The 836,000-nt window shown below is 45.0% G+C and overlaps 24 protein-coding genes, 1 long non-coding RNA gene, 22 other non-coding genes and 3 pseudogenes across 57 annotated transcripts; 30 read left to right on the forward strand and 20 right to left on the reverse strand.

Annotated features, from left to right (window-relative positions):
- Positions 1-17,676: 17,676 nt before the first annotated feature.
- On the forward strand, positions 17,677-17,748 carry trnaq-uug (transfer RNA glutamine (anticodon UUG)). Its single transcript has one exon. It is a non-coding gene; the product is annotated as a tRNA-Gln (tRNA).
- Positions 17,749-18,231: 483 nt separating this feature from the next.
- On the reverse strand, positions 18,232-18,435 carry LOC144485309 (U2 spliceosomal RNA; annotated as a pseudogene).
- A 5,468-nt stretch (positions 18,436-23,903) lies between these two features.
- Positions 23,904-23,975, forward strand: trnae-uuc (transfer RNA glutamic acid (anticodon UUC)). The gene has a single exon. It is a non-coding gene; the product is annotated as a tRNA-Glu (tRNA).
- A 3,976-nt stretch (positions 23,976-27,951) lies between these two features.
- trnai-uau (transfer RNA isoleucine (anticodon UAU)) lies at positions 27,952-28,046 on the reverse strand. The gene is made up of 2 exons: positions 28,009-28,046; positions 27,952-27,987 (listed from the first exon to the last, which is right to left on the reverse strand). It is a non-coding gene; the product is annotated as a tRNA-Ile (tRNA).
- A 12,538-nt stretch (positions 28,047-40,584) lies between these two features.
- On the forward strand, positions 40,585-40,666 carry trnal-uag (transfer RNA leucine (anticodon UAG)). Its single transcript has one exon. It is a non-coding gene; the product is annotated as a tRNA-Leu (tRNA).
- Positions 40,667-42,231: 1,565 nt separating this feature from the next.
- On the forward strand, positions 42,232-42,303 carry trnae-uuc (transfer RNA glutamic acid (anticodon UUC)). The gene has a single exon. It is a non-coding gene; the product is annotated as a tRNA-Glu (tRNA).
- Positions 42,304-49,475: 7,172 nt separating this feature from the next.
- Positions 49,476-49,549, forward strand: trnan-guu (transfer RNA asparagine (anticodon GUU)). Its single transcript has one exon. It is a non-coding gene; the product is annotated as a tRNA-Asn (tRNA).
- Positions 49,550-58,253: 8,704 nt separating this feature from the next.
- Positions 58,254-58,328, forward strand: trnak-uuu (transfer RNA lysine (anticodon UUU)). Its single transcript has one exon. It is a non-coding gene; the product is annotated as a tRNA-Lys (tRNA).
- Positions 58,329-108,957: 50,629 nt separating this feature from the next.
- On the forward strand, positions 108,958-109,031 carry trnan-auu (transfer RNA asparagine (anticodon AUU)). Its single transcript has one exon. It is a non-coding gene; the product is annotated as a tRNA-Asn (tRNA).
- A 5,428-nt stretch (positions 109,032-114,459) lies between these two features.
- Positions 114,460-114,531, reverse strand: trnac-gca (transfer RNA cysteine (anticodon GCA)). Its single transcript has one exon. It is a non-coding gene; the product is annotated as a tRNA-Cys (tRNA).
- A 6,106-nt stretch (positions 114,532-120,637) lies between these two features.
- On the reverse strand, positions 120,638-120,710 carry trnak-cuu (transfer RNA lysine (anticodon CUU)). Its single transcript has one exon. It is a non-coding gene; the product is annotated as a tRNA-Lys (tRNA).
- A 15,779-nt stretch (positions 120,711-136,489) lies between these two features.
- trnac-gca (transfer RNA cysteine (anticodon GCA)) lies at positions 136,490-136,561 on the reverse strand. The gene has a single exon. It is a non-coding gene; the product is annotated as a tRNA-Cys (tRNA).
- A 5,696-nt stretch (positions 136,562-142,257) lies between these two features.
- Positions 142,258-142,330, reverse strand: trnak-cuu (transfer RNA lysine (anticodon CUU)). Its single transcript has one exon. It is a non-coding gene; the product is annotated as a tRNA-Lys (tRNA).
- A 3,930-nt stretch (positions 142,331-146,260) lies between these two features.
- On the forward strand, positions 146,261-146,333 carry trnat-ugu (transfer RNA threonine (anticodon UGU)). The gene has a single exon. It is a non-coding gene; the product is annotated as a tRNA-Thr (tRNA).
- Positions 146,334-147,585: 1,252 nt separating this feature from the next.
- Positions 147,586-147,659, forward strand: trnan-auu (transfer RNA asparagine (anticodon AUU)). Its single transcript has one exon. It is a non-coding gene; the product is annotated as a tRNA-Asn (tRNA).
- A 9,301-nt stretch (positions 147,660-156,960) lies between these two features.
- On the forward strand, positions 156,961-157,042 carry trnal-uag (transfer RNA leucine (anticodon UAG)). Its single transcript has one exon. It is a non-coding gene; the product is annotated as a tRNA-Leu (tRNA).
- Positions 157,043-164,792: 7,750 nt separating this feature from the next.
- trnav-aac (transfer RNA valine (anticodon AAC)) lies at positions 164,793-164,865 on the forward strand. The gene has a single exon. It is a non-coding gene; the product is annotated as a tRNA-Val (tRNA).
- A 1,389-nt stretch (positions 164,866-166,254) lies between these two features.
- On the forward strand, positions 166,255-166,327 carry trnav-aac (transfer RNA valine (anticodon AAC)). The gene has a single exon. It is a non-coding gene; the product is annotated as a tRNA-Val (tRNA).
- A 2,570-nt stretch (positions 166,328-168,897) lies between these two features.
- On the forward strand, positions 168,898-168,970 carry trnav-aac (transfer RNA valine (anticodon AAC)). Its single transcript has one exon. It is a non-coding gene; the product is annotated as a tRNA-Val (tRNA).
- A 1,148-nt stretch (positions 168,971-170,118) lies between these two features.
- Positions 170,119-170,191, forward strand: trnav-aac (transfer RNA valine (anticodon AAC)). The gene has a single exon. It is a non-coding gene; the product is annotated as a tRNA-Val (tRNA).
- A 1,390-nt stretch (positions 170,192-171,581) lies between these two features.
- On the forward strand, positions 171,582-171,654 carry trnav-aac (transfer RNA valine (anticodon AAC)). The gene has a single exon. It is a non-coding gene; the product is annotated as a tRNA-Val (tRNA).
- Positions 171,655-173,029: 1,375 nt separating this feature from the next.
- On the forward strand, positions 173,030-173,102 carry trnav-aac (transfer RNA valine (anticodon AAC)). Its single transcript has one exon. It is a non-coding gene; the product is annotated as a tRNA-Val (tRNA).
- Positions 173,103-178,358: 5,256 nt separating this feature from the next.
- Positions 178,359-178,431, forward strand: trnav-cac (transfer RNA valine (anticodon CAC)). Its single transcript has one exon. It is a non-coding gene; the product is annotated as a tRNA-Val (tRNA).
- Positions 178,432-182,401: 3,970 nt separating this feature from the next.
- Positions 182,402-643,845, forward strand: LOC144485303 (uncharacterized). Its single transcript, XR_013496157.1, has 3 exons — positions 182,402-182,485; positions 183,139-183,250; positions 643,732-643,845. It is a non-coding gene; the product is annotated as an uncharacterized LOC144485303 (long non-coding RNA).
- On the reverse strand, positions 183,903-191,951 carry LOC144485299 (uncharacterized). Its single transcript, XM_078203510.1, has 3 exons — positions 191,908-191,951; positions 190,501-190,605; positions 183,903-186,287 (listed from the first exon to the last, which is right to left on the reverse strand). Exon 3 carries the CDS (start codon positions 185,943-185,945, stop codon positions 185,103-185,105), a length of 843 nt encoding a protein of 280 aa, XP_078059636.1. The 5' UTR covers positions 185,946-186,287; positions 190,501-190,605; positions 191,908-191,951; the 3' UTR covers positions 183,903-185,102.
- Positions 194,444-261,466, reverse strand: LOC144485280 (uncharacterized). The gene is made up of 6 exons (XM_078203488.1): positions 261,450-261,466; positions 257,852-258,512; positions 252,848-253,239; positions 242,905-243,324; positions 222,645-222,737; positions 194,444-194,516 (listed from the first exon to the last, which is right to left on the reverse strand). Exons 1-6 carry the CDS (start codon positions 261,464-261,466, stop codon positions 194,444-194,446), a joined length of 1,656 nt encoding a protein of 551 aa, XP_078059614.1.
- Positions 202,020-266,643, forward strand: LOC144485283 (uncharacterized; annotated as a pseudogene).
- LOC144485284 (uncharacterized) lies at positions 209,570-492,848 on the forward strand. Its single transcript, XM_078203491.1, is given in 9 exon segments — positions 209,570-209,612; positions 210,169-210,272; positions 416,036-416,965; positions 433,867-434,118; positions 445,232-445,735; positions 457,818-458,391; positions 474,720-474,944; positions 486,339-486,724; positions 492,035-492,848. Coding segments are annotated over 7 exon segments (3,312 nt in total). The 5' UTR covers positions 209,570-209,612; positions 210,169-210,272; positions 416,036-416,369; the 3' UTR covers positions 492,810-492,848.
- On the forward strand, positions 245,527-247,454 carry LOC144485295 (uncharacterized). The gene has a single exon (XM_078203504.1). The coding sequence runs from the start codon at positions 245,875-245,877 to the stop codon at positions 246,796-246,798; it is 924 nt and encodes a 307-aa protein (XP_078059630.1). The 5' UTR covers positions 245,527-245,874; the 3' UTR covers positions 246,799-247,454.
- On the forward strand, positions 260,938-262,869 carry LOC144485289 (uncharacterized). Its single transcript, XM_078203496.1, has 2 exons — positions 260,938-261,111; positions 261,730-262,869. The coding sequence occupies exon 2, from the start codon at positions 261,839-261,841 to the stop codon at positions 262,274-262,276; it is 438 nt and encodes a 145-aa protein (XP_078059622.1). The 5' UTR covers positions 260,938-261,111; positions 261,730-261,838; the 3' UTR covers positions 262,277-262,869.
- On the reverse strand, positions 298,467-301,812 carry LOC144485300 (uncharacterized). The gene is made up of 2 exons (XM_078203511.1): positions 301,759-301,812; positions 298,467-300,235 (listed from the first exon to the last, which is right to left on the reverse strand). Exon 2 carries the CDS (start codon positions 299,904-299,906, stop codon positions 299,148-299,150), a length of 759 nt encoding a protein of 252 aa, XP_078059637.1. The 5' UTR covers positions 299,907-300,235; positions 301,759-301,812; the 3' UTR covers positions 298,467-299,147.
- LOC144485302 (uncharacterized) lies at positions 313,383-318,876 on the reverse strand. Its single transcript, XM_078203514.1, has 2 exons — positions 318,664-318,876; positions 313,383-316,665 (listed from the first exon to the last, which is right to left on the reverse strand). The coding sequence occupies exon 2, from the start codon at positions 316,552-316,554 to the stop codon at positions 315,970-315,972; it is 585 nt and encodes a 194-aa protein (XP_078059640.1). The 5' UTR covers positions 316,555-316,665; positions 318,664-318,876; the 3' UTR covers positions 313,383-315,969.
- LOC144485296 (uncharacterized) lies at positions 331,736-337,343 on the forward strand. Its single transcript, XM_078203505.1, has 2 exons — positions 331,736-331,821; positions 334,358-337,343. The coding sequence occupies exons 1-2, from the start codon at positions 331,795-331,797 to the stop codon at positions 335,228-335,230; spliced, it is 900 nt and encodes a 299-aa protein (XP_078059631.1). The 5' UTR covers positions 331,736-331,794; the 3' UTR covers positions 335,231-337,343.
- LOC144485305 (uncharacterized) lies at positions 345,838-351,916 on the reverse strand. The gene is made up of 2 exons (XM_078203515.1): positions 351,786-351,916; positions 345,838-350,165 (listed from the first exon to the last, which is right to left on the reverse strand). The coding sequence occupies exon 2, from the start codon at positions 349,862-349,864 to the stop codon at positions 348,851-348,853; it is 1,014 nt and encodes a 337-aa protein (XP_078059641.1). The 5' UTR covers positions 349,865-350,165; positions 351,786-351,916; the 3' UTR covers positions 345,838-348,850.
- LOC144485306 (uncharacterized) lies at positions 348,431-348,811 on the reverse strand. Its single transcript, XM_078203516.1, has one exon. The coding sequence runs from the start codon at positions 348,809-348,811 to the stop codon at positions 348,431-348,433; it is 381 nt and encodes a 126-aa protein (XP_078059642.1).
- LOC144485290 (uncharacterized) lies at positions 361,219-669,333 on the reverse strand. Of its 3 annotated transcripts, XM_078203497.1 has the most exons (4): positions 381,351-381,459; positions 378,580-379,876; positions 376,772-376,773; positions 361,219-365,946 (listed from the first exon to the last, which is right to left on the reverse strand). In XM_078203497.1, the coding sequence occupies exons 2-4, from the start codon at positions 379,768-379,770 to the stop codon at positions 363,999-364,001; spliced, it is 3,141 nt and encodes a 1,046-aa protein (XP_078059623.1). In that variant the 5' UTR covers positions 379,771-379,876; positions 381,351-381,459; the 3' UTR covers positions 361,219-363,998. The 3 variants fall into 3 exon arrangements, with proteins under 3 accessions (XP_078059623.1, XP_078059625.1, XP_078059624.1); XM_078203499.1 differs by lacking the exons at positions 376,772-376,773; positions 378,580-379,876; positions 381,351-381,459 and adding an exon at positions 669,288-669,333 and having other exon boundaries at positions 361,219-366,374; XM_078203498.1 differs by lacking the exons at positions 376,772-376,773; positions 378,580-379,876; positions 381,351-381,459 and adding an exon at positions 370,957-371,130 and having other exon boundaries at positions 361,219-366,374.
- Positions 392,799-398,729, reverse strand: LOC144485278 (uncharacterized). Of its 3 annotated transcripts, none has more exons than XM_078203485.1 (2): positions 398,552-398,729; positions 392,799-396,583 (listed from the first exon to the last, which is right to left on the reverse strand). In XM_078203485.1, exon 2 carries the CDS (start codon positions 396,247-396,249, stop codon positions 395,548-395,550), a length of 702 nt encoding a protein of 233 aa, XP_078059611.1. In that variant the 5' UTR covers positions 396,250-396,583; positions 398,552-398,729; the 3' UTR covers positions 392,799-395,547. The 3 variants fall into 3 exon arrangements, with proteins under 3 accessions (XP_078059611.1, XP_078059612.1, XP_078059613.1); XM_078203486.1 differs by lacking the exon at positions 398,552-398,729 and adding an exon at positions 397,770-397,826; XM_078203487.1 differs by lacking the exon at positions 398,552-398,729 and adding an exon at positions 397,656-397,674.
- LOC144485308 (uncharacterized) lies at positions 398,950-404,782 on the forward strand. Of its 2 annotated transcripts, none has more exons than XM_078203519.1 (2): positions 398,950-399,101; positions 400,347-404,172. In XM_078203519.1, the coding sequence occupies exon 2, from the start codon at positions 400,815-400,817 to the stop codon at positions 401,961-401,963; it is 1,149 nt and encodes a 382-aa protein (XP_078059645.1). In that variant the 5' UTR covers positions 398,950-399,101; positions 400,347-400,814; the 3' UTR covers positions 401,964-404,172. The 2 variants fall into 2 exon arrangements, with proteins under 2 accessions (XP_078059645.1, XP_078059646.1); XM_078203520.1 differs by having other exon boundaries at positions 398,959-399,041; positions 400,347-404,782.
- Positions 427,154-432,045, reverse strand: LOC144485301 (uncharacterized). 2 transcript variants are annotated; one of them, XM_078203513.1, is made up of 2 exons: positions 431,923-432,045; positions 427,154-428,571 (listed from the first exon to the last, which is right to left on the reverse strand). In XM_078203513.1, the coding sequence occupies exon 2, from the start codon at positions 428,218-428,220 to the stop codon at positions 427,546-427,548; it is 675 nt and encodes a 224-aa protein (XP_078059639.1). In that variant the 5' UTR covers positions 428,221-428,571; positions 431,923-432,045; the 3' UTR covers positions 427,154-427,545. The 2 variants fall into 2 exon arrangements, with proteins under 2 accessions (XP_078059639.1, XP_078059638.1); XM_078203512.1 differs by lacking the exon at positions 431,923-432,045 and adding an exon at positions 431,216-431,543.
- LOC144485293 (uncharacterized) lies at positions 453,378-566,730 on the reverse strand. The gene is made up of 2 exons (XM_078203503.1): positions 566,219-566,730; positions 453,378-455,292 (listed from the first exon to the last, which is right to left on the reverse strand). Exon 2 carries the CDS (start codon positions 454,831-454,833, stop codon positions 453,910-453,912), a length of 924 nt encoding a protein of 307 aa, XP_078059629.1. The 5' UTR covers positions 454,834-455,292; positions 566,219-566,730; the 3' UTR covers positions 453,378-453,909.
- Positions 495,924-504,327, forward strand: LOC144485292 (uncharacterized). The gene is made up of 3 exons (XM_078203502.1): positions 495,924-495,968; positions 497,202-497,317; positions 501,582-504,327. The coding sequence occupies exon 3, from the start codon at positions 501,941-501,943 to the stop codon at positions 502,949-502,951; it is 1,011 nt and encodes a 336-aa protein (XP_078059628.1). The 5' UTR covers positions 495,924-495,968; positions 497,202-497,317; positions 501,582-501,940; the 3' UTR covers positions 502,952-504,327.
- Positions 506,268-511,049, reverse strand: LOC144485298 (uncharacterized). 2 transcript variants are annotated; one of them, XM_078203508.1, is made up of 2 exons: positions 510,936-511,049; positions 506,268-508,482 (listed from the first exon to the last, which is right to left on the reverse strand). In XM_078203508.1, the coding sequence occupies exon 2, from the start codon at positions 508,128-508,130 to the stop codon at positions 507,288-507,290; it is 843 nt and encodes a 280-aa protein (XP_078059634.1). In that variant the 5' UTR covers positions 508,131-508,482; positions 510,936-511,049; the 3' UTR covers positions 506,268-507,287. The 2 variants fall into 2 exon arrangements, with proteins under 2 accessions (XP_078059634.1, XP_078059635.1); XM_078203509.1 differs by lacking the exon at positions 510,936-511,049 and adding an exon at positions 510,357-510,463 and having other exon boundaries at positions 506,274-508,482.
- Positions 510,110-524,806, forward strand: LOC144485285 (uncharacterized). Its single transcript, XM_078203492.1, has 4 exons — positions 510,110-510,196; positions 513,735-514,173; positions 514,285-514,406; positions 524,795-524,806. The coding sequence occupies exons 1-4, from the start codon at positions 510,110-510,112 to the stop codon at positions 524,804-524,806; spliced, it is 660 nt and encodes a 219-aa protein (XP_078059618.1).
- LOC144485297 (uncharacterized) lies at positions 553,436-560,593 on the reverse strand. 2 transcript variants are annotated; one of them, XR_013496156.1, is made up of 3 exons: positions 560,458-560,593; positions 557,227-559,179; positions 553,436-553,565 (listed from the first exon to the last, which is right to left on the reverse strand). XR_013496156.1 is itself a non-coding variant. In XM_078203506.1 (2 exons), exon 2 carries the CDS (start codon positions 558,851-558,853, stop codon positions 558,011-558,013), a length of 843 nt encoding a protein of 280 aa, XP_078059632.1. In that variant the 5' UTR covers positions 558,854-559,179; positions 560,458-560,593; the 3' UTR covers positions 556,573-558,010. The 2 variants fall into 2 exon arrangements, 1 of the variants encoding a protein (XP_078059632.1); XM_078203506.1 differs by lacking the exon at positions 553,436-553,565 and having other exon boundaries at positions 556,573-559,179.
- Positions 562,747-566,719, reverse strand: LOC144485291 (uncharacterized). 2 transcript variants are annotated; one of them, XM_078203500.1, is made up of 3 exons: positions 566,615-566,688; positions 564,635-566,094; positions 562,747-563,077 (listed from the first exon to the last, which is right to left on the reverse strand). In XM_078203500.1, exons 2-3 carry the CDS (start codon positions 565,734-565,736, stop codon positions 562,959-562,961), a joined length of 1,221 nt encoding a protein of 406 aa, XP_078059626.1. In that variant the 5' UTR covers positions 565,737-566,094; positions 566,615-566,688; the 3' UTR covers positions 562,747-562,958. The 2 variants fall into 2 exon arrangements, with proteins under 2 accessions (XP_078059626.1, XP_078059627.1); XM_078203501.1 differs by lacking the exon at positions 562,747-563,077 and having other exon boundaries at positions 564,519-566,094; positions 566,260-566,719.
- Positions 566,856-570,253, forward strand: LOC144485282 (uncharacterized). Its single transcript, XM_078203490.1, has 3 exons — positions 566,856-566,932; positions 567,704-567,796; positions 568,722-570,253. Exon 3 carries the CDS (start codon positions 569,073-569,075, stop codon positions 570,249-570,251), a length of 1,179 nt encoding a protein of 392 aa, XP_078059616.1. The 5' UTR covers positions 566,856-566,932; positions 567,704-567,796; positions 568,722-569,072; the 3' UTR covers positions 570,252-570,253.
- Positions 589,055-613,019, forward strand: LOC144485287 (uncharacterized). Its single transcript, XM_078203493.1, has 2 exons — positions 589,055-590,202; positions 612,233-613,019. The coding sequence occupies exons 1-2, from the start codon at positions 589,055-589,057 to the stop codon at positions 612,876-612,878; spliced, it is 1,794 nt and encodes a 597-aa protein (XP_078059619.1). The 3' UTR covers positions 612,879-613,019.
- LOC144485288 (uncharacterized) lies at positions 624,814-627,345 on the forward strand. The gene is made up of 2 exons (XM_078203494.1): positions 624,814-625,812; positions 627,286-627,345. The coding sequence occupies exons 1-2, from the start codon at positions 624,814-624,816 to the stop codon at positions 627,343-627,345; spliced, it is 1,059 nt and encodes a 352-aa protein (XP_078059620.1).
- LOC144485307 (uncharacterized) lies at positions 644,879-645,871 on the reverse strand. Its single transcript, XM_078203517.1, has one exon. The coding sequence runs from the start codon at positions 645,869-645,871 to the stop codon at positions 644,879-644,881; it is 993 nt and encodes a 330-aa protein (XP_078059643.1).
- A 145,364-nt stretch (positions 669,334-814,697) lies between the features above and the next one.
- On the forward strand, positions 814,698-828,722 carry LOC144485281 (Ig heavy chain C region-like; annotated as a pseudogene). The gene is made up of 7 exons (XR_013496155.1): positions 814,698-814,810; positions 814,943-815,261; positions 816,491-816,531; positions 825,003-825,308; positions 826,274-826,583; positions 827,497-827,805; positions 828,301-828,722. The product of XR_013496155.1 is annotated as an Ig heavy chain C region-like (transcript).
- Positions 828,723-836,000: the final 7,278 nt, after the last annotated feature.

Consider the following 836,000-nt stretch of genomic DNA (forward strand, 5'->3'; position numbering starts at 1 on the left):
TTTCCTTTTCTTCATGTTGAGCTCCTGTTTTCTCTTTTTGGTGTCTGTTACAGTTGTACATATATTGGGCAGCTCAGAGCACACGTGCTCTGTTCTCAATATGAAAATCAATTGTTATGTTCCCTTCTGTGAACTTTAAAAAAACGTTTCTGTAAAATGTTCTCTGAATTTTTAAAGTAAATCTTGAATAAAAAATGAATAAATCATCACTTTGCCAAACTCCTTTCCCCATCAGGCAAAATGGATATCCATCCTTGTGTCCAATCTGCGCTTCAAACCAAATCTCTCAGAGTAAAATATAATTCTCTTCCCCACTGCACGAGGCACGCTTTCCAAGTATAAGGATCTCCCACACCGCAACACAGTCCTGTGCAATCTCTCAGGGAGAAGTGGAACATTGAGGCACATAATTCGAACAAATGCCACCAGAGGGCGTTTCAGCTTTACTCGAGTTTCAGCATTGGGATATTGACTCGCTCTCAGTGAATATATGCCAGATACATACTTTCATACCTAACATAAATGGACATTAATGATTGCAACCCAGTTCAATGCAACCAAAATTAGCTACTTGAATAGGCATCTACGGAACTATGGCCAAAAGTTCCTCAGCAACAGCACTGGTCGGCAGCTCAGTCTCGATATTGACATTCTCAATTAAACATTCGCCTTTAAAGCATTTTCAACATTGAGAGCAGAACGGTAGAATACACTGGAGTGTTTTACCTATAGTGACGTGTGATGCGACAATGACCATGCTCCAATGTCGGCTGCAGGTTCCTACAGTCAATGCTTTTCCATTTTTTCAAATCTACTTGCCTGAATATCATAGAAACATCGGATCCCTACAGTGCAGAAGGAGGCAATTTGGCCCATTGAACCTACACCGACTCCCCGACAACAATCCCACTCAGGCCCTATCCCCGGAAGCCCACATATTCAGCCCGCTAATCCCCCTAACCTACACACACATCTTGCGACACTAAGGGGCAAGTGAGCTTGGCCAATCCACCTAACCTGCACATCTTTGGAGTTTGGGATGAAACAGCAGCACCGGGAGGAACTTTCTATTACTGGAAAAGCTAGATGTGCTACGCATCCTCTTTCACCATATTAATAGTCCCGAGAGACCACAGCAGTTTAAGAACCTGCACACCCCCTCTCCTTCTCAAGGGTAATTAGGAATGGAGTTGAAATCGAGACTTCCCAGTAACGCTAACATTACTTCATGTATTAATAATAATTAAAGCCCGTGAGAGGAATTTCACTGCAGTCATGGTTATCACTACGCTGATAGTGGAGCAAAATCCATGAAAACAAAGTGACAAACTCATTCAAAAATTATTTACTTTCTTTAGTACAATTAAGGTGAAGGTGTTCCTTCCCCAACTCTGGTGGATAATTCGGGAAGCATTTTCTCTGCAAGAATAGTGACTGTAATGCAGCTCGGGGTGATTCTCTTTGCTATCTGCCGGCCTCACAGCACCAATGGAAAAGCAAGGAAGTGAGGTGAGTACAGCCTGAGACACGGCAGCAGATTATTGAGGGCGGGGTTTAGAACGGGTGGCTAAATATCCAACCCCTTCCCCTTTCACAGAGCGGACAGAGACAATGCGGCTGCTCAGCATCTGGGTTGTGTGGGGAATATTTCTGGCAGGTAAATGTGGATGCGTTCTTTCATTCCCCAAGCTTGATTGGAATCAAATTTCAACCAGCCACCGGTCTATACTTTTCCTGATTAATTTATTATATTCCAGATCTGAGTCATGGAGATTCTGTCACTCAGCCGCTGCCCTCAGATGTTAAGGCAGAAGGAGCAGCGCTCATATTCACCTGTAACTATGAAACTACACAGAGAAACTATGCATTACACTGGTAGCGGCAACTCCCAGGAAACCATCCCGAGTTTATAGTGTGGAGAAGTACATACAACAGTGAAGATAAAGCAGATTTTGCCAAAAGCCGTTTCTCTATCGAGCTTCAGACATCGACTAAATTCACCAGTTTAACTGTTTCGGATCTGCAGCTGACTGATGTCGCCGTGTATTACTGCGCTTTCCAGCTATCACAGTGATGGAAAGCAGTCTCACCCCTGCACAAAAACTGCCTTTGGATTGTTGGTGCGAGCTCTGTTCTGTTGAGCGTTAAGTAGGACTGCGGTTGTTGCAGTGCAGCGGCGCTCACAGGCGCTCAGATACACACCGAGAGGAAACCAAATTAACCCCGGATCAAACTGTCACCCAACAGTTAGCAGGAGAGACTGAGAAAATGAAATGCAGAACTGCAGTGGAACAGAGAAACTTCACATAATCATAACTGAAGCCACCCGTTATAATCCCCGCCCTCAATGATCCGACGTCCTGTGTGAGCTGGATGTCAGTGAAAGGAAACACCTCGATCTGTGCTGCAGCCAATGTCCTGGTGGGAGACAGCGTTCTGCTGTGTGGGTTGGTTTGTTAATGATCATCAGAAAACCAATAGTTAAAGGAAAAGGGGAAACAAGATTAGCCTCAGGAGACACCCTGAAGCACAAGCAGCTCATTCTCAATTCTCAGTTACTACTTTGTGGAACAAGTTGGTTGCAGATACGCTGTTTCTGATCCAGTAACACGCACTGATTAAATATAGCTCTGAACAGACCAGTTGTAAGCTGCTGGACAGTGAGGGAGGAGATGATAAATGGTTGTTTCATAGGCGGGCAGGTGGGGAACGGGTAGTAAAGGAGACAAAAAGCACATTAAAATATCATGAGCGCATTTATGACGTTTAACTTCTGTATAAAGGCGACTTGTAATCAACTAATGTAATAAGTCCACTTGTGGCCATGTGAACAGACAAATTCGGAGCTGGAGTAGGCAACCGTGCCACCTCGAGACTGCCCGACATTTGATAAGATCCTGGCGGATTGAATTGTGACATCTCTATTTCCATGTCTCCCCTGTACACTCTGACTCCCTGGTCATTCAATAATCGACCTCACCCCGTCCTAATTGTTTTCAATGAACTTGCCACCACTGATTTCTGGGGAAGGGGATATCACAGACCAAATAACATCATGGTGACAAAAAGGCATAATCTCATCATTTCTGAGGGGACCTTGAGGAGTTTATTAACATTATCTCCCAAGTTTTTGTCCCTGTCACAAAGGAAACATCGTTTTAGTTTGGAATTAACCTCTGCACATTCTATACTGACCCAGCGATGATAACGGAAAAACCGTATAATTCCAGGAATGAATGATACGGATTTTTTCTGTTTTATTCAAATAGGTTATGTATTTTTAAAATATCTTTAACACTATGCTATATTACTCTGCACACAACTGGCCTTGACAGGCCGGAAGGAGATTTATTGGAATGGTATTTGTGATCAGGGAGCTCTCCAAATTTGGTCAGCTCAAACAGTGTAAAACTGATAGCAATTCCGCACCACTCGAGGTCACTGGGGGACGAGACACCAAAACTTTCTCCAAAACAAACCATTTTAAAATTAATTTGACCGAGTGTGGGATTCGTTGCTGAGTCCACAATTTATTGTATTCCCTAATTGCTTTTCAAATGGTGGTGATGATGTTGGGGCTGCCCTCTTCCAGGCCAGCTGATATCAAGAAAACCAAACTCAGCTGTGAGTTCAAACTGCAGTTTCACTATCTTGCGATTAAACTAATACAATATCACCATCTGGTGGTGACTTGCACTTACGGCAGGCGCTGGCCTCTGTGAGTCTCGGGGAAGTTCAGTCACTGGATGGCTGGAACTGGCATCCGGTTGATGAAGTGCCAATATGGAATAACATTGTTCATTCCCTTTTGCAAACTTTCATTCCTAAATTGGAATGGAAGTTTGCAACATGTGCTCGGGTGGTGCATTCGCCTATTTGTCACCAGGCACTGTATAAGAATTTTGTGACCCATTCATAGAACATAGAACATAGAACATTACAGCGCAGAACAGGCCCTTCGGCCCACGATGTTGCACCGACCAGTAAAAAAAAAAAACACTGTGACCCTCCAACCTAAACCAATTTCTTTTCGTCCATGACTCTATCTACGGCTCTCTTAAACGCCCCCAAACTAGGCGCATTTACAACTGATGCTGGCAGGGCATTCCAATCCCTCACCACTCTCTGGGTAAAGAACCTACCCCTGACATCGGTCCTATAACTACCCCCCCTCAATTTAAAGCCATGCCCCCTCGTGCTGGATTTCTCCATCAGAGGAAAAAGGCTATCACTATCCACCCTATCTAAACCTCTAATCATCTAATATGTTTCAATAAGATCCCCTCTTAGCCGCCGCCTTTCCAGCGAAAACAATCCCAAATCCCTCAGCCTCTCCTCATAGGATCTCCCCTCCATACCAGGCAACATCCTGGTAAACCTCCTCTGCACCCTCTCCAAAGCCTCCACATCCTTCCTGTAATGTGGGGACCAGAACTGCACACAGTACTCCAAGTGCGGCCGCACCAGAGTTGTGTACAGTTGCAACATAACGCTACGACTCCTAAATTCAATCCCCCTACCAATAAACGCCAAGACACCATATGCCTTCTTAACAACCTTATCTACTTGATTCCCAACTTTCAGGGATCTATGTACACATACACCTAGATCCCTCTGCTCCTCCACACTATTCAAAGTCCTCCCGTTAGCCCTATACTCAACACATCTGTTATTCCTACCAAAGTGAATTACCTCACACTTCTCCGCATTAAACTCCATCCGCCACCTCTCGGCCCAACATTGCAACCTGTCTAAGTCTTCCTGCAAACTACGACACCCTTCCTCACTGTCTACCACACCACCGACTTTGGTGTCATCAGCAAATTTGCTAATCCACCCAACTATACCCTCATCCAGGTCATTAATAAATATTACAAACAGCAGTGGCCCCAAAACAGATCCCTGAGGTACACCTCTCCTCATAGGATCTCCCCTCCATACCAGGCAACATCCTGGTAAACCTCCTCTGCACCCTCTCCAAAGCCTCCACATCCTTCCTGTAATGTGGGGACCAGAATGTATCTCCCGTGTACGTATGTGTACATAGATCCCTGAAAGTTGGGAATCAAGTAGATAAGGTTGTTAAGAAGGCATATGGTGTCTTGGCGTTTATTGGTAGGGGGATTGAATTTAGGAGTCGTAGCGTTATGTTGCAACTGTACACAACTCTGGTGCGGCCGCACTTGGAGTACTGTGTGCAGTTCTGGTCCCCACATTACAGGAAGGATGTGGAGGCTTTGGAGAGGGTGCAGAGGAGGTTTACCAGGATGTTGCCTGGTATGGAGGGGAGATTCCCCATGGGAGATATTGTCTGGAGTTGCAGTTCGGGATTATTGTGTACATTAATATTTAAAATAAATATTATTGAAGATATATGGCACGGGAGATACGTTTCAAGATCTACCGGACAGATGTTCTTGCTGTTTTGCGCAAAGGAAATAAAACTGTTATTTTTAATGTTGCCGGGATGCTTCTCTCTGACACCGCCGTGTATCACTGTGCCACGGAGCCCACACTGCTGCAGAGATAGAGCGGATCCCAGACAATAACCCCACACATGGGAGTTCCAGTTAGGTACCACTAGATGGCGGTCTTACGCTGGTAAACATAATCAATAATTCACTCTCCATGTGAGTCACAGGGAACTTCCCAAGAGGTCAGAAAAAAAACACAATCTCAACAAGAGGTGAGCAACATTTGAGGAGTTATATTAGTTTATTTTAACTTGCATTTGTGCTATCGCCGATCTTCTTAAATCTATTCCATTTAGCTCAGTTGTTGCCCTTGGATGCAGTTTCCGTGTCTCTAATATTGAACAACTCAATCCCCCTCTCCCCTGACAGGTTTCTGAAGTCTATTACCGCGGCCTGGTCACTGGGTTTATTTGATCCGAGAGATGTACTGCTTCCGAGAAAGTGTATACACAATGAAGAAATTTCACAATGAAGTGACTGTGATCTTTTAAATAGACATTGAGCACAGAATTTCCCCAATGACCAGTGACCTTCAGAATGTTTCCTCAATGATGCTTGTTACTATAAAGCAACCAAGAATTTGCAGCTGCCAATTAACAGAGCAGGGTTTCATCCCCGCAACCCCATCCGGAAAAGTGCACCCGTTCCCCTATCGAGATGCTGAAATCAGCTCGGCTCGAGGGATTTCCTTTCGATATCAGCCAGCTCATAACTGAGAGATCTCACAGACTCATAGAGACACAATGATTGAAGTGGCAGGATACTGGAAACACTTGGGCTGATCACAGGTTAATGAGCAATCTTGCATAACTGACAGTCACATTATGGCTGCATCTGCCCGCGATTCTGAGCAACCCGCAGCAGACAGGGTTTTCAACCTATAGTTAAAGACAGTTTTTGTGCAGCAGTCAGACTGCTTTCCATCACTGTGAGTTTCAGCGAGAGCGCAGTAGTACAAGGCAGTGTCAGTCAGCTGCAGACCCGAGATGGTCAAACTGGTGAATTTACTCGATGCCTGAAGTTCTCCAGAGAAGCGGCTTTCAGCAAAATCTGCTACATCTTCACCAAACAATGAGTTCTTCCCCACTGTAACACAGGGTGTTGCCGGTACCAGTGTAAATTGTAGTTGCTCATTGTAGTATCAAAGGTACAGTTTAAAGTCACCGTTTCTCCTTCTGTCTGTTATTCTGAGGACAGCGACTGAGTAACAGAATCTCCATGACCCAGATCTGAAAAACATGTTCGAACGAAAACAGATCAGAACAACTGAATACGTAAAATTCAGTTCAAAAACAAATTTGTAAAATTAAAGTAAATATGAAATGCGTTTGGTCCATAATTACCTGTCAGGAATGTTCCCGCACAATCCAGAAGCTGAGTAGCAGCATCGTTGTTGTCTGCTCTGTAAAAGTGGAGTTGGATATTTGAAGACACCCTTTCCAAACTTCACCCTGTATATTTTGCTGTCGTGTCTCGGAATGCTCTCACTGCATTTCCCTGTATCCGCTGTGGTGCTGTAGGGTTGGTAGCTGGTGAGCTGACTGCCAGTGAATGGATTCACCCCGTGCTAGCTTCAGTCAGAGTTCCGATCGGACGAAATAGTTTCCTAGTTAGACACGTGGGAAGAGATTTGTAACCGGAAACATGGGGTCACTGATGGGGTTTATTTATTCCGGCTTCAATTCTTCATCTCTGATTCCAGTAGAATCGATGCCAGTGAATGTGGGCGGATAAAACCCGAGTCTCAACTTCTTTGATCAGTTCGACAGATAGACGCCTCAGTTGGATACGAAGCAGGCGTTTGACTCCTTGTAAATTCTTCCGAATATTAAACCCAGGTCCTGGTTCTAATCTGAACTCCCTGGACAACTGCTTCAGCAGAAATTTCATATGATCTGAAAAATGCTTCGAATTTACAGACTCTCTTTGCTGAGTTTCGCTCTGACATGCACTGGAGTGACTGGAGCAGATGAGGTGATGCAGCTTCCTCGGTGGAAATGTTGTGAGTGAAGGGGGAACCGTATCCATGAACTGCACCACGCCCACTACATTTAGCAACGCATATTGGTACAGACAGTCCCCGAATCAGCCACCCCAGTACCTGGTGATGGCCAGAACAGAAACCGATTAACGCGAGAGGATCACTGCCGCAATCGGCGGAGGCAGCAAATTCAGCGCCCTGACTGTGAGAGACACCAAAGTTATAGACACTGCCACCTATCTCTGCGCCGTGAGCCACAGTTTGACAAACATAGGGTGAGCCCATACAAAAACATGCACAGACTGCGAGAGCAACTCTGCTGAGTCCGGAGTATCGGCAGAGTGAATGGAATTATAAAAAGTCCATTAACAAAGGAAATGAGCGCAACACAAAATAAAATATAGAATCTAATTGTTAAAATTCCGTCAGAAATGAAGATAGATGAGAACAGAGATGGAGAAGAAAAAAGAAGGACGATGTAAACCACAATGAGCGAGCAGCAAATTGAAATAGAAACGTTCAATCTTCATCGGAGAAATGGACAGAAAATGAGGGAACTATCGAAAGGGAAATTGAAGACACTGAAAAGCATTAATAAACGGGTTGAAGATCAGATTAAATCATAAATAAAAGTCGAACATAGAACAGTACAGCACAGAACAGGCCCTTCGGTCCACGATGTTGTGCCGAGCTTTATCTGAAACCAAGATCAAGTTATCCCACTCCCTATCATCCTGGTGTGCTCCATGTGCCAATCCAATAACCGCTTAAATGTTCCCAAAGTGTCTGACTCCACTATCACTGCAGGGAGTCCATTCCACACTCCAACCACTCTCTGCGTAAAGAACCTACCTCTGATATCCTTCCTATGTCTCCCACCATGAACCCTATAGCTATGCCCCTTTGTAATAGCTCCATCCACCCGAGGAAATAGTCTTTGAACGTTCACTCTATCTATCCCCTTCATCATTTTATAAACATCTATGAAGTCTCCCCTCAGCCTCCCCCGCTCCAGAGAGAACAGCCCCAGCTCCCTCAACCTTTCCTCATAAGAGCTACCCTCCAAGCCAGGCAGCATCCTGGTAAATCTCCTCTGCACACTTTCCAGCGCTTCCACATCCTTCTTATAGTGAGGTGACCAGAACTGCACACAATATTCCAAATGTGGTCTTACCAAGGTCCTGTACAGTTGCAGCATAACCCCACGGCTCTTAAACTCCAACCCCATGTTAATAAATGCTAACACACTATCGGTCTTCTTCACAGCTCTATCCACTTGAGTGGCAACCTTTAGAGATCTGTGAATATGGACCCCAAGATCTCTCTGTTCCTCCACAGTCTTCAGAGCCCTAACTTTGACCCTGTAATCCACATTTAAATTAGTCCTACCAAAATGAATCACCTCACATTTATCAGGGTTAAACTCCATTTGCCATTTTTCAGCCCAGCTTTGCATCCTATCTATGTCTCTTTGCAGCCTACAACAGCCCTCCACCTCATCCACTCCTCCCACTAATCTTGGTGTCATCAGCAAATTTACTGATCCAGTCCTCAGCCCCCTCCTTTAAGTCATTAATAAAAATCATAAAGAGCAGAGGACCAAGCACTGATCCCTGTGGCACTCCGCTAGCAACCTGCCTCCAGTCCGAAAATATTCTATCCACCACCACCCTCTGTCTTCGATCAGATAGCCAGTTTCCTATCCAATCGGCCAATTTTCCCTCTATCCCACACCTCCTTACTTTCATCATAAGCCGACTATGGGGGGCCTTATCAAACGCCTTACTAAAATCCATGTATATGACATCAACTGCCCTACCTTCATCAACACACTTAGTTACCTCCTCAAAAAATTCAATCAAATTTGTGAGGCACGACTTGCCCTTCACGAATCCGTGCTGACTATCCCCGATTAATCCGCATCTTTCTAAATGGTCGTAAATCCTATCCCTAAGGATCTTTTCCATCAATTTACGAACCACCGAAGTAAGACTAACCGGTCTATAATTACCAGGGTCATTTCTATTCCCTTTCTTAAACAGAGGAACAACATTCGCCACTCTCCAGTCCTCTGGCACCATCCCCGTGGGCAGTGAGGACCCAAAGATCAAAGCCAAAGGCTCTGCATTCTCATCCCTTGCCTCCCAAAGAATCCTAGGATATATTTCATCAGGCCCAGGGGACTTATCGAACTTCAGTTTATTCAAAACTGCCAGTATATCCTCCCTCCGAACATCCCTCCGATTTTTTTGATGACTTAGAGGAGGAGGCTGAAGGATGGATCAGTAAATTTGCTGATGACACCAAGATTGGTGGAGTAGTGGATGAGGTGGAGGGCTGTTGTAGGCTGCAAAGAGACATAGATAGGATGCAAAGCTGGGCTGAAAAATGGCAAATGGAGTTTAACCCTGATAAATGTGAGGTGATTCATTTTGGTAGGACTAATTTAAATGTGGATTACAGGGTCAAAGGCAGGGTTCTGAAGACTGTGGAGGAACAGAGACATCTTGGGGTTCATATCCACAGATCTCTAAAGGTTGCCACTCAAGTGGATAGAGCTGTGAAGAAGGCCTATAGTGTGTTAGCTTTTATGAACAGGGGGTTGGGGTTTAAGAGCCGTGGGGTTATGCTGCAACTGTACAGGACCTTGGTGAGACCACATTTGGAGTATTGTGTGCAGTTCTGGTCGCCTCACTATCGGAAGGATGTGGAAGCGCTGGAGAGAGTGCAGAGGAGATTTACCAGGATGCTGCCTGGTTTGGAGGGTAGGTCTTATGAGGAAAGGTTGCGGGAGCTAGGGCTGTTCTCTGGAGCGGAGCAGGCTGAGGGGAGACTTAATAGAGGTTTATAAAATGATGAAGGGGATAGATAGAGTGAACGTTCAAAGACTATTTCCTCGGGTGGATGGAGCTATTACAAGGGGGGCATAACAATAGGGTTCGTGGTGGGAGATGCAGGAAGGATATCAGAGGTAGGTTCTTTACGCAGAGAGTGGTTGGGGTGTGGAATGGACTGCCTGCAGTGATAGTGGAGTCAGACACTTTAGGAACATTTAAGCGGTTATTGGATAGGCACATGGAGCACATCAGCATGATAGGGAGTGGGATAGCTTGATCTTTGTTTCAGATAAAACTCGGCACAACATCGTGGGCTGAAGGGCCTGTTCTGTGCTGTACTGTTCTATGTTCTATGTTCTATCTATTTCCTCCAGCCTATTAGCCTGTAACACCTTCTCTTCCTCAAACACATGACCCCTCTCCTTGGTGAACACTGAAGAAAAGTATTCATTCATCACCTCGCCTATCCCTACTGACTAGCATGTGTTTTTTTCTTTAACATTTCTAATATTTACTTGCTATTTAAATCGTTGAATGTTCTGAAACATGTCACTGAAAGACCGACCACAGCAAGTTGCCCGACCGGTAAATTTTGGCTTTACTCATTATCCCGACTAGGGGATTTCACATTCACTTCATTGCAGTATTAATGTCACCTTTCTTGTGACAATGATCAATAAACTTTAAAATAATAAACGGAGAAAAAGCTACCGATGGCATTGAACAGATACAGCACCTGAGGTTTATTAACAAGGCCGCAGTATTCAGAACACAAGGGGACACGTGTAAGCCTGCACACATCATTGTTCAGAACGCAGTTCAAATACTTCGATCCGTGTAGTGACTTTTCGTTCCTTTGGCGTTAATCTCAGTGACAGTGTGGAAGAGTTACTGGGAAAGATGAAGTGGGGATGAGAGAGAGAGCACCACATTAAGCGGAGGCTCGTCAATCGATTCGTGTTAACCTCAGAGACAGTGTGTAAGAAAGACTGGGAAGGATACAGTGGGGATGAGAGAGCACAGTGCTCAGCGGAAAGTAATCGGAAAATATCTACTCCTCAACGTCTTTACTCCAGGATCAGTGTAGCAACCCTTTTGGACAGAGAATTAAACATTCCCACTGATTTCTGTGTTAATAACGTTTCTAACATCACCACAGCGACTACAGTACAAATGAGTTTCCTTGGGTTAGAAAGTGCTTTGGGATATCTGGAGTCTGTAAAAGGCTGTCAATAAATATATTTCCTTCTGTTTACGAGTCAAATTTCTTTCTAGAGATTAACTTCATTGTCCATATGCTTCCACGGTCCCAGTAAAGTTTATTTTTAATTTCATTTTCTTTAGTTCAGTCCGTTTGTCTCCCGTATTGGGTATTGAATGTTCACCACCTCCTCTGATTTCCCGGGTTCTGTCTGCAGTCTATTCAGAAATTCTTTCCACTCCAGAGGACATCGGCAGTCTGGCAGTAATAAGAATCCGGGAATTTACCGAAGAGACACTGTAGTGCTCAAGGAATGCTGCACCGTCAGAGCTGCCAGCCTCTCGATGACCTGTGAAATCTTCCGTCTTTCCTCTCAGGTGGAGGTGCCGTATCACATGTTCACTGTTTCCAAGAAGAGTCGGAGAAATGTCCTGCTTGATATCTGTTCACCAATCACAATTACTGAAACAGTCAGAAAGCTGCAATATTATTGAATGAAATGACACGCTGATGCCAGATTGGCTGCCGTGTTTCCCACAGTGACAGGGAAACAGTTTGGGACATCAAACTCTAGAAATATTCTAATGCCCATTCTCTAAACTGCCCCCATTGTTTTAGTTTGGTAATATATTTAATAATAAAAAAGTGTATTGGAATTAAAATTTTAAGATGCCAACAAGACTCACTCTGATCACAACGTTTGTCTAATGCTCTGTTATGTTGAGTGAGGCTCTGACAATTTTGTACAGGTTCAGCCCAGCTGTGAGTTCTGTGGGTCTCAGTGCGCAGTAATACACCACGGAGTCTGCCAGCTCTGTTTTAGACACCTTCAGCTCCGCAGAAAAACGGCACTCTGAAGATCTGTCTGTGTTCCCGGTGTATTTATTTGTCTGCACTAGATACTCCATGGACCCGCTGGGATACTGACGGTACCAGAATAGATAAATGTGGTTGCTTGACGTTGTATAATTACAGAACAACCTAACATCATCTCCTTCAGTGACGGTGACTGCAGCCGGTGGCTGTGTAACAGAATCTTCTCGGGAATGTCCTGTAAGGGTACAAATAAATATTAACTTACACAATGCGACTTGTCTGTTTCCGCCCAGAATCTGCCCGCCATGTTGAACAACAAAGTCATAAAGTCACGACAGTGCAGAAGGAGGCCATTCGACTTATCGAGTCTGCACTGACAACAATCTTACGGAGGCCCTATCCCCGTACCTCCACATATTTACCCTGCTAATCCATCTAACCTACGTATCCCAGGGCACAAAGGGTCTCAAACTCTCAAACTTAGCATGGCCAATGCAACTAACCCGCACATCTTTGGAATGGGAGGAAACCAGAGCACCCGGAGGAAACTCACGCAGACACGGGAAGAACGTGCAAACTCCACACAGACAGTGACCTAAACCGTGAATCGAACCCAGTTTCCTGGAGCTGTGAGGAAGCAATGCTAACCACTGTGTCACCGTACCGCCCACAATAATAACCTCAAAGACAAATCAGACAACTGAACGGAAATATATTTTTCACAGTATATTCGCTGGAACGGGAAGGTGCTTGTGGTGATCGAATAAAACTTCCATCATAAACATTCCACACTTACTAACGAGATCAGTTCCTCTGTAACTGTAACAGGAACTGCTCACTCTCTGTGTTTTAAAGTCTGGCGTTTGCAAAGACATTCACTGGCACCAGAGGAGTTTGAATCTCAGCCCAACTCTTCCTCTCTCATTCCTTGGGGTAAATGTGCCAACTCCCAACAAACAGTGTTCTGTTTTGAGACCAGCGAGATCCGAATGACTTTTCGAAATTGGGATCAATCCATTTCCCCGATCACCCACCCCTCGCCCCTTGCATTGAGCCCATTGAGCTCAACAGAATATAATGTGTGGTAAAGATGTGAAGCACAGAATTGAATAACTTGTGAACCTACCGGTTAAAAGAGCTGACGCTGTGAGGAATAAGTACAGCGTAACAGGAGACATGTTTGACGGGAGCTCGGACGGATTTGACCAGAGCTGGTTGAAGCTGAAATTGTTTGCGGCAAGAAATGGGTAGAAGTTGAGTCACATCCTGGCTCCTGCTGATTGGTTCATTGCCAACAACGTCATCACGTGGCATCCAATCGACTCAAGCTCCTGTTTTCCTGAATTCAACCAATAATTTCACAGCTCCTTTATCTCCAGTTAATTCTATTGGTGGAGGGACGAAAGGGACAAAGTGAATTTCTTTATCGCACGACAGGGAATTTGACAGGAATTGAAAGGATTTTTGGCCGTTTAACCCTTCCAATCACTCGGGTGAAGATAACGGAAGGAAACAGCGTTTGATTTTTCAGTACCTGTGCCTGAGGTCCCAATTAAATTAGCTTCTCTCTAACGATGAAATATCTCCACAGCCGTAAGCTGCAGCCCGGGAGTCATGAGGGATTGGAATAGAACAGTGTGTTAAATAGATAAACGCCACATTGTAAATGAAATAAATGATTGAAGGGAGTGGATTGTGTGTTTGATGCATATGCGCAGAATGGGCATGTGTGTTCAACGCACGGGCTCAGTGATGTTGGAGTGAGATGTTATTTAGAAATATTTATAGGTTTCTTCCTTTAAAAATAACAATGTTTACAATAACTTAATATTAACTAACAGAGCCACAGGCTTCCACCAAAAATTGATGTTTGCATTTAAACCTATTTGATTCAATATACTGGTCAAACCTTCTTTCACAGCATCTTCCGAAACCGCAATCTCTAACAACTGTGGTGATTGCGCCAAATCCTAATCACTGGACTACCAGGAAACTGCCTCCAAGGTTTTTAATCGAAACTACGCATGCTAACTTGGCGCTTTGCTTCTATTCCAACATTTACTTTTTGTACACCAGGGACAAGTCTGTCTGACAAGTGCCCCTTCATATAAACACATTTACTGCGGATGCTGGAATCTGAAACAAGAACAGAAAATGCTGGAAAATCTTAACAGGTCTGAAAGCACCTGCGAAGAGAGAATAGACTGAACGTTCACTGTCTGGATGACCCTTCGTTAGAGCTGAAGACAAATAAATTTGGACGAGATTTATACTGTAATGCTGAGGGATATGGGTGTTGGGTGGATGACCAAGGTGTCACATATAAATAAATAAAAAACAAAGGGAATTAATCATGGCTACGATGGCAGCCCATTTAGAGATCAGAATGTGTAAATGGCAGGGCAAAGAATATGTAAGAGACGGCCCGAGTGGGGTGGAGGGAGAGGGGGCAACAAGATCGAAAGTGAGATTTTAAATAAACAATGCAAAACATGGAAATTAATATATATAAGCAATATAAAATAATAAAAATATATAAATAAGATGGAATTTAACAAAACAAAATACATGGAAACGGGGTGAAGATGGAGGAGAGGTGTTCTGAAGTTGTTGAGCTGGGGATCCACACTGATTTTAGATGGCGATCTAATCCAGTGTGATCTAATCCAACTCCATTGATTCTGTTCACTGCCAATACTGGCTTGATAGCAATGACTTCTGCTGGTGGCATTGATGGGAAGTCGAAGACACTAAGATGCATGGAATGAAGCTTGTGTTCCTTTACATCTGCAAGAAACAGGAAAAGTGTTTTTGTTAATATGTCGAATGATGCAGAGGATGAAATGAAAATGGGGACTGGGACAGCGTTGAGAGAGAGTAAGATGGTGTTGCTGGAGACAGATGTCGAGTGTCTTCGTGTGGTGGCGCATGGAATAGCTTGTGTTCCTTTATGTCTGCAAAAAACAGGAAAGGTTTTTTGTTAAGACCGTCGAATGATGTGTATGATGATGCCACCACCAAACACATCTGCCCTTCACTCCTTCTGTCAACATTCCACAGAGACCGTTCCCTCTGGGATAACCTGGTCCACTCTTCCACTATTCGGAACACCTCCCCCGTCACCTTCCATTGCTGTTGCAGAAGGTGTCACATCTGTCCATTTACCTATTCTATGCTCACCACCCGAAGTCCAAAACATACATTCCAGGTTAAGCAGCGTTTCACTTGCACCTCTTTCAATTTGGTGTATTGTATTTGCTGCTCCCAATGTGGTCTCCTCTATATCAGAGTGGGTGATTGCTTTGCTGAGCACTTTCTTTATGTGCGCAATCAGGATTCTGACTTTCTGGTTCCTTTCCACTTTAACATACGATCCTGCTCTCATGCCCACATGTCTATCCTTAGCTTGGTGCAATGTTCCAGTGAAGCTCAACGCAAATTGGAGGAACAGCATCTCATCTTCTGGCAAGGCACTTTACAGCTTTCCGGTCTCAACATCGAATTCAACAACTTCAGATAATTTGCTCTACCCCATCTCGTCCCCCTTTGTTTTCACTCTATTTTATTTAATTTTTTACTGTTCTCTAACTTTTATTTCTTTATTGTCTTTCTTCATTTTTCTTCCTACTGTCCCCCTACTTCATCCCCCTCCCCTTATCTTCTTCCACCCCCCACCACTTCCCCTTTTCAACATTCTACCTCTGTCCCATCCCACCGATCACCCCGCCACCACAGCCGCCCACCCCCCCCCCCACCCCCCCCAACATTTTCATCTGATACAGCTTGCAGCTTCTCTGCCATTTAGCCATCTACACCCTTTATTCTCTCTGTGGATAGCTATTAGCAGTATTTACCCCTGGTTTCTATAGCTATGACTCATCCTTCGTTCCCATCCCCCTGCAGCATAAATATCTCCCATTTTGTATGCATTTTACCTTTGACAAAGGGTCATCTGGAATCGAAACGTCAGCTCTTTTCTCTCCTTACAGATGCTGCCAGACCTGCTAAGATTTTCCAGCGTTTTATCTTTTGGTCGAAGGCACTAAATTTAGGATAGCGATATTTGTAGAGGAGTGGATCAAATCCCTCCACTGTCAGATTTTCACTTATATTACTATAAGCGTTGTGAACATCTTTGGTCAAAGATGTGATTCCTAAAATTAAATGCAGTAGAATGCATCATCATTCATTTTGATTAGAGGAACCAGCAGATAGAATGTAAAGTGAGCAACTGACCGGCTTGTCGAATGAGCGTGGTTGCTCCACCAGTAAGCTGAAACTACTCCATGCACATGGACTGTTTCTGTCGTGTAGTGGTTAGCACGTTTGCTCCACACGCTGAAAATCCACCTTTCGAGACCAGCCAGGAGCGTTTCCAACCGGTTTTATTTCAAATTGATTCAAATTTCGGAACTATCTCGTTTCTCACGAAACATTAATTAAGCTGTTGAGTTCCTGCGGCATTGAAGACGGGAATCACTCAATAATTAGATTAAAAGGGAAAGTTTGTGATGAAGAGCATAACAGAATGGATTGACTGACACAAGGAATGATGGACCAGGTGAACATTGGTTGGTTCTCATTATTTTTAAACTTTGCTGCTTTCCTGGATGAACTCCAGCTCTCCATTCCTCGGCAGTAAGTAACCATTCGACTGGAGACTGGCAATTATTGAGCAAGAGTGTGTATGTGTGTGTGTGTGTGCGTGTGTGTTTTGCGAGAAAGTCCTCGTGTCGTACGTCAGAGTGCGACCGTTTCCATGGTGTCATGCTTAGCAATCTGAACTTTCGCCGTCCCAACTCAGGCTTATATTGGGACAGATGAGTGAGTGAATGGCACCCGTAGGTGGACCCCCTGCAAAATATATATTCAATTGGTAACATCTTTTGAAATGATTAATCCTCATTTTATTTCATTTCATGTCAAACAGGGTGACACATCCGTGTATCTAATTTTTTAAAAATCTCAACCCTTTAACGACGTAAGGAGATAAAGTGTAGTCAAAGAAAACTAATCCAAATTGAACGAGAAAAAAAGACGCTGAAGTTAATGCAAATCATTTTTACCAGAACATTTAATCCATCCATCCATCCATCCATCCATCCATTTTTACCAGAATTTTTTACCACAGTCAGGTTTATAACAGTTCGATACCAGCATTGCTCTTTGCACGTGGTGAGCTACATGAAATTTAATGCAGTTGAAGACAGCTTACTCATTTTTTTTCAGGAGGAACCAACAAGGGTAATGTAAATATGAATTGCTGTGGGTAATTGATGGGCTTGTGCAATGGGACTGATATTGCTCCCGGCTGTCCAAATTGGCACAAATATTGAGCGACCATTTGCAGCTCGTTGTCGTGTGGTGGGTTCCGTGGTGTAATGGTGAGCACTCTGGACTTTGAATCCAGCGATCCGAGTTCAAATCTCGGCGGGACCTTGTTTCAATTTGCAAATGCAGATTGTTAAAAAATACTTTTTCAATTCTATCAAATCAAGTCCAATTCATGGTCTCAACAAGTTGAGAAATTTCCGATCCAAGCTGACAAGACAAGGCCTTCACTCCTGTCTTGCGCCTGACCTACATGAGCCAAGCTGATTGGAGTAGGTGCAGACTCACCTCCTCCAAGGCCTTTGCATCTTAGCCAAAAGGCCGATATGCCGCTTTTAAAAATTGCTTCAAATGAAGCTTAAATGTAACCTAATGACCAAGCGCAGCATCCGATCCATACTACACTTGATTTTAGCCAAAGGGCCGAGAAGCCTTTTGCAAGTACAGATTTTTTTTTTGATTTTTTTAACATACTTTTCCAATTCAATCAAATCAAGTCCAATTCAGAGTCTCAACAAGTTGAGACATTTCCGATCCAGGCTGGCAAGACAGGGCAAGCGACCATTTACCCTGTCCTGGGCCCGATCTACATGAGCCAAGCTGATTGGAGGAGGGAAAGCAATTCCTCCTCCAAGACTTCATCTCTTTTGCATCTGAGCCAAAAGGCCGAGATACCGCTTTTAAAAATTGCTTCATATGAAACATATGAAGCTTCAATGTAACCTAATGACCTCAACCAAGTGCAGCATCCAATCCATACTACACTTGATCTTAGCCAAAAGGCCGAGAAGCCTTTTGCAAGTCCAGATGATTGATATGCTGAAGGGCATTTTGTTTAAATTTGTTACAAAGCACGAATCGAGAAGGCAATTTACCAGCCAGTTCAACGACTATCACAATGCACATTGCTGAACGTCTGGCACCAGATGCCTGCAACGTCAATGCTTTTCATATTTTCGCTACTCTTTAACTCCTCCGTTGAAAGAGGGAAGCAATTGGTGTCGTACAAGAATAAATTGACTGGAGTTCGGCAAGTGCGTGCGTGCGTAAGTGCGCGCGCGTGTGTGTGTGTCTGCGTGGTGGTAGAAAAGTCTCCTGTCTTCGATCAGAGTGCTGCCAATTCTAAGGTGTAACGCACTCTGGCCTCTCGCTCCGACTTCTTGATTAAATTGGGACAGGTGAGTAACTGAATGCCACATGTAGGTGGACCCCTTGCCCACTATGGCTTCCCTGCCTTTCAGCGCTGTGTATTCATGAGCAATTGTCCTCTGGGGCTGATGCAATGACGCCAGGAGAGTCATTCGCTGCATCATCTGCAATGTGACTGCGGTGGAATTTGCTGAAATTTCCCTGTGTTTAGATTACCACTTTTTGCGAATTTAAAATGAAATGCCCTTCAGCAAACCCAACATCGCTGCAAATAGCAGCTGGATGCTCTGTTGTAGGATCTCTGGTCTAATGGTGAGCATCTGAATCCAGCGAACCGAATTTAAATTTAGGTGGATCCTTGCTCTTCTTTGCCATTGTTGAGGAATGATTTGTTGAAGGACCTTTTGTTTAAATTCCTCACAAAGCAGGCATTGGGGGGACAATTTGTCAGCCAGTTCAACTTCTATTACACTGCACATTGCTGAGCCACTGGCGACAGGTGCCTGCATCAACAATGTTTTTTAAAAAATCTTTCACTACTCGTTAACTCCTCTGTTGAAAGAAAAGAACATTTGGTGTTACACACCAACAACCATTCGACTGGAGACTGGCAATTATTGAGCAAGCGTATGTGTGTATCTGTGTGTGTGTGCGTGTGTTTGTGTGTGTGTGCCTGTGTTTATGTGTGTGTGCGTGTGTGTGCGTGTGTGCGTGTGCGCGTGTGTGTATGTCTTTTGGGAGAAAGGCCGAATGTCAAAGGTCAGAGTGCTGTCGTTTCCATGGTGTGACTCTTCGCAATCCGGACTCTCGCCATCCCACCTCTTGTTTAAATTAGGACATATGAGTGAGTGAATGGCACCCCGAGGTGGACCCCCTCCAAAATATATATTGAATTAGGAACATATTTTGAAATGACTAATCCTCATTTTGTATTATTTCATGTCAAACAGGGTGACGCATCGTTGTATCTTATTATTAATTAAAACCTTAACCCTTTAACTACGTAAGGAGGCAAAGTTCAGTTAAAGAAAACTAATCCAAATGGAATTAGAAAAAAACTACACTGGCGTTACGGCAAATCCCACCTCAAAACAGAAAATATTGGAAACACTTTCTAGGTCAAGCAGCGTCTATGGAAATGGAAACAGAGTGAATGTCACTGACGTCGATCCAAACTGGAAGACATTAGAGATTTAATGGTTTACGAGCAAATGCAGAGCGAAGAAAAATACAGGGAGAAAACTCTATTTAGGACCTTGTGATAGGATGTAAGGCTGGAGTGATTGAATGACATTGCAGATGATTGTTGTTCCCACAGACACAATCTCCCGGATCCTCGTTCAAATCTCACGCAAAATGAGAAGAAAACTTCCCGCTGAATTAAGCACAAACTCTTCGAATGCCGGGGAAGTAGAGATAGTTTTAACTCAGAAAGCAGAAACCGTGAGATTAATAGGGCGGCAGGGTGGCACGCTGGTTCGCACTGCTTCATCACAGCGACACTGACCCGTGTTCGATTCCCGGCTTGACTCACTGCCCATGTGGAGTTTGCACGTTCTCCCCGTGAATGCGTGGGTTTCCTCCCACAGTCTGAAAGACGTGCTGGTTAGGTGCACTGACCCGAAAAGGCACTGGAGTGTGGCGACTGGGGAATTTCACAGTAAATTGTTGTTACTCAAACCAGGTGGGGAAACAGCGTCTCAGCATGCCCGAAGTCAAACTGTCGCCCCATTTTCAGTTGTTTTAATCAGCTCACCTCTCAATTTTCTAATCTAACGAGAGAACAGTCTCATCCCACTGCATCACTCCTCCCAGAACAACTGCCTCATTATAGGATTAAATGCAGTGAACCTTTGTTCAACATCGATAGCGAGAGAATAGAGGGAGCAAAGAGCAAAAGGGGGAACAGTGATCGATGCACAGACAGAGAGACTGAAAGAGTGAAAGAGTCTGAGACAGGTTTTCAGCAACAGAGAGGGACAGAGAGTGAGGCAGACACTCACAACCCAATATACAAACAACAACTCTCTGAACCCACAAGCATGGGATGCTCTGATTGGGTGAATAAGAATTAAGAGAATGTCCGCAAAAATTGTCACTTTTTGAAAATGTCGAGATTCTCTGTGAGTGTGCTGTGCTAACAGAAGCCTTGCAGTCAGTGCTCGGGTTATCAAGTCCTACCCCATGTGAACCAATTCCAACATATCACGGGAAATAAACAAACAGAATCCGCTCCTTGTCCATTTCGGAACAAAGGCTTGCCCACAATTTGAACCCGGGACCACTCGCACGTTTGCAGATTTTAACATCCAAAGCGAGAATCACACCCCTAGTCCATCAAGCCATCTCTCAAATCGCATGTCAACTAAATGTATTTTCACTGCCATGTAAAAGCGGATCCGACATCTGCACTGAAATGTGTTGAGGTTGGAAAAACTCAGGAAGTTAGCCGGCGTGTGTGCATATGGAAACAAAGTTAAACCTTCACCTCCATGACCTTTCATTAACATTGGGAATGTTTAGAAATAGAAGAAGTTTTAAAAAAGTGAAATCTAGCAGGGAGGAAACATAACAACATCTGGTAGCGTGGAAGCCAGGAGAAAATAAATGAGGGAAACAGAGAATGACAGAATGATTACACCACAGAATGAGACGATTACAACGTTACTTGCACGACTCACATGTGTTGTGGGTGTAGGGGAAGCAGAGGACGTACTGTACATATACTTCAACAGAACTGCAGTGATGAGGTTGGTGGGCTTGAAAATTGAACGTTACACATCGAATCATAGGAACATGGGAATTGGAAGCAGATGCAGGCAAATTCAGCCCTTTGGTCCTGCTCCACCATTCAATCAGATCATTGTTGACCTCTCCTTGATCTGAAATCCACCTCCCCACCTGTTCTCCATATCCTTTAATGGATTTTTCTTTACCAGAACTAAATCTATCCTTTCTTGAAATCATTGAACGATTCAGATTCGACCGCGCTATGGAACAGCGAGTTCCACCAATTCACCACCCTCTGCGAGCAGTAGTTCCCCCTCATCTCAGTTTTCAATGTACCGGCTCTCAAACTATAGAAGTGATCTCTTGTTCGACATTGCCCCATAGGAAGAAACGTTTCGTCTACCTTTGCTCTATCAATCCATTTAGAGTTTTATATACCTCGATCAGATTCTCCTTCATCCTTCTAAACTTCAGCAGCTTGTGGGATTATTTCACCTCACCCTCAATTCCATGTCCCAACGAATTCAATCCGTGTTGTCATCAGCTGAAGGAGGCATTTATGTTCTATCCAAACAGAACATTTTGAAGGAGAAACATGTCACAAGTGAAAAAGATCTGAGATAGAAATAATGAGCAAGGTTCATAAGTTAAGTCAGTTTAAAAAACACAGTTCACTAGTTTCCCTGGTAGTTCAGTGTTTGTGTTCAACATTCCCCCAGGGATAACTTGTTTCAATTCCCGCTGAGGAAAATAAGACTATTTGCTCTCAGCAAACCATCAATAATGATCTGATTTACTCTCCGATCGAATACAGGTCTACTAGAATAAGCCGAGTGAGGTTTGCAAGTTTATATCAGAGCTGGAAATTTCACATGTGCAACAGTTCAAGAATAAATACAGAAAGAGAAGGAAAGTGTAAGGCAGCAAACTACGAACGGTTGAGACGTTTTTGCAAGGTAAAATCTGTCTGGTAATGGGTCAGATTTTACTGTTTACAGTGACACTGAATTATGAAACTGTTCCCTCACCCTGCATTGAAAAGCATTTGGAAATATTTCTGTCCGGTTCCGAACAGTCGGAAGCAAAAGTGATAAATGCAGTGGAGTGTCCGTTGTATGTTATCATTGGATGAGCACATCACTGGTGTTGAACCACAAGTTGCCATTTTGCAGGAGAAAGCTGTTTGTGGCGAAACTGGTCTGGCGTGAAAACAAAAGCAGCGTGGATAATTTAAATTCTAAAACACGCTGTGAGCTGGTGGTTAGAGTTTGACTTTTTCGCTGCTGTTTAGATTACTGGTCTGGAACTGAAGATTTATTGCCACCATCCAAACTCTGAAAACAAATGTGAGTTATTGCCTGGATGAACACATAAAACATAATATGATCCTTAAGTGCAGACTCTGTGCAAATTCAACAGGAGGTTCCGTTGTCATTTCTGGCAGGAAATTGGGAAGAGACGAGCTTAAGGACAGTTTAAATGATGCCGGCCCTTCACTGCAGCTCATTGTGTCTCTGACGTGAGATGATTTCTGTTTGTTTCGCAGTTCAGACTTACCTGAATCAGTGAAGGAGCAGGCTCCTTCCTCCTGATGGCCTTTCCAAGGTCCATTGGGTTTAATGAATTTCGGTAACATTATCATTAAATAACATGATCGCGATGCGTTGCAACGTGGTAGCGCGGCCGAGCGGTCTAAGGCGCTGGATTAAGGCTTCAGTCTCTACGGAGGCGTGGGTTCGAATCCCACTGCTGCGAGCATGGATTTGGCCTAACAGCTCAGTTTGAATACAGGAGTGTGTGCCGTGTCGTTTTTGTCAGGAACAACGAGCAGACACATGACCAACTGAAAAAGTTGCTGGGGTGAAGCAGCGTGTGTGCAAGTGGCTCCTTTCGAGAGCATGCACAGGCTGAATTTCTGACTGCGGAGTCAGAAGACCTGTTGAGATGTTCCAGCATTGTCTGTTTTTGTTTCAGATTCCAGCATCCGCAGTATTTTGCTTTTACCGCCACCATTTACATTCCGTTTTTTTTGTCTATCACAACTTTGTCAACTCTTACGCACGGCTCCCACCCTCACCCCCCGTATCTCCCACACTTAAAGTGTAAATCTCGTCCTCCTTTACTGTCTTCATCTTTGATGACTGACCATACAGATTTGAAATGTTGGCTCTATTCTCTCTCCAGAGATGCCGTCATGCCTGTTGAGATTTTACAGCATTTTAAGTTTTTCTTTTAAGTTCCAGCATCTGCAGTAATTTGCTGTTCGCTGAAGGAATCATTGGTGTTCTATCTGAACATGAGGGTTTTTTTTTCCGACAATCCTTTCTTGAGTATTTGAAAAACGCTACAATGTACCAGTCAGATGAAAGCATTTGCTCCCATCTTCCCTGGTGGTCTAGTGGTTAGGATTTGGCGCTTTCATCGCCGCGGCCCGGGTTCGATTCCCGGTCAGGGAATGTTGATTTTATAGCTGCCGCCCAGCACATGATTAAGGAGGGGCTGAAATTACTTCCTGATCGATGACAGAAGTGATCATTGTGCCAGTTTGAGCTCCCTGGAGAAACAAAATAAACCCATTTGCACAATCCCGTCAATTGTCCCCGGCAATTTATGTTTACATCCTCCCTTGCTTTATATCACAGAACATCCGTTTTGTTCTTTTCACAGGTTGATTCATGGCGTTACCATCAGAAAATGTTGGAAATACTCGGCAGGTCAGTTAATGTTCCGTGGCAAATGCGTGATTATTTCTGAAAGCTGAGTTACTCTGAAATTGAAAACATTTGGAAATGTTTCTGTAAAGGTGAAATACTGCTCATGCTGGAACCTGAAACACAAAAAAACATACTTGAAAATCTCAGCAGGTCTGACAGCATCTGTGAAGAGAGAACAGAGCCAATGTGTCGAATCAGGAAATCTGATGAAGGGTCATCCAGATTTGAAACGTTTGTTTCCTCACAGAGGTTGTCAATCCTGCTGAGATTTTCCACCATTTTCTATTCCTGTTTAATAAGTTTCTGCTCAGGATTGAACCAGGAAATTTGCATGTGTACGGCGACCGTGATAAGTACCACACTACAGAAACGCTGCGATGCAATGATGTAAGGAAACTGGCTCCACAAACACGTCAATTACCGACAGCAATTTATATTTGCATTGTGTCTGCTCGTACCTCCTGTTAAAATGTTTAACGATACAATCTCCTGCGTAGAATTCGTGTGATAACATGCACGACCTACCTTGCATTAAATTGATCTTTCTCTACACCCAAACTATGACTGTAACAGTACGTTCTGCACTCTCTCGTTTCCTTCTCGATGAATGATATGCTTTGGCTGTGTAGCGCACAAGAAAAATACTTTCCGCTGTATGCTAATGCATGTGACAATAATCAATCAAATTTACTCCATGAAGTTAATTAATTGAACATTTAGCAGTGATGGGCTTCGATCACGCGCTTTAACTAACGCGACTGCCTTGAATTCAGGACCTGAGACTTCAATGCTGTCAGCAGAATCCATTGGTACCGGAACTGATATTGACAGTGAACAGAATCAATGAAAGAAAACTGGACGACATGTCCCATTGAGCCTCCTCCACGACAGAAATAAGGCAGATCCGCAACCTCAACCCCAATTTCCCAGCTTATACCAATAAGGTCTTCATTCCCTTAGATTCCAAAATCACTCCAACTCAACCTTCAATATCCTCAGCGACTGAGGATCCACGTACCTCTGGGCAGCTGCACAATTCTAAAGATACACAAGCGTTTGGGAGAAGAAATGTCTCCTTACCTCAGTCATAAATGGCTGGCACCTGACCCAGAGAATGTAGGTCCAGAGTGCCTGACCAAGACACTTGTCGCCATTCTAACCCACTTATCCTCACACATTTACCATGGCTCATCCATCTGACCGACATCAACTGCACCGCGAGTGAGAGAGTGAAAGCAGAAATATGACTGTGGCGATTTTACTGAGCGCATTTTCTTTCCAATAATTGGAAAAAAAAATATTTTGTTGGATCCATATTCAGTTCATATTCAACAACGAAATACAATCTGGGAATTTTCAAGCAGTAAATTTCGATCATGTTCGACCCTGTTTCGAATCGGACAGTCTATCCTATATGATAAGCCTCACACTATAGAAACTCTGCTCATGACCAATGTGACCGGCCTAGGATATCAAACCGGGCAGTCTGATTGCTATTTAGAACCTTGCGTGGGTCCTTAATTATACTGGCTGCTTTGCCGAGGCAGCGGGAAGAGCCAATGGATGGGAGGCAAGTTTGCGTGATGATCTGAGCTACGTTCACGACCCTTTGTAGTTCCTTGCGGTCCAGGGTAGAGCAGGAGCCATACCAAAATGTGATACAACCAGAAAGAATGCTTTCTATGGTGCATCTGCAAACGTAGGTGAGAGTCGTAGCTGACATGCCAAATTTCCTTAGTCTTCTGAGAAAGTAGAGGCGTTGTTTGGCTTTCTTAACTATAGTGTCAGCATGGGGCGACCAGGACAGGTTGTTAGTGATCTGGAGACCTAAAAACTTGAAGCTCTCGACCCTTTCTACTTCGTCTCCGTTGATGTAGACAGGGGCAATTTCTCCTCTACGCTTCCTGAGGTCGAGGACAATCTCATTCGTTTTGTTGACATTGAGGGAGAAATTATTGTCGCCGGGCCAATTTCACCAGCTTCTCTATCTCATTCTTGTACTCTGTCTCCTCATTATCTGATATCAGACCCACTATGGTGGTGTCGCCAGCCAACTTGAAAATCGAATTGGAGGGGAATTTGGCCACACAGTCATGGATATATCAGGACTGTAGGAGGGGGCTGAGAACACGACCTGGTGGGGCACCAGTGTTGAGGATGACCGTGGAGGAGGTGCTGTTGTCTATCCTTACTGATAGTGTCCTGTGGGTTAGGAAGTTCAGGATCCAGTCGCAGAGGGAAGGGCCGAGGTCAAGGCCATGGAGTTTGGAGATGCGTTTCGTCGGAATAAGGCTGAGCTGTAGTCAATAAATAGGAGTCTGAAATAGGCGTCTTTGTTATCTCGGTGTGCCAGGGTTGAGTGCAGGGCCAGGGAGATGGTGTCTGCTGTGGACCTGTTGCGGCGGTAGACGAACTGTAGTGGACCCAGGCAGCCCTGGAGGCTGGAATTGACTCGTGCTATGACTAGCCTTCGAAGCACTTCATAATGATGGATGTCAGAGCCACCAGACGGTATTCATTAAGGCACGCTGCTTGGATTTTCTTTGGTACTGGGATGATGGTTGTCTTCTTGAAGCAGAAGTAAAGAGTGGTTGAAGATGTCTGCGAATACCCCCGCCAGCTGATCCACGCAGGATCTGAGTTCACGTCCGGGTACCCCATCCGGGCCAGTCGCTTTCAGTGGGTTGAACTTCGAGAAAGCTGCCCCGACATCTGCAATGATGACCTCTGGTACAGTTTCATCCAAGGCTCCCAGGGTGGAGGGAACGCATCGTTTCTGTCATGTACTGATTACACATTCACCGAACCAAAGATTCCCTGTTGGAAAGCGGGCGGAAGTATACTTTTAACCTCAGAGTGAGGAAATGAGCAATAATTCACGTTTATTGCTGAATATTAACTGAATACTGTATCTTATACTGTGTTACACTTCCCCTTCCCCTTCACAGTTCCGTATTCAAACCCCACAGAACATTTTTCGCAGACTCTCCTTTCCAACTCTGAATGGTCAGAAAGCTTCCCTCAAATCTGCACAGTCCGGCTGATTGCTTTTGATTTGTTTGTGATTATTAAAGGCGAAGCCACGTTTCAGATGGAGAAACAAACCCAACAATGATTCTCTCTTCTCCGGCTCCACATTGGAGACAGGGACAAGCAGCAGGATTTTAACCCGCACTCTCCAATCACCCGCTGACAGCAGAAAGGCGCGACTGCAGATGCACCTGTACGTTGTTTTAAACTCAGAGTGAATATTTATTGTTGAAAATTAACTGAATAGAGTATTTTACACTGCATGTTACATTTCCCCATCCATCTGTACACACACAAACGCAATATTTTTCACTGACTCCCGTTTCCATCTCTGACGGTTCAGAAAGCTTCTCCCAAACCTGCACATTCCGGATCTTCCTTTCGTTCGTTGAACAGAAGCACCGCTGATCAACATTTATTGCCCATCCCCAGTTGAGGGACAACCACTTTGCTGTGGCTCTGGAGTCACGCGTTGGCCAGACCATCTAACAGCAGCAGATTTCCTTCCCCAACAGACATTAGTGAATCATGATTTTTAGCAACAACAGATGTTGTTTCAGGGTCATCAGTGGATTTTTATTCCAATCTTATTTATTGTATTCAAACTCCACCAGCTGTCCTGGCCGTCCCCAGAATCTCAGCTGGTCGAGGGATCACACCACTGGACGATCGTCTCACCTAAAACAACTGCTCTAGGTGAGGCTCGAACTCACAACCTCGGCATAGCCCGCTGGCTGCACTGCTGTATAAGTACCGCGCGCTAACCGATTGCGCCACTGGAGCACGGCGCGTTGCTCATTTGTGACAGATTATGAAAGGCTGCAGCAGCGTTATCGCCGTTAATAACAGTTATTCGAGACCACATTTCAGACAGGGAAACAAATCCATCGCTGATTTTTTTCCCCCGGCTCCACAGTGAGTGAGACAGGGAGAAGCAGCAGGATTTGACCTCGCAGTATCCAATCGCCAGCAGAAAGCGGCGATTGCAGCTTGAATCAGCGGGTTACTGCCCATCCCTGGGACACAAGGTCCAATTCCGTTCAAACCTCCCCATAAACCGAACACAAGCTCGGCAAAACGCAAATAGATCATGTCCGGCTCACTGAACCTTCGAGTAGCATTTACACAACACCTGAGTGATTCACAAACAAAATTCACACCAACTTTCCAGAACTTTTCATTGAAATATTCCTCCATTTGGTTGAAAAACTGAGTGTTTTGGATCTGGAAATAAGCACCATGGGATTTGTGTTACGCAGTGACTTGTTTCCCATGGTTAGCCTTCAGGTTTGCAATTCCATTTGTGTTATATATTGAAGCGAATCTTACGTCAAAATTAGGAGAAAACAAGGGAAATATTAACTCTTGGAACAAATCGTGAGGGAAATGGATCAAAATATTTGGAAGGAAGTGCAGCTGTGAATGGTGTTATTGATGATTGAGTGGAAAGCATTGGATCGTTGGGGTACTGGTTTTCAGTTCCCTTCCCTCCTGTTGAATTCCTCCCTGTGATAAGAGACATGGATTCATTTTACCTGCACGTTCATAGGAGAAAGGGAATAACCAACACGCTACAGCAGTGCTGCGGGATCAACGGAACTAAAGAGACTTGTATAGAATTGTAAACAGTGCGGTCATGCTGCAGTTCTGGAACAGGCTTTGCAGAAATAGAATTGTGGTCATTGACACACTAGTTTAGAATACATTTAACAGTTGTTACTGCAGTCTCTGTGGCACAATTGGTCAGCGCGTTCGACTGTTATTCGTAAAGGTTGCTGGTTCGAGGCCATCCAAAGGCGGAGTTTTACTATTTTCTCACCATCAGCATTCACAGGCAAACAGTTGCGTGTTGGCAATGAGTTTGTGGGCGTCAATAAAAATAGTTTTCAATTGTTACCGGCTGTACTGTTATCTGGTGTTACCAACATTATTCAATGACGATTGACTTCAAACATATTACATACAACATTATATACATGCTTCTATTATTCCATTAAACTTAAAAATTACAATCGAAACATGAACTTGTGGCCGAGCATTTGTTCCAATTCCATATCCCTGCTTCCATTCATTCCTGGATAGATCATAAATCTGTCTAAGCCAGAGTGAAATATGTTCAATGATGGAGCATCAGAACCCTCGAGCTAGAGAATTCCAAAGATTCACGAGCCTTTGAGTGAAGAATATTCTCCTCATCGCAATCCTAAATCATCAGCGCCTTATCCTGAGATTGTGCTCCCGTGTTTTAGATTCCCGGATCAGGAAAAAATAATGCCTCAGCTTTTCAATGGTACCTATTCTTTCTCGTTATAGCTGTTGAGATTTTCCAGCATGTTCTGTTTTTGATTCAGATTCCAACATCGTCAGATTTTGCTTTTATTCTGTCTAAAATGCGGGGATCCAAACTGCGCACACTATTCCAAATGTGGTCTCAACAAAACCCTGAATTACTGTAGCAAGACTTCAAACACTTCAAAACTTAACTCCGTGCTCAAGGCTGGAAGAAGAGCGTGACAGTGGATAATTCGCACTGTGTGCATTCCTGCAATCAGGAACTGGATCAGGAAGATGAGATACAAAGAACAAAGAGCAATACAGCACAGGAACAGGCCCTTCGGCCCTCCAAGCCCGTGCCACTCCCTGGTCCAAACCACACCATTCTTTTGTATCCCTCCATTCCCACTCCGTTCATATGGCTATCTAGATAAGTCTTAAACGTTCCCAGTCTGTCCGCCTCCACCACCTTGCCTGGCAGCGCATTCCAGGCCCCCACCACCCTCTGTGTAAAATATGTCCTTCTGATATCTGTGTGAAACCGCGCGCCCTTCACCTTGAACCTATGACCCCTCGTGAACGTCACCACCGACCTGGGGAAAAGTTTCCCACCGTTCACCCTATCTATGCCTTTCATAATTTTATACACCTCTATTAAGTCTCCCCTCATCCTCCGTCTTTCCAGGGAGAACAACCCCAGTTTACCCAATCTCTCCTCATAACTAAGCCCCTCCATACCAGGCAACATCCTGGTAAACCTCCTCTGTACTCTCTCCAAAGCCTCCACGTCTTTCTGGTAGTGTGGCGACCAGAACTGGACGCAGTATTCCAAATGCAGCCGAACCAACGTTCTATACATCTGCAACATCAGACCCCAACTTTTATACTCTATGCCCCGTCCTATCAATGCCATATGCCTTCTTCACCACCTTCTCCACCTGTGACGTCACCTTCAAGCATCTGTGGACTTGCACACCCAGGTCCCTCTGCGTATCTACACCCTTTATTGTTCTGCCATTTATCGTATAGCTCCTCCCTACAGTATTTCTACCAAAATGCATCACTTCGCATTGATCAGGATTGAACTCCATCTGCCATTTCTTTGCCCAAATTTCCAGCCTATCTATGTCCTTCTGTAGCCTCTGACAATGCTCCTCACTATCTGCAAGACCTGCCAATTTTGTGTCGTCCGCAAACTTACTGATCACCCCAGTTACACCTTCTTCCAGATCGTTTATATAAATCACAAACAGCAGAGGTCCCAATACAGAGCCCTGCGGAACACCACTAGTCAGAGGCCTCCAGCCGGAAAAAGACCCTTCCACTACCACCCTCTGTCTTTTGTGACCAAGCCAGTTCTCCACCCATCTCGCCACCTCCTCCTTTATCCCATGAGATCCAACCTTTTTCACCAGCCTACAATGAGGGACTTTGTCAAACGCTTTACTAAAGTCCATATAGACGACATCCACGGCCCTTCCCTCGTCAACTATTCTAGTCACTGCGCCTCTTTGTACTGTCATCTCTAAACTCCATCTCCTCTCAATGCCGTGTGTCATACATTCGCTTTCCCTGCTTTCCAGTTAATGCTCGGGTCACCAACTGTCTGTATCTGTATCAAGCAGCTAATTGACCCTGGGAGCTGGATAGCCAGAGGGAGCTGGATGTGAGGCAGCGACAGAAACAGGAAGAGACGCGACATGATAGTGTTTCATAAATGATTTGTGTCAGTTTCTCTCCATGATGAATGCCTGCCGTGTGTTAACTTGTAAGCTTCACAGAAGCCACAGTGATGAGGTTGGTGGGTTTTGGAAATTGAAAGTGTCACATGAGCAACTATTTCACCTCATTGTCGATTTCACGTTCCAGCTAACAGGAACCACTGTTTTCATTGGCTGATGCTGTCACTTGTGTTCGATCTCAGCATAACAATTTAAAAGAGAAACTTGTTTTTGGTGAATAAAAAGTCTGAAATAAAAATAGAAGGCAGTTGGTTCATGGCTAAATTAGTTGTTTAAAAAACTTGTATCAAATTCCCTAATGGCTGGGATTCGGCGCTTTCACCGCCGTGGCCTGGGTTTGATCACCGGTCAGAGAATCTCGACTTATTGCGGTGTAACAACTCTGCGTTACTTCGTGGTCAGCACCAGCTCTGTCGGAATCAGTGTTAGGGATATTTTCTCTTCTGCGTCTAAATTGGAAATGTCGCAGGTAAAGAACAAAAAAAAAGAGAGCGATTGGCTGCAAAGCGCTGACGATAGAAATGCTGATTCGGTTAAGATCTGGTTATTAATGGAGTAAATTTTATCATTTCTACTGACACAAATATCTCGCAATTCCGTGTACAAATGTCGGGCGCTCAATGACAAGAAAAACTTTAATTGAATTCAACAGTAAACTCTCCGACCTCCAGAGAAGTGGAGGCAGTTTTCACTCAGAAAGCAGTAACTAAGAGATCAACAGCGCGGGATGGAGAGAGACTCAGTTTGAGCGGTGACACTGCGGGAGGAATGGAGAACTGTAGTTCACCCAGAAAAGCAGCAAAGTTCAAAAACAATGGCGCTCAACGTGGGGCTGGAACCCACGGTCCGTTTTCGGTGATAAATTAATGTTGTTCTGCAGAAGTACCACAAGATGGTTCATCACAGGTTGATACCAACACTGCTCTTTGAATGCAATAAAATTGAATGCAGTAGAAAGGGCGGCACGGTGGCACAGCCGATGCCTCACAGCACCAGGGAGTCAGGTTAAATTTATCGGGTCACTGTCTGTGCGGAGTTTGCACATTCGCCCAGTGTCTGCGGGTGCTCCGGTTTCCTTTCTAAGGATGTGTAGGTTAGGTTGATTGGTCATGCTAAATTGACCCTGGTGTCAGCTGGATTAGCAGGGTAAATATGTGGGTTTACGGGAATGTGCCGAACGGCCTCCTTCTGTACTGCAGGGATTCTCCGAGAATATATCATTATTCATTTTGACTGGAGGAACCAAAAGAGGCAATGCAAAATAAAAGTGCTGTGGGTAATCGACGGGATTGTGGAATGGGACGGATTTTTCTCTCTGCTGTTGAAACTGGCAGCAATATCACACGTTTTCGATCAGGAAGTAATTCCAACTGATCTTAAATCATGTGCTGCAAGAAAACAATAAATCTTCATTCTCTGACCGGGAATCGAACCCGGGTCAAGACAACAAAACCGCCGAATCCGAACCACGAGGGAAACCACCTGCACGAATGTTAATCTAACCTATCCATGCGAACGTGGCGCTTTGCATCGCTGTTAGCATTTTTTTGCAAATCAGAAACAAGTCTGTCTGTCAAGTGCCTCTTGATAAAAACACATTTACTGCGGATGCTGGAATCTGAAACAAGAACAGAAAATGCTGAAAAATCTCAACAGGTCTGAAAGCACCTGCGAAGAGAGAATAAAGCTAACGTTCAAAGTCTGGATGCCGCTTCGTCGGGGCTGAAGACAAAAAAGTTTGGACGAGATTTATACTGTAATGATGAGGGATATGGGTGTGGGGTGGGTGACAAAGGTGTCACATATAAATACAAAACCAAAGGGAATTTAAATGGTAGTGACAATGGATAAGAAGGGTGCTGCTGGCTGCCTATTAAGAGATCAGAATGTGGAAATGGCAGGACAAAGGAAATGTAAGAGATGGCCCGAGTGGGGAGGAGGGAGAGGGGGCAACAAGATGGAAAGTGAGATTTTAAATTGACAATGCAAAAAAAGGATATTAAAACATAAATATATGTATAAAAGAAGAAAGAAAATAATAAAAAAAAAAATAAGATAAAATGAAATAAAACAAAAGAGAGGGAAATGAGGTGAAGATGGAGAAGAGGAGATGCTCTGAAATTGTTGAACACAATATTAAATCCGGAACACAGTCAGTGCCGAATCGGGAAATCGGGTGATGTTCCTCCAGTTTGCATTGAAGTGCCTCTTGATGCCTTTGTTTATTGCCCCTTCCGTCACATTACTGATGATCAAGAGTAGACTGGTGGTAATTGGCAGCGTTGGATTTGACCTGATTTTTGTAAATCGGACAATATTGGGCAAATTGTATCATTGGCGGTTAGTTGCTAATGTTGTAACTGAGGAACAGCTTAGCTAAGGTGGCCGCAAGTTCTGAAGCGCAATTCTTCAGCACCATTGCCAGAATATTTTTCAGGGCCAGAGAATTTGCTCCTTCCAATGCCTTCAAGTTTTTTTTCCTGAAATCATATGGAAGAGTGAAGTGTATCTGTTCCATTCGGTATCTACCCACTCTGGCTCTTTCTCTCTATAGATCTGCCTCAGTCCTTTCCTCTCTCAGTCTAACTATCCATTTCCCTCTTTTGTTTTTGTTCCTCCTATTCTCACCCTGTCTGGGTGGAATCAAGTTTAATTGAATTGAATCCTGAAATTAGGCGGTTGTTGAGCTGGGGTTGATTTTAATGGCGGAGGAGACTCAAAGGGACATGTGATCTAATCCAACTCCATTGATTCTGTTCACTGCCAATACTAGTTCTGACAGCAATGACTTCTGTTGGTGTCGTTGATAGGAAGTTTAAGGCACTAAATTTAGGATCGCGACATTTGTGGAGGAGTGTGATCAAATTCTCCCAATGTCAGATTTCACTTAAATTACTTTAAACGTTACGAACTTTGATCAAACATGTGATTATTAAAGTTGAATGCAGTAGAATGCGTCATCATTCATTTTGATTAGATAAACCAGCAGAGAGAATATAAAGTGACCAACTGACGGGGCTTGTGGAACGAGTTTAATTGCTCCACAAGTAAACCGGATCTGCTTCAAGTCATGCATCACAAAGTTTCTGTAGTGCAGTGGTTACCACGTTTGCGTCACACGCGTCAAAGTCCCCGGGTCAAGACCGAGCAAAAACATTTCTAAATGGGTTCATTTCAAATGATTCGGATTGATTCTTGTTTTTCACGAAACATTGATTGAGCTGTTGAGGTCTTGTGGCATTTAAGATGGGAATCACTCAGTAAAGAGATTAAAAGGGAAGGTCTGTGATAGACAGCATAACAGGTTGGATTAACTGACACAAGGAATGATGGACAAGGGCAACATTGGGTGGTTCCCATTATTTTTGCTGCTTTTATGGGTGAACTCCAGCTCTCCATTCCTTCGGCAATTTCACCGCTCAAACTGATACTTTCTCCATCCCGCTTTGTTAATCCCACAGTTACTTCTTTCTGAACGAAAACTGCTTGCAATCAATCGAAGTCAAATAGTTTTGTGCTTCATTTAGGGAGAAGTTTTCTTATCATTTAGCCCGATATTTTTATCCAGAAATGAGTGAAACTTGTGCCAATGCAAACGGTTAAATCTGACACATTACCACCATCTCCATCGTCAGCGCTTTTCATCCTATCTCTGTCCTTCACTATCTGTGCTGTTTTTGCCCTTTTGTCCATGTGACATTTCCAACTCGGAAGCAAAACTACAAACCTCTCTCCACCGTTTCTGGCAGAGCTGCTTTGGACCAGGAAGTATTACGGTTTGCTTATCAAAAACATTAAATCTTAGTGCATCGAAGCCAGCCTGTAACCCCGAAAGTACCGAACACGAGCCACTAGACGAGCAGGATGTAATTTTCCTGATTCTCGCAGTCACGGATTACAGGAATGTGCATAGTGCCAATTATACACAGTCACCCACTCCTTCCAGTCTGTTAAGATATGACATTGTTCATATTTTCACACGAGCTTCCAGTGTGACCAAAGCAGAGCTGTAACAAGCTGATGTTGTTCAGAATTTTTACCACACTCAGGTTTATAACATTTCGATGCCAACATTCCTCGAACGTGGTGCGCTACAGTGAAATTTAATGCAGTTCAAGGTAGCTTACTCCTTTTTTTCAGGAGAAATCAGCAAGGGCAAAGTAAATATGAATTGCTGTGGGTTTTTGATGGGATTGTGCATTGGGGCTGATATTTCTCTCTGCTGTTCAAATTGGCACAGGTATTGAACGACCATTTTCAGCCTGCAGTCGTGTGTGGGGTTCCTTGGTGTAATGGTGAGCACTCCAGCAATTCGAGTTCAAAACTCGGAGAAGCCTTGCTTTAATTTGCAAATGGAGATGGTTGATTTGCTGAATGACATTTTGTTTAAAGTTCTCACGAAGTACGAATCGAGAGGACAATTTGTCAGCCAGTTCAACTGCTATTACAATGCACATTGCTGAGCCTCTGGTGCCAGGTGCCTGCAACATCAGTGTTTTTCATCGTTTCGCTGCTCTTTAACTCCCCTGTTGAAAAAAAGAAGCAGTTGGTGTCACACTATAACAATTTGACTGGATTCTGGCAATTATTGAGCAAGTGTGTGTGCGTGTGTGCGTGTGTGTGTGCGGAGGTGTGCCTGTGTGTCTTTGTGCATGCGTGTGTGAGAGAGAGAGAGTGTGTAGGTGTGTGTGTGTGTGTGTGTGTGTGTTTTCGGATAAAAGTCTTCCGTCAGAATGCTGTTGATTCAATGGGTGACGGATCACACTCTGGCCTCTCGCCTCCTAACTTTTGTTTAAATTGAGACAGGTAACAGTGTGAATTACACCTCTAGGTGGACACAAAGTCCACTGTAGCTTCCCCGACTCTCAGCGCTTTGTATTCTTGAGCAATCGTTTTCTGGGGCTGATGCAATGACGCCAAGAGAGTCATTCGCTGCAACAACTGCAACTTGCACATTGCTGAGTCTCTGGCGAAAGATCCCTGCATCAGCAATGTATGTTTCTTTTCATCTTTCGCTGCTTTTCAAATCATCTGTTGAAAGAAAGGAGCAGTTGGTGTCACACAACAACAACAATTCGACTGGAGATTGGCAATTACTGCGCAAGTGTGTGTGTGTGTGTGTGTGTGTGTGTGTGTGTGCGTGCGTGTGTTTTGGGAGAAAGACCTAGTGTCATAGGTCAGAGTGCTATCATTTCCATGGCGTAAAGCTTCGCAATTTGGACTCTCGCCGTCCCACGTCTTGTTTAAATTGGGACAGATGAGTGAGTGAATGGCACACGTAGGTGGATCCCCGAAAAAATATATATTGAATTAGTAACATCTTTTGAAATGATTAATCCTCATTATGTTTCATTTCATGTCAAACAGTGTGACACATCCTTGTATCTTATTATTTAAAACCTCAGCCCTTTGACGATGTAAACAGGTCAAGTTCAGTCAAAGAAAACGAATCCACATTGAACTAGAAAAAAAGACACTGAAGTTACTGCAAACCCCACCTCAAAACAGAAAATATTGGAAACAGCAGGTCAAACAGCGTCTATGGTGAGGGAAATAGAATGAATGGTTCGGGTCGCTGACGTTTTATCCAAACTGGAAGAAGTTAGATGTTTAATGGTTTACGAGCAAATACAGAGTGAGGGAAAATAGAGGGCGAGAACTCTATTTATGATCTTGTGATAGGATGTAAGGCTGGAGTGATTGAAGGACAATGAGGATGATTATTGTTCCCACTGACATAATCTTCCAGATCTTGCTTTAAAGCTTGCGCAAAATGAAAAGAAATTTGCTCTCTGAGTTAAGGACTAAACTCTTCGACTGCCCGGGCAGCAGAGATAGCTTTAACTCAGGAAGCAGTGACGGTGAGATTAGTAGGGCGGCATGGTGGGACAGTGGTCTGCACTGCTGCCTCACAGGGACTGGGACCCGAGTTGGATTCCCAGTTTGGGTAACTATCTGCGTGGAGTTTGCACGTTCTTCCAGTGGCTGCGTGGGTTTTCTCCCACAGTCGGAAAGATGTGCTGGTGAGGTGCATTGAACCGAGTGGGCGCTGGAGTGTGGCGGGACGGTGAATTTCATAGTAAATTGCAGTGTTAATGTAAGCCTTACTTGTGACTAATAAAACAAAGCGGGATGGAGAAAGACTCAGTTTGAACGGTGACACTGCCAAGACTTCACCAACGAAAGCAGCAAACACAGCATAGCCCAGGGTGGGGCTCGAACCCACGACCCTGAGCTTAAGAGTCTCATACTCCACCAACTGACCTCGAGGGACACATATCAGAACTGGCACTTAATATTCTAAAATGCGTGGAGACAAATATGGCTTTGCCATCTGGTGTCTCAGCTTGTTCTGATTACAATGTTTACAATTAAGCAACCTACAGAATGCTTGAGGTTAGAATGCATTCCTCGCTATCATCAATAATTTCAGTCACACCTTCCACTTCTTAGTTTCACCTCCTTCCAAAAATTGCAAACTTCTCTTACACCTTTCACCTTAACATTTTTGATGTAAATACTCAAAACAGGTGGGGAAACAGCGTCTCAGTCTGTCCGAAGTCAAACTGCCGCCCAATTTTCAGACTTTTCAATCTAATTAAGTGAATGTCCGCAAGGATTGTCACCTTTTGAAAATGTCTGGATTCTCTGTGAGTGTGTCGTGCGCACAAAAGCATTGCAGTGTGTGCTCAGGTTCTCAAATCATATCCCATGTGAACCAATGCCGCCATGACACGGGAATAAAACCAACAAAATCCACGACCTACCCATTACAAAACAAGGATTTGAACCCGGGACCTCCAGCAAGCTTGTGGATTTTAACACCCAAAGTGAGAACATCCCTAGACCAACAAGCCATCGTTAAAAAAGTGCATCAATTAAATATATATTCTATTGCCATCTAAAAGCGGATCAGACATGTGCACTGAAATGTGGCAATGTTGGAAAAACTCAGGAAGTCAGATAGCGTCTGTGCACAGGGAAACAAAGATAAACTTTCACCTCCATGACCTTTCATTAACATTGGGAATGTTTAGAGATGTTGGAAGTTTAAAACAAATGAAATCCTGCAGGGAGGAAACATAACAACATCTGGTAGGGTGGAAGCCTGGACAAAATGAATGAGGGAAACAGAGAATGACAGAATGATTACACCACAGAATTAGACGATTACAAAGTTATTTGCACGACTCACATGCGTTGTGGGTGAAGGGGAACCAGAGGACGTACTGTACATATATTTCAACAGAACCACAGTGATGAGGTTGGTGGGCTTGAAAATTGATCGTTACGCCAAGAAACATAGGAATTGGGAGCAGATGCAGTAAAATGCAGCCCTTTGGTCCTGCTCCGCCATTCAATCAGATCATGGTTGACCTCTCTTTGATCTGAAATTTATCTCCCCACCGGTTCTCTATACCCCTTTGATGCGTTTTTCTACATCAGAAATATATCTATCCCTTCTTGAAATCATTCAATGATTCAGGCTCCACCGCGCTATGGGGCAGCGACTTCCATCAATTCACCACCCTTTGCGAGAAGTTGTTCTTCCCCATTTCAGTTTTAAATCCACGGGCTTTCAAACTATACACGTGACCTCTTGTTCTTGATTGCCCCATAAGAAGAAGCTTTTGGTCTACCTTTTCTTTATCAATCCATTTAGAATTTTATATACCTCTATCAGATCCCCTCCTCATCCTTCTAAACTTTAGCATTTTGTGGGACCATTTCACCTCACTGTCAATTCCATGACCCAGAGAACTGAATCCGTGTTGTCATTGGCTGAAGGAGGCAATTATGTTCCATCCAAACAGGATATTTTGAAGGAGAAACGTGTCACAAGTGAAAAAAGATCTGAGAGGAAAATAATGAGCAAAGGGACATGTGTGAAGTCAGTTTGAAAAACACAGTTCACGGTTTCCATGGTAGTCCAGTGGCTCATGTTCAACACTCTCCTTGTGATGTCTGGTTTCAATTCCCGCTTTGAAAAAGAAGACTATTTGCTCTCAGTAAACCATTAATAATGATCTGATTTACTCTCTGATCGAAAGCAGATCTACTAGAATCAGCCGAGTGAGGTTTGCAAGTTTATATCAGAGCTGGAAGTTTCACATGTGCAACAGTTCAAGAACAAACACAGAAAGAGGAGGAAAGTGATAGGCTGCAAAAAATTTAGGAAGGGCATAGATAGGGTGAACAGTGGGAAGCATTTTTCCCAGGTCGGAGGTGACGAACACAAGGGGTCACGGGTTCAAGGTGAGGGGGGCAAGGTTCAACACAGATGTCAGGGGGACGTATTTTACACAGATGGTGATGGGGGCATGGAATGCACTGCCAAGCAAGGTGATTGAGGCGGACACGCTGGGATCGTTTAAAACTTATCTAGATAGCCACATGAACAGGCTGGGAATAGAGGGATACAAACAAATGGTCTCGTTGAGCACATGAGTGGCGCAGGCTTGGAGGGCCGAAGGGCCTGTTCCTGTGCTGGAGGCTTGGAGGGCCGAAGGGCCTGTTCCTGTGCTGTATTGTTCTTTGTTCTTTGTACCAACGATTGAGATGTTGTTGCAAGGTAAAATCTGTCTGGTCGTGAGCCAGATTTTACAGTTTATATTGACACTGAATTATGAAACTTTTTCCTCACTCTGCATTGAAAAGCTTTTGGAAATATTTCTGTCCGGTTTCGAACCGTCGGAAGCGAAAGTGATAATTGCACTGGAGTGTTTGTTATATGTTGTCATTGGCTGAACACATCACTGGCGTTGAAAGAGAGGGCGCCATTTTGCAGGAGAAAGCTGTTTGTGGCGAAAGTGGCATGAAAATTAAAGTAACAAAAGCAGCGTGGATAAATTAAATTCTACAACACGCTGTAAGCTGCTGGCCTGGTGATTAGAGTTTGACTCCTTCGCTGCTGTTTCGGTTACTGGTCTGGAATTGAAGATATATTGCTCTCATCCAAACTGTGAAAACTGTGTGTAATTTCCTGGATGAAGATATAAAACATAATCTCGCCTCGTGCCCTGAAGTGCAGACTCTGTGCAAATTCAACAGGAGGTTCTCTTGTCATTTCTGGCAGGAAATTAGGAAGAGACGAGCTTAAGGACAGTTTAAATGATGCCGGCCCTTCACTGCAGCTCATTGTGTTTCTGACGTGAGATGATTTCTGTTTGTCACGCAGTTCAGGCTTACCTGAATCAGAGAAGCAATCGGCTCATGCCTCCTGATGGCCGTTCCCACCTCCATTGCTTTTAATGAATTTCAGTAACATTATCATTAAATAACATGATTGCGATGCACTGTAACATGGTAGCGTGGCCGAGCGGTCTAAAGCGCTGGATTTAGGCTCCAGTCTCTATGGGGGCGTGGGTTCGAATCCCACCGCTGCCAAAATGGGTTTGAGTTTTGGTCCTTGCAGCTGCAGTCCAACAGCTCAGATTCAATCCCATGAGTGTTTGTGGTGTCGTTTTCGTTATGAACAACGAGCAGAGACATTACCAACTTTAAAAAGTTGCTGGGGTAAAGCAGCGTGTGTGCAAGTGGCTCCTTTCGAGAGTACACACAGGCTGAATTTCTGACTGCCGAGTTCAACAACCTGATGAAGGAGCAGCGCTCCGAAAGCTCGTAATTCCAAATAAGCCTGTTTGACTTCAGCTGGTGTTGTGAGAATTCTTTCTGTACCCACCCAGTCCAAAGACGGCATCTCCATATCATGATGTAAACAACATGATTACAAACAGTGAGACTTTATTCCCGGCCCAGGAATTCAGGTGATGGATTTGAATTTTCTAACTGAAGTTCAAATCCTGTCATGTATGCTTCCCATCATTCTGACCAGATATTTACAGAATTAACCTGGCTCCTGTGATAACCACCGCACTATAGAAACACGGAGATGGCCTCAGGTCAAGCAGATCCGGTTTACTGGAGAACAACAAGACTGGCTCCAGAAGCTCATCTTTTGACCACAGCAATTGATATTACATTGCCTCTGCGTGTTCCTCCTGTCAAAATGAATAATGATACTTCCTACTGTATTAAAGTTTCGTAATAACATGTTCGAGAAAAAGTATTCATGACGTTTAAAGCAAATCAACTGAACACCTGAAATTTGTGGCATTTGACCACTTTCCCCCACAAATGCTATTGCCTCGAATTCAATGCCTCAGAACATTCACCAACGCTTTTAGCGGAAGTGATGGCTGTCAGATCTGGTGCTGCAGGGACTGGAATTAATGGAGTGGGATAGGCTCACATGTCCCATGGAATCTCTTCCACAATTTAAGGAGATTATGACGAATCCCAGGACTCAACACCAATTTCCAACCCTATCATGATGGCCCTTCATTCCCTTAGGTTCCAAAATTATCTCCATCTGAAACTTCAATATCCTCATTAACTGAGGATCCACAGACCTCTGGCGAAGCGTCATCCAGACTCGAAACTTTGGCTCTTTTCTCTCTCCGTAGATGCTGCCAGACCTACTGAGATGTTCCAGCATTTTCTGTTTTTGTTTCAGTTTCCAGCATCCTCAGTATTTTGCTTTTCCTGCCCCGATTTACATTCCGTTTGTTTTTTTCTATCACAACTTTGTCAACTCTTACCCACTGCTCAAACCTTCACCACCACCGCCCCCGCCTCCCCGCCCCCACCCCCGCATCTCCCATACTTAAAGTATAAATGTCGTCCTCTTTTCCTGTCTTCAGCTTTGATGACTGACCATGCAGATTTGAAATGTTGGCTCTATTCTCTCTCCAGAGATGCCGTCATGCCTGTTGAGATTTTCCAGCATTTTAAGTTTTTCTTTTAAGTTCCAGCATCTGCAGTAATTTGCTGTTGGCTGAAGGAATCATTCGTGTTCCATCAAAACATGAGGGTTTTTTTCCCCAAACCTTTCTCGAGTATTTAAAACACGCTGCAATGTATCGGTCAGATTAAACCGCTTGCTCGCATCTTCCCTGGTGGTCCAGTGGTGAGGATTTGGCGCTTTCACCGCCGCGGCCCGGGTTCGATTCCCGGTCAGGGAATGTAGAGTTTAAAGCTGCCGACCAGCACATGATTTAGGAGGGGCTGAAATTACTTCCTGATCGAAAACAGGAGTGATCATTGTGCCATTTTGAGCTCCCTGGAGAAACAAAATAAACCCACTTGCACAATCCCGTCAATTGTCCCCGGCAATTTATGTTCACGTTCCCCTTGCTGGTTCCTCCTGTCAAAATGAATAATAATGCATTCTACCCCACTGAAGCTCACCACATTCACAGATCATTCGTAACCTCTGCGTCTTCTGTAGCTTCTTGTGGTAAATCTGCTGAACAACATCAGAGATTTGTATCTCATTGGTCATCATTACTGTCTCCATTGCTTCATTCAAGGTCACTGTCGCTACAGACATCGTCACGCAGTCATTCTACCTTCTGCAGCAAATGATATACTCTTCCTCTGCTTTCAGATACTTTCACCTCCAGAAACTGATTACATGCTAAGTAAAATGTTCTGTTTAGTTGACAGTTTATCATCAATCCCGGGCCTTGGCGGTGAAAGGACTGACTCTGAACGACTTGACCACCCGGCCTCCGCCATCACCAGCTAAATGTTGCCTTATCCATCACTCCTTGTTTCATTGAATTATCCTGCCTTGCTTTATATCACAGAACATCCGTTTTGTTCTTTTCACAGGTTGATTCATGGCGTTACCATCAGAAAATGTTGGAAATACTCGGCAGGTCAGTTAATGTTTCGTGGCAAATGCGTCATTGTTTCTGAAACCTGAATTACTCTGAAATTGAAAACATTTGGAAATGTTTCTGCAAAGGTGAAATACTGCTCATGCTGGAACCTGAAACACAAAAAAAAAATACTTGAAAATCTCAGCAGGTCTGGCAGCATCTATGAAGAGAGAACAGAGCCAGTGTGTCGAATCAGGAAATCTGATGAAGGGTCATCCAGATTTGAAACCTTTGTTTCCTCACAGAGGCTGTCAATCCTGCTGCGAATTTCCACCATTTTCTATTCCTCTCTAATAAGTTTCTGCTCAGGATTGAACCAGGAAACTTACATGTGTACGGCGACCGTGATAAGTACAACACGACAGAAATGCTGCGATGCAATGATGTAAGGAAACTGGCTCCACAAAGACGTCAATTACCTACAGCAATTTATATTTGCATTCTGTCTGCTGGTACCTCCTGTTAAAATGTTTAACGATGCAATCTACTGCGTAGAATTCGTGTGATAACATGCACGACCTACCTTGCATTAAATTGATCTTTCTCTACACCCAAACTATGACTGTAACAGTACATTCTGCACTCTCTCGTTTCCTTCTCGATGAATGATATGCTTTGGCTGTGTAGCGCGCAAGAAAAATACTTTCCACTGTATGCTAATGCATGTGACAATAATAAATCAAATCAAAGTTACTCCAGGAAGTTAATTAATTGAACATTTAGCAGTGATGGGCTTCGATCACGCACCTTAACTAATGCTGCTACCCTGAATTCAGGTCCTGAGACTTCAATGCTGTCAGCAGAATCCATTGGTACCGGATCTGATATTGACAGTGAACAGAATCAATGAAAGAAAACTGGATTACATGTCCCATTGAGCCTCCTCCACGACAGAAACAAGGCAGATCCGCAACCTCAACCCCAATTTTCCAGCTTATCCCAATAGGTTTTCCTTCCCTTAGATTCCAAAATCACTCCAACTCAACCTTCAATATCCTCATCGACTGAGGATCCACGCACCTCTGGGCAGCTGCACAATTCTAAAGATACACAAGCCTTTGGGAGAAGAAATGTCTCCTTACCTCAGTCATAAATGGCTGACACATGATCCAGAGAATGTAGGTCCAGAGTGCCTGACCGAGACATATGTCGCCATTCTAACCCACTTACCCTCACACATTTACCATGGCTCATCCATCTGACCGACATCAACTGCACCGTGAGTGAGACAGTGAAAGCCGAAATATGACTGTGGCGATTTTACTGAGCGCATTTTCTTTCCAATAATTGTTAAAAAAACAAATTAATATTTTCTGGATCCATTTTCAGTTCATATTCAACAACGAAATACAATCTGGGAACTTTCAAGCAGTAAATTTCGATCATGTTCGACCCTGTTTCGAATCGGAGAGCCTATCCTATCTGATAAGCCTCACATTATAGAAACTCTGCTCATGGCCAATGTGACCGGCGGAGGATATCAAACCGTGCAGTCTGATTGCAAAATAGAACCTTGCGTGGGTCCTTAATTATGCTGGCTGCTTTGCCGAGGCAGCGGGAAGTGTAGACAGAGCCAATGGATGGGAGGCAAATTTGCGTGATGAACTGAGCTACGTACACGACACTTTGTAGTTCCTTGCGGTCCCGGGCAGAGCAGGAGCCATACCAAGATGTGATACAACCAGAAAGAATGCTTTCTATGGTGCATCTGCAAACGTAAGTGAGAGTCCGAGCTGAGATGTCAAATTTCCTTAGTCTTCTGAGAAAGTAAAGGCGTTGTTTGGCTTTCTTAACTATAGTGTCAGCATGGGGCGACCAGGACAGGTTGTTGGTGATCTGGAGACCTAAAAACATGAAGCTCTCCACCCTTTCTACTTCGTCTCCGTTGATGTAGACAGGGTCAATTTCTCCTCTGCGCTTCCTGAGGTCGATGACAACCTCATTCGTTTTGTTGACATTGAGGGAGAGATTATTGTCGCCGCGCCAATTTCACCAGATTCTCTATCTCATTCTTGTACTCTGTCTCATCATTGTTTGAGATCAGACTCACTACGGTGGTGTCTTCAGCAAACTTGAAAATCGAATAGGAGGGGAACTTGGCCACACAGTCATGAGTATATCAGGAGTGTAGTAGGGGGTGAGAACACAGCCTTGTGGGGCACCGGTGTTGAGGATGATTGCGGAGGAGGTGCTGTTGCCTATCCTTACTGATTGTGTGCTGTGGGTTAGGAAGTTCAGGATCCAGTCGCAGAGGGAGGAGCCGAGGTCCAGGCCATGGAGTTTGGAGATGAGTTTCGTCGGAATAAGGCTGAGCAGTAGTCAATAAATAGGAGTCTGACATAGGCGTCTTTGTTATCTCGGTGTGCCAGGGTTGAGTGCAGGGCCAGGGAAATTGTGTCTGCTGTGGACCTGTTGCGGCGGTAGACGAACTGTAGTGGATCCAGGCAGTCCTGGAGGCGGGAATTGCTTCGTGCTATGACTAGCCTTTCGAAGCACTTCATAATGATGGAAGTCAGAGCCACCAGACGGTATTCATTAAGGCACGCTGCTTGGATTTTCTTTGGTACTGGGATGATGGTTGTCTTCTTGAAGCAGAAGTAAAGAGTGGTTGAAGATGTCTGCGAATACCCCCGCCAGCTGATCCACGCAGGATCTGAGTTCACATCTGGGTACCCCATCCGGGCCAGTCGCTTTCCGTGGGTTGAACTTCGAGAAAGCTGCTCCGACATCTGCAATGATGACCTCAGATACAGTTTCATCCAAGGCTCCCAGGTTGGAGGGAACGCATCGTTTCTGTCATGTATTGATTACCACATTCACCTAATCAAAGATTCCCTGTTGGAAAGCGGGCGGAAGTATACTTTTAACCTCAGAGTGAGGAAACGTGCAATAATTCACGTTTATTGCTGAATATTAACTGAATATTGTACCTTATACTGTGTTACACTTCCCCTTCCCCTTCACAGTTCTGTATTCAAACCCGACAGAACATTTTTCACAGACTCTCCTTTCCAACTCTGAATGTTCAGAAAGCTTCCCTCAAACCTGCACAGTCCGGCTGATTGCTGTTGATTTGTTTGTGATTATTAACGGCTCCTGCAGCACCACTTCCGTGAATAACAGTCACGCGTAGCCACGTTTCAGATGGGGAAACAAACCCAACAATGATTCTTTCTTTTCCGGCTTCACATTGAGTGAGACAGGGACAAGCAGCAGGATTTTAACCCGCACTCTCCAATCACCCGCTGACAGCAGAAAGGCGCGACTGCAGATGCACCTGTACGTTGTTTTGAACTCAGAGTGAGAATTTATTGTTGAAAATTAACTCAACAGAGTATTTTACACTGCATGTTACATTTCCCCATCCATCTGTGCACATACAAACGCAATATTTTTCACTGACTCCCGTTTCCAACTCTGACGGTTCAGAAAGCTTCTCCCAAACCTGCACATTCCCGATCTTCCTTTCGTTCGTTGAACAGAAGCACCGCTGATCAACATTTATTGCCCATCCCAGTTGAGGGGCAACCACTTTGTTGTGGCTGTGGAGTCATGTGTTGGCCAGACCATCTAACAACAGCAGATTTCCTTCCCCAACAGACATTAGTGAATCATGATTTTTAGCAACAACGGATGTTGTTTCAGGGTAATCAGTTATTCCAACCTGATTTATTGTATTCAAACTCCACCAGCTGTCCTGGCCGTCCCCAGAATATCAGCTGGTCGAGGGATCACACCACTGGACGATGGTCTCACCTAGAACATAGAACATAGAACATTACAGCGCAGTACAGGCCCTTCGGCCCTCGATGTTGCGCCGACCAGTGGTATACCAATCTAATGCCCCTCTAATCTACACTATTCCAATATCATCCATATGTTTATCCAATAACCATTTGAATGTTCTTAATGTTGACGAGTCCACTACTGCTGCAGGCAGGGCATTCCACGCCCTTACTCCTCTCTGAGTAAATAACCTACCTCTAACATCTGTCCTATATCTCTCGCCCCTCAATTTAAAGCTATGTCCCCTCGTGCTCGCCAACACCATCCGAGGAAAAAGGCTCTCACTATCCACCCTATCTAATCTTCTGATCATCTTGTATGCCTCTATTAAGTCACCTCTTAACCTTTTTCTCTCTCACGAAAACAACCTCAAGCCTTTCAGCCTTTCCTCATACGAGTTTCCCACCATACCAGGCAACATCCTGGTAAATCTCCTCTGCACCCTTTCCAACACTTCCACATCTTTACTATAATACGGCGACCCGAACTGTACGCAATAATCCAAATGCGGCCGCACCAGAATTCTGTACAGTTGCAGCATGACCTCCTGGCTCCGAAACTCAGTCCCTCTACCAATAAAAGCTAACACACCGTACGCCTTCTTAACAATCCTATCAACCTGGGTGCCAACTTTCAGGGATCTATGCACATGGACACCCAGATCCCTCTGTTCATCCACACTACCAAGTATCTTACCATTAGCCCAGTACTCTGTATTCCTGTTACTCCTTCCAAAATGAATCACCTCACACTTTTCGCATTAAACTCCATTTGCCACCTCTCAGCCCAGCTCTGCAGCTTATCTATGTCCCTCTGTAACCTGCCACTTCCCTCCGCACTGTCTACAACTCCACCGACTTTAGTGTCATCCGCAAATTTACTAATCCATCCTTCCACGCCCTTATCTAGGTCATTAATAAAAATGACAAACAGCAGTGGCCCCAAAACAGATCCTTGCGGTACACCACTAGTAACTGAACTCCAGGATGAATATTTCCCATCAACCACCACCCTTTGTTTTCTTACAGCTAGCCAATTCCTGATCCAAACCACTAAATCACCCACAATCCCATGTGTCCGTATTTTTTGCAAAAGCTTACCATGGGGAACCTTATCAAACGCTTTGCTGAAATCCATATACACCACATCAACCGCTTTACCCTCATCCATCTCTTTGGTCACCTTCTCATATAACTCAATGAGGTTTGTGAGGCACGACCTACTCTTCACAAAACCGTGCTGACTATCCCTAATCAAATTATTCCTTTCTAGGTGATTATAAATCCTGTTTCTTATAATCCTTTCCAATACTTTGCCCACAACAGAAGTAAAGCTCGCTGGTCTATAATTACCAGGGTTGTCCCTACTCCCCTTCTTGAACAAGGGGACAACATTTGCTATCCTCCAGTCTTCTGGCACTGTTCCTGTAGACAATTACGACACGAAGGTCAAAGCCAAAGGCTCTGCAATCTCCTCTCTAGCCTCCCAGGGAATCCGAGGATGAATCCCATCCGGCCCAGGGGACTTATCTATTCTTACCCTTTCCAGAATTGCTAACACCTCCTCTTTATGAACATCAATCCCATCCAGTCCAACAGCCTGCATCGCAGTACTCCCCTCAACAACACTGTCCTAAAACCTAAAACACCTGCTCTAGGTGAGGCTTGAATTCACAACCTCGGCATAGCCCGCTGGCTGCAATGCTGTATAAGTACCGTGCGCTAACCGATTGCGCCACTGGAGCACTGCGTTTTGCTCATTTGTGACAGATTATTAAAGGCTGCAGCAGCGTTACCTCCGTTAATAACAGTTATTCAAGACCACATTTCAGAAAGGGAAACAAATCCATCGCTGATTTTTTCCCCCGGCTCCACAGTGAGTGAGACAGGGAGAAGCAGCAGGATTTGACCTCGCAGTCTCCAATCGCCAGCAGAAAGTGGCGATTGCAGCTTCAGTCAGTGGGTTACTGCCCATTCCTGGGACACAAGGTCCAATTCCGTTCAAACCTCCCCATAAACCGAACACAAGCTCAGCAAAACGCAAATAGATCATGTCCGGCTCACTGAACCTTCGAGTAGCATTTACACAACACCCGAGTGATTCACAAACAAAATTCACACCAACTTTCCAAAACTTTTCATTGAAAAATTCCTCCATTTGGTTGAAAAACCGAGTGTTGTGGATCTGGAAATAAGCACCATGGGATTTGTGTTACGCAGTGAGTTGTTTCCCATGGTTAGCCCTCAGGTTTGCAATTCCATTTGTGTGACATATTGAAGCGAATCTTGCATCAAAATTAGGAGAAAACAAGGGAAATATTAAATCTTGGAACAAATCGTGAGGGAAATGGATCAAAATATTTGGAAGGAGGTGCAGCTGAGAATGGTGTTATTGATGATTGAGTGGAAAGTATTGGATCGCTGGGCTCCCGGTTTTCAGTTCCCTTCCCTCCTGTTGAATTCCTCCCTGTGATAAGAGACATGGATTCATTTTACCTGCGCGTTCATAGGAGAAAGGGAATAACCAACACACTACAGCAGTGCTGCGGGATCAACGGAACTAAAGAGACTTGTATAGAATTGTAAACAGTGCGGTCATGCTGCAGTTCTGGAACAGGCTTTGCAGAAATAGAATTGTGGTCATTGACACAGTAGTTTAGAATACATTTAACAGTTGTTACTGCAGTCTCTGTGGCACAATTGGTCAGCGCGTTCGACTGTTAACCGAAAGGTTGCTGGTTCGAGACCACCCAGGGACGGAGTTTTACTATTTTCTCACCATCAGCATTCACAGGCAAACTGTTGCGTGTTGGCAATGAGTTTGTGGGCGTCAATAAAAATAGTTTTCAATTGTTACCGGCTGTACTGTTTTCTGGTGTTACCAACATTATTCAATGACGATTGACTTCAAACATATTACATACAACATTATATACATGCTTCCATTATTCCATTAAACTTAAAAATTACAATCGAAACATGGACTTGTGGCTGAGCATTTGTTCCAATTCCATATCCCTACTTCCATTCATTCCTGGATAGATCATAAATTTGTCGAACCCAGAGTGAAATGTGTTCAATGATGGAGCATCAGAACCCTCTGGCTCGAGAATTCCGAAGATTCACGAGGCTTTGAGTGAAGCAAATTCTCCTCATCGCACTCCTAAATCATCAGCGCCTGATCCTGAGATTGTGCTCCCGTGTTTTAGATTCCTGGATCAGGAAAAAATAATGCCTCAGCTTTTCAGTGGTACCTATTCTTTCTCGTGAAAGCTGTTGAGATTTTCCAGCATTTTCAGTTTTTGATTCAGATTACAGCATCATCAGATTTTGCTTTTATTCTGTCAATAATAAATCAAATCAAATGAAATCAAATCAGAGTCTAGAGTGCTCACGGTCGCACCACAGAATCAGGAACACGGCCGCCAGTTGCAAACATTCGCTCAAGGCATTTGGTTTCCTGTTCTAATGGTGAGCACTCTGCACTCTGGATCCAGCGATCCGAACTCCAATCTCGTCGGAACCTTGCTTTGCTTTGCTTAAACCGCTGATTGATTTGCTGGGGGATATTTCGTTTAAACTTTTCACAAAGCATGAATCGATAGGACAATTTGACAGCAGTTCAACTTCAATTGCTGTGCACATTGCTGAGAAAGTGCGTGTGTATGTGTGTGTGCGTGAGAGAGTGAGACAGCCCTGAGAAAAAGGCCTGCTGCTCTAAGCCAGCGGCTGTCGGTTCCATGGTGAAATGGTCCGCTCTCTGGACTATGAAACAAGGAAACTGGGTTCTGGTCTCGGTGGAGCCACTGTTCCCATCGTTCTAACTCTTATTTAAAATTGGGACAGATGACTTAGTGAATGATTCAGGTTGGGGGAACTCCTGTCCTCTGTGCATTTTCTGGCACACTGGTTAGCACTGCTGCCTCACAATGTCAGGAATCTTGATTCAATTCTGGCCTTGGGTCACTGTCTGTGTGGAGTTTGCACATTCTCCCCGTGTCTGCGTGTGTGGAAGGAAGATGAACACCCGGCGCGCAATCCGAAGATGTGCGGGTAGGTTAATTGGCCATAATACATTGCCCATAGTGTCAGAGGGACTATCAGGGTAAGTATATGAGGTTATGGGGATAGGACCAGGGCGCCATCGTTTTCAGTGCAGGCTCGATGCGCCAAATGGCTTCCTTCTTCACTGCAGAGATTCTATGATTTTGCCGCTCAGCATTTTGTCTTCTTGAACAATCGTCCTCTGGGGCTGATGCAATGGCGCCAGGAGAATAATTCGTTGCGTCGTCTGCAATGTGATTGTGGTGGAATTTGCTGAAATTATCTCAGAGTATAAAATTCCATTTTCTGAGAAAATGTTAAGTAAAATGTCCTTCAGCAAACCAATCATCTGCTTTTGCAACGGAAAGGAATTTTTATCCAGATCTGAACTGGGATTACTGCATCCAGAGTCCAGAGTGCTCAGCATTGCACCACAGAACAAGGAGCACAGCCGCCAGTTGCAAATGGTCACCCAAGGAATGTGACCTGTTTCATTCAATGTGGCAGCAACAGCAAGTGGGTCAAATGCGTTGAGTGACTATTTGCAGCTGTCTGCTGTGTTCTAGGTTCTCTGGTCTAATGGTGAGCATCTGAATATAGCGAACAGCGTTTAAATTTAGGCGGATCCTTGCTCTTCTTTGCCATTGGTGAGGATTGATTTGTTGAAGAACCTTTTGTTTAAATTTCTCACAAAGTAGGAATCAGGAGAGCAATTTGTCAGACAGGTCAGCTGCTGTTACAATGCACATTGCTGAGCTTCTGGCGACAGATGCTTACATCAGCAATGTTCTTTTCATTTTTTCGCTACTCTTTAACTCCTCTTTTGAAAGAAAGGAGCGGTTGGTGTCACATAATAACTTTTCGTCTGGAAAATGGCAATTACTGAGCAACTGTGTGTGTGTGTGTGTGTGTATGTGTGTGTGTGTGTGTGTGTGTGCGTGTGTTTTGGGAGAAAGGCCTCATGACTTAGGTCAGAGTGTTGTCTGTTCCATGGTGTAACACTTATCACTCTAGACTCTCGCCGTCCCACCTCTTGTTTAAATTCGGACAAATGAGTGAGTGAATATCACCTTAGGTTGACCCCCTGCAAAATATTTATTGACTTAGTAACATATTTTGAAATGATTAATCCTCATTTTGTTTCATTTCATGTCAACCAAGGTGACACATGCTTGTATCTTATTATTTAAAATCTCAGCCCCTTAACTATTTACACAGGTAAAGTACAGTCGAAACAAACTGATCCGCACTGCACCAAAAGAAAGTTACTGCAGTTCCTGCAAATCGCACCTCAAAACAGAATATGTTGGCAACACTCAGCAGGTCAAACAGCGTCTATTGAGAAAGAAATAGAGTGTCTGTTTCGGATCGCTGACCCTTTATCCAAACTGGAAGAGTTTAGAGATTTAATGGTTTACTAACAAATACAAAGTAAAGGGATATACAGAGCGAGAGGAGGAAAGGTCAAACAACCTTTTTTTGGATGTAAGGCTGAAGTGATTAAATGGCAATCGGGATTATTGTTTCCACTGACACAAGCTCCCAGATCTGGGTTCAAATTTCGCGCAAAATCAGAAGAAACCTTCTCGCTGAATTAAGCACTAAACACTACGACTTCCTGGGAAGCCAAAGATTACTTTAACTCAGAAAGCAGTAACTGTGGGATTAATACAGCGGGATGGAGAAAGACTGAGTTTGAGCGGTGGCACTGCCGGACGAATGGAGAGCTGGAGTTTACCCAGGAAAGGGACAAGTTTTAAAATAACAACGCCCAACGTGGGGCTCGACCCTGAGATTAAGAGTCTCATGCTCTACCGCCTGAGCGAGCTGGCACATGTCGCCGTCACTCCATATCCAAAAATGCGTGGAGGCAAATAAAGCGTTTCCATCTGGTGTCTCAGCTTGTTCTGATTCCAAAGTTTACAATTAATCAATCTACCGAATCCCTGAGGTGACAATGCATTCCTCTCAATCATGAATAACTTCATTCACATCTTCCACTTCTTAGCTTCACCTCCTTCCAATCATTGCTAACTCCTCTTACATCATTCACCTTAATATTTTTGATCTAAATGCTCCAACCACGTGGGGAAACAGCGTTTCAGTGTGTCCGAAGTCAAACTTTCTCGCCACTTTCAGACTTTTTAAAAATCCATTCACCTCTCATTATTCTAATCTGCAGAGAAAACAATCTCATCGCACTGAATCTCTCCTCCCAGCACAGCCACACCATCACATGAATCAATCCAGTGAACCTTGATTGAACACAGACAGCGAGAGAATCGAGGGACCACAAACCAAAAGAGAGAACCGTGATCGATGCACTGACAGAGAGAAAGAGAGTGAAAAGTCTGAGACAGGTATCCAGCAACAAAAAGAGACAGAGAGGGACAGAGAGTGGGGTAGACAACCAGAACCCAACATACACACAACAGCTGTCTGAATCCTGAAGAATGCAGTCATCTGAATTGGTGAATAATGATTAAGTGAATGTCTGAAAGCATAGTCACCTTTTGAAAATGTCTTGATTCTTTGAGAGTGTGTTGTGCTGACAGAATCCCTGCATTGTCTGTTCAGGTTTTCAAATCATCCCCCATGTAAACCAATCCTGCCACGTGCACTGGAAATAGACTAACAAAATTCTCGTCTTGTCCAATGCGAAACAACAGCTCAATTGCCCAGGATGTGAATAGGGACCTCACGCAAGCTTGCAGATTTTAGCACCCACAGCGGGAATCATACCGTTAGACCAAAAGACATTCGTGGAAGATGCAAGTCAACTAAATATATTTTCATTGACATCCAAAGCGCATCACACATCTGCACTGAAAGATGATCATGCTGGAAAAATCTCAGGAAGTAATACAAAGTGTGCACAGGGAAACAAAGCTCATCTTTCGCCTCCGTGACTTTTCATTAACACTGGGAATCGTTTGAAAGGTAGGAAGTTTAAAAGAAGTGAAATCCAGCAGGGACAAAACATATCTGAGCTGTTAGAATTCAGCCAAAAGGACCAAAACTTAAATCGAGCCTGGCAGCGGTGGAATTTGAACTCTCCACAGAAACTGGATGCGTTAATCCACGGCCTTTGACCGCTCAGACACGCTACCACAATGATAGATATACTAATCAAGCAATTTACTATATTCTTACTGAAATACATTGGAAGCAATGGAATTGGGAAAGGCCGTCAGGAACTTGCACCTTCACTGATTCAACTCACCCTGAACTGTTCGAAAAACAGAAATCATCTCCAGTCAGAAACACCATAAGCTGCAATAAAGGGCCGGCACGATTTAAACGGTGCTTACCCTCGTCTGCTTCCCAAGCTCCTGACAGAAATGAAAATAAAACTTCCTGTTGAATTTGCTCAGGGCCTTCACTTCGGGACACGTGGTGATTTTGTGTGTCAGATGTTCCACCAGGCAATAACTGACATCTGTTTTCACGGTTTGGATGAGAGCAATAAATCTTCATTTTCTGACCTGCAGTCAAAACGTCAGCGAAAGTGTCAATCTCTAACCCCCAGGACAGCAGCTTACAATGTGTTTTAGAATTTGCTTTATCCACGCTGCATTTGTTATTTTTATTTTATGGGGATAGGGACTGGATGGGATTGTGGTCGGTGGAGACTCGGTGGGCTGAATGGCCTCTTTCTGTGCTGCAGGGTTTCTAAGATTTCTGGTTCAATACAGTGATGTGTTCAGCCAATAACAGCACACATCTAACACTTCACTGCAGTTAACGCTTTCGCTTCCGACGGTTGGAAACCAGACGTAAACCTTTCCAAACGCTTTTCATTGCAGAGTGAGGGAAAATTTCATAATTCACTTGCAATGTAATCGGTAAAATCTGACCAATTATAATCCAGATTTTATCTTGCATCACCATTTCTATTCTTCGCGCTTGACAGACCATCACTGCCCTTCTCTTTCTCTGTTTGTTCTTGAACTGTTACACGTGTTCTGATGTAAACTTGAATCCTCACTGAGCAGATTCTAGTAGATCTGCTTTCGATCAAAGAGTAAATCATCTTATTTTAATCGTTTGCTAACAACAATGACGCTTCTCTTCCTGAGCGAGAATTGAAACCAAATATCACTGGGGGAGTGCTGAACACAAACCACAGGACGACCAGGGTAACCGGTGAACTGAGTTTTCCGACCTATACCCCATCGCTTATTATTTTCATCCCTGATAGTTTTCATTAGAGACAAGATTCTCCGTCAAAGTGTCCCATTTGGATGGAACATAGATGCTTCCTTCAGCCAATGAGAGCACCAATTGAGCTCGCTGGGACATGAAATCGACAGGGAGTGAAATCGTCCCACAAGATGCTGAAGTGATCGAGGTATATAAAATTTTAAAAGGGATTGATAGAATAAACGTAGACCAAATGGTTCTTCTTATTGGGCAATCGAGAACAAGAGATCCCATGTTTATAAAAGCAAAATACTGCGTTTTCTAGAATCTGAGAAAACAAACCCAGGAAAAGCTGGAAAACCTCAGATGTACTGACACATCTGTGGGGAAAGGATAGAACCAAATTTTCGAGTCTGGATGACATTTTGTCAGAGCTACTGTCACATGCATAGGTTGAGAGGCAGTAGATGCATTACTGAGTTGTTGACGAACTACTTATCGCTGACGGTCGTGGATTTGTGGAACTTGCTGCCCCATAGCATGGTGGAGTCCGAATCATTAAAAGGTTTCAAGAAAGAGAACAGGTGGGGACGTGGATTTGAGACCAAGGAGAGATCAGCCAGGAGCAGGCTCGAAGAGCTGAATTTGCCTACTTCTGATCTTATTTCCTCTGGTCTTAAGTGTAATTTTCAATTTTCAAAACCCACAACCACATCAATGTGGCAGGTGTGCAATCTATGTACAGCACGCCCACAGGTTCCCCTTTATCCACAGCACTTGTGAGTCCTGTAAAGAACTTCGGACTGGCCTCAATCTGTGGTGTAATCACGTTGTGGTTTTTTGTTTCTCCCATTTAATCTCTCCTGACGTCCACCTCATCAGCTGTTGTTATGTTTCCTCCCTCATGGATATCACTTGATGAAAACTTCCTACATTTCTAACCATTTCCAGTTTAAATTAAACGTCATGGAGATGATATTTCATCTTTGTTTCCCTGTGTGCACACACGGCCTGACTTCCTGCGTTTTTTCAGCCCTTTGACCTTGCACAGCAGATGTCTGATCAGTTTTGGATGGCAATGAGAATGTAATGCCTAACCGGCGTTCCTCTCGGTGGCCCGCAGTACTTGTGGTATAATTCTCCCTTTGAGTAGTAAGATCCACAAAGTTGCAAGACGTCTCGGGTTCAAGTCCGAATTCTTAATTGGCCTGCTCATCCGGCAGGCCAAGCCATGGATTTGTTAGTTTGTTTTCCGTGCACACGGCAGGATTGGTTTCCATGGGGTTTGGTTTGAGAACCTGAAGACACGCTGCAGGGATTCTACCAACATAGCATGCTCAAAAATAAATCAAGACATCTTCAAAAGACGCTTGTGAATATTAATTTTACACCTATTCGTCAATTCAGAGGAACCCATGCTTATGGGTTCAGAAGGCTGCTGCGTGTATAGTCTTGATTTGGAGCTGCTGGCGTTGAATTGGTGTGGGCACAGTACGAAGTCTCAGAACATCAGGATAAAGCCAACAGTTCTTTTTTCAAAGAAAACAAGTTTTCAGAGCGCTGCGTCTTCATCACCGAAGTGGTATGTATTGGGGTGTCACGGTGGCAGGGTGGTTAACATTGCTGCTTCAGAAACCAGAGACACGCAATTGATTCCCCACAAGGGTAACTGTCTCTTTGAAGTTTGCAAGTTCTCCCCATGTTTGCGTGTGCTATTTCTGGCCGATCCAGTTCCCTTCCACAGTCAAAAGCTTTGTTGGTTTGGTGCATTGGTCACGTTAAATTGCCCCTTAGAGTCTTGCTCCTGTAAATTCATGGGGTTATGTGGATGATGTCTGTGTGGGATTTTGCTCGATGCAGACTCGATTGGCTGAATGGCGTCCTTCTGCACTGCAGCAATTCTATAGTATTATTCATGGGTTGTTGATGTCTGGTCTATCTCTCGTTGTCGTTCTATACCAGTATCAGTTTCTTTCAGTCTCTGTCTGTGCATCGATCACCGCTTGCTCTTTGCTCCTTCTATTCTCTCGCTGTCTGTGTGCAACCAAGGTCCTCTGGGTTGATTTCTGTTGTGAGGCTGTTCTCCTGGGCGGAGGGATCCAGTTGGATGAGTATGTTCTCTCTGTAGTTTAGAATGAGAAGTGATCACAATGAAAAGTCTGAAATTGGGAGACAGTTTGACAGTGTACATGCTGTGTGGCTTCACCTGCTGGCTGGAGTATTTTGAACAAGAATATTAAGTTGAAAGATGTAAGAGGAGTTTGCAATGTTTGGAAGGACATGAATCTAAGACGTGGCAGATGACAATGATGTTAATGATTATTGAGAGGAATGAATTGTAGCCTTCGGGAATCTCTAGGTCAATTACAGTCATAGAGATTTACAGCATGGAAACAGGCCGTTCGGCCCAGCTTATCCATGCCGCTCTTTTTTTAAACCCCTAAACTAGTCCCAATTGCCTGCATTTGGCCCATATCCCTCTATACACATCTTACCCATGTAGCTGTCCAAATGCTTTTCAAAATACAAAATTGTACCCGCCTCTACTACTACCTCTGGCAGTTTGTTCCAGACACTCACCACCCTCTATGTGAAAAAAATGGCCCCCTGGATCCTTTTGTATCTCTCACCTTAAATCTATGCCCTCGAGTTTTCGACTCCGTTTCCTTTGGGAAAAGATGTTGACTATCTCGCTGATCTGTGCCCCTCATTATTTTATAGACCTTTATAAGATCACTCCTCAGCCTTCTACGCTGCAGGAAAAAAAGACTCAGTCTATCCAACCTCTCCTTTATAACTCAACCCATCATGTCCCGGTAGCATCCTAGTAAATCTCTTCTACACTCTTTCTAGTTTAATAATATCCTTTCTATAATAGGGTGACTAGAACTGCACACAGTATTTCACGTGTGGCCTTACCAATGTCTTATACAACTTCAACAGGACGTCCCAACTCCTGTATTCAATGCTCTGACCAATGAAAGCAAGCATGCTGAGTGCCTTCTTCACCACTCTGTCCACCGGTAACTCCACTTTCAAGGAGCTATGAACCTGTACCCCTTAGATCTCTTTGTTCCTTAACTCTCCCCAAAGCCCTACCCTTAACTGAGTAAGTACTGCCCTGGTTCGATCTACCAAAATACATCACCTCGCATTTATCTAAATTAAACTCCATTTTTTGATTCAGAATAAACTTTGTAATCAGAATGAGCTGATGGGGAATAAACACATATTTGTCTCCACAGATTTTGGGATGTGGAATACTAACTATTCAACGTTCCTGGCTAGCTCAGTCGGTAGCGCATGAGACTTTTGATTTCAGGGTCGTGGGTTCGAGCCCCACGTTGAGCTCAGCTGTTTTTGAACTTTGCCCCTTCCCTGAGTGAACTCCAATGTTTCCAATCCTCTGGAGGTGTCACCGCTCAAACTGAGTCTATTTGAATCCCACTTTTTAAAGCTCAACGTTAATGGTTTATGACTGAAAACTGCCTCCAATTCACTGGAAGGCGAGGAGTTTAGTGCATAATTCAGCGAGAAGTTTTCTTCTCATTTAGCCTGAGATATGAATCCAGATCTGGGAGATTGCGTCAGTGTAAACATTAATCATCCCCATTGACATTCAATCACTCCAGCCTTACATCCTTTCGCAAGACCGTTTGTTCTTTCCTCCTCCCCCTCTCTATTTTCCTTGACTTTGTATTTGTTTGTAAATCATTAAAACACTAAATTCTTCCAGTTTGGAGAAACGGTCAGCGACCTGAAACAATCATTCCGTTTCCCTCTCCATAGACGCTGTTTGACCTTTTGAGTATTTCGAACATTTTCTGTTATGAGGTGGGAGTTGCAGCAACTGCAGTAGGTTGTTTTTGAGTCACAGTACATCAGTTTTCTCTGACTGAACCCTACCTGTTTAAGTAGTTAAAGGACTGAAGGTTTAAAGAATAAGGCACCAGGATACGTCCTCCTGTTTGACATGAAATGAAACAAAATGAGAGTAAATCATTTCATAAAATATTGCCAATGCAATATATATTTCATTGTCAAGGCCAGCACTTGTTGGCCATTCCTATTTCCCCTTCAACTGAATATTTTGCTGGGGCATTTCATACCATATTTAGCAGGCATAGAGTCATAGAATCACAGAGCTTTACAACATGGAAACAGGCTCTTCGGCCCAACATGTCCATGCCACCCTTTTATTTAATGATTAAGCGAGTCCCAATTGCCCCCGTTTGGCCCATACCCCTCAATAGCCATCTTATCCATGTAACTGACAAAATTGTACCCTCCTCTACTCCTACCTCTGGCAGCTTGTTCCAGACACTCACCATCCTCTGTGTGAAATATATGCCCCTCTGGAACCCTTTGTATCTCTCCCATCTCACTTTAAAACTATGCCCCCTAGTTTTAGACTCCGCTACCTTTGGAAAAATATATTGACTATCGAGCTGATCTGTGCCCTTCATTCTTTTATAGACCTCTAGAAGATCACCCCTAAGCCTCCTACGCTCCAGAGAAAAAAGTCAAAGTCTATCCAGCCACTCCTTGTAACTGAAACCATCAAGTCCCGGTAGCATTCTCGCAAATCTTTTCTGCACTGTTTCTAGTTTAATAATGTCCTTTCTATAATAGCGTGACCGGAACTGTACTCAGTATTCCAAGTGTGGCCTTACTTGTCTTGTACAACTTCAAGAAGACGTCTCAACTCCTGTATTCAATGTTCCGACCAATGAAACCAAGCATGCCGAATACACACTTCACCACTCTGTCGACATGTGACTCAACATTTGAATGAGATTTACCCTTAGATCTCTTTGTTCCAGAGCACTCCCCAACGCCCTACCATTAACTGAGTAAGTCCTGCCCTGGTACGATCTACCAAAATGCATCACCTCACACATTTTCTGAAGTAAACTCCATCTACCATTCGTCGGGCCAGTGGCACAATTGATCAACATCCCGCTGCAATCCAAGGTAACCTTCTTTTCTGTCCACTAAGTCACCCATCTAGGTGTCATCTGCAAGCTTACAAACTATGCCTCCTAAATTCTCATCCAAATCATTAATATAAATAACAAATAACAGTGGATCCAACACTGATCCCTGAGACGCATCGCTGATCACAGGCCTTCAGTTTGAAAAACAACCTTCTTCAACCACCCTCTGTGTTCTGTCGTCAAGCCAATTTTGTACCTATTTGGTTACCTCACCCTGGATGCCGTGAGAATGAACCTTATGCAACAACCTAGCATGTGATATCTTGTCAAAGGCCTTGCTAAAGTCCATGTAGTCAACATCAACTGCATTTTCCTCGTGTGCCTTCTTGGTTACCCCTTCAAAAAACTCCATCAAATTTGTGAGAAATGATTTTCCACTCACAATGCCATGCTGAGTCTCCCTAATCAGTCCTTGCCTCTCTAAATGTCTATAGATCCTATCTCTCAGAATGCCTTCTAACAACTAACCCACTACAGATATGAGGCTCATCGGCCTGTAGTTCCCAGGCTGTTCCTTGCAGCCCATTTTAAACAAATGCACAACATTTGCATTCCTCCAATCGTTTGGAACCTCACATGTTGCTGTCCATGATTCAAATATCTCTGATGTGGAGATGCCGGCGTTGGACTGGGGTAAGAAGTCTCACAACGCCAGGTTAAAGTCCAACAGGTTTATTTGGTAGCAAATACCATAAGCTTTCGGAGCACAGCTCCTTCGTCAGATGGAGTGGTTATCTGTTCTCAAACAGTGCAAACAGACACAGAAATCAAATTACAGAATACTGATTAGAATGCAAATCTCTACAGCCAGCCAGGTCTTAAATGTACAGACAATGTGGGTGGAGGGAGCATTCAACACAGGTTAAAGAGATGTGTATTGTCTCCAGACAGAACAGCTAGTGAAATTCTGCAAGCCCAGGAGGCAAGCTGTGGGGGTTACTGATAATGTGACATAAATCCAACATCCCAGTTTAGGCCGTCCTCATGTGTGCGGAACTTGGCTATCAGTTTCTGCTCAGCGACTCTGCGCTGTCGTGTGTCGTGAAGGCCGCCTTGGAGAACGCTTATTTGGTAGCAACGGGCATTCAGCCTTGGATCTTCAGGTAAGAGTTGGGCGGCACGGTAGGACAGCGGTTAGCACTGCTGCTTCACAGCTCCAGGGTCCCAGGTTCGATTCCCGGCTCGGGTCACTGTCTGTGTGGAGTTTGTACATTCTCCTCGTGTCTGCGTGGGTTTCCTCCGGGTGCTCCGGTTTCCTCTCACAGTCCAAAGATGTGCGGGTTAGGTTGATTGGCCAGGTGAAAAATTGTCCCTTAGAGTCCTGAGATGCGTAGGTTAGAGGGATTAGCAGGTAAATATGTGGGGGTAGGGCCTGGGTGGGATTGTGGTCGGTGCAGACTCGATGGGCCGACTGGCCTCCCTCTGCACTGTCGGGTTTCTATGATTTCTGTCGTATTTTAGGTGGTTGGGGGGAGGTAGTTGTTGAGGTGGTGTGTATTGGGGGAAGGGGAGGTTCGGTTGGGGTTTATGTATTTCTGTGCGTTTGGGATGGATCTTAAGGTAATACGTGCGCTGGAGAGATTTTTGTGGGTTTCCTGGCTGGGGAGGTTTTGTGTCCTTTGCTGAGTCAGACTCTGATTTTTTCCGGGGGGCGGGGGGTGGGGCGGTGGGGGCGGGGGGTGAGGGGGGAGGTTGGTAGTTGCAGGTGGTTACTGAGGGGAGCTCAGAAGGCGGGGAGAAACATTCCTGGGGCTTTCCTGATCGGGAAATTGGGGGGTATGTTGTGGATTGAAGGGTGGTTTGTTTTCTTCCCACGTCTTGACACTTTCGCTTCCCCTTTGTGTCTGCAAGAGTGGGCGGGGTGAGCGGGCTCCCGGACCTGTTGCGATGGAGTTACCTTTTATTTGTGAGTGTTTTATGTTGTGGTGGGCAGGATGGTGTTGTGTGGATTCGGGTAGTCTCTGCCGGATTGGTGTGAAGGCATAGTTTGGCAGAGCGAAGGAGTCTAGGGACATCCTCGTTTATTTGAATGGTTTTTGAGTTTGGCATGAGGCAAGAACTTCCGGCAGTACAAAAATGACTTCTTTGACCAGTTAGTTACTTCTTGATTAGTATCCAATAGGCTTACATTAACGATGCAATTAAGTTACTGTGAAAGGGTACACTGAGGGATAATTTATCACGGACAATCCACATAAAATACATATCTTTGGAGTGTGGGAGGAAACCTGAGCACCTGGAGGAAACCCACGCAAACACGGGGAGAACGTGCGAACTCCGCACAGTGTTCCAAGTCAAGAGTTTAGCCCGGTCTTTGACGCTGTGAGGCAGCAGTGCCTACCGCTGTGTCACTGTCCCGGCCCATAAATTAATGATTTCACATGTATTTTATTATTTTAAAGTGATCCAGTGGGTTCGTTTTTGCCCTTGTTCGGCGAGTTTCTTTTGTCAGTGATAGTGTGTTACACTGTGTCCAGAGTTGTTTCCATTGTTCAAGGTGATTCAGGGAATATAGACATCCGCCTGTTTAAGGGAGTGCCCTTTTCTTAGTTGGACGAGTCATCCTGTGTCCAGCTTTCTCCTATTGTTTCCGGTGATCGAATACTTAATGATTTGCATTTTTCCGAGACCTGCCCGTGGATTGTACAGAGTCGCGATGTGGCCAGTGTGTCCTCCATTTTATACCTTGCTTGAAAAAATGCAGATTTATATTTTGGTTTAGTGGTTTACCCTTCTCCAAGTGGATTATTTCGACCCTTCTAACAGGTCCCGATGTGTTTTGGATTACCTCCATTGATTAAGGTGAACCTATATCAATCCACGGACCGTGTCCAGGACACCGTCCAAGAGTCTTTATTTTTGTGTGGATGGAGAAGATTCACTCACCCTAGGGCTGCAGGGATCGAGACCAGATTAAGCTGAGGTTCATTTAGCTCCCATTCGTCTCACTTCCAAGGCTGGCTGTGAATAGCGTCTGGCCATTCTTACCTTTCCTCTCCAGTCCCAACTGGGGTTTAATCTTGCTTATTTAGTTTTCATCCCGACCGGTTTCGCTGCTTCCTTACGCTTCATCAAGAGCAGGGAGAGTTGTTCTCACAGTCCTGTCTGCTTTTCGTCGCCGTTTTCGGATAGTGTTTCGTCCAGCAGTTTTGGGGTGAGTGAGTATTCTGTGTTCAGCTCGTGTTCCTTGCTACCTCTGCGGGTAAAGGAAGTTTCCCCTCTCGACCTGTCCTATATATGGGCTTAAATATCGCCCCTTCTTGTCCTCGAGTGACAGGAAGCTGTTGCAACTCATTGGTTCTCTGTGGGTTTGGAATTCGCCCCCTTCCATTCATTGACTGCAAGGGAAACGGTGTGCTGTGTTCTCAGTTTTGTGTTCCCTCAATCTATGGTTCTGGGGTTCGGGCGGGTTGAGGATTTTTTTTCTTGAGTGGGCGGGTGTTTGGTTTCGAATCTCTGTTGTCCCCTTATGTACTGTGTGGTACCCCTTTTAATCTTTTGGTTCCTGGGTCAGTCCTTGCGTGCCATTGCTGGTGTTTGTGGAGGAGGGATTCTCCTTTTTTCCCCTGTGATATTTTATGCCGGTGGTGGGCTTTTGGTCTCTTTTTGGAGGTTTTGACAGTTTCTGGCGGTGGATAAGTCTTCAGGTGTGGTTGCCTATCGTCCTTGTATAGGTTCTGTTCAGGGGGTAAGGGGGAGAAGCTTCTTCCTGTTTCTTCTTATTGATTCGTGAGGGGGGAAGTGGGAGAGTCGAGGTGGACAAGGCAGAGGGTTGTTGGGGCGTTTTTGGTAATGGTGTAGGGCTTGGGTAGAAGGGTTTTATTTATGGGGCAGGGTTTTTTTGACGGTTTTGGGTACGTGTAGTGTTATGGGGGGCGGGTTGGGAGCTTGGGGAAGTGCGTGGAATCATCTGGGTGGTGTTGGGTTCTGGGGGATGCAATGAATCTTTTTGTCTGTTGGTTCGGGAGAGGTTAGTCTCTGTCCACGAGGTTGTTTGCTTCTTAAATGGGTTTTTTTTTTGTTTTGTTCTGGATTCTTTCCATTCCCATTTTTCAATCATAGAAATCATAGAAACCCTACAGTGCAGAAGGAGGCCATTCGGCCCATCGAGTCTGCACCGACCACAATCCCACCCAGGCCCTACCCCCACATATTTACCCGCTAATCCCACTAACCTACGCATCTCAGGACTCTTAAGGGGCAATTTTTGTTTAACCTCCCCCACATATTTTACCCGCTAATCCCTCTAGCCTACACATCCCAGGACGCTGAGGGGCAATTTTTTTAACCTGGCCAATCAACCTAACCCACACATCTTTGGACTGTGGGAGGAAACCGGAGCACCCGGAGGAAACCCACGCAGACACGAGGAGAATGTGCAAACTCCACACAGACAGTGACCCGAGCCGAGAATCGAACCCGGGACCCTGGAGCTGTGAAGCAGCAGTGCTAAACACTGTGCTACCGTGCCGCCCCATTTTTCAATGTCCGTAATCTTATTTTTTCATTGGCTTTATGTCACCGAGGGTTAGGGTTAATGTGAGGGTTAGTTAGTTTGCTAGGGTTGGGTTTAGTTTTAGTGATAAGGTTGGGGTTAGGGTTAGGGTTAAAATGTGCAAACTCCACACAGACAAAAACCCAAGGCCGGAATTGGACCCGGCGCTATGAGGCAACAATGCTAACCACTGTGCCACCTTGCCGTTGTTGAAATAATCTGTTTGTTCTCTGAAATTTAATTAATGAGAAAGATCAGGAAATCTAATTGTATCCCGAGAGCCTGACATGTGGTATAAATATGACAATTTTCAATGTAGTGCAGACTGCGTTTTGCGCTTCTAGAAGAAATGCATGGAATACCAAAAGGTCTGCTGTTTGCCATTTATTATCCAGTCATAGCAGCTATCGGAGTTTCAGGTAAAATATCTCAGTTATTTCGTAGCTGCCAAAAAAATATTGATTGGTTGCATCAATTCCCCCAATTTATCACCACCTTATCTCGACAGCACCAAGTTCCTCCTCTGATTGAAAGGGATATATGTTTCCCCGTCAAAGTTCTATTTTCTGCCCTTTAACTTATTCATCGAAAGTGTCCTGTTTCTACTTCTGCAGACAATTCCTTATTTGGCATTATAATTTATTCTATTCCCTGACATAATTTTTCGATGTTCATTCCATAAATTCTACAAATGTAACGGTATAATTTTACATTTTTCTCACCGTAGTTTCTTCACACTAAATACATGGTTTCACCGTGTTAACCTTATACAACCGTGCTGTGACAGGTACCATTTCATCAGTTGGTAATATAACTTGTCTCATTCACCAGTAACATCTGTCAGTGGAAGTTTGATTGTATTATTCATTCTGATAGATTTACCGTTCTGTTATAATGGTTAAAACAATTCAGTTTTGTTATTTATAAAGTTGTGTGTTATTATAATAGTTGTGTTGGCGTTGACAATATTCCTCTGGGCGAATTTTCAAACTGAGCAGCAGAGGGGCACTGTGGTTGGCAGTGCTGCCTCACAGCACAAGGAACAGGGGCTCAATTCCAGATCTGGGTTGTTGCCTGAGTGGAGTTCGCACATTCTTCTTGTGTGTGCGTGGATTTCCTCCAGGTGCTCGAGTTACATCCCAGAAACCAAATCTGTGCAAGTTATGTAGATTTGCTTGTATAGAAGCACCTTAATACCCAAGGATGTGTAGGTTAGTTGGATTAGCAATGGTAAATGCGCGGGATTACAGGGACAGGACGGAGAGAAGGCTTGGGTGGGATGTTCTGACCGAAGTAAGAAAAGACTCCATTGGTTGGATGGCCTCCTACTTAACTGTCGGGATTCTAATTCATGGTTTTATGCGATCACAGTACAAATTGAGTCCTTGTGTGTTATTTGAACAGTTGGTGATGCTGAATTATTAAACTGCTGTCACATTATTAACGTGAATCTATTCTGCTGCTGAAGTTGAAATTAGTGAAACAATCCCATAGATGGTGTATTATTTGAAAACACTGAATCTTCGAAGAACACCAGAATTAATGTACTAAATGCATCCAAGAGATTAATCAGGCAGGGATATGTAGAGAACTTATACAATGCGAACAGTTATCCTTTGATGAATGTTTGTTATTTATCCCCAACTCACAACAGCCTGTGCCTGCTTCCAGTGCCAAACACTCATTGGCTCAGCACGGGATTCCTATTTCACATTTACTGCAGCTTCTGCTGTCTTAGAACCCAGCATTGTTTCAAATTGTTCTGTTTTCCGTAATGAGTCAACCAACATAACTGGTCAAATCTCTCGTATTTAGAGTATTGTTTTATATATCACCGGATATTTCAGATGATTATCAGGGATACAATTCAGTCTTGGTGCTGCTTCCCAAATCTCCTCCACAAATTCAGACAACTGCTAATAATTGTCGGTTTATTTGCCTTTGTTTGAAGATTTATTCGAGAAAATTCACTGCAAATTTTTCCAAAAGTAAATAATTTTGCTGTCATTTATGGAGCCATATTTAATACCCATTGGCCTATAATCCGTGACCTTATTAACTTCCACACTTAATATTGGCTATTTTCCAATTTACCTTCTCCAATATTTTTTAATTACTTGTTTTCATGTCATTGTATTGTGCATTTAATGCTTCAGTGCTGGTTTTGATGTGCTTTCCATTTCGCATTATTCCTCTGTCAGGTCTCATTAAAGATAGTCATTTTCGTTAACATTCCTTATTATTAATAAAAATATTAGTATTAAGCAGAAACAATTGTCCCTGAGATCAGGTATCAATTTTGCACATATCACGCAGAATGCAATATCATGAATTGTTTGGTTGTGATGAACTTTCCACTGCTCATGCTTTCTCATGCACATATTCTCACAATCTCTTTCCCTCTATTGCAGCGAACACAGCAGTGATTACGATCCTCGCTCGAAGAAGTTGTGGCCTCTCCAGATGTATCACGTATTACCTGCTGTCGATAGCGGTGGCGGATCTCCTGCTCATAACATCTGCTGTAATATTGAACCGGATTGCTGGAATATTTTTTCCATCCAGTTTCTTGTCTGTCACACCAGTTTGCAGTTTCCGTACAGCCCTAAATTCTGCCGCCATGGACTGCTCTGTCTGGTTAACCGTCGCTTTCACGTTTGATAGATTTGTGGCTATTTGTTGCCAGAAGCTCAAAGTTAAATATTGTAATGGAAATGTGGCGATGTGGGTCATTGGAATCGTGTCCACACTGACCTGTGTAAAAAATGTCTCTGTGTACTTTATTTATGAGCCCATGTACATAATTAGCAATGTACCCTGGCTCTGCAAGGTAAAGTTAATATTTTATACATCCCCTTTCTGGGCTGCTCATGACTTGATGCGTTGCATTGTAACCCCTATCCTTCCCTTCATTTTGATTTTGCTGCTGAATGCTCTTACGGTAAGACACATTCTAGTGGGCAATAGAGCCCGCAGGAGACTCCGGGCCCACTGCAATGGAAAGAATCAGAGTGACCCAGAGGTGGACAAGCGGAAAAAGTCTATTGTTTTACTCTTCACCATTTCAGGAAATTTCATCCTGTTATACCTGTTATTTTTTATAACTATCATCTATGTCCGAATTGTGAAAGTTACTTATTTCTCAGGTTCTGGTTTCAGTGATGCATTTAATCTTGAGGAAACTGGATATATGCTTCTGTTTTTGTGTTCCTGCATTAACCCATTGATTTATGCTGGGACCCAGAGTAAAATCAGAGCCGAGTTAAAGAATTTGGTGACATATCCACTGAAACAATTTGTTATTTTTTTAAAATTTTGCGCATAGGGTGGACTAATGTTAATGTCATTTATTCTCAGTCAGTGAAATGTTCCTTTCCGTCCGTTCATTCCTCCGTCTGTGCTTCTCTCTTTCCCCAACCATTCATCCGTCCGTCCGTTGGTGCATCCATCCATCCATCCGCCCACCCGCCCGTCCATCCGTCCGTCCGTCCGTCCCTCCATCCATCCATCCATCCATCCATCCATCCATCCATCCATCCATCCATCCATCCATCCATCCATCCATCCATCCATCCATCCATCCATCTCTCCAACCATCTATCTATTCATCTCTCTCTCTCTCTCTCTCTTTCTCGCTCGACCTCGCTACCTATCTATTTGTCTGTCACAGTTCAACATTATCGAGTGAAAGTGTACAAATTTTTCAGAGGAGAGATAGCCTTTAAAAGCAATGCAGTGTTTTGGGTAGTGGTGTGGCGTGCTTCTGGTGAATTAAGACTTCCTGTTCTGTGCCTGCGAGGGAAGTATCACTTTGGCAAGAGTGTACTGCAGTGATGGATGTTTTACAACCTTAATCCAATTTAGGAATAGGTTCTGGTAGATTTGTGCTCTGATGATACATTGGAGGGTTCAGGCTGGGAGTAGGACATTCAAGTGCCCTATGTGCCTGAAGGAATTCACCAAGTTCTCATCATTCTCAGGAGCCATGGTGTTCACACAGACGAGAGGATAGCTGCCATTCGTTTGTCCCCAGTTTCATGTGACAAAAATACCTTTCACATTGGTGTTCAGTCCTTCATAGGCACCATGTGCCCAAGTATGCCCTGCATACAATAAAGAGGACAAATCCAAGCCGGTCAATTATGGGCCCATTTGACTACCCTCAAGCATCATTGCAGTGATGGAAGGTCTCTTCAACAGCGCTATCAAAGTGTAATTGGTCAGCAATAACGAGCTCAGTGACTGTCAGTTTGCATTCAGTCATGTTCACTCATCTCGTTATAGCCTTGGTTCAAAGATGGAGAATAAAGCTGAAATTCAGAGTTGAGGTGGAAGTGTCTTCATAACCGACAGCATTTGATCGAGTGTGGAATCAAGTAGCACTCTCAAAATTGGAGTCAATCGGAATCAGGGGAAAACTCTCCCCTCGTTTGGGCCACACTTAGCACAAACTAAAATGATTGTTGTGTTTGAAGGTCAATCTTCTCAATTCAAGTAGACCACAGTATCAGTGTATCGTTACGAGAGAAGGAGAGTATTGGGCCCATCGTGTTTGCACCGGCTCCCCAAATCACTTCATAACTTATTGCCATTCTCCTGCCTTTTCCCCGCATCACTGCACACTGTTTCAAATAATCATGCAATGGCATCTTGAATGCTTCGATCAAAACTGCCTTCTCCACACTTTCAGACTCTGTATTCCAGACCAAAAACATTAATGTGTGTGAAAAATAACTCACCTCTGATTTCCTTATTTTGCAAATCATTTTAGTCCGTGCCCTCTTGTTCTTGATAGTTCTACACATGGGACCAGCATCTCCTTATCTACTCTTCCCAGGCCCCTCATGATTTTGTACATCTCCGTCAACTACTAAAGTATTAATTTTTTAAAAACTTATAAAAGTCCTAAGGACGTTTGTTTTTTACCATCAGTATCATTTCATGTCCCCTTTGCTCTCTTCATTTAAGTTTGGTCTTGCGCATTCTATACTCCTTCAGGTCTTCAATTATCTTGTGCCCTCGATGTCTTCCACAAGCCTCCCTTTTACTCTTAATTCCTCCATATGGTATATTCCTCCATATGCAGGATTCACTCGATTAAAATTTCCCATCGCTTTACTCTTTTGGAACATGTTAATCCTGAAGTCTCCCTGTTTCCATTATCAACACTGTTCCGCCACAGATTTACATAAATGTGCCTGCTCCGAGTCTATTCTGATTAAAATCGGAATAGACTCGGGTCTGAACTGATCTGATTAAAATCACTTTGATTTCCGGCCAATACCTGTCCTTCCCCACAAGAATATTGAATCTATCTGAGTTGTGATTGCTGTCTGCCAAATGCTCCCCCGCTAATACTTCAATCACATGCCTGGGGTCCGTACCTGAAAGTAATTACAGGACCTTCTATGGCCTGGTTTAATGCGTCCACGGGAAGCATTTTGAGGAGAGTTATGTTCGCTCTCAACCTTGAACACCATAACTTTGAACACCTTAACGTTGGGTAAGCTGAAATCCCCCACTATTCCTGACGTATTTCTTTTACACTTCTCGGACAATTGCCTACAAATCTGCACTTATACTTTTCTCAGTCTGATAGAATCATAAAATCCCTACAGTGCAGAAGGATTTCATCAGTCCATCAAGTCTGCATTGACTCTCGGAAGCGGCGTGGCACCCAAACCCCCTCCCCTGCAGCTAATCACCATAACATCACACATTTGTCCTGCGTAATCCAGCTAAACTACGCATGTTTGCACACTAAGGAACAACGTTGCATGATCAATCTGCACAACTCTGGACTGTGTGAGGAAACTGCAACATCGGGAGCAAGCCGTTGCAAACACAGGAGGACGTAAAATCTCCACACAGACTGTCACCCAATTTAACCTGGTTCCCTGGCGCTATGAGGCATCAATGCTAATCACTGGGCCATCGTACCGTCCTCTAAAATGGCTTTGTAAGCCTTATAACATGTCATCTCTCCTTACTGCTGGAAACGATTTCCTGATGCCCCTCCACTTTCACCACCTTCCTCAAATGTTGATCTTCCTACCCTACCCCTCTCTCAATCATGTCACAGTGACATCAATGATAGCAGACCCCCATGTTTTAATTTCAGCCTCCACTCATCTGCTTTGTTCGTGTACGTCAGAGTCCATGTGTTAAAATAAATACAATCCAATCTTGCCAAATTCCCTTCTGCATTAACGGGAAATTCTATATCTTCCTCACTGAATCGTTTCGTTTTCTAAATTAGGCAATATCTCCCGCAAAACCTTCTCTCGCGGTTCCACTTTCCTACCAGGTTAATTTAAACTCTCCTCAACAGCATGAGCCGGTGCATGAGCAAACCTCCTTGCAAAGACGTTGGTTCCATTTCATTTCAGCTCCTTCAGCCTTGCTCCGGATGCACCGTTCCCAGAGGTGGTCCCAATGTCCCAGAGGTCTAAAATCGTCCTTTCTGAATCAAGTCTGTAGCCATGGATTTGACTGACCTTTTTATTTCTAAATTCACTAACATGTGGTACCGGAATTAATCCAAAAATTGCTACCGTATTTCTGCTTGTACGACCTCACCACTTTTTGCACTATTATCACTGCTACCAGTATGTACCATGCTTTCTGTCTGTTTGCCCTCCAGTTTCAGAATGCTCTGCAGCCGTCTATCTCTGGTATATGGGAGGAAACATATCATCCTGAAGTCTTTTTTGGGGTCCCAACGAAGCTTGTCTGCGACCCTTACAATTGAATTTCCTACAGCTAGAGCACTGCCCTACTACTTCCTCTCCCCTGTTGTGGAGAAGACGCACCCTTGGTGCCATGGAGTTGGCTGCCACTGATTTCCCCTACAAATCATTTTCCCAAACGTATTCAAAACGTTGTACCTGTTAGAAAAGGGGCTAGCTTTAGGGGACTTCTGCACTACTTGCTTTCCTTCAGTCTGCCTGGTGGGCATACATGTCTTTCATGTGTGTTACATCTTCACCTGCGCTGTGAACACTTCACTGAACGTGCTATCCATGACTTGCTTTAGAAGCACGGATACTCCACAGTGAATCCACCATCAGCTCCAGCTGCGAAATCCGGTTAGACAATAGATGCATTTAGACGCGCTTCCTGCCAAAACAATTGTGGAAAATTTGTACTGTAGTCAAGACAAATAATTCTGAAAGGGATTGGTGCAGAATCATGCATTGGATTCCCTGTTAAAGGTGGAGTGGAAGCTTTGTTCGAAACTGTCATTTGGAAAGCCTTGTCTAGATATCGAAAAACAAAGAGCTAAGGGAAAACATTACGATGAGAAAACATTTTAAAACGGGTTTTCTGGGAGAGAAGCTTGAAAGCTCTCATGTGACAATCATTTGGGGCATTCAGAGGAGAAAAACTCAAGCTTTAACTTGCTCCCAGACCGGAGACTGTGTATTTTACAACAGTCGATCTCTGTAATTCAAGAGAATTTGTGGTAGTGAGAACATTGTAGCTTCAGATGATCATTGTAATCCGTCTTACTCATGAAATCTCTGTGCATTTATAAACTAAGAGGGGAATAAATTGACATTGTCCATCAATCCAACTTTTCACGTTTAATATAGTTTCCTTGTTAAAACTAATTCCTGGTACTGTGATACTGCTCCTCCACGTTTTATGGACAAAAAGAGTAAAACTTACGATATTTGAGCAATGGTTCCTTTCTGGGATCTGGCCATCCAGTTATGCCATCAACTCGCATCATAACAAACCGAACAAAACAAACATTTTACCTTCCTTTCCATTGCAAGAGATCTCAAGTTTCAGCAACTTGTTGCTCCCAACACTGCTCAAAAATCTTCGCCTCTTTCTCTTCTCTGCGAGGAGAATCTTTTTCTGGATTCTCGTGCCTTTTCATCGACCGTTTTAAATTTCCCAACTCACCCCGACAGCTTTCTTTTGAAAAACTGCCTCAGTTTCATTACTTTAGGACCCTGCCTCAGTGCCCATCGATCATCGCTGATTGAACTGAGGGTGGTGTGGAAAAGCCGCTGTGAAATGTAGCAAACGTGATGAAGATTCAGACCTTAAGTACAGCCCGCAATCTGCTTAGACCACTCGTTGCTTTAATATCCTGTCCAGGACTCAGAACACACCTAGAATAGGATGGTAAAGAGAACACAATGTTGTTTCAATCCCCCAAGGCGTGCATTCTTTCTGAGAAAAGATGTGTTTGAGACAGCAGTCCCATTTCGGTTGTAACCCATTGTAATGATGCCTTACTTATATCAAATGATAACCCATCAGCCCCTGCCCCCTCCCTCACCGCCTTCCTGTTGTGAGGAAATTACATTACACCAACTTAGCATTAGCCACGGGCATGGAAACAAATAAGTTATGATCGTTATTGTCAGCTTCATCTCAGCTACATTGGGACATATGCCAATGAGTATTTTATTTGAAGGATAAATCAAGTTTTGGTAGCATTGTGTAAATGTTGCCAAATGCTAGCCACGGTGGCAGAGTGGTTAGCCCTGTTACCTCACAGCACCAGGCACCGGGATCGATTCCCAGCTGGGTCACTGCCTGTGTGGAGTTTCCACATTCTCCTCGTGGCTGCGTGTGATTCCTTTGTGTGCTTCGGTTTCCTCCCACAGTCCAAAGATATGCTGATTATGTTGATTGGTCATGCTAAATTGACACTTAGTGTCAGGGGGATTAGCAGGGTAAATAGGAGGGGTTATAGGGTTAGGGCTTGAGTGGGATTGTTGTTGGTGCATACTTGATGGGCCGAATGGCTTTCTCCTTCGCTGTATGATTCTACGTTCAAACAGCCGCTAAATATTTTCACAGTGTCAGAGAATCACAGAGAGTACACTAGCCCAATTCGTTCTCCCAGTTTGGACGTGCTTGTGGCGTTTGCTCGTCTCAATAGGTGAGGAGAATTGGTTTGAGGGGATGCAAATTATTCTTATCAACAAAAAGCTCTTTTGTCAGACCGCAGTAGGGAGAGGGAGAATTCGGCAGAGTGCAAATCATCATCCGCTTCAGGAATTAGAGGTCAATAAGAGGATGTAAAGCATACTTTGTGCTGTGGAAAACCAGTCAGGGATAGTGTGCTGACCACTCTCCTGCGACGATAGGTGATGAGTGTGGTTTGTATCAACTTGAAGTAAATGCACAACAGCTGAGATTGCTCTCTACACAGCCAATAACGTAATACACTGTGCAGACAAAAAAAATGAGGGGGTTGAATAAGCATGAAAAGACAGTGATAGATAAACTATCACTTTTGAAACCGCTCAATTAGCAAGGGGCACCTTGTGTTTGAAAGGACGGCAGAAAGCTGGGTTTGTACAGCGGATCGATCATGGCACAATGGTATTGAAGGATTGGTAGCTCTCCTCTGTTTACTGAACAAGCACGATCCGATGACGACTGTATTTCCAACAACACACAAGTTTGATATCAACAGGAAAAGTAATTCATCCATATACATCAGCATTCAGTGCCTCCACATTTTACTCACAGTGGCAGCAGTGTGCAGCATCTGCAATTTCCATTGCAGCCATCTAAAATGTCCCCATGGACAGCACCATTCAATTTTGTGCCTTCTGTATTTTCGAAGGACAAGACATCCCCTTACCTCCATTCTTTGCTTTCTGTTAGTTAACCAATCCTCTGTCCATGCTAATACATTACCCGTAACACTGTGCACCTTTATCTTCTGTAGCAGTCTTTGATGCAGCACCTTGTCAAATGCCTTCTGGAAATCCAGATACACCACATCCACAGGTTCCCCATTGTCACTGCACATGTAATATTCGCAAAGAATTCCACCAAATTAGTCAAACATGGCCTGCCCTTTATGAACCCATGCTGCGTCTTACCAATGGGACAATTTATATCCAGATGTCTCGCTATTTCTTCCTTCATGATAGATTCAAGCATTTCCCCGACTACAGACGTTAAGCTAACTGGCCTATAGTTGCCTGCGGTTTGTATACCTCCTTTTTTAAACAGCAGCGTCACATTTGTTGTTTGTTTTCCAATCTGCGGGAAGCACCACAGAGTCCAGCGAATTTTGGTAAATTACCACGAGGGCATTTGCTATTTCTTCCGTCATCTCTTTTAGTCCCCTAGGATGCATTTCATCAGGACCAGGAGACTTGTCTACCTTGAGCCCCATTAACTTGCCCAACACAACCTCTTTCGCGAGAATGATAGCTTCTAGTTTCTCACCTGCCATAGCCTTCCTGTCATCAATTTTTGGCATGTTATTTGTGTCTTCCACTATGAAGACCGACACAAAGTACCTCAGCCGTTTTCTCATTTCCAGTTATTACATCCCCCTTCTCGTCCTCTAAAGGACAAACTTTTACTTTAGCAACTGTTTTTCGTTTCATATATTTGTGGAAACTTTTGCGATCTGTTTTTATATCCTGAGCGAGCTTACTCTCATAATCCATCTTACCTTTCTTTATAGCTTTTTTCGTGGCTTTCTGCTGACCTTTAAAGATTTCCCAATTCGCACTAATCTTTGCCACTTTATATGTATTTTCTTTCAATTTGACACTGTAGCGGGATCCCTCTTTTTAACTCCACTGGGCTTATTTTAGGTTGGGTTCTCCGTCACCCAAACCCCACCAATGCCCGAGTGATTCTCTCTCTTGCCGATGAAACAATGGCCACCTTGCGTCTACTTCACTAGAGTAGCGCTCCCAAGAGAGAGAAAAGGAAACTGCTGCCTATCCACTACCTGGCAGCCTTTCCTGAGTGGGCGGTTTCGAAGCGCCCAGGGTACCCTCAGTTCTAGACTCCGGAATTATGGTAAGGAATATTTATATTGTGACTTAGTCAGAGATCATTGGTGAGAAATTGAAAAGATCAAAACGGACTCCAACGGAAGTCAAAGATATATATATATATATATATATATATTTATTAAAACATCAAGGTCAAAGGTCGCCAAACACCAGGAAAACAACACACCATGCCTTATGCTCTATAAGACTATAAGCTATGGAAGGAATACTAAGACGGACACCTCGAAATTCTTACTTTATACAAGTTTACCAGTGTCTTAAACTATGAAAGGTGCATGCAAAAGCCCCCCCACTTTCCCCAAAGCCTCATCCACTATGATGATCTCGGGAACTTCGCGAATTACCAGGGGATACTCACAATCCTAGTTTAAATTGCTCAGTGGCTTCAGCCTGCGTACTGGAGGCGACCGAGTGGAGAGTGCTGTCATGCTGGTCCGAAGAGAAAAGAGAGAGAGATGGCCGACGTGACCATCCTTTTATATTGTAAACTTGAATTCTTTTTCCAGCCAACTCCGCCCCCCTTCCAACCGGCAGTTTCCACAGACAAAGGCTTGCTCGCTATTTGCAGCTGTGATCTTACAGTCCATAGAGACCAGATGGTCCCATCCCAGGTGATAGGTCCCTTGCTGTCCTGTATTGTTCCATCGGAGATCGTTTAATTGTTTTCCCATTAGGGAAATGGGCTTCTCCTCGCTCTGGGACAAGGCCATTATCACCTGTATTGAGTCCAGACCAGATGCATTGTCTTGCTGCCGGCCTAGTCTGGTGATGTCGTGAGGTTCTTTTTGTGCTGCTGATAACCGAATCAGCAGTCTGTCTGGTTTCTGGCTGCTTGCAATTTTTGGACTGGGCCCCTTCACACACACACACACAGGCTGGCTGGGCTCACTGACCAGGTCAAGTCCTGCAGTCAAGTGTAGCTACTTTCACAGTTCTTTAGGGTTCAAGTCCTTTTCCAAGCTCATAAAAAAGGCCTGAGTTGCCCGAAAAACTTACAGTGTGGATTGGCACAGGCTGTTCTCTGGTAAGGATGTAAATGGAAAGTGGGAGGCCTTCAAAGGAGAAATTTTGAGAGTGCAGAGTTTGTATGTTCCTGTCAGGATTAAAGGCAAAGTAAATCGGAATAAGGAACCTTGGTTCTCGAGGGAGATTGTAACACTGATTAAGAGGAAGAGAGAGTTGTATGAAATTTACAGTCAGCAAGGAACAGATCAGATGCTCGAGGAGTATAAAAAGTGCAAGATGCTACTTTAGAGGGAAATCAGGAGGGCTAAAAGAAGACATGAGGTTGCTTTGGCAGACAGAGTGAAGGAAAATCCAAAGAGCTTCTATAGGTATGTTAGGAGCAAAAGGATAGTGAGGGATGAAATTGGTCCTCTTGACGACCAGAGTGGTAGACTGTGTATGGAACCAAAAGAGATGGGGGAGATACTAAATGGTTTTTTTGCATCCGTATTTACTGAGGAAACGGGCATGGAGTCCATGGAAATAGGGCAAACAGGTAGGGAGGTCATGGAACCTGTACAGTTTAAAGGGGAGGAGGTGCTCGCTGTCTTGAGGCAAAACAGAGTGGATAAATCCCCAGGAAAAGACAGGGTATTCCCACGGACCTTGAGGGAAGCTAGTGTTGAACTTGCAGGGGCCCTGGCAGACATATTTAAAATGTCAGTATTCACTGGGGAGGTGCCGGATGATTGGAGGGTGGCTCATGTTGTTCCGTTGTTTAAAAAAGTTTCCAAAAGAAATCCGGGAAATTATAAGCCAGTATGTTTGACGTCGGTGGTGGGCAAGTTATTGGAAGGTGTGATAAGGGATAGGATCTACAAATATTTGGATAGACAGGGACTTATTAGGGAGAGTCAACATGGCTTTGTGTGTGGTAGGTCATGCTTGACCAATCTATTAGAGTTTTCCGAGGAGGTTACCAGGAAAGTGGATGAAGGGAAGGCGGTGGATGTTGTCGACCTGGATTTCAGCAAGGCCTTTGACAAGGTCCCTCATGGGATGTTAGTTAGGAAGGTTCAGTCGCTGGGTATACATGGGGAGGTAGTAAATTGGATTAGACACTGGCTCAATGGAAGAATGATGTGGAGATGCCGGCTTTGGACTGGGGTAAGCACAGTAAGAAGTCTCACAACACCAGGTTAAAGTCCAACAGGTTTATTTGGTAGCAAATACCATAAGCTTTCGGAGCAATGCTCCTTCGTCAGATAAAATCTGATGAAGGAGCATTGCTCCGAAAGCTTATGGTATTTGCTACCAAATAAACCTGTTGGACTTCAACCTGGTGTTGTGAGACTTCTTACTGTCAATGGAAGAAGCCAGAGAGTGGTTGTGGAGGATTGCTTCTCCGAGTGGAGGTCTGTGACTAGTGGTGTGCCGCAGCGATCGGTGTTGGGTCCATTGTTGTTTGTCATCTATATCAATGAACTGGACAATAATGTGGTAAATTGGATAGGTTTGCTGATGATACAAAGATTGGAGGTGTAGTGGACAGTGAGGAAGGTTTTCAAAGTTTGCAGAGGGATTTGGACCAACTCGAAAAATGAGCTGAAAAATGGCAAATGGAATTTAACGCAGACAAGTGTGAGATATTGCACTTTGGAAGGACAAACCAAAGTAGAACGTACAGGATAAATGGTAGGACTCTGAAGAGTGCAGTTGAACAGAGGGATCTGGGAATCCAGGTACAGAATTCCCTAAAAGTGACGTCACAGGTGGATAGAGTCGTAAAGAGTGCCTTTGGTACTCGGTGCCTTTATAAATCGGAGTATCGAGTATAAAAGTTGGAGTGTTATGGTAAGGTTATATAAGGCATTGGTGAGGCCGAATTTGGAGTATTGTGTACAGTTTTGGTCACCTAGTTACAGGAAGGATGTAAATAAGGTTGAAAGAGTGCAGAGAAGGTTCACAAGGATGTTGCTGGGACTTGAGAAGCTGAGTTCCAGAGAGAGATTGAATAGGTTGGGACTTTATTCCCTGGAGCGTAGAAGATTGAGGGGAGATTTGATAGAGGTGTATAAGATTTTGATGGGGATACATAGAGTGAATGCAAGCAGGCTTTTTCCGCTGAGGCTAGGGGGGGGGGGCGGGGGGGAGGGGAAACCAGAGGGCATGGGTTAAGGGTGAAAGGAGAAAAGTTTAAAGCGAATATTAGGGGGGGGGGGCTTCTTCACGCCGGATAAAGTGGTCAATGCGGGGGTCACTTTTAACATTTAAGAAAAACTTGGACGGGTTCATGGATGAGAGGGGTGTGGAGGGATATGGTCCAAGTGCAGGTCAGTGGGACGAGGCAAAAAATGGTTCGGCACAGACAAGAAGGGCCAAAAGGCCTGTTTCTGAGCTGTAATTTTCTATGTTTCTATGGTTCTATGGACTGGTGGTTATACTAGATTATGGGAGTTACCTGTCTGCATTTTGTGCTGAAAGCAACCGTCCTAACCTGACGTTTCCTACACAAAATAGTAACTGGCACAACTAATGAAATGCTCATTGAAAATAACCTTCCTGAGCTGTGACAACATTGAATGCACAGGCAGAGAATTAAACAAATTTACAGCATAGAATAATGCCATTCCTCACATTGTGATCAGACCAGTCAATCGACTTCAATAATGTATGTTTACACTCTCATAGCAATTAGGAATAAAGGGTGTGCATGGTCACGATGCAAACTGAAGATGAACAGTAATCAGAAGCGAGAACGTTTCCCTCATTGTGAAGGAAATTATACCATTCAAGCTGAGAGTTGCAATGGAAGGTGAGTAGCAGTGTCATTTGTGAGGTGATGGCATTGCTAATGAAGAGAGTGTAGCACCAGTGTTTCCTTTTTCTCAATGTTCACTTTCACCTCTGAAAATGTCCATTGAGCGTTCATAGCCACAGTTATTTAGGGATAAATGGTTTGAATTGATACTGAAGCCTCTTCTAATTTGACATTAGAACATTGTCAATGACTTTTAAAACATTTCATTTCAACTCTGTGGTAGCAGCTGCGCTCATGTGCCTCCACCAATTAGCACCAATTAAATTAAAACAAACTAATTATTTCCCTGGAGCCTGACATCATGTTGAAATATAAGGATTTTTGAGGGGAGTCGAGAGTACGATAAGAATTCTGAAGAAAATGCATGAGTCTGCAAAGGGTCTGGTGTATGCCATTTACTATCCTGTTCTTGCAGCTATCGGAGTTCCAGGTAAAGTGATGAAAATCGTTACGAGTTACAGGAAAGATCCTTAAAAGGTCTAGTGTTCTCATTCATTTTTCAACCTTTTCCTTTGTAATGTTACTTTGTGCACCGGTCCAGAAGAAAGTTTAACAACTTTAATAGGATTTATTTTTCATTCTAACCAATATAGCTTCTTCCATTTCACTGAATCAGCTTCTCCTCTTTAACGACATTAATTTTGCATGTTAACTAACTCTTTTCCCCATTCATGAGTATAGGTTTTCCCCTTTAGCAATGCCATCACCTCACAAATGACACTGCTACTCACCTTCCGTTGCAACTCTCAGCTTGAATGGTATAATTTGTGTTCTTTTCAATTATAATTACTTGCATCTCTGTACATGGTGTCCCCAATTTGTGTCTACTCTTGCATTGTGTAAATTAAGATCAATTACGTCGTGACACTACGATGACATATTCTTCATAATATAATTATTGGAGCATAAACACTAACATAATTACTTTACTAACATTTGGAGCAATTAGAGATATACTGCATTTTTTAGACTGAATGTGGTGATTTGTCAGGACTCTTTGAATATAAAATAATTGTGCTATTGGCACTGGCTATCTGTTTTTCACAAATGACTCAAAGATTAAATAGTTAAAGTCTGAATATTTCACATCCCAATTTAAATAACATAGACTTTCAGTACTGTTAGGGCGGGAAGTCCAGAAAATTGACCCAAGGACAGTGAATGAACGGCGATATAATTCAAAGTCAGGATAGTGAGTGGCACGGACGGGTGTTCATGTATCTGCTGGCCTTGTCCTTCTAGGTGGTATTGCACTTGCCTTTGAACAGCGCTGTGGTGAATTCCTTCAGTGCATCTTTTAGATGAAACATAAGACTGCCACAGTTCAACGGTAATGAAAGGTGTGAATTTATGAATGGGGTGACAATCAAGCAGACTGCTGTCTTCTCGATTGTCTCAAGTGCCTTAAGCGTTGCTGGAGCTGCAGTTCTCCTGGCAAGTGCACAGCGTTCCATCATACGCCTGACGTACCCATCTGCTTTGCATCCATGAGCATGCTGCAGGAGTCAGAAGATGACAACTCGCTGCAAGATACTTAGGTTCCAGGATGGTTGGTGATGATGAGGTCGGGTATGCTTTTCCTTCTGTTTGGTTCCCTCACCACATGACACAGTCACGGTCAAAGCTATGTCCTTTTGGACCCGGCCAGCTCGGTCTGTGATTGTACTACCAAGCCATTCTTACTGACGGATATTGAAGTCCCTATTCCGGCGTGCATTCTACACCTTTTGCACCCTCAATGCTTCCTCCAAGAGGGTTCGCCATGAAGCAGTCCTGATCAGCTGATGGGAGCGTGGCGGCGGTACGTCGTAATTGGTATGATGTTTACGTCCTCATGTTTTACTTATAGAATATAGAACAAAGAGCATTACGGTGCAGTACAGGCCCTTCGGAACTCAATGTTGCGCCGACCTGAGAAACCAATGTAAAGCCCAATTAACCTACACTATTCCAATATCATCCATACGTTTATCCAATGACCATTTAAATGCCCCTAATGATGGCGAGTCCACTACTGTTGCAGGCAGGGCATTCCACGCCCTTACTACTCTCTGAGTAAAGAACCTACCTCTGACATCTGTCCTATATTCATCACCCCTCAATTTAAAGCTATGTCCCCTCGTGCTAGCCATCAGCATTCGAGGAAAAAGGCTCCTACTGTCCAAACTATCTAATCTTCTGGTCATGACTTGATGCCATGTTGATGCTGGAGGTGTGCTTTTGGCTATATCCTGATGGTGGAAGAGGATATACCCAGGAAGGCTAATGGTGGTCGCTGAGACCAGATCTGTAACACATTATTCCGCGAGTATCACCATGCCAGGCTAATGTACTTGTAACAATTTTGTCAGAAGTCCTGAGTTACATAGGGGGATTTTGCAAAGCTGGGTTTGTCGTTTCTGGTGCTTACTGATGCTGGGTGGACACTCTGTTTAATACGAATTCGGAGTTTGATGCATTTGTCTTGTTGGGATTAAAACGTGCATTACTTGACACATGTGGATTATTCGTCCCGTTGAAATACCACTCCGCCACCAATTTCCCTCGAGAAGTATCACTTGTGCATTACTATAATCTCCAGCAACAGGGAATTAAATAATGAAGGGGTGACCATCACGTCCTGAACATTGACCTTTGAAATCACTTAAAAGGCCAATTAATTGAACAAGATGGTGGCACAATGCCAGTGGTTCAAGGTAAATTAATGATCTTTAATAAATAATGGTATTGCAATCAAATTTACATTCGAAGTAAAAACCTTTTGTGATGTGTTGCTTTCTCGGTGGTATCTCCCGTACCCATTCATTTTATATGAATTCAATTTTCAATATTAAACTAATTGATCATTTATCCTGTGACAGAGCACAATACTGAGGAGGGTTGCGTTGACGGAGGTACTTCTTTCCAAAAATGAGACATCAGTTGCTTTGAGTGTTTTGGTTCACGTCCACAACTGGAATCCTCTGTGACTTCTGAAGAAAAGCAAGAAATTATCTCCATGTCCTCCTCGAGCACCCTCTGCAAAGGCAGAAATCATTCCCTGCATTCGTTTCTTCGCTTTTCAACCATTTTCGTTGCCAGATTGTCCAACAGTAAAAGTCCTTTTTTTGAAGTAAATGATTTGATAAAAGAGCTTTAGATCTTCAGAATTATAAATTTAGTTCTCAACTGATTTTTTTTCCTGCATTCTTATTAGCTTACACTTTTATTGTTGAATGTTGTATTTCTTACTGTTGGCTCGGTGGCACAGTGGTTAGTACTGCTGCGTCAGTCACCCGGGTTCGATTCCTGGCTTGGGTCACTGTTCGTGTGAGTTTGCACGTTCTCCCTTTTCAATGTGGATTTCCTTTGCGTGCTCTGGTTTCCTCCCACAGTCCAAGGTGTGCAGGTTTTGTGAATTGGCCATGTTAAATTCTCCCTCAGCTGGAGTGTGACGACGAGGGGATTTTCACAGCACCTTCATCGAAGTGTGAATATAAGTCTGCTTGTGACGAGTAAATATACTTTACTTTTTTTGAACTTTATTTTTAATGCCTTGAATATCTTATACGATTGGTGAAGTTATTTGTTTTCTCTTTTCCAGTTCTCCCACATTTGGTTTAATCGTTTTATTTTGCTTTCCTCGTCTGGTTTACGTTATATTGCAACATTGTACTGGCCGATTTTATTTACCATATTTTTAATGTGAATGATTTCATTAAAAACAGAAACAAGTGCCAGCAACACTTGCTTTCTTGCTATCGTGCGCCAAATGTATAAAATTCACAGGAGGTTTGCAGATATAGACAATTATTTGAGCATTTCTCGTTCTAGACGTCAAAGGTTAGCACACCTCCCACTTTCTCTCATTGCTTCTATATCTGTGTCCTTGTTGCAGCGAACTTGTCAGTGATTGTGATCCTGTCCCGAGAGAGATGCGGACTTTCCAGATGTATCACTTACTACCTGCTATCCATGGCGGTGATGGATTTGCTCATCATGGTTACCGCTGTGATATTAAACCGGATTGCTGGAATGTATTTCCCAGTTAGTTTCTTGATCATCACGCCAGTGTGCAGTTTCAGGTCTGTCATAAACTATGCAGTCATAGACAGTTCGGTTTGGTTAACAGTCGCATTCACCTTCGATCGATTTGTGGCAATTTGTTGCCAGAAGCTGAAAACAAATTATTGTAACGTGAAGACGGCAGGGCGTGTGATAGGCATTGTTTGTACCCTGAGCTGTTTGAAAAATACCTTCCTATATTTTATTTATGAACCATTGTACACAATTAACAACACACCCTGGTTCTGTAGCATTAAATTAATATTTTATACGTCACGTGCATGGGCCGCATATGACTGGATTCACCACATTTTAACGCCTTGTCTTCCATTCATTCTGATTTTACTGCTCAATGCTCTGACTGTCAGGTACATAGTAGCGGCCAACAGAGCGCGCAGGAGACTCCGGACCAAGAACAATGGAGAGAATCAGAGTGACCCAGAGATGGAGAAGCGGAGAAAATCCATTGTTTTACTCTTTGCCATATCTGGTAGTTTCATCCTGCTGTATTTATTAGTTTTTGTAACATTCCTCTATGTGCGGATTGCAAACGTTAGTTACTGCGCAGGTACAACCTTCAGTGAATCAAATTCTGTTCTTGACGAAAGCGGATTCATGCTTCAGTTACTGAGCTCCTGCATCAATCCCTTTATTTATGCTGGAACTCAGAATAAATTCAGAGAGGAGTTAGTTAATGCAGCAAAATATCCAGTGAGTATAATATTAATGTTATTTAGCCGTTAACAACGGTACGATCTGCTGCATATTGTACATTAGAATCGACCATTTGCTCTGATTGATTATGTCATGCAAAACTTCCCCTCACAGAAGCATATACACTCTCTTTGAGATCCATAAACAGGCTGTCAATTCAGTTATATCTACATAACCCGTGTAATAATGGCACGGCATTTTTACTGAAACCTACGTGGGACTAAGCTATCCTCGATCTTGTCCTATGTAATGAGGGAGGAATAGTTAACGATCATTCCTTTCATTATCCTTTCTTCCCCTTTGGTTCCCCTTAATCCCTTTTTCTCAATTTTACCTCTCTCCCAGCCAGCTCCCACCCCCCCCCCCCCCTCCAAATCTCCATCTGTCACAGATTACCCTCTGATTTCAGCTTCCCTGTTGTTTGGCCACTCACAAATTCTATTCTCTCTATGGACTGCCATTCAGAGCCTTCCCCCTTGTTTTTGTGGCTATGGCTCATCTTACATCCTTTCACCCTACAGTATAAATATCTCCTACTTCCCACATTTTTTAACAAGATATGTCAGATCTTTTCTCTCCTTACAGACGCGAGCCAGACCTGCTGAGATTTTCCAGCATTTTCGAATTTGGTTTCAGATTCCAGCATCCATAGTAAATTGTTTTTATCCCATAATAAATGATCTTACGGTGATGGATCGTCGCGGTAGGAGAGGTCACAGTATGATTCAATTTAAATTATAGATGGTGCATGAGAGTCTCAAATCCAATACCCGTATCTCGTGCTTAAACAAAGGATACTACAATGGGATGAGGGACGAGTTGTCTATGGTAGACTGGAAGCAAAAACTTTGTGGAGGTACAATTGAAGAACAGTGGAGGACTTTCAAAGTGATTTGTTTTTACAGTGCTCAGCAAAAGTTTCTAGCAGCGATAAGGAAGTACCGCAGAAAAAAATATAATCAGCCATGGACGTCTCAGGAATTAAAGAGGGGAACAAATTGAAAGGAAATGCACACAAAGTGGCAAATCTTTGTGGAAAACTAGAGGATTGGGAAATCTTTAAAGGTCAACAGAATGCCACGAAAAAAAGCTATAAATAAAATTAAGATACATCATGAGAGTGAGAGTGAAAATAAAAAAAACAACGGATAGCAAATGTTTTCCAAGTATACAAAACTGAAAAGATTGGCGAGGGTAAACATTGGTCTTTTAGAGGATGAGAAAGGGGATTTAATAATGCCCAAATAATGTCCAAAGATGTGTGGGTTAGGTTGACTGGCTATGCTAAAATTGCCCCTTAGTGTCCTGAGATGCGTGGATTAGTGGGTAGGGCCTGGGTGGGATTGTGGTCGGTGCAGACTCGATGGGCCGAATGGCCTCTTTCTGTACTGTAGGGTTTCTATGATTCTCTGATTCTATGAAATGACCGCGGCATTGATCAGGCATTTTGTGTCGGTCGTCACAGTGGAAGACACAAAAAACATGCCAAAAATTGATGGAGGCAATGTGAGGTGAGGACCTCGGAAGGATCATCATCGCTGAAGAAGTAGTGTTGGGCAAGTTAAATACAGGCACAAAAGTCTCCAGACGCTGATTAAATGCATCACAGGGTATTAAAAGAAATGGCGGGGCAACGAGCAAATGCACTGATGGTAATTTAACAAATTCGCTGGAAACTGGGGCGGTTCGTGTAGATTGGAAAACAGCAAATGTGACACCGCGGTTTCGAAAATGAGGTAGACAAATGGTGGGTGACAATAGGCCGGTTAGCTTAACTTAATTTCTGGGGAAAATGTTTGAATCAATCATCAAGGAAGAAATAACGAGACATCTGAATATGAATTGCCCCATTGGGAAGACACAGCATGGGTTCATGCAAGGCAGGTCATGTTTAACAGAGTTACTGGAATTTTCTGAGGACATTGCGAGCGCGGGTTACAATGGGGAACCGGTGGATGTGGTGTGTTTGGATTTCCAGAAGGCATTAGACAAAGAGGCGCACAAAAGTTTGATGCTTGAGATAAAGGTGCACGGCGCCATGGAGAATGTATTAGCATGGATGGAGATTGGTTAATTAAGAAGAAACAAATAGTGGGGGTAAATTGTTGTTCTTCTGGTTGACGATCAGTGAATCGTGCTGTACTGAACGGATCAGTTCTGGGACGACAATTGTTTACAATGTACATAGAATGATTTGGAGTTGTGGATCAAATGTAGTGTGTCAAAGTTCGCAGATGATACTAAGATGAGTGGCAGAGCAATTTGTGCAGAGGACACTGAAAGTGTGCAAAGGGATTGTAGGTAGTTTAACGGAGTGGGTAAGTGTCTAGCAGTAACTTCGAGGTCATCCATTACGGTATTAAGGGGTGGCACGGTAGCACAGTGGTTAGCACTGCTGCTTCATAGCTCCAGGGTGCTGGGTTCAATTCCCGGCTTGGGTCACAGTCTGTGTGGAGTTTGCACATTCTCCTCGTGTCTGCGTGGCTTCCCTCCGGGTGATCCAGTTTCCCCCCACAGTCCAAAGATGTGCGGGTTAGGTTGATTGACCATGCCAAAATTGCCCCTTGGTGTCCTGAGATGGGTAGTTTAGAGGTATAAGCGGGTAAATGTGTAGGGATAAGGGAGTAGGGCCTGGGTGGGATGCGGTCGGTGCAGACTCGATGGGCCAAATGGCCTCTTTCTGCACTGTAGGGTTTCTATGATTCCATGGTAGGAATAACAGCAAAATGGGCTATTACTTAAATTGTAAAAATTGCAGCATGCTGCTGTGCATCGGGACCTGGGCATCCTTGCGCATGGATCGCAGAACATGGTTGGCAGGCAAATTGAATGTTGTCTTTCATTGCTAAAAAAAGGAGGTTATGTTTCACCTGTTTCAGGTGCTGGTAAGGCCACAAATGGAGTATTGTGTACAGTTTTGGTCTCCATTGATGTAATTAAAATCTAAGGCATTGTTTATTTCTTTCTTGATTTAACTCAGCCACTTTAACTACTTTTTGTTTGAAGAAATGTTTCCTCATTTCAATCCTAAATAATGTGGACCATTTTCTGAGACTGTCCCCTGGTTCTTAATTCTCCTACCAAGGATATCATCCTTTCTGAATCTAAATCCATCACGTCTTGCTCCATGGATTTCGTTTGTCTCATGCTCAAAAGTGACCCGTGAATGAGACAAGCAAGACCTTGCCTTTACCGGCATATTTTGGTTAAAATCTCTGGATCTCCTGTCCAGATGCTTCATAATTTTTCCACCGCTATGCCTTTCCCTACAACACCCTGAACTATACAGTAACTGTACAGACTGTGGTTCCCTGACATACTTTGGCAAGATGCTTCACGAAAAAGGAATAATAAACACATTTTAATTTTCCTACTTGATTGGAACCTCTGCAGAATAAATTATTTCTCATAGATTGCTGAAAGAGACCCAGCTTGTTTCCAAGATCCTTGAATTATATCTGGGCCCAGGATTGATTCAATTGAATTTGTACAACCATTTCGCAAATGTGATGCTGGTAACGCAATAACAATTGTCGGCTGAAAATCGCTGGAATCTAAATTCCAGATCATAGGTTTATTCTAACTGTTCCCACTTTGTTAGAATAGGAAACAAAAAGATGCGCAATTGCATCTTGTCTCACAACAATTCTTATTGCTTCACTGGATCCGGTTTTCATACTTGGATGAATAGAACATAAGAACATAAGAAATAGGAGCAGGAGTAGTCCATCTAGCCCCTCGAGCCTGCCCCGCCATTCAATAAGATCATGGCTGATCTGAAGTGGATCAGTTCCACTTGCCCGCCTGATCCCCATAACCCCTAATTCCGTTACCGGTCAGGAATCCATCTATCCGTGATTTAAACATATTCAACGAGGTAGCGTTCACCACTTCAGTGGGCAGAGAATTCCAGAGAGTCACCACCCTCTGAGAGAAGAGGTTCCTCCTCAACTCTGTCCTAAACTGAGCCCCCTTTATTTTGAGGCTGTGCCCTCTAGTTCTAGCTTCCTTTCTCAGTGGAAAGAGTCTCTCGATCTCCACCCTATCCAGTCCTTTCATTACCTTATAGGTCTCCATAAGATCCCCCCTCAGCCTTCTAAATTCCAACGAGTACACATCCAATCTGCTCAGTCTCTCCTCATAATCAACACCCCTCATCTCTGGTATCAACCTGGTGAACCGTCGCTGCACTCCCTCCAAGGCCAATATATCCTTCTGCAAATAAGGGGACCAATACTGCACACAGTATTCCAGCTGCGGCCTCACCAATGACCTGTACAGATGCAGCAAGACATCTCTGCTTTTATATTCTATCCCCCTTGCGATATACGCCAACATCCCATTTACCTTCTTGATCACCTGTTGCACCTGCAGACTGGGTTTTTAAATAAAATAATTCATTTATTAGTTGAAACTACCATATATGTATCGTGGCATTCTCTTCTCTTGTCTTAATTTACTGGATTATGTTCATTATTATCAAAAAGCATCGTTGGTTATCTTGGTATATATTTCAATACACGTTTCACGTCCTTTACTGACTGCATCTCCTATTATTGCCGTCAGAAAACGTGGGGCGAATCCTTCAAGTTCATTTTTTTTCCATCAATGCAGAATACACACGTCAATATATAAAAATAAAGGCCGTATGGAGTGCAGGTGCCTTTTAAGAAAAAAAAAAGTTAATCGATCATGAGTGACAACTGCATAATTAACTGGACATTGTCAACTATTCATTGATTTATGTTGCAAATATTTTAAACCCTTACATTGATTTCATACAATGCTTCAGAAGTTGTGTGTGCATCCATAACAATAGAAATCCTATAACTGTCGCTTCAAAGCTTCATTGCTACACGAATTAAGTGGGTGCAAAGTGGTTTTAGAATGTTCACGGTACAGACATAGCTAGTTTGGTTGGAATGCATCCTCAGATAATGAAATATTGCTTGTCTATTCACAAAAGACTTGAACCACATTGTGCCCGGAGCTGATGATTTGCGCCAAGAAACTTTCAGCCAATGATCAATACAATAGGAGCAAATCAATCTCCCCATGATTTCGGGCGGCATGGTGGCACCATGGTCAGTTATGCCGCCTCACAGTGCCAGGGACCCGTGTTCAATTACGGCATGGGGTCGCTGTCTGTGTGAAGTTTGCATATTCTCCCCGTGTCTGCGTGGATTTCCTCTGGTTTCCTCTCACAGTCCAAAGATGTGTAGGTTGAGTTGCTTTGCCATGCTGAATTGCACCTTCACGTCAGGCGGAATGGCAGTGTAAATACCTGGGGATATGGAGATAGGGCCTTGTTGGGAATGTTGTCGGTGCAGGCATGATGGGCCCAGTGGCCTGCAGCTGGGCTGCAGGGATTCCATTATTATCTCCTATGATTCTATGTTCAATGGCATTAACATTAACCATGGTTGTATCAGATATCTGATGCTGAACAGCACTAGCTGCAGACGGTCAAAGTAAACAGACACATGGGGACAAAACTGCTGGCAATTCATCCTTCATGGCTGACTTGAATGTCCTTTCTTTTCAGTCACTCAAGGTCAAAATCCGGAAACTTATTTCCAAACACCATCGTCAGTGCACCAAAACCATATCGAATCCAGTCTTCCAAGAAGTTGGCTCTCTACGAGTTGCTAGGCACTATTAATGATTGGCAGCAAAACCCATGACAGAATTATTAAATTATGCCTTTGCGAGATAATGAAGAAAACACATTTCAGGAAGTATTACTGTGTTATACTGTGAAGCAAGATCATGGAGCGATTATACATATATTTGTGTGTGACTCATTTAATTAATCTGAATACATTTCGGCTAAAATTTTTAAATAATAAAAATAACGAAGTGTAAGAAACATATATTGGAAGTGGCGATGACCAAGCTAAGATATCAGAAGAATGCAGAGTTGGATCATCATCTTAGCACCAATGGCTTAAGATGGCGTCAAGTTCTTCAGAGCTACAAATTTACGCTGATGTGCTGGGGTCATCCTTCATTGAGACGCGGGAAATGTTTTTGAGACTATGCTGCCGATTCGTCTTTTTTTTAATTTCCAGGACCGTGTCCATAATGTCCATAACTGTATTGGACATGACTGCAGAGATTATGATGTTGATCTGTCAAGTAAATTTGCATGTTTGTGTGATTGGCAGAGGCGATCACCAATCAAAATATGGTTGTGGTCGTCCCTGGTAGAGCGAGTGGACCTGGCAGTTGTTCGAGATGTTTGCCTGATTGGCACAGTAAGTTTGCTTGACCGTAATTTGGAAGATTTAGGTGACTGGCACAAGGAGATCACCTATCTGCCCATTATAATGGTGTACACCTGGGCAGGATGTTCAGCTGTTATTAAATTTGAATGCTTTTTTTTCTGGTCCAGCAAGATGTCTTGGAATAAATTGGAATGTTTTTTTCTCTCAGTTACAGAATGAACAACTGTCAGTCGGTTGTGATATATTTCTCAGTGACATCGGAATTCCAATCGCTATGAAATTATTCTAGTAACCAATCTAGTGGAGGAATATCGTCCGTCAGTAAGGTAGGATTTTTGTATCCCTGGCAACGATAGGATTACCTGCCAAATAATTGTGATGTGTATCTGTCTACCAGTGTAGGATTATTTGTCAATAAATTGGGATGTTTGTGACTCTGGTTTAAGAATGTTTCTTTTCGTGAACTAGAATGTGTGTTTATGTGTCTGGTACAAAAAGGTATAAACTTGCCAAAAAGCAGTTAAAAACAGACATCGTGCAAACAATCTTTATTCCCCACGTATAAAGCAACTCAGCGTTCCTGTGCAATCTACAAATGATTTCGTATATATTGCTTTCATTATTTAAACAATTTACCGATTATAACTCAGCGAATTGTCAACAGACGTTTCAACTGCTCTCTAAATTTGCTCTGCGTTATTGCATAAATAAATGGATTCGTGCAGCAGCTTCACATCTGAAGCATGTTTCCACTTTCATTAAAAATAAACTTATGGTTGCTAAATCCATTTATTTTATAATTCTTTATAAATCGATGACAAAATAACTGCACAACATACGTCATCCACAATAGGATGAAACTACCCGAGATAGCAAATAGTAAAATGATGGACTTTCTCCTGCTTTCCATCTCTTTGTCATTCCTATTTTCTCCACTGACGTGGGTTCGGAGTCTTTTTCTTGATCTGCATGCAGCCAGAATGTATCTGACAGTGAGGAAATTGAACAGAAGAATCAGAAAGAATGGGAGAGAGGGAGTTATAAAGCGGTTGAACCAATCAAATGCTGTCTATAACTGTGAAGTATAACGTACATCCTTCTGTTTGCAATACCAGGGGATATAGCCAACTATATATATCTGCATAAAGTAACAGGGGACGTTACGTAAAACACCCAACGTGCACACTGATCCAATAACCACCGTTGCTGGTGCAATATTTTGTTTTAAGTTTCTGGCAACGTGTTGCCACAAATCGATCAAAAGTGAAAGAGACTGTAAACCATATAGAACTGTCCCTTGCTGAATATATTAGAGCAATGCTGAGACTGCAGACAGGAGTAATAGACAATAAACTACCGAGGAAATAAATTGCAGGAATACGGTTCATTATCACAGCAGTGATAATGGCCAGGGGATCTGTCACTGCCATGAAGACTCGGTATCGTGAGATACATCTGGCGAAACCACATCCTCCTCGGGAGATGACCACAATCGCCACCAAATTAACTGTAAGAAAGAGAGAGAAATGGTAATCAATAGAAACAGTTAGTAACCATATATTATGGAGAGACCTTCTGAGATGTTACTGCATAACGACGATTAAAATTGAATAAACATAAAATGCGGCTGCGGGAATCTGAAACAGTGCAGAGGATTCTGGAAGAACTCAATAGGTCTGATAGCATCCGAAGGATTAGAAAGAGGATTTAATATTTCCAGTCCATTTGACTCCTCCTCAGAACAAAAGAGAGGGCGAATGAGCTAGATACTAAACTGCAACTTGGAGAGATTGCAACACATTTTAGGAACATTGAAAACAAAAGACAGAGGAATGGGGAAATTAAAGGTTTTGCACTGAGACAGCAAAGTATGGGATATTGAACAAAAAGAGTGGTTTAAGATGCATTTAATTTTGTTAAAGTTAATGTCGAGTCCTAAGGCGTGTGATAAGTGTCAATGGATAATGAGGTGCCGTTCTTCCAGCTTGCACAAGGATTCACTAAATTATTGCAGCTGACCCAGGCTGGACATGTGAGAGTGAGAACAAGCTCGAAAGACAAAATGTCTTGCAAAGTAAATTGCCTGGGAAAACTAACAGGAGTTAGGCATCATGGAGAACTGGGCCAAGGTGTTACGGAGCTCGTTGTCCATTGGAATGCAGAGACGGGGCAAGGGAATATCTGTGATCGGCCTAAAGGGAAGATGAGGTGCTGTTCCTCCAGCTTACACTCGGCTTCACTGGATCCTGGGCGCTCAGTCTATATCAGTTAAAGGCCAGAAGACCAGAGAACAATGCCGCGACCCTTTCAGCAGGTGCTATCATAAGGGCAACTTTGGATCCAAGAGAACGAGTGCAGGAAGTCCAGAAGGAGACATTTTAATGTGGGTGTGAGGGACGGGAAAATTGAGCCAGCCAGTGCCGCTCCGGCAGTTTTCAATGAAAGGATGAAGAGCAGAGAGGAGGACAGAGGGTGGGTTGCAAGTAATGGGAGAAGAATGACGACGCGTGAAAGTATCAGTCGAACCAGGAAAAGAAAACTCCTGCCCAAGGAATAGAGAACGGATATTGGGGTAATGGAAGAAGAGTTCAGCATAATATAGAGCTCGAAATCTTTTGAGGTGAGGAGGGAACGGGATTAACTAAGTATTGTTCTAAGTGCAAAACGTTCTGCCACAGTGACGGGAAGGAGAGAGGGTAGAATGAATTCTTGACAACGGACGGTATTAGAAATAATCATGGGTTCAGAGGAGCGGGAAAGTATGATAGCTCCGGATGCTTGTTGCTTTCAGTAAGTTGTTGGTAATTGCATTTAATCAGAACTGAAATCAAGAGAAAGACGTTGCTTATTAATGCATCAGATGAGATGGAGAATGAGATTTAAGAGGGGGTAAGGATAGCTTTGAGAAAATGTGAGTCAGTGAGCTGGAGAGAGAGAGGGCGCAAGGATGCATGTTACTGATTGTGGGTCTCAGAATGCAGCGACAGCATCATTCCGACGTTCCTTGCATATGCTCGGGATCGAATTAAATGTCAAACCAGATGGACGAGGTCAATGAAGCCCTTCTATTCCTCTCATCCTTTATCCCATCCTTGTTATTAGAAATGCTAGAATTTGACACCGTTATCAAAACCGAGTTGACAAAGACTGAGCAGAACTCTTGAATGCAAAATACTAATCAAAATCATTGGGAACCGAACCACGTTAAATTGTGGAAATTGCAATATGTTCAAAGGATTTAACTTCGTTGATTAAATTAAGAGCGCAAATAAGTGGTACGGTTTGATTTCAGATAATAAATTGAAAGGTCTAAGAAAAGTCCAAATCTGTAGCATTTTGGACGACTGAACTTGAAACTAATTGTAAAAATAAATTAGGGTTTTGGAAGCCTGTATTGACGTGACTCGATCTGTGACCAGTATTCAATCTAATTATCTTTTAAATTGCATTAATTTACCAACAGTCAGCCTTCATGAGCAAGGTTCAACACAGACCATTGACCCAATTAACCAGCCACTCGTGGATGGCAGAATGGAGTAAAGAGGAATACTGTTCTCACCCGAAGGAGATGCCGCATGTTCTACAGTGTAATTCTGTTCTGTGTTTGCTTTGCAATCACGTAACAGAGCCATGGATTTAATCAATTGAGATCAGACGTAATTCCATCACTTCAGAGTACTCGTTCTATTTGAAAATAACACAACCCGCAAACTCAGTATCGTGCAATCCCAATCTCACTATGGGAGCTCAACTCAAATTGAAGGAATAGAGTATAGAACGTTTGCACTCTGATTAAAATTCCAGAGTGCCACAGCGAAAAACAAGAGTATACAGAGGAGCACATTGTTAGTCCTTGCACGGAAATTCATGCAAAAGCGTAGTAAACAAAATCAAAGTTCACTGGTGCAAATGGGGCCAGTTGAATACCACAAAGTGATCCTTCTGGATTGAATTCAGATCTATGGTTCGATAATTAATGAGTTTTTAAAACTGAGCTTTTTGACCCTATACAAATAAATAGAACTTTCATAAGAAAGAGAAAAGCAATTTCTGCTCAGAATCTTTCCATCTTCAACGAGTTTTTGAGCAGCCCACGCGAATTAGAAAAAATAAATCTAAGGACAGTGTTCAGCTGGGGAGAAGGACATGCATTTCATGTGATACAGCAGAGAAGGCCACACCTAACACAACCCACGCACGCTACAATGCAGAAGGATAAGAGCCGCAGGTACCTGGAACCACCACCGTCCGGAGGTTCCCCTTCAAGACACTGACCATCCTAACTAGTAATGTATCGTCGTCCCTTCACTGTCAATATCCGGAAATTACCTCCATAATAGCAGAGGGGCAATAAATTAGCTCACCTTCCAATGGGCATCTAGGGATGAGAAATACCGGCTGACTCATCCAGCGAAGACTACATCCGACAAATGAATATTATAATAAATAAACCGAGTGTGGTCGGCACGGTGGAATAGTGATACGTACTGCTGCCTCACAGCGCCTGGGTTCAATTTCGGCCTGGCGTCACTGTCTGTGTGGAGTTTGCACGTTCTCCCCGTGTTGCATGGCTTCCCTCCACGTGCTCCGGTTTCCTCCCACAGCCTGAAGATGTACGGGTTAGGCTGTTTCGGAAGCTGAATTGACCCTAATGTCAGGGGGAGTAGCAGAGTAAATATGTGGGGTTATGGGAACAGCGTCTGGGTGGGATTGTGGTCGATAGGCCGAATGGCCTCCTTCTGCACTGTAGGGGTTCTATCATTCAATGATTCAGTGTGACAAGTATGGGACCAATAACGGAAGAAGTACAGGTGCAGGAGGAGTGACCACATGAACGAAATGGATAAGAATAACATTGAGATATAAACCGATATCCTGAGGTTAGATTCGGAATGTATGGTAGAAGCCGTGAGATGTAAACCAGTGAAATGGAATTGTAACTCCTGATGAATGCTGATTTCGAACAGATTCTCATTAGATCGAGAATTGTTTTTCGGTTGCGCACGAAATTTCACATCCAGTTAGCTGGACTGCAAATTTCCTTCATAAATCTTGTTATTTGGCAATAAGATCTATTCACAAGTTTATTCATGAGAGAAAATCAATAATGCAATGAAGGTGACTTGGAAAATCTTACTTTGTTTCGTGATTTAATCGAAACAAGTAGGGATTAAGTTTCAAATTATTTTAAGGCAGGTCAGACACACTTCTGGAAACCAAATTAAACTTTGAATGTGTTACTTCATATGGAGGGAAGAAGGACATAGGAAAATCACGAGAAAAGGCAATTAAATTAATTCACCACTCCCTTTAGTTTCTGATTAGTTGCTCAATTCTTGGGTGAAATAAAACTATTTCCTCCGCCCTTTGAATTGGTCGAAATTACCTGGAGATATTTCTGTGTGATGGTGGACCAGGTTTCGAATAAATTATTAGGTGTTTTGCATTCTACACAACATTTCAAATGACAATGCTCAGACTTTGCTGAGCACCAATGAGTACATTGCTAGGGAAAAGAAACAGTACTTGCGCATTCGCTCCAACACCTGGATTTCTATTCAATCAAATTAATATCTGACATCATAACCCTGTATATATGCCCCAGATACCCAATTGTAATGAAATCGCCCGCTGGTATCAATCAATGTTTCTTTTCGCCGCCTATCAGCTAGGATGTTATGTTATCAAAGCCTGCAATCTGGAATGAAATAAAATGTTTTTCTCCCATATGCACGCCAATTACCTTGAACCAATGAAAGCTGATGATTCGCCTCATTGATAATTATTATTTCCAATGGTTCAATCGAAACCTCATAACTGGACATATTACAATTTCATCTCGAAAAACCAACCTGGATTAAAGTTTATAGTTTTTATTTCCATAAATCTGTGATAATTCCTGTAACGATTATTCATTCTGTCAAAATTCCAGAGCGTTATTGTTATTGTTATTGTTATTGTTCACGAGGGAACAGGCTATTCTGGACTTAGTGTTATGTAATGAGCCAGACGTGATAAAAGATCTTAAAGTAAGGGAACACTTAGGAAGCAGTGATCATAATATGGTAGAATTCAGTCTGCAATTTGAAAGAAGGAAGGCAGAATCAGATGTGAAGGTTCTACAGTTAAATAAAGGTAATTACAGGCGCATGAGGGAGGAACTGACAAAAATCGACTGGAAGCAGAGCCTAGTGGGAAAGACAGTAGAACAGCAATGGCAGGAGTTTCTGGGAGTAATTGAGGACACAGTGCAGAGGTTCATCCCAAACAAAAGAAAGGTTATCAGAGGGGGGATTAGGCAGCCATGGCTGACAAAGGAAGTCAGGGAATGCATCAAGGCAAAAGAGAGATCCTATAATGTGGCAAAGAGTAGTGCGAAGTCAGAAGATTGGGAAGGCTATAAAAACAAACAGAGGATAACAAAGAGAGAAATAAGGAAGGAGAGGATAAAATATGAAGGTAGGCTAGCCAGTAACATTAGGAATGATAGTAAAAGTTTCTTTAAATACATTAAAAACAAACGGGAGGCAAAAGTAGACATTGGGCCGCTCCAAAATGACGCTGGTAATCTAGTGATGGGAGACAAGGAAATAGCTGAGGAACGTAATAAGTACTTTGCGTCAGTCTTCACAGTAGAAGACATGAGTAATATCCCAACAATTGAGGAAAGTCAGGGGGCAGAGTTGAATATGGTTGCCATCACAAAGGAGAAAGTGCTAGAGAAACTAAAAGGTCTGAAAATTGATAAATCTCCGGGCCCAGATGGGCTACATCCTAGAGTTCTAAAGGAGATAGCTGAAGAAATAGTGGAGGCGTTAGTTATGATCTTTCAAAAGTCACTGGAGTCAGGGAAATTCCCAGGGGATTGGAAAATCGCTGTTGTAACCCCACTGTTCAAGAAGGGAACAAGAAAAAAGATGGAAAATTATAGGCCAATTAACCTAACCTCAGTTGTTGGCAAAATTCTAGAATCCATCGTTAAGGATGAGATTTCTAAATTCTTGGAAGTGTAGGGTCGGATTAGGAAAAGTCAGCATGGATTTAGTAAGGGGAGGTCGTGCCTGACAAACCTGTTAGAGTTCTTTGAAGAGATAACAAATAGGTTAGACCAAGGAGAGCCAATGGATGTTATCTATCTTGACTTCCAAAAGGCCTTTGACAAGGTGCCTCACGGGAGACTGCTGAGTAAAATAAGGGCCCATGGTATTCGAGGCAAGGTACTAACATGGATTGACGATTGGCTGTCAGACAGAAGGCAGAGAGTTGGGATAAAAGGTTCTTTCTCAGAATGGCAACCGGTGACAAGTGGTGTCCCGCAGGGTTCAGTGTTGGGGCCACAGCTGTTCTCTTTATATATTAACGATCTAGATGACGGGACTGGGGGCATTCTGGCCAAGTTTGCCGATGATACAAAGATAGGTGGAGGGGCAGGTAGTATTGAGGAGGTGGGGAGGCTGCAGAAAGATTTAGACAGTTTAGGAGAGTGGTCCAAGAAGTGGCTGATGAAATTCAACGTGGGCAAGTGCGAGGTCTTGCACTTTGGAAAAAAGAATAGAGGCATGGACTATTTTCTAAACGGTGACAAAATTCATAATGCTAAAGTGCAAAGGGACTTGGGAGTCCTAGTCTAGGATTCTCTAAAGGTAAACTTGCAGGTTGAGTCCGTAATTAAGAAAGCAAATGTAATGTTGTCATTTATCTCAAGAGGCTTGGAGTACAAAAGCAGGGATGTACTTCTGAGGCTTTATAAAGCACTGGTTAGGCCCCATTTGGAGTACTGTGAGCAATTTTGGGCCCAACACCTCAGGAAGGACATACTGGCACTGGAGCGGGTCCAGCGGAGATTCACACGGATGATCCCAGGAATGGTAGGCCTGACATACGATGAACGTCTGAGGATCGTGGGATTATATTCATTGGAGTTTAGGAGGTTGAGGGGAGATCTAATAGAAACTTACAAGATAATGAACGGCTTAGATAGGATGGACGTAGGGAAGTTGTTTCCATTAGCAGGGGAGACGAGGACGCGGGGGCACAGCCTTAGAATAAAAGGGAGTCACTTTAGAACAGAGATGAGGAGAAATTTCTTCAGCCAGAGAGTGGTAGGTCTGTGGAATTCATTGCCACAGAGGGCTGTGGAGGCCGAGACGTTGAGCGTCTTCAAGACAGAAATTGATAAATTCTTGATTTCTCGAGGAATTAAGGGCTATGGGGAGAGAGCGGGTAAATGGAGTTGAAATCAACCATGATTGAATGGTGGAGTGGACTCGATGGGCCGAATGGCCTTACTTCCGCTCCTATGTCTTATGGTCTTATGGTCTAATTTAAGTTTCTGGCCTCAATGTTATTTTATCCTATTCCTCTGCATCATCACTAGTCCATTGATTAATTTCACAGAAATGATTTTGATCAATACATAGTTTCTATCTCCAACAAATTAGAACCACCGTTTAAAGAACATATTCGGCAGAATTTAATCGTTTAAGTTCTGGTATCCACTAGTTTCTATGCAATGCACGACTTCCAGCAGCAGATATCCTTCTGAGCATGTTTGCTCAGATCTTAGTACAGCATTCCAGACGGGTTCTAACAACTGTTTCACAGACTATAGTCGAACTTCAATCCTTCTGCAAAAAAAGGATTCCTTTACATAATGTATTGTTTTGAATGGGTTAATAAAAAAAACATTGTCAACACTTTACATGGGACAGTGATGACTGCCAATGCAGCGTAGAAAACAGCATATGCAGGATCTCTTGGTGGGGTATGCATTTTATGTGAGCAATCGAGATGATTCTATGTACCCATTTTTATGTATGTTGCCACCAGAGACACAATTAAATTATCTCATCGTTGATGTTCATTGCATTAATTGAACAATACCATTCGGCTACATCACCATTTTTTGACATTTACAGTAATTAATCAAATTGATTGGATTACGGCAACTTCAATGTTAGTTTCATTTATTGAACACATTGAGATCATTACAAAGGAAATAAAAGAATTTATTTCAATCATTGCTACCATTATTTTCTCCTTTCAGTGTTAGTTCAGTGAAAAGGATAAAAATGCATTTTCTGAACGTTATGGCAAAGTTGTATGCCATTAGGGAGATAAATAATTCCCCTACATTGAATTTAAGTGAAGCTAAAAAATGAACAACTAAGTTGCTGCGCCGTCGCCAACTATTCTGACATAACAGTTGGAGACATAACAACGGACCTATCCATTCATCGCACCAACCATGTGGGAATCACTGTTAATATTGGCAAATCTATCCAACCGATTCGCTCAGTAATAACTTAACATGGTAGAGAAACATAGGAAACAAGAGGAGTAGGCCATTCAGCACTTCGAACTAGCTGCACCATTCAGTGCGACCAAAGTTGATGCTGTGTCCCAAGACCCACTTCCAACTCTCCAGATCCTTTGCACACACTTTCACAACGTGACGAGCACCCAACTGCACTCCCTCCTCCATTACAAATTGAGTGAATGTTTCATCCCATGCACAGCACAGCCAGACCACATAGAAGAGGATGGAAATGCAATAGGTCATTCTGAGACTGTTCCACGTCGACGCTCTCCTCCATGGTATGCCACGGATTACGATCAAGCACAGCCAATGAATCGTCCAGTTATCTAAAAGCTCGCACTCAGTCAGCTGCTGAATAAGGAATTTGCGAGACAGTGAGAGGAGGAAAGGTGAAGAGAAACCATAAATATGAAACTTATTTGCTCCGTCACATTCCACGGATCAGTCCTGATCACCACAGTGACAAGCCTGGGCTGGGGTTTGTTTTAAAGAGGGCGAAGGCAGAAAAAGCTTCAAGCTGCATATCCCCATGAATAGGTTGATTTGAGTGAGCAACGCACAGTAAGAACAAAAAAAAAGCAAAGAGCAAACAAAAGTACAGCACACGAACAGGCCCTTCGGCTCTCCAAGCCTGTGTCGATCATGATGTCCTAACTAAACTAAATAAAACATTTCTGCCCTTACTCGCCCTGATCCAGCTATTCCTTTCCTATTCATGCATTCATCCCGATGCGTATTAAATGTCACTAATAAGCCTGCCATTCCTACCTCCTCTGGCAGCGCGTTCCAGGCACCCACCACACTGCTTTAAAAACGTACCCCGCACATCTCCCTTAAACATTATCCATCACACTTTGAACCTGTGCCCCCTTGTAATTGACACTTACACCATCGGAAAAAGTATCTGACTAAGCACAACGTGTCTGTCTCTCATAATGCTCACGGTCAGAAGTCTCACAACACCAGGTGAAAGTCCAACAGGTTTATTTAGCATTACGAGCTTTTGGAGCGCTGCTCCCTCATCAGGTGAGTGGAGAGTTCGGTTCACAAACAAGGCACACATAAACAAAGACTGAAATGCAATATAATGGTTGGAATGCGAGTCTTTACAGGTTAACAAGTCTTTACAAGTACAGACAATGCGAATGGAGAGAGGGATAATCACAGGTTAAAAGATGTAAATTGTCTCAAGCCAGGACAGTTAGTCGGATTTTGCAAGCCCAGGCCAAATGGTGCAGGTTACAAGTAGTGTGACATGAACCCAAGATCCCGATTGAGGCCGTCCTCATGCGTGCGGAACTTGGCTATCAGTTTCTGCTCGATAATTCTGCGTTGTCGTGTGTCTTGAAGGCCGGCTTGGACAATGCTTACCCGAAGATTGGAGGCTGATTGCCCTTGACCGCTGAGGTGTCCCCCGACAAGAAGGGAACACTCGTGTCTGGTGATTGTCGAGCGGTGTCTGTTCATCCGTTGTCGTAGCGTCTGCATGGTCTCGCCGATGTACCACGCCTCGGGACATTCTTTCTTGCAGCGTATGATAGACAATGTTGGCCAAGTCGAATGAGTATGTACCGTGTACCTGATGGATGGTGTTCTCACCTTTGATGGTGGCATCCGTGTCGATGATCCGGCACGTCTTGCAGAGGTTGCTGTGGCAGTGTTGTGTGTTGTCGTGGTCGTTGTTCTCCTGAAGACTGGGTATTTTGCTGTTCACAAGGATCTGTTTGAGTTTGCTCAGTTGCTTGAAGACAGGTAGTGGGGGTGTGGGGATGAACTTGGTGAGATATTCATCTTGAGTGGACATTCAGCCGACGGTATACATAAGATACATGACATTTTCTACCTTTGGACTCACGTCGAAGTATCACTGAAACAACTACATGATGACATCAACACTTTCCATCCCACCATCATGAACTACTCTCCAAAATCGATTGCATTCTTGGGCACACGCATCTCCATCACCTCAGCAATTCTCTGTACCGCAAGCCCACGGATCACCACACGATGCTCCACTTGTCCAGCTTCCAGCCTAAACACGTTAATGAAGCCATCCTCTACGGAAAAGCCCTCCGTATGCATAGGACCTGCTCAGATGGGGAGTAACAAAACAGACACCTACAGACGCTGAAAGATACCCTTGTAAGAACGGGATATGGTGCTTGACTCATGGATCAACAGTTCCCATGCACCACTGCGAAAAACAGCACCGACCCCCTCAGAATACAAACACAGGACACGACTGGCAGTGTGTACTTCGTCGTCCAGTACTTCCCCGAAGCGGAGAAACTACGACAGCTTCTTTAAAGCCTTCAATATAACATCGATGATGACGAACATCTCCCCAAGGCCATCCCCACACCCCCACTACTTGCCTTCAAACAACCGCGCAACCTCAAACAGACCATTGTTTGCAACAAAATTACCCAGCCTTCAGGAGAACAGTGACCATGACACCATACAACCCTGCCACAGCAGGCTCTGCAAGACGTGCCGGATTATCAACACGGATGCCACCATCACACGTGAGAAAACCGCCGACCAAGTACACTGTACATGCTCATGCGACGCGGCCAAAATTGTCTACCTCATACACTGCAGGAAAGGATATCGCGAGGCATGGTATATCAGCGAGACCATGCAGACGCTACGACATTGGATGAACAGGCTCCGCGAGACAAACACCAGGCAGGAGTGTCCCCCTTCTTGTCAGGGAGCACTTCAGCAGTCAAGGCCATTCAGCCTCCAGGTAAGCGTTCTCCATGGCGGCCTTTAAGACACACGACAACACAGAATTACTGAGCAGAAACTGATAAACAAGTTCCGCACGCATGAGAACGGCCTCAACCGGGCGTTTAAGTTCATGTCACGCTACGTGGAACCTCCACCATTTGGCCTGGCTGGCAAAATCCTACTAACTGTCCTGGCTTGAGACAATTCACACCTCCTTCACCTGTGATTGTTCCTCTCTTCACTCGCATTTTCTGTACCTGTAAAGACTTGATCAGCTGTTAAGACTCACATTCCAATCATTACCTTGCAATTGAGTCTGTCTATATATGCCGTGTTTGTGACCCCAGTTCTCCACTCACCTGACGAAGGAGCAGCGCTCCGAAAGCTCGTGACTCCAAGTAAACCTGTTGGAATTTAACCTGGTGTTGTGAGACATCGGATTGTGCCCACTCCAGTACAACGCCGGCATCTCCACATCATATGCTTATCTCGCAAAGGGGACAAAGCTGTTCGCAGTATTCCAGGTGTGGTCAAATTAGTGCACCTATATAATTTTAATAACACGTTCTTATGTTTATATTAATTTCCTTTTGAAAACAAAGAATGACATTCCACTTGTCTTCCCTATTATCTGCTGAACTTGCTTCCTATTCTTTTATGATTCATGCACGAGGGCCCGCAAACCTCTCTGTGCCGCAGTTTTCTGCTGCTTTTTTTCCATTTATATGATTGTCCGCTTCTTTCTTCCGACCAAAGTGCATGGTTTCAGAATTTCTGATGTAATACTCCAACTGCCAAGTTTTTACACACTAACCTAAACTATCTTTATCCCTCTGTAGAAGGATGAAAGTGTAGAAGCCTTTCAGCAAAGCCTTTGACAAGATCCCTCATGGGAGACCATAACACCATAATATAATGGAGCAGAATTTGGTCATTCGGCCCACCGAGATTGCGATCGTGGCTGATATGATTCTCATCCACATTCTTCTGACTTCTCCCCATAACACTTGATCCCCTTATTGAGCAAGAGCCTACTTATCTCTGTCTTAAAAGCACTCAATGACGTGGCCTTCACAGCATCTGTGCCAATGAGTTCCACAGATACACCACCTTCTGGCTGAAGAAAATCCTCCTCATCTCAGTTTAAAAGGAGGCGTCATTTCACTCTCACGTTGTGCCCCCGAGTTATCATCTCTCCCATGAGTAGAAACATCCTCTCCACGTCCACTCTATATAGGCCTCTCAGTATTCTGTAAGTTTCAATTAGATCCCCCCTCATCCTTCTCAATTCTATCAACTATAGAACTATTCTCCTCAACCGCCACCCATATGAAAAACTTTTCATTCCTGGGCTGAGGGAGTGCGGGGGCTGATTGTGGCATATAAGTTTGAGGTTCATGGACAGGGTGAAGGGAAAGCGGCTCTTCCCCTTTGTTGAGATGTTAATCACGAGCGGGCATAGTTTTAAGCTAAGGGGCTAGAGATTCGGCAAGTATTTTTTTTCCACGAAGAGGTTGGGGGAATATGCAGTACAGCGCCTGGGAAGGTATTGGAGGCCGGAAAAGTTACAAATTTTAAAAAGTATCTGGATGAACACTTGAAAAATCATAGCATTCAAGGATATGGGACACGTGCTAGAAAATGGGATTAGCGGGATGTTCGTGGCAGTTATTGTTGTTGTACACTCGATGGGCCAAACCGTCTCTACTGCGCTGTACGACTCTATGACTAAGCACAGTTCACAGTGAGGAGAAAGGCAACATGTCCTCTGTCAGTGACCAACGCCTCTGCTGATAATCCGACCTATCAAGGAAAAAAAGGCACAACCAAACTGAGGAGATACTGTGATAATGGGGGGATTGCGGGAAGGGATTCAAGCAACATAAAGTAAGAGACAAATGAATGGGGAAAGAAGCGCGAATGAAAATAAGACAGATTAATATATCAAATGTTGAACTCAATTTTGATTTCTCCTGGCTTTAACGTGTCCCCTTTTCATTTGGTAATAAAGTATTACATTTCTCTTTCAGTTCAGATGAAAGGTCACCTGATCGTCTGTTTCTCTCTTCACAGAGCCAAGTCTCATCTGCTGGGGACATGAGATTCACAGTTTTCCATTCCAGTCTGGTGTGGATTTATAATGAGAAGCTCCTTTAATTGAGAAAAATAAATGCATTTAGGATTCTGACTTGAAACAAAATAAGCTGCACTCGTGAGTGAGAGAAACATTTTCAGATTTGATGATGTCAGTCAAACCGAGTTTAAAGAGTTAGGACGTTGTATTTGCATATTTTCAATCCACCAGAGCTATTCCTGCATCGAGGGAATTATACACTATTGAAACCAATATATTGGTAACCATTCCAATTTCGATTCAGTTACAAACCGACCCCCTTGCACAGGTCCTGCTGTCTCCCAGAACAGTTCCAGAGTTCTGGAAGTCTGAAGTCCTCACTCCTGCAGCTATGCTCCAGACGTGCATTCTTCTGAAGTAACCATCTATTTCTATACGCACTGACACGTGGCACCGGAGTAATCCAGAGATTACGAACTTCTGTTTTTTTAAAATTTGATCTACTTCTTGGCTCCCTGAACTCTGCTTGCAGGATTTCCTCGCTTGTTCTATTATTTAGTTGAAATCAATACTTACCACGGTTTCTGTATGCCATCTCCACCCCCTCCCCCCTCCCCTACCCTCTCCACCTTCAGAAAAAGTTGCAGCCGTTTACTGACATTCTCACTAGGGAGGCAGCACACCATCCCAGAAATGTTAAGTCTTTTCTCCTTAGAATTGAATCCCTCCCTCTATAGCAATGCCATTTTCCTCCTCCCCTATTGTGCAGCAGACCCATGCATGTTGCCACGACGTTGACTTTCACTGCTTTCCCCGGCACAGTGAGCCCCCCTCCCGCTCCACCGCGAAAGAATCAGTAGAGCAGCCCCCCCGCCCCCTTCCCCCACCACCGCCCCCCCCTCCCCCGCCGCGAAAGAAACAGTAGCCAAAACGTTATATCTGCCAGATGACCACAGGCCAGTCCTGAACTACCTTCCTTCCTCTACTCCGCCTCGTGGTCACCCATGGGCTTTCTGCCTTTTCAACCTTCACCTGCGGCGTGGTCACTTTCGGAACGTGTTATCGACGACTTGCTCAGCTATGGGGATGCCCCACATTGAATCTCCTCAGCCTCATCTTCGAAATGTGGTTAGCCAGTTGCTACGTTTGGACACACTCCCTGAACACCTGGTCACTAGTGACACCTGAAACTTGCACTGTTGCCATATCGAACAGTCGTAGGTGCAAGCTCTCCTGCCATGACTACCCTAAGTCCATCCCTCTCGCCCCCAACCGCTCCACGCCCGCCTCCACCCCCCTCCAACCCCCCCCCCCCCCCAACCCCGCCCAATCTCTCTCTTTCACACACACACACACACACACACACACACACATACGCACACACACACACACACACACAGCCGCAGCAACGCACCAATTGGCTGCCTGGACACGTCAGAAAAGTTAGCTGGCAATCGCAGTTTGCATGTTGTGTATGGGATTCATGGTCATGTTCTGGTAAATGCGGTAAGAGGACGCATCAAATTGAGTGAATGTGCAGCGTACATTTCCATACAGTATAGAATCTGGACGTAATATTCAGCACAAACACTCCTTCTGATCCTCATTGTGACTACCGGCCCAGAACAATATCCGGCAAACTGTTACTTTTGCTCATGATCCTTCAAACGAGTGAGTATTTCGGGCGATTATCACCGTTTTATTTCATTGATGTTTTTTCGATTTTCCTCTAATATGTATTCCCCTCATTGGAGAGGTCTGGCTCCTCAAGTTTTGCCCTTGGACCAATGAATGCCCCGAGTCCATTTAATGGAAAATCAAACTGAACTATCTCAGTCAGAACGGCCGGTCTGGGGGAGGGGTTTTGCTTCCCCGAGAAGAGCAGCCTTGGCTGATGAATAAACCCAGAAGAAAATTGCAATGTTTATAGCCTGGGGCCAGTTCGCAAAGGAAATAAATCTCTGAACATTCCTCCATTTTAATTTGACTCACGGAATGCAGTCCATCGCTAAATTTCATTAGATTAGTGAATAAGAGCCTGCGTTATTATTTGTATATCTGTCTAAGTGTGTTTTTTCCGTGTGTGTGTATATATGTATGTGTGTCTGTCTGTGCATATGTTTTTGGCTGTGTTTCTGCGCGTGCCTGACTCTGTGTGGATGTCTGTGTGTCTTTGTTTGTGTCCCTGCGTTTTGTGAGTTTCTGTGCGTAACTGCACCTGTTTTTGTCTGTAGGAGGGAACCTATGTGGCGAAAGAGAGAATATATTTTTGTGATTGTCTGTGACAGACAGAGAGAGAAAATGTGTGTATTTTTGACTGTAAGAGTGTATGCGTTCGAAAGAGAGAAATATTGTGCTCAAAACGTATTTCATTTTATATCAAAAACACATCTAAAAGTTATGTTTGTCACGTTCTGGTTTTTTTTCCAGCGCAGAGCCAGCTGGAGAAACTTTTCCAAAAGCCCATAGTAGTAGCAGTGAGTGAAGGGGGTATTGTGGTGTTGTCCTGTCACTACCCCACCACATACACAGCAGCTTACCTATATTGGTACGTAGAGTACTCGGGATAGGCCTTCAGTACATGCTGGTCAGACATACTGCTGGTAATGAAGAGAACGCGCCTACATTTGGAAAGCGGTTTTCTGCTGTACAGGATAAAATGAACACAAACATCCTTTTGAACATCACAGACACTCAGACTTCTGACTCAGCCGTGTATTACTGCGCGGCGATGAAGCACCATGTTACATAGAGCCTTAACACTCGTACAAAAACTAACAGTTCCGGGTGATGTGTGACATTACACGCTCTTTCGGAGAATGTGCGCAGACGCGATGGGCCAATTGGCCATCATTTGCACTGCAGGGATTGCATGCATTCCATGGATCCCTAATTGTCTTGAAAGTAAATGGCTTGCTAATGGGTTGAGGGAGCAGTGTAGAGTCAATCAGGAGTCGCATGTCGGTCAGGTTAAGGAAAGATGGCGATGTCCTCGCCCGACGCCCTGAAGGACATTGCTGAGTAAATTAATTTTCCATGTCAAACGATGAAAATTCACGATCACCATTATTGATATTAATTTTCAATCACAGACTGTGTTAATTTAACGTTTACCAGTTTCAAATGTTAGAATTGAATCAATTGGTGTGGAAGATTAACATGGCCCTCTGACTAATGCGCGGAGTGACATTGTCACATGCCCACTGTCTCCTCGATAAGGGAAGTTATTTTCGAGACATTGCAACAGTGACTGCATTGCGAAAGTACCAGATTGGCTGTCACATGCTTTAGGATAACTCGTGGTGCTGAAATGTATTTGTTTCCAGTTTCCAATTCTCCAAAATTGATAAGCTTTTAATGATTTATCTGAGGAATTTGCTGCAGATAATGAACACTATAAAGCGCTAAAAGTTTTTCTTCGTCTCGAAAGCTGACGTCACACGAAGTGTTGGTGTTTCATATGCCCTGTTAAAACATTTCCCCTTCTCTGTTCTGATTTTGATTCGTCTACTTTATGTTTCAATTGCTTCAAATGGAATTAGATAATCTGATCATCAGAATGAATTTAGGAGCGGAAATCTGTGGTCTCAGTAGCATTTGCAGTAGCTGAATAGTTTTCCATGAATCATCTTCAGCAGAGAATTACACATCCTTACACTCGGTCACTGTTTCTATCAGGAGTTACATGGAGATGGGAAACTACCGTTAGAACCGGAAGTGCACATGTATCTGACTGAGGTCACTGGGACCGCAACAGCCAATCTCAGGTTATGACAGCAGCGAGAAGCTCCGCCTCCCGACCTCGCTTTATAATAACGTTAGCGGTTAAACTGACAACGGTGCATTTTTTTTTCCTCAAGGAATCTTCATTCGGGTAAAGGTGACAGAGTGAGCATTTCATTCATTGGAAGACTGATTTTGCAAGTTATGGTCACAGCGAGGACGTAAGGTAAAAAAAAACTCTGCTGAACAAGTGCTAACTGAAAGTTTAGCAGAATTGTCCATAAGTCAAACTAGAAACTTATAAATCCCTTTGAATGTGTGTAATATTAATCCCGGATTCTAAAAATCCTGCATGAACTAAACATTGATGAAAGATCCGTTATTTATAATATATTCCCTGCAAGTTATCAATGTGTGTCACATTCTGTGTTCGCTATGACGTACATACGACGTCAGTGAACTTCAATATATTGCTGTTAAACAAAAGGAATTCGAGTTTTCAGCAGTGTCAGTGATTACTGTGCCTTCACACACACTCAGTGTGTGAATCGCGGCATTGTGCATTGATATCATTGAATGATAAATGTTACTTCCTTCTGAATATCATTATCCCGTTTGAAATTTCAATCTTTGCAGTTTGTGCATTTGGATCAGTTACTGTCCAATTGTCAGGAGACTGGTGGCTGTACCCTACGCCAAACACAGAATGTCATGACATATGAGCGGGAACAGGAGACACCGAGCCTCAATACTGGTAGAACCAGCGGTGACATATTGTCAGTGTCTGCAGGTTTCTAAGTAAATAGGCGTAAAGACAAACAACAATGTGGTTATTCGGTATCTGTGCAATGTTTGGAGCGTTTATTACAGGTAATTAATTTGAGTGCAATTTTGAACTAAACGTGAACAGTACTTGGGGTAAAACGTGAACACTGTGGGGTAAAATAGTAAAATCTACATGTTTAGATTTGTAAACGATACCATCATTTGGTCTTTCTATGTCAGGTTTCGTGAAAATTGCATTGGCGTCGAATTTGCAGCCAACACGCCGTCACCCTGATTAAGGATGCCATGTTGATCATTATTGTGTCAGTCGCTGTGGCACAATTGGTTAGCGCGTTCGGCTATTAACCGGAACGTTGGTGGTTCGAGTCCATTCAGGGACGGTGGTTTCACTTTTTTTTCTCTCCATCTGCTTTCATTGTCTCTTGGGTTTTGAGTGTCACTGAGTCCTTGGGCAACACTAAAAAAAACTTGTCGTATGTTTCTGTCTCTGCTGTTAGCCGACGTTAATTTATTGAACAGTTATCTCTAACATATTATTGGTAACAATTTATATATTTCAAATATTATTAAACTCAATAACTGAACTCGAAACTTTAACCCATGTTTGATCTTGGGTTGCCATTATCCTGCACACGCCCCTTCTTTCTCAGATAGATCAGGAATTTGTCTATCCCAACCTGAAATGTGTTCAACGAGGGAAATACACAGCAAGTCGGCAATAATCAGTGGAATGAGGACGGAGTTAAACTTTCACCAGAATGCTGTTTTTATAATTGCAAAGTCCTGAGATTGAGAGCAGATAATTCACATTTGAGTTTCTTTGAGAGCTGAATGCCTGCCGTGTTTTACATGGTAAGTTTCACAGGATCAGCAACGATGAGATTGGTGGGTTTTGGAAATTTGAAGTTACACGTGAATAGCTTGTGGGACTATTTCATTTATCGTTGCCGTCTTGCGGTGTGTTTTATGTTCTGGCAAAACCTGTATTTATAATACATGCATCAGCAGGTTTTGCAGAATCTTTGGACACGCATCAAATTTTAAACACTTCCATGCGTCACCTGTGTTCCTGAAGTATACTGATTATTGAGTTCAAAAAAACTGACAAAACCTTTTCAAAGCAGCTGTCCCATCGCTAAGTGTTATTAAATATTAAGGCATCACATTATTTCACAGCCATGTGGCACTTACACTTCCCCAATGCTTGAATAATATTCGGCAACTGCAGTCACGGAGAAAGAGATAAAATTCGGGGCAAATGTTACTTTCTGAATCTTATGTTAGATCAATGACTCTGCCACTTGGCTAAGATTTTCAACAGAATTAAAATTCTACAAAACAAGGATTTACATTGCAATCTGACTGCACTGTTTGATATTCTCGGCTGGTCACATTGGTCATGAGCAGCGTTTCTGGATTGGAGGAGTTAACATGTTCATTTCATAAACGATGGGCTCCTCGATTCAAAATAAGGTGGAGACATAATCGAAATTAATATTTTTAAATTTTTTTCCCTGATTCTAGATCGTTGTTGCATATGAACTGGATTGGAGCAGACAAAATGTTAATTTGTTCTTCACCATTTATTTAAAAAATGCCCTCAGCAAAGTCGCCACTGACATACTGTTGCTTTTCTACTTCCACTGTCACACTCACGGTGCAGCTGATGTAGGCTAGATGGATTTGCCATGGCATGTGAGTGACGTTACGGTTATACGGTGACAAAAAGTCCCTCAGTAAGGTACTCTGGGCTAATATTCTCTGGATGATGTTTCAGCTATTTATGAATGAGGTACGGAGACATTTTTTCACTCAAAGTCTTGTGAATCTTTGGAATTCTTTGATTTATTTTCACATGTATTAGCATACAGTGAAAGGTATTGTTTCTTGCGCGCTTTACAGAGAAAGCATACCGTTCATAGAGAAGGGAATGAGAGAGTGCAGAATGTCGTGTTCCAATCAAAGCTAGATTGTAAGAAATTGATGAAAGCATTGTTGGAGACTTTAAAATAGTTCGAATGAAGTTTTAGAAGCATAGAACGAGAGTGAAGGATAGAATTAGAAGGTATGCAGGGCACAGCTTGCAAGAAATAGCCTCGCTCGGGCGCCACCTTGCATCAATTCTGTAGCCGCACAGAGGTCTGTGGATCTTCAGTTGATGAAGACATTGAAGGTTGAGGTGGAGAGTTGTTGGAATCTAATTGAATGAAGGGCAATCGGGATAAACTGGGAAATTGGGGTTGAGGCTATGGATCTGCCTTGATTCAATCGTGGAGGAGGTTCAATGGGACATGTGAACCAATTCTACTCCATTGATTCTATTCACTGGCAACACCAGATACGGCATCAATAGGTTCTGTTGGTACCATTGATGAGTTCAGGGCAGTAATGATGTGGAGTTGCCGGCGTTGGACTGGGGTAAGCACAGTAAGTAGTCTCACAACACCAGGTTAAAATCCAACAGGTTTATTTGGTAGCACAAGCTTTCGGAGCACTGCCCGTTCAGCACATGAGTCACCTGATAAAGGGACAGTATTCCGAATGCTCGTGCTACCAAATAAACCTGTTGGACTTACAGGACAGTAATATTAGTTGAAGCGTGAGATCGAATCTCACCACTGCTATATGTCCAGTTAATTATTTTTGCGAAATACCTTTGTTATCACACTAATTCCATGCAACTCAAATGTAAATTATTGTTGGCAATTGACGGGTTTGTGGAACCAGTTTCCTTGAATCATTGCATCGCAATGTTTCTGTGGTGTAGTGGTTGTCACATTCGCCTTATACGCGAAAGGTCCCCGGTTTGATTCGGGCAGAAATACTTTCATCATAAAGAGAAAAGGTTGCAAGATCTAAACTGACCTGACAGCATCTGTGGAGAGAGAATAGAACCAACATTTTATGTCTGGATGACCCTTCGTCAGAGCTCCGGACTCGAAATGTTGGCTCTATTCTCTCTCTACAGATGCTGTCAGACCTTCTGAGATTTTCCAGCATTTTTTTTATTTTTATTTCAGGTTCCAGCAGTATTTTGCCCTCACACAAAAATTTCCAAATGCTTTTAATCTCAAAGGATTCGACTATTGGAATTAGTTGCGCGTTTATCACGACGAAATGAACTGACTTACTGAGTTTTCCCAGTATTTTCTGATTGCAAAGTCAGGAATCACTCAGTGAAAGGAACAAAACGAATTTCTGTGATAGATCAGAAGGCATGATGAATTTCATGACACCGGGAATGGTAGGCAAGGCAACATTGAGCCAGTGGTAGTACTGCCTGTGTGGTCTAGTGGTTCAGAGTCAATGTTTCCACCGTTATGCCCCGGAATTGATGACAAACTGTTAACTAAACAGAGCACTTTGCTCAGCACGTACTCAATTTCTGGAGTTGAAAGTATCTGAAAATAAAGGAAGTAGACATAATTTGCTTCAGTTGGTTACAAGATGTTGGAATGACTGTGTGACAATGTCAGTAACGAACGTGACCTGAAATGAAGCAGTGAAGACAGAGATGGTTATTAACGAATTTCAAATCTCTGATATCAGGTTTCCTGGCGTCCCGTGGTTAGGATTCGGCGCCATCTTCCGCGTTGCATTGCCAGGCAAGGAGTGAATAACTTCTTATTTAACTCTTCATTTACCGACTTGTCCAACATTATACCCGATGTGCTCCAACCACTGAGATGAATTGTATCAGAGCTGGAAAAATCAGAGATGTAACAACAGCAATAAACTCTGAAGAAGAATGAGATGGCAGACATTTATTACAAAAACAACTGACACACATGTCAAATTCTTCCTCTTTCAAATCGCATCGATTAATTCCTTGTTCTCCACCTCGGATATTTCCACATCCATCAAATATCGCCCACCTGAAAATTCAACCTCTTCTTCGCTCCACTGATGATGATACACGAACTCCGCACTCGGCGCAGGAATTGGCTCCATAGCTCAGTGGTTGGAGCACATCGGGTATAATGTTGGACAATTGAAAGGTTTTTTTATTAGTGGCACAGTTAAGCTTACATTAATACTGTAATGAAGTTACTGTGACAATTCCCTCGTCGGCAGAACCGGCACATTCTCGGGTAAATTGACAGCGAATTTAGCATGGCAAATGCACCTAACCAGCACATCTTTCACTCTGTGGGAGTAAGAAGGAGCCCCAGCAGGAAACCCACGCAGCACGGGGAAAACATGCAGACTCTGCACAGACAGTAACCAATGCCGGGAATCAAATCCGGGTCCCTGGCGCTGTGAGGCAGCAGTGCCATCATGTTGCCCAAAAAGATATTCTCTTGTTCATAAACGGAGAAAGAGCAGACAATGTTTGGAAAGATGACTTAGTTCTGTCTTAATTCATTAAAAATGGGCGTCGCTGGCTGGCCAGCATTTATTGCCCATCCTGGTTGCCCTGGGACAGTTTGGAGTCAACCACTTTGCTGCAGCTCTGGAATCAATGTCGGCCAGGCCGGATAAAGGACGGCAGATTTCCTTCCCTAAAGCACATTACCGAACTCCATGTTTATTTTTCTGACAATCGACAATGGTTTCATGGTCATCAGTAGATTCTTAATTCCAGATAGTTTTAATTGAATACAAAGTGCACAACGTGCCGTGGCAGGATTCAAAAGCGGGGCCCCGTAAAATTAAATGAGTTTCTGGATAAATAATCTCGCGATAATACCACAAGGCCACCGTCCTTCCTAATATAAGCGTTTATCTTGAGAGATTTGGGTGTGTTTGTACAAGGAACGCAGGAAGATAGCGTGGTGGTGCAGCAAACAATAGGAAGGGAAATGACATTTTGGTCTTTATTGCCAACAGATTGCTGTATAAGAATAAAAACACCAACCTGTTGGGAGCAAGTGTGAAATATTCGGTGCAGTTCTGATATCCACAATGCTTTTTTCAGAAAAAGGCTACCCTTCCATTGGAGACGGTCCACTTGGTAGGTTCCTGTGATGAGAGAGTTCTCCTGGGAATTGAGGCTGTGTAAATTGGGCTGAAATTCCCTGGAGTTTGGAAGACTGAGAGGCAATCGTATTGAACCTACAGAATACTGAGAGATTGTTTCCCAGTCTCAGATGAGGACTCATCGGAGAACTGACACACAACCACATCCAAGCAAGACTCTAATTCTTAACTTTAATTGCATATTTGAAATGATTATATATTATACCATGTGATGTGTATGATATGAATATTCATTAAATAAATAACGTTGACAACACCTGACAACAGTCGAGCGGCAACACTTGAGAAATATTTTTATTGTTGCCTCGGTTCACAAGCCGGAACTGCGCGACAGTGAATGCTTATGGGGAAAATGAAAGTACAACCACCGCCTCTGGATGGTACTGAGCCACCAACCATTTGCTTAAAGTCGAACGCAATAACGAATTCCGCCACTGAGATGAAGACACACTATATTAGGGTGTCAGCGAGTGCTGTATATATCCAACCCCAATTCTCTTTATAAAAACATAGTCGAGAACTCCAACATGACCACATCGTTTACAATACTATGCAAGCCCCTTTGACGACTTCATTCCCCACAGTGTTGCAGCGATTTAGTGGTTTCCCGGTTCTCCCAACATGGGAAAGAGCCGTTTGACAGAGCAGAAAGGGACAAACTGTTTCCACTGACGATTGTCAGTAACCAAATAATAGGGATTGAAGGTAATTTATGAAAGACCGATTTGTATTTGTGTGACGCCTTTCAGGGTTGGTGGACGTCACAATGCGCTTTGCAGCCAAAGAAAAACAGTCACAACTGAAATTAAGTTAACAATTAGACAAGGAAGGGGGCACTCGGATTTGAACCGAGGACCGTTTGATCTGCAGTCAAACGCTCTACCACTGAGCTATGCCCCCTCAGCTGCAAGCTAGTACTCGGGATCCAGCATAGTCTTATTAAGTGGTGGAGGGGGTTCCAGTGGTCAGACTGCATCCCGCTTTGTCTCAGAGTTTCTGAGTGAAGTCGGAGAGCTTAGCGTTTAAGTTAGCGAGATGCTTTCTTGTGATTTGGCTGAGATTTGGATCCAGGTCTAGGAGGTGTTTGTGTCAATCTAATCGATACAATCTACCCCATTGTCATACAGATTTGACCTTGTATCCCCATCTCGATTGGCAGCCTATCATTGTCCTTCACTATCTGTGTTTGTTCTTGAACTGTTGCCCATGTGACATTTCCAATTCGGACAGAAATATAGATCTAACTCCACTGCTTCGGACAGAGCTGTATTCGATCAGGAAACAACTCAGGTTTGTGAAATAGATTAGCAAAAACTTTAAATCTTGGCATATCGAAGCCGACCTATGACCCTGAAAGCGCCAAATCCTAAGCACTGGACCACCAGGGTTTCATTCTCCTGGTTCTCCCATAGACTGGATACAGGAATATGCACAGTGCCAATTATTCACAGTCGCATTCTCCTTCCAGTCATGTGCACGTTGTTCAAAGAACAAAGAACAAAGAACAATACAGCACAGGAACAGGCCCTTCGGCCCCCCAAGCCCGCGCCGCTCCCCGGTCCAGGATTGATTCCTGAATCCAGGATCCCCGCCCACTTTTCCAGCCTATCTACATACCAATATCCTATCCACCGAGCTGTCCCTCACAGCTACGATGCTTTGTTCATTACAACCTATTAACTTACCCCCACCCCCCCATTCCAGACCATGTGATCTCCAGGGAGAGGCGAAAACCCAGAGTGAAAAACCCCAGGGCCAATATGGGGAAAAATAAAATCTGGGAAATTCCTCTCCGACCCCCTGAGGCGATCGAAACGAGTCCAGGAGATCACAATGGCTCTGATCGGAAAATGCTTCCCAACCCGTCATTTCCACTTCCACGAACACCATATGAATTCCCTGCCCCCGAGACAGGTTCCCAACTATCCGCAGTCTCGCTCTGTACTGGCACCAGCAAGATGATCATAGAATGAAGCCTTGAAACGAGAAACAAGGAACAATTAGCCCGCGCCGCTCCCTGGTCCAAACTAGACCACTCTTTTGTATCCCTCCATTCCCACTCCGTTCATATAGCTGTCTAGATAAGTCTTAAACGTTCCCAGTGTGTCCGCCTCCACCACCTTGCCCGGCAACACATTCCAGGCCCCCACGACCCTCTGTGTGAAATATGTCCTTCTGATATCTGTGTTAAACCTCCCCCCCTTCACCTTGAACCTATGACCCCTCGTGAACGTCACCACCGACCCGGGGAAAAGCTTCCCACCGTTCACCCTATCTATGCCTTTCATAATTTTATACACCTCTATTAAGTCTCCCCTCATCCTCCGTCTTTCCAAGGAGAACAACCCCAGTTTCCCCAATCTCTCCTCATAACCAAGCCCCTCCATACCAGGCAACATCCTGGTAAACCTCCTCTGTACTCTCTCCAAAGCCTCCACGTCCTTCTGGTAGTGTGGCGACCAGAACTGGACGCAGTATTCCAAATGCGGCCGAACCAACGTTCTATACATCTGCAACATCAGACCCCAACTTTTATACTCTATGCCCCGTCCTATAAAGGCAAGCATGCCATATGCCTTCTTCACCACCTTCTCCACCTGTGACGTCACCTTCAATGATCTGTGGACTTGCACACCCAGGTCCCTCTGCGTCTCTACACCCTTTATGGTTCTTCCATTTATCGTGTAGCTCCTCCCTACATTATTCCCACCAAAATGCATCACTTCGCATTTATCAGGATTGAACTCCATCTGCCATTTCCTTGCCCAAATTTCCAGCCTATCTATATCCTTCTGTAGCCTCTGACAATGTTCCTCACTATCTGCAAGTCCTGCCAGTTTTGTGTCGTCCGCAAACTTACTGATCACCCCAGTTACTCCTTCTTCCAGATCATTTATATAAATCACAAACAGCAGAGGTCCCAATACAGAGCCCTGCGGTACACCACTAGTCACAGGCCTCCAGCCGGAAAAAGACCCTTCCACTACCACCCTCTGTCTTCTATGACCAAGCCAGTTCTCCACCCATCTAGCCACCTCCCCCTTTATCCCATGGGATCCAACCTTTTTCACTAGCCTACCATGAGGGACTTTGTCAAACGCTTTACTAAAGTCCATATAGACAACATCCACGGCCCTTCCTTCGTCAACCATTTTGGTCACTTCTTCAAAAAACACCACCAGGTTCGTGAGGCATGACCTCCCTCTCACAAAACCATGTTGACTATCGTTAATGAGTTTATTCCTTTCTAAATGCGCATACATCCTATCTTTAAGAATCTTCTCCAACAACTTCCCCACCACGGACGTCAAGCTCACCGGCCTATAATTACCCGGGTTATCCTTCCTACCCTTCTTAAATAACGGGACCACATTGGCTATCCTCCAATCCTCTGGGACCTCACCTGTGTCCAGTGACGAGACAAAGATTTGCGTCAGAGGCCCAACGATTTCACCTCTCGTCTCCCTGAGCAGCCTTGGATAGATTCCATCAGGCCCTGGGGATTTGTCAGTCTTTATATTCTCTAACAAACCTAACACTTCCTCCTTTGGAATGGAGATTTTCTCCAACGGTTCAACACTCCCCTCCGAGACACTCCCAGTCAACACATCCCTCTCCTTAGTGAATACCGACGCAAAGTATTCATTTAGGATCTCCCCTACTTCTTTGGGCTCCAAGCATAAGTCCCCACTTTTGTCCCTGAGAGGTCCGATTTTTTCCCTAACAACCCTTTTGTTCCTAACGTATGAATAAAATGCCTTGGGATTCTCCTTAATCCTGTCTGCCAAGAACATTTCGTGACCCCTTTTTGCTCTTCTAATTCCCCGTTTGAGTATTTTCCTACTTTCATTATACTCCTCCAGAGCTCCCTCCGTTTTTAGCTGCTTGGACCTAACATACGCCTCTCTTTTCCTTTTGACCAGTCCCTCAATTTCCCTGGTTATCCACGGTTCTCTAATCCTACCCTTCCTATCCTTCTTTTTTACAGGCACATGAGCTGTAAAATCACAGTTCAGCTGTGAAATTATTCATCTTTTCACATCAGCTTCCAGTGTGATGAAAGCAGAGCAGTGATAAGCTGATGTTTTTCAACAGATTTACCACAATAAGGTTTATAACAAACATTACTCTTTGAATGTGGTGAGCCACAGTGAAATTTAATGCAGTAGAAAGTAACTCACTCATTCTGACAGTAGGTGCCAGCAATTGCAATGTAAATATGATGTCGAGATACCGGGTTGGACTGGGGTGGGCACAATAATAAGTCTCACAGCACATTGTTAAAGTCCAACAGGTTCATTTGCTCCAATAATAAAATCAATTTGCTTTATTTTATCAGCGCCCCGAAAGCTTCTGACTCCAAATAGACCTGGTGTTGTAAGACTTCCTAATGTAAATATGAATTGTTGTGGGCAATTGACAGGATTGTGGAATGGGGCAGATTTTTCCTTCTTCCTGTTCAACCTGCCACAAGTATCGCTCCCGTTTTTGACCAGGAAGCAATACCCACTCTCCTTAATTCATCTGTTACACGAGAGCAATGAATCATCATTCCCTAACCGCGAATCGAATCCAGACCATGGCAGTGAAAACAGCGAATTTTATCAACGAAACCAACACGGAAATTGAGGTGACCTGAGCATTATTGAGCAATTAGAACATAGAACATAGAACATAGAAAGCCACAGCACAAACAGGCCCTTCGGCCCACAGGTTGCGCCGATCACATCCCCACCTCTAGGCCTATCTATAGCCCTCAATCCCATTAAATCCCATGTACTCATCCAGAAGTCTCTTAAAAGACCCCAACGAGTTTGCCTCCACCACCACCGACGTCAGCCGATTCCACTCACCCACCACCCTCTGAGTGAAAAACTTACCCCTGACATCTCCTCTGTACCTACCCCCCAGCACCTTAAACCTGTGTCCTCTCGTAGCAACCATTTCAGCCCTTGGAAATAGCCTCTGAGAGTCTACCCTATCCAGACCTCTCAACATCTTGTAAACCTCTATCAGGTCACCTCTCATCCTTCGTCTCTCCAGGGAGAAGAGACCAAGCTCCCTCAACCTATCCTCATAAGGCATGCCCCCCAATCCAGGCAACATCCTTGTAAATCTCCTCTGCACCCTTTCAATGGCTTCAACATCTTTCCTGTAATGAGGTGACCAGAACTGCGCGCAGTACTCCAAGTGGGGTCTAACCAGGGTCCTATAAAGCTGCAGCATTATCTCCCGACTCCTAAACTCAATCCCTCGATTAATGAAGGCCAGTACGCCGTACGCCTTCTTGACCGCATCCTCCACCTGCGAGGCCGATTTAAGAGTCCTATGGACCCGGACCCCAAGGTCCTTCTGATCCTCTACACTGCTAAGAATGGTACCCTTCATATTATATTGCTGCTTCATCCCATTGGATCTGCCAAAATGGATCACCACACACTTATCCGGGTTGAAGTCCATTAAATTCCACCATCTGGCATGGCGGGATTGTGTGCTTGTGTGTGCGTGCGTGATTTCGGAGAAAGGTCACGTGCTCCAGGGTAATCCTTGATGAATGAAGCCACCAACATCTTTATCGCTGAGCGTTTTGTGTTCTTGAGCAATCGGCCTCTGGAGCTGAGGCAATGAGGCCAGGAGAGTAACTCATTGCACCGTCCGCAATGTGATTGCGGGGCGATTTGCTGAAAGCTGTTAATTTTATAAAAATAATCTTTTTGCGAATTGTAAATGAAATGCCCTTCAGTACCCGGTAAGAATTCGCACAACACCAGGTTAAAGTGCAACAGGTTTGTTTGAAATCACGAGCTTTCGGAGCGCAGCTCCTTCATCACTCACGCTGAGGATTCACCACATTTTTCTGTCTTTGAATGAAAGCAATAGATATCTCGTCAATTCCCCTGTATCCTGAGTGGACGACACTGATTTCCACAGTACACTGCTTTAAATGTTTGTTTTCAATGTGACATTAGGTGGTTTGATTCCATGTGAAGCATTTAAACTTACACTCTTCCGGGAAGATTGTGACATAGTGGTAAAATCAGTGGAGTTTGAATCCTGTGGCTCAGGCTCACAGGTCACGATCCCACCGCAGTCTACAACTGAAACGGAATTGAAAGCTAGTCTCAGTAATGAAGCTTTGTTTTCTGATTGTCATGAAAACACATCTTGCAGAAGGAAATCTGCCATCCTTCTCCTTTCTGGCCTCTGTGGGACTCCAGAGGAAAGGCAATGTGATTGACTCTTAACTGCCCTCTGAAATGGCCCAGCAAAATACTCAGTTCAGAGGGAAATAGGGATGGACAACAAATGCTGGCATTGACAATGAAATATATATTGCATTGGCAGCATTTTAAGAAATGATTAATTCTCATTTTGTTTCATTTCATGTGAAACAGGGTGATATATTCCAGTGTCCTATTATTTAAAACCTCAGCCTTTCAGCTGTTCAAACAGGTAATATTCAGTCAGAGAAAAGTGGTCCACTGTGATCCAAAACTAGGAATTGTAGTTGCTGCGAATCCCACCTCAAAACAGAAAATGTTGGAAGGACTCATCGGCTTCAACAGCTTCTGTGGAGAGGGAAAGAGAGTGAATGATTCAGGTTGCTGACCTTTGACCCTAACTGGAAAAAAGTAGTGATTTAATGGTTTACAAACAAGTACAGAGTCAAGAAAAATAGAGAGGGAGAGGAGGAAAGAACAAACGGTTTTTTGATCGGATGGAAGGCTGGAGTGATTCAATTACAGTGAAGCTGATTATTGTTCCTACTGACACAATCTCGCAGATCTGGGTTTATATCTCATAATAAATGAGATCAAAACCTCTCGCTGAGTTCAGCGCTAAACTCCCCGCCTTCCATTGAACTGGAGGCAGTTTTCAGTCACAAACCCACAACTGTGTGATAAACAACGCAGAAAGGAGAAAGACTCAGTTTGAGCGGTGACACGTCTGGAGGAATGGAGATCTGGAATTCACCCAGGAATGAGGGAAAGTTTAAAAACAATGTCGCCCAACGTGGGGCTCGAACCCACGACCCTGAGATTAAGAGTCTCATGCTCTACCGACTGAGCTAGCCGGGCACATGGAGCAAGCTGCTTTCCATAACAAATATGGTTTTTCCATCTGGTGTCTCAGCTTGTTCTGATTTCAAAGTTTGCAATGAATCTACTGACATAATCCCCAAAGTTCCTCTCCATTCCTAACATTACTCACATCTTGCAATTCTTCGCTTCGCCTCTCCCAAATATTCCAACCTCCTCTAACATCATTCACCTTATTTTTCTTTGTTCTTAATAATTTAGTCAGGGGTGGAGGGAACTCAACATTTGCACTGTCAAACGGTTTCCCAGTTTCAGACTTTTCAGTAAGATCACCTCTGATAATTCTAAACTCCAGAGCGAACAGACTCATCCCACTGATTCTCTCCTTGCAGGAGAAACGCAGAAATCAATCCAGTGAACCTCGGTTACACACAGACAGCGAAATAATGGACAGAGCAAGGAGCAAAAGATGTCAACGCAATAAAAACATAGTCAGAGAGTCTGAGGGAGATATATAGAGACATGAAAAATAGAAATAGCGAATGTGGTACACTTCCACAACCCACGAATGAATAACAATAATTACACAGCTAGCTGTCTCAACCAACAAACATGGGGTCCTCTAAACTGGTGAACAGCGATAAAGTGAATGGCCACAAGCATATTAACAATGAAAATATTTCCATTGACATCCAAAGCTGCTCAGACTTCTGCAGTGAAAGGTGAAAATGCTGGAAAAACTCAGAAAGCCAGACAGCTTGTGTGCACAGGAAAACAAATCTTATATTTTAGCTCCATAACCTTTCATTGGGAATAACTGGGAATTTTTAGAAATGTAGGAAGTTTTAAACAAGTGTTATCCAGCCGCATAGCAAGAGGGTTTGAGGCCTCTTGCGGGTGTAAATCAGGAGAGATTAAATGAGGGAAAGAATGAATTTTAAAGAAATTATACCACAGAATGGGGCCATTCCTAAGCCCCTTACAGGACTCAGTTGTGGTGTGGATGAAGGGGAACCTGTGGATGTAATGTACGTAGATTACATTGGAGCCACAGTGATGAGTTGGTGGGTTTTGAAAATTGAAATTTGCACTTAGGAACATAGAATTCGGAGCAGAAGTGGGCAAATTCAGCGCTTCGAGCCTGAACCGTCATGCAATCAGTTCATGACTGATCTCTCCCTGTTCTCAAATCCACCTCCCTACCTGTTCCAATATCCCCTCATCCCTTTAATTATCAGGAATATATCTGTCTCTTTCTTGAAATCATTTAATGATTCAGACTCAACCGCGCTATACGGCAATGCATTCCACAAATTCACGACCCTTAGTGAAAAGCAGTTCCTCCTCATCTCAGTTTTAAATCTACCACCTCTCAACCTGTACATTTGACATGGTGTTCCCGATTGCGCATAAGAAAAAAGATTTTACTTTCTTTAATACTATTAAGAATTTTATAAAGCACGATCACTTCAGCATCTTGTGGGAGTATTTCACCTCACTGTCGATTTCATGTCCCAGCAAGCACAATCGGTGTTGTCATTAGCTGAAGCAGTCACTTATGTTCCCTCCAAACTGGACACATTCAGGGATACATGGAAAGTCATTTTGAAACACACAGTTCACCCATGACCCTGGGAGTCCAGTGGGTTGTATTCTGTACTCCCCAGTGTTGTTTGTTTTCAATTCCCGCTCAGGAAACGATTATTTATAGCTCTCGGCAAACTATTAAAAAATAGCCTGATTTACTATCTGATCGAAAGCAGATCTACTAATATCAGCCGAGTGAATTTTGCAAGTTGACATCACAGCTGGAAATGTCACATGTGCAACAGGTCAAAAACACAGTTGCAAGAAAGACAGTGATCGGCTGGAAAGCGCTGACAACAGAGATGGTGATGTGAGGTAACATTTGGATGGTAAATTGATCAGATTTTGGCGTTCACACTGAATTATTCAACTTGTCCCTCAATCTGCAACGAAAATATTTGGAAAAGGTTCTCTCCAGTTTCGAACAGTCGGAAGTGAAATTAGTAACTGTAAGTGGAATGTCTGTTGTATGTTGTCACTGATTGAATGTATCACTCGGCTGGTAACAGAAAGTGCCATTTTGCTACAGAGACTTGCTTGTGGTGAATGTAGTCTGGCCTGGCGCGAAAAATAAAGCAATACATGCAGTGTGTGTAAAGCAAGTTGTAAAACAGGCAACAAGCTGCTGATCTGGTGGTTAGAGTCTGACACTTTCACTGCTGTTTGGATTGGTGGTCAGGTAATGGAGATTTGTTGCTCTCATCCAAACCGTAAAAACAAATGTCAGTTATTGCCTGGTGGAACATATAAAACACAATGTCGCCTCGTGTCCTGAAGTGAAGACTGCGCAAATTCAACAGGACGTTTTTTTTTGTCATTTCTGGCAGGATATTGGGAACCAGACAAGGTTAAGGGCAGGTTAAATGGTGCTGGTCCTTCACTGCAACTCATTCTGTTTCTGACTGGATGTGATTCCTGTTTGTTACACAGTTCAGGATAAATTGATTCAGTGAAGGAGCAGGCTCAAGCCAACTGATGGACTGTCGCAGCTCCTTTGCTGCTAATTTCAATAACAATACCAATAAAGGACGCAGCTGCTTACGTGGTAACGTAGCCGAGTAATTTCAGCCAGTGGTTGAAAGTCCAATTTCGACGGAGTTGTCGGTTCGACTGCAGCCACTGCCAGAATGGGTTTGAGTTTTGGTCCCTGCAGTTGAAGTCCAGCATTTCAGATTGAATGCAAGAATTTGTGTTGTGTCGTTTTTGGCATGAAGAAAGAGGAGCGACAGAGCAATGTAAACAGTTGTTGAGGTAAAGGAACGAGTGTGGAAGGAGTGGAGCAAATTATCGTGGATTCTGGTATCGGAAACAAAAAGAGAAAATGCTGGAAAATCTCACCAGCATCTGTAAGGAGTGAAGAAAGCTGACATTTCGAGTCCAGATGACCCTTTGTCAAAGCTGGGAGGAGTGGAGCTGCTCCGATGGAGAATACAAACGGGAACACCGGTTGAATGGCTGTCTGTCGAAATAAACAGCAGGATTGCAAACATTGAGACTGCAGTCCCGGCCCAGGGGATGTATTGGGATTTTCAAACTGAGGTTCAAATCCTGACGTGCGCTTCCCGTCATTCCTCATTGTGACTTTTTTTAAAATTGAAAGTTATTGGAAATGAAGCAATGGGTGCAGCTATGATTAACTCCTGCAAAATTGTCACATCAGCGTCACTGAGGGTCCAGTGATCAGCGTCGGCGCCGTGACGCGGTTTCGTTTCCCAGTCACGGAGTGAATAAATTTTTGTTCATTTCTTCATTTAATAAAAACAGCGTCCGTGAAGGGAACAACAAGCTAAATCTTCCAGCTGGATGAACTTGTGTCAGAGCTGGAAAAATCAGAGATGTAACATTGACGATAAACTCTGAAGAAGAACCACATGACACAAACAACATACATGTCAAGTACATACACAATACACATGTCAAATCATGTCACTTTCAACTTCTGTCTTTTAACTTCCGGCTCTCCATCTCAGACATTTCCACATTCATCAAAAATCTCCGTCCTCAAACCCCATCCTGGTCCTCGATCCACGGATAATGCTGCACTTAGTGGCAGTTCCTTATAGCATTTGGCTCCATAGCTCAGTGGTTAGAGCACTGGTCTTGTAAACCAGGGGTCTTGAGTTCAGTTTTTGCTGGAGCCAATGGGCACAGTTTAGCTGACAGATGCTGCAGGAAAGGGTTAAACAGTCTGAAAATCAAACGAGAGAGCTTTGATAAGTGGAAGCTCAGATCGGGTGTAATTTTGGAAAGCGAATAGATATGTCCTTCTTCGTAAAAAAATAGAAAGAGCAGGACATATTTGAAGAGCTAAAAAAGAGTGTCGATATTGAGAATAGAATAGATGCGTTTGTACAAGGAATGCATAAAGCTGGCATGTCGGTGCAGGCAATGATTGGAAGGAAAATTGCATTTTAGTCTTTATTGACGGCAGACTGGAGTCCAAGTATAACGAGGTGTTGCTGCAGTTGCACAGGGTTTTGTTGCGACCACATGTTGAATATTCTGCGCAGATATGATATTCACATTTAATAAAGCATTTATTTGCATTGGAAACGGTGCAGATAAGGTTCAGCAGATGATCACTGGGATGAGGGAGTTGTATGATGAGAGGCTGAGTAAATTTTGCTGAAAGTCTCTGGAGTTTGGAAGAATGAGAGGCGATTTCATTAAACCTACACAAGTCTGATTGGGTTTGAGAGGGTGGAGACTGAGAGATTTCTTCTGCTTGTCGGGAAATCTAACCCACGGCAGTACAGTCTCAGGAAAATGGGCTGATCATTTCGGCCTAAGATAAGGAGAAATTACTTCACTGAAATGGTTGTGAATCTTTGAAATTCTTTATGCCAGACAGTTATGGAAGCTCCATCATCGAATACATTTAAGGTTGGGACAGACAGGTTTCTGGCCTCTCGGGGAATTCAGGGATATGGGGAGCTGGTGAAAAACTGAGTTGTACCCCAAGATCAGCCATCACGGTACTGAATTTCGGGAACACGCTCGATGGACCGAGTGGTCTACTCCTGCTCCGATTTATTGTGTTCATGTGGATGATCAAGCTAGTAATTCATGTTAAAATAAAAACAGAAAGTGCTGGAAGTTCTCAGCAGGTACTGCAGCAAATGTGAATCGGACAGAGAGTTAAGGTTCTGAGTCTAATATGGCTCTTTTTAAACTAGCAACTGAGTGTGAGTTACAACAATTAGCACAATATCGAGACAGGGAATTGAATTGAATCCAGGCAGTGAAAGCCCTGAATTTCAACTCCTGTATTATTTCTGCAGTAAACTTGTTCTGGAAACTTACCTGCCAATTGAAAGTGTGGAGGTTTGAGAGCACCCCGAGCCAAATGGACTCCCGCTATTCCTGTTTCTGCTTATATTCCCGACACAGATTTACTTTGTTCCCTTCTGTAACAGTGAAATATTGTCCAAACTTTGTCAGTCTTGCTGTTATTCAGTAAATTACCATACTGTTATGATACAGAGGCTCATCCCCTTTATCTCACATCGTAATCTGGAAAAAATTATTTGTGACACTGCGAACTGTTTTTTATAAACGTTCAGAGGCTTATTAATGATAAAAATTCCTGTCACTCACTTTGAGTGAATAATCAACAAGCTATTTTATTCAAATAACCAAGAACATTAAGTAAACAAGTCAAACATGTTAATTAAGGTACGGTTCGACTGAAATGCTGTTCAAATAATACTAGGAACATTCATTACCAATACTGTAATAACAGAATTTCAGTCACTCTCAAAGAAATTATACAAACAGCCTCGATGGGATTCAGAAGATTTTGGAGTTCTGCAGTAGTTGTGCGATCTGGAAGGTCTTTCTAACTCCGTATCCTTCGGTTAGATAGTTTTCTTAAGCGAATTTTAATCTGTCAGGGGTGGAGAACTGCTGCAGAAGCAAATGTTTTTTTGACTGGCTGCCCTGGCCTCTGGAGATGGTCATCCAAGATATTATCGAGCGATGGCTGTTCCTCTGGCCTTTTTTTTACCTGATGTGGAGATGCCGACGTTGGACTGGGGTAAACACACTGAGAGTTTTAACAATACCAGGTTAAAGTCCAACAGGCTTATTTGGTAGCAAATGCCATTAGCTTTCGGAGCGCTGCCCCTTCGTCAGATGGAGTGGATATCTGCTCGCAAACAAGGCACACAGAGACAGAAAATCAAGTTACAGAATACTGATTAGAATGCCAATCCTGACAGCCAACCAGGTCTTAAAGATACAGACAATGTGAGTGGAGGGAGCATTAGGCACAGGTTAAAGAAATGTGTATTGTCTCCAGACAGGAGAGCCAGTGAGATTCTGCAAGTCCAGGAGGCAAGCTGCGGGGGTTACCGAAAGTGTGACATGAATCCAATATCCCGGTTGAGGCCGTCCTCTTGTGTGCGGAATTTGGCTATCCATTTCTGCTCAGCGACTCTGCGCTGTCGTATGTCGTGAAGGCCGCCTTGGAGAACGCTTACCCGGAGAACAGAGGCTGAATGCCCGTGACCGCTGAAGTGCTCCCCCACAGGAAAAGAACAGTCTTGCCTGGTGATTGTCGAGCGGTGTTCATTCATCCGTTGTAGTAGCGTTTGCATGGTTTCCCCAATGTACCATGCCTCGGGACATCCTTTCCTGCAGCTTATCAGGTAGACAACGTTGACCGAGTTGCAAGAGTAGGTACCGTGTACCTGATAGATACTGTTCTCACGTGCGATGATGGCATCCGTGTCGATGATCTGGCACGTCTTACAGAGGTTGCTGTGGCAGGGTTGTGTGGTGTCATGGTCACTGTTCTCCTGAAGGCTGGGTAGTTTGCTGCGGACAATAGACTGTTTGAGGTTGTGCGGTTGTTTGAAGGCAAGAAGTGGGGGTGTGGGGATGGCCGTGGCGAGATGTTCGTCTTCACCAATGACATGTGAAGGCTCCGGAGGAGATGCCGTAGCTTCTCCGCTCCGGGGAAGTACTGGACGACGAAGGGTACTCTGTGCACCGTGTCCCATGTTTGTCTTCTGAGGAGGTCGGTGCGGTTTTTCGCTGTGGCGCGTCGGAACTGTCGATCGATGAGTCGAGCGCCATATCCTGTTCTTATGAGGGCATCTTTCAGCGTCTGGAGGTGTCTGTTGCGATCCTCCTCATCAGAGCAGATCCTGTGTGTACGGAGGGCTTGTCCGTATGGGATGGCGGCACGGTAGCACAGTGCTTAGCACTGCTGCTTCACAGCTCCAGCGACCTGGGTTCGATTCCCGGCTTGGGTCACTGTCTGTGTGGAGTTTGCACATTCTCCTCGCGTCTGCGTGGGTTTCCTCCGGGTGCTCTGGTTTCCTCCCACAGTCCAAAGATATGCGGGTTATGTTGATTGGCCTTGTTAAAAATTGTCCTTAGTGTCCTGAGATGCATAGGTTAGAGGGATTAGTGGGTAAATATGTAGGGATATGGGGGTAGGGCCTGGGTGGGATTGTGGTCGGTGCAGACTCGATGGGCCGAATGGCCTCTTTCTGTACTGTAGGGTTTCTTTCTATGATTAACGTGTTTAGGGTGGAAGCTGGAGAAGTGGAGCATCGTGAGGTTATCCGTGGGCTTGCGGTGCAGTGATTTGCTGAGGTGACCGTCCTTAATGGAGATGCGTGTGTCCAAGAATGCAACCAATTCTGGAGAGTAGTCCATGGTGAGTCTGATGGTGGGATGGAACTTGTTGATGTCATCATATAGTTGTTTTAGTGATTGTTCACCACGAGTCCAAAGGAAGAAAATGTCATCGATGTATCTAGTGTATCGCATCGATTGAAGGCACTGTGCGGTGAAGTCGGCTTGGTCGAACCTGTGCATGAAGAGGTTGGCATATTGAGGTGCGAATTTGGCCCCCACGGCTGTTCGGTGTGTCTGGATGAAGAACTGGTTGTTGAAGGTGAAGACTTTGTGGTCCAGGATGAAGCGGATGAGTTGTAAAATTGCATCTGGAAACTGGCAGTTTTCGGCGTTGAGTACTGAGGCCGTTGCAGCAATGCCATCATCGTGGGGGATGCTGGTGTAGAGTGCCGAGACATACATTGTGACGAGGAGTGCTCCTGGTTCAACTGCTCCATGTGTGTTGAGTTTCTGTAGGAAGACCGTCGTGTCGCGACAAAAGCTGGGGGTTCTTTGTACCATGGGTTTCAGGATGCCCTCGACATAGCCAGAGAGGTTCTCGCACAGGGTCCCATTGCCCGATACGATGGGACGGCCGGGTGTTTTTACCTTGTGTATCTTTGGGAGGCAGTAGTGATCTCCAACGCGGGGAGTACGTGGGATGAGAGCACGGAGGGTGCTCTGAAGGCCCGGATCAAAGGTTTTGATCGGAGTGCTGAGTTGACGGGTGTGTTCTTTAGTCGGATCTGTGGGTAACTGTCTGTAGTGTTCCTCGTTGTTCAGTTGTCGGTACACCTCTTTGCAGTAATCCCTTCTGTTCAGTATGACGATGGCCTCTGAGTGCGGAATTGTCTCCTCAACACAGTCCTAAATAGTTGACACACCATCCGGATAATGTGAGCCCAGTTCAAAGCACTCCAGACTCCAGCAAGAGGCGGGGGAGGAGTGGGGGTGGGGGGTGGAGGGGGTGTTGCGGGGTTGAGGGGTGGGGGAGAGCGGCGGTGGAAACAATCTCTCAGCATGTACACTGTCAAACAGTCTCGCCTTTCCAGACTTTTCAATGGGATCACTTTTCATTATTCCATACCCCAGGGAGAACATGGTAACAGCAATGAATCTCTCCTCCAAGGGCAACTGCCTCATCACAACAATCAATCCAGTGAATCTTGGTTACACAAACAGCGCGAGAATAGAGGGAAATAAGAGCAAAGTATGGAAAGTTGATAGAGGCACAAAGAGAGACTGAGACAGTGAAAGAGACTGACGTCGATACACAGAAACAAAGAGACAGATATAGACAGTGAGTGGGGGTGTCAGCCACATCTCATGCATGAATAACAATGTAGACAAAGCCAGCGGCCGGAGTCCACAAGCATTGGGTCCTCTGAATCGTTGACGAGGGACAAAGAGAATGTTCAAAAGCAGAGTCAACTTTTGAAAACACCTCGAATTGCTTGAGAGGCAATTTCACAAACCGAACCGTGAATCAACTCATCCTGCTCTGTCCACGGCAAAGAAATGAGCAAGACTTTGCCATTGCTAACAACAACGGGGCTTGTCTGGGATTTGAACCCAGGGCCTCTCGCAAACTGGCAAATCACAACACCCAAAGCGAGAATCATACCCCTAGACCAACGAGCCCGAATCTGATCTCACAGCTGCAATGGAAGTTGGAAGCGCTGGAAAAACTCAGGAAGCCAGGCAGCATGTGCACACAGGGAAAGGAATCTCCTCTTACACCTGCATAACTTTTCTTTTCAACTGGTAAAGGTTGGAGATGTAGGAAGTTTTAAACAAGTGAAATCCAGGAGGTAGAAAGCATAACAACAGGAAACAGCTCTGATAAGGAACAATTCAGGAGAGATAAATGAACAAGTACTGTGTCGTCCATGGCCTGAGAGTGAGGAAAGCAGAGTATCACAGAATGTCTGTACCGCAGCATGAGACCATTCACAAGATATTTGAAGCAGTCACGTGTCCTGTGGATAATAGGGAGCCGGTGGGTGTACTGTACAGTGATTACACAGGAGTTGCAGTGATGAGGTTGGTGGATTTTGGAAATTGAGAGGAACACATCAGCAGCTTGTGTGACTACTTCACCTCATTGCCACTTTTATACGGCAGCGAAAAGTAATCGTTGTTGCCACTGCATGAAGGACTAACTTATGTTCAACCTGAACAGAACACTTTGAAAGAGAGACTTGCCTCTGGTGGAAATAGATCTGAGATGGAAATAATGAAATATAAAATGAAGTAAATTAGATTAAACATCCAACGTATTAGAAATATTGGGACGTCCAACCTATTAGAAATATTGGGTTTACAGTAAGTGACGTGAACTGATGCTGTGATCGCAGATATAGATTTACCTCGCAACTTTCAGCCTTTGGCCATCTTCTGTACATTTACCAAGAAGATTTATAAAGTAAGTAAATAGAGTTTGTGATGGTTAAAAAAAACGCGTTCACACCCTTGGTGTACGTAAGCACAGTGACGCACACAGAGGAGCAAACATAAGTATAGACCACGCGAGACAGAGGACTAACGAGCGACAAAACGGGAGCTGAGCAGAAAGGGAATATAGCTTAGGGATAGAGCATTTGACTGCAGGTCACGACGTTTCTGCATTCAAATCGAATGCCTGCTTCCGCGCTTAATTGATTTTTTTTTCAATTAAAACTGCCCTTCATTGACTGGAAAGTGCTTTGTGACGTCCGCAGGTCGGGATAGGTTCTATATAAATGCAATTATTTCATGATCTTCATTCCAAGTCCTCTGTTACTGAGCCCAGTCAGTGGGAACAGTCTGTCCCTCCCTGCTCTTTCAAACGGGCCTTTCCCATGTTAGGAGAAGGGATTAACCATTACACCACAACAACACTGTGGGGTAAAATAATAAAATATACATGTTCAGATTTGTAAACGATGCCATCATTTGGTCCTTCTGTGTCAGGTTTGGTGAAAATTGAATTGGCGTCTAACCTGCAGCCAACACGCTGTCACCCTGATTTAGGATGCCTTGTAGGTTCCAATTGTGTCAGTCTCTGTGGCGCAATTGGCTAGCGCGTTCGGCTGTTAAACGAAAGGTTGATGGTTCGAGACCATCCAGGAACGGCGTTTTCAGTTTTTTTTCCACTCCATCTGCTTTCATTGTCTCTCGGTTTTTGAGTGTCACTGAGTCCTTGGGCAACACGAAAAAAAACTTATCGTGTGTTTCTGCCTCTATTGTTAGCCGACGTTAGTTTATTGAACATTTCTCTCTGACATATTATTTGTAACAATTTATATATTTCAAAATTATTAAACTCAATAACTAAACTCGAAACTTTAACCTATGTTTGATCTTGGGTTTCCATTTTCCTGCCCATTCCTCTTCTTTCTCAGATAGATCAGGAATCGGTCTGTCCCAACCTGAAATGTGTTCAATGAGGGAAATACACAGCAAGTCGGCAAAGATCAGTGGAATGAGGACTGAGTTAAACTTTCACCAGAATGCTGCTTTTATAATTGAAAAGTCCTGAGATTGAGAGCAGAGAGTTCACATTTGAGGCGTTTCAGTTCTTTGAGAGATGAATGCCTGCCGTGTTTTACAAGGTACGTTTTCACAGGATCAGTAATGATGAGGTTGGTGGGTTTTGGAAATTGAAAGTTACACGTGAACAGCTTGTGGGACGATTTCATTTATCATTGCCGTCTTGCCGTTTTATGTTCTGATAAGACCTGTATTTATAATACAAACATGAGATGGTGGAAATTCTCAGCAGGTTTGGCAGAATCTGTGCACACGCATCAAATTTTAAACACTTCCATGTGTCACCTGTGTTCCTGAAGTATACTGATCCTTGTGTTCAAAAAAAGTTGTTAAAAACTTTTCAAAGCAGCTGCCCCATCTCTAAGTGTTATTAAATATCAAGGAATCACATTATCTCAAAGCCATGTGGCATTTACACTCCCCCAATGCTTGAATAATATTCTGCAACTGCATTCATGGAGAAAGAGATAAAATTCGGGACAAATGTTATTTTCTGAATCTTATGTTAGATCAATGACTCTGCCACATGGCTAAGGTTTGCAACCGAATTATATTTCAACAAAACAAGGATTTAAATTGCAATCAGACTGCACGGTTTGATATTCTCGGCCGGTCACATTGGTCATGAGCAGAGTTTCTGGATTGTAGGAGTTAACATGTTCATTTCATATACGATTAGTTCCCCGATTCAAAATAAGGTCGAAACATTATCGAAATTAATATTTTTTTGAATTTTCCCCGATTCTTGGTCGCTGTTGCATATGAACTGGATTGGAGCAGACAAAATGTAAATTTGTTCTTCACCATTTATTGAAAAAGAATACCCTCAGCAAAGTCGCCGCTGGCATACTGTTGCTTTTCTGCTTCCACTGTCACACTCACGATGCAGCTGATGCAGGCTAGATGGATTAGCCATGGCAAATGAGTGATGTTCCGGTTCGACAGTGGCAAAAGTGCCTCAGCAAGGTACTCTGGGCTTACATTTTCTGGTTAATGTTCAGCCATTCATGACTGAGATATGGAGATATTTCTTCACTCCAAGGCTTGTGAATCTTTGGAATTATTTGACTTATTATTGTCACATGTATTAGCATACAATAAAAAGCATTGTTTCTTGCGCGCTGTACAGACAAAGCATACCGTTCATAGAGAAGGAAACGAGAGAGTGCAGAGTGTAGTGTTACAGTCATAGCCGGGATGCTAGAAATTGAATTGAAGCATTGTGAGAGAGTTTAAAAGAGTTAGAATGAAGTTTTAGAAGCATAGGACGAGAGTAAAAGATAGAGTTAGAAGGTATGCTGGGCACAGCTTCCAAGAGTTCGCCTCGCTCGGACGCCATCTTGCATCAATTCTGTAGCGGCACAGAGGTCTGTGAATCTTCAGTTGATGAAGACTTTGAAGGTTGAGGTGGAGAGTTGTTGGAATCTAAGTGAATGAAGGGCTGTTGGTATAAACTGGGAAATTGGGATTGAGGCTGTGGATCTGCCTTGATTCAGTCATGGAGGAGGCTCAATGGTTCATGTGACCCAATTCTACTCCATTGATGCTGTTCATTGGCAATACCAGATACGGCATCAATAGGTTCTGCTGGTACCATTGATGAGCTCAGGGCAGTAATGATGTGGAGTTTCCGGCGCTGGACTGGGGTAGGCACAGTAAATAATCTCACAGCACCAGGTTAAAGTCCAACAGGTTTATTTGGTAGCACAAGCTTTCGGAGCACGCCTCTTCATCACGTGAGTCACCTGATTCGGACAGTGCTCCGAAAGTTCGTGCTACCAAATAAACCTGTTGGACTTTAACCTGGTGCTGTGAGAGAACTGACTGGGCAGTGATAGTAGTTGAAGCGTGTGATCGAATCTCATCACCGCTATATGTCCAGTTCCTTAACTTTATGAAATACCTTTGTTATCACACAAATTCCAATGGAACGCAAATGTAAATTATTGTTTGCAATTGATGGGTTTGTGGAACCAGTTTCTTTGAATCATTGCATCGCAATGTTTCTGTGGTGTAGTGGTTGTCACATTCGCCTTACACACGAAAGATCCCTGGTTTGATCGCGGCAGAAATACTTTCATCATAAACAGAAAAGGTTGGAAGGTCTAAAGAGACATGACAGCATCTGTGGAGAGAGGAAAGAGCCAAACTTTCAAGTCTGGATGACCCTTCGTCAGAGCTCCGGACTCGAAACGATGGCTCTATTCTCTCTCGACAGCTGCTGTCAGACCTGCTAAGATTTTCCAGCATTTTTCTATTTTTGTTTCAGGTTCCAGCATCCGCAGTATTTTGCCTGCACAAAAAAAACAAAAGCTTTTAATTTCAGAGGGATTCGACTACTGGAATTATTTGCGCGTTTGTCACTAAACATGAACTGACCGACTGAGTATTCCCAGTATTTTCTGATTGTAAAGTCAGGAATCACTCAGCGAAAGGGGAAAAAAAAGGATTTTTGTGATAGGGCACAAAGCAGGATGGATTACGTGACACCATGAATGGTGGAAAAGACAACATCGAGGAAGTGATGGTGGAGCCTGGGTGGTCTAGTGGTTCAGAGTCAATGTTTCCATAGCTATGACCCGGAATTGATGATAAACTGTTAACTAAACAGAGCACTTTGCTCAGCACGGACTGAATTTCTGGAGATGAAAGTATCTGAACATAAAGGAAGAAGGCATAATTTGCTTCAGTTGGTCATAAGATGTTAGAATGACTGTGTGACAATGTCAGTAGCGAAAGTGACTTGAAATGAAGCGGTGGAGACAGAGATGGTTATCAAAGAATTTCAAATCTCTAATATTAGCTTTCCTGGCATGCCGTGGTCAGGTTTCATTGCCATGTTCCACGTTGGAGTACCAGGCAAGTAGCGAATAACTTCTTATTTAACTCTTCATTAAACGAAAGCACGCCTCACAGTGTCTGTTAAGGGAGAAACAAGATCAATCTTCAGCTGTATGAATTGTATTAGAGCCGGAAAAATCAGAGATGTAACAATAACAAACTCTGAAGAAGAATGACACGGCAGACATTTATCACAAAAACAACTGACACACATGTCAAATTCTTCCTCTTTCAAGTCTCATCGATTGACTCCTTGTTCTTCACCTCGGATATTTCCACTTCCATCAAATATCACCCACCTGAAAATTCAATCTCTTCTTCGCTCCACTGATGATGATACACCAACTCCACGCTGGGCGCAGGAATTGGCTCCATAGCTCAGTGGTTGCATCAGTTGGACAGTTTAAAGTTTATTTATTAGTGCCACAATTAAGCTTACATTAACACCGCAATGAGGTTTCTGTGACAATTACGTCATCGGCAGAACCGGCACCTTCTCGGGTAAATTGACAGCTAATTTAGCATGGCCAATGTACCTAACCAGCACATTTTTCACTCTGTGGGAATAAGAAGGGGCACCCGCAGGAAACCCACGCAACAGGGGGAAAGCATGCAGACTCTGCACAGACAGTAACCAATGCCGGGAATTGAAACCGGGCCCCTGGCGCTGTGAGGCATCAGTGCCACCATGTTGCCCAGAAAGATCTTATCTTGTTCATAAACGGAGAAAGAGCAGACAATGTTTGTAAAGGTGACCTAGTTCTTTTTTAATTGATTAGAAATGGGTGTCGCTGCCGGCCAGCATTTATTGCCCATCCTGGTTGCCCTGGGACAGTTAGGATCAAACACTTTGCTGCAGCTCTGGAATCAATGTAGGCCAAGACGGATAAGGGACGGCAGATTTCCTTCCCTAAAGCACATTACCGAACTCAATGTTTGTTTTTCCGACAATCGACAATGGTTTCATGGTCATCAGTAGATTCTTAATTCCAGATAGTTTTTATTGAAAAACAATTCTACAACGTGCCGTGGCAGGATTCAAAAGCGGGGCCCCATAAAATTGGATGAGTTTCTGGATAAATAATCTCGCGATAATATCACCAGGCCATCGTCTTTCCTAATATAAGCGTTTGTCTTGAGAGATTTGGGTGTGTTTGTACAAGGAACGCAGGAAGATAGCATGGTGGTGCAGCAAACAATAGGAAGGGAATAGCATGTTGGTTTTTATTGCCAACAGATTGCTGTACAAGAATAAAAACACCAATTTACATTTATACAGGGTTTTTTTGGGAGCAAGTGTGAAATATTGGGTGCAGTTCTGATATCCACAATGCTTTTTATTTTAGAAAAAGGCTATCCTTCCAATGGAGACGGTCCACTGGGTAGGTTCCTGTGATGAGAGAGTTCTCCTGGGATGAGAGGCTGTGTAAATTGGGCTGAAATTCCCTGGAGTTTAGAAGACTGAGAGACAATTTTATTGAACCTACAGAATACTGAGAGATTGTTTCCCAGTCTCAGATGAGGACTCACCGGAGAACTGACACACAAACACATCCAGCCAAGACTCTAATTCTTAACTTTAATTGCATATTTGAAATGAATATATATTATACCTTGTGATATGGATGATATGAATATTCATGAAATAAATAATGTTGACAACACCTGACAACAGTCGAGCGGCAACACTTGAGAAATATTTTTATTGTTGCCTCGGTTCACAAGCCGGAACAGCGCGACAATGAATGCTTATGGGGAAAATAAAAGTACAACCACCGCCTCTGGATGGTACTGAGCCACCAAACATTTGCTTAAAGTCGAACGCAATAACGAATTCCGCAATTAAGACGAAGGCACATATATTAGGGTGTCAACGAGTGCTGTTATATATCCAACCCCAATTCTCTTTTTTAAAAACATAGTCGAGAACTACAACATGACCACATCGTTTACAATACTATGCAAACCCCTTTGACTACTTTACCCCCCACAGTGTTGCAGCGATTTAGGGGTTTCCCGCTTCTCCCAACATGGGAAAGGGCCATTTGATAGAGCAGAAAGAGACAAACTGTTTCTATTGACGATTGTCAGTAACCAAAAATTGGGACTGAAGGTACTTTATGAAAGACAGAATTGTATTTCTGTGACGCCTTTCCCGGTTGGTGGACGTCACAATGCGCTTTGCAGCCAAAGAAAGAGAGTCACAATTGGAACTAAGACAAAGATAAGGAAGGGGGCACTCGGATTTGAACCGAGGGCCGTTTGATCTGCAGTCAAACGCTCTACCACTGAGCTACACCCCCTCAGCTGTGAACTGATGCTCGGGATCTAGCATAGTCTTATTAAGTGGTGGAGGGGGTTCCAGTGGTCAGACTGCATCACGCTTTGTCTCAGAGTTACTGGTTTCTGAGTGAAGTCGGAGAGCTCAGCGTTTAAGTGAGCGAGATGTTTTCTTGTGATTTGGCTGAGATTTGGATCCAGGTCTGGGAGATGTTTGTGTCAATCTAACCGATAAAATCAACTCCATTGTCATGCAGATTTGACCTTGTATCCCCATCTCTATTGGCAGCGCTTTGCAGCCTATCACTGTCCTTCACTATCTGTGTTTGTTCTTGAACTGTTGCCCATGTGCCATTTCCAATTCGGACACAAATATAGATCTAACTCCACTGCTTCTGACAGAGCTGTTTTCGACCAGGAAACGACTCAGGTTTGTTAAATGGATTGTAAAAAACTTTAAATCCTGGCATATCGAAGCCGATATATGACCCTGAAAGCGCCAAATCCTAAGCACTGGACCACCAGGATTTCATTCTCCTGGTTCTCCCATAGACTGGATACAGGAATATGCACAGTGCCAATTATTCACAGTCGCATTCTCCTTCCTGTCTTGTGCACGTTGTTCAGCTTTGAAATTATTCATCTTTTCACATTAGCTTCCAGTGTGATGAAAGCAGAGCAGTGATAAGCTGAAGTTTTTCAACAGATTTACCACAATAAGGTTTATAACAAACATTACTCTTTGAATGTGGTGAGCTACAATGAAATTTAATGCAGTAGAAGGTAAGTCACTCATTCTGACAGTAGGTACCAGCAACTGCAATGTAAATATGATGTCGAGATACGGGGTTGGACTGGGGTGGGCACAATAAGAAGTCTCACAGCATCATGTTAAAGTCCAACAGGTTCATTTGCTCCGTTAATAAAATCAATTTGCTTCATTTTATCAGCGCCCCGAAAGCTCCTGACTCCAAATAGACTTGGTGTTGTAAGACTTCCGAATGTAAATATGAATTGTTGTGGGTAATTGACAGGATTGTGAAATGGGGTAGATGTTTCCTTCTTCCTGTTCAACCTGCCAGAAGTATCGCTCCTGTTTTCGACCAGGAAGTAATACCCACTCTCCTTAATTCATGTGTTGCACGAGAGCAATGAATCATCATTCCCTGACCGGGGATCGAACACAGACCATTGCAGTGAAAGCAACAAATTCTATCAACGAAACCAACACGGAAATTGAGGTGATCTGAGCATTATTGAGCAATTGTGGGCGTGTGTGATTTGGGAGAAAGGTCACGTGCTCTAGGGTAATCCTTGATGAATGAAGCCACCAACATATATATCGCTGAGCTTTTTGTGTTCTTGAGAAATCGTCCTCTGGGGCTGATGTAATGAGGCCAGGAGAGTAACTCACTGCACCGTCTGCAATGTGATTGTGGTGCGATTTGCTGAAAGCTGTTAATTTTATAAAAATAATCTTTTTGCGAATTGTAAATGAAATGCCCTTCAGTACCCGGTAAGAATTCGCACAACACCAGGTTAAAGTGCAACAGGTTTGTTTGTAATCACGAGCTTTCGGAGCACAGCTCCTTCATCGCTCACGCTGAGGATTCACCACATTTTTCTGTCTTTGAATGAAAGCAATAGATATCTCGTCAATTCCCCGGTATCCTGAGTGTACGACACTGATTTCAACAGTACACTGCTTTCAATGTTTGTTTTCAAAGTGAAATTAAGTGGTTTGATTCCAGGTGAAGGATTTAAACTTACACTCTTCCGGGAAGATGGTGACATAGTGGTAAAATGAGTGGAGTATGAATCCTGTGGCCCAGGCTCACAGGTCACGAACCCACCGCAGCCTAGAACTGAAACGGAAGTGAAAGCTAGTCTCAGTAATGAAGCTTTGTTTTCTGATTGTCATGAAAACACATCTTGCAGAAGGAAATCTGTCATCCTTCTCCTTTCTGGCCTCCGTGGGACTCCAGAGGAAAGGCAATGTGATAGACTCTTAACTGCCCTCAGAAATGGCCCAGCAAAATACTCAGTTCAGAGGGAAATAGGGATGGACAACAACTGCTGGCATTGACAATGGAATATATATTGCATTCGCAGCATTTTAAGAAATGATTAAATGTCATTTTGTTTCATTTCATATCAAACAGGGTGACATATTCTGGTGTCTTATTATTTAAAACCTCAGCTTTTCAACTGTTCAAACAGGTAAGATTCAGTCAGAGAAAAGTGAACCACTGTGATCCAAAACTAGGAATTGTAGTTGGTGCGAATCCCACCTCAAAACAGAAAATGTTGGAAGCACTCATCGGCTTCAACAGCTTCTGTGGAGAGGGAAAGAGAATGAATGATTCAGGTTGCTGACCTTTGACCCTAACTGGAAAAAAGTAGTGATTTAATGGCTTAGTCCAGAAGTCAGTGAGGGTGGTGAGGTATTGGGGAAGGTATCAGGGTCAAGGGTGGGTACCGGTAGACAGGAAGGTGGGTTCAAGTGTGTCTACATCAATGCAAGGAGCATCCGGAACAAGGTAGATGAACTTGGGGGCGTGGATTGGTACTTGGGACTACGATGTTGTGGCCATTACGGAGACGTGGGTAGAACAAGGACAGGAATGGTTGTTGGACGTTCCGGGGTATCGATGTTTCACTAAATGTAGGGAAGCTGGTAAAAGAGGTGGAGGAGTGGCATTGTTAATCAAGGATAGTTTAACGGCTGCGGAAAGGCACTTCGAGGGGGATCTGAACACTGAGGTAATATGGGCTGAGGTTAGAAATAGGAAAGGAGCGGTCACGTTGTTAGGAGTTTACTATAGGCCCCCAAATAGTAATAGAGATGTGGAGGAAGAAATTGCTAAGCAGATTATGGATATGTGTGGGGGTCACAGGGTAGTTGTCATGGGGGACTTTAACTTTCCAAATATTGATTGGAACCTTGGTAGGTCAAATAGTTCGGATGGGGCAGTTTTTGTGCAGTGTGTGCAGGAGGGTTTCCTGACACAATATGTGGATAGGCCGACAAGAGGTGAGGCCACATTGGATTTGGTACTGGGAAATGAACCGGGCCAAGTGTTAGATTTGGTTGTGGGAGAGCACTTTGGAGATAGTGACCACAATTCGGTGTCTTTTGTTATTGCAATGGAGAGGGATAGGGCCGTACGGCAGGGCAAGGTTTACAATTGGGGGAGAGGGAATTATGATGCGATTAGGCAAGAATTAGGGGGCATACGTTGGGAACAGAAACTGTCAGAGAAAGGAACTAATGAAAAGTGGAACTTTTTCAAGGAACAAATACTGGATGTCCTTGATAGGTATGTCCCTGTCAGGCAGGGAGGAAATGGCCGAGTGAGGGAACCATGGTTCACGAAAGAGGTAAAATGTCTTGTGAAAAGGAAGAGGGAAGCTTATGTAGGGATGAGGAAACAAGGTTCAGATGGCTCGATTGAGGGTTACAAGCTAGCAAGGAATGAGCTGAAAAAGGGGCTTAGAAAAGCTAGGAGGGAACACGAGAAGTCCTTGGTGGGTCGGATCAAGGAAAACCCCAAGGCTTTTTACTCTTATGTGAGGAATAAAAGAATGACCAGGGTGAGGTTAGGGCCGGTCAAGGACAGTAGTGGGCACTTGTGTATGGAGTCAGTAGAGATAGGCGAGGTGATGAATGAATACTTTTCTTCAGTGTTCACCAAGGAGAGGGGCCATGTTTTTGAGGAAGAGAAGGTGTTACAGGCTAATAGGCTGGATGAAATAGATGTTCGGAGGGAGGATGTCCTGGCAGTTTTGAATAAACTGAAGGTCGATAAGTCCCCTGGGCCTGATGAAATGTATCCTAGGATTCTTTGGGAGGCAAGGGATGAGATTGCAGAGCCTTTGGCTTGGATCTTTGGGTCCTCGCTGTCCACGGGGATGGTGCCAGAGGACTGGAGAATGACGAATGTTGTTCCTCTGTTTAAGAAAGGGAATAGAAATGACCCTGGTAATTATAGACCGGTTAGTCTTACTTCGGTGGTTGGTAAATTGATGGAAAAGGTCCTTAGAGATTGGATTTACGAACATTTAGAAAGATGCGGATTAATCCGGGATAGTCAGCACGGATTCGTGAAGGGCAAGTCGTGCCTCACAAATTTGATTGAATTTTTTGAGGAGGTAGCTAAGTGTGTTGATGAAGGTAGGGCAGTTGATGTCATATACATGGATTTTAGTAAGGCGTTTGATAAGGTCCCCCATGGTCGGCTTATGATGAAAGTGAGGAGGTGTGGGATAGAGGGATAGTTAGCCAATTGGATAGGTAACTGGCTGTCTGATCGAAGACAGAGGGTGGTGGTCGATGGAAAATTTTCGGATTGGAGGCAGGTTGCTAGCGGAGGGCCGCAGGGATCAGTGCTTGGTCCTCTGCTCTTTGTGATTTTTATTAATGACTTAGAGGAGGGGGCTGAAGGGTGGATCAGTAAATTTGCTGATGACACCAAGATTGGTGGAGTAGTGGATGAGGTGGAGGGCTGTTGTAGGCTGCAAAGAGACATAGATAGGATGCAAAGCTGGGCTGAAAAATGGCAAATGGAGTTTAACTCTGATAAATGTGAGGTGATTCATTTTGGGAGGCCTAATTTAAATGTGGATTACAGGGTCAAAGGTAGGGTTCTGAAGACTGTGGAGGAACAGAGAGATCTTGGAGTTCATATCCACATTTCTCTAAAGGTTGCCACTCAATTGGATAGAGCTGTGAATAAGGCCTATAGTGTGTTAGCTTTTATTAACAGGGGATTGGAGTTTAAGAGCCGTGGGGTTATGCTGCAACTGTACAGGACCTTGGTGAGACCACATTTGGAATATTGTGTGCAGTTCTGGTCACCTCACTATAAGAAGGATGTGAAAGCGCTGGGAAGAGTGCAGAGGAGATTTACCAGTATGCTGCCTGGTTTGGAGGGTAGGTCTTATGCGAAAGGTTGAGGGAGCTAGGGCTGTTCTCTCTGGAGCGGAGGAGACTGAGGGGAGACTTAATAGAGGTTTATAAAATGATGAATGGGATAGATAGAGTGAACGTTCAAAGACTATTTCCTCGGGTGGATGGAGCTATTACAAGGGGGCATAACCATAGGGTTCGTGGTGGGAGATACAGGAAGGATATCAGAGGTAGGTTCTTTACGCAGAGAGTGGTTGGGGTATGGAATGGACTGCCTGCAGTGATAGTGCAGTCAGACACTTTAGGAACATTTAAGCGGTTATTGGATAGGTACATGGAGCACACCAGGATGATAGGGAGTGGGATAGCTTGATCTTGGTTTCAGATAAAGCTCGGCACAACATCGTGGGCCAAAGGGCCTGTTCTGAGCTGTACTGTTCTATGTTCTATGTTCTAAACAAGTACAGAGTCAAGGAAAATAGAGAGGAAGAGGAGGAAAGAACAAGCGGTCTTTTGATCGGATGGAAGGCTGGAGTGATTGAATTACACTGAAGCTGATTATTGTTCCCACTGACACAATCTCGCTGATCTGGGTTTAAATCTCATAATAAATGAGATCAAAACCTCTCGCTGAGTTCAGGGCTAAACTCCCCGCCTTCCAGTGAACTGGAGGCAGTTTTCAGTCAGAAACCCACAACTGTGAGATAAACAACGCAGAAAGGAGAAAGACTCAGTTTGAGCGGTGACACTTCTGGAGGAATGGAGATCTGGAATTCACCCAGGAATGAGGAAAAGTTTAAAAATCAATGTCGCCCAACGTGGGGCTCGAACTCACGACCCTGAGATTAAGAGTCTCATGCTCTACCGACTGAGCTAGCCGGGCACATGCACTCCAAATCATTTCCATAACCTAAAATGCATGGAGACAAATACGGGTTTTCCATCTGGTGTCTTCAGCATGTTCTGATTTCAAAGTTTACAATGAATCCACCGACAGAATCCCCAAATTTCCTATCCATTCCTCTGAATCATTAATTACATTATTCACATCTTCCAATTCTTAGCTTCACCTATCCCAAATATTCCAAACTCCTCTTCCATCATTCTCCTTATTTTTCTTTGTTCTTAATAATTTAGCCGGGGTGGAGGGAACTCAACATTTACACTGTCAAACTGTTTCCCCGTTTCAGACTTTTCAATGAGATCACCTCTGATTATTCTTAACTCCAGAGCGAACAGACTCATCCCACTGATTCTCTCCTCGCAAGAGAAACGCATAAATCAATCCAGTGAACCTCGGTTACACACAGACAGCGAAATAATGGACAGAGCAAGGATCAAAAGATGTCAACGTAATAAAAACATCGTCAGTGAGTCTGAGGGAAATATATAGAGACAATGAAAAACAGAAATAGCGAGTGGGGAAGACTTCCACAACCCACGAATGAATAACAATAATCACACAGCCAGCTGTCTCTACCAACAAACGTGGGGTCCTCTAAACTGGTGAACAGAGATAAAGTGAATGGCCACAAGCATATTCACCTTTAATGTCTTGATTTTCTTGTGTGAGTGTTGTGTTGATAGATTGCCTGCACTGTGTGCCCAGGTTCTCAAACCAAATCCCACGTAAACCAATCCCAACGTTTGCACTGAAAATACATTTACAAAACCTATGACTTGTCCAATACGAAACAACAGCTGATTGAGGGATCGAGTCCGGCATGTGAACCCGAGAACGCTCACACGTTTGTAGATGTTTATTCCCCAGGCCCGAGTAATACCCCTCGTCCAACGAGCAGCTGCTGAGGATGTTGTTCAATGAAAAGATTTCCACTGACATCCAAAGCTGCTCAGATTTCTGCAGTGAAAGGTGAAAATGCTGGAAAAACTCAGAAAGCCAGACAGCTTGTGTGCACAGGAAAACAAATCTTATATTTTAGCTCCATAACCTTTCATTGGGAACAACTGGGAATTTTTAGAAATGTCGGAAGTTTTAAACAAGTGTTATCCAGCAGCATAACAAGAGGGTTTGAGGCCTCTTGCCGGGTGTAAATCAGGAGAGATTAAATGAGGGAAACAAAGAAATTTAAAGTAATTGAATCACAGAATGGGGCCTTTCCTCAGTCCCTTACAGGACTCAGTTGTGTTGTGGATGAAGGGGAACCTGTGAATGTAATGTGCGTAGATTACATTGGAGCCACAGTGATGAGTTGGTGCGTTTGAAAAATTGAAATTTACACTTAGGAACATAGAATTAGGAGCAGAAGTGGGCAAATTCAGCGCTTCGAGCCTGAACCATCATGCAATCAGTTCATGACTGATCTCTCCCTGTTCTCAAATCCACCTCCCTACCTGTTCCAATATCCCCTCATCCCTTTAATTATCAGGAATATGTCTGTCTCTTTCTTGAAATCATTTAATGCTTCAGACTCAACCGTGCTATGCGGTAATGCATTCCACAAATTCACGACCCTCGGTGAGAAGCTCCTCATCTCAATTTTAAATCTACCACCTCTCAACCTATACATTTGACATGGTGTTCCCGATTGCGCATAAGAAAAAAGATTTCACTTTCTTCAATCCTATTTAGAATTTTATATACCACGATCACTTCAGCATCTTGTGGGACTATTTGACCTCACTGTCGATTTCATATCACAGCAAACACAATCAGTGTTGTCATTCGCTGAAGCAGTCACTTATGTTCCATCCAAACTGGACACATTAAGGGATATATGGTAAGTCATTTTGAAAAACACAGTTCACCCGTGGCCCTGGGAGTCCAGTGGGTTGTATTCAGTAGTCCCCAGTGTTGTTTGTTTTCAATTCCCGCTTCGAGAACGATTATTTATAGCTGTCAGCAAACTATTGAAAAATAACGTGATTTACTATCTGATCGAAAGTAGATCTACTAATATGAGCCGAGCGAGTTTTGCAAGTCTACATCACAGCTGGAAACGTCACATGTGCAACAGGTCAAGAACAAACACAGTAGCAGAAAGATAGTGATAGGCTGCAAAGGGCTGACAATTGAGATGGTGATGTAAGGTAACATTTGGATGGTAAAAAGGTCAGATTTTGGCGTTCACACTGAATTATTCAACTTTTCCCTCACTCTGCAACGAAAATATTTGGAAATGGTTCTGTCTCGTTTCAAACAGTCGGAAGTGGAATTATTAATTGTAAGTGGAATGTCTGTTGTATGTTGTCACTGATTGAATGTATCACTGGGGTGGAAACAGAAGTGCCATATTGCAACAGAGACTTGCTTGTGGTGAATGTAGTCTGGCCTGGCGCGAAAAATAAAGCAACACATGCAGTGTGTGTAAAGCAAGTTGTAAAACAGGCTACAAGCAGCTGGTCTGGTGGTCAGAGTCTGACACTTTCACTGCTGTTTGGATTGGTGGTCAGGTAATGGAGATTTGTTGCTCTCATCCAAACCGTAAAAACAAATGTCAGTTATTGCCTGGTGGAACATATAAAACACAATCTCGCCTCGTGTCCTGAAGTGAAGACTGAGCAAATTCAACAGGAGGTTTTTTCTTGTCATTTCTGGCAGGATGTTGGGTACCAGACAAGGTTAAGGGCAGTTTAAATGGTGCTGGTCCTTCACTGCGGCTCATTCTGATTCTGACTGGATGTGATTCCTGCTTGTTCCAGAGTTCAGGATAAATTGATTCAGTGAAGGAGCAGGCTCAAGCCAACTGATGGACTGTCGCAGCTCCAGTGCTGCTAATTTCAATAACAATACCAGTAAAGGACACAACTGCTGACATGGTAACGTAGCCGAGTAATCTAAGCCAGTGGCTGAAGGTCCAGTCTTTACGGAGTTGTTGCGTTCGACTGCAGCTACTGCCAGAATGGGTTTGAGTTTTGGTCCCTGCAGCTGAAGTCCAGCATTTCAGATTGAATGCAAGAGTTTGTGCCGTGTCGTTTTTGGCATGAAGAAAGAGGAGGGACAGAGCAATGTAAACAGTTGTTGAGGTAAAGGAACGAGTGTGGAAGGACTGGAGCAAATTATCGTGGATTCTGGAATCGGAAACAAAAAGAGAAAATGTTGGAAAATCTCACCAGGTCTGGCAGCATCTGTAAGGAGTGAAGAAAGCTGACATTTCGAGTCCAGATGACCCTTTGTCAAAGCTGGGAGGAGTGGAGCTTCTCCGATGGAGAATACAAACGGGAACAGCGGTTGAATGGCTGTCTGTCGAATTAAACAGCAGGATTGCAAACATTGAGACTGCAGTCCGCCCAGGGGATGGATTGGGATTTTCTAACTGAGGTTCAAATCCTGTCATGTGCGCTTCCCGTCATTCCTCATTGTGACTTTCTTTTATAAGAAAGTTATTGGAAATGAAGCAATGGGTGCAGAGATGATCAACTCACTCCATATTTGTCACATCAGCGTCACTGAGGGTCCAGTGATCAGCGTCGGCACCGTGACGCGGTTTCGATTCCCAGTCACGGAGTGAATAAATTTTTGTTCATTTCTTCATTCAATAAAAACAGCGTCCGTGAAGGGAACAACAAGCTAAATCTTCCAGCTGGATGAACTTGTATCAGAGCTGCAAAAATCAGAGATGTAACATTAACGATAAACTCTGAAGAAGAACCACATGACACACACAACATACATGTCAAGTACATGCAGAATACACATGTCAAATCATGTCACTTTCAACTTCTGTCTTTTAACTTCCGGCTCTCCACCTCAGACATTTCCACATTCATCAAAAATCTCCGTCCTCAAACCCCATCCTGGTCCTCAATCCACGGATAATGCTGCACTTAGTGGCAGTTCTTTGTAGCATTTGGCTCCATAGCTCAGTGGTTAGAGCACTGGTCTTGTAAACCAGCGGTCGCGAGTTCAATTCTCGCTGGAGCCTACGGGCAAAGTTTAGCTGGTAGAAGCTGTCGGAAAGGGGAAGAGAGTCTCAAAGTCAAACAAGAGATAAGTCGAGGTTCAGATCGTGTGTGATTTTGGAAAGCGAATAGATATGTCCTTCTTCGTATAAAAATCGAAAGAGCAGGACATATTTGAAGAGCGAAAAAAGGTTCGTGTCGATATTGAGAATAGAATAGATGCGTTTGTACAAGGAATGCATAAAGCTGGCATGTTGGTGCAGGCATTGACTGGAAGGAAACTTGCATTTTAGTCTTTATTGACGGCAGATTGGAGTCCAAGTATAACGAGGTGTTGCTGCAGTTGCACAGGGTTTTGTTGAGACCACATGTTGAATATTCTGTGCAGATATGATATTCACATTTAATAAAGGGTTTATTTGCATTGGAAACGGTGCACATAAGGTTCAGCAGATGATCCCTGGGATGAGGGAGTTGTCGTATGATGAGAGGCTGAGTAAATTGGGCTGAAAGTCTCTGGAGTTTGGAGGAATGAGAGGCGATTTCATTAAACCTACACAAGTCTGATTGGGTTTGACAGGGTGGAGGCTGAGAGATTTCTTCTGCTTGTCGGGAAATCTAACCCACGGCAGTACAGTCTCAGGAAAATGGGCTGATCATTTCGGCCTAAGATAAGGCGAAATTACTTCACTGAAATAGTTGTGAATCTTTGAAATTCCCTATGCCAGACAGTTATGGAAGCTCCATCATCGAATACATTTAAGGTTGGGATAGACAGGTTTCTGGCCTCTCGGGGAATTCAGGGATATGGGGAGCTGGTGAAAAACTGAGTTGTACCCCAACATCAGCCATAACAAGCTTTTTTATTCAAATAACCAAGAACTTTAAGTAAACAAGTAAAACATGTTAATTAAGGTACTGCCCTTCATTGACTGGAAAGTGCTTTGTGACGTCCGCTGGTCGGGATAGGTTCTATATAAATGCAAATATTTCATGATCTTCAATCCTAGTCCTCTGTTACTGAGCCCAGTCAGTGGGAACAGTCTGTCCCTCCCTGCTCTATCAAACGGCCGTTTTCCATGTTAGAAGGGATGAACCATTACACCACAACAACACTGTGGGGTAAAATAATAAAATATACATGTTTAGATTTGTAAACGATGCCATCATTTGGTCTTTCTGTGTCAGGTTTGGTGAAAATTGAATTGGCGTCTAACTTGCAGCCAACACGCTGTCACCCTGATTTAGGATGCCATGTAAGCTTCAGTTGCGTCAGTCTATGTGGCGCAATTGGTTAGCGCGTTCGGCTATTAACCGAAAGGTTGATGGTTCGAGACCATCCAGGGACGGGGCTTTCACTTTTTATTCCTCTCCATCTGCTTTCATTGTCTCTCGGTTTTTGAGTGTCACTGAGTCCTTGGGCAACACTAAAAAAACCCTATCGTGTGTTTCTGCCTCTACTGTTAGCCGACGTTAGTTTATTGAACATTTATTTCCAACATCTTATTCGTAACAATTTATATATTTCAAATATTATTAAACTCAATAACTGAACTCGAAACTTTAACCCATGTTTGATCTTGGGTTTCCATTTTCCTGCACACTCCCCTTCTTTCTCAGATTTCTCAGGAATCCGTCTGTCGCAACCTGAAATGTGTTCAATCAGGAAAATACACAGCAAGTCGGCAAAGATCAGTGGAATGAGGACTGAGTTAAACTTTCACCAGAATGCTGTTTTTATAATTGCAAAGTCCTGAGATTTAGAGCAGATAGTTCACATGGAAAAGGGCTGTTTGATAGAGCAGATAGGGACACACTGTTTCCACTGACGAGGGTCAGTAACCAAAGCATTGGGATTAAAGATAATTAATGAAAGACCGACTTGTATTTATGTCGCGCCTTTCCCGGTTGCTGGACGTCACAAAGCGCTGTGCAGCCAATGGAAGACAGTTCCAATTGAAAAAAAAGTATCAGCTCGACAAGGAAAAGTGCATTCCGATTTGAACCGAGGACCCTTTAGATCTGCAGTCAAATGCGCTACCGCTGAGCTACACCCCCTCAGTCGCAAGCTGGTTCACGGGATCCAGCATATTCTTATTAAGTGTGGAGGGGGATCGAGTGGTCAGACTGCATCCCGCTTTGTCTCAGAGTTACTGGTTTCTGAGTGAAGTCGGAAAGCTTAGTGTTTAAGTTAGCGAGATGTTTTCTTGTCATTTGGCTGAGATTTGGATCCAGGTCGAGGAGATATTTGTGTCAACCTAATCGATAATATCTACCCCATTGTCATACAGATTTGTATCCCCATCTCTATTGGCAGCGCTTTGCAGCCTATCACGGTCTTTCACTATCTGTGTTTATTCTTAAACTGTTGCCCGTGTGACATTTCCAATTCAGACACAGAATTATAGATCTAACTGCACTGCTTCTGACAGAGCTGTTTTCGATCAGGAAGCAATTCAGGTTTGTTGAACGGATTATGAAAAACTTTAAATCTTAGCATATCGAAGCCGATCTATGACTCTGAAAGCGCCGAATCCTAACCACTGGACCACCAGAATTTCATCTTCCTGATTCTCCCAGAAACTGAGTACAGGAATATGCACAGTGCCAATTACTCACGGTTGCACTCACCTTCCAATCTTGTGCACGTTGTTCAGCTTTGAAGTTGTTCATATTTTCACATTAGCTTCCAGTGTGATGAAAGCGGAGCTGTGATAAGCTGAATCGTTTCAACAGATTTACTACATTAAGGTTTATAACAAACATTACTCTTTGAATGTGGTGAGCTACAGTGAAATTTAATGCAGCAGAAGGTAACTCACTCATTTTGACAGGGGGTGCCAGCAATTGCAATGTAAATGTGATGTCGAGATACGGACGTTGGACTGGGATGGGCACAATAAGAAGACTCACAGCATCATGTTATAGTCCAACTGGTTCAATTGCTCCGATAATAAAATAAATTTGCTTCATTTTATTAACGCCCCAAAAGCTCTTGATTCCAAATCGATCCGGTGTTGTGAGACTTCTTAATGTAAATATTAATTGTTGTGGGTAATTGACAGGATTGTGGATTGGGGCAGATTTTTCCTCCCTGCTGTTCAACCTGCCACAAGTATCGCTCCCGTTTTGGATCAGGAAGTAATACCCACTCTCCTTAATTCATGTGGTGCACGAGAGCAATGAATCATCATTCCCTGACCGGGAATTGAACCCAGACGATGGCGCTGAAGGCGGCGAATTCGAACGACTAGACCAACAAGGAAATTGAGGTGGCCGGAGCATTATTGAGCAAGTGTGCGTGCGTGGGTGTGTGCGTGTGGTTTAGGAGAAAGGTATCGTGCTCTCGGTCAATCGCTGATGAATGAAGCCGTCGACCTCTTTATCGCTGAGCTTTTTGTGTTCTTGAGCAATCGTCCTCTGGAGCTGATGCAATGAGGCCAGGAGAGTAACTCACTGCACCGTTTGCAATGTGATTGCGGTGCGATTTGCTGAAAGCTGTTAATTTTATAAAAATCATCTTTTTGCGAATTGTAAATCAAATGCCCTTCAGTGCCCGGTAAGAATTCTCACCAGCTAAAAGTGCAACAGATTTATTTGGAATCTCTAGCTTTCGGAGCGCAGCTCCTTCATCACTCACACTGAGCATTCACCACATTTTTCTGTCTTTGAATGAACGCAATCGATATCTCATCAATTCCCCGGTATCCTGAGTCGCTGACACTGATTTCCACAGTACACTGCTTTAAATCTTATTTTTTCAATGTGAAATTAAGCGGTTTGTTCCATGTGAAGGATTTACACTTATACCCTTCGGGGATGATGGTGACGTAGTGGTAAAATCAGTGGAGTATGGGTCCTGTGGCCCAGGCTCACAGGTCCCGATCCCACCACAATCTAGAACTGAAACGGAAGTGAAAGCTCGTCTCATTAATGAAGCTTGTTTTCTGATTGTCATGAAAACTCATCTGGACCTTTTGCAGAAGGAAATCTGCCATCCTTCACCTTTCTGGTATCATTGGACTCCAAACCCAAGGCAATGTGATTGACTCTTAACTGCCCTCTGAAATGGCCCAGCAAAATACTCAGTTCAGTGGGAAATAGGGGTGAATAACAAATGCTGGCATTGACAATGAAATATATATTGCATTCGCAGCATTTTATGAAATGATTAATTCTCATTTTGTTTCATTTCATGTCAAATAGGGTGACATATTCTGGTGTCTCATTATTTAAAACCGCAGCCCTTTAACTGTTCAAACAGGTAAGATTCAGTCAGAGAAAAGTGATCCACTGTGATCCCAAACAAGGTATTGTAGTTGCTGCAAATCCCACCTCAAGACAGAAAATCTTAGAAGCACGCATCAACTTCAACAGCTTCTGTGGAGAGGGAAAGAGAGTGAATGATTCAGGTTGCTGATCTTTGACCCTAACTGGAAGAAATTGGTGATTTAATGGTTTACAAACACTCACAGAATCAAGGAAAATAGAAAGGGAGAGGAGGAAAGAACCGATGGCCTTTTGATAGGATGGAAGGCTGGAGTGATTGAATTACAATGGAGATGATTATTGTTCCCACTGACACAATCGCGCCGATCTGGTTTTGAATCTCACAATAAATGAGAACAAAACCTCTCGCTGAGTTCAGCGCTAAACTCCCCGCCTTCCAGTGAACAGGAGGCAGTTTTCAGTCACAAACCCACAACTGTGAGATAAACAACGTCGAAAGGAGAAAGACTCAGTTTGAGCGGTGACACTTCTGGAGGAACGAAGATCGGGAATTCACCCAAGAATGGGGAAAATGACTCCCAACGTGAGGCTCGAACCCACAGTCCTGTCATTAAGAGTCATATGCTCTACCGACTGAGCTCGCCAAGCACATGGATCAGGTTGGTTTCCATAACCTAAAATGTATGGAGACAAAAATTGTTTTTCCAACTGGTGTCGATGCTTGCTCTGATTTCAAAGTTTACAATGAATCGACCTACAGAATCCTCAAGGTTCCTATCCCTTCCTCTCAATCATCAATTACATCATTCACATCTTGCAATGCTCAGCTTCACCTCTCCCAAACATTCCAAAATCCTCTTAAACAATTCACCTTTTTTTTTGTTCATAATAAACTAGCCAGGGTTGGGGGGAACAGCCTCTCAGCATGTACACTGTCAAACTGTTTCCCAGTTTCAGACTTTTCAATAAGATCACCTCTGATTATTCTAAACTCCAGAGCGAACAGACTCATCCCACTGAATCTCTGCTACCAGGAGAAACGCAGAAATCAATTCAGTGAAGCTCGGATGCACAGAGACAGCGAATGAATGAAGACAGCAAGGATCAAAATCGGTCAACGTAATAAAAACACAGTCAGAGATACTGACAGATTCTGAGGGAGATATATAGAGACAATGAAAAACAGGAATAGCGAGTGGGGTACACATCCACAACTCATGAATGAATAACAATATACACACAGCCAGCTGCCTGAACCAACAAACATGGGGTCCTTTAAACTGGTGACCAGAGATCAAGTGAGTGGCCACAAGTATATTCACCTTTTAATGTCTTGATTTAATTGTGTGAGTGTTGTGTTGATAGATTGCCTGCACTGTGTGCTCAGGTTCTCAAACCATATCCCACGTAAACCAATCCCACCGCTTGCACTGCAAATACATTTACAAAACCTTTGAATTGTCCAATACGAAACGACAGCTGAATGAGAGCTCTCGCTCGGCCTTTGAACCCGGGATATCTCGCAAGTTGATGATGTCAACATCCTCAGCCCGAATCATACCCTTCGGCTGGGGAAGTTGTGCAATGAAAATATTTCCATTGCCATTCAAAGCTGCACAGATTTCTGCAGTGAAAGGTGAAAATGCTGGAAAAACTCAGGAAGTCAGACAGCTTGTGTACATAGGAAAACAAATCTCATATTTTAGCTCCATAATCTTTGTTTACTACGGGGCATGGTAAGAAATGTAGGAAGTTTTAAACAAGTGTTATCCAGCAGCATAACAAGAGGGGAGAACTCTGGCCGGGTGTAAATCAGGAGAGCTTAACTGAGGGAAACAAAGAATTTTAAAGTAATTACACCACAGAATGGGGCCATTCCCAAGTCCTTTACAGGACGCAGTTGTGTTGTGGATGAAGGGGAACCTGTGGATGTAATGTACGTAGATTACATTGGAGCCACAGTGATGAGTTGGTGGGTTTTGAAAATTGAAAGTTACACTTAGGAAATAGAATTAGGAGCAGAAGTGGGCAAATTCAGTGCTTCGAGCCTGAACCATCATGCAATCAGTTCATGACTGGTCTCAAATCCACCTCCCTATCTGTTCCAATATCCCCTCATCCCTTTTATTATTAGGAATATATCTGTCCCCTCCTTGAAAACACTTAAAGATTCAGACTCCACCGCGCTATGGGGAAATGCATTCCACAAATTCACGACCCTCTGCGAGAAGTAGTTCCTCCTCATCTCAGTTTTAAATCGACCGCCTCTCAACCTATATATTTGACCTGTTGTTCTCCATTGCCCCATGAGAAGAAACATTTCGTCAACGTTCAATCTATCAATTATTTTTAGAATTTTATATACCCCGATCACTTCAGCATGTTGTGGGACTATTTTACCTCACTTTCGGTTTCAATTTAAACTGCCCAGCGAACTCATTCGATGTTATCATTAGCTGAAGCAGTCCATGTTCCATCCAAACTGGACATATTAAGAGGTGTATGGTAAGTCAATTTGAAAAACACATTTCACCCGTGACCCTGAATGTCCAGTGGGTTGTGTTCAGCACGACCCCAGTGTTGTTTGGTTTCAATTCCCGCTCAGGAAACGATTATATTTTGCTCTCGGCAAACTATTAAAAATAAAAGCAGATCTCCTAATATCAACCGAGTGAGGTTTGCATGTCTACATCACAGCTGGAAAGGTCACATTTGCAACAGGTCAAGAACAAATATAGTAGCAGAAAGACAGTGATAGGCTGCAAAGCGCTGACGATAGAGATGGTGATGTCAGCTAACATATGGATGGTAAATCGGTCAGATTTTAGCGTTCACACTGAATTATTAAACCTTTCCCTCACTCTGCAACGACAATATTTGAAAAGGTTTCTGTCCAGTTTTGAACCGTCGGAAGCGAAAGTAATAACTGTGCGTGGAATGTCTGTTGTCTGTTGTAATGGACCCAATACATCACTGTGGTGCATACAGAAGGTGCCATTTTGCGGTAGAGACTTGCTTGTGGTGAATGTGATCTGGCGCGAAAATTAAAATAACAAAAGCAGCGTGGATAAGGAAAAACTGTAAAATAGGCTAGTCAGACTCGTCAAGAATAACGAGGTGCTTCTGCTGTTGCACGGGGTTAGTTGAGACCACATGTTGAATATTCTCTGCAGATGTGACAGTCAATTTTAAAAAGGGACGTGCTTGCATTGGAAACGGTAAAGAGAAGATTCACCAGATTGCTCCCTGGGGTGAGGGAGTTGTCCTGTGATGAAAATCTCTGGAGTTTAGAAGAATAAGAGGCGATCTCAGTAAACCTACACAGCTCTGATTAGGTTTGATGGGATGGAGGCTGAGAGATAGCTTTTTTTTCTGTTGGTCGGGGAATCTAACCCACTGTGGCACAGATAAGGGGCTGATCATTTCGGGCTAAGATAAGGAGAAATTACTTTCCTCAAAGGGCTGAGAATCTTTGGCATTCTCTGTACCTGACAGTTATGTATGCCCCATCATCGAGCACATTTAAGGTTGGATAAACAGGTTTCTGGTCTCTTGGGGAATTCAGGGATATGGGGAGATTCTGGAAAAACTGAGTTGTAGCCCAAGATCAATCAAGATGGTATTGAATAGCGGAACAGTCCCGATGGACTGAGTGGTCTGCTTCTTCTCCTATTATTCATGATATAATAAAAGCAGAAAGTGCTGAAAGATCTCAACAGGACTTGCAACAAATGTGGAGCAAGATATAGAATTAAGTTTCCGAGTCCAATATGACTCTTTGCAAACCAGTAACTGATTGCGAGTTACAGCAATTAGCACAGCATCGAGAATGGGAATTGAATTGGATCCAGGCAGTGAAACGCTGAATTTAAACTGCCGCAGGATTTCTGTTGGAAAATTGTTCAGGAAAGTTGCTGCAACTGAAAGGGAGGAGGTTTGAGAGCATTCTGCGCCAAATCGACCTCCTCTATTACTGTTTCAACTTATGTTCCCAATATTGATATACTTTGTGTCCTTCTGCATCAGGGAAATACTGTCCAAACTTTGCCAGTCTTGCTGATATTCACTAAGTTGTCATACAAATCGATCGATGAATATTCATTTCAATTAAAACGAGGTATATTAGATCATGCTGCTGTATATTTCCAACCTATTAGAAATCTGGGACTCACAGTAACTGATAGAAATTGATGCTGTAGTTGTAGATATAGAACTGGAACGCACCATCACACCGAGTGAATCCACTGTCTGTTTAAATGTTGATCAGTGAAAATTTCAATCATCCACTGCTGTGTAACACACGGCCACTGAGTCAATATGCAACAGCCAGTCAAAAAAAGCCTGTATCAGTCAATCTTTCTCGCAACTTTCAAACATGTTGTTATTCTCTGTACCATTTGCCTTGAGGTATATGAATAAGTGAACGCAGTTTGTGATGGTAAAAAAATGTGTTCACCCCTTCTGGGAACTGAATCACATTGGTGCACAGAGGAACACATACAGACACAGAGAGTCACAGAGGGCTGACGAGACACAAACATCCTTAGATCAAGGATGTCACCAACTGGGTTCAGTTTTCTTCCATTTCTGGCTGGGGTTCTGATGAATTCTAGCTGATGAACAGAAATGAAGGAATGCGAAGTGAAGTAGGAAAAACAGATGGGAATATTTGAAAGATTTTGATTCCATTGAACGAATAATTAATTCTGCAGTCACCTAAAGGAATGAATGCTGAGCAGTGCATTGGGTGAGATTCAAATCTCTGTGAGTTAACAATAATTTCAAATGCCGCTTGGCCATCGCTGCAACCGGTGTCAATGTGTCCATTGAATCATTGAATAGTGACAGCAACAAAAGTGAACATTCTGTTCCAGAAGGTCACGCTGCACCTTTCATCCCTGCTTTTTCTTCCTTACAAAATGCCATTTGCTGAAAAGACAAACGAGCTGCACTTTTTGGCAGTGGTGGGATTTGAACCCACAGAAATTCAGATATTGAAGCTTAAATTTAGTAATTAAGACCATGCGGGGCTCCACTAACAATCGAAGGTAACTATTGCTCGGAGTAATGCCGGCAACGGGTTAGAATATAATTGAGATTTTGGATGGAACATTTCGCCCCTCAAGCCCCTCACAATATTTTGGAATCATAGCCAAGCTGTTGTTTTCCATCTGTTACATTTCCGACTTTTCCAGCTTTGATGAAAGATCCAGCTGCAAGATTAGCTTTGTTTCTCACTCCACAGACGCTGCCAGGTCTGGTTCCATTCAATGAGGGATTGCATTTCACGGTGTCAGTTCACACAGCAATACAACCGAATTACTCTCTGGCTGGGAACTCAATCCTGTCCACAGTGATGAAAGTGCCGAATCCAAACCACTGGTCCAGCAGGGAAGCTGACAGTGACTTTCCCAATCAGCGGATCATCGTCATTTTAGCCATTATCTTCCTCCTCTTCCGTCATACAATCGACAGGTTCCTCATTTTTAAAAAAATACGCTGTTTATTTCCACATTTGTCACCTGCCATCGAGTCCATGGTCGTGAAAACGATGACTTTGCACCATTGGAACACCCGAGTTCCGCCATCACCAGCTCAATGCTCCTTTGTCCATCAGTCCTTGTGTCAAATAATACATCCTCCTTTGTTTTCTGTGCCGATCCTTACCGTCTGTCCTTTTTAAGGAGTGACCCCTGACTTCACAATGAGAAAATGCATGGGAAACCCATCAGACTAATTAAAATGTGCAAATATATGAATAAAATAACTTTTCCCTCAGTCTGCAATGAAAATGATTTGGAAAAGAAAATCTGCCCAGTTTCATACCGTGGGAGGCGGACGCGATAACTGTCGTAGAATTATTCCTGTAATTGGCTGAACACTTCTCTGAAGCGGAAGGTGCCATTTTGCAGGAGAAGTTCGTGGTGCAAGTGGTCTGGCGTGGAAATTGAAATAACAAAAGGATCGTGGGCAAAGCAAATTGCAAAACACGCTGCAACCTGTTGGTCTGGTGGTTAGAATTTGAAACTTTCACTGCTGTTTTGATTGCAGGTCAGGAAATGAAGATTTATTGCTCTCCTCCAAGCCGTGAAAACAAATATCAGTTATTTCCCGGCAGAACGCACAAATCCCAGTCTCGCCTTGTGTCCTGTCCTTTCTCAAGTGAAGACCCTGAGCAAATTCAACAGGAAGCCATATTGTCCTTTCTGGGAGCTAGACGAGGTTAAGGACAGTTTAAATGGAGCCGGCCCTTCACTGCAGCTCATTGTGTTTCTGGCTGGAGATGAGTTTTGTTTGCTACGCATTTCAGGATCATCTGATTCGGTTACGATTTAGTCAGGGCCCATCCCAACTCCACGGATTTTGATATATTTCAGTATTAATGCAATGAAATTACATGATTATCAAGTCTTGCCGCGTGGTAGCGTGGCCGAGCGGTCTAAGGCACTGGATTTAGGCTCCAGTCTTTCTCGAGGCGTGGGTTCGAATCCCACCGCTGCCAGAGTTGACGGAAGTTTTTGTCCTTGGAGCTGAAGTCCAACAGCTCGGGTTGAACGGAGGAATCTGAGCGGTGTCGTTTTTGACAGACGGCCTTGTAAGAACAGGATATTGCGCTTGACTCATGGATGGACAGTTCCGACACGCCACAGCAAAAAAGCGCACCGACCTCCTCAGAAGACAAGTACGGGACACGGCCGTCAGAGTGCCCTTCCTCCTCCAGTACGTCCCCAGAGTGCAGAAGCCAAGACATCTTCGGAGTGGAGAAACTATGACATCTTCTTCGGAGCCTTCAGCGTACAATCGATGAAGACGAATATCACGCGAAGGCCATCTCCACGCCCCCACTACTTGCCTTCAAAAAACAGAGCAACCTCAAACAGACCATTGTTCGCAGAAAACTACCCAGCCTGCAAGAGAACAGCGACCAGGACACCACACAACCCTGCCACGGCAACCTCTGCAACATGTGTTGGATCATCGACCCGGATGCCACCATCACACGTGAGAACAGAATCCACCAGCGAGACGATACATACACATGCAACTCGGCCAACGTTGTCTACCTCATACGCTGCAGGAAAGGATATCCCGAAGCATGGTACATCGCCGAGACTATGCAGACGCTACGACAACAGAAGAATGGACACCGCTCGACAATCACCCGGTAAGAGTATTCCCTTCCTGTCGGGGAACGCTTAAGCAGTCAAGGGCATTCAACCACCGATCTTCAGGTAAGCGTTCTTCAAGGCGGCATCCAAGACGCACGACAACGCAGAATCGCTGAGCAGAAACTGATAACCAATTTCCATACACGAGAACGGCCTCAACCGGGACCTTGGGTTCATGTCACACGACTTGTCACCCTCACCATTTGGCCTGGGCTTGCAATATCCTACCAACTGGCCTGGCTTGAGCCAATTCACACCGCTTTAACCTGTCATTGTCCCCCTCTCCACTCGCATTGTCTGTACCTGTAAAGACTTGATTCACTGTTAAGACACGCATTCCAACCATTGTTTTGCAATTGAGTCTGTGTCTTTCTATGCCCTGTTTCTAAACCCAACTCTCCACTCACCTGATGAAGGAGCAGTACTCCGCAAGCTCGTGCTACCAGGTAAACTGATTGGACTTTAACCTGGTGTTGTGAGGCTTCTTACTGTGAGGGAGATCAACAATGATTTTACTGAATGGCGGAACAGGCCCTAATGAAGGAGCAAATGGTCCATTGCAACACCTCTTCCCTATTCTCTGATGTTCTTCTGTTCAGCTCATTGTTTTGAGAACAGATTCAAATGGTTCCTGCTCCTCTCTCTGACGTCATGAATTGGAGAATGAAGACACTCGGAGCTGATTGGGTGAAATGTAGGATAAAGGAGCTGTGAGCTGATTGGGTGTCTCCTGCTGGAAAGGAATGAACCTCTCACCATTGGGGCCGGATATTACTCAACATCTTCTGAACTCGGAACTGAAACAATTGAGTTTTAATTCATTGAGTTCCCTGAGACATTTGCTGGAGGAACGCTTTTTTAAGTTGGAAGTACAAGTTAAGTTGATACATCAGGTTGAAAGTAACGAATGTGCTCTTGTATTAAGTGGCATGGGTTCTCAATCTAACCATGTGAACCTGCAGCAACACAGTGGAGTTGAGCATTGTCGGCAGGCCGAATGGGGGCGATATGCTGTCATTTGTTTCTGTAGTGTAGTGTTTGTAAAGGATCCCGGTCCGAAGCCGGCAGAAGAATATATTAAGATTTTTCATGTCGGGTGAGAGAAATCTGAATGATTTCAGTTTGTTGCTGAACATTATCCGAATCTCGATTCATATTATCTTGACGTCGGCCTCAAATTCTTCCTGTAAAATAAATGCTGAATATTTTGGCGCACTGACAGGAAAGACATGTTTCTATTTTGACAACATGCGCACATTAGCATTTCGTTCAGTATACAACAGGATTTAATGGGTTAATAGGTGCAGACTAACATAGTTAATCACCATCTGAAACATGTCTAATGGGAGTGTGTGCTCAAAAAGAAACTGCACGTGGACATTGTCAGCTGTTCCTGAAGTGTAGTTGTTCTCTCATTCGCCTCACACGCGAAAAGTCCCCGGTTCGAAACCAGGCAGAAACACTGTTGGATCGTTGTCATTAAGCATGAGCGAAGTCTGCATGATGTAAGTTCACAGCTCAGCCTCATGCGAATCCGATGTCACGGTCATGTTATATTGGCTTTGATCTCGGCCTCAAAAGCATTTAGGAAAGTCAGAAATGCTGTCTTTGAGGACGCAGGGAATAAAGAACTCCATTGTTTGTACATATTCGCAACTCGTGCAGTCCACAAATTAATTTAATGGGTTTAGAGGTGCAGACTGACGTAGTTAATCACCATCTGAAATATATCGAATAGTATTGTGTGCTCATAAAGACAGACACAATTGAAATTGTAACTGAACTGGAGGAAATGGGCACATTTCACAGAAGCACCTTTTTAAAATTGCTCTTCACAGTAAAGAAATAACTAAAGCCACTCAGACAAAATGTGGAAATCGAGATTCAGTGCGGACCTCCTGGACTTCCGATAGATGGACGAGATTTAGGCGCCAGAATACTTCACACACAGAATAAAGAGGATTCAAGTACATTTTATTTTCTTTAAGGGATGAATGTGGTCAATCTCAAATAAACATCATGGCATGTGCGTTACCCAGTGACTCTATTTCTTTTGTTGGTCAGCCATGTTTGCAAGACAATGTTGTATATTTCAGAGATATTCAATTCAGAATGAGGCCATCTGTGTTAAATAAACGTATTGAAATTAAATGTTGAATAACTACTAATATTTGAAATAACTGTTTGAAATTATTTGACGGAAGATGAGAATGATGTATTAATGAATGAACAGAAACCATTCCTGCCTGAGCCATTTGCCAGACGAACGCTTTTTAATTTTGAAGTTCAAGATAAGTTGAGATATCAGGTTGAAAGTAACGGATTTGTTCTTCTATGAAGTGACATGGAACCTCAATGTGACCATGAGAACCTGCAGCAACACAATGTAGTTCAACATTGTAGTCAGGCCAATTGGCAGTGCGGCGCATTCTCTTGTTTCTGCAGTGTAGTGGTTATCACATTGGCCCAACAGGTAAAAGATCACCGCTTCAGAACCGGGCAGAACATTCATCAGCTTTCCCATGCAGGGTGAGGGAAATCTGTGTGATTTCAGATCGTTGCTGAACACCATCCAAATCTGGATGTGACAGCCATATTATCTTTGCTCTGAGCTCGGCCTCAAATATTTTCAGTAAAATAAGAAATGCTGATTGTTTTGACGCACTGACAGGAAATTTTCGATTCAGACAGCGTGCACATATTAGCATCTCTTTCAGCCCACAAATGACTTTCATGGGTTTATATGTGCAGACTAATATAGCTAATCACCATCTGAATCATGTCTAATTGCAGTGTGTGCTCAAAAAGAGAGACACAAGTGATTGTGTAAGCGAATGAGAGGAAATGGCGCAGATTTCCGACAACATTTTTTTTTTAAATCGTTCTTCATAAGAAAGAAATAGGAAACAGCACTCAGTCAGATGAGGAAATCGAGACTCAGTGCGGATCAATTGGACTTTCCTAAAGATGGCCGAAATTTATGTGCCTGAATGTTTCACGCCCATTTTAAAAAGGCTCAAATGCAACTAACAGATGCCTTTTCAATCTCTACCATTGAAATGGAGTTGATTTTGTTTCACAGCAGACGATGATCAATGTCAAAATTGCGATCTGCCTTACCCAGTGAGTCGCTTCCTTCTGTTGGTCAGTTATGTGTGCAATTCAGTGATATTCAAGTTCAGAGATATTCAATTCAGAATGAAGACATATGTGTTAAATAATGCATTGATACTAAATACTGAAACAAACACTGAGTACAACTGTACAATGAGCTTTGCTAAAGTGTCTCCTGGATTCGAAACGTCCGCCCTTTTCACTCCTTACAGGTGCTGTCAAACATTGTGAGATTTTGCAGCATTTTCTCTTTTCTCATCCGCAGTAATTTGCTTTCATTACTGAGTACAATTGGTTGAGATTATTCGAAGAAAGATGAAAATGATGCATTAATGAATGGGCAGAAATCATTACTCCCTTAGATATTTGCGAGACGAACGATTTTAAATTTTGATGTTCTGGATCAGTCGTAAAATCAGATTGAAAGCAACGATGATCTTCCTGAATTCAGTGACATGGGCTCTCAGTCTAACCATCGGAACCTGCAGCAACACAGCGTAGTTGAACATTGCAGATAGACAGATTTGCTCTAGCATACTTCGAGCTGTTTCTGTAGTGTAGTGGTTATCACGTTCGCCGAACACGCGAAATGTCCCCGGCTCGAATCGAGACAGAATCATTCATGAAGCTTTCCCATGTCGGGTGAGGGAAAATTGCTTGATTTCAGTTCGTTGCTCAACATCATCCGAACCTCGATGTGAAAGGCATGTTCTCATTGCTCTGACATCACCCTCAAATGCTTTCTGTGAAACAAGAAGCACATTCTTTTTGACGCACTGAGAGGAATGTTCAATTTTGACACCGAGCACATATTCGCACCTCGTTCAGCCTACAACAGAATTTAATGGGTTTATCGGTGTAGACTAATATGGTTAATCACCATCTGAAATATCTGATAGTAGTGTGTGCTCAAAAAGACAGATACAAGTGATAATGTAAGTGAACGAGAGGAAATGGCGCACATTTCACAGGAGAATCCTTTTAAAAATCGTTTTTCATCATGAAGAAACAGGAAACGCCACACAGACAGATGAGGGAATCGAGACTCGGGGGGGGGGGTGGGGGGTGGGGGGGGGGGGCGGTGGAGGGTGGGGGGGATCTACTGGACTTTCCTGTCAAGGGCCGGAATTTATGCGCCTGAATGTTTCACGCCCATGATAAAAAAGGCTCCAGGGTCACTATCAGATAATTCTTAAATCTCTTCCATTTCCATCGAGTTGACTTTTTCAAAAAGCTGACTATGTTCAATCCTAAAATTGTGATCTGTATTACCCGGTGACTCGATTCATTTTGTTGGTCAGTTATGTTTGCAATTCAGTGATGTTCAATTCCAGAGATATTCAATTCATAATGAAGACATATGTGTGAAATAATGCATTGATACTAAACACTGAAACAAATACTGAGTACAATTGCACAATGAGCTTCGACAAAATGTCATCTGGACTCGAAACGTCAGCTCTTTTCACTCCTTATAGATACTGCCAATCCTTGTGAGACTTACCATAAGTTTCGCTTTTCGTTTCCGATTCCAGCATCCGCAGTAATTTGCTTCTTTACTGAGTACAATTGATTGAGATTATTCAAAAGGAAGATGCGAATGATGAAATAATGAATGGGGAGAAATTATTCCTCCCTTAGATATTTGCGAGACGAACGCTTTTAAGTTTTGATGTACGGGATAAGTCGTACAATCAGATTGAAAGGAACGGTTATCTTCCTGAATTCAGTGACATGGACTCTCAGTCTCACCATCGGAACCTGCAGCAACACAGCGTAGTTGAACATTGCAGACAAGCAGATTTGCTCCAGCGTGTTTCGAGCTGTTTCTGTAGTGGAGTGGTTATCGCGTTCGCCGAACACGCGCAAAGCCCCCGGCCCGAAACCGAACAGAAATGTTCATTAAGCTTTCTCATGTCGGGTAAAGATAAATAGCTTGATTACAGTTTGTTGCTCAACATTATCCGAATTTCGATGTGAAAGGCATGTTATCATTGCCCTGACATCACCCTCAAATGCTTTCTGTGAAATAAGAAGCACATTTTTTTTTGGCGCACTGAGAGGAATGTTCGATTTTGACGCCGAGCACATATTCGCATCTCGTTCAGTCTACAACAAAATTAAATGAGTTGATAGATGCAGACTACTATGGTTTACCACCATCTGAAATATCTAACAGGAGTGTGTGCTCAAAAAGACAGATACAAGTGATGCTGTAAGTGAACTAGAGGAAATGGCACACATTTCACAGAATATCTATTTTTAAATCGTTTTTCATCACTGAGAAACAGGAAAAGCCACTCAGACAGATGAGGGAATCGAGACTCTGTGCGGATCGACTGGACATTCCGGTAAAGGTCTGGAAGTTATGCGCCTGAATGTTTCACGCCCATAATAAAAAAGGGTCAACTGTCACGAACAGATCATTCTTGATTTTTCTCCATTTAAATGGAGTTGACTTTGTTTAAAAGCTGACGATATTCAACCTAAAAATTACGATCTGTATTACCCTGAGATTCGCTTCGTTCTGTTGGGCAGTTATGTTTGCAATTCAGTGATGTTCAATTTCTGAGATATTCAATTCATAATAAAGAACAAAGAACAATACAGCACAGGAACAGGCCCTTCGGAGCTCCAAGCCCGCGCCGCTCCCTGGTGCAAACTAGACCATTCTTTTGTATCCCTCCATTCCCACTCCGTTCATGTGGCTATCTCGATAAGTCTTAAACGTTCCCAGTGTGTCCGCCTCCACCACCTTGCCCGGCAGGGCATTCCAGGCCCCTACCACCCTCTGTGTAAAATGCGCCCTTCAGATATCCGTGTTAAAACTCCACCCGCCCCCACCCTCCTCACCTTGAACCGATGACCCCTCGTGAACGTCACCACCGACCTGGGAAAAAGCTTCCCACCGTTCACCATATCTATGCCTTTCATAATGTTGTACAAAAGGGCTGCACTGTAGCACAGTGGTCAGCACTGCTGCTTCACAGCTCTAGGGTCCCGGGTTCAATTCCCGGCTCGGGTCACTGTCTGTGTGGAGTTTGCACATTCTCCTCGTGTCTGCGTGGGTTTCCTCCGGGTGCTCCGGTTTCCTCCCACAGTCCAAAGATGCGCGGGTTAGGTTGATTGGCCAGGTTTTTAAAAAATGCTCCTTAGAGTCCTGGGATGCGTAGGTTAGAGGGATTAGTGGGTAAAAATATGTGGGGGAAGGGCCTGGGTGGGATTGTGCAGACACGATGGGCTGAATGGCCTCCTTCTGAACTGTAGGGTTTCTATGATTCTATGACCTCTATTAGGTCACCCCTCATGCTCCGTCTTTCCAGTGAGAACAACCCCAGTTTACCCAATCTCTCCTCATAACTAAGCCCTTCCATACCAAGCAACATCCTGGTAAACCTCCTCTGCACTCTCTCTACAGCGTCCACGCCCTACTGGTAGTGTGGCGACCAGAACTGGGCGCAGTATTCCAAATACGGCCGAATCAACGTTCTATACAACTGCAACATCAGATCCCAACTTTATGAAGACATAAGTGTTAAATAATGCATTGAAACTAAAAAGTGAAACAATTGTACAATGACCTTTGAAAACGTTTCATCTGGACTCGAAACATCCGCCCTTTTCACTCCTTACAGGTGCTGCCAGACATTGGGAGATTTTGCAGCATTTTCTCTTTTGTCATCCGCAGTAATTTGCTTTTCTTACTGAGTACAATTGATTGAGATGATTCGAAGAAACATGAAAATGATGCATTAACGAATGGGCAGAAATCATTGCTCCCTTAGATATTTGCCAGAAGAACGGTTTTGAATTTTGATGTTCGGGATAAGTCGCACAATCAGATTGAAAGTGACGGTTATCTTCCTGAATTCAGTGACATGGGCTCTCAGTCTCACCATCGGAACCTGCAGCAACACAGCGTAGTTGAACATTGCAGACAGGCAGATTTGCTCCGCGGCTATTCAAGCTGTTTCTGTAGGGTAGTGGTTATCACGTTCGCCTAACACGCGAAAGGTCCCTGGTTCGAAACCAGGCAGAAACATTCATTAAGCTTCCTCATGTCGTGGAAGGGAAAATTGCTTGTTTTCAGTTCGTTGCTCATCATTATCCGAGCCTCGATGTGAAAAGAATGTTATCATTAAGCTGTTTCTGTGGTGTCGTGGTTATCACATTCGCCGAACACGTGGAAAGTCACCGGTTCGAAACCAGGCAGAAACATAGGGTAGCACAGTGGCACAGCAGTTAAGACTGCTGCCTCAAGACGCCAGGGTCCCAGGTTCGATTCCCATTTTGGATCACTGTCTGCGCGGAGTCTGCATCTTCTCCCCGTGTCTGCATGGGTTTTCTCCAGGTGCTCCGGTTTCCTCCCACAGTCTGAAAGACATGCTGGCATCACCCTCAAATGCTTTCTGTGAAATAAGAAACGTTTTTTTTGACGCACTGACAGGAAATTTCGATTTTGACACCAGCACTTTTTCGCATCTCGTTCAGTCTACAGCAGAATTTAATGGGTTTATAGGTGCAGACTAATATGGTTAATCACCATCTGAAATATCTGACAGTAGTGTGTGCTCAAAAAGACAGATACAAGTCATACTGCAAGTGAACTCGAGGAAATGACGCACATTTCACACAAGATCTATTTTTAAATCGTTTTTCATCACTGAGAAACAGGAAAAGCCACTCAGACAGATGAGGGAATCGAGACTCAGTGCGGATCTACTGGACTTTCCGGTAAAGGTCCGGAAGTTATGCGCCTAAATGTTTCAGGCCCATAATTAAAAGGCTCAAGTGTCACGAACAGATAATTCTTGATTTTTCTCCATTTAAATGCAGTTGACTTTGTTTAAAAGCTGACGATAGTCAATCTCAAATTTGCGATCTGTATTTCCCGGTGATTCGATTCGTTCTGTTGGGCAGTTTTGTTTGCAATTCAGTGATGTTCAATTTCAGAGATATTCAATTCATAATGAAGACATATATGTTAAATAACGCATTGATATTAAATATTGAAACAAATACTGTGTACAATTGTACAATAAGCTTTGATAAAGTGTCATCTGGACTCGAAACATCCGCCCTTTTCATTCCTTACAGGTGCTGCCAGACATTGGGAGATTTTGCAGCATTTTCTCTTTTGTCATCCGCAGTAATTTGCTTTTATTACTGAGTACAATTGACTGAGATGATTCGAAGAAAGATGAAGATGATGCATTAACGAATGAGCAGAAATCATTGCTCCCTTAGATATTTGCCAGAAGAACGGTTTTGAATTTTGATGTTCGGGACAAGTCGTACAATCAGATTGAAAGTAACGGTTATCTTCCTGAATTCAGTGACATGGGCTCTCAGTCTCACCATCGGAACCTGCAGCATCACAGCGTAGTTGAACATTGCAGACAGGCAGATTTGCTCCAGTGCAGTTACAGCTGTTTCTGTAGTGTAGTGGTTATCACATTCGCCTAACACGCGAAAGGTCCCTGGTTCGAAACCAGGCAGAAACGCTCATTGAGCTTCCTCATGTCGCGTAAGGGAAAATTGATTGATTTTTGTTTGTTCCGAATCATTATCCGAGCCTCGATGTTAACGGCATGTTATCATTGCTCTGACGTCACCCTCAATTGCTTTCTGTGAAATAAGAAACGCTTTTTTTTGACGCACTGACAGGAAAGTTCGATTTTGACACCGAACACTTATTCGCATCTCGTTCAGTCTACAACAGAATTTAATGGGTTTATAGGTGCAGACTAATATGGTTAATCGCCATCTGAAATATCTGACAGTAGTGTGTGCTCAAAAAGACAGATACAAGTAAGTGAACTCGAGGAAATGGAGCACATTTCACAGAAGAATCTTTTAAAAATCGTTTTCATCACTGAGAAATAGGAAAAGCCACTCAGACAGATGAGGGAATCGAGACTCAGTGCGGATCTACTGGACTTTCCTGTAATCGGCCGGAATTTATGCGCCTGAATGTTTCACGCCCGTAATAAAAAAGGCTCAACTGTCACGAACAGATCATTCTTGATTCTCCTCCATTTAAATGCAGTTGACTTTGTTTAAAAGCTGACCAGAGTCAATCTCAAATTTGCGATCTGTATTACCCGGTGGTTCGCTTCGTCCTGTTGGTCAATAATGTTTGCAATTCAGTGATGCTCAGTTTCAGAGATATTCAATTCATAATGAAGACATATGTGTTAAATAATGCATCGATATTAAATATTGAAACAAATACTGTGTACAATTGGACAATAAAGTGCCATCTGGATTCGAAACATCCGCCCTTTTCACTCCTTACAGGTGCTGCCAGACATTGGGAGATTTTGCAGCATTTTCTCTTTTGTCATCCGCAGTAATTTGCTTTTATTACTGAGTACAATTGACTGAGATGATTGGAAGAAAAATGAAAATGATGCATTAACGAATGGGCAGAAATCATTGCTCCCTCAGATATTTGCCAGAAGAACGGTTTTGAATTTTGATGTTCGGGTTAAGTCGCACAATCAGATTGAAAGTGACGGTTATCTTCCTGAATTCAGTGACAATGGGCTCTCCGTCTAACCATCGGAACCTGCAGCAACACAGCGTAGTTGAACATTGCAGACAGGCAGATTTGCTCCACTGCTATTCATGCTGTTTCTGTAGTGTAGTGGTTATCACGTTCGCCTAACACGCAAAAGGTCCCCGATTCGAAGCAGGGCAGAAGCATTCATTAAGCTTCCTCATGTCGTGGAAGGGAAAATTGCTTGTTTTCAGTTCGTTGCTCATCATTATCCGAGCCTCGATGTGAAAGGCACGTGATCATTAAGCTCTTTCTGTGGTGTAGTGCTTATCACATTCGCCTAACACGTGGAAAGTCGCCGGTTCGAAACCAGGCAGAAACATAGAGTGGCACAGCAGTTAAGACTGCTGCCTCAAGGCGCCAGGGTCCCAGGTTCGATTCCCAGTTTCGATCGCTGTCTGCGTGGAGTCTGCATCTTCTCCCCGTGTCTGCATGGGTTTCCTCCGGGTACGCCGGTCTCCTCCCACAGTCTGAAAGATATGCTGGCATCACCCTCAAATGCTTTCTGTGAAATAAGAAACGCTTTTTTTGACGCACTGACAGGAAATTTCGATTTTGACACCGAGCACTTATTCGCATCTCGTTCAGTCTACAGCAGAACTTAATGGGTTTATAGGTGCAGACTAATATGGTTAATCACCATCTGAAATGTCTGACAGTCGTGTGTGCTCAAAAAGACAGATACAAGTCATACTGCAAGTGGACTAGAGGAAATGCCGCACATTTCACACAAGACCTATTTTTAAATCTTTTTTCATCACTGAGAAACAGGAAAAGCCACTCAGACAGATGAGGGAATCATGGTCAGTGCGGATCTACTGGACTTTCCGGTAAAGGTCCGGAAGTTATGCGCCTAAATGTTTCAGGCCCATAATTAAAAAGGCTCAAGTGTCACGAACAGATAATTCTTGATTTTTCTCCATTTAAATGCAGTTGACTTTGTTTAAAAGCTGACGAAAGTCAATCTCAAATTTGCGATCTGTATTACCGGTGACTCGATTCGTTCTGTTGGGCAGTTTTGTTTGCAATTCAGTGATGTTCAATTTCATAATGAAGACATATGTGTTAAATAACGCATTGATATTAAATATTGAAACAAATACTGAATACAATTGTACAATAAGCTTTGATAAAGTGTCATCTGGACTCGAAACGTCCGCCCTTTTCACTCCTTACAGGTGCTGCCAGACATTGGGAGATTTTGCAGCATTTTCTCTTTTCTCATCCGCAGTAATTTGCTTTTATTACTGAGTACAATTGATTGAGATGATTCGAAAAAAGATGAAGATGATGCATTAACGAATGAGCAGAAATCATTGCTCCCTTAGATATTTGCCAGAAGAACGGTTTTGAATTTTGATGTTCGGGACAAGTCGTACAATCAGATTGAAAGTAACGGTTATCTTCCTGAATTCAGTGACATGGGCTCTCAGTCTCACCATCGGAACCTGCAGCATCACAGCGTAGTTGAACATTGCAGACAGGCAGATTTGCTCCAGTGCAGTTACAGCTGTTTCTGTAGTGTAGTGGTTATCACATTCGCCTAACATGTGAATGGTCCCTGGTTCGAAACCAGGCAGAAACACTCATTGAGCTTCCTCATGTCGCGTAAGGGAAAATTGATTGATTTTTGTTTGTTCCTAATCATTATCCGAGCCTCCTGTTAACGGCATGTTATCATTGCTCTGACGTCACCCTCAAATGCTTTCTGTGAAATAAGAAACGCTTTTTTTTGACGCACTGACAGGAAAGTTCGATTTTGACACCGAACACTTATTCGCATCTCGTTCAGTCTACAACAGAATTTAATGGGTTTATAGGTGCAGACTAATATGGTTAATCGCCATCTGAAATATCTGACAGTAGTGTGTGCTCAAAAAGACAGATACAAGTCATACTGTAAGTGAACTCGAGGAAATGGCGCACATTTCACAGAAGAATTTTTTTAAAATCGTTTTCATCACTGAGAAATAGGAAAAGCCACTCAGACAGATGAGGGAATCGAGACTCAGTGCGGATCTACTGGACTTTCCTGTAATCGGCCGGAATTTATGCGCCTGAATGTTTCACGCCCCTAATAAAAAAGGCTCAACTGTCACGAACATATCATTCTTGATTCTCCTCCATTTAAATGCAGTTGACTTTGTTGAAAAGCTGACCAGAGTCAATCTCAAATTTGCGATCTGTATTACCCGGTGATTCGCTTCGTCCTGTTGGTCAGTTATGTTTGCAATTCAGTGATGTTCAGTTTCAGAGATATTCAATTCATAATGAAGACATATGTGTTAAATAAGGCATGGATATTAAATATTGAAAGAAATACTGTGTACAATTGTACAATGAGCTTTGATAAAGTGCCATCTGGATTCGAAACGTCCGCCCTTTTCACTCCTTACAGGTGCTGCCAGACATTGGGAGATTTTGCAGCATTTTCTCTTTTGTCATCCGCAGTAATTTGCTTTTATTACTGAGTACAATTGATTGAGATGATTCAAAGAAAGATGAAGATGATGCATTAACGAATGGGCAGAAATCATTGCTCCCTTAGATATTTGCCAGAAGAACGGTTTTGAATTTTGATGTTCGGGATAAGTCGCACAATCAGATTGAAAGTGACGGTTATCTTCCTGAATTCAGTGACAATGGGCTCTCAGTCTAACCATCGGAACCTGCAGCAACACAGCGTAGTTGAACATTGCAGACAGGCAGATTTGCTCCACTGCTATGCAAGCTGTTTCTGTAGTGTAGTGGTTATCACGTTCGCCTAACACGCGAAAGGTCCCTGGTTCGAAACCAGGCAGAAACATTCATTAAGCTTCCTCATGTCGTGGAAGGGAAAATTGCTTGTGTTCAGTTCGTTGCTCATCATTATCCGAGCCTCGATGTGAAAGGCATGTTATCATTCAGCTGTTTCCGTGGTGTCGTGGTTATCACATTCGCCTGACACGTGGAAAGTCACCGGTTCGAAACCAGGCAGAAACATAGGGTAGCACAGTGGCACATCAGTTAAGACTGCTGCCTCAAGGCGCCAGGGTCCCAGGTTCGATTCCCAGTTTGGATCACTGTCTGCGCGGAGTCTGCATCTTCTCCCCGTGTCTGCATGGGTTTCCTCCGGGTGCGCCGGTCTCCTCCCACAGTCTGAAAGACATGCTGGCATCACCCTCAAATGCTTTCTGTGAAATAAGAAACGTTTTTTTTGACGCACTGATAGGAAATTTCGATTTTGACACCAGCACTTATTCGCATCTCGTTCAGTCTACAGCAGAATTTCATGGGTTTATAGGTGCAGACTAATATGGTTAATCACCATCTGAAATATCTGATAGTAGTGTGTGCTCAAAAAGACAGATACAAGTCATACTGCAAGTGAACTCGAGGAAATGACGCACATTTCACACAAGATCTATTTTTAAATCGTTTTTCATCACTGAGAAACAGGAAAAGCCACTCAGACAGATGAGAGAATCGAGGCTCAGTGCGGATCTACTGGACTTTCCGGTAAAGGTCCGGAAGTTATGCGCCTAAATGTTTCAGGCCCATAATTAAAAGGCTCAAGTGTCACGAACAGATAATTCTTGATTTTTCTCCATTTAAATGCAGTTGACTTTGTTTAAAAGCTGACGATAGTCAATCTCAAATTTGCGATCTGTATTTCCCGGTGATTCGATTCGTTCTGTTGGGCAGTTTTGTTTGCAATTCAGTGATGTTCAATTTCAGAGATATTCAATTCATAATGAAGACATATATGTTAAATAACGCATTGATATTAAATATTGAAACAAATACTGTGTACAATTGTACAATAAGCTTTGATAAAGTGTCATCTGGACTCGAAACGTCCGCCCTTTTCATTCCTTACAGGTGCTGCCAGACATTGGGAGATTTTGCAGCATTTTCTCTTTTCTCATCCGCAGTAATTTGCTTTTATTACTGAGTACAATTGATTGAGATGATTCGAAGAAAAATGAAAATGATGCATTAACGAATGGGCAGAAATCATTGCTCCCTTAGATATTTGCCAGAAGAACGGTTTTGAATTTTGATGTTCGGGATAAGTCGCAGAATCAGATTGAAAGTAACGGTTATCTTCCTGAATTCAGTGACAATGGGCTCTCAGTCTAACCATCGGAATCTGCAGCAACACAGCGTAGTTGGACATTGCAGACAGGCAGATTAGCTCCACTACTGTCCACGCTGTTTCTGTAGTGTAGTGGTTATCACGTTCGTCTAACACGCGAAAGGTCCCTGGTTCGAAACCAGGCAGAAACATCCATTAAGCTTCCTCATGTCGTGGAAGTGAAAATTGCTTGTTTTCAGTTCGTTGCTCACCATTATCCGAGCCTCGATGTGAAAGGCATGTTATCATTAAGCTGTTTCTGTGGTGTCGTGGTTATCACATTCGCCTAACACGTGGAAAGTCGCCGGTTCGAAACCAGGCCGAAACATAGGGTAGCACAGTGGCACAGCAGTTAAGACTGCTGCCTCAAGGCGCCAGGGTCCCAGGTTCGATTCCCAGTTTGGATCACTGTCTGCGCGGAGTCTGCATCTTCTCCCCGTGTCTGCATGGGTTTCCTCCGGGTGCGCCGGTCTCCTCCCACAGTCTGAAACCCTCAAATGCTTTCTGTGAAATAAGAAACGTTTTTTTTGACGCACTGACAGGAAATTTCGATTTTGACACCAGCACTTTTTCGCATCTCGTTCAGTCTACAGCAGAATTTAATGGGTTTATAGGTGCAGACTAATATGGTTAATCAGCATCTGAAATATCTGACAGTAGTGTGTGCTCAAAAAGACAGATACAAGTCATACTGCAAGTGAACTAGAGGAAATGACGCACATTTCACACAAGATCTATTTTTAAATCGTTTTTCATCACTGAGAAACAGGAAAAGCCACTCAGACAGATGAGGGAATCGAGGCTCAGTGCGGATCTCCTGGACTTTCCGGTAAAGGTCCGGAAGTTATGCGCCTAAATGTTTCAGGCCCATAATTAAAAGGCTCAAGTGTCACGAACAGATAATTCTTGATTTTTCTCCATTTAAATGCAGTTGACTTTGTTTAAAAGCTGACGATAGTCAATCTCAAATTTGCGATCTGTATTTCCCGGTGATTCGATTCGTTCTGTTGGGCAGTTTTGTTTGCAATTCAGTGATGTTCAATTTCAGAGATATTCAATTCATAATGAAGACATATATGTTAAATAACGCATTGATATTAAATATTGAAACAAATACTGTGTACAATTGTACAATAAGCTTTGATAAAGTGTCATCTGGACTCGAAACGTCCGCCCTTTTCATTCCTTACAGGTGCTGCCAGACATTGGGAGATTTTGCAGCATTTTCTCTTTTCTCATCCGCAGTAATTTGCTTTTATTACTGAGTACAATTGATTGAGATGATTCGAAGAAAGATGAAGATGATGCATTAACGAATGGGCAGAAATCATTGCTCCCTTAGATATTTGCCAGAAGAACGGTTTTGAATTTTGATGTTCGGGATAAGTCGCACAATCAGATTGAAAGTGACGGTTATCTTCCTGAATTCAGTGACAATGGGCTCTCAGTCTCACCATCGGAACCTGCAGCATCACAGCGTAGTTGAACATTGCAGACAGGCAGATTTGCTCCAGTGCAATTACAGCTGTTTCTGTAGTGTAGTGGTTATCACATTCGCCTAACACGCGAAAGGTCCGTGTTTCGAAACCAGGCAGAAACACTCATTGAGCTTCCTCATGTCGCGTAAGGGAAAATTGATTGATTTTTGTTTGTTCCTAATCATTATACGAGCCTCGATGTTAACGGCATGTTATCATTGCTCTGACGTCACCCTCAAATGCTTTCTGTGAAATAAGAAACGCTTTTTTTTTGACGCACTGACAGGAAATTTCGATTTTGACACCAGCACTTATTCGCGTCTCGTTCAGTCTACAGCAGAATTTAATGGGTTTATAGGTGCAGACTAATATGGTTAATCAGCATCTGAAATATCTGACAGTAGTGTGTGCTCAAAAAGACAGATACAAGTCATACTGTAAGTGAACTCGAGGAAATGGCGCACATTTCACACAAGATCTATTTTTAAATCGTTTTTCATCACTGAGAAACAGGAAGAACCACTCAGACAGATGAGGGAATCGTGGCTCAGTGCGGATCTACTGGACTTTCCGGTAAAGGTCCGGAAGTTATGCGCCTAAATGTTTCAGGCCCATAATTAAAAAGGCTCAAGTGTCACGAACAGATAATTCTTGATTTTTCTCCATTTAAATGCATTTGACTTTGTTTAAAAGCTGACGAAAGTCAATCTCAAATTTGCGATCTGTATTTCCCGGTGATTCGATTCGTTCTGCTGGGCAGTTTTGTTTGCAATTCAGTGATGTTCAATTTCAGAGATATTCAATTCATAATGAAGACATATGTGTTAAATAACGCATTGATATTAAATATTGAAACAAATACTGAGTACAATTGTACAATAAGCTTTGATAAAGTGTCATCTGGACTCGAATCGTCCGCCCTTTTCATTCCTTACAGGTGCTGCCAGACATTGGGAGATTTTGCAAGTAACGGTTATCTTCCTGAATTCAGTGACATGGGCTCTCAGTCTCACCATCGGAACCTGCAGCAACACAGCGTAGTTGAACATTGCAGACCGGCAGACTTGGTCCCCATGGCTGTTCCGTGTGTCTGGATGAAGAACTGGTTGTTGAAGGTGAAGACATTGTGGTCCAGGATGAAGCGGATGAGTTGTAAAATTGCCTCATAAGAACAGCATATGGCGCTCGACTCATCGATCAACAGTTCCGACCCGGCACAGCAAAAAACCGCACCGACCTCCTCAGAAGACAAACACAGGACATGGTGGACAGATTACCCTTCGTCGTCCAGTACTTCCCCGGAGCGAAGAAGCTACGGCATCTCCTCCAGAGCCTTCAACATGTCATTGATGAAGACGAACATCTCGGCAAGGCCATCCGCACACCCCCACTTCTTGCCTTCAAACAACCGCGCAACCTCAAACAGACCATTGTCCACAGCAAACTACCCAGCCTTCAGGAGAACAGTGACCACGACACCACACACCCTGCCACAGCAACCTCTGCAAGACGTGCCGGATCATCGACACGGATGCCATCATCTCACGTGAGAACACCATCCACCAGGTACACGGTACCTACTCTTGCAACTCGGCCAATGTTGTCTACCTGATACGCTGCAGGAAAGGATGTCCCGAGGCATGGTACATTGGGGAAACCATGCAGACGCTCCGACAACGGGTGAATGAACACCGCTCGACAATCAACAGGCAAGACTGTTCTCTTCCTGTTGGGGAGCACTTCAGCAGTAACGGGCATTCAGCCTCTGATCTTCAGGTAAGCGTTCTCCAAGGTGGCCTTCACGACACACAACAGCGCAGAGTCACTGAGCAGAAACTGATAGCCAAGTTCCGCACACATGAGGACGGCCTAAACCGGGATGTTGGATTTATGTCACATTATCAGTAACCCCCACAGCTTACCTCCTGGACTTGCGGGCTGTCCTGTCTGGAGACAATACACATCTCTTTAACCTGTGTTTAATGCTTCCTCCACCCACATTGTCTGTATCTTTAAGATCTGGTTGGCTGTAGGGATTCGCATTCTAATCAGTATTCTGTAACTTGATTTTGTATCTCTGTGCCCTGTTTGAGAGCACATTTCCACTCCATCTGACGAAGGAGCAGCACTCCGAAAGCTAATGGTATTTGCTACCAAATAAACCTGCTGGACTTTAACCTGGTGTTGTTAAAACTCTTACTGTAATCAGGACAATAACCAGAGACAGACAGCAGCCCCATAGTTCCAGTCTGAACACCAGGAACAGAGATAGTGACCAATGTCTGCATAACACCTGGAAATGGAGAAGTTGAAACAGTCAGTGGACTGTTATGAGGTCTCTCCGCCCATTTTTACATTTTCAAACATTCGCTTCCTCGAGAAGGGAATCGTGATTTTTCATAAGTGATCAGAGAGCGCTCTCCCGTGGACAGCAATGCCGCACATTGGAAACAGATACACACACGGCCACCTGCAAAGACTGACACATATCCAGGTAATGGAATCATAGAATCATAGAATTTGTACAGTACAGAAAAATGCCATTCGGCCCACCGATATGTACCGATCGCAAGCCTCCCAGGCCCTATTCCCGTAACCTCATACATTTACTCTGCCAATCCCCCTGACACTAGGGTCAATTTAGCATGGCCAATCAAACTAACCTGCACATCTTTGGACCGTGGGAGGAAACCGGAGCACCCAAGGAAACCCACGCAGACACAGGGAAAGCAGATACACACACGGCCACGTGCAAAGACCAACACGTGTAAGGATATATAACCACATAGATATATGCCCAGACACTGACATCAATTCTAACGTCCCTCGTTATAAATCCAGAATTATTCTGTAGATTTCTGACACATTAGTTTGAGTTGCTAACTATGAAAATACATGAATAACTCCAACTCCGTGTTCACTAGAAGCCTCGTATACCGCACAGAATCAACAAAAGCATAGACACAGGGACAAGTAAACACAGTGATCGATTCTCAAACTGATCGACTCAAACATAGACACACAGACAATCACTGAGGAAGATAAACAAACAGATTAACACAGCCACTGACACACTCAAGAGAAGTGCACTCATTGACAATGTCAAAAACCCACTAGCTCCAGAGTAACTTTCTGAACTGGAATTCCCTGGGGTCATGTCAGTGCGGCAATATCATGTTAGATATTCATTGCGATGGAACTGTCCATTTTAACAACAGGAACTGCCAGAAATCTATTTCTCATCAATGGTGATCATTAATTGATGACTCAACAGTGGACACATTTGGAGAATAAGCAATAATGGGTGTATTTATTTTTACAGCCAAACACATTCTGGATGTGTCCATATCATGTTTAAAGTTTATTTACTAATGTCACCAGTAGGATTACGTTAATACGGCAATGAAGTTACTGTGAAAATCCTCTAGTCGCCATACTCCGCCGCCTGTTCAGGTACACTAAGGGAGAAATGTAGCATGGCAATGCACCTAACCAGCACGTCTTTCAGACTGTGGGAGGAAACTGGAGCAAATCCACACAGACACAGGAAGAACGTGCAAACTCCACTCAGACCCAAGCCAGGAATCGAACCCGAGTCCCTGGCGCTGTGAGGCAGCAGTGTGCCATTGTGCCACCATAGAATCATAGAAACCCTACAGTACAGAAAGAGGCCATTCGACCCATCGAGTCTGTACCGACCACAATCCCACCCAGGCCCTACCCCCATATCCAACCCACTAATCCCTCTAACCTACGCATCTCAGGACACTAAGAGGCAACTTTAGCATGGCCAATCAACCTAACCCGCACATCTTTGGACTGTGCCACCCCGTGTGCAGTCGGTGTAGGTAAGACAGATTCCCCACCCATTCTCGAGGTTGCCAGATCGGATGTTCGGGACACAGGAGGACAACACAAGGAGACTGCTTCAGGTATAGGTGATTCATTCTCCTCTGTTATATTCCATACTCTGTGGAAAGTTGTGGAGTTAATATTATATATAAATAAGAAATAATGAGGAGATGCTTTATCCGATTAAACCCGTTTTGTAAATTCGATTTGAAATCAAGTGCATAAATGAATATATGCTTACATTGAAAACTATATTGGGAAGCTATATCCAATACTTCATGCCATTGGGTCAGTGAAACGTTGTTACCTAACGCAAACTGTACATGGATTCCACAGAAACTCCTTCTTCAAATGGGGATTGGACAATGACTTGAAAGGGAGAAAAATCAGCTTCATGGAATGAGAGGAGGAAATTGAAATGAGAACAAAGAACAGTGCAGCACAGGAACAGGCCCTTCGGCCCACCAAGCCCGCACCGACGCGTCAGTTTGGTAGCTCGTCATAAAATAATTGGCATAGGCATGGTGGGTCGAAGGGACTCTTATTGTTCTCTGCCATTGCCAACCATTTTCAATCATTACAACAATCTGAAGTCCCTCTCTGCTTCAAGAAGACGACCATCATCCCGGTACCTAAGAAACATCAAGCAGCATGCCTTAATAACTATCGGCCGGTGGCTCTGACATCCATCATTATGAAGTGCTTTGAAAGGTTTGTCATGGCACGAATCAATTCCAGCCTCCCGGACGACCTGGATCCACTACAGTTGCCTACCGCCGCAACAGGTCCACAGCAGACAGAATTTCCCTGGCCTTGCACTCAACCCTGGATCACCGAGACAACAAGGACAGACTCCTATTTATTGACTACAGCTCAGACTTCAACAAGTAAAGAATGAGGGAAAACCACTCAGACAGTTGAGGAAATCGAGAATCTGTGTGGATCTACTGGACTTTCCTACAGCTGAACAGGATTTAGATGCCTGAGTGCTTCACACACAGAATAAAGAGGGATCAAGTATAACAACAGATCATTCTTAAATCTATTCCCTTTAAAGATATTTGATTTTGTTCAAAAGCTGATTGTGGTCAATCTCAATGAAGCACCGTGACATGTGTATTACCCAGTGACTCGATTCCTTTTGTTGGTCAGTCATGTTTGCAATTCAATGTTGCCTATTTCGGAGATATTTCATTCAGAATGAGGAGATATGTAATTAATAAAAATATATTAATATTAAACATTGAACAGCGAACAAATATTGGATAGAACTGGTTGAAATTATTCGAAGGAAGATGAGAATGATGCATTCATGATTGAGCAGAAACCATTGCTCCCTTAGATATTTACCGGACGACCGCTTATAAAGGTTGAAGTTCAAGATGAGTTGAGAAATCAGGTTGAAAGAAACGGTTTTTGTTTTGTATTAAGTGACATGGGCTCTCAGTTTTACCATTGGAGCCTGCAGCAACACAGTCGAGTTGAACATTGTGATCATGCCAATTGGTGGCACTATGCTGTCAATTGTTTCTGTAGTGTAGTGGTTATCACGTTCGCCTCACACGCAAAAGGTCCCCGGTTCAAAACCTGGCAGAAGCTTTTATTGAAATTATTCATTTAGTATGAGGGAAGTTTTGCATGGTTTCAGTTGTTGCTGAACATGATCTGAATCTCGATGTTGCAGCCATGTTATCTTTGGTCTGACCTCGGCCTCAAATGCTCTCAGCAAAATCAGAAATGCTGTATTTTAAGACGCAATGAGGAAATAAATGTTTGTACTTTGACACCGTGCGCATATTAGCAACTTGTTCAGTCCATAACAGAATTTAATGGATTTATAAATGCAGACTCACATAGTTAATCACCATCTGAAACATGTGTAATAGCAGTGTGTGCTCATAAACACAGACAGAAGTGAAAGTGTAACTGAACTAGAGGAAATGGCGCACATTTCCCGGAAGCATATTTTTAAAATTGTTCTTCATAATAAAGAAATGGGAAAAAAATCACTCAGGCAGATGAGTAAATCGAAACTCAGTGTAGATCTGCTGGACTTTTCTATAGATGAATGGGATTTAGGCGCCAGAATGTTTCACACGCAGAATAAAGAGGGATGAAGTATAACCAGCAGATCATTATTAAATCTTTTTCCTTGAAAGATATTTGATATTGTTTAAAAGCTGACTGTCTCAAATAAGCACCATGGGGTGTGTATTACCCAGTGACTCGATTTCTTTTATTGGTCAGTCATGTTTGCAATGCAATGTTGCATATTCCTGAGATATTCAACTCAGAATGAAGATGCATGTATTAAATACATGTATTCATATTTAATATTGAATAACGAAACAAATATTGAGTAACTAGCCAACGTTTCGAGTTTGGATGACCCTTCATCAGAGCTAAGGGCAAAGAAAATCAGACAAGATTTATATTATGAGGGTGGAAGGGGGGTGCTGTAATTGGACAAAGGGAATGAAAAGGAGATTGTAGAAGGCTGAGAGAGGTGTGAAAAGTGTTAATCAGAATGGTAGAGCAGAGGTACAGATGGTTTGCCCTGAATGGAGGGGGGTTGGTGGGGGGGAGGAGGGGGGGGGGGCGGTTGGTCGGGGGGGGGGGGCGGGCGCGGGCGAGAAGAAGAGCAGGAATGAAGAAGTTGAAAAATGGAAGTGACAAAGAAGTATGATAAAATGGATGAATGAGATGAAAAGAAGAAACAAAATGAAATAAAATAAATGGAAATGGGGTGAAGGTGGAGGGGAGAGTCATGCTCTGAAGTTGTTGAACTCAATGTTCAGTCTGGAAGGCTGTAAAGTGCCCAATCGGAAGATGAGGTTCTGTTCCTCCAATTTGCATTGGGGTTCACTAGAACATTGGAAAAGGCCAAGGACGGACATGCGGGCAGGAGAGCAGGGTGGTGTGTTGAAGGGGCAAGTGACAGGAAGCTCTGGATCCTGCTTGCGGACAGACTGAAGGTGTTCAACAAAGCGGTCACCCAATTTGTGTTTGGTCTCTCCGATGTAGAGTAGACTGGATTGGGAGCAGCGAATTGAATAGACCAGGTTGAAGAAGGTGCATGTGAAGCACTGCTTCACCTGAAAGGGCGTTTAGGACCCGGGAGGTGAACAGGGAGGAGGTAAAGTGGCAGGTGTTGCACCTTCTACTATTGCATGGGAAGGTGCCATGGGTAGGGGATAGGAGTTTGGGTGGGATGGAGGAGTGGACCAGGGTATCCCAGAGAGGACGATCCTTGTGGAATGCTGGTGGTGGAGTGGGGGGGGTGGGGGGGGGGGGTAAAGGGAAGATGTGTTGGGTATGGCATCATGCTGGAATTGGCAGCAATGGCAGAGGATGATCCTTTGAATGTGGAGGCTGGTCAGGTGAAAAGTGAAGACAAGGGGAACCCTGTCCTGGTTCTGGGAGGGAGGGGAGGGAGTGGGAGCAGTGGCTGGGGGATGGGTCGGACATGGTCAAGAGCCCTGTCAACAACAGTGGGTGGAAAACCTCAACTGTTGAAGAAGAAAGACATATCTGCAACGCTATTTAGGAAAGTGGCATCATCAGAACAGATGCGGCGGAGGCGAAAGAATGAAGAGAATGGGATGGAGTCCTTTCAGGATGTGGGGTGTGAAGAACTGCAGTCAAGATAGTTGTGGGAGTTGGTGGGCTTGTAATAGATACTGGTGGATAGTCTAACCATGAGAACCTGCAGCAACACAGCAGAGTTGAACCTTGCAGACAAGTCGATTGGCTACACTGAACTGCTGGTAGTTTCTGAATTGTAGTGGTTATCATGTTTGCCTAATGCGTGAGAAGTCCCTGGTTCAAAACCAGCTAGAAACTTTAGCATTTCAGGAAGTATGCATGATTTTGGTTATTTGCTGAACATTATCCAATTCTCGATGTTGCCATATTATGTTTGTTTTGACCTCGGTCTCAAATGCTTTCAGGAAAATCAGAAATGCTGCATTTTTAGATTTAGTTGCAGGAAAGAGATGTTGGTATTTTGACACCGTGCATATATGAGCAACTTGTTCGATGCATGGGTTTATAGATGTAGACCAACGTTGTTAATCACCATCTGAAACATGTCTAATAGTAGTGTGTGCTCATAAAGACAGACACAAGTGATACTGTAACTGAACTAGAGGAATTGGTGCACATTGCACAGACACACCTTTTTAAAATCGGTTTTCAGAATAAAGACATACAGAAAACCATTCATGCTGATGAGGAAATCAAGGCTCAGTGCAGATCTACTGGACATTCCTATAGATGGGCGGCACGGGCGGCACGGTAGCACAGTGGTTAGCACTGCTGCTTCACAGCTCCAGGGTCCTGGGTTCGATTTCTGGCTCGGGTCACTGTCTGTGTGGAGTTTGCACATTCTCCTCGTGTCTGCGTGGGTTTCCTCCGGGTGCTCCGGTTTCCTCCCACAGTCCAAAGATGTGCGGGTTAGGTTGATTGGCCAGGTTAAAAAAAATTGCCCCTTAGAGTCCTGGGATGTGTAGGTTAGAGGGATTAGCGGGTAAAATATGTGGGGGTAGGTCCTGGGTGGGATTGTGGTCGGTGCAGACTCGATGGGCCGAATGGGTTTCTATGATTTCTATGAATGGGATTTAGGCACCAGAATATTTCACACCCAGAATAAACTAACTGGTCATTCTTAAATCTCTTCCCATTAAAGATATTTGATTTTGTTTATAAACTGGTTGTGGTCAATCTCAAATGAGCATCATGGGGTGTGCATTAACCAGTGACTCGATCTGTTTTGTTGGTCAGTCATATTTGCAATTCAATGCTGCATATGTCAGAGATATTCAATTCAGAATCAGGAGATGCAGAATAAATAAATGTATTGATGTTAAATGTTGAATAATGAAACAAATACCTAGTAAAATAGATTGAGAATGATGCATTTGCCACAGTGGTTCATTTTCAGTTTTTGTTTCAGATTCCAGCATTCACAGATTTTTGCTTTTATTTATTCGCTCTGACCTGAACCTCAAAATTCATTCAGGGCGATCGGAAATACTGGATTTTCATGAGAAGAAAAAGGTGGTGTGTGGGAGGAAACAGGAGCACCTGGAGAACGTGCAGACTCCGCACAGACAGTCACCCAAGCCGAGAAACGAACCTGAGTCCCTGGTGCTGTAATGGCTGTCGAAAGAGAGAATGCGACAGCCATTCGCAGTATTTTCCCCTGGTTTCTGTGGCTATAGCTCATCTTTCATTCCCTCACCCTGCAGTATAAATATCTCCCACTTTCTATGTCTTTTTGCTTTGACAAAAGGTCATCTGGACTCAATATTGCAAATATCTCTGACATTAAGTGATGTCCATCTTTGTGCGGGGCAAATGTTCTCCATTTGGACAGAAGGTGGAGAGTCGGAACAGATGCGCCCCTGACAAAGATGGCGTCGATGTGGGGCGGGACTTTAGGCGGTGCCCGCAGAACGCTCAGGCGGTTGGGCTCGCACATGCGCATTGCAGCGGGAGTGTTTGGTTGACGGAAGCGCGCGGCTTCTTCTCTTGATCTGAATCAGATTTGAAAGGGGGGACGGTTAACGATCGGCGGCGTTACCATGGCTGCAGGGGTGGGACTTGTCAACCGCGCGCGCTGGCACAAGCGGACCCTGAGTGGCACCAGCAGGTGCGGAGGCCGCCCGGGGGAGCCGGGGTCTCGAGTAAGCGGCAAGCCGGGCCGGCCCGCCTCTCCTGAGGGGACGCCACCGCACACTGACCCGGGAACATGGCACCAACCCAAAACTTCCCAACCCCGGGTTTTTCACGCCTCTTTTACCCCTCACCGAGCTCTTCAGCACAAAGCAGCCCCTCAAATCCCCCAGAAACCACTCAGACCCCACTTGGCATCTTTTCCCCAGGTCATGACCCTGAGATGCCCTTTTGGTTTCAGCCCCTCCACCTGATCAGGTGCCAACTGCGGTGGTGGTTGGAGGAACAATTGCTCGTTTCCAGGGCCGGGTGCTGAACTGGATCTCTCTCAATGTCCCGCAGTGTTTGTTTTCAAGACACAATTTGGTACATGTGGTGATATGTCGCTTTGTCCCTAAATGGAGGGCAAGTGGATTGGCACCCTGATTATCAATTGACACTCATCCACTTCTGCCATCCTCCATTCCCGTGGCAGTTCAGTGGACACAACGGCAGTGTGTGTCCGAGGTTTGCCCAAGCTTTAGTTCATGCTGGCACTATTGTCACCACATTGGGATCCTCAACAGAGAGACTCCCTCTTTAAAGAAGGTCCTGAAAGGGTGACCAATTTGTGTTTTCTGTTTCTCATAGGAGCCGTGGTCAACAGTGTGGCCAGAGAGACTCCATGTACCCAGTCGCATATTCAGACAAACAGCTACTGGACATCTGCATCCAAGAAACAGACCGGATCCTGGTTGAGAAAGTAAGTTGGATTTGAATGTGCCTTTAGTGTGTGACTGACAACGCCCCTGGTTTGTCCATGGTGGTAAAGCACCTTGGTGAACCACAGCAGCCTGTGTGATAAAGGGTTAATCATCATCCTTACTTCCAGGCCTGGGTATAAGATCAGCATATGGCCTCCCCTAACCTGCCCCCTTTACTGATACCCTGCTCACTTTCTGTTTTCATCGCCTTGGGCCCATTGAAACAGCTGCCCATGAATCTGTTCATCATGTACATGGCTGGCAACACCAGCTCCATCCTCCTTATCATGATGTGTGCATGATGGCCTGGAGACCCATACAGGCCTTGATGTCCATGTCAGCAAGTGAGTATTGTATTGAATCTACAGCTCAGAAACAGCTCTGAACCGGCATCACTTGAGCAGCTTAGAATAGAGTGCTGAGAGTTGGGTAATTAAGGGAGTCAGGGAAGGAAGGAAAAGAGGTGCTGTTGTGCTTTCTAACTTTCCCAGCCTTTAGGAAGTGATCTTACTCTTCCACAGGAGAAGAAGCTAGATTTTTGGTGAGTATCTGCTAAGTGACTGAGATTTATTCTGTTCCTAAGGATCAAAATAGTATAGCAACAGGTGGTAAGGTTAATAAACTACTTAAAAACAAAAATAAATTATCATTGGATAAAAGAAATAGTTTATTCGTACACATTCAAGCTGCAACATTTGAGAGTTCCTGGGTGTCAGTTTGATCCAGGGCAAACAGGCATAGAGGTTTACAGCATGGAAACAGACAGAAAAAAAACAGACAGGAAACAGACCAATGAAATTTTTAAAAAATTTAAAATTGACAAACAGAAATCATCATCATCATCGAACTCATTCTGAGTAAATATTCTCACCAGGTCCTCTGTTGGGGCCCTGCTAAGCAGCTTTAATGGTCGGTCATTGCAGAAACAGCAGTCCCAGGAATGTGGTCAAGATAGTCCAGTCCCATAATTCCTCACATTCAATCTACAGTCCTTCAATTATAACAGAATATGTGGCTGTCTGTAGCTGCCTCGGCCACGATCAGCGCCAACACTGCCTTCCTGAACTGATACAATGCCTGAGATGTAAGTACACTCATAGTGCTGTTGGGGAGGGATTTCCAGCTACACATTCCAAACTTTCACGAGATTATAGGTGGATACCAGATTGATATATTCCATTCAACCACTCTCAAGGTGAGTTATTCCAATTCCTTTATTGTCCAGGACAATATATTCACAATATCTTTAAAACAGAAATTAAACATTCCCATTTGATTTCAGGTATTAACATATTCTGTTAGTTTGTTCTTTATTGTCGATATCAGGCTGGGGTTGTTCCTCTTGGAGCAAAGGAGGTTGAGGGGAGATTTGATAGAGGTGGACAAGATTCTGACAGGTTTAGATAAGGTGGACAAAGAAAAGCTGTTCCCATTAGCTGATGGGACAAGGACGAGGGGATTTATGGTTTTGGGCCAGAGATGCAGGGGGGATGTGAGGAAGAATATTTTGATGCAGTGAATGGTAATGACCTGGAACTCGCTGCCTACGAGGGTGGAGGAAGTGGAGTCAATAAACAATTACAAAGGAAATTGGATGGACATTTGAGGGGGTTTCAAACAGAAATAATGACTCTTAACTTCCTAACACCCTGTCACTCTGTGATCCGTGTGAAATTTGAAACCGGGTATTCGCAACAAGACTCAAAGAGCATCAGTCCACTGGAAGTAAAGTCATGAGACCGGCCAGTCCAGCAGAAAGAAACCCTCCGACCCTCCCACTGTGAGACTGAACAAAATGTCCTGGATGTAATTGAAAGCAGAAACAATAACAGCAGAATCCAACCCCTAGAATCACTCGTGAACTCGTTGGTGTCTCAGCAGGGCGGATGAAAGACTGAATCTCTTCTCACACACAGAGCAGGTGAACGGCTTCTCCCCAGTGTGAACTCGCTGGTGTGTCCGCAGGTTGGATAATCGAGTGAATCTCTTCTCACACTGAGAGCAGGTGAATGGCCTCTCCCCAGTGTGAACTCGCTGGTGTCTCAGCAGGCTGGATGAATCACAGAATCCCTTCCCACACTGAGAACAGATGAACTGCCTCTCCCCAGTGTGAACGCGCCGGTGTCTCTGCAGGTGGGATGACCGAGTGAATCCCTTCCCACACTGAGAGCAGGTGAACGGCCTCTCCCCAGTATGAACGCATGCATGTGCCCGCAGGTCAGATGACCAAATGAATCCCTCCCCACACTGAGAGCAGGTGAATGGTCTCTCCCCAGTGTGAACTCGCTGGTGTGTCCGCAGGTCGGATGACCGAGTGAATCCCTTCCCACACACAGTGCAGGTGAACGGCCTCTCCCCAGTGTGAAATCGCCGGTGTGTGCGCAAGGTGGATAAATGACTGAATCCCTCCCCACACTGAGAGCAGGTGAACGGCCTCTCCCCAGTGTGAACTCGCTCGTGTGCCCGCAGGTCGGATGACCGAGTGAATCCCTTCCCACACTGAGAACACGTGAATGGTCTCTCCCCAGTGTGAACCCGCTGGTGTGACTGCAGGCTGGATGACTGAGTGAATCCCTCCCCACACTGAGAGCAGGTGAATGGTCTCTCCCCAGTGTGGCTGCGCCGATGAGCTTCCAGCTCTGATGGGTATCTGTAGCTCTTCCCACAGTCCCCACATTTCCATGATTTCTCCATGGTGCAGGTGTCCTTGCCACTCTCTTGGGTGGACAATCAGTTGAAGCCTCACACAGAACACGTGTCGTCTCTCCCCGCTGTGAATGGTGTGATATTTATTCAGGCTGTGTAACTGGTTAAAGCTCTTTAGTCAGTGCATTGGAACACTCTCACTCGAGTGTGGCAGTGTGTTGCTGCTTTTCCAGTCACACTGACATTTCAAATCTTTTCAAATCAAGAGACCGGACAACCATTTCTCCTTCTAGATTCAAAGGCCGATGATATTCAACTCCCATGGAATATGACTCTGTCAGATCTGACGTGACGTTTGAGATTTCGGTCTGTGATTCCTCTTTCAATATCCTGTAAAACAAGTTTACAAAAGTCATCAGTGTCAGTACAGGATAGAAATTCAGAACAGACAATTCTCGTTTCTATGGAACATTCTTTCCTATTTCAGTCCCAAAAAGCTGTAAATCTCCATCCCACACACTCTCCCTCCATTCTCACTCTGCTGTATCTAATATTCACCCTCCCAATTCTCCTGAAGGTGCTGATTGAGGCTGATTGACAGATCCATGCTCACTGCTTCCTGTCCTGGACACAGAGACCATGACAAATAGGAGCTGCAGTCGGCCATTTGGCCCATCGAGCCTTTTAAACTATTCAATGAGATAATTCGTTCATCTACCTCAGCATCATTCTCCCCACACTAAACCCATATCCCTTGATATCTTCAATATCTAGAAACCAATCAATCTCTCTCTTGAAAATAGTTGATGACTGAGGCTTCACTGTCCTCAGGGGTTGAGAATTCCAAAGCTTTACCACATCCTTGAGTGAAGAAATCCCCTCACATATTAGCTTTTTCTCCATCTTCTTGTCTGTTCCCCATAACCCTTGACACCCTTGTCAGTCAAAGATCTGTCTAACTGGAATATATTCAATGATCCTCAGCTTCCACTGGTCCCTGTGGAACAGAAATCCAAAAGACCAACAGCCCTCTGAGGGCAGAGACGTCTGGAAATATATAACGTAGCTACAGTTCCATATTACAAGATATTCAGAACGGTTGAGATTTCTGCCTGTGATTCCTCGTTCAAAATCCTGTGAAATAAGTTTGCAAAAGTCATCACAGTCAGTATAGGATAGAAATTCAGAGCAGACAATTCTAGTTTCTATGGAACATTCTTTCCTACTTCATTCCCAAAAAGTTGTAAATCTCCATCCATATCTATGGATCCTATTTAAAAAGGAAAGTGGATGGGCACTTGAAGGAAATAAACTTTCAGGAGAATGGGATATAGAGTGGGAATGGGACTGGAATGTTATACAGAGAGTCAGCATGGACTCGAGTTACCAAATGGATTCCTTCTGTGCTGTAATGACTTTATGACTGGAAATGTATAACATCGCTACAGGATTATATTACAATGCAAGAAATAATAATAAATATATTTTATACAGCAACATAATTATCTAATCTGGGTACCATATAATAACACTGGACATATCTCTGTCCTATATTAATTTACTGTCCCCTTAAATGTCAGCCATCTCCTGCCCTTTAATTGTGAACATGAGGAAAGAGACCGTCCTTTTAGACAGAAAGAAGATTAACGTTTCAGGGTGGGCAGAATGAATTACAGGGAATAAAAATGTTTCAGATTTTGTTGGTCAATATAAGCTCAGAAGTGGAAGGGAAATGATCTCCAGTGGAAGAGAAACAATTCCTTTCTAAAATGGTAAATCAGCAGTGAACAGAGTTGTGAAGTGGGAAAAACCTCATCAAGACATAGCTTGCGGAAATAATAGTTAAAATACACCCATTATTAGAGGCAGAGGAAGGTAGACAATGTCAGAGAGCTGATCAGGGAGGGCAGAGGTGAAACAGAGAAATGGATGGCCGTTTAAAAATTCATAAAAAGCATGGTTGGCAAGTTTGCAGACGATACTAAATTAGGAGGTATTGCTGATAGTGAAGAAGGTTATCAAAAATTACAGGGAGATCTTGATCAGTTGATCGGTTAGGGAAGTGGGCTGATGATTGGCAAATGGATTTCAGTACAGATAATACAGAGTACAGAGGCACAACCTCAGGCTAAAGGGACGATCCTTTAAAACAGAGATAAGGAGGAATTTCTTCAGCCAGAGAGTGGTGGATTTGTGGAACTCTTTGCCGCAGAAGGCTGTGGAGGCCAGGTCACTGACTATCTTTAAGACAGAGATAGATAGGTTCTTGATTAATAAGGGGATCAGGGGTGATGGGAAGAAGGCAGGAGAATGGGGATGAAAAAAATATCAGCCATGATTGGTTGGCGGAGCAGACCTGACGGGACAAGTGGCCTAATTCTGCTCCTATGTCTTATGGTCTTCAGTGTGAGTGTTGCATTTTGGAAAGTCAAACCAGGGTAGGACTTACACAGTAAATGGTAAGGCCCTGGGGAGTGTTGAGGAACAGAGGAACCCAGGAGTACAAGGACATAGTTTGTTGAAAGTGGCGGCACAGGTAGACAGAGTGGTGAAGAAGGCATTTAGCACACTGGCCTTCATCAGTCAGGGCACTGAGTATAGGAGTTGGGACATTATGTTATAGTTGTATAAGTCGTTGGTGAGGCTGCACTTGGAGTATTGTGTACAGTTTTTGTAACCCTGTTATAGGAAAAACATTGATAAACTGGAAAGAGTGAAAAGAAGATTTATGAGGATGTTGCCGGGACTAATGGGCCTGAGTGATCGCGAGAGGTTGAACAGGTGAGGGCTTTATTCCTTCGAACGTAGGAGAATATGGGGGTGACCATATTGAGGTGTATTAAATAATGAGGGGCATAGATTGGATGAACCCACATTGTCTTTTTGCCAGGGTCGGGGAATTGAAAACTCGAGGGCATAGGTTTAAGGTGAGAGGGGAAAGATTAAAAGGGACCAGAGGGGCAACGTCTTCATGCAGAGGGTGATGTGTACATGGAATGAGCTGCCAGAGAAAGTGGTTGAGGCAGGTTCAAACAGCAGGTTTAAACATTTAAAAAGCATTTGGAGAAGTGCATGGTAACGAGTGGCGTGCCGCAGGGATCGGTACTGGGGCCTCAACTATTTACCATTTATATAGACGATCTGGAGGAGGGGACTGAGTGTAGGGTAACAAAGTTTGCAGACGACACAAAGATAAGTGGAAAAGTGAATCATTTGGAGGGCGTAGAAGGTCTGCAGAGAGATTTGGACAGGCTGAGTGAGTGGGCGAGGATCTGGCAGATGGAGTATAATGTTAACAAATGGGAGGTTATTCACTTTGGAAGAAATAATAGCAAATTGGATTATTATCTAAATGGAAAGAAATTACAACATGCTGCTGTGCAGAGGGACCTGGGGGTCCTTGTGCATGAGACCCAAAGACCCAGTCTGCAGGTGCAACAGGTGATCAAGAAGGCAAATGAGATGTTGGCCTATATCGCGAGGGGGATAGAATATAAAAGCAGAGATGTCTTGCTGCATCTGTACAGGGCATTGGTGAGGCCACAGCTGGAATACTGTGTGCAGTATTGGTCCCCTTATTCGTGGAAGGATATATTGGCCTTGGAGGGAGTGCAGAGAAGGTTCACCAGGATGATACTAGAGATGAGGGGTGTTGATTATGAGGAGAGACTGAGCAGATTGGGTTGATATTCGTTGGAATTTAGAAGGCTGAGGGGGGATCTTATTGAGACCTATAAGATAATGAAGGGGCTGGATAGGGTAGAGATGGAGAGATTCTTTCCACTTAGAAAGGAAACTAGAACTAGAGGGCACAGCCTCAAAATAAAGGGGGGTCAGTTTAGGACAGAGTTGAGGAGGAACTTCTTCTCTCAGAGGGTGGTGAATCTCTGGAATTCTCTGCCCACTGAAGTGGTGGATACCTCGTTGAATATGTTTAAATCATGGATAGATGGACTCCTGATCGGTAAGGGAATTAGGGGTTATGGGGATCAGGCGGGTACGTGGAGCTGATCCACTTCAGATCAGCCATGATCTTATTGAATGGCGGGGCAGGCTCGAGGGGCTAGATGGCCTACTCCTGCTCCTATTTCTTATGTTCTTATGTACATGAATTGGAAAGGATGAGAGGGATATGAGCCAAACATGGGCAATTGGGACAAGCTGGGAGGGCACCATGGTTGGCATGGATCAGTTGGGCCCAAGGGCCTGTTTCCGTGCTGTATTGCTCTATGACTCTATGTGTTGGCTGCATCAGCATCTATTGCCCATAACTCTTTGTCCTTGAACTGAGTGGCTTGCATTGCTGGGGGATGTGGTAATTTCCTTCTTTAAAGGACATTATTAAATCAGATGGATTTTTACAACAATTGTCATCAATGGACTTCTAATTCTAGATTTTTACTGAATTCAAATTTCAACATTTGCCAACGTGAGATTCGAACCCAGGGTTCACAGTGCATTGCCCTGGATCCCTGTATTATTAATCCAATGACACTATCGCTGTACCATTACCTCCCCATCCATGGGGAAGGAGTCATAATAGCCCGAGATCCATGGAATCAGAGCATGCTCTAAATTTAAATTAATGCTCACTAACACTCACCCCAAAACAATTTCACTGTTTTCACATTTTAAAATCTGCTGCAGCTGAAAAGATCTCAGAGAGATTGGTGTCCGGGAAAAATGTTGCAATCTTCAAATCTTGTCCCTGTAAATGAGGAAAGTTATCGGTGTAATTCAAGGTTAGAAATTCAAGACAGACAAACATTTCTTTTGGTCTGAATTTGCTGTGTGTAAATCTTTCCCTTCTAACCCCCTGTAAAAGGAGTTTCCAAAATCCATCAGCATCTGTCCAGGACAGAAATTCAAAACATTCACTCCTCCTTTAACCTGGCACAGAATTACTTTAGCTGGGACAAAATTGCAGTGGAGGCAGTTCAGGGAAGATCCAGTTGGTTGATTCCTGAAATGAGGAGTTTTAGCTTTCAGGTTGAGCAGCTTGGACCTGTACTCTTTGGAGTTTTGAAGACTGAGAAGTAATCTGAATGAAACATCTGGGAATTTAAGGGCGACAAGGTGGCTAGCACTGCTGCCTCACAGTGCCAGGGTCCCAGGTTCAATTCCGGCCTTGGGCCACTGTCTGTGTGGAGTTTGCACATTCTCCCCATGTCTGCATGGGTTTCCTCCGGGTGCTCTGGTTTCCTCCCACAGTCCAAAGATGTGCGGGTTAGGTGGATTGGCCATGCTAAATTGACCCTAGTGTCAGGGGGATTAGCAGGGTAAATGCATGGGGTTGTGGGGATGGGGCCTGGGTGGGATTGTGATCGGTACAGACTCGATGGGCCGAATGGCCTCCTTCTGCACTGTAGGGATTCTATGATTCATATGATATAAGGTGCTTGACAAGGTAGATGCTGAGAGGATGTTTCCTCTGGTGTGGAAATCAAGTAAAAATAAAGGATCTCAAATTTAAGATGAAGAGAGATCTTTTCTCTCAGCGGGTTGTTGATCTTTGGAACTCTGTCTTCACCAGTGAGGATTGGAGGCAGGTCATTGAATATATTCAAAGCTGAGGTTTTGATCCACAAGAAAGTCAAGGGTATGGACGGGGTGGGGGAGCAAAGTAGACATGATCTTATTGAATGATGCAGCAGGCTCGATGGGCCGAATGACGGGCTCCTGTTCCGAATTCTTATTCCGATGTTCTTGGATAGCTGCGCATGCGCCCTGCCACCTATTGTCCCTCTGAAGATAGAGGTTCTGAACCTGCCCCTTAAGCCACGCCCATTATGACCCGTCAGACAGCAGCGCATGCGCCCTCCGTCTCCGCTGAAACAAGATGGCGGCCGACAACTGGGGCCTGTTCCCGGGATAAAAGCCTGGGAGCTGTAAACCCGGGACCTGCAGGGTCTTATTCGGGTCTTGCAGCCTACAGCGGATGTTTGGAAGCCATAGCTCCCTCCCTACCCCGACTCCCGGCTCCATTTCTCCCGCAACCCCACCGACTCACCCGCAGAAAAACGTGCCAACTCCCGGACTCGCAAGACTCCGAGCAAAGTGACACTGCGCACGCTCCAGATATAACACTGCGCCTGCGCATTAGGCTCCTGTGGAATGAATAGGACACTTTCAAACCCGCAGGGGCACCTGGGAATTAACGACGTCATTGTCAAAGACGATAATAGAATATTATCTTGTGCAATTAAGATCAATCAATTTTTAAAAATGCATTCCTCGGAATTTGTGCGCTGATATTCTCTACTTCTAAAATTGATTTAAACCAGTGCTCTCCTGTGGGAATACCCCGAGTTTTTAAACGTTTTTCCACTAGTTTCCCTCTCTGCTCCCCTGAAGGTACTTACACTGGTTGGCTAAATCCCACAGAGACTAGTTTCTTTCACTTTCTTTCTCCCGATGCTGAATATTCTGTTTTATAGAATGATACATCACAGATGGAAACCATTTGGCTCATCCTGCCCAGTCGGGCTGTCTTTAAGATCTATCCAATTAAACCCACAGCCCTGCTGGCAGAGTGAGAACACTATCTATATACTGCAGCTATGCAGCAGGTGAATGGAAAATGTTTTCCAGTTGCATACCTTTCAGGCACACTCACCCCTAGAAAAATAAATTAGCCTGTGTACGAAGAACAAAGAAAATTACAGCACAGGAACAGACCCTTCGGCCCTCCAAGCCTGCACCGACCATACTGCCCGACTGAACTAAAACCCCCTACCCTTCTGGGGACCCTATCCCTCTATTCCCATCTCATTCATGTACTTTTCAAGACGCCCCTTAAAAGTCACTACCGTATCTGCTTCCACTACCTCCCCCAGCAATGAGTTCCAGGCACCCACCACTCTCTGTGTAAAAAGTCTGCCTCGTACATCTCTTTTAAACTTTACCCCTCGCACCTTAAACCTATTCCCCTGAGTAATTGACACTTCCACTCTGGGAAAAAGCTTCTGACTATCCACTCTGTCCATGCCTCTCATAATCTTGTAGACTTCTATCAGGTCTCCCCTCAACCTCCGTCGCTCCAGTGAGAACAAACCAAGTTTTTCCAACCTCTCCTCATAGCTAATGTCCTCCATACCAGGCAACATCCTGGTCAATCTTTTCTGTACCCTCTGCAAAGCCTCCACATCCTTCTGGAAGTGTGGCGACCAGAATTAAACACTATATTCTAAGTGCGGCCTAACTAAGGTTCTATAAATCTGCAACATGACTTGCCAATTTTTAAACTCAATACCCTGGCCGATGAAGGCAAGCATGTCGTATGTCTTCTTGATGACCTTCTCCACCTGTATTTCCACTTTCAGTGACCTGTGTACCTGTACACCCAGATCCCTTTGCCTATCAATACTCCTATGGGTTCTGCCATTTACTGCATATTTCCTATCTGTATTAGACCTTCCAAAATGCATTACCTCACATTTGTCCGGATTAAACTCCATCTGCCATCTCTCCGCCCAAGTCTCCAACTGATCTATATCCTGCTGAATCCTCTGATGGTCCTCATCGCTATCTAACAAACCCCAGACAGTGAACATTATCCCCCAGACCCAAATATAAAGCGGTGAACATTCTCCCTCCAGAACTGAATATAAAACAGTGAACATTCATCCCCAGACCCGAATATAAAACAGTGAACATTATCCCCCAGACCCAAATATAAAGCAACATTATTGCCCCAGACCCAAATATAAAACAGTGAACATTATCCCCCCCAGACCCGAATATAAAACAGTGAACATTATCCCCCCCAGACCCGAATATAAAACAGTGAACATTAACCCCACCCCCCCCCCCCCCCCCCCCACTTGAATACAAAATTGTCCTGATGGATTCAGACAGCATTATCACAATATTCCAAATGTGTTTTTTTCCAGGAATAGATTCAGCGACTGCATCACTCGAGGCCAGAGATACTCTCCTCAAACTCGGCTCATGTGAGGAATCCCTCCAATGAGGCTCAGGAATGCTGCAACCAGAGTCACGTGACCACCAAGTGTGTAACTGACCAAACTACCGCAACGTTGAAGGTGTGTTTCAGTGTGAAATGATTTGCTTCACCTGTTGCTTCAGATTTGAGAGAAAATGTCCCTTTCTGGGGTAATTTGACCTTGACCCAGGCACTTTTCAGATCTGAAAGTGATGGCCTTTAGCACAATCACAAGGCTGCACAATACAGAGGGAACACTAATCTGTTTCATTCTGCAACTCTGTCGTGTTTACACGAGTAATACTTTCCACTAATTAGCTGCCAGCACCAGAAAGGCATTCAGCCTCCCACACAAATGAGCAAGACTGGGTATGAATATCTTTGCCAGTGCAGTGCCGGGTACAAGGCTGTACATCCCAGTGAGTGGCTGATAGAATAAAACAGCATGTTCCTCGATTTCTCATAATATGTCGTTATTTTTTTCAGCAGCCCACACTCACAAAACCAAAAATACAATGTTAACTGTGATTACAGGTTGGGCAGCACTTGCTGAACAATCCTGAGTGTGCCAATAGCTGCACTCAGAATCAATTGAAGATAATCAGTTGAGTTCATAATACGGCTCAGTTATAGTTGCGAGAAGCACCTTACATTTATACCCAGCGATCCTTTCCCTGCAAAGAAAAGGAGAATTTTCATCCTCAGTGTGAATTCGCTGGTGTAACAGCAGGTGGGGTGAGGTAGTGAATCCTTTCCCACACACAGAACAGATGAATGGCCTCTCTCCAATGTGACTGTATCTATGGTTTTCCAGCAAGTATGGATAATTGAATTCTTTACCACAATCATCACATTTCCATGGTTTCTCCATTTTCCCAGCCCCAATGTGACCGTGTCAATGGGTTTCCAACCGGAATGGATAATTGAATCCTTTACCACAATCCTCACATTTTCACGGTTTGTCCATGGTGCTGGTGTCCTTCTGTCTCTCCAGGTTGGATGATTAGTTGAAGCCTCATCCACATACAGACCATGTGTATGGTTTCTCTCCACTGTGAATGGTGTGGTGTTTTTCAGGCTGTGTAACTGGTTAAAGCTCTATTCACAGTCAGTTCACTGGAGCACTCTCACTTGGGTGTGTGTGTCTCAGTTCTTTTTCTGTCACATTGAATTTTGAAATTTTCTTCCACTGACAAAACAGGGAACTATTTCTCCCTCCACTGTCAAAATCAATCATAAGCAATCACTGTCAAAAGCAGGTCATGATGAATCGAATGTCTGTGAATCCTCTTCTAGTTCCCTGCAAAAAGAGTTTTAAAAAGTACTTCAGAACTGACAATTTCAGTTTCCACAAAACATTTCTCCATCTCATTTATCTTGAGCTGTGATCCCCATCCCACACACTCTCTCTTGTCCCTGAGCTGAAATCAAACTCATTGCCCCATCTCCACCCTGAGCCCAGCTCCCTCTCCCTCCAGCTGGATTCAGTCCTCCAGACCATGTGCAGATTGAGAGTACAATCAAGGAGTCAATTATTTTCCTTCCAAGTCAGGGGACGTGCAGCCCCACTGACTCTGTTGTTAACACAATAGGCACATGTGCTCTGCTCACCAATGAAACACCACGGTGACCATTAACATGGGCCTGTTCCTAGGAAAGGCTCCATTTTATTTGTGCCACAGCATCAGGGGAATTACCTCCTGCACAGGCACAAAGGTATCATCAGTCACAGAAAATAATTGCAGCTGGTGTCTCAAACCTCATTTTACCATTTGCTCCCAGACATTCTCAATTCAATTTTGAAATGTGAACTGAAATCTGGCATTATGTGGTAAATTAAAACACATTTTAATGGTCATTTTCAGAATGACTATTCCCGAGAATTAATTCCCAAGTCAGTGAATTAAAATTCTCATCAGCAATGCAGGTGGCACAGTGGTTAGCACTGCTGCCTCACAGCTCCAGGGACCTGGGTTCGATTCCCAATATGGGTCACTCTCCGTGTGGAGTCTGCCCGTTTTCCCCATGTCTGCGTGGGTTTTCTCCAGATGCTCCGGTTTCCTCCCATCATCCAAAGATGTGCCAGTTAGGTGCATTGGCTATGCTAAATTGCCCCTTAGTGTCCTGGGATGAGTCGGTTAGAGGGATTAGCAGGTGACATATGTGGGGTTCCTGGAATAGGGCCTTTGTGGGATTGTTGTCGGTGCAGACTTGGCCTAATAACTTCCTTCAGCACTGTAGGGATTCTATGAAATACTTTGGGAGAATTGCTATTTTAATGGGTATTTTCACAAATTCTATAAAATGATTTTTCAAAACAAATTAATATTTTCTTCAACAGATGATTAATAAATAAAAGTATTTAATAAAACAACCACCCAGTGTGGGGTTCAGGATTCTAACTCAGGGTTTCTGAGCTCCAGGAACCACGAACTGAACCAGCCGGGAATGGTCTCCACAAAACTCCCCCAACTCCCTCCCGGGGAAAAGCTGCAAACCCGGGAGCTGCAGCTTTTTACTGGGGGTGTTGGGGCCTCCAGCGGGTGTTTGTGAATCCTCCCCGCCCGCCTCCCAGGGTTTCCTTCCTTCCTTCCCAGAGATCAGAGTCCTCATTGATTTGAGGCCAAAGTGTAACCTCTTATTTATTGTCCCCCTCCCCCATCCTCTGATGTGAACCATCCTCCAGTGGCTGAGCCAGGATGGGGCCGTTAACCTGGGCCTGTTCCCGGGAGGGAGGGAGGGAGAAGCCCCGCAGCTGCAAACCAGGGAGCTGACAATGATTCTGAAGGGTTTGCGGATCCACAAAGTGTTTCCAAATCCTCCCAGCCACCGCCTAACGCTGACTCCGCTTCTCCGGGACAAACAAGCGCCAAGGACAGCAATGACAGTGCGCATGCTCCACATCACAATGCCCGGGGACTGATTGACGGCAGCTCCGGACCAATAGGAAGAGGGGGCGGGACTGGAGGACCGAGCGGGAGCGGCTGGTCCTCCAACCAATCGGAGTGAATGAGGGGCGGGACCTGAAGCATGCGCAGTGCGGGTAATGGCGACGGATGGCCGGTTTTATCTTGGAAGCGAGATCAGTACGAGGTAGAGGGCGGCGCGCGGGGAATGATAAATGTGGCGGGTGGGTGGAGAGGCTTTGTAAACATGTTGTTCAAACCCAAACCCCGGAAATGAACTTCCCGGTTCCCCCGCTTTGTACCAAATGGAGCGGCAGCTTGTAGTGTTAGACCCGGGCTGACTGCCGCCATTGAGGCTGCATGTGGGAGGCCGGCAGGGATTGTGATCGGAGAGTGAAGCCCTGACGTCACAATGGAATGGGTGAGAGTGTGACGTCACAATGGAATGGGTGGGAATGTGACGTCACAATGGAATGGGTGAGAGTGTGACATCACAATGGAATGGGTGAGGGTGTGATGTCACAATGGAATGGGTGAGGGTGTGACGTCACAATGGAATGGGTGAGAGTGTGACGTCACAATGGAATGGGTGAGGGTGTGATGTCACAATGGAATGGGTGAGGGTGTGATGTCACAATGGAATGGGTGAGGGTTCCAGATGAGCTGAGACTGGGCTGGAGTCGGGCGATGGCACTGACATGTGGCCCGGTGGCACAGTGGTTAGTGCAGCTGCCTAACAGCGCCAGGGACCCGGGTTCAATTCCAGCCTCAGGTCGCTGTCTGTGCAGAGTTTCTACATTCTCCCCGTGTCTGTGTGGGTTTCCTCCGGGTGTTCAGGTTTCCTTCCACAGTCCAAAGATGTGCCGGTTAGACAGATTGGCCATGATAAATTGCCACTTGGTATCGGGGAATTAACAGGTAAATATGTGGATAGGGCCTGGATGGGATTGTTGTCGGTGCAGGCTCGATGGGCTGAATGGCCTCCTCCTACACTGTATTTTATTATTCATTATTATTAATTAATTGCAATTCTGATTTCCAGCTGTTTCTGAGTTTTAACTGTATCCTCTATTGTGAACACCGAGGCAAAATACTTGTTCAATTCATCTCCCAGCTCCTTATTTTTCATTATCAATTCCTGGACTCACTTTCTATTAGACAGTTAAGAAATGAGGTGGAGCAAGTGACTGAAGTGTCAGTATTGGGAGCACCAATAGTTTCAAAATAGTTCTTGAAAAAGATAGGACAGGTCCACAGGTCAAGGCCCTAAACTGGAGCAGGGCCACTTTTGTGGGCATTAGGCAGGATCGAGCAGATGTCGATTAGGTGAATTTGTTTGAAGGGAAAGGAATGACTGGCAAATGGGAGGTTTTAAAAGTGTGATATCAAGAGTCCAGGGGCAGTATATTCCTGTTAAGATGCAGGGAAAGAATGGTAAATTTAGGGATCTCTGGCAGACAAGGGACATTGAGGCTCTGGTCAGGTAAAAGAAGGAAGCATACATTGGGTTTAGGAATCGGGGACAAATGAATCACTCTGACTATAAAAAGTATAAGAAAATACTGAAGAGGGAAATCAGGAGGACAAAATGAGGGTATGATATGGATCTGGCAGGTAAGATTAAAGAAAATTCCAAGATGTTCTATAGCTATATTAAGAGTAAAAGGGTGGCCAGAGAGAGAATAGATCCCCTTAAAAATCAGTATGGCCATCTGTGTGTGGAGCTACAGGAGATGGGTGAGATTTTTAATGAATACTTCTCCTCTGTGTTTACTGCGGAGAGCACCATGGGTGCGAAAGAAATAAGGGAAACAAGTGATGATGTCTTGGGCACACGCATGTTACTTGGGAGGAGGTATCTGCAGCCTTATAAAAGGAAATTACTGCGGATGCTGGAATCTGAAACCAAGAGAGAAAATGCTGGAAAATCTCAGCAGGTCTGGCAGCATCTGTAAGGAGAGAAAAGAGCTGATGTTTCTTGTCTAGATGACCCTTTGTCAAAGCTCTGAAACATCAGTTCTTTTCTCTCCATACAGATGCTGCCAGACCTGCTGAGAATGGGGAGAGAGTGTGTGGGATGGAGATTTACAGCTTTTGGGGAATGAGAGAGGAAAGAATGTTCCATAAAAATTGTCTGTTCTGAATTTCTATCCTGTACTGAACTGATGACTTTTGGAAACTCATTTTACAGGATATTGAAAAAGGAATCACAGGCTGAAATCTCAAACGTCACGTCTCGATCTGACAGAGTCATATTCCTTGGGACCTCAATATCATCGGACTTTGAATCCAGAAGGAGAAATGATTGTCCCAGTCTGTCGATTTGAAAAGATTTGAAATGTCAGTGTGAGTGAAAAAGCATCGACACACTGCCACACTTGAGTGAGAGTGTTCCAATGCACTGACTAAAGAGCTTTAACCAGTTACACAGTCTGAATAAATATCACACCATTCACAGCGGGTAGAGACTGTAATCTTGTTCTGTGTGTGGACGAAGTTTCAACGAATTGTCCACCCAAGAGAGAGGCAAGGACACCTGCACCATGGAGAAACCATGGAAATGTGTGGACTGTGGAAAGGGATACAGAGCCCCATCAGAGCTGGAAGCTCATCGGCGCATCCACACCGGGGAGAGACCATTCACCTGCTCTCAATGTGGGAAGGGATTCATTCAGTTATCCGACCTGCAGTCACACCAGCGAGTTCACACTGGGGAGAGACCATTCACCTGCTCTCAATGTGGGAAGGGATTCATTCAGTTATCCGACCTGCAGAGACACCAGCGAGTTCACACTGGGGAGAAACCATTTACCTGCTCTCACTGTGGGAAGGGGTTCACTCAGTTATCCAACCTGCAGAGACACCAGCGAGTTCACACTGGAGAGAGGTCATTCACCTGCTCTCAGTGTGGGAAGGGATTCACTCGGTTATCCCTTCTGCAGACACACCAGCAAGTTCACACTGGGGAAAGACCATTCACCTGCTCTCAGTGTGGGAAGGGATTCACTCGGTTATCCCTTCTGCAGACACACCAGCAAGTTCACACTGGGGAGAGACCATTCACCTGCTCTCAGTGTGGGAAGGGATTCACTCGGGTATCCAACCTGCGGGCACACCAGCGAGTTCACACTGGGGAGAGGCCATTCACCTGCTCCCAGTGTGGGAAGGGATTCACTCAGTTATCCAGCCTGCTGACACACCAGCGAGTTCACACTGGGGAGTGGCCATTCACCTGCTCTCAGTGTGGGAAGGGATTCCCTCAGTTATCCAGCCTGCTGACACACCAGCGAGTTCACACTGGGGAGAGGCCGTTCACCTGCTCTCAGTGTGAGAAGGGATTCACTCAGTTATCCAACTTGCAGACACACCAGCGAATTCACACTGTAGAGAAACCATTCACCTGCTCTCAGTGTGGAAAGGGATTCACTCGGTCATCCGACCTGCGGAGACACGAGCAAGTTCACACTGGGGAGAGGCCATTCACCTGCTCTGTGTGTGGGAAGGGTTTCAGCGTTTCATCCCGGCTGCTGAGACATCAACAAGTTCACGAGTGATGACAGTGGTTGGATTCTGCTGTTATTGTTTCTGCTGTCAGTTGCATCCAGGACTGCATTTTGTTCATTCTCACAGTTGGTCAATGGGAAGGGTCAGAGGGTTTCTTTGTGCTGGACTGGCTGGTCTCAGCCTCCAGTGGGCTGATCCTATTTGTGTCTTTTTGCGAATACCTGGTTTCAAATGTCACAAGGATCACAGAGTGACAGGGTGTTAGGACGTTTAGAGATATTTAGTCAGAAGAAAACAGAGGTTGGCAGTGCAAAGGTACATTTCTGAATGGAGGGCTGTGACAAGTGACATTCCTCAGGGATCAGTGCTGGGACTTTTGCTGTTTGTAATATATATAAATGATTTGGAGGAAAATGTAACTGGTTTGATTGGTAAGTTTGTGGATGACACAAAGGTTGGTGGAATTGCGGATAGCGATGGGGACTGGCAAAGGATACAGCAGGATATAGATCAGTTGGAGACTTGGGCGGAGAGATGGCAGATGAAGTTTAATCTGGACAAATGTGAGGTAATGCATTTTGGAAGGTCTAATACAGATGGGAAATATACAGTAAATGGAGAACCCTTCAGAGTATTCATAGGCAGAGGGATCTGGGTGTACAGGTGCACAGGTTATTGAAAGTGGCAATGAGGTGGAGAAGATAATCAAGAAGGCATACGGCATGCTTGCCTTCATCGGCCGGGGCATTGAGTTTTTGGAAGTTTACAAACAGGATCACAAGAATGCTTAAGTAATTAATTTTAGTTACTGTTGTTGTAAAGCACATGCTAAGTTTCTCTGTTTGTGTATGGATGATATTTGTGTGTTGAATGCTTCAAGCTTTGAGGTTTTCTGTCTGTGATTTAAATCAAACAGATTTTTAACAAAGGAAGTGTGATCAATAAAACTTTTTTTGTTCAGAAGTTATGAACCTGGAGCCATGTTTACTGGCCAGAGATAGGATTCCAGGATATTTTACTGAACATGTGGGAATTTTAATCCGGATAAAACTCACTCATGAGAGAATGAGAGTTTTAATTTGTAATGGTTATTTAAAATTTGACACATGTGAAATGATTCTGACCAATCCTGTGTTGGATTGATCTTGGGTTAAACTTCCTGTCAGGTCCAAAGATTTATTCCTGACGCAAGTAACACAAAGAAAGGGAAAATTCTGGAATTGGATACTGAAGAAAAGAGTTTAAAAAGAGAGATTATTAAATAGAAATGTTCCCAGACCATGTGGTCATTAGATTAAAACAAAGGAAGGGTGCTGACGTCCATTTGAGAACTTTTAATCCACCCCATTTCTAACTAAGGGAGTCTTTGTACAAAGAAAGCCCAAGAAAGACCCCCCCAAGGGGGGTCTGGAAAGTATCATGATGGGGGCACCTGTCCATGAGATGATCACAAAGCTCCATAATGCCCAGATACTAATTTTATTGAACCTATAATGTATGTAATCTATCACCATTCTGATTGGATTGTGTCCAGCCGGGATGGGCTGAGTAACTGGATAAGAATTGATGATATTCTTTGTTGGGTGGAGTTGCACATGGTCAGCCCCTGTGGCTTCTCCTCGCTGGCGTAACTCAATAAACTGTTTGTCGATTGAATCAGGCACAACACACTGGGTACATTCCCACTTCATCCTTGGGAGTGGCCTGATAGGCCATGGTCCAGACTAAATGTGGCCTTTGAGGGGTCGTTGTAAATGTGCATTGAAAATGGTTGGAAGCACAGATCACCAGGAAATGGGTCCACCTTTGCCAGTTGACTCTGCTGTGGGAGTGGAAGAGGAATGTTCATGTACAGATTCTCAAACTCCCTCTTCACCTCCCATTCCAGAAACACCATTACAAGATTTACCAGTGGTATTGTACAGGTCGCAATGAAACCACAAAGCTCCTGACAGACTTCCGTATTGTTAAAGACATTACTTTGTTGTATTTCTGTCCTGATGGGGGATTGAAATTTAAGGAGAGGAGAAGTGTTCCAGAGTGTTCTTCTCAACCTCTCTCCCTTCAGAGCAAATGCGGGCTTTAGGCGGGGTTTCAGTCTGCAAGTCCAGGCTGGTTCCAATGCTCCTGTTTCCTTTTGTTTGCCAATGATTTTTAAACTTTGTTATTTATTTATATAAAGAACATCCTGCTTTTAACAACACATTTGACTACCTTATTTGTGGAATGAAGTTCCCACAATTGTAAAGCAGGAGATTAGTTAAATGGACAGCCTGAATTGAGAGACAATTGAAGAATAAATGATTCATTAATACAGTTGTTAGGCTGGAAATGTAAATTTGAACACAAAAGTTTATAACGTTTAGAATTATAAAGATATAAAGAATGTTTAAAATTCTGTGGGAATTATAAAATGTTACCTTCTGGCAGCAACAGAATAGAAAAAAACAGATAACAAGACTTGTTAGCGTGGCACGGTGCCACAATGGTTAGCACTGCTGCGTCACAGTGCCAGTGACCTGGACTCGATTCCCGGCTTGGGTGACTATGTGGAGTCAGCACGTTCTCCCCGTGTCTGCGTGGGTTTCCTCCGGGTGCTCCAGTTTCCTCCCACAGTCCGAAAGACGTGCTGGTTAGGTGCATTAGCCATGCTAAATTCTCAATCAGTGTAACCGATCAGACGCCAGAGTGTGGCAACTAAGGGATTTTCACAGTAACTTCATTGCAGTGTTAACGTAAGCCTACTGGTGACACTAATAAATAAACTTTAATACTTTCTTAACCTTGACTGGAGGGAATGAATCGTCTCCTGTTCAAGATGTCTCAACATTGAATGACTGATGTTAACCAATTATTGGTCGACACTCAGGCTACCCCAAGCTAAGAGATATCGTTTGAGAGAAAGAATTGTCTTAAAATTCAGACAATGTGTGTAACTAGCTAAAAACCAAACCAGTTTCATTATTGACAAGTTATAGACCAATTGGCTAATTCCCAACAATTGGCTGAGCTGGGCTTTCTACATTTTGAAAGTATAAAAAAGGGGATTCAAGAAACCAATTTGAGCGAAGTTTTTAAAAGTTTAAGGCTTTTTAAAGTTTATTTATTCATGTCACACATTCACACTGCAATGAAGTTACTCTGAAAAGCCCCCAGTCACCACACTCTGGCGCCTGTTCGGGTAAACTGAGGGAGAATTTAGCATGCTCAATGTACCTAACCAGCAAGTCGTTCGGTCTGTGGGAGAAATCCACACAGACTGGGGGAGAATATGCCGATTCTGCACAGACAGTGACCCAAGCCGGGTCCCAGGCGCTGTGAGGCGGCAGTGCTAACCACTGTGCCCTTCAGAGAGGTGTTGAAAGCTGTTGATTTTACAAGTTATCCATGTTTTCAGAGCGGTCACTTTTTGTCCTGGTCTGAGAAAGATGGAGAAAAGTCTGTTCAATTGTTCAAGTTAAGCTTTCTCCTTTTACTGTTAATAGATTCTTTGCTTTTTTTATCCTTCTCTCTTGTTACATTTTTAATCGTTAATAAACTTCCCGAATTCACCATTTAAAGTGTTCTTTCTTGCCATTTGGTTAAGTCACTGGAACCTGGTGTGATTTATGATTAGGGAGGTTATTGTAAACAAGTGAACCTTATAAATCTTCGTTTAAATAAATCAATGTTTTTACAAATGGAATGCTATCCTTTATTACGAGGGAAATTGAACATAGGAAAGAGGATGTTATGCTTCAGTTATGATGTGGAGATGCTGACGTTGGAGTGGGGTAAACACAGTAAGAAGTCTCACAACACCAGGTTAAAGTCCAACAAGTTTATTTGGCAGCAAAAGCCACTTGCTTTTGGAGTGCTGCTCCTTCATCAGGTGAGTGGGAGTTCTGTTCACAAACAGGGCACAAAGACTCAGGGATTTTCACAGTAACTTCACTGCAGTGTTAATGTAAGCCTACTTGTGACACTAGTAAATAAACCTTAAAACTTTAGTTAGATGGGCAGAACAGTGGCAAGTGGAATTCAACCCTGAAAAGTTTAGGTAATTTTTGGAGGACGAGCAAGGTAACGGAATGCACAATGAATGGTCAGATCCTAGGAAGTACAGAGGATCAGAGGGACCTTGGTGTGCATGTCCATAGATCTCTGAAGACATTAGGACAGTTACATAAGGTGGTTCAGAAGTCACATGGAATACTTGCCTTTATTAACCAAGGCATTGAATATATGGCTGTAGAGATTCACATTCTAATCAGTATTCTGTAACTTGATTTTGTGCCTCTGTATGCCCTGTTTGAGAGCAGATATCCACTCCATCTGACGAAGGAGCAGCACTCTGAAAGCTAATGGCATTTGCTACCAAATAAACCTGTTGGACTTTAACCTGGTGTTGTTAAAACTCTTACTGTGTTTACCCCAGTCCAACGCCGGCATCTTCACATCATTGAATATAAGGGCAGGGAGGTTATGATGGAGCTGTATAAAACACTGGATAGGCCACAGCTGGAGTACTGTGTGCAGTTCTGGTCGCCACACTATAGGAAGGATGTAATTGCACTTGGGAAGGTGCAGAGGAAATTCCCCAGGGTGTTGGCTGGGCTGGAGTGTTTCAGCTATGAGGAGAGGCTGGATAGGCTGGCATTCTTTTTCTTGGAGCAGGGAAGGGTGAGGGGGACCTGATTGAGGTGTATAACATTTTGAGGGGCACAGATAGGGGGGACAGGAAGGAACTTTTCTCTTTAGTTGAGGGGTCAATAACCAGGGGCATGGATTTAATTTCAGGAGCAGGAGGTTTATAGGAGAAGTGAGGAGAAATCTTTTGACCCAGAGGGTGGTGAGAATCTGGAACTCAGTGCCTGAAAGAGTAGTAGAGGTGGGAACCTTCACAACATTTAAGAAGAATTTAGTTAAGCTTTTGAAATGCCATAGCGTACAAGGTTACGCACACAGAGTGGAAAATGGGATTGGAATAGAACAGTCCTTGATGGCCAGCACAAACACGATGGGCCGAAGGGCCTCTTTCCATGCTGTAAAACTCTATGATCACCCACGTTGGCAGCAAGTTCAATATCATCATCAGTCACAACCCCCTGTATCTTCACTCACTGAAACAATCCATTTAAAACATTTTTAGTCGAGGAATGTAGCCATATTTCTGTTAGGCTGCAGCCTGCATGGAGATTTCCAGCTGTGTGTGTCCAGAACAGGAAGCAGTGAGCATGGATCTGTCAATCAGCCTCAATCAGCACCTTCAGGAGAATTGGGAGGGTGAATATTAGATACAGCAGAGTGAGAATGGAGGGAGAGTGAGTGGGATGGAGATTCACAGCTTTTGGAGAATGAGAGAGGAAAGAATGTTCCAGAGGAACTAGAATTGTTCTGAATTTCTATCCTGTACTGACACTGATCACTTCTGTAAACTCCTTTTACAGGATATTGGAAGGGGAGGATTTACAGACAGAAATCTCAAACCTAATGTCACATCAATATCTGACATCCTCACTCAATTCATCGGGATCTGAATATATCGATCTTTGATTCTCGAAGGAGAAATATTTTCCTGTTCTGTCTGCTTCAAAAACTTTAATCATTTGTGTGACTGGAAAAGCACCAAGGCACTGATACACCCGACTGAGAGCATTCCAGTGCACTGAGAGTGGTAAGAGCTTTAACCAGTTACACTGTCTGAAAATACATCGCAGCATTCACAGCGGGGAGACTGTACCCGTGTTCTTTGTGAGATTTAGCTGATTGTTTAACCTGGAGAGTCACAAGGACACCCGCACCATGGAGAAACCGTGGAAATGTGGGGACTGTGGGAAGGGATTCATATCCCCATCTCAGCTGGAAGCTCATCGGCGCAGTCACACTGGGGAGAGACCATTCACTTGCTGTGTCTGTGGCAAGGGATTCAGTCAGTTATCGAATCTGCGGACACACCAGCAAGTTCACACTGGGGAGAGGCCTTTCACCTGCTCTCACTGTGGGGAGGGATTCACTCGGTTATCCAGCCTGCAGACACATCAGCAAGTTCATTCTGGCGAGAGACTGTTCACCTGCTCTCAGTGTGGGAAGAGATTCACTCAGACATCCCACTTACGAAAACACCAGCGAGTTCACACTGGGGAGAGACTGTTCACCTGCTCTCAGTGTGGGGACGATTCACTCAGTCATCCGCCCTGCGGAGACACCAACGAGTTCACACTGGGGAGAAGCTGTTCAGTTGCTCTCAGTGTCTAAAGGGATTCACTCAATTATCCCACCTGCAGACACATCAGCAAGTTCACACTGGGGAGAGGCCGTTCACCTGCTCTCAGTGTGGAAAGGGGTTCACTCAGTCATCCACCCTGAGGAGACACCAGCGAGTTCACACTGGGCAGAGACCATTCACCTGCTCTCAGTGTGGGAAGGGATTCACTCAGTCATCCACCCTGCTGAGACACCAGCGAGTTCACACTGGGCAGAGACCATTCACCTGCTCTCAGTGTGGGAAGAGTTTCAGAACTTCATCCGCCCTGCTGAGACACCAACCAATTCACAAGTGATTCCAGAGGTTGGATTCTGCTGACATTGTTTCTGCTTTCAATTACATCCAGGACTGCATTTTGTTCATTCTCACAGTTGGTCAATGGGGAGGGTCGGAGGGTTTCTTTCTGCTGGACTGGCCGGTCTCATGACTTTGCCTCCAGTGGGCTGAGTCTTGTTGCGAATACCTGGTTTCAAATTTCACACGGATCACAGAGTGACAGGGTGTTAGGAAGTTAAGACATGTTCAGTCAGCATTTCTATTTGAAGCACCGCCTAAATGCCAATCGAATTTCCTTTGCAATAGTTTGTTGTTTCCACTTCCTCCACGCTCGTAGGCAGCGAGTTCCAGAACATTACCATTCGCTGCATCAAAATATTCTTCCTCACATCCCCCCCCCCCTGCATCTCTGACCCAAAACCATAAATCTGTGTCCCCCTCGTCCTTGTCCCGTCAGCTAATGGGAACAGCTTTTCTTTGTCCAACTTATCTCAACCTGTCAGAATTTTGTCCACCTATATCAAATCTCCCCCTCAACCTCCTTTGCTCCATGGAGAACCCCAGCCTGACATTGACAATAAAGAACAAACTAGTGACAGTCTGGAATGTGTAGCTGGAAAACCCTCCCTAACAGCACTGTGGGTGTACTTACACCTCAGGCATTGTAGTAGTTCAAGAAGGCAGTGTTGGGGTTGACCATGGCTGAGGCAGATCCATACAGCCACATATTCTGTTATAATTGAAGGACTGCAGATTGAATGTGAGGCATTATGGGACTGGACTATCTTGACCACATTCCTGTGACTGCTCAGTTTCTGCAATCACGGACCATTAAAGCTGCTTAGCAGGGCCCCGATAGAGGACGTGGTGAGAATATTTACTCAGAATGAGTTAGAATTAAACTTATTCCAGAACACTGGCTGGTGTTCAGCAGCTGATATACCCGAATTTGTAAAAAGAGAGTCTGACCAATCAACAAACCACGGTAGGTAGTCGGTTAAGAAGTGAAGAAGCGTTCTCAGGCATTGTTTAAATTATTTTATCATAAATTTGTGATGAGAACTGTGAGGGACTTGTGACCCAATAGTCGGTGAGGTGACGGTATACTCCAAGTAGCACTGGACTGAAAAGCAGACCTCTGAGAGTCGATTCTAATGGTTATAATCCTACCCAAGCATGGTCAGTGAAAAATCAGAGCTCAAGTGGGGACCGGACAGGTCTCTTACCTGCCATTTGGAAACTAAAAAGAAGAAACATATTGATAAAATAATTAGAGAATAGAGCCAACGTTTCAAGTCTGAATGACACTTCGTAAGAGCTCTTATGAAGGGACATCTAGACTCGAAATATTGGCTCTATTCTCTCTCCACAGATGCTATCAGACCCGCTGAGATTTTCCAGCATTTTCTGGGGGGTTTTTCAGATTCCAGCATCCACAGTATTTCACTTTTATGAGAAAATGATTCGGTCTGATTGGAATCCCCACGACCCTCTCGCATTGTTCTGACTCTACCAGCTGGGCTGTGGAATTAATTGGATAGATCTTCCAGAGAGCCAGCAGAGACATAATGGGCCAAATGATTTCTATTTATGCTGTATCATTCTCTAAAAGAGTGAATATTCAGTATCAGGGACAGAGAGAAGAACCAGTGACTGTGCGATTGAACCCAGCCAGAATCAGCACCATAAAGGGAGGAGTGAGAGGGAAACGGTGTAAAAGCTTTGAAACATTACATGGTCCTGCAGCAGAACTTTGAGAAATGGAGCACAGCAATGTACCAATTCTCAATAATTCATTAATTTACCTCAAATGCTAACAATGTTATTTTGAATTAACTGTATGAGGTTTCAATGGCGGTTATTACCCAGCATTCACTGCGGGTGTGAAAGTGCCCTATTCACTCCACAGGAGTCCAGTGCGCAGGCGCAGCGCTGTATCTGGGGCATGCGCAGTGCCACTTTGCTCGGAGCCCTGCGAGTGCTGGGGACGCTTATTTCAAGGGGTGAGAATCGGTGGGGCGGAGGGAGGAATGGAACCGGGAGCCAGGGTGGGCAGGGAGCAGAGGCTTCACAAACATCTGCTGCAGGCCGCAAGGCCTGAATTAGAGCCTTCTGGTCCCGGGTTTGCAGCTCCGGGGATTTTATCCGAGGATCAGGCCCAGTGCCGTAGCCGCCATTTTTGTTTAGCGGGGAGCAGAGCGCATGCGCGGCCAGTGGGCGGAGCTTCAGGATTTGGGTGACCAGGAGAGACAATGTTTGAGTCATTGACTGACAGGCCGGGTTAATGGATGCTGCCTTTCCCGGGGGAAGGTGCTGCAGGGGGAATGTGCGGCCATTGGAATAACAGAATAAAAACATGATCAAAATTAGGAGCAGGAGGGGGCATCTAGACCCATCGAGGCTGCTCCGCCATTCAGTAAACACATGACTTAACTCAATTTTCCTCCAGCCCCAACCTCTCTATCTCATCACTCCCTGGTCGGTAAAATGGTATATAACACACCTTTGAATATACTCAATGAGCCGGCCTCTACTGTTCAATGAGGGAGAGAGTTTCACAGCTTACTGAACTTCTGAGAGAAGCAATTTCTCCTCATCTCTGTCTTAGAAACTTATTTTTAAATTGTTCTCGCAGTTCCAGATTCCCTGTTGAGGGGTAAACCCTTTCAGCGTTGACTCTGTCAAGCACCTTCAGAATCTCATATGTTTCAGTAAGATCACATCTCATTTATTTAAAATCCAATGAGCATAGATGCACCCTGCCTAACCTTTCCTCATAAAACAGACCCCTTCATGCCCAAAATCAGCGAGTGAACATTGTCTGAATTGCTTCCAATGTAAGTATATTCCATCTTAAGTAATCTTATGCTAGAAAACAGGAGGGGAGAATGTTATGGATTTATATTCAGGACTGACAAATGACTGTTGGAGGTGACACAGTGGTTAGCACTTCTGTCTCATAGCGCCAGAGACCCGGTTCAATTCCAGCCTCGGGTGATTGTCTGTATGGAGTTTGCACATTCTCCCTCTGTCCATGTGGGTTTCCTCTGGGTGCTCTGGTTTCCTCCCACATTCCAAAGATGTGCAGGTTAGGTTGATCGATAGTGCTAAATTGTCCCTTTGTGTCCCAAGATGAGGGGGAAGGAAAGGGGAGGATTAGTGATGTACGTACATCAGGTTACAGGGATAGGGTCTGAGTAAAGGTGCTGTTAGAAACTTGGTGCAGACTCAATGGCCTAAAAGGCCTCCTTCTGCACTGCAGAAATTCTGTGATTTTGGAATCTCCTTGGTTCGAAGAAGAGGATTTTCAAGCAATCTCAAACCCCCAAAAAATGTGTATCTCTTAATTTCAAGCCACAATTAACACATGACTCTTGTAATCTCCTTTTGCAGGGAGTTAGAATATTTGAAGATTGCAATTCTTCTCTGATTCCAGTGCTTCTGACATCTTTCCAGCCGCAGGTTTCAAATTAGAAAACACTGAAATTGTTTCAGAGGTGAGTATTGTTGAACATTTACCTATAATTTTGAATTTTCCTGCTGTGCTCTGTTATCTGTACTCTGGTTCCACGTCTCTGGGGCTGGTGTGACTCCATTACTGTGGATCTGAATCCATGTCCATCCATTGCTTTGTTTCACCTCTGCCCTCCCTGATCACCTCTCTGTCATTGTCGGTTCAGAGAAGGATCTGCAGGCTAATACCTGGGATGAAGGCGTTGTTTTGTGAGATAAGTTTGGGCCTGTACTGACTGGAGTTTAGAGGTGATCATTGTATTGACATCAGATTGTGAGGTAGTGATTAGTGTAGATGAAGAGAGGATGTTTCCAATGTTGGGGATTCTAGAATTAGTCGGCAGATTGTCAAAATAAAGGGTCCCCCATTTCTGATGGTGAGGAGGAGAAATGTCTTCCCTCAGAGGGCCGTTAGTCTTTGCAATTCTCTTCCCCAGAGAGCAGTGGAAGCTGCATCATTGAATATACTCAAAACACAGAGATTTTTGATTGAAAAGGGAGTCAAGGGTGACAGGAAGAAAAGTGGAGTTCAGATCACAATCAGATCAGCCATGATCTTGATGGGGAGACGATGGCCTTGTGGTATTATTGCTGGACTATTCATTCAGAAACTCAGCGAATGTTCTGGGGACCCGGGTTTGAATCCTGTCATAGAATCATAGAAATCCTACAGTACAGAAGGAGGCCATTCAGCCCATCGAGTCTGCACCGACAATCCCACCCCACAACAGCTGGTGGAATTTGAATTCAATTAAAAATATCTGGAATTAAGAAATTACTGATGACCATGAAACCCTTGTCAATTGTCGGAAAAACCTATCTGGTTCACAAATGTCCTTTAGGGAATGAAATCTGCCATCCTTAACTGGTCTGGCCGACATGTGACTCCAAAGCCAGAACAATGTGGTTGACTTTCAACTGCCCTCCAAGGGCAACTAGGGATGGGTAATAAATGCTGGCCAGCCAGCAACATCCATGTCCCATAAATGAATTTTAAAAATTCAATTGAACAGCTTGGTGGGCTGAATTTCTAACTATTTCTTATGATCTGTCAGGAACATGAAATGGTGAGTGTCGATCAGCATTAATTAGCACCTTCAGGAGAATTGGGTGGTGTTGTATATTAAAGTTTAAAGTTTATTTAATAGTCACAAGTAAGGCTTATATTAACACTGCAATGAAGTTAGTGTGAAATTCCCCTAGTTGTCACACTCCGGCACCTGTTCGGGTCAATGCACCGAACCAGCACGTCTTTCAGAATGAGGGAGGAAACTCATGCAGACACGGGGAGAACGTGCAAACTCCACACAGACAGTGACCCAAGCCGGAAGTCGAACCCGGGTCCCTGGCACTGTGAGGCAGCAGTGCTAACCACTGTGCTACCGTGCTGCAGAATGCTAAATGGAATGAGAGAGAGAGTGTATGTGTGAGGGGCGTGGGTGGAGATTTAAAGAATGTTCCATAGAAACTACAATTGTCTGTTTTGAATTTCTATCATGTGCTGACAGTGATGATTTTATTGGAAGGAGAGGTTTTGAAAATGGAAATCTCAAAAGAGTCACTTGATTCATAAGGACGTGAAAATCATCAGCCTTTTTAACATCAGTGTGAGTGGAAAAGCACTGAGATTCTCACACCCGTATCAGAGTGTTCCAGCGCACTGATTGTGGAGAGACACAAGGACTCAGACACCATGGAGAAACCATGGAAATGTGGAGACTGTGGGAAGGGATTCAGAGCCCCATCTGAGGTGGAATCTCATCGACGCAGTCACACCGGGGAGAGACCGTTCATATGCTGCACTTGTGGGAAGGGAACCAATCATTCATCGAATCTGCTGAGACACCAGCGAATTCACACTGAGGAGAGGCTAGTCACCTGCTCACAGTGTGGGAAGGGATTCAGAGATTCATTCACCCTGGCGGGGGGGGGGGTGAGTTTCCAGTGCAGATGGGAACCTGAATCCTTTCCCACAGTCCCCACATTTACACAATTTCTCCATGGTGTGGGTGTCCTTGTGACTCTCCAGGCTTGACAATCAGTTCAGTTACAACATAACATGGGTGCAGTCTCTCTGCTGCAATGTATTTTCAGGCTGTTTAACTGGTTAAAGTTCTTTCCACAGTCACTCAGGTGTGTGCATGTTTCAGTGTGTGTGTGTCTCGGTGCTTTTCCAGTCACACTGCTGTTTAAAATCTCCTGAAGCAGACAGAGCAGAGAAACATTTCCATTCTAGATTCAAAGGTCGATGATATTCAGGTCCCAATGAACTGAGTGACTATGTTAGATTTTGATGTGAAGTTTGGTTTGATATTTGTCTTTAAATCTTCACCTTCTGATATCCTGCAAAAGGAATTTACAAAATTCATCAATGTCAGCACAGGATAGAAATTCAGAACAGACAGTTCTAGTTTCTCTGGAACATTCTTTCCTCTCTCATTCCCCAAAAGCTGTGAATCTCCATCCCACACACTCTCCCTCCATTCTCACTCTGCTGTATCTAATATTCACCCTCCCAATTCTCCTGAAGGTGCTGATTGAGGCTGATTGACAGATCCACGCTCACTGCTTCCTGTCCTGGGCACAGAGAGCTGGAAATCTCCATGCAGGCTGCCAGACAGATAAATGTCTACATTACTGGAGTAACAATGTGTGGAATGTACAGACCGAATTCACTTCATTCCCTTCAGTTGCTGCACGTCCCCAATTTCCCCCAGAATGAGAAAAGAAATGGAAAGGGGGAAACATTGATTTCCTCCCAGATGTTCTGATCGATAAGGGAATTAGGGGATATGGGGAGCAGGCGGGTAAGTGGAACTGATTCGCTTCAGATCAGCCATGATCTTGTTGAATGACGGGGCAGGCTCGAAGGGCCAGATGGCCTACTCCTGCTCCTATTTCTTATGTTCTTGTGTTCTTATGTTGCCCAGAGGAGGAAGTTTCACTCTGAAGCTCATTGGACAACTTCCGCATTGTGACATCACAATGGAGACCTGCCTGAATCAGCCAATAGGAATCAGTCTCTTCCGCGATGACTAGTTCTGGAAGTTCTGGAAGACGAGAGTGTGGCTCATGTTGTTCCGCTGTTTAAGAAGGGCTGCAAAGAGAAGCCTGGTAATTACAGGCTGGTGAACCTGACAACAGTGGCGGGTAAGTTACTGGAGAGGATTCTGATCAACCTTTGGATAATCAAGGTCCGGTTAGGGAGAGTTGTCAGAGATCCTGGGTACCGGCAACTTTAGGCACTCTTAGTCGACTTGAGTACAAACAGCACTGGACACCAGGCATAATCCAATGTGGGGCTTTTAATGACTTGTGCACAAGGAGAAACCCTTGTGTCCCGCAAGTGGTTCTGATGTTACAGAAAAATAACCCAGGTCATCCTCTGATCGGGGGGGCTGGTGGGAGGAGGGGGCGGGACCCAGGTCATCCTCTGATCGGGGGGGGGGGGGGGGGGGGAGTGGTGGGAGGAGGGGGCGGGACCCAGGTCATCCTCTGATCGGTGGGAGGAGTGGGTGGGAGGAGGGGGCGGGACCCAGGTCATCCTCTGATCGGTGGGAGGAGTGGGTGGGAGGAGGGGGCGGGACCCAGGTCATCCTCTGATCGGTGGGAGGAGTGGGTGGGAGGAGGGGGCAGGACCCAGGTCATCCTCTGACGTGCTATGTTAACAAAATCAACAGTTACTAACCGAAATATAAAGCATCATGTGGTTTAGCTGACTTGACCATATTCCTATAGTTATTCAGTCATTAAAGACACAGTCATGAAGCATTAAACTTGCCTCGCAGGGCCCCTTGTATCAACACACAGGCAGCTGCTTTGTGAGACTGCGAGCAGCACAGACAGAATGTCCTGAGAAGAGAGATTCATTGTGAAGGCTCAGGGATGGTTGATAAGATGTAAGAATTCTATGATTCCTCTCTCATCCCCAAAGCTGTGAATCTCCATCCCACACACTCTCCCTCCATTCTCACTCTGCTGTATCTAATATTCACCCTCCCAATTCTCCTGAAGGTGCTGATTGAGGCTGATTGACAGATCCATGCTCACTGCTTCCTGTCCACCACACACAAATCATAAGAAACAGGAGCTGCAGTTGGCCATTCAGCCCATCGAACTGCCTCAACCATTCATTGAGAATTGGCTGATCTATCGCAGCATCATTTCCCACACTATCCCCCAGATAGAGAGAGAATAGAGCCAATGTTTCGAGTCTGGAGAGAGGAAAGAATGTTCCATAGAAACTAGAATTGTGTGTTCTGAATTTCTATCCTGCACTGACACTGATGATCTCTGTAAACTTGTTTTACAGGATACTGAAAGAGGAATCACAGGCCGAAATCTCAAACGTCACATCTCGATCTGACAGAGTCACATTCCTTGGGACCTGAATATCATCGGCCTTTGAATCAAGGAGAAATGGTTGTCCGGTCTGATGACTTGAAAAGATTTCAAACATCAGTGTGACTGGAAAAGAGCCAACACGCTGCCACACTGGAGTGAGAGTGTTCCAGTGCACTGAGCTTGAACCAGTTACACAGCCTGAATAAATATCACCATTCACAGCGGGGGGAGACTGTTCTGTGTGTGGGCGAGTCTTCAACTGAAGAGAGAGGAAAAGACACCTGCACCATGGAGAAACCATGGAAATGTGGGGACTGTGGGAAGAGATACAAATACCCATCTGAGCTGGAAGCTCATTGGCGCAGCCACACGGGGGAGAGACCATTTACTTGCTCTCAGTGTGGGAAGGGATTCAGTCAACCATCCCACCTGCAGACACACCAGCGAATTCACACTGGGGAGGGGCCCTTCACCTGCTGTCAGTGTGGGAAGGGATTCACTCAGTTATCCAGCCTGCAGAGACACCAGCGAGTTCATACTGGGGAGAGACCATTCACCTGCTCTCAGTGTGAGAAGGGATTCACTCGGTTATCCAACCTGCAGAGACACCAGCGAGTTCACACTGGGGAGAGGCCATTCACCTGCCCTCAGTGTGGGAAGGGATTCACTGATTTATCCACCCTGCAGACACACCAGCGAGTTCACACTGGGGAGAGGCCGTTCACCTGCTGTCAGTGTGGGAAGGGATTCACTCGGTTATCCACCCTGCGGATACACCAGCGAGTTCATACTGGAGAGAGACCGTTCACCTGCTCTCAGTGTGGGAAAGGATTCATTGATTTATCCACCCTGCGGAGACACCAGCGAGTTCACTCTGGGGAGAGGCCGTTCACCTGCTGTCAGTGTGGGGAGGGATTCACTCGGTTATCCACCCTGCGGATACACCAGCGAGTTCACACTGGGGAGAGACCGTTCACCTGCTCTCAGTGTGGGAAAGGATTCATTGATTTATCCGTCCTGCGGAGACACCAGCGAGTTCACACTGGGGAGAGGCCATTCAACTGCTCTCAGTGTGGGAAGGGGTTCAGTCAATTATCTGACCTGCAGCGACACCAGCGCATTCACACTGGGGAGAGGCCATTCACCTGCTCTCAGTGTGGGAAGGGGTTCAGTCAGTTATCCAGCCTGCGGAGACACCAGCGCATTCACACAGGGGAGAGGTCATTCACCTGCTCTTAGTGTGGGAAGGGATTCACTCAGTTGTCCAGCCTGCAGAGACACCAGCGAGTTCACACTGGGGAGAGGCCGTTCACCTGCTCTCAGTGTGGGAAGGGTTTCAGAGTTTCATCCCACCTGCTGAGACACCAACAAGTTCACGAGTGATTCCAGGGGTTGGATTCTGCTGTTATTGTTTCTGCTCTCAATTACATCCAGGACTGCATTTTGTTCATTCTCACAGTTGGTCAATGGGGAGGGTCGGAGGGTTTCTTTCTGCTGGACTGGCTGGTCTCATGACTTTGCCTCCAGTGGGCTGATTCTCTTTGAGTCTTGTTGCGAATACATGGTTTCAAATTTCACAAGGATCACAGAGTGACCGGGTGTTAGGAAGTTCAGAGATATTTAGTCAGCATTTCTGTTTGAAACCTCCCAAATGTCCATCCAATTTCCTTTGTAATTGTTTATTGTCTCCACTTCCTCCACCCTCGTAGGCAGCAAGTTCCAGGTCATTACCATTCGCTGCATCAAAATATTCTTCCTCACATCCCCCCTTCCTCTCTGACCCAAAACCATAAATCTGTGTCCCCCTCGTCCTTGTCCCGTCAGCTAATGGGAACAGCTTTTCTTTGTCCACCTTATCTAAACCTGTCAGAATCTTGTCCACCTCTATCAAATCTCCCCTCAACCTCCTTTGCTCCAAGAGGAACAACCCCAGCCTGACATCGACAATAAAGAACAAACTAACAGAATATGTTAAAACCTGAAATCAAATGGGAATGTTTAATTTCTGTTTTAAAGATATTGTGAAGATATTGTCCTGGACAATAAAGGAATTGGAATAACTCACCTTGGGTGTGGTTGAATGGAATATATCAATCTGGTATCCACCTACATTCTCCCTCCCTCATGGCACTGTGGATGTACCTACACCTCAAGCATTGTAGCAGTTCAGGAAGGCAGTGTTGGGGTTGACCATGGCCGAGGCAGCTACATACAGCCACATATTCTGTTATAATTGAAGGACTGCAGATTGAATGTGAGGCATTATAGGACTGGACTATCTTGACCACATTCCTGTGACTGCTCAGTTTCTGCAATCACGGACCATTAAAGCTGCTTAGCAGGGCCCCAACAGAGGACCTGGTGAGAATATTTATTCACAATGAATTAGAATTAAACTTATTCCAGGACCGGCTGGTGTTCAGCGGCTGAGATTCCTGAATCTGTAAAAAGGGGGTCTGACCAATCAACAAACAGTGGAAGGTAGTTGGTTAAGAAGTTAAAAAGCGTTCTGAACCATTGCTTAACCTATCATCAATTTGTGATAAGAACTGTGAGGGACTTGTGACCCGATATTTGGTGACGTGATGGTCGACTCCCAAGTAACACTGGATTAAAAAGCAGACCTCTGAGACTAGATTCTAACAGTTATAATCCTATCCAAGCATGGCCAGTGAAAAATCAGAGCTCGAGTGGGGACCGGACAGGTCTCTTACCTGCCATTTGGAAACTAAGAACAAGAAGCTTATAGATGAAATGATTAGAGAATAGAAACAATGTTTTGATTCTGGATGACACTTTGTAAGAAGCTCATCCAGACTCAAAACATTGACTCTATTCTCTCTCCAAAGATGCTGCCAGACCTGCTGAGATCTTCCAGCATTTTCTGTTTTCATTTCAGATTCCAGCATCCGCAGTATTTTACTTTTATGATAATTTGATTCGGTCTGATTGGAATCCCCACGACCCTCCCACAAAACAGAGGGAGCAGTGGCAAAAGGAGAAAAAGGATAAGGATGATAAAGTCTGGGTTCTGATTCTCCGAGCCCATGTCAAATTAACAAAATGAGTGAACCAGTTTATAAAGAACACAAGTTACCCATCCCTAACAATAACTGATCAAATTAAAATAATTTGGTTGATGAATATAACAAAAAAAATTAATGGGTGAAGTTTAAAATCAAGTTTGTTTTGTTAGGGAAGTTTTTTAAACTTGTGTAAAGTGTCAAGTTTTTGCTGCTCAGTCCCCACCCCTTTAGGTTCTGTAGAAAAGTTAACCCTTTCAACAGACAGTTGATTTGTTTTTAAATTGCCCGAAAACTCGTGTCTATTTTAGTTTATAATTGAAGATTTATGGGAATTGGCTAAGATGGTCTTTTGACATTTTTAAAGTATAAAAAAGTGATCTTGAGAAGCCAATTTGGTAGAGAGAGGTGGAGGGAGAGATGTTTACAGAGAGACGTTGAGAGCTGTTGGTTTTACAAGTTATCCACGTTTTCGGAGCCGTCACTTCATGTCCTGGTCTGAGAGGGATGGAGAGAAGTCTGTTCAATTGTTAAAGTTAAGGTTTCTGTAATAATTGTTAATCGACACTTTGCTTTTCATCTCTCTGACTTGTTACATTTTTAATGGTTAACAAACTTTCTGATTTCACCATTTAAAGCATTATTTCTTGCCATATGGTTAAGTCGCTGGAACCTGGTGTGATTTACGATTAGGGAGGTTATTGCAAACAAGAGAACCCCCATAAACCTTCATTCAAATAAATCAAAGTTCTTACAAATGGAATGCAATCCTTTATTATGAGAGAAATTGAACATGGAAGTAAAGATATTATGCTTCAGTTACAGTAAGAAGTCTCACAACACCAGGTTAAAGTCCAGCAGGTTTATTTGGTAGCACAAGCCACTAGCTTTTGAAGCGTTGCTCCTTCATCAGGTGAGTGGGAGTTATGTTCACAAACAGGGCATATAAAGACACAAACTCAATTTACAAAATAATGGTTGGAATGCGAGTCCAGGCAAGTCATGGGTTCATATCACACTATCTGTAACCCCCAAGATCCCAGTTGAGGCTGTCTCATGTGTGCGGAACTTGGCTATCAGTCTCTGCTCAGCGACTCTGCGTTGTCGTGTGTCGCGAAGGCCGCCTTGGAGAATGCTTACCCGAAGATCAGAGGCCGAATGCCTGTGACCACTGAAGTGTTCCCCAACAGGAAGAGAACACTCTTGCCTGGTGTGAACATTTGGGGAACACTTCAGCAGCCTCTGATCTTCGGGTAAGCGTTCTCCAAGGCGGCCTTTGCGACACACGACAACGCAGAGTCGCTGAGCAGAGACTGATAGCCAAGTTCCACACAGGAGGACGGCCTCAACTGGGATCTTGGGTTCATATCACACTTTCTGTAACCCCCATGACTTGCCTGGGCTTGCAAAATCTCACTAACTGTCCTGTCTGGAGACAATACACATCTCTTTAACCTGTGCTTAACTCTCTCTCCACTCACATTGTCTGTACCTTTAAGACTTGATTACCTGTCAAGACTCGCATTCCAACCATTATTCTGTAAATTGAGTCTGTGTCTTTATATGCCCTGTTTGTGAACAGAACTCCCACTCACCTGACGAAGGGGCAGCGCTCCGAAAGCTAGTGTCTTGTGCTACCAAATACACCTGTTGGACTTTAACCTGGTGTTGTGAGACTTCTTACTGTGTTTACCCCAGTCCAACGCCGGCATCTCCACATCATGCTTCAGTTATGCAGGGCGTTGCTGAGACTGCATCTTGAACACTCGGTGCAGCTTTGTCTCCTATTTAAGAAATGATACAAATGCATTGAACGTGGTTCAGAGGAGGTTTAATGGATTGCTTTCTAATTCTTGACCCTCACAGGATAAATTTGTCTGATTTTCTTTGTCTTCAGCTCTGAAAAAGGGTCATCCTGACTTGAAATGTTGTCTCTATTCTCTCTCTACAGATGCTGTCAGACTTGCTGAGATTGTCCAGCATTTTCTGTTTCTGTTTCAGATTCCAGCAACAGCAGAATTTTGCCTTTATACTAATTCTTGTTGGATCAGGGAATCAAAAGTATCAGGTGTAGAACGAGAATGTGGAACTCAACACAAACAGATCAGCCATGATCTAAATAAATGGTGGAGCAGATTCAAAGGGCCAAATGGCCAACTTCTGCTCCGATGTTGAATGTTGGTCACAAATTCCTGAGAATTATGAAATAAGACTGGAAGACTTATGCTGAGCAGAAACTGATAGCCAAGTTCCGCACACATGAGGACGGCCTCAACCGGGATCTTGGGTTCATGTCACACTATCGGTAACCCCCCACAGCTTGCCTGGACCTACAGAATCTCACTGGCTGTCCTGTCTGGAGACAATACACATTTCTTTAACCTGTGCTTAATGCTCTCTCCACTCACCTTGTCTGTATCTTTAAGACTTGATTAGCTGTAAAGATTCACATTCTGATCAGCATTCTGTAACTTGAGTTTGTGTCTCTGTGTGCCCTGTTTGAGAGCAGATATCCATTCCATCTGACGAAGGAGCAGCGCTCTGAAAGCTAATGGCATTTGCTACCAAATAAACCTGTTGGACTTTAACCTGGTGTTGTTAAAACTCTTACTCTGCTCTTTCCCCACAGCCCTGCAAATTCTTCCCTTTCAAGTCTTTTCCCTTTGGAAAGATTCTATTGAATCTGCTTTCAGGCAGATCAGAACAACTCGCTGTGTCAAACAAAATAAAATCTCATCTCCTCCTCTGGCTCCTTTGCCAATTACCTTAGAGGGATTCACTTTCTGTTAAAGAGCCTGCCAACCCCTCTCACCCACTTTCCGTAAAGTGCATCAATCTCAGCAGGAAAAGTCCAGAACAATCAAATATTTTTATTGATAAAAGTTTATTAATGAAACAGAACATGGTTAAAAACAAACAGAAAATGACTTGAGGATCAAAGACAACCAGAGTAAAAGGATGTTCACAATGTTCTGGACCCAAATGGTTTCTCTTTAATTCCTCTGTAGCCTGTTCCCTGCCCTCTTTGTGGAACACCTCCGCTCAGCCCACAATCCAATCCCTGACCTTCCGCTTGCCATTAGAATTCACCACCTTGCTCTCACGCTCACATTTCTGTCCTCGGCCTGCTGCAATGTTCCGGAGAAGCCCAACACAAGCTGGACAAACAGCCCCTCATCTTCCGATGAGGCACTTTACAGCCTTCTGGACTCAACATTGAGTTCAACAACTTCACACCCTGAACTCTCTCCTACATTTTAATTTGTTTTTATTTGCTGAGTCAGCCTGCATCTTGTTTTCATGTTTTTTTGCTTCCACAGTAAGAAGTTTAACAACACCAGGTTAAAGTCCAGACAGAGCTGTCCTTTATTCTGCCATTCACACTTACTCTGGACCAATGCTTTGTTTCTTTCCAACAACCATTACCTCTCCCTTTGCCTTTTGTTCCCGGACATTTTTGTCATTTAATCTCACCCACCCTCTAACCAATCCCTGACTTTCCCTTTTGTTCTCCCTGACCCTCCCCCCTTTCTCACCAGCATCAAACCCATCACATTTCTCCCTCTCTTTCGTTCTGAAGTAGAGTTACATTGGACGTGAAACATTAACTCTGTTTCTCTCTCCACAGATGCTGCCAGACCTGCTGTGTTTTTCCAGTTCTTTCTGCATTTATTTTAGATCTATCTGTAGCGGTAGAAAAAACACTATTTGCTATTGAGGATAAAATTATTGTCCTCCATCAGCTTTTCATAGAAATCATAGAAACCCTACAGTGCAGAAGGAGGCCATTTGGCCCATCGAGTCTGCACCGACCACAATCCCACCCAGGCCCTACCCCCACATATTTACCCGCTAATCCCTCTAACCTACGCATTTTAGGATTCTAAGGGGCAATTTTTAACCTGGCCAATCAACCTAACCCGCACATCTTTGGACTGTGGGAGGAAACCGGAGCACCCGGAGGAAACCCACGCAGACACGAGAAGAACGTGCAAACTCCACACAGACAGTGACCCGAGCCGGGAATCGAACCCGGGACCCTGGAGCTGTGAAGCAGCAGTGCTAACCACTGCGCTACTGTGCCGCCGATCTTTTGTGGATCATTTCAGTGGAAATGTGCTCTCCCAGGCTCAAAAAGCATCAGCCCACTGGAAGCAAAGTTGTGAGACCGGCCAGTTCAGCAGAAAGAAACCCTCCAACCCTCCCACTTCACCTACTGTCAGAATAAACAAAGTTCATTCTTGGATGTGATTAACAGCAGAATCCAATCCCTGTCATCACTGGTGAACTCGCTGGTGTGCCCGCAGGTAGGATAACTGAGTGAATCCCTTCCCACAGTCAGAGCAGGTGAATGGCCTCTCGAGAAAGTGAACTCGCTGGTGTACCCGCAGGTCGGATGAGCTTCTAAACCTCTTTGAGCAGTGTGCACAGCTGAACGGTCTGTCCTCAGTGTGAATGCGCTGGTGGGAGGTCAGTTCCCGAGAGCTTTTGAAGGCACTCCCACAGTCAGAGCATTTAAAGGGTCTCTCCTGGATATGAGTGAGATTGTGACTCAATAGGTGGGAGAACTGAGTGAATCCCTTCCCACACACAGAGCAGGTGAACGGCTTCTCCCCAGTGTGAACTCGCTGGTGTCGCAGCAGGGTGGATGACTGAGTGAATCCCTTCCCACACACCAAACAGGTGAGTGGTCTCTCTCCAGTGTGAACCCACTGGTGGACCTGCAGGCTGAATGACCATTTAAATCTCTTTGAGCAGTGAGAACAGCTGAACGGTCTCTCCTCAGTGTGAATGCGCTGGTGGATCATCAGTTCCTGAGAGCTTCTGAAGCCGCTCCCACAGTCAGAGCATTTAAACGGTCTCTCATTGGTGTGCATGAGATTATGTCTTTGCAAGCTGGGTAACTGAGTGAATCCCTTCCCACACACAGAACAGGTGAATGGCCTCTCCCCAGTGTGAACTCGCTGGTGTCTCCGCAGGTCGGATGACTGGGTGAATCCCTTTCCACACATGGAACAACTGAACTGCCTCTCCCCAGTGTGAATTCGCTGGTGTCTCCGCAGGTTAGAAAACCGTCTAAACCTTTTTGTGCAGTGAGAGCAGCTGAACGGTCTCTCCTCAGTGTGAATGCGCTGGTGGGTCACCAGTTCTCCAGAGCTATTGCAGCCACTCCCACAGTCAGAGCATTTAAAGGGTCTCTCATTGCTGTGAGTTAGATTGTGACACAGCAGGTGGGAAGACTGAGTGAATCCCTTCCCACACACGGAGCAGGTGAACGGTCTCTCCCCGGTATGACTGCGTCGATGAATTTCCAGCTGAGATGGGAATCTGAATCCCTTCCCACAGTCCCCACATTTCCAAGGTTTCTCCATGGTGCGGGTGTCCCTGTAACTCTCCAGTTGAAGCCTCTTCCACACACAGAACACGGTAGCAGCCTCTCCCTGCTGTGAATGCTGTGATGTATTTTCAGGCTGTGTAACTGGTTAAAGCTCTTTCGTGATGTGGAGATGCCGGCGTTGGACTGGGGTAAACACAGTAAGAAGTCCAACAGGTTTATTTGGTAGCAAAAGCCACACAAGCTTTCGAAGCTCTAAGCCCCTTCTTCAGGTGAGTGGGAATTCTGTTCACAAACAGAGTTTATAAAGACACAGACTCAATTTGCATGAATAATGGTTGGAATGCGAATACTTACAACTAATCAAGTCTTTAAGAAACAAAACAATGGGAGTGGAGAGAGCATCAAGACAGGCTAAAAAGATGTGTATTGTCTCCAGACAAGACAGCCAGTGAAACTCTGCAGGTCCACGCAACTGTGGGCGTTACAAATAGTGTGACATGAACCCAATATCCCGGTTGAGGCCGTCCACGTGTGTGCGGAACTTGGCTATCAGTTTCTGCTCAGCGACTGCGCTGTCGTGTGTCGCGAAGGCCGCCTTGGAGAACGCTTACCCGAATATCAGAGGCCGAATGCCCGTGACCGCTGAAGTGCTCCCCAACAGGAAGAGAACAGTCTTGCCTGGTGATTGTCGAGCGGTGTTCATTCATCCGTTGTCGCAGCGTCTGCATAGTTTCCCCAATGTACCATGCCTCGGGACATCCTTTCTTGCAGCGTATCAGGTAGACAACGTTGGCCGAGTTGCAAGAGTATGTACCGTGTACCTGGTGGATGGTGTTCTCACGTGAGATGATGGCATCTGTGTCGATGATCCGGCACGTCTTGCAGAGGTTGCTGTGGCAGGGTTGTGTGGTGTCTTGGTCACTGTTCTCCTGAAGGCTGGGTAGTTTGCTGCGGACAATGGTCTTTGAGGTTGTGCGGTTGTTTGAAGGCAAGAAGTGGGGGTGTGGGGATGGCCTTGGCGAGATGTTCGTCTTCATCAATGACATGTTGAAGGCTCCGGAGGAGATGCCGTAGCTTCTCCGCTCCGGGGAAGTACTGGACAACGAAGGGTACTCTGTCCACTGTGTCCCGTGTTTGTCTTCTGAGGAGGTCGGTGCGGTTTTGTCCGATCAAATATTAAGGATAAGTAGACAGTTAATGTACAGAGGGATCTTGGGGTTCAAGTCCAGAGCTCCCTGAAATTGGCCACACAAATATTTAGTCGGTAAAGAAGGCATATGGCATGCTTGCCTTTATTGAGTACAAGAGTCAGCGTGCCATGTTGCAGCTTTATAAAACTTTGTTTGGGCCGCACTTAGAATATTGCGTTCAATTCTGGTCGCCACATTACAGAAAGGATGCAGAGGCTTTGATGAGGGTGCAGAGAGGTTTACCATCTGACGAAGGGACAGCGCTCCGAAAGCTAATGGCATTTGCTACCAAATAAACCTGTTGGACTTTAACCTGGTGTTGTTAAAACTCTTACTGTGTTCTTCCATTGAGCCAATGTCTGATCCAATTTACTACCTCTCCATGTATACCTAGCGACTGAACCTTCCTAACTAACCTCCCATGCGGGACCTTGTCAAAGGCCTTACTGAAGTCCATGTAGACCACAACCACTGCCTTCCCTTCATCCGCTTTCCTGGTAACCTCAGAAAACTCTAATAGATTGGTTAAACATGACCTACCACGCACAAAGCCATGTTGACTCTCCCTAATAAGTCCCTGTCTATCCAAATATTTGTAGATCCTATCTCTTAGTACTCCTTCCAATAATTTACCTACTACTGACGTCAAACTTACCAGCCTATAATTTTCTGCATTACTTTTTGAGCCTTTTTTAAACAACGGAACAACATGAGCTATCCTCCAATCATCCGGCACCTTACCCGTGGATACCGACATTTTAAATATGTCTGCCAGGGCCCCTGCAATTTCAACACTAGTCTCCTTCAAGGTCCGAGGGAATACCCTGTCCGGTCCTGGGGATATATCTACTCTGATTTGCCTCAAGACAGCAAGCACCTCCTCCCCTTTAATCTGTATAGGTTCCATGACCTCCCTACTTGTTTGCCTTATTTCCATAGACTCCATGCCAGTTTCCTTAGTAAATACGGATGCAAAAAACATGGTGGGCTGAAGGGTCTGTTCCTGTGCTGTACTGTTCCACGTTCTATTTGTGATCTCCATTTAGAAAAAGGAAATAGAGGCACTGGAGAAGGGGCAAGAAAGATTCACAAGAATAATCCCAGAACTGTCATCACTTGTGAACTCACTGGTGTTTCACCAAGTTTGCTGACTGAGTGAATCCCTTCCCAGTCAGAGCAGGTGACCAGCCTCTGCCTGGTGTGAACTCACTGGTGGGACATTAGTTCCCGAGAGCTTTTGAAGCCACGCCCACATTTAAAGGGTCTCTCCTGGGTGTGATGATGTTGTGTCTGGGCAGGCTGGATAACTGAGTAAATCCTTTCGCACACACCAAGCAGGTGAATGGTTTCTCCCCGGTGTGAACTCACTGGTGTTTCAGCAGTGTTGATGATATTCTAAACCTCCTTGAACAGTGAGAGCAGCTGAACGGCCTCTCCCCGGTGTGAATGTGCTCGGGGATCATCAGTTCCTGAGAGCTTCTGAAGCCGGCCTCTCAGGCAGAGCATTTAAAGGGGCTCTCCTTGGAGTGAGTGGCTTTGTGGTTCCTCAGGCTGGATGACTGAGTGAATCCCTTCCCACACACAGAGCAAGGGAATGGTCTCTCCCCAGTGTGAACTCGCTGGTGTGTCCGCAGGTTGGATGACGTTCTAAACCTCTTTGTGCAGTGAGAGCAGCTGAACGGTCTCTCCTCAGTGTGAATGCGCTGGTGGATCATCAGTTCCTGAGAGCTTTTGAATCCGCTCCCACAGTCAGAGCATTTAAACGGTCTTTCATTGGTGTGAGTGAGATTGTGTGCGCGCAAGTTCGATGAATGATTGAATCCCTTCCCACACACACAGCAGGTGAACGGTCTCTCCCCAGTGTGAACTCGCTGGTGTCTCCAGAGGTTGAATGATGTTCTAAACCTCTTTGAGCAGTGAGAGCAGGTGAATGGTCTCTCCTCAGTGTGAATGCGCTGGTGGGACCCCAGTTCTCCAGAGGTTTTGAATCCGCTCCCACAGTCAGAGCATTTAAAGGGTCTCTCATTGCTGTGAGTGACTTTGTGTTTCAGCAAGCTGGATGAATGAGTGAATCCCTTCCCACACACAGAGCAGGTGAATGGTCTTTCCCCGGTGTGAACTCGCTGGTGTGTCCGCAGGTTGGATGATGTTCTAAACTGCTTTGAGCAGTGAGAGCAGCTGAACGGTCTCTCTTCAGTGTGAGTGCGCTGGTGGGATACCAGTTCACCAGAGCTTTTGAATCCTTTTCCACAGTCAGAGCATTTAAAGAGTCTCTCATTGGTGTGAGTGAGATTGTGTCTGAGCAGGTGGAATGACTGAGTGAATCCCTTCCCACACACAGAGCAGGTGAATGGTCTCTCCCCAGTGTGAACTCGCTGATGTTCCCACAGACTGGATGACGTTTTAAATCTCTTTGAGCAGTGAGAGCAGCTGAACGGTCTCTCCTCAGTGTGAATGCGCTGGTGGGACACCAGTTCTCCAGAGCTTTTGAATCCGCTCCCACAGTCAGAGCATTTAAACGGTCTCTCATTGGTGTGAGTGAGATGGTGTGTGCGCAGGTTTGATGAAACAGTGAAACCCTTCCCACACACAGGGCAGCTGAATGGTCTCTCCCCGGTGTGAATGCGTCGATGAGTTTCCAGTGCAGATGGATATCTGAATCCTTTTACACAGTCCCCACATTTCCACGGTTTCTCCATGGTGTGGATGTCCTTGTGACTCTCCAGGTTAAACAATCAGTTAAATCTCACACAGAACACGGGTACAGTCTCTCCCCGCTGTGAATGCTGCGATGTATTTTCAGGCTGTGTAACTGGTTAAAGCTCTTTCCACACTCAGTGCACTGGAACACTCTCACTCGGGTGTGTGTATCTCAGTGCATTTCTAGTCACATCGATGTTTACAATCTTTTGAAGCCAAGAGGCCAAACAAACATTTCTCCTGCTAGATTCAAATCTTCAGGTCCCAAGAAGTCGAGTCACTCTGTCAGATCTCGATGTGATGTTGGAGATTTCTGTCTGATTTCTCCTTGTCTAATATCCTGTAAGTCAATTTAGAAAAAACATCACAATTCAGAATACGATCGAAATTCAAATCTACATTTCTAGTTTCTATGGAGCATTCATTAAAGACACAGTCATGGAGCATTAAACCTGCCCAGCAGGGCCTCCCGTATCAGCACACAGGCAGCTGCTTTGTGAGACTGCCAGCAGTACAGACAAGTCAGAGATAAGGGTGTCCTCAGAAGTGGGATTCATTGTGAAAGCTCAGGGACGGTTGATAAGATGTAGCAATTCCATGATTCTAATGAATGTTCTTTCCTCTCTCATTCCCCAAAAGCCGTAAATCTCCATCCCACACACTCTCCCTCCATTCTCACTCTGCTGTATCTAATATTCACCCTCCCAATTCTCCTGAAGGTGCTGATTGAGGCTGATTGACAGATCCATGCTCACTGCTTCCTGTCCAGCACAGAAATCAGAACAAATAGGAGCTGCAGTCAGCATTCGGCCCATCGAGTCTGCTCAACCATTCATTGAGATTATTGGTTGATCTACCTCTGCATTATTTTCCCCACACTGTCCCCCATATCCATCGATATCTTCAATATCGAGAAACCTATCAATCCCTCTCTTGAAAATTCTTGATGACTGAGGCTCTCTAGTCCTCTGGGGTAGAGAATCCAAAACATCACCACATCCTTGAGTGAAGAAATCCTCATCTGAGCTTTCTCTCCATTTTCCAGCCTGTTCCCAATAATTATTGACTCCCTTGTCATTCAAAAACTGTCTAACTCATCCTTGAATATATTCAATCCCTCCACTGGTCCCTATGGAAGAGAAATCTAGATACTAACAATTCTCTGAGGGAAGAGATTGTTGGAAATATATAATATAGCTGCAGTCCAAAATTACACAGCCAGGTATAACAAGTGTATTTTATTACAGGGCTATAAATAATATATCTAATCTGTACCATATAACAACAGGGGAGTGGATAGCCTCGCGGTATTATCGCTAGACTATTAATCCAGAAACTTAGCTGATGTTCTGGGGGACCCGGTTCAAATCCTGCCACGGCAGATGGTGCAATTTGAATTTAAAAACAAAATCTAGAATTAAGAATCTACTGATGACCATGAAACCATTGTCGATTGACCAAAAAAACCCATCTGGTTCATTAATGTGCTTCAGAGAAGGAAATCTGCCGTCCTTACCCAGTCTGGCCTACATGTGACTCCAGAGCCACAGCAATGTGGTTGACTCTCACCCAGCTTCTGAAATGGCCCAGCAAGCCATTCAGTTCAAGGGCAATTAGGGATGGGCAATAAATGCTGGCCCAGTTTGCAATGCCCGTGTCCCAAGGATGAATTTTTAAAACCCCAACATCAGACACGTCTCTGTCCTATATTAGTTTACTGTCCCCTTTAATATATTTCAGAAATTAGATGGGCACATGAAGGAAATAAACTTGCAGGGGAAAGGGAATATAGAAAGGGAATAGGACTGACTGGATTGTTCTACAGAGAGTCGGCATGGATTCAAGTTACTGAATGGACTCCTTCTGTGCTGTAATGACTCAATGAGTGAAAATATATAACATTGCTTCAGTGTTACATTACAAGATGAGAAATAATAATAAATGTACTTTGTTACAGAACCATAAATAATATATCAAATCTACAATATAACAACACTAGGCATATCTCTGTCCTATATTAATTTATTGTTCTCTTAAATGTCAGCCATCTCCTGGGGAAACCAGCCCTTTAATTGTGAACATTCGGAAAGGGACCATCCTTTTAGCCAGACAAATCAATGTGTCAAGCTGAGGGAGCAAAGGATGTCAATGTCTTTAAGAGAGAGAGAGAAAGAGACCTGGGCCAACCTTTCCAGAGTCTGCAGCCTCCCTGGATTCACTTCCTTTCCCTTCAGTTGCTGCAAGTCCCCAATTTCCCCCAGAATGAGAAAAGAAATGGAAAGGGGGATAAAAGAAAGTGTTTTACTCACAGATGTGGGAGACAGAAGGAAGTTTGAGTCTGTCTGAAGCTCAATCTTCATTCGGCGAGAACAGCAGCAGCAGCTTTGCGGGTGAACAAGCTCATTGTCTGGTTTCCGCATTCAGACAATGGGGGCTCTGGTTGGCTGCAGGAGAAAGGTACTTCCGGTCCTCCAACTCTTCCCATTGGTCAACACCTCTGCGTGCTGGTGGGAAGGGGGGGCAGCCCTCCGCAGATGCGCAGCTGCCCCTCTCCCTTGGACATGCGCCGTCCTGGGCCGGGGGAGATCACCGAGCGGCTTCTCGCTCTGGCCGGAGCCGCCAGCCGGTTGCCTGGAAACCTTGGCTCGAGGAGGTGCAGGGGGAGGGAACAATGGGTGGGGGCGGGGTTCCCGCGTCCGCTCGCCCGGGCCTGCGCATTGGAACCCCAGGACGTCGTGGCGGAGCAGGCCGATGTCTATTGGCTGATTCAGGCTCGGATCTATCGTGGCGTCACAATGCGGAAGTTGTCCAATGAGCTTCAGAGTGAAACTTCCTCCTCTGCACCATCTGGGAGGAAATCAATGTTTCCCCCTTTCCATTTCTTTTCTCATTCTGGGGGAAATTGGGGACTTGCAGCAACTGAAGGGAAAGGAAGTGAATCCAGGGAATGTGCAGACTCTGGAAAGATTGGCCCAGGTTTCTCTCTCTCTTAAACCAGAAAATGATCCATTTCTGCCCACTGTTTGCTGTGAGCCAATCTTCTATCCACGCCAATATGTTATCCCCGCAGCATGAATTTTTATTTGCTGCAATAACCTTTGATGTGGCACCTCATCAAATGTCTTCTGGAAATCTGAGTACAGCGCATCCACCGGTTTCCCTTTATCCAATTCCCGATGCGGAATTTTAGAAAATTGAACAACACATCAACTATCTCACTCTGTTAAGACCCGAGAATGAAGCCCAGCAGGACCCGAGGACTCATCAGCCCACAGCTCCAACAGTTTGCTGAGGACCACTTCCCTGGGAATTGTGCTTTTTCAGAGTTCATCCCACACTTCTGTTTTCTGATTTCCAGCTGTTTCTGAGTTTTAACTGTATCCTCTATTGTGAACACCGAGGCAAAATACTTGTTCAATTCATCTCCCAGCTCCTTATTTTTCATCATCAATTCCTGGACTCACTTTCTATTAGACAGTTAAGAAATGAGGTGGAGCAAGTGACTGAAGTGTCAGTCAGGGAGCACGATTGGGAGCACCAATAGTTTCAAAATAGTTCTGGAAAAAGATAGGACAGGTCCACAGGTCAAGGCCCTAAACTGGAGCAGGGCCACTTTTGTGGGCATTAGGCAGGATCTAGCAGATGTCGATTAGGTGAGTTTGTTTGAAGGGAAAGGAATGAATGGCAAATGGGAGGTTTTAAAAGTGTGATATCAAGAGTCCAGGGACAGTATATTCCTGTTAAGATGAAGGGAAAGAATGGTAAATTTAGGGATCTCTGGCAGACAAGGGACATTGAGGCTCTGGTCAGGTAAAAGAAGGAAGCATACATTGGGTTTAGGCAATCGGGGACAAGTGAATCACTCTGACTATAAAAAGTGTAAGAAAATACTGAAGAGGGAAATCAGGAGGACAAAATGAGGGTCTGATATAGATCTGGCTGGTAAGATTAAAGAAAATTCCAAGAGGTTCTATAGCTATATTAAGAGAAAAAGGGTGGCTAGAGAGAGAATAGATCCCCTTAAAAATCAGTCTGGCCATCTGTGTGTGGAGCCACAGGAGATGGGTGAGATTTCTAATGAATACTTCTCCTCTGTGTTTACTGCGGAGAGCACCATGGGTGCGAAAGAAATAAGGGAAACAAGTGGTGATGTCTTGGGCACACGCATATTACTTGGGAGGAGGTATCTGCAGCCTTATAAAAGCAAATTACTGCAGATGCTGGAATCTGAAACCAAGAGAGAAAATGCTGGAAAATCTCAGCAGGTCTGGCAGCATCTGTAAGGAGAGAAAAGAGCTGATGTTTCTTGTCTAGATGACCCTTTGTCAAAGCTCAGAAACATCAGTTCTTTTCTCTCCATCCAGATGCTGCCAGACCTGCTGAGAATGGGGAGAGAGTGTGTGGTATGGAGATTTCCAGCTTTTGGGGAATGAGAGAGGAAAGAATGTTCCATAGAAATTGTCTGTTCTGAATTTCTATCCTGTACTGACACTGATGACTTTTGTAAACTCATTTTCCAGGATATTGAAAGAGGAATCACAGGCCGAAATCTCAAACGTCACGTCTAGACGTGACAGAGTCATATTCCTTGGGACCTCAATATCATCGGACTTTGAATCCAGAAGGAGAAATGATTGTCCAGTCTGTCGATTTGAAAAGATTTGAAATGTCAGTGTGAGTGAAAAAGCATCAACACTCTGCCACACTCGAGTGAGAGTGTTCCAATGCACTGACTAAAGAGCTTTAACCAGTTACACAGTCTGAATAAATATCACAACATTCACAGCGGGTAGAGACTGTAATCTTGTTCTGTGTGTGGACGAAGTTTCAACTAATTGTCCACCCAAGAGAGAGGCAAAGACACCTGCATCATGGAGAAACCATGGAAATGTGCGGACTGTGGGAAGGGATACAGAGCCCCATGTCTGCTGGAAGCTCATCGGCGCAGCCACACTGGGGAGAAGATGTTCATCTGCTCTCGGTGTGAGAAGGGATTTAATCAGTTCTCCAGCTTACGGATTCACCAACGAGTTCACACTGGGGAGAGACCATTCACCTGCGCTCAATGTGGGAAGGGATTCACTCAGTCATCCCACCTGCAGTCACACCAGCGAGTTCACACTGGAGAGAGGCCGTTCACCTGCTTTCAGTGTGGGAAGGGATTCACTCAGTTATCAAGCCTGCAGACACACCAGCGAGTTTACACTGGGGAGAGGCCGTTCACTTGCTCTCAGTGTGGGAAGGGATTCACTCAGCCATCCGAGCTGCAGGCACACCAGCGAGTTCACACTGGAGAGTGGCCATACACCTGCTCTCAGTGTGGGAAGGGATTCACTCGGTCATCTGACCTGTGGACACACCAGCGAGTTCACACTGGGGAGAGGCCATACACCTGCTCTCAGTGTGGGAAGGGTTTCAGCGTTTCATCCCGGCTGCTAAGACACCAGCAAGTTCACAAGTGATTCCAGGGGTTGGATTCTGCTGTTATTGTTTCTGCTCTCAGTTGCATCCAGGATTGCATTTTGTTCATTCTCACAGTTGGTCAATGGGAAGGGTCAGAGGGTTTCTTTGTGCTGGACTGACTGGTCTCAGCCTCCAGTGGGCTGATGCTCTTTGAGTCTTTTTGCGAATACCTGGTTTCAAATGTGACAAGGATCACAGAGTGACAGGGTGTGAGGAAGTTTAGAGATATTTAGAGGAAAACAGAGGTTGGCATTGCAAAGGTACATTTCTGAATGGAGGGCTGTGACAAGTGACATTCCTCAGCGATCAGTGCTGGGACTTTTGCTGTTTGTAACATATATATAAATGATTTGGAGGAAAATGTAACTGGTTTGATTGGTAAGTTTGTGGACGACACAAAGATTGGTGGAATTGTGGATAGCGATGGGGACCGGCAGAGGATACAGCAGGATATAGATCAGTTGGAGACTTGGTCGGAGAGATGGCAGATGGAGTTTAATTCAGACAAATGTGAGGTAATGCATTTTGGAAGGTCTAATACAGATGGGAAATATACAGTTATCGGCAGAACCCTTAAGAGTATTCATAGGCAGAGGGATCTGGGTGTACAGGTACACAGGTCCATTGAAAGTGGCAATGAAGATGGAGAAGATAATCAAGAAGGCATACGGCATGCTTGCCTTCATCGGCCGGGGCATTGAGTTTAAAAATTGGCAAGTCAGGTTGCAGCTTTATGGAACCTTAGTTAGGCCGCACTTGGAATCTCGTGTTCAATTCCGGTCACCACACTACCAGAAGGATGTGGAGGCTTTGGAGAGGGTACGGAAAATATTTATCAGGATGTTGCCTGGTGTGGAGGGCATTAGCTATGAGGAGAGGTTGGAGGAACATGGTTTGTTCTCACTGGAGTGACGGAGGTTGAGGGGGGGTGACCTGATAGAAGTCTACAAGATTATGAGGGGCATGGACAGAGTGGATAATCAGAAGCTTTTTCCCAGGGTGGAAGAGTCAATTATGAGGGGCATAGGTTTAAGGTGTGAGGGGCATAGGTTTAAGGTGCGAGGGGCAAGGTTTAAAGGAGATGTACAAGGCAGGTTTTTTTACACAGAGGGTGGTGGGTGCCTGGAACTCGTTGCCGGGGAAGGTAGTGGAAGCAGATACGATAGTGACTTTTAAGATGTGTCTTGACAAATATATGAATAGCATAGGAATAGAGGGATATGGTCCCCGGAAAGGTAGGGGTTTTAGTTCAGACGGGCAGCATGGTTGCTATAGGCTTGGAGGGCCGAAGGGCTTGTTTCTGTGCTGTAATTCTCTTTGTTCTTCGTTCTGTTTGGAACATCCCAAATGCCCATCCAATTTCCTTTTTAATTGTTTATTGTCTCCACTTCCTCCACCCTCGTAGGCAGCGAGTTTCAGGTCATTACCATTCGCTGCATCAGAATATTCTTCCTCACATCTATCCCCCCACCCCCTCCCACCCCCACTCCTCCCCTTGCATCTCTGACCCAAAACAAGAAATCTGTGTCCCCCCTCGTCCTTGTCCCATCAGCTAATGGGAACAGCTTTTCTTTGTCCACTTTATCTAAACCTGTCAGAATCTTGTCCACCTCTATCAAATCTCCCCTCAACCTCCTTTGCTCCAAGGAAAACAACCCCAGCCTGACATCGACAATAAAGAACAAACTAACAGAATATGTTCCCCCTTTCCATTTCTTTTCTCATTCTGCTGGAAATTGGGGACTTGCAGCAACTGAAGGGAAAGGAAGTGAATCCAGTGCATATATTCCACACAGTTTTAGTCCAGTCATATGGACATTTATCTGTCTGGCAGCCTGCATTGAGATTTTCAGCTGTGTGTGTCCAGGACAGGAAGCAGTGAGCATGGATCTGTCAATCAGCCTCAATCAGCACCTTCAGGAGAATTGGGAGGGTGAATATTAGATACAGCAGAGGGAGAATGGAGGGAGAGTGTGTGGGATGGAGATTTACAGCTTTTGGGCAATGAGAGGGGAAAGAATGTTCCATAGAAACTGGAATTGGCTGTTCTGAATTTCTAACCTGTGCTGACAGTGATGACTTTTGTAAATTCTTTTTGCAGCATATGAGAAGGTGAGGATTTACAGGCAGAAATCTCAAACTAAACGTCACTCTATTCATTGGGACCTGAATGCTATTGGCCTTTGAATCTAGAAGGAGAAATGTTTCTCTGTCCTGTCTGCTTCAGAAGGTTTTGAACATCAGTGTGACTGGACAGACACACACACACCTGACTGAGAGTGTTCGAGTGCACAGACTGAAGAAAGAGCTTTAACCAGTGACACAACTGAAAAAAGCATCTCAACATTCTCAGCAGGGAGAACATCATTGCTGTGTTCTGTGTCAGACCTAATTGATGGTCTAACCTGGAGAGTCACAAGGACACCCGCACCACGGAGAAACTGTGGAAATGTGGGGACTGTGGGAAAGGATTCAGTTTCCCATCTCACCTGGAAACTCATCGACGCAGTCACACTGGTGAGAGACCATTCGCCTGCTTGGTGTGTGGGAAAGGATTTATGCAGTTATCCAATCTGTCAAAACACAAAGTCACTCACAGCAATGAGAGACCCTTTAAATGCTCTGACTGTGGAAGTAGTTTCAAAAGCTCTCGGGAATTGATGATCCACCAGCGGATTCACACTGGGGAGAGACCGTTCAGCTGCTCTCACTGCACAAAGACATTTAGAACGTTATCTCACCTGCGGGAGCACCAGCGGGTTCACACCAGGGAGAGACCGTTCACCTGCTCTGTGTGTGGGAAGGGATTCACTCATTCATCCAGCCTGCTGAGTCACAATCTCACTCACACCCAGGAGAGACCCTTTAAATGCTCTGAATGTGGAAGTAGTTTCAAACGTTCTGGGGATCTGATGATCCACCAGCGCACTCACACTGAGGAGAGACCATTCAGCTGCTCTCTGCACAAAGAGATTTAGATCATCATCCAACCTGCAGGAACACCAGCGAGTTCACACTGGGGAGAGACCGTTCACCTGCTGTGTGTGTGGGAAGGGATTCACTCAGTCATCCAGCCTGCGGAGACACCAGCGAGTTCACAAGTGATGACAGGGGTTGGATTCTGCTGTTATTGCTGCTGTTAATCACATCCAGGACTGAACCATGTTCATTCTGACAGTTGGTGAAGTGGGAGGGTCGGAGGGTTTCTTTCTGCTGGACTGGCCGGTCGCACAACTTTGCTTCCAGTGGGCTGATGCTCTTTGAGCCTGGGAGAGCACATTTCCACTGAAATGATCCACGAAAGCTGATGAAGGACATTTATTTTATCCTGGACAGTAAATAGTGTTTTTCCCCCCACTACAGGTAGATCTGAAATAAATACAGAAAGAACTGGAAAAACGCAGCAGCTCTGGCAGCATCTGTGGAGAGAGAAACAGAGTTAACATTTCACACTACTGGATGGGAGTCAATCTAGTAAACCTCCTCTGAACTGCTTCCATGGTATTTATAAAATGGGGCAGCACGGCAGCAAAGTGGTTAGCACTGCTGCCTCACAACGCCAGGGACCCAGGTTCAATTCCTGGGTCCCTGGTCCGATTCACTATCTGTGTGGAGTTTGGAAATTCTCCCCGTGTCTGCGTGGGTTTCCTGCGGGTGCTCCAGTTTGCTCCCATGGTCCAAAGATGTGCGGGTTAGGTTGATTGGCCGTGCTAAATTGACCCTTGCGTGAGGGGGATTAGCAGGGTAAATGCGTGGGATTATGGGAATAGGGCCTGGGTGGGATGCTGTTTGGTACAGACTCAATGGGCAGAACGGCCTCTGTCTGTACTGCAGGGATCCTACGATCCTTTGTTTAATTGGAGACAAAACTGCACCCAGTGTTCAAGATGCAGTTTCAGCAACGCCCTGTCTCACTGAAGCAGAACATCTTTATTTCTCTGTTCAATTTCTCTCAGAATAAAGGATAGCATTCCATTTGTGAGAACTTTGATTTATTTGAACTAAGATTTATGGGGTTCTCCTGTTTACAATAACTCCATAACTGTAAATCACACCAGGTTCCAGTGACTTAACCATGTGGCTCGAAAGAATACTTTAAACGGTGATTCAGTAAGTTTATTAACCATTAAAAATGTAACAAGTCAGAAATATAAAAAAGCAAAGTATCAATTAACAGTAAAAGGAGAAAGTTTAGCTTTAACAATTGAACATATGAACTTATGAAAGGTTATGGGGAGAAGCAGGAACATGGGGATGAGGAGCATATCAGCCATGATAGAATGACGGAGCAGACTCGAAGGGCCGAATGGTCTAATTCTGCTCCTATATCTTATGAACAGACTTTCTCCATCCTTCTCAGACCAGGACATGAAGTGATGGCTCCAAAAACATGGATAACTTGTAAAATCAACAGCTCCCAACACCTCGGTAGGGCACAGTGGTTTGCGCTGCTGCCTCACAGCACCAGGGCCTGGGTTCGACTCCCGGCTTGGGTCATAGTCTGCATGTTCTCCCCATGTCAGCATGGGTTTCCTCCGGGTCCTCCGGTTTCCTCCCACAGTCCAAAAGACGTGCTGGTTAGGTGCACTGGTCGTGCTAAATTCTCCCTCAGTGTATCCGAACAGGCGCCCGAGTGTGGCGACTCGGGGATTTTCAGAGTAACTTCATTGCAGTGTTAATGTAAGCCGACTTGTGACACTAATAAATGAAGTTCCTGGGAAAATCCCCGAGTCACCGCACTCTGGCATCTGTTCGGGTACACTGAGGGAGAATTTAGCATGGTCAATGCACCTAACCAGCACATCTTTCGGACTGTGGGAGGAAACCAGAGCACCCGGAAGAAAACCAGGCAGACACGGGAACAACGTGCAAAGTCCACAGAGTCGCCCAAGCCGGGAATCAAACCCAGGTCCCTGGCGCTGTGAGGCAGCAGTGCTAACCAGTGTGCCACCAGGCCATCCTAACAAGTCTTTTTTTCTATTCTGTTGGCATCAGAAGGCAATATCTTATAATTCCCACAGCATTTTAACCATTCTTATTATGTTTATAATTCTAAAAGTTAAGAACTTTTGTGTTCAAATTTACATTTCCATCCTAACATCTGTATTAATGAAGCATTTATTCTTTAATTGTCTCTCAATTCAGGCTGTTCATTTAACTAATCTCCTGCTTTACAATTGTGGGAACTTCAGTCCACAAATAAGGTAGTCAAATGCATTGTGAAAAGCAGGATGTTCTTTATATAAATAAATAACAAAGTTTAAAGCTCATTGGCAAACAAAAGGAAACAGGAGCATTGGAACCAGCCTGGACTTGCAGACTGAAACCCCGCCCAAAGCCCGCACGTGCTCAGAGGGGAGAAAGGTTGAGAAGAACACTCTGTAACACTTCTCCTCCCCTTAAATTTCAATCCCCCATCAGGACAGAAATACAACAAAGTAATGTCTTTAACAATACGGAAGTCTGTCAGGAGCTTTGTGGTTGCATTGCGACCTGTACAATACCACTGGTAAATCTTGTAATGGTGTTTCTGGAATGGGAGGTGAAGAGGGAGTTTGAGAATCTGTACATGAACATTCCTCTTCCACTCCCACAGCAGAGTCAACTGGCAAAGCTGGAACCATTTCCTGGTGAACATCCACAGCAGCATGACCCTCTGCCATGTTCTCAGTAATGGTTGCTGACTCTGAAACTGTTCTGACTCGGGGTCACACCGCAAGCGAATATGGTCTTGGTGTCTGCGAACAACTCTTCCGTTTTACAGTCTCACCACCCAAGATACTGGACCACTTTGGTTTAAAATTATTCCCGGTAACCACCTTTGGTTACTCCCAAAGTTTCTGATGTAAACCTGATCACCCGGTTTGAACTGCCTCTCTTTGGCGTGGCAGTCGTGTCCCTCCTTCTGCTTCTCTTGTCTCCTGCTCACTTTTGTTCTGAAATCTGGATGAAGCAGATCCAGATGAGACTTCAACCTTCGACCAAAAAATTCCACAGGAGAGTCCGGTTGTGGATTGTGGTGTGATGCGAAACTGGAACAAAAATCTTGAGAGCTTGTTCCTAAAGTATCGCCTGCCATTCTTTTCAATCCCTCCTTCAAACTTTGAACAGCTCTTTCTGCGAGACCATTTGTACAGTAAGAAGTTTAACAACACCAGGTTAAAGTCCAACAGGTTCATTTGTTAGCAAATGCCACGAGCTAACAAATGCATTTGCTAACAAATAAGCCTATTGGACTTTAACCTGTTGTTGTTAAACTTCTTACTGTGTTTACCCCAGTCCAACGCCAGCATCTCCACATCATGAAGACCATTTGTAGCCAGATGAAATGGTGCAGTACGCACATGGCGTAGACCATTCCTTTACAGGAATTCCTGAAACACCTCACTTGTAAACAGAGTGTCGTTATCTGAAACAAGCCAATCTGGTAACCCAGGGCAAGTGAAAATTTGACAGAGCTTCTCTGTTGTCACAGGAGCTGGAATATTACTCATGATCTGTGCTTCCAACCATTTTGAATGCACATTTACAATGACCAAACACATGTGATTCATGAAAGGCCCCCCAAAGGCCACATTTAGTCTGGACCACGGCCTATCAGGCCACTCCCAAGGATGAAGTGGTAATGTACCCAGTGTGTTGTGCCTGATTCAATCGACAAACAGTTTATTGAGCTAGGCCAGCGGGGAGAAGCCACAGGGGCTGACCATGTGCAACTCCATCCAACACAGAATATCATCAATTCTTATCCAGTTACTCAGCTCATCCTGGCTGGACACAATCCAATCAGAATGGTGATAGATTACATACATTATAGGTTCAATAAAATTAGTATCTGGGCATCATGGGGCTTTGTGATGGACAGGTGCCCTCATCATGATGCTTTCCAAACCCCCCCTTCGGGGGGGGTCTTTCTTGGGTTTTCTTTGTACACAGACTCCCTTAGTTAGAAATGGGGTGGATTAAAAGTTCTCAAATGGACGTCAGCACCCTTCCTTTGTTTTAATCGAATGACCACATGGTCTGGGAATCATTTCTATTTAATGCTCTCTCTTTTTAAACTCTTTCCTTCAGTATCCAATTCCAGAATTTTCCTTTTCTTTGTGTTACTTGCGTTAGGAATAAATCTTTGGACCTGACAGGAAGTTTAACCCAAGATCAATCCAACACAGGATTGGTCAGAATCATTTCACATGTGTCAAATTTTAAATAACCATTACAAATTAAAACTCTCATTCTCACATGGGTGAATTGTATCCGGATTAAAATTCCCACATGTTTCATAAAATATCCTGGAATCCTGTCTCTGGCCAGTAAAAATGGCTCCAGGTTCATAACTTCTGAACAAAAAAAGGTTTTATTAATCACACTTCCTTTTTTAAAAATCTGTTTGATTTAAATCACAGACAGAAAACCTCAAAGCTTGAAGCATTCATCCCACAAATATCATCCACACACAAACAGAGAAACTTAGCATGTGCTTTACAACAACAATAACCAAAATTAATTACTGAAGTGTTCTTGTGATTCTGTTTTTAAACTTCCAAAAATGCCTTTAATTAAAGACTCAAGGTGAGGTTAATTCCCCAGAAAGATAAACCTTAACAAATGTAGCCCAAAACAATGATAAAACATATCTACAAACATCCACAGAAAACAAACAAAACACACAGATTCTCACAGCTCGTAAATTTCAAACAATGAATCTTCAGCATTCTCTCTCGCAGCTGTAGCTTCTTAAAGCGACAGAGCACTACAAGCTCACAACTCCTTGATTAAAATAAGATACAAGATCCTTCATTATAACTGAACCTTTTTAAAGCCAACCGACAAGGACTGATTTTAGAGGCAACATCTTTGTTGATTTAAAATCCCAAACACGTTATAGCCAAACACCGGCAAAATCTTTGTTCTTTATCTGGGGATAAAATTCTCAGTTATTCCAAATTCCTCCAGGCGATGCTTAATATTTCCGCATTTAACTTATTCCCAGAAATCCTCAATTATAAACTAAAATAGACACGTGTTTCCGGGCAGTCACAGGAATGTGGTCAAGATAGTCCAGTCCCACAATGCCTCACATTCAATCTGCAGTCCTTCAATTATAACAGAATATGTGGCTGTATGTAGCTGCCTCGGCCATGGTCAACCCCAACACTGCCTTCCTGAACTGCTACAATGCCTGAGGTGTAAGTACACCCACAGTGCTGTTAGGGAGGGATTTCCAGCTACACATTCCAGACTTTCACTAGACTGCAGGTGGATATCAGATTGATATATTCCATTCAACCACACCCAAGGTGAGTTATTCCAATTCCGTTATTGTCCAGGACAATATATTCACAATATCTTTAAAACAGAAATTAAACATTCCCATTTGATTTCAGGTATTAACATATTCTGTTGGTTTGTTCTTTATTGTCAATGTCAGACTGGGGTTATTTTCCTTGGAGCAAAGGAGGTTGAGGGGAGATTTGATAGAGGTGGACAAGATTCTGACAGGTTTAGATAAGGTGGACAAAGAAAAGCTGTTCCCAATAGCTGATGGGACAAGACGAGGGGGACACAGATTTCTTGTTTTGGGTCAGAGATGCAAGAGGGGGAGTGGGGAGGGGGAGTGTGGGGGGGGGGGGGGGAGATGTGAGGAAGAATATTCTGATGCAGCGAATGGTAATGACCTGGAACTTGTTGCCTACGAGGGTGGAGGAAGTGGAGACAATAAACAATTAAAAAGGAAATTGGATGGGCATTTGGGATGTTCCAAACAGAACGAAGAACAAAGAAAATTACAGCACAGAAACAAGCCCTTTGGCCCTCCAAGCCTATAGCAACCATTCTGCCCGTCTGAACTAAAACCCCCTACCTTTCTGGGGACCATATCCCTCTATTCCTATGCTATTCATATATTTGTCAAGACACATCTTAAAGTCACTATCGTATCTGCTTCCACTACCTTCCCCGGCAACGAGTTCCAGGCACCCACCACCCTCTGTGTAAAAAACCTGCCTTGTACATCTCCTTTAAACCTTGCCCCTCGCACCTTAAACCTGTGTCCCCTAGTAACTGACTCTTCCACCCTGGGAAAAAGCTTCTGAATATCCACTCTGTCTTGTAGACTTCTATCAGGTCTCCCCTCAACCTCCGTCATTCCAGTGAGAACAAACCATGTTCCTCCAACCTCTCCTCATAGCTAATGCCCTCCACACCAGGCAACATCCTGATAAATATTTTCCGTACCCTCTCCAAAGCCTCCACATCCTTCTGGTAGTGTGGTGACCAGAACTGAACACTAGATTCCAAGTGCGGTCAAACTAAGTTTCTATAAAGCTGCAACATGACTTACCAATTTTTAAACTCAATGCCCCCACCCGATAAAGGCAAGCATGCCGTATGCCTTCTTGACTATCTTCTCCACCTGCGTTGCCACTTTCAATGACCTGTGTACCTGGACACCCAGATCCCTCTGCCTATGAATACTCTTAAGGGTTCTGCCATTTGCTGTATATTTCCCACCTGTATTTGACCTTCCAAAATTCATTACCTCACATTTGTCCGGATTAAACTTCATCTGCCATCTCTCCGCCCAAGTCTCCAACTGATCTATATCCTGCTGTATCCTCTGCCGGTCCCCATCGCTATCCGCAATTCTACCAACCTTTGTGTCATCCACAAACTTACCAATCAAACCAGTTACATTTTCCTCCAAATCATTTATATATATTACAAACAGCAAAGGTCGCAGCACTGATCCCTGAGGAATGTCACTTGTCACAGCCCTCCATTCAGAAATGTACCTTTGCACTGCCAACCTCTGTTTTCTTCTGACTAAATATCTCTGAACTTCCTAACACCCTGTCACTCTGTGATCCTTGTGACATTTGAAACCAGGTATTCACAAAAAGACTGAAAGAGCATCAGCCCACTGGAGGCTGAGACCGGCCAGTCCAGCACAAAGAAACCCTCTGACCCTCCCCATTGACCAACTGTGAGAAGGAACAAAATGCAGTCCTGGATGTAATTGAGAGCAGAAACAATAACAGCAGAATCCAACTCCTGTCATCACTCATGAACTTGCTGATGTCTCAGCAGCCGGGATGAAACTCTGAATCCCTTCCCACACTGAGAGCCGGTGAACGGCCTCTCTGCAGTGTGAACTCGCTGGTGTGCCCGCAGGCTGGATGACTGAGTGAATCCCTTCCCACACTGAGAGCAGGTGAATGGTCTCTCCCCAGTGTGAACTCGCTGGTGTGCCTGCAGGTGGAATAACCGAGTGAATCCCTTCCCACACTGAGAGCAAGTGAATGGCCTCTCCCCAGTGTGAACTTGCTGGTGTCTCTGCAGGTTGGATGACTGAGTGAATCCCTTCCCACACTGAGAGCAGGTGAAGGGCCTCTCCCCAGTGTGAACTCGCTGGTGTGCCCACAGCTCGGATGACTGGGTGAATCCCTTTCCACACTGAGAGCAGGTGAATGGCCTCTCCCCAGTGTGAAGTCGCTGGTGAGCCCGCAAATTGGATAACTGAGTGAATCCCTTCCCACACTGAGAGCAGGTGAAGGGCCTTTCCCCAGTGTGAACTCGCTGGTGTCTCTGCAGGGTGGATAAACAAGTGAATCCCTCCCCACACTGAGAGCAGGTGAACGGCCTCTCCCCAGTGTGAACTCGCTCGTGTGTCCGCAGGTTGGATGAACAAGTGAATCCCTCCCCACACTGAGAGCAGGTGAATGGCCTCTCCCCAGTGTGAACTCGCTTGTGTGTCCGCAGGGTAGATAACTGAATGAATCCCTTCCCACGCTGAGAGCAAGTGAATGGCCTCACCCCAGTGTGAACTCGCTGGTGTGTCTGCAGGTGGGATGACTGCGTGAATCCCTTCCGACATTCAGAGCAGGTGAATGGCCTCTCCCCAGTGTGAACTCGCTCGTGTGTCCGCAGGCTGGATAACTGAATGAATCCCTTCTCACACTGAGAGCAGGTGAATGGCCTCTCCCCAGTGTGGCTGCGCCGATGAGCTGCCAGCAGAGATGGGGCTCTGTATCTCTTCCCACAGTCCACACATTTCCATGGTTTCGCCATGGTGCGGGTGTCCTTACCTCTCTCTTGGGTGGACAATTAGTTGAAACTTCGTCCACACACAGAACAAGATTACAGTCTCCACCCGCTGTGAATGGTGTGATATTTATTCAGGCTGTGTAACTGGTTAAAGATCTTTCGTCAGTGCATTGGAACACACTCACTCGAGTGTAGCAGTGTGTTGATGCTTTTTCACTCACACTGACATTTCAAATCTTTTCAAATCGACAGACTGGACAATCATTTCTCCTTCTGGATTCAAAGTCCGATGATATTGAGGTCCCAAGGAATAAGACTCTGTCAGATCGAGACGTGACGTTTGAGATTTCAGCCTGTGATTCCTCTTTCAATATCCTGTAAAATGAGTTTCCAAAAGTCATCAGTGTCAGTACAGGATAGAAATTCAGAACAGACAATTTCTATGGAACATTCTTTCCTCTCTCATTCCCCAAAAGCTGTAAATCTCCATCCCACACACTCTCTCCCCATTCTCAGCAGGTCTGGCAGCATCTGTATGGAGAGAAAAGAACTGATGTTTCAGAGCTTTGACAAAGGGTCATCGAGACAAGAAACATCAGCTCTTTTCTCTCCTTACAGATGCTGCCAGACCTGCTGAGATTTTCCAGCATTTTCTCTCTTGGTTTCAGATTCCAGCATCCGCAGTAATTTGCTTTTATAAGGCTGCAGATACCTCCTCCCAAGTAACATGCGTGTGCCCAAGACATCACCACTTGTTTCCCTTATTTCTTTCGCACCCATGGTGCTCTCCGCAGTAAACACAGAGAAGTATTCATTAGAAATCTCACCCATCTCCTGTGGCTCCACACACAGATGGCCATACTGATTTTTAAGGGGATCTATTCTCTCTCTAGCCACCCTTTTACTCTTAATATAGCTATAGAACCTCTTGGAATTTTCTTTAATCTTACCTGCCAGATCCATATCAGACCCTCTTTTTGTCCTCCTGATTTCCCTCTTCAGTATTTTCTTACACTTTTTATAGTCAGAGTGATTCACTTGTCCCCGATTGCCTAAACCCAATGTATGCTTCCTTCTTTTACCTGACCAGAGCCTCAATGTCCCTTGTCTGCCAGAGATCCCTAAATTTACCATTCTTTCCCTTCATCTTAACAGGAATATACTGCCCCTGGTCTCTTGATATCACACTTTTAAAACCTCCCATTTGCCAGTCATTCCTTTCCCTTCATTGATCTCGCTTCCAAACTAAAACCGGCCGTCTGCCATTACCCGCACTGATGTGGAGATGCCGGCGTTGGACTGGGGTAAACACAGCAACAAGTCAAACAACACCAGGTTAAAGTCCAACAGGGTTATTTGGTTCACCCGCACTGCGCATGCTTCAGGTCCCGCCCCTCATTCACTCCGATTGGTTGGAGACCAGCCACTCCCACTCGGTCCTCCAGTCCCACCCCCTCTTCCTATTGGTCCGGAGCTGCCGTCAATCAGTCCCCGGGCATTGTGATGTGGAGCATGCGCAGTGTCATTGCTGTCCTTGGCGCTTGTTTGTCCCGGAGAAGCGGAGTCAGCGTTAGGCGGTGGCTGGGAGGATTTGGAAACACTTTGTGGATCCGCAAACCCTTCAGAATCATTGTCAGCTCCCTGGTTTGCAGCTGCGGGGCTTCTCCCTCCCTCCCTCCCGGGAACAGGCCCAGGTTAACGGCCCCATCCTGGCTCAGCCACTGGAGGATGGTTCACATCAGAGGATGGGGGAGGGGGACAATAAATAAGAGGTTACACTTTGGCCTCAAATCAATGAGGACTCTGATCTCTGGGAAGGAAGGAAACCCTGGGAGGTGGGCGGGGAGGATTCACAAACACCCGCTGGAGGCCCCAACACCCCCATCAGACCCATTGGTTTTATTGTCAGTCTGCAGACAGGAGCTGGAGAACTGAACCCAGACAGAGGAGAGGGAGGGAGAAAACTGGGAGTGGAGGAAAGAGATGGTGAGATGGGTTTGGATTTCAGCCCAGGGAGGAGGTTATGTGGGACAGGGATTTACAGATTTGGGGGAATGACAGAGGAAGAAATGTTCCAGAGAATTAGAATTGCCTGTTCAAAATTTCTCTCCTGGACTGACAGTGATTAATTTTGTAAACTCCTTTTACAGGTGAGGTGAAGAAACATCACATCAAAATCAGACAGAGTCTCGATTCACTTGGACTTAAATATCCTCAGACTTTGAACGTGGAAGGAGAAATGTTTGTCTTCTGTCTGGAGGAGAAGATTTCAAACATCAGTGTGACTGAAAAAGCACCAAGATACACGCACACCCGAGTGAGAGTGTTTCAGTGAGTTGACTGTGGAAAGAGCTTTATCCAGTTACGCAGACTTAAAAAACATCACACCATTCACAGCGAGGAGAAACTGTACACGTGTTCTGTGTGTGGATGAGGCTTCAACTGATCGTTTAACCTGGAGAAACATAAGGACACCAGTATCATGGAGAAACCGTGGAAATGTGGGGACTGTGGGAAAGGATTCAGTTACCCTTCCCTGCTGGAAAATCATCGGCGCAGTCACACTGGTGAGAGACCGTTCACCTGTTCTGTCTGTGGGGAGGGATTCATTCAGTCATCTGGCCTTTGGTCTCACCAGAGAATTCACACTGAGGAAAAGCCATTCACGTGCACCTCCTGTGGGAAGAGGTTCAGGCATTCTTCAGCACTCACTGTGCACCAACGCAGTCACACTGGGGAGAGACCATTCATCTGCTCCGACTGTGGGAAGGGATTCACTCAGTCATTCCACCTGCTGTCACACCAGCGAGTTCATACTGGGGAGAGGCCGTTCACCTGCTCCAACTGTGGGAAGGGATTCACTGGGTCATCCCACTTACTGTCACATCAGCGAGTTCACATTGAGGAGAAGCCATTCAGCTGCACTGACTGTGGACGGAGTTTCAGACAGGCATCCTCCCTCGTTGCACACCAGCGAATTCACACTGGGGAGAGACCGTTTACTTGCTTTGTGTGTGGCAAGGGATTCACAGTTTTACCCACCCTACTGAGACACCAGAAAATTCACACTGAAGAGAAGCCATTCAGCTGCACTGACTGTGGAAAGGATTTCAGGCAGTCATCCAACCTCACTGCTCACCGACGCACTCACACTGCAGAAAGACCATTCACATGCTCCGTGTGTGGGAAGGGATTCAATCGGTCATCCAACCTCTCTGCTCACCAGCGAGTTCACACAGGGGAGAGGCCATTCACTTGCTCCGTGTGTGGGAAGGGATTTGCAAAGTCTTTCACCCTGCTGGCTCACCAACGCACTCACGCTAAGAGGCCATTCAACTGCTCTGTGTGTGGGAAGGGATTCACTCAGTCACAATGGCTCCTGAGACATCAACAAGTTCACAAGTGACTGCAGGGGTTGGATTTTGCTGTTTTTGCTGCTGTTCAGTATTGACAGTCTGACAATATTTTATTTCTGCTGATGTTAACAAATCCTATAACTAGCTGGAATTTAATATTCTGGAAGTGTCACTGATTTTCAGGGCTGCAATGCCACTTTTTAAAAGCACCACCAATGATCTTCCCCCTTAATTGAAGAACTCTCAACAGGAACCTGTTTAGAATAAAGTTAAGAACTTTTGCTTCAATTCTAATTTGATCTTTGGGCAAAATCTACAATTCATTCTCTGAAAGATCCATCTGCAGGGCACAAAGTATTTATTTTCAATGCTTGTATTGAGATTTTCTGGAAAGCTACTCTTTGATTTTTAAGGGCTATTTTTTTGGTTTCCAGGGGATCGTTTTCCATTCTCAGTAACTCCTTTATTAGTGATGCAGTCACGTAGTAACATTACCTTTTGTGTTTCTGTTAGTTTACTTCTTTGAATAAGATAGCACAAATACTGAAGACTGTGTATATATTAAATCTTTTAAATTGGAATCTATGAATGATATTTTTTGTTAACTTATTTTAAAAATACTCCCATACTCTCTTTCCAAAATGAGAATTCTAACTATTTGACACAAGGTAACTGAATCAGATGTTTATTGGTTCAGACGGTGGAGCAGGAAAAATCTCTCCCGATTCTGATCTTCATTGTGTGTGGATTTACATTGATAACCCATCAATAACCTCACTAAACCAGCTGAGATCAGCTCTGACCGGGGATTCTGTATGTTTTCTGTGAACGTTAAACTGCAAATAAAAGCAGTTTAGAATATGAACCTGGATGAATGTATCTCAATTTCTAACGTGACGACCCAAGTGATTGTAAGTACGTTCACAATATCTGTTTACTCAAATTCCTGAGCTGTAAACCTCACCTTCTGAGATATATAAAAATAATCGAGACTTGTTCAGCAGAATGGGGAAAGCTCTGCCGATGGTTGGCTCATTCCTTTTGAGGCTCACACTGCTATGAAACTAGTTCTGTAGCAGGAAGACACAACTCCTCCACACGTCACTGATAGGCTGCTGAGTCTTTTCTCAAAATAGGTGGCAAAGCTGTTCCTCCAGTTTGAGACTCTGTCTCTGCAGATGTAGCAACATTGGGAGAGACAGAATCTGTGGTTGGAGGAGATGGTCCTCACAGTTTCTGTCTCTCCCATGTACAGAATGATTTATTTTCTTCCAGTAGTTCCTCCCAAGACAGAATTTCTGCGGGCCTTTTGGCAAGTCATGTTGCAGCTTTATAGAACCTCAGTTCGGCCCCACTTGGAATATAGTGTTCAATTCTGGTCGCCACACTACCAGAAAGATGTGGAGGCTTTGGAGAGGGTGGAGAGGGTACAGAAAAGATCTACCAGAATGTTGCCTGGCATGGAGGGCATTAGCTATGAGGAGAGGTTGGAGAAACTTGGCTTGTTCTCACTGGAACGACGCAGGTTGAGGGCGATCTGACAGAAGTCTACAAGATTGTGAGGGGCTTGGGCAAAGTGGATAGAAGCTTTTTCCCAGTGTAGAAGAATCAATTACTCGGGGGCATAGGTTTAAGGTGCGAGGTGCAAGGTTTAAAGGAGATGTACGAGGCAGATTTTTTACCCAGAGAGTGGTGGGTGCCTGGAACTCGCTGCCAGGGGAGGTAGTGGAAGCAGATACAATCGTGACTTTTAAGGGGCATCTTGACAAATACATGAATAGGGTGTGAATGGAGGGATATGGTCCCCAGAAGGGTAGGGGGTTTCAGTTCAGTTAGGCAGCGTGGTTGGTGCAGGCTTGGAGGGCTAAAGGGGGTGTTCCTGTGCTGTAATTTTCTTTGTTTTCTTTTGAGAGTGAATTCACCATCCACAGCCGTTCATTTTGAACCCTGGTTTGAAATATTCTCACTCTGGGTTTAAGGCTTCCTGGCGTAATACACAGATTTAGATCTTACCACCAAACACCAATTCATATCCTCATCCCAGTCCCAGAATTAAATGTGGTTGTCCAAACTGGAAAACATATATAATTTGACTCTTTTTAAACCTGATTCACCACACCCTGCCACACTAACTACAAGAGATTGTGTTTGGGACCAGTTGTTCCATTGAAGTCTGTGTTGTTCTCAATGATGACAGTTTTAACCTCTCCATAACCTGTCCTAACCCTTCTGCCCTCCAGGGGGCTCGGTTTTTCTGATGGTGACATTCCCTGTTTACCCAGTCAGCCCTTGAATTGTTTGTGAATCCAGTCACATGTCGGTTAGACTGGATCAGGGCGGCAGATTTCCTTCCTTAAAGGGCATGAGAGAACCAGATGTGTTTTTACAACAATTAATTCATGCTCATCAATATTTTTATTGAAACGTGGTGGGATTCAAACCCAGGTCCCAAAATCATTATAATAAATAGAGAAAATGCTGGATAAACTCAGCAGGTCTGTTCTTTTCAGAACTCCAGCATCTGCTGGATTTTGCTTCACCTCCAAATCATTCCCCTGGATTACTCCTGCTCTGGCTCTAATTCCAGTCAGCTCAGACAACAAAAACAGGTTTCACAAAATCACAAACATTTAAAAAAAGAGGAAGACAAAAGGCAGGTAACTATAGGCCGGTTAGCTTAACTTCTGTCGGAGGGAAAATGCTTGGATCTATCATCAGGGAAAAAATAGCGAGACATCTGGATATAAATTGTCCCATTGGTAAGACGCAGCATGGGTTCATGAAGGGAAGGTCATGTTTGACTAATTTGGTGGAATTCTTTGAGAACATTACATGTGCAGTGGACAATGGGGAACCTGTGGATGTGGTGTATCTGGATTTCCAGAAGGCATTTGACAAGGTGCCGCACCAAAGACTGCTACATAAGATAAAGGTGCACAGTGTTACGGGTAATATATTAGCATGGATAGAGGATTGGTTAACTAACAGAAAGCAAAGGGTGGGGGTAAATGGGTGTTTTTCTGGTTGGCGATCAGTGACCAGTGGTGTGCCTCAGGGATCAGTGTTGGGACCGCAATTGTTTACGATTTACATCGATGATTTGGAGTTGGGGACCAAGTGTAGTGTTTCAAAATTCGCAGATGACACGAAGAGCAAAGTGTGCAGAGGACGCTGAAAGTCTGCAAAGGGATATAGATAATCTATGTGAGTGGGCGAGGGTCTGGCAGATGGAGTACAATGTTGGTAAATGTGAGGTCATCCATTTTGGTAGGAATAACAGCAAAATGGACTGTTATTTAAATGGTAAAAAATTGCAGCATGCTGCTGTGCAGAGGGACCTGGGTGTCCTTGTGCAGGAATCTCAAGGAGTTGGTTTGCAGGTGCAGCAGGTAATTAAGAAGGCAAATGGAATTTTGTCCTTCATTGCTAGAGGGATGGAGTTTAAAAACAGCGAGATTATGTTGCAGCTGTATAAGGTGCTGGTGAGGCCACACCTGGAGTACTGTGTACAGTTTTGGTCTCCTTACTTGAGAAATGATATACTGGCACTGGAGGGGGTGCAGAGGAGATTCACGAGGTTGATTCCGGAGTTGAGAGGGTTGGCTTATGAGGAGAAACTGAATAGACTGGGGCTATACTCATTGGACTTCAGAAGAATGAGGGGAGATCTTATAGAAACATATAAGATTATGAAGGGAATAGATAAGATAGAGGCAGGGAAGTTGTTTCCACTGGCGGGTGAAACTAGAACTTGGGGGCATAGCCTCAAAATAAGGGAAAGCAGATTTAGGACTGAGTTGAGGAGGAACTTCTTCACACAAAGGGTTGTGAATCTGTGGAATTCCCCGCCCAGTGAAGCAGTTGGGGCTACCTCATTGAATGTTTTTAAGGCAAGGATAGATAAATTATTAAACAGTAAAGGAATTAAGGGCTATGGTGAGCGGGCGTGTAAGTGGAGCTGAGTCCACAAAAAGATCAGCCATGAGGGCTCGAGGGGCCAGATGGCCTACTCCTGCTCCTAGTTCTTATGTTCTTCCCACAATCCCCACATTTCCATGGTATCTACCTGTGACTGCAAATTATGTTCCAAAAGGCCAGATGATTGGTTGAAGCTTTCACCACACCTGACTAAACCTCTGACTAACCTGCCTAAAACTGAGGATAAAGTATTGGTGTCTGTAAGGGCTAAAACAATACCCTTGGCTTCCTTGGAGATCTGTGGCACCAAGTTCAAAACTCTTCATGAATCATCCTCTTGGCCTCTAGCTTGTCAACTGCCCATGAGAATCTTATATGTTTCAGAATGTTCACTACTCATTCTTCCAAACCCAATGAGTATAGGTGCAACCCTTCCCCAAAAGATGAGTTGGATTCTGCGGCATCACTTGCCCCGAGGTCAAAGGCCCTTTGTGTGGTCCACCCCCCGGCCTGCTACGATTCCTATGGTGGGTGGGATGGGAGAATTCTCCCCTACACCTTCACAACCTTTCCTCAAAAGACAACACCTTCATCTTAGGAATGGGCCTGGTGAACTTTCTCTGAACTCATTCCAATGAAAGCATGTCATTCCATAAGTAGGGAGACCAGAACCGTAGACAGTATTCCAGCTGCTATCTCAGCAATGTCCTGTGTAGGTGCAGCAAGTTCCCTTTTTCAAACTCTACCCCCTTGCAGTAAAGTCCAACACTCCATTTGCCTTCTTCTTTACTTGCTGTACCTTCATCCTATTTTTTCACGATTCATGTACAAGGACACCCAGATTCCTCTCTACGGCAGTATTCTTCAGTTTCTGTATATTTATAAATTGTTTGTTTCTCTATTCTTCCTGCCAAAGTGGAAAAGCTCCCACTTTCCCGCACTATACTCCATCTGCCATTTTTCTGTCCATTCAGGTAACTTATTTGTGTCCCTTACAGATTTTTTGTAATAACCTCACAGCTTGCTTTTCTACCTATCTTTGTATCATCAATTCTGGCTTCATCCAAGTCATTGATCAAGGTGGCTGTTTTTCTCTCTCTCAGTTGTGGGTGATATTTCTCTCTATTCTCCTGGAAACTGAATGAATCTTGTTCCAAACTGGGTTCAATATCAGACATTTCAGGGAGTCAGGAATCATTCGCCCCTGAACCTACACTGGTAAAACCCCAGGCAGTTCCTCAGTAAGGGTTTTTCTGGTTCCTCACCATATATTAGTCAGGAGACTGAAACCCAGCTTTTTTACAGTCCACTCCTGGAGGTCCCACTCCCTGAGCCGACAACATTCAGCAGTGTCAGTGCTGAAGTTTCACAGTGGGAGTGATTCCCAGAGTAACTGTCAATCAGATCACCATTGATGTCCAGGTTTGTGTATTTTTAGTTATCCTGATGTCTAACACACACACATCAATAAAACAGGGAATTCCTGCAAACAAACTGCAGCTTCTTCTCTGTCTGGACAGACAATGTTTGTTGAATAATTGTCCCAGCGGTTAACAGGCTCCTGTGAACTCATCCAACTCGTATTTTAATACTGACTTTAACAAATATATATTAAATAGGTTTATTTTAAATAAGTTAAAACCAGCCTTAAAATGGTAGATATAGTATAATAACCATGGTACTTTTCAGACTGGAAACTTTAACCTGCTGTTTCACTTTGATTTAGGAGCAGATCCCAGTTTTACACCAATCTCTGATTCATGTATCCAGCATTCACCGTCATTCTAAAAACAGAAGTTGCTGCAAAATCTCAGTAAGTCTGACAGAATCTGTAAAGACAGGAACAATTAATGTTTCCAGTTGAATGTGACTCTTCTTCAGTGTCAAAACATTAGATCTGTTTCTCTCTCCAGAGATGCTGTCAGACCTGCTGAGTTTTTACAGCACTTCTTGTTTTTATTTACGAGTTCAGGACTCAGACAAGACAATCCACAATACAAATCTTACAACTGGGCTCGGGTTTATTAACATCAGCAGAAACAGAGACCAATGAAAATGGTTGGGACCTCGATGTGATTAACAGCAAAATCCAGTCCTTGCAGTCACTCGTGAACCTGATGGTGTTTCAGCAGGTGAGGTGACTGAGTGAATCCCTTCCCACACACGGAGCAGGTGAATGGCCTGTCCCCAGTGTGAATTCGCTGGTGTGCCTGCAAGTTGGATGACTGAGCGAATCCCTTCCCACACTGAGAGCAGGTGAATGGCCTCTCCCCAGTGTGAACTGGCTGGTGTCTCAGCAGGCTGGATGAATCACCGAATCCCTTCCCACACTGAGAGCAGGTGAACGGTCTCTCCCCAGTATGAATGCGCTCGTGTGCCCGCAGGCTGGATGACCGAGTGAATCCCTTCCCACACTGAGAGCAGGTGAATGGCCTCTCCCCAGTGTGAACTCGCTGGTGTGTCTGCAGGCTGGATGACCGAGTGAATCCCTTCCCACACTGAGAGCAGGTGAATGGCCTCTCCCCAGTGTGGTTGCGCCGATGTGCTTCCAGCTGTGATGGGGCTCTGTATCTCTTCCCACAGTCCCCACATTTCCATGGTTTCTCCATGGTGCAGGTGTCCTTGCCTCTCTCTTGGGTGGACAATCAGTTGAAGCCTCGTCCACACACAGAACACGGGTACCGTCTCTACCCGCTGTGAATGGTGTGGTATTTATTCAGGCTGTGTAACTGGTTAAAGCTCTTTAGTCAGTGCACTAGAACACTCTCACTCGAGTGTGGCAATGTGTTGGTGCTTTTCCAGTCACACTGATGTTTGAAATCTTTTCAAATCAACAGACTGGACAATCATTTCTCCTTCTAGATTCAAAGTCCGATGATATTCAGCTCCCAAGGAATATGACTCTGTCAGATCTGACGTGATGTTTGAGATTTCGGCCTGTGATTCCTCTTTCAATATCCTGTAAAACAAGTTTACAAAAGTCATCAGTGTCAGTACAGGATAGAAATTCAGAACAGACAATTCTAGTTTCTATGGAACATTCTTTCCTCTCTCATTTCCCTAGAGCTGTAAATCTCCATCCCACACACATTCCCTCCATTCTCACTCTGCTGTATCTAATATTCACCCTCCCAATTCTCCTGAAGGTGCTGATTGAGGCTGATTGACAGATCCATGCTCACTGCTTCCTGTCCTGGACACAGAGACCATAACAAATTGGAGCTGCAGTCGGCCATTTGGCTCATCGAGCCTTTTAAACTATTCAATGAGATAATTCGTTCATCTACCTCAGCATCATTCTCCCCACACTAAACCCATATCCCTTGATCTCCTCAATATCGAGAAACCAATCAATCAAACTCTTGAAAATAGTTGATGACTGAGGCTTCACTGTCCTCAGGGGTTGAGAATTCCAAATCTTTACCACATCCTTGAGTGAAGAAATCCCCCCACATCTTAGCTTTTGCTCCATCTTCTTGTCTGTTCCCCATAACCTTTGACACTCTTGTCAGTCAAAAATCTGTCTAACTGGAATATATTCAATGATCCTCAGCCTCCACTGGTCCCTGTGGAAGAGAAATCCAAAAGACTAACAGTCCTCTGAGGGAAGAGATGTCTGGAAAGATATAACGTAGCTACAGTTCCATATTACAAGATATTCAGATCCCAAGGAATATGACTCTGTCTCGATGTGACAGTTGAGATTTTTGCCTGTGATTCCTCGTTCAAAATCTTGTGAAATGAGTTTGCAAAAGTCATCACAGTTAATATAGGATAGAAATTCAGAGCAGACAATTCTAGTTTCTATGGAACATTCTTTCCTATTTCATTCCCAAAAAGTTGTAAATCTCCATCCATATCAATGGATTCTCATCTGGTGTTGTGAGACTTCTTACTGTGCTTACCCAGTCCAACGCCGGCATCTCCACACTCTGAGTGGAAACAGAGAGAAGTAGGAGAGGCCGGAGGTGAGGAGAGAGATTTTATTCATCAACAACTCAACAGGAACTTTGACAGAATTTCCAAACCCTGTGAACACCATCAGCTCCAAGTTCCTCTCCAACCCACACACCATCCTGACTTGTCTGACATCCAGTACTGAAACAACAGAAATTTATTTCATTTAAATACTGGGAAGACTGAACCCATTGTGTTCAGTCCCCACTACAAACTCCACTCCCTCACCAACAACTTTATCTCTCCTCCTGGCAACTGTCTGAGGCTGAACCAGGCTGTTCACAACCAGGGTGAAATAGTTCATCTCAAGATGAGCTTCCAGCCACATGTCCACATCATCATCAAGACCACCTTCATTCATAGAAGCATTAATAGTAATTAATTTAAAGTAATGAATAATAAAATACAGTGTAGAAGGAGGCCATTCAGCCCATCGAGCCTGCACCGACAACAATCCCTATCCAAGCCCTATCCACATATTTACCTGTTAATTCCCCCTGATACCAAGTGGCAATTTATCATGGCCAATCCGTCTAACCGGCACATCTTTGGACTGTGGGAGGAAACCGGAACACCCAGAGGAAACCCACACAGACACGGGGAGAATGTAGAAACTCTGCACAGACAGCGACCCGAGGCTGGAATCGAACCCGGGTCCCTGGCGCTGTTAGGCAGCTGCACTAACCACTGTGCCATCGGGTCACATGTCAGTGCCATCGCCCGACTCCAGCCCTGTCTCAGCTCATCAGGAACCCTCACCCATTCCATTGTGACGTCACACCCTCACCCATTCCATTGTGACATCACACTCTCACCCATTCCATTGTGACGTCACACGCTCACCCATTCCATTGTGACGTCAGGGCTTCCCTCTCCGATCACAATCCCTGCCGGCCTCCCACATGCAGCCTCAATGGCGGCAGTCAGCCCGGGTCTAACACTACAAGCTGCCGCTCCATTGGGTACAAAGGGGGGAACCGGGAAGTTCATTTCCGGGGTTTGGGTTTGAACAACATGTTTACAATGGTTTAGATAAGGTGGACAAAGAAAAGCTGTTCCCATTAGCTGATGGGACAAGGACGAGGGGGGACACAGATTTCTTGTTTTGGGTCAGGGATGCAAGGGGGTGATGGAGGGGTATGGGGGGGGAGATGTGAGGAAGAATATTCTGATGCAGCGAATGTTAATGACCTGGAACTCGCTGCCTATGAGGGTGGAGGAAGTGGAGACAATAAACAATTAAAAAGGAAATTGGATGGGCATTTGGGATGTTCCAAACAGAACGAAGAACAAAGAAAATTACAGCACAGAAACAAGCCCTTTGGCCCTCCAAGCCTGGAGCAACCATGCTGCCCGTCTGAACTAAAACCCCCTACCCTTCCGGGGACCATATCCCTCTATTAACAGGGGGTTGGAGTTTAAGAGCCGTGGGGTTATGCTGCAACTGTACAGGACCTTGGTGAGACCACATTTGGAATATTGTGTGCAGTTCTGGTCAACTCACTATAAGAAGGATGTGGAAGCGCTGGAAAGAGTGCAGAGGAGATTTACCAGGATGCTGCCTGGTTTGGAGGGTAGGTCTTATGAGGAAAGGTTGAGCGAGCTAGGGCTGTTCTCTCTGGAGCGGAGGAGGCTGAGGGGAGACTTAATAGAGGTTTATAAAATGATGAAGGGGATAGATAGAGTGAACGTTCAAAGACTATTTCCTCGGGTGGATGGAGCTATTACAAGGGGGCATAACTATAGGGTTCATGGTGCGAGATATAGGAAGGATATCAGAGGTAGGTTCTTTACGCAGAGAGTGGTTGGGCTGTGGAATGGACTGCCTGCAGTGATAGTGGAGTCAGACACTTTAGGAACATTTAAGCGGTTATTGGATAGGCACATGGAGCACACCAGGATGATAGGGAGTGGGATAGCTTGATCTTGGTTTCAGATAAAGCTCGGCACAACATTGTGGGCCGAAGGGCCTGTTCTGTGCTGTACTGTTCTACTATTCCTATGCTATTCATATATTTGTCAAGATACATCTTAAAAGTCACTATCGTATCTGTTTACACTATCTTCCCCGGCAACGGGTTCCAGGCACTCACCACCCTCTGTGTAAAAAACCTGCCTTGTACATCTCCTTTAAACCTTGCCCCGCGCACCTTAAACCAATGCCCCTAGTAATTGACTCTTCCACCCCGGGAAAAAGCTTCTGATTATCCACTCTGTCCATGCCCCTCATAATCTTGTGGACTTCTTTCAGGTCGCCCCCCCCCCCCCCCCCCAACCTCTGTTGTTCCAGTGAGAACAAACCAAGTTTCTCCAACCTCTCCTCATAGCTAATGCCCTCCACACCAGGCAACATCCTGATAAATATTTTCCGTACCCTCTCCAAAGCCTCCACATCCTTCTGGTAGTGTGGTGACCAGAATTGAACACTAGATTCCAAGTGCGGTCCAACTAAGGTTCTATAAAGCTGCAACATGACTTACCAATTTTTAAACTCAATGCCCCGGCCGATGAAGGCAAGCATGCCATATGCCTTCTTGACTATCTTCTCCACCTGCATTGCCACTTTCAATGACCTGTGTACCTGTACACCTAGATCCCTCTGCCTATGAATACTCTTAAGGGTTCTGCCATTTACTGTATATTTCCCATCTGTATTAGACCTTCCAAAATGCATTACCTCACATTTGTCCGGATTAAACTTCATCGGCCATCTCTCCGCCCAAGTCTCCAACTGATCTATATCCTGCTGTATCCTCTGCCGGTCCCCATCGTTATCCGCAATTCCACCAACCTTTGTGTCGTCCACAAACTTACCAATCAAACCAGTTACATTTTCCTCCAAATCATTTATATATATTACAAACAGCAAAAGTCCCAGCACTGATCGCTGAGGAATGTCACTTGTCACAGCCCTCCATTCAGAAATGTACCTTTGCACTGCCAACCTCTGTTTTCTTCTGACTAAATATCTCTAAACTTCCTAACACCCTGTCACTCTGTGATCCTTGTGACATTTGAAACCAGGTATTCGCAAAAAGACTCAAAGAGCATCAGCCCACTGGAGGCTGAGACCGGCCAGTCCAGCACAAAGAAACCCTCTGACCCTCCCCATTGACCAACTGTGAGAATGAACAAAATGCAGTCCTGGATGTAATTGAGAGCAGAAACAATAACAGCAGAATCCAACCCCTCGTGCACTTGCTGGTGTCTCAGCAGCCGGGATGAAACTCTGAAACCCTTCCCACACTGAGAGCAGGTGAACGGTCTCTCCCCAGTGTGGACTCGCTGGTGAGTCTGCAAGTCAGATGACTGAGCGAATCCCTTTCCACACTGAGAGCAGATGAATGGTTTCTCCCCAGTGTGAACTCGCTGGTGTCTCTGCAGGTGGGTTAACAGAGTGAATCCCTTCCCACACTGAGAGCAGGTGAACGGCCTCTCCCCTGTGTGACGTAGCTGGTGTCTCTGCAGGTCGGCTGACTGAGTGAATTCTTGCCCACACTGAGAGCAGGTGAACGGTCTCTCCCCAGTGTGAAGTCGTTCGTGTGTCCGCAGGGTGGATGACTGAGTGAATCCCTTCCCACACTGACAACAGTTGAATGGCCTCTCTCCAGTGTGAATGCATTGGTGTCTCTGCAGGTGCGATGACCGAGTGAATCCCTTCCCACACTGAGAGCAGGTGAATGGCCTCTCCCCAGTGTGAACTCGCTGGTGTCTCTGCAGGTGGGATGACCGAGTGAATCCCTTCCCACACTGAGAGCAGGTAAATGGCCTCTCCCCAGTGTGAACTCGCTGGTGTCTCTGCAGGTCAGATAACTGACTGAATCCCTTCCCACATTGAGAGCAGGTGAATGGCCTCTCCCCAATGTGAACTCGCTGGTGTATCTGTAAACTGGGTAAATGATTAAATCCCTTCTCACACTGAGAGCAGATGAATGGCCTCTCCCCAGTGTGGCTGCGCCGATGAGCTTCCAGCTTAGATGGGGCTCTGTATCCCTTCCCACAGTCCACACATTTCCATGGTTTCTCCATGGTGCAGGTGTCCTTACGTCTCTCTTGAGTGGACAATTCGTTGAAACTTCGTCCACACACAGAACAAGATTACAGTCTCTCCCCGCTGTGAATGGTGTGATATTTATTCAGACTGTGTAATTGGTTAAAGCTCTTTAGTCAGTGCATTGGAACACTCTCACTCGAGTGTGGCAGTGTGTTGATGCTTTTTCACTCACTGACATTTCAAATCTTTTCAAATCGACAGACTGGACAATCATTTCTCCTTCTGGATTCAAAATCCGATGATATTGAGGTCCCAAGGAATATGACTCTGTCAGATCGAGACGTGACGTTTGAGATTTCGGCCTGTGATTCCTCTTTCAATATCCTGTAAAATGAGTTTCCAAAAGTCATCAGTGTCAATACAGGATAGAAATTCAGAACAGACAATTTCTATGGAACATTCTTTCCTCTCTCATTCCCCAAAAGCTGGAAATCTCCATCCCACACACTCTCTCCCCATTCTCAGCAGGTCTGGCAGCATCTGTATGGAGAGAAAAGAACTGATGTTTCAGAGCTTTGACAAAGGGTCATCTAGACAAGAAACATCAGCTCTTTTCTCTCCTTACAGATGCTGCCAGACCTGCTGAGATTTTCCAGCATTTTCTCTCTTGGTTTCAGATTCCAGCATCCGCAGTAATTTGCTTTTATAAGGCTGCAGATACCTCCTCCCAAGTAACATGCGTGTGCCCAAGACATCACCACTTGTTTCCCTTATTTCTTTAGCACCCATGGTGCTCTCCGCAGTAAACACAGAGGAGAAGTATTCATTAAAAATCTCACCCATCTCCTGTGGCTCCACACACAGATGGCCATACTGATTTTTAAGGTGATCTATTCTCTCTCTAGCCACCCTTTTACTCTTAATATAGCTATGGAACCTCTTGGAATTTTCTGTAATCTTACCTGCCAGATCCATATCATACCCTCTTTTTGTCCTCCTGATTTCCCTCTTCAGTATTTTCTTACACTTTTTATAGTCAGAGTGATTCACTTGTCCCCAATTGCCTAAACCCAATGTCTGCTTCCTTCTTTTACCTGACCAGAGCCTCAATGTCCCTTGTCTGCCAGAGATCCCTAAATTTACCATTCTTTCCCTTCATCTTAACAGGAATATACTGCCCCTGGACTCTTGATATCACACTTTTAAAACCTCCCATTTGCCAGTCATTCCTTTCCCTTCAAACAAACTCACCGAATCGACATCTGCTCGATCCTGCCTAATGCCCACAAAAGTGGCCCTGCTCCTGTTTAGGGCCTTGACCTGTGGACCTGTCCCATCTTTTTCCAGAACTATTTTGAAACTATTGGTGCTCCCAATAGTGCTCCCTGACTGACATTTCAGTCACTTGCTCGACCTCATTTCTTAACTGTCTAATAGAAAGTGAGTCCAGGAATTGATGATGAAAAATAAGGAGCTGGGAGATGAATTGAACAAGTATTTTGCCTCGGTGTTCACAATAGAGGACACAGTTAAAACTCAGAAACAGCTGGAAATCAGAAAACAGAAGTGTGGGATGAACTCTGAAAAAGCACAATTCCCAGGGAAGTAGTCCTCAGCAAACTGTTGGAGCTGTGGGCTGATGAGTCCTCGGGTCCTGCTGGGCTTCATTCTCGGGTCTTAACAGAGTGAGATAGTTGATGTGTTGTTCAATTTTCTAAAATTCCCCATTGGGAATTGGATAAAGGGAAACCGGTGGATGCGCTGTACTCAGATTTCCAGAAGACATTTGATGAGGTGCCACATCAAAGGTTATTGCAGCAAATAAAAATTCATGCTGCGGGGATAACATATTGGCGTGGATAGAAGATTGGCTAACAGCAAACAGTGGGCAGAAATGGATCATTTTCTGGTTTAAGAGAGAGAGAGAGACCTGGGCCAACCTTTCCAGAGTCTGCAGCCTCCCTGGATTCACTTCCTTTCCCTTCAGTTGCTGCAAGTCCCCAATTTCCCCCAGAATGAGAGAAGAAATGGAAAGGTGGAGAAAACAAAGTGTTTTACTCACAGATGTTGATGTTGTTCAATTTTCTAAAGTTCCCCATCGGGAATTGGATAAAGGGAAACCGTCCGTCGCCATTACCCGCACTGCGCATGCTTCAGGTCCCGCCCCTCATTCACTCCGATTGGCTGGAGGACCAGCCGCTCCGGCTCGGTCCTCCAGCCCCGCCCCCTCTTCCTATTGGTCCGGAGCTGCCGTCAATCAGTGCCCGGGCATTGTGATGTGGAGCATGCGCAGTGTCATTGCTGTCCTTGGCGCTTGTTTGTCCCGGAGAAGCGGAGTCAGCGTTAGGCGGTGGCTGGGAGGATTTGGAAACACTTTGTGGATCCGCAAACCCTTCAGAATCATTGTCAGCTCCCTGGTTGAATCTTAAATTCCCTCTGATATGGCACAGCAAGCCACTCAGTTATACCCAACTGGTACAAAGTTACTAAAAAGGTATGGAAATGGGCAGACCAGGCATAGGCCTTGGCACGGGAAAGAAAATAAATATTTGAACCTGGTTGTAAACAGCCTGCTTCAGCACCAGAGTGGGATGGTGTCAGTGTCCACGGGGTGGAGTTTGTAGCACGGACTGAAGACAATCCTTTCATGTTTCTCACTCTTTAAATGGAGGAAACTTCTCCTCATCCAGGACAGGATCTCAGTCCAGTCGCGATGCTGTGTGACTTTGAGGTGATGATGTTCACATTCACCTGTGAACCTGGTCTTTCTAAATGGTGGAGGTTGAGGGTTTGGGAGTTTCTGTCTGGTTGTAGATGTATCCTTTCCTTCACCTCTTCTCCTCCCACATCTCTTTATCCCGCCCATCCGCTGCCTCTTCACCTTGAAGCTCTGGTCTTGTATACGTTCAGACTGGCTCAAAGGTTCCCTTCCCTGAAGGACATTAGTGAACCAATTGGGTTTTTATGACAATCCATCAGTTTTCTTGGTCTCTTTTTCCCAGTGCCGGCCCCACAAATTACCAGATTCATTCAGCTCCATTTCACAACCTGCCTTTGTGTTTTTGTGGGTTCTCTCTCACTCCCTTTTTTCTTTTTTAAATCAATTTCACAGCATATTCAAAGGTGAGGATTTGCAGTCGGAAAACTGAAACCAAACATCACATCAGGATCTGACAGAGTCGCCCAATTTATCGTAATATGCATATCATTGGATTTTGAACATGGAAGGAAAAAGCACCGCTCACAGTGGGGAGAAACTGTACACGTGTTCCGTGTGTGGACCAGGATTCAGCCATTTATCTGGCCTGTCAAAACATAAATGCAGTCACAATGGAGAGAAATTGTGGAAATGTGAGTATTGTGGCAAGGGATTCAGTTCCCCATCAGAGCTGGAAATTCATCGACGGTGTCACACTGGGGAGAGACCGTTCACCTGCTCCGAGTGTGGGAAAGGATTCACTCAGTTGTCCCACCTGGTGAGACACCAGCGAATTCACACTGGAGAGAGACCATTCACCTGCTCTGTGTGCAAGGTGGGATTCACTCAGTCAGCCCACCTGGTGTCACACCAGCGAGTTCATACGGGAGAGAGACCGTTCACCTGCTCCGAGTGCAAAATGGGATTCACTCAGTCAACCCACCTGGTGACACACCAGTGAGTTCACACTGGGGAGAGACCATTCACCTGCTCCGAGTGTGGGAAGAAATTCAGCCGGTCGTTTCACCTCCTGATTCATCAGTGAATTCACTCTGGAGAGAGACCATTCACCTGCTCTGAGTGTGAGAAGGCTTTCATTACATCAACAGAACTGTTGACACACCAACGGATTCACACTGAGGATAACCCGTTCACCTGCTCCAAATGTGGGAAGGAATTCGCTAACTCTTCTAACCTGATCTGCCATCAACGGATTTACACTGACGAGAGACATTTTAAATGCCCAGACTGTGGAAAGTGCTTTAAAAGTTTTGGGAACTTGATGACCCATCAACGGGCTCACACTCGAGTCCGTTCAGATGCTTTCACTGTGGGACTGAGTTCAGACAATCATCTCTTCTCACTGTAAACCAGCAAGTTCACACTGGGGAGAAACCATTCATCTGCTTCAAGAGTGGGAAAGGATTCAATCAGTCATCCAACGTGCTGACACACCAGCCAGATTGGAGTTTGCTGTTAATCACATCCAGAACTGAACTATATTTATTGGGCTCTGATGTTAACCATATCCAGAGCAGATTATAAAAAAATTTTAAAATCAACTTTGCTTTAATTTTTGAATGACTTGAATGCTTGAAACCTGTCTTAGAATTCTCTTCATTAACTGGACCATCAATGTGAGGGGAATTAGCATCTTCTGTAATTCCAGAACCAAGAGACACTGATTACCCAGGGATGTTGTTCTGTAATTTACACTATCCCCCAGCAGGGCTCTTCACCCAGGCTGACAAGAGGCAGCTCCGTGTTAGTGATTTGTCATTGCTGCTGTTCCAAATGTTGTTCAATGTAGACTCAAGTTTAGAGAAAGGAGTGGAAATGGGTCCTCAGAACTGCTCACTGTCCCTGGAGGGTAATGGTTACTTGTATTTCTCAAACATTGTGGTTTGTAAAGACACTGTTATTTCATCTCCAGTATTAGTCAGAATGGGCTGTATTCTCCACATGATCCGGCTGGAATTATCTGTGTGGGTCTGTGTCTATGAATGAAGATGTCTGTCTGGGTGTGGGTGTGTGTCTATGAATGAAGATATCTGTCTGGGTGTGGGTGTGTGTCTATGAATGAAGATGTCTGTCTGGGTGTGGGTGTGTGTCTATGAATGAAGATGTCTGTCTGGGTGTGGGTGTGTGTCTATGAATGAAGATGTCTGTCTGGGTGTGGGTGTGTGTCTATGAATGAAGATGTCTGTCTGGGTGTGGGTGTGTCTCTATGTTTGCCCATGTCTGTGTAAGAGACAGGGAGAGACAGTGTGTTTGGATCTCTGTGTTTGGATATCTTTATGTGCTGCTCCGTCTTAGATGGTTCCTCTCAAAGCTTCCTCTCCGGGTGATTTGAATAGAATCATTCAGAGATTCTTCATCCTGGGTGAATCCACAGGCTGACCATGTGCTGTGTAAAACCTGACATCCACACCACCAGACCCCACTTTTCCTGGAACAACATCAAGTGTTTGCTGCTTTCCTGATCCTTCCTTTTCCCTCCCTTCTCAATTATATCACTTCTCATGATTCTGAATTTCAGAGAGGACAGACTCATCCCACTGAATGTCCTCCAAGGACAACCGCCTCATCTCAGGAATCAATCCAATGAAATTTAGTTGCACAAAGACAGTGAGCAGATAGAACAAAGACCAAAAGAGGGAAATAGATAGAGACACAGAGACTGTTCGAGTGAAAGAGACTGAGCGAGAGTTACAGTCATAGTCATACAGTGCAGAAAACACCCTTCGACCCACAGAGTCTGCACCAACAATAGCTACCACTAAACCCCATGCTAATCCTATTTTCCAGCACTTGTCCCATATCCTTATCTGAATGCTATAATATTTCAAGTGCTCATCCAAATACTTTTTAAAGGTTGTTAAGTTTCCAGCCTCCACTACCTTCCCAGGCAGTTTATTACAGATTCCCACCACCCTCTGATTTTTTTTTCTCAACTCTCCTCTGACTCTCTTGCCAGGCACCCTAAAACTATGTCCCCTCATGATTGACCCCTCAACCAAGGGTTCTACTCACCCGGTCCATATCCTTCATAATCTTATTCACCAGTCATGTCCCCCTCAGCCTTCTCTGCTCTAAACACTCCAAACCTATCCAGTCTCCTTATAGCTCAAATGTTCCATCCCAGGCAACATCCTGGTGAATCTCCTCTGTACCCCCTCCAGTGCAATCACATCCTTCCTGGAGTGAGGTGACTAGAACTGCACATGGTACTCCAGCTGTGGCCTAACCAACATTCTGTACACCTCCAACATTATCTCCTTGTTCTTATACTGTATGCCACGACTGATAAAAGCAAGTGTCTCATGTGCCTTCTTATCCTATTCACCTGCTCTGTTACCTTAAGTGAATAAGTACCCCAAGATCCATCTGCTCCTCTGATTTTACCTCGTGTCCTTCCATTCATTCATTATTTCTTTGTCTTGTTACTTCTTCCAAAGAGCATCACTTCGCACTTATCAAGATTAAATACCATATTTTTTTATTAATTTGTGGGACATGGGCGTCGCTAGTTGGCCATCCCGAGTTGCCCTTAAGAAGGTGGTGGTGAGCTACCTTCTTGCATCGCTGCAGCTCGTATGCTGTGGGTTTACCTACAATGTGGTTAGGGAGGGAATTCCAGGATTTTGACCCAGTGACTGTGACGGAATGGTGATATATTTTGAAATCTACCACTGTTCTGCCCATGTGACCAACCCAACTATGTCGTGCTGCAACGTACGGCAGAATGGGGTAGACTCTAAAAGGACCCTGGGTCTCTGGAATGCTCGTCCAGTGACAATCCCACCACGCACATTGGTAGATGTATCAATTGGTTTAATAATTTTATATAGTAACCCTATAGTTCTGATTGTAATTGGATGATAAAATACAATTTTGTGATGAACATTGTCTCCTTCCTATGGCGGTGCTCTTACCCAGCATTCGCAGCGAGAGAGAATGTGCCGTATTGTCACAATATCAGCCGCTTGCGCAGGCGCAGTACCTGATTCCGCGTGGAGCATGCGCTGTGCGGATTCGGACTGGCCCATGCGCAGTGTGGGTGCTGGAGCTGCAGGGAGGCGGGGAAGTGGGTGCAGAGGCTTCAGAAACAGCCAGTGGAGGAGGCCTCAAACCCAGAATAAGAAACCCCCGGGCCCGAGTTTGCACCGACCCGGGGGGTAATTGCAGCAGCTCTAAAATCGGGGAGGTGGTGGTGACATCAGTGACACAGCCTAATGTTCTGGGGACGGGTTCAAATCCCATCATGGAGCTGGGGGGGATTTAATTAGAATTCATAAAATGCTGGAAAATCTGGAATATAATTTCACTTGAGTAACCATTACAGCTGTGAACAATTTAAAAAACCCATCCTGTTTATTCATGGGAATCTGCTGTCTCTCCATAGACTTGTCAACATGCGATTCAGTCTCTAACTGCCCTCCTCAGGGGCAGGAAATAAATGCTGGTCTTGGCAATGAAACCCACATCACATGAAATAGTGAAGGAGAAACACTGATAGACTTGGGTTAATGGCTGTCATCTTTCTCGGGGGCAGGACACAGGCACGGTTATCACTGTCCCTGTGAGAAAATGTGAATTTCTATCCTGGACTGACATTGATAGATTTTGGAGTCTCCTTTTCCAGAGGGTGAGAAGGGGAGGATTTACACACAGTAAACTCAAACCAAGAGAAATATTTGCTTCAATTTTTAACTTTGGACTTTTTTTTTACAGGATATTAGAAGTGCAGGAGTGGAAGGGAGAAAACTCAAACCAAACGTCGCATCAGGATCTGACGCTATCGCCTAAATTATTGTAATCTGAATATCATTGGGTTTTGAACATGGAAGGGGAAAGCACGGTTAACAGTGGAGAGAAACCATACACGTGTTCTGTGTGTGGACGAACATTCAGCCGATCATCTGGCCTGTTGAAACATAAATGCAGTCACAACAGGGAGAAACAATGGAAATGTGGAGACTGTGGGAAGAGATTCAGATTCCCATCTGAACTGAAAACCCATCGACACAATCACACTGGAGAGAGACCATTCACCTGCTCTGAGTGTGGGAAGGGATTCACTACCTCATCCATCTTGCTGACACACCGGCGAGTTCACACTGGGGAGAGACCGTTCACCTGCTCCAAGTGTGGGATGGGATTCACTTGTTCATCCCACCTGCTGAAACACCGGTGGGTTCACACTGGGGAGAGGCCATTCAACTGTCATGAGTGTGGGAAGGGATTCGCTACCTCATCAATCCTGCTGACACACCAGAGAGTTCACACGAGAGAGAGACCATTCAGATGCTCTGATTGTGGGAAGGGATTCCCTACCTCTTCTATCCTGCTGAAACACCAGCGAGTTCACACTGGAGAGAGGCCGTTCACCTGCTCTGATTGTGGGAAGGGATTCACTGATTCATCCGACCTGCTGAAACACCAGAGAATTCATAATGGGGAGAGGCCATTTATCTGCTCCGAGTGTGGGAAGAGATTCACTCAATCATTCAACCTCCTAAAACACCAGCGAGGTCACACTGGGGAGAGGCCGTTCACCTGCTCTGAGTGTGGGAGGGGCTTCAGTCAGTCATTCATCTTGTTAAAACACCAGCGAGTTCACACTGGGGAGAGGCCATTCACTTGCTCTAGTTGTGGGAAGGGATTTATTGATTCATCCACCCTGCAGAGACACCAGCGAGTTCACACCGGGGAGAGACCATTCACCTGCTCTGATTGTGGTAAGAGATTCAGTCAATCATCCAACCTGGTAAAGCACCAGCGAATTCACACTGGGGACAGGCCATTCACCTGCTCCGTGTGTGGGAAGGGATTCACTCAGTCACCTCACCTGCTGAAACACCAGCGTGTTCACGAGTGACTGCAAGGACTGGATTTTGCTCTTAATCACATCAAGGTCCTGACTATTTTCATTGGTGTCTGTTTCTGCTGATAAATCCGAGCCCGGTTGGAAGGTTTATATTTTGGGTGGAACTCAAATACACAAGCTTTATGTTCAACACAATGTGATGAATGCTTTTAATACCTCAAACATGTTAGTTCCATTTGAAGGGCTTCCCCCTCTCCTGTCTCCTCCATCCTCACCTCCAACAAGTGTGAGGAGCTCATGGAGCTTCTTTGTCACCAAGATTGAGACAATCTGACCAGCTGCCTCTGCTCCTTCCCTCTCTTCCATTCGCCCACCGGGCCAAACTGTCTTTAAATTTCCTTCTGGCCTGACTCTTGAACTCATAAATACAAACAGGAAGTGCTGTAAAAACACAGCGGGTCTGACAGCACCTCTGGCGAGAGAAACAGATTTAATGTTTTGGGAGGCACGGGAGCACAGTGGTTAGCACTGCTGCTTCACAGCGCCAGGGACCTAGATTTGATTCCCGGCTCGGGTCACTGTCTGTGTGGAGTTTGCACATTCTCCCCGTGTCTGCGTGGGTTTCCTCCAGGTGCTCCGGTTTCCTCCCACATTCTGAAAGACGTGCTGGTTAGGCGCATTGACCCGAACAGCTTGTCTGGACTTGCAGAATCTCACTGGCTGTCCTGTCTGGAGACAATACACATCTCTTTAACGTGTGCTTAATGCTCCCTCCATTCACATTGTTTGTACCTTTAAGACTTGATTATCTGTAAAGACTGCATTCCAATCATTATTCTGTAAATTGAGTTTGTGTCTCTGTATGCCCTGTTTGTGAGCATTTCTCCACTCCACCTGACGAAGGGGCAGCGCTCCAAAAGCTAGTGGCATTTGCGACCAAATAAACCTGTTGGACTTTAACCTGGTGTTGTTAAACTTCTTACTGTCTTTACCCCAGTCAACGCCGGCATCTCCACATCATGGATTCAGTTCTCCAGCTCCTGTCTGCAGACTGACAATAAAACCAATGGGTCTGATGGGGGTGTTGGGGCCTCCAGCGGGTGTTTGTGAACCCTCCCCGCCCACCTCCCAGGGTTTCCTTCCTTCCCAGAGATCAGAGTCCTCATTGATTTGAGGCCAAAGTGTAACCTCTTATTTATTGTCCCCCTCCCCCATCCTCTGATGTGAACCATCCTCCAGTGGCTGAGCCAGGATGGGGCCGTTAACCTGGGCCTGTTCCCGGGAGGGAGGGAGAAGCCCCGCAGCTGCAAACCAGGGAGCTGACAATGATTCTGAAGGGTTTGCGGATCCACAAAGTGTTTCCAAATCCTCCCAGCCACCGCCTAACGCTGACTCCGCTTCTCCGGGACAAACAAGCGCCAAGGACAGCAATGACACTGCGCATGCTCCACATTACAATGCCCGGGGATTGATTGACGGCAGCTCCGGACCAATAGGAAGAGGGGGCGGGGCTGGTCCCCCAACCAATCGTAGTGAATGAGGGGCGGGACTGGAGGACCGAGCGGGAGCGGCTGGTCCTCCAGCCAATCGCACTGAATGAGGGCCCGGACCAATAGGAAGAGTTCCCTATTCTTTGCATGGGAGAGATGCACATGCGCAGTAAGGAACGGCGTTCGCAGTGTAGGTGACAGCGACTGGAGAGAAGTTCCTGTGTCTCATCAGCAGCCGGTAAGGATGCAGAAACATAGAGGGAGCAATGGAAGCGGCGGATGGACGTAGAAGGTTTCTAAATATCTGGTGAAGGCCTCAAACCTCGAATATGAGCCCGTAGGTCCCGTGTTTGCAGCTTCAGGTCTTTTTCCCGAGACGAAGCTCAGGTTAACGGCCGCCATCTTGATCCAGCGGGGAGCAGAGCGCACGCGCTGGTGTCTTGATGACGCAACCGTGAGTGGGCGGGTCTTGTGTTTCTGCTCCCACCGGGTCCTAATGCACCCATCGGGTCCAAATGCATATCAACAATGAGCAATAGATTTTCAAACAGCTTCACCCACTCCCAGGCTGCACCTCACGTTTGCAGCCGAGAGAAGTTGATGGGTCATGTCAAAAATTAGAACCAGAGGGTTAAGTTGATTGGCCAGGTTAAAAAAAATTGTCCCTTAGAGTCCTGGGATGCGTAGGTTAGAGGGATTAGCGGGTAAAATATGTGGGGGTAGGGCCTGGGTGGGATTGTGGTCAGTGCAGACTCGATGGGCCGAATGGCCTCCTTCTGCACTGTAGGGTTTCTATGTTTCTATGTACACATTCAGTGTGAGAGGTTGCATCCCAGAGAACTTACATGAAGCGGTTACACGGCTTTTGTACTCGTTGGAGTTTAGAAGGTTGAGGAGGAATATACTTATAGGATATGGCGAGGCCTGGACAGAGTGGACGTGGAGAGGATGTTTCCACAAGTAGATAAAACTAGAACCAGAGGGCACAACCTCAGACTAAAGGGATGATCCTTTAAAACAGAGATGAGGAGGAATTTCTTCAGCCAGAGAGTGGTCAATCTGTGGAACTCTGTTGCAGAAGGCTGTGGAGGCCAGGTCATTGAGTGTCTGTAAGATAGAGATAGATAGGTTGTTGATTAATAAGCAGATCAGGGGTTATGGGGAAAAGGTAGGAGAATGGGGATGAGAAAAATATCAGCCATGATTGAATGGTGGAGCAGACTCGATGGGCTGAGTGGCCCAATTCTGCTCCTATGTCTTATAGTCTTTTGGTTACACTTCAGCCCCAGGCTCCTCATGTTTACATAGAAGCGGAAGTAGATCATTCAGCTCTTTGAGCATTCCCTGCCATTCATTATAGTCATGGCTGATCCTCAAATTCAATACCCTAATCCCACCCCCCACCCCATAATATCCCTTTAGCCCCAAGAGATATATCTCATTGAAATCAGGCTCTACTTCCACTTTTGAGGAACGGAGATCCAAAGAGTCACAACCCACTGAGAGAAAAACATCTCATCTCTGTCTCTATGGGCAGCACTGTTTTTTAAACAGTGACCCCGCGATTCTCTGATAAGAGTACATGGAGCGTAATAGGATGGAGGGTTATAGGTAGGTCTAGAAGGTAGGGATGTGTTCAGCACAACTTGTGGGCCGAAGGGCCTGTTTGTGCTGTAGTTTTTCTATGTTTCTATGTTTCTAAGAGTAAACAACAATTCTGACAAATTTTTAGAAGGTATTTTGAGACAGGATCTACAGGCATTTAGAGACACAAGGACTGATTAGAGATAGTCATTTGAGTGACATTTAGAGACAGCATGGCTTTGGAGTGGAAAATCATATTTCACAAATTTGATTGAGTTTTTTGAAGGAGTAACCAAGAAGGTAGATGAGGGCAGTGCAGTTGATATTCTCTACATGACCTTTAGCAAGGCCTTTGACAAGATACCACATGGTAAGTTGTTGCATAAGGTTAAATCTCACAGGATCCAGGGTGAGGTAGCCAAATAGGTACAAAATTGGCTTGATGACAGAAAAAGTCTCACAACACCAGGTTAAAGTCCAACAGGTTTATTTGGTAGCACAAGCCACAAGCTTTCAGAGCGCTGCCCCTTCATGACAGAAGATAGAGGGTGGTTGTAGAGGATTGTTTTTCAAACTAGAGGACTGTGACCAGCGGTGTGCCTCAGGGATTGGTGTTGGGACCACTGTTATTTATCATTTATATTAATGATGTGGATGAGAATTTAGTAGGCATAGTTAGTAAGTTTGCAGATGACACCAGGATTTGTGGCATAGTGGACAGTGAAGAAGGTTATCTCGGATTGCAACGGGATCTTGATCAATTGGGCCAGTGGGCTAACGAATGGCAGATGGGGTTTAATTTAGATAAATGCGAGGTGATGCATTTTGGTAGATTGAACCAGGGCAGGACTCACTCAGTTAATGGTAGCGCATTGTTTTTTTTACTCTCCCCAAAGAGATCTATGGGTACAGGTTCATAGCTCCTTGAAAGTGAGTCACAGGTGGACAGAGTGGTGAAGAAGGCATTCGACGTGCTTGGTTTCATTGGTCAGAACATTGAATACAGGAGTTGGGACGTCTTGTTGAAGTTGTACAAGACATTGGTAAGAATACACTTGGAATACTGTGTGCAGTTCTGGTCACCCTATTATAGAAAGGATGTTATTAAATTAGAAAGAGTGCAGAAAAGATTACTAGGATGCTAAAGGGACTTGATGGTTATAAGGAGAGACTGATAGACTGGGACTTTTTTTTCTGGAGCGCAGGAGGTATTAGAACATAGAACATAGAACATTACAGCGCAGAACAGGCCCTTCGGCCCACGATGTTGCACCGACCAGTTAAAAAAAAAAACTGTATTGGGGTGATCTTGTAGAGGTCTATAAAATAATGAGGGGAATAGATCAGCGAGATAGTCAATATCTTTTTGCAAAGGTAGGGGAGTTTAAAACTAGAGGGCATAGATTTCAGGTGAGAGGGGAGAGATACAAGGGTCCAGAGGGGCAATATTTTCATACAGAGGGTGGTGAGTGTCTTGAACAAACTGCTAGAGGTAGTAGTAGAGGCGGGTACAATTTTGTCTTTTGAAAAGCATTTAGAAAGTTACATGGGTAAGATGGGTACAGAGGGATATGGGCCAAACACGGGCAATTGGGACTAGCTTAGGGATTAAAAAAAGGGACAGCATGGACAATTTGTGCCAAAGGGCCTGTTTCCATGCTGTAAACCTCTATGACTCCTCTCCACATCCGAGACCTTTCAGGATCTGAAGGGTTTAAATGAAGTTGCCTCTTACTCTTTTAAACTCGAGCAGCAGCTAAACTCGAGCAAAGACTGTCTCACTGCTCCTCATCAGACTATCCACCTATTCCAGGTGTTCGTCTACTAAACCTACTATGAACATCTAATGCACTTATATTTTTCCTTAAATAAGGAAATCGATAATGTACACATTGCTCCAGATACAACTGAAACATAACCTCACTGCTTTTACTCCATTCCCCTCATAACAAATAATAGCTTTCTGAATTACTTGTACCTGGATTTTCGATCGTGATGAATTTTGGATAGTTTTTTTTACGGGGGGTTAGAAAGGGAGGATTTACACACAACAAGCTCAAACCGAGAGAAAATGTTGTCTCTTCTGATATGGGCTTTCTGAATGGGATAAGTAGGTAGATGTGAATGGAATGTTTCCACTTGTTGGTTTTTCCATGACTGGGAACCATGAACAGACAACAAATAAATCAGACAAGAAAATAGGAGATGTTTCTTTCTTCAGACAGTTGTTAGAATATGGAACTCACTGCGACTGGAAGTGGTTGACACAAATACTTTAGATGCTTTCAAAAGGAAAATATTTGAGCCTATGAGAGAAAAGGGATTGGAAAAATCAACTGAAAAGCTGAGATGTGGTGATCAGAATGAGAGGAGACTCATGTGGAGTATAAACTCCAGTACAGACTCGATAAACCAAATGACCTGTTTGTGTATTGTCACAGACAGAACAAACAATTCTCCTTCCCTGTTCAAAGACAATAGAGTAAGAAGTCTCACAACACCAGGTTAAAGTCCAACAGGTTTATTTGGTAGCAAATACCATAAGCTTTCGGAGCGCTGCTCCTTCGTCGGATGGAGTGGAAATGTGCTCACAACACATGGAGAGCACATTTTCACTCCATCTGACGAAGGAGCAGCGCTCCGAAAGCTTATGGTATTTGCTACCAAATAAACCTGTTGGACTTTAACCTGGTGTTGTGAGACTTCTTACTGTGTTCACCCAAGTCCAACGCCGGCATCTCCACATCAAAGACAAGAGAACATAGAACATTACAGCGCAGTACAGGCCCTTCGGCCCTCGATGTTGCGCCGACCTGTGAAACCAATCTAAAGCCCATCTAACCTACACTATTCCAATATCATCCATATGTTTATTCGATGACCATTTAAATGCCCTTAATGTTGGCAAGTCCACTACTGCTGCAGGCAGGGCATTCTACGCCCTTACTACTCTCTGAGTAAAGAACCTACCTCTGACATCTGTCCTATATCTCTCACCCCTCAATTTAAAGCTATGTCCCCTTATGCTAGACATCACCATCTGAGGAAAAAGGCTCTCACTATCCACCCTATCTAATCCTCTGATCATCTTGTATGCCTCTATTAAGTCACTTCTTAACTTTCTTCTCTCTAACGAAAACAACCTCGAGTCCCTCAGCCTTTCCTCATAAGACCTTCCCACCATACCAGGCAATATCCTAGTAAATCTCCCCTGCACCCTTTCCAATGCTTCCACATCCTCCCTATAATGCGGTGATATGCCAACCTTCTGATACACCAGCAACTCCATACAGGAGATCGACCGTTCACCTGCTCTGAATGTGGGAAGGGATTCACCCGTTCATACAACCTTCTGACACACCAGCAGGTTCACAATGAGGAGAGGCCATTCACTTGCTCCGTGTGTGGGAAGTGATTCACTCTTTCACCTCACCTATTGAACCACCAGCGAGTTCACACTGGGGAGAGGCCGTTCACCTGTAATGTCTGTGGAAAGGGATTTATTCAGTCATCCCACCTGCTAACACACCGGCGAGTTCACAAGGGACTGCCAGGTTTGGATTCTACACTTATCGATGCTGTTAATCATATCCAGGTCTGAATCATCTTCACTCTGACTTTTTTCTTCTGTTGAGGTTTGATATTCTGAATAAATGTGAAATAGACATTTGATTGAATCATTGTTGTAGATTTTTGTCTTTTCCATTTGAGTGTTTAACGTCACCAGGCTGGAGCTCAGAAAGGGCAATCTGAGGGAGGATCATACAGTAGGAACAGAACTTCATTCTTGACCCATTCCTTCAGGGTCTCGCTGAGAGGGTCACACAGCACTTTGGTCTTTTTCGTCACTTTTCACTGACAGCTAAGTCCCCGTGTGGGTGAATCCTGAGGTGTGTAAGAAATGTGTCCCAGTCGTTCTTTTCCATGGTTCAGAGCTCCTGGACACGGAACAGAAGCTCCTTTACAACTGTGTTTAGAGTCAGGAAGAACAATGGTGAATGCTGGAAACGTGCTGTCAAAGATTGGTGTAAAACTGGGATCTATTCCTGACTGAGAGTGAAACGGCAGGTTTAGGTTTTCAAGCTAAAAATGAAAAAAAGTCTAAAACATTTTAATGTGTGTGTGTGTCAGTCCTGGTTTATTGACCAGAAACTGGCTTAAAATAAATTGGTTGAAGTCTGCATTAAAGTAGCAGCTGGAGACGTTCAAAGGAGCCTGTTAACTGCTGGGACAATTAGACAACAATTTGATTCCCAGACAGAGAAGGAGCTGCAGTGTGTGTCCAAGAATTCTCAGTTTTGTTGATGTGTGCTTCCCATACACTATCCTTTTAAATAAACCTCACTCCTATCAGCCTTTAACCATTATAAACAGAACAGAGAGAAGCTGAGCAGCAACAGAGCCCTGACTGACCATTTAAGAATGAGTGATGTATTCAGCTGAAGTTTCCTGTTGGTAGTTTTCTGGGTGATCTCCTTATTTTGATCATTCGCAGTGACCCCTGGGTGTGAACCTGCTCTCCTCTCTTTCAGACATTCACTCACTTAACATCTCCTCTCTCTCAGAAACTCAATCACTTAACATCTCTCATCTCTCTCACACTCACTGAATGTCTCTCTCTCTCTCCAGGCATTCACTCACACTTACCTTCCACCTCTCTTATACTCTAACCTCGCTCCTCTCTCACATTCACTTAACCTCTCTCCTCTCAGATACTGTGTTCATCACTTAATGTCTCTCTATCTTTCTTTCAAACACTCACTCATTTAACCTTCTTATTTCAGATCTGCTCAAACTTATTCATTGTTTTCTCTCTCTCGTTACCTCTCTCTGAAAAAGCACAAACAAACTTCATCTCTCTTCGCTGTCTGAGAAAACATCTAATTGATGGAGATTCAATCCTCTCTGTTTCTCTCTCCCACTTCCTCTGACAGGCCCTGACTCACTTTAAATCTCCTCTTTTCTAATAACCCTCTTTGGGAAAACTCATTTGTTCTCTAATTCCTCCTCAGTTCTCCCAGTGATGACCCTCAAGTCCATCTCCCAATTCAGTGAATGTGTTAAAAGTCCAAATAATCTCCTTTCTTTATTGTTTAAAATGGGAATGGAGCTGAATGTAATGCTGAGACTGGCAGCAATCTGTGTGGTTGTTCTTGATGCTGTCAGAGTGAATTCACCCTCACAGGAAGGAAGACTGTTCACGGTGATAACGTCAAACTGTTTCATTCTCAGGTATCACAACTTCCTGTTTCTCTGCTGCCGGTTCCAAATCTCATTTCTGAGCAGAAAATAAATCCAGGGACCACAATCTGGTGAGAACATCTGTCAATGTGACCTATATCTGTCCACAGAGTTAGGGCAGAGTCACACAGGTCACATTGTGGTGACATTTACAAATGAGCCTGTTATTTCTGTTCAGAGTTTCCATTCGCAGATATAACCAGCTGTGTCTGTGGATCAGTTACTGAGTTCCCTCTGTTCCCTGTAGCTGGGAACTGACAGCCTGCTCCCTTATATTTTATATCATTCTCTCTGTATTGCTTGTTTCCTCTATTTCTCAGCTTTTATCTTTGACCTTCCTCATCTTTCTGCTTTTTAAAATCTTCCTCAATTTTTCTCTCAGTCTTTCCGTCTCTCTCTTCCTCTGTAACTTTCTCAGGCTCTGTGTGTTCCTATTTAATCGACATGTTCAAAATCATGAAGAGTTTCTGATTGATTATAGAAGGAAAAACAGGGAGAGAAGCAGAAAAACCCAGCAGATCCGGCGGCATCTGTTCAGAGAGGAACAGTTAACATTTTGAGTCCTTATAATTCTTCAGGGCAGGAAAAACATGGGTTATCCATCTTAGATTAGGGAATGTGATGGGGCGATTTAATAGAGATGTTTCAAATGACAAATGATTTATGATAGTTTCTCTCCATTGACACTATCTCCCAGGAGCAGGAAGTCTGTCGATGGAGAGAATCTATTTCCCAGGTGCAGGAGGGTCTGTAAGCAGAGGATACAGAGATTTAATATAATTGACAACAGAACTGGAGGGGGTGATAAGGAGAATTTTTAACACAATAACTGGATATGATCTGGAATGCACAAACTGACAGGTGCTAGAAGCAGGTTTAATAGTAACTTTCGAAGGGAATTGGATAAATACTTGCAGAAGGTAAATTGGCAGAGTTATGGTCAATAGGATTAATTGGACAGTTCACTCATCTTTGTGACATTCTGAATGTTTCTCTCCTGAGGTCTTAATATTTGATCTTTTCAGTCACAATGTGTCTCAAACAGAAGATTAAACCATTGGGTTTGATGAGCTGTCAGATCTGTTTCCTGTGTGTAACTTGAGAACTGCAGATAACCATGAGAAGGAACTGATTATTTTCAGTTCCTCTAACAGATACACCTCAGATATCAGAAATCCCTGGAGTTCCCCATGTCCTCATTATTCTCCCCTTGAGTATAACAGCTCTCAGTCAGGCCGAGTCAGTCGCATGTGTCTCTGTCATGATGTTTCCACTTGTATTTTATCCCTCACCTCCCAGTGACACTCACCATAACACAGACACCTTAAAATATCATTGTTCCCTTACACTTTGTCCTCCTATTATAATCAAATGTTTGTTGGGGCTCTTGTCTCCCTTAATGTCAGATTATCTGCAGTTAAAATGACCTCAGAGACACTGAAACCGACCTCAGTGATTATTATACCAGACTCCAATCAGCCCCAGGAGCTGCAGTTGTAAAATACAGCAGAATTGGAATAACAGACAGGTTCTTGTCTGATACTGACAGTGGCAGAGTAACACACACTGGAATCTAAACACATTATATCAATGGACCATGACTCACTCACACTATCAAATGAAACCTAAACTTTGGTTCTGGTGCACGAGATACTGACTGTATTACCATTCCATTGGATCCAATGCTGTGTTCACTAACATACTGCAACGTGACGCTTATTATTTGAACAAACATTGTATTTGTTACACTCAGAGTAAGTCAGTGTTTGCTGTGTTGTCTCTGTGCTCCATCCCCACTCTGATTGTATTGGAGCCTGTGTGTGTCATTGTTACACTCAGAGTAAGTCAGTGTTTGCTGTGTTGTCTCTGTGCTCCATCCCCACTCTGATTGTATTGGAGCCTGTGTGTGTCATTGTTACACTCAGAGTAAGTCAGTGTTTGCTGTGTTGTCTCTGTGCTCCATCCCCACTCTGATTGTATTGGAGCCTGTGTGTGTCATTGTTACACTCAGAGTAAGTCAGTGTTTGCTGTGTTGTCTCTGTGCTCCATCCCCACTCTGATTGTATTGGAGCCTGTGTGTGTCATTGTTACACTCAGAGTAAGTCAGTGTTTGCTGTGTTGTCTCTGTGCTCCATCCCCACTCTGATTGTATTGGAGCCTGTGTGTGTCATTGTCACACTGAGACTCTGTCACTGTGGTTATTGGACAAACAGCAAGTCACCGTCACAATGACCAGCTGATTGACGGCAGCGCGGACCAATGGGAAGAGGGTGCAGTGCTGGCGGACCGATCTGGTGTGGTCGGTCCTCCAACCAATAGACGCGAATGAGGGGCGGAGCCAGCTTTGACTTGAGCATGCGCAGTGTGAGTAATGGCGATGGAGGCGGCTTTTGTTTTGGGCTCGGAAATCTGTTCGAGGTGATTGGCGGTACGGAGAGAGCAATGGATCGCCCAGGTGGGTGGAAACGCTGCGTAAGCATGTTGTGTTAGCCGCAAACCGCGGAAGAGTGCTTCCCGGACCCAGTTTGTACCGAGCAGGGCTTGCAGCTCCTCATGTTCGTCCGGGGTTAACGTTCGCCATCTTTATTGGGGGCAATATGCAGCAGTGCGCACGTGCGGCCGCCATGTTTGTAGAGGGCAATGTCAATGAGTGGGAGGAGCTTGTTCCCCAGTGTTCAGAATGGAGACAACTTGTCCATCAAACTGCATCAACCCTCTGAGTCCCAATGTCTTATTGATGAGGCAGAGCGGTGGCAGAGAAGGAAAAAGAAAGGGAAAGTAAAACAGAAAATGCTGGAAAATCTCAGCAGATTTGATAGCATAGAACATAACAGCGCAGTACAGGCCCTTCAGCCCTCGATGTTGCGCCGACCTGTGAAACCACTCTAAAGCCCATCTAATCTACACTATTCCAATACCATCCATATGTTTATCCAATGACCATTTAAATGCCCTTAATGTTGGCGAGTCCACTACTGCTGCAGGCAGGGAATTCCACACCCTTACTACTCTCTGAGTAAAGAACCTACCTCTGACATCTGTCCTATATCTATCACCCCTCAATTTAAAGCTATGTCCCCTCGTGCTAGCTATCACCATCCGAGGAAAAAGGCTCTCACTGTCCACCCTATCTAATCCTCTGATCATCTTGTACGCCTCTATTAAGTCACCTCTTAACCTTCTTCTCTCTAATGAAAAATTACACCATAGATAAGTAAGCCCCACCAACGCCTCTACTTTCTCAGAAGACTAAGGAAATTCGGCATGTCCACTACGACTCTCACCAACCTTTACGGCTCCCGGGTCAAGGTCAGGGTCGGAGGATAAACATTCTCTCCACCCCCGCGCCCCCCCTCCCCCCGTCCCCGCACGCCCCCAAAGATCTGCACTCAGTGGGGAGTGAGAATAGAACCAACGTTTCGAGACTGGACGACCCATAGCCAGAGCTTGTACACGCGTAAACAGAGCATGTAAACTTCAACACCCTCCACGTACCCTTGTACACCTCTATCAATCTACTTTGCTCCAAGGAGAACAACCCCAAGTTATCCAGCCTAACATTGTAACTATAATTCCTCATCCCTGGAACCATTTTGATAAATCTCCTCTGCACCCTGTCAAGGAGCCTCGCATCCTCCATAATGTGTGGTGATCACTGGTTTGCACAGACCCAGGTATTCTGTGTTCCTGTCTGTGATCTCATCGCATACTTACAATTGCACAGTGACATCACCCCCGCTCCCCGGGGATTTCCTCAACTGGGAGATTTTTCTCTGATGCCAACGCATCTTTCCAGCTGCAGGCTCCAGCAGGAGATTTTAATATTAAAATCAGTTAAATTCTTTCAGAAGTGAGTGTTTGTGACCATTCACGGGCGCGGGTTCTCGTCATAAACCAGCTGGTCGCCTCCATGCTGTGGTACCAGCTGGTCCCTTAGACCCCTCCCCCTGGCTTTGTCGCCAATATCCAGAGAACCCTCCTGCGGTTCTTCTGGGACAATCGACTGCACTAGGTCCCTGCTGCGGTTCTGCATCTCCCGCTTGAGGAGGGCGGACAAGGTCTGGTGTGCCTCCGCACTCAGATAGCGACCTTCCGCTTCCAGGCCCTGCAGAGGTACCTTTACGTTGAGCCCCCTCCACGATGGTGTGCAATGGCGACGTATTTCTTCCGCCAGTGGCACGGCCTCAATTATGACGTACAGCTCCTGCATATCAATCTGGGGCGCGTTTCGACCTCCTTGCAGGAGCTCCCCGTCTTTTACAAGGACCTCCTCACTGTCTGGAACACGGTCGCCTCGCGACGCAGCTCTCCCCCGTCAGGAGTAGCGGCTCTTGTGCGAGAGCCGCTGCTCAGGAATCTGCTCCTCCAGCCATATGACTTCAGGTGGCTGGCGGAGAGGGGGGCTGTGGACGCCGGGGTGACCAGAGTCGGGGACGTGCTCGATGGCGGAGGGGCGGGCTGGATGAGCCCCCACGTGCTGGCTGAGCGCGTGGGGATGACCGTCCGGCACGCGGCCAAAGCCATCCTAGACCTTAGGACGGTCGTGCTCGGCCCCGAAAGTGCACGCAAACTCGAGGCTGCGCAGGCGTGCGGTGGGATCCCGCCCGAGCGTTCCCCTGTTCGGACAGAATTCCACATTGGCCCAAAACTTCAACCCTCCTCCTCGGGTCAGGTGCCCCACAGCCTGAGCCGCCTCGTCGAAATGTCCTCCGTGCCTTTTCCTACCGCGCGGAGGCATTTCCTGTGCGGGCTGCTGCTGCACACCCTCCACTACTGCCTCCTCGGATACACCTTGGCGGGCCTTGTTTCCGTAGAGGTCCCTCTACGGAGGGATTGCCCCAATTACATCGGGGACCTGGGGTGAAGGGTGATGCATGCAGCAGTTCCGCACAACCGTAGGATTCACTGGTTCACGGGCTATGAAGACTGCCCTTTCTGTGGCCTTGTGAAGTCCGTGGACCATGTCTATGTTTTGTGTCTTAGGTTGCACTTTCTTTTTGTTGGGGTCGGGATGGCGACCTCCTTGTGAACCTGCTCCTGGGCCTGGCGAAACGCGCCATTTACCGGTCCAGGCAGCGGGCGATCGAGGGGGCCGTCCATCCTGACTGTCTTCCCCTCTACCGCGGCTACGTTCACGGCCAGGTGTCCCTGGAGAGGGAGCATGCGGTGTCCACGGGCGAGGTTGACGCTTTCCGCGCCCGCTGGGCACCGCAGGGGTTGGGGTGCATTATTGACCCTAATAATCACATTTTAATTTGATGTTTTTAAGTTTCCTTTGTACTTTGATTTCTGTTCGGGCTGTTCCCCCTCCTTTTTGGGGAGCTGCCCCTTTTACTTTGTCCTGACTTAATCTGAGTTTGTTTATTTGTTTTGACCTAAAAGAGGCCAACATCTGTGAGTAAAACACTTTCTTTTCTCCCCCTTTCCATTTCTTTTCTCATTTTGGGGGGAAATTGGGGACTTGCAGCAACTGAAGGGAAAGGAAGGGAAAGGAAGTGAATCCAGGGAGGCTGCAGACTCTGGAAAGGTTGGCCCAGGTTTCCCTCTCTCTCTCTCTTAAAGACATTGATATAGAAACATAGAAGATAGGAGCAGGAGGAGGCCATTTGGCCCTTTGAGCCTGCTCCGCCATTCATTACGATCATGGCTGATCATCCAACTCAGTCACCTAATCCTGCTTTTTCCCCATAACCTGTGATCCCATTCACCCCAAGTGCTTTATCCAGCCGCCTCTTGAATACATTCAATGTTTTGGCATCGACTACTTCCTGTGGTAATAACTTCCACAGGGTGACCACTCTTTGGGTGAAGAAATGTCTACTCACCTCCGTCCTAAATGGTCTGCCCTGAATCCTCAGACTGTGACCCCCGGTTCTGGACTCCATCGGGAACATCCTCCCTGCATCTATCCTGTCTCGACCTGTTAGAATTTTATAAGTCTCTTTGAGATTCCCCCCTCATTCATCTGAACTCCAATGAAAACAATCCTAACCTCGTCAGTCTCTCCTCATACATCAGTCCCGCGATTCCCTGAATCAGCCTGGTGAACATCCTTTGCTCCCTCAGCTTGACACATTTATTTGTCTGTCTAAAAGGATGGTCTTTTTCCTCATGTTCACATTAAAGGGCAGCTTTCCCCAGGAGATGGCTGACATTTAAGGGGACAGTACATTAATATAGGACAGAGATATGTCTAGTGTTATTATATGGTACCCAGATTAGATATATTCTTTATGTTCCTGGAATAAAATACATTTATTATTATTTCTTGCATTACAATATAATGCTGTAGCGATGTTATACATTTCCAGTCATAAAGTTATTACAGCACAGAAGGAATCCATTCGGTAACTCGAGTCCATGCTGACTCTCTGTATAATATTCCAGTAAGAAGTTTAACAACACCAGGTTAAAGTCCAACAGGTTTATTTGGTAGCAAAAGCCACACCATGCTACCAAATAAACCTGTTGGACTTTAACCTGGTGTTGTTAAACTTCTTACTGTGTTTACCCCAGTCCAACGCCGGCATCTCCACATCATAATATTCCAGTCCCATTCCCACTCGATATCCCCATTCTCCTGAAAGTTTATTTCCTTCAAGTGCCCATCCACTTTCATTTGTAAATAGAATCCATAGATATGGATGGAGATTTACAACTTTTTGGGAATGAAATAGGAAAGAATGTTCCAGAGAAACTAGAATTGTCTGCTCTGAATTTCTATCCTATACTGACTGTGATGACTTTTGCAAACTCATTTCACAGGATATTGAATGAGGAATCACAGGCAAAAATCTCAACTGTCACATCTAGACAGAGTCATATTCCTTGGGATTTGAATATCTTGTAATATGGAACTGTAGCTACGTTATATATTTCCAGACATCTCTTCCCTCAGAGGGACACCTGCATCATGGAGAAACCATGGAAATGTGCGGACTGTGGCAAGAGATACAGATACCCATCTCAGCTGGAAGCTCATCGGCGCAGCCACACTGGGCAGAGGCCGTTCATCTGCTCTCAGTGTGGGAAGGGATTCACTGAGTCATCCAGCCTGCAGAAACACCAGCGAGTTCACACTGGGGAGAGGCCATTCACGTGTTCTCAGTGTGGGGAGGGATTCACTCGATCTTCCGACCTGCCGGTCCATGAGCGCATTCACACTGGGGAGAGGCCGTTCACCTGCTCTCAGTGTGGGAAGAGATTCACTCAGTCTTCCAACCTGCGGAAACACCAACGAGTTCACACTGGGGAGAGGCCGTTCACCTGCTCTCAGTGTGGGAAGGGATTCTGTGATTCATCCCACCTGCAGATACACCAGCGATTTCACACTGGGGAGAGGCCATTCACCTGCTCTCAGTGTGGGAAGGGATTCTGTGATTCATCCAGCCTGCTGACACACCAGCGAATTCACACTGGGGAGAGGCCGTTCACCTGCTCTGTGTGAGAAGAGATTCAGTCTTTCATCCCACCTGCTGAGACACCAAAAGTTCACGAGTGATTCCAGGGGTTGGATTCTGCTGTTATTGTTTCTGCTCTCAATTACATCCAGGACTGCATTTTGTTCATTCTCACAGTTGGTCAATGGGGAGGGTCGGAGGGTTTCTTCCTGCTGGACTGGCCGGTCTCATGACTTTGCCTCCAGTGGGCTGATGGTCTTTGAGTCTTGTTGCGAATACCTGGTTTCACCTTTCACAGGGATCACAGAGTGACAGGGTGTGAGGAAGTTCAGAGCCACTATTCCTGTTTGAAACCCCCTCAAATGCCCATCCAATTTCCTTTGAAATTGTTTATTGTCTCCACTTCCTCCACCCTCGTAGGCAGCGAGTTCCAGGTCATTACCATTCGCTGCATCAAAATATTCTTCCTCACGTCCCCCCCGCATCTCTGATCCAAAACCATAAATCTGTGTCCCCCTCGTCCTTGTCCCTTCAGCTAATGGGAACAGCTTTTCTTTGTCCACCTTATCTAAACCTGTCAGAATCTTGTCCACCTCTATCAAATCTCCCCTCAACCTCCTTTTCTCCAAGAGGAACAACCCCAGCCTGACATTGACAATAAAGAAGAAACTAACAGAATATGTTACTGTCTGAAATGAAATGGGAATGTTTAATTTCTGTTTTAAAGATATTGTAAATATATTGTCCTGGACAATAAAGGAATTGGAATAACTCACCTTGGGTGTGGTTGAATGGAATATATCAATCTGATATCCACCAACAGTTAGTGAAAGTCTGGAATGTGTAGCTGGAAATCCCTCCCTAACAGCACTGTGGGTGTACTTACACCTCAGGCATTGTAGCAGTTCAAGAAGGCAGTGTTGGGGGTTGACCACGGCCGAGGCAGCTACATACAGCCACATATTCTGTTATAATTGAAGGACTGCAGATTGAATGTGAGGCATTATGGGACTGGACTATCTTGAAAACATTCCTGGGACTGCTCAGTTTCTGCAATCACGGACCATTAAAGCTGCGCAGCAGGGCCCCAACAGGGGACCTGGTGAGAATATTTACTCAGAGTGAGTTAGAATTAAACTGGGGCGGCACTGTGGCACAGTGGTTAGCACTGCTGCCTCACAGCGCCAGCGACCTGGGTTTGATTTCCTGCTTGGGTCACTGTCTGTGTGGAGTTTGCACATTCTTCCCGTGTCTGTGTAGGTTTCCTCCGGGTGCTCTGGTTTCCTCCCACAGTACAAAGAAGTGCGGGTTAGGTGGATTGGCCATGCTAAATTGCCCCATCGTGTCAGGGGGACTAGCTATGGTAAATGCATGGGGTTATGGGTATAGGGTCGGTGGGATTGTGATTGGTGCAGACTTGATGGGCTGAATGGCCTCCTTCTGCACTGTAGAGATTCTATGAGATTATTGCAGGACCGGCTGGTGTTCAGCAGCTGAGATCCTGGAATCTGTGAAAATGGGGTCTGACTAATCAACAAACGGGGGTAGGAAGCTGACTAAGAAGTGAAGCGTTTTCAGGCATGTTTAAATTATGTTATCATAAATTTGTGATAAGAACTGTGAGGGACTTGTGACCTGATAGTCGGTGAAGTGACGGTATACTCCAAGTAGCACTGGACTGAAAAGCGGATCTCTGAGAGTAGATTCTAATGGTTATAATCCAACCCAAGCATGGCCAGTGAAAAATCAGAGCTCGAGTGGGGACTGGACAGATTTCTTACCTGTCTTTTGGAAACTAATAACAAGAAGCTTATCAATAAAATGATTTGAGAATAGAGCCAACATTTTGAGTCGAGGTGACACTTCATAGGAGCTCTCATGAAGGGTCATCCAGACTTGAAACGTTGGCTCTATTCTCTCCCTACAGATGCTGTCAGATCTGCTGGGATTTTCCAGCATTTTCTGTTTTTGTTTTACTTTTATAATAAATGATTCGGTCTGATTGGAATCCCCACGATCCTCCCGCAAAACAGAGAGAAAGTGGTGACAAAAGGAGAAAAAGGATATGGATGATAGAGTCTGGGTTCTGATTCTCCGAGCCCATGTAGAATTAACAAAATGAGTGAACCAGTTTATAAAGAACAGAAATTACCCATCCCTAACAAAAAACTGATCAAATTAAAATAGGTTGAGAATATAACAAAGACTAGATGTTGGCTGTAAAATCAGGCCTTGGAAGTTGGCTAAAAAAAGTTTAAGTTATAATGAAGGGGAATGAAGACTCTTGTATCTTATTTTAATCAAGGAGTTGTGAGCTTAGACCATAAGACAAAGGAGCAGAATTAGGCCACTCGGCCCATTGAGTCTTCTGCACTATTCAATCATGGCTGATATTTTTCTCATCCCCATTCTCCTGCCTTTTCCCCATAACCCCTGATCCCCTTATTAATCAAGAACCTATCTATCTCTGTCTTACAGACACTCAATGAACTGACCTTCACAGCCTTCTGCAGCAAAGAGTTCCACAGATTCACCACTCTCTGGCCGAAGAAATTCCTCCTCATCTCTGTTTGAAAGGATCATCCCTTTAGCCTGAGGTTGTGCCCTCTGGTTCTAGTTTTTCCGACTAAGTTTCAATAAGATTCCCCCTCATCCTTCTAAACTCCAATGAGTACAGACCCAGAGTCCTCAACCATTCTTCATACGACCAGCTCTTCGTTCCAGAGATCATTCTTGTGAACCTCCTCCAGACCCTTTCCAAGACCTGCATATCGTTCCTTAGGTGTGGGGCTCAAACTGCTCACAATACTCCAAATGGGGTCTGACCAGAGCCTTATACAGTCTCAGAAGTACATCGCTGCTCTTGTATTCTAGCCCTCTTGACATGAATGCGAACATTGCATTTGCCTTCCTAACTGCCAACTAAACCTGCACGTTAGCCTTAAGAGAATCTCGAACAATGACTCCCAAGTCCCTTTGTTCTTCTGATTTCTGAAACATTTCCCCATTTAGGAAATAGTCTATGCCTCCATTCCTCCTACCCAAGTGCATAATCTCACACTTTTCCACATTGTATTCCATCTGCCACTTCTTTGCCCACTCTCCTAGCCCATCGAAACCCTTCTGCAGCCCCCCTGCTCCCTCAATACTCCCTGTCCCTCTACATATCTTTGAATCATTTGCAAACTTAGCAACAGTGCCTTCAGTTCCATCTTCCAAATCATTAATGTATATTGTGAAACGTTTGTAGTGCTCTGTCGCTTTAAGAAGCTATAGCTGCGAGAGAGAATGCTGAGGATTCATTGTTTGAAATTTACGAGCTGTGAGAACCTGTGTGTTTCATTTGTTTTATGTGGATGTTTGTAGATGTGTTTTATCATTGTTTTGGGCTACATTTGTTAAGGTTTATCTTTCTGGGGAATTAATCTTATCTTGAGTCTTTAATTAAAGGCATTTCTGGAAGTTTAGAAACAGAACCACAAGAACGCTTAAGGAATTAATTTCAGTTATTGTTGTAAAACACATGCTAAGTTTCTCTGTTTGTGTGTGGATGATATTTGTGGGTTGAATGCTTCAAGCTTTCAGGTTTTCTGTCTGTGATTTAAATCAAACAGATTTAAATAAAGAACGTGTAATTAATGAAGCTTTTTTTCACAAAAGTTGTGAACCGAGAGCCACATTTACTGGCCGGAGACATGATTCCAGGATACTTTGCTAAACTTGTGGGAATTTTAATCCAGATTCAACCTCACACATGTGAGTATGAGAGAGTTTTAATTGTAATGGTTATTTAAAATTTGGGACATGTGAAATAATTCTGACCATTCCTGTGTTCATTGAATCATAGAATCCCTCCAGTGCAGAAGGGACCATTCGGACCATCGAGTCTGCACCATCTCTCTAACAGAGCACCTTACCCAGGCCCACTCCCCTGCCCTATCCCTGTAATCTCACACATTTACCATGACTAACCTATCTAACCCACACAGCTTGGGATACTAAGAGGGAATTCAATATTGCAAATCCACTGAACCTGGGCATCTTTGGTCTGTGGGTGGAAACTGGAGCACCCGGAGGAAGCCCACGCAGACACAGGGAGAACATGCAAACTCCACACAGACACTCACCCAAGGCTGGAATTAAATGGGTCCCTGGCGCTGTGAGGCAGCAGTGCTAACCACTGTGCCACCATGTCACCCTATAGTTGAGGCCAAAACATTGTCTGATTTCAAGAAGATATGAGATATACTCTTGGGGCTAACGGGATCAAGGGATATGGGAGGCGGGCGGGCGGTGGGGGGGTGGAATCAGGAAATTGAATTCGATGATCAGCCATGATGAAGATGAGTGGTGGAACAGGCTCAAGGGGCCGAATGGCCTTCTCCTGCTTCTAGTTTCTATGTATCTCTCCACTGGGCCAGCATTCCATCCAGTGGCACAGTGGTTCGCACTGCTGCCTCAAAAAAGCAAATACAACAATGGCTTTGGCATCTGCTACAATGTGACTGACAGTTTGACAACGGAGTCAAGGGCATCAGGAGCAAAAGATACCCTGGGAGGTGGAGAAGAATGTGATGGAGATTACGAGCGGGTCCTTGATAGGTTTTCTAAAGAGATTCAGAAAGGAAACAGCGAGTTGGAAAAAGTCCAGAATAAATTAATTTACAGTTACATTGGAAACCTGTTGCCTCACAGCTGAGTACAAAATATAAAGAGTTGAGGGAACTGGTGGATAAGCTGCAGAATGGAGCTGATTGCTGGCAGGAGAGCACGTCTGACCTGGACAATCAGTTACATTGGGAACAGGGGGCAGATGATAGGGTGAGTGGAGCTCAGAAAAATCTACTGCTGTTCGGCCAAACCCTGGAACAAGATATTGATTTACAGTCAGAAAATATCAGATCAAGTGAAGAGTTAGAAAATGCCATGGGGACTTTAAGGAAGTTAATTCAGCCACAAAGTGACACCTCCCCTGAAGCAGACCTCTCCGTGTTCAGCTAAAATCAAACAACCTGAGACACAAATCAGTCACCAGTGAGAAGATGTTGTTTTCTCCAAAATCAGGGCCACTGAAAGCACTCCTCCCTCTCCTCTGCCTCTCCTGTGTGATAAGGGAATGCCGGTGTGTGAGGTTAGCCATGACTTCTGCACCATCATGATCCACAACCCTTACTCCAAGTTGGTTTGCCCAGTTGAAGGAATTCTTAAAGCAGCGTGTTTTTTGCAAGTATCATAGATTCGAAGACTGAGTTTGGAAAGGGAATAGCAATTAATATAATTTGAACTGCCGTGTGTTTCTGTTTGAAATAAATTCAGACTGTACTAAAATGTGAAAGGAATGTATTTGGGTTTGAAATTAAGTTGTTCAAGGTTAGAATTGTGAAGGCCAATTTGCTCCCAAAACACAAAGATAAGGCTGCAGTTTGGCAGCAAACCAGTTCCAACTTTCCAAAACATTTGATTTAAAATTGTTGAGATTTGGTTAACAACATATTTCACAAAGTATTTCTTTCAACTTTGATTAAGTAGCAAATATTGGAAATTGGCATTTACAAAAAAGACAGACAAACGAGATGAAATTTGAGCAAAATTGAAGAAAATAACACAAGAGAAGTTTTTTAAATTATGTAAGTTGATGCAATTGCCAAGTTTCCTCTGCCCACTCCCCGCCTCTCTCGGTTCCACAGAGAAGTTAACCCTTTCAGCAGACAGTTGATTTTTATAAATCTCCACACAGCCTTTGTTTTTTAATGTAACCTATGATTGGACATATTAACTCACTGGGATCTTGGCCAGAGCCAGATGGATTGTTTGTGTTTTTTAAAGAGGTGACGATGTTTTCCAGCTCTGAGTGAAGGCAACAGTTTTGAGAATTAAAGCAGAGAATAAGAGAGTTTACGTTTCAGAAAACCACCAAGCCTGCTTAGGATATTGGAATTGATAAACATCTGACGTGAGTTGCTATTTCAAGCATTGAAAATGGAAATCACCTGTTGTTTAAGGGAAAGAACAAAGTTGAAAATGCCTGGAATCATTCACAAATTTGGGGCAGCACGGTGGCACAATGGTTCGCACTGCTGCCTCACAGTAAGAAGTTTAACAACACCAGGTTAAAGTCCAACAGGTTTATTTGGTAGCAAAAGCCACACAAGCTTTCGAGGCTCTGAGCCCCTTCTTCAGGTGAGTGGGAATTCTGTTCACAAACAGAACTTATAAGACACAGACTCAATTTACATGAATAATGGTTGAAATGCGAATACTTACAACTAATCCAGTCTTTAAGAAACAAAACAATGGGAGTGGAGAGAGCATCAAGACAGGCTAAAAAGATGTGTATTGTCTCCAGACAAGACAGCCAGTGAAACTCTGCAGGTCCACGCAACTGTGGGAGTTACAAATAGTGTGACATAAATTCTGATTCTAGGATCGCATGATAAAGACTCAGGAGGAAAAAAGCAGAAATATTTATGTGAAATAGTGTGACATAAACCCAATATCCCGGTTGAGGCCGTCCTTGTGTGTGCGGAACCTGGCTATCAGTTTCTGCTCCGCGACTCTGCGCTGTCGTGTGTCGTGAAGGCCGCCTTGGAGAACGCTTACCCGAATATCAGAGGCCGAATGCCCGTGACCGCTGAAGTGCTCCCCAACAGGAAGAGAACAGTCTTGCCTGGTGATTGTCGAGCGGTGTTCATTCATCCGTTGTCGCAGCGTCTGCATAGTTTCCCCAATGTACCATGCCTCGGGACATCCTTTCTTGCAGCGTATCAGGTAGACAACGTTGGCCGAGTTGCAAGAGTATGTACCGTGTACCTGGTGGATGGTGTTCTCACGTGAGATGATGGCATCTGTGTCGATGATCCGGCACGTCTTGCAGAGGTTGCTGTGGCAGGGTTGTGTGGTGTCTTGGTCACTGTTCTCCTGAAGGCTGGGTTGTTTGCTGCGGACAATGGTCTGTTTGAGGTTGTGCGGTTGTTTGAAGGCAAGAAGTGGGGGTGTGGGGATGGCCTTGGCGAGATGTTCGTCTTCATCACAGTGCCAGGGACCCGGTTCGATTCCTGACTTGGGTCACTGTCTGGGCGGAGTCTGCACGTTCTCCCTGTGTCTGCGTGGATTTACTCTGGGTGCTCCAGTTTCCTCCCACAGTCGAAAAGACGTGTTGGTTAGGTGCATTGGCCATGCTAAATTCTCCCGCAGTGTGCCAGAGCAGGCGCCGGAGTGTGGCGACTAAGGGATTTTCGCAGTAACTTCATTGCAGTGTGAATGTAAGCCTACTTGTGACAAATGAATAAACTTTGACTTCAGATATTCTTAAAGTTTTTAAAGTTTATTTATTAGTGTCACAACTAGACTTACACTGCAATGAAGTTACTGTGAAATGTTTGGTTTCTTTTTTAAACAGGTGATGACGGTTTCACTCACAAACAATCCGAGTGAAGGCCGCAGTTTTGAGAATTAAAGCAGAGAATAAAAGACTTTACCTTTCAGAAAGCCAACAAGCCTGCTTTTGATATTGGAATTGATAAATATCTGACATGAGTTGCTATTCCAAGCATTTAAAATGGAAATTACCTGGTGTTTAAGGGAAAGAACCAAATTGATAATGCCTGGAATCAAACAGAAATGTTCGGTTTCTGTTAAAAGATATTATGAGAATACTTCATGATTTATTTGACTCCAAAGATTCTCCAGAACTCCTGAAAGTGTAGTTTAAAGCAATCCATACATTTGGGTGTTTATGAAAATTTGAGTGAAAGGGAAGTCGAGATGAGATGAATGAGGTGACAGTTTTCTCTTGGAGATATTTGTTTCTTTGTCTACGAACGAGTTGAGAGAACTGAATTTGATAATCTGGCCACCATCTGACATTGGGACTGTACAGGAGGAAATAAGCAAATACATTGAGATGAAGAACCCCTTTGACTCTGACTTTTGACTTTCTTCTGAAGATTCTGACAGAATTATTTAATGGTGCTTCTTTTGTAAGAAAGTGGAATCCAGGATGATGAAACTGATTGGTAAAAAACACAGCACAATCCCAAAAGACCTGATAAACCTTCCACAAATGTAAAACAATGATTTGTTGGAGAGGGAAAAGAGATGCCAACAAGCATGACAAAAGTACCCTGTCTGGTTAAAAATAAAATGAGAGGCAACGTTTAACAGGGAGGGACATGTGTGAAGATGGCTTATGAGCGTGAGACTCCAACAGAGGGTTAAAGAAGGAGTTGGAACACCGATGTGAGATTGCAGAGGTGGTTTGCAAATTGTGAAGGAACTGACATCCGACAGTACACAGTGGAACTGCACTGAAGAATAAAGGGTGGCATGGTGGCACAGTGGTTAGCACTGCTGCCTCACAGCGCCAAGGACTCGGGTTCAATTCTGGCCTTGGGTGACTGTCTGTGTGGAGTTTGCACATTTTCCCCATGTCTATGTGGGTTTCGTCCGGGTGCTCCAGTTTCTTCCCTCAGTCCAAGATTGGCAGGTTAGGTTGATTGGCCATAGTAAATTGTCCCTTCATGTCAGCGGAACGAGCAGGGTAAATAAGTGGTGTTATGGGGATAGGGCCTGATGGGATTGTGGTCTGGGGAAATGCTTAGGAAATCAGAAGCACAAAGGGACTTGTAAGTTCTGGTTCAGGACTCTCTTAAGGTTAACATGTAGGTTCAGTTGACAGTTTGGAAGGCAAATGCAATGTTAGCATTCATGTCGAGAGGGCTAGAATACAAGAGCAGGGATGTACTTCTGAGGCTATCTAAGGCTCTGGTCAGACTCCATTTGGAGTATTGTGAGCAGTTTTGGGCCCCTTATCTAAGGAAGCATGTGCTGGCCTTGGAAGGGGTCCAGAGGAGGTTCACAAGAATGATCCCTGGAATGAAGAGCTTGTCATATGAGGAACGGTTGAGGACTCTGGGTTTGTACTCATTGGAGTTTGGAAGGATGAGGGGGGGGGGATCTAATTGAAACTTACAGAATATTGAGAGGCCTGGAGAGAGTGGACGTGGAGAGGATGTTTCCACTAGTGGGAGAGTCGAGAACTCGAGGGCACAACCTCAGAGTGAAGGGATGATCATTTAAAACAGATGAGGAGGAATTTCTTCAGCCAGAGTGGTGAATCTTTGGAAGGAGAGCTGTGGAGACCAGGTCATTGAGTGTCTTTAAGACAGAGATAGGCAGGTTCTTGATTAATAGCTGGATCAAGGGTTACGGGGAGAAGGCAGGAGAATGGGGACAAGAATCAGATCAGCCATGATTGAATGGCAGAGCAGATTCGATGGGCCAAATGGCCTAATTCTGCTCCTATATCTTATGATCTTATGATTACATTAGAACGGTCTGGGTATTCTGTATCTGAGACCATCAATATAATTTCTCCCATTGATCACTGGTTTTTAATAAAGTTTTACCTTGATACTGTGACATTGGTTTCCGGAGTATAATTGCCACCTTGTCGGAGAAACCCGCTAACAAATGGTGTGGAAGGGGTTCTGGGTTAATTAGCAGAATGACAGGCAGAGTCTGAGGTTTAGCAACAGCTGGGGAGGAAAGAGTTACAGGGATTCCCTGTACTGCCAGGGGTGGTGGTGGAGGCAGATACAATAGGGGCTTTTAGATAAGCACATGAATTTGTAAGGAATAGAGGAATATGGACCAAGAGCAGGCAGAAGGGATTAGTTTAATTTGGCATCATGTTTAATGCAACATGGTGAGCTGAAGGGTCTGTTCCTGTGCTGTGCTGTTCTACGTTCTATTTGTGATCTCCATTTAGAAAAAGGAAATAGAGGCACTGGAGAAGGGGCAAGAAAGATTCTCAAGAATAATCCCAGAACTGTAATCACTTGTGAACTCACTGGTGTTTCACCAAGTTTGCTGACTGAGTGAATCACAGTCAGAGCAGGTGACCAGCCTCTGCCCAGTGTGAACTCACTGAAGTACCCATGGGTTGGATGACTCAGTGAATCCCTTCCCACACTGAGAGCAGCTCCCCAGTGTGAACTCGCTGGTGTTTCAGCAGTGCTGAAAATATTCTAAATCTCTTTGAGCAGTGAGAGCAGCTGAACGGTCTCTCCTCAGTGTGAACGCACTGTTGGGACATCAGCTCTCCAGAGCTTTTGAAGCCACTTCCACAGTCAGAGCATTTGAAAGACCTCAGATTGGTGTGAGTGACTTTGTGTCTGAGCAGGCTGGATGACTGAGTGAATCCCTTCCCACACAAAGAGCAGGTGAATGGTCTCTCCCGAGTGTGAACTCGCTGGTGGGACACCAGTTCTCCAGAGCTTTTGAATCTGCTCCCACAGTCAGAGCATTTAAAGGGTCTCTTATTGGTGTGAGTGAGATTATGACTCAGCAGGTGGGATAACTGAGTGAATCCCTTCCCACAGTCAGAACAGGTGAATGGTCTCTCCCCAGTGTGAACTCGCTGGTGTCTCTGCAGATTGGATGAGCTTTTAAACCTCTTTCTGCAGTGAGAGCAGCTGAACGGTTTCTCCTCAGTGTGACACCTGGTGGGACACTGGTTCTCCAGAGGTTTTGAAGCCAATGCTACAGTCAGAGCATTTAAACGATCCCTCATTGGTGTGAGTGAGATTGTGACTCTGCAGGCTGGATAACTGAGTGAATCCCTTCCCGCACACAGAGCAGGTGAATGGCCGCTCCCCAGTGTGACTGTGTCGATGAGATTCCAGCTGTGATGGGACCCTGAATCGCCTCCCACAGTCCCCACATTTCCACGGTTTCCCCCTGGTGCGGGTGTTCTTGTGACTCTCCAGGTTCAACAATCAGTTAAATCTCACACAGAACACGGGTACAGTCTCTCCCCGCTGTGAATGCTGCGGTGTATTTTCAGGCTGTGTAACTGGTTAAATCTCTTCCCACACAGTACACTGGAACACACTCACTCGGGTGTATCTGTGTCTCAGTGATTTTTCAGTTACATTTATGTTAAAAAAAATTCTGAAGCAGACAGAACAGAAAAAGATTTCTCCTTTTAGATTCAAAGGCCAATGATATTCAGGTCCTGATCAAATGAATAACTCTGTCAGGTCTTGATGTGTTGTTTGATTTGAGATTTCTGCCTGTAAATCCTCACCTTCTGCAAATCTATCCTGCAAAAGGAGTTTATAAGATTCATCAGTATTAGTACAGGATAGAAATTCAGAACAGACAATTCTAGTTTCTATGGAACATTCTTTCCTCTCTCATTCCCCAAAAGCTGTAAATCTCCATCCCACACACTCTCCCTCCATTCTCACTCTGCTGTATCTAATATTCACCCTACCAATTCTTCAAAAGGTGCTGATTCAGGCTGATTGACAGATCCATGCTCACTGCTTCCTGTCCTGGATGTGGAGATGTCGGTGTTGGACTGGGGGAGACACGGTAAGAAGTTTCACAACACCAGGTTAAAGTCCAACAGGTTTATTAGTAGCAGGAACTTTCGGAGCACTGCTCCTTCATCAGCTGTGTGCAGGATTTGGTTCGCAAGCAGGGCACATATAGACACAAACTCCATTATAAGATAATGGTTGGAATGCGAGTCTTAACAGGTAATCAAGTCTTTCCAGGTACAATGTGAGTGGAGAGAGGGTTAAGCACAGGTTAAAGAGGTGTGAATTGTCTCAATGTTGTCTCAATTGTCTCACGTTGTTTGTATCTTAAAGACTTGATTAGCTGTAAGTATTCGCATTCCAACCATTATTCATGTAAATTGAGTCTGTGTCTTTATATGCCCTGTTTGTGAACAGAATTCCCACTCACCTGAAGATGGGGCTTGGAGCTCCGAAAGCTTGTGTGGCTTTTGCGACCAAATAAACCTGTTGGACTTTAACCTGGTGTTGTTAAACTTCTTACTGAATTGTCTCAAGCCAGGACAGTTAGTGAGATTTTGCAAGCCCAGCAAGTTGTGGGGGTTACAGATAGTATGACATGAACCCAAGATCCTGGTTGAGACCGTCCTCGTGTGTGCGGAACTTGGCTATCAGTTTCTGCTCAGCGATTCTGCGTTGTCGTGAGTCTTGAAGGCCGCCTTGGAGAACATTTACCCGAAGATCAAGGGCATTCAGCCTCTGATCTTCGGGTAAGTGTTCGCCAAGGCGTTTTATAGTTTAGTTTTGATTGTTTATTAATTAGTGTCACAAGGAGGCTTACATTAACACTGCAATTAAGTCACTTGAAAATCATGAAAAAAGTGCAAACAATCTATGAAGTTACTGAGAGAGTCGGTATGGACTCGAGTTGTCCAATGGACTCCTTCTGTGCTGTAATGACTCTATAACTGGAAATATATAATGTAGCTACAGTACAATATGACAAGATTGGAATGATAAATGCATTTATTGCAGGACCAGGAATAAACCTGGCTGATATAACAACACTGGACATATCTCTGTCCTATATTAATTTACTGTCCCCTTAAATGTCAGCCATCTCCTGGGGAAAGCAGCCCTTCAATTGTGAACATTAGGAAAGAGACCATCCTTTTAGCCAGACAAATAGATGTGTCAAGCTGAGGGAGCAATGGATGTCAATGTCTTTAAGAGAGAGAGACCTGGGCCAACCTTTCCGGAGTCTGCACCCTCCCTGGATTCACTTCCTTCCTTCAGTTGCTGCAAGTCCCCAATTTCCCCCAGAATGAGAAAAGAAATGGAAAGGGGGAGAAAAGAAAATGTTTTACTCTCAGATGTTGGTTTCTTTTTGTTTATTACAAATACGTTAATGCAAAACAGTTACAAATACACAGAACAAATGTGAAAAAATACATTACCAATGGCTAACGCCATCCATTTATCAGTTACTATCTTCCATTTCGGAAGGGTTCATCGTCAATTACAGTTTTCCAGGGCATTGCCCTCAAAATACACCTCCATTTACAAATCATAATCTACAAATCTACAAACATTAACACAACACTACAACTGTACACAACAAAAAAATAAACACTGAAGCATAAGGGCACCGTCCCCTGGGTTTTTCCCCTGCCGGGGGATGCAACCCTCCAGAGGTACTCAGGTCCGGGGGTTCCACCTGACGGATGTTCGACTGGAGGCGGGGGGACAGGAAAACCACCCCGAACCTACTCAATCCGGACTGCCTTCCGGATTTTCGGCTGGGGCGGTGGGAAAAGCTCTCCGGGATACTCAATTCGGCCTGCCTTCCCAATTTTTCTCCCGGAGAACAAAACCCCCCCGGTGTTACCCCTCTGGGTGCCCCGGACACTTTCCCCAACTGGATGTCACACCCCCCGGGGGTCACTCTATCCAGGGGGGGGATACCCCCCAGGCCACAAACAATGCAAAGATTTTCCGTTGGTTAGTACAAACACGATATTACAAAACAATTACAAATGAACAAAGAACAAATCTGAAAAATACATTACCGATGGCTAACACCATCCATTTATCAATTACTACCTTCCATTTCGGAAGGGTTCATCATCAATTACAGTTTTCCAGGGCATTGCCCTCAAAATACGCCTCCATTTACAAATCATAATCTACAAATCTACAAACATTAACACAACACTACAACTATACACAAACAAAAAATAAACACTGAAGCATAAGGGCACCGTCCCCTGGGTTTGTCCACCTGCCGGGGGATGCAACCCTCCAGTGGTACTCATATCCGGGGGTTACACCTTACGGATGTTCAACCGGAGGGGGGAAATGGGGAAACCACCCCGAACCTACTCAATCCGGAATCCCTTCCGGAATTTCAGCCGGGGCGGTGGGAGAGTCTCTCCAGGGTACTCAGTTCGGGCCTGCCTTCCCAATTTTTCTCCCGGAGAATAAAATCCCTCTGGTGTTACTATATCCGGGGCTTCACCACCCAGAACTTTCCCCAAGCGGATGTCACACCCCCCGGGGGTGACTTTATCCAGGGGGGGATGCCCCCCAGGCCACAAATAACGCAAGAAAATAGACGGGGGCCGGAACAAACCACCAACTATCATAACAGGAAAACCACATATTACAATAACAAACAATCCATGAACAACCATACAATTGTGAAACATTTCGGAGGCATCGCCTTCCAGAGCTTCGCCCATCAACATTCCACCGTCCGAAGTCGACAACGCTCAACTACAGTCCTCCAAAGTCCACCACTCCGGGCCAGAACTTCCAAAATCACACCCACTGGGGCTGCACCATCTGGGGTCACACCTTCCGCGGCTGAACCTTCCGAAACCATAGTTCCCAAATGGCTCCTCCCTGGTTTGGGTCTTCCGAGATTGCATCCACCCGGGCCACACCTTTCAAGGCACAGGAATCCCAGCGAGAGCAGCATTCAACAAGCCCCAGCCGAAACAAAAAGTTCTTGCACAAGTCACGAACCCAAGCACTTGAAACAGAAACTTCACGCCGACCAAGGCGTTCCTCCCAGCGGCCACATTTCCAAAAGCTCACCGCAAGGCGCGCATTAAGCCCGCCTTGAACTCCTTATCCTCTGCCTGCCCGCCCCCTGCCTGGAGCACACTATACTGGCCAACACGCAAAGCGAACGGCCAATATGGCGGACTGGCTGGACAATCCAATCTTTCCCACTCACAGATGTTGGCGACAGGAGGGAGTTTCAGTCCGTCTGAAGCGCAATCTTCATTCACGCAAAGCCGGCGCTCTGATGAGCTGGAGAACCAGAGTCCTTTCGGTCCTCCAACTCTTCCTATGAGTGAACACCTCAGAAGGGCAGGGGATGGACTCTCCCCTGGACATGCGCCTCTCCCTTGGACAGCCGCCGTCCTTGGCCGGGGGGAGGGGGAGATCACTGAGCGGCTTCTCGCTCTGGCCGGAGCTGTCAGCCGGTTGCCTGGAAACCTTGGCTCGATGTGGTGTCGGCGTAGGGGGAACAATGGGTGGGGGCGGGGCTCCCGGGTCCGCGCGCCCGGGCCTGCGCACTGGAACCCGGAGAGGTCACCGTGGAGCAGAGTGATTCCTATTGGCTAATTCAAGGATGGCTCCACTGTGATGTCACAAAGGGGAAGTTGGCCAATGATGATGTAATTTAAACAATGCCTGAGATCACTTCACTTCTTGGTCAGACCCCCTTTTCAGTCCAGTGCTACTTGGAGTTTACCGTCAATTCAACAACTATTGGGTTACAAGTCCCTCACAGTTCTGATCACAAATTTATGATAAAATAATTTAAACAATGCATGAGAACGCTTCTTAACTAACTACCTACCACTAATTAATAAACAACCCCCTTTTTACAGATTCAGGAATCTCAGCCACTGAACACCAGCCGGTGCTGGAATAAGTTTAATTCTAACTCATTCTGAGTAAATATTCTCACCTGGTCCTCTGTCGGAGCCCTGCTAAGCAGTTTTAATGGTTCATGATTGCAGAAACTGAGCAGTCACAGGAACGTGGTCAAGATAGTCCAGTCCCATAATGCCTCGCATTTAATCTGCAGTCCTTCAGTTATAACAGAATATGTGGCCTCGGCCACGATCAGCGCCAACACTGCCTTCCTGAACTGCTATAATGCCGAAGGTGTAAGTACACCCACAATGCTGTTAGGGAGGGGTTTCCAGCTACACATTCCACACTTCCTCTAGACTGTGGGTGGATGCGAGATTGATACATTTCATTCAACTGCACCCAAGCTGAGTTATTCAAATCCCTTTATTGTACGGGACAATATATTCATGATTTCTTTAAAACAGAAATTAAACATTTCCATTTGATTTCAGGTATTAACATATTCTGTTAGTTTGTTCTTTATTGTCAATGTCAGGCTAGGGTTGTTCCTCTTGGAGCAAAGGAGGTTGAGGGGAGATTTGATAGAGGTGGACAAGATTCTGACAGGTTTAGATAAGGTGGACAAAGAAAAGCTGTTCCCATTAGCTGACGGGACAAGGATGAGGGGGTCACAGATTTATGGTTTTGGGTCAGAGAGGAAGGGGGGGATGTGAGGAAGAATATTTTGATGGAGTGAATGGTAATGACCTGAAACTCGCTGCCTACGAGGGTGGAGGAAGTGGAGACAATAAACAATTACAAAGGAAATTGGATGGGCATTTGGGTTGTTTCAAACAGAAATGCTGACTAAATATCTCTGAACTTCCTCACACCCTGTCACTCTGTGATCCGTGTGAAATTTGAAACCAGGTATTCACAACAAGACTCGAAGAGCATCAGCCCACGGGAGGCAAAGTCATGAGACCGGCCAGTCCAGCAGAAAGAAACCCTCCGACCCTCCCCATTGACCAACTGTGAGAATGAACAATATGCAGTCCTGGATGTAATTGAGAGCAGAAACAATAACAGCAGAATCCAACCTCTGGAATCACTCGTGAGCGTTTTGGTGTCTCAGCAGGTGGGATGAAGCTCTGAACCCCTTCCCACACTGAGAGCAGGTGAATGGTCTCTCCCCTGTGTGAACTCGCTGGTGTGTCTGCAGGCTGGGTAACCGAGTGAATCCCTTCTCACACTGAGAGCAGGTGAATGGCCTCTCCCCAGTGTGAAGTCGCTGGTGCGTCTGCAGGTTGGATAACTGAGTGAATCCCTTCCCACACTGAGAGCAGGTGAATGGTCTCTCCCCAGTGTGAACTCGCTGGTGTTTCTGCAGGTTAGCTAATTGACTGAACCCCTTCTCACACTGAGAGCAGGTGAACGGTCTCTCCCCAGTGTGAACTCGCTGGTGTGTCCGCAGGGTGGATAAATCAGTGAATCCCTTCTCACACTGAGAGCAGGTGAATGGCCTCTCCCCAGTGTGAAGTCGCTGGTGCGTCTGCAGGTTGGATAACCGAGTGAATCCCTTCCCACACTGAGAGCAGGTGAATGGTCTCTCCCCAGTGTGAACTCGCTGGTGTTTCTGCAGGTTAGCTAATTGACTGAACCCCTTCTCACACTGAGAGCAGGTGAACGGTCTCTCCCCAGTGTGAACTCGCTGGTGTGTCCGCAGGGTGGATAAATCAGTGAATCCCTTCTCACACTGAGAGCAGGTGAATGGTCTCTCCCCAGTGTGGCTGCGCCGATGAACTTCCAGCTGAGATGGGTATCTGTACCTCTTCCCACAGTCCCCACATTTCCATGGTTTCTCCATGGTGCAGGTGTCCTTTCCTCTCTCTTCAGTTGAAGACTCGTCCACACACAGAACAGTCCCCCCACCCCCGCTGTGAATGGTGTGATATTTATTCAGGCTGTGTAACTGGTTCAAGCTCAGTGCACTGGAACACTCTCACTCCAGTGTGGCAGCGTGTTGGCACTTTTCCAGTCACACTGATGTTTGAAATCTTTTCAAGTCACCAGACCGGACAATCATTTCTCCTCAAAGATTCAAAGGCCGATGATATTCAGGTCCCAAGGAATATGACTCTGTCAGATCTAGATGTGACGTTTGAGATTTCAGCCTGTGATTCCTCTTTCGATACCCTGTAAAAGGAGTTTACAGAAGTCATCAGTGTCAGTGCAGCATAGAAATTTAGAACACACAATTCAAGTTTCTATTGAACATTCCTTCCTCTCTGCAGACTCGAAACGTTGGCTCTATTCTCTCTCTATCTGGGGGATAGCGTGGGAAATGATGCTGCGGTAGATCAGCCAATTCTCAATGAATGGTTGAGGCAGTTCGATGGGCTGAATGGCCAACTGCAGCTCCTGTTTCTTATGATTTGTGTGTGGTGGACAGAAAGCAGTGAGCATGGATCTGTCAATCAGCCTCAATCAGCACCTTCAGGAGAATTGGGAGGGTGAATATTAGATACAGCAGAGTGAGAATGGAGGGAGAGTGTGTGGGATGGAGATTCACAGCTTTTGGGGAACGAGAGAGGAAAGAATGTTCATTAAAATAATGGAATTCCTACATCTTATCAACCGTCCCTGAGCCTTCACAATGAATCTCTCTTCTCAGGACACTCTTATCTCTGAGTTGTCTGTGCTGCCAGCAGTCTCACAAAGCAGCTGCCTTTGCGCTGATATGAGAGGCCCTGCGAGGCAAGTTTAATGCTCCATGGCTGTGTGTTTACCATTCTTTCCCTTCATCTGAGCAGGAATATACTTCGCCTGGACTCTTGGTATCACACTTTTAAAAGCCTCCCATTAGCCAGTCATTCCTTTCTCTTCAAACAGACTCACATAATCAACATCTGCTAGATCCTGCCTAATGCCCACAACATTGGCCCTGCTCCAGTTTAGGGCCTTAACCTGTGGATCACTCCTATCTTTTTCCAGAACTATTTTAAAACTAATAGTGTTCTGGTCACTGGACACAAAGTGCTCTCCGACTGTCACTTCATTCACTTGCCCTACTTCATTTCTTAAGAGTCTTATAGAAAGTGAGTCCAGCAATTAAAAATGAAAAATAAGGAGCTGGGAAATTAATTGAACAAGTATTTTGCCTCGGTCTTCACAATAGAGGATACAGTTAAAACTCAGAAACAGCTGGAAATCAGAAAACAGAAGTGTGGGATGAACTCTGAAAAATCACAATTCCCAGGGAAGTGGTCCTCAGCAAACTGTTGGAGCTGTGGGCTGATGAGTCCTCGGGTCCTGCTGGGCTTCATTCTCGGGTCTTAACAGAGTGAGATCGTTGATGTGTTGTTTAATTTTCTAAAATTCCCCATCGGGAATTGGATAAATGGAATCAGTGGATGTGCTGTACTTAGATTTCCAGAAGACATTTGATGAGGTGAAACATTAAAGATTATTGCAGCAAATAAAAATTCATGCTGTGGGGATAACATATTGGCGTGGATAGAAAATTGACTAACAGCAAACAGTGGGCAGAAATGGATCATTTTCTGGTTTGAGAGAGAGAGAGAAACCTGGGCCAACCTTTCCAGAGTCTGCAGCCTCCCTGGATTCACTTCCTTTCCCTTCAGTTGCTGCAAGTCCCCAATTTCCCCCAGAATGAGAAAAGAAATGGAAAAGGGGAGAAAAGAAAGTGTTTTACTCACAGATGTTGCACAGAGGAAGTTTCAGTCTGTCTGAAGCTCAAACTTCCTTCACACAAAGCCCGCGTTCTGATTGGCTGGAAGACCAGAGTCCTTCCGGTCCTCCAACTCTTCCCATTGGTCAGCCCCTCAGCATCAAGGTCAGGGGGTGGGATCTCCGCCGGGCGGACCCGGGAGCCCCGCCCCTACCCATTGTTCCCCTCCCCCTGCACCTCCTCGAGCCAAGGTTTCCAGGCAACCGGCTGGCGGCTCCGGACAGAGCGAGAAGCCGCTCGGTGATCGCCCCCTTCTCCCGGCCCGGGACTGCGCATGTCCAAGGGAGAGGGGAAGCTGCGCATGTGCGGGGGTGCTCCCGCTGACCTGCATGCTGACGGGTTCACCAATGAACTATTCCTTTCTTAACTTTCTGGAAGCCGATTGTCTTCGAACATTCAAAAACCATTTAAACTGCCTTTTTACTCAGCACTTGCTAAAATACTGATTAAAAAACACAAAACTCACAGCTTGGACTCAAATACTACCCAGTGCAAGGAACTCGTCTACTTTGTCAGAAGACTAAGGAAATTTGGCATGTCAGCTACGACTCTCACCAACTTTTACAGATGCTCCATATCACAGCTTGGTCTGGCTCCTGCTCTGCCCAAGACCACAAGGAACTACCAAAGGTCGTGAATGTAGCCCAATACACCACACAAACCAGCCTCCCATCCATTGACTCTGTCTACACTTCCCGCTGCCTCGGCAAAGCAGCCAGCATAATTAAGCACCCCACGCACCCCAGACATTCTCTCTTCCACTTTCTTCCGTTGGGAAAAAGATACAAAAGTCTGAGGTCACGAACCAACAGAACAGATTTTTTCCTGCTGCTGTCAGACTTTTGAATTGACTTCCCTTGCATTAAGTTGATCTTTCTCTACACCCAAGCTATGACTGTAACACTACATTCTGCACTCTCTCATTTCCTTCTCTATGAATGGTATGTTTTGTCTGTTTAGCGCACAAGAAACAAAACTTTTCACTGTATGTTAATACATGTGACGATAGTAAATCAAATCAAACCAAAAAGGCAAATTGATCAGGCTCCCTGCCGATAGGCTTTTGTTCCAATATTTCTGAGTTCCTGACTTGGGGACCTTTCTTTGTGCTTTGGTTGTTCCTGCAGGTCAACACTTGCAAATCTCCTTTATCTTCTTCTGCTCGGGGTCTCGCTGGCTGAGATGTGCTTTCAGTCACATATTCACAGAACATGCGCTGTTACAGATTAATGATCTGGAAGATGGAATGAGGGCATAATTGCTAAATTTAATTTGATTTGATTTTGTTTTGATTTGATTTATTATTGTCACATGTATTAGCATACAGTGAAAAGTACTGTTTCTTGTGCGCTATACACACAAAGCATACCGTACATAGAGAAAGAAATGAGAGAGTGCAGAATGTAGTGTTACAGTCATAGCTAGGGTATAGAGAAAGAGCAACTTAATGCAAGATAAGTCCATTCAAAAGTCTGATGGCAGCAGGGAAGAAGCTGTACTTGAGTCGGTTGGTACGTGACCTCAGGCTTTTGCATCATTTTCGCAACAGAAGAAGGTGGAAGAGAGAATGTCCGGGGTGCGTGGGGTCCTTAATTATGCTGGCTGCTTTGCCTAGGCAGCGGGAAATGTAGACAGTCAATGGATGGGAGGTTGGTTTACATGATGGATTGGGCTACACTACGACCTCTTGTAGTTCCTTGTGGTCTTGGGCAGAGCAGGAGTCATATCAAGCTATGATACAACCAGAAAGAATGCTTTCTGTGGTGCATCTGTAAAAATTGGTGAGAGTCATAGCTGACATGCCAAATTTCCTCAGTCTTCTGAGAAAGTAGAGGCATTTGTGGGCTTTCTTAACTATAGTGTCAGCATTGGGGGACCAGGACAGGTTGTTCGTGATCTGGGCACCTAAAAACTTGAAGGTCTTGACCCTTTCTAAATTTGCGGATGATACAAAGATATGTAGAGGGACTGGTAGTGTTGAGGAAGTCGGGAATGACTTGGACAGGCTCGGCAAATGGGCAAAGAAGTGCTAGATGGAATATAATGTGGGGAAGTGTGAGGTTATGCACTTTGGTCGGAAGAATAAAGGCGTAGACTATTTTCCAAATGGTGAAAGGCTTCGGAAATCTCAAGCACAAAGGGACTTGGGAGCCCTGGTTCTGGACTCTCTTAAGGTTAACATGCAGGTTCAGTTGGCAGTTATGAAGGCAAATTCAATGCTAGCATTCATTTCTAGAGGGCTAGAAAACAAGAGCAGGGGTGTACTGCTGAGGCGGTATCAGGCTCTGATCAGACCCCATGTGGAATATTGTGAGCAGTTTTGGGCCCCATCCTAAGGAAGGATGTGCTGGCCTTGGAGGGGGTCCAGAGGAGGTTCACAGGAATGATCCCAGGAATGAAGGGTTTGTCATATGAGGAGCAGTTGAGGAGTCTGGGTCTATAGTCGATGGAGTTCAGAAGGATATGGGGGGATCTAATTGAAACTTACAGAATACTGAGAGACCGAGATAGAATGGACGTGGAGAGGATGTTTCCACTAGTGGGACAGACTAGAACTCGAGGTCACAACCTCAGAGTGAAGGGACGCTCCTTTAAAACTGAGATGAGGTGGAATTTCTTGAGAGGAGGGTGGCGAATGTGAAACTCATTGCCACAGAGGGCTGTGGAGGCCAGGTCATTAAGTGTCTTTAAGACAGAGATGGATAGGTTCTTGATCAATAAGGGGAACAAAGGTTATGGGGAGAAGGCAGCAGAATGGGGATGAGAATCATATCAGCCATGATTGAATGGCAAAGCAGACTCGATGGGCCAAATGGCCTAATTCTGCTCTGATATCTTATGGTCTCATTGATCACTATCTTTTAGTCACAAAGGCTGAGGGAGTCATGCCTCTCTCAGGGGGTGGCATTTCTCTCAGGAGCACAACACACAAGGGTCTATGTTCACTCAATGTCTGTTCGAGGCAGAGTGACTGCCCCCAATCAATGATCTCCTGTGTCCATTCCTCAGTGCAGAACCCCTTCAGCCTGATCCTCCCACTGTACTCAGCCTGATACAGAGTTAGCTCTTCTAACCATCAGCCTTTGCTGTTGTCTTCATTTGCTTTATGGTTACACATCAGGTTGTACTCTCTTTAGATCAGTCAGGAATTAGGGTCACGAATGCGGCCATCCGCCCCATTAAGTCCATGCTGGTTCCCTGTGAATCAAACCATTGTGTTCCTAACTAGACCATCCGTTTGTATCCCTCTATTCCCAGTCTGTTCATGTGGCTATCTAGATAAGTCTTAAATGATCCTAGCGTGTCTGCCTCAACCACCTTGCTTGGTAGTGCATTCCAGGCCCCCACCACCCTCTGTGTAAAATACGTCCCCCGCATATCTGTATTGAACCTTGCCCCCCTTACCTTGAACTTGTGACCCCTTGTGTTTGTCATTTCTGACCTGGGAAAAAGCTTCCAACTGTTCACCCTATCTATGCCCTTCATAATTTTGTAAACTTCTATTAGGCCGCCCCTCAGCCTCCGTCTTTCCAGGGAGAACAACCCTAGTTTACTCAATCTCTCCTCATACCTAATACGCTCCATACCAGGCAACATCCTGGTAAACCTTTTCTGCACTCTCTCCAAGCTTCCATGTCCTTCTGGTAATGTGGCGACCAGAACTGGATGCAGTATTCCAAATGTGGCCTAACCAACATTCTATATAACTGCAACATCATATGCCAACTTTTATACTCTATGCCCCGTCCAAAAAAGGCAAGCATGCCATATGCCTTCTTCACCACCTTTTCCACCTGTGCTGTCACCTTTAAGGATCTGTGGACTTGCACACCCAGATCCCTCTGTGTGTCTATACTCCTGACGGTTCTGCCATTTATTGTATAGCTCCTCCCTGTATTAGATCTACCAAAATGCGTCACTTCGCATTTATCTGGATTAAATTCCATCTGCCATTTCTCCGCCCAATTTTCCAGCCTATCTATATCCTGCTGTATTCTCTGAGAATGTCCATCACTATCCACAACTCCAGCAATCTTTGTGTCGTCCGCAAACTTACGAATCAGACTTGCTACATCTTCTTCCAAATCATTTATATATATCACAAACAGCAGAAGTCCCAGTACAGAGCCCTGCGGAACACCACTAGTCACAGACCTCCAATCAGAAAAAGACTCCTCCACTGCTACCCTCTGTCTTCTGTGGCCAAGCCAGTTCTGTACCCATCGAGCTATTTTCGTTTATAATTGAGGATTTCTGGGAATAAGTTAAATGCGTAAATATTAAGCAAAACCTGGAGGAATTTGGAATAACTGAGAATTTTATCCCCAGATAAAGCACGAAGATTTTGCCGGTGTTTAGGTGTAACGTGTTTGGGATTTTAAATCAACAAAGATGTTGCCTCTAAAATCAGTCCTTGTAAGTTGGCTTAAAAAAGGTTAAGTTATCATGAAGGATCTTGGATCTTATTTTAATCAAGGAGTTGTGAATTTGTAGTGCTCTGTCGCTTTAAGAAGCTCGAGCTGCGAGAGAGAATGCTGAGGATTCATTGTTTGAAATTTACGAGCTGTGAGAATCTGTGTGTTTTGTTTGTTTTATGTGGATGTTTGTAGATGTGTTTTATTCTTGTTTTGGGCTACATTTGTTAAGGTTTATCTTTCTGGAGAATTAACCTTACCTTGAGTCTTTAATTAAAGGCATTTCTGGAAGTTTAAAAACAGGATCACAAGACGCTTAAGTAATTAATTTTGGTTATTGTTGTTGTAAAGCACATGCTATGTTTCTCTGTTTGTGTATGGATGATATTTGTGGGTTGAACGCTTCAAGCTTTGAGGTTTTCTGTCTGTGAATTAAATCAAACAGATTTTTAAAAAAGGAAGTGTGATCAATAAAACTTTTTTTGTTCAGAAGTTATGAACCTGGAGCCATATTTACTGGCCAGAGACAGGATTCCAGGATATTTTACTAAACATGTGGGAATTTTAATCCGGATACAATTCACCCATGTGAGAATGAGAGTTTGAATTTGTAATAGTTATTTAAAATTTGACACATGTGAAATGATTCTGACCAATCCTGTGTTGGATTGATCTTAGGTTAAACTTCCTGTCCGGTCCAAAGATTTATTCCTGACGCAAGTAACACAAAGAAAAGGAAAATTCTGGAATTGGATACTGAAAAGAGTTTAAAAAGAGCGATTATTAAATAGAAATGTTCCCAGACCATGTGGTCATTAGATTAAAACAAAGGAAGGGTGCTGACATCCATTTGAGAACTTTTAATCCACCCCATTTCTAACTAAGGGAGTCTATGTACAAAGAAAGCACAAGAAAGACCCCCCAAGGGGGGGTCTGGAAAGCATCATGATGGGGGCACCTGTCCATGAGATGATCACAAAGCCCCATAATGCCCAGATACTACTTTTATTGAACCTATAATGTATGTAATCTACCACCATTCTGATTGGATTGTGTCCAGCCGGGATGGGCTGAGTTACTGGATAAGAATTGATGATATTCTTTGTTGGGTGGAGTTGTACATGGTCAGCCCCTGTGGCTTCTCCCCACTGGCGTAACTCAATAAACTGTTGGTCGATTGAATCAGGCCCAACACACTGGGTACATTACCACTTCATCCTCGGGAGTGGCCTGATAGGCCGTGGTCCAGACTAAATGTGGCCTTTGGGGGGGCCTTTCAAGAATCATATGTGTTTGGTCGTTGTAAATGTGCATTCAAAATGGTTGGAAGCACAGATCATGAGTAATATTCCAGCTCCTGTGACAATAGAGAAGCTCTGTCAAATTTTCACAAGCCCTGGGTTACCAGATTGGTTTGTTTCAGATAACGACACTCTGTTTACAAGAGAGGTGTTTCAGGAATTCCTGTAAAAGAATGGTCTACGCCATGTGCGTACTGCACCGTTTCATCTGGCTACAAATGGTCTTTATGATGTGGAGATACCAGCGTTGGGCTGGGGTAAACACAGTAAGAAGTTTAACAACACCAGGTTACAGTCCAACAGGTTTATTAGTTAGCAAATGCATTTGTTACTAGTGGCATTTGCTAACAAATAAACCTGTTGGACTTTAACCTGGTGTTGTTAAACTTCTTACTGTACAAATGGTCGAGCAGAAAGAGCTGTTCAAACTCTGAAGGAGCGATTGAAGAGAATGGCAGGCGATACTTTAAGAACAAGCTCTCAAGATTTTTGTCCCAGTTTCGCATCACACCACAATCCACAACCGGACTCTCTCCTGCGGAATTTTTCGGTAGAAGGTCGAAGTCTCATCTGGATCTGCTTCATCCAGATCTCAGAGCAAAAGTGAGCAGGAGACAAGAGAAGCAGAAGGAGGGACACGACTATCGCGCCAAAGAGAGGCAGTTCAAACCGGGTGATCAGGTTCACATCAGCAACTTTGGGAGTAACCAAAGGTGGTTACCGGGAATAATTTTAAACCAAAGTGGTCCAGTATCTTCATAGAAATCATAGAAACCCTACAGTACAGAAAGAGGCCATTCGGCCCATCGAGTCTGCACCGACCACAATCCCACCCAGGCCCTACCCCCATATCCCTACATATTTTACCCACTAATCCCTCTAATCTACACATCCCAGGACACTAAGGGCAATTTTAGCATGGCCAATCAACCTAACCCGCACATCTTTGGACTGTGGGAGGAAACCGGAGCACCCGGAGGAAACCCACGCAGACACGAGGAGAATGTGCAAAATCCACACAGACAGTGACCCAAGCCGGGAATCGAACCCAGGTCCCTGGAGCTGTGAAGCAGCAGTGCTAACCACTGTGCTACCGTGCCGCCCACTGCTACCGTGCCGCCCACTTGGGTGGTGAGACTGTAAAACGGAAGAGTTGTTCGCAGACACCAAGACCATATTCGCTTGCGGTGTGACCCCGAGTCAGGAACAGTTTCAGAGTCAGCAACCATTACTGAGAACATGGCAGAGGGTCATGCTGCTGTGGATGTTCACCAGGAAGTGGTTCCAGCTTTGCCAGTTGACTCTGCTGTGGGAGTGGAAGAGGAATGTTCATGTACAGATTCTCAAACTACCTCTTCACCTCCCATTCCAGAAACACCATTACAAGATTTACCAGTGGTATTGTACAGGTCGCAATGCAACCACAAAGCTCCTGACAGACTTCCGTATTGTTAAAGACATTACTTTGTTGTATTTCTGTCCTGATGGGGGATTGAAATTTAAGGGGAGGAGAAGTGTTACAGAGTGTTCTTCTCAACCTCTCTCCCTTCTGAGCACGTGCGGGCTTTGGGCGGGGTTTCAGTCTGCAAGTCCAGGCTGGTTCCAATGCCCCTGTTTCCTTTTGTTTACCAATGATTTTTAAACTTTGTTTTTTTTATATAAAGAACATCCTGCTTTTAACAACACATTCGACTACATTATTTGTGGACTGAAGTTCCCACAATGGGAAAGCAATGGCCAATGCACCTAAGCAGCATGTCTTTCGAACTGTGGGAGGAAACCCACACAGACGGGGAGAACGTGCAGATTGGGTAATATTGCTGGAAGTTGAAATTGAATAGTTAACCAATCACACTTGTATAGGTCTTAACTGTTAGCTTAAGTTCATTGCAAGTGAGGGGAAGAATATAGCTTAAAATGTTTGTAAGAGCAAAACGGGACCATCCCAGGTTCCTGGTGCTGTGAGACAGCAGTGCTAACCACTGTGCCCTACAGAGAGGTGTTGGGAGCTGTTGATTTTACAAGTTATCCACCTTTTCAGAGCCATGACTTCATGTCCTGATCTGAGAGGGATGGAGAGAAGTCTGTTCAATTGTTCAAGCTAAGCTTTCTCCTTTCACTGTGAATCAATACTTTGCTTTTTTATCTTTCTCACTTGTTATATTTTTAATGGTTAATAAACTTTCTGAATTCATCATTTAAAGTGTTCTTTCTTACCATATGGTGAAGTCACTGGAACCTGGGTGATTTATGATTAGGGAGGTAATTGCAAACAAGTGAATTTCATAAATCTTCATACAAATAAATCAACATTCTCACAAATGGAATGCTATCCTTTATTCTGAGAGAAATTGAACAGAGAAGTAAAGATATTATGCTTCAGTTATACAGGGCGTTGCTGAAACTGCATCTTGAACACTGGGTGCAGTTTTTGCCTCCAATTAAACAAAGGATCGTAGAATCCCTACAGTACAGAAGGAGGCTATTCAGCCCATTGAGTCTGTACTGAACATAATCCCACCCAGGTCATATTCCCATGTCCCCACACATTTACCCTGCTCGTCCCCCTGACACTAGGTTCAATTTAGCATGGCCAATCAACCTAACCTGCACACCTTTGGACTGTGGGAGGAAACAAGAGCACCCGGAGGAAACCGACGCAGACACGGGGAGAAAGTGCAAACTCCACACAGACAGTGACCCAGGGCCGGAATTGAACCCGGGTCCCTGGCACTGTGAGGCCGACGGTAGCAATGATGTGGGGATGCCAGCGTTGGACTGGGGTAAACACAGTAAGAAGTCTCACAACACCAGGTTTAAGTCCAACAGGTTTATTTGATAGCACAAGCCACTAGCTTTTGGAGTGCTGCCCCTTCATCAGGTGAGTGAAGGGGCTGATGAAGGCTCACCTGATGAAGGTGCAGTGCTCTGAAAGCTTGTGGCCTGTGCTACCAAATAAACCTGTTGGACTTTAACCTGGTGTTGTGAGACTTCTTACTGTGAGGCAGCAGTGCTAAACACTGTGCCACCGTGCTGCCCCATTTTATAAATGCCTTAGAAGCGGTTCAGAGGAGGTTTACGAGATTGATTTCCAATCTAGTAATGTGAAACATTAACTCTGTTTCTCTCTCCACAGATGCTGCCAGAACTGCTGCGTTTTTCCAGTACTTTCTGTATTATTTTAGATCGATCTGTAATGGTAGGAAAATCACTATTTACATCCAGCATAAAATAAATGTCCTTCATCAGCTTTTCTGGATCATTTCAGTGGAAATGTGCTCTCCTAGGCTCAAAAAGCCTGGAAGCAAAGTCGTGTGACTGGCCAGTCCAGCAGAAATAAACCCTCTGACCCTCCCACTTGATCAACTGTCAGAATGAACATGGTTCAGTCCTGGATGTGATCAACAGCAGCAATAACAGCAGAATCCAACTCCTGTCATCACTTGTGAACTCGCTAGTGTCTCAGCAGGCTGGATGACTGAGTGAATCCTTTCCCACACACAGAGCAGGTGAATGGTTTCTCCCCAGTGTGAACTCGCTGGTGTTCCTGAAGGTTGGATGGCGTTCTAAACCTCTTTGTGCAGTGAGAGCAGCTGAACAGTCTCACCTCATTATGAATGCGCTGGTGGATAACCAGATCCCGAGAACCTTTGGAACCACTGCCACAGCCAGAGCATTTAAAGGGTCTCTCCTGGGTGTGAGTGAGATTGTGACTCAGTAGGCTGGATGAATGAGTGAATGCCTTCCCACACACAGAGCAGGTGAATGGTCTCTCATTGGTGTAAATGCGCTGGTGGATAATCAGTTCCCAAGAGCTTTTGAAACCATTTCCACAGTCAGAGCATTTAAAGGGTTTCTCATTGCTGTGAGTGACTTTGTGTTTCGACAGGTTGGATAACTGCATAAATCCTTTCCCACACACCAAGCAGGTGAATGGTCTCTCTCCAGTGTGAGCGCGCTAGTGTCTCTGCAGATCGGGTAAATGAGCGAATCCGTTCCCACACTCAAAGCAGATGAACGCTCTTTCTCCAGTGTGAACCAACCGATGTCGCTGCAGATGATATAACCGAGTGAATCCCTTCCCACACACACAACGGGCCCGATTTTACCGAACCTTTGCACCCGTTTTCGGGCACGAAATGGCGGTAAAGTTGGGCGTCGGGGCTATGCCGCGATCCGCACCCGATTCCGAGCGGATCGCGCCTTTACCAACGGCCGATTCAGGCGCCGTTCTGGTGCGCGCTCAAATCGGCCGGTGCGATGATTTAAATGCATTTGCATGCATTTAAATCGACTTAATGAAGCGCGCGCCCAACTTTACCATCGATTCCCCCTTTACCAGCGTTCGGCCCAATTCGCGTCCACGCCTTTACCAACCTGATAAATAAAAGTCCAACTTGTACTTTTATTCGGCAGGGGAATCGCCGAGGCCCACCCTTCGTGGACACCCCCTCTAACCACCCCGGCAGAGCACCCCCCCACTCCCCCCCACCTGGGATCCGACCCCTCTGGGAGGCAGGTCCTCGCAGCAGAGCACACCCCTAACCTACCTCGATTGTGGTCTCCCTCCACCATCCTTCCCACTCACCTTCAGTCCTTCGACAGCCTGCAGCACATTCCTGGACACTGACTTCGAGCCACGGCTGAAGTGACCGGGCTTCACTCAGGTCCGCTGGCGTCTGCCGGAGAGGGGGGGAGGGCGGGCCCAGTTGGAACTCTGGTGGGGGGGGGGGTGGGATGAGGAGAGGGGCGGGCCCACATTGCCCTCTTGGTGGTGGGGGGGAGGTGGGAGGGGAGGGGGTGTGACTTATCCTCTGGGTGGTGGGGGGGGTGGAGGGGGTGTGACGTCTCATCCTCTGGTCGGGGGGTTCCGCTGCGTGTCTGCGGCCAATCCCTCCTGGCACCATCACTGGTACACTACCAGCCACAGCAATCTCTCCCACTCTCTCGCACCTGCAGGGAAGAGTAATCTGTGGCTGGTAGTGTCCCAGTGATGGTACACACACCGTCTCCCCTCCTCCCCCCCCCCCCCCCCCCCCGCCCCCCCCAGGGTATGAGACATCACACACCCTCCCCTCCCAACCCCCAGGGGATGATAAGTCACACCCCCTCCCCTCCTCCCCCGCCACCCCCCCCCCCCCCACCCCCCCACCAACCAGAGGATGAACAGCAGAGGGGCTCTCTCCACTCTCTGCTTTTTTTTTCACGCCCGGGCGCGTTCTGTCAGATTTTTTGTTCGGAGCTCCTATTGTTCCGGCAGCGCTAAGCCCCGCCCACTGGACCAGCACCAGAAAAAAGCGTATGTGCACGCTGGAGCGCGGCCTCCGGGCTCGGATCTATTTGACGTCCGCACCCGGCACTTAGTCTCTAAATGGTAAAATCGGGCCCAACAGGTGTACACGGCTTCTCTCCAGTGTGAATACGTTGATGAGTTTGCAGCTCAGAGGGGGTTTTGCAACCCTTCCCACAGTCCCCACATTTCCACGGTTTCTCCATGTTGCAGGTGTCCTTGTGTTGCTCCAGGTTTGACCATCAGTTGAAGATTATGGTGCCCTGCTGTGATGGTGCAATATTGTTTACGGCCGTGTAACTGGGAAGCTCTTTCCTCAGTCAACAGGAAAATCCCAGTTGATTTTGTGTGCGTGTGTCAGTCCTGTTCCAGTCACACTGATGTTTGGACAAAAAACATTTGTGTGTGTGGTATACAGACCACCAAATTAATGGTAATGTTGGGAAAAGCATCAGACAGGAAATCAGAGATGCATGTGTAAAAAAAATATCTGTGATTAGAGGTGACTTTAATCTGCATATAGATTGGGTGATCAAATTAATCACATTACAATAGAGGAGGAATGTTTGGAGTGGTTTTCTGGACCAATACCTTTGAGGGACTAAGGGAGCATGCCATCTTGAACTGGGTATTGTGCAATGAGAAAGGATTGACAATCTAGTTGTGAGAGAACCCTTGGGGATGAGCGACCATAATATGATAGAATTCTTTGTCAAGGTGAATAATGATGTAGTTGATTCTGACACCAGAGTCCTGAATTTCAGTAAAGGTAACTATAATGGATTGAGGCATGGATTGGCTATGATGGACTGGGAAACATGACTGAAAGGAAGGACAGTGGACAGACAATGTTAAAGTTTATTTATTAGACACAAGCAAGGCTGACATTAACACTGCAATGAAGTTACTGTGAAATTCCCCTAGTCGCCACACTCCGGCGCCTGTTCGGGTCAATGTATCTAACAACACGTCTTTCAAAATGTGGGAGGAAACCGGAGCACCCGGAGGAAACCCACGCGGACACGGGGAGAACATGCAAACTCCACAGAGACAGTGACCCAAGCCAGGAATCGAACCCGGCAGCATTGCGAACCACTATGCCACCGTGCCACCCACGGTAGGCATTTAAGGAACAAGTAGGTGAACTCAAAGCTGTTTACTCCTATTTGGCACAAGAGTGGAAAAGGAACTGTAGCCAAACCATTGCTTCCAAGGGAAATTAGAGAGAGCATTAGATTCCAAGAAGAAGCATAAAAATTGGCAAGAAAAAGCAAAAGACCTGAGGATTGGGAGCAGTTTAAAATACAGCAAAGGAGGACCAAGGAATTGATTCAGAAGGAGAAATTAGAATATGAAAGTAAGCTAGTGGAGAACATAAAAACTGAGTGTAAAAGGTTCTATAGGTATGTAAAGAGAAAAAGGTTGACAAAACGAATGTAGGCCCTTTACAGTCAGAAACAGGAGAATTCATAACGGGGAATAAAGAAGTGGCTGAGGAACTAAATTCGTACTTTGCTTCTGAATTCACAAAGGAATATCCCATGATTCAAAAAGGGAGGAAGCGAGAAAGTGGGGAACTATAGACTACTGAACCTCATGTAGGTAGTAGGGAAGTTGCTAGGGTCAGCATAACCAAAGTCTTATACAGCTGCAACATGTTTTTCCAATTCTTATATACTCAGCGTCTCGACCGATTTAAGGCCAGCATGCGATTCGCCCTCTTGACCACCTTGTCCACCTGAGTTGCCACGTTCAGCGTACTGTGGATCTGCACACTTAGATCCCTCTGTACGCCAACATTTCTAAGGACTCTAGCATTTACTGTATACTTTCCTTCTGCAGTAGACCTTCCAAATTACATCACCTCACGTTTGTCTGTGTTAAATTCCATCTGCCATCTTTTGGTTCAGGTCTCCAGGCAATTTATATCCTGCTGTATCCTCTGACAAATGGTATGTTGGCCTTCATAGCAACAGGATTTGAGTACAGGAATAGGGATGTTTTACTGAAATTATACAGGGCATTGGTGAGGCCACATCTGGACTATTGTGTGCAGTTTGGTGTCCTTATCTGAGGAAGGATGTCCTTGCTATAGAGGGAGCACAGTGAAGGTTTACCCGGCTGATTCCTAGGATGGCAGATCTGTCATAAGAGGAGAGACTAAGTCAGTTAGGATTGTATAAATTGGAATTTAGAAGAGTGAGAGGGGATCTCATTGAAACTTATAAAATTCTAACTGGATTAAGTTTCAAGTTTATTTATTAGTGTCACAAGTCAGCTTACATTAACACTGCAATGAAGTTACTGTTAAAATTCTCTAGTCGCCACACTCTGTCGCCTGTTCGGGTACACTGAAGGAGAATATAGCACGGCCAATTCACCTAACCAGCACATCTTTTGGACTGTGGGAGGAAACCGGAGCACCCGGAGGAAACCCACGCAGACACGGGGAAAATGTGCAAACTCCGCAAAGACAGTGACCCAAGCCAGGAATCAAACCCGGGTCCCTGGCGCTGTCATGTAGCAGTGCTAACCACTGTGCCACCAGGGTAGATTCAGAAAGAATGTCCCCAATGCTGGGGGAATCCAGAACTAGGGGTCATAGTTTGAGGATAAGGGGTCAACCATTCAGGACCCAAAGAGTGGTGAATGTGTGGAATTCACTACCACAGAGGCAAAACTGTTAGAGTCATAGAGGTTAACAGTATGCAAACAGGCCCTTCGGCCCAACTTGTCCATGCCGCCCCCTTTTGTTTAACCACTGATCCAGTCCCAATTGCCTGCGTTTGGCCCACATCCCGCTATAGCCATCTAACCCATGTAATTGTCTAAACGCTTTTTAAAAGACAAAATTGCACCCGCCCCTACTACTACCTGTTGTATGATTTCAGGAAGGAAGTAGATTTGGCTCTTGGGGCTAAAGGTATCAAGGGATATGGATGAGGAGGGGTGGGGGAGAAGAGGCAGGATCAGGATATTGATTTTGATGATCAGCCATGATAATAATGAGTGGTGGAGCAGGCTTGAAGGGCCGAATGGCCTATTCCTGATTCTATTTTCTATGCATGTTTCTATGTAACAGAGCTGGGGTTATTTTTCAATTCAGCAGAAATAGACTCAAATGAATGTGGTTCAGTCTGAATATGAGAAGCAGCAAAATCCAATCACAATAATTACTTATGAATTCGCTGATGTGTCAGCAGAGTGGATGACTGACTGAATCCCTTCCCACACACACAGCAGATAAATGGCTTCTCTCCAGTGTGAATTCGTTGGTGTCTCAGCAGATTAGCTGAGTGAGTGAATCCCTTCCCACACTGGGAACAGGCGAATGGCCTCTCCCCAGTGTGAACTCGCTGGTGTTTTGCGAGGTTGGATGACTCCTTGAATTTCTTCCCACACACAGAGCAGGTGAATGGTCTGGCCTCAGTGTGAATTCGCCGGTGTTTTGCGAGGTTGGCTGACTGACTGAATCTCTTCCCACACTGGAAGCAAGTGAACGGCCTCTCCCCAGTGTGAACTCGCTTGTGTAATGCTAGGTTGAATGACTGATTGAATCCCTTCCCGCACACACAGCAGCTGAATGGTCTCTCCTCAGTGTGAATCCTTTGGTGTATACGCAAGCTGGATGACTGAATGAATCCCCTCCCGCATCGGGAGCAGGTGAATGGCCTCTCCCCAGTGTGACTGCGTCGATGAGTTTCCAGCTGCGATGGGTATTTGAATCCCTTCCCACAGTCCTCACATTTCCATGCCATCTCCTTGTTGTGACTGTAATTATGTTCCGAAAGGCTGGATGATTGGTTGAAGACTTGTCCACACACAACACGTGTACAGTTTCTCTCCACTGCGAATGGCGCTGTTTTCTTCTATATTCAAAACACAATGATATTCAGGTTACAATAACTTGGCCAACTCCATCAGGTTCTGATACCACGTTTGGTTTGCGTTTCCCCACTGCAAATCCTCCTCTTCTAAATCAAACTGATTTAAAACAGCAAAAAGGGAGTGAGAGAGAACCCACAAAAACACAAAGGCAAGTTGTGAAATTGAGCTGAATGAATCTGGTATTTTGTGGGACGGAGTGAGGGAAAGATAAACATAAAAGCTGCTGAATTGTCATAAAAACCCAACTGAGTCACTAATGTCCTTCAGGGAAGGGTATGTGTCACCTGGGTCTACACAAGAATCTGGGCACTGTGTGAGGTGACAGAGAGAAGTGGGAGAGGCAGTGGCGAAGAAGAGGGATTTCAAACATCTATAACTCGACGGGAACTTTGACAGAATCTCCCAAACTCTCAATCTCCATCACCTATAAGGACCAAGGTAGCAGGTAGATGTGAACACCATCACCTCCAAGTTCGCTTCTAACTCACACACCATTCTGGCTTGTCTGACATCCAGTACTAAAAGAACAGAAATTTCTTCCATATAAATACTGGGAAGACTGAACCCATTGAGTTCAGTTCCCACTACAAATTCCACTCTCTCACCAGCAAATCTACCCCTCTTCCTAGCAACTGTCTTGGGGTGAAATATTTCACCCCAAGATGAGCTTCCAGCCACATATCATCATCAAGACTGCCTATTTGTGACATGAAACTCAGGAGAATGAGGATATAGAGGGAGAATGAAACTGACTGAATTGCTCTACAGAGAGTTGCTATGGATTTGAGTTGCCAAATGGATTCTTTCCATGCTGTAATGTTTGCATCACTGAAAATATATATGACTGTAACACTACATACTCTACCTCTCCTTTCCTTTTCTATGTACAGTATGCTTTGCCTGTATAGTACGCAAAAAACAATACTTTTCATTGTACACTAATCCAAGAATAGAATCCCTACAGTGCAGAAGGAGGCCATTCGGCCACCGAGTCTGTATCAACCACAATCCCACCCAGGCCCTATTCCCGCAACCCCACATATTTACCCTGCTAATCCCCCGACACTATGATCAATTTATTATGGCCAATCAACCTAACCCACACATCTTTGGAACCAAAAGAGAAAATGCTGGAAAATCTCGGCAGGTCTGGCAGCATCTGTAAGGAGAGAAAAGAGATGACATTTCGAGTCCAGATGACCTTTTGTCAAAGCTAAAAAGCATAGAAAGTGGGAGATATTTATACGCAGGGTGAGGGAATGAAAGATGAGTCATAGCCACAGAAACTCCTTTGCTTCCCCTTTCCTTAAATATTACCTCTCTCCCACCCATTCTTCACCCCCCCCCCCATCCCCCCACATCTTCATCTGTCACAGCTTACCCTCTGATTTCAGCTTCTCTGCCATTAGGCCATTCACACCCTTTATTCTCTCTATGGACTGCCATTAGCAGCCTTTTCCCCTGGTTTCTGTGGCTATGACTCATCTTTCAGTCCCTCACCCTGCAGCATAAATATCTCCCACTTTCTCTGCCTTTTAGCTTTGACAAAGGGTCATCTGGACTCGAACCGTCAGCTCTTTTCTCTCCTTACAGATGCTGCCAGACCTGCTGAGATTTTCCAGCATTTTCTCTTTTGGTTTCAGATTCCAGCATCTGCAGTAATTTGCTTTTATCCGCACATTTTTGGACAAGGGACAATAATAAATCGAATCAAATAGGTAACATTGACAAAGTGCTATATATTCCAAGACAAGAAATAGGGAATCATAAATAACATAGTATATAACATATAACTACGTTAAACATATCTCTGTCCCATACTAATTTACTGTTCATTTAAATATTAGCCCTCTCCTGGGAAACTCCCCCTTTAATTGTGAACATTGGGTAAGAGCTATCCTATTATCCAGATAAATAAATCTGTCAAACTTAGGGAGTTAAAGGTTGTCAATGTCTTTGAGAGAGAAAGAAAAAGATACCTGGGCCTCGTCCTGCTCCTAATTCTGGTGTCCGTCTGTAACCTTTCCAGAGTCTGCAGCCTCCCTGGATTCACTTCCTTTCCCTTCAGTTGCTGCAAGTCCCCAATTTCCCCCAGAATGAGAAAAGAAATGGAAAGGGGGAAATATTGATTTCCTCCCAGATGTTGGCCCAGAGGTTTCACTCTGAAGCTTGTTGGCCAACTTCCGCGTTGTGACGTCACAATGGAGCCCTGCCTGAAGCAGCCAATAGGAATCAATCTGCTCCACGGTGACGTCCTGATGTTCCAGTGCGCAGGCTCGGACGCTGTCGCCTCTCCACCCCCTCCCCCCGGATAGAGATCCATTGATGCCCCTCCTCCGAGGTCTGGCCAATCGGGAGCCCTGGCAGACCGGAAGGACTCTTGTACTCCAGCCAATCAGTGGGTGGGCTTTGTGACATAGGAGGTTGAGCTTCACACAGACTGAACCTTCTTCCTGTGTCCCACATCTGTGAGTAAAACAGTTTGTTTGTGTTGCAGATAAAGAACAGGCAGGGTGTGAGAGGTTTTCAGGAGGGAAGGGAAGAGTTCAATGAACAGTGAAGCTGTGAGTGGGAGATGGGGAGGGAGTCTGAGCAGCTGGAAAAAGGAGAACAAAAAGGCTGATTGGGAGAATCTACCAGTGAGAGATCCAGAGGCTGTGACTCCTGGGGCTGCCTGTGGAAATGGGCTGTAGGGAAAGAGTCCAGTCCAACCTCCTGTAAAGGGAAAGGAGCTGAACCTATACCTGGGAAATTTAGAGAGTTGTGGGACTCTGTAACTAGAATTAGAGCCAAATATGTGGAGGGGGGAAATGTTTGATTTTATTTGATTTGATTTATTATTGTCACATGTATTAACATACATGTTTTTTGCACGTTATCCAGACAAAGCATACCGTTCATAGAGAAGGAAACAAGAGAGTGCAGAATGTAGTGTTACAGTTATAGCTAGGGTATAGAGAAAGATCAACTTCATGCAAGGTAGGTCCATTCAAAAGTCTGACAGCAGCAGGGACAAAGCTGTTCTTGTGTCAGTTGGTACGTGACCTCAGACTTTTGTATATTTTTCCCTATGGAAGAAGGTGGAAGAGAGAATGTCCGGGGTGCGTGGGGTTCTTAATTATGCTGGCTGCTTTGCCACGGCAGCGAGAAGTGTAATCAGAGTCATAGAAATCATAGAAACCCGACAGCACAGAAAGAGGCCATTCGGCCCATCGAGTCTGCACCGACCACAATCCCACCCAGGCCCTACCCCCATATCCCTACATATTTTACCCACTAATCCCTCTAATCTACGCATCCCAGGACACTAAGGGGCAATTTTAGCATGGCCAATCAACCTAACCCGCACATCTTTAGACTGTGGGAGGAAACCAGAGCACCCAGAGGAAACCCACGCAGACACGAGGAGAATGTGCAAACTCCACACAGACAGTGACCCAAGCCGGGAATCGAACCCAGGTCCCTGGAGCTGTGAAGCAGCAGTGCTAACCACTGTGCTACCGTGAGTCAATGGATGGGAGGCTGGTTTGTGATGCTTGTAAATATTTGTAAACATTTGTAAATCTTTGTGATTTTGTGGAACCTGTTGTTATTGTCTGAACTATTTAAAGTCAAATTTATCCTGTCTGTTCAAGTACCATTGTCTGTGAATGCATGCTTCATTTATGTTGATTTTAGTTTGGTTATTGCAGTAAAAGTATGAAGTTAATGAAACCTTATTCTTTGGTTTATTCCATTGGGATTGTCTGGGAAATTGTTTATTTGAAGATTATCAGTCTCTATGGAGATCATAACAGAGGTGTTTCTAGTTTTGTTATTGTACATGTTAGATGTATTATTTTTGGTGCTGTAGTAAAGTATTTATTTTTTATTTCTATTCTTGGAATATAGTAATATAGTTGTGTTATACATTTCCAGTCAGTGAGACATTGCAGCACAAAAAGAGTCCATTTGGCAACTCGAGTCCATGTCAACTCTCCATAGAACAACCAGTGGGTCCCATTCCCCCTCTGTATCACTGTCCTACAGGTTTATTTCTTTTGAATGACCAACATCATTTGAAATCATGGGTTCTCTCTGCTTCCACCATCCGCATGTGGGGTGAATTCCAGTTTATGACCACTTGAAGTCCAAACAAACATTCAACACATATTCCCTACCTCTCTCTAATAAAGTAATATAGCACTTTTACACAAATGATAGTCCAGTTCTATATGAATATAAGGGATATATTGGTGAACAGCTTGCCTGAAGATTGTCAGGTCTTTGTGTCCTGGAGCATGAACCAGCAGCTTCAGCAGAATCGGGAGGGTGAAGATTCGGTGCAGAATGTGTGGGACAGAAATTTACAACTTTTCAGGAATAAAAGAATAGAAAATAGTTTAATTGAATCGAGAATTGTCCATCCTGAATTTTTTTTCTATGTGTACGGTGTTGACTTTTGTAAACTTCTTTCACAGGATATTAGAAGGGGAGGATTTACAGGACAGAAATATCAAAACAAAACATTACGTTCAGATCTGACAGTCACTCGATTAATCACAACGTGAATATCATTGGCCTTTGACTCTAGAAGGAGAATTATTTGGGTTTGTTTCTGTCTGTGGGAAAAGATTGAACATTAGTGTGACTGGAAAAGCACTGAGAAGTACAAACCTGAGTGTGTGTTCAGGTTACACAGCCTGAAAAGCATTGCCCCATTTACATTGAGAGGGAGTGTACATCTGTTCTCAGTGAGGACGAGGCTTCAACTGATTGTCAAACCTGGAGGGACAGACGGCCTCCCGCATCAGGGAGAAACAGTGGAAATGTGGGGACTGCGGAAATAGATTCAAAGCACCGTGTGAGCTGGAGATTCATCGACGCAGTCACACTGGGGAGAAGCCATTCACCTGCCCTGATTGTGGGAAGGGATTCTCTCAGTTATCCAACCTGCTGACACATCAGAAAATTCACACTGGGGAGAGGCCATTCACCTGCTCTGAATGTGGGAAGGGTTTCGCTGATTCATCTCGTCTTCTGACACACGGACGCATTCACACGGGGGAGAGGCCTTTCACCTGCATTGAGTGTGGGAAGGGGTTCGGAGATTCATCCAGCCTCCGGAGACACAAGCGAGTTCACACTGGGGAGAGGTCATTCCCTTGCTCAGTGTGTGGGAAGGGATTCACTCTTTCATCCAACCTGCGGAGACACCAGCGAATACACGCCAGGGAGAAGCTGTTCAGCTGCTCAGAGTGTGGGAAGGGATTCAGTGATTCCTCTGCTCTGCAGAAGCACCAGAGAGTTCACACTGGGCAGAGGCCGTACACCTGCTCTGACTGTGGGAAGGGATTCACTCGGTCATCTCACCTGCTGATACATCAGCGAGTCCACACCGGGGAGAGGCCGTTCACCTGCACCGTGTGTGGGAAAGGATTCAGTGCATCATCTACCCTGCAGAACCACCAGGCAGTTCACACTGGGGAGAGGTCATTCACCTGCTCCGTGTGTGGGAAGGGATTCACTCAGTTATCAACCTTGCTGCGACACCAGGCAGTTCACACTGGAGAGAGGCCATTCCCCTGCTCTGTGTGTGGGAAGGGATTTACTAGGTCCACTAGTCTGCTGACACACCAGCGAATTCACTCTGGAGAGAGACCGTTCAGTTGCACTGAGTGTGGGAAGGGATTCACTGATTCCTCCAGCCTCTGGAAACACCGGCAAGTTCACACCGGGGAGAGGCCATTCATCTGCTGTGTGTGTGGGAAGGGATTCACTGAGTCGTCCAGTCTGCGGACACACCGTCGAGTTCACACCGGAGAGAAGCCTTTCACCTGCTCTGAATGTGGGAAGGGATTTGCTGATCCTTCCAGCCTGCGGAAACACAAGCAAGTTCACACGGAGGAGAGAGGCTGTTCACCTGCTCTGAGTGTAGGAAAGGATTCACTGAGTCATCCAACCTGCTGAGACATTATGGCAGTCACACCGATTAGAGACCTTTTAAATACTCTGCCTGTGGGCGTTAATTGTATAATTTGGGGTTAAATATATACAAGCAGTGGACATTGATTAGATGTTTACATGAGCACATATAGACACTTACTGACAGAGCATGGAATGGTATTAGGAGTTATATACCAGTAATGTTTCACTCTGTGAATAAATCTATACCAAGTAAAGATTGGAACCAGTTTCCTCCTTCACCATAAGACGGTCAGGATTATAACGTGGTGACAGAGAATGTTTAAAAATACATGAAGTTTCCAATCTGAATGTTTTAGAAGGAATAATGATAGCTTTGATAAAAATCAAAGGGAAAGATGCAAATTATCTTAAAACTACACAGACAATTTGTTCACACTTTTTGCCAAAGATTAAAAGTCTTGCTTCAAGATGCAGGAGCAGTTGATGAAGAGTATCTGAGACTCATACAAGAGACTAGTGCAAAGTGTACAATGTATAAAAATTATTGGAGGATGTCATCACATCCCAACAGTGAACCTTCCCTTGGCCCTTGGGGCTGGAGCTGTGGCACCAGCTCAGTTTCTGAATGATGAGTTTTGAGACGTGTGTGAAAACATGAACATTCTGGTCAGGAACACGGCAGCTGAAAGCCCTTTCAGTGATGGACTCTGTGAAAGGAATCACACGGTGATCGATGAAATGCTGCAGGAAATCTCAGCTGATCAGCCAAACTGCAAGTTGATAGCTGCACCGGCCTGGACGATTCATGTAAAGAATTCACTTCAGGTGGTTGGAGAGTATAATCCCTGTTAATTGGTCTGTGGGAAAAATTCCAAATGACCCTCTGTGCTGGGGATAGTCCTCCTGATTTAGAAGGGATGACAATTAGTACAATTTTTATTCATTTATTGTCTGATTGTTTCACTGGTGCTCGAGCTAAGAAATTATTGTAGATCCTCGATGAGGGGTGTCTTATAGTGTAATACTTTGTACAAAATAAAGACCATCATGTTTTTATTTTTCAAATTGTTTTGAAATATTGTGTGTTGTTATAATTCGGGTCGAGAACATTAACGTTCAGTGAGAAATCCAAACACCCATCACAAGATTCCAGGTTTTTAAACAAAATCAAACTTTACTGAATATAAACAGAATATTAAAAACCAGCTCGATGAATCATATTTTGTAAAGATTTATGCTGTAAACTCAGTTCTGACTCAAAACATGAACTCTGTTTTCACTCTCTACAGATGCTGCCAGACCTGCTGAGATTTTGCAGCATTTTTCCTTTTTTGTACTTTTTAAACCCTTACTCCTCGACAAGAATGCCCTTATACTTAATATCTTGAATGTACATTCACTTCTGTTCCTGGGACAAATCCCAAAGGTATGTCAAAGCTCCCAGAATTAACTTTAATTCTCCTCAGTATTCCAGCTATTCTCCAGGCTCCAAGATTTCATGAGGATCCTTCTATTAGCTTTTGGCTAAACAACTCTCCAACTTTCCTTTGTGATTTCAAAATTGACTCAAAACATGGACTTCTCAATCCAAGCATGGGCTTTACTGCCTTCTTGCTGAGAGATTGATACAATAGGAACACCCATGGTTCCTAATGACCTCCTCGGCTCCCGGTCCCACAGCTGGTTCACAGCTCCCGCTCCCACAGCTGGTTCACAGCTCCCGCTCCCACAGCTGGTTCACAGCTCCCGCTCCCACAGCTGGTTCACAGCTCCCGGTCCCACAGCTCCCAAGCTAACTGCAGACTGCCTGCTTTCTGTGAAAAACATCAAGAAATCCAACCCACACCATCCTGAATCACTTATCCTCATGGTACCAGACCAGGAGGGATGTCCAAAAGATGTTTAAATTAATTAACTTTTAGTTTCAGAACCAAACCTTTTTTCTTGAGGTCTGCGTGAAGAATTCCCCTCTCGAACAAAGACAGGAAAAACAGTTGTCAGACCCAATGTCTCCAGCTAAAAGAGCCCAGCTGCCGTGTTACACTTGTTCTTACCCTTCGAGCTTTGACTTCTCAAACCAATATGGGCCACACCTTGTGACTGCAAATTCCCTCAGGGTGTTTTTATCAGATTCTGAAACCAGGTTTTCCAGTTGTTACATTTTTTTAAAAATCCAAAATTAATATTTCTGAAACACATGAATTATTAAACTAGATCTTCACAACATATTCCCAGGAAGAAATGAAAATGTATCACTCTATAATATCCCAATTAGAATATTACAATGTAAAGCATACTGTATATCTTAACAACAGTCATGATCTAATCGAATTGTGGAGCCGGCTCAAAGGGCCAAATGGCCAACTCCTGTTCCTAAATCCACTGTTTTCCTCTGTTGATCTATCTTATAACCTGCAATAGACATAATAATCCCTCCATTGTCCACTTCACATTCACAAGTCCAGCTTGGTAACAGCACACTGCTGGGTTCCATGTCCAGGAATCTCACTCCACTGAAGATGGAAAATATTATTGCTTGTAGTGTTTTCTGAAAGTTTTCTTCTTTCAATAATTATAGTAATTTTTACTAATTATAGTTTCTTCTGCAAGAGGACAGTCCTCATTGCTGTTCAGTTGTGGATTTCCAATTCTGAAAACAGTCTGTTCAGAGTTCACATTTTGAACTTCACTTTCTTCCATGTTTGTAGCTCCTCCATTGTTTAAATCCAGAGAGAATATTCCAGTCAATTCCACATTGAAATGTCTTCTTCTTGCTCTGTTGTAGCTGCAGCTTCATTTTTAACTCCACTTCCCAGACTCAAACATTCTGGATTCTCTTTTGGAGAGAGCAAGTTCAAAATGGCTTCTTTCTGTTCCTTCATTGGACAAAATCTTCTTTAGCCACTTTAAGAATGTTGTTAAAATGCTTTTTATGTTAAGCAAAAAGGTCTGATATTCTTGTTTGGAGCATTTTGGATCTTGGACTTCAGAAATCGGGGAATTGAGAACAGAAGCAGGGAATTTATTCTGATAGTTTCTAAAGCTCTGGTGAGGCCACAACAGAATACTGAGCCCAGTTCTGGTCACCACACTTTAGGAAGGATGTGAGGGTCCTTGAGAGAATCGAGAGGAGATTTACCCCACAATGGTTCCAGAGATGAGGAAGATGACGCGAATGTGGAACTTGCTACCAGTGAGTGGTTGAGGTGAACAGCATGAATACATTGAAGGGGAAGCTAGATACATAAATGAGGGAGAAAGGAATAGAAGGATATGCTGAGGGGGGGAGATGAAGAGGGGGGTGGGTGGAGGCTCATGTGGAGCATAAATACTGACACAGACCAATTGGGCCGACTGGCCTGGCCCTGTGCTGTAGACTCACTGGAACAGAGACAAATGTATTTATTTTAGATTTACCTCGTGTTTGTGGATCATCTCACTAAAATGTGCACTCCCAAATTCAAACAGCATCGACCCACTGGCAGCAAAGCCATGAGGTTGGTCAGTCCAGCAGAAAGAAACCCTCCAACCCTCTCACTTCAGCAACTGTCAGAATGAACATGGTTCAGTCCTGGATGTGATCAACAGCAGCAAGAACAGCAGAATCCAACTCCTGTAATCACTTGTGAATTCGCTGGTGTCTTAGCAGGTGAGACGACCGTTTAAATCTATTCCCACAGTCAGAGCAGCTGAACGGCCTCTCCCCAGTGTGAACTCGCTGGTGTGTGAGCAGATTGGAGATCTGAGTAAATCCCTTCCCACAGTCAGAGCAGGTGAAGGGTGTCTCCCCAGTGTGAACTCGCTGGTGTGCCAGCAGGGTGGAGGAATGACTGAAACCCTTCCCGCACACAGGGTGACTCCCCAGTGTGAACTCGCTGGTGTATTAGCAGTTGGGATGATGTTCTAAATCTCTTCACGCAGTAAGAGCAGCTGAACGGTCTGTCCTCAGTGTGAATGCGCTGGTGGCCCATCAGAGTCTGAGAGCTTTTGAAGCTACGCTCACAGTCAGAGCATTTAAATGGTCTCTCATTCGTGTGGGTGACACGGTGTGTCTGCAGGGTGGATGAATGACTGAATCCCTTCCCACACACACAGCAGGTGAACGGCCTCTCCCCAGAGTGAACTCGCTGGTGCCTCCACAGGGTGGAACGATCACTGAATCCTTTCCCACAGTCTGAGCAGGCGAAAGGTCTCTCCCCGGTATGAACTCGCTGGTGCGTCAGCAGGCTGGATAACTGAGTGAATCCTTTCTCACACACAGAGCAGGTGAACGGCCTCTCCCCAGAGTGAACTCGCTGGTGTCTCAGCAGGGTGGTTGATATACTGAATCCCTTCCTACACACGGAGCAGGTGAACGGCCTCTCCCCAGTATGAATTCGCCAGTGTGTCCAGTGCAGATGGGCACTGGAATCCCTTCCCACAGTCCCCACACTTCCATGGTGTCTCCATGGTGCCAGTGTCCTTTTGATAATCAGTCGATTCCACATCCAAGTACAGAACACGTGTACAGTTTCTCCTCGCTGTGAATGGGGTGACGTTTTTCAGGCTGTGTTACTGGTTGAAGCTCTTTCCACAGTCAGTTCACTGGAACACTCTCACTCAGGTGTGTGGGGTCTCCATTCTTGTCCAGTCACACTGATGTTTGAAATCTTTTCCCACAGACAGAACAAACAAACATTTCTTCTCATACATTCAAACGGCAATTATATTCAGGTCCTGATGAATCCAGTGACTTTGTAACATCTTGTTGTGACGTTTGGTGTGAGATTTCAGTCTGTAAATTCTCTCCTTCTAATATCCTGTTTATAGAAGTTATCAGTGTAAGTACAGGACTGAAATTCAAAACAGACCATTCTAGTTTCCATGGAATATTCTTTGTTTTCTCATTCCCTAAAGTTGTAAATCTCCATCCCACACACCCTCCCCCCATTGTCATACTGCTGTACCTCATACACACCCTCCCAATTCTCCTGAAGGTGCTGATTCAGGCTGATTGACAGACCCATGCTCCTGTCCAGTACAAAGAGACCTGAAAATCTTCATGCAGGCGGCTACCCAATGTCCACATTACTAAACATATCATTGATCAGCAATAGAAAGGAGATGTGAGGACCAATTTTATTCACGAGTGGTCACGACCTGACCTCACTGCTTCTGTGCATGGTGGAATCAGAAATGATCAATGATTTGAAAAATAAATCAGATAGGTGTGAAGGAATTAAAAAGGGAACAGAGTTATGGAGGGGAAATGGGACTGAGTGGATTGATGTACAGAGAGTCAGCATGGACTTCTTCCAACTACCACTGGAATATATACAAAATTTCAGGCAATGTAGTGGAAGACACACCCTGTCTACATCAACGGTGACAAAGTGGAAATGGTTGAGAGCTCAAGTTTCTCGGTGTTCAGATCACAACAACCTGTCCTGGTCCCTCGAAACTGCTGCTTTAGTTAAGAAAGCCCACCAACGCCTCGACCTTCTCAGGAGGCTAAGGAAATTTGACATGCCAACATATCAGCTACGACTCTCACCAATTTTTACAGGGACACCACAAAAAGCATCCCATCCAGCTGTATCACAGCTTGGTATTGCTGCTGCTCTGACCAAGAGCGCAAGAAGCTACAAGGGGTGCGAATGTGGCCCAGTCCATCACGCAAATCAGCCTCTTATCCATTGACACTGTCTACATTTCCTATTGCCTCAGAAAAGCAGCCAGCATAATCAAGGACCCCACGTATCCTGGACATTCTCTTTTCTCTCTTCTTCCGTCGGGAAAAAGATACAAAAGTCTGAGGTCACACACCAACTGACTCAAGAACAGGTTCTTCCCTGCTGCCACCAGACTTTTACAAACAAAGAACAAAGAAAATTACAGCACAGGAACAGGCCCTTCGACCTTTCAAGCCTGCACCGACCATGCTGCCCAACTGAACTAAAACCCCCTACCCTTCCGGGAACCATATCCCTCCATTCCCATCCTATTCATGTATTTGTCAAGATGCCCCTTAAAAGTCACTGTCATATCTGCTTCCACTATCTCCCCCGGCAGCAAGTTCCAGGCACCCACCACCCTCTGTGTAAAAAACCTGCCTCATACATCTCCATTAAACCTTGCCCCTCACACATTAAACTTGTGTCCCCTAGTAAGTGACTCTTCCATCCTGGGAAAAACTTTCTGATATCCACTCTGTCCATGCGGCATGGTAGCATAGTGGTTAGCACCACTGCTTCACAGCTCCAGGGACCCGGGTTCGATTCCCGGCTTTGGTTACTGTCTGTGTGGAGTTTGCACATTCTCCTCGTGTCTGCGTGGGTTTCCTCCCACAGTCCAAAGATGTGCAGGTTAGGTTGATTGGCCGTGCTAAAATTGCCCCTTAGTGTCCCAAGATGCGTAGGTTAGAGGGATTAATGGGTAAATATGTAGGGATGTGGGGGTAGGGCCTGGGTGGGATTGTGGTTGATGCAGACTCGATGGGCCAAATGGCCTCTTTCTGCACTGTTGGGTTTCTATGATTCTGCGCCCCTCATAATCTTGTAGACTTCTGTCAGGTCGCCCCTCAACCTCCATCGTTCCAGTGAGAACAAACCAAGTTTCTCCAACCTCTCCTCATAACTAGTGCCCTCCATACCAGGCAACATCCTGGTAAATCTTTTCTGTACCCTCTCCAAAGCCTCCTCCTTTTGAATGGACCTACCTCATATTAAGCTGATCTTTCTCTTCACCCTTTCTGTAACTGTCACACTATATTCTGCACTCTCTCCTTTCCTACTCCCCTATGTACTCTATGAACAGTATGCTTTGTCTGTATACCGCGCAAGAAACAATACTTTTCACTGTATCCCAATACATGTGACAATAATAAATCAAATCAAACCCATTGCTGCATTTCCTTCCTGAAGCCACATTTGTCCACTGGGGCCTGGCCCCGGGAGAAAGCGCTGCAGCTGCCGTTGTGTTGGGTGTAGAGGCGGTGCCGCTAGTTCCTTATTGGGGGTGTTGAAGCCTCCACTGGGTGTGTGGAGCCTCCCCTCCCACCCACCCACTGCCCCTAACGCTGCCTCCGCTTATCCGCCTCCTTCCCGCCTGAAGATCAGACAAACAAGCGCCTGTTCCTGGACATGAGCCGCACTGCGCATGCCCAACGTCACAATGCCCGGGGACTGATTGACGGCGGCTCCGGGCCAATAGGGAAAGGGGGCGGGGCTGGAGGACTGAGCGGGAGAGGCTGGTCCTCCAACCAGAGTGAATAGGGGAGGGGTCTGAAGCATGCGCAGTGTGGGTAATGGCGGCGGACGGACGGTTTTAACTTGGAGCCGAGATCAGTTCAAGGTAGAGAACGGCGCGCAGGGAGCGATGAATGTGGTGGGTGGGTGGAGAGGCTTCGTAAACATGTTGTTCAAATCCAAACTTCGGAAAATAACTTCTCGGGCGTCCTGTTGGTACCAAATTGGAGGCAACTTGTCGTGTTGGGCCTGGGCTGACGGCCGCCAATCTGTCGTTGGCAATGTCCATCAGTGCGCATGTGCGGCCGGCATCTTTGTCAGGGGCGAAGTGTCGCAGCGGGCAGGCGCGGAAGCCATATTTGTAGGGGGCAGTAGGGCGCAGGAGCGGCGACCTTTGTGACCTGAACCCCCTGCAGTACATGTGGTGTAGGTACATCCACACTGCTGGTAGGGAGGGAATTCCAGCATTTTGTCCCAGCGACTGCGAAGGAATTGCGATGTATTTCCAAGTCAGGATGGTGAGTGACTTGGAGGGGAGTTTGCAGCTGGTGGTGTTCCCATGCCTCTGTTGCCTTTGTCCTTTTAGATGGAAGTGGTTGTGTGTTTGGAAGGTGCTGTCTAAGGACCTTTGGTGAATTCTTGCAGTGCGTCTTGTAGATAGTACACACGGCTGCCACTGAGCTTCGGTGAGAGGAACTTGTTCCCCATTGTTCAGAATGGAGACAACTTGTCCTTCAAACTGCATAAACCCTGTAAGGATGAAGAATAAGTATGGCAAGTTTTGGGACCCTTGGATAACAAGTGATATTGTGAGCTGAGTCAAAGAGAAAAAGGAAGCATTTGTCAAGGCTAGGAGGCTGGGAACACACAAAGCAAGTGTGGAATATAAAGAAATTAGAAAGAAACTTAAGCAAGGAGTGAGGAGGGATAAAAGGGGTCATGAAAAATCATTGGCCAGCAGGATTAAGGAAAATTCCAAGGCTTTTTATACATATATAAAGAGCAAGAGGGTAGCCAGGGAGAGGGTTGGCCCACTCAAGGACAAGGGAGGGAATCTATGCATGGAGCCAGAGGAAATGGGCGAGGTATTAAATTAGTACTTTGCGTCAGTATTCACCAAAGAGAAGGACTTGGTGGGTGATGAATCCGGGAAAGGGTGTGTAGATTGTTTGAGTCATGTTGAGATCAAGAAGGAGGTGGTATTGGGACTCTTGAGTCCCCAGGGCCTGATGGGATATACCCCAAAATACTGAGAGAAGCAAGGGAGGAAATTGCTGGGACCTTGAGAGAAATCTTTGTATCCTCACTGGCTACAGGGGAGGTCCCAGCGGATTGGAGAATAGCCAATGTTGTTCCTTTGTTTAAGAAGGGTAGCAAGAATAATCCAGGTAATTACAGGCCGGTGAGCCTTACATCAGTGGTAGGGAAATTATTGGAGAGGATTCTTCAAGATAGGATTTACTCCCACTTGGAAATAAGTGGACTTATTAGCAAGAGGCAACCTGGTTTTGTGAAGGGGAGGTCAGGTCTCTCTAACTTGATCGGGTTTTTCGAGGAAGTGACGAAGATGATTAATGAGGGTAGGGCAGTGGATGTTGTCTACATGGAGTTCAGAAAGGCCTTTGACAAGGTCCCTCATGGCAGACTGGTGCAGAAAGTGAAGTCACATGGGATCAGAGTGAGCTGGCAAGGTGGATACAGAACTGGCTTGGTCATAGATGACAGAGGGTAGCAGTGGAAGGGTGCATTTCTGAATGGAGGGCTGTGACAAGTAGCGTTCATCGGGGATCAGTGCTGGGACCTTTGCTGTTCATATATATATATATATATATATATGATTTAGAAGAAAATGTAACTGGTTTGATTAGTAAGTTTGCGGATGACACAAAGTTTGGTGGATTTGTGGATTGCGATGAGGACCATCAGAGGATACAGCAGAATATAGATCGGTCGGAGACTTGGGCGGACAGATGGCAGATGGAGTTTAATCCGGACAAATGTGAGGTAATGCATTTTGGAAAGTTTAATAAAGATAGGAAATGTACAGTAAATGGCAGAACCCTTAAGAGTATCGATAGGCAGAGGGATCTGGGTGTACAGGTACACAGGTCACTGAAAGTGGCAACGCATGTGGAGAAGGTAGTCAAGAAGACATGCGGCATGCGTATGTCTTCATCGACCGGGGCATTGAGTTTTAAAAATTGGCAAGTCATGTTGCAGCTTTATAGAACCTTAGTTAGGCAGCACTTGGAATCTAGTGTTCAATTCTGGTCGCCACACTACCCGAAGGGTGTGGAGGTTTTGGAGAGGGTACAGAAAAGATTTACCAGGATGTTGCCTGGTGTGGAGGGCATTAGCTACGAGGAGAGGTTGGAGAAACTTGGTTTTGTTCTCAATGGAACGACAGAGGTTGAGGAGTGACCTGATAGAAGTCGACAAGATTGAGGGGCATGGACAGAGTGGATAGTCAGAAGCTTTTTCTCAAGGTGGAAGAGTCAAATACTGGGGGGCACAGGTTTACGGTGTGAGGGGCAAGGTTTAAAGGAGATGTACGATGCAAGGTTTTTACAGAGGGTGGTGGGTGCCTGGAACTTGCTGCCGGGGGAGGTAATGGAAGCAGATACGATAGTGAGTTTTAAGGGGCATCTGGATAAATACATGAATAGGATGGGAATAGAGGGATATGATCCCCGGAAGGATAAGGGATTTTAGTTCAGTTGGGCAGCATGGTCGGTGCAGGCTTGGAGGGCCAAAGGGCCTGTTCCTGTGCAGTATTTTTCTTTGTTCTTTGCTCTCTGAGTCCCACTGTCTTATTGATCAGACAGAGCGGTGGCAGCGCAGGAAAGAAAAGGAAACAAATCCTGCTCTCCGAATCCCACTCCCTCATGGAATGTCCTAGCATCATAGAATTCCTACAGAGCAGAAGGAGGCCATTTGGCCATCGAGGCTGCATCAACTACAATCCCATCAAGGACCTATCCCCATAACCCCATACATTTACCCTGGCTAGTCCCCCTGACAGTAAGGGACAATTTAGCATGGCCAATCCACCTAATCCGGACATCTTTTTGGCTAAGTATTTATAGATCTGTGGGTTTGTTCAGTCACATGAAGAACCATGGTGAAACTCACGACCCTAAGTAGACGCGAGCATCACGGTGGCACAGTGGTTAGCACTTCTGCCTCACAGTGCCAGGGATCCAGTTTCCGTTCCTGGCTTGGGTGACTTAAGTTAATTTATTTATTAGTGTCACAAGTAAGCTTACTTTAACACTGCAAATTAATTACTGTGAAATTCTGTGGAGTTCATACGTTCTCCTCGCATCTGTGTGGGTTTCCTCCGGGTGCTCCAGTTTCCCCCCCACAGTCCGAAGATGTGCAGGTTAGGTGGATTGACCATGATAAATTTCCCCTTAGTTTCCCAAGATGTGGAGATAAGGGGACTTGGCTAAGATAAATCTGTGAGGCTACGGGGATAGCTCATAGAATCATAGAGGTTTACAGCATGGAAACAGGCCCTTCGGCCCAATTTGTCCATGCCGCCCTTTTTTTAAAAACCCCTAAGCCAGTCCCAATTGCCTGCATTTGGCCCATATCCCTCTATACCCATCTTACCCATGGAACTGTCTAAACGCTTTTTAAAAGACAAAATTGTACCCGCCTCTACTACTACCTCTGGCAGCTAGTTCCAGACACTCACCACCCTCTGCGTGAAAAAATTGCCCCTCTGGACCCTTTTGTATCTCTCCCCTCTCACCTTTAACCTATGCCCTCTCGTTTTAGATTCCCCTACCTTTGGGAAAAGATATTATCGATCTAGCTGATCTATGCCCCTCATTATTTTATAGACCTCTATAAGACCACCCTTCTGCTTCCTACGCTCCAGAGAAAAAAGTCCCAGTCTATCCAGCCTCTCCTTCTAACTCAAACCACCAAGTCCCGTTAGCATCCAAGTAAATCATTCTTCCTAGTTTAATAATATCCTTTCTATAATAGGGTGACCAGAACTGTACACAGTATTCCAAGTGTGGGCCTTACCAATGTCTTGAGTGGGCAAGAGGGCCTGGGTAAAGTACTCTGTCAGAGAGTCAGTGTCGACTCAATGGGTCGAATGGCCTCCTCCTGCACTGTAGGGATTCGATGATGATAAATATCATCCTCAAATTGAGGGACTGTTGACAATGACGACAATCAAGGCGCAACAGGGAGTTAGTGTGGATATCCTGGTCTTAGGAGAATCTGTTAAAATCCTGGTTTATTTGTACAAATATAAAATCCCTCTCCTCTGTTCTGCTCCCAAATCCTCTCTCACTTTCCTCCCCTCAAAGAGGACAGAGTCTTGTGAAGACCCAGACTGTGTGGCAGCTTCCCTTCCCTGAAGAACATCAGTGAGTCAGTTGTGTTTTATATGACAATCCAGCAGTTTTTATGGTCACTCTTTCCCAGTGCCGGCCCCACAAATTACTGCATTCATTCAGCTCCATTTCACAACCTGTTTTTGTGGGTTCTCTCTCACTCACTCTTTTCTGTTTTAAATCAGTTTTATAGGGTCTTCAAAGGGGAAGGTTTGTATTCGGGAGACGGGAAACCAAACATCACATCAGGATCTGACAAAGTTGCCCAAGTTATTGTAATTGAATATCATCGAGTATTGAACATGGAAGGAAAAAGCACCGTTCAGAGTGGGGAGAAACCATACACCTGTTCTGTGTGTGGACGAGGCTTCAGTCGATCCTCAGGCTTGTCGCAACATAAATGTCTTCACACTTGGAAGGAGTCATTTTGTTCCCCATCTGAGCTGGAAATCCATCAACGCACTAACGCTGAGAAACCTTTCACTTGCTCCGAGTGTGGGAAGGGATTCAGTGATTTATCCAGCCTGCTGAGACACCGGCGAGTTCACACTGGGGAGAGGCCATTCAGCTGTACTGTGTGTGGGAAAGGATTCAATGATTTATCCAACCTGTTGAAGCACCAGCGAGTTCACGCTTTGGAGAAACCATTCACCTGCCCCAAGTGTGGGAAAGGATTCACTGATTCATCCAACATGTTGAGACATCAGCGAGTTCACGCAGACAAGAGACCATTTAAATGTCAGGAGTGTGGGAAGGGCTTTAAAGGTTCTGAGGATCTGATGTGCCATCAGCGAGTTCACTCTGACGAGAGACCTTTCCAATGTCTGGACTGTGGGAAGTGTTATAAAAGACGCTGGGATCTGATTTGCCATCAGCGAGTTCACTCTGACGAGATACCGTTCAGGTGCTCCAGCTGTGGGGCTGGGTTCAGGCAGTCATCTGAACTCACTGTACACCAGCGCACTCACACCAAGAAAAGACCATTCACCTGCTCCGAATGTGGAAAGGGATTCACTCGGTCATCCTACCTGCTGAGACACCAGCAACTTCATGTGTAACTACAGTGACTGGATTTTGCTGTGAATCACATCCAGGACTGAACCGTGTTCATTGGGTCTGTTTCTGCTCCTATTTCTAAACTCCAGCCCAGTTACAGGGGCTAATATTTTTGCTTTGAAAAAATAGTTTGTGTAAAGTACACTGTGCTGAATCTTTTTAATAGCTGTTAGAAGTTAGTTCCTTTTAAAATTCTCACCCCCTCCCCTGTCTCCTCCATCCTCACCTCCAACAACAAGTGTGAGGAGCTCAAAGCTTTTTGTCACTAAGATTGAGGCAATCTGATCAGCTGCCTCTGCTGCTTCCCTCTCACACTCGGCCAAACTGTCCTCCACTAAGTCTGGAACTCGCATCTTTTTCCAGTTTCCCTCCCATCTCTCCCTTATGTCCTGTCAGACCTCAGCTTGTCCATGACATTCCCCCCCCCTTCCCCCACCCCCCACTATGTTCCATTGACCTTATTCCTACGAAGCTGTTGACCATTCACCTCCTCCATATTAATCAATACTCTTTACAGTTCTCATTCTCTTCTAGTCCTCGCCTTCTCACCTTTAAATCCATTGTCACCACACACTCTGAAAAAACAATCTTTGACCTCCTCTCCAACCTCCTTTTCCTCTCCAAACCCCCTGAACTAGGTGTCCCCTGAGGATCTACCCTTGGCCCCTCCTATTTCCCATCTACAAGCTGCCACTAGGTGACATCATCCAAAAGCACCGTGTTGGTTTTCACCTGTACACTGACAACACCCAGCTTGACCTCACCCCCATCCCCCTCCATTCCTCCACTGTTACTAAATTAACAAACTGCTTATCCCACGTACACTACTGGATGAGCAGAAATTCCTTCCAGTTAAAAATTGGGAAGATCAGTCACCACTACAATTCCCTAACTACTGAGTCCATCCCTCTCCCTGGGAACTGTCTGAGGCTGAACCACATTCTTCACAATCTCCGTGCCAGATTTGATGTCAAGATGAGTTTCTGACCACATTTCCACCCCATCACTGATCCCAGATATTTCAATCTCCATAATGTCGCCTGTCTCCACCCCACCTGCTGCTGAAACCCTCATCCATACCCGTGTTACCCTTAAACTGGATGATTCCAATCCATTCCTGACCAGCCTCTCTCACTCACCCCAACCCCCACATTAAACATGTCTTTTTTATTCATTTGTGGACCGTGGGCATCGCTGGCTGGCCAGCAATAATTGACCATCCCTAATTGGCCCTGGAGGGCAGGTGAGTGTCAACCACATTGCTGTGGGTCTGGAGTCACATGTAGGCCAGACCAGGTAAGGACAGCAGATTTCCTTCCCTAAAGGACGTTAGTGAACCAGATGGGTTTTTCCGACAATCGACAATAGTTTCATGGTCATCAGTAGATTCTTAATTCCAGATATTTTTTATTGAATTAAAATTCCACCACCTGCAGTGGCAGGATTCGAACCGGGGTCCCCAGAACATTGACAATAGTCTAGCGACAATACCACCAGCCCATCGCCTCCCCACATTTGTGATTATCCAAAACTCTGCTGCCTGTGTGCTGTTCACCATCACATCCTGTGCTCACTGAACTACATCGGGTCCACATCAGGTAATGCATTGATTTTAACATTTGCATCCTTGTTTTCAAATCCCTCCACGGCCTGTCCTTCCCAATCTCTAATCTCCAATAACACACCCTCTGAGATATCTGTGCTCTTCTCATTCTGGCCACTTGATCATCTCTGATTTTAATTACTCCACCATTCATAGCTGTGTCCTGGTGTGAAGTTCTGAAATTCCCTCCCTAAACCTCTCCGCCCCTCCATTCCCTCCCTCCTGATTAAAGATTCTCATTAAAATCTCCCACTCCTATCAAGCTTTGGACAGTATGTGGGGTTGTTGAGCTCTCCTGAGCTGAGATTGGAGCTGATTGAGCTGTGGGCCTGTAGTGGACCTCGAAGAACCGCTGTCTGGAATCTTTCCTCTCAATTCACTGACTCCCAGTGTGACTCAGTATTTTGTTACAAAATTCCTCTGAAGCACCTTGGGACGTTTTATTACATTAAACCTGTTCTATAAATACAAGTTGTTGTTGATCCCAGCAGTCAGTTTGTACACAGTAAGATTCCACAAACAGCAATCAGTCCAACTGATCAATCCATGGTGATGTTAGTTAAAACACAAATGTTGGTCCCACTGCACGGTGGCACAGTGGTTAGCAGCGCCAGGGACCTGGGTTCAATTCCAGCCTCAGGTCACTGTCTATGAGGAGTTTGCACATTCTCTCCGTGTCTATGTGGGTTTCCTCCGGGTGCTCGGTTTCCTCCCACAGTCCATAGGTTGATTGGCCATGCTAAATTGACCCTTAGTGTCAGGGGATTTGCAGAGTGGGGTTACGGGGATAGGGTCTGGGTGGGATTGTGGTTGGTGCAGACTCAATAGGCTGAATGGCCTCCTTCTGCACTGTAGGGATTCTACGATTCTATACAGCAGGGGAACTCCCCTGTGGACTGTGTGTTGAGTTGTCGAGCGCTCTTGAGCTGAGACTGGAGCTGATTGAACTGTTGGGCCTGTTGTGGATCTTGAAGATCCGCTGTCTGGAATCTTTCCTCTCGATTCACTGACGCCCAGCTGAAATTGTTCCTGATCAGTCAATTAATTAACTCTGAAATCAATCCCTATTTAATCTTTGAAGCAAAATCTACAATCTTAAATCAGCTGTGAAAGAGAAATAAATTTCTTGTGTTCATTTAGAACCTTTCAGAACATCCCAAAGTGATTCATATTCAATGGTGAATTCTGGAAGGACGAATGTGGAGAGGCAGAATAAACTAAATGGGACAACTTTAAACAGAATGCAGGAACACTGTGACCTGGGAGTGGATGTACACAAATGCTTGACTGCGACAGGACAAGTTGATCAAGCTGTTTAAATATGAAACTAATGGAGTCCTCGGTTTATTAATGGAGACATGGATTACGAAAGCAAGGCAGTCATTGTGAATCTTTATAAATCAAGGATTAATCCTCAGCTGAAATAGTGTTAAATTCTGAGTTCTAAATTTCACTTTGGGAAAGATGTCAACGCTTTGAGAGGGTGCAGGGAAAATTTCCCAGAATAGTATCAGGGATGTGGGATTTCAGTTCTGTGGAGAGACTGAAGAAGCTGGGATTGTTCTCTTTAGAGCTGAGAAGGTTAAGGAGTGATTTAATAGAGATGTGGACACTTCTGAGGAGTTTTCATCGACACAGGAAGAAACTGTATCCATTGGCAGGATGGTTGGTAACTGCAGAACACAACTTTAAAATAATCAGCAAAAAATCCAGGATGGAGATATGGAAACGCAGAATGCACTCAGCTGCCATGGCAACAAACACTCCATTTGTTGGTTCGGGGGGTTGAGTGGAACTTTCCAGTTTGAAGTGTCATCATTCATTGTTTTGTACATTAGGCCACATCTACAAACCTCACTCACACTTCCAATGAAGAGGAACAAATGTGGATGGATGGATCACTTTGAGAAGCTCTCTGCTGTCTGTGATTTTTCCCTCTCAAATGCCCTTTATATAAATCAAATTTCTGTGAGTTTTTTGTCACTCACTCAATTGTCCATCAGTCAGGGGCAGATATTCAAGGTAATCCCTGCTATTTCCATTGTCCATTAAGTCATTTTGTGGCTCATCACTTGCTCGGACATCCTGTTTAATCTTTACTCAGACAGTTGGTTTACATGTGGGTTTTGAGAACTCCTGAACCCCATCAAGTTTGTCTTGTTTCAGGTTCTGTGCCAGTGACATGTCCTTGGCAGATATAATAGGCCGACACTGTCCTATGTTTGTCGACCCAGGAAGCTTTCCTGATAAGAAAGAGATATTCCTATAATATTCAATACATTGCTAAATATTTTATCACACAGTGATTCCTTACAGATCTCCCCACCTTGAGAAGGAAATAAAAGCAAAATACTGCAGACGCTGGAATCTGAAACAGAAACAGAAAATGCTGGAAAATTCCAACACTTCTGACAGCATCTGTGGAGAGAGAATAGAGCCAATGTTTCGAGTCTGACTGACTCCCTGCCTCAAAACATTGGCTATATTCTCGCTCCACAGATGCTGTCAGACTTATTGAGATTTTCCCATTTTCTATTTTTGAAAAGGAATATCTTACTGAATTCTCACTAATTTCTTACTAACCTCACTATTTCTAAACTATGAGCTTGTTTTCCTCATTTTTTGATGACATCCCATGGATAACATAGTAAACCTACTTGAATGATCAGAATCAGCAACACAAACCCTTCAGCTGCCATTAAGAATAACTATAAAACCTTTTCCAGTAAATGTGATAACGATCAACTTTGATTCATCCTCCCCACCGTGCAGGTCATCTCACACAACTTTAAATTATTGACATGTTGTCAATACATCTGGTTCAAACAAAACTTCATGCACGGACTTTAAATATTCTCCAGCTCCCTGTTCATCTGCATCCACCTTGTGGATATTTTCTAACGGATACTGGACCCTCTTCAACTTAATTTCACCTTTCTGAACTGGTTTAGAAATCCAATTATATAGGATTTACTCGTAATCCCCATCACCACCTTCTCCAATCCCCAGGATATCTCTCAGCCCCGGCCTGTCAGACTTTCTCTGTCAGATTATCTATCAGTCATTCCCTGTAATGAGGCAGTGCCATTGTATAGTCCTGGCTTCACTTAGGAACTTCTCCATTCATGTTTAACGAAGACTGATCCCACTCCGAACTTGTAAGATTTAGCTCCGCAAATCACAGATTCCCCAAAAAGGGTGTTGAGCTCAGAAGTGATTTGAAGTATTTCATTGAGAAGCAACAGTTTGAATATGATGCAGAAGCCAAATAAACAGGAAAAACCCACAAACTGGCAGGTAAAAATGGTTTACCAGTCCCAGAGAGAGTGCTGGTCTCTGTAGCTGGTGGCTGCAGTCTCCTCTGAATGGTTTACTGGTGTGAACCAGAGTGTGGGTATTGGGCTGAAGGCAGTACGGATCACTTCAAAATCCCTTTGCTCTCAAGAGCCTGTTTTAAACTTCACACAGGCAGCTGGTTTATGTACGGGTCATGAGATCCGATTGTATCAGGGTTATAAATCTCTTGTTTCAGGGTCTCGCGACATTGTCCTTGGCAGAGATAACAAGCCTGTCCTGTGTTTCAAAAACAGAAAATGCTGGAAAATTTCAGCTGGTCTGACAGCATCTGGAGGGAGAAAAATAGAGCCGATGTTTTGAGTCTGGATGACCCTTCGTCAGAGCTGCGATGGAAGCTTTCTTCATAAGACAGAGAGTGAGCTACTTCTATAATCCAGAATATTCTGAAAATTTTATAAAGTTATTAGATAACAATTTCTTACAGTCCGTTACTTGGATTGAACTTGTCTCCACTCCCGGGCTGAGGGGAATTCTGTACCAGACGGGAGGGGTAACATTTGGGATCTCTCGATTCTCCACCAATTTCCATTCCCCTTCTTTCTGGTGGATAATGGAGGTGTGACTGTGTGTAATGTGCAGATCAGTAAGAATTGTCAGCAAGGATTAATCAGCATTTTAATTGGAGATGTTAATCAGTGGAACCTCTCAGACACTGAATTGTAAAGTTTGTACCGAAGATCAATTTGGGATTGAAGTAAGAAGTTCAGAATCCTGTTCGTAAATTAATTTCTGATGCGAGTTGCTGAATTATGGGGAAAGGTCGCAGACAGAGGTTCTTAAAGGGACACTGCAGCCCAGAGAACGCAATCAGCTCTAGATCCAGAATATTAAACTCCAGCCTAGTTACTGAGTATAAACAAACTCCAGCTGTCAGAATGAAAGGGCCTGGTTGTCATTAACAGCAGCAATAACAGCAGAATCCAATCCCTGGTGAACTCACTGGTGTTTCAGCAGCTGAGATGAATCAATGAATCCCTTCCCACACTCGGAGCAGCTGAACGGCCTCTCCCCAGTGTGAACACGCTGATGTAATGCTAAGTTGGATGACTGAGTGAAATCCTTCCCACACATGGAGCAGTTGAAGGGTCTCTCCCCAGTGTGGGTGTGTCAATCTATTTCCAGTTTGGATGGGCAAGTGAATGCTTTCCCACAGTCGCCACATTTCCACGGTTTCTCCGTGGTGTCGGTGTCATCATGTCACTCCAGGTTGATGATCAGTTGAAGCCTCGTCCACACACACAACATGTGTACAGCTTCTCCCCTCTGTGAACAATGTGATGTTTTTTCAGGCTGTGTAACTGTTTAAAGCTCTTTCCACAGTCAGTTCACTGGAACACTCTCACTCGGGTGTGTGTGTGTCTCGGTGATTTTCCAATCCCATTGATTTATGAAATCTTTTCCCACAGACAGAACAGATAAACATTTTTCCTTCCACATTCAAAGACCAATGATATTCAGCTCCTGATGAATCGAGTGACTCTCAGATTTTGACATGATGTTTGTTCTGACTTTTCTGTCTGGAACTCCTCTCACTCTCACCCCCTGTAAAAGGAGTTTACAGAAGTTATCAGTGTAAATAGAGGACAGAAATTCAGAGCAGACAATTCTAGTTTCTGTGGAAGCTTTCAAGGGAACAGAGGAATTAGGAGCAGAAGTTGGTAAACTCAGCTCTTCGAGCTGCTCCGCCATTCAATCAGATCATGGCTGATCTCTCCCTGGTCTCAAATCCACCTCCCCACCTGTTTATACTCCAGATTCTTTACAATAAATACCAACATCCCATTTGCCTTTTTTATGACATGCTGCACCTGCAGACCGACTTTCTGTGATTCATGAACATAGACACCCAGATCCCTCTGCCTGGACACATTTTGAATCTGCTTTCCATTTAGATAATTAGCCTTTCCATTTTTTTCTGTCAGTGGATAACCTCACACCTATCCACACTAAACTCCATCTGCCAAACTTTTGCCCATTCTCCTAACCTATCTATATCCATCTGTGGAATCTTTATATCCTCTTCACTGACTGCTTTCCCACCTATTTTAGTGTCATCCGCAAATTTTGCTGTGTTACACTCTGTCCCTGGTTGCAGATCATTTATATCGATTGTCGAGTTGAGGTCTGAAGACTGACCCCTGCAGCACCCCATTAGTTACATTTTGCCAGCCAGAGAAGGACCCATTTATCCCGACCCTCTGCTTTCTGTCAGTGAGCCAATCCTCAATCCAATCTAGTGCAATACCCCCAATCCCCTGCGATCTCAACTTCTGGATCGGTCTTTTATGTGGCACCTTGTCAAACGACTTCTGGAAGTCTATATATACCACATCCACAGGTTCCCCACTATCCACCTTGCTGGTTATATCCTCAAAGAATTCAAGCAAGTTTGTCAAACATGACTTACCCTGAATAAAACCATGCTGACAATGGATTGAGCTTTGACGTTCCAAATGCTCATTCATCTCCTCCTTAACGATTGATTCCAGCAACTTCCTCACTACAGAGGTCAAGCGAACTGGCCTTTGCTTTCCTACTTTTTTCCCTCTCCCTTTTTGAATAAAGGCATCACATTAGCGTGTTTCCAATCCACCGAGACCTTACCAGAAACCAAGGAATTTTAAAATATCACAACTAATGCATCCACTATCTCTGCTGCCACCTCCTTTAATACCCGAGGGTGCAGGCCATCAGGCCCCAGAGACTTATCTGCCTTTAATCCTTTTAGTTTATTCAACACTGTCTCCCTAGTGATGGTTATTGTACCAAGTTCCTCTACATTAACGATAGTTTTTGGAAAATCTTCATGATTCTCTACCATGAAGACAGAGGCAAAATATTGGTTTGTGTCTCTGCCATCTCTGTGTTCCCCATCATCAGTATTGTCCTCTAAAGGACCAACATTTACTTTAGCTATTCTCTTCCTCTTTGTATACTTATAGTTCCCCCATATATACTTCCCCAGATCTGTAACTGTGTCCCACACACTCCTGTCCCTCTCTGCTCATTGCTCCAGATTCAGTCTGATTCTCTCTCCTCCTGTCCTTAAACTGGTGACTCAGGCTGTTGGTCCATTCCTTCACTCTCATCCCAACAAATTATGCAGCTCACAACAACAAATCAACTTTAATGACTTTATTACTGATTTTAAATATCCAGAAATAATCACCTTTTCTCAGTTGGGCCTTTGCTCCAGGTTATGATTCCACAACAATGAAGAGAGAGGATTCGCTGGTTGGCTGGAGAGCCGAGAGGGAGCAGCTGGAGGACCAAGCGGGAGCGGCTGGTCCTCCAACCAACTAGAGTGAATGAGGGGCGGGCTGGAGGACCGAGAGGGAGCGGAGTGCCCCCTCCAGTCCTGCTCCAGAATCTGTGGAATCTTGTGCCTTTATTCACTTGTTAGACTCATAGAATCCCTAGAGGAGGCCATTCAGCCCATCGAGTCTGCACCGACCACAATCTCACCCAGGCTCTATCCCCATAACCCATGCATTTACCCTAGCTAGTCCCCCTGACACTAAGGGGCAATTTAGCATGTCCAATCCACCTAACCAGCACACCTTTGGGCTGTGGGACAAAACCGGAGCACCCGGGGGAAACCCACACAGACACAGGGAGAATGCGCAAACTCCACACAGACAGTCACCCAAGCCGGGAATCGAACTTGGGGCCCCTGGTGCTGAGGCAGCAGTGCTGACCACTGTGCCACCGTGCCACTTGTCAAGTGTCTTGAATCGCAACCATTATTTCAATCAAAGTGTTTATTGTCCCTAACTGGATCTCCCCTCACATCCCGGGGTCTGGTCAAGGATCGTAACAATAAATAAGGGGGTGAAAATTTATCGGGGTGGGTGGGTATATGGAGTTGAGGTTACAATCAGATCAGACATTATCTTATTGAATGGTAGGCCAGACTCAAGGGGCCAAGTAGCTGACTCCTCCTAATTCCTATATCTGCATGTATGTTCACTAATGTCCTTTAGGGAAGGAAATCTGCCGTCCTTACCTGGTCTGGCCTACATGTGACACCAAAGCCACAGCAATGTGGTTGTTTCTTAAATGCCCACCAAGGGCAACTAGGGATGGGCAATAAATGCTGGCCAGCCAACGACGACCATATCCCACAAATGAATAAAAAAATGTTGCAATGATAGCCATGCAGTTGATATCAATGTATTTATATTGTTTTTTTTTCTTATTTAAGGAGGGGGGGGGGGGTGTTTAAAATTTCAGATTTATTCTGTAGACAGCCAGTGTGACTGGAAAACATTTAGCTTCAGGGTGTAAAAGCAAGTTGGAACAAAAGGTCCAGTGGTTAGGTCAGAGCTTCCTTCTCCCCAGGTCTGTTCTAACAAACTGTGTCCATCTGAGCTACATTTATACAAACTCACTCACTCAGTAAGTGATCAGATTTCACTGAACTACAACAACAACTTATATTAATGTAGTGCTTTTCACATAAAATATCCTAAGCAGTTACACAGGAACAAAAGGACATATTGCGTCAGATGATCCAAAGAGATTGGTTATAAGGAGAGTCTTTAGGGAGGAAAGTGAAGTGGAAAGGTGGAGAGGTTGAGGGAGGAAATTCCAGAGCTTAGGGTCCAGGCAGCTGAAGGCACGGCCACCAATGGTGGAGTGATTTAAATCATGGGTGAAGGACAACTGGGAAAGGACATCTGGGAACGGGGCTCCATGTGTGTGGCCCCATAGCCCAGGCTCAAGGCTCTAATCTGAACTTTGGGACAGAGTTTGACTGTCCCTGGTCTCACAGAAAAACAATTCCCCCGATAAACATCTTGTAAGATCTGTGTTTATTGATACCATAAAAAGTTGGGGCCAGTCCAGTCCTCCTGTGTACAGGATGGGATTGATTTTAACAGATTTAAACTCCTCTGGATCTCAGTGTTACAACTTGAATATCTTTCGGTTAAAAATGAAAATAAATAAATATTGGAAAAGTGAACAGAACAAAAATGGGGAAACAGACACAACCCCCTTCATGTTCACTGAACATTCCTTCACCCACTCATCCACCCAGTGGCTCCCAGCCGGATCGACAATCAGCACAAAGCCAGAGAGAGGGGGAGCTGGTCCTCGGGATGTAACAATGGACAAGGGCTGGAAGTTTACAGTTTATGGTCATGACCTGCTTGGAGGCAAGTCAGAGCCGTGCTTGAAGCTCCATGGAGGCAGCCACTTTCTCCATGATAGACAGTCTCTGGAACCTCCACCAGCCCCACAACCTCCGAGCTCCCTGCCCTCCTCCAATTAGGGAAGAAGGTGACTCAGTGGTAACGTCTTTGATTTGATTTATTATTATCACCTGTATTGGGATACTGTGAAAAGTATTGTTTCTTTCACAACATACAGACAAAAAACATACTGTTCATAGAGTACATCAGGGAGAAGGAAAGGAGAATGTGCAGTAAATAGTGTTAAAGTCATAGCTAGGGTGAAGAGAAAGATCAGCTTAATGCAAGATAGGTCCATTCAAGAGTCTGATGGCAGCAGACAAGGTGTTCTTGAGTCGGTTGGTACGTGATCTCAGACTTGAATGCTTTCTATGGTGCATCTGTAAAAGTTGGTGAGAGTCATGGCAGACATGCCGTATTTCCTCGGCATCATTAAGTCTCACAATACCAGGTTAAAGTCCAACAGGTTTATTTGGTAGCACAAGCTTTCAGAGCGCAGCCCCTTCCTCAGGTGAGTGAAGAATTGGGTTCACAAACAGGGCATATACAGACACAAACTCAATTACAAGATAATGGTTGGAATGTGAGTCTTAACAGGTAATCAAGTCTTTACAGGTGCAGACAATGCGAGTGGAGAGAGGGTTAAGCACAGGTTAAAGAGGTGTGAATTGTCTCAAGCCAGGACAGTTAGTGAGATTTTGAGACCATGCAGACGCTACAACAATGGATGAAAAGACACCGCTCGACAATCACCAGGCAGGAGTGTACTCTTCCTGTCGGGGAACACTCACAGGCATTCAGCCTCTGATCTTCGGGTAAGCGTTCTCCAAGGCGGCCTTCAAGACACACGATAATGCAGAATCTCCGAGCAGAAACTGATAGCCAAGTTCCGCACACACGAGGACGGCCTCAACTGGGATCTTGGGTCCATGTCACACTATCTGTAATCCCCACGACTTGCCTGGGCTTGCCGAGTCTGCATTCTCTGGTGTTTCAAAGAATGAAAGGTGATCTCATTGAAACTTACAAAATATTTAAAGGGATAGACAGGGGAGGTGCAGATGAGATGTTTTCCCTGGGGAGTCGAGAACCAGGAGACACAATTTCCAAATAAAGGGGAATCCACTTAGGTCCAGTCTCAGGGGAGATATTTATTTTTTAAAAGTTCATTATTACTGTCACAAGTAGGCCTACATTAACACTGAAATGAAGTTACTGTGAAAATCTCCTCACTGCCACACTCCGCACCTGTTCGGGTTCACTCAGAGGGTTGTGAATCTTTGAAATTCTCTACCCCAGAGGGCTGTGGAAGTTCAGTCATTGAGTGTTTTTAAAGCAGAGATTGATAGATTTCTAAATACCAATATCACAAAGGGATATGGGGATAGTGTGGGGGAAAAGGCCTTGAAGTGGATGTTCAGCCCTGATTGGATTGAATGGTCGAGCAGGCTCGATGGGCTGAATGGCCAGCTCCTGCTCCTATGTTCCAATGATACAAAGATAGGCAGGAGAGTAAGTCGTGAAGAGGTGGTAAGGAGATACAAAGTGATGCAGAAAAGTGAGTGGGAAAAGATATGGTAAATGGAATATAGTGCGGGAAAATGTGAAATTGTCAAATTTGGCTGAGAGAATAAAAGATTTATTATCTAAATGGTGAGAAATTGCAGAGCTCTGAGATTCAGAGGAATCTGGGTGTCCAAGAGTATCCTTTATAATAGATAGTAGCATTTTCCCTCCTACTGAGGGAAAACAGTTTAAGGCTAACAGGTCTGTGGTTCCCATTTTCTCTCTCTCCCCTTAAACAGTGGGGTTACATTTTCCATCTTCCAATCTGCAGCAACCATTCCAGAATCTATAGAATTTGGAAAGATGACCACCAGTGTATCCACTATCTCCACAGACACATTGTTTGGTTTCTCTGCCATTTTCCTATTTCCTATTATAAACTCTCCTGTGTCCGCCTGGAATGGACCCACATTTGTCTTTGTGAATCTTTTCCTTTTCACATACCGATAGGAGCTTTTTCAATCAGTTTTTATGTTTCGCTCGTTTGCACTCATATTCAATTTTCTCTTTCTTTATCAGTTTCTTGGTCCTTCTTTGTTGAATTCTAAAACAAGTTCCCAATCCTTGGCCTTATGAATATTTTGGCCACTTTGAGTCTCTTCCACGGATCTAATTGAATCTTTAACTTTTCTTGTAAGCCATAGTTGCTTCACTTTTCCCATTGGATTTTTGTTCCTTAAAGGAATCTATATTTGTTATATATATGTGAAATGAAAGTGGTCAAAGTCCCAGAGGACCACAGACTGATCTCCGCTTTGAGAGAGAGCTGACCGGTGGTGGTTTAACCTGAGGGTCACCACACATCAAATGAGGGACAAGGTTGAGAAGGTGGGGCATTTGTGTGTAACCTCAGCCAGTACGGGAGTTGAACCTGCACTGTTGGTACCACTCCACACCACAAACAAGCCATCCAGCCAACTGAGCTAACTGACCCTCTCATCAACATATAATAATCCCTGAAATATTAGCTATTACCTGTCTCCTATTATACCTTTTGATGCAGTTTCCCAATCCATCTCAGATACAGGATCTCATATATTAGTTTTCTTCTGTGAGAAACATCCCGATAAATTAAACAAAAGAACCATATAAGTACCACAGCCCATCTCCATGGCAATGTCACATACTTCAGTGGGGTTCCAAACAGAATTACGAATGAAATATCTTTGAACTGACAAACGTGCTTCACTCTTGTGATCCTTGTGAAATTTGAAGACAAGAAATGTGCTCTCCCAGGCTCAAAGATCATCAGCCCACTGGAGGCAAAGCCGTGAGTCCGGCCAGTCCAGCAGAAAGAAACCCTCTGACTCTCCCCGTTGACCAACTGAGAGAATGAACAAAATGCAGTCCTGGACATAAGTGAGAGCAGAAACAATAACAGCAGAATCCAAACCCTGGAATCACTTGTGAACTCGCTGGTGTCTCAGCAGATGGAATGAGTAAGCAATTCCATTCCCACGTTGAGAGCAGGTGAACGACCCCTACTCTGTGTGAACTCGCCAGTGTTTCTGCAGGGAGGATGAATCACTGAATATCTTCCCACATTGAGAGCAGGTGAACGGTTTCTCTCCAGTGTGGATTTGCTGGTGTGTCTGCAGTTTGAAAAGCCAAGAGAAGACCTTCCCACAGTGAGAGCAGGTGAATGGTCTCTCCCCAGTGTGGATTCGCTGGTGTATCTGCAGGTTGGATAACTGACTGAATCCCTTCCCACATTGAAAGCAGGTGAATGGCCTCTCCCCAGTGTGAATGCGCTGGTGTATTTGCAGAGCGGATGAATCACTGAATCCCTTCCCACACTGAGAGCAGGTGAATGGCCTCTCCCCAGTGTGAACCCGCTGATGTCTCAATAGATTGGCTGACATGGTGAATCCCTTCCCACACACGGAGCAGGTGAATGGCCTCTACCCAGTGTGAACTCTCTGGTGTGTCAGCAGCTGGGATGAGAGAGGGAATCTCTTCCCACACTGGGAGCAGATAAATGGCTTCTGCCCAGTATGAACTTGCTGGTGTCTCTGCAGGGTTGATGGATCAGTGAATCCCTTCCCACACACAGAGCAGGTGAACGGCCTCTCCCCGCTGTGAACTCGTCGGTGTCTCCGCAGATGGGATGAATCACTGAACCGCTTCCCACATTGAGGGCAGGTGAATGGCCTCTCCCCAGTGTGAACTCGCTGGTGTACCCGCAGGTGGGATGAATAACTGAATCCCTTTCCACACTGAGAGCAGGTGAACGGTTTCTCCCCGGTGTGAACTCGCTGGTGTATCAGCAGGGAGGATGACTGAGTGAATCCCTCCCCACACTGAGAGCAGGTGAACGGTTTTTCCCCGGTGTGAACTTGCTGGTGTATCCGCAGGTGGGATGACTGAGTGAATCCCTCCCCACACTGAGAGCAGGTGAACGGTTTTTCCCCGGTGTGAACTTGCTGGTGTATCCGCAGGTGGGATGACTGAGTGAATCCCTCCCCACACTGAGAACAGGTGAACGGTTTCTCCCCGGTGTGAACTCGCTTGTGGGACTGTAGGAAGGATAGCCGAGTGAATCCCTCCCCACACTCAGCGCACGTGAATGGCCTCTCTCCAGTGTGAACTCGCTGGTGTGTCTGCAGGTGGGATGACTGAGTGAATCCCTTCCCACACTGAGAGCAGATGAATGGTCTCTCTCCAGTGTGAACTCTCTTGTGGCACTGTAGGAAGGATAGCCGAGTGAATCCCTTCCCACACTGAGAGCAGGTGAATGGCCTCTCTCCAGTGTGAACTCGCTGGTGTGTCAGCAGGTGGGATGACTGAGTGGATCCCTTCCCACACTGAGAGCAGGTGAATGGCTTCTCCCCAGTGTGAATGCGCTGATGGATTTCCAGTTGTGACGAAAACCTGAATTCCTTCCCACAGTCCCCACATTTCCATGGTTTCTCCATGGTGCTGGTGTCCTTGTGTCTCTCCAGGTTGGACGATCAGTTGCAGCTTCATCCACACACAGAACACAGGTACAGTTGCTCTTTTTTGTGAATGGTGTGATATCTCTTCAGGCTGTGTCACTGGTTCAAGCTCTTTCCACAGTCAGTTCACTGGAACACTCTCACTCAGGTGTGTGTGTGTCTCGGTGCTTTTCCAATCACACTGATGTTTGAAATCTTTTAAAGCCGACAGATCGTGACTCTGTCAGATCGAGATGTGACATTTGAGATTTCTGTCTGTGATTCCTCCTCTTCTGATATCCTTTAAAAACAATTTACAAAAAACATCACAGTCAGAACAGACAATTCTCGCTTCTATGGGAACATCCTTTCCTCTGTCATTAATGAAAATCTGTAAATCTCCATCCCACACATTGTCCCTCCATTCTCACGCTGCCGGATCTAACATTCAGCCACCCAACACTCCTGATGGTGCTGATTCAGGATGAATGACAGATCCATGCTCACTGCTTCCTGTCCTGGACAGCGAGGTCAGAACAAATAGAGTTGTCCTGTCTCGAGAGACTAAATAGTCTGGGTCTGTGTTCCTTGGAGTTTAGAAGAGTGAGGATGACTTTATTCAAACATATAATTTGATTTGATTCATTATTGTCGCACGTATTAACAAACAGTGAAAAGTATTGTTTCTTGCGCACTATACAGACAAAGCATACCATTCATAGAGAAGGAAGCAAGAGAGTGCAGAATGTAGTGTTACAGTCATAGCTCGGGTGTAGAGAAAGAGCAACTTAATGCAAGGTAAGTCCATTCAAAAGTCTGACAGCAGCAGGCCCCTTTCTGCACTGTAGGGTTTCTATGAAATGCCTTTTTATGGTAGATGCCCTCAGACTTTTGTATCTTTTTCCCGACGGAAGAAGGTGGAAGAGAGAATGTCCGGGGTGTGTGGGGTCCTTGATTATGCTGGCTGCTTCGCCAAGGCAGTGGGAAGTGTAGACAGAGTCAATGGATGGGGGGCCCTGGTTTGCGTGATGGATTGGGCTACATTCACGACATTTTGTAGTTCCTTGCGGTCTTGGGCAGAGCAGGAGCCACATTAAAACTGTGATACAACCAGAAAGAATGCTTGCTATGGTGCATCTGTAAATCTGTATAAGATCCTGAGGGAGCTTGATAGAGTAGATGGTGAGATATTTTCACGAGAGGAAGAGAACACGCTACAAGGGGCGGCATGGTAGCACAGTGGTTAGCACTGCTGCTTCACAGCTCCAGGGACCTGGGTTCAATTCCCGGCTTGGGTCACTGTCTGTGTGGAGTTTGCACATTCTCCTCGTGTCTGCGTGGGTTTCCTCCGGGTGCTCCGGTTTCCTCCCACAGTCCAAAGATGTGCAGGTTAGGTTGATTGGCCATGCTAAAATTGCCCCTTAGTGTCCTGGGATGCGTAGATTAGAGGGATTAGCGGGTAAATATGTAGGGATATGGGGGTAGGGCCTGGGTGGGATTGTGGTCGGTGCAGACTCGATGGGCCAAATAGCCTCTTTCTGTACTGTAGGGTTTCTATGTTTCTATGAAGTTAAAGGGCCAGTCATTTAAAACTGAGGTGCGGAGAAATTTCTTCTCGCTGAGGGTGGTGAATCTCTGGAATTCTCTGCTCCAAAGGATGGTAGAGGCTGAATCATTAGAAATATTTAAAATGGAGGTGGATAAATATTTGATAGATTGAGGAATAGAGGGCGATGGGGAAATGGCTCACAAAAGGAGGCCGGCATCGATCAGCCAGGATTGTTCTGAATGGCAGGGTCGCTTGAAGGGCCTGGTGGCCTCTCCTGCTTCTATTTCTTGTGATCAGTTGCTGCAAGTCCCCAATTTCCCCCAGAATGAGAAAAGAAATGGAAAGGGGGAGAAAAGAAAGTGTTTTACTCACAGATGTTGGCCTCTTTTAAGGTCAAACCAAATAAACAAACAGGAGGAAGTTTCAGTCAGTCTGAAGCGCAATCTTCTTTCACACAAAGCCCGTCCTGTGATTGGCTGGAGGACCAGAGTCCTTCCGGTCCTCCAATTCTTCCCATTGGTCAACACCTCAGCGTGAAGGTCAGGGGGCGGGCTCTCCCCTGCACATGCGCAGTTTCCCCTCTCCCTCAGGGCCGGGTGCCTGGAAACCTTGGCTCGAGGAGGTGCCGGGGGAGGGGGGTACAAAGGGTGGGGTCGGGGCTCCCATGTCCGGGCGTCCGGGCCTGCGCACTGGGATCCAAGGATGTTGGCGCGGAGCAGAGTGATTGCTGTTGGATTGAGTCGTCACAATGACTCAGAGGGGCGTTCCCAGCACGCAGTGTCCCATTGGCAGCAATATCACTGGTTACAGAAGCAGCACACTGCGGATTGGACACCAGCTCAGCGCGGCTGGCGGTCAAAGCCCCGCCCACCCCCACGTGGGCTCGGGTTCCGCCCCTTATTGTCTACATGCGGCAGATTGACCAATGGCAATGCGTGGAGGACCGGATCAGCCCTGGTCCTCCAGCCAGTCAGAGTCCGGGCCTTGTGTCAATGGCTGCACGAATGTTCCTCCATTGTTTGTCCAACAAACTGCTGCTCATCCTCCTCCTCTCTCTGAACAAAGATTGAGCTTCAGATAGATTCAATCTTCCTCCTGTCTCCAACCTCTGTGAGTGGGAAAGATTGGATTGTCCAGCCAGTCCACCATATTGGCCGTTCGCTTTGCGTGTTGGCCAGTATGGTGTGCTCCAGGCAGGGGGCGGGCAGAGGATAAGGAGTTCAAGGCGGGCTTAATGCGCGCCTTGCGGTGAGCTTTTGGAAATGTGGCCGCTGGGAGGAACGCCTTGGTCGGCGTGAAGTTTCTGTTCCAAGTGCTTGGGTTCGTGACTTGTGCAAGAACTTTTTGTTTCGGCTGGGGCTTGTTGAATGCTGCTCTCGCTGGGATTCCTGTGCCTTGAAAGGCGTGGCCCGGGTGGATGCAGTCTCGGAGGGCCCAAGCCAGGGAGGAGCCATTTGGGAACTATGGTTTCGGAAGGTTCAGCCGCGGAGGGTGTGACCCCAGACGGTGCAGCCCCAGTGAGTGTGATTTTGGAAGATCTGGCCCGGAGTGGTGGACTTTGGAGGACTGTAGTTGAGCGTTGTCGACTTCGGACGGTGGAATGTTGATGGGCGAAGCTCTGGAAGGCGATGCCTCCGAAATGTTTCACAATTGTATGGTTGTTCATGGATTGTTTGTTATTGTAATATGTGGTTTTCCTGTTATGATAGTTGGTGGTTTGTTCCGGCCCCCGTCTATTTTCTTGCGTTATTTGTGGCCTGGGGGGCATCCCCCCCCTGGATAAAGTCACCCCCGGGGGGTGTGACATCCACTTGGGGAAAGTTCTGGGTGGTGAAGCCCCGGACATAGTAACACCAGAGGGATTTTTATTCTCCGGGAGAAAAATTGGGAAGGCAGGCCCGAACTGAGTACCCTGGAGAGACTCTCCCACCGCCCCGGCTGAAATTCCGGAAGGGATTCCGGATTGAGTAGGCGGGGTGGTTTCCCCCATTTCCCCCCTCCGGCTGAACATCCGTAAGGTGTAACCCCCGGATGTGAGTACCACTGGAGGGTTGCATCCCCCGGCAGGTGGACAAACCCAGGGGACGGTGCCCTTATGCTTCAGTGTTTATTTTTTTTGTTGTGTACAGTTGTAGTGTTGTGTTAATGTTTGTAGATTTGTAGATTATGATTTGTAAATGGAGGTGTATTTTGAGGGCAATGCCCTGGAAAACTGTAATTGACGATGAACCCTTCCGAAATGGAAGGTAGTAACTGATAAATGGATGGCGTTTAGCCATTGGTAATGTATTTTTTTCACATTTGTTCTTTGTGTATTTGTAATTGTTTTGTATTAACGTATTTGTAATAAACAAAAAGAAACCAACAGTGTTGTTGTGTGTGTTAGCAGCATTGAATTTGCTGCTGCAAATCATCAACATTTCTTTGCATGTGAAAGCACTGGTTGAAAGAACTGAGCAGTTTTCTCTGCCCTGTGCATTGGTGGTTCAGTGGTAGAATTCTTGCCTGTCATGCGGGAGGCCTGGGTTCGATTCCCGAACAAGGCAAAGCCACTTCTTTTACCTTAAAAGAGGCCAACATCTGTGAGTAAAACACTTTCTTTTCTCCCCCTTTCCATTTATTTTCTCATTCTGGGGAAAATTGGGGACTTGCAGCAACTGAAGGGAAAGGAAGTGAATCCAGTCTGTACATTCCACACATTGTTAGTCCAGTCAGATAGACATATATCTGTCTGGCAGCCTGCATGGAGATTTCTAGCTCTCTGTGTCCAGGGCAGGAAGCAGTGAGCATGGATCTGTCAATCAGCCTCAATCAGCACCTTCAGGAGAATTGGGAGGGTGAATATTAGATACAGCAGAGTGAGAATGGAGGGAGAGTGTGTGGGATGGAGATTTACAGCTTTTGGGGAATGAGAGAGGAAGAATGTTCCATAGAAACTGGAATTGTCTGTTCTGAATTTCTATCCTGTGCTGACATTGATGAATTTTTCAAACTCGTTTCAGGATATGAGGAGGTGAGGATTGACAGACCAAAATCTTGAAACAAACATCACATCAGCATCCGACACCCTCACTCAATTCATCCGGACCTGAATATTATCGGCCTTTGAATCTAGAAGGAGAAATGTTTCCCTGTTCTGTCTGCGTCAACAGGCCTTTAATATCAATGTGACTGGAAAAGTACCAAGGCACAGATACACCCGAGTGAGAGTGTTCCAGTGAACTGAGTGTGGAAAGAGCTTTAACCAGTTACACAGCCTGAAAATACATCGCAGCATTCACAGCAGGGAGAGACTGTACCCACATTCTGTGTGAGATTTAACTGATTGTTTAACCTGGAGAGTCACAAGGACACCCGCATCATGGAGAAACCGTGGAAATGTGGGGACTGTGGGAAGAGATACAGAGCCCCCTGTGACCTGGAAATTCATCGACGTATTCACACTGGGGAGAGGCCATTCATCTGCTCTGTGTGTGGGCAGAGATTCACTCGGTTATATCATCTGCAGCGACATCGGCTGGTTCACACTGGAGAAAGAGCGTTCATGTGCTTTGAGTGTGGGAACGGATTCGCTCATTTACCCGATCTGCAGAAACACCAGCGCGTTCACACTGGAGAGAGACCATTCATCTGCTTGGTGTGTGGGAAAGGATTTATGCAGTTATCCAATCTGTCAAAACACAAAGTCACTCACAGCAATGAGAGACCCTTTAAATGCTCTGACTGTGGGCGTGATTTCAAAAGCTCTCGGGAACTGATGATTCACCAGCGCATTCACACTGGGGAGAGACCATTCAGCTGCTCTCACTGCTCAAAGAGATTTAGAACATCATCCCACCTGCGGATACACCAGCGAATTCACACTGGGGAGAGACCGTTCACCTGCTCTGTGTGTGGGAAGGGATTCACTCAGTCATCCAGCCTGCTGAACCACAATCTCACTCACACCAATGAGAGACCCTTTAAATGTTCTGACTGTGGAAGTGGTTTCAAAAGCTCTCGGGAACTGATGATTCACCAGCGCATTCACACTGAGGAGAGACCGTTCAGCTGCTCTCACTGCACAAAGAGATTTAGAACATCATCCCACCTGCGGCAACACCAGTGAGTTCACACTGGGGAGAGACCGTTCACTTGCTGTGCGTGTGGGAAGGGATTCACTCAGTCATCCAGCCTGCGGAGACGCCAGCAAGTTCACAAGTGATGACGGGTTGGATTCTGCTGTTATTCCTGCCATTAATCACATTCAGGACTGAACCATGTTTATTCTTATAGTTGGTGAAGTGGAAGGGTAGGAGAGATTCTTTCTGCTGGACTGGCCGATCGCTCGACTTTGCTTCCAGTGGGCTGATGCTCTTTGAGCCTGGGAGAGCACATTTCCACTGAAATGATCCACAAAAGCTGATGAAGGACATTTATTTTATCCTGGATAGTAAATAGTGTTTTTCCCCCCACTACAGGTAGATCTGAAATAAATACAGAAAGAACTGGAAAAACGCAGCAGGTCTGGCAGCATCTGTGGAGAGAGAAACAGAGTTAACATTTCACACTGCTGGATTGGGAATCGATCTAGGAAACCTCCTCTGAACTGCTTCCATGGTATTTATAAAATGGGACAGCACGGCAGCACAGTGGTTAGCACTGCTGCATCATAACACCAGGGACCCAGGTTCAATTCCAGCCTGGGTCACTGTCTGTGTGGAGTTTGCACGTTCTCCCCATGTCTGTGTGGGTTTCATCCGGGTGCTCCGGTTTCCTCCCACAGTCCAAAGATGTGCGGGTTAGGTGGATTGGCTATGCTAAATTGACCCTTGTGTCAGGGGGATTAGCAGGGTAAATGTGTGGGGTTATGGGAATAGGGCCTGGGTGGGATGCTGTTTGGTACAGACTCAATGGACAGAACGGCCTCTGTCTGTACTGCAGGGATCCTACGATCCTTTGTTTAATTGGAGACAAAACTGCACCCGGTGTTCAAGATGCAGTTTCAGCAACGCCCTGTATAACTGAAGCAGAACATCTTTACTTCAATGTTCAATTTCTCTCGTAATAAAGGATAGCATTCCATTTGTGAGAATGGTGATTTATTTGAACTAAGACTTATGAGATTCTCTTGTTTACAATAACTCCATAACTGTAAATCACACCAGGTTCCAGTGACTTAACCATGTGGCTCGAAAGAATACTTTAAATGGTGAATTCAGGAAGTTTATTAACCATTAAAAATGTAACAAGTTAGAAAGATAAAAAAGGAAAGTATCGATTAACAGTAAAAGGAGAAAGCTCAGCTTTAACAATTGAATGTATGAACTTATGAAATGTTATGGGGAGAAGCAGGAACTAGGGATGAGGAGCATATCAGCCATGATCGAATGATTCGATGGGCCGAATGGCCTAATTCTGCTCCAAGATCTTATGAACAGATTTCTCTCTATCCTTTTCAGACCAGGACATGAAGTGATGGCTCCGAAACCATGGATAACTTGTAAAATCAACAGCTCCCAACACCTCTCTGTAGGGCACAGTGGTTTGCGCTGCTGCCTCACAGCGCCAGGGACCTGGGTTCGACTCCCGGCTTGGGTCACAGTATGCACATTCTCCCCGTGTCTGCGTGGGTTTCCTTCGGGTGCTCTGGTTTCCTCCCACAGTCCGAAAGACATGCTGGTTTTCAGAGTAACTTCAATGCAGTGTTAATGTAAGCCGACTTGTGACACTAATAAATGAAGTTCCGGGGAAAATCCCCGAGTCACCACACTCTGGCATCTGTTTGGGTTACACTGAGGGAGAATTTAGCATGGTCAATGCACCTAACCAGCACATCTTTTGGACTGTGGGAGGAAACCAGAGCACCCGGAAGAAAACCCGGCAGACACGGGAACAACGTGCAAAGTCCACAGAGTCACCCAAGCCGGGAATCAAACCCAGGTCCCTGGCGCTGAGGCAGCAGTGCTAACCAGTGTGCCACCGGGCCACCCTAACAAGTCTTGTTATGTTTTTTTCCATTCTGTTGGCATCAGAAGGCAATATCTTATAATTCCCACAGCATTTTAACCATTCTTATTATGTTTATAATTCTAAAAGTTAAGAACTTTTGTGTTCAAATTTACATTTCTAGCCTAACATCTGTATTAATGAATCATTTATTCTTTAATTGTTTTACAGTTCAAGCTGTCCATTTAACTAATCTGGCTGTTTTACAATTGTGGGAACTTCAGTCCACAAATAAGGTAGTCAAATGCATTGTTAAAAGCAGGATGTTCTTTATATAAATTAAAGACAAAGTTTAAAAAACAGTGGTAAACAAAAGGGAACAGGAGCATTGGAACCAGCCTGGACTTGCAGACTGAAACCCCACCCAAAGTCCGCACGTGCACAGAAGGGAGAGAGGTTGAGAAGATCACTCTGTAACACTTCTCCTCCCCTTAAATTTCAATCCCCCATCAGGACAGAAATACAACAAAGTAATGTCTTTAACAATACGGAAGTCTGTCAGGAGCTTTGTGGTTGCATTGCGACCTGTACAATACCACTGGTAAATCTTGTAATGGTGTTTCTGGAATGGGAGGTGAAGAGGGAGTTTGAGAATCTGTACATGAACATTCCTCTTCCACTCCCACAGCAGAGTCAACTGGCAAAGCTGGACCCATTTCCTGGTGAACATCCACAGCAGCATGACCCTCTGCCATGTTCTCAGTAATGGTTGCTGACTCTGAAACTGTTCCTGACTCAGGGTCACACCGCAAGCGAATATGGTCTTGGTGTCTGCGAACAACTCTTCCGTTTTACAGTCTCACCACCCAAGATACTGGACCACTTTGGTTTAAAATTATTCCCGGTAACCACCTTTGGTTACTCCCAAAGTTTCTGATGTAAACCTGATCACCCGGTTTGAACTGCCTCTCTTTGGCGTGGTAGTCGTGTCCCTCCTTCTGCTTCTCTTGTCTCCTGCTCACTTTTGCTCTGAGATCTGGATGAAGCAGATCCAGATGAGACTTGAACCTTCTACCTAAAAATTCCGCAGGAGAGAGTCCGGTTGTGGCTTGTGGTGTGATGCGAAACTGGAACAAAAATCTTGAGAGCTTGTTCTTAAAGTATCGCCTGCCATTCTCTTCAATCCCTCCTTCAGAGTTTGAACAGCTCTTTCTGCTCGCCCATTTGTACAGTAAGAAGTTTAACAACACCAGGTTAAAGTCCAACAGGTTTATTTGTTAGCAAATGCCACGAGCGAACAAATGCATTTGCGAAGAAATAAACCTGTTGGACTTTAACCTGGTGTTGTTAAAACTCTTACTGTGTTTACCCCAGTCCGACGCCGGCATCTCCACATCATGCAGACCATTTGTAGCCAGACGAAACGGTGCAGTACGCACATGGCGTAGACCATTCCTTTACAGGAATTCCTGAAACACCTCACTTATTAACAGAGTGTCGTTATCTGAAACAAGCCAATCTGGTAACCCAGGGCTTGTGAAAATTTGACAGAGCTTCTCTATTGTCACAGGAGCTGGAATATTACTCATGATCTGTGCTTCCAACCATTTTGAATGCACATTTACAACGACCAAACACATGTGATTCATGAAAGGCCCCCCCAAAGGCCACATTTAGTCTGGACCACGGCCGATCAGGCCACTCCCAAGGATGAAGTGGTAATGTACCCAGTGTGTTGTGCCTGATTCAATCGACAAACAGTTTATTGAGTTACGCCAGCGAGGAGAAGCCACAGGGGCTGACCATGTGCAACTCCACCCAACACAGAATATCATCAATTCTTATCCAGTTACTCAGCCCATCCCGGCTGGACACGATCCAATCAGAATGGTGATAGATTACATACATTATAGGTTCAATAAAATTAGTATCTGGGCATTATGGGGCTTTGTGATCATCTCATGGACAGGTGCCCCCATCATGATGCTTTCCAGACCCCCCTTGGGGGGGTCTTTCTTGGGCTTTCTTTGTACATAGACTCCCTTAGTTAGAAATGGGGTGGATTAAAAGTTCTCAAATGGACGTCAGCACTCTTCCTTTGTTTTAATCTAATGACCACGTGGTCTGGCAACATTTCTATTTAATAATCTCTCTTTTTAAACTCTTTTCTTCAGTATCCAATTCCAGAATTTTCCTTTTCTTTGTGTTACTTGCGTCAGGAATAAATCTTTGGACCTGACAGGAAGTTTAACCCAAGATCAATCCAACACAGGATTGGTCAGAATCATTTCACATGTGTCAAATTTTAAATAATCATTACAAATTAAAACTCTCATTCTCACATGGGTGAATTGTATCTGGATTAAAATTCCCACATGTTTAGTAAAATATACTGGAATCCTGTCTCTGGCCAGTAAATATGGCTCCAGGTTCATAACTTCTGAACAAAAAAAGGTTTTATTGATCACACTTCCTTTTTTAAAAATCTGTTTGATTTAAATCACAGACAGAAAACCTCAAAGCTTGAAGCGTTCATCCCACAAATATCATCCACACACAGAGAAACTTAACATGTGCTTTACAACAACAATAACCAAAATTAATTACTTAAGCATTCTTGTGATCCTGTTTTTAAACTTCCAAAAATGCCTTTAATTAAAGACTCACGGTAAGGTTAATTCTCCAGAAAGATAAACCTGAACAAATGTAGCCCAAAACAATGATAAAACACATCTACAAACATCCACATAAAACAAACAAAACACGCAGATTCTCACAGCTCATAAATTTCAAACAATGAATCCTCAGCATTCTCTCTCGCAGCTGGAGCTTCTTAAAGCGACAGAGCACTACAAGCTCACAACTCCTTGATTAAAATAAGATCCAAGATCCTTCATGATAACTTCACCTTTTTTAAGCTAACCTACAATGACTGATTTTAGAGGCAACATCTTGTCTTTGGTGATTTAAAATCCCAAACACATTACCACCAGCAAAATCTTTGTTCTTTATCTGGGGATAAAACTCTCAGTTATTCCAAATTCCTCCAGGCTATGCTTAATATTTCCACAATTAACTTATTCCCAGAAATCCTCAATTATAAACTAAAACAGACACATGAATTTCCGGGCAGTCACAGGAATATGGTCAAGATAGTCCAGTCCCACAATGCCTCACATTCAATCTGCAGTCCTTCAATTATAACAGAATATGTGGCTGTATGTAGCTGCCTTGGCCATGGTCAACCCCAAGGGTGCCTTCTTGAACTGTTGCAATGCCTAAGGTGTACGTACACCCACAGTGCTGTTAGGAAGGGACTTCCAGTTACTGAGAGAGACAAGAGATGAAATTGCTGGGCCTCTAACAGAAATCTTTGTTTCTTCATTGGACACAGGTGAGGTCCCAGAGGATTGGAGAATAGCAAATGTGGTCCCGTTATTTAAGAAGGGTAGCAAGGATAACCCGGGTAATTATAGGCCAATGAGCTTGACGTCCGTGGTAGGGAAATTGTTGGAGAAGATTCTTAGAGATAGGATCTGTACACATTTAGAACTGAATAATCTCATTAGCGATAGACAACATGGTTTTGTGCGAGGGAGGTCATGCCTCACAAATTTGGTTGAGATTTTTGAGGAGGTGACAAAAAGGACTGACGAGGGAAGGGCCGTGGATGTCGTCTGCATGGATTTTAGTAAAGCATTTGACAAGGTCCCTCATGGCAGGCTGGTGCAAAAGGTTAAATCTCACGGGATCAAAGGCAAACTAGCGAGATGGGTACAGAACTGGCTTGGCCATAGAAGACAGAGGGTAGCAGTGGAGGGGTCTTTTTCTGATTGGAGGTCTGTGACTAGTGGTGTTCCACAGGGCTGTGTACTGGGACCTCTGCTGTTTGTGATATATATAAATGATTTGGAAGAAGATGTAGCAGGTCTGATTAGTAAGTTTGCGGACGACACAAAGATTGCTGGAGTTGCGGATAGTGATGAACATTGTCAGAGAATTCATCAGGATGTAGATAGGCTGGAAAATTGGACGGAGAAATGGCAGATGGAATTTAATCGAGATAAATGCGAAGTGATGCATTTTAGTAGATCTAATGCAGGGGGAGCTATACAATAAATGGCAGAACCATCAGGAGTATAGACACGCAGAGGGATCTCGATGTGCAAGTCCACAGAACCTTAAAGGTGGCAACACAGGTGGAAAGGGGGGTGAAGAAGGCATATGGCATGCTTGCTATTATTGGATGGGGCATAGAGTATAAAAGTTGGCACATGATGTTGCAGTTATATAGAACATTGGTTCGGCCACATTTGGAATACTGCGTCCAGTTCCAGTCGCCACACGACCAGAAGGACGTGGAGGCTTTGGAGAGTGTGCAGAAAAGGTTTACCAGGATGTTGCCTGGTATGGAGGGTATTAGCTATGAGGAGAGATTGAGTAAACTAGGGTTGTTCTCCCTGGAAAGACAGAGGTTGAGGGGCGGTCTAATAGAAGTTTATAAAATTATGAAGGGCATAGATAGGGTGAACAGTTGGAAGCTTTTTCCCAGGTCAGAAATGACAAACACAAGGGGTCACAAGTTCAAGGTAAGGGGGGCAAGGTTCAGTACAGATATGCGGGGGACGTATTTTACACAGAGGGTGGTGGGGGCCTGGAATGCACTACCAAGCAAGGTGGTTGAGGCAGACATGCTAGGATCATTTAAGACTTATCTCGATAGCCACATGAACAGACTGGGAATAGAGGGATACAAACGGATGGTCCAGTTAGGAGCGCATGATCAGTGCAGGCTTGGAGGGCCGAAGGGCCTGTTCCTGTGCTGTATTGTTCTTTGTACATATTCCAGACTTTCACTAGACTGTAGGTGGATATCAGATTGATATATTTCATTCAACCACACCCAAGGTGAGTTATTCCAATTCCTTTATTATCCAGGACAATATATTCACAATATCTTTAAAACAGAAGTTAAACATTCCCATTTGATTTCAGACAGTAACATATTCTGTTAGTTTGTTCTTTATTGTCAATGTCAGGCTGGGGTTGTTCTCCTTGGAGCAAAGGAGGTTGAGGGGAGATTTGATAGAGGTGGACAAGATTCTGACAGGTTTAGATAAGGTGGACAAAGAAAAGCTGTTCCTATTAGCTGATGGGACAAGGACGAGGGGGACACAGATTTCTTGTTTTGGGTCAGAGATGCAAGGGACGGGGCGGGGCGGGGGGGGGGATGTGAGGAAGAATATTCTGATGCAGCGAATGGTAATGACCTGAAACTCGCTGCCTACGAGGGTGGAGGAAGTGGAGAAAATAAACAATTAAAAAGGAAATTGGATGGACATCTGGGATGTTCCAAACAGAACAAAGAAAATTACAGCACAGAAACAAGCTCTTTGGCCCTCCAAGCCTGTAGCAACCATGCTGCCCGTCTGAACTAAAACCCCCTACCTTTCCGGGGACCATATCCCTCTGTTCCTATGCTATTCATATATTTGTCAAGACACATCTTAAAAGTCACTATCGTATCTGCTTCCACTACCTTCCCCGGCAACGAGTTCCAGGCACCCACCACCCTCTGTGTAAAAAACCTGCCTTGTACATCTCCTTTAAACCTTGCCCCTCGCACCTTAAACCTGTCTCCCTAGTAATTGACTCTTCCACCCTGGGAAAAAGCTTCTGATTATCCACTCTGTCCATGACCCTCAGAATCTTGGAGACTTCTATCAGGTCGCCCCTCAACCTCCATTGCTCCAGTGAGAACAAACCAAGTTTCTCCAACCTCTCCTCATAGCTAATGCCCTCCACACCAGGCAACATCCTGGTAAATCTTTTCCGTACCCTCTCCAAAGCCCCCACTTCCTTCTGGTAGTGTGGTGACCAGAATTGAACACGAGGTTCCAAGTGCGGTCTAACTAAGGTTCAATAAAGCTGCAACATGACTTGCCAATTTTTAAACTCAATGCCCCGGCCGATGAAGGCAAGCATGCCATATGCCTTCTTGATTATCTTCTCCACCTCATTGCCACTTTCAATAACCTGTGCACCTGTACACCCAGATCCCTCTACCTATGAATACTCTTAAGGGTTCTGCATTTACTGTATATTTCCCATCTGTATTAGACCTTCCAAAATGCATTACCTCACATTTGTCCGGATTAAACTTCATCTGCCATCTCTCCGCCCAAGTCTCCAACTGATCTATATCCTGCTGTATCCTCTGCCGGTCCCCATTGCTATCTGCAATTCCACCAACCTTTGTGTCGTCCACAAACTTACCAATCAAACCAGTTACATTTTCCTCCAAATCATTTATATATATTACAAACAGCAAAAGTCCCAGCACTGATCCCTGAGGAATGTCACTTGTCACAGCCCTCCATTCAGAAATGTACCTTTGCACTGCCAACTTCTGTTTTCTTCTGACTAAATATCTCTAAACTTCCTGACACCCTGTCACTCTGTGATCCTTATGACATTTGAAACCAGCTATTCGCAAAAAGACTCAAAGAGCATCAGGCCACTGGAGGCTGAGACCAGCCAGTCCAGCACAAAGAAACCCTCTGACCCTTCCCATTGACCAACTGTGAGAATGAACAAAATGCAGTCCTGGAGGCAACTGAGAGCAGAAACAATAACAGCAGAATCCAACCCCTGTCATCACTCATGAACTTGCTGGTGTCTCAGCAGCTCGGATGAAACTCTGAATCCCTTCCCACATACAGAGCAGGTGAACGGCCTCTCCCCAGTGTGAACTCGCTGGTGTCTCTGCAGGTCGGCTGACTGAGTGAATTCTTGCCCACACTGAGAGCAGGTGAACGGCGTCTCCCCTGTGTGAACTCGCTTGTGTGTTTGCAGGTTGGATAGCTGAGTGAATCCCTTCCCACACACACAGCAGGTAAACGGCCTCTCCCCAGTGTGAACTCGCTGGTGTGTCCGCAGGCTGGATAACTGAGTGAATCCCTGCCCACACTGAGAGCAGATGAATGGCCTCTCTCCAGTGTGAACTCGCTGGTGTGCCCGCAGGTCGGATGACCGAGTGAATCCCTTCCCACACTGACAGCAGGTGAACGGCCTCTCCCCAGTGTGAACTCGCTGGTGTGACCGCAGGCTGGATAACTGAGTGAATCCGTTTCCACACTGAGAGCAGGTGAATGGCCTCTCCCCAGTGTGAACTCGCTGGTGTGTCTGCAGATTGGATGACCGAGTGAATCCCTTCCCACACTGAGAGCAGGTGAATGGGGATTTCTCCCCAGTGTGAACTCGCTGGTGTGTCTGCAGGTGGGATGACAGAGTGAATCCCTTTCTACACTGAGAGCAGGTGAACGGTCTCTCCCCAGTGTGAACTCGCTGGTGTGTCTGCAGATTGGATGGCCGAGTGAATCCCTTCCCACACTGAGAGCAGGTGAATGGGGGTGTCTCCCCAGTGTGAACTCGCTGGTGTGCCTGCAGGTCGGATGACCGAGTGAATCCCTTCCCACACTGAGAGCAGGTGAACGGCCTCTCCCCAGTGTGAACTCGCTGGTGTGTCTGCAGGTTGGATAACTGAGTAAATCCCTTCCCACACTGAGAGCAGGTGAATGGCCTCTCCCCAGTGTGAACTCGCTGGTGTGCCCGCAGGTTGGATACCTGAGTGAATCCCTTCCCACACTGAGAGCAGGTGAATGGCCTCTCCCCAGTGTGAACTCGCTGGTGTCTCTGGAGGCTGGATAACTGAATGAATCCCTTCCCACACTGAGAGCAGGTAAATGGCCTCTCCCCAGTGTGAACTCGCTGGTGTTTCTGCAGGGTGGATGACTGAGTGAATCCCTCCCCACACTGAGAGCAGGTGAATGGTCTCTCCCCAGTGTGAACTCGCTGGTGTGTCCGCAGGCTGGATAAATGAGTGAATCCCTTCCCACATTGAGAGCAGGTGAATGGCCTCTCCCCAGTGTGAACTCGCTGGTGTGTCTGCAGGTGGGATAACTGAGTAAATCCCTTCCCACATTGAGAGCAGGTGAATGGTCTCTCCCCGGTGTGAACTCGCTGGTGTGTCAGCAGGCTGGATGACTGAGTGAATCCCTTCCCACACTGCGAGCAGGTGAATGGCCTCTCTCCAGTGTGAACTCGCTGGTGTGTCTGCAGGTGGGATGACTGAGTGAATCCCTTCCCACACTGCGAGCAGGTGAATGGCCTCTCTCCAGTATGAACTCGCTGGTGCGTCTGCAGGTGGGATGACTGAGTGAATCCCTTCCCACACTGCGAGCAGGTGAATGGCCTCTCTCCAGTGTGAACTCGCTGGTGTGACTGCAGGCTGGATAAATGAGTGAATTCCTTCCCACACTGAGAGCAGGTGAACGGCCTCTCTCCAGTGTGAACTCGCTGGTGTATCTGCAGGCTGGATAACCGAGTGAATCCCTTCCCACACTGAGAGCAGGTAAATGGCCTCTCTCCAGTGTGAACTCGCTGGTGTGTCTGCAGGTGAGATGACTGAGTGAATCCCTCCCCACACTGAGAGCAGGTGAATGGCCTCTCTCCAGTGTGAACTCGCTGGTGTCTCTGCAGGCTGGAAACCTGACTGAATCCCTTCCCACACGGAGAGCAGATGAACGGCCTCTCTCCAGTGTGGCTGCGCCGATGAGTTTCCAGCTCTGATGGGGTTCCGTATCCCTTCCAACAGTCCGCACATTTCCATGGTTTCTCCATGGTGCAGGTGTCCTTACCTCTCTCTTGAGTGGACAATTAGTTGAAACTTCATCCACACACAGAACAAGATTACAGTCTCTACCTGCTGTGAATGGTGTGATATTTATTCAGACTGTGTAACTGGTTAAAGCTCTTTAGTCAGTGCATTGGAACACTCTCACTCGAGTGTGGCAGTGTGTTGATGCATTTTCACTCACACTGACATTTCAAATCTTTTCAAATCGACAGACTGGACAATCATTTCTCCTTCTGGATTCAAAGTCCGATGATATTGAGGTCCCAAGGAATATGACTCTGTCAGATCGAGACGTGGCGTTTGAGATTTCAGCCTGTGATTCCTCTTTCAATGTCCTGTAAAATGAGTTTACAAAAGTCATCAGTGTCAGTACAGGATAGAAATTCAGAACAGACAATTTCATTGGAACATTCTTTCCTCTCTCATTCCCCAAAAGCTGAAAAGAGAGAGAGACCTGGGCCAACCTTTCCAGAGTCTGCACCTTCCCTGGATTCACTTCCTTTCCCTTCAGTTGCTGCAAGTCCCTAATTTCCCCAGAATGAGAAAAGAAATGGAAAGGGGGTTGAAAAGAAAGTGTTTCACTCACAAATGTTGGCCTCTTTTAAGGGTAGGAAGTTTGAGTCTGTCTGAAGATCAATCTTCATTCACACAAAGTCCACGCTCTGATTAGCTGGAAGACCGGAGTCCTTCCGGTCCTCCAACTCTTCCCATTGGTCAACACCTCAGCATGAAGATCAGAGGGTGGGTTCTCCCCCGCACATGCGCAGCTTCCCCTCTCCCTCGCACATGCGCAGTCCCGGGCCGGGGGGAGGGGGAGCTCACCGAGCGGCTTCTCGCTCTGGCCAGGGCCGTCAGCCGGTGCCTGGAAACCTTGGCTCGATGTGGTGTTGGGGGAGGGGAACAATGGGTGGGGGCGGGGCTCCCGGGTCCGCGCGCCCGGGCCTGCGCACTGGAACCCGGAGACATCACCGCGGAGCAGAGTGATTCCTATTGGCTGATTCAGGGAGGACTCTATCGTGGCGTCACAATGCGCAAGTTGTCCAATGAGCTTCAGAGTGAAACTTCCTCCTCTGGGCAACATCTGGGAGGAAATCAATGTTTCCCCCTTTCCATTTCTTTTCTCATTCTGGGGGAAATTGGGGACTTGCAGCAACTGTAGGGAATGAAGTGAATTTGGTCTGTATATTCCACACATTTTTACTCCAGTAATGTAGACATTTATCTGTCTGGCAGCCTGCATGGAGATTTTCAGCTCTCTGCGTCCAGGACAGGAAGCAGTGAGCATGGATCTGTCAATCACACATGAGGACGGCCTCAACCAGGATCTTGGGTTCATGTCACACTATCTGTAACCCCCACGACTTGCCTGGGCTTGCAAAATCTCACCCACTGTCCTGGCTGGAGACAATACACATCACTTTAACCTGTGCTTAACCCTCTCTCCACTCACATTGTCTGTGCCTTTAAGACTCGATTACCTGTAAATTCGCATTCGAACCATTATCTTGTAAATTGAGTTTGTGTCTTTATATGCCCTGTTTGTGAACAGAACTCCCACTCACCTGATGAAGGGGCAGCGCTCCGAAAGCCTGTGGCTTATGCTACTAAATTAACCTGTTGGATTTTAACCTGGTGTTGTGAGATTACTTACTGTGCTTACCCCAGTCCAACGCCGGCATCTCCACACTCTGAGTGGAAACAGAGACAAGGAGGAGAGGCCGGAGGTGAGGAGAGAGATTTTATACATCTACAACTCAACAGGAACTTTGACAGAATTTCCAAACCCTGTGAACACCATCAGCTCCAAGTTCCTCTCCAACCCACACACCATCCTGACTTGTCTGACATCCAGTACTGAAAGAACAGAAATTTATTTCATTTAAATACTGGGAAGACTGAACCCATTGTGTTCAGTCCCCACTACAAACTCCACTCCCTCGCCAACAACTTTATCTCTCCTCCTGGCAACTGTCTGAGGCTGAACCAGGCTGTTCACAACCAGGATGAAATAGTGCATCCCAACATGAGCTTCCAGCCACATGTCACATCATCATCAAGACCACTTTCATTCATAGAAGCATTAATAGTAATTAATTAATAATAATGAATAATAAAGTACAGTGTAGAAGGAGGCCATTCAGCCCATCGAGCCTGCACCGACAACAATCCCATCCAGGCCCTATCCACATATTTACCTGTTAATCCCCCTGATACCAAGTGGCAATTTATCATGGCCAATCCGTCTAACCGGCACATCTTTGGACTGTGGAAGGAAACCGGAACACCCGGAGGAAACCCACACAGACACAGAGAGAATGTAGAAACTCTGCACAGACAGCGACCCGAGGCTGGAATTGAACCCGGGTCCCTGGCGCTGTTAGGCAGCTGCACTAACCACTGTGCCACCGGGCCACATGTCAGTGCCATCGCCCGACTCCAGCCCAGTCTCAGCTCATCTGGAACCCTCACCCATTCCATTGTGACGTCACACTCTGACCCATTCCATTGTGACGTCACACTCCCACCCATTCCATTGTGACGTTATGGCTTCACTCTCCGATCACAATCCCTGCCGGCCTCCCACATAAGAACATAAGAAATAGGAGCAGGAGTAGGCCATCTAGCCCCTCGAGCCTGCCCCGCCATTCAATAAGATCATGGCTGATCTGACGTGGATCAGTACCACTTACCCGCCTGATCCCCATAACCCTTAATTCCCTTACCGATCAGGAATCCATCCATCCGCGCTTTAAACATATTCAGCGAGGTAGCCTCCACCACCTCAGTGGGCAGAGAATTCCAGAGATTCACCACCCTCTGGGAGAAGAAGTTCCTCCTCAACTCTGTCTTAAACCGACCCCCCTTTATTTTGAGGCTGTGTCCTCTAGTTTTAACTTCCTTACTAAGTGTAAAGAATCTCTCCGCCTCCACCCTATCCAGCCCCCGCATTATCTTATAAGTCTCCATAAGATCCCCCCTCATCCTTCTAAACTCCAACGAGTACAAACCCAATCTCCTCAGCCTCTCCTCATAATCCAAACCCCTCATCTCCGGTATCAACCTGGTGAACCTTCTCTGCACTCCCTCCAATGCCAATATATCCTTCCTCATATAAGGGGACCAATACTGCACACAGTATTCCAGCTGCGGCCTCACCAATGCCCTGTACAGGTGCATCAAGACATCCCTGCTTTTATATTCTATCCCCTTCGCAATATAGGCCAACATCCCATTTGCCTTCTTGATCACCTGTTGTACCTGCAGACTGGGCTTTTGCGTCTCATGCACAAGGACCCCCAGGTCCCTTTGCACGGTAGCATGTTTTAATTTGTTTCCATTAAGATAGTAATCCCATTTGTTATTATTTCCTCCAAAGTGTATAACCTCGCATTTCTCAACGTTATACTCCATTTGCCATATCCTCGCCCACTCACTCAGCCTGTCCAAATCTCTCTGCAGATCTTCTCCGTCCTCCACACGATTCACTTTTCCACTTATCTTTGTGTCGTCTGCAAACTTCGTTACCCTACACTCCGTCCCCTCCTCCAGATCATCTATATAAATGGTAAATAGTTGCGGCCCGAGTACCGATCCCTGCGGCACGCCACTAGTTACCTTCCTCCAACCGGAAAAACACCCATTTATTCCGACTCTTTGCTTCCTGTCGGATAGCCAGTCCCCAATCCACTTTAACACACTACCCCCAACTCCGTGTGCCCTAATCTTCTTCAGTAGCCTTTTATGGGGCACCTTATCAAACGCCTTTTGGAAATCCAAAAACACCGCATCCACCGGTTCTCCTCCATCAACCGCCCTAGTCACATCTTCATAAAAATCCAACATGTTCGTCAAGCACGACTTTCCCCTCATGAATCCATGCTGCGTCTGATTGATCGAACCATTTCTATCCAGATGCCCTGCTATCTCCTCTTTAATAATGGATTCCAGCATTTTCCCTACTACAGACGTTAAGCTGACCGGCCTATAGTTACCCGCCTTTTGTCTCCTTCCTTTTTTAAACAGCGGCGTAACATTAGCCGTTTTCCAATCAACCGGCACTACCCCAGAATGCAACGAGTTTTGATAAATAATCACTAACGCATCCACTATTACCTCTGACATTTCTTTCAATACCCTGGGATGCATTCCATCCGGACCCGGGGACTTGTCCACCTTCAGTCCCATTAGTCTACCCAGCACTGCCTCTCTGGTTACATTAATTGTATTAAGTATTTCTCCTGCTGCCAACCCTCTATCGTTAATATTTGGCAAACTATTTGTGTCCTCCACCGTGAAGACCGACACAAAAAACTTATTTAAAGACTCAGCCATATCCTCATTTCCCACTATTAACTCCCCCTTCTCGTCCTCCAAGGGTCCAACATTCACTCTAGCCACTCTATTCCTTTTTATATATTTATAAAAACTTTTACTATCATTTTTTATATTAATTGCTAGCCTAGCTTCATAGTCTATCCTTCCTTTCTTTATCGCTTTCTTAGTCTCTCTTTGTTGTTTCTTAAATTTTTCCCAATCACTTGTTTCTCCACTATTTTTGGCCACTCTGTACGCAGCTGTTTTTATTTTAATACTCTCCTTTATTTCCTTCGTTATCCACGGCTGGTTCTCCCTTTTCTTACAATCCTTGTTTTTTGCTGGAATATATTTTTGCTGAGAACTGAAAAGGATCTCCTTAAAAATCCTCCACTGTTCCTCAGCTATCCTACCTGCCAGCCTGCTCTCCCAGTCTACCTTAGCCAATTCATCCCTCATCCTATCATATTTCCCTCTGTTCAAACAGAGGACACTGGTTTGGGACCAAACTTTCTCCTCTTCCATCTGAATCAGAAATTCGACCATATTGTGGTCACTAGACCCAAGAGGGTCCTTCACAATAAGATCCTTAATTCTACCTACCTCGTTACACAATACCAGATCCAAAATAGCTCGTTCCCTCGTCGGTTCCGTAACATGCTGTTCAAGGAAACTATCCCGACAGCATTCTAAGAACTCTTCCTCCATTCACATGCAGCCTCAATGGCGGCAGTCAGCCCGGGTCTAACACTACAAGCTGCCGCTCCATTTGGTACAAAGGGGGGGACCGGGAAGTTCATTTCCGGGGTTTGGGTTTGAACAACATGTTTACAAAGCCTCTCCACCCACCCGCCACATTTATCATTCCCCGCGCGCCGCCCTCTACCTCGTATTGATCTCGCTTCCGAGTTAAAACCATCCGTCTGTCCGTCGCCATTACCCGCACTGCGCATGCTTCAGGTCCCGCCCCTCATTCACTCTGATTGGTTGGAGGACCAGCCGCTCCCGCTCAGTCCTCCAGCCCCGGCCCCTTTTCCTATTGGTCCGGAGCTGCCGTCAATCAGCCCCTGGGCATTGTGATGTGGAGCATGCGCAGTGTCATTGCTGTCCTTGGCGCTTGTTTGTCCCGGAGAAGCGGAGTCAGCGTTAGGCGGTGGCTGGGAGGATTTGGAAACACTTTGTGGATCCGCAAACCCTTCAGAATCATTGTCAGCTCCCTGGTTTGCAGCTGCGGGGCTTCTCCCTCCCTCCCTCCCGGGAACAGGCCCAGGTTAACGGCCCCATCCTGGCTCAGCCACTGGAGGATGGTTCACATCAGAGGATGGGGGAGGGGGACAATAAATAAGAGGTTACACTTTGGCCTCAAATCAATGAGGACTCTGATCTCTGGGAAGGAAGGAAACCCTGGGAGGTGGGCGGGGAGGATTCACAAACACCCGCTGGAGGCCCCAACACCCCCAGTAAAAAGCTGCAGCTCCCTGCAGTGACCAGGAGAGAAAATAATTGATTTTATTTTCACTCTGTACAAAAGAGAACTGAACCCAGCCAGAATAGAGGGTGGGAGAAAAGATTTGTGAAGATATTTCACACTGGGTTTGCCAGGCTGACCAACTCTCTCAGAGAAAATGAAAGGACATCCTTCATGAGTCTGTCGGAGCAGGTGAGCAGTATTGTGTGCGGTGCTGCTGGAACTGTGTGGGTGGACAGGGGCTGGTTGGCAGCCAGAACAGTTGGAAGAGGGTGCTGCACACATCCATCTTATGGGTGAAACAGCGCCCATACACCATGCAGCCTGGCACAGTGGAGTCAAACACCCGCTGGAGGCCCATTGAAATATGAGCTGGTTGGTCAGTGTGGGAGTTGGTTGCAGGACAGGGAGGAGGGAAAGTGTTCAGGATGAGGATTTACTGCTGCACAGGAACAAGTGAGGAAACGATGTTCCACAGAACATAGTTTCAAATTCCAGCATCCGCAGTAATTTGCTTTGATTCCAAATAAACTTATTGGACTTTAACCTGGTGTTCTGAGACTTCTTACTATGCAAACTCCACAGAGACAGTCACCCACCGCTGGAATCGAACCCAGACTCAGTGAGGCAGCAGTGCTAACCACTGTGCCACAGTGAAGGGAGTTTGCCGCAAATTTCGGGTGATAACAATGGGCTGGATGTTGCTCAGAATGTGGAGCACTGCAGCAAAGTACAGAGAGACAGAGACGGAGCAGCAAACTGGACTGAGAAATGGAGTCTGCAGACTGGAACTGGCAGCATGAGGAGAGGTTATTTAGTCTAACACTCACAGCAATCTACAACCCACCCCCATTACCGAGACAGTGAGACAGAGATTACAAACACTCACCAACACAGCTCCACTGAAACGTCCGAGGAAAAAGAGGGAACCTGTGGCAGTTCCTGTCCTGAAATAGCCCCAGGACTGTCACTCAAACCCCCAACCCGGCCCAGTTCACAGCTCAGCCTCTCAGCTTGCAGCTTCCTACACCTTGAGCCAACCCTGTCCAGGTGTGGGAGGGATGTGGAACCACAGAGTGGGGGGAGGGGTGACCACCTGCTGTGCCCCAAATAGTTTCTCCTTCCCCTCCCCCTTGGCTCTCTAAGGTCTGAATGTGGATGTGTTGATGGACATTGCAGAGCCTCACTGAGCTTATCCTGGGTCACCCCCTCCCCCTGGGTTCAGTGTGTTCAGTTCGCTGCTTCTTTCCCTGCTGAACCTTCAGTTAATCAAAAACAGAAAGTGCTGGAAAACCTCAGCAGGTCTGATCGCATCTGTGATCATCCAGACTGGAAGCATTAACTCCATTCTCTCTCCACAGATGCTGTCAGACCTGCTGAGATTTTCCAGCATTTTCTGTTTCTGTTTCAGATTCCAGCGTCCGCAGTATTTTGCTTTTATCTTCATTTAAACAAGCATTCTTTGACGGCCTTTACCCTCCGTGCTCCTTTCCAGAGCTTCCCACCTTCTGCTATTGTCCCTGACTCCCACATTAACTGTCATTCCTTCCCTTTATCCCGCTCGAAACTCAGGCTCAGAGTTTTAGCGCCATCTCCCCCTCCCCCAGCCTCCACATCCCAACACCCGGAATCTCTAACCCAGCGGTTCCAGTTTGTCTGGTTTGAGTTCAGATTTGCCGCAGCACCGACAGGATTTCACTTCAAACCAGCCGGAACTGACTGCTCACAAATCCCTAAATGTTTCTCCAGCAGCCCGGGCTTGTTAATGTTGTTTAAAGTCAGCGCCCAAATGCAGTTACTTTCCTCAGTTTAAAAAACTTCTCCGTTTAATCCAAAGTATTATTCGCACCAGACATAAACACAAAATTGTGAACGTTACCCCCCCGCCCCCAACTCCCCCGCCCCCCCCCCCCTCCTCTCCCCCCCGCCCCCCCAACGAGACCCGAGCTGGGGTGTCCTGCGTAAGAGACATCTGTTTCGGGTGTGACAATTCTTCCACATTCTCTGGTTGACATAAAACGGAAAACGCTGGAAATTGCCCCCATTACCGAGACAGTGAGACAGAGATTACAAACACTCGCCAACACAGCTCCAGTGAAATGTCCCAGGGAAAAGGGGGAATCTGTGGCTGTTCCTGTCCTGATATCGCCCCAGGACTGTCACTCAAAACCTCAACGCCGCCCAGTTCACAGCAAATTGCTGCTTTTGTCAAAAGGGTCACTTGGACTCGAAACCTCAGCTCTTTTTGTCTCCTTACAGATGCTGCCAGACCTGCTGAGATTTTCCAGCGTTTTCTCTTTTGGCTGGAAATACTCAACAAGTCAGACAGCCTCTGTGGAGAGAGAAACAGACTGAATGTGACCTGTCATCGGAACTGGGAAATATATTATTATTTCTCGCAACTGAAAGAGACACTTTACAGCCTTCAGAACAAAACTGAGCTCAACAATTTTACACCACAATCTCTCCCCCCATTGTGTTCTGCGTTTCGTTGCTGCTTTTTTCACCTCATTTTTCACCTCATTTCCCTCTTGTTTACTTTACATTCAGACTATCGCTAACCGGCTATTCACACCTCATCCAGAACATTTTTTGTGTCTTTACTTGTCCCATTACCACTCGCTTTGGTCTTGGGCCGTGAAACATTTTGTCAGTTTGCAGATCTTTCATTTTGTTCTCCTCCACCTCCCTCTCTCAATTGATCATAGGTCAGGTTTGACAAAGGGTCATCTGGACTCGAAACGTCAGCACGTTTCTCTCCTGACAGATGCTGCCAGATCTGCTGAGATTTTCCAGCATTTTCTCTTTTGGTTTCAGATTCCAGCATTCACAGTAATTTGCTTTTATCTTGATTTTCTTTGTGTGGCTCTGGAGAGCGCATTGGACTTGAGACATTAGGGACAGAGAGAACTAGATTTTTCTCTCTCTCTCAGAGGGTCTTTGGTCTGTGGAATTCTCTTCCCCAGAGAGCAGTGGGGACAGAGTCATTGAATATTTTTAAGGCTGAATAAATGGATTCCTGATTGACAAGAGAGTCAGAGGATTTGGGGGGAGACAGAAACGTGGAGTTCTGACCTCAATCAGATCAGTCGAGATCTTGTCAAATGCTGCAGCAGAGGGGCCCAATGGTCCACTGCTGCTCCTCATTCATATGGATGTTTGGCTGTATGTTTCACTCTGTTTCTGCCTTCATAGAAGCTGCTGGGCCTGTTGACTATTTGTGGCATTGACTGCTTTATTTCAGATTTTAAGACTCTGTAACATGTCACTGTGTAATCCAACAATTAATCCAGTTCTCCTGGATTACTGCACTGTGGCATAGTGCTTAGCACCGCTGCCTCACAGCGCCAGGGACCCGGGTTCAATTCAAGTTTCAGGTCACTGTCTGTGTTCAGTTTGCACATTCTCCCCGTGTCTGTGTGGGTTCCCTCTGGATGCTCCAGTTTCCTCCCACAGATCAAAGATGGGCGGGTTATGTGGATTGGCCATGCTAAATTGCCCCTTAGTGTCAGGGGGACTAGCTAGGGTAAATGCATGGCGTTAAGGGGATCGGGCCTGGATAGGATTGTGGTCATGCAGACTCGATGGGCCGAATGGCCACCTTCTCCACTGTTGGATTCTATGATTCTAGTTAGAAATCTCACAACACCAGGTTAAAATCCAACAGGTTTATTTGGTATCACGAGCTTTTGGAGCGCTGCTCCTTCATCAGGTGAGTCAATCGTCTATGATTCTAGATACAGACAAACTCACAGATGTATAAATACATTCACAGACACGCATATATGATTTCAAGAAGTAATTAGATATCGCTCATGGGGCTAAAGGGATCAAGGGATATGGGAGGAAGGGGGGAATCAGGATATTGAATTCGATGGTCAGCCATGATCAAAATGAATGGTGGGGCAGGCTCGGAGGGCCGAATGGCCTACTCCTGCTTCTTGTTTCTATCTTTCTGCACTCACGCGCACACGCACCCACACACACACTGAGACCACCTGCTGGGCACCAAAATAATAACAGAAGCAAATCTGAAACTCAGTGTGTGGGTTTTATTGTGAAATGAGATAATGTATAAATATATCCCCATAGCTCCGGGTGGGAGTGGAATTGATGATTTCTTGACTGTCTGTCTGCACTGCTGCCTCACAGTGCCAGGAACTCGGTTCAATTCCTGGCTTGGGTCACTGTCTGTGTGGAGTCTGCACGTTCTCCCCGTGTCTGTGTGGGTTTCCTCCGGGTGCTCTGGTTTCCTCCCACAGTCTGAAAGATGCGCTGTTTAGGTGCATTGACCTGAACAGGTGCCGGACTGTGGCGACTCGGGGAATTTCACAGTAACTTCATTGCAGTGTTAATGTAAGCCTTACTTGTGACTAATAAATAAATTTAACTTTTAACTTTAATTTTGTGAACTCATAGAATCATAGAATCTTACAGAGCAGAAGAAGGCCATTCAGCCCATCGAGTCTGCACCAACCACAATCCCACCCAGGCCCTACCCCGGTAACTCAACATATTTAACCTGCTAATCCTCCCGACACTAGGGTCAATTTTGCACGGCCAGCCAACCTAAGCAGCACATCTTTGGACTGTGGGAGGAAACCGGAGCACCTGGAGGAAATCCACACAGAATGGGGAAAATGTGCAAACTCCACACAGTGACCCAAGCCGGGAATCAAATCCAAATCCCTGGCACTGTGAGGCAGCAGTGCTAACCACTGTGTCACTGTACCACCCAGTGCTCTGAGGTTGAGTTTCTTCTTCAAACCTAAGAAGATTCAGTGTCAGATGTACTTCTGAGGCTTTATAAAGCACTGGTTAGGCCCCATTTGGAGTACTGTGAGCAATTTTGGGCCCCACACCTCAGGAAGGACATACTGGCACTGGAGCGGGTCCAGCGGAGATTCACACGGATGATCCCAGGAATGGTAGGCCTGACATACGATGAACGTCTGAGGATCGTGGGATTATATTCATTGGAGTTTAGGAGGTTGAGGGGAGATCTGATAGAAACTTACAAGATAATGAACGGCTTAGATAGGATGGACGTAGGGAAGTTGTTTCCATTAACAGGGGAGACTAGGACGCGGGGGCACAGCCTTAGAATAAAAGGGAGTCACTTTAGAACAGAGATGAGGAGAAATTTCTTCAGCCAGAGAGTGGTGGGTCTGTGGAATTCATTGCCACAGAGGGCTGTGGAGGCCGAGACGTTGAGCGTCTTCAAGACAGAAATTGATAAATTCTTGATTTCTCGAGGAATTAAGGGCTATGGGGAGAGAGCGGGTAAATGGAGTTGAAATCAACCATGATTGAATGGTGGAGTGGACTCGATGGGCCGAATGGCCTTACTTCCGCTCCTATGTCTTATGGTCTTATGGTCACATCAGGGCGGGGAAAAGGGAGTCCATTGGCTTCAGATGGATAAGGGTAAAAGTTAAGATCCCAATTTATTCACTTTATTCCTTCAAGCTGAGGTTTACAAAGTGAAAATTCCGCTGTTTACAGCAGTGACTAAATAAGCAATGATACTCATCCTATATTTAAATTAGTCTGTAATTCACCTCAATTTCACACAGGTTAACATTTTTCAAGCATTTGGAACCCCAAATGTCTGCTGATGTGTCATCCAGAGCTGTTTTCCTGGCAGTTTGTGTCAGTAGCAGGCTGCTGTTACCATCCACTCTTGGGCAGGGTGAGGAGACAGCTCCGACACCGACCTCAGCTGGAATGGGAATTGGACCATACATTAGTCCGCAGGCCAGCAATGCTGCAGGAATTGCAAAGGGGCTGCACAGAGGTCCAGAATTAGAAGAGGGGGTTGTGGAGATGGAGGAAGCGTCTGCAAGACATGAGGACATTTTGGATTATCTCAAAATTATAGAATGTGGGAGACCAGTCAGGAATGTGTTGAAATTGTCAAGTCTGGCGGTAATGTGTGGATGTGGGATTCAGCAGCAGATGAAGGGCTGCACGGTGGAACAGTGGTTAGCACTGCTGCCTGACAGCAGTGGGTTTCTGTGTACGTTCTCCCTGTGTCTGAGTTTCCTCTGGGTGCTTCCGTTTCCTCCTACATTCCAAAGATGTGCAGGTTAGGTGGATTGGCCATGTCAAATTATCCATTAGCGTCCAAAGATGTGTAGGTCAGGGGGGTTAGCAGGGTAAATGCACAAGGGTACAGGGCCCATCGAGTCTGCACCGACTCTCCAACAGAGCATCTTACCCAGGCCCTATCCCCGTAGCCCCACATATTTATCCCGCTATTCCACTGTGTTACTTATTCATTACAATAGGGACCAGAGTCTGAGGTTATAAATGGGTGAGTTTACTCCAATAGTAATTCTTTCGACATCTGACAAGTTTACAGCTATTAACATCCTGCCTATCAAATAGCTCCAGCCTACATATGAGATTACCAACATTGAGAGCTTTCAAATCCTTATCCTGAAGTTACAAAACAGACTTTAGTCATCGGCCTGCTGATACATCGGCACATTCACACAGGGGTGGATTGGACTGTGATCTGTTTATTATTCATCTTAGTTCAATACAGTTTCTGAGTGATTTAAATTTAAAACAAGGTCTGCAGGCGTGAAGATTTATTGACACATGAATGAGAGATGCTGTGGGGTATTCTACAAGTCCAACAGGGTTGATTTACATCAGATAAACTCCAACTATCAGTATAAACATTATTTAGTTGGGATGCAATTAACAGCAGCAATAACAGCAGAATCACACCCCTGTGATCACTGGCGAACTCGCTGGTGTCTCACCAGGTTGTGTGACTGGGTGAATCTCTTTCCACACATTGAACAAGTGAACGGCTTCTCCTCACTGTGAACTTGTTGGTGCCTCAGCAGAATGGATGACCGGGTGAATCCTTTCCCACACTCAGTGCAGGTGAACGGTTTGTCCTCAGTGATTTCGCTGATGTGCGAGCAGAAGTTTTCTGCTTTTAAAGCTCTTCTCACAGTCAGAACATCTGAATGGTCTCTCATTTGTGTGAACAAGTTGGTGTGAAGTGAGAGAGGATAAACAAGTGAATCTCTTCTCACACACAGCGCAGGTGAACGGCCTCTCCCCAGTGTGAATGCGCTGGTGTACAGTGAGGTCGCCTGATCGCCTGAAGCCAGTCCCGCAGTGAGAACACATGAATGGTCTCTCGTCAGAGTGAACACGTTGATGGTGACGCAGTTCCTCAGAACTTTTATAGCCCTTCCCGCAGTCTGGACATTTAAACAGTCTCTCTTCACTGTGAACTCGTTGGTGTTTCTGCAGGTTGGATGATGGTTAAATCCCTTCCCACATTCAGAGCAGGTGAATGGCCTCTCTCCAGTGTGAATGCGCTCATGTGCCACAAGGTGGAATGATGTCCTGAACCCTTTCTGGCAGTGGGAGCAGCTGAACGGTGTGGAACCGGTGTGAATGTACTGGTGCTCCCGCAGTGTGCGTGGAGTTTTAAAACTCTTTCCACACTCAGTGCATTTAAACTCTCTCCTGTCGGTGTGAACCCGCTGGTGTCTCTGCAGGGCAGAGAAATCTGTGAATCCCTTCCCACACACGGAGCAGGTGAATGGCCTCTCCCCTGTGTGAGTGTGCCAATGCATCAGCAGGGCCGATGACTGAGTAAATCCTTTTCCACATTTGGAGCAGGTGAACTGCCTCTCCCTGCTGTGAATGCGCTGGTGTATCAACAGGCCAGCTGTCTGAGTGAATCCCTTCCCACACACAGGGCAGCTAAAAGGTCTCTCTCCAGTGTGAGTGCGTCGGTGATTTTCCAGGCCAACTGGGTAATTGAATCCTTTCCCACAGTCTCCACATTTATACAGCCTCTCCCTGATGTGACTGCGCTTGTGTCTTGACAGGCCAGACGATCGTTTGAAGCCTTGTCCACACACAGAACATGTGTATGGTTTCTCCCCACTGTGAATGGTGCTTTTTTCTTCCATGTTTAATGGCCGATGATGTTCAGGTCCTGATGAATCGAGACACTCTGTCAGATCTTGATGTGATCCTTGATTTACAATTGTCTGTAATTCCTCACCTTCTAATCCCCTGAAAAATGAATTGAAAACAGAAAGAGGGAAACATAAGAGACAAGCCATTATAACACAAAGGCAAGATGTGAAATTGAGCTGAATGAATCTGGTAAATTGTGGGATTGGGAATAGGAAAAAGGATATGAAAGCTGCTGGATTGTCATAAAGCTTCAAACTGTTCACCAGTGCACTGAGGGAAAGGAACCCTTCACCCTTCAGAGCCCACAACAAAAATCCAGCCTTTATGTGTGAAGAGGGAGAGGTCAGGGAGGAGGGTGATGGAAAGAGATTTTATACATCAGCAACTCAACCAGCATTTTGGCAGAATCTCCCAAACCCACAATCTTTCCCACCTGGAAGTACCAGAGCAGCTGGGACATGGGAAACTCACACAACTTCCTGACTTGGACAAATATCACTGTCCCTTCAATGTGACTGGGTTAAAATCCTAATACTGTTGCATTGTGGGAGCACCTTTACTATATGGACTGCAGAGGTTTAAGAAAAAGGCCAACTATCACCATCACAAAGGATAACTGGTGATTGGTAACATATCACTGTCAGTGCAGGATAGTAATTCAGGACAGTAACCTGGGCCTTGTGAGTAATGTCCACATCCTAGGAAGTTTTATTTTTTTGCAAATCTATATGAAACTTGCAATGAAACAAAACCCACGACCACTACAATCTACAAGGACAAAGACAGATGGGAAACCACCATTTGGAATTCCCCCTCCAAGCCACTCACCATCCTGATTTGGAAATATGTCGCTTTCCTTCACTGTCATTGGATCAAAATCTTGGAATTCCCTCCCTAACGTCACTGTGGGTGTACCTACCACATGGATTGCAGCGATTTAAGAAGGCAGCTCACCAACAACTTTTCAAGGGCAATTAGGGATGGGAAATAAGTGCTGGTCTAATCAATGACACCCACCTCTATTGAGTGATTTTGAGAAATGACCTGGAATATCCATGAGAATACAATCCTTACAATTACTCAGTGAAATACTTCACTCAGTCACACCATTTTCTGAGTTTACATTTGACTGGAGCTCTTGGATTCCGCTGTAATTGCTGCTGCTTGTGGAAGACTTTGGGACATTTGCAATTTTCCACCTATTACCACTCCCTTTCTTTCTGATGGATAATGAAAGATCTATGCATAGATTTCAGTATAGCTTGGTTCCTCTTTTAATTAATTTATCGAACCCGCCCCCGTCCCCCAATCTACACACAATAGTAAAAATATCACGAGCTACTAATAATGACTTTCAATGGCAGAGTCCTGACCCAGCATTCCCCGCGGTGCTGAATGTCCCCTATTCACACCAGAGGCCGGAACCCCACAGGCGCATTAACCCCCCATATTGGAGCGTGCGCACTGTCAGTAATGGCGATGGGGTTGGGCTGTTTTTGCCTCTTTGCAGCGGGGAAGGAAAAGAAAACTCTGATGGAGCGGGCTCTGGATCGGGAGAGTTTCTAAACACCTGGTGAGCGCCTCAAACCGCGATTGAGACTCTGCCGCTCCCGTGTTTGCAGCTCCGGATCTTTTCCCCTCCGAGGCCCAAGTCCAGGCTGACGGTCGCCATCTTGGTTCAACGAGGAGCGCATGCGGCGGGGTATTCTTGACGCAACAGTATGAGGGCTGGGCTAAGGTTATTCTCTTCCCACCGGGTCCTAGTGTCCGATAAGTCATCAGAGTATTAATTTTTGCAACATTTTCACCCAGTCTCAAGGTGCAGCTGATGTTTTGCAGCCGGGAGGAGTCCATGAGCCATGTTTATATTCAGTGTGAGAGGTTGCAGACCTTGAAGGAGCTGCTTCTCCATTTTTAATTACACTTCTGGTTTGTCCCACACTCCTATTCGTTGGCTGCCCAGTGTGGAGGAGGCGAGGGAGGTCAGAGGATCTTTTCCTGGACCTGCTCTTGGGGCTGGTTAAAACACTAATTTATAGATCGGCAGGAGGTAACTTGGCTGACGGCTGCTCTTCCGTGGTCTTGTCCATGCTCGAATGGTCCTGGAGAGGGAGTGTGTGGTGTCGACTGGAACACTTGATACCTTCCACAACTCAGGGTACAGAGTGTCTCATAGACACTGGAAACAAAGTTCTGGTTTAGTTCAAATGGAAGTTTGATTGGACCACAAGATTGAGGCAACAAGAGAGAAAAGAACATTCCATGGAAACTAGAACTGCTTGTTCTGAATTTCTATCCTGTACTGACAGTGATACTGACTCTGCCAATGTCTTTTACAAGGTACACAGATGGGAAACTGAAACCAAACATCACATCAAAATCTGAAAAAGTCACTCCATTCATCAGAACCTGAATATCATCGACCTTTAAATGTGGAAGAAGAAATGTTTGTCTGTTCTGATGGTGGGGAAAGATTTCAAACATCAGTGTAACTGGAAAAGCACAGAGACAAACATACACACAAGTTCCAATGAGCTGACTTTGGAAAAAGCTTTAACCAGTTACACAGCCTGAAAAAACATCACACTATTCACAGCAGAGAGCCAAAGGATGGGAAGACCTAGGATCAGAATTAGGCCATTGGGCCCATCGAGTCTGCTTCACCATTCAATGAGATCGTGGTTGATCTGATATAATCCTCAACTCCACTTTCCTGCCGTATCCCCATGACCCTTGATTCCCTTACTGAGAAACAATACACAAGTTCTTTGTGTGAGCAAAGCTTGAACGGATCATTTAACCAAGAGAGACACAAGGATACTGGCACCATGGAGAAACCATGGAACAAAGAACAAAGAAAACTACAGCACAGGAATAGGCCCTTCGGCCCTCCAAGGCTGCATCGACCATGCTGCCCAACTAAACTAAAACCCCTCACCCTTCTGGGGACCATATCCCTCTATTCCCATCCTATTCATGTATTTGTTCAGGCGTCCGTTAAAACTCACTATCGTATCTGCTTCCACTACCTCCCCCGGCAGTGAGTTCCAGGCACCCACCACCCTCTGTGTAAAAAAACTTGAAAATGTGGGGACTGTGGGAAGGGATTCAATTATCCATCGCTGCTGGAAATGCATCGCCGCAGTCACACTGGGGAGAGACCATTCACCTGCTCCGTGTGCAGGAAGGGATTCATTCAATCATCCCACCTGCTGACCCACCAGCAAGTTCACATTGAAGAGAGGCTTTGACAGTGATAACAATTCTAAAAGCTCTGAGGACCTGTCAAGCACCAGATCATTCACATTGTGAGACAGTTCAGTTGCTCACATTGTGGGAAGCTATTTAAACGATCACAGAACCTCACTGAACACACTCACACTGGGGAGAGGCTGTTCACCTGCTCTGTGAGGGGAAGGATTCACACGATCATCCCAGCTCACTATACACACCGACTGGTTCGCATCAATAACAGACCTTTCAAATGTACGGAATGTGAGAAGAGTTATAAAACCACAAGTGATCTGCTGATACACCAGTGAGTTCACAATGAGGAGAGGCCATTCAGATGTACAGTGTGTGGGAAGGAATTCACTCTGTTATCCAGCCTCCAGAAACACCAGCGAGTTCACACTGGGGAAAGGTCGTTCACCTGCTCCTTGTGTGGAAAAGGATTCATTTATTTAACCAGCCTCAGATCACACCAACTCGTTCACTTGGATAAGAAACCTTTCAGATGTTCCGAATGTGGGAACAGCTTTAAGACCTCAAGTATTCTGTTGAGACACCAACAAGTTCACTCCGGGGAGAGACCGTTCACTTGCTCTGACTGTGGAAAGGGATTCACTCGCTCATCCAACCTGCGAACACACCAACACATTCACACCATGGAGAAAACGTTCACTTGCTCTGAATACGGGAAGGGATTTTCTCACTCATCCCACCTGCTGAGAAACCAACACACTCACAATGTAGAGAGAAGGTTCACCTTCTCTGAGTGTTAAATGGGATTCACTCAGTCAACCCACCATCTTACCCACCAGAAAGTTGACAAGTGTCTGCAGGGATTAGATTCTGCTGTTATTGCTGCTGGTAATGACATCCAGGACTGAACCTGAACATCGCTATAACTGGGCTGGAGATTAATACTCTGGATAAATGTCCGATGAACTAATATTGTTTCAGACACAAAGCGGGGACCTTCAAATCTTCAGGATAAGAACAGATTAATCAGTGTCTTGTTACCAATTGCTGCTTTTTTGTGGCCTTTGTCTTTTCTAACTCTCAATTATTTCAGTTCTCATACCTTCAGTTACTCTCATGGACAAGTTCCAGCTCCCATCCCTTCCAGAGTGTCTTTCCTGGCCTTGGAATCCAAGGAACATATCAATAACATATCTGTGATCACTAAAGACAAAACAGTTAAATGCACTGATCCGCTTCTTTCCCCAGTCATTGAGGATGCGGATATCTGTGGAGCTTTCTCTCTCTGTGATTTGTTTAATTGTCCCCCACCATTCACGACTGGATGTGGGGGGACTGCAGCTCTGATCTGATCCGTTGTTTGTGGATTGTTTGGTCCTGCCTAGAATATGCTGCTTCTGTTGTTTAGTGTGCTTATAGTCCCGTGTTACCAGTCACCAGATTGGAATCTCAGCTTTAGGGTTCCTGGTGCTGCTCCTGACATGTCCTCCTACACTCCATGTTGAACCAGAATGGTCCCTTGGCTTGATGGTGATGGTAGAGTAAGGGATATGCCAGGCCATGAGTTTACAGATTGTGGTTGAATATTGTGCTGCTGATGACCCACAGCACCTCATGGCTGTGCAGTTTTGATCTTTGTCTATTCTGAATCTATCCCGTGCCACACGAGATGATGGAGGGTATCAGATCACAAGAATTAGGAGCAGGTGTCGGCCATTTGGCCCCTCAAACTTTCTCCACAATTCAATAAGAATCATGGCTGATCTGACTGTGGCCTTCACTCCACTTTCCTGCTGCTCCATAATCCTTGACACCTTGTTGATTAATACTCTGTCTAACTCAGCCTTGAATATGTTCAATGACCCACAGCCTCCATTGCTCTCTGGGGACGAAAATTCCACAGCCTAATGACCCTCAGAGAAGAAATTTCCCCTGATATCTGCCTGAAATGGGAGAGCTCTTATCTTTAAAGTGTGACTCCTGCTTCTAGATTCCTCACAAAACAAAATATTCTCTCAGCATCCACCCTGACAAGATCCCTCAGAATCTCATGTTTCAGTAAGATCACCTCTCATTCTTCTAAATTCCATTGAGTATAGACCCAACTTGCTCAACTTTCCCCAGAAGACAAACTCCTTCATCCAAGCAATCAGTCTAGTGAATCTCCCCTGAACTGTCTCCAATGCACCCGTATCACTGTTCAAGCAAGGAGACCAAATCTGTACACAGTACTCTCGGTGCAGTTTCACCAATTCTTTGTATAATTGTAGCAAGACTTTATTACTTTTATATTTCATCTCCCTTACAGAAAACCTTCCTAACGACTTGCTGTTCCTGCTTGTTACTTTTCTATGATTCTTTTAGAAGTTCACCCAGATCCCTCAGTCCTGCAGCATTCTACACTCTATTTAGATTATATATTTTTTTCTATTCTTCCTGCGAAAGTCAATATCCTTATATTTTCCCACATCATACTCCGTCTGCTAAGATTTTTCCCCACTCACTTACCTATTTATCTACCTTTGCAGATTCTTTGTATCCTCCTCACAACATGCTTTCCTATCTATCTCCGTGTCAACCTGTTGCTTGATTGGACTGTGAGACTGTAGGAAAGGTCAGTTTGTAGTTTAGTTATAGAACCATAGAACCATAGAAAATTACAGCTCAGAAACAGGCCTTTTGGCCCTTCTTGTCTGTGCCGAACCATTTTATGCCTGCACTTGGGCCATATCCCTCCACACCCCTCTCATCCATGAACCCGTCCAAGTTTTTCTTAAATGTTAAAAGTGACCCCGCATTTACCACTTTATCTGGCAGCTCATTCCACACTCCCACCACTCTCTGCGTGAAGAAGCCCCCCCTAATATTCCCTTTAAACTTTTCTCCTTTCACCCTTAACCCATGCCCTCTGGTTTTTTTCTCCCCTAGCCTCAGCGGAAAAAGCCTGCTTGCATTCACTCTATCTATACCCATCAAAATCTTATACACCTCTATCAAATCTCCCCTCAATCTTCTACGCTCCAGGGAATAAAGTCCCAACCTATTCAATCTCTCTCTGTAACTCAGCTTCTCAAGTCCCGGCAACATCCTTGTGAACCTTCTCTGCACTCTTTCAATCTTATTTACATCCTTCCTGTAACTAGGTGACCAAAACTGTACACAATACTCCAAATTCGGCCTCACCAATGCCTTATATAACCTTACCATAACACTCCAACTTTTATACTCGATACTCCGATTTATAAAGGCCAATGTACCAAAGGCACTCTTTACGACCCTATCCACCTGTGACGTCACTTTTAGGGAATTCTGTACCTGTATTCCCAGATCCCTCTGTTCAACTGCACTCTTCAGAGTCCTACCATTTACCCTGTGCATTCTACTTTGGTTTGTCCTTCCAATGTGCAATATCTCACACTTGTCTGCGTTAAATTCCATTTGCCATTTTTCAGCCCATTTTTCTAGCTGGTCCAAATCCCTCTGCAAGCTTTGAAAACCTTCCTCACTGTCCACTACACCTCCAGTCTTTGTATCATCAGCAAACTTGCTGAGCCAATTTACCACTTTATCATCCAGATCATTGATATAGATGACAAACAACAATGGACCCAACACCGATCCCTGCGGCACACCACTAGTCACAGGCCTCCACTCAGAGAAGCAATCCTCCACAACCACTCTCTGGCTTCTTCCATTGAGCCAGTGTCTTATCCAATTTACTACCTCCCCATGTATACCTAGCGACTGAACCTTCCTGACTAACCTCCCATGAGGGACCTTGTCAAAGGCCTTGCTGAAATCCAGGTAGACAACATCCACTGCCTTCCCTTCATCCACTTTCCTGGTAACCTCCTCGAAAAACTCTAATAGATTGGTCAAACATGACCTACCACGCACAAAGCCATGTTGACTCTCCCTAATAAGTCCCTGTCTATCCAAATATTTGTAGATCCTATCCCGTATCACACCTTCCAATAACTTGCCCACACCGACGTCAAACTTATTGGCCGATAATTTCCCGGATTTCTTTTGGAACCTTTTTTAAACAACGGAACAACATGAGCCACCCTCCAATCATCCGGCACCTCCCCTGTGAATACTGACATTTTAAATATGTCTGCCAGGGCCCCTGCAAGTTCAACACTAGCTTCCCTCAAGGTCCGTGGGAATACCCTGTCCGGCCCTGGGGATTTATCCACTCTGATTTGCCTCAAGACAGCGAGCACCTCCTCCCCTTTCATCTGTAAAGGTTCCATGGCCTCCCTACCAGTTTGCCCTATTTCCGTAGACTCCATGCCTGTTTCCTCAGTAAATACGGATGCAAAGAAACCATTTAGTATCTCCCCCATCTCTTTTGGTTCCATACACAGTCTACCACTCTGGTCTTCAAGAGGACCAATTTTATCCCTCACTATCCTTTTGCTCCTAACATACCTATAGAAGCTCTTTGGATTTTCCTTCACTCTGTCTGCCAAAGCAACCTCATGTCTTCTTTTAGCCCTCCTGATTTCCCTCTTAAGTAGCTTCTTGCACTTTTTATACTCCTCGAGCATCTGATGTGTTCCTTGCTGCCTGTACATTTCATACAACTCTCTCTTCCTCTTAATCAGTGTTACAATCTCCCTCGAGAACCAAGGTTCCTTATTCCTATTTACTTTGCCTTTAATCCTGACAGGAACATACAAACTCTGCACTCTCAAAATTTCTCCTTTGAAGGCCTCCCACTTTCCATTTACATCCTTACCAGAGAACAGCCTGTGCCAATCCACACTTCCCAGATCCCTTCTCATTTCATCAAATTTGGCCTTTTTCCAGTTCAGAACTTCAACCCGAGGACCAGATCTATCCTTATCCACGATCAGGTTGAAACTAATGGCATTATGATCACTGGATCCAAAGTGTTCCCTCACACTCACATCCATCACCTGCCCTAACTCAATTCCCAATAGGAGATCCAATATCGCATCCTCTCTCGTTGGCACCTCTATATACTGATGTAGAAAATTCTCCTGAACACATTTTACAAACTCTACCCCGTCTAAACCTTTAACAGTATGCGAGTCCCAATCTATATGTGGAAAATTAAAATCCCCTACTATCACAACTTTGTGTTTCTTGCAGTGGTCAGCTATCTCTCCTCTGATTTGCTCCTCCAATTCTCGCTGACTATTGGGTGGTCTATAATACAAGCCCATTAATGTGGTCATGCCTTTCCTGTTTCTCAGCTCCACCCATAGGGCCTCTGTAGACAAGCTCCCTAATCTATCCTGCCTGAGTACCGCTGTAACATTTTCCCTGACCAACAATGCCACCCCCCCACCTTTTATCCCTCTGCCTCTATCCCGCCTGAAACATTGGAACCCTGGAACATTGAGCTGCCAGTCCTGCCCCTCCTGTAGCCAAGTTTCACTAATGGCTATAATGTCATATTTCCACGTGTCTATCCATGCCTTCAGCTCATCTACCTTCCCCACAATACTCCTGGCATTGAAATAGACACACCTCAAAAAATTATTTCCACCACACTCTACCCTTCCATTTGTGATTTTGCTTGAACTAACCTGTCTTTTTACCCCTGCTCCACTATCTGCTCTGGCACTCTGGTTCCCACCCCCCTGCAAATCTAGTTTAAATGCTCCCCAATAACACTAGCAAATCTCCCTGCAAGTATATTGGTCCCCTTGTCGTTTAGGTGTAACCCGTCTCTCTTGTACAGGTCCCACCTGCCCCAAAAGAGGTCCCAATGATCCAAGAATTGGAAACCCTGCCCCCTGCACCAGTTCCTCAGCCATGTGTTTATCCGCCCAAGCATCCTACTCCTGCCCTCACTGGCTTGTGGCTCAGGTAGCAATCCTGAGATTACTACCCTCGGGGTCCTGCTTTTTAACTTCCTTCCAAACTCTTTGTACTCACTCTTTAGGACCTCCTCACTCTTCCTTCCCACGTCATTGGTACCGACGTGTACCACGACATCTGGCTGATCACCTTCCCACTTTACAACGCTGTGCACGCGATCAGAGACATCGCTGACCTTGGCACCTGGGAGGCAACAAACCATGCGGGAGTCTCTGTCCTGACCACAGAACCTCCGGTCTGTACCTCTGACCATCGAGTCCCCTATCACTACTGCTCTCCTCTTCTTCATCCCACCCTTTTGCGCTGTAGAACCAGATGCAGTATCAGAGTTCCGGCTGTTGCAGCTTGTCCCAGGTAAAGCATCTCCCACAACAGTATCCAATTCAGTATACCTGTTGTGGAGGGGTATGGCCACAGGGGAACCCTGCTCTGCCTGTCCTTTCACACTGCCATTTCCTCTCCTTACAGTAACCCAATTTCCTGTGCTCTGCTGCTTAGGTGTAACTATCTCCCTAAAGCTACTGTCTATAAACTTCTCATTCTCCCGAATTAGATGGAGGTCATCAAGCTCCTTCTCCAGTTCCCTAACACGCTTTGCTAGCAGCTGCAGCTGAATGCATCTTTTGCAGGTGCTGTCGTCAGGGATACCGGAGGTCTCCCTGATCTCCCACATCCTGCAAGAGGAGCTTTCCAACATCTTGCCTGGCATATTTTTTTCTTACTCTGGGGAAATACAGGAATAAACTTTCTGAAAAGAAAAAAAAAACCTACTCTCGCCTCTGCCTGTTCTCGCCAAAGCCCGTTTTGAGCCAAAGCCCTTCAGCTCTCACTCTGCCCCCTGCTCACTCTGCTGCCCGCTAACGACGCTGCCCGCTCAAAGGTGCGGCCTACTTTTAAACCCTCCAAAACCTTCCCAGGCTGCTGCTGGGCCTACTTCCTGTTTTGAAAAAAAACCTCTGATTTTTTTCACTAATTTAACTGAAAAATAAATAAATAAATAAAATGCACAAACAGCTCCCTTACCCTCAGCCTGCTCCTGTGGAACAATGTGTAATGATCAAATAATTGAATTATATTAATCATTTAACCTGCTGTGATATTCAGTTTAAATGTGATCAGTGTAAGATATGAGAATCTTGTGACTGACTCTTTGTCTGTAGCTACATCCTTATTTGACAAGCTGTTAACATCACATACCCTTGGATGGTGCAGTTACACTTTTTATTGTTTAATTATAGAGCAAGTACTGTGAAACCCATCAAGTCTTGGTGAGTTAAGGTCTGGAGCGATTAGCTCCCCAGCCATTGACAACTGACAGTTATATTTGAGTTAGAGGCCTTGTTACATTGAAACATACATAGAAACTGGAAGCAGGAGTAGGCCATTCAGCCCTTCGAGCCTGCTCCACCATTTATTATGATCATGGCTGATCATCACATTCAATATCCCGGTTCCCCCCCATATTCCTTTCGGCCCAAGAGCTATAAAATCAGACTAGGATCAAATTAATGGTGGTGAGAAAAATGAGAGGTGATCTGATCAGAGTATATGATTCTTCATGGGCCTGAGAGGTTAGATGGTGTGAAAATGTTTCCCCTAACCCTAACCCTATAATTCCTTCTTCAAATCACAAAACATTTTAGCCTCAATTATTTTCTGTGGTAGTGAATTCTATAGATGCACCACCCTCTGGGTGAAGAAATTTCTCAACTCAGTCCTAAAAGGTTTACCCCTTATCCTCAAACTATGACCCCTAATTCTGGACTCACCCACCATTGGGAACATTCTTTCTGAATCTACCCTGTTTAACCCTGTTAGAATTTTATAAGTTTCTATGAGATCCCCTGTCAATAAACCATCACACCTGCAATACTTTGTTTTAAATTTATATCATTTAGAATCTCTGCTGAAATAAAGATGAACAATAAACAGACCACAGTCCAATGCTGCAGCTCTACATTGACAGGAGAAAGTCTGTTCTGTCACTCCAGGATCAGACAGTGTAAGCTCTGAATGTTGGGAATCACAGGCAGGCTTGAGCTGTTTGATAGATGAGTTGTTCATAGCTGTTAACTTGCAGATATTGAAGGAATTACTCTGAAAGTAAACTCGATAATTTATAAGCTCAGACTCTGCTCCTTGCTGTAATGAATACTCAGCATCCATTCATGCTAATTTACAGTGACTCACTGAGTATCCTGGGATCTTTGTTACTTGTTTTGTGAAATATCTCTCCCCATTAGTGTTGAACTGCTGGATAACTCTGATTGCATTTAGACATGTCTAGAAAGAGACAATTTGCCCAGATTTAACTGCAATTTGTAACCAATAAACAATGTTTATATTCTGACTTGTAGATTGGTGTCCTGGTGATTTGTGAAGAAAGATTTAATTCACTCACTCAGCAGTTTGAGGGGAACCAGACTGAGGTTTAATGTAATAAGAAATAGGAGCAGGAAGAGGCCATTCAGCCCTTTGAGTTTGTTCAGCTATTCACTGAGATCAAGGTTGATAATCTGCCTCAACCCCACCTCTCCGCACTGTCCCCATATCACTTAACTTCTCTTTGTACCCAAATATTTATCAATCTTTGTCTTAATTACACCCAATGCCGAGCATCCACTGCTCCCTGGGGTAGAGAATTCTAGGAATTCACAACTGAGTGAAGAATTTTCTCCTCAATTCAATCCCAATGATTCACCCCTTATTCTGAGACTGTGACCCAGTGTTCCAGGTTCCGCAGTCAGGGGAAACATTTTCACACCATCGAACCTCTCAGGCCCATGAAGAATCATATACTCTGATCAGATCACCTCTCATTTTTCTCACCACCATTAATTTGATCCTGGTCTGATTTTATCGGTAAAAGCAAAATGCTGCGGATGCTGGGATCTGAAACAAAAATAGAAAATGCTGGAAAATCTCAGCAGATCTGAGAGCATCAGTGGGGAGAGAATCGAGCCAACATGTCGAGTCTGGATGACTGTCTGTCAGAGCTGATGAAGGGTCATCCAGACTTGAAACGTTGGCTCTATTCTCTCTCCACAGATGCTATCAGACCTGCAGAGATTTTCCAGCATTTTCTGTTTTTGATTTTATAAATACCCTGTTACCAAGTCCCTAACAATAAGATTTCTAATATTTCACCTACAACCGATGTTAACTGGTCTATATTCCCCATTTTCTCTTCTACTTTCTGGACAAGTGAGGTTAATGTTTGCTGACTTCCGATCCTTGGGAACTGTTCTAGGGTTTAAGGAATTCTGGAAGATCAAACTAATGCATCCACTATTTCTGAAGCTCCCTCTTTTAAATTCCCAAGATGCAGGTTGCCTGGTCCGGGGAATTTGTCACCATTTAGTCCCATTAATTTCTCCAGTCTCTATTTCTATAAGACCCTCATTCTTATTGGACAAGGGACTGTGTAACCGGTCTCCAAAGCCACCACAGCTTTGGACTTGTGCAGCTCCCACCATTGATCGATCAAACCCATTTTGATGGGAATTAAATGGCTAGTTTCATTGATTAAAACTTTTATTCACATTGCACTTGTCAGAAAGGATCATTTAATTAACAACTTTTCTGTAAAGTTCCATAAAATAAGGTTGGAACATGTCTGTCTAGTTTTTCATTATTATTGACATTTGATGAACAGCATTACAACTCGAACGATATTGTATTGATGACTAATGCTTAAAAATGGCTCTTCCTTGTATTAAAGTTCCCGCCCCCTTGTACTAACCCCTTGGTTCCCCATTATTAGAATTTTTCTTTTGTCTTCGACCATGAAGACAGATAGATACAAAGTATTTGTTGCATTTCTCTGCCATTTCCTTGTTCCCCATTATATTTTGACTTTTATCTGCCTCTCATAGAGAATGTTTACTTTCACTCGCTTCTTCCTATCCACATACCTACAGAAACATTTAAAAATCTACTTTCTAAACTCTTACTGGTCTGCACCCAAAAAGGGAATTGAGCTCAGAAGCGATTTTAAAACAGTTTATTGAGAAGCAACAGTTAAAACAAGATGTGTGAGTTAAATAGTTGGCCTCTGGTATAGTACCAGAAGATTGGAGGTTAGCGAATGTTGTCCCATTGTTTAAGAAGGGGAACAGAGACTTCCCCGGGAATTATAGACCGGTGAGTCTCACTTCTGTTGTCGGCAAGATGTTGGAAAAAATTATAAGGGATAGGATTTATAGTTATTTGGAGAGTAATGAATTGATAGGTGATAGTCAGCATGGTTTTGTGGCAGGTAGGTCGTGCCTTACTAACCTTATTGAGTTTTTTGAGAAAGTGACCAAGGAGGTGGATGGGGGCAAGGCAGTGGACGTGGTATATATGGATTTTAGTAAGGCGTTTGATAAGGTTCACCATGGTAGGCTTCTGCAGAAAATGCAGATGTATGGGATTGGGGGTGATCTAGGAAATTGGATCAGGAATTGGCTAGCGGATAGGAAACAGAGGGTGGTGGTTGATAGTAAATATTCATCATGGAGTGCGGTTACAAGTGGTGTACCTCAGGGATCTGTTTTGGGGCCACTGCTGTTTGTAATATTTATTAATGATCTGGATGAGGGTATAGTTGGGTGGATTAGCAAATTTGCTGATGACACCAAAGTCGGTGGTGTGGTAGACAGTGAGGAAGGGTGTCGTAGTTTGCAGGAAGACTTAGACAGGTTGCAAAGTTGGGCCGAGAGGTGGCGGATGGAGTTTAATGCGGAGAAGTGTGAGGTAATTCACTTTGGTAGGAATAACAGATGTGTTGAGTATAGGGCTAACGGGAGGACTTTGAATAGTGTGGAGGAGCAGAGGGATCTAGGTGTATGTGTGCATAGATCCCTGAAAGTTGGGAATCAAGTAGATAAGGTTGTTAAGAAGGCATATGGTGTCTTGGCGTTTATTGGTAGGGGGATTGAATTTAGGAGTCGTAGCGTTATGTTGCAACTGTACACAACTCTGGTGCGGCCGCACTTGGAGTACTGTGTGCAGTTCTGGTCCCCACATTACAGGAAGGATGTGGAGGCTTTGGAGAGGGTGCAGAGGAGGTTTACCAGGATGTTGCCTGGTATGGAGGGGAGATCCTATGAGGAGAGGCTGAGGGATTTGGGATTGTTTTCGCTGGAAAGGCGGCGGCTAAGAGGGGATCTTATTGAAACATATAAGATGATTAGAGGTTTAGATAGGGTGGATAGTGATAGCCTTTTTCCTCTGATGGAGAAATCCAGCACGAGGGGGCATGGCTTTAAATTGAGGGGGGGTAGTTATAGAACCGATGTCAGGGGTAGGTTCTTTACCCAGAGGGTGGTGAGGGATTGGAATGCCCTGCCAGCATCAGTAGTAAATGCGCCTAGTTTGGGGGCGTTTAAGAGATCCGTAGATAGGTTCATGGACGAAAAGAAATTGGTTTAGGTTGGAGGGTCACAGTTTTTTTTTTTTTAACTGGTCGGTGCAACATCGTGGGCCGAAGGGCCTGTTCTGCGCTGTAATGTTCTATGTTCTATGTTCTATGAAAAGCACCTGACCTGTGACAGGTGAGAGAGATTTACAGATCCCAGAGGACAAGCGGATGGATGAAGCCAAGTGAAGGTTGATGTCCATAACTGGTGCCTATGGAAGGTTCACTTCAATGAGCCTGATTGTGGGTGTTGGGGAGAAGCCAGTCAATTTGAAATCTCCTTGCTCTTGAGGGCCTGTTTTAACCTTTACATGTAGTTAGTTACTATAAGAGCCAATGGTATGAAGGTTAAAAATGTCTTGCTTCAGGGCCTGTGCGAGAGACAGGTCCTTGGCAGGGAGAAAGGCTTGTCCTGTGTTTCTCAGCCAGCAAGCTTTCTTCAGAAGACAGAGGGAAGGCTCTTTCTATAATATTCCATCAGTATCCAAAGATTTTATAAGGCTATTATATGGTGATTTCTCACAATCTGTTACTTGGATTTGACTTTTCTCCATTCCTGAGCTGAGGGGATTTCTGTACCAGACGGGATGGGTGACATTTGGAGACTCTCGATTCTCCACCAATTCCCATTCCCCTTCTTTCTGGGGGATACTGGAGGTGTCACTGTGTGTAGGTCAGTAAGAATTCTCAGCAAGGATTAATCAGCACTTTCTAATTGGAGGTGTTCATCAGTGGAACCTCTCAGACACTGAATTGTAGAATTCGGGCCAAAGATCAATAGGACGGCAGAGTGGTTCGCACTGCTGCCTCACAGCGCCAGGACCCGGGTTCGATTCCTGATTTAGGTCACTATCTGTGCGGACTCTGCACATTCTCCCCGTGTCTGCATGGGTTTCCTCCAGGTGCTCTGGTTTCCTCACAGTCCGAAAGATGTGCTGGTTAGGTGCATTGGCCATGTTGAATTCTCCCTCAGTGTAACCCGGACAGGCGACTAGTGTGGCGACTGGGGGATTTTCACAGTAACTTCATTGCAGTGTTAATGTACGCCTACTTGTGACACTAATAAATAAACTTAACTTAAACAATTTGAGATTGAAGTAAAAGTCCTGAATGTTGTTGTAAACTAATTTCAGATGGACCGCGGTAACTGCAGCCCCAGGAGCACAATCACCTCTAGATCCAGAATATTAAACTCCAGCCAGTTACCAGCTGTATTAACATCAGCAGAAACAAACTCCAGCTGTCAGAATGAAAGGGCCCGGTTGTCATTAACAGCAGCAATAACAGCAGAATCCAATCCCTGCCCTCACTTGTGAACTCGCTGGTGTTTCAGCAGCTGAGATGAATCAATGAATCCCTTCCCACACTCGGAGCAGGTGAACGGCCTCTCCCCGGTGTGAACTCGTTCATGTCTCAGCAGTTGGCATGAATCAGTGAATCCCTTCCCACACTCGGAGCAGGTGAATGGCCTCTCCCCAGTGTGAGCTCGCTGGTGGACAGTGAGACTGCCTGAGTGTCTGAAACTCTTTCCACAGTCAGTGCAGCTGAATGGCCTCTCCCCAGTGTGAACTCGCTGGTGTTTCAGCAGGGTGGATGAAAGCCTAAAGCTCATTCCACAGTCAGTGCAGCTGAATGGTTTCTCCCCGGAGTGAACTCGCTGGTGTGCCACTAGGTTAGAGGAATTAATGAATCCCTTCCCACACACGGAGCAGGTGAACGGCCTCTCCGCAGTGTGAACCCGCTGGTGTAACGCTAGATTGTATGACTGAATGAACCTTTTACCACACACAGAGCAGCTGAACGGCCTCTCTCCAGTGTGAACACGCTGATGTAATGCTAGGTTGGATGACTGAGTGAAATCCTTCCCACATATGGAGCAGGTGAAGGGTCTCTCCCCAGTGTGGGTGCGTCGATGAGTTTCCAGTTTGGATGGGCAAGTGAATGCTTTCCCACAGTCCCCACATATCCACGGTTTCTCTGTGGTGTCGGTGTCATCATGTCTCTCCATGTTGATGATCAGTTGAAGCCTCGTCCACACACACAACACGTGTACAGTTTCTCCTCACTGTGAATGGTGATGTATTTTCAGGCTGTGTAACTGGTTAAAGCTCTTTCCACACTCAGTTCACTGGAACACTCTCACTCGGGTGTGTGTGTGTCTCAGTGCTTTTCCAGTCACACTGATGTTTGAAATCTTTTCCCACTGACAGAACAAACAAACATTTCTCCTTCCACTTTCCAAGTCTGATGATATCCAGGTCCTAATGAATCGAGTGATTCTGTCAGATCTTGATGTGATGTCTGGTTTGAGATTCCCGTCTGCAATCCTCAACTTCTAACACCTGTAAAAACCATCAATAAAAATCATCACTGACAGTCCAGGATAGAAATTCTGAACAGACAATTCTAGTTTCTCTGGAATTTTTTCCTCTCGAACCCCCAAAGTTGCAGATCCCCATCCCACACACTCTCCCTCCTCCCTGAACTGAAATCCAAATAAATTGACAGATGATCATTTCAGTATCCTTTTAAAAAATGTGTACAACTAGAGATAGTATTTTTGATGATTCACTTCATTCATAACACATGAGAAAACATTAATCTGAATCACCCTGACCCGATCAGTCAGAATAGCAGATGTTAACTTTGTGTCCAGAACTGACTGTTTAGAGATTTGATGAGAAATTGTGAAGGGGGTTTCTCCAAACCTCCCTCTCTAACTAAGTTAAACCTGGTATCAGTGTCAGGGCCCATTCTGCTTTCTGGTTCTCTTCCTGCTGACTAATTAACCTCAATTAAATATCAAGAATACTGAAGCCACTGCTTTTGGTCCCCCTTCCAAGTCTTGTTCCTTTGCAATCCACTCAATCCCTCTTCCTGGCAAATATCTGAAATTAAGCCAGTTTGTTCATAACCTCGGTGTCCCATTTGATCCCAAGTTTCTGGGACTGCCTATTTCCACCTCGGTAACATCACATGCCCTCAACTCTGCCTCAGTGCATCTGCTACTCAAACCTTCATTCAGGCCATTGTTACCTCCAAACTCAACTATTCCATTGCACTTGACGTTTTACCCGTGGAAATGTGAAGTCATCCAAAAGTCTGCTACTCCTTTCCTAATTAACAGCAAGTCCCTGATCACCCCTGTCCTCCGTGACTTGCCTTGGCTCCCAGTCATGCAACACCTTGATTGTAAAATTCTCATCTTTGTTTTCAAATCGTTACATGGCTTCAGCCCTCCTGATCTCTGTAATCTTCCCACAAACATCCGAGATATCAGTGCTGCTCTTGTACATTCCCTACTCCACTACTGGTGGTCGTGTCTTCAGTTCTTCAGCCCCAGGATCTGAATTCCCACCCTACACCTCTCTGTCTCTACCTCACTTTCCTCCTTTAAGCCTCTTTTAAACTCACCTCTTTGTCCAAGTTTTTGGTTATCTGTCCTAATATCTCCTGATGTATCTGGGAATCTCACTTTGTTTTATAATGTTCCTTAAAGTTTATTTATCAGTCACAAGTAAGACTTACATTAACCCTGCAATGAAGTTACTGTGAAATTTCCCTAGTCGTCACACTCCAGCACCTGTTTGGGTCAATGCACCTAACCAGCACAACTTTCCGACTGTGGGAGGAAACCATAGTACCCGAAGGAAACCCACGCACACACGGGGGAGAATGTGCAAACTCCACACAGTGACCCAAGCCGGGAATTGAATCCTGGCGCTGTGAGGCAGCAGTGCTAACCACTGTGCCACTTGTGTGAAGTGCACTGGGATGATTTATGATCTTACAAATAGAAGTTGTTGTTGGCTATAATTCTGACCTCCTGTTTTACAACAACCCACTGACTTTACAACAAACTCTATCTCTGATGTTTTGTTTGCTGAGGATTATCCATTTGGTTTTGCCCTTAATAAAGATGTTAACGTCTGAGGATTTTGCCTCACAAATTGAGGGATTGAAGTTTAATTATTAGTGTCACCAGTAGGCTTACATTAACACTGCAATGAAGTTACTGTGAAAATCCCCTAGTCGCCACACTCCGGCACCTGTTCGGGTTACACTGAGGGAGAATTTAGCATGGCCGATGCACCCTAACCAGCATGTCTTTCAGACTGTGGGAGGAAACCGGAGCACCCGGAGGAAACCCACGCAGACACGGGGAGAATGTGCAGACTCCACACAGACACTGACCCAGGCTGGGAATTGAACCCGGGTCCCTGGCGCTGTGAAGCAGCAGTGTTAACCACTGTGTCACCCTGGCCCGAGATCCGGCATCTGGCCGACACCGGGTGTTTATGAAGCCTCACCGCCCGGATCCATTTATGTTTCCGGTTTTCTTTCGGGCTCTGGATCCGCGCCATTTAAAATTTCCATTTAAAACCCGCCGGCTCGAGCTCCTTCCCGCCTGCGGATCCACAAAGTGTTTCCAAATCCTCCCAGCCACCGCCTAACGCTGACTCCGCTTCTCCGGGACAAGCAAGCGCCAAGGACAGCAATGACACTGCGCATGCTCCACATCACAATGCCCGGGGATTGATTGACGGCAGCTCCGGACCAATAGGAAGAGGGGGCGGGGCTGGAGGACCGAGTGGGAGCGGCTGGTCCTCCAACCAATCGGAGTGAATGAGAGGCGGGGCTGGAGGACTGAGCCGGAGCGGCTGGTCCTCCAACCAATCGGAGTGAATGAGAGGCGGGTCCAGGCTGGGAGTGGAGCATGCGCAAAGATGATCAGACGCTGGGGAGCCTGGGAACGCACTACGCAGGTGTGGTGAGCACAGTAAGAAGTCACAACACCAGGTGAAAGTCCAACAGGTTTATTTGGAATCAGGAGCTTTCGGAGCTCCGCCCCTTCATCAGGTGACTCACCCAGTCCAACACCGGCACCTCCACATCAGGTGGTGTGGGTGTGCGCTCTGAGCATGCTCAGTGTCAGTCATGGTGTTGGTGAGGGTTCGGGAGGAGATTGTGAGCACAGGGTGGGAATGGAAACCACGGCTGCACTGGAAACAGCACCAACTTCTGGCCGAGGCCGCAGGCCCCGGCTTTACCATGGGAACAGGCCCGGGGAGCACTGAGCTGGCAGCTGGACATTAGGGAGGATTTGGAAACACTTTGTGGATCCGCAAACCTTTCAGAATCATTGTCAGCTCCCTGGTTTGCAGCTGCGGGGCTTCTCCCTCCCTCCCTCCCTCCCTCCCGGGAACAGGCCCAGGTTAACGGCCCCATCCTGGCTCAGCCACTGGAGGATGGTTCACATCAGAGGATGGGGGAGGGGGACAATAAATAAGAGGTTACACTTTGGCCTCAAATCAATGAGGACTCTGATCTCTGGGAAGGAAGGAAACCCTGGGAGGTGGGCGGGGAGGATTCACAAACACCCGCTGGAGGCCCCAACACCCCCAATAAGACCCATTGGTTTTATTGTCAGTCTGCAGACAGCAGCTGGAGAACTGAACCCAGACAGAGGAGAGGGAGGGAGAAAACTGGGAGTGGAGGAAAGAGTTCAGCGTTTCTATTGTGGACTGACACTGATAGATGTTTGAAAACTGCTTTTACACACGGTTACAAGTCGACGAATTTCACACAACCCCAAATCACACAATCTCTCTGTGATTTCTATTCTGCATTGACTGTGATGTTTTTTGTAAACAGAGATGACAGCTTTCAGGAAAGATTAAATGGATTGAAGTTTTTTCCTGTAGAGCAGTGACCTGATAAAAGTCTTTAAAATTATTCGTGGCTTGGACAGGGGAAATGTGGGGAGAATGTTCCACTTGTGACAGAGTCTAAAAGAAGGAACGATCAATAAACAAAGAGTCATAAATACAAGATTGTTACTAATAAATCCAAGAAGGCAATAAGGACAAATTTCTTCACTCACAGGTTTAGAAACACCATAGAAATGAGTTGAGGAAAGTGCTGAGATTGTTTCAAAAGGAAACGGGAGAAGCACACGAGAGAAAAATAAATAGAAAAATCAACTGAAAGGCTGAGATGAGGTCTATGGGACAGGAGAAGATGTGTCAAGTATAAAGAATTAAACTGAATGGCTTGTTTGTGTCTTGTATATTCAAAGTAATTCAATGTAAACTCCTTTTCCAGAATATCTGCAGACGGGCGATTCAAACCAATCATCTCAGGATCTGACAGTGTCACATGGTTCTTCAGGATCTGAATATCAAAGGCCCATGAATGTGGAAGGAGAAACGTTTGCCTATTTTGTCTTTGGGAAATTATTCAACATCAGTGTGACTGGAAAAACCCCGAGACACAGACATCTCAGTTATTTTTCCACAGTCAGCTGGAACGGAGCTTTAACCAGTCACACAGCGTGAAAAGAAATAGCACATTTACATCAGGTAGACACCGTACTCGTGTTCTTTGTGTGGACCTGGTTTCAACTGATTAAATAACCTGGAGAGACAGGAGGACACCTGCACCATGTGAACAAGGAGCAGCAATAGGCCATTCGGCCCCACGGGCCAGTTCCGCCATTTAATAACATCATGGCTGATCTGATAGTGAACTCAAATCTGCATCCCGCCTACACCCGATAGCCTGTCAATAATCATGGAGAAACCGTGGAAATGTGCGGACTGTGGGACAGGATTCAATTACCCATCTGAATTGGAAACCCATCGACGTATTCACACTGGGGAGAGACCATTCACCTGCTGTGTGTGTGGGAAGGGATTCACTCAGTCATCCAGCCTGTACACACACCAGCATGTCCATACTGGTGAGAGGCCATTCACCTGTCTTCAATGTGGGAAGGGATTTAATGCTTTATCAAACCTCCAGACTCACCACCAGGTTCACTCTGATCAGAGACCGTTTAAATGTTGTGAGTGTGGGAAGAGCTTTAAAAGCAGAAAAGATTTGTTGATTCACCAACGCACTCACACTGGGGAGAGGCCATTCATCTGCAACATGTGTGGTAAGGGATTCACTCAGTCATCCCACCTCCTGACACACCAAACTGTTCACACTGATCAGAGACCATTTAAATGTTCTGATTGCGAGAAGAACTTTAAAAGTAAAAAGGATTTACTGATTCACCAACGCACTCACAGTGGAGAGAGGCCGTTCATCTGCTCCGTGTGTGGGAAGGGATTCACTTGTTCATCCCAGCTCCTGAAACATCGATTTGTTCACACTGATCAGAGACCTATCAATTGTCCTGAATGTGAGAAAACATTTAAAAGCAAAAAGGATCTTCTGAAACACCAGCACACTCACACTGGGGAGAGGCCGTTCACCTGCTCTCTCTGTGGGAAGGGATTCACTCGGTTACCTCACCTTCTGAGACACCATCGAGTTCACACTGGGGAGAGGCCGTTCACCTGCCCTGTGTGTTGTCAGGAATTCATTGATACATCCGACCTTCTGATACACCGGCGAGTTCACACTGGAGAGAGACCTTACACTTGCCCCCTGTGCGGCAAGAGATTCACTCAGTCATCCCACCTGACTACACACCAACTTGTTCACACTGATCAGAGACCTTTTGAATGTTCTGATTGTGAGAAGAGATTTAAAAGTAAACAGAATCTGCTGAAACACCAGCGAGTTCACACTGGGGAAAGGCCGTTCAACTGCTCCATGTGTGGGAAGGGATTCGCTCAGTCAAACAACCTGCTGAAACACCAGCAAGTTCACAGGCAACAGCAGGGGTTGGATTCTGCTGTTATTGCTGCTGTTAATCACACCCAGGACTGAATAGTGTCTGGTTACCAGTGAGGTTCCACAGTTTTGTGGTATATATCAATGACTTAGACTTAAATGTAAGGGTCATGATTCAGTTTGCAGATGATACAACAATTGTATTTGTGTTTAACAATCCAGAAGAAAGCCGTGGACTGCAGGAAGATATCAGTGGGCTGGTCAGATGGGCAGAAAAATGGCACATGGAATTCGATCTGGAGCAGTGAGAGAGAATGAATTTGGGACATTAGACAAGACAAGGGAATGAACAATAAAGGGATGATGCTGAGAGTTATAGAGGATCAGAGAGAACCTGGAGTCAACATCCAGGCATCTGTGAAGGAGGCTGGACAGGTAGATCATAAGACCATCAGATGTAGGAGCAGAATTAGGCCATTCAGCCCATTGAGTCTGTTCTGCCATTCAATCAAGGCTGATCAGTGTCTCAATCAGGTGGTCAAGAAGACATTTGGCCCAAGCCTAGTGTATAAGAGGAGGGAGATTATGCTCAAACTGAAGCAGAGAGTGGGAGTCAATGGATCCTTTTCAGAGTGGGAAGCAGTGACTAGTGGGTCCGGCAGGTTCAGTGCTGCAACCCCAGCTGTTCATAATATACATTAATGATTTGGATGAAGGAATTGAATGCAATCTCTCCAATTTTCAGCCGACACTAAGCTGGGTGGCAGTGTGTGCTGTGAGGAGGATCCTGAGAGGCTACAGGGGGGCTTGGACAGGCTGAGTGGGCAGATACTTGGCAAATGCAATATAATGTGGATAAATGTGAGGTTATCAACTTTGGTGGCAAAAACAGGAAGAAAGATTATTATCTGAATGGTGGCAGTTTAGGAAAAGGGGAAGTGCATCGTGACCTGGGTGTCATGGTGGGACAGTTGCTGAAGGTTGGCATGCAGGTACAGCAGGCAGTGAGGAAAGCTAATGGCATGCTGGCCTTCATAGCAAGAGGATTTGAGTGTGGGAGTAAAGAGGTTTTGCTCAGTTGTACAGGGCCTTGGTAAAGCCACACCTTGAGTATTGTGTGCGTTTTTGGTCTCCTAGTCTGAGGAAGGACATTCTTGCTATTGAGGGAGTCCAGCTAAGGTTCACCAGACTGATTTCTGGAATGGCAGGACTGACATATGAAGAGAGATTGGATCGACTGGGCTTTTACTCACTGGAATTTAGAATGAGAGGGGATCTCAGAGAAACATTTAAAATCCTGATGGGACTGGACAGGCTCGATGCTGTCCCAACATGTTCCCAATGTTGGGGAAGTCCAGAACTAGGGGTTACAATCTTAGACTGAGATGAGGAAGAACTTCTTGTTGTGAACCTGTGGAAGTCTCTACCACAGAAAGCTGTTGGGGCCAGTTCATTAAATATGTTCAAGAGGGAGCTGGATGTGACTCTTGTGACTAAAGGGACCACAAGGGGTATGGAGAGAAAGCAGGACTGTGATACTGAAAGTGCATGATCTGCCATGATCATATTGAATGGTGGTGAAGGCTCGAAGGGCCGAATAGCCGACTCCACCTATTTTCTATGTTTATAAAATGCTTCATAAAACGTTCTGCAGAAGGATCATTTAGATCCAAAAGATTAACTCTGTTTCTCCCCACAGATGCTGCCAGACCTGCTGAGGTTACCCAGCATAGTCTGTTTATATTTATAAAATGCTAGTTAGAGCAAGCTGGAGTACTGAGCTCTGTTCTCGTTACCAGATTAATCAGTTATAAAAGTATATGTCTAGTAAAGCTGTGTGGCAGAAAGCTGAAGCCAGTTGGCGATTTTTTAATATAATTACAATCTGTTCAATTTTCAAATCTAGTGAATAAAGGATTGAAGAATTAGGAGGGTTAGTGGAGGAATCATTTCACCCGGAGAGTGATGGGGATCTGGAACTCACTGCCTGAAAGGACGGGAGAGGCAGAAACCCTCATCACATTAAACAGGAACTCAGATACGCAGTTGAGATTCTGTAACACACAGAGGGACAGACCAAGAGCTGGAAAGTCGGGTGAAACTGGACAGTAGTTTCCCAGCCAGCACAGACCTGATGGGCTGAATGGCCTCCTGCTGTTCAGTGAATTTTCTATATTTCAGTTCTGACAGTTGGAGTTTGTTTCTGCTGATGTTAATAACTCCTCGAACTGGGCTGTAGTGTAATATTCTGGATAAATGTGAAATCAGCTTGATTAAAACATCAGAGTAGATTTTTTGTCTTTCCCACCTGTGTTATCTGATTGTATTCTGACTTTCTGATCAGTAACACAACTAACCTCAGCCGCCCCAATCTGCGAATGACTTGGTAAATTCCTTCCCTAACAGCACTGTGAGTGTCCCTCAAACCACAGGGACTGCAGCGGTTCAGGAAGGCAGCTCACCACCACCTCAAGGGCAATTAGGAATAGGCAATAAAAATACTTGTCTGGCCAGTGATACCCACACCCCATGAAAAGAAAATGTCTGTTCAAACAAGACTTAATTAAGGCAGGACAGGATTCTTTGGATAATAAATTTTACAACATTAAATTAACATTAAAATTATTATTAAAGGAAAGAGATTTGCATATCAATTCAGGAAAACTTCCAAGATGGTGCTGGAGTGTGGCGACTTCTTGCAAGCTGTGCCCAGCATACCCTCTAATTCTATCTTCTACTCGTTCGATGCTTCTAAAACTTTATTCTAACTCTTATGACTGAAACACTACATTCTGCATCCTCTCCTTCTCTATGTATGGTACTCTTTGTATAGCACACAAGGAACAATGCTTTTCACTGTATGCTAATACATGTGACAATAATAAATCAAATCAGACAATGATTTTTGCAACTTTATCGAGGTGTTGATCCATCACAGTGCTCCCCTCTCAAGACTCTTGTCTCAGATACAGTCCCACTTGCTGAGATGTACATGTGATTCTTGCCTCGAGTGAGTGTCTTCAGTAATCAGCCAGCCACAAATCATTACAGAGCCCTGGCTTTTCACCCCTGAGTGGCCAGCGCCCTGTGTCAGAGTCAAGCTTTTCCTCAGTGAATAATTACCTCAAGCTGCTGCTCGGGTTAATCCAATTAGTTCTTAGGCACAGTGGCCACCCAACCTCAGTACATCAGACAAGAATACAAAAGAGCTAAAATCTCTTGACTTTCAAGTACTTCGCTATCCACTATTTAAGGTGAGAGGGGAGAAATACAAAAGTGTCCAGAGGGGCAATTTTTTCACACAGAGGGTGGTGAGTGTCTGGAACAAGCTGCCAGAGGTAGTAGTAGAGACGGGTTCAATTTTAGCTTTTAAAAAGCATTTAGAAAGCTACATGGGTATGATGGGTATAGAGGGATATGGGCCAAATGTGGGCAATTGGGATTAGTTTAGGGGTTTTAAAAAAAAAAGGGCGGCATGGACAAGTTGGGCTGAAGGGCCTGTTTCCATGCAGTAAACCTCTATGACTCTATGACACTGGATCAAACTAAACATTATAATGTACCATTCCTTGGGACCTTTATCCAGGATCCTTCATTATTAGAACAGTTTGTCTGAAATTACTGTTTCTCACACAGAGAGACATGCAATAATTCAACGTAACGAGTTTTGAATGAAAATCCAGTCTTTCCAATATGATTATTGATTCATTATTTATAACTTAATCAAGGTTCATCAATTGTACAATCATCTGTTTCATGACTGGTTACTCCCTTCAGAATTTGATTAATACAGAAAATAAAATGAGCTCTTTCATCACATAGAGTCAGAGTGTCTGCAACAAGCTGCCAGAGGTAGTAGTAGAGGTGGGTACAATTTTGTCTTTTAAAAAGCATTTAGATAGTTACATAGGTACAATGGGTATAGAGGGATACGGGCCAAATGCGTGCAATTGGGATTAGCTTAGGGGTTTAAAAAAAGGCCAGCATGGACAAGTTGGGCCGAAGGGCCTGTTTCCATGCTGTAAACCTCTATGACTCTATTTGTTACATGGTCAGTGCATTCTGACTGGTGAGAGGCTGCTTTAATGTTGTGTGTTAGATAAGATTCATTAATTCAATCACTTGAGCTAGCAATTCCTGAATGGGCTCACATTTAACTATAGGGTTAGTTTCTAATGTAGCTGCTGCTGTTGATCATAGTAAGGAGTTTAACAACACCAGGTTAAAGTTGATCATATCCAGGACAGCACTATGGCAGATAACTAATTAAGTGCAGTTTTTGAAGAAAAAATGATATATCTAGATCATTGGATGCAATCGCAAACGGATCAGAAAACATCATTACCAAAATTGCCATTTAATGGTGGAGTGATTACCCATCATTCTCCGCGGGTCAGAAAGTGCTCTATCCTCACTATAGGGAGAGACTGCGCAGGCGTGGGGGAAATGCTGTGATTGGAGCATGCGGGTGTTGGTCTGTTCGATCAATATCAGGTGAGAAGCAACTGGAGGGGAATGGGGCTGGGGAAGAAATGGAACCGTCTTGTGGGGCCTGGGGAGCGGGGAAACTCATTAGTAAAAATTGCTCATGCCTCAGAGCCCGAATCCCAAACTCCCGGGTCCCGCGGGAGGCGCCGCCGACACTTTTGTTCATCCCGGGGGTGAACGGCCGCCATCTTTCCCGGGGCAATGGGCAGCAGGGCGCATGCGCAGGGAGCCCAGTCCCTCTGGGGCTTTGTTACCTTTTCTCCTTCATCCCTTTTCCCAGTCCCAGGCTGCAGGCTTCAGCTGGCAATGTGTGCATCCAGTGTGGAGGAGGCTCCAACTGGCAATGTGTGCATCCAGTGTGGAGGAGGCTCCAGTTGGCAATGTGTGTATCCAGTGTGGAGGAGGCTCCAGTTGGCAATGTGTGCATCCAGTGTGGAGGTGGCTCCAGTTGGCAATGATGTGCATCCAGTGTGGAGGTGGCTCCAGTTGGCAAAGATGTGCATCCAGTGTGGACATAGCGACAGCTGCCAGGGTCACTTTCACCTTGTGCCGGTCCCACCCATTCCCAGGTTCATTCAGCTCAATTTCACAACCCGCCTTTTTGTTTCTGTGGGTTCTCTCTCACTCCTTTTTTTCTGTTTTAAATCCTTCCACAGAGTATCGGGAGGGGAGGATTTACAGTCTGGAAACAACCTCATCATCGCATCAAAGTCTGACAGCCGCTGAATGCATCCTAACCTGAATATCGTCAGATTTTGAACACAGAACTGAAAAGCTCCATTCACAGTGGAGAGAAACTGTACATGTGTTCTGCATGTGGACAACGCTTCAGCCTGTCGAAACGTTAGTGCAGTCACTCCATGGAGAAACGGTGGAAATGTGTGGACTGTGGGAAGGGATTCCGTTACCCATCCAAGCTGGAAACTCATTGTCGTAGTCACACTGGGGAGAGGCCATTCTCCTGCTCTGAGTGTGAGAAGGGGTTCGTTAGGTCCTCCCACTTGCTGACACACCAGCAAATTCACACTGGGAAGAGACAATTCACCTGCACCGAATGTGGGAAGGGATTCACTCAGTCATCCAAACTGCTGTCACACCAGCGAGTTCACACTGGGGAGAGACCATTCACCTGCTCTGAATGTGGGAAAGGATTCACTGCTTCATCTTACCTGCTGACACATCAACGTGTTCACACTGATGAGAGACCTTTTAAATGCTCAGACTGTGGGAAGTGCTTTAAAAGATCTGGTGCACTGATGCGCCATCAATGTGCTCACACTGACGAGAGGCCATTCAGATGCAGACACTGTGGGACTGGGTTCAGACAATCATATAACCTCACTGTACATCAGCGAATTCACACTGGGGAGAGGCCGTTCACCTGCTCTGATTGTGGCAAGAGATTCTCTCAGTCATCCAAACTTCTGAAACACCAACGAATCCACAATTAACCATAGTGATCGGATTCTGCTGTTAATCACATTCAGGACTTAAATGTGTTCATTAGGTCTGTTTCTGCTGGAGTTGATGAAATCCAACCCAGTTATAGGGGTTAATATTCTGGATAAAAGTCAAATAAATTAGCTTTGTGTTCAATACTGTGCATTGAATCTTTTCAATAACATCAACATAAATGAATTCCTTTTCAAATATATGGATAAAAGCAAATTACTGTGGGTGCTGGAATCTGAAATAGAAAGAGAAAATGCTGGAAAATCTCAGCAGGTCTGGCAGCATCTGTAAGGAGAGAAAAGAGCTGATGTTTCAAGTCCAGATGACCCTTTTGTCAAAGCTCAAAACACCAGCTTTGACAAAGGGTCATCTGGACTCAAAACATCAGCTCTTTTCTCTCTTTACAGATGCTGCCAGACCTGCTGAGATTTCTCCTTTGGTTCCTTTTGAAATATCTCCCTTTGTTCTTCCTCCATCTTCACCTCCCACAAATGCTCATGGAGGAGAAACTCATGACCTTCTTTGTTGCTAAGTTTGAGACAATTCAATCAGCTGCCTCTGCTGCTTCCCTCCCTTTCCATATTCCTTCAGGTGCAGAAAGAGGCCATTCAGCCCAGCAAGTCTGCACTAATGCTCTGAAAGAACATCTTACCCAGCCCCCTTTACCGCCCCCCCCCCCCCGCCTCCCATCCTGTCCCAATAACCCCAGGCGCATTTTCCATGCCTACTCCACCTAAGCTACACATCTTGGGACAACAGGCAATTGAACATGGCCAATCCACCTGACCTGCACATCTTTAGCTTGTGGGAGGAAACTGGACATCCGAAGGAAACGCATGCAGACCTGGGGAGAACATGCAAACTCCACACAGACAGTGACCCAAGCTGGGAATCGAACCTGGGTCCCTGACACTTTGAGGCAGCAAGCTAATTGACTAGACAAAATCTCCTTTAAGGTTCCCCTTTGTCTTAGCTCTGAACTCACATCTTACTCTAGTTTCTCTCACCTTCTCTCATGTCCTCTTAGACCTCAGGGTGGTGCAAGCAGGCATTTAAGACGCATTTAGATGAACACCTGAAATGCTATAGCATAAAAGGGTACAGACCAAGTGAAGTGCTGGGTGATGGGATTGGAACGGAATGGTGTTTGATGACCAATGCAGACACGATTGGCTGAAAGGCCTCTTTCTGCGCTATCAAACTCTATGAGGAAGGAGGGTTGTTGATGTGCTGTCTGGGTGGGTGATATTTGGAGGAGCTGTCTCCCTAGGACTGAACTAAAGCATTTCATAGCAATGTGAGCCTTATAAGGAGCTCTTGGCGACACATAAAATCTCCTCACTCTGCTGAGCAACACTTTTGTATCTATTTCAGGCAGTGTGGAGAAAGACCCTGAGTGCACAGCTCAGGAATTTTAATAGCCAGGTAATGTGAACTCACTCACAAATCACATATGCCACATTGGAAGTTGAGATACATTTGTCCATGTTCAAATTTTAACTACTGTTCATAGAATTTTAGAATCCCTGCTGTTCAGAAGAGGCTATTCAGCCTATCGAGTCTGCATTGACTCTCTGACAGAGTATCTCACCCAGGCCCTCTCTTCTGCTCTATCCCTCCAACCCCACACATTACCATGGCTAATCCATCTAACCTGCACATCTTTGGACTGTAGGAGGAAACCAGAGCACCCAAAGGGAACCCACACAGACACGGGGAGAGCATGACAGACAGTCACCCAAGCTGGATTTGAACACGGGTCCCTGGAGCTGTGTGGCATAACTGTTGTGCCACTCTTTTTGTTGTTGAACGCTCAGTGACAACATATGGAAGCCCTGGTCAGAGCTGATTGTGTACTGAGGTTATCAATGGGTTTCGAATGTAAATTCACACACAATGAAGATCAGAATCATGTGAGTTTTTTCCTGCTCCACCGTCTGAACCAATAACTGTCTGCAACTGTTTCCCAAATATAAAAATGCTTTATGAAATGAGCAGTTTCCAATAAAATGAGTAAAACCCGAAACCAAAGACCACCAGCATCTCATTCACTTCATTTAACAAAGTGGAATGTGTTTAATCTAATTTGATGACTGTTTTTATCCAGAACGTCATTGACACAGAATATTAGAACATGTTTTTATTTGATGGTGGGCTAATATACCTATCAGGGGATTTGATATAAACCCTGTCAAACATTACATTTTCAATCCAGCTTTTCAAAGAGAGAATACAGTCGGCAGCAGCTTTGACTTATCTAGTCAGTGAAAACAGAATGTCAGTGAGGCAGTCACACACTGAGACCACACACGAGTCAGAGCCTTTCTACAATATGCTTATTTTAGAAATAAAGAACTTATAAACTTCCCAAGGCAGCTTCTCCTGCAAGTGCAGGAGATGTAACAGCTGCACTTTCACCTCCTCCCTACTCACCATCCAGGGGTTACACATACGTGCCTCAATCCCAAATGTGTCAAATAGTTTGAAATCACATTTTGGAAATGGAGGGAGATTTATTTAAAATAAATTGACACAATACATTTTTTATATAGATTCTAAGTTAAAAGATTTAATATCTCCACTGTATGTGGCATCTGTGCTATCTTACCCATGTAATGAAGTAAACACGACAAAATTCAACAAAATACAAAAGGTATTGTTACTGAGAGAATACATCATCAATATTTGATTTAATTTATTCTTGTTGCATGTACTGGGATACAGTGAAAAGTATTGTTTCTTATGTACTAGACAAACAAAGCATACTGTTCATAGAGTACAGAGGGGAAAAGGAAAGGATACGGTGCAGAATATAGTGCTGTTGTTACAGGTATGGTGAATGGAAAGATGAGCTTAATATATGGTAGGTCCATTCAAAATTCTGATGCAGCAAGGAAGTTGTTCTTGAATTAGTTGGCAGGTGTTTTCAGACTTTTGTATCTTTTTCTCGACAGAAGCAGGTGGAAGAGAGAAGGTCCGGGGTATGAGGGGTTCTTGATTATGCTGGCTGCTTTCTGAGGCAGTGGGAAGTGTAGAGAGAGTCAATGGATGGGAGACTGGTTTGCGTGATGGACTGGGGTATGTTCAGAACCCACAACCCTTTGTAATATTACTATGTGAATACATCACTAATAAAGGAGTTAGTGAGAGTGAAAGAGAAGGCTCTGAAAATCAAAGAGTAGCTCTTGAGAAAATCTCAAACCAGTCATTTAAAAATATATATTTTGATGCCCGAAGTAGAACCTTTCAGGCACAGAATTGTAGATTTTCCACCAAAGAACAATTTAGGATTAAAGTAAAAGTTTATAATTTTGTTGTAACAGAATTCCTGTTGAAAGTTCTTGAATTAAGAGAAATGGTGTTGTCAAAAATGGACCCTGAAGCCCTGAAAATTGGTGACATCGCCAGAATATTAAACCCCAGCCAGTCATATCAGCAGGAACAAAACCACGTATCAATACTAAACAAGATAAACAGCAGCAGTAACAGCAGAATCCAACCCCTGCAGTCACTAATGAACTTGCTGATGTCTCAGGAACCATTGTGACTGAGTCAATCCTTTCCCACACACAGAGCAGTTGAATGGTCTCTTAGTGTGAGTGCATTGGTGAGCCAGCAGGTTGAACCCCAGGCACGGAGCAAGTGAACGGCCTCTGTCCAGTGTGAACTCGCTGGTGAGCAGTGAGGTTGGATGACCGATTGAATCCTTTCCCACACACGGAGCAGCTGAATGGCCTCTCTCCAGTGTGAACTCGCTGGTGTAAAACAAGATTGGATGACTGCCTGAAACTCTTTCCACAGTCAGTGCAGCTGAATGGCTTCTCCTCAGTGTGAATTCGTTGGTGTCTCAGCAGGGTGGGTAAAACTGTGAATCCCTTCCCACACATGGAACAAGTAAACGGTCTCTCCCCAGTGTGAATCCGTTGGTGTGCAACGAGAGAGGTTGCCTGTCTGAAACTCTTTCCACAGGAAGTGCAGCTGAATGGCTTTTGAGTGTGAATCCGCTGGTGTGACAGCAGGTGGGATGACCCAGTGAATCCCTCCCTACACATGGAGCAGGTAAAAGGCCTCTCCCCAGTGTGAACTCGCTGGTGTAATGTGAAGTTGGATGACTGAGTGAATCTCTTTCCACACTCAGGGCAGGTGAACAGTCCCTCCCCGGTGTGAGTGCATTGGTGTGCCGTGAGTGCTGAAGAATGCCTGAACCTCTTTCCACAGGTAGTGCAGCTGAATGGCTTCTCCTCGGTGTGAATTCGCTGGTGTGACAAAAGGCCAGATAACTGAGTGAAAGCCTTCCCACACACAGAGCAGGTGAATGCCCTCTTCCCCGTGTGAACTCGCTGGTGTAATGATAGGTTGGATGACTGAGTGAATCCTTTCCCACATATGGAACAGGTGAATGGCCTCTCCCCAGTGTGACTGCGTTGATGGTTTTCCAGCAGGGATGGATAATTGAATCCTTTCCCACAATCTTCACATCTCCACCGTTTCTCCATAGTACCGGTGTCCGTGTGTCTCTCCAGGTTGGACAATCAGTTCAAGTCTTGTCCAAACATTGAACAAATGTATGGTTTTTCCTCACCTTGTATTTTGCAATGTTTTCTCAAGCTGAATAACTGGTTAAAGCTCTTTCCACAGTCAGTTCACTGGAACACTCACTCGGGTGTGTGTCTCGGTGCTTTTGCAGTCACTGATGTTTGAAATGTGTTCTTTGAGAACAGTTGATCATTTATCCTTCCACATTCAAAGACCGATGATATTCAGATCCTGATGGATGGAGTTACTCAACCAGAGCTTGATCTGACGTTTCACATCTGCAAATCCTTCGCTTCTGATTTCCTGTAGAAACAGTTCACAAACTCCGCTTCTCCGGGACAAACAAGCGCCAAGGCCAGCAATGACACTGCGCATGCTCCACATCACAATGCCCGGGGACTGATTGACGGCAGGCGCGGGCCAATAAGAAGAGGGGGCGGGGCTGGAGGACCGAGCGGGAGCGGCTGGTCCTCCAGCCAATCAGAGTGAATGAGGGGCGGCCAGGTCGGGAGTGGAGCATGCGCGGCAATGGTAAGGCGGTTGTGAGCCTGACAATGCAGTGTGTGGTCTGAGCATGCTCAGTGTCAGTCAGAGTGTCGGGGAGGGTGAGGGATGGAAACCACGGCTGCGCTGGAAACGGCCTCGGGCCCCGCCTTCCCCGCGGGGACAAGCCCAAGGGCGGCGGGCTCGCGAGCTGCCATCTTACGAGTGTGAATGAGTGTGAATGAGGGCGCTCAGAGAGGCGGAGCTTCCTCCCCAGGAATGTCTACCAGATCATCCGGTGTCCCGATGTCATATCGGAAACGACTTGATCCTAAACAAGGTGGGTCACCTGTCCCATTACCGCCGGATATTGAGACCAGACTCACGGTAATGGAACAGATGCGTCTAGTTGAAGGAAATGCGGACTTTTTGTAAACAATATGGATTTTGAAGACTGTAAGTCATCCTAAAATTCTCTTTCTATTGTTTTCAAAAAAAAATGGGCCTGGATTACCTAATCATAGAAACCCCACAGTGCAGAAGGAGGCCATTCGGCCCATCGAGTCTGCACCGACCACAATCCCACCCAGATTCCAGCATCCGCAGTATTTAATTTTTAGGATAAAATGTTTACGCAAAACAGAGGGAGTGGTGGCAAAGGGAGAAAAAGGATAAGGATGATAAAGTCTGGGTTCTGATTCTCCGAGCCCATGTAGAATTTTTTAAGAAGAGTGAACCAGTTTATAAAGAACGGAAGTTACCCATCCCTAACAAAAACTGATCAAATTAAAATAATTACGTTGAGGAATATAACAAAAAAACTTAATGGATGAAGTTTAAAATCAAGTTTGTTTTATTGTTAGAGAAGTTTTTTAAACTCGTGTAAAGTGATGTAATTGTGTGCCAAGTTTTTGCTGCTCACTCTCCACCCCTTTAGGTTCTGTAGGAAAGTTAACCCTTTCAGCAGACAGTTCATTTGTTTTTAAATCGCCTGAAAATTCATATTTATTTTAGTTTATAATTGAAGATTTATGGGAATTTGCTAAGGTGGGCGTTTGACATTTTTAAAGTATAAAGAAGGGGTCTTGAGAAGCCAATTTGGTAGAGAGAGGTGGAGGGAGAGATGTTTACAGAGAGGTGTTGAGAGCTGTTGGTGTGTTTGCCGCTGGGATAAACGTCTGAATCTCCTCTCACACACGGAGCAGGTGAATGGCTTCTCCCCAGTGTGAGTGCGCTGATGGACTTGTAAATCATTTTTACTTTTAAATCTCTTCTCACAGTCAGAACATTGAAATGGTCTCTGATCAGTGTGAACAAGTTGGTGTGTCAGAAGGTGGGATGACTGAGTGAATCTCTTCCCACACACTGAGCAGGTGAATGGCCTCACCGCCATGTGAGTGCGCTGGTGTCTCAGGAGGTCCTTTGTGCTTTTAAAGCTTTTCTCACAATCAGAACACTGAAACAGTCTCTGATCGGAGTGAACCTGCCGGTGAATCAGGAGGCTTGATAAAGCATGACATCCCCTCCCACATTCGAGGCAGGTGAACGGCCTCTCACCAGTGTGAACACGCCGGTGTGTATAGAGGCTGGATGAGTAAGCAAATCCTTTCCCACACTCAGAGCAGGTGAACGGCCTCTCTCCAGTGTGAATGCGACGATGAATGTCCAATTCGGACGCGTAATAATTGAATCCCCTCCCACAGTCCCCACATTTCAATGGTTTTTCAGTGGAGCGGGTGTCCTCGTGTGACTCCAGGTTGGATGATGAGTTGAAGTCTCGTTTACACAGAATATGTGTCGGGTCACTACTCACTGAGAATGATGTGATTATTTTTCAGACTTGTGAAACCACTTTCCATATTCAGCACATTGGAAACTCACAGGTGTGTGTGTGTGTAGGTGCTTTTTCAGTCACACTGATGTTTGAAATTCCCCACAACGCGCATTCTCCGAAATCCACACATGCGCATTCCCCAAATTCTGCCAATGTGCACTTCCGACTCACTGCCTCTCACCGTAGCTGGCCAATGGGGAGTGTTGGAACACCGGAAGGACTCTGGTCCTTGTGTGAATGAAGATTGAGCTTCAGACCGACTCAAACTTCCTCCTTCAAAGAGGCCAATATCTGTGAGTAAAACACTTTCTTTTCCCCCATTTCCATTTCTTTTCTCATTCTGGGGAGAATGGGGACTTGCAGCAACTGAAGGGAAAGGAAGTGAATCCAGGGAGGCTGCAGACTCTGGAAAGGTTGGCCCAGGTCTCTCTCTCTCTCTTAAAGACATTGACATCCTTTGCTCCCTCAGCTTGACACATTTATTTGTCTGGCTAAAAGGATGGTCACTTTCCTAATGTTCACAATTAAGGGGCTTGTTTCCCAGGAGATGACTGACATTTAAGGGGACAGTAAATTAATATAGGACAGAGACATGTCGAGTGTTGTTATATGATACAGATTAGATATATTATTTATGACTCTAATAAAATACATTTATTATTATTTATAGTCTTGTAATATAGAAATGTAGCTACGTTATATATTTCCAGTCATCTCTTTCCTCAGGCAATTGTTATTCTTGAATTTCCTTTCCACAGGGATCATTGCAGGTTGAGAATCATTAAATATATTCCAGGATGAGTTAGACTGATTTTTGACTGACAAGACTGTCAAGGCTTATGGGGAACATATGGGGAAATGGAGAGAAAGCTAAGATGACGAGGGATTTCCTGATTCAAGGATGTGGTGAAGCTTTGGAATTCTCCACCCTGGAGGCCTGTGGAGCCTCAGTCATCAAGAATTTTCAGGAGAGAGAGAGAGAGAGATTGGTTTGTAGATATTGAAGAAATCAAGGGAGATGGATTTAGTGTGGGGAGAATGATGCTGAGGTAGATGAGCCAATGATCTCCCGGAATGGTTTAAAAGGCATGATAGGCCAAGTGGCCAATCGCCGTTCCTATTTGTTATGATTTCTGTGCTGGACAGGAAGCAGTGAGCATGGATCTGTCAATCAGATTCAATCAGCACCTTCAGGAGAATTGGGAGGGTGAATATTAGATACAGCAGAGTGAGAATGGAGGGAGAGTGTGTGGGATGGAGATTTACAGCTTTTGGGGAATGAGAGAGGAAAGAATGTTCCATAGAAACTAGAATTGTCTGTTCTGAATTTCTATCCTGTACTGACAGTGATGACGTTTGCAAACTTGTTTTAGAGGATATTGAAAGAGGAATCACAGGCCGAAATCTCAATCGTCACATCTAGATCTGACAGAGTCATATTGCTTGGGACCTGAATATCATCAGCCATTGAATCCAGAAGGAGAAATGATTGTCTGGTCTGTTGATTTGAAAGGATTTTAAATGTCAGTTTGACTGGAAAAGGACCAACACACTGCCACAATCAAATGAGAGTGTTCAAGTGCATTGACTAAAGAGCTGAATAAAGATCACACCATTAACAGCGGGGAGAGACTGCACTCGTGTTGTGTGTGTGTTAATGAGGCTTCAACTGATTGTCCACCAAGGAGAGAGGCAAGGACACCTGCACCATGGAGAAACCATGGATATGTGGGGACTGTGGGAAGAGATGCAGATCCCCATCAGAACTGGAAGTTCATTGGCGCAGTCACACTGGAGAGAGGCCATTCACCTGCTCTCAATGTGGCAAGGGATTCACTCATTCATCCAACCTGTGGAAGCACCAGCGAGTTCACACTGGGGAGAGGCCGTTCACCTGCTCTCACTGTGGGAAGGGATTCAGTGATTCATCCAACCTGCGGGCACACCAGCGAGTTCACACTGGGGAGAGGCCGTTCATCTGCTCTCAGTGTGGGAAGGGATTCAGTGAATCTTCCCGCATGAGGAGACACCAGCGAGTTCACGCTGGGGAGAGACCATTCACCTGCTCTCAGTGTGGCAAGGGATTCAGTGAAATATGCCACCTGCGGAGACACCAGCGAGTTCACACTGGGGAGAGGCCGTTCACTTGCTCTCAGTGTGGGAAGGGATTCACTCAATTATCCCACCTGCAGACACACGAGCGAGTTCACACTGGGGAGAAGCCGTTCACCTGCTCTCAGTGTGGGAAGGGATTCAGTCAGTTGTCCAGCCTGCAGACACACCAGCGAGTTCACACTGGGGAAAAGCCATTCACCTGCTCTCAGTGTGGGGAGGAATTCACTAATTTATCCAGCCTGCAGATACACCAGCGAGTTCACACTGGGGAGAGACCATTCACCTGCTCTCAGTGTGGGAAGGGTTTCAGAGTTTCATCCCAGCTGCTGAGACACCAACAAGTTCATGAGTGATTCCAGAGTTGGATTCTGCGGTTGTTGTTTCTGCTCTCAATTACATCCAGGACTGCATTTTGTTCATTCTCACAGTTGGTCAATGGGGAGGGTCGGAGGGTTTCTTTCTGCTGGACTGGCCGGTCTCACGACTTTGCCTCCAGTGGGCTGATGCTCTTTGAGTCTTGTTGCAAATACCTGGTTTCAGATTTCACAAGGATCACAGAGTGACCGGGTGTTAGGAAGTTCAGAGATAATTAGTAAGGATTTCTGTTTGGAACCCCCCAAATGCCCATCCAATTTCCTTTGTAATTGTTTATTGTCTCCACTTCCTCCACCCTCGTAGGCAGCGAGTTCCAGGTCATTACCATTCGCTGCATCAAATTATTCTTCCTCGCATCCCCCCCTGTATCTCTGACTCAAAACTTTAAATCTGTGCCCTCTTGTCCTTGTCCCATCAGCTAATGGGAACAGCTTTTCTTTGTCCACCTTATCTAAACCTGTCAGAATCTTGTCAGGAATGTGTAGCTGGAAATCCCTCCCTAACAGCACTGTGGGTGTACTTACACCTCAGGCATTGTAGCAGTTCAGGAAGGCAGTGTTGGGGTTGATCGTGGCCGAGGCAGCTACATACAGCCACATATTCTGTTATAATTGAAGGACTGCAGATTGAATGTGAGGCATTATGGGACTGGACTATCTTAACCACATTCCTGTGACTGCTCAATTTCTGCAATCACGGACCATTAAAGCTGCTTAGCAAAACTCCGAAAGAGGACCTTGTGAGAATATTTACACAGAATGAGTGAGGATTAAACTTATTCCATAAGTTTGGGCAGCATGGTAGCACAGTGGTTAGCACTGCTGCCTCACAGCGCCAGGGACCCGGGTTCGATTCCTGGCTTGGGTCACTGTCTGTGTGGAGTTTGCACATTCTCCCCGTGTCCCCGTTTCCTCCGGGTGCCCCGGTTTCCTCCCAAAGCCCAAAGATGTGCGGGTTAGGTGGATTGGCCTCGGGAGTCAGGGGGACTAGCTAGGACAAATGCATGGGCGATAGGGCCTGTGTGTGAATGTGGTCGGTGCAGACTCGATGGGCCAAATGGCCTCCTTCTGCACAATAGGATTCTATGAATCTATGAATAACCAGCTGATATTCAGTGGCTGAGATATCCGAATCTGTAAAAAGGGGGTCTGACCAATCAACAAACGGTGGTAAGTAGATTAAGAAGCATTCTCAGGCATTGCTTAAATTATTTTATCATACATTTGTGATAAGAACTGTGAAGGTCTTGTGACCCGTCGTCGGTGAAGTGACGGTACACTCCAAGTAGCACTGGACTGAAAGTGGATCTCGAAGAGTGGATTCTAATGGCTATAATCCAACCCAAGCATGGCCAGTGAAAAATCCAGAGCTCGAGTGAGCACCAGACAGATTTCTTACCTGTCTTTTGGAAACTAAGAACAAGAAACTTATCGATAAAATGATTTGAGAATAGAGCCAACATTTTGAGTCGAGATGACACTTCATAGGAGCTCTCATGAAGGGTCATCCAGACTCGAAACGTTGGCTCTATTCTCTCTCTACAGATGCTGTCAGATCTGCTGGGATTTTCCAGCATTTTCTGTTTTTGTTTTACTTTTATAATGAATGATTAGTCTGATTGGAATCCCCACGGCCCTCCCGCAAAACAGAGAGAAAGTGGTGGCAAAAGGAGAAAAAGGATATGGATGATAGAGTCTGGGTTCTGATTCTCCGAGCCCATGTAGAATTAACAAAATGAGTGAACCAGTTTATAAAGAACAGAAATTACCCATCCCTAACAAAAAACTGATCAAATTAAAATAGGTTGAGAACATGACAAAAAAATTAATAGATGAAGTTTAAAATCAAGTTTCTTTTGTTGTTAGAGAGGGGATTTTTCACAGTAACTTCATTGCAGTGTCAATGTCAGCTTACTTGAGACGAATTATAAACTTTAAGTTTTTTAAAGTTATTTTGTTTGAGGGGTTCAGAATAGGCTATTGAAACAGGGTGGACTGACTTAGACTAACGTAGAATAAGGACCACAACATGCCTTATTTATATTATACAAAGGTACTGTCTGCATGGAGACACATATAACCACTGGTAGAGAATTTAAACATGTATTTCAAATTTAAATATGTACTTTTTGTACTAAAATGTATACCTTGGCCAAACTGCAGACTGCCCTAAAGCATAATGGGATAAAAGCTGTGTGAGACAGGCCACATTCTGTCAGAAGAGTGAAGCCACAGAGCACAGTTTTTATCAGTATGAGTTATAAAAGTAAACGCTTCCCAGACACTAGAATGAATGGAATTATTCATTTTTTAGTGATAAGGGATGGCTCAGCAGACAGTGGAAAGGAACTTTTGAACCCTATAACCTATGTAATAGAAGTTGCTGAGAGTCAGTTAGAAAGCACCCTATGGACCTATGTAAGTGAAAGTTGCAAAGTAACAGTGGGCAGGAACTTTCAGATTCGACAGACCAATGAATTTCCATTCTTCCAGAAGATAGGATGTTATTGGCCAAGGTAAATATTGTACACGAACACGATTGGAGCATCCAGTTAGGATGACAGAGTGGGCGGGTGAAATGAACTTTCAAAATAGTATAACTAAAGGGCCAATGTATTGTAACTTTAGAAAGGAGTTGGACTGCCCAGCTGCCTTTCTCAATAAGTAATGCCTTTAACCAGTATACTGTCTTTTGCAAATCTTTGTATTAACTGGGTTCAGCCCAATACTTAGCCTCTGAGAAAAACCCCCATCATATGTAAAGTGAAGTAATTGTGGGCCAAGTTTTTTCTGCTCACTCCCGACCCCTTTAGGTTCTGTAGAAAAGTTAACCCTTTCAGCAGACAGTTCATTTCTTTGTAAATCACCTGGAAACTCATGTGTCTATTTTAGTTTTTGATTGAGGATTTATGGGAACCAGTTAAATGTGGAAATTTTAAGCGGAGCCTGGAGGAATTTGGAAGAACTGTGAGGATTTTATCGTGTTGTCACCTCAACCCCAGATAAAGAACAAAGATTTTGCAGCTGGCAACATGTTTGGGATTTTAAATCAACAAAGACTTGATGTTTCCTATAAAATCAGGCCTTGGAAGTTGGCTAAAAAAAAGTTTAAGTTGTAATGAAGGGGAATGAAGGATCTTGTATCTTATTTTAATCAAGGAGTTGTGAGCTTAGACCATAAGACATTGGAGCAGAAATAGGCCACTCAGCCCATCGAGTCTTCTCCGCTATTCAATCATGGCTGATATTTTTCTCATCCCCATTCTCCTGCCTTTTCCCCATAACCCCTGATCCCCTTATTAATCAAGAACCTATCGATCTCTGTCTTATAGACACTCAATGAACTGACCTTCACAGCCTTCTGCGGCAAAGAGTTCCAAAGATTCACCACTCTCTGACTGAAGAAATTCCTCCTCATCTCTGTTTTAAAGGATCATCCCTTTAACCTCAGGTTGTGCCCTCTGGTTCTAGTTTTTCCTACTAAGTTTCAATAAGATCCCAACTCATCCTTCTAAACTCCAATGAGTACAGACCCAGAGTCCTCAACCATTCTTCATACGACAAGCTCTTCATTCCAGAGATCATTCTTGTGAAGCTCCTCCAGACCCTTTCCAAGAGCAGCATATCCTTCCTTAGATGTGGGGCTCAAAACTGCTCACAACACTCCAAGTGGGGTCTGACCAGAGCCTTATACAGTCTAAGAAGTACATTGTTGCTCTTGTATTCTAACCCTCTTGACATGAATGCTAACATTGCATCTGCCTTCCGAACTGCCAACTAAACCTGCACGTTAACTTTAAGAGAATCTTGAACAATGACTCCCAAGTCCCTTTGTGCTTCTGATTGCCGAAGCATTTCCCCATTTAGAAAATAGTCTATGCCTCCATTCCTCCTCCCCAAGTGCTTAATCTCACACTTTTCCACATTGTATTCCATCTGCCACTTCTTTGCCACTTCATGTTGTTTTGTTTCTTAAAGACTTGATTAGTTGTACGTATTCGCATTCCAACCATTATTCATGTAAATTGAGTTTGTGTCTTTATATGCTCTGTTTGTGAACAGAATTCCCACTCACCTGAAGAAGGGGCTTGCAGCTCCGAAAGCTTGTGTGGCTTTTGCTACCAAATAAACCTGTTGGACTTTAACCTGGTGTTGTTAAACTTCTTACTGTGTTAACCTATCTAACCCACACAGCTTGGGAGACAAAGAGGGAATTCAACATTGCAAATCCACTGAACCTGGGCATCTTTGGTCTGTGGGTGGAAACTGGAGCACCCGGAGGAAGCCCACGCAGACACAGGGAGAACATGCGAACTCCACACAGACATTCACCCAAGGCTGGAATTAAATGGGTCCCTGGCGCTGTGAGGCAGCAGTGCTAACCACTGTGCCACCATGTCACCCTATAGTTGAGGCCAAAACATTGTCTAATTTCAAGAAGATATGAGATATACTCTTGGGGCTAACGGGATCAAGGGATATGGGAGGCAGGCGGGTGGGGGTGGTGGGGGGGGGGGGGGGGGGGGGGGGGGGCTGGAATCAGGAAATTGAATTTGATGATCAGCCATGATCAAGGTGAATGGTGGAACAGGCTCAAAGGGCCGAATGGCCTACTCCTGCTTCTAGTTTCTATGTATCTCTCCACTGTGCCAGCATTCCATCCAGTGGCACAGTGGTTCGCACTGCTGCCTCAAAAAAACAAATACAACAATGGCTTTGGCATCTGCTACAATGTGACTGACAGTTTGACAACGGAGTCAAGGGCATCAGGAGCAAAAGATACCCTGGGAGGTGGAGAAGAATGTGACGGAGATTACGAGTGGGTCCTTGATAGGTTTTCTAAAGAGATTCAGAAAGGAAATAGTGAGTTGGAAAAAGTCCAGAATAAATTAATTTACAGTTACATTGGAAACCTGTTGCCTCACAGCTGAGTACAAAATATAAAGAGTTGAGGGAACTGGTGGATAAGCTGCAGAATGGAGCTGATTGCTGGCAGGAGAGCACGTCTGACCTGGACAATCAGTTACATTGGGAACAGGGGGCAGATGATAGGGTGAGTGGAGCTCAGAAAAATCTACTGCTGTTCGGCCAAACTCTGGAACAAGATATTGATTTACAGTCAGAAAATATCAGATCAAGTGAAGAGTTAGAAAATGCCATGGGGACTTTGAGGATGTTAATTCAGCCACAAAGTGACACCTCCCTGAAGCAGACCACTCCCCGTGTTTAGCTAACATCAAACAACCTGAGACACAAATCAGTCACCAGCGAGCAGATGTAGTGGTTTTCTCCAAAAAAGAATCACTGAAAGCACTCCCCCCTCTCCTCTGTCTCTCCTGTGTGATAAGGGAATGCAGGTGTGTGAGGGTAGCCATGACCTTTGCACCATCATGATCCACAACCCTTACTCCAAGTTGGTTTGCCCAGTTGAAGGAATACCGTACATTTGAGTCATAATTGTTGAGGCAGGGCGTTGTTTGAAAGCATCATCGATTCGAAGAATTAGTTTGGAAAGGGAATAAAAATTAATTTAATTTGAACAGCCGTGAGTTTCTGTTTGAAATAAATTCAGACTGTGCTAAAATGTGAAAGGAATGTATTTGGGTTTGAAATTAACTTGTTCAAGGTTAGAATTGTGAAGGACAATTTGCTCCCAAAACACAAAGATAAGGCTGCAGTTTGGCAGCAAACCAGTTCCAACTTTCCAAAACATTTGAGTTAAAATTGTTGAGATTCAGTTAACAACACATTTCACAAAGTATTTCTTTCAACTTTGATTAAGTAGCAAATATTGAAAATTGAAATTGGTGTTCAAAAAAGGAGAGATAAAAGAGATGAAATTTGAACAAAATTGAAGAAAATAACATGAGAGAAGTTTTTTAAATTATGTAAGTTGATGGAATTGCCAAGTTTCCTCTGCCCACTCCCCGCCTCTCTCGGTTCCACAGAGAAGTTAACCCTTTCAGCAGACAGCTGATTTTTATAAATCTCCACACAGCCTTTGTTTTTTAATGTAACCTGTGATTGGACACATTAACTCACTGGGATCTTGGCCAGAGCCAGATGGATTGTTTATGGGGTTTTTTTAAACAGGTGATGACGGTTTCACTCACAAACAATCCGAGTGAAGGCAGCAGTTTTGAGAATTAAAGCAGAGAATAAAAGACTTTACTTTTCAGAAAGCCAACAAGCCTGCTTTTGAGATTGGAATTGATAAATATCTGATGTGAGTTGCTATTTCAAGCATTTAAAATGGAAATTACCTGGTGTTTAAGGGAAAGAACAAAGTTGATAATGCCTGGAATCAAACAGAAATGTTTGGTTTCTGTTAAAAGATATTATGAGAATATTTAATGATTTATTTAACTCTAAAGATTCTCGAGAACTCCTGAAAGTGTAGTTTAAAGGAATCCATACATTTGGGTGTTTATGAAGATTTGAGTGAAAGGGAAGTCGAGATGAGATGAATGAGGTGACAGTTTTCTCTTGGAGATACTTGTTTCTTTGTCTATGAATTATTTGAGAGAACTGAATTTGATAATCTGGCCACCATCTGAGACATTATTCCCAGAAATCCTCAATTTTAAACTAAAATAGACACATGAGTTTCCGGGCAGTCACAGGAATATGGTCAAGATAGTCCAGTCCCACAATGCCTCACATTCAATCTGCAGTTCTTCAATTATAACACAATATGTGGCTGTATGTAGCTGCCTTGGCCATGGTCAACCCCAAGGGTGCCTTCTTGAACTGCTGCAATGCCTGAGGTGTACGTACACCCACAGTGCTGTTAGGGAGGGACTTCCAGTTACTGAGAGAGACAAGAGATGAAATTGCTGGGCCTCTAACAGAAATCTTTGTTTCTTCATTGGACACAGGTGAGGTCCCAGAGGATTGGAGAATAGCAAATGTGGTCCCGTTATTTAAGAAGGGTAGCAAGGATAACCTGGGTAATCATAGGCCAGTGAGCTTGACGTCCGTGGTAGGGAAATTGTTGGAGAAGATTCTTAGAGATAGGATCTGTACACATTTAGAACTGAATAATCTCATTAGCAATAGACAACATGGTTTTGTGCGAGGGAGGTCATGCCTCACAAATTTGGTTGAGTTTTTTGAGGCGGTGACAAAAATGACTGACGAGGGAAGGGCCGTGGATGTCGTCTACATGGATTTTAGTAAAGCATTTGACAAGGTCCCTCATGGCAGGCTGGTGCAAAAGGTTAAATCTCACGGGATCAAAGGTGAGCTCGCTAGATGGGTACAGAACTGGTTTGGCCATAGAAGACAGAGGGTAGCAGCGGAGGGGTCTTTTTCTGATTGGAGGTCTGTGACTAGTGGTGTTCCGCAGGGCTCTGTATTGGGACCTCTGCTGTTTGTGATATATATAAATGATTTGGAAGAAGATGTAGCAAGTCTGATTAGTAAGTTTGCGGACGACACAATGATTGCTGGAGTTGTGGATTGTGATGAACATTGTCAGAGAATACAGCAGGACATAGATAGGCTGGAAAATTGGGCGGAGAAATGGCAGATGGAACTTAATCCAGATAAATGCGAAGTGATGCATTTTAGTAGATCTAATGCAGGGGGAGCTATACAATAAATGGCAGAACCATCAGGAGTATAGACACGCAGAGGGATCTGGATGTGCAAGTCCACAGAACCTTAAAGGTGGCAACACAGGTGGAAAGGGTGGTGAAGAAGGCATATGGCATGCTTGCTTTTATTGGACGGGGCATAGAGTATAAAAGTTGGGGTCTGATGGTGCAGATGTATAGAACGTTGGTTCGGCCGCATTTGGAATACTGCGTCCAGTTCTGGTCGCCACACTACCAGAAGGGCGTGGAGGCTTTGGAGAGAGTGCAGAAAAGGTTTACCAGGATGTTGCCTGGTATGGAGGGTATTAGCTATGAGGAGAGATTGAGTAAACTAGGGTTGTTCTCCCTGGAAAAACAGAGGTGGAGGGGCGGCCTAATAGAAGTTTATAAAATTATGAAGGGCATAGATAGGGTGAACAGTTGGAAGCTTTTTCCCAGGTCAGAAACGACAAACAGAAGGGGTCACAAGTTCAAGGTAAGGGGGGGCAAGGTTCAATACAGATATGCGGGGGACGTATTTTACACAGAGGGTGGTGGGGGCCTGGAATGCACTACCAAGCAAGGTGGTTGAGGCAGACACGCTAGGATCATTTAAGACTTATCTAGATAACCACATGAACAGACTGGGAATAGAGGGATACAAACGGATGGTCTCGTTAGGAACACATGATCGGTGCAGGCTTGGAGGGCCGAAGGGCCTGTTCCTGTGCTGTATTGTTCTTTGTTCTTTAAAATAGACACATGAGTTTCCGGGCAGTCACAGGAATGTGGTCAAGATAGTCCAGTCCCCCAATGCCTCACATTCAATCTGCAGTCCTTCAATTATAACAGAATATGTGGCTGTATGTAGCTGCCTTGGCCATGGTCAACCCCAACCCCAAGGGTGCCTTCTTGAACTGCTGCAATGCCTGAGGTGTACGTACACCCACAGTGCTGTTAGGAAGGGAGTTCCAGCTACATATTCCAGACTTTCACTAGACTGCAGGTGGATATCAGATTGACATATTCCATTCAACCACACCCAAGGTGAGTTATTCCAATTCCTTTATTGTCCAGGACAATATATTCACAATATCTTTAAAACAGAAATTAAACATTCCCATTTGATTTCAGACAGTAACATATTCTGTTAGTTTGTTCTTTATTGTCAATGTCAGGCTGGTGTTGTTTTCCTTGGAGCAAAGGAGGTTGAGGGGAGATTTGATAGAGGTGGACAAGGTTCTGACAGGTTTAGATAAGGTGGACAAAGAAAAGCTGTTCCCATTAGCTGATGGGACAAGGACGAGGGGGGACACAGATTTCTTGTTTTGGGTCAGAGATGCAAGGGAGGGGGAGTGGGGGGCGGGGGGGGGGGGGGGGGCGGTGGAGATGTGAGGAAGAATATTCTGATGCAGTGAATGGTGATGACCTGGAACTCGCTGCCTACGAGGGTGGAGGAAGTAGCGACAATAAACAATTAAAAAGGAAATTGGATGGGCATTTGGGATGTTCCAAACAGAATGAAGAACAAAGAAAATTACAACACAGGAACAAGCCCTTTGGCCCTCCAAGCCTGGAGCAACCATGCTGCCCGTCTGAACTAAAACCCCCTACCTTTCCGGGGACCATATCCCTCTGTTCCTATGCTATTCATATATTTGTCAAGACACATCTTAAAAGTCACTGCCGTATCTGCTTCCACTACCTTCCCCGGCAACGGGTTCCAGGCACCCACCACGCTCTGTGTAAAAAACCTGCCTTGTACATCTCCTTTAAACCTTGCCCCTCGCACCTTAAACCTATGCCTCTAGTAATTGACTCTTCCACCCTGGGAAAAAGCGTCTGATTATCCACTCTGTCCATGACCCTCATAATCTTGTAGACTTCTATCAGGTCGCCCCCCTCAACCTCCGTTGTTCCAGTGAGAACAAACCAAGTTTCTCCAACCTCTCCTCATAGCTAATGCTACCAGGCAACATCCTGGTAAATATTTTCCATACCCTCTCCAAAGCCCCCACTTCCTTCTGGTAGTGTGGTGACCAGAAATGAACACTAGATTCCAAGTGCGGTCTAACTAAGGTTCTATAAAGCTGCAACATGACTTACCAATTTTTAAACTCAATGCCCCGGCCGAAGAAGGCAAGCATGCCGTATGCCTTCTTGATTATCTTCTCCACCTCATTGCCACTTTCAATAACCTGTGCACCTGTACACCCAGATCCCTCTGCCTATGAATACTCTGAAGGGTTCTCCATTGACTGTATATTTCCCATCTGTATTAGACCTTCCAAAATGCATTACCTCACATTTGTCCGGATTAAACTTCATCTGCCATCTCTCTGCCCAAGTCTCCAACTGATCTATATCCTGCTGTATCCTCTGCCAGTCCCCATCGCTATTCGCAATTCCACCAACCTTTGTGTCGTCCACAAACTTACCAATCAAACCAGTTACATTTTCCTCCAAATCATTTATATATATTACAAACAGCAAAAGTCCCAGCACTGATCCCTGAGGAACGTCACTTGTCACAGCCCTCCATTCAGAAATGTACCTTTGCACTGCCAACCTCTGTTTTCTTCTGACTCAATATCTCTAAACTTCCTAACACCCTGTCACTCTGTGATCCTTGTGACATTTGAAACCAGGTATTCACAAAAAGGTTCAAAGAGCATCAGCCCACTGGAGGCTGAGACCGGCCAGTCCAGCACAAAGAAACCCTCTGACCCTTCCCATTGACGAACTGTGAGAATGAACAAAATGCAATCCTGGATGCAACTGAGAGCAGAAACAATAACAGCAGAATCCAACCCCTGTCATCACTCGTGAACTCGCTGGTGTCTCAGCAGCCGGGATGAAACGCTGAAACCCTTCCCACACTGAGAGCAGGTGAATGGCCTCTCCCCAGTGTGAACTGGCTGATGTGTCCGCAGGGTGGATGACCGAGTGAAGCCCTTCCCACACTGAGAGCAGGTGAATGGTTTCTCCCCTGTGTGAACTCGCTGGTGTGTCCGCAGGTCGGGTAACCGAGTGAATCCCTTCCCACACTGAGAGCAGGTGAACGGCCTCTCCCCAGTGTGAACTCGCTGGTGTGTCTGCAGGCTGGATAACTGAGTGAATCCCTTCCCACACTGAGAGCAGGTGAATGGCCTCTCCCCAGTGTGAACTCGCTGGTGTGTCTGCAGGCTGGATAACTGAGTGAATCCCTTCCCACACTGAGAGCAGGTGAATGGCCTCTCCCCAGTGTGAACTCGCTGGTGTGTCCGCAGGTGGGATGACTGAATGAATCCCTTCCCACATTGAGAGCAGGTGAATGGTCTCTCCCCAGTGTGAACTCGTTGGTGTGTCCGTAAGCTGGAGAACTGATTAAATCCCTTCTCACACTGAGGGCAGATGAACAGCCTCTCCCCAGTGTGGCTGCGCCGATGAGCTTCCAGCAGACATGGGGCTCTGTATCCCTTCCCACAGTCCCCACATTTCCATGGTTTCTCCATGGTGCAGGTTTCCTTGCCTCACTCTTGGGTGGACAATCAGTTGAAACTTCGTCCACACACAGGACAAGATTACAGTCTCTACCCGCTGTGAATGGTGTGATATTTATTCAGACTGTGTAACTGGTTAAAGCTCTTTAGTCAGTGCATTGGAACACTCTCACTCAAGTGTGGCAGTGTGTTGATGCTTTTTCACTCACACTGACATTTCAAATCTTTTCAAATCGACAGACTGGACAATCATTTCTCCTTCTGGATTCAAAGTCCGATGATATTGAGGTCCCAAGGAACACGATTCTGTCACGCCGAGACATGACGTTTGAGATTTCGGCCTGTGATTCCTCTTTCAATATCCTGAAAATGAGTTTCCAAAAGTCATCAGTGTCAGTACAGGATAGAAATTCAGAACAATTTCTATGGAACATTCTTTCCTCTCTCATTCCCCAAAAGCTGTAAATCTCCATCCCATACACTCTCTCCCCATTCTCAGCAGGTCTGGCAGCACCTGGATGGAGAGAAAAGAACTGATGTTTCAGAGCTTTGACAAAGGGTCATTTCGTCAAGAAACATCAGCTCTTTTCTCTCCTTACAGATGCTGCTAGACCTGCTGAGATTTTCCAGCATTTTCTCCCTTGGCTTCAGACGCCAGCATCCGCAGTAATTTGCTTTTATAAGGCTACAGATACCTCCTCCCAAGTAACGAGCGTGTGCCCAAGACATCACCACTTGTTTCCCTTATTTCTTTAGCCCCCATGGTGCTCTCCGCAGTAAACACAGAGGAGAAGTATTCATTAAAAATCTCACCCATCTCCTGTAGCTCCACACACAGATGGCCATACTGATTTTTAAGGGGATCTATTCTCTCTCTAGCCACCGTCTTACTCTTAATATAGCTATAGAACCTCTTGGAATTTTCTTTAATCTTACCTGCCAGATCCATATCATACCCTCTTTTTGTCCTCCTGATTTCCCTCCTCAGTATTTTCTTACACTTTTTATAGTCAGAGTGATTCACTTGTCCCCGATTGCCTAAACCCAATGTATGCTTCCTTCTTTTACCTGACCAGAGCCTCAATGTCCCTTGTCTGCCAGAGATCCTTAAATTTACCATTCTTTCCCTTCATCTTAACAGGAATATACTGCCCCTGGATTCTTGATATCACACTTTTAAAACCTCCCATTTGCCAGTCATTCCTTTCCCTTCAAACAAACTCACCTAATCGACATCTGCTCGATCCTGCCTAATGCCCACAAAAGTGGCCCTGCTCCAGTTTAGGGCCTTGACCTGTGGACCTGTCCTACCTTTTTCCTGAACTATTTTGAAACTATTGGTGCTCCCAATAGTGCTCCCTGACTGACACTTCAGTCACTTGCTCCACCTCATTTCTTAACTGTCTAATAGAAAGTGAGTCCAGGAATTGATAATGAAAAATAAGGAGCTGGGAGATGAATTGAACAAGTATTTTGCCTCGGTGTTCACAATAGAGGATACAGTTAAAACTCAGAAACAGCTGGAAATCAGAAAACAGAAGTGTGGGATGAACTCTGAAAAAGCACAATTCCCAGGGAAGTGGTCCTCAGCAAACTGTTGGAGCTGTGGGCTGATGAGTCCTCGGGTCCTGCTGGGCTTCATTCTCGGGTCTTAACAGAGTGAGATCGTTGATGTGTTGTTCAATTTTCTAAAATTCCCCATCGGGCATTGGATAAAGGGAAACCGGTGGATGTGCTGTACTCAGATTTCCAGAAGACATTTGATGAGGTGCCACATCAAAGGTTATTGCAGCAAATAAAAGTTCATGCTGTGGGGATAACATATTGGCGTGGATAGAAGATTGGCTAACAGCAAACAGTGGGCAGAAATGGATCATTTTCTGGTTCGAGAGAGCGAGAAACCTGGACCAACCTTTCCAGAGTCTGCACCCTCACTGGATTCACTTCCTTTCACTTCAGTTGCTGCAAGTCCCCAATTTCCCCCAGAATGAGAAAAGAAATGGAAAGGGGGTTGAAGAGAAAGTGTTTTACTCACAGATGTTTGAGACAGGAGGAAGTTTGAGTCTGTCTGAAGATCAATCTTCATTCACACAAAGCCCACACTCTGATTGGCTGGAAGACCAGAGTCCTTCCGGTCCTCCAACTCTTCCCATTGGTCAACACCTCAGCATGAAGATCAGAGGGTGGGTTCTCCCCCGCACATGCGCAGCTTCCCCTCTCCCTCGCACATGTGTAGTCCCGGGCCGGGGGGAGGGAGAGCTCACTGAGCGGCTTCTCGCTCTTGCTGGAGCCGTCAGCCGGTTGCCTGGAAACCTTGGTTCAAGGAGGTGTAGGGGGAGGGGAACAATGGGTGGGGGCGGGGCTCCTGGGTCCGCGCGCCCGGGCCTGAGAACTGGAACCCGGAGACGTCACCGCGAAGCAGAGTGATTCCTATTGGCTGATTCAGGCAGGACACTATTGTGACGTCACAATGCGGAAGTTGTCCAATGAGCTTCAGAGTGAAACTCCCTCCTCTGTTCAACATCTGGGAGGAAATCAATGTTTCCCCCTTTCCATTTCTTTTCTCATTCTGGGGGAAGTTGGGGACTTGCAGCAACTGAAGGAAATGAAGTGAATTCGGTCTGTATATTCCACACATTTTTACTCCAGTAATGTAGACATTTATCTGTCTGGCATCCTGCATGGAAATTTTCAGCTCTCTGCATCCAGGGCAAGAAGCAGTGAGCATGGATCTGTCAATCACACATGAGGACGGCCTCAACTGGGATCTTGGGTTCATGTCACACTATCTGGAACCCCCACGACTTGCCTGGGCTTGCAAAATCTCACTAACTGTCCTGGCTGGATACAATACACATCTCTTTAACCTGTGCTTAACCCTCTCTCCACTCACATTGTCTGTACCTTTAAGACTTGATTACGTTTAAAGACTCGTATTCCAACCATTATCTTGTAAATTGAGTTTGTGTCTTTATGTGCCCTGTTTGTGAACAGAACTCCCACTCACCTGATGAAGGGGCAGTGCTCTGAAAGCTTGTGGCTTGTGCTACCAAATAAACCTGTTGGATTTTAACCTGGTGTTGTGAGATTACTTACTGTGCTTACCCCAGTCCAACGCCGGCACATCTTTGGACTGTGGAAGGAAAACCGGAACATCCGGAAGAAACCCACACAGACACGGGGAGAATGTAGAAACTCTGCACAGACAGTGACCCGAGGCTGGAATTGAACCCGGGTCCCTGGCGCTGTTAGGCAGCTGCACTAACCACTGTGCCACCGGGCCACATGTCAGTGCCATCGCCCGACTCCAGCCCAGTCTCAGCTCATCTGGAACCCTCACCCATTCCATTGTGACCTCACACCCTCACCCATTCCATTGTGACGTCACACCCTCACCCATTCCATGGTGACGTCACACCCTCACCCATTCCATTGTGACATCACACCCTCACCCATTCCATTGTGACGTCACACCCTCAGCCATTCCATTGTGACGTCGGGGCTTCACTCTCCGATCACAATCCCTGCCGGCCTCCCACTTGCAGCCTCAATGGCGGCAGTCAGCCCGGGTCTAACACTACAAGCTGCCGCTCCATTTGGTACAAAGGGGGGGAACCGGGAAGTTCATTTCCGGGGTTTGGGTTTGAACAACATGTTTACAAAGCCTCTCGACCCACCCGCCACATTTATCATTCCCCGCACGCCGCCCTCTACCTCGTATTGATCTCGCTTCCAAACTAAAACCGGCCGTCCGTCGCCATTACCCGCAGTGATGTGGAGATGCCGGCGTTGGACTGGGGTAAACACAGCAACAAGTCAAACAACACCAGGTTAAAGTCCAACAGGTTTATCTGGTTCACCCGCACTGCGCATGCTTCAGGTCCCGCCCCTCATTCATTCCGATTGGTTGGAGGACCAGCCGCTCCCATTCGGTCCTCCAGTCCCGCCCCTCATTCACTCCGATTGGTTGGAGGACCAGCCGCTCCCGTTCGGTCCCCCAGCCCCGCCCCCTCTTCCTATTGGTCCGGAGCTGCCGTCAATCAGTCCCCGGGCATTGTGATGTGGAGCATGCGCAGTGTCATTGCTGTCCTTGGCGCTTGTTTGTCCCGGAGAAGCGGAGTCAGCGTTAGGCGGTGGCTGGGAGGATTTGGAAACACTTTGTGGATCCGCAAACCCTTCAGAATCATTGTCAGCTCCCTGGTTTGCAGCTGCGGGGCTTCTCCCTCCCTCCCTCCCGGGAACAGGCCCAGGTTAACGGCCCCATCCTGGCTCAGCCACTGGAGGATGGTTCACATCAGAGGATGGGGGAGGGGGACAATAAATAAGAGGTTACACTTTGGCCTCAAATCAATGAGGACTCTGATCTCTGGGAAGGAAGGAAACCCTGGGAGGTGGGCGGGGAGGATTCACAAACACCCGCTGGAGGCCCCAACACCCCCAGTAAGACCCATTGGTTTTATTGTCAGTCTGCAGACAGGAGCTGGAGAACTGAATCCAGATAGAGGAGAGGGAGGGAGAAAACTGGGAGTGGAGGAAAGAAATGGTGAGATGGGTTTGGATTTCAGCCCAGGGAGGAGGGAGAGTGTGTGGGACGGGGATTTACTGATTTGGGGGAACAAGAAAGGAAAAAATGTTCCAGAGAAACTAGAATTGTCTGTTCAGAGTTTGTATCGTGTTCTGACAGTGATAACTTTTCTAAACTGTTTTTACAGGATATTGGAAGTGAAAGATTGGCAGACAGAAAACTCAAACCGGACATCACATCTGACAAAGTCATTCAGTTCCTTCGGAGCTGAATATCATCGGTCTTTGAATATAGAAAGAGAAATATTTGTCTGTTCTGCCTGTGGGCAAATAAATTAAACATCAGTATGACCGGAAAAGCATCGAGACAAACACACACCCGAGTGAGAGTGTTCCAGTGAACTGAATGTGGAAAGAGCTTTAACCAGTTACACAGCCTGAAAAAACATCACAGTTCACAGCAGGGTGAAACTACGTGTATGTTGTGTGTGTGGATGTGGCTTGAACTGATCATCCAACCTGGAGAAACACAAGGGCACCATGGAGAAACCGTGGAAATGTGTGGAGTGCGGGAAAGGATTCGGTTTCCCATCACAACTGGAAGTTCATCGGCGCAGTCACACTGGGGAGAGACCGTTCACCTGCTCTGTTTGTGGGAAGGGATTCACCCATTCATACAACCTTCTGACTCACCGACGGGTTCACACTGGGGAGAGGCCGTTCACCTGCCCTGTGTGTGGGAAGGGATTCACTCGCTCATCCCACATTGTGACACACCAACTTGTTCACACAGATGAGAGAATGTTTACATGTTCTGACTGTGAGAAGAGTTTTAAATGCAAAAAAGATCTGCTGGCGCACCAACGTATTCACACTGGGGAGAGACCATTCACCTGCTCTGTGTGGGAAAGGATTCATTCAGTCATCCCACCTGCAGACACATCAACTTGTTCACTCTGATAACAAACTTTTTAATTGTTCCCACTGTGCGAAGAGCTTTAAAAACAAAAAGGATCTGCTGACGCACCAATATACTCACAATGGGGAGAGGCCATTCACCTGCTGTGTGTGTGGGAAGGGATTCAGCCGTCCACCTGCCCTATTGAACCACCAGAGAATTCACACTGGGGAGAGGCCCTTCACCTGCTCAGACTGTGGGAAGGGATTCATTAATTCATCCAACCTTCTGATACACCAGCAGCTCCATACAGGGGATCGACCGTTCACCTGCTCTGAATGTGGGAAGAGATTCACCCGTTCATACAACCTTCTGACACACCAGCAGGTTCACAGTGAGGAGAGGCCATTCACTTGCTCCGTGTGTGGGAAGGGATTCACTCGTTCATCCAACCTATTGAATCACCAGCGAGTTCACACTGGGGAGAGGCCGTTCACCTGCTCCATGTGTGGGAAGGGATTCAGTCAGTCATCCAACCTGCTGACACATCAGAGAGTTCACAGTGGGGAGAGGCCATTTACCTGCTCTGTCTGTGGGAAGGGATTTTCTCATTTATCTTATCTTCTGAAACACCAGCGAGTTCACACTGGGGAGAGGCCATTCACCTGTAATGTCTGTGGAAAGGGATTTATTCAGTCATCCCACCTGCTAACACACCGGCGAGTTCACAAACGACTGCAAGGTTTGGATTCTACACTTATTGATGCTGTTAATCATATCCAGGTCTGAATCATGTTCTCTCTGACTTTTTTCTTCTGTTGAGGTTTGATATTCTGAATAAATGTGAAATAGACATTTGATTGAATCATTGTTGTAGATTTTTGTCTTTTCCATTTGAGTGTTTAACGTCACCAGGCTGGAGCTCAGAAAGGGCAATCTGAGGGAGGATCATACAGTAGGAACAGAACTTCATTCTAGACACAGTCCTTCAGGGTCTCGCTGAGAGGGTCACACAGCACTTTGGTCTTTTTCGTCACTTTTCACTGACAGCAAAGTCCCCGTGTGGGTGAATCCTGAGGTGTGTAAGAAATGTGTCCCAGTCGTTCTTTTCCATGGTTCAGAGCTCCCAGACACAGAACAGAAGCTCCTTTACAACTGTGTTTAGAGTCAGGAAGAACAACGGTGAATGCGGGAAACGTGCTGACAAAGATTGGTGTAAAACTGGGATCTATTCCTGACTGAGAGTGAAACGGCAGGTTTAGGTTTCCAGACTTAGAATGAAAAAAAGTGTAAAACATTTTAATGTGTGTGTGTCAGTCCTGGTTTATTGACCAGAAACTGGCGTCAAATAAATTGGTTGAAGTCTGCATTAAAGTAGCAGCTGGAGAAGTTCAAAGGACCCTGTTAACTGCTGGGACAATTAGACAACAATTTGATTCCCAGATAGAGAAGGAGCTGCAGTGTGTGTCCAAGAATTCTCAGTTTTGTTGATGTGTGCTTCCCATACACTATCCTATTAAATAAACCTCACTCCTATCAGCCTTTAACCATTATAAACAGAACAGAGAGAAGCTGAGCAGCATCAGAGCCCTGACTGACCATTTAAGAATGAGTGATGTGTTCAGCTGAAGTTTCCTGTTGGTAGTTTTCTGGGTGATCTCCTTATTTTGATCATTCTCAGTGACCCCTGGGTGTGAACCTGCTCTCCTCTCTTTTAGACATTCACTCACTCAACATCTCCTCTCTTTCAGAAACTCAATCACTTAACATCTCTCATCTCTCTAACACTCACTGAACATCTCTCTCTCTCTCTTTCTCCAGGCATTCACTCACACGTTACCTTCCATCTCTCTTACATTCTAACCTCGCTCCTCTCTCATTCACTTAACCTCTTCCCTCTCAGATACTGTGTTCATCACTTAATGTCTCTCTATCTTTCTTTCAAACACTCACTCATTTAACCTTCCTATTTCAGATCTGCTTAAACTTATTCATTGTTTTCTCTCTCTCGTTACCTCTCTCTGAAAAGGCACAAACAAACTTCATCTCTCTTCGCTGTCTGAGAAAACATCTAATTGATGGAGATTCAATCCTCTCTGTTTCTCTCTCCCACTTCCTCTGACAGGCCCTGACTCACTTTAAATCTCCTCTTTTCTAATAACCCTCTTTGGGAAAACTCATTTGTTCTCTAATTCCTCCTCATTTCTCCCAGTGATGACCCTCAGTCCATCTCCCAATTCAGTGAATGTGTTAAAAGTCCAAATAATCTCCTTTCTTTATTGTTTAAAATGGGAATGGAGATGAATGTAATGCTGAGACCAGCAGCAATCTGTGTGGTTGTTCTTGATGCTGCCAGAGTGAGTTCACCCTCACAGACAGGAAGACTGTTCACGGTGATAACATCAAACTGACACCGGCTGTTTCATTCTCAGGTAACACAACTTCCTGTTTCTCTGCTGCCGGTTCAAAAACGCACATCTCACTTCTGAGCAGAAAATAAATCCAGGGACCACAATCTGGTGAGAACATCTGTCAATGCGGCCTTTATTTGTCCACAGAGTCAGGGCAGAGTCACACAGGTCACATTGTGGTGACATTTACAAATGAGCCAGTTATTTCTGTTCAGAGTTTCCATTCGCAGATATAACCAGCTGTGTCTGTGGATCAGTTACTGAGTTCCCTGTGCTCCCCACAGCTGGGAACTGATAGCCTGCTCCCTTACATACAGAGCATTCTCTCTGTATTGCTTGTTTCCTCTGTTTCTCAGCTTTTATCTTTGACCACCTCATCTTTCTGCTTTTTAAAATCTCTCAATTTTTCTTTCTGTCTCTCCCTCTGTATCTTTCTCAGGGTCTGATTGTTCCTATTTGATCAAGATGTTCAAAATCATGAAGAGTTTCTGATTGATTATGGAAGGAATGACAGGGAGAAAAGCAGAAAAACCCGGCAGGTCCAGCGGCATCTGTTCAGAGTTAACATTTTGAGTCCATATAATTCTTCAGGGCAGGAGAAACATGGGTTATCCATCTTAGGTTGGGGAATGTGCTGGGAGATTTAATAGAGGTGTTTAAAATGACAAATAATTTATGATAGTGTCAATGGAGAGAAATTATCTCCCAGGAGCACGAGGGTTTGTCGATGGAGAGAATCGATTTCCTCCGTGCAGGAAGGTCTGTAAGCAGAGGACACAGAGATTTAATTTAATTGACAACAGAACTGGAGGGGGTGATAAGGAGAATTTGTTACACAATAACTTCATATGATCTGGAATGCACTAACTGACAGGTGCTAGAAGCAAGTTTGATAGTAGCTTTCAAAGGGAATTGGATAAATACTTGCAGAGGATAAATTGGCAAAGTTATGGTGAATGGGATTAATTAGACAGTTCACTCATCCTTGTGACATTCTGAATGTTTCTCTCCTCAGGTTTTAATATTTGATCTTTTCGATTATAATGTGTCTCAAACAGAAGATTAAAATATTGGGTTTGATGAGCTGTCAGATCTCTTTCCTGTGTGTCTGTGTAACTTGAGAACTGGAGATAACCATGAGGAAGCACTGATTATTTTCAGTTCCTCTAACAGATACACCTCAGATATCAGAAATCCCTGGAGTTCCCCATGTCCTCATTATTCTCGCCTCGAGTATAACAGCTCTCAGTCAGGCCGAGTCAGTCACATGTCTCTGTCATGATGTTTCCACTTGTATTTTATCACTCACCTCCCAGTGACACTCACCACAACACAGACACCTTAAAATATCATTGTTCCCTTACACTTTGTCCTCCTATTATAATCAAATGTTTGTTGGGCCTCTTGTCTCCATTAATGTCAGATTACCTGCAGTTAAAATGACCTCAGAGACACTGAAACTGCAGTTGTAGAATACAGCAGAATTGGAATAACAGACAGGCTATTGTCTGATAATGACAGTGGCAGAGTAACACACACCGGAATCTAAATACATTATATCAATAGACCATGACTCACTCACACTATCAAATGAAACCGAAACTTTGGTTATGGTGCACGAGATACTGACTGTATTACCATTACATTGGATCCAATGCTGTGTTCGCTAACATACTGCAACGTGACTCTTATTATTTGAACAAACATTGTATTTGTTACACTCAGAGTAAGTCAGTGCTTTGCTGTGTTGTCTCTGTGCCCCATCTCCACTCTGATTGTATTGGAGCCTGTGTGTGTCATTGTTACACTGAGACTCTGTTATTGCTAATGTGGAGATGCCGGCGTTGGACTGGGGTAAACACAGTAAGAAGTTTAACAACACCAGGTTAAAGTCCAACAGGTTTATTTGGTAGAAAAAGCCACAAGCTTTCGGAGCCTTAAGCTCCTTCTTCAGGTGAGTGGGAATTCTGTTCACAAACAGGGCATATAAAGACACAAACTCAATTTACAGAATAGTGGTTGGAATGCGAATACTTACAGCTAATCAAGTCTTAAAGGTACAAACAATGCGGTGGAGAGAGCATCAAGACAGGCTAAAGAGATGTGTATTGTCTCCAGACAGGACAGCCAGTGAGACTCTGCAAGTCCAGGCAAGCTGTGGGGAGTACAGATAGTGTGTCATGAACCCAATATCCCGGTTGAGGCCGTCCTCGTGTGCGGAACTTGGCTATCAGTTTCTGCTCAGCGACTCTGCGCTGTCATGTGTCGTGAAGGCAGCCTTGGAGAACGCTTACCCGAAGATCAGAGGCTGAATGCCCGTGACCGCTCAAGTGCTCCCCAACAGGAAGAGAACAGTCTTGCCTGGTGATTGTCGAGCGATGTTCATTCATCCGTTGTCGCAGTGTCTGCATGGTTTCCCCAATGTACCATGCCTCGGGACATACTTTCCTGCAGCGTATCAGGTAGAAAACGTTGGCCGAGTTGCAAGAGTATGTACCGTGTACCTGGTGGATGGTGTTCTCACGTGAGATGATGGCATCTGTGTCGATGATCCGGCACGTGTTGCAGAGGTTGCTGTGGCAGGGTTGTGTGGTGTCGTGGTCACTGTTCTCCTGAAGGCTGGGTAGTTTGCTGCGGGACAATGGCCTGTTTGAGGTTGTGCGGTTGTTTGAAGGCAAGAAGTGGGGGTGTGGGGATGGCCTTGGCGAGATGTTCGTCTTCATCAATGACATGTTGATGGCTCCGGAGAAGATGCCGTAGCTTCTCCGCTCCGATGAAGTACTGGATGACGAAGGGTACTCTGTCCACCTTGTCCCGTGTTTGTCTTCTGAGGAGGTCGGTGCGGTTTTTCGCTGTGGCGCGTCGGAACTGTCGATCGATGAGTTGAGCGCTATATCCTGTTCTTATGAGGGCATCTTTCAGCGTCTGGAGGTGTCTGTTGCGATCCTCCTCATCCGAGCAGATCCTGTGTGTACGGAGGGCTTGTCCGTTGGGGATGGCTTCTTTAACGTGTTTAGAGTGGAAGCTCTCCACTCACATTGTTTGTACCTTTAAGACTTGATTAGCTGCAAGGATTCGCATTCCAACCATTATTCTGTAAATTGAGTCTGTGTCTTTATATGCCCTGTTTGTAAACAGAATTCCCACTCACCTGAAGAAGGAGCTTGAGGCTCCGAAAGCTTGTGTGACGTTTGCTACCAAATAGACCTGTTGGACTTTAACCTGGTGTTGTTAAACTTCTTACTGTCATTATTGGACAAGCAGCAAATCACCGTCACAATGCCCGGCTGATTGACGGCAGCGCGGACCAATGGGAAGAGGGGACAGTGCTGCAGGACCGACATGGAGCGGTCGGTCCTCCAACCAATCGGAGCGAACGAGGGGCGGGGCCACCTTTGACTCGAGCATGCGCAGTATGAGTAATGGCGATGGGAAACGGCTTTTGCTGTGGGCTCGGAAATCTGTTAGAGGTGATTGGAGGTACGGAGAGAGCAATGGATCGTCCAGGTGGGTGGAAACGCTGCATAAGCATGTTGTGTAAGCCGCAAACCGCGGAAGAGAACTTCCCGGACCCAGTTTGTACCGAGCAAGGCTGCAGCTCCTCGTGTTCGTCCAGGGTTAACGTTCGCCATCTTTATTGGGGGCAATAGGCAGCAGTGCGCACGTGCGGCCGCCATGTTTGTAGAGGGCAATGTTGTCAATCAGTGGGAGGGGCTTGTTCCCCAGTGCTCAGAATGGAGACAACCTGTCCATCAAACTGCATCAACCCTGAGTCCCAATGTCTTATTGATGAGGCAGAGCGGTGGTAGAGAAGGAAAAAGAAAGGAAAATAAAAACAATAAATGCTGGAAAATCTCAGCAGATCTGACAGCATCTGTGGAGAGAGAATAGAACCAACGTTTCGAGACTGGATGACCCATAGTCAGAGCTTGTACACGTGTAAACAGAGCATGTTAACTTTGACACCTCCATGTACCCTTGTACACCTCAATCAATCTACTTTGCTCCAAGGAGAACAACCCCAAGTTATCCAGCCTAACATTGTAACTATAATTCCTCATCCCTGGAACCATTTTGATAAATCTGCTCTGCACCCTGTCAAGGAGCCTCACATCCTCCATAATGTGTGGTGTTCACTGGTTTGCACAGACCCAGGTATTCTGTGTTCCTGTCTGTGATCTCATCACATACTTACAATTGCACAGTGACATCACCCCCGCTCCCTGAGGATTTCCTCAACTGGGAGATTTTTCTCTGATGCCAATGCTTCTGATATCTTTCCAGCTGCAGGCTCCAGCAGGAGATTTTAATATTAAAATCAGTTAAATTGTTTCAGAGGTGAGTGTTTGTGACCATTCACGGGCGCGGGTTCTCGTCATAAACCAGCTGGTCGCCTCCATGCTGTGGTACCGGCTGGTCCCTTTGACCCCTCCCCCTGGCTTTGTCACCGATATCCAGAGTACCCTCCTGCGGTTCTTCTGGGGCAATCGACTGCACTGGGTCCCTGCTGCGGTTCTGTATCTCCCGCTTGAGGAGGGCGGGCAAGGTCTGGTGTGCCTCCGCACTCAGATAGCGACCTTCCGCTAAAGGTACCTTTACGTTGAGCCCCCTCCACAATGGTGTGCCATGTTTCTTCTGCCACTGGCACGGCCTCAATTATGACGTGCAGCTCCTGCATATCGAACTGGGGCGTGCTTCGACCACCCTGCAGGAGTTGCCCATCTTTTACCAGGACCTCCTCACCGTCTGGAACACGGGCGCCTCGCGACGCAGCTCTCCCCCGTCAGGAGTAGCGGCTCTCGTGCGAGAGCCGCTGCTCAGGAATCCGCTCCTCCAGCCGTATGACTTCAGGTGGCTGGCGGAGAGGAGGGCTGTGGACGCCGGGGTGACCAGAATCGGGGACGTGCTCGATGGCGGAGGAGCGGGCTGGATGGGCCCCCGCGTGCTGGCTGAGCGTGTGGGGACGACCATCCGGCACGCGGCCAAAGCCATCCTAGACCTTAGGACGGTCGTGCTCGGCCCCGAAAGTGCACGCAAACTCGAGGCGGCGCAGGCGTGCGGTGGGATCCCGCCCGAGCGTTCCCCTGTTCGGACAGAATTCCACATTGGCCCAAAGCCTCAGCCCCCTCCCCTGGGTGAGGTGCCCCACAGCCTGAGCCGCCTCGCGGAAATGTCCTCCGTGCCTTTTCCTACCGCGCGGAGGCGTTTCCTGTGCGGGCTGCTGCTGCACACCCTCCACTACTGCTTCCTCGCCTGTCGCCCGGATACACCTTGGCGGGCCTTGTTTCCGTAGAGGTCCCTCTACGGAGGGATTGCCCCAATTACATCGGGGACCTGGGGTGAAGGGTGATGCATGCAGCAGTTCCGCACAACCGTAGGATTCACTGGTTCACGGGCTATGAAGCTTGCCCCTTCTGTGGCCTTGTGAAGTCCGTGGACCATGTCTATGTTTTGTGTCTTAGGTTGCACTTTCTTTTTGTTGGGGTCGGGATGGCGACCTCCTCGTTAACCTGCTCCTGGGCCTGGCGAAACGCGCCATTTACCGGTCCAGGCAGCGGGCGATCGAGGGGGCCGTCCATCCTGACTGTCTTCCCCTCTACCGCGGCTACGTTCACGGCCGGGTGTCCCTGGAGAGGGAGCATGCGGTGTCCACGGGCGCGGTTGACGCCTTCCGCGCCCGCTGGGCACCGCAGGGGTTGGGGTGCGTTATCGACCCTAATAATCACATTTTAATTTGATGTTTTTAAGTTTCCTTTGTACTTTGATTTCTGTTCGGACTGTTCCCCCTCCTTTTGGGGAGCTGCCCCTTTTACTTTGTCCTGACTTAATCTGAGTTTGTTTATTTGTTTTGACCTAAAAGAGGCCAACATCTTTGAGTAACACACTTTCTTTTCTCCCCCTTTCCATTTCTTTTCTCATTCTGGGGGAAATTGGGGACTTGCAGCAACTGAAGGGAAAGGAAGTGAATCCAGGGAGGGTGCAGACTCTGGAAAGGTTGGCCCAGGTCTCCCTCTCTCTCTCTCTCTCTCTTAAAGACATTGATATAGAAACAGAGATGATAGGAGCAGGAGGAGGCCATTTGGCCCTTCGAGCCTGCTCCGCCATTCATTATGATCATGGCTGATCATCCAACTGAGTAGCCTAATCCTGCTTTTTCCCCATAACCTGTGATCCCATTCACCCCAAGTGCTTTATCCAGCCGCCTCTTGAATACATTTCTTGTTTTGGCACCAACTACTTCCTGTGGTAATGAATTCCACAGGGTGACTACTCTTTGGGTGAAGAAATGTCTCCTCACCTCCGTCCTACATGGTCTGCCCTGAATCCTCAGACTGTGACCCCCGGTTCTGGACTCCATCGGGAACATCCTCCCTGCATCTATCCTGTCTCGACCTGTTAGAATTTTATAAGTCTCTTTGAGATTCCCCCCTCATTCATCTGAACTCCAACGAAAACAATTCTAACCTCGTCAATCTCTCCTCCTACATCAGTCCCGCGATTCCCTGAATCAGCCTGGTGAACATCCTTTGCTCCCTCAGCTTGACACATTTATTTGTCTGTCGAAAAGGATGGTCTTTTTCCTAATGTTCATAATTAAAGGGCAGCTTTCCCCAGGAGATGGTTGACATTTAAGGGGACAGTATGTTAATATAGGACAGAGATCTGTCTAGTGTTATTATATGGTACCCAGATTAGATATATTAGAACATAGAACATAGAACATTACAGCGCAGAACAGGCCCTTCGGCCCACGATGTTGCACCGACCAGTTAAAAAAAAAACTGTGACCCTCCAACCTAAACCAATTTCTTTTCGTCCATGAACCTATCTACGGATCTCTTAAACGCCCCCAAACTAGGCGCATTTACTACTGATGCTGGCAGGGCATTCCAATCCCTCACCACCCTCTGGGTAAAGAACCTACCCCTGACATCGGTTCTATAACTACCCCCCCTCAATTTAAAGCCATGCCCCCTCGTGCTGGATTTCTCCATCAGAGGAAAAAGGCTATCACTATCCACCCTATCTAAACCTCTAATCATCTTATATGTTTCAATAAGATCCCCTCTTAGCCGCCGCCTTTCCAGCGAAAACAATCCCAAATCCCTCAGCCTCTCCTCATAGGATCTCCCCTCCATACCAGGCAACATCCTGGTAAACCTCCTCTGCACCCTCTCCAAAGCCTCCACATCCTTCCTGTAATGTGGGGACCAGAACTGCACACAGTACTCCAAGTGCGGCCGCACCAGAGTTGTGTACAGTTGCAACATAACGCTACGACTCCTAAATTCAATCCCCCTACCAATAAACGCCAAGACACCATATGCCTTCTTAACAACCTTATCTACTTGATTCCCAACTTTCAGGGATCTATGCACACATACACCTAGATCCCTCTGCTCCTCCACACTATTCAAAGTCCTCCCGTTAGCCCTATACTCAACACATCTGTTATTTCTACCAAAGTGAATTACCTCACACTTCTCCGCATTAAACTCCATCCGCCACCTCTCGGCCCAACTTTGCAACCTGTCTAAGTCTTCCTGCAAACTACGACACCCTTCCTCACTGTCTACCACACCACCGACTTTGGTGTTATTATTTATGTTTCTGTAATAAAATACTTTTATTACTAGTTCTTGCATTGTAATATAATCCTGTAGCAATGTTATACATTTCCAGTCATAAAGTCATTACAGCACAGAAGGAATCCATTCGGTAACTCGAGTCCATTCTGACTCTCTGTATAACATTCCAGTCCCAATCCCCCTCTATATCCCCATTCTCCTGAAAGTTTATTTCCTTCAAATGCCCATCCACTTTCGTTTTTAAATAGAATCCATAGATATGGATGGAGAGTTACAACTTTTTGGGAATGAAATAGGAAAGAATGTTCCATAGAAACTAGAAATGTCTGCTCTGAATTTCTATCCTATACTGACTGTGATGACTTTTGCAAACTCATTTCATAGGATATTGAACGAGGAATCACAGGCAAAAATCTCAACCGTCACGTCTAGACAGAGTCATATTCCTTGGGATCTGAATATCTTGTAATATGGAACTGTAGCTACGTTATATATTTCCAGACATCTCTTCCCTCAGAGGGTTGTTAGTCTTTCGGATTTCTCTTCCACAGGGACCAGTGGAGGCTGAGGATCATTGAATATATTCCAATTAGACAGATCTTTGACTGACAAAGGTGTCAAGAGTTATGGGGAACAGACAAGAAGATGGAGCAAAAGCTAATATGTGAGGGGATTTCTTCACTCAAGGATGTGCTAAAGCTTTGGAATTCTCAACCCCTGAGGACAGTGAAGCCTCAGTCATCAACTATTTTCAAGAGAGAGATTGATTGGTTTCTAGATATTGAGGATATCAAGGGATATGGGTTTAGTGTGGGGAGAATGATGCTGAGGTAGATGAACAAATTATCTCATTGAATGGTTTAAAAGGCTCGATGGACCAAATGGCCGACTGCAGCTCCAATTTGTTATGGTCTCTGTGTCCAGGACAGGAAGCAGTGAGCATGGATCTGTCAATCAGCCTCAATCAGCACCTTCAGGAGAATTGGGAGGGTGAATATTAGATACAGCAGAGTGAGAATGGAGGGAGAGTGTGTGGGATGGAGATTCACAGCTTTTTGGGACTGAAATAGGAAAGAATGTTCCATAGAAACTAGAATTGTCTGTTCTGAATTTCTATCCTGCACTGACATTGATGACTTTTGTAAACTCATTTTCCTGGATACTGAAAGAGGAATCACAGACTGAAATCTCAAACTTCACGTCTAGATCTGACAGACTCATATTCCTTGGGAGCTGAATATCATCGGCCTTTGAATCTAGAAGGAGAAATGATTGTCCGGTCTGTTGATTTGAAAAGATTTCAAACATCAGTGTGACTGGAAAAGCAGCAACACACTGCCACACTTGAGTGAGAGTCTTCCAGTGCACTGACTGAAGAGCTTTAACCAGTTACACAGCCTGAATAAATATCACACCATTCACAGCGGGGAGAGACTGTACACGTGTTCTGTGTGTGGACGAGGCTTCAACTGATTGGTCACCCAAGGGAGAGGCAAGGACACCTGCACCATGGAGAAACCATGGAAATGTGGGGACTGTGGGAAGAGGTACAGAGTCCCATCTCAGCTGGAAGCTCATCGGCGCAGCCACACTGGGGAGAGACCATTCACCTGCTCTCAGTGTGGGGAGGGATTCACTCGGTCATCCGAACTGCAGAGACATCAGCGAGTTCACACTGGGGAGAGGCCGTTCACCTGCTCTCAGTGTGGGAAGGGATTCACTCGATCATCCTACCTGCAGTCACACCAGCGAGTTCACACTGGGGAGAGGCCATTCACCTGCTCTCAGTGTGGGAAGGGATTCACTTGTTCATCCAGCCTGCGGATGCACCAGCGAGTTCACACTGGGGAGAGGCCATTCACCTGCTCTCAGTGTGGGAAGGGATTCACTTGTTCTTCCAGCCTGCGGAGGCACCAGCGAGTTCACACTGGGGAGAGACCATTCAGCTGCTCTCAGTGTGGGGAGGGATTCACTTGCTCATCCCACCTGCGGAGGCACCAGCAAGTTCACACTGGGGAGAGGCCGTTCACCTGCTCTCAGTGTGGGAAGGGATTCACTCGGGTATCCAACCTGCGGACACACCAGCGAGTTCACACTGGGGAGAGGCCGTTCACCTGCTCTCAGTGTGGGAAGGGATTCAGAGTTTCATCCCGGCTGCTGAGACACCAATAAGTTCACAAGTGATTCCAGGGGTTGGATTCTGCTGTTGTTGTTTCTGCTCTCAATTACATCCAGGACTGCATTTTGTTCATTCTCACAGTTGGTCAATGGGGAGGATGCTCTGATTGTGGGAAGGGATTCACTGATTCATCCGACCTGCTGAAACACCAGAGAATTCATAATGGGGAGAGGCCATTTATCTGCAGGTCTGACAGCATCTCTGGAGAGAGAAACAGAACTAATGTTTTGACACTGAAGAAGAGTCACATTCAACTGGAAACATTAACTGTTCCTGTCTTTACAGATTCTGTCAGACTTACTGAGATTTTGCAGCAACTTCAGCTTTTAGAATGACGGTGAATGCTGGATACATGAATCAGAGATTGGTGTAAAACTGGGATCTGCTCCTAAATCAAAGTGAAACAGCAGGTTAAAGTTTCCAGTCTGAAAAGTACTATGGTTGTTATACTATATCTACCATTTTAAGGCTGGTTTTAACTCATTTAAAATAAACCTATTTAAAATATATTTGTTAAAGTCAGTATTAAAATACGTGTTGGATGAGTTCACAGGAGCCTGTTAACCGCTGGGACAATTATTCAACAAACATTGGATTTCCAGATAGAGAAGAAGCTGCAGTTTGTTTGCAGGAATTCCCTGTTTTATTGATGTGTGTGTGTTAGACATCAGGATAACTAAAAATACACAAACCTGGACATCAATGGTGATCTGATTGACAGTTACTCTGGGAATCACTCCCACTGTGAAACTTCAGCACTGACACTGCTGAATGTTGTCGGCTCAGGGAGTGGGACCTCCAGGAGTGGACTGTAAAAAAGTTGGGTTTCAGTATCCTGACTAATATATGGTGAGGAACGAGAAAAATCCTTACTGAGGAACTGCCTGGGGTTTTACCAGTGTAGGTTCAGGGGCGAATGATTCCGGACTCCCTGAAATGTCTGATATTGAACCCAGTTTGGAACAAGATTCATTCAGTTTCCAGGAGAATAGAGAGAAATATCACCCACAACTGAGAGAGAGAAAAACAGCCACCTTGATCAATGACTTGGATGAAGCCAGAATTGATGATACAAAGATAGGTAGAAAAGCAAGTTGTGAGGTTATTACAAAAAATCTATAAGGGACACAGAAAAGTTAAATTGATAGAATTTTTTGAGGAGGTAACTAGGTGTGTTGATGAAGGTAGGGCGGTTGATGTCATATACATGGATTTTAGTAAGGCGTTTGATAAGGTCCCCCATGGTCGGCTTATGATGAAAGTAAGGAGGTGTGGGATAGAGGGAAAGTTGGCCGATTGGATAGGTAACTGGCTATCTGATCGAAGACAGAGGGTGGTGGTGGATGGAAAATTTTCGGACTGGAGGCAGGTTGCTAGCGGAGTGCCGCAGGGATCGGTGCTTGGTCCTCTGCTCTTTGTGATTTTTATTAATGACTTAGAGGAGGGGGCTGAAGGGTGGATCAGTAAATTTGCTGATGACACCAAGATTGGTGGAGTAGTGGATGAGGTGGAGGGCTGTTGTAGGCTGCAAAGAGACATAGAGAGGATGCAAAGCTGGGCTCAAAAATGGCAAATGGAGTTTAACCCTGATAAATGTGAGGTGATTCATTTTGGTAGGACAAATTTAAATGTGTATTACAGAGTCAAAGGTAGGGTTCTGAAGACTGTGGAGGAACAGAGAGATCTTGGGGTCCATATCCACAGATCTCTAAAGGTTGCCACTCAAGTGGATAGAGCTGTGAAGAAGGCATATAGTGTGTTAGCTTTTATTAACAGGGGGTTGGAGTTTAAGAGCCGTGGGGTTATGCTGCAACTGTACAGGACCTTGGTGAGACCGCATTTGGAATATTGCATGCAGTTCTGGTCACCTCACTATAAGAAGGATGTGGAAGCGCTGGAAAGAGTGCAGGGGAGATTTACCAGGATGCTGCCTGGTTTGGAGTGTCGGTCTTATGAGGAAAGGTTGAGGGAGCTGGGGCTGTTCTCTCTGGAGCGGAGGAGATTGAGGGGAGACTTAATAGAGGTTTATAAAATGATGAAGGGGATAGATCGAGTGAACGTTCAAAGACTATTTCCTCGGGTGGATGGAGCTATTACAAGGGGGCATAACTATAGGGTTCATGGTGGGAGATATAGGAAGGATGTCAGAGGTCGGTTCTTCACGCAGAGAGTGGTTGGGGTGTGGAATGGACTGCCTGCAGTGATAGTGGAGTCAGACACTTTAGGAACATTGAAGCGGTTATTGGATAGGCACATGGAGCACACCAGGATGGTAGGGAGTGGGATAGCTTGATCTTGGTTTCAGATGAAGGTCGGCACAACATCGTGGGCCGAGGGGCCTGTTCTGTGCTGTACTGTTCTATGTTCTATGTACCTGAATGGACAGAAAAATGGCAGATGGAGTATAGTGCGGGAAAGTGGGAGCTTTTCCACTTTGGCAGGAAGAATAGAGGAGCAAAAAATTGTTTAAATATACAGAAACTGAAGAATACTGCCGTAGAGAGGAATCTGGGTGTCCTTGTACATGAATCGTGAAAAAATAGGATGAAGGTACAGCAAGTAAAGAAGGCGGCAAATGGAGTGTTGGACTTTACTGCAAGGGGGTGGAGTTTGAAAAATGGAACTTGCTACACCTGCACAGGACATTGCTGAGATAGCAGCTGGAATACTGTGCACGGTTTTGGTCTCCCTACTGATGGAATGATATTCTTTCATTGGAATGAGTTCAGAGAAAGTTCACCAGGCCCATTCCTAAGATGAAGGTGTTGTCTTTTGAGGAAAGGTTGTGAAGGTGTAGGGGAGATTTCTCCCATCCCGCCCACCACAGGAATCGTAGCAGGCCAGGGGGTGGACCACACAAAGGTCCTTTGACCTCAGGGGGGGATTCTCCAGTTTTGGGACAAATGAGGCCGCAGAATCCAACTCATTGTCTTTTGGGGAAGGGTTGCACCTATACTCATTGGGTTTGGAAGAATGAGCAGTGAACATTCTGAAACATGAGATTCTCATGGACAGTTGACAGGCTAGAGGCCAAGAGGATGATTCATGAAGGAGTCTTGAACTTGGTGCCACAGATCTACAAGGAAGCCAAGGGTATTGTTTTAGCCCTTACAGACACCAATACTTTATCCTCAGTTTTAGTCAGGTTAGTCAGAGGTTTAGTCAGGTGTGGTGAAAGCTTCAACCAATCATCTGGCCTTTTGGAACATAATTTGCAGTCACAGGGAGATGCCATGGAAATGTGGGGATTGTGGGAAGAACATAAGAACTAGGAGCAGGAGTAGGCCATCTGGCCCCTCGAGCCTCATGGCTGATCTTTTTGTGGACTCAGCTCCACTTACACGCCCGCTCACCATAGCCCTTAATTCCTTTACTGTTCAATAATTTATCTATTCTTGCCTTAAAAACATTCAATGAGGTAGCCCCAACTGCTTCACTGGGCAGGGAATTCCACAGATTCACAACCCTTTGTGTGAAGAAGTTCCTCCTCAACTCAGTCCTAAATCTGCTTCCCCTTATTTTGAGGCTATGCCCCCAAGTTCTAGTTTCACCCGCCAGTGGAAACAACTTCCCTGCTTCTATCTTATCTATTCCCTTCATAATCTTATATGTTTCTATAAGATCTCCCCTCATTCTTCTGAAATCCAATGAGTATAGCCCCAGTCTATTCAGTTTCTGCTCATAAGCCAACCCTCTCAACTCCGGAATCAACCTCGTGAATCTCCTCTGCACCCCCTCCAGTGCCAGTATATCCTTTCTCAAGTAAGGAGACCAAAACTGTACACGGTACTCCAGGTGTGGCCTCACCAGCACCTTATACAGCTGCAACATAATCTCGCTGTTTTTAAACTCCATCCCTCGAGCAATGAAGGACAAAATTCCATTTGCCTTCTTAATTACCTGTTGCACCTGCAAACCAACTCTTTGAGATTCCTGCACAAGGACACCCCTGTCCCTCTGCACAGCGTAAGAAGTCTCACAACACCAGGTTAAAGTCCAACAGGTTTATTTGGTAGCAAATACCATAAGCTTTCGGAGCACTGCTCCTTCGTCAGATGGAGTGGAAATGTGCTCTCAAACAGTGCAAACAGACAGAATCAAGTTGCAGAATACTGATTAGAATGCGAATCCTCCAGCCAGCCAGGTCTTAAAGGGACAGACAATGTGGGTGGAGGGAACAGTAAACACGGGTTAAAGAAATGTGTATTGTCTCCAGACAGAACAGCTATTAAGATTCTACAAGCCCAGGAGGCAAGCTGTGGGTGTTACTGATAATGTGACATAAATCCAACATCCCGGTTTAGGCCGTCCTCATGTGTGCGGAACTTGGCTATCAGTTTCTGCTCAGCGACTCTGCGCTGTTGTGTGTCGTGAAGGCCGCCTTGGAGAACGCTTACCTGAAGATCCAAGGCTGAATGCCCGTGACTGCTGAAGTGCTCCCCCACAGGAAGAGAACAGTCTTGCCTGGTGATTGTCGAGCGGTGTTCATTCATCCGTTGTCGTAGTGTCTGCATTGTTTCCCCAATGTACCATGCCTCGGGACATCCTTTCTTGCAGCGTATCAGGTAGACAATGTTGGCCGAGTTGCAAGAGTAGGTACCGTGTACCTGGTAGATGGTGTTCTCACGTGAGATGATGGCATCCGTGTCAATGATCCGGCACGTCTTGCAGAGGTTTGTTTGAGGTCATTAGGTTACATTGAAGCTTCATATGTTTCATATGAAGCAATTTTTAAAAGCAGTATCTCGGCCTTTTGGCTAAGATGCAAATGAGATCAAGTCATAGAGGAGGAAGTGCTTTCCCTCCTCCAATCAGCTTGGCCTCTGCACAGCAGCATGCTGCAATTTTTTCCCATTTAAATAATAGTCCATTTTGCTGTTATTCCTACCAAAATGGATGACCTCACATTTACCAACATTGTACTCCATCTGTCAGACCCTCGCCCACTCACTTAGATTATCTATATCCCTTTGCAGACTTTCAGCATCCTCTGCACACTTTGCTCTTAGTGTCATCTGCGAATTTTGACACACTACACTTGGTCCCCAACTCCAAATCATCTATGTAAATCGTAAACAATTGCGGTCCCAACACTGATCCCTGAGGCACACCACTAGTCACTGATCGCCAACCAGAAAAACACCCATTTACCCCCACTCTTTGCTTTCTGTTAGTTAACCAATCCTCTATCCATGCCAATACATTACCTGTAACACTGTGCACCTTTATCTTATGTAGCAGTCTTTGGTGCGGCACCTTGTCAAATGCCTTCTGGAAATCCAGATACACCACATCCACAGGTTCCCCATTGTCCACTGCACATGTAATGTTCTCAAATAATTCCACCAAATTAGTCAAACATGACCTGCCCTTCATGAACCCATGCTGCATCTTACCCATGGGACAACTTATATCCAGATGTCTCGCTATTTCTTCCCTGATGATAGATCCAAGCATTTTCCCTCCTACAGAAGTTAAGCTAACCGGCCTCTAGTTACCTGCCTTTTGACTACCTCCTTTTTTAAATGTTTGTGATTTTGTGAAACCTGTTTTTGTTGTCTGAGCTGACTGGAATTAGAGCCAGAGCAGGAGTATTCCAGGGGAATGATTTGGAGATAAAGGAAAATCCAGCAGATGCTGGAATTCTGAATAAAACAGACTTGCTGAGTTTATCCAGCATTTTCTCTATTTATTATAATGATTTTGGGACCTGGGTTTGAATCCCACCACGTTTCAACAAAAATATTGATGAGCATGAATTAATTGTTGTAAAAACACATCTGGTTCTCTAATTCCCTTCAAGGAAGGAAATCTGCCGCCCTGATCCAGTCTAACCGACATGTGACTGGATTCACAAACAATTCAAGGGCTGACTGGGTAAACAGGGAATGTCACCATCAGAAAAACAGAGCCCCCTGGAGGGCAGAAGTGTTAGGACAGGTTACGGAGAGGTTAAAACTGTCATCATTGAGAACAACACAGACTTTAGTGGAACAACTGGTCCCAAACACAATCTCTTGTAATTAGTGTGGCAGGGTGTGGTGAATCAGGTTTAAAAAGAGTCAAATTATATATGTTTTCTAGTTTGGACAACCACATTTAAATCTGGGACTCGGATGAGGATATAAATTGGTGTTTGGTGGTAAGATCTAAATCTGTGTATTACGCCGTGAAGCCTTAAACCCAGAGTGAGAATATTTCAAACCAGGGTTCAAAATAAATGGCTGTGGATGGTGAATTCACTCTCAAAAGAAAACAAAGAAAATTACAGCACAGGAACATTCCTTCGACCCTCCAAGCCTGCACCAACCACGCTGCCCGACTGAACTGAAATCCCCTCCCCTTCTGGGGACCATATCCCTCCATTCCCATCCTATTCATGTATTTGTCAAGACGCCTCTTAAAACTCACTATCGTATCTACTTCCACTACCTCCCCCGGCAGCGAGTTCGAGGCACCCACCACCCTCTGGGTAAAAAACCTGCCTCGTACATCTCCTTTAAACCTTGCCCCTCGCACCTTAAACCTGTGCCCCCGAGTAATTGACTCTTCTACCCTGGGAAAAAGCTTCTATCCACTTTGCCCAAGCCCCTCACAATCTTGTAGACTTTGTCAGATCGCCCTCAACCTGCGTCGTTCCAGTGAGAACAAACCAAGTTTCTCCAACCTCTCCTCATAGCTAATGTCCTCCATGCCAGGCAACATTCTGGTAGATCTTTTCTGTACCCTCTCCACTCTCCAAAGCCTCCACATCCTTCTGGTAGTGTGGCGACCAGAATTGAACACTATATTCCAAGTGCGGCCTAACTGAGGTTCTATAAAGCTGCAACATGACTTGCCAAAAGGCCTGCAGAAATTAAGTCTTGTGAGGAACTACTGGAAGAAATAAATCATCCTGTACATGGGAGAGGCAGAAACTGTGAGGACCATCTCCTCCAACCACAGATTCTGTCTCTCCCGATGTTGCTACATCTGCAGAGACAGAGTCTCAAACTGGAGGAACAGCTTTGCCACCTATTTTGAGAAAAGACTCAGCAGCCTATCAGTGATGTGTGGAGGAGTTGTGTCTTCCTGCTACAGAACTAGTTTCATAGCAGTGTGAGCCTCAAAAGGAATGAGCCAACCATCGGCAGACCTTTCCCCATTCTGCTGAACAAGTCTCGATTATTTTTATATATCTCAGGAGGTGGGGTTTACAGCTCAGGAATTTGAGTAACCAGATATTGTGAACATACTTACCAATCACTTGGGTCGTCACATTAGAAATTGAGATCCATTCATCCAGGTCCATATTCTAAACTGCTTTTATTTGCAGTTGAACGTTCACAGAAAACATACAGAATCCCCGGTCAGAGCTGATCTCAGCTGGTGGAGTGAGGTTATTGATGGGTTATCAATGTAAATCCACACACAATGAAGATCAGAATCGGGAGAGATTTTTCCTGCTCCACCGTCTGAACCAGTAAACATCTGATTCAGTTACCTTGTGTCAAATAGTTAGAATTCTCATTTTGGAAAGAGAGTATGGGAGTATTTTTAAAATAAGTTAACAAAACATATCATTCATAGATTCCAATTTAAAAGATTTAATATATACACAGTCTTCAGTATTTGTGCTATCTTATTCAAAGAAGTAAACTAACAGAAACACAAAAGGTAATGTTACTACGTGACTACATCACTAATAAAGGAGTTACTGAGAATGGAAAACGATGCCCTGGAAACCAAAAAATAGCCCTTAAAAATCAAAGAGTAGCTTTCCAGAAAATCTCAATACAAGCATTGAAAATAAATACTTTGTGCCCTGCAGATGGATCTTTCAGAGAATGAATTGTAGATTTTGCCCAAAGATCAAATTAGAATTGAAGCAAAAGTTCTTAATTTTATTCTAAACAGGTTCCTGTTGAGAGTTCTTCAATTAAGGGGGAAGATCACTGGTGGTGCTTTTAAAAAGTGACATTGCAGCCCTGAAAATCAGTGACACTTCCAGAATATTAAATTCCAGCTAGTTATAGGATTTGTTAACATCAACAGAAATAAAATATTGTCAGACTGTCAATACTGAACAGCAGCAAAAACAGCAAAATCCAACCCCTGCAGTCACTGGTGAACTTGTTGATGTCTCAGGAGCCATTGTGACTGAGTGAATCCCTTCCCACACACAGAGCAGTTGAATGGCCTCTTAGTGTGAGTGCGTTGGTGAGCCAGCAGGTTGAAAGACTTTGCGAATCCCTTCCCACACACGGAGCAAGTGAATGGCCTCTCCCCTGTGTGAACTCGCTGGTGAGCAGAGAGGTTGGATGGCCGATTGAATCCCTTCCCACACACGGAGCATGTGAATGGTCTTTCTGCAGTGTGAGTGCGTCGGTGAGCACTGAGGTTGGATGACTGCCTGAAATTCTTTCCACAGTCAGTGCAGCTGAATGGCTTCTCTTCAGTGTGAATTTTCTGGTGTCTCAGCAGGGTGGGTAAAACTGTGAATCCCTTGCCACACACAAAGCAAGTAAACGGTCTCTCCCCAGTGTGAATTCGCTGGTGTGCAACGAGGGAGGATGCCTGTCTGAAACTCCGTCCACAGTCAGTGCAGCTGAATGGCTTCTCCTCAATGTGAACTCGCTGGTGTGTCAGTAAGTGGGATGACCCAGTGAATCCCTTCCCACAGTCGGAGCAGGTGAACGGCCTCTCCCCAGTATGAACTCGCTGGTGTGACAGCAGGTGGAATGACTGAGTGAATCCCTTCCCACACACGGAGCAGATGAATGGTCTCTCCCCGGTGTGAGTGCGTTGGTGCACAGTGAGTGCTGAAGAATGCCTGAACCTCTTCCCACAGGAGGTGCAGGTGAATGGCTTTTCCTCAGTGTGAATTCTCTGGTGAGACCAAAGGCCAGATGACTGAATGAATCCCTCCCCACAGACAGAACAGGTGAACGGTCTCTCACCAGTGTGACTGCGCCGATGGATTTCCAGCAGGGAAGGGTAACTGAATCCTTTCCCACAGTCCCCACATTTCCACGGTTTCTCCATGATACTGGTGTCCTTATGTTTCTCCAGGTTAAACGATCAGTTGAAGCCTCATCCACACACACAACACGTGTACAGTTTTTCCTTGCTGTGAATGGTGTGATGTTTTTTAAGGCTGTGTAACTGGATAAAGCTCTTTCCACAGTCAACTCACTGAAACACTCTCACTCGGGTGTGCGCGTATCTTGGTGCTTTTTCAGTCACACTGATGTTTGAAATCTTCTCCTCCAGACAGAAGACAAACATTTCTCCTTCCACGTTCAAAGTCTGAGGATATTTAAGTCCAAGTGAATCGAGACTCTGTCTGATTTTGATGTGATGTTTCTTCACCTCACCTGTAAAAGGAGTTTACAAAATTAATCACTGTCAGTCCAGGATAGAAATTTTGAACAGGCAATTCTAATTCTCTGGAACATTTCTTCCTCTCTTGTTCCCCAAATCAATAAATTCCTGTCCCACACACTCTCCCTCCTCCCTGGTTTGAAATCCAAACCCATCTCACCATTTCTTTCCTCCACTCCCAGTTTGCTCCCTCCCTCTCCTCTGTCTGGGTTCAGTTCTGATGTGGAGATGCCGGCGTTGGACTGGGGTGAACACAGTAAGAGTTTTAACACCAGGTTAAAGTCCAACAGGTTTATTTGGTAGCAAACACCTAATGGTAGCTAATGGTGTTTGCTACCAAATAAACCTGTTGGACTTTAACCTGGTGTTGTTAAAACTCTTACTGGGTTCAGTTCTCCAGCTGCTGTCTGCAGACTGACAATAAAACCAATGGGTCTTATTGGGGGTGTTGGGGCCTCCAGCGGGTGTTTGTGAATCCTCCCCGCCCACCTCCCAGGGTTTCCTTCCTTCCCAGAGATCAGAGTCCTCATTGATTTGAGGCCAAAGTGGAACCTCTTATTTATTGTCCCTCTCCCCCATCCTCTGATGTGAACCATCCTCCAGTGGCTGAGCCAGGATGGGGCCGTTAACCTGGGCCTGTTCCCGGGAGGGAGGGAGGGAGAAGTCCCGCAGCTGCAAACCAGGGAGCTGACAATGATTCTGAAGGGTTTGCGGATCCACAAAGTGTTTCCAAATCCTCCCAGCCACCGCCTAACGCTGACTCCGCTTCTCCGGGACAAACAAGCGCCAAGGACAGCAATGACACTGCGCATGCTCCACATCACAATGCCCGGGAACTGATTGACGGCAGCTCCGGACCAATAGGAAGAGGGGGCGGGGCTGGAGGACCGAGCGGGAGTGGCTGGTCCTCCAACCAATCGGAGTGAATGAGGGGCGGGACCTGAAGCATGCGCAGTGCGGGTGAACCAGATAAACCTGTTGGACTTTAACCTGGTGTTGTTTGACTTGTTGCTGTGTTTACCCCAGTCCAACGCCGGCATCTCCACATCAGTGCGGGTAATGGCAGACGGCCGGTTTTAGTTTGGAAGCGAGATCAATGAAAGGAAAGGAATGACTGGCAAATGGGAGGTTTTAAAAGTGTGATATCAAGAGTCCAGGGGCAGTATATTCCTGTTAAGATGCAGGGAAAGAATGGTAAATTTAGGGATCTCTGGCAGACAAGGGACATTGAGGCTCTGGTCAGGTAAAAGAAGGAAGCATACATTGGGTTTAGGCAATCGGGGACAAGTGAATCACTCTGACTATAAAAAGTGTAAGAAAATACTGAAGAGGGAAATCAGGAGGACAAAAAGTGGGTCTGATATGGATCTGGCAGGTAAGATTAAAGAAAATTCCAAGAGGTTCTATCGCTATATTAAGAGTAAAAGGGTGGCTAGAGAGAGAATAGATCCCCTTAAAAATCAGTATGGCCATCTGTGTGTGGAGCCACAGGAGATGGGTGAGATTTCTAATGAATACTTCTCTGTGTTTACTGCGGAGAGCACCATGGGTGCGAAAGAAATAAGGGAAACAAGTGGTGATGTCTTGGGCACACGCATGTTACTTGGGAGGAGGTATCTGCAGCCTTATAAAAGCAAATTACTGCGGATGCTGGAATCTGAAACCAAGAGAGAAAATGCTGGAAAATCTCAGCAGGTCTGGCAGCATCTGTAAGGAGAGAAAAGAGCTGATGTTTCTTGTCTAGATGACCCTTTGTCAAAGCTCTGAAACATCAGTTCTTTTCTCTCCATACAGATGCTGCCAGACCTGCTGAGAATGGGGAGAGAGTGTGTGGGATGGAGATTTACAGCTTTTGGGGAATGAGAGAGGAAAGAATGTTCCATAGAAATTGTCTGTTCTGAATTTCTATCCTGTACTGACACTGATGACTTTTGGAAACTCATTTTACAGGATATTGAAAGAGGAATCACAGGCTGAAATCTCAAACGTCACGTCTCGATCTGACAGAGTCTTATTCCTTGGGACCTCAATATCATCGGACTTTGAATCCAGAAGGAGAAATGATTGTCCAGTCTGTCGATTTGAAAAGATTTGAAATGTCAGTGTGAGTGAAAAAGCATCAACACACTGCTACACTCGAGTGAGTGTGTTCCAATGCACTGACGAAAGATCTTTAACCAGTTACACAGCCTGAATAAATATCACACCATTCACAGCGGGTGGAGACTGTAATCTTGTTCTGTGTGTGGACGAAGTTTCAACTAATTGTCCACCCAAGAGAGAGGTAAGGACACCCGCACCATGGAGAAACCGTGGAAATGTGCAGACTGTGGGAAGAGATACAGAGCCCCATCTCTGCTGGCAGCTCATCGGCGCAGCCACACTGGGGAGAGACCATTCACCTGCTCTCAGTGTGAGAAGGGATTCATTCAGTTATCCAGCCTGCGGACACACCAGCGAGTTCACACTGGGGAGAGGCCATTCACCTGCTCTGAATGTCGGAAGGGATTCACGCAGTCATCCCACCTGCAGACACACCAGCGAGTTCACACTGGGGTGAGGCCATTCACTTGCTCTCAGCGTGGGAAGGGATTCATTCAGTTATCTACCCTGCGGACACACGAGCGAGTTCACACTGGGGTGAGGCCATTCACCTGCTCTCAGTGTGGGGAGGGATTCACTTGTTCATCCAACCTGCGGACACACGAGCGAGTTCACACTGGGGAGAGGCCGTTCACCTGCTCTCAGTGTGGGGAGGGATTCACTTGTTTATCCACCCTGCAGAGACACCAGCGAGTTCACACTGGGGAAAGGCCCTTCACCTGCTCTCAGTGTGGGAAGGGATTCACTCAGTTATCCAATTTGCGGGCTCACCAGCGACTTCACACTGGGGAGAGGCCATTCACCTGCTCTCAGTGTGGAAAGGGATTCACCCAGTCATCCGAGCTGTGGGCACACCAGCGAGTTCACACTGGGGAGAGGCCCTTCACCTGCTCTCAGTGTGGGAAGGGATTCACTCAGTCATCCAACCTGCAGAGACACCAGCAAGTTCACACTGGGGAGAGGCCATTCACTTGCTCTCAGTGTGGGAAGGGATTCACTCGGTTATTCCACCTGCAGGCACACCAGCGAGTTCACACTGGGGAGAGACCATTCACCTGCTCTCAGTGTGGGAAGGGATTCACTCAGTCATCCAGCCTGCGGGCACACCAGCGAGTTCACACTGCAGAGAGGCCGTTCACCGGCTCTCAGTGTGGGAAGGGATTCAGAGTTTCATCCCGGCTGCTGAGACATCAGCAAGTTCATGAGTGATGACAGGAGTTGGATTCTGCTGTTATTGTTTCTGCTCTCAATTACATCCAGGACTGCATTTTGTTCCTTCTCACAGTTGGTCAATGGGGAGGGTCAGAGGGTTTCTTTGTGCTGGACTGGCCGGTCTCAGCCTCCAGTGGGCTGATGCTCTTTCAGTCTTTTTGTGAATACCTGGTTTCAAATGTCACAAGGATCACAGAGTGACAGGGTGTTAGGAAGTTCAGAGATATTTAGTCAGAAGAAAACAGAGGTTGGCAGTGCAAAGGTACATTTCTGAATGGAGGGCTGTGACAAGTGACATTCCTCAGGGATCAGTGCTGCGACCTTTGCTGTTTGTAATATATATAAATGATTTGGAGGAAAATGTAACTGGTTTGATTGGTAAGTTTGTGGATGACACAAAGGTTGGTAGAATTGCGGATAGCGATGGGGACCGGCAGAGGATACAGCAGGATATAGATCAGTTGGAGACTTGGGCGGAGAGATGGCAGATGAAGTTTAATCCGGACAAATGTGAGGTAATGAATTTTGGAAGGTCAAATACAGGTGGGAAATATACAGCAAATGGCAGAACCCTTAAGAGTATTCATAGGCAGAGGGATCTGGGTGTCCAGGTACACAGGTCATTGAAAGTGGCAACGCAGGTGGAGAAGATAGTCAAGAAGGCATACGGCATGCTTGCCTTTATCGGGTGGGGGCATTGAGTTTAAAAATTGGTAAGTCATGTTGCAGCTTTATAGAAACTTAGTTTGACCGCACTTGGAATCTAGTGTTCAGTTCTGGTCACCACACTACCAGAAGGATGTGGAGGCTTTGGAGAGGGTACGGAAAATATTTATCAGGATGTTGCCTGGTGTGGAGGGCATTAGCTATGAGGAGAGGTTGGAGGAACATGGTTTGTTCTCACTGGAATGACGGAGGTTGAGGGGAGACCTGATAGAAGTCTACAAGACAGAGTGGATATTCAGAAGCTTTTTCCCAGGGTGGAAGAGTCAGTTACTAGGGGACACAGGTTTAAGGTGCGAGGGGCAAGGTTTAAAGGAGATGTACAAGGCAGGTTTTTTACACAGAGGGTGGTGGGTGCCTGGAACTCGTTGCCGGGGAAGGTAGTGGAAGCAGATACGATAGTGACTTTAAGATGTGTCTTGACAAATATATGAATAGCATAGGAATAGAGGGATATGGTCCCCAGAAAGGTAGGGGGTTTTAGTTCAGACGGGCAGAATGGTTGCTATAGGCTTGGAGGGCCAAAGGGCTTGTTTCTGTGCTGTAATTTTCTTTGTTCTTCGTTCTGTTTGGAACATCCCAAATGCCCATCCAATTTCCTTTTTAATTGTTTATTGTCTCCACTTCCTCCACCCTCGTAGGCAACAAGTTCCAGGTCATTACCATTCGCTGCATCAGAATATTCTTCCTCACATCTCCCCCCCCCCCCCACACTCCCCCTCCCCACTCCCCCTCTTGCATCTCTGACCCAAAACAAGAAATCTGTGTCCCCCTCGTCTTGTCCCATCAGCTATTGGGAACAGCTTTTCTTTGTCCACCTTATCTAAACCTGTCAGAATCTTGTCCACCTCTATCAAATCTCCCCTCAACCTCCTTTGCTCCAAGGAAAACAACCCCAGTCTGACATTGACAATAAAGAACAAACCAACAGAATATGTTAATACCTGAAATCAAATGGGAATGTTTAATTTCTGTTTTAAAGATATTGTGAATATATTGTCCTGGACAATAACGGAATTGGAATAACTCACCTTGGGTGTGGTTGAATGGAATATATCAATCTGATATCCACCTGCAGTCTAGTGAAAGTCTGGAATGTGTAGCTGGAAATCCCTCCCTAACAGCACTGTGGGTGTACTTACACCTCAGGCATTGTAGCAGTTCAGGAAGGCAGTGTTGGGGTTGACCATGGCCGAGGCAGCTACATACAGCCACATATTCTGTTATAATTGAAGGACTGCAGATTGAATGTGAGGCATTGTGGGACTGGACTATCTTGACCACATTCCTGTGACTGCCCGGAAACACGTGTCTATTTTAGTTTATAATTGAGGATTTCTGGGAATAAGTTAAATGCGGAAATATTAAGCATCGCCTGGAGGAATTTGGAATAACTGAGAATTTTATCCCCAGATAAAGAACAAAGATTTTGCCGGTGTTTGGCTATAACGTGTTTGGGATTTTAAATCAACAAAGATGTTGCCTCTAAAATCAGTCCTTGTCGGTTGGCTTTAAAAAGGTTCAGTTATAATGAAGGATCTTGTATCTTATTTTAATCAAGGAGTTGTGAGCTTGTAGTGCTCTGTCGCTTTAAGAAGCTACAGCTGCGAGAGAGAATGCTGAAGATTCATTGTTTGAAATTTACGAGCTGTGAGAATCTGTGTGTTTTGTTTGTTTTCTGTGGATGTTTGTAGATATGTTTTATCATTGTTTTGGGCTACATTTGTTAAGGTTTATCTTTCTGGGGAATTAACCTCACCTTGAGTCTTTAATTAAAGGCATTTTTGGAAGTTTAAAAACAGAATCACAAGAACACTTCAGTAATTAATTTTGGTTATTGTTGTTGTAAAGCACATGCTAAGTTTCTCTGTTTGTGTGTGGATGATATTTGTGGGATGAATGCTTCAAGCTTTGAGGTTTTCTGTCTGTGATTTAAATCAAACAGATTTTTAAAAAAGGAAGTGTGATTAATAAAACCTTTTTTTGTTCAGAAGTTATGAACCTGGAGCCATTTTTACTGGCCAGAGACAGGATTCCAGGATATTTTACGAAACATGTGGGAATTTTAATCCGGATACAATTCACCCATGTGAGAATGAGAGTTTTAATTTGTAATGGTTATTTAAAATTTGACACATGTGAAATGATTCTGACCAATCCTGTGTTGGATTGATCTTGGGTTAAACTTCCTGTCAGGTCCAAAGATTTATTCCTAACGCAAGTAACACAAAGAAAAGGAAAATTCTGGAATTGGATACTGAAGGAAAGAGTTTAAAAAGAGAGAGCATTAAATAGAAATGATTCCCAGACCATGTGGTCATTCGATTAAAACAAAGGAAGGGTGCTGACGTCCATTTGAGAACTTTTAATCCACCCCATTTCTAACTAAGGGAGTCTGTGTACAAAGAAAACCCAAGAAAGACCCCCCCCGAAGGGGGGGTTTGGAAAGCATCATGATGAGGGCACCTGTCCATCACAAAGCCCCATGATGCCCAGATACTAATTTTATTGAACCTATAATGTATGTAATCTATCACCATTCTGATTGGATTGTGTCCAGCCAGGATGAGCTGAGTAACTGGATAAGAATTGATGATATTCTGTGTTGGATGGAGTTGCACATGGTCAGCCCCTGTGGCTTCTCCCCGCTGGCCTAGCTCAATAAACTGTTTGTCGATTGAATCAGGCACAACACACTGGGTACATTACCACTTCATCCTTGGGAGTGGCCTGATAGGCCGTGGTCCAGACTAAATGTGGCCTTTGGGGGGCCTTTCATGAATCACATGTGTTTGGTCATTGTAAATGTGCATTCAAAATGGTTGGAAGCACAGATCATGAGTAATATTCCAGCTCCTGTGACAACAGAGAAGCTCTGTCAAATTTTCACTTGCCCTGGGTTACCAGATTGGCTTGTTTCAGATAACGACACTCTGTTTACAAGTGAGGTGTTTCAGGAATTCCTGTAAAGGAATGGTCTACGCCATGTGCGTACTGCACCATTTCATCTGGCTACAAATGGTCTTCATGATGTGGAGATGCTGGCGTTGGACTGGGGTAAACACAGTAAGAAGTTTAACAACAACAGGTTAAAGTCCAATAGGCTTATTTGTTAGCAAATGCATTTGTTAGCTCGTGGCATTTGCTAACAAATGAACCTGTTGGACTTTAACCTGGTGTTGTTAAACTTCTTACTGTACAAATGGTCTCGCAGAAAGAGCTGTTCAAAGTTTGAAGGAGGGATTGAAAAGAATGGCAGGCGATACTTTAGGAACAAGCTCTCAAGATTTTTGTTCCAGTTTCGCATCACACCACAATCCACAACCGGACTCTCCTGTGGAATTTTTTGGTCGAAGGTTGAAGTCTCATCTGGATCTGCTTCATCCAGATTTCAGAACAAAAGTGAGCAGGAGACAAGAGAAGCAGAAGGAGGGACACGACTGCCACGCCAAAGAGAGGCAGTTCAAACCGGGTGATCAGGTTTACATCAGAAACTTTGGGAGTAACCAAAGGTGGTTACCGGGAATAATTTTAAACCAAAGTGGTCCAGTATCTTGGGTGGTGAGACTGTAAAACGGAAGAGTTGTTCGCAGACACCAAGACCATATTCGCTTGCGGTGTGACCCCGAGTCAGAACAGTTTCAGAGTCAGCAACCATTACTGAGAACATGGCAGAGGGTCATGCTGCTGTGGATGTTCACCAGGAAATGGTTCCAGCTTTGCCAGTTGACTCTGCTGTGGGAGTGGAAGAGGAATGTTCATGTACAGATTCTCAAACTCCCTCTTCACCTCCCATTCCAGAAACACCATTACAAGATTTACCAGTGGTATTGTACAGGTCGCAATGCAACCACAAAGCTCCTGACAGACTTCCGTATTGTTAAAGACATTACTTTGTTGTATTTCTGTCCTGATGGGGGATTGAAATTTAAGGGGAGGAGAAGTGTTACAGAGTGTTCTTCTCAACCTTTCTCCCCTCTGAGCACGTGCGGGCTTTGGGCGGGGTTTCAGTCTGCAAGTCCAGGCTGGTTCCAATGCTCCTGTTTCCTTTTGTTTGCCAATGAGCTTTAAACTTTGTTATTTATTTATATAAAGAACATCCTGCTTTTAACAATGCATTTGACTACCTTATTTGTGGACTGAAGTTCCCACAATTGTAAAGCAGGAGATTAGTTAAATGAACAGCCTGAATTGAGAGACAATTAAAGAATAAATGCTTCATTAATACAGATGTTAGGATGGAAATGTAAATTTGAACACAAAAGTTCTTAACTTTTAGAATTATAAACATAATAAGAATGGTTAAAATGCTGTGGGAATTATAAGATATTGCCTTCTGATGCCAACAGAATAGAAAAAAAGACTTGTTAGGATGGCCTGGTGGCACACTGGTTAGCACTGCTGCCTCACAGCGCCAGGGACCTGGGTTTGATTCCCGGCTTGGGCGACTCTGTGGACTTTGCACGTTGTTCCCGTGTCTGCCTGGTTTTCTTCCGGGTGCTCTGGTTTCCTCCCACAGTCCGAAAGATGTGCTGGTTAGGTGCATTGACCATGCTAAATTCTCCCTCAGTGTACCCGAACAGATGCCAGAGTGCGGTGACTCGGGGATTTTCCCAGGAACTTCATTTATTAGTGTCACAAGTCGGCTTACATTAACACTGCAATGAAGTTACTCTGAAAATCCCCGAGTCGCCACACTCGGGCGCCTGTTCGGATACACTGAGGGAGAATTTAGCACGACCAGTGCACCTAACCAGCACGTCTTTTGGACTGTGGGAGGAAACCGGAGGACCCGGAGGAAACCCATGCTGACATGGGGAGAACATGCAGACTATGACCCAAGCCGGGAGTCGAACCCAGGCCCTGGTGCTGTGAGGCAGCAGCGCAAACCACTGTGCCCTACCGAGGTGTTGGGAGCTGTTGATTTTACAAGTTATCCATGTTTTTGGAGCCATCACTTCATGTCCTGGTCTGAGAAGGATGGAGAAAGTCTGTTCATAAGATATAGGAGCAGAATTAGACCATTCGGCCCTTCGAGTCTGCTCCGTCATTCTATCATGGCTGATATGCTCCTCATCCCCATGTTCCTGCTTCTCCCCATAACCTTTCATAAGTTCATATGTTCAATTGTTAAAGCTAAACTTTCTCCTTTTACTGTTAATTGATACTTTGCTTTTTTATATTTCTGACTTGTTACATTTTTAATGGTTAATAAACTTACTGAATCACCGTTTAAAGTATTCTTTCGAGCCACATGGTTAAGTCACTGGAACCTGGTGTGATTTACAGTTATGGAGTTATTGTAAACAGGAGAACCCCATAAATCTTAGTTCAAATAAATCAAAGTTCTCACAAATGGAATGCTATCCTTTATTCTGAGAGAAATTGAACAGAGAAATAAAGATGTTCTGCTTCAGTGAGACAGGGCGTTGCTGAAACTGCATCTTGAACACTGGGTGCAGTTTTGTCTCCAATTAAACAAAGGATCGTAGGATCCCTGCAGTACAGACAGAGGCCGTTCTGCCCATTGAGTCTGTACCAAACAGCATCCCACCCAGGCCCTATTCCCATAATCCCACGCATTTACCCTGCTAATCCCCCTCACGCAAGGGTCAATTTAGCACGGCCAATCAACCTAACCCGCACATCTTTGGACCATGGGAGCAAACTGGAGCACCCGCAGGAAACCCACGCAGACACGGGGAGAATTTCCAAACTCCACACAGATAGTGAATCGGACCAGGGACCCAGGAATTGAACCTGGGTCCCTGGCGTTGTGAGGCAGCAGTGCTAACCACTTTGCTGCCGTGCTGCCCCATTTTATAAATACCATGGAAGCAGTTCAGAGGAGGTTTACTAGATTGACTCCCATCCAGTAGTGTGAAATGTTAACTCTGTTTCTCTCTCCACAGATGCTGCCAGAGCTGCTGCGTTTTTCCAGTTCTTTCTGTATTTATTTCAGATCTACCTGTAGTGGGGGGAAAAACACTATTTACTGTCCAGGATAAAATAAATGTCCTTCATCAGCTTTCGTGGATCATTTCAGTGGAAATGTGCTCTCCCAGGCTCAAAGAGCATCAGCCCACTGGAAGCAAAGTTGTGCGACCGGCCAGTCCAGCAGAAAGAAACCCTCCGACCCTCCCACTTCACCAACTGTCAGAATGAACATGGTTCAGTCCTGGATATGATTAACAGCAGCAATAACAGCAGAATCCAACCCCTGTCATCACTTGTGAACTCGCTGGTGTCTCCGCAGGCTGGATGACTGAGTGAATCCCTTCCCACACACACAGCAGGTGAACGGTCTCTCCCCAGTGTGAACTCGCTGGTGTTCCTGCAGGTTGGATGATGATCTAAATCTCTTTGTGCAGAGAGCAGCTGAATGGTCTCTCCTCAGTGTGAGTGCGCTGGTGGATCATCAGATCCCCAGAACGTTTGAAACTACTTCCACATTCAGAGCATTTAAAGGGTCTCTCCTGGGTGTGAGTGAGATTGTGACTCAGCAGGCTGGATGAATGAGTGAATCCCTTCCCACACACAGAGCAGGTGAACGGTCTCTCCCTGGTGTGAACCCGCTGGTGCTCCCGCAGGTGAGATAACGTTCTAAATGTCTTTGTGCAGTGAGAGCAGCTGAACGGTCTCTCCCCAGTGTGAATCCGCTGGTGGATCATCAATTCCCGAGAGCTTTTGAAACTACTTCCACAGTCAGAGCATTTAAAGGGTCTCTCATTGCTGTGAGTGACTTTGTGTTTTGACAGATTGGATAACTGCATAAATCCTTTCCCACACACCAAGCAGGCGAATGGTCTCTCACCAGTGTGACTGCGTCGATGAGTTTCCAGGTGAGATGGGAAACTGAATCCTTTCCCACAGTCCCCACATTTCCACAGTTTCTCCGTGGTGCGGGTGTCCTTGTGACTCTCCAGGTTAGACCATCAATTAGGTCTGACACAGAACACAGCAATGATGTTCTCCCTGCTGAGAATGTTGAGATGCTTTTTTCAGTTGTGTCACTGGTTAAAGCTCTTTCTTCAGTCTGTGCACTCGAACACTCTCAGTCAGGTGTGTGTGTGTCTGTCCAGTCACACTGATGTTCAAAACCTTCTGAAGCAGACAGGACAGAGAAACATTTCTCCTTCTAGATTCAAAGGCCAATAGCATTCAGGTCCCAATGAATAGAGTGACGTTTAGTTTGAGATTTCTGCCTGTAAATCCTCACCTTCTCATATGCTGCAAAAAGAATTTACAAAAGTCATCACTGTCAGCACAGGTTAGAAATTCAGAACAGCCAATTCCAGTTTCTATGGAACATTCTTTCCCCTCTCATTGCCCAAAAGCTGTAAATCTCCATCCCACACACTCTCCCTCCATTCTCCCTCTGCTGTATCTAATATTCACCCTCCCAATTCTCCTGAAGGTGCTGATTGAGGCTGATTGACAGATCCATGCTCACTGCTTCCTGTCCTGGACACACACATCTGAAAATCTCAATGCAGGCTGCCAGACAGATAAATGTCCATATGACTGGACTAAAACTGTGTGGAATATATGCACTGGATTCACTTCCTTTCCCTTCAGTTGCTGCAAGTCCCCAATTTCCAGCAGAATGAGAAAAGAAATGGAAAGGGGGAACATATTCTGTTAGTTTGTTCTTTATTGTCGATGTCAGGCTGGGGTTGTTTTCCTTGGAGCAAAGGAGGTTGAGGGGAGATTTGATAGAGGTGGACAAGATTCTGACAGGTTTAGATAAAGTGGACAAAGAAAAGCTGTTCCCATTAGCTGATGGGACAAGGACGAGGGGGGACACAGATTTCTTGTTTTGGGTCAGAGATGCAAGGGGAGGAGTGGGGGTGGGAGGGGGTGGGGGGATAGATGTGAGGAAGAATATTCTGATGCAGCGAATGGTAATGACCTGAAACTCGCTGCCTACGAGGGTGGAGGAAGTGGAGACAATAAACAATTAAAAAGGAAATTGGATGGGCATTTGGGATGTTCCAAACAGAACGAAGAACAAAGAGAATTACAGCACAGAAACAAGCCCTTCGGCCCTCCAAGCCTATAGCAACCATGCTGCCCGTCTGAACTAAAACCCCTACCTTTCCGGGGACCATATCCCTCTATTCCTATGCTATTCATATATTTGTCAAGACACATCTTAAAAGTCACTATCGTATCTGCTTCCACTACCTTCCCCGGCAACGAGTTCCAGGCACCCACCACCCTCTGTGTAAAAAAACCTGCCTTGTACATCTCCTTTAAACCTTGCCCCTCGCACCTTAAACCTATGCCCCTCACACCTTAAACCTATGCCCCTCATAATTGACTCTTCCACCCTGGGAAAAAGCTTCTGATTATCCACTCTGTCCATGCCCCTCATAATCTTGTAGACTTCTATCAGGTCACCCCCCCTCAACCTCCGTCACTCCAGTGAGAACAAACCAAGTTTCTCCAACCTCTCCTCATAGCTAATGCCCTCCACACCAGGCAACATCCTGATAAATATTTTCCGTACCCTCTCCAAAGCCTCCACATCCTTCTGGTAGTGTGGTGACCGGAATTGAACACGAGATTCCAAGTGCGGCCTAACTAAGGTTCCATAAAGCTGCAACCTGACTTGCCAATTTTTAAACTCAATGCCCCGGCCGATGAAGGCAAGCATGCCGTATGCCTTCTTGATTATCTTCTCCATCTTCATTGCCACTTTCAATGGACCTGTGTACCTGTACACCCAGATCCCTCTGCCTATGAATACTCTTAAGGGTTCTGCCGATAACTGTATATTTCCCATCTGTATTAGACCTTCCAAAATGCATTACCTCACATTTGTCTGAATTAAACTCCATCTGCCATCTCTCCGACCAAGTCTCCAACTGATCTATATCCTGCTGTATCCTCTGCCGGTCCCCATCGCTATCCACAATTCCACCAATCTTTGTGTCGTCCACAAACTTACCAATCAAACCAGTTACATTTTCCTCCAAATCATTTATATATATGTTACAAACAGCAAAAGTCCCAGCACTGATCGCTGAGGAATGTCACTTGTCACAGCCCTCCATTCAGAAATGTACCTTTGCAATGCCAACCTCTGTTTTCCTCTAAATATCTCTAAACTTCCTCACACCCTGTCACTCTGTGATCCTTGTCACATTTGAAACCAGGTATTCGCAAAAAGACTCAAAGAGCATCAGCCCACTGGAGGCTGAGACCAGTCAGTCCAGCACAAAGAAACCCTCTGACCCTTCCCATTGACCAACTGTGAGAATGAACAAAATGCAATCCTGGATGCAACTGAGAGCAGAAACAATAACAGCAGAATCCAACCCCTGGAATCACTTGTGAACTTGCTGGTGTCTTAGCAGCCGGGATGAAACGCTGAAACCCTTCCCACACTGAGAGCAGGTGTATGGCCTCTCCCCAGTGTGAACTCGCTGGTGTGTCCACAGGTCAGATGACCGAGTGAATCCCTTCCCACACTGAGAGCAGGTGTATGGCCACTCTCCAGTGTGAACTCGCTGGTGTGCCTGCAGCTCGGATGGCTGAGTGAATCCCTTCCCACACTGAGAGCAAGTGAACGGCCTCTCCCCAGTGTAAACTCGCTGGTGTGTCTGCAGGCTTGATAACTGAGTGAATCCCTTCCCACACTGAAAGCAGGTGAACGGCCTCTCTCCAGTGTGAACTCGCTGGTGTGACTGCAGGTGGGATGACTGAGTGAATCCCTTCCCACATTGAGCGCAGGTGAATGGTCTCTCCCCAGTGTGAACTCGTTGGTGAATCCGTAAGCTGGAGAACTGATTAAATCCCTTCTCACACCGAGAGCAGATGAACATCTTCTCCCCAGTGTGGCTGCGCCGATGAGCTTCCAGCAGACATGGGGCTCTGTATCCCTTCCCACAGTCCGCACATTTCCATGGTTTCTCCATGATGCAGGTGTCTTTGCCTCTCTCTTGGGTGGACAATTAGTTGAAACTTCGTCCACACACAGAACAAGATTACAGTCTCTACCCGCTGTGAATGTTGTGATATTTGTTCAGACTGTGTAACTGGTTAAAGCTCTTTAGTCAGTGCATTGGAACACTCTCACTCGAGTGTGGCAGAGTGTTGATGCTTTTTCACTCACACTGACATTTCAAATCTTTTCAAATCGACAGACTGGACAATCATTTCTCCTTCTGGATTCAAAGTCCGATGATATTGAGGTCCCAAGGAATATGACTCTGTCACGTCTAGACGTGACGTTTGAGATTTCGGCCTGTGATTCCTCTTTCAATATCCTGGAAAATGAGTTTACAAAAGTCATCAGTGTCAGTACAGGATAGAAATTCAGAACAGACAATTTCTATGGAACATTCTTTCCTCTCTCATTCCCCAAAAGCTGGAAATCTCCATACCACACACTCTCTCCCCATTCTCAGCAGGTCTGGCAGCATCTGGATGGAGAGAAAAGAACTGATGTTTCTGAGCTTTGACAAAGGGTCATCTAGACAAGAAACATCAGCTCTTTTCTCTCCTTACAGATGCTGCCAGACCTGCTGAGATTTTCCAGCATTTTCTCTCTTGGTTTCAGATTCCAGCATCTGCAGTAATTTGCTTTTATAAGGCTGCAGATACCTCCTCCCAAGTAATATGCGTGTGCCCAAGACATCACCACTTGTTTCCCTTATTTCTTTCGCACCCATGGTGCTCTCCGCAGTAAACACAGAGGAGAAGTATTCATTAGAAATCTCACCCATCTCCTGTGGCTCCACACACAGATGGCCAGACTGATTTTTAAGGGGATCTATTCTCTCTCTAGCCACCCTTTTTCTCTTAATATAGCTATAGAACCTCTTGGAATTTTCTTTAATCTTACCAGCCAGATCTATATCAGACCCTCATTTTGTCCTCCTGATTTCCCTCTTCAGTATTTTCTTACACTTTTTATAGTCAGAGTGATTCACTTGTCCCCGATTGCCTAAACCCAATGTATGCTTCCTTCTTTTACCTGACCAGAGCCTCAATGTCCCTTGTCTGCCAGAGATCCCTAAATTTACCATTCTTTCCCTTCATCTTAACAGGAATATACTGTCCCTGGACTCTTGATATCACACTTTTAAAACCTCCCATTTGCCATTCATTCCTTTCCCTTCAAACAAACTCACCTAATCGACATCTGCTAGATCCTGCCTAATGCCCACAAAAGTGGCCCTGCTCCAGTTTAGGGCCTTGACCTGTGGACCTGTCCTATCTTTTTCCAGAACTATTTTGAAACTATTGGTGCTCCCAATCGTGCTCCCTGACTGACACTTCAGTCACTTGCTCCACCTCATTTCTTAACTGTCTAATAGAAAGTGAGTCCAGGAATTGATGATGAAAAATAAGGAGCTGGGAGATGAATTGAACAAGTATTTTGCCTCGGTGTTCACAATAGAGGATACAGTTAAAACTCAGAAACAGCTGGAAATCAGAAAACAGAAGTGTGGGATGAACTCTGAAAAAGCACAATTCCCAGGGAAGTGGTCCTCAGCAAACTGTTGGAGCTGTGGGCTGATGAGTCCTCGGGTCCTGCTGGGCTTCATTCTCGGGTCTTAACAGAGTGAGATAGTTGATGTGTTGTTCAATTTTCTAAAATTCCGCATCGGGAATTGGATAAAGGGAAACCGGTGGATGCGCTGTACTCAGATTTCCAGAAGACATTTGATGAGGTGCCACATCAAAGGTTATTGCAGCAAATAAAAATTCATGCTGCGGGGATAACATATTGGCGTGGATAGAAGATTGGCTCACAGCAAACAGTGGGCAGAAATGGATCATTTTCTGGTTTAAGAGAGAGAGAAACCTGGGCCAATCTTTCCAGAGTCTGCACATTCCCTGGATTCACTTCCTTTCCCTTCAGTTGCTGCAAGTCCCCAATTTCCCCCAGAATGAGAAAAGAAATGGAAAGGGGGAAACATTGATTTCCTCCCAGATGGTGCAGAGGAGGAAGTTTCACTCTGAAGCTCATTGGACAACTTCCGCATTGTGACGCCACGATAGAGCCGAGCCTGAATCAGCCAATAGACATCGGCCTGCTCCGCCACGACGTCCTGGGGTTCCAATGCGCAGGCCCGGGCGAGCGGACGCGGGAACCCCGCCCCCACCCATTGTTCCCTCCCCCTGCACCTCCTCGAGCCAAGGTTTCCAGGCAACCGGCTGGCGGCTCCGGCCAGAGCGAGAAGCCGCTCGGTGATCTCCCCCGGCCCAGGACGGCGCATGTCCAAGGGAGAGGGGCAGCTGCGCATCTGCGGAGGGCTGCACCCCCTTCCCACCAGCACGCAGAGGTGTTGACCAATGGGAAGAGTTGGAGGACCGGAAGTACCTTTCTCCTGCAGCCAACCAGAGCCCCCATTGTCTGAATGCGGAAACCAGACAATGAGCTTGTTCACCCGCAAAGCTGCTGCTGCTGTTCTCGCCGAATGAAGATTGAGCTTCAGACAGACTCAAACTTCCTTCTGTCTCCCACATCTGTGAGTAAAACACTTTCTTTTATCCCCCTTTCCATTTCTTTTCTCATTCTGGGGGAAATTGGGGACTTGCAGCAACTGAAGGGAAAGGAAGTGAATCCAGGGAGGCTGCAGACTCTGGAAAGGTTGGCCCAGGTCTCTTTCTCTCTCTCTCTTAAAGACATTGACATCCTTTGCTCCCTCAGCTTGACACATTGATTTGTCTGGCTAAAAGGATGGTCCCTTTCCGAATGTTCACAATTAAAGGGCTGGTTTCCCCAGGAGATGGCTGACATTTAAAAGGACAATAAATTAACACAGGACAGAGATATGCCTAGTGTTGTTATATTGTAGATTTGGTATATTATTTATGGTTCTGTAACAAAGTACATTTATTATTAATTCTCGTTTTGTAATGTAACACTGAAGCTATGTTATATATTTCCACTCATCGAGTCATTACAGCGCAGAAGGAGTCCATTCAGTAACTCGAATCCATGCCGACTCTCTGTAGAACAATCCAGTCAGTCCCATTCCCTTTCTATATCCCCTTTCCCCTGCAACTTTATTTCCTTCATGTGCCCATCTAATTTCTGAAATATATTAAAGGGGACGGTAAACTAATATCGGACAGAGACGTGTCTGATGTTGGGTTGTTTTTTATTCATCCTTGGGCCACGGGCATTGCAGGCTGGGCCAGCATTTATCACCCATCCCTAATTGCCCTTGAACTGAATGGCTCGCTAGGCCATTTCAGAAGCTGGTTGAGAGTCAACCACATTGCTGTGGCTCTGGAGTCACATGTAGGCCAGGCTGGGTAAGGACGGCAGATTTCCTTCCCTAAAGCACATTAATGAACCAGATGGGTTTCTTTGGTCAATCGACAATGGTTTCATGGTCATCAGTAGATTCTTAATTCTAGATTTTGTTTTTAAATTCAAATTCCACCATCTGCCGTGGCAGGATTCGAACCTGGGTCCCCAGAACATTAGCTGAGTTTCTGGATTAATAGTCTGGCGATAATACCACGAGGCTATCCACTCCCCTGTTGTTATATGGCACAGATTAGATATATTATTTATAGCTCTGTAATAAAATACACTTATTATATCTGGCTGTGTAATTTTGGACTGCAGCTATATTATATATTTCCAACAATCTCTTCCCTCAGAGAATTGTTAGTATCTAGATTTCTCTTCCATAGGGACCAGTGGAGGGATTGAATATATTCAAGGATGAGTTAGACAGTTTTTGAATGACAAGGGAGTCAATAATTATTGGGAACAGGCTGGAAAATGGAGAGAAAGCTCAGATGAGGAAGGATTTCTTCACTCAAGGATGTGGTGATGTTTTGGATTCTCTACCCCAGAGGACTATAGAGCCTCAGTCATCAAGAATTTTCAAGAGAGGGATTGATAGGTTTCTAGATATTGAAGATATCGATGGATATGGGGGACAGTGTGGGGAAAATAATGCAGAGGTAGATCAACCAATAATCTCAATGAATGGTTGAGCAGACTCCATGGGCCGAATGCTGACTGCAGCTCCTATTTGTTATGGTCTCTGTGTCCAGGACAGGAAGCAGTGAGCATGGATCTGTCAATCAGCCTCAATCAGCACCTTCAGGAGAATTGGGAGGGTGAATATTAGATACAGCAGAGTGAGAATGGAGGGAGAGTGTGTGGGATGGAGATTTACAGCTTTTGGGGAATGGGAGAGGAAAGAACGTTCATTAGAATCATAGAATTGCTGCATCTTATCAACCGTCCCTGAGCTTTCACAATGAATCTCTCTTCTCAAGACACCCTTATCTCTGACTTGTCTGTACTGCCGGCAGTCTCACAAAGCAGCTGCCTGTGTGCTGATACGGGAGGCCCTGTTCGGCAAGTTTAATGCTCCATGACTGTGTCTTTAATGAACGCTCCATAGAAACTAGAAATGTAGATTTGAATTTCGATCGTATTCTGAATTGCGATGTTTTTTTCTGAATTGACTTACAGGATATTAGACAAGGAGAAATCAGACAGAAATCTCCAACATCACCTCTCGATCTGACAGAGTGACTCGATTTCTTGGGACCTGAATATCATTGGCCTTTGAATCTAGCAGGAGAAATGTTTGTTTGGCCTCTTGGCTTCAAAAGATTGTAAACATCGCTGTGATTAGAAATGCACTGAGATACACAGACCCGAGTGAGAGTGTTCCAGTGCACTGAGTGTGGAAAGAGCTTTAACCAGTTACACAGCCTGAAAATACATCGCAGCATTCACAGCGGTGGAGAGACTGTACCCGTGTTCTGTGTGAGATTTAACTGATTGTTTAACCTGGAGAGTCACAAGGACACCCGCACCATGGAGAAACCATGGAAATGTGGGGACTGTGGGAAGGGATTCATATCCCCATCTCAGCTGGAAATTCATCAACGCAGTCACACTGGGGAGAGACCATTCAACCTGCTCTGTGTGTGGGAAGGGATTCACTCAGTTATCCAGCCTGCAGAAACACAATCTCACTCACACCAATGAGAGACCATTTAAATGCTATGACTGTGGGAGTGGTTTTAAAAGCTCTCAGGATCTGGTGTCCCACCAGCGCATTCACACTGAGGACAGACCGTTCAGCTGCTCTCACTGCACAAAGAAATTTAGAACTTCATCCAACCTGCAGATACACCAGCGAGTTCACACTGGGGAGAGACCGTTCACCTGCTCTGTGTGTGGGAAGGGATTCACTCAGTCATCCAGCCTGAAGACACACCGAGTCATTCATACCAATGAGAGACCCTTTAAATGCTGTGACTGTGGGAATGGCTTCAAAAGCTCTCAGAAACTGATCGTCCACCAGCGCATTCACACTGAGGAGAGGCCGTTCAGCTGCTCTCACTGCTCAAAGAGATTTAGAATATCTTCAGCATTGCTGAACCATCAGCGAGTTCACACCAGGGAGAGACCATTCACCTGCTTGGTGTGTGCGAAAGGATTCACTCAGTTATCCAGCCTCCGCAGACACAACATCACTCACACCCAGGAGAGACCCTTTAAATGTTCTGACTGTGGGAGTGGCTTCAAAAGCTCTCATGAACTGATTACCCACCAGCGCATTCACACTGGGGAGAGACCGTTCAGCTGCTCTGACTGTGGGAAGGGATTCGCTCAGTCATGCAACCTACGGGTACATCAGCGAGTTCACACTGGGCAGAGGCTGGTCACCTGCTCTGTGTGTGGGAAGGGATTCACTCGGTCAGCAAACTTGGTGAAACACCAGCGAGTTCACAAGTGATTACAGTTCTGGGATTATTCTTGTGAATCTTTCTTGACCCTTCTCCAGTGCCTTTATTTCCTTTTTCTAAATGGAGATCACTAATAGAACGTAGAACAGTACAGCACAGGAACAGACCCTTCAGCCCACGATATTGGGTCGAACATGATGCCAAATTAAACTTATCCATTCTGCCTGCCCTTGGTCCATATTCCTTGCATATTTATGTGTTTATCTAAACGCCCCTATCGTATCTGCCTCCACCACCTGTGCTGCAGCGTGTTCCAGACACGACCACTCTCTGTGTAAAGGAAAAACTTGCCCCTCACATCTCTTTTGAACTTTCCCCCTCTCTCCTGAAGTGCATGCCCCCTAGTATTAGAAATTTTAACTCTGGGGAAAAAGATTCTGACTGTCAACCCTATCTCTGTCCCTCATAATTTTATAGACTTCAATCAGCTCTACCCTCAATGGTCACCCTTGTCAGCTCCTCAATAGAATCGATCAAGTTAGAAAGATGTTGACATTGCTGCCAGTGTAGTCTGGTGATGAAAATATAGACTGGTTCAGTGAAATGTCGGTAACGGGTAGAATTGATATCTAATGAGGACTTTAGCAAGGGAGGTGTTGCATAAGGTTAAATCTCATGGGATCCAGGGTGAAGTAGCTAAATGGATACAAAATTGGCTGGATGATAGAAGACAGGGGGTGGTTATAGAGGGTTGTTTTTCAAACTGGAGGCCTGTGACCAGTGGTGCACCACAGGGATCAATGCTGAGCCTACTCTTATTTGTCATTTATAATAATGATTTGGATGAGAATATAGGAGGCATGGTTAGTAAGTTTGCAGATGACACCAAGATTTGTGGCACAGTGGACAGTGAAGAAGGTTATCTCAGATTGCAACGGGATCTTGATCAATTGGGCTAGTGGCCTGATGAATGGCAAATGCAGTTTAATTTAGATAAATGCGAGGTGATGCATTTTGGTAGACTGAATCAGGGCAGGACTTACTTAGTTAATGGCAGGGTGTTGGAGAGAGCTATAAAACAAAGAGATCTAGAGGTACATGTTCATAGTTCCTTGAAAGTGGAGTCACAGGTGGACAGAGTGGTGAAGAAGGCATTCAGCATGCTTGGTTTCATCGGTCAGAACATTGAATACAGGAGTTGGGACGTCTTGTTGAAGTTGTACAAGACATTGGTAAGGCCACACTTGAAATACTGTATACAGTTCTGGTCACCCGATTATAGAAAGGATATTATTAAACTAGAAAGAGTGCAGAAAAGATTTACTAGCATGCTACCAGGCCTTGATGGTTTAAGGTATAAGGAGAGGCTGGATAGACTGGGTGTTTTTTCCCTGGAGCGTAAGAGACTTGGGGGTGATCTTATAGAGGTCTAAGTAAAGTAACGTTTATTTATTAGTCACAAGTGGGCTTACATTAATACTGCAATGAAGTTATTGTGAAAATCCCCTAATCGCTGCACCGCGGCACCTGTTCGGGTACACTGAATGAGAATTTAGCCTTGTGGGAGGAAACTGGAGAACCCGGAGGAAACCTACGCAGACACGGGGAGAATGTGCAAACTCCACACAGACAGAGGGCATAGGTTTAAAGTGAGAGGGGAGAGATACAAAAGGGTCCAGAGGGGCAATTTTTTCACAGAGGGTGGTGGGTGTCTAGAACGATTGCCCTTGAATGGAGTGACTTGCTCAGCCATTTCAGAGGGGCAGTTAAGATTCACCCACATCGCTGTGTGGGTCTGGATTCACATGTAGGCCAGACCGGGTAAGGATGGCAGATTTCCTTCCCTAATAGGGAGCATTAATAGGGTGAACTGGATGGGTTTTTACAACAATCGATGACAATTTCATGGTCACCGTTACTGAGACTAACTTTATATAATTCCAGATTGATTCACTGAATTCAAATCCCACCAGCTGCCTGACCCCAGATCCTTTGCTGGTCTCTGCATTACTCGGCCAGCGACATTCCCACCACCTCCCCCTGAATGGAATATTTCACACAACCCCTTCGTTAAACGGGAAGGAGAAAAGAGAGGCTTTGACCTTTGGATGACCTCATCACCAACTACAGAAACCTTAAAGCTGACCATTCTGTAAAAGTTTAAAAACTTTATTTTTATAAAACACAGAGTAAGAAGCAGGTGAAAAGTAACGATGGACGTTGTGACTGACATCAGAAACATTGATTGACCGGATAAACACTCACTACATCACAGAGCGATCCTCAACCATTAAAGAATTGACCCACAATAAGGAAAGAGAGAGCCTTATAAAAAGGGGCAGGAGTTTACACAGAGAGGTGACACCCACAGCTGCTCAGGATGATGGAATTCAGTTCAGGAAGGGGATAAAGTGAGAAGATTTTGCGATTCAAGGCAGAAGTATTGAACAATCTGGAATCAGTGCTTCTCGAGCTTGCTGACCAGCCGAACACATCAATTAATCTCATCATAAAAACTCCCAGTGTAAATAACATGGATTTGACTGACAAATGTTGAAGTGTTGGTTTAGAGCCACAAGTTTTGACTTCCCATTTGAGCCTGGGGCACCTTTCTGTCTCTGTTGCTCGTGTCAATGACAGCCAGGCGACGGAGCTGAGGGCTGAATTTAGCTGCGAATAACAGGCCTGCATGGCAGTTGGGAAACTGCCCTGGGTGTTGCACTAATAGAGAGACAGGAAGGCGCTGGAGGACTGACTGGGAAATGGGCCTCCAACCAATCGGGGCTTGGGAGGGGGGTGACCGAGGCTGATGGTGACGTGACCCCCGGGGTTCAGTGTCCCTGTGTCCAAAGCGGGGAGTCACAGGAACAGGGGACAGAGGAGCTGAAGAGAAACCATTTGTGTCCAGAACATTGTGAACATCCTTTTACTCTGGTTGTCTTTGATCCTCAAGTCATTTTCTGTTTGTTTTAACCATGTTCTGTTTCATCAATAAACTTTTATCAGTAAAATTATTTGATTGTTCTGGACTTTTCCTGATGAGATTGATGCACTTTAGGGAAAGTGGGTGAGAGGGGTTGGCAGGCTCTTTAAGAGAAAGTGAGTCCCTCTAAGGTAATTGGCAAAGGAACCAGAGGGGGAGATGGGATTTTATTTTTGACTCAGCGATGTTAGAAAATGGAGTTCAGGGAGTCAATTAACCCTTTCTCCCCTTTTCTCAAACTCTGAAATGATTGCCAGTGATAACCCTTATTGGTGACAGTGGTTAGATTTTATTCAGTATCAATAAGAGCCGACACAGGCTAATGTCTGAGCAGTCGTATCAAAGTGCAGCAGCATTACCATTACACTCTGGGTAGAAGCAGCATCTCCACGGAAATGCTCCCTGCTCTGCCCCAGATGCCATGGCACCAGTCAATGCAATATGTAAAACCTCGACTAATCTCTGTGCTCGGGGAATCCCTTCTTATACTTTTTTACATCACAAAGTCTATGCAGACTGATTTAACCCAATCATTGCTCAGCTAACACGTGAACGGATCAATTACAAAACCTGTCATTGAACAATCTGTACCTGCCCAAGCCATGTCAAACTCTCAAACAATTGTCTTCCCACACTCCGTCCCTGGTACAGGGAGTCAGCATTCCCATGCCAAGCAGTGAAAACATGGTGTTCGTGACACCCAGGTGTCATCCAGGATTCAAGGCACTCCTGTATTCTCTGTCCTCTGGGAGCTGTTTATCTCCCTGTTCCCACACAGCAAGTCGTCTGTTCTCAGCTCTGCTGGATTTCTGCTGAAGTTTGACCCCTTTTACACCTTTCGGATCAATAAAACATTTGGTTAATGAAGATCCAAACCACAATTTCCCATCCTGTCACCTGCCAACCATCCTTACCCAGAGTGTAATCACAACAGGAATAAAAACAGGAGAAGTGTAACAATCAAATTCAAAATCAATGCACAGCCAGTCATAGAATTTAATGTTCACTAATTAGCAAGAAAACCCAAAGTTGGGGGTCCCCCAGGATTCTTACAGTCCACACCTTGAGGGGGGAGAACTCTCTCTCTGACCCCTCACTCAATTTCAATCCGTTATTGTCCAGTTCTGTTCTGGCCCCGCCTGGGGTAACATCTACTTGATCTTTCCTACTCCTGAAGGAGCACCGTGAGTTCTAGGTTACTTGTACATAAGGACAGATGCTTCAAGCAACAGATCAAGCATGGATGTAAAAGATTCTCCAGCTCTCTCTTTACCCCTATCTAAGTTGTGGACAGTTCTTACTCTGTGTTATTTCCCTCAAGCCCTTAATTGTCCCAATCTATAATATTATCCATTTTATTTTAATTTCACTCACTTTGTGTCCATGTGCAGTGTGTTTAATTGGATCCTGATTGTTTTGAACTCAGTTTCTCTCTGGAGTGTCAGTGCCTTGATGATGTCACAATGTTGTCTCAATCCCCTGGCCACATGAACCATTTCATCTCCTGCAGTGTCTCAAGTAGCTGTGTGTGTTTGGGACCCGCTCTTCACTCCATCTCACCATGAATTTAGACTTGTTATTTTTCACATGTAACGAATCACATCTGCACACTCACTCCGGTGTCCCAAAATCATGTCACACATTCTTAACTCTCAGATGTGTTGATGAAAAGATCAAAGTGAGTGTCTGTCTTTCTTTCTCCCCCTGTTATGGTGCTGATATTTCATGTAGGGGCCGGGCTTTCAAACAAAGTTCATGGACAAAGTTGTAAATATCTCCCAGAGAAAGTGATCAACTTATTCATCCCATCTATCCCATCCCATTCCAGACTTTCACTAGACTGTAGGTGGATACCAGATTGATATATTCCATTCAACCACTCCCAAGGTGAGTTATTCCAATTCCTTTATTGTCCAGGACAATATATTCACAATATCTTTAAAACAGAAATTAAACAATCCCATTTGATTTCAGGGATTAACATATTCTGTTAGTTTGTGCTTTATTGTCAATGTCAGGCTGGGGTTGTTCTCCTTGGAGCAAAGGAGGTTGAGGGGAGATTTGATAGAGGTGGACAAGCTTCTGACAGGTTTAGATAAGGTGGACAAAGAAAAGCTGTTCCCATTAGTTGATGAGACAAGGACGAGGGGGGACACAGATTTAAGGTTCTGGATCAGAGGCGCGGAGAGGAGGGGGGGGGGCGGATGTGAGGAAGAATATTTTGAAGCAGTGAATGGTAATGACCTGGAACTCGCTGCCTATGAGGGTGGAGGAAGTGGAGACAACAAACAATTACAAAGGAAATTGGATGGGCATCTGGGGGAGTTTCAAACAGAAATAGTGACTATCCCTTAACTTCCTAACACCCTGTCACTCTGTGATCCTTGTGAAATTTGAAACTAGGTATTCGCAACAAGACTCAAAGAGCATCAGCCCACTGGAGGCTGAGATCGGCCAGTCCAGCAGAAAGAAACCCTCTGACCCTTCCCATTGACCAACTGTGAGAATGAACAAAATGCAGTCCTGGTTGTAATTGAGAGCAGAAACAATAACAGCAGAATCCAACCCCTGGAATCACTCGTGAACTTGCTGGTGTCTCAGCAGGGTGGATGAAACTCTGAATCCCTTCCCACACTGGGAGCAGGTGAACGGCCTCTCCCCAGTGTGAATTCGCTGGTGTGTCTGCAGGCTGGATAACTGAGTGAATCCGTTCCCACACTGAGAGCAGGTGAATGGTCTCTCCCCAGTGTGAACTCGCTGGTGTGTCTGCAGGGTGGATAACTGAGTGAATCCCTTCCCACACTGAGAGCAGGTGAACGGTCTCTCCCCAGTGTGAACTCGCTGGTGTGTCTGCAGGTTAGATGAACAAGTGAATCCCTTCCCACACTGAGAGCAGGTGAACGGCCTCTCTCCAATGTGAACTCGCTGGTGTCTCTGCAGGCTGGATAACTGAATGAATCCCTTCCCACACTGAGAGCAGGTGAATGGCCTCTCCTCAGTGTGAACTCGCTGGTGTGTCTGCAGGTGGGATGACTGAGTGAATCCCTTCCCACATTGAGAGCAGGTGAATGGCCTCTCCCCAGTGTGAACTCGCTCGTGTGTCTGCAGGCTGGATAACTGAATGAATCCCTTCTCACACTGAGAGCAGATGAATGGTCTCTCCCCAGTGTGGCTGCGCCAATGAGCTGCCAGCAGACATGGGGCTCTGTATCTTTTCCCACAGTCCACACATTTCCATGGTTTCTCCATGGTGCAGGTGTCCTTACCTCTCCCTTGGGTGGACAATTAGTTGAAACTTCGTCCACACACAGAACAAGATTACAGTCTCTACCCGCTGTGAATGGTGTGATATTTATTCAGACTGTGTAACTGGTTAAAGCTCTTTAGTCAGTGCATTGGAACACTCTCACTTAAGTGTGGCAGTGTGTCGATGCTTTTTCACTCACACTGACATTTCAAATCTTTTCAAATCGACAGACTGGACAATCATTTCTCCTTCTGGATTCAAATTCCGATGATATTGAGGTCCCAAGGAATATGATTCTGTCGCGTCTAGACGTGACGTTTGAGATTTCGGCCTGTGATTCCTCTTTCAAGATCCTGTAAAATGAGTTTACAAAAGTCATCAGTGTCAGTACAGGATAGAAATTCAGAACAGACAATTTCTATGGAACATTCTTTCCTCTCTCATTCCCCAAAAGCTGTAAATCTCCATCCCACATACTCTCTCCCCATTCTCAGCAGGTCTGGCAGCATCTGTATGGAGAGAAAAGAACTGATGTTTCAGAGCTTTGACAAAGGGTCATCTAGACAAGAAACATCAGCTCTTTTCTCTCCTTACAGATGCTGCTAGAACTGCTGAGATTTTCCAGCATTTTCTCTCGTGGTTTCAGATTCCAGCATCCGCAGTAATTTGCTTTTATAAGGCTGCAGATACCTCCTCCCAAGTAACATGCGTGTGCCCAAGACATCACCACTTGTTTCCCTTATTTCTTTAGCACCCATGGTGCTCTCCGCAGTAAACACAGAGGAGAAGTATTCATTAAAAATCTCACCCATCTCCTGTGGCTCCACACACAGATGGCCATACTGATTTTTAAGGGGATCTATTCTCTCTCTAGCCACCGTCTTACTCTTAATATAGCTATAGAACCTCTTGGAATTTTCTTTAATCTTACCTGCCAGATCCATATCATACCCTCTTTTTGTCCTCCTGATTTCCCTCTTCAGTATTTTCTTACACTTTTTATAGTCAGAGTGATTCACTTGTCCCCGATTGCCTAAACCCAATGTATGCTTCCTTCTTTTACCTGACCAGAGCCTCAATGTCCCTTGTCTGCCAGAGATCCTTAAATTTACCATTCTTTCCCTGCATCTTAACAGGAATATACTGCCCCTGGACTCTTGATATCACACTTTGAAAACCTCCCATTTGCCAGTCATTCCTTTCCCTTCAAACAAACTCACCTAATCGACATCTGCTAGATCCTGCCTAATGCCCACAAAAGTGGCCCTGCTCCAGTTTAGGGCCTTGACCTGTGGACCTGTCCTATCTTTTTCCTGAACTATTTTGAAACTATTGGTGCTCCCAATAGTGCTCCTTGACTGACACTTCAGTCACTTGCTCGACCTCATTTCTTAACTGTCTAATAGAAAGTGAGTCCAGGAATTGATAATGAAAAATAAGGAGCTGGGAGATGAATTGAACAAGTATTTTGCCTCGGTGTTCACAATAGAGGATACAGTTAAAACTCAGAAACAGCTGGAAATCAGAAAACAGAAGTGTGGGATGAACTCTGAAAAAGCACAATTCCCAGGGAAGTGGTCCTCAGCAAACTGTTGGAGCTGTGGGCTGATGAGTTCTCGGGTCCTGCTGGGCTTCATTCTCGGGTCTTAACAGAGTGAGATAGTTGATGTGTTGTTCAATTTTCTAAAATTCCCCATCGGGAATTGGATAAAGGGAAACCGGTGGATGTGCTGTACTCAGATTTCCAGAAGACATTTGATGAGGTGCCACATGAAAGGTTATTGCAGCAAATAAAAGTTCATGCTGCGGGGATAACATATTGGCGTGGATAGAAGATTGGCTAACAGCAAACAGTGGGCAGAAATGGATCATTTTCTGGTTCGAGAGAGCGAGAAACCTGGACCAACCTTTCCAGAGTCTGCACCCTCCCTGGATTCACTTCCTTTCTCTTCAGTTGCTGCAAGTCCCCAATTTCCCCCAGAATGAGAAAAGAAATGGAAAGGGGGTTGAAGAGAAAGTGTTTTACTCACAGATGTTTGAGACAGGAGGAAGTTTGAGTCTGTCTGAAAATCAATCATCATTCACACAAAGCCCACGCTCTGATTGGCTGGAAGACCAGAGTCCTTCCGGTCCTCCAACTCTTCCCATTGGTCAACACCTCAGCATGAAGATCAGAGGGTGGGTTCTCCCCCGCACATGCGCAGCTTCCCCTCTCCCTCGCACATGTGTAGTCCTGGGCCAGGGGGCGGGAGAGCTCACTGAGCGGCTTCTCGCTCTTGCCGGAGCCGTCAGCCGGTTGCCTGGAAACCTTGGTTCAAGGAGGTGTAGGGGAAGGGGAACAATGGGTGGGGGCGGGGCTCCTGGGTCCGCGCGCCCGGGCCTGCGCACTGGAACCCGGAGACGTCACCGCGGAGCAGAGTGATTTCTATTGGCTGATTCAGGCAGGGCTCTATTGTGACGTCACAATACGGAAGTTGTCCAATGAGCTTCAGAGTGAAACTTCCTCCTCTGTTCAACATCTGGGAGGAAATCAATGTTTCCCCCTTTCCATTTCTTTCCTCATTCTGGGGGAAGTTGGGGACTTGCAGCAACTGAAGGAAATGAAGTGAATTCGGTCTGTATATTCCACACATTTTTACTCCAGTAATGTAGACATTTATCTGTCTGGCAGCCTGCATGGAAATTTTCAGCTCTCTGCATCCAGGGCAAGAAGCAGTGAGCATGGATCTGTCAATCACACATGAGGATGGCCTCAAACGGGATCTTGGGTTCATGTCACACTATCTGTAACCCCCACGACTTGCCTGGCTTTGCAAAATCTCACTAACTGTCCTGGCTGGAGACAATACACATCTCTTTAACCTGTGCTTAACCCTCTCTCCACTCTCATTGTCTGTACCTTTAAGACTTGATTATGTTTAAAGACTCGTATTCCAACCATTATCTTGTAAATTGAGTTTGTGTCTTTATATGCCCTGTTTGTGAACAGAACTCCCACTCACCTGATGAAGGGGCAGCGCTCTGAAAGCTTGTGGCTTGTGCTACCAAATAAACCTGTTGGATTTTAACCTGGTGTTGTGAGATTACTTACTGTGCTTACCCCAGTCCAACGCCGGCACATCTTTGGACTGTGGAAGGAAAACCGGAACATCCGGAAGAAACCCACACAGACACGGGGAGAATGTAGAAACTCTGCACAGACAGTGACCCGAGGCTGGAATTGAACCCGGGTCCCTGGCGCTGTTAGGCAGCTGCACTAACCACTGTGCCACCGGGCCACATGTCAGTGTCATCGCCCGACTCCAGCCCAGTCTCAGCTCATCTGGAACCCTCACCCATTCCATTGTGACATCACACCCTCACCCATTCCATTGTGACCTCACACCCTCACCCATTCCATTGTGACGTCACACCCTCACCCATTCCATTGTGACGTCACACCCTCACCCATTCCATTGTGACGTCAGGGCTTCACTCTCCGATCACAATCCCTGCCGGCCTCCCACATGCAGCCTCAATGGTGGCAGTCAGCCCGGGTCTAACACTACAAGCTGCCGCTCCATTTGGTACAAAGCGGGGGACCGGGAAGTTCTTGTCCGGGGTTTGGGTTTGAACAACATGTTTACAAAGCCTCTCCACCCACCCGCCACATTTATCATTCCCCGCACGCCGCCCTCTACCTCGTATTGCTCTCGCTTCCAAACTAAAACCGGCCGTCCATCGCCATTACCCGCACTGATGTGGAGATGCCGGCTTTGGACTGGGGTAAACACAGCAACAAGTCAAACAACACCAGGTTAAAGTCCAACAGGTTTATCTGGTTCACCCGCACTGCGCATGCTTCAGGTCCCGCCCCTCATTCACACCGATTGGTTGGAGGACCAGCTGCTCCAGCTCGGTCCTCCAGCCCCGCCCCCTCTTCCTATTGGTCCGGCGCTGCCGTCAATCAGTGCCCGGGCATGTGATGTGAAGCATGCGCAGTGTCATTGCTGTCCTTGGCGCTTGTTTGTCCCGGAGAAGCGGAGTCAGCGTTAGGCGGTGGCTGGGAGGATTTGGAAACACTTTGTGGATCCGCAAACCCTTCAGAATCATTGTCAGCTCCCTGGTTTGCAGCTGCGGGGCTTCTCCCTCCCTCCCTCCCGGGAACAGGCCCAGGTTAACGGCCCCATCCTGGCTCAGCCACTGGAGGATGGTTCACATCAGAGGATGGGGGAGGGGGACAATAAATAAGAGGTTACACTTTGGCCTCAAATCAATGAGGACTCTGATCTCTGGGAAGGAAGGAAACCCTGGGAGGTGGGCGGGGAGGATTCACAAACACCCGCTGGAGGCCCCAACACCCCCAATCAGACCCATTGGTTTTATTGTCAGTCTGCAGACAGCAGCTGGAGAACTGAACCCAATAAGAGTTTTAACAACACCAGGTTAAAGTCCAACAGGTTTATTTGGTAGCAAATGCCATTAGCTACCATTAGGTGTTTGCTACCAAATAAACCTGTTGGACTTTAACCTGGTGTTGTTAAAACTCTTACTGTGTTCACCCCAGTCCAACGCCGGCATCTCCACATCAGAACTGAACCCAGACAGAGGAGAGGGAGGGAGCAAACTGGGAGTGGAGAAAAGAAATGGTGAGATGGGTTTGGATTTCAGCCCAGGGAGGAGGGAGAGTTTGTGGGACAGGAATTTATTGATTTGGGGAACAAGAGAGGAAGAAATTTTCCAGAGAATTAGAATTGCCTGTTCAAAATTTCTATCCTGGACTGACAGTGATTAATTTTGTAAACTCCTTTTACAGGTGAGGTGAAGAAACATCACATCAAAATCAGACAGAGTCTCGATTCACTTGGACTTAAATATCCTCAGACTTTGAACGTGGAAGGAGAAATGTTTGTCTTCTGTCTGGAGGAGAAGATTTCAAACATCAGTGTGACTGAAAAAGCACCAAGATACACGCACACCCGAGTGAGAGTGTTTCAGTGAGTTGACTGTGGAAAGAGCTTTATCCAGTTACACAGCCTTAAAAAACATCACACCATTCACAGCAAGGAGAAACTGTACACATGTTCTGTGTGTGGATGAGGCTTCAACTGATCGTTTAACCTGGAGAAACATAAGGACACCAGTATCATGGAGAAACCGTGGAAATGTGGGGACTGTGGGAAAGGATTCAGTTACCCTTCCCTGCTGGAAAATCATCGGCGCAGTCACACTGGTGAGAAACCGTTCACCTGTTCTGTCTGTGGGGAGGGATTCATTCAGTCATCTGGCCTTTGGTCTCACCAGAGAATTCACACTGAGGAAAAGCCATTCACCTGCACCTCCTGTGGGAAGAGGTTCAGGCATTCTTCAGCACTCACTGTGCACCAACACACTCACACCGGGGAGAGACCATTCATCTGCTCCGTGTGTGGGAAGGGATTCACTCAGTCATTCCACCTGCTGTCACACCAGCGAGTTCATACTGGGGAGAGACCATTCATCTGCTCCGTATGTGGGAAGGGATTCAATCGGTCATCCAACCTCTCTGCTCACCAGCGAGTTCACACAGGGGAGAGGCCATTCACTTGCTCCGTGTGTGGGAAGGGATTCGCAAAGTCTTTCAACCTGCTGGCTCACCAACGCACTCACACTAAGAGGCCATTCAACTGCTCTGTGTGTGGGAAGGGATTCACTCAGTCACAATGGCTCCTGAGACATCAACAAGTTCACAAGTGACTGCAGGGGTTGGATTTTGCTGTTTTTGCTGCTGTTCAGTATTGACAGTCTGACAATATTTTATTTCTGCTGATGTTAACAAACCCTATAACTAGCTGGAATTTAATATTCTGGAAGTGTCACTGATTTTCAGGGCTGCAATGCCACTTTTTAAAAGCACCACCAGTGATCTTCCCCCTTAATTGAAGAACTCTCAACAGGAACCTGTTTAGAATAAAGTTAAGAACTTGTGCTTCAATTCTAATTTGATCTTTGGGCAAAATCTACAATTCATTCTCTGAAAGATCCATCTGCAGGGCACAAAGTATTTATTTTCAATGCTTGTATTGTGATTTTCTGGAAAGCTGCTCTTTGATTTTTAAGGGCTATTTTTTGGTTTCCAGGGGATCGTTTTCCATTCTCAGTAACTCCTTTATTAGTGATGTAGTCACGTAGTAACATTACCTTTTGTGTTTCTGTTAGTTTACTTCTTTGAATAAGATAGCACAAATACTGAAGACTGTGTATATATTAAATCTTTTAAATTGGAATCTATGAATGATATTTTTTGTTAACTTATTTTAAAAATACTCCCATACTCTCTTTCCAAAATGAGAATTCTAACTATTTGACACAAGGTAACTGAATCAGATGTTTACTGGTTCAGACGGTGGAGCAGGAAAAATCTCTCCCGATTCTGATCTTCATTGTGTGTGGATTTACATTGATAACCCATCAATAACCTCACTACACCAGCTGAGATCAGCTCTGACCGGGGATTCTGTATGTTGTCTGTGAACGTTAAACTGCAAATAAAAGCAGTTTAGAATATGAACCTGGATGAATGGATCTCAATTTCTAATGTGACGACCCAAGTGATTGTAAGTACGTTCACAATATCTGTTTACTCAAATTCCTGAGCTGTACACCCCACCTCCTGAGATATATAAAAATAATCGAAACTTGTTCAGCAGAATGAGGAAAGGTCTGCCGATGGTTGGATCATTCCTTTTGAGGCTCACACTGCTATGAAACTAGTTCTGTAGCAGGAAGACACAACTCCTCCACACATCACCGATAGGCTGCTGAGTCAGTGAACTTCTTTTCTCAAAATAGGTGGCAAAGCTGTTCCTCCAGTTTGAGACTCTGTCTCTGCAGATGTAGCAACACCGGGAGAGACAGAATCTGTGATTGGAGGAGATGGTCCTCACAGTTTCTGTCTCTCCCATGTACAGGATGATTTATTTTCTTCCAGTAGTTCCTCCCAAGACATAATTTCTGCGGGCCTTTTGGCAAGTCATGTTGCAGCTTTATAGAACCTCAGTTAGGCCGCACTTGGAATACAGTGTTCAATTCTGGTCGCCACACTACCAGAAAGATGTGGAGGCTTTAGAGAGGGTGGAGAGGGTACAGAAAAGATCTACCAGGATGTTGCCTGGCATGGAGGGCATTAGCTATGAGGAGAGGTTGGAGAAACTTGGTTTGTTCTCACTGGAACGACGCAGGTTGAGGGGAGACCTGATAGTTTTTTTACCCAGAGGGTGGTGGGTGCCTGGAACTCGCTGCCGGGGGAGATAGTGGAAGCAGATACAATAGTGACTTTTAAGGGGCGTCTTGACAAGTACATGAATAGGATGGGAACGGAGGGACATGATCCCCAGAAGGGTAGGGGGTTTCAGTTCTGTCGGGCAGCGTGGTTGGTGCAGGCTTGGAGGGTCGAAGGGATGTTCCTGTGCTGTAATTTTCTTTGTTTTCTTTTGAGAGTGAATTCACCCTCCACAGCCGTTTATTTTGAACCCTGGTTTGAAATATTCTCACTCTGGGTTTAAGGCTTCCAGGCATAATACACAGGTTTAGATCTTACCACCAAACACCAATTCATATCCTCATCTGAGTTACAGATTTAAATGTGATTGTCCAAACTAGAAAACATATATAATTTGACTCTTTTTAAACCTGATTCACCACACCCTGCCACACCAACTACAAGAGATTGTTTTTGGGACCAGTTGTTCTGTTAAAGTCTGTGTTGTTCTCAATGATGACAGTTTTAACCTTCTCCATAACCTGTCCTAACCCTTCTGCCCTCCAGGGGGCTCTGTTTTTCTGATGGTGACATTCTCTGTTTTTCTGATGGTGACATTCCCTGTTTACCCAGTCAGCCCTTGAATTGTCTGTGAATCCAGTCACATGTCGGTTAGACTGGATCAGGGCGGCAGATTTCCTTCCTTAAAGGGCATTAGAGAAGCAGATGTGTTTTTACAACAATTAATTCATGCTCATCAATATTTTTATTGAACCGTGGTGGGATTCAAACCCAGGTAACAAAATCATTATAATAAATAGAGAAAATGCTGGATAAACTCAGCAGGTCGGTTCTTTTCAGAACTCCAGCATCTGCAGGATTTTGCTTTATCTCCAAATCATTCTCCTGGATTACTCCTGCTCTGGCTCTAATTCCAGTCAGCTCAGACAACAAAAACAGGTTTCACAAAATCACAAACATTTCCCCCTCAGTATATTTGGCTCTAATTCCAGTTCCAGAGAATTTCTCTGTCTCTGTGTTTCCCAGGGGGAGAAAGAAAGTGTTTTCCTCACAGATGTTGTCCAGAGGATGAAGTTTGAGTCTGTGTGTGAAGTTTGAGTCTGTGTGTGAAGTTTGAGTCTGTGTGTGAAGTTTGAGTCTGTGTGTGAAGTTTGAGTCTGTGTGTGAAGTTTGAGTCTGTGGTGAAGTTTGAGTCTGTGGTGAAGTTTGAGTCTGTGTGTGAAGTTTGAGTCTGTGTGTGAAGTTTGAGTCTGTGTGTGAAATTTGAGTCTGTGTGTGAAGTTTGAGTCTGTGTGTGAAGTTTGAGTCTGTGTGTGAAGTTTGAGTCTGTGGTGAAGTTTGAGTCTGTGTGTGAAGTTTGAGTCTGTGTGTGAAGTTTGAGTCTGTGGTGAAGTTTGAGTCTGTGTGTGAAGTTTGGGTCTGTGGTGAAGTTTGAGTCTGTGGTGAAGTTTGAGTCTGTGGTGAAGTTTGAGTCTGTGGTGAAGTTTGAGTCTGTGTGTGAAGTTTGAGTCTGTGGTGAAGTTTGAGTCTGTGTGTGAAGTTTGAGTCTGTGTGTGAAGTTTGAGTCTGTGTGAAGTTTGAGTCTGTGTGTGAAATTTGAGTCTGTGTGTGAAGTTTGAGTCTGTGAAGTTTGAGTCTGTGGTGAAGTTTGAGTCTGTGTGTGAAGTTTGAGTCTGTGTGTGAAGTTTGAGTCTGTGTGTGAAGTTTGAGTCTGTGTGTGAAGTTTGAGTCTGTGTGTGAAGTTTGAGTCTGTGTGTGAAGTTTGAGTCTGTGTGTGAAGTTTGAGTCTGTGGTGAAGTTTGAGTCTGTGTGTGAAGTTTGCGTCTGTGGTGAAGTTTGAGTCTGTGGTGAAGGTTGAGTCTGTGGTGAAGTTTGAGTCTGTGGTGAAGTTTGAGTCTGTGTGTGAAGTTTGAGTCTGTGTGTGAAGTTTGAGTCTGTGTGTGAAGTTTGAGTCTGTGGTGAAGTTTGAGTCTGTGGTGAAGTTTGAGTCTGTGTGTGAAGTTTGAGTCTGTGTGTGAAGTTTGAGTCTGTGGTGAAGTTTGAGTCTGTGGTGAAGTTTGAGTCTGTGTGTGAAGTTTGAGTCTGTGTGTGAAGTTTGAGTCTGTGGTGAAGTTTGAGTCTGTGTGTGAAGTTTGAGTCTGTGTGTGAAGTTTGAGTCTGTGGTGAAGTTGGAGTCTGTGTGTGAAGTTGGAGTCTGTGTGTGAAGTTTGAGTCTGTGGTGAAGTTTGAGTCTGTGGTGAAGTTTGAGTCTGTGGTGAAGTTTGAGTCTGTGGTGAAGTTGGAATCTGTGTGTGAAGTTTGAGTCTGTGGTGAAGTTTGAGTCTGTGGTGAAGTTGGAGTCTGTGGTGAAGTTTGAGTCTGTGATGAAGCTACAAACAGAAGCTGTCCTGTTTCAAATCAAACTGCGGGACTTGGAAGAAAATGATGGGAAGAGATTTTGCAAAGTCCCCTCCCCCACTCCCTCAGCTGGCAGCCCAGCACGCAGGCGCAGAGAGCGCTGCTGAGCCGAGCTGTCCGGAGCAGGCGCAGTGCGGCTGCCGCCAGCGGTCGCTCTCGATCTCTTTTTGGAGCAGCAGCCGCCGTAGAGAGAGGGGGGGGGGTGGGGTGGGGGGGAGATCACCGAGCGGCTTCTCGCTCTGGCCGGAGCCGTCAGCCGGTTGCCTGGAAACCTTGGCTGGATCTGGTGCAGGGGGAGGGGAACAATGGGTGGGGGCGGGGCTCCCGTGGACGTTCGCCCGGGCCTGCGCACTGGAACCACAGGACGTCACATGGGAACAGACTTATTCCTATTGGCTAATTCAGGCGATGTTCCATTGTGCCGTCACAATGCGGAAGTTGGCCAATGATTGAAACTTCCTCCTCTGGGCAACATCTGGGAGGAAATCAATGTTTCCCCCTTTCCATTTCTTTTCTCATTCTGGGGGAAATTGGGGACTTGCAGCAACTGAAGGGTAAGAAAGTGAATCCAGTCTGTATATTCCACACATTTTTTAGTCCAGTCATATGGGCATATATCTGTCTGGCAGCCTGCATGGAGATTTCCAGCTCTCTGTGTCCAGGACAGGAAGCAGTGAGCATGGATCTGTCAATCAGCGTCAATCAGCACCTTCAGGAGAATTGGGAGGGTGAATATTCGATACAGCAGAGTGAGAATGGAGGGAGAGTGTGTGGGATGGAGATTTACAGCTTTTGGGGAATGAGAGAGGAAAGAATGTTCCATAGAAACTGGAATTGTCTGTTCTGAATTTCGATCCTGTACTGACAGTGATGACTTGTGTCAACTTGTTTTGCAGGATATTGAAAGAGGAATCACAGGCTAAAATCTCAAACGTCACGTCTAGATCTGGCAGAGTCATATTCCTTGGGACCTGAATATCATCGGCCATTGAATCTGGAAGATTTGAAAAGATTTCAAACATTAATGTGACTGGAAAAGTACCAACACACTTCCACATTCAAGTGAGAGTGTTCCAGTGCACTGACTGAAGAGCTTTAACCAGTTACACAGCCTGAATAAATATCACACCATTCACAGCGGGGAGAGACTGTACCCGTGTTCTGTGTGTGGACAAGGCTTCAACTGATTGGCCACCCTAGGGAGAGGCAAGGACACCTGCACCATGGAGAAACCATGGAAATGTGCAGACTGTGGGAAGAGATACAGATACCCCTCTCTGCTGGATGCTCATCGGCGCAACCACACTGGGGAGAGGCCATTCATCTGCTCTGAGTGTGGGGAGGGATTCATTCGGTTCCCCCACCTGCAGACACACAAGCGAGTTCACACTGGAGAGAGACCGTTCACCTGCTCTCAGTGTGGAAAGTGATTCACTGTGTCATCCACTTTGCAGAGACACCAGCGAATTCACACTGGGGAGAGGCCGTTCACCTGCCCTCAGTGTGGGAAGGGATTCAACCAGTTATCCAATCTATGGACACACCAGCGAATTCACACTGGGGTGAGGCCATTCACCTGCTCTCAGTGTGGAAAGGGATTCACTCGGTTATCCGACCTGCAGACACATCAACGCGTTCATACTGGGGAGAGGCCGTACACCTGCTCTCAGTGTGGAAAGGGATTCACCTTGTCATCCACTTTGCAGAGACACCAGCGAGTTCACACTGGGGAGAGGCCATTCACCTGCTCTCAGTGTGGGAAGAGATTCGCTCGGTCATCCGACCTGCGGACACATCAGCGCATTCACAGCGGGGAGAGGCCGTTCACCTGCTCTCAGTGTGGGAAGGGATTCACTCGGTCATCCGTCCTGCGGACACATCAGCGCATTCACAGCGGGGAGAGGCCGTTCACCTGCTCTCAGTGTGGGAAGGGTTTCGCTCGTTCATCCAACCTGCAGAGACACCAGCGAGTTCACATGGGGAGAGGCCATTCACCTGCTCTCAGTGTGGGAAGGAATTCACTCAGTTATCCCACCTGTTGAGACATCAGTGAGTTTACACTGGGGAGAAACCGTCAACCTGCTCAGTGTATAAAAAGGGTTCAGAATTTCATCACAGCTGCTGAGGCACCAACAAGTTCACAGGGGTTGGATTCTGCTGTTATTGTTTCTGCTCTCAATTACATCCAGGACTGTATTTTGTTCATTCTCACAGTTGGTCAATGGGGAGGGTCGGAGGGTTTCTTTCTGCTGGACTGGCCGGTCTCACAACTTTGCCTCCAATGGGCTGATGCTCTTTGAGTCTTGTTGCGAATACCTGGTTTTAAATTTCACAAGGATCACAGAGTGACAGGGTGTGAGGAAGTTCAGAGTTATTTAGTCAGCATTTCTGTTTGAAACTCCCCCAGAAGCCCATCCAATTTCCTTTGTAATTGTTTATTGTCTCCACTTCCTCCACCCTCGTAGGCAGCGTGTTCCAGGTCATTACTATTCGCTGCATCAAAATATTCTTCCTCCCATTCCCCCCGCCCCGCATCTCTGACCCAAAACCATAAATCTGTGACCCCCCTCGTCCTTGTCTCATCAGCGAATGGGAACAGCTTTTCTTTGTCCACCTTATCTAAACCTGTCAGAATCTTGTCCACCTCTATCAAATCTCCCCTCAACCTCCTTTGCTCCAAGGGGAACAACCCCAGCCTGACATTGACAATAAAGAACAAACTAACAGAATGTGTTAATACCTGAAATCAAATGGGAATGTTTAATTTCTGTTTTAAAGATATTGTGAATATTTTGTCCTGGACAATAAAGGAATTGGAATAACTCACCTTGGGTGTGGTTGAATGGAATATATCAATCTGATATCCACCTACAGTCCAGTGAAAGTCTGGAATGTGTAGCTGGAAATCCCTCCCTAACAGCACTGTGGGTGTACTTACACCTCAGGCATTGTAGCAGTTCAGGAAGGCAGTGTTGGCGCTGATCGTGGCCGAGGCAGCTACATACAGCCACATATTCTGTTATAACTGAAGGACTGCGGATTGAATGTGAGGCATTATGGGACTGGGCTATCTTGACCACATTCCTGTGACTGCTCAGATTCTGCAATCACGGACCATTGAAGCTGCTTAGCAGGGTCCTGACAGAGGACCTGGTGAGAATATTTACTCAGAATGAGTTAGAATTAAACTTATTCCAGGACCGGCTGGTGTTCAGCGGCTGAGATACCCGAATCTGTGAACAGGAGGTCTGACCAATCAACAAACAGTGGCAGATAGTTGGTTAAGAAGTTAAAAAGCGTTCTCAGGCATTGTTTAAATTATTTTATCCCAAATTTGTGATAAGAACTGTGAGGGACATGTGACCCGTTAGTCGGTGCAGTAACGGTATACTCCAAATAGCACTGGACTGAAAAGCAGACCTCAGAGTAGATTCTAATGGTTATAATCCGACCCAAGCATGGCCAGTGAAAAATCAGAGCTTGAGTGGGTACTGGACAAGTCTCTTACCTGCTATTTGGAAACTAAGAACAAGAAACTTATCGATAAAATTATTAGAGGATACAGCCAAGGTTTCAAGTCTGGAAGGCACTTCATAACAGCTCTTATGAAGGGTCATCCATACCTGAAACATTGGCTCCACTCTGTCCCCACAGATGCTGCCAGACCTGCTGAGCTTTTCCAGCATTTTCTGTTGTTGTTTCAGATTCCAGCATCCGCGGTATTTAACTTTTATGATAAAATGATTAGTTCTGATTGGAAACCCCACGACCCTCCCGCAAAACAGTGGGAGTGGTGGCAAAAGGGGAAAAAGCATAAGGATGATAAAGTCTGGGTTCTGATTCTCTGAGCCCATGTAGAATAAACAAAATGAGTGAAGCAGTTTATAAAGAACAGAAGTTACCCATCCCTAACAAAAACTGATCAAATTAAATAGATTGAGGAATATAACAAAAACAATAATAGATGAAGTTTAAAACCATTTGTTTTGTTTTAAACTTGTGTAAAGTGATGTAATTGTGTGCCAAGTGTTTGCTGCTCACTCCCCACCCCTTTAGGTTCTGTAGAAAAGTTAACCCTTTCAGCAGACAGTTCATTTGTTTTTAAATCGCCCGGAAACTCGTGTCTATTTTAGTTTATAATTGAAGATTTATGGGAATTGGCTCAGATGGTCTTTCGACATTTTTAAAGTATAAGTCCATTGTTTCTGAATGATCCACATCAATAACAACAGGAAATACTCATCAAGCTGAGCACATTATCTCGGCTGACACTCCAGTCTGACATTGAGGGACTGCTGCACTCTGACACACACTGTCCTTCACATGGATTCACTCAGTCATCTCATTTACTGATAGAACAGCACAGTTAGACTAGGGGGCCAACACTCAGACACTTCACATGTACAAAGGGATTTCCTTAGTTTTCCTCAGTGGCTAACACTCTGGTTTTAAGAGCTCAAAGCATTTGCTCCAATGCCAGCATTCTTATTGACAAGGGGCAGTTTAACTGTTGTGTCTATGGGGAAAACGTGCTGAGACTCCAATGCATTCACTTCTAACTGTAGATGTTTGTTCTGTTGTCAATCAGACCCAGGACCGAACTGTGGTGGAGACCCTATGTTCATAGATTCAGAGAATTCCTACAGGAGGCCATTCAGCCCATTAAGTCTCTGCTGACATCAATCCTACCCATGCACTATCCCCATAACTCCAACTATTCACCCTGCTAATCCCCCTGACACTAAGGGGCACTTTAGCATAGCCAATTAACCTAACCTGCACATCTTTGGACTGTGGGAGGAAACCCACACAGACACGGGGAGAACATGCAAAGTCCACAGAGACAGTGACCCGAGGCCGGAATTGAACTTGGTTCCCTGGCGCTGTGAGACAGCTGTGCTTGCAACAGTGCCATCCCAGTCCTTAGTTACTATATTACTCCTTAGTTCCACATGAATAGATTTAATACATTTGTTATTGTGGCCCAATGGTACCAATCATATTCAGATCGCAAAGCATATTTTCTATTTAACAAAACCAGTGTGAATGGCGGGGTGATTACCCAACATTCTCTGCGGGTGAGAATGTGCTCTATCCACATTACAGCACCGTTTTGCGCAAACGCGGTACCTGGCTCTGACTGGAGCATGCGCAGTCCGGACTGTGACTGGAGCTGCGAGGAGCCGGAAAGAAACAATGGAGTGAGGTTCAGTAATGGAGCCGCTGGGTGACCGGGGAGGGATAGAAGCAGCGGAGTGGGCTGGGAGGCTTCATAAATATCCCCTAGAGGCTTCAATCCAGAATAAAATGTTCCTGGTCCCGCTTCAGTTGGTACAGAATAGAGTCGGAGCTGAGCGGCTCCAGGCCCGGGTTAGCGGCCGCCATCGTGACAGGAACAATGTACAGAAGGGCGCATGCGCTGTGAGCCTGACCCAGTTACCAACTCTCCCGGGTTGGACTGGAGTCTCCAGGAATTTTTTTATTCATTCAGGGAATGTGGGAGTCGCTGGTTGGACCAGTATATATTGCCCATCCCTAATTGTCCTTCAACTGAGTGGCTTGCTAGACCATCTCACAGGGAATTTTAAGTGTCAACCACATAAAATCATAGAAACCCTACAGTGCAGAAAGAGGCCATTTGGCCCATCGAGTCTGCACCGACCACAATCCCACCCAGGCCCTACCCCCATATCCCTACATATTTACCCGCTAATCCCTCTAACCTATGCATCTCAGTGGTTTGGAGTCATATTTAGGCCAGATCAGATAAGGATGGGAGATTTGTTTCCCAATTCATCCAGGGAATGTGGCTGCCACTGGCTGGACCAGCATTTATTGCCCATCTTTATTTTCCCTTGAACTGAGTGCACTTCAGAGGGCATTTTAAGAGTCAACCAACCACATTGCTGGAGATCTGGAATCACATATAGACCTGACCAGGTCAGGCAGCAGATTTCCTTGGCTCAAGGACATTAGTGAATCAGTTGGCTTTTTACGACAATCGACAATGGTTTCATGGTCATCATTAGACTTTCAATTCCAGATATTTATTGAATTCAAATTTGACCATCTGCTGTAGTGGGATTCAAACCTCAGTCTCTAAAACATTCAGGACATTTAAAAATATATCTTTTGTTGTCATTTTCCTTTGAACATTTCTCTGCACCGATATAAAAATATTAAAAATGGATAAAAGTTGTTTGCCTCACTGTCAATCATTATGCTGCAAGGTAAGGAGTCTTTTTTGCTTTCCAATTGGCCCAGGAAGGCAGTGGGGAAGGATGTGTGGACTGATTAATGGTTGGAGGATGGGCACAATAGAAAAGACGTGGTAAAACTTCCAGGAAACATTTAATCACATTTGGCAACTCGGTGGAGAGAATGTTGTGAATTTCTATCCTGGACTGACTGTGATGGTTTCTGTAAATTTACAGAGTGCTGGAAGTGGAGAATTGACATATGGGAAACTCAAATCAAACATCACATTGTGATCTGATGGAGCCACGCAATACATCAGAACCTGAATATTAGCAGCCTCTGAATGTGGAAGGTAACAGTTTTGTCGATTGTGTCTGTGAGAGAAGATTTCGGGTTTCAGTGTGACTGGAAAGGCCCCGAGATTCACAAACCCTGGTTAGACCACATCTGGAGAACTGTGCTCAGTTCCGGGCAACAGGATATAATAGCCCTGGAGAGAGTGTAGAACAGATGGACCTGAGTGATATCTGAACTCCCAGGGTTAAATTAGAAGATGAGATTACAAGAAAGTGTCATTCTGGTGCAGGGCCATTCAGCCCATTGAATCCATGCAAGGTGTCTACAGCAATCCAGTCAGTCCCATTCCTCTGCTCTATCCTCATATCTTTGCAGCTTTATTTCCCTGATAGATAATGTAGATAACTGATAGATAAGTAACTAGCTATCTCATAGAAGTGGAGATGCCGGCGTTGGACTGGGGAAAACACAGTAAGAAGTTTAACAGCACCAAGTTAAAGTCCAACAGGTTTATTTGGTAGCAAAAGCCACACAAGCTTTCGGAGCCCCAAGCCCCTTCTTCTGGTGAGTGGGAATTCTGTTCACAAACAGGGCATATAAAGACATAGACTCAATTTACAGAATAATGGTTGGAATGCGAATACTTACAACTAATCAAGTCTTTAAGATACAAACAATGTGAGTGGAGAGAGCATCAAAACAGGCTAAAGAGATGTGTATTGTCTCCAGTCAGGACAGCCACTTCAGCGGTCACGGGCATTCGGCCTCTGATATTCGGGTAAGCGTTCTCCAAGGCGGCCTTCACGACACACGACGGCGCAGAGTCGCTGAGCAGAAACTGATAGCCAAGTTCCGCACACATGAGGACGGCCTCAACCGGGATATTGGGTTCATGTCACACTATCTGTAATCCCGACAGCTTGTCTGGACCTGCAGAGTTTCACTGGCTGGCCTGTCTGGAGACAATACACATCTCTTTAGCCTGTCTTGATGCTCTCTCCACTCACATTGTTTGTATCTTAAAGACTTGATTAGCTGTAAGTATTCGCATTCCAACCATTATTCTGTAAATTGCGTTTGTGTCTTTATATGCCCTGTTTGTGAACAGAATTCCCACTCACCTGAAGAAGGGGCTTAAGGCTCCGAAAGCTTGTGTGGCTTTTGCTACCAAAGAAACCTGTTGGACTTTAACCTGGTGTTGTTAAACTTCTTACTATCTCATAGAAGACAGAGGGTGGTGGTGGATGGAAATTTTTCAGACTGGAGACCAGTTACCAGTGGTGTACCACAGGGATCAGTGCTGGGTCCTCTGCTATTTGTGATTTTTATCAATGACTTGGAGGAGGGGGCTGAAGGGTGGATCAGTAAATTTGCTGATGACACCAAGGTTGGTGGAGTAGTGGATGAGGTGGAGGGCTGTTGTAGGCTGCAAAGAGACATAGATAGGATGCAAAGCTGGGCTGAAAAATGGCAAATGGAGTTTAACCCTGATAAGTGCGAGGTGATTCATTTTGGTCGGACAAATTTGAATGCGGATTGCAGTGTCAACGGCAGGGTTCTGGGGAATGTGGAGGAACAGAGAGATCTTGGGGTTCATATCCACAGACCTCTGAAGGTTGCCACTCAAGTGGATAGAGCTGTGAAGAAGGCCTTTAGTGTGTTAGCGTTTATTAACAGGGGGTTTGAGTTTAAGAGCTGTGGGCTTATACTGCAACTGTACAGGACCTTGGTGAGACTCGTTTGGAATATTGTGTGCAGTTCTGGTCACCTCACTATAAGAAGGATGTGGAAGCATTGGAAAGAGTGCAAAGGAGATTTACCAGGATGCTGCCTGGTTTGGAGGGTAGGTCTTATGAGGAAAGCTTGAGGGAGCTGGGGCTTTTCTCTTTAGAGCGGAGGGGGATGAGAGGCGACTTAATAGAGGTTTATAAGATGATGAGGGGGATAGATAGAGTGGACATTCAGAGACTATTTCCTCGGGTGGATGTAGCTGTTACGAGGGGGCATAACTATAAGGTTCATGATGGGAGATATAGGAGGGATGTCCGAGGTAGGTTCTTTACTCAGAGAGTGGTTGGGGTGTGGAATGGACTGCCTGCTGTGATAGTGGAGTCGGAGACTTTAGGAACTTTCAAGCGGTTATTGGATAGGCACATGGAGCACACCAGGATGATAGGGAGTGGGCGAGCTTGATCTTGGTTTCGGACAAAGCTCGGCACATCGAGGGCTGAAGGGCCTGTACTGTGCTGTACTGTTCTATGTTCTATGTTTAGCTTTCAAGCTTCAAGGAATACAGACCTAGACAATTTATTCTCTCTTGATCGGACAACCCTCTCATCCCAGGAATTAACCTGGTGAACCTCCAATCTTACTATATCCTTGTTTAAATAAGGGGATCAAAACTGTGTTCATTATTCCAGGTGAGACCTCACCAACACCCTGTGCAGTTGCCACAAAACCTCCCTGTTTTTAAACTCCAACCCCTTTGCGATAAAGGTCAAAATTCCATTTTCCTTCTTGCCTATTGTGGGACCTGTCTGCTAGCTTTTTGTGATTCATGTGCAAAACACCTCGATCCCTCTGTACTTCAATCACCTGCAGTGCCTCTCCATTTAGATAATCTCCCTTTTGATTCTTCCGACTGAAATACATGACCTCACATTTCCCCACATTAAACTCCATTTGCCAGGTTTTCGTCACCCAATCTATCTATATCCCACTGCAGAATCAAAATATCCTCATCACAACATGTCCTTCCACCTATATTCATATCATTTGGAAACCTTACATTCTGTTCCTTCTCCAGGTCATTAATTGAATCATGAATTGCGGGCCAAGAACTGATCCCTGTGGTACTCCACTAGTTACATCTTTCCACTCTGAAAATGACCCATTTATTCCAACTCTCTGTTTTCTGTGTGACGGCCAGTTTTCAATCCATGCTAACACACTTCCATCAATTCCATGGGCCTTTACTTTATGCACCAGCCTCTTATGTGGCACCTTGACAAATGCTTTTTGGAAATCATAGAATCCCTAGAGTGCAGAAGGGGGTCATTTGACCCATCGAGCAGCTTGAACATCTTTCCCAGGCCCCATCCCATAAGCCCACATTTTTTCCCCACTAGTCCCCCTAATCTAAATCTATTGGGACACAAAGGGATAATTCAGCATGGCCAATCAACCTAACCTGCACATCTTTGGACGATGGGAAGAAACTGGAGCACCCGGAGGAAACCCACACAGACACGGGGAGAATGTGCAGACTCCACACAGACGGTCACCCAAGGCTGGAATTGAACCCTTGTCCCTGGCGCTATGCAGCAGCAGTGCTAACCACTGTGCCACCCTATGTAAATACACTACATCTACAGATTACTCTCGATCTATACGACCCCTTGCATCCTCAAAGAATTTGAACAAATTTGTCAAGCATGATTTATCTTTCATAAAACCACGTTGACTAGGTGTTAAATTCACTGGGGCAGCACGGGGCGGCTTGGTGGCACAGTGGTTGGCACTGCTGCCCCACAGTGCCAAGGACTTGTGGAGTTTACACGTTCTCCCCGTGCTTGCGTGGGTTTCCTCTGCGTGCTCCGATTTCCTACCTCATTCCAAAGAAGTGAGGGTTAGGTTGATTGGCCATGGTGAATTGCCCCTTAGTGTCGGCAGATTAGGAGGGTAAATACATGGGGTTGCAGGGATAGGACCTGGCTGGGATTGTTGTTGGTGCAGGCTCGATGGGCCAAATGGCGGCCTCCTGTAGATTGTATGATTCTGTAAACAGGTCTATAGTTCACTGCCTTCTGCCTTTCTCCCTTTTTGAACAAAGGAGTCACATTGGCTGTTTTCCAATCTTCTAATATCCTCCTGGAATTTAGCGAGTTACAAAATATTTTAACCAAAGTGTCCACTATCTCTTCAGCCTCGTGTGCAGTTCATTGGGTCCTGGCGACTTGGCCGCCCTTAGCCGCTGAAGGGAAGGAAGGGAGTCCAGTCTGTACATTCCACACATTGTTAGTCCAGTCAGATAGACATAGATCTGTCTGGCAGCCTGCATGGAGATTTCCAGCTCTCTGTGTCCAGGACAGGAAGCAGTGAGCATGGATCTGTCAATCAGCCTCAATCAGTACCTTCAGGAGAATTGAGAGGGTGAATATGTGATACAGCAGAGTGAGAATGGAGGGAGAGTGTTTGGGATGGAGATTCACAGATTTTGGGGAATGAGAGAGAAAGAATGTTTCAGAGAAACTAGAATTGTCTGTTCTGAATTTCTATCCTGTGCTGACACTGATGAATTTTGTAAACTCCTTTTACAGGATATGAGAAGGTGAGGATTTGCAGACAGAAATCTCAAACCAAACATCCCATCAACGTCTGACAGAGTCACTCAATTCATCGGGACCTGAATATCATCGGCCTTTAAATCCAGAGGGAGAAATGTTTCTCTCAGCTGTCTGTTTCAAGAGATTTTAAGCATCAGTGCAACTGAAAAAGCACCAAGACACAGATACACCCGAGTGACAGTGTTCCAATGCACTGAGTGTGGAAAGAGCTTTCACCAGTTACACAGCCTGAAAGTACATCGCAGCATTCACAGCGGGGAGAGACTGTACCCGTGTTCTGTGTGAGATTTAACTGATTGTTTAACCTGGAGAGTCACAAGAACACCCGCACCATGGAGAAACCGTGGAAATGTGGAGACTGTGGGAAGGGATTCACGGTCCCATCTCGGTTGGAAGTTCATCAACGCAGTCACACTGGAGAGAGACCGTTCACCTGCTCTGTGTGTGGGAAGGGATTCACTGACTTACCTAATCTGCAGAGACACCAGCGAGTTCACACTGGGGAGAGACTGTTCACCTGTTCTGACTGTGGGAAAGGATTCACTCAGTTATCCCACCTGCTGAGTCACAATTTCACTCACACCAATGAGAGACCCTTTAAATGCTCTGACTGTGGGAGTGCTTTCAAAAGCTCTGGAGAACTGGTGTCCCACCAGCGCATTCACACTGAGGAGAGACCGTTCAGCTGCTCTCACTGCACAAAGAAATTTAGAACGTCATCCAACCTGCGGACACACCAGCGGGTTCACACTGGGGAGAGACCATTTACCTGCTGTGTGTGTGGGATGGTGTTCACTCAGTTATCACACTTGCTAAGTCACAAAGTCACTCACACAAATGAGAGACACTTTAAATGCTCTGAGTGTGGGAGTGCCTTCAAACATGCTTCAGATCTGAGGGTCCACCAGCGCATTCACACCGGGGAGAGACCGTTCAGCTGCTCTCACTGCACAAAGAGGTTTAGAACGTCATCACACTTGCAGGTTCACCAGCGAGTTCACACTGGGAAGAAACCATTTACCTGCTCTGTGTGCGGGAAGGGATTCACTCAGTCATCTGCCCTGTCGACGCACACAGTCACTCACACCCAGGAGAGACCCTTTAAATGCTCTGAATGTGGGAGCGACTTCAAAAGCTCTCAGGAACTGATGGTCCACCAGCGCATTCACACTGAGGAGAGACCGTTCAGCTGCTCTCACTGCACAAAAAGATTTAGAACAGCATCCAACCTGCAAAGACATCAGCGAGTTCACACTGGGGAGAGACCATTCATCTGCTCTGTCTGTGGAAAGAGATTCACTGTTTCATCCTCCCTGCAGAGACACCAGCGAGTTCACAAGTGATTACAGGAGTTGGATTCTGCTGTTATTGTTTCTGCTCTCAATTATATCTCGGGCTGCAATTTATTCATTCTCAAAGTTGGTCACTGGGGAGGGTTGGAGGGTTTCTTTCTGCTGGACTGGCCGCTCTCATGACTTTGCTCCCAGTGGGCTGATACCCTTTGAGTCTGGGAGAGCACATTTCCACTGAAATGATCCACAAAAACTGATGAAGGACATTTATTTTTCTGGGATAGTAAATAGTCTATTCCCTCCACTACAGGTAGATCAAAAATAAATACAGAAAGAACTGGAAAAACACAGCAGCTCTGGCAGCATCTGTGGAGAGAGAAACAGAGTTAATGTTTCACATCCAATGTAACTCTACTTGAGAACGAAAGAGAGGGAGAAATGTGATGGGTTTGATGCTGCTGAGAAAGGGGGGAGGGGCAGGTAGAACAAAAGGGAAAGTCAGGGATTGGTTAGAGGGCGGGTGAGATTAAATGACAAAAATGTCCTGGAACAAAAGGCAAAGGGAGAGGTAATGGTTGTTGTAAAGAAACAAAGCATTGGCCCAGAGTTTAGTGTTAATGGCAGAATAAAGGACAGCTCTGTCTGGAAGCAAAAAAACATGAAAACAAGATACAGACTGGCACTCGGCAAAAAACAAACCAAAATGTAGGAGAGAGTTCAGGGTGTGAAGTTGTTGAACTCAATGTTGAATCCAGAAGGCTGTAAAGTGCCTCATCGGAAGATGAGGGGCTGTTTGTCCAGCTTGTGTTGGGCTTCTCCGGAACATTGCAGCAGGCCGAGGACAGAAATGTGAGCGTGAGAGCAAGATGATGAAGGGCGGCACGGTAGCACAGTGGTTAGCACTGCTCTTCACAGCTCCAGGGACCTGGGTTCGATTCCCGGCTTGGGTCACTGTCTGTGTGGAGTTTGCACATTCTCCTCGTGTCTGCATGGGTTTCCTCCGGGTGCTCCGGTTTCCTCCCACAGTCCAAAGATGCTTGGGTTAGGTTGATTGGCCATGCTAAAAAAGAAATTGCCCCTTAGTGTCCTGAGATGTGAAGGTTAGAGGGATTAGCAGGTAAATATGTGGGGGTAGAGCCTGGGTGGGATTGTGGCTGGTGCAGACTCGATGGGCCAAATGGCCTCTTTCTGCACTGTAGGGTTTCTATGATTTCTAATGGTAAGCAAGCGGAAGGTCAGGGTTATGCTTGTGGACTGAGCGGAGGTGTTCCACAAAGAGGGCAGGGAACAGGCTATCGATGAATCAAAGAGAAACCATTTGTGTCCAGAACATTGTGAACATCCTTTTACTCTGGTTGTCTTTGATCCTCAAGTCATTTTCTGTTTGTTTTAACCATTTTCTGTTTCATCAATAAACTTCTATCAGTAAAAATATTTGACTTTCTGGACTTTTCCTGATGAGATTGATGCACTTTAGGGAAAGTGGGTGAGAGGGGTTGGCAGGCTCTTTAACAGAAAGTGAGTCCCTCTAAGGTAATTGGCAAAGGAGCCAGAGGGGGAGATGGGATTTTATTTTTGACTCAGTGATGTTGGAAAATGGGGTTCAGGGAGTCAATTAACCCTTTCCCCCCTTTTCCCAAACTCTGAAATGATTCCCAGTGATAACCCTTATTGGTGACAGTGGTTAGATTTTATTCAGTATCAATAAGAGCTGACACAGGCTAATGTCTGAGTAGTCGTATCAAAGTGCAGCAGCATTACCATTACACTCTGGGGAGAAGCAGCATCTCCACGGAAATGCTCCCTGCTCTGCCCCAGATGCCATGGCACCAGTCAATGCAATATGTAAAACCTCGACTAATCTCTGTGCTCGGGGAATCCCTTCTTATACTTTGTTACATCACAAAGTCTATGGAGACTGATTTAACCCAATCATTGCCCAGCTAACATTTGAACGGACCAATTACAAAACCTGTCATTGAACCATCTGTACCCACCCATGCCATGTCAAACTCTCAAACAATTGTCTTCCCACGCTCCGTCCCTGGTACAGGGAGTCAGCATTCCCATGCCAAGCAGTGAAAACATGGTGGCCGTGACACACAGGTGTCATCCAGGATTCAAGGCACTCTTGTTTTCTCTGTCCTCCGGGAGCTGTTTATCTCCCTGTTCCCACAGAGCAAGTCATCTGTTCTCAGCTCTGCTGGATTTCTGCTGATGTTTTGCCCCTTTTACACCTTTCGGATCAATAAAACATTTGGTCAAAGACCCAAACCACAATTTCCCATCCTGTCACCTGTCAACCATCCTTACCCAGAGCGTAATCACAACAGGAATAAAAACAGGAGAAGTGTAACAATCAAATTCAAAATCAATGCACAGCCAGTCATAGAATTTAATGTTCACTAATTAGCAAGAAAACCCAAAGTTGGGGGTCCCCCAGGATTCTTACAGTCCACACCTTGAGGGGGGAGAACTCTCTCTCTGACCCTCACTCAATTTCACTCCGTTATTTTCCAGTTCTGTTCTGGTCCCGCCTGGGGTAACATCTACTCGATCTTTTCTTCTCCTGAAGGAGCACTATGAGTTCTAGGTTACTCGTACATAAGGACAGATGCTTCAAGCAACAGATCAAGCATGGATGTAAAAGATTCTCCAGCTCTCTCTTTACCCCTGTCCAAATTGTGGACAGTTCTTACTCTGTATTATTTCTCCCAATACCTTAATTGTCCCAATCTATAATATTACGCATTTTACTTTAATTTCACTCACTTTCTGTCCATGTGCAGTGTGTTTAATTGGATCCTGATTGTTTTGAACTCAGTTTCTCTGGAGTGTGTGTCAGTGCCTTGATGATGTCACAATTATGTCACAATCCCCTGGCCACATTAACCATTTCATCTCCTGCTGTGTCTCAAGTAGCTGTGTGTGTTTGGGACCCGCTCCTCACTCCATCTCACCATGAATTTAGGCTTGTTATTTTTCACACGTAACAAATCACATCTGTACACTCACTCCAGTATCCCAAAATCATGTCACACATTCTTAACTCTCAGATGCACGAATGAAATGATCAAAATGTGCCTGTCTTTCTTATCTCCCCCTGTTATGGTGCTGATGTTTCATGTAGTGGCCGGGCTTTCAAATGTGGATTTTGTTAAATCAAAGTTCATGGACAAGGATGTAAATATCACCAAGAGAAAGTGATCAACTTATTCATCCCAGCTACACATTCCAGACTTTCACTAGAATGTAGGTGGACACCAGATTGATATATTCCATTCAACCACACCCAAGGTGAGTTATTCCAATTCCTTTATTGTCCTGTTGTGATGTATTTCTTCCAACTAACCACAGGAGACCCAGGAACATGTTACAATAGTTTATTCATGATTCACGCCTGGAGGGAACAACCCCAGAGAAAGCTCTGGAGGAGCACCCTCCTGTGATACAGCTCTCACAGCTCAAAGTCACAGCTCTCGAACAGAGTAATCACAGAGATAGCATTCTAATACAACTCTCAGCTCCAAGTCACAGATACAGACAGCTTACACAATTATTCAATACACAGAACATTTAAAATTCCAATCTTAGGTTAGTTCTTAAATCTTTACTCAAAAGTTTGTGAGAAAATGGTCCGTTTTTCTAGAAAGTAAACAACCTTGCTGGCAAGCCTCCTGATGTCAGCACCTTGAGGTATTAGCAATTGACCAGCCTGTGATTTTACTCGAATGAAGGAGGGGGGGGGGGTGTTAAATCTATCCCCCCGTTTACCAAATCCATTAATTCACTCTTACAGTCCAAATCTTTAACACAGAAATTAAACATTCCCATTTGATTTCAGGTGTTAACATGTTCTGTTAGTTTGTTCCTTATTGTTCCCCTTGGAACAAAGGATGTTGAAGGGAGATTTGATAGAGGTGGACAAGATTCTGACAGGTTTAGATAAGGTGGACAAAGAAAAGCTGTTCCCATTAGCTGAAGGGACAAGGATGAGGGGGTCACAGATTTAAGGTTTTGGATCAGAGATGCAGTGGAGGGGGACGTGAGGAAGAATATTTTGATGCAGCGAATGGTAATGACCTGGAACTCGCTGCCGACGAGGGTGGAGGAAGTGGAGACAAGAAACAATTACAAAGGAAATTGGATGGGCATTGGGGGAGTTTCAAACAGAAATGCTGACTAAATATGTCTGAACTTCTTAACACCCTGTCACTCTGTGATCCTTGTGAAATTTGAAAACAGGGTTTTAGCAGCAAGACTCAAAGAGCATCAGCCCACTGGAGGCAAAATCGTGCGACCGGTTGACCATCTGTGAGAATGAACAAAACGCAGTCCTGGACATATTTGAGAGCTGAATTGTAACAGCAGAATCCAACCCCTGTAATCACTTGTGAACTCGCTGGTGTCTCAGCAGGCTGGATGAAACTCTGAATCCCTTCTCACACACAGAGCAGGTGAATGGCCTCTCCCCGGTGTGAACTCGCTGGTGTGTCTGCAGGGTGGATGAATCTCTGTATACCTTCCCACATTGAGTGCAGCAGAATGGTCTCTCCCCAGTATGAACTCGCTGGTGTGTCCGCAGGTTGCATAACTGAGTGAATCCCTTCCCACACTGAGAGCAGGTGAATGGCTTCTCTCCAGTGTGAACTCGCTGGTGTGTTTGCAGGGCATATAAATCATTGAATCCCTTCCCACATTGAGAGCAGGTGAATGGTCTCACCCCGGTGTGAACTCGCTGATGTACCTGCAGGCTAGATAGCCGAGTGAACTCCTTCTCACATACAGAGCAGGTGAACGGCCTCTCCCCAGTGTGAACTCGCTGGTGTGCCTGCAGGGTGGCTGCATGACCAAATCCCTTCCCACACTGAGAGCAGGTGAACGGTCTCTCCCCAGTGTGAACTCGCTGGTGTGACTGCAGGCTGGATAATTGAGTGTATCCCTTCCCACATACAGTGCAGGTGAATGGCCTCTCCCCAGTGTGAACTCGCTGGTGTGCCTGTAGGGTGGATGCGTGAGCGAATGCCTTCCCACACTGAGAGCAAGTGAACGGCCTCTCCCCAGTGTGAATTCGTTGGTGTCTCTGCAGGGTGGATACAATACTGAATCCCATCCCACACCAAGGGCAAGTGAATGGCCTCTCTCCAGTGTGAATGCGCCGATGAGCTTCGAGATATGATGGGAATCTGTATCTCTTCCCACAGTCCCCACATTTCCATGGTTTCTCCATGGTGCGGGTGTCCTTGTGACTCTCCAGGTTAAACAATCAGTTAAATCTCACACAGAACACGGGTACAGTCTCTCCCCGCTGTGAATGCTGCGATGTATTTTCAGGCTGTGTAACTGGTTAAAGTTCTTTCCACACTCAGTTCACTGGAACACTCTCACTTGGCTGTGTGTGTCTCAGTGCATTTCTCGTCACAGCGATGTTTAAAATCTTCTGAAGCTGATAGACCGGGCAAACATTTCTCCTTCGAGATTCAGAGCCTGATGATATTCAGGTCCCAAGGAATCGAGTCACTCTGTCAGATCCAGATCTGACATTTTAGATTTCTGTCTGTGATTTCTCCTCATCTAATATCCTGTAATTCAATTTAAGAAAAACATCACAATTCAGTACATGATCAAAATTCAAATCAGTCAATTCTAGTTTCTATGGAGCGTTCATTAAAGACACAGTCATGGAGCATTAAACTTGCCGAGCAGGGCCTCCCGTATCAGCACATAGGCAGCTGCTTTGTGAGACTGCCGGCAGTACAGACAAGTCAGAGATAAGGGTATCCTGAGAAGAGGGATTCATTATGAAGGCTCAGGGATGGCTGATAAGATGCAGCAATTCTATGATTCTAATGAACATTTTTTCCTCTCTCATTCCCCAAAAGCTGTAAATCTCCATCCCACACACTCTCCCTCCATTCTCACTCTGCTGTATCTAATATTCACCTCCCAATTCTCCTGAAGGTGCTGATTGAGGCTGATTGACAGATCCATGCTCACTGGTTCGTGTCTTGGACACAAAGAGCTCAGAATCTCCATGCAGGCGGCCAGACAGATATATGTCTCTATGACTGGACTAACAATGTGTGGAATGTACAGACTGGATTCACTTCCCTTCCCTTCAGTTGCCAGGATCCAATGAACTGCACGCTAGGCTTTTAATGGTGGTTGCTGGAGAGATAATGGAGAATTTTGTTGAAATCTTTCTTAACTCGCTAGATTCCGGGAGCGTATCAGAAGATTGGCAATCAGCCAATGTGATTCCCTTGGTCAAAAAGGGAGAAAGGCAGAAGGCAGGGAACTATAGGCCAGTTAATTTAACATCTATTATTGGCAAGAAGCTGGAGTCAATAATCAAAGAGGAAATAGCTAATCATTTAGGAAAGCTGAATATAATCAAGCTAAGGCAACATGGTTTTCGGAAAGATAAATCATGTTCGCCAAATTTGCTCGATTTCCTTGAGAATGCAAGAGGAAGAGTAGATCGAGTTCAATCTGTAGATGTAGTGTATTTAGATAGGGTGGTACGGCGGCACAGTGGTTAGCACTGTTGCTTCACAGCGCGAGGGATGCAGCTTCAATTTCGGCCTTGGGTGACAGTCTGTGTGGAATTTACACATTCTCCCCGTGTCTGAGTAGGTTTCCTTCGCGTGCTCTTGTTTCCTCCTACATTCCAAAGATGTGCAGGTTAGGTGGATTGGCTATGCTAAATTGAACCTTTGTGTTCTAAAATGTGTAGATTCGGGGGATTAGTGGGGTAAGAATTTGGGGTTATGGAGATAGGGCCTCGGAAAGATGCTCTGTTGGAAAGTTGGTGCAGGCTCGATGGGCCAAATGACCCCCTTCTGCAATCTAGGGGTTCTATGATTTCCAAAAGGCATTTGTCAAGGCGCCACATAAGAGGCTGGTGCATAAAGTAAAGGTCCATGGAATTGGTGGAAGTGTGTTAGCATGGATTGAAAACTGGCCGTCACATAGAAAACAGAGAGTTGGAATAAATGGGTCATTTTCAGAGTGGAAAGATGTAACTAGTGGAGTACCACAGGGATCAGTTCTTGGCACGCAATTGTTCATTATTCAATTAATGACCTGGAGGAGGGAACAGAATGTAAGGTTTCCAAATGATATGAAGATAGGTGGAAGGACATGTTGTGATGAGGATATTTTGATTCTGCAGTGGGATATAGATAGATTGTGATGAAAACCTGGCAAATGAAGTTTAATGTGGAGAAGTGGGAGGTCATGTATTTCAGTAGGAGAAATCAAAAGGGAGATTACCTACGTGGAGAGAGGCTGCAGGTGAGTGAAGTACAGAGGGATCGAGATGTTCTTGCACATGAATCACAAAAAGCTAGCAGGCAGGTCCCACAGTTGGTAAGAAGAAAAATGGAATTTTGACCTTTGTTGCAAAGGGGTTGGAGTTTAAAAACAGGGGGGGGTTGTGCTGGTGAGGCCTCACCTGGAATACTGCGTAGTTTTGATCTTCTTACTTAAACAAGGATACAGTAACATTGGATGTAGTCCAAAGGAGATTCACCAGGCAAATTCCTGGGTGAGAGGGTTGTCCTATCAAGAGAGAATAAATTGTCTAGGTCTGTATTCCTTGAAGCTTTGAAGACAAAGAGGTGACTTTATTGAGACATAAGATCCTGAGGGGGGCTTGACAGGATAGACGGTGAGATATTTTTACAAGTGCGGAAGTCTCGAACAAGCTAAATGGTCGGTCATTTAAAACTGAGGTGCACAGAAATTTCTTCCCCCCAGAGGGTGGTGAATCTCTGGAATTCTCTCCCCCACAGGTGGAGGCTAGACCACGATAAGTATTTAAAGTGGAGGTGGATAAATAGTTGATAGATCGAGGAATAGAGGGCTATGGGAAAAGGCTCACAAAAGGAGTTGAAGCCGGCATGGATCAGCCATGAAGGGCCTGCTGGCCACTCCTGCGTCTATTTCTCGTGATCAGTTGCTGCAAATCAACAGTTTCCCCCCAGAATGAAAAAAGGAATGGAAGGAGGAGAAAAGAAAGTGTTTTACTCACAGATGTTGGAGAGACAGGATGAAGTTTGAGTCTGTCTGAAGCTCAATCTTCATTCAGAAAGAGAAGCAGCAGCTTTGCTGGGCCGGAATGAGCAGCTGAACAAGCTCATTGTGCAACTTCCGCATTCAGGCAATGGAGGAGCTTTGATTGGCTGGGGGACCAGAATCCTTCCGGTCCTCCAGAATGCCCATTGGCCAGAGCCTGTGAGAGGCAGCGACCGGAGCAGAGTCCTTCCGGTCCTCCGGAGTTCCCATTGGTCAATCCCCCGCAGACAGACAATGAGGGGCGGAGCCCCACGTGGGGGTGGGCGGGACTTTGCCCTCCAGCCGCGCTGAGCTGTTGTCCAATGGGAAAGGCTGGAAGACCCGGACAGACAATGGTCAGTGCGCCGGCTTTGTCCGGGCCCCGCCTCACACCCGCACATGCGCATTCACCCTAAAAACTCGCACATGCGCATTTTTGATTCACTGTCTCTCCAGCTCTGGCCAATGAGAAGAGTTGGAGGACCGGAAGGCCTCAGGTTTTCCAGCCAATTAGAGCGTGGGTTTTTGCGCGAATGACGATAGGGCATCAGACAGACTCAAACTTCCTCCTGTTCCAACATCTGTGAGTAAAACACTTTGTTTTCTCCACCTTTCCATTTCTTTTCTCATTCTGGGGGAAATTAGGGACTTACAGCAACTGAAGGGAAAGGAAGTGAATCCAGGGAGGGTGCAGATTGTGGAAAGGTTGGCCCAGGTCTTTCTCTGTTAAAGACATTGACATCCCTTGCTCCCTCAGCTTGACACATTGATTTGTCTGGCTCAAAGGTCCCTTTCCTAATGTTCACAATTAAAGGGCTGGTTTCTCCAGGAAATATCTGACATTTAAGGGGACTGTAAATTAATATAGATTAGAGATATGTTCAGTATTGTCATATGGCAAGATTAGACATGTATGGTTCTGCAGTAATGTCCATTTATTATTATTTCTAATCTGTAATACCGTACGGTCGTGTGACATTAGTGTTTCTTTACAAATTTTTTAATCTCAAAATCATGATCCTGCTGTTGTAAATAAACCTTTGTTTTTTTTACATTATGGCACCGGCTTGTCTACAAAGAGTCCTTTATTTGCTCCTTAAGTGGCTTACATAGAGGTTGTTTGTTTTTACTTTGGGATTTGTGGATAAAAAACTGGTTGCAGGTCAGGTGACAGAAGCACGGTAGCGCAGTGGTTAGCACTGCTGCTTCACAGCTCCAGGGTCCTGGGTTCGATTCCCGGCTCGGGTCACTGTCTGTGTGGAGTTTGCACATTCTCCTTGTGTCTGCGTGGGTTTCCTCCGGGTGCTCCGGTTTCCTCCCACAGTCCAAAGATGTGCGGGTTAGGTTGATTGGCCAGGTTAAAAATTGCCCCTTAGAATCCTAAAATGTGTAGGTTAGAGGGATTAGTGGGTAAATATGTGGGGGTAGGGTTTGGGTGGGATTGTGGTCGGTGCAGACTCGATGGGCCGAATGGCCTCCTTCTGCACTGTAGGGTTTCTATGATTTCTATGATTTTCAGTTCTGAGATGCAGTTTAGTTTTAGAAGGGGCATCACGCTGAAAAGAGACGTCTCTCTCGCTTTCTCTCCCCTGTTTTATTTGGAAATTCTGTTGGTTATCTGAAAGCAAAGTCTTGCCTTCCTGAAGAAAATATTCTGCTGTTGATGGGTTAGGCATTATCTTGGTTGTTTTGTTTTGTTTGTAATTGCTAAAAGTTCTTGCTAATTTTCTTACTAAACATGTTAACTATATTCTTAAGTAAACTTTGTGAAAAGGTGGGTCATTTGAATCATATCTGAAGTGAAACATTTCATGCCAAATTCAAGATGCAAAACGTATGATTCAGGCGGGTTCCATAAAACATTTTGGAGTTTCTAACCTGAGCCCTAACATGTAGCTACGTGATATATTTCCAGTAATAGAGTCATTACAGCACAGAAGGAGTCCATTGGACCACTTGGGACCATGCCGACTCACTGTCAGTGTCGAGTGGATCCCATTCTGCAGCAACTCCAATTTCATTTCCAAGTTATTGATCATCTCTGCTTGAACACCCTCACAAGCAGTTCAAGATCATGATCAATTGTAGCCCCCTGTATCTTAGCCAACTGAAACAATTCTATCCATTAAACATATTTTTAGTCCCGTAATAGAGACATAGATCTGTCTGGCCGCCTGCACGGAGATTTTCAGCTCTCTGTGTCCAGGACAGGAAGCAGTGAGCATGGATCTGTCAATCAGCCTCAATCAGCACCTTCAGGAGAATTGGGAGGGTGAATATTAGATACAGCAGAGTGAGAATGGAGGGAGAGTGTGTGGGATGGAGATTTACAGCTTTTGGGGAATGAGAGAGGAAACAATGTTCCATAGAAACTAGAATTGTCTGTTCTGAATTTCTAATCTGTGCTGACAGTGATGACTTTTGTAAACTCCTTTCACAGAATATGAGAAGGTGAGGATTGACAGACAGAAATCTCGAACAAATGTCATGTCAAATTCTGACAGTCATTCAGTTCATCTGGACCTGAATACCATCGGCCTTTCAATCTAAAAGGTGAAATATTTTTCTGTTCTGTCTGCTTCAGACTTTTTTTTTGCATAAATGTGACTGGAAAAATGCCGTGACACACATATACCCGAGTGAGAGTGTTCCAGTGCACTGACTGTGGAAAGAGCTTTAACCAGTTACACAGCCTGAAAATACATCGCGGCATTCACAGTGGGGAGAGACTGTATCCGTGTTCTGTGTGAGATTGAACTGATTATTTAACCTGGAGAGTCACAAGGACAGCCGCACCATGGAGAAACCGTGGAAATGTGGGGACTGTGGGAAGGGATTCAATTACCCATCTCAGCTGGAAACTCATCGCCGCAGCCACACTGGGGAGAGACCATTCACCTGCTCTGATTGTGGGAAAGGGTTTACTCAGTTATCCAGCCTGCAGATACACCAGCGAGTTCACACTGGGGAGAGGCCGTTCACCTGCTCTCAGTGTGGGGAGGGATTCACTCAGTTATCCCACCTGCAGAGACACCAGCGAGTTCACACTGGGGAGAGACCGTTCACCTGTTCTGTGTGTGGGAAGGGATTCAGTCAGTCATCCACCCTGTTGAATCATCAGCGAGTTCATACTGAGGAGAGACCATTTAAATGCTCAGACTGTGGGAAGTGTTACAAATGTTCTGGGGAACTGATGCACCATCAACGTGTTCACAGCAATGAGAGGCCATTCACCTGTTCCATGTGTGGGAAAGGATTTACTCAGCAATACAAACTGCTGACACACCAGCGAGTTCACGCTGATGAGAGACCTTTTACATGTCCAGACTGTGGAAAACGCTTTAAAAGTTCCCAGGACTTGATGCAGCATCAACCTGTTCACACTGACGAGAGACCGTTCAGATGCTCTCACTGTGGTTCTGCATTCAAGCGATCGTCTCATCTGACTGTACAGCAGCAAATTCACACTGGGGAGAGGCTGTCCACCTGCCCTGAGTGTGGAAAGGAATTTACTCAGTCATCCGTCCTTCTGACACACCAGTGTGTTCAAACTGGGGGGAGACCATTCATCTGCTCTGAGTGTGGGAAGGGATTCCCTTCCTCATCCAAACTTCTGATGCACCAGCGAGTTCACACTGGGGAGAGGCCGTTCACCTGCTCTGTGTGTGGGAAGGGATTCACTCAGTCATCGAACCTGCTGACACACCAGCGAGTTCACACTGGGGAGAGGCCGTTCACCTGCTGTGTGTGTGGGAAGGGTTTCACTCAGTCATCGAACCTGCTGACACACCAGCGAGTTCACACTGGGGAGAGGCCATTCACATGTGCTGAATGTGGGAGGGGATTTGCTTATTTTTCTGTACTGATGAGACACCAACAAGCTCACAAACAATGACAATGATTGGATTTTGCTGTCAGTGACGTCCAGGATGATGTTCGTTGGGGTCTGTTGGATGATGTCAATAAATTCCAGCCAGTTTTTTGGGCTAATATTGTGGATAAAGGTCAAATAAATCAGTTTTATATTACTATTTTTACTATTTTTATATTGAACACACTGTGTTGCATCTATTTAATGTCTCTAACTCACTTAAGTTAGATAAATCACCAGGACCAGATGGGATGTACCCCAGGTTACTGTGGGAGGTGAGGGAAGAGATTGCTGATCCTCTGGCGATGATCTTTGCATCATCAATGGAGACGGGAGAGGTTCCGGAGGATTGGAGGATGGCGGATGTGGTTCCGTTATTCAAGAAAGGGAGAAGAGATTGCCCAGGAAATTATAGACCAGTGAGTCTAACCTCAGTGGTAGGTAAGTTGATGGAGAAGATCCTGAGAGGCAGGATTTATGAACATTTGGAAAGGAATAGTATGATCAGAAGTAGCCAGCACGGCTTTGTCCGAGGCAGATCATCCCTTACGAGTCTGATTGAGGTTTTTGAAGATGTGACTAGACACTTCGATGGGGGAAGAGCGGTAGATGTGGTTTATATGGATTTCAGTAAGGCGTTTGGTAAAGTGCCCCATGCAAGGATTATGGAGAAAGTGAAGGGGCAAGGGATACAAGGGGATGTTGCTTTGTGGATTCAGAACTGGCTTGCCCACAGAAGGCAAAGAGTGGTTGGAGATGGGTCTTTTTCAGAGTGGAGGTCGGTCACCAGTGGGGTGCCCCAGGGATCTGTTCTGGGACCCTTGTTCTTTGTGATTTTTATAAATGACCTGGATGAGGAAGTGGAAAAATGGGTTGGCAAGTTTGCTGATGACACAAAGGTTGGAGGTGTTGTGGATAGTGTGGAGGGATGTCAACAGTTGCAACGAGACATAGATAAGATGCAAGACTGGGCAGAGAAGTGGCAGATGGACTTCAACCCAGATAAGTGAGTGGTGGTTCATTTTGGCAGGTCGAATAGAATGGAAGAATATAATATTAAGGGTAAGACGCTTGGCAGTGTGGAAGAACAGAGGGATCTTGGGGTCCGGGCTCAAAGCAGCGTCACAGGTAGAGGCTGTGGTTAAGAAGGCGTATGGAATACTGGCCTTGATCAATAGAGGAATTGAGTTTAGAAATCGGGAGATAATGCTGCAGCTGTATAGGATCCTGGTCAGACCCCACCTGGAGTTCTGTGCCCAGTTCTGGTCGCCTCATTACAGAAAGGATGTGGAAGCCATAGAACGGGTGCAGAGGAGATTTACGAGGATGTTGCTGGGATTAAGTGGTATGCCCTATGAGGATAGGTTGAGAGAGCGAGGTCTATTCTCCTTGGAGAGGCGAAGGATGAGAGGTGACCTGATAGAGGTGTGTAAGATGTTGAGAGGTATTGATAGAGTGGATTCTCAGAGGCTTTTACCCAGGGCTGAAATGATTGTCATGAGAGGCCACAGGTTTAGGGTGCTGGGGAGTAGGTATAGAGGAGATAATAGGGGTAAGTTTTTCACTCAGAGGGTGGCGGGTGCGCGGAATCGGCTGCTGGTAGTGGTGGTGGAAGCGGATTCGATTGAGTCTTTTCAGAAACTTTTGGATAGGTTCATGGAGGTTAGTAAGATAGACGGTTATAGATGAACCTAGAAGGTAAGGAAATTGTTCGGCGCAACTTGTGGGCCGAAGGGCCTGTTTGTGCTGTAGCTTTTCTATGTTCTATGTTCACTTTGGATCCTTTTGAAGGGCTCTCCCTCTCCCCAGTCTTCTCCATCCTTCCCTCCAACAACAAGTGTGAGGAGCGCATGGAGCTTCTTTGTCACTAAGATTGAGGGGAGGTGATGGCCGAGTGGTATTAACACTAGACGATTAATCCAGAAACTCAGCTAATGTTCTGGGGACCAGGTTTGAATCCCACCAGGGCAGATGGTGAAATTTGAATTCAATAAAACATATCTGGAATTAAGAATTTACTGATGACCGTGAAACAATTGTCGCAAAAACCCATCTGGTTTAATGATGTCCTTTAGGGAAGGAAATCTGCCGTCCTTGCCTGGTCTGGCCTACATGGGACTCCAGAGCCACAGCAATGTGGTTGACTCTAAAATGGCCAAGCAAGCCACTCAGTTGTTCAAGAAGGCAGCTCATCACCACCTTCTCAAGGGCAACTTGCAATAAATGCTGGCCATGCAACAACATCCATGTCTCACAAATGAAATTTAAAAAGCTGCCTCTGTTGCTTCCCTTCCTCCCACGAGCCCATCCTTGACCCCAGTGTCTTTGTTCCCCTCCTGCCCATCTCTCATTATGACTTCCAAAATCCCTGTTGTCTCCCAAATCTCTGCCCATATGTCCTGAAATTCCCTGTGTGAATCCCTCTGATTACATTTGTCTTTTGCACAGTATTAAACCAGCTCTTACCAAAGTCTCAAATTACTGTGTGAATATGACTGAGGTAAGTTATCTGTCACTGTCCTTCTCAGCCAGTCTGCAGTTATTGACACCATTGACCAAGCCATCTTCCTCCAGTGCCTCTCCATTGTTGTGCAGCTGGGTGGGACTGCACACTTCGGATTAATTTCTTATCTGATTGTAGTCAGAGAATCACCGGCAGCCACTGTGATTATTACAGACAGAGAGCAAGTGAATAGAGGGAGCAAAGTAAATGGGGAAAGAGACAGAGTGAATGGGATGGAAGTTCGTAAACTGAGACAAAGAGAAACAGATTGAGACAGAAAATGGGGTCAACATTGTTCCTAAGAGATGAGATTAATGCTTTTCAAACCTTCCTGATCATTATAACTTATCAATTTCTGTAAAATATTTTGAGTGAATGTAACAAGGCCTGGAAATGAGATTCTGAAACTCCCTCTCTAACTGTCCAGATTAAAGGTGTTTGTTAAGGTCTGTCTCTCCAAAAAAGGTTTTGACCATCCATCCTAATATTGTGCTCTGTGACCCAGTAATTCTAGTTGCTGATCTATCAGTAATGGACTTGCTGCCGTCTGGAACAAAACTGTTTTCACCACTAAGGCTCCACTGTGATGTAATAGTCTCTATGACATCATTGCAGCAGGACTGGATGACATCATCAGAGTCCATTGTTTCTGAATGATCCACATCAATAACAACAGGAAATACTCATCAAGCTGAGCACATTATCTGGGCTGACACTGCAGTCTGACATTGAGGGACTGCTGCACTCTGACACACACTGTCCTTCACATGGAGCTTGTGGAGGCTCTGACCGCAACCTTCCAATCCTTCTCATAGAGTTGTGGTGCCAAAAGGCTGAGAGATTGTAAATGTAACATCCCTGTTCAAAAAATTACAGAACAATCATCTTAACATCAGCGGTGGAGAAAAATGAAACCAATAATCTGGGGCGCAATCAACTGGTACTTGGAAAAGTGTGGATTCTTATTGTCAGCATTTTCTGTTTTAATGCTGAAAACTTCCCTGGATCTCAAGGCTGGGAAAGACATTCTGGAAGGTCATTCCCCCAACCCTCTCTCTATCCCTCCTCCCATCCCTCCCTACAACAAGAACCATTCACTCTGCACAGCAGTTTCACCCTCATTCCCCCAGTTTGTATTCCAGCCTTTATCACACCCACTCTGCTCCCAGATACTTTCCACCATTAGATATTACAATTCAAACTTTATAATCTCTCCAATTTAATATTTGTTCAGACAGCAGACAAATCATCAATTCCACTCCCGCCCTGAGCTATGGGGATATATTTATACATTATCTCATTTCACAACAAAACTCACACATTGAATTTCAGATTTGCTTCTGTTATTTTAATTTGCCCAGCAGATTATTTGGAGTGAGACTGACATCAACCCTTCATGGTCTCAGTCTGTCTTTGTGTTTGTGAGAGTGTCTGAGATAGTATGTATGAGTGTGTATCTGTGCGTGCGTGTGTGTGTGTTTGTGTGAGATTATAGAAAGATAGAAACTAGAAGCAGGAGTAGGCCATTCGGCCCTTCGAGCCTGCTCCGCCATTCATTTTGATCATGGCTGATCATCGAATTCAATATTCTGATCCCCCTTCTTCCCATACCTTTAGCCCCAAGAGCTATATCTAATTTATTCTTGGAATCATATGTATGTGTCTGCATTTTTCTGAGTATTTGTGTGTCTATGAGTTTGTCTGTATTTGTTTCCGAGATTGATATCAGTTATGAGAATAGATTCGTCTGCATTAAAATATATTCAAATAAAAATAATAGGAATAAAATAAATACAGCAGCACAATCCTCCAACAAGATCCTTCAGGAATCTGAGAATTCAGTGATTTCCCAGGCAGAGGCCGTTTACCTGACATCGCCACAAGAGGGAGCTCCCTGGCTGTATTTGTGTGTTCACTGCAGCAGGAGCGGGTTCCGTTACACAGTGAAATGTAACAGAGCAGAAATCCAGGGGAACTGGATTAATTGTTGGATTACACAGTGATATGTAACAGAGCAGAAATCCAGGAGAACTGGATTAATTGTTGGATTACACAGTGATATGTAACAGAGCAGCAATCCAGGGGAACTGGATTAATTGTTGGATTACACAGTGATATGTAACAGAGCAGCAATCCAGGGGAACTGGATTAATTGTTGGATTACACAGTGATATGTAACAGAGCAGAAATCCAGGAGAACTGGATTAATTGTTGGATTACACAGTGATATGTAACAGAGCAGAAATCCAGGGGAACTGGATTAATTGTTGGATTACACAGTGATATGTAACAGAGCAGCAATCCAGGGGAACTGGATTAATTGTTGGATTACACAGTGATATGTAACAGAGCAGAAATCCAGGGGAACTGGATTAATTGTTGGATTACACAGTGATATGTAACAGAGCAGAAATCCAGGGGAACTGGATTAATTGTTGGATTACACAGTGATATGTTACAGAGCAGAAATCCAGGAGAACTGGATTAATTGTTGGATTACACAGTGATATGTTACAGAGCAGTAATCCAGGGGAACTGGATTAATTGTTAGATTACACAGTGATATGTTACAGAGCAGTAATCCCGGAGAACTGGATTAACTGTGTGTGTGTGTGTGTGTCCCTGGGCACAGTTCCCAGAGAGTTTAAAATCTTCTTACAGCTAGCCAATTCCTGATCCAAACCGCTAAATCACCCTCAATCCCATGCCTCCGTATCTTCTGCAATAGCTTACCGTGAGGTTAGAGTGTTAAAATCTGAAATAAAACAGTCAACGCCACAAAGAGTCAACAGGCCCGGCAGTTTGTGTGGAGGCAGAAACAGAGTAAAACACAGTTAAACATCCATATGAATCAAGAGCAGCAGTAGACCTTTGGGCTGCTCTGCTCCAGATAAGATCCCGGCTGATCTGACTGTGGCCAAAACTCCACTCTCCTCTCAAGAATCCAATGAATCAGCCTTAAAAATATTCAATGACTCTCTCTCTCCACTGCTCTCTGGGGAAGAGAATTCCACAGACCAAAGACCCTCTGAGAGAAAAAAAAATCTCATTCTCTCTCTTTCAGACGTCTTAAATCCGCTCGTTCTCCGGAGCCACACAGGGAAAGCCAGACCCGTGAAGAAAGGAGAGAGGGAGGTGGAGAAGAACAAAATGAAAAATCTGCAAACTGATAACATGATTCACAGCCCAAGACCAAAACGAGTGTTAATGGGACAAGTAAAGACACAAAAGATGTTCTGGATGAGGTGTAAATAGCCGGTTAGCAATAGTCCGAATGCAAAGTAAAGAAAACAAGAGGGAAATGAGGTGAAAAAAGCAACAACGAAACACAGAACACAATGGGGGCAGAGATTGTGGTGTAAAATTGTTGAGCTCAGTTTTGTTCTGAAGGCTGTAAAGTGTCTCTTTTAGTTGCGGGAAATAATATTATATTTCCCAGTTCCGATGACAGGTCACATTCAGTCTGTTTCTCTCTCCACAGAGGCTGCCTGACTTGTTGAGTATTTCCAGCGTTTCCTGCTTTATGTCACAGAGAATGTCGAAGAATTGTCACACCCGGAACAGATGTCTCTTCCTCGGGACACTCCAGCTCGGGTCAGGGTGGGGGGATAATGTTCACTGTTTTATATTTGTGTCTGGTGTGAATAATATCTTAAATTAAATGGAGAAGTTTTTTAAACTGAGGAGAGTAACTGAAACTGACTTTAAACAACGTTAACAAGCCCGGGCTGCTGGAGAAACATTTTGGGATTTGTGAGCAGTCAGTTCCGGCTGGTTTGAAGTGAAATCCTGTCGGTGCTGCGGCAAATCTGAACTCAAACCAGACAAACTGGAACCGCTGGGTTAGAGATTCCGGGTGTTGGGATGTGGAGGCTGGGGGAGGGGGAGATGGCGCTAAAACTCTGAGCCTGACTTTAGACAGGGTGAGCGGGGTAAAGGGGAGGAATGACAGAGTTAATGTGGGAGTCAGGGACAATAGCAGAAGGTGGGAAGCTCTGGAAAGGAGCAACCAGGGTAAAGGCCATCACAGAATGCGTGTTTAAACGAAGATAAAAGCAAAATACTGCGGGTGCTGGAATCTGAAACAGAAAATGCTGGAAATCTCAGCGGATCTGACTGCATCTGTGGTGAGAGAACAGAATTAATGTTTCCAGTCTGGATGATCATAGGTGCTGCCAGAAATGCTGAGGTTCTCCAGCATTTTCTGTTTGTGTTTAACTGAAGGTTCAGCAGGGAAACAAGCAGCGATTTCACACACACTAAACCCAGGGAGAGGGGGTGACCCAGGATAAGGGACAGGCGCAGCTCAGTGAGGCTCTGCAAAGTCCAGCAATCTGTCCACATTGAGACCTTAGAGCGCCAAGGGGGAGGGGAAGGACACACTATTTGGGGCACAGCAGGAGGTCACCTCTCCCCCAATTCTGTGGTTCCACATCCCTCCCACCCCTGGGCAGGGTTGGCTCAAGGTGCAGGAAGCTGCAAGCTGAGAGGCTGAGCTGTGAACTGGGCCGGGTTGGGGGTTTGAGTGACAGTCCTGGGGCGATATCAGGACAGGAACAGCCACAGATTCCCCCTTTTTCCTGGGACGTTTCAGTGGAGCTGTGTTGGTGAGTGTTTGTAATCTCTGTCTCACTGTCTCGGTAATGGGAGTGGGTTGTAGATTGCTGTGAGTGTTAGACTAAATAACCTCTCCTCATGCTGCCAGTTCCAGTCTGCAGACTCCATTTCTCAGTCCAGTCTGCTGCTCTGTCTCTGTCTCTCTGTACTTTGCTGCAGTGCTCCACATTCTGAGCAACATCCAGCCCATTGTTATCACCCGAAATTTGCGGCAAACTCCCTTCACTGTGGCACAGTGGTTAGCACTGCTGCCTCACAGCGCCAGGGTTCGACTCCAGCCGTGGGTGTGTGACTGGCTGTGTGGAGTTTGCACAGTAAGGGTACAGAATATATTGTTGCGGTTGCAGGCAGGGTGAAGAGAAAGGTCAGGATGGGGATGAGCAGAGTCAGTGCGTGGGGTTACTGGGATAGGAGGTGAGCCTGGGAAAGATGCTCTCAGAGTCAGTACAGACTCGATGGGTAAAATGGCCTCTTTCTGCACTGGAAGGATTCTATGATTAGTGAATTACGGTGAACAACTTTTGAATGGAGGGGTTTCTGAGGCGCAGAGCATTGTGGGAAATGTGACCGCCATTAGTCAGTGCCTGACTCTAGATGTTTCATTATAGACTGAGGGCAAGTCAGAAAACCGAGCCCTCAATTCTGTTTGTGACTCTTACAGGTTGCCTGGCCTGTTGAATATCTCGATGATTTGTTCTTTTTGTCCCAGATACAGTCTCTACAGAAGTTCCTGTGTTATTCTTTTATAGGTTCGAATTTAGAAACACAGTTAGGAGCCGGTTTGAATCAGGCTGCGTGTTGGATGCAGAACTCCGTTCCTGGCCTCCTGCGTGTTTTTTTTTATTGTTGCTTCGGTCTGGACTCTATTCATCATCTGTCTCTGTGGTTTCTCTCTCAATCCCCTTTTATCTGTTTTAAATCAGTTTCACAGGGACTAGAAGGGGACGATTTGCAGTCAGGAAACTGAAAGTAAATATCATATCAAGAACTGCCAGAGTCGTCTAATTTATCATAACTGAATATCAGTGGATTCTGAACATGGAAGGAAAAAGCACTATTCAAAGTGGAGAGAAACCGTACACGGGTTCTGTGTGTGGACGAGGCTTCAGCCGATCCTCTGGCCTGTCAAAACGTAAGTGCAGCCACTCCTTGGAAAAACTGTGGAAATGTGTGGACTGTGGGAAGGAATTTAATTACCCATCCCAGCTGGAACTTCATCGGCGAAGTCACACTGGGGAGAGGCCGTTCACCTGCTCTGAGTGTGGGAAGGGATTCACTCAGTCATCCCACCCACTTGCTCATCAGCGAGTTCACACTGATGAGAGACCTTTTAAATGCTCAGACTGTGGGAAGTGCTTCAAGCATTCTGGGGACCTGATGTCCCATCAACGTGTTCACACTGATGAGAGACTGTTCAGGTGCTCTCACTGTGGGATTGGGTTCAAGCATTCACATAACCTTACTGCGCACCAGCAAATTCACACTGGGGAGAGACCATTCACCTGCTCCGAGTGTGGAGAGGGATTCACTCGGTCATCCAAACTATTGATACACCAGCGTATTCACACTGGGGAGAGACCTTTTAAATGCTCTGACTGTGGGAAGTGCTATAAAAGTTCAGGGGAACTGATGTCCCATCAACGTATTCACACTGATGAGAGACCGTTCAGGTGCCTTTACTGTGCTACTGGGTTCAGGCAATCAAATCACCTCATTCTACACCAGCGCATCCACACTGGGGAAAGGCCATTCACCTGCTCTGAATGTGGGAAGGGATTCATTCAGTCCTCCAACCTGCTGAGACACAAGCGAGCTCACACTGGGGAGAGGCCATTCACCTGCTCTGAGAGTGGGAAGAGATTCACTCAGTCATCCTACCTGCTTAGACACCAAAGAATTCACTAGTAACCACAGTGATTGGAATCTGCTGTTAATCCTATCCAGGACTGTAATATGTTCATTGCGTTTGTTTTTGTTGATGTTAATGAACTCCAGCCAGTTATACGGTTTAATATTCTGAAAAAAGGTCAAATCAATTATCTTTGTGTTCAGTACTGTGAATCTTTTTAATATCATCAGCACAACTGAATTCCTTCTGAGTTGCTTTCCCTTTGTCCCTCTTCCATCTTCACCGCCCCACAAGTGCTCATTGGGAATAAAACTCACAATCTTCTTTGTCACTAAGCTTGAGACAATCCAATCAGCTGTCTCTACTGCTTCCCTCCTTCCCCTAACCCACTGGAACAAACCTCCTCTAACGCTCCCCTTTATCTGAGCTCTGAACTCTCATCTTTCTGCAGTTTCTCTCCTGCCTCCCCTCATGTCCTCTTAGAGCTCATCTTGTCCATGAGACCCACCTCTTGATCCCTCAATCCTATTCCCACTGAGCTATTGACAGCACAACTTCTCCATATCAGCTGATATTGTCAATATCTTCCTCTCCAAATTCAGTATCATCACCCACTTCTCAATAACATTTCTTTGACACATGCCCTTGTAAACTACCATCCCATCTCCCTTTCCTCTCTAAAGTTCTTGAATGTTTTACCTTCCACATATTGTAACTTGTTTTTCCTTTCTCACTGTGTAAAGTTTATTTTGTTTGTTCAGAATGTGTGGAATCTTTTGCCTTTATTCACTTGTTAAGTGTCTTGAATCTCCACCTTTCTCTATTTTATACAAACTCACCCAAATCTAAAAACTATTTTGTGGGAATTGGGGGAATAGAACAGAAGATGGGTTTCTGCTGCTAAGTTACAATCCCAGCTGATGTTACTTCTGGGCAGGAAGGTCCCAGAATAAAACCCTGGCTCAATTGACCGTAACTTTTACCTTTTTGTTTTAGAAATGTGGGTGAACAGAGTCACTGGACGGACAGTTAGCTTTTAACAAAAATATTTATTAAACATGAAAATATTGACAATAACACAAGACTCCTTCATTCCACACAATCACAGTGAGGGCGCTCCCTCTTGTGGCGAAGTGAGGTAAATGGCCTCTGCCTGGGAGATCACTGAATCATGATGTGGAGATGCCGGCGTTGGACTGGGGCAAACACAGTAAGGAGTCTCACAACACCAGGTTATGGTCCAACAGGTTTATTTGGTAGCACAAGCCACAAGCTTTCAGAGCGCTGCTCCTTCATCAGGTGACTGGAAGTTCTGTTCACAAACAGGGCATATAAAGACACAAACTCAATTTACAAAATAATTTTTGTATTTTGTAAATTACATTATTTTGTAAATTGAGTTTGTCTTTTTGAGGTTGTTATGCTGAAGCTTTATGAAGCACTGTTTAAAACACAATGGGAGTATTGTGTTCATAATCAGCCAGCACACTTTAGGAAGGATGGAATGGTCCTTGAGAAGGTGCAGAGGAGATTTACCAGAATGGTTCCAGCACTGAGGGATTTTAACTCCAGAGTCAGCTTCGAGAAGCTGGAGTTGTTCTCCTTGGAATGAAACAGGCTAAGGGGAGATCTGATTGAGGTGAACGCCATTATGACAGGTTTAGATCAAGTGGATAGAGAAATTGGGCAGGATCTACAGAGACCGCTGGAGGTTGTTGGTAAATGTAACCTTTTATTGCACATTTTTCTAATGATGTACAGAACAAAGCTCAGCACGAGGCTTCACACAGAACCATCTCTCAGCAGACTCTTATCATCTGATCATACATCACCGTGCAGAATATTTACACATTTAACATTCACCCTTTACACTGCACCAAGTCTTTAGTCAGCTTTCCTAACATCTCCTTCTTTGACTCAGTGTCAGTTGTCTGATTTGTCAGTTAATGTTTCTGAGATTCACCTTGGGACACTCTCCTATATTAAAGGTCTGATGTAAATGAAAATTATTTTAAAATCACGTTGTGACAGAGTGGGGAAGTCAGGATTAAAACAATATCTAGGTAAATGGAGTTAGGTCACAGAGCAGCCATGACCTCACTGAATGACGGAACAGGCTTGAGGGATAAATGACCTCCTCCTGTTCCTGGTAAACTTGGACTCAGACACCAGCTGATGAATGGAAAGTGATGGGAGAACTGGGGAGAAGAGACTTCATCAGAAACCAGCACTGGAGCAGAGTTAGAGAGTGGGAAAGGCCCAGGGAGAAACTACACAGGAACTGGAGGAGGTCATTCAGCCCTCTGAGTCTGCTCTGTCATTCAGTTAGACTCTGGCTAATCAGATCATCAAGATTTATTTGATTCTATTCTGTAGATTAAGCAGCAGCTCAGTTTTATGGGAAATTAACATCAGCAGAAACAAACTCCAACTGTCACAATGGGAACATGTGAATTAGGAGCAGGAGAAGGCCACTCGGCCCCTCGAGCCTGCTCCACTATTCAATAGGATCCTGGCTGATGTGATTGTAGCTTCAACTCCACTTTCCTTCTTACCCCTCATACCCTTTGACTCTCGTCAATCAAGAATCTATTAAATTCAGACTTCAGAATATTCAGTGAGCCAACCTCCACCACTCTCTGTGGAAGAGAATTCCACACTGTAACAACCCTCTGAGAGAAAAGGTTTCTCCTCATCTCAGTCTTAAATGGGAGACCTCTTATTTTTAAACTGTGCCTCTAGTTCTCCTCTCTCTACAATCAACATCCACTCTGTCAAGTCCCCTCTGAATTTTATATGTTTCAATCAGATCCTCTCTCATTCTTCTAAACCCCAATAGATACAGGCCGAACATGTCCAACTTTTCCTCGTATGATAATTCCCTCATCCCAGGAATCAGTCAAGTAAACCTTCTCCGAACTACTTCTCACACAAGTCCTCTCTTAAGGAGACCAAAACTGTACACCGTACTCTAGATGTGGTCTCACCAATACCCTGAACAAATGCAGCAAAACATCCCCGCAATAAACAACAATTCATTTACCTTTCTAATCATTTGCTGTGTCCACGCACTAACTTTTCCTGATTACAGTACCAGGACACCCAGATCCCTCTGTACCTCAAAGTTCTGCAATCTCTCTCTCTGTTTAAATAATCAGCTGCTTTTCCATCCATCCTGTCCAAATGGACAAGTTCACATTATCCAAAAATCTTGTTCCAGCTGCGAATGTTTTACCCACTCACTGACCCTATCCATATCGCTTTACAGGCTTGTTATGGTCATTCACATCTCACTTTCCGACCTACCCTTTGTGTTATCAACAAATTTTGATCCTGTCATCCACATCATGAAAATAGTTTGTCAATAGTTGAGGGCCCAGCACTGATCCCTGTGGCACTCCACAGGCTACACTTTGCCATCCCAAAAATGACTTGTTTCTCCCTCCTCTCTGTTTCCGATTAGCTCATCAATCCTCTATCCATGCTAATATAATGAATCAACGTGGATGGGACGCTAATATGCTTTATGCTACGAATTCGTATTTAGTGTGGTAAACATTGATGTGGCACCTTGTCAAATGCCTTCTGGAAATCTAAATACACCACATCCACAGGTTCCACTTTATCCACATTGCTTGTTACTTCCTCAAAGAAATCCAATACATCAATTAACATGATTTCCCTTGCACAAAACCATGTTGACTCTGCCTGATTGCACGGAGATTATCTGTGTCCCACCCCAGTCTCCTTAATAACAGAATGAACATGATTCAGTCCTGCATGGGATTACTTATTTACTAATTACTTAAATAATAGATAGATAAATAAATGAACATGATTCAGTCCTGCATGGGATTACTTATTAATTACTTCAATAATAGATAGATAAATAAATAAATAAACATGATTCAGTCCTGCATGGGGTGAGCAGCAACAGCAGAATCCAATCCCTGCAGTGACTTGTGAACTTGCTGGTGTCTCAGCAGATTGGCTGACCGAGCAAATCTCTTCCCACATACGGAGCAGGTGAACGATCTCTCTCCTGTGTGAACCTGCTGGTGTCTCAGCAGGTGGGATGATTGAGTGAACCTTTTCCCACACATGGAGCAGGTGAATGATCTCTCTCCAGTGTGAATTTGCTGGTGTCTCAGCAGGTCCTTAGTGCTTTTAAAACTCTTCTCACACTCAGAACATTTAAAAGGTCTCTGATCAGTGTGGACCAGTTGATGTGCAATGAGCTGGGGTGGCTGAGTGAATCGTTTCCCACATGTGGAGCAAGCGAAGGGTTTCTCCCCAGTGTGAATCCGCTCGTGTATCAGGAGCTGGGGTGAATCAGTGAATCCCTTCCCACACACACAGCAAATGAATGGTTTCTCCCCGGTGTGAACTCGCTGGTGTCTCAGACAGTGGGATGAATGGGTGAATCCCATCCCACACACCGAGCAGGTGAACGGTTTCTCCCCAGTGTGAACTCGCTGGTGTGTCACCAAATCCTGTTTACTTTTAAAGCTCTTCTCACAGTCAGAACACTGAAATGGTCTCTTATCAGAGTGAACTCGCTGGTGTGTTTGCAGCTGGGATAAACGTCCGAATCTCCTCTCACACACGGAGCAGGTGAATGGCTTCTCCCCAGTGTGAGTGCGCTGATGGACTTGTAAATCATTTTTACTTTTAAATCTCTTCTCACAGTCAGAACATTGAAATGGTCTCTGATCAGTGTGAACAAGTTGGTGTGTCAGAAGGTGGGATGACTGAGTGAATCCCTTCCCACACACTGAGCAGGTGAACGGTCTCACCGCCATGTGAGTGCGCTGGTGTCTCAGGAGGTCCTTTGTGCTTTTAAAGCTTTTCTCACAATCGGAACACTGAAACAGTCTCTGATCGGAGTGAACCTGCCGGTGAATCAGGAGGCTTGATAAAGCATGACATCCCTTCCCACATTCGAGGCAGGTGAATGGCCTCTCACCAGTGTGAACACGCCGGTGTGTATAGAGGCTGGATGAGTAAGCAAATCCTTTCCCACACTCAGAGCAGGTGAACGGCCTCTCTCCAGTGTGAACACGCCGGTGTGTATAGAGGCTGGATGAGTAAGCAAATCCTTTCCCACATTCGAGGCAGGCGAACGGCCTCTCACCAGTGTGAACACGCCGGTGTGTATAGAGGCTGGATGAGTAAGCAAATCCTTTCCCACACTCAGAGCAGGTGAACGGCCTCTCTCCAGTGTGAATGCGACGATGAATATCCAATTCAGACGGGTAATTGAATCCCCTCCCACAGTCCCCACATTTCAATGGGTTCTCTGTGGAGCGGGTATCCTCATGTGACTCCAGGTTGGATGATGAGTTGAAGCCTCGTTTACACAGAATGTGTGTCGGGTCACTACTCAGTTAGAATGATGTGATTGTTTTTCAGACTTGTTAAACCACTTTCCACATTCAGCACATTGGAAACTCACAGGTGTGTGTGTGTCTAGGTGCTTTTTCAGTCACACTGATGTTTGAAATCTTTGCCTGCAGACAGAATGAACATTTCTCCTTCTGGAGACAAAGGCTGACGATATTCAGTTTCTGATGAATCAAATCACTGAAACAGATCTTGATGTGAAGTTTGGTTTGAGTTTCACATCTGTAAATTCTCCTTCATAATACCCTGCAAAAACAGTTTACCAATACCATCACTGTCAGTGCAGGATAGAAATTCTGAACAGACAATTCATAGTTTCTCTGGAACATATTTTCCTCTCTTGTTCCCCCAAATCTATAAATCCCCGTCCCACACACTCTCCCCCCTCCCCTGGGCTGAAATCCAAACCCATCTCAACATCTCCACCATTTCTTCCCTCCACTCCCAGTTTTCTCCCTCCCTCTCCTGTCTGGGTTCAGTTCTTGATGTGGAAATCTCACGAACTGTCCTGGCTGGAGACAATACACATCTCTTTAACCTGTGCTTAACCCTCTCTCCACTCACATTGTCTGTACCTTTAAGACTTGATTACCTGTAAAGACTCGCATTCCAACCATTATCTTGTAAATTGAGTTTGTGTCAATATATATGCCCCGTTTATGAACACAAGTCCTACTCACCTGACGAAGGAGCAGCGCTCCGAAAGCGAGTGGCTTTTGCTACCAAATAAACCTGTTGGACTTTAACCTCGTGTTGTGAGACTTCTTACTGGGTTCAGTTCTCCAGCTCCTGTCTGCAGACTGACAATAAAACCAATGGGTCTTATTGGGGGTGTTGGGGCCTCCAGAGGGTGTTTGTGAATCCTCCCCGCCCACCTCCCAGGGTTTCCTTCCTTCCCAGAGATCAGAGTCCTCATTGATTTGAGGCCAAAGTGTAACCTCTTATTTATTGTCCCCCTCCCCCATCCTCTGATGTGAACCATCCTCCAGTGGCTGAGCCAGGATGGGGCCGTTAACCTGGGCCTGTTCCCGGGAGGGAGGGAGAAGCCCCGCAGCTGCAAACCAGGGAGCTGACAATGATTCTGAAGGGTTTGCGGATCCACAAAGTGTTTCCAAATCCTCCCAGCCACCGCCTAACGCTGACTCCGCTTCTCCGGGACAAACAAGCGCCAAGGACAGCAATGACACTGCGCATGCTCCACATCACAGTGCCCGGGGGCTGATTGACGGCAGCTCCGGACCAATAGTAAGAGGGGGCGGGGCTGGAGGACCGAGCGGGAGTGGCTGGTCCTCCAACCAATCGGTGTGAATGAGGGGCGGGTCTGGAGGTCCGAGCGGGAGCGGCTGGTCCTCCAACCAATCGGAGTGAATGAGGGGCGGGACCTGAAGCATGCGCAGTGCGGGTAATGGCGACGGACGGACGGTTTTAACTCGGAAGCGAGATCAATACGAGGTAGAGGGCGGCGCGCGGGGAATGATAAATGTGGCGGGTGGGTGGAGAGACTTTGTAAACATGTTGTTCAAACCCAAACCCCGGAAATGAACTTCCCGGTCCCCCGCTTTGTACCAAATGGAGCGGCAGCTTGTAGTGTTAGACCCGGGCTGACTGCCGCCATTGAGGCTGCATGTGGGAGGCCGGCAGGGATTGTGATCGGAGAGTGAAGCCCTGATATCACAATGGAATGGGTGTGAGTGTGAGGTCACAATGGAATGGGTGAGGGTATGACGTCACAATGGAATGGGTGAGTATGTGACCTCACAATGGAATGGGTGAGAGTGTGACGTCACAATGGAATGGGTGAGAGTTCCAGATGAGCTGAGACTGGGCTGGAATTGGGCGATGGCACTGACATGTGGCCCGGTGGCACAGTGGTTAGTGCAGCTGCCTAACAGCGCCAGGGACCCGGGTTCAATTCCAGCCTCGGGACGCTGTCTGTGCAGAGTTTCTACATTCCCCCCGTGTCTGTGTGGGTTTCCTCCGGGTGTTCCGGTTTCCTTCCACAGTCTAAAGCTGTGCCGGTTAGACGGATTGGCCATGATAAATTGTCACTTGGTATCAGGGGGATTAACAGGTAAATATGTGGATAGGGCCTGGATGGGATTGTTGTCGGTGCAGGCTCGATGGGCTGAATGGCCTCCTCCTACACTGTATTTTATTATTCATTATTATTAATTAATTACTATTCTGATTTCCAGCTGTTTCTGAGTTTTAACTGTATCCTCTATTGTGAACACCGAAGCAAAATATTTGTTCAATTCATCTCCCAGCTCCTTATTTTTCATTATCAATTCCTGGACTCACTTTCTATTAGACAGTTAAGAAATGAGGTGGAGCAAGTGACTGAAGTGTCAGTCAGGGAGCACTATTGGGAGCACCAATAGTTTCAAAATAGTTCTGGAAAAAGATAGGACAGGTCCACAGGTCAAGGCCCTAAACTGGAGCAGGGCCACTTTTGTGGGCATTAGGCAGGATCTGGTAGATGTCGATTAGGTGAGTTTGTTTGAAGGGAAAGGAATGACTGGCAAATGGGAGGTTTTAAAAGTGTGATATCAAGAGTCCAGAGGCAGTATATTCCTGTTAAGATGAAGGGAAAGAATGGTAAATTTAGGGATCTCTGGCAGACAAGGGACATTGAGGCTCTGGTCAGGTAAAAGAAGGAAGCAGACATTGGGTTTAGGCAATCGGGGACAAGTGAATCACTCTGACTATAAAAAGTGTAAGAAAATACTGAAGAGGGAAATCAGGAGGACAAAAAGAGGGTCTGATATGGATCTGGCAGGTAAGATTAAAGAAAATTCCAAGAGGTTCTATAGCTATATTAAGAGTAAAAGTGTGGCGAGAGAGAGAATACATCCCCTTAATAATCAGTGTGGCCATCTGTGTGTGGAGCCACAGGAGATGGGTGAGATTTTTAATGAATACTTCTCCTCTGTGTTTACTGCGGAGAGCACCATGGGTGCGAAAGAAATAAGGGAAACAAGTGGTGATGTCTTGGGCACACGCATGTTACTTGGGAGGAGGTATCTGCAGCCTTATAAAAGCAAATTACTGCGGATGCTGGAATCTGAAACCAAGAGAGAAAATGCTGGAAAATCTCAGCAGGTCTGGCAGCATCTGTAAGGAGAGAAAAGAGCTGATGTTTCTTGTCTAAATGACCCTTTGTCAAAGCTCTGAAACATCAGTTCTTTTCTCTCCATACAGATGCTGCCAGACCTGCTGAGAATGGGGAGAGAGAGTGTGGGATGGAGATTTACAGCTTTTGGGGAATGAGAGAGGAAAGAATGTTCCATAAAAATTGTCTGTTCTGAATTTCTATCCTGCACTGACACTGATGACTTTTGGAAACTCATTTTACAGGATCTTGAAAGAGGAATCACAGGCTGAAATCTCAAACGTCATGTCTAGATCTGACAGAGTCATATTCCTTGGGACCTCAATATCATCGGACTTTGAATCCAGAAGGAGAAATGATTGTCCAGTCTGTCGATTTGAAAAGATTTGAAATGTCAGTGTGAGTGAAAAAGCATCGACACACTGCCACACTTGAGTGAGGGTGTTCCACTGCACTGACTAAAGAGCTTTAACCAGTTACACAGTCTGAATAAATATCACACCATTCACAGCGGGTAGAGACTGTAATCTTGTTCTGTGTGTGGACGAAGTTTCAACTAATTGTCCACCCAAGAGAGAGGCAAGGACACCTGCACCATGGAGAAACCATGGAAATGTGCGGACTGTGGGAAGGGATACAGAGCCCCATCAGAGCTGGAAGCTCATCGGCGCATCCACACCGGGGAGAGACCATTCACCTGCTCTCAATGTGGGAAGGGATTCATTCAGTTATCCGACCTGCAGAGACACCAGCGAGTTCACACTGGGGAGAGGTCATTCACCTGCTCTCAGTGTGGGAAGGGATTCACTCGGTTATCCCTTCTGCAGAGACACCAGCGAGTTCACACTGGGGAGAGACCATTCACCTGCTCTCAGTGTGGGAAGGGATTCCCTCGGTTATCCCACCTACAGACACACCAGCAAGTTCACACTGGGGAGAGACCATTCACCTGCTCTCAGTGTGGGAAGGGATTCACTCGGGTATCCAACCTGCGGGCACACCAGCGAGTTCACACTGGGGAGAGGCCATTCACCTGCTCCCAGTGTGGGAAGGGATTCACTCAGTTATCCAGCCTGCTGACACACCAGCGAGTTCACACTGGGGAGTGGCCATTCACCTGCTCTCAGTGTGGGAAGGGATTCCCTCAGTTATCCAGCCTGCTGACACACCAGCGAGTTCACACTGGGGAGAGGCCGTTCACCTGCTCTGTGTGTGGGAAGGGATTCACTCAGTTATCCAGCCTGCTGACACACCAGCGAGTTCACACTGGGGAGAGGCCGTTCACCTGCTCTGTGTGTGGGAAGGGTTTCAGCGTTTCATCCCGGCTGCTGAGACATCAACAAGTTCACGAGTGATGACAGTGGTTGGATTCTGCTGTTATTGTTTCTGCTGTCAGTTGCATCCAGGACTGCATTTTGTTCATTCTCACAGTTGGTCAATGGGAAGGGTCAGAGGGTTTCTTTGTGCTGGACAGGCCGGTCTCAGCCTCCAGTGGGCTGATGCTATTTGTGTCTTTTTGCGAATACCTGGTTTCAAATGTCACAAGGATCACAGAGTGACAGTGTGTTAGGACGTTTAGAGATATTTAGTCAGAAGAAAACAGAGGTTGGCAGTGCAAAGGTACATTTCTGAATGGAGGGCTGTGACAAGTGACATTCCTCAGCGATCAGTGCTGGGACTTTTGCTGTTTGTAATATATATAAATGATTTGGAGGAAAATGTAACTGGTTTGATTAGTAAGTTTGTGGATGACACAAAGGTTGGTGGAATTGCGGATAGCGATGGGGACTGGCAAAGGATACAGCAGGATATAGATTAGTTGGAGACTTGGGCGGAGAGATGGCAGATGAAGTTTAATCTGGACAAATGTGAGGTAATGCATTTTGGAAGGTCTAATACAGATGGGAAATATACAGTAAATGGCAGAACCCTTAAGAATATTCATAGGCAGAGGGATCTGGGTGTACAGGTACACAGGTCATTGAAAGTGGCAATGCAGGTGGAGAAGATAATCAAGAAGGCATACGGCATGCTTGCCTTCATCGGCCGGGGCATTGAGTTTAAAAATTGGTAAGTCATGTTGCAGCTTTATAGAACCTTAGTTAGACCGCACTTGGAATCTAGTGTTCAATTCTGGTCATCACACTACCAGAAGGATATGGAGGCTTTGGAGAGGGTACGGAAAATATTTATCAGGATGTTGTCTGGTGTGGAGGGCATTAGCTATGAGGAGAGGTTGGAGAAACTTGGTTTGTTCTCACTGGAACGACGGAGGTTGAGGGGGGTGACCTGATAGAAGTCTACAAGATTATGAGAGGAATGGACAGAGTGGATAATCAGAAGCTTTTTCGCAGGGTGGAAGAGTCAATGACTAGGGGGCATTGTTTTAGGGTGCGAGGGGCAAGGTTTAAAGGAGATGTACAAGGCAGGTTTTTTACACAGAGGGTGGTGGGTGCCTGGAACCCGTTGCCGGGGGAGGTAGTGGAAGCAGATATGATCGTGACTTTTAAGATGTGTCTTGACAAATATAAGAATAGCATAGGAATAGAGGGATGTGGTCCCCGGAAAGGTATTTGCGGAAGGATATATTGGCCTTGGAGGCAGTGCAGAGAAGGTTCACCAGGTTGATACCAGAGATGAGGGGTGTTGATGATGAGGAGAGACCGAGCAGATTGGGTTTGTACTCGTTGGAATTTAGAAGGCTGAGGGGGGATCTTATAGAGACCTATAAGATAATGAAGGGGCTGGATAGGGTAGAGGTGGAGAGATTCTTTCCACTTAGAAAGGAAGCTAGAACTAGAGGGCACAGCCTCAAAATAAAGGGGGGTCAGTTTAGGACAGAGTTGAGGAGGAACTTCTTCTCAGAGGGTGGTGAATCTCTGGAATTCTCTGCCCACTGAAGTGGTGGAGGCTACCTCGTTGAATATGTTTAAATCACTGATAGATGGATTCCTGATCGGTAAGGGAATTAGGGGTTATGGGGATTAGGCGGGTAAGTGGAACTGATCCACTTCAGGTCAGCCATGATCTTATTGAATGGTGGGGCAGGCTCGAGGGGCTAGATGGCCTACTCCTGCTCCTATTTCTTATGTTCTTAAAGGTAGGGGGTTTTAGTTCAGACGGGCAGCATGGTTGCTGCAGGCTTGGAGGGCCAAAGGCCTTGTTTCTGTGCTGTAATTTTCTTTGTTCTTCGTTCTGTTTGGAACACCCCAAATGCCCATCCAATTTCCTTTTTAATTGTTTATTGTCTCCACTTCCTCCACCCTCGTAGGCAGCGGGTTTCAGGTCATTACCATTCGCTGCATCACAATATTCTTCCTCACATCTCTCCCCCCCACCCCCCCCCCCCACCATTCTCCCCCTTGCATCTCTGACTCAAAACAAGAAATCTGTGTCCCCTTGTCGTCCTTGTCCCTTCAGCTCATGGGAACAGCTTTTCTTTGTCCACCTTATCTAAACCTGTCAGAATCTTGTCCACCTCTATCAAATCTCCCCTCAACCTCCTTTGCTCCAAGGAGAACAACCCCAGCCTGACATTGACACTAAAGAACAAACTAACAGAATATGTTACTGTCTGAAATCAAATGGGAATGTTTAATTTCTGTTTTAAAGATATTGTGAATATATTGTCCTGGACAAAAAAGGAATTGGAATAACTCACCTTGGGTGTGGTTGAATGGAATATTTCAATCTGATATCCACCTACAGTCGAGTGAAAGTCTGGAATGTGTACAAAGAACAATACAGCACAGGAACAGGCCCTTCGGCCCTCCAAGCCTGCACCGATCATGTGTTCCTCGCTCGACCATCCGTTTGTATCCCTCTATTCCTAGTCTGTTCATGTGGCTATCTCGATAAGTTTTAAATGATCCTCGCGTGTCTGCCTCAACCACCTTGCTTGGTAGTGCATTCCAGGCTCCCACCACCCTCTGTGTAAAATACGTCCCCCGCATATCTGTATTGAACCTTGCCCCCCTTACCTTGAACTTGTGACCCCTTGTGTTTGTCATTTCTGACATGGGAAAAAGCTTCCAACTGTTCACCCTATCTCTCCCCTTCATAATTTTATAAATTTCTATTAGGTCGCCCCTCAACCTCCGTCTTTCCAGGGAGAACAACCCTAGTTTACTCAATCTCTCCTCATAGCTAATACCAGGTAACATCCTGGTAAACCTCCTCTGCACTCTCTCCAAAGCCTCCACGTCCTTCTGGTAGTGTGGCGACCAGAACTGGATGCAGTATTCCAAATGTGGCCGAACCAACGTTCTATATAACTGCAACATCATGTGCCAACTTTTATACTCTGCCCCGTCCAATATAGGCAAGCATGCCATATGCCTTCTTCACCACTTTTTCCACCTGTGTGTTTCATTTGTTTTTTGTGGATGTTTGTCGATGTGTTTTATCATTGTTTTGGGCTACATTTGTTAAGGTTTATCTTTCTGGAGAATTAACCTTACCTTGAGTCTTTAATTAAAGGCATTTTTGGAAGTTTAAAAACAGGATCACAAGAACGCTTAAGTAATTAATTTTGGTTATTGTTGTTGTAAAGCACATGCTAAGTTTCTCTGTTTGTGTATGGATGATATTTGTGTGTTGAATGCTTCAAGCTTTGAGGTTTTCTGTCTGTGATTTAAATCAAACAGATTTTTAACAAAGGAAGTGTGATCAATAAAACTTTTTTTGTTCTGAAGTTGTGAACCTGGAGCCATATTTACTGGCCGGAGACAGGATTCCAGGATATTTTACTAAACATGTGGGAATTTTAATCCGGATAAAACTCACTCATGAGAGAATGAGAGTTTTAATTTGTAATGGTTATTTAAAATTTGACATATGTGAAATGATTCTGACCAATCCTGTGTTGGATTGATCTTGGGTTAAACTTCCTGTCAGGTCCAAAGATTTATTCCTGACGCAAGTAACACAAAGAAAGGGAAAATTCTGGAATTGGATACTGAAGAAAAGAGTTTAAAAAGAGAGAGTGTTAAATAGAAATGTTCCCAGACCATGTGGTCATTAGATTAAAACAAAGGAAGAGTGCTGACGTCCATTTGAGAACTTTTAATTCACCCCATTTCTAACTAAGGGAGTCTATGTACAAAGAAAGACCCCACCAAGGGGGGTCTGGAAAGCATCATGATGGGGGCACCTGTCCATGAGATGATCACAAAGCCCCATAATGCCCAGATACTAATTTTATTGAACCTATAATGTATGTAATCTATCACCATTCTGATTGGATTGTGTCCAGCCGGGATGGGCTGAGTAACTGGATAAGAATTGATGATATTCTTTGTTGGGTGGAGTTACACATGGTCAGCCCCTGTGGCTTCTCCCCGCTGGCGTAACTCAATAAATTGTTTGTCGATTGAATCAGGCACAACACACTGGGTACATTACCACTTCATCCTTAGGAGTGGCCTGATAGGCCGTGGTCCAGACTCAATGTGGCCTTTGAGGGGTCGTTGTAAATGTGCATTGAAAATGGTTGGAAGCACAGATCACCAGGAAATGGTTCCAGCTTTGCCAGTTGACTCTGCTGTGGGAGTGGAAGAGGAATGTTCATGTACAGATTCTCAAACTACCTCTTCACCTCCCATTCCAGAAACACCATTACAAGATTTACCAGTGGTATTGTACAGGTTGCAATGCAACCACAAAGCTCCTGACAGACTTCCGTATTGTTAAAGACATTACTTTGTTGTATTTCTGTCCTGATGGGGGATTGAAATTTAAGGAGAGGAGAAGTGTTCTCGAGTGTTCTTCACAACCTCTCTCCCTTCTGAGCACGTGCGGGCTTTGGGCGGGGTTTCAGTCTGCAAGTCCAGGCTGGTTCCAATGCTCCTGTTTCCTTTTGTTTGCCAATGATTTTTAAACGTTGTTATTTATTTATATAAAGAACATCCTGCTTTTAACAACACATTTGACTACCTTATTTGTGGAATGAAGTTCCCACAATTGTAAAGCAGGAGATTAGTTAAATGGACAGCCTGAATTGTGTGACAATTGAAGAATAAATGATTCATTAATACAGTTGTTAGGCTCGAAATGTAAATTTGAACACAAAAGTTTATAACGTTTAGAATTATAAAGATATAAAGAATGTTTAAAATTCTGTGGGAATTATAAAATGTTACCTTCTGGCAGCAACAGAATAGAAAAAAACAGATAACAAGACTTGTTAGCGTGGCGCGGTGCCACAATGGTTAGCACTGCTGCGTCACAGTGCCAGTGACCTGGACTCGATTCCCGGCTTGGGTGACTATGAGGAGTCTGCACGTTCTCCCCCGTGTCTGCGTGGGTTTCCTCCGGGTGCTCCAGTTTCCTCCCACAGTCCGAAAGACGTGCTGGTTAGGTACATTAGCCATGTTAAATTCTCAATCAGTGTATCCGATCAGACGCCAAACTGTGGCAACTAAGGGATTTTCACAGTAACTTCATTGCAGTGTTAACGTAAGCCTACTGGTGACACTAATAAATAAACTTTAATACTTTCTTAACCTTGACTGGAGGGAATGAATCAGTTCCTGTTCAAGATGTCTCAACATTGAATGACTGATGTTCACCAATTATTGGTCAACACTCAGGCTACCCCAAGCTAAGAGATATCGTTTGAGAGAAAGAATTGTCTTAAAATTCAGACAATGTGTGTAACTCGCTAAAAACTAAACCAGTTTCATTATTGACAAGTTATCGACCAATTGGCTAATTCCCAACAATTGGCTGAGCTGGGCTTTCTACATTTTGAAAGTATAAAAAAGGGGATTCAAGAAACCAATTTGGTTGAAGTTTTTAAAAGTTCATGGTTTTTTAAAGTTTATTTATTCGTGTCACACATTCACACTGCAATGAAGTTACTCTGAAAATCCCCCAGTCACCACACTCTGGCGCCTGTTAGGGTAAACTGAGGGAGAATTCAGCATGCTCAATGTACCTAACCAGCAAGTCCTTCGGTCTGTGGGAGAAAACCCACACAGACTGGGGGAGAATATGCAGACTCTGCACAGACAGTGACCCAAGCCGGGTCCCTGGCGCTGTGAGGCAGCAGTGCTAACCACTGTGCCCGACAGAGAGGTGTTGAAAGCTGTTGATTTTACAAGTTATCCATGTTTTTGGAGCGGTCACTTTTTGCCCTGGTCTGAGAAGGGTGGAGAGAAGTTTGTTCAATTGTTTAAGTTAAGCTTTCTCCTTTTACTGGTAATAGATTCTTTGCTTTTTTCATCCTTCTCTCTTGTTAAATTTTTAATCATTAATAAACTTTCTGAATTCACCATTTAAAGCGTTCTTTCTTGCCATTTGGTTAAGTCACTGGAACCTGGTGTGATTTACGATTAGGGAGGTTATTGTAAACAAGTGAACCCTATAAATCTTCATTTAAATAAATCAAAGTTTTTACAAATGGAATGCTGTCCTTTATTACGAGGGAAATTGAACATAGGAAAGAGGATGTTATGCTTCAGTTATGATGTGGAGATGCTGACGTTGGACTGGGGTAAACACAGTAAGAAGTCTCAGAACACCAGGTTAAAGTCCAATAGGTTTATTTGGTAGCACAAGCCACTAGCTTTCAGAGCGCTGTCCCTTAATCAGGTGAATGGGAGTTCTGTTCACAAACAGGGCATATTAATCAAGACACAAACTCAATTTACAAAATAATGGTTGGAATGCGAGTCTTTACAGGTAATCAAGTCTTAAAGGTACAGACAATGTGAGTGGAGAGAGGGCCAAGCACAGGTTAAAGAGATGTGTATTGTCTCCAGCCAGGACAGTTAGTGAGATTTTGCAAGCCCAGGCAAGTCGTGGGGGTTACAGATAGTGTGACATGAACCCAAGATCCCGGTTGAGGTCATCCTCATGTGTGTGGAACTTGGCTATCAGTTTCTGCTCAGCGATTCTGCGTTGTTATGTGTCATGAAGGCCGCCTTGGAGAACGCTTACCCGAAGATCAGAGGCTGAATGCCCGTGACTGCTGAAGTGTTTCTCAACTTAAGGGTACACTCCTGCCTGGTGATTGTCGAGCGGTGTTCATTCATTCGTTGTCGTAGCGTCTGCATGGTCTCCCTAATGTATCTGCCTCGGGACAGGAGCGGTGCCAGAGGACTGGAGGACAACTGATATGGTACCACTAGTCAAGAAGAGAAGTAGGGAAAAAAACAACAAATTACTGGCCAGTGAGTCTAAATTCAGCAATAGGGAAACGATTGGAAAAAATTCTGGGGGACAGAATTAATTTCCACTTGGGGAGGTAAGGATTAATCAAGGATGGGCAGCATGGTTTTGGCAAAGAGAGATCATGCCTTACAAACCTGGTTGAATTTTTGAGGAGGTGACTCGGTGTGCAGATGAGGGGAGTTCAGTTGATGTCGTCAACATGGACTTCATTAAGGCTTTTGACATGGGAGGCTGACGAAGAAGGTAAAAGCCCATGGGATCCAGGGCAATTTGCCAAACTGGACTCAAAATTGTGTTTGTGACAGGATGCCTGTGTTTAGTGATGTTCCGCAGGGATTGGTGCTGGGTTGTTTGTTACTTGTAGTGTACGTTAATGATCTGGAGGTGAATATAGGAGGTATGATAAGTAAGTTTGCAGATGACACAAAAATTGATGATGTGCTAAAAACCGAGGAGCAAAGCCTTAGATGACAGGATGATATCGACAGGGTGGCACGGAGGCACTGCTGCCTCACAGTGCCCGGGACCCGAGTTTGATTCCCGGCTTGGGTCACCCTCTGTGTGGAGTCTGCACATTCTCCCCAAGTCTGCGTGGGTTTCCTCCGTGTGCTCCGGTTTCCTCCCACAGTCCAAAAGCCGTGTTGATTAGGTGCAGTGGTCATGCTAAATTCTCCCTCAGTGTACCCAAACAGGCGCTGGAGTGTGGCGACTCAGGGATTTTCACAGTAACTTCACTGCAGTGTTAATGTAAGCCTACTTGTGACACTGGTAAATAAACCTTAAAACTTTAGTTAAATGGGCAGAATAGTGGCAAGTGGAATTCGACCCTGAAAAGTTTAGTTAATTTTTGGAGGACGAGCAAGGTAACGGAATGCACAATGAATGGTCAGATCCTAGGAAGTACAGAGGATCAGAGGGACCTTGGTGTGAATGTCCATAGATCTCTGAAGACAGTAGGACAGTTACTTAAGGTGGTTCAGAAGGCACATGGAATACTTGCCTTTATTAACCGAGGCATTGAATATATGGCTGTAGAGATTCACATTCTAATCAGTATTCTGTAACTTGATTTTGTGCCTCTGTATGCCCTGTTTCCACTCCATCTGACGAAGGAGCAGCGTTCCAAAAGTTTATGGTATTTGCTACCAAATAAACCTGTTGGACTTTAACCTGGTGTTGTGAGACTTCTTACTGTGTTCACCCCAGTCCAACGCCGGCATCTCCACATCATGGCCCTGTTTGAGAGCAGATATCCACTCCATCTGACGAAGGAGCAGCACTCTGAAACTAATGGCATTGGCTACCAAATAAACCTGTTGTTGTTAAAACTCTTACTGTGTTCACCCAGTCCAACGCCGGCATCTCCACATCATTGAATATAAGGGCAGGGAGGTTATGATGGAGCTGTATAAAACACTGGATAGGCCACAGCTGGAGTACTGTGTGCAGTTCTGGTTGCCACACGAGAGGAAGGATGTAATTGCACTGGAGAAGGTGCAGAGGAAATTCCCCAGGGTGTTGGCTGGGCTGGAGTGTTTCAGCTATGAGGAGAGGCTGGATAGGCTGGCATTGCTTTTCTTGGAGCAGAGAAGGGTGAGGGGGACCTGATTGAGGTGTATAAAATTCTGAGGGGCACAGATAGGGGGCATAGGAAGGAACTTTTCTCTTTAGTCGAGGGGTCAATAACCAGGGACTTGGATTTAATTTCAGGAGCAGGAGGTTTATAGGAGAAGTGAGGAGAAATCTTTTGACCCAGAGGGTGGTGGGAATCTGGAACTCAGTGCCTGAAAGAATAGTAGAGGTGGGAACCTTCACAACATATAAGAAGAATTTAGTTCAGCTTTTGAAATGCCATGGCATACAAGGTTACGCACAAAGAATGGAAAATGGGATTGGAATAGAACGGTCCTTGATAGCCGGCACAAACCCGATGGGCCGAAGGGCCTCTTTCCATGCTGTAAAACTCTATGATCACCCACGTTGGCAGCAAGTTCAATATCATCATCAGTCACAACCTCCCCTGTATCTTCACTAACTGAAACAATCCATTTAAAACATTTTTAGTCGAGGAATGTAGCCATATTTCTGTTAGGCCGGCATCCTGCATGGAGATTTCCAGCTGTGTGTGTCCAGGACAGGAAGCAGTGAGCATGGATCTGTCAATCAGCCTCAATCAGCACCTTCAGGAGAATTGGGAGGGTGAATATTAGATACAGCAGAGTGAGAATGGAGGGAGAGTGTGTGGGATGGAGATTCACAGCTTTTGGGGAATGAGAGAGGAAAGAATGTTCCATAGAAACTAGAATTGTTCTGAATTTCTATCCTGTAATGACACTGATCACTTTTGTAAACTCCTTTTACAGGATATTGGAAGGGGAGGATTTACAGACATAAATCTCAAACCTAATGTCACATCAACATCTGACATCCTCACTCAATTCATCGGGATCTGAATATATCGATCTTTGATTCTCAAAGGAGAAATGTTTCCCTGTTCTGTCTGCTTCAAAAACTTTAATCATTTGTGTGACTGGAAAAGCACCAAGGCACAGATACACCCGAGTGAGAGTGTTCCAATGCACTGAGAGTGGTAAGAGCTTTAACCAGTTACACTGCCTGAAAATACATCGCAGCATTCACAGCGGGGAGAGATTGTACCCGTGTTCTGTGTGAGATTTAACTGATTGTTTAACCTGGAGAGTCACAAGGATACCCACACCATGTAGAAAGCGTGGAAATGTGGGGACTGTGGGAAGGGATTCATATCCCCATCTCAGCTGCAAGCTCATCGACGCAGTCACACTGGAGAGAGACCATTCACTTGCTGTGTCTGTGGCAAGGGATTCAGTCAGTTATCGAATCTGCGGACACACCAGCGAGTTCACACTGGGGAGAGGCCTTTCACCTGCTCTCACTGTGGGGAGGGATTCACTTGGTTATCCAGCCTGCAGACACATCAGCAAGTTCATTCTGGCGAGAGACCGTTCACCTGCTCTCAGTGTGGGAAGAGATTCACTCAGACATCCCACTTGCAAACACACCAGCGAGTTCACACTGGGGAGAGACCGTTCACCTGCTCTGTGTGTGGGAAGGGATTCACTGACTTATCCAGCCTGCGAGGATACCAGCGAGTTCACACCGGGGAGAAACCATTCACCTCATCTCAGTGTGGGGAGGGATTCACTCAGTCATCCGCCCTGCGGAGACACCAGCGAGTTCACACTGGGGAGAAGCTGTTCAGTTGCTCTCAGTTTCTAAAGGGATTCACTCAATTATCCCACCTGCAGACACATCAGCGAGTTCACACTGGGGAGAGACCATTCACCTGCTCTCAGTGTGGAAAGGGATTAACTCAGTCATCCACCCTGTGGTGACACCAGCGAGTTCACACTGGGGAGAGACCGTTCACCTGCTCTCAGTGTGGGAAGAGTTTCAGAGCTTCATCCACCTTGCTGAGACACCAACCAATTCACAAGTGATTCCAGGGGTTGGATTCTGCTGTCATTGTTTCTGCTCTCAATTACATCCAGGACTGCATTTAGTTCATTCTCACAGTTGGTCAATGGGGAGGGTCGGAGGGTTTCTTTCTGCTGGACTGGCCGGTCTCATGACTTTGCCTCCAGTGGCTGAGTCTTGTTGCGAATACCTGGTTTCAGAATTCACACGGATCACAGAGTGACAGAGTGTGAGGAAGTTCAGACATGTTCAGTCAGCATTTCTATTTGAAACTCCCCCAGATGCCAATCCAATTTCCTTTGCAATAGTTTGTTGTCTCCACTTCCTCCACGCTCGAGTTCCAGAACATTACCATTCACTGCATCAAAATATTCTTCCTCACATCCCCCCCTGCATCTCTGACCCAAAACCATAAATCTGTGTCTCCCTCGTCCTTGTCCCATCAGCTAATGGGAACAGCTTTCCTTTGTCCACCTTATCTCAACCTGTCAGAATTTTGTCCACCTCTATCAAATCTCCCTCAACCTCCTTTGCTCCAAGGAGAACCCCAGTCTGACATTGACAATAAGGAACAAACTAACAGAATATGTTAATACCTGAAATCAAATGGGAATGTTTAATTTCTGATTTAAAGATATTGTGAATATATTGTCCTAGACAATAAAGGAATTTGAACAACTCACCTTGGGTGTGGTTGAATAGAATATATCAATCTGGTATCCACCTTCATTCTGGTGAAAGTATGGAATGTGTAGCTGGAAAACCCTCCCTAACAGCACTGTGGGTGTACTTACACCTCAGGCATTGAAGCAGTTCAAGAAGGCAGTGTTGGGGTTGACCATGGCCGAGGCAGCTACATACAGCCACATATTCTGTTATAATTGAAGGACTGCAGATTGAATGTGAGGTATTATGGGACTGGACTATCTTGACCACATTCCTGTGACTGCTCAGTTTCTGCAATCACGGACCATTAAAACTGCTTAGCAGGGCCCTGATAGAGGACATGGTGAAAATATTTTCTCAGAATGAGTTAGAACTAAACTTATTCCAGAACACCGGCTGGTGTTCAGCAGCTGATATACCCGAATTTGTAAAAAGAGGGTCTGACCAATCAACAAACCATGGTAGGTAGTCGATTAAGAAGTGAAGAAGCGTTCTCAGGCATTGTTTAAATTATTTTATCATAAATTTGTGATAAGAACTGTGAGGGACTTGTGACCCGATAGTCGGTGAAGTGACGGTATACTCCAAGTAGCACTGGACTGAAAAGTAGACCTCTGAGAGTAGATTCTAATGGTTATAATCCTCCCCAAGCATGTTCAGTGAAAAATCAGAGCTCAAGTGGGGACTGGACAGGTCTCTTACCTGTCATTTGGAAACTAAGAACAAGAAACATATCAATAAAATAATTAGAGAATAGAGCCAACGTTTCGAGTCTGAATGACACTTCGTAAGAGCTCTTATGAAGAGACATCTGGACTCAAAATATTGGCTCTATTCTCTCTCCACAGATGCTGTCAGACCCGCTGAGATTTTCCAGCATTTTCTGGGTTTTTTTCAGATTCCAGCATCCACAGTATTTCACTTTTATGATAAAATGATTCGGTCTGATTGGAATCCCCACGACCCTCCCGCATTGTTCTGACTCTACCAGCTGGGCTGTGGAATTAGTTGGATAGATCTTCCAGAGAGCCAGCAGAGACATAATGGGCCAAATGGTTTCTATTTATGCTGTTTCATTCTCTAAAAGAGTGAATATTCAGTATCAGGGACAGAGAGAAGAACCAGTGACTGCGATTGAACCCAGCCAGAATCAGCACCATAAAGGGAGGAGTGAGAGGGAAACGATGTAAAAGCTTTGAAGTTATTGCATGGTCCTGCAGCAGAACTTTGAGAAATGGAGCACAGCAGATCACCAATTCTCAATATTTCATTAATTTACCTCAAATGCTAACAATGTTATTTTGAATTAACTGTATGAGGTTTCAATGGCGGTTATTACCCAGCATTCGCTGCGGGTGTGAAAGTGCCCTATTCATCCACAGGAGCCCAGTGCGCAGGCGCAGCGCTGTATCTGGCGCAGTGTCACTTTGCTCGGAGCCCTGCGGGAGACACTTTTTTCAACGGGTAAGAATCGGTGGGGCGCAAGGAGGAATGGAACCGGGAGCCGGGGTGGGGAGGGAACAGAGGTTTCATAAACATCTGCTGCAGGCCGCAAGGCCTGAATTAGAGCCTTCCGGTTCCGGGTTTGCAGCTCTGGGGATTTTATCCGGGATCAGGCCCAGTGCCGCAGCCGCCATTTTTGTTCAGCGGGGAGCAGAGCGCATGCGCGATCAGTGGGCGGAGCTTCAGGATTTGGGTGACCAGGAGAGACAATGTTTGAGTCATTGACTGACAGGCCGGGTTCATGGATGCTGCCTTTCCCGGGGGAAGGTGCTGCAGGGGGAATGTGCGGCCATTCGAATAACAGAATAAAAACATGATCAAAATTAGGAGCAGGAGGGGGCATCTAGACCCATCGAGGCTGCTCTGCCATTCAGTAAAGACATGGCTTAACTCAATTTTCCTCCAGCCCCAACCTCTCTATCTCATCACTCCCTGGTCGGTAAAATTGTCTATAACACAGCTTTGAATATACTCAATGAGCCGGCCTCTACTGTTCAATGAGGGAGAGAATTTCACAGCTTACTGAACCTCTGAGAGAAGCAATTTCTCCTCATCTCTGTCTTAGATCATTATTTTTAAGTTGTTCTCGCAGTTCCAGATTCCCTGTTGAGGGGTAAACCCTTTCAGCGTTGACTCTGTCAAGCACCTTCAGAATCTCATATGTTTCAGTAAGATCACATCTCATTTATTTAAAATCCAATGAGCATAGATGTACCCTGCCTAACCTTTCCTCATAAAACAGACCCCTTCATGCCCAAAATCAGCGAGTGAACATTGTCTGAATTGCTTCCAATGTAAGTATATTCCATCTTAAGTAATCTTATGCTAGAAAACAGGAGGGGAGAATGTTATGGATTTATATTCGGGACTGACAAATGACTGTTGGGGGTGACACAGTGGTTAGCACTTCTGTCTCATAGCGCCAGAGACACGGTTCAATTCCAGCCTCGGGTGATTGTCTGTATGGAGTTTACACATTCTCCCTCTGTCCATGTGGGTTTCCTCTGGGTGCTCTGGTTTCCTCCCACACTCCAAAGATGTGCAGGTTAGGTTGATCGACAGTGCTAAATTGTGTCTTTGTGTCCCAAGATGAGGGGGAAGGAAAGGGGAGGATTAGTGATGTACGTACATCAGGTTACAGGGATAGGGTCTGAGTAAAGGTGCTCTGTTAGAAACTTGGTGCAGACTAAATGGCCTAAAAGGCCTCCTTCTGCACTGCAGAGATTCTGTGATTTTGGAATCTCCTTGGTTAGAAGAGGATTTTCAAGCAATCTCAAACCCCCAAAAAATGTTATCTCTTAATTTCAAGCCACAATTAACATGACTCTTGTAATCTCCTTTTGCAGGGAGTTAGAATATTTGAAGATTGCAATTTTTCTCTGATTCCAGTGCTTCTGACATCTTTCCAGCCGCAGGTTTTAAATTAGAAAACAGTGAAATTGTTTCAGAAGTGAGTATTATTGAACATTTACCTATAATTTTGAGTTTTTGTGCTGTGCTCTGTTATCTGTGCTCTGGTTCCACGTCTCTGGGGCTGGTGTGACTCCGTTACTGTGGATCTGAATCCATGTCCATCCATTGCTTTGTTTCACCTCTGCCCTCCCTGATCACCTCTCTGTCATTGTCAGTTCAGAGAAGGATCTGCAGGCTGATACCTGGGATGAAGGCGTTGTTTTGTGAGATAAGTTTGGGCCTGTACTGACTGGAGTTTAGAGGTGATCATAGTATTGACATCAGATTGTGAGGTAGTGATTAGTATAGATGAAGAGAGGATGTTTCCAATGTTGGGGATTCTAGAATTAGTCGGCAGATTGTCAAAATAAAGGGTCCCCCATTTCTGATGGCGATGAGGAGAAATGTCTTCCCTCAGAGGGCCGTTAGTCTTTGCAATTCTCTTCCCCAGAGAGCAGTGAAGGCTGCATCATTAAATATACTCAAAACACAGAGATTTTTGATTGAAAAGGGAGTCAAGGGTGACAGGAAGAAAAGTGGAGTTAAGATTACATCAAATCAGCCATGATCTTGATGGGGAGACGATGGCCTTGTGGTATTATTGCTGGACTATTAATCAGAAACTCAGCTAATGTTCTGGGGACCCGGGTTTGAATCCTGCCATAGAATCATAGTAATCCTACAGTACAGAGGGAGGCCATTCAGCCCATCGAGTCTGCACCAACAACAATAGCAGCTGGTGGAATTTGAATTCAATAAAAAATATCTGGAATTAAGAAATTACTGATGACCATGAAACCCTTTCGATTGTCGGAAAAACCTATCTGGTTCACTAATGTCCTTCAGGGAATGAAATCTGCCATCCTTAATTGGTCTGGCCTACATGTGACTCCAAAGCCACAACAATGTGGTTGACTCTCAACTGCCCTCCAAGGGCTACTGGGGATGGGTAATAAATGCTGGCCAGCCAGCAACATCCATGTCCCATGAATGAATAAAAAAAATTCAATTGAACAGCTTGGTGGGCTGAATTTCTAACTATTTCTTATGATCTGTCAGGAACATGAAATGGTGAGTGTCGATCAGCATTAATTAGCACCTTCAGGAGAATTGGGTAGTTTATATTATAGAACTCATAGAAACCCTACAGTGCAGAAGGAGGCCATTCGGCCCATCGAGTCTGCACCGACCACAATCCCACCCAGGCCCTACCCCCACATATTTACCCGCTAATCCACGCATCTCAGAACTCTAAGGGGCAATTTTTAACCTGGCCAATCAACCTAACCCGCACATCTTTGGACTGTGGGAGGAAACCGGAGCACCCGGAGGAAACCCACGCAGACACGAGGAGAATGTGCAAACTCCACACAGGCAGTGACCCAAGCCGGGAATCGAACCCAGGTCCCTGGAGCTGTGAAGCAGCAGTGCTAACCACTGTGCTACTGTGCCGCCCCTAAAGTTTAAAGTTTATTTATTAGTCACAAGTAAGGCTTATATTAACACTGCAATTTCTCTTAAAGACATTGACATCCTTTGCTCCCCCAGCTTGACACATTGATTTCTGGCTAAAAAGTCCCTTTCCTAATGTTCACAATTAAAGGGCTGGTTTCCTGAGGAGATGGCTGACATTTAAAAGAACAATAAATTAATATAGGACAGAGATATGCTTAGTGTTGTTATATTGTAGATTTGATATATTATTTATGGTTCTGTAACAAAGTACATTTATTATTATTTCTCGTTTTGTAATGTAACACTGAAGCAATGTTATATATTTTCACTCATCGAGTCATTACAGCGCAGAAGGAGTCCATTCAGTAACTCGAATCCATGCCGACTCTCTGTAGAACAATCCAGTCAGTCCCATTCCCTTTCTATATTCCCTTTCCCCTGCAACTTTATTTCCTTCATGTGCCCATCTAATTTCTGAAATATATTAAAGGGGACAGTAAACTAATATCGGACAGAGACGTGTCTGATGTTTTTTTAATTCATCCTTGGGACACGGGCATTGCCGGCTGGGCCAGCATTTATTGCCCATCCCTAATTCCCCTTGAACTGAATGGCTCGCTCGGCCATTTCGGAGGATGGTTGAGAGTCAACCACATTGCTGTGGCTCTGGAGTCACATGTAGGCCAGACTGGGTAAGGACGGCAGATTTCCTTCCCTAAAGCACATTAATGAACCAGATGGGTTTTTTGGTCAATCGACAATTGTTTCATGGTCATCAGTCGATTCTTAGTTCTAGATTTTGTTTTTAAATTCAAATTCCACCATCTGCCGTGGCAGGATTCGAACCTGGGTCCCCAGAACATCAGCTAAATTTCTGGATTAATAGTCTAGCGATAATACCACGAGGCTATCAGCTCCCCTGTTATATGGTACAGATTAGATATATTATTTATAGCTCTGTAATAAAATACACTTATTATATCTGGCTGTGTAATTTTGGACTACAGCTGTATTATATATTTCCAACAATCTCTTCCCTCAGAGAATTGTTAGTATCAAGATTTCTCTTCCATAGGGACCAGTGGAGGGATTGAATATATTCAAGGATGAGTTAGACAGTGTTTGAATGACAAGGGAGTCAATAATTATTGGGAACAGGCTGGAAAATGGAGAGAAAGCTCAGGTGAGGAAGGATTTCTTCACTCAAGGATGTGGTGATGTTTTGGATTCTCTACCACAGAGGACTATAGAGCCTCAGTCATCAAAAATTTTCAAGAGAGGGATTGATAGGTTTCTAGATATTGAAGATATCGATGGATGTGGGGGACAGTGTGGGGAAAATAATGCAGAGGTAGATCAACCAATAATCTGAATGAATGGTTGAGCAGACTCGATGGGCCGAATGCTGACTGCAGCTCCTATTTGTTCTGATTTCTGTGCTGGACAGGAAGCAGTGAGCATGGATCTGTCAATCAGCCTCAATCAGCACCTTCAGGAGAATTGGGAGGGTGAATATTAGATACAGCAGAGTGAGAATGGAGGGAGAGTGTGTGGGATGGAGGTTCACAGCTTTTGGGGAATGGGAGAGGAAAGAATGTTCATTAGAATCATAGAATTGCTGCATCTTATCAACCGTCCCTGAGCTTTCACAATGAATCCCACTTCTGAGGACACCCTTATCTCTGACTTGTCCGTACTGCTGGCAGTCTCACAAAGCAGCTGCCTGTGTGCTGATACGGGAGGCCCTGCTCGGCTAGTTTAATGCTTCATGACTGTGTCTCTAATGAATGCTCCATAGAAACTAGAAATGTAGATTTAAATTTGGATCGTATTCTGAATTGCGATGTTTTTTCTAAATTGGCTTACAGGATATTAGACAAGGAGAAATCAGACAGAAATCTCCAACATCACATCGAGATCTGACAGAGTGACTCGACTTCTTGGGACCTGAATATCATCGGCCTTTGAATCTAGCAGGAGAAATGTTTGTTTGGCCTCTTGGCTTCAAAGGATTGTAAACATCGCTGTGACTAGAAATGCAGTGAGATACACACACCCGAGTGAGAGTGTTCCAGTGCACTGAGTGTGGAAAGAGCTTTAACCAGTTACACAGCCTGAAAATACATTGCAGCATTCACAGCGGGGAGAGACTGTACCCGTGTTCTGTGTGAGATTTAACTGATTGTTTAACCTGGAGAGTCACAAGGACACCCGCACCATGGAGAAACCATGGAAATGTGGGGACTGTGGAAAGGGATTCAGATACCCATCTGCACTGGAAATTCATCAACGCAGTCACACTGGGGAGAGACCATTCACCTGCTCTGTGTGTGGGAAGGGATTCAGTCAGTTATCCAGCCTGCAGACACACAATCTCGCTCACACCAATGAGAGACCGTTTAAATGCTCTGACTGTGGGAGCGGATTCAAAAGCTCTCAGGTACTGATGATGCACCAGCGCATTCACACTGAGGAGAGACCGTTCAGCTGCTCTCACTGCTCAAAGAGGTTTAGAACATCATACAACCTGCAGAAACACCAGCGAGTTCACACCGGGGAGAGACCATTCATCTGCTCTGTGTGTGGGAAGGGATTCACTCAGTCATCCAGCCTGCGGGAACACAATCTCACTCATACCAATGAGAGACCCTTTAAGTGCTGTGACTGTGGAAGTGGTTTTAAAAGCTCTCAGGATCTGGTGTCCCACCAGCGCATTCACACTGAGGAGAGACCGTTCAGCTGCTCTCACTGCACAAAGTGGTTTAGAAAAGCATACAACCTGCGGATACACCAGCGAGTTCACAACGGGGAGAAACCGTTCACCTGCTCCAATTGTGGGAAAGGATTCAATCAGTCTTCCAACTTGCTGAAACACCAGCGAGTTCACACTGGGGAGAGACTGTTCACCTGTTCCAATTGTGGGAAGGGATTCACTCAGTCATCCCATCTGCTGACGCACCAGCGCGTTCACACTGGGGAGAGGCCGTTCACCTGCTCTGTGTGTGGGAAGAGATTCACTCATTCATCGAACCTGCGCAGGCACAATCTCACTCACACCAAAGAGAGACCGTTTTAAATGTTCTGACTGTGGGAGCGGATTCAAAAGCTCTGGAGAACTGGTGTCCCACCAGCGAGTTCACACTGGGGAGAGACCGTTCACCTGCTCTGTGTGTGGGAAAGGATTCACTCAGTCATCCAGCCTGCAGAAACACAAAGGCACTCACTCCAAGGAGACTCCCTTTAAATGCTCTGCCTGAGAGGCCGGCTTCAGAAGCTCTCAGGAACTGATGATCCCCGAGCACATTCACACCGGGGAGAGGCCGTTCAGCTGCTCTCACTGTTCAAGGAGGTTTAGAATATCATCAACACTGCTGAAACACCAGTGAGTTCACACCGGGGAGAAACCATTCACCTGCTCGGTGTGTGCGAAAGGATTTACTCGGTTATCCAGCCTGCCCAGACACAACATCATCACACCCAGGAGAGACCCTTTAAATGTGGGCGTGGCTTCAAAAGCTCTCGGGAACGAATGTCCCACCAGTGAGTTCACACCAGGCAGAGGCTGGTCACCTGCTCTGACTGGGAAGGGATTCACTCAGTCAGCAAACTTGGTGAAACACCAGTGAGTTCACAAGTGATGACAGTTCTGGGATTATTCTTGTGAATCTTTCTTGCCCCTTCTCCAGTGTCTCTATTTCCTTTTTCTAAATGGAGATCACAAATAGAACGTAGAACAGCATAGCACAGGAACAGACCCTTCAGCCCACCATGTTGTGTCGAACATGATGCCAAATTAAACTATTTCTTTCTGCCTGCCCTTAGTCCATATTCCTCTATTCCTTGCATATTCATGTGCTTATTTAAAACCCCCTTAAACGCCCCTATCGTATCTGCCTCCACCACCACTCCTAGCAGCGTGTTCCAGACACTTACCACTCTCTGTAAAAAAAACTTGCCCCTCACATCTCCTTTGAACTTTCTTGAATCCCAAGATCCCTCTGTACATTAACTGGATACTTATCCTTAATATTTGATCTTCCAAAGTGCAGCACCTCTCACTTGTCTGGATTAAAATCCATCTGCCATTTCTCCGCTCATATCTGCAGCTGATCTACATCCCACTGTATCCTTTGACAACCTTCTACACTATCTACAACTCCATCTAGTTTTGTGTCGTCTGCAAGCTTACTAACCCACCCATCCACGTTTTCATCCAAGTCATTGATATATATCACAAACAGCGCAGGTCCCAGTACAGATCCCTGCAGAACACCACTAGTCACGGACCTCTAGCCAGAAAAACACCCTCCATCACTACTCTCTGACTTCTATGGGCAAGTCAATTCTGAATCCAAGCGGCCAAGTCACCGTGAATCCCATGCATCTTAATCTTCTGGATGAGCCGACCATGAGGGACCTTGTCGAAAGCCTCACTAAAATCCATGTTCACAACATCCACTGCTCTACCCTCATCGATCACCTTCATCACCTCCTCGATAAAATCGATCAAGTCAGTAAGATGTTGACGGTGCTCCCACTGCAGTCCTGTGATGAAAATATAGACTGGTTGGTGAAATGTAGATAACAGGTAGAATTGATATCTAATGAGGACTTTATACTTTAGAATTGAATACAGGGCTCATTGTTACTAACGGGGAAAGAAGGGTTAAAACCCTTACCCAGAACCCTTTTCACACACACGTGGACATCTCTGAATCTGACGCACACCAAATGGAACGTTACACAAGGGACTGGAATTCACTGGAATTTCTCAACAACCTTTCAATAGAAATGTCCTGGTACCGACTGTGACAAAGGACACAACAGACAGCAAGAACCAGGAGGAACCTTTAACCCAGAGAATGTTAATAACCTTGTTCAGGACACCGGTGCCAGGCACAGGAGGATCCCAGGAAAAACGGAACATTTAATTTCTGTCTGTTTCACAATTCTAAATAACTAATTCTTTAACATAGGAATGTTTAAAAACAGCATTGTGATATTCCAAGGTCAGTGTGTCTGGGAAAGGGACACACTGATGTGTTTTTATTTTAAACAGGAGGATCCATTGAAAAGCAGCTCTGGACGATACGAGCACCTCCTGACCTACTTTCAATTCATTTCAAATCACCCATCACTTTCCGTGGAATATTCTTTATTCTTTCCTGGGATGTGGACACTGCTGGCAAAGCCCCAGCACACGTTGCTCAGCTCCTAATTACCCCTGAATGGAGTGACTTGCTCAGCCATTTCAGAGGGACAGTTAAGAGTCACCCACATCGCTGTGTGGGTCTGGATTCACATGTCGGCCAGACCGGGTAAGGATGGCAGATTTCCCTCCCTAATAGGGGGTATTAATCGGGTGAACTGGACGGGTTTTTACAACAGTCGATAGTTTCATGGTCACCGTTTCTGACACTAACTTTATATAATTCCAGATTGATTCACTGAATTCAAATCCCACCAGCTGCCTGTCCCCAGATCCTTTGCTGGGTTTCTGCATTACTCGGCCAGAGACATTCCCACTATCCCAACACCTCCCCCTGAATGGAATATTCCACACAACCCCTTAGTTAAACAGGAAGGAGAAAAGAGAGAGGCTTTGACCTTTGGCTGACCTCATCACCACCTACAGAAACCTTAAAGCTGACCATTCTGTAAAAGTTTATAAACTTTATTTTTATAAAACACAGAGTAAGAAACAGGTGAAAAGTAACGATGGACATTCTGACTGACATCAGAAACATTGATTGACCGGATAAACACTCACTACATCACAGAGCGATCCTCAACCATTAAAGAATTGACCCACAATAAGGAATGAGAGAGCCTTATAAAAAGGGGCAGGAGTTTACACAGAGGGGTGACACCCACAGCTGCTCAGGATGATGGAATTCAGTTCAGGAAGGGGATAAAGTGAGAAGCTTTTGTGATTCAAGACAGAAGTATTGAACAATCTGGAATCAGTGCTTCTCGAGCTTGCTGACTCGCCGAACACTTCAATTAATCTCATCATAAAAACCCCCAGTGTAAATAACATGGATTTGACTCACAAATGTTGAAACGTTGGCTTAGAGACACAAGTTTCGACTTCCCTTTCTGTCTCTATTGCTCGTGTCAATGACAGCCAGGCGACGGAGCTGAGGGCTGAATTTAGCTGAGAATAACGGGGCCTGCGCCCCAGTTGGGAAACTGCACTGTTAGAGAGATGGGAAGGTACTGGAGTGGGAAATGGGCCTCCAACCAATCAGGACATGGGAGGGGGTGACCGAGGCTGATGGTGGGGTGACCCCCGGGGTTCAGTGTCCCTGTGTCCAAAGCGGGGAGTCACAGGAACAGGGTACAGAGGAGCTGAAGAGAAACCATTTGTGTCCAGAACATTGTGAACATCCTTTTACTCTGGCTGTCTTTGATCCTCAAGTCATTTTCTGTTTGTTTTAACCATGTTCTGTTTCATTAATAAACTTTTATCAGTAAAAATATTTGATTTTTCTGGACATTTCCTGCAGAGATTGATGCACTTTAGGGAAAGTGGGTGAGGGGTTGGCAGGCTCTTTAACATGCTGGGCTTTCAAGAGAGCTGTTAAACATGCTCTCTCTCTGACCCCTCACTCAACTTCACTCCGTTATTTTCCAGTTCTGTTCTGGTCCCGCCTGGGGTAACATCTACTCGATCTTTTCTTCTCCTGAAGGAGCACCGTGAGTTCTAGGTTACTCGTACATAAGGACAGATGCTTCAAGCAACAGATCAAGCATGGATGTAAAAGATTCTCCAGCTCTCTCTTTACCCCTATCCAAGTTGTGGACAGTTCTTACTCTGTGTTATTTCCCCCAAGCCCTTAATTGTCCCAATCTAGAATATTATCCATTTTACTGTAATTTTCCTCACTTTCTGTCCCTGTGCAGTGTGTTTAATTGGATCCTGATTGTTTTGAACTCAGTTTCTCTGGAGTGTGTGTCAGTGCCTTGATGATGTCACAATGTTGTCTCAATGCCCTGGCCACATTAACCATTTCATCTCCTGCTGTGTCTCAAGTAGCTGTGTGTGTTTGGGACCCGCTCTTCACTCCATCTCACCATGAATTTAGGCTTGTTATTTTTCACATGTAACAAATCACATCTGTACACTCACTCCGGTATCCCAAAATCATGTCACACATTCTTAACTCTCAGATGTGCTGACAAAAAGATCAAAGTGAGTGTCTGTCTTTCTTATCTCCCCGTTATTGTCTGATATTTCATGCAATGACCGGGCTTTCAAATGTAGATTTCTTTAAAACAAAGTTCATGGATGGCGGAGTGTGTCGCAGACCAAGTATTATGCTGGCCTTCACTGATTTACAACTCCACTAATACAAAGTACAATATGGCGGCACGGTGGCGCAGTGGTTAGCACTGCTGCCTCACAGCACCAGGGATCCAGGTTTGATTCCTGGCTTGGGTTACTGTCTGTGTGGAGTTTGCACATTCTCCCCGTGTCTGCATGAGTTTCCTCCGGATGCTCCGGTTTCCTCCTGCAGTCCAAAGCTGTGTGGATTATGTTGATTGGCTGTGCTAAATTGACCCTAGTTTCTGGGGGATTAGCAGGGTAAATATGTGGGGTTACGGATATAGGCTGGGATTGTTGTCAGTGCAGGCTTGATGGGCCAAATGGCCTCCTTCTGTGCTATCGGGATTCTATTCTATGAATATAATGAAGCAATATAATGGGCATCTTGTTGATTTTCAGCCTGGGCTAATACAGTGACCTGGAGTTTTATGACCCTTTTGGAATTGTTGGGTGGAGCCTGATTGAAAGGTCAGTGCTCTCTTTGGACATTTTTTTTAAACAGGAGAAAGATTTTAGTTTTCTTTCGTAACAAGCTCTTTGGACTGCAGACTGGGAAGTCAAAGTTTGAATTCAACATTTAAAGGACTAATTCACAACAGGTGTTAAAAAGCTGCCAAATCCAGCATCATGTGAGCATACCTGCTTTCTGGGCAAAGCCTAGAACGGGGTGTATGTTTGAAGGGATTATTTGATTTGCAACTGTATACTTAGCTGTACTGGTTGATACAAGATCATGGTTGCTTTTTATTGCAATTGGTAAAAGTTATGCTAATTTTTCTTCTTATACTTTAACTGTGTTCTTAAATACACTTTGTTTGATAAAAGCTTCCTAGTGGCTCACTTGAATCGTACCTGGAGTGAAATATTTATGCTCACCCATGCCAAAATCAAAGTGCAAAACTTCTGGCTCCGCTGACTTTGTAAAACACTTTGGAGTTTCTGACCTGGGTCATAACACGTTTAACCACGCTCAAGGTGAGTTATTCAAATTCCTTTATTGTCCAGGACAATATCTTCACAGTATCTTTAAAACAGAAATTAAACATTCCCATTTGATTTCAGGTATTAACATATTCTGTTAGTTTGTTCTTTATTGTCGATGTCAGGCTGAGGTTGTTCCCCTTGGAGCAAAGGAGGTTGAGGGGAGATTTGATAGAGGTGGACAAGATTCTGACAGGTTTAGATAAGGTGGACAAAGAAAAGCTGTTCCCATTAGCTGATGGGACAAGGACGAGGGGGGACACAGATTTAAGGTTTTGGGTCAGAGATGCGGTGGGGGGATATGAGGAAAAATATTTTGATGCAGCGAATGGTAATGACCTGGAACTCGCTGCCTACGAGGGTGGAGGAAGTGGAGACAATAAACAATTACAAAGGAAATTGGATGGGCATTTGGGGCGTTTCAAACAGAAATGCTGACTAAATATCTCTGAACTTCCTCACACCCTGTCACTCTGTGATCCTTGTGAAATTTAAAACAAGGTATTCACAACAAGACTCAAAGAGCATCAGCCCACTGGAGGCAAAGTCGTGAGACCGGCCAGTCCAGCAGAAAGAAACCCTCCGACCCTCCCCATTGACCAACTGTGAGAATGAACAAAATGCAGTCCTGGGTGTAATTGAGAGCAGAAACAATAACAGCAGAATTTAATCCCCATATTCACTTGTGAACTTGTTGGTGTTTCAGCAGGGTGGATGAATCACAGAATCCCTTCCCACACTGAGAGCAGATGAACAGTCTCTCCCCGGTGTGAACTCGCTGGTGTGATTGCAGGGTGGATAACCGAGTGAATCTCTTCCCACACACGGGGCAGGTGAACGGCCTCTCTCCAGAGTGAACTCGCTGGTGTCTCCGCAGATTAGATAACTGAGTGAATCCCTTTCCACACTGAGAGCAGGTGAATGGCTTCTCCCCAGTGTGAACTCGCTGGTGTGTCTGCAGGTTTGATAAATGAATGAATCCCTTCCCACACTGAAAGCAACTGTATGGCCTCTCCCCAGTGTGATTGCGCTGGTGTGTCTGCAGGCTGTACAATTGAGTGAATCCCTTCCCACACTGAGAGCAGGTGAATGGTCTCTCCCCAGTGTGAACTCGCTGGTGTGCCCGCAGCTGAGATAACTGAGTGAATCTTTTCCCACATGCAGAGCAGCCGAATGGCCTCTCTCCTGTGTGAACTCGCTGGTGTTTCTGTAGGTTGGATGACTTACTGAATCCCTTCCCACACTGAGAGCAGGTGAATGGCCTCTCCCCAGTGTGAACTCGCTGGTGTGTCTGCAGGCTTGATATCTGAGTAAATCCCTTCCCACACTGACAGCAGGTGAATGCACTCTCACCAGTGTGAACTTGCTGGTGTCTCTGCAGAGTGGATGAATCAATGAATCCCTTCCCACACACCCAGCAGGTGAACGGCCTCTCCCCAGTGTGGCTGTGCCGATGAGCTTCCAGTAGAGAGGGCGCTTTGTATCTCTTCCCACAGTCCTCACATTTCCATGGTTTTTCCATATTTTCAGTCTCCTTGTATCATTTGAAACCTTGTCCACACAGAGAACACGGTATGGTCTCTCCCTGCTGTGAATGCTGCGATGTATTTTCAGGCTGTGTAACTGGTTAAAGCTCTTTCCACACTCAGTGCACTGGAACACTCTCACTCAGGTGTGTGTTTGTGTCCCGGTGTTTTTCCAGTCACACTGCTGCTTAAAATCTTGCAGTCAAACATTTCTCCTTCCCATTCAGAGGCTGAGGATATTTAGTTTCCAAGGAATCGAGTGACTCTGTCAGATCGAGATGTGATCGTTAAGATTTATCGGTGTGATTCCTCTTCTAATATCCTGTAAAAACAATTTACAAAATTCATCACAGTCAGTACAGGATAGAAATTCAGAACAGACAATTCTAGTTTCTGTGGAACATTCTTTCCACTCTCATTCCCCAAAAGCTGTAAATCTCCATCCCACACACTCTCCCTCCATTCTCACTCTGCTGTATCTCATATTCACCCTCCCAATTCTCCTGAAGGTGCTGATTGAGGCTGATTGACAGATCCATGCTCACTGCTTCCTGTCCTGGACACACACAGCTGAAAATCTCCATGCAGACTGCCAGTCTAACAGAAATATAGCGACATTCTCGACTAAAAATGTTTCAAATGGATTGATTCAGTTAGTGAAGATACAGGGGGGTTGTGACTGATGATATTGAACTTGCTGCCAACGTGGGTGATCATAGAGTTTTACAGCATGGAAAGAGGCCCTTCGGCCCATGGTGTTTGTGCCGGCCATCAAGCACCGTTCTATTCTAATCCCATTTTCCACACTTGGTGCGTAACCTTACGTGCTATGGCATTTCAAGAGCTTACCTAAATTCTTCTTAAATGTTATGATGATTCCCACCTCTACCACCCTTTCATGCAGTGAGTTCCAGATTCCCACCACCGTCTGAGTGAAAAAGCTTTCCCTCACATCTTCTATAATCCTCCTGCCCCTGAACTTAAATCCAGGCTCCTGGTTATTGACCTCTCTACTAAAGAGAAAAGTTCCTTTCTATCCCCCCTATCTGTGCCCCTCAGAATTTTATACATCTCAATGTTAGGCTGGATAACTTGGGGTTGTTCTCCTTGGAGCAAAGTAGATTGATTGAGGTGTACAAGGGTACATGGAGGTGTCAAAGTTTTCATGCTCTGTTTACACGTGTACAAGCTCTGACTATGGGTTATCCAGTCTCAAAACGTTGGTTCTATTCTCTCTCCACGGATGATGTCAGATCTGCTGAGATTTTCCAGCATTTATTGTTTTTATTTCCTTCTCTGTCACCGCTCTGCCTCATCAATAAGACATTGGGACTCAGAGGGTTGATGCAGTTTGATGGACAAGTTGTCTCCATTCTGAACACTGGGGAACAAGCGCCTCCCGCTGATTGACAACATTGCCCTCCACAAACATGTCGGCCGCACATGCGCACTGCTGCATATTGCCCCCAATAAAGATGGCGAACGTTAACCCGGGACGAACATGAGGAGCTGCAGGCCTGCTCGGTACAAACTGGGTCCGGGAGGCTCTCTTCCGCATTTTGCGACTCTCACAACATGCTTACACAGCGTTTCCACCCACCTGGACGATCCATTGCTCTCTCCGTACCGCCAATCACCTCGAACAGATTTCCGGCCCAAAATAAATGTTTTCCATCGCCATTACTCACACTCGAGTCAAAGTTGGCCCCGCCCCTCGTTCGCTCCTATTGGTTGGAGGACCGACCGCTCCAGATCGGTCCTCCAGCACTGCCCCCTCTTCCCATTGGTCCGCGCTGCCGTCAATCAGCCGGACATTGTGACGGTGACTTGCTGTTTGTCCAATAATAATAGTGAGAGAGTCTCAGTGTAACAATGACACACACAGGCTCCAATACAATCAGAGTGGGGATGGAGCACAGAGACAACACAGCAAAGCACTGACTTACTCTGAGTGTAACAAATACAATGTTTGTTCAAATAATAAGTCATGTTGCAGTATGTTAGTGAACACAGCATTAGATCCAATGTAATGATAATACAGTCAGTATCTAGTGCACCAGAACCAAAGTTTCGGCTTCATTTGATAGTGTGAGTGAGTCATGGTCTATTGATATAATGTATTTAAATTCCGGTGTGTGTTACTCTGCCCCACTGTCATTATCAGACAATAACCTATCTGTTATTCCAATTCTGCTGTATTTTACAACTGCAGCTCCTGGGGCTGATTGGAGTCTGGTATAAAAATCACAAAGGTCGGTTTCAGTGTCTCTGAGGTCATTTTAACTGCAGATAATCTGACATTAAGGGAGACAAGAGGCCCAACAAACATTTGATTAAAATAGGAGGACAAAGTGTAAGGGAACAATGATATTTTAAGGTGTCTGTGTTATAGTGAGTGTCACTGGGAGGTGAGTGATAAAATACAAGTGGAAACATCATGACAGAGACACATGTGACTGACTCGGCCTGACTGAGAGCTGTTATACTCGAGGCGAGAATAATGAGGACATGGGAAACTCCAGGGATTTCTGATATCTGAGGTGTGTCCGTTAGAGGAACTGAAAATAATCAGTTCCTCCTCATGGTTATCACCAGTTCGCAAGTTACACAGACACACAGGAAAGAGATCTGATGCTCATCAAACACAATATTTTAATCTTCTGTTTGAGACACATTATGACCGAAAAGATCAAACATTAAAACCTTAGGAGAGAAACATTCAGAATGTCACAAAGATGAGTGAACTGTCCAATTAATCCCATTCACCATAACTCTGCCAATTTACCTTCTGCAAGTATTTATCCAATTCCCTTTGAAAGCTATTATTAAACCTGCTTCTAGCACGTGTCAATTTGTGCATTCCAGATCATATCAAGTTATTGTGCAAAAAATTCTCCTTATCACCCCCTTCAGTTCTGTTGTCAATTATATTAAATCTCTGTGTCCTCTGCTTACAGACCCTCCTGCACCGAGGAAATTGATTCTCTCCATCGACAAACCCTCCTGCTCCTGGGAGATAATTTCTCTCCATTGACACTATCATAAATCATTTGTCATTTTAAACACCTCTATTAAATCTCCCCATCACATTCCCTAATCTAAGATGGATAACGCATGTTTTTCCTGCTCTGAAGAATTACATGGACTCAAAATGTTAACTCTCTGAACAGATGCCGCCGGACCTGCCGGGTTTTTCTGCTTTTCTCCCTGTTTTTCCCTCTATAATCAATCAGAAACTCTTCATGATTTTGAACATCTTGATCAAATAGGAACACACAGAGCCTGAGAGAGATACAGAGGAAAGGAGAGACAGAAAGACTGAGAGAAAAATTGAGAAAGATTTTAAAAAGCAGAAAGATGACGCAATCAAAGATAAAAGCTGAGAAACAGAGGAAACAAGCAATACAGAGAGAATGATATAGAATTTAAGGGAGCAGGCTATCAGTTCCCAGCTATGGGGAGCAGAGTCGGCATCTCCACATCAGAGCAGAGGGAACTCAGTGGGTGGCACGGTAGCACAGTGGTTAGCACTGCTGCTTCACAGCTCCAGGGACCTGAGCTCGATTCCTGGCTCGGGTCGCTGTCTGTGTGGAGTTTGCACACTCTCCTCGTGTCTGCGTAGGTTTCCTCCGGGTGCTCCTTCCTTCCTCCAAAGATGTGTGGGTTAGGCTGATTGGCCATGCTAAATTTGCCCCTTAGTGTTCTGAGATGTGTAGGTTAGAGGGATTAGCGGGTAAATATATGTAGGGATATGGGGGTAGGGCCTGGGTGGGATTGTGGTCGGTGCAGACTTGATGGGCCGAATGGCCTCCTCCTGCACTGTAGGGTTTCTATGATTTAGAAACTGATCCACAGACACAGCTGGCTATATCTGTGAATGGAAACTCTGAACAGAAATAACTGACTCATTTGTAAATGTCACCACAATGTGACCTGTGAGATTCTGCCCTGACTCTGTGGACAGATATAGGCCGCATTGACAGATGTTCTCAACAGATTGTTGTCCCTGGATTTATTTTCTGCTCAGAAGTGAGATGTGCGTTTTTGAACCGGCAGCAGAGAAACAGGAAGTTGTGTTACCTGAGAATGAAACAGCCGGCGTCAGTTTGATGTTATCACTGTGAACAGTCTTCCTGTCTGTGAGGGTGAACTCACTCTGACAGCATCAAGAACAACCACACAGATTGCTACTGGTCTCAGCATTACATTCAGCTCCATTCCTGTTTTAAACAATAAAGAAAGGAGATTATTTGGACTTTTAACAGATTCACTGAATTGGGAGATGGACTGAGGGTCATCACTGGGAGAAATGAGGAGGAATTAGAGAACAAATGAGTTTTCCCAAACAGGGTTATTAGAAAAGAGGAGATTTAAAGTGAGTCAGGGCCTGTCAGAGGAAGTGGGAGAGAGAAACAGAGAGGATTGAATCTCCATCAATTAGATGTTTTCTCAGACAGCGAAGAGAGATGAAGTCTGTTTGTGCTTTTTCAGAGAGAGGTAATGAGAGAGAGAAAACAATGAATAAGTTTAAGCATTATCTGAAATAGGAAGGTTAAATGAGTGAGTGTTTGAAAGAAAGATAGAGAGACATTAAGTGACGAACACAGTATCCGAGAGGAGAGAGGTTAAGTGAATGTGAGACAGGAGCGAGGTTAGAGTGTAAGAGAGGTGGAAGGTGAGGTAAGTGTGAGTGAATGCCTGGAGAGAGAGAGAGAGACGTTCAGTGAGTGTTAGAGAGATGAGAGAGGTTAAGTGATTGAGTTTCTGAGAGAGAGGAGATGTTAAGTGAGTGAATGTCTAAAAGAGAGGAGAGCAGGTTCACACCCAGGGGTCACTGAGAATGATCAAAATAAGGAGATCACCCAGAAAACTACCAACAGGAAACTTCAGCTGAACACATCACTCATTCTTAAATGGTCAGTCAGGGCTCTGGTGCTGCTCAGCTTCTCTCTGTTCTGTTTATAATGGTTAAAGGCTGATAGGAGTGAGGTTTATTTAAAAGGATAGTGTATGGGAAGCACACATCAACAAAACTGAGAATTCTTGGACACACACTGCAGCTCCTTCTCTATCTGGGAATCAAATTGTTGTCTAATTGTCCCAGCAGTTAACAGGGTCCTTTGAACGTCTCCAGCTGCTACTTTAATGCAGACTTCAAACAATTTATTTGAAGCCAGTTTCTGTTCAATAAACCAGGACTGACACACACACACACATTAAAATGTTTTAGACTTTTTTGCATTTTTAGTCTGGAAACCTAAACCTGCCGTTTCACTCTCAGTCAGGAATAGATCCCAGTTTTACACCAATCTTTGACAGCACGTTTCCAGCATTCACCATTGTTCTTCCTGACTCTAAACACAGTTGTAAAGGAGCTTCTGTTCCATGTCTGGGAGCTCTGAACCATGGAAAAGAGCGGCTGGGACACATTTTTTTCACACCTCAGGATTCACCCACACGGGGACTTTGCTGTCAGTGAAAAGTGACGAAAAAGACCAAAGTGCTGTTTGTCCCTCTCAGCGTGACCCTGAAGGACTGGGTCAAGAATGAAGTTCTGTTCCTACTGTGTGATCCTCCCTCAGATTGCCCTTTCTGAGCTCCAGCCTGGTGACGTTAAACACTCAAATGGAAAAGACAAAAATCTACAACAATGATTCAATCAAATGTCTATTTCACATTTATTCAGAATATCAAACCTCAACAGAAGAAAAAAGTCAGAGTGAACATGATTCAGTCCTGGATATGATTAACAGCAACGATAAGTGTAGAATCCAAACCTTGCAGTCCCTTGTGAACTCGCCGGTGTGTTAGCAGGTGGGATGACTGAATAAATCCCTTTCCACAGACATTACAGGTGAACGGCCTCTCCCCAGTGTGAACTCGCTGGTGTTTCAGAAGATAAGATAAATGAGAAAATCCCTTCCCACAAACAGAGCAGGTAAATGGCCTCTCCCCACTGTGAACTCTCTGATGTGTCAGCAGGATAGATGACTGACTGAATCCCTTCCCACACGTGGAGCAGGTGAACGGCCTCTCCCCAGTGTGAACTCGCTGGTGATTCAATAGGTTGGATGAACGAGTGAATCCCTTCCCACATACGGAGCAAGTGAATGGCCTCTCCTCACTGTGAACCTGCTGCTGTGTCAGAAGGTTGTATGAACGGGTGAATCCCTTCCCACATTCAGAGCAGGTGAACGGTCGATCCCCTGTGTGGAGTTGCTGGTGTATCAGAAGGTTGGATGAATTAATGAATCCCTTCCCACAGTCTGAGCAGGTGAAGGGCCTCTCCCCAGTGTGAATTCTCTGGTGGTTCAATAGGGCAGATGGATGGCTGAATCCCTTCCCACACACACAGCAGGTGAATGGCCTCTCCCCAGTGTGAGTATATTGGTGCGTCAGCAGATCTTTTTTATTTTTAAAGCTCTTCTCACAGTGGGAACAATTAAAAAGTTTGTTATCAGAGTGAACAAGTTGATGTGTCTGCAAGTGGGATGACTGAATGAATCCTTTCCCACACACACAGCAGGTGAACGGTCTCTCCCCAGTGTGAATACGTTGGTGCGTCAGCAGATCTTTTTTGCATTTAAAACTCTTCCCACAGTCAGAACATGGAGACAGTCTCTCATCAGTGTGAACAAGTTGGTGTGTCACAATGTGGGATGAGCGAGTGAATCCCTTCCCACACACAGGGCAGGTGAACGGCCTCTCCCCAGTGTGAACCCGTTGGTGAGTCAGAAGGTTGTATGAATGGGTGAATCCCTTCCCACAAACAGAGCAGGTGAACGGTCTCTCCCCAGTGTGACTGCGCCGATGAACTTCCAGTTGTGATGGGAAACTGAATCCCTTCCCACAATCCACACATTTCCACGGTTTCTCCATGGTGCTGGTGCCCTTGTGTTTCTCCAGGTTGGATGATCAGTTCAAGCCTCATCCACACACACAACATACACGTAGTTTCACCCTGCTGTGAACTGTGATTTTTTTTCAGGCTGTGTAACTGGTTAAAGCTCTTTCCACAGTCGGTTCACTGGAACACTCTCACTCGGGTGTGTGTTTGTCCTGCTGCTTTTCTGGTCACACTGATGTTGAATTTCTTTGCCCACAGGCAGAACAGACAAATATTGCTCCTTCCACATTCAAAGACCGATCATATTCAGCTCCGAAGGAACTGAATGACTTTGTCAGATGTGATGTTCGGTTTGAGTTTTCTGTCTGCCATTCCTTCACTTTGAATATCCTGTAAAAACAGTTTAGAAAAGTCATCACTGTCAGAACAGGAGAGAAACTCTGAACAATTCTAGTCTTTCTGGAACATTTTTTCCTTTCTTGTTCCCCCAAATCTGTAAATCTCCGTCCCACACACTCTCCCTCCTCCCTGGGCTGAAATCCAAACCCATCTCACCATTTCTTTCCTCCACTCCCAGTTTTCTCCCTCCCTCTCCTCTGTCTGGGTTCAGTTCTCCAGCTCCTGTCTGCAGACTGACAATAAAACCAATGGGTCTTATTGGGGCTGTTGGGGCCTCCAGCGGGTGTTTGTGAATCCTCCCCGCCCACCTCCCAGGGTTTCCTTCCTTCCCAGAGATCAGAGTCCTCATTGATTTGAGGCCAAAGTGTAACCTCTTATTTATTGTCCCCCTCCCCCATCCTCTGATGTGAACCATCCTCCAGTGGCTGAGCCAGGATGGGGCCGTTAACCTGGGCCTGTTCCCGGGAGGGAGGGAGGGAGAAGCCCCGCAGCTGCAAACCAGGGAGCTGACAATGATTCTGAAGGGTTTGCGGATCCACAAAGTGTTTCCAAATCCTCCCAGCCACCGCCTAACGCTGACTCCGCTTCTCCGGGACAAACAAGCGCCAAGGACAGCAATGACACTGCGCATGCTCCACATCACAATGCCCGGGGACTGATTGACGGCAGCTCTGGACCAATAGGAAGAGGGGGCGGGACTGGAGGACCGAGGGGGAGTGGCTGGTCCTCCAACCAATCGGAGTGAATGAGAGGCGGGGCCTGAAGCATGCGCAGTGCGGGTAATGGCGACGGATGGACGGTTTTAACTCGGTAGCGAGATCAATACGAGGTAGAGGGCGGCGTGCGGGGAATGATAAATGTGGCGGGTGGGTGGAGAGGCTTTGTAAACATGTTGTTCAACCCCAAACCCCGGAAATGAACTTCCGGGTCCCCCCCTTTGTACCAAATGGAGCGGCAGCTTGTAGTGTTAGACCCGGGCTGACTGCCGCCATTGAGGCTGCATGTGGGAGGCCGGCAGGGATTGTGATCGGAGAGTGAAGCCCTGACGTCACAATGGAATGGGTGAGAGTGTGAGGTCACAATGGAATGGGTGGGAGTGTGAGGTCACAATGGAATGGGTGAGAGTGTGATGTCACAATGGAATGGGTGAGAGTGTGACGTCACAATGGAATGGGTGAGAGTGTGATGTCACAATGGAATGGGTGAGGTTTCCAGATGAGCTGACACTGGGCTGGAGTCGGGCGATGGCACTGACATGTGGCCCGGTGGCACAGTGGTTAGTGCAGCTGCCTAACAGCGCCAGGGACCCGGGTTCAATTCCAGCCTCGGGTCACTGTCTGTGCAGAGTTTCTACATTCTCCCTGTGTCTGGGTGGGTTTCCTCCAGGTGTTCCGGTTTCCTTCCACAGTCTAAAGATGTGCAGGTTAGACAGATTGGCCATTATAAATTAACCCTTGGCATCAGGGGGATTAACAGGTAAATATGTGGATAGGGCCTGGATGGGATTGTTGTCGGTGCAGGCTCGATGGGCTGAATGGCCTCCTCCTACAATGTATTTTATGATTCATTACTGTTAATTAATTAATTACTTTGAATGAAGGTGGTCTTGATGATGATGTGGACGTGGTTGGAAGCTCATATTGGGATGAACTATTTCACCCTGGTTGTGAACAGCCTAGTTCAGCCTCAGACAGTAAGTAATCTCACAACACCAGGTTAAAATCCAACAGGTTAATTTGCTGGCATAAGCCACAGGATTTTGGAGCGCTGCTCTTCATCAGGTGAGTGGGAGTTCTATTCACAAACAGGGCACAGAGACACAAACTCAATTTACAAAATAATGGTTGGAATGTGAGTCTTTACAGGTAATCAAGTCTTAAAGGTACAGACAATGTGAGTGGAGAGAGGGTGAAGCACAGGTTAAAGAGATGTGTATTGTCTCCAGCCAGGACAGTTAGTGAGATTTTGCAAGCCCAGGCAATTTGTGGGGGTTACAGATAGTGTGAGTTACAGATAGTGTGACATGAACCCAAGATCCCGGTTGAGGCCATCCTCATGTGTGATTGACAGATCCGTGCTCACTGCTTCTTGCCCTGGATGCAGAGAGCTGAAAATTTCCATGCAGGCTGCCAGACAAATAAATGTCTACATTACTGGAGTAAAAATGTGTGGAATATACAGACCAAATTCACTTCATTCCCTTCAGTTGCTGCAAGTCCCCAATTTCCCCAGAATGAGAAAAGAAATGGAAAGGGGGAAACATTGATTTCCTCCCAGATGTTGTCCAGAAGAGGAAGTTTCAATCTGAAGCTCATTGGACAACTTCCGCATTGTGACGTCACAATGGAGCCTGCCTGAATCAGCGAATAGGAATCTCTCTTCCTACATCAAGAGCTGATGTTTCTTGTCCAGATGACCCTTTGTCAAAGCTCTGAAACATCAGTTCTTTTCTCTCCATACAGATGCTGCCAGACCTGCTGAGAATGGGGAGAGAGTGTGTGGGATGGAGATTTACAGCTTTTGGGGAATGAGAGAGGAAAGAATGTTCCATAGAAATTGTCTGTTCTGAATTTCTATGCTGTACTGACACTGATGACTTTTGTAAACTCGTTTTACAGGATATTGAAAGAGGAATCACAGGCCGAAATCTCGAACGTCATGTCTAGACGTGACAGAGTCATATTCCTTGGGACCTCAATATCATCGGACTTTGAATCCAGAAGGAGAAATGATTGTCCAGTCTGTCGATTTGAAAAGATTTGAAATGTCAGTGTGAGTGAAAAAGCATCAACACTCTGCCACACTCGAGTGAGAGTGTTCCAATGCACTGACTAAAGAGCTTTAACCAGTTACACAGTCTGAATAAATATCACACCATTCACAGCGGGGAGAGACTGTAATCTTGTTCTGAGTGTGGGCGAAGTTTCAACTAATTGTCCAGTCAAGAGAGAGGTAAGGACACCTGCACCATGGAGAAACCATGGAAATGTGGGGACTGTGGGAAGGGATACAGAGCCCCATCTAAGCTGGAAGCTCATCGACGCAGCCACACTGGGGAGAGACCATTCACCTGCTCTCAATGTGGGAAGGGATTCACTCGATTATCCCTCCTGCAGAGACACCAGCGAGTTCACACTGGAGAGAGGCCATTTTCCTGCTCTCAATGTGAGAAGGGATTCAGTCAGTTATCCGACCTGCAGAGACACCAGCGAGTTCACACTGGGGAGAGGCCGTTCACCTGCTCTCAGTGTGGGAAGGGATTCACTCAATTATCCACCCTGCGGACACATGAACGAGTTCACACTGGGGAGAGGCCATTCACCTGCTCTCAGTGTGGGAAAGGATTCATTCTGTTATCCAGCCTGCGGATACACCAGCGAGTTCACACTGGGGAGAAACCATTCACCTGCTCTCAGTGTGGGAAGGGATTCATTCAGTTATCCAGCTTGCAGAAACACCAGCAAGTTCACACAGGAGAGAGGCCGTTCACCTGCTCTCAGTGTGGGAAGGGATTCATTCTGTTATCCCTCCTGCAGAGACACCAACGAGTTCACACTGGGGAGAGGCCATTCAACTGTTCTCAGTGTGGGAAGGGATTCACGAACTCATCCATCCTGCGGACACACGAACGAGTTCACACTGGGGAGAGACCGTTCACCTGCTCTCAGTGTGGGAAGAGATTCACTCAGTCAGCCGACCTGCAGAGACACCAGCTACGTCACACAAGGGAGAGGCCGTTCACCTGCTCTCAGTGTGGGAAGGGATTCATTCTGTTATCCAGCCTGCGAATACACCAGCGAGTTCACACTGGGGAGAAACCATTCATCTGCTCTCAGTGTGGGAAGGGATTCACTAACTCATCTGATCTGCGGACACACCAGCGAGTTCACACAGGGGAGAGGCCGTTCACCTGCTCTCAGTGTGGGAAGGGATTCACTCAGTCATCCCACCTGCAGAGACACCAGCGAGTTCACACTGGGGAGAGACCATTCAACTGTTCTCAGTGTGGGAAGGGATTCACTCAGTCATCCAACTTGCAGACACACCAGCGAGTTCACACTGGGGAGAGGCCATTCACCTGCTCTCAGTGTGGGAAGGGATTCAGAGTTTCATCCCACCTGCTGAGACACCAGCGAGTTCACGAGTGATTCCAGAGGTTGGATTCTGCTGTTATTGTTTCTGCTCTCAATTACATCCAGGACTGCATTTTGTTCATTCTCACAGGTGGTCAATGGGGAGGGTCGGAGGGTTTCTTTCTGCTGGACTGGCCGGTCTCATGACTTTGCCTCCAGTGGGCTGATGCTCTTTGAGTCTTGTTGCAAATACATGGTTTTTAGATTTCACACGGATCACAGAGTGACAGGGTGTTAGGAAGTTATAGAGGTTTACAACATGGAAACAGGCCCTTCAGCCCAACTTGTCCATTCCGCTCAGTTTTTACCACTAAGCTAGTCCCAATTGCCCGTATTTTGCCCATATCCCTCTATACCCATCTTACCCGTGTAACTGTCTAAATGCTTTTGAAAAGACAGTATTGTACCCACCTCTACCACTGCCTCTGGCAACTCGTTCCAGACACTCACCACGACCTGAGTGAAAAACTGCCCCTCTGGACCCTTTTGTATCTCTCTCCTCTCACCTGAAACCTCAAACTAAGAACAAGAAATGTATCGATAAAATGATTAGAGAACAGAGCCAACGTTTTGAGTCTGGATGATGCTTCATGAGAGCTGTTATGAAGGGTCATCCAGTATTGAAACTTTGGCTCCATTCTTCACAGGTGCTGTCAGACCTACTGAGATTTTCCAGCATTTTGTGTTTTTGTTTCAGATTCCAGTATCTGCAGTATTTTACTCTTCTGATGAAATGATTAGTTCTGATTGGAATCCCCATGACCCTCCTTCAAAACAGAGGGAGTGGTGGCAGAAGGAGAAAAATGATAAGGATGATAAAGTCTGGGTTCTGATTCTCCGAGCCCATGTAGAATTAACAAAATGAGTGAACCAGTTTATAAAGAACAGAAGTTACCCATCCCTAACTTACCCATCCCTAAGTAACTCCTAGAAATGAGGCTTGGGTCAATGCCAGGAGGAGGGGTAAGAAGCAATCGGGAAGACAATCCCCTGGGGCGGTTCCCCTCCATAATAGGTTTTCGGTGCTGGAGGCTACAGTTGAGGAGGAATCAACTGAGCATAGAGAGCAGATCTCTGGGGGTGAGCCGAGTGAGAAAGCTCAGGTGGTTAGGGACTGTAAAAGACTGGGCCTTGTGATTGGGGACTCCGCAATTAAGGGGACAGATAGGAGGGTCGGAACTAAAGGTAGGGACTCAGGGTTGGTGTGTTGCCTACCAGGGGCTGGGGTCCGGGATGTGTCTGACAGGGTATTCAGGACTCTTAGGGGGAGGGAGATAAACCACAAGTTATTGTACATGTGGGGACACACGACATAGGGAGGATAGGGGAAGGGGATATTAGGCAGGGATTTATGGAGTTGGGGTGGAAACTAAAGGCCAAGACTGACAGAGTGGTTATCTCTGGACTCTTGCCTGTACCACGGGATAGTTTAGAGAGGAATAAGGAGAGGGAAGGTTTGAATTCATGGCTGAGGGGATGGTGCAGGAGGGAGGGGTTCAGGTACTTAAGCAATTGGGGCTCGTACTGGGGAAGGTGTGACCTCTATGAGAAGGATGGTCTACACCTTAATCAGAAGGGGACCAATATCCTGGGGGGTAAATTTGCTAAGGCCATGCAGGGAGGTTTAAACTGATTCGGGGGGGGGAGGGATCCTGAGTAGTGGGGCTGAAAGTGAGGGATGCATGGATGGGGACTGCAATGCACGGCATTGCAGAGGTGGGGTGGAGCAGGGTTTGAAATGTGTATACTTCAATGCCAGGAGTATTCGCAATAAAGTGGGTGAACTTGCAGCGTGGATCAGTACCTGGGACTTCGATGTTGTGGCTATTTCAGAGACATGGATAGAGCAGGGGCAGGAATGGATGCTGCAGGTCCCGGGGTTCAAATGTTTTAGTCGAAGTAGGGAAGGAGGTAGAAGAGGGGGAGGGGTAGCATTATTGGTCAGAGATTGTATCACAGTGTCAGAGAGGAGGTTTGATGAGGACTTATCTGTTGAGGTAGTATGGGCGGAGATTAGAAATAGGAGAGGAGAGGTCACCCTGTTGGGAGTCTTTTATAGACCTCCTAAAAGTTCTAGAGAGGTTGAGGAAAGGATTGCGGAGTCAATCCTGCTTAGGAGTGAAAGTAATAGGGCAATTGTTATGGGGGATTTTAACTTGACTAATATTGACTGGAATTGTTATAGCTCTAGCTCGTTAGAGGGGTCAGTTTTTGTTCAAAGCGTGCAGGAAGGTTTTTTGACTCAGTATGTAGACAGGCCAACTAGAGGTGAGGCTATATTGGATCTGGTGCTGGGAAATGAGCCAGACCAGGTGCTAGACTTGGAAGTTGGTGTGCATTTTGGTGATAGTGACCACAATTCGGTTACGTTCACCTTAGTGATGGAAAGGGATAGGCATGAACCTCGGGCCAGTGGTTTTAGCTGGGGGAAGGGTAATTATGAGGCTATTAGGAGAGAATTAGGAAACATAGGTTGGACTAGGAGATTACAGGGACTGGGAACGTCCGACATGTGGAGTTTTTTCAAGGAGCAGCTACTGCGAGTCTGTGATAGGTATGTCCCTGTCAGGCAAGGAGGAATTGGTAGGGCTAGGGAACCGTGGTGCACCAAAAAAGTTTCTTTGTTGGTTAAAAAGAAAAAGGAGGCTTATGTTCGGATGAGACGTGAGCACTCGGGTAGTGCACTAGAAAGCTTTAGATTGGCTAAGAGGGAGTTGAAGAGCGAGCTTAGAAGGGCTAAAAGGGGACATGAGAAGACTTTGGCGGATAGGGTTAAAGAGAATCCTAAGGCGTTCTATAGGTATGTCAAGAACAGAAGGTTGGTTAGGGCAAGTTTAGGGCCAGTTATAGATGGCAGAGGGAAGTTATGTGTGGAACCGGAGGAGATTGGTGAAGCATTGAACCAATATTTCTCTTCGGTGTTCACGCAAGGGGACATGAATATAGCTGAGGAGGACACTGGGTTGCAGGGGAGTAGAATAGACAGTATTACAGTTGATAAGGAGGATGTGCAGGATATTCTGGAGGGTCTGAAAATAGATAAATCCCCTGGTCCGGATGGGATTTATCCAAGGATTCTCTGGGAGGCAAGAGAAGTGATTGCAGAGCCTCTGGCTCTGATCTTCAGGTCGTCGTTGGCCTCTGGTATAGTACCAGAAGATTGGAGGTTAGCGAATGTTGTCCCATTGTTTAAGAAGGGGAACAGAGACTTCCCCGGGAATTATAGACCGGTGAGTCTCACTTCTGTTGTCGGCAAGATGTTGGAAAAAATTATAAGGGATAGGATTTATAGTTATTTGGAGAGTAATGAATTGATAGGTGATAGTCAGCATGGTTTTGTGGCAGGTAGGTCGTGCCTTACTAACCTTATTGAGTTTTTTGAGAAAGTGACCAAGGAGGTGGATGGGGGCAAGGCAGTGGACGTGGTATATATGGATTTTAGTAAGGCGTTTGATAAGGTTCACCATGGTAGGCTTCTGCAGAAAATGCAGATGTATGGGATTGGGGGTGATCTAGGAAATTGGATCAGGAATTGGCTAGCGGATAGGAAACAGAGGGTGGTGGTTGATAGTAAATATTCATCATGGAGTGCGGTTACAAGTGGTGTACCTCAGGGATCTGTTTTGGGGCCACTGCTGTTTGTAATATTTATTAATGATCTGGATGAGGGTATAGTTGGGTGGATTAGCAAATTTGCTGATGACACCAAAGTCGGTGGTGTGGTAGACAGTGAGGAAGGGTGTCGTAGTTTGCAGGAAGACTTAGACAGGTTGCAAAGTTGGGCCGAGAGGTGGCGGATGGAGTTTAATGCGGAGAAGTGTGAGGTAATTCACTTTGGTAGGAATAACAGATGTGTTGAGTATAGGGCTAACGGGAGGACTTTGAATAGTGTGGAGGAGCAGAGGGATCTAGGTGTATGTGTGCATAGATCCCTGAAAGTTGGGAATCAAGTAGATAAGGTTGTTAAGAAGGCATATGGTGTCTTGGCGTTTATTGGTAGGGGGATTGAATTTAGGAGTCGTAGCGTTATGTTGCAACTGTACACAACTCTGGTGCGGCCGCACTTGGAGTACTGTGTGCAGTTCTGGTCCCCACATTACAGGAAGGATGTGGAGGCTTTGGAGAGGGTGCAGAGGAGGTTTACCAGGATGTTGCCTGGTATGGAGGGGAGATCCTATGAGGAGAGGCTGAGGGATTTGGGATTGTTTTCGCTGGAAAGGCGGCGGCTAAGAGGGGATCTTATTGAAACATATAAGATGATTAGAGGTTTAGATAGGGTGGATAGTGATAGCCTTTTTCCTCTGATGGAGAAATCCAGCACGAGGGGGCATGGCTTTAAATTGAGGGGGGGTAGTTATAGAACCGATGTCAGGGGTAGGTTCTTTACCCAGAGGGTGGTGAGGGATTGGAATGCCCTGCCAGCATCAGTAGTAAATGCGCCTAGTTTGGGGGCGTTTAAGAGATCCGTAGATAGGTTCATGGACGAAAAGAAATTGGTTTAGGTTGGAGGGTCACAGTTTTTTTTTTTTTTTTTTTACTGGTCGGTGCAACATCGTGGGCCGAAGGGCCTGTTCTGCGCTGTAATGTTCTATGTTCTATGTTCTATGTTCTAACAAAAACTGATCAAATTAAAATAATTAGGTTGAGGAAGAGAACAAAAGAATTCATAGATAAAGTTTAAAATCAACTTTGTTTTGTTGTTAGAGAAGTTTTTAAAAATTATGTAAAGTGATGTAACTGTGTGCCAAGTTTCTTCTCACTCCCCACCCCTTTCGGTTCTGTAGAAAAGTTAACCCTTTCAGCAGACAGTTGATTTAGTCATGGAGTCATAGAGGTTTCCAGCTTGGAAACGGGCCCTTCAGCCCAACTTGTCCATGCCGCCCCTTTTTTAACCCCTGTGCTCATCCCAATTGTCCACGTTTGGCCCATATCCCTCGACACCCATCTTACCCATGTAACTGTCTAAACGCTTTTTAAAAGACAAAATTGTACCTGCCTCTACTACTACCTCTGGCACCTTTTTCCAGACACTCACCACCCTCTGTGTGAAACAAGTGCCCCTCTGGACCCTTCTGTATCTCTCCCCTCTCACCTTAAACCTATGCCCTCTAGTTTTAGACTCCCCTACCTTTGGGAAAAGATATTGACTATCTAGCTGATCTATGCCCCTCATTATTTTATAGACCTCTATAAGTTCACCCCTAAGCCTCCTACATTCCAGGGAAAAAGTCCCAGTCTATCCAGCCTCTCTTTATAACTCAAATCATCAAGTCCCGGTAGCATCCTAATAAATCTTTTCTGCACTCTTTCTAGTTTAATAATATCCTTTCTATCATAGGGTGACCAGAACTGTACACAGTATTCCAAGTGTGGCCTTACCAATGTCTTGTAAAACTTCAACAAGACATTCGAACTCCTGTATTCAATGTTCTGACCAACATGCAGAATGCCTTCTTCACCACTCTGTCCACCTGCAACTCCATTTTCAAGGAGCTATGTACCTGTACCCCTAGATTTCTGTTCTGTAACTCTCCCCAACACCCTACCATTAACGGAGTAAGTCCTGTCCTGGTTCGATCGCCCAAAATGTATTACCTCGCATTTATCTAAATTAAACTCCATCTGCCATTCGTCAGCCCACTGGTCCAATTGATCAAGATCGCGCTACAATCCTAGATAGCCTTCTCCACTGTCCACGATGCCACCAACTTTGGTGTCATCTGAAAACTTACTAACCATGCCTCCTACATTCTCATCCAAATCATTAATATAAATGACAAATAACAGTGGACCCAGCACCGATCCTTGAGGCACACCGCTGGTCACAGGCTCCAGTTTGAAAAACATCCTTCTACAACCACCCTCTGTCTTCTGTCATCAAGCCAGTTTTGTATCCATTTGGCTAACTCACCCTGGATTTCATTAGATTTAACCTTAAGCAACAATCTACCACGCGATACCTTGTCAAAGGCCTTTCTAAAGTCCATGTAGACAGCATCACCTGTACTGCCCTCATCTACCTTCTTGGTTACCCCTTCAAAAAACTCAATCAAATTTGTGAGACATGATTTTCCACTCACAAAGCCATGCTGACCGTCCCTAATCAGTCCTTGTGTCTCCAAATGCTTGTAGATCCTGTCTCTCAAATACCTTCTGACAACTTACAGATGTGAATCACACCGCCCTTTAGTTCCCAGGCTTTTCCCTGCAGCCCTTTTTAAACAAAGGCTCCACATTTGCCACCCTCCAATCTTTAGGCACCTCACCTGTGACTATCGATGATTCAAATATCTCTGCTAGGAGACCCGCAATTTCCTCCCTCGCCTCCCACAGTGTTCTGGGATACACTTCATCAGGTCCCGGGGATTTATCTACCTTGATGCGCTTTATGACTTCCAGCATCTCCTTCTCTGTTATAAGTACACTTCTCAAGACATCACTTTATTTCCCCAAGTTCCCTAACATCCATGCTTTTCTCAGCAATAAATAATGATGAAAAATATTCATTTATGATCTCACCCATCTCTTGTGGATCCGCACATAGATGACCTTGTTGATCCTTAAGAGGCCCTACTCTCTACCTAGTTACTCTTTGGCACTTTATGTATTTATAGAACCTCTTTGGATTATCCTTTGCCTTATCTGCCAAAACAATCTCGTGTCCCCTTTTTGCCCTCCTGATTTCTCTCTTAATTCTACTCCTACACCCTCTATATTCTTCAAGGGATCCCAGCTGCCTATGCATGTCATGTGCCTCCTTCTTCTTGATGAGGGCCTCAATATCTCGAGTCATCCAGGGTTCCTGACTTCTACCAGCCTTGCCCTTCACTCTAAGAGCAATGTGCTTATCCTGAACACTGGTTAAAACACTTTTGAAAGCCTCCCACTTTCCAGACGTCCCTTTGCCTTCCCACAGACTCCCCCAGTTAACTGTCGAAAGTTCCTGCCTGATACCATCAACATTGGCCTTGCCCTAATTTAGAATTTTAACTTTTGGACCTGACCAATCATTTTCCATAGGTATCTTAAAACTAATGGAATTATGGTCACTGGTCCCAAAGTGATCCCTCACTCACACTTCTATCACCTGCCCTTCCTTATTTCCCAAGAGGAGGTGAAGTTTTGCCCCTCTCTAGTCGGGCCATCCACATACTGAATGAGAAATTCCTCCTGAATACACTCAACAAATTTCTCCCCATCCAAGCCTCGAATACTATGTCTGTCCCAGTCAATGTTGGGAAAGTTAAAATCCCCGACTATTACCACCCTATTTTTCTTGGAACTATCTGTAATCTCCTTACATATTTGCTCCTCAATTTCCCACCGACTATTTGGGGGCCTATAGTACAACCCTATCAAAGTGATTTCCCCCTTCTTATTTCTCAGTTCACCCCTTTTGACTCAGTGGGCGAACCCTCGGATATGTCCCCTCTCAGTACTGCCGTGATGTTTTCCTGAATCAAAAGTGCAACTCCCCCTCCTTTCTTTTCTCCTGTTCTATCTTTCCTATGGCATCTTGTTTTTAACTTGTTTTTAAATCACCCAGAAACTCGTGTCTATTTTAGTTTATAATTGTGGATTTATTGGAGCCAGTTAAATGTGGAAATTTTAAGCGTAGCCTGGAGGAATTTGGAATAACTGAGAATTTTATATTGTTGTCACCTCAACCCCAGGTAAAGAACAAAGAGATTGCAGGTGGTAACGTGTTTGGGATTTTAAATTAACAAAGATTAGATGTTGCTGATAAAATGGCTTAAAAAGGGTTAAGTTATAATGAAGGATCTTGGATCTTATTTTAATCAAGGAGTTGTGAGCTTGTAGTGCTCTATCACTTTAAGAAGCTATCACTGCGAGAGAGAATGCTGAGGATTCATTGACTGAAATTTACGAGCTGTGAGAATCTGTGTGTTTCATTTGTTTTCTGTGGATGTTTGTAGATGTGTTTTATAATTGTTTTGGGCTACATTTGTTAAGTTTTATCTTTCTGGGGAATTAACCTTACCTTGAGTCTTTGATTAAAGGCATTTTTGGAAGTTTTAAAAACAGAATCACAAGAACGCTTAAGTAATTAATTTTGGTTATTGTTGTTGTAAAGCACATGCTAAGTTTCTCTGTTTGTGTATGGATGATATTTGTGGGTTGAATGCTTCAGGCTTTGAGTTTTTCTGTCTGTGATTTAAGTCAAACATTTAAAAAAGGAAGTGTAATTAATAAAATGTTTTTTTTCAAAAGTTATGAACTTGGAGCCATATTTACTGGACAGAGACATGTTTCCAGGATATTTTACTAAACATGCAGGAATTTTAATCCGGATAAAACTCACATGTGAGAATGAGAGTTTTAATTTGTAATGGTTATTTAAAATTTGGTACATATGAAATGATTCTGACCAGTCCTGTGTTGGATTGATCTTGGGTTAAACTTCCTGTCAGGTCCAAAGATTTATTCCTGACACAATTAACACAATGAAAAGGAAAATTCTGGCATTGGATACTGAAGAACAGAGTTTAAAAGGAGAGATTATTAAATAGAAATGATTCCCAGACCGTGTGGTCATTAGATTGAAACAAGTTTAATGCGGAGAAGTGTGAGGTAATTCACTTTGGTAGGAATAACAGATGTGTTGAGTATAGGGCTAACGGGAGGACTTTGAATAGTGTGGAGGAGCAGAGGGATCTAGGTGTATGTGTGCATAGATCCCTGAAAGTTGGGAATCAAGTAGATAAGGTTGTTAAGAAGGCATATGGTGTCTTGGCGTTTATTGGTAGGGGGATTGAATTTAGGAGTCGTAGCGTTATGTTGCAACTGTACACAACTCTGGTGCGGCCGCACTTGGAGTACTGTGTGCAGTTCTGGTCCCCACATTACAGGAAGGATGTGGAGGCTTTGGAGAGGGTGCAGAGGAGGTTTACCAGGATGTTGCCTGGTATGGAGGGGAGATCCTATGAGGAGAGGCTGAGGGATTTGGGATTGTTTTCGCTGGAAAGGCGGCGGCTAAGAGGGGATCTTATTGAAACATATAAGATGATTAGAGGTTTAGATAGGGTGGATAGTGATAGCCTTTTTCCTCTGATGGAGAAATCCAGCACGAGGGGGCATGGCTTTAAATTGAGGGGGGGTAGTTATAGAACCGATGTCAGGGGTAGGTTCTTTACCCAGAGGGTGGTGAGGGATTGGAATGCCCTGCCAGCATCAGTTGTAAATGCGCCTAGTTTGGGGGCGTTTAAGAGATCCGTAGATAGGTTCATGGACGAAAAGAAATTGGTTTAGGTTGGAGGGTCACAGTTTTTTTTTAACTGGTCGGTGCAACATCGTGGGCCGAAGGGCCTGTTCTGCGCTGTAATGTTCTATGTTCTATAAAGGAAGGGTGCTGACATCCATTTGAGAACTTTTAATCCACCCCTTTTCAAACTCAGTCTATGTACAAAGAAAACCCCAAGGATGGTAGATAAGGGGGTCTGGAAAACATCATGATGGGGGCACCTATCTGTTCATGAGATGCTGACAAAGCCCCATGATGCCCAGATACTAATTTAATTGCACCTCTATGTAATGTATGTAATCTATCACCATTCTGATTGGATTGTGTCCAGCTGGGATGGACTAAGTAACTGCATAAGAATTGATCATATTCTTTATTGGGTGGAGTTGCACGTGGTCAGCCCCTGTGGCTTCTCCCCGCTGGCCCAGCTCAATAAACTGTTTGTCGATTGAATCAGGTTTGAGTGTTGAATGATTCTTCTGAGTTCATTCCCCCCAACACACTGGGTACATTACCACTTCATCCATGGGAGTGGCCTGATAGGCCGTGGTCCAGACTACATGTGGCCCTTGGGGGGCCTTTCATGAATCACATGTGTTTGCTTATTGTAGATGCACATTCAAAATGCTTGGAAGCACAGATCATGAGTAATATTACAGGGCAATTAGGACTAGTTTAGTGGTAAAAACTGGGCGGCATGGACAAGTTGGGCCGAAAGGCCTGTTTCCATGCTGTAAACCTCTATGACTCTAACTACCTTTTTTGTGCCCTGAAGTTCCCACAATTGGAAAGCAGCCAGATTAGTTAAATAGACAGCCTTAATTGTGAGACAATTAAATAATAAATGATTCATTAATACATATGTTATAAAGGCTGGAAATGTAAATTTGAACACAAGTTTATAACTTAGAATTATAAACACATTAAGAATGGTTAAAATGCTGTGGGAATTATCAGATGTTCCCTTCCCATGCTGACAGAATAAAGAAAGATGAAAGGACTTGTTAACCTTGACCGGAGGGAATGAATCGGCTCCTGTTCAAGATGTCTCACCATTGAATGACTGATGTGAACCAATTATCGGTTGACCCAATTATCAGGCTACCCCAAGCTAAGAGATATCGTCTGAGAGAAAGATATGTCTTAAAATTAAGACAATATGTGCAATTAGCTAAAAACCAAATCAATTTCATTATTGACAAGTTATAGACCAATTCACTAATTCCTAACAATTAGCTGAGCTGGGCTTTCTACATTTTGAAAGTATAAAAAAGGGATTCGAGAAACCAATTCAGTAAAAGTGTTTAAAAGTTAACTTTTTTTATCGTTTGTTTATTAATGTCACACATAGACTTACATTAACATTGCAATGAAGTTACTCTGAAAATCCCCCAGTCGCCACACTCTGGTGCCTGTTCGGGTAAACTGAGGGAGAATTTAGCATGGCCAATGTACCCAACCAGCACGTCTTTCGGACTGTGGGAGGAAACTGGAGCACCCGGAGGAAACCTGCACAGACACGGGGAGAATGGGCGAACTCTGCACAGCCAGTGACCCAAGCCAGGACTCGAACCCTCTGCTGTGAGGCAGCAGTGCCTCACACTGTGCCCGACAGAGAGACGTTGAGAGCTGTTAGTTTTTCAAGTTATCCACGTTTTCAGAGCCATCACTTCATGTCCTGGTTTGTGAAGGATGGAGAAGTTAAAGTTCAGCTTTCCTCCTTTTGCTGTTGATCCATACTTTGCTTTTTTATCTTTCTAACTTGTTACATTTTTAATGGTTCATAAACTTTCTGAATTCACCGTTTAAAATATCCTTTCTTGCCATATGGTTAAGTCACTGGAACCTGGTGTGATTTATGATTAGAACAAAGAACAGTACAGCACAGGAAACAGGCCCTTCGGCCCTCCAAGCTTGTGCCGCTCCTTGGTCCAACTAGACCAATCATTTGTATCCCTCCATTCCCAGGCTGCTCATGTGAGGTTATTGTAAACAAGAGAACCCCCATAAATCTTAGTTCAAACAAATCAAAGTTCTTATAAATGGAATGTTATCCTTTATTCTGAGAGAAATTGAACATAGAAGTAAAGATGTTATGCTCCAGTTGTGCAGGGTGTTGCTGAGATTGCACCTTGAACACAGGGTACAATTTTGTCTCCTATTAAACAAAGGATATAAATGCATTGGAAGCAGTTCAGAGGAGGTTCACAAGATTGATTCCCAATCCAGTAGTGTGAAACATTAACACTGTTTCTCTCTCCACAGATGCTGCAAGACGTGTTGTGTTTTTCCAGTTCTTTCTGTATTTATTTTAGATCTACCTGTCGTGGTCGGAAAAACACTATTTACTATCCAGGATAAAATAAATATCATTTCAGTGAAATGTGCTCTCCCAGGCTCAAAGAGCATCAGCGAACTAGAAGTAAAGTCGTGAGTCCAGCCAGTCCAACAGAAAGAAACCCTCCGACCCTCCCACTTCACCAACTGTCAGAATGAACATGGTTCAGTCCTGGATGTGATTAACAGCAGCAAGAACAGCAGAATCCAACCCCTGTCATCATTTGTGAACTCGCTGGTGTTCCCGCAGGCTGGATGACTGAGTGAATCCTTTCCCACACACACAGCAGGTGAACGGTCTCTCCCCAGTGTGAACTCGCTGGTGTTCCCGCAGGCTGGATGACTGAGTGAATCCCTTCCCACACACACAGCAGGTGAACGGTCTCTCCCCAGTGTGAACTCCCTGGTGTTCCCGTAGGTGGGATGACGTTCTAAATCTCTTTGTGCAGTGAGAGCAGCTGAACGGTCTCTCCTCAGTGTGAATGCACTGGTGGATCATCACATCCCGAGAACTTTTGAAACCACTTTCACAATCCGAGCATTTAAAGGGTGTCTCATTGATGTGAGTGAGATTGTGGTTCAGTGTTGGGGCCACAGCTGTTCTCTTTATATATTAACGATCTAGATGACGGGACTGGGAGCATTCTGGCCAAGTTTGCCGATGATACAAAGATAGGTGGAGGGGCAGGTAGTATTGAGGAGGTGGGGAGGCTGCAGAAAGATTTAGACAGTTTAGGAGAGTGGTCCAAGAAGTGGCTGATGAAATTCAACGTGGGCAAGTGCGAGGCCGTACACTTTGGAAAAAAGAATAGAGGCATGGACTATTTTCTAAACGGTGACAAAATTCATAATGCTAAAGTGCAAAGGGACTTGGGAGTCCTAGTCCAGGATTCTCTAAAGGTAAACTTGCAGGTTGAGTCCGTAATTAGGAAAGCAAATGTAATGTTGTCATTTATCTCAAGAGGCTTGGAATACAAAAGCAGGGATGTACTTCTGAGGCTTTATAAAGCACTGGTTAGGCCCCATTTGGAGTACTGTGAGCAATTTTGGGCCCCACACCTCAGGAAGGACATACTGGCACTGGAGCGGGTCCAGCGGAGATTCACACGGATGATCCCAGGAATGGTAGGCCTGACATACGATGAACGTCTGAGGATCGTGGGATTATATTCATTGGAGTTTAGGAGGTTGAGGGGAGATCTGATAGAAACTTACAAGATAATGAACGGCTTAGATAGGATGGACGTAGGGAAGTTGTTTCCATTAACAGGGGAGACTAGGACGCGGGGGCACAGCCTTAGAATAAAAGGGAGTCACTTTAGAACAGAGATGAGGAGAAATTTCTTCAGCCAGAGAGTGGTGGGTCTGTGGAATTCATTGCCACAGAGGGCTGTGGAGGCCGAGACGTTGAGCGTCTTCAAGACAGAAATTGATAAATTCTTGATTTCTCGAGGAATTAAGGGCTAAGGGCTATGGGGAGAGAGCGGGTAAATGGAGTTGAAATCAACCATGATTGAATGGTGGAGTGGACTCGATGGGCCGAATGGCCTTACTTCCGCTCCTATGTCTTATGTCTTATGGTCTTATGAATGGCCTCTCCCCGGTGTGACTGCGTCGATGGATTTCCAGGTCACAGGGGGCTCTGTATCTCTTCCCACAGTCCCCACATTTCCACCGTTTCTCCATGGTGCGGGTGTCCTTGTCACTCTCCAGGTTAAACAGTCAGTTAAATCTCACACAGAACACGGGTAGTCTCGCCGCGCTGTGAATGTCACCGGTTAAAGCTCTTTCCACACTCAGTGCACTGGAACACTCTCACTCAGGTGTGTGTGTGTCAGTGCTTTTCCAGTCACACTGATGTTTAAAGTCTTCTAAAGCAGGCAGAGCAGAGAAACATTTCTCCTTCGAGATTCAAAGGTCGATGATATTGAGGTCCCGATGAATTGAGTGACTCTGTCAGATGTTAACGTGACGTTTGTTTCAAAATTTCATTCTGTAAATCCTCACCTTCTGATAACCTGTAAATGAGTTTGAAAAAGTCATCAGTGTCAGTACAGGATAGAAATTCAGAACAGACAATTCAAGTTCCTATGGAACATTCTTTCCTCTCTCATTCCCCAAAAGCTGTAAATCTCCATCCCACACACTCTCCCTCCATTCTCACTCTGCTGTATCTAATATTCACCCTCCCAATTCTCCTGAAGGTGCTGATTGAGGCTGATTGACAGATTCATGCTCACTGCTTCCTTCCTGGACACAGTAAGAAGTCTCACAACACCAGGTTAAAGTCCAACAGGTTTATTTGGTAGCAAAAGCCACTAGCTTTCGGAGTGCTGCCCCTTCATCAGGTGACTGGGTGTTCAGTTCACAAACAGGGCATATAAAGACACAAACTCAATTTACAAAATAATGTTTGGAATGTGAGTCTTTACAGGTAATCAAGTCTTAAAGGTACAGACAAAGTGAGCAGAGAGAGGGTTAAGCACAGGTTGAAGAGATGTGTATTGTCTCCAGCCAGGACAGTTAGTGAGATTTTGCAAGCCCAGGCAAGTCGTGGGGTTACAGACAGTGTGACATGAATCCAAGATCCCGGTTGAGGCCGTCCTCATGTGTGCGGAACTTGGCTATCAGTCTCTGCTTAGCGACTCTGCGCTGTCGTGTGTCGTGAAGGCCTCCATGCAGAATGCCAGCCTAACAGAAATATCACTATATTCCTCAACTAAAAATGTTTTAAATGGATTGTTTCAGTGAGTGAAGATACAGGGGGTTGTGACTGATGATGATATTGAACTTGCTGCCAACGTGGGTGATCATAGAGTTCTACAGCATGGAAAGAGGCCCTTCGGCCCATCATGTTTGTGCCGGCCATCAAGCACCATTCTATTCTCATCCCTTTCCACACTTGGTGCGTAACCTTGTATGCTATGGAATTTCAAGAGCTTATCTAAATTCTTCTTAAATGTTGTGAAGGTTCCCACCTCTACCACCCTTTCAGGCAGTGAGTTCCAGATTCCCACCACCCTCTGGGTGAAAACATTTTCCCTCACATCTCCTGTAAACCTCCTGCCCCTGAGCTTTAATCCAGGCCCCTGGTTATTGACCCCTCGACTGAAGAGAAAAGTTCCTTCCTATCCCCCTATCTTTGCCCCTCAGAATTTTATACACCTCAATGAGGTCCCCTTCATCCTTCTCTGCTCCAAGAAAAACAATGCCAGCTTATCCAGTCTCTCTTGATAACTGAAACACTCCAGCCCAGCCAACACCCTGGGGAGGTTCCTCTGCACCCTCTCCAGTGCAATTACATCCTTCTTATAGTGTGGCGACCAGAACTGCACACAGTACTCCAGCTGTGGCCTCACAAGCATTTTATACAGCTCCATCATAACCTCCCTGCTCTTATATTCAATGCCTCGGTAATAAAGGCAAGTATCCCATGTGCCTTCTGAACCACATTGTGTCCCTGTCCTGCTGTCTTCAGGGATCTATGACATGCACACCAAGGTCCCTCTGAACTTCTGTACTTCCTCGGATCTGACCATTTATTGTGCATTACCTTGTTAGTCTTCCCAAAATGCATTACCTCAAACTTTTCAGGTCTGAATTCATTTTGCCACTGTTCTGCCCATCGAATTAAAGTTTTAAAGTTCATTTATTAGTGTCACAAGTAGGCTAACATGAACACTGCAATGAAGTCACTGTGAAAATCTGTTCGGATACACTGAGGGAGAATTTAGCATGGCCAATGCACCTAACCTAAAGCACGTCTTTTGGATTGTGGGAGGAAACCGGAGAATCCAGAGGAAACCAAGCAGACACGGGAAGAAAGAGAGAGAGTGACACAAACCGGGAATCAAACCCAGGTCTCTGGTTGTGTGATGCAGCAGTGCCACCGTGCCGCCTCGTCGATATCAAACACAGGTCTCTGGTTGTGTGATGCAGCAGTGCTGCCCCGCCGATATCATCCTGTAATCTAAGGCTTTGCTCTTTGATATTTACCACATCACCAATTTTGTCCCATCTGTAAACCTACTGATCATACCTCCTACATTCACATCCAGATCATTAACTTACACTAAAAACAAGGGACCCAGCGCTAATCGTGCGGAACACCACTGGACACAGACAGCTCATCAGAAAAACAGCATTCGACCATCCCCCTCTGACTCCTGCCACTTTTGGATCCAGTTTAGCAAATTACCCTGGATCCCATGGGACCTTCTTCATCAGCCTCCCATGCGGGACCTTGTCAAAAGCCTTACTGAAGTTCATGTAGACTACATCAACTGCACTCCCCTCATCTACACACCTCCTCGAAAAGTTCAACCAAATTTGTAAGACATGATCTTCCTTTGCCAAAATCATGCTGACTATCCTTGATTAATCCTTACTCCCCAAGTGGAAAGTAATCTCTCCCTCAGAATTTTTTGCAATACTTTCCCTATTGCTGAAGTTGGACTCACTGGCCTGTAGTTTGCTGTTTTTTCCCCGACTTCCCTTCTTGACTAATGGTACCATATCAGCTGTCCTCCATTCCCCTGGCACCTCTCCTGTTGTGGAGATGCCGGCATTGGACTGGGGTAAACACAGTAAGGAGTCTAACAACACCAGGTTAAAGTCAGAGATCTCCCACTCACCCGACGAAGGAGGAGCGCTCCGAAAGCTAGTGGCGTTTGCTACCAAATAAACCTGCAGGACTTTAACCTGGTGTTAGACTCCTTACTGTACCTCTCCTGTGGCCAGAGAAGATTTGAAAATTATTGTCAGAGTCGCTGCAATCTCCTCCCTTGCCTCCCACAGCAGCCTAGGATATATCTCATCTGGAGCTGGGGATTTATACAATTTTAGGCCCCGTTGAAACTGTTAATACCTCCCTCTCAATGTTAAGTTGTTGAAGCCTCTCTCTGCTTTCTATATGACTCACCTGATGAAGGTGCAGCGCTCCAAAAGCTCATGATTCCAAATAAACCTGTTGGACTTTACCCTGGTGTTGTGAGACTTCTTACTGTGCTTTCTATACCAACATCACCCTCCCCCATAGTGAATACAGATGCAAAGTATTCATTTAAAACCTTACCAATGTCTCCCAGCTCCTCATACAAATTACCACATTGCTCCCTAATGGACCCTATTCTTTCCCTGGTCACCTCCTACCCTTCACATGATGAAAGAACACCTTTGGATTTCCTCCCAGATGTTGCACAGAGAAGGAGGTTTTGGTCTGAAGCTCATCGGCCAACTTCCGTATTCACACAATGCAGGACATGTGATTGGCTGGAGGACCAGAGTTCTTCCGGTCCTCCCCTCTTCCCATTGGTCAACACGTCAGCATGCCGGTAAGGGGATGGGCTTCACCGCACATGCGCAGCGTCCCCTCTCCCTTGGACATGCGCAATCCCGGGCCGGGGGGGGAAGGGGGACGGGGAGATCACCGAGCGGCTTCTCGCTCTGGCCGGAGCCATCAGCCGGTTGCCTGGAAACCTTGGCTCGAGGAGGTGTAGGGGGAGGGGGAACAATGGGTGGGGGCGGGGCTCCCGTGTCCGCGCGGCGGAGATCCCACCCCCTGACCGTCACGCTAAGGTAATGGCCAATGGGAAGAGTTGGAGGATCGGAACGACGCTGGTCTTCCAGCCAATCAGAGCGCGGGCTTTGTGTTAATAAAGATTGAGCTTCAGACAGACTGAAACTTCCTCCTGTCGGCAACATCTGTGAGTAAAACACTTTCTCTTCTCCCCCTTTCCATTTCTTTTCTCATTCTGGGGGAAATTGGGGACTTGCAGCAACTGAAGGGAAAGGAAGTGAATCCAGGGAGGCTGCAGAGTCTAGACAGGTTGGCCCAGGTCTCTCTCTCTCTCTTAAAGACATTGACATCCTTTGCTCCCTCAGCTTGAGACATTTATTTGTCTGGCTAAAAGGATGGTCTCTTTCCTAATGTTCACAATTAAAGGGTTTGTTTCCCAGGAGATGGCTGACATTACGAAGGAGCAGCGCTCCGAAAGCTTGTGTGGCTTTTGCTGCCAAATAAACCTGTTGGACTTTAACCTGGTGTTGTGAGACTTCTTACTGACATTTAAGAGGACAGTAAATTAATATAGGATAGAGACATGTCGAGTGTTGTTATATGATATAGATTAGATATATTATTTATGACTCTGAAATAATATACATTTATTATTATTTATAGTCTTGTACTATAGAAACGTAGCTACGTTATATATTTCCAGTCATCTCCTCAGGCAATTGTTATTCTTGAATTTCCTTTCCACAGGGATCATTGCAGGCTAAGAATCATTAAATATCTTCCAGGATGAGTTAGACTGATTTTTGACTGACAAGACTGTCAAGGCTTATGGGGAACATATGGGGAAATGGAGAGAAAGCTAAGATGACGAGGGATTTCCTCATTCAAGTATGTGGTGAAGCTTTGGAATTCTCTACCCTGGCGGCCTGTGGAGCCTCAGTCATCAAGAATTTTCAGGAGAGAGAGAGAGAGAGAGCGATTGGTTTCTAGATATTGAAGAAATCAAGGGAGATGGGTTTAGTGATGGGAGAATGATGCTGAGGTAGATGAGCCAATGATCTCACGGACTGGTTTAAAAGGCTCGATAGACCAATTGGCCAATCGCAGTTCCAATTTGTTATTATTTCTGTGCTGGACAGGAAGTAGTGAGCATGGATCTGCCAATCAACTTCAATCAGCACCTTCAGGAGAATTGGGAGGGTGAATATTAGATACAGCAGAGTGAGAATGGAGGGAGAGTGTGTGGGATGGAGATTTAGAGCTTTTGGGGAATGAGAGAGGAAAGAATGTTCCATAGAAACTAGAACTGTCTGTTCTGAATTTCTATCCTGTACTGACAGTGATGACGTTTGCAAACTTGTTTTACAGGATATTGAAAGAGGAATCACATGCAGAAATCTCAATCGTCACATCTAGATCTGACAGAGTCATATTCCTTGGGACCTGAATATCATCAGCTTTTGAATCCAGAAGGACAAATGATTGTCTGGTCTGTCGATTTGAAAGGATTTTAAATGTCAGTTTGACTGGAAAAGGACCAACACACTGCCACAATCAAATGAGAGTGTTCAAGTGCATTGACTAAAGAGCTGAATACAGATCGCACCATTAACAGTGGGGAGAGACTGCACTTGTGTTGTGTGTGTGTTAACGAGGCTTCAACTGATTGTCCACCAAAGAGAGAGGCAAGGACACTGCACCATGGAGAAACCATGGAAATGTGGGGACTGTGGGAAGAGATACAGATACCCATCAGAACTGGAAGTTCATTGGCGCAGTCACACTGGAGAGAGGCCATTCACCTGCTCTCAATGTGGCAAGGGATTCAGTGAAATATCCCACCTGCGGACACACCAGCGAGTTCACACTGGGGAGAGGCCGTTCGCCTGCTCTCAGTGTGGGAAGGGATTCAGTCAGTTATCCGAGCAGCGGACACACCAGCGAGTTCACACTGGGGACAGACCATTCACCTGCTCACAGTGTGGGAAGGGATTCACTCATTCATCCAACCTGTGGAAGCACCAGCGAGTTCACACTGGGGAGAGGCCGTTCACCTGCTCTCACTGTGGGAAGGGATTCAGTGATTCATCCAACCTGCGGGCACACCAGGGAGTTCACACTGGGGAGAGGCCGTTCACCTGCTCTCAGTGTGGGAAGGGATTCAGTGAATCTTCCCGCATGAGGAGACACCAGGGAGTTCACACTGGGGAGAGGCCGTTCACCTGCTCTCAGTGTGGCAAGGGATTCAATGAAACATCCCACCTGCGGAGACACCAGCGAGTTCACACTGGGGAGAGGCCGTTCACTTGCTCTCAGTGTGGGAAGGGATTCACTCAATTATCCCACCTGCAGACACACCAGCGAGTTCACACTGGGGAGAAGCCGTTCACCTGCTCTCAGTGTGGGAAGGGATTCAGTCAGTTGTCCAGCCTGCAGACACACCAGCGAGTTCACACTGGGGATAGGCCATTCACCTGCTCCCAGTGTGGGGAGGAATTCACTAATTTATCCAGCCTGCAGATACACCAGCGAGTTCACACTGGGGAGAGACCATTCACCTGCTCTCAGTGTGCGAAGGGATTCAGTCAGTTATCCAACCTGCGGAAACACCAGCGGGTTCACACTGGAGAGAGACCATTCACTTGCTCTCAGTGTGGGAAGGGATTCAGTCAGTTATCCACCCTGCAGACACACCAGCGAGTTCACACTGGGGAGAGACCATTCACCTGCTCTCAGTGTGGGAAGGGATTCACTCATTCATCCAACCTGCGGAAGCACCAGCGAGTTCACACTGGGGAGAGACCATTCACCTGCTCTCAGTGTGCGAAGGGATTCAGAGTTTCATCCCAGCTGCTGAGACACCAACAAGTTCATGAGTGATTCCAGGGTTGGATTCTGCTGTTATTGTTTCTGCTCTCAATTACATCCAGGACTGCATTTTGTTCATTCTCACAGTTGGTCAATGGGGAGGGTCGGAGGGTTTCTTTCTGCTGGACTGGCCGGTCTCACGACTTTGCCTCCAGTGGGCTGATGCTCTTTGAGTCTTGTTGCAAATACATGGTTTCAAATTTCACAAGGATCACAGAGTGACAGGGTGTTAGGAAGTTCAGAGATAATTGGTAAGGATTTCTGTTTGGAACCTCCCCAAATGCCCATCCAATTTCCTTTGTAATTGTTTATTGTCTCCACTTCCTCCACCCTCGTAGGCAGCAAGTTCCAGGTCATTACCATTCACTGCATCAAAATATTCTTCCTTACATCCCCCCCTGTATCTCTGATTCAAAACTTTAAATCTGTGCCCTCTTGTCCTTGTCCCATCAGCTAATGGGAACAGCTTTTCTTTGTCCACTTTATCTAAACCTGTCAGAATCTTGTCAGGAATGTGTAGCTGGAAATCCCTCCCTAACAGCACTGTGGGTGTACTTACACCTCAGGCATTGTAGCAGTTCAGGAAGGCAGTGTTGGGGTTGACCATGGCCGAGGCAGCTACATACAGCCACATATTCTGTTATAATTGAAGGACTGCTGATTGAATGTGAGGCATTATGGGACTGGACTATCTTGACCACATTCCTGTGACTGCTCAGTTTCTGCAATCACGGACCATTAAAGCTGCTTAGCAGAGCCCCAACAGAGGACCTGGTGAGAATATTTACTCAGAATGAGTTAGAATTAAACTGGGGAATTAAACTGGGGCGGCACGGTGGTACAGTGGTTAGCACTGCTGGCTCACAGCGCCAGGGACCCGGGTTCGATTCCTGGCTTGGGTCACTGTCTGTGTGGAGTCTGCACATTCTCCCCGTGTCCCAGTTTCCTCCGGGTGCCCCGGTTTCCTCCCAAAGTCCAAAGATGTGCGGGTTAGGTGGATTGGCCATGCTAAATTGCTCCTTAGTCTCAGGGGGACTAGCTAGGGTAAATGCATGGGGGATAGGGCCTGGGCGTGATTGTAGTCGGTGCAGTCTCGATGGGCCAAATGGCCTCATTCTGCACTGTAGGATTCTATGAATCTATGAATAACCAGCTGATATTCCGCGGCTGAGATATCCGAATCTGTAAAAAGGGGGTCTGATCAATCAACAAACGGTGGTAAGTAGATTAAGAAACGTTCTCAGGCATTGCTGAAATTATTTTATCATAGATTTGTGATAAGTACTGTGAGGGACTTGTGACCGATAGTCGGTGAAGTGACGGTACACTCCAAGTAGCACTGGACTGAAAAGTGGACCTCTAAGAGTGGATTCTAATCGTTATAATCTTACCCAAGCATGGCCAGTGAAAAATTCAGAGCTCGAGTAGGGACCGGACAGATTTCTTACCTGTCTTTTGGAAACTAAGAACAAGAAACCTATCGATAAAATGATTTGAGAATAGAGCCAACATTTTTAGTCTGGATGACACTTCATAGGAGCTCTCATGAAGGGTCATCCAGACTTGAAACGTTGGCTCTATTCTCTCCCTACAGATACTGTCAGATCTGCTGGGATTTTCCAGCATTTTCTGTTTTTGTTTTACTTTTATAATAAATGATTTGGTCTGATTGGAATCCCCACGATCCTCCTGCAAGACAGAGAGAAAGTGGTGGCAAAAGGAGAAAAAGGATATGGATGATAGAGTCTGGGTTCTCATTCTCCGAGCCCATGTAGAATTAACAAAATGAGTGAACCAGTTTATAAAGAACAGAAATTACCCATCCCTAACAAAAAACTGATCAAATTAAAATAGGTTGAGGAATATAACAAAAAAATTAATAGATGAAGTTTAAAATCAAGTTTCTTTTGTTGTTAGAGAGGGGATTTTTCACAGTAACTTCATTGCAGTGTTAATGTAAGCTTACTTGAGACTAATTATAAACTTTAAGTTTTTTAAAGTTATTTTGTTAGAAGGGTTCAGGATACCTTGAGATTAAAAACTAATAAAGGCTATTGAAACAGGGTGGACTGACTTAGACTAATGTAGAATAAGGACCACAACGTGCCTTATTTATATTATACAAAGGTACTGTCTGCATAGAGACACATATAACCACTGGTATCGAATTTAAACATGTATTTCAGATTTAAATATGGACTTTTTGTACTAAAATGTATACCTTGGCCAAACTGCAGACTGACCTAAAGCATAATGGGATAAAAGCTGAGTGAGACAGGCCACATTCTGTCAGAACAGTGAAGCCACAGAGCACAGTTTTTATCAGTATGAGTTATAAGGGATGGCTCAGCAGACAGTGGAAAGGAACTTTTGAACCCTATAAGCTATGTAATAGAAGTTGCTGAGAGTCAGTTAGGAAGCAACCTTTGAACCCTATGGACCTACGTAAGTGAAAGTTGCAAAGTAACAGTGGGCAGGAACTTTCAGATTCTACAGACCACTGAATTCCCATTCTTCCAGAAGATAGGATGTTATTGGCCAAGGTAAATATTGTGCACGAACATGATTGGAGCATCCAGTTAGGATGACAGAGTGGGCGGGTGAAATGAACTTTCAAAATAGTATAACTACACGGCCAATGTATTGTAACTTTAGAAAGGAGTTGGACTGCCCAGCTGCCTTTCTCCCAGCGCGTGTTGGTCAATAAAGAATGTCTTTAACCAGTATACTGTCTTTTGCAAATCTTTGTATTAACTGAGTTCAGCTCAATACTTCGCCCCCATCATATGTAAAGTGAAGTAATTGTGGGCCAAGTTTTTTCTGCTCACTCCCGACCCCTTTAGGTTCTGTAGAAAAGTTAACCCTTTCAGCAGACAGTCCATTTGTTTGTAAATCACCTGGAAACTCATGTGTCTATTTTAGTTTTTGATTGAGGATTTATGGGAACCAGTTAAATGTGGAAATTTTATGTGGAGCCTGGAGGAATTTGGAAGAACTGTGAGGATTTTATCGTGTTGTCACCACAACCCCAGATAAAGAACAAAGATTTTGCAGCTGGCAACATGTTTGGGATTTTAAATCAACAAAGACTAGATGTTTCCTATAAAATCAGGCTTTGGAAGTTGGCTAAAAAAAGTTTAAGTTATAATGAAGGGGAATTAAGGATCTTGTATCTTATTTTAATCAAGGAGTTGTGAGCTTAGACCATAAGACATAGGAGCAAAATTAGGCCACTCGGCCCATCGAGTCTTCTCCGCGATTCAATCATGGCTGATATTTTTCTCATCCCCATTCTCCTGCCTTTTCCCCATAAGCCCTGATCCCCTCATTAATCAAGAACCTATCTATCTCTGTCTTACAGACACTCAATGAACTGACCTTCACAGCCTTCTGCGGCAAAGAGTTCCACAGATTCAACACTCTCTGGCTGAAGAAATTCTTCCTCATCTCTGTTTTAAAGGATCATCCCTTTAGCCTGAGGTTGTGCCCTCGAGTTCTAGTTTTTCCTACTAAGTTTCAATAAGATCCCCACTCATCCTTCTAAACTCCAATGAGTACAGACCCAGAGTCCTCAACCATTCTTCATACGACAAGCTCTTCATTCCAGAAATCATTCTTGTGAACCTCCTCCAGACCCTTTCCAAGACCAGCATATCCTTCCTTAGATGTGGGGCTCAAAACTGCTCACAATACAATGGGGTCTGACCAGAGCCTTATACAGTCTCAGAAGTACATCGCTGCTGTTGTATTCTAGCCCTCTTGACATGAATGCTAACATTGCATTTACCTTCCTAACTGCCAACTAAACCTGCCTTAAGAGAATCTTGAACAATGACTCCCAAGTCCCTTTGTGCTTCTGATTTCTGAAGCATTTCCCCATTTAGGAAATAGTCGATGCCTCCATTCCTCCTACCCAAGTGCATAATCTCACACTTTTCCACATTGTATTCCATCTGCCACTTCTTTGCCCACTCTCCTAGCCCATCAAAGTCCTTCTGCAGCCCCCCTGCTCCCTCAATACTACCTGTCCTTCCACATATCTTTGTATCATCTGCAAACTTAGCAACAGTGTCTTCAGTTCCATCTTCCAAATCATTAATGTATATTGCGAAACGTTTGTGGTGCTCTGTCGCTTTAAGAAGCTATCGCTGCGAGAGAGAATGCTGAGGATTCATTGTTTGAAATTTACGAGCTGTGAGAACCTGTGTGTTTCATTTGTTTTATGTGGATGTTTGTAGATGTGTTTTATTATTGTTTTGGGCTACATTTGTTAAGGTTTATCTTTCTGGGGAATTAACCTTACCTTGAGTCTTTAATTAAAGGCATTTCTGGAAGTTTAGAAACAGAACCACAAGAACGCTTCAGGAATTAATTTCAGTTATTGTTGTAAAGCACATGCTAAGTTTCTCTGCTTGTGTATGGATGATATTTGTGGGTTGAATGCTTCAAGCTTTCAGGTTTTCTGTCTGTGATTTAAATCAAACAGATTTAAATAAAGGACGTGTAATTAATAAAGCTTTTTTTCACAAAAGTTGTGAACCTGGAGCCACATTTACTGGCCAGAGACATGATTCCAGGATACTTTGCTAAACTTGTGGGAATTTTAATTCGGATTCAAACTCACACATGTGAGTATGAGAGAGTTTTAATTGTAATGGTGATTTAAAATTTGGGACATGTGAAATGATTCTGACCATTCCTGTGTTCATTGAATCATAGAGTCCCTCCAGTACAGAAGGGACCATTCGGACCATCGAGTCTGCACCATCTCTCTAACAGAGCACCTTACCCAGGCCCTTTCCCCTGCCCTATCCCTGTAATCTCACACATTTACCATGGCTAACCTATCTAACCCACACAGCTTGGGATACTAAGAGGGAATTCAACATTGCAAATCCACTGAATCTGGGCATCTTTGGTCTGTGGGTGGAAACTGGAGCACCCGGAGTAAGCCCACGCAGACACAGGGAGAACATGCAAATTCCAAACAGACACTCACCCAAGGCTGGAATTAAATGCCTGACGCTGTGAGGTAGCAGTGCTAACCACTGTGCCACCATGTCACCCGATAGTTGAGGCCAAAACATTGTCTGATTTCAAGAAGATATGAGATATACTCTTGGGGCTAAAGGGATCAAGGGATATGGAAGGAAGGGGCGAATCAGGAAATTGAATTCAATGATCAGCCATGATCAAGATGAATGGTGGAGCAGGCTCAAGGGGCCGAATGGCCTACTCCTGCTTCTAGTTTCTATGTTTCTCTCCACTGTGCCAGCATTCCATCCAGTGGCACAGTTGTTAGCACTGCTGCCTCAAAAAAGCAAATACAGCAATGGCTTTGGCATCTGCTACAATGTGACTGACAGTTTGACAACGGAGTCAAGGGCATCAGGAGCAAAAGATACCCTGGGAGGTGGAGAAGAATGTGACGGAGATTACGAGCGGGTCCTTGATAGGTTTTCTAAAGAGATTCAGAAAGGAAATAGCGAGTTGGAAAAAGTCCAGAATAAATTAATTTAGTTACATTGGAAACCTGTTGCCTCACAGCTGAGTACAAAATATAAAGAGTTGAGGGAACTGGTGGATAAGCTGCAGAATGGAGCTGATTGCTGGCAGGAGAGCACGTCTGACCTGGACAATCAGTTACATTGGGGACAGGGGGCAGATGATAGGGTGAGTGGAGCTCAGAAAAATCTCAGAGTTTGGCCAAACTTTGGAACAAGATATTGATTTACAGTCAGAAAATATCAGATCAAGTGAAGAGTTAGAAGATGCCATGGGGACTTTGAGGAAGTGAATTCAGCCACAAAGTGACACCTCCCTGAAGCAGACCACTCCCCGTGTTTAGCTAAAATCAAACAACCTGAGACACAAATCAGTCACCAGTGAGAAGATGTAGTTGTTTTCTCCAAAACCAAGGCCACTGAAAGCACTCCTCCCTCTCCTCTGCCTCTCCTGTGTGATAAGGGAATGCAGGTGTGTGAGGTTAGCCATGACTTCTGCACCATCATGATCCACAACCCTTACTCCAAGTTGGTTTGCCCAGTTGAAGGAATTCTTAAAGCAGCGTGTTTTTTGCAAGTATCATAGATTCGAAGACTTAGTTTGGAAAGGGAGTAGCAATTAATATAATTTGAAATGCCGTGTGTTTCTGTTTGAAATAAACTCAGACTGTACTAAAATGTGAAAGGAATGTATTTGGGTTTGAAATTAAGTTGTTCAAGGTTAGAATTGTGAAGGCCAATTTGCTCCCAAAACACAAAGATAAGGCTGCAGTTTGGCAGCAAACCAGTTCCAACTTTCCAAAACATTTGAGTTAAAATTGTTGAGATTCGGTTAACAACATATTTCACAAAGTATTTCTTTCAACTTCGATTAAGTAGCAAATATTGGAAATTGGCATTTACAAAAAAGACAGACAAAAGAGATGAAATTTGAGCAAAATTGAAGAAAATGACATGAGAGAAGTTTTTTAAACTATGTAAGTTGATGCAATTGCCAAGTTTCCTCTGCCCACTCCCCGCCTCTCTCGGTTCCACAGAGAAGTTAACCCTTTCAGCAGACAGTTGATTTTTATAAATCTCCAAACAGCCTTTGTTTTTTAATGTAACCTATGATTGGACATATTAACTCACTGGGATCTTGGCCAGAGCCAGATGGATTGTTTTTTTAAACAGGTGATGACGGTTTCACTCACAAACAATCCGAGTGAAGGCCGCAGTTTTGAGAATTAAAGCAGAGAATAAAAGACTTTACCTTTCAGAAAGCCAACAAGCCTGCTTTTGATATTGGAATTGATAAATATCTGACATGAGTTGCTATTTCAAGCATTTAAAATGGAAATTACCTGGTGTTTAAGGGAAAGAACAAAATTGATAATGCCTGGAATCAAACAGAAATGTTCGGTTTCTGTTAAAAGATATTATGAGAATACTTAATGATTTATTTGACACCAAAGATTCTCCAGAACTCCTGAAAGTGTAGTTTAAAGCAATCCATACATTTGGGTGTTTATGAAGATTTGAGTGAAAGGGAAATCTAGATGAGATGAATGAGGTGACAGTTTTCTCTTGGAGATATTTGTTTCTTTGTCTATGAACTATTTGAGAGAACTGAATTTGATAATCTGGCCACCATCTGACACATTGGGACTGTACAGGGGGAAATAAGCAAAGACATTGAGATGAAGAACCCCTTTGACTCTGACTTTTGACTTTCTTCTGAAGATTCTGACAGAATTATTTAATGGTGCTTCTTTTGTAAGAAAGTGGAATCCAGGATGATGAAACTGATTGGTAAAAAACACAGCACAATCCCAAAAGACCTGATAAACCTTCCACAAATGTAAAACAATGATTTGTTGGAGAGGGAAAAGAGATGCCAACAAGCATGACAAAAGTACACTGTCTGGTTAAAAATAAAATGAGAGGCAACGTTTAACAGGAAGGGACATGTGTGAAGATGGCTTATGAGCGTGAGACTCCAACAGAGGGTTAAAGAAGGAGTTGGAACACCGATGTGAGATTGCAGAGGTGGTTTGTAAATTGTGAAGGAACTGACATCCGACAGTACACAGTGGAACTGCACTGAAGAATAAAGGGTGGCATGGTGGCACAGTGGTTAGCACTGCTGCCTCACAGCGCCAAGGACTCGGGTTCAATTCTGGCCTTGGGTGACTGTCTGTGTGGAGTTTGCACATTTTCCCCATGTCTATGTGGGTTTCGTCCGGGTGCTCCAGTTTCTTCCCTCAGTCCAAGATTGGCAGGTTAGGTTGATTGGCCATAGTAAATTGTCCCTTCATGTCAGCGGAACGAGCAGGGTAAATAAGTGGTGTTATGGGGATAGGGCCTGATGGGATTGTGGTCTGGGGAAATGCTTAGGAAATCAGAAGCACAAAGGGACTTGTAAGTTCTGGTTCAGGACTCTCTGAAGGTTAACATGCAGGTTCAGTTGACAGTTTGGAAGGCAAATGCAATGTTAGCATTCATGTCGAGAGGGCGAGAATACAAGAGCAGGGATGTACTTCTGAGGCTGTCTAAGGCTCTGGTCAGACCCCATTTGGAGTATTGTGAGCAGTTTTGGGCCCCTTATCTAAGGAAGGATGTGCTGGCCTTGGAAGGGGTCCAGAGGAGGTTCACAAGAATGATCCCTGGAATGAAGAGCTTGTCGTATGAGGAACGGTTGAGGACTCTGGGTCTGTACTCATTGGAGTTTGGAAGGATGAGGGGGGGGGGATCTAATTGAAACTTACAGAATACTGAGAGGCCTGGAGAGAGTGGATGTGGAGAGGATGTTTCCACTAGTGGGAGAGTGTAGAACTCGAGGGCACAACTTCAGAGTGAAGGGATGATCCTTTAAAACAGATGAGGAGGAATTTCTTCAGCCAGAGTGGTGAATCTTTGGAAGGAGAGCTGTGGAGACCAGGTCATTGAGTGTCTTTAAGAGAGAGATAGGCAGGTTCTTGATTAATAGCTGGATCAAGGGTTACGGGGAGAAGACAGGAGAATGGGGACAAGAATCAGATCAGCCATGATTGAATGGCAGAGCAGATTCGACGGGTCAAATGGCCTAATTCTGCTCCTATATCTTATGGTCTTATGATTACATTAGAACGGTCTGGGTATTCTGTATCTGAGATCATCAATATAATTTCTCCCATTGATCACTGGTTTTTAATGAAGTTTTACCTTTATACTGTGACATTGGTTTCCGGAGTATAATTGCCACCTTGTCGGAGAAACCCACTAACAAATGGTGTGGAAGGGGTTCTGGGTTAATTAGCAGAATGACAGGCAGAGTCTGAGGTTTAGCAACAGCTGGGGAGGAAAGAGTTACAGGGATTCCCTGTACTGCCAGGGGTGGTGGTGGAGGCAGATACAATAGGGGCTTTTAGATAAACACAGGAATTTGTAAGGAATAGAGGAATATGGACCAAGGGCAGGCAGAAGGGATTAGTTTAATTTGGCATCATGTTTAACGCAACATCGTGGGCTGAAGGGTCTGTTCCTGTGCTGTACTGTTCTACGTTCTATTTGTGATCTCCATTTAGAAAAAGGAAACAGAGGCACTGGAGAAGGAGCAAGAAAGATTCACAAGAATAATCCCAGAACTGTAATCACTTGTGAACTCACTGGTGTTTCACCAAGTTTGCTGACTGAGTGAATCACAGTCAGAGCAGGTGACCAGCCTCTGCCCAGTGTGAACTCACTGAAGTACCCATGGGTTGGATGACTTAGTGAATCCCTTCCCACACTGAGAGCAGCTCCCCAGTGTGAACTCGCTGGTGTTTCGGCAGTGCTGAAGATATTCTAAATCTCTTTGAGCAGTGAGAGCAGCTGAACGGCCTCTCCTCAGTGTGAATGCGCTGGTGGGACATCAGCTCTGAGAGCTTTTGAAGCCACTTCCACAGTCAGAGCATTTGAAAGGCCTCAGATTGGTGTGAGTGACTTTATGTCTGAGCAGGCTGGATGACTGAGTGAATCCCTTCCCACACAAAGAGCAGGTAAATGGTCTCTCCCCAGTGTGAACTCGCTGGTGGGACACCAGTTCTCCAGAGCTTTTGAATCTGCTCCCACAGTCAGAGCATTTAAAGGATCTCTCATTGGTGTGAGTGAGATTATGACTCAGCAGGTGGGATAACTGAGTGAATCCCTTCCCACAGTCAGAACAGGTGAATGGTCACTCCCCAGTGTGAACTCGCTGGTGTCTCTGCAGATTGGATGAGCTTTTAAACCTCTTTCTGCAGTGAGAGCATCTGAACGGTCTCTCCTCAGTGTGACACCTGGTGGGACACTGGTTCTCCAGAGGTTTTGAAGCCAATGCTACAGTCAGAGCATTTAAACGTTCCCTCATTGGTGTGAGTGAGATTGTGTTTCTGCAGGCTGGATAACTGAGTGAATCCCTTCCCGCACACAGAGCAGGTGAATGGCCGCTCCCCAGTGTGACTGCATCGATGAGATTCCAGCTGTGATGGGACCCTGAATCGCCTCCCACAGTCCCCACATTTCCACGGTTTCCCCCTGGTGCGGGTGTTCTTGTGACTCTCCAGGTTCAACAATCAGTTAAATCTCACACAGAACACGGGTACAGTCTCTCCCCGCTGTGAACGCTGCGGTGTATTTTCAGGCTGTGTAACTGGTTGAATCTCTTCCCACACAGTACACTGGAACACACTCACTCGGGTGTATCTGTGTCTCAGTGATTTTTCAGTTACATTTATGTTTAAAAAAATTCTGAAGCAGACAGAACAGAAAAAGATTTCTCCTTTTAGATTCAAAGGCCAATGATATTCAGGTCCTGATCAAATGAATAAATCTGTCAGGTCTTGATGTGTTGTTTGATTTGAGATTTCTGCCTGTAAATCCTCACCTTCTGCAAATCTATCGTGCAAAAGGAGTTTATAAGATTCATCAGTGTCAGTACAGGATAGAAATTCAGAACAGACAATTCTAGTTTCTATGGAACATTCTTTCCTCTCTCATTCCCCAAAAGCTGTAAATCTCCATCCCACACACTCTCCCTCCATTCTCACTCTGCTGTATCTAATATTCACCCTACCAATTCTTCAAAAGGTGCTGATTCAGGCTGATTGACAGATCTATGCTCACTGCTTCCTGTCCTGGGTGTGGAGATGTCGGCGTTGGACTGGGGTAGACACAGTAAGAAGTTTCACAACACCAGGTTAAAGTCCAACAGCTTTATTAGTAGCAGGAGCTTTCGGAGCACTGCTCCTTCATCAGCTGTGTGCAGGATTTGGTTCGCAAACAGGGCACATATAGACACAAACTCCATTATAAGATAATGGTTGGAATGCGAGTCTTAACAGGTAATCAAGTCTTTCCAGGTACAATGTGAGTGGAGAGAGGGTTAAGCACAGGTTAAAGAGGTGTGAATTGTCTCAATGTTGTCTCAATTGTCTCACGTTGTTTCTATCTTAAAGACTTGATTAGCTGTAAGTATTCGCATTCCAACCATTATTCATGTAAATTGAGTCTGTGTCTTTATCTGCCCTGTTTGTGAACAGAATTCCCACTCACCTGAAGAAGGGGCTTGGAGCTCCGAAAGCTTGTGTGGCTTTTGCGACCAAATAAACCTGTTGGACTTTAACCTGGTGTTGTTAAACTTCTTACTGAATTGTCTCAAGCCAGGACAGTTAGTGAGATTTTGCAAGCCCAGCAAGTTGTGGGGGTTACAGATAGTGTGACATGAACCCAAGATCCTGGTTGAGACCGTCCTCGTGTGTGCGGAACTTGGCTATCAGTTTCTGCTCAGCGATTCTGCGCTGTCGTGAGTCTTGAAGGCCGCCTTGGAGAACACTTACCCGAAGATCAAGGGCATTCAGCCTCTGATCTTCGGGTAAGTGTTCGCCAAGGCGGTTTATAGTTTAGTTTTGATTGTTTATTAATTAGTGTCACAAGGAGGCTTACATTAACACTGCAATTAAGTCACTTGAAAATCATGAAAAAAGTGCAAACAATCTATGAAGTTACTGTGAGAGTCAGCATGGACTCGAGTTGTCCAATGGACTCCTTCTGTGCTGTAATGACTCTATAACTGGAAATATATAATGTAGCTACAGTACAATATGACAAGATTGGAATGATAAATGCATTTATTGCAGGACCAGGAATAAACCTGGCTGATATAACAACACTGGACATATGTCTGTCCTATATTAATTTACTGTCCCCTTAAATGTCAGCCATCCCCTGGGGAAACCAGCCCTTCAATTGTGAACATTAGGAAAGAGACCATCCTTTTAGCCAGACAAATAAATGTGTCAAGCTGAGGGAGCAAAGGATGTCAATGTCTTTAAGAGAGAGGGAGACCTGGGCCAACCTTTCTAGAGTCTGCAGCCTCCCTGGATTCACTTCCTTCCTTCAGTTGCTGCAAGTCCCCAATTTCCCCCAGAATGAGAAAAGAAATGGAAAGGGGGAGAAAAGAAAGTGTTTTACTCTCAGATGTTGGAGACAGGAGGAAGTTTCAGTCTGTCTGAAGCGCAATCTTCATTCACGCAAAGCCGGCGCTCTGATGAGCTGGAGAACCAGAGTCCTTTCGGTCCTCCAACTCTTCCTATTCGTGAACACCTCAGAAGGGCAGGGGATGGACTCTCCCCTGGACATGCGCCTCTCCCTTGGACAGCCGCCGTCCTTGGCCGGGGGGAGGGGGAGATCACTGAGCGGCTTCTCGCTCTGGCCGGAGCTGTCAGCCGGTTGCCTGGAAACCTTGGCTCGATATGGTGTAGGCGGAGGGGGAACAATGGGTGGGGGCGGGGCTCCCGGGTCCGCGCGCCCGGGCCTGCTCACTGGAAACTGGAGAGGTCACCGCGGAGCAGAGTGATTCCTATTGGCTAATTCAAGGATGGCTCCACTGTGATGTCACAAAGGGGAAGTTGGCCAATGATGATGTAATTTAAACAATGCCTGAGATCACTTCACTTCTTGGTCATAGAACATAGAACATAGAACATAGAAAGCCACAGCACAAACAGGCCCTTCGGCCCACAAGTTGCGCCGATCATATCCCTACCTCTAGGCCTATCTATAGCCCTCAATCCCATTAAATCCCATGTACTCATCCAGAAGTCTCTTAAAAGACCCCAACGAGTTTGCCTCCACCACCACCAACGTCAGCCGATTCCACTCACCCACCACCCTCTGAGTGAAAAACTTACCCCTGACATCTCCTCTGTACCTACACCCCTGCACCTTAAACCTGTGTCCTCTCGTAGCAACCATTTCAGCCCTTGGAAATAGCCTCTGAGAGTCTACCCTATCCAGACCTCTCAACATCTTGTAAACCTCTATCAGGTCACCTCTCATCCTTCGTCTCTCCAGGGAGAAGAGACCAAGCTCCCTCAACCTATCCTCATAAGGCATGCTCCCCAATCCAGGCAACATCCTTGTAAATCTCCTCTGCACCCTTTCAATGGCTTCAACATCTTTCCTGTAATGAGGTGACCAGAACTGTGCGCAGTACTCCAAGTGGGGTCTAACCAGGGTCCTATAAAGCTGCAGCATTATCTCCCGACTCCTAAACTCAATCCCTCGATTAATGAAGGCTAGTACGCCGTACGCCTTCTTGACCGCATCCTCCACCTGCGAGGCCGATTTAAGAGTCCTATGGACCCGGACCCCAAGGTCCTTCTGATCCTCTACACTGCTAAGAATGGTACCCTTCATATTATACTGCTGCTTCATCCCATTGGATCTGCCAAAATGGATCACCACACACTTATCCAGGTTGAAGTCCATCTGCCACTTCTCCGCCCAGTCTTGCATTCTATCTATGTCTCGCTGCAACTTCTGACATCCCTCCAAACTATCCACAACACCACCTACCTTGGTGTCGTCAGCAAACTTACCAACCCATCCCTCCACTTCCTCATCCAGGTCATTTATGAAAATGACAAACAGCAAGGGTCCCAGAACAGATCCCTGGGGCACTCCACTGGTCACTGACCTCCATGCAGAGAAAGACCCCTCCACAGCCACTCTCTGCCTTCTGCAGGCAAGCCAGTTCTGGATCCACAAGGCAACAGCCCCTTGGATCCCATGCCCTCTCACTTTCTCAAGAAGTCTTGCATGGGGGACCTTATCGAACGCCTTGCTGAAGTCCATATAGACCACATCCACCGCTCTTCCTTCGTCAATGTGTTTGGTCACATTTTCAAAGAACTCAACCAGGCTCGTAAGGCATGACCTGCCCTTGACAAAGCCGTGCTGACTACTTTTGATCATACTAAACTTCTCTAGATGATCATAAATCCTGTCTCTCAGGATCCTCTCCATCAACTTACCAACCACTGAGGTTAGACTCACCGGTCGGTAATTTCCCGGGCTGTCCCTGTTCCCTTTCTTGAATATAGGGACCACATCTGCAATCCTCCAATCCTCCGGAACCTCTCCCGTCTCCATCGACGATGCAAAGATCATCGCCAAAGGCTCCGCAATCTCCTCCCTCGCCTCCCACAGTAACCTGGGGTACATCCCATCCGGTCCCGGCGACTTACCAACCTTGATGCCATTCAATAGTTCCAACACATCCTCTTTCTTTATGTCCACATGCTCGATTCTTTCTGTCCACCGCAAACCAGCAGTACAACCACCCAGATCCCTTTCCACCGTGAATACCGAGGTAAAGTATTCATTAAGCACCTCCGCCATTTCTAACGGTTCCGCACAAACTTTTCCCCCTTCACCTTTTAAGGGTCCTATGCCTTCACATCTCATCCTTTTACTCTTGACATATTTGTAGAAAGCCTTGGGATTCTCCTTAATCTTACCCGCCAAGGTCTTCTCATGACCCCTTCTCGCTCTCCTAATTTCCTTCTTAAGTTCCTTCCTACATCCCGTATACTCCTCTAAATCCTTAACACCTCCTAGCTCTCTGAACCTTCTGTACGCCTCTCTTTTCTTATTCACCAGGTTCATCACAACCTTCGTGCACCACGGTTCCCGTACCCTACCAACACCCCCCTGTCTCATCGGAACGTTGTCATGCAGAGCTCCAGACAAACATTCCTTGAAAATCCTCCACTTTCCTTCGGTACTTTTCCCCAAGAATGCCTCCTTCCAATTTACCCGTCTAATTTCCTCCCTGATGACACTGTATTTCCCTTTACTCCAGAGAAACACTTTCCTAGCCTGCCTGATCCTATCTCTTTCCAATGCTATCGTGAAGGAGATAGAATTATGATCGCTATCCCCAAGATGCTCACCCACCGAGAGATCCTCCACCTGTCCAGGTTCATTAGCCAGCACCAGATCAAGTACAGCCTCTCCTCTAGTAGGCTTATCCACATACTGTGTCAGGAAACTCTCCTGGACACACCTAACAAACTCCTCTCCATCCAAACCCCTAGCCCTAGGGATATTCCAATCTATGTTTGGGAAATTAAAATCTCCCATCACGACAACTCTGTTATTCCTACATCTCTCCAGGATCTGTTTCCCCATCTGCTCCTCAACATCTCTGTTACTATTGGGCGGCCTATAGAAAACACCCAGCAAAGTTACCGACCCCTTCCTGTTCCTAACCTCCACCCACAGAGACTCCGTAGTCAATCCCTCCACGGCGTCCACCTTCTCTACAGCCGCGACACTATCCCTGATCAACAGTGCCACTCCCCCCCCTCTCTTGCCTCCCTCCCTGTCCTTCCTGAAACATCTAAAACCCGGCACCTGAAGCACCCAGTCCTGTCCCTGAGACATCCAAGTCTCCGTAATGGCCACCACATCACAATTCGAAGCAGCAATCCACGCTCCAAGCTCATCCACTTTATTCACTACACTCCTGGCATTAAAATAGACACATCTCAGACCTTCAGCCTGAGCATTTCCCTTCTCCATCACTCGTCTAACCTCCCTCTTACCCTGTCTACATTCCTTATCTATTTGCGAGCTAACCTCCTCGCTCTCAGTCCCCTCATTTCGATTCCCTCCCCCCAACCTTTCTCGTTTAAAGTCTCTCCAGTAGCCTTAGCCAACCTTCCCGCCAGGATATTGGTCCCCCTGGGATTCAAGTGCCACCCGTCTTTTTTAAACAGGTCACACCTGCCCCTAAAGAGGTCCCAATGATCCAAGTACCCAAATCCTTGTCCCTTGCTCCAGTCCCTCAGCCACGCATTCATTCTCCACCGATTCCTGTTCTCACTCTCCCGCGGCACAGGCAGCAATCCCGAGATTACTACCTTTGCATTCCTCTTTCTCAGCTGTCTACCTAACTCCCTACATTCTCTTTTCATGACCCCTTCCCTCTTCCTACCTATGTCAGCAGTACCTATATGCATCACGACCTTCGGCTCCTCTCCCTCCCCCTTCAGGATTTCTGGGACTCGACCAGAGACATCCCGGACCCCTGCACCAGGGAGGCAAACCACCATCCGAGAGTCCCGTCTGTGTCCGCAAAAACGCCTATCTGACCCCCTCACCGTAGAGTCCCCAATTAGCACTACCCTCCTTTCCTTACCCTTTTGCACTACTGGGCCAGGCTCAGCTCCAGAGACACTGCCACTGCTGCTTCCCCCAGGTGGGCTGTCCTCCCCAGTAGTACTCAGACAGGAGTACTTATTATTAAGGGGCACATCCACCGGGGTGCTCACCATCAACCGAGCTTTCTCCTTCCTCACTGTTACCCAGTTACCCTCCTCCCGTGGTCCCGGTGTGACCACCTGCCGATAGCTCCTGTCAATGACCTCCTCACTATCCCTAACCCGGCGAAGGTCCTCGAGCTGCAATTCAAGTTCCCTAACATGGTCCCTTAGGAACCGCAGCTCAACACACCCAGCACAGATATGGTCGTCCGGGAGGCTAGGAGCCTCCAGGACCTCCCACATCCTACATTGGGAACAACATACTGGCCTCACACTCATAATTGCCCTTTTAAACACACAGGGAAAAAAAAAGTGAATGAAAATTTTAAACTTACCTTTCCTCCTCCTGTTTTCTCCAAAGCCCTGCTCTCACTGGGTCTTTTTTTTTAGGTTAGAGGAGGAGGGAGGGTGGGATACTCTACAAGTGTAGAGTATCGGGATTCCTCTCTGTTCCAATTTATTGGGGAAAAAAAAAATCTCTCTCTCCCAGACCTCCCTGCGCGACCACTTCCGGGTTCAGATATTTTTTTAAAAACCCCGCGAAAAAGTAAGTTAAAAAATAAAAGCGCTTACCCGCAGCACTCTTCTCGCGAATCTCTCCCTCTCTGCTGTACTTCCAAGAAGCAATGAGGCCGATTCACTGAGGTGAGTAACTTTTAAAAAATCTCTCCCTCCCAGACCTCCCTGCGCGACCACTTCCGGGTTTAGATATTTTTTTAAAAACCCCGCGAAAAAGTAAGTTAAAAAATAAAAGCGCTTACCCGCAGCACTCCTCTCGCGAATCTCTCCCTCTCTGCTGTACTTCCAAGAAGCAATGAGCAATGGTCAGACCCCCTTTTCAGTCCAGTGCTACTTGGAGTTTACCGTCAATTCAACAACTATTGGGTTACAAGTCCCTCACAGTTCTGATCACAAATTCATGATAAAATAATTTAAACAATGCATGAGAACGCTTCTTAACTAACTACCTACCACTGTTTGTTGATTGGTCAGACCCCCTTTTTACAGATTCAGGAATCTCAGCCACTGAACACCAGCCGGTCCTGGAATAAGTTTCATTCTAACTCATTCTGAGTAAATATTCTCACCAGGTCCTCTGTTGGGGCCCTGCTAAGCAGCTTTAATGGTTCATGATTGCAGAAACTGAGCAGTCACAGGAACGTGGTCAAGATAGTCCAGTCCCATAATGCCTCACATTCAATCTGCAGTCCTTCAATTATAACAGAATATGTGGCTGTATGTAGCTGCCTCGGCCGTGGTCAACCCCAACACTGCCTTCTTGAACTGCTACAATGCCGAAGGTGTAAGTGCACCCACAGTGCTGTTAGGGAGGGATTTCCAGCTACACATTCCACATTTCCTCTAGACTGTGGGTGGATATCAGATTGATACATTTCATTCAACTGCACCCAAGCTGAGTTATTGAAATTCCTTTATTGTACGGGACAATATATTCATTATTTCTTTAAAACAGAAATTAAACATTCCCATTTGATTTCAGGTATTAACATATTCTGTTAGTTTGATCTTTATTGTCGATGTCAGGCTGGGGTTGTTCCCCTTGGAGCAAAGGAGGTTGAGGGGAGATTTGATAGAGGTGGACAAGATTCTGACAGGTTTAGATAAGGTGGACAAAGAAAAGCTGTTCCCATTAGCTGACGGGACAAGGACGAGGGGGTCACAGATTTATGGTTTTGGATCAGAGATGCAGGGGGGGATGTGAGGAAGAATATTTTGATGCAGCGAATGGTAATGACCTGGAACTCGCTGCCGAGGGTGGAGGAAGTGGAGACAATAAACAATTACAAAGGAAATTGGATGGGCATTGGGAGGTTTCAAACAGAAATGCTGACTAAATATCTCTGAACTTCCTAACACCCGGTCACTCTGTTATCCTTGCGAAATCTGATACCAGATATTCACAACAAGACTCAAAGAGCATCAGCCCACTGGAGGCAAAGTCATGAGACCGGCCAGTCCAGCAGAAAGAAACCCTCTGACCCTCCCCATTGACCAACTGTGAGAATGAACAAAATGCAGTCCTGGATGTAATTGAGAGCAGAAACAATAACAGCAGAATCCAACCTCTGGAATCACTCGTGAACTCGCTGGTGTCTCAGCAGGTGGGATGAAGCTCTGAACCCCTTCCCACACTGAGAGCAGGTGAATGGCCTCTCCCCAGTGTGAAGTCGCTGGTGCGTCTGCAGGCTGGATAACTGAGTGAATCCCTTCCCACACTGAGAGCAGGTGAATGGTCTCTCCCCAGTGTGAACTCGCTGGTGTTTCTGCAGGTGAGCTAATTGACTGAACCCCTTCTCACACTGAGAGCAGGTGAATGGCCTCTCCCCAGTGTGAAGTCGCTGGTGCGTCTGCAGGCTGCATAACTGAGTGAATCCCTTCCCACACTGAGAGCAGGTGAATGGTCTCTCCCCAGTGTGAACTCGCTGGTGCTTCTGCAGGTTAGCTAATTGACTGAACCCCTTCTCACACTGAGAGCAGGTGAATGGTCTCTCCCCAGTGTGAACTCGCTGGTGTGTCCGCAGGGTGGATAAATCAGTGAATCCCTTCTCACACTGAGAGCAGGTGAATGGTCTCTCCCCAGTGTGGCTGCGCCGATGAACTTCCAGCTGAGATGGGGCTCTGCATCCCTTCCCACAGTCCCCACATTTCCATGGTTTCTCCATGGTGCAGGTGTCTTTTCCTCTCTCTTGAGTTGAAGACTCGTCCACACACAGAACAGTCTCCCCCCGCTGTGAATGGTGTGATATTTATTCAGGCTGTGTAACTGGTTCAAGCTCAGTGCACTGGAACACTCTCACTCCAGTGTGGCAGCGTGTTGGCTCTTTTCCAGTCACATTAATGTTTGAAATCTTTTCAAGTCATCAGACCGGACAACCATTTCTCCTCGATTCAAAGGCCGATGATATTCAGGTCCTAAGGAATATGACTCTGTCAGATCTAGACACAACGTTTGAGATTTCAGCCTGTGATTCCTCTTTCAGTATCCTGTAAAACAAGTTTACAGAGGTCATCAGTGTCAGTGCAGGATAGAAATTCAGAACACACAATTCTAGTTTCTATGGAACATTCTTTCCTCTCTCCAGACTCGAAACATTGGCTCTATTCTCTCTCTATCTGGGGGATAGCGTGGGAAATGATGCTGCGGTAGATCAGCCAATTCTCAATGAATGGTTGAGGCAGTTCGATGGGCTGAATGGCCAACTGCAGCTCCTGTTTCTTATGATTTGTGTGTCCACGACAGGAAGCAGTGAGCATGGATCTGTCAATCAGCCTCAATCAGCACCTTCAGGAGAATTGGGAGGGTGAATATTAGATACAGCAGAGTGAGAATGGAGGGAGAGTGTGTGGGATGGAGATTTACAGCTTTTGGGGAATGAGAGAGGAAAGAATGTTCATTAGAATCATAGAATTCCTACATCTTATCAACCGTCCCTGAGCCTTCATAATGAATCTCTCTTCTCAAGACATTCTTATCTCTGACTTGTCTGTGCTGCTCGCAGTCTCACAAAGCAGCTGCCTGTGTGTTGACACAAGGGGCCCTGCGAGGCAAGTTTAATGCTCCATGACTGTGTCTTTAATGACTGAATAACTATAGGAATATGGTCAAGTCAGCTAAATCACATGATGCTTTATATTTCGGTTAGTAACTGTCCATTTTGTTAACATAGCACATTTGGATATATAAATACATATAAAGGCAAAATATTGCGGATGCTGGAAAAAACAAAAACAGAAAATGCTGGAAAATGTCAGCAGGTCTGACAGCATCTGTGGAGAGAGAGTAGAGCCAACATTTAAAGTCTGGATGACCCTTGTTCTGACAAAGGGTCATCCAGACTCAAAATGTTAGTCTATTCTCTCTCTGTAAATATACATACGACAGCTGCCTCAGGCTTGGCCCACTCTAACTCCCTGCAAAAGGAGATTACAAGAGTCATGTGTCAATTGTGGCTTGAAATTAAGAAATACACATTTTTTGGGGGGTTTGAGATTGCTGTAAAAATCCTCTTCTTCTAACCATCTGTAAAAGGAGATTCCAAAATCACAGAATCTCTGCAGTGCAGAAGGAGGCCTTTTAGCCCATCGAGTCTGCACCAAGTTTCTAACAGAGCACCTTTACTCAGGCCCTATCCCTGTAACCTGATGTACGTACATCACTAATCCTTTCCTTCCCCCTCATCTTGGGACACAAAGGGACACTTTAGCATGGTCGATCAACCCACTCTTTGGAGTGTGGGAGGAAACCAGAGCAACCAGAGGAAACCCACACAGAGGGAGAATGTGCAAACTCCATACAGACAATCACCCGAGGCTGGAATTGAACCGGGTCTCTGGCGCTATGAGACAGAAGTGCTAACCACTGTGTCACCCCCAACAGTCATTTGTCAGACCTGAATATAAATCCATAACATTCTCCCCTCCTGTTTTCTAGCATAAGATTACTTAAGATGAAATATACTTACATTGGAAGCAATTCAGACAAGGTTCACTCGCTGATTTTGGGCATGAAGGGGTCTGTTTTTTGAGGAAAGGTTAGGCAGGGTGCATCTATGCTCATTGGATTTTAGATAAATGAGATGAGTGTTGGAGTGAAACTAAGACTGCGACCTTTGAAAGTTAATGCATACGGGACTGGCTGTGCCCAGCACTTATCCTGTGGTTAACAAAGATCATTCTGTTGCTGACTAAATAACGAACTAACCTTTGAGCTACATCCTGTTATTGTATAAAAAATACGGAACAGACAAAAAAAACCAGACCGCGAGGTCCAGATGGTCGGCTGAGCTTAAGATAAAGGGGAACTGAAACAATAAGTTGTGGGTTTTTGTTCACGGTTGTTTTTGAAGGAATGTGATTGGAGGTCAATTGTTGCTAGGGGAGCCCAATTGGCTAAGTACAGGTAACCACCCAAAGCTAATGACGAAGTAACCGCTAATGTCTGTATGATCAAAGTGTATAAAAGACGGCGAGCCGCCGCTCCAAATTGAGAAGGTGAAAGGCAGCATCCATTAACCCGGCCTGTCAGTCAATGACTCAAACATTGTCTCACCTGGTCACCCAAATCCTGAAGCTCCGCCCACCGGCCGCGCATGCGCTCTGCTCCCCGCTAAACAAAGATGGCGGCCACGGCACCGGGCCTGATCCCGGATAAAATCCACGGAGCTGCAAACCCGGGACCGGAAGGCTCTTATTCAGACCTTGCGGCCTACAGCAGATGTTTATGAAGCCTCTGCTCCCTCCCCACCCCGACACCCGGCTCCATTCCTCCCTCCGCCGCACCGATTCTCACCCCTTGAAACAAACGTCTCCCGGACTCGCGGGCTCCGAGCAAAGTGACACTGCGCATGCCCCAGATACAGCGCTGCGCCTGCGTACTGGGCTCCTGTGGAGTGAATAGGGCACTTTCACACCCGCAGCGAATGCTGGGCAATGACCGCCATTGAAACTTCACAGTTAGTTCAAAATAACATTGTTAGCATTTAGAACATAGAACAGTACAGCACAGAACAGGCCCTTCGGCCCACGATGTTGTGCCGAGCTTTATCTGAAACCAAGATCAAGCTATCCCACTCCCTATCAACACACTGTCACACTCGAGTGAGTGTGTTCCAATGCACTGACTAAAGAGCTTTAACCAGTTACACAGTCTGAATAAATATCACACCATTCACAGCGGGGAGAGACTGTACCTGTGTTGTGTGTGGACGAGGCTTCAACTGATTGGCCACCCAAGAGAGTGGCAAGGACACCTGCACCATGGAGAAACCATGGAAATGTGCAGACTGTGGGAAGAGATACAGAGCCCCATCTCTGCTGGAAGCTCATCGGCTCATCCACACTGGGCAGCGGCCGTTCATCTGCTCTTAGTGTGGGAAGAGATTCACTCAGTCATCCAGCCTGCAGAGACACCAGCAAGTTCACACTGGGGAGAGGCCATTCACGTGTTCTCAGTGTGGGGAGGGATTCACTCGATCTTCTGACCTGCTGGTCCATGAGCGCATTCACACTGGGGAGAGGCCGTTCACCTGCTCTCAGTGTGGGAAGGGATTCATTCGGTCTTCCGACCTGCGGAAACACCAACGAGTTCACACCGGGGAGAGGCCCTTTACCTGCTCTCGATGTGGGGAGGGAATCACTCAGTCATCCCACCTGCAGAGACACAAGCGAGTTCACACTGGGGAGAGGCCATTCACCTGCTCTGTGTGTGGGAAGGGTTTCTGTGATTCATCCAGCCTGCTGACACACCAGCGAGTTCACACTGGGGAGAGGCCATTCACCTGCTCTCAATGTGGGAAGGGATTCACTGGGTCCTCCCGCCTGCAGATGCACCAGCGAGTTCACACTGGGGAGAGGCCATTCACCTGCTCTCAGTGTGGGAAGGGTTTCTGTGATTCATCCAGCCTGCTGACACACCAGCGAGTTCACATTGGGGAGAAACCGTTTACCTGCTCTCAGTGTGGGAAGGGATTCACTCGGTTATCCAACCTGCGGATACACCAGCGAGTTCACACTGGGGAGAGACCGTTCAGCTGCTCTGTGTGAGAAGATATTCAGTCTTTCATCCCATCTGTTGAGACACCAACAAGTTCACGAGTGATTCCAGGGGTTGGATTCTGCTGTCATTGTTTCTGCTCTCAATTCCATCCAGAACTGCATTTTGTTCATTCTCACAGTTGGTCAATGGGGAGGGTCGGAGGGTTTCTTTCTGCTGGACTGGTCGGTCTCATGGCTTTGCCTCCAGTGGGCTGATGCTCTTTGAGTCTTGTTGCGAATACCTGGTTTCAAATTTCACAAGGATCACAGAGTGACCGGGTGTGAGGAAGTTAAGAGACAGTCACTATTTCTGTTTGAAACCCCCCAATGCCCATCCAATTTCCTTTGTAATTGTTTATTGTCTCCACTTCCTCCACCCTCGTAGGCAGCGAGTTCCAGGTCATTATCATTCACTGCATCAAAATATTCTTCCTCACATCCCCCCACTGCATCTCTGATCCAAAACCTTAAATCTGTGTCCCCCTCGTCCTTGTTCCATCAGCGAATGGGAACAGCTTTTCTTTGTCCACCTTATCTAAACCTGTCAGAATCTTGTCCACCTCTATCAAATCTCCCCTCAACCTCCTTGCTCCAAGGGGAACAACCCCAGCCTGACATTGACAATAAAGAACAAACTAACAGAATATGTTAATACCTGAAATCAAATGGGAATGTTTAATTTCTGTTTTAAAGATATTGTGAATATATTGTCCTGGAGAACAAAGAAATTGGAATAGCTCACTGTGGGTGAGGTTGAATGGAATATATCAATGTGGAATCCTGGTTCATTCCAGTGAAAGTCTGGAATGTGTCGATGGGATGAATAAGTTGATCACTTTCTCTGGGAGATATTTACATCCTTGTCCATTGTTCGAGGGGGTTCAGGACAACCTGGGACTAAAAGACTAATATATCAGAATAGGTTAATTTAGAGTGAATATATTCAAGAAGAATCACAAAGTACCTGGAGTTACAAAGGTACTGTTTGCATAGAAATACATATAACCATTGTTAGTGAATTTAAACATGTATTTTTGATAACATATATTCTGTATTAAAATCATACACCTTGGCTAATAACACTCTAAGGCATGATGGTATATAGCTATGTAAGAAGAACCACATTCTTTGAAAACAATACAGCTACTGAGTTAAGAAAAAAAAAACTCTTATCAGTGTTGGCTCCAGACAGTACAAGCTTCCCAGACAATTGAATGAATAAGAGCATACCATTTTCCGATAAGGAAAAGCACTTTTGAATTTATGGACCGATGTATTCTCATGCTGCCAGAGAGTGACATGTTATTGGCCAAGGTAAATAATCTAGATGAATAATGATTGGTTGATGTCTGGCTGGGTGAGCAAAGTGGGTGGGGAAATGATTTTTGAAAGTTGTATAATTGTAATATTGGAAGCAATGGAATTTAGAATAGTTTGGCTGCCCCAAATTATTCTCTGACGCCCCTGGACCAGGCCTGGGCAATAAAGCACGTATTCAACAGAATTACTGTCTCTGTGAGGGCTTTGGCTCACAGGGCTTCGGCGAAGGCGAGGAAGGTTGTTTGTTTTTCTTCTGTTACACCCCCTTTTTTGTTTTATCTCCCAAAAACTAAAAAGGACATGGCTGGTATGAGTGGGAGGCCAGTATACTGCATTCGGTGTGGGATGTGGGAGTTCCTGGAGACAACTTGCCTCCCGGAAGTCCATATCTGTGCCAGATGCGTGGAACTGCAACTCCTGAAGGATCGTGTAAGGGAGCTGGAGCTGAGGCTCGATGAACTCAGTTTAGTTAGGGCAAATGAGAGATTAATAGATAAAGGTTATAGTCAGGTAGTGACACCAGGGTCTCGGAAGGAAGACACGTGGGTCACAGTTAGGAGGGGTAATAGTCAGAAGGGTGATGTGCCAGAAAGTACCCCAGTGGCAGTCTCCCGTAAAAGAAAGGGATGGCAACAGATGGGAGAAGGGAAGGGAGTGAGCAGTCTGTGGAGGGATCCCCTGTGGTTGTCCCCCTCCAAAATAGGTATATTGTTTTGGATTCTGTGGAGGGGGATGACCCTCCAGGGGTAAGCCACGAGGACCAGATCGCCTCCACGGAGACAGGCTCAAGGGTCCGGAAGGGAAAGAAGCGATTTAGGAGAGCGATAGTTGTGGGGGACGCAATGGTTAGAGGCACGGACAGGCGGTTCTGTGGGAGTGAACGAGAATCCAGGATGGTAGTCTGCCTCCCTGGAGCCGGGGTACTGGATGTCTCCGAGAGGGTAGGAAGCATATTTAAAAAGGAAGGTAGTCAAACGGATGTGATTATACACATTGGTGAAAATGATGTCGGTAGGAAGAGCAGGGGGGTCATACGAGAGAAATTCAGGGAGTTGGGTGCTAGGCTAAAAAGTAAGGCCTCCAGGGTAGCAATCTCTGGACTGCTCCCGGTGTCTAGTGCAAGTGAGGCTCGGAACAGGGAGATTCTACAGTTGAACGCGTGGCTAAAGGACTGGTGCAAGAGGGAGGGTTTTTAATTCATAGATAACTGGGAAATCTTCAAGTCAGGATGGCAACTGTACAGAAAGGATGGGTTACACCTTAACTGGAAGGGAGCAAATATCCTGGCTGGGAGTTTTGCGAGAGTGTTTCGGCAGGATTTAAACTAGTGTGGCAGCGGGGTGGGGAACAAAACAGTAGGTCAGTAAATACTGAGGCTGGGGTTGAGCTGGGGGCCAGGGCAAGGCTAGCTAAGAAGAGGAGCACTCTGGAGGAGGATGACCTGAGTGGGCCTGGAGGTCTGGAGTGCATCTGCTTCAATGCAAGGAGCGTAACGGGTAAAACAGACGAACTTAGGGCCTTAATGCTTATGCGGAATTTGGATGTGGTTGCGGTGACGGAAACTTGGTTAAAAGAAGGACAGGACTGGCAGCTGAATATTCCAGGGTATAAGTGTTTTAGGCGAGACAGAGGAGGGGCTAAAAAAGGTGGGGGAGTAGCGATATTAGTTAAGGAGCATGTTACCGCGGTGCAGAGGGTAGACAACTTGGAGGGGTCATGTACTGAGTCGCTGTGGGTGGAACTCAGAAACAGGAAGAGTGCAGTCACTATGCTGGGGGTGTACTACAGACCACCTCTCGGCCCACGGGAAGTGGAGGAAAGGATATGTCAGGAGATTCTGGATAGGTGCAGAAAAAATAGGGTTGTTGTAGTGGGGGACTTTAATTTCCCTGGCACAGACTGGAAAGTGCTTAGAGCTGGGGGTCCGGATGGGGAGGAATTTGTAAAATGCGTACTGGAAGGTTCTTTGGAACAGTATGTAGATAGCCCGACTAGAGAGGGGGCTATACTGGACCTAGTTCTGGGAAATGAGCCCGGTCAGGTCGTCAAAGTTTCGGTAGGGGAACATGTGGCAAATAGTGACCACAACTCTGTTAACTTTAGGATAGTAATGGACAAGGATGAGTGCTGTCCTACGGGCAGGGTGCTAAATTGGGGGAAGGCTGACTACAGCCGGATTAGGCAGGAATTGGTGGATGTTGATTGGGAGAGGATGTTCGAGGGTAAGTCCGCGTCTGGCATGTGGGAGTCTTTTAAGGAACTATTGATAAGACTGCAGGATAGGCATGTGCCTGTAAAAAGGAAAGATAGGAAAGGTAGGATTCGAGAGCCGTGGATAACCAGGGAAATTGAGGATCTGATTAAAATGAAAAGGGAGGCGTACGTTAAGTCGAGGCAACAGAAAACAGATGGAGCTCTGGAGGAATACAGAGAGAGTAGGAAAGAACTCAAACGGGGAGTTAGAAGGGCAAAAAGAGGTCACGAGATGTTCTTGGCAGGCAGGATTAAGGAGAATCCTAAGGCATTCTATTCATACGTTAGGAACAAAAGAGTTGTCAGGGAGAAAATCGGACCTCTCAGGGACAAAGGAGGGGAATTATGCTTAGGACCCAAGGGAATAGGGGAGATCCTAAATGAATACTTTGCATCGGTATTCACGAAGGAAAGGGGCGTGTTAACCGGGACTGTCTCGGAGGGAGGTGTTGACCCGTTAGAGAAAATCTCCATTACAAGAGAGGAAGTGTTAGGTTTTTTAGGGAACATTAAAACTGACAAAGCCCCATGGCCTGATGGCATCTATCCTCGACTGCTCAGGGAGACGAGAGATGAAATTGCTGGGCCTCTGACGGAAATCTTTGTCGCTTCTTTGGACACGGGTGAGGTCCCTGAGGATTGGAGGATAGCGAATGTGGTCCCGTTGTTTAAGAAGGGTAGAAGGGATAACCCAGGAAATTATAGGCCGGTGAGCTTGACGTCCGTGCTAGGGAAGTTGTTGGAGAGGATTCTTAGAGACAGGATGTATGTGGATTTAGAACGGAACAATCTCATTAGTGACAGACAGCATGGTTTTGTAAGAGGGAGGTCGTGCCTTACAAATTTGGTGGAATTTTTTGAGGAAGTGACAAAAACGGTTGATGAAGGAAGGGCCGTGGATGTCGTCTATATGGATTTCAGGAAGGCATTTGACAAAGTCCCACATGGCAGGTTGGTTAAGAAGGTTAAGGCTCATGGGATACAAGGAGAAGTGGCTAGATGGGTGGAGAACTGGCTTGGCCATAGGACAGTAAGAAGTTTAACAACACCAGGTTAAAGTCCAACAGGTTTATTTTCATAGGCCATAGGAGACAGAGGGTAGTGGTCGAAGGGTCTTTTTCCGGCTGGAGGTCTGTGACCAGTGGTGTTCCACAAGGCTCTGTACTGGGACCTCTGCTATTTGTGATATATATAAATGATTTGGAAGAAGGTGTAACTGGTGTAATCAGCAAGTTTGCGGATGACACGAAGATGGCTGGACTTGCGGATAGCGAAGAGCATTGTCGGGCAATACAGCAGGATATAGATAGGCTGGAAAATTGGGCGGAGAGGTGGCAGATGGAGTTTAATCCGGATACATGCGAAGTGATGCATTTTGGAAGAAATAATGTAGGGAGGAGTTATACAATAAATGGCAGAGTCATCAGGAGTATAGAAACACAGAGGGACCTAGGTGTGCAAGTCCACAAATCCTTGAAGGTGGCAACACAGGTGGAGAAGGTGGTGAAGAAGGCATATGGTATGCTTGCCTTTATAGGACGAGGTATAGAGTATAAAAGCTGGAGTCTGATGATGCAGCTGTATAGAACGCTGGTTAGGCCACATTTGGAGTACTGCGTCCAGTTCTGGTTGCCGCACTACCAGAAGGACGTGGAGGCGTTAGAGAGAGTGCAGAGAAGGTTTACCAGGATATTGCCTGGTATGGAGGGTCTTAGCTATGAGGAGAGATTGGGTAAACTGGGGTTGTTCTCCCTTGAAAGACGTAGAATGAGGGGAGATCTAATAGAGGTGTACAAGATTATGAAGGGGATAGATAGGGTGAACGGTGGGAAGCTTTTTCCCAGATCAGAAGTGACGTTCACGAGGGGTCACGGGCTCAAGGTGAGAGGGGCGAAGTATAACTCAGATATTAGTGGGATGTTTTTTACACAGAGGGTGGTGGGGGCCTGGAATGCTCTGCCAAGTAGGGTGGTGGAGGCAGGCACGCTGACATCGTTTAAGACTTACCTGGATAGTCACAGGAGCAGCCTGGGAATGGAGGGATACAAACGATTGGTCTTGTTGGACCAAGGAGCGGCACAGGCTTGGAGGGCCGAAGGGCCTGTTTCCTGTGCTGTACTGTTCTTTGTTCTTTGTGAGGTCTTTGTATGAGCTGAGTTGTAAATCAGTGGAAAGCCAGCATAATACTTGGTCTCTGAAACGTTTCTACATCCATGAACTTTGTTTTAAAGAAATCCACATTTGAAAGCCCGGCCACGACATGAAATATCAGCACCATAACAAGAGGAGATAAGAAAGACAGACACTCACTTTGATCTTTTCATCAGCAATCTGAGAGTTAAGAATGTGTGACATGATTTTCGGACACTGGAGTGAGTGTACAGATGTGATTTGTTACATGTGAAAAATAGCAAGCCTAAATTCATGGTGAGATGGAGTGAAGAGCGGGTCCCAAACACACACAGCTACTTGAGACACAGCAGGAGATGAAATGGCTAATGTGGCCAGGGGGTTGAGACAACATTGTGACATCATCAAGGCATTGACACACACTCCAGAGAAACTGAGTTCAAAACAATCAGGATCCAATTAAACACACTGCACATGCTCACACAGTGAGGAAAATTACAGTAAAATGGATCATATAATGGATTGGGACAACTAAGGGCTTGGGAGAAATAATACTGAGTAAGAACTGTCCACAAGTTGGATAGGGGTAAAGAGAGCTGGAGAATCTTTTACATCTTTTATGGACTAGTAACCCAGAACTGACAGCGCTCCTTCAGGAGTAGGAAAGGTCGAGTAGATGTGACCCCAGGCGGGACAGGAACAGAACTGGAAAATAACGGAGTGGAATTGAAATTGTCTCAATGACTGAACTAACAATGTGTGGAATGGACAGACTGGGGAACAATGGGTGGGGGCGGGGCTCCCGGGTCCGCGCGCCTGAAACCGGAGACGTCACCGCGGAGCAGAGTGATTGCTATTGGGTGATTGAGGCAGGGCTCCATTGTGCCGTCACAATGACTCAGAGGGGCGTTCCTAGCACACAGTGTCCCATTGGCAGCAATATCACTGGTTACAGAAGCCGCACACTGCGGATTGGACACCAGCTCAGCGCGGCTGGCGGTCAGAGCCCCGCCCACCCCACGTGGGCTCGGGTTCCGCCCCCTCATTGTCCACATGCGGCATATTGACCAATGGTTGCCAGGAGGACTGGATGGGCGATGGTCCTCCAGCCAATCAGAGTCCGGGCCTTGTGTCAATGGCCGCATGGAGCTTCGTCTATTGTTGCTGCTGCTCCTCTCCCTCTGAATGAAGATTGAGCTTCAGACAGACTCAGCCTTCCTCCTGTCTCCTACATCTGTGAGTAAAACACTTTCTTTTCTCCCCCTTTCCATTTCTTTTCTCATTTTGCGCTTCAATTTTTAACTTCTGGGTCACCACTCGCTGCCTAAGTAAAGATTCTCCTCACATTCTCTATGTATCTCTCACCGGGTAATAGTTTGGAGGGATGTCAGAAGTTGCAGCGAGACATAGATAGAATGCAAGACTGGGCGGAGAAGTGGCAGATGGACTTCAACCCGGATAAGTGTGTAGTGATCCATTTTGGCAGATCCAATGGGATGGAGCAGCAGTATAAAATGAAGGGTACCATTCTTAGCAGTGTAGAGGATCAGAAGGACCTTGGGGTCCGGGTCCATAGGACTCTTAAATCGGCCTCGCAGGTGGAGGATGCGGTCAAGAAGGCGTATGGCGTACTAGCCTTCATTAATCGAGGGATTGAGTTTAGGAGTCGGGAGATAATGCTGCAGCTTTATAGGACCCTGGTTAGACCCCACTTGGAGTACTGCGCGCAGTTCTGGTCACCTCATTACAGGAAAGATGTTGAAGCCATTGAAAGGGTGCAGAGGAGATTTACAAGGATGTTGCCTGGATTGGGGGGCATGCCTTATGAGGATAGGTTGAGGGAGCTTGGTCTCTTCTCCCTGGAGAGACGAAGGATGAGAGGTGACCTGATAGAGGTTTACAAGATGTTGAGGGGTCTGGATAGGGTGGACTCTCAGAGGCTATTTCCAAGGGCTGAAATGGTTGCTACGAGAGGACACAGGTTTAAGGTGCTGGGGGGTAGGTACAGGGGGGATGTCAGGGGTAAGTTTTTCACTCAGAGGGTGGTGGGTGAGTGGAATCGGCTGACGTCGGTGGTGGTGGAGGCAAACTCGTTGGGGTCTTTTAAGAGACTTCTGGATGAGTACATGGGATTTAATGGGATTGAGGGCTATAGATAGGCCTAGAGGTGGGGATGTGATCGGCGCAACTTGTGGGCCGAAGGGCCTGTTTGTGCTGTGGCTTTCTATGTTCTTTCTATGTTCTAATACAGTGTATTACACACACCATCAGTCTGCTCATTTATATCCAAATGTAAAACTGTAACATGACTGTCAGCTTGAAGATTTTCAGCTCTCTGTGTCCAGAACAGGAAGAAGTCTCACAACACCAGATTAAAGTCCAACAGGTTTATTTGGTGGCACAAAGCCATCGTCACAATGCCACATTTGGTAGAACAGGAAACTTGAGAAACTCGGCATCACCACCAGCAGCAATCAAGCCTCCCCCGGTACCACAGTAGAAAACAGTACCACTGCAGGGAAGTCCATTGTCAACTTGTCGGACACACTTCAACCAGATGAAATCAAAGTTCTCAATTTCTGCCCCACCACCAAAATAGACCCCAGCAGTCTCGCAGCAGACACAGAGGAATTCATCAGGCGAATGAGGCTGCGGGAGTTCTTCCACAAACCCCAAGAGGCCAACAGCGAACATAATGAGATAGTCAATGAACTGGAACAGCCGATAGAGAGATCCACGGTACAGCAACCAAAGAGGAAAGAGTCGAATTGGACTCCTCCGGAAGGCCGCTGCCCTCGACTTGACATGTATGCCCAAGCCGTCAGGAGGTGCGTCAATGCCAGATTCATCAGTCGCACTCACAAGACAGCCCCGAACATCACCCAAGCACAACGCAACGCCATCTGCGCTCTCAAGATCAAGCGCACCATTGTCATCAAACCAGCAGACAAAGGAGGGGCAATCATCATGCTGAACAGAACGAATTACTGCAAAGTGTCCTGACAACTGAACAATGAGGAAAACTACAGACAGTTACCTGCAGATCCGACCAAAGAACACACCCGTCAACTCAACAGACAGATCAAGACATTTGATCCGGACCTTCAGAGCACCCTCCGTGCTCTCATCCCACGTACTCCCCGCGTTGGAGATCTCTACTACCTCCCGAAGATACACAAGGCAAACACACCTGGCCGTCCCATCGTATCGGGCAATGGGACCCTGTGTGAGAAACTCTCCGGCTACGTCGAGGGCATCCTGAAACCCATTGTACAAAGAACCCCAGCTTCTGTCGTGACACTACGGACTTCCTTCAGAAACAGCACACATGGAGCAGTTGAACCAGTAGCACTCCTCATCACAATGGATGTCTCGGCACTCTACACCAGCATCCCCCACGACGATGGCATTGGTGCAACTGCCTCAGTACTCAACACCGACAACTGCCAATCTCCAGATGCAATTTTACAATCATCCACTTCATCCTGACCACAATGTCTTCCCCTTCAACAACCAGTTCTTTATCCAGACACACGGAATAGCCTTGGGGACCAAATTCACACCTCAATATGCCAACATCTTCATGCACAGGTTCGAACAAGACCTCTTCACTGCACAGGACCTTCAGTCGAAGCTGTACACTAGATACATCGATGACATTTTCTTCCTTTGGTGAACAATCACTGAAACAACTCTATGATGACATCAACAAGTTCCATCCCACCATCAGACTCACCATGGACTACTCTCCGGAATCGGTTGCATTCTTGGGCACACACATTTCCATCAAGGACGGTCACCTCAGCACTTCACTGTACCGCAAGCCCACGGATAATCTCACGATGCTCCACTTCTCCAGCTTCCACACTAAACACGTTAAAGAAGCCATCCCCTACGGACAAGCCCTCCGTATACACAGGATCTGCTCGGATGAGGAGGATCGCAACAGACACCTCCAGACGCTGAAAGATGCCCTCATAAGAACAGGATATGGCGCTCGACTCATCGATCGACAGTTCCGATGCGCCACGGCGAAAAACTGACCTCCTCAGAAGACAAACACTGGACAGGAGGACAGAGTACCCTTTGTCGTCCAGTACTTCCCCGGAGCGAAGAAGCTACGACATATTCTCCGGAGCCTTCAACATGTCATTGATGAAGACCAACATCTCGCCAAGGCCATCCCCACACCCCCACTTCTTGCCTTCAAACAACCGCACAACCTCAAAAAGACTATTGTCTGCAACAAACTACCCAGCCTTCAGGAGAACAGTGACCACGGCACCACACAACCCTGCAACAGCAACCTCTGCAAGACGTGCCGGATCATCGACACAGATGCTATCATCTCACGTGAGAACACCATCCACCAAGTACACGGTACATACACTTGCAACTCGGCCAACGTTGTCTACCTGATACGCTGCAGGAAAGGATGTCCCGAGGCATGATACATTGGGGAGACCATGCAGACGCTATGACAGCGGATGAATGAACACCGCTCAACAATCACCAGACAAGAGTGTTCTTTTCCTGTTGGGGAACACTTCAGCGGTCACGGGCATTCGGCTTCTGATCTTCGGGTAAGCGTTCTCCAAGTCAGCCTTCACGACACACGACAGCGCAGAGTTGCTGAGCAGAAACTGATAGCCAAGTTCTTCACACATGAGAACGGCCTCAACTTGGATCTTGGGTTCGTGTCATGCTATTTGTAACCCCACGACTTGCCTAGGCTTGCAAAATCTCACTAACTGTCCTGGCTGGAGACAATACACATCTCTTTAACCTGTGCTTCACCCTCTCTCCACTCACATTGTCTGTACCTTTCAGACTTGATTACCTGTAAAAACTCGCATTCCAACCATTATTTTGTAAATTGAGTTTGTGTCTTTATATGCCCTGTTTGTGAACTGAAATCCCACTCACCTGATGAAGGGGCAGCGCTCCGAAAGCTAATGGCTTGTGCTGCCAGATAAACCTGTTGGACTTTAACCTGGTGTTGTGAGACTTCTTCCTGTGTTTACCCCAGTCCAACGCCGGCATCTCCACATCCAGGACAGGAAGCAGTGAGCATGGATCTGTCAATCAGCCTGAATGAGATATATATTATATATTTCCAGTTATTCATCTCTTGCTTATTAGAATCATTAGTCTTTGGATTTTTCTTCCACAGGGATCAGTGGAAGCTGAGGGTTATTGAAGATATTCGAGGATGAGTTAGGTGGATATTACATTGATAAAGGAGTCAAGCGTTATGGAGAACAAGTGGGAAAATGGAGTGAAAGTTAAGATGAGGAAGGATTTCCTCACTCAAGGATGTGGTGAAGTTTTTGAATTCTGCACTCCAGAGGACTGTGGAGCCTCAGTCATCAAATATTTTCAAGAGAGAGATTGGTAACTTTTGAGGCATTGAGCAACATGGGGGATAGAACATAGAACATAGAAAAGCTACAGCACAAACAGGCCCTTCGGCTCACAAGTTGCGCCGAACATGTCCCTAGCTACGAGGCTTACCTATAACCCTCTATCTTACTAACTTCCATGATAGTTTGGGAAATAGTGGCCCTATGGAAATAGTGTGAGGTCGATCAGCCAATTCTCAATGAATGGTTGAGGCAGTTCAATGGGCTGAATGGCCAACTGCAGCTCCTGTTTCTTATGATTTGTGTGTGGTGGACAGGAAGCAGTGAGCATGGATCTGTCAATCAGCCTCAATCAGCACCTTCAGGAGAATTGGGAGGGTGAATATTAGATACAGCAGAGTGAGAATGGAGGGAGAGTGTGTGGGAGGGAGATTCACAGCTTTTGGGGAATGAGAACGGAAAGAATGTTCCATAGAAACTAGAATTGTCTGTTCTGAATTTCTACTTCTATTTCTAACTCATTTTACAGGATATTGAAAGAGGAATCACAGGCTGAAATCTCAAATGTCACGTCTAGATCTGACAGTCATATTCCTTGGGAGCTGAATATCATCGGCCTTTGAATCTAGAAGGAGAAATGATTGTCCAGTCTGTCGATTTGAAAAAAATTCAAACATCAGTGTGACTGGAAAAGCACCAACACACGGCCAGACTTGAGTGAGAGTGTGCCAATGAACTGACTAAAGAGCTTTAACTAGTTACACAGCCTGAATAAATATCACACCATTCACAGTGAGGAAAGACTGTACCAGTGTCCTGTGTGTGGACGAGGCTTCAACTCATTGTCCACCCAAGAGAGAGGAAAGGACACCTGTACCATGGAGAAACCATGGAAATGTGCGGATTGTGGGAAGAGATACAGAGCCCCATCAGAGCTGGAAGCTCATCGGCGCAGTCACACTGGGGAGAGGCCGTTCACCTGCTCTCAGTGTGAGAAGGAATTCAGTCTGTTAACCACTCTGCGGACACACCAGCGAGTTCACACTGGGGAGAGGCCGTTCACCTGCTCTCAGTGTGAGAAGGAATTCAGTCTGTTAACCACTCTGCGGACACACCAGCGAGTTCACACTGGGGAGAGGCCGTTCACCTGCTCTCAGTGTGGGAAGGGATTCGCTCAGTCATCCACCTTGCAGAGACACCAGCGAGTTCACACTGGGGAGAGACCATTCACCTGCTCTCAGTGTGGGAAGGGATTCACTCGGTTATCGTACATGTGCAGACACCAGCGAGTTCACACTGGGGAGAGGCCCTTCACCTGCTCTCAGTGTGGGGAGGGATTCAGTGATTCATCCAGCCTGCGGACACACCAGCGAGTTCACACTGGGGAGAGGCCATTCACCTGCTCTCAGTGTGGGAAGCGGTTCAGTGATTCATCCCAACTGCGCAAACACCAGCGAGTTCACACTGGGGAGAGGCCGTTCACCTGCTCCGTGTGTAGGGAGGGATTCACTTGTTCATCCCACCTGCGGAGGCACCAGCGAGTTCACACTGTGGAGAGGCCATTCACCTGCTCTCAGTGTGGGGAGGGATTCACTCGATTATACACCCTGTGGACACACCAGCGAGTTCACACTGGGGAGAGACCATTCACCTGCTCCGTGTGTGGGGAGGGATTCACTTGTTCATCCCACCTGCGGAGGCACCAGCGAGTTCACACTGGGGAGAGACCATTCACCTGCTCTCATTGTGGGAAGGGATTCACTCAGTCATCCCACCTGCGGAGGCACCAGCGAGTTCACACTGGAGAGAAACCGTTCACCTGCTCTGTGTGTGAGAAGAGATTTAGAGATTCATCCGAGCTGTTGAGACACCAGCGAGTTCACGAGTGATTCCAGTGGTCGATTCTGCTGTTATTGTTTCTGCTCTCAATTATATTGGTCAATGGGGAGGGTCGGAGGGTTTATTTCTGCTGGACTGGTCGGTCTCACAACTTTGCCTCCAGTGGGCTGATGCTCTTTGAGTCTTGTTGCAAATACCTGGTTTCAGATTTCACAAGGATCACAGAGTGACCGGGTGTTAGGAAGTTCAGAGATATTTAGTCAGCATTTCTGTTTGAAACCCCCCCAATGCCCATTCAATTTCCTTTGTAATTGTTTATTGTCTCCACTTCCTCCACCCTCGTCGGCAGCGAGTTCCAGATCATTACCATTCGCTGCAACAAAATATTCTTCCTCACATGGGCAGCACGGTAGCACAGTGGTTAGCACTGCTGCTTCACAGCTCCAGGGACCTGGGTTCAATTCCCGGCTTGGGTCTGTGTGGAGTTTGCACATTCTCCTCGTGTCTGCGTGTGTTTATTCCAGGTGCTCTGGTTTCCTCCCACAGTCCAAAGATGTGCGGGTTAGGTTGATTGGCCATGCTAAAAATTGCCCCTTAGAGTCCTGAGATGCATAGGTTAGAGGGATTAGCGGGTAAATATGTAGGGATATGGGGGTAGGGCCTGGGTGGGATTGTGGTCGGTACAGACTCGATGGGCCGAATTGCCTCTTTCTGCACTGTAGGGTTTCTCGGATTCTATGATCCCACCCAAAACTTTAAATTTGCTTGTCATCCTTGTCCCATCAGCTAATGGGAACAGCTTTTCTTTGTCCACCTTATCTAAACCTGTCAGAATCTTGTCCACCTCTATCAAATCTCCCCTCAACATTCTTTGCTCCAAGAGGAACAACCCCAGCCTGACATTGACAATAAAGATCAATCTAACAGAATATGTTAATATCTGAAATCAAATGGGAATGTTTAATTTCTGTTTTAAAGATATTGTGAATATATTGTCCTGGACAATAAAGGAATTGGAATAACTCACCTTGGGTGTGGTTGAATGGAATATATCAATCTGGAACCCACTTACATTCTAGTGAAAGTCTGGAATGTGTAGCTGGAAATCCCTCCCTAAGAGCACTGTGGGTGTACCTACACCTCAGGCATTCTAGCAGTTCAGGAAGGCAGTGTTGGGGTTGACCATGGCCGAGGCAGCTACATACAGCCACATATTCTGTTATCATTGATGGACTGTAGTTTGAATGTGAGGCATTATGGGACTGGACTATGGAGTCATAGAGGTTTACAGCATGGAAACAGGCCCATCAGCCCAACTTGTCCATGCTACCCTTTTTTTAAAACCCCTTAGCTAATCCCAATTGCCCGCATTTACCATTTTATCATTAAAATTTGCAGGTATTAGTTATGGCCTTGGTTACTGGTGATGTCGTGGGTTGGGTTTCCCAGGTAAAGGGGAAGGAACCCCATGGGCAATAAACTAATAATCTCTTATTCCTGTTGACCGGTAGAATGTTATTGGCTCAGGTAATAATGTTGAATGTTGTGATTGGGCCCTCCAGTCTGAATGACGAGACTAGGCGGGATATTGAAATGTTCAGAATAATATAATAATTTTACCTTGCAATATTAGCTCTGAGAGGACAGTGAACCCTCATTGACTGTGTGTCTCTCTCCTGATGCATGCATTAGCAAATAAATTCCTTTTCATTCCTTAACTATATACTGTCTTCCGCAGTTTATGTATTGGTTGCGTGAGGTTCAACAAGTACAGAGCACCCCAGGGGAAACCTCAGAGAATTCCCACTTGATATTTCCCAACTCTACCCATACAGGCTCCACGTTGTCAGAGCTAATATCCTTGCTCACTACTGTGTTAATTTCCTCTTTAACCAGCAGTTCCATTCCACCACCTTTTCCTTTATCCCTGTCCTTCCCAAATATTGAATACCCTGAGACATTCAATTCCCACCCCTGGTCACCCTGCAGCCATGTGAAGGATAAATATGGCAAGTTTAGGGAACCTTGGATAACGAGAGATATTGTGAGTCTAGTCAAAGAGAAAAAGGAAGCACTTGTCAAGGCTGGGAACACATGAAGCAAGTGTGGAATATATAAAGAGCAAGAGGATAGCCAGGGACAGGGTTGGCCCACTCAAGGACAGGGGAGGGAATCTCTGTATGGAGCCAGAGGAAATGGGCGAGGTATTAATTGAGTACTTTGTGTCAGTATTCACCAAAGAGAAGGAGTTGGTGGATGATGAACCTGGGAAAGGATATGTAGATAGTTTGAGTCATATTGAGATCAAATAGGAGGAGATATTGGGGTTTTTGAGAAACATTAAGGTAGACAAGTCCTCAGGGCCTGATGGGGTATCAGTATTGGGACCACAATTGTTTATGATTTACATTGATGATTTGGAGTTGGGGACCAAGTGTAGTGTGTCAAAATTCGCAGATGACACTAAGATGGGTGGAAGAGCAAAGTATACAGAGGATGCTGAAAGTCTGCAAAGGGATATAGGTAGTCTAAGTGAGTGGGCAAGGGTCTGGCAGATGGAGTACAATGTTGGTAAATGTGAGGGCATCCATTTTGGTAGGAATAACATCAAAATGGACTCTTATTTAAATGGTAAAAAATTGCAGCATGCTGCTGTGCAGAGGGACCTGGGTGTCCTTATGCAGGAATCTCAAGGAGTTGGTTTGCAGGTGCAGCAGGTAATTAAGAAGACAAATAGAAGTTTGTTCTTCATTGCTAGAGGGATGGAGTTTAAAAACAGCGAGATTATGTTGCAGCTGTATAAGGTGCTGGTGAGGCCACACCTGGAGTACTGTGTACAGTTTTGGTCTCCTTACTTGAGAAAGGATAGACTGGCACTGGAGGGGGTGCAGAGGAGATTCATGAGGTTGATTCCGGAGTTGAGAGGGTTGGCTTATGAGGAGAGATGAAGTAGACTGGGGCTATACTCATTGGAATTCAGAAGAATGAGGGGAGATCTTATAGAAACATATAAGATTATGAAGGGAATAGATAAGGTAGAAGCAGGGAAGTTGTTTCCACTGGCGGGTGAAACTCGAACTAGAGGGCACAGCCTCAAAATAAGGGGGAGCAGATTTAGGACTGAGTTGAGGAGGAACTTCTTCACACAAAGGGTTGTGAATCTGTAGAATTCCCTGCCCAGTGAAGCAGTTGAGGCTACCTCATTGAATGTTTTTAAGGCAAGGATAGATACATTTTTGAACAGTAAAGGAATTAAGGGTTATGGTGAGCGGGCGGGTAAGTGGAACTGAGTCCACAAAAAGATCGGCCACGATCTTATTGAATGGCAGAGCAGGCTCGAGGGGCCAGATGGCCTATTCCTGCTCCGAGTTCTTATGTTCTTATACCCCAAAGTACTGAGAGAGGCAAGGGAGGAAATTGCTGGAGCCTTGAGAGAAATCTTTGTATCCTCACTGGCTACAGGGGAAATCCAGTAAGAAGTTTAACAACACCAGGTTAAAGTCCAGCAGGTTTATTTGGTAGCAAAAGCCACACTCAGTGTGGCAATGAGGGGATTTTCACAGTAACTTCACTGCAGTGTTAATATAAGTCTACTTGGCAAATGGAGTTTAACCCGGATAAATGTGAGGTGATTCATTCTATGTTCCAATGTGATGAGGACCATCAGAGAGTACAGCAGGATATTTCCGTTGAAATTATCCACAAAAGCTGATGAAGGACATTCATTTAACCCTGGATAGTAAATAGTGTTTTTCCTCCCACTACAGGTTTGGTGTGGCTTTTGCTACCAAATAAACCTGTTGGACTTTAACCTGGTGTTGTTAAACTTCTTACTGTGTTTACCCCAGTCCAACGCCGGCATCTCCACATCATGACTACAGGGGAAATCCCAGAGGATTGGAGAATAACCAATGTTGTTCCTTTGTTTAAGAAGGGTAGCAAGAATAATTCAGGTAATTACAGGCCGGTGAACCTTATGTCAGTGGTAGGGCAATTATTGGAGAGGATTCTTCGAGACAGGATTTTCTCCAACTTGGAAATAAGTGGACGTATTAGCGAGAGGCAACATGGTTTTGTGAAGGGGAGGTCATGTCTGACTAATTTGATCGAGTTTTTCGAGCAAGTGACGAAGATGATTGATGAGGGTAGGGTAGTGGATGTTGTCTACATGGACATCAGTAAGGCCTTTAACAAGGTCCCTCGTGGCAGACTGGTGCAGAAGGTAAAGTTGCATGGGATCAGAGGTGAACTGGCAAGGTGGATACAGAACTGGCTCGATCATAGAAGACAGAGGGTAGCAGTGGAAGGGTGCATTTCTGAATGGAGGGCTGTGACAAGTGACGTTCCTCAGGGATGAGTGCTGGGACCTTTCTGTTTGTAATATATATCAATGATTTGGAGGAAAATGGAACTGGATTGATTAGAAAGTTTGCGGATGACACAAAGGTTGGTGGATTTGCAGAATGTTGGTGGATTTGCAGTGGATGAGGTGGAGGGCTGTTGTAGGCTGCAAAGAGACATAGATAGGATGCAAAGCTGGGCTGAAAAATGGCAAATGGAGTTTAACCCGGATAAATGTGAGGTGATTCATTCTATGTTCTAATGTGATGAGGACCATCAGAGAGTACAGCAGGATATTTCCGCTGAAATGATCCACAAAAGCTGATGAAGGACATTCATTTAACCCTGGATAGTAAATAGTGTTTTTCCTCCCACTACAGATAGATGTACAATAAGTACATTTGTCTCTGTTCCATTGAGTCTACAGCACAGGGCCAGGCCAGTCGGCCCAATTGGTCTGTGTCAGTATTTATGCTCCACATGAGCCTCCACCCACCCCTCTTCATCCCCCCATCAGCATATCCTTCTATTCCTTTCTCCCTCATGTATGTATCGAGCTTCCCCTTCAATGTGTTCATGCTGTTCACCTCAACCACTCACTGTGGTCGTGAGTTCCACATTCTCACCACTCGCTGGGTAAAGAGCTTTCTCCTGTTAAAGTTTATTTAATAGTCACAAGTAGACTCATATTAACATTGCAGTGAAGTTACTGTGAAAATCCCCTCATTGCCACACTGAGGCGCCTGTTCGGGTACACCTGAGGGAGAATTTAGCACGCCCCAATGCACCTAACCTGTACGTCTTTTTGGACTGTGGAGGAAACCGGAGCACCCGGAGGAAACCCACGCAGACAGAGGGAGAACATGCAAACTCCGCACAGACAGTGACCCAAGCTGGGAATCGAACCCAGGTCCTTGGCGCTGTGAGGTAACAGTGCTAACCACTGTGCCGCCCTAGACATCATGATTGGATTATTGAACCCCTTTATGATCGTATAAGGTCACCCTTCAGCCTTCTCTTTTCTAGAGAAAAGCAGCCCCAGCCTTTCCTGAGGGTTAAATGCTCTCAGTTCTGGGATTATTCTTGTGAATTTTTGTTGCTCCTTCTCCGGTGCCTCTATTTCCATTTCATCAATGACGATCACAAATGTTGACAGTGCTCCCAGTGCAGTCTAACCGTGGCTCCAAACAAGTTGAACAGAACCTCCCTGCTTTTCAATTCTATCTCTCTAGAATGGAACCCTGTATATGGGCCTCATACTTTAGGAAAGATGTGAAATTCTTAGACAGGTTGCAGAGGGGCTTTACGAGAATGACTCCAGTAATGAGGGACTTCAGTGAGTTCGAGGGACTGGAACAGCTGAAATTTCTCTCTATAGATCAGACAGGCATTAGGATTGGGAATGGGGCCATTCAGCCCATTGAGTCCATGCCGACTCTCTCCAGATCAAACCGTTTCCCTGTTCTCACTGCGTATGCCTGTGGATTTATTTCCCTGAAATGCCCGTCCAATCTCCTTTTGGAAACATTCCATCATCTCTGCTTCTCCCCCACTTGTAGGAAGTGAGTTCCAGATATTTACCACTTTCTTCAAATGCAACCGAGGAGCAGAGAGCACAAAAGGAGGCCGTGTGACCCATTGTGCCCCTGCTGCCTCTTCAAACATTCTCAGCAACAAGGTCAAGGAGGCCATGTTAAATTCTAACATGTGACTGGAGCTTTATGTTAAAAATTAATGTTGGATTCACCTACATGCTTGTGGAAGCTGCATTGCTGGCAGGAATTGTATAAACTAAGAATTTCTTCTATGAATTTGATCAGTTGGAGGACATTATATTCTGTCAAATCTGGCTCAAGAATAAGGTTGATTGCTCAGTTCACGGAAGAAGGAAAGCTATTGGCTTGCAGCAAGTGTCTTTTCGAACCAGTATATCTTGTATTAACCTTATTCAGTTGTGGGACATGGGCGTCGCTGGCTGGGCAACATTTATTGCCCATCCCTAGATGCCCTTGTTCAGAGGGCAGTTGAGAGTCAACCACATTGTATGAACCAAATGTGTTCATTAAATATTACTGTATTTAGAGCAAACAACAAAGAAAGTTACAGCACAGGAACAGGCCCTTCGGCCCTCCAAGCCTGCACCGACCATGCTGCCCGACTTAACTAAAACCCCCTATCCTTCCGGGGACCATATCCCTCTATTCCCATCCTATTCATGTATTTGTCAAGACGCCCCTTAAAAGTCACTACCGTTTCCGCTTCCACTACTTCCCCCGGCAACGAGTTCCAGGCACCCACTACTAAAAAACATAGAAACCCTACAGTGCAGAAGGAGGCCATTCGGCCCATCGAGTCTGCACCGACCACAATCCCACCCAGGCCCTACCCCCACATACTCTCCGTAAAAAATCTGCCTCGTACATCTCCTTTAAACCTTGCGCCTCACACCTTAAACCTATGTCCCCCAGTAATTGACTCTTCTACCCTGGGAAAAAGCTTCTGACTATCCACTCTGTCCATGCCTCTCATAATCTTGTAGACTTCTCTCAGGTCGCCCCTCAACCTCCGTCGCTCCAGTGAGAACAAACCAAGTTTCTCCAACCTCTCCTCATAGCTAATGCCCTCCATACCAGGCAACATCCTGGTAAATCTTTTCTGTACCTTCTCCAAAGCCTCCACCTCTTTCTGGTAGTGTGGCGACCAGAATTGAACACTATTCCAAGTGTGGCCTAACTAAGCTTCTATAAAGCTGCACCATGACTTGCCAATTTTTAAACTCAGTGCACTGGCCGATAAAGGCAAGCATGCCGTATGCCTTCTTGACGACCTTCTCCACCTGCATTGCCACCTTCAGTGACCTGTGTACCTGTACACCCAGATCCCTCTGCCTATCAATACTCATAAGGGTTCTGCCATTTACTGTATATTTCCTATCTGTATGAGAGCTTCCAAAATGCATTACCTCACATTTGTCTGGATTAAACTCCATCTGCCATCTCTCCGCCCAAATCTCCAACCGATCTATATCCTGCTGTATCCTCTGATGGTCCTCATCGCTATCCGCAAATCCTCCAACCTATGTGTCGCCCGCAAACTTACTAATCAAACCAGTTACATTTTCCTCCAAATAATTTCTATATATTACAAACAGCAAAGGTCCCAGCACTGATCCCTGAGGGACGCCACTTGTCACAGCCCTCCATTCAGAAATGCATCCTTCCACTGCTACCCTCTGTCTTCTTTGACAAAGCCAGTTTTGTATCCACCTTGCCAGCTCACCTCTGATCCCATGCGACTTCACCTTCTGCATCAGTCTGCCACGAGGGACCTTGTCAAAGGCCTCACTGAAGTCCATGTAGACAACATCCACTGCCCTACCCTCATCAATCATCTTCGTCACTTCCTCGAAAAACCCGATCAAGTTTGTGAGACACGACCTCCCCTTCACAAAACCATGTTGCCTCTCACTAATACATCTACTTATTTTCAAGTGGGAATAAATCCTGTCTCGAAGAATCTTCTCCAATAATTTCCCTATTACTGATGTAGGGCTCACCGGCCTGTAATTACCTGGATTATTCTTGCTCCCCTTCTTAAACAAAGGAACAACATTGGCTATTCTCCAATCCTCTGGGACCTCCCCATCGCCAGTGAGGATACAAAGATTTCTCTCAAGGCCCCAGCAATTTCCTCCCTTGCCTCCCTCAGTATTCTGGGGTATATCCCATCAGGCCCTCGGGACTTGTCTACCTTAATGTTTCTCAAGAACCCCAATACCACCTCCTTTTTAATCTCAACATGACTCAAACTATCCTTTCCCAGACTCATCATCCACCAAATCCTCTTTGGTGAATACTGATGCAAAGTACTCATTTAATACCTCACCCATTTCCTCTGGCTCCACGCATAGATTCCCTCCCTTGTCCTTGAGTGGGCCAACCCTCTCCCTGGCTACCCTCTTGCTCTTTATATATGTATAAAAAGCCTTGGGATTTTCCTTCATCCTGTTGGCCAATGCTTTTTCGTGACCCCTTTTAGCTCTCCTTACTCCTTGCTTAAGTTTCTTTCTACTTTCCTTGTATTCCACACTTGCTTCGTGTGTTCCCAGCCTCCTAGCTCTGACAAATGCTTCCTTTTTCTCTTTGACTAGACCCACAATATCTCTCGTTATCCAAGGTTCCCAAAACTTGCCATACTTATCCTTCATCCTTACACGAATGTGCCGGTTCTGAATCCCTATCAACTTACACTTGGAAGCCTCCCACACGCCAAATGTTGATTTGCCCTCAAACATCTGCCCCATCTAGTAGCTATTTATTAGCGACCAGTCATTAACAGATGAGAAATTCATGAGCCTTAATTGAGTTATAGTTAATCAATGAATCAGTCGTCATAGTAAAAGATTGAGTTTTATTTGCTGTAAGAGTTTAATTGCTGTGTATGTAAAGAATGTGCAATGAGGATAAATGTCCTGGCGAGAGAGATCTTCAAGCTCTGATTAGCCTCAACATTTGAAACTGTGTGAATAAGGGATTGTACAGAATCAGATAAAGGGATAGTATGAACCAGTTCTATTGTTTTCCTGTCTAAGATAATGAGAGAAGGTGGTGTCAGTAATTGAGGATCCAGTTAAATTAATCTCGTGATCAAATTGACCAATTGGTCATGATACAACAGGCCCAACTCTGACGTGAGGTAATTTGATGGGTATAGGTGATGGGCATTTGGGGGGTTTCAAACAGAAATGCTGACTAAATATCTCTGAACTTCCCAACATCCTGTCACTCTGTGATCCTTGTGAAATCTGAAACCAGGTATTTGCAACAAGACTCAAAGAGCATCAGCCCACTGGAGGCAAAGTCGTGAGACCAGCCAGTCCAGCAGAAAGAAACCCCCCGACCCTCCCCATTGACCAACTGTGAGAATGAACAAAATGCAGTCCTGGATGTAATTGAGAGCAGAAACAATAACAGCAGAATCCAACCCCTGGAATCACTCGTGAACTTGTTGGTGTCTCAGCAGGTTGAATGAAAGACTGAATCTCTTCTCACACACAGAGCAGGTGAACGGCCTCTCCCCAGTGTGAACTCGCTGGTGTGTCCGCAGTTGGGATGAATCACAGAATCCCTTCCCACACTGAGAGCAGGTGAACGGTCTCTCCCCAGTGTGAACTCGCTGGTGTATCTGCAGACGGGAGGACCCAGTGAACCCCTTCCCACACTGAGAGCAGGTGAATGGCCTCACGCCAGTGTGAACTCGCTGGTGTCTCCGCAGGTGGGATGACTGAGTGAATCCCTCCCCACATCGAGAGCAGGTGAACGGTCTCTCCCCAGTGTGAACTCGTTGATGTTTCCGCAGGTCGGATGACTGAATGAATCCCTTCCCACACTGAGAGCAGGTGAATGGCCTCTCCCCAGTGTGAATGCGCTCATGGACCAGCAGGTCGGAAGATCGAGTGAATCCCTCCCCACACTGAGAACACGTGAATGGCCTCTCCCCAGTGTGAACTCGCTGGTGTTTCTGCAGCTGGGATGACTGAGCGAATCCCTTCCCACACTGAGAGCAGGTGAACGGCCTCTCCCCAGTGTGGCTGCGCCGATGAGCTTCCAGCTCTGATGGGCTTCTGTATCCCTTGCCACAGTCCCCACATTTCCATGGTTTCTCCATGGTGCAGGTGTCCTTGCCTCTCTCTTGGGTGGACAATCAGTTGAAGCCTTGTCCACACACAGAACACTGGTACAGTCTCTCCCCGCTGTGAATGGTGTGATATTTATTCAGGCTGTGTAACTGGTTAAAGCTCTTTAGTCAGTGCAGTGGAACACTCTCACTCGAGTGTGGCAGTGTGTCGATGCTTTTTCACTCACACTGACATTTCAAATCTTTTCAAATCGACAGACTGGACAATCATTTCTCCTTCTGGATTCAAAGGCCGATGATATTCAGTTCCCAAGGAATATGACTGTCAGATCTAGACGTGACGTTTGAGATTTCGGCCTGTGATTCCTCTTTCAATATCCTGTAAAATGAGTTTACAAAAGTCATCAGTGTCAGTACAGGATAGAAATTCAGAACAGACAATTCTAGTTTCTATGGAACATTCTTTCCTACTTCAGTCCCAAAAAGTTGTAAATCTCCATCCATATCTATGAATTCTATTTAAAAATGAAAGTGGATGGGCACTTGAAGGAAATAAACTTTCAGGAGAATGGGATATAGAGTGGGAATGGGACTGGAATGTTATACAGAGAGTCAGCATGGAATCGAGTTACCGAATGGATTCCTTCTGTGCTGTAATGACTTTATGACTGGAAATGTATAACATCGCTACAGGATTATATTACAATGCAAGAAATAATAATAAATATATATTACAGAAACATAAATAATATATCTAATCTGGGTACCATATAATAACACTGGACATATCTCTGTCCCCTTAAATGTCAGCCATCTCCTGGGGAAAGCTGCCCTTTGATGTGAACATGAGGAAAGAGACCATCCTTTTAGACAGAAAGAAGATTAACGTTTCAGGGTGGGCAGAATGAATTACAGGGAATAAAAATGTATCAGATTTTGTTGGTCAATATAAGCTCAGAAGTGGAAGGGAAATGATCTCCAGTGGAAGAGAAACAATTCCTGAACATTGTAAGACTAAGCTGGTAAATCAGCAGTGAATAGAGTTGTGAAGTGGTAAAAACATCATCAAGACATAGCTTGTGGAAATAATAGTTAAAATACACCCATTATTAGAGGCAGAGGAAGGTAGACAATGGCAGAGAGCTGATCAGGGAGGGCAGAGGTCAAACAGAGAAATGGATGGCCGTTTAAAAATTCATAAAAAGCATGGTTAGCAAGTTTGCAGACGATACTAAATTAGGAGGTATCGCTGATAGTGAAAAAGGTTATCAAAAATTACAGGGGGATCTTGATCAGTTGATCGGTTAGGGAAGTGGGCCGATGATTGGCAAATGGATTTCAGTACAGATAATACAGAGTACAGAGGCACAACCTCAGGCTAAAGGGATGATCCTTTAAAACAGAGATAAGGAGGAATTTCTTCAGCCAGAGAGTGGTGAATTTGTGGAACTCTTTGCAGCAGAAGGCTGTGGAGACCAGGTCATTGACTGTCATTAAGACAGAGATATATAGGTTCTTGATTAATAAGGAGATCAGGGGTGATGGGAAAAAGGCAGGAGAATGGGGATGAGAAAAATATCAGCCATGATTGAATGGCGGAGCAGACTCGATGGGCCGAGTGGCCTAATTCTGCTCCTATGTCTTATGGTCTTAAGTGTGAGTGTTGCATTTTGGAAAGTCAAACCAGGGTAGGACTTATACAGTGAATGGTAGGGCCCTGGGGAGTGTTGAGGAACAGAGGAACCCAGGAGTACAAGTATATCGTTCGTTGAAAGTGATGTCACAGGTAGACAGAGTGGTGAAGAAGGCATTTAGCACACTGGCCTTCATCGTCAGGGCACTGAGTATAGGAGTTGGGACATTATGTTATAGTTGTATGAGTCGTTGGTGAGGCTGCACTTGGAGTATTGTGGACAGTTTTTGTAACCCTGTTATAGGAAAGACATTGATAAACTGGAAAGAGTGCAAAGAAGATTTATGAGGATGTTGCCGGGACTAATGGGTCCGAGTGGTCATGAGAGGTTGGACAGGCTAGGGTTTATTCCTTCGAATGTAGGAGAATGTGGGGTAACTATATTGAGATGTATTAAATCATGGGGGGCATAGATAGGATGAACCCACATTGTCTTTTTGCCAGGGTCGGGGAATTGAAAACTAGAGGGCACAGATTTAAGATGAGAGGGGAAAGATTAAAAGGGACCCGAGGGGCAACTTCTTCATGCAGAGGGTGATGTGTACATGGAATGAGCTGCCAGAGAAAGTGGTTGAGGCTGGTTTAAACATTTAAAAAGCATAAGTACATGAATTGGAAAGGATTAGAGGGATATGAGCCAAACACGGGCAATTGGGACTAGCTGGGAGGGCACCATGGTTGGCATGGATCAGTTGGGCCTAAGGGCCTGTTTCCGTGCTGTATTGCTCTATGACTCTATGTGCTGGCTGCATCAGCATCTACTGCCCATAACTCATTGCCCTTGAACTGAGTGGTTTGCATTGCTGGGGGATGTGGTAGATTTCCTTCTTTAAAGGACATTATTAAATTGGTTGGATTTTTACAACAGTTGTATTCAATGGACTTCTAATTCTAGATTTTTACTGAATTCAAATTTCAACATCTGCCACTGTGGGATTCGAACTCAGGGTTCACAGTGCATTGCCCTGGATCCCTGTATTACTAATCCAATAACACTATCACTGCACCATTGCCTCCCCATCCATGGTAAAGGAGTCACAATAGCCCGAGATCCATGGAATCAGAGCATGCTCTAAATTTAACTTAATGCTCAGTAACACTCACCCCAAAACCATTTCACTGTTATCAACATTTTAAATCCGCTGGAGTCTACATCTGCAAAGATCTCAGCGAGATTGGTGTCCGGGAAAAATATTGCAATCTTCAAATCTTGTCCCTGTAAATGAGGAAAGTTATAGGTATAATTCAAGGTTAGAAATTCAAGACAGACAAACATTTCTTTTGTTCAGAGTTTGCTGTGAGTAAATCTTTCCCTTCTAACCCCCTGTAAAAGGAGTTTCCAAAATCCATCAGCATCTGTCCAGAACAGAAATTCAAAACATTCACTCCTCCTTTAACCTGGCACAGAATTACTTCAGCTGGGACAAAATTGCAGTGGAGGCAGTTCGAGGAAGATCCAGTTGGTTGATTCCTGAAATGAGGAGTTTTATCTTTCAGGTTGAGCAGCTTGGGCCTGTACTCTTTGGAGTTTAGAAGACTGAGAAGTAATCTTAATGAAACATCTGGGAATTTAAGGGCGACACGGTGGCTAGCACTGCTGCCTCACAGCGCCAGGGTCCCAGGTTGAATTCCAGTCTTTGGTCTGTATGGAGTTTGCACATTCTCCCCATGTCTGCATGGGTTTCCTCCGGATGCTCTGGTTTCCTCCCACAGTCCAAAGATGTGCGGGTTCGGTGGATTGGTCATGCTAAATTGACCCGTGTCAGGGGGATTAGCAGGGTAAATGCATGGGGTTGTGGGGATGGGGCCGGGGTGGGATTGTGATCTGTACAGACTCAATGAGCCAAATGGCCTCCTTCTGCACTGTAGGGATTCTATGATTCATATGATATAAGGTGCTTGACAAGGTAGATGCTGAGAGGATGTTTCCTCTGGTGTGGAAATCAAGTAAAAATAAAGGATCCCAAATTTAAGATGAAGAGAGATCTTTTCTCTCAGCGGGTTGTTGATCTTTGGAACTCTGTCTTCACCAGTGAGGATTGGAGGCAGGTCATTGAATATATTCAAAGCTGAGGTTTTGATCCACAAGAAAGTCAAGGGTATGGACGGGGTGGGGGAGCAAAGTAGACATGATCTTATTGAATGATGCAGCAGGCTCGATGGGCCGAATGACGGGCTCCTGTTCTTGGATAGCTGCGCATGCGCCCTGCTACCTATTGTCCCTCTGTAGAGGTTCTGAACCAGCCCCTGAAACCACGCCCATTGTGACCCGCCACTGACAGCAACGCATGCGCTCTCCTTCCCCGCTGAAACAAGATGGCGGCCGATAACCGGGGCCTGTTCCCGGGATAAAAGCCTGGGAACTGTAAACCCGGGACCTGCAGGGTCTGATTCGGGCCGTGCAGCCTACAGCGGGTGTTTGGAAGCCATAGCTCCCTCCCCGCCCCAACTTCCGGCTCCATTTCTCCTGCAGCCCGACCGACTCACCCGCTAAAAAATGTGCACTCGCAAGACTCCGAGCTCAACTCCGCGCACGCTCCAGATATAACACTGCGCCTGCGCAATAGGCTCCTGTGGAATGAATAGGACACTTTCACACCCGCAGGGGCACCTGGGAATTAACGGCGTCATTGTCAAAGACGATAATAGAAAATTATCTTGTGCAATTAAGATCAATTAATTTTTAAAAATGCATTCCTCGGAATTTGTGCGCTGACATTCTCTACTTCTAAAATTGATTTATACCAGTGCTCTCCTGTGGGAATACCCCGAGTTTTTAAAGGTTTTCCCACTGGTTTCCCTCTCTGCTCCCCTGAAGGTACTGACACTGGTTGGGTAAATCCCACAGAGACTGGTTTCTTTCACTTTCTTTCTCCTGATGCTGAATATTCTGTTTTATAGAATGATACATCACAGATGGAAACCATTTGGCTCATCCTGCCCAGTCGGGCTGTCTTTAAGATCTATCCAAATAATCCCACAGCCCTGCTGGCAGAGTGAGAACGATATCTATATGTACTGCAGCAATGCAGCAGGTGAATGGAAAATGTTTTCCAGTTGCATACCTCTCAGACACACTCACCCCAAGAAAGATAAATTGGCTTGTGTACTAAGAACAAAGAAAATTACAGCACAGGAACAGGCCCTTCGGCCCTCCAAGCCTGCACCGACCATGCTGCCCGATTTAACTAAAACCCTCTATCCTTCTGGGGACCATATCCCTCTATTCCCATCTCATTCATGTACTTGTCAAGACGCCCCTGAAAAGTCACTACCGTATCTGCTTCCACTACCTCCCCCGACAATGAGTTCCAGGCACCCACCACTCTCTGTGTAAAAAATCTGCCTCGTGCATCTCTTATAAACTTTACCCCTCGCACCTTAAACCTATTCCCCCTAGTAATTGACTCTTCCACTCTGGGAAAATTTTTCTGACTATCCACTCTGTCCATGCCTCTCATAATCTTGTAGACTTCTATCAGGTCTCCCCTCAACCTCCGTCGCTCCAGTGAGAACAAACCAAGTTTTTCCAACCTCTCCTCATAGCTAATGCCCTCCATACCAGGCAACATCCTGGTCAATCTTTTCTGTACCCTCTGCAAAGCCTCCACATCCTTCTGGAAGTGTGGCGACCAGAATTGAACACTATATTCCAAGTGCGGCCCAACTAAGGTTCTATAACGCTGCAACATGACTTGCCAATTTTAAAAATCAATACCCCGGCCGATGATGTCAAGCATGTCGCATGTCTTCTTGACGACCTTCTCCACCTGCATTGCCACTTTCAGTGACCTGTGTACCTGTACACCCAGATCCCTTTGCCTATCAATACTCCTATGGGTTCTGCCATTTACTGTATATTTCCTATCTGTACTAGACCTTCCAAAATGTATTCCCTCACATTTGTCCAGATTAAACTCCATCTGCCATCTCTCCGCCCAAGTCTCCAACTGATCTATATCCTGCTGAATCCTCTGATGGTCCTCATTGCTATCCGCAAATCCACCAACCTTTGTGTCTTCCGCAAACTAAGCAGATATTAAGGTTCCACTTAAAATTAAAACAGAAGGTGCTGGAATAATGCAGCAGTCACCGGGGCCGAGTTTATGGTCAAAATGATGGTGCTGAGCTGCCGTTAGAAAATAACCAGCAATCCAACAAGCCACTCAAAATATTGAATAAAACAAAATTGATCAAAGATTGAGCCAAAGTATTCTGTTTTCCAACATGGTGCTATGATTTTTTGTGATTGTTTTAATGTTCTCACAATTACCTGGTGTAGTCCAGGTTTATTTTACACTCACTCCCACCCATCGCTGTCCATGAAGCACATTACCCCCACTCTGATTCTCCATCCCATCAGAGACAACTCAGTCACTGACTGCAAATTAGGGCTTTTAATGAGAGCTCTGACAACCGAGAATGCACCGTCGGCAGAATCAACCTGAGCTCACAAACCCCAGACAGTGAACATTATCCCCCCCAGACCCGCATATAAAACAGTGAACATTATCCCCCCCAGACCCGCATATAAAACAGTGAACATTATCCCCCCCCAGACCCGAATATAAAACAGTGAACATTATCCCCCAGACCCGAATATAAAACAGTGAACATTATCCCCCTCAGAACCGAATATAAAACAGTGAACATTATCCCCCCCAGACCCGAATATAAAACAGTGAACATTATCCCCCCCAGACCCGAATATAAAACAGTGAACATTATCCCCCAGACTCGAATATAAAACAGTGAACATTATCCCCCCAGACCCGAATATAAAACAGTGAACATTATCCCCCCCCAGACCCGAATATAAAACAGTGAACATTATCCCCCAGATCCGAATATAAAACAGTGAACATTATCCCCCCCGGACCCGAATATAAAACAGTGAACATTATCCCCCCCAGACCCGAATATAAAACAGTGAACATTATCCCCCCCGGACCCGAATATAAAACAGTGAACATTATCCCCCCCCAGACCCGAATATAAAACAGTGAACATTATCCCCCAGACCCAAATATAAAACAGTGAACATTATCCCCCAGACCCGAATATAAAACAGTGAACATTATCCCCCAGACCCGAATATAAAACAGTGAACATTATCTCCCAGACTCGAAATAAAACAGTGAACATTATCCCCCCCAGACCCGAATATAAAACAATGAACATTATCCCCAGACCCGAATATGAAACAGTGAACATTATCCCCCCCAGATCCGAATATAAAACAGTGAACATTCGCCCCCCCAGACCCGAATATAAAACAGTGAACATTATCCCCCAGACCCGAATATAAAACAGTGAACATTATCCCCCAGACCTGAATATAAAACAGTGAACATTATCCCACAGACCCGAATATAAAACAGTGAACATTATCCCCCCCAGACCCGAATATAAAGCACTGAACATTCGCCCCCCCAGACCCGAATATAAAACGGTGAACATTATCCCCCAGACCCGAATATAAAACAGTGAACATTATCCCCCAGACCCGAATATAAAACAGTGAACATTATCCCCCCCAGACCCGAATATAAAACAGTGAACATTATCCCACAGACCCGAATATAAAACAGTGAACATTATCTCCCCCAGACCCGAATATAAAGCGGTGAACATTATCCCCCCCAGACCCGAATATAAAACAGTGAACATTCTCCCCCCCAGACCCGAATATAAAACAGTGAACATTATCCCCCCCAGACCTGAATATAAAACTATGAACATTATCCCCCCCAGACCTGAATATAAAACAGTGAACATTATCCCCCAGACCCGAATATAAAACAGTGAACATTATCCCCCAGACCCGAATATAAAACAGTGAACATTATCCCCCCAGACCTGAATATAAAACAGTGAACATTATCCCCCAGACCCGAATATAAAACAGTGAACATTATCCCCCCCACAGACCCGAATATAAAACAGTGAACATTATCCCCCCCAGACCCGAATATAAAACAGTGAACATTATCCCCCCCGGACCCGAATATAAAACAGTGAACATTATCCCCCCCAGACCCGAATATAAAACAGTGAACATTATCCCCCCCAGACCCGAATATAAAACAGTGAACATTATCCCCCCCAGACCCGAATATAAAACAGTGAACATTATCCCCCCCCGAACCCGAATATAAAACACTGAACATTCTCCCCCAGACCCGAATATAAAACAGTGAACATTATTCCCCCCACACTTGAATACAAAATTGTCCTGATGGATTCAGACAGCATTATCATAATATTCCAAATGTGTTTTTTCCAGGAATAGATTCAGCGGCTGCATCACTGGAGGCCAGAGATACTCTCCTCAAACTCGGCTCATGTGAGGAATCCCTCCATTGAGGCTCAGGAATGCTGCAACCAGAGTCACGTGACCACCAAGTGTGTAACTGAACAAACTACCGCAACGTTGAAGATGTGTTTCAGTGTGAAATGATTTGTTTAACCTGTTGCTTCAGATTTGAGAGAAAATGTCCCTTTCTGGGGTAATTTGACCTTGACCCAGGCACTTTTCAGATCTGAAAGTGATGGCCTTTAGCACAATCACAAGGCTGCACAATACAGAGGGAACACTAATCTGTTTCATTCTGCGACTATGTCGTGGTTACACGAGTGATACTTCCCACTAATTAGCTGCCAGCACCATGCAGATGCTACGGCAACGGATGAATGAACACCACTCGACAATCACCAGGCAAGACTGTTCTCTTCCTGTGGGGGAGCACTTCAGCAGTCACGGGCATTCAGCCTCTGATCTTCGGGTAAGCGTTCTCCAAGGCGGCCTTCACGACACATGACAGCGCAGAGTCGCTGAGCAGAAACTGATAGCCAAGTTCCGCACACGAGGACGGCCTAATCCAGGAACTTGGGTTTATGTCACACGATCAGTAACCCCCACAGCTTGCCTGGACTTGCAAAATCTCACTGGCTGTCCTGTCTGGAGACAATACACATCTCTTTAACTTGTGCTTTATGCTCCCTCCATCTCTTTAACCTGTGCTTATTGCTCCCTCCACTCACATTGTCTGTATCTTTAAGACCTGGTTGGTTATAGAGATTCGCATTCTAATCAGTATTCTGTAACTTGATTTTTGTATCTCTGTGCCCTGTTTGAGAGCAGATTTCCACTCAATCTGACGAAGGAGCAGCGCTCCGAAAGCTAATGGTATTTGCTACCAAATAAACCTGTTGGACTTTAACCTGGTGTTGTTAAATCTCTCACTATGAGTATCTTTGCCAGTGCAGTGCCGGGTCGTGTTGAGAGTTCCTGAATTAAAAAAATTCACAGATGGTGCTTTCAAAAAGGGACACAGCAGCCCTGAAAATCAGTGACATTTCTGAATATTAAACTTCAGCCAGTTGTAGCGATTGTTAATGTCAGCAGAAACAAACCAAATATTGTCAGACTATCAATCTTGCATGTGATTAACAGCTGCAGTAACTGCCAAATCCAACTCCTGCAGGCAATTGTGAACTTGCAGATGTGTCAGCAAGTGGGATGACTGAGTGTATCCCTTCCCACACACAGAGCAGGTGAATGGCCTCTCCCCAGTGTGGGTGAGCTCGTGTAAATGCAGGCTGCCAGACTGAGTGAATCCCTTCCCACACATGGAGCAAGTGAATGGTCTCTCCCCAGTGTGAGTGCGTTGATGAGCAGTGAGGATTGATAATTGCCTGAAACTCTTTCCACAGTATGTGCAAATAAATGGCTTCTCCTCAGTGTGAATTTGCTGATGTGACAGGAGGCCGGATGAATTGGTGAATTCCCTCCCACACGTGGAACAGGTGAACGGCCTTTCCCCAGTGTGAACTCGCTTGTGTGCACCGAGGTTGGATGAAGACCTGAACCTCTTTCCACAGGAAGTGCAGCTGAACGGTCTCTCCTCTGTGTGAACCCGCTGGTGTGACAGCAGGTTAGATGACAGAGTGAATCTCTTACCACACACAGAACAGGTGAATGGCTTCTCTCCAGTGTGAATTCGCTGGTGTGACCAAAGACCGGATGGCCCAGCAAAATCCTTCCCACACAAGGAGCAGGTGAACGATCTCTCCCCAGTGTGAACTCGCTGATGTGCACTGAGGTTGGATGAACATGAGAACCCCTTTCCACAGGTGGAGCAGCTGAACGGCCTCTCCTCAGTGTGAGTTCGCTGGTGTAACAGCAGGTGGGATGAGGTAGTGAATCCTTTCCCACACACAGAACAGATGAATGGCCTCTCTCCAGTGTGACTGTGTCTATGGTTTTCCAGCAAGTATGGATAATTGAATCCTTTACCACAATCATCACATTTCCATGGTTTCTCCATTTTCCCAGCCCCAATGTGACCGTGTCGATGGGTTTCCAACCAGGATGGATAATTGAATCCTTTACCACAATCCTCACATTTCCACGGTTTGTCCATGGTGCTGTTGTCCTTCTGTCTCTCCAGGTTGGTTGATTAGTTGAAGCCTCATCCACATACAGACCATGTGTATGGTTTCTCCCCACTGTGAATAGTGTGGTGTTTTTCAGAGCTCCTTCCCGCCTGCGGATCCACAAAGTGTTTCCAAATCCTCCCAGCCACCGCCTAACGCTGACTCCGCTTCTCCGGGACAAACAAGCGCCAAGGACAGCAATGACACTGCGCATGCTCCACATCACAATGCCCGGGGACTGATTGACGGCAGCTCCGGACCAATAGGAACAGGGGGCGGGGCTGGAGGACCGAGCGGGAGTGGCCGGTCCTCCAACCAATCGGAGTGAATGAGGGGCGGGACCTGAAGCATGCGCAGTGCGGGTAATGGCGACGGACGGACGGTTTTAACTTGGAAGCGAGATCAATACGAGGTAGAGGGCGGCGTGCGGGGAATGATAAATGTGGCGGGTGGGTGGAGAGACTTTGTAAACATGTTGTTCAAACCCAAACCCCGGAAATGAACTTCCCGGTCTCCCCTTTGCACCAAATGGAGCGGCAGCTTGTAGTGTTAGACCCGGGCTGACTGCCGCCATTGAGGCTGCATGTGGGAGGCCGGCAGGGATTGTGATCGGAGAGGGAAGCCCTGACGTCACAATGGAATGGTTGAGGGTGTGACGTCACAATGGAATGGGTGAGGGTGTGACGTCACAATGGAATGGGTGAGAGTGTGACATCACAATGGAATGGGTGAGGGTTCCAGATGAGCTGAGACTGGGCTGGAGTCGGGCGATGGCACTGACATGTGGCCCGGTGGCACAGTGGTTAGTGCAGCTGCCTGACAGCGCCAGGGACCCGGGTTCAATTCCAGCCTCGGGTCGCTGTCTGTGCAGAGTTTCTACATTCTCCCCGTGTCTGTGTGGGTTTCCTCCGGGTGTTCCGGTTTCCTTCCACAGTCCAAAGATGTGCTGGTTAGACAGATTGGCCATGATAAATTGCCACTTGGTATCAGGGGGATTAACAGGTAAATATGTGGATAGGGCCTGGATGGGATTTTTGTCGGTGCAGGCTCGATGGGCTGAATGGCCTCCTCCTACACTGTATTTTATGATTCATTATTATTAATTAATTACTATTCTGATTTACAGCTGTTTCTGAGTTTTAACTGTATCCTCTATTGTGAACACCGAGGCAAAATACTTGTTCAATTCATCTCCCAGCTCCTCATTTTTCATTATCAATTCCTGGACTCACTTTCTATTAGACAGTTAAGAAATGAGGTCGAGCAAGTGACTGAAGTGTGAGTCAGGGAGCACTATTGGGAGCACCAATAGTTTCAAAATAGTTCAGGAAAAAGATAGGACAGGTCCACAGGTCAAGGCCCTAAACTGGAGCAGGGCCACTTTTGTGGGCATTAGGCAGGATCGAGCAGATGTCGATTAGGTGAATTTGTTTGAAGGGAAAGGAATGACTGGCAAATGGGACGTTTTAAAAATGTGATATCAAGAATCCAGGGGCAGTATATTCCTGTTAAGATGAAGGGAAAGCATGGTAAATTTAGGGATCTCTGGCAGACAAGGGACATTGAGGCTCTGGTCAGGTAAAAGAAGGAAGCATACATTGGGTTTAGGCAATCGGGGACAAGTGAATCACTCTGACTATAAAAAGTGTAAGAAAATACTGAAGAGGGAAATCAGGAGGACAAAAAGAGGGTATGTGATGGATCTGGCAGGTAAGATTAAAGAAAATTCCAAGAGGTTCTATAGCTATATTAAGAGTAAAAGGGTGGCCAGAGAGAGAATAGATCCCCTTAAAAATCAGTATGGCCATCTGTGTGTGGAGCCACAGGAGATGGGTGAGATTTTTAATGAATACTTCCCCTCTGTGTTTACTGCGGAGAGCACCATGGGTGCTAAAGAAATAAGGGAAACAAGTGGTGATGTCTTGGGCACATGCACGTTACTTGGGAGGAGGTATCTGCAGCCTTATAAAAACAAATTACTGCGGATGCTGGAATCTGAAGCCAAGAGAGAAAATGCTGGAAAATCTCAGCAGGTCTGGCAGCATCTGTAAGGAGAGAAAAGAGCTGATGTTTCTTGTCTAGATGACCCTTTGTCAAAGCTCTGAAACATAAATTCTTTTCTCTCCATCCAGATGCTGCCAGACCAGCTGAGAATGGGGAGAGAGTGTGTGGGATGGAGATTTACAGCTTTTGGGGAATGAGAGAGGAAAGAATGTTCCATAGAAATTGTCTGTTCTGAATTTCTATCCTGTACTGACACTGATGACTTTTGTAAACTCATTTTACAGGATATTGAAAGAGGAATCACAGGCCGAAATCGCAAACATCACGTCTCGATCAGACAGAGTCATATTCTTTGGGAGCTGAATATCATCGGACTTTGAATCCAGAAGGAGAAATGATTGTCCAGTTTGTCGATTTGAAAAGATTTGAAATGTCAGTGTGAGTGAAAAAGCATCAACACATTGCCACACTTGAGTGAGAGTGTTCCAATGCACTGACTAAAGAGCTTTAACCAGTTACACAGCCTGAATAAATATCACACCATTCACAGCGGGTAGAGACTGTAATCTTGTTCTGTGTGTGGACAAAGTTTCAACTAATTGTCCACCCAAGAGCGAGGTAAGGACACCTGCACCATGGAGAAACCATGGAAATGTGTGGACTGCAGGAAGAGATACAGATACCCATGCCTGCTGGAAGCACATCGGCGCAGTCACACTGGGGAGAGGCCTTTCACCTGCTCTCAGTGTGAGAAGGGATTCATTCAGTTCTCCAGCTTACAGATACACCAGCGAGTTCACACTGGGAAAAGGCCATTCACCTGCTCTCAGTGTGAGAAGGGATTCATTCAGTTCTCCAGCCTGCAGATGCACCAGCGAGTTCACACTGGGGAGAGGCCATTCACCTGCTATCAGTGTCGGAAGGGATTCACTCAGTTATCCAGCCTGCAGAGACACCAGCGAGTTCACACTGGGGAGAAGCCATTCACCTGCTCTCAGTGTGGGAAGGGATTCACTTGTTTATCCAGCCTGCGGAGGCACCAGCGAGTTCACACTGGGGAGAAACCATTCACCTGCTCTCAGTGTGGGAAGGGATTCACTTGTTTATCCAGCCTGCAGACACACCAGCGAGTTCACACTGGGGAGAGGCCATTCACCTGCTCTCAGTGTGGGAAGGGATTCGCTTGTTCGTCTAACCTGCAGGCACACCAGCGAGTTCACACTGGGGAGAGGCCATTCACCTGCTCTCAGTGTGGGAAGGGATTCATTCACTCATCCAGCCTGCGGACACACCAGCGAGTTCACACTGGGGAGAGGCCGTTCACCTGCTCTCAGTGTGGGAAGGGATTCAGAGTTTCATCCCACCTGCTGAGACACCAACAAGTTCACGAGTGATTCCAGGGGTTGGATTCTGTTGTTATTGTTTCTGCTCTCAATTACATCCAGGAATGCATTTTGTTCATTCTCACAGTTGGTCAATGGGAAGGGTCAGAGGGTTTCTTTCTGCTGGACTGGCTGGTCTCAGCCTCCAGTGGGCTGATGCTCTTTGAGTCTTGTTGCGAATACCTGGTTTCAAATTTCACAAGGATCACAGAGTGACAGGATGTTAGGAAGTTATAGAGGTTTACAACATGGAAACAGGCCCTTCACCCAACTTGTCCATGCAGCTCAGTTTTTACCACTAAGCTAGTTCCAAAAGGGGCGGCACGGTGGCACAGTGGTTAGCCCTGCTGCTTCACAGCTCCAGGGACCTGGGTTCGATTCCTGGCTTGGGTCACTGTCTGTGTGGAGATTGCACATTCCCCTCGTGTCTGCGTGGGTTTCCTCCGGGTGCTCCGGTTTCCTCCCACAGTCCAAAGATGTGCGGGTTAGGTTGATTGGCCATGTAAAAATTGCCCTTAGTGTCCTGAGATGCATCGGTTAGAGGGATTAGTGGGTAAATATGTAGGGATATGGGGGTAGGGCCTGGGTGGGATTGTGGTCGGTGCAGACTCGATGGGCTGAATGGCCTCTTTCTGTACTGTAGGGTTTCTATGTTTCTAGGTTAATTGCCTGTATTTTGCCCATATCCCTCTATCCCCATCTTACCCATGTAACTGTCTAAATGCTTTTGAAAAGACAGTATTGTACCCGCCTCTACTACTGCCTCTGGCAACTCGTTCCAGACACTCACCACGACCTGAGTGAAAAACTGCCTCTCTGGACCCTTTTGTATCTCTCCCCTCTCACTTTAAACCTAAAACTAAGAACAAGAAACGTATCGACAAAATGATTCGAGAACAGAGCCAATGTTTCGAGTCTGGATGACACTTCATATGAGCTGTTATGAAGGGTCATCCAGTATCAAAACATGAGCTATATTCTCTCTCCACAGATGCTGTCAGACCCGCTGAGATTTTCCAGCATTTTCTGTTTTTGTTTCAGATTCCAGCATCCGCAGTATTTTACTTTTATGATAAAATGATTAGTTCTGATTGGAAACCCCACGATCCTCCCACAAGACAGGGGGAGTGGTGGCAAAGGGAGAAAAAGGATAAGGATGATAAAGTCTGGGTTCTGATTCTCCGAGCCCATGTAGTTTTAACAAAACGAGTGAAGCTGTTTATAAAGAACAGAAGTTACCCATCGCTAACAAAAACCGATCAAATTAAAATAATTAGGTTGAGGAAGAGAATAAAAGAATTAATAGATGAAGTTTAAAATCAACTTTGTTTTGCTGTTAGAGAAGTTTTTAAAAATTATGTAAAGTGACGTAACTGTGTGCCAAGTGTTTTCTGTTCACTCCCCACTTTAGGTCCTGTAGAAAAGTTAACCCTTTCAGCAGACAGTTGATTTCGTCATAGAGGTTTACAGCATGGAAACAGGCCCTTTGGTCCAACTTGTCCATGCCGCCCCTTTTTAAACCCCTAAGTTAGTCCCAATTGCCCGCTTTTGGCCCATATCCCTCTATACCCATCTTACCCATGTAATGGTCCAAACACTTTTTAAGATTGAACCCACCTCTACTATTATTGCTCGCACAAGGGGACATAGCTTTATATTGAAGGGTGAGAGTTCTTTACTAGAGAGTAGTAAGGGCGTGGAATGCCCTGCCTGCAGCAGTCGTGGACTCGTCAACATTAAGAGCATTCAAATGGTTATTGGATAAACATATGGATGATATTGGAATAGTGTAGATTAGAGGGGCTTTAGATTGGTTCCACTGGTCGGCGCAATATCGAGGGCCGAAGGGCCTGTACTGCGCTGTAATGTTTTATGTTCTATTACCTCTGGCAGCTTTTTCCAGACACTCATCACCCTCTGTTAGAAAGAAATGCCCCTCTGGACCCTTTTGTTTCTCTCCCCTCTCTTAAACCTATGCTCTCTAGTTTTAGACTCCCCTACCTTTGGGAAAAGATGTTGACTATGTAGCTGATCTATGTTCCTCATTATTTTATAAACTTCTATAAGGTCATCCCTAAGCCTCCTACACTCTAGGGAAAAACGTCTCAGTCTATCCAGCCTCTCCTTATAACTCAAACCATCAAGTCCTGGTAGCATCCTTGTAAATCATTTCTGCACTCTTTCTAGTTTAATAATATCCTTTCTATAATAGGGTGACCAGAACTGTACACAATATTCCACATGTGGTCTTCCCAATGTCTTGTACAACTTCAACAAGACGTTCCAACACCTGTATTCAATGTTCTGACCGATGAAACCAAGCATGCCGAATGCCTTCTTCACCACTCTGTCCACCTGTGACTCCACTTTCAAGGAGTTATGAACCTGTACCCCTCGATCTCTTTGTTCTTTAACTCTCCCCAACGCCCAACCATTAACCTGCCCAGGTTCGATCGACCAAAATGCATCACCTCGCATTTATCTAAATTAAACTCCATCTGCCATTCATCAGCCCATTGGCCCAATTGATCAAGATCCCATTGCAACCCTAGATAACCTTCTTCACTGTCCACTATGCCACCAATCTTGGTGCCATCTGAAAACTTATGAACCATGCCTCCTACATTGTCATCCAAATCATTCTTATAAATGTCAAATAACAGTGGACCCAGCAGCGATCCCTGAGGCTATCCGCTGGTCACAGGCCTCCAGTTTGAAAAAAACCTTCGACAACCACCCTCTGTCTTCCGTCATCAAGCCAATTTTGTATCCATTTGGCTACCTCACCTGGATCCCATGAGATTTAACCTTATGCAACAACCTACCATGTGGTACCTTGTCAAAGGTCTTGCTAAAGTCCATGTAGACAACATCAACTGCACTGCCCTCATCTACCTTCTTGGTTACCCCTTCAAAAACCTCAACCAAATTTGTGAGACATGATTTTCCACTCACAAAGCCATGCTGACTGTCCCTAATCAGTCCTTGTGTCTCTAAATGCCTGTAGATCCTGTCTCTCAAAGTACCTTCTGCCAACTTACCCAAATAGCAGAGGTCCCAGTACAGAGCCCTGCGGAACACCACTGGTCACAGACCTCCAGCCGGAAAAAGACCCTTCGACCACTACCCTCTGTCTCCTATGGCCAAGCCAGTTCTCCACCCATCTAGCCACTTCTCCTTGTATCCCATGAGCCTTAACTTTCTTAACCAACCTGCCATGTGGGACTTTGTCAAATGCCTTACAGATATGAGGCTCACCGGCCTGTAGTTCCCAGGCTTTTCCCTGCAGCCCTTTTTAAACAAAGGCACAACATTTGCCACCGTCCAATCTTCAGGCACCTCACCTGTGACTATCGATGATTCAAATATCTCTGCTCGGGGACTCGCAATTTCCCCCCTCGCCTCCCACAGTGTCCTGGGATACACTTCATCAGGTCCCAGGGATTTATCTACCTTGATGTGCTTTAAGACTTCCAGCACCTCCTTCTCTGTGATAAGTACATTCCTCAAGACATCACTATTTTTTTCCCCAAGTTCCTTAACATCCGTCCCTTTCTGAACAGTGAATACTGATGAGAAATATTCATTTAGGATCTCACCCATCTCTTGTGGATCCGCACATAGATGACCTTGTTGATCCTTAAGAGGTCCTACTCTCTCCCTAGTTACTCTTTTGCCCTTTATGTATTTGTAGAACCTCTTTGGATTCTCCTTTGCCTTATCTGCCAAAACAATCTCGTGTCTTCTTTTTGCTCTCCTGATTTCTCTCTTAACTCTACTCCTACACCCCCTATACTGTTCAAGGGATCCACTTGATCCCAGCTGCCTATGCATGTCATGTGCCTCCTTCTTCTTCTTGACCAGGGCCTCAATATCCCAAGTCATTCAAGGTTCCCTACTTCTCCCAGCCTTGCCCTTCACTCTAAGAGGAATGTGCTTACCCTGAACCCTGGTTAAAACACTTTTGAAAGCCTCCCACTTACCAGACGTCCCTTTGCCTTCCCACAGTTAACTGCCGAAAGTTCCTGCCTGAGCTTGACGTCCGTGGTAGGGAAGTTGTTGGAGAGGATTCTTAGAGACAGGATGTATGTGCATTTAGAACGGAACAATCTCATTAGTGACAGACAGCATGGTTTTGTAAGAGGGAGGTCGTGCCTTACAAATTTGGTGGAGCTTTTTGAGAAAGTGACAAAAACGGTTGATGAAGGAAGGCCCATGGATGTCGTCTATATGGATTTCAGTAAGGCATTTGACAAAGTCCCACATGGCAGGTTGGTTAAGAAAGTTAAGGCTCATGGGATACAAGGAGAAGTGGCTAGATGGGTGGAGAACTGGCTTGGCCATAGGAGACAGAGGGTAGTGGTCGAAGGGTCTTTTTCCGGCTGGAGGTCTGTGACCAGTGGTGTTCCGCAGGGCTCTGTACTGGGACCTCTGCTATTTGTGATATATATAAATGATTTGGAAGAAGGTGTAACTGGTGTAATCAGCAAGTTTGCGGATGACACGAAGATGGCTGGACTTGCGGATAGCGAAGAGCATTGTCGGGCAATACAGCAGGATATAAATAGGCTGGAAAATTGGGCGGAGAGATGGCAGATGGAGTTTAATCCGGATAAATGCGAAGTGATGCATTTTGGAAGAAATAATGTAGGGAGGAGTTATACAATAAATGGCAGAGTCATCAGGAGTATAGAAACACAGAGGGACCTAGGTGTGCAAGTCCACAAATCCTTGAAGGTGGCAACACAGGTGGAGAAGGTGGTGAAGAAGGCATATGGTATGCTTGCCTTTATAGGACGGGGTATAGAGTATAAAAGCTGGAGTCTGATGATGCAGCTGTATAGAACGCTGGTTAGGCCACATTTGGAGTACTGCGTCCAGTTCTGGTCGCCGCACTACCAGAAGGACGTGGAGGCGTTAGAGAGAGTGCAGAGAAGGTTTACCAGGATGTTGCCTGGTATGGAGGGTCTTAGCTATGAGGAGAGATTGGGTAGACTGGGGTTGTTCTCCTTGGAAAGACGGAGAATGAGGGGAGATCTAATAGAGGTGTCCAAGATTATGAAGGTATAGAAAGGGTGAACAGTGGGAAGCTTTTTCCCAGGTCGGAGGTGACGATCACGAGGGGTCACGGGCTCAAGCTGAGAGGGGCGAAGTATAACTCAGATATCAGAGGGACGTTTTTTTACACAGAGGGTGGTGGGGGCCTGGAATGCGCTGCCAAGTAGGGTGGTGGAGGCAGGCACGCTGACATCGTTTAAGACTTACCTGGATAGTCACATGAGCAGCCTGGGAATGGAGGGATACAAATGATTGGTCTAGTTGGACCAAGGAGCGGCACAGGCCTGGAGGGCCGAAGGGCCTGTTTCCCGTGCTGTACTGTTCTTTGTTCTTTGATACCATCAACATTGGCCTTGCCCTAATTTAGAATTTTTACTTTTGGGCCAGACCAATCATTTTCCATCGCTATCTTAAAACTAATGGAATTATGGTCACTGGTCCCAAAGTGATCCCTCACTAACACTTCTATCACCTGCCCTTCCTTATTTCCCAAGAGGAGGTGAAGTTTTGCCCCTCTCTAGTCGGGCCATCCACATACTGAATGAGAAATTCCTACTGAATACACTCAACAAATTTCTCCCCATCCAAGCCTCTAATACTGCGGCTGTCCCAGTCAATGTTGGAAAGTTAAAATCTCCGACTATTACCACCCTATTTTTCTTGGAGCTATCTGTAATCTCCTTACATATTTGCTCCTCAATTTCCCACCGACTATTTGGGGGCCTATAGTACAACTCTATCAAAGTGATTTCCCCCTTCTTATATCGACTCAGTGGGCAAACCCTCGGATATATCCACTCTCAGTACTGCCGTGATGTTTTCCTGAATCAAAAGTGCAACTCCCCCTCTTTTCTTTTCTCCTGTTCTGTCTTTCCTCTGGCATCTTGTTTTTAAATTGTTTTTAAATCGCCCGGAAACTCGTGTCTATTTTAGTTTCTAATTGTGGATTTATTGGAGCCAATTAAATGTGGAAATTTTAAGCGTAGCCTGGAAGAATTTGGAATAACTGAGAATTTTATTGTGTTGTCACCTCAACCCAAGATAAAGAACAAAGATTTTGCAAATGGTAACGTTTGGGATTTTAAATCAACAAAGACGAGATGTTGCCTGTAAAGTCAGGCTTTGGAAGTTGGCTTAAAAAAGGTTAAATTATAATGAAGGAGAATGAAGGATCTTGTATCTTATTTTAATCAAGGAGTTGTGAGTTTGTAGTGCTCTGTCGCTTTAAGAAGCTATAGCTGCGAGAGAGAATGCTGAGGATTCATTGTTTGAAATTTACGAGCTGTGAGAATCTGTGTGTTTTGTTTGTTTTATGTGGATGTTTGTAGATGTGTTTTATTATTGTTTTGGGCTACATTTGTTAAGGTTTATCTTTCTGGAGAATTAACCTTACCTTCAGTCTTTGATTAAAGGCATTTTTGGAAGTTTAAAAACAGAATCACAAGAACGCTTAAGTAATTAATTTTGGTTATTGTTGTTGTAAAGCACATGCTAAGTTTCTCTGTTTGTGTATGGATGATATTTGTGGGTTGAATGCTTCAGGCTTTGAGGTTTTCTGTCTGTGATTTAAATCAAACATTTAAAAAAGGAAGTGTAATTAATAAAATATTTTTTTGCAAAAGTTATGAACTTGGAGCCATATTTACTGGACAGAGACATGTTTCCAGGATATTTTACTAAACATGCAGGAATTTTAATCCGGATAAAACTCACTCATGAGAATGAGAGTTTTAATTTGTAATGGTTATTTAAAATTTGGTACATATGAAACGACTCTGACCAATCCTGTGTTGGATTGATCTTGGGTTAAACTTCCTGTCAGGTCCAAAGATTTATTCCTGACACAATTAACACAATGAAAAGGAAAATTCTGGAATTGGATACTGAAGAACAGATTTTAAAAGGAGAGATTATTAAATAGAAATGATTCCCAGACCGTGTGGTCATTAGATTGAAACAAAGAAAGGGTGCTGACATCCATTTGAGAACTTTTAATCCACCCCTTTTCAAACTAAGTCTATGTACAAAGAAAACGCCAAGGATGGTAGATAAGGGGGTCTGGAAAACATCATGATGGGGGCACCTATCTGTTCATGAGATGATCACAAAGCCCCATGATGCCCAGATACTAATTTAATTGCACCTATATGTAATGTATGTAATCTATCACCATTCTGATTGGATTATGTCCAGCCGGGATGGACTGAGTAACAGGATAAGAATTGATGATATTCTGTGTTGGGTGGAGTTGTACATGGTCAGCCCCTGTGGCTTCTCCCCGCTGGCGTAACTCAATAAACTGTTTGTTGATTGAATCAGGTTTGAGTGTTGAATGATTCTTCTGAGTTCATTCCCCCCAACACACTGGGTACATTACCACTTCATCCTTGGGAGTGGTCTGATAGGCTGTGGTCCAGACTACATGTGGACTTTGGGGGACCTTTCATGAATCACGTGTTTGCTTGTTGTAGATGCGCATTCAAAATGCTTGGAAGCACAGATCATGAGTAATATTACAGGACAATTAGGACTAGTTTAGTGGTAAAAACTGGGCGGCATGGACAAGTTGGGCCGAAGGGCCTGTTTCCATGCTGTAAACCTCTACGACTCTAACAACCTTTTTTGTGGCCTGAAGTTCCCACAATTGGAAAGCAGCCAGATTAGTTAAATAGACAGCCTTAATTGTGAGACAATTAAATAATAAATAATTCATTAATACATATGTTATAAAGGCTGGAAATGTAAATTTGAACGCAAGTTTATAACGTTTAGAATTATAAACACATTAAGAATGGTTAAAATGCTGTGGGAATTATCAGATGTTCCCTTCCCATGCTGACAGAATAAAAAAAGATGAAAGGACTTGTTAACCTTGACAGGAGGGAATGAATCGGCTCCTGTTCAAGATGTCTCAACATTTCACATGACTGATGTGAACCAATTATCGGTCGACACTTGGGCTACCCCAAGCTAAGAGATATCATTTGAGAGAAAGATATGTCTTAAAATTAAGACAATGTGTGCAATTAGCTAAAAACCAAATCAATTTCATTATTGCAAAGTTATAGACCAATTGGCTAATTCCTAACAATTTGATGAGGATGGCTTTCTACATTTTGAAAGTATAAAAAAGGGGATTCGAGAAACCAATTTGGTAAAAGTTTTTAAAAGTTAACTTTTTTTATAGTTTGTTTATTAGTGTCACACATAGACTTACATTTACATTGCAATGAAGTTACTCTGAAAATCCCCCAGTCGCCACACTCTGGTGCCTGTTCGGGTAAACTGAGGGAGAATTTAGCATGGCCAATGTACCCAACCAGCACGTCTTTCGGACTGTGGGAGGAAACTGGAGCACCCGGAGGAAACCTGCACAGACACGGGGAGAATGGGAGAACTCCGCACAGCCAGTGACCCAAGCCGGGACTCGAAGCCTCTGCTGTGAGGCAGCGGTGCCTCACACTGTGCCCTACAGAGAGACGTTGGGAGCTGTTAGTTTTTCAAGTTATTCACGTTTTCAGAGCCATCACTTCATGTCCTGGTTTGAGAAGGATGGAGAAGTTAAAGTTCAGCTTTCCTCCTTTTGCTGTTGATCGATACTTTGCTTTTTTATCATTCTGTCTTGTTACATTTTTAATGGTTAATAAACTTTCTGAATTCACCATTTAAAATATTCTTTCTTGCCATATGGTTAAGTCACGAACCTGGTGTGATTTACAATTGGGGAGGTTATTGTAAACAAGAGAACCCCCATAAATCTTAGTTCAAATAAATCAAAGTTCTTACAAATGGAATGTTATCCTTTATTCTGAGAGAAATTGAACATAGAAATAAAGATGTTATGCTTCAGTTGTGCAGGGCGTTGCTGAGATTGCACCTTGAACACAGGGTACAATTTTGTCTCCTATTAAACAAAGGATATAAATGCATTGGAAGCAGTTCAGAGGAGGTTCACAAGATTGATTCCCAATCCAGTAATGTGAAACATTAACACTGTTTCTCTCTCCACAGATGCTGCAAGACGTGTTGTGTTTTTCCAGCTCTTTCTGTATTTATTTTAGATCTACCTGTAGTGGTAGGAAAAACACTATTTACTATCCAGGATAAAATAAATGTCCTTTCAGTGGAAATGTGCTCACCCAGGCTCAAAGAGCATCAGAGAACTAGAAGCAAAGTCATGAGACCGGCCAGTCCAACAGAAAGAAACCCTCCGACCCTCCCACTTCACCTACTGTCAGAATGAACATGGTTCAGTCCTGGATGTGATCAACAGCAGCAAGAACAGCAAAATCCAACCCCTGTCATCATTTGTGAACTCGCTGGTGTCTCCGCAGGCTGGATGACTGAGTGAATCCTTTCCCACACACACAGCAGGTGAACGGTCTCTCCCCAGTGTGAACTCGCTGGTGTCTCCGCAGGCTGGATGACTGAGTGAATCCTTTCCCACATACACAGCAGGTGAACGGTCTCTCCCCAGTGTGAACTCACTGGTGTTCCCGCAGGTGGGATGAAGTTCTAAATCTCTTTGTGCAGTGAGAGCAGCAGAACGGTCTCTCCTCAGTGTGAATGCACTGGTGGATCATCACATCCCGAGAACTTTTGAAACCACTTCCACAATCCGAGCATTTAAAGGGGGTCTCATTGGTGTGAGTGAGATTGTGGCTCAGCAGGCTGGATGAATGAGTGAATTCCTTCCCACACACAGAGCAGGTGAATGGTCTCTCCCTGGTGTGAACTCACGGTGTGATCACACGGGTTGGATTCTGCTGTTATTGTTTCTGCTCTCAATTACATCCAGGACTGCATTTTGTTCATTCTCACAGTTGGTCAATGGGGAGGGCCGGAGGGTTTCTTTCTGCTGGACTGGCCGGTCTCATGACTTTGCCTCCATTGGGCTGATGCTCTTTGAGTCTTGTTGTGAATACCTGGTTTCAAATTTCACACGGATCACAGAGTGACAGGGAAGTTGAGATATTTAGTTAGCATTTCTGTCTAAAACCCCTCAAATGCCCATCCAATTTCCTTTGTAATTGTTTATTGTCTCCACTTCCTCCACCCTCGTCGGCAGCGAGTTCCAGGTCATTACCATTCGCTGCATCAGAATATTCTTCCCACATCCCCATCTGCATCTCTGACCCAAAACCTTAAATCAATGTCCCCCCCATCCTTGTCCCATCAGCGAATGGGAACAGCTTTTCTTTGTCCACCTTATCTAAACCTGTCAGAATCTTGTCCACCTCTATCAAATCTCCCCTCAACCTCCTTTGCTCCAAGGAGAACAACCCCAGCCTGTCATTGACAATAAAGAACAAACTAACAGAATATGTTAATACCTGAAATCAAATGGGAATGTTTAATTTCTGTTTTAATGATATTGTGAATATATTGTCCTGGACAATAAAGAAATTGGAATAATTCACCTTGGGTGTGGTTGAGTGGAATATATCAATCTGGTATCCACCTACAGTCGAGTGAAAGTCTGGAATGTGTAGCTGGGATGAATAAATTGATCACTTTCTCTGGGAGATATTTACATCTTTGTTCATGAACTTTGTTTTAAAGAAATCTACATTTGAAAGCCTGGTCACTGCATGAAACATCAGCACCATAACAGGGGGAGATAAGAAAGACAAATACTCACTTTGATCTTTTCATCCACGCATCTGAGAGTTAAGAATGTGTGACATGATTTTGGGATACCGGAGTGAGTGTACAGATGTGATTTGTTACGTGTGAAAAATCGCAAGCCTAAATTCATGGTGAGATGGAGTGAAGTGCAGGTCCCAAACACACACAGCTACTTGAGACACAGCAGGAGATGAAATGGTGAATGTGGCCAGGGGATTGAGACAACATTGTGACATCATCAAGGCACTGACACACACTCCAGAGAAACTGAGTTCAAAACAATCAGGATCCAATTAAACACAATACACATGGACAGCAAGTGAGGAAAATTGAAGTAAAATGCGTAATATAATAGATTGGGACAATTAAGGGATTGGGAGAAATAATACTGAATAAGAACTGTCCACAAGTTGGATAGGGGTACAGAGAGAGCTGGAGAATCTTTTACATGATGTGGAGATGCCGGCGTTGGACTGGGGTAAACACAGTAAGAAGTTTAACAACACCAGGTTAAAGTCCAACAGGTTTATTTGGTAGCAAAAGCCACACAAGCTTTCGGAGCTCTAAGCCCCTTCTTCAGGTGAGTGGGAATTCTGTTCACAAACAGAGCTTATAAAGACACAGACTCAATTTACATGAATAATGGTTGAAATGCGAATACTTACAACTAATCAAGTCTTTAAGAAACGAAACAATGTGAGTGGAGAGAGCATCAAGACAGGCTAAAAAGATGTGTATTGTCTCCAGACAAGACAGCCAGTGAAAGAAACTGCAGAGTTTCACTGGCTGTCTTGTCTGGAGACAATACACATCTTTTTAGCCTGTCTTGATGCTCTCTCCACTCACATTGTTTCGTTTCTTAAAGACTTGATTAGTTGTAAGTATTCGCATTCCAACCATTATTCATGTAAATTGAGTCTGTGTCTTTATAAGCTCTGTTTGTGAACAGAATTCCCACTCACCTGAAGAAGGGGCTTAGAGCTCCGAAAGCTTTTGTGGCTTTTGCTACCAAATAAACCTGTTGGACTTTAACCTGGTGTTGTTAAACTTCTTACTGAATCTTTTACATCCATGCTTGATCTGTTGCTTGAAGCATCTGTCCTTATGGACTAGTAACCTAGAACTCTCAGTGCTCCTTCAGTAGTAGGAAAGATCGAGTAGATGTTACTCCAGGCGGGGCCAGAACAGAACTGGAAAATAACAGATTGAAATTGAGTGAGGGTCAGAGAGAGAGTTCTCCTCCCCCCTCAAGGCGTGGACTGTAAGAATCCTGGGGGACCCCCTACTTTGGGTTTTCTTGCTAATTAGTGAACATTAAATTCTATGACTGGCTGTGCATTTATTTTGAATTTGATTGTTTCACTTCTCCTGTTTTTATTCCTGTTGTGATTACGCTCTGGGTAAGGATGGTTGACAGGTGACAGGATGGGAAATTGTGGTTTGGGTCATTGACCAAATGTTTTATTGATCCGAAAGGTGTAAAAGGGGCAAAACTTCAGCAGAAATCCAGCAGAGTTGAGAACAGACGACTTGCTGTGTGGGAGCAGGGGGATAAACAGCTCCTAGAGGACAGAGAAAACAGGAGTGCCTTGAATCCTAGATGACACCAGGGTGTGAAGGCCACCATGTTTTCACTGCTTGGCATGGGAATGCTGACTCCCTGTACCAGGGACGGAGCGTGGGAAGACAATTGTTTGAGAGTTTGACGTGGCTTGTGCGGGTACAGATGGTTCAATGACACGTTTTGTAATTGGTCCGTTCAAATGTTAGCCGGGCAATGATTGGGTTAAATCAGTCTCCATAGTCTTTGTGATGTAACAAAGTATAAGAAGGGCTTCCCCGAGCACAGAGATTAGTCGAGGTTTTACATATTGCATTGACTGGTGCCATGGCATCTGGGGCAGAGCGGGGAGCATTTCCGTGGAGATGCTGCTTCTACCCAGAGTGTAATGGTAATGCTGCTGCACTTTGGCGACTGCTCAGACATTAGCCTGTGTCGCTCTTATTGATACTGAATAAAATCTAACCACTGTCACCAATAAGGGTTATCACTGGGAATCATTTCAGAGTTTGGGAAAAGGGGAGAAAGGGTTAATTGATTCCCTGGACCCCATTTTCTAACATCGCTGAGTCAAAAATAAAATCCCATCTCCCCCTCTGGCTCCTTTGCCAATTACCTCAGAGGGACTCACTTTCTGTTAAAGAGCCTGCCAACCCCTCTCACCCACTTTCCCTAAAGTGCATCAATCTCATCAGGAAAAGTCCAGAACAATCAAATATTTTTACTGATAAAAGTTTATTAATGAAACAGAACATGGTTAAAACAAACAGAAAATGACTTGAGGATCAAAGACAACCAGAGTAAAGGGATGTTCACAATGTTCTGGACACAACTGGATTCTCTTCAGCTCCTCTGTCCCCTGTTCCTGTGACTCCCCGCTTTGGACACAGGGACACTGAACCCCGGGGGTCACGTCACCATCAGCCCTGGTCACCTCCTCCGGTGCCCTGATTGGTTGGAGGCCCATTTCCCAGTCAGACCTCCAGCACCTTCCTGTCTCTCTGTTAGTGTGACGCCCATGGGGGGGCGACGCCCAACTGGGGCGCAGGCCTCGTTATTCTCAGCTAAATTCAGCCCTCAGCTCCGTCACCTGGCTGTCATTGACACGAGTAACAGAGACAGAAAGGAGCCCCGGGCTCAAATGGGAAGTCAAAACTTGTGTCTCTGAACCAACACTTCAACATTTGTCAGTCAAATCCATGTTATTTACACCGGGAGTTTTTATGATGAGATTAATTGAAGTGTTCGGCTAGTCAGCAAGCTCGAGAAGCACTGATTCCAGATTGTTCAATACTTCTACCTTGAATCGCAAAAGCTTCTCACTTTATTCCCTTCCTGAACTGAGTTCCATCATCCTGAGCAGCTGTGGGTGTCGCCTCTCCTGCCCCTTTTTATAAGGCTCTCTCATTCCTTATTGTGGGTCAATTCTTTAATGGTTGAGGATCGCTCTGTGATGCAGTGAGTGTTTATCCGGTCAATCAATGTTTCTGATGTCAGTCAGAATGTCCATCGTTACTTTTCATCTGTTTCTTACTCTGTGTTTTAGAAAAATAAAGTTTATAAACTTTTACAGAATGGTCAGCTTTAAGGTTTCTGAAGTTCATGATGAGGTCATCCAAAGGTCAAATCCTCTCTTTTCTCCTTCCTGTTTAACTAAGGGTTGTGTGGAATATTCCATTCAGGGGGAGGTGGTGGGAATGTCACCGAGTAATGCAGAGACCCAGCAAAGGATCTGGGGACAGGCAGCTGGTGGGATTTGAATTCAGTGAATCAATCTGGAATTATATAAAGTTAGTCTCAGAAACGGTGACCATGAAACTATCGACTGTTGTAAAAACCTGTCCAGTTCACCCTATTAATGCTCCCTATCAGGGAGGGAAATCTGCCATCCTGACCCGGTCTGGCCTACATGTGAATCCAGACCCACACAGCAATGTGGGTGACTCTTAACTGCCCCTCTGAAATGGCTGAGCAAGTCACTCCATTCAAGGGGAAATTAGGAGATGAGCAACGTGTGCTGGGGCTTTGCCAGCAGTGTCCACATCCCAGGGAAGAATAAAGAATATTCCACGGAAAGTGATGGGTGATTTGAAATGAATTGAAAGTAGGTCAGGAGGTGCTCGTATTGTCCAGAGCTGCTTTTCAATGGATCCTCCTGTTTAAAATAAAAACACATCAGTGTGCCCCTTTCCCAGACACACTGACCTTGGAACATCACAATGCTGTTTTTAAACATTCCTTTGTTAAAGAATCAGTCATTTAGAATTGTGAAACAGACAGAAATTAAATGTTCCATTTTTCCTGGGATCCTCCTGTGCCTGGAATCTGTGCCTGTTCCTGTTAGATTGTGCCTCCGGTGTCCTGAACAAGGTGATTAACATTCTCTGGGTTAAAGGTTCCTCCTGGTTCTTGCTGTCTGTTGTGTCCTTTGTCACAGTCGGTACCAGGACATTTCTATTGAAAGGTTGTTAAGAAATTCCAGTGAATTCCAGCCCCTTGTGTAACGTTCCATTTGGTGTGCATCAGATTCAGAGATGTCCACGTGTGTGTGAAAAGGGTTCTGGGTAAGGGTTTTAACTCTTCTTTCCCCGTTAGTAACAATGAGCCCTTTATTCAATTCTAAAGTATAAAGTCCTCATTAGATATCAATTCTACCTGTTATCTACATTTCACCAACCAGTCTATATTTTCATCACAGGACTGCAGTGGGAGCACCGTCAACATCTTACTGACTGGATCGATTTTATCGAGGAGGTGACGAAGGTGATCGATGAGGGTAGAGCAGTGGATGTTGTGTACATGGATTTTAGTAAGGCTTTCGACAAGGTCCCTCATGGTCGGCTCATCCAGAAGATTAAGATGCATGGGATTCACGGTGACTTGGCCGCTTGGATTCAGAATTGACTTGCCCATAGAAGTCAGGGAGTAGTGGTGGAAGGGTGTTTTTCTGACTGGAGGTCCATGACTAGTGGTGTTCTGCAGGGATCCGTACTGGGACCTGCGCTATTTGTGATATATATAAATTACTTGGATGAAAACGTAGATGGGTGGGTTAGTAAGCTTGCAGACGACACAAAGCCAGATGGAGTTGTAGATAATGTAGAAGGTTGTCAAAGGATACAGTGGGATGTTGATCAGCTGCAGATATGAGCGGAGAAATGGCAGATGGATTTTAATCTGGGCAAGTGTGAGGTGCTGCACTTTGGGAGATCAAATATTAAGGATAACTATACAGTTAATGTACAGAGGGATCTTGGGGTTCAAGTCCATAGCTTCCTGAAATTAGTCACACAAATATTTAGTCGGTAAAGAAGGCATATGGCATGCTTGCCTTTATTGAGTACAAGAGTCAGCGTGCCATGTTGCAGCTTTATAAAACTTTGTTTGGGCTGCACTTAGAATGTTGCGTTCAGTTCTGGTCGCCACATTACAGAAAGGATGCAGAGGCTTTGATGAGGGTGCAGAAGAGGTTTCCCAGGATGCTGCCTGGATTGGAGAGTGTGAGTGACTGACAAACAAGGGTTGTTTTCTCGATAGCGGTGGAGGGTGAGGGGAGACCTGATAGCAGTCTATAAAATGAGAGACATAGAATCTTTTCCCCCCAGAGTTGATATGTCTAATACCAGGGGGCATGCACTTAAGGTGAGATGGGCAAAGTTCAAAGGAGATGTGAGGGGCAAGTTTTTTTACACAGAGAGTGGTAGGTGTCTGGAATGCGCTGCCAGGGATGGTGCTGGAGGCAGATACGATAGGGGCGTTTAAGGGGGTTTTAAATAAGCACATGAATATGCAAGGAATAGAGGAATATGGACCAAGGGCAGGCAGAAAGGAATAGTTTAATTTGGCATCATGTTCGACACAACATGGTGGGCTGAAGGGTCTGTTCCTGTGCTGTACTGTTCTATGTTCTATTTGTGATCTCCATTTAGAAAAAGGAAATAGAGGCACTGGAGAAGGGGCAAGAAAGATTCACAAGAATAATCCCAGAAATGTAATCACTTGTGAACTCACCGGGGTTTCACCAAGTTTGCTGACTGAGTGAATCCCTTCCCAGTCAGAGCAGGTGACCAGCTTCTGCCTGGTGTGAACTCACTGGTGGGACATGAGTTCCCGAGAGGTTTTGAAGCCGCGCCCACATTTAAAGGGTCTCTCCTGGGTGTGATGATGTTGTGTCTGGGCAGGCTGGATAACCGAGTAAATCCTTTCGCACACACCGAGCAGGTGAATGGTTTCTCCCCGGTGTGAACTCACTGGTGTTTCAGCAGTGTTGATGATATTCTAAACCTCCTTCATCAGTGAGAGCAGCTGAACGGCCTCTCCCCGGTGTGAATGTGCTCGGGGATCATCAGTTCCTGAGAGCTTCTGAAGCCGGCCTCTCAGGCAGAGCATGTAAAGGGGCTCTCCTTGGAGTGAGTGGCTTTGTGTTTCTGCAGGCTGGATAACTGAGTGAATCCCTTCTCACACACAGAGCAGGGGAATGGTTTCTTCCCAGTGTGAACTCGCTGATGTTTCAGCAGGTTGTATGATGTTCTAAACCTCTTTGAGCAGTGAGAGCAGCTGAACGGTCTCTCCTCAGTGTGAATGCGTTGGTGGGACACCAGTTCTCCAGAGCTTTTGAATCCACTCCCACAGTCAGAGCATTTAAACGGTCTCTCATTGGTGTGAGTGAGATTGTGTCTCAGCAAGCTGGATAACTGAGTGAATCCCTTCCCACACACAGCAGGTGAATGGTCTCTCCCCAGTGTGACTGCGTTGATGAGTTTCCAGATCAGATGGGAACCTGTATCTCTTCCCACAGTCCCCACATTTGCACGGTTTCTCCATGGTGTGGGTGTCCTTGTGACTCTCCAGGTTAAACAATCAGTTAGATCTCACAGAGGACACGGGTACAGTCTCTCCCTGCTGTGAATGCTGCGATGTATTTTCAGGCTGTGTAACTGGTGAAAGCTCTTTCCACACTCAGTGCACTGGAACACTCTCCCTCGGGTGTGTGTATCTCAGTGCATTTCTAGTAACAGTGATGTTTACAATCTTTTGAAGCCAAGAGGCCAAACAAGCATTTCTCCTGTTAGATTCAAAGGCCGATGATATTCAGGTCCCAAGAAATCGAGTCACTCTGTCAGATCTCGATGTGACGTTAAAGATTTCTGTCTGATTTCTCCTTGTCTAATATCCTGTAAGTCAATTTGGAAAAAACATCGCAATTCAGAATGTGATCGAAATTCAAATCTACATTTCTAGTTTCTATGGAGCATTCATTCAAGGATTCATAAAGAGCATTCATCAAAAAGAATGTCCCGAGGCATGGTACATTGGGGAAACCAGGCAGACGCTACGACAACGGATGAATGAACACCGCTCGACAATCACCAGGCAAAACTGTTCTCTTCCTGTGGGGGAGCACTTCAGCGGTCACGGGCATTCAGCCTTGGATCTTCAAGTAAGCGTTCTCCAAGGCGGCCTTCACGACACACGACAGCGCAGAGTCGCTGAGCAGAAACTGATAGCCAAGTTCCGCACACATGAGGACGGCCTAAACCAGGATGTTGGATTTCTGTCACATTATCAGTAACCCCCACAGCTTTCCCCCTGATCTTGCAGAATCTCGCGAGCTGTTCTGTCTGGAGACAATACACATCTCTTTAACCTATGTTGAATGCTCCCTCCACCCACATTATCTGTACCTTTAAGACCTGGCTGGCTGTAGAGATTTGCATTCTAATTAGTATTCTGTAACTTGATTTCTGTGTCTGTGCACTGTTGGAGAACAGAGACCACTCCATCTGATGAAGGGGCAGCGCTCCGAAAGCTTATGGTATTTGCTACCAAATAAACCTGTTGGACTTTAACCTGGTGTTGTGAGACTTCTTACTGTGCATTCATTAAAGACACAGTCATGGAGCATTAAACTTGCCCAGCAGGGCCTCCCGTATCAGCACACAGGCAGCTGCTTTGTGAGACTGCCAGCAGTACAGACAAGTCAGAGATAAGGGTGTCTTCAGAAGTGGGATTCATTGTGAAAGCTCAGGGACGGTTGATAAGATGCAGCAATTCTATGATTCTAATGAACATTCTTTCCTCTCTCATTCCCCAAAAGCTGTGAACCTCCACCCCACACACTCTCCCTCCATTGTCACTCTGCTGTATCTAATATTCACCCTCCCAATTCTCCTGAAGGTGCTGATTGAGGCTGATTGACAGATCCATGCTCACTGCTTCCTGTCCAGCACAGAAATCAGAACAAATAGGAGCTGCAGTCAGCATTCGGCCCATCGAGTCTGCTCAACCATTCATTGAGATTATTGGTTGATCTACCTTTGCATTATTTTCCCCACACTGTCCCCCATATCCATCGATATCTTCAACATCTAGAAACCTATCAATCCCTCTCTTGAAAATTATTGATGACTGAGGCTCTATAGTCCTCTGGGGTAGAGAATCCAAAACATCACCACATCCTTGAGTGAAGAAATCCTTCCTCATCTGAGCTTTCTCTCCATTTTCCAGCCTGTTCCCAATAATTATTGACTCCCTTGTCATTCAAAAACTGTCTAACTCATCCTTGAATATATTCAATCCCTCCACTGGTCCCTATGGAAGAGAAATCTAGATACTAACAATTCTCTGAGGGAAGAGATTGTTGGAAACATATAATATAGCTGCAGTCCAAAATTACACAGCCAGATATAATAAGTGTATTTTATTACAGAGCTATAAATAATATATGTAATCTGTGCCATATAACAACAGGGGAGCGGATAGCCTTGTGGTATTATCGCTAGACTATTAATCCAGAAACTCAGTTAATGTTCTGGGGGACCCGGTTCGAATCCCACCACGGCAGATGGTGGAATTTGAATTTAAAAACAAAATCTCGAATTAAGAATCTACTGATGACCATGAAACCATTGTCGATTGACCAGAAAAACCCATCTGGTTCATTAATGTGCTTTAGGGAAGGAAATCTGCCGTCCTTACCCAGTCTGGCCTACAAGTGACTCCAGAGCCACAGCAATGTGGTTGACTCTCAACACATCCTCCGAAATAGCCCAGCAAGCCATTCAGTTCATGGGCAATTAGGGATGGGTGATAAATGCTGGCCCAGCCGGCAATGCCCTTGTCCCAAGGATGAATAAAAAAAACCAACATCAGACATGTCTCTGTCCTATATTCGTTTACTGTCCCCTTTAATATATTTCAGAAATTAGATGGGCACATGAAGGAAATAAATGTGCAGGGGAAAGGGAATAGAGAAAGGGAATGGGACTGACTGGATTGTTCTACAAAGAGTCGGGATGGACTCGAGTTACTGAATGGACTCCTTCTGCGCTGTAATGACTCGATGAGTGGAAATATATAACATAGCTTCAGTGTTACATTACAAAACGAGAAATAATAATAAATGTACTTTGTTGCAGAACCATAAATAATATATCAAATCTATAGTGTAACAACACTAGGCATATCTCTGTCCTATATTAATTTATTGTTCTTTTAAATGTCAACCATATCCTGGGGAAACCAGCCCTTTAATTGTGAACATTCGGAAAGGGACCATCCTTTTAGCCAGACAAATCAATGTGTCAAGCTGAGGGAGCAAAGGATGTCAATGTCTTTAAGTCAGAGAGAGAGAGAGACGTGGGCCAACCTTTCCAAAGTCTGCAGCCTCCGTGGATTCACTTCCTTGCCCTTCAGTTGCTGCAAGTCCCCAATTTCTCCCAGAATGAGAAAAGAAATGGAAAGGGGGATAAAAGAAAGTGTTTTACTCACAGATGTGGGCGGCAGAAGGAAGTTTGAGTCTGTCTGCAGCTCAATCTTCATTCATAGAACATAGAACATTACAGCGCAGTACAGGCCCTTCGGCCCTCGATGTTGCGCCGACCAGTGAAACCAATCTAAAGTCCCTCTAATCTACACTATTCCAATATCATCCATATGTTTATCCAATAACCACTTGAACGCTCTCAACGTTGACGAGTCCAACACTGCTGGAAGCAGGGCATTCCACGCCCTTACTACACTCTGAGTAAAGAACCTACCTCTAACATCTGTCCTATATCTCTCACCCCTCAATTTAAAGCTATGTCCCCTCGTGCTAGCCATCACCATCAGAGGAAAAAGGCTCTCACTATCCACCCTATCTAATCCTCTGATCATCTTGTATGACTCTATTAAGTCACCTCTTAACCTTCTTCTCTCTAACGAAAACAACCTCAAGCCCCTCAGCCTTTCCTCATACGATTTTCCCACCATACCAGGCAACATCCTGGTAAATCTCCGCTGCACCCTTTCCAACACTTCCACATCTTACCTATAATACGGCGACCAGAACTGTACGCAATACTCCAAATGCGGCCGCACCAGAGTTTTGTACAGTTGCAGCATGACCTCCTGGCTCCGAAACTCTATCCCTCTACCAATAAAAGTTAACACACTGTACGCCTTCTTAACAACCCTGTCAACCTGGGTGCCAACTTTCAGGGATCTATGCACATGGACACCCAGATCCCTCTGTTCATCCACACTACCAAGTATCTTACCATTAGCCCAGTACTCTGTATTCCTGTTACTCCTTCCAAAGTGAATCACCTCACACTTTTCCGCATTAAACTCCATTTGCCACCTCTCAGCCCAGCTCTGCATCTTATCTATGTCCCTCTGTAACCTGCCACTTCCCTCCGCACTGTCTACAACTCCACCGACTTTTGTGTCATCCGCAAATTTACTAATCCATCCTTCCACGCCCTCATCCAAGTCATGAATAAAATGACAAACAGCAGTGGCCCCAAAACAGATCCTTGCGGTACACCACTAGTAACTGAACTCCAGGATGAATATTTTCCATCAACCACCACCCTCTGTTTTCTTACAGCTAGCCAATTTCTGATCCAAACCACTAAATCACCCTCAATCCCATGTGCCCGTATTTTCAGGAAAAGCTTACCATGGGGAAGCTTATCAAACACTTTGCTGAAATCCATATACACCACATCAACCGCTTTACCCTCATCCACATCTTTGGTCACCTTCTCAATGAACTCAATAAGGTTTGTGAGGCACGACCTACCCTTCACAAAACCGTGCTGACTATCCCTAATCAAATTATTCCTTTCTAGGTGATTATAAATCCTATCTCTTATAATCCTTTCCAATACTTTGCCCACAACAGAAGTAAGGCACACCGGTCTATAATTACCAGGGTTGTCCCTACTCCCCTTCTTGAACAAGGGGACAACATTTGCTATCCTCCAGTCTTCTGGCACTGTTCCTGTAGACAATGGCGACACAAAGATCAAAGCCAAAGGCTCTGCAATCTCCTCTCTAGCCTCCCAGAGAATCCTAGGATAAATCCCATCCGGCCCAGGGGACTTATCTATTTTTACCCTTTCCAGAATTGCTAACACCTCCTCCTTATGAACATCAATCACATCCAGTCCAACAGCCTGCATCTCAGTACTCCCCTCGCCAACACTGTCCCTCTCCAGTGTGAATACCGACGAAAAATATTCATTAAGTGCCTCTCCTATCTCTTCAGACTTCACGCACAACTTCCCACTCCTGTCCTTGACTGGGCCTAATCTTACCCTAGTCATGCTTTTACTCCTGACATACCTATAGAAAGCTTTAGGGTTTTCCTTGATCCTACCTGCCAAAGACTTCTCATGTCCCCTCCTGGCTCTTCTTAACTCTTTCTTTAGGTCCTTCCTGGCTAACTTGCAACTCTCAAGTGCCCTAACTGAGCCTTCACGTCTCATCTTTACATAAGTCTCCTTCTTCCTCTTCACAAGGGATTCAACCTCCTTAGTAAATCACGGTTCGCTCACACGTCTGCTTCCTCCCTGCCTGACAGGTACATATTTATCAAGGACGCGTAGTAGCTCCTTGAATAAGTTCCACATTGCAATTGTGCCCATCCCCTGCAGTTTCCTTCCCCAACCTATGCCAGCTAAATCTCGCCTAATCACATCATAATTTCCTTTCCCCCAGCTAGAACTCTTGCCCTTTGATATATACCTATCCTTTTCCATAGCTCAGGTAAACGTAAAATAATTGTGGTCACTGTCACCAAAGTGCTCACCTACCTCCAAATCTAACACCTGGCCTGGTTCATTACCCAGTACCAAATCCAATGTGGCCTCGCCTCTTGTTGGTCTATCTACATACTGTGTCAGGAAGCCTTCCTGCACACATTGGACAAAAACCGCCCCCTCTAAAGTACTCGAACTGTAGCTTTTCCAGTCAATATTTGTAAAGTTAAAGTCCCCCAGTGCAACTACCCTGTTACTTTCGCTCCTATCCAGAATCATCTTTGCAATCTTTTCCTCTACATCTCTGGAACTTTTCGGAGGTCTATAAAAAAACTCCCAACAGTGTGATCTCTCCTTTCCTGTTTTAGATAGACGAACAAGAGGCGAGGCCACATTGGATTTGCGCTGTAATGTTCTATGTTCTATAATCCCAGGGAAGCCCCACTGATATTGATATTTTCCATTCGTGCTTTCAGAATACCGGTCTTCTGTTAATTTGTCGTAACAGTTTGTGAAATACTCCTTCAGATCTTTCCTAAATGGAGTGCAGACACTTTGGAATTCGAATGAATTAATTGCAGACATTTTCTTTTGTATGTGAAGAGTGCCCCAGTAAAGTAAATCAGATTGAATGACTGATTGTAATCAATGCCAAATGGGGAATAATTGTCCTGTGTAGAAGTGAGAACCCGTTCCATATTGTGATTGTTTGCAATATTGGGACAATGTGATGACTCTATCCAACACGAGAACAGTTTGCCAATATCTCCCAGTGACAGTGAGTCTGCCTGTTAACGTTAACCAAGCGGGGTGACATTCCCGGAGGTGCTGACATCTTACGCAGAGTGAAAACCAGAATTCAATTGGTGCGGATTGGCTTGTTAAATTCAGCTGGGGATTTATTTGGGGAATTTGTGAAAATGCATGTGGAGATCTGAAACAGTCCAATTGAAAAACATTTCGAAATCCGTTTCTCCAACTGACTGTACAAAACAGAAGAGGCACATTTATAGAGATCTCAAGGTGGATAACATTAGTTCCAGTCACTGAACACCAGCATTAACTTTTTAATGCATTTCATTTTATACATGTTTCACGTGCAGTGAATATATTTATTTGAATTCCAATCTCTGAGCAGTCAGATATTGATACAGATAATTCTGATATTTATCACCATGCTCCCACACTGCGACCTCTGCTTGACCTGAAATAGATGCTCTGTTCCCCAATTAGAAACATAGAAACATAGAAAAACTACAGCACAAAACAGGCCCTTCGGCCCACAAGTTGTGCCGAACATATCCCTACCTTTTAGGCCTACCTATAACCCTCCATCCTATTAAGTCCCATGTACTCATCCAAGTGTCTCTTAAAAGACACTATTGAGTTTGCCTCCACCACCACTGATGGCAGCCGATTCCACTCGCCCACCACCCTGTGTGTGAAAAAACTTCCCCCTAACATTTCCCCTGTACCTACTCCCCAGCACCTTAAACCTGTGTCCTCTTGTAGCAGCCATTTCCACCCTGGGAAAAAGCCTTTGGAAGTCCACCTGATCTATGCCTCTCAACATCTTATATACCTCTATTAGGTCTCCTCTCATCCTTCGTCTCTCCAAGGAGAAAAGACCGAGCTCCCTCAGCCTATCCACATAAGGCATGCCACTCAATCCAGGCAACATCCTTGTAAATCTCCTCTGCACCCTTACAATCTTTTCTACATCCTTCCTGTAATGAGGCGACCAGAACTGAGCACAGTACTCCAAGTGGGGTCTGACGAGGGTCTAATATATTTGCATCATTATTCCCGGACTCCTAAACTCCATGCGTCGATTGATAAAGGCCAGCACACCATACGCCTTCTTAACGACCTGCTCCTTCCGCGGGTTCAATTTTAGAGTCCTGTGGACCCGGACCCCAAGGTCCTTCTGATCCTCTCCAGTACGAAGAGTCTTTCCCTTTATATTGTACTCCTTCATCCCATTTGACCTGCCAAAATGGACCACTATACATTTAACTGGGTTGATGTCCATCTGCCACTTCTCCGCCCAGTCTTGCATCCTATCTATGTCCTTCTGTAACTTCTGACATCCCTGCAGACTATCCACAACCCCACCAACCTTCGTGTCGTCGGCAAACTTACCAACCCATCCCTCCACTTCCACTTCCAAACTTACCAACCCATCCCTCCACTGAAAATGACAAACAGCAAGGGTCCCAGAACAGATCCCTGGGGCACACCACTGGTGACGGAGCTCCATTTAGAAAAAGACCCATCTATACCCACTCTCTGCCTCCTTTGGGCAAGCCAATTCTGGATCCACAGGGCAGCAGCCCTTTGGATCCCATGCCCTCTCACTTTTTCTAGAAGCCTTGCACGGGGGACCTTATCGAACGCCTTGCTAAAATCCATATAAACCACATCTACCGCTTTCCCTTCGTCAATGTGTTTCGTCACATTTTCGAAGAACTCCACCAGGCTCGTAAGGTACGATCTGCCTTTGACAAAGCCATGCTGAGTATTCTTGAGCATACTAAACCTCTGTAAATGCTCATAAATCCTGTCCCTCAGGATCTTCTCCATCAGCTTACCAACCACTGAGGTTAGACTCACCGGTCGGTAATTTCCTGGGCTATCCCTATTCCCCTTCTTGAAAATAGGAACCACATCCACAATCCTCCGGCACCTCCCCCATCTCCATCGACGACGCAAAGGTCATCGCCAGAAGCTCTGCAGTCTCTTCCCCCGCCTCCCGCAGTAACCTGGGGTACATCGCATCCGGACCCGGCGACTTATCTACCTTGATGCCATTCAAGGATTCCAGCATAACCTCTTTGTTAAAGTCCACATACTCAATCCTTTCAGTCCACCGCAATACACTTGGTTTATTTAAACCAAGTGTATTCGTGGAAGAACAAACTTACATTCTGCATTCAAACTTTATGTTGTTCATATCAGCCCAGGATCAATATGATTAAAGGAGCTGAAGGTTTTTGAACCAGTTTGTGTAACGCTGCTGCTGTGTTGCCTTTCTTCGTTTTGTAATGTCGGGGTCGCAGGGAATCAGTAGCGACAATAAGACTGAGGTCAGTGATGCATCTGTTTGTCAGTTGGTAATAAGAATGAAGTCGGTGATACACCTGGAAGGTAAAGGCAGTCGGGATGAGGTTAGCCATGCACCTGGATGTGTATTGACAATAAGAGCAATTCAGTAATGTAGTATGCAGGTTGTGAAAGGAGAGTGCGGTCACTGCTGTTCCTAAATACCTGGTTGCAATAAGAATCAGGTTATTTCTGCATAGGATAGGTGTAGCATAGAGGAAACACAAGATAAATCTCCATCTGCAATTTCCCCAGCAAACACATCCAGGGCAGGGACAACAGGCGGATGTTTGGGTTGATGGAGTAGGGGGCTGTGTGTGGAGTGGGGTGGGGGCTCCTACAGAATAAAAGTAACGCTACACTGTCCTTGTATATCTCTCCTGGAGCAGGTACAGCACCAATTGGACAAAGAATACTGCCTCTGCAGGCTTCCATCAACCTTTACTGAGTGGTTGTCGGTGGGTCTTTTTCAGCATGGAGGTGGGTCACCAGTGGAGTGCCCCAGGGATATGTTCTGGGACCCTTGCTCTTTGTGATTTTTAGAAATGACCTGGATGAGGAAGTGGAAGGATGGGTGTGCAAGTATGCTGATGACACAAAGGTTGGTGGTGTTGTGGATAGTGTAGAGGGATGTCAGCAGTTGCAACGAGACATAGATAAGATGCAAGACTGGGCGGAGAAGTGGCAGATGGACTTCAGCCCAGATAAGTGGGTTCATTTTGGCAGGTCGAATAGGATAACAGAATATAATATTAAGGGTAAGACGCTTGGCAGTGTGGAAGATCAGAAGGATCTTGGGGTCTGGGTTCATAGGACGCTCAAAGCAGCGTTGCAGGTAGAGGCTGTGGTTAAGAAGGCGTATGGAATACTGGCTTTCATCAATAGAGGAATTGAGTTTAGAAATCGGGAGATAATGCTGCAGCTGTATAGGACCCTGGTCAGACCCCACCTGGAGTACTGTGTCCAGTTCTGGTCACCTCATTACAGAAAGGATGTGGAAGCCAGAGAAAGGGTGCAGAGGGGATTTACAAGGATGTTGCCTGGATTAGGTGGCATGCCTTATGAGGATAGATACATTCTAAAGTTCCTCCTGCAGTATCTCAACCACACTCCGCCAGGACTAGTAAAGTACATGTATAGAGAACGTATCGAATCCCATGCTGTACCTATCCTGGGAGTGTTTGATGGGGGACAGTCTAGAGGGACCTTTACTCTGTATCTCACCCCGTGCTGTACCTGTCCTGAGACTGTTTGGTGGGGCCAGTGTAGAGGGAGATTTACTCTTTATCTAACCCCGTGCTGTGCCTGTCCTGGGAGTGTTTGATGGGGGACAGTGTCGAGGGAGATTTACTCTGTATCTAACCCCGTGTTGTACCTGTCTTGGGAGTGTTTGATGGGAACAGGGTAGAGGGAGTTTTACTCTGTATCTAACCCCGTGCAGTACCTTTTGGGAACGCGAAGAGATCTAATATTGTCTCTGCGAAGTAAAGGTTGATGCATAGAGGTTTACAGCATGGAAACAGGGCCTTCGGCCCAACTTGTCCATGCCGCGCTTTTTTTTTAACCCCTAAACTGATCCCAGTTGCCCACATTTGGCCCATATCCCTCTATACCCATCGTACCCATGTAACTATTTAAATGCTTTTTAAAAGACAAAATTGTACCTGCCTCTACTACTACCTCTGACAGCTTGTTCTGTGGATGTGGATATATGCGTAGTGATGCTTGGATCGTGATCTCTTCCTTGATTGTAGAAACTATTAATCATCTAATGCTTACAGTATTATAGTATAAGTGAGTATAAACTATTGCCTGGCTCCTGGCGGTTGGGTGAGGTCATGTGATGGTATGGCCTTGTTCTGCAGACAACTGCCTAAGATAAGCTGAATGCAGCTGCGGTGACTTGCTATCACACAAGTGTTCTGTGTTGCAGCATATGTGCACAGAATGTGACTGGTTAGTGAAGGTCAGCACGAGGAGTGCACGAAGTATTATTATCCTCTGATTGGTAACGAGTATATTGGGGCTATCGCTGGTAGGCTATTGGGTCGCTTGCATGCGTTCGACAAAAAGTATTTGTATTGTACCAAAACAAAGAAGTGTGTCAGTCTCCCCTGAGGACTGCAGGCTTTGTTAGCCTGCATCATTAAGGAAGACTGACCCGACGTCGTAACATAATGAAATAAAGAGGTTGATTAAACATCTGGAGTTGAATCGAACTGTTGTCGAACCAAGCCTGATAGAGTGTAAATTGAGATTATCATTTCCAGACACTCACCACCCTCTGTGTGCAAAAATTGCCCCTTTGGACACTTTTGTATCTCTCCCCTCTCAACTTAAACCTATGCCCTCTAGTTTTAGACTCCCCTACCTTTGGGAAACGATACTGACTATCTTGCTGATCTGTGCCCCTCATTATTTTACAGACCTCTATAAGATCACCCCTCAGCCTCCTACGCTCCAGAGAAAAAAGTCCCAGTCTATCCAGCCTCTCCTTATAACTCAATCCACCAAGTCCCGGTAGCGTCCTAGTAAATCGTTTCTGCATTCTTTCTAGTTTAATAAAATCCTTTCTATAATAGGGTGACCAGAATTGCACACAGTATTCCAAGTGTGGCCTTACCAATGTCTTGTACAACTTCAACAAGACATTCCAACTCCTGTATTCAATGTTCTGACCAATGAAACCAAGCATGCCGAATGCCTTCTTCACCACGCTGTCCACCTGTGACTCCACTTTCAAGGAGCTATGAACATGAACCCGCAGATCTCTGTTCAGTAACTCTCCCCAATGCCCGACCCATAATTGAGTAAGCCCTGCCCTGGTTCAATCTACCAAAATGCATCACCTCGCATTTATCTAAATTAAACTCCATCTGCCATTCGTCAGCCCACTGTCCTAATTGATCAAGATCCCATTGCAATCCGAGATAACCTTCTTCACTGTCCACTATGCCACCAATCTTAGTGTCATCTGCAAAATTACTAACCATACTTCCTATATTCTGATCCAAATCATTAAGTAAATGACAAATAACAGTAGACCCAGCACTGATTCCTGAGGCACACCACTGGTCACAGGTCTCCAGTTTGAAAAACAATTCTTGACAACTACTCTCTGGCTTCTGTCAAGAAGCCAATTTTGTATCTTATTTAGATACCTCACCCTGGATCCCGTGAGATTTAATCTTATGCAACAACCTACCATGCGGTACCTTGTCAAAAGCGTTGCTGCAGTCCATATAGACAACATCAAGTGCACTGCCCTCATCTACCTTCTTGGTTACCCCTTCAGAAAACTCTATCAAATTTGTGAGGCATGATTTTCCACTCACAAAGCCATGCTGACTGTCCCTAATCAGTCCTTCCGTCTCCCAATGCCTGTAGATCTGGAATAACATCTATTTTACGGTGCCCACAGAGAAAAATGATAAGAAGTAGGTCCTTATGCATCAGGAGACTGTTGGTACAGTGGATAAGTCCACGGCGGATTTGATGTCTCTCCCCCCGCAACCCTGTAAATATTTCCTTTCATTTTCACAATCAATCTTCTCTTGAAGTCTCTGATGGAATCGGAGAGCACCTCAATTTCAGACAGTTCATTCCAGATACCCGCTGCTCACTGCGTTCCAAACTGGAGTTGAGAGGAGTCAGTAGAAGTGAGGGTGGAAACGTGAAGTTGAAATGAGGAATTGTGAAGTCGGGGGGGGGGGGCGGGTGCGAGGGGGTGGGGGAGGGGAATGTGGGTGCGAGGGAGGGAGGGAGTGCGAGAGGGGGAGGGAGTGCGAGCGGGGGTGTGCGCGAGAGGGGGGGGGGTGAGTGCGAGAGGAGGGGGTGAATGCGAGAGGGGGGGTGAGTGCGAGGGGGGAGAGTGCGGGGGGGGAGAGTGGGGGAGGAGAGTAGGGGGGAGTTTGGGAGGGGGGAGATAGGGAGGGGGGAGAGTGGGAGGGGGGAGAGTGGGAGGCGGGGGAGAGTGGGGGGGGAGAGTGGGAGGGGGGGAGAGTGGGAGGGGGGGAGAGTGGGAGGGGCGGGAAGTGGGTGGGGGGAGGATAGTGCGAGGGGGGGAGAGTGTGGGGGGGAGAGTTCGAGGGGGGGGTGAGTGCGAGGGGGGAGTGCGAGGGGGGGAGTGTGAGGGGGGAGAGTGCGAGGGGGGAGTGTGAGGGGGGGAGTTTGCGAGGGTGGGGAGAGTGCGAGGGGGGCAGTGCGAGGGGGGGCAGTGCGAGAGGGGGGAGTGCAAGGAGGGGGAGTGCGATTGGGGGGAGTGCGAGGGGGGGAGTGCGAGGGGGGAGGAGTGCGAGGGGTGGCGTGGAGTGCGGGTGCGAGGGTGGGGGTGGAGTGCGGGTGCGAGGGTGGGGGTGGGGTGCGAGGGTGGGGGTGGAGTGCGGGTGCGAGGGGGGGTGGTGTGCGGGTGCGAGGGGGGAGTGGAATGTGCGGGTCCAAGGGGGTGGTGGTGTGCTGGTGCGAGGTGGGGTGGTGTGCGGGTGCGAGGGGGTGGTGTGCGGGTGCGAGGGGGGTGGTGTGCGGGTGCGAGGGGGGTGGTGTGCGGGTGCGAGGGGGGGCGGTGTGCGGGTGCGAGGGGGGGTGGTGTGCGGGTGCGAGGGTGGGTGCAGTACGAGGGGGGGAGTGCGGGTGCGAGGGGGGTGGAGTGTGGGTGCGAGGGGGGGAGAGAGGGTGCGAGCGGATTGTTGAGGTGAGATGGGGAGAGTGCAGGGTAGAGCGAGTGTGCTGGAACGGGGGTTGTTGAGGCCTGGGAGTGTGTTGAGGTTGGAGGGGGAATGTTGATGTGAGCGGGGGAGCATCATGAGGAGGGGGATATCTCGAGTCGAGTGTGAGTGATGGGGTGAGGGTGGAAAATGTTGAGGAGTGGGTCAGTGTTGAGATGTGAGGAGACAATTGGGATGAGAGTTGAGATTGTTGAGGTGTGAAGGAGGAGAGTGGGTCAGAGACAGACAGTGTTGAGGTGATTCTGGGAGTGTTGAGGTGAGATGGAGATTGTTGAGTTCGACGGGGGAGTGTGGATTTGAGAGCGAGACCGGTGACCAGACGGGGAAATGTTAAGATGAGAGGGAATTGTTGATGAGAGAGAGAGAGAGATTGTTGAGGTGAAAGGGGCGTTTGGAAGTGAGAGGGAGTGTTGAGATGAGAGGGGGTGGATTGAGATGAGGGGGGGGCGGTTTGTTGAGGTGAGTGGGGGGAAAGTTGAGGTGAGATGGTCGGAGCTGAGGTGAGGCAATGTGCTGAGATTAGAAGACAGAGCTGACGTGATGGGGGGAGAGTGTTGTGGTGAGACAGAGGGTGGGATTCGGCCCCCGTACTCACCCCTAAATCGGATAATCCCGCCAGAGGTAATGGGATCTTTACACGGTCTGTGCCCGTCTGCTCCGACTCCCATACGGTGTGGGACGGGGCATTTATCTCTTGGGGATGTTGAGGTCAGAGTGTGAAGCTGAGTGGGGAGTATAGAGATGAGATGGGTAGTGTTGTGGTGCGTGGGATAATGTAGAGGTGAGTGGGAGGATTGATGTGCGGAGGGAATATGTTAATGTGGGAGGGGGAGAGTTGTGTTGAGTGGGGGAGTGTTGAATTGAGAGGGGCTGTTCTGGTGAGAGGGCTGATGTTGACCTCTGATGGAGAATGTAGATGTGAGAAGTTGAGTGCTGAGGTGGGAATTGGTGAGAATTGCGATGAGAGGGGATGTGTTGAGGTGCAGGGATGTGTGTTGAGGTGCGGGGTATTTGTGTTGAGGATTGAGGAGAGTGCTGAGTTGAGGGGTGAGAGTGTTGAGGTGAGAAGGGGAGTTTTGACATGAAAGTGACATTGTTCCCTTGAGGCACGGCAGTATTAAGATAAGGGGGCATGTCGAGCTGAGAGGAGGAATGTTCATGTGAGAGGACTGTGTTGATGTGTAAGGGGGAGTATTAAGGAGAGCGGGGAGTGTTTAGATAGGAGTGGTCGCTGAGATCAGAAGGGGTGGGTTTTGAGATAAGGGAGGTGTGGATCGCTGGTGGTGGATTCAGGTGTGAGGGGGAAAATTTAGATGTGAGACGGATAGTGTTGAGGGAAAGGGTGTCATGTCTGTGTGATAGAGATTGTGTAGAGAAGGGAAGGGGAGTATTGAGGTGAGCGGGAGTGAGTTGAAGTTACAGGACAGTGTTGATGTGAGAGGGAGAGTGTTGCGGTAATGGGGAGTGCTGAGTTGAGAGCGTGAGTGTTAATGTTGTCATGTGAGTGGACCTTTAAGAATTATTATTTTTTAAATCATGCAGCTTACATGGAGGTGGAGCTAAGCTGTGGCAGTCAGGTGATAGTTTTTTTTTCGTTTGGTATTTTACTTTAGTTTTGGGAAGCAGTTTAGCAGCAGGCGAAAAGAGAAAAAAAGGAAGCAAGGGAAAGGGAGAAGGAAAAATAGAGACTTTAAACTTCAGAAACTGGCCTAAAAATGTAAACATCGGGTACGATTGGTGGAGGAAAAGGGTAAAGTACAGTCTGAGGGTAGTGATGAGGACAGTGAGAGAATGAGGGGCAGAAAATACATCAGGAGATAGAAAAGGCAATGTTACAATAATCATGGGGGGACTTCAATATGCAGGTGCACTGGGAAAATCAGGTCGGTAATCAGGTAGAAATCAGGTAGAAAAACTCTTAGTACTGTCGAGGATCAGAAGGACCTTGTCAGACCCCACTTGGAGTACTGTGCTCAGTTCTGGTCGCCTCACTATAGGAAGGATGTGGAAAAGATTGAAAGGGTGCAGAGGAGATTTACAAGGATGTTGCCTGGATTGAGTGGCATGCCTTATGAGGATAGGCTGAGGGAGCTCGGTCTTTTCTCCTTGGAGAGACGAAGGATGAGAGGAGACCTAATAGAGGTGTATAAGATGTTGAGAGGCATAGATTGGGTGGACTCTCAGAGGCTTTTTCCCAGGGTGGAAATGGCTGCTACGAGAGGACACAGGTTTAAGGTGCTGGGGGGTAGGTACAGGGGAGATATTAGGGGTAAGTTTTTCGCACAGTTGGTGGTGGGCGAGTGGATTCGGCTGCCGTCAGTGGTGGTGGAGGCGAACTCAATAGTGTCTTTTAATAGACTCCTGGATGAGTACATGGAGCGTAATAGGATGGAGGGTTATAGGTAGGTCTAGAAGGTAGGGATGTGTTCGGCACAACTGGTGGGCCGAAGGGCCTGTTTGTGCTGTAGTTTTTCTATGTTTCTATGTAATGGATCCCAAGGAAAGGAATGTGTGGAATGTCTAAGAGATGGTTTTTTGGTGCAGCTTGTGACAGAGCCTACTAGGAAACGGGCAATTCTAGATTTGGCGATGTGCAATGAGGCAGACTTGATTAGGGAACTTAAGGTGAAGGAACCCTTAGGGAGCAGTGACCACAATATGATAGAATTTACCTTGCAGTTTGAGAGGGAGAAGCTGGGGTCAGATGTAACAGTATTAGAATTAAATAAAGGTAACCACAATGACATGAGGGAGGAGCTGGCCAGAGTTGATTGGAACGGGAGCCTAGCAGGGAACACAGTGGAAAAGCAATGGCAGGAGTTTTTGAGGGGCACAACAGAAATTCAGGAGGCACAGCAGAAATTCATCCCAAGGAGGAGGAAATATGCCACAGGGAGGGCGAGGCATCCATGGTTGACGAGGGAAGTCAAGGACAGCATAAACACAAAAGAAAAGGCATATAAAGTGGCGAGGACTAGTGGGACGGCAGGGGATTCGGAAGCCTTTAAAAGCGAGCAGAGGACAACTAAAAAAGCAATAAGGGGGGAGAAGATGAAACATGAGTGTAAGCTAGCTTGTAATATAAAAGGATATGGGAAGAGTTTTTTTTCAATATCTCAAAAGGTAAGAGAGAGGCAAAAATAGCCATTGGACCACTGGAAAATGAGGCTGGAGAAGGAGTAATAGGAAACAAAGAAATGGCAGAGGAACGGAATAGTTACTTTGCATCAGTCTTCATGGTTGAAGACACCAGTGGGATGCCAAAGCTCCAGGAGTATCCGGGGGCACAGGTGAGTGTAGTGGCCGTCACTAAGAAGGTTCTGGAGAATCTGAAAGGTCTGAAGGTGGATAAATCACCTGGAGTAGATGAATTACTTAAAGAGATAGCTGAGGAAATTGTGGAGGCATTGGTGGTGATCTTTCAGGAATCACTGCAGGCAGCGACGGTACCAGAGGACCGGAAAGTAGCCAATGTAACACCGCTGTTTAAGAAGGGAGGGAGGCAGCAGACAGGAAATTATAGGCCAGTTAGCCTGACTTCGGTCATTGGCAAAATTTTAGAGTTCATTATTAAAGATAAGATCGCAGACGTGCATGATAAAATAGGACTGAGTCAGCATGGCTTTGTCAAGGAGAGCTGATGTCTGACAAATCTGTCAGAGTTCTTTGAGGAGGTAACACGGAGGTTAGATAGGGAGAACTCGTGGACCTGATTTATTTCGATTTCCAGAAGGCCATTGAGAAGGCGCTGCATAGGAGACTGTTAAATATGTTATGTGCCAATGGTGTTGAGGGCAAGATCCTGGCATGGATAGATGATTGGCTGACTGGCAGAAGGCAGAGAGTGGGGATGAAGGGATCTTTTTTTTGGGATGGCAGCCAGTCACCTAGTGGTGTGCCTGAGGGGTCGGTGCTGGGAGCACAACTTTTCACAATATACATTAATGATTTGGAAGAACGAAATGAAAGCAATGTTGCTAAGTTTGCAGTTGATACGAAGATATGTAGAAGGACAGGGAGTATTGAGGAAGTCGGGGGGGAGGGGGGGGGGGAGGGCTGCAGAAGGATTTGGCCAGGTTACAGAGGAGGTAAAGAGGGGGCAGATAGAATACAATGAGGAAAAGTGTGAGATTATGCACTTTGGCCGGAGGCACAGACTATTTCCTAAATGGGGAAATATTTGGAAATCAGATGCACGAAGGAATTTGGGAGTCCTTGTTCAAGATTCTCTGAAGGTTAACCTGAAGGCTCAATCGGCAGTTAGAAAGGCAAATTGAATGCTGGCAATCATGTCGAGAGCTCCTATACCAGGTTCAGGCCCGCACCAGGCTCGGCCCCGCACCAGATTCAGACCCACTTAGGTTCAGACAGAGACGCGGTTCAGATTCACACAAGGTTTGGACTCAGACGAGGCTCAGAATTACACAAGGTTCGGACTCAGACCGTGTACAGACTCACCTCAGCTTCACAATCATAGAAACATTGAAATATGGTAAAAACAGGAAAAGGCCATTCGGTCCTTCGAGCCTGGTCCGCCATTCACTTTGATTATAGCTGATCATCAACTTCAATATCCTGATCAACCCTTCCTCCCATATCCCGTGATCACTTTAGCTGCATATAATTTCTTCCTGAAATCACTTAAGGTTTTGGCCTCAACTACTTTCTGTGATAGTGCAGTCCAAAGATTATCTGGGTGGAGAAATTTCTCCTCATCTCTGTTCTAAAAGTTTGATGCTCATCCTCAAACCATGAACCCTCGTCCACAACATTCTGAGCATCGGGAACATTCTTTCTGAATCTCCGCTCTCTAAACCTGTTCCAATATTATATGTTTCACCCTAATAAACTCCAATGAATAAAGCCCTAACCGACTTCGTCTCTCTTCATATCACAGACGTGCCATCCGAGGAATCAGCCTGGTAAACATTCGCTGTACTTCCTCCATAGCAAGGACATCCTTCCTCAGATAAGGACACCAAAACTGCACACAATTCTCGAAGTGTGGCCTCAGCAATGTTCTGTACAACTGCAGTAACACATCTCTATTCCTGTACTCAAATCTTCTCCCTATGAAGGCCAGCATACCTTTTGTCCTCTTTAGTGCCTGTTGTACATGCGCGCTTACTTTCAGTTACTGATGCATACGGACAGCAAGGTCTCACTGAGTATCCACCTCTCTCAATTTACACCCATTCAAATAATAATCTGTCTTCCCATTATTGCTGCCAAAGTGGATGAACTCACATTCAGCCACATTTTACTGCAACTGCTTTGCACATACCCACATATTGAGCCTGTTCAAATCACACTGAAGCATGTCTGCATGCTTCTCATAGCTCACCCTACCCCACCTTTTATCATCTGCAAATTTGGAGATAATACATTTCGTTCCATTTTCAGAATAATTAATAATGTGAACAGTTGGGGTCCGTGCACAGATTCCTGCGGAACGCCAATAGACACTGACTGCTAATCAGAAAAAGGCCCATTAATTGCCAACTCTTTGCTTTCTATCGGCTAACTAGCTTTTTATCCACCTCAAAACATTCCTCAAATCACATGCGCTGTCAGTTTACATGGCAGTCTGTTATGTGAGACCTTGTCGAAAGCCTTCTGAAAGTCTCAATAAACCCATCTGCTTACGTCACTTTCTGAACTGTAATGTCTGGGGGACACGTGCCCACACTGGACCTGTTCGTAAGGCACCGGGTAGTAAGGGACACAAGACACAGCAACACCACTCCATCCACTTCCCTAAACTCCCACACTTACCCCAACTCTCAGTGCTTCACTCTTTGCAGCTTGGAGTTCCCTGTGGAGCTCCCTGAGTGGGCAGATGTCACAGGCTTCAGTTTGGTATTTTATATTTGCGTATGTCCAACTATGAACCTGTTTGAAGTCATTGCACCCTCCCCCTCTAGATCTGAGTAACCGCCGAGGGCTGACCACCCTGGAAGCTTTTTTTTGGAGTTTCAAGCTGGGTTCGGTTCCTCCTGCTCAGCCGCGGAAGTGAGTGGGGTTCAGCAGATCGGAGCTCGCCTCTTCCACCATGAGCGTTGTGGCCCGAGTTCCCTTTATCGGGTGACAATGTTGTCGAGAGGCTAAGCCTGCTGTGTCCATTTCAGACTCCGAGGTTCCCACTGGCGGAGGTGGAGAGCAGCAGCCGGAGTGCCTGGAATTCTTTCCAAAGTTCCCGGTGTGCTGGAAATTGATTTTTCCTGCATGGCTTGGGGTTTCATGGCTTGTACATGATTGAAGTATTCCCATAGAATGGTATCTCCCAAGCGGACTTGAGAGGAAACTGGTCCTATTCCGGACTTTAACGTGCCTCATAACCACGCGGATCCATTGCCATGATTCTTTACTAATAACCTTTAAACTGCCTTTAAGTGCCTCTCCCGGTTGGTGGGAACGGCACTGGATTTCAACCTCAGAAGATCAGATTTAACCTTGGGCGGAGTGATCTCCCCATGAGCAACTCTGCTTGGGCTATTCCAGTTGTTGAAGAGGGGGGGGGGGCGTTGAGGGATGTTGTCCTGTAATTGAAGATGAATCTGGATGGCTTGGTGTCCAAGGAGGCTCTGGGATGGTTTTTTCAAACTGTTTTTACTGTTTGGGCCGCTCTTTCTGCCAGGCCGTTGGATGATGGGTAATATGGGCACTGTCCTAATGTGTCAAATTCTGTTCATCAGCCAGGAATTTGTGTATTTGATGAAGTTGAAGGGTGGTCCATTTTCAGAAACCAACACCTGCGGGATCCCGGGTGTCAAGAAAGACTCGTGAAGTTTCTCCACTCTTGCCCTTGTGTTTGATTAACTCACCCTGTATACGGCCATCCATTTTGAATCAGCATCTACCATTATCAGAAACATAGACCCAATGAATGGTCCGGCACTGTCCATGTGCAGCCACGTCTACGGCCGTCCCAGCCATTCCCAAGTGTGAAGTGTAGTGACTGGTGATAGTTCTGCCCTTGTTGATATTGCCAAAACTGACCCACGGGCAAATATCTGTGTCCGTACCTGGCCACCAGACATAGCAACTTGGAGTATCTTCAGTTTGTCACTCCTGGGTGGCCAATGGTAAAGTTCAGCCAGGAAGGGATGGTGAACCTGGCTCAGGATGACACTATGAAACCCCACAGGAGTGTGCCATCTTCCACAGTCAGCTGCTCTCTGCCCCTCCAATATGGGTGCCATTCAGGTTGTAACGGCCTTTTGGTTTCCCCCACCAGCACTTGCTGCTTCAGTTTATTCAGGACTGGTTAATTTTGCGTTTACAGCCGAATATTATTGGCTGCCACGGGGAGAGTTTTGAAAAAGTTCATCATTACCCTCTCTTCCATTGGGGATACGACAAGTGTCTGTTACTTGTAGCCAACTCAAGGCATCTGCCTTCGTGACTCGGCCTCCTAGTTGCCCATGTTCAGAGGGCAATTATGTGTCAACCACATTGCTGTGGCCCTGGAGTCACCTTTAAGCCTGACCACGTAAGGACTACAGATTTCCTTCCCTGAGATATTGGAGAACCAGATGGGTTTTTCCGAAAGTCGACAATGATTTTATGGTCACCAGCGGATACTAAACTCCAGATATATTGATTCAAATTCCACCATCTGCCGTGACGGGATTGGAACCCGGGTGCACAGAACGTTAACTGTATTTCTGTATTAATAGTCTAGTGATAAAACCACCAGTCCATCACATCTACACCCTGAGTTCCGGTAACCTACACACACCATATTATATACGTCTGCATTGGACAGCATTAACTGCCTCAATCAGGGAGCTCATATTTCTATGAACTCCACCTGATGGTTATCGTTAAAGTTATTAAATATGTATCTCTACCTCTTTCTGTGTTTCTGTGTGTGTCTCTCTCTCTGTCACTCTTTCTCTGCGTCTATCTGTGCCTCTGTCTCTCTCGATGTTTCTCTCTGTCTGTCTCTCCGCCTCTCCCCCAGTCTCCCTCTCTCTATCCTCTTCCTCTGTCGCTCCTGCCCCCTCTCAGTCTCATTCTCCTTCTCCCGCTCCGTCTCTGTCCCCCTTTTACTTATTTGTCTGTCTGTCCCCCCCCCTCTCTCTCTCTCTCTCTATCTCGCTCTGTCTTTTGCTCTCGCTGTGTCCATTGTACTTTTTCAGTCTCACTCTTTCTCATTCGCTCCCGCTCTCTGTCTCTGTTTCGTTGTGTCTCTCTGTCTCTGGCGATTTCGCTCTGCCTCATTTTCTGTCTCCCGTTTCCCCTTCATCTCCCTCTCTCTCTCCCTCTCCCTCTCTTGTTACAACCTCCAATCTGTCTTCCTCTGGCTCCCTTTCTCATTCCTTGTATATCTCCCTCACAATTTTCCCCACTCTCTATCCCTGTCTGTCTCGCTCTGTGAGAGTCTTTCTCTGTCTCTGTTCTTTTTCTCTCATAGAGAATCATAGAATCATAGAAACCCGACAGTGCAGAAGGAGGCCAGTCGGCCCATCGAGTCTGCACCGACCACAATCCCACCCAGGCCCTACCCCCACATATTTACCCGCTAATCCCTCTAACCTACGCATTTTAGGATTCTAAGGGGCAATTTTTAACATGTCCAATCAACCTAACCCGCACATCTTTGGACTGTGGGAGGAAACCGGAGCAGCCGGAGGAAACCCACGCAGACACGAGGAGAACGTGCAAACTCCACACAGACAGTGACCCGAGCCGGGAATCGAACCCAGGACCCTCGAGCTGTGAAGCAGCAGTGCTAACCACTGCACTACCGTGCCGCCCTTGCTAACCACTGCGCTACCGTGCCACCCTGTCTGTCTGTCTGTCTGTTTCTTTCCCTGTACCTGTTAGAAACTCTTTCCAACTCTGTTGCTCTCCATGTCTTTGTGCCTTTTCCTCTCTCTGTCAATCTCCGTCTCTCTATCACTCTCACTGTTGCGAACACTGCCCTCTCTCTGTCTCTCTATCTGTCACTCTTTCTGTCTCTGTGAAGCTGTTTGGTGATTTACAGTTTGAATGTCCAATAGGAAGAGTCAGGTGTCTTGTGGTTGTAGTTTCCTTTCAGGGTCTAATGAGTTGAAGAATTGCAGTAACGGGATATTTCAGTTGATGTTTTAGCTGCTGTCTGAAGTGAGTCTGTGTCACAGCATAAATGGCAGTGTTTGTGCAGGAACTTGTGAGTTGCAGCACGAAGCCCATTTCCATAACAAAATAACCTAGATATATCGACCGAAAGCCGAAATAATACATTCGACTCCATATAGAAAAAAGCATTAATGTTGACCATAAGAGGATGAAATTGGCTGAGATAGCAAACAGTAAAATGATGGATTTCCTGCGACTCTCCATCTCGGGGTCTCTGGGATTCTCCCCACTGCTGTGAGCCCGGAGTCTCCTGCGGGCTCTGCTGCTCACTAAAATGTGTCTGATGGTGAAAGCGTTGAGCAGCAGAATCAGGACGAATGGGACGAATGGGTTTAGAAATTGGTGCAGAAACTCAACTGTTCCCCAGACCGGAGAGTACACAACATCCCAATTGAAATTACAAAACCAGGGAAAGTTCACCAGCCGATATCCATTTAATAACATAAAATACCAGAAAATGTTCTTTAAACAGCTCAGCGCCGTCACTGTTCCCAGAACCACAGCCGCCGATTTCTCACTGCAATATTTACTTTTCAGCTTGGGGCAGCAAATGGCCACAAATCGATCAAAGGTGAATGCGACGGTGAACCAGACAGAACAGTCAGTGGCTGCATAAAGCAGGACGGCGTGGATGTTACACACGGGGACCGATTTCAGGAAATAAAACTGTTTCCGATAAACAACGGGAATTTGTCTCAATATCAGGTCGAGGATAACGATCACCAGATCCCCCACTGACATGGCCACCAGGTAACGAGTGACACATTTGGACAGACCACAGTTTCTGCTCGTCAGTGTCACAATTGTGATTATGTTCACTGTCAGGAAGGAAATGAAGAATAAAATTAGATAAGATTCAGGGGAAGAAGTTACCATTTAGATTGAGAATGGGATAAAATAAAAATAAAAATCGACACACAGTAAATTAAATCTCTTTTAAAAAAAATTCCAGCACGTCTTTTGGAGTGTGAGAGGAAAATGGAGCATCCGGAGGAAACCCACACAGACACGGGGAGAAGGTCCAAACTCCACACAGACAGTGACGCAAGGTTTGAACTGACGCTCCATGGTAGCGACACAGTGATATATATTTGGGAGAGAGTTTTCCAGAGAGTCCTCAATATTGTCCCTCACTCAGCGACAGGTGCATAGCCCCTCTAACTTGTCGGGGATTTGGAGGGTAAGAAGGCTGAGGGAGTAAACCCTGACAGAAAGGCCTTGGCAGGTAAGAATAAGGAAAACCCTAAGGCGTTCTATAAATATGTGAAGAGTAAAAGGATGAGACGTGAAGGAACAGGGCCTATAAAAGGTGAAAGCGGGAAAATCTGCACGGAACCAGTAGAAATGGCAGAGGTGCTTAATGACTATTTTGCCTCGGTTTTCACAGAGGAGAAGGAACTGAGTGGATGCACTATGGGCTTGCGGTGGACTGAAAAGATTGAGTATGTGGACTTTAACAAAGAGGTTGTGCTGGAATTTTTGAATGGCATCAAGATAGATAAGTGGCCAGGTCCGGATGGGATGTACCCCAGGTTACTGTGGGAGGCAAGGGAAGAGATTGCAGAGCCTCTGGCGATGTTCTTTGCATCGTCGATGGAGAGGGGAGAGGTGCCGGAGGTTTGGAGGATTGCGGATGTGGTTCCTATCTTCATGGCAGGGAATAGGGATAGCCCAGGAAATTACCGACCAGTGAGTCTAACGTCAGTGGTTGGTAAGCTGATACAGAAGATCCTGAGGGACAAGATTTATTAGCATTTAGCGAGGTTTAGTATGCTCAAGAATACTCAGCATGGCTTTCTCAAAGGCAGATCGTGCCTTACGAGCCTGTTGGAGTTCTTCAAAAATGTGACTAAACACATTGACGAAGGGAAAGCGGTAGATGTGGTTTAGAAACATAGAAACATAGAAAAACTACAGCACAAAACAGGCCCTTCGGCCCCACAGGTTTTGCCGAACATATCCCTACCTTTTAGGCCTACCTATAACCCTGCATCCTATTAAGTCCCATGTACTCATCCAGGAGTCTCTTAAAAGACCCTATTGAGTTTGCCTCCAGCACCACTGGCGGCAGCCGATTCCACTTGCCCACCTCCCTCTGAGTGAAAAACTTCCCCCTAACATGTCCGCTGTACCTAACCCCTCCCCCCTCTCCCCCGCAGCACATTAAACCTATGTCCTCTCGTAGCAGCCATTTCCACCCTGGGAAAAAGCGTCAGGGAGTCCACCCGATCAATTCCCTTCAACATCTTATATACCTCTATTAGGTCTCCCCACATCCTACGTCTCTCCAAGGAGAAAAGACCGAGCTCCCTCAGCCTATCCTCATAAGGCATGCCACTCAATCCAGGCAACATCCTTGTAAATCTCCTCTGCACCCTTTCAATCTTTTCCACATCCTTCCTGTAATGAGACGACCAGAACTGAGCACAGTACTCCAAATGGAGTCTGACGAGGGTCTTATATAGCTGCATCATTATCCGCGGACTCCTAAACTCAATCCCTCGATTGATAAAGGCCAGCACACCATGCGCCTTCTTAACCACCTCCTCCACCTGCGGGGCCGATTTTAATGTCCTCTGGACCCGGACCCCAAGGTCCTTCTGATCCTCCACAGTACTGAGAGTCTTTCCCTTTATAGTGTACTCCTTCATCCCATTTGACCTGCCAAAATGGACCACTACGCATTTATCTGGGTTGAAGTCCATCTGCCACTTCTCCGCCCAGTCTTGCATCCTGTCTATGTCCCTCTGTAACTTCTGTCATCCCTCCAGACTATCCACAACCCCACCAACCTTTGTGTCGTCGGCAAACTTACCAACCCATCCCTCCACTTCCTCATCCAGGTCATTTATGAAAATGACAAACAGCAAGGGTCCCAGAACAGATCCCTGGGGCACACCACTGGTGACCGACCTCGATTTAGAAAAATACCCATCTATACCCATTCTCTGCCTCCTTTGGGCAAGCCAGTTCTGGATCCACAGGGCCGCAGCCCCTTGGATCCCATGCCCTCTCACTTTTTCTAGAAGCCTTGAATGGGGGACCTTATCGAACGCCTTGCTAAAATCCATATAAACCACATCTACCGCTTTCCCTTCGTCAATGTGTTTCGTCACATTTTCGAAGAACTCCAGGAGGCTCATAAGGCACGATCTGCCTCATATGGATTTTAGCAAGGCGTTCGATAAGGATTCGCACTAGCTGTTCCTTGAACAAGTTCCACATTACAATTGTACCCATCCCCTGCCGTTTCCTTCCCCAACCTATGCCAGCTAAATCTCGCCGAATCGCATCATAATTTCCTTTCCCCCAGCTAGAACTCTTGCCCTTTGGTACATACCTATCCTTTTCCATAGCTCAGGTAAACGTAATCGAATTGTGGTCACTGTCACCAAAGTGTTCTTTAACCATGACTTTTACCTGGTGTTGAGCGATATTTTCCTGTGCCTACACAAGTCCATCGCCGGATTCTCCATATCATGATTATCCCAAGGCAACGTTTCATCTTCCAGAAAGAAAGTGCGGGCCTCAAAACATCCCAATTCCTTTCAAGTGAGATTTTAATCTATGCTGTGTTAAGCGAGTAAAAAGGGTTTTGACTCTGAAAGGTTTCGGTTTGTCGGAACAAGTTTACTATTCAATGAAGAGTTAATTCATCATTATGGTTGTTCTTTTCTGATCTTTTTGTTTGTATTTGATAAAAGGTATTGCTAATTTTCTGTCTACACATGTTTATTGCATTCTTAAGAAACTTAGTTTGATAAAAGCTCTCCGGTCGGTTGCTGAATCATACCTGAAGTGAAACTTATCCTGTTCATCCAAGCCAAATTGAAGATGCAAAACTTATGGTTCGGGAGGTCTCCAAAAAATACTTTGAAGTTTTCAACCTGAACCATAACAAAAGAACATGAGGGAACAGGAATGGGTTTAACAACAAACAACAATGCTTTCATGGTTAGCATTATTGAGACTAACTTTCAATTGCATTTTTTGTCAATTGAACTTAAATTTAAACAGCTTCTGTGATGGGGTTTGAACTTGTGCACCAGGGCATGAGCCCGGGATTAAGGGTCCTCCTGGGTGGAGAATTATGAGCTTACACTGTAAATACCAGCACTTGTCATTGATGATTGAGACATTGTTGTCCTGTGAGTATTGACCCATTAAGAAGCCTAATTTTGCCATCGAAACATAGAAAATAGGATCAGGAAGAGGCCATTCAGCCCTTTGAGCCTGTTCCACCATTCATAAGAAAAAAGGACAAAAGAAAGTACAGCACAGGAACAGGCCCTTCGGCCCTCCAAGGCTGTGCCGATCATGATGCTTGCATGAACTAAAACCGCATGCATTTACAGAGTCCATATCTTCTGTTCTCATCCTATTCATGTATTCATCTAGATGCCCCTTAGATGCCGCTATCGTATCTGCTCCCTCCACCTACTCGGGCAGTGCGTTCCAGACATTCATAACCCTCTGTGTAAAAAACTTGCCTCACACACCTCCTCTAAACTTCTCCCCACGCACCTTATACCTATGTCCCATAGCACATGACTTTTCTATCCTCGGAAGGAGGATCAGACTATCCACTCAATCCATGCCACTCATAATCTTGTAAACCTCTATCAGGTCGCCCCTGAACCTCCGTCGTTCCAGTGGGAACAAACCGAGTTTATTCAACCTCTCCTCATAGCTAACACCTTCCACACCAGGCAACATCCAGATAAAACTCTTCTGTACTCCCTCCAAAGCATCCACATCCTTCTGGTTGTTTGGCGACCAGAATTGCACACGATGTTCCAAATGAGGCCTAAATAAGGTTCTGTACAGCTGCAGCATGACCTGACACTTTTTATATTCAATGTCCCGTCAGATGAAGAGCAAAGAACAAAGAAAATTACAGCACAGGAACAGGCCCTTCGGCCCTCCAAGCCTGCACTGACCATGCTGCCCGACTGAACTATAACCCCCTATTCTTCCGGGGACCATATCCCTCTATTCCCATCCTATTCATCTGTTTGTCAACATGTTCTGTGCATTCTATACCTTATCCACCTGCCTTACCACTTTCAGTGATTGGTAGACATGTGCGCCCAGATCTCTCTGCCTGTCAATACTCCAAAGGTTTCTACCATTTACTGTATAATTCCTACAGGTATTGGGCCTTCCATAATGCATTATCTCACATTTGTCCGGATTAAACTCTATCTGCCAGAGTCTCCAACACATCTCTATCTTCCTGTATCCTGTGAATCTGGTGAACTGGTGCGGCGACAAAAATCTCTCTCTCAATTTCAACAAAATGAAGGCGATTGTCATCGACTTCAGGAAGCATAGAGGAGAACATGCCCCTGTCTACATCAACGGGGACGAAGTAGAAAGGATCGAGAGATTCAGGTTTTTAGGTGTCGTGATCATCAACAACCTGGCCTGGTCCACCCCATGCCGACACTACAGTTAAGAAAGCCCCACCAATGCCTCTACTTTCTCAGAAGACTAAGGAAATTTGACATGCCAGCTACCACTCACATCGACTTTTGCAGATGCACCATAGAAATCATTCCTTCTGATTGTGTCACAGCTTGGTATGGCTCCTCCTCTGCCCAAGACCGCAAGAAACTGCAAAAGGTCGTGAATGTAGCATTTCTGAGTGTCCAATACGGATAAGCTGTCCTGGTTCCTGCATGCCGACGCCATGGTTAAAGAAGGAGGCTAACGGAATTTAGCATGTCCGCTACGACTCTTAACAATTTTTATGAAGCAACCTTTCTGGTTGTATCACAGCTTGGTATGACTCTTGCTCTGTCCAATATCGCAAGAAACTACAAAGGGTCATGAAAGAAGTCCAATCCCTCACGCAAACCAGCCCCCCATCCATTGACTCTGTCGGCACATCTCGCTGCCGCGGGAAAAGCAGCCAGTATAATCAAGGACCCCACACGGCTTGAACAGTCTCTATTCCACCTTCTTCCATTGGGAAAAAATATACAAACGTCTGAGGTCGCATACCAACCGACTCAGGAACAGGTTTTTCCTTGCTGCCATCAGAACTTTGAATGGACTTACCTTGCATTAAGTTGATCTTTCTCTGCACCCCAGCTATAACTGTAACACTACATTCTGCAGTCTCTCGTTTCCTTCTCTCTGAACGGTATGCTTTGTCTGTATAGCTCGCAAGAAACAATACTTTTCACAGTGTGCTAATACATGCGACAATACTAAATCAAAGTAAATCAAATCAAACCAAATCAAAAGACATCATCTTCACTATCCGCAACTCCACCAAATTTTGTGGACTTTTTGCAAACTTACTAAGCAGACCAGCTACATTTTCCTCCAAATAATTTATACATACTATGAACAACAAAGGTGCCTAAACTGATCCCTGTGAAACAAAGCTAATCACAGCCTGCCATTCAGAAAAGCACCCCTCTACTGCTACCCTCTGTCTTCTATGGCCAAGTAAGAAGTCTCACAACACCAGGTAAAAGTCCAACAGGTTTATTTGGCAGCACTAGCTTTCGGAGCCCCAAGCCCCTTCTTCAGGCGAGTGAAGTCCAATGAAGTGAAGTCTATGGCCAATCCAGGTATGACTCAATTTTGCCAGGTCCCATCTGATCCCGTGCGACTTCAACATTCATACCAGTCTACCAAGAGGTACCTTATCAAAGCCTTTACTGAAGTCCAAATATACAAGAGCGACTGCCTTTCCCTCATCATTCATCTTGGTCACTTCTTTGAAAAACTCGATCAAGTTAATGCGGCACGACCTCCCCTTCACAAAGGCATGTTGCCTATCACTAATAAGTCTACTTTTTCCCGAAATGTGAGTAAATCTTGCTGCTTGGAATGTTTTCAAATAATTTCTGTACCGCTGACACAAGGTTCACAGGCCTATAATTTCCTGCATTATCCCTGCTTCAATTCTTAAACAATGGAACAACATTGGCTATTCTCCAGTCCTCTGGAACTTCACATGTAACCAATGAGGATACAAGATATCAGTCAAGGCCCCTCCTCCCTCATGCCTCGGTAGTTGCTTTTACTCCACTGAAATACCCTTATATCTGATTCCAGCTTCTCCCTATCAAACTGCAGGGTAAATTCCATCATACTATGGACACTGTCTCCTTATCCTCAGCTCCCATCTCAAGACTGCCTCATTTCAATTCACCAAATCCAGAATTCCCTGTTTCTTAGTGGGCTCCACCACAAGCTGCTCCAAAAACCCATCTTGCAGACATTCCACAAATTATTTTTCTTGGGATCCACTGCCGACCTGATTTTCCCAGTCCACCTGCATATTAAAGTTGCCCCATGATCACTGTAACCTCGCCTTTCGTACACGCCTTTTTTCCCTTCTGGTGCATTTTGCCCCCCACATCCTGACTACTGATCGGAGGCCTGTACAATACTCCCATCAGGGTATTTTTACTTTTGAAGTTCTCCAACTCTAGCCACACCGTTTCTTTGGCCAGACTTTTACTGTCCTGCCTGCCACGGCAATCAGAGCGGGCAATGGGCGGACGAGGGAAAGGTCTGTTGACCTCGGGCAGGAATTTACGACTTTGGGGCAAGCGAGGGCATAATGTCCTGCCCTGCATCATCTGACCCTATATCCTCCCTTGTTATCAACCTAATTTATTTTCTCACGAACAAAGCAACGCCACCCCCTCGACCCACCTGTCTGCCTTTTCAATTGGATGTGTATCTTTGGATATTTAGTTCCCAGACTTGGTTCCCTTGCAGCCACGTCTCTGTGACGCCCACAACATTGTACCCTCAAATTTCAATCTGTACTACAAGCTCATTGACTTTATTTTGTATACTTCGTGCATTCAAATACAACACCCTCAGTCTTACTTTAACCACCCCCTTCTCATTGTGCTCCCAGTATCTGCTGTGCAGTCTATGGGGCCTTAAAATATCCTGGCGTTGTACTGAAGAAATACCTGTTGTGGGGGGTTTGGTGGTCTCTGTTGAAATGTCAACAAAAAGAAGCAATTAGGAAAATCGATAGTGTGAGACCATCATGTGAACAAAGTCATGGAGGTATTAGATCAGGTGAGTGTGAAAATGAGGGCTTTACCAGATCAACTGGTGACAGAGGTCAGTGAGCACAAGGATGATGGTAAATGGGACTTAGTGAAGGTTGGGATATGGGCAGCGGATTTTGAGATGAGCTTTTACTCTGCAGCTTTGAAACTCGGAGGCTGGTCAGCAGAAAACTGGAATAGTTGAGTCGGAAATTGTGACAGCTGAAGTGAGGCAAAGGATGATTCTGGTGGTGACAGTAGACAGGATTCATGGTGTAGTGGATAGCACAGGAACAGGCCCTTGGGCCCTCCAAGCCCATGACAATCATGATTTACCATGTTTACCAGGCTGATTCCGGGGATGGTGGGACTGATATATGAAGAGAGATTGGTTAGGTTAGGATTCTTTTCGCTGGAGTTCAGATGCATGAGTGGGGATTTCATAGAGACTTTTTAAATTATAACAGGACTGGACAGGGTAGATGAAAGGAGGATATCCCCGATGGTGGGAGAATCCAGAACCAGGGGTCAAAGCCTGAGGATTCGGGGTAGACCATTTAAGACAGAGATGAGGAGACATTTCTTCACCCAAAGTGTGGTGACCCTGTGGAATTCATTGCTGCAGGAAAGAGTTGATGCCAAAAAATTGAAAGTATTCAAGAGGTAGCTGGATATAGCACTTGGGTTGAATGGAATCAAAGGTTATCGGGAGAAAGCAGAATTAGGCTATTGAGTTGGACGATCAGCCATGATCGTAATGAATGGCAGAGCAGGTTCGAAGGGCTGATTGGCCTCCTTCAGCTCTTATCTTCTATATTTCTATGTTTCTATAATGCCCTAACTGAACAAAGAAAAAAGATACTGCTCTTTCTCTGACCGTATCTCTCTATTCCACCACATCCTCTGCCAGTACGTTCTAGGCACCCACCACACTCTGCGTGAAAAACCTCTCCCGCACATCTCCCTTAAACATTCTCCCTCTCACCTTGAACCTGTGCCACCTCGTAATTTACATTTCCACCCTGGGAAATAAACCTCTGACTATCCACCCTGTTTTTTCCTCTCATCATTTTATAGACATCTATCAGGTCTCCCCTCAGCCACTGACAATCCAGTGAAAACAATTTTAGTTTACCCAGCCTCTCCTCATAAACAACACCCTCGAGACTCCGCAACATATTTTTAAATTAATTCGTTGGACATGGGCGTTGCTGGATGGCCAGCATTTTAAATTGCTCATTCGCAGTTGCCCTTGAGAATGTGGTTGTGAGGCAGCTTCTTGAATCGCTGGAGTCCGTGTGCTGTGGGTTGACCCGCAATGCCATTTAGTCGGGATTTTCAGTATTTTAACACAGCAACTGCGGAGGAACCGACGATATATTTCCAAACCAAGACGTTGAGTGGCTTGGAGGGGAACTTGCAGGTGGTGGTGTCCCCATGTATCTGCTGCCCTTGTCCTGCTAGGTGGAAGCGGTCTTGGGCTTGGAAGGTGCTGTCTAAGGATCTTGGGTGAATAGCCACACTGCATCTGATAGATAGTACACACTGCTGCTCGTGAGCGTCGGTGGTGGAGGGAGTGGATGTTTGTGGATGGGGTGACAATCAAGCGGACTGCTTTGTCCTGGATTCTTGAGTGCTGATGGAGCTGCACCCATCCAGGCAAGTGTGGAGCATTGCATCACACGCCTGACGTGTGCCTTGTCGATGGTGGATAGACTTTGGGGAGTCAGGAGGTGACTTACTCGCTGCAGTATTACTCGCCCCTGACCTGCTCCTGTTGCCATTGTGTTTATGTGGTGACACCAGTAGAGGTTCTAGTTAATGGTAGCATCCTGGTGAACCTTATTTGCACTGCCTCCAGTGCTTACTCGTCCTTCAGGTAGTGTGGTGAACAGCATTGCACACAATACCCGAAGTGGACTAGCCAAAGTTTTATATGGCTCCATGGGATATGGGGTGAGTAATCATCTCAAGGTCAAAGGGCTAATGGAGGGTGTAATCAGTGTGGACCAGCTTCAGGTACAGGAATGGAGCAAATGGACAGGGAGCAGAGATTAAGTGTGAAACTGAAGTCAATGGACTCCATGCTCCCAAAACTGAAATAAGGAGAGTAATACAATGAAACATAGATGACAAATAGAATCAGTGGAAACAGAGACTTACCAGGCACACCAACAATAGCCAGGATTGGATAGTAAACCCCTTGAATAACCCAGAACACAACACGGATACTAAATGCTAACGGTAACGAACCAAACAAATCTTGAGAAAGGTAGAACAGACCGTCAGCAAAATCCCTGTCCAGTGTTGTAACATTCCAAGCCATTGTTCCCAGATTCTGATCAATTGTTGAAACATTCCAATCCATTGCTCCCAGATTTTGATCTCTCCTCTCCCTCTCTCTTTCCCTCCACAGCCGCTGCTCTCTGTTAGTGTCGGCGTGGTGGCTCCCACTGACTCAATGGGACAACACATTGAACAGAATCCCTTATTAATAGAAGAGGGAAAGCCCTCCAGGCACACTAATCGGATCCATGGAGACTCACATCAACTACAGTCACTAAACAAACAGCTTCACTTAACCCTGTTCAATCCAGCACATTTCATATCACAATGGAATATAACATGTACCCAGCCTGGATAATGGCGGAGGTTCACTGAGATCAGGACAAGTGGAAATAGTGGAGACACTGGTCATGAACTTTAAATCTTCCCATTTCTTTCGAACTTCATTTTTTGGGATGTGAGTATCGCTGGCTACTCCCAACATTTATTGTCCAGCCCGAGCTGTCCTTAAGAAGGTGGTGGTGAGCTCCCTTTTTTAACCACTGCAGCTTGTCCAGTGGGTACAACCACAGTGCTGTTAGGGAGGGCATTCCTGGATTTGGACTCAGTGACAGTGAAGGAACAGCCGATATATTTCCAAGTCAGGATGGTGCAAGATTTGCCAACTGCAGTAGTGTGATTCCTTTAAGGGAGAATTTCCTATGGACCATGTGGTCGGGCCTGACCCTATGGACTGTTGAGGTGCAACTATGAGCCACTCGAGTGCGAGGGCGCAGATTCCGAGCCAGGGGAGGATTGGCAGTTGGACCCAGGAAGGTGCAGTGTGCAGTTGCAGAGTTATGCTGTCTGACCATGTGATAAATATATTTATTTGTTTATTGGCAATAAAGCATTTGGAAAGCAGTGGCAGGAACAGACAGAGTCAGCATGGATTTATGAAGGGGAAATCATGCTTGCTAAAACTGTTCAAATTCTTTGAAGATGTAACGAGTAAAGTTGGCAAGGGGGAGCCAGTCGATGTGGTATTTGAACTTTTAGAAAGTGTTGAAGAAGTCCCGTATCAGAGATTATCGTGCAAGATCAAAGCATGTGGGATTGAGGGAAGTGTATTAAGATGGATATTACGAAACAAAGAGTAGGAATTACTGGGTTCTTTTTAAATTGGCAGCCCGTAACTCGTAGGGTCCCAGAGGGATCGGTGCTGGGAACCCAGCTATTCACAATATTTTTTAATGATTAGGATGAGGGAACAAAATGTAATATCTCAAAGTTTGCAGATGATACCAAGTTGAGTGGGAGGGTGAGCTGTGACGAGGATGCAGAGATGCTTCAGAATGATCTGGACAGGTTGTGTGAGTGGGCAAATCAATGGAAAATGCAATATAATTTGGATAAATGTTAGGTTATTCACATTGGAAACAAAAACAAGAAGGCAGAATACGACGTAAACGGCTGTAAATTGGGAGAGGGGAGTGTGCAGCGGGACCTGGGTGTCCTTGTGCACCAGTCACTGAAGGTAAGCATGCAGTTGCAACAGGCAGTAAAGAAGGCAAATGGTATGTTGGCCTTCATTGAGAGCGGTTTCGAGTACAGGAGCAGGGATGTGTTGCTGCAATTATACGGGGCCTAGAATATTGTGTGCAATTTTGGTCTCCTTTTCTGAGGATGGATGTTCTTGCACTCAGGGGAATGCAGCAAAGGTTTACCAGGCTGATCCCGGGAATGGCGGAACTGATGTATGAGGAGAGATTGATTAAGTTAGGATTGTTTTCACTGGAGTTCAGACAAATGAGGGGGGATCTCATAGAGACTTATAAAAGTCTAACAGGACTAGACAGGGTAGATGCACGAAGGGTGTTCCTGATGGTGGTGGAGTCCAGACCCAGGGGTCACAATCTGAGGATTCAGGGTGGACCATTTAGGACAGAGGTGAGGAGACATTTTGTCACCCAAAGTGTGGTGAGCCTGTGGAATTCACCACCACAGGAAGTAGTTGATGCCAAAACATTGAATGTATTCAAGAGGCGGCGAGATATGGCACTTGGGGCGAATGGGGTTAAATGTTATGGGGAGAAAGCAGGATTAGCCAATTGAGTTGGACGATCAGCCATGATTGTAATTAATGGCGGAGCAGGCTCAAAGGGACGAATAGACTCCTCCTGCTCCTATGTTCTCTGTTTCTATGTACCGATATAAGCATTTTTTCTGAAGCCTTATCGAACTGCCCTCGAGGCAGCGAGGTGAAAAAAAAACTTTAAGGCATTGGGTTCACAGTGCACAATTAAAGGGGGGAGAGACTGGAGCATCGAATGTAAGAGGCAAGTTAAAAGTGTATATTTCCTCTGGAAATTAGAACAATATGACCCTGAAGTGGAAACTGGGGCCAATGTATTGAAAGTTGACAATACTTCTTTCAGAATTTCATAGATAGAAATTTCATAGAAACCCTACAGTGCAGAAGGAGGCCATTCGGCCCATCGAGTCTGCACCGACCACAACCCCACCCAGGCCCTACCCCCACATATTTACCCGCTAATCCCTCTAACCTACACATCCCAGGACTCTAAGGGGCAATTTTTAACCTGGCCAATCAACCTAACCCGCACATCTTTGGACTGATAATGCAGAAGGAAGCTATTTGGCCCATCGGGTCTGCACCAACAATCCCAAACAGACACTATCCCCATTACCCCAATTATTTATCATGCTGGTCCTACTGTCATTCAGGTGCAATTTGGCAAGACTAATCCACTAACCTGCACATATTTGGACACTAAGGGGCAATTTAGCATGGCGAATCCACCTAACCTGCACATCTTTGGAGTATGGGAGGAACCCTGATCACCCAGAGGAAACCAATGCAGACAAGGGGAGAATTTGCAGTATCTACACTGAAAATTTTCGAATCCCTACAGACGGAGGCCATTTGGCCCATCATGCCTGCATTGACTCTCTGATAGAGCATCTCACCCAGATCCTATCCCTCTATTTACTTCACTAATACCCCTAAACTACACGTCTTGGGACACTGAGGGGCAATTTAGAATGGCCAATCCACATAACCTACATATCTTCAGGCATTAAGAGGCAATTTAGCAAGGCCAATCAACCTAAACTGCACATCTTGAGGCATTAAGGAGCAATTAAGCAAGGTCAATCCACCTAACCTACATATCTTGAGGCACTAAGGGGCAATTTATCACGGACAATCCACATAACCAGCACATCTTTGGAGTATGGGAGAAACACAGTAAGAAGTTTAACAACACCAGGTTAAAGTCCAACAGGTTTATTTGGTAGCAAAAGCCACACAAGCTTTCGAGGCTCTGAGCCCCTTCTTCAGGTGAGTGGGAACTCACCTGAAGAAGGGGCTCAGAGCCTCGAAAGCTTGTGTGGCTTTTGCTACCAAATAAACCTGTTGGACTTTAACCTGGTGTTGTTAAACTTCTTACTGTGTTTACCCCAGTCCAACGCCGGCATCTCCACAGTATGGGAGAAAACCAGAGCACGCAGAGGAAACCCACGCAGATACGGGGAGAACATGCAGATGCCACAGACAGTCACCCAATGCCAGAATCAAACTTAGGTCCCTGGCGCTGTGAAGCAGCCGTGCTAACCATTGTGCTACCGTGCCACCCCTTTGTAATGAATGAGACAATAACTGAAGGAAAGTGGAAGGTTATTATTTGCACAGTTCAGGGACCACAGGCACACAGATTAATCAGAAGTTCAACATCGCTTGATTTTCCTGACACCCAGGGCAGGATTATCCAGCCACGCTCGCCCCAAATGTGGAAAATCCCACTTGAGGTCAACGGACCCTTGCATGGTGTGTATCATGGTGGGTGGGACGGTAAGGTCGAGGGGCCGTTTGGTGTGTGGCAGAGTCTCATTCTACAAAGGTTATGTGCCGGAATTTTGCTGTCACGATTCCCGTGGCGGGCGATGGATGGACAATGGAAAGGTCCATTGACCTCAGGCAGGATTTTAAGGTTTCAGGATAATCCAGGCCATAAAATCCTGCCCAATGGCTTGAAACTAAAAGCTCTGAATGTGCAGCACCGGATGTAAACGAGTTGCAAAGCATTCCGAACGAGGCGGGAAACAACTGCAATGAAGGGCAAAACGAATGCGGCTACTGAAAAGCCCAAAACAAAGTAATGGAGCTTCAAGGGCAGGACCTTGCTTTTGTTGTGGGGGAGAACATTCCCAAGAAACGTGTCGATGAAGGAATTGTGTTTGTTTCAGGTGCAACAGAAAGGGTCATTTAAAAGCACGGAACAGAGTGAAGCTGCCGAGCTAACGAAAACAAAACCTGCAACGGTGAATTTAACCCCATTGAAGAAACTAAGTGAAGGGCCTGACAAGGGACCCCAAACCAGGTACAACTGAGTAATGCACTCTTTTTAGACATTTGATTTGATTTATTATTGCCACATGTATGAGTATAGAGTGAAAAGTATTGTTTCTTGCGCGCTCTACAGACAAAACATACCATAGAATCTTAGGACCATAGAAAATTACAGCTCAGAAACAGGCCTTTTGGCCCTTCTTGTCTGTGCCGAACCATTTTTTGCCTAGTCCCACTGGCCTGCACTTGGACCATATCCCTCCACACACCTCTCATCCATGAACCCGTCCAAGTTTTTCTTAAATGGTAAAAGTGACCCCGCATTTAACACTTTATCCGGCAGCTCATTCCACGCTCCCACCACTCTCTGCGTGAAGAAGCCCCCCACTAATATTCCCTTTAAACTTTTCTCCTTTCACCCATAGAACCATAGAACCATAGAAAATTACAGCTCAGAAACAGGCCTTTTGGCCCTTCTTGTCTGTGCCGAACCATTTTATGCCTAGTCCCACTGACCTGCACTTGGACCATATCCCTCCACACCCCTCTCATCCATGAACCCGTCCAAGTTTTTCTTAAAAGTTAAAAGTGACCCCGCATTTACCACTTTATCCGGCAGCTCATTCCACACTCCCATCACTCTCTGCGTGAAGAAGCCCCCCCTAATATTACCTTTAAACTTTTCTCCTTTCACCCTTAACCCATGCCCTCTGGTTTTTTTCTCCCCTAGCCTCAGCGGAAAAAGCCTGCTTGCATTCACTCTATCTATACCCATCAAAATCTTATACACCTCTATCAAATCTCCCCTCAATCTTCTACGCTCCAGGGAATAAAGTCCCAACCTATTCAATCTCTCTCTGTAACTCAGCTTCTCAAGTCCCGGCAACATCGTTGTGAACCTTCTCTGCACTCTTTCAATCTTATTTACATCCTTCCTGTAACTAGTTGACCAAAACTGTACACAATACTCCAAATTCGGCCTCACCAATGCCTTATATAACCTTACCATAACACTCCAACATTTTTAGTCGGTACTCCGATTTATAAAGGGAAATGTACCAAAGGCACGCTTTACGACCCTATCCACCTGTGACGTCACTTTTAGGGAATTCTGTACCTGTATTCGCAGATCCCTCTGTTCAACTGCACTCTTCAGAGTCCTACCATTTACCCTGTACGTTCTTCTTTGGTTTGTCCTTCCAAAGTGCAATATCTCACACTTGTCTGCGTTAAATTCCATTTGCCATTTTTCAGCCCATTTTTCTAGTTGGTCCAAATCCCTCTGCAAGCTTTGAAAACTTTCCTAACAGTCCACTACACCTCCAATCTTTGTATCATCAGCAAACTTGCTGATCCAATTTACCACATTATCATCCAGATCATTGATAGAGATGACAAACAACAATGGACCCAACACCGATACCTGCGGCACACCACTAGTCACAGGCCTCCACTCAGAGAAGCAATCCTCCACAACCACTCTCTGGCTTCTTCCATTGAAAGAAGTTTAACAACACCAGGTTAAAGTCCAACAGGTTTATTTGGTAGCAAAAGCCACACAAGCTTTCGAAGCTCTAAGCCCCTTCTTCAGGTGAGTGGGAATTCTGTTCACAAACAGAGCTTATAAAGACACAGACTCAATTTACATGAATAATGGTTGGAATGCGAATACTTACAACTAATCAAGTCTTTAAGAAACAAAACAATGGGAGTGGAGAGAGCATCAAGACAGGCTAAAAAGATGTGTATTGTCTCCAGACAAGACAGCCAGTGAAACTCTGCAGGTCCACGCAACTGTGGGAGTTACAAATAGTGTGACATGAACCCAATATCCCGGTTGAGGCCGTCCTCGTGTGTGCGGAACTTGGCTATCAGTTTCTGCTCAGCGACTCTGCGCTGTCGTGTGTCGCAAAGGCCGCCTTGGAGAACGCTTACCCGAATATCCGAGGCCGAATGCCCGTGACCGCTGAAGTGCTCCCCAACAGGAAGAGAACAGTCTTGCCTGGTGATTGTCGAGCGGTGTTCATTCATCTGTTGTCGCAGCGTCTGCATAGTTTCCCCAATGTACCATGCCTCGTGACATCCTTTCTTGCAGCGTATCAGGTAGACAACGTTGGCCGAGTTGCAAGAGTATGTACCGTGTACTTGGTGGATGGTGTTCTCACGTGAGATGATGGCATCTGTGTCGATGATCCGGCTCGTCTTGCAGAGGTTGCTGTGGCAGGGTTGTGTGGTGTCTTGGTCACTGTTCTCCTGAAGGCTGGGTAGTTTGCTGCGGACAATGGTCTGTTTGAGGTTGTGCGGTTGTTTGAAGGCAAGAAGTGGGGGTGTGGGGATGGCCTTGGCGAGATGTTCGTCTTCATCAATGACATGTTGAAGGCTCCGGAGGAGATGCCATAGCTTCTCCGCTCTGGGGAAGTACTGGACAACGAAGGGTACTCTGTCCACTGTGTCCCGTGTTTGTCTTCTGAGGAGGTCGGTGCGGTTTTTCGCTGTGGCGTGTTGGAACTGTTGATCAATGGGTCTAGCGCCATTCTTCCATTGAGCCAGTGTCTTATCCAATTTACTACCTCCCCATGTATACCTAGCGACTGAACCTTCCTAACTAACCTCCCATGAGGGACCTTGTCAAAGACCTTGCTGAAATCCAGGTAGACAACATCCACCGCCTTCCCTTCATCCACTTTCCAGGTAACCTCCTCGAAAAACTCTAATAGATTGGTCAAACATGACCTACCACGCACAAAGCCATGTTGACTCTCCCTAATAAGTCTCTGTCTATCCAAATATTTGTAGATCCTATCCCTTATCACATCTTCCAATAACTTGCCCACCACCGACGTGAAACTTACTGGCCTATAATTTCCCGGATTTCTTTTGGAACCTTTTTTAAACAACGGAACAACATGAGCCACCCTCCAATCATCCGGCACCTCCCCCATGAATACTGGCATTTTAAATATGTCTGCCAGGGCCCCTGCAAGTTCAACACTAGCTTCCCTCAAGGTCCGTGGGAATACCCTGCCCAGTCCTGGGGATTTATCCACTCTGATTTGCCTCAAGACAGCGAGCACCTCCTTCCCTTTAATTTGTAAAGGTTCCAAGACCTTCCGACCAGTTTGTCCTATTCCCATAGACTCCATGCCCGTTTCCTCAGTAAACACGGATGCAAAAAAACCATTTAGTATCTCCCCCATCTCTTTTGGTTCCATACACAGTGTACCACTCTGGTCTTCAAGAGGACCAATTTTATCCCTCACTATCCTTTTGCTCCTAACATACCTATAGAAGCTCTTTGGATTTTCCTTCACTCTGTCTGCCAAAGCAACCTCATATCTTCGATTAGCCCTCCTGATTCCCCTCTTCAGTAGCTTCTTGCACTTTTTATACTCCTCGAGCATCTGATCTGTTCCTTGCTGCCTGTACATTTCATACAACTCTCTCTTCCTCTTAATCAGTGTTACAATCTCCCTCGCGAACCAAGGTTCTTTATTCCTGTTTACTTTGCCTTTAATCCTGACAGGAACATACAAACTCTGCACTCTCAAAATTTCTCCTTTGAAGGCCTCCCACTTTCCATTTACATCCTTACCAGAGAACAGCCTGTGCCAATCCACACTTCCCAGATCCCTTCTCATTTCATCAAATTTGGCCTTCTTCCAGTTCAGAACTTCAGCCCAAGGACCAGATCTACCCTTATCCATGATCAGGTTGAAACTAATGGCATTATGATCACTGGATCCAAAGTGTTCCCTCACACTCACATCCATCACCTGCCCTAACTCATTTCCCAATAGGAGATCCAATATCGCATCCTCTCTAGTTGGCACCTCTATATACTGATGTAGAAAATTCTCCTGAACACATTTTACAAACTCTACCCCGTCTAAACCTTTAACAGTATGCGAGTCCCAATCTATATGTGGAAAATTAAAATCCCCTACTATCACAACTTTGTGTTTCTTGCAGTTGTCAGCTATCTCTCTGCAGATTTGCTCCTCCAATTCTCGCTGACTATTGGGTGGTCTATAATACAACCCCATTAATGTGGTCATACCTTTCCTGTTTCTCAGCTCCACCCATCGGGCCTCTGTAGACAAGCTCCCTAATCTATCCTGCCTGAGTACCGCCGTAACATTTTCCCTGACCAGCAATGCCACCTCCCCCCCCCCCCCCCCCCCCACTTTTTATCTCTCTGCCTCTATCCCGCCTGAAACATTGGAACCCTGGAACATTGAGCTGCCAGTCCTGCCCCACCTGTAGCCAAGTTTCACTAATGGCTATAATGTCATATTTCCATGTGTCTATCCACGCCTTCAGCTCATCTGCCTTCCCCACAATACTCCTGGCATTGAAATAGACACACCTCAAAAGATTATTTCCACCACACTCTACCCTTCCATTTGTGATTTTGCTTGAACTAACCTGTCTTTTGACCCCTGCTCCACTATCTGCTCTGGCACTCTGGTTCCCATCCCCCTGCAAATCTAGTTTAAACGCTCCCCAATAACACTAGCAAATCTCCCTGCAAGTATATTGGTCCCCTTGTAGTTTAGGTGTAACCCGTCTCTCTTGTACAGGTCCCACCTGCCCCAGAAGAGGTCCCAATGATCCAAGAATTGGAAACCCTGCCCCCTGCACCAGTTCCTCAGCCACGTCTTCATCCGCCCAAGCATCCTACTCCTGCCCTCACTGGCATGTGGCTCAGGTAGCAATCCTGAGATTACTATCCTCGGGGTCCTGCTTTTTAACTTCCTTCCAAGCTCTTTGTACTCACTCTTTAGGACCTCCTCACTCTTCCTTTCCATCGTCATTTGTACCGACGTGTACCACGACATCTGGCTGATCACCGTCCCACTTTAGAACGCTGTGCACACGATCAGAGATATCGCTGACCTTGGCACCTGGGAGGCAACAAACCATGCGGGAGTCTCTGTCCCGACCACAGAACCTCCTGTCCGTACCTCTGACCATTGAGTCCCCTATCACTACTGCTCTCCTCTTCTTCATCCCACCCTTTTGCGCTGTAGAACCAGACTCAGTATCAGAGTTCCGGCTGTCGCAGCTTGTCCTAGGTAAAGCATCTCCCACAACAGTATCCAATTCAGTATACCTGTTGTGGAGGGGTATGGCCACAGGGAAACCCTGCTCGGCCTGTCTCTTTCACACTGCCATTTCCTCTCCTTACAGTAACCCAATTTCCTGTGCTCTGCTGCTTAGGTGTAACTATCTCCCTAAAGCTACTGTCTATATACTTCTCATTCTCCCGAATTAGATGGGGGTCATCAAGCTCCTTCTCCAGTTTCCTAACACGCTTTGCTAGCAGCTGCAGCTGAATGCATCTTTTGCAGCTGCTGTCGTCAGGGATAGCAGAGGTCTCCCTGATCTCCCACATCCTGCAAGAGGAGCATTCCAACATCTTGCCTGGCATTGTTTTTTTACTCTGGGGAAATACAGGAATAAACTTTCTGAAAAAGAAAAAAAACCTACTCTTGCCTCTGCCTGTTCTCGCCAAAGCCCGTTTTGAGCCAAAGCCCTTCAGCTCTCACTCTGTCCCCTGCTCACTCTGCTGCCCACTAACGACGCTGCCCGCTCAAAGGTGCGGCCTACTTTTAAACCCTCCAAAACCTTCCCAGGCTGCTGCTGGGCCTACTTCCTGTTTTGAAAAAAAACCTTTGCGACCTGGCGAATTTCTTATGTAATTTCAAATAAACTATATCCACTGGATATGTTTTAGCGACCGTAATCTCATCGAAATGAACTCAAATATTTTTTTCGAACACAATTGCAATAAAATAACCACAACTCAGCCGAATCATATTCTGATCTTTCGGTACATCTTTACCATTTATTCTGTGGTGGATTCTGCAATCCTCCATGCACTTTTGCTTCGCCTGAAATTATCAGTTTTCCTTTGTTTTACTTCTTCAAAAGGAGTTTTATATATATTATCTTCAAATTAATGAGAGGTTTTTAGAACCTGTGTCAACAAGAAGACAGCAGTAATGCAACAAATAACCTTCCACTCACAGAGAGACTGAGCTATTTGACTATATGACTCAATCAATTCTAACCATCGAGCGAAGAAGCCAGTTGCAAACAACCATACAGAGCGAATCGACCATAATCAGTGGAACGAGACATTGGACATAGCTCAACATGAATTGCATTTGATAGACCTGGAGATAACTGAACGGGAGAGGAGGTGTGAAGGCAGCTATTGAGGGTCAATTCTTTACAGTGATGAATGTCTGCTGTGTGTTCCCTTGTACTTTCACTGACCCTGGAAGCTTTTAGAAATTGAAAGTTACACACGCGGGACTAGTTCACTTCGTGCTCGGCAAAAAACAATTGATATTACCAATTCCTGAACAAATCTCGCTAAACATGCTATTTTGTAGGAGAAATTTAGAATATGGAAGATATTTCACTGCCACAACTGTCCGGCTCGCACAGTCGATGAACCGCTAAATCTCAGTGTCGTCTGTTCGAGCCGCATATTGTTAAACTGCTGCTTTCCTGGGCGAATTCCAGTTCTCCATTCCTCCAGCAATATAACCACTGAAACTGAGTGTTTATCCATCCCCCTTTACGATTCTCACAGTTGCTAGTTTCTGGTGAAAGCAGCCTCCAATTTACTGGAATTCGGTTAGCTTTGTGCTTAACCACTGTGGCACCTGTCTTAAAGAGCCGGGACGCTCAATGTGATAATGACCCAATCCTACCCCCTTTAGTTTGTTCACTGCCAATATCACATATGATATGAATTGTTTCTGCTGGTGTCATTGAGGAGTGGTCCACGGCACTTAATTCAGGTTGTAGCTTTTTTGGATGTATGTTACCGAAACCCTTTGCTGTTAAGTGTTCCAGCGCTATATGAACTTAAGTCTGACTTGGTTTAAGTATCTTCAATCTCAGCCCTCTGTCTCCTGACCCTCGACATATAAAGAGTCTCTCCCTACCTGTTCTATCCCCATTTTAGGAGACGAGGAATAATCCCCACACTTCAACAACACTGTGGAGGTAAAATAGTCAAAGTGACACGTTTGGAATTCTAAAAAATATGGTCATGCTGAACTAGGTTTTACAGAAAGAGAATTGGGTCGGACATGTCGGGAACTTGCTAACATCTTTTTTTTCGGATACTGTCGGCATCTCAATATCTGTGTCGCAATTGGTCAGAGCGTTCAGCTGTTAACAGATGGTTGATGGTTCGCAAACCATCCAGAAATTACGTTGTCTGTTTCACTCCACCAGTACGTGACAAATGATGAACACAGCATTTTGCATGAGAAACGGGTCTATTTCTCATTTCTGATCAGCCAATCACAGCTGCTGTTTCGGAGCGGCACACCAGGCCGAGTGGCATCTTCCTGTGCTGTAACTTTTCATTTACTGCTTGTACTTTCACAGTCATCCTATCGTCTTACAACCCATTGCAGCAAAATTCATCTTCTTCTCCTGTGTTCCGCTCCTGTGGCCTCATGGAACTGAATAAAGTTAGTGAGAAATTTTCTTGTTATTAGCCCCAGATTTGAAGCCAGATCTTGGAAATGTTTGTGTTCGTGTTAACTGTAAAATCAATACCATTACCACCCAGATTTTACTTTGCATCACCATCTCGATCGTCAGGGGTGTCAGCCTATCTCTGTCCGTCTTGTAAAAGCAAGATCTGTGAATGCTGGAATCTGAAACAAAAGCAAAAATGCTGGAAAACCTCAGCAGGTCCGACAGCATCTGTGCAGAGAGAATAGAGCTAACGTTTCGATTCTGGATGACCTTTCCACAGAGCTCTGTACCTTTGATGAAGAGCTCTCGACGGTTGCTGTGTTCAGTTTTCGTGCATTTTCTGTTTATCTTTCAGTGTCTTTCCCTTTCTGTCTCCGCATTTATTTTCGGAAGCGGACATTTCCAGCTCTGATGGAAAGCTACCAATCACAATTCCGCTGATTTTGAAAGAGCTGTCTCCAGTTAACATTCAGGAGCTAATTCGGCTTCATTTTCACAGCTTGTCCGAAAGCAATATAAAAAAAAGTCATTCCCTGACCGGGAATGGAACTCAAGCTGCGGCAGGGAGAACCCCAAATCCGAACCATTAAACGACAAAGGAAACAATTTGGCTGTTTTGTACGTTTCTTCTACAACAGAGATCGAAAGAAGTGACTTCTTCTGCCAATGAGGACACTGATTGATGTTAGCTTGCTCTTGAAATCCACAGTGAGGTGAAATAATTGGGACTATATGAATGGAGGAAGTTCACGCGGGTGAAATCCCAGTACTGAGCTCTGTTATATAAAACATTGGTTCGGCCCCAGCTAGTATATTGTGGGTAGTTCTGGAATCTATATGATTGGACGGATGTGATAGCACTAGAAATGGTGCAAAGGAGATTTACCAGTATGGCACCAGGGCTGGAGATTTTTAGTTATGAAATGAGATTGGAACGATTGGCATTTTTTTACATGAAACAAAGGAGACTGAGGTGTGTTTGTCCGTTGGGGGGGGGGTGGGGGAGAGGTTCTTTGGGGTTGGGGAGAGACGTAACTGAATGTGTATAACTGTGAGGGCCAGAGCGAGAGTAGACAGGGAGAAACCTTTCTCCTTGGTGGTGGGATCAATGCCGCGCGGTTAAAGTTGGAAGGCATGACGTTTAGAGGGGATGTGAGGAAAAACATTTTCACCCAGAGGGTGGTGGGACACTGGAACTTACTGCCTGAAAGCATGGTGGAGGCAGAGACCTTCTTAACATTAAGAAGTATTTAGATGTGCTTTTGCGATTTGACGGTACACAAGGCTATGGGTCAAATGCTGGAAAATGGGATTAGACTAGAGAGGTGGCTGTCTGACCAGTAAAGATGCGATAGTCCGAAGTTATGTTTCTGTGCTGAAGCCCTCTGTGACTTTATCCCTTGTGGAACTTCACTATTTCTACTGGTATCACCCGATATAGCCTGGGGTGAAATGATTTGCTATGGATTTGCGGCGGGAGGGTTGGGGGAGCCGGGAGGGGGGGGGGGGGGGGGAGGTGGAGGATGGGGGGGGGGGGGGGGGGGCGCCGATGGTGGGGCGGGTGGTATCGTCTTCTGAATTTTTCACATATCAGTAGTGGAATATATCAACACATTGTTGTCGCACTTGTTATTGCTGCCACATTGAATGAAAGAGGTCAAATGCTTTGACTGACCATTTGCAGCTGGCAGCTATGCTCCCGGTTGTGTGGAGTAATTTTGAGCACTCTGGGTTCTGAATCAAGCGATCGGAATTCAAATCTCGGCGGAACAATGTTTTGTTTGCCTAAAACCGTTGATTGGTTTGCTGAAGGGCATTTTATTTAAAACCCTCAGAAATTGGAACTCTGAACACTGCGGAAATTCCAACAAATTCCACCGCAATCGCATTGCAGACGATGCAGTTAATGCCTCTCCTGGCGTCATTGCTTCAGCCGCAGACGACGATTGCTCATCAATACAAAGAGCTCACAGTCAGAGAAGACAGTGGGTCTACCACCAGGTATCGTTCATTCACTCGGAACGACGAGTATAGTGGTTCCACTGAGATTTGAATTCGGATTGCTGGATTCAAAGTCCAGAGTGCTAACCGTTACATCATGCAACTGATAGGCTGTTAGCTTAAGGCACAAGGTCTTTCTCCCAAGACACACACACACACACGCACACTTGCTTAATAATTGCCCGACTGCAGTCGAATGCTTGTTGATATATAATGCCAACTGCTCCTTTCTTTCAACAGAGGAATTAAAGAACACCGGAAAAAAAACATTGATGTTGCAGGCATCTGGTGTCAACTGAGCTGGCTGACAAATTGTCCTTTGAATTCGTACTTTGCGAAAAATTTCAGCAAAATGTCGTTCAGCAAATCAATCATCAGCAGCGACAAAGAAAAGCAATGGGTTCCTGAGGGAATCAGTGTTGGGTCCCTTGCATCTCTGGTTTATATAATTGATTTAATTTGAATGTAGGGAACTGCAGCACATTGTCCCGCACAGAGACACTCAGACAGACACACACACCCAGAGTGACAGGGGCCTAAGGAGAGACACAGACACTGAAAACAAGCCTGACACCAACCTGGCTCCGTTCCTGTTCCATTTCCGACTACGCATTTCGTGAATGGTTTTGGTAATTGAACGGAAATGGGAAAACTCCCGAGTGTTTGGATGGATTCGATTGAATTCGCTCTCTGGACACACAGTTAATACCAGGAATAATGAAAAGCAGGAAATCTCGATCGATTTGAATTCCATCACGTTAACTACTTGGACACGATAACTGGCCCTTTGAGCTATGAAGCATTGCCAAATTCACAGTTACTCTACTATAATCAATGGGCCGACCATCAGGCTGCATGTTTCGGTGGGTGATGTTTGATTAACGTGGAAGTGTATGAGCTGTCAAATGAAAGCGGCAACATTTGACAGTATTTTAAATTATCAATGTCTGCCATGTCATAGTATCAGTACAGTTCAGAACGAGGCTATTAGGCCTCTTCACCCTGGGCCGACAACTCCCAGCCAGGTCCTATCCCCGTAACTCCACGTGTGTACCCTGCTACACTCCCTGACACTAATGGGCAAATTCGCATGGCCAATCAGCCTAACCTGTACATCTTTGGACGATGGGAGCAACCGCACAAAACCCACGCAGACACGGGGAGAATGTGCAAACTCCAAAAAGACAGTCACACAAGGGGGGAATTAGAACCCGCTTGCTGGCCCTGCACGGCAGCAGTGTGAACCAATTTGCCAGAGTCGCATTTCCAGCTCTGATGCAAGTTCATCCAGCTGGAAGATTACCCATGTTCCCCATTCATAGACATTGTGTGGCATGATTTCATTTAACGAAGAACTTGTAAAATCTCATTCAATCGTGGCTGGAAACTCACGTTCCAGCACCAGGAACAATTTGTTTTCATCAAGAGGTACTTAGCGTCATAGTCATACAATCATACAGCGCAGAAAAGGTTCTTCGAACCATTGAGTCTGCATCGGCAATAAATAACGGAAAAGTTGCTGATCTCATTTACCGTCACTTGTCCCATATCTTTGAATGTTATGTTTCAACTGCTCATCCGAATATTTGTGTTTCAGCTCGTAAGGTTTGCGGCCTCCACCACCTTCCCAAGCAGTTCATTACAGATTTCCACCACCCCCCAAGTGATCTTGTATTTCTTAAATCCCCTCTGACTCTTCTGCCCCGACAACGAGCAACGAGCAAACATCAACCCAGAGCCACACTTGGCAGCTTCTTCCAGGCTTGTGACAGCATCGGCCTCCCAGGATTCGCCACCTCAGCCATCAGCAAAGCTGCGCCAAATGGAGACACCCCATTAGACATTGGTTTTTATGTTGCAAATTTCTCATAATCTAAAAAGAAGGACGTCGAAGCATTGGACATTGAAGTGAATCTGATTTCAAAGTAAGGCCAAAAGACAGGTCAATATTAATTGCAGGATCAAATCCTGAGTAAAGTGGATCACAATGTTTGGAAGGAGCTGCAGCAAACAAGAGGAAGTTCTGAATGTTGTTTCTGATAATTGAGTGGAAAGCTCTGGAGCCTGGGGCTTCGAGTGATAAATTTATTGATAAGAATAGGGGAAGATAATCGGGAGCTTCTCTGGAACATATTCGCATCAAAATGAGATGTGACGCTACATTGGAACGCACCAGTCAATCTCCTGCTGAAATTTTCAATCTCAGACAATACTGTTCAATATTCAAATTTCAGCAACCGCTTCCCAGATGCAACTATCGAGTTACTGAACTTATCGCAGAGACCAGCGCCTGCAGTAGCTGTATGCCACCATCCGATGGTTGCACTGGAACACTTTAATCACAAGACAGTGAAACAGGTTTAAGGAACTTTTTAAGATACATTTAATTAATATCTTCGCCAAACAGGAAACAGTGAGAAAAACAGTGACATTGATATATTTTTCAGTGGTACTCACAGGAATATCTGGTCCGAGGAACGTGAATTTAGTAATTGCATTGATATTCATCTGCATACATGTGCCTGTTTCCAGCGCATCATTGCATTAAATTCTCGTTCATTATTTTAAAGATTATTTTTGCCCAGACTTCATTAAATATTATTTCCTTATCAGCAGACAACTATTTATTTTTTCTATGAATTTTCAATTTTTCAGAATTCAATTGTTCTAGTTTCCTTCACGAATCCAGGCCAACACTGTTCCGTGTATATTTAAAGTGTGTTGTTTCAATTTTGCGATCCTGCACAGTTAGTGTCCCATCTCGGTCATACCTGAACCAACATTGCAACTTCCTTTTGCGTCTCGATTGATTTACTGTGCACGTTTTTTTCAGTTATGAACAAATTGCCTCGATTGCATTGTCGAATGCTGACACAGCAGCCCATTCAATGTTGCCGCCGCCATTCCAATATCCCGTCTGATCTGCAATCTGACTCTAAATTAATTCCATGCAGATTTAGGTTTATTATTTAATGGTTAATATGTTCTCCTAATTTTGTCCCTACTCACAATTCCTTTATCCATTCGGTTTAATTCCTCGTCACTCGATCCAATAGTTAATATTCATGTCCTGTGATGTTTTAAGTTATCCTACAGACATTGAGAAAACGAATCTCCTGTTCCATTTTAGCTGCCTCTTCTGTCCAATCAGTCGCTTGGGTTGAAATTCCAAATGTTAAACATTCAAAGTTTTATTAATCCGTTTTGTCAGTGTCCGCATGTTAATAAAATCTGGAAGTGAAAGGCGATTACAATGACGTTAACCATGAAATTACCACTGGTTATTGTAAAAACAAACCAGACTCTCTCGTTTTTAGGGAGGAAATCTGCTGTCCAGCATAATCTGATCAGCATGTGACTGCTGAGCTGATACAACGTGCCAGAATCTTAACTGCGACTAAATGTAATTAGGGATGGTCAGCGGATTCAGGCCTTGCCACCGATTCTCACATTGTATGGGCGAATGGAGAAAACTCTTCTCGAACGAGAAGCATTCTTTTGCAGCGAAGTTGACGTTTGTTACATTGTGCAAGAGGAAAACATCCTGTATTCAGAATAACCCAAGTTACAAAGAGCTGGACAGTCGCTGCTCAGGAGGGGAGCAATTCCAAGGAATGATGCGATCAAGTCACTTTGCAACTGGCACTGGCGGGATAATTGATTCCCAATGACTAAGGCGGGAAGTAACCTGCAAATCAACTCAACGTCAAATTGAAAGCGGAATGCAAAACAGGGTTTGAGCTTTGAACAAAATCACACCTTAAAATTCCCAAATTCAGCCAATTACCTCGATGAAGTGAGCACTCTCTGCTGTCGTGTTAGCTCGAGTGTTTTTCTATGTTTTTTATTTCATGCGGCGTGTGCATTGATAGTTCTTTGCCCTGCAAATTACTGCTTTGCTCAGAACATTTTCAAATAAAGAAACACGAAATAATTATCAACATACATTCCTCTGGTTTGCAACTATTGAGTTTGGAGTACATATGAGTCAGGAAAAGCGCAATGTTTCCATTCTCTAACCACTGCTTGCAAAGTGACATTTATTGCTGAATTTTAAAGGACCTAATCGTTCTATCAGAAAACTGCAATTACAAAGTTAGAGCTCGAAGCATTTAGCTTACAATTTCAGACTGCAAGTTAACAAGGAGCATGTTGGAGATGGGGGTGTTGGGTTTGTGTTGGGGTGCATGGTAAGGTGCGGGGGGAGTGTGGAGTGAATGGTGGAGTTGAGATTTGGGCTGGGACTGAGGGCTCTTGTCTTTGCCTGGTGCGTTGGAGCTGAAGAAAAATGCCAGAGTCATGAACCTCACTCCCAATTTAACATGTGGATATTCTACTCTGAAGCTCTATGTTTGAGTCATTGCTGAATCAGAACATTTAACTGATTCAAATCCGGAATTATTCGCTACTTAATTTCTTTCTTTTATTTTTGTTTCTCTGTTTATTGTCCATTGCTTTTTTTCTGGATGACAAAAACAGGACCAAACAGACTGCCCTGTCTCACTGAGACGAGTTGCAGAAAAGCAGATGAACACGATGGTGCTAATGGAATATCTGATCACTATTTAATGACATTTAGAATTCCAGTGAATGGAAATCTCAGCGCATTCTTCAATTCCTCTCTGAATGTGTCCGGGTCACTCCACAAATACATGTGATAGTGCAGCAACTCAGGATGTGGAGCGTAATTTGTGGTTCCTGCACAAATACGGCAACATAGAACTTAATTCCATCTAAATTGTAGAATCTTTAATAAAATGAACGGAACAGCAACACCGACTGCAATAGGATTAAATTTATCAAAAGAGCAAATAGTAAGATAATGGATTTCCTTCACTTGTCTATCTTTGGGTCACTTGGGCGCTCCCTGCTCTTCCAAAGTGTTTGCTCGACACTAGAATGCATTTAACAGTTAAAACATTGAACATCAGAATAAATAAGAAAGGAGAAAATGAGGTTGAAATATAGTGTACATTTTAAAGTGCTCCACACGCTGGTGAGTAGTTGACATCTTAATATACATCACAAAAATAAAAATTATTGCAAAACCAATATTTCTCCTCCTGCAGAAAGTACCAGAAAGACAGAGAACCGATTACATTTGACTGGTCAGTGCGAAGTAAAGGTCAGTTTATCACTGTAGTATTGGCAAGAGTAGAAGCAATTTACAGACACTATGGAGAGTTGAGAGGCAAGATCACAAGGCGGAACATTTATGAGATTGACCATTTCATTTTTGTTCATTTTTGAGCAAATTTATTAGTTAAGTTCAGTGGATATTTCACAGTATTCCATAACTGCTGTCTGAATTTCCTCTGAGTCACTGTATAAATGAATGTGTTCGTGCAGCAACTCAGAAGTTGAAGCATGTTTCCACTTTCCTGCAGGATAAAGTTTGGGCTATAGAAACTGTTTGATTTCCTTATTTGGACATACAAGAAATTGATAGCGTATGTTAACCACAGAAGGATGAAACTTCCAGATATCGAGAAGAGTAAAACAATGCATTTTTTTCGGCTCTCCATCTCCGCATCATGCTGATTTTCTGCATTGTTTTCGCTACGGAGTTTTCCACAAGCTCTACTGACTTCTAAAATGTGTCTGACCGTGAGGATATTGAACAACATGATCAGGAAGAATGGGACGCATGGTGTTAAAAGTCTATCAAACCAGTCAAACGCTGCCCATATGGGTGAAACATTAAAATATAGATTTTATGTTGCAGTACCAGGCCACGTTATTAATTATATACAAGGGCTCGTATGTGAAGCAGAAAGGAATGTTTTTCAAACAGCTCAGAGCACAGACCATACCTATCACCACAGCCGCTGTTTGCTCGGTGCAATATTTTGTTTTCAGTTTCTGGCAACTAATGGCCACAAATCGATCAAAGGTGAACGCAACATTTTACCAGACGGAAGAGTCTCGGGATGAGTAAATAAGCACAGTACTGATGGTACATGTTAACATCCAGGACAAGAAGCTGTTGCTAAAATAGATGCCGCCTATTCTATTCAATATCATGGCGGTAATAATAACCAAGAGATCTGTCACCGCCATGAGCACCAGGTACCGAGTGATACATCCAGAGAGACCACAACCTCCTCGGGACAGGGTCACAATAGCCATGATATTAACTGCAAAAAGGAGGAAAAATGTTAAAGGTTATAATTCAATCGATAGCTTGAGTTAGGCTGGGTTAGATAGGATATTTGCAAGATGCCTCATTTTAAAAATGTGCACGCATTCGGTCCAGATTCAATGAGTTCGGAAAGTGTGGTACCAGAGAAAACGTTGTGTGCCAACATGACAAAAGATGCAATCCTCTGATCTGTCCATAACGAAAATAAAGTTAATTAAATTCAACATGGTGGTGAGAAAATTATCCATTAACATTACAATAGTATTGATTCGGATCAATGGAATTTGTCTTTCATCGATTTAGAAAGAGGGGTATCTTCTGATATTATGGTATCGGGAGAATCAAAAAATGATTTAATCACAAATGACTCTGAAATACAATTGTTCAGAACGCTGCCAATGGTGATATCATTCTTTCATTCTGCCATGAAACAAGTTAACACTAAGAACGAAAAATAACGTGCAACGTTGTATCAGGATTCAGTGTAACCAGTGGTGAATAGCACAGATGCTTCAGCCGCTCCTCGTAATTTGAGAGGGAGATAGGATCAGGTATCACTGTAACTAAATCATCTCCCATTCTGGGTCGATCAAGGGACAACTGGACGTGGTCTTGTAACATGTGATACTCATACTTAGGAACTACTGGTGTGAAAAATGTAGCTAAAATAGTAATTTGAACAAGAGGCAGAATTTAATGCTGAATCGAGACTTCATGCACATAAGGGATGATGAACTGCCAGTTCAACATTGGCTTTCGGGAACCTACAGCTACTCGGGTTAGAGTTATCCAGAAATAAAGCGAGGCGAGGTCGGAATAAACTTCTGATTGTCCCTTTTCAGAAAAAGTACCTGATTGACTCAGTGCTTCGGTGAAAACTGTGGTCCCAACTCCTAAACAATTGAATCATGGAAAGCGGCTATAGACCAAAACGTGGCCCCATCAGCCAAGTTGGTAGGATTATGGCTTTTCAATTACCAGCTATAATTTCAACTCTCAGGCCAAAACTTGAGGAAACTTACCAAACCTGTCAACACCACTGCGACTTTGTCGCAAATGCCATCCTTCAGAGAGATTTCAAACAAAGGTATTCTATGGTGGATGGAAGCATGACAGAAATTATTACTACGTAATAATCATGGTGTCCCAACCATTTCCATCTCTCATTCGGCATCACACAAGACCACATAATTTGGTGTAAATCGAATTGATGGATTGAGCCGAGCCAAGTTTTCGACATTGCACTCGCCCCTAGAATTCAATGCTGAATTGGTTGCAACGAATTTTGAGATGACAGTTGGTCTCGAACAGCGCTGCATAAATCCCAATATGACTTGTTTTCATTTGCCAGGTGCTAATGTTTTGACAGACCTATCGAAGAAGCCTCTCTTGCTCACCATTTCACATAGTGTGGTAAACCACTGTTATCTGTTATCTGTTGTGGTTAACCACTGTTAGTTATTATTTATTATTGCCGGTATATGTGGCACATCCCTGTCGGCTCCGCCCAAGACTCGGCCCCCTGGTCCGGGTATGAAGGTGGTGGCTCCTCCCCCTAGCCTTTAGTACAGACCAGATCTCCGACAGGGCTGGCTCCAAGTTCTTGCTAATAAAACCCTATTTGTCTTGCTTACAACTAGTCTTGACTTGATTGATAGTGCATCAATTTTATTCCCAAGATTTGTAAAAAATGGAGCAGTTGCTAAAACCCGACAGACTGAATCTGGATCCTCAAACTGCAGGAGCATCAAACACGTTTGATCACTGGCTGAAATGCTTTGATGACGACATCAAAGCCTCCACTGCTGTCCGTACAGATGCCGACAAACTACGGGTGCACCACGGCCGGGTAAGCGATGTAGTATAGTCTACGATTCGGGACGTGGAAAATTACAAGGACGCTATCGAACTTCTAAAGGGCCAGTATAACAAACGGCCTAATGAAATCTACGCGAGACATCTCCTAGCTACGCGCAGATGGCAGCCAGGAGAATCGGTTGACCAATTCCTGCGCGCATTGCGACTGCTTGCCCGGAACTGCAACTGCAAGACTGTGACTGCCACCCAATACACAGAGGACTGAATCAGGGATGACTTTGTCACGGGCATCGGAACTACCTATATCCCACAACGGCTACTGAAACAGGGTGCGCTGGACTTAAGGAAAACGGTGGAACTGGCTGAAGCTTTAGAGGTGACCTCCCAATATCTCGAGGCCTACTCACCTGACCACGTGGGCGCATCGTGGACACCGCAGCCATCGCTACCAGGAGGGCCACAGACCTACGCCGCACCACGTCTCACCGGTGATCTGACCACTGCAGCAGCATCTGGAGGCCCGAAATGCTACTTCTGCGGCCTGGGTAAGCACCCCCGACAACGCTGTCCGGCGAGGGAGTCGTTCTGCTCCGCGTGTGGGAAGAAGACGCACTATGCCAAATTCTGCCGTAAGTCCACCTCCAAATCCACGAGCGCCGCGTGTGACCCGCGGGGGCCGCCATCTTGGACGGCCCCGGCCGCGTGCGACACGCGGGGGCCGCCATCTTGGACGACTCCGGCCGCGTGCGACCCGCGGGGGCCGCCATCTTGGATGACGTCATCGGATGTCGGCGACCCGGGGGGGCGCCATCTTGGACGACTTCGGCCGCGAACGACCAGCAGGGGCCTCCAACTCCTACCTCATCAGCCCCCTACGGCTATCTGCAGGACTCAACGGTGGCATCGGTTACCCTGGACCAGTCCAAGCCTCATCGACTCGCCAAGTCCATGATGGACATCGAGGTAAACGGGCACAGGGAGCATTGTTTGTTTGACAGCGGGAGTACGGACAGCTTCATTCACCCTGATACAGTGCGCCGATACGCCCGATCTGTGTGGCCCGTCAAGCAAACGATCTCCATGGCATCGCAGTCCCGCTCTGTAAATGTCCTCGGGTGCTGCGTGGTGACCCTGAAGGTGCGGGGCACCGTATACGATAACTTCAGGCTCCTCGTGCTGTCACATGTCTGCTCTTCTGTTCTCCTGGGGCTAAATTTCATGACCCACCTGAAGAGTGTCACTATACAGTATAATGGACCTTTTTCCCCGCTCTCCGTCTGCAATCAGCGGCATCTAAATTGCCCACTACGCACCACCTGCATTCTCTCGACCCTTTAAAATCGCCCTTCCCTCTTTGTTTGCGAATCTCACTCCTGACTGCAAGCCCATTGCCACCAAGAGCAGGCAGTATAGTGCTGGGGACCGGGCCTTTATCAGGTCCGAAGTCCAGCGCCTCCTCAAGGAAGGGATCATCAAGGCCAGTATGAGCCCCTGGAGAGCACAAGTGGTAGTCATTAAGGTTGGGGAGAAACACAGAATGGTCATTGACTACAGTCAGACCATTAATCGATATATGCAGCTGGATGCGTACTGCCTTCCCCGCATATCTGACATGGTCAATCAGATTGCACAATATCGGATGTTCTCCACCATTGACTTGAAGTCGGAGTACCACCAGCTCCCTATCCGCTCGGAGGACCGCCAATATACGGCGTTCGGGGTGGGTGGTCGCCTTTACCATTTCCTTAGGGTCCATTTTGGCGTCACCAATGGGGTTTCGGTCTTTCATCGCGAAATGGACCGAATGGTAGACCAGAACTGGCTGCGGGCAACCTTCCCGTACCTGGACAACGTCACCATCTGCGGCCATGACCAGCAGGACCACGATGCCAACCTCCACAGATTCCTGCACACGGCTAGTCTCCTTAACCTGACCTACAATAAGGAGAAGTGCGTGTTCCGTCCACACCTCCTCGCCATCCTCGGGTATGTAGTGGATAATGGGTTCATTGGCCGCGATCCCGACTGTATGTGTCCCCTCCTGGAACTTCCCCTCCCTACTAGCCTTAAAGCACTGAGAAGATGCCTTGGTTTCTTCTCGTACTATGCACAGTGGGTCCCCAACTATGCGGATAAAGCCTGTCCGCTCATAAAATCCACCCTTTTTCCCCTGATGGCAGAGGCCCGTCTGGCCTTCGACGGCATCAAAGCTGACATCACGAAGGCCACGATGCACGCTATAGACGAATCCTTCCCATTCCAGGTGGAGAGCGATGCGTCTGACTTCGCCCGAGCCGCCACCCTTAACCAGGCGGGCAGACCCGTGGCCTTCTTCTCACGAACCCTCCAAGGCCCCGAAACTCGACACTCCTCTGTCGAAAAGGAGGCTCAAGCCATAGTGGAAGCTTTACGGCACTGGTGCCACTATTTAGCTGGTAAACGGTTCACCCGACTCAAGGACCAACGATCCATTGCCTTCATGTTCACCCTTAAAAGGTGAAGGGGGTAAAGTTTGTGCGGAACCGTTAGAAATGGCGGAGCTGCTTAATGAATACTTTACCTCGGTATTCACGGTGGAAAGGGATCTGGGTGGTTGTACTGCTGGTTTGCGGTGGACAGAAAGGATCGAGCATGTGGACATAAAGAAAGAGGATGTGTTGGAACTATTGAATGGCATCAAGGTTGGTAAGTCGCCGGGACCGGATGGGATGTACCCCAGGTTACTGTGGGAGGCGAGGGAGGAGATTGCGGAGCCTTTGGCGATGATCTTTGCATCGTCGATGGAGACGGGAGAGGTTCCGGAGGATTGGAGGATTGCAGATGTGGTCCCTATATTCAAGAAAGGGAACAGGGACAGCCCGGGAAATTACCGACCGGTGAGTCTAACCTCAGTGGTTGGTAAGTTGATGGAGAGGATCCTGAGAGACAGGATTTATGATCATCTAGAGAAGTTTAGTATGATCAAAAGTAGTCAGCACGGCTTTGTCAAGGGCAGGTCGTGCCTTACGAGCCTGGTTGAGTTCTTTGAAAATGTGACCAAACACATTGACGAAGGGAGAGCGGTGGATGTGGTCTATATGGACTTCAGCAAGGCGTTCGATAAGGTCCCCCATGCAAGACTTCTTGAGAAAGTGAGAGGGCATGGGATCCAAGGGGCTGTTGCCTTGTGGATCCAGAACTGGCTTGCCTGCAGAAGGCAGAGAGTGGCTGTGGAGGGGTCTTTCTCTGCATGGAGGTCAGTGACCAGTGGAGTGCCCCAGGGATCTGTTCTGGGACCCTTGCTGTTTGTCATTTTCATAAATGACCTGGATGAGGAAGTGGAGGGATGGGTTGGTAAGTATGCTGACGACACCAAGGTAGGTGGTGTTGTGGATAGTTTGGAGGGATGTCAGAAGTTGCAGCGAGACATAGATAGAATGCAAGACTGGGCGGAGAAGTGGCAGATGGACTTCAACCCGGATAAGTGTGTGGTGATCCATTTTGGCAGATCCAATGGGATGAAGCAGCAGTATAATATGAAGGGTACCATTCTTAGCAGTGTAGAGGATCAGAAGGACCTTGGGGTCCGGGTCCATAGGACTCTTAAATCGGCCTCGCAGGTGGAGGATGCGGTCAAGAAGGCGTACGGCGTACTGGCCTTCATTAATCGAGGGATTGAGTTTAGGAGTCGGGAGATAATGCTGCAGCTTTATAGGACCCTGGTTAGACCCCACTTGGAGTACTGCGCGCAGTTCTGGTCACCTCATTACAGGAAAGATGTTGAAGCCATTGAAAGGGTGCAGAGGAGATTTACAAGGATGTTGCCTGGATTGGGGGGCATGCCTTATGAGGATAGGTTGAGGGAGCTTGGTCTCTTCTCCCTGGAGAGACGAAGGATGAGAGGTGACCTGATAGAGGTTTACAAGATGTTGAGAGGTCTGGATAGGGTAGACTCTCAGAGGCTATTTCCAAGGGCTGAAATGGTTGCTACGAGAGGACACAGGTTTCAGGTGCTGGGGGGTAGGTACAGAGGAGATGTCAGGGGTAAGTGTTTCACTCAGAGGGTGGTGGGTGAGTGGAATCGGCTGACGTCAGTGGTGGTGGAGGCAAACTCGTTGGGGTCTTTTAAGAGACTTCTGGATGAGTACATGGGATTTAATGGGGATTGAGGGCTATAGATAGGCCTAGAGGTGGGGATGTGATCGGCGCAACTTGTGGGCCGAAGGGCCTGTTTGTGCTGTGGCTTTCTATGTTCTATGTTCTATACGCACCGGGGCAAGATCAAGAACGACAAGATATTGCGGTGGAGGATTGAACTCTCCACCTACAATTACGATATCTTGTATCGGCCCGGGAAGCTCAATGAGCCACCTGACGCCCTGTCCCGTGGAACATGCGCTCGTGCGCAGGTGGACCAGTTACAGGCTCTCCACAACGACCTCTGCCACCCGGGGGTCACCAGGTTTTTTCACTTCATTAGAGCCCGTAACCTGCCCTACACCATTGAGGATGTCAGGTCTGTAACTCGGAATTGCCAGGTCTGCACGGAATGCCATCCGCACTTCTACCGACTAGACAGGGCACACCTCATAAAAGCCACACGCCACTTTGAACGCCGAAGCATTGACTTCAAAGGCCCCCTCCCCTCATCTGATCGCAACATATATTTCCTCAATGTGATTGACGAGTACTCACGTTTCCCCTTCGCTATTCCCTGCCCAGATATGTCCTCAGCCACAGTCATCAGGGCCCTGCACAGCCTCTTCACTCTGTTCGGTTTCCCCAGCTATATCCACAGTGAACGGGGATCCTCCTTCATGAGTGAGGAACTGCGATGGTACCTGCTCTCCAAAGGCATAGCCTCGAGTAGGACTACTAGCTACAACCCCCGGCGTAACGGACAGGTGGAGAGAGAGAGAATGCAACAGTCTGGAAGACTGTTTTACTAGCACTGCGGTCTAAAGGCCTTCCGGTCACCCGCTGGCAAGAGGTCCTACCGGAGGCACTACACTCCATTAGGTCCCTCATGTGCACGGCAGCCAATGCCACCCCACACGAACGGATGTTCGTGTTCCCCAGGAAGTCTTCCTCAGGGTCACTACCGTCGTGGCTGGCATACCCGGGCCCTGTCCTGCTTCGGAAGCATGCCAGGACCCGTAAGTCTGACCCCCTGGTCGAAAGGGTTCAACTCCTCCATGCCAGTATGCCTATGTGGCGTACTCCGATGGGCGGGAGGACACGGTATCTATCACGGTATCTCCGTGACCTAGCGTCCGCAGGAGACTCAGGGACCACTATGGCCCCCAACCCCTCACCCCCAATCCCCAACTTTGTCCATACCAGATCAGACCCACTATTCACTCCTCTCACCCCCGTATACAGCTCGCCTGAGCCCCAGGAGTCGTCACCATGCACTCGACGAGCGGACGAGACTACGGATGACAACAACGTCCTGAAACGACACCGCGACCTGAAACTACATCGGAACCGGCACGACGCCGGTCGCAGTGGCAGAGCAAGCCTCCGGATAGACTGAACCTGTAAATATTGTTCACTCTGCCTCACTCCCGACGGATTCTTTTTTAAACAGGGGGTGAATGTTTTAAACCACTGTTATCTGTTGTGGTTAACCACTGTTAGTTAGTATTTATTATTGCCTGTATATGTGGCACATCCCTGTCGGCTCCGCCCAAGACTCCTCCCCCTGGTCCGGGTGCAAAGGCGGTGGCTCCTCCACCTAGCATTTGGTGCAGACCAGATCTCCAACAGGGATGGCTCCAGGTTCTTGCTAATAAAAGCCTATTTGTCTTGCTTACAACTAGTCTTGACGTGATTGATAGTGCATCACATAGCCCTGCTGTTTTTTATCTCCAAGTGCACATACAATATTTTTTTGGAAGTTTAAGATTAAATCTGCTCCCATCCGCCTTTATCCCACTGGATTCCAGATCCCACCAACTCAATGCAATAAGAATGCCTTTGAAATTTGCCCACTACTTTAAATATTTTCATCGGGTTTCCAGTTCGATATACAGCTATTAACTCCTGCCTTATTTTTTCCTCGTCTTCGAGAAACCTCCTCATCTCATGTAGTCTCCTCAGGCATCTGAAGTTCTCTATCATTGTCTTTGAACTAGTGTGCTGGATAGTAACTGATTTGATTGTTGACTGGAGACAACAAAATCGGGATTTCAAATGTTTGGGGGTGAGTGACGGTGGAGGGCGGGGGAGAAGGGGTCACTCTTTTAATAGCATTTGCAGTAGGTAAAGGCGCAACTTGTGGGCCGAAGGGCCTGTTTGTGCTGTGGCTTTCTATGTTCTATGTTCTATGTAAACTAAGAGGAAGTCATTCAGAAAAGTGGAAGCCAAATAAAGTAATTGTTGTGGATTGCATGAAGGAGAAAATATATTTCCGACTTGTGCAGCCCAATTGATAGGAACGGCGAACTATTCACTCTTGTTTAACCATTATAATTAACAGCAGTGTTGCACAATATGAATTAATTAATACATTGGTTGCATTCAGTCACAAATACTTATTCCTAAAATAGACAACGAAATATGTGTTTCAATCAAATAGTTAACAAAGGAGAGACAATGTCCCTGTGGTAAAGTGGCTAGACTATTAATCCAGAAACTCAGTAATGTTCTGCGGACCCGGGTTGGAATCTCGCCCTGGCAGCTGTTGGAATTTGAACTCAGCAAAACAAAACTGCAGTTAAGAATCTACTGATGACCATGGAACCAATGTCGATTGTCGGGAAAACCCATCTGTTTCACTAATGATCTTTAGGGAAGTATATCTGCCGTCCTTAGCGAGTATTTTCTACATGTGACTCCAGAGCCACAGCAATATTGTTGACTGTGAACTCTTTTCTCAAATGGCCTCGAAAATTGCATCAGCATTTTGAGAAGGCAGTTCACCGCAACCTTCTCAAGGGCAACAAGGGGTGGACAATGAATGATGGACAGCCAGTGACATACATATCCCACGAAAGCTTTTTTAAAGTGAATTATTTCTTGGTAATTCATGGAATTATTTCTTGAACTCAGTTGGTAACTGGAAAATTGATGAAGTCACTGACTGATGTAAGTGTATATGAGAAGACAGCATGGAAATTTAATCGAGTTGAGCATTGAAGTCAAGCAACCATTCTTTCCGTGTCATGGCGCATGGAATTGCTGACATTGAATTTTTGCCGCCTACAAAGCGTGTACCAAACGAACATCATGCTGGTACACCAGAAAATGTTTGAATTATCATCTGTGCTGTTTCGACAGTTGGACAGTAAAGGAATTTGAAATAAGAAGAATTTCAATTAATCAACAAAGCCTGCATGACACATTTTTTATTGACATAGGTTTCTTCACACCAAACAGACAATGAAGTAGAGAGATGCACCAATGATAACTTCGAATAACGGAAGAATTAATCACAGATTTTTAATTGAGAACTCAGTTTAGCTGGAGACGTTTACCCGAGGCACCCACAGCAGATGAAAGAATGTCAGTTCGATTTTGAAGGCGATCTCTTGAACTGTGACTGCTAAATATGCAACTGAAACTCAATTCAGAACACTGGATTGAAATATGCAACTAGTTACAGCTGCAAAAAACAAACACATTCTAAAATCAACATTCTTTATGATTTCTCAGTTCCTTCAGACAGCACAAAATGGAACTGGAACAGTTTACCAGGGCGATTGGAGGTTAGAGATGATGAGAGTCATAGAGTCATAGAGGTTTACAGCATGGAAACAGGTCCTTCGGCACAACTTGTATATGCAACCCCTTTATTTTAACCCCTAAGCTAGACCCAATTGCCCGCGTTTGGCCCGTATCTCGCTATATCCATCTTAGACATGTAACTGTCCAAATGCTTGTTAAAAGACAAAATTGTACCCGCCTCTACTACTACCTCTGGCAGCTTGTTCCAGACATTTACCTTTCTCTGTGTGAAAATAATGCCCCTCTGGACCCTTCTGTATCTCTCCACTCTCAACTTAAACCTATACCCTCTAGTTTTAGACTCCCCTATATTTGGGAAAATATGTTGTCTATCTAGCTGATCTATGCCCCTCGTTATTTTATAGACCTCTATAAAATCACCCATCAGCCTCCTACGCTCCACCGAAAAAAGTCACAGTATATCCAGCCTCGCCTTATAACTCAAAGCACCATGACCCGGTAGCATCATAGTAAATATTTTCTGCACTCTTTCTAGTTTAATAACATCCTTTCTACAATAGGTTTCTAGATTCTGATGCGTTTAAAAATATTTTTGTCAGGTCGATGTTAAAAGCAACCCCCTCCCCCTCTTCCCGCCCCCCCCCCAACCCAACCCCCTCCAGGCCACATACACATTCACTGACACACACATACACACATGCACTCATGCATCCATACACACACACATAAACTGCATGCATACACACACGCGCACATACACACACGCACACACAATGCACGCATACACACACACACGCACACAAACTGCATGCATACATACACACACTGCACACATACACACATGCACACGCACACACACTGCTCGCATACACACACGCACACACGCACGCACATACACACACACACACTTACTCACACACACTTACACACACACACGCAGATACACTCTCAACATTTACACCAGATTAATATATTAACACATCAGCCGGTGTGAGCTTCTAATGGTGTCACTATATGTCAGTTTACACAGCGTTAATGTGATTTGAACTTTTAAGTCCATGATTTTTCACTCTGTGTAACTGATCAGAAAACTGTAGTTCTTATTGCCCGCTCGGTGCTCGAAGAAGTTTGCGTCATTTGATGTCAATATTTATATAAGGTTGAAGTGTTAATTTCGGATCACCATCTTAGCCTGTTCCTCACATATTTTGTCAGGGTTCACGAAGGAATAAAACAATATTATTTTTGGAGTCTGTTTGCGTCATGCTGATTGGGGGTTGCCAGGCCCTCAGCAATTTAAAGCAAAATCCGTTATCACTGCAACTAAAACTATTGAAGGCACAGAGAGCGCTTCTGTGGGTGCAACAATAAAGGTGAGTTGGCAAACCAAAGCAATTAAAAGAAATAAAACATAACCCTGAGGAAACAATCGGAAGTTGGTTCACCAAAGAATCAAAAACTCCAAAAATGTCAACTTAGAAAATACATTCTGTGTTATCACGCACAGAATGTTACAAAATTGCCTGTACAAGTATCTCTGTATCCTACCTGGAACATCAACAGCTGCAAGGACAGGATAGTAAATGGCAAATAATGGACTATTCGCTGGAGAGTGCATCTTCAGCATGAGCCTGTTTATTCGCGATGTTCCCAACGTGTGGTCAGCGACAGAAACAATCCCTGATTTATAATTGGCGATATATTAGGTGGCACCGCTGTGGATTTTAGGTTATGGAAAACTGAACAAACAAGTCACTTGCATGATGACGTTTGCTGAAATAGCTCATGGCTAAACGTGTGATGCAGACATCGAGAGGAAAACTAGATCTCTGCAACTTATAGCCACCAGGTGTATTGCAATTCAGCTGCCAAGGTGAAACAGTGCTCTGGAGGTCTTAAGCATAGTTAAACGTAACTGGATAGCGACATAGATCCTGCAGGGCAATAGACATTTCAAGTGGATCTCAAGTGGTCAAGGTAAACCTTGTTCCACCAGAAGATTGTCCCATCTGTTTTGATCATTATAACTCTGCCAAGAATCTAAGTCATTCTTGACTCATTCTGGATTTTCATTAAATAATAATACAATTCTTACTGCACACTAGACAATTCAATTTGTTCCCTTTGTGAAGGATTTTTGCAATATCCATTCCACGCGTCAATGCTCTGTAATGATGTATTTAGTTTTCCTCAGATTTTTTCCAATGCCCTTTTGAAAGCCATAATTGGATGTTAATTTAGCACGCACTGAAGCATTCCTATCCAATCACTGCAGAAAAAGCGTTTTATTCATTTTCGCCCCAGGTTCCTTGCAGTTCACCTAAATTCGCTAACATCTTGTTCACGACCATAATCTCAATGCAGTTATTCGCTCACAGGACACCTCTTGGTGTTCAGTATCTCCGTGAAACATTCTTTAGATTTCCCTTTTTTAGGACGTACCATCCCATCCATCATCATAATCTTAACTCCTCATTCCTGGAACCAATCCTGTAAATCTCCTCTGCTCCGCTTCTTAGGCATTTACATCCCTCCTAAAATCTGATGTCCAGGTTTGGTCACGATACTATAGTTATGGCCGAGCCAATCTTTTATAAAGGCTCACGATTACTTCTGTGTATTCAATCCTTCCCCTTGCCTTGCAAAACCCAGCATTCAGTGTGCTTCATTAAACATTTTAGCAACATGCCACGCCACTTTGAAGACTTACTTCAAAAATCAAATCAGAATGGAATGGACAGATTGCCGCTCTTTGGCTAAAAAATGTTTTTCATTAATTTTCTATCACTGCATCACTGATGATCTTACAGTAATGCCCTCCGTTTCTGACACCCCTACAAATGGAAACATTTTACTGTAAATTCACTTTGGAGATCAATTCAATTACCTTAAAATCCTTTATCGGTCATCGTTCTGCCTTTTGTTTCCTGAAGTAAGCAGCCATCGCTGATTCACCAATTGCTGATAGGAATTTCTTTAGTTCGAGCATCATTCTAATGAATCACTTTCCACTTTTTCAGCCACCTACCACAATATATTGGTTTACTTATAATACCGATAGCAAATGTATTCACGACGTTACAATTGTTCTCTCACCAAATCTTGATACAATTGTAACACAATGAGTCAGCTCAGTTCCTTTTCTCCAAGTATAAATATGATATTTTCTTCTCTGTAATGGTCTTATCAAGCTGCACATTGATTGTTAATGCTCTGCTTTACTCTCTCACTAACAGTGTTGATTTTCTTGAGACTATTGTAATCCACGCAGCATTTGCCATGAGTATTTTGTCTACGAAAGTTATCACGTCCTATTTATTCAGACTGAAACCAGATGTAAAAGGACCCAAGCAGGGGAATTACCCGTCTTAAAGTCCTTGCAGTGAAGTGACGATGAATCGAAATTAAGTTACATTTGTTGGCCTGGAAACCAAACTCCTCTCCAGCATAATGCATAGGTTAGGAACTAGAATATGTTTGCATGCTGGCACAGTCAACCAACGATTGCACTTGAATAATTATTTCGAATGCATGGTTCGACCTCACAATACAACCGTTGGTACGAGCAGGTTCCATTAATGGAAAACAATGTGGATAAAGTGGGAAGGGTAGATGCGGTGTATTCCAGAAGGGATATGTACAGCTGCAACATCACATGACATCATGAAACCAGATTTCATGCTGCATCTGTGACTTAGATATATGTGGTGAATGAAAAATTGTTCAGTTAACAGAAGACAAAAAAGTACTTATCAATGATGCATTTTCAAGTTATTGGGATACATCAAATGGAGTTGGGAAGGCATCCGTGCTGGGACCTTAATGTGGGCATAAATTCAGGGAGGTCGATACTCAGCGAAGCCTTTGTGTCCTTGTGCATCTGTCGCTGAAAGTAAATGCGCATAGACAACAGGCAGTGAGAAGGCAAATGGTGTGTTCGCCTTCATAGCGAGAGGATTTGTGTACAGGATTAGGGATGTTTTGCTGGAATTGTATCGGGCCTTGTTGAGGCCACACCTGGAGTATTGTGTGAAGTTTTGATGTCCATATCTGAGGACGGATGTCTCAAAACAGAGGGAGTACAGCGAAGGTTTGCCAGGATGATTCCTGCGATGGCAGGACTGTCGTAGAAGTCAGACCAAATCGGCTGGGATACCATTCATTGGAGTTTTGAAGAGCGAGAGGGGATCTCATGCAAACTTATGTAATTCTAACAAGGTTACACGGACTAGATTCAGGAAGAATGTTCCCAATGATGGGGGAGTCCAAAAGTAGGGGTCGTAGCTTAAGGATAAGGGGTAAGTCTTTTGGAACGGAGGTGAGGATAAATTACTTCACACAGAGGGTGGTGAATGCATGGAATTCACTATCACAGAATCCAGTTGAAGCCATAACGTTGTCTGCTTTCAAGAAGAAATTAGATATATCTCAAGGGACTAAAGGAATCAAGGAATAGCCGGGATCAGGGTCTTGAATTTGACGATCAATCATGATCAAAATGAATGGTGGAGCAGGCTCGAAGGGCCGTATGGCCTACTTCTGCTACCAGTTTCTCTGTTTCTACACTAAGTCAACTAATTTAATAAAAGGACTGGATATATATTTGCTATACCCGCAATATACCTGAGGCAGGTATATTGTTCTACTGCATAAAAAACTGAACCTGTCCAGTGTGGCAGGAATAATTTGTAACATGTTATTCAAATTCTAAGAAACTTGGGAGGTTGCTGAACTTCGCAGCACAACGGGAACCTGGTGTTCGAGTCCACGACACTAAACTGGGTGACTGTGAGAAGGATGCTCAGAGGCTGCAGGGTTACTTGGCCAGGCTGACTGAGTGAGCAAATACTTGCTAAATGCAATATAGTGTGCATAAATGTGAGAATATATAGTTTGGTGGCAAAAAACAAAGGAAGGATGATTTTTAACTGAATGTTGGCAGTGTAGCCAAAGGGGAAGTGCAACGTGACCTGTGTGCCATGGGGGAACAGTCGCTGAAGGTTGGCATGCAGGTACAGAAGATGGCGAGGAAAGCTAATCACATGCTATCTTCATAGCAAGAAGATTTGAGTGTAGGATTAAGGAAGTCTTGCTGCAGTTATACAGGGTCTGGATGAGGCCACACCTTGAGTATTGTGTGAAACTTGCGTCTCTTAGTTTGATTAAGGACATCCTGATATCGAGGGAGTTCAGCAAAGGTTCACCAGACTGATTCCTGGAATGGCAGTCCATATATTTGGAGAAAGATTTGATCGACTGGGCTTATACACACTGGATTTGAGATGAATGAGAGTGGATTTCATTGCAAAGTATGTAATCTTGATGGGACTGGACAGGCTCGGTGCGGGAAGAATGTTCGCAATTTTGGGGAAGGCTAGAACTCGGGGTCACAGTCTAAGAATAAGGGGTTGCCTAATCAGAAATAAGATGAGGAAGGGCTTCTTCACTCAGTGAGTTGCGAACTGGTTGAATTCTACCACATAACGTTTTGGAGCCAGTTTGTTTGATATGTTCAACAGGGAGTTGCATGTGGCCTTGTAATTCAATAAGCTTTAAGCTACTGATGGATAAAGAGAAGGTGCTAAATTGGCGGAAGACTAATTACAACAATATTAGGCAGGAACTGAAAAATGTAGATTGGACGCAGAGGTTGGAGGGCAAATCAACATCTGGCATGTGGGAGGCTTTCAAGTGGATGTTGATCGGGTTTCAGGATCGGCACATGCCTGTAAGGATGAAGGATAATTATGGCCAGTTTCGGAAACCTTGGATAAGGAGAGATATTGTGACCCTAGTCAAAGAGGAAAACTAAGCATTTGTCAAGGCCAGGAGCCTGGGAACACAATAAGCAAGTATGGAATGCAACGAAAGTAGAAATAAACTTAAGCAAGCAAGAAGGAGGGATCAAAGGGGTCACGAAAAATCATTGGCCAGCAGGATTAAGAAAACTCCCAAGGCTTTTTATACATATATAAAGGGCAAGAGGGAATCCAGGGAGAGGGGTTGGCCCACTCAAGGGCGGGGAGGGAATCTATGCGTGGAGCTAGAGGAAATGGGCAGCTTGACACCCCAAATAAGCACAACTTTCCTCTCACCCATCACCAGCATTCCTATGGGACCACTTCCTCGGTGATACTGAGGTCCATTCCTCCATCACATCAAACTCCTGATTCCCGTCCCACACACCTTCTCTTGCAATAGCAGAAAGTGCAAACCTTCCCCTTTATCTCACCAGTCAAGGCCCATAACTCTCCTTTCGGGAGATGCAACATTTCACTTACACCTCCTTCAAAGTTGTCCACCATATTTACTGCTCGAAGTGCAGTCTCTTCGACAATAGGGAGATTAAGCGGAGACTGGATGCCGCTTCGCATATTCACTGAGTTCACAAGCACCAATCAAATCTTCCTGTTATTTGCCATTTACATTCAGCACTGATCTCACGCACGCATATACGTCTTTGACCTGCTGAAGTTCTCGGCTGATGACCAATCCAAACTTGAAAAGCAACACCTCATCTTCTGATTAGGTAGGTTATAGCCCTCAGGGCTCAACACGAAGTACAACATCTTTCGACTGTGACATTTCTCCTGCAAAGTGAAGCTTTTTCTTATATGAAGAGAATTGGTTTTTTTAAATAAAAAATCTCTGTCCCATTTGGTCATCTGCCATTTGTTCTATACTTCTGCTTTCACGGGGCACTAACCTTTATTCTCCTATTACCACGTCCTTATATTTTAACTTTATGCAACTACTAGCGCCTTCTCAGTCTGCTAACGCTTAATATGACTTATGGACACATATCGGGAATGCAATTCTCCTCGCTCCCAAAAATCAATGATCCTGCTTATCTGCTGCAGCTGCCACACCATCGCTTACACAATAAATTATCCATCATGCATCTCTTCTCTTTAGTTTTGAATATAACTCTCTTATGCACTTGCAACAGTAACTTTATTTTCTCTCTACACAGATGTGGACGGGTCCGCAGAAAATTTCCAGCAATTTCAGTTTGTGACTCCGATTCCAGCGTCCATTGGCAATTTTTAATATAACGTAAAACTGTCTTTCTGTTTCTCTCCAGGCAAATTTCACAGGTGAAGTTAAAGCATGACTTTCACCGACTCCGAAAAGTTTCTAATACTATAGCTGTTTAAAACGATTTTTAAAAATATCACAAAACTGCTTGCACGCTGTAAAGTCAGCTGTAAATTCATGTCAAAATTCCAAACACGGTGATGTACTGTCTGATATTGGTAGGTAGATCAACTTTGTACTGTTAATGACAATTCATCCATGGTGATTTGACAAAGCAACTCTGTTAAATCATGGACCCAGATGTCGTTGACTGAAATTGAGACGGAATATATTTTCTGGACGTGTCATTAAGCAGTGGTATTTTCTATCCATGTTTCCCTTCACTCATTTGAGGCTTCTAATTTACGACCGAAAACAATCATCTGTAGAGTTATATATTCTATTTACAAAGCGTCTTAATATTTTCCGTCAGCTTCAATAAATTCACACGATGCAAGTTTTTAGGTTTCCAGATCAGGAACAATCTGTCCTGGTCCTCCCATGCCGACACTATAGTTAAGAAAGCCCAACAACGCCTCTACACTCTCAGAAGACGAAGACAATTTGGCATGTCAGCTACGACTCTCACCAACTTTTACAGATGCACCAAAGAAAGCATTATTTCTGGTTGTATCACAACTTGGCGTGGCTCCTGCTTTGCCCAAGACTGCGAGGAACTAAAAAAGGTCGTGAATGTAGCCCAATCCATCACGCAAACCAGGCTCCCACCCATTGACTCTGTCTACACTTCCTGCTGCCTCGGAAAAGCAGCCAGCATGATGAACGAACCCACGCACCCCGAACATTCTTTCGTCCTCCATCTTCCTTCTGGAAAAAGATACAAAAGTCTGAGGTCACGTACCAACTGACTCAAGCTTCTTCTCTGCTGCTGTTAGACTTTTGAATGGACTTAACTTGCATTAAGTTGATCATTCGCTACACCCTAGCTATGAGTGGAACAGTACATTCTGCACTCTCTCGTTTCCTTCTCTATGAACGGTATGTTTCGTCTGTATAGCGCGCAAGAAACGATACTCTTCACTGTATGTTAATACACGTGACAATAATAAATCAATTCGAAATCAAATATTTTTAAGCGACTTCATTCAATAGCTGTATCATTGCTTAACTCTATACTATTCATTTTTACGACACTGTCTGATAGCAAGGGAAAGACGGCGACAGGTCGCCCTTGACCTTCTCTCTTGTTTGAAGGCCTCTATTATAAATTAAGTTACCGCAATAAGAGGATATTTTTTTAAACTATGTTTAATATTGTCACAATTTTTACAATGACTACTGCACTTAACCAGCACGTTTTTTCGGACTGTGGGTGGAGAAAGCAGAGCACCTGGAGGAAATTCACGCAGATGTGTTGACAACGTGCAAGCTCCGTACAGACAGTGACCCAAGCTGGGAATCCAACGCTCGCGCTGTAAGGCAGTAGTGCTCGCCACTGTACCACCGTGCCGTCCTGTACTGGTGCTTGCCTCCAAATTTCATGTTTCAGGTCTGTAACCGGCATTGTCATTCTTTGTCACAAATTGTGTTTTTGGATTTGTTGTTGATTACATGTCACAAAATTATACCTCACTAAGTCTTTCAGCTGCCTGTCCACGATATCTGGCATTTTGTAGCTGCAAGAACCCACAACTCCCTTTAAAGCAGGTCGAGCCCCCGTCCTTTTATGAAAGCAATGTTATGTTAGTAGTCACATGAGAGCATAGCTTCACACATACAGCTTCCTTGAAAGAGGCACATCTTTCCTTATCCACACTATGTGTTTTCCTGGAATCAGTGATCTGGTATCAACACGATTTCCCTCCTCAGCCATCTCACATGAAGAGCGTCAGAATCCTTATCCTATTCCCATCTCTGGAACATCCAGTATTACCCACAGCTTCAAACTGGAACCTGAATGATCCGCTATTGCAACATTTTTATCCCTGGATTCATCGGCAAAGACGTTGTTCATGTGCTTTGGAAATGTGTCTCCTTCGTGGCTGAAGCAGAAGCAAAACTGATTTTCGATTCCCCAATAGTTTACGTTTGTTTTCACCCCTGCATAGTTATAACCTCCAAATCGACCACTTAAACAAGGATACTTTGGAGAAATGAAGACATGTCTGAAAATCAGCCATTGCTTCCAAACTATCTAAAATCTCAAAGCATAATCTCTGTGTATAGTTCGGCACCTGGGCCATACCATTGCCCCGGGACCTGCCACCAACAGTAAAGCAGAGAAGATAATTTCCATAATTCTTTCAGTATTCAATCTTCAGCAAATATAGAATCTTTCGGCGAGACAGAGGAGGGTGTAAAAAGGGAGCCGGGGTAGCACTATTAATCATGGATACAATTACTGCTGTAAGGAGAGATGGTATCTTCAAACAAGGCTTTGTGCGTAGAACTTAAGAACGTTAAGGGGACAGCCACATTAGTGGGAGTGTATTATAGGCCCCTTAGGAGTCAGAGGGAAATAGGGGACCAAATATGTAATTGGACATAAATGATAGTGGTAGAAGTTTGTTCGAGTGACTGGAGTTTGGTGTAAAGTGGTGTGCCGCAAGCATGAGTAGTAGAGCCATTATTGTTTGTTATATACTTAAATTATACAAATGAAAATATGGGGGAATGTTAAGCAATAATTAGGGATTGTTATCTTATGAATGCAGCTACAGTGATCCTGACAACGATATTCTTCACACTGTGAGAAATTGTAAATTTAATTCGCCCCAATATTTGCTAAAGTCTAAATAAATGAGATTGACAAACTTTCTGGTAATGTTGTCACTCTTTATAAGAAATGGAAATATGTGCAGAGCTATATGAGTTCCTGATCTTCAGCAAACATTCTGTCATTCTCCGAATGGTTGATATCTTGATGATTCAACAACAAGATTACACCCGAATCTATTCCAATGGTTTCAATGGCACTTGGTTTTGCCATGACCAGTTACGCTGGGTAGAAATACACAGGGACTATTGAGTTTCCCATTATTGTTATAACCCTCTGTCCTTCAAATAATGATGGTGTTAACACGATGGTGAGACGCCAAATGTCACAAATATAAATTCAAATTGTTGAAATGAAAGATGAATATTGGTGTTCTCCTATTGAAGATAATGCTCTGGTTGACGTTCATTTCTGCTTCCCAAGTGATTCCTGGTGTACAGGTCATGTAGTTACTCTCCTGCCACGAGCAATAGAACAGGTCTTACGGGAGACCACCTTGACCTTATCCTGCAGCGTTACCAACACGCTTTGTCAATCTCGCCAGGACCGAAGAACTCGAAGATCAGAAAATTCCGCCCAACGTGGTGATGATCCTGACAGCGTGGTCAGCAAGTTAAACACCTCAGCACAAGTCTCGCTGAGTGGGGCTAAGTTCCACTCCATAGTGAGCCATCAGAATCTGCTGATGTTTTTAAGAAATTCCATCCACAGGGAAGAAGGTGAGCGGGGAGATTGAAGCATTAAATAGTCAACGTGTCTCGTTCCAGTGTAACTGCAATGGTGAATTATCAGTATTCAGAGCATGTGTGGATAATCCGACTGGTAATTACAATAATTAATAATTGTAGGGCGGCATTGTGGCAATGTGGTTAGCACTGTTGCGTCACAGCACAAGGGAACCAGATTGCATTCCGGCCACGGGTCATTGTCTGTGTGGAGTTTGCATGTTCTCCCCGTGTCTTCGAGCGTTTCCCAGTCTATCCAGCCTCTCCTTGTAACTCAAGCCATCAAGTCGCGGTAGCATCCCAGTAAATCTTTTCTCAATTCTTTCTAGTTTAATAATATCATTTCTATAATCGGGTGTCCTGAACTGTACATAGTATTCCAAGTGTGGCCTTACCAATACGTTGCACAACGTCAACAAGATGTCCCAAATCCTGTATTCAATGTTCTGACCAATGAAACCAAGAATGCCGATGCCTACTTCACCACCCTGTCCACCTGTGTCTCTACTTTCAAAGAGCTATGAACCTGTACTCCAAGATATCTTCGCTCGATAACTCTCCAACGCCCGACCATTAGATGAGGTTTTCCTGCCCTGGTTTGATCTAACAAGTTGCGTCACTTCGCATTTATCTAAATTAAACTCCATCTGCCATTCATTGGCCCACTGGCCCAATTGATCAAGATCCTGTTGTAATCCGAGATAATGTTTTCACTGTCCAATATGTCACTAATCTTACTGTCATCTGAAAACTTACGAACCATATCCCTTAAAGTCTCATCCAAATCATTGATTATAAATGACAAATAATAGTGGACCCAGCACCGATCCCTGAGGCACACCACCGGTCACAATCTTCCAGTTTGAAAAACAGTCCGCTACAACCCCTCCATGTCTTCTGTAATCAAGCCAATTTTGTATCCAACTGGCTACCTCACCCTGGATCCCGTGAGATTTAACCTTATGCAACAACCTATCATGTGGTATCTTGTCAAAGGCCTTGGTAAATTCCATATAGACAGCGTCGACTGCACTGCCCTCATCTCCCTTCCTGGACACCCTTCCAAAAAACTCAATCAAGTGCTTAAGTGTACAGCTCTGGAACGACGCTGCCCATATTGAATGTGGACGCACTGATATGAACTTCTGCAGCCAGGAGGAAACTAATGTTTATCTGCGACAGGATACAATGAACATACAGTCACTGAGCAGGACCTGTGCAGGTCAAGTACAAATCTGTGGAATTTGAAATGTTCACACTGAAATCAATTACAATGAAATAGGCAAGAATGCACTGTAAGTAAACATGATGGACTGGGTCTGTAGACAACAAATTTTGTGTGTTAAACTGCACTAATCCACATTGAACGCACGGGCAATTTCCTCAAAGTACAGTCCAATATTATGTGCGGCAAATTTGTGCAAGGTCAGTGATCAAGAGAGAACAGTTGATTGTGTTTGTATATATAAAATCTTTGGTCTGTAAAACTTGTGCTGTGAACACTTAGTGCTGCATGTAATACTTTGACCCGAGAATTTTTCATAAACTTGGCTAACTTTGCAAAATAATTTGCAAAACCATCTATTCCTAAAGAAATAAGCAAGAATATGGGAGCAGCTGTGCGTGTTCATGCACTTTAATTCGTCTATTAAGTGCAAAGGATCAAACTCTCTTATTAACTCCCTTGAGCCTGACATCGGATATAAATAAGACAATGCCTCAGTCTAGTTAAGAACGCACCCAGAACTCCAACTTTTACCTCATTGCTGACTAATCTCAGAGGCTGACATGCATGGCTCACCGAAAGATCTGGTGTTTTCAATTTACTATCCGGTCCTTGCAGTTATCGGAGTTCCAGGTAATTATTCCAATTCATTTGTCATTTGTCATTTCCAGAATCATTGATCATCTATCCCTGTTCTGAGACAAATATTAATTGTATCATTTCCACCTTTGACTGGATAATGTGTCTGGAGTATTCTCAAAAAAAAACGTATATATGTTGCCGAACCTTGTCATTTTGCAATTCTCAGGACAGTTCACAAGAACACCAAATCATGAAGGGAGTGATAATTTCGAATAAATGAGAAAAGGGCGTTAGAAGTAAACAAGGCGATCTCACAGACAACGAGCCAGTAAACTGTTACCTGTTTCATTCTCCATGAGATCGGCTTGACCAGTCGCTGCTGACTTCCAAGCTAATAGTAAAGTTCTGTTTATTTTCTTTTTCATTGCATTTTACTTCCATTTCTTCTGTTGTTTCATTTTTTCATTTTTTCTTAATCTCATTTTCCATCTTTTACCACAGTGTCCCCTCCCCACACCTCAGTGCGGCCATCTGTTGCATGTTTCAGGTTGCCATTTGACATTGTGTTTTGTCCGCACTTCTTATCTTTGCTATTTACATATTCTGATCTCTTATGGGTTGTCATCAACACTGTTCATATCCATGGTCACCACGACTTATATTCGCTTTGTCTTTTTGTCTCTGACACCTTTATCAATCTTTCCTGTCTCCATCAAGCACTGGCTCTCTATCCAATCCTCTCAGCTCCCCCTCCTCCCCCTTCTCACCACAGCAGAATTTATCAAATCCTATTCTCTATTGTCAACAGCTCTGCCGAAGAGTCATCCAGACTCGAGAATTTATCTCTGCTCTGTTATCACGAATGCTGTCAGACCTGTCATGATTTTCCAGCATTTTCTGCTTTTGACGTTAAAGTTCAGTTCGTCCACTGATTAAATCACTTGGAAGTTTCATCTTCCACTTTAAGCGTGCCCATCTCTATTCCTCGACATGAGGTCATTCCTTTGCAGACAACTGATTCCTCCTTCAGTGCGGACAACCACAATGTCAAAGGACAACATGAAACATGCAACAGATGGCCGTGTTGAGTTGCGGGGAGGGGAGACAGTAGTAAATTTAAAAAAGGTGGAAAGTGAGATTTTTTTTTAAATGAAAAATGAAACAACGGAAGAAATGAAAGAATGTTTAGATTCCTACCTTTAACATTGTCTTCACCCTCTTTTCCCAGCATCGTTCTGTTACATTACTGTCAGAACCATGGGAAGTTACCGATTTAAATCACTTCATCGAGTGTCCCACATGCTGTTCAATGATCCGGGGAAGGGAGAGTTTCTGTACTATTTGCACAGAGACATTTCCCTGGGAAGTTCAAAGTGGGATTCACCAGTGCATCTTTGAGCTTCGCTTTAAATCCTACACTGGGGAGCAGGGGAATTACAGGGCAATATTGCGGTTGAATCATGTAGTGATTGTCGAAAATAAAGGTGCCCAGTTCAATACAGTGTACTTAGAGCACAAAGGGAATCACAGAATGTTCCACGCAAAAGCGTGATACAGTAGATCAGGGTTCGGGGGATTGTTTAAAATATACGCACATGCATAGAGGTTTGGATAATGCTTTGGATAAAGAGAAGTTGCAAATAGGACAGTTTCAAGTTGTTAAGCCGTAAATAGAGAGCAGAAGCAACGAATAGTTATCTCGTCACATCTATTCAGAACCTGCATCAATGAAATAGGAACACACCTTCGTAACATTACAGAACTATTGAACTGTTGCGGATCAAAAGGAGCCCATTCGACCTACCAGTTCTGTGTTGCCTCTTCAAGTGAGCGTCGTGACTTTGTGCCTCAACTGCGGTCATTTTCCCATACTCCTGCATAATAATTTTATTGAATAAATCATTTAATGCCCTCTTAATAGTATGCATTGAATGTCTCTCCATCACACTTGAAGGCAATGTATTGTAGACTCGAACCACTCTTTGTGTGACAAAAGTACTTTCTCGCATCAAATTTGTTGCTTTTGAAAATCTAGTTGCAAGTGTAACCTAGAGTCATAGCAGTTCACAGCATGGAAACAGGCACTTCGGACCAACTTGTCCATGCCGCCCTTTTTTTTAAGCTAATCCCAATTGCCCGCATTTGGCCCATATCCCTCTATAAACATCGTACCCATGTAACTATCTATGCGCTTTTTAAAAGATAAAATTGTACCCGCCTCTACGACTACCTCTGGCAGCTTGTTCCAGGCATTCACCACCCTCTGTGTGAACAAATTGCTCCTCTGGACACTTTTGTATCTCTCCCCTCTCACCTTAAACCTATGCCCTCTAGGTTGAGACTCCCCTAACTTTGGGAAAACATATTTACTGTCTACCTTTTCTATGCCCCTCATTATTTTATAGACCTCTATAAGGTCACCCCTCAGCCTCCTGCGCTCCAGAGAGAAAGGTCCGAGTCTATTCAGCCTCTCCTTATAACTCAATCGATCAAGTACCGGTAACACCCAAGTAAATCTTTTCTGCACTCTTTCTAGTTTAACAATATCCTTTCTATAACAGTGTGACCAGAATTGCACACGGTATTCCAAGTGTGGCCTTACCAATGCCTTGTACAACTTCAACAAGACGTCCCAACTCCTGTATTCAATGTTCTGACCGATGAAACCAAGCATGCCGAATGCCTTCTTCACCATTCTGTCCACCTGTGACTCCACTTTCAAGGAGCTATGAACATGTATCCCGAGATCTCTTTGTTATGTAACTCTCCCCAACGCCATACCATTAACTGAGTAAGTCCAGCCCTGGTTCAATCTACCAAAATGCCCTGCTTCAATCGACCAAACCTTTCTTTTTTGATCCTTGTTATGAATATAAACCGTCACTCCCTATGTATGGGATGTGGGAGTTCCTGGAAACACCTAGCCTCCCAGAGGTTCACATTTGTGCCAGGTGCGTGGAACTGCAGCTCCTGAGGGACCGTGTCACGGAACTGGAGCTGCAGATTGCTGACCTTGGTCTAGTCAGGGAGATTGAGAGAATAATTGACATGAGTTATAGGGAACTAGTTACACCGGGGAATCGGGAGGAAGACACGTGGGTCACAGTTAGGAGGAATAGAGGTCAGAAGGGTGACGTACCTGAGAGTACTCCAGTGGCTGTCTCACATAATAGGAAGGGCTCGGCGACAGGTGTGAGAGGGGAGGGGAGTGAGCAATTAGTGGAGGGGTCACCTGTGGTTGTCCCACTCCAAAACAAGTACGTTGTTTTGGATAGTGTGGAGGAGGATGACACTCCAGGGATAAGCCACAGTGACCAGATCACTGGCACACAGTCAGGCTCTGTGGCCCGGAAAGGAAAGAGAGGGGTTAGGAGAGCAATAATGGTGGGGGGTGCGTCGGTTAGAGGCACAGACAGGCGATTTTGTGGGTGCGAACGGGACTCCAGGATGGTAGTCTGACTACCTGGTGCTGGGGTCATGGATGTCTCTGAGCGGATAGGAGGCATATTAAAAGGGGAAGATAAAGAAACGGATGTCATTGTACACATTGGTGCAAATGATGGAGATAGGAAGAGCAGGGGGATCCTACGAGAGCAATTCAGGAAGTTGGGAAATAGGCTAAAAAGTAGGGCCTCCAGGGTGGCCAACTCTGGGCTGCTCCCAATGCCTCGTGCCAGTGAGGCTAAGAATACGGAGTTAGCACAATTGAATGCTTGGCTGAAGGACTGGTCCAGGAGGGAGGGCTTCATTTTCCTAGATCAATGGGAAGTTTTCAGGAGAGGATGGCACCTGTACAAGAAGGACGGGTCACAACTAAGTTGGAAGGGCACGAATATCCTGGCTGGGAGTTTTGCTAGTGCAGTTCGCGGGGGGGGGGGGGGGGGGTTAAACTAGTATGGCAGTGGGGTGGGGATCAAAATATTAGGTCTACAAATGTAGAGGCTGGGGACGAGCTTGGGGCTGGGACAAGGTTGGCAAAGAAGAAGAGCACTCTGGGGGAGGATGACCTCACTGGGCCTGGAGGGCTGGCGTGCTTATACTTCAATGCAAGGAGCGTAGCAGGTAAGACAGACGAAATTAGGGCCTTAATGCTCACGAGGAATTTGGGTGTGGTTGCGGTGACAGAGACTTGGTTGAAAGAGGGACAGGACTGGCAGCTGAATATTCCGGGGTACAAGTGTTTTAGGCGAGACAGAGGAGGGGCCAAAAGAGGTGGGGGAGTAGCAGTATTAGTTGGAGAGCATATTACAGCGGTGCAGAGGGAGGACAATTCAGAGGGGTCGTGTAACGAGTCACTCTGGGTGGAGCTTAGAAACAGGAAGGGCGCAGTCACTATGTTGGGAGTGTACTACAGGCCCCCCAACAGCCCAAGGGAAGTGGAAGAACGGATATGTCAGGAGATACTGGATAGGTGCAGGAAAAATAAGGTTGTTGTTGTGGGAGACTTCAATTTCCCTGGTATAGACTGGAAATCGCTGAGAGCTGGGACTCTGAATGGGGAGGAATTTGTAAAATGCGTACAGGGGGGTTCCTTGGAACAATATGTAGATAGCCCGACTAGAGAGGGGGTTATACTGGACCTCGTACTGAGGAATGAGCCCGGTCAGGTCTTCGAAGTTTCGGTAAGGGAACATGTGGCAAAGAGTGACCACAGTTCTGTTAGCTTTAGGATAGTGATGGAAAAGGATGAGTGGTGTCCCAAGGGTAAGGTGTTGGATTGGGGGAAGGCTAACTTTAGTGGGATTAGGCAGAAATTGGCAGCTCTTGATTGGGAGATGCTGTTTGAGGGTAAATCCACATCTGGCATGTGGGAGTCTTTTAAGGAATAGTTGTTAGGGCTACAGGACAGGCATGTGCCTGGAAAAAAGAAGGATAGGAAGGGTAGGATTCGAGAACCGTGGATAACCAGGGAAATTGAGGGACTGGTCGAAAAGAAAAGAGAGGCGTATGTTAGGTCCAGGCATCTAAAAATGGAAGGAGCTCTGGAGGAGTACAAAGAAAGTAGGAAAGAACTCAAACGGGGAATTAGAAGGGCAAAAAGGGGTCACGAAATGTTCTTGGCAGACAGGATTAAGGAGAATCCCAAGGCATTTTATTCATACGTGAGGAACAAAAGGGTTGTCAGGGAAAAAATCGGACCTCTCAGGGACAAAAGTGGGGAAATATGCTTGGAGCCCAAAGAAGTAGGGGAGATCCTAAATGAATACTTTGCGTCGGTATTCACAAAGGAGAGGGATGTGTTGACTGGGAGTGTCTCGGAGGGGAGTGTTGAACTGTTGGAGAAAATCTACATTACAAGGGAGGAAGTGTCAGGTTTGTTAGAGAATATAAAGACTGACAAATCCCCAGGGCCTGATGGAATCTATCCAAGGCTGCTCAGGGAGATGAGAGAGGAAATCGCTGGGCCTCTGACGCAAATCTTTGTCTCGTCACTGGACGCAGGTGAGGTCCCAGAGGATTGGAGGATAGCTAATGTGGTCCCGTTATTTAAGAAGGGTAGGAAGGATAACTCGGGTAATTATAGGCCGGTGAGCTTGACGTCCGTGGTGGGAAGTTTTTGGAGAAGATTCTTAGAGATAGGATGTATGCGCATTTAGAAAGGAATCAACTCATTCACGATAGTCAGCATGGTTTTGTGAGAGGGAGGCCATGCCTCACTAACCTGGTGGAGTTTTTTGAAGAAGTGACCAGAATGGTTGACGAGGGAAGGGCCGTGGATGTCGTCTATATGGACTTTTGTAAAGCGTTTGACAAAGTCCCTCATGGTAGGCTGGTGAAAAAGGTTGGATCTCATGGGATAAAGGGGGAGGTGGCCAGATGGGTGGAGAACTGGCTTGGTCACAGAAGACAGAGGGTGGTAGTGGAAGGGTCTTTTTCCGGCTGGAGGCCTGTGACTAGTGGTGTTCCGCAGGGCTCTGTATTGGGACCTCTGCTGTTTGTGATTTATATAAACGATCTGGAAGAAGATGTAACTGGGGTGATCAGTAAGTTTGCGGACGACACAAAATTGGCAGGACTTGCAGATATTGAGGTGCATTGTCAGAAGCTACAGAAGGATATAGATAGGCTGGAAATTTGGGCAAAGAAATGGCAGATGGAGTTCAATCCTGATTAATGCGAAGTGATGCATTTTGGTAGAAATAATGTAGGGAGGAGCTATACGGTAAATGGCAGAACCATAAAGGGTGTAGATACGCAGAGGGACCTGGGTGTGCAAGTCCACAGATCCTTGAAGGTGACGTCACAGGTGGAGAAGTTAGTGAAGAAGGCATATGGCATGCTTGCCTTTATAGGACGGGGCATAGAGTATAAAAGTTGGGGTCTGATGTTGCAGATGTATAGAACGTTGGTTCGGCCGCATTTGGAATACTGCGTCCAGTTCTGGTCGCCACACTACCAGAAGGACGTGGAGGCTTTGGAGAGAGTACAGAGGAGGTTTACCAGGATGTTGCATGGTATGGAGGGGCTTGGTTATGAGGAGAGATTGGGTAAACTGGGGTTGTTCTCCCTGGAAAGACGGAGGATGAGGGGAGACCTAATAGAGGTGTATAAAATTATGAAAGGCATAGATAGGGTGAACGGTGGGAAGCTTTTCCCCAGGTCGGTGGTGACGTTCACGAGGGGTCATAGGTTCAAGGTGAAGGGGGGGGGAGGTTTAACACAGATATCAGAAGGACATATTTTACACAGATGGTGGTGGGGGCCTGGAATGCGCTGCCAGGCAAGGTGGTGGAGGCGGACACACTGGGAACGTTTAAGACTTATCTAGACAGCTATATGAACGGAGTGGGAATGAAGGGATACAAAAGAATAATCTAGTTTGGACCAGGGGGCGGCGCAGGCTTGGAGGGCCGAAGGGCCTGTTCCTGTGCTGTATTGTTCTTTGTTCTTTGTATTCTATCCAGCCCCCTTATGATTTTGAACACTCTTTCAAATTTCCTATCATACTTCTTCTCTCAAAGTAGAATAGTCCCGAACTCTGGAATCTATCTACATAACTGAAGATGCCCATCCCAGGAAACATTCTTGTAATCTACTTCTGCACTCTTCCCACTACGCTCACATCCTTCCTAGCGCGTTATGTCCAAACTGCAGACAATATATCGATCGGGGTCTAAATGGTGTCTTGTGTAACTTTATATTCACCTCCTTGTTCTTGGTTTCTCCTCTTCCACAACAGTTGTTTCAGATTGTTATACGATGGCAGCTGTGGAATCTGGATGGTTCTGCTATCCTGAGCACCCTCAAACACACTGTAAGAACGAATGCATATCAGGGACATCATTTTCGGCCTTTAGTGTTGGTTCAGGTTAACTGCCAAGCTCCCATCTGCATATCAGTAGAAGAGGTCAGAGGGACCCCTGAGCCGCAACTAACCTCCCCCTTATAATATCAGGAACAACATTTAGCCGTTCACATTCCTCATCCCAGTCGACCTTTCGAGCACAAATTTCGAACAGTGAATACGTTTACAGCAATGAATCGGGTCGGAGTCTTGTAAGTGTTCAGCCAGTTTTCACGTGCCTCATATATTATTGTTAGTTTCCACATTTTTGCTGATCATTGTGCGGATTGCCATGACAGTTGTAGTTTATAGCATAGTGCTGTTATGATACCTCTTTTTCGTTTCATTTTCATTAGATTTCTGATGCCATGCCCTCTTTATTGTATCTGAGATATTTATTGCTCTACGCTTTGTAAGCCTTTATATTTCTTTCAAAAAATAAATTATCCTTCTGCTACAAGAGTTAGTTTCAAATTCAGCATGCCATATAAATTATGGCAGGGTATCAGCTAGAAGCCCCCGAACAAAGATGATTTTAATGGCTTGTTCCTGTTTTCAACCTCTCACAAAGAAATGTATTACAGGTGTCACTCCATCCTTTGTTTTATGTTGCAGCTAACTTGGCAGTGATCGTGATCCTGAACCAAGGAAGGTGTGGTCTCTCCAAATGTATTACCTGCTACCTGGTGTCCATAGCAGTGACGGATCTCCTGGTAGTTATCACGGCTGTGATATTTAACCGTATCGCTGGCATTTATTTCCCAAGCAGTTTCCTCTCTATCACACCAATATGCGGTAGTCTTTGTGTCTTGAACTATGCAACTATAGACAGTTCTGCCTGGTTAACTGTTTCCTTCACCTTTGATAGGTTTATGGCTATTTGTTGCCAGAAGATGAAAATGAAATATTGCACCGAGAAAACGGCGGGACGAGTGATAGGGATAGTCTGTACTCTCAACATTGTGAAAAATATGTTTTTGTATTTCGCATTTGAGCCTTTATATGTCATTGACAATATACCATGGGTGTGTATTCTAAAATTATCATTTTATACTTCACCTCTTTGGATCGTTTATGATTGGATTCGCTGCATTACAAACCCTGGCCTCCCTTTCATTCTGATTCTATTGCTCAATGCTCTGACTGTCAGACACATTCTGGCGGCCAATGGAGCCCGCAGAAGACTCCGGGCCCAGAGCATTGGAGAGAATCAGAGTGACCCAGAGATGGAGAAACGGAGAAAGTCGATTGTTTTGCTCTTCGCTATCTCGGGCAGTTTCATCCTGTTGTACTTGTTATATTTTATCAATTTCATCTGTGTGCAAACTGCAAATTTTAGGTATTCAACAGGGTCAAGTTCTGATGGATCAATTTTCCTTCTGGAAGAAGTAGGATACATGCTTCAATTTATGAATTCCTGTGTCAACCCGTTCATTTATGCTGGGACCCAGAAGAAGTTCAGAGAGGAGTTAAACAATAGGGTGAATTATCCTCTGAGTATCATTGCGAAATTATTCAAATTCAAATTCTGAGTTTAAAAATAAATGAAAACATCCGGTGCTACCCCCACATAAGCAAATGGATGAAGTCCGTCAATCATTATAGCTTTATTCATGCGTGCGATTTAGGCTTCAAAATCATGACCAACATTTGTTTCCCATCGCAACCGGCTTTTCACACCAAATCTGGGGACAGTCAAGAGCCAACCACATTGGTGTGTATGAGGAGTACCACGTGGGCCAGAGCCGGAAAAGACAGCAGATTTCCTTCCATAAAGAGGAAGTTATTTTTCCAACTTTGGATTGATGGTCATCATTATTTTCAGTTAGTGATTGAACTCAAATGTCTTCATCAGCGGAGGTGGGATACGAAATGCATCCCCTCCACAGAGCATTATCCTGGACCTGTGGACAATTTATAGATGAGTAATACAATTTGCCTCTACCTCCATTTTAATAGCTGTATCAACAAAATTTCGGTCTAATGGTAGCCATTAACAATAATAATTTAATAAGCTTATAAAGTCGGATCAACAATTTTCGCGTATAGAGTATTTGAAAATATAATACCCGTTGCCTGCAATTCCTGCACCATGTAAGAATTGTTCAGCAAACGCCGGACTTTTCAGCAAACGTCCTGGGCAAACCTCGAGAGTAGGAAATGTCAGGAGCTGCTTTTTCTTGAGACCAAAATTTCATAGATTGATGGATGTGCTGTGGGGAGGATAAGAGATGTATGCATCTTGCGCTACATGTGAAACCCCCCCTCAGTTATTTTGTCTTCTGGAAGAGCAGGTTCTGCAGGTGAGTCCTGTTTGTGGGCCATATTCAATGACTTCTGGGAGTTATGAACACGAGAAGAAGTGCAACTCAAGGCTCAAGGAACACGTGATTGTGCAATAGGGAACAGCAAAGCGTAAAATAAATGAATTGCTTTGAAGTTTGAAAGTTTATTTATTAGTATCATAAGTACGCTTCCATTCACACTGTAATGAAGTTACTCCCCTAGTCACCACACTCCAGCACCTATTCGGTTACACTGAGGGAGAATTTCGTTACGTGGGAGATTCTATTTTCAGAGGGATAGCCAGGTACTTGTGTAACCATCACTAGAATATAATTCCTACAGTACAGAAGGAGGCCATTCGGCCTATCGAGTCTGTGCCGACCTCAATCCAACCCAGGCCCTATTCCCGTAACTGCTCCTACTACTGCTAACCCTGCCACCTAGTGGAATATTTTCTGTAAACATGTTTCTTCTCGCGTATTAACCTGATAACCCTCCGACAATATGGTCAATTTAGCCTGGCCAATCAGCCTAACCCGCACATTTTTTGGATTGGGGGAGGAAACCGGAGCAATCAGAGAAAACCCACGCAGATACGGGGAGAAGGTGCAAATTCCATACAGGCAGTGACCGAGGCTGGAATCGGACCAGGATCCCTGGCGCTATGAGACAGCAGTGCCACTATGATTTGCGAATTACTGCTGTCCCTGGTACCAGGTCAAGGGCAACAAGGGAATGATGTAAATCATTCTGTAGGTGGATGCGAGGGAGGCAGAAGTGGAAACGAGTAAGATTCTGAATGGACTTGGTAAGTTCGATACTGGGGGATGTGTCTAATTGTAAACTACAATTAGTGGACGTATCATAAGATTAAAAGGTCTTCATTTTTTGGAATGAGATGAAGATTATTTTATTTATTTCTCATGAATGAGATTTGTCGTTTCCTGTCAGAGTTGGGAATATCACATCGGCAAGAGTTCAGGAACAAATCCAGAGGCAGAAAGAGAAAGGACACTTGATAGGCTGGAAAGTGACCGATAAGTTGTTGCAAGGTAAAATCTGGATGCTCTGACAAACATATCTCCCAGATCTGGGTCAAATATCGGGCTAAATGTCAAGAAAACTTCTTACTGAACTTGCTCAGTCCCATGAGGTCACAGGAGTAGAACATAAGAGAAGAAGCTCAGAGAAATTTTCACTCACTTGGGTACTGTGTAAATGCTTTTAGGAGGTTTCCTGAGCGGGATTTTGCCTACCTGCGGTTTCCTGAGCTTGTGCTCGTTGTATTGGGTGGTTTGACCCTGTTGGAGTGTCTTGTGTCAAAGGGATGTTACTCCACGTAACTCACAGATTGAAGCTGCAGTCGCCATTATCTGCTGGCAGCGAGTGATTGGAGAGTGCGGGGTAAAATATCACTGTGGAGCCTGGAAAGAGAGAATCATTGATGGATTTGTTTCCCGTCTGAAATGTGACATCGAGTGATTCTTATTAACGGAGGTGCTGCTGTAGAAGCCTTTAATAATCTAAAACAAATCAACAGCAATCAGCCGGGATGTGCCGGTTTGAGAGAAGCTTCCTGAACTGTCAGAGCTGGAAACGGCAGTCAGTGAAAGATATTCTGTCGGATTTGAGTGTGTACAGAAGTGTAGAGGAAAACGGGAAATGTAATACAGTGTAACATCTGTCGTCAGTAATTATTAACAGTAAACATGACCGATCGATTTTCTGAAATAAAAAAAACCGAACGTATTATTTCTGCCCGTTTTGAACTGCAGACTTTTAGCTTGTTAGGTGAATGTGATAACGACTACACTGCAGAAGTTTTCGGCTAAAATAGCTTAAAATGCGTGTAGAGAATATCAAACAGTGTTGTGGTGTTGCACTTCTTTATCACGCATTGAATTATTCTAAATAAATAGACATTTCACAATGCTGCACTGAAATTGATCTCACAATGGAATAGTGAAAATGACACAGCTCATTAAAAGACATTTCATGGCCGTATCAGCTTCTTCCAATGAGAAGTGTTAGGTGAATGTGATAACCACTACACTACAGAAATTTTCGGTTAAAAGAGCTTAAAAAAGTGCAGAGAATATCAAACAATATCGTGATGTTTGAGACTTCTTTCTCACATTTTGAATTAAGCTAAATAAATAGACATTTCACAATGCTGCACAGCATTGATCTAACAATGGAATGGTAAAATGACACAGCTCATTAGGGGACCTATCAGGGCCGTATCAGCTTCTTCCAAAGAGTTGTCCAGTTACACAATATATTTCTCTTTCTCCATAATTCTACTTTATTTTTCCATTTCGATTCATTGAGCTTTTCCCTTTGGAAATCTCTGAGTTGAAAATAAAACAAGATTGAAAGAGGGGCAGGAGCTTCTGCAGTGTCCACGCAGATTGTGTGAAAATTAATAACATTCCACTGACCCAATGCATGAGGAATTGGTCTCGACATTTTAAACAGTTTTCAGAAAAAAATAATTAATTTTGCAACTTGATTTCTTCTTTAATTTTTAAACGAAATTTATTTTGATGAACAATGTTCTCATTTTTCTCTGTTGATACAAACGAACATATTTCCCTTGCTGTACAACCTGTTACAGATTCTGATATAGAAAAGAGGGAACTGTTTGCTGCAGCTATACAACTCCCTGGTTAGATCACACCTGGAGTCCTGTGTGTTGTTCTGGGAACATCAGCTTGTAAAGGATCAATATTGGTCTTGGAAATAAGGCACTGCTGATCCAGCTGATGCAAACATGATTACCAAAGCTCTGCTGCCCGGGGCTTAAGTCACAGCAAGTTCTAATCCTCTCTCACCCCTCAGCACTCCTGCATTGGCTGCCTTTCAAGTGCTGTCTTAACATTAACATTCATCCTTGTGTTCAAACCCATCCGTATCCTTGCCTCTCCCAAATCTGTAATTCCAAAAGCATCTGAGATATCTGTGTTCCTCTAATTCTGGCCTCTTGTGCATTCCCAATCAGAAGAGGAAAGATTTCACTGTTTTCTATAACATGTTTTAAAGCAAGAGGAACTGGAAATCAGAAAAACAACTGAGTGAAATGAGGATTGTCCGAGTCAGAGTAAACTTCCTTTAAATATTCGAAATGAATTCAAGTGCAAAAATTTTATTTATTTTTTTAATTACGAAAAGTGTATAGGAATCCCACCTCCAGTCCTTCATTTCATTGGGTTGGGAGAATGTTGGTAATTTTCATGCATGCACGGACACTCCTGAAGTTCCTGTACCACTTGTAAAATTGTTCTTAACTCAGTTTCACAAGGGAATTAGACAATTATTTGAAATGTAACATGCATCGTGATAAAGAATGGTTAGCAGTGGTTAACACTGTTGCCTCACAGCGCCAGGAACCCAGGTTCAATTCTGGCCTCAGGTCATTGTCTGTGTGGAGTTTGCACGTTCTCTCAACATCTGCTTGGGTTTCCTCCGGGTGCTCCGGTTTCCTCCCACAGTCCAAAGATGTGTGGGTGAGTTTGACTGGCCATGATAAATTGACCATATTTTCAGGGGATTAGCAGGGCAAATATCTGACGTTACGAGAATAGGGCGTGGGGTGATTGTGGTCAGTGCGGAATTGATGGGCAGAATGGCCTCCTCTGCACTGTAGGGATTCTCTGATTTTGGGACACACGGGACAGCTCTTGAAAATTCTGATTTAGGGATGATGGGCAGAATGAACTGTTAAATAACTGAAATTTCAAAATTCTTTTGCTGCAACAATTTCTCCAAAACATTCCTAAATATCGGTCCCCAATTCTATTGCCGGAAAACAAAATCTGAAAATGCAGCATGAAAACACAGTTTGGGTTACTGATCAAGGCCCTTTGGCTGTTTTCAGCAGAGGTTGTTAGATTACCTTACTCTTGAATGTTCTCTGGTTCAAAACGAGGAAGAAGCAATATCCTTTCAAGTTCAGAGTGAGGCGATTGATGCATACTTCAGTTTCATTGCTGAATATTTGCTACTGCACATTCCTGAGAAAAAAGATACTCCAACCCGGCCCAGAACACAGGCTTGAAAAAACGCAGGTAGATTATATCCCACTCACTAAAACTCCAGACAGAATTTACACACTACCTGAGTGAGTGAAACGTTATTGGAGTTTCAACCGGGAAACCGGCTAATGCTACTCATGAATATTTCTTCTCCTGTGAAAGGGGCTAAAATAATTTCAAAACTCCTATCGATTGCAGCAATTTCTTCATGACCTGACAGGCTGTGAAGTATCTCAAAGCAATGTCTCTCTTTGTAGAATGTAGGATCACTCAGTGGGAACATCATGAGAGGCATTTGGGAGATTTTCCTTCTCTTCTCCCTGGACTGCAAGCAAGCAACCTCCATCTAATAAAGATCAACTAACTGATTAAATTACGCACTGTGTGACAACCTTTTCAATATGTTGTCCTTGGTGACGAAGTGAGCTGACCACTTTGGTATACAATAGAAACTATTAAACCAAACTCTTACAACACAGTCTGGAAAATGAGAAGTACTAAATGATCATGGCACACAGAGCAAATAAAGTGATGGAAGTGTTGATTGTCACTGGGCAGACACTTTATAATTTCTGACAGTCTGTAACATACATGAATGTGCTTATTCGAGCAGGCTGGCATACTTATTAGTCGTTCCACTGAGTTACTCAATATAATATGGGCCCCTAAAAGTTATGGCACCACTACTAACATTGAACAATAAATCTTGGAGATGGATTACAATGTTCGAACGGAGGTGTAGCTAAGAAGTGGAACTTGCGAATAATTTTATTGAAGATTGAGAGGAATGCATTGTAACCTTGGGGCATTTGTTGGTCGATTACTTTCTAACTTTCCAATGCATAACATGCCAAGAAATGAGGAGGAAAGCAATGTTTTCTAGGTCGACAGAGAAAGAGGCTTTTAATCTCAGGGTCGTGGGTTTGTCCCCTACATTTAGCGCTATCATCCTTAAATTTCGCTGTTTGCACGGATGAACACCACCTCCCCTTTCTCTATTTAGAGGTAGCCAAAACTGAGGAGGACGCTCCATAATCCCTCAAAACTGAAAGCGTCGAAGGCGTGTGTGAGATTCGCAAGGTCATGTACAAAGATTGGTGCTGTTCTTTGCTTTTCTCTTGGAGTTGCCATGCTGTGAAGATCATTCTGTTAGCAAAAAATAAATCAAATCGAACACAGGCATTCAGTGTAAGATGTTATTAAATCAAACCATTCAGAGCTTTTGTGCTCCAGTGGCGCAATTGGTTGGCGTGTGGGACTTATAAAGCAGTACAAACAGTGGGCTATGCTGAGGTTGTGAGTTCAAACCTCACCTGAAGCAGGTGTTTGCCTGCAATTGCAACATGTGGGAATAGACTCTCGCATTTAATGTCCCGTTTACAACAGATAACTTCACAGAGGAAAATAACAGAAAACAAGCGACCCTGTACTGGTTTGTTAATTTCACTTATCCAGGAGTGGATTGGAGAGTCTGGAAGACCAACAGTGACTCAATTAATTCATCTCCCGTGTCACATTTTCTCACTGACTATAAAGGCCAAGAGATACTCGGTCACTGGTCAAGGTGTTGAATTACCAGTACATATCAATCGGCTGGAAATGATTCACTAATTCTGTTCCCCATCTTCCAGGGTGACAGAGAGTATGTTCCTTTATACAGAATTGTAAACCCATGGAGAAAGCAGTTACCAGCTGGCTCCTAATATACACATGGAGTAACATCAAGCTGACCCTGAGGACGAAGCTGATCGTTTGCAGGGTGTGTGTTCTCAGCATCTTGCCGAGTGACTGTTGAACATGGACCATTCAGAGACCTCAGAAAGAAGCTCAAACATTTCCATCTTGGCTCTGTGTGCGGTGCATTATGGGTACCTACTGGCGGGACAAATTCAGGAATGATTCTGTCCAGTCACAGGCACAGCTCCCAAGTCTGTTAGACTCGTCAAATACATGCAGTGGATGTGCTCCGTCCACATGATGAATGATTGTCACATATACAAGGGATTTCTGTACAGTGATGTAGCTGGAGAAAAACAGACGCTCAAAACTCTCCTTCATGAAGTTTTACGAGCATGAAACGAAGTTCCACAACATAGAGATTCTATGATTTATAATGTGGATTTTCATACAGAAATGCCTTTTACTGACCCCAGATAGAATGAGTACACTTCCTGTGGGCGGCCGTGCATCACCAAGATGACCACTGGTTACAGGGGTTTGCCAATGGAGCGAACGAGAAACATCAATCCACAACCAAAGCTGCCAGCTTTATTCCAGCACTTGTGTCAGAATCGGCCCAGTATTGGCCTCCTGAGCCATAAGCAAAGCTGCACAAAATGGAGACACCCCATTTGACAATGATTTATTTGTCATGAAACTCTCATCTTGTAAATAGAAGGAAGCCAATGTGTTGGACATTGAATTGAATATCATTTAAAATTGAGGACACAAGGTAGGTAGATGTTAAATCCAGGAACAATGCTTGATCACAATATTCTCTCTGTTCCCTCTCGACAGATACTGTCTAACCTGCTGAGATTTTCCAGCATTTTCTGTTTTTGTTTCGGATTGCCGCATCCACCATATTTTGGCTTTATATGTATCGATGAATCGTTATGCTCGATGTTAACAAATGGGCAGTTACTAACTGTCGCTTTCATGTCCCAGCGAACTCAATCGGCGTTGTCATTAGCTGAAGCAGTCACTTATGTTCCATCCAAACAGGACATATTAAGGGATATATGGGAAGTCATTTTGAAAAACACATTTCACCGTGACACTGGGAGTCCGAGTCCAGTGAGTTGTGTTCAGTCCTCACCCAATCATAGAAACCCTATAGTACAGAAAGAGGCCATTCGGCCCATCGAGTCTGCCCTACTCCTATATCCCTACATAATTTACCTACTAATCCCTCTAACCTATGCATCTCAGCACACTAAGGGCAATTTTTAGCATGGCCAATCAACCTAATCCGCACATCTTAGGACTGTGGGAGGAAACCGGAGCACCCGGAGTAAACCCACGTAGACACGAGGAGAATGTGCAAACTCCACACAGACAGTGACCCAAGCTGGGAATTGAACCCAGGTCGCTGGAGCTGTGAAGCAGCAGTGCTAACCACTGTGCTACCGTGCCGCCCAGTGTTGTTTGGTTTCAATTCCCGCTCAGGAAACGATTATTTCTTGCTCTCAGCAAACTATGAAGATTAACTTGATTTACTATCGGATTTAAAGCAGATCTACTAATTTCAACCGAGTGATGTTTGCAAGTTTATATCACAGCTGGAAATGTCACATGTGCAACAGGTCAAGAACAAATACAGTCGCAGAAACAGCGCTTTACAGGCTGCAAAGCGCTGATGATAGAGATGCTGAAGCAAGCTAACATCTGGATGGTAAATTGGCCAGAGTTTAGCATTCGCACTGAATTAATAAACCTTTCCCTCACTCAAAGAAAATAATTTGGAAAAGTTTCTCTCCAGTTTCGAACCGTCGAAAGCGAAACTAATAATTGTAAGTGGAATGTCTGTTGCATGTTGTCACTGATTGAATATATCCCTCGGGTGGAAACAGAAGGTGCTATTTTGCAGAAGAGACTTGCTTGTGGTGAATGTGGTCTGGTCTGGCGCGAAAAATAAAACAACAAATGCAGTGTGTATGAAGCAAATTGTAAAACAGGCTGCAAGCTGCTGGTCTGGTGGTTCGAGTTTGACACTTTCACTGCTGTTTAGATTGGTGGTCAGGTAATGGAGATTTGTTGCTCTCATCTAAACCGTAAAAACAAATGTCAGTTATTGCCTGGTGGAACATATAAAACATAATCTTTCCTCGCGTCCCGGAATGAAGACTGAGCAAATTCAACAGGAGGGTTTCTTGTAATTTCTGATAGGATATTGTGAACCAGACAAGGTTCAGGGCAGTTTAAATGCTGCCAGTCCTTCATTGTCTCTCATTCTGTTTCTTACTGGATGTGATATCTATTTGTTACACAGTTCAGGATGAATTGATTCAGTGAAGGAGCAGGCTCAAGCCGACTGATGGCCTTGCTCAGATCCTTTGCTGCTAATGAATTTCAGTACCGTTATTAGTAAAGGACAGGATGGCTACGTGGTAGCGTTGCGGAGCAGTTTAAACCGGTGGCCAGACCCAGTTTCTGTGGTAGCTGTGGTTTTGAATCCAGGCACTGCTAAAATGGGTTTGAGTTTTCTCTCTGCAGCTGAAGTCCAGCAGTTCAGATTGAATGCAGGAGTTTGTACCGTGTCCTTTTTTGGCAGGAGGAAATAGGGGACACATACCAATGTAAACAGTTGTTGAGGTAGAGGAACGTTTGTGGAAGGAGTGGAGCAAATTACTGTAGATGCTGGAATCGGAAACAAAAAGGGAAAATGCTGGAAAATCTCATCAAGCCTGGCAGCATCTATTATGAGAGAAGAGAGCTGGCGTTTCGAGTGCAGACCATCCTTTGTCAAAACTGGAAGGAGTGGAGTTGTTCCGATAGTGGATACAAATGGGAACACAGGCTGAATGGCCGATATAAACAACAGGGTTGCAAACATTGAGGCTGTAGTCCCGGCCCAGGAGATAGATTGGGATTTTCTAACTAAGGTTCAAATCCTGTCACGTATGCTTCCCCTTATTCTTCATTGTGACTTTTTTATTGAAAGTTATTGGAAATAAAGCAATGGGTACAGAGATGATCAACTCATTGCAGATCTCTCACATCAGCGTCACTGAGGGTCCAGTGATCAGGATCGGCGTTTCAATTTCCAGTCACGGAATGAATAACCTTTCCTTCAATTCTTCATTTAATGAAAACACGACTCACAGCGCCTGTGAAGGGAGCAACGTCTAAATCTTCCAGCTGGATGAACTTTCATCGGAGCAGGAAAAGTCAAAGATGTAACACGAACGATAAACTCTGAAGAAGAATTGCACGACACGCACAACATACATGTCAGATACACACACAGCATCCATGTCCAATCATGTCATTTTCAAGTTGCGTCTTTTAACTTACTGCTCTCCACCTCAGGCAATTCCATATTCATCAAAAATCTCCGACCTCAAACCCCATCCTGTATCTCAATCCACTGATAATACTGCACGTACTGCGAGCAGTTTCCAGTATTTAGCCCCATAGCTCAGTGGTTAGAACATTCGTCTTGAAAACCAAAAGTCGTGAGTTCACTTCTAGCTGGAGCCTGCAGGCAAAGTTTAGCTGCAAGAAGTTTTCGGGAAGAAACTGGGAAACGAAAGAGAGAGCTTTGATGAGTGTCGGGGCAGATCGGTGCAATTTTGGAAAGTGAATAGATATTCTCTTCTCCGTAAAAATAGAAAGAGCAGGACATATTTGAAGAGCTCAAAAATGTAAGTGTTGATATTGAGAATAGAATAGATGCGTTTATACAAAGAATGTATGACGTTAGCATGTAGGTGCAGCACATAATTGGAAAGGAAATTACATTTTGGTCTTCATTGCCGGCAGACTGGAGTCCAAGAATAACCAGGTGTTGCTGCTGTTGTACAGGATTTTGTTGAGACCACATGTTGAATATTCTGTGCAGATATGATAGTCACATTTTAAAAAGGATATGCTTGCATTGGAAACAGTAAAGTAAAGGTTCGCCAGATTGTTCCCTGGGGTAAGGGAGTTGTCCTGTGATGCGAGGCTGAGTAAATTGTGCTGAAATTCTCTGGAGTTTAGAAGAATAAGAGGCGATCCCTTTAAACCTACATGACTCTGATTTTGGTTTGATAAGATGGAGGCTGAAATTTTTTTTCTGCTGGTCGGGGAATCTAACCCACTGCAGCACAGATAAGGGGCTGATCATTTAGGGCTAAGAAAAGGAGAAATTACTTCACTCAAAGTGCTGAAAGTTTTTGGCATTCTCTGTACCTGACAGTTATCATCGAGCCCCATCATCGAGCACACTAAGGTTGGGATAAACAGGTTTCTGGTCTCTTGGGGAATTCAGGGATATGGGGACCTGGTGGAAATACTAAGTTGTAGCCCAATATCAGCAATGATGGTATTGAATAGTGGAAGAATCTCGATAGAGCGAGTGGTCTGCTCCTCCTCCAAAGGTTCATGTTAGGATTAAAAACAGAAAATACTGGACGTTCTCAGCAGGGCTTGCAGCAAATGTGGAGCAAGACAGACAGTTAAGGTTCCGAGTGCAACATGACTCTTTTCAAACCAGTAAAGGAGTGTGAATTAGAACAATTAGCACAGCATCGACACTAGGAATTGAATTGGATCCAGGTAGTGAAAGGCCTGAATTTAAACTGCTACATTATTTCTGTGGAAAAATTGTTCAGGAAACTTTGCTGCCAACTGAACCGGTGGAGGTTTGAGAGAGCCCCGGGACAAAAAGACTCCCATTATTCCTGTTTCTACATATATTCCCGAATTAGATATGCTTGGTGTCCTTCAGCAACGGAGAAATATTGTCCAAACTTTGCCAGTCTTGCTGTTATTCAGTAAGTTGTCAATTTGATCTATCAATATTCATTTCAAATAAAACGAGATACATTAGATCATACTGTTGTATATTTCCAACTCATTAGAAATATTGGGTTTACAGTAACTATTAGAAATGGATGCTGTGATTGCAGACATCGAACTGGAACCCACCATCACACCGAATGAATCCACTATCTGTTTAAATGTTGATCAGTGAAAATTTCAATCATACTCTGGTGTGTAACATATGGACACTGAGTCCATAAGCAATCGCCACTCAAACAAAAGCCAGGATTAGTCAATTTTTCTCGCAACTTTCAAACATGTTGTTATTTTCTGTACTAATTCATATCCACAGATCTCTAAAGGTTGCCACTCAAGTGGACAGAGCTGTGAAGAAGGCCTATAGTGTGTTAGCTTTTATTAACAGGGGGTTGGAGTTTAAGAGCCGTGGGGTTATGCTGCAACTGTACAGGACCTTGGTGAGACCACATTTGGAATATTGTGTGCAGTTCTGGTCACCTCACTATAAGAAGGATGTGGAAGCGCTGGAAAGAGTGCAGAGGAGATTTACCGGGATGCTGCCCGGTTTGGAGGGTAGGTCTTATGAGGAAAGGTTGAGGGAGCTAGGGCTGTTCTCTCTGGAGCGGAGGAGGCTGAGGGGAGACTTAATAGAGGTTTATAAAATGATGAAGGGGATAGATAGAGTGAACGTTCAAAGACTATTTCCTCGGGTGGATGGAGCTATTACAAGGGCGCATAACTATAGGGTTCGTGGTGGGAGATACAGGAAGGATATCAGAGGTAGGTTCTTTACGCAGAGAGTGGTTGGGGTGTGGAATGGACTGCCTGCAGTGATAGTGGAGTCAGACACTTTAGGAACATTTAAGCGGTTATTGGATAGGCACATGGAGCACACCAGGATGATAGGGAGTGGGATAGCTTGATCATGGTTTCAGATAAAGCTCGGCACAACATCGTGGGCCGAAGGGCCTGTTCTGTGCTGTACTGTTCTATGTTCTATGTTCTAATTGCCATTTAGCATATGAATAGATGAATACAGTTGGTGATGGCAAAAATGTGTTTACCCTCTTGGGGAAGTGAATCACATTGATGCACACAGAGGAACACACACAAACACCGAGAGTGACAGCGGCCTGGGAAGACGCAAACATCCATGAATCAAGGATGTCACCAGTTGGGCTCAGTTTTGTTCCATTTCTGACTGGAGGTTTGGTGAATTCTGGCTGCTGAACAGAAAGGAAGGAACGCGAAAGTGAAGCAGGAAAAACAGACGGGAATATTTGGAAGGTTTTGATCCCATTGAATGAATAATTAATTCTGCATTCACGTAAAGGAATGAATGCTGAGCTGTGCAGTGCGTGAGGCTCAAATCTTGGTGAGAAACAATAATTTCAAATCCACCGCCTTAGCCGCTTGGCCACCACAGCAACCGATGTTAATATTTTAGAGTTACTGATATAAAACCATTGAATAGTGAGAGCAACGGAAGGGAACATTGGGCCCTCGGAGGTCACGCTGCACCTTTCATCCCTCTCGTTTTTTCTTCTCAACACAATGCCACTCACTGAACAGACAAAGGAGCAGCCCTTTTTGGCAGTGGTGTGATTTGAATCTACGTCCCTCTCAGATACTGGACCCTAAGTCCAGCGCCTAAGAGCATTCGGCCGAGCTCCCATTGCAAACCACAGGCTAACTGTTGCCCGGAATAGTATCGGCACCAGGTTAGAATGGACAGGTTTTTTTTTCCATTAAAAAAAAACTCTCTTTATTTCCACACTTATCATCTGCCATCGCGCCCATGGTCGTGAAAAAAATGACGCTGAACCATTGCACCACCCGTGCTCCACCATCGCCAGCTCAATGTTGCCTTGTCCATCATTCCTTGTGTCAGTTAATCCATCGTCCCTTCTCTCTGTGACGAACCTTAACTTCTATTCTTTTTAAGGAGTGACCCCTGACTTAACAATCAGAAAATACAGGGAATACTCATCGGAGTAGTTATTATTTAGCAAATATATGAATAATAGATATTTTCACTCATTCTGCAATGAAAAGGAATTGGAAATATTTCTGCCCAGTTTCGGGCCGTTGTAGGAGAACATGATAACTGTAGTGGAATGTTTGCTGTCATTGGCTGAACACATCACTGATTTGACAGGTGATGCTTGTGGTGATGAGGTCTGACGTGGAAATTGAACTAACAAGAGAAGCGTGGCCAAAGCAAATTGTAAAACACGCTGTAATCTGTTGGTCTGGTTGTTTGAGTTTGACACTTTCGCTGCTGTTTTGATTGCAGGTCAGGAAATGAAGATTTATTGCTGTCCTCCAATCCGTGAAAACAAATACCAGTTATTTCCCGGTAGAACGCACAAATCTCAGTCTCGCCTTGTGTCCTGTCCTTTCTGAAGTGAAGACCCTGAGCAAATTCAACAGGAAGTCATATTGTCCTTTCTGGGAGCCTGACGAGGTTAAGGACAGTTTAAGTTGTGCCGGCCCTTCACTGCAGCTCAATGTGTTTCTGACTGGAAATGCTTTTTGTTTGCTACACATTTGAGGAGCATCTGATTCGGTGACGATTTCTTCATGGCCCATCCCAACTCCACGGATTTTGACATATTTCAGACGCAATACAAGAAAACGACATGATTAGCACGTCTCTCTGTGTGGTAGCGTAGCCGAGCGGTCTAAAGCGCTGGATTTAGGCTCCACTATCTCAGGAGGCGTAGGTTGAATTCCCACCACTTCCAGAATTGATTTCAGTTTTCGCCCTTGCAGCTGAAGTCCAACAGCTCAGGTTGACTGTCAGAGTGTTTGCAGTGTCGTTTTTGACAGATGCACTTGGAAGAACAGGATATGGTGCTTGACTCGTCGATCGTCAGTTCCAACGTGCCACAGCAAAAAACCGCACCGACCTCCTCAGAAGACAAATACAGGACACGGCCGACAGAGTGCCTTCGTCCTCCAGTGCTTCCTCAGAGTGGAGAAGCCGAAACATCTCCTTTGGAGTGGAGAAGCTATGACATCTTCTTTGGAGCCTTTAACATGTCAAGCATGTCATCGATGAAGACGGATATCTCACGAAGGCCATCCCCACACCCTCACTACTCGCCTTCAAACAATAGAGCAAACTCATACAGACCATTTTCCGCAGAAAACTACCCAGCCTTCAAGAGAACAGCGACCATGACACAACACAACGCTGCCAGGGCAACCTTTGCAAAACGTGTCGGATCATCGACACGGATGCCATCATCGCACGCGAGAACAGCATCCACCAGGAGCACGGTACATACTCATGCAGCTCGGCTAAACTTGTCTACCTCAGGCTCTGTAGGAAAGGATGGTACATGGGCGAGACCATGCAGACGCTACAACAGATGAATGACAACGCTCGACAATCACCAAGCAGGAGTATTCCCTGCCCTGTCAGGGAACGCTTAAGCAGTCAAGTGCATGGTACGATACAGTACGGTACGGTATGGCACGGCACGGTACGGCGGCACGGGAGCACAGTGGTTAGCACTGCTGCTTCACAGCTCCAGGGACCTGGGTTCGACTCCCGGCTTGGGTCACTATCTGTGTGGAGTTTGCACATTCTCCTCGTGTCTGCGTCGATTTCCTCTGGGTGCTTCGGCTTCCTCCCACAGTCCAAAGATGTGCGGGTTAGGTTGATTGGCCAGGTAAAAAATTGCCCTTAGTGTCCTGAGATGTGGAGATTAGAGGGATTGGGGAAATATGTAGGGATATAGGGGTAGGGCCTGGGTGGGATTGTGGTCTGTGCAGACTCGATGGGCCATTTGGACAAGAGGGTTTCTGCGATTCTATGATCATTCAACCTCCGATCTTCGCGTAAGCGTTCTCCAAGGCGGCCTTCAAGACTCACGACAACGCAGAATGGCTGAGCAGAAACTGATGGCCAAATTCCATACACATGAGAACGGCCTTAATCGGGATCTTGGGTTCATGTCACACGACGTGTAACCCCCACCATTTGGCTTGGGCTTGCAAAATCCTACTAACTGTCTTGGCTTGAGACAATTCACACCACTTTAACCTGTCATTATTCCTCTCTTCACTCACATTGCCTGTACCTGCAAAGACTTGATTCCCTGTTAAGACTCGGATTCCAATCAATATCTTGCAATTAAGTCTGTGTCTATATATGCCCTGTTTCTAAACCCAACTCTCCACTCACCTGATGAAGGAGCAGTGGTCAAAAAGCTCCTGCTACAAAATAAACCTGTTGGACTTTAACCTGGTGTTGTGAGACTTCTTACTGTGAGGGAAATCAACATGATTTTATTGAATGGCGGAACAGGCCCCAGTGAAGGAGCAAATGGTCCATTGCAGCTCCTCTTCCCTATTCTCTGATGTTCTTCTGTACAGTTCATTGTTCTGAGAACAGATTCAAATTGTTCCTGCTCCTCTCTCTGACGTCATGAATTGAAGAATGAAGACACTCGGAACTGATTGGATGAAATGTAGGATAAAGGAGCTGTGAGCTGATTGGGTGTCTCCTGCTGGATAGGAATGAACCTATCACCATTGGGGCCGGATATTCCTCAACATCTTCTGAACTCTGAACTGAAACAATTGAGCTTAAACTCCTTGAGTTCCCTTTGGCATTTGCTGAAGGAACGCGTTTTAATTTCGAAGTATAACATAAGTTGACACATCAGGTTGAAAGTAACGAATGTGTTCTTGTATTAAATGGCGTGGGCTTTCAATCTAACCATTCGAACCTGCAGCAACACAGGGGAGTTGGGCATTGTCGTCAGGCCGATTGGGGTCGAGATGCTGTCATTTATTTCTGCAGTGTAGTGCTTGTAAAAGGCCCCGGTCCGAAACCAGGCAGAAACATTAAGATTTTTCATGTCGGTTGAGAGAAATCTGAATGATTTCAGTTTGTTGCTGAACATTATCGGAATCTCGATTCATATTATCTTTGCGTGACCTCGGCCTCAAATGCTTCCTGTAAAATAAATGCTGAATATTTTGACGCACTGACAGGAAAGAAACGTTTCTATATTGACAACATGCATATATTAGCATTTCGTTCAGTGCACAACAGAATTTAATGGATTAAGAGGTGCAGACTAACATAGTTAATCACCATCTGAAACATGTCTGATACTGGTGTGTGCTCAAAAAGACAGATACAAGTGATACTGTTAGTGAACTAGAGGAAATGGCGCACATTACCCGCAAGCATCTCTTTTCAAATCGTTCTTCATTACAAAGAAATAGGAAAAATCACTCTGACAGATGAGGAAATCGAGATTCAGTGCGGATCTACTGGACTTTCCGAAAGATGGCCAGAATTTAAGCACCTGAATGTTTCACACCCAAAATGAAAAAGGCGCACGTATAACTAACAGACATTAATTACATCACTCCTATTTAAAAATAGTTGACCTTGTTTAATCACTGACTGTGGACAATATCAAATAGCAAAATGGGATCTGTGTTACCCGGTGACTCGATTCCTTTTGTTGGTCAGTTATGTTTGCAATTCAGTGATATTCAATTTCAGAGATATTCAATTCATAATGAAGACATATGTGTGAAGTAATGTATTGATATTAAATATTGAACAACGAAACAAATACTGAGTACAATTGGTTGTGATTATTGGAAGGACGAAGAGAATGTTGCATTAGTGATTCAGTAGAAATCATTGCTTCCTTAGATATTTGCCAGATGAACGCTTTTATAATTTGAAGTTCAAGATAAATTGAGAAATCAAGCTGAAAGTAATGATTTGCTATGTGATTTAAATGACATGCGCTCTGAGTCAAACCATTGGAAACTGCAGTAACACGGCGCAGTTGAAAATTGCGGACAGGCCGATCAGCTGCAACCCACTGTCGTCTGTTTCTGTAGTGTCGTGGTTACCACGTTCGCCATTTATGCGATAAGTGGATGGAAGTTCGAAACAGGGCCGAAACACTGTTGGATCTTTCTCATTAAGTGTGTGCGAAATCTGCATGATTTAAGTTCATTGCGCTGCATTAGGCGAATTTTACATCAACTCAAATGCTTATAGGAAAACAGGAAATGCTGAATTTGAGGACGCAATGGCAGGAAATAAATTTTGTCTTGTTTGTACAGATATTCGCAACTCCTTCAGTCCACAAGAGAATTAAATGGGTTTATAGATGCAGACTAACATATGAAACACCGTCTGAAACACGTCTAATAGTATTGTGTGCTCATAAAGCCAGACACAAGTGAAATTGTAACTGAACTGGAGGGAATGGCGCACGTTTCAAAGAAACATATTTTTAAAATTGTTCTTCACGGTAGAGAAATAGGAAAAAAAAACACTCAGACAGATGAGGAAATCGAGAATCAGGGCAGACCCACTGGACCTCTGACAGATGAACGACATTTAGGCGCCAGAATGTTTTGCACACAGAATAAAATGGGATCAAATATCACTAACAGATTATTCTTGATTTGTTTCCCTTGAAAGATGTTTGATTTCGTTTAAAAGATGATTGTGCCAATCTCAAATAAGCACCATGACATGAGTATTACCCAGTGACTCGATTTCATTTGTTGGTCAGTCATGTTTGCAATTCAATGTTGTATATTTCAGAGATGTTCAATTCAGAATGAGGACGTCTGTGTTAAATAAATGGTTTGATATTGACTGTTGAATAACAAACAAATACGGAATATAACAAGTTGAAATTATTCGACGGAAGATGAGATTGCTGCATTAATGATTGAGCAGAAATCATTGCTCCCTTAGACATTTGCCAGACTAACTCTTTTTAATTATGAAGCAGAAGATAAGCTGAAATATCAGGTTGAAAGTCACGGATGTATTCTTGGATTAAGTGTCATGGGCTCTCAATCTGACCATTGGAACTTGCAGCAACAGAGTGGAGTTGAACATTGTAGTCAGGCCAATTGGTGAAGCCACGCTGCCCTTTGTTTCTGTCGTGCAGTGGTTATCACGTTTGCTTCACACGCGAAAGATTCCCGGTTCGAAATGGACAGAAGCATTCATTAAGCTTTCACATGTATGATTTCAGCTTGTTGCTGAATGTTTTACGAATCTGGATATTGCAGCCATTTTATCTTTGATCTGACCTCGGCCTCAAATTCTTACTGCAGAATCCGAAATGCTGATTTCCTTTTGACGCACTGACAGGAAGGAAGCGTTTCTATTTTGAAAATGTGCACATATTGGCACCTCGTTCATTCCTCAGCAGACTTTAATGTGGTTTACGTGCAGACTAACATAGTTAATCACCATCTGAAACATCCGGAATAGTAGTGCGTGCTCAAAAAGACAGACACAAGTGCTACTATAACTGAACGAGAGGAAATCAGTGCAGTGGACAATGGGCAACCTGTGGATGTGGTGTATCTGGATTTCCAGATGGTATTTGACAAGGTGCCGCACCAAAGACTGCTACATGAGATAAAGGTGCACAGTGTTACGGATAACGTATTAGAATGGATAGAGGATTGGTTAACTAACAGAAAGCAAAGAGGGAGGGGGGGGGGGAGGTAAACGGGTGTTTTTCTGGTTGGCGACCAGTGATTGGTGGTGTGCCTCAGGGATCAGTGTTGGGATCGCAATTGTTTACGATTTACATAGATGATTTGGAGTAGGGGACCAAGTGTAGTGTGTCAAAATTCGCAGATGACACTAAGATGGGTGGAAGAGCAAAGTGTGCAGAGGACGATGAAAGTCTGCAAAGGGATAATGATAAGCTAAGTGAGTGGGCGAGGGTCTGGCAGATGGAGTACAATGTTGGTAAATGTGAGGTCACCTATTTTGGTAGGAATAACAGCAAAATGGACTACTATTTAAATGGTAAAAAATTGCAGCATGCTGCTGTGCAAAAAGACCTGGGTGTCCTTGTGCAGGATTCTCAAGGAATTCGTTTGCAGGTGCAGCAGGCAATTAAGAAGGCAAATGGAATTTTGTCCTTCATTGCGAGAGGGATGGAGTTTAAAAACAGCGAGATTATGTGGCAGCTGTATAAGGTGCTGGTGAGGCCACACCTGGAGTACTGTGTGCAGTTTTATTCTCCTTACTTGAGAAAGGATATACTGGCACTGGAGGGGGTGCAGAGGAGATTCACTAGGTTGATTCCGGAGTTGACAGGGTTGGCTTATGAGGAGAGACTGAGTAGACTGGGCCTATACTCATTGGAATTCAGAAGAATGAGGGGAGATCTTACAGAAACATATAAGATTATGAAGGAAAGTGATAAGATAGAAGCAGGGAACTTGTTTCCAATGATGGATTAAACTAGAACTCGGGGCATGGCCTCAAAATAAGGAGAAGATGATTTAAGACTGAGTTGAGGAGGAACTTACTCACACAAAGGGTTGTGAACCTGTGGAATTCCCTGCCTAGTGAAGCAGTTGGGGCTACCTCATTGAATGTTTTTAAGGTAAGGATAGATATATTTTTGAACATGAAAGGAATTTATGGTTATGGTGAGCGGGCGGGTAAGTGGAGCTGAGTGCACAAAATGATCAGCCATGATCTTATTGACTGGCGGAGCAGGCTCGAGGGGCCAGATGGCCTACTCCTGCTCCTAGTATTTATTTACTCTGTAAATGGCACACAATTCCCAGAAGAATCTTTTTAAAAATCGTTCTTCTTAACAACCCCAACCCTAACCCCAACCCTAACCACTCAGACCATATGAGGAAATCAAGACCCATTGCAGATCTCCTGGATATTCCTATAAATGGCCAGATTTTATGCATCTGAGTTTTTCACACCCATAATGAAAAAGGCTCAAGTATAAGTAACAGATAATTCTTCAATATATTAAAAATAGTTGACTTTGTTTAAAACTGACTATGGTCAATCTCAAATAAACACCATCCGATCTGTATTACCCACTGATTCGATTCTGTTTGTTGGTCAGTTATGTTTGCAATTCAGTGATATTCAGTTGCAGAGATATTCAATTCATAACGAGGATATGTGTGTCAAATAACGTACTGACATTGAATATTGAATAACAAAAGAAATTGGTTGAAATTATTCTACAGAAGATGAGAATGATGCATTCATGTAGCTGAAATCATTGCTCCCATAGACATTTGCCGGACGGACACGTTTTAATTTTGAAGTATAAATTGGGATATCAGGTTGAAAGTAATGGATTTGTTCTGATATGAAGTGACATGGGCTCTTAATCTCACCATTAGAATGTGCAGCAGCAAAGTGGAGTTGAACATTGTAGTCAGGCCAGTTGACAGGGCTATCCTGTAGTGCAGTGATTATCCAGTTTGCTTAACACGCGGAAGGTCCCCGGTTAGAAACTGGGCAGAAACATTCATTAAACTTTCTCATGCAGGGTGAGGGAAATCTGTATGATTCCAGTTTGTTGCTGAACATTATCCGAATCTCGATGTTACAGCCATATTATCTTTGCTCTGACCGCGGCCTCAAATGCTTTCTGTAAAATAAGAAATGCTGATTTTTTTTTTGACGCACTGACATGAAGGAAACTTTTCGATTTTGGCAACGTGCACATATCAGCACCTCGTTCAGTCTACAACAGAATATAATGGATTTATAGGTCCAGACTAACATAGTTAATCACCGTCTAAAACATGTCTAATGGTTTGATGCTCAAAAACACAGACGTAAGTGATACTGTAAGTGAATTAGGGGAAATGGCGCGCATTTCCCAGAAGAATCTAGTTTTTTTTAATCGTTCTTCATAACATAGAAATAGGAAAAAACACTCAGACAGATGTGGAAATCGAGAATCCCTGCGGATCTACTGGACATCCCTGTCGATGGCCGGAATTTATGCGCCTGAATGGTTCACACCTGTAAGAAAAATGGCTCCAGTATAACTAACAGATAATTCTTCAATCTCTTCCAGTTAAAAGTCGTTGACTTTCTTTAAAAGCTCACGATGGTCAATCTCAAATAAGCACCATGGGATCTGTGTTGACCGGTGACTCGATTCCTTTTGTTGGTCAGTTATGTTTGCAATTCAGAGATATTCAATTACAGTGATATTCAATTCATAATGAGGACATGTGTGTTGAATAATGTATTGATATTAAATATTGAATAACGAACAAATACTGCGTACAATTGGTTGAGATTATTCGAAGGAAGATGAAAATGATGCATCAACGAATGAGCAGAAATCATTGCTCCCTTAGATATTTGCCAGATAAACGCTTTTAAATTTTGATGTTCAAGATAAGTTGAGAAATCTGGTTAAAAGTAACGGTTTTCTTCTTGAATTCAGTGACATGGGCTCTCAGTCTCAGCAGTGGAACCTGCAGCAACATAACGCAGTTGAACATTGCAGGCAGCCGGATTAGTTGCAGCAGGCTGTATGCTGATCATGTAACGCCATGGTTATCACGTTCACCTCACATGCGAAAGATCCCCGTTTCGAAACAGGGCTGAAACACTGCTGGACCTTTCTCATTAAGGGCATGCGAAGTCTGTATCATTTGACATCATTGATCCTGCAGTGAAGAAGGAGGCCATTCGGCCCAACGAGTCTGCATCAACCACAAGCCCACCCAGAGTCTATCTCCATAACCCATGCATTTAGCTACCTAGTCCCCCTGAGGGGCAATTTAGCATGCACAATCCACCTGACCCGCACATCGTTGGACTGTGGGAGGAAACGGCAGGACCTGGAGGAAACCAAAGCAGACACGGGGAGAACCTGTAAACTCCACAGAGACAATGACCCAAGTTGGGAATCGAACCCGGGTCCCTGTGAGGCAGCAATGCTAACCACTGTGCCACCGTGCCGAGAATATAGGAGGCAAGGTTATTAAGTTTGCAGATGACACCAAGATTGGTGGCATAGTGGATAGTGAAGAAAGTTATATCGGGATCTTGATTAATTGGGCCAGTGGGCTGACGAATGACAGATGGGGTTAAATTTAGATAAATGCATTGTGATGCATTTTGGTAGAATAAACCGGGGCAGGACTTATTCAGTCAATGGTAGGGCGTTCGGGAGAATTACAGAACAAAGAGATCTAGGGCTACATGTTCATAGCTCCTTGAGAGTCGAGTCACAGGTGGACAGAGTGGTGAAAAAGGCATTCAGCATGCTTGGTTTCATCGGTCAGAACAAAGAACAAAGAACAATACAGCACAGGAACAGGCCCTTCGGCCCTCCAAGCCCGCGCCGCTCCCTGGTCCAAACTAGACCATTCGTTTGTATCCCTCCATTCCCACTCCGTTCATATGGCTATCTGGATAAACCTTAAACTTTCCCAGTGTGTCCGCCTCCACCACCTTGCCCGGCAGCGCATTCCAGGCCCCCACCACCCTCTGTGTAAAATACGTCCTTCTGATATCCGTGTTAAACCTCCCCCCCCCGACTCACCTTGAACCTATGACCCCTCGTGAACGTCACCACCGAGCTGGGAAAAAGCTTCCCACTGTTCAGCCTATCTATGCCTTTCATAATTTTATACACCTCTATTAGGTCATCCCTCATCCTCCGTCTTTCCAGGGAGAACAACCCCAGTTTACCCAATCTCCCCTCGTAACTAAGCCCTTCCATACCAAGCAACATCCTGGTAAACCTCCTCTGCATTCTCTCCAAAGCCTCCACGTCCTTCTGGTAGTGTGGCGATCAGAACTGGGCGCAGTATTCCAAATGCGGCCGAACCAACGTTCTATACAACTGCAACATCAGACCCCAACTTTTATACTCTATGCCCCACCCTATAAAGGCAAGCATGTCATATGCCTTCTTCACTACCTTCTCCACCTGTGCCATCACCTTCAAGGATCTGTGGACTTGCACACCCAGGCCCCTCTGCGTATCTACACCCTTTATGGTTCTGCCATTTATCGTATAGCTCCCCCCTACGTCAGTTGTACCAAAATGCATCACTTCGCATTCATCTGGATTGAACACCATCTGCCATTTCTTTGCCCAAATTTCCAGCCTATCTATATCCTTCTGTAGCCTCTGACAATGTTCCTCACTATCTGCAAGTCCAGCCATTTTCGTGTCGTCCGAACTTACTGATCACCCCAGTTACACCTTCTTCCAGATCGTTTATGTAAATCACAAACAGCAGAGGTCCCAATACAGAGCCCTGCGGAACACCACTAGTCACAGGCATCCAGCCGAAAAAAGACCCTTCCACTAGCACCCTCTGTCTTCTGTGACCAAACCAATTCTCCACCCATCTAGCCACCTCCCCCTTTATCCCATGGGATCCAACCTTTTGCACCAACCTACCATGAGGGACTTTGTCAAACGCTTTACTAAAGTACATGATGTTCGGTAAGTAATCAGAGAGCGCCCTCCCGTGGACAATACAACAGCATTGGAAACAGACGCAGAACCAAGAGCCCATAGATATCTACATTCCGAAACATATCCAGCACAGCTACAACACTGGACAAGAGGAAACGTCCGCTCCACATCCACAGTGTTAGCACCCCTTAAGGCTTTAAAGGTTTCAGTCAAGTTGTCAATTGCATTTCTAAACTACCGTCGATACAAACCTAACGTCACCATCCTTTCCGCATAAGATGACCCGGTCATAGCTGGTAATAAAACTCCTCTGAGCTTTTTCTAGCGCATTGATTGATTTCTAAAGATAAGGATACAATTCGCGTGCACAATATTCGAGATATCCCAATGCCTTCGCGAATACCCAATTTTCCGATCTATCCTTTTGTCGTTAGCATATTTAGCGTCCATATCTTCACCCTCTTAATCACTGTAGAAATCATCCCACTTAAATGTTTCTTGACAAATTCAACCAAATGCATTTGTTCAGGTCAAATCGTGTTTAATTGATTTGCTTGAATTTTATGTTGAGTAACAGAGATGGTTATTGAGCGTATTTCTCTTAATGGGCGTCAATGTGATATGGTGCTGCACCGCAGCCTTGTGAGTAAATCATGGAGCTCAGAGGACTATGGACATTAGCAACTTGGAGACGAAATTGGCTGAGTGCCAGGAAACAACTCGTAGCTGTTTTTCCTACTACAACAAAACTTGTAGTGAAGTTGCCAGGAATCGGTGAATTGACCCTTGATCTTCCTGACATAGAAATGACAGAGAGCTTTGTATGGAGATCAGACTTTCAAAATCTGTGAATGATACAAAGCTTGGAAACATTGCCAACCATCAGTAGATCCTGCAGTACTTCAGAACGAAAAAATAATAATTGGTGGAATGGGCGTGCAATTGGGAGATTTACTTTATTGCAGAGCAAATTTACATGATTAGTTTTGTTAAGCAGAATGTGAAGAGACAAATGGAAGTGATGAAAACGCTATGAAAGTGGGTGTAGACGCTGAGGGACCAGAGTGAATATGTGCATAAATCATTCATGGTGGAAGACAGGTTGAGACAGCGTCAGTAAAATTGTTAACAGTTTTTGTCTATTGGGGAATAGAATACAGAAGCAAGGAAGTTCAGCTAAATTAGTAGAAAGCACTGGAAAATAGTCAACTGAAAAATTGCGTCCAATTCTGGGTACCAAACATAAGGAGGAATGTAAAGCCAATAGGCTGCATGCCGGGGTAAAACACGAGAATAATTTCAGAGATCAGAAACTTCGTTACGAATATATATTGGAGAGGCTCGGACTAATTTCCTTGACAGGAAGTTACTGACGTGATCCTATTGAGGCCTTCAAAATCCTGAGGGCTCTTGAAAGAGTAGATAGAGATGAATTGTTCAGTGGCAGATGGATTTTGGAACAGAGGACATGGGCTGAAGTTAATTGGTGAAAGAAGCATGGAGACATAACGAAAAACATTTTCAGACAGTGAGTGATTCAGATTTGGAATGTGCTGTTTGAGAGTCTGGTGCAGGCAGCGCCAATTGATGCTTTCAAAATGGAATTGGATTATTGTCTGAAAATGAACAAAATGCTGGACTGTGGGGTAGAGAGTGTTATTGGATGAATTGCTCCTTTAGAGGACCAACACACACATGACGCTTCAAAATGGCCTTCTTCTCTGCTGTAAATACTCGATCAATATGGAAAGGGGAGGCAGTGGCATAGTGGTAATATCACTGGGAGAGTAATTCTGAGAGGAGGCAACTTTCTCAAGATATATGTTTAAATCCAACTGCAACAGAACGTGGGTTTTAAAATGCAATTTAAACCTCGTTTCCGTAATTGCGGCCAATACAAGTAATATAACAGATGCTCTAATGCCCAGCAGAAAAGGAAACCATCCATCATTTCCCAGTTTGGCTCACAGCTGACTGCAGGCCCACACGGGTTTGGCGCTTCTGTGATGATCTAGAAAACCAATGGATTCAGAGTATTAGCGATTGTCAACATATGCTGGCCTTGCCAGCTGGGTGTACTGCCCATGAAGGAATAAGAAATAGCAACTAAAATCAGCATTTCACAACATCTGCAATAGCAAAGGACGTCCAGGAGATGGCAGTGAAACCCAGCTCTTTGGCACGACGCGAAACAGATCGTCTCAGTTATTGCTGAAATTGACTCAGTCTTTGTCCATCCTAAACTAGAACAAGCTTATATGACACAAAATCATATTTCTGATTATATGACAATAATTCTCAGTTGATTCTGTACTCAGCAAAATCCCAGTTGTCACTATACCTCACCAAGCCTCATTTAATATTACATTGCTGGAATCTGCAACGTATAAAGAAACATCGACAATATCTCAATCACTGCTGCACGAGTCCGCCTCCCTGTTTATACCGAATAATATGCCGTCTCTAATTATTGTTCTATTTCATGACTCGTTATTGCCCCAATGCCCCTGTCAAAACTTATATCAATCTAAAGCCTTAGTTTGAAATTATTGCATTGGCTTTGTCTCACTTTATATCATACAATGCCCAGAATCAGGCAAAATTACACTGCGCTCGATGCTCTCTCCTTTATCACTGCGCCAAACCATACCACTGTTCATTTTACACATTATCCCTTCTCAATTATTGCTTTACTCTGCATTGCCTCACTTTTTATTCCACTGGGCCACACCTCTGTTTATATCACACAAGGTCATATCCCTATATTCTGATAGTGTCGATGTGAGTTTACATTACACTAGAACCTGTCTCAGTTTAAATTATAGTGCACACTGTCTCTGCTCACATTAGAATAAACCGTGACTTTGTTATAGCTGCGTACTTCATGTCTCTGTCTATATGAGAAAACACCACGCTAGTTAGTACGACGCTATACCCGCTCTCAGTAAACACTGAACTGGACACAGTCTGCATTCAGACTAGTACAAGTGCTGTATCAATAATTGGTGCACTCGGCCCTGTCTCTGTATTACTGCACAAAGCCTCGTTTATATTACAACAGTTCGTATTAGATGGATTGGCCATGCAAAGTTGCCCGTTATTGTCCATAGGGTATGTGGATTAGCCATGGTAAATGTTAGGGGCTAACGGGGATAGGGCAGTGGGGAGGGCCTGGATGGGATGCAGACTCGGTGGGCCAGATGGTCTTTTTCTGAACTGTCGGGATTCGATGGTTTTATGTCAAAAAACATCAAATCAGTTCCTTGCTTAGAAATTTGAGTGTCTATTTATTTTGAATATTCTTTTTCCAATTACCCCCTTTGGAGAAGTGATCTCTTTTAGCAATTTCCCTTCAGTTTTCCCGGTGATAACCTTCAGTCCACCTCTGCCTTCCATGACTGTATGAAAAGACCAAACAGTTCATGTATTTCAACTGAAGAACATTTAATATGTAACTATTTATGTTGTGTGCTCTTGTACACAAAATGATTTCGATCTGACTATTTTGTTCCCAGCATTGACTTATCTGTCTTTAGAGATTCGTTGGAAAATGGATAAATCACATCTCGAATGACGAGGAGATTACTGGAAATTGATCATCTCAGTGTCTCACTAAAGGTCCTGATATACGACTCAGTTATCAGCTGATTTGTTAAAATGATGGCGGAAATAACCCTGGACATATGGCCGACAGGAGATAATTACACCTGTAATTCTCAGACTTCTTATTCCTATTGATGCAAAGGATTGAAACATCTGCTGCTCTCCAGGGAAGGAGCAATATTTCTGTTTAACCGTTGCATTCACCAATTCCATTGCAACCATCCTAAATATTTTCTACTGTCTATAGTTTGTACAATCTCGGTAATACGATTAATCAGGATTAGGTTTATCATAAGGGTGGCCAGACCTCGTGCGATATAAACAGTGATATTGCCTGATGAACATGGACCGCAGCGGATCACGATGGCACCTCATCATCATTTTGTCGGGGCAATTAGAGAAGGGCAAAAGATGCCAGTGATGCCCACATCCCATATATGATTTAAAATTATGCAGTAACAACAGAGACAGAATTTAATCTAATATGGACAGATATGCTGGCGCAATGATACATAAACTGGCTAGGAGAGTCATCTAAATCAATGCACGAGATATATGGAATAAGAGAGACAGAACATGATATAACATTTAAATAAACATTTTTTGTGCGTGTGATCATTCTGGAAAACGTAATTTATCCAACAACAACCGTAGATGTCAAATGTAACAAAATCAGATATAGGTTCTAATTCACAACTGATTGGGTAACGGTTTCCAAAAATAATCAGAGAGAATTAGAACATTATAATTTGAATGACCGGCTCCAGTGTATCACTAACAGAGACAGCTGGGCCCGGAGTCAGACTGGGACCTGATATAAGGAAACAATCATTTCTAGGGCCTTAGCGCAGGTTTCTTTGTCATGACGAGTGATGCAGGGATTTGTGTAGCAAACACGGATTGGAAACCCGATGACAACCGCAGGAGTGACGGACTCCACCTGAATAAGAGCTGTTATTCCCAAGGGGGGCAATCATGGCGGACTCCATAAATTGCTGTTGTCTGAGGTAATAATGGTGAATCGGTCAGAGGAACTGAAAATAATCTGTTCCTTCTCATTTTTACAAGCAGTTCCACATTTACAGACAGAATTACGACATGTGATGACTGAAAAGTCGAAATATGAAGACTTAATTAGAGGAAAAACGAACAGTGCAATACATATTAAGGGTAATTGTGCTTTTCCTAAACAAGTTCGATCCAATGCCAATTTGTTCAAAGCGATGGCTTGTAAAGAGAATTGAATTTCGGAATGATGGTTTCTGGCAATTATACACACACAAACACACACACACACACACGCACACAGACGTGCTGTCAAAAGATAAGATTAGCACACGACGACAGTTGTATAAATATTCAATTTTATTCAGTCTTAATGAAGGACAGGGAGAGACACAAAAAGGATGCTAGGACAATGATACAGATGAACCATTAAAATGCGCCCATTTTCGAAAATCCTTCAAATTTTAACCCCATGAAGGATATATCTAATTTATTTTCCAAAGTTGCTGAGAAATCTGATTCAATCACCCTTTCAAGCTGTTCATTCCAGTTCATAGCAACTCTTGTGTAAAAGTAAACAATTGTATTTCTGTCTCTCTGCTCAATAAAATAAATTTGTGCCCCTTGGTTGCTGACCGTCCTCCCAGTTGAAAGATTCTCTCTTTCATTACAACTTCATGATTATGAACACTAATAAAAGTGTTCAAAAGACTAGCAAGGAGATAGACAGAGACACCGGGAGAGTGAGGAGAAAGCAAAACGGGGTGCTGACAGAAAAGTTGAGGGACAAAAAAGTAAATAGACATAGAAACCCTACAGTGTAGAAACAGGCCATTCGGCCCATCGAGTCTACACCAACCACAATCCCACCCAGGCCCTACCCCCATATCCCTACATATTTACCCGCTAATCCCTCTAACCTACCCATCTCAAGACACTAAGGGGCAATTTTAGCATGGCCAATCAACCTAACCCGCGCATCTTTGGACTGTGGGAGGAAACCAGAGCACCCGGAGGAAACCCACGCAGACACGAGGAGAATGTGCAAACTACACACAGACAGTGACCCGAGCCGGGAATCGAACCCAGGTCCCTGGAGCTGTGAAGCAGCAGTGCTAACCACTGTGCTACCGTGCCGCCCGCTTTTTTTTTACATGCGGTGTTAAAAACAAAATGTCTGTTGTTATGTACACTTCCACAGTACAAGTTTACAAGGGGTTTTCTATACATGTTACTTCAGAGGACCATTATACAACAACAACTTTTTTTTTCCTTTTCTGGGTTAGCTTGCCATTGTACCATAAAGAGAACCAATCTGGGTTTACCTGAACACAAATGTAGTTGGTGAATCGAAGTGTATGGGCAATGCAGGATGTTGAAAACGGCAATGTAAAATTGAGCCTGGGCTCAAATTGCAATATATAGTGCAGCATTGTTTTAACTGGTATAGGCTTCCCTCTCTCTATCTTTCTTTTTTTAATCTTTAGCCAGAATGGATGCAAAATTACTATTTTAACTTTGATGGCGTTGAAATGAATGATTTGCCCATTGGCCACAAAGGAATCTGCGGCGTCGTGTCGATTTGATTACCGTGAGTGAATTATTCCCACTTTTATCCTGGACGCTTCTACCTGCCGTTTGATACAGTTAGTATTTCAGCCATGCAGGTCGATCCCTCTGGTCGATGTCGATAAGAAGCATGGGTTACCTGTGCGAGTTGGTGCTTTTACACACCTCCAAACGTGACACGCACCAGCTCAAAATTTTGCTCAACTAATTTTGCTACCTTTTTTTTTAAAAAAAGAAAATTATCCTTCGCTTTTGTCAAAAACCGCAGAGTGGAATGTTCGCCAAAACTGGGGTGAAGCCAAATTCTGATCGCTTGTCTTTTCTCCCACCTCTCTGGCTGTAGGTCTAGCAGGTGGAGAGAAAATGATCAAACAATGCAAGATAACTGCTATCCTTTCCTTCCTTCACAGAACCCGGGGGAGCTCAGTGACTGATCCACTGACCATCCAGTTATGTCCGGGAATGGAAACTCGAAGCAGATCACACCAGGCTCATTTCTAACTATCACCGCAAAGTGATCCGTGTGACTCTGCCCTGACTCTCTGGACAGATATAGGCCGCTTTGACAGATGTTCTCACCAGATTGTGGTCCCTGGATTTATTTTCTGATCAGAAGTGAAATGTGTGGTTTGGAACCGGCAGCAAGAAACATGAAGTTGTGTTACATGAGAATGAAACAACCGGGGCCAGTTTGATGTTATCACCGTGAACAGACTTCCTGACTGTGAGGGTGAACTCACTCTGAAAGCATCAAGAAGAGTGACATAGATTGCTGCCGGTCTCAGCATTACATTCACCTCCATTTCCATTTTAATGAATCAAGAAAATGGTCATATTTGGGGTTTAAATAGATTAATTGAAGTGAAGATGGACCCAAGATTATCACTGAGAGAAAAGAGGGAAAATTAAAGCAACATTTTCTTTTCCCGCAGAGGTGTTCTAAAATAGAAAGTCTAAGTGGGTTAGGTACTGTGTGAGAGAAATCGAAGAGAGAGGTTGAGTGAGTGAACTGGTCTGTTTCCGACACTGAATTTCCCTCTGATGAGATTTTTGTGCTTTATCTTTTCAGTCACAAGGTGCCTTAAACAAAAAAAATGTTTTTTGCTCCTCGTAACCAGATCCGTCTACTGGGTACCTGTGTGAGTTAATGGAGACTGAGAGAGAGAAGAGAGGTTATCTGATTTATGTACAACCTGAGACAGAGAAACAGAGCAGAGAAGTTCAGTGAGTCATTTGAAAAATTCATTCCCTTGGCAGCGGAATGGCCAGCTGTACCTCACATTCAACGGCGTCCAGGACAATTCATTAACTGAGACATGGAATGTGTAAGTGAATACTGAATAAATTACCGTATCATGTTTAAAGGTAATAGCAATTATTTACGCCGTGGTTCGCACTGGTACCTCACACTGTTACGGACACACGTTCCATTTCGGCCTTGGGTAACTGCGTGGTGTTTGCACATTCACCCCGTGTGTGCCTGGGTTTCCTCCAGATTTACTGCTTTCCCCCAAAGATGTACAAGTTGGTTGAAGTGGCCATGCTAAGTTGCCCTTTAGTGTCCATTTGCAGTGCAACGTGGCATACGTTTATTATCCTCAATCTCTTTTGAGCAAGAGAATGCTACAAGTTTCATCCCAAGCTTTCAACAAAACCTTGCAGACTATACGAGAGCAATTAGATATTATACGCAATACCTAATAGTTATTAACAAGAGGAAACGCATTCTTCGAATCCCTTTCATCGACACAAATATGTTACATTTTTTAAGCTAATGTCCATCTTTTCATCTCGCTCGCTCCTTCTTTCTTTCCATCTGTCAGTCACATTTTATCGAAAATTAATTGCTGAGACAGTGCCTAAATTATTATTAGGACCAAATGTAATACAAAGTGAGGCACGGATGCGTTCAGTAGTGCATGACATAGGGCCTAGCACAATAATACCTGAGATGGAGCCGAATGTAACGGAAGTGGCCTCTTGACTGAGCAAAAGCTCAGAAATTATGATTTGTAGCATTTATCACAGCTTGTATTCATGTAATAATAAATGAAGTGGCATATTATGTTATGAAATAGATACAAAATCTATTGCAATAATGATTCAAATGAGTCACATGCAATACATAAAGACGCATGGCCTAGTGCATTACTGTACATGACTGCACCAAATGTGTGTGTGTGTGTGTGTGTCTGAGAGAGAGAGGGAGACAGGGACAGAGAGAGAGAGGGAGAGAGAGAGAGAGAGGGAGGGAGGCAGCGACAGAGAGAGAGAGAGCGAGCGAGAGAGACAGAGACGTAGAGAGGCAGGGATAGAGAGAGAGAGGGGCAGAGACAGCGAGTGAGAGAGAGAGAGAGAGATGCACACGAATGCCATTCCACTTATAGAACATAGAACATAGAACATTACAGCGCAGAACAGGCCCTTCGGCCCACGATGTTGCACCGACCAGTTAAAAAAAAAAACTGTGACCCTCCAACCTAAACCAATTTCTTTTCGTCCATGAACCTATCTACGGATCTCTTAAACGCCCCTAAACTAGGCGCATTTACTACTGATGCTGGCAGGGCATTCCAATCCCTCACCACCCTCTGGGTAAAGAACCTACCCCTGACATCGGTTCTATAACTACCCCCCCTCAATTTAAAGCCATGCCCCCTCGTGCTGGATTTCTCCATCAGAGGAAAAAGGCTATCACTATCCACCCTATCTAAACCTCTAATCATCTTATATGTTTCAATAAGATCCCCTCTTAGCCGCCGCCTTTCCAGCGAAAACAATCCCAAATGAATGATCTGCTGAGTGTTTCTGGCATTTCTTTCCAGATCCCATGCATCCGCAATATCTTGTTGATGAGCAACGAGTTATCTGATCAAATTTCTGAAAGATTGGCCAATAAAGGGACAGCTTTATAGATTGATTTAGACGAGGAAAGTGAGATAAGGAGATTTAGGGAGGGAATGACAGAGCTGAGGGCCTAGGCAGATGAACAAATCCCAAACTGAAAAATAATTTAGCAAATAACAATACAAATTGCAGAAAATATATTTTTTAACATTCTATTCAAACATAACGTAACTGGCAACAGTTGTTCTGTTTCCATCTCGTTGTATTTCTCTCTGAAACAAATGAGCAATTAAAGATTGGATAGATATTTAGCCCATCTGGCGACATTGCGAATACACAAATCTGTCTCTCACTGTCCGTGTATCAGTTGAATAGTATAAACAAAATAAGTTAGGCGAAACAATCTTTATCGCTAAAATCCGTGGCAAATTGACAGTGCAACACTATTCAACTGACAAAATGTATCACAACAGAGGTTGCTGAAAAGTTTTGCAACGAGCACTGCACGATTGTTCAGATATTGACTTGTCCCCCAATGTCAGTTAATCACTGAGAAATTGTTGTAACATTCAAGCTAAATATTACTGACACGATACCAGAGCAATTAAATGTTTCTCGCAGCTCCTTATAGATGTTAGTAAAAAAATAAACCTACTCTTCCAGACAAAAATGATTGGTATCGGACAGGCACACCCATATTATATCGCGATTGATAATATCTCGACAGGCAAAATATTCATGGTCGTATGTTGGATTAACAGAGACAGGTCTGATGTAATGTAAAGAGACAAATCCTGTGTAATATAAAAAGAGATGGAATCCGATGTAATATAATCAGATCCGTGGTCCACTCTCGTGCTAATTGAGAGGACCGAATGTAGCATAAATAGAGAGATGGCCTAGTGTAGCAAAACGAGAGAAATGACCGAATGTAGTGTAAAGAGAGACAGGGTCTACTGTCATATAATTAAAGACTGCGTCTGGTACAACACAAATAGAAGTATGGCCTTGTGTAATGTAATCAAGCAGTGTCTTCTGTATATTGGCCCTCTTGCCAGTGGATAACAGTTTCTTCCAAATGAGCAAAACATTCCCATTCATAACTTTGAACTTCTGTACTAACCCCCCATAAACTGCTCAGCTCTAAGGGAAATAAACTCAGCGTTCAACTGTTCTGATAGTGCAGCTCATGCATGATTAACGTCAAGCTCTGTAAAACCTTCTACCCCGCGTGCTTCCCGATGCCATTTTAAGAACTGGTGGAACTTTTACATGGATTCCTATTAATCATTGTCATTGTGTCAGAATAAGATTAAACGCTAGTAGAAGACTTGCTTCTGACAATTAAATGCCAGGCAACATATACATGGTCGTATATTACATCAGAGACAGCCTCTGATGTAATGTCAAGAGACTTACCCTGTGTAATATAAAAACAGTTGGGATCAGATGTAATATAATCAGATCCGTGGTCTATTCGAGTACTAATTGAGAAGATCTAATTTGGCATAAATACAGAGATAGCCGAGTGTAGCATAACGAGAGAAATGATAAATGTATCGTGTAATATTGGACACAGATCTCAGACTGTAGGCACACTGAGCTAAATGTCAAATCTCAGTGGAAACAACATAATTGTTTGAGTCAAATGGTAATGTGTTCAATTCCCACAACAGATACCTGAGCTCGTGATCCAACTTGTGACGCACTGCTGAATGTTCAGTTATTCCATTACTAGATGCGATCACATTTCAGTCGAAGGATAGTATAGCAATATCATTATTATTAAGCTAGTACTCCAGAAGCTTGAGGTAATGCTCTGGGGACAGGAGTTCCAATTCCACCCCGGAAGCTGGGGAATTTGAATTCAATAAATTGATTAAGTTGAAAGAACATCGTGTGCAATTAAAGTTTAATGGTTTAAAGTTTATTTAATCGTCAAAGGTAGGCTTACATTCACACTGTAATGAAGTTACTGTGAAAATCATACGTCATCAAAGCTCACCTTCTTCTCGAATGTCTTTCAGGAGAGGAAATTTTATTTCTTAGTTAGAAGATACATAAAATTACCAGAAGAAGCAACAAACCTGTGATTTAGGAACGTCTTACAATTCAACAAAAGACCAAATGATCAAGGGGGAAAATATAGTTTGAGAGTAAAATCGCAGGGAACATAGAAACTAATTATAAAAGCATCTATGAATATCTGAAGAGACAAAGTTTAGTTCGGACAAATGTAGGTACCTTGCAGTCAGAATCCAGGGAAATTATAATGGGGAACAAAGAAATGTTGAATGAATAGAACACAAAGTTTAACAAAATAACTTAAGAACTAGGAGCAGGAGTAGGCCATCTGGCCCCTCGAGCCTGCTCCACCATTCAATAAGATCATGGCTGATGTTACATAGAAACATAGAAACCCTACAGTGCAGAAGGAGGCCATTCGGCCCATCGAGTCAGAACCGACCACAATCCCACCCAGACCCTACCCCCACATATTTACCCGCTAAATCCCTCTAACCTACGCATCTTAGGATTCTAAGGGGCAATTTTTAACCTGGCCAATCAACCTAACCCGCACATCTTTGGACTGTGGGAGGAAACCGGAGCACCCGGAGGAAACCCATGTTTTCGTGGACTCAGCTCCACAGACCCACCCGCTCACCATAACCCTTAATTCTTTTGCTGTTCAAAAGTATCTATCCTTGCCTTAAAAAACATTTAATGGGGTAGTCTCAACTGCTTCACTGGGCAGGGAATTTCACAGATTCACAACCCTTTGTGTGAAGAAGTTCCTCCTCAACTCAGTCCTAAATCTGCTTCCCCTTATTTTGAGGCTATGCTCCCGAGTTCTAGTTCACCCGCTAGTATAAACAACTTCCTTGCTTCTATCTTATCTGTTCCCTTCATAATCAGATGTTTCTATAAGATTTCTCCTCATTCTTCTGAATTCCAGTGAGTATAGCCCCAGTCTACTCAGTTTCTTCTCATAAGCCAACCCTCTCAACTCCGGAATCAATCTACTGAAACTCCTCTGTACTCCCTACAGTGCCAGTATATCCATTCTCAAGTAAGGAGACCAAAACAGTACACAGTACTCCAGGTGTGGCCTCACCAGCACCTTTTACAGCTGCAACGTAACCTCGCTGTTTAAATTCCATCCCTCGAGCAATAAAGGGCAAAGTTCAATTTACCTTCTTAATTACCTGCTGCACCTGCAAACCAATTTCTTGAGATTCCTGCACAAGGACACCCAGGTCCCTCTGCAAAACAGCATGCTGCAATTTTTTACTGTTTAAATAATAGTCCATTTTGCTGTTATTCCTTCCAAAATGGATGACGTCATATTTACCAACATTGTACTCCATCTGCCAGACCCTCCCATTCACTTAGACTATCTTTATTCCTTTGCAGACTTTCAGCGTCCTCTGCACACTTTGCTCTGCCACCCATCTTAGTGTCATCTGCGAATTTTGACACACTACACTTGTTCCCAATTCCAAATCATCTATGTCAAGAGTCTCAACAATGATCCCTGAGGCATGCCACTAGTCACTGATCGCCAACGAGCAAAACACCCGTTTACCCCCACTCTTTGTTAGAACCATAGAAACCATAGAACATTACAGCTCAGAAACAGGCCTTTTGGCCCTTCTTGTCTGTGCCAAACCATTTTATGCCTCGTCCCACTGACCTGCACTTGGACCATATCCCTCCACACCCCTCTCATCCATGAACCCGTCCAAGTTTTTCTTAAATGTTAAAAGTGACCCCGCATTTACCACTTTATCTGGCAGCTCATTCCACACTCCCACCACTCTCTGCGTGAAGAAACCCCCCCCCCCTAATATTCCCTTTAAACTTTTCTCCTTTCACCCTTAACCCATGCCCTCTGGTTTTTTTCTCCCCTAGCCTCAGCGGAAAAAGCCTGCTTGCATTCACTCTATCTATACCCATCAAAATCTTATACACCTCTATCAAATCTCCCCTCAATCTTCTACGCTCCAGGGAATAAAGTCCCAACCTATTCAATCTTTACTTTATTTAACCAATCCCCTATCCATGTTAATAAATTATCCGTAACACGGTGCACCTTTATCTTATGTAGCAGTCTCTGGTGCAGCACCTTGTCAAATGCCTTCTGGAAATCCAGATACACCACATCCACAGGTTCCCCATTGTTCACTGCACATGTAATGTTCTCAAAGAATTCCACCAAATTAGTCAAACATGATTTTCCCTAAATGAACCCACGCTGAGTGTTACGAATGGGACAATTTATTTCCAGATGTCTCGCTATTTCTTCCTTGATGATAGATTCAAGCATTTTCCCTACTACAGGAGTTAAGCTAACCGGCATATAGTTACCTGTCTTTTGACACCACCAAAAGAGGACACAAATATCCTCCCAGAAATGTAAGGGAACCGAGGGACTAGATGGAAGACGGCATTAAAGAAAATCAGTATTAGGAAAACCATGTTGGGGAAAATAATAGGGTGAAATGCTGATAAATCACTGGGGTCTGATAATCTGCATTCGAGGTTATGAAAGGAAATGGCCCTGGACATATTGGATGCATTGCTGGTCAGCTTCTAAAATTTTACACACGCTGGAGCAGTTCGTACAGATTGGAGGGTGACAAATGTAACCCCGATTATATACCAAGGAAGGGAGAGTAAAAATGATGAACTACAGACTGACTTTAGCATCAGCGAAGATGTTAGAGACTGTTATCAAAGACATGTTAGCAACATATTTCGAAAGCACGAACGGAGTTTGATGAAGCCAGCATGGGCGAAAGAAGGACATGTCTTTCTTAACCAGCATACTTGCGTTTTTTGAGGATGTAAATAATAGAATAAGTAAGGGGGGCCAGTGTACGTGGTGTATTTGCACTTTCAGAAGATATTTGAGAAGGTTCCTCATAAAATATTCGTAGGCCAAATGAAAGAACGTGAGATGGGGAGTAATATATTGGCATAGGTATAGAATTCGTTGACAGATAAGAAAGAGAGACTGGACATAAAAGGGTCTTTTTCCGACTGGTAGGCAGCGATAGTGGGGTACCGCAGGGTCCCAACTTTTAAAATTTATTTATTAGTCGCGAATCGGCTGACGTTAACACTGCAATGAAGTTACTGTGAAAATCCCCGAGACGTCACATTCCAGCACCTGTTCGTGTACACTGAGGGAGAATTTAGCATGGCGAATGCACCAAACCAGAACGTCTTTCGGACTGTTGGTGGAAACCGAGCACCCGGAAGAAACCCATATAGACACGGGAAAACGTGTAGACTCCTGACAGACAGTGAACCAAACCAGGAGTCGAACCCAGGGACCTGGATGAAGGAATCAAATGTAACATGTTCAAAAGGGTTAGCGATACATAACTGGGCGGAATTGTGCACTGTGAGGAGGATGAAGGGGGGCTTCAATGTGATCTGGACAATTTGAGTGAATGGGTTGAACACGTGGCAGATGCAGGACAACGTGACTAAATGTGCAGTTATATACTGGTGTGTAACGCAGAAGGCAATATATATTAGGAAGTGTGATGTACAAATGGATCTAGGTTTCTTTGTACACAGGTCAATGAAATTGGAGAGGCATGCACAGCAGGCAATTACGAAGGCCGTCTTTGCGTGAGGATATGTGTTCGGAATTAGTGAAGTCTGACTGCAGTTATGCCGGGCCTTCATAGGTGTAGCGCATGTAGTTCTGACCTCGTTAAATAGGAAAGCGTCTTTGGGGAGTACAACTGATACCGGAATTGGTGGGACTGTCCTAGGAGGAGAGATTGATTCGACTGGGTCTGTATTCACTTGACTCACCTGATGAAGTGGCAGCGCTCTGAAAGCTCGTGATTCCAAATAAACCTGTTGGATTTCAACCTGTTGTTGTGAGACTTCTTACTGTGCCAACCCCATTCCAACGTTGGCATTTCCACCTCATGTATTCACTTGAGTTTAGAAGGATAAGAGGAGATTTGATTGAAGCATATAAAATTGTGATTGAAACATATAAAACATATAAAATGAGGGTGGCACGTGGCACAGTGGTTAGCACTGCTGCCTCATAGCGGCAGGGACTCGGACTCGATTCCCAGCTTGGGCCACTGTCTGTGCAGAGTCTGCACGTTCTCCCCGTGTCTGCGTGGATTCCCTTCGGGTGCTCCGGTTTCCTCCCACAGTCTGAAAGACATGTTGGTTAGGTGCATTGACCATGCGAAATTTTCGTTCAGCAGGTACCTGAGCAGGCGCTGGATTGTGACGGTAGGGCATTTTCACAGTAACTTCATTGAAGTGTGAATGTATGCCTACCTGTGACACCAATAATAAATACACCTTATACACAATTAAATAAATAATAAGAGCACTGCACAGGCTGGATGAAGGAAGGACGTTTTCGCCGGTTAGGGAGTCTCAAACCAGGGATGCAGTTTCAAGGCACAGGGTAGCCAATTTAGGATAGAAATGAAGAAAGTTCCCTTCACTTCAGAGGCTAGTGAACCTGCGGAGTGATCTAGAAGAGATGACTGTGGATGCCATGTCACTGCATTTATTCAAGAAATAAATAGATTTGTGATTAGATTTTAATGCTATCAAGGAGTGTGGACAGAATGCAGCAATGTGACCTAGAGATAGGAAAGCATCCATGATCATGATGAATGACGGATCAGGTTCGAATGGCTCACTCAGGCCTCTGGTTTCGATGTACTTAATGTTCAGCTAATGTTATGAGGACCTGGGTTCAAATCCCACCACGGCAGATGGTGGAATTTGAATTCAACAAAAAGTATCTGGAACTAAGAATCTATTGATTACTGAGACCACTGTTAATTGTTGTCAAAACCCATCTGGTTCGCTAATGTCCCTTCAGGGGAAGAAATCTACCGTCCTTACCTTGTCTGACCTACATGTGGCTCCAGAGTCACAGCAAAGTGGTTGATTCTCAACTGCCCTCCAAGGGCAACTAAGGTTATGCAACGAATGCTGGCCAGCCAGTGACGCCCAAGTCCCACGAATGAATTTTTTAAAAAACATGTTTACCCTGTCTGTCCTACAGGTGACTCCAGTTCCACAGTGATGACGTTGACACTTAAATGCCTCTGAAATTGCCGAAAGAGCCATTCAGGTGTTTCCAAACTGCTGCAGAAAGTCAAACACAAATAAAACCGACCAGAGGGCAATTATTTTCAAAAAGGTGGCTCACAACCGCCTTCTCAGGATGGGCAATTAATGCTGACTTTGTCAGTGATGCCCATATTCAGAGAATGAATAAAACAATGCAAACTACTGTGGATTCCGGAAATCTAACAGAAAAACAACAAAAAAGCTTGGTCAGTGGGCATCAGCAGAGAGTGAAACGGATTCTCATTTCAGGTCGATGGCAGGATGCAAAATCTCGATTATATAATTCTGTAGAACAGGGCTGTTCTCTCCAATATCCTGGGCCATTCGTTCTTCAACTAAAATCACAAAATTGCTGTTCCTTTATCACATCTCGGTTTGTGGGAGGCTGCTGTGCCCCAAATACTTGCGGTATTCTCAATATTACAGGAGTGAATAAATTCAGCGAAAATACATCAGAGAGTTTTAAATGCTTTGGGGCGACCCAGGGTCGAGGAAACTGTTATAAAAGCGTGGGCGGCACGGTAGCACAATGGTTAGCACTGCTGCCCTACATCTCCAGAGCCCTGTTTCAATTCCCGGCTTGGGTCATTGTCTTTGTAGAGTTTGCACATTCTCCACATGTCTGCAAGGGTTTCTTCTGGTTGCTCCGGTTTGCTCCCACAGTGCAAAGATGTGCGGGTTAGGTTGAATGGCCATGCTAAATTGCCCCTTAGTGCCCGAGGATACGTAGGTTAGCGAGATTAACAGGGTAAATATGTTGCGTTCTGGGGACAGAGCTTGGGTGGGATTGGTGTCAGTGCAGACTCGACGGGCTGAATGGCCTCCTTCTGCACTGTCAGGTTTCTAATGTGTCCATGAACTAAATGCAAGTTCTTTCCAAATGTTAACATTAGAAAATGCAGGATTTGATATGTTGAAAGCTCTGAGATTAATGTGATTGTATTCATTCCGTTGCCAGATGTCTTAACTTGTCCAGTTTAAGTAGATTAAATCATCAAATTGACATTCAGTGGAATACCAACCTGTTCAAGTATGTTTTATTTATTGTGACATCAGAAAACTCTGAACAAATTTTTGATTAGAATGTATCTCTTTATTTGAATTAAATAGCATCTGCTCTAATGGGCATTCACAAAGCTTCTATTCATTTTGAAACAACTGTCAATATACTTTAATTAAACCGTTATTTTGAGTTGAAACGAATCAAGAAGTGACTGTTTATCTGGTTTGCTGGTTTCTAACCAGTGAGGTGTTTGTGTAAATGAACAGAGAAATAGCAAGCCCCGAACAAATTTATTTGGTTGAGAAAAACAGAGCAAAAACTTCCCCATCAACACAGCACAGAAATAGACAAACATGCATATAAATCAACGGATTCCAGTCGTGATTGTTTTTTGGACATTTTTCTTCATCGGTTATATGTGCAAAAAAGGCTATGATCATTTCTGTGTTCAAAAGTAGGACAAATTCTCTCTAATCTCGAAATATAATGCCACGGCAAATATATTTGTGTAGATTTCCTGTGCTTTATCTCTCTGTGTTTTTCCCCTATCTGATTCTGTGTCTTGTTTTGTCTCTCCACGACAGGTCATTTTCAACAACATCAAGTCAAACTCCAGCTAATGTATTCTCTCAGCCATATTAATAGGCTTCAAACTAAATGGATCTAATTCAATTAATTGGAATATATCGAGAGAGTTTTTCACCAAAATGTATATTGGTCACTCCCTGGATCAAACTCGTCCTGTCCCGGCCACCCAATTGTTTGAATGGACAGTCTAGAGAGAGTTTTACTGTTTCTAAACAGCCTACATTTTCTGGGAATGTTTGATTCTGGGAAATATTGTCAGGCCCAATAATCCTTGCAGTGTCCAACGCCTTCAGCACAGTGTTAGGCCACAGATCAATCACGATCATATTGCATGGTGGAGCGGGTTCCAGGGCTTGAATGGCCTACTCCTGTTCCAATGTTATACTGTGAAATGAATTGAACTGCTTGGAACTGGCATCTATGATGCTGGGGACCTCAGGAGGAGGCCGAAATGGAACATCCTCTCGGCACTTCTGTAGCAATTGTTTCAGTTTTGTTTCTTGACCGTTTGCTGAGCTCCTCCATCATTAAAAATGGTGGTTTCATTTGAGGCTCCTGCTGTGGTTAATTGCTTAAATGCCCACCACCATTCAGGACTGCATGCGGCAGAACTGCAAAGTTAGATCCTTCCTGGAAATATTCGGATCAGAGTGATTGTGTGATGTATACATTGACATGTGCTGGTGCAATATTAGTTTAAACAGGGTGCCATATAATATAATGTAGTATAATCAGAGACTGTGCCCATTCTAAATAGATACATATGGAGGTCAATTCAAAATGAACAGATACAGGGTCCAGTGTAGTATTTATTGAGGCAGTGCCTGCTTCATGTAATGGAACACATCAAGATTTCATTTCCATCTGCTGGCAAAACGCTGTAATTACAGTTACTGTGAAAATATCGCTATCAGGTATGATCTATCATATTAATGTATCAAGAATTCACATCCATAAATGTAATACCACGTCCTCTTCTGCGGAAGGTGCCCAAATTTAAGGTGCAACGAAATATAGATATACGTTGCTGAATAATGCAGGTTAAGTGGTGTCCCGCAGGAATCTGTCTTGGGGCCTCAATTATTTACAATATTCATAACGGCTTAGATAATGGCAAAAAAAGTCAAGTATCCAGATGATAGATCAAGGTATTTTTTTAGAACGCACAAAATTAAATTTAGTGGATGCCCAGCGAGATTTGGGGGTTCAGGTGAATAGCTTCTTAAAATGCAACGAACTGATGCAGAAAATAGTCAAGCAGGTCAACGGAATTCTGGCCTTTGTATCTACAGGACTGGAGTATAGGGATGCAGATGTTATGCTGCAATTATGCAAAATCCTGGTTAGAGTCCACCTGGAGTACTGTGCACAGGTTTGGGCACCACACCTTTGGAAAGATTTTGGCCCTGGAAGGAGTTGAACGCAGGTTCACAAGAATTAGGTCTTTAGGGGTTAAGTTGCGAGGAGGAATTAGACAAATTGGGACTTTTTCTCTCGAATTCAGAAGAATGAGGGGTGCTCTGACAGAAATCTACAAAATATTTTGTAGGACAGGGCGGATAAAGATTTTTTTTTCCACCAGTTGAAGGCTCTAGAATAAAGGACCATGGTGTTTTTTAAAAAAAATAGGGCCAAGCCGTTCAGGAGAGTTGATCGAAAGCATTTCTACACACAGAGAGTGGTGGACATTTGGAACTCTCTTCCTCAAAGGCGATTGGGTGCTGGTTCAATTGTTAGATTTATGTCTGAGATCGACTTTTATTGAACATGGGTATCAAGGGATATGGGCCAAGGGTAGGTACATAGAGTTTGGCCCAGATCAGCCATGATCTTATTGAATGGTGGGGCGAGTTCTAGAAGCTGAATGGCCTGCTTCTGCTTTTTTAATTCATTCTTGGGACATGGGCCTCGCTGGCTTGCCAGCATTTATTCCCCATACCTAGTTGCCCTTGAGAAGGTGATAGTGAGTTGCCTTCTTGAATCGCTGCAGTACATGTTCTGTGGGTAGACCCACAGTGCCGTTAGGGAGGAAATTTGAGGATTTGGACTCAGCGATTGTGAGGGAACGGTGGTATATTTCCAAGTCAGGATGGTGAGGGGCTGGGAGGGAAACTTCTGTTCCTATGTTGCCAGGCCAGCATCAGAGCATAATGCCTTAATCCATGGTAATGTATGTTTGTTCATTTTGGTTAGAAGGAGGAATACTGACCAGGGCGCTGTTGGAAACAATGGGACCTTTAATGTTCAGGTCAGCAAACATGGTGTTGGGGAAAATTTATTTGTTCACCATTCCATCTGAAAGATAGTTGGGGCAATTGTCTCTTAAGCCCCCCAGGAAGCAAAGATGGAGTGTTAAGTTGAAGGAAAATGTGTGTGTGTGTGTGTGTGTGCGTGTGTGTGTGTGTTGTCTGAAATACGTCATATTGTTTACAAATCAATTTCACAATGATAACCGGCGTCCTTCCATTTAAAAAAAAATAGACACAGAGTAAACGCATCAGTTTCAGAATGGTTTCTTTTTCATATGTCACCTTTGTTGATGACTGAGAAGGCAATTTTTGAGAAGTTGACTCTGTTACAAGTGCTGCCCATGAAACTACCGATTGTGGTTATATGTTGTTGATTTCTGTGTCATGAATAAGACTGAGGAGTTTTGATGGAGAGTGACTTTTTCCCAAATATGGTAGTCCCTGCTCTGCAACCGGTGTTGAATGTCTTGACGAAATTTACGAAGGTAAAGATAAGTACATGAAGCATATGGAGCAGATATTTTCCAGAGTCAATCTTCCAATATAAACACAACATTGTGTTTCAGGATCTTCCTGATCTTCAAACAGATGAATGTTTTCAGATGTGTCACTGGCAATGACGTGTTGCAGTATGCTCTGGCGGCTTTTTCCCCCGGCAGTGTTGTGTTTTTGAATCATGCATCTCCTGTGGAGCTCATCCTATCTTCTATCAAGAAAGAGAAGATCATCAATGTTCATAAAGTTGGTATCTATTTTCATCAATTGCCATCCATTCACAAAGTTGCATAATTTTGTTCACCAGTTATCAACCATTCATAAACATTAATATATTTACGTCTTAATTCAAGGGATGTGGTCGTTGCTGGCTAGGTCAGCATTTGTTGCCTATCACTAATTGCCCTTCGTAAGGTGGTGGTGAGCTACCTTCTTGAATAGCTGCCAAACCTGTGGTGTACGTACTCACACAGTGCTGTGACAGAGAGTGTTCCAGGATTTCAATCGAGCGACAGTGAAGGAAGGGCGATATTTTTCCAAGTCAGTTATATGACTGACTTGGAATGGAATTTACAGGTGATATTCCCAGGTAACTCCTACCCCTGTTCTTCCAAATGGTAACAGTCCTGTGGTTGGAAGGTGTTGCCTGAGGAGCCTTGGTGAGTTCCTGAAGTGAAACTTGTAGATGGTGTATAATACTGCTGTTGTTTGTCGGTGGTGGAGGGAGTGAACATTTGCAAAAGCTATGCCAGTCAAGCCGGCTGTTTTGTCCTGAATGCTATAAAACTTCTTGAATGTTGTTTGAGCTGCACTCATTCAAGCAAGTGGAGAGAACCCTATTACACTCCTGAGTTGTGGTTTGTAGGTGGTGGACAGGTTTGGGGAATCAGGAGGTGAGTTTCTCGCAGCAAGCTGACTTGGTATTCCAGCCGGAGCATTTATATACATAGTTAATTCAGCGATTAGCCAATGGTAACCCCGACGATGTTTATAGTGGGCGATTCAGTATCGTAATATCATTGAGTGACAAGGAGCAATGGGTAGATTCTCTCTTTTTGGAGGTGCTCATTACCTGGCGCTAATATTACTAATAATCTCCAAATCACAAAAATAAATAAAAATTTCACAAATTATTTTCAGCATTTTATTTGGTACAAATATAGTTGCAGTTTATCTAATGTAGTTTATTGAGATTCAAATTTATTGAGGTCACTTTGGCCTTTCTGTCACCAAAGAACCAAATCTGTCCCAGAATTCAGCGGGAAATTAAATTAAATGAGACCAAGGATAATGAGCAGCTACCCAGCAGCCTCTGCGCTTTATTGACAAGTAATCACCTCATCATCACACATAAACACCTGATATATAACTGGAGTGTCTAACCATTTTTAAAGTGACTGTATAACTGAAAATACCTGTATCTAATGTTATATATAATGTAAAATGTCTAATGTGACGTTATAGAATCTTAAAATCCAGATTAATTATTCATAGAACAAAGAATCTACAGTGCAGAATGAGACGATTGGGCCCATCGAGTCTGGAGCGACCTCAATCCTACCCAGGCCCTATTCCCGTGACCCCTCATATTAACCCCACTAATACCCCTGACACAAGGGTTAATTCAGCATGGCCAATCAACCTGATTTGCACATGTTCGGACTGCAGCAGGAAACCAGGGTACCCGGAGGAAATCCACACAGACACGGAGAGAAACTGCAAACTCCACACAGACAGTGACACGAGGACAGAATTGAACCCCGGTCCCTGGCTATGACACCGTGCCGCCTTTGCACACTTACACAGTATTGGAAAGCAATTTACCACTTGAAGCTGTCCAGTGAGTTTCACAATATTTCAATTGCCTCATTATTTTCTTTTAGCCTGTTACATTCACTAATTTGGGTGATGATATGTTGAGTGATTCGTTGCACGAGAAAGGCCACATGTTCCAAATATGACTATCCTCCCCCCTCAACCTAATCCCTCTTACCATCTTGGATTTGAAGATTTTGAAGACATCGGTGAGGCTTCACTTGGACTGCTGTGTACAGTTGTGGTCACCCTATTATAGAACGGATATTATTAAACTAGAAAGAGTGTAGAAAAGTTTTGTTAGAATGCTACGAGGTCTTGATGGTTTGAGTTGTACGGAGAGGCTGGATAGACTGGGATTCTTTCTCCGGAGCGTAGGAGGCTTGGGGAGATCTTATAGATGCTTATAAAATAATGAGGTGCATAGATCAGCTCAATAGTCAATATATTTTCCCAATGATAGAGGAGTCTAAAACGAGAGGGCATAGGTTTAAGATGAGAGTGGAGAGATACAAAATGGTTCAGAGGTGATATTGTTTCACACAGAGGGTGGCACGTATTTGGAACAGGCTGCCAGAGGTAGTGGTAGAGGCGGGTACAATTTTGTCTTTTAAAAAGGGTTTAGACCGTTGCATGGGTACGATGGTTACAGAGGGATATGGGCCAAACGCGGGAAATTGGGACAAGCTTAGTGGTTAATAAAAAAGGCGGCATGACAAGTTGGGCCGAAATGCTTGTGTCCATGCTGTCAACCTCGACGACTCTATGACTCTATTCACCATCAGCAAACGGAAACAAAATCAGACTGCTCTTAGTTCATTTGTTCCCGATAGCTCGGGGATTGAGTTCACCGAGAAAATCTGGAAGGACTAAAGGTTGTAGCACAGCATAAAGGTCAAGCACAGCATTAAAGCAAAAGTTAAAGCATAGAAAGCCAGAGGATTGGGACGCATCTAGAAGCGAGCAGAGGAAAACTAAAAAAGCAATAAGGGGGGAGGAGATGAAATATGAGTGTAAGCTAGCTAGTAATATAAAATAAGACAGGGATAGATTTTTTCAATATAAAAAAGGTAAGAAAGACGCAAAAATTGCCATTGGACCACTGGAAAATTAGGCTGGAGAAGTAATAATAGAAAACAAAGCAATGGCAGGGGAACTGAATAGTTACTTTGCATCGGTCTTCACGGTGGAAGACACCAGTGGAATGCCAGAGCTCCAGGAGAGTCAGGGGGCACAGGTGACTGTCGTGGCCATCACTAAGGAGAAGATTCTGGGGAAATTGAAAGGTCTGAAGGTGGATAAATCGCCTGGACCGGAGGGACTACGCCCCAGGGTTATGAAAGTGATAGTTGAGGAAATTGTGGAGGCATTGGTGGTGATCTTTCAAATATCACTGGAGACAGGGAATGTACCAGAGGAATGGAAAGTAGCGCATGCAATACCACTGTTTAAGAAGGGAGGGAGGCAGCAGACGGGAAATTATATGCCGGTTAGCCTGACTTCGATCATTGGCAAGACTTTAAATTCCATTATTAAAGATGACATCGCAGAGTACATGGAAGTGCATGATAAAGTAGCACTGAGTCAGCGGCTTTGTCGGGGAGGTAATATCTGACAAATCTGTTCGAGTCCTTTGAGGAGGTAAGAAGGAAGTTAGATAAATGAGAGCCAGTGGACATGATTCATTTAGATTTCCAGAAGGCCTTTGGCAAGGTGCCGCATAGAAGACTGTTAAATAAGTTAAGTGCACATGGTGCTAAGGGTAAGATCCTGGCATGGATAGAGGATTGGTTGACTGGCAGAAGGCAGAGAGAGGGGATAAAGGGGTCTTTCTCAGGATGGCAGCCGGTGACTAGTGGTGTGCCTCAGGGGTCAGTGCTGGGACCAGAACTTTTCACAGTATGCATTAACGATTTGGAGGAAGGGACTGAAGGCACTTTTGCTAAGTTTGCAGATGATACAAAGATATGTAGAGGGACAGGTACTATTGAGGAAGCAGGGGAGCTGCAGAAGGACTTGGACAGGTTAGGAGAGTGGGCAAAGATGTGGCAGCTGGAATACAATGTGGAAAAGTGTGAGGTTATGCACTTTGGAAGGAGAAATGGAGGCATAGACTATTTTCTAAATGGGAAAATGCTGAGGAAATCAAAAACAAGAAGGGACTTGGGAGTCATTGTTCAAGATTCTATTAAGGTTAAAGGTCAGGTTCAGGAAGGCAAATGCAATGTTAGCATTCATGTCGAGAGGGCGAGAATACAAGAGCAGGGATGTACTTCTGAGGCTGTATAAGTCTCTGGTCAGACCCCATTTGGAGTATTGTGAGCAGTCTTGGGCCCCATATCTAGGGAAGGATGTGCTGGCCTTGGCAAGGGTCCAGTGAGGTTCACAAGAATGATTCCTGGAATGAAGGGCTTGCTGTATGAGGAACGGTTGAGTCCTCTGGGTCTGTACTCGTTGGGGTTTTGAAGGATGAGGGGGGATCTTATTGAAACTTTCAGGATACTGCGAGGCCTGGATAGAGTGGGCGTGGAGAGAATGTTTCCACTAGTAGGTAGAAAGCATTCAGGCATCCAACTATCCTCATCCCTGCACTAACGCAAGCATTCCTTTATTTTTGGTTAGATGGTGGCGTAATATTAATGCCAGTGTACCAGTAATCCAGAAGCCCAGGCCAATGATGTGGAGACACGAAATTAAATCCGACCCTGGCAGCTGGTGGAATTTGAATTCAATCAATAAATCTGGAATACATACTGACAGCGACCAGATAAACCTCTCTGATTCCCCAATGAAGGAAATCTGCCATCCCTACCTGGTCTCATCAGGATGTGACTGCAGATGGACAGCAATATAACTAACTGGGCAATGCCTTCTGAGATGCCCTAGCATACCACTCAGTTCAAGAGAAATTAGGCAAAGGGAATAAATGTTGGCCTTTCCAGAGATTCTCACGTCCCATGGAAGAATGAAGTGAAAGAAAACACAAGCATACATGTTTATCTAGTATAAAATATATCACCTCTGTGAATCAACTCTCATAATCTGCCGGTATTTTTTTTATATCCATCCATCAATGTTTTGTTGTGTTGGAGAGATCATTATTGTTGCTAACAAGGTGCCAGAGAAGCTGAATACTTTCTTTTCCGAAGAAATGGGAAACATTCATAGATGTTTGCAACTTAAAAATAATTAAATTGCCTCCAGTACTGTTGCTGGGTAGATTTGTTTATAAATAAGCCCCATTGACAATGCTAAGAGTTTGAAGTTGGCTTGCAGCCAAGTGTTCAGTACTGAGGAAACAGCTTTTTGATTTACTGAACAAACACCCTCAGATGCTTCCTGTAAATATTTTTGGGTATTTGGCAGCAGGCTGGACAGTTGCCAAATACTGCGTAGGACAGATTAAAGTGAATCTGTAAGGATAACATGGGACTTCGTCAGTTATACAATAAATGTTTTATTCCCAAAAGGCACATTTTAAATGTTCTTTCTTCGAAGCAAATATTTTAAATGAATGCACTTTTCATTATGTGATTAAAAAGTATCGGAAACTAGTCAATTGACTTGATGCTATTTCATTTGTGTAGCTTCCAAAGAAATGTCCTTCCAACAATTAAAGCCTCTTTATGAACAACTTATGCTAATGTCCCCAATCCCTCAGTCCCATGAGATCAGTGTAAAGGCACAAAAATGAAAATCATTAAAACTAAAAGAAAATCATATATCCACCTTGAACAGCGGGGACTTGGGCATATTCTCAATGTTCTGCACCTCATTAAAAACTTATATCTGATGTATAACGTGTTCTGTTGTCCAGCATAATCTGATTTCAATTATTGAACAGTCCCTCTCATAACTGCCAATGAGTGAAGAAATGACCAGTTCATAACCTGGTTCAGTGAAAGATAAAATATTTATTCTTGTAATATTGTGTATTATGCCGCAAAGTCCTGATATCCTGTGTTCCCAATACCAGCTGCTCGCCAATAAAATGAACTGTCATGATTTGCATGCTGAAGGAGAACTTTCCTGATTGCCGTGTTCCGTTCTAATTCATTAGCTTCTTTGTCAAAAGTCAATGTCAATTTTATGTTTCTCTGTCAACTCAATGCTTAATTGTAAGTCAAGAAGTTTTCTTTCACCGTTAATTTTCACAGGGTTAAGGAGCTGTTGGGGAAATATATGGTGTAACATTGTATCAGATAAGGAGTTTATTTTGTTAATTTATTAGTGGGCGGCACGGTAGCATAGTGGTTACCATTGCTACTTACAGCATCAAGGACTGATGGTTCAATTCCCGGAATGGGTCACTGTCTGTGTGTATTCTGCACATTCTCCAATTGTCTGCCTGTTTACTCCCATTGTCCAAAGATATGCCAATTAGGTTGTTTGGCGATGATGAATTGTCCCATAGAATCAAGTGAATTAGCAGGGATGGGAATAGGGCCTGGGGAAGAGCGTTGTCGGTGCGGGCCCGATATGCCCCTTCTGCACTGCAGGGATTCTATGGACATGGGTGCCGCTGGCTGATCAATATTTATTGCCCACCCATTGTCGAGGGCAGTTGAGAGCTAAACACATTGCTGTGGCTCTGCAATCACATGTAGGCTAGATGAGGTAAGGACGGCATATTTCCTGCTTGAAAGGACATTAATGAACCAGGTAGGTTTTTACACAATCGACAATGATATCATGGTCATAAGTAGATTCTTAATTCCAGACTTTTTTACTGAATTTAAATTCCACCATCTGCCGTGGCGGGATTCGAAGCCGGGTCCTGAGAACATTAGTTGAGTTTGTGGATTAATTGTCTAGCGATAATAACGCGAGGCCACTGCTTCCCTTCTTCTTATATCCAGTCCCAAATTACAGTGATAGCTATCCACACCTGAAGCACAATCATCCCAGCATTTAGTTACATAAATCGATAATAATTCTTCTAATGAATCATATTTCGCTGTAATGTGTTAGAGACACAGAATTATTGCAAATCAGACTGACGTCTTTACCCTGATAATGTAATGTCATCTGTTTATGTCCATTCCCTTGTGAAGAGGTGCAGAAATAAAGGCACTTAATTTACAATGAAATTGTTTATTTTCTCTAACAGATGCTCAAATGCAATTTCACTCTTGGACTAGCAGAGACATGACAATGGATTTCACTGTTACTCCCTCGGGTTAGTCTGTCTCTGGAATGTTCCATTGTCAGCAATCAATTCACCGGGAATAATCCTTGGTGTTTTTGATATATTTCATTTGATTTCATTTGACTTATTATTGTGGCATATATTAGTACACAGTGCAAATTATTGTTTCTTGCGCACTATACAGTCAGAGCATAACGTATATATTGACGGAAGGGAGAGAGTGAATGATGTAATTTTGCAGTCATAGCTGGGGTGTAGAGAAAGATGAACTTAAGGCGACGTAGGTCCATTCAAACGTCTGATTGCAGCAGGAAATAAATTGTTTTTGAGTTGATTTATACGTGTCCTCAGACTTTTGTATCTTGTTCCCGATGGAATAAGGTGAGAGAGTATGTACGGAGTGCGTGGCGTTTTATTTTCATAGGATTTTAGATATTTTTACAAGTGTCGAATCGGAGGTTGTGTTGAGTCAGCGAGAGGCAGAAAGTGGGCGCCCCTGAAACTCTTTGAGACTGATCTGCAATGCCAACGCGTTCAATATTGGCAGTAACTGGATGGTCTGGGTCCGACAGGTCCCTGAACAGTGTTTACAGTGTCTTCTTCAGTACGATAGTCTTGGGTCAACCTACAATTCCTCCACCCCAGGGATTGAGAATCAATTTACTCCACCCAAAGACACTTCAAACAACGGAAAGAGAAAATGCTGTAAAATCTCAGCAAGTCTGGCAGCATCTGTAAGGAGAGAGAAGAGCTGACTTTTCGATTGCAGATGACCCTTTGTCAAAACATTCGAAATGTCAGCTATTTTCTCTCCTCACAAATATTGCCAGACCTGCTGAGATTTTCCAACATTTTCTCTTTTGGTTTCAGTTCCAGAATCCGCAGTAATTTGATTTTATACTTTAAACGACATCTTCTCTTTGGAAATAAGTGGAAACCGAAGATTTCTATCTTCACCCTATCTGTCCTATATAGACTCCAATTCTACTATGATGAAAATGACTTCTAACCACTACTGAAATTGCCAGGCAGGCCAGTCAGTTGTATCAAAGCTGCTATGGAGAAACAAATAATAAAATCATCCAGAGGGCAGGTTTCAACAAGGTGGTTCACACCCGCCTTCTCAGCAGGGACAACTAAATATTGGCTTTGTCAGTGATGCTCACATCCAGAGGATCAATAACAACAGTGTAAAGTGCTGCCGATTCTGGAAATCTAAAACTAAAGCAACACAAATGCTCCTCAGCAGGTCAGTGTGCATCAGCAGAGAGAGAACAAGATTCACATTGAAATTCAATGCCAGGATGCAAAACCTCATTGATATAATTCTAAAGAGCAAGGCTGTTCTCCTCAATATCCTACCTTAATATTGATTCTTCAAACAAAGTCACAAATTTACTGGCAATTTATCACATCTCGGTTTGTGGGAGTTTGTTGTACGTACATTACCTGTTGTATTAGCAACATGGTAGCGGTGACTAAATTCAGCAAAGGTCCATTGGTGAGTTTTAAGAACTTTGGGACTACATGAAGTCGGGTAAAGCGTTCTATAAATGTCAGCTCTACCAAAATGAAAGTTGCAATACGTTGGAAGTGCTGAGAGATTAATGCGAATATATTCATTCCTCTGCCTGATCATAGCAGTGATGATGTGGAGATGCCGGCGTTGGACTGGGGTAAACACAGTAAGAAGTTTAACAACACCAGGTTAAAGTCCAACAGGTTTATTTGGTAGCAAAAGCCACACAAGCTTTCGAGGCTCGAAAGCCTGTGTGGCTTTTGCTACCAAATAAACCTGTTGGACTTTAACCTGGTGTTGTTAAACTTCTTACTGATCATAGCAGGACAGAATCATAGAATCCAGTGCAGCGCAGTAGGAGGCCATTCGGCCCATCAAGTCTGTAGCTGCTCTCCAGCAGCGCATCCTATCCAGGCCCTGCCTTCACCCTATCCCGACAACCTCACATATTCAGAGGCTAATGTCTCTAACCTACAAATCGTTGGACACGAAGGGCCAATTTAGAACCCCCAATCCACCTTGGGCCTGGGAATGATCCCTGCTGGACAGCTGGTGCAGACTTGATGGACCGAATGGTCTCCTTCTGCACTGTCGGGATTCTGTGATTCTACGTTGCTCACCCTTGGACTCAAAGGAGCAATTTATCGTACCAATCCACCTAACCCGTACATCCTTGGAAGGAAACCGGAGCACCTGGAGGAAACTCACATGGACATGGTAAAATGTGAAAAACCACACACAGTCAGCCAAGGTTGGAATCGAACCCACTTCCCTGTCACTGTGAGGCAGCAATGCTACTTGTATCACTTAGTGATAACCACACTGGATTTTTTATTCTTCCCTCGTGTGAGTCTGATCACTAATTATGACAGGAATATTTCACACATCAGTTCTCTTTGTTTTAACTTGTCGAGTGGAAGCAATTTAGATCATCAATCAAATTAACATTCAGTGGAATACCAGCCTGTTCACAGATACTTTATTTATTGTGACATCAGAACTTTCAGAACAAACTCTTAATTAGAATGTATTTATTCATTTAATTAAATAGCATCTGGTGTAATGTATGTTAAAAAGGTTTCTATTCATTTTGAACCAACTGTTAATATTCTTAAAATAACCGCTATTTTGAGTTGAAACGAATGAATAAGTGACGGTTTATCTGTTTTTGCTGCCATGAACATTTCATTGTAAACAGTGAGGTGTTTATGTAAATAAACACAGAAATAGAAATCCCAGATTAGATTGTTGACTGACGAAAACACAACAAACATTTCCCCACCAACACAGCACAGAAATAGAGACAAACATGCAAATCGATCAACGGATTCCAGAAATGATTGTTTTTATACATTAGTTATTCATCAATTATATGAAGAAAAATAATCATGACAATATCTATGTTCAGAATTAGCAAAGAATCCCTCTGATCCCGAAATGTGATAACACGGCAAATGTGTTCGTGGAAATTCCCTGTGTTTCATCTCTCTCTCTCTGTCTTTCTCCTTCTGGTTCTGAGTCTTGTCTCTTCACGATAGTTCATCGTCTTCCCTCCACAACCTGAATTCAATGTTGCCCAATGTATTCTCTCAGCCAGAGTTGTAAGGAATGGAATGCAATGAATTGGAATCCATGAGGGAGATTTACTCTAAAAGATCTCTTGAGCATTCTATGATCTTGGGATATTTTATACATTTTCCTCTGTATCTAACCTCGTAGCAAGGATTCGATGTGGCAGTACCAAAGAAATTTTCCCTGCCCTTGGACTGTTTGACTGGACAGTGTAGAGGAATATTTAGTCTGCATCTAAACTCACGTACCTGCCCTTTGAATGTTTGATATTACTTGTAGAGGGAGATTTAATCCGTATCTAATCTCTGCTGTACCTGACCTGTACAGCACAGGAACAGGCCCTTCGGCCCTCCAAGCCCGTGCCGCTCCCTGGTCCAAACTAGACCATTCTTTTGTATCCCTCCATTCCCACTCCGTTCAAGTGGCTATCTAGATAAGTCTTAAACGTTCCCAGTGTGTCCGCCTCCACCACCTTGCCTGGCAGCGCATTCCAGGCCCCCACCACCCTCTGTGTAAAATATGTCCTTCTGATATCTGTGCCGAGGGATCTTCCCCCTCTACCGAAAACCAATTCAAACTTGCCTCCCGATTCTCTGAAGGACAAATGCACAAGTGGTTTTACCTAGGAGAGAGTCCCTGGTCTCTATGCCTTCATTGTGTTTGAGCAGACTTTGTAGAGGGAGTTTCACTCTGTTTCTAGACAATCTGCCTTTTCCAGGAATGTTTGATTTTGATAGTGAAAGGGAGGTTCACTTTGTATCTAAATCATGCTATTCCTGCCTTGGGAGTGTTAGATTTGGCAATGCATGGGGGAACTTTACCGCTAACCCCATGTTACTCCCGTCCTGTGAATTTTTGATGAGGCAGTAGGCCGTCTCTCCACATTTCATGGGGGTTGAACCAGTCTCTTTATTAGACAGTAAATTTACCCTGCGTCAGCTTCTATTATATAAGGTCATGCCTCGGTTTATGTTGCACTGGACCCTATCTGTACACATATTAAACGAGATGCTTTCTCTGACTATACTAAATTAGACCTTGTCCCTGTTTATATTATGCATCACCATGTTTCAGTTTATTTCAAACTAGACGCTGTGTCGGTTTGTATTAATTTAGACCTGTCTGTTTGTATTAAAATAGATGGAGTCTTATTCCTGCACTTGACCTTATCCACGTTTATATTGCATTGGACATGGTCTCAGTTTTACTGCACTGGACAATGCCAGTAATGAGGAAAATGTTTAGGGGGACACAATTCTCTGCATCCTCCTGAACATGGAATGCTATGAGGTCTTGGGCACTGGAAAAGAAGCAGTGTTATTTGAAATCTACTTCTGCTGACTGCATTGAAAATGGATACTAAGACCTGTATAGCATGCACTGTCAACACAGAACAAAGAACAAGAAAAGTTACTGCAGAGGAACAGGTCCTTCAGCACTGGAAGCCCGCACTGACCAAATACTGTCGATCCAATGCTGCCTGTTTCAGAATCCTGCCAGAGACCACTGTTTTTCATCCAACATAATATCTCTTCTTCTCGTAGAACCGCGGAGGAATGCAGACATAATTCAAATAGAGGCAAAGTTAAGTGCAGGCATAACACTGACACAGTCTCGTGAAATATGTACAGGGTCAGGATCAAATATTACTTAACCAGAGAGTGTGGCTCGTGCAATATAAACTGATTTCTAGTCTAGCAGTGTATTAACAGAGACAGACTCTAATGTAACATAAACGGGGCCCTGATCCAGCAAAATAGAAATGGGTTCATTCCGAGTGCCATGTGGGGATGTTCAAAGGCCAAATGCTGATCTTTTCAGTGACACCCACATCCCATGAAACAAACATTTCAAAGATATATGACAATGTCGAGGAAAATAAAACTGAGACACTGTCTAGTGCAGTTTTACTGGACACAGGAGCTTCTGCATATAAACTGAGACAGAGCCCTGTAATTAATGAAACTGGACCTAAATTTCTTTAGACTGAGACGGAGTCAAGTCCATTAATAATAATTACTAATAGATACAGGACAGTGACAGATGTAAACTGAGACAGAGTCCAGTGTATTAGTAATGATTACTGATACAGTTCCTGGACTGATGTAAACTGAGACAGAGCCCAATTTATTTGCAATAATTACTGGTAAAGGGCCTAGACTGATACACACTGAGATATGGACAATGCAGCAATTAGGAGGTATTGCAAAATGCAATTATAGCTGAGACGTGACATAGTCATAAATAAATAAATGCATGGACGGGTGCAGCATTAACGTAAACAGGATCTAGTTTATCAAAATCTAATGAACTATTAGATTTTGGGGCGGCACGGTAGCACAGTGGTTAGCAGTGCTGCTTCACAGCTCCAGGGTCCTGGGTTCGATTCCCGGCTCGGGTCACTGTCTGTGTGGAGTTTGTACATTCTCCTCGTGTCTGCGTGGGTTTCCTCCGGGTGCTCCGGTTTCCTCCCACAGTCCAAAGATGTGCGGGTTAGGTTGATTGGCCAGGTTAAAAATTACCCCTTAGAGTCCTGAGATGCGTAGGTTAGAGGGATTAGCGGGTAGAAATATGTGGGGGTAGGGCCTCGGTGGGATTGTGGTCGGTGCAGACTCGATGGGCCGAATGGCCTCCTTCTGCACTGTAGGGTTTCTATGTTTCTATTAGCATAATATCTGTGACAGAACCATGTGTCATGTATGAAGCGTTGCTCCAGTTTAGTATGCAGTGGCAAATGTTCTGAGGCAGTAAGAATCGAGACACGGCCTCTTGTCAGATCAGCAGAAGCATGGCTCAGTACCGCCATAACTTAGAAATTATAATAAAAACAGGGCCTGTGTCTCATATACGAACACCTGATATTGAGCCAAGTGCAGGAAATAGCTTAGACATGACCTCCTGGAATATGATCCAGGCACAGCCTACTGGAATAGACAGAGGAAGAAGCTAGTTGAATATAGGCAGAGATATGGTATGTTTAAAATTGTTGTCATTTTGATGTCACTGGGAAAGTCAGCTTTTTTGCCAAAACATGAATTCCTTTGAGAATGTGGTGGCAAGCTTTGGGAAGCTGGTGGGTGGTGTGTTCTTCGAGCCAGATACTTTCTCCAGAATGATATTGAGCTTTTGAGTGGCACAAGTCAGGCAAGTAGAGAATATTCAATCATCTGTGTCGGCACAGACTTGGTGGGCCGAAGGGCCTGTTCCTGTGCTTGACTGTTCTGTGATATTTGTTCATACTCATGTCTTTTGCCTTGCAGATGATGGATAGGAGTTGGGAATTCAGGATGGGCGTTGTTCACAGCAGAACTCCGAGCGTCTGACCTGCTGGTGTGGCCACATAGAACAAAGAACAAAGAACAATACAGCACAGGAACAGGCCCTTCGGCCCTCCAAGCCCGTGCCGCTCCCTGGTCCAAACTAGACCATTCTTTTGTATCCCTCCATTCCCACTCCGTTCATATGGCTATCTAGATAAGTCTTAAATGTTCACAGTGTGTCCGCCTCCACCACCTTGCCTGGCAGCGCATTCCAGGCCCCCACCACCCTCTGTGTAAAATATGTCCTTCTGATATCTGTGTTAAACCTCCCTCCCATCACCTTGAACCTATGACCCCTCGTGAACGTCACCACCGACCTGGGGGAAAGCTTCCCACCGTTCACCCTATCTATGCCTTTCATAATTTTATACACCTCTATTAAGTCTCCACTCATCTTCCGTCTTTCAGTGAGAACAACCCCAGTTTACCCAATCTCTCCTCATAACTAAGCCCCTCCATACCAGGCAACATCCTGGTAAACCTCCTCTGTACTCTCTCCAAAGCCTCCACGTCCTTCTGGTAGTGTGGCGACCAGAACTGGACGCAGTATTCCAAATGCGGCCGAACCAACGTTCTATACATCTGCAACATCAGACCCCAACTTTTATACTCCATGCCCCGTCCTATAAAGGCAAGCATGCCATATGCCTTCTTCACCACCTTCTTCACCTGTGACGACACCTTCAAAGATCTGTGGACTTGCACACCCAGGTCCCTCTGCGTTTCTACACCCTTTATGGTTCTGCCATTTATCGTATAGCTCCTCCCTACATTATTTCTACCAAAATGCATCACTTCGCATTCATCAGGATTGAACTCCATCTGCCATTTCGTTGCCCAAACTTCCAGCCTATCTATATCCTTCTGTAGCCTCTGACAATGCTCCTCATTATCTGCAAGTCCTGCCAATTTTGTGTCGTCCGCAAACTTACTGATCACCCCAGTTACACCTTCTTCCAGATCGTTTATATAAATCACAAACAGCAGAGGTCCCAATACAGAGCCCTGCGGAACACCACTAGTCACAGGCCTCCAGCCGGAAAAAGACCCTTCCACTAGCACCCTCTGTCTTCTGTGACCAAGCCAGTTCTCCACCCATCTAGCCACCTCCCCTTCATCCCATGAGATCCAACCTTTTGCACCAGCCTACCATGAGGGACTTTGTCAAACGCTTTACTAAAGTCCATATAGACGATATCCACGGCCCTTCCCTCGTCAACCATTCTAGTCACTTCTTCAAAAAACTCCACCAGGTTAGTGAGGCATGACCTCCCTCTCACAAAACCATGCTGACTATCGTGAATGAGTTTATTCCTTTCTAAATGCGCATATATCCGATCTCTAAGAATCTTCTCCAACAACTTCCCCACCACGGACGTCGAGCTCACCGGCCTATAATTACCTGGGTTATCCTTCCTACCCTTCTTAAATAACGGGGCCACATTAGCTATCCTCCAATCCTCTGGGACCTCACCTGTGTCCAGTGATGAGACAAAGATTTACATCAGAGGCCCAGCGATTTCATCTCTCGTCTCCCTGAGCAGCCTTGGACAGATTCCATCAGGCCCTGGGGATTTGTCAGACTTTATATTCTCTAACAAACCTAACACTTCCTCCCTTGTAATGGAGATTTTCTCCAACGGTTCAACACTCCCCTCCGAGACACTCCTAGTCAACACATCCCTCTCCTTTGTGAATACCGATGCAAAGTATTCATTTAGGATCTCCCCTACTTCTTTGGGCTCTAAGCATAATTCCCCACTTTTGTCCCTGAGAGGTCCGATTTTTTCCCTGACAACCCTTTTGTTCCTAACGTATGAATGAAATGCCTTGGGATACTCCTTAATCCTGTCTGCCAAGGACATGTCGTGACCCCTTTTTGCCCTTCTAATTCCCCGTTTGAGTTCTTTCCTATTTTCTTTGTACTCCTCCAGATCTCCCTCCGTTTTTAGCTGCCTGAACCTAACATACGCCTCTCTTTTCTTTTTGACCAGTTCCCTCAATTTCCCTGGTTATCCACGGTTCTCGAATCCTACTCTTCCTATCCTTCTTTTGTACAGGCACATGCCTGTCCTGCAGCCCTAACAACTGTTCCTTAAAAGACTTCCACATGCTAGATGTGGATTTACCCTCAAACAGCCTCTCCCAATCAAGAGCTGCCAATTTCTGCCTAATCCCACTAAAGTTAGCCTTCCCCCAATCCAACACCTTACCCTTGGGACACCACTTATCCTTTTCCATCACTATCTTAAAGCTAACAGAATTGTGGTCACTATTTGCCACATGTTCCCTTACCGAAACTTTGAAGACCTGACCGGACATGATTTAAACGTCTGTCTCCGTTCAGATTTTCACGAATTATAATTCCCAGGATGTTGATAGTGGGCGAATTCAGCGATGGGTAATGCCATTTAATGTCATGGGGAGTGGTTTGGAATCTCCCTCATTGGAGACTGTCATTGCTTGCCACTTGTGGTGCATTAATGTTCCTTGTCATTCATTATCCAAAGACTAAATGTTTTCGAAGTCTTACTGCAAATGGACACAGACTGTTTCAGTATCTGAGGAGCTGTGACTGGTGCTGAACTATGTGCAATCATCAGTGAAAATCCCACTTCTGAAATTTGATGAAGGCTGAAGCTTGGGGCTAGGTCACTAACCTGAAGAATTCCTGCAGCAATGCGTGTGACTGGCATGATTGGCCATCAACAATCATCTTCCTTTGTGCTCAGCATGACTCAGGCAGTGGACTCTGTTCCCCCTGATTCCCATTGACTGCAGTTTCGCTCGGGCTCCTTGATGCCACAAACGGTCAGACGCTGTGTCGATGTCAAGGGCAGGCACTCTCTATTCAACTTTATAATTTATTTTTTAAAATCCAAATTTGGACTCTTTCCAGATCATTTCTGGAATCGAGTGCTCCTTGCGGGACCCAAATTGAGCATCTTGGTGTGTGTGTGTGTTGTGTGAAATACATCGTGTTTGATACAAATTAATTCCACAATGATCACGTGTATCCTTCTATTTACACTGCATGACGGACACACAATAAACACATCCAATTCAGATTGGCTTCCTTTACATCTGTCACCTTTTCTGATCATTGAGGAGGCCAATTTTTGAAAAGTTAGTTCGGCCACAAGAGCTGCCCATTAAGCTACCATTCGTCATTGTGTGTTATTGCTTTTGTATCATGAATGGATATTAGGAGCTTTGGTGTAGAACCAGTTATCACCAAAATCCTGTATTCCTTGCCCTGCTGACGGTGGTGAATGTCTTCGCGAGATTGACCGAAGTACGTTAAAGATATGGATATATATGGAACATCGAGAAGTTGTTGGCTGGAGTAAATCTTCCAACACAATCACTACACTGCACATCAGATATACCCGGTCTGCAAGCACATGATGTATTTCAAGTGTGACCCCAGCAAAGATCTTTCCCGTGATGTTATGACTGAGATATGCCTGTAGTTGTAGCAGTCTCTTCCATCGGTTTAGTTTGCAAAAAGTGTGATAAATTTGAATCAGGCATGTCTTATGGAATTGTGGGTGCCATGGTTGCACAGTGGTTAGCTCTGTTGCCTCACAGTGCCAGGGCCACTGGTTTGGTTCCGGGCGTGGGCCAGTGTCTGTGCGGAGTCTGTACATTCTCCCCGTTTATGCGTGGATTTCTTCTGGGTGGTCCAGTTTCCTGCACAGTCCGAAAAGGCATGCTGGTAATGTGCGCTGGCCAGGCTAAATTCTCCCTCAGTGTACCCGAACAGACGGTATAGTGTGGCGACTCGGGGATTTTCACAGTGACTTCAAAGCACTGTTAATGTAAGCCTGCTTGTGACATTAATAAATGAACTACAAACCTTAAATCTTCCAGCAAGTAAGGAGAATGTCATAAATGTTCAGAAAGATAGTAATTATTTTCACCAATGACCGTCCATTCACAATTTAATAAATGCATTCACCATTCATTCACAAAGGTTAATATATTTAAAATTACTTTATGGAAGGTGGGTGACTGTCTAAGCTATAATTTATTTCACATTGCTAAGTGCATTCGGTAAGCTGGTGGTGAGCTGCCACCTTGAACCGTTGCACAACCTGCAGTGTAGGTACACCCACAGTGCTGTTAGGAAGGGTTCTCCTGGATTCCGACCCAGCGACGTTAAAGGAGCGGTAATATATGTCCAAGTCAGGTTTATGAGCGTCTGGAGGGAAATATCCCGGCGGGGTAGTTCCAATTCACCAATTAACATCAATTAATACAGATAAACAATTATTTCACCAATTATATTCAGCATTTTAATAAATGAAAAACATGGCGGATTCTGAAAACTGAAACAAAAATAATAAATTCTGAAAATCTCAACAGGTCTGACAGCATCTGTGGTGAGAGAATAGAGTCAAAGTTTCGAATCAGGATGACCCTTTTTATATTTGGAGAAAATTGAAGAGGGCGATGGCATTGGGAAATGATGAGGGTGGAAAGGGATTAGGAAGTTTCTTTAGGATATAGTTAGTGATTGAGACGTTGATTAGGTCAGTTAGCATGGATAAGTTGATTATGATATTTGGGATCCGTATGTAAGTTGATGCAGCTTGTGTGTGGCTCGAAATAGTGCTTATAATTAAACAGTGCCTATTTGAACTATTCACATCTCACAACAAAGTTATGCAGCTTGTCTGACACCTTGTTAGAAACAATGATAATCTTTCCAACGCATTAGGAATACTCTGCTGAAGGGTCATCCAGACTCGAAATGTTGGGTCCACTCTGTCTCCACAGATGCTGTCAGATCTGCTGAGATTTTCCAGCATTTTCTGTTTGTTTTCAGTATTTCATTCTATACAACTTTGCTTTGAATAATTCATTGATATTAACATTTCTTGTCATTGTATTGGCCTTTTTGTCGCCAAGGATAAAAATCTGTCCCAGAATGCAGTGGGAAATTGAATGAATTTAGACTGAGGATCATGAGTCGCTACCCAGCAGTCTCTGCGCTTTAAACTCCTGATACACAGCTGGTGTGATGATTTCCACAGTAATGAAATGCATTAAAGTACCTTGCACCTAATATGATTTTACTGAATTTTTAAATCCCGATTCATTATTACACAGTTTTGGGAAATAATGTAACACTTGTAGTTGTCCAGTGAGTTTCACAATATATCTGTTGCCACATTATTTATTTTACAGCTTGTTACCTTCACTAATTTGGGTGAGGGCATGGTGAGTGATTTGCTGCACATGTTTCAAATATTACAATCCTCCCTCCTCAGCCAAATCATGTTCCCTCTTTCGATCTTGGATATGAATATTCAGTATCAGCAGAGAAATGAAACATCCGTGCCGCAGGAAAACGCCCTCTTCTTTTCGTGAGGATCAGCTTGCTAACTCCCGAGAAAATCGGGTTTGATTTCACCCAGACCCTCTGGAAGTATTGAAATTATTACACTGACAGAAATGGAATCAAGGAACTGTTTCAACTTCTGAACCAGTCAAGTACAAATATGGGAATGTGGAACAGTATCTTTCAGTACCATTTAACAATGCATCCATCAATCCGTTCACTGATTCCTCAATCAAAATATTCAGGCATCCAACTGATATTCATTTCATTCATTCAACGGTCATTCATTCCTGCATCAACCCAGTCATTCATTTATTGTTTGCGCAGATTGTGACGTAATATTAATTTAAGTGGCTCAGTGATCCAGAGACCCAGGACAATGATGTGGGGACAGGGATTTAAATCGGAGCATTGCAGCTGGTGGAATTTGAATTCAATTAATAAATATGGAACAGATGCTAATGGCGACCATCGGACCGTCTCTGATTCCCCAATGAGTGAAATCTGCCATCGCTACCTGGTCTCACAAGGATGTGACTCCAGATGGACAGCAAAATAGCTGACTCCTTAATATGTTCAGAAGTAGCCTAGAAAACCACTCAGTTCAAGGGAATTTGGGGCTGACAAAATGTGCCGGTCTTTGCAACCAAACACCCCATGGAAAGATAAAGGGAAAGAAAATACAAACAAACATGTTCATGTATCGTCTCTCTGAGACATTTCTCAGTTTGCCTGTAATTCTTTCTATCCATCTATCACAATATCCTGATGTGTTGGAAAAATCATCATTGTTGCTAACAGGGTGCCAGAGAAGCTGCATGACTTTCCTTTCATTAGAGATGGGAAAAATTCATATAGATTTACAACTTTAAATAATTAAAGTGCCTCCAGTACTGTTACTGGGTAGATTTATTTATAAATAGGCCTCATTGACAATGTGAAGGGTTTTAAGTTGGCTTGCAGCCAAGCGGTCAGTACTGAGGAAACAGATCTTTGATCTGCTGCTCAACACCCCCAGATGATTCCTGTCAATCACTTTGAGCATTTGACAGCAGCCTGGATTGCTGCCAAATACTGTGTGGGACAGATTAGCGTGAACGTGAATGGACAAAATGGGATTCAGCCATTTAAACAATAAATGTTTCATTCCCACAAGAATGACACATTTTAACTCGTAATCATTCTAATCAAATATTTTCATTCTATGTCCAGTTCATTATGTGAGTAAATAGTATCGCAAAACAATAAAGTGACCAGATGATTTTTCATTTGTATAACTTCCAAGTAAATGCCATTCCACTAATTAAAGTCTGTTTATTAACCACTTCGTGAAATGCGAGAGAGAGATGTTGATGGTCCCAATTCCCCAGTCAATTGAAATCAGTGCAATGGCATAAAATGCATCGAAATATAATATGAAGAGAACATCATAAAACTGACATGAACAGCGGTAATTCCTGGAATATTCTGAACGTTCTGTATCACATTTAAACAGCAGCGTCTCTTGTACCTGATTAACACCCTATTCTATTGTACAGTATAATCTGATTCCTGTTATTGAAGAGTTCCAATCATAGCTGCCAATGAGTGGAGAAATGATCAGTTCATAAACTGATTCAATGGAAGATAAAACATTTATTCTTGTGATATTGTGCAATGTGCCGCAAAGCCCTGATATCTTGTGTTCGCAATACCAGCGAATGTTAGACAGCCGGTGGCCGATCGAGTGACCTGCAATGATCTGGATGCTGAAGGAGAACTTTAATGATCTCCGTGTCCGTTCCATTTATTAACTTCTCTGTCAAAAGTCGATGTTAATTTTATGTTTCTCTGTCAACTCACTATTTAATTATCAGGATGGCGCGATTCTTATTATTTTCAAAGGGCTGTCTTCGAGATTGGGGCAGTTTGACAAATATAAGGAGAAACATTGTATTGTGTGAGAGTTTCTTCTCATCCCCAAACCCAGATTGTACAGTGATAGCCATCTGCACTGTAAATGCAATCACTTTGTTCATACCCCTCATTTAGTTACAGAAATCGGTAAAAATTATTCTGATAAATGATGCTTTATTATTGTAATGTGACAGACCCGGAATTGTCGCAAAATAGACTGACGGTCTCTTTATTTTCCCAAAATGTTATTTCATCATTTTCAGATTTGTGTTCTTCTTGGGGGCGTGGTAAAAAAATCACCATATTTACAATGGAATTAGTTATTTTAAATAAAGAAATGATGAACTGCAATATCACCATCAGAAATAATGGAGACAATACAATGAACATATTCAGCCAAACAAATATCCCGACACAGATAAAATGTCCATTTTAATATTAACCTATTGTAAATCTGGAAGTCCATTCTGTTGGGGGTGTGGAAGGTGGGACCTGGATCCTGTCGCCGCCTCCAGCAGGGAATCAACAGGCGGCGCCTGGAAAGCCGCCCCCTTCTGCCGGGTATTTAAATACCGTTCACCGGACCGGAATCCAACAGTCCGGGAGGTGGTTTGTTCACTGAGTTCCTGACACAACCATTTCCCCCAATTTACCAGAAGGATGAGGTCGGCGATTTCTCTCAGTTTGTTGCTGACTTTCTTATCCGGTGAGTAGTTTTTTTTCATTGTCTAAGTCTCCCACAGTTACTGTCTCAGTTTTAGTCCATCTCTGTAATATTCCAGAGTCACAAACCATTACACCAGGATTAATCCTAGGGTTTTATGATCTATTTTTACAGGTGTCCAGTCGGAGGTTGTGTTGACTCAGCCAGAGGCAGAGACCGGGCGTCCCGGAGGCTCCCTGAAACTGACCTGTAAAACCAGCGGCTTCGATCTTAGCAGCAATGCCATGAACTGGATCCGGCAGGTTCCAGGACAGGGGTTGGAGTGGCTGGTTTACTACTATACTTCATCCAGCAACAACTACGCCCCAGCAATTAAGGATCGATTTACTGCGTCCAAAGACACTTCAACCAACATCTTCTCTTTGGAGATGACAAGGCTGAAGACCGAAGACACCGCCATCTATTACTGTGCAAGAGACCACAGCGAGAGGAACTAGGGATGGACCCGAACAAGAACAGCTCGAGAGGGAATTCAGCAACTTTCATCATAACCTGAAGGTCAGTATCTGTTTTAAATATAACACTAACGACAGTGATCAGAAGCAAAACACAAACTGCTTCTGACAAACCCAACTTAGTGAAAATTAAACATTAAACCAAGAAAACACACAGACATAATGGGCTGAGCTTTTCACTCTGTTTATATTTCCTGTTAACAGTTTCAGCAATTACACACCTGGATATAATGCTCGTTTTAACATTTCTGATACTTGGAGGAGATGTTTTTAGATTGTGTTTTGTAAACTGTTGCATGAAGTGTAAATTACATCACGAATAATGGTCTATTTGAAGTGAATATTGAGCGGCAGTAGTGAACAGAGAGTAAGTGCAGTTTTTGTGCGAGTGTCTGTCACTGTGATACAGCAGTGGGTCACAGTGCTGAGCACAGCGACATCCTCATACAAAAACCTCATGGAAAGAGATCGCTCAAATTGGTGATCAGCACCACAGCAGGATTTTCAAAGTAAAAGAGGCTTCAATGAAATAATGCGCAGAAGCAATATTAGTTTGTGAAAAGGTATAAAAATCTTCCCGTAAAATCTGTGTTGAACGATATGCTAAATCTACATAGAGGGTTTAAAAGCATTCCGATACCCTTTGTAAATATAATGACTTGGACAAGCTACAATATCTCACTCATTCGCTCTTAGAAGAGGCAGAATCAGATTTTTGAGAGTAGTGAAATTAAATCTCTGTATTTTACAGTTAGCAGTCAGACTCAGTATTTGTCATGCTGTGTCTCACTGTGATAACTGGGGTGGCACAACAGTTACTGTCAATACAAAAACCCTCAGCACTAATTGACCCAGACTGGGTCAGTGCTCTGTTTTGCAATCCAAAATTATTTGCAGTGCTGTATTATTTATGTCCAGCTCTGTACAAACAGCGAGAATCAAATGGAAAATTTATGATAACTATTCAATTATCATTTGGTGTTTTCAGTAACATGTTCATGTTATACCCGGTGAAATACAAAACATAAGGGTTATTTATGTAGAGCGAACGGTATCCACAAATACAATAATAATCTCATGAATATTAATTGACTTTGCTTTTCCTCTGGTTTGTGAATATTTAAAATAATGGCGGCTTTTCTGTCTATTTTTTGCAGGGCCAGTTATTGTATGATCCAGCCAAACGAATGTGACACTGTGACTACTTTGACTACTGGGGACAAGGGACCATGGTGACGGTGACTGCAGGTAAGAACCATGCAATTATTTAGTAACTGTTTTACTTGAGCTTTTGTTTTATATTTTTTATCGATTTTATTAATTCATTCGTTCACTGAAATGTGGTTTGGCGGATTCTGTACTAAAAATCTGAACAATGTTTCATGTGATTCTGCTGAAAATGGGGGTTATAAAATTATACTGTTAATTGACAAGGCGATGCTGAGGGATTCAATCCTTGGTTGTTGTATTTTGGTCTTTATCTGCTGAGGACATTGTGTGGCTGGGTTACTTTAAAAGTTACTGTCTAACTTCTGTTAAACAGTTCGACGTTTCTGCAGTGTATGAACTCGGTGACATCTAGTGGCTGCGGGTTGTACCATCTGCTGCACACGCATTTGAAATCTAACCCAATATTTTAAAAATGTGTTAAAGATTCTGTATTAATTGAGTGATCATATTCCGCTTACTCGCAATGCCGGTGTGGTTCTGACATATTTCTGTTAATTTAATCATTGATTAGTTTGGTGATGAGCGGATTGGCTGGATTTAAATTTGAGATTTGCTGTCAATGTTACATTTGATTCTATTGAAAGCGTTTGTAGAATTGAGCTGCTTCTGCATTATGCGGGGTTCAGTGATATATATTTTTTTCTGTTGAGGAGATTGTGGGTCTGGGTGACTTTGAATAAGTAAAATTTTTGAAATGGTTTGGCGATTCTGCATTATTTAATCTCGGTGACACTGAGCTGTTACACACTTTGTGATTGAATACAAACAGTCTTCGCGTCTGAAACTGCTTGACGCATGATTATATGTTGAAATCAGGCAGGCTTTATTCCATTGGCATTTTTGAAAATCATAATTGATAATTGCAGGTTAAACTAAATCACAGTTTACGCAGTTTGTTCAGAATATAGTTTGCCACTGCATTCACTATTTGGTTAACCTGCAATGTTAAATCTCAGTGATTGCTGCAGCTTTTACCATCCAAATGTTTAAATATGTTTGAAATATGATCCAATATGAATAAAATGTGGTAAAGTTTCCATATTAATGTGGTGGATATATTCTATCTCTTCACAATGCTATTGCTATTATTCCAGATTTCTGTTTTGTTTAATAATTCATACATTTGGTGACGAGCTGTTTTGCTGGATTCGATATTGAGATTTTCTTGCAATGTTACATTTGATTATGTTGAATGAATAATTGAGCTGCTTCTTCATGAAGCGGAATAATTCCCTCAGTGATGTGCTTTGGAGTGTTTATGTTCAGGAGATTCTGTGGTTCGGCCACTATGATAGTTTAAAATTTGCGAAGTGATTTGGTGTTTCCGCATTGTTTCTGCATTGTTTAAACTCGGCGGCACTGAGCGGTTACACGTTTTCTGGTTGAATGCAAAGAATCTCTGAGTTTGAAAGTCCTTGTAGTAGAAAACAGGCAGGTTTTGGAAAAAAATGAAATCAAGATATCACAACATTTTTATAAATTTTAACTAATGTTTAAATATTAAAATAAATCATGACTTACAAAGTTCACTTGGACACTAAGTCATTGCTGCAATCACAAACTTCTCATTAACCAATTTGATCATGAAATTAAGATAAATCAAACAATTATTGATCGGCAATATAACTCCATATTCACCAAAGATTTTTTTATGTTAATATCATTATTCATTAATCACCTCTAATAGTTCTGTTCAATTAAAATGACCAGAAAAGTTTCTGGGCTGGAAATATTTTGTGATAATTCCAGAAACTATTTCAATGATAACGTGCTGTTTCCATAGCAGCGCTCAATTCAACAAGATACTTTGCTTTAGTCGTTATATCCCAGATTAAGTTCGCATTCACTGGAATACGAGTTTTGCAGAATAAGACGTTGCTTTTTGGCAATTTATGTATCCGATTATTACATTTTCTTTCTGTGCAGTCGCAATCAGATTATTCCTTCCAAGTAATTTGTAATTGGATACCGAGATAATTAATTACTAATCTCATCTCAAAATTTATGAAATGGTTTGGTGTTTCTCAATTGTTTCTGTATTGTTTCAACTCTGTGAAACTGAGCGGTTACACGTTTTCTGGCTAAATGAAAATAAAACTGCGTTTGAAAATTCTTGCAGGGATAAAGGAAAAAGGTTTCGGAAAAATAAAATAATTAGATGTTTGGGCTTTTATTCAAGTTAACTGATGCTTACATATTAAAATAAATCATGAATTACAATTCTTACAGAGACACTGTATCTCTGTTAGGGAGATTACACTACCCTGAATCTGTTATATTTGAGGTGCTCATTTTCAGAAAAAATACATTTTTGCCCAGTTTTCATGATTTGAGACAGACAGGGAGAGATAGTTAAAAGGCGAAGGGAGTTTTGAAATGAACATCAGGTTAATTTAAATTTTTTATTGACTTTTTTGCAGTTGTAATTTGACCTTAGATCAATTAGAATCAAACAGTTTGAATAAATTTGACAGAGCGAACAGAGTTTTCTGACAGGTGGAATTCGCTGACACTCATGCAATTGTTCACATAATTGTGTTTGAATTGTAGTAAAGTGTCAACAGAAACTGGCTAGAGATGGACAAGTTAATGCTTGAAATTCAAAAAGATTAATTTAAATAAAAATATTATACTATTATAAATACTATAAAAATAATCTTATCTCTGCACTTGATAATAACATCATGTCTCCCATTACTGCTGAACACAGGATAGAATTATGGGAAGAATAAATGACAGAATAGAAGAATTGATTCTATCTGAACCTTATGTTTAATTCATATTAAATATTATAATGAAGAAAAAGTCTGGACTTACATTCTGCATCATGTTTTAGTGTTACAGAGGATTTGAATCAATTGTCCTCTTTGTGTTTGCACTGTTTAATTCAGATCTTCTTTAATTAAACAATGTGTTCAGTAATTAAGTTATATGGATGTTCTAAATTACTAAATCTTGGAAGCAGTATTATTGACTTCAAACTGCCAGGCCGTTACAGTCTATACATATTCAGCAGTATGCAATTTTAACACTTTTGCAGGTTATAATAAGACACTTGTAGTAAAAGTGAAAAAGTAAAATATTACAATGTGATTAGATTTAAGTAAATGAATGACAGATGTCTGAATGTTTCTGTTCAGTAATTTGAAATTATATTTAACATTGTCTAAGATTTAATTGTAACCTAATTATTTAACAATGTTGGAGGCAGAAGCACATTTTGAATGATTGAAAACCCATTTTATTACAGAGTACAAATGAGCTGACAGGAGAACTAACTAGTAATTAACAATAACTTAAAATATAATAATGCTGCTGATTAATTCAAAACAAACTACCGTGAATATTGTACAGGCGTGCAAAATACAATCCGTTTTAGAGAATATTCAATTGTATCGGAAATGTATTCAGAAACAAAACATTACTTTACTCAGCTGTGCTCACTCGATAAAGTGCTTTGCTTTGATTAATTTGTTGAGTACATTTAATTAAGAAATTAGATCTAATCAGGTAATGATTTTCAATCTAAATGTTTCTTGATTTGGTTACTTCTTGCTGTGTCACCGCATCTCTGTTAGGGACATTGAACTGTCCTGAATCTGTTATTTTTGATTGCTCATTTTCGGCGAAATTACATTTTTACATAGTTTTCGAGAAGTGAGACAGAGGAATAATTAACAGTCGAAAGGTGTTTTGAAATGAATATCAGTTTAATTTAAAATAGGTTATTAATTTTCTGTTGTTGTAAGTTGGCCATTGATCAATTAGAATCCAACAGTTTGAATGAAATTGACAGATTGAACAGATCGATCTGCTGGGCACTCGATTGTTGCACCGTTTATGTCTGTTCTGTTTCTGTGCGCGTGGTCACTGTGTTGGGGCCAGGAAACACACACACACACACACACGCACACACACACACACACACACACACATGCACTATCCCTCCCACATTCCCGTACTCTCACTTCGTCTCACACTCATTCACATGCTCCCTCTCTCATACGAACACTTCCACACGCATTCTCTCACGCAGGCACATATTTCTCTCTCTTTCACACGCTTACTCCCTTACACATTATCTCACATACGCACAATCTTGCTCTCAAACACTGTCTCTCACAAAGACTCTCTCTCTCACACGCCCACAGTCTCTCCGTCTCTCACACACGAACACACATGTATACACAATGTATCTCTCTGAAACACTCCACCTATCACAGACACGTTTTCTCTCAATCGTTATTTCACTCACACACACTCACACATCCACTCTGTCTAATTTTCACACTTTTTCTCGCTCACACTCTCCCCGCCCCTCCACACACGCACACACACACACACACACACACTTTGAAGAACAGAGACACTCTCACACACATAAAGAATATCTCTTCAAACACACACTCTCTCTCTCACACACACACATTCGCGATATCACATATCCTTTCTCTACGCACACTCTCTCCTCTTGCACACACAGACCACTGTCTCACACACGTGCAAAAGCACTCATGTGTCTGACACACTCTCACCCACATAAACCACACACAACGTCTCTCTCTCACACACAAAAACTCTTTCTCTCTGTCACAGACACACACGCTCACACACACACACACACTCAAAAATATTGCTTCTATCACCCACACACATTGTACACATCTTTCTCACTCACACGCAATCCCATGCACACTTTCACACACTCATGAACCTACTATTTTGCTTTCAAATAGGCACTCCCTCTCGCACACACTGTCTTTCACATGAACACAACACTCTCTCCCACACACAGACCCTCCTTCTCAAGCACACGCACTCTCTTTCACAGACACCCTGTATCTCATATAGACACACTTCTTTTCACATAAACACACACTCAATCACACACAGAAGTACTCTCTCATACAGACTCCCCACACACATTCTCCCCGCCCCTCCACACACACACTTTCAAGGTGAGACACACTATCACACACAAAGAATAACTCTTCAAACACATGCTCTCTCACACACACACATTATCTCACACACCCTTTCTCGCACACACACTCTCCCCTCTTGCACGCACAGCCCACTGTCTTACACACGTGCAAACGTAGTCTATCACACACAGGCACCCTCCCACACATTCACTCTCTCTCTCTCTCTCTCTCACACACACACCCAAACACCCTCTCACACACTTTCCATCTCACATACGTCAGAGTGTCTGTCCTTGACATCATAGAATAGAATCATAGGATCCTACAGTACAGAAGGAGGCCATTCAGCCCATCGAGTCTGCACCAACAGCAATCCCGATCCCCATAACCACATGTATTTACCCTAACTAGTCACCCTGACACTAAGGCGCAATTTAGCACGGCTAATCCACCGAACCCGCACATCTTTGGACTGTGGGAGGAAACAGGAACACCCGAATGAAACCCAAATAGACATGGGGGGAACTTGCAAACTCCACACAGACAGTGACCCAAGTCGGGAATCCAACTCTGAGGCAGCAGCGCTAATCACTGTGCCACCGTGCCACCATCCCCCCGCCCCCCCACTTACTCACTCGCATTCACTCACTCACCCTCATTCACTCACACTCACACCCTCATTCACTCACCAGCACTCACTCACTCACACCCACTCACCCTCACACATCCTCACTCACTCATCCCCATTCACTCACTGTCACTCAGCTACCCACACTCATGCGCTATCACTCACTCAACCTCACTCACTAACCCTCAGTCACTCACTCAGAGCCTCAGTCACTCACCAACACTCATAGTCACCTTCATTCACTCATCCCACTAACCCACCCTCACTCACCCAGTCTCACTCACTCTCACTCACTCACCCTACTTACCCACCCTCATTTATCCAGTCTCACTCACTCTCACTCACCCTCACTCACCCCACTAACGCACCTTCACTCATCCAGTCTCAATCACTCTCACTCACTCACCGCATTCACCCTCCCTCACTTATCCAGTCTCATTCACTCTCACTCACCCTCACTCACCCCACTTACGCACCTTCACTCATCCAGTCTCAATCTCTCTCACTCACACTCACTCACTCTCCCCACTTACCGACCCTCACTCACCCAGACGCACCCCCACACACTCAAGCTCAATCACCCTCTCTCTCTCACGTACGCCACCTGACCCATTCAAACTCACTGAGACTCACGCACCTACATTCACTCACACACCCTCACATATTCACCATCACTCAAGGTCACCCACCCTAACTCACAGATCCTCAATCACTCATCCTCACTCAAACACCTTCACTCACTCACCCTCACTCATCCACCCATCCGCATTTATTCTCCCTCACACACTCTCACACCACCCTCAATAACACACCCTGACTCACTCACTCTCTCACCCTCACTTACTAAGTCACATTCACTCCTCACCCTCATTCACTCGCTCTCACTCACCCACCTTCACTAACCTTCACGCATCCTCACTCGCTCACCCTCATTCATTCATTCTCTCTTACCAACACTCACTCACCCACCTTCACTCACACATTCAGCCACCTTCACTCACCCACCATCTCTCACACACCCTCATTTACTCACGCTCTCTCAACCTCACCCACACTTACTCACTCACACTCAATCACTCACCCTCACTTACCCACCTCCCATCACTCACACACCATCACTCATCCACTTTCACTCCTTCAATCACTCACCCTCACGCACTCACATTCTCTCACTCACACTCACTAAACCTGTGTGTGGAGGTCTGCGATGAGAGAGAAGAAAGATCTCAAGCAGCAGTTTGGTCTTCAAATGTGGGAGCTGCCCTGGGAATGTGGAGAGCTGGAGGGAATCCCTGGGGGCTCAGGGCCAAGGACAATGGCAAAGAGCCGGGGAGAACAGGAGGCGTGGTAAAGGGCAGAGAGCTGGCGGCGGGGGGGGGGGGGGGGGGGGGGGCACAGAGTCTGGGGAAAGGGCCGAGAGCCAGGAGAAAGGGCAGAGAGCCAGGAGAAAGGGCAGAGAGCCAGGAGAAATGGGAAAGAGCGCCAATGGAAAGGGCAGGGAGCCAGGTGAAAGGGCAGAGAAACAGGAGAAAAGGCAGCGAGATGGAGGAAATGGCAGAGAGATCAGGGAAAGAGGAGAGAGCCAGGATAAAGGGCAGGGAGGCCGGGGAAAGGACAGAGAGCCGACGAAAAGTGCAAAAGAGCCCTGGGGAAAGGGCAGAGAGTCAGGGGGAAAGGCAGAGAGTCAGGGGGGATGGGCAGAGAGCCGGGGGAAAGGACAGAGAGCCAGGGGAAAGGGGAAAGAGAATAGTGAGCAGGGACAGAGGGCAGAGAGCCAGGGGAAAGGGTAGGGTGCTGAGGGAAAGGGCAGAGAGCCGGGGGGAGAGGGCACAGAGCTGGAGGGAAGTGTAGAGAGCCAGGTGGAAGTGCAGAGAGCCGGGTGAAAGGGGAAAGGAGCCACAGGGAATGGCAGAGAGCCAGGGGAAAGGGCAGAGTGCCAGGGAAAATGGGCAGAGAGTGGGTGATCGACGGGCGGAGTGAGGAGGTGCAAAATAGAGCTATCACCACAATCAGATCATCTGTAATCTCAGTGAACGATGGAGGTGACTTCAGGGTCCGAATGGTCAACTCTTGCTATTAATGTACGACCCTTAAATTAGTCAATGTTGCAATTATTTGAATTTGTAATCACATTTACAGTTTCCTGGTCATTCAGTAAGTATTCATTCCGAAGGTATTTCTGAAGGAAAGTCACTAATCTTCGTTTTGTGGAGTGAGAGGCAGTGAGTTGGAGAGAGGAAGGGGCATTAGTCAGTTTGAACACAGGCAATATCCAAAAATTACAATGTGGACATGCCGACGCTAGGTTGGGGTGGGCACAGTAAGGAGTCTCACAACACCAGGTTAAAGTACAACACGCTTATTTGGAATTGCGAATTTTTGGAGCTCTTTCATCAGGTGAGTGGCTGATATGAATGAAGAGACAACTTCTTCATCACAAAGTGCTGTTGTTTGAGAAATAGGTAGTGCCTGAAATAATGGAGAAAGTCTTTACTCTTCTCTGTTAATCCAATGAATGGTATGTCATTACGATGACATCAAAATGATTTTGTCTTTACAATCTGATAGATGTGGTGACATTGATGTGAGTTTCTACAAAAATGGCGATTCCCAACTGATAGGAGTAACAGAAGCTCAAAGGTGTGCGTAGGTTTTAATCGGGAAATATTAACTTAAGTTCATAATTCTAGTCAAATCGTGACGTTGAAACATAGAAAATAGAAGCAGGAGGAGGCCATTCGGCCCTTTGACCCTGCTCCACCATTCACTTTGATCATGGCTCAATAATATCCTGACCCCGCCTACTACCCATATCCACTGATCCCTTTAGGCCCAAGAGCTATACCTAATATAGAAACATACTTGTATAAATATGTTTAATTAATTAATAAACGCAGGTAATAGTCTAACTTGTTTAAACGACTATTCTTTCCCAGCGACACCGTCTCCGCCCACTCTCTACAGCCTCGTCTCTTCCTGTCAGCAACACAACCCCGACGGCTCCATCACCTACGGCTGTTTGGCGATGGACTACTCTCCAGATGTCTCCAAACTGACTTGGAAGAAAAATGGGCAGCTGATCGACACTGGATTTAAGACTTATCCATCGGTGAGAAACGCGAAGGGAACCTACACCTTGAGCAGCCAGTTAACCATCACCCAGTCAGAGGGAGAGTGCAGCAAAATCAAGTGTGAGGTTCGACACAGCAGCTCGGTCAAGAGCATTGGAATGCAATGTAAGTGTTGTGGAACTTGGGCAAGACAGGAACGCGCCGATTGAACTGTATAAGGCTTTAGTTATAACTGATATGTAGCACTCTGAAAAATTGAATTATGCAAAATCCAGGTAAGTGCCTACTGACTGAAAAGTTGCTCAGAACCAAAGAACAACAGAAATGCTACTGCGCAGAATGAGGCCATTTAGCCCATCATGTCTGTGCTGGCCAAAAGGGAGAACAAATAAACGAGCCTGACAAAGTAAGCCTATTTTCCAGCCCTTGCTCCGTAGCATTGCAGCTTAAAGCACTTGAGATGCAGACACAGATACCTTTTAAATGACCATGCTCCCTGGTAATTGAACCCTCCACTTGGGGAATGAATTATTTCTGCCTACGTCCCTTATTATTTTGTGAACCACAATTATGTCACGCCTCAGCCTCCTCTTTTCCGAAAGAGAACAAACCCTGCCTATCCAATCTCGCCTCATGGCGGCAATTTTCAGTCCCTGGCAACATTCTTGTAAACCTCATCTCTCTCCAGAGTCATTACGTTATTCCTGCATTGTGGTGACCAGAACTGTACAGCAAACTCCAAACGTGGCCTAACTAGGTTTTATGCAGCTCCATCATTGCATCACTGTTTTTGTATTCAATCCCTCACATAATAGAGGAACTAATCTGATATGCTTTCTTGATCAACTTTTCCAGCTGCCCTACCATCTACAAGGACCTGTGGACGTGCTCTCTAAAGTCTTGCATTTCCTCAATCCCTCTTAACATTCCAGTTTATTGCCTTGCTTTGTTTTCCCTCCCCAAATGCATTGTGTGGCACTTTTGACGGTTGAATTCCATTCGCCATTTCCCTGCCAATTCAACCAAACCATGGATATAATTCTCAAATCGGCAGCTATGGTGCTAAAATAAAAGAACTAATTTTAATTGATGTCAATTGAATCTTCAAGTAACGTCTGAACATTTGTTTGTTGAAGGCCCAATCGTTATCACCCCAACCGTTATCCTCACCGTGAGTTCCAGTGAAGAAATCACCAGCAGAAAATTTGCAACCATCGTCTGTTCAATCATTGATTTCCAGCCAAAGTCAATGACGGTGAAGTGGCTGAAGAATGGACAACCCATGAATTCAGGAATTGTCACCTCTCCCGCCTGTGAAGTGAATGGGAACTTCTCGGCCAGCAGTCGGTTGACAGTCTCCGCTCAGGAATGGTTCAGCAAAGCGGTCTATACCTGCCAGGTCACTCATCAAGGATTTACTGAGTCAGAACATCAGCGGATCTCTGGGTAAGAGACTCAAACCGAGAAAAAAATTATTCCGCTGTTAATCGAAATTAGGGATCTATTAAAGTTAATACAAAGCATAGAACAACTTCTAAGTTATTGTCATGTAGTTTGCTGCATTGGGACAGTGCCCCATTCAGAACTTCATCACAACATCAATTTTTGTTATTCCTTCATGAGATGTGCATTTGTGGCCCATCCCGGGGGCCACTTAAGCGTCAACCACGTTACTGTGGATCTGGAGTCACATGCATGCCAGGCCAGATAAAGACAACAGATTTACTTTTCTAAACGGCATTCGTGAACCAGGTGGGCTTTTGCAACAATGGCTTCATGATGATCATTTGACTTTTAATCATAGATTTTTACTAAATTCAAATTTCACCATCTGCAGTGGTGAGATTCGAATCTGTGTCCCCAGAGTCGTGCCCTGGGTTACAAGACCATTGGCAACACCACCATGCCACTGCCTCCCCTTGAAGTAGTGTTCCCTTCCATTTTGAAGTAATATAGTGAGCGAGGTGGTCTTGATGTCAGCTTTTTCCTGAGACAGCTGGTAAGATTTGGAGAGACAGTCGGTGTCGGACTGTTTCACAGGTCACAGCATAGGGGTAAAATATTGGGAAGTGCATCCACCCTACTTATAAACTAACTGCCAGTACTTGGTTCCTGAGTTCAGGAATGCTATATTTGTTGGGGAATACTGCAATGTTGATTCATGAGAATGATACCGCTGCTAAAATACTTGAACAAAAAGAGAATAATTTCACAGAGCAGGCTGGTTTTCCATCCTCCATAGAGGTTGAAAGGTGATAGAGGTTGATATATCGAAGGCAACTTCGTCTCCTTCAGGCTGAAGACTGCTGTCTTGCTTCTGAAGAGGGAACTAGGGTTGATTTTCATTTTTCATTCACAGATCCTCCCCAGTGCCCTGATACCACAGTGACGATACAGCCACCACCAATAGAACAGGTCTTACTGGAGGCAACAGTGACCTTAACCTGCATCATTTCTAATGCTCCTTATGGAGTCAACGTATCCTGGATCCGAGACAGGAAGTATTTGAAATCAGAGATTGCCGAAAAGCCTGGAGCGGATCCTGACAGCGTGGTCAGCAAATTAAACGTCTCGACACAAGCCTGGCTGAGTGCGGCTGTGTTTGACTGCGTGGTGAGCCATCAGGATCTGCCGACCCCTTTAAGAAAATCCATCCACAAGGAAACAGGTGAGCTGAGAGATTGAAGCAATAAATGTGTCACTGTGTCTATTTCCAGTGTAAGTGGACTGGTCAATATTCAGTATTCAGTGCATTAATGGTCTCCCCTGAGTGGAAACTCCACTAACTAAAGACTCTGGTCCTGCAGATATTTTTACGGGGAAATTTGATGTGTTGATGAATGAAAAGTGAACTGAAGGCGATGTTATTGGGTTTAGATCGAATAAGGAGGGAGGAGCCTGATGTGGAGCATAAAAACCAATAAAAAAGCAGAACAGTTGGGCCGAAGAGCCTGATTCAGTGCTGTAAACTTTCTGAAACTTTCCAGTCCAACCCGCTGAGTTATTTGAGAAAACAATTGCGTTCAACTCTCCTCCAAGCTGGAAGTCAAAAATAAAAACATTTAGAATCGAAAGCGAAGCACATTTTTCTGATACCGAGCCAGCAGTTTCATTGTCTCCAGAATTCTCCAGTTTATTGACATTTATTGTACATTTTCTGCAGATCCAAATCCGCGGGAACCGTTCGTCTCTGTCCTCTTGCCCTCGGCAGAAGAAGTCTCCGCTCAGAGATTCGTCTCCCTCAGCTGCTTAGTGAGACGTTTCTCCCCTCGAGAGATCTTCGTCAAGTGGACCGTCAACGACAAGCCGGTGAATCCTGGGAACTATAAGAACACCGAGGTGGTCGCGGAGAGCGGGAATAGCTCCTTCTTCATGTACAGCCTGTTATCCATTGCTGCAGAGGAGTGGTCCAGCGGCGCTTCTTACTCCTGTGTGGTGGGACATGAAGCCATCCCCTTGAAGATCATCAACAGAACAGTTGACAAATCCAGCGGTAAACCCAGTTTTGTGAACATTTCCCTTGCTCTGATGGACACCGTTAATTCATGTCAATGAGAATCATTCGCGAACATTAAAAACTTCAATAAAAATAATAAAATATTTTTCCTCTAACAACAAATGAAATAGCCAAACGCTTAATTGATTGTTTTTCAGTTTTACTTCCATTAGCTATCTTTGGTTTGACTCAGATATTTTCAGGTCTCAGGTCCAAGTCTTGTTGAACCAGTGCGCCCAGCTCAGACAGACCCTGTGTTAGAGACAGAGTGGAGCGCATTCATTACAGGATTCTGCAAAATATCTTCACCGACTTTCCTCCCTGAGGAAAACTCCGACAATTTCAACATTTCTGACAAACAAACACAACATTTAGATCTCGGTGTTCCTGCTTCTCTCGTTGTCCATGCCTTTACGCATTGATGTCATATTTAAGCTGCTGCACCACACCCACTGGGAACTGAAGTGAGGGTCACACAGAAACATGGAGCAACAATCCCCCCATCAGAGAGAGGGAGAGTGAAATTGTTAACATACCGGATTCCTACTCACCCAACAAAGAGAGGGGAGGAGCAGTAGCTAACCCATGTACCATCACTTCCTCAACGAAAGCAGGAGGAATGGCATTATTTAATCCATTCACCTCCACCTCCTCAGTGGTTAGAACCATCAGGCACATTGCTTCACCAGGTAGAGAGAGGTAAACTATGAGCTCACTCTCCTCCCTCTCCCCAAGTAGCGTGTTTGGAAGGGAACGGCTCTCGACTATAAGGACTCAGTTGTCAACAGTACAAATTAGCTTCCGTTTACTTGCTGCAGACTTTGAAGTATCATTATCATTATCAAAGTGTCATTGAAGTATATAATACACATATACTTATATATATATATACTTATATATATATATATATGAATGTATACTTATATACATATATACTTATGCAACATAGTTTAAAAATGTTTCAACACTCTTGTTCCTGTTAATCATGTGCTGGCATTGATTTCCCATGATACAAATTTAAACAAATAATAGAATCCTCCCCGGTTTTCACTGTTCTGTCACTGAGGTTTCTGAGATGCATCAATGAATTATTTCATTCGCTCTCCTGATATCACCGTGCCATTCACATAAAAGAAATTTCTACAGCAAACACGGAAAATATGCTCCATTATTCATATTGTTTGGATCATGTTCAGTTAATGATTGCCAGTGAAACTTGAAGCAACAGTTAAAAAATACACACACTGACAATACCGCACAAAACTGTCACAATTATAAATACACACATAGGCGTACACATACACATACACACACACACACACACACAAGCACACACAGACACATCGACACAAATGCACAAATACACGCACAAATACACATACTCACAAAATGCACACAAATGCAGAAAGACACATGTAAATACACACACAAATGCACGCACATATACAGAAATACGGACAGGCGCATTCAAATACAGACATAGAAGCACACATACACAGCACATACACATGCACAAAAACACACAGATCCATGCATACACACAGATACACTTTCACACACCATAGGTACATGCAGTACTTGCACAAACGAACACACATGCAGAGAAACAAGAATGCACACACAAATGCACTCATGGACAATGCAGGCACAAACAAAAATACACACACAAATACACACAGACACAAATACACCCACACAAAAATACACCCATACTTCAGTCCCACGCTCCTGATCTACGGACACCTGGTGCGGAGAGGGGAGGGTCGGGATGGCGACCTCCTCGTGAACCTGCTCCTGGGCCTGGCGAAACGCGCCATTTACCGGTCCAGGCAGCGGGCGATCGAGGGGGCCGTCCATCCTGACTGTCTTCCCCTCTACCGCGGCTACGTTCGCGGCCAGGTGTCCCTGGAGAGGGAGCATGCGGTGTCCACGGGCGAGGTTGACGCTTTCCGCGCCCGCTGGGCACCGCAGGGGTTGGGGTGCATTATTGACGCTAATAACCACATTTTAATTTGATGTTTTTAAGTTTCCTTTGCATTTTGATTTCTGTTCGGGCTGTTCCCCCTCCTTTTTGGGGAGCTGCCCCTTTTACTTTGTCCTGATTTAATTTGAGTTTGTTTACTTGGTTTGACCTAAAAAGAGGTCTGCTTTTCTCCCTTTTTGAACAAGGGAGTCACATTGGCTGTTTTCCAATCTTCAATACCCTTCCAAAATTTAGCGAGCTACGAAAAATTACAACCAAAGTGTCCACTATCTCTTCAGCAAACTCCATTAAAAGCCGAGCGTGCAGTTAATTGGGTCCTGGTGACTTGTCCATCCTTCGCCACTGAAGGGAAAGGAAGGGAGCCCAGTCTGTATATTCCACACATTTTTAGTCAAGTCATACAGACATACATCTGTCTGGCAGCCTGCATGGAGATTTCCAGCTCTCTGTGTCCAGGGCAGGAAGCAGTGAGCATGGATCTGTCAATCAGCCCCAATCAGCATCTTCAGGAGAATTGGGAGGGTGAATATTGGATACAGCAGAGTGAGAATGAAGGGAGAGTGTGTGGGATGGAGATTCACAGCTTTTGGGGAATGAGAGAGGAAAGAATGTTCTACTGAAATTGTCAGTTCTTAATTTCTATCCTGACCTGACAGTGATTATTTTTGTAAACTCGTTTTGCAGGACATCAGAAGAGGAGTATTTACAGACAGAAATCTCAATCCAAACTACACATCATCTTCTGACAGAGTCACTCGATTCATCGGACCTGAATATTACAGCCTTTGAATCTAGAAGGAGAAATGTTTCTCTGTTCTTTCTGCTTCAGAACGCTTTAAACATCAGTGTGACTGGAAAAGCTCCAGGATGCACACACACCCGAGTGAGCGTACTCCAGTGCACTGAGTGTGGAAAGAGCTTTAACCAGTAACACAGCCTGAAAATACATCGCAGCATTCACAGTGGGAGAGACTGTACCCATGTTCTGTGTGAGATTTAACTGATTGTTTAACCTGGAGAGTCACAAGGACACCCGCACCATGAGGAAATGTGGGGACTGTGGGAAGGGATTCAAGCACCCATCTCAGCTGGAAACTCATCGACGCAGTCACACAAGGGAGGGGCCATTCACCTGCTCTGTGTGTGGGAAAGGATTCAGTTTGTCATACAGACTGCTGAGACACCAGCGAGTTCACACTGGGGAGAGACCATTCAGCTGCTCTGTGTGTGGGGAGGGATTCAGTCAGTTATCCCACCTACTGAGTCACAATCTCACTCACAGCAATGAGAGACCCTTTAAATGCTCTGATTGTGGGAGTGGATTCAAAAGCTCTCGGCATCTGATGTCCCACCAGCGCATTCACACTGGGGAGAGACCATTCAGCTGCTCTCACTGCGCAAAGGGATTCATTCGGTTGTCCCACCTGTTGAGACACAATCTCACTCACAGCAATGAGAGACCCTTTACATGCTCTGACTGTGGGAGTGGATTCAAAAGCTCTCGGGCACTGATGCTCCACCAGCGCATTCACACTGTGGACAGACCGTTCGGCTGCTCTCACTGCTCAAAGAAATTTAGAACGTCATCCAACTTGGTGAGACACCAGCGAGTTCACACTGGGGAGAGATCATTCACCTGCTCTGTGTGTGGGAAGGGATTCACTCAGTCATCCATCTTGTGGAGACACCAGCGAGTTCACACTGGGGAGAGGCCATTCACCTGCTCTGTGTGTGGGAAGGGATTTACTCGGTCATCCCACCTGCGCAGACACCAGCGAGTTCACACTGAAGACACAGTGTGAGAAGCGATTTACTGACTCACCCAGCCTGCAGAGACACCAGCGAGTTCACACTGGGGAGAGACCGTTCACCTGCTCTCAGTGTGAGAAGCGATTTACTGACTCATCCAGCCTGCGGACACACCAGCGACTTCACACTGGGGAGAGACCGTTCACCTGCTCTCAGTGTGAGAAGGGATTCACTAACTCATCCAGCCTGCGGACACACCAGCGAGTTCACACTGGGGAGAGGCCGTTCACCTGCTCTCAGTGTGGGAAGGGATTCAGAGTTTCATCCCACCTGCTGAGACACCAACAAGTTCACAACTGATTCCAGGGGTTGGATTCTGCTGTTATTGTTTCTGCTCTCAATTACATCCAGGACTGCATTTAGTTCATTCTCACAGTTGGTCAATGGGGAGGGTCGGAGGGTTTCTTTCTGCTGGACTGGCCGGTCTCATGACTTTGCCTCCAGTGGCTGGTGCTCGGAACTTCAGAGGTATTTAGTCAGCATTTCTGTTTGAAACTCCCCCAAATCCCCATCAAATTTCCTTTGTAATTGTTTATTGTCTCCACTTCCGCCACCCTCGTAGGCAGCCAGTTAAAGCCCATTAATATTCACTGCATCAAAATATTCTTCCTCACGTTCCCCTCCCTCGCATCTCTGACCCAAAACCTTCAATCTGTGTCCCCCTTGTCCTTGTCCCATCAGCAGATGGGAACCGCTTTCCTTTGTCCACCTTATCGAAACCTGTCAGAATCGTGTCAGGGATGTAAAGCAGGAAATCCGTCCCTAACAGCACTGTGGGTGTGCCTACACCTCAGGCATTGTAGCAGTTCAGGAAGGCAGTGTTGGCGCTGATCGTGGCCGAGGCAGCTACATACAGCCACATATTCTGTTATAATTGAAGGACTGCAGATTGAATGTGAGGCATTATGGGACTGGACTATCTTGACCACATTCCTGTGACTGCTCAGTTTCTGCAATCATGAACCATTAAAGCTGCTTAGCAGGGCCCCAACAGAGGACCTGGTGAGAATATTTACTCAGAATGAGTTAGAATTAAACTTATTCCAGGATCGGCAGGTGTTCAGCGGCTGAGATACTTGAATCTGTGAAACGTGGGCCTGATCAATCAACAAACGATGATAGGTAGTTGGTTAAGAAGCATTCTCAGGCATTATTTGAATTATTTTATCATAAATTTGTGACCCGATAGTCGGTGAAGTGAAGGTATACTCCAAGTAGCACTGGATTGAAAAGCAGATCTCTGAGAGTAGATTCTAATGGTTATAATCCTACCCAAGCATGGCCAGTGAAAAATCAGAGCTCGAGTGGGGACTGGACAGGTCTCTTACCTGCCATTTGGAAACTAAGAACAAGAAACTTATCGATAAAATCATTATAGAATAGAGCAATCTTTCGAATCTGGATGACACTTCAGAAGAGCTCTTATAAAGGGACATCCAGACTCGCAACATTGGCTCTATTCTCTCTCCACAGATACTGTCAGACCTGCTGAGATTTTCCAGCATTTTCTGTTTTTGTTTCAGATTCCAGCATCCGCAGTATTTCACTTTTATGATGAAATGATTAGTTCTGATTGGAATCCCCACGACCCTCCCGCAAAACAGAGGGAGTGGTGGCAAAAGGAGAAAAAGGATAAGGATGATAAAGTCTGGGTTCTGATTCTCTGAACCCATGTAGAATTAACAAAATGAGTTAATCAGTTTATAAAGAACAGAAGTTACCCATCCCTAACAAAAAACTGATCAAATTAAAATAATTAGGTTGAGGAATATAATAAAAAAAAAGATGAAGTTTAAATTAAGTTTGTTTTGTTGTTACTGAACTGTATTGTTGTCATTTTGTTGTTACCACACTGTATTCACCTCAATGTTTGTGGAATCTGTGTAGCGAGCAGGAATTGTTTAAACTAAGAATTTCTTCTTTCATTTTGATCAGCGAGAGGACATTATATTCTGTGAAATCTGCCTCAAGAATAAGGCTGATTGTTCAGTCTGAGTGTGAAAGAAAGATACAGGGGGCGATCGTACCGGCTCGACTTTGGCCTGATGAATATAAAATACACTTAATAACTAAATGGTGCGAGATCACAACATTCTAGGGACAGAGGGATTGGGCCGTCCTTGGGCATGAATCAAAAGGGGCTAATATACAGGTACAGCAATTAATTAGAAATGTCATAAAATGTTACCATTTATTACGAGAGAATGTATTATTAAATAGGACGGGTCAGAAATTCCTCAGATATAGGAGCAGAATTAGGCCATTCGGCCCATCGAGTCCGTTCCGCCATTCGATCATGGCTGATATGCTCCTCATCCCCATTTTCCTGCCCTCTCCCCATAACCCTTCAACCCATCACCAATTAAAAATCTGTCTAACTCCTCCTTAAATTTACTCACTGTCCCAGCATCCTCCGCTCTTTGGGGTAGCGAATTCCACAGATTCACAACCCTTTGGGAGAAGTAGTTTCTCCTCAACTCTGTTTTAAATTTGCTGCCCCTTATCCTAAGACTGTGACCTCTCGTCCTAGAATGCCCCACAAGAGGAAGCATCCGCTCCACGTCTACTTTATCCGTACCTTTTATCATCTTGTCAGTGATCTCTCATTCTTCTAAATTCCAGTATGTTTCCATTGTGCAAGGCATTGGAGAGACCACATCTGGAGTATTGTGTACAATACTTGATTCCTTATCTATAGAAAGATGGTAATGTGTTAGAAAACTGCCCCAGGCTCCTGTGAATTCCTCCAACTCGTATTTAATTAGACTTGAATTGATTTATTTTAAAACGGTTTATTTTAAACATATTGAGACCGGCCTGAAAGTGGTAGACTGGGGACTATCACACAAATGCTCTCAATCTGATGGTGTGGTGGTATTGTCACTGGACTGGGAGCCCAGAGTCCGAGGGTAATGCACTGGGCAGACAGCTTCCAATCACACCACAGCAAATAGTGAAATCTCAATTCAATAAAAATCTGTCATTAAAGGCCTGGTGATGGCCATGAAACCATTGCCGTTATAACCCATTTGGTTCACCGATGCCCTTCAGAGAAGGAATTTATCCGACTCCAGAATAAGACCAGAGGATGCTGGAAAATCTCAGCAGGTCTGGTAGTCCCTGTAAGTCTTTCATGTGAATCCAGGTCCACACGATGTGGTTGACTCTGGAATGGCCCAGCAAGCAAGCTGCTCAGTTCAAGGGCAGTTAGGGATAGACCACAAGCAAGGAACTGGTAACAATCTGCACAAAATATTGGCCAGTTATTTTCAGGTTGGAAATGTAAAGCTGCCGTTTTGCTCTCAGTCAGGAACAGATCCCAGTTTTACACCAATCTCTGATTTAACAGCGCATTGGAGAGCTGGTGCAGACACGATGGGCCAAATGGCCTCCTCCTGCACCAACACTATTCTGTGAAATCTTAGAAAACAGGGAAATGCTGGAATTAAACTCAGCAGGTTCGGCAGCATCTGTGCAGAGAGAGAGAGAGAAACAGAGTTAACATTTCAGCTCTGTGACCTTTCCTGTGAACTGGGGAAAGTTAGAAATGTAACAGGTTTGGAGAAAGGGGCGG

This window comes from Mustelus asterias, unplaced genomic scaffold, assembly GCF_964213995.1.
Source record: "Mustelus asterias unplaced genomic scaffold, sMusAst1.hap1.1 HAP1_SCAFFOLD_184, whole genome shotgun sequence".
NCBI classification, from domain to species: domain Eukaryota; kingdom Metazoa; phylum Chordata; class Chondrichthyes; order Carcharhiniformes; family Triakidae; genus Mustelus; species Mustelus asterias.

Bases quoted from the DNA above. Each gene is read 5' to 3' on its own strand.
- LOC144485299 (XM_078203510.1), bottom strand. From the start codon at position 185,945: ATGGAGAAATCATGGAAATGTGGGGACTGTGGGAAGAGCTACAGATAC.
- LOC144485295 (XM_078203504.1), top strand. From the start codon at position 245,875: ATGGAGAAACCGTGGAAATGTGGGGACTGTGGGAAAGGATTCAGTTAC.
- LOC144485280 (XM_078203488.1), bottom strand. The intron at 243,325-252,847 runs GCCATTCACCTG...CACTGGGGAGAG, and splicing joins CGAATTCACACTGGGGACAG to GCCATTCACCTGCTCTCAGT. The intron at 194,517-222,644 runs GTCATCCGACCT...TTTTCTTTGCAG, and splicing joins TGTGGAAAGGGATTCACCCA to GGAAAGGATCGCTGGGTATA.
- LOC144485289 (XM_078203496.1), top strand. From the start codon at position 261,839: ATGGAAGGAAAAAGCACCGCTCACAGTGGGGAGAAACTGTACACGTGT.
- LOC144485300 (XM_078203511.1), bottom strand. From the start codon at position 299,906: ATGGAGAAACCATGGAAATGTGGGGACTGTGGGAAGAGGTACAGATAC.
- LOC144485302 (XM_078203514.1), bottom strand. From the start codon at position 316,554: ATGGCATGGAAATGTGAGGACTGTGGGAAGGGATTCAAATACCCATCG.
- LOC144485296 (XM_078203505.1), top strand. From the start codon at position 331,795: ATGGAGTTTAATCCGGACAAATGTGAG. The intron at 331,822-334,357 runs GTAATGCATTTT...GTTTTAAATCAG, and splicing joins TTAATCCGGACAAATGTGAG to TTTTATAGGGTCTTCAAAGG.
- LOC144485306 (XM_078203516.1), bottom strand. From the start codon at position 348,811: ATGTCAGCCAATCTATTGAGACATCAGCGGGTTCACACTGGGGAGAGG.
- LOC144485305 (XM_078203515.1), bottom strand. From the start codon at position 349,864: ATGGAGAAACCATGGAAATGTGGGGACTGTGGGAAGGAATTCAGGTTT.
- LOC144485290 (XM_078203497.1), bottom strand. From the start codon at position 379,770: ATGGAAGAAAAAAGCACCATTCACAGTGGGGAGAAACCATACACATGT.
- LOC144485278 (XM_078203485.1), bottom strand. From the start codon at position 396,249: ATGGAGAGACATGATGACACCGACACCACAGAGAAACCGTGGATATGT.
- LOC144485308 (XM_078203519.1), top strand. From the start codon at position 400,815: ATGGAGAAACCGTGGAAATGTGCGGACTGTGGGACAGGATTCAATTAC.
- LOC144485301 (XM_078203513.1), bottom strand. From the start codon at position 428,220: ATGGAGAAACCATGGAAATGTGGGGACTGTGGGAAGGGATACAGAGCC.
- LOC144485293 (XM_078203503.1), bottom strand. From the start codon at position 454,833: ATGGAGAAACCGTGGAAATGTGGGGACTGTGGGAAAGGATTCAGTTAC.
- LOC144485292 (XM_078203502.1), top strand. From the start codon at position 501,941: ATGGAGAAACCGTGGAAATGTGGAGACTGTGGGAAGGGATTCACGGTC.
- LOC144485298 (XM_078203508.1), bottom strand. From the start codon at position 508,130: ATGGAGAAACCATGGAAATGTGGGGACTGTGGGAAGAGATACAGATTC.
- LOC144485285 (XM_078203492.1), top strand. From the start codon at position 510,110: ATGAAGTTTAATGTGGAGAAGTGGGAGGTCATGTATTTCAGTAGGAGA. The intron at 510,197-513,734 runs GTGAGTGAAGTA...TTTAACCTGGAG, and splicing joins TACGTGGAGAGAGGCTGCAG to AGTCACAAGGACAGCCGCAC. The intron at 514,174-514,284 runs GCAATGAGAGGC...TTACATGTCCAG, and splicing joins GCACCATCAACGTGTTCACA to ACTGTGGAAAACGCTTTAAA.
- LOC144485297 (XM_078203506.1), bottom strand. From the start codon at position 558,853: ATGGAAAAACCATGGAAATGTGAGGACTGTGGGAAGAGATACAAAGCG.
- LOC144485291 (XM_078203500.1), bottom strand. From the start codon at position 565,736: ATGGAGAAACCGTGGAAATGTGTGGATTGTGGGAAGGGATTCAGTTTC. The intron at 563,078-564,634 runs GTTTGGATTCTA...TGTTTAAAACAG, and splicing joins AGTTCACAAGGGACTGCAAG to GAATGGAGCTGAATGTAATG.
- LOC144485282 (XM_078203490.1), top strand. From the start codon at position 569,073: ATGGAGAAACCATGGAAATGTGGGGACTGTGGGAAGGGATACAGAGCC.
- LOC144485287 (XM_078203493.1), top strand. From the start codon at position 589,055: ATGGAGAAACCATGGAAATGTGGGGACTGTGGGAAGAGATACAGATAC. The intron at 590,203-612,232 runs GCTGCTGAGACA...TCAGTCATCCAG, and splicing joins GGATTCAGAGTTTCATCCCA to CCTGCAGAGACACCAGCAAG.
- LOC144485288 (XM_078203494.1), top strand. From the start codon at position 624,814: ATGGAGAAACCATGGAAATGTGCGGATTGTGGGAAGAGATACAGAGCC. The intron at 625,813-627,285 runs GTTCACGAGTGA...GTTGACCGGTAG, and splicing joins AGCTGTTGAGACACCAGCGA to AATGTTATTGGCTCAGGTAA.
- LOC144485307 (XM_078203517.1), bottom strand. From the start codon at position 645,871: ATGGACAAACCGTGGAAATGTGAGGATTGTGGTAAAGGATTCAATTAT.